Source organism: Sciurus vulgaris (genome assembly GCF_902686455.1).
Source record: "Sciurus vulgaris genome assembly, chromosome: 6".
Taxonomy (NCBI): Eukaryota; Metazoa; Chordata; class Mammalia; order Rodentia; family Sciuridae; genus Sciurus; species Sciurus vulgaris.
The window spans coordinates 78,242,973-79,396,405 of record NC_136466.1 but is presented as its reverse complement, the minus strand read 5'-3'; the positions used below and the strand labels follow the sequence as shown (position 1 = coordinate 79,396,405).

At 36.0% G+C, this 1,153,433-nt stretch overlaps 4 protein-coding genes, 1 long non-coding RNA gene and 2 pseudogenes across 14 annotated transcripts; 3 read left to right on the top strand and 4 right to left on the bottom strand.

Annotated features, from left to right (window-relative positions):
- Positions 1 to 28,347: 28,347 nt before the first annotated feature.
- On the bottom strand, positions 28,348 to 305,660 carry EFNA5 (ephrin A5). 6 transcript variants are annotated; one of them, XM_079144818.1, is made up of 6 exons: positions 304,607 to 304,823; positions 302,783 to 302,942; positions 76,531 to 76,823; positions 38,858 to 38,923; positions 38,378 to 38,458; positions 28,348 to 32,788 (listed from the first exon to the last, which is right to left on the bottom strand). In XM_079144818.1, the coding sequence occupies exons 1-6, from the start codon at positions 304,770 to 304,772 to the stop codon at positions 32,667 to 32,669; spliced, it is 888 nt and encodes a 295-aa protein (XP_079000944.1). In that variant the 5' UTR covers positions 304,773 to 304,823; the 3' UTR covers positions 28,348 to 32,666. The 6 variants fall into 6 exon arrangements, with proteins under 6 accessions (XP_079000944.1, XP_079000946.1, XP_079000945.1 ...); XM_079144820.1 differs by having other exon boundaries at positions 303,663 to 304,744; XM_079144819.1 differs by lacking the exon at positions 38,378 to 38,458 and having other exon boundaries at positions 304,607 to 305,660.
- Positions 305,661 to 440,634: 134,974 nt separating this feature from the next.
- LOC306664106 (leucine-rich repeat-containing protein 59-like) lies at positions 440,635 to 442,614 on the bottom strand. Its single transcript, XM_079144817.1, has one exon. The coding sequence runs from the start codon at positions 442,425 to 442,427 to the stop codon at positions 441,504 to 441,506; it is 924 nt and encodes a 307-aa protein (XP_079000943.1). The 5' UTR covers positions 442,428 to 442,614; the 3' UTR covers positions 440,635 to 441,503.
- Positions 442,615 to 558,178: 115,564 nt separating this feature from the next.
- FBXL17 (F-box and leucine rich repeat protein 17) lies at positions 558,179 to 1,102,689 on the bottom strand. 3 transcript variants are annotated; one of them, XM_079143523.1, is made up of 9 exons: positions 1,101,552 to 1,102,689; positions 1,089,967 to 1,090,089; positions 1,087,777 to 1,088,034; positions 1,069,399 to 1,069,530; positions 926,734 to 926,841; positions 886,494 to 886,624; positions 864,416 to 864,459; positions 578,459 to 578,601; positions 558,179 to 561,033 (listed from the first exon to the last, which is right to left on the bottom strand). In XM_079143523.1, the coding sequence occupies exons 1-9, from the start codon at positions 1,102,536 to 1,102,538 to the stop codon at positions 560,893 to 560,895; spliced, it is 2,067 nt and encodes a 688-aa protein (XP_078999649.1). In that variant the 5' UTR covers positions 1,102,539 to 1,102,689; the 3' UTR covers positions 558,179 to 560,892. The 3 variants fall into 3 exon arrangements, with proteins under 3 accessions (XP_078999649.1, XP_078999648.1, XP_078999650.1); XM_079143522.1 differs by lacking the exon at positions 864,416 to 864,459 and adding an exon at positions 718,216 to 718,292; XM_079143524.1 differs by lacking the exon at positions 864,416 to 864,459 and having other exon boundaries at positions 560,894 to 561,033.
- On the top strand, positions 970,562 to 972,303 carry LOC306664642 (large ribosomal subunit protein uL22-like; annotated as a pseudogene). The gene has a single exon. The product of its transcript is annotated as a large ribosomal subunit protein uL22-like (transcript).
- LOC306663772 (large ribosomal subunit protein uL22-like) lies at positions 992,297 to 993,844 on the top strand (annotated as a pseudogene). Its single transcript has one exon. The product of its transcript is annotated as a large ribosomal subunit protein uL22-like (transcript).
- On the bottom strand, positions 1,020,189 to 1,034,344 carry LOC306663165. The gene is made up of 2 exons (XR_013764385.1): positions 1,023,448 to 1,034,344; positions 1,020,189 to 1,021,191 (listed from the first exon to the last, which is right to left on the bottom strand). It is a non-coding gene; the product is annotated as an uncharacterized lncRNA (long non-coding RNA).
- Positions 1,047,692 to 1,048,255, top strand: LOC306664878 (large ribosomal subunit protein eL21-like). The gene has a single exon (XM_079145999.1). It carries the CDS (start codon positions 1,047,726 to 1,047,728, stop codon positions 1,048,206 to 1,048,208), a length of 483 nt encoding a protein of 160 aa, XP_079002125.1. The 5' UTR covers positions 1,047,692 to 1,047,725; the 3' UTR covers positions 1,048,209 to 1,048,255.
- Positions 1,102,690 to 1,153,433: the final 50,744 nt, after the last annotated feature.

The following is a 1,153,433-nucleotide window of genomic DNA, read 5'->3' as shown; positions in this document are numbered from 1 at the left end:
ATATAAGCAGTCTCATGCATAAGCAATTATAACCAGATATATCCATCCAATCCTATTAAAGGTCAAGCAATCACGAGCTCAAGCATACATATAAGATATATCTGTCCACGCACTAGGCAGCTGAACTAATTATCATACAGCCAATGGTAAACTGCTTCCTGTTTTTCTCAAGGCGCATTCAACATGCCCTTTGGCTCTCTGCCAGTCGCCATCTTGGATGCATGTGGCATAACCCTGGGCCCCCGGGTCTCGCCTGCCACAGTCAACTTATAGCCAAGGTTACAATTTGGTAATTTTATGGAAATGTTTTTGTCAACAGTTTAATGATAATTCCTTAAACTTAGAGAAGATTTCACCCAAAATGTTTATTTAATATTTGATGAACTTATGTATATAACACAATAATTCATGAAAATAATGTGAATGCTAATTTTTCAGAGTGAAAAAACATAAAGATAAAAAGTTAAGGGGACCTATTAACCTGCAGAAGGCAATTTTGATGAACAGTAAAGTCCTATGTAGACCTAGAAGAAATGTATTTCCATATCTCTGAATTCAATCTTAGATTAGACAATTTGCATCAATATCCACAACCAGGTTACTAACTTCAGCTTCCAAGTTTATTTGTTTGCATTTTGGAAAGAAACAAACTGGTAATATGTTTGTTGTAGATATCTTCAATATCTACAAGATTTTCTTTCCGAGGTAAAGGCATTTCATAATCATTACATAAATCCCTTTCTCCTCCCATCTATTTTTGTATTGTTGGGAAACTACAGATCTGGTGAGTTGTAATAATCCCTAGAGGTTTTTATTGGTAGGTCTTGTTACTTGGAAAACCAGGTAGGGATTTAAATCATTGAAATGTATTCTTATCTATGTCATACCAAATAAATGCTTGAAAACAAGACTATCTTTCCCTATCACAAATGGTCCCCAATGACAAGGGCCCATCTTCAGACTTTGATCATTTCTCACCTCTATGGAACCTGAGGGGTGGCAGCTGAGCCTGTGGAAATGGCAATGAGTCATAGGAGCAGGAGAAGCCCTGTGTCAGCACACGCTGAAAGCAGTAGCTGAAGTCCTGTCCACACTGGTAACAAGACAAAGTGTGCTGGGAAAGTGCTTTGCCCCATCCTGCTAGCTTTCCTGCTTCTGCCTAGAATGGTCACTTTTTTGCATGCCTGTTCTCTGAGGTATATGCCATGCTGCAGGCAGTCTGCAGCTTCTTTTTGCATTTCCCTTGAACTTTGCAGCACTTCTTATCCAGGACAGGCAGAAAGACTGCGTGTACCATCATAGTTCCACTTCAGTTTTCAGTTAAGCTCAGGATGTCTCTTTCCTCCTCAACACACTTTTCATATTTTTTGAGAACTAGTTTCTTCTCACTGAATGGAGCTTTTAAATTCTAATACCCCATCTCTTCACATCTAAGTTCAGGTGGGGTGGCTTTAAATGAGGAGCATCTTTCCAACAAAATCATCATTTCATTGGAATGGGAACCAATAAAGCAGAGGGTGCATTCAGGCCCAGGACCAATGTCTGACAAGGACAAACTTGCTTCAGTTCAGCCTGGACGATGATAAACTTAGGCTTCAACATTTCAGACCCTTAAATCTGGAAAACAACTCAGATGTAATTTATATACAGTGTGTAATGTGAGGCTTGGCTAAAAGCAAAGCTGTCCTTGGAAAAAGATAGACGATTTTAAACAAGGCTAATTTAAAAACCTGAATCAAAGATAAATCAACTCTCTGAACTTAAAGGAGCAGCCTCCAAACCAGAGGTCCATGCAGCCCACCCAGCGGAAAAGTCTTCCTTCATCCCACCAAGAACTGAGGCCTGGGGCTGCAGGGAAGATCCCTCCCTGAGCCTTCTCTGGATGGGGAAAGACAGACTTGGGCCCTTGAAAAAGGCATTAATCACATTTGGTTCCTTGTACCTGAGAAAAAATAGCTATCTATGGGATCTGACTTTTTGTGTTTCAAACTGGAGAAAGCTTTTATGATGTCTCTTGATGAAATATAACCACCCTCTCATTCTAAGCAGCCTCTAAATTCTCAAATGTGTGTAAATGGAAAACATGCTGTGGGTCTTTATTCCACTGAGCAGCAAGGAATAAATCAGAACCCCCCCTTCTCACCACCCCCACTCAGTCTCTCCCCTGATACCTCACAGATGTGCAGCATTAGAGGGAAGAGCAGAAATGCTTTATAAAATTAATATGTGGAAACTGCTTATTTGCCATAAATGCCTAGCCTGGGGCTTTCTCTACAGTGCCCTGTCAAGATATTAAGCTGAGTTCTTGCCTTCTGCCTACCAAAAAGTTCTTCACTTCTGTGGGACAGGAGGGTCTCTGTTTTCCTTTTAGGAGAGGCACTTGGCGGTGGTGTGGTATTCACATCAAAAATAAGGGAGCTACGACTTAGTGATAAACAAAACATTTCATCCATAATGTATAAAATGTGTAAATCATTTTAGGATCCTGCTGGGTTCAAAGTCCTAAATAAATACCCTTCATTAGTGTAATTGATATTAAACTGGATGCTGGAGACCCAATAGATGAATACAAATGCTAGAACTTGCCTTGTAGTTCATTCATATCTAAAAATATGTAGAAGATATACCACAGAGCTCATGAAAGGCTTTTAACTGATTTTAATAGCAGTCATTACATTAGAAAATGAGACTTCCCCTTGTAACAGAGATGAACTGGGAAGAAACAAAGGAGGAGAGGTAAGGAGTGCAGTGCCCCAGTGCCCTGCCAGAATTACTGCTCATCATTCTTGCTTTCAGCAGTTAGCCGGCTCCTTTTGTCAAAGACTACCACCATCTAATGAAACAATTAGGGCTTGACAGTTTAAATATGCTATTTTGTTCTTTTCAAGCGTAAGTGCCAGCCACTAAGACAAACTATACCCACCACCTTCCTATCAGCACAGCCATTGTTATCCCAGATAGAATGCCCTAAAAATAAAATCCATTTTGTATGTGAAGCTTCATCAAGTCAGGTCATGTCTGCTCCTCAGGGCAGACTGCAGTGTACTAATTTCATTATGCTATTTTTAAATGTGGCCTCCTTGGATCTTTTAGTATGTCCTACATAGCTCAACAAGGCCCTGAGTTCATGTTCAGGGCTTTTTTGCTAATCACCTTTGCCCATTCTGCCCTCACGCATAGCCTCAACGACTTCTCCAGGCCTGCCTGGTTAACAAGAAATAGGGACCCTAATGATGGATGTGTTCATACGCAGATGAACATCTCCAACAAATGATCTATCAGAAGATGGAATTGATATCAGTTTCTTAAATTCATTATTAAGTTTACTCTGGCTTTTTGAAAAATTCCCCCCACACACACACAAAAAAAAAAACAACTAAGACATCATCATAAGCCATTTTCCAGTTACTGTGTACTTATTTCTGTTTTGTCTCTTGCACAATGTATATGTTTTTAGTTTTATAAAATGAATATATACCCAATGTACACAGAAAAGTATAGAAGAGAATATTATCATAAATGACTTTTCTAGTTGTGACTAATAGAAACCCATCTCAAACTTGATGTGCACAGTTAATATACAATAGTTCTCCCTTTATCTGAAATTTCAATTACTATAAAATATTAAATGGCAAATCCCATAAATAAACAATTCATAAGATTTAAGTTCAACTCTAGTCTGAGTAGTATGATAAAGTCTCTCTCTAAATTGCCCTGTCCAGTGAACCCATGCTGTGTATGCTACCTACTTATTAGTCACTTAGTATCTGCTGCAGTTATTAGGTCAACTGATGCTATACTGCAAAACCTGTATTCAAGTAACCCTTATTTTACTGAAAGGACACTGGCCCCAAAGCACAAGCATAATGACACAAAAGAAGCACCAAGGCATAAAATATAGAAGAACAGATTAACTCTGGTACTATATGTCAACACTACAGGGCATGTAGGAAAATATACATAGGGTTCAGCACTATCCATGGTTTGGGGCATCCCTTGGAGGTCTTGCAATATATTCTGTACAGATAAGGAAGGACTACTGTATTATTCATGTGATCAAAAGGAGGCAGGGCTCCAGATACAATAGGATTCACGTGCTCAAATAATAACACAAGGCTTAGATTTCTCTCTTCTAATTTCTCCCTCCTATTTCGCCTTGTGTCATCCAACAACTCAGGAAGGCTCTCTCCTCCTGATAGGCCATGGACAGCCCCAAGCTTACATGATACCAGCTGGGTAACCCTGATAAAATAACACCTCCTTATTCTACAAAGTGCTCAAATTGAGTCTCCTTAGCATGCCTTGAATTATGTGTTCATCCCTGAAATTATTAATATGACCAGAGGAATGGAAATCTTGGGTTGAGTTCATTTCTGATATATGCTCACCCATGGAGCCAGTATTTTTAAGCAACCCTAGAAAAACCACATGGGCTGAGAAGATGGGAGGCATGGTTCTCCCAAGTATCTCCAGGATGTACCTCTATCAGAAGGAGTAGATACCATACAGAGCAAGCACAAACAATAGATGTTCTTGACAGACACCTACCTATGTCCTGACAAACCAGAGAAAGGTAATGTTTATTTAGATAAGAATCAATGATTCACATTTGATCCTAGAAGAGGTGGAAGGGCCAGAACAATTTTGGAAAAATTTTATTGAATTTGTTGAACAGTTACATATTTCCCCACCAGGATTTAGAAACTGTCAGGAGATACCAATGTGAAGAATACTGAGGAAATCATGCCAAATAAAGAGAGAAATGACAAACATATGGAATGAAGTCACTGGGGGAAAGTTTCCACAAATTCAAGTCCCCTGTTTTGCACACTCACGTTTTTAATATGTCATCCTTATGCTTTATGGCCTTCATTGTTTCTGATGAAAAGTTATTTGTCTTACCAGAGTTCTCTTGTACACGAGCAGTCTGTTTCTCTGCTACCACTTCTAAGATTTTCCATTTACTTTTGGATTTCAGCATTTTGATGTGTCTAAGTATTGATTTTTTAATTTATTCTACTTGGATTTGGTTGAGTTTCTTGAGTGTATAGATTAATGTTTATAATCAAATCTGAAATGTTTAGCCATTATTTCTTCTTTTTCTACCTCTTCTCTGTTCTCTTTCAGGTACTCTTATCATGCATGTTACCATGTGAATGGTAGACCACATTTCTCTGGTAGCACTGTTTTATTTATATTCTTCATTCTTTTTCCTCTCTGCTCTTTAGGTGGCATACACTCTATTCATCTTACTTCAAATTTGCTGATTTTTTTCATCTCCCCGCTCATTTTGAGCCTCTCTCATGAATTTTTCATTTTGGTTATAGCACTGTTTGACTTCAGAATTTCCACTTGGTTATTTTTTTAGAATTTCTGTCTCTTCATTGATATTCTCTATTTGACAAAACATTGTCATCATATTTTCCTTTAATTTGTTAGACATGGTTTTCTTTAGTTCTCTGAATGTATTTTTAACAGATAGTATGGAGTCTTTGTCTGCCAAATTCCAGCATCTTTGTTCCTCAAAGGCAGTTAATATCGCCTGCTATTTTTCCTACATATGTGTCACATTTTTCTAGTGCTGTGCATGCCCCATGATTTTTTATTGAAAACAGAACGTTTTACATAATATATTGAAAAAATTCTAGTTTATCCCTTGGGGAGTCGATGATGTTATTTACTTCATCATTTGTTTAGTGACTTTGGTTGAACCAATTTTTTGAGGTTAATATTCTCAATATTGTACATTATCTAATGTTATGGCTCAGATTATTTTTACCTTTTTATTTATGAGCCCAGCTTCCAAGATGTTGCCTCTGCATCACCATAAGCTTATTATTAGCCAGAGTTGGCATTCAGCCCCTGTGGTCTGTTAGGTTTCTTACCCTTTAGTCTCATGGGATGGGGAGAGGGGATAGCTTGCTATCACAACTACCAAGGGAATTGATGTTTTTGCCCCATAATCTTGCAGAGACTAATAGTTTTAAAGTACCCTCTTTGACTGCTCCTGAGTGGGCACCACCTTAGGTAAGCACACTGTTTTCCAAACTGCCAGATATGTATGTGACTTTATTTTTAAGAAAGATTCACCAGGTATTGTCCCTGGGCTGGAATAGCTTACTGTTCAGCCAGTGTGCAATCATGTTCAGGCAGAGGTTGTACTTGTCGCCATGTATTGAAGGGTTGCCATGTGATGGTAGATCTGTCTCCAGTGTGGAGAATGATTTCAAGTCTATCCCAAGTCTGGTTCTGATTTCTCTTGCGTAGGTACCCAACAAATGGATGCAGAACTCCTGACCCACAGAGCTGACTGTGATCCCAGGAAAGTTATTATTGGCAGTCTCTTTCTATGGTTCTTTCTGTTAAATATCTGGCTCTTCTGCTGTTCTACTTGTTGCTAGTTGTATCATGGAGCTACAAACACCATCTTAATTGCTCTCAACCAAGATCTCCATTGCTTTCAACACCCTTAAACCTGGAATTCCCCAGCTTTGTTCCAAATAAAGCCTGTCCTCCAGTAGAGCTGCTTTTCCCCTGAGCACAGTTTCTATACCACTGCACAAGGAGCTGGGAGCAAGAACTGTGGACTGCTCTCCAACAATGACATCCCTCTCAATGAGTAGGCACTGGAGCAGAAGGTAGTAACCTCTGGTCTTCTCAGCTTACCCCTCCCAATATGTAGCCTCCACACTATTGAGACATGAGTTATTGGGACCCCAGTATCCTTAATCTGACATACCAGGTGTGTAGAGTTTCTGCCCTACGAGTATGGGCTTGTGAGGGATAGAAGCCTCAATCATTTTAGCCACACCTGTCCTGAATAGAGATTTTGTAATGTTGGGAGACAGTGGATGAGAAACAACTGTAGCCTCTCCTGCCCCAGGAGGAAAACATAACCCTATACTGGGAGATGAGGGAAGAAGGGGCCCTCTTATAATAATCAGCTTTGCATTGCTGTAACAAGATTTCCAAGAAAAACAACTTTAAAGGAGGAAATATTTATTTTGATTCATGATTTCAGTTCATGGTCACTTGGCCTCATAGCTGTGGGCCTGTTGTGAGACACAACATTATGACAGGGAGTGTGTAGCAGAGTAAAGATGCTGATCTCATGGCAGGTGGGAAGCACTATTACTACTACTACTACTACTTCCTCCAACAAGGCCCCACCTTCTACAGTTTCCATCACCTCCCAATAGTCTATTCAATTATGAACCCATCAATGGATTTATTGATGATATCAGAACGCTCACAATTCAACCATTTCCCCAAAGCCCCATCTCTGGACATTGTTGCATTGGGGACCAAACCTTCAATACATGAGCAATTGTGAGACATACCAAATCCAAACTATAATGACCCTCTACTCCTCTTACCCCTCTTCTTCTTGGCCACATCTGCCCAGTGTAGAATAAACTCAGGAAAGAGTTTCCAAATACACAACTGGAAAGTGGTAAGGGTCATGACTCAAATGCCAAAAACTCTTGCTCATCTCATTGCTCAGTAGATTTGAATATTTCTCCATTTGCTGAATGACCTTATGACAGTTTCTGGAGATTTTAAATAGCTTTTTACAAATTTTATCAGTTAAATGGTTGCCTTTACTGTTTTCCTCACTGCGTGTGAGGAAACCCTTTCACACTCACACTTAACCTCCATTGCTTTTAGTCACAAATCCATGAGTAACAACCATGCAAGTGCTGAAAGAGTTATCTAGTCTATTCCTTTTGACTTTGGGTAGAATAATACCTTAGCTAGCCCAGATAGATGAAAATCTATACTGGTTTTGAAAACCTCCAGAGGAAAAACATTTCACAGCCTGCCTTAATGACCTAAATCAGTGCTTAACAGCTCTCAGTGCCAGGGATTTTTTTTTCCTTGTGCATAACCTAAAGTCCATGTGCTACAGTTTAAAGATCCTGTCTCATCATCCTTTCTGGAGAAGATAGAGAACAGCTGGTCACCATACAACACACTTCCTCTCTGGGAGTGAACCATCACTATCTTCCTTTGGTCCTCACTGGAATAAATAATCATAATACTTCCTCATACTATATTTCAGTTCTTGACCAACCTTTGTGCTGTCTTCTAAAACCACATGTGTGGTGTGTGTGTGTGTGTGTGTGTGTGTGTGTGTGTGTGTAGTTTTAAATCATACTTTTTTTTTAGGAAGACAGAAGAAATGTATGACAAAAAAAATCAGGACATTAAGATTTTATTTCTTTTTTTAAAATTGCAATCCTAAAAGTTTAGGTAATAAATAGTTCTCTACTGGATCAAGTCCTTAAATGACTAGGACTGACTCTATGAAAACACAGCAGTTAATTCAGTGTTTGGCTTCATTTGTACTTAGTATATATCTGCCAAGCAAGTGAATAAACAGGTTGAGTAGCTGCAGTGTGATATTTGTTAGCTCTTACCAACATCATTCTCAATCAGGGGATTCAGTTAAGTACCCATGGCAAAGAGATGGAAACTGTCCAATTGGAAGTGGACAGAAGGCAGCCGAGTGATGGCAGAAATGCTTGCTCCTCTTTTCAAAAGTTTGTAACCTATACACCTACTATCTTTAGAAATGATTCCAAGTGGTAGGTAGACTTGATGTTAAGTAACTTTGAATTCCATATGAGGAAATGTATTTTCCTTTTAAACTCAAATGTTGTTAACATGTCTTTCCAGGTCAAGGCTCAGAGCAATCAACAAGCAAAACTGACCAGCTAGAAGTTAATGAAATTGGCTTATTTTCACTATATTTATTTTATAGTTATCTCAAGGAATAAATTTTCTTTAAGAAATGGGTTTAGATTATTTTTGAAAAAAATGAGAAGCTTAGGGAAGAAAAACATAAGGAAATATTTCAGATGGTATACAGATTGTAAAAATGGCAGGGGGTGGGGACTCCAGGACTGAAGTTTGAGAATCATTATGTAGGCCTCAGCAGAGCACATGAAATATCTCATTCTGTGGCCTAAAATGAAATTACTAATAGGTGCAGTCTTTCTTGTGTCGTATGGTTACTTAAATTTTTAATGTGTAGAAGAAAACCCTAGATGTTTCGCATTCACTAAAAAGGTAATATTTTCTCTTCCAATCCATCATAGAGGGTTTTTAACTAAATCTGCCTCTTTATATGTTGTGGCTATTAAGAAGAAGAGCTCCTGAGCAATCTTCTTCAGAGAATATTAAGAATAGGAATTCAGTTATCATTCTAGGTTTAATTGAAGGAAGAACTCAGTCATATTTTTTACTCAGAATACTAAATTTATAATACATACACGCATATATGTATTCCAATTACCTCTATTCTTTCTGCACAATGTGTCTTAGTTGCTCTCAGACAGTTTATGTATGGAAACCTAAAGAGGCTAATTCTAAGTGATCTTCAAGAGAAAGTTTTGCATGCTACAAACCTGATTATAGAAAACATGTCAGGGATACAGAATTAATTCAAATACATTTTTTTCAGACCACTCATGAGAGCTATGTGCATATAAAACAAAACAAAACAATACATATATTCCAAGTTATACATGCCTTTTTGTTTTATTGCCTCATTTCCTTTTTTCCTCTCATGGTGTGGAATCTATATTAATTATTTTTTATGTGTCATGGTTTTCTGTCTGTTAGTGTGCCAGATGACTTTAAATAAGCCAAAATACATGGAAAATAAAGCTTTTTATTTAGTAAATAATTGCACAGATCCTTATGAAGTGCAAAATCTCTCTGCACCAAAAAAATTTTTTATCATTAACTCTTCTAGACAATTCTACATATGAAGCAGTTTGGTCAATGTAACTAACTTACCTCAAAGTTGGCAAAATTGGAGAATAGGCTGATCATGTGGAAAATCAAAATACATAGTTGAAGTACTTATTTAAGTTTAGATAAAATAAAACAACAGAAACATCACTGTCATTTAGAAAATGGAGGTAGGTAAAAATGGGATTTTTGCCTGATTATTGTGATCAGTTGCTCAAATTGATCAAATTCATTGGGCAAGTGTTGGCACAACTTGTCAGGTATGGATTCATTCACAAGTTCTCAATGAAATGGTAAGAAGATATAAATGTATGCCGAAGGATTGATTTGGACCCTACTATTAAGGGCTTCCACAATCCTGTTTACAATTATTGTAGGATTCACATTTTGAGTTAAATGATTCCAATTTATATCCCACAAGGTCTGTATTTGAAATTATGGAATTATGCTAAGGAGAGAACCTAGAAGTGAATATTTCCTTAGGCCATACCACAAGTACACCAAGCTGGAGCACCAGACTAAGAACTGTCATGAGTTCATGTGGTGCCCTTGTATAAACTAGAAAATGTGCTTCTTCCCTTGGGCTTATGCAGCTCCAGCGTGGCAAATAAAATACAGGATGGACTTCCATCTCCATTTAGTGTCTTTAGTCAGTAACCTACATAACTACATGGAACAGAATCAAGGATTTCTAAGCCACCAAAAATAGATCTTTTATTTCTTTTGAATGTTCAACAACCAATATTGTCAGGAGAGTCTCTTTAACAGTTAACCCACTACTTTGACAAACTAGGTCACTTACCTCTATGTCCTAATAACCCTTCTAAATTTTTGCAGAAAAAACATTGCTGGTCTCATTTGTGAAAAAAACGAGATGAACTGTTATAACAATGATCATTGAAATTTTCCTCAAGGAAAGCATTGATTCAGGACTTGCAATGATTTCATCATTGACCCAGTGGCCCTAGGAGCACAAAGCCTCAGATAAGAGCAGAGCTTATGTGGCAATTCAATTTCTATCAAGTGGAATTATACTATAAATCCAAAAGACGATAATGGTTACATCCATTGAATTAACATCTGTGACGATAAATAAAATAAAAACACCTTTTAATGGAATTTGTTCCATGAGCCCAGGATTCAAATATGATTGCTTTTAAACTTAAGATATGATTTAAAGATGTTTTTTAGGATTAAATTCTATACTTCCCTAAAAACAAAATGGGAAAAAAATAAATTCAAATACATTTTAAGCTGGTTTAGATGTCATCTGGTGAATAATGGATATGTTTCTCTTTGTTTCAGATCATTAGGAGTTTCAAAAATTTTCTCTTACTTAAGCATGGGGACACAAAAAGAATGAGAAAGGGAGGTGACCTTTAGTCTAGGAAAGCTGAAATTATCATATCATGTGGTATTTTAAACTTGCAAAAATGCAATGTCCTCATCTGGCTTGCTTTGAGGAACCTAGTAATCTATAAATTTGACATTATTTGTATAAAATATATTAAAACAAAAAATGTAAGCTGAATTGTTATTAAATTTGTGCAAATGCAGTCAGTAAATTATAATAGTGAAGCATTATTATGCAAATTGGAGCTAATTTTGCAATATCCCTATCTAATTGTTTACAGTGCAGAAGAATTATGGTGCTGTTAAGCAGGACAGGATGTTGTGTGAAACAGTGTGTTTTTAATTTGGGCCATTTTTACTTCCTGTGGTTTTTTTTTGTCTTTTTAGGTACACTGAGCATGGAAAAGGGATTTCGCATGGAGAAAACAAGGGCAGATGTCTCCTTCATTGTATACTCAAGGACTTAGCTAATTAATATTTTCCATGAGCTTCAGACACAGAGATGGAGATGTGCTCTCTTCAGAGGTGCACAAAGCTTCCTTTTTTCAGTCTTTATGAGATGTCAGGCAGAATAGTCTACAAAGATTCACTCCAAGGAATATTTTTAAGAGATTTGTTTTGAGATGAAGGGCTACTTCAGTGTGAGGCATCCTGAGTGGTCCTAAGCCTCCAGCTGTGTTCCTTAGCAGAAGGGGTTAGAGAAAGCTACTCACGATGTGACAGCACAGAATTACGTTTGAAACAGCACTTAAGAAAAGGTTTGGAGAAGAAGACAAGACCACTTTCCATCCAGTGGAGAAATCACATTGAATAAACAGTTTTAGCAAGAGGTCACTGAATGCTGCTTCAAAGGAAAGGCCCTTCATCTTCTCAGATAAGTAAAATTCAGTGTCTGGGATCCATTTATGGAGGGCATTCTGCTTCCTGTGGCCCTTCAAGTTCTTATTTTATCCTTCCTATTACTCAGCATTTCATATAAGCTAAACTGTCAGCATATGAGAAACCCCTTTGCCCAAAGAGATGACTTTTTTTTCCAGAAAGCCTTGCCAAGTTTATGAGCCAAGAAATAGCTGAATTATAATGACTGGAACTTCAAAGAGAAAGAAGAGGGAAAGGTATTAAAATATTTTTTGTAAAAATCTCTGCTTTAAAATCAGCAGGGGCTGATCTATATGAGAATAGCATAGTAAAAGTTCAAGGAGGGTGTTTGTATCTGGTGATAAGAAAGTGCCCCCAGGCGGAGCCTTCTTGCCTTAGTTATTCTCCATCCCCAGGGCTTATATTGTGACTATAAAATTCAAGGGAGAAAACTGTCTGATGAACAGGACTTCATTGTTTCTCTCTTGGTTTAACACAGGTTGCTCCTGCCGAGGTGATCCCCATATTTTTCTTTCTTTTGGTATCTTCTGCAAAGCCTCTTGATGGCTTCACCAATTATATTAAAATAAGCTGATTTTTAATTTTGTCTTAATTTTTTACTAAGTGTGCACTTCAGAACCCCTATAAAACCCTTTCTTCACTCTGAAGCTTTTTGTCTCTACTTTTGCTCTCTTCTGCAAAACCTGCTGCACAGAAATGATCTTAAACTCAATAATATGTTGCCTCTCCCAAGAGATTTTGCATTTCAACAGGGATCAGAGCTCAAGACTAACAAGACCCATTTCTTTCTAAATTTAGACAGTAGTATTTTACTCCAGATATCCACTAGGAATTCTGTTTGCTGGTAACAGAGATTAGAAATAACAATGACTTAAATAAGTAGGTTTCTCTCACATTAAGGAAGTTTAATGATAGGCAGTCCTGGACTTTGGGAGCTCCACGGTCATCAGGATATACGATCCTTTCACTCTTGTGCCTTTTTATCCTTAAAGCATAGCTTTCATCCTCAATTTTGCCTCCTGGTCTAGGAATGGCTGCAGTCATCATATCCACACACAGACAGGGAAGGTTGGTGACACTCATGGATCAAATCTGACCATCCCCTTTCTATAGAGTTTTTTCAGAAGTTCTGCAAACAATTTTTGCTTACACCCTTATTGACCATAAATTCTTGCTTAGGAATATCCCTGCACTAAGTCAATTTAGGGTTTTCAATATTAAGAAAAAAATGGAGGGCTAGGGATATAGTTCAGCAGTAGAGTTCTTGTCTGTCATACACAAAGTTCGATCTCAAGAACAAAAAAGGGGGTGTGGATACTTATTAGATAAGTAACTAAAAATTTCTGTTGCACCTCTTAAAATGCAAATTTCCCTGAAGTTATTTATCTATGTACATCACTTGGATCCAAGCCCAGTCCTCTTTGTTAGTCCATTCTTTATCACTTTTTAAAAGATAAATATATGATCATTTCAAGGACCCAAGTTGTAAATAATATATGGAATAAAACATGTGGTCCCATAATCAAAAATGCTGTTCAGTCTTTATTCTCAGCTACCTTGAGAATGGACAACTAATTATATGTGTGATTGCTTATTAGACTTTCATAATTAGGCAACCCTTACTTTTTCATGGTAGTGGGACACTAGATTGCCATGGCTAACAACATACAGAGAAATCAGGTGACATGCCCAAATTAAACACCAATTTTCATAGTTTAAAAAAATCCCCATTTAAATTACCAGTTGAATTTCACACATGTGAAAATAAGTGAAGAGATCAAGTACTTTTCTAAATAATCTAAAATTCAGTGCTTGTAGACAAACCCACACAAAGAAGAAAATTATAGTTCATATAAGTGAAAAAGACAGAAGGAATTTTTTTTGTTGTTTAAAGGAAGTTGTCAAGAAAAGTGTCGTAATATTTTAGTGTCAGTGTGAATTATATAGCATTTAGAGATAAATAACTGCAGTAATATCTCTTTTGCCTTTCCCTACTTACTCTAGCAGAGTGGGGTTAATGAGGAGCCAAATGGTAAAGTTCAAAAGAGTCAGAGTTAAGCTGCCAGAAAGCACATGTATAACGTAACCTGAAGGACCAAGGGGAAACATGCACAATCCACTTGTGCACCAGTAGCGATCATGAAACGCTCGTGAATTGGTTATGCAACACCACAGCCTCTTCCTCTCATTCAACTAAGACTTTTCCAGAGGTCAGCTCATGGCTTTTGCTCAACCCAGCTTGAGTGACCAGGGCCTCCTTAGTGGGTATGAACTTCTATTTACACACACTGGTTCTATGTCCTTGCCCTACTTCTTAGGAGGCAAAAGGCTTTGGGCACAGGACTAAGACTTTCTGGTGCTCAGTTTCTTCACTCCTAAAATGTGGATACAAAGATGGAAGAGATAACATAGGGACAGACTTGGCACATAGTATTACAGGTATGAGAAACGTCACCATCTCTGGGTCTACTGGGACTGATATAAAATGATGAACAATGACTGTGTGTGTGTGTTTTAACCAAACACAAAGGAACTTACATATCCCAAATAGCTATCAAAGAATCTACTGTTAAAGAAGTAACTTTAGAAACCTATATTGACTCCAGAAATACTGAATCTATTTAAAATGTCATTGAACTTTCTCTTGGAAATATTTTTAATACATGCAAGAAAATTATAATGATATTTTATAAATTACATCTCATTTTTGCTATAAAACAGTAAAATCCAGATAGCTTACTAGCTATCCTGATAAGTTTTACTTCCAAGGCCTTTTTTCTATCTCTCAAAATCAAATGCACCTTCAAAACATGAAAAATTATCTTCACTAAGGATTTTGAAAAGATTCTGAAAGTAATTACAGAAGGGGAGTATTTTTAAAGCAAAGGTAGCAACATCAAGAGTATGTCTGTGGCCTTCTGAATGACTTCTGAAAGCCAGAAACTCTCTTTGGGGGAGAAATCCTAATGGGTTTCTTTTTGTAAAGCAGTTATCTCAGTAACACCATCTGTTGAGCCTTCTTGGTTCTGTCAAATGGGAACATTTTCATCAACTCCTCCATTCTTAGGGAGGATGGCAAACCATAGAGACTGGCATAGAAGCTTGGAAAGTTCAGAAAGCTACCCATTTACATCTCAGAATAAGGAAAGAGAAAGGGAAGAGAAAACTATAAGAGAATTATCATTAAGATGTACCCTGGGCTAACCACCATGCCTGTTATTGGATATATGATATTGTCAGATGATATTGTTATTGACATATGATATTTGACATATGGTATTATCTAATGAGTGCATGTAAGAGAGGCGTCTTACCAGTCCCTTACAGAAGAGTATGTGGAGAAGTTTATTTCTCTAAGTAAATGACTTAGACAGAATTAAAATTCATGTCTCTCTAATTCCAAAGCCAGCGATCTCTCACATCATATCAAGAAGATACCAGAAACCAGCACCTCACTTGAGATTCAGGCAAGTTCAGATTCAGCTAAGATACTTTCTCAGGAGATTTGGACAATCTGTCACTCTGAGCCTGATTCATATGACTTCTACTGATTCCGTCAGGTACCTTTATTATGGCCTTGGTCCAGTTCTTGAGATCTCAGAGTGCATGCCTGGGATTGGGCATGGGAACCACTAGCTCAATGAGGTCAACAGCGGTTAGTCTCTGTGTCCTACCTGGTACTGTTTTATTTGATTGAGTTCTCTTAATATTGTGTAAATTTTTCTACATAGATTTTTGGTTCATGACTGTTTTCTATATACCTCCTATGCCATGAAAGTTTGTCTTTAGGAATTAATTGCATACCTGGTGAATGGAAATAGCTGACATAAACTAGAACTGATATTTACAGATCATGATTGCCTTAGGTTTTCCATGCCTTTTCCCCCTCTTATCCCACACATTCTTCTCACTCTTCCTTTGTGAATTGAAATTTAAAGAGCAAGAAAGCCGGTCTTGTTTCTACCTGACTTCTGACAACACTTACCTACATAAACAGCCTATCTTAATTAGTTGCCTCCAAATTCTGTCATGGATGTTTTATCAGTGGTTTCAATACCAAATTTTCAACAGTAGGATTCATGTCTAGCAAAGCATTACATACAGCTCTTAATACAACCCAAGAACTTCCCACTGACCAAGTAACTGTGATGTACTATTAAGAAGTGAAAAGTCAGATCCTGGTTCCTATTCTATCTGAATATTGTGGTGTCTTCATTGTGTCAGTTAATATTGGATGTAGTATATAAGTATATCATTGAGGCTCCCAAGAAGAATAGGATTAGAATATACCTATATGGATCTTAGCTTGGGGCCGGGCAGTGGGGGCAGTAATTAAATTTTGTTTTGTTTTGTTTTTTAATACAACTGAACAATAGAAGACTGATTATTTTCTCTAAAAGAACTTTTAAAAGTGTTTTTCTCCTAGTTCAGTGGAACTATCTTTGCAAAGTCACTTCTTAGTCTCCTTTCTGAAAGATTTCCTTTTTCATTCCTTTCTCTTGTCCCTTCTCCTCCTCACTCCCCCTCTTCCAGCTCTGTTTCTAATTCTTTGGGGAAGCAATCCAAGGTCTATCCTGTGGGAATACAGTTTTCAATTACTCTTTTTGCTCTATGAAAAAAAAAAAAAAAACTATCACTAGTTTCCCAGATTTTAATACCTAGACAGATGTATGTGCTCCATTAAGGAAGAAGTGCTGTGGAATACGGTATGTTGTGTGCCAAGACTAATTTTCTATTCCATAGATGCTGGTACTCAGTTAGTCTTGGTTGACTGGGCAATTCCCGTGTAGCTTTTGCTTAATGTCTGAGTAATTGGAGGGAGAAGGACTTTGGTTTGTCTTTCTCCTTTTGTGACTTCCTCTTTTTGCACTTTACTTGAGATTACGAGTGAGTGTGATTTCAGATGAGAAACACTTAACAGTGAGTCAGGGAGATGAAATTTCACTGAGATGCAGAACACAGGAAGAGAAAATGTGTGAAAAATCACGTTGACGGGGTTGTCTTGGTAGCTAGTAAAGCAGAGAGAGGAAATTCCTGCACAGCAGGCTTTAATAAAATTGGCAGGCAGGGATGTTGGGCTGTGTGAGAATACTGGTGAGGAATATAGAGATGGAGATCAAGAAACAGAATCAGAAGACCCTTCTTATGTGGGATTTTCTTTCTACATTTATTCTTTTTTAAAACTATTTTCTAGTTGTAGGTGGACACAATATCTTTATTTACTTATTTATTTTTATGTGGTGCTGAGGATGGAAACCAGTGCCTCACACATGCAAGGCAAATGCTCTACCATCTCCTCCATAGGAGAATTGTTGACAATAGACTTAAGAGCACTGTAGTGTATTTTCACACAAAGAAATTAACTAAATATTAGGTAATATTATGGTTTGGTATTTGAGATTTTCTATCCAAAGGCAGTTTTTTTAATAAAGAGTAGACATTTATATCTGTGTATACCAAACCATATATGAAAATTCAGATTTCCAAAGGAGGTAAAGCAAGACATGGTCATTACTTAATGAATGGATTCATCATGTGATTCTATAAAATATGTACACACTCACACAGTCTTTAAGAGCTTTAAAAATACCATTTGACTTTCATGCAACTTTTCTGGAATTTTACATCTACCACATAAAGCAAGCCCATTATCGCAATAAATATGGAAGTCCTATTCCCTTATTGTGTGGGTAACTTTACCAGTGATCTACCTTTTACTTATTTTGTTTGCTATTTATATTCCGTCTCCTACCAGTTTGTAAGATTCTTGGGGATGGGAGTGTAGCTCAGTGATAAAGAACTTGCTAACATTCAAAAGGCCCTGGGTTGAACCCAAGCTCTCCACAAACAAATAGAAGACAGTTATAAGATTCTTGAGAGCAGATCATTGTCTGTTCTCTTTATTGATGTGAGTTCTTAGAAGACTCTGTGGCACCCTATAGGTGCTCTGTAAAGTAATAATTTACTGAATGAATGAATGAGTGATCTTGGAAGGTTGAGGAGAGTTTGCCTCATGTGAGTAAATGACCCAAGCCAAAGGTGGCAGTCAGTCCCTCGCCTAATCCCCTTTATGTCAGTGGCTCTTCTTGAGTCACTGTGTGTAAGAAGACAGAACGCTGTTAGGACAAGTACTGAACACCAAGAACTGTGGCATAGAGCATCCCCTAAATGCCAGTAAGTGGCAGGATTACATTAAGGATTACTTGCCTTTAATAGATGAAATATTGATGGGGATAGCCCTTTAACCTTTACCTTTTAGAAACCTGTGCTGAAGTTCCTCCCCAAAATGAGGTTGGTGGCCTGAGAGAGAGGTAGCAACTTCCAGAGAGAGGACCCAACAATGTTAACCTCCCTCAAGTGTGTTTTATTTAGTAGCTGGCTCAGAAAAGGAAAAGCAGCAGATTCTGCTGGAGACTCAAGGCTGAAATAAATTCCTCAGTTAGAAGTGGAAGGTCACTTTACTACAGTGTTGTCTATCACTCTGAGCTTCCTTCACCTCCAGGGGAAACCATGAACTTAGGCACACAGTATGGATAAAATGCCTATTTTTGCTGAGGACAACTATTAAAAGAGGGGGAGAAAATAGCCTAAACCCTGTGCCCCGTCTTGCACTCGGTTGTGATGGAGAGGGAGGGGAGGCGGTCAACTCCTGCTGTTCTCAGTGGGGTCCCTCCAAGAGCAGTCCTTGTATTAACCACTTCACTGTTTTGTCCCCATCTCGTTATCTGTTCTTGTTAAAATCTTTATTATTCATGGATGCAAAAGAATCCCATCATTAACCCATCATAAATATTCATAACACTTTGCAATTGTGTGCATTTCATTTAGCCACTTGGCAAAACTTCTCTGAAGTACCAGAGTTTTAAGGAAATCTGGCTAATGAGACCAGAGTCCAGGAAATGCAGGGTGGCTTTTCTACTTTATTTTACTTTAACCTGAAAACAAATGCAGAATATAAATAATAATTAAAAGAGATAAGCAGGGGAGGTGTTCACTTGCAATGAAGAGCCACACATTCCTCGGCTTTGTCTTGATTGTGCTTTTGTGTCTAGCAGAAGATAAGGGTAAACACTGCACTCCAAGAGGGGGATAGTGAGGCTGCACTGCTAATGGATTTATCCAGGAGCCTACAAAGGCCAGATAAAGCCCCTGCTTTGGTTAACAGGGACCTCTCTTCTCATGTTCTGTATAATTACTGACGTCAGGTTGAAGTTGAGATAAGCGTGGCCCTTTTCTTGGGCTTATTATAGCAGGCAGCCATCCCATTTTTCCTGTTAAGAAAGTATTATATCCATCTCTCTCTCTTCTTCTAATCCAGTTTATCTAAACTGTGCACTCTCCCATCAGTACTGAGAGCTTTTCACAGGAGTAAAAGAAAACCCAGCACAACTTCCGCAGCAGCCAAGTGGAATCGGAATGATGTGCTTCTCACTGCCACCCCTCTCATTCAGGGCACACAGATTTAAACCAGTGGGGAGAGCTTTTGAACCACAAATTCTTTCCTTGAAATGTTCCTTTCCTGCCTTGCAGCTTAAATATCCTCACCACTGAAAAGGAATTTTTAAATGGTATGAGCTTGTGGAAGGAAATATGTTTACCAATAGGAGGCTCTGCCCCTGGTCTGTGCTTGTTAGGGATTCCTCCCGGCCATTGCTGACAGCATGGATGCTCCATGAGGAGTTGCCTTTCCAGCATGAGGTAACAGTGCTGGGAAACATTGGTAACGTTCAAAACTGCTCAGCAAGTTCTGCTTTCCCTGGGGTTTATGCCAAGTAGAAACAAGTTGACACCAATTCAAGTTTTAGACTGGCTGATACTGTACATCACTTTGTTAGGGGAATGTCACATGTGGATGGGGAGCAACCCAGGTTCCCAAGCGGAGGATCAATTAAGGAAAGTTCTCCTCAGTCAGGTCCTGTGGAATTAGTGTCCATTTCTTCCACTACTATTGATCCTTGAGCTCATTTGCAGTAGTGTTTGGCATTTGTCTCATTGTTTGTTGGTCCATCTCAAAGACTCTCTCATTAGTCTTACTTTTAAAACTCCTCCCTCCTCTGACTGATAAGGGATATCAGCAGGGAGAAGTGGCTCTTTCCACTATTGATTTTACATTCAACCCCATGAAAAAGTCTGTATCTTCAAGAAAATTAAGTGTGCCATTTTATATAATTCATAGTGTCAATTTAGATGTGACCTTTGAAATATGGCAAATTTCTACAGTATGTAATATATTAAAATTCAAAATCGGGTTCTTAAATTCTGGTAGTATTAATGACTCCCTCTGTGCTTCCATTGCTTTTTCTTCACACCTTCTAATCCTATCGTATTTGTTTAATAGACTATTTTGCTTGTAAGGCACTGTGATTCACTCAGGGTAGCTCAAATAATAAGGGCTTATTTAAAGGATGCCTATGCTAATAATGGAGTCATAATCTCATGAAATCCTCAAAATAGAAGCCAGATAATGACCAGGCATTACAGTGATTGGAACTAGGAAGCGATTCTGGGTTTAAGGAAGCAGCTCTGTGGAGGTGAACAGTTCAAGTTGAGCTTTGTAGAAGAAATGTGCCTAAGATATTTTCTGCGTGTCTGTTTCTTTTTGGCCTCCCCTCCCCCACCACCTTCAGACTCATTCTATTTATATTACCTCCCAAGAGGAACACACTAATTGACCTGGGTAATTTAAATAAGAGGAGAGCTACTTCCTCTTACAGGATGCTGACTGGTCTGTGTATTGGCTGCCTTTGGGTTAGGTGCCTACTTCCCATCCAATCAACTATGACCATGAATGAGATGACTTGATACGTCACATCAGATGACAGTTTCCAACTGTCTTCCTTCTTTTTTCTTAGAAGGGACTGTGAAGATGGCAAACTCCACCATTGATTTGTACAACCTTTTAAATGACTAGGAGTTTTACCTGGTTGGGGCTATTAAAAATTCACAACACTTAGTACAGGTTCTGGCATATAATATGTGCACCATAAATTATGGCTAAAATAAATGAGTGAGTCTTTATATTCTTCTTTCCTGGGGCCAGTTTTGGGTAAAGTGAAGTAACTTGTAATATCCATGTGATTTGTCATTTATTTGGCAACAGTAGGAAGTTACTGAATGTTCTAGATTCTAAGGCATGGTGTATTTCATTTTTCCTCTGTCCTTTACAGAAGCTTTTTTTTTTTTCTCCTTTGTAAGAATCAAGCCATTGTGGTAGAGTCAGCAACTCAATATGATAGGGCATAAGGGCTAAACCTCATTTTAAGATGAGAAGCTTGCTGTGACCCCCACCAATGCTAATACCCTGGAGTCACTCTCTGTAGGATTCTGGAAAAACCTCCCCCAGCTTCCACAGGAATACACTATTTGGAAGAATGTGAATTTGTATTCCTTTCAAGGGAGGTTGGGACTTGTTTTTTATAGGGATGGCTACAGACCTTTCCTCGGAAAGAGAACTCCTCCTTCTAAACTATGTGCTTCTCAAGGTCATGAGTAGACATCATGAATGTTGAGGGCCAAGAAGAATAAGTCAGCTTGTCCTTCCCCCAAGGACAGGAATTGCAGGGACCCCACATGACTCTGCTTCAGTCCCTCAGGTAGGTTTCTCAATGGGATGTGTCTCCAAATGACAACTGCACCAAGATTCTGTGCCCACAGTGGGGAGCACAGACAAGGGGTACCACGTACAAGTTTGTGCTGGACGAGGGCATATTCCTCCCCTCACCACCTCCCATTATGTAGTATCATTTTCTGTTGTTTCTGCCTGACTCTCCACGAACTTTATCAGGAAAGAGAACAGGTTTAGAAACAAAGGAAATATTGTAGTGATTGAAAACCAAGCTGGACATGGTGGTGCATGCCTATAATCCCAGCAGCTCGGGAGGCTGAGGCAGGAGGATCTTGAGTTTAAAGCCAGCCTCAGAAATTTAGACCCTAAGCAACTTCATGAGACCCTGTCTCTAAACAAAAAATAAAAAAGGGCTGGAGATATGGCTCAGTGGTTAAGTGCCAGTGGATTTAATTCCTGGTACCAAGAAAAGAAAAATAAAAATCAATCTTCCTTTTTGCAAATCTCCCACCCCCCCCCCCAAAAAAAAATGTCAATTCCTTCAGGTGTAAGTTTTATCCTTAGTTCTTGAAGGAAGACTTGATTGTGTTGTGGGGCTAGTTCTAGAAAATTGTATGTGCCTGCTGTGTATAATAACCAATCATCTTGATGTTCATACCTTTGCTTTATTCTATGCTCTCTTTTGCTTCTTTATAGCATTCTGGGGAATTTTGGTCACTATCTGTAGAACCCACTTTTTTCTTCTTCCTTTCTATGAAGCTGTCAAAATTTGGGTTATAGCAGTATAGTTTGGGTGTCTGCTTTGAGTGGTTCAGCAAAGGAGGCTAGTGTCCTCAGTACACAAAGTAGGTAATGAGTTTTGTGGACAGGATTGATGGTAAAAGGAAGAAAAAATAAAATTAAAGAAAAAAAAAAAAAAAAAAAAAGCTGAACTAAATAATGTGGCCAGCCAAACAGATTCTAGCTAAAACTGATTCAGCCTTTGAATGAATCCACTAGCTAATACTGGATTGTTGATACTCTCCTCACCTCTCAAATCAAGTTAAAAAATTGATTCCATGCCAGTTACAAGGGGCAGAGCTGTCACTTACCAGGGAGATTAACTTGCTTTGTTGAATACTGACAGGAACCAGAGAAGGGCAGGACCCACAGAGAATGCAGGGCACTCTAATTTGTGGTAACCTCAAAACCTGAACTAAGAGCAAATCAAGGGTTTGTAATTTGTGCCAGCATCCAGTTCAGACTTGGGTAAATGTAGAGAGTGAATTTGAGGAATTTCCAAACTGACATGAATTTCGGTCACCTCTGGGGATTCTGGTGCATAAACCTGTCAGAACTTTGAAGGTGCAGGTCCTTGTTCTGTACCCAAGAGCCTGCATATTCTCAGACTCAGTCGGCTAGCCAATCCAAAGAGTTTGGCGCCCACACATTGGTGGAATGATGGCTCTGCCTGTCCTGGGAACATTGGGCATTTCTGTGGGTGGGGAAATCAGCAGAACTGAGGAAAAGACAAAAAGCATCCAAATGCCCAAATGATGCTCCCTGTCACAACAGATGGTTTTCCACTTACAGCTGGGGCTCTGGAAAATTCTCCAGTGTGTGGTCAGATATGCAAATGCTACTAGTGTCATCCCCCAGCATGATTCCTTTTAACTATTACAGTTTTGCCCTCTGGCTTTTGATGTTATCAGACTGCTGTTCCAACATGTCTAAAGTGACCCTCAGTGTTCTTTCAAATACCACATTGCTTAGCACAGACAAAGTCAAGGGGAAAAGATGCTACATGCTACATGCTACATACATTAGAGAAGATGTAAAAGAGTGTGACCATGTTGTTTTGATATGGGGAAACTGCTGACAGAAGTGACAATGCAAATTACAATTGTCCCTCCACATCTTCGGGGAAAAAATACATCTGTACCGAACATGTATTTTTTCTTGTCATTACACCTTAAAAAAAAATAACTATTTACATACTATTTACATTGTGTTAGGAATTGTGAGTCATCTGGAGATAAAGTATAGGATGATTGATGCATGTAGGTTACATGTAAATACTATACCATTTCACAGAAAGGACTTGAGTGTTCAGGTCTGGGCATCTGCAGAGGTCCTGGAAACATACCTAGGGATAACTATATTCTCTTAAATTTTTTGCTAATTTTTGCAGATAAGTTTGAATATGAAGATGAGAGATACCTTGAGAAACTACAGACATTACATGTGTAAAGTCTGCTTTTATGATATTTATGATTAAAAACATTGACTCACAAATAAAAAAAAAAGTTGGGAAGTTATCCAGTGTCTCTCTTCCAATTCTATTGCATTGGAAAGTTCCTTAAAAAGGGATAAACATGTCATTTGTTTTTGCTTCAGATGGAGCTCTTAAGATCTGAGGAATGAAAAGTAACAGACTGGGGGGCCTCTGTCCAAATCCTGGATCAACTCGACTCTCGTTCTTTCTTTGGGCTACCTAAGTAAAGCAGCTTTCTTCTTTCTGTGTCTCTAGGGAAGAATGATGACAATTCTCCTTTCCAGTTAATTCTTTCCCTGCTTATTGGAAAGAGCCATTAGTTTATGTTTTATTCTTTATGCCTGTGAGATCTTGGGATGAAATACTCTATAAGCCACAAAGCCTATTACTATTTTAAGTACCTGCATCTTCCAGGAGAAGGAACACGCTGGCTCCCTGCAGGAGAAATAAATGGAGTCAGCTTTCAGGCTGGCACACTGTCTTTAGTAAAAAATGAAGAAAGACATGGATCGTCCTGTTCTGTCCACAGTAGAAAACATGTTCAGATCAGTAAAGCAGAGCACAAATTTAAGAGGAGTTACTTGTTCCACACTCTGGGCTGCACAATTTTTTTTCTTTTCTTTCTTTATGCTTCTTGGTCCAAAAGAACAAGCTCTGAACACAAAAAGGAGGGGATACCAGGGTAAGGGTAAAGATAAAATGTATTTTCTAAGGTGTGTGTGAGAAGAAACTTGTTTTTTCTTTTCTTTTAGGGTTTTGTTTCATGACTGTGAAGGAAAGAAACTGACTGGCTACCCACATTTCAAATCATACATGCAGTTTGCGGGAGCACCTGGTGCTTGTGAACAAAACAGCAGGCAAAAATATGTTGTTCTATTTTCCCATTGTAATCTCTCTTGAAGATTTTTTTATCCTTCCCTTTGTGTTCTTGTCAAGATTGACAAGCATCTGTGAGTTACCAAGTGACATGAAATTCTTGCTTGAATAATCATGACTAAAATTCAGGATATTTCAAAGCGAGTTATTGACTTGGAGAACCACCCACTAGATTGAATTCTTCTGAATTAACATTGACTGACAGCATCAGGGGGATGGTGCGTCTATCCCAAATGGTCAGATCCACCCGTGTCCCTGCCACAGTTCTGGTACTGGCATCTTCAGGGTTGTTATAACATAAGTTGTGTAGCTAGAAAGGTCTTTCTCATTAATAGTACAGAAAACTCCATGTTTAGAAATTAAACTGAATCAAAAATGCAGATGGCAAGAAGAGAAACCGAAAGGACTTTTTTGACTTGAAGCTTGTTCATCTTCATTCATCATGGACAACCACCAACACCACTGGCAGGGAGATGACAGGACTCATGGGACACTCAGGGGGTCATTTTTAATAAAAAGCAGTGAAATCATGTTTCACCCTCTGCATATACTGAGGTTTTTTGGAAAGAGTGTGGCAATCTCTGGTGGAAATTGTTGAAAAGGTCATTATGTTGGGATAGGTGAAGCATGAGGTCTTTTATCCCCTCAATTTTTCCCAGTTCTAAGAAATGGCTCCAGAAATTCTACATAAAAGGGCTTAGAAACTACATTCCATTTGGAAAGGAGGAGGTAGGAGACTTACCTGAAGTTGCATTGGTACATTATGGTTTAGATTTGAGGTGTGCTCCAAAAGTTCCTGTGTTAAGGCAGGAATACTCAGAGGTGACGTGATTGGGTTGTGAGAGCTGTGACTTAATCAGTTCATCCTAGTTTGAATGACTGGGTGGTAACTGCAGGCAGATGGGGTATAGCTGGAGGAGGTGGGTCACTGGGGACATCCCTGACAAAGGTGCATGCCTTATGGCTCCTTCCCCCTTCCCTTTTCTCTCTGCTTCCTGACCCTGCCATAAGCTGAGCATATTTCCTCTCCTGGCCCTTCCACTATGATTTACTGCCTCACCTTGGGCCCAGAGCAATGGAATCAGTCATCTATGAACTGAAATCTCCGAAACTGTGAGCCCCAAATAAACTTTCCCTCCTCAGAGTTGTTCTTATCAGGGACTTTGGTCACAATGATGCAAAAGCTGACTAATTAGATGCTGTTTTTCTTTTTTTTTTTTTTTTTTAAAGATTGGCTTGGTTACTCATCTCCTCCAAACCAACTGAACCCTTAGTGATATTCTTAACTGATTCCTTGGGCAATGTAATTCCCTGTCTGTAAAACATTGTATTAATTTACTTATCACTTGTGTTTTTAGGACACAAAATTGATTCAAATTTATGGCTCTGAGGGTCTACCGTTACAACTCCATCTTAAATATGGGCACACATTTGTATTTAACCACTTTACAATGTAATACAGCAGAATGTATCAAACTTAAAACTGAGAAAATATTGGCTTGATTAGCTATTTGTAATGATTTTCAGAAGTACTTATTTTCCAAAGACAAAATTATAATGCCTTTCACAGCATTTTTGCCAATGTTTTCCTGAAGGATTGGTTAGGTTATTAGCAGAATATGAATATAAGCTTTGCAAACCATCTCTATGAAACTGTTTTGCAAATGGTTCCTAAGAAATTGTTAGTGGTTAATGAATGATTTACCAGAACTATCTTGAACTTTCAAAATGACACCTAGATTATGTTATACATTCCTATAAGAAATACAAGATTCAAATACATATATGCATGTTTTATTCACCAAATGCATGAAAAGCTAGACTCCACAGCATCAGCTATAATTCTTCCTATATAACCCTCAGATGACTCAAGCATTCCAAATGCTTTGTTACCAAAATAAGTGTGGTTCATGCAATCCTGCCATTGTTCCATCTCTGGTTCAGCTTGGTTTCCTTGAGTACGCAGCAGTATTTATTGAGAACAGCCTCTTAATCAGAAGCACACAGCCATTTTCAAATTATCTTACCCTCCACTTTTGCAAGTTCTATACTTTATCTCACTTGCCTCATCTCTGAGGTAGCCTTCACCTTTACTGAAATTCCAGACAGGTCACAATTTGGTGTAAATACAGTATCAGCTTCAGGAGCAACTATGATTATCCTATAATGTGGAATCTGAAATTGTCATCTTTTTATCACTTCCCCTATTTCCGTAGGGGGAAAATGGTGATTTCTCGGGACTAATATCTTCAAAATTTGTTTCAATGACACTCAGATTTAGTCTTGGGTTTTCTCACTTTCACAGTCACCTTTGCAGCTACTAAGAAAATTTCCATGCATTTCATCAGACTCAACACCTACAATTTTTAACTCACCAAGATTTTCCAAGAAGCTATTAACCTAATTTAAACTATTTTTAAAAGGTGATTCTTTTAACTCAAGCTTCCTAATCTTAAAATCCCCAGCTTTTAAAAACTCACTTGTTTAAATAAAAACGTGTATCTCCCCTATTATTTATGCACAGTATAAAGGCTTGAATTTTGTATTTACTCTATAAATCATCACTATGTTATGCTTACACATAATGTCTGCCTTATGTTGTAAACTTTGAAAGTACAGATTGTAAACATTGCTCTGTACAGCACTGACTGAGCACAATGCCATGATCGCTTAGATGCTTTTGATGATGATGGTGAAGATGGTAATGATCACATAATGCTGTTCTGGTCAGAAAATGTCACATAGGCAGTCCAGTATGCTTTTGTTAAAAAAAAAAAAAAAAAAATTTAATGTGAGTTGTTTCTCATTCTATAAAGCTGTCATTCTTCATTAGGAAAAGAAGGTTACAGTAAGCTATAATTAGTGTTTAGTGCCCTATCAAATAATTAAGTATAATAAAAAGCTCTCAATGAGTTTAATGTTAACATGGTGTAATTAAAGCCAAGTCTTGAAATGCATTAGGTGTCTATTATGTCAGATATTTGATTTTTTTTCCTCTACAGATGAAATTCTCAAATTGTGCTTATAGCAATGTCATCATCAAAGGCAAAAACACACATCACTTGAATGTAAAATGGGCTTTGCAGTGTCCAGGAAGGGCAGAATCCAGAAAATCAAACAAATGTCACTCCTACAGCCCCGTTATTTATAGTAAGAAAACTGAGTCCTGAAGATAGTATGTGACTTGCCCAAGGTCACACAGTGGAAAATTAATTCTTTGGCAATAAGTATTGAGGTGTGGGGTTATGTTGAAGTATCATTATTACTGTTAACTATTTCTTTCTGAAAAAAAGTTTGTTAGGAAAACGTTCGTTTGATCTTTTTCTTGACAGGATGAAAAAATTTGTGCAAAGTGAAAATATAATTTGTGTGCAACTCCTGTCTTATTTAAGTTGATTTAGGATGCAGGGCTTGTCAATGTGACTATTTTAAGGCTCAATACAGAGACAAGGCTGCAATCTCACCATTCTCTCTTCAGAATATCTGGAATGTGCCTAGATACTTGGCCATTTCTAACCCTGCATTCTTTGAGCTTCCCAGGCCTTCTCTTGTGCATGTTGTATTATCTTTTTTGTCCACAAAGATTTTGAAAAATCAGCAGAGTACAAGTAGCCCCTGAAATAAAGGCGTCATTCAAGGAACAAAGAAGTAGAAGGAGGGATCCAATTAAAATGATGAAAATCTTTAATTTTTATTTAGGTATACTTGTACGGACACGTGTATATACAAATACAGATTGTATGGGTTTGTTTGTGTGTGGGTTTTTTTTTTTTTTTTTTTTTTTTACATTTTCTTTTACGTTTATATAATGTCAGCATTTCAAAACAGCACTCGATGAGTAAGTGCAAAGGAACTGCAAAGCAGGGCAGTACAAGCACAGGACCACACGGAGCTGGACTTCACACCCAGACGCACACACAATGAGTGGCTTCAATGGGGTGTCAAGAGTAAGCATGGAAAGCAGATTTTGACTCATGGGTAACCTCCAACATGCCAGCATCTATTAAACTGTACAGACAATGGGAGCAAGCCCATTGTAGGGAGATTTGTCTCACATCCGAGCAGCTCTGGGGCAAATGCATGGGAAAAACTCAGTGATGCCAAACCAGAGACAGACCTGCCCATTCACGGCTCTGAGGGAAAATAAAACGTGGGAGGAAGGCGAGAGACAAAAAATAATAACAAATTTTTAATAACATAAAAAGTTGAGAGGGTTATAGGCAAACCAGGGTGTTGGTGGAGGTGGTTTTCAAAACAAAAGCCAGTGACCACAACTTTGAGAGCAATGAATGGAAGGGAGGAGCTAAAAACTGTTTTTCTAATTTTTTGAAACTAATAAAAATGGCTGCAGCCGTTGCTAAGGCACCGGAGAAAAACAGAGTCCCTGAAAATCCATAGGTACAGTGTGACTCTTCCCTTCACAATGACACAGAGGGAAACAGCCCCCATTTAATCTTCCTAAAGGGATTGGTTTGCAACCTTTCCCGTGCCTGAGCTGCACTTGCTTGAAACTGACAAGACTCTTCCTGGGGAAAAATGAAACAGTCCATGAAACAACCGCAAACAAAAAAACCAAGCCAAAGTACAGAACCGTTACTAAATTCTTAAACCTTTTCAAACCACATGCTTAGGGTAGGAGAGGACCATAGGGCTCCAACACCAGACCTTGAAAACATTGAGGACAAAATATTGGTCAAAAAAGTTATGTTGTTCCAGGTCCCAAGATGATGGAGTCTTAAGCTTAGGTGGGCGATGACTACATGAGTCCTGTATATGGAGCAGTGTCTCAGCCATTTGTGACTTTTCTCAACCATGTACACACATTGGTGTTTCAAAGCCTCAATGCATGTTTTGTATCCTGAAAGTCTATTGTTCTCACTTACAAAAGACATAAGAATCAAATTAATACTTTATTATCAAACACTATATACAACAGAGGTTGCTAATAATACAGAATTTAAAGAACGCATTTTTTTTTTTTAATGTTTTACTTTTCTTTCCTCTGCCACCCAAGAAAGTACAGTACAAAACAATAGTCTAAACTAACACGAACTGTTACCTGGTCTATTACAGGATACACAGTATCCACTAAACAGACAGATCCTTATTTCCCTGCTTCATGTTGCAAAGCCCTTGGCAACCAGGGGCAAAGGTCGCTGGGGTTTGACCAACTGGGGCTGAGGGGCAGCCATGCTGCCCTTCAGGCTTTTGAATTGTTTTTTAAATTAAAAGCTGCTACAAAGTTACATGGCATCCTCCTAAGCCCCCAGAGGACTGTAACACCACCACAAAAGGCCACCAGCGCTTTTTGGACAAGACGAAAACTGTCTGACACCAATCATCTTATTGAAAACTCCATGGCAAGCGCATAAGCTATGATTATGTCATTTATAGGTTGAGAAGCATACTGTCTACTGGTGTGGATAGTCTTGCTAATTTTTTAAACTTAATTTGTGGTGGCACAATAGTGAAGTAAAAGGGTCTAATTTCCCTGTGAAAAATGAAAGACAATGGCAGAGAGGGCCATGAGTAATTATTTCATTATTTGTTAGAGACAAATGCTAGAAAAACCACAGAAGTCACCATTTCTAAAATGAAATTAGCACTGCTAATGTAGTTATGACTAACTGGAATCATTACAGGATTGTTTGATTTCCTTGGTTATAGAACATGCAGTATTATTTTCGTTCTGCCTATTGATCCATTTTAAAAGGTATCTTTTTTTCCCCCTACCCAAATCCCACTGGACCAACAAGCCTGTAACTATTAATAAAAAGAATAGGATTTCTGGATACTACTGAGAGTACTGAGCATATAAATAGTTAAAGGAAAAAGGAATAGAATGCTGTGGACTTCTGTTTCAATGAAATGGTGGGTGCCTTCTGTGATAAAACTCTGCCACTCCAGAGAAGTTCCTGATGTTGGGGAGAAGGGTTGATTGCATCTGCGAAGCTGGCAACCCTACCCGCAAGGTTCCAAGTGAGAACAGACTCAGCAGTAACATCCACTCCAACCATCAGGTGAGCCCAGATTACATTTCAACATGTGTATAACTCTCTAGGGTGCAGTATGTTTACAGCTGCCTTTCATTCACATATTTTTTTAAATTCAAAACTACTCACAATTCTAAGCAAATTCCCATTCATGAAGTCCGTCCATAACATGACCCCCCATTTTTTACATATACATCTTAAAAAACGAGTATATAAAAATCCTTATTTTGCTGGAATGCTTTCAATTTTTCACATTTTACATGATCATTGCATTTATTGACTTAATTATTTTGAAAGGCATGGTTTCTATTGACATGTCGTGCAATAGCATAAAAGGCTGGATCACTTTTCCATTGGTCTGACACTTCTCCCTGTCTAGGCTTTGGAGTTTAAAGTTCATGACCAGTCCCACCAGTAGAAACCCCAAGGCTCACATTTCCTGGTAATCAACTGGAAACATCCCCTGTTGACCATGCTAAGATTCCTTAAACAGGGTCATCCTGTGTTTGTTCTCCTTCTGCCCCACCCCCACAATGAAACAAGATAGCCCCCATATTTCTAAATGTATCAAGGGATACCACTTTTTCTCACAAGTTTAAATAGGACAAGCATATATACTCACTCTCAGCATAAAGTATATCTAAATAATGTATTTTCTATTCTAGTGGATTTTTAAAAAAATATTTTGTTAAAGTCTTTGGGACTCCATCTTGTTTATCTCCCACAGATAAACATGTGTTCCCCCTACGCTTTAGGCTGTGTCAGAAAGGGAAAGAATATAAAATCAATGCTTGAATTCTTTTATTCCAAACTTTGGAATTCTTATTCCAAATTTCCCTTAAGCCCTCCCAAGTAGTGCTGACTGACTCTCCTGGTGACAGGGGTTTTTGTCCGAGCCCCCTGCAGTTGTGGAGTGTGGAGCAAAACGAGGGCACTGGGGTGGGAGTCGGGAAAAGGCCACAGCACACTGGTGCTCCAGCAAAGCCAAATCATGTCTCCTCTGACCACTGACATCTTTTCCTTGGTACACATCGTCCCCCAGAGGAGCAGCCAAAGCTATTCCACTCTGCAATCATCAACCCTGGCTTGTCAGCCTTGGGGAAGGTCACTTTATTCATAAAAATGCCTCTTTGAGTTTCTAAAAAAAAGAAGTTGTAGCACCATGGTGATCTGTATTCAAAGGAAAAAAAAATCTGGTGTGCACTGCCCAGTCACCAAAAAAATTAGAGGCACTCACACATACACACCCCCACCAAACATAGTTTGCTCTGTTTTCACACTTGCTCTGTGTTAGCATTCCTGTACCCAACCCGCCTCCTGGAAAAAAAAAAGGCTTCTTTTACAGAATACAGGTTTTACTGTCAAGAATGCTTTAAGACAGTCATATTTTTAAAAAACCCAGTGTCTCAACCTTTTAGAAGCCTGTTCATTTATACACTCCTAGAGGAAATGGTGTAATATTATATCTATTCTTAATACCTCCCCTCTGGACCTGACATGGTGACATGATGCCCTGCACGATCATCTTACAGTCCTGAATGAGAAGGCATAAATATTGTATAGGAGAGTGAAACTCTCCCGGGTCTGACCATCATTGGCTGCATCTGCCACTATTCTTCCTTGTCCACATACCATCGACACAGTGTGCTAACGGAGGTGAGCTCTTAGAGGAGAATGCACAGGAGCTGACGAACCACTGGTGTCACTACGACAATTTGGCATTTTCACCTGGAGTCCATTTAATTTGGAAGGGGTGAGAGAAGTCAAGGGCAAGGGCTGGGAGTGGGGTGAGGGAGGCAGCAACTAGTTTTTTTAGTCCCCCCAACCCCAAGTTGTTGCTTAGAATTCAGACTGAAGGAAAGAAAACAAAAATCTGACATCTGCCAAAAACCAATAACAAGTCCCTTCTTAGGATGAGCAGTTAGGTGGATCTCTGGTGTTCCAAGACCCTGATGTTTTCTGTGACAGGTAACGAGAGGAGACTGTGCTATAATGTCAAAAGCATCGCCAGGAGGAACAGTAGGATTGCCAAAAGGCGGCTGGGTATCCTTGGTGTTTGTGCCGCGTTCTCGCCGCGGGATGGCTCGGCTGACTCATGTACGGTGTCATCTGTTCAAATAGAAAGCACACATTCCAATGAGATTTCACATCCTTAATAACTCTCTTGCAGCAGCCTGCTGTTAACAGACCTCGCCACCCTCTGCAAAGTAGGGTAATGAACCTTGTGCCACCATTGACTTTCATGTCTGTATAATCACTCATTATTTACAGCAAACAAAGAAGAGGCAGAGAAAATTGGACTTTCTTAGCAATATTAATTCTTTCCTTTAAAATTGAGGGGAAAAATTGTGCATACACTGTAACCTTTGCCATGTGAGTTACTTTGGTTTGCTAGCAGTCAGACATGCCTTGCACAAACTTGAAATACCAAATACACCTTTTAAATCTAAGATGCCACAGGGAGGAAAGTAATGTGTTGGAGCGCATAGGGGAGAGGCAGTTATGTTGGCATATTAGTGGTTAACCAGAATGGGCTGCTTGTTTTCCTCTTTTTAGTCATTTCATAGGATTAGTGTTGAATGCTTGGTTGGTGGGTGACTAGGTGAATTTTCAGACATAAAAAATTAAATGCCAAGACAACAGCATTTTAAATAAACTATATGTAATTCCCAGTAAACTTCAATAAACTGGTACCCACTGGTTTGCCTACAATTAGGAATCAATTATGCTGCTATTTCCATTACAGGCCCTGTATCTCCAGGATTAAATTACTTGAACTTGACTATTTTTATTTCTATCTGGCTGAAGCTTGGCACATAAATTATCAGCATGGATGCAAATTTTCTTCTAAATAAAATAGATTAAGTGAGTTAAGCTTCTTTTATTTAGCTATAAAGTGTTCTACGAGGCTGCCTCTGACTTTGGATAGCCTCCCTGATCTGCATGATTAACAGGCTTAACTTTGAAATGGGAACTTTGCAGTAATTAGTGTCCAAAGATAGATGGAGGTTTGCCCATGAGCCACCCTATTTTGTAGTGTGGCCCATCTTCCTCCTTCCACCTGGTCTCACTTGAGCTTTTAGATTAAATGACCTCTGAATGCCATGCTCCCTAGGCCAACAGTGGTCCTCTGTGCATCCTGTAGGAGCTCAGTAATTGCCAACTGGGACTCACTCAGTGGTCAATCAGACAGAACAGTAGGTAACAAGTGAGACTTTAGTGACTATTCCCAATTATGCAAACCTCAAAAATAATCCCCAAGTATCCCTGAAAGGCCCACCTTGAGGGGTTTAAAGGGTTAACTATCCATTATTTTAAACTCATTTATATTTTCCTACTACATAAGGACATTTTTTTCTTGCTGAGTAGAGTCACAATCTCTATTGTTTGCCCTAAAGTGACTTCTTTTCAGGTGCACAGGCTAGCCACCCTCCCAGATATGCTGGTTTGGGAAGTCTCTGCTCATCATATCCATTCCTCATGTGAACTAAAAAAAGCTGTCTTCTCAGCTGGGTGTCTTCTGCCCCCAGTGTGTCTTCTGATTATGTTAGCCAGTTCTCATGTAGATGCTGCTGCATCTAACTTGCTCCCCTTTCCTGGACCTTAGAAAACCTAGACGGAGTGGTTTTAGCTTAGGAGACTGGAAAAGGTTAGGAAGCAAGAATGGGAAGATAAATGATGCAGAGAAAAATGTGTAAAGATAGCCAAGTATTTGCAGACCCTCCTTTTTCATGGGTCTTTTTCAGCCTTGCAAACGTATTAGGTCTGTAGTTAACAGGAGGTAGAAGACCCTTAATAGCCCTGGAACTCCTCAAGAGTACCAATATGGTATCAATCAAAACAAAGGAGTACTTCAGGTTTAATTGTGCAAGAACTATAAATCCTGAGGATTCCAGAATACTTTTTTGTTGTTTTTTTTAAATAGTAGTAAAGATTGAACTCAGAAGCATTTTATCACTAAGCTACATCCCTAGTCTTTTTAATTTTTAAATTTTGAGACAGGGTCTTGCTAAGTTGGCTAGACTGTGCTCCAAATTGTGATCCTCCTGCCTCAGTCTCCTGAGTTGCTGGGATTATAGATGTGTGCCACTGCACCCACCCAGAGTTCATTTTAAAATATTCTTTATATTTATACACCCGAAATTACATCATCTATTGTATTCTTTTCTGCCTTATTCTTACTGACGTATTACCTAATTTCTGCATAGTTTGGAACTAAAGCAGCTCTTATGTACTCAGGGTGAACATGAAGGTGACCCCTTCATTGCTTCCTGTCCGTTCCAGGTGCTCAGCAAGGCTTAGTCATTACTTGAGACCCACGCAGCACAAGATATGGTGAAAAAGCCTCACAGGAAAATTGAGAGGAAGGCTTTTGTGTTTCATCTAAGTGAAGCATGAAGCTTAATGTGCCTTTCAGTCCTCTCATCATGGACAATCTGTGGACTTAGCCCTTTCATAAGCAACCAATGAATATATACCATCTTGCACCCAAAGGGAAAAACCCTTTTTCTTGGGGCATCACAATTCTTTTCTTATTCCTACGACATGATGTTCTGCAGTCAAGATTCTACAAAGCATCCTTTGATTAAAATAAAGGCTCAATGATGGGAGCCACTATGGCCCCAGAGGGTAAAATGAGAAACTGGCTATCCTTTGAGTGAATCTGAGCAATTTCAGAATTCTAAGGAAAAATTCATAAGCAAAATCTATCCTAATGGAAATTACACCTAATTTCTAAATGTGAGAGAATTTCTAACGCATAACAGTGAACATTTCTTTGGAAGAAGAAAATGTTCCTCTTCAGAAGCCAAATCAAGTCTTGTCTCCTGGCTACAGGATTCCACCACACAGGGGTTTCAATGGTTAACTGAGAGAACACTAGAGATATTTTGGAGCATGTAATGTGGCATATGTCTGCCCTGAGATCATCCTGCATCCCTGATGATAGAAAACTGGCAGGCAGAGTGTTGCAAGCAAACAACAAAGACAAATACATTCCAAAGACAGGTGAATTAGTACATATTGCTGAGAACATGCAGTGGAATCCTTTTAGACTTGCTGGATTCAAAAGTCTGCATCAACACCCAGAGCTGTGAAAAGGTGAATATACATTTGCTCAACTAGTTAACACATTGGTGAAGTGCTCCAAGGCTGAATTTTGTACGATATAAGCTAACATCCTCAAATTTGTTATGGTATTCATACTACCAGGAACTATGGCTTAACCTTTCTCCCCTTTTTAATGAAGATGCTCACTAGCAAGCCCTTAAATACAGTCATAACTATCTCAGGGAGCTGCAAGCACACCTACACTGTACTCCCCAGCACCCAAGCATGTGTATGCACATGCACACACACTGTCTCAACTGCACTCTTAAAATTTTGCCAACTTCCATAAGTTATGTGCTCATAGACTTGAAGCTGTTAGGAATTTTGAATGATCACCGAAAGCTTGTTTCCCAAAATTTTGACAGCGAAATAGGCTCATGTATGAAAGTGTCTTAATGTCTCATATCTTATCATTAGTTGGATTTAAAGGTAATTTTCCTAATAGCAGCATAGTCCTCAGTATTCCTCTTTTTTACCAGAGAAAAACATGCAGTATGTGGGTTTTTAAACAGTCTCTAGCTCTCTAAATAGGCAATGGCAATTTACCTAGAAATGACATGACGGGAAAGATATGCCTTCATTCTGCAGGTGTACCAAGAAACATAATCCCAGGCAACTTTTATTTATAACATGCCTAACTCTTTAGTTATTTTATTCTTGACTTATTGCCAAACTCGGGAAAGCAAAGTGTTCCTTATGAACATTTATACCTCCAGTAAGGATAAAGAATACTAATTTTATTTATAAATATATATATACTGGGGCCAAGAGATATGAATATAAAACTGTTTATCTGTATGGCCTGGGCAGGTCTCCTCAGTCACAGGAGGAAGAATGAAGACTCTATAGTCTTTATTTTTTAAATTAATTAATTTATTTATGGTACTAGGGGTTGAACCCAGGGGTACTTTACCACTGAGCTACATCCCCAGCCCATTTTTATTTTCAGACAGGGTCTTGTTAAGTTGCCCAGGTTAGCCTTAAATTTGCAATCTTCCTACCTAAGCCCCTCAAGAAGTGGCTGGATCACAGGTGTGTGCCACGACACCCAGTGACCCTATAATCTTCAAAAGAGATCCCATTTGACTTGCAGCTCCTACAATGGCCCATATCCTTGAGCTTGTGAGGAATCTGGTACCTTGAAAGTCACAGCAATGCTTCCAGGTTTCTAGGACACAATTAAAATGTCTCTGCATCAGCACTCATTCCTTGCAAATTTCTAAAGCAGCTAACTGATCCCTGGGGAGCCACTAAGACCTCTGAAAGCTCATTGTACACACCTCTTGTTTATGCTTTGGGTGAGATGCCTGCCTTAGAAAAACAAAAATGCTTGGGGAAAAAACCCTAACTCTTCCTGTCAGTTACAATGTGAAAACTATCGTATGTCCTGAGGCACCACATTTACTCAGGGTAAGTTTCCCTAAGGCTCATTGACTGTGTTATCCCAGTAACAATACTCAGAGGCTAAAGTGGACCTGGAGCTCCTTTAATTTCTATGACAATAAGAAAAAGAAGCCCTACTATTAAAAAGACAAAAAGTAAAAATAGTTCTATTTGCATAAGGGAACTCAAATCTCTTTGGGAAGAGGGAATAGTTTTGTTTCCCTTCAGCTTTGAGAGGGTGGAAGATGGGTAAAGAAAGGCATAAAGATCTTCAGCAGGAGGCTGGAGGAAAAGGTACTATACAGAAGGACAGCAGCCAACAGGGAACAGAGGGCCACACCCTTCACAAAGAATCTAGCTGCATTTGATGGCCAAATTGAATTTATAACCAAATGGATAGTTTATAGGTTTACATTATCCACAGTATACTACAGCGTAAATACTTAAATGAGTGCTCTTGTGAGCTTTATTTTCTTTCACAGGGATGGGATAGTTTGGAACTGTGAAACTGAGTACTAGAAAAAATTTATCCTTAAGTCTTATTTTGCCTCAGCAATCAAGGATCATATTTGGCTCAACGGGCTACAGTGTACATTTGTGAGAGCAGCAGGTGTGTGAATCCGTGGTGGAAACATGATTATACTCCTCCAGACAAATGCTACTGACAACAACAGCACAAACAATACTGAAATAAAATGAAGTATTTTAGATCAGTTTCATGAGGCATGTGATTTTCTAGGGAAAACTAAATATGTTGAATTAGTTGCTCTTCTGTGCAATAGTCCTACTACTTTTAGCCACAGGTTTGGATACGAAATGAAAATTTTATAAACACATACAATGGAAATGTTTTCTGTCCTATATGAAAACAGATTCTTTAATATTCACAGTGATTCACCAGCATGCTCTGAGGATATGGCAAAAGGCAGTGAGATTTCAGCATTCTGATGGGGCTTCTATATTAGGATACTGCATTAAATAAAACCCATGTCCAAAAAAAGAAAAGCCATACTTAATCTAACATGCATTACACAAAGATACTGGAGGGATGGAGTAGAATATAAGTAATATTAGCATTGCTAGCAATGGGCAAAAGCAGAACAACCGTAACATGCAAACATGCAGAGAGGAAGAAAGGAAAAAAAAGGACTGAAGCACCAGAGAGATAGATGCATTTGTTAAAAGAGATTCTCTAAGCATACTAACCTGCTGGTTCTAATGAATTTTCTACTTTGTCGTTAACATCGAAAACACGATCATGAACACCTATAGTTTTCATACAGCTATCTATAACAAAAATAGAGATAACAGCCAAATATGTTAGTGAAGATACCCTTAAACTCCCATTTCTTTCTTTTTTTTTCTTTCTCTCTATTTTTCCTTTTATTTATGTCAAGATTGTTTTACAATCAATGGCATGTATCCAAATGCCAATATTGTTCCCATTAGCTGTGCACGTACAACAATCTAAGAAACAACAAGTTAGCAACTGCTGTGTACTTAAATAAAAGCATCGTGAAGAATGATGAGAAAAAATATGATGAAAACTAAAACATGGATGTTGATATACAAAACAGATACCACACGAGATTTAACAGTAAAAAAACTTTTACCGCTGTGAACCAGACCACACGATAAAGCATGCGCAGTGAAGGCACCCTCTGAAGCTCATTCTAGGGAACTTACTTGTGGGTCTCACAAAGACTTTGAGTTTTAGGCAGGACCTTCTTCCGTTATCTGGGATTGCAGAGGCTGTGGTAAGAGAGGGCAAAAGAGAAAGGAGACAACAACAACTGATTACTTAAAACAAATCATATTTTTCAGATTGATCTAAGTGCTACAAAGAAGACTATTTTCATATCCCCATCTTCTCTCTTTTAAAAAATTTGTTGTTGTAGATGGACATGATACCTTTATTTTATTTATATGTGGTGCTGAGAATCAAACCCAGTGCTAGGCACAACCCCAAACCATCCTCATCTTCTCTTTTCAATACAATAAAGAAAGAATCATGCAACAATGTGGGTCATCTGTGAAAAAAATATTTTGGACTTTCATTTCAAAGGCGATTCCATTTCACTTGATCTGTTATGAATTTTCTCTAAATCAAGAGGATAATGCTGAAGCCCTCTTGCTTTAGGGGCTGCTCATCCTCAGCTGCAGGAAAAGGGGCCCACCAGAGGCCCGTGGTGAAAGTGCTGGCAACAACCAGTAACAGATAGTTCGAAAGGCAGACTTAAACATGACTGATTTCTGCTGGGGAAAGCAGAGCTTTGTCCATCCTGAAAGCTTGTCTGTCAGTGCTCTGCAGGTAATTCAATTAGAGTTTTTACTCAGAACTTGGCTCCACTTTCCGTATGACTAACCCAAGCCCAGCAATTTCCATCATGCTATTATAAGTACAATATGCAATTGAGAAAGTACGATGTTGCAATGGCACATTTATTTTTTTTAAAGTTTGCCACAGAGAAGGATGGAATTAATAAAGTGAACTTACCAAAACATGACAACATGTTTCAAGTTATAAATCATTTGAGGAAGAAACTTTCTTCTCCTCTTCAAGATAATAAGATTGTAAACTTTCTCTAGGTTTGAAAGATAATCTTCCTGCAGCACTCACAGTTGAATGTCAAAGGGATTCCCAAGAGTGTCAAGACCCTTAACAACCACATGTGTTTACTAATGCATTCTAGAAATGACAAAAATTACTGAAATGACTGCTACATACTTTCCTCCCTATGTGCTTGCTTCAAGTGGTTTCTTTGTTCTGAAAAAGCAGATGACATCAATCAAAACACACATGGCTTAAAATTAGTGTGGTAATAGCTAAAGTGACAGAGGGCCAGCATTTGGTGTGTCTTTTCTATTTTTATGTTATTCTTCATGGGGAATCCCAGAAAACAAAAACAAAAAAGTTTACTTTGCAGATAAGAGGATTCAATATGCAAACTCCAAACTAATTTTACATGAATTTCCTCATCTAACTACAGATCCATGAAACTATGCTATAGGAGAACTTATAAATTCAGCACCTAAAACCTCAAGCAGTAAAGGACCCCCAGTGTCACTATTCAACACCTGTTGAAACTCTTAATTTTAGGACAAGAGTATGGAGAAAAGATGTTTTCCGCCCTCCCCACCTCCTCTGGATCCTCTGACAAGCAGTTAAGAAGTGCTAACAGCTGGCTTTGCTGTAGGCTTTCATTAAATCAAAGTTGGAAAAACTCCCTCTACTGACATTTACAGTAACTAGTGTGTTATTTAGGGCACAATATTTGCACTCTGTGGTTTGATCCAGGAAATGGTGTCCTTCCTGTGGACCCTAAGTGCAAATATGCATGTCACAAATACATTACACATAGGTGACTCTGATTCATTAGGAAAACCATGGGTTCTTGAATGACTATATGTCTCACTCATGAGAGGTGGTGTGGAAAAGCAAAATGTGGATATTTGCACTCCTGTGCTATAGGATTCTGAGTGGAGAGGAACTCACTTTAAGCCTCTGAACTTGATTCACCACAAACAGCTGATTTTACACGTGATACTACAAGATAAATAGGCTCAAAGCAGGGTTAAATGTTTAATTGTTTTTGTGAGGAGCTTTCTGGATTTACTACTGGTTTTTCAGATTTCTATTAAACAGAAATAAATTCAGGACGTAAAAATTACTGTAGGTTGGAATAACAAAACAGTAGCAAATGATGAGATATCCAGGAAAAGAAGTAGAGAATTCTCTCACTAGCTCACAAAGAGGGACATGAGCCTTTGCTACTGAATGAATTACATTCCAAAATTATCAAATGTATTTCATATAAAATGTAAAACAGAAACCTCTCTTCCCCATCTGTCTTCCTACTTCTTATTTCCTATCACCAGGAAAGCAGAGACAATGATAATGTGATCAATGCTTTGTGATACTGTTTGACTATTACATTCTGACCCTTAGAAAAAATTATGAGCAAAGACTATGAACATGCAATGTGGTATGTGAGTACATGTACAGACTACATTAAAATGGACTGACTCCACCATCTCTGGCCTGAGCTCATGCCCTGAACACTAGGAGCCAAACTGAGAAGTGTGCTTTGCTAGGTCAATATAACTTGTGTTCCTTACATACCACACCTAAAAACAAAACCAAAAATATTTTAAAATATAAAAAATAATTTCCATATCATGGAAAATACTTTTATCCATTTCTTATACAAGGTTTTAGAAAGTGTGCATGCAGCTTCACCATGTGTTCAAGATTTGATTACCCCACCCACCTTGGCTGACAGTGCAGGATGCCTTTATGTCTCTTGAAATACAGACATCTAAGTAACAGTAATAATTGAAGATATGAATGAATGCTTATTGAAATGCATTATGTATTATTACTGCAGCTTCATCCACCATTTCAAATACTTTTAAAAGTCCTATTATGTGCCAGGTTTTTAATTAAATACTTAGGATGCTAAGTATTATTCGAATTGGGGCATAAATATGAGCCTCAGTTTAGGACATCTGGAATGATCCACATGAGAACTGAGGTTTACATGAAGAGCTAGTAGAATTTTGAGCAGGGAGTGATAGCTTTATCTGGGAGTGTGAAGGTGTGGCAGACTCACTCAGAGGAGTTGCTGTCAAAGGTTCTTCAGAAATCGACCAAGAGCAACTAGAACAAAAGAATTACATTTTACCCCTAAATTCCCAGGTCAGAGCTCCAATGACTAAATAGAAGTATTAAAATGCAATCAGTGAAGAAAACCTAGACCTGAATTCTTTCTATAAAGATACAGGGTTTTCTAATAAGAAATTTTCAAATTAAAATGAGGAATATTTTGAACAGTTGCCATGAAATCCAAATTCACATCCCTTTACTCACTGCTGAAAATGTACATTTGGCATCAGGAAGTTGGGGGTAGGAATATGGGGGCCATTAAAACCAGCAAAGCCTCCCATTCCATCATCTTAATAGCAACTTTATAAATCAATCCATAGGGCCCCTTCCCCCTAATGAGCTGCAAAGTACCAAACAAAACTGTGCAGCACATAATGAAATACAAGCTGGGGCCCTCTGGCTCTGTGTTTAGAGTGCCATGCTAATAAGGCCATAAGGGCCCCTTATCTTCACTCTGTTCCATGACCTCAGACAGGGGCCCTAACTTGAGTCATTCCTGAAAAACCATTCCCTTGGTCTCCTGGGCTCAGGTGCAGCACTTAGCCAATGTGGTATGTAGGAAGAACCTTATTCGATGTCCCCCAAATTAGTTCTTAAAAAAGCTATATTCAGCATTTTAAATATATGCTGTATTCACACCAGTTTGGGCATGGCAAAAGAAACTGTCCTCCTTGTAATTAGCTTCTGACATGGCTCTCAGTGATCCCCGTCTCCTTCTATGTATGCCTTTCTATAAACCTTCCCCTCAGGAGGGGGCTGAATTTAGTAACTTGCTTCTAATGAGAACATAGCTCAAGTTAAGGGGTGTCACCTCTGTGATAAGGTTCAAAAGTCTATGACTTCCTTCTTGCTAAAACTCTTTTGCTCATGAAGCAAGGTACCACATTGTGAGAGTCTCAGTGCAGAGGTCCAAGTAGCCAGGAACTGAGGGAGACTTCCAGCCCAAAGCATGCAAGGAATGGACGGCTTAGAAAGAAACACTCACAAGGAATTGTATCTGGCTAACCATCATGTGAGGAAGTTAGAAAGTGAATCCTCAGCTGGACCTTGAGATGACTGTTGCCTTCTGAGAGACCCAATTTTCTCAGCAAAGCTGAGCCTGGACTCCTGATCCATAGAAACTCTGAAATAATATTGTTTTAGCCACAAACTTTGGGGGTAATTTTTTCAAGAGGTGTCCAGTGCAATGCAGTATATAAACAAATGTATGTTATCACTGATTTCCCATGGCCACCTTTAGACTGAAAGATGAAGACACTTTAGACTGAAAGATGAAGATGCAGCATTCTCTCCTGATGGGCAGCCATGTCCTTGTTCCCACAGAGTAGCACACTCCTCACACTGGGGCCATGCCTAAACAACCAGATCCCTTACTAGTTTATATTTCAAGCTACTGTTACAAGTTCACTTAAAATATGCCTGGAAGAGAGGTAATTATAAACTGCTGTTAAAGAAATACTTTAAGACACATCTATTTGTTCTCACTCCAGCATTTAAAAACTGTTTTTCATTTTCCTTCTCATGCAACTTGGTTTGTTTTTGCTAATGTAACCAACCTGCACTGTTCCTTGCAATCAACATGTCTCACTTTAACTCTGAATTGTTGGGTGAACCTAAGTGGGTTGTGATACAAAATATAGACTTACATCATAACAGAGAATGCTTTTCCTCAGATCTGTGAATTGAGATACAAAGGTGAGTTTGAACTGAAATAATTCCAAAGTTAAAATTTTAAAGTTAAAATAAGTTAAACTTTTTCTTACTTTCAAAACCTCCTATCAACTTATTTTTTACGTAGGCCATCAAACTAAATATGCAACTTCAAGTGACTCAGAAGTTCCACAATAAATTAAAGTACCAAACATTCTTCTTCATAAAGAACCAGAAGTTTGGCAGGAGTGGGGTAAGATTCTCATTTCCCACTTCTTTCACATTTTCAGGCCCAAGACAGTGCTCATTAGTCAACTTTAACATTTCTGTCTAACCTTATTCAGCCTGCAATCTTAATTCCAAAGGCCAAAATCCTTCTCCTTTTCTGTGTCCTATGTCAATCTGGATACTTTGGGAGGTTTTATTTTCAAGAATAGTCAGCCACTTTCTTCTTTGTATAGAAATGAGTGTGTGTGTGAACATTAAAAATGCAGTTTTCCATTATGTTTGCCACAGGCACTATTTCTCAATTTGAGCAAGTCAAAAGAAAAGATAGGTTATTAGTTGTTAGCAGGACCCAGTTTTTTCCTCCCTCTAGGTTTTTCATGCAGTTTAACATATAACACAAATATATGCAAATTAGGCAGGTGAAGGCAGAATTAAGCAATAATATTTCTTTCACAGTAAATGCTGGAAAAGTAAAGCACATTTAAATACAAAGTACTACTGCAAATGTCTCCTAGAATTTAATGAATCAATAAAATCTATTTTGTGTACATGGGTGAAGGGTGGAGAACCAAAGTGGTGGGAATAGGATAGAGAATAACCAAAGCCATATGGACCTCTTAGAAAATGGTTACCAGACCTGCAGGAAAATTCTTAAAACAAAAGTTAGGCCTCTTCTTAGTGAAGAATATCCCAGCAATAATTGCAACTGACTACCTGTTTTTTTTTTTTAAGCACCACAACACTTAATTTTCATATTAAGAACAAAATCACCAGTTATACTGGAATACATTACACCATTCTACCTATTGAAATGTAAAAGTCAAATGGTGTTTTTTTTTGGTTTTGTTTTTGGTTTTTTTTTTGTGGTGCTTGGGATAGAGCATAGGACCTTACATGTATTACAGCAAGTTCTCTATTACAGCACGTTCTCTACCACTGAGCTATACCCCAGCCCAGAAGTAATGTGTTTTAATCACTGGCTCATGCCTTAGGTGTATGGACCTTGCATCCACAGGAGCTGGTTAAATTTGCCCACACATTTCACCTCCCACAGCCGGCAGTATCTCAAGACTTAAATCACTGACAGGTTAAGGTCAAGGCCCCAGTTGTAAAAATTAAAAAGGAGGTTATTAAGTATGCAGACCTTGGAGAAATTAAAAATACCATGTAAATATTAGATACTTTGATATGGCTCTGGGGATGTTTCTTTTAAAAAACTAGAAAAGGGAAAGGGATATGTTTCCCACAGTATAACCAGAAGAGTGGAAAATGTACTCCCCAAGCTAAAACTTGTTTTCAACACCAGGGGACTATAATGGGGAACAAATAATTAGAGTAAAGTTCAGGGCAAGGGAGGTAAAATAAGTTCCAGCTGGGCAGCCTCAGACAAAAGAGAAATTGGGAGGTACCACCCATCCCAACTGTTGCTCCCCCCACAACTCTACCCCCTTAGGCAAAGTTCTCACTGCAAATGCTAACTTCAGTATTATTTAAATTCCAGCAGCTAAGTCTCAGAAGATCAATTACTTTTTCTTAGCAACCTCAAACAAATGGCTGAGGACAAGTTTCTTTCTACCAATTTCTAGAAATAAACAAATTGGACATCATCATGCTTATGTACACATTTATTTGAAATATGAGCAAACTTTTACTGACTTTTAAAAGCTTAGTGATGATAAACCTGTCTCTACTGAAGAAGGGTATCAGGTCTATTGAATCATGAGCAGAAAACAACCTTGATTTTGGAGAATTATTTCTAAATGTCCCTTACAAGAAGCCTTTCTAAGGAAAATTTAAGAGTTTAAATAAATCTCAGTGTGTGATTCAAGATTGACCTCCTTCTTCAGTGAATGGGGACAGTAAGATAACATTTAGAACTCATTTAAATTGCTAAAAAAAAAAAAAAACCTAAACATGTAGAAGTGTTGTTAATTTTATTATTAGACATTTTACTATTTAAAAAATATTCCCAAATATCTTTGAACAGTTAGGAAAAAAAAAATAAGTTTCATCTTATCAAATATTCTCTGAGGCCTGGCCTTGCCTGAGAACACACTGTTTAAGTCTGTGCAAGGTCTTCAGATGGTTCTTCTGGTCTGTGGTGATTTTGGCGAACCTGCTATACTAGATAAGTATTATCTGACAAAAACAAAAACAAACCAAAAAAATGATAAGCAAAACCATTCACTTAGAAAAATCCTTCTTCACTGGAAGCCACATAATGAAAGTAATGACAACAAAAATAAAAGCTCAGATAAAAGGTAAAAGTCCTAGAATCTCACAAGAGGAACAATTTGTATTATCCCTCCTCCTCAGGCTCCTTGTGCAGCTGTGTGTGATATGCCATCAGGTGACTGCCAACTGGTACTTGAGGAGAGCTACAGAGCCCCCCACCCCCATTATTCATTTGTACTGTAATAACAGGAACAGTGTTGTTATCATACAGCACTAACGTAGCAGGATAGCAAAGTACTAATAAATCATTGACAAAGTACTAATAAATCATTGAGCTAATGCAATTCAAAGAAGCTCCTAGAAAAACGTTAATTTTTTTTAATCCTTTCACTACCTCCTTTATCTTTAACCTCCTTAGGGAGGGTGCTTGGAAAGGACATGGTTAGTAGTTTGAGTGCAAACATAATGATGCTCTGGACTCTCTCCTTGGTTCACTTATCATGACTTATTTTGTGGCTTTGAATCAGCAGCTTAACCTGCCTATGCCTCTGTTTCTCTGTGAGCCTCCTGTTCTCAAAACAAATTTTTAAGTATCACCTACTTTAGAGGGGCTGTAAAATTGTATAGTGCACTTGGAATCTCAGGTGAAGGATGCCTACAGATCTCAAATATATTTCACTGCTCTACAGATTGACATCATCATTTTGTACTTATGCCCCCTCTGCATGGGGATTTCCTGAAGCAAGGGTCCAGCTAGGGTTTCTTAGGTCTCCAGTTCTGAGTACAAATATGTAGGACACGGGGGAACAAGACTGGATAGTGGTGTTAAAAAGTTATTTATAACTCATGAAGAAAACCAGGGGACAAGTGTGACCCTTTATAGGTTACATTTTATTTTGAAACAGGGTCTCACTATGTTGCCCAGACTGACTTTGAACTTTTGTCTCATGAGATCCTCCTGCCTCAGCCTCCTGAGAAGCTGCAATTACTGATGCATGGCACCATGCCTGGCTCTATAGCCTAAAATTTAAAAACTGGATTTTACCATTGTTAGTGTTTGGGGAGTGTTTTAGTCAGATTTGTTGTTGTTGTTGTTGCTGTCACCAAAAGATCTGATGAAAACAACTTAGAGGAGGATACATTTATTTTGGCTCGCAATTTCAGAGGTCTCTGTCCATAGACTGGTGACTCCATTGCTCTGGGCCTGATGTGAGGCAGAACATCACAGTGGAAAGGCCTTGCAGAGGAAAGTAACTCAGAACACAGTAACCAGGAAGCAGCAGGGAGGTGGGGAGCAAATTATACCCCAGGGCCAAAACACATATACCCCAAAGGCATATCACAGTGAAGTACCTCTTCTAGTCACAACTTACCCGCTTACCATTACCACCCAGTTAATCTGTATCAGTGGATCAATTCACTGATTAGGTTATACCTCTCATAAACTAATCATTTCACATCTGAAAGTTATTGCATTGTCTCACACATAAGCTTTTGGGGGGATACCTCATTTCTAAGCCATAATAATGGAGGAGAAGGGGGATGATGAAAATATTCATGTGAGTCTGTGCACTGAGGCTGGGGCAGGTGCTTGGAGAATTAGAAGGGGCATTGGAGGACCCTTATCCTTTTGAAGATCATGCTGAAATTCTGCAGGTTATGTTCTGAATACATTTTAAGAGCATGAGCATGCTATTAAATTGGAGCAAAAGAGAGACCAAAATAAACAAATAAATTCTACAGAGAAGCAACTAGACTGGACATTAAGACTGCCCTTGCAGCTGCATGGCTTGACCCACTACAGCCATGGCACTGTAGAAAATCAGCCCAGAGGTGAATGCACACATGACTGTATGCCCTAACATGTCCACAAACATTGTGCTGCTGTGTATAAATGGTTCTTATTTCACTTTTCAGTGTTCCTTTGCATAATATTTGGATAGTTATGCAAATCAATGATTTATTTGGCTTTTTTTTTTTTTTAAATGAGTAGGCTATGTTCTCCTCCATGTCTATCATTTCTGGTGAGAATTTAAGTATCTAGGAAAGAGTACAGACTCCCAGTGGAATTCTAGAGGCATAAACAAATTAATGTCCTCTCTTTAGCAGGTTCAGTTTTATCAAGGAGAGAACTGTTTAGGTACCAGGATTGTAAACTTCATTTCATACCGAAAGCTTTCCTTGATGGGGGTTTTATGTTGACAGAGTGTGTAAAATCAAAGTCAATCTTATGGACTAAATTCTAGTTTACTGTGATTGTTTCTGAGTAGGACAACTTTTCAGTAAAGTTGATGTCTGTGCATTCCTGTCCATCACCTTACAGCATGATAGACAGGGTCTTTCATAATCTGATCCCAACCGTGATTTCTTTCTTTCTTTCTCTCTCCCGCTTCTTCCCATCTTCAATACACATTAATAGCTAGTCCCAACAATTTCCAGAACCTCCTGGAAAGTCTGCTTTTTAGTCTCCTGTGACCTTTGCTTTGCCTCTCAAATTCCAGCTCCCTCTAGTCACTTGAGATATGTCCTTTTTCTCCAATGTACTACCGTCTTCTAAGTTCTTACAGCATCTGTTTCTACCTCTCTCACAGCAAGTGCCCCATTCTGTTTTGTTTTAGAACTGGCTATTACTTCTTATCTCTTTTACTACAGCTGCAAGAACAGGAGCCATACTAGGTTCTTGACTTCTTGGTGCTGGGAGTCTATTGCTTTGTTCATAACAGGTGTTTGATAAAAATCTGAAGAATGAGGATAGAGATTAAAAAAATATGTCTAATGCAAAGTGATTTGTCGACTAGCTATGAACCAAAACTCAGGAATAGAACAAAAAAGAACAATGAAGAGAGGGGTAATGGTAAATGCCAAATAAATTAAGAACAAAAGAAGTTCCTTTATTTCTGGAAAACTCCTCTCCCTTTGCTGCAGTTTCCTTCTTATAGAATGACCTTGGAGACTGTGGTCTGTTGGTCATACAAAGTTCACCAGACATACAAAATTCAAGTAGGTAGCATTTTAATATCTGTGTGGTTCCAAGAAATAAGAAGTGAAGAGAATGAGGGTGTCTTTACAGACAAAGATATGTATGCTCTGAACAAATGATAGCCTAGGTAAGGGTTGCACACCCCTCCAGTGATCAGGAAAAAAAAAAAAAAAAAAAAAAAAAAGTCAAGGTAAAGCTAGAATCCAGGTGATCAAGGACTTCTGAAGTAATAATAAAATAAAGCAGCACTGGGCAATGAGGACTACAGGTGAGGTTGATGTCATCCTGGCTGAAATACTAGTCCTTAAGAAGCAAGGACAAGTCAGGGCACCTCAAGACATTACATGAGACTGTAATTGTGTTGAGGAACATAACTACCCTTTAACCACAGCAGACTTTTAAAAGCTAAATATAGGCATCTTTAAGAGAATCAAAACCACAGATCTAGTATTTCTTATGTAAGAAAAAACATCTGTGAATGTGGAACTTCAATACTTTGAAAGTGTAGGACAACTTTGGCCAATTCAAGTAACAGATCAGACATGTAATTCCAATTTAAAATATGTAATGGAAAAATTGATTTAAACTTGTGACAAAGTGAAATCTGGTTTACATGTAGTTTAGAAACATTTAAGAGAACTAAAGCTTCATATTTTTAAGTTTAATTTATTATGATGACAAGAATTAAATACTTGGGAATACTGTACAGACAAGTGAAATATTTAAAAAGGATAGAGAATATATTTTCAAAGGACAGAGAACATATTATATCTTTAAGTTCCATGTAAAATGGTGAAAAGAATTAACTGTGATTGTAAGTGAAGCCAAATATTTACATTGACTGGTTTTGTATATAGAACAAGCTAATTTGAATAGGCTACATTTGCGATTTTTAGGAAGAATTATTTTAAAAATTTGTTAATTTTAAAGAGCCAAATATCAAATTTTAAAAGAAAAGCAACCCTCTAAACAAACTTTTCTAAGGACAAAAGCCACCCTCCTGTGCCTCAAAAGTTTATAGGATACTCCTGATTTCAGGAAGGGGCTCAAATGTGATCTTTTCAGAGAAGTATCCAGGATCAGCCACCTAAGCTGTCTCTGTATTTCTCTGTCACCACATCCAGTACTCTATGTGTCCTAGTGTAATTGACAGTTACCGATTTGCTTGTTTCCTGGCTTACTATTTCCCAGTTAAGTTGTAAGCACTAAAAACAACTTTTTTTTTTAATTACACCACAGTATTTCTAAAACCTAACATAGAGCTTCATGAGAAAGTAGGCGACCAAACAATATTTTTGAAGGAATGAATAAAGAAAAATCTGAACACCAAGTAAACCAGAGATAGTTAGGGCCATATCTTACAGAAAATAACCAAAGTTCCCAATATACTAGGAACTGTGATCTTCACTGATTGATCTGCTACGTTTTTCACTCTCCATGAATATTTTTTAAAAATTTCCTCTCACAAACACATAGAGCAATCTTATTGTAGCTAGATGAAAACTTTGCCCACTTTATTGCTGCTGCAAACTTTTGGAGAGATTTACTTACTATTTGATTTGCCAGAAACCCTAGTTTAGCAAGTAGGTAATGCACAGATGGTAGCAAGATGGATAATAATAGGGTGATAAATTATAACTTTAACATAAAGCATATTAAATAAATCAATGGTGTATTTTTAGGAGCTTCTAGTTTTTGAAGTCTGATGAATGGAAAAAAGGAAAACCATTCTTTAATATATGTTTCTTATTTTTAAGTTTTTTTTTCATGAAAATCTTTAAAAAGTAATAAAAACAAGTATTCTATCCATTAGCCATGATGTGCTATTAAGTTTAAGCCAATTGTTTAATACCAATGTGCTATTTAAGTTTTAAGGAATCATTTATATTTCTATGCTGACTCTACTTGTCATATAAATAAGATTTATTACATTCTTTGGCATTTTGGGGGAAATTCATTCTATTTTTCCTCTGCTTAGTGGAAGAAAACTCTTGGGTCAACTTATCTTTTTAATGGAAGAGGTCTCAGCTGAAATTGGCTTTGAAGTTTGCTAATTACAAAACTCAACAGGGGTTTTTCCTTATTTGGTGTAACTCATATTTCTAGTCATTAACCTTGCTTTAAAAAAGATTAAAAAGTCTGAATAGAAACAAAAGTCTAAAGAATGGCCTCTCTCCTGTGACACCTTTAGATACTTCCAGTGCAAACTTTGCTCCTAGGATCTGATTACACATCTTCCTTGGTTGAAGGAAGGGGAGGTAAGGTGTATATTTTGAAGTTATCAGCTACACAGTGCTGCAGGGACATGAGAAATCAGTAAATGCTTTCCAGTCTTGTACACTGGGAAAATTTATGTCAACCTGAGTTACAAGGAAATCGGCATTCTGAAGGGCCATCCTGCTCGCTGCTCTTTGCAGGGCCAAGCCACTGGGTTCAGATGCTTTCATTCTGGTGAAAAGATCATTACCAGGCGGCTCCGGGGAAGTTGGCCCTCCTGTAAGTGCGCTCCTTTGTTATGAATATGGAACAGATGGAGCCAAATCTATCTGCTCTGTAGGAACAAAAACACTTACAACCCAGCTCTCTCTATTAAAGACTCTACTTAGCTCCTTTATACCATCGGCTTTCTGTGCACTGCTGTGAGGTTTTGACTTTATAGAAAAAGGCACTTCATAAAAGCAACAGTTCTTACTCTTAAACCAAAGTGGCCTAAGAACTAAAGAAGATGAATACATGGTTTCACCCACAGGACTCCTTGGAGATATGCAGATATTCAATTAGCAGTGTGCATGTGTGTGTGTGTGTGTGTGTGTGTGTGTGTGTGTGTGTGTGTGTGTAAGAGGAAGACTGTACTCAATTCTGGTAAATGTCTGCATTAAAACAACATGAAAATATAGAGAATAGAGAGGAGAGTGATGAAGATGTCATGTTTCTCATTACAAGGATGGCATCTAATTGCTCTAGCATAATAAAATGCCAGAATTTAATTTTGTATGTATGTCTGTAAGGCTAGCAAGGGCTGTCTTGAACAAAAAATATGACTATGCACAACAAAATCATGTGGGTAAACATAATTAGTAATTAGGACCATACCACAAAACAAAGGCTGCATGATGTGTCTTCACTATGAAAAATAGTAATAATTACTTTCAGCATCATGCCAATTTGCTTTTATAACCTGAAAGATATAAACACTGGGGTAAAACCAATGCATTCACTTATTTATTAGGCTGATGAGCGAAAAGACATCCAGAGGCCATCCCTATAATATGCTGTTGCCAAGATATGTACGTCGGCAAATAGGTAGGTAAGTGTCACTGGCTTCCGGGTGTAGATGCACAACTGTATGTGCACCTCCCATTGATAGCAACAGGGGGAAAGGAGTGTCTGCTTCATTTCATTACATTTATTATACTGATACATTTAAAGTCTGGCTGCCTCTTCGGAGATAATTGAAAAAAGAAATTCTGTGGCAGGATGCTTTGATTCTGACTAAATCAAGTCTTCGGGCAAATTTCCTCCTGCCAGTGGAAGCACAGCTTGCCTGAAGTCGTAACCTTTGTTGGAGGAAAGGAACTGGCCTTGAAGCAGATCATGAAGCAGATGTTTTATGCCAAATCAGAGTCTGGGGATACGGAGGCTACTGCAAATAAAACTCTTCTTCTGTCTGTTCAATCATTTCAATTCCCTGCAGTGTGAAATATGAACTTGCCAACAAATGGCCAGCGTGCTGTGCCTCGCAGCAGGGGGAGAAAGTGCCACAGCTGTGCCAGAGACTGGAGAACTCGAGACGCGCGTGACATGTTCATTAGTCCCCTGTATGGCCAGGGCCTGCACCAGGCCAGTCTCCAGAGCCATCCACAGGGAAGCTGGAGGAGTGTTTACTATACCCAGAAGAGTTAAAGACACGATTTCCACAGAAATGAGATGCAAACTTGTAGCGATCTCTCTGGTGACCCCAGGAGATTGGTCTTTAAAACAAGAAACTAAAAGAACAGATCTTCTCTGGGCACAAATAGGTAGAAAAAATTATGTCCGCCAGTGCTTACAGCCTTCTCCCCTGACTTTATTAAGCAGTCTGCTCTGTGAGCAGTAAAAAATGAAATAATGAAATAGACTTTGAGCCTCTAGGAGAGACAGAAATGGTCGAGTGTAAGAGCTAAGATGTTCCTTCTGTGTATCAGAAAGGTAGATTTGTGGGAACTCCCGGCTCACTTGTTGCAAGCAAATGTAACCCTGGTTCCTTCCAGTACACTGTCCTTCTAGTTCATTCCACATTACAGCTTTACAAAGATAAAATGGTTAATTTACATTAAGGTAAGATTAGACCAACAAGTTTCAACTAGACATCTTTGGCAGCATAGAGAACATACAGAGTCACATATACTCCTACAGCTGTAATCTTAAGTTGTAAGTATATCATATTCAGTTCTATTGTGGGATTTTTCAAAGGTTATTCACATGCTTTCTAGTGCCACATTCTTTCACGTTTTAATCATGAGCTCCCTAAATAGAAGTCATTTGCATCTGTAAACATTTCCTTGCAGTAGTATTTAGCAGTAGATTCTCTTTGTGCAGAGCTATTTTAAAAGGAAAATAAGCCTTAATATGGAACAACAATCAAGCATGAGCATAAAAAGGTAAATTAGAGGCCAGTGAAATCCTCTAACCCCTTTATGTAATTTCTGAAAAATGTCTGAAGTTTCTCAATTTTAAAATAGGCCAGAATCATATGGTTTATTTTGGATGACAGATTATAGGGATACTAGCCATAGAATCCAACTCATAACCTAAATCATAAGGACATTTTCAAGAAATGAAATGAGTTTGAAATAATTTATTATTCTGAAATGAGGCCAAATAAGTACACATGGTTCAAGCTCAAAATGATAGACCATTATCACAACTAATGGTGAGTTCTCATTAGTTTAGCATTTCTAAATGAATACTGTAGTCAATAAATCTGTCACAGAATGGTTACAAATGATTGTTTTAAAGAATTAATAACAAGACTTATATTTTTGTTTTAGGATTCTTTTGGCACCAATTACTCTAGAATATTATTTTTTCATGAAGTTTCTTTTTCTCTATTTAACTGGACCAAATACAAACTCGAAACATGAGATTATTTCTTAATTGACTTGGAGCTTGGTGGGAGGGAACTGTATCTCAGGATGCACAATACCAATAATATTTTTATAATCACCATCATTTATCTACTATTTCTATGCACCAGGAACTGTGCCAGGTTTATTAAATTTAATCCTCAGCACAGTTCTTTGAGGAAGGTATTACCCTCATTTTAGAGACAGGGAAACTGAGACTTAGAGAGAATAAGTATTTAGCCAATGCCAAACACAGCTAATGTATGGCAGAATGGATGTTCAATTCCAAGTCTTTCCAATGCCAAAATTATACATTCTCAGTTTACAGTATAAATCATACTTTTCTTCATGATTGCCTGACTTCAAATATTTGTTTCATAATTTCCCAGAAGCTCTTAAAGTCCTTCCAAAAAAAGTCTAGGGGAGGTTCAAACTTGGTAGAACTTGACTGTATAATCTCAAGAATTTGCAATAGGTTTCAGTAGGAAAACCAAGCGGGGGTTTGCCTGCAGAGACATGCCCTACACATATTTCCTAATCAAGTGCATGTCAAGAAAAAGCCTTTTAATATTATATTACCGTAACTGATGTACTCCCAAGTACCCATATGCACCATGGTAGGAGGAAACAGGAAACAAAACACAAAACAGTAATCCAATGTTCAAAAAAGAAAATGGGAAAATTGGCAGTGTTCTCATTACACACTCCCCCGTGGGAGGAGAGATTTCCCAGGCCGGCTGTGTTGTCTCTGACCTCATGGCATAGCCCTTGAGATATGCACAGCTCTTGCCTGCTCCCACCCAAGGTGCCTTAACCCTGGCTGGGAAGAGAAACAAACTAGCTAACAACATTTTAGCACAAGAACCAAAATAACATGTAGATGCACAGCAAGAATCCCTCTTATCTAAACCCAAACTTGTGGGCTCTGTCTGGGGAAGGGACCTGCTGAGCCCATATCCACCTGCCTATTTACATATAGACAGAATCAAAAGCCTTTTCTGATACCTCAGGAAAACAACAGATATAGTAAATTCACTAATTTTTACTTCATATTCAATAAGGCTGTGGCTGTTGGCAAGATGCACCAAGAATGACTTTATACCTTTCTATTTTTTTTCCCCCAGCAATATAGGTATTTGGTCGAGGTATGTCCATTCAGTGGCACATAAAAGATTGTCCTGAACCATGTATTCCATTTTCTTTCTCTTAACCAAATGAATACATAGGTTCTCGTCCACCCAGAGAAACAAAGAATTCTGCTTCACTGGATAAAAAAAGTCTAGAATGATTCTGCTAGAACCAGAGTCAGATCATGTTACTTCTCTGCTGAAAATCATCCAGTGGTTCCCACGTCTTTACATGGTCTATAATCACCCCTCATCCCATTGCATACATATGTATGGATTTTATGCACTGCTCTGATTTACAGAGCTATTCCTTTGTTCATCCTGTTCTAGCCACGAGGGTCCTCACTGGTGCTGGAGCACTTTAGGCATGATGGCAGGGCCCTGGTGTTTTTATGTTCCCTCTGTCTGGAAAATTCTGTCAGACAAAAGAATTGCTTCCTCACTTCTTTTAGGTCCCTCCTCCAATGCTAACTTTTAGAAGGGTCTTTCCTGACTACTCCATATAAATATTATATATATAAAATGACAATTTCACCATCTTCATATTCTCTATTCTCTATTCTACTTTTTTTAAAATCATAGTACCAGACAAATTTCATGCTTATTTATTTGCCTGCTTATCCCTTACCCCATCGCCTACCTCTAGTACAATGTAGTTTCTACATTGTAAAAAAAAAGAAAAGAAAAAGTTAATGAAAAAAATAAATAAAAGTTAAAAAAAAAAATCGGGGCCTTTTGTATTCACAAAGTGTAAAATATTATCTGTCCACCCAGTAAACATCTGTTGAATTAAATAAGGAAGGAAGAAAAGAAAAAAATGAGCAAAAGACAAGGTCATCCCAAGAAAAAATACCTACAAAATCACAAATTTGGGGTAGAAAAGTAAAATAAAAAACATAATCACTGAGCAGGCATATAAAATTCATGCAATGTTAGTAGGTTCATTAGTTTGTTATAAATATGAATAAGTGGCTTTGTTTTAAGATAGGTTGAAGATTTTCTTCATATTCAATTAAGATGCACTAAAACCTATTTGTATAAAGCAAAATGACTTTAAAGTAGTTTTGAAAAAAACTTCTACTAATAATCTGGTAGTTGCTTAAAGCATTCCTGCAAAGGGAGAGGTAGATAACAGCAAAAAATAACAACCAGACAAATATCAAGTCAAAATGGGGGTTTCATTTTTTTTCTTTGTGCTATTTTCTTTTTTAAACTAATGCCAATCAACGGCAACTGCCCTCATTACCCTGGCATAATGGAGTGATAGGGACCTAAAGGAGAATATCATCATCAACAACATGTAACGATCATGCACTTTGGAATCCTCAGATTAACTGCAAGTATAAATCACTGAATCACAAAATTTACATTTGAGAACCTGGGAGACTGTCTATGTCAGTCTTTCCATCTTACGAGGTTAAGAAACTGAGATACTGCAGTTTGGAAAGGCTAAGTGGCTCACCAGAGCTCATCCTGCTCAGAAGGACATTGAGCAGCTAATCTGGTCCATGAGCATTTATGAAAAGAAAAGAGAGGCAGGGCACCTTGACACACGCCTATAACCCCAGTGACTCAAGAAGACAAGGCAGCAGGATCGCAAGTTCAAGGCCAGGCTCAATAATTTAGCAAGGCTCTAAGCAACTTAGCGAGATCCTGTCTAAAAATAAAAGGAACTATGGATGTAGCTCAGTAGTAAAGTGCCCCTGGATTTAATCCCTTTTACCAAAAAGAAAAAAAAAGGAAGAAAGAAAGAAAAGTGTTTAGCAAACTACCTGGAACAGAAGTAGAATGAGTGATCATCCCCAAGTTCCTCTTAAATACTAAGAACCAAATTATTAGGAATTAAATATTTAATGAATTTATATTATAACTAGTCCTGCTTAAAGTTATAAAATAATTCAGTCAAACTTTTTGCTGATCATATTCTTCACAGTGCATGTAAAATCAATGTGTATAATACATTTATGTCCCTATTATAGAAAAGGTATAATTTTACTATTTTAAATAACTGCAGAAGATTATGGTTGCTGTATCTTGCCTCTGACATAAGGTCTGTCATGGTTATGATTTATCTTTTCTCAAATATATAGTCAAAGACGGTATCAATTAAGATATTACTCCTGAAGGAAAATGGGAGGCACTTTACAACTTCTGCTTTATGATTCTATTTCCAAAAAGCACAGGGTTAAGAGTGGGAGCTGTCTATGATACTATTTTGAGAAACTAATGAATTTATAGGATTGATATGTCTCATAAATAGCCACCAGCCCCTATTCTCTATGAAGTTTAATACTGTATCTGTACAAGCATGATGTTAGCCAATGCCAGAGCTAACACCACAAAACAGAACACACATACACAATTACCATCAACACAAAACAACACACACGTTGCTGCTACCATGACCATCTTATCAAGGAAGAAGTTTATAAAATCCTCATCTCAATTCTTAGGGCATCAAGAATTATATCTTATTTTCAAATAAATGTTCTTTCCATTTACCTGTAGCTAGCTTTTCAAAATTTTCAACTTTTTAAACCCATTACAACCAATCTAATCCTGAAAAGTATATGTAAACTGGACTTTTAGGAATCAAATTATTTTTTTTAAATTCTCAGGGCTATTGAAGATCATACTATTTTTGTAAATGGCATGATTGCTCTATAATTTATCTTTTGTAAAACCTGATTTTCCTATGCCATGTTTGTTTAAAATGATATAGATCTATTCAGATTTCCTTAAGGGTTTAAAATCAAGAGTAAGTTCTTTCTACCCTAAATCAGTTGAAAACTTCCTACAGAAAACAAAAATTTACAAATACTTAGCAGCATCTGCCTGGTCATTTTTTCATATTTACACAGATCAAAATTTCCATAAAAAACCTTGGTGGCTTGCTGTCAAAGTCATCCTTGCCCAAACTCTGAGTAAGAGAGCCTTGAGTCCCGGGAATTCCACGTGGATAGACCATCCCATCCTTCACTTTTGTATGCCACTGTGTTTATAATAATAAAGAAGAAATATGCAGTTGTTGCCTTCAGGACCTTACATTACACAGAGTAAGATACAGAATTTGAAACTTTTTTTTTGAACTAAAGAATCTAGTCCATGGTGCTAACCTCCACATCAAGCTTGAGCACAGACATTAAAAGCTGCCAAAGAGGCATGTTCAATGCAGGCCTTTTGGCAATCTGGATGCATTTGTGCTTTTGAAGATAGAACCAGACACAAGGTAGTACAAAGAGCATGAACTGAATACCTATGTTATATAGGTGTAGGATACCTAGGATTGAGTTCGTAATGACAAGATCATGTCTCATTGTTCACCTTTACCAGAGTTTGGGATGAGAGAAGACCCTTATATACTTACATCCAGAGTAAGTAGCTTCAAAAATGTCAAGATTTGGGGAATGTTTTAGACCCAGTAGTCAGAACCTAAACACTAATAACGCCATGAGCACCCCACCCTGACATAAGGGCTGTGAGAGAGCAGGACTCATGAGGGCACAGTGAGGACAATGCACTATTGCAGCTTTGTAAGGCAGCAGGATGCCTTTGTAGAATAATGAGGAACCAGGTGAAAAACTATTATGGGTAACTGGAAAGTGCAAAGTTGGCTAGTTATTCATTGCAAACGTAGGATTATCAATGTCCAATGTGGAAGACCTAAGTGAGTGCCTCTCCTTCTCTAGCACCCATCTTGGTTATTTTAAGGTATTAATATTTTCATCAAAGGATGTGAGAACTACTGGAGATTAGACTTGTAAGTAAAATAATTTGGGCAACTAATTCTTGAATTGAACTAGTGGTTTAGTGGACTAATGGTCCATTAAAATGATATAAAGTTCCATTAAGAACATGCTATGAGCTGGGCATGGTGGCACACACCTGTAATCTTAGCAGCTTAGGAAGTTGAGACGTGAGGATCACAAGTTCAAAGCCAGCCTCAGTAATTTAACAAGACCTTGTCCCAAAATAAAAAATTAAAACAAAACAAAAAAGGGCAGGGGATGTGACTCAGTGTTCAAGAACCCCTGGGTTCAATCCCTGGTACCAAAACAAATAAACAGACAAACAAACAAAAACAAACAAAACAAAAAACCATGCTGTGAGTCAAAAGCATAAAGCTTATGAACCTATGTATGTTCAGAAGGGCAGACAAGGTACAGTTTTATCTCAGGAAACAAAACCTATAGCCAAGTACAACCAGGATGCACATTATACTGTTCTACTTGTTATATCTAACTACAGTTTTATCTTCATATTTTGGATCTAAATTTAAAATAAGTTTTCAGAGGAGAAACAAAAGTTATTAAAAGAGCTCTTGTAGGAACAGCCAGAGGAATTTAAGTGGCACAAGACACTTCAGTCTTTGAAAAAAGAAACAATTAGCCTGGATTTGTTGCTTTTCTCAAAAGAGGAGTAGATGCAAGGATGTGGGTTTAACAATACAGAAAGTCTGTTTGCACTGACCAGATAGAAAGGATTGGATGATAAATGGTGTTAAAATGGATTTCACATTTTTAATGACTAGGAAGAGAATATACTTAGTATATAAAATCCAAATGTGATTTAATAAATAATTTAACCTGATCCCACAGAAGTCAAACCCCTGTTACTCCATGACACAAAAGAAAAAAAAGGGACTAAGGTCTACTAAATTGTGTAAACACTGCATATTGTATCACTTTGTGTGGAGAGTTGCAATATACGTATTTAAGGGAGAAAGTCTTTCAGGATAAAATTTAATTTGAACAAAAATTTCCCAAACTTGACTTAAATTTGACTTAAGAAATGGTTAACATCTTAATAGTTTTCTTGTTCCTTGGACCCACCTTGGGATCTCAAATCTCCTTTTTCACAGTTAAAAAAAATAAGCCCAGTTATGTTACTGATCCTAGATCTGACTGGAATTGTGCAGTAGAATAAAATGGGCTTAACTCAGACCACTACAATTCTTATGTTTTATTGATGTCAATGAAATAAAGTTGGAAATTAAGAAACAGGTGTTTTCCATTGTTGGTCTTGGAGTTCCTGCTTATCTCTATCCAAGGAAAGAAAAGCAACTAAATGTGAGAAAAATCTTAACTGAAAAATATGAACCCTATTCCTTCATTTGTTGACCTTGGTGAAGCCACAAAAGTACTAGACAGATGTAAAAGTACTAGATAAAAGACAGAACATTACAACTAATTAGAAATACAAGTGGTGTTTTGGTGCTCTGCCTCTGTTGCACTTAAAGGATTTATTACCTGGGTTTTCTCTTTGTTTTCAACCATCCCACATATTCTACACTACTATTCTTCAGTGAAATGCACTCCTATTTTGGGCAGTGGTTGTTTTTGTCTATTCGGCATCACTGCCTATCTTCCTTGGATGGAAAAACAAACTAACAAGAAAAAATTTGAATAACTTTTTCCTTATTCCATGCGGTCTTGGGGCTGTCAATCAAGGTCCTCTTTATTCTTTCCAAAGGACAGGCATAAATGCCAATCAAATTCTTTTCCTCTGGAACTTGAATTCTGAGTAGGATGACACAGGAAAAGAGAAATGTTAGAGCTGAGAAAATTGAAATAGCTGTGTCTTGAGACAGTCATTGTTCCTAGGCTCTAGATCCCTAGCACTGTCTTGATTCCGGTCCATCCGAATGTCTTCAGTTAAAAGAATCCACATCTTTAGCAAGGAAAAAATTTCTCCTTTTGGTTTAAGTTTCCTGGAATTGATAAATAGTATTTACAAGTAGAGACTCTTAATGAATATGGCACTTATCTATGGTGTGTTCTGCACATGGATGGAGCATCAAATGTTCATAATTAGTTTAAGGGCCATCCTTTCGGCAATCAGTTATTCCAGAGAATGGTCACAAAAATAAAAAGTTATATTAAAGTAACTTAGGTATAATGGGTAAAAATATAACTCCTAAAATAGCAGGATTACATTGGAATTTTGCTTATTTTATCTACAAACAAGACTTGCCAAAATTTCAAAATATGGGATTGCATGATGCCAACCTTGGGGGCTTATTGATTAACCTGCTTCTGATTATAGAAAAAATTATTCTATCATGTGTCTTCACTGTATAATTTTATCAGTGAAGTGACAAACCATGCTTTTCAGCAACGCCTTGAACTGAAGTGGAATGTACAGTAATTCATTTCCTCAAATGAATTGCCAAAACCATTAATCTTTATCTAAGGACCCATAATAACAGTTCGTTCTCAGTAGCAGGTGGGGGAGGGTGGGAAAATGTCTTCCAGAAAGCACTTTGGCAGTCAATCTGGTTGATAATAAAACTTGATGAAACATCTGTGATTAATATTAATTCTAATTCTCTCTTTAATGGATAATTGTGAAAAAGATAATTTATCCCATTTCATTTTGACTACAGCTGAGTTTCTCAATTTAGGAAAAGAACATTTCTCCATGTTTTTCAGGTATAAAAATCTACTGGGGGGTGGAGGGGAGAAGGGACAGGTGCACAAAATAGTAAAGCAATTTCCCAGTTAGCACCTGACAATATTTTGTATGCATTCAACTGACCACTGCAGATTTGGATGTGACCCAAAGAATGGTTCCCTGGCCTGATACTTCTACATTTTTACCACTATAGAAAAATAAATGAGCCCAGTGAACTGAATTAATAACTTTTGAACTGAATTAATATATTTTGGTCATATTTGATTCTGCTAAAATTGTGAGAAAAATGCTCTTGTGAGTAAATGACAGTGAGTTATTTCTGACCATCAGTGTATTTCAAACTAGTTGATGAAAGGAACTATTTTTAACACATGCAAATGTATAATTTAAAATAGCCATAAAAATTTGTCATGGAAGCTACCATTAATTTTGACAGAATGAGGAAAGTAACTAATTGCCTTTCAAATATCAATATTAAGAATACCATTTATTAAACTAATACTTCAACTCATTTACATATGGACAACTTGAAATATCCCATCCAACTTAACACACCTAGTAAGTGGTGAGCTCAAGACCTAGGTCCCTCATTCTCATCTCTTTTTCGAAATGTAAAAATATTTATAAAGGAATCTATGATAAAATGGACTTATTTTGCATATTATATTTCTTTAAAAATGACTGCTGTCTAACCCAATATATAAGTGATAAATGGTGATTAAATACACATCACTGTTGACCTTTAATCATAACCAAATCATCCCTCCATTTAGACATACTCCTTTTTCATCAGGCTCTAACTGACATCAGGGAGAGGAAAACAAACTGACAAGCACAAAAGGTCACAGACAATAGGCACTGACTTCTTCAATGCACTCTCAAAGACCTCAAGTTTTATAAATAGAAAATTACAGAATATTCTACAGAACAGGATCACTATCCTTTCCTTTCTCCCTAGATATACCTTTTCCTTCTAAACTGTTGGTCCAAAAATTAAAATTACTTATCACTTGATATCCTGCCTGTTTTCTACTTTTTTGTGACATTCTGATTCTCAATCTTACTTATGAAGCTTACCACTTTGTAAAAGAAATTTTATATAAATGCATTCTACTGTCATGTACAACTAATTAGAACAAATAAAAATTTTTTAAAAGAAATTTTATAATGTAATTTTTTAAAATGTACAAGAAATACAAAATTCCCACAGGGTCTTGTTTGCATCAGCCAAGTTAAACTGTATGTTATTTATGGATAAAGCAAATGAGACAGTTTGTTTGGTGAGGCAAAAGAAGGATTCGTGATGACTATAAAAAATGAGATGACTCCCAGAATCTCAAACTAAGTCTTTTTTTGAAAATATTTTTTTAGTTGTGGATGGACCTTTATTTTATGCATTTACTTATATGAGGTGAGGATCAAACCCAGGGCATCACACATGCCAGGTAAGTGCTTTACCACTGAGCCACAACCCCAGCCCCTCAATCTAAGTCTTTATCCCAGTCGCATCTTTCTTTGAGTAGAGTTCCTGGGACTCTATCAACATTCATTATCAAATTCTGCCTTTTCACAAGCCTGAGACTGCTGTCCACTGGAACTTTCCATTCATTCAAATCCTGTAAGTACCCATTTCTTCTGTATCTTGAACTCAGAACCATCCATTTTCACCTTAAGCCAGTGTTCCCAAAGTGTGGTACAATCACCTGCAGGAAAAACAGCTGGAGAGCTTATTTAAAATGGATCCCTAAATTGTCACCTCATAAAATGAAATGAATCAGACTTTCTGAAGTGGGTTCCAAGAGTCTGCAATTTTATACCTCTACTCCGCTGGTGGGTCATTACAGTTGACATGGGGTTGGAAGCCCTGAGACCTGAATTCCACCTTGCCCTTCAAATCAACACTATATCTTTACTCTCTTCCTCCTGAAGTAATCTGTCTCTAATGAACAGTGCTAATCTTGTAACACTTTAGTTCCCATTTTGCAATTATCTTCATGAATGTTTCGGACGTTGGATGTTGAGCTCCTGGAGAACAAAGATGACATCAAGTATTTCACCTTGTCATGGTACAGTGTCTGCTGTATTGACCTACTGGGTAAACACAGCACAGTAAACACTGATGAACTACTTGACTAATAAGAAAGTAAAATATAATACTGAAGTGTGTCCCTCTATAGCCAGTGTAGATTTTCTACAAAAATAATGATGCACAAGTACAGACAGCTCCAACTAGAATTTAATAAATGGATTTATATAACATTTTGAATATAAATATTTCAGGAAATAGCTGCAATAAATCTTCTAAAATGGACTTTAATAATAAACACATCACACCAAAAGGTCAGAAATTCTGCTATTTGATTAAACTAATAATCCAGCAAATGTTATTGATTTAGCAATTCCACTTAATATAAACATCATAAAAGCCTGTGCAAAAAATTAAAACTGTACAGCTATGGCAAAGGAGCTGAAGGCAATATAGAAAAAACAGAAATTCAAGTAAAGGGTATTAAATATCTGAAATCAGAATAATTTCTTCATAAGTACCATTCCTATTTATGAAAAAACCTTTTGAACATTGCTTCCACTCATGAATTAGAGTTAAGAGCATAAACTATAGGGTCAAAATTCCTTTGCTCAAATCTGGACTCCACCACAAATGAACAGTGTAATTTTAGGCAAGGTATTTGACCTGTGTTTTAATTTTCTCATCTGTAAAATGGGAAAAATAATATTGTCTAATACATAGCTGCACTAAGATATGGATGAGACAGTATATATAAACATGTAGAAGAGTAAGTACTCTCATTGCTATATAATAATAATAATAGCTATTATTATATAACCAGCAAATTTCCAACCCTAAAGCAAATGATTTCAATGTATTTATATGATAAACTAATCAGTTTCCCTTCTAAGAACATACAGTTTCTACAAATTCTTCAGACTAGAACTAATGGCTCTCCATAGCCTGGTTCAATCTATCTGGTTTTGTTTTCTAAATTCTCTTTCTTCCAGTCAGATCCATAGTTTCATTGATCCCTGTTGTTATGGTTTGGATGTGAGGTGTCCCCCAGAAGTTCATGTGTGAGATGATGCAAGAAGGTTCAGAGGAGAAATGATTGGGCTGTGAGAATTTAAACCCAATCAGTGAATTAATCCACTGATAGGGATTAACTGAGTGGTAACTGAAGTGGTAGGGTGTGGAGGAGGAAGAGGTAGGAATTGGAGGCGTGGCTTTGGGTTATATATTCATATCTGTATATATTTGTATCTGGCAAATGGAGACCTCTTGCTCTGCTTTCTGATCATCTTGGGAGCTGTTTCCCTCTGCCACACTCTTCTTCCATGATGTCCTGCCTCACCTGGAGTCCTGAGGAATGGAACCTGCCTCTTATTGCTTGAGCCCTCTGAAACTGTGAACCGTGAACCCCTAAATAAACCTTTCTTCCTCTAAATTGTTCTGGTCAGGTCTTTTAGTCACGAAGCGAAAAAGCTGACTAAAACACCTGTCTTTTCTGTTCTGGTTTTATCAGGAGAAGGGGAGGCAGGTAAGAGGAAATCCACCTGAGCTGTATGAAGCTTGTTCACTGGGGAGCAGCTGTGTAATTGTCCCAACTCTAGCAAACACCCTTAGGATCCAGCACCCAGACCCCTTCTGTGTAAAATCCAGGTGCTGCCTGTGGCTACCACAAAAATCTAAAAGGTCATAAATTCTCAAAGTGGTCTTTCTCTTTATAGAATCTCTACTCATCTCTCTCTTTCTCTCTCTCTCTCTCTCTTTTTTTTTTTTTTTACAAAGATGTATAATAACTTCAACTCTACAAAGATATATAACAACCCTAAGTCTATGAAAAAGGTGGTGGATCTAGCTGGACACAGTGCATGCCTGAAATTCCACTGAATGAGAAGACTGAGCTGGAAGATAGCAAGTTTGAGGCCAGCAGGGGCAACTTAGTGAGACCCTATCTCAAAATTAAAATAAGAAAAGGACTAGGATGCAGCTCAGTGGTAAAGTACTCCTGGATTCAATTCCTATATCACAAAAAAATAAAGTGGCAGATCTTAAGTAACAAGAGCAATAGTATCAGCATCATCAGTGACAACTAACAACAATTACAACAATTGGCAACTGTTGTGCTGCTTAAGGAGGTAAGGCCATCCCTGGCAGGTCAAATTAACAAGCTGCAATGTCGAGGCAGTTGGTCACAAGGCTTTGCAATATATCCTCCCATGTCTACATGGTGGTATTGATTCCGTTAATGAAATTTAACTCTGAAAAATGACACAGGGCACCAAAGAGACATATACTTTCAATAGTCTCACTAATCATTTAGCATCTTCATCACAATTGAAGGAGGAATAGTGAATGACACATCATCATATTCTGACCTCACAAACCATTTAATAGGGTTCTGCTTCCTTTTAAAAATCCATATATTTTTTGTATGTGAATCTCAGGAATAAGACATGAAATTTACTATACTTCACATTAGCTACTTATAGAATAGAGTCTGCCTTAAGTTCCAGGGTGAGGTAGGACTTACATTATGATTTGCCAGTGATGTTTGAAACCTGTCTCATTTTCACTTCTTTAAAATGGTTATTATGAGGCTGGGATATAGCTCAGTGGTACAATGTGTGTTTAACATGTGTGAAGCCCTGGATTAAATCCCCAGCAACTAAATTTTTTAAAAAAATTATGAAATAAATGAATAAAGAATTTAGACTTGGAGGCAAACTGCATGGGTTTGAATCCTGACAACATTACTATGTGGTCTTTAAACACGTTACCTAACCTTACTGAGCCCCAGTGTCCTCATCTATATAACAGGAATAATAGTAATACCTACCTCACAGAAGCGGATTCAGTGAGTTAAAATGTGCTCAGCATTGGGCCTGGTACATACTATGTGACAATAAAAGCTAAATCACTAAAATCATGATGAAGGGAACAAGAGTTAAGGGAGCAGGTTATTGGTCAAGACCCGAGTAAGCCTTTAGCAAAAGGCTAATCTAAACTTCACTTAAGTCACTGCAGGATCCATCACTGTCTCAAAACAAGCTAAACTGACTGCCCAGCCATATACAGTTAAGACCTTTAAGCAGTCTCTTCAATGTAGAACATTTGCCTATCAACATTTTTGGCCTCTAGTTTACTCTTCTTGTTGAGATTTGTTTCTTAAAATTTCATCTAAAACAATGCAAGAATTTCTGAACTTAAGGATGAAGAACCACTGAAACTGTTAAAGCAAAACTTGATGTATACAATGGATCTTCATCAATTCAGATTTCAGAGGGAATTTGACAATTTACTTTAGGAGAAAATTAATTTTAGAAGTCTTAAAAATTGGGCAAAGCAAATTTATATTAGAAGCTTGGTATTGGAGGTAAAAATTGGGCAAGTTTAAGTTAAAAACACTATGGTCTTTTTTAATGATTAAGAGCATGCTACTCATTTTTAAGGATTTGCATACAAAAGGAAATGCTAAAACGAAATTTAGCTAATATTAATATAGATAAAATTAGTTGAAAATATTGTACATCTCTGAAAATAGTAAAGATATTATCATTCCAATTTCTAACAATAATAGACTGGTTGGCTGTTTGCCAATATATGATATTTTACTTCGGGGACTCAGAATGAATTAATATTTCGTAAAGCTTTAAATTTTACAACCAAACCTGGATACAGCATATATATTAAAGTTTGGTTTCTAATGTGAATTTTATACAATCTGCCTAAAAATATTCACTGGAAAAGCAGCCTGTTGCCAAAGTCCACATATTTCCCCTATTAAACAGAGGTAAGCCATATCCCCAGAAACCATATTTCAAGCCCACAGGATACTCATGAACTAAAATAATGAATGATAATGCTTCGTTCTCTGCATTAATATTAAAGAAAAGAGAAAATAGAAAACTTTATAGCCACTATCAGCTCTCTGGATCATAAATCTCAAGTTTTGAGAATTGCTTCCCAAAAGGGTAGGGAGTAAGGATGAGTTGTGAGAGAGCTTCAGAGCCTAGAGATATTTTTTAGCAAGCCAGCAAAGCACTGACACACATTTCTACATATCTCTGGCTGTGAAAAGTCTCATTTGTAGTGATTTATATTTCCTCATAAAGAACTCTGTAGATAATATAAGCCTGCTGTGAGGCTGTATGACAACTTTCAAACCAAGAGTTACACGACCATTCTGTTAAAATAGAGTAAGAATAGATGAGTGGGAAAATCTGTAGAAATAGTATTTCTTCTGATGAAAGACCACAGTACTGTTCTTCGAGCACACACCATATTCAGAGTCACCTTTCACTCTGCTAATATGTCTCATGGATAAGATTTTGGTCATCTATACTGGAAAGAATTTTCCTTTCTGAAGATTGGCTACGTATTTGCTGTGTGCATGCTTGTGTAATTTACAACAAATGACACTTACACATCATCACACGGAAGTTCAGTTGCCTTAATAAGTTACTAAGGGAAACACAGAGAATAGCATGCTGACAACCCAAAGTCAATGAAGTATAAACACTGTTATTCCAAGTGTCACTGGCGTGTTATTTCCATTTCTCCTGGCATCTGCTCTATGTAACACCACACAGACACACAATGCAGCAGCTCATTAAACTCCTTCCGTTAACTCTGAAACCAAATTAGTACATTACACGTTTATAAGGCCGAGAATTACTGCTTCTCTGTGAAATTACACAATTAATCAGGTGTGTTATTTCTCTAGGAGATGTGGCCACTTTTGACATTTAGGGATGAAAGGAGCAATCCTTTAATTTGTTTCCCATTCAGCATTTATTCTCAGTGTGGTAAAAGGAAGCAAAAGGTGACATAATTTCTTCTCACCCCTTTGGAGGCCAAAACTCTACATGCTTCCTCAGTCTCCTAATAGCATTTTGAATTCTTAAAAGGAGTACAAATACAAATTATTTTGTTTTTGAACTTCTTATCTGAATGTCGCAGCCTTTGAAAATTTCAGACAATGGGAAGGATGCTCATGAGTCTTCAGTTTCTTGTGACTGATACCATGAATTTCCATCAAGTCCCAATTATTCAACAGCTTTTAAGATTCCCTTTGCAATCTATTAAGCAGTTATGTTAGCTCCAGTTTCCTTCTTCAGAGATCTGGCATTAATTTCTCTGATTCTTTTTAACAGCAGTTGAGTTAGAGTCATCCTTGAGCCTAGTCATTTAATAGGGCATACATTTCTTTAAAAAATTCTTATGACTTAACCAAATAATATTGCTAAAAAAATGAAGTTTCTTTAAATATCCTGTGTTCCTGTCCATTGCTTCTTCCTCCTTTGATTTCACCCAGACTATCTGAAATGCACCAGGTGAAACCACTACAAAGCACGGGAGCAGCTTCTGCTCTGACTGTCCTGGCTGATGCTGAGTGTTCGGTTCAGAAGGTTAACAGGCACCTGGCAATAAACAATTGTTTTCATAATAGAAAATTACAATTAGCACAGAAAAATATCCTGAAGTCCCAAATATCCTCTTTCAGGTTCTTTATTTAACTTTAATTTAAGAGTCCTTGAAATCCATTCATGCTTTCCTGAAACATGGCTAGGGACAGCTTGAAACAGACACAATTCTCTAAACTCATTCTTTAAATGAAAAAGGTGCATTCCTGCAGGTTCACTAAGGACCTGTGGAAGTATACAAAGGGAATAAAAAGACTATTTTCAGAGACAGACCTAATACAATCCCTCAAAAGTTTCCAGTGTCCAAGTGGAGAAAAACTATTCCATTCAATTTCAAAATAAAACAAAAATAAAAAAAAAAAGTTTTCAGTTTTCTGCTTTACAAAATATTAAAATTTGTCTATTTCCTAACATTGCTCTTAACTGCTTTCTGGTTAATAAAAATGTGCCTTGAAAGACCATGCTCTGGGTCCACATACCTGGAAAAAAAAAAAAAAAATAGAGGCAGTGAACTACTTATCTGACCATAATCCTACTAGAAATTTCGGTTAAAAAAAAAAAAAAAAAAGCCTTGAATCTCAGCAGAGTTGATGTGACACCAAATGATGCTAAAATAAGACTTCAATAATCAAAAATATTTTTCAAGAACAAAAGTAAAATGCATCCGCACACTGGAACATGTATTGAGTTTTTCATTTTAGGAAAGCACATTGTGCTGGGTGCAGTGGTACACGCCTATAAACCCAGCTACTCAGAAGGTCGAGCAGGTGAATTGCAAGTTCAAGTTTAGCCTTGGCAATTTATTAAGACCCTTCCTAAAGTAAATTTTAAAAAATGAAAAGGGATGGGGATATAGCTCAGTGGTTCAGCACCCCTAGACGAGGAAAAAAAAAAAAAAAACAGGAAGAAGGAACAAATAAATAAACGTTGTATTAACAGACCACCTCTTTTGCAAGCATAAAGTGAAAAAAGATTACCTTGTGCTTCAATAATTGTGCTGTTTTGACACTCTTATTTCAATAAGAAAAATTCAGTTAAAGGTGGATTAGTATGAATTATAAAGAACAAAATAATTTGTAATATAGATTACCAATGCAAGTCAATTAAAAAAAAAGACATCTAAAGGAGAAAAAAGACCTCTAATCCATAACGTTCTTTAAGAATATTGGAATTGCTTTTAATCTTTATGGAGGTAGGATTTTTTTTTTTTAAACATCAATCTGGGCTGTTCAAGCTGTCTTAACTTTGAAGGATTCAAAATTCTTTGTATATGGATTTTTGAAAATTTCCTTTTATCAATCAACTTTTTTTTTTTAAGGAACATTTCATTAACTAAGTCTTGGTGGTAAGATTGTAATAAACAAATGCTATAATTATACCCATTTTACAGATGAAGAGAGTGAAGCTGGGTTAAGTCAAGTAATTTGCCCAAGGTCATGTAGCTATTAGGAGTAAAGGAGGAAATTCAGGGCCATGGCTGTGCTCTTGCAGGAGAGGTGATCTGTGCTCTTTTATCTTTTCTCTGAATTTTTAAAATTTAAACTGTATTCTACTCTGCTTTGATTATTTCCAACATATAATTAAAAACATTACTAAGAAACTAGGGAACTGCTGCAGAATAATAAAACTTGGGAACTCTAACTTATTTGATTTTCTTAAATATTATCATATAAATACTTTTTAAAGTTATCTTTCCTTCTATGTGTTTTACTATTGTAACATCTATTCATTTGAGTAATATTTATTGAGTAACTCTTTTTAATGCTTTTTTATTTTCTTACTTTTTTCATTAAAAATATAGTTATTTTTATCAATAGTGTAGCTAAGTAGGTTCTTCACATCATGGGTTATGGAACACTTGCTTGAGTTTTATAAACAGTTCTATGAGAAACTTCACTCTAAGTTCAAAACAACTCACCCGCAAAAATGCTTTTAGAACACATCCAACTGGCAAGTGCAGGAGTTTCTTCTTTATATTAGTGGGCTCTGTTTAACTGAATATTCTTATACTTTCAAACGCTTAGTCAATAACCATATTGTACAATCAAATGATTTCTGAAGTTGATCTCCATCATTTAAATAAGATAGCTGTTAGGAATTTAGAAAACTTTTTTTAAATTTAAAAAATTGTGTAGCGCATATTAAAGTTGCCTCATGGCCAATGACAAACCTGTACACTTTCAACTAAAATACAGGAAGCAGAGAATCAGCAGTTAACCCATTCATCTAAGTAGCTATATATTATGGATTTAAGAATGATGTCCATAGTAATATATAATGTTTCCAGACAAATTAGATGTAGCAAATGCTAGAATTCTCTGCCTTTTCATTAAATGACATTTGTCTTTTTTAATGGGTCTCTCATTAAAACTCCTGAATCATTTCATGCTAAAATTCCTGAATCAATTGTTCAATCATGATTCAGTGTGGATGCTCTATATTTATCAAACTTAAGAAGAATTTCTTAAAAAAGTAAAACTTTTCAGGTTTCTGAAGTTATCTAAGAAGAGATAGTTGAAATATCTCCTGGAGATGGAAAGTATCCTTTGGAGAGATGCAAATGCATCAATTTGTTTAAAATTTATCCGTTATCTGATTTGGGATTTACAGGGAGAGTTTATAAAGTAGAATTCTCTAAACAGTAGATGTCAAAGTGAGTACTCTTTGTTTCTGATCTTATTTAAAAATACAAAACATAGTTCTCCTTTTGAAGTATGAGACCTAGCACTTCATCTTTTCACTTCTTTTAGTTGCTTACTCACTTAATTTCCTCTCAGATCTGCTATTTATTATCTGTGTGAACCTTCTTCAAGTTACCTATCATTGTGTATCAGTTTCCTCACCCATAAAAAGAACACTACCTCATAGTGCTGGTTTGAGAGTTGCAGGGTGTTTTAGTGTTTAGAAAGATGCCTGGAATATTAGTATTAATAATCTACTACATACCAAGCAATATGACACCTGGTATGGAGCAAAAACAGTTGTGAACAACCCACCATTAATGGACAATGTCGGGGTGAGGAACACTTTGGGGAAAACAGGGGAAGAGTATACAGAATGATAAAGGAGGTGTTAATTTCATACAAGAAAGTCAGAACAAGTTTTTTAAAAAAATATTTTTTAGTTGTAGATGTACAAAATATCTTTATTTACGTATTTTTATGTGTTGCAGAGGATTGAATCTAGTGCCTCACATGTTCCAGGCAAGTGCTCTACTTCTGAGCTATAACCCCAGCCCCCAGAAGGACCTTCGATGTAAATATTTTTAAGACAACTCTAAAGAGAGTGAGAGGAAGGGGTGTAAGTGCCTGGAGAGATGAGAGCCTCAGCCAGAGGGACAATAAAGCACCAAGACACTGATGCTGGACAGGACTGTGGAGCAGGAAGAAGGGCAGGATAGCTGGACCAGAGAGAATAAGACAGTGAGTAGTAGGAAAGGAAATCAGAGAGGCCGAGGGTGGGGGAGAAAGGAGCACAGCCCTGAGGACCCTGCTAGCCAGGTCAGAGACTGGACTTTTATTCTGGTGAGATGGGAAGTCACTGGAAAGTTCTGCCACAGCAGTGACATGAGCAGAGGGCAACGCACAGGAGTTCGTTAGATTAGTGGAGACCACAGGTGATGGTGGCTCGGACAGGGTGGCAGGGAAACAACTAGTTCCATCGTTCTAATACACCTCTCCACTGTGCATCTGTCTCCAAGATTTCCCTTTAACTAGAGTTTATTGACACCACTAAGTAAGGCTTTGGGAGGGGCCACTTCTCACATGTCATCTCTTACTCCAAAGCTGAAAACCTCCAAAGACAATGTTACAAGGTTATGATACTAAAGTTTCCAGAGATTTCTGAAATCATCAGTTACAACCGAATTCTTATAAGATGCAGTTAGAACTCCAGAGACATTAACTGATTAAACCAAGGTCATCTAGCTAGTCAGAGATAGAAAGGGACTCAGTTTTCCTTACTTAACAAGAGAGTTCATTCAAAAATCTGTGTTTCTGTGTACTTACAAAGATAACTTATAGTGCCCTTATTGAAAAGATTTCTCTTTATCCTTTCTGATTTAAAAATAACAGCAGAAAAGCTACTTTCAAACGTATCCCTTTTGGGCTAATATTTATGTGAAACACTTCTAAAATGAGTACTTTTGAAATTCCTAAAATGAGTATTTTTGAAGATTCTAAAATTACTCTTCTTTAGGAAATCTATATAAATGACTATTACCTTAGTCAGTTGGTTGGTCTACAAATCTGTCACTGATAGAAAGCCACCAACTTTTTGTAACAATTTTAGTGTGTCAATCTTTTACCCAACTTACTCCTGGTGATAGAAAACAGTATTTGTCAGATTCAGGAATGGCCCCAGTCTGCTTTGCAATAATTAGTGATTATGACCATTCAATGTGCTGTCTTGTTCTCAAGCAAAGAAAAACAACATAGATAGATTTGATTGGAATTGCATAAAGGATAGAGACTGTGAAGGATGATGTTTCATTTTAAAGGTAAGTTGGCAACTTCCTATGAGTTTTTTTTTTTTTTTTTTTTTTTAATTTTTAGTTGTAGACGGACACAATACATTTGTTTCTTTATTTATTTGGCTCTGAGAATCGAACCCAGCACCTCATTTGTGCCATGTAAGTGCTCTACCACTAAGTCACTGAATTTGGTTAATTTTAGAAAACACAAAGAAATTAGAAAGGAAACAAATCCGGCTGAAGAGATGGAAGAACATAATAAGAATTTTTCTGATTCATACCCTTTTTAGGTCTAGGCAATCCTAATGAAACACTCATCTGGCCCTCCCACAAACTTGTATTTGTATCTGAGTTCTAGCACTTTACCTCAAAACTAAATGTAAGCCTGCCTTTAGCCTCTAATGCAGGTCAGATAATAGGCTATGGGGTCTCTTCCTCTCTTTTGTCTTGGAGAATTTGGAAGAGATGTTTTAGGTCATGAGGAGCTGAAACATACTCCTGTCACAGCAAGAACATTTTATAAAACTGACTGGTGGAGGCCAAGCTTGCTCCTGAGATGGGCAACGGAGCCTCCTCTATGGTAGTGTGAGAAAGGTCATTTCCCAACCATCTTGTTCATTCCACACAGGCTAGGACACAGGAAAATTCAGCTGAGGGCCAATTCTCCCCTAAGAATCCTTTAGTTTAATTATGAACACAGTACATTAAATGTCTGGAAGACGTCCATGTTAGCTCTTCCCCTACTGCTGGTGGTGGTGAAAGGGAGGAAACCCTTTTATTACTGAAAGACAGGGAAGGATGCTTTTGTGGGTCAAAAACATGGTTGGAAATTCAATTTAATTGAACACCAGGCTCCTGTGCTTCTTGTAAATGAACGTCGTTTTGCTGCTAATTTTGTGCTATTTTACCTTTCATTAAAAAAGTAATTCAAGTTAAACTCAGCTGAACAGCAAAAAGCTCTTGATATTTTGAAGCATTTTGGAACAATTACTTTGACGGGAACCCTTGACAGTTAAATGACTCTGTTAAATGAATGTTATAGAAGACACATAATGATTTTTAGTGAAATATTGAATTTAACCACAAATGAGGAAAAACCAGTCATAAGCACTATGGGTATATTTGAATAATAACATCTTGCTTATGAACCTCAATGGATTCTATAATTTTTAATAATCATGCAATCAACCAGTTAGCTGGTGGGTATGTTTCCATCTTGGTGCTCTCTATTCATTTTTGGTTTATGCTTTTGTTGTTGTCTTTTAATTGAAGAAGCCAATAAGAAAATTTCAAAACTGGTAATAATTTCTTCTTTCATTAGGATAGTATTTGCAGTTAGCCAATTAATGAGATGCTGTCCTTTAACTAGAGACTTTCTTTTTACAATTTTTCTTGTTTGCTGAATGGGATTCTTTCACAAAGTAAGAAATCAGCAAGAGTCAAGAGCAGGCTGTCTGAGAACGTGTGAATTCACTGCATGCCAGTATTTCCTGCATCTGTGGAACTCAATATTCCTTTCTTATTTTATGGATCGAATGTGAGATAGTATCAAGGCTTTTACATGTTTTCTCATGACTAACAACTGAAAAATGTACTGAAATAATAAAACTGGTACTGTTCAATTTCCTTTTTAAATTCACTTGCATTATAAGTGAGAGAACCCATATGATGATGAAATCTGACTTATTGTAAAATTCCGTTTTGGGGAGAACAGGAGCGAGAAATTTCAGTATAGATATAAACCATCAGGGTGAGGATGTCTGAACTGAAGAAATGAGTCAGAAAAGCAGGAATGTTCTTTATCTTGCTCGTGTGGGGTGAAAAGCTGATGCTAAGCATACTGAGTAGTATTACATGGCTCTCTGCACACTGGGTGCAGCTGCACTTCCTGATCCTTCCAAGCAGGTGAGGCACAACTTCCCCCAAGTTCCCACTGCTTCCTGCATTTATCTTTATGTAGTGAGTATCTGTGTATACTCTATTTACATGTCTGCTCCCCAGTAAAATGTCATTCCCTAAAAGGAGGCAGTGTCTTTTCATCTTGTACCCCCGACATTTCTGAGCCACCATAAGCTGTTCAATTAATCTACTTATGAACAAGGACTCCTTTATCTACTTCAGTTGACAGTGAAATTACATAGAAATGGTTAGTCTAAATATTTGATAGCAGTCAAAGGAAAGTCCAGGTACACAGCGAGTTACTTAAACTGTGTATCACTTATTATATTTTTGCTGTTTAATGTGTGGACCACAGGCCAGCCAGATCAGCATCACCTGGGAGCTTTATACCTATGGAATCTCAGGCCCTGCCTCAGACCCAGGTCACAATATGCATCGCTAACAAGAGCCCCAGATGACTCTTTTATACATGAAGTTTGAGAAACATTTATCAATAATGTATAATAGTATGTTGCATGAAGAAGTGATGGGTAAATAATGGAGAAGAAACAAGGCCATGGCTTTGAGATTAATGCAGAAGTCTGCTGAGGAAGTGTTAGAGCTCTCTCAGGACAGTCACTCAGTGTTCACAGGTGAGAAACTCACTCATACCAGTTCCCTGGGAACCCTTGCTTGATACTTCTTCACACTCTTTCCTGTTTAAAGACACAGCTGCTCTTAATAATTGTCTTTTCTCCTTGGTGCAAAGAGAGTATTTATCGTCAGCATGCTGACATTTGCAGGAGTTTTGGCTTTCTCCACGAAAACTGTGGATGATTGAAAGGATATTGCTGACACCTGAATAAGAAATCCAAGGACTCTAAGCTATGTAAATTTAATTATTTCCTTTAATTTTTTTCAGGAATCTCTTTTCTTCTCCTGAGCTTTGGAGAAGTCCTAGCCATTTTCATTTAAAAGAAATACAAGTCAGCAGTGGTTCACTGAACAGGCTGACACGCAATTTCATAGTGGGCGAGGCGCTGTGTCTTTAATCTAATTTGTGCTCTCAATTCCCAGCTAATGTATCTAGGGATCATGATGTATGCATTTACAAGGAGACATCTGTAACGCAGAGTCCAGCTTTGTAATCCTCTGAAACATGGGTAAAAAATTAGTCTGAAATCTTGCAGCTGCCCTACAACATGATAAATCTCTATATACTCACAGATGTAGAAATATTCTCGGCCTGGCCTGAATTCAAATCCTAGAGAAAAGGGAGTGAAGAGCTGGAATTTTTCAGAGAACTTCAGTGGTCCATTTGGAGAGTGAGGCCGGTTACATTCCCATCTCTTGAAGCCTTTGGAAGTGTGGTCGCAGGCACTGTAACCATCAAAGTTGACCATGTAGAGGACATAGCGCTCAGTCTTATCTTCTGGGACGGAGTCCTCATAGTGAGGGCAGAAAACATCCAGGTAGTCATTGATACAGACGTCGATATGGTAGTCACCTCTCTGGAATCTGTTAAAAGAAGAAGAAAATGAAGAAATAATTCACAGTAGAAGTGATTTCTAGTGCAAATCAGTGGTTGCACCCTTTAATTCTTCTGGAGTTAAAGGATTTAGTCTAATAAGTTCTTAATGAACATTACTGTGATTTGGAAAATGGTTTCAAACATTGTAGTTCTCAATCCAAGCAACAATAAGCCATTTTAGAAAGGAATTCCATTCAATTTGTTTCAAAATACCCTAAAAAGGAAGTGCTTCATTTTTATTCTAGTTATTACATTAAACATCATTCTTTCAAAATGAATTTTCTGATTTGTTGTTTTCCATTTTTCCTTTCATTCTTAAAATTATATATACTGAAGAAAAGTTTTCATGTTTAGGATAGTTTCACAATAAATATTTTTGAATATATAAATAAGTACATTAAATAACAATAAATTACAGAATTGTTTCAATTATAAATGAGGCCATTTTCAACTTCCTATGCAAATATAGAGAATTAAAGCTATAAAACTGATAGAATTAGAATCATAAAATGTAAAAGTCAGAAAATTCCTGGAGGAACATTTTCATTTTGGAGGAAAACAAAAACCTAAGGCATAAGCATGAAGAAGGGAGTATTTGAGCTAGATCTAGAGAACGAAGACTTTGGATTCCAGTGCAGCATTCTCCTTAGATCTGCTTAGGTCACCAACTCATTTTATCTCATCACTCTTTTGATGCCACATTCTTTCTATTATTAAGAAAACTGAAAACATCTATATCGCATGACTTTTCCCTATTTCTTTTAATTTTATAAGTCATGTTCTAGGGTTGGATTGGCAAGCCCTGAAAGTCACAAGCCAGATAACAATAGCAAAACCATGACAAATTCATCCTAAAATACTCAAAATGCATATACACACACTCACACACACACCAGACTCATCCAAGCACAGAAATACCACATATTTTGCTTTAATTCTAATCTTACAAATATTTGCTTATTTAGTATCTTTCCCTATAAGTTAAAAATATTTCACAGGATCCAAGGATGTGTAAAACAGGAATTGTGATGGATACAGCTTTCTCAGTCTGAAATTGTGGTGAAAAAGCCTATAAAACCCCTTTGTTTTTAGCGAGTAAGGAAATTCTTCCCTGAGCCCTTGGAAAGGTTCATCATAAAATGGTGTTACTGCTGAAATACAACACTCATAAAGCCATATAATCTTCAAGTCGGACAGTCTCAGCATGAACACTTCCCAGTGATGGTGAGCTTCTCTATTCCATTTTTGGACATTTCTAAATGTTAGAAAGTCTCTTCTTATATTGAGCATAAATCTGCTTCTGTGTAATTTCCACCCAGTGATCCTACTTCTGCTGCCTGGAATTACAACGAACAAATCTAATTCTTCTTCCACTAGGTAGTCCATAAAACATTTGGAGATGTCAGCTATGTCTCTCTGTATCCTCATTTCACCAGACATGAAAATCCTTATTTCTTTGGTTATCTCTGGTGTAGTTCCCAAACTCCTCATCTTTCTAGTTTGTAGATGCTCTCAGGTAACCCAGTTTCCCAGTGTGTTCTCTTAAAATTTAGGACCTAAACACAACAAAACCCTCTGAGAGCTTGGGACCAATGTTTACCTCAGTAGAAATAATCCCCTTGCCCTGGATGCTAAATATTTACCATAAAGCTGCAATTCCCTTCTGAGAGACAATGTTGTAAAACCGTGAAGGCATTACCCATTTCAAATGAATAGATCTAGATTTAAGGATTGGATCTGCTGTGGGTTGAATGGAACAGTTATAAATCATCCTGAGCCTCAGTTTACAAGTTGAATAATAAGCACCTGCCTCACCAGACTCACATGGCTGCTTCAAGCCACAGATCGGAAAACTTATGAAAAGCAAATGTGTGCTGATTTATACACAAGAAATAAAGAAAGCTTATCAGGGTCTTCACTTTCCAGTTAGAGGATCCCCAAACACAACCATTTTTTTAAAAACAAAAATGTGCAAGTATTTATTTCTTTATATTTACAGTGATCATGTGTTTACTTTTTCTTCATTACAGATAGGCAATGATTTGTCAAGATGCAAGGGAAGACTGCGTTGCCTTTAAAAGATTTTTGAACATCAAGGTAACATCACTGCCAAAGTACAAAGAAAAGACACTGCAATGTTCAGATGAAAGGGTGCTGGGATGTGAATCATCAGCACTGAGAGTAGCCTGGCAGTTCTGGAGGAGAGCCAGACAAGAGCTGCAGCAGAAGGCAATGCCCAGATGCACTTTACATTATTATATTATTATTATAGATTTTAAAGACATTCAAGGGGGAAGTTTCTTCTTTCCCTCAGTGTCACTCATTTTAGATTCTACTAGCACTTGGCAGAGATCAAAAGTGAAAATAAAAATTAAAACCGCCATTATCCAGACCCTTTCTGTTATGCTTTTATTCAATAATTCCTTATTCTAAAAGTTAAAAACATTGTCACTGTTTTTTTTTTCTTTTGACAAATTCAATTTTAACTCCCTATTCCAATTTTTATCCCAGTCAATGTTGCTGCTAGAATTTTACTTTTTTTTTTTTTTTTTCTTTTCTTTTCTTGGAGGTGCTGGGGATTGAACGCAGGACCTTCTGCTTGTGAAGCCAGCACTCTACCAACTGAGCTATATCCCCAGCCCACCAGAATTTTAATAAGGCAAACTGTGGGACTGAAGAGCCATTCTACATTGGGTTGACCAGTAATCCCTTCAAGTGATCTTTAACTTTGTGTGAAGGGTTAACTAAATTACTGTGATGCCTATTTTAGACCTGCAATTCACCCCAGCAATTATTTCTGGCCTCTATCCACTGACAAAGAAAAGATGATGATTTATCATGGAATCAATTTACATTTGTTTCAGATCTTTAATTTGCATAAATTAGTTTATTAAAGCAAATTTCAAAGAATGGACAATATAAGTCTAAAACCCGTGACAAGCTGGAGCTCATAAAAGGCATCTGTACAACACACTTAAGTGTAATCCAAAGACAAGTTTGGGATTAGATATTCTAATACTATACCAAAGTGCATTGGATCATTCTTTTCTCCAGTTACAAAGTGGTATTGAATCAGTCTTTTCTGGTCTTTTTGAAGAAGCACAGAAGCATGATTAACATTAATGAGTGATTATTATGTTACATTAATTATTTCAATTTAATCTTTACCACTGTCTCAAAGAAAACACACTATTACTACATTTATTTAAAGATGAGGAAAATGAGATCAAAAAGTCAATGTTACTTAAAATCAGCATACTATAGTGATGCAGCTACTACCTCAGTGTTTATAGCAGCTCAATTCACAATTGCTTAACTATGGAACCAACCTAGATGCCCTTCAACAGTTAAATGGATAAATAAAATAAAATATGGTATATATATATATATATATATATATTTATTTATTTAAAGAAGAATGAAATCATGGCATTTTCAAGTAAATGGATGGAGCTGGAGAATATCATGCTAAGTGAAATAAGCCAAACCCTCCAAAACAAAGGTCAAATGTTTTCTCTGATATGCAGATGCTAATCCACTATGGGGGGTGAGGTAAGGAAGAATGAAGAAACTTTGGATTATACAGAGGAGAGGGAAGGGAGGGGAGAGAGTTTGGGAGTGGGAAGGATGGTGGAATGGGATGGACCTAATTACCCTATTACACGTATGACTGAACTACCGATGTGACTGCACCATGTCCGGCCAGAGGAATGGGAAGTTATGCTCCATTTGTGTACAATTTGTCTAAATGCATTCTTTCATGTGTAATTAGAACAAATTAAAAAATTTAAAAAATATTGAAAAAAGAAGTTCATGTTCCACAACTAGTAAAATAGAAGAGGCAGAATACAAACCAAAGCTCTCTGACCTCAGAAATAAAGCTCCTCACTATTCCATTTGGAGAAAGATGAAACTCTAACAGCAAGTCCTTAGGTCGACTCTGTAGTCTTCCAGAGGGACAATTCTTATTCTCAATGAGGTTTTAGTTCTCCTGTTTAGAGATTCAACAAATATTTGCTACATCCAGGATTTAGTACATGTGTTATCATCTAAAGTCTTCAAAACAACCCTAATGAGTCATTATCATTAGTTCATTTTACCAAGGATAAGAGGACATTCAGATAGAATGTTATCTTCTCAGTTCAATATTTTTCACAGTGAATAAATCTGAACAAAGTTAAAACCTGAATCCAATCCTTATAGATTCTGAAGCACATTCCTAATTACAATGTGCTCCTAACCACAATGGATCCAAAGATTCACTAGTTGCAGTAATTCCCCTTGTAAGGTGGAGGCCTTGAGAGTCTGGGTACCATCAGTTTCCTTAGGTTTATGCTGATCTTTTAGGACAACCTACAACAAGGTGAACCAGCCCTACTCTCTTCCCCACTAGGTTGGGGCGCCTCAACATGTAGAATGAGCCTCAGAGGAAAGAATCAGTTCCTGACTCATGCACATCATTTTAGTCTTTCACAGAATAAAGTGTGTAGTTGCACTCAGCAGCCATTCACATAAAGGGATCTTTTTTTCATCAGCAAACAGCTTTCATGAGCTTTACCTCTTGTTAAAAGAGGAAATTCACATCTAGAAGGAATAATTCTGCATGCCAGTATCTACAAATGCAATGGGTAGCAGTCACTGCTGCAACACATTTTTAAGTAAATCTCTTGAAAATTTTCTTGTATGTCTCCTCTCTCCTCCTTTTCCATAATTTCATCTATTGTGCTCATGCTTCTCTACTTCTGTGAGATCACTGTGTATTTTTAACTCTACTATTGGCTGTACAGCAATAAGCCAACAATAATTGCAATACATCTCCAATAAGTTAATACAGTGGTTCACAATGCAAAATGTGTACAGTTGCCACACTTAGAAAAGTAACTGTTTCAAACAATTACTACCCTGTCTGTCCTCACAATGCATAAGTCTCAGGAGCCAGCAAACATTTGCTTGCATAGAAACATGGTCCCTGTTCCTCACTGGATTGCATGACTGCTCAAGTCAATGGTCCATATAACATATAATATTATATATTCTGTTATGGCAAGAATACATTTTACACATTTATCAAAAATTCTCAGTGACTCGTTAAGAATGTCATCTGCATTATGAAAGGATCGGTTCAGTTAGTTAAGAAGAATAAAATTCAGCCTGGTAACAAGTCCTTTGTAATCATCTTAAATACCAAAAATGAAATATACACTTTATAGTAATTTTTGATCATCCAGAAGCCACCGGAAGAATGGATATAAGGTACAGTTAAAAATATATATATTTTATTGGTACAATATAATTATACATTATAATGGGATTCATTGTTACATATTTGTATATGCACATAACATAATTTAGTCAGTTTCATTCCCCAACATATTTTAGGGACTACTGATGGCAAAAGTAACAATTTAAGCTGGGATTGGAGCTGAAAAGGGCGCCTCTAAATGCAGACAAGTGAATTTGTCTCAGCATTTACCTGATGACTTTCCATCACAATGCTAAATATGATTTTGATTATCAATTTAAAACCACTGTTAATATCTCTCCCCTTAATTAACCTGTTGGTGGAAGTGAATCATGACTTGAATGTCAGAATCAAATGAAATAAAGACAACAAGAAATGACAAATTGTCTTTTCATTTAGTTATCAACAGTGTGCCCCAACTTCCTTCTGAGATAAGAACCAAATCATCATTTTATGATATTAGTTAGCCTGAATCATAAAGGCTTTGTCCTCCTAACTAAATATTTTATTTTCAACTTTGGGTCCCTAAAAAAAAAAAAAAAAAAAAAAAAGGAACATCTAGTTCTTGAATAGTCTAGGTCCTTCGTCAGCCCCAAGTGGAAGTTCTAAACTTCCTCATACTGTCCTTTGGTTCTTCTTTGGTAGTGCAAATAGAAATCACCTAGCTTTCTTTCTCAAACTCTTTTTTCATGGCACTAACCTTACTGCCTCCTCCCCGCCCAGGCTCCTGTGTTGTGGGTATTGACAGCTAAACAGGAGGACACAGGAGCCTGCCTAAGCTCAGTCCACAGAGGAGCAGCATCCCAATCCTCTTCTGAGTTCATTGTTAGTCGCTTTCTCCTGAGGTTCCACCCCGCATTCCATTCTCATTTACGAAAGTCGAAGTACTTTTCATTTTGTAGCTGGGAAAGGAAGGGTATGGTGTATATTTAAATGTTTTAAATTGGCGTTTAGTGTATGTTGCTGGCACAGCAGAGAGCCTGCTTCCAGGGAAATATGTACTGAGGTATTTTATCAAGCAGCTCCTGAGTGAGGGTTCTTCACTTCATAAATATAGAAACAATATTACTGAAAGGAGAGAGTTTTAAGAGAAGTTAGGAAGCTGTGAGACACTTTTATCCCCCTTCATGTAATGTTTTAAAGGATTCAATAATGAAAATGTTATTACTCATCAACTTCATAGTTGATTATTACATTTTAAATGTATTTTAATCTGTCAAAGAGGTGATTGTTTTAATATTCCTTTGAAGAGAATTCCAATGTCACTTCTTTAATTACAAGGCAACCTAATGTATTACATTCTGAAATTGAAATGTAAAAGAAGGATATGATTTATGGTCAAAGATTAAGCAAATTTATCAGCTTAGGAGTCCTCCCAAATTTTAAACTAAATCTAGAATGAATAAATCTTGGCAGTGCTGACTTTCAATTCTACTGTTATTGATTTAAAGACTAATTTCAGAATATGAAGTCTCTTTTTAACCACAGGAATTTCTTATTTGTCCAGAAAGGTCTGAACAGGCCCTGTAATTGACAAGGGATTTGTTTTATAAATATGTGTTTGTAAAATGGGCAGGACAGCAGCCTCTGTTACATAGCACACATCTTCTTGTCTCCTTCTGTTCTTCCTTTCAGCACAGAATGCAAACCTTATGGTTCTTCTAACCTAAATCTGAAGATGCTCTTTTTGTTTTCCTGCAGAGGTTAAAGCATGAAATACAAATAGTAAACCTAACTTGGGATAGATGAATAGTATGCACATCACTCAGGACTGAACGAATATTTGTTTTGCTATTTTTAAACTTTTCTTCCCTCTCAAGGGCCAAAACATGCCTATCTTTGATATAGGTTGGTAATTAACTTTCACTTTCAGCTCTGAGAGTCAAGAGGCATGGACAGTTTCACTGTAAGCAGACTAGTTGTTGAGGCTAGAGGAGATAGTACCTGAAGATCAAGACACATAATCTCAAGCAGTCCAATCTGGCTCTTCAGGGCTCTAGAATACATCAATAACAACTAATGTTCTGACAGATGTGAGATTTACAACAACAACAAAAAAAAACAAAAACAAAAATCCCCCCCAAAAAATGCTTAAGGAGGCATTTCAGAGACATATCCTGCTTATTCTTTTACAGCTGAAATGCAATATGCTATGTCATATATTTTTCCATCCAATGAAGCAAAGGATACTGATGAAACATTTGCAACCCAAATCTGGGTGCTCAGTTTATCTATTAATGAAAATTTCAACAGAGTTCTTATCCACACATGTTTTGGGAATTAAAAATTCTACAGTATGAGAGTTTTGCCTTGAATTCAGGAACTGTTGGTAATAAGACATAATTTTCTTGGCCAGAATTCATTAGTGGTTTAATACACTACCTTGTCACTTTTTCTGTGTGTGTGTGTGTGTGTGTGTGTGTGTGTGTGTGTATGTGTGATGTGCGTGAACTTTCAAAGTGGTTTTAAAACCCACAATTAGTACTAATCACCCATATCAAATAAATGAATAATAATCTCAACTGGTTTTTGCCGTTGCTTTTCTACAAGTTACGTCAGACTGAATGACTTTAAAAAAATTATCTCCCAGGATAACACCTGTTTCAAATACAAGTCCCACAGAATGTTTCTCCTCCAGTGTTTTAACTCATTTGGAGTTTGTTTTATTAGTTTGACAGAAGACTTCCAAAGGAAACAAAGCATTAAATTGGCAGAGCCTAAACAAGACTTTTCTTCAGGAAGGGACTGGGAGCTTTGGGTGACAGTCTAATTGCTTCTAAGCCCCCAAAGAGGCCTGGGGCAGCGAGTGAGTGTGTGTCAACATCAACAGCCAAGACAGCCAAAGAATCGAGCAGGCAGAGTTCTCACAGACCGGGTGCATCGCAGGGCACACCAAATAGGTTTCAAATGGGGATTTAAAACAAAATAAAGAATTAACATCTGGCAATCAGTATAGTCCTAACAGAAGTCACTCCCACAATGCAAAACAAGCTCCTTCACCACTTCAGCTAGTCAGGAGCTCCCAGAAAAAGATGCATATGATACTCTAAGTTATCTAGAGTTTTCCATCCCCTCAAGCACATGGCACAGAACACCTGCCACATAAATAGATCCAGTGAAAGCAGATGCAGACAATCGTGGAACAGGTTATCCAGCCACTGTCCTGAGAGAACAGGATTGAACAAACCGATTCTGTTCAGGGGATGTGGGAGTCAAACAAACAAATAAGCCACCTGCCAGAATGATTACTTCCATGTAGCCCTTTTGCCTCCTGGTGGGATGGTGTTACCCAGACGAATTTCAGGCCATTCTTAGTTTCAAAAATAATGACAAAAGAGCAATAATAAATCTTCACTGTATTAACCAACTCAAGAAGATGTTTTTGAAAAATAATGATTTAATAGTTCTTAAGGACTTTATGCCAACAGTGAAATAAATATTTTTAAGCACTAAAGATAACTTACTGGAATCATTACTAAGTCTCAGATTTGGTCCCGATTTTCCGATAATTGGGATAACCAAGAACTATTTCTCATGGAATTCATTCGTATTAATTTTTTTTAAAGAAAACATAACAAAAGAAAGGAAATAGATATACTTTATGGTTTTTAAAAAATGTCTGCCTTTCTGTAGGCAACGGGAAACATGTATTTGGCAATGTTAGAGTGCGATAAGAGTATTAATAATGTTTCATAGAAAGCGTTAGAATGTAAAGCAGGATGTTGCTGCTTTTATGCAGGTTGGCAGTAAGAACTAGTTACTTTCATTTGGACCCTTGTGAGCAGTTGGCAACAAACATGGGGCCAGGAATGGGGGTAAAAAGACAGAGAAAAGAGATATGGAATAACTAGAAATTAGGTGCTGTTTGTATTCATAAAAAGTATTGAATTCATCCAACATACATGTGTAAATTTAGAAGAAAACTGGGACTGGCAGGCAGATCTCTCTCGCCTACAGCTCCCCTTGAAGACAGTGCTGGTGTTTACTTGTCTCATGATCCCATAGCACAATAACTGCACCTAGTGGTGATTTCATAGATGTCCAAATTGTTGGGAAAGGATATTAGGAACAAGGCTTAACAACAGGAAAACTGTGCAAAGTGTCCAATAAACATCTGTAGTCTGGGTCCCAGCATTAAATCTTGAGAGGAGTTAAATAACATGATAAACAAAGGTCAAGATCAGGAAACAAAATAATGGAAGACTGCAAAAAGGAAAATGATAATCAGGACTGTTGTTCAAGCAATGCTAGAAAATTATGCCTAGCCGAGTAGACAACTTAAGCACCTAAGGCAGAATGAAAGTTTCTCTCTTGTCATTAAGTCCTCTATTCAATTACCATTTATCGGGGTAATTAAACACTGGAAAGTGATGCCAGGCTAATTGTTAGATTATGATAATTACATGTCTTTGCTATGCTACAGCTGATCAAAATAAGATGTGGTCCCGTGCACTTAGCTAAAGCTGCTCTGTAATCGTCAGAATTTCGTAGAGCGCTAGGCCATTTATTACTAATTCATTACAAATCAGGCAGAGAGGCTTATTATTTGTAATGCCCCCCCCCCAAAAAAAAACAGTCTCCTGGAACAAGACTCCCAAAAGGTTAAGCACAGACTGCTGCCTCTCATTGGCCCATTTCCATCCCAATTACACAGCTGAGCAGCATTAGGTGCCTCTATTTGAGAGGGTTCATCAGACTGCTTCACAAAATCCTGCAACCGCCTATCACATTGGCAGGAACACCCAAGACTCTCTTTCAGACTCTGCCAACCACTGCTCTGCTCTGAGTTGTGTCCCGGCAACCATGAGTTGGCAATCCGGAGATCTTTGCGGCTCCCTTCTGCTCAGGTCAGGCCCAGACCAGGCTGGGATATGCCCAGGGGTTTGCTCTAGTTAGCGGGCGTTGTGTGGAATACAGAGGGTACTCCTCCCCCCAGACATCCAGTCTCTGTTCCTCCAGTCAAGGTCAGGAGAAGAAACCAACTTTCTCAGGAACCAGCCAGCATCACTGCAAAGCTACCAATAGCAATTCCAATCTTTGTAGAGAAAGACTAGAATGACTCCATTGTCCTGGAGCTTCACCAGGCCACAGTCCCTGGCACATATGAGGGTTAGAAACCTTTCTTTCCATCCCTCTGCTACATATTCCAGGACAGTGTTAGTGGGTGGGAAGGTAATTAACATCCTTCCTTTGGCTTTATCCGGGGACTTCTTAAGCTTTCCTCTGCAACCATCATCATCAGAATTTGTTATAGGAGCAGGAAGCACAGAGCATCAGATCAAAAGTTTAGTAACTTACCACAAAGTTCATGTCACAGTATGTTCTCTATTTTCTCTTCCTCGTGTTTATGCAGTATGACAGACAGAATGTTTGCATCCCCCACAAAAGTCACATGCTGAAGCCCAACTCCCTGTATGACTATATTTAGAGATAAAGTCTTTAAGGTTAAAAGAGGGCATAAGGACAGAACCCTGATCCGATTGGATTAGTGTCCTTTTAAGGAGAGATGCCAGAAAGCTGCTGTCTGCTCGTTGTACAAGGACCAAGTGAGAAGGTAGCCATCTGCAAGCTGGGAGGAGAGCCCTCACCAGGCACCAGCTTCTGCTTGATTTGATCTGGAACATAAAGCTTCCAGAATTTTGAGAAAGTAAATTTCTGTTAGTTAAGCCACACAGTCTATGGTAGTTTGTTATAGCAGCCTGAGCAGACTAATGTTGGCAGTTTAAAATTAAATTAATGGTACGGGGGGGGAGGGGGGCTTGAATTACAATACTGCCAGTGACTATAGATATAAAATATCAATGAAAAATAAATACGTAAAAATGGCCAGAAAGGAAGAAAATAAGAAGGAAAGGGAAAAAGCAGAGCCAAGTCACTCACATAATATCTACACATGGGAGGCGCTATCCATTTGCTGTTCTGAGCAAATGGCTGGTCTGAGGGGAGAAGACACATTATTTTCCTAAGTAGGGATAGTTTCACCTCTGAAATTAACTCATGGCACTGCAAAAACGACTGTATTATCACCTGGCAACTGTGTTATCTCACTGCTTCAGCAAGGCTTTCGCCCAAAGATAGAATGAAGGGTGTTAGAGAAAAGTCACATACTCCATTTTACCCTTCCTTGACCCTGGAAATTAAAACAGAATATGCCACCACCCTTTAAAAAATCATAGAAAGTGTGTTCTAGGAACAAAACAAACCACAGGATACCTTTGTTAACACCAGAACATTTGAAACTGCCATTTTATGCACACATTTACTGGTGGCCTGTGGCTTAAGACTGGGGAGCTGGGGAGCTGAGAACTGCAGTTCATCACATAAAAATGGTTTTGCACTACTTAGTATTATTATTTCCTCCCCACACTCATTAAAAGGATATTCATTCATACAGCTGGATCCTCTATTTACTTTTATAGCCTGGACCACAGAAAGATATATGCAAGAATAATGCAATCATAAAAAATAAGAAACTAATTGCTCTGTCCCAAGGAAACATAAGGGGGAGAAAGAAATAAACAATTCACCATTTATTTCTTAGAAATAAATCCAAGCACTTTAGGGGATTCTCAAGTGCTATAATATCTCTACCTACTTAAATGCTTGTCTGTCTCAATGACAAAGAATATAGTTGCTGTTTTTCTCCTTCCACTTTCGTCTTAATAAACTCTACTTTCAAAATGTCTACCTTGGAAAGAACTGTAGTTCAAAGCAAATGTGCATGACCCTCCTCTTGAACTTTCAGAATTTTTGGTATTGCAACAAGGTCTGAACAAGCCACTTGTGTGGACCATGAGGTTTCAGAGGGATGGTTAATGCCAAGCACAAAGATGATGAAATAAGAGGGTGATAATGGGCACTCCACGCCGGGTGACAAGTCAGCACTGTGAGCTTTGAGAAGACAGGGTCACAACTGGCTTTCTTCAACACTCAGCAGTACAATCCCAGATCCCAAAGTTTCACGATGTGCGCATTAACATTTTATTGCTATTCAAACTGTTCTTTCTGTTCAGAAAGAAAAAGAGAACGTGAGCTATTGCTGGTCACAAACTCGGCATTGATGAGCTGGGTCAAAAAACAACAAAGGAGTTTATGAAACCTGTGGGAGATATTAAATCAGCCTGGGATTTAGCACAGAATCTGTGCTAAATCTGTATCCAATGTGAGGGAAAATGTGGCTGTATCTCATCACTCAATTTATTTACAGAAAAGGGCAATTTCATTTGTTGATGTTTTAATCCAACATCTGGGTACCTACCTTGTGGATGCCAAATATTTAATTAAAGTCATAACCCATTTTGTATGCTAAAAGTAACTTGCATATTTTGTCCATTCCACAAATATAAAGCATGCCTTTCAACCCTATCTCTGGGAAGTAAGATGTGGGCACAGAGGGAATGCACTTGGGTATGCTCTCAGATTTTCTAACTTAGGACAATTGTAACTGAGAAGAGACCCACAACAGACAAGACCAAAGACCCACCCCAAGGTTAAAGAATCCAGTCCTTAACTTAAAGGCCTAAGTCATGGCCACTAAGTGCTGGTTTCTTTGGTTTTATAAACATGATTAGGGAAAGTAACATGTGGCATGCACTGACCAGGTAGACAGCCTATAAACACAGTGTACATGGTTGATAAAGAAGAGCACCCACTCTTGGTACTATGGAGCCTTCTCTGAAGCATGCACTGACACCCATGGCTGGAGGAAGGGAGAAAGGTGCTCTAGCTGCAGAGATACCTTTTCTTCTGTTCACAAAGGAAGTTGGAGATGTTTGCCACCATATAATTGGAACATGATCTGTAACTTAAAATATACCTCAACTTAGGGTTTTGAATTCTAAGTTAACAACTTATTCCAACACACTAAAGGAAGTGAACTGAAACTTAGAAGTTATAGGAAGTGATTTTTTTTTGTTTGTTTTCTTTTAGTGTAAATATGAGTTTCTGGCATAAAAGCAGAAGAAATATACTTACATATGCATAGAACTTCCTGGTAGAGCATTAAATTTAGTTTTGTTTATTTTTAAAATGAAGGTGGTAGCTTTGAGATATAATAAATATCTCTAAATATGTCAGAGATGTTTGGAAGTACATGGAAACATGAAATACTGCTATTCTTTGACAATTAGGACATTTACAAATTCATATCACACATGAGAAAATTGTGTTGGTTCTAATGACTAGAGAAATTTATAGGACAACTCAAAATTCAACACATCACTCCTGTTTTTCTTAATGGTAAATTGCAACCCAGAATCTTCAAGCATTAACTGATTAAAATGGAATTCTCAGCACTATATTTATAGCTCAGTGTTTATGTATGCTATCGAATCTATGGATTCCTCTAACATGCCACTTTCAATATGTAGTATTGACTGAACAGTCACAACCAAGTTACCAGAGTTAAGAGCAACAAAATTCCAACTCAACACTTCTTTAGAACACTTCTTTATTTGTCTTTGTATTCCCAGATGCTACTCATGTTTACTAGTCCTAACTTACAGTAATTAAAAACGCATATAGCATGCATGACATAAGTTGGTAAAGAGAGGGCCTGCTTATTTTCCCTTGATACTCAACAATAATTAAATTGAGAACCCTACTTCTGTATCAAGACTATAGAGAGATATAATAGTAGAAGAAATTGTGAGACATCATTTTATCCAGCTGTTTGCTTTTGGAACTGTTAATTATCTAGTCTCTTTTTTTGAAAATCTCCAGCGAGAATTTCAGTCTTAAATAGTAGCTCTTCCCAGGACCTACAGATATCATTCAAAATTCAATTCATAAAGAAATTCTCTTTTCAAGGGCATCCAGGTTTCCACTGTGCTTCTGAGTATCCCACTCACCCCTACCCAATAAGATTTGAGAGAAAAGTGGAGGGAATTTAGCTCATGTTTTCCTAGGAAAGTCAAGCTGATGGTATTATTGACTGTCTACTGCATTAGCAATTTCCAACCGAATTACAAACAGTTTCCTTACATTATATTGCTATTGTTCAATACCATTTTCATTGTCCTAATGAAACAAAGCTATGTAACATAACCATAAAGTACTGATTACAGTTAACAGTAATGGAATAAAGCTAAGGAAAGATCTATTTTTAAAATATGTGAAGAAAAAGATATGAAATGCTGATACTTAGCAGACACTGGATTTTTCTTTCGTTTTTCTCTTTTTGGCTTTCTGGATTGGGATCAAAGCAACACTGACAAATTAATTCACTCTCTTCCAACAATACAGATGGTATTTCCCCTAAGATAGAATTTCTAGGAGATTTCCCAAAGAGTAAAAGTTCCCCAGGTTCTAAAAAAAAAAATCCCTGAATTTTACAAGTGTCTTTAAAAGTATCTACTTAAAACCAGAGTATTCTCCTAATCCCAGGAAAGAGGATTGCATACCCCAAATTTTCCCTGGGGTACAGGTTTCTCCCTGCCTGTAGGTGAGCTCTTTGGAGAAGTGCCATCATGAAACCATTAGTGCACTACTTATTGCCCTATATTAAATCAACCAGCAACACAAATGATCAGGTTGCTGCGCTGGTCTGGAGTCTGCCCAAGTGAGATGGCAAATCCATGGCTGAGGTTTCTGCCTTTTAGCAAAGGCAATGGAGATTATTTGGCAGCTCCTTATGTACCCATCTCCTTTCCCATAAATAGAAGCAGCAAACAAAGAGTTGGAAGCAATAGGCAAAAAGAGAAGATTCCTGGTTCTCCCTAGATACATTACGGGTAGAAGCCATAGTGCCAGGCACTTGTGATATTCTTGCTAGAGCTATTGTATTCCCAACCCAAAATAACAGAGTATAATTGGAATAATGGAAAACAGAGCACATTGCAATCACTCCCCAAGCATTTCTTGAATTGAGCTGGTGACAGTTAATGAAACTACTGCACAGTGCTGTAGTGGCAGATGATCTGTGACTGCCCTGGTTCTAGATACTTACACATTTAACATCTGAAAAATCCTCCCTGCTATTTCCTCAGAGGATATGGTCTCAATGTAGAGTATGCTGGCAATGTCTGAATGTCAAGATCAGAGAGTAGCTTCTCCAAGACAAACACTGGTCTCAGAACAAACCCTCTGGGGATCTTTGTAAGTGTTCATATTTCTATGAGAAACACTGAGGATACCATCATCCACGTGGACACAACATTCTAGCTACACATTGATCTGATGACTGTGGCTCAACACAGTCTCCTCAATGCTCAATTTACTACCATTTTCTCACTTTTGCACCCCAGAAAAAAAGCTAAAAATAAATCATGGTGCTATCTGTCAGACCTTTTTCAATAATGCCTATTACTTGAAAGAGAACACACATTTATCTCTTCCTATTAGAGTGCTAATTTATGCAAGTTCATTTGCCTTTTGTGTCTATTGATTGGATTCTTGTTGTCTCATCCTCTGTACTCCATTAGAATCCTTGCTGACTTAACAATAATGCAAAACCAGACAAAATTTGTACAGCTTTTCTATGCTTTTGCATCTACAGCTTATTTAAAAGTTTGCATAAGCAAGACAGTATAAGCAGAAATTATGGGCTACATGAGAAAGCATTTCACTTCATCACATCAGAAAGAATCTGAGAGAAGATGAGAACGTTTAATGGTTGAACTTCTCTTTTCAGTTTTAAATAGTCATGTCTGAACATTTCAAAAGAATCCTGTGCTTCAGGCATGCTGAAATTAAAATAGAAGCACAATCTGAGTTTACAGATTACAAAACCAGTAAGCACAGCTGCTAAATGCAGGACAGGAATGGCCCTCCTTTCCCAAATCCATTTGTGTAAGACAAACATAGAAACAAAATTTCTTTTACTGTGAAAACTGGAAGAAAACAAAGTTCAACCCCAGAAGAACATTTTTCAGATATTATTTGTATTTATTTGCTCTTGATTCATTGGGAATCTACCTACCTACCTACCTAACGGTAGATAAACTCTGGTATCTATCTATATATCTAGTATCTATGTAGATAGAGATATGGATATGGATATATCCTAACATATTTTTCAATATTAATTAGTCTCAATGCTTTCTCTTTAGGAGTTCAAATAAATCTAATTTTACTCTTAGTAATGATTATGAAATAATTTATTAAATATAAAGTGATAGAAAAACTGTTGATAATAGGACGAGAGTACAAAGGTTGCACTTTGAAATGTGATTTTTAAACTCCAAAGAATATTTTAATCTAGTTTGTACAGAGCCCACATGTGCTTTTTTGAAGAGCTAAAAACTATTTCTTCTTGCTTTAACTTCACTAATTTATCCATGTCCAAAAAAGAAAGAGGGGCAATGTGAAAATACAGTAGGAATCTGGTATCAACCTCCTCCAGGTGATTTCTCGAAGCCGGGATTCCACAATGAGAAATCACAAGATGCTCATGAGCCCATGAAAAGGGAGGCAGTTTTGGCTTATTGAGCATTCTGGAATTGCTCTGAGCAGTGATGTCTGACAGAGGCAGAGGGACTCCTGGCAGGTGTGGAGGTCAGCCACCCAGACCTCTCTAAGGATGGTTGCAAGTAGCACAAGATGTCCAGGAACTCTAAGAGGCATCCTCTGAACCACTTGGGGGGTGTCAATAATAAAAAGTGGAAATCAGAGTGGAAAGGAAATTTCATCTTTAATCCTTCTCATGACACCTGGCTTTTTCAGCACATATGGTATGCAAAGTTTGCTAATGTCTGGAGGTCATCAAGGAAAGCAGAGTTGATTAAAGATGTTTCAACTTTATAGACTTCTATCTGATAATGGAGAAGAAATAACTATCTTATTGATTGTGGTAGGCAGTACAAAGAAAAGGGGTCCATAGAAAGGGATATGCAGCCATCTGCCTACCTTCTAACCTGGATTCCGCTCCTAATTGTGTAATATTGGCATATATGCTACCTCTCTGAACCTCAGTTTTCTCATCTGTAACATCACAATAATAATAATGCCTCATTCCTAGGACTTCCTTTAGGATTAATAATAAATGAACAGATGATATACAATTAGATTATTTACATAACTGAAAAACTGACCACTAAAAGCAAAGAAATTTTAATCCTTTGAAAAATATCTTGAAATTCTCAAAGAGCTTTAGAAACAAAAAAGTCCACAGTACTTGTGACATAGTTTGAGTAGATATACAGAGGAGGGGTGTACCATTGCCTATGTCGTATGATTTCTGGGACACAAAGGCCATTTTTAACAGAAATACTTTCTCAAAAGTGAGCAGTCTTTAAATATGTGTAAAGTGTTATTCTCTTTGGGAGGGAAATTGTACTTGCCAGCTAATGCATTAACATATTTTCATTTCTCTGACCCATTAATTCCTGTCACCTAGCAGAATTAAAAGCCCTAAGAGACTACTGAACATGGTGGGTAGATTTTGATGAGAAAGAATCCTGGGAAAAAAGACACTGGACAGAATGATGGAGGTGCAGGGTGAGACAGAGGATCACTGAGCCTTCTCAGTTCTACTGATGTTGGTTTAACAGACTGTCTTCACGATTGGATTAGATTAAATGTTTCCCTACAGGAAGAGCTGTTTTAACTTAAGCTTTAAAATTACACTTCACTTGAGCAATATGATATTTGATTGACCTTTCATCCTTTCTTAATTTGATTGACTTTTCACATATTTACATCCTGTCTTTCTTCATTTATTAATTAATTCACTCAAGACAAGTATATTGATCACTTCCTGTGGCTCAGACACTGTATCTGAAGGTGAAGAAACAAAAATGAACCAAGACATAGTCCTGCCCTAGAGGAACTGACAATCTAGGACTGTGCAGGTAGGGGAATCACACAAATGAATTCTGCCATAAAACGTGATAAATATTGTAAGAGAAATTTGTCTTAAATACTGTGGAAAATAGGTAACAGCAACAAACTTTGAAAGAGTTCTGGATGACTTCACAGAAGAACCACATCTTAGAGGATGGACAGAATCATCTGAGGAGATGGGGAGGAGTGGGCTTCTGGGCAAGGTTACATGTTCAGAAGCTTGAAGCAAGGAATTTGTTGACAGAGAAAATGAGGTCTCAAAGGAGTGTTAAAACTTTAACTTGAAAAAGGAGTTTGACAGGTAATGGAAGAACCAGTGAAGATTTTTGAGAAAGTACAGGACATGACCAGATTTGTATGGCAAAATGATCCTTCTTTTAGCCCTAGAGAAGACAGACTGGATGGAGAGAAAGCCTGGAACAAGATCATTAAGGAATCTATTGCAACAGACCAGGCAAACAAACACAGACCTCACAGGCTTCAACTATTCCCTGGCACCTGCCAATAACCAATTCATTTGTGCATCCATTCCGTAGCTATTTGGAGAGGCCCTATGGAATGCATACTTGGCACTAAAGCTACAAATCAGGTTAGACACAAACTCTTCCCTTCTTCATGTGACTGTTTAGACATGAAGAGGGCTTAACATAGGGTATTTGTAAAATTAAAGAAAAGGAGAAAAGGGAAAGGTTACACATGGGCAGAAACATCGGAGAGGGTTAAAAATAATCCCTATCATTTGTTCATTATTTTCCAGTTCTTACAAATCTCTACGTGTTAAAGGGTATTGTGCGGTGGCTGAAGTGAATGTGAAGTTTAAAAACCTGAGTTGAAATACTGTCTGCCCTTTATAAACTTGGACAAACCACTTAATCTTTGTGTCTCAACTTTTAAATAAATACATGAAAAAACTAGGTGTCCCAAAGATTCTATGATGCCATTTTAGTTTAACACAAGGAACACACAGAATTATCAGCACAGATTTTGTGACTGAATTGTCCCTAGTCCCAGGAAAAATACACATATCTCTACCGACAAGAAGCTACAAGAGAATCTGCAGTTACAGTTTATCACTGTTTTATCCCTCCACCTGCTCTCAACCCTACCGAGGGCCAAAGCAGCACAACAGGAAACAGCAAATATAATGATGAGGAAAATCAGTGAAGTCACCATTTAATAATTTCCCTCAAGTATCTTCTCACCTGTTTCCTAGCATCTCATAACATCTAAAGTCCTTGAGGAGCTTCCCAGGTTCCAACAACCCCAAAAAGGAATATAAATATGTTAGGTGCACTTAATCAAAATTATTTTACACCTGTTCCCTTCTACTAAAAATGATAGGAAAGAATCTGCATTATCCTCTCTGGACAAATAAAACTTCTTCTCTTCCAAATCCTTTGGAAGGTAATTAGATGCCTTAAGTACAGGGGTAATTTAAGATTTTGTCCATCTCCAAAACGTTGATGATATGTGAAACAGATGGAGGTCATTTCTTTTATTCCTCTAACTTTTCCTTCTGTCTCTGAGGAAGGACATGCTGACATGAATGTTTTGTTGTTATGTGTAGGTCCCACAGGTGAAGCAAATCATATCCTTTGAAATTCTCTGTTATTTTTGTCAGTAAATATAACCATGACAGAAAGACTTGAAATATTTCATATGCCTCAACTTCTGCATTAGGAGACTGATGGGAGGGGAGGGGATATGCTAAACAGATCGATTCACTGAAACAAAACGGCTTTCTGAGCACCATGGACCTACTCGGTGACTTGTTTAGGATTCTAATACCAAAAGTTGTTGTTGTTGTTGTTGTTTTCACCTATCTAGATAGTAAAATCTTCACTTCCTAGAAAACTAACAGGAACTTGATTTAAATCAAGTCACAGATGACAACTGTGAAATGCTTTCTGCCACTCTCCCTCTCTGGTTTTCTTTTTACACTATTTTAGTTGACTAAATATTTTTTCTCTGCCTGATGGCTTTAAATGTGTTTGATGTTATAATTCATACATAACATTTGTGAGAATCTAATGCCTGAAAGTATTGTTCAATAAGTCAAATATTTTTTCTACTTTTGCTCCTCAAATTTTGCCTCTAATTGTTAAAAGCATGAACACTGAGCAATTAAAGGGCTAAGGGTGAAAACCAGGGCATTGGATATATGTGGTTCATCTACTAAATGCTCCAACAAAGTATTCATTATTTCACGTCAACTGGACTCTGTTTTGTAAGAGACACTGGGGTGTTTGGAATTCTAAAATTATACATATAGTCTTGCTGAGGTCAATCAGAGACCACTCAAACTAGTGAACATACAAGTTATGCTTATATGTAGCAGTTCAAAAGTAATATTTTAAAAGTCACCACACTTTATCATTTGTGCCATTTCTTAAGAGAAAAAGGGTAAATCTGGAGGCTTTTCATTTCCTTTAGATAAGTGCATGAAACTAAGTGCTGCTCGGCCTTTGCATTTGATCCCTGAAGGTTAATCCCTTGGGAGGTCAGAGAGCATTCTTCACACTCTCTTAGAGCATCACACTCTTCTATAGTATAAAAGCTGTGGGTCTTACCAATATGAAAAATGTTAAAAATAGTTTATTAGACTATTAAAAGTCTATGACATCACTTTGCTATTCCTTGGTGTTCATCAATAAACCCCCATTGATCTCTACAGGAATCTTAATGTAGCCTCTTGTACAGTAATACCTATGTGCTCAAGCTTCAAAGATCCATTTATTTCACATGTGTAATTTGCCCACTTATTCCTGCTGAGATAATACTCCCAGTTTAATTGCCCATGGAGCAACTGGATAAATCATCTATGTTGGTTTGTATTAGCTGTCCACACATATGTGTAAAGAAAAACAAAAAGACAAGAATGTTCAAGTTATACACTACAAAGATTAGAATAAAAATTTTTGCTATGAAACTGAAAAATGGAACCAACAGATATCTCTATATTTTGCAAAATGAAAACAAAAATTTTAAATACACTAGGAGATATCAACTATTTCATTGTTTCAGAGGCAAAGAATAAATAATCTTATATATATTTATAAATGTAGATTTATTTATGTATAAATAAAGAATGAATGATGGTAAATAGATTAATGAATGAATGAATAAGTTAATGCCTAAATGAATGAACAAGTTCATAGAAAAAAACATAAATTACCCAAGCCTGGACCCATTTTAGAAATGTTGAACTTATAAAGTTGACATTTACTCAGGAATTCAAGCTTATGGTCACTTGATGATCAGCACTATATTGAAAGAAAAATCACTGTATGTAAAGCAAATTATTATCTCTTATGTGTTAAACCTTTAAAAAGTCATTTCCAATTGTTCTTTCCATTAAGGCCATTAGCCAAATGTAAGAATTGCAGGCCATACACCTGGGAGAATTCATGAATGCATAGGCGTGCCTACACACAAAGGCCTAACTTAAAAACATAAAATACTTCAGTGGAAACCTTAATCCTTCAGATATGTGGAAAGAGATGATTGCTTGGATTCTTCCTTTCTTCTTTTTTTATAAAAAATTGGTATGAATGCTGTATTCTCACAGAAAAATAATAATCCCTACATTGATTTAAATAAACCTCTATTTGATCTTCTAGCTTCCTTCTAAAGATACTTTATTGCTAAATAATAACATACTATTAAATTGCATACTGAAATGTATGACATATACTTAACTACAAAACCCTGGAACATAGTCACATTCTAGACTGAGTTCTAAAACCAGCAGAATGTTGAGAAAGAAGCATGTGAAGGCTAATTGAGCATATTAGATATGGAAAAAGACGATAAAAGTCATTGTTTTATTTTTTTAAAAAATTTTTAATATCTAAAAAACCAGATAATGACCAGACTATAACAAATAAACAACTCTACTCAGAACAAAATTCACACCATTTGAAAATATGAACATGTATTACTGCCAATGGGTCTTTGGTCATCCTTATTTAAATATGGCTTAAAATATGCTGAGTCTATTATATGTAGGACTCTTTCTTATGCACTATATACATGGAAATCAAACTTGAGAAATTAAGTTCCATAAATGCATAATAATAGAAACAAATAGAAACCTCCTTATAGGTAATTGATTTCATGATTTTGGAAGCTATTGACTAGGAGATTTTAAAATGGCCTTAGCAGTGTTGCCTGCCAAGTTTCCACTTTCAAAAATTTCAGTGGCTTGTGGTCTCAATTTAAAATAAACAAGAACTCACAAACTGAAGCAATTCCAGAGATGAAAGGCAAACCCTAACAGCAGCAGGTGGAGCAGAGTAGGTATTATCGATATACTTGTTGATATGATTCAAGAGTGCTCAAGGCCATCTGATGCTAAGGGCCACATGTGAAATCAGCAGAGGCCTAACCTTGCTAATTGTCTCCTCTGATTGTGACAGGTTTGATTAGAAGAATAATCAGCTCTCAGCAGCCTGTAGGCAAAAATGCCAAATGAGTGTCTATGTGTGTGTGTGTGCGCACATGCATGCGTGTGTGTGTGTGTGTGTGTGTGTGTGTGTACTCCTGTACATGCACAGTGGAATGAATGCTGGTTCACCATTAATCCACCCTTAAAACATTAAAGGGGTTCCCCTATGAATAAAAACAAACAGTTTCCCTCATAATTATCATGGGCATTTTTCTTCTGTCAGTTTTTTCAATTGATTTTATACCAACTAAGGCAAATGCAGAGATACTGTCTTTTTAAAAGTAAAAATGTATTTATATTTTGTCATTGAAAATAGGAGTCATGAGATGAAATCTCAGTGTAGTTTTAGTTTGCATTTCTCTAATTACTAGTGATGTTGAGCATGGCAAATATCAAGAATACAAGCAACAATGAATGTTGATGAAGATGTGGGGAAAAAGGTACACTCATACATTGCCGGTGGGACTGCAAATTGGTGCAACCTATCTGGAAAGTAGTATGGAGATGCTCAGAAAACTTGGAATGGAACCACCATTTGACCCAGCTATCCCACTCCTAGGCCTATACCCAAAGAACTTAAAGTCAGCATACTATAGTGATTCGGCCACATCAATGTTCATAGAAGCTCAATTCACAATAGCTAAGCTATGGAACCAACCTTAGTGCCCTTCAGCAGATGAATGGATAAAGAAAACCTGACATATATACACAATGGAGAATTACTTAGCCATAAAGAAGAATGACATTAAGGCATTTACCAATACATGGATGGAATTGGAGATTTATTCTAATTGAAATAAGCCAATCCCCCAAGCCAAAGGTCAAATGTTGTCTCTGATATGTGGATGCTGACTCACAATAGGTACAGAGGGGAGTAGAGATTCACCAGATTGGACAGGTTGGAAATGGGGGGAAGGGATGGGGGATAGGGAATGGGAAAGACAGTAGAATAAGTAGGACATAACTTTCCTATGTTCATATATGAATACACAACCAGTGTACCTCCACATCACATACAATCACAAGAAAGAGAAGTTATACTCCATGTATTAATGACATGTAAAAATCCAGTCTAGTGTCATGTATAACTAAAAAGAACAAATAAAAAACAAAGGAAGTCATAAAATTCTGTAATTCACTTTTGAGGAACTATTTTATATTAATAAGAAATGGTTTGAGATAAAATAAAACTTTTTCCTTAACTATTTCTATTCTTCAAAATATTAATGAAATGCATAAAAAAACCTTACCCTTATTTTTAAAAGATTAAGAATAAACATTTAATCAATGAAAATGTTACATTAAAATCAGTTCAACTCAACATTTGAAGTCCTTACTTTGAGATCTTCTGCTTCTTTCACTTTCATATAAAAATGGCTTAGTGTCTCATTAGTTTTATGCAAAGAATCTTTTAGTTAAACCAAATGGTGATTTATTTCAACTACTATTGTCATGTTAGAAACATTTAAGCCATAAGATTATTTAAAGATATGAAATTCCAGAAGTTACTTTTTTCTCAAAGGTGAAAATTTGGGGAAGTTTTATAATGGCAATATTGCCATTTTCAATTCTATAGTAATGTTATAATCATTTTGTTAGTGTGAAATGGAAAATGTATTCTGTGAACTTTATTTGCTTATAAATTTGTCATATTTAGTATATTTAGATACAGGCAGGGATAGAATAAAGAAGAACACATATTAGGGGCAAAGAATTTTACAAATGTTTATAAATTTCTTTTTTTTTTTTTTGTATATTGAGTTTTTGTTTCCCTCCCCCTTTTCTTTTATTTAGCTTTTAATTTTTTACAGACTGCATTTTGATTCATTGTTCGCAAATGGGGTACCATCATTTTGTTTCTATGGTTGTTCACAATGTAGATTCATACCATTCATTTTTTTTTCTTATATTTTCTTCCCACTGTGTCTATAAAATTCTGAGAGTGACAGAGAATGAGAGGGAGGAGCAAATGAGAATGAGTGGAGTATTTAGGTCTGAAGAGCTAATAAAACTAGGTTGTTTTAAGCTTAATTCCACAAATGGGGATATTTTGATCTACAGCTGAGTAACGCATGTTATAACATTGAATGCAGATTTTCATCTACCTACCGAACTTGAAAAAAATCTCAAACCCTCAACTCATGCCTCCAAATGTAACTGTCAGTCAGCTGATGTCAAAACCTAATGTCTTTGCATTGGCCTTACACATCTGGTCCCTGTCAGTGTCAAAGGGGCTGGCTGCATGTGGTGGCATGGCAGGCAAGATGATTTATATGCACAGATCCAAAGATCTCAAGGCTCTTTGAGGGGATGTGTTTCATCTGGTGTACTTGCCATCAAGAAATGATTGACTGAAACTAAACAAAACTTTACATCCTGAAATCTGAGCATTCCCTGTTCCTCCTCTCACTAAGATCATGAATATATTTTAGTTAGCCAAGGAGTTCACAAAAGACTCACATCAACAGTCTATTAGTGATAGGAAAAAAGGTACACTAAACACCTCCATGCTTTGGCCTCCTTAAGCTGGCACATTTTTAAAATTCTTTGTGGGATAAGGAATTACTAACCGGCCATACTGGGAATTCATGAATATCTGGTATTCAGATTTGCCCAGCACTTCCCCTGAAAATCTTTAACTGAGGGAAGACCCTACATACAATATGAGTTCAGACGTGGGCATTGCCTTTACCAAATAAATTACCTAAATTACTACATCAGATTAGAATGGAAAATTCTTTGCTCTGTCTTTAACCTCTTATTCCATCTCTAAGGACAACATACAGACACATAATATAAGGTACCCCAAATGTCTCTTTCTTTGCTGTTAAAGATCACTGTTGCAATCCGGTAATGGATAATTCTCTCCACTTTACTCAGTGTGAATTATTCTTTTTCACAAGCCTTGGAATGATCTCTAAAACTAACACTTTGGTCCAGTTATCATTAGGATATATTCAGAATGACTTGAATGCTCAGATGCCCTGAATGGGTGCAGCTAAACTTCTGATTTTGAGTGCTTCCTGCAGGAAAATGCCAGCCACTGCCTGGAAATGCTTCACACTGCTGTTGTTTGATTAACATAATTTAAGCTTTGACAGACATAATACAATGTCAAAGATATTAACTGTCACTTTAACTTAGTTCCCTTAATTGAAAAAGATTTAGGAACCCAGTGAATTGGTTCAAGGTCCATATTGCTCATGGAGAGGGCTAATGAAGAGCTCTGGGATGATAGGGTGGTGGTTTAACTTTTAATGAGAGGTATCCATATACATCAAGCTAAAGTTAATTTAACCTACTCTAACTAGGGTATGACACATATTTTTACCCCAGAGTTCTAAGCCATTTCCCACATCTCTCTCTTTAACATGCTGAAACTTGCTTAAAGCACTGAAGGAAGAAAAAAGTAAGTAATGATTGTTTAGGTAATGTCAGGGCAGTGCAAATCAGTTCTTGAAGAAGCCAGCTGTTCATGTACTGTCATCTATCCAAGCAGGCTTGTTGGAACATGCAAAGCAGTGGGTTACAGTGCTTTCCATCGAGGTAAAGGTGTCAAAAGTGGCATGTGGAGCAGCCAGCAAACAGGAGCAAAATCTTTTCAGGTCTCACTAAATCTCCAGAGGGTTGAAAAACATCCCATTTTTAAAGAAAAGACTTTTTGGAAACCAAGCACTCCTGCTATTGTGTGGGTGTCTGTTAGCTGAACAAACCACACTTGTCCCAGCGAATTCATCTGGGTTCGCTGCTTTGGGTGAGGGCTGATCCAGAACCACCTGCTTCCCTCACTGCTCACCTTCTGTCGGGATGAGTTCTGAGTTAGCTTGCCCTTTGTTCAAGAAAATTTTGAGGGAAGAAATCTAACATTTACGGTTGTGACATCAATTTCTTTCAAGGATAAATGCTGCTTATATATCCAGAAGGTGCCCCAAGAATCTGCATTATCCTGAATGTTCATTTTGAATCAGTGTGTCACTCAGCTATGTACACAGCTCTGTTTCATGCTCACTGTGGTTTTCCACATGTCAAATTCTCTCCTGCAGGTCAAACTCTGTGTACTTCTTTCCCCTTGCCCAAGATAGGCTAGGCCCTGAGGTCAAGGCCTTCCAGGCAACCCAGCGAACAGTCTCAGAGGACGACTCAACTTCACTTGAAAACCCTTTTTGTCCTTTTTAATAGACTTAAAATGTGTGAATTTAAAATTTCAAATGATGTTGAAAGAAATTAATGACATTTTCTGCTTTGACTTTCATTGTAGACCTGCTATCTTTTCCAAAGAAAATTCATTTGTTACTTCATACTGAACTCCATAGAGGTGGTAGGAAATGGTTACGTAGTCTTTGGAGATAAAGGTACTATAACCTCTTTAATTGGTCTCTGACCCTATTGGTTATATATTTACAATATAATTTTTAAAAGTCATTTAATTAACTTAAAAAATTGTTAATAATAGGGGATACTTTGAGTCTGAGAGAGAAAGGTAAATGGAACTCTCTTTACTCTTTGCTCAATTTCTGTAACCCACAACTGCTCTAAAAAGTCAAATTCAAAACAACAACAAAAATACATAGTGACACTCTGAATTACCTCATCCATGAGCAGCAACTCAATATATGTGTTCACTTCACATATTAATTTACTCCTTAGAACAACTTCATGAAATAAGCTATTGTTACTCTCATTTTTTAGATGAAGTACTTTAGCTGCAAAGAGATTCTAGAATTTGTTCATGGTCACTTGTAATGGAGCCAAGATTCAAAATCCCCATCCCTCCTCCAAATCCCACACTGCTACCTCTAAGCCATATTGCCTTTGGTCACATTACATTTATTGTGGGAACTGTTTGCCCTTCAGTTTAGAGCTAACTTAATACTCAATGTCAGTAGACATTACTTTTGACATATTTGTTTTGCCTTGCCTTCTTACATTTTTACAATTACTGTTATTATTTGAATGTGATGCACATTTAATTAGTCATTCAAAGGTTTTCACTGAGTTTTAACTACATGCTAGGCATCATGGTGAGCAATGGGATACCAAGATGAAGAAGCTATAATTTCTGTACTCACAGAATTCAGCCTAGTCATGGAGAAAGGCCCATAAATGTGTAATTACATTTCAAGATACAAAGGTGGGATCCCAAATGCAATCTTGGAGATTAGAAAAGGCTTACCAGAGAAAAAGTTTGATTAGGAGTTATCTAAAGTTAGCAGAGGCATTCTAGGTAGGGTAGAGAGTAGGAGAGAACCGAAGGCACAGGGATGAGAAACCAGATGCCCAGTGATGGGCTACTAAAGCCTTTTTAGAAGTAGTGAGACAAAGAACTGCAGTTCTAAATAAATACTTGGTGCAGCAATTTTGTGATGCAGAAAACAGAGTGTTAGAAAACCTTTAAGGTTAAGATCCTCTCTAATAGGATCACTATTGTGAATTATTTGCTGAAATCCTAAGATAAACTAAGACTTGAATTCCTTTCTACTTTACAATCCCATTTAAAACATTTTTTAAAGTGATCAAGTCTTTGTATGGAAGAGTGAGTTCTTTTAGGATGAATTTTTTGTGTTGCCCTTTGTGATATGCAAAAGAAACTTTAATCATTCATCACGTTTTTTGGGGGAAAACAGAATAAATTTAATCTTTTCTTGGAAACTTCAGAATACTGATGATATTTTAATAAACAGATTCTACATCTTTGTGTAAGTTTGCTTCTCTACAAAGGCTCTCTAGGTACAAGTATTCATTTTTTTTTAATTTTTGACAATGAAATATACTTTTTCATAAAAGCAAACTTGATATCTGTTTTCTTTGACCTAAAGATCATTTTTTCCTTCAAATTTACTTTGAAACTAACAGTGTTTTATTTTGAATGTCAAATATCAATTGCAACACATTTTTTAAAAAATGCTTAGGACAAAAAAAAAGAAAAGAAAAGAAAATTCCTCAGGGAGCAATAGAGTGAATTCCTGAATTCCAGGACAATGTTGCAAAAATCATCTCCTAGAGTTCAGTGAGCGTAAAAGTTGAAGACCCTGTGTAGTTGGTATTTTCTTCCTCTGAAAAATCCTGAGTGCTTGAGAACAGGAGAGTGGTCAGAACTGAAGCATCAAACAATGGCACGAGCAGAAAGGTCTTAGCTTCGAGGGTGGTAAGCTTCCACCACTTCCTCAGTGGAGCTGCAACACCTGGAATCCCACCCACGGACATCGGCTGAACATGGACATTTCATTTTGTGACCCTGTCTCCAGTTGCCAACAGTCACTAGAGCCTCCTTGACATGGGTGGCCACAGGTGACCATCTCCATTTCACATTCTTTCTTTTACTCAGCCCCACTCACACACTAGTCCTGAGGAATTGTTTAACCACTGCAAAGGCAACATTTTTGGGGTGTAGTTTTGGCTTTCCTGGTTTTACACTGTCCTTTGCATCAGGTAAAGTCCTTTGCTATTGTAGTTTTACACTGTCCTTTGCATCAGGTAATAGTCCTTTGCTATTGTGGTATAGGAAGACTACTATAAGCCAAAAAGGGGAATGACTGGCTCTGCTAATCAGAAAGTAGGGACCTTTGCGGGCCCCTCATTTAACAATTTGCATTAAAATAAGCTGAATGATATATAAAGGTTTGAAAAGTATCTAAGTATCTTGTTTTTGATTTTGCTAAAACCATCCTCATATTGATAAGATCAGAATTGTTTTAAAAATGCTAAAAATGAATTAAAGAGGGCTGGGGCTGTGGCTCAGTAGTACAGTGCTTGCTTGGTGTGTGTGAGGCCCTGGGTTCAATCCTCAGCACCGCATACAAATACTAAAATAAAATAAAGGTCCACTGACAACTAAAAAAATATTTAAAAAAAAATGAATTGAAGAAATGGATCTAGCACCATGAAGCAAAGAATTATGGGCACCAACCATTTCTGCTCCGTGTCTTCTATTATTGCCTGCTGACTATTTCTGCTCATAAGGGACCGTGAACTATCCATGAGTACAAAATGGATACAGCACAAATTGATTCAGTAACATCACACAGACATGTATGAATAATGAGGTTCGGTTGCAGTCTGTCACACAGCAAGCATATCAGTGTAACTGATTTATTGAAAACTTGAGTGAGTAAAGCCTCATTCTTAAAAGAAGGGATCGGCTGCTTACTTTTTTTTGTAAAAAACAAAATTTGAACAAAATAAGACCCTTTGTAATTTAAAATGTGAAAAACAAAGGCTGAAAATGGCATCGAGCTGACCTACTTCCAATATCTTAACCAAAAACGAAGGAAGGGTGGGGGAGAAATGATGTTAACATTATCATAAAGCTTGAAGGATCATCAGGGATGCTAATCAATTTCAAATTCCCTAAGGAAAGCTGTCTTCATATGGATGTCTGTGATGGTTAGTGGAATATATTTAAATCATTAAAACAAGGGAAAATGAGCTTGTTACTAACCCCCTCAGAACAATATCTTAGAATATGCAGTGAGAAAAAAATCAAAATGGCAGTTCACATTCTTTTTATATCGCTCATGCAAATAGGTAGTTGTAGCTATTAAAGCCAAAGAGACCAGTATTCAATTTCAGGCACAACAGTTCAGTATCTCTGAAACTTCCCTGTATTTCCTTTTTATTTTCAAATTAGGGAAATTTCAAATTCTGACCATCTGCATACTTAAATAAAGAGGTCAAAATCAGACTAGATGATGACCACTAAGATCTTTTCCAATTCCCTGGTTTCAGGAGAGCTTAAAATTTAAAAACAAAAGTCAGATAAGGAAGTTGAAGATTTTCCTACAAAGATATTTAAAGTAGGAGTTAAAATACTCATAATTGGGCTGATGGTGTAACTCAGTAGCAGACTGCTTGCCTAGCATGCATGCGTCCCTGGTTTCAATCTCCAGCACTGCAAAAACAAACAAAAACAAAAAAAACAAAACCCATAATTACAACATCTAGTCGTAAGCAGTTTTCAGATGAAGCAAGGACAAAGTATTCACACACAGAGATCAAACTTGCCTAAGAGGAGAGAGAAAGCTATTTGGTAGAATTCTTTAAGGGTACCAAGGTACCACTTAGTAAGTCACTGAGTTCAAGCCCCAAATAGCATCTTTGGGAATCCAGTCAATACACCCCTAAAGAGAGGCCCCACGTGTGTCAGATATTAAACACAGAGAAAAAGAGCCTTTCCACAGGTTGTAATCTAGGCAAGAGAGAACAGGGGAGAACTGGCATTCAACTAAACGAACCTGGAAAAGCTTACCAATGCAGTTTTGCTTCTGTAGGTCAGAAGTGTTTAATTTTATACAAGAATAACAAAGGATTCCATTATTACCTCTTCAAACAAAGTATTATTTAAAAAGTGAGAAAATTAAGCAGATCTAGCAATAACTTGATTAACCTATTTAGTCATGTTGGTTCATAAAGAATCAATTATTTAATATAGGCATTAAGTAAAATTTTTTAAAAGCATCTGTAATTTATTCACTGGCCCTAGGGATATCTTTGGAATCAAAGACAGTTTAACCAAGTTCTGAAGTTCTCACCAAATACTTATACATGTTTTCAAAGGGCCTTGAAAGCAGCTAGGCACTTTCTGCTTCAGGCTACACATTAACTAAATTCCAATGTGCCCTGCACAGAGCAACCTCTTGATCAATTATTTCCTGCAACTCTTAAAAATGTTCTTTTTGCAGGAACATGTGGTTAGACCCTGAGATCGGGGCAGAAATCCCGAAAATGCCAGGACACATGCACGTGCACACCCCAGCACAGACGCCACACAAAAGTCCCATGGTCCTAAAACTATGTGCAGAATGAAGAACAGAGAATTCAGAAGAGATGAATAGGTGAGTCTGTGTAGGAGAAGGTTTGCAAAAAGAAGGAATCAGAGATGAGAAAAAATAAAAAGGAGGAGATGGGGAAAAAATAAAGAGGCATCTTTGGTAAAGTTTCTGATTGAGATTTTTGTTTTATATTAAAAAATCAAGTGCATAAATGGAATAAATGTTGTACTGATACAACCATTTTAAACTGAAACTCTGCTCATAATGAACACCCACAAGGCAGAAAACCCATGGTAAATTCAAGTCTATGATATGAAGTAGACCTAAAGCATCATACACAGCCTATAGCCCTCATGGAACTAATATGTTTTTGAGTTTCCAGAATTAAAGTCACTAGTTCAATGAAAATACCATCCACATATCTCCCAGAGACTATGTAATCAAATCATGAGAACAGAGATGGAAACACGGGCTATGTAGGACAGTATTACCCAGAATGCTTGTTTCTGTGATTGAGAAGTATCACACCTCTCCAACAAGCAATTCAGTGGCCTCAGTTTAACTAAGTTTGTGCCTCCTCTTCTTCCAATACTTCCAAATGAACATAGATAGTTTATGCCTTTTCTTTGGTGCTAAAATTGAGAAGGTTCACAAACCTGAAGTTCATGCATGAGAATAAAGAGAAATACTGAACAAAGTTTTGCAATGGAGAGTAAAACATAGCTAGCTGAGAGGCAGGAGACCTGGGTTGCAATCACAACCAGGTCGCCAACTTAACACGGTGACCCTGAGTATGCCATGTACTCTCTAGAGCTCAGGTCCCTCATCTATGAAGAAAGGGGGCTGCAACTAAATCAGGAGGCAGGGCACCCCTGGCTTTACCCTCTGTAGTTCTAAAGTAATACACCTTTTATTTTGTTCCAAAATATAACCAAAATCATACTCAAAAGATTTTGAGATAATTCAGTTTGGTCATTTCCAGTAAAATAAATGTCATATCACTAAATTGAAAATCACATGAAATAATAGAGAATAATTTTAATCATATTATAGTCAGTTATCTCAAACTATGTATTTTCAAACTATACATATACTCAAACTATATATATTCTGAATATAAAAAAGTTTATTTTCATCAATGCACTTTATATTATACATGCATATAATATATTCTGATAAGCTTATTTTTATCAATGCATTTTAAAATATATATTTCTAATTTTCTTCTAATGTATTGCTCCTGAAATCGGAAAATTAATATTAGAATTAAGCTAAGCTACTATATATTGTTATTTTTAGAACTATCTTATAATATTTTCCCAATAGAAATTTTTGACACACACACATATTCCTGTATATGTATGTGTAATTATAAAACACTCAGATTTAGTGGGAGGAATTGTGCCACTTAGTAAAAACAATTGAGAATAAATGAAAAAATTAAAATATTAGGGACTTAGGAGAAATCTGATAAAGGAGTAACAAACTTGGCATAATAAAACTATTTTTGAATTAATGTAGGGAAGCTATAAGAATTTTCTTATAATCAATTTAAAATTCATGAAGACAGCTTTCCTATGTTCTTTCATATGCTTCCATATCCTCTCCTTCCATCGAATGCTATAAGGATAATTTGAAGTTACTAATGTTGTCTATGAAGACATCAGTTGCATCTACTGAGCTCTATCTGAGTACCTTTGTGAAAACGTCCCAGGTAATATCAAGTACCTCATATTAAAACAAGGTTTACTCTGAATGAGAATGGCATGGGAAGTGAGTTAAAAGCATTAAGAAAATAATTCAAGGCTGGGAGAGCTCTTAGGAATATTACTCTTTGAACCTGAAGCAATGACCACAGAGAGGGGACAATGGAGACTTCACAAGTATTTAAAGAAGGCAGGAGAATACCTGGGCACACCCTTCCCCTGACCTAGCCTGCACAGCCCAGGTTGGCTTAAATTCAGCCCCAAGGTCAGCACATCAGCGTCTCAAGAGTCCAGGAAACTTTGGTCTTTTCTATTGTCCTCTAGGAGCATGTGTCTCAGAATATTCCTACACTCTTCATGAGCCCTGTAACAACCCAGGTGGGAACACTGAGGGAAATGACCAGTATCCCTGCCCCTACCCAGGATCACCTAGTGAGCAAAAGAAGAGTGTACCTGCACAAAGATGGGCAAAACATGGCAGTGTGCTGCTCCAAAATCTACTGTCTGTACTTCCTCAGGAGATAAAGGCTGCTCTTAATTTTCCAAAGAAACAAAGCATCACAGAGGATTCTGGGCCCAGACATTCTGCTTCCCTGCTGCAACTCTCCTTCTCTGAGGTGGCGAACAGTTTCATTTCCTGCCTGAGCTTTCTACAATGAACTCCAATAACTCAGCCCTCTGCTGTCCTGACAGTTTAGTTAAACCCACAGAGCAAACTGTTACAAATGGAATCCCAGGCAAGAGGGGAGTTGCCCACAGGCTCAAATTAACTACCAGTCCCCAAGTAGCTAACCCTCACTTATCACACAGAAAGAACTCTGAAGCAAAACCAAATCCATGAGCCAAATTCATCATGCCAGAAAAGAGGAGAGGGGAAAATAAACACCGAGAGTCCACAGCTACTGTTTCCACTCTCCCCCCAACTCTGCATCCTGACAGAGACTGTTCACAGCCGACCCTGCCTGGAGAGGTAAATCTGTTTTTAATGCAAAACTTCTTTGCTCTTTCTCATTTTTGTCCTTGAGACCAGCACTGAGCTTACTGAGGAAGCACGGCCTCAGGGTTTACACCTGTGACCCAAACTTTCCATTCTGTGTGAGATTTTTTTCTAAAGAAAAACAATTCAGGGGAAGTTTCTGAACCACTGCTTTTCCTTAGGCCAATGGTTACCAACAGTGACAGCAAAGCTTTTTTGTTTCAAAAGTGACCCAAATTATGACTTATATTACACCAGATTTCACCTTCCCTTCTTGTCAAGTCCCTCCCCCAGGCCATCCTTTGGAGAGTGAACATGAACCTTGAAGTTCCTAAGGACAATGGCTGGAGGTAGCTACCTTAAGATGACAACCCAATGTCATTTTTCTCATTTCCTGGATCTTGGTTCTGTCACAACTTAGGTAGAACAACAGAAAAGCTTATGGACAAGTGAGGCGTGGACAGCTCCTGTCATGGTAGAAGACCAAGGTTCTACTACTCTACTCCAAAGAGCCACATAAATACTTGGCTTTGTCTCATAAAGTGTGAACCAATATGATAGTAAACCCAGGGTGGTGATCATGAAGTTATGACAATTAGCTTGTAAGAAGTTAAGTCCAATGTAATTGAAAATCAAATAATTACCAAAGGTGTTATTCCCAAGCATATCCATCGCAGCCACATGGAAAATGTAAAGAGCAATAATGATGATGCTCTTCACCCCAGCTCTGGCTATTCTGGTGGCTTACAGAGATGTTCTCTCATTTAAAAAGTATTATTATGATGTATATTGGGAAAAGCAGAGGGTGGTGCTCACAAAAATATCCACAATTCAAGCAAGACAGAGTCAAAAGTTCCTCACTGAAAAAAGAAGAAAAAAGTAATGAACTGAGGTTTCACCATGCTTTGTGTCAGATACTGCCCTGTGTGCTCTACAACTACCCAATCTTACCTAGGACACCCAGCAACACTGAGAAATGAGAATCATTATCTTGTCATAGCTGATTTACACACAAAAATCTAAGAGGTTGGGCTGTGGTTGTGGCTCAGTGGTAGAGTGCTTGCCTAGCACATGTGAGGCACTGGGTTTAATCCTCAGCACCACATAAGAACAAATAAATAAAATAAAGATATTGTGTCTATCGACAACTAAAAAAATGTGGTTTTTTTTTGCTGTTGTTGTTTGTTTGTTTTTTAAACTAAGAGGCTGACTGAATACATTTGGATAACACAGCTCCCAAGTGCAAAACTAAGACTCAACCCCAGGTGTCTCCCAAGTGCAAAACTAAGACTCAACCCCAGGTGTTTCTGCCTCGAAAGATGGTGCTCAAGTTAGAGGTGCAGCCCTTTGCTAAAATCATCCATCCTCGTGCTGGCAAAGCTTCTACTATGATACCAAAGCTCTACTGTGGATTTAGAAACAATGGTCAGCTCATAAATTGTGTTCAGCCATAATCTGTGTCAAAGGTGCAGGTATTAAAAGTTGAGTCACTGCTATGCTTTGCAGAGATAATACTTTATCCCCCCATGTCCACTTATTCTAGCCAGTCAGCTAGGCTTGGAGAAAGATAGCTCAAGCAGAGCTGGGGACCAGAGCTAACACGATAAAAACTGTTTCTCTCTTTCAAATTCCTTTTTCCACTCCCAGACCTCAGCCTGTTATATGATTCATGCACATGGGAACAAGGCTGATGCCACAGGGCCATATCTGGGTGGATGCATTGCTATCTTTCCCAGCATGAGGAATATCCTTGCAAAATCAGCGTATAGACACTCACTTTTTGACAGTCACCTTTGCTACTTTCTGTCACCATTAGTGAAGTCAGGTCTCCTGCTCATACACCATTCACTTGCTGTCGATGAGAGAAAATAAGTTAAGCTCTCAAATTGCTATCGCATAAATTCTGTGGTACATTTGGAAAGCACAACGCACAGAGACTTCAACATGTGGGGTGAGCCATCAAGAAAGGTTCCAAAAGTGTTGGCATTTGACTTCAATGTTGTAGAAAGTATGAGAGCTGGAGTTGGAAGAAATGAGAGAGGCTATCCTAGGATAAAAGAAATTCCTAGAAAAGACTACAACTGTAAGTTAATTGGAAAGAGTGATATATTTGTCCTAAGTATTTCTTTTAATTCTTCTATAGATAGCCTGGATCTCTAGTCTGTGTCCTTTGGTGGAACCTTAGTCTCAATAATAAGGAAAACCAATCTTTAGAAGACTACTAAGAGGTTACAGAGTAATTTACATTTAAATAGGTAATTACTGAACAAAATCGAAATATAAATCTAAAGGAATGATTACAATGGTGGAATTTCAGACAACATGAGGAGTGGGGCCCTCTTGGCATCCATCAGATCTCATCCTTTAAAGCAGTATTTGCAAAGTGAATGGCCTGTGTCTCTAGCAGTATTAGGAGAACTACAGGTGACATGTGGGCACAACATTAACAAACAATGAAACACACAATGAAGTTATTCCCTCATGGATCCCTTTATAAATAGTCTTGAAGAAAGTCTCAGCATGATGCTAACAGGTCTCTAACAACTAACACTGTCTAATCCCTACTTTTGAACACAGTGAGAATTGGTGTCAGGATCAGAGCCTTGTTGACTTACTTAAGGAAAGTAGTATTTATTCATGGCCAAGAGGGCATTTAGGGGAAGGCTAAATAGTTTCCCTGGAAAAAAAAAATTAAACAGAACTAAAAAGATTTTTCCTAAAGAAAAGTATTAAGTAAATTCTGGCATAAGTGATATATGTATGTAGCAAAACTTCTGAAGGTGGCATATGGATAACCGAGGTTGAGAAACCCTATCTCAGAGCCTAGTCATAAGGCAACTTTACCTTTGGGCTTCACTGACCCAGAAGTAAAATGTAAGAATCACAGTCAGGAATAGCCAGCTCTGAGCATTAATGGAGCAGACCCAGAGGCAGGGCATGGAGACCCGATCATGCTGTCTTTCCCAGGCAGAAGCAGGAAAGAGACCAGTGACCCACCATCCAAGGTCCTATCCCTTGGCACAGCAGATCAGAAAAAATCAGAAAAAGGTAACAAATGTATGCGGACATGCAGACATCAAAATCAGGCTTTTTTTTTTTTAATTTTTTTTTACAATGAGTTCATAATCATATTATAAGAAAAAGGCATTAAACCCAAACTTTCAAATGCAACACAGCATTTTTCTCTTTTCATCATCTATTTATGCTTCATTTAATACTCAATGCCACTGATGCCTTTGTAGAACTGAGAACACACAGGCCATATAACTTTCTTTTTTAAAAGCAGAATTATGTAAAATGCACTTTAAAATGTGGGTAAAAAATGCAAAATCACAATGTTAAAAAGGAAGAATTCTTGACTATCCTTTGTTTTGTCAGAAAGAAAGTTTATCACCCAATAAAAAGGAAATTATACTTATAGCCTTAAATAGGCAAGGCTCACATTGTCAAAATGCACATATTTTCTTGAAAACAGTCACCCTTAGGCAGGAAGAATAAAACTGCTTTTAATGACAGAACTTTTCAGATTGTACTTGGAAGGGAAGGGTGTTTATGAGAAATAAAGCTAATGAGTCACATAGCAAAATAAAATGAATGGTGTAGTTCCTTACTTTTATCAGAGCACAACTTGATAAGGAATCAAGTCCATCTAGCAGGAACATTGAAGGTCCATTCTCTACTGTAATGGGGCCAGGTGACCTTCCTTAAAAGGAGGCTACTCTTAGCCTGGAGGTGTTTCTGAAATCTTCCAGTTGTAAACAACCACACCCTTACAAACTATGGCATTTGTCCCAGTGTGTGCAAGTTTAAAACTACAACATTTTTGGTAGTCCACCGGCTTTCATAGTGCTTTTGGTTGAAACTATACATTAAAACCTACAAATTGCGGGGCATGGTGGTGCACACCTGTAATCTCAGTGGTGGGGGAGACCGAGGCAAGAGGATCCGGAGTTCAGAGCCAGCCTAGCAACTCAGCAAGACCCTGTCTCTAAATGAAATATAAAGGGGCGAAGGATGTGTCTTGGTGGTTAAGCACCCCTGGGTTCAATCTTCCGTATGCAAAAACAGAAACAACAAAACAAAAACCTATGTAATTAAACTTATTAAGCAATCCTTCTATGCTTTCAACAAGAATCTATGGGCTACATTTGATGTAGAAATAATCAGTTGAAATTAGGTCACAGGATATTTGGCATCCTGTAAGCATTACGGAAACACAGCTGCTTAAGTAAATGACTTTTTTTTTAAGAACAGGAATGAATGTTGTCAAACCAGTCTGTGTGTATTGATAAGAATATAGAATTGAATTACTTACCCATGGTTGAGGAGAATCTGGCTTGTAGTACACTCCCTGAAATCTGAACCACATTCTGCCACAACCACCAGTGAATGCTTAGAACAAAATGAAAATGTGGAGAGTGGGGACGTTGTTGAAAAATTATTAAGAATTTCAAAATGGTAGCAGCATAGCATTAAACCAAGCACTAGGCCCTTCTGAGCTCTGGGCCCTGTGTTCAGCAGAAGCTGAGCATCCGTGAAGCAGTACCCTATGCTCCCCAACTGCAGTTATTATTTCTAGCCCTTAAGAAAGTTCTTTTCAAAACAGTGTCACAGGAGCTGCCCATACTACCTTCAAATGAAGACAGATCTTCTAATGCCCCAAACAATATTCCCCTTAACAGATTCGAAGATTGATATAATTCTGGTAGTCTCCCTCTTTCCCTCCTCCAACTCCCTCTCTAGCCTAAATAAAGACTTCTCAAAATATTTCAGTTTCCTGCTGCAAAGCTAAGCCATGGAACCACTTAGTTGTTAACAACACACAGTTGAGTATATTGTAAAAGAAGAGGTTAACAATCATCTGAAAGTCAAGGCCTGTAGCCCACCCGTCTGGCTGACCTTGCCACAGTGGTGTCTTTCTTTTCTTGTTAATGCGTCTTTCAACACTCAAACAGGATGCCAGCTACAGGAGAAAGTTACTGCCCTTTTCCTACCATGAACCCCAGAGCTGTTTCCACGCCACAGGAATCCCTGTTACTTTCCAGTGAACAACTGTGTGTTGTGGCTTAACCTCAAAATGAAATCGATATACAATACCTTAAAAGAACACATGCACGCGCGCGCACACACACACAGATACCAGAAAAAGAAGTCATTCCACAAGTTCTACCACTGAATTCTAGCATCATTTTTCATTTGTCTATTTGGAAGCTTTGAATTACTGTCTTTGAGTTTAACAACTCTTTCTGGCAATGAAATATGAAGAGGTGATGATTTCCTCCAAATTAGGAGGACATTAACAATTAAGTGTTAATGCGAACACCGTTAACAGTAATGCAATTATAACTGTATTCCACAAAGGGCAATAGGAAATAATTACTCTGATTCTCAAGTGATAGTTTCAGGAGAATGAGATTCTCAGTCTAAAATTCATTAGGAGGGGCTCTGAAACTCTGGTATCCACCTACAACCAGAGGAGCTGCTCCTTACACTATAAGGAGAGCCCTGTCAAGCCACAAAGCAGGTTCTCACAGGCTGGCTGCTTTTACTCCTAGAAAATGGCTGCAGGGGAGGTCCTGGAACCACTAACTCACTGCTCCTTGGTCTGCCATACAATACTCAGAAAAAGCTTTCAAGGCTTATCTAAATAACCAAACATTCCATTTCAAGCCTGCAAACTGGACCATAAGCAATTGACAGCCAATCATCATTGCACTGCTTCTGCAGATGATGAAGTGTATCCAAGGAAATGACTAATCTCCAATTACCATATGCATGTCAGCATTGAGACTTGACCAGAAATAGTGGTATAATAGCAAATGAGCCATTAATGCCTATCTCAGTTTTATTTGATTAAAACTGGAGAACTAAACAGAGAAGCTGATAGAATCTGTCAACTGCTAATGTTTTCTTCTAATGGTGCATAGATGGAAGTTTAAAATGTGCCTCTGAATTCTGTATCAGTCCTCAATTTCAGTAGTCCTTCAACAATCCATAAATCCTTCTCACCTTTTATTTTTCAAAGACTAACATTGCTAATAATGGTTAAAATGAACTTTTTAGAATTGTACTTTATACCCCGAATATGTCCACAAGAAGAATGATAAAATGAAATCAGGAGAAAGATGCTTCTTTCCTTCAACAGAAGCCATTTGTTAGCACATTCTAATATTTTCTTTCTTTGATATGCTTCTCATGTCTATCAGAATCTATGCTAATACTATTATAGAGCTGGGGCCTTCTGGGAAAGTAAGACAGCATGAAGACACCCCTTTGAACCCTAATTCTTGTGATCAGGTTGGAAAGATTTCAGACATGTCACTCAGAGTAATAACAGGAATGAATTCATTGAAGGGATAGGAAAGGGGAAAGGGGAAAAGGGACACTCTGGAGAGAGAGAGAGAGTAACTTCTCTTAGAGAGGAGAGAGACAGTGTGCCTCTGCTGCATTCCAGTTTTATTGGGGATCCCAGAGAATTTTCCAAAGAGTCCTGCTCAGGTCCACCTCTCCACTTTTGACTGACAGCAAGATGACATCAGACTTTCAAGTCTCTTCTGCCATGACAACTCTAGGTCACCTTGGCCCATGCTGACCGGTTCTAATTGGATTCTTAACTACAACTTCTTACAGATTTTATGGTTAGGAGGAATTATCCTTATCTCCCTGAGTTTCAGGATCTTGTCTGTGAAAAGGCACACAAAAGTCCCCCCCTTCAGGGTAACTTGGGTTCTTATCAACATTATTCCTGGCCTGCATTTCTCCTGTGAACAGCAGGTAGTTTGCTGAGAAACGTAGCATAGCCTGTTCACTTAAGCCAGGCAGGGCTGCAGGTAAATTAATTCTTAATTCAGTACAGTGGGTCCATTTTCTAGAATTATTCCCTTACCCTCCTGTCCCCACCACTTGTGAATGTCAATACCACATCCAGGATTTATTGTCACCTGTGTGGATTAGCATCATCACCTACAAGCTGGTCTCCCTGCTCCCAGTTCATCAGACCTTTGTGGGTTAAGAACCTCAGTGACTCCCTAGTCTATAAGATCAGTTCTGATTCATGCTTAGTCCTTCATTTACTCCAGAGTTTGGTGCCACAGACCAGGACTCTCATGTCCTGGTGTTCTAACTTACCGTGTGAACTCCCACCTACGGGTCTCTGTTGACCCTCCTTTTCTTCAAATCGCCCAGATCTCTCCCATAGGTTTTTGCAAAGGTGGAGTTCTCTGTAAAATTTTTTACCACATTTACAACACACCAAGAACTCTTCAGTTCCTGAGATCCTACAGGACTGAGGAAATGTGCAATTATGGAACAGATCTTTTTTTTTTTTCAACATATGAGATTGCATTATATATTCCTTAGCATTGCTGAGGTTTATATCTTCATCTTCTTTTTATACTTGATTTTGGGGCACATGGTCTACAAATTCTTGCTAATCAATTAAGGATAGAAATATTAGTCCTCTGACCAGAAAATAGGGCCTGGAAAACTGGTATTTAACTACTTTTACTAACTGGTTAATCCACTTGCAAATTATGTGCAGGGAAGGCCTTGGCTAAGTGATGTTAGAGCATGGATGGTAATCATTTGTGACTGCCTACCTTCTACTGGAAAAGTACTTTGAGAATCTATTTGGTGGTCAATTCACATGCAAATGATAACCAATAAAAACAGAATTAAGTAATTCATTATTTTCCTTCACTACCTAATATTGTATCTACAGGGGATAATAAAATCATTGAAACTACAGTACAGTAATTCTTATGTTTCTTTTTTGGTTCTTTCAACATTTAATAAGTGACATCTGTGTTGGCATATTTTAGAAATAACCACTATATGATATCCTTTCAGAAAGTCAAAATAAGTAAGCCTGGACTGATATACAAAAATTCTGCAAATTACAGGTAAAGCTGCAGCTAGTCATGGAACATACACACACACAAAACCTCACCCACACAAATTACAAATTAAAAGCAAATAACTTATTAATCCAGAAAAAAATAGAGTAAATGCAGATTTTGAAGGAAACAGAAAATCCAATCTTTGCAAAGCTTGGGGGCTAGTTTCCTTGGACATCTTGCAGGTCTCACAACTAGTCAAACCAGCAGTTTCAAGCATTTGCTTTATTGCGTTTATCACTATCTCACAATGAAGTCATTAAATATTTTCTATTCTAAGGGTTTATAAGTCAAGATCTTGTTTTTCTCAGTCACTACACATCATGTTGATAGTACAGTAATGATAAAATTATAACATTTTAGGTGTTAAAAGCACTGAAGTTCTCTTGACATTTCTCAGAATTTAAAGGAGAACTCAAGATAAATCTTACATTCCTAGCTGCCTATTAGCAACCATCACTCCACAGCTTTCATATTAAAAGCATGGGTATTTGAAGACTTTAGTCGTTAATAAACTTTGCCCAGAAGACCTTAGCAAGAGGCATGCATCAGGTGACCAGATAGTGCCTCCCAGGACAGTGGGACATGTCAGACTATGCAACAGGATCCCACAGACCTGTCTCAATCAAGTTAATTAGAGACATCTGCAGTCCAAGGATCAAGCCAAGCTAGCTCTGGCAGCTTATTTGCACCAAAAAAGGTACAACTCATGTGGGAGGTAAGAGAGCTAGAATGACAAACAGATAGTAATCAGTAACGTGAGCTGCCCAGTCATCTGAGCATACTCACTGCTGAAATAAAGCTGGTAGGGCCCAGGGACGCAAATGTCAAGCTGATGAAAAGCCTGAAGGATATTTGAACAAACCTTTGATATTCTTAGCCCCTGCAGGAATCTCATCACTGTAAATAGAACCCCCATCCCTCCCCCCCAGCACCTGCTTGAACTCTTCATTCACCTACACAATACCTCCCCGGTTGCTCTCACTCATTCTGAGGACCCTGATCACTATTTTTCTGCAAACAACTCTGTCCTCTTCCAAGATGTTGTTACTGATGGAGGTCTAGTGTTGGAAGTCTTAGCCTTTGTACAGCTGACATTGTTGGAAACTTTGCCTCTGGAACTTACACTCCACATGACTCAAATCTTGGCTCTAGAAAGCCACATCATTTTTAGTTGTTGCATTCCAGGTCTGGTTATTAGCAGTCTGGCTGTACTTACATTAGTGAAATGTGGCTCTTTAAAGTAATTTTTTAAATTCATCTTCCTTGTTAATATCATCCTTAAATTCCATAAAAATGAAATAAGCCATCTTCTTATGAATTCTACTGATATTGCTTTTGCTAGGTGTCTTCACTGATGACAACCAGGCTGTTTTGTCTAGGGATCTGTCTTGTTTCACTGGGAAAGCTAACAGAACTATGTCCAGAACCAATTCTCAAAGCAGAATGATCAGAAAATACAGGAAGCCTAACACGTTACAATCTGGGGTGGAAAGGATGTCGTACAATAACACACTCTCCCAAGCTCTACAAGGTGTTCTGATTCGTAGTTTGAATTCATGAACCACTGGAGTTCCATTGGACTTCAACATTCACACCACTCTCATAATTCAGATATAGATATCCTTAAAGGACAAATCATAAACTGGTGGCCTATGAACCAACTTCAGTTCCATATATGTAACTTTTAGCAAGCATGATGTTTCAAAGTAATCCAAACCAATATTTAGAAATCCAGAGATTTCATGTAAAGTATGAATTTCCATCTTCTCTTTAAAAATTAGGAAATCAGGCATCATGGGCTCCACATTCTTCTTAAATGGAAATAATTCTGCTGGGATGAATAAGCAATTGCCCCTTTAAAGCAGAACCTACTCCTCACTTAGTACACCAGGTCTGATTTCCTCACCTAGGTATCTGCCTGGCTGCATTAGCCATGTAAGTTTGCATGCCCTGCCAAAAAGCCTCTTTTTGTCACTTCTCAGAGTTTGCCATGAAATCAATAATATTTTACAGATTGTCTTCCACTTTAAGAAACAGTCATCGGCACAGAACAGCCAGGATAGAGTTTTCAAGGATTTCAGACAGTATGAATTCCAATTTTGCATGTAAAAATTTCCCAGAGGATCAGAAATCCTTGTTGAGTTTTCCTTCGAGCATGACTAATACAATACAGGGAGGTGCTGTCATGCAACCATGCATCTCTGCTTTGGCAATGAGGAACGGTTCAACTGCAATTCACCCATTTATAGTATACTGGATGGCTTTAACCTGTTGGAGAGCATATGTGCAGGACAACAAGTTTGGTGAAAGATGCCAGGCCTGTTGGCATGAAGTATTGACTAATGGAGGAACACCACCTTAGCTTCGTAAGTCTATACTGGAATGAAAACTACTGATAATAGGCCATTCATGTTCCATGATGCTGGCTGCCCTATCCGAGACAGGGAACAAGAAGTCACAAAGATAGAAGCATGGTCATTCAAGCCATTCTAAGTGAAAGAACATATGATGGTGTCTCATGACTGTCTAGACTCCTACCATTTAAGTACTGTTAAATTTACATAAAAATTATTATCCAAGCTGGATGCAATGGTACATGCCTGCAATCCTGGCAAAACGGGAGGCTGAGACAAGAGGATCACAAGTTGGAGGCCAGTCTCAGTAACTCAGCAAGACCCTATCTCAAATAAATAAATCACTGTACTATAGAAAAGTTTCCATCCCATTATCAAGACAGTGTCTATGCAGTTTGAGATTACTTCCTGCTCCTACACATCATGACTATGCTTTTCTAAATAAACTTCTAGTCTAAGATGTCTACTTGAGCAGGAAATGACTAGTAATAACCTGTTAAAGGATGATATAGCTTCAAGTTACCACCTGTGGCATTTGTAACACGCTCCCCATTGAACACAGGTGTCACAGTGGCACTGTGAATAAACAATTCTTTCTTCCCCCTTGTAAGCTATACAGTATTAAGTGTTAATAATTAATTTGTCTTTGTGGATGAACACACATGAGCTTTTCAGACAGGTAGCAGTACAACCTCGCCCTACCCTTGTGAGGTGGCTAATTGTTTCATCTGCTTCACACTCACCCAGCTCATATCACTGACCTCAAGAAGCTAAGTGTGAAACGGCAGATGGTTTATAGTCCTGGGTGATGTCCTCTGAAAACTCAGCACAAGCAACAGTCTTAGGGTTTTGGTGGGGAATGAAGAAGATCTATATGAACTTTCCGAGGAACTCCAGGGAAAGAAAATGCCACTGCCATCCATGTCGAAGGATTCGGTGATGATCCTGGGAGAAAAATGTCAAGGGATTCGAAGGCTTGCAGTAGCACAATATTTTCAAAGTGCTTCAGAAGCTATTTTAATCTGCTGCATTGCTAAAAGGGGAGCAGATCCTGAAAAGCCAATATAATTTTAAGGGCTACTCAAGGACTATGTCAGCAATACTACAGCCTTGTGCAAGCCTTACCCATCTTAAGATAGATTCATCTAGGGTAGCCACGATCTGAGCAAATAGTTCTCAGAACTGCCCGTGTATAGCACACCAAAGTGAGAACCCTTTGGATTGTTCTTCCTGAGGTTATACTCCTTGAGTCACAAAATACTTAGGACGATGGCTTCTGGAGCAATGGGATGCTGTTAATTAATACAAATACTTCTCATATCCTTTCAAACTGTCTAATGTCAAAATATTTTAGAAGAGTGAATTTCAAACTGTGTTCATGTTTTTCACAGCATGGCACCTGTTTTTGAAATGGTACACTTTGAAAATCAATAAAACATGAGATGGAAGATACCGGGGTGGCTTGAGAGTTTTTAAAGAACTACACTCTTGAGAGCAAAACAGAGTACATCATACTTAGAATGGAATACGTAAACCTCGACATGCCGCTGTTTTCAGTACTCTATCAGGAAGCAGGGATCCGGTGCTGTTTTACTGATAAATAAAGCCATCAACTGACTTGTTTAGAGTTTAAATACAAACCATCTATTTCTGCCTCTTCTCCCCTCTGGTTTAATTAACTACAAAGTAAGTGAAAATAACCAGATCAACAAGAATATTTGAATAGAATGGAAACACTCCATTACCTTTCTATCAAGTCCAGTTCCTAAAATTACAGGTATCAGGATTCTTTGATTGTAACCCCCTACTGAAATGCTGTACTTTTAGTTCTTTTAACTGCCTTTACAATGTTTATTTTCACACACACACACACACACACTGTTGTTACACTATACAAAAATATATATATTCCTTTCATTTTTATCATTTTGCCTCCTTCATTATATGATTGGATGTGGCTCACAAATAAGAATCACATGTAAATGAGATTGCTGACACTTGTTATCCCATCTACTTGGGACCTCATATAGGAGGATTTAAAGTGTGAGGCCAATCTCGGCAATTTAGTGAGTCATTGTTCCAAAATAAAAGAATTAAAAGGGACGGGGATGTAAATCAGTGGTAAAGTGCCATGGGGTTCAATCCCAAGGTAGCCCCCCCCATCGCCCCACACACAAAAAAATCAGACATAATAAAATCATTAGAAACTAGCCTGAAAAAAAAAAGTACAATACAAAGAGGATGAATAATCAATTATAATGAAAAACTACTTTAAGTCTTACATTTGCTGATTGTTATTTATTGTACATGTTAACTAACTATGTGCTGGGTGCTGCTGGGCCTGTGGCAATGAAGAGAAGAGGCTGTGTAGCAACTGTGCAAAAACCCAGCTGAGCTTCCTAGTGACCAAAACAAAAAAGGAAACACAACACACCAGTTTCAAAAGGGAGGTTACCACTGGCTTATTAAGAAAGAGAAAGTTTCTCTTGGTAAGAATCTAAGGAGATATTTAAGGAAGAAGTCAGTGTGTATGTAAGAGATATTAAATAGAGTAATAGGAGTATTAAAATATAGCTAACTTTGTACCTATACTAAGGCTTTCTCCTCCTTCCAACAGATAAAGTATCTCTGTGATCTTAAACTAAGCAAACAGTAGAGCAACATCTGGAGAAACTATCTTTTTTTGACTGTTTACAGGTGCAAATCCAGACCTAAAATTGCACATGACTGTAAAAGGGCAGAAAAGGATTTCTTCATATGAGGTACCACTGCTCTAGGACATTTTATTTTTTAAAAAATCCTTTACATATATTTAGTTGTAGGTGGACACAATACCTTTATTTTATTTTTATGTGGTGCTGACAATCAAATCCAAGGCCTCACTCATGCTAGGCAAGCACACTACCACTAAGCCACAAGTCCAGCCCTAGAACATTTTCTATATTGCTCTGTAACTATAAAAGCATTTCTGTTGATTACATTTCTTAAGTTCCTTTGCTTTGCAGGTGTCTTTTTGGTGATACAAGTTATAAATCTTTTTTCTTTCTCTATGCAATCCTACTTTCTTGGGGGTGGACCTGATAGTAATAGCCAAGTCACAGGTGAAAGGTATCTCAAGGTGTAGCTACTGTGTCCTCTTGACTAATGTTTACTTGTACTATTTCCTTTTCACAAGATGGCTCCTATGTGACTAATCCTAGTCATAATATATGAATTTTTTCTGCATTAGGTAAAAGTAAATGTATATAGACCTTTAACACATATAGTACTTTATTTGCTAAATTATGCAAATCAATACACCCTAAATCAATTCCATACCGACTCTAAAGAGAGCTCCCCTTGGTTTTGAAACTCACTTTAACAAGCTATCAATCAGAGGCTGATATTTAGAGGAAGCATAACTGATTAGTAGCAGTGGGATTTCTGGTCATTTTTAGTGATAACCATTGAAACACAGGAGCCCGTTTTCATGCCCTAGGAAGGAAAAAGCCTGACAAAAATCCCTGACAGATACATAATACCGTGACAGAAACACCACTCATTATGTCACACCTAATAATCCACATGTGCATCACCACACAGCTGTTTGTGTTACACCTTGTTGCCAAAGAAGCTCCCTGCTTCCCAGTCTGATTCAGCAATTAATATGCATATTAAGTACAGTGGCCAGACATCTATGAAGAAAGAATAGGAAGGCAAGAGACACACAGGCTTAAAGACCTAGGTGAGTGATACTCTCAGCATTATTCAGCAATGTTTAGTTGCTTGCTCAAATTCATCAGTAACAAAGGGCTTTTTTCCCAAAGGTTTGCACTGTATAATTAGCAGCAACAAACACTGCCCCTGCTCAGGTCAACCTATGGGATTAGTTACAAAGGTTTTGTAAATTTCAGAAGATATCTACACAGATGTCAGGAAAACACAGACACAAGCACACAGTACAGCATAATGGATGCAGCCACAGCCATTAAGTAGTTTAGGATTTGTGAGACTCAGACAACCAATACATTTTATGGGAGAAGTCATAAAAGTCAGATGGGAAAAAATATATAGCATGAAAGTTGCAAACTTCTAGACAGCATGTAAAAAATGCCAAAAAGTGGCAGGGGCAAAGGAAGAAACATACCAACTGGAACTCATCAGTCTTGATAAATAAGACAGGGTCACCTGAGTTTACTTCTGAACCCAATACAAGTCCCTTAACATCTAATTATTTTTGTAAAAGGATTGACTTTTTTCATGTTCCCATTTACCATTGTCATTAGACTGGTTCATACTTCATTAGTCTGCTTTCTAAAATGAAACTTTCATTTTATTTATGGAAGTTTTTACACTTCTCTAAGGCTGTTCTAAAAACATATAATTAAGCAATGCTAACCTTTCGATCAGGAAAGTAAACTATACCCAAAGAGATGCAAATACACGTTGACAATTCACATTGATTTAAAAATTCAAATTCAAGAAAGTAATTTAAATTTAGATTTAAAAACAATTTATGAATGATAGGGACTGGAATGACACTACAAATAAGAGTTAAAGTTAATGACCTCATCTTAACGATGAATTAGTCTAGTTTGCCAAGCTTTGTTCACACTTGGTAAATAGCACTGCTCATTTCTTATGATGGTTATTAGTGTTTAAACAGGTTGGGAACTTCCAATTCCGAAGTCAAAATATTGTCTTGGTTGCCAACAAAAATAATTAATAAAACACCTCTAACTCCAGAGTAAATATGTAAGCAAGTGCATGGTAATGGATAATAAAAATAGCACTTCCTTCTGCATCTGGTGCTAATTAAACTCTGAGCAGAGTAATAATTGAGCAGTGCCCAGGCTACCCTTGGTTTTTCTTGTCAGGTTTCAATTGTTCGACACAAATGCACTGACCTCAATAAATGAAAACACATTAAGAAAAAAAAAAAAAAAAAAAAAAAAAAAAAAAACTAAATTATAGCTTTCTTTATCCAGGCCAACAAGTGATTTACTATTGCTAAGGGTTTTGAGGTTACATGAGACACAAAAATTTTCTAGGGAGTCACTGTCACTGCTGCTCATGAACAAGGAGGCACTAGAAAAGTCCCTGAGACTTTTTGTTTAAAGGTATCCCCCATCACACAACTCTGTCCTGATATCAATCCCAATTAAATGAAAGAATAATGTATTATGTAACCAAGTTTTAAATGGCATATGCCAGGCCCTCTGCTAATAGGTGTTAACTTTAACCTACACAGCAACCTAAAGTAGAATTATTATTGGCTCCATCGCACACATAAAGAAACCAAGTCACAGAGACTGATTCCAGAGCCTACTATCTTAATTTTCTACATTTAATGTGATGGAAAAAAAGCATACTAGCTTATTTTGAAAAACAAGAAAAAGGAAATAGAATTCGTAGTGTGCAATACTTGCACTCTTTGAAAATATCTGTTATTTATAAAAAGGTAGTTGCCAAAGCTCAGTTGAAAACAGTACTCATTTAATTCTATGAGGTGATGACTAAATACTATTAAGAACCTGCTTATTAGCTTTAAAAATCATTGAAATAATATATATCCATGTTCAAAATACTTTGTAGACATGTTTCATACACACATTGGTCCAGTTAAAACTGGAAAAGCCAATACATTACTATCTTGATATGATTAATGAAATATATGCTAAATGTTTGAAGATTTTTCCCCATAAATTAATGTATTGCTAGAACCGTTTATATTTTTACCCGCTCAATATTTGTTATTTCTCACTGGGTGCAGTGGTGTATGCCTGTAATCCCATCAGCTGAGGTAGGAGGATAGCAATTTCAAAGTCAGCTTCAGCAACTTAGCAAGACCCTATCTCAAAATAAAAAATAAAACGGACTGGGGATGTGGCTCAGTGGTAAAGTGCCCTGGGTTCAATACCTGGTACAGGAAGAGGAAAAAATAAACAAAACAAAATAAAACAACTCATTATTTCTGTTTAAAATTAAGTTTAATGGCCTTTTGTGTCAACCTATTACTTCTTGTCCCATGAAGGGGTACAAAGATATATCAAAGATGCTCTCTGCTTCTAAGAAGTTGTTTAATGACAGGGGCAAGAAACATTACCAACTATTACATATGGTAGAGTGTAATAAAGAGGTCAATTTTATAAAAATGTAACAATATAGAAGGCTATTGATTAAACACTATCCTAGGCAGGATATGGAAATCAAACTAATGACATGTGCTCTGTCTTGCAAAAGCATTCTAGTGGGAGAGGAATGTTTCATTTACCAGTTATGTAATTAACTGGTTCACTTTGAAAAGTGAGTTAAAAGCAAACCAAACCTTAAAGGAGAGCTTCTCAGGGGCTTCATGGAAGAAGTCACAATTTAAGCAGCACGAAGAATTGAGACACTGAGAAGACAGGGCAGAGTGGGAGGAGGGGAAAATGGGGAGGAAGAGGCCAGACATATCAAGGTGTCAGAGGGAAAGGAGCTTTGATGCTACTCTTCAGACAAAGCCTTGCATTGTTATGGCAGGGCATGATCACCTGTTTTTTTTTTTTTTTAAATATATTCAGACTTGTGACTGAGGGAAGTAATTCCCATAGAACTGGGGACACAGAGAATGAGGAGAAGCAGTTACATGACTCTTGGGGCAAAGAGTCCAAAAGAGACTACTACCTGAGGGCTTGTACAAGGGAACAGGCATGGGAGTAAAGATGAGTGGAGAATCGAGAGATGGGAGTGGGGGGCACGGACCTCACAGGATACCTGATGGCTCAGAATCAAGCAGGAAGGAGAACATGAAAGCAACCGAAATCTGAACAAAGGGAAGGAGGAGAGATGAACTTAAATGACAGAACAAATGAGAAGTAGGTTTGGCAGACTAGAGAAGTAGGTGTGGTGAGTGACTTGTGGCGTTTGAGGAGCTGGCAGAGGGCACCTGTGAATTTGATTCACTCTGCATATTTATTGAGCTCTCTTACTGCTGGCTCTGTTCTATGAAGTGGGGGCTATGACAGTGAAAAACACAGACATGAAAGGTGCGCAGCAGCCAGCGGGAAGTGGGAGTCTCCCGCAAAGAGGCAAAGGCCAGAAATATGGACCCAGAAATGTCAAACTGTAAATTAGCAGATCTTAAGGTTACCCTGTGTTCAGGAGAGTCACAAGAAGTGGGAAGACAGGCTACGGAACTGAATGCAGGGGGTGAGGGGGTGGACAACTGGCTGGACAAGATGGAGATCAGTGCATTTGGGAATGTCTTCTGTTACAGCTGGGACTGTCCTCTCTGCAGGGCTGGGCCAGAAAGTGGTGAGGAAGAAACATTAGCCAGGGTGCCTCTAGGAAGTTTGATGGGGAAATGGAAAGGCAGGATGGAGTCTTTTACATCGTACTCTGAGAATAAGGAGAAAATAGTGATTGATTCTAACCAGGACATCTAGGAATGCTCATGGTAAGGGGTGAGATGTTCCTGTTTTTGCACAATATATGCAAGAAAAGAAACAAAGAAGAGATAACAGAGTCGGGGTTATAATATGATCTTATTACAACAGAGTGCTGAGCATGAGAAAACCCATTGCCTTTCACTCATAATAATATACATGTAAAGACAAACTTCTGAAAAAGATAAAATGTTGTATATTTAAAAAGTGCTTACTATTCTAGTTTAAATTAAGCAAATATACTTACAGATATATGTTATTTAGGGAATGAAAATTTAGCCTTGGCTGGTCCTCTACCTAGAAAATGTTCAATCTTAGGACAAGAAAACAATATATCTTTTGGTTGAACTAGGAGAGGTCAGTGATGACCCCAGTCTCACTCCAGATCCTCCTGGCCTACTCTCAAGAAAGAGTCAGGTCCCAGGAAACAAATTAAGGACGCTCCTGTGGATTGGGCCTAGCTGTGTTGGTAGCTGCCAGAGCACTGTGAGAAGCAGGAGGAATTCCGCTGGGCCTTGTCATGACATCATTTGTGCAATGTAGCCTGTGATGGCAGAAAATGAACCTAGTATTTATACAGGGTATTAGAGGAGGACCCTCCTGTGCCAGGCTTAAGATGACAAAATGTCAACCTCAATCATCCAACAGGCTTTGGTCTCCCTCTATAACCTCTTTCTGTTTGGGCTGCTTTTCTACACACACACACACACACACACACACGACACTAACAGAAAAATAAATTGAAAGAGCACTGAGGCAGAGTGTATTTCACGCACTGGTGCCAATGTTTCATATCTCATGAACCTCGGGAAAACAATTCGTAGAACTAATTAGTTTACAGTGTTTAAGCAGCTTGTTCCTCGTCTTTAATCTTCTTTATGTAATACTGTGAACAAAGCCATATTATCTTCTGATTTTTTTATACAGTTTAACAAATATAATCTCCCTTTTCTTTCTAGAGATTACTTCATTTAGACATCAAACTATGTTGTTGTTGTTCCCCCCCCTTAGGGAGAAGGGATATAAATAAATTGACATCTATTCGCAGAGGTCTCAATGGTCTACCGGATCCACCCAGGCCCTAATCCTCTTTGTTGTCATGGAATCCACCTGGCTTAATTATATTTACGGTTTTGAACTATACCACACAGCAGACAGGTTTTTTCCTGAACTCTGTCTTCCTGAGTTCTTGCTCCAAGACTCACCCTGACTGCTGGGTCATTCTCAGATTCTGGGTGCTGGGGAGCACTCTTGCCTGGCATGCAGCATCAGGTCCTTCAAGAACAGAGTCCCAGTAAATCTCCCCTCAGGCACAAAGAGCATGATTTAAGAGAACTCATAACCAAAATCAAGTGATTGGAAATAGACACACACGAGTACAAATGAGTTGGAGGGAAAAGCAAAAAAACAGAAATGGAACTTCAGAAAGTTTTATCTTCAAATATGCTTATAAATATGAATTATAAGAGAAAGTGAATGTTTTTTGTGATCTCCTATTCCAGATAGTTATTTAATTGCTAAACTGCTATGATATGTACTTTTGGGACAGTAAAAAAAGAAATAGGCAACTGAAATTCAAGAACTGGTTAAGACTTGTGCTGAAACAACTATTATTTATCTGATAGGTGACACAGCACACACATACCTACTTGCACTACCAAGAATTTGAAGTAGAGTTATTCCCTGAGAGAGACCTTTTTGAGGTGGCAGAAAACCTACCTCAGACTTTTACTTATATGTTTGAATCCACATTATTAAAGAAATTTTATAGTCTTGGTAAAGCACAGTACACGCTGCAAATTTTCATTTTGCTTGCTTGAGAACTGTTTACCGTCCCATGGCACCGATCTGCCTTAAAGTTCACTCCGTCCTTAATTGTCAAACAGATTCATGGTTACTCCTAATTAGTGCAAAACAGGTAACACAGCTGCGACTCTGCAACTGCTGAACACCTTTAGCATCTATATCAAGCTGAGCTCAGGAGCTCTTTCTGCTCTCTTCCAAGGTTAATGGTTTTGAGCCTTCTGAGAATTATGAAGTAGGTGGTCACAGTGAGGGAGGACACATGGTTCTCCAAACCACACTCCTTCTACTAATGGAGTGAGCGTAAGAAGCTCTCAGGTTCCAACAAAGATAACATAAAAGAAATTTCTTTCTCAGTGCACAGCTTCCAAACAATGTTGAGGATCTGATTCGGAACCAACATGGAAGATTGCAGCAAACATTAAGCGTATAGTCACTGGAATTAGAGGAAAGCCCTAGCAGCATTAGGTGATTTCTTGAGAGTCAAACACAATGGTGCACACCTGTAATCCGCACAACTCAGGAGGCTAAGGCAGGAGGATCACAGGTTTGTGACCAGCCTCAGCAACTTAGCAAGACCCTATCTCAAAATGAAAAATAAAAACAGCTGGGGATGTAGCTCAGCGCTAAAACACCCCTGGGTTCAATCCTCAGTAGCTCCCCCCAACCAAAAATAAAATTTCTTAGGAATCCTTCTGAGTTTAAAATGTATAAGCCAATGACATGAACTTTACAACTGCCCCAAGATTCTACTCTAAGAGCACTGGCACTGGGAGTAGAACCACTAGAAAATTCAGGCTGCTGCTTTTCAGCTATAAGACCTCACACAAATTAATTAAATAAGATGCTGGTGAGGAACTGAATGAGCTAGAGCACCTAATGCCCAGGCATTCAGGAAGGTCCCAGGGAAGAGGTTGAGTTGTGACGACCATGATTATTTTGCATTTGTATCACGATTCTGAGAAATGAGAAATGCTTGCAAGAAGGTTTAATAATGGCTCAATGGAAGTGTATATAGAAAAGGAAATATATATGTATATATACATATATATATACACAAAAAAACATACATAATAATGGTCTCAAGGAGAATTGAATAGTAAAAAAAAATGGAAGATGGGAAAGACAGAAGAAAATTAAAGATTTTACAAGAGAAATGGAATTAAAAGTCAGAATTTTAAAAAAAAGACAGTAAAGGTAGAAAATAAAAATCTAAGAGGAGGGTTTGGATTTCTAATCCTGTTCCTTTTCTTTGAACTTCTATTCAAATCCCTTTTCTGCTTCTCGTCTCTGTCTGCACTATATGACCCAATTTTAGCCCAGCTTCAATGTGTAGCAGTCCCGAGGTAAAAATGACTAGAGGAAAAAAAAAAGGAAGTTCCTTCTTAGCTTGAAGAATGAAAAATGTTAAAATGCAAATTTAATGTAAAAAAAGAAAGCAAGACTATACCCACACTTCACTGTAGCAAATTCTCAGGCAGAAGTGGAAGCCAGCAAGCAACCCCCTAAGGTGTGCTAGCATAATATAAGTGTTTTAGGTTTGCTGGGTGACAGATAAATAGCCCTTTTACTACTGAATGAATCTCTTTTTCTTGTCTCCCCCCCCCCCCAGGGCATAAAATGTTTGTGGTGGTAGAATTGGTCCTCAAGAAAGATCGAATTGATCTGTTAGCTTTCTGTGTTGGTCCAGAAATAATTATTGCCATATCTTCTTCCTAGGGGTTATGTTGAAAAGCTACAGATACTCACTTATTCTGTCTTTATACTACGGGGAATTAATCGGAACCAGAGTTTGCTTCACTGAGTCTTACTTACTTTAAAAGTCAGGCTTAGAAGGAAAGAAAAGTCAAAGAGATTGACCAAAAAAGGGTGAAATGATCAGTCATTGTAAGCAAACACGGTTTTCAGATAAAGTGCTCCATGGGTCTCAACCTCACCTTCTACTGCATATGAATTCATTTCACAATATTCCTTTTTAAAGCTGGATCTTTTCAACAAGGGATGGCAATTTATTTGTTTTCTATTGAACCTCGCCAACTGGATACTGAAGCGAGGATGGCATATTTAGATGCCCTTAAACTTTCAGATTCACCTTTAAAATGTGCCAAGGCAATGTCATGTTCAGGGTAAATGTTGTGCGATTTTTACTAGACCAGGATGAGAAATGATGCCTCAGAGGTGAAATGACATTAAAGGCTTTACAGTAAAACAGAATCCAACACCTATTGATTCATTTGAGTTCAAATCAGATTCCAATTATCTGACAGATGTGAAATCACAAACAAAAGGAAAAACAAATCAGATGATTCCTGAGTATTTAAGTGTCTAAAAGAGTACCTAAGCCCTGACAGGGGAAAAGCAAACCTGCCAAATTCAATCCAGTGTGTTTTCATAAGCATCTATTCAGTGTAGTGGATTACAATTAGGATTATAATTAGGATTGATGAGAGACTTAAAGTTCAAAGACATAGAAGACACTATCTATCCTTAAAAGCTTATCAGATTCTGGTAGCTGGAGAAACAAGACACACCCAAAGAAAGAACTAGATGATAATTCTAAGGAAATGCATAACTAAACAGCAGGGGTAGTTCAGGCGATTTACAGACATCCTGAAGATAGAAAGAAAAAAAAAAAAAAAAAGACATTACATTATAAAGTGGTAGGGATTGCTAGAGTTGATCCTTATCTACTTTCATCTCCTTCTGGGTACTTGAGGGTATAATATCTCCCTACTACCTTATAGTTAGGCAGAATTGTGAGCAGAAGGCAAGTGAATATCTTGTGGGCTGAAGCAAGACTCTAGTGTTCTCTTACATTGAGGCTTGTGTCAAGATGACAAAACTGTATGGTGAAATAGCCTCTGTCACTGAGTCATTCATAAAGAACATTTACATGCAGTAATAAACTGCCAAATTCCTGAGTCCTGGGGCTGTCTGTTACTACAGTATGAATCTATTCTGTCCTAACTACCGAATGTATACCAAAGCAGGGAAGATCTGGAAGAAGAAACTCCAAATATGACTTTAGGATCTCCTCAATAAATTTACTTTACTCTCTTTCCCCACCTTGACTGGAAATATTCCAACTCTCTGCCCTAACTGCCTCCAGTAGCACTCACTTGAACCCACCACATTACTGCTTGAATATTCTAAGACTACAACTGTTATGTCTGTTTGAATCTTCAGGCAGGATTTCCTGACACAAGATAAAAAATTCAAACTCCTTGGGGTAGAGTCCAAGCCCACTGTGACCTGACACTTCTTGCAAATGTGATTTTTGCCCACCAGCTCCCATTCCTGTTGCCAGCACCCTCATTGAGTCAAATTCTACTCCACCTCCATTGAGCAGAATGGAGGGGAGAATGGTCTCCCTTCCTCTTCTCCCTGGCAAATGTCTAATCACCTGATGAGAGTCCCTTCCTCTAGGATGCCATCATTTCCTCTCTCCTCCCTGGGCACTTTGTGCATTCTGTTACAACGCCCTGTTTCTTCAGATCTCTATTTTCTTGTCTATCTCCTCCTACTAGATGGTGAGTTGTTGAGACAGGGGTTGATTCACTTATTTCCTCCACATTACCTAAACACAGTATCTGACAAGTGCTTGGCAACTGCAGAAATAATGAATGAACAAGGGAAGGAAGGAATATGTGCATGGATGTGTTCATGAAAGTATTAGGCAGAAGACAGGAGCAGAGTAGAGGTTTGTTGGGTAGTGTAAAACCCTAATTTTAAATAGCTAGGATGGTGTCAAATTATAGAGTAGGAATTCTTCATTTGTTCCAAAAGGTGATAGAAAGTCATTATAACTTCTTGTGCAGAGAAATGATGTAAGTTTTGTTCAGTGTCATAGCATCTTGTGCCTTGAATGACAGTTATGTCTATGCCAATTTTATTCCCCCTCTGACTATAAAGCTCCTTGAAAACAGGGTCTGTGTCTTAATCATTTTTGTATCCCCTATAGCAACAAGCCCAATGTTTGTATAACAGGTGCCAACAAATATTTGCTGAATTTAATTTTATAAAGATTATTCCCTATGCTGAGAGACTGGATAGACCAGCAAGCAAACTATTATATTATATCCTATGTCAGATGGGAAATGGATTTAAAGGAGGTAGCAATAATGAAAATTTGGAAATAGAAATCCAACATAGTCTAATAACCCCATCAGCAGCTTTCAGAGTCTATGATATAAATTAATGTTTTGAGACTGGTGTCCTAGAAAAAAAAGGTGGCATATTTAGAACACAGGCTGGGAGGGAAATATTTTTCCACATTGAATAGATGAGTTTTGTGTTGGAGACCTAGCTTCTAAACTGGCAACCAAACAAACAAAATTAAGTCCACTACAGGTACAAGCAGCTGGAAATAATAATTGCCATAAACAAATTTTATCCTCAACCTCGCAATTTGATTAAATTTTGCTTGATCATTCATTCATTCATTTTATAAGTTACTTATATCGTAATGGGCAATGTTTCCAAAATTTATTTAATTTATTGTTTCACATTGACCTTATTTATTTAATCCTCAAAGTCAAAGAAAGATGATGAATGAAATAAAGGAACGATGTGTTTGTTTCTTCCACTGTTTTTGGTTTCATAGACATATTCAGTATTTCACTAGATTCACTAGCAGGCAAGGTTTGCAAGAGTCGCTTCTTGTTGATGGACTTTTTAAAAGCTAAGGTTGTTATGTATGGAAAACTACAGGCATCTAATTATTTTACTAATCCCCCAAACAGAACTCCATTTAGAAGCTATACCTGGTTTTATTGTGAGCCCCTTCTTGAGAATATACAAGCATGCACACACATATACACACACACAAACACACACACATATTGAGCTAGTGAAATTATATGTATTTTAAAAATTGAATTAAAAAACAGAAAATCTCTTTTTTAAAAAGATTGTCCAAAACCTGAAGCAGGGGATTTTAGTCTTAAGGTTTAAGTAAAATACATATTTGAAATAGAGTTCAAGGTATATATGTTACCAATAGGCTAATCATTATCATTGTTACTAATGTATTCAGTCATTTAATCAATAGCAAATTCACATATTGAACCAGATTAAATTTTAATAAAGCTTCACACATTTAAATTTTCCTTGAGTGAATCTTAAAATGCAAAATTATTATTCTACTGTGAATTTGGAACTCATTTCACGGGTCCCTGAAACTTCTAAGCATTTTGAGTTGATTTGACATGACCTACTTACCCACAAGGTCTAAAGTCAGTAGTTTTATTCCTCTAACTGAACATAATCAGTTTATCATATCATTTCTTTATGACAAAAAAAAAAAAAGAAAAAGAAAAAGAAAAAGCATATGCACATGGCAAGGATCATGCGCAGAACAAGTCTCTGAGTGGCCTTCAATGACAATTCTCTAGCCCCACCCCTGTCTCTAGCATGTAGTCCTCAAGAAAAACTGCAGAATGTGGTAGAAATGCAAAATCTGGAAATAAGGGGAGATCTAGCCAGAGCATGCCAAACTCTATTCCATCCTTCAACATGTTAGGCCTGCATGTCCCAAGGACATAGGTATAATTAACCCAGATTGAGCTGCTTTCCCCTCATCAGAATCCCTTGGTGGTGGTGCATTCAGGAGACTCCAATATTCCTGGGTAGTTTTCCTTAGCTTTGGGGGTCTGGCCAGCAATGAATCCTGTGCTTCTATTATCCCTTGCTACCTATCTGTAAGTAATAAACCTGCTTCATGTAACTCATGAGCTTGAGTGTTCTGTCTCATGGACTCAGTCAAGTTGATAACCAGGGCACAATGAAGTTGCCTCACAATAGGCCTTATCAGTATATTTGTATTTAACCCCTTCATTCACATCTTCAGTTAAACAATCTATAACCATGAATTACAGTATACTCTCCAAAAAAGAATCATCAAATTAATCATTTGAAAGGAAGACAAACATTCCTTGCAACTCACCTTACTGTGCTTAGATTGCAGATCTGCCAGACAGAGGGTACAATGTTCATCTCCCTTCCAGAGCTGTCACTGCCTATATGCCAAAATTCATCAGGCATGGGAGTGCCCTTCGGAGACTGTGGGGGACCACTAGCCACTGGCCTGTATGTATCACAACATCAGTGAAGAATGGTGATAGAGGTAAGGAAGTCTAGGTGTGTACAGCAGGACCAAGGCATTACAGAGGATGCTCAGATTTATCTTTACTTGCTGGGTCACCATTCAGTGGGGAAAAGAAATGTAGTACTATTCCTAGTTGTACAAACTCCAACCATTCTGATAGTTACAGTACCTTGCAGAAATGCTACTCATTACACGTTTAAAAACAGGATGAGATTTCATTAACCTTTTACTTGGCAACCTTAAAAACCAGTTAGTTCCCAGACAATAAACCGGGCTTTATACCTGTTTAAAGTTTAATTTATTATACATTTTACATTTATTCTCATTCCAGCCATATCGTGATGTGAAGTGAGTTATGAGTTAGGGAGCACATGTGTTATCAGAATTCAGTTATAAAGTGTTCAGGGACTTCTGGCTCTGTCACCATTGTGGACAAAACATGTGCTGGCTTTTCCAAGGTCTAGTTCACTGGACTCTATGGTAATGGTTAGAGGACAAAGCTCCTCCTCTGGGCATATTAAAAATTATGACATGGTGTGTGTACTTCAGGCAACAGGACTCAATGGCAATATCTAGAGCTTTCACTGTGTTCCTTCCTTTGTCTTGGTGACTATGAAAGGGAGTCTGCAATTTCTATGGCTATTTATGTATAACCCCAAAATCTATAAACAAAAGTTACCTCTTCAGAGCAGAACTGTATAGTTGGAAAACAGAAGATATAGTTTTCACTGTACAATTTTATAAGTTTTCAATTTTGTACTATGAGCATGTATTACAGAGAGTTGAAAGTTAATTTAAAAATAATAAATAATAGGGGGGGAACCTCACAAACTTTCCTAAACATAGTGTTTAAAGGAACTCAGTGGTCATAAAGCCATGAAGACTTAAAAAAAAAATCCAATCCTTAAAAAGCAAAGCAATATTCATGGCCAATTTTGTACAAATGCTTCCAAGACTTAATCTACAATACTGCACAAGACACTCAGAGTCCTGTGTCATCCTTTTATTATGATTACTATCCGGCCAGGAAGATCATTACCTACTTCAATATTATGTTAGAGATTTTTTAAAATAGTGTTTTTAAAGAAAAGCATATTATTTTCCCTCTAATGTATTCTTGATGAATATTCAGTACTTCACATAAATATTTGTTATTTATCTATTATGATTATCTCATTTCATTCAATGTGACTCAAGAAGCTTCAGGAATGTGCTTTGCTACATCATTCACTCTTGTGAGTGAGGCTCCAATCACAGAGAAAAGCCACCAGTTTATGATCCTCTTACAACAAAATTAGTGGGAGATGCCAGGTCCTTCAATTTTGCTCTGAAAGAAAATTAGCCCGAAGGCCTCTTCTTGTGCAATGTTTCAACTGCAGAGCCAAAAAATTGCTAAAAAATAATTATTCTAGATTTGAAGCCACCAACTGGGGAAAAGTAAATATATTCTATTTGTTACTCAATGCCCCTCTGCAATAATTACTTTTATTTGTTCATTTTCTGGAGCTGACACAATAGTTTTGTCTTTATCTTTTACAACCAAATACTTTTCAGTAAACAGGAGATAAAAGACCAATAAAACCTTTGTTCTACCTCCCCTCAGTCAACCCCTAAGGCCTATTTTATCTCCAGAGTTGTTATCTGAAGTGAATTACTGATAAGAAAAATTAAAGACCCAGACTGAATGTGTGAGGTAATTGCAGAGTGTTCCCCACACCTTGTTTCTGTTCAGCAGGTCCCTCCCAATAGTCATCACTTCCTACCAACCTGCTTGAGCAGGAAATGAAAGAAAGGAGCCTACTGCAATGGCTCCAAGGCCCAGATTCTTTTTCCAAGGAAAAAACCCACAAAAATAACAAGACTCTGGAAAATCTGTCATACATTTACATTGTACTTATTTGAATTTGCCAACGGCTATGTGGCAGGAGCATATTAACTTGTAGAGAGGCTTCACGTGCAAACAGATTAACTTCAATTAATTCCATTAACCTGCACAAATTCTATGGTGAGCAGTTGGCCCTTTGTCCTAACTCGTTTGTCCACAACTGCCCTTTGGAATATTATCAATTGTGTACATTTATGTATGTAGGCACGGACCTAAGCTCTTTATATGCATTAAATAATTTAATAGTCGCCACAATCCTGGCATATGACTATTACCCATGGTGACAGAGGCACAGACACGTCCTCCTTAAGAGTACACTGCTAGTTAGCACTCTGTCAAGTTCAGAACCCAGGCAGTTTGACTCTGGAGTCAATGTTCTAAATACTACTTTGCAATGAGTATGAAGTACAAAATAATTTTTTAATTGCTTACCTCAGTAACATTTTTTGTGATGTCACTGACGTGAATAGCAAGGAACCATGGATTCTTAATGTATTAATATTACTCATTTTTTAAAAATTATCGTTGACTCCCCAGAATATGCAAGATCCTATGTCAGATATTTGAGGCGGAATGAAGAGGTATGACAAACAATGCATGCTTTCAAGCAGTCTAAAATTCCTTGGCCTCTCCTCTTCCTAAAAAAGAGTTAAAAAGAAATGAAACACTATTTTAAAACACCACATTTCCAATCATCCTTAGAAGTTAGGATTTTCTAACACCAGTGACTTTTGGTATGGAATGACTCTAGGTAGGTCTGGTGTTGACTAGATCACAGGGTCCAGTTAACCCTGAAGTAAATTCCAGGAAAGTCCAGGGGGAAACAGGTGGTCTCTGTCCTCAAAGGAGGAAGAAAACTTTGGTCATCTCAAACACTAGCCTGAGATAAGATTTGGAGGTTCACCTCCTGACTCCTGTTCAGGTCTCTTTCTTCCTCAGCCCAATATTCCCAAAATTAATTTTTAAAACAAAACAAAACAAACAAAAACTCTACCCAGCAGCTTTTTGTCAGAGACAACATCAGAAAGTCTGCTACCTACTCAGTTTCTGAGACATAATATCTTAGTCACTCCATGTCAGGTGGCTTGCATTTCAGTAGATGATCATTTGCCTCCAGGGGTGAATGTGAAGCACCTTATCACAACCCTATCTACACATCAGGCAGGCCCTTAAACTCTCCTCCCTTCTGTTCTCACAAAAAACAGATCTACAGCAAAAAAGCAAATGTGCCTTTCCTGGGAAAATGTCACTAACTCCTGCTCAAGACAATAGTCAATGCTCTCTGTTTGGGGCTTGCTAAGAAATAGAGTCTACTTAAAGAATAACTGCAGCTTCCTAAAGTGCATGACCCATTCCCAAGGAAGAACATGCTGAAGAAGAAACCTGGATCAGCAAACCTATTGCAAAATCCAGATGGAGTAGAGCTTTTGGCTTGTCCTCCTCACACTGGGCCATCATCTCTCCTGCTGAGACAAAGTTGTTTTCAGAGAGTACAAAGTAGACACTTCATGTGGTTGGTTGCTAGGAGCAAGTCATTTCCCATTTATAATCTTGGTTTTTTCTAAACTCTGGGAAACAAAGTCTCCTGGGATTTTTTGGCATGGCTCACTATATCTACCCTCCTCCTGACCAGCTCTCCCACTGGCCCAAAGTAGGCACCTATGGTTTCAGAACCAGCTCCCTGGGGTTGTTTCCATTTATTAACATGGTTTGGACCTAGAAACTAATTAGTGAGTTGTCTTGAGTGAGAGTGGTATATAGGATTACATGATATTGTGAACAAAGCATTAGTCTGAGCATTGTTTCTATCTGTAGTACTAGGCACCCTTGTATCAGAGATCTGATGACGTTCATAAGCGCAAATAAATCAATCACTTTCATATCCTAACTCATGTGTGGGAACACATCACATTTTGCTGAAAACACAAATGTCAGGGAAGGGTTAGAGGCAGAGCCTCAGGCAGGAAGGGTATTTTAAATTTCTATGCTGTACAAAATTTCTCCTTTGCTAACCATGTCTAGAAGGTAAAAGGGCCTTCATATATTACTGGAGAAAATAACAGCCATAAAAAGATATTTTACCTAGATATGAAAGGATGTGATGTGTTCTTTGAATGGCAAAAACTTTGAAATGCAGTGGGATCTGATTAAATGGAAACTTGGTCTGCATCAACTGAGCCTTTAAGGAAGGCACGAGATGTGTATTTGTTTGCTATCTGCATCTCATGGGCTGCCTGGGAAACATTAGGAGAGAGTAGAAACCTCTTCTATTCATCCCAGTTGGATGGACCTCAGCAGGTTCAACAAGGACACAGTATAAAAATGTAGTCTTCCTTGTTAAAAAGCAAGGGGGGTGGGTGTCATTAAAGACACTAACATAAAGAGTTTTATTTTCTTTCTTGCATATTCTTTCCCTCAATTCTCATGCTACTTGTTTTAGAAAAAACTGCTATTTAATGCTGTTCTAAGGAAAATCTAAAATATTTAATTATTAGCATGAATTTTATCATTCATCTATAGACGGTATAATGACAATTTAAATGCAAATATGAGGGTGTTTAACTGGTATGTGAAATTACCAATATGATACAGTCTTTCCTAGCTTGTACATGTGTATTTATTTCATTCTTACTGGGCCAGTGGAAACACCGCATGAAATGAACTCAAGTGAAACCAACTCAGCTTACCAATTTTACTTCCTGATCCGTGTACATCCTGCCAACTTTCAACAGAAACAAGTAGCTTCCATAACATGCTAATTTTGCACTTGCTTGGAGTCTCCCTGAATTCCCACAAATCATAGTTCACCTGAATTCTGTATTTATGGGACATCTTGAACATGATATGCAAATGGTACAATAATGGGCGAACATATATTTTGCATTTATCACTTCTGCTCATGTGATGTTCTACTTAACAAAACTCTCATTCAAAGATAAAATTATGAAGTTTGAGAAGAGTGACAGCAGAGTCTTACACCAAGTACAGGGGCCCTTCTAAGTTTCAGGCCCTATGTGACTGCACAGGTCACACACATAAAGCTGGCTTGCACCTCAGACCTCTGGGCATTATTGTAGGAAGGCCTATTCCTGAGTGCCAACAGTAAAGTCTTCCAACGATGGAGGTTTGCTGCCAATGAAAAAGGTTGTGGTAAGGCTGCAGTGGAAAGACTACATATGGTGATTACCCTGTAATTACCTGTTTATACAGTTTCCAGGAATGTATAGTAGGGTGTATAATTATATAATATAAGGTTGCCATCCTTAAGGAAGCTCCCAGGATAATATCCTGGCCTAGCTGCTGCCCAGGGTACAAATCCAAATGTAAGTAGCAGCCAAAGGAATCTTTGATCTACTTTGAGCTCCTCTTCCTCTTGGAAATGGAGACAGGCACCTATCTGCTTTGTGGTCTTCTGTTTTCAATATGCCATAACCAAACACCAAGCACAAAGGTTTTGGTTAGTCATCCTAAAGCAAAAGGTGTACACACACACACACACACACACACACACACACTAATGTATATAGGAAGATATCGAAACCACAGAAAGCAGCAAAAGATGAATAGTATTGTAAGAAAACCAAAGAAAGCAAAGCATACCCTAAATACTTAAATCCTATGCAAAAGAAAACAATGAAGCCATCCCGATATGGGCACTGCCAGGGATACACTTTTCTCCTTTTGGTCTCTGAATAACAACGTGTTGCAACTAGTTTGAATTAAAGAGCCTGCATCAGTAGCCAACAGCTGGAATTCAGCAACTGTTGTTAATCCACCTTAATTGCTTATTATTCTATCAGTTCTTGTTTGTGCTTTTGTTATTCAAAGTAATTTTCCCTACACACACACTACCAAGCATGGTTTTTGCAAATTGTGGCCAAAGAATTCTTGTGTTTCCATCCCAGGGCTGTTATTGTTATATTTTGAAAAGAAAACACACTAACAATGGATTAAAAAAATAAAGTTAGCAATGCTGCCCACAGATGAACTAGAGTTGGCCTCAAGGTACACAGAGGTGCAGATACTAGCCACCTTCTAAATAAGATAGAAGGCTTCTGTTGATGTTTTAATTAGAGCCACAGTTAGCATGGTTGCTATTTTCCCTAAACAATTCTTCCCCTCCTTGCTTTAGGGAGGGATTTTCTCTCCACCACTTTATTGCACTAGTGAATAAATGAGATCTCAGGGTTCCAGGGAGGAAAAAAATTACCAATATAAATGCATCAGGTGCAATTACTAAGGTAAATAGGCCCATGGAGACTGTAAAACTGGCAACACCAACTGGAATATCTGAGAGGGCCAGCAGGAGAAGGCCCAGGGGTCATGGTCCCAGTTCTGCAGTGTACTGTATGCGTTTCAGACCAGATCATTCATCCTGCAGCTTGCAGGAAGGAATCCACAGCACAAGGCAGTTGTGACTTGGCATTGACAAGATTCTAACTAAAGCTTCAGTTATAGCTTTTCTCTTTTCCTTCTCTTTTTAATTATACCAAATGTCACTCTTGGGTATTGTCTCTCAAAGCTGATCCTTCATTCTGGGGGACCACTGCAATATAATCTTCACCTATAAATTGATCACTTGTAATTATTTGTTTTCTGGGGCTTTGTTTATAATCTGCAATAAAGCAAAACTAACACAAATGCATCAATAGTAACTGTGATCTGTTAGGTATGAAGGCTGATCTTTTATATCTTCCTTACAACTTAAACCATTTGTCCCCTAAAGATTTCATCTGTAGAACTGCATTTCTTCTTACCATAGCTCATTACTGCAAAGTGTTTCTTGTCCTCTAATGCCCTAATAATTTTGCTTGTAAGCTTCAAAGTAGAGTCCTGTCATATACTGTTTTTCCCACAGTGCCACACCACTAATATGAATTTGATTGTTTTCTAGACAAGAAGAGACAAGGCTCTCCCTAGTCTGGCCTTGTTTCCGTCCAGCTTTTTCTTCATATGGTGTGGATTCTCACCTCTTAGTCTATTTTGACTGCACATATATTAGTCTTATTTATTTCCTTATTAGTGTTATTGAAGGCTAGGTCCCCTAAAAATTACCCTGATCCACCCTGAGTAGAACATGAAACACTGCAAAAACTGAACATATGCTCAAGTATGATAAAAGGGTTCTATTGTAACAAAGTTCTTTCAGGGATATTTGACTTGTTTTAAATCACCTTGACTCTGTTTCTTCAAATAGCAAGAGCCTGAAAAACATTCCTTTACAAAGAAATGTTTCCTGTAAATGATTCAACCAGGATCATTAATTCTGAAGCCTGTGGAAACTTTCAAACCAGGAGAAAGTGGAGTCACCTCCAATTCCCAACTCTTCCCATTTCTTCATGCCTGGCAACATCTTGGTTTAATACTTCTTGTTTTGGAGGCCAGGCCAGGGTAGGTAAGAAGATATTGTGTGCATACTGTGAACTAACATGAGGACAACTTCTATAAGACTTCTAATGTGTATCTATCAAGTGTCATTTCCTCAAGGCCATAGACCCTTGTTAACACGATGTGTATAGGTTAAACCTAATTATAGAGAACAACTCAATTATAATGAAAATTCAATTACATGACTTTTTAAATATTCCATTTCTTGCCAGGCATGTAGGCACATGCATATAATCCCAGAGATGTGGGAGGCTAAGACAGGAGAATCACAAATTTGAGGCCAACCTCAGCAACAAAGACTCTGTTTCATAATAAAAAATGAAAAGGGTGGGGGATGCAGCTCAGTAGTAGACTGCCCCTGGGCTCAACCCCTGCCCCCCCCCAAAAAAAAGTTCCATTTCTCATCCAGGATACTTATTGCCACCTAAATACTATCAAGTATATAATCAATAAAATATAGCCTTTATTTATAAGTTAAGTTTCTTCTATTTATGTAATAATTGTTAAGTGGTTTGGTAATGATCTGCAGTTTTAAATATATAACATGCAATTATATAAGACATGATGTGTAAGTGCAAATACAGCTTATGTTAGTCTCCCATTCATTGGATTGGTGGCAATGAATCAAATCACCCTGATTAGCAAAAATATGCTGGAAATTATTTTTTTTCATTTAAGATTAGTGATTTTTTTAAAAAAACTTTAAAAATATTTCAGTGCCTTATTTTGCCCAGCTATTCATTATTTGTTTGAAAAACTTAATATTGTAATAATACTTTAACATGGATATTATTAACCAAAATATAAGATACACACTAAGAACACATTCCTGCTGTGGTATTATTACAGTTTGGATTTGGAATGTCCCCATGTGTTGAAGACTTGTTCCCTCAGGCAGTGATGTTCAGAGCTGGGGCTCTTGGGAAGTAACTGGATCATGAGGGCTTTGGTCTCATCAGTGGATTAATGCATTGGTGGATTCATAGCTGATGTGGATACTTAAGGAGGTGGAGCCTAGTTGGAAGAAGCAGGTCACTGGGGGCACGTTCTGGAAGTATGCATCTTGTTCCTGGCCCCTTCCTCTCCTTTCCTCTGCTTCACTGCCACATGAGGTAAGCAGTTTTGCTTTGCTCATCATGCCCTTCTGCCACATCACAAGCCTACAGCAATGGGGTCAAGCTACCATGGACTGAAACCTCTAAAACTATGAGTCAAAAATAAATCTGACTAACAAGTATCTTGCCCCTCACTTCACTAAACCTTCAATGACTTTCATAATCCAAATTTAAAAAGGTTTATTTAGTGTGAGAGAAAGCGAGAGGGGAAAACTCCCCATTGTAATCTATGCCATTAAAAATAAGGTCATTAAGTGAAAATTATAGGTGATCCTAGGTGAATAAGTATGGGTCTAAATTCCTGTAAGATTTTATCAAATTTAAACTCTTTCTTACCTTAAATAAAAGTAATACAGCTGGGTACAATGACACATACCTATAATCCCAGCGGCTCAGGAGGCTGAGACAGGAGGATCACGAGTTCAAAGTCAGCCTCAGAAAAAGTGAGGCACTAACAACTCAGTGAGACCCTGGACCCAAATAAAATACAAACTGGGCTGGGGATGTGGCTCAGTGGTTGAGGGCCCCTGAGTTCAATCCCTGGTATCCCCCCAAAAAACAAAACAAAACAAAAAGTAATGCAGCTATGATGTAATTCTAAAACACCCTAATTCTCCCCAAAAGCTGATCCCATAAGGAACAGTTCATCTGATGGATTTCTAAGATGAACAATGGGCATTTCCTGCCAGTTAATTACACCAACCTGTGACTGTTAGCACTGAGTTTTCCTTTTCATCCAGCACAGGATGGAAACCAATTCTCTCACTTCACTGATCTAATTCCAGTTTTCAAGCACCCAAGTAATCCAGTGCCTCCTTCCCTTCCTTTTCTTCTCCAATTCTTTGAGAAAATGAGATGAAGCTAATTTATGTTCTTTTTTATCCATTTCCCCTTGTGCCTCAGTGGAACAGGAAAACTGCTGTCTCTGTTGCGTTTAGAATAGTCTCATCTTAGCCAGGAGCTAACAATATCATCATCATTTAGAAAGAACCCTCAGCATGCCACAGTCAGCATCAAAACTGTTCCCAACATTCTGAATTTATCTACCACATCTTCCCCATCTGATGCAAATGAACCAGTCATCATTTTAGTAGAGGAAGCCGTGCTTTGAAGAACTGGGATCCTGGCACCGTGGAGGTCTATGCATCACATTACGAAGCACAGCTGTATCCTGTTGTTTCATCTGTGGGGTTTTTGACAGCACAGTACTATAACTGCTGAAAAGCATGTACACAGAATTGATATATACACACATACGTACATATTCGGGACGTGCAAAGGAGAATGTGGCTGTGCTCTAAGTGTATCAAACTATGACTTCTAAATTCCTTTCCATCAAATGCCAGGAGAAGCACTTGATAAATGGGCCCTTGGAGAGCACTTCTCATTGCCTCAGGATGGAATGACTTGCAGGCATACGACACTCCATCAATACAGAGAGCTGGCAGATTGAAAGGCGGGAAGGACTACCCTGATGCCGTGCATCTGCTTACTAATAGCAGCGGCGCTTCAACCCTCTTCCCATTCATTGCCTACAGAAACCACTCCTCAGAGAGGCACGCCAGTCAACAGATGGTCTCTGGCTAAGGTGTAATCAGGAGCAGCTTGCTAAATTTACCCAAAACAAATAGAATTACAGGCTTTTGCCCGAGTCTAAAATTGAATTGAGAACTTGGGTGGTGGATAATGGAAGCTAAAATGGAAGAGCTCAGAATATATCAATGCACGGTGGGAAAGGGCTACTGCGAGAAGTCTCTGCTGTCAACTGCACTATATACTGCCTGGTCATCTATTTCCAATAATCTCATCTTTCCAAGCAGGACTGCTTCCCCCGGCTATCAGAGTTTCCAGAATTGGTAAAATCATCACCAGCTCATCGCCAGCTAATGAAATTATCTGCCTTTATCAGATCCACAGTGAACAAAATACTACTCAATATTTTGAATATGTTTTGCCCAGTTGCAATGCCTTCGCTGTATGTTCACTGTCAAATGTCAACAGTTTAAAACATTCTACTTTTATTAGGAATAGTTTAAATCTGTCATTCAAAAGATAAGAGTCATTAAGGATTTTGAGTGATCTTTATCTTCCAAGCCTTGGTGTTCTTATGTCTATCCCCAGAATTCCTCACTGTTTTGAAATATGCATTACTCAGAATAATGGCAACATAAAGCCTCAGAAATTGCCTGAAAAAAAGTCAGCATAAAATTAAGAGTAAATCATTTAACCTATGTCTTGGTTTCACTACCTGCAGAGTAAGAACTGTGCCACCCATGCAAATCACTGTATAAGGAAGCTGTAAAAGTAAATGAGGCAAAATATGTAAAAGCACTTAAGTTCTAAAGAGATAAGGTCTTAAAGGATAAGGCCATTTGTAACCCAAACTATCAGTAGTCACTTTACAATTATTGTATTCATAATCATTAATATTATTTGTCACTAGAGAAAATTGTTTACCATTAAAGAACCCATGGAGAAAACTAAGAAACTGAATTTCTTATAATATTTTATTGTTTTAAAAACATCTTTGGAAATAAAAAGATGTGTATTTTGTGCATATTTTACTTCATTTGCTATTTGCCAATGGAAATCTGAAAATATATAACAGCATGCATTAACTTAGCTACCTTTAAACTAATAATCTGACAATTCTCCTCATTCATGATTTAAAATCATATAGAAAATGTTATTCTCAAACATCAGTTACAAGAGAAAAGAATGAAGAACTTTCTGATTTCTTCCAGTACTTTTGTTTAAAAAAACTCTGCCATGTGGGAAAAAAAAAAATCCCATTTTTTCTTATAAGATTGAAGGAGGGGATTTTTTTTAATTATCAGAAAAAGAGTTTCATAGATTGACAATAATCAAAATATATGTTAACAATTATTTTTAAAAGGTGACTGCTTTAAAACGAAACTAACATTTTTGTTAAATGGATGTACTTTTAATGATGTTATAAAAATGAACTAAATGCTAGATCCACTTTACTAACATAAGTACCCTATCAATGGGGCACTTTATCTGCTACTCCCTCTTATTTTCTTATATTGAAATAGAAGGTGAAATATAGAAGTACAAATAATATATATGCTTATAGGAACAAACATTTTGAGTAATGAAATGAAAACAGATACAGATATCGAATTAATACATTTCACTGTGCAAATCATTTAAGTGCGCTAAGACTCAATTTACCCATCTGTAAAATCAGTGGGACAGTCTCTCTACTGATCTCCAAGAAATTTGATAAGAGCACAGGAAAGCATGATGAATAAGCCTATTTAGACAACAAGCCTAAAAGGTCTGGCACATATTTGTGGAAGTACAATTATATTGACTTACATTACTATTCTAGAAGACTCTGAACTTTAATCTTCAGAATACCCCTCACTGTTTTATTTTTGAATGCTTGAAAAATAGAGCTATGACAGGAAGATTTATTATATAATTAACAGTAAAATTATATTGCTACAATATTGTCATGATTTTATCCAATTGTTGTTTCACTAAGCCACAAAATGTAGTTTTTAAAAGTAACCTTTGTTTATCTTTTTAGTGCAATTTGTTCTGAAAAACTACTGTGACATTAATAATAAAAAACAAACTCTGGAAAGAGAAAGCACCTAATAAGGACTTGGCAATAATCTCGGTTCAAGACAAAAATGCTATGAATTTTAAGATGAGGGATTGCTATATGCTAAATAAATATTCATAGTTTATAATTTGTGAGGGAGAAGGCATTGCATAATAAATACTGTTCATTCTATGAAAGGCAATTTTAAACAATACCAAATGATTTAAGTTAAAGTACACAGGAGAGCTTCATGGTATTTTCTTATTATTAACTTCATGTACATTTAATTAGAGAAGAAACAGTCCTACACACACAAAAAAAGTAAAACTACAAGGTGTACTGTGTGCTGATCCCCATGCAACAAATCTGCAAACACTGCCCAGGGCCTGCTACGTGCAAAATCTGGACAGCTGGAAATCACAGCATACAAGGAGTTTCAGGTCACTGATCTCAGAATTAGAAAAATTTCTCATGTGACTCAAAATGAATCCAACACATATCATTTGCTCACACTCATGCACACACACAGCCCTACACACCTCCTGTACCTTCAAAAACTAGCATATCGCTGAGAGATATTATTAGAAAACGTATGCTCCTATGATAGCAAAGAGTGCCAATACTTAACTGCATGATTGGTGGAGGTGTTCAATATCTAGTAAATGTTCCCCAAATGCCTTTTATGTACATTGATGACACTGTGAGTATCAATAGCAGGAGACACAACAATAACTAATAATTATTAAGCACTTGCTGTTCTAAACTCTCTACTTAATTTGACCCATTTATAAATTCCTCCTCAAGCCAGGCACGGTGGCACACACCTGTAATCCCAAGCAGTTCGGGAGGCTGAGGCAGGAGATCTCGAGTTCAAAGCCAGCCTCAGCAAAAGTGAGGTGCTAAGCAACTCAGTGAGACTCTGTCTCTAAATAAAATACAAAATAGGGCTGGGGATGTGGCTCAGTGGTTGAGTGCCCATGAGTTCAATCCCCAGTACCAAACAAAACAAAACAAACTCCTCCTCAAAACACACACAACTTTCATCACCATCATCCTCATCATTAATATTATTGTCATCAGCTCATCCCACTTTCCATTTTACAAAATGGAAGCATAAACTAAACTTGCCCACGTCAGCAGAGTTCATAAGTGGCTAAGTGGCAAAATGAAGATTTGAACCACCAGTCCCACTCTAGTCTGCATGCTCAACAGATTAAAGTAGAACAGGAGGCTGGGGGGAAAAGTTTCGTGGCACTCATGTTTTACTAATGAGTTTCCACTGCCCAAAATAACTCCCAGTTTAGGACCATCAGCTCCAGGAACTATTCCCAGATTTACCCCTGGATCAGTTGTTTATTTTTTCCATCAATGTCCCTTGTATATTTTTCAAATTTTATAGTTAATGGATCTATTTTGTAATACTCTGCCTACATATTTGCCCTTTCTATGTTTGGGACTGGCCTAGAATCTAGCATACAATAAACATCAACAGGGTTAGTAGACAGAAGACTAACCTGTCCTCAGAACATTACAATTTAGTTAAAAAAAGGACTAAAATGTATTTGCAAAAATGTTTGCTTCAAAATGACAAATAAATAGATGTTAGCACAGGTTGCTAAATTATGGACTGGGTGAAAGCAGAGCAGAACCCGAGTCTGGTACTGAAGGATGGGAATAACTGAGTTAATCTGAGAAGAGGAGAGGCAATCTGAAGGGCAGACAACTGGAGCAAGGATTGCCAGAGGCATGTCTGGGTGATACTGAAAGATCCAGAGAGCTAAGAACCTCAAATGAATTCTTTGGGCACTGGGAAATTTTGGAAAAAACATAATCATAAGAACAAGATAGGAAAAATGTTTGGGATTGCAAGAAAGACCAAAGTGAACAAGAAATATTATACAATATAGTTTTCAAGGGTGAAATCTACTCGGAATCCCCTTTTAGTAAGAAAAAATAAGCAACTGAAACATTTACTATCTGCTGAAATTCCCCAATTTCTTCAACAAGCAAGTTATAACCAACACTTTTTAATGTAGGTAAAAGGTCATTTAACACTTATTCGCTGCCTTATTTCCAATTAGCTAAGGATACAAAAACAAGTGCCATCATCTTCAAGGCTAAGAATCTCAATTTTTGAAAAGGAAATCAAGAATATGGAATAGAGAAGAAACTCATAAAACTGAGCACAGGTTTGCAAAAGTCAGAAAGAAAACTACTATTCTTATATAATATATGACTTGTCAAAAGAAAAAAATGATATTTGCTCAAACACAGATTATATGATCAGTGAATAAGAAAGGGTAATAGAAGTAATCTAATCCCACAACATTTTACAGATGAGAGGAGTGGGAGGACCAGAGAAGCTAAGCAACCAGTCCCAATCCACATAGAAATATAATATAGATTATATGTCTCCAACCTCTGGTCTATGCTTTGCTTCTGCATTTAGAGGTGTAAGTCTGACAACACTGGAAAAAGAATTTGCTATATTTTGTCACAAAATTTAACTGTTTAATAATATATACCAGAGATCAGAACAATAGGGTCAATGCAAATGAATTGTCCATTCATTTAGCAACCTATTAAGAACCTAGCCAGGCAATGGAGGGGTGAAGGAAAGTTTGGAAGGATTTGGATATAAAATAGTTGCATGGTGAAACACTTGCCTAACATGAGTGAGGTCCTGGGTTCAATCCCCAAAACCACAAATAAACAAACAAAAGCCAAGCCCCACAATAGTGAAAAATGCCAAGCATCTTTAGATGTTCTCAGTCTATAAGATGTATTAAAAGCATCAAATATATGTCAGATTTTAAAGAGGATATTTTGAAGAAAATAAAACAACTCATTAATGTTTTTTATATTGATTACATGATGAAATGATATTTTGGATATGATGAATTAAATATAAAATTAATTTCACCATTTTGTGGGATTTTTTGTTTTGTTTTTGTTTTTTACTTTTAGAAATATAGCTACTAGAAAACTTAGCACTATATAGGTGGTTCACATTGTATTTCTGTTGGACCATGCTCCTCTGGAGAACCAGCAATAAGATCAACAGGTATCAGGCTATGGGCCATGACATGTCCAAGAAGGCCCGGAAAGGAGAGAAGATGGAATTTCACCATTACAGAGATAAGGATCTGAAGAGGAAAAGACTGTTCTTCAGGGCATTATGTTATCTCACAGGAAAAGACCTGGGAAGTTACTTATGAGAAAAGAATCCCGCCCACCATCTTTGGAACTTTACAACACAATGCTTTGGGCGCATCAGGTCTCCTCTAGCCTCCCACTGGACTAAACTTGCAGCTTTTCCTTTTGTTTGTTCTCTGAGAACTGGGAGCCCAGTGAGGTGTGGATGGGTGGCTTCTTGGAATAGAACTGAAGGCAAGCCAGTTCTCATGCTGGAATAGTATCCACCTTCAGTGGCCAGTTACCACGGGAACATCTCAGGTCCTTATGGTGAGGTCTCCATTTCCAGAAGCAGCTCTCCGGATAGTTATGTCCTTACCACATACAATCTCATCACAAAGTCTTTAGTTTAAGTTATGAGTTCCATGTGTTTCTCCTGTTGCATAGTATAATTCCCTAATATGCCTTTAAAATATAAATGTGGACCTCATCTGTATTATACCAACCTCAAATACACAAATGGTAGTCAAATTTTCTGAATGGCTTCATGGTTATCAAACAAGCAAAAGTTGAAATATCAAAATCTGTTCTGCCTTTTTCTATTCATCTTTGGAAGTTGAGATGGAGTAATAACTGTAATTGACTAAATTCTTCTCAAAACAAATAGTCTATAAGTTAAAACGCCTTTTTCAAACTGAAAATGGTATAATAAACAGCTACAGAAATATCCACATGCAATGAATAAATCCTGTTCTTATAACAAGAAAAACCCATTGAAGTTAATTCCACTTAAAAATTTCAATATTTAATCTTAATAATTTTATTTGTTTTCATATTCAGTGTCATTCAGGAATTAGGGTTATTCATTACTTTAAACATTTCATTTAATCAGTCACTCATTTAACTTTTGTAGTATTTATTGCATGCAATGATTATTTATACTCTCAATTAAATAGATATTTTAAGTAATCTGGCATTAATTACTTAAAAGCAAAATTCAGGTTTTTTACTTTATTTGGACAAAGTGCTATTCTTATAAATTTATTTAGAGGATGGGCTTCTCCTAAGCTAATCAGAATTTGTGTTTCTTAAGTAACAAATTTATAATTAAATGCAAATTAAAACAACTCTAAAATTTCATCTTACTCCAATTACAATGGCTATTATCAAGAACACAAACCATAATAGACATTGGCGTGGATGTGGGGGAAAAGGCACACTTTTACGTTGCTGGTGCAGCCACTCTGGAAAGCAGTATGAAGAATCCTCAGAAAACTTGGAACAGACTCCCTTTTGACCCAGTTATCCCACTCCTCGGTTTATACCCAAAGGACTTAAAATTATCATGCTACAGTAACACTGCCACATTAATGTTTATAGCAGCTCAATTCACAATAGCTAGATTGTGGAACCAACCTAGATGCCCTTCAACAGATGAGTGGATAAAGAAACTGTGGTGTATATACACAATGAAATATTATTCAGCCATAAAGAATAATAATAATATGGCATTTGCAAATAAATGGATGGAATTGGAGAATATCATGCTAAGTTAAATAAGTCAATCCCAAAAAAACCAAAGGCTGAATGTTTTCCCTAATAAGTGGATAATGATATATAATGGGATGGGGGGTTGGAGAGTAAGAAAAGAATGAAAGAACTTTAGATTATGTAGAAGGAAATGAGAGGGAGGTGGGGTATGACAAATGGTGGAATGAGACAGACATCATTACCCTACGTACACATATGATTACACGAACAATATGAATTTACATCATGTACAACCATAGAAACGAAATGATGTATCCCATTTGTGTACAATGAATCAAAATGCAGTCTGCAAAAAATAAAATAATTTTTTAAAAAATAACAAATCTGACTACTATAATGTTATCTGTTAGCAAAATTTTGCCTAAAAAATTCTTACATTCCTTTAAAATATAAGAATAGATGCCTTTAGATATCTCTTCAGACTGAAACAACTATTGTTCCTCTCATTGAAAAGAAGTAACACTAAAGAACACATAGGAATGTCAATTCTTTCTGTATTCATTTAAAAATACATTTATGTACATGGTTGTTAATATTTTTAAAATGTAGACAATAAACAATGGAATATGATCTTCCTGAGGGCAGAGGTGTTTGCCTTTTATTTTCACTGCTATATCCCTGGAACCCAGAAGAACCCTTGACACATAGTAGATGTTCAATAAATATTTGTGCATTGAAAGGCACAACAGACACAATATAAATGATTAATGACTGAATAACTCATGGTAATGGTGAAACCATTATTTATTAACAATATGCTACCATGAGAACACTTTAAATGGTAGCTCCCAGAATGCTTTCAATGTTAATGATAGTAGGTACTTAGTAAGTTTTCTTGAATAAATGGATGAAGAAATGAAATGAACTGCAAAGGCTGGGTCAGAATTTAGAAAAGTGCTGAAGACCAGAATTGACCAATCTTTTTTGGAGGCAACTTTTAACAGAATTTTTTAAAAGTTGTGATCCATTTCTCCAAATGAGCCACCCACTCAGTATTTTTTGAGGATCAGAAATCTCTTCTTGATTCACATTACTCTCAGGTACAAAGAATTTTAAACCACACAACTAATTTGATAATAGGAGTTGGATAGTCAACACAATGATTATATAATTATTTTAACACAGATACATGCTTGGTATAATCTTCTCACAAAGTCTGAAAAAATGATGAGATCAAGAATGTTTGAACACTAATTTTAAAAAGTAAATGCTATTCTGCAAAATACAGTGGCTTGTAAACAGTACTGTATTTTGCTGCGGTGATTTCATATGCACTACCACTTATAAAGTGTTGTCTCCCAGCCTGAGATTTAAAAAAAAAAAATACTGTTCCTTTAATTTACATTTTTAATTCGTACATAAGTATCCTAAACTAGTCTATCAGCATAGCTCTAAATTTATTCTTATCACCAACATCAAAACTGCCCATTGAAAACAAATTAAAAACCAATCTAGTTATTGTCTATCAATGCATACACATATTACTTTTCTGTAAAAACAAAATGAAACTAGCAACATGGCACCATGAACATGTCCTATGCAGACATGGCTTATTCAAAAGACAAAGAAACAATTATAGTCAGACCTACTCACAATGCATTCTTCAAAATTTTCATTAGCTTACATCATAGTAAGACTTCACAAAATTTTCACTCGAAAAGATCTACTTTCCTTAAGTTCTTGCTCACAAAACACCCAAAAGGTGCATTTTGAGAGAAGGAAGGAAGAAGGAAATGACATGATGCTTATCTATGGCTGTTGCAATACTTGTTTACTTCTTATTGTAAGAAGTAGAAAGTCAAAGGAGATTTCAAATGGTGGGCAGATGTAAATGGCATTTGGCTGAAAAGACATAGAGCAGCATTCAACAGGGAAGTCCCAACCCACTGAGTCTGTATAAGCCTCACTCCATCTCTGTTGTAGCCGAAGACAGCTGCTGTCAATCAATCCTTGCTCAGTGGTTAAAGAACCCCGAGTAGGCTCCTCAGTAGGGTGTAAATTGCTCCAATAGTCTAGGTAGAAGCAACTGATTTGCAAGATGAGGAGGGGAAATAACTGGTTTCCTCACATACCCTAAAGTCAATCCTCCTGCCTGTTTCCCACCTTCTCTAGAAGCTTGTTCTTTTAAGAATCATCATTCCAGGCACAAAGCTGAAGCATCTCACTCAGGCTGAGGGCACTGTGCAGATTTTCACTGATTATTGCCAAAATCTGGGTCAGAATTTAGAGCAATGCAAAAAAGTTTTGCCAGAGCAATGTAAAACACTGTGGTGTCCTCACAGAAGCATATAGAAGGCCTTAACTCTAGGATGACAGTTCCATCGTGCAGTTATCACCAGTGATACTGTTCTGAATTTAAATGTAACCCCACCAACCAACCACTATTTCAGAATAAATCACTTAACCTCTTTTACACTTTAGGTTGTTCTTTCTGAATGACCTCAATGTGGATTCTGTACCAAGACAAAGTAATCAAAATAATTATGGAGCACTTTAAAGACATAAACTTGCAGTAGAGAAAAATCAAATATAAATTTAATTCTATGCTCCTTGGTAAAGAAGTCTTCAAGAAAGCTAATTTTGATGAGGTCTCTCTTATGCTTTGGGCTATTCTACTGGATAGAACTTCCTAATGGATGTTTATGTGCCCAATTACCAGAACCCAAAGGGAGGAGTGGAGTTAAGGACAGGCCTGGGCTCCTCACCTACCCAAGGTGAGGGGTGATTTGTGAACCCACCACCCAGGTTGGCACTATACATCTATAGCACTAGACATCAGCTGCAAGGATGATACGCCTCAGCTTTGACTGCTGTGCTTAAATCTGGATGTAGTTGGAGATTCTGGACTGGAAAAAGGAAAGAAGGTTTTTTCAGTATGGTGGCCTAGTACCCTCTGGAACCAAGAGAAAAATAGAGTTAAACTCAATCACATAAAATGCCTGTCAAGATTTGTAAGAAAACACTCACTTGGGAGCTCAATTAATAATAAAGTGTGATGGTATGTTCATTCTGCATGTTTTGTTTCCAGAATCCTTTTACATCATTTGCTACCCAACCCTTCTTCAGAGTATGTCAGAAACAGGTACGGTCCCACTGCAAAGATGGAGAAATTAGTCCAAGTGTCTCCCTTGCTTAGCAAGTGGAAGCCAGATGTCAGAAGCAGTATGCTAGGCAGATGTTAGAGATTTAAAATAAGAACTACCTGAATGGCCCCTGATAAAAACACAGTGTTCTAAAAATAGGACTTTGACACCCCAATGAAATCAACTGTTCATTTATGTATTCTACACAACCGGAGCTACCGGGCACCAGCTCCTTGCAAACCTGCAAAATTGCACTCTGATTCATAAGATGCGTCTAAGCAGAAAGAGGCGAGTGGTACCTATTAAGAACATTCACCACTAAGATACTGGGCTCTTTATTGTTTTTACTTTAATTACGAGAACTCAGAGGGAGTAACGGATATGCTCAGCAGATAGCTACGGATGGATGAGCAACGGGGAGAGGGAATAAGTGTCACACGAAAACTGATCTGTGTGATTCAGTAAGAGCAGAGGCTGTTGCAAGGTAGGCCTGGGTCAGCATCACACAGGTGCCGGCTCTGGGATTCGTTTCCTGAACATCTGTGCTAAACATAAAAATAGCCAGGACTAAGGGGGGAGAAATAACAAATCTCACATTGCCTTAACAAGAACAAAATAAAGCACATTCTTGTTTTTTTTCTATGTCTGTCATGCTAAATGACATCCATGTCCCCAGGTTTAGCTAAGTATTTTGCCACCTCATAAAATTCCAATCAATCTTCCCTTCTCTCTTGGCACCAATTTACAAAGCATCCCCGATCTCCCAATCTCCCAGACCTAAAGAAAACAGCAAGGAGACCAGGCCTCCCATCAGGTGCTTTCTTTTTTTGTCAGAATTCGAGACTAAATACAGATTGGAGTATTCAGTTGGGAATTCAACAGAGATTCGTCTTAAGGAACATTCCAAATACACAATCAGAAAGAAAGCATGTGTGTGCTTTTCTGCCCCTAGGAGAATGTGGAGAGAAAGAAAAGGTTACTGTTTCATGTGAAGTGATTTCCCCCCTCTCTGTGGTAGGCAGAGAACACATCATCCCACCTGGAACTGAGTCATTTGTGAAATGCTTGTTTTTAATTCATACTTCTCTACAACTTGACCAGGGTGTGGGAAGCCCTGCGAAGCCGACATACAAGTACAGGTTTATTTTTCCACCATCAATGCAATGGCCAATGGCGACCTTAAAAATGAAAATGGACTAACCCTTTTTATTGTCAAGCAAAAAATTTAAAAGCCTATTACTCTTCACGAGGGGAGAAACAGATGTTCAGAACCCTCCAATAGCTCCCTGTCTCGCTCAAAGTAAAAGCCCGTCTCTGTGACCTGCCTCCCCAGACCCCTTTCCTTACTTCTCTGACTTAATCTACCTGGTTTTCTCTTACAACTATTTCACTTCAGTGAGGCAGGGAACATGCCCCAGCATCAGGCATTTAAAATATTCCCTCTGCGTGAAATGGTTTTCCTCCAGGTGCTGGTTTCTCCTTGCACATCACCCAATCAGAGACTTCTTGACCTTCAAATTAAGATAACTCCCACATACCTGCCCCTCCCTGTCTCCTTCCCCTGCTTTGCAGCCCTTAAAAGGAACTCATTGCTGCATTCCCTGCACTTAGGATGGGGTCTGGCTCTCAAGTTTTTAATAAATAGTTATTTTTAATGGAAATTTAGTATTTATTGAGGAGATGTCTTCCCAATTTATATGCAACATGAAATGTGATTCAACTTCACACATGAGAGCAAGACATGGTTTTCCAAGGGCTCTGTTTTATCTACTCAAGGTCTGAACTCCACGAATCACATTGGTGAATTAGAATATAGAACTCTGGATACTTCCTAACCTGATCATCTTTTCCTATTCACATTCATTCCCCAAAGATATGTATCTATCTCTATGAGACATATTGTATACAGAAAAATTCAAATCGGGCCAACTGTGCCATTGCAAAGCAGCTTAAAAATGAACCAAGTTAATTTCACCATATAGATTGCTATAGCCTCTATCTGTTGAATTACCCTAGATGTGTGTTACTTCTCCTTTGATTCAAAATACCTACAGTTCTAGACACTTAGAAATTTTTGTAAAACAGTTAAAGTACATAGGAATTAAGAGAGCTTAATTTCAAAAGTCAAAAGGGAAACCTGTATGGAAGGGAATTCAGCCTGTATCTACATAATGCCCCAAATGACCTGTGGGTCTGATCATTTGGTAATCTACAACTGTTTTGACTACATTATGAGAAATAGCCACTTCAATTCACTTCTTCACAGAATTGGCAGCTCCTGTTCCTGCCAAACCGCCTATTTGACACAGTACATATAGAGCTATAAAATTAAAGGATGCATGAGATCTACATCTAAGCACTTTATTAAATATGTGGCAGCTCATGATGATGGTGATGATTTTGCTTCTCCTCCATGGTCAACTCTCCAGTAGGGCTACCTAAACCTGGCATGGCAGCTGCAAACCACGGCATTCAGTTAGTAGAGGGCAGACTCCTTCCATTCCCTGGAGGCAGACTTAAAAGACATTTGAAAGATGTCTGGAAATAATGAAACATTGTGTGTAAGTCCAGTATCTAGAACTTCAAAGACATTATGTTCAGTGAAAGAAGTCAGACACAAAAGAACATATATTGTTTGATTCCATTAATATAAAATGTCAAAAAAAAGGCAAGTATATATAAAGAGAAAGTAAATTTCAGGTGGTCTAGGGCTGGGGATGGATGGGAAATGGCTGTCTATGGGCACAAAGCCTCTTTTTAGGATGAAATCTTATAAAATTAGATTATGGGGATGAGGGGATAGTGCTGCAAATATACTAATTTATTGGGTTACCTATTTTAACCTCATGGATTTAATGGGTATGCAAATTATATCAATAGATCTATTTTTTTTTTAAAGTGAAAGAGACAAATATCCAGTATTTATAAGGGTTTACAGTTTTACTGGGCGCAAGGAAGAGGTACTAGAAGAAAATAATGCTACAGTGTTCATCATGCAAATCATGGTTTCTCTTCTTTCCCTCACCCCTGTATAGTGATAATAAGCCAGGAGAGAGTTAAGGTGTGTCAAACTCGGCACAGGGTAAATGAACTGAACTCCAGACCAGAGTACCTGGGCCCAAATGGACTCAATCACTTCTGGCTCTGTGACTTCAGGGAAGTCACTTTAAGGCACGTACTCTGCTTTAGGTTCTTCATCTATAAACAGAAATAACAATAGTACATACACCTTATAGGATTGTTGTGAATATTAAAAACTCAGTACTTGAAAAACATTTAAAGATTTTTGCTATCACTACTATCCTTTTAGCTCTTTCCAGCACACCCAATAAATATTATAGTTCCCTGCTCATGTCAAGATATGAAAAAAGTTGAGAAAGCAGTCACACACAAGTATCAAAGTGCATTGTGACTAAACTGTGTTCAGTGATAAGTCATATTATAAGTAGCACTATTCTATTATTTAATGAATATGATAATGTGTGAGAAAAAATTAAGTGGGTGACAAAGTGATTTTTTAAAAATAAAAAGACTGGAGGTCAACTAAAAATACATTCCTAAGAATCTGCTGAACTCATATTTTCATTATAATCTAGTAAGTATCAACACTATAAAAGTACTTTATCTACTCAATTGTCAGGGTCAAAGTACAATTGGGTTGGGTTGATTCGTGTGCCTTAAAAATACTGTATTTTTCTCATGCAATGAACTGTACCCAGCAGGGATCCAAACTATATGTGCAGCAACAAAACTCGATTAAAAGCTTTTTAATGAAGGTACTGTAAACAGCATTTTCCTTCTGCTTTGGAATATTTCAAATACAAAATTAGCAAGCCCCAGAGACTGGAATTTCTGCTACAGGAGAGATGAAAGGTTAACCGTCTAAAAAGGAAAGAATATGTTTGACATATTCTATTTAGAAAATAAAAGGGTTTCCTAATAAAAGCAGAGCCCCACTTGATGCGCTTAATGCTCCTTCAGTGTTTGCATACACAACCAAGTAATTAGAAAGCCCCACTCCAAAAAAAAAAAAAAAAAAGAAAGAAAGAAAAAGAAAAAAGTGAATAAAAAGCCATTGCAGACATCAGTCCCTTGTTTACCAGGCTTGCTAGAGGCCCCTGGAGGTCACTGTGATTGACAGGATTTTGGTGTTGGTAGGAGGGTTGATAATGCATACCCATCTCTTGAGAGGAGAGCTTCTGAGTCCTGACCATGCTTAATAGACGGGCAGCCACTATGGAGAACAATGTAACAGGCAAAGCCTGGGGAACTGGTGGGCGGAAGGATGTTCAAGGATTGCAAATGACATTCCCAGTCAATTAGTACCCATTGGGAAGCTGAGGTGCACCATGCCAAAAAAAAAAAAAAAAAAAAGGAGTAAAAAGAAAGAAAGAAAACTAAAAATTCCCAGGCCAAGGATCTTCCCTTGCCAAAGACAAGGCACCCCTGTAGCCATTTCCATTAGGCACACTTCAGTAACCTCAGCTCCCAAAAGCATCTTTATGAGCTGCTGGAGCTCAAGTCACTTTGGAAAAATGACACGGGTTTCTGTAATGTATGACAATGTTATTTTCATAAAGTACCACTGACAGGCAAAAACAAAAACAAAAACAAAAAAACAGACAAAAAAAACCATGACTTTGAATCACAAAGCTACCTTAATTTTAATCTCCTCATATTCAATGAAGAGTATTTTACATATTTCCAGTCATTAAAAGGAATTGTTAATTATTCTTAAGGAATTACCCTTGAAGACCCAGGTGACCCAAATTTAAATTGTTTTGTTTGATATAATGATATTTGGGATTTGTGGTTGTGGAGAATCTGTTTTATAATATGTTATTAAATTAGTTTAGTGACTATGACTCCAGCCAAGGAAAATGTCCTCCTTTCAAGTACACAACAGGAACCTGTGCTATCCTGTTACTGTGCCAGATGTCCACTTATGAATGAAATCAACTGATGCCCATGCAAAGTTATAACCATCCAAAACCCTCATTCTAAAGTAGGAACTTGCCAAGTGCACAAGTGTAATCCCAGTGACTCAGGAGGCTGAGGCAAGAGGATCATAAATTGGAGGCCGGTCCTAGCAATTCAGTGAGAACCTGTCTCAAACTAAAAAAAAATTAAGGCTGATGTTTTAGCTCAGTGGTAAAGCACTTATCTAGCATGTGTGAAGCTCTGGGTTCAATCCCCAGTACCAAAAACCAAACAAACAAAAATAAACCAAACACACACACACACACACACACACACACACACACACACACACACACACACACCTTTCGAAGTCCATATGCTAAAATGTAGATTTTCATAAAATGGGCTATGTACCTTTTTATGACACCTTTATTCAAAAATATAAGACCACTTCTTGAAGCAAAAGGATAAAAATAGTCCTGTCTTGACTCTTGACAAGGTTATACCAGGTTTTCCTAATTTAAACCTTTTGGAAAACTGTTTCTCACTTAATCTATTTCATCCTACAGAAAGCTCTTTTCAGAATTTCTGTACGATACTGAAACAATAAACAGACACGCAGGGTGCCAAAGTTCTATGAGAAAAATATACAAAGGTTCTTGAGAGTGTTTTTTTCTCCCAAACTAAAACACTGAGAAAAATGAGTGTTGCTTCTATGGGGACCTGACGAAGTGATCACCCACTTAGAAAGCACACACTGCAGAGAGATGTAAAATTAGACTTCTAAATGAACATCCTAATGACGTCACAAAGCAGGTACTCCAAAAATAATTCAGGTTTGGAAAAAAAGAAGGCAACTTTGCTTAGGTGAACTTACTTCAGTGTTTTCCCTTTAACAATAATTTTTAAGAGAAGGGAGGACCGTTAGTACATTTTCATTCTGAGATTCTCAAAACCGAAACTAAATCTTGGAAAGCTTCCTCTCCCCTCTGAACTGTGAGCACCGCTCTGATGGCCCAGGCGTGATGAAGTAGGTGCCACAGTGACAAAGCACAGTGACTTGCTTTCCCCGTTCTGTCCTGATTTCTCATTCACAGCTTTGTCTCCCTTCTTAAAGAGGGCAGAACGACCCTCCATTCATTGGCCACAAGGCCCACAGAACCATTTCAGGGCTTAGGGGGACAGTGTGTCACCAGGGCAACTGTAATAAACACACGAAAGACAGATGTGAAGGCCGGAATTCTTCAAAGGCAACAGGGTTGACACTTCATAAATCACCATGTCACTCTGGTATAACAGAAACTGGTCTCGTACTGTACCCGAGGCTTTCTCGCTAGACTTGCTGGTGGAGTCTGTTTGCATACCACATCTGGTTTGTCACTAAAAGCTTTATAAAAGCAATGAATCAATAGGAGTGAGAAGAGGGTGGGGCCCTCTTGGTACAATAAAGTCCTCCCCCACCCCCCTGCACTTCTGTAGTGCTGGGAATCAAACCCAGAGCCTTGAGCATGTTAGGTAAGCACTCTACCACAGAGCTACACCCCAAGTCCAATAATCTTCTTACTAAAGAATTCAAAAAGGCAGTTGGTAAAAAAAGGAAAAAAAATCAAAATACTAAAAATGACTCAAGTATAAAATGAAAACAGTTCATATACATGTTAAGTTTTCTCATCTGCTGACCACTTTCACTGTGCTCTATTATTATCAAGGTGAGAGGTACAAAATATTGAGTGTCCATTGGTACTTGTGTTTGGGTTCGTCCAAGTCAGCTATTCTGTCTTTTACCTGGAAGTCAAGTCAAAATTCCTGTTGAGTTAAAAACGTAAATGTCTGTTGTTTGCTGAATAAGTGTTCCACCTTAAGATTTTCTTCTGAACCCACCATACAATACAAGAATTGCTGGTCTTCAGACTGTTACTGTCAAGTTTTCAAGAATGGCATGTTTCTGTCTGCTTAGTACTATTCACGTCACCTAAAGTAGACTGAATTGATAGTAATGACTAGGGATCAAAATGTTTTTGCTGTTTCTTTTAATAAATTATTTTTATACTGATAGCTCAGGGTAGTTTGCAGTCATTCATACCCTGGTCACATAGTCATGCACAATAGTTAAATACATCATACTGTATAAAGCACCATATTTGCCTATTTTCCAAGTTTCTACCTTTTTAAATTTAGCACATAAATATTATCAGACAAATGTAATATGATTTAAAACTTAAGTGGAAAATACTTACAAGCCATTTTATCATTAGATCTATATATTATTTCATGCCTTTTTCTGCTAGAAGAATAGGCAAATCATCCTCACTTAGCAGGGGTGCAGCTAACATCGTACAGCACTGGTTTCTAATCTTTTCAAGAATGAAAACTTGCCAGGTGCAATGACATCTGTCTATAATCCCAGCAACCTGAGAGACTGAGGGAGGAGAATTGCAAGTTCAAGCCCACTCTGGGAAACTTGTTGAATCCCTGCCTCAAAGTAAAAGATGAAAAGGACTGGAGATGTAGCTCAGTGGTAAAGCACCCCTGAGTTCAATCATTAGTAGTCCACCCCCCAAAAAATAAAAGAAAACTCTTACATGAACGTAGTTATATTTCCCTTATGTGAACACTGAAAAATACAACAAGTATTTTGCATACAGTAAGATTTTATAGAATTTATATTTTATAATCTCCAAATATGCATATTAAAAAAAAATGGTTTCATATCTACAGAGCACATCTGCACACACTTTGTAGTACCAGGGAATGTGAAGTCCACATTGAAACACCCATGGTCATTCAGAAATCTATGCCTCTCCCAGGCCGATTAAATCTATCCCTCCTGGTCCTTCTCATTTTCTGGTTTCAGTTCAAAGATTATCACCTTGAAGTCACTGTCACTGGCTACCCAAAACACATTAGTAGCTTTCTTCTACTCCCTATGTAACATCTCTGGTTTTTATGAACTTTACTTTTTATTCGCACTTACTACAGTCTCCTATTCCTCTGTCTATTCATTTACTTGAACTCTGTTTGTACACGTCATTGAAAATAAAACTCAGGAGAGACAGAACCTTGCTTTGTTAATGAATGAAGGGTATTCCCAACATCAAAACAGGGTTCACCAAATTTAAAGACCACTTAATGTACAATGATTGAGGTTGAGCATCCTTACTTCAAAAATCTAAAATCTGAAACTTTTTGAGCATTATTGTCAGGTGCTTCAAAAGTTTTTGATTTTAGAGTACTGACATATGCTCAAAGTTTCAAATTTCAGAGCATTTCAGATTTGGGGACATTCTGAATCTCATTTTCATAATTTCATAATTAGCAATGCTCAACCAGTAAAGTCTAAACATATTTTCTAAAATCCAAAAAATCCAAAATCTGAAACACTTCTGTTCCCAAGCATTTTGGATAAGGACACTCAACCTGTATGGATTCTACAAGACAGATAAAGGAGAGGTACTGGCTTAATTTACCAAGATAGTATTATTAAGTTATATTACTAGTGTTTTAAAAAACAACAACAAAAAGAGCAATGGCTAATCTTTACACAGATACACAGCCCAAACAGTATTTCCCGCTGTTCCCATTTTGCTTGTTCTTATCTTTGTTTTTGAAAGATTTTTAGATGGACCAGACCTACCCCTGGAAGGTCAGCTATCTTAGTATTATCTAGAATTGGGAAATAGCCATGATAACAATCAGTTATGAAAATGAATAGGAATGCAGACTTCCTTTTTAAATAATAGCCTCAGATATTCAAATTGTTTGTCTTCTATTTGTTCAAGCTGAAAACAATCTCAAATCCATTTCAGGCTTTTGCTATCCAACTGCTTTGCAGCAGATATTCTGCTCACAAATGTGCCTGGCCCTTTATGCCAATACCCAAAAGGCTACATAGGATTAAAAAGCTCTTGTCCAAAGAGGGCCAGTAGGTAGAGAATCAAAGAATCAGCCATGACACTTCCATCTGCTAAGAAGCAACACAGTGGTATTAAGAGAGGATTATGACTCAGGCACAACTTAGGTTTGTCCAAGAGGCTCTATCATTAATAGAGAATACAGAGATTATATTTGGTACCCAAATTTTACAAGCTTGCTATAATGCTGCGAAAGGTTTAAGTACACTTATCTGTTATCCCTTCACTTTCTTTATTGAAATAAATTCCTTTGTAATGACAAATGAGAGTTACCTCCTTCTCCTTATGCAGATGAGCAATGCATGGGTAGTTTTACATTTGGTTGGTAGGGAAGAATGACAACAGGTAGCAGAAGCAGACTGTGGATTACCATTTGCAATTAACAAGAGTAGATATATCTCCCGTCTTGCCTTCTAACTCCTTTCACTCTTCTAATAGAAAATAATTCAACTGCACAGCAATTTAAAGTAGCAAGTTGGGTTTTGAATATTTTTAAGGTGGCACAAGATAGCAATTAAAAGCAGTTTAAAAAAAAAATGCCAGTGGTTTGGATCGTGAAAATCAATCTGTTGGATTCTTCTGTTTTGTAATTCAAGCAGTTAATCAACCAAAATAATACCATTTAACCTCTTTCCACCCACAGCAATCTTTACTGTAGATGAAGCCACTGAGCCATGTACACTCTAACTTTAAATTTCCATGAGTGACTCTTTAACTTGAAGTATTCACCTAAGTTCCTGGCAGAACAGATTTGTGAGCAAAAAATTTACTGGAGGTAACATAAAGGCTATTTTTGGTACCAAATGTCACAGCAGGAACAATTATTTAAAGGTGGGAAGGGATATTAATAATGGCAAAACACTGGTGTTAGCCTGGTCACAGAAAAATGGCCAGAGCACAGGCTGAATGAGTCACAGTTGACCAGAAAGTTCTCAAAATAGGCAAGTGTTCAAGTGCATTAAAAATTGAACAGCAGCTTCAGGTAGGTGCACACACAATTAACACAGCATCTACTATTCACTTCATTAATGCAAACACATCTTTGCCACTGGCAAACTAAGAATAAGGAACTTCACTAAATGCAGGTCAAATGATGCTAGAAGATAGAAGAGAACTTTCAAATTATTTGTTTCACTTAAAGTCAAACTGAGTTTTTACATATTAGGTAGGGTGAGACCTCATAATTAATCCATGCAGAAGTAACTTTCTTTGGAAATCTCTCAAGTCTGCAGTAAATTTGCAAATACAAAAGGGACCTCTGTTTTGCCATATCATTCCTCTTTGGCTATAGTGATGCCATTTTGCATCTTTAATAATTTCTAAAATAGTCGCTTCATATTCATAGTGAAGTCACCCTAGAAATGTCTATTGTGGTAAATAATTAAATTGATAAATCTCAGTAGCATGTGAGCTCATCGTTGTTAATTAAATTTATATTGTCAATGAATATTATGCATATATGTTTGTGTGATACACAAATTGTACTTTTCAATAACATTTATTAATCTTAGAGTAACAACACAGTGTAAAGAGAAAAATGTAAGCATTGAGTCTGAGACACCCTAAAGGATTTTTAACTTCATATCTAGCATTGCCTGGGAGGCGCAGACAGAAAATGGAACCTCTCTGAGCTGCCCTTTCTTATATAACAATGACAAGGATTATACTATAACTCGCGAGTATTCTGAGATAAATGAGATTGCAAAATTAATGAGTTAATGTATTGAAGAAAGCATAATTCTGCATACAGTGGCTATGTGGACAGTGGATACATAGTGTATACATAATAGTGTATACGGAATATATTCAATATATATTGCTTTCTTGACTCATTCATGTTAATGTGAATGTGTTAATTTCAATTTTTTTAAAGCAATGAGCATTTTACTTAAATTGAAACAACAGGAGATAATCTGATTTTTCTTAAAACCTATTTTTAAATTTTCTTCCAAAGTTTTTATTGAGTTAGCAATCAAGTTAGCACTGTCATATAAAAGGGATATTGATGATGGACATGTAAAAGAATCAGAAACTGACCCCAAAAACCAATCAAAAGAAGATAAGATGCCACTGTGCTTATAATTATCTACACTGGACCATAGGGAACAATGGAAAATTATGTATTATTTAGTTCATCTAGGAATTTAAGGAGACTCAGGCAGTTTTTGCCTAATTTACCATAGGTCTTGTATTATTTTCGAATGACTTTAGAATCCAGATTCTAGATTTGACAATGAGGATACTGCTTCTTGAAATCACAGTAGATTGTACCTAGAAGATTTAAAGGCTCCAAAGAGACGAGAAATCAGATCCTGCCTTGGCTCTACAGTTCTAGAGCTAGCACTTTATTTTCTCTGCGTCAGTGCATTCCAGTTTAAGGTTTACATAAAAATGTTCTTCCTGAAACTAGGGTGGATCCTTACATGTGATTTCTGTTCACACAGACACAAGAAAGCAAACAGCCCGGCCGTGACTAGATCTGCCACATTCCACAAAGAAAAAGCTGTAGATGTTCTGCCTTCCTGGAATCATTTTTATGTCCTTTTATATACAGATTAGGATCATAAATAGATTCTCAAATAGTTTCCCGAGTGAAAGTATATAGAAATGAACAGAACAGGAATTACCTCTGAATGTGACAATGCATGATTTTATCGTAACAACTAAATGAGAGGAACAGAACATCCCAAGGAGAGCAGAAGGAGGGCAAATGCCCAAGTAATCGGGTGCTGTGGTGCAATGGGAGCGTTGAGGATAAACTGTACACACAATGGGGAACTCTTGTTTCTTCAATTATAGTAATACGATGGCTTACAATGCCAGGAAAATACTGTAAAACCATCAGGAAAGTCTACAAGTTATGACAAGATAAAAGAAAATAGAACAGGCCTCGTCTCATGGTGTTCTTTGAATACAATCACTATAGGTACCACATGCAATTACATTTTTTTTTATTCAGAATAACCAACAATATAAACCATAAAATGCCTAATATTACTGAACTTTTTTCAGAGTAAATCCTATAAAAATACCTTTGAGAAAAATTATTTGTGCTCCCCCACCCCACCCAGTTTATGGCCATCAATATGACCTTATATTTTTATAAGAGCCATAAACCCCAAACATTCCAGGTTCTCATTTTATTTTCACATACAAAATTTGAACCTCAAATGGTAAAATGTAACCATGTAAGTTGATGTAGAAATTGTCACTCAGGTAAACTTCATTTCAGATGAACAACTATTTAAGATTCAGAGAGAGAGAGAGAATTGGTCATTTATAAAATTAATTGCTTAGTATGAGTCGCTTTAAAAAATAGGTGTTTAAAAATCATGATCTAAGGGTACAGTTGCATAGACTTTCTCTTAAGATTGTTCTGGTGAAAGTTACTTCTATTTTCTCAGAGATCATCTATAAAATGGACACAGTGGTATCTACTCTGTTCACCTCACAGGGCTACTATGACAACTTCCTGGGATTATAAGAGGAAACATCCTTCATCTCCAGAGTTTGATACTGAAATGACTCAGCCAGAAGCTGGACTTCTGGTTCCTATCTGATGGGACATTTATTATTATGAGAGAAATAACAATGGCTTTCACTAAGTCACTAAGGTTTCACAAAGCTTATCTGTGATTAAGAAACAGTTTTTTGTTTTACTTTAAATTGTCATCAAAATCAATATCAATTTAAATTAAGCTAAGTATCTCATAAATGCACCTATAATTCCATAATGTTAAAGAGGTAAAATTCAGAATTTAATAGAAATGGAAGGATAAAACTCGCTTGATCACTCAGTTAAACTATGGTAGGCTTATGTGATATTATGAGTCTAAAAGTGATAGTTTCAAAACCAGAAAACGCTCTAGCTAACTTCCACACCCATCTATTCTGGATTTCCTAAGAGTTCATTAAATTTCTTTTTCTATTTTTTTACAGTTAACAATGTTCTTCCTAAGCAAAAAAAAAAAAAAAAAAAAGATTGAAAATTAAATAAATATTTATAATGTATCAGTGATGTCACTGTAGTTAAAAGTATTACAAATGAAATGTCATATCTGATTATATACATAGATTTAGGTATAGAGAGGTTATATTATCCCAAGCAATAAATTATGCCAGAAAACAGGTATCATGTTCTAGATTATATATAAGGGAAATATTCTTTTCATGAAATTTTTGTGTCAATTGAATGTGTGTGTTTGCTTGGCTGTTTATAAAACTAATTTCTTACCATAAGTCACTGTAAAAATAGGTGCTCGAGAAACACTGTCTAAAGGTACAAATTGCATAGTTTTTCTTTTATTATTTTTGTGGTCCAAGTTATTTCAGCTTTCTCAACAATTATATTAGATTGGCTAATTTTTCCAATTTTGGTAGACAAATGATACAATTTAAGAATCTAGTCTAAAACACTGGGATATTAGAATTATTGGGACATTTCAAATCATCTAGTCCAATGTTCTCTGTTCAGTGGAAACAGAAGTCTGGAACAGTCACAGACCTGAGGTTTGTTAGGCACCTGTATGTACTTGGCTGTCCCTGCTACCTACACGAGAGCCCAAGGAACCACCTGGCAAGGAGAGCCCATCAGGCCCGCAGTGTCTGATTAGACCCACAGAGTATGCAGGCAGCAGAGCCTGGGACTGCATGAGATTTTGACCAGTGAGAGACAGGAAAAGGCAAGGAGCCCCAAGGTCAATTGCTAGCCTTCCTTCTCACTGAACCAAGGCAGATTGATTCTGAAACACAGCCTCTCTGGTGTCATTGAGATGGCAAAGTGACCACTTTCTCTTTTTGCTAAAGCCACGGCCAGTTTAGTATAACATCACCTTGTACTGCTCCCCTACCTTTCCTGCCTCAATTCATTTCTCTCCTCACTCTTGCTTCCCTGAAGTTAGTCAACTACCCTCCCTGCTGAACAAAGTATTAGCATGTAAGCAGCTGATACATGTTGTTTTTGAGAGCTCCCACATTAAGACAGCATCTAATATACAAAGGCAGATTCCACAGTGTCCTAAAACAATCAGAAAATAGAGGTTTGGGGTCTTACCTATACATGGCATTGCCTTATGTATTTCAATCTTAAGAACTTGTTTAAGGAAGTGCAAATTTTCTCTTTTGGTCTTAAACAAAGGTTAGGATTCATTGCAGACATTTCAATTAAGTTCTAACTTTGGTAAATTAGTTGTAATAGTCAGAATAGGTTAGATTATGAAATAGTAGCAAACAACTCTCAAGTTTCAGTGGCTAAAACATAGATTTATTTCTTGCTCACCCTGTGTGTCTACTATCAGTAGGGGCTCTGCTCATGATAGTCACTCAGGGACAAGGTTGATACACAGCTACTGACTTGAAACTTGTTCATGGTCGTGCCACAGGGGGAAAATAGTTTGGCCAAGCATATACTCCTTCTTAAAGCTCCTGTCTACAAGTAACATGGGTCATATTTGGTTGACTACAGCTAGTCACATAGTCACACCAAATTTCAAGTGACTGGAAAGACACAATTTATCCATGTGCCTAGAAGGTAAGAGAACCAGAACCTCTATAAAATGTTCAAGCAGCTACTACAAATAGTGCACAGGGTAAGTTTTCTAAACCATAGGAACATTTTACTCTTGGCCTCCAATCCACTGACTTGCTGTGATTTCAAATGGGCTTCGTAAAATATTGAAGAATTTGGAAACATATTGGAAAAGCCAAGTGAACATACAAAATTTAACATGGCCATAAAGGCAATGTGAAAAGAGGGACAGAGTAGGAGCTCTGGGCTCAAATTTTAGTTACGTTACTTACTAGTGCCATGTCTCCCAGTCTGGTTTCCACTCTGGTAAAGTAAGTAACAACAATATCCACCATATAGTGTTTTCGTAAGCATGAGAAATATAGTACTGGGTAATGCTGTTTCCTAATGGGATGACATGCATAAAAGGCAGCCGGGATTGATGGTTGTTATTACCTCTCCTGTAAAGATGTACCCAGGTGTGTTGTTATTTCTTTTTGCCATAGTTATATACTTAACCAGTGTACATGTTCTACTTTATAAAGAGAATTTTAAAAATTAAAAACTGTCAGTGAATCAAAGCTGTAAAAGAGAGAGATTCAGAAAATGTTCTCAACATAAATATCTGTTAAAGTCCTAAACTTTGGTTCAAAAAAGTCATCTATCAAAGGGCCAAAAATAGGATGGGTCTCTAAGTTCACCAATGTTCACGTGAATTAGTCTGAGAGAACTCTGTTCCCCATGAACCAGTGCGAGAAGGCTGCCGCCCAAACCTTATGTAATCCTGGTCACTTGAATAAAAACCTAGAGTCCAGATCAAAGAATGTAACCAATGTTGATAAATTCATATTGTGTAGCCAGACCAAACACTATTGCAATACTGGAAATGCCACCTTCTAAACCTTCACCGACAGGTGAAGGGGAAGAGAGAACAGTGGGTCTGTTGCAGAACACAATGACAAATGAAGAATGGCTGAAAAAGCTGGAGATGTTGAGGCTAGAGAGAGATTGTTTCAGAAACATGGTACGTATCCTCCAGTACCTGAAGGGCTGTGAGGCAGAACAGATCTTTCTCTGTGCTGCTCTAGAGAACAGGAGGAGGATGAAGCAGTAGGAATCACCCCTTGACTGCTGGTGAAATCACGGCCAAGCAGAGGCCAGCTGCTGACCTGCTGAGGATATGGCAGTGATTCCAAATGGGCAGAAGCTGGGGCTTAGGTTCTCTACTGTGCTTTTTCTAATCTCATGAATCTTTCAATCTTTGGACGTGCTGTACTTGTTCGAAATAGGCATCCTGTCCTTTCCTTTTTAATAAAGACATTATAAAAATAATAATGTAATGTGCAGGAATTCATTTACACTGCTTATGCTACAGAAATCTTGATTTAGTAGATATCCCTTCAGGTTACGATTTCTGCTGCTGGCTGCAATATAATAAAGATGCTGACAGTTGTGAATTACTTTACTGAGTTCTACAAGTTATCAACTGCAATGGTAAATAGGAGAGAAATAAAAGGTAAAGTAGGTGGCTAGGTCAACAGGGGTGATGCCTGCCTTTCTGCATAATTTAAGACCTCCTGAAAATGATGGCAAATAGATGCCACTTGCTGAAGAAGAAGAGTATATATGGCTCTAAGTCTCAGGACATAGAGGTTAATGGAAAATGGGAACGGCTTTGTTTTATGGCCCCCAGTGAAGATGGATGACTGGGGAGATGGGCAGGAGGAATTATTTCTTATCTAGGAGAAGCTGAGGTTAAGAGATGAGGCAATGGCGTGTGAACGCCTCATGGGACAATTATTAGTGGAGAGCTCTGACTAAAGGTGAATGGCCTGCTGGGAGATGGGAGACATCTGATAGGTAAAGTCAGTCTGGCCCTGGGGCCATGACCTCATTAATAGTTAAACAACAGCACTGAAAATTAATGACCCACACCTGACTGCCCAGTGAAACTGTGCTCCTCTTCACAACCATCCAGAAATCCTCACACACACATTTTCGCAGAGAGCCTAGCAGCCAGTGGTTACAGCAATCCCTTTGGGAATTAGCTGGGTTAAGTGAGTAACAGCAAGATAGATAAAGAGACTCCATCTGACCTCTACAATACAGCATGGGATAGAAGAAACCTGGAGGTTCTCAAAATAGAGAGTGGCCATATTGAAAGTATTTAGAAAGGAAAGACCATGAACGGTCCTCTGACAGAATTGGATATGTGGATGGAGTGGCACTAATCTGAATAAGGAAGGCTGGGCACCACAGTGACCTCCACCCCACCTGCCATATGGCTGTCTGACAAAAGTGATTCGTCAAGCTTCCTGGTTGCCAAATATGCTGGCTTGAAATCACCAGGTGGAGGGGAGAACATTTTAAAAGAGCAATTTAAACAACCTTTTAATTTTAAACATGAAGACTTTTCAACACACAAGATTACCTAAGGTGTTCACACCACCTTAAGGTCTGAGAAAACAAAAACTATTCCCCCACCCACCACTCTCCAGGTTGTCTTCCTGCTTTGTGCACAGATTTTTGAAAATAGAGTACAATAAATTCCATGCACGACAGCTTACTGCAGCTAAAGACTGAACTCCTGAGATGCACCTTTTTATTTATTGGGGTTGGGGAAGGGAGGTGGTAATGTATCCTGTATTGGATGCTTATACTTTGCAGACCTTTGGGGACTCATCTCTGCTGAATTCTTTAACAGCTGAGATGACAGGGATGTCCATTACCCAAATGGACAGCACTCTCTATTGATCAGGGCTCCACTTAGCAATCTCATTTGTCATCCTATTGTCTCTCATCTTTACTGCTCTCAATATGAAGGGGGAATCTTTTTTCAGGTGTTAGAGAGTTAATCTACATTCCAGGCACAACTGAGCAATTAAAACATGTAATGAGCAGAACACTTTAGTGCTTCACCTACAGAGAAGTCTGAATCAGGCTTCTCTCTATCTCCCCAACACAGGCCATAGGAAGTTAAAGAGGTAATCCACTCCTGGAAAAGCCCAGAAGAATAACTATAATACTCTTCAAACCTTAGCTGTGTCAAGTGCTTGCTTTGCCTCCATTTCTGCTTTCAGAAACTCATTTGAAAAGATAAAAAGGAATATTACAAGAATAAAGCCCAAATCCCAACAAAACAAAGGAAGGTCTACCTAATCTTGCCAGTTAATCATTTGGGGAAAGTCTTGCTCTGCATCTAATTAGATCCATGCAGTTAAACATCCATCAAGAATTCTCCTACAAAGGGTATGTTTTATGTAGTTCTCATATAGGGATTAAATTGGGCATGTGGAAAGTAATGTTGATCCATTTAATGGACTCTCCCCAAAATACACATCAGCAGCCATGTCACGGAGCTGGACAGCTTCTTTATCTTTTCACCAAAATGCAATAACAGAAATAATTAAACATCTCTCAGACCTGAACTGCATAGTCATTAGGCAACAGTCAATGACTGGAACCACCACAAGAGCTGAACCGCATTTTACCTTGGCTTTTCTAGCCACTTCTATTGGGAAAGCTTTCCATATCCGGATTTCCCCTGAGAACTGTTTTATGATGCTATAAAGACTGTCAACCAGAGGCAGGAGCTCCCCGGCACCTGAGCCACACACAGAACTATCAAATAACATTTAATTGCTGGATGACACTGTGTGTCTGGGCTTGAATTCTGATCTCCAAATATTATCCATGCAACTGTCTGCAGAGATAAGGTTGTTATGATAACAGCAGATAAAACCAATTAAACCTGGGAGCAGCAAACACTTCAAGATTTGACTCTCACCATAAACAGAGTTGGAGGATGTATACACTATAGGAGTTCTGATGCTATCTCCTGTATGTAAGGAACATTACTTGAGGCTTCTTTCCTTTTGTGTATGTGGGTGAATGTTTCCATGTAAACACATGAGCTAAGAGAGAACAACATATGCAAACTGCATGAGCTATTAATTACTCTTTTATCTAGTGCTGGAGAGCAAACAAAGATAGGGAATGTAAATCTAGTTTGCTTTTAATACCAGTTGTGGATTCAATGACAGACTCAAACATACCATCATAAATACACTCAGCACAATTTTCTCCCTTTCACATTTCAGAGGCTTTCCTGCTTCTCAGCTGACAAGATTCTACTAGTGTCTCTAGGTGTTTGTACACATATTATGTCTGCTGTGTGATGTGTTTTGCAGCGCCAAAGCCAAAACACCAGGCAGAAGTGCCAAACCTTAACCCCAAGTTACTTCTGGTAGACCACAGATAAGGAAAGCAGCACTGGATTGGGGTGAAATGAATGAGTAGTGCATGTGAGTTCCCCAGGAAGCTTATCAAAATCTGACAGCTAAACAGGATACCAGGAAATGTATCAACCAAATGATGTTCTAAAGGAAAACAAAATTGATAGAAAGGGAAATGGCATAGCTTCAAAGGGAGCCTGATTCTATAAAGCATGAATTTCTTTCGTGAAAAATAAATAAATAAAAGTATAATGGAAGTTCATCACTAAGGAAAATATTCTGCCTTCCTTTTAAAAGTGGTTTTCTATACTTTTTTGCGAAGGAAAAAAAAATGATATACCTTCTTACATGGATGCCTTTCCGAGAAAAAGAGGGGAAAAGTATTAGGACCTATTTCATTTAGCTATCTCTTATACCTGGGGTATAAATAGAGGATAATAACCCCTATTGTCCAAGAGAGGTGGGTAATGGCAGAGTGGCATTTGACAGTGGTGGGTACGTAAGTAGGTAGATAAAGGACTGCAGACTTAGAAAGGAAAAATAAATGTCGCATATACCAGGTGAACAATGACTATTTGTAGATCTAGGAGAAAAGAGACTGGAGGCCTAATGACCCCCAGCTAACAAACAACAGAGTGTGCAGTTTAAAAAGAAAGTAATTTAGCAGTAGTATCAGATGATAAATAATGCTGAAGAATCTTCAAAGGATTCTTCCTACAATACAAGGGCCTGATTGTGCTCTTACTGAGACTAGGATGACTCTAAAGGAAAAATACAAAAACAAAAACAAAAAAAAGAGACAAGAATAAAATAAAAATTTTCAAAGACTGGAAAACAAAACTAATAGATAAAATTATGACAAAGTTTGGAAAGAAAAATATAATATCGATCCCCAATTTAAAAAATCATCCTTTTTTAGAGAACAGAAAGTAGGTATTCTTAGATTTAAGATAGAAAACAGAGTTCTTTCATAGCACCAGAAATAATCTGATAAGCTTTAAGAAGAAATTTCCAGATTTGGCAAAGTCATACATGCACAAAATATAGTGTCTGGTCCATTTTTTTACTCAGTGACAGCTGTCTCTTGTGGTCCTCATGGATGAAAGAGTCAGCAATTAATTTCAGTCATGAAGATCATTGCTATCATTACTCTCAATTAATTCTGATGGAATAGCCACTGCAAGCAAGGTTTAGAAGAAACATGTGGTTTGTTTTATAAATAGCCAGAATTCCTCTCCCAATATGTGGGAAGTTCCTATTCCATCCTCACCTGGCTCTTTCAGGACACAGTGCACCTTCTGCTCCTCTCTAATGCCACAGCATCCTCTGAATCCCTTTCACTAGCCACTCACCGATGGCAGGAACCACTGCTTATACAAATTTGCACATTTCCAACAGTGTACCTGACTGACGTGGAAGAGGTAATTACCAAAGTTTAATAGGACTCAGAAGGCACCACACAAGTCCTTCAATTCTTCCTGGGCTATTACTTTTCAACATTCCCCCTGCTAAGGAAGAATCTAAGCTTAATAAGACATTTAAATGGTAGCATATAGAAATCTTCAAATAATCTGCCCATTTCATACCATTCACTATTGCAATAATGCCTGGCACTCTACACAAAGAAGAAATCCTAATTTAATTGGGCCTGAGCCCAGGCATCTGAATTCTTTTTTTAGGTAACCAATGTGATTCCAATATGTAATTGGGTAGAAAATTACTGACATAAAGAATTATAACTGCTTTCAAATCCTTCCCTTCATTTCCTACCACAAGCCACTCAACTGCATCTTTATGTTGCTTGTGGTCATGTAAACTGTTATTAAAAATTATTCAATACTTTTGTGTTTTGCCTAGCACACCTAGCAGCATACCCTTTATAATCTTGTTTCAAATGGGTTGTCACATACCATCCTTAACATGCAGTTAGACATAATATGTCTCGATTTTTAAGACAGAAAGGATTTGTTAAAAATATGTAAAACTGAAGCTCACAAATTTTTCAATAAGCCTTCCTAAATGTCAGTCAAAAAATATTTTCCAGCACTAACTATGCACCAGGCACAATTCTCAGTTTGGAGATACAAGAACCCAGAGCACCCTCAAGGAACTTGTACTCAGTAAGATGAAGAATGCTTATGGTTTTAATTAATCAACCAGTAACAACAAAATAATATATTCTATTAGTATATTAGTTTACAATTTTAAAAAAAGACTTATTTCCCCATAATCTTATTCAATCTTCATGATAATTCAATGAGATCATGCACATTTTACCAAAGACAAAACTAAGGTTCAGAGAGGTACAGTGATCTGTTCATGTCACACAAGTTATAACATAACAGAGCTATGCAAACCAAATTTCTAAATGCTCTTCCCTAAATCCTGGGACAAACATCACACTAATTACTGTGCAGTATGCAAAAGGATTAAACTATGGTCCTGAGGTCTCAAAGGAGGCTGCAAACTAGTTATGGAAGGAAGCCAGGCACACACAAGTGATTAGCATATAATACATTGTAGTATTTGCAAATACCGAGTGATGAAGGAGTCCGCTGTCTTCCAAGATTGCAGAGAAAGGGCAGACTGAGGTTGGAAAGGTGAAGAAGTTCTTTTGATAGGTGAACATTTGAGTCTTAAGAGATGGGTAAAGAGAGAATCGTAGAAAGAGGGAAGACAGAAACTCTATATGTAATGTATCTCATTATAGTCAATTTGGAAAGTTTAGGCTAAAAATAATACTACAAATGATGTATCTCCAATTTTCATTTAGTACAGAGTTTGGGACTGAGAAAAATTTACCACTATGACCAAGTTTATTCAACACAGGAAAGCACCTAGATTCTGCTCTTAGACTTGTCCATTCAAATTCATCTTCTTACAGAAAAAATAACAACAAATTACTTACCTATTTACTGAGCCTCAACTATGTGCAAAGTACCATGCTTCCCACTCTGACATGTACAAGGACTGCATTTACTCTCTTAGAGACTCCAACTTCCTTAAGCATAGACTCAAACGTTTATATGCTCAATTTAAGTTATTATATGACTAAGAAACATAGGATGGTCTGAGCAGGATGGCCAAGGAATGTATGGAAAAGGAGCAGGATTTAGATGAGCAGAATGTTGAGAGGGTTGTCTTGACCAGTTCATAGCACCCACTATGAATAAAACGAGTAAAACGTATTCAGTAAACCCAGCTGTCAGTTTTTTCAGTGTCTACTCTGGACAAGAAACTGTGTAAGGCACCAGAAATCCAAATTTCACCAGGAGAAATGTAGAGCAGGAATAAAACATTCAAGAAGAGATGAGCTGGTTACTCTATGTTATGTTCATAATTTGATATCCCATCAGTAAAGTCTGGATTCAGTTACAATGACATCACAGGAACATCTGGGTCTTGGAGTTAAGGGTGGGAGAGACTGTGCACCTTTCTATGTACTGGTTTCTTTGAGACACTCAACTTTTTTCTTTTGTTAAGGCTGCCTCACTTTGATATGGTTTCTGTTTCTGGTTTATACAATTTGCAATGCACACATGAGAACAAAAGCCACTATCACAACATTCACAGCTTGTGAGGCATAATACATAGAGTGTACATTACTCCGCTAATGACAGAACAGACTTTAAGATCCCATTCATGTCCCAGAAAGTTCACACACACCAATATGTGCTTCAGATCTTCCTGCAAGACACTGGGTTCTTTGAATATGGTTCTGATCATTTTCTCAGAAAGATAATCATGCCTTCCATGCCTGGTCTGTTGAAGGACACATGGAATAATTTAATTTATGATGCTAAGAAGAGCTACACCATTTGTGAAGGGAGAGGAATTTTATGTGAAAGGTTTCTCCCAACTCTGATTCCACTAGGAATTTACTGCTCCTTTGAACACTAGGGAAGAGAAAGCAATGGAAAAATTGGTTGCTGGTAATGTACTCAATTCGTGACTACTACGGGCATGAAGACCATGCTTAGAAGAGAAGGGAGATTAGAGGCAAGGCGGAAAGAGGGCGGGGGCGGGGGGGGGGGGAGGTAGAGGATCACCTGACTTGGAGAGCTCTTACAAGTATTCAAAGCAGTCATCATATCATTGGAGGAAAAAAATCTATGGTAAATAGGAGAAAGGAAAGAAAGGGAGTCACGGAAAACAGCATTAAGTGCCTGAGCTAGAGGTCAGACAGAGTTTTGAAATCATACCTTAGCTGATGGCTTCTTGCCTCATACTACATGTTGGGATTCTTAAGATTGGTAAATCTGCCTATCAAGAGAAATTCTCATCAACTTTTCTTTACCCATAGACTATTTGTTCTGAATGATCCTGAGAGAGTGAGGGAATGCTTAATCCCCAGACAGATGACCTGACAGATTGACTCAAGGAAAATGAGGATCTATTCTGGGGGTGGAGAGAGGTTAAGTGTAAAAAAGTAAATAAGGAAAATACAAAATGTATACAACTGTCATACATAATTATGCCATAACTAAAATATATAGTTAAGAGAGAACACAAAAATAGTTATTCTAATGTATAATCTGAAACCAGACTGAGAATATATGACAAAACTTGTTTATATAAATTGGCTAAGGCTATAAAAGAAAGCAATATAAAAAGAATCCTATTTATTCTTTTACATATTTTAGAAAAGAAAAAATTTTCATTGAAATAAAGATGTCATTGAAAAAAATTGATTATTGACCAACTTTCTGCAGTAATTTTATGAAAACAGTATTGCAAGGAATATGAGTAGATTCAAGAAAAAATGCAATTGTACAATATACATGCAAATGTCCTCCCTGATGGGTAATCAAAGATGTAGAAAGTCAATCACTGTTGCTATGAGTTATTAAAGTGAGTGAAAAGATCACTCGATAGTCTCAAATGCTTTAGGAATAAAAATTTGTAAGAGCTTATCATAAGCAATTATTCAATATACATTAAAATCTTCAAAATGTTCAGTCTTTAGGAAAGTCTATTTCTGGACTTTATCCCAAGGAAATCATCAGAACAATGATAAAGATATCTGCTTAAAAATTTTAATAAAAATTAACTTCATAAATATTTCAATGACATGTAAAAATAATTGAGAAAAACTGTTATAGCATTATATTCACAGTATGATCACAACTAAATTGAAAGAATAAACAAATCAAAACTTTCATATGTACAAAGAAAAACAAAGTTAATGCATCAAATTACTAATAGCAATTATCTGAATTCTTAACTCATTTTTACAAATGTTACAAATGATATATTTTATGATTAAAAATATAATCAGTAACTAAAAATAGAAATTAAAAAATCTTCACAGTTACACTGTGACTTATCTATGAATAATACAAAACAAATTAAATTAGAGTTGATATGATCAATTTCCTCTAATGTAACATCCTTCGGAAGCATACATCAGTTATAGATTGCACAGAGAAGACTAGGTTGTTTTGTCTGGCAGGCAAGTTTTGTGTATGTACACACATAAATCCCAAGTTGAAGCACACTTCGACCTCAAGCCCAATAAACTGCAATGAAGAACAAGTAATTTTCTAAGTAGCCAGAAGCTACACAATTTGTACTTGCTAAGAGGATAGAAAAACAGTAAGAGTTATACTTTAGGAACTTAACTGAGTTACATGTAAGGACCTTGCATAGCTGACCTATAGAAATGCACCAGCCACTATTCTAATTAATCTCTTTTTTATAAAGATATCTTCAGATACCTAAGTTATTTTCACAAGTATTTGGTAAACAGATTGTAGTTTTACTTTTTAGAATGAGTGAACGTCCTTAAATGCCACAAGTTCTCCAGCAGATGGTTCAGAAAAAAATTTAACATTGAAAATTCTTCAAGAAAAATTAACTTTCCAACAAAAGCACTGACATTTTATTAAGATCTGGTTATATCCAACCCTCCTATTTTCCAAATACTGAGTTGACATGACATGATGGAGGCCACACTTTAAGGAAGAAAAAAAAAAAAAAAACAAAAAAAAACAGATGTGTCTCCACATGTCCTTTTAAACCTTGTGTAATTTAAAAGTTTTTAGTATCAGGAGACTATTTCCAAAAAACAAGTTAAAAGTCTTGGAAAATAAAGAATGAGAGTCTCCTTCCCCCCATACTGTACTGAAAGGAAACTGCCAAAGAGAACACAAAGTCAATTCTGATAACAGCTCCATTTTCTCTGGTCCTGTGGGCACAGTGAGAATTTCCTGTGGAAAGGACAAGTGCAGATGGTGTCAAATCAGGATAAGGTGGTCATGAAAGGATATAGTTATTCAGGGTATGTCCTCTGAAAGTGAAAATGGTGAACTTGGGTTTCCAGGTACCACAAGCGGAATTGCAACTTGCAGACTGTTCAAAAACTCCTACTCACTTAACTTTTTTAATCTGTGCTGTGGTTGAACAGCAGGGTGGGGAGCAGTTGTGGGAGGTACAGAGGGTCATGCCTTCTCCACAGGCAAATATGACTAACACATGCACTGGGGAAAAGTCGTTCACCTGGTTATCAGCTGATCCGACACGTCCCTTGGCATTTTAGAACACTGCATATACCAAAGCTGCTATTTGAAGATGGCTATCCGCTTTCACAAGGTCTGGGCTGTGAAGGCGCTTCTAATCTCAGTTGTAGTAACTATTAGTTCAATTGTTGGAAGCACTTTTAATCACCTAAGAGGAAATAAGCAGGTTGCCTCACCACCTCAACAGGCAGCACACAGGAGACTTGTTCTTTCTAGGCTCAAATATCCAGAGGGAAGATGGAAGGTCACAAGTTAAAATAAAGTGATGGCCTCACGCTAAGCCCACTTATGTACTTTCCACTGTTGCCACGCAGCCTGGCAGCACAACCTGTACTCCCAAGAAACGGAAGCAGCCAGCAGGGAAGCACCCGCAGGTCTGCTCCAAGCCCTTCCTGGGCAGGGCCGCCCAGCAGGGCTGCACAACATCTGATACATTCGATGTGCATTCCCAGAGCTCCACTCCGATGGGAGCTAAATTCACCTATCAGTCAGAGAACAAAGGAGAAAGGAACAAAAGTTGGGGACTCCAGATTTTTTTTTTAAAGGATTTTGAAAGCAACATCTTCAAAGGCCCTTTTATATTTATTTTAAGGAGACATTTGAATTTAAGTGACACTGTCAATCACTTCCTTTTTCAAATATGACAATGCTATTCTACCCCTACTTTCGCTCATGGTTTGATGGAATGAGGAGGAAGTTATTTTCCTCACCCAAAAATTCACACAAAGAATACATCTTGGCAAAGACAAGCAATTCAAAAGTTTTATTTTTTGTGTTTTTTTTTTTTTTAACTTAACTGTTTTCTATTTATTTAACATTGTTACAGACGTGCTGATTAAATACAATTTATATTGAGAGGGTACAAAATGTTCAAAGGTTATTGCCTGGGAATAAAGCTGACCAAAATAAATGAAGAACAAGGACAGCAACAAGAGAAACAAAGTGCTGAATATGCCAAAGTATGATTGAAATATTTTTCTTATGATTTCCTACTTTTCAGAAGTCATTAAGCCAAAATGTAAATTATAACTAAAACTTCCACATTCTAGATATTAGCCTGGGTGAGATTGTATATATTTTAATATTTAGTATGCTTTAAAATGAGATTAAGAATGCCAAACATCTAAGTATACATGGACTCTGAAAATTAAAACAAAACCCAAAAGGTAGAGAGAAGCATTTCTGGACCCCTGACACCTTAAGGGGGCAGAGGATTAGGGTGTCGTCCAAGAGTTCTGGGCAGTACAGGTATTTGAAAGAGAAGCAGCTTGTCAGGTGGGCCCTGGAGGGAAGCCCATTATATCTGTGGGGGTCCTGACATTTGGGGTAATCTAAACCTTGTTACTGTGTGAATCACCCCTGGTGGGAGGGAGATTTAGAATGGATGCCTCCTTACCCATGCAATTAAGATCATTTAGGAAACAGAGAAAATGGGCAATAAGGATCTCCCTCCTAGCGAGCACTTGCTGGTGCTCAATCAGACAGTTCTGACGACAGCTCAGTGATGTGGCATTTGCTGAATAAAACATTCAGAGTAAATGCTGGGGCTCAGGCCCACAGAGGGCTCTGAAAATCTCTTAAGAGGGCAGTGCATGAAGCATCACAAAACTGTCACCTTAGCATCTGTGGTGTCTCTGAACACCATGGGACCAGGCAGAACAAGCATGTTTCTGAGAGTGACCTCTGAGTACCAAGCACAGAGACCCTCATACACCAGGAGAAAGATTGGTCTTGGAGAGATGCTGTGTTTTGTGAATAATAAAACACTGAACTTCCAATTATACAAAAGCAGCACTTTGCAAAAGTAAATAATATATCCTTGTAAGCTCTAAAAATTATCTTGAGAGCCTACTTAAACAATTTTTTAAGGGACAAGAGCAGTTCAGGTTCTGGTCCCAGAGAAGGAACCACTCCTTCCTCGGGGCTCTTGGAATATTCCTCAGTTGCAGCACTCACCACTTCATCCACTATTGCTCTACTTGCCACTCTCTCTGAGGCCTTGAGAGCAGAGAACGCTGTGTGCAAATCTTAACCCCAAATTTGTACACAATGCCCAGCACATTTTAATAGCCATAAAAACATATGCTGAAAATGAACTGAATAAATTCTATTCAGACATGCAATAAACTACTGTCTCTAATAATTCTTCATCTCACAAAATATCTACACTGTCGTTTTAGTTATCACTGTCCACATCGCCATCCTTGATACGGTTTTTGAAGCCATGTGATTTAAAAAAAAAAAACAAAACAAAAAACTGACAAACAGAATTGACAACATCTAAAAAGTGAATGGCAGTAAACACACATTCTTCTCCTGAAGATCTACCTGGACTTCAACTAACTGAGGAAATAAAAGTCACACACTGAACTTCACTTGCCTTAAAAGATGCATGTGGAAGTCTGTCACACCATCAGGACTTGGCTGAAAGTCTTATATTGGTTCAGTACTGCCAGCTGTAAACCAGATGTGTCCAGAGCTATGGGTCACATTTTCAAAAACACATGCACTATTCCTGATGATCTTATATGTTAGGTACATTGAGTATGAAATTGTTTTCTACCAATCTGATCAAACAGAAATCACCCAAAGGAAAGTTCTTGAGGGGGAACTGCAGAAGCAGTTGTGGGGGCTGCAGAGACATGATGAACTCTCCATCTGAATTTAATAAGTCAGCCTCCTGAAGAAAGCTACCTCTGCCTCTACACTCGTGTCCATTCATAATTAAAGATGAGGATGTATTTGTTTCTCCTGACACCCACAGAAAACCATGTGGCTCCTAGACAGTTAACTACTTCAGGCCAGGGTCAAGAACCCGTGGTTGGAAAGCTCCATGGAGCATCTCAGCAGCTCGTGTTTAGCTCTTCAATCTGCTGGCACCAGACAGCAATTTTCAGCAGTACACAAGTGCAAAGGAGTTTTGTTGGCAAGAAGGGCCTTTGATGGCTCTGTAATCAACTCGGCTTCAACAGGCCTTTTGCACAGACTGAAAGCAAATCAAACTTTTAGAAAGCCATTAGTTTTCTCCCAGTAAAACACTGTCTCTTGCCTTCTAATGTTGTCCTGGTGGAAATTATTTCTATGAACTAAAAGAAAATTTTGTCTGTAGCGGTTTGACAACAGAGCAAATGACACTTCTGCAATCCTGACACTGGTGTTTTGTTTTTAATTGAAACCCAACATCAAATAAACTTGAAATCAGGGAAGAGACAGAGAGAGAGAGAGTGGACCTTTGGAAAAATGGGTTTTCAGTAGACTTCTCTACCCAGAGATTTGGCTGCTTTCCATTTCCATTAAACTATACCAAAAGTGGTCATTTTTTTTTTTTTAAATACAAAAGTGAAAAGTAGAAAAAGGTAGTTTTCCTTTTTTCCCTGCAATATAGAATAGAGCTAATAGACAACAGTCTCAAAAGATAATACAATTTGTAGGGGCCGCCCTCTTAGCACTGGTGCTGCTGCTCTGCTGATCTTCACAGATCAATCTGGTCGTCTCCAGCACATCTGCTCAGGCACTGACAAATGATGAATTCCATCTCTGAATCCATAAGCAGAAAGAGGCTGACTGATTAACAACTATGAGCGGAAATGTATGCACCTTTCATAAGCAAGACAAATCACTCATTCTCACCAAACGCTTCCAACAGGAACACTAATTTTGTATTTATTTGCACAGCATATGTACTGCGTCCGAAGTGGTGCATTAAAAAAGATCTCAGGCAGCCAATTGCTTTGATTACATTTATTCATCGTATTACAAGGACTCAATGTCAGAGCAATGAAATAGGAAGTTAGCGAAGACTGAAACACCTCATCAATGGCCTCTCAGGGTTGGAGCTTTTTCTGGTGCGCAACATATTCACAGGCTCTCTTTCTCCCACCCCACCAAGAAGTAGGAAAGAATGCTTTTTAAAACAAAATACTGTGGCCATGCATCTTAAATCTACCATATGCCTTCCCTGTCAACCAGCAGTTATTTTTATTAGTAACTCCAAGAGCACATTGTGGAATTCTTTTTGTTTTGAGATCCGGTCACGTGACTCCTTCAACACCAGGGAACACTGGGTAAATTGTAATGTTCTAACATGCCAATGAATGGTCCCTTGTAGGGGCAAGTTGGTGATGAATTGATATTTGCTAAGGCCTAAGCAAGCACAGGGCACTATATATATATTCCTTCTTCTGTGCTCTCTGCAATGATGGATGGAAGTGAGGAGCAGAAAAGAAGTCACAGAGACAAGCTCATGCTGACAACCAAGCAACTACAAGTGGATTGTTTTCATCAAGCTGCAGAAGAAGTGGCTTTTTGTATTGCTTACTGTAGCTTCATTCTACTGTGCACATAGATCATGGGTATACTGGATCACTGGCCTTACTGGACTTTCGGATGCAGTAGATGAAGCAGAGCGGATACAACTTCCTTCAGGCCCCCAGAGGAAGGTCTTTGAAACAAGGCATTTTCCCATAGATGACATGACTAGAAATTCATACTCCCACCTTTGAGAGATCTGACTTTCTAGAAGAAGATCAAGACATGCTTGCTGTTTTCCTTTACTAACACTCAACCCCCCTGCCCCGCCCACAACAGAAACTTCCGGAACTATGTACTGTAAAGGTGTTACACACTCACAGAGTATCCTCCAAACCTTCTAACAATAAAGCTCTCTTGGTCAGGGGTTCTAGGTTTAGTTTGAAATGTCAGGGCAGGGCTCTGATGTTGTTCAAAGAAATACAAAGCCCCCTCACGAAAGCAATGACATAGTATGCAAATAAATGCAGAATTAATGTTTACCCTTGGCAGACATTTTTGGTTGAGTTGTATGCATTCAAAGAAAGTAAGTTGATCATATATTCATATGAAAGCCCTTTTGATTTTTAACCATAAAAGACGATTTTTTGCATATAATAATTGTGAGTGATTACAAAGGGTGATTGTGTGAGATTGGATAATCATGTTTCTTTTTTTCCAGAAATTTCAAGGTAATATAACTTTGGTAAAATCACCTACAGATCTGATATTAAAATCAGTGCTTTTGGCCTAAATGAATTTATATTTTTTTGAACAAATCAAAACCTTGTTCTCAAACAGCTTTCAATTTCAGAGACAGTGGTTTGTGTTTTAGGTTATAGGCTCCACATTCCTAAGAAGAGCTATATAAAATCCTATAATTGTTAAAAGATAATTGTGAAGAGTAAACCTCATTTAGAATAGAATCTGGATGAAGCCCTCAAAATCAAGTTATCTGAACCTTCACTTCCCAATGAGCAAAATGAGGTTCAGACAGGCAACCTGACCTACCCAAGGAAATACAGCTTGAATCACTGACCTGAAATTCACAGTTAAATCAGAAGAGAATTCATTATTTTGGCTGAGGTGGATAAGGGGAAGGTGGCCACGTAATGTTTTTTCCTTAAAATTTTTTGAAGTTCCTAACCGAATAAATTTTATTAAACAAATGGATATTTAAAACAATCTCTTTTCCTAGCATGCTCAAGGTCCTGGGTTTGATCCCTAGTACTATAAAATAAACATCAATGAAAAAAAACAAAAATCAAACAAACAAAACTCTACTTTTCCATGCCCTAACTGTATAGGAAAATTGGATATCATATACATAATAATACCATTGATGAAACTATTTGCTATGACTATTTTGCTTACTGGTTTTACAAGGACAACAACTAAAAATAAAGGAATATTGTATATATATCTTCAAATTTTTTTTAAGTGTAAGCTTTTCAAAAGCTTTCAAGCTTTACTAAAGCCTGAAATTTGGGAAATGCTTGCTTGGATTCCTGCTATACATTGTGCTATGACACTCACATAAATAACTCAGAACTGAAATGTACAGCTGATGAGACTTGCGAGTAGAAGTATCCAGCAGAAGTAGGGACTAATGCTGAGTGCCTTTGTTTTAGACCCAGATGGGCGAAATGGGAAACCACCTGTCATTTTTCCCCATCTGTAGAAAGCAGACTTTAAAAAGTGTGTTGGCTTTAGTGGATTATGGTGATAGAACTAGTACTCCACCAAGTTCAACAGTGCTAAGTGGAATCTGGCAGAAGTCTAGTCAAGCTAGAGCCTCTGAGAGGATTATTCCAGAGAAGATTAAGATCCCTAGGACCTTCAGTGTCTGAATTAAGTAAAATGACAGTTCACACGCTGGAGGAGAATATATATAGCATCACATACTCGCATTTTTGCAAGCAGGATATTCCTTATCTATACAATCAAGCTCAATAGAAGTATTCATTCAAACTTTGCCAAGAATCTTGTTTCCTAAAATAGTGGTCCCTACACATTTTAGAGTACTACTGCTACAAATAATAATCATAAATCCAAATTGTAAATGACTTTCATGATAGCTTTAAGAATGCTTTTTCTTTTTTTTTAGATTCCTTTTTAGATGTTGATAGACCTTTATTTTATTCATTTATTTATATGTGGTCCTGAGAATTAAACCCAGTGCCTCACACATGCTAGGCAAGCACTCTACCCCTGAGCCACAACCCCAACCCTGTTTTTCTTTTTGATTAACAGTGTCCAAAAATACTGAGGTTTTCAAACATATAGGTACTTCGCTAATTTCAATCTGTCTGGAAATTAATCAAGAAAGAATTATATGCCTTAATCCCTTTACTTATATAAAACGAACATTATTTCATATAATCCTCACAAAATCTTTGAGACAGGCAAGGAAAGAATTTTCATTTTATAGTTAAGGATGCTCATAATTTGCCATATTCATAGAGCTAATAAGTGGTAACTCTCCAGTTCCCTCAAGCAAATGGAAAGTTAAAGTATCTAGTCTCTGAGAGTAAACTGAGGTTTTTGTGGACAGATGGCCCTGGATTATCATATTCTGTGCTCATCCCTATTGAGCATCCACATATTTTAGAATCTCCTGGGTACCAAATTCAATCTTTTTATACTTCATCTAAAGCATGACGGGTCCCAGATTCCCCATGGTGGTGAGAGGAAAAGGGGAAGGCCTAGCCCTCTGACATAGAACATCTGCCCCTAGGGTTCTGCATGAGTCCTAGCAGTAGCTTGGGTTTTGACCCAGTCTAAGACCATGGCTACCCTGAGCCCTGTTTTCTCCAGTCTTAAGGAAAAAGCAGCTCTATCTTTCTTGCTCCCATACTGTTAAGATTCTCACTACCCACAGGGCTGCCTGATCCAGACAGAATCAGTGCCTCACAAACATAAAAAGGAATTGTTCAGTACTTCAGGCTCTCTGGAAATGAAGTCATTCCTTGTAAGGCATATGTCCACCTTTCAGCTTCTGGACTTTTGATTGCCAGACACATTTTTAGAATGGCAATCTGTTCTCAAGTAGGGGCTTGCTCACTATAAGGTCTTTTTAAAGCAAAGAGACATTGCAAAGAACATTCTAAAATACCTCTCATGAGGACCAAGTACAGGGTCCCAAAAAATGCAGAGATGCTTTGAGATACACTCTGGTGTCTGATGGGCACAAAACTGCTAGTCCTTAAACATTAGCAACATCTTATCAGCAATACCAGGAGAGGTCAACCCTCAATTTAATATGTTAATACAACAACTGAATAATATAGAATATTTTAATATGATTCAATTAAACAATACCAACAGTATATTACCATTCATATAATCTAGCAGTTTCCTCATGTTTATGAAAGACAATGTTGGGACTTGAACACGGGAGACTTGAATTTATTCCTTTTTGACAGTACTATAGAGAAGATATTGTGATGTTCATGCCACCTGTATCTTAGACAAATTATCTAATCTTTCTGAGCTTCCAATTCACCATTCCCTAACTGGGAAGAAAAATACACACCTTTCAGTATTGGTATGAAGACAGATGGTAAAATGCATGTGATATATCTTAAGTTACAATGCCCTTATCATTTTTGTTTCATTTTCAATATTCAAAAAAACATGGGTTTTATTAGACGTTTCTGCTCAAATAGAATATCAACCTCTGTAGCTTCATTTCAATTTGGCCACTATCATAGGGAAGCCTAATCTCAACTAAAGCCACCTCAAATGCTATTCTTTGACAATATGCTATGTAACTTTTATAGATCCTTAGAACTTTTCTAGTCTGTACCAGTGTTGTAGTATCCTAGGTATAATACTGTGGCATTCTAAGTAGTATTACTGCTAAGTACAGTGGAAAATACACAGTCAGATTCCATGATTACCAATTTATAATATTTATTATTTAATACTGGCATTGGACTCAGGGCCTTACACATGCTGAGCACATGCTCTACCACTAAGCTACACCCCCATCCATCCCTAATTTAGTAATTTTGAAAACCTTCAGTTTGAAAATACTAACTGCTATAGAGTCAGAACCTTACAGTTTTTCATTTAGTCCAGTAGTACCCTACATTAGTAAGGTATTTAAATTATATCTGTAAATAAAAATCAGGCAATGTCTGTGAGTTTTTTAATAGTACAGTTGTATATCCTAACTCATTTCCTATTTTTGGCCACCCTATGGCATCAGTACCATCACTGCCCTATTTTTACAGATAAGGAGACTGATGGAGAGAGGGGTTAAATTGACCAGGGTCTCACAGCAGTAGGTGCAGAGCCAGGATTCAAATTCAGACCAACAGGCATTAGAGTCCATGCTCTACCCCAGGTCTATCACCTTTTTTATTGAAGGCCAAAGCATAAATATTACAGGCTTTGTTGGCCACAGGGTCTGTGCCATAATCAGCAATGTGCAGTCTGACCAGCTCCTGCTTAAAACCACCATACTTTTCCATCTTTCAAATGCTATATTTTTTTAAGGCGTTTTACACATGACTCATTTGATTCTCACAACAATATTCTGTAGTAATGACATGTTGTTATTCCCCTTTGGTCAGCAAGAAAACTGCAATGCAATGAGAACCTCCCTTAAATACTCAGTCTCAGAGTCTAAAAGAGACCCATGTATCTGGAGGCTGGTCTAGGGATCCATACAAGGGTGCTCTGGTCCCTTGAGTAGAGGTCTAACAACCCTCTACTTATCTTCATATTCTTCTCTACTAGACAGTGTGCTTATGAAATGAGACTATTAAAGTGCAAATTACTCATTTTACTTCTCTCCACAGTACTGATTCATTCTATCTCTCACCTATCCAAGCAGAAGAGCTGATGTTTCTGAACATTTACTTCAAATTTCCCCACATAAAGTCTCCTAGGAATAATACATCTTTCTGAGTCTGGGAAGGAACTACAAGCCAAGTATGTAAGCCTAACAAAAAGAAAAGGCTGTTAGATTTTACAAAGCTGAAAAATCTCCACTACTTTCCCTCAATGACCAACACTTTCAGTTAAAAGTGTATTTTTATAGTAATTTCTTTCTCTCGTCTTTTTTTACTGAGACTCAAATATTTTAATATTGCCAAATATATAAACTATAAAAAAAATGACTTTTTCTTAAAACTCTAGCTTCAGCCGAGTTACACAATGTTAGCCACTTTCTGTGGCTTACAACATGACCGGTGTTCTTAATTGTCACCGGAAACTTCTGCTGGGAAATGTAGAAAAGTGCATAAGAGTTTTCCACATACTAGCTTTATGTTTAATGAGAGTAGCAAAGTGAGGGAAAAGAATTGCTACATCAATAATGATATTAATAAGAATAATAAATGTCAACATTAACTGAAGGCTGATTAGAAGAAGCTTAGCATTGTTTTCAGCTTGTTTTAACTCATTTGATCCGTAAGCAACCATGAGGGAGGTACTATTATCATCATTCCCATTTAACAGGTGACGAAACAGGCACAGAAATTTTAGGTAACATTAGACAGACGAAAACTGGGAAATGATAGACTACAGGCTCCAAGGTCTACATTAATCATTCTCATTGATCCATTAATGAAGAACATCTGGCATCAACTGAGAGCAGGATGTTGTTAAAAATGTAACTTCGGTTATATATAAAAACTGGCAATTTATATAGTATCAGCCAAAACTTGTTAATAGGAATGGGCTTAATTTCATCACATAGTTCTGTATATTCACAGTTTCTATTTTACAAAGCCAAAGGGATAAAGATTTCTTGAAAGTCTAGAAAAGAATATCTTAATGTTATCTCATGTACCAGATATTGTAGACAGTCATCGATGGTGCAGTGAAATGGAAAAGACTAGTCTATGTTCTGGAAAAGAATTTCTGGGTCCAATTCCTGGCTCTGCCACTTTAAGCAGCAACTTCGAAGAGCTGTAAACATGGAGGACAATAATAATTTACATGGGAGGGAGGATTTGTTTGGGGGATAAATGAGACAATGCATATGAGGGTACTTTGAAAACTGTAAAAGGAGAAACAAATGCAAGTTGCTATTTTATTATTACAGAACTTCTCTAAGGAATTAGATTTAGATATAAATTTTCTCCCAGAGGGGAAATCCTAACCACAAGGCAACAGAAATATACTAAGAGGGAAAGAGCAATGGGGATGAAGCTGCCACTGATCCAATTCAACTGAACACCCCAGAACTTAAGGTATTTACTTGGGTTTCCCCAGGGGCCTTATTAAACTTGGCAGGCAGCAGTTACCACTAACAATAGGACAAGTTACTAAATGCCTGCTCTGCACTCACCAGTGACCCTGCTATGGACTGGGCTGTGAATGTGTTAGGTAACAAGAATTTGTGACACAGGGACAGGAACCATGGGAGCCAGAAAAGAAAGATCCTGTCAACTCCTCTATGGCCCTACTGACCCTACTTTCAAAACTTGGTGAAAGGAATCTACTCCATGAGGTCACAGCCACAGGATCCCCAGGGAAAGTTACCCTACCCATTAGATTTGATATCCCTAAAGGGAGAAATCATCTCCAGTTCATGTCTCCCCTAGGTGTAATTCATTCAGAGCAGACCCTGACCTTGAATAGAAGCTCCAGTGGGTCTAACACAGCCTGTTCCCTCTCATAGCGTAGGGCAATTACCTGGCAGGACACTATGCTTTGTGGCCACTGCTTTGACATTAATGTATCTTCTTCCATATCCAATGGGACTTCTAAAGAATTCAATAAATAGATAATAGAGATAACACTTCCATAACTCTGATATTATTGCTTTGGGGTTTTTTTGCTGTTGTTTTGTTTTTGTTTGTACCAAGGACTGACCCTAGGGACATTTAACCACTGAGCCACATTCCCAGTTCTTCTTATTTTTTATTTTGAGACACAGTCTTGCCAAGACTGGTTTTGAATTTGTGAACCTCCTGCCTCAGCCTCCTGAGTTGCTGGGACTTTAGGCATATGCCAATTATTGCTTTGATTTTAATTGAAACGTAACATCAGGTTGCATACTTGTGATCCGAAGATAGAGTAGATATTGGAAAAAAATAGGTTTTCAATAGATTTCACTATCCAGAGAGATTGTGGTTGCCTTCCATGTGTATTGAGAAATATCAAATGCAGAAGTGAAAGGTGAAAAAAAGTCAATTCCCTCCATGATGTTGCTTCTACTAAATGAAGCATACTGAATATTGAAATTTTTTGTCTAAATTGTATATATGTTATACTCATTCTGAGGGACTAATTCTTCAGACAGTCAATGAAAAATAAAAATCCTGCACCCAGCAAGTTCGACATATCATTATATTTTCTATCTTTGCAGTTGTTTTCAATTACTATTTAACCTGGAAGGGAAAAAAATATAATTCTTCCCTGAAAGAATTATAAAGTTCTGAAATACTTCACTTTAAAAGTGGAATAATTTCATGATAAATGCCATATGCAGAATAAAAAGAGTTTCTTTGAAGAAAAAAACAAAACAAAATAAAACAAAACAAAACTGCAGTGGATGTCCAGAACGCTAGCTGATGCCCCCGTCATTTTCTGTACTCTTTTTAAAATGGTAGCGACAATTTACTGGGGCATTTAATTGTTTTCTTATAAAATATATCAAGGCTAACAAATTACAAAAGGGAGAGATCATGTACTCTAATATAAACAGATGTACATTAAAAGCACACAATTCATTTGTATTATAAAGAAAAATAATTAAAGCTTCAAGCACCTTTTTTAGACTCCTTCCATTCTGATGTTCCAGTTGAATCTTGTACCCAAAATAAAAGAAGTATTACTGCCAGTGATTTTTCTACGTTGTTGATATGGAAACAATTAATATTTGCATAATACGTGGAAGATTCTAATAAAACAAAACATTATGAATAATAAGTAATTGTGAGATTTCTTTATCCTCATTGAAACTTTAATTGAAAGAGAAGGGAAACAATTATAATCACTTCAGGAAAAAAAGGAGGTGGGAAGAAACTAGTTGATAGGCAAAAAAAAAAAATATATATATATATGTATATATATATATATATATATATATCAATGATGTGCAAAGACTCCTATATTTATTTAATCCTTTGATTATATCTACAAATTACTGTGCACCAAATACTGTGAGATCAGCTTTAATCCCGTCAAGTACTCTATGAATCAGCCACTATAAATCTACACTTCATGGAAAGAAAAACTGAGTCTCAGAAAGGCCATGTATCTTGGCCAAGGTCAAAGTGCTACTAAATGCCGAAGCCAAGATTCAAGTGCTCACACTCTACACACCTTTGGAGGGACATATGTTCTTAGATTCTGCAACAGCAGCTTCTGCCAGCCGGGAGGTCCAGGGATCAACGGGCTGTCTGCCTGGCAGCTGTGCCCTTCTCTAGCTGAGCTATGAACAACTGGGAAATGTGTGACTCAATCTGGAGCGGTGCCTCAGCAGTTCTCTGCAACCTGGGCCCTCTCACAGGTTCCCCACCTCTAACTCCATGCAGGACACTTTGTTTAACATATCCCGCAGAGGCAGATGTAGAGAGTAGAGCAGCTTAAAAAAATAATGAATCTTGGCAAACTCCTGGCTTATTAGCCCACACACCAGTTCACAGATGACTGGAATTCTCAAATCAGATTACCTGACAGCCAATTTCATTATCTGACTCTGGTACACCTTCAGAACCTTGAGATAGCCAGATATACATCACCCATTAATCTGTTTGGTCAGCCAACATACAGCTTTGTAATCCTATTTGTGCAGCTACCCATGTTCAACATTTTCTTGGCACTTTTGTGTCCATTTTTATATACCACTATGTGTACTGTAGAAGGGAAATGGCGAGTTTACATTTTTCTACATATTTCATTGTTATTTTATTCTATAATTGAGCTTTAAAAGCCATCAATTTACAGATTTTTACCCCCTTAACTACTCATCTAGTCATTTTAGACTGAAAGTTAATCACTGTGCTACATAAAGTAAGTGCTGACCACAACATGAGTTTAATTAATCTGTGACAGAAGAAAGGAATGCAAAGAATGGATAATAGCTTAAAGTTAGATGTAAGATATACACATTCTTCCGTAATAGGAGTGTACACAGCTAATCTGGTTTTACTGCAGCTGTTCATTAGGTTTCAAGCTAAAAATAATGGAAAGGAACTTCTTTGTAAGATACCAACTTAGCGCAAAGCTCCACTTCAAGAACAGAGTTAAAATCACATTCTTTCTACTTCAGGCTCATGTTCTGTCGGAGAGGCTGAGCAAGGAAGGGAATCTTCTCTTTTAGTGCAAAATGAAACCTCCTGGTCCCTTCTGAGAATCACTCTCCAGCTCACCACTTGTACACACCTATAAAGGTCAGGCATCCTGAGCAAACTGGATTATTCTATGCTTCTGGACACACCCATGTTTCCCTTCTCCACACCTGCCTCTCTAAATAATATCTGCCTCCTAAACCCTTACACCACTTACTGCCTATTTGGTCAGTAAATCAAATCCACTGCTCCTCTCTTTGACTGACACGTATTCTACACTGCCTTCATGGATAAATGTCATAACTCCATCAAGACTGCCCATAACTTCATGCAAAGTACTTTATCCACTTTAGTCTCTCTCACACATTAGTAACTAGGAGAACTACATTAATCCAGCACATACTATGTGCTAGGAACCATGCAAGCTATTATATGCATGCATTCTTAATCTTTATAAGAGTTTTTTTTCCAAAACACACACAGACACACAAACAAAACACCCAGAAAACTTGAACAAGTTATTTACATGGATCAAAGTAAAATACACATTTTCTATCCTTCAACATGAAACTCCATTCTCCTACCCATAACACTCTTCTTTCTTATAAATTTCTCAAATCTAGTGGTCTGCAGCAAGAGGGAGTTACCTGAACCAATGCACTTATAAAGCCAATTCATCACTCCATTTCCCATTCCATTAATGAAAAGCTATTAATGAAGACACTTCTGATCAAAATTTTGATCTCATTCAGGTCCCTCCAGTAACTAATCACTACTTGGAAGATGAGTCATAACACCGTAGGGAAAGAAATTAAATGACTGCTTGAACCCAAACCCCAAGATTCCTGTCCCAAATCTCTCTTCTGTAAACACCTACATCTCCTTCATTATTTTCAGCATATCTATAATTTTGTGTCCTTTTATGGAACTATTTCCTTTCTGTCTCCCCGCTGAGATGTAAACTACCTAAGAAAGAGGCCATATCTGTTACTGTCACATTTTGGCCCTGGTCTCTATCACAGCGCCTGATATGTGGTAGGTGCTCAGTAAGTATTTGTCCAAGGAGAAGGATGACAGAGAAGAGGTCTGGTAGCAAATATCCTAGCATTAATCTCCACTGTGTGCCATGTGCCTGAAGCAGGATAGTAAAAGTTATTTTTGCCTTCTCAAGTCTGAACAATCACATTGTCCAAGTGATATAAATAAAAGTGCATTCAGTCCTAGTTCACCTAGCATTCTCCTACATTCTACCAGGACTTCTCTGTGTGTGTTGGTGTTCTCATCTGTACAATGGGGTTGTAAAAAGAAATTCTTTCTACTAGAAATATAAGGAATATTATTTTGCTCAATAACTGAAATGGTAAGTGACCTTAAGTCTAAGCAACATAAAGCAAGAACTAAATTGCTCTCATATGATAGACCTCACATCCCTATGGAGTGGATGGGAGGACTCAGTGATTAAATGAAAAGGTTCAGATCAATGCCTGGCACATGGTAAACAGAAATTATTGCTATTGTTATTGTTTCACAATAAAAAGTTTGAGAACCAGAGAAATTAAGTGACTTGCCCACGCTTATGTGAAAGATTCAGAAATGGGGCTAACTCAGGCCTCAGCCCTCACTCCCAACACCACTACACCATGCCACACAGATCATGCTGTTTAAAAAGTGTAGCTGGCTTTTCCCTCTTTTCTTTTTCATTTTACACTGAACAATAATTTCCTGGCTTTCAAGAAATAGTAATTTTTAAATGCTTACCACCTGATTATATTCATTAAACATTTTCAAAATAGTCCCTAGTCTAGCAAAGTAGAAATCACACTATGATTATATTATTATGGAGCTAGGGAAAGAGAAAACGTTTCTCTTCCAAAACTTCTTGAGAGTCAATAGAATTCCCATTATACTTTCCCTGCTATTTTATTATCCCCTTCTTTATTAGAGGTTTAGATTTGAAGCAGCTTTAAGAAAAAGAATAGAAATGGAAAGAGATTTAAATTGTTCTTTGTCCATATGAAGGTCAAAGCTTTAGCAGATAAGGGCAAAGGGAAGGTTAGTCACAAAGGTCAAACACAGAGTCCTAATTATGTCTTGCCTTACTTATTTCCTTGTCGTTTCATTAATGAGACTCACCCAATCTAGACTCAATATGTAAAAATAGAAGTCATAAATGTCTAAACATGTAGCTTTTCCATGATATAATTACTTTCTAAATGGGAAATATTTATGTAGCAAAGGAATTCAATCTGAATATAAAGAAAGAACAAAAGAAAGTCTGGCACTTTTATGTTTAAATAAAAAATTAGAGACAAAAAAAATTCTATGATGGGCAGTTAGATGACAGAATGGCAAGAAGGGATGTTAGAGGTAATCTTATATCTGAGGGAACTGACACAGAAAAAGGTCCTGTGAATCACTGGGACTGTGAACGGCTGGGGCCAGGGGGCTGCCCTGATTCCCATGCAGCAGTGCTTCCCCTCAGCCTCAGTGGCACTGACTCCCACACTCAATACCTACAGCCCCACTCAGTCCCATTTGCTCCAAAAACCTTCATTGTGACTTGGCTGTCTGGGAATTGATTTCTGGTTATTCACTATAACTCTTGTTAAACCACCATTTGACTCTTTTATATACATCTGTCTCACAGAAAACCAACAAAAATTACACCTTTCTTGAGGATGTCTTATTTATTTGCAACATTCTTGAGATACAGTACATTACTAGGCCCATGTGAACACTATTCACTAACAAGAGGAGGGAATGAATGAATTTCTCTGACAATAACAATGTTTGTATGGAGTACTTCCTAAGAGTCCCCTCACAAATTTTCTTTTACAGTATAATTCATAGCAGAAAACTAACTTTACATTTTATCGAAGACGTGATTACATCTATTTAAGTTCACGTCATGACATACATAAAGTTTAAAGTAAGATGTGCAATCAAAAAAGTATTTTTACACTAACTGAAGGAAACTAATGGACTCAGAGTTGTTTAGAAGTCATTTATCACATCTCTGGAAGGAACTTTCCTGTAGTCCTCCTGGTGCTGGGAGTGAAATTACTCAAAAAGAAAAGAAAAGGGATAGAAAAAAAAAAAAAGAAAAGTCACTAAGAAGATAAATATTAAGATATAGATTAATGCTTCTAGAAGACCAATTATCTTCTAGGGAGTTTATCTGCCTTAAAAAAAAAAAAAAAAAATGCTTCTTGCTGAATGCTTCCCACACCTCAAATCTGAGAATATGAATGTACTTTGAAACATATTGTTTGCTTAATATATGTTTCAAATGACTGAAGGAGCATAATATCTTCATAATAGATCTTGTCTCAAACTTGTTATTGTAAAACACTTTGGTATTCTAAGAGTATCAGCATGGTTATATAAAACTAGATTTACTCTGCTTTCTAAAAGGCTCTAACACTGAAGATTCAAACTTCTTACACTGAAAGTTTATTTTTTAATGACTACTCTTACATTGGAAAGCTACCAAATGAATTACATTAAACTTCAAATTTTACATAATGTGTATCAGACAGATTTTTCAATTTTTACTTAAAATATAAGCTGTTATTTAAAACAATGGGTCAGATAATATAAAAGGAGGACAGTGAGAAGAAAACAGTTACCTGTTTCCTTAAATAAGTAACTAACTAATTGGCTGATGGAATTTCCTCTTCTGTTTGGGTACTAAGCAGCCTTAATCATAAACAGGTGAGCAGGGCAATGGTAACACACACCTGTAATCCCAGGCTGAGACAGGAGGTTCACAAGTTTGAGGCTAGCCTCAGCAATTTAGCCTGGCTCTGAGCAAATTAGCCAGACCTTGTCCCAAAAAATAGGGGGGGAGCTAGGGACATAGCTCAGTGGTAAAGCACCCTCAGTTCAACCCCAGGACAAATAAATGAGTGAGCAGATGAATTTGGCCTTTTTTGTGTATAAAAACATAGCTGAACACACCCTGTTCTTATGTTTTAATTAATCTTATTAATTAAATTATTCTTTAATATTATCTTTAATATTACATCTAGTTAAGTTCACGTGATTACATCTATTTAAGTTCACATCATGACATATATAAAGTTTTAAGTAAGATGTGCAATCAAAAAAGTATTTGTACACTAACTGAAGGAAACTAATGGACTCAGAGTTGTTTAGAAGTCATTTATCACATCTCTGGAAGGAACTTTCCTGTAGTCCTCCTGGTGCTGGGAGTGAAATTACTCAAAAAGAAAAGAAAAGGGATAGAAAAAAAAAAAAAGAAAAGTCACTAAGAAGATAAATATTAAGATATAGATTAATGCTTCTAGAAGACCAATTATCTTCTAGGGAGTTTATCTGCCTTAAAAAAAAAAAAAAAAATGCTTCTTGCTGAATGCTTCCCACACCTCAAATCTGAGAATATGAATGTACTTTGAAACATATTGTTTGCTTAATATATGTTTCAAATGACTGAAGGAGCATAATATCTTCATAATAGATCTTGTCTCAAACTTGTTATTGTAAAACACTTTGGTATTCTAAGAGTATCAGCATGGTTATATAAAACTAGATTACTCTGCTTTCTAAAAGGCTCTAACACTGAAGATTCAAACTTCTTACACTGAAAGTTTATTTTTTAATGACTACTCTTACATTGGAAAGCTACCAAATGAATTACATTAAACTTCAAATTTTACATAATGTGTATCAGACAGATTTTTCAATTTTTACTTAAAATATAAGCTGTTATTTAAAACAATGGGTCAGATAATATAAAAGGAGGACAGTGAGAAGAAAACAGTTACCTGTTTCCTTAAATAAGTAACTAACTAATTGGCTGATGGAATTTCCTCTTCTGTTTGGGTACTAAGCAGCCTTAATCATAAACAGGTGAGCAGGGCAATGGTAACACACACCTGTAATCCCAGGCTGAGACAGGAGGTTCACAAGTTTGAGGCTAGCCTCAGCAATTTAGCCTGGCTCTGAGCAAATTAGCCAGACCTTGTCCCAAAAAATAGGGGGGGAGCTAGGGACATAGCTCAGTGGTAAAGCACCCTCAGTTCAACCCCAGGACAAATAAATGAGTGAGCAGATGAATTTGGCCTTTTTTGTGTATAAAAACATAGCTGAACACACCCTGTTCTTATGTTTTAATTAATCTTATTAATTAAATTATTCTTTAATATTATCTTTAATATTACATCTAGTTAAGTTCACGTGATTACATCTATTTAAGTTCACATCATGACATATATAAAGTTTTAAGTAAGATGTGCAATCAAAAAAGTATTTGTACACTAACTGAAGGAAACTAATGGACTCAGAGTTGTTTAGAAGTCATTTATCACATCTCTGGAAGGAACTTTATTATTCTTTAATATTATCTACTTGCTCTTCTTTCCACTGAACTATGTGAGTCATCTCCCACCTGTTGCTCTGAAGCGAGTTCACCTTTCAGCTGACCACAAATGTAAGTCAGCTATTTATTTTATGCTAGGTGACGTGAACAAATGGTTTGATGCCCCTGAATATCAGATTCCTCATCTGTCAAAAAAGGGGTTGGATTAGAAGTGAGCTCCTCTTTTTACTCCTGTCCCCACACACCTTCCACTAATTCTGCAGGTATACACCTCATCCATTCTAAGGACCATAATCTTAAATGGTGCCTGAAGGGAAGCTCCCTGAGAGCAGAACTCAAAGGTGAGGCAGAGTCAAAAGTCACCGCAGAAACTCCACTCCAGGGATCCTCCTTGGTTCTCCAGTTATGCAAGGTGAGTGCAACCTTTACATTAGATTTTTTAAAACTGTGCTTTTTATCACCAACCAACAGAGAATAACTGCTTTGAACACCTATGGGGCCCGGCATGGTGCCGCACACCTGTAATCCTAGTGGCTCCAGAGGCTAAGGCAGGAGGATCTCAAGTTCAAAGTCAGCCTCAGCAACTTAGCATACCCTATCTCTAAATAAAATATAAAAGGGTTGAGTATGTGGCTCAGTGAATACCCCTGGGTTCAATTCCTGGTACCAAATATAAAAAATAAAAATAAATAAACACCCATAGGTGCTTAACCAAAAATTAATTCTAAGAGCAAGTGAAGCATTAGGTGGGAGAGAGATGTAGTCTGAGATACAACCCCTGTTCACACTTCTAGGTTCCTTACACTCTACTGCTTTTCAGGTCAGATGATCAAATCAAACACATGAACAGTAACAGCATACTACACAAGTGCAACCCACCTTTCCTGCTTCTCTGCCTTCTCTCAGTTGTGATTCAAAGTCATGAATTTGGTGTTCAGAGGGTCATTAGTAAGCCATAAAAGACAATTTATGAAAGTAAATTTGAAGTAAACTCTGCTGTCCTACCTGGGCCCACTTACATTAGGAGCCAAGTAACAAATAGCTCTAGGTCCCTGGATGACAGGAAAAAAAGAAATTCTTTCATAAAAAAAAAAAAAAAATGGTAACTGAATAATCAGGTTTCTCTTTTCCCATAGCCATGAGGAAACTAAAAGCCAACCAAATTTAATGCTTAAACAGATATTCTACATTCTCCCACTAAGTTCTCCCTAAAATATTCTCATGTAACGTTTGTCTGACCTCTTTCATAATCTTTATCCCATCTTCCACTTCAAATGCACATGGAAGCAAGTGAATATACACATATACCAATAACTCAGCCAGTCCTCTCCCCAGTATGATGACACATATCCTGGCAGTGTCACAGAGAAACACAAGGTACCCAAAGCACTGATACCAAACAGCCTGTTCCCACTTAGGCCAGCCCAGCACATCCAGCCATCCGTGGCAGCTGCGTCCAGGCCACTCATGGGGAAGGTTTCCACCCCACATCCAGAAACAGCCTTGTGGATTTGCCCTGAATTACACTAAGTACACCAGCAATTCTAACCCCACTATACTCATCTAGGGGTTCTCTTTCAGCTCAGCAATGTTGTTTCTTGATCCCTTGACAAAATTAATGAGGTAGCAATTCATTACTGACAGGGCAAAAAAATTTGCCACAATGTTTACAAGCTCTAATAAATTATGGATAATTTACCAAATTAATACCAGTGAAATGAAGCCCGCCTTTTTAGATTTTCATTTATCATTCTATCCAGCTCTTTCCCAAACCTGTGCATCCCTCCCTCCCCCCAACATACATACACAATGTTACCATTTTTGAGGTTATATTTTTCTAAATTAACATTCTAGGTATTTTGCTTGTGTATGTGAAATGGTTTAGAAGTTGCTATTCGTTCATTTGCATGCACAGACAATATTTGTTACAAATTTTGACTTGAAATAAAATCAGAACATGGTGTGACTGGTGTGTTCTAGTCAAATACATACTGTTAATACAAAAACTGGAACTAGACTTGAAATAATAAAGAATCCTTAAGGAAGTAGGTGAGCATCAATATAACTTTTAAAAAATGTTTTTCAAATCTGTAACATACTCACCAGGCCACAGTGAGTGACAATCTTCATTGTACACCTGCTGTGCAGAAGACTGACCCCCTCCATTGAGAAATTTTTAATCTAGTACAAACATTAAAATTGAAAGAACCTCCCTTTATATTTTTTATGTTTGGGTTTGAAAGGAATATATTCATGTATGACCTTATAAAGTCAAATTATTCTTAGTATCCAGATAATTTCTTGTGGTAATAATGGGGAATTATTCTCATAATATTTATATTGGAAGAACTGGCATTAAATTACTGGGCTAACTGTTTGTGTTGTAAAATGTGAAGGGAAAGGCCTCATTTTCAGTGGATTCACAAGCCAACATGAAAGCCAGCGGGAAATGAAGACAACCGCCTGCTGGCCCTGCAACACTTCTGATGACCTCCTGAGACAGATGCAAATGCTTTCTTAAAGCCATACCAACTCTGTGAAAAAATGGATTCAAACTCCTGTTGAAGGAGTGGGACTCGATGATAATCCAGTCTCTTTAATGATCAGACCTTTAAGAAGTCAAGTTTGAGTTTTTTCAAGAACCCCACTGTCCCCATCCCTCTCCTTAAAACCTGAGCATTAGTCCCTGCTCCTTTTGTTCTACTCCTGTGGTCAGATGCTTTCTCTTCCGAGGGCTGGGACTCCTGACTCTCTTCTCAGGGTCCACCTGTCTCCACACTCACTTCTGTCTTACTGGCACTTTGGAGCAGTATTCTAACTGGGCTTTTTCTTTCTAGTTTCTTCCCCATTATACAATTACTCTTTCTAAAGCACAATTCCCAATTCGTCACCAAACTGTACCGAAAGTATCAGAGCTCCCTTCTACCTTCATGGTACCAACAACTTCTTGGTTTGTGATTCGAGGACTTCCTCAGAGGGACCACTGTTTACCTCTCACACTCTAGTCAGAGTCCCTCAACTAATATGCTCCACAAGGATTACACCTGCGAGAAATATGTATCCCCTCAATATGGGGAATGAAGCGGGGGCTGCAGCCAGGGAGGCCCATGGGAGGTGGAGGAGGGATACTTTTCAGGACCTGTTGCTTCCCAGCCTTGAACAGCTGGGCCTATTTACCCAAGTGGCCAGCATAAATCATTTTCTGGAAGATGCTCCAGGCAAAGTGGCTTGACAAATTACTGTTACAGGCAGAACTAACTTCTTGTCTTTCTGTCTTGGCCTCCCGACCTTCCTTCCATTCTACATTCTCAAAATCCTAACATTTCACACCCATCTCTGCTAACCACCCTTCCTGACCTTTCCATCACAGTTGGCTCACCCTCTCTTTAAATCCCAATAGCACCTGATATCTGTTTGATGGCATTAGCAGTGCTTGTCCTGTTATAAAAGGATGATAGCCTACTTGTCTGATATTAGAATTATAAATTGCATTATATTCCCTAAAATATCTCACCCTATAGGCATCCAGTGAATATTTGTCTAATGTCAAGATATTGAGGATGGCTAATGCCATGGTTGGGATAGTTTTGTTTATTTTTACTGATAATAATCCAATCTACATCTCCTAGCAGCAGCATTACTAATAGTGTAGGCAGGTCTCTGCAAGAATCTTGCAGTAATACTTGTCCTCTTCTAGTTTTCTCTAGGATCCTGTCTCAGATTTAGAATTATTAATGGTCTAAGAATACATAGTCATAAATATCCAACATCAGCTTACTATCACTATCTAGCTGATCTTGGAAGTCTATAACTAGCTGAAAGTTTCCATGAATTCTGACTCCAAAGACTGAATGAGAAAAGCCCAAACTTTCCACTCTTAGTCATCTTACCAAGAAACCATATGCCCCTCCACATGTGTGCCTGGGCATTAGGTAAGTTGTATGTGACCTTTTCAGGGATTTGGTGCTAGAGAGGAGACAGAAAATTGGAACTATTCTGGCAAACGTAAATATCAATAATACGATATGCCAACAGAAAGCCACAAAGAAAGAGCACATTGGAACCAATTGGCATTGACCAAGAAGTGTGATACAATACTCTCTCTTCCATTGAAAACCTTCTGTGGTTTCAGGGTAAGGATGAAGAGAATGAAGAAAAATAAACACATTATGAAATTTAAACCACACCAGGAACAAAAATATGGGCTGAGAGACCACAAAGTAGTATTTTTATGGGTAACTTTCAATTTTACCAAGATAGAGTCAGGAAAATAGTATGCATAGCTGTGCTCTGTGACTTACATGCCAAGCTCTCATTTTGTTTTACATTAATATTAGGACTTCTTGTGTTTCATCTCTGTTTATGTTTACATAAATTATATTATATCAAATCCAGATTTGGAGTATCTCAGAATAAATGCTTGAAAAGTTCTTGGTAAGATTTTCATAGGAGTTCAATTTTTGATTTTTAATGTTTCTCTGGGAAATAATACCTGAATGTATGAATTATTTCAATTACGTTACTATTTTGCTGCATTATGTTTCCATCATTTACAACAAAACTTGCTGTACCTAATGTATATTTTATGTCATTTAGAAATACGTATTTTTTCCAATTTGTAAGAGACAAATAATGCTAGATACATGAATCACAAAAACCCACAAGATAACTTTTCCCTTCATCACTTTCATAGCTAAGTGTTCAAGAGGGCAAAGAATTGTTTAAACTTAAGTGACTAATGATTAAAGTTCTACAAATCAAAAAATTGGTAGATGAAACAAAAAAGAAAACTGAGCCAAATCAATCAACTTCCAACTGTGAGAAAGAATCAGGAGGAGAAAAGGTTAATTTTACATGATGATGCATAATTTCACTTTAACTGCTGTTTCATTCAGTGGCTAAAAACACGGTTTTGGAATACCCTTTTGTCATATGTACAGATGGGCTTTGCTATTGTCCCTCAGGAAGGCTGGCAGCTGGCCCTGCACTTTGACCTCCAACCCTGCCTCAGCAAGGGGCTCATTGATATTCCCAGAAGCTTCTCTCAATGGAAGAAGATCATTTAAAAGAGAAAAACCCCACCTCCTGGGCTGGTGGTCCTCCCACTCCCACCCTCTGCTCTTGCCCCCCTCTAAGTGGTGGCCTGCAGGTCTGGTCAAGCCCCACAATTCGGGGGCCTTCATAAACCCACTATTTTTCATGTATATTTGATGGGTCCTTTCCTTGCTATTCAAAGCAGCTTTCACAGTCATGTTAGTGGGTGAGAGCCTTCTATTCTGGCCTTACATTTGATTAATTTGTGGCATTCATGTGTCTAATTCTCTACACACAAAGGGAATGAACTAGCTTGGACTCTATCGACAAGCCATTTCTGCCAGGAAAGTTCAAACCTAAAGGAAAAGGCTGTGTCAGTGGAGATGGTTTCCAGCTTGCTAAAAGCAGTTTATAATAAAACACAATAAAAAGTCCGGCTTTAAAAGAAAAAAAAAAAAAAAAAAAAACTATCATTTCCAGTGCTTTTGTTAATGATATTTTGAAACACATAAGCAAATACCTAAATGCTGCATTCCTCGTCACGCATACATAGATCCTCACAAGAGGGAGCGCCCAAAATCACTGCAGCTTTACAGACATCACACACATCCAAAAAAAGACTCCTGGCTTCCTTTCAAATCCCATCAGTCAACTTTTATCAACCACAGGGGAAGCAGAAGACGATAAACACTGTCTGCAATATCGTTTGGGCTTTAGGCTTTGGGTCTCTTCCAGTTATGTTTGCAAAAGTTTGAAAGTACTAAGAAACAGAATATTGGTCCTTATTTTTACTACATAATAAATACTTCCAAACATGTCCCTAAATGCAATTCTTTGTGATCCCCTTAATTAATCTCGGCTAATCCGTAAAGAACAAAGATAGCAAAAACTTAGTATCGGCAATAACCTTCTTACTGCAGTCTCCTCTAAATTCTCATTTGAATTTGAAAAGTTAATATTTACTTTTAAAAATCCATGAAATTTCTATTCAATGGCACTCAACGTTTTACAAAACGTTTCAGAGAACTTAAAACTAGATTCAAATAGTTTAAAGAAAGCAGGATGAGAAAGAGTTGTCCTGTTGTCACACAACATTCCATGTGTCCTTTAATAAAAAGCAGGACTCTGGTCGTTTCATGATGTCACTGGTATTCTGTATTTTAAAAAAAATAAATAAAAATAATAAAAGTCCCCACAGACTAAGTTCCGCTTCCTTTCTGTAGAGCCAGAGATGAAATAAATCTTTAAAATACAGAGGAGAAAAAAAAATGTATATGAGCAATTCCAGAATATATGACGGAGTCTGCAAGGAATAAGGTAAAGAATCAACAACCAAGATTCCAGTTTTGTTGATTTACTTCAGTGACCTTGGGCTTACCCTCCTGCTAATGGCAGAATGTGTGTGTGCACACGAAGGTGTATATTTCCTGGGGCCCTGGGACCTGAACAAATCATCTCTTTACTCTGCAAAATGAGAAAATATCTGGCCGGGTAAATGGAGTTTGAGACACAGCAACCCACCCTCTTCTTGCCCCAGGCCACGATGCCTGAAACCAAGATACCTAATCCTCCCAAGAAAGGTAAGACAAGGGTAAAAGTTCCCATGCAGGGTTCCAGTAGCATTTCTCTCTGATCTCACTAGAAAAGCAGGATCATTAATCTTAAACTACCAATAGACATGTGCCCTGAAGACTACAGACAGGGTAAATCAAGGCAGCACATATTTTTAAGAATATGGTATGTGTTGTTTTTAGAATATGATAAAATATAAGGCATGGGAATTGTGAGGCATGTGGCTAGAGTGTGTTTCTAGTATTTACATTCAAGATTTTTACAGGCACACATATACTCCTCTCTATACATGGAAATAGCCCTACCCCCACCCAGGAGATAGGTATCTATCTCCTGATACAGATATGGATCTCTACAGATATGGATCTCTACAGATATGGATCTCTACTTTTTCATAGGGGAGGAGAAGTGGGAAAAGGAGGAAAAATAAAGATCATAGGAGAGATCAACCATGCGAGAGTCAGGAAAGAATTCAGAGATGACTGGACCAGAGAGAGGCCTGCAAAGCCCTACACAGGGGACATGCTGAGGCAGGTAGGGAAGGGAAAGGAATGGTGGAAGAATGCCCACAGCAGCAATGCATTAATACCAAAGTGCTGAAAGAATGAAAGGTTAAAATCATAAGGAAAGGAGGCCACAGAGCACCAGGTGGCTGCAATGCTTAACCGCCTCAACTCGGATGAACTTACTCTTCTTCCAGTGCACACCCTTAAAACCAGGTCGGGAACATGCAGAAGTGCCTCTCGGTGAGCCCGGAGGTGAACCTCCTGAACTTGGAACATGTAAGCAATTGTGGGAACCAAGAGTAGTGGAAACAAAACTTCAGGACTTATTAGAAGTTTGAGCCCTGTAATGCAATCAGTTACCTGATAAATGTAGTAACATTTTGACAACATGGAATATATCTTATACATAAAATAAGAAAACTTCACTTTTGTAAAATTATTATAAGCCCTCCATAGTTTTACAAATCCATCTCAATTTCTAGATTCAGCAGAATTATGTCCTTGATGAAAAGTGGTTCTGAAAGTGCACACATTAGAATGGCTGAAAGTGTGCCTTATATAAATCTCAAGTTGCACCTACCTTGATTCCTTTTAGCCTACGAAGTCCTTTCCCTGAGCTTAAACAAATGCACACATACAAAAAGTATGCATGCGTGTTTTATGGCAGCATAGATGTCTGTGTTTATGTATAATTAAATATATAATATTAATCCCAAGATGGACAAAAAGACCCAAATAATAGTGCCAATACAAGTCAAAGTTCTTACGGCTAACAGTAGAAGCCAACTCTAATGAACTTAACAGAAATGGTATTTCCTGTAAGAAACCTTAAGTCTCTCACAAAATCTGCTAGAAGATTAGAAGGAAATGATCCTGCGCCTAAGACTGGTTCTGAGATTATAACCACTGGACTTCAGTCCCTGAAGAACGGACACTAGGGAACACTGCCAATGGAGGGAATTCTCTTTGTCCTTCTAAGAGGTTCTAAGTCCTGAGCAGGGACATTTGAATGGTAAACTTACACCACAGGTTTGCATCCTACCTTATAGAGATCCCAGGCAACAAGAATCTGGCAGGTGGGGCTTTCTGTACCAGAGAGGAACCCTCTCCTCCCCTCAAGAGTCTAACAATGGTGGCTTTCCCAACCCTCTGGGAAGGAGCACCCTAAAAAAAATATGAGCATCACCACATAAGTGGCAGCTTACTCTGAAATGCACACTGGGAAGCAGTTATGTAGTATTTGTTTTTCAAGTAAAAAGTAAGATGCTGAATTTACTGATGAAAAAGATTGAAAATTACCTTTGTGAAAACACACACACACACACACACACACACACACACACACACAATACTAGAGAAAATGGCCTTCTAGGAAAGGACAATGCATATTCAATTCCATACCCTAACCAAATACATGGCAATTTTTATTTCCAATTTAAATATTAGAAGATTCCTGACAGGGAAAAAAGTAGGCCATGATTACCTGGCTTATTACCCTAACTCCAGAAACTTGATATAGCACATCCAAGGCCTTCTTAATAGCTGGTTATATCTACTTAACACCAAGTTCAGAGCAGAGGACTACCTCCTAATGGTAAAAGACACTGCTTCCACATTTTGAGAAGCAAGACCCATAAAGGAAGGGCCTCTAGTTTCTAGTAATTACCTGTAATGGGTTAAAGTCCATAATTACAGAGAGAACCATGCCCTGAACTGGCCTTCAGTTTGTTCCAAATCCAGTGCATGTAATTAGCCTTGATTAATATCCCACATTTTACATCCACAGAAACAGTGAATCCAAATGATCCCTATGTTGTGATGCCTCAGGAAACCTCCCTGTTCGAATTCTGTGCCTTTATCAAGGGGACATGCTGAGCAAATGGGATCAAATGAAGCCTTGGCACCCACCTTGGTCTAACTATTCAGAGGGAAGCAGCAATGCCTTTCATGTAATCATCTTAATCCCTTGTATCAACTAATTAATACACAGAGAAAGCTTTTACTTGCATGTGAGCAATTATAGCAAGCTCCTGGTCGGTGTCCAAATGGATTCACAATATAATTCATGAACAATGTGGCTCTGGGAAAGACAGCTTCTAAAGATGACTTTTAAAATGAAAAAGGGTTGGAGGGGCAGGCATTAAATGATTCTGTTAATAGTAGGAAGAAACGACAGAAAATAAATGTCAGTTTCTGAAAAAGAAATTTAATTTTGGAACCCTATTTTGCACATGATTGGCTTAAACAGGCCCATTTATGTGAGCAAAATAAGAACCAAGGAGGTACCAAAGAGTTGTGATTCTGTATCCTCAGGTAACTGAATGCCAGAATTACTTCCAAGGGATTCAAAAACAAAGAAACCTGATGTCCTTAAATAACTCCCTTCTTCTAAAAGCAAACCAAAATAAACTCACTCCACACAGAGGAGCCTTCTGAAAAGTATGTAAGATTTTAACTCAGTGATTTCACATTCTTCCCTGGGGGTTACCTGTTGCATGGGTTCTTTCTTTTTTCTTTCTTTTTTTTTCCTTCAACAGGAGGAAGCACATCAGTATTTGCAGCTGCCTGAAAACTGACTCAAGAATGGCAAGTTAGAGTAACAGGGGTTGGGGACTGTGAGCAGAGGGAAGAGGGAACAGGGGCCTTCAGAAAAGGACAGCAGAAGCATCAGGGCCTGCTGTGGGATTTCTGCTCCTGTGGCTGTGTGCCCCAGTCCGAGTGGGAATTGCTCCAGCCACTGGGGCAGGTTGTAATTCAACATGGGGCAGAGGGCACAGGAACCTAGGGACTCAGGCATTCACGAAAACACTCTTGGTCATAAAGCACCACATTGTGGTAACAAGCCTGGGGAGTGTGCCCTGAAGTTTCCTGTGCAAATGGCTTACCATTGGGGAAAAGCATTACCCAGAAAAAGTCCAGTCATCAAGTTCACTGAATCAAAGTTTCAGAACACAGAACTCCTCCTCAAATCCTCCGCCTCACACCAGACTATGCTGAAATTGCTTAAAAATTGCTAAGAGAAGTCTTCTCCCCACTCCCACCGCACCCCTGCCCCTGTCTCTTTATAAGAACAAAATGCTAATCACATAGGTTTGGCTGTCTGAATTACTGTACTGAGCCACCCTGGGAACCAGACGCTATCCTCCCGGCTAGAAGGCTAAAGAATGAGCAATCACCAGCCCGTGGAATTTTCATGATCCAGTTTCCCACCTTCCCGTCGCATACCCACTGGCAGGAACCAAAGGGCTGTCACCCTGATGAGAGAAACAAAGCTCTGCACTGCATTACGAAACAGGTTCTTCCTTTCCCCTAGGGACATTCCTTTATGGTTAGGTCATGTAAAACAGCAAAATGCTCAATGAACACACTGGGTCCTCTTCCCTGCAGGTGACTGTGCCCTTTAACTTGACCTCCGAGATAGGGAGAAGCAAAGAAAACCACTCTCCAATTTCTAAGTAAAAGCTGACCAGACGCAGCTACGGTAAAGCAGAGTCTACCGCTAACAACAAAAAGAAATTGAAAATAGCAATGTAGACAGAACAGTCACACAGGTGTGGGCCGGGACCTGAGAGGGCAAAATAAAATGTTTCTGGGGTCAAATCTTGAGCCAAATTGACTAAAAAGAACAAGGTGGCAGAGGACGTGATGTGAGTTGCTCGGGCACAGAGAAATCCTTCTTATCTGGCAAGGGCACCCCCTGCTGGCCGCCACGCTGAACTCCGCCTCTTGGTCCTGTTCCAGACTGCCCGCAGATCTCTTTGGATAGAATGGTGAACCCGGCAAAGAGCTCTGGCCGGGAGAGTCCCCTGTAAAGCACACAATGGGAGCAAAAGGTACTGTCATAGCACAGTCACTGCCCAAAACCACAATCTTTGTCCAGTCACGGTTCTCTGCAGCCAGATAAATTACAAGCAGGCTAAAAAGAATGAATACAGTGATGCTTTTGCAGGTGAGAAGTTTAGAAAGTTGGGGAGGAGAGAAGCCATAAAAGCAAACCTGCCATAAAAGAAAATCTTTCATAGTGTTCGAACACTGGATAAAATCTTGACTATCCTTTTAAAAGCTAGAGTTTATTAGGACATTCTTAACCATAATTATTTAAGTCCTAAACTGAAGGACTTGAAGCTTAAGACTAAATTACAGTCAAACATCAGGGCACAATTTATTGCCGACAAAATATGCCTAAAATCAATCTCGCATTGTTTCTTTCTTTGTATGAGCAACTACGCACACATTTTCATGTTCTTTCCCAAGTTTCCATTCCCTTTCCTTTTCACCTAATTCTTTTTCACTTCTTTTGCTGCTGGGAGATTGCAAAATCATGCTGATATTTTGTAATATCAGTCCACTGTCTCCTACGATGATTCCCTTCAGAATCGCTGCATTCAGTATCTTTGGCAGAAAATCCCATGTAACATAGGGCTTGTACATACACTCATTCCCATCATCATCAATTGGAGACGCTTACTTAAGGAACAACGCCAAGGCGTTCAGCTGGGTGCCATCCACTAAGACAACCAAAAAGAAACCTGTTTGTAAAGGCACAGTGGGTCTCTCCCCTACTGGCACAAATGTCACACTTGAGTATCTTTAGCTCACGTTATCTGCCCTTAGTCTCTGTGAGTTCACCAGTTCAGGCTGAACTTGGTTTCTCCCTGGGACCTCAATCTCATGTCTGCTCCCAGTTTTCAACTTCAAACACAGGACAGAGAAGGCAAGGCATCTAGGCGTGAGCAGAGAAATATAATGGGCAAAACAAACATGCCTCATCTCCTTTGGGTCATTGGGTCTGGTTTTCATTTTCTGGTTTACATGTGAAACCAGGGGGTAAAAAGAAGCGCCAGTGGAATATATGCCCCAAGGACAAATGCTCTCATTTCAGAATTCAAAAAGAATTTCCAAAAGTTAGAAATCTTCAAAATTGTTCTTTATTTAAAATTCTATTTCCTGAAATTTTTAGGTTATGTTTCTTCATGTTTTTTATGCAACTAGAAGAGTTCATAGTCGTTTTTTATTTGTTGGTTCAATGAATATTTGTTAAACATTAGAAGAGTTTTTTTGCCAAAATATCCTATGTGAACGATATACAAGAGTGGCTTTTATTCGCCACTTCTTTTAGTGTGTGCAGCAGATATCTATCCCCAGGAATAACATGATTATTTGGATTTTCATGCTGTGGTTTAGAGAGTGCAACCTTTACCTATCAAAAGGTCTGAGAGTGAGTATGTGGGTCTATTTTTATTTATAAGAGGGAGAGAGCAGAACAGTTTTAGAATGAACAAAATCAATCTGTACCAGTTTGGGGAATAAGCTGCTGCTTTGAATAGAGCTGTCAAGGCATTCGCAATCTGTTTGGCCCTGTGTCCACAGGAGGCTAAAGGTTTCATAATAAAAAAGTAAGGGATTTTTATTTTTTAACCACTCAGATAGCAGGCACCTTTGTAAGACTTGGGGTGATTTCAGTGGTTCTATTTGCCCTAAAGCACCAAACTCCACATCTGTATTTATACTCATGTACACATATGTGCAAAATAATTTGTAAGAAAAACAGAATTAGACTCACTACTGCTTTATTTCAAGTATGAAGATAAGTATAATAGCAATCAACTGGCTTTTTATTGAATTTGAGAAATATTCCAACTTTCTTCAGTAAAGTCAGATGAGGAGGGCTGTTTGAAGAACTCTAAGGATCTCACTTCTCATGGCATCAAACATCACTAAGTGGTAAACAATATGTGAGTATCAGGAAAAGTCCTTTATATGAATCAAAACCTCCTTTTAGATACATAGTCTTTCTCTCAAATTGTAACAATACTCACAGTCCTCTCCTGAAAAAAAAAAATCAATAAATAAGCTTTGACTGATACCCCCTCAGATTAAACTCAATATGCCATTAATATGAAAAGAATTTGACAGTTTACATAAGGGATGTGACCTGGTGCCAACAACCTCTGGCTTCTCCATTCTCCAGATGGTAGCAGATTAGTAGGCAGCCTTTATTCTCATAAGAAGATTTTTTTCCCCCCATGGAAAAACTATAAAGGCCAATTCTGTTCCAAACTTCAAGTCTCCTTCACAAATGTCTACTCAATTCTAGGCCTTAACTAATGCCTATTAAAAGAAGCCCTTGGGCTTGAAGCTATGGAAGAGGGGAAAAAAGACTAAGGCAAACTTAACTCTAATGCCTGCCTTTAAAAGATCTATTGACAGAAGCAGTGGGAAGAGTTTGAACTAATGTTAACTTAAAGAAAAAGGCTGGTGAGATTCAATTGTGGATGTGAATGCTTGCTTGAGTTTGATCTTGACGGGGCTTAAGATAAGGGAGATAAAAACGTAAGCCTACTTACATATTAAAAAATGCAGTTGCACTAAATTCACTACATACCACTGTTCTCAATTTGATTTATGCCTATCATCACTGAAGATGTTGAAGGACACCCCTGTCTAATATGGTAAAGAGCCACAGCAGAGGGCATTTACCCTGCTCTGCTAATGCTAACATGAAAAATCATTTCCTGACAACACACAATGTGCTTTCACATTAAATCTTCAAATGTAATACAGAATAAAAACGGAACTTTTCTTTGGTCCTGCTCTGGAGGTATAAATATAACAAGTAGTTAATCAAAGAGATCCAAGAGATTTTTTTAAAACAGCCCTTAGTATGCAAGAAATTCTTCCCCCAACAGATAGGAAGTGATCTTTGAATAACTGGGGAAAATATCATATTTTATAAATAGATTATCCCTGGTAAAACTTTTAAGAACATTCAGCTGAACGGAGAATCTGGAAAGCTAAGAAGACACCTTCTCCAAAACATGTGGCTCATATTTTAGTCAACGGGACACAGGCCATCTATTCCAAAGGAGACAATTATATTCTCTGAGGAGAAAACCTGTTTTTTTTTTTTTGTTTGTTTCTCCTTCCTGGGAATCCTTTAGGCACATCCTTTAGAGACCACTTTGTAATACCAGTAAGTTCATAAAATATGTTAGATATACTTTTCAAGCAGTTTTTAATATTTTTATTAAAAACTTCACAAATAGGTTGTCTACTTGATTTTTTTTTTTTTTTCCTTTTTTAAGCAAGTTAGTCCTAATGGCTGAAATCCTGAAAACTACAAAATCATCTACTGAAGTTTTACCATGCACAATGAAAACAACTACTATAGGACATGATCCTTACCCTCAAGGAATTTATATCCCACCAGTAAAACTGGACCACGGAAATGAAAAGTTTTAGTGAAGTTTCAAGATACTGGTGGAAGTGGTGGCGAAATTAAAAAGAAAAATAACACAGCATCCAGAATTCTACCTATGTAGCATGACCTATTTCTAACAGTTTCCAAAATCATTTAGTTAAGAGAACATCAGCATTTGCCGACAGCAAATATACTTAGAGGTCCCCAGAAATAAAAGTTTTCATGGAAATCTCAAAGGCAATAAAAAGGAAAGGCAGGATTTATTTAATTTCTTTTCTGCAAACTGCCTCATTTCCTAAAGGAGGAAATGCCGGGCAAACAGTAACTTAAACGGTCATATTAAACACTCACCCAAGGATGCCATTAATGGTCACAGCCCAGGACTCATCTAAGCAAAATGTCTAGCTCTCTAAACGCATCTGCAGAGTACAAAATGGTTGTTTTAAATGGTGTTTTCTTGTCTTCTCTCACTACAGTATTCTCACAGAAATGTCCATTTCTGTTATCATTATCATACTCATTTTAAGTGAGAAAAGTTACATCCAGTAAAGGAACTATCCCCCAATCCAATAACTGGGACCATCACAGCAATCAGATTACAAGTTTAGGAAACGGCTTAAGGAAATGAGCTAATAACATGACTGCGCACAAGCAGATTATCTCTGATTGCTACAAAGAATGCTATTAGGGGGCACCATGTTTTCAAGTGATCATTTTTCCAGCCTGTTACAGAAAGGTTAATCTGCAGCCCTATTCATAAAATCAATTTTGAAACATGCTAAATACAAAAGAATTACATTTAAAAAATCCATCATGGGGAACTATGTTGACCTTTCTTTCAATTGTCTTAGACAAGACTAATTCAGATATTTTGTGGACCATAAATTTACTCACGAAAATAAAGGTTATACATATGACTTTATCAATTAACACAGTTTATTCAGCACATCTGGAGCAGATTCACATGAGAGGAAAATACAACAATGGTTGTTTATAAAGATTCTCATAAAGCTGCTAACACCTACATTCTTTAGTTCATGATGAGGAGGGCACATGTCCAGTGAAGCTTGTCTGACAGTTATTTAACTCCCCAAATACTAAGCCTCTTCCTTTAGAATCTCAGGGGCCGAGGTGGTACAATACGAATGTGTGATGAAATTCCCTCTCTAATCCACACTCTGACAGTTAAATTGCGGCACACAAACTCCCCCACCCCATGAAGGCTGACATTCCAGGGTTATCTCGAGCCCAACACACAAAAATCTGTTTCAACCTGCCTACCCACCTCAGCTTTAGTCAGAGAATTTTTCCTGAATAGTAAGCATCTATATTTCACTCTTCGTCTGAAAAGATCTAGTGGCCAGTTTCACCCATTTTTTACCCTCTGCTGGCAGCAGATCAGATTGTGGAATGTAAATCAGAGTACCTTTCACCTGCAAAATGACTAACATAAATGCCAATACAAATTTCCTCAGACCCGGAGGGGTTTTCAGAGGCACTGTGACCACCTGGTCACTCTGAAACAAGCTGCTCGTGAACATAAAACCCAAACCTTGCTTGAGAAAGTGGCCTGGGAAAACGGGAAACTTGCCATTCCCAGATGAAGTCAGTTTCTCGGCTGAGCTGTTGTGTCTATGAACAACATTTGGTAGTTTTTCTAAATATCAGATATTACTGCAGCCCCCCTGCACACACATACACAAAAAGAGGAAGAACTATGTGCCCTTTTTGATCTAGAAGACTCAGTAAAACTTTAGCGAGAAGGGTTAGATTCAAAAGGCACATGGAAATGGGGAAATTTAAAGATGCCCTATTCCAGCTGGATTACATCCAACACCCACTTATCTGAGCTAGAATTAGACCAAATGTCAAGAGGGAAGAATGGTCAGGCTTACCCCTTCGTGTTTTGGGAAGAGCTGGTCTTAGTGTTTTGCTGACATTTTAAGTATAAAAGAGTCTTATTGTAAACTCTGGACCCCCAGAAGGCCTGCTTCTGGAGAACTCTGAAAGGAGAGATTAGTTGAGGGAGCCCCAGCATCGGATTCCACCCTTCAATCATGTTAGACACAGAGCTTTAGCCACTTTTTCGCTTAAAGTCATGCATGTGGTCAAAGTTTAATTATATCACCGGCTGCATCAGCAAGCATATTGTCTGCCATCCACGGGAGGGATAAAACCTTTTTTGGAGCGCTGGGGTTCAGACATCACTGTGGAAGTTTTCCCCAAATCTTGGGTTATGCCTGACAGTTGATATTTTTTTCCTTAACTGATCAAAGAACATAGCCTGGATCCTGATAAGATTCTAAAAGATTTCTCTCAAATTCTAAAACTTTTGGCAAGGCCCCTAACTTTCACTGCAAACAGCTAAATTTTTAATGGATTAAGTCTAACTGCAATCAAATTGGCACTTTTGACATAACTGACTGGTTCTCTGCCAGCCAGTCATTCCGTCATTCAATCAACAGGAATTCATTAAATGCTTAGGTGTTGAGAAGATGCAAAAAAGTGCCTCTCCTAGAGAAGTTTGCAATCTTAGCCAGCCAGAATACCAACTAATTAAACTAGTTATGAGTCAAACGGGTTATACATGTAGACCAGGCTGAAATCCATGAAGGCTGAGGTAACCACAAGTTTCACTCTGAAAGCTGGGAAATGTTGATTATTATCAGTTCTTGGTTGTGTACTTAAGGGAACATAGCAAGGAGAAACTACTCTGGAGATTAGCCTTCATCCCAGGGAGGCCCAAGAGGGGGCCCAAACCGGCTGCCAGTTCTAACCAGTAAAGAAAAGAAGTAAGAAACTAGTCCAGCCCTATCTATATCTAAGTTTTAGTATGATATAAGAGAACTAACGGCTGTAACAGATATCAAAGAATACTACAAAAAAATGATGAAATGGCATAACTCAAATTAATCTGGTAACAATCATCCTCATAAATACCCACTGTTAAGAACCTCTGTTCAGTTTATATCAACAGTGACAGACTTTTGTTCTTCCCAAATACACTCATAACCATGTACATTTGCTGAGCAGAATTCTTATTTCAATGAAAAAGATATAATAGAAACATGATTCACAAAAGCAAAAGACCCTTCTCTTGAAGGGCAGAGAAGACCCAGTACCTATAGCCCAGACAATGTTTTAATTTCTTTTAAAATCAAAAAGAAAGCTGGTGGGGTATCACATATCTGTAATCCCAGCAGCTCAGGACACTGAGGCAGGAGAATTGCAAGTTCAATTAGAGAGGCCCTAAGCTACTTAGTGAGACCCTAAAACAAAAAGAGGTGGGGATATTGCTCAGTGGTTAGGCACCCTGGGTTCAATCCCTGGTTAAAAAAAAAAAAAATCCAGGTGTGATTATAATTGTCTCTGCATCAACACACTCATAAACTAGAATTTTCGATATTTTTCAATGAAGGAAACAGCCTACAAAGACAAAAGCACAAGGGGTCTGTGCAAATCGTACATGGCTTGATCAGAACTGCCACTTTCTGTGTGTCTACTAGATGCCAGGAACTTAACACGTTCTCTACTCTTCCCAACAATTCTGGATGTTAAGTACTGACATTGTCCTCATTTTATATATGTGAACCTTGTAGTGTAAAAAGCTTATGTAATTCTGATACAGAAGAAAGAGTATAGATTTTAAACACAATCACAGCTGGATTGGAATTCTAGCTCCTCCATTAACCAGCTATGTGATACAGAGCAAGATACAACATTCCAGTACTAAGAGAATTAAATAAGAAGTATACAAAGAGCTAGCACAGAAAAAGGGGAAAATAGTGGCCATTACTATAATCATTACTATTGTTCAAGGTTAAAAGAGCTAGTGGTTGAACTAGCATTCCAACTCAGGTTTGCTGCTTGGAGTCTTTTCTCTCACCCAGTGTTTCTCTTTAGGCTTGCACAATAGACAGGAGACTCCAAGAATCCTAAAATTATGTGATCCTATCTTTAAAAAAATTACATAAAATCATTCTGTGCAGAATAGAAAAAAACTAAAAAGCCATAGTGAATAGTGCTATAGTCCTCCCCTACCTTCTGTCTCTGTCTCTCTGTCTCTCTCTCTCAGCAGAATCAGCAAAGTAACTCCTTAATTTCAGTTCAAAAAAACAGGGTGAATTCATCACTTAGTTAAAATACTTTCCTCCATCAAAGACACTGCACCCTTCATTCATTTCCAGCAGAACTTTCATGCACCCCACCTTAACAGCATGAGCTGCACTTCTGACCTTTGTGTCATTCAGAGATCTCACTAATCAAACCCCAGTTGTTTACAACATTTTAACTCTAAGGAAGAAGCAGAATGTTAACCAGCTACAACTCAGAATATCTGTAATAAAATTCTTTATCCAAACTCTTTTGGCAGCTTACAATCTATAGCATTTCCTGGATTTTCAAAGCTGACTTTCTATAGTTTTGTGAGGATTTTAACCCTAATTCAGCCCTTAAGAAAGGTCTATTAGCGGACTACATAATCACACATCTATAAGTACTTGACAAGTCTATGTAGTGGCACACAAATTACAATTTACAGAGCCTTTTCAGTTACCAACGGCTATTACAATTGAAGATATACTAAAAATTAAATCTCACAAGACATCATGAAGAATGTAAAGAATGTTCCATTTAGAGATAAATCTGATAAGATACTAAATTCTATACCCAAATTTAAAAATTAGGGACATTTTCATGAGACTAGCATCTATACTTTAATAAACCATTTTCTCCTGCTATGTAGTTCCCCTTGTAGGAATGTCTGAAATGGTTAAGTTAGGGTGATAAACTACAAAGCAAAAGAGACAAGGCTCAAACCCTTTAACAGGAAAGAAAAAAAATAAAAAACTACAACACAACATATGCACACATGACCTGTTGCAGGGCTCCATTAGGGGTGCCCACACAACAATTTGACTGTTTTGGTCAATGTGTTGTTTTCCAAATTGTATGCATCTCTGATCTTATTCTTTTTTTTTTTTTTTTTTTTTTTTGGTACTGGGGATCGAACTCAGGGCCTTGTGTTTGTGAGGCAAGCACGCTACCAGCTGAGCTATCTCCCCAGCCCAAACATCTCTGATCTTAAAGTCAGTGTGTTCCAAAAAATGAGCTTAGGGGAATTTTCTGATCTCAGCACTGAGCAAGAATACTTTTTACTGTAAATTTGTATTTTGCATGGAACTGGAAAATGACTTAGAAGACGAGATGTTAATATACGTGTGTATGTGCAAAATATATCATACAGTTGTAGCAAGATCTCATTAAAATTGAGCAATTCAGGCTGTAAACAGCAATGCCAGCCAGGCTGTATAATTCAGATCTGGTTTCCTCCTCTCCAGTATGCTCATTTGCCAAAGTTGCATTAATAATTTCCAGAAACATCACATTTTTCACCGTGGAACAAACTCATACATGTTAAACTGTTTCATAGATGTAGTACTGAAAGAGACTTCAGAAATAATTTAGTTTACCTCTTTCCCCACTTGCTAAAAAGTTTCATTCCTCCTGTGATAGGATCTCAAGAGATTATTCATTATCATGGTCCTCTACCCCTGAGACATATGAAGGAATAACAGAGCAAGAGAGACACACTGTGCCCTTGGGGATATTAACACTCAAAAACAGTAAAAAATTCCACTGGTTGTGAGCACATTGAATATCCGATTAAGCTACAGGCCAGAATTATACTTTGTTTCCAATGAGAAGCTTTTAAAATCAGTTCCAAAGCCATCTTCACTGGTGACCAAGTACTGGTGGAGCCTCAGTGCCAAGCCCAAGGCGGGACTGAGCTTCCCCTGAGAGTTCACTTCTGCAGACAATAACAGTTGCCACATTCAAGTTTCATATGTTTTAACACCCTGTGATTTAGACTCTAGCTCCACTTGTACAGCTGCCTGCCTTCCTGGGTAAATGAGAAGAGAGTGAAGTCCAGGTCCCCAGATCCTTGTTCATCTTAAGAGACAAACTTGCTATCCTGGGGCCTCTTGAGAACCAAAACTCCTATATCATTTTAGCAGCAAAACATCTGTGCTCAATATTCAGAGGAGAATTTTAGCAACATGTTTCGGGTTCTCCTCAGATCATGGACAACATCAATTGAGGTAAAAGAGAATCAGGGACAGAAAACACCTCAAATCCTGTCTCTGCAAAGAAAGGGGGAGAAAATGCTGAATTTTATACAAATCTTAGTAAGATGGCTAAAGATTTCATTTTCCTATATGGGTACAATTAATATCATACAGATGGAAGACTGGTATTTAAAAATATAGACTTTCACAAAGATAAACTAGTAGCAGCTCTAATTGAATTACTCACAAGTCCACTTCACCTTTTAATTAGTGTAAACTACTTTTGATATGCTTAAGAATTCACCATGTACTTAACCTGGGTTAGAGTTGGTAGAGTTAACAGATATTTTTAAACTATAGGCTAAATATCCCTTGTTTGGAATGCTTGAGAAAAAAGTGTTTCAGATCTTGGACTTTTTTCTAATTTTGGAATATCTGCAAGTCCCCAGGGGATGGAACCCAAGTCTAAACATGTTCCTTCATGTTTTATACACACACACACACACACACACACACACACACACACACAATCTCATATACACAGTCTGAAGAAAATTTTATATAATATTTGAAATAATTTTGTGCATGCAACAAACTTATATACACTGAACCATAAGAAAGCAAAGGTGTTGCTCTGAACCACCCATGAGGACAATTTGTGGTTATCTGGCACCACCATATTTCCTGACTCTGAATTTAAGAGCTGCAAATAAGCAATTACTTTCTTAAATTTACTCACAGCTAAGTACTTATATATTATATATATATATATATATATATAGTATGTATGTATGTATACATACCCACACACACACACACACATATATAAGACATACCATTTATATAGTGAAAATAAAATGTGCTGAGGGTAACTAGCAATATAGATGTGTCACTTGTATCATGTTTCTGCTCAGAAAGTTTTGATTTTAAAGCATTTCAGATTTTGAATTTTTTGGAGTAGGGATGCCTTACCAGTACTTGTATCATGAATCTTTTAACTTATCTAGGTAGGAAGTTCTGTTCATTTGGGACTATGATTATATCTTGCTCACATTAGCAAGTATAAAGCAGTATACTACAAATCGTACAAAAGTTGACCAATGTCTAAAGCACAGAGTATGGGTCTTCTGAAGGCTTCAATAATCTGTAAATTTGTAATCTCTTATCATTTTGGGAAGTTAAGCAAAAACTGATTGCTACTGCTCACCCTAAGTAATCGGACACAATTTTCCACTGAATTCAAACATAGGACCCAGAATGTAATATCCTGGAACGTAAAAATGATTCCTCTGTTATTATCCAGATGATATTGTTTTGAGTCAATTTTCAAATGCTATTTTTAAGTAAATAGTTTAGAGTGGAACCAAGAATTATTTCTAGGGAATTTATAAAGATCATTAATTTTTTTAAAAAGGTAAAAATAAATGAGAACATTTTCTTTTTACCTCTTCATGCTCCTCTCTCTTCTACTCTCGGGCAAAACTCATGTCAATTATTCCACATTCCATCTCAAACACCAAATGAATAGAAGCTTAGCTCTTCAAGGAAACAGCTGTAAATAACTATAATCTAGTTAGTAGGATTCCTTTATAACTTGAAAGGTTATAGCAACAGGAATCCTAAATTTCCCTGATCAAAAACTTTAATTCCCTCCTATAGGGAAACAACAGGACATCTTCTAAAGAGCAAAAACAGGGTCATGTGTACAACATTTATATATATTAACTAGTAATAAGGAACCAGGATAAGAATTTTAATCCTATAAAATTTAGGTACACAAAGATTCAAGGACCTATAACTAAACATTTTCTGAGGCAAAAGTTACAGGACAAAGTATCTTCACATTAATTAATAGTCTATGCTGTAAGAGTGGCCTTTCCTCCCTAAAAAAAAATATACATAGCACCTAAAGAGATTGTCCAAATTATTTGTCTAAATATACAGAAACTCAAAATGAACTGGGAATAATTTATTTAGCCAAAAATTCTGGTTTAGATTGAAGTGCCTTAAAAAGGGAAAACAGGAAAATATCAGGTTTTAATGGAACTCTAATAGTCTGGATATGAAAATATTCATCATGTACTACTATGTACCAGACATTGGCAAAACAACGGAAATATTATAGGTATATGTCCACTCTTCAATGTAAATTGTTTATTTAGACATCTTTCCATTGAGTGACAACTTTGATAGAAATGCTTCTTGGCTAGAGAGGGCACTCTGAAGAACTGGGCCCACCTCATAGGGGCACCTGTATGGGTTACACCTTGGCTGGAGAGTAGAAGCAGAGTGGACACAGGGAGAAAAGGGGTCTAAATAATGGGGCACTACCAAGAAAAACAGTTTGTACCCCAGAGATAGATATTAGAACCTATTTCTAATAAGTACTTTATTTGTAGGAAGATAGCACTTATCCAGTTAAAATGGAGAATCTGTTATTTTATCATTCAATGAGGCACAGATAAATTGAGTTGTTTATTTTCTTGATCACTAACCCTGGAAGATACATACAGAAAATGATATGAAGGATGCAGTGTGAATACATGGAGTTCACCTGATGCCCACTGACCTGCATGCTTAAGTCTACACTTCACAACAAAGATGAGGCCCTCGTCCTAGTTCCTTGTTCCAGAAGAGTCCACTGTGGATCGAGACTGTTTCAATGTCCACAGGGGTTTGTCCACAGGGGAAAGACCACATGCAAACATCCCCAAAGACTCAATTAGCTCTGGGGGAATACTAAGCAGGTCCAGGATGCTCTGGGATATCAAGATTTTCTCCAAAGAACCAATCAGAATCCCCTTAGGAAATCTACAAACACTGAATTCTGTCCTTGAGAGACAAATGGATTAGGCAGGAAGCCAAGAATACTGCTTGAGTTACCCTTTGGGGCCACCAGAGGATGACTGGAATCCAGTAATGACCATACGAGCCCAAACCAAAAGCTTCTAACCAGGAAGTTGGGTTCCCTGAAGATGGAGCCCATTTTGATATCCCTGAAATCAAAGTGGCAGTCAAAAATCAGTTTCAGTAAAAGAAGCACAGCTAAGGCACCATTCGGGTTACTGGCAGCAGCACTTTTCTTTGAGATTTATATATTCCCTAAATTTATAATTTAAGCATCAATAACCTTTAAATGCAATACCTGGACATTTCTATTTCAAATATTATCTGGGCCTTTTATCACCTTCTGAATACTGCCAGTCTCTCTTCTCATGTGTAAAACTCAACCATTAAAAAATTTAATGGACATCATTAAAGTCTCTGATTTGTTTTCCTTCCCAAGTGACAGCATTTACTAACAGTTATTGCTGATGAGCAACTTGCTATCAATTTTAATAGTTACCAGCTATGGGATCGTGTGTGAATTTCCTACTATATGTATTAGAGACTCAGTAAGTATTTGTGAAACCAATGAATGAGCAAACTGAGTTGCTGCTGGAATACTAGGAGGCTACACATAGGAATGCAAGAAGGCATGAGGCAGGCATTCCAGGATTTGGGAACAAAAGTGGAAATGGCAGTGATGGTAGAGAAGAAAGTCAGTGGTCATAATAGTAGCAAGTCTGCTTCTGGTTATGCCAAGGTAGGGGGAAAAGCACATCATATGAAGAATATTCCATGATCAGGAGGAAAAGTTAATATTGATATTCTGTACCAGTGAGTTTCACGAGTACACATGGGCAGTCCCTATGGGCTACAAATGGTGTGAAAAGTCTACCCTGGGAATAAATCCTCCAATAGATATGGACAAAAGTAGGATGGGATTTGAAGAAAACAGCAATACCCACTGGCAACAGGGAGTAGGCATAATTTTCTGCTTCTCACTTATAATCAGAGATACTGGATGGAAATTCTAAGTCGACTTCTGTAAAATACAAAAGCCAAGGACCCTCTCACAGGCACCCCAGTAGTTGGCTCATTCCTGTTGCACCACATCAAGGGCAAAAGGATTTCTCTCATACCCTGAATTTCTTCCCGCTTCTATTAGCAGCTAACAGCCATTTCAAAGCAAGCCAGAAAGCAGTTTTGGGATCTGGACAGATAAATTCTTCTAAAAGAGAGAATGATAGCTGAGTCAGGTTACTGATAAATTCTCAATAATATTAGGTCATGTATACAAATAGAAAAACCTATGAATAGCACCTGTTTCTTACCTGAAAAGTGCAAATAAGAGAATTAGCTTTCATAACAAACCTGGTACACATAAAACGAGGCCAGATACTATGCCCACTATCCAAGACAGGTGCAAATAAACATTAAGAAAAAGGGGAGATGATTTCATTGAATTACTGAATCCTTCAAAATCAAGTCAAGCCCTAAATATGGAAAAAATAATTCTCTTTCCATGAGAGAAGTTAAGATGGTGTCATAGCAGAAATTAGTCCTAAATGTTTCAGAACTGTGGTTAGAAGTTAAGTTACATAAGAACATCTGGATGGTGATAAATCAGCAGAAGATATTATATGGTATAATGTGAAATTACATTATGGGGACAGTTTAGTTCACTGGTATGTTTAATGCTTTGGATAGCACAGTGAGTAAAACTGCTGAAATGAAGACTACTATGCAAAGCAGATCACTCAGAGAGAAAAATCAGACTGACATCAAAATCCCCATCAAACTAATGCTAGAGTGGGAGCATTTTTTAAAATGTGACTTCTCATGGCACTGGCCTGAAAAATACTGTGTTTACAATGTTTTTCTTTGTTTCTGAATTCTTTGGTTGACTCATGGCATTGCTCAAATTCAGGTATTTTTGTTTTGTTCAATCATGCTCAATTAAGAATAGAGTCTGCCTAAATAAAACTCACTACATAAAGATTTGCAATTATGGGAATAATTGCTCACAGTAATTTTTTCCCCACAATAATGATTTTCAAAGGCTCCTCAAACCTAGAAACCAGGAAGTAAGCTGATCTTTCCTATAAAGAACTAGACAAAAGATGTTAAGCACATCTCCAGCCTTAATTAGGGTTACTGAGTAAATAACCAAAATAGTCCCATAAATCTACTAAAAGCATGAGATTGAGGGAGGATACAGAACCACAAAGAGGGTAAAAATGTAGGACACACTGCTCTTCCCATCATCTGTACCCGAGAGTGTACCTTGTGTATTCCAGGCCTCCTCCAGAGTGCTTTTACTTGATGATTGTTTTTATCACCCCTCTACCCAAAATAATCATTATCCATGAATGTATACATTTAAAATTCAAGGAGTGGTTTTAATGTGGTTTTCAGTTTTAAGATACAAGCCAATAAGAAAATAGCTCCAGTTGACTTGTATTTATAGAAATCCACCAATCTTAAAGGAATACATCTACTCTACAAAGTTAAGTGTATCTGTTCAGAAGGAAACCAAGAATGCTTCTTCAAAATTGGGTTTATTCTAAGGAAAGAATTTAGCTTAAAAACAAGAGATAATTTTGTCTTCAGAAGTTTTTAGCTTTAAGTATATCAGTGCCTTACCAAAGAATACTACAGTCTATTTCTAGAAAAATAAATTTAAGCATATCTGTGCCTTCCAAAGAATACTACAGAGTCTACTTATAGAAAAATAAATTTAAGAGTTAACAGTTGCCTTTGAGATATGACTAGAAGTAATCTTACGTGGACAGAGAAGGATCAACTAGATTATTTCTCATGGGAACTTCCCAGACCTATGAGTCAATGAAGACTAAACAGATATACCAAATCTGTTAGAGATCACACTTATCTTCACCTACATTTCAGACAAATGAAAAAAGCAAGGCAAAATAAAGGAATATGGATTAGTTTTCGAAAGAAAATCATAATAGCATCCAAACCCCACTGACGATTAACACAAAATGAAGCAATATACATGATAACATGCTTAACAAATCACACACTTCCCTTCCCTGTCCCCCTCCTCTCCTTGTCTCCTCCTCCTTTAGATAGGAAATTAGGGAAGTAGTAAGTTGTAAAAGTGGAAGCCTTGTGGCCTCCAAAGAAACCTGAAAGTTATTTCAGGACTCTCAGAAGACTTCTTGACCTACTTGTATGCTTGGAAAAAAGGAAAGGAAACGTAGCAGAAATAATATGAAGGTTTTTTTCAGTTATGAAAATCAAGCATTTATGCTTGAAACTGCATTTATAGCAGTGATCATGCTCTAAGACAATGTCGTCCATTTTCTCCTTGTCTTTTTCATCCACAGTTTTCAGATAAGATGACTGTTCCTCTCTCCTGGGGTTGCCACACTCCATCACTAGGAAAATAATCCAGGGAATGGGAGACACTAAGAGAAGTGGGCACACAGTGTGCTCAAGTAATGACCACAGGCCCTATGATGCCAGGCACCTGACTGCAAACCAATGTGCATCAGAGAAAGTAATCAAATCCAGACAAATGGGGAGGGCTACATAATTTAACATGTGCAAGGATGACGCTGAAAACTCACAATGACCCTTTCTCTTGGCTCATGTGTTGACTCATTTAAAAATGTGGGTTGGCGAGAACTTGGTCAGACATATTGAACTTCTGGGAGGAGGATTCAAATTCTACTTGCTGCCTACAGAGTCTGAATTAGTATTTAAAATAACCAGATTTTATTTTTATTAAAAAAATAAACAATAGAAGGAGCTATCAGGTACCTTTGGCATACTGCTCCACACTTAGAATATGTAACTGGGAGGCCAATTCTGCTCACCCCAATTGTATCCTATGTCCTGAAATAGGATCTTCTCACGATTTTTCTTTTCTTCAAGTGATGTTCATCACCTATTTATCCTGCTCTCTCTGCACTGACACTAATCTGCCTTGAAATTGGCTGACTCCGCTCGAGCCATGTTTACAGGGAAGTGAGTTTCATCAGGTCGTCCTGTTCATAGACCAGTTTATGCTCCAGAGCAGAGAGATTATTAAAAACTATATATTACGTGCATACACTTTAAAATGACTCAACTTGGGAAAGATAACTATATCATATCTGCATTTCATTGCCTGGTTTGTAGAAAGGGGCCAGGTAGCATTACAATCTTGAATGGAAATTATTTCCTAAATATATTATTCTCCATAAGAAGCATTTAGCAACTGTTAGTGCCCAGGAGACAAAGTCTAAAGGGAAAAATGTGTGTAATAGAATGTAAAGAGGGATAGGAGAGAGAGAGAGAAAAGTCTCATTTAAATTATCAAGCTGAGCATTAACCACAAGGAGAGAAAAACAAATGTTCTATGTTTTGCACAAACATCAATTATGTCTAGTAATTTAGCTGATTCCTCTCACTGAACAGGTGCTCTGGCTGCAGTGCAAAGTGAAAAGCGTGCACACCACTCTGATTTCTATAAAAGGTACCAAGGGTCCTCAACTTGCTCTATAAAAGATTTCCAGCATATCCTGGCACTGCCATTATTGACAGTTTAAGTTGAGCTCCTACCAGGTATGTGACGGTGTGAGAGTGAAACCCAGCCCACGGACTTGCCATTTCAAGAGGCTGCAAATTTGGGGCAACGAGTCTAATAAACTTAAAGAGAAATTATGTAGACTGGCATAGATTGAGTTATGTAAAGCCAACTGAATTATGCTTAAGAAGGGAAAGCAGGATGACTGAATTAACACAACTACAAACTCTAAATATAAGCAATAGATTTAACTTTACTCATAGACTAATCCCAAAACTGCATTAAAAAAAAAAGTCTCAGTCATTTGAGTTTAATTCCCAGATCCCTTTCTATTTAGATCCTTTTTTAAAAAAGAGATTGAAAGACCTAAAATAATACAAGGGGGAAAAGATATTATTAAGAGCCCTGCAACTATCTAAATGAATTACATAGTCTCCAAAAAATAAAAAAAACGCAACACTATCCTCATAAACACACACACATCAGTAAAACCAGTAGAGAATAAATGTTCTTTGCCATGATAAGTATTTTAAAACTGAGGAACAACATGGAGTATCTTCTATTAAAATTTACAACACTAGTAAATGAAGCATCTTACCAATTTGCTTCTCTGCTTCTTCTGCATTGAGAACTGGAGTGAAAGAAAGTCTTTTGCCTATTTGTTATTTTATCATGATCATTAAAAAAAAAAAAAAAAAAAACTTTCAGAAGAAACCTTCCCTTAACATTCTTTATTTTCTACCTTGATTATTGATGTTAATTTCAGAAAAGGAGAGTGGTAGACAGTAGAGTGAATCAGACATAACTTTTCCTATGTTCATATATGAATCCATGACCAGTGTAACTCCACATCATGTATAACCAAAAAAATGGGAAGCTATACTCCATGTATATATGATATGTCAAGATACCTTCTACTGTCATGTATAACTAAAAAAACAAATGAAAAATTAAAAAAAAAAGAAAGTGGCTTTAGTGAAAGCAATTATTGTAGGTATTCTGCATCTATTTGAGATTTATCCCCAAATAAACTTAAAATAACTTGGGTTTTGCTTCTTTTGCTTATGGTTCCTAATTCCAAAATTTCTTCTTCTTAAAATCCTGCCAGAAAAAAGAATTCCCTCATTAATTAATTCCCAAACATTAAGAATCGTCTCGTGACAATGCATAGCAATATTCCCTTGTCTTGTGTAAACATATATCCCACAAAATATTTATACAGGACCACAGACTACAGTTGTTCATTCCCTATGGCTCTATTTGGAGAAGGTGATTTGGATAGTCATAATGCTATACTGAGGTTTCCTCACCTGTATGAGAGCAGCAACAGTCATATGCCTCCTCCCAAAGCAGATAAGAGAATGAATGTAAGTAGCTGGAGGAAGCTTTTAAGACCTTCATAAAACTGCTAAAAGAAACAGGTATAACCATCTCCTCTCCTGCAGTGGCAGTTTCTTCCTATAGTCTAAACTCTGCCCACCAGACAGCAGCAACCTTAGGATGACATTCTTGAAATGCTTCCAAAGGCACTCCATCCAGACAGAGAATTTATAGTTACGTGTCAAATGTTAGTGATCTGGGATCTCTAGTCACAGGCGTGGTTTTATCTTAAATGTAAATGTTGTGCATACATAAGGCAGAATCACACATGTTCCACAGTCCTAAGCCTGGACTAGGCTCACTGCAATCACAACTGCTTTCAAAAATTGTTTTGAGAAATAATGTAACCAGAACTTGTTTAGTCATTTGGATAGTTTATGTGCCCATATTTATGGGCATTTTCCACACCAATAATCACAGACGCTTGTAACCAGTTCCGTTCTTAATGCAAAAATTTTAACAGTTGTGTGGGTGGGTCAAGAGGGGAGTGTATGTGTGAAATGAAGCTATCATTGTACATACTTTACTACCATCTGTTGTTTCAATATTTTTTAATTACTTACCATGGAATTGTCAGCACTGAAAATATATTTTAAAGTAAAGCCTTAAAGTAAGCTACCCTGATCAAATGGTTCCCAAGTATTTGGGGTGGAAGAGGGAGGACCGGGAGCACAGAACAGAGTGACAGAGATCAAAGGTCAGGAACTCTTCAGTCTATATGTGTGTTTTACTAGGCTAGTACAGAATTTTTTAAAAAACCTAAGCCAAGATTTTTAAGTCAGTGTGCAAATGACCTAAAAATTTAGATTACTAGCCTCTCTTGAAAATATGGTAACATCTGGCTATTCTGCTCTTATTAAAAAATATGAATATTAATTCAGACCCACAGAGCTGATCAACAGGCGCCATGCAAGGTGGATCTTTTAAGCCCCAGGAGATCATAGTCCCCACTTTCCCCTGTTATTCTATAGTACCCTGTCTTCTTCATTTATATTTGTGACCTGCTTGGACTATAAGACATGTGTGAGACCCCTCATATATAGATCAAGGAGTTTAAACACATGGTAGGTATTAATAAAGATCTATTGAATGAATAAGTCAATGAAGAAACAAACATTTAAAAAACACAGTAAGCAAGCCCAAAATATATTCCAGTCTATTTTTCGAAGCAGTTACTTCTCATCAATTTCATGGAAGTGTTAAAGCATATTTTCAAATGGGTTTCTAACATTAAAGAAGTTTTATACCAATGTTTAATCTTCACTAAAACAGTGCCCGGATGATACACAAATTTGACCAAGTCTATTGATGGATGCACTTTCAGCCTCATTCTTGAGAAAGCTAAGCCGAGTGTCACGTAACTCTTTGTAGCAAGGCTATGCTTTAAATACTCTATGAATAGTCTCATTTTCCAATCTCAGAAATTGACCTCACTCAAGCCAGCTGCTTTAGAAATTATTAAAAACTGGCCTTGATCTAGAGAAAATGACACAGACCAATAATATAATTTCTTTTAGAGAGTTTTAAACTTTACTCCAAATGGGTTAGGGAAGAAGCAGGCCCCAGCCAGAAACACAATTATCAAAGAGCTTCAGAGATATGCTCTTTAGAAGGAGAGGACCCCAGAGCTGGGATAGGACCATTTCAACACGAATGAATCCGCATCTCTGAGCAGCATTTGCAGGGGAACTCTACATAGACAAGGAGGCAAAGCAAAATTTGTGATTGAGCATAAGTCATCATATTTCCTAACACCTTCCCCAAAATGACAAACCAGAAGCCCATTTCTTTCTGTGGAGTTTGGTTCATAAGCCATAGTGGAGACAAAAAAAAAAAACAAAAAACAAAAAACAAAAAACAAAAAGCTTCTTTTGACTAATTATTCTGAGTAGTCATGAGAAAACACTGATGAAGCAAAATCTGTCAAATTTAATGTTTCACAGAAGCAGCAGGATAAAACATGAAAAGAGACAGAGAAGCTAACCTTCAGAAGGGATTATAGCACGTGATCTCCATAAATGCTCCCAGTTAGCAGTTTCTGTATAATTCCTTACCATCGATGGATGTACATTAGCACCTGTTTTAAAAACAGCTCTGAGAGCTGCTGAGTGAGCCCGTGGTTGGGAGAAGATACTCATCAGAGATAGATACTCATCCATCATATACACTCCTCACTGTCAGTCATCTATCCTAGACTGTCAAAACAAGGCCTGTTTCCAGGAGGCTGTGCCCGTAGCACAGGACTGGTCCTCCAAATTGAGGCATTCTGAGGCTGTGCACCAGGAAAACAAATGTACCTTCTGGAGTGACAGAAAGTTTCCAGCCAAACCCTGATTATTCTAATGTGGTCAAGAATCCAAGAATATAATGGGGGAACTGCACTGCTTCTGAATTACAGTCTGACCTACTCCCGGTTCCTAAGATATGCCCAGTTTTGTCAGAGAATTTCAAACCACTGGAGCAGAGACGATCAACCCTGGTTGCACATTACAATCACCTGGGAGCTTTCAAAAACGCCAATCATCTGGTCTCACCTGACTCAAATTAAATCTGGCTCTCTGGGGGAGGAGTCCTAGCATCACCCTCACCTAAGGTCATTCTAAACATGCAGTGAAGGTTGAACCAATGGGCCTAGAAGGATTAAAGTAGAAAGGGAAATAGCAGGAAATGCAAAGCTGACTCAGTAGAAAAAGAGCAAAAGACAGGATGGTTGGTACAAAGGAACCCCACCACCACCCCCAAACCACAGACTTACCCTAGACTTCCCAGGATAGCTCAACCTTACTCCACTCCTGACCCTGCTGTCATCCTTTCCACCTGAAAACCCTTCTGCTATTTATAATTCTTTCTTTAAGCTACTAAACTAGAATCACATTTGGCCTACTGGAGAACACCGGCTTCCCATAAAATGTCTATCTGATTTTTAAAAGAGGAAAGACAAAGCACGGCATGTGCTGGTCCTCTCCTTCCTTTTCGTTACTGGCTCTTTGAATAATTAAACTTGAAAGGAAAAAAGACATCTTGTTTCAAATAATACTGTGAGTTTGGGTGTACGCACCTCATTCCTACAATTGCTTCGTCTGTAACTGAAAACGCCAATGTCCATGACAGCATTGAAAGCAATGAGGCTCTGCTACCAAAGAACACTTTAAAAGGTAAGACAGATTGTTAAAGATCACATACATGGGCCCTCATTCATAATCACTTCTAAATAAGGTTGTAATTGGATGAGTCACCAAAGCTACCCCAGGCTTATAATGAGGGGTAAGAAGAAGTGCTCTGTGGTGGTGGTACTGAGAGGCACGGGAAGACAGGAAGGCAGGCAGTGAGCATTCAAAGACAGGGACAGGAGGGGGCAGGCAGGGAGGAGAGAGGAAAAAATGAGGCAGGTCACTGCAGGGTGTGACAGTAAGGGGTTTGGGTAACTGTGCCAGCTGCTGTAATCACCACCATCCACAAGCCAAACCCTTACACATAAGCTCAGAGAGTCAACTTTTTTTCAGAAGTTAATTTTTTAAAGCAAACCCAAGTTAATAAAATGTTCCAGTAATCCCCTATCATCAAATTTTACTCAATTTGTGGTATGGAACTTCATTTCTTCATATTTTTAGCTACGAAGTCAGGGCCTGCTTTCTTCCAACCATTTTCTCATCCTTCCCCCTCACAGAGCACTGCGCAAACGTGCCCCAGGGCCCTGGGCAGATGGAGCCTCCTTCAGAGCTGTGCACGCTGAGGCGCTGCACTTGAAATCAGAACACAGACTGGAACACACGTCAGACCCCCAAACGCTGAGGACATGAAGGCCTTCCCGTTGCTCCCCAGTTCATTTTCATGACCTGGATACTAAAGAGACTTCTGGCCAAAACGGCGGCCAGAATGGGTGCGCCACTTCTTTTATGACTGTATCTCATATCAGATAGTTTGATTTTGTGTCATTTGTGGTGTATGGTTGGATTACAAGAAAAAGCAAAATGGAATCAAAGAAAATATAGCAGAAGGAGGAAGTGGAGTCATCGGTCCTCCTCTTTAGTAGCCAAAAAAATTCACCCTAAAAACCAAGATGAAACCTTTGGTTTAATTTTTTTTTTTCCAACTTCGATTACACAGTTGGGTTGGTTTGTGAATATGGTAATAAGTATAACCTTTAGAATGGAAGGCAGGATGAGCAGATGGAACCTAATTAATAGTGAAATATTATTAATCTGTCTTCCTAAGAAGAGAAAAAGTCAGTCATACTTTACAAAGGAATTTGTACAATTTAATAAAGTCAGGACTCACTATCCAAATGGGGGTTCATTATGAAACAGATATGTTTGATATAAGCCTTACCAAACAAACCCCAATAATTAAAATTGCTTTATCCCATCATATAAAGCTTAAATATAGCATTAACACAAAGTTGGTTGTTGTATAGTGCCATGTACCCTTTAAATCTATTATTTAATAAGTATTCTTTACAGAAGAAGGAGCAATAACTCATTTTGGAGAAGATAAGAAAGGGAAAGATAAAATTAACTTAAAAAGTCAAGTTTATAACGTCTCTGAAATCATAAAGCCTATTTAGAGAAGGGTCCCCATTGAGGTAGCCTTCCTACAATGACAGGAGTAAAGCCTATGGCCTCAGGAGTCAAATTATAGTCCAGGATTAAAAGCACAAGGTTCCAAATCAGCTGGCCTGAATCAGGATGCCCACCTCCTTTTAGGGGCTGCTGGCTGTGGGCTATGGGCAAGCTAATTAAACCTTCTATCCTCATTTTCTGAAATAATGGTAAAATATATACTTCCAAGTGTCTAGCTCTTAATACTCTATATACAATACCCATTAGGCAAAAATGATATACAAACCTAAATAAAGTAAAAGTGAAAAAACAGTGCTTATATTCATAGATGGTAATAAGCAAAAGACATTCTCTGGGAGGTGATAATCCAAAGATTCCAAATATTATTAATTATTATTCCAAATATTGTCACCTAGGAAAACTGTATTTCCTTCTTTCTATTCTGCCTCCAAAACAAGATTGAAAGAAAGAATTCAAGGACAAGTAGTAAAGCAGAAATTTTACTATTTTGTTAAAACAATTTTTTATTATATCTAAAACAAAATTTACCATTTTAACCATTTTTAAGTGTACAGTACAGTAGTTTTAACTATAAGTTTTTTGCTCTGGAATTTTTCATCTTATAATTCTGAAACTCTTTACTCTGAACAACAGCCCCTCTTTTTCCCCTCCCCAACTCCTGGCAACCACCACTTCAGAACTTGGGGTCTTTAGGTACCTCATGGAGGTAGACTCATGGAAATGATTGGTTTATTCTACTTGGCATAAAGTCCGAAGTTTCCTCCACATTATAGCATCTGACAGGACTTTTTTTGAAGCTGAATACTATTCTATATATTTATGCCACACTTTCTTTATCCATTCATCCATAAATGGACACTTAGGTTGCTTCCACTGCTGGAGCAATGTGATTAATGCTGCCATGAACATGAGAGTTCTAATTTTCTTAATAGACAGTGATAACAAATGTCTGTCTTTTCTTTAGTAATAGATCAGCAATAATTTTAATAATTTGGAAAAGAGCCCAAATTTATCTTTGGTTGCAAAATGTTTCAAAGTAATTAACTTGAAAATTCAAATTTCCTAGTTTCCCAGCAGTGATATGTGAAATTAACAGGTTTTGACCACATTCTTGTATCCCAAGAAAAGGAGAAACTACTGACCATTCCATTGTTCATCACGAAAACTTTATATTCTGAAAAAATTAACAGAAAGTAACAGTCCTAAAGTAAAATCTCACTGGCATTTTGCTAGTTAATATGAAATTCAATAAAAAATTGAATCAGGTAAGTCAGAACCCCAGGACCTTAAGACCCAACACCTTTCTCGGGCACCAAATAACTGTATGGACTTAAGCAAGTTACTTAACTTCTCTGAGCTTATTTCTTCACCTGTATCTTGGGGTTAATAATACTTCTTTCAGGACTGGTGCAATGATTAAATGAGACAGAAAAGTTGAACAGCTAAGCACATAAAAATATTTTAGAAAATAGCTCATTATTTTAAAATTGGATTAGAAGTTAAAAAAAAAAAAAAATCTACCAGAAGAGAATGCGGTGAGAAAAGAGAAACTACAACTTTAATCTTTTTTAAGGATGAACTAAAATTAACCATTGAAGTGAAATTATCTCCTATATATATATATATATATATACATACCATAAGGTATACATGAGTAGGCAAAGACAGATAAGACATCCAGCCTCCTCCTGGTCAAATTTGGTTTCTATCAAACAACCTAACAAATTCCAATGTAAGCTTTGACTCAGCCAACATTACTTGGAAATGGATTCATCTTCCGCAAAATTATTTCCTTCCACTGGCACTGACCCATCACCACAAACATCAGCTAGTTTTTTTCAGAGCACTGAATTAGTAGCTGGATGCAAAAGCTGAACAAAATCTTGACACACAGCCATATTGTATCACACAGAATATAGCTTGGAAAAATATTACTTTTCACAAACAAAAAACTTGGCTAGGGAAAAGGGGAAGAGAAGATTAAAACAAAATATCTCCAAGTAAAAGTGTAGAAAAGGAACTGAAATAAAAACACTGAGAATTCAGTGTACTCAAGGCCTATGCATTGTTGCTGCTTCCAGAAGATGCGTTTTGAATATAACAAGATGAATTTCAACAGACCATGAACCAGAGATTTTCACCATGATAAAGGGGAAACGATATATATTCAATTTTTACAAGCACTGAGTGAGCAGAAAACTGAAAATTCTTCAGCTGCTGATAATGTGCTGATAGAAGTGCATCCCCTGTCAGAATTTCTAATGAACTGCCAGAAAAAAAGGAGAAGTATTAAAGAAAACAGAGAGGTTAAATAATTCCATGTAAGCACACTAACACAGATCTCTAACAACTTCTATAGTCATTTTTTGATTTTTGAATGATATTACCATTAAAGATTATTTGAATAATTCATGTAACCATTTACAATAACCCTTAAAGTCTCCAAAGACAAAAGAAACTCATGAAGTAATATATGCTGGAGATAATGTAGAATGCTCTTTACTGAGCACCTACTGCATGCCAGATACCATGCTAGGCACATCACATCCCTCATCACTGCCCCCTCTCAATAAAGGAGGAGAAGACAGAGTTATTAACCACGTTTTACAGAGCAGAGAATCAAAGAATTTTCCTTACTTAAGTCCTTCCCTGCATTCTGCATTATCTTTAGTATTGTATTCATAATCATTGGCTCTTATTCCAACATGAATGAGAAAGAAAATATTTGAGAGAGAGAGAGAGAGAGAGAGAGAGAGAGAGAGAGAGAGAGAGAGAGAGAGAGAGAGAGACTGAGAGATTGGAGATAAAGAATAAACTGGATTTATCTATGAATGGAGGCAATTAAACTCTAGGAAAAAACTAGTTATGCTTAAATACAGAAAAATCAAGGTGCATAGTGAGCCACAGACTCTGCAAAACAAAAGAAAGGCTGGAGAATAAAATAAAATTATACACTTGAAAAATCTGCCATATTTCTTTTAGGAGACTATGTATTGTAAATGTGGTTACAAAGCAACTTCTGAACCTATAAATACATATAGATCAAAATACAGATGATCCTATAAAGAATTAGAGTCCGAATTATGAACCCTGACCAGTTTACCATGACATGAGTTTGTTGCTTATTGTCTAAATTCTCTACTCATAAATCTTTTCATTCTAAAGAAAACAATAATATAATTGAAACGTTAATAGTTTACTGAATGGAAAACTACAAAGTTTAACTCTTTACATCTGACTGTGGAATCTCTCTTCAGAAATATATTCAACCTACAATTAACTTAACTAAGTATGTCCAAAGAGGCTAGGATGGAGACTCAAATGAAACACAAAAAGTCTGGGTCGGGGGCATTCCCACAGTTCAAGGCATGACTTCCTTAGTCAGGAAGTCATTGTGAATATATTAAGGGAAAGAAAACATGCACACTCAGTTTTCCTGAGGGCTAAGAGGGCTATGGGGAAATGGCAAAGGAACAGAAGATAAAGATCAGAAGTCATATACTTGAAATGATGTGTATACAAGGTTATTCACTACAGCGTTGCTTATATAGCAAAATATTGCAAACAAGCCAGTGTCCATCACTAGGGATTACCTAAATAAACTATAATACATCCATGTAAAAAGATAGTAGAATTTATAAGGAATAATAAGGAAGCTCTCCAAATACTGACATGGAAAGATCTCAAATTTAAAAAGGTACAAAACAGAATCAATAATATGCTTTGAGTAAGGAAGTAGGGATTATAAAAATACATATTTTGTATATGCTTGCATAAAAACAGAATTACTGGAAAAGCTAATGTAAGTAGTTCTTATGGGACAGTGAGGAGTAGGATGCTGAGACAGCAATGGAAGGCAAGATTTCTCAACATGTATCTTTTGATATCATGTTGATTTCTGAACCTTCTGAATGCATTAATATTAAAAAGTAAAATAAAGCAGATATGCAGACAACTATAAATTGATAGAAAACTTTTGATAGTATATAGTAGCAATTACACATCACTGCAATTTAGAAAGACTTACTAAATATAAGAAGTAGTTATCTGTAGAGCATGTGACAAAATATCAGAGATTTCAGAGGAAAATAAATTGCCATAGTATGTTTCCAATAACACCTTACTGTAGTGACATTACTCTGAAGACCGCAGCTGAGAGCTCTCATTTTTAGAAAACCATCTCTGAGGGTGAGCCTTGTAGGCACTCCACGGCAGCTGCCTCTAGGAAGGCATGGGGAAAATCCTGAGAGCATAGCTGTTGTCCACAGTGACAGGACTCTCCTCAATCTCATGAGCCCTTCCAAACTCAGTTTAAAGGAATAGGAAGTAGATAGACTCAAGAAACAATAATTATAACAAAACCCAGAATGACAGAAGAACTTGGATACTGAAGTCATCTGGATGTCAACTATGAGTGATCAGTGCCAATCAGGGTTCATCATGGGCTACCTCCCAGAGGAAGTGAATCTGAGCCAGGGTTTGAAGGTGACAAAAGGGAAATGAATGCCAAGTTGACGAGATGAATTGCAGTAAGATTTCACAGGGCTCTGTGAATAGACAGGACAGTGGCACAGAAGTTGAAGTGTGGGCAACTATACTGGCATGCATTTAAGGGAAATGAATACAAATTACACTTGGAAGATGATCAATGGGCTACAAAGTGACAGTTACAACCCAAGAAGAGGAACTGCTGGCCACTGCTGACTATTCACTGAAGATTACAACCTAATATACCACTGCAACCCAGATGCCAACAATAAACAGAAGGCAATCGGCAAAGTTATTAAAAATGTTTCCCTCTTAATATACAAATATGAAGTATGTTTACACTTGATATTCAATCTTAAATCTGAACCCCACCCCTTGAAGGGATGAAGATTGTCCAGAGAAGAAAAAAAACACAGATTGAGATGGGGGGGGCCAGAAAAATGATGAAGATCAGAATCCCATCAGATACAGTGGTGCACACCTGTAGTCCCAGCTGGTCAGGAGCTTGAAGCAGGAAGATCACAAGTTTGAGGCCAACCCAGGCAACTTAGTGAGACCTGGCCTCAAAATTACAACTCAAAGGGCTGGGGTTTATAGCTTAATAGTAGAGCACCCTGAGTTCAATCCCCAATACTGGAGCTGGGGGAGATCCCTCTGTCTAGCATAATGAAAACTGAGAAAAGTAATGATCAATTTCTTAATACTTTCAAAGGCTCCAAATCTAAGATATTAAAGCCAGAAATCTTTATACTTGGTATGTGGCAAACCAAAGACAACTACAGGTTAAATCTAAAAGTAACTTCTAAACAGAGTGAGACTGTTTCATAGGAATTCAGAACATTCAGAATCTTTTATTACTAGAAATAGGACCAATGGAATCCTTGACTGTTCACACTCTTTTGACCCCATCAGCAAACCAAAAATTCCGAATGCAGTCCCACCGGGTCCTCAGCTCAACCTGCTAACAGGGATGGCAGTGGAGCTTCCTGCTAACCACAAAGCATGCATTAGGAGAGCACATGTAGTTCACCACCAGTCTCCGCTGTCACTGTGTTCTCAAGAATGAGAGATTAACAAGCAATGCTTTGCGATACACCCTCTTCTCAGGACTGGAGAAATGAATGCTGTTCTGGAAAAACAAAACCACATAAATTCAAGTACACAAAAGCTAACAAGGTTAGGAAATCTTTAATCTCAAGAAGCAACAAAATAACATACAAATTTTTTTTTTTTTCAGGTGGTTAGGTAGATAAGGCAATGGCCATATTTTTAAACGAGAAACTCGGAGACTTAAAAACAGAATGAACAGGCCTGGGTTTGTGGCTCAGTGGTAGAGCACTTGCCTGGCATGTGTGAGACACTGGGTTTGATTCTCAGCCTGCATATAAAATAAATAAATAAATAAATATCCAAAAAATTAAAACAAAACAAAACAAAATGAACTGCCTACAACTGACATTAAAAACACTTTCTGAGGGTAAATATATTAGCTGAGCACTTAATAGTAGTTAGACATTGTGTCAGATATTCTAAGTTCTTTAATAACTCACGTTTTCTCCATTTACTTTTTGGTTAAGAACCTTATACAAATAAACAAACAAAATAGAGGTGATTTGTGGAGGTAACCTGGTGTCCTGTGAATTTGCATGAGTAGGACTCACTGAAACAAAAAAAATATTTGCATACTAGAATAGTCATTAAACACAATAGAGGTCTTCTCAAAAACCTATGCTTTTAGATAAAATATTTCACGGCTTTTCACAAACCAAGTATTCTCCCTTTCTAGCCTTAATGCATGTATTTAAATTTTCCTTATGTTACTAAATACTAACAATGAGCAGTACTTAAATTTAACATTCTGGTTCATCTTGGGAGAGAGCTGGAAGATCACCAGAAAAGGTAAAAAAGGAACGGGATGTATGATCACTCAGGAAATGTGCACTTTATTAATGGATTCAAAGCAATAACATGTTCAATGAGTGGCCTTTTCACAGAACCCAATGAATACAAGAGTTGAATTTCGAAAATTGACAGACACTTCCCTCAACTATCAAAAACTCAGCTATTTATAAAATGTTTGTAGCTGTAAATATTGTTGAAGGATACGAGGCAAGGTTTGGAACCTCGTTATCTCTGAACAGGCCTGTTAACATATGTGGACATACAGCTCAAAAGAATAGTCATTTCAATAAAGAAAAAGTCAGAGACCACTGAGCAAAGACAAAAATCAGACCTTCTTATCTGCCTTTGGAAGAGAAAGTGTAATTGCTTCTCATTTTTTGGGTCAACACTTAGGAAATTCAGAACATCAGAAACCAAATAAAGAAATGTTTAAGCAAAGTAAAAACAGCAGCTACAAAGGCCATGACTTCATTTAACAGGATAGTAGTGGAGTCAGCTTGGCCTCCTTCCCAGAAGACACCTCACAGACCCCGGGGAGGATAAGTAGTGCCCTATAATAAAGTCAGAACACTCATCTGGAATCAACCAGAAATCTCAAACTGGTTCTAGGCTACTGAAGAAGAAAGAAAAGAAAAGCCAATTCAGGATTCTAGAAAACAGTGCAGAGTCCCGGTGGTTAAAGGCAGCAACAGCAAATAGAAATTGTCACAAGGGAGCAAAAAGAAAGAAAAAAACACTAATTAGAAAAGCACAGCAACAAGAAGAATAAAAAGCCCTATATATTGGCAGGAGGCAGGAGAAACAGCCATCTGGGAAAAATCGTAAAAAAGTCAACTGAACCTACAGACCTCAAAGGCTCCTGAGCGCATTCCAGTATTACCAAAGAGTTCAACAATTGGTGTTCTTAATGAGGGTCCTGGTTCATTGAGAAAACTCGCCATACTCTCCCAGACCTTGTCTTGTAATGACTGATATTTTAGGACCATTTGCAATGAAAGCAGCTATAACTGTTTCATTGTTTAAAGGATTAAGCAGATTTAAACAGAATTCCTCCTTCCCAGACACTCTGGATGAGTTAGTAACTATAAGAAGGTTGTAGTTTCAGGTTTATCAAGGAATCTCTATTCCTTTCAATATTTCCCCCATTCCAGTCGTAGCTTAGAAAGGAGCGAATATACAGAATTATGATTCTTCAAGAAACTATAACAATGTTTATCTCTTACTTTCATATAAATTCAGAGGATTTTCTAAGTGATGGGATAAAATCAGTCTCTGATACATGAGGACTGTACTTAACATAGATTAACAGGCCACACCTCAGGAGAACAGCACTCTCATTCTGAATGACACATGAGCCAAAGGAAAGGTTTCATTTCAGTCATTCACGTCTGTAAAATGCAACTTCATTTCAATTACTACTATGGCTCAACTACTAACTACTTTGCCCCAGAACATCAAAAATATTAAGTCACCAAATTTGTCATCAGTATTTTTACGCATTTCCCATGCTTGGTAAACTGCATCTATTAAAAGCCGAGAAACATTAGACGTGGAAACAGACTATAAGACACCATTCTTATCCATCCTGCCACTCTCTCTGTGAGTTGTGACTTATGTTAGCAAGTGAAAATTGGTAGGCATGAAATTTCTTTTACAAGAGTAAGCCAAAATGATAGCAGAAATTTACTTTATGTGTATAGTTTTACGGAGCTGCAGCATGGTTCCTGCTCATAGAACAAAGTGAGCTATAATCTACTTTGCAAAAGACAATGACCTTTTAAGGCAAGCTGTGATAGGTTTATTCCTTACTTTAAAAAAAGAATATCAGTTCTTTATCAGACTCATCAGGACAAGGTGATTTTGTAAGAACTAATTCAGATACACCTTTTTCAAGGTGAAGTTCACACATTTCTCAAATCTTAAAGGACAGGAACCAATTGTATTGTGCGTAAATACAAAAAAACCCCAGATGATCAATAAATCTAGGATGATAAATTATTTGAGAGCAACGCATCTGTAATGTCTGTTCTCTGTCACTAATACTAATCCTAGTTTTTTTGTTTAAACCAGACCAATTTTATTTTTTAAAAGTCACAAGAAAAGGACACTACGTGGATTTCATGCCTTACTTCTTAGCCACAACAAGAAACAAACAAATTGAAAGAGGAAAGCAGAACTCCACTGTCTGGGAAGGAAATAACTTAATTCAGTATTCTGTCCTACAAGTATCTCTCTTTTGTCTAAACTGTATTTTTTTTTTTAAATGGGAGAGCAAATGGAGACTAAGGAATACAAGAAAGAAATAATTAGAACTTTAAATATAATAGTGCAAGTTGCAACTCACTTCCCATGGAGACATGTTGTAACAGATTTGTGCTATCTATATTTGTCACTCCCAAGCTTGTTAAATAAAGCAGAATGTAAGTGGAAGGAGTTGGGCATGTGTGTGAAACTTGTGAGCCCCCAGATGACTGGGACGTGCCCAACTAGGTAAAATCACTAACTGATTCAAATTACAATAGTCCACCCAGTGGCTCACAGTCTCATTTACTTGGTCAGTCACTTTCATGGGGTACTTAATTGGGGGATATTTTGATAGGTTCACTACAACCTAAATGGGTTCAGATTTTGTTCTAAGTCTCTCCAATGTGTGAATGGTTATCTCCTTCCTATTCACAGGCACCTGCAAACCAGCAGCCTAATGACAGTGACCTAACTAGTTAAACTAGTTAATTCTTCCTTAGTGTTTGCTTTCGATCAAACAGGGCAGTAGGGGAAGGGACAGTGGTTCCATTGGGAGGAAAGCCATGTGGGACAAATTAGGTGCTGCTGTAAGATTTCAAAGCTAGCGGGGGAAAACAGAGCTAACTAGAGGCAGCTGTTAGGATGTGGTTTCTGTGTTTATATTCTTCTCCATCCCCCCTAAAGCCTCTTACGGGTATTAGGAAGGAAAGCATATGTATGACCCAGTGGAGAGGATCGACTCTCCTGCTGCATATGAGGCCGAAGACCATAACTCAGCATGTTAGAGACAAAGTTACCTGCCAAAAGAATGAGGAAAACTGTTACAAACCTTTATTTGATAATTTTTTAAAATCCTCTTTTATCTAAATACACTAATACAGCAGAAAATTGTGTCATTAGCAGATACCAGTCATGATAACTGAGAAAAACCCATAGGAGCAATAAACCCAAGCTCACTGGAGATTTAAGGCTGACCCTACCAGCCTGCAAATGGTACATCCTGTTGCTGCTGTGACCTCTGGCCCAGCCTGAGCAATTCCATCTTCAAACCCCCAGCCCAAGGTTTCAGTGTGGCTCACTGCCAGCAGCACCTTTCTCCTTTCTAGGGTGCAAAAGTGGTTCTGCTGATCTATACATATTTCAAGAGGCTTGACTTTCAGTTTTAACTGAGACTTAAAGTCACATACTATTTTAAATAACAGAGAACGTATTGTTCTTACAAGAGCCTCCTTTCCCCTGCCGGCCCTGACCTCTCTTCCCTTCAATATTATCCTCAATAACCGGCTTTCTTCCCTCCTTGTAAAGCCAATATGGGGCACTGAGAGGAAGCAGGGGGAAGGGAAGTATTTTTATTTCTTTTGGCACTGAATAAAATGGTTTTCTAGGGGGTGGAGTATCACTCCCATTTTAATAAAACTCCTGTTTCCTATATAATATTACTCAGGTCACTTCAAGGTGAGAAGGTGATCAGAGACAGAGACAAGAGCAGGAGACTACATTTGTGGATAGTACTGAACAGAGGCCACAGGCTCCAAATCAACACAGCATGACAAACAAGTCCTCTTCCAATCCTCCAGCTACTCAAATACAGCAATCTAACAATCCCATGTGCTCAAATAGTTATTGCAAATACCTAATGCAATGAAGTCATTTTTTACTTAAATTTTAAGAAAGGTCTTTTCCCAGATTCTAGTATTTTCTCCTGCAACATAAAATCAAAACTGATTTTCTCTGGTTCATGATTTGCTTGCACCTAAATTTTAATTCAGAGTAAAGAACAGACTAGAGTAGTGGTGGCCTTCACTCTTAAAATAGCTCTTCTCTTTTCACTAGGTGAATGAGTAAATAAACCCACTTAATTCACAAAGGGAAACATTTCCTTCCCCATGCCCTTTCATCCATCCAGCTATGCATCTACCTGTTTTCTTTTGTTTTTAATTGCTGTGATGCATGAGCTCCCATTACTGTATCCTAATCACAGATGAATACATGCATGTATTCACACACACACACACAAACACACATGGTAATAACATGGTGTTGTTCTATCTGAACCACATACTGGTGTGCATGCCCTTGGCAAGTTACATAACTTCAGTTTACTCTTCCATAACATCAGAATGATAATTTTTGCCTCATAGGACTATACAATACCATCACAGAAGTAGTAGACACTCTCTAAATAAATTCCCATCTTTTCTCCCTCCCCAGGCACAAGGCATTCTGATATTCTTTACATATTCACTTTACGAATGGGAACGGGTTTCTTCTAAAGTTTGCTGATGCTGGAAATATTCCTAATGTTTCCACTCCATTATCATTTTTAATTTAAACATTTCTTTCATAAATCTATTCTTCGATTTAAATGCATTGATGCTATTTTCCTTGTTTGTCTACCTAACCTTTCTAAAAGGTAAAAAGTTCTAATAACTATATTAATAGATACCCCACTGAAACAAAACCACACATAGTCCTCTTGTCATTTCTTATTTTTAAGTTGCATTTAAAATCTTAAAAATTCCTCGATGCAGTGAAAGCAATATAACGTTTGCATCTGAAACATAAATGAAAACATTTCTGAACCAGACTAATGTAATAACATATTTCAATACACTAGGATTTAAAAAATGGGAGAAGTCTGTGATCCTTCTCCAACATCAGGTGGGACACTCTCACACAGGTAAATAAAGCAAAGGGAGCCAATTCGCTGTCTTCTGCCGAGGACACAGCACTCATTTTTCCTTCTCCAAACATTTGCAGTAGAGTTTGAGCCCACTTAATCAATACCTTAAGAAAACTGTTTTAACACAAAACTATCTGTTTTACTTTCTGGTCATTTACTGTACAAACTTTTTAAACTAAAGATTTTTTTCAAGGATTTCTGTTTTTACTAACCTATATTAGAGACAGTTTAAAAAATAATCCTTTGCTGCACTTTAAATCATACTCATAATGACAGAGACTATGATATCTGGTAGCTAAAAATTCAGTTAGACTTCTTTTTTCTTCTTCGTTCTCACAGCTTATCCAGAACATGATATGGGGCACAGAGCAGGGGTCTGGGGGTTTGTGTGTGACCACAGGAGAGAAGATAGTAAAAAATAAATCTTCAGTGTCAAAAAGGGCCTCACCTTTCTCACCGTACACAGCCCATGTCTATAACAGCCCTCAGTGCTTCCTCCTGTCCCTAATGCTCTTCCCTCATATCCTTCCAATCCTGCCACCTTCACAGTAAAATGCAGATAAGCTGTCAGAGCCTGGTAGTCCAAGCCATCTACTCTCCATCTGCTCACAGATTTCAGGGAGTTTTTAAAATTCAGCACCAAAGGAGGAGAATGATCTTCAGCAACTTCAAGATGAATGCAGACCGAGCTCTTCTCTGAAGAGGGCTGGCACCGTTCATCAACTGCTGCTGCAGTTAATTCGAAGCACGAGTTATACTTATAATACAGATTCACGTAACTCTTCCCAAAGCAAGGGCTTCAAAAATTAAATGACGGACACAGCCTCTAGGTGTCTTGCTTGCCACTCAGAATGCCTGCTTCTCGGTTCAGGTTCCAAATGGCTCTGCATTTTCTAGACCCATTTGGCAATTCATATCATACCTTCTCTTGAGCAATTGGTTTAGGAGCCTTGATCTAGTCACCAAGCAATAAAATGAAAGCAGATTCTTCTGCTGTGGTCCACAATCTCACACACAACTTAAAACGTTAGGTCTTGTCCATCGTGGGAGCACACTGCTCAAACCTAGGCTTCCCTCCCTCCTGCAGGCACACCACATCTGTTCTCTCCCATGACGGCACATCTTTCTGCCTATCTCGCTGAATGTGCTCTTTCCAAAATGTTCTCTTCGTCCCCTGTGTGCCACCGTGCCCAGAGGCCATGAGTAGAGGGGTCCCAAGTGTCCCAGAGAGAGGCCTCTTAGAGCAGGAAATGGGGGCACAAGGCGACTACGACCCCATGGCTGTGTTTTACCTACCTGTTCTGTGAAACGCAGCCATGGCTCCACAACTGGGCTTCCCTTCCACAAAGTGGCAGCCAAGTCCTTCATGGCCACTGCCTTCCCCCTTTGTCCACAATGGCACTAATGATGTCTCTGAGGAGACTGGTCCCCAGGCTTGGATTATTCAAAACCATCAGTTTCCATGCCTGTCCAAATTCCTAGCTATCAGAACACTTTACTACAATTGGAAGGGTTATAAGCTTTTTAATTTCACTCTAAATAGTGTTTTCTAATTGCAATTTGTTTAATAAATGGAACACTTCAAAACTTCCTGGTCTTTCTCTTCAGGCACTGAACTCTGAGTATAATATTTCTTCCTGCAAAACATGGATTTTATATATTCCATACACATCTATGTGCAGCTACAATAATTTATAAAGAAAAAAATCTCAAATAATCAAGTGGCTGTTAAATTAAATAAGAAGGAAATTGGAAGAAGACCAACTAAAATTACACAGTGTAATTAAAAGGGTGTCCTCTTTAAATGTCTCATAAAATGCACTTGGTTGTTACCGTGTATGACTGGGTATGGATTTTAGCCCAGCATTCAGTCTTAAACAAAGAAACAAAAACAATGAAAATTTACTATCAATAATTTCCATTCACTTAAGCAACAACCAAAATCTGTCATTACTAAAATCACTTATAAAACTGGTAGTTAAAACTAACTGTCTAGCATGCCAGCCTGGGCTGCCCTCCTCCCATCTTCCCAGGACTTGGCCTTCTTTGATCTTTCTCCCCTGGTTATTAACATTAGTGGCAGAAGGAGTACATCCAAGTCAAAATGAGAAAAATAATTCCTGAGCAGAAGATGACTTAAAATGCAGCAAGCGCCCCCAATGCTGATCACACAAAGCAGGGAAGCAAAATCACCCCAGAGCCCATCTGGGGGATGCAGACTGTATATTATTTGGGGTCACTCTATTCCTGCTGTAGAATTGTCACGCTATGTCTCGCTGTGTCCGCCACTCCATCGGTAAGTGTTAGGTAGAGAGAACAGGTCACTGTTGGAATTATTTCTCCCCAGATTTACCTGTGATGGGCTTGCCCTGCTTCCCAAGGCCACGGGCGTCCAAACGCACAGTCCTTCTCCACATCAGTGCTCCTCAAGACACCATGCCCCTGCCCACCGCCGACTAAAATAAGATGACTGAACAGGGCCTCTTGAAAGGTCGCGATAACAAATCCAATTTACGATACTCAAAGGGACAAAACCAGAAAGTGGAGGAATCTGAATAAGTGAAAAATTGTATTATCATTTAATTTTATTCATCAACAAGATCACCTCTCATTTAAGAAGCTAGGATAGATAACGATGTTCAATAGGATGGGAAGGGGGGAAACCGCAGGATGTGTGTGTGTGTGTGTGTGTGCGTGTGTGTGTGTGTGTGCGTGCAAAAGGAATCCCACCTGCCCTTCAAAGTATAACCCCGAGTTAAATTCTCTTCTATTATTTCCATCCTTAAAATAGTCAGATAGCCAGACGTTCAAAGGAACACAAAGCAGTATAGTAGAGCTGCCTTCTTTCAAAGGGCCAGAGCAGCGATTCGAAGAGTTATTCAGGTCACAGAGAAATTACACTTCTTTATGCATCTATAAAGAATTCAGAGTTTTCCATTTTTATTAGTATTATTATAATACTGAAGGTTTTCAGGCATATCATGAGAGGAGCATTTACAGAGAAATGCTGAGCAGACCAGCCTCATGACGCACCCGCCCCTCTTTATGAGTTTCCACAGCCCGGCAGACATTTTGAAAAGCCTAATAAACACATAGCACTTCAAGTGCAAGGTCTTGCTAATTTCTATACACATGTAGCCAAACACTTCATGTGAAAAAGCACAGAATCAGTTATTTTTTTCAACTATCCAGACTCAACATGATGCCTTAGCTATATGAAAGCAGACAATTGGGGATCTCTCTATTCCCTTTATAGAATTATCATACTATCATTGAATTGTCACAAAAAGTGTTTCGTTTTTAAAATCTTATCTTAAATTTTGATATTGAAAAGCTAGAATTAGCCTTTCGTTCTTTTTCAGTGCCATAGGGTATCAGAGTCCCAAGTTTCTGATATAATTTCATGAACACTGAAAAACATTAATACAATTGTGCCACCAACTATTCATTTTATTCACATCTTTCCCGCCTTTGCCTGGCACTTTTTGTGACATCGCAGAGCCTTCCACAGCGGCACCAGAACATAGACACATATTCAAAGGTGGAAGACCAAAAAGGTCATATAGCAGCAAGCGGAGAATTTTCTAGCAATGCAGGTTTCGATCTTTGCTATTTCAGTGTTATTCCCGCTGAGCCTCGCGTGCCAAGAATACCACTGGCGCTGTTCAGAGACACTCATGATGACTCAATGGAGAATCAGGAGACCTGGGCACTTAACTATGAGCCTATTCCCAATGATATTCTGTCTCAAATCATTTCCATCCTCATAGAAACATGAAAGTGGGGCAATGACAGATATGAAGCCCAGCATGAGCTGCCTGGAAGAACTCTGCCTAGCAACACAGCTTTATCACTCTGCCACGCATATGAGGCCAGAGTCCACTGACAAAAATAATGACAGAAAAATCAGGCTGAAAATGCTATAGTTTAAGAGAAGCTAAAAAAGAAAAAAAAAAAAAATCACATCATAGAAGAGAATGTTTGAAATAAAATTATAGTCAATCAGTAAGTACAAATGACAGATTATAGATATTTTAATTCACAATGAACCAAATTCTGTGTCAGTATATGCTTTCTGTTATGTAAAAATCATGTACTGCCTACAAAAACCTATATTTGTAAAAATGCCATGTAAGAGGAGATCAAATAATTTGCTCAAGTCTTGACTAGTTTGGTCCTCAATGTTGTAAAAGGTTACTTCAATGATCATTCAAATTTTGTAGGTAAATATATCATTTTCTTTACACTATTACATTAACACATACATACAGAAGGTTATTTCTTTTAAGATTTTTTTTTCTTTCCTTTAAGGATTCTTGATTCTAATTTGCACATCTGTGGATATAACAAGACACAGAACATGAGCTTATAATTTTTTTTTCAAAGAGGATATGGGTTTGCGCTACTGTAGCTACATTGATCTTGATCTTTCAATTGGTTTCAAAGATGATAATGGTGAAGAAGCAAGCCAGGGCAGAGACAGACATTTTTAGCATTGGAAAAAAAATTAAATGAGCTAATCTATAGCAACCTGAACCGAAGTTCTTGATTTGACCAATAATAAAAATACTTAAGTGGTGGTGAAGGAATGCATGGATGTTCTAGAAGTAGTTATTTCAATCATTTTTTTTTACTGGATTTCATATTAGGAAACTGAATGAGTAATTGCTTTTGCTCCCGGCTATGCAACAATTTTGATAACATATGAACATAACATTAACATATGATAGGAAGTGGGAGTTACTGAATGATTAATAGATATCCTTCAAATGTAGCTACTCTCAGAAGAAAGTATTTTAACATAAATTCTACATTTCTTAAATATCATTCAGTAGGAAACTTCTAGCTGTTTTTACCATGGTTGTATAATGTATAAGCAGTGGCATGAGAATTATTTTGTGCTATTATACTATTACTATCACTATTTCTCATTCATTTCTGATGTTTCTTAGAAGGTAAATTTTACTGATAATCATGTAAACTTGGTTAATTATAATTAATAATGAGTTTTATTATAGTAATATGATAAAATTCTGTGGACTCAGGAAAATAAATGAAACACCAAGGAATGTTAGATAAGGTCATCTGATGATGGACTCTGATCTCCTATAACCAGACAGGTAACAACCAGGAAAGCCTATTTGTTATCTGAACATGATAGCCCAAGCAAGCAAAAAATTGGCTAAGTGAAAATTCCATTTTCAATGAACAATTTGAAATATGATTTAAAAAATAAATCTCATTCAAAATATCTACCATGATTAGACCCTATACTTAATTAGTTTCACTGTCAAGGCCCATATGGAATTGGCACTAAAAAGTTAAAGGAGAGTATGTTGTATGCTTAATCAGGATGCAGATGCAAACAGAGGCATCACTGCAATGCACAGGGAAGAACTAGAACAAAGCTGTAAGCAGCTCTCTAACATAAAGGCCCGGTTGTGATATTCCCGTCAGTCACTGTATTAATACAGGGGAAGCCTACTTAATGAACTGCTGAGAAGAGAACAGAGCCACTATGAGAATACATTTTGTGTTTACCAGACTGTAAAATCTGCAATAAGATCCCAGAATCCTTTTAGATAAATAAAAGTTAAAGGAAATAACCTTCCAGACATACAAACTCAGTAGCAAAATAGGAAATAAAACAAATGTTTCCAAAGAAAATTTCTGAAAGACTCATTGCTCTGGCAAAAGCCACAATATTTGCTTCATCATCTACGAACAGTGATAAAGTAATACAAACGCAATTTCCTAAAAGACTTGAAACTCTGCAACTCTAACAATTTTCTTTTGCAATAAAAAAAAAAAATTTAGAATGATAAGGGAAAATCTTGGGAAAGGCTGTGATTTTATTCATTTTATTAAGCAAGCAACATATACTTGAATTATATCACTAAGTTTATTTGCTAGTTACTCATTTCTAAGTGTCTTATACTAATAAAAATAAAATCTCAAGTGTTTTATAAAAGTAACAGGCCTGGAAAAATTGCTGAGAGTATTCTTTAATATCATATAAGTTCCTTTTTATTTTCATGCCTTTAGGGATGAAGAAATGATATGCAAGTTATTAACTATAATGTGGCCAGTGTAATTACTAGCACCGAATTAAAATAAACATAAGCTTCGAGATGTTTTAAGTATCCTAAAAAGTAAGAAAACAGAAAATTTGTCAAAAATTGGTGATTGCATGGCACAGTGTGACCCTTGCTGTATGAACTTCTGTTCTCTCTCCACTTTTTTTTCTGACAGAGCATGCTTCTAAAGTGAAATAAATTAAAAACAATTTTCAACTGACTGATAGCTTTTTAAACACAGTGCACCTTGAAGGAAATCATTTACATAAAGTATTTCAAGAGTTACACTGCCAAGTTAAAAATCAAAGTAATGGCCCCAATAAGAGACTCCTGAATCACTAAGTAATTTCAAATAAATGAAAAGAGAATGAAAGGCATTTTTCTCACTGGATGATAGACTCCTGATTAAATCTTCTTCTGACACTAAAGCAGGCCTTGTAGTTCTAACAGCTCTTCATTTCAACTAAGGGCATCATGAAAAGAATGATTATCAAATAAACCCAATCAGAAAAGACTCAAAAGTTTTCAAGGTTTGAATTCCATAAGATTTCTAGGCATCCTGATTGACAGTCTTGTAAAACATAAGGATAATTAAACTGACATGAAAATCACTACCCTGCATAAATCCTAAAAGCAGTTTATCTAACCTTTTGATCCTTAGAGAACTCAGAGTTGTCTTAACACCTGTTCCTACTCACCATCCAATGACCTTCATAAAAAGATTAACACCCAACTATCACACCCTGTATAGTTTACACACATAATCCACATCCCCCACAATATCGAGGCTGCGCTAATTACACAGATAATGCTTCTTGCTGGAACTGGTTCACAGCAACTTCAATCTTTTCCTCAGGCATGAGATAGAATTGAATGGGTCTTCCAGAAGGAAGCTTTGTGATATTGAGATAAAATTAAAATTTTACGTTTGAACCACAGTGCACTGAATATTTAACATATTAATGTAACACTGACAGTATTTAAATTTCAAGGGGCTTAATAAAATCAAGTAGTATTTTAAAGAACCTCAAATCATATACAAAGTATTACCTAATGTAAAATATGTAGAGGTGTTCAGACTATCAAGTGTCCATTTAAAATTCTGCCTAGTTTGAAAGCAACCGACACACACACGTACACAATTGAGCACCTACAGCTGCCTTTAGATAAGACTCTTTTCTCTAAGATCAATGGATATTTTAGCTAATACAAATACATTCACATGAATTTTTTGGTAAGATTCCTGGTTGTGTAAACATTTTTCACTCTCAACATTCCAGAAGGAACTTTTGAATATCTGTGTGATATTAAAGCAGGAAAAGCAAATATCTAATAAAAATAAGAAAGTTATGATAACATAATGAACAGTGTATTTCAATGTTCAAATTCCTTAACAACTTTTTAAAAAATGATACCAAAATTTTTACCCTACGTGAAGAGACAGCTCTGCTTTTATTGTTGCTCTCTTTTTCTACATGAGGTTTTACTATATCTTGTTCTATTTTAAATGAAAACAAGTCATTTAGGCATCATACGTTTTGATGTGGAGAAATACCTACATGAACGACCAAAGAAAATCAGGTACCCACTACATTTTTTCATGCAAAAAGCATGCAGAGAAATGGCCAAGTCTTGCTTCTAAAAAATATTACCACTACCATCCTTTTTCTTCCATCCTTTCTTTTTCAAAATCTTAAAAATGACAAGGTAATCTTAAATCGGAGTTTTAAGGGGCACCTGACTGGCTTGTCAGACTAAAGTAGCATATTAACTACACTCACTGTGGCACCATAGGAGCCTCAGTTTTTATCATTTTGATATCCCCTCCAGGGTTTCAATCTTCTGTCTTGGAGCTCAATCATGCTCTGTGATGCTCTGTTCCTACATGAGGATGCGAGAAAATTTCTATTTAAAAATACATTCGGGGGGGGGGGGGTGTCAGGCACTACTGATTGAGAAGGCATTCCGTGATGATCCCTATTTTCAGTTAAAATGCGCACTTATGGTTTTGGATTTAACACCCCTGCCTTTGCAGTCAGACAGTCATTTAGCTGGAGTCAATCAAGCGTATGATTAGAAATAATAACTCACAAGCAATGAATTCAAAAAGATTAGATCTTTGCCGAAATGCACAAGTACAGCATCCCATTATGCATCCTTTCCTCTCGGGTTTCTAGAGAGCAGACCAAAAAACAAACAACAAAAAATTCTCTTGCTCTCTAAAGGCTGGTTTCACCTAAAACCTGACTAATCACTCTTCTATCCAATGATCACAAACTTCAGTCAGGTGGCGATATCAGCTAGAGATATAATCAGCACGGGAGGAGGGGCTGGAGAAGTCTCTTCCATCTTTTTTTCCCTTCACTTACGGCAAAAGCTATGTTTTACTCCAAGAAAATGGATCAGAAGTTGAAGCTGCTCATGTATATAGAATAAAAATGACAGAACACAGTTAAAGTCCAAAGATAGATAGTACCCAAACAACAAAGAATAATTTTCTGTTCATAAATGATTCTTCAAATTATACTTTGCTTCAGGATCTAGTATTCTATTTAAGTAAGGGTTAAAGGTAATTAGAGAAACTATGTTTGGATTTAATAAGTATTATATTGATACAAGTAACCCAAGTTCAATCAAATCTTTCAATGTAGCACCTTTGATCAAGTCAAAAGGATTTAATTTCACTGAGAAAGTTTGGAGAATTAGAGTGAATTGTAAGATTTGCTATTATATGGTACTTTATCTTTAATCAGAGCACATACAATATAATTCATAGTCAATCGTGTTAATATTTGGTAGGATGATTCCAAAGGGAAAAAGATTGACAAAAATGATTGATATTTTGCTTTAGAATATAATACAGAGGGGATGGGTGAGTTTGCCTTCCCAGCTAGGCTTGGTTTAGGCTGCACAACAGCAGCACACATTGATGACACTAACATAATTCATACAAATGAGGGTAGCAGAGAGCAGCCTGGGATTTGAAAAATTTCTGCAAATAAATCCCAAGGCTGAATAAACCACATGTAGGTAACTGGGAGCTGATGCAGTGTAGGAAGTATATATAAATAAAGTCCACACACACAGTCTTGAAACATTAAAAAAAAAAAAAAACTAAAAATGGTCCAGAGCTTATGCATTTTTTTCAAAAAAGGAAAAAAGAAAAGAGCTGAATTTCAGTTGCTAATGGTAAGTATCTGGCCAATTTAGAAGTACCTGAACAGCAGGTACATGTCGAGCAGTCACTTGTATCAGTAAAGGCTTCTTTACGTAAAGATAACCTATATTCATTACAAGTTGTGCTAGAAAACATCACTGAGAACTTTTAAGAACCAATTCTTTTTATTCAACAAACATCACGTTTTTAAAAATTCAAACATTAACTGATAAGTTTTAGGTAATTCTGACTACGTCTGAGGATAACCAGACCTAATATTTTCATTTTCTTCCAGTAGCCAATTAGAGGATCAGTTTCTACACCCTTTTGCCTGGTCTTACCACCTAAGGGCAGAGGGCACATCAGGAGTTTTGCAGAGGAAATCCTGACCCACCTTTAATGGACTTTATTAGAAAGGTCACCGAGAACCAAATCTAAAGGCTTGTGAACACTGCATCTCTCCAACTTTAGTCCAGAGAACATTAACCCTCATTCAGCAGACACCACTACTTTTATCTCACCATTAAATTTCATTCCATAAAAAAGTGAATTTAACACACATACAAACACACAGAACCACAGTCTCCAAGTATAAAGGAGGAAATGTAAAGGGAGCAGAGTTCCTTACTCTCTCAACCATTAATTCTAGGAACATTTATTCAGGACAAACCAAATGCTGATCACTATGCTAAAAACTGGGATATATGCTGAAACTGATGAAACTCATTTCTGCCTTCAGGGGTGGGGGGAGGGCAGGAAGGGCAGATATTTTCTAATCAGAGAAACTGGTAAAGTGCACCTCCAGCACCATCACCCAAGGTTCGCATTTTAGACCCCACAATAATGGGCATGGCGGAGAAGATTGTTAAACAGAGAGAAAAGAAAACATATGCTACATATGAAGAGTTTGCTTTTCTTTATTCAAAAGTAAAGAGGAAGAATTGAAAACCACTATTAAAGTAAGTATTCTTCTCTGTCTTTAACTGGGAGAAATGGGAGATGCATAACCCCACGTGTGAACTGAAGAGCTCTGCTGGGGTCAAGATGAAATACAAACAGAAATGGAAACAAAATACAGTTTAATTTTTCACCTTACAGAAAAGCATCCAGTTAAAAGTAAACCTTTGTGAGTTTTTGTAAATTAAAAATGTACAGGTTTCGAGAAATAAAAAAAAAAAAGATGTCCCCAGCACACTATCTACCTTTTATTCACTCATTAAAAAAAGATGTGCTGAGCTCCTACTATGTGCCAAGCCCATTCCAGGCATAATGTCTTTATTTGTGTAATATACGTGCAATACAAAGATATTTCATATTCAATTTCAATCAGCAATTCTTCTCTGTTTCTTTTGAACAAGTAAGGCCACAGAAGGAAAATTTGAGGCTTTCAGTGCTAATTCAATAATAAATTCTTGATGTATTCCAGTTACTTTATATTGGTAAGAAAACGTGTAAGCATGAAATTCATTTTAAACAAAATTCATTAAATGAACTTGTGACATTCTCATGCACTGGTTTTTTTCCTCCATTTCCAAACACTAATTGACAGCACTTGAAAACAGTGATTCAGCTTCAGCATGTCAATATGATTCCCAGGGACTGTAGCTCTATTCCTCAGGCCAGGAGACTGACAAATCAAAAGATAAGAAGTACCTCTCAGCTTGAATCAACTGAAATGTGTCAGAAAATACATTTGGCATAATCTTCAGAAATGTCAGGTTTGGCGATGACAGGATAGGCACAGTTTTCCTGACAGTTTTAGCACACCAAAGTTTCAGAGTCCAAGATAGAATAAGGAGGGAAAAAGCCACTTTTGTCTGCTATTTTGGAGGAAACAACTGCATTCAACCAGAGGAAATGTATGACACGCCACTTGAGTCTCTGACAAAGACATTACAAAATTCCTGCCTAATTAATGAAAATGTCCACTAAGGTTAAAAGGAGTAAGGTATCTTTTAGCATTTTTGCTTATGAAAACCATTCTACCTGCTCTTCAAGGATGTGCTCAACCTTATTCCTTTCATATTCCAACACGCCTAATGCCAATGGAGTACTTTTATAAAAGTGTGTCGAATGAGTGAATAAACCAACAGCATCATATTAAATCGCAGAGAAACCAAAGTCAGTTGAATATATTACACAACATACTTTGGATCTTGCTTGTCATTCGTTATCCTTGGCAAATAAAATTTACTAAAAAGCAAAGCAAATTAAAGCACAAAAAGGCAAATTCTAATCAGTATCATGCTCTTTTTTGAATTCTATGTAGGTTGACTGTTCCTCTTCCCACATCACCCTTATCCTTCCCTCCCTATGTAGACACTCATGCAATCATATTCTACAAATGGTGAACACAGAAGAAACAGCTTCATTAGTTCACCAAGAAACACCACGGAGAGCCAAGACCCATGTTTCTACCCCTGGCTACAAATTCTGACTCCTCCAATTTTCCATTTGTAAACAGATCTCCAAAAGAAATCAGCCTGAGGGCACTAAATGGCTGCAGAGCTCTGCGTGAGCACTGTGACTGACAATCACAAGCCCCAGTGAGCTTCTCAGATAGGCAAAGCAGGTGCCCTACTCAGACCTATTCCCTCCAAGTCCTCTAACAACGCTAGTGCTGTCAACCTTCATCTGATTTTCATTTGTAAATGAAGTTGCACAAATCTGCAACGATAAAGAATATTGATAAAATCTTTGTTAACACTTGGCATCTCTCATTTTCTAAAACACAAAAACAAGATCCCTATTCAGGCAACACCTAATTGTGCTGGCCACGTTTCATTTACTTTCACTACCAATTCAGCAGCAATCTGTCAATATTTGTACCGAAAATTACCAAATGCTCTAAATTACTTATCTCAAACTAATTATACATTTACATATTTATGAACGTTATATACTGAAAGTTAAAAATCATTCCTTTATTGCCTAAGCCTATACACATACATTCTCCCAAATGAAAAGTAGTACAAAGTCAATTTAAAAAGAGAGTTTAAAAAAATATATTTTTTTGATTTAATATAAGCTCAGTATTTTCAGCATGGCTTCACAATCTTTTCCTTTATAAAGCATAAAGTCAAATGTTTTTTCACTATATTTGGCAAGTGTAACATAATATAAGATGGCCCTACAGCAGACCCTTGTCCTACCATATTCCAGGAGTTAATCATTTCAGGATATGTATTCTCCCATGAATACTTTCTGAGCATGAACTTGTGCCCCTACTACGCTTGTTTAAGGAAGCAGAGTCGGGGAAAACAGACTTGGGATGTAACTACTATTAACTTACAGGCTAAAGAAGAAAAAGAAAAGCAAATAATCACAATATAAAATAGTCTACAGCTTTGTGTGCAGAACTTGAGGTGCATGAAAAAAAGAATAATTAATGTGGCCTGAGATTTGAAAAAAGAACAGGAACCAGTGGGGTGGCGAAGCAGGTAAGAACCTTCCACACTTGAATCACTGTGTGTGGAAGAGGGTAAAAAAGCATAAAACTTTGGAAGAGAAAAAAATAATAATTTGAAACAGTGGTAAACATTAATGTGAGAAGATGGGATTAAAAGGTAAAGTGTCATCCTTCAGAAAATATAGAGCAACCAAAGGGTTCTAAGCAAAAAAAAAAAAAAACGATGTGATTAGATTCATGGATTTGAAAGGCACCTGTGGCAGACAGGCCTGGCAGAAGACAACTTCACCAGAAACGTCTGGCAGAGCACAGACTGGAGACAGGAGGAAGCTACCAGAGGGTTCCAGAACTGGGAGGCCAGCTACCATCTCCAGCAGTGGCAAGGGTTCTTGCCCTAACAAGCAGTACTGGGCAAAGGAAAAAGAAGTACTAAAACTTCCCATTTTAGTCTTCTCAGCCAAAGAATCCAACCTAACAACAGTGGCTCATTTAAGTCAACAAAATTCACTAACTGATTATGTGTGGGAGGCCACTGGGGTACCAAGATTTAGAGACTGTGCTCTGGGACAACTGGCAAAATCCAAATAATCTCCAAGATGCACATTTCTGGGTTGCCTGACCGTGAAGGAGCATTATATTTTCCTATGTGTAAAATGGGAATAATATCTAAAGTATTGGTTTATGATCATTAAAGAACACATAATTATCACCATTATTAAACTATGATGGATAAAGTAACAAGGGACAAAAGAATAAGGAGAGAAAGATGTCACAGGTACTATTTCAGATTTTAGTTGATGTCAATCAATATGGAAGCAGCAAGTTTATATAAATTTGGATCTAGAAGAGCTATTTTTAATGATGAAGAGAGACTGGAATTGGAGACAGAGGCACTCAGATAGGATAAAACCCTCCTCCTAGGCTTGACTATCCTTGATGTCATATTCAGTTTCCAGAATTCCCAATGCATCCTGATATCACTCTCCCAATGATCAACTGAATTCCCGGCTTCCAAAGAAAAGAGAAAAAAGTCTAATCTCTTGCAGCTATGCAACTAATTATTGACTAATGTGACATAAAAGATGTCAACAAGTACACTGGACCTCTTTGAAAGAGGAGCAAGCTCCTTCCTCTTCACTCTTCTTTTATCTTGATGCTGAGGTAAGTCTGATGACTGGAACCTTAGCAGCTATCATGAACCAGGAGGACACAGGCCACATCCCAAGGAACAGAGGAGTAGTTTGGCTACAGTCTTTGACTTCATGGACTCACCTAGGAAGCTTTTAATAAAATATTCATGCCTCACCCTCAAATTTCTACTTATCAGGTCCAACACATGAATGTTTGGGTATAAGTATTAAAACCTTCCCAAATGAATAAAAATGTGAAGCTACACTTGAAAATCTACTAAACTAAACACACAGCTATCAATCCATTGTATTATTTAATGCATAAGTGATATACAACAGTAATAATGCCGGCCACTTAATGAATGTTGCCATTATGCTAGGTAAGCTTCCTGCTAATTACTTACTTCACTTTCTAACTCAATACTTAATAATAGCCCTATGTCAGTATTATTTTCATTTTATTTCTTGGAAAACTGAGGTGGAGTGAGTCTTAGTAACGGATTTGGAGTCTCCAAATTAGTATTCCAGTGCAGAATGGGCTGAATTCACAGCATTCTCCTTGCCTCTGCAGTGTTGCCTCTCAGCTGTTCTGCTTCCTTTTATTTCATCTAGAGATGTGCTAGTGAAAGTGCTGGTGAGCTGTGAGTAGTGGGGCAGGGAGGACAAGGAAGAGGATACTGGCAACACTTAAGATTAACTTTACTTTTGGGGTCCGAAGATGGGCTTGCTCACCAGTGGATCTAACTGAAAGTCACTTTCATTCACCATCATGTAGAGCTCTCAATAAGAGCTTACATTGGTTTTCATGTAAACTCCTCTCTAGTCTAGATCCAGAAAGGGACCAGGTTCAGAGTGAATTCCAATACATGAACAAAGCACCAGATCCTCATCTATTTTCAGCTTCCTGGTTTAGAAGTTTAAGTATGTGAAATGCACGCAAAAACTCCCCTTTCTTTCCTAACGTTTAACAGTGATTTATAACCCTAGAACATTTGTAAATTTAACAGCCCATCAAAGTGTCTGAGAGCACACCAGTTCTAAGGACTCATTAAGTGACATTAAACATAACTTTCCATGAAGTACTGTACAGCATGAATGGGTGGGCAGGCTGGTGAACAGCCATGACTATGTAATTTATCGTTTGTAATTTTGCCTTATTACTTCCAAAAACATTTTTTAAAGAAGGAGGGGGACAATTGGTTACAAAAAATAAAAAGCACTTCACTACTTTGCCAATACTATAAATCAGAAAGGCAGAAAAATCATTTATGATTCTAAGGATGTGCTAATTCTTTCTCCAGTCACCCAAAAAAATGACAAGGACAAAGTTTTGTGGCAAAGTCATACAGGATTTTAAAAATTCATTTATTTGAACAGAGTTATATTGTTTCCAGCTCACTTCCTCCCCAAATTCCAAAAATCATCAATAAAATAAAATCAAAAAGCATGGAAGCTTTTTCCAGTATACAAGAGAAAGACTTCAGTCAACTCACATCCTTTAAATGGCATTTCTTTTGCTCCAGAAATATGTAAAGAATTAAGGTCTGAAGCAGGACTTCATACAACACAGTTGGATTTTGCAACACCACTAACAATCACCCTAATTTTGCCAAAGCATTCATCCTACCTTAATAAGTAAAATTATGACCCTGATAAATGCTGCAATTAAAAAGGAATGTTTGTTTCCTTAAAGTAACCACAGACTGAGTTATAGTGACAATAATCAATTGTCAAATTTTAGCATTCCCACATGCATAAGAAACACTCTCCACATATTTTCTTTAAAACAACCCAGTCAAAAAGCCAGGAACATCATACAACTTCCCTGGTTTTCATTCTTTCACTATAACTGAAGATTTAACAGAAGTTAAAAGTTTTAACTATCAGTTCACTAAATGTAACATAATATTTATATTGAGAGCACAATGTTCACCATAAAGTAGATCACTTATTGGCTTAGGCCTTGCTTAAAGGATTGGTTTTCCCTCTCTCCTGAACCTGTGGTCCAGCACAGGTGTCTGTATTCCTTTGCCAAATTCTGCACTTTTACTAACTTTGCTGACTAAAAATATTCTCTCCATAAACTTCAACAACTTAGTAATGAATATCTGCAGCAGAAATGGTTTTCCTGAATCAAAGTAAATCCATGGGATTTACATCACCCCAAAAGAGCAGCCATGTTGAAAATGAACTCACCAAAGCCACAAATGACCCTAGCTAATTCACTTTAGAGTGTTCTTACACATAAGTAGCAGCATACATATAGACCTAGAAAAACTGGTGTCTTCTAAGTATGAAGTGTTAGTTATTTACCTTTAAAACTTATTTTCTGAGCATCATTTAAAGGGGAAAAAAAACGGTTTTCACAAAGATTATTTTTTACACATAAACATTCAACTTGCCAACTACTTAATAGAGTTCCAGCCAAACAATTCAAAAATAATTTCTGTAATTTTTACTAGATTAATGCTATTGTTCCCATAAAATTTCTGTGATTTTTATCTAGCATGCACAGCACTGGCCCCAGCAAAACTCAAAAAGTGAATATCTAAATATGGTTGAAAATTTATCAGTAGAGGTAAGGAAAACTCTTACCAAAACAACTTTAAACTTTTGCTGCAGCAACTAGTATTTAAAAACTACTCAGACTACTACTCAAGGAAGCTTTACTATTATTATTTCTGAGTGATGAACATATGCCCAGCCTATTGACTTTGGGTAGCTGGCTGATATATGCTTAATTTGGCAAGTTAGGTCAAATTCTCTCACATACATTTCTATATTTAGCAGTCACCAGTAAGTTAGCAAGAATATTAAATTCACAATTATCCAATTCTTCCAACATAAATGAACAAAGCAGAACCAAGATAAATGAACAAAAATCATCGCCAGGCAGCATGCCTACTTGATTCTTTTCCTATCACTTAATAATGATTAATATAAACTACATAACATGTTATAATTTGAAGCAATTTATTCACATTTAAAATTATAATTCTAATTCCTTATTAATTGGTGTTAAGTAAGAATTACCAGATTATTCCAAAGCTAATATTCCATAATAGCAAGCAGACACAGGTTGAGCAGTCATCTAAAATTAGCTTATTCACTGTAAAATAAAGATTGAATGTTAAGGTATAAAATTATTCTAAATCCCCAAACACACCAGAACCAATTGTGAAATTAAATATGACACTTTCCATAATTCAAACTACAGTACTTGATTTTTTGTCTTTCTCCTCAGCTACCCCTAAATTAAATTAGTCTTATTGATTATAACTCAGAAGTCCCTGTCTTATTACCATGATTTTCAAATTTTAATAAAATGTACAATTTAGTTGTACACAGTTAAGTTGGTTTTCTTAAATTTCAATATAGGAGATTAAGTATAGGCTCACTGAATATCTCAATACATAGCTACAGAAAGAGTAAAAACCAATTTCTTTGCTAGCTCACAATTGACAAGTTCATGCATCCCAAATCTGTTTTCAGGCCTCCCATGACAGATGATGATTCATAGGAGCAGGATCTTATGAAATGATTAGCAATGTTATTTAAGCAGTGGTTGCACATAGGTCTTGGAATAAAATGGAAACCCATACTCCAATTAAAATGTGTTGCTGTGTACAAATGGTGGTCAATAGCTTTAGTGAAATCAAAAGTACCCATTAAAACTTATATAAGTCCTTACCCTAGAATACAGATGAGTACACAGTATATTTACTATAAATTTTCTAATGATATGTATACTCTGTGGACAGCAGCCTCATTGGACCTATGGCTCATGTTGGGTGCTTTGTCCTTATAAAACTTCCCTCTGGTGTTATATTCATATAATAAAAAACCTAAAAGATCACACTTACTAATCACAGCCTTTTTTTAGTAGTACTTTCAATATACTAAGATTTGGATTGGTTTTGATTTTTTAATTTGAGAGAAAAACATTTAACAGCATTTTCTTGATAATCACAGTTGGCAGATCCCCGAACTAAAGAAAGGATAGGTCCCCAGACCACTCCCAGACCATTTTCCTGCCTCCCCCGCAATTCAAAGCTATGGCACTGGCTCTTGAGCTGTCCTTAATAAGTGAACAGTGCTGACATGGCCCTCCTTGTGGCCAATATTAGAAAATTTTATATAGCATCATCAAATATTTCCATTACTGAAATAATTCCATTACTACATTAACCCTAACTTTTATTTCTCTTAAAAAATTACTGTGTACCTCCTTTTTAGCTTTTTTCCATGTCTCATTTTTTTTCTGTGGTGAAATTAATATAGAACTATAACTAAAGAGGATTACTAGAGTACCTTGAAGATTTGATTTGAGCTCTCAAGTCCTCCCAATAAATAGGGATGATGTATTCATAGAAATAATAAAAGATATTATTATTCACATAGGAATAATATTAAATGTTATTAGTCACTTTATCACTTGAGGAATTGTCTGCAGGGAGTATTCAACGTGCAGACACCCTTACCAGAGTTACCTTCCTCCTCTACAAAATGCAAATCAAAGCTTCAGTAAACAGTGCCTGGTCATTTACAACACACACCAAAAATAAGGATGCTAAGGATGCTAGTTAAGATGAGAATATATTAGCAGTTAAAGAGCATAAAGCCACTGTTTCTGCGTCATAAGATTCCAATGCTCAACTGTAAATACATTCATATATATTTTAGAGTTAGTGTTTTATTTATTGAATCACGTATTTTATATTATGATGAATTTTTATTCCAATTACTAAAACGGTGTTTACACAAGCTGCAAACACTTGTTTTTTACTAGAGAAGAATAAGCCCTATTCATTAGCATTGCTCACTGACAATTACGAAATACATTTGTTTTCACCATTAGTGCTACACAATACTTAGTTCTAAAATATATGTCATTACTTAATGAGAATGAATTAAAACAAAGCATCGCTATTAACTGGGGTTAGATCTATAGTAATCTGTCATTCAAATAATAAAAATTAGTGCCTATTAATTTCCTACTACAAGTCATGCACAAAACTAAGCACTCTGTATATAGTGACTCAATGTTACCTTAAAGTAACTCTGGGCTGGAGATCCTGTTACCATCCCTGTTTTACAGATAGGGAAGAAGATGCACCAAGAAGTTAGAGAAATTTCCTGAGACTATAAACTAGTAACTGGCAGGTAATTGATTCCAGAGTTTAAGCTCTAAATTCTAAAATAAGCCAGTTATATCATGATGCCTCTTAAACATCTCAGGTGAATCAAATGCTGCTTATTACAGGCACCTAGAGAACTTTAATTTAAAAAATAAATAGGCTTATTAAGTTATGTACATTATAGCACTTTAGAAAGTTCAGGTTAGACATAGTCTCAAAAATGTACTGGCATATAAAATGAAACACAAAACACAAGGTACCTAGAATAAACGTTTTTCATAAATTGAGTACTCTTGCTGAATTTCCCCCAATCCATTCATTATCAAAATTTGCCACTATGTATAAGGAATATTTAAAGTGTCTATTTTTGTTTCCTACTTAGACTACAAGCTATTCAATGTCTGGAAAAGCAGCTAATCTATACATTATTGAAAATGCCACAGCATATTGTACCCAGAGAACCTTTGATAAATGCTTAATATTACATTCACAACAAGTAATGGCAACTGAACACTAAATTACAATGTAATCTGAAGATGAAATATGAAGCCAAAATAAAATGGATGTGAGTCCCATTCAATCTGTCTCTTATTCAGTCTTTCAAAACCTATGAAAAGACAAGGACTTATTTAGGACAAGGAAGGCGGTATTTTTGAGGTTTGGGGAAGATAACGACATCACTTCTGATTATTATTACAATACCAAAAAAAAAAAAAAAAAAACTCATATATGAAGAATGTGAGAAAAAAGAATGAACCAGCTATCTCATGTGATTATTTTATCTTGTGCATATACAGAAACTAAATGGAATAGGGCAAGTACATTATTTGAAATCACAGTTTTTAGGCATCCTCAGTATTTCTTAAATTTTTATTTATTTGACTCTAGAAAAGGGAAAAAGTATAAAAAGGAGGACATTTTCCAAAGTTGATACCCCCAAACTGCTTTTCTACTATTGGAAATTGCCGTGTATAATACTACCCATTATTTTCATAAAACTAAAAATTTAAGTGTCATAACACATTAAACAAAAATTATACTATTTAGTAAATTCTACTTAAAGTTAGTTACTTTAAATATTAACAAGTGATTAGTAAATAACTCTGAACACTCTGCATCTAAAGTAATAAACCAAAGAGAAAAGCAAAAAACTATATTTTAAAAATGCATTAAGCCCTCTCCTTACCACATACACTCATGCGTCACTCAACAACAGGAATATGTTCTCAGAAACACATGGTGCTGTTCATCATTGACTGAAATGTTGTTATGTGGCAAATGACTGCATATATACTTGGAATATGTGTGTACACACACACACACACATGCACACAAACAGCATTTTAGGCAGTAAAACTAATATGTATGATGCTATATAATAGTGGATACGTATCAAGATCCATTTTTCCAAATCAACACCAAGAATGAACCCTAATATAAACCATGGATTAAGATAACATTGTGTCAATGTAGGTTCATCATTTGTAACAAATGTGCCACTCTGGTGATACAGTGATAATGGGAAAACTGTGCACTTGGTGGGTAGGAGGCATATGGGAAGTCTGTCTTCTATTCAACTTTGTTATATGAACCTAAAACTGCCCTTAAAAAAATTAAGCCTAACACATACACACACACACATACTGTCATTTTCACATATATGTACATGGAATATACACACACATATATGTATGTACATATGTATATATACTTATGTATGTGGCCTTTAAACATCCATATACATGCATATGCATGTATATACATATATACATACACATACATATATGAATTGTGCATATAGTAAATATAAAAGGGCATACTTGTAGACAGTCACATAGCAAACATATAGTTCTTCTGGACACCAAAATTTACTGTTTTATGTAGAAATACATGAAAAATAATAATCCTTCCCCTCAAATATAGATAATAAGTAACTGCTATCAAAACATTTATTGAGTGCCTACTTTTTACACAAAGAAATATAATTTGGAGATACAGACATGTATATTTTCTTAACAAATACAAAAGATAAATATTGTACCCTCTTAAATTAACTCTACAGGACTAAAGATTTTCAGCATCTTTAAAATATTTTGACACCACTAATTTTCCTCTGAAAAGAAAATGGAGGGGAAAGATAAAGTTATCAAAAGAGCTTATCAAGGCTTTAGTGAGGATCAGCTTTCATGCAATAATACATATATTTGAAAATCTCAATTTATTTGAAATTTCTTAGTTTTTCACCTGCTTTTCTCCATGAGTGCATAATAGGATGGATGCTAGTTCCCAAAGCAAGCAGGTAGTCCCGCTCCTGAAAAGAAGCCAGGCGTCCTTACAGAGATGTATGCTAGTCACACTGCAGGGCCTTGCAGCCACCTGCAGCCCTGCTCAAGGCCAAGAGAAGGGGCACAAGCAGGAGTGTTTTAAACTACGGCATATCCAGCTCACTCTCCTCTCTCCTTCTTATTCTTCCTATCACTCCCATTTCTCTTTTCAACAACCTTTCTTCCCCTCTTTACTCTCTTCTTCACGTTTTCTTTTCTCACTTATTCTCCCCCAGTCTCTGCTCCAATCTTTTTCTTTCCTCTAACTTATTTCACTTACTTCTATATTGCATCCTTCCACAACACACCTTGACATACTTACAAGAACACACAAAAGATTACAACACTTTAGCAAAATTCCAGCACCGAGAAACTTCGCTACATGAGAAGAGCAGGACTAGTAAATGTGAGGCCTTCCATAGTTCTACCTCTCATCATCCATCGTGTCAACTATGATTTTTTTCTCTCTCTTTTTTTTAACAAATTATTTTTGGCACTCTTTCTCCTTGTTCTCCATGTCAGCATCCTTCCCCCTTCACTTTGCTCTTCTCTTCATCTTTATTCCTCAATTCAAGAATGTGCTTTCAACCAGGGGCCCCAAATTTTTCCCTTCAAATAAATACATGTAAAATCTCACCAAATTTTATCTGGAGCACATTTCCCTTTCTCCCATCCGCTGCCCTCTCCATAGCAAGCCTAAAACAAAATTGAGAGGATGTGTTTCAAATAAACACTCTCCTAGGATGGAAATAATTACAGATGTACATTATGGTTGTGGAAGCTATTCTTTGAAAATATTTTCCTAATCTACTCATGTACCCAGAAATATTTTATTTAAATTAAAAATTATCCTTTCAAAATAACTTGGCCAAAACTACATTTTAGAAATCACCTCAGAATTCAGTAATTTTTCTTTCTATGCATTTAATCTGCACTAAACTCACTCTCATTACCAGTGTACTTTCTGTATACAATGCATAATATTTTCCATTTCTTGCATTCTCATAAATAGCACACGGAGGTAACAAGAAGCGGGAAGTTCTTCAGTGGTCTACATTAAGTTCATTTTTTAAGGGCACTCTCATTTTTAAAGATGTTTTCCTGCTTTCATTATTATCAGGCCATGGCTCATCATCATTTTCTGAAGTGAACTACTCCTCCAAAAAGGCCATGAATGTGTGATTCATGAAAAAGTGCAGGTACACGAGCCCGTCCTACTCAAGAGCCAGGATCAGACATGCAATTCAGCTGCAAAAAACTAATGTGCTGACTCTTTCTATCTCTCCTGCCCCTTTTTGGATAGATAAAGTAAGAAGGGAAAAATCTGACAAATGCCAAATAAGTCACAGTCCTTGTGAGGAGGCATCCCCAGCAGGTGCGTGCAAGGCCAGTCTCACTCAGCACCCGCGCCCCCAGCGGAGCCCCCGCTGTTTCTCCGCACTGCTGTGTCACATTATTTCCGCTTTTCTAACTTTTCCACTTCTGAGCACCATCAATTATGCACTAGAATAACAGAGGCCTGGCCAGGCAGTGTAACATAAAGGCCGATTATGAAGATAAATAATTTAAACACCTGCGTGCCACGTTCCTTTTACTAGTGATAGGAGGCCAAGGAAATGTGATGCACATTGAAGGTCTAAATGTACCAGAATGACCAGTCTGGAGAGAGCAGAGTACATTTACCTGTGAACTTCCTGTTCACTGCCTGCGCTATTGAAAGAGGCAAAATAAATGAACTGCTCACAACCATACTCACAATTGCAAAAACTGGGTAAGAAACAAAAATGTCAAAGACCCAAACATTCATTCAGTCTTCCATTCTTGATGTTTGGCCATAGATTCAGTCCAAGAAGTACAGAGAACATTTTTACAGTGGTTGATAACTTCTATTTAAAAAGTGAACAATTCATATACAAAGATTTTTTAAAAACTGTTTCCATGTAACATTATTTCAGTCTAAAAATACGCAAACTCAGTGAGCTCTTTACCATGAAGTATATAGATTTGTTTGATACTGAAGTATAACTGGGAGCCAGAAGGGAATTACAGATGTAAAGATCACTGGTCTAAACCTTTTTAAAACAACTCCTCATCATTTCTCAACTATAATTCAGAAACTCTTCAGGTCTCTTTATTAGTATCCTAATTTTTTTTAAATTGTAATTTGAAAATTCACAATGGAAAAGAAACTTTATGCGTTCAAAACCTACAAAGAAAACAGGTATCCTTCCCTATAAATGTCCTGAGAAATTTTTAAATGAGACACAATGATGTATCGGAGAATGCTCCTTATCTACGCAGGCAAAATAAATTTTAAACTGGGTCTTCCGCAGCATACACCCAAACTGAAAAAATAAAAAGGGGTCATTTCAAATTTTAAAGATGCAGATAACTGCTTCAAATCTATTGATCTCCTTTAAGGAGATCATTCCTAAGGTATAGTGCAACATGTCTAATGCTTAAAAATGGTAGAGCAATCTCAGTATATACAAGAGTGAAGGGGGAAAGAATAAAAACTGGATACCAGTAGAGATGTTGATAATCAAACACTGACCTTATATGAAATTCAGAAGAACAGCACTTAACTCATGTCAAATGATACTCGACTTTGCTTTTGGAATGAGGCTTCCATTATCTAGAAATATTCCAAAATTAATCCTTAGTCTACATGAGAGCTAATATTACATTTCTAAATGCAAATTGACGAAAACTCTAGGGGGAAAAAACCATTTTGAACTGTGGTTTCCAGAAGGCTTCAGGTTTAGTCATGTCAAATTAAAGGGGAGCAAAGCTTCTTAAAATAACATTCTTCTTAAATCGCATCCATATGATTTAGCAAATTGATATAGCCAAAGTCAATAAATCATGAGGCAAGGTTTTTATTTTAATGTATGACTGCTTTTATTTTATTTTTTTGCTTTGAGCCAGCTCTTTATAATTTTTAGCCCAAAGTTAGATGTGCATTCTTGTCTAGGCAGAACGAGCTATTTCTAATGTAATGGGTTCCTGCTTTTCAATGTCAACCCACCACCAGTAAAGAAATCACCCCCACCCCCAACAGTTCAGCAGGGCAGAGCTGGCTGCCTCTGTGGTTGGACCAACATGCAACCCATTAACTGCCTTTCAGTCGGCAGTATTTGAATTTGTAGATTTTTCACCACTTCTCAGTGTATAAGTGCTTCTTTTTTCTTAACCCCAGGGATTTCGTTTTGTGCTGACACATACCCAAGAAGCAATCTCCATGAAACTATCCTTTTAAGGCAAGCATTTTGTGCACTCCTTAATGATGGGTGTTTAAGAGAAATGGTAATTATGATAGATTTTGAGCCTTAGGTAACAGACAGCCTCACAGTGAGAGGGTTCACTACATTTAAGACCAAACTCCTCATTAAGGAATGGAGATGTATCAATTCAGCTCTTTGCAGACACACTGACAGTGAAGTCCAGGTTAGTAAAAGCATTCATCCTTACGATGGATGGTCTCAGGAGTGAACCAACACTCAGCAAGGTCATTCTAATTCATCCAGATTGTGAGCAAATGAAACTTCTTAGGGACAATTAAAACTAAGGGACATTGCTTGGAAATATTATTAAAAGAATCAATGCTTAAAATACCTTCTCTTCATTCTTACCTTTTTATAACATAAGATTTTGGCTTGCCATGAGTCATTTAAGCAATCACATCAAATATTATGTACGTTGTAACTGATGCTAGATCATGCCTTCTGACAAAAGCAACCTAAAGTTCTTAAATATACAAGTGATAAAACTACCTTGAAAATATGTACTATATGTGTATATGAGCATGTATGTACACGTGTGTTTAGCATATATATTTATGACTTATAAAGCTCCCTCAAAACATTCCAGATAAATGGTACCATTAAATCATTAAAAATAATAAGTAAATCCTTGCACCAAGATGCCATGACCTCAATCCCCAGCATGTGCGTGCAAATTTCTTGCCCAGCTCGCCTGCAAAGATGGCAAACAGAACTTAATATTTTATGGAGCCCAAAGCACAAACCATGTTCAAATTCAATACAAGGAAAGGCTTTATCTCCACCTTCAAATCTCCACCTTTATAGATTAATAATCCAAAACGGTGAGAAATCAGAAAGCCACACCAAATTTTAACCAAATGACATGTAAGTTTCTTCTGGACACCGTTTAAGTTATAAATGAATGGAAATTCTGAAATAAAGGATTGATTTATCTGTTTACTTTAAGATATTTGTTTCCAGAAGAGTTGCCATATCCTGTTACATTATTTATTACAGCTAAAGTAACCTGGAATATGTGATCCCATTTTTTCTCAAGATCAGATCATGTTCTTGAATATGGAGGCATAACAACGCTCCCTCTATAGAGCTAAATCTCAAGAAGACTGTCTAAAAGCAAAAGAGCAAAACATGGGCAAATGTGGTCCTGTAATAACCAGCTGTGAAGGTTATAAGGTTCTGGCAGGGAGTGGCATGATGATACAGAGCAATAATCTGTAAACCATCAGAAAAGACCATGAAAGTATTTAGCGTTTTATAAATATTTGAGAGCAAAGCAAGCATTTCTGGTTCAAATCAGTCAGCTTTTAAACTTTCTGGTTTTATAAGAACATCCTACTATAAATCTTTCTAAAAATTTGCCTGCTTTTTGTTTATTTTATTTTATCCAGACCAGTAATGACCAAGACAAATACCTAAATGCTGAACTAAGCAAGATTCTATCCCTAAAATTTTTTGTGGGAGGCTTAAATTTCTTCTATGAAGCCAACGACAGTAAATGAGTTCATTATTGGTCACTTTCTTTATGATAAACTGTAACCAAAATTTACAATCTTTATAGAGTTTTAAGGAGAATCAAAAGTGCAGAAAAAATAAGATTATGGCCATAGCCTCCCCCATGTTTAATCTACCCTCAAAAAAGATTTTTGGTTAAAATAAATCCTTTCAATCTGTAATATCCAGAATGACAAGAAGTCCTGTGACTCTAGCCTGCTTCCAGCATCTGTCAAGAAAATCACAAACCTAACTCTCAATTCAGGGGAGGATGCTAACGGAAGATGAGTAAAGCTTCAGACAGAAAGCACACTACTAGAAAGGTTTAAAACCAGATATTCATAAAGCTGCAAGGCACTTTTGTTGTTGTTTGCTATTCAAGTTTGTTACTGAATTAATATAGAAATATACATAGATAAGCAGATGAAGAACACAATATTTTAGTTGAAAATCTTTAAAACAGAAGATAAATCACACATATAATTATATATGTGCACACACATGTATAAAATCAGTTTAAAATTGGAAAGCCCCAATTTTAAAAGCATAGATAATAGTTTACTTTTTTAGGATACTTCTGTATTTCAATTATTTGAAAGCCACCATGAATGGTTTCTGTTTTCCATTCCACACAGACATCTTATCAAATATATATGACTTTAGGATCTCACCTGTGTGGAGTCTAAAAGAGTAGGACTCATAGGAACAGAGTAGCCACCACAGCCCCCCAGGAGGTAGGTGGGAAGATGTTGGACAAAGGACATAAAATTTCAGTGAGGAAAAATAACTTCAAGAAATCTATTATAGAGTATGATGACTACACTTAATAGCAATAAATTGCCTACTTGACAACTGTTAAGAAAATAGATGTTAAGTTGTATCGCCACAAAACAAAATGTGCAGAAATGCACGGTTAAACAGCTTAATTAAGACATTCCACAATGTACGTGTATATCAAAACACTGTGTTGTACACTATAAATATATGCAATTTTTATCTGTCAATTAAAAATAATGAAAAACAATTTTTAGTAAAATAGGGAGGAAAGGGCTATTTGGTAATTTGCTTATTGACTGCACTACTGATAGTAAGAATTCAGCATTCAGTTATAAAGGTGTTTCATTTAAAACAATGCATTATTTTCAGCATCTGCCACTGTTCCCTTTTCTTCATCCTATACCCTCAGATACAGAAGAATAACTTGCATAAATTGGGATTTTAAATATCGGGTAATAATTCATTTTCTAGCCTACTCTGCTTTGAAAAATGGCAGGGGAGGGTAGTAAAATAGTGTTCATTCAGGAAATTTATTAATGCAATATTTAATAATATATCTGCTTAAGCAATAGTATACCAGAGCCAATCTGGTGAAATGGCGAAGAGCACAGGCTCTGGAACCAACCCCCAGAGTTTGTAATCAGAATTCTGCCTCTTACTAAAGGTGTAATTTCATCAACACACTTAATCTCTCCATGCCTTTGCTTTCTCATCAGCAAAATGAAGGTGGCAGTAATAGTATCTACCTCCTAGGGTCATTATGCAAATAAGGCAACTTAACATTTGCACAGTGCTTGAAAAGAGACTTCCATATAGTAAGAGCTATGTATCTTTTTTTTCTTATCACAAGTTTTTGTGCAGACCAGGAATACAGTTAAGTGCTCTATGCAGGTTCCATCTCAGCAGAATGGAAACCATCTGTGGTATTTTTATTCTAATAGCACAGATAAATAAAAGCAAGCTTTACCTATTATTAGTGTCTTTTCAAACAGTAAACAGATAACGAAATGAGCATTTCATTTCACTTATTAATTATCAAAGGGCTGTATGTTAATAAAATGACTCATTTTTCTTTATTAAATGAGATCCTTTAAAAACTAATATCCAGTGTTGGTAGAGGATGAGGAAACTATAAAGCAACCTGAACATAGTCCCCAAAATTATATGTTAACTGACAACACAATCCTACTGCTCTATTCTAGTGAAAAATAAAAATATGAGAAAATCTTTAAGCAAAATAAAGTTACTTATATATCCTTATGTTATGAAAAGCTATAAACAATATAGATGTCTAAAAATAAGGAATGGTAAGTATTTTTAAATAATCAGGAGTTTTAGAATGTGCTACCTAACACCAGGTCTCTCCATCTAGGCCTGTCATTTGTTATCCCTATGTTAAAGGCACCAAGAGGCTCAGACATAACAGCATTTCTTTACTCCATCATATCCCATACACATGGGTAACAGAAACTTTGAGGGAGGCAAGTTGCTAGAGAACCACTGTGTTATGGTACAAAATGCAAGACTATAGGCTAAGCAGATGATATTTCACCTTCTTGATGAAAATAATCGCAGTCAACATGGCAAAAATACTTATTATATTAAGAGAAAAAAGGCTAGAGTCAATCAGTTTGTTAATAACCAAGCATATGAGGGAAGCTCAAAGGGAAATATCCCAACATGAAGTGTAAAATTACATGTAAACGTTTCTGCGTTATGATGCTACCTCTACAGTGAAAACAAGTTCCACAGTAAGAATAAAACCAGTGTGACTTAATGACATCGAGTCCCATCTTCCATCTTCCTGATTTGGAAGTATAGTTTGTTTATCTGGTAGTTACTTTAATAAGGCCTGAGGGGAGAATCCTTACTCAAAGTGACCTGTAACAAGAAAGTAGAAAACAAACAGAGCGATCATTCAGCCTCACCAGAGGAATACATGGAAGCAGCCAGCCCTGTCAATTTGAAAGAGGCTAATGAAACATTATCTGCAGGTGAGCGGACTGTCTCGCAGCATTACAACTCCAAGCTATAAATGATTTCCTAACCACAGAGGCAACCACTATACAGATACTTTGAAAGACAAAGCAGAATGCTGCTACATGCAAGGTCAATCACAAACCTCCTACAACCTGGGTGCCACCTTTTCCCCAGGAGATGACTGGGACACCAGTGGACATAGCTGAGCAAGACACACCAGAGTCCCTTCTCTTTCATTTCTGAATTCGAATTTCAGCAACCTGGTACACATAGCTCTATATCAAATGTATGTATAACTTAAAGCTCATACATGCTTCAAAAACTGGTTTTTGTCATTAGAGAAAATGAATAAACATTCATTTCCAATCCTTACAATTGTTTGATTAAAGTTACTATAGTTTTAAAAAAATCACAATCTAAGCGCATGATAGGCTGTGATCAAGGGGAAAAGAAAAACAAAAACCCCAGTCAATAATGGACAGTTCACTCTTATCTATGAACTTATTAATACTTCCATTCCCCAGGTTTGCTGGGACCACGATTTTATTTGATGCAATACATTCCATTTAAGGATTTCCTTTTCTTTTTATGACCTAATGATGCATTTAATTTTTAATTAAATTTTATTTTGAAGCATAAAGAGTATGTATAAAAGCCAAAGCAAGTGTGCAGCATCTGTTCATTGCATCTGCACTCACTACCACAAAAATTAACCTTAATCTAAAGAGGCACAAATGGGTTTTTATGCCATCGGGAGACCCAAGTATTTAAAAATCAATGACTGTCCACCCAGACAAAGAACAGCTGTTTCCTAATATTCCAGTAACATAGTGAGCCCATGCTCGGCCCAATGACTACCCTCAAACAGCCCACACCCTCAGTAAAATCTGTCAGAGAAGGACACTATCTAAAAGCCATGAACTGGATGAAATGGAGACAAGGCAGAGCAGGCCTGCCCCAAACAGATGGCATATTGAGAGGTACCTTCTACAGCCACCACTCAGTAATTTAGTAAAATCATAATCAATGAATTCCTACATCCAGAAATCTATTAAATGAGATCATTTACCCATTTGTGTTAAAAAGGCCAGGAAAGGGGGTGGGGAGGTTGAAAACATGTTGGTCAAAGGACAAAAAATTTCAGTTAGGTAGAAGGAATAATTTCAAGAGATTTACAGCACAACATTGTGACTAATTAAGAACCACATACTGTACACTCAAAAACTGCTGAGAGTAGATCTTAAAAGTCCTTACCACAAAACAATGATAAGCATGTGAAGTAATGTTTATGTTAAATAGCTTGATTTTGCCATTTCGATTTATACATTTATATGGTATGTGACATACATATACACAATACTTAGATGTCAAAAAAAAAAAAAAAAAGAAGAAGAAGAAAAAAAGGTCAGAGAATGTTCAAAGTGGACCAAGTCACATCTCTTTGGAACAGGGGTTCCGCCCATCAATGTGACTTCCAAAGAAAGTCACAGACAGGAGAAGACTGCCAATTAATCAGAGAACTGTAACATTCTCTGAAATACGTGTGCTTCTACTTTCCTGAAGGACATGAAGCCAAGATGCTATGGAGAGAAGGAAAGTCATATGTTTACATGATGAAAAGGAAAAAAAAGACTATGAGAGGTGGCCATGGTTGTTGAGGACCACTCCTTGGCACACTAGAATTTTCTAGTAATCCTTTCAGGGGCCACTATAACCAAAATATTCCGTGAGGGGGTGTGAAATCACAGATGAAATATTAGAAATCACAGATGAAAAGACAGACATGTTCTCTGTGACTCTAAAATGTCATTTTTGTCTACTATTTTCCCACTGGAAAAAAACAAACAAACCTAAAAACCTAATCTAAATGATTTTAAAGATCCCATGTGGTACCATCTTTATATAGTTTTCCTGATTCACTCTCAGAACTAAATTTCTAAAGCCACACCTTGGGACTAATTACTAGGTAATATAAGAAAAATACCAGGAGGTCCTCAAAAACCTTAGGTGGCAAGAACACATTTCTAACTGACACATCCTGCACTGTGACATCAATTGGCTTAGCCCTTTAAATAACACCTCAGTAGGTCTAACAAATGAGGTCAATGTCTTGCCATGTTGGGGTCCCCACTGTGGAGGGATCCTCCTCACAGGGGTTCTGACAGGCACTGGATCATGTGACTTTAGTGGTGGCAAATCTGGCTCCTCACAGATTCAACTGCAGGCATTTAAGGTAGGATGAATCAAGAGGGTTGAAGGATAGCAGGAAGCACTATTGACTGCACAGAAATTCATCCCTCTGTTGAACACTTGCTGATTTATTCTTGAGCCCATGGACTGACTCCCTGCTTCAGTGATCTGCCATCCACAGCATATCCTGGGGTGCTGCCTGGACCCAGCCATCTGGGCCCCCAAAGGGCCCACCATTCCAGCCTGAATGGTGATTGTCTCCCCGTGTTTCAGGCCTCAGGGCTTATTAAAACCCTAGAGGGAAGTAATCCCTGAATGCCACTAAGAGATCTCCAGCTGCTACCGTTTATGAAGTAGGCTCGACAAGACAGGGGAGCTCAAGAGAGGGGAGGAGGAAGGACAGGAAGAGAGAAGAATTTAGACAGGGGCAAGTTATCCAAACAGAGCCCCCATCAAGAAAGAGTCATGTTTTATCAGCTTAAGCTTTCCTGCCTCCTTTCCAAAGGTATTTCCCCCGACGACTCTCATTAATTCTTTTTTATAGCTGTCTACTTTCTTTAAAAACTAATAATAATAAAGGCAGCACATGGCTAGAGAAAGTCTCTAAGTGTGTGAAAATTAGAAAGACTGCCCAGATGAATTACCTGGCTTCCCTAAAAACCAGGGAAGAAAATGGTTTTTTCATGGAAAAGAATTAGAGTAGGGCTCTGTATCTGTCTCTCCCTTCTCCATTCTTTTGAAAAGGTCTTTTCATCTCATTAAGTTAAGCTGATTAATAAAAATTCAGCAGTTTGCCCATGGATCCTTTAGAAGTGGTGATACAAGCTGAAAGATGCAGGCGGAAGGTTTTTGTGCTGGAGACAATGAGGGGAATGACTTCTTAAATCCGTCGTTGTCATCCTCCATTAGAGATAAATAGACACCTCGGCTCAGATTCCTCCAGCACCCACTGGATTGCTACTTGTTATCTTCCAGTAGCCTTCGGAAAAATTTAGTGCTTACTTAAAAATAAGAGTGGAGAAAAAGAAACATTATTTAGAAAAAATTTATAATGAGAACATTTTTTTCAGATCGAAAATATTAAAATCAGTGAACAAAACATGGTCTATAGGAATAGAAATTTTATTAAAGAGAGAAGGTAATTTTACTAAAAGAAATCTCATATGCAAACAAAACTTTATACTTTTTGCTGTCAAACAAAACAAGGAGATAACCCCAGTTTCTTTCATGAATAACTGTTCATTATGTCATCCAAAAATATCTTCATTAATTACCTCAATAGTACCTAACACATAATAGATGCTCAACTGAGAGTTAATAATTTTCTTAAAATTTAATTGGTTATGGTTTACTTTTAAAGATGAAAAAAATGTCATTTATGTAATGTCATGACTTGCAAATGTTTTCAACTATTCAGGCATGAGTTAAATTCATCCAGGAAAAAAAAAAAAAAGTCATAACGCATTTATTACATGAAAAGCTCTAAATAGAACACAAAGATGGGTACATCTGACTGGTAGATGCTGAACTATTTTCCTAACCACCTCTAACCTTGCATAACACTAAACAGGTCATTTGAATTTTATCTGAAGTATTTTCCGAGATGACGGAATTAAATTTGTACTACTTCATGATATTTTGTTGAAAAGTCCTCCTAGGGCTGATGATACAGCTACATAGTACAGGACTTGCCTAGCATGCATAAGTCCCCAAGTTTGATTCCCAGAACTACAAAATAAATAAATATTTAAAAGTCCCCCTAAGTGGCTTCATTCACTATTCATATTGAAAACTACCAAATTTATTTCTATCAAATCTTTATGTGCATGTAACAGTGTTTTAGTGTGATTTAAACTAAATTGACCATACTATATTTAAAAAGTTTTACAGGCTGTCTGATTCTATCATTAAATTTACCCTAAGACACTAAATAAATACCTTTGTCTGAATCTTACTTCAAAAGGATTTTGGAAGGGAAGTTATTTTCACTTACTTGTGTCTATGAATACTGCATGTATTTATAGGCATCAAATCTTTGCAGAATAGCCCCAACTATTTAAAAATGTTAGGTACTTTTAAAGATGCAATTCATGCCTTGAGGATGCTAAAACAAAAACCATAACCACAATCGGATCATTCCAAACCTTGACCAAATCAGATATCTACTGTTTTGTCCATATAAATAGGGAGGATCATTACCATTAAGAAAGTCAAACTCATTGTACCACACACTCCCTGTGGCCTGAAGCCCATTCTGTTTTGCCATCATCAATCCATCTTTCTAAATACCTAAGAGGCTGAGCCGAAACAATGCAGCTGAGAAAAACAATGAATGAGGATCTATTCACATTTCAACTGTGAAGACTAATCATAGGTTAGCTGGGACTTCCAATTAGCAAATAAAAAATGTGTGAAGCAAAGTGCAGTTCCTTTTCTTTGACATGAATGATAAATAAAATCCAAACAGATATATATGTGTAGTATCTAGTATTCGAGGTGTTGGTCAAAGGGTACAAGGTTGTAGTTATATAGGATTAGTAAGTCTAGAGATCTAATACACTAAAGACTCTAGCTAAGGATAAATATTTTGTTGTATATTGAAAATTTGCTAGGAGAATAGACTGGATGTGCTAACAACTATAGCAATGATTGCATTATTTATCAAAACATAATACTGTACACCTTAGATATATACAAAAACATTTTAATTTTTAAAAGACACTAAATGCCTTAAAGTATTATCATTTTTAGATTTTAAAAATTCTACAAAGTGCCTGCTGTGTGCAAAGCACTATGCTACCTACCATAAGCAAGCCAGAACTGTCACCAGGTAGATTACAAGTATCTCATGTTGCTATTTTAGTTATTACCAAGGGACAATTAAAGAGTAATGATTGGGGGAGAGTACTGACTAAACACATTGGTGCTAATTCTTTGATTAATTTACTCGAGTTCATGGGTCTACTTGTAAGAAAGGATCACACATACTCACACATATTGGACACAGCAATATTGAAAGAAAAAGCTATTGAGAGAATGCTAAACTGGTTCTAAAAAATATATACATAGTCGGGAGAGGAAGATACTGCCACTTACTATCAGTGGGTATTGTCACTGAAAGCAGTTTTTAAAGTGAAATTTTCTTGATTCCAAAGAAAAATACAAAAAAAAAAAAAATTACTGAAAATAATGTAATATAGGAATTTTCACCCCTATTAATTTATAATTCTGTAATTATAGGAATAATATATATATATTCTATATTATATTATATATAATTATATATATCTATATTATATTATATATTATAGGAATAATATATATATTCTATATATAGAATTAATTTATAATTCTGTAAATTATAGGAATAATATAGGAATTTTTATATAAAGTAGAGACATTCAGGATCAGTTCTCCAAGTTCTTCCAGATATTGGATCTCTTAGTAGATAAATTCTCCTGGAATCTGGGCTTCTGAATGATTATAAGCACATTGTAGACAACTAATATGCATGCTGAAATAAACTATCTTAGTTATGACATGCATAAGGTCCCTGTAATACAAATTATTGATCTTTTTTCAAAGATATCATCTTTGCAATGTTGTCACCTTGATAATAAAAAACACCAAAAAATTACATACAGGAGGTACGATGATGTAAAACGCAGTGTGTGTGTTTGTGTATTCAAATAAAATTATTTTGCATCTTAACTAATATCAACAAGTTACCATTTTATTCAATTCTGGAAACAAGAACAAATAACTTTTCAGTGTAAGTATTCAGCTATTATATATACGTCCATCAACATCTCACAATTATATAATACATGTAACAGTCTATAGTACATTATTAGTAACTCAATAATTATAAAAGGGAAAAAATCAGTCTCAATTAGCATCGTCATATAAGCTCTTATTTTAAGACTGTCTTTCAATGAAAATAAGTGTTTTGGTAACTCGAAATATTTATGAGTAAAATAAACCTTTAACACTCATCCTAAAAAGACTACAGAATTATAAATTAATAGGGGTGAAAAATCCAGATTCTCTGAAAGTTAAAGTTGGATTCTTAAATTTAGTCAGATTCCTTTTATTAGACAAGAGGGAAATGAAAAATATGTCCATGTCCAACAAACTACTAAATGAAGAATACACTGGCAAACATACATTCTGCTGCTGGTAAAGCTGCTGCTCCCAAATCAATCTACCTGGATGAGAACAAGACCTAACCTCTTCAGAGGACTTATCTTCATGCTCTGTGACTATGATTAGTGCACCAAAAACCCTAGCTGTCACAGGAAATGGGGTGAATCCAGTCCAATCTACCCATGAAACTGATTATGAATAATCTGACCAGAAACTGCCAAGAAAAAAGACCCTGAAGTGATACAGGCATATCCAAATAAATGAGCTCTGTAAGCATGACAGTCCAATGCAAGGAAAACACAGAACAGGTGAATTAGCTAATTATTCATTACTATTTATATACCTATCTCTACATTTACCAGCACCTTGAGACAAATGCATTTAATACCTTAAAATGTACTAAAAATGTAACTGATTTTCTGGTTGAATCATTCTTGCAGAAAGAACTGGCATCTTGGAACTTAAAGATTCAGTATGTCCTGTCACTTAGGTTTTCACTAATTATTAACACAATTTTTGAAATGCCCATTTCACAATAGAGCTTACCATAATATTGTTTTAATTTCAATAATCATATTTGAAAATAAATGTGCATAATTAGAAAAATTATATAAAAAATTAAGATAAAGAATGTGGCTGTGGAATAGTGTTTATACAACTGTGATAAAGATTTATACTGTATACTTTGTCGAATTCTAATACTAACACATTTACCAAATTTCTTAGAAGTCTTCCTTATTCTACTTCTTATCTATTCCCAAAAGCAAGGAAAAAATAAGTGAAAACTAAACAGTTTCAGTAAATCAACTTATGGTAATTATAGATAAAAAGTGAAAATATTTTTTATTCCAAGTTACTTTTTCTTGTTTTGAAGCACTTAAAATTTTTTAAATTATTCTTAATTTTCAGAATCAAATTAAATTGGGAGTTTAACCAAATACAACACAGTCAAGATTTCCTATGTCAAATTTTGGATTCATCAAATTTGATTTAAAAAAAAGGGAGCATTGTTTTCATGTTATATATATATTTTTTATTATTAATTAACTATAACTTCTGTTCTGTTTTCCAGATATAAATCTTTAAAGTCATGTTTGGAAGTAAAACAGAAAAAAAAAAAAAATCTTTAAAAAAAATCATTAGTCATATTTAAAACTAGTTTAAAAAATTGTGTTCTCTCAAAAGTTTATGCATGTTGTAAGAATGTATGTTTTTCTACACTGATAAAACAAAATTGGGGAAAGGGAAGAAAATTATATGTTTTATTCAAGGAAGTTAAAAAACCCAGTAGATTCATGAAGTTGAAAGTGACTCCACAGAGGACAACTGTTCCCTCATTTCACAGATGAGGAAACTCATCTTGACCAGGGTTAAGCAACTTGCCCAAGGTCAAACAGTTAACAGTGTCCAGGCCTTGCCAAACTTCAGATCTTCTGAGTCAGATGCTCTTGCCTAAGAGATTAACTAATTCAATACCTTGTCAAGAGAATCCCGGGGCATCTGATGATTGCTTCAGGTCGAGCATCTAGTTCAGTAAAAAGAAAAAGGTGACATCCATGTGCCCTGATCCCCCTTGGCAGTTTCTGAAAAGACATTACTTCATCTTTCAAATTGATAAAATCAGAAAGGAGAATTTTCACACAATTAGCACAACGATTTGAGCTATCAAAGCACTAGGCAAGAGGCAGCCAAGAAAGCAAAATCAATGGACAGACAATGGATTCTATAGGTTAATTCTCAAATGATTAGTTCTCCAAATTAATCAATCAAAATAATAATAAAGTTATGACACCTAGGTTTTACCGAGGGAATATTACGCACCAGGCGTTTTACATGCATTTACTTTATCATGGAATCATCACAGTTTTGCAAATCAACACATTCTCCCCATTTTACGTAAGTGAAAACTGAGAGTTGGAGAACAGAAGCACCCATTTGAACCCAGGTCACCCTGACTTCAATGTTAGACTATGCTCTCTTTTTGACATCTCTGTATCATAAGACTTTTTTGGAAATAGAATGATGAGAAAACATAAAAATTCCTTCAAAAGTATTTGTTAATAGCTAAAAGTTATTGCTCACAGACTGCGCACAGGGCATTGTTCTAAGATTTATGTGCGCTAGTATTTAATTGTTAAAATGATCCTCTTGGACAAATACATTAGTATTTCCATTTACAGATGAGGAAGCTGAAACATTGAAAGGCTAATTAACCTGTTCAGGACCTCAGCAATCAGAAAGTACAAGAGCAGAGAACCATACCCAGAATTCATCTCAAACTTTTAACCATCATGGGTCAGCCCTTCTGTGGTATTTCTACATACAAACCACAATCTCTACTTCAAGAATCTTATAATCTGGTAATGGGAACAGAACACATACAAAGATAAAGATAGTGTACACAAACTTAAGTATTATTCATATATCAATATTACTCATATAAACAACTAAACTAGACAAGGAGGTAATAGCTTCCACTGCTGAGATAGAGGGCTCTCAATGTATGAGGATGAATTGCCTTACGTTTCTGGGCACATGCTACAGCTCATAGACCTGTGTTTATCTGGGAAAGATGTACTTATCAGATAAAGTATGTGCTAGAACTCTTTCTTCCTTCTCCATGTTGTATCTCTAAAGATGAGAGGGGAACCTGATCCACTCACAGCCTATCAGGAGATTTTTGTCATTGAAACTAAACAGGAATAATTTACTGACTGTTAAGCTGAAGGGTAAAACTCCTGTAAAGGAAGAAAACAAAAGGAGAAAAGATAGGGGTGGAGGGATTTGGGACACAAAAGAACGTAACATGTCACTCACACATACGCTATTCCCTATCACTTAAAAAAAACTATTATTTCTTGCTAAATATGTGCTTATTGTAGAGTAAACAAGATCTACATTTAACATTTTATGCAAATCTATATTTTTATTATTCTAACCAAAATTATTAATATGGATTCAAAAGTATGTGAATATAGATTGACTATAGGAAGAAATTTCCTGACTGTATGAGTATTAAATTCTAAAATTCTTATTCAAGGAATATCTAGATTTCTTCTGAAAGTCTTCAAAAATAGCTCTATACATTGGCCAGCCCTCTGGAATCAGGCTGGCAGGGAAGGAGGGCTGGCTGGCGTATGAATTCCCTAACAATCCGACTGGATATATATTATGTTCTAATAATTAGCTCCAAAGAACAAGTGCACAAAACATTTAACCTCTTTGTACTAATTATTTGCTGTAAGTGCAACAGTTGTGGCTTGCTACCTCAGTCCATTAAACACTCAACAAGGAGGAATCCAAGTGTGCATTTTTAACACTCCTTTCATATTAGCATGTAGTCCCTATCATTTTCCACTGTGCCTCCTCAGAAATTCTGTCCCGAGGTCACCCTCCAACATTTCAGAGTCTTGTTAGACTACGTATGTCACTCTGCACAGCCCAGTCTAGTGGTTAAGGGCCACTTACTGGCTAAGTGGCCTTCGGCTATTTCAAAATATGCAAAACTCAGTTTTCTCATCTGTAAAACAAGAATCATTATAATACAACTCTCATAAGAGCTCTTGCCAGGATATATAAATGATAATGACCGTGAAGCCTCTAAAGCACTGTATGTGGTATGCAGTAAGAGCTCAATAAATGGGAGTCAATTCCTAGAGAGAAACACAAACACTCCTGTGGCCTATGCAAGAGGAAGTGTCTCTTCCACAACATGGCTATTTGATCCTGAGGACACACCAAGCCCTGCCCTCACTAGGGCCCTTGTGAGGATGTCATTCAAAGAACCACAGGGGCTCCTCATAGTCCTTTCAGAAGCCTGGGAACAGAGGTGAGCACAGCCTAGACCCCACCTCTCTGAAATACAACCTGATTTTTTGCGGTGATTTGTGGTTCATTTTGTTTTACACATTGTTTCTGCTGATGATTTTTGTAAACAATACTTTTAGTTTAAAAAGGGAGTTTGGAAACAATTGCTTAATTTGCAAGTCAGAGAAACAATTCAGATATAGTAGAGCATTCCAGGTTTCATCTAGAAATATTAGAATTGCCCTAAGTTTTATCATCCTACCATATAACTACTTTTTGAAGCATTCAACATTTACCAGTACTCAGAAATATTTACAAAGCAATTACACAGTGCCTAAGACATACAACACTGCAGAACAATTGTAAGACGTTTAGAAGCCTATTAACCCATCTATTATAAAGTCATTATAACTTTCTTGATATTACAAATGCAGACTCATGAGTATGAAGGAAGAGGTATGGGGGGGGGATCTATCTCTCAATTTTGCTCTGAACCTATTTTAAAAACATTACCATCTTTAGAAAAAGCAAAAACACAACCTTACACTGACACTGTGCAACATGGCCAACACACCTTTCCAGTCCATGCTTCAGATATTTTTGCCAGACCTCCTTCATTCTGAATGAACTACTTTCTGTCTATTCCCTCAATCTAACCCAGCAGAGCTTTGCTCTTGTTGCTAAGGATCCCTGGAATATTCCTCTACCACTTCCATCTCTGACTCCTAACATCATATCCATTATTCAAGACCTAGACTAAATTATTTCTCTTCCAGGAAGTACTTCCTGATACCCCTGAACAGATGTGCTTTCTCTCTATGTCCACAGCATTCCATGCTTTATGGTGACATTATTTGTCCTAATATGTTTGTGAAGCGGAACAGTTTGGCAACTGCCTTGGCAATTAATGAATATTCTAATTGCCCTGGTATTTGCCTGCATGTGGTCTTTAGCGTTGATATGTTCACATCAAACATCATGGACGGCTACGCATATAAAGTGATGTTCACAGTGTCAGTGGAAATGAACAACCCAAATATGCCATTGGTTTTACTGTGTATTTATTAAAAATCACTTTGCAGTCAAGACATAAGAATTTCTTTTTTAAGGATGTTTACTTTTCCTGTTAGTAAATGTACTGGGATGGTTTTCACTAAAACATAAGTCAGCCAGCTGTTTGTTTGGGTTCTTGAATTAAATGGTAAAAATACAGGCAGCTTTTATTCACAGTGCTCCACTTTAAACAAGGGAATCTGTTCCATATTTAAATGATTTAATTTTCCTTTTTTAACAAAAGTTTAAATTTTTCATATAATGAGAACATCTCTTCAGGACTTCAGAACTTTTATTTCAGAAGGCATATGGTTCTCCCTCACCCATCTGATACCCCTGGGATGCCAAAGCACTTAGGAGACCCAAGGGAGTGTATAATCCAACATGACAGCTGAAGGAGAGAAGGCTGACAGAAGCATCAGAACAGGTATCAGAGAGGGAGACTATTATTCTGGAACCCAGGTTTACCCTTATCTTTCTTTCACGTTCACCAGGATGCTACATTTCTTGTCCTCTTGAGAAGACAGCACCACCAGAGTGAAGGTTTTGCTCAGAGGCAGCCTGGACCCATGCAGACAAGCCACTTCATGTACCTTAAACTTCTCTGAAAGAGACAGGACGGCCAGTGTTCTTGCACTCCAGGCTCCTAAATTCTCTGTAACCCAGCATAAGCTCCTGCTGGCTTTGTAGTCGGCTTCCCTTTCCTCTGTATGGTGCATTTACGAGTTCAGCTGTGGGCCCTGTTAATTTCCCTCCACAGCCTTTCTTCTCTTCCTAACACATGCACACTCGAGCGGGGCTGGAGTGCTGACTAAGGAGGAACAATAGGAGGCTTTGAGCAGGGCTCAGCCCCAGACCCAGTCAATATTTACTTCAGTTTGAAGCCACTGTTTTAAAGCTCCTTCGAAGCAGAACTCAACAGTAGGGAGTCCCCAGAGGTTTCTAGATTTTATTTTAACAAGAGGGAAGAGAGGTGGAGAGATAGAGTAAATAGATTACTGTCCAAACCACTTTCTCAGAGAAAATAAGGGAGGCTCTTCAACAAAACAGGTTACACTTTCAATACTAATTAGCAATTTATACCAAGAAAAACCAATCGTCTCCCAACACTGATTACTGCAGCCTTAAAACTCCATATCAGGCTGCAGTGCAAATCTACTTAATGTGACCCCTGCATATCTTGTAAGCAGGGTCCTGATCCTATCAATTGCCTGGAGCTTGCCAAGGTTTGCCTCCTCTGCCCAGAATGGCACTAGTGCCCTAGGTATAGTTAATCCAAACTCCATGACTGATTTCCAAACCAGATCTTATGCATTCTGCCAATTCAGGTGTGTCTTAAAATAAATTAAGAGTGTTCTATTCTACATGCTACTAAGTGTGCCAGCTGTGATGTCAATAGATTGGGAAGGCTGACCTATGGTGCTGAAGAGTGAAAAACAAAACAAAACAAAACAAAAAATCACAAACACCTCTTCCTGCCAGTTAAAGTGGCTTCCAATGGGACAGCAGGTGGGGGTGGGAGGAACAGTTGTTTTCAATACTATAGAGTCCATGGAGTATTCCTGTGTTTACACTCTTATTGAACCTCTGTAGAGGTACTATTTATTAATAATAAAATTACCTAAGTTTTTTTTTAATGTGATCACCTGACTTAAACTTTTTTTTTCTTTTATTATTATAAAACTAAACCACAAGTAGAGTTGATAAATCTTAGCAGGATGGGTAAGGTCATATGAAATTAATAAAGATTTGTTAGAAACCCAAGGGAAGAAATTCATAGCTGCCTGCAAAACCTAATTGTAACACTTATTACCCAAGTCAATAAATGTGCTGTTATCTTTTAAGATTTTGCCATACATTCCATTGCATTTTATAACATTTCTATATAAGGTCAAATATCTGAAATGTTTAATAAGACAGAGAATGAAGAGGATTTGCAACTGTCCAAAATTAAAAATTCTAGCTTATTAACCTGTAGTATCAAAGGGTAGGTCATCATTTTACATTCTAAACATGTAAAACAGGACAATTTGCCCTCACAATGAGAATTCAAACCATCCCTCCCTCCAAAAAATATAAAGCGAGAGACAGTGCAATAGAATTGTATTATTCTGTTTGTGTGAATGCATCAAATACACTGGAATACGTTTGGCTCTAATCTTTACTCATTATTTGCCATATTAATAAAACCTAAATAATTAAAACGCAAGTCAATCCAATCATTTCAACATTACTGGATCGCCATATACTTAGTTTGATAACTCAACAAGCTCTTGCGGAAAGAAAATTACCAAGTAAGCCTGGCTGTGATGAAGTCTCCAGGAGATAATTTTAAACTGATGTCTAAGATACAAGGAATTAATTTTTTAATAATACAAAGTGTCAATAAAAATAAATCACCAAAATTTAAACTTGACTACCCTTTTGCCAAGAAAGAAATCCAGAACAGGGGAGAGATTGTAACCATTAATCATTCATCAGACACAGAAGAAAAGTAACATAAAATTACAAAAGTTTTAAACTTGAAATAAACCCATAGCAAGCACATTCCCTTGACAAATCTTAACTTCCAATTTATCAGAACAAAAGAAACCTGCTTTTGTATGAAATGATACAAGAGCAACAGAGCAAAGTCCAGGAGTCCCATGAGCATAGCAATTCTAACTACTAAAACATTGTACTTGTAAGGGAAATTTGTAATGCAGAGTTAGCAATACTCTTTCAACAAATTTTGGTCTTGCTAATATAAACCCAGTACCTTTATAGCTACTGGCCACGTTCTGTCCTCAGATATCAGTAAATTTCTGGGTACAGAACATAAAGATCATGATAATTTCCTGTATGAATTATTTTTTTCTTGGTTTTTTTTTCTTTCTTTTTTTCTTAAGAGAGGTTTATAACTTTAGGAGTAAAATGATGTTATAAAATAATTAAGTAAGTATAATAGTAATTTAAAAATCAATAATGAGCACATTTGCTATTCACCTAACTATAAACATATGAGGTAAAACCTGCTTTGAATAATCACCAGACAATTCTACAGTAAGTGGTCCTTTGATAGTAATGTGTTACTCAGGTTTCAATGTATTAAAATATGTGTTCCTTGACAAATTCTGTTTCCTTTCTGTTATATGTTATGATCTACTTATGTTTCTAACATCAATGTGTGTATAATTAATGTGTACTAAATTTTAAAGTAGTCAGTAGCAAGAGTTTTTAAGCAGAGAAGTGTTAAGGAGCTAAACCCTGTTCCTCTAGCAGTGAGATTCAGAAAAATCCAAGGATCCCAGGGACAGCCCTGGCTGCCTGTAAGGAACAGCCCCGACAGGAATTGATTTGTTTCAACAAGCTCCTCATTGGAAATACAAGCATTTTCCAAGAGGGTGTCGGTATTCATTAATTTCTCCTTTGAGATGGAGAGATTTCATTATACCTATGAAGCCCAAAGTAGAAAAAATGATAGAGATGAGACAAAGTGAGAGGGGAAGAAAGGACATTAAAAATAAACTTGACCAGTTTTACAAAGGAAATCCAAAACTCATTTCTGGGAGGAAGGTCTAGCAGACCTGCACCTCAAGTGTCACTCTTCACACTTTATTAGTCTTGCAGAACTCACAGGATAAAACCTAAAATGTGAATTTCTTTAAAAGAAAACCCAACATAAATGCATAAATCTTATCTTTCAGGGACAACATATATTACAAAATAATACGACTATCTTATTAAAAAAACTCTTCCATGATGCTTTGAAAATACATTTTTATTCATAAGAACATATTTTCTATACAACTTACATAAATATATTGAATTATAAAGTGGTATTTCCCTGTAGAAATGAATCGACCTCCACCCTTAATATCTATTTCCCCCCCCCACTCTTATTAAGGTATGATAAGAGTATGATTGACTCTGCCCTTTTCATAACAATTTTATAGCAGTTTTTGAAGTCCTGTCATATATACACTTTTCTTTAAATTTCACACAAAAAAGACATTATTTTTATTATATTCATTTATTAGGGTGAAGAAATTGAAGCTCAGAATCAAGACTATGAATGGTATATTAGTCAACTAATACTGAATTTAACTAGATCTAAAATATAAAAAAGTTAATAAAGACTGTTTTAGCAAATCTAATCTGATATAGAATATTAAAATATCTTATTCTCTGAGGCTTTGCCTATAAAACACTCAAAAATATTTGGTTCTGCCCTAATCAGTTATCTTACAAAAAATAAAAAGAGAAAAGTACATAAATTTAATGTTTTTATTTTATGTAGTCAAAATAATTTGCTTATGTATACATATATATCAGTGCACCTAAAAATTTGGTTACAACCTATTAATCTGATGACAAATCACTGTAAATAATCTTAAACTAAATAAATACATATATATATATATACATACGTATATATATTTATTTGCCTTTTTTTAAAAAATGGAGAGGCCAAATACTAATTAGAACTATTGAGCATCTTCTACTTTACTACAAACATGTCAATGACTGTAAATCTTAGGTAAGTCAACTATATTTTGAACAAAAGTCACTCCCTAAAGATATACAAATGACTTCATTTTAATCAATAATGATATTCTATTCCTAAATTTACCAGTCTTCTGAATACACTGCATCCTTCCCCTTAAAGAGTCACTTAAACTCATAGAGATTCTCACATTTCTGGATCTATGAAAATCATAAAACTAGACACCCTAAGAAGGTGGCCCCCAAAATTACTGAGAACCTTTATTTATACCATGACAAGCATAAACAAATACCTACAGTCACATCTTAAATGAACTGTTCTTAAAAATGTTCTTAGAAAATGCTGCTCAATATTTTAAATAAATTCATATTATCGATAATTTAAGGGCTGAAAAGGTAGTCATGGTAGAAGCACTTGCCTGGCATGTGCAAGGCCTTGGGTTCAATCCCAGCACTGCAAAAAAAAAATTAAACTAAAAATTAATTAAAAAGGAAAAGATTTGCTTCTGCTTTGTAATTAACTAAAAAAAAAAAAAAAAGTGTTGGTGAGCCCTGTTATAAAAATAAAAAGATACTTAAAATAAGTGCTCTCCATTCTCTTTCTGTCTTCATAAAAATAACAACCAATTTACAGTAGTAACATTTTCATCTTTATTTTCATAATCTTTTCATAGTGCAGCATTAAGTTTAATGCTTTCGAGACTTAAAAGTTCACTTAGATTAGTCATATTGTATTCACACACATACAATGAAGGAGAACAAAAACAAACAAAAAGAGAAAAAAGAGTAGTCTAAATTCAACTAGTTCCATTTCTTGTTCATAATAGCATCACATAATAATTGCATCACAAAAGAAAGTGATATATATGCTGTGAAAAAAATAGAAGCACATATGCAAACTCTACAGGAACAAAGATTTCTCACTACGGACACCAGAATCATATAGAGCAGGAAGGCATTTTTTTCTCAAACCTTTTATAACTCCATAGGAAGTACAGGCCCCTGAAAACCACCCACAACTTAGTCAGTGGAAGAAGAAAAACTGTTAGTCATCTTCTATGCCGAATGTAAAATAAACATTTTGGGTTCATTTAACCATATGGATTTAAATTGGAAAGTGTTAAAAATCTGTTTCTGAGGTGTAATTCTGGCATTGCCACATGAAATACATCTGGAGAGGGTTTGCAAATAAATATTCTTAGACATTTATGACAGGATTCTCTTTGGACCAGGGCAACATTTTCACTCCAGTAGAATTTGCCCATAGAGAGCGAGACTCACAGCAAAATCCTTGGCCTTTACGTTTGTTAGTGGTGTATTTCTAATGAAGCATAAACCTCAACATAAAAATCTATTTTATTTGTCTGAGATTTGAAGACTACTATGCCTTTTAGGCTTTTTAAATGACAAATAACTTTCACTCATGTAAATACTGAGTCATTTTAGAAACTGTAGAACTAAATATAAAGCTCAGGGCAAATAAAACCAAGAGTCCCCGGTGAGAAACAAGAAGTGCTCTCTTTCCCCCCTGAATTTTGTCTAGAACCTCCCTGTCCGAACCATGGTTCACAGGCCATAGGCATCAGTACAACCTGGGAGCTTGTTAGAAATGTACAGGATGCCCACCTAAGATCTACTGAATTAAAATCTGTGTTTCAACAAGATTCCAAGAGGCCTGAGCACACCCTTACGGGTGAAAAGAAGTATTTAGTAACCTAAAAAATCACTAAATAAATGCTTCTTAATGGCAGGGATGTTGTTTATACTGTTTACTGCAAAATCTCCATCACTGAGAAAAATACCTGGTTCATATCAATACTTGATAAAGATATGTCAAATGAATTGACAAGTGAAGATTTTATAAAATACTCTCTACTCTGTACTGTGAATAAAACTATAAAGTACTTATATCCTACAGGATATGACAAAACTCTTACAGCAGGTGCAGATGACACCTTATCCATCTCTGAATCCCCTGTATGCCTCCCAGTGTTCTTCACATAATATCACTCAATAAATATTTTATCAATTGTAACATTTAGGTATTCAGTATATGAATATATTATTACTAACATTAGTTATAACATTTCTCTAATGCAAACACTTTGGATAAGTTCAAATCAACAAGTAATTTCTAAATTCACCTATTTGGCTTTGGTTTTAATATAGTAAAGAGATTCATCCAAATGAAAATGGTGATAGTAATATAAAACATTATTTAGGGCCAGGTCCTGATTCTATGTGATACCAGAGAACAGGGATAGTATGGGTGATTAAAATTCAAAATTGCCTCTACAACCTCATGTTAAATTCAATAGCTTCAAAGTCTTTTCTTTCCAAATCTTATACCAAAACTGCTGTAATTCGCGAAGTATCAGCATTTTAAATTTATATTTTTGCTTAAATTCATCTACGAGTGGACAGGCCTAGAGACAGTGAAATGGCCAAAGCAATAAAAAAAAAGAGTGACAGGCAGTTCTATATAACAAATTAAGTGATTAGTTCTCCAATAACTAGATAAACAAAAATCTAGAGCTAAATAAATAACAATTTGCAAAAGAGAGAATTACGAAAGATAATGAGATAATAAACAACATAGATATATCAATAACAAAAACTACCCTAATATTCAAAATAAATGACTGGTTCTCTCAGTCCATATTATAAAAAAAAAAAAGATATTAAAGTGGGGAGTCCTTTCCCAATAACTAACTGCCATTTTTTCATTTTATGAGTTAAACAGTGCTCATACTTTTTTGCTTCAGAAAACCCGGGGCTTAAAGTTAAACCAATAGGTATGTTCAACCCTATATGTATATGTTCATATGAATATCCTACATACACACACACACACACACACACACACACACAGTCATGTTGTTGTCTTCCCAAGAGGATAGTTGACAATGGTGATAGCAGAGTGTGTAATTAGTTTTCATTGTTCCCTTGACAGCTATAGTTCCATGCAAGACCTTTTTCTTTTTATGGTGCAAATGCTATGGAAAAAATACACTAATAACAGGCATTTAATTATGAGTCCAGCAACCATAGAGGAACACTGCCAGAAAAGATTGGTATCTCTGTATGTCTCTTTCTCTCTCTCTCTCTCTCTACACACACAAATACACGCACACAAACATATATTTATTGTGATATTTATTGCGGGGGAGGGGACTTCTGTACTTCAATCATAGTAATCTTCAAAATATTGATGTCAGGCATAGAGTAGAAAATGTTTAAAATTTTCCCCAAGTCTCTGTCAACAGTAAAGTATGTGTAGGATGCTCCACCAATACTAAAACCAAGAATACTATCATGTCTGTACTAAAATATTAATAAGAATAAAGGCATTGCTTATTAATAAGGAAATACTCTGTAAAAACAGCTTTGTTTTGATACTATCAGTGAAGAGTCAAAGATTCAGTTTTAAATTGGTTTTTGCTCGCTTTTCACAGACTTAAAAAAAAAATAGCACTTGTGATATCAAATATCTGGGTGCTACATTTCCTGAGGCTTACTTTAATTTCTTTTATACAGTATTTAAAATAAAGCATCCCCAAGTTGCTGCCATGGCGGACATGAGATCTGTCACTGAGGTCCTTTCTCGCCTGATTAATTAGTAATTGGGAGACACATTTTGGCAGCTTTCATTTCCCTATTATTTTCTCTAGTTTGACACAAAACCCTGTCAGAAGCACCACTATTTGAACTGTACCCCTCTTAGTGCTGGGTCAGTACATTTTAATAAATGGAGCCCCTGCCAGAAAACTACAGAAATAGGCATAAAAGTTTATTGAGGCAGTAACAGTAAACAAATATATGAAGAAAACACTGAATGCCACAGTATCTAAAACATTAATGGTCTATCTGAACCCGGGGGTTATGGGCGAGATTGCAGAGCAAAAGAAAAGGCCTTTAACAAAACCACTGCTTTCATCTATCTTTTTAAAAAAAAAGTATTAGCTAAATAAAGCAGGCAAACACTTTGCTGCCGCAGAGCCGTACATCTGAGCCTCCCTTCGCCTCTTCCATTATTCCAAACTGATGAATAAAATTATTGGGAAGTAAAGATCTGTTGTGACTGCATAGATAGATAACTCATCCAGAGGTCACTGAAGTTCTGTCTGAACCAAAGAAGCATTTTTCATAAAAGGTAAAGTGAGGAACTTAAAATTAAAGCTGGAAAGACTAATACTTTGGAAAACAACAAATAGCTACAGAATCAGTTTCAGAATCTCCATCTCAAAGTGTCAGTCACTTCAAAAAAGCATGCTGCTATGATGGTGGCTCAGGACACTTGTGTGCCAGGGCAGTGGCCATGCTGTGCAAGTCAGAGGTCACCACTTCCACATTCCGACATCTGTCTGTATTTTCTTGCCCTGAAACAATAGAAGGGGAACTAGGCTCATTTGCTCCCACTTTGTTTAACCTAATTGTCAAACATAAAAGATAATTTTCCCATATGTAGAGTTATTTTTACCTTTCCTTCCCATTCTCATTTGTCTCCATTAAAGTAAATACTGTAAAAAAAAAAAAAAAGAAAAAAGAAAAAAACTTAACCAGAAGACTGTCTTCTATACATTATTAATTTCAGCAAATGTAACAAAATTATATATTCCATGACATCTATGACATGAAATATCAAGTATCATGCTCTCCATCATCAAAATCTGGAAAACAATTTGCACTATAATTATCCAACCAAACTAAGCCATAACTTGATTTTACTCAAACCACAACACTGCAGTTTAATATGGAAATGCGTTCATCATATATATTTTCATGGTAAAAGACAAGAGCTAATTGTTAATTATAGTTTTTACATAGATAAATAAGTCACCAATAAAACAGAAAATAGGAACTCTGACAACTTGGAAACAGCGTTTTAAAAAAAGTGTTAGCCTTTAAAACTAAAAGGTCACTTTGACTACTCAGTTATTTCAGTCTTTTCCACCAGCCAGTCAAAGAAAAACTGATGATAGATATCAGAGTAAAGCCTTTGGTGCAAAAACTGTCAACCTGTACCTGGGCTTTAAACATAAGATGTATATCCATCCTTAAAATGTGCATTTTATTTATCACCATTAAGTTGCATTTACAACCACCCCAAATCCTACTTCTAATGAACTGAGGTTATCTCAGACAGTAGTAGTCATCTGTGTCCAGTTTAAATTAGACTGAGTCAGGTTACTTTTGAAATTAATCTTAAAGAAGTTCTGCTCTTACTGCAGTACATGGAATAAAGTTTCCAGACAAACAAATACAGTAACAAGATGTGTAGTATTAAATTTTGGTAAAGGTTAATAGGCAACACATTCTTCCAAATATACAAAGCACAGTGGAAAATATAGCAGACTCAGTTGATACAGTCTCATAACTTTTAGTATCAAATATGAATTTACTTCTAAAATAATTTTTCTATAAGAACCCACAAGAAGGGTTTGTTAATGAAAAAGCGATAGGACTTTCTCTATATAATTCAATGGCAAAATGCTCTGACTTTGTATAATGCTTCTCAAAGCATCCCAATGCTTTATTTGGAGAGGTACCTACATTTCTATCAATATTTCTTACTGGAGAAAGATCCCTAGTACTGCTGAGAAAATTGGGAGGGAAAAAGTTAACCAATAAAAAATAACTACTTTGTACAATCAGAAAAAGGAAATCAGGATGAGGGGGTGACATCAGAGACGATTAATAGATTACTTTGAAATTAACAATGAATTATAAGCTTCAAGAGAAAAATATATATGGAAACATGGTACAGCCCAACATTTAACATTAAAACATCGTATGCTGGGGTTTAAACATATTACTGTTAAAGCATTCATTTTTAAAATAAACCAAAAAAAATGAAGATAGTATTTTTATGACTCTGCAAATATGAAAGAGTTTTAAAAGTAGAGTCCTGCCGAAATGATTATAAAGTGGTTTGGTCCTTTCCTACCGTCCATATTCATTTCCGGACTATTTTCATGAAAGAAATAAAATCGGTCTTAAAACAAGATGGCTGCTTCTGGGGGAGAAAAGAAATACGCTGATTTAACTGGAAGCCCAAAACCAAGATTTTCCAAATCAGGAAATACAAATTTAGCCTTTTTTCCCCTAATGTCCACACATTCATGGACTTCCATGTGGAAACTCGTGGATTACACTATGCAGTTATTGAAAGTTATTAATAACAAAGCCATTTTTTTAAAAAAAAGGTCTAATCTTTGCGTGCTAATGACGCGATTGTCCAATGCATACACATGTGCTGATTTACGTGACTGTCCAATGCATATGGGCAAATTCTCACTTTAACTTCATGCCAAAATCATGATCATCTGTCATGAAAACAGGGTCATTTGATAAGTAACAATAGTAATAACATTGAAAACGTGTCTCTTAAGAATCCAATCCTAAAAACACACAGTAATATCCTATTAGAATCAATCCAGCAATATTTAATTTTTAGAAGCAAAAACCACAGAAAATTAACTGCTAGACAATCTCTTTGAATTGTACTTTGCTGACCTTCCCTGAAGCAAATGGCAGATTAATTCTATGACTTACATATAAAACTTAAAAAAATCTTCCTCCATTTTGAAATAAATTTCAAATAGATTTTTTAAAAATCATTCAATCCTATTTTTATTCCTTACTTGAGTGGAAAATAAGACCTGACAGTAACATTTTCTTCAACCTGTCAACTGTCAATTGTATGAAGGATGTTTCTAAAGATGACAAAGGTTTATTTTTCCTTATTGAAAATGATAGAATTCTACCTGAATGAAAGCTGAGCTAACCACTGCTACAGTGCACTCTCTCTCAGCAACTAGGTAACTTAAGTAGGAGTTTTCACTATTTTAAAACAATGTTTTTATTGAAATATATGGTTCATTATTTGAAAACTATACCCAGAAATCTCAAAATCAAGAGTTTGCATCTACGCGAATTTTCTATTAGAAAATAGTGCACAGATTTTTACAGTAGTTTTACAATCATTCTTCAGAAAGTACAATGAGTACAGACCATCAAGAATAGTAAGATCTAAGGAACTTTTTTTTTACTAAAAATTATGCACAGTAGTTACAATACATAAAATGAGCATTGCTCATTTTTAATGTTCAGTGAGGAGCTTCTGTGTCATTGTGCTATCTTGCTACTGACTGACTAAATTTTCAAAATGTGAATGCAGACAAATTTAAGGAAAAAAGCAGATCTCCTGGTAGTGAGTAATATCCTATTCAGAAACACATGAAGTTCACATTAATCATGAGAAACTTTTCTACAAAACAGCCTAAGACATAGGTTGAAAAGCTGACTAACATATAAATCTAATCAGATAAATCAGGCCCTTAAAAGAGACAGTAATTTATTGATGTTTGGCTATGACCGTCATAAGACAAATTATTAAAAGTGAATATTAATATCCCATTTCTTACATGCCTATTTGAGGATTTTATACCTGAACAGGAAGGTATTATCTGCCACAAATGATCGAAGGACAAAAATTTGTCCCCATTTTCAGAAGCCTGATCTGAGTGAGTTGTCCTGGGTTAAGGACCACCTTCCTCACTGTACTTAGGGAAAAAAAGACTTCCTTCCCAACGTAGATGTTCCAATCAGACTATGATTTTAACAGTCTGTATACTACTTCTGAAAAGAAAATCAATAACGTGGAATCCGTCAACAGAGAATGGCTCATCACTTAAAATACCACAGGTTTTAAAATCCTTATTGCTATGGAGGTTATTTACAACATTCATAAAAAGAAGAGGATGAATGGCATCTTTAAAAAAATTATTAATCCAATGATTTATACTGAAAAAAGGAACCACTAATAGACCAAATTTTACCATACAAGTAAAATTGTTTTTAACGTATTCTTAGGTTTTCTTCATTTTATAAGTTCTCTCCTCCCTCTCCTTGCCCCTCTCTCTCTCTCTCTCTCTCTCTCTCTCTCTCTCTCTCTCTCTCTCTCTCTCTCTCTTAGGTAAATTCTTCTAGCATCCTCATCTCCTAGCTAGCAAAGGTCACACTCCTGAAGGACTAATTGTATTCATTCATTTTCTTGGCCCAGCATGGAGCTGGTAGCTTGCTTGGTTCATAGCAACAGGGGAGAAAAGGAGGTGCCCATCTTTGTCTGTCCCTAACCAACAAAAAACCAGACCAGTGGACAGAATGCAATGAAATGCCTGTTCAGAAGGAATTTCATTTGCAAGATTACATGGCAGGAAATGCACAAGTTTAATTTGCACCCAAAGAACTAGATGTTCCTTCCAAACCTGATCCTCAGTTTTCAAAGGTAAAAACTATAGGTAAGCTATTGTTTACCATCCGCAACACATATGACAATAAGGTATCAGTTCTGTGTGCCAGTGGTCTAGTTGATACCCTAAAATCACATACCAGGAAGTAATGAACTACAAAAGATGGTCTCTGATATGTTTAATCACAAGTAATTTATTAACACTGGTCTCATACTGGAAAAGCCAAATTAGACTATAGTCAATAGTGCCTACAAACAGCACTGATGTTTTAGTGATTTAAAAAACAGATGGTTGATGATTTCTGTTTGTTTTATGAATATATAAAATAATGCATTCAGTGGTTAGGACATAATATTTTAGTAGATAACTTTGCTTTACAAAATTCTATGGAAAACTGAACAAAAGCCAAGAAACATACTTCTCTTTCATAAATTCCTAGATTTAAAAAGGGAAGAGAATTCATTTCGGGTCTCCTGTAAGTAAATAAGCATTAAAATATAGGCTGCTAAGTCTCACTTGTACTGTCTTATTTTTACCCTTGTCTTTACATAAATTCTGATCCAAACAGCAAAATAAAATTATCCTAATATATCTAATAAACTGATATATTACTCTGAGGCTCATTCATTACTAGGATTCTAAGTAGTCTTTTACTTGAAGAAGATTTATGTATCTAACATGTAAAAGCATTATTTAAAACATTTCTATTTTGAAAAAAAAGGGGAAATCCTTTATATGTTTAGTAATAAAGCTCATTCCAAACCAAGACAAACTTTTCACCTTTTCTGAAATCAAATTCTTGGATATAAATTATGATGATTTATTTGTCAGAGAAAAAGGTATAGTGCCAATATGCTGCTATGTGTGTGTGTCTCAAAATGATGACAACTCAGAATTTTTTTAAATGAAGCAAGTGAATTTTGAAAGAAAAATACCCAAGGAAATATGGTTAGGAAAAAATAGTTTACTACTTCTCTCTACTTAGCCACATATATATGACCTCAGAAGGACATGGGAATGTTGACCCAGAATGTACGTTACGTTCACAATTCCAAGACTACGTGTTAACGAAACAATTACCTACTACTGTACTATGAAATTCTTATTTTACAAAAGTTCCTAAAGAACTGAAAAAGTCCAAAGAAAACATGATTAGGCTCAAGTTTAGTAAATCCTTGATGAATTAACAGAGATATTACTCATGCTAAGAAAATAACTCTTAAAATCAATGATACTCAAACCTTGGCAGAAATAAAGCACCAAGTGAATGGAATTAGCATTACTGAAAGTGTGATTATACTGGCTGTGTATTATTTTATTATTGCATCCATAATGCCAACTAGGAGACACATTTAGCTATTCTAGCATCATTTTGGCACATAAACGAATCCCAAAACTTTTCAATATACACAGGGTTTAAAAGAATAGTCTATTGAAGGAACCAAAGTATTACAGCATGCTTCAGGTTAAGAGGCAGGTTCTCAGTATTAAGTCATGTCTATCTTTATCAGCATAGTTTCTAAGGGGGAACACAAATAGTTTTATTACTAAAAGTCTTCTCTTTTTTTGATTTACTTCAAACCTTCCTACAATCTTAAAGAAATTAAGAACAAATAACTATATAAACAATGATTTGTATTTTTATTACTCAACATTACTTAGTAACATTCCAATTTAGAATGCAACATAATATTAAAAGGATCATTCTATTAATCACACTTTTAGGTGAAACAGGCAAGTTTTCAAATTTTAGAAACAGAGTACATGCATGTAGGCAAATGTCTTATAAGTATTTCTACTTGGACTGGTAGTTCTCAGTTACTATTCCACACATCTGTGCCATTTCAGGATATAAAATCAGTTTAGTCTCTGCCCAATAAATGTGGGTAACTAAAAAAGTTAGCAGCATTTGAAAATTAAATATCCACTTACCAGAAATGACTATCAGGAAAATCGATTCTAATAGTAAAACTATTCTGACGCAAATAAGTTTAATATTTTTCCCATGATCCCAGATTTATAAATGCTTATGGCATCAATAGAGAATCAATGACAATACTCAACGTAGCAGATAAATTCCCATCAGCTACCCAAGGTACTTGTAACACAAGTTACACAATAAAATACTTAATCCCTGTTATCAGTACGTACTTGATTCTAATTTTACCTAACTTAATACAATTTCAAGTTCAACCTATTAGTATAAACTCCAATGTATTTACTTCATTGAAACAGTTTTCAATCTCATCAGCTTAATATATCTACTAAACTTCTCTTCCAAGAGAAAAATATTAAAATCTAAGTTGCAATTAACATGATGTACTCAGTCTTTTGACTATATCCTTTCAATTTAGCAAAATCTTGATACTTTCTACATAAAACCAAAGTCATAGCTAACTTACATTACAAAATGACAACATATATGAAAGAAAAAGTACAACACTGAAGTTATAAAGTGTGGTAAACTTATGCAAATTTTATGAAATAGTCTCATAAAATCTGTGATAAACTCTTGGTTCTTATTTTCAAATTACTTATTTTGCATTTGGCCCTTTTCAAATTACATCCAACTTGATTTTCCTTAATGCATAAAAAAGTACCATCTAATTCAACATTGCTCAGTTAAAACTGCCTACCACTACCTACTTTCTAAGTTTTACTGTAATAACAGACAAAATAAATGCCTCCATAAACTCCTGAGAATATTAAATGTTCGGGCTAAATTTCTTGGTGGTGTGAGGTGTACATCACTCTTTCATTGGGACATTAGCAAACTGATAATGATCAAACAGAAAGGCATTTGCACATCTTCAAATTAGCATACTGAGTTAAGAATACTCTTGGTATTTTAAAATTTTATAGATTAACTTCGGGCAGGTTTAAACTACCATGGCATCCTGAGCAGAAGAGTTTTCTTCAGGCAAGGCAAATCTATTTAAAAAATATGACCTGAGACAAAAATCAATGTGCTAATCTCAAACCAAACAACAGTATCAAAAGTATAAAATAGAGATAACCTAAGATAAAATGTCCTTAAACTAACTCAGACTAGTTTGACAGATTAAGAAGTGGGGTTGGAGTAGGGGTGGTGGTGTTGGCTTTTTCTATTTTAAAATGGGGGGGCTGGAACACCCACGTTTCCAAATACAAGAATACCAGGAGAAAAAGATCAGAGTGTGAAGTTTGGAGTCACAACCAAGAGCAAAATGTCCCTAATTCAACTAAGTGACTCACTGTTGCTCTATTTAATAAAACACTAAAGTTTTGAAATAATTCCTTGTTCGTATATGCTGTCTAATAAAGCCCAAAAGGGAATAAAACCAACCAACATAATAAGACTTGCTTTTAACACCATCACAACTGGAAAGCTTGCTCTATTTGTCTTGTCAGCTTTAATAAAAGGCATCTCCTCTGGCAGGAAGACTTCTCTTTCTCTTTTCCTAATAGTGGTAAGTGGCATGTCAAAGAAGAAATAGCTTCCAATTCCACCACCCACCTCCATGAGACTCTAAAAAAACAAACTTTGAGGGATGTCTCCACTTCTGCTAGGCGGTGCATTTAGAACTGGGCTACCTGGGTGTGACTATCCTGGATTTGCAGGGCGGGGGGATCTCCTTCTCAGTTCCGCAACCAGTGGACCTATTGTGGGGAAACATGCCCATCTTTATCTGAGCTGACAGTATTCAAGCAGGGAATCCTTCCCATACATGAATACCGAGGGAAAGGCTGGAGACCGGTGGAGACAGTCAGTGGAATATAGAAGAATTGGAGTCGCCCGCTGACCCCTCTCCCTAGGCGCGCTGGGCGCGCAGCAACCACAGGCTCACTGTCGGCCTCCCGCCTCTTCCCTCCCAATTTCCACTTCAGCCCAGAGAAAAACCTGTGATTTTAAGTACAATCGATATATTTCCCTCCTAGGCAGGCACCAAGACCAACCCACAGATGAAAGCTAGCCTATGTACCACATAAACAAAGAGGTAGATAGTCCCGGAGGGGCCGATTGCCTGCGCACAGGCCGGGGAGAAAGTAAGGTTTGGAACTGCTGGGGACCAGGAGGGGTCCTCCAGGCATTCTGAATTCCCACCCCCCTCCCTCAACTTCCAGAGTCCAAGAACACTGGACATCTGCGGCTGGATAGGTTCATCACGTGCACTAGGGCAGCCCAGGGTGCCCACCTCTAGCCTCCCGCATACCGGGCGGGCTTCGGGGACGACTGCAAAACGGTTCCAGGTAACCGCGCGCGTTCTTCCAGCTGCGTCCCGCCAGGCCGCGGGCGAAGGGCTCCCAACTCCCGGGTCAATCAACTCCTGGAGCTTGCTCCGCACACATGACGTAACCCGGTATTAGATCAAACTTTTCGGCACCTTAAACCCACTAAGGCGGGAAGTGCAGGAGGAATCCTCTCCATTGACAAGCGCGCCGGGCCCAGACTGACTCCGGGGCTGAACGATTTTCTCGCAAAGAGGAAAATAAAAACCTAAAGCTTCCGCTTCCCAGCCCCCCTCACTTCCCCTAGTCCGTGCGCGCTCTGCTTGCACCGGGAAAAGAGAAGGAAAATTTAAAAAAATTAAAAAAACTTTGGGTATGTTTGGCGGGTTCTCTCCGCAGTCCCTGCGCACCCACGCTCCAGGCGTGAACACTCGGAAGCATACATCGCGGGCTCCAGGCGACCAAGCTCTGCACTGGGATTGGGATGTCGATCAGCCTGCCAGGGTGGGAAGTGGAGAAGTCCCAACTCTCTGGCTCCCGCCCTTTTCCGAGTCTCCCCATGCCCTGCAGAGGCAGTAGGTACGAGTAGCTCCAGGGACTCCCAAGAGCACCCAGCCTTTCCACTTCTTAACAAAGAGGGGCGCGATGGGAGCGCTTCCCGCCGGCGCCTCCAAGCCAACAGCGTCCGGGAGACGCAGGCTTTGAGGGTGCGCGCTGCCGGCAGCTGGTGCGCGCTGGTCCCTGCAGCCGCTGCTTCTTCCACAGGGCCCGGAGGCCCGAGTAGCCCGGGCTCTTCGCACCCCCCCCCCGCACCCCCGCCGCCTTACCTAGGGTTGCTGCTGTTCCAGTAGACAGCGTAGCGGTCGGCGACGGCCTTGGAGCCCGGGTCCTGGCTGAATACACACATCCAGAGCACCAGAAACACCAGCGTCAACATCTCCACGTGCAACATCACGCCTGGCCAGCGGCGGAGCCCCCGACGCGCCACTCCGGGGAGAAAGCGGGGATCCAGAGGGAGGGAGGGAGGGAAGGGGACAGAGAGAGAGAGCAGGCGCCAAATAAATATGAATAAATAAAATGAAGGGGGGCGAGAAAGGAAAGAGGCGCACACCAAGCTGGGGAGGGGCAGGAGAGCGAGAAGAAAAGAAGGCGGTGAATTGCGGGCGGGGGGGTGGGGAGTAGGGGATAAAGACAAACTCGCACCCCCACTGGGGTTCGGGAGGAAAAAGGAATCACAAGATGGAGAGAAGCGTGCGTGTGTGTGGTAGCAGCGGCGAAGGCGGGGGAAAGGGTGCCAAGCTGTGTCTCGGGCGGCGGCTGCAGGCCAGTCACCCCGGCAGAGGGAGGTGCGTGCCCGGCCTGGCGGCGGCAGCGCGATTCGGAACTGGCGGCGGCGCGCGCTGCACAGTCACCGGGAGTTGCGCGCCGTGGCCGAGGGGAGACATACACCGGCCCGCCGGGCCCGGCTCAGCGTCGGCGCCGCGGGCGGCGTACGGCTTCGCAACCGCCGGGGACCCTTGCACTGCGACCCGCTTCGCTCCAAGTTACTTTGGCGGCGGGTGGGAAACTGCAAAAGGAGGGCGCCGTGAAGATAGGGGGCTGGATGCTTGCGGCCCCTGGAGTCTGAGAGCTTTCCCCAGCCTCCTCCTCTGTGTCTTAGTCGGGCGACCCCCGGAAATCTCGGAGGAGTAGTTGGTACTGCGGTACCGGGCGGTGCGCCGAGAAGGGTGGGGATCTGGAGCCGCAAACCCAGCCCCGCCGGCGTCCTGGAACTGGTTAACCGGCAGCTGCGCTGGCGAGGAGCGGTCTTGCCTCGAAACCCTCAAAGAAAAGTTTGGCTCTTCGAGTCTTCCCGCAGGTCCCTAGTGGAGTCGGACTGCAGCGGCAAAGGGAGTCGGCACCCCGGGCGCTGGCCGAGTCTCGGGGATTTCTCCTGCGTGCTTTTCTTGGCCGGGTGTGGGTGCACCAAAGTGAATGAAGAGTAGAGGTTATGAACCAGCCAGCCTGGCGGAGCTGGGATTCCCAAACCTGCAAGACGACGCCAACCCAACTGTTCTGCTGAAGAGCAGGAGGGGTAACAATCACTTTCAAATGGATCCCTCCAACTCCTGGATGGGCTGATGTCAGTCTCCGATCGCCTTCCGGGAGCGAGACTGATTCCCCACACGCGGTGCCAAGAGCCCTGGGTGAGCTCTCAGAAGTGTCCCTGTGACTCCGACGGGGCCGACCCCAAGTCCAGCAACTTGTAGAGATACATCAATCAGTTTGAAATGGGAAAAAAAGAAAAAAAGAGAGCGCGCACGAGCGAGTGGCACCTCCCCGATGACTACATCAGAAAACCTTCCCGATCCTCCCGCAGCTGCTTCTATTTCCCTCCTTAGGCACAGCAGCAACAAGAGGTAAAAATCACAAACCGAATTCTAAAACCCCAACCCAGGCGGGAAAATAAACTTGAGTGCAGCAGCACGAACAGCCCTGGAGAGATTGAAACGACTGGCGAGAAGTGGAAAGGGGTAAAAGTCAGTTTTGCAAGAGAGAAAAAAAAAAAAAAATAGAAAAATGCTTTATGGGAAAAATCTTCTCGGGCACGCCCCCTCGTTAATGACCTGCGTGTAAAGCCGACAGCAGAGGCGACCCAACAGCAGCCTCACCATAGCGCGAGGCCGCGCGCGTGAACGTGGACGTGGGCGAGGGGGGCTCCGCCTGGGCGTGTTGCACGGGGCGCTGGGTTGGCAGGAGGCGCGGGCGCGGGTGTGAGCTCCGGACCGAGCAGGGGGAGGCGCAGCCAACCAGCGTTGCTGCCGCGGCCCGGGTCATGTGGGCAGCCTTTTTTCTTTCTTTCTTTCTTTCTTTTTTTTTTTTTTTTTTTCCCCCTTCCAGTTTACTTGGGAAGGTGGGGGGTGACTGGAGCAGCCAGTCAGGGAACAGCCTGCTATTTGCTTACAGATCGGGATTTTTTTCCTCTCGCTTTACTCCAACCGGATTGGTTTGCTCCACGAGAAAGAGGCGTTTTCCTAATCTCCTCCCTCCCCACGCCTCCCACCCCACCCCCCACCCCACCTTCCAGAAACCTGACTAATTGAATTACTAGGAGTGCCGAAGCGCGCTCTCCGCCGCTGGAGCCCGGCAGCCACATGTAACCCTTTGGATGCTGAATTCCGTCGGGGCTGAGGAATGATTTGACATCTTTTTACTTGGTTCTAGGGTCTTTAGATTTTAAAGCAGCTGGTTCCCACTTTATAGACAGCGGACATCTGCCTCTGAGGCCCCTCAGGTGACTTGAAGTCTCAGCAGGCGGGCTGGAACCAATCCTTAAGTGAATGCATGTCTTAGTAAATCTCTGTCCTGTTCACATCGTTCGTTGCCCGGCATTGGGTTATCTGGAAATCCGAGCCTTTCTCCTATGTCTTTCAAGCCTTCTCTCCCTGCTGGAGATTTATCTTAAGCAGGAGCAAGACTTTTCTTTAAAGTGATGATCTGAAAGCTTAAAAAAAAAAAAAAAAATCGGAAAAATCTCAGTTTAAAGTGATTACAATTTAGTGTGAACCTTCAACAGGGAGGAAATGAATGCGGCAAGTGAGCGCTTCAGAAATGCTTTATACCTTTTTTTTTATTTCAATCCTGAGGTTGATTCGCTGTTCACTCCCCGCAAATAAATGCCTTGAAGTAACCCATTGCGGGAAGAAAGAGAGGGTGGGGTTGGAATGGAAAGTAGTTCCTTTTTTTTTTTTTTTTTTTTTTTTTTAACTGGAAAGGTCTCGTGTTCCAGGACTTACTTCTAGGACAGGTTGCAGCGCCTCTGCCCTCTGTCACCACGAGAGCGCAATCTCCTGGCAGCTAGGCGGTCCGGGCGCCTAGAGACGCGCCCCCCAGCCGTCAGGAGCCCTGGAAGCTTGCCCAACGCCCGGCGCTGCGGGACCACAGGCCCGCGGAGACCTGCCCACACCGGGCTTCGCGGGCTCGGGAGCTGTAATATTTTTCTCTCTTGCTCTCTAGTGAGTTTGCTGCCTCGGCGGGAAGAGATGGTCCCAAAAAAGAAAGCAGTTTGGTTTTCTTCATAACCTGCCAGTTGTCCCTTTTACTTATTAGTCTAATAAAATCAAATATATTCTCCCTCCTGCGCCTTCCAGTTCTAGGGCTCGGGATTTCCAGGCGCTTTGGAGCTGTTTAGAAGCGTCCAGACGCCCTCCAGTGGTGGACCTGCAGTCCACACCCAACCGTGGTGTTACCGATCACTCAGACCTCATTGAGTTTGAAGGAGAATCTAGGGTCTTCAATATAGGCTTGCGGGGGGGGGGGGGGGGGGGGGAGTGAGCACTTCCCAAAGGCATGGAGTTCCCTGGATTTTATTGGCCTTTGCCTAAAACTTAAGTTTTTCAACTACAAAAATTTCTGCTGTCTGATTATATCGAAATCATCCTAGGACTATAACTGTTCTGTGACTAGGTATAAATCAACCTGTATATTTATGAACTCCACAACAAACCATCTTAACCAACCAACCACCTTCCTAATGTAAAGGAAATTTAAGTTTAGAATATTCACACGAATGCCCCTCTATATGCATATTTCACAATATTCCTTCTGTGAGAAAGAAGTGGGAAAACTTAAGGAAGAGACCACAGGATAAGCTTTTATTTTTAGGACAATTTTTCATTTATAGTGTTATTTCCTTTACCCCCTGGTCTATAATCTTGCTGATCCTCAAGTTCTTGGCCTTCCTTTTTCACTGTTGTGGATTCATGAATTTCTTCCGTCCATGTTTTCAGTAGTAGCTCTAATAGGTGCTCATAAGACAGAAGCAGTTTTGGCAGAAGAGTCCTGGACCCTTTTAAAGGACGTATGTATCTTTAGGAAGAAGAGAATTCAGAACTCCTGCCTTGGGGAAAATGCTGGTCCTCAATGAAGAGGCTTTTCAGAGAACTATCAGGTATCAGGGAGCTAGCAAGCTGGTTTCCTGTGGCATGAAAGCCAAAAGGAAAGAGGAAAAAATGATCACCTCCTATGTTTCCATTTGAAAAACACAGCTGTAACTAAATGTGAAAAATCAACATATAAGAGTATGTCTTAAAAATATTAAGAATATGTCTTAATATTTTAAATAGCTCTAATTTGTTTAAAGTCTGAATATGCCCATTTTAAATAGAAAAAAAAATCATACTTTGTGGCCTTTCTTTAAATGATTCAAGGGATTGGAATAAGACGGTGAAATTTGCAGCTGTTCAGAACATAACTAAAATGTCTGTGTGAAATAATTCATAAACCTAAATCAAATACCTTCTTCTGGGATTAGATACTTAAGTAATAATTGATATTGGCAGCAATATATGATATACATACTTGGGAATAGATAACAATTTATAGAGAAGCATTAACTGCACTCTTTTGGCTAGATAATGTGACTTTATCTCTTCAGGAAAACACAGAATTTAAATCTATACAAATCAGCATTATATAAAATAATTGTGTTATTATTAACCAGTGTTACCAAAGCAATGACTTTTAAAGTGGCCTTTACAGACTAAGAGGTGTTTTTCCAAGCATAGCGCAAGTTTCATGTCTGACTGAAAAAAATAAAATAAAATTAGCAAGAAATTAAATCATGGAGGAATAAAAGTGCAGGGAATGTTTGAATGTTTTAAGTTCAACAAGACTGAAACAGTGTAGAACTGAGATCTGAAAAATAGGTTGCTAATAGTATAAAGGGCTTCACTGACATTCTGAAAATGATTGGATTTAAAGTTACAGGCAACCAAATACATTGGTGGTTTTAAAATAAGTGACATTGAAGCAATAATCTACATGCCTCAAATTAAAATACCAATTGAAATTTATTTATTCATTCAATTTTTCAACCTTTACCTAGATCAGTGTTCTGACCTTGGCTATGAATTAAAATCATTTAGGGGAGCCTTTTGAAAAAGGACAATGCTGGGGACCACTCCCTATTTTAGTTGACTTGGGGTAGGGACTTGGGTGTGTGATTTTTTTTTTAAAGCTCCCTAGAGAATTCTAATGAGCACAGAGGATTGAGAACCACTGATCCAGGTAATTTATTTTTGCCTTAATTACTTCAATCTTTCAGGCAGAAGTAAATTCTGTTCTTATTTATCTGGAGAGGTGTCCCAGCTAACCAGTAAGGCAAAATGTTGCTACTTCAGAGAACTGATTTTTATGATCCTCTCTATTAAAATGAACCGATACTTTTAAATAGTTTTCTATGTGACACAATTATTTATAAGTGCCATCTCCCATATGTAATTGCAGAACATAGCTTACTTGTAAATATAGCTTAATCTTTCTTTTGAACTAGGTTTTTTTATTTGAATTAGCTATCACCAAATAACAGTAGAGTTCTAATAGGTCAAGTTCTAAGCAAATAAATGAAATAAGCCAGTGAATCAAACCCCACAGTCCATAGACTAACTCCTAATATAGCAAAATGAAATGCAACTAGATATTAGAAACCAAACTAGAATTTATATCCAGAAGAGATAAGAAAGGAAATAAGCTCTAGAGTAAACATTAAAGAAATAATAATTAAACACAAAATTTTCTAACAGATGACTAACATGATGATAGTTAAGTCAACCCTACTATTTTCCTAGAATTTTAGTATTCATTCTGAAACCCAAAGAAACCCAGGTCCCATCATTAAACTCTGACTCAACTGCCCTCCCCGCAGACTGAGGTTATTAGTGAAGCCCTTTCTGCTCTCCACCCACTTCAGAACAAGTTTCTCAGAATCTTTAGAAATAAGTTTGCTAGCCTTTCTCTCCTGGGAGACTTTTTAACACTCTTTTTCTATTTCTGATTTAGCTGTCTCCTCTGTGTGCAACCTAACAGGGGAAAAAAAAAATCTGCAAAATGGAATATATATCTGTACTTTCAATCGTGTGTTCTTCAACTTCCATCATGAACTTCCCACTTTCCCTCATTCCTTTCTCTACTGTCCTGGGGCCTGCTGGGTGTTTCACAGCATCCTTCCTCTTAAAAACTACAGGTAAACAGAAACAGTTTAGCAAGCCACTGCAATATTCTGAAAGAGGCATTTTTAAAGTGTTTTTACTTATGACCAGCAGTCTATGTGTTGTTCTTTTTGCTCATTTCAAGACATATTTTAAATAAGACCAACATAGCAAACTCTTTAAAAAATATAGAAATTTAAGCAGTCATTTTGATAAATACCTAAATCATACAATTAAGTAAATACATAAATATGTTTCTATGTATTACAAATGTGTATGTGTTCATATGTAATTCTGAAAGAAGCAAACAAGGGCTTTTGGGCTCAATGAATTTCCCTGTCACTTTTCATTGTCTAGATTTCATTATATATCCCATAGAGTTATATGTTTAGTTTTCAATCATATAGCTGAAATTGGCAGATGATTTATTCCCATAAACAATTTTCATGTTCTCTTTTACCAGTTGAACATATATATAATTTTTACTATTCATATCTCCCTCTTCAATTTTTTAAATAAAGTTTACAAAAAAAATTATCTGAATTTTAATAAATCTAGTAAATTAATTAGCATAAAGTATACCATCCTAAAATGTTCTTTTGAGTTGTTAAATGATACACTGTATTCTTGACTAAAATGATACAAATTACCATGAATGCTTAGGATTAAGAAGTTTTAATTTATATTTTATAATTATAGATACCTACAGCATACTTTTATAAAATAAAAAGGATATAAGTAACTGTTACAGAGTTAATTTGTGCTTTTATTTCCCCATTTAACCTAATAATTATGATATATTCTCTGCCATCTCCATCTACCATCTCCCAAAGCAGCATATAAGTATACATTTTTGTATTCTTTTATTTGCTTAGTGCCCAAAAAAGTTAATATATACATTATGTATATGTATGTGTGTGTATATATATGTAGAGAGAGAAAAATATATATACATATAATATACATATATATGAATATATGCAGAGACACAGAGGGCGAGGAAGAACTTATTTCTCAATCAATTTTCAACAAAGATTTTCATCAACTTCTGCGAGGATTCTATTTAAAGATGAGCAGAGGATGTAACCCCTAGTCAATAAGCATCCTTTTATAAAATAGGAAATGCTGTTTCCAAGCCCTCTTTTAGCTTTGGCTTTACTTTTTCTTCCTTCAGATCTAAACTGGATAAGCAAAGTAAAGTGTAGAGTTATAATAAATTAAGATATTCTTTTCTCAAATTACATGCTTTTTAAAAAATTTTCTCAGACAAAAACCTTCTTTAGGAGGATTTGTGTTCTGGTATTTCTCAAGTCTGGATTTTTTTTTTTTTCTTCTTCTTTTGCCTTAGTCATCTAAATAATTTATCCTCACCCCTCCTTCTTCCCCCCCCCCCCGCCTGCCTCTCCCCCTCTCTTCATTTTACTTGGCCACACTAGAGATGATCTTTTATAATGCATTATTAATCTTTAGAAAAAATTGTTCTTACTTCCAAATATCTTATGCTAACATTGTAAATTTTATTGTGATGCTATAAAGATACCATGAAGGTATAATTTTTCTTAAAGCATTTCACTTGTATTTTGGGATAATTGTTATAAAGCTGGTTTCTATAGAAACCACTATAACTTTTATGCTCTTAGAACATCAGATAATAATGCAGAGGATTATTGGCCAAAACTTATTTTAAATAAGAAATAATTTACTGAATTGAATCTTCCTAAACTCAAGTATCTGAAGGAAAGTATGCTCTTAAAATGACTAACCTTTCATCAGAGATTATCACTTTCTATTTCCATTAGTCTCCCCTGAGTCTTTTTTTTTTTTTTTTTTTTGGCATGTGATGTAAGCTAAATTAAATAGGATTTATTAGTTCAGCTACATTCTGAATTACCCTCTTTTTCTGTGGATTAGGAGAGTGCATTTCTTAGCCTATTTCCTTGAAATACATCAGAATCTTTTATGTGGACTCTCTAGTATTCTGCACACTTGCAATGCTTAATAAATATTACATTACAATATTAGCATAATAATAAATCATCTTAAAGTACTACATGGGCTATTAAGTGAGATTCTATTCAGTTTGAGCCAAGACATCAAAAAGTTTTATTTTCTCCATACACAAGTAAAATCATTTTAAACCTCCCTTTCCATGAAATGTCCTTGGTTCCATAAGAGGTCTAAATGGTACAAATGAAGTGGTGAGGGGTATATCTTTTTTTTTTTTTTTTTTTTTTTTTTTTTTTTGCGGTGCTGGGGATTGAACCCAGAGCCTTATGCTTGCAACTCTACCAACTGAGCTATCTCCCCAGCCCATGTTCAGTATATTCTGAGGCCTGAATTTGCCATCTTAATAAAAGAACATTTAAAATTAGGGGGACAAAAATGGAAAGAGCATCAAGGTGTCCTTTTTCCTTTGGCAATTCCAAAAATTGACACAAGATTGCCATGACAGCCTCTTGATATTGTTTCTTGCTGTTAAGAAGTTTTGCTTTTGTCTCTGGTTATGTCACATATTTCTGGACTGATAGTCACTGAAAAGATAAGGATTTTCCTCACAGTTATGGGGGGTGGAGGAAGTAGAAAATGATTTTACTTCTATGAAATAATTCAATGATATTGTTAACACAATACCATGCTAATTGGTTGTATTAAGAGAGGTTCCAGTTTTCAACAGTTATAAGGAAAAGAATAAAACTATTTTCCCTTCCAAAAGTAGTGTTTAAATATTGTGCATGTTACCTATTTGTGTATTAAGCAAATAGGATAAAAATAATGCATCATCTGTGGTAGACAGCAAAATGACTAAATGGCTCCTTTATAGTACAACTTTGTAGTCAGTCCCTGTCATCAACAGATGAAATCTGGTTTTTGTTTTGTTTTGTTTTGTTTCTTCTCTTGAATCTGAGCTGACCTTGTAACTTGTTTTGGCTAAAAGAATGGCAAAAACAATGTTGTGCCAATTCTGAATCATGCCTCAGGAGGTATTCAAGCTTCAATTCTTTTTCCAGAAACCCCGCCCAGTTGCCATGTGGACAAGCCCCACTAGCATCCTGGTTGATAAAAGACATATAAGCCATTCACTGGCATCATCCTAGCTAATCCCAGAAGCAGAGCTACCTAGTTGATTGCAGTTACTAGCAGATACTTGCAGGTGCATGGGAAAGCCCCATTGAGACCAGAAGAACTACATGACTAAGCCCAGCCTAGACTACCAACCCACAGGATCCTGAACTGAATATATGGTTCATGTTTTAAGTTCCTGAATTTTGGGGTGCTTTGTTATACAATAACAGATATCAGATACATTATCTTCTTAAATTGTGGGAAATAAAAATATAAATATTATTAGGTCAAATATCATTCTTCTACAATTTTGCTTTTCTTTACTGAGTTACTTGGTATTAATCTGTAATTGGAATCACAACTTTCTGAATGTTCCTAACAGAAATGTTTGTTCCTACTACCTTATAAATTTTATGGGGAGTCTTTTGCCTCAACAAAACCTTACATGGAATCCTAAATGAATAGAGTTAATGTTCAGGCTTATCTAATCCTCTTTGGATAATGTCATTTGGTTAGAATAGCAAACCTGAGCAGATGATTTATCCAGAGGTGATTCTTCTCCTAAAGTGTCCTGCAAGAAAAATGAAATGGTCAAATCAAAGGAAGCTGTGTTTAGCTTCATCTCAAATCTCTGCATCACTCACTACTATTGATTTAACATCATGGCACCTTCATATTTCAGCAGGAGGATCTGCCATGAGACAGAAACTATAGTGACCCCATAAGGGTCATCTTGCTGTCAACTTCAAATTACAACATCTCTACTCTTGGCTGACAGCCATGGCAGGCCCTGGGTAGTGCAGCTCTCTGTAGATGGAAGAGATGTGTTTCAAGGAAATGAGCTATAAAGTGAAATTTTATATATCACGTCTCATCTTTCCATAATTTACAGTTGTTCAACAGGAGGAGGATTTTGTCAGGGTCCTTTATATGTAGTTTTCTTACTAGTTTGTCTGCTTACCTGAGTTTCCAATGTGCACCATTTAACTTGCATTCTAACCCACAAGTTGTCTTTTCAGTACTCATTGCACCTTCTTCTCTGTAGTAACTAGATGATTGGCCATTCCTCCTTCTTGAAACGTTCTTATTCTTTGACATTTATTACTTCACATTTTCAGAGTTCTCTTCTTTTATCTCCAACTAGTTTCTTGGGCCAACCCACAGCCTAGTACCAGCAACATATTGAATACTTGTTAAGTATTTGTGAAACTAATGAACATACAATACCTATTCCTTAAATATAGGTGTATTTTAGACATCTTTTCCTTCTTTACTAGCATGATCTTTAATAATCACATTCACACTCAGCTACAATTTTAGGGGTTTTTTTGTAACTGTCTCTCAAGATTTAGCTCTAGGATGGACAACTTTCCACCACACATACATTCCCAGTCCTCTCACTGACTTTTCCACATGACTAAACTCTGATACCTAAAAGTTAGCAAGTTCAGAAAGTGCATCTTTTTATCCAGCAGAACTAGACACCCCCTGCTGGGCACTTCTCTTCAATATGCCAAAGTCAGGATGAAGTCCTCCATCAGTTACCATATGAGAACATCTAGCTGATAAGCAGAGGACTCAATCAAGGAATATAAATATTATTTTTCCAAATTCTCATTTCTATATCAAATTGCCTCCTAACATATGTTAGCCATTTACTCTTAACTCCATTCAATATCTACTCCATTTTGCAGCTGGAATGATCTATTCCAAACAAATTGTAATGTCATTCTTCTCCATTTAAATGGCTTCTCCTACCTCTCAAAATAAGTTTAGAACCGTTAACATGCCTACTAACCCCTGAACAAGCTGACCTTTTTCTTCCTGTTTGATTTAATCTCATAGACTCATCCCTACAACCAATAACTGCAGCCACTCTGACCTTTGGTCATGTCCTCAAAGAACCTGTGCATCTCCCTGTCTCTAGGTCTTTGCTTATGCTGTCCCCTCTGCCTGAATTTAATCTCCTTCCTGTTTAACTTGTATTCATTCTTCAAATCTCAACTCAGATAATACTTCTTTAGTCAGATAATACTTCTTTAGTCAATCTCTTCTGACTCACTAGAATGGATCAGGACTCCTTTAAATAAGCACATGGCACTGAGATCCTTTTCTTCATACTTCGTGCCCACTGATTGCAATTGTGTATTTTGTAGCTATTTCATATGCTCTCCCTTATCATCCAGGTGCCCTCCACTATCTCTCCCTAGCTCCACATTGTACACAGCATGCTATTAGTATATATAGTGTTGAATGAACAAATGGGTAAGTATTCTAGTACTTTACACTGTGTTTTCCCATGTAGTCTCTATTAGGAACCAGATCTCAGGTTATATAAAAGGCAGCAGGGATAAAAGGGAGTAACAGTAAAGTGCCTCTCAAAGATTTGGAAAAGATTCCTCTTGAAAGATTTAAGCAGAGAAACCCATACAATGAACCGAACCAGAGAGATAGGAAACCAACTTTCAAGAAATACTTGCAAGGCTAGAATTCAGACCTAACCAAAAATCTCCCCATTTTCAAAGAAGTGCAGATATCTCAAAGGGAGCCAGTCAGAAATGGACCAAGGAAAATGAAATTACTTCAGGCAAATTCAAAATTCTAATTTCTAAGTACTCCCAGCAAGGTGGTGCTTGATTAGGTTGACAGGTAAATCCAAATTAGAAACAACTCCGCCCCACTACCTCAAGTCACAACCTGCCTTGTTTTGATGCCACCAAATAACCCATTAATAATTGTCTCACATGGAATTTGTCATTCATTCATATATTCACTCAAAAATTTGTTAAAAATCTAATATGTGTGTTAAGGCTCAGAAAACAATACGCCAAAGTGAAAGCTATGGAAGTAACCTCACAAGCAAAGTTTCTGTCTGACCTTCTCCTGTCCTCCTTTCTCTCAGTCCTCATTCTCCCCTGAGGCAAGCCATAGAAACTAGAATTCCTCTTCAAGGTGGTCATAGGCCATAAAAACTAGAATTATCGCTTGAATTTCCCTACCTTTCTAATAGACATACATAAATAAATTAGACCCTCACTTGAGAGGGGTCCTGACCCACACCTGGAAGGATGAAATGCTACAACTGAGGAACCAAGAAAATCTGAACAGACAGCCTTGCTGAACTTCCCCACCATATATTAGATCTATTACTATTAGAACAAAGCCTAGTTTTTCTAGTTACATTTCTATACAGCTGTCCATGCTTCATCAAAATGGGTGTTCTCCCTGGATTTTTGGGTCTTAAACTTTTCTCTCATTAACCTATCTTTGTTTACAGGGTTGTCAGTCATGACCATTTGTGATAAGCAGGTAAGGGATCACCCCATTGCTATGGTTTGGATATGTGGTATCCCCCCACGCATTTTATGTGTTGGAAGCTTGGTCCCCAATGTGGCAATGTTTAGACATGGTGGTACCTTTAAGAGGTGGCACTTAGTTGGTAATTGATCAGATCATTTGGGAGTACTGCCCTTAGAAGTGTTTAAGGCAGTTATCCCAGAACCCTGAATTAGTTTCCACAAAAGGGGTTTTTATAAAAGAATGAGCCTGTACCCTTCTCAACTCTCTGGAGTTCTACATCTAACTTTGTGTTTCCTCCCTCTTATATTCTATCCTACCACAAGTCATCTGCCATGATGCAATACAGCCAAGGAAGCCTTCACCAAAGCTGTTCAAATATCAACACCAGGCTTGTTGACCTCCAGAGATCTGTGAGCTAAAGAAACCTCTTTTCTTTTTAAAGTACTCAGCCTCAGATAAATCATTACAGTAACAGAAAGCAGATTAATACACACCTTTCTACCTATTCAGTGTCATGTCTTGAGGCCCAAGCTGGTCCCTGTCATCACAGAACTTATATTACAGTCTTGCAAGTGACAGACAAATTAAAAGAGTAATTTATTACATAAGTGTCAGGTCCTAGGCTAGGGATATAGCTCTGTTGGTAGACTGCTTGCCTTGTAAGCACAAGGCCCTGGGTTCAATTCCCAGCACTTCAAAAAAATAAATAAATAAATAAAGTCAGGTCCTATAGTGGACTAATGCTGGCTGTCTGTCTTATGTCAGAGAATTTCTTTATTTTCATTATGTTCTGGTGAAAAAATCCATTGTCATGATCAAGCACCCTGCAACACTACCATGGCCCTAGCACCATCACAGGGGAGAATATGACTAAAGTAGGCCACTCTAGGTTTTTGCTGACATACATAAAGGAAACTTGGATTGAAAGTACCTGTCTTCTTTGGGATATTGCATTATGTAGATATAGGTTTGGGGCAGCCAGTAGCCATCCTGTATACTCTGGGGGATAGGGTTGCCAGACTTAACAAATTAAAATTCATGACACAATCATTCACTCAATCAGCAAACACTTTTTAAGCACCTACTATGTGCCAAGTGCTATTCTAAGACCCAAGGATTCATCAGTGAACCAAACAGATTAAAATGCATACCTTAGAGAGTGCACGTTGTAGTGGGGGGAGAAACTAATATACAGGGTTAATAGGTAAAATATACACATTAAAGAAAGATCCATGCAAGAGTATAGGATCACACAGGGAATGCAGATAGGCAGGCTCTAACGGGGGACAGGGTTGCAGTCTTAGAGAGAGAGGTCAGGGGAGGTCTTGCTGAGAAGAAGACAAAGGAGTGAATAGCTCAGAGAGGTAAGGAAGCAGCCGTGCTAATATGTAGACCGTTTAGTGGTCCAGGCAGAAGGAAGAGCAAGCACAGAGGCTCTAAGCGGAAGAATACCTACAGAATTTGAGAGAATAGTGAGAGGCTCACATGGCTGGAGAGAGCCTGTAAAGGAATGAACTAGGAGACAAGGTCCTGAGGTAGCGGGGACCAGATCTCTTAGGAATCATCAGCCTTTGCAAAAAGTGAGATTTTACCTCAAGTCCAGGAGGAAGGAAAAAGCATACCGGGTTCGCGGAGAAGAATAAGACCTTGGTTTAATACAGTCATTCTGGCTGTTCTGAGATTCCAGGGCAGGGCCAAAGCAGAGACCCGCAGGAGATTTTGTTCTCTAATCATTGCTTCTATCATTAATTACAATATATTCACACTAAGTAAGTTCCACATGTCAGGATTGCTGTATACGTTTATATTTTTAACTCATTAGTTTTTTTTTTTTTTTTTCTTTCCTTGTTACCATTTGACCAAAACAAGATGGAGCTGAGGAAATGGTAATGGAGACACTTGAACATCAATATGATCTTTTCCCCAGGAGTCTATAAAACAAAAGATTTAAAACATCATCCTTCTTCCTTGATGTTCTAAATGAAAAAGCAACCCCTCTGCAGCCAGAGGAACTTAGTTGCTGGTTCCTATGCAGGTGAATTATGGCCTAAGGAATAACAAAAAAAAAAAAAAAAAAAATTAATTACTAAATGACTTACATTGAAAGAAACAAGAAGAGAGGAAATATGCATGAGCTTAGGGAAAGGATTTTATAATGTACCCAAGTCGACTCAATGATAAATGTACATAATTAATCATAGACACCATTTTGGCAAATGATATTTTTAAATGATAGAGGCAATTATCTGTACAATTACATATGCACAGGAATGCATTATTTTCTGACTTTCAACAGGCAGCCTACCTTATGGAGTAGGTAAAGAAGAGACTTGTCTAATTCAGCATTCTAGTTTGTCTAACAAGGTAGTTAGAAGAGGTTCAGCAGAGGAATGCAGTAATGCCACTTCTTGATTCTACCATTGTTATTTCAGAAACAATTCAATCCCTTGTTGTTTCTATTTGAACCATGTAATGTTCTCACCTTCTCTTTAAAAGAATCTGAAATAATTCTGCATTAGTTTTCCAAGATATGTTCTGGAAACAAGTTGAAAATATTATGGAGACAATGAAAGCATATTTGTTACTCTCTGCGAATAATATTAAAGTGAGAGAAAAAATGCCAGTAAGCAAAAGTCCTGTTTTTTACTTGATAAAATAAACTTTGTGGTGTTTCGTTAGCCTGTGTTCTTATCTTACTAACACAGTATGGCATGGTGAAAAGAGTTCAGCCTGGAATCAGACAAATGCAGTTTCAAATCTGGTTCTGCAATGTACGATGATACTCACCTAGAGCAAATTACTAAACATCACTAAGTGTTAATTTCTCTATAGAAGTGAGGCTAATCATATCAATCTTGTACAGTATGCTGGGAACAGTATACAAGGTAATGTTTGTCAAGTGTCATCTGGACTAAGGTCAGGGTATACAACATGTGTTTGACATTGTTCATATTATTATTGCTAAGCCCTTCCCCTAGCTGAAGTTCTTTAATATCTTATCCTTCCAAAACAAATCATAATGTCATCCCCTATCACGTATTCATTCTGCCAATGTGAATTGAATACTGTGGTACATACGAGATATCAGTGCATATAAAAACATCATTTTAGATACAAGTAAGACAAAGATGATTACTCAAAAAAAGGCTTCAAGTGACTGGTCAGCAATTTTAATCACTAACTCAGATAGTCCAAAACTATGTTGTCCAATACCATAGCCATTGGGTATGTATAATTATTGAACCCCTGAAATACGACTATTTTAAATTTAAATGTATTGAAAATGTAAAACATGCCAGATTTTAAAATTTGGAATAAAAAAAAGACTACAAAAGGGTTTTTTCATATTAATTACAAGTTGAAATGATCATATTTTGTATATATTGAGTTAAAACATGTATTAAAATTAATTTCATCTCCCTTCTTATTTCTTTAATGTGGCTACTAGGACACTTGAGATTTTGTTGCACACATTTTGGGCTAGCATTGTTTCTATTGGGCAGCTGTGGTCTAAAGGTTTACAAGAAAGGGACAGAGGGAGGAAAAGAAGAAGGGAATAAAGGAAGTAAAGGAGGGATGAAGAAAGGGAGAGAGAAGAACCTTCAAGAATCAGAGACTTAAGAAAGATGTTACCATACAATACTCGTTTCTATGCACACCATGAAAGGCAGAAAATCAAAGAGATTGAGCTTCTGTGGTTCTAGTATAATGTCAGGTTCAAGGCAAATGCTCAGTTAACGCCAGCTCGTATTATGTCTTCATGGAACAGATGCCCTCTCATATTTTAGGCACTGTAGTAGGTGTTAGGGTTACAGTTTGAACAACCTAGTCTAGGGAAGAGTTCTCAATCTAAAAGGGAATATGAACAAGAAAAAATAGTTGCAACTTCTATGTTTATTATGTTTTATTTCTCTTATGGACCTAAAATATCTTATGTGCTAATTTTCTTTCTAAAAGTTTGTGCAAATCTGCACTCTGGTCCTTAGTAGAATAAATAAATTTCTGTTTTATTATAGTGAAAATTAATAGCAACTGTACATTTAAAGGCAGCTTTCTTTTCTTTGGCCAAATTTCACTGACTCCTATACTACAAAGGTGTTCAGTAATAAAAGTTAACTTAGAAGTTTTCATCTGGCATCTATTTCTGTATCATACATATCATTCACACACAAAATAGTTCCTGAATCTTCCCGCCATACTTCATGACACCTGGTGTGTGGCCCTCTAAGAAGTGATGCTTGTACATATGCATGAGGGGGAGAGCAAATATATTTATTTTTGAGCAATCATAACATCCCTCCCTCCTCTTCCACCTCCAGGTCACTGTGACTGAGAAGACTTGCTGCTTGGGCACTTCAGGACAACAGGTCTCTGGTCCTGATAAGAATGTGAACAGAGCAGCAGGATTTGCATCTTAAAGGAAACAGAATCCTGGAAACGGATCTCTGAAGAGGGTGGAGAGGAAAGCAAAGCTTTACAGGAGCACGAGTTAGGAATCAGGGTTTGTGGGGGTGGAGAGAGAGAGAAAGGAAACAGCAGTGACCATGGCAAGCTGTGTGCGAGATTGAGACTCGAGATGAAATTGAAATACTGAGATTCTAAGAGAAAAGGCGGAATGAGCAGAGACAAGAAGATTCCAGGAAGCCTTGCTGAGGGTTATATAATCCCTTGGTGATTTTCTGAGAGGATTCAAAATGCTTCTCATGAATTTACACTATCTACTGGCCCTGCGGTCATTTGACACTCTGGGGAGAGACATTCCTACGAGTCCAGCTTCCTCCAGATGTGGATGTTACTTCTCAGCTGGACTCAATCTTGAAAGTGAAGATTTCCCCTGGCATCTCTGTAGTATAGCAGGAACCGTGACAGTCCCTTATAACCTAACCCTAGTAGATGCTCCACAAATACAGGTTGAATTAAAATCCTTGTGGTCTGCAGGTAGATTTGATGTCAACATCTCTGAACACCAAATAGGTACAATAACCAATTTAGTGAATGTGTCCATGTGGTTCTAGGCAGTGATAAAGAGCTAGCCAAACATTCTTAAATCTGCATGCTTGTGATGCAAAGAGCTGTTACAGATCTGGTTTACAGGTTTTACTTGGTGGAAAAAAAAAAAAAAAAAATCCTTGACAAGAAATACATATTCTCAGCTTAAATACAAAATTTCACTTTCCCACCTCATCTTGCCCTAAAACTGTGGAAGGAAATTTCTTAGTTGCAGGGCTTGCTTTGTCCGCACAGGATAATAAAGGGGAAGAGAAGGAAAGGTCTCCTAGAAGGCGGAGAGAGAAGATGCATAGTGTTGGGTAGGCTGCATTTTAGTCACCAACCTGAATCAAACCCCTTGTTTAGGCCCAACCCATATAACTCAAATTGAATTCCTTGGTATCTGTTTTTAAAATGCCTGAGGGATCTAGATGCTTAGAGATTCTTAGAGATTTAGATGCTTAGATGCTTAGAAGCATTCCCCTTGGTCCTAACCAATCTCCGCCTTCACTTTTTACATCATAATACAATTGATTACAGCCCAGGACTCAAGGCCTCTAATTCGGTTAGTAGCCTGGGGCTATGAATCTTCAGGAAGCCTCCTTGCTTTGACCCTAACTAGGGAAACCTGAGGCCTGGTCTGCAGTGGCCAATCCCAAGTCACAATGTTATCTTGGAAAAATCACTAATAGCTTTTATTTTAACTCTCAGAAGAACCCAGTTTTGAATGGTAAATTACATGGTCTGTTTATATACAAACAAACAAGGAAAGCCAAGCTTAGCATGGTATTTTCCTGGGAATTCTTCCAGTAACAATTTAAATATTCTATCACTCCTTTTTCTTTTGCAAATGTCTTTCTTCTTTTTTTTTTCTTTTGCATCTAGTAAGGCTTAAATGCCCTCCAAGCAGTTGATTTCCTCACCTTTCTCCATCCCCTGGAATTCTTTTCTCCTCATCTCATCCTCGAGTCCAAGCAGAGACTGTAATTTAAAGATTTCCTCTTGTTTACTCTGCTTTGAGAGCAGCGGGAGGGGGTGGGGGAGAAGTATCCTGAAGCCCTGTGGAGCCAGACCACCTGGGCTTTTCTCCAGTCCTTGTTTGACTAGAAAAATAGTCGTATCAAGTATGATATTCAGAGGAAATGTGCTATACCTGATGCAGGAATCAGGCACTGGAGATTGACCAATGAATGGACCTCATATCACTACAGAGGAACAAGCTGGCCCCAGGGCCTTCTAGATATAAAACCAAATCACAGGCTTCCCACAAAGGAATGAGAAGGCCAGAAACTGTCATTTTTCTATTCTGCCCCATCTCTTCCCTAACCTGATGTTTCTCTTTGGCCTGGGCTCTCACCTTTCAGTCCCAGTGGCTTTATCTACTGTTCCTTGTTTCCTCCACCTTTGCCTGCGTCCTAATTCCCCACATTATACTACCTTGCCTTGTACTGACTCCTACCTCCTGGAGTTCTTCCAGGATTCCTTTTCTAATTGTGGGAACTGCTCAGGAATAAAGACCAGGGCTAGGAACCCACCATCTGCGTCAAGATGACACACAGGTCAATTCAATGCAGAGTGCCTCTGACGTGGTCATAAGTGTAGTTTTCTTCATGTTTACTACCTGGTCTGCCCTCTTCTTACCAAAGTTCAGGTTCCTCAGTGGGGGTGATACTGGTAGGCAGACTGGAGCCTCTGCATCTGTTTTCACTTTTAAGTGTGGCTCTGTCCTTGACCCCTTCTCTTCATTCAGTTGCAGATCAGTCTCTCTGCTCACAGCAGGCTTCCTACTCTCCTCCCAAATCGTCTCCGCTCCTTTCCTTCCCTTGTGAATTGCTAAATTATTTTAATTCTAGCCAAAGATTGGGAATATTAACCACCAAACACTTAGGATCACAGAACACAATCACAACCAAGTGGGGGTTGCAAACTCAAATGACCAGAGGGGACAGATGACAGGTGCCTGATGATCTGTCTGATTGGGAACCTGAGTATGCTGGCATGCAACCTCCCTGTTTAAGTCTCCAGTCATTGTCCTCCTGCATTGGCATGAGGAATGCTAGAACTGAATGCTATATCTTTCCATTTATCAGGGAGCAATCCCAATTCTTATGAGCAATCTACTAATACTGGCAACTAATTTTAAAAGATTTAAATTTTATCATGATTAAACAAAACTGTCAGTGAGTATGTAGTATCTGGTTCTTCGGTTGCCACTACAATGGCTTTTATAGTGTAGTCGTGGACTAGCTTTTATGCAATGGATTTTAAGACTGAAAATCACATCAGATAACAACATGAAACCAAGTGGTGTGAAATTCTAAAGAACACCCTAGAAATCTATAGATGTTGATGTTTATGCATGAAAACAACAGTAGCAACAACAGCAATTCTTAATAAGTGACAAACAGCCACTTAAGAAAATCTTTTAATGAAAGGAGATATATATATATTTTTTTTTTTTTTTTTTTTTTTTCAGTGCTGGAGATCGAACCCAGGGCCTTGTGCTTGCAAGCCAAGCACTCTACCAACTGAGCTATCTCCCCAACCCATGAAAGGATATTTTAAACATCCTACATAAGAGGTCCACTGTGAATTTTTGGGGAGCCTAAATACTTCATATTTTCATAAGCAAAGCCTCTAATGGTCTTCCATTTTAAACTAACTTGGTCAGCATGGATATTAAGGAGGTAGTTAGAGGGGAAAATAATGACACTGTGAAAGTTGGCAGTGAAATCAGTTAATCTCTTATCCCTCATGACAGTTTACATTATGAATGACAACTAAGGTTATCTATTTTACAAATATTATAGCTTTATTTGTGAACAAGGTGAAAGGAAAATAGCACTTTCCACTATTACTGGGCATTATCTTGATAAAAAAAAAATCAGGATGTAATGCTTTAGTCAAAGTATTTCAACATGAGATGGTACAAATGACCAACTGACTAAAACTCAAGAGCATTTTTTTTCAGCCTCAGAACTTTGACATTTTGGGTCAGATGATCTTTGGAAATGGCCCCAAAGATACAAAGAGTGGCCCCTCTATTCAGCAGCATCTTCAGCCTCTATCCATTAGATAGAAATATACCATTGATATATTTGTAACAACCAAAAGCCTCTCTAGGCATTGCCAAGTGTCTCCCGGGGGTCAAATTTGCTCTGGGTTTTGAGAACCATTGCTTCAGAGGAATTGTTATGCATGGAAATTTGAATTTTGAATCTCAAAAGAGTCTTAAAATGACAGCACACATAAGAGGAGAGGTACTGGAGATAATATCACCATTGGTTTTCCAGGTCCTCAGGGGACTATGGAGGTAAAACAAGAATGGTGAATGTATACTGACAAGAAAGTTGCTTGGATGGCAGGAAGGGTGACTCCGATGCAAGCCCACTCCTCTTGAAAATAATGCCTCAACAAGGAGGTACAGTGGGGTGTAGTGGCACACACTTGTAACCCCAGCAACTCAAGAGGCTGAGGCAGGAGGATCTGAAGTTCAAGGCCAGCCTCAGCAACTTAGCAAGGCCCTCAGCAACTAAGTGGACCCCTATCTTAAAATAAAAAGTAAAAAGGAATGGGGATGTGGCTCAATGGTTAAACGCCCCTGGGTTCAATCCGTGGTACAAAAAGAAAAAAAAAAAAAAATGGAGGAACCAGTAGAGAGGAGGCCAACCAGTGATCTCCCTCACCTGGTAGATTCCAAACTACAGATGGGAGCTCTAACCTTCTACCAACCACCAGCCACCAGGAGGTGAACTGTCATTATATTGAAAGATGGTATGATACAGAATAGTTTGACATTTAATAGGGAGTCCTTTTCTTTTTTTCCCCCATTTTGGAAAGAAAATGTTTTTTCCAGAAAAATTTGAAAGGTTATAATAGTGGTTTGAAATCAGTAACTCTCAATTTTTTCTTTGTGGTTATGGAAGAAATCATCAATTTCATTTCTCAATAGAACCTCATAAACACAATAGGCCAAATGCCAGAACAGAAATTAAATGGCTGTGTGATCCTCAAGGGAAGACATACTTTAAATATGAAGTATTCACACCAAACCCTGAGAACAGCACCCGAAAGAGAACCAGCTCGAGTATGTGTGGCTTGCATTTGCAGTTTTGACAGCATTGTTTATCAAAATAACTACAATTTTCAGAGAAAAGACTACTTAATTTTTACTATATTGCTTTTCTGTCTGGAAGGAACTATAAAAAATAAGTTCACTAAGTTTTTGGTTGAGTCTTGGTTTATTTAACTTGTTTCAGTACACTTAAATGCTTCAAAATGGCAACTTCCAGGCCTCTTTTGATGATATATTGTTAACTTAAAATCTGTTTTGATGGTATTGTAATGGTGGATGCACTTCATGTACAGCACAAGAGAGAACCTTCACATACACTACAGCTTTAACAATGTACTGATATTTTTTATCAGTTATAACAAATGTGTCATATGAATGCAAGATGTTAATAATAGGGGAAACTGAGGTGGGGTAAGGGTTCATGAGTGGAATTCTCTGTACTTTCCATTCACTTTTTCTATAAATTGAAAACTGCTCTAAAATAGTCTACTACTTTAAAAATCTGCTTTGTAAATTTCATAGTAAGAAAAAAATCCAACAGTGGTAAATTTTTGTTTTCCTAATACCAAAGACTGAACCCATGGCACTTAACCACTGAGCCACATCACCAACCCTTTGTTATTTTATTTCATTTTATTTTATTAATTTTCAACAGGTCCTCACTAGGTTGCTGAGGCTGATCTTGAATTTGCAATCCTCCTGCCTTATCCTCTTGAGTGGCTGGATTACAGGCATGTGTCACCATGCCAGGTGGTAAAATTCTTTAAGTGTCTTTTACATAGGCCTTAAAAACCTGATCATCTCATTGTTTATTTTCTTTCATTGCTGAAAGATGATTTCTCAAGATGAAATGTAAGGAGGAGGTACTTCCTTCTTTATCCACACCTGGCCACAGGGCACCCCTATCCAAATTTCTGAAAAATACAATTTGAACACTAGAAATAGTGATCCTTGGACTGAACCACACTTTGCATTTTTTTCATTTCAGCAATTTCTTAAGCTTTTATATTTTCTCCTCACGAAAATGACTTTTTAAGAAAAATTCACTCATAATTATTTATAATGCACTGTACATGGTAGGCAGAATTTGTTTTTACTTCTCAGTATATAATAGTAACCCAAGAAAAGTAACATGATGAATCAGAGAGCTTTTTCTTGGACTTTATGCAATAGCAAACAAGTTAAGCTGAAATGTAGTGAATTTGTTTTCTCACTGACATTCCATGCACCCTGTCATGATAACTGTAGATCCCAGTTTTAATCTCTGCCATAATAGATTTTTCAACACAGAAACTTCCTGACTGGTTGTCAGAAAGGAATCTCTAGGCTAATTAGACCCTCATCAGTCAGAAAAGGGTTCAAAGCGGAGCTCCATACTTGAAGCTTTGAGGGGAGCTGAGGTTCAAAGAATCCTGCATTCATAGGAGATTCCATCTAGGTGGAAATCAGAGCCTACCTCTGTTACAAAAGTAAGACTATATCCAAAGCAGCTAATCCTAAATGCAACTGAATTCAAGGCTAATCTAGACCTAATATATGTCAAATACAGAGTTAGGAAGCACAGACAGTGTGGCAAACTCACTGGCTCTGCAATTTGAAGAAACTGGGGTTCTACTTCAGGCTGTGTTCCTCCGTGTAGCTCTCTTCTCTGGGTCTCTGATCCCAAGTCTGTGGAGAAAGGCAAGGCGAGGTTCTGTCCCTCAAGAGGCAGGCTCAGAGAGCGTTAAGTGAGGGTTTTCTTTTTAAGAGCAGCAGTAGTTACAACCTTTAAAAAGTGCAAGTTTCCATGAAGGTGATACGCAGCTCAGTGGAAAGTAAGTAAACTGGACTTCCAGAAAAAAGTTTGGATTTCCAAAGCAGAAAGAAGGAACAAATCCCTTTTTGAGATAGGACTACAAATTATTTTTTGGAGGGGAGAAAGGGAAATATCACCAAAGAGGAGCTTTACTTACATTTGTAAATAATAATCTATTTGTATTTTAAAATTCCCAGTGGTATATAACAAATGCTTGTTATGGTTCTCTTTTATTTTAAAATATTTCAAATTTCTGGAAAAATATAAAGAACTAAAATTAAAAACATAGAATGGGAACATTTTTATTGCTCTAATAATTTAAATATTATCTATGTATATTTGTTGAATTTCAAGCCATTATTAATTATAATTTGGGGAGTATTTGGAATTTTTACTTCAAATTTCCTGAATGATTGTTTCATTTGTTTTTGTTCTCTATTTCTCAAATAGTTGAAAATAACAGAAAACTTGCTATAAAACACTGATATCACAAAAGTATTTTCAGCTTATAAAAAGCTGTAAAAAGCTTATAAAAAGTCCATTGTAGGGCTCCACTTTAATTTTTATCATTAATTATTAGATAGACAAGGAAAATTAAATTTGGAATCCAGGAGACACTACTAATGGAAAATGTAGTTTATTAATAAGTTAATAAAATTTAATTTGCTAAAATTTATCTCTCAGTACTTTCAAACATGGAAGTGCTGTGTAAAATGAGATATACTAGCAAATTCCGAAGTATAACTCAGGCTCTTGGGACTATACACCCCTTTGATCTCATCACAAATTGGCTCCTGGAAACCAGAAGGTCTCCTGGACTCAGTCTCCAGGGATCTTACCCCTGAAGCATCTCAAAACAAATAAAGACTGAGACAGACGCTGGACCCAGACAGATTGGCAACCATTTCACAAAATTAACCCCAAATGATGCGAACAGACAATTCTCCACATGTAATTATGGCTTTTGTTATTTTTTCCCCATGAAAGCATTCTATTGCTTTGGCTTAAATACAACAGATAGAGGTATTCAGCCTGGGCTGGCAATATTTCCGATCCATATTTCAATAGATTATCCTGAATTGGCCTCCTGGAAGCATTTATGCTGACCAGTTTTGAAAACCTCTTTGTCAGCCCTCACCCTTACCTGCTAACACCCAGTGCTAATGGATGAAAGCAGGGGGTGATGATAATCACTGTCTGTCTGCTCAGCCCAAGTGTGCTGCCTGAGTCTGCACAACAGTCGTCTGGAAGGGAAAAAAAGGAAATAAGGAGTGTAATTCAATGAGTACTTGGGAACCAAGCTTGAGGGTTTCTTTTTCCTTTTAAAGGAATAGTGATATCAGAAGCAGGATTATGAAAAAGAAAGAGTCAGTAAAAATAGAATCTTTGTGAATTCGAATAGCAAGGGCATTTCAAATTGAATTACACAGGATCATGGCAATTAGAATTGGAAAAGATCTTTCAGTCTTTCTCTGTCAAACCATGATTACTCCCAATGGTATATTCTTCCAAGCTTAGTCCAGTCCAATTTTAAATGATTCAAGTGATCGAGCCTCCTCAGGTCCTCTTGGGATATTATTTCACAGTCAAAAGAGCTAACTGCTAGGGGATCCCCTTATATTTTTTCTTCACTTTATTTCCATTATTCTGCTTCGTATTTCCCTAATTCACCTTAAACTTATTTGAATTTAATTTTAAATGAATACAATCTACATTGAAATCATTAAACCCAGCTAAATCTGAGTCTTTATAGCTAGCTATCTCTCACTTCCTTTCACACACACACACACACACACACACACACACACACACACACCCCTCCCAACACAAATACACACGTCTATGTACACAACCATACACACATTCACACATGTATTCTTACACATACAACTACAAAATATACAGCCACAATGTGCTTATGAGAAAAATAAAGGTCTCTTACCTTAAGATCATTCATTAATAAAACAATCATGAAAACTTCAATAAAATACTGTTTTAAAAGTGATAAAGAAGCAACAAATATAAACCTAAATGTTATTCTGCTTGGTAAATATTATATGTTTTTCACATGATTAAAATAATGTGATCTCTTATAGTATGTTTAGTGTAACTAATTTAGTATGAATAATATAGATATACAATATGGTGTTAATGCTATAAATACATTTATAAAAATATTCAAACCTTTTTTTTTTTGCCTTCCTTGAAACAACACTGACTTATATTTTTCTTTGTGGATGGCTCATTCTTACACTAAATATGGCTTAAGATTTGAGTAAAGTTGTAGAGCCTGGGAGAACAGCTTGGGGTATTCAAGGTTAATGGATCTTGCTTAAGGGTGTTTAAATTTGATCAAAGAATTTGTATAGCTTTCCATGTCCTTTCCAAAAGGCTGCCCCAAAGTACTTTTTGCATCTGTCAATCAGTCAGCCAATATCCAATCAGGGAGGAAAAGGGGTACCCTGGGAAAAGGAGAAAAAATGTGAATGATTTGAACTTTCTTTAAAAAGTAGAATTTGCCATTTTAATGACAATTTTTTTTATATTGTTAATTTGTAAAATTTTCAAGCTGGAAGGGAATCTTAGAGATTATCGAGCTCTGTGATTATGCAGTCCTGAGCTGAAAAAAATTCTAAAGAGAGCCTATCTAGGAATTTAAACTTTTGAATTTGTCAGTTGGGTAAATTTTAGTTAAATATGTGTATTGAACACATTTTTACATCAAATTTCTTTGTAATTTTTTTTCAGTACTGGGGATCAAACTTGGGGCCTTGGCCATGCTATGCAAGCACTCTACTGCTGAGTCTCCCCCCGCCTTTCTTTATAAATCTTGTAAAAAAATTACAATAAAAAATGTCAAAGAAAAAAGAGAATTGAAAGGAAATAGCAATTAGAAATAGGTTTATGAATTTTTTTTTCGAAGATGAATGCAAATGGAGTGGCAAACGAATAAGCTGAAGAGAAAAAGCTAATAATGGCTAACAATTTTTGAGAGCACTCATTATGTGCTAAGCATTATAAAAGCTCCACATGTTAATTCAGCTAATCACACAGCACTGTGAGGTAAGTAACATATTCTCCAGTGAACAGAGGATGACTCTGAGGCACGGTGGGTTAGTAAGAAAGCTGTACTATGGTAGAACTTGCTCTTAAGCCAAGAGATCCAAATCTCCCATCTATGCAAAGGGGAATGTTAATGATAATCAGGCCAGATTGCTCAACTAAACCTTGGGAAAACTCAGTAATGGGAGGTACTTTTGCAGTGGAAAGAGTAGGGGGTAAAGCTGAAACAATGATTGGTTGAAAGACTATAGCAAAACCACTTGGACTGCTAGTTCCCTTTCCCAAGTGGGTCTTAGGTTTGAAAATTATGGAAAAAAATGAATTTCCTTTAAAATAATACTTAAAATAACTGATATTGTGGGTTTTCATATGAAAGTCAACTAGCTACCTTCTCACCCACACAGTATAGCACCTCATTGTCTACAAGTCCCATCAATGTATGGAAAGTTTCTAATAAGATTTCATTACATCACTCTTCATGTCTGTTTCTGCTGACTGCTTTTTCTCTCGATAATATGTTGCTCTTTCCTTGTTTTTGTTTTGTGTGTATGTGTGTATGTGAGTGTGTGTGTGTGAGATTTTGAATCTATAGCTGAATAGCGTACAAAAGACCAGTGGAGACTGAGGGAAACATCATGTGAATGTCCATTTGAAAATAAAGTGAAATTTGATTCCTATTTCAAACTATACACAAAATTAATTAAAGCAGGATCAGCCAGGGCTTCTGATGTATCACAGTACTTTTTAGCCTTTAACCATTCATATTTATCCATTTTTAAATATCACATGCTTTTTCAAAATCTTTTCAGCTTTTCTGCCTTCTTAAATAAATCATGTATGTTATAGAAAAATAGATAACACAGTAAGACACACTAGAAAAATCACACTGTGTATTTAGTTAGGAGTTCTTAAGATGTTTCATCTTTCTCTCTCACCATAAACATTTTGGAGAAAAAAATTGAGATAATGCATACTCAATCATACATACAAGTAATCTTTTTCATTCAGTTATGTTTTGTGGACATCTTTTTTAGCATATTATATATTATAAAATAATTTAAATGTATAATATTGCATCATATGGATAGTCAATACTTTATTTGCCATTGTTATTATAAGACATTAATTTTATTTCCACTTAAGTTATTGCAAATGATATAAAATAGCATCACAATGTGACATATCTGTACATTTTTAAGGTATTTGATTTATATTATAGAATTGCCCTTAGAAATATTATATTATCAAATTTGCAGCTACATCAATGTTTATAGCAGCACAGTTCACAATAGCTAAGCTATGGAGCCAACGTAGATGCCCTTCAAAAGATGACTGGATAAAGAAAAGGTGGTGTATATACATAATGGAGCATTACTCAGCCATAAAGAAGAATGACATTATGGCATTTGCTGGTAAGTTGTTGGAACTGGAGACTATCATGCTAAGTGAAATAAGCCAGTCCAATAAAGTCAAAGGTCAAAGGTTTTCCCTGATATGTGGAAGCTATCAGAGAAAATAATAAAAGTGGGGGAGATAAAAAATAAAGAAGAAAGATCAGTGGAGTAGACAAAGGGGAATGAAGGGAAGAGAGGAGGGATGGGACAGGGAAAGACAGTGGAATGAATCTGACCTGACTTTCCTATGTACGCGTATGAATATGCCACAGCGAATCTCAACCAGCATGTGTATCCACAAGGCATTAAAAAAAAAACAAAAACTGTAAGTGAATAGCAGAAAAAATCAGCAGAATAGAGGAAAGGAAAAAGAAGGAGGGAGGAGGGGAAAAAAGGGGACGTACTGGGGACTAAATTAGAACAAATTATATTCCATGCTTATATAATTATGACAAAATCAATCCTAATGTTATGCATAACTAAAAAGAGCTAATAAAAAAGCAAAAAAGAGAAATATTAAATTTTATCTTTATACCAGGAGCTATATCAATTATCTGTTTCACTGATAGCCAAACCTGGAAATTATAATTTTTAAAAAAACCTCAAAATCAAAAGAGAAAAAATTATACCTTATTGGTTTTTAACTTTGAATTTCTTCACAAGTTTATTGGTCATATTATTTACTTCCTTATGAATTATACAATTGCTCCCCAGTTTTTTTAGATACATTTTTTTGGGGGTATGGGGATTGAACTCAGGGGCATTCAACCACTGAACCACATCTCCAGTCCTATTTTGTATTTTATTTAGAGACAGGGTCTCACTAAGTTGCTAAGTGCCTCGCTTTTGCTGAGGTTGGCTTTGAACTCACCATCCTCCTGCCTCGGCCTCCTGAGCTGCTAGGATTACAGTGGTTTAGAAACGATTTTTTATTAGAGCATTATAGTTATATATAGTAGTTGGGTTCATCTCAAGAAGATCATGCATATATGGAATTCAATGTCAGTTCATGTTCCCCTCCCATTCTTCCCCCCTTTCTTCTTCCTCTACTCTACTGATCTTTTCTTTTGCTCATCTATTTGTTTATTTTAGTTGGTTCTTCTTTGTGCTTATACATAAAGGTGAAATTCCCTGTGGTACATTTATATATGCAGATAGCATGATTTTTAAATCCTGCCTGCATTTCCTTCCCTTTCTCACCCTTCCTCCCTCTGTTTCAATCTCCTTCTTCTACTCTACTGACTTTCTCTATAACTTTGTGATATCTGATCTTCCCTTCTTTCTTTCCCTTATTTTGCTCTAACTTCTATATATGAGAGAAAACATTCAAGCCTTGATTTTCTGATACCATCTTATTTCACATCCCATGATATTCTCCATTTGCATCCATTTACCAGCAAATGCCATAATGTCATTCTTCTTTATCGCTGGGTAGAACTTCATATACATACACCACACTTTCTTAATCCATTCATCTATTGACTGGCAGCTGGATTGATTCCATAATTTGGCAATTGTGAATTATGCTGCTATAAGCATTGAGGTGGCTGTGTTGCTATAGTATGCTGATTTTGGTTCTTTTGGATAAATACCATGGAGTGAGAAAACTGAGTCATATGGTGGTTCTGTTTCTAGTTTTTTGAGGAATCACCATACTGCTTTCCAGAGTTGTTGTACTAGTCTGCAGTTGCACCAACAATGTACAGGTGTAACTTTTCTCTCACATCCTCACATGCATTTAGTATTTGTGTTCTTGATCGTTGTCATTGTGACCAGAGTGAGATGAAATCTTACTGTAGTTTTGATTTGCATTTCCATGATTGCTAAGGATATTAAACAATTTTTTAAAATTTATTTGTTGAACATTTGTGATTCTTGTTTTGAGAAATGACTGTTTAGTTCTTTTGCCTATTTAGTGGAAGGGGTTTGTTTTGTTTTTGGTACTGGGGATTGAACCCAGGGGTACTTAACCACTGAACCACAGCCGCAACCCTTTTTTTGTATTTTATTTAAAGACAGGGTCTCACTGAGTTGCTGAGATTGACTTTGAACTTACAGTCCTCTTGAATCAGCCTCTGGAGCTACTGGGATTATAGGTGTGTGCTACCACACTCAGCTATTGTTTGGATTTTTGCTTTGTTTTGGTGTTATGTTTTTGTTGTTGTTGTTAATTTTATATATATATTCTGGGTATGAATCCCCTGTTAGATGGCAAAGACTTCCCCCAATCTGTAGGCTCTCTCTTCACACTCTTACTTATTTTCTTTGCTGTGAAGAAGTTTATAATTTGATGGCATCTCACTTATTAATTCTTGGTTTTATTTCTTGAGCTTTAGGGATTTTATTAAGGAAATCAGTACCGGCACCAATATGATGGAATGTTGACACCTATGTTTTCTTCTAGCTGTTGCAGGATTCCTGGTGTAATACCTAAGTCTTTGATCCATTTTGATTTAACTTTTGTGCAGGGTGTGAGATAGGGATATAGTTTCATTCTTCTACTAGTTTCATTCATTCTATGATTATTCAATTTTCCCAGAATCGTTTGTGTAAAAGGCTGTCTTTTCTCCTACACATATTTTTGGCACCTTATCAAGTATCAGATGGCTGTAAGTATGTTGATCTGTCTCTATGTCTTCTAGTTTGTTCTATTGGTCTTCATGTCTGTTTGCCAGTACCATGCTGTTTTTGTTATTATAACTCTGTAGTATAATTTCAGATCAGGTATAATGATACCTCCTGAATCATTTTTCTTGCTCAGGATTGCTTTGACTATTCTAGGTTTCTTATTCTTCCAAATGAATTTAAGGATTGTTTTTTCTATTTCTGTGAAAAAATATTACTGATATTTTGCTGGGATTGCATTGAATCTATATATTGCCTTTGGTAGTATGGCCGTTTTGACAATGTTAATTCTGCCTATCAAAGAAAATCAATCTTCTAAGGTCTTCTTCAATTTCTTTCTTAAGTGTTCTATAATTTTCATTGTAGAAATCTTTACCTCTTTGGTTAGTTTAATTTCCAAGTATTTCTTTTTTTTGAGGCTATTATGAATGGGATGATTTTCCTGATTTCTTCATCAGCAAAATCACTATGGAGTATAGGAAACCTATTGATTTATGGCTATTGATCTTCTATCTTGCTACTTTGCCGAATTCATTTCTTAGCTCTACAAGTTTTTTAGTAGAAGGTTTTTTGTTTTTTGTCTTTGTTTTGGTCCTCTAGATACAGGATCTAGATACAGGATCATGTCATTAACAGAGATAGTTTGACTTCTTATTTTCCTCTTTGTATCTATTTAATTTCCTTCTTTTGCCTGATTGGCCTGACTAATGTTTCATAAACTATATTGAATAGAAGTGGGAGAGAACATCCTTGTCTTGTTCCTGATTTTAGAGGAAATGCTTTCAGTTTTTCTCCATTCAGTATGATGTTGGCTTTTGGTTTATTGTGAATTGCCTTGATAATGTTGAAGTAAGTTCCTTCTATCTCCAGTTTCTCCATCATTTTTAACATGAATGGGTGCTGGATTTCATGAAAGGCCTTTTCTGTGTATATTTAGGTGATCATGTGATTCTTGTCCTTAATTTTATTTAAGTAGTGAATTATGTGTATTGATTTGAATATGTTGAATCTAACTTGCATCCTTTTTTCCCAGTTTTTATTTTTAATTTTGTTATGCTTTAGATATGAGATATTCCCCAAGAGCTCATTTGTGAAATAATTCAAGAATTTTTAGAGGTGAAATTATTAGATTATGAGATCTTAAACCTAATCAATGGATTAATTCACTGATATGGATTAACTTGGTGGTAACTATAGCAGATAGGGTGGCTGGAGGAAGTAGGTCACTGTCATTTGTATTATGTTGCTGGAGAGCAAAGCTCTCTCTACTTCTTGGTGGCCAGTCCTTAAATTGCTTTCCTCTGCTACACCCTTCTGCAGTTCTACCTCATCTTGAGCCCAGAACTATGGAGTCAGCCATCTATGGACTGAGACCTCTGAAACTATGAGCCAAAATAAACTTTTCCTTCTCTAATTGCTCTTGCCATGTCTTTTGGTCACAACAATGGAAAAAGCTAAAACATTTTTTTCTCCTTCCTCCTCTTTCTCCTCCTCCTCCTCCTCCTCCTTCTTTGTCTTCTTCTTTTCTTCTTCCCAGTGTGTAAGAACTTGAATAAGTTAAGGATATGAAGACTACTTACGTTTTCCTCTTTTGCTGTTGTTTTAGTTTGACAAATTATTCATGTCTACCATAAAGGAACATTTGTGAATGGAAAGATAAGTGGAAGAATAAGGATCAAAGGGCCTAACGGGAAGCTTGGCTATGCTTGTAAAGCATAGCTGAAGATGGCATCTTCGAATCAAGGAGGGGAAGAAGCCTGGGATAAATTGTTCTCCTGGTTAAGGTGTATTTTTGTGAATCTACTATATATTTGTATCACATAAGTAAGGCATTAGCAGAATAAAGATTCTCCCAAAAATCTACTCAGAAGTTAATTCTTTGAACAAGAATAGAAATTTTTCTTTTTAAGAGTGGATATGTCTTTTGGCTAAACATGGATAAAAGCTTTTGCTGAATATGGCATGATAACTCCAGCAGGCTCGCAGCAGCAAAACTAAGTATGTCTCAAAGTATCTTATTACAATAAAATCAAATTTAACCTCTTAAACCCAAAGACACAAATCATTTATCTCTTTTTCAAACAATTTATGAGTATATTACCATAAATACTACCTGTCAGAAGACTGATAGCTGTCAGTAGCTCAAAAATATGAATAAAATTGAAAATGCATTTGAATGTGGGAATCAGGATAGCATTTTCTAGAAAAGTAATGGTAATAAAAGGTTATGACAAACGAGAAAAAAAATTCTCAGGAATAGAGAATCAAGTAAGCTTTCTTTAAATTAAATAAATTCCTAAGTCAGTCTCACTAGAGTTGTATTTCCACCAAACATAACAGTCAATAAAATACTTATTGGTCCTTGGTAGTATGTAGCAGTGGCAAATTGAGTTTACTTTTTGAATTTTTATATTTAAAGTATGTATCAAGTTTCAGGGCATAATTTCAAGCTGCACAATCTGAGTTTATATTTCTTTCCAAATGATACCTGAAACCTTCATTAATATTTCTCTAACAATATAAAAATTAATCTCTCCTGAATTTTAAAATATACTTTTAATCATTAACTGGGATGAATAAATCCAAATGTCTTTTAAAAGACCTGAGTTAATATATTTCAGATAAAAGAAGTTTCTTCTATATTTTCAAACTCAATTTGTATCTCTTTTGCATTTTCTGGTTAAAAGTATACAGTACTATAGGCAACTTAGCTAGCTCTCAAGGGTATTAGGCTAAGTGGGAAAAGTGAACCTCAAAGGTTATATAGTTTATGATTCCATTTATATAACATCCTTGAAATGACAAAAGTATAGAGATGGAGACAAGATTAGTGGTTGTCAAGGATGGGGTGGAGGTGGGTGTGACTAATAAAGGGCAGCGTGAGGGAGTTCCAGTGTTGCTGGAACAGTTCTACATGTTGACTGTGGTAGTAGTTACAGAAGTCTCTACATGGAATAACACTGCGTAGAACAATTCATGCACACAAAGGAGTGCATGTAAAATCCGGTGAAAACTGGGTTAAGTCTGATGTATATTGAACAGTTTAGTACCAATGTCACTTTCTTAGTTTTGATCTGGCACTACAGATCAAATGGTGACATAAGATGTTATCACTGGGGGAAACTAGGTAGAGGATTCACAGGCGTCCACCATATTAATTTTGCAACTTCTTGTGAGTCTATAATTCTTTTTTTTTAACATTTTTTTAGTTGTTGATGGACCTTTATTTTTTATTTATTTACACTTACATGTAGTGCTGAGAATGGAACCCAGTGCCTCACACATGCTAGGCAAGCTCTTGAGCTACAATCCCAGCCCCAAGTCTATAATTCTTAAAAAAAAAAAAAAAGAGCTTTGAGGTTGGTAATATAGCTCAGTGGCAGAGTACCTAGCATGCATAAGGTCCTGATTCAATCTACAGCACCACCAAAAATAAATAAAGATTTTTAAAAAGTGATATCTACTCACCCACACGTTTAACCTCATGTAGACAGTTGTCAGAAGAGAAGAAAATTGGAACTCTTAGCTGTCAAATTATGTCACATAATTCATGCACTAACAAATATTTTTCACTTAATAGGAAATTCCTCAGGTTCCCAATTCAGTGCCTACTTGCTTCAAGCACATTTCTAACATATGTGATAATCTGATTTCCACCAAGACAGCAAGTATATTTATCTAATCAGCCAGGTTTTTATTCATTTCTCTCTCTCAGAAATTCTTACTATCCCTTATGAAGACATCCTTCTACTTTCCAGAAGAGAAAAAAGATGATAAATGGGAAGGGAGACAGGGTGAAGATAGGTAGAACTAACTAAGGAAAAGCCTTGTTTGGGAGTTGGGAATTTTATCCTTAAGACAATGGGACACTATTAAGGAGTTTTAACGTAAGGAGACAGGGTAAATGATTGAATTTACAATTTGTTTATTTTCAATGAGATGACACAGGTTCAGTGTACAAGACTGGAAGATTGAGGGCTAGCTAAAAAGTTGTTGGAGTAATTCCAAGGTGACTGAATGGTGCCTGTGCAAATGGAGAGAAATAGACTTGGGTTCTTTGGGACGAAAACTTAGCAGGACTTGCTTAGTAATTATTTGTCATAACACAAAAGATAGATGACCCAAAGGTGTTTTGGTTTCAGGAGAAGCTGGAGTAGAGGATTTACTAAAGGAATGTCATACTAATTATTACAGCTAAGGGTAAAGTTCAGTAGGAACTGGGTATATAGACTGGAATTCAGGAGGGCAGGTCTGGACATGAGATATATCATTGTGAGAATCATTACTATATAGATCAGTGTTCCTCAACCCTGGCTACACCTCAGAATCCTATGAGAAGGTTTGAAATAGATCCACATCCATGCTCCATAAAAGGCTAAATAAATCAGAAGTTCTGGAGGTGGGAAGCAAAGGCATAGATTTAAAAAGCCACACAACAATACCCAGGTGATTCTAATATGCATCCAAGGTTGAGTGAGTCTACTGCTATAATTGAACCTACCAGATTGGACAAGAATACTCAGAGACACTGTGGAAGAGGCTCTAAACCTTGACTGCATAGAGGAATTACCTGGAAATCTCTAAAAAAATACTGAGTCTGGTTACCCTTCCCAGAGAATCTGATTTAACTGAGGTAGTGTACAGTCCTATGATTGCAATATCAGTCAAAGTTGTCAACTACTGATACACACACACACACACAGAGAAGAGAAGGACCAAGGTCAGAAACCCTGGATAATTAATATTAAGTTGTAAAAAGATAAAATCATAAAGATAATCATAGAATTATAGAAATACAATGAAAATGACTAGAAACAGTGTAATGGAAGCCAGAGGAAGTAAATTTTTTTGTTTGTTCATTGTGGTACTGGAGATTGACTCTAAGTCCTTATACACACCAGGCAAGCACTCTATTACTGAACTACACTCCCAGCCCTTTTTATTTTGTTTTGAGACAGGGTCTCATTACATTGCACAAGTTGGCCTCAAACTTGCAATCCTCCTGCCTCAGCCTCCTGAGTAGCTGGGATCGCAAGTGTGTGCAGCAGTGTTTTAAGAAGTGTTGATAATCAACAATATCAAAAATAACTAAGAAGTACACTCAGGTAGCAAATAGTAATCACAGCCATTATAGTACTTGCTGTATTTGAGCTGTATGCAGACACTTAAGAAGAATTATCACATTAATTGTACACAGTCATCTTGTGAAATGGATCAAATTACTTTCTCCATTGGAAATTAGGGGTGAAAGATGAAATGCAACTTTTTGTGATGGCACATCTGGTTAAGGACATAATCAGATCCAGAGCCTACTCTCTGTAAAGAGTTTGTTGAATTTTGCTCCACAGAGCTGTTTTTATTGCTCCTGGGGTACCTTATAAGAGTTGCTTCCACTGAGGTAATCCTCCCTTACTAACTTAACCTTTTCTCTTTATTTTGCACTAATTTTTCTGTCCCAGTTGGTTTAGTTTCTGTTTCTCCTAATTTTACCCTGAAATCTCATGGAGACTTGTGAAATTACAACTTGAATCCTGTGAGGACTTCCCCTAATTTTACTGGTTGTCATCTGATCCTTCCCCAGGTGATGTAGTGTCCCCTGTGTTGGTGACTTCCTTGTGTTCCTGGCTTGTAGGAGATGTTGTGAGCATCTTCCTTATCTCCTTACCCGTCTGGCCACATTTCTGATCTTGGTGCTTTGTCCATACTCATCTCTGCTCCAGAGTTTATGGGAATTCTTTTACCTAGTTTTTTGACTACATCATTGACAGTTTTTTTGTGTCATCCTAATTAGTCTGTTTTGTTTTCAGGGGGAATTTTTAGGAGATTAAAAAACTCCACTGTTATATCTACTAAAGCTGAACACCATGACCTAGTTATATAACCAATGAAAACACATACACATGTCTCCAAAATACTTGTTAAAGAACATACATATCAACACTAAATTGTAATTGACAAAATTCTGGAGGTTAATTGTGGCCACCTGTGAGAGTTTAAAACCCCAGGCGTATCCATTCACCCGAAGGCTCCCATACTTCAGTGAGTTTTGCCTCCTAGAAAGAAAGTAATAAAGGTCAGAAACTTGGATCAACAAAAAGGGAAGAGCATCAGAGAAAGAATAAGTGAAGGTAAAGTAAAACTTACTTTTTTCCTACAGTTAGTTGACCTGACAACAGTTTGTTCAAAACAATTATAGCAAAAACATTTGATTATGTATGCATACATACATATATACATTCATGTGTAGCTGAAATGAAAGACAGCAGTGATTCAAGGGATGAGAGAAAGGAATCAGGATTATCTTGTTATTTCAAGGTATTTGTACAACTTGTGAAGTGGTATAATGTTATTTGTCAGTGGATGTGAATTACTTGTAAATGTATGGTGCAATTTCTATGGCAATCACTTGAGGGGGGGAATTATATTAGTGTTCTCTAGAGGAAGAGAACCAACAGGATATATATATATATATGATTTTAAAAAGGGATTTATTAGATTAGCTATGTGATAAAAAGTTGGATAGTCCCACAATATCCATTGCATGATGGGACAGCCTGAGGAACCAGTAGATGCCAAATCCAAGTAGTTGGAAACTCATAAGAGGGACCAATGATGAAGCCCCAGTCTTAGTCTAAAGGCTTGGAAGTTTCCTGGAGAATTGCTTGTGAGAGTCTATGTTGGAAGATTGAAGAACTGGGGTACAAATTTTTCAGATAATAGGAGTAGCAACACACATGCCACTCAAAAGAATTGAATTTGCACCCACCAGCTTCCTTCTTTTTCTGCCTTTTGTTCCATCCAGGCCCCCAATTTACTGGACAGTGCTGCCCACATTCAGGGTAAGTCTATACCCTTAGTTTGCTGTCTCACATGCCAATCATTTCAGAAAACACCCTCATCAACATTACCCCGAAGTCTCTAATCCAAGGCATCTTTCAGTTCAATCAAGTTGACAATCCAGTAACCATCACAAGTATTTATATTCTAAGAAAGGAGAGAAAATAGAAACATGTAAAATGCCTAGTAAAACATCAAAAGCAGGCTGGTTGTATAGCTCAGTGGCACAGTGCTTGGCTTACATTTGTAAGACTCTGAATTCGATTCTTAGCACTGCAAAAAAACCTTCCCAAACCAAATCCAAACCAACACTACAAAGGCAAGACAATATGGATGATAAAAATAGAAACAAAGGACAAAAGTATTAAATACAAAACAGTAATAGACATGGTAAATACTGATCCAACATATCAATAATCACCTCAAACATCAATGGTCTAAAAACACCAATTAAAAAACATAGATTGTTAAAATGGATATTTTGAATATGAGCTAACTCTGAGGGGTCTATTTAAAAACATATTTTAAATATAAATACGAATATAGATTAAAAGTAAAGGAGAAAGATATGCCATGCTATCTATGATCAAAGAAAGTGAAACATATTTTAATACAAATAAAATGTTGAAGACATTCCTTTAAAAAAAAAAAAAAAGAAAGTGAAAATAATTACATTAATTTCAGACAAAGCAGAATTCCAAGTAAGGGAAGTTATCAAGGATAAACCGGATGTTACTACATAATAATAAAAGAAACATAACAGTACTTAATGCATTGCTCCTAACAGCAGATCATCAAACTGTGAAGCAAAAATTCATAGAACGTTAAAGAAAAATGATAAATCCACTACTGTTGGAGAACTTCATTACTGATCCATCAGAAGTGGACAGATACAGCAGGCAAAAAAGTCACGAAGGACATGCTTGAACTCAACCGAACAACCACCAATCAACTAGTTTATATTTGACATCTATCCACTACTTGAATAAAAGCAGAATACACATTCTCCTTGAGCACACATGAACATTTACCAAGATAAGACCACATCTGTGACATGACACACGCCTTAAATTTTTTTCAAAGTGGAAAACACAGTGTCTATTGTCAAACCATAAGGAAATTAAACTACAATCAGTGATAGTTGATAACTGAAATATCCAAAAATGCATGAAGATTTAAAGCATAAACTCTTAAATAATACCCGAGACCAAAAAGGAAATAACAAGATAAAATTTAAAATATTTTTAGATCAATGAAAATGAAAAAATGTATTAAATCTATGTGATGAGTAAAGCAGTGCTTAGAAGAAAATTACAGTATGGAATGTATGTATTAAAAAAGGGGGACTATCTAAAATAAATAACATACTTTCCCCTTAGGAAACTAGCAAAAAAAGCAAATAAAATTCAAAGTAGAAAAAAAAAAAAAAAGAACTAATAATAATCAGGGCAGAAAATCAATGAAATTGCAAACAGAAAATCAACAGAAAGCAAACAAAACCAAAGATTGTTTTCTTTGAAAAAGATCAATAAAAATGAGTTTATATACTGGCTAAGAAAGAGAGAAGACACAAATTACTATATCAGAAATAAAAAAAGAAGATATCACTTTTCTCATACTAGACAAAGGGGCCAAAAATATGCAATGGAGAAAGATAGCCTCTTCAACAAATGGTGCTGGGAGAATTGGAAATCCATATGCAACAGAATGAACTAAACCCATATCTCTCACCATGCACGAAACTAAACTCAAAATGGATTAAGGACCCTCGGATCAGACCAGAGACCCTGCAGATTATAGAAGAAAAAGTATGTGTCCAAATCTTCACCTTGTGGTCTAGGATCAGACTTCCTTAACAGGACTCCCATAGCACAAGAAATAAAAGCTAGAATCAACCACTGGATAGATTCAACTAAAAGCGTTCTCTCAGCAAAGGAAACTATCAGCAATGCGAAGAAAGAGCCTACCGAATGGGAGAATATCTTTGCCAATCAACTTCAGATAGAGCACTAATCTCCAGAATCTATAAGAACTCAAAAAAACTTTACTCCAAGAATCAAATAATCCAGTCGGACAATGGGCTAGGAAATGAAATAGACACTTCACAGAAGAAGATCTACAAGCAATCAACAAACATATGAAAAAATGTTTCAACATCTCTAGTAATAGAGAAATGCAAATCAAAACTACCCTAAGATTCCATCTCACCCCAATTAGAATGGCGATATCAGAATACGAGCAAACAACAGGTGTTGGCGAGGATGTAGGGGAGAAAGGTACACTCATAACATTGCTGGTGGGGCTGCAAATTAGTGCAGCCACTCTGGAAAGCAGTGTGGAGATTCCTTAGAAAACTTGGAATGGACCCCGCCATTTGACCCAGCTATCCACTCCCTTGGCCTATACCCAAAGGACTTAAAATCAGCATACTACAGAGACACAGCCACATCAATGTTCAATTAGCTGCTCAATTTCAACAATAGCCAGATTGTGGAACCAACCTAGATGCCCTTCAATTGATGAGTGGATAAAGAAACTGTGGATATATATATACAATGGAATATTACTCAGCATAAAGAATGATAAAATTAGTGGCATTTGCAGGCAAATGGATGAAATTGGAGAATATCATTGCTAAGTGAGATAAGCCAATCTCAAAAGCCAAAGGACGAATGATATCGCTAATAAGTGGAGGATGACACATAATGGGGGGGAGGGAAGGGTTAGTGTTAGGGTTAGAGTTAGGGTTAGGAGGGGGGCAAGTATGGAGGAAGGAAGTACTGTATAGAGGGTAAAGAGGGTGGGAGGGGGTGGGGGGGAAGGGAAAAAAATAACAGAATGAATCAAACACATTACTCTATGTAAATTATGATTACACAAATGGTATGCCTTTACGCCATGCACAAACAGAGAAACACATGTATCCCATTTTGTTACAATAAAAAAAAATAATTTTCATTCAGCAGATTTAAAAAAAAAAAAAAGATATCACTACAGTTCTCATAGACAGTAGACAGATATCAAAGAATACTATGAACAATTCTATGTCCCAAATCTGATAATCCTAAATAAAAATGGATCAGTTCTTTCAAAGACATAATCTGCTAAAAACTCACAGAAGAAGAAATAGAGAATCTATATAGCCCTCTATCCATTAAATAAATTGAATCAATGATTATAAAGCTTCCCAAACAGAAAGCATCAGTTCCAGAGGGGTTTTAGAGGCAAATACAACTAAATGTTTAAGGAAGAATTGTATTAATTCCCTGTAATCACTTTTAGATAATACAGAAGAGGGAATACTTCCAAACTCATTCTATAAGGCCAGCATTACCTTAACACCAAAACCAAGACACCACAGAAAATCACACACCAATATTTCTCATGAATCTTGATGCAAACATAATATTAGCAGCTTGAATTCAATAATGTATAGCAAAGAATTATACACAAGTCCAAGTAGGATTTATATGTAGTATGCAAAGCCTAGTTAATATTTAAAAATTAAGGCAATAAGATTCATCACATAAACAAGCTAAAAAAGAAAAATCACGATGATCAATATTAATATACACATACATAAAAACAGTTGACCACACCTTCCTACATCCATTCATCATAAAAACTCTCAGCAAACTAGGATTAGAGAACTTCCTCAATTTAATAAAGATCATCTAGAAAAAGAACAAATGAAACACACAACAAAAAACCCATAGCCAACATTAAACCTAGTGATGAAAAACTAAGCACTTTCTTAGCTAAGATCAGGAACACAGAGTTATTGTTGGATATGAGGTATCCCCCCAAAAGTTCACATTAGGCAACACAGTATGTTTAGAGGTGAAGTGATGAGATTGTAAGAACTGTAATATAATGTGGTACAATTGATCCATTGATGGATTAATACTTTGAATGGACTACTGGGTGGTAATTGTAGGCAGGTGGGGGCAATGGCTTGAGGAAGTAGATTATGGGGTAAGCCCTTGGAGAATTATAATTTATTCCTGGCTCCACATGCTCTCTTCATGGTTGCCATGAAATAAGCAGCTTTCCTCTGCGTACCCTTCTGCCATGATGTTCTGCCTCATTTCAGGCCCAGAATCAATGGATTTGGATATTCATGCACTGAACCTCTGAACTGTGAACTCAACATAAATTTTTCCTCCTCTATGTTGTTTTTTGTCAGGTAATTTTGGTGTCACCAATGAAAAGCCGACACCCACACAAGGCAAGGCTGCCTCTTAGTGCCACTTCCTTTTCCACACTGTACTAAAAGTTCCTAATTAGTGTGATAAAATAAGACAAGGAAGCAAAAGGTACACAGATGTAAGGGAAGAAATAAAACTACCTTTGTTAATAGATGACCAGTTGTCTATATGAAAATCCAAAAGCCCATTGCCCAAAAAATCTGAATAAGTGATTATAGGATATAAAGTTAATATGCAAAAGTCCACTTAGCTGGGGCTGGGGTTGTGGCTCAGGGGTACAGTACTTGCCTGCATGTGTGAGGCACTGGGGTTTGATCCTCAGCACCATAATAAAAATAAATAGTTTAAATAAAGGTATCATGTCTATCTACAACTAAAAAACAGTATTTAAAAAAAAAAGTCTCTCAGCTTTCTAGATACCAGCAATTAGCAAGTAGAATTTGAAATTAGTAATATAATACCATTTACATTAATACCTCTAAAATATGAAATATTTAGATATAAATCTAACAAAATATGTAGGGGATCTATATGAAGAAAACCACCACACTCTGATCAAATCTATCAAAGAAGAACTAAATAAGTGGAGAAATAGTTCATATCTATTGATAGGAGGACTCAATATTGTTAGCAATATTGAGTTCTTCACAATTCTATATATTCAATGCAATACCAATACCAATCAAATATCAGTAAGCTATTTTGTGGATATCAATAAACTGATTTGTTGGGGTCTGTGCCATGTTGACGACGCCAGAATGGCGCCAGATCACATCGGCAGCAAGGAGGTTAATTGACATAAGCACACTCAGGTGATTTATCGTCTGCGCACACAGTGTATCGCATGTGTTCTCAAGCACTCCTAATTGTGCGTGCTCAGACATCTAGCGTCTTGCTAATCTTTGCGTAAGAGGCGTGGCCCTGCTCTCCGCCTCCTGGAGGTGATATAAGCGTAGGCGGAGCAAGACAGAAAAACACACACAGAAGCAGCAAAACACACGCAGCAGCAGCCAGAAGAAAGGAACTGGCTAGCGATAGAAGCAGCGAGTAGAGGCAGCGGTGGATCGCAGAACGGAGAACTGAGACGTATCACTAAAGCACCTTAGGTAGACACACCCTTAGTTCACAGGATGCAGGACCACCAGTAAGAAGAAGCAGACCTTAAGTGAGGCATAGCAAGTCTCTCTTCCTCTAAGCTGTAAGCAAAGCCTGTCCTTCTCTCAAAGTCTCTCTTAAGCAAAGTTTCTTTCTCTCTGATAAGCAAAGTCTCTCTCTTTCTCTCCTCTCCAAGCAAGTAAACCTCATTTCCTCTATCCTCTATAAACAAGCAAGAAAGCAGTGCACTAAAGAGAAAGATAGAAGTAGCTCAGTTTCCAGTCCACCACCCATAAGACCCGTGCAAGTTGTTGCTGCAAGCGGTGACAAATATCCACGGATTTTGTACCGCAAAGAGCCAGCGACACTGATTCTAAAGTTTATATGGTGAAACAAAGATCCAGAATAACCAACTTAATATTGAAGGAGAATAAAGATGGAGTCTAACATTATTCCAGTTCAAGAATTATTATAAATCGGGGGCTGGGGATGTAGCTCAGTTGGTAGAGTGCTTACCTTGCAAGCACAAGGCCCGGGTTCAATCCCCAGCACCAAAAAAAAAAAAAAATTATTATAAATCTATAATAACTAAGACAGTATGGAATTACTGAAAGAAGAGACAAATAGACCAGTGAAAAAAATTTAGAACCCAGAAATAGACCCACATAAATACAATCAACTGATTTTGGGCACAAGAGCAAAGGCCACATAATTTAACAAAGATAGTCTTTCAAAAAATGGTTTCAGAACAACTAGATATCCACATGAAAAACCTGAATCTTGGCACAAATGTTTCACCTTCCCAGAAATTTACTCAAAATGGTCATAGGCCTAAATGTAAAATACAAAACTGTAATACTACTAGAAGATAACATGAGAGAAAACCTACATGACCTTGGATATTGTGATGCCTTTAGATACGACATTGAAGGCATGATCCATGAAATAAATAATTGATAAGCTGGGCTTCATTAAAATTAAAAACTTCTCTTTGAAAGACAATGTCAAAATAATGAAAGACAAGATCCGCAGAAAATATTTGCAAATGACTAATTTAATAAAGGACTGTAATCTGAAATATACAAAGGACACTTAAAACTCAGCAATAAGGACTGGAAATATAGCTCAGGGGTAGATTGCTTCCCTAGTATGCTTAAGGCCCTGTTCAATCCCAGAACCTAAAAATCAAACAAACAAACAAAAAACCTCATAACAACAACACCCTCAACAATAATAAAATAAACCCAATTAAAAAGTAGGTAAAGATCTGAACAGAAATTTCACCAAAGCAGTTGTGTATGTGACAAGCAAGCATATGAAAATGTCCAATATCATACGTCTTTAGGGAATTGCAATTTATAACAATGAGATACCACTGCACACCTATCAGAAGAGCCAAAAGTCAAAACACTGACAACTCCAAATACTGGTGAAGATGTGGAGCAACATCTGGTGGGAATGCAAAATGGTACAACAACTTTGGAAGGTAGTTTGTCAGTTTCTTACAAAACTGAATACTCTTACCATTCCATCTGGTAAATTTGCTCTTCAGTGTTTACTAAAATGAATTGAAAACTTACGCCCACACAAAAACCTGCACATGGATGTTCATAGAAGCTATATTCATAATTGTAAAAATTTGGAATCAACCAACAAGGCCAGCCTCAGCAACTTAGCAAGGCCCTCAGCAACTAAGTGGACCCCTATCTTAAAATAAAAAGTAAAAAGGAATGGGGATGTGGCTCAATGGTTAAACGCCCCTGGGTTCAATCCGTGGTACAAAGAAAAAAAAAAAAAAATGGAGGAACCAGTAGAGAGGAGGCCAACCAGTGATCTCCCTCACCTGGTAGATTCCAAACTACAGATGGGAGCTCTAACCTTCTACCAACCACCAGCCACCAGGAGGTGAACTGTCATTATATTGAAAGATGGTATGATACAGAATAGTTTGACATTTAATAGGGAGTCCTTTTCTTTTTTCCCCCATTTTGGAAAGAAAATGTTTTTTCCAGAAAAATTTGAAAGGTTATAATAGTGGTTTGAAATCAGTAACTCTCAATTTTTTCTTTGTGGTTATGGAAGAAATCATCAATTTCATTTCTCAATAGAACCTCATAAACACAATAGGCCAAATGCCAGAACAGAAATTAAATGGCTGTGTGATCCTCAAGGGAAGACATACTTTAAATATGAAGTATTCACACCAAACCCTGAGAACAGCACCCGAAAGAGAACCAGCTCGAGTATGTGTGGCTTGCATTTGCAGTTTTGACAGCATTGTTTATCAAAATAACTACAATTTTCAGAGAAAAGACTACTTAATTTTTACTATATTGCTTTTCTGTCTGGAAGGAACTATAAAAAATAAGTTCACTAAGTTTTTGGTTGAGTCTTGGTTTATTTAACTTGTTTCAGTACACTTAAATGCTTCAAAATGGCAACTTCCAGGCCTCTTTTGATGATATATTGTTAACTTAAAATCTGTTTTGATGGTATTGTAATGGTGGATGCACTTCATGTACAGCACAAGAGAGAACCTTCACATACACTACAGCTTTAACAATGTACTGATATTTTTTATCAGTTATAACAAATGTGTCATATGAATGCAAGATGTTAATAATAGGGGAAACTGAGGTGGGGTAAGGGTTCATGAGTGGAATTCTCTGTACTTTCCATTCACTTTTTCTATAAATTGAAAACTGCTCTAAAATAGTCTACTACTTTAAAAATCTGCTTTGTAAATTTCATAGTAAGAAAAAAATCCAACAGTGGTAAATTTTTGTTTTCCTAATACCAAAGACTGAACCCATGGCACTTAACCACTGAGCCACATCACCAACCCTTTGTTATTTTATTTCATTTTATTTTATTAATTTTCAACAGGTCCTCACTAGGTTGCTGAGGCTGATCTTGAATTTGCAATCCTCCTGCCTTATCCTCTTGAGTGGCTGGATTACAGGCATGTGTCACCATGCCAGGTGGTAAAATTCTTTAAGTGTCTTTTACATAGCCTTAAAAACCTGATCATCTCATTGTTTATTTTCTTTCATTGCTGAAAGATGATTTCTCAAGATGAAATGTAAGGAGGAGGTACTTCCTTCTTTATCCACACCTGGCCACAGGGCACCCTATCCAAATTTCTGAAAAATACAATTTGAACACTAGAAATAGTGATCCTTGGACTGAACCACACTTTGCATTTTTTTCATTTCAGCAATTTCTTAAGCTTTTATATTTTCTCCTCACGAAAATGACTTTTTAAGAAAAATTCACTCATAATTATTTATAATGCACTGTACATGGTAGGCAGAATTTGTTTTTACTTCTCAGTATATAATAGTAACCCAAGAAAAGTAACATGATGAATCAGAGAGCTTTTTCTTGGACTTTATGCAATAGCAAACAAGTTAAGCTGAAATGTAGTGAATTTGTTTTCTCACACTGACATTCCATGCACCCTGTCATGATAACTGTAGATCCCAGTTTTAATCTCTGCCATAATAGATTTTTCAACACAGAAACTTCCTGACTGGTTGTCAGAAAGGAATCTCTAGGCTAATTAGACCCTCATCAGTCAGAAAAGGGTTCAAAGCGGAGCTCCATACTTGAAGCTTTGAGGGGAGCTGAGGTTCAAAGAATCCTGCATTCATAGGAGATTCCATCTAGGTGGAAATCAGAGCCTACCTCTGTTACAAAAGTAAGACATATCCAAAGCAGCTAATCCTAAATGCAACTGAATTCAAGGCTAATCTAGACCTAATATATGTCAAATACAGAGTTAGGAAGCACAGACAGTGTGGCAAACTCACTGGCTCTGCAATTTGAAGAAACTGGGGTTCTACTTCAGGCTGTGTTCCTCCGTGTAGCTCTCTTCTCTGGGTCTCTGATCCCATGTCTGTGGAGAAAGGCAAGGCGAGGTTCTGTCCCTCAAGAGGCAGGCTCAGAGAGCGTTAAGTGAGGGTTTTCTTTTTAAGAGCAGCAGTAGTTACAACCTTTAAAAAGTGCAAGTTTCCATGAAGGTGATACGCAGCTCAGTGGAAAGTAAGTAAACTGGACTTCCAGAAAAAAGTTTGGATTTCCAAAGCAGAAAGAAGGAACAAATCCCTTTTTGAGATAGGACTACAAATTATTTTTTGGAGGGGAGAAAGGGAAATATCACCAAAGAGGAGCTTTACTTACATTTGTAAATAATAATCTATTTGTATTTTAAAATTCCCAGTGGTATATAACAAATGCTTGTTATGGTTCTCTTTTATTTTAAAATATTTCAAATTTCTGGAAAAATATAAAGAACTAAAATTAAAAACATAGAATGGGAACATTTTTATTGCTCTAATAATTTAAATATTATCTATGTATTTGTTGAATTTCAAGCCATTATTAATTATAATTTGGGGAGTATTTGGAATTTTTACTTCAAATTTCCTGAATGATTGTTTCATTTGTTTTTTCTCTATTTCTCAAATAGTTGAAAATAACAGAAAACTTGCTATAAAACACTGATATCACAAAAGTATTTTCAGCTTATAAAAAGCTGTAAAAAGCTTATAAAAAGTCCATTGTAGGGCTCCACTTTAATTTTTATCATTAATTATTAGATAGACAAGGAAAATTAAATTTGGAATCCAGGAGACACTACTAATGGAAAATGTAGTTTATTAATAAGTTAATAAAATTTAATTTGCTAAAATTTATCTCTCAGTACTTTCAAACATGGAAGTGCTGTGTAAAATGAGATATACTAGCAAATTCCGAAGTATAACTCAGGCTCTTGGACTATACACCCCTTTGATCTCATCACAAATTGGCTCCTGGAAACCAGAAGGTCTCCTGGACTCAGTCTCCAGGGATCTTACCCCTGAAGCATCTCAAAACAAATAAAGACTGAGACAGACGCTGGACCCAGACAGATTGGCAACCATTTCACAAAATTAACCCCAAATGATGCGAACAGACAATTCTCCACATGTAATTATGGCTTTTTTATTTTTTCCCCATGAAAGCATTTATTGCTTTGGCCTTAAATACAACAGATAGAGGTATTCAGCCTGGGCTGGCAATATTTCCGATCCATATTTCAATAGATTATCCTGAATTGGCCTCCTGGAAGCATTTATGCTGACCAGTTTTGAAAACCTCTTTGTCAGCCCTCACCCTTACCTGCTAACACCCAGTGCTAATGGATGAAAGCAGGGGTGATGATAATCACTGTCTGTCTGCTCAGCCCAAGTGTGCTGCCTGAGTCTGCACAACAGTCGTCTGGAAGGGAAAAAAAGGAAATAAGGAGTGTAATTCAATGAGTACTTGGGAACCAAGCTTGAGGGTTTCTTTTCCTTTTAAAGGAATAGTGATATCAGAAGCAGGATTATGAAAAAGAAAGAGTCAGTAAAAATAGAATCTTTGTGAATTCGAATAGCAAGGGCATTTCAAATTGAATTACACAGGATCATGGCAATTAGAATTGGAAAAGATCTTTCAGTCTTTCTCTGTCAAACCATGATTACTCCCAATGGTATATTCTTCCAAGCTTAGTCCAGTCCAATTTTAAATGATTCAAGTGATCGAGCCTCCTCAGGTCCTCTTGGGATATTATTTCACAGTCAAAAGAGCTAACTGCTAGGGGATCCCCTTATTTTTTTCTTCACTTTATTTCCATTATTCTGCTTCGTATTTCCCTAATTCACCTTAAACTTATTTGAATTTAATTTTAAATGAATACAATCTACATTGAAATCATTAAACCCAGCTAAATCTGAGTCTTTATAGCTAGCTATCTCTCACTTCCTTTCACACACACACACACACACACACACACACACACACACACCCCCCCCCAACACAAATACACACGTCTATGTACACAACCATACACACATTCACACATGTATTCTTACACATACAACTACAAAATATACAGCCACAATGTGCTTATGAGAAAAATAAAGGTCTCTTACCTTAAGATCATTCATTAATAAAACAATCATGAAAACTTCAATAAAATACTGTTTTAAAAGTGATAAAGAAGCAACAAATATAAACCTAAATGTTATTCTGCTTGGTAAATATTATATGTTTTTCACATGATTAAAATAATGTGATCTCTTATAGTATGTTTAGTGTAACTAATTTAGTATGAATAATATAGATATACAATATGGTGTTAATGCTATAAATACATTTATAAAATATTCAAACCTTTTTTTTTTTGCCTTCCTTGAAACAACACTGACTTATATTTTCTTTGTGGATGGCTCATTCTTACACTAAATATGGCTTAAGATTTGAGTAAAGTTGTAGAGCCTGGGAGAACAGCTTGGGGTATTCAAGGGTTAATGGATCTTGCTTAAGGGTGTTTAAATTTGATCAAAGAATTTGTATAGCTTCCATGTCCTTTCCAAAAGGCTGCCCCAAAGTACTTTTTGCATCTGTCAATCAGTCAGCCAATATCCAATCAGGGAGGAAAAGGGGTACCCTGGGAAAAGGAGAAAAAAATGTGAATGATTTGAACTTTCTTTAAAAAGTTAGAATTTGCCATTTTAATGACAATTTTTTTTATATTGTTAATTTGTAAAATTTTCAAGCTGGAAGGGAATCTTAGAGATTATCGAGCTCTGTGATTATGCAGTCCTGAGCTGAAAAAAATTCTAAAGAGAGCCTATCTAGGAATTTAAACTTTTGAATTGTCAGTTGGGTAAATTTTAGTTAAATATGTGTATTGAACACATTTTTACATCAAATTTCTTTGTAATTTTTTTTCAGTACTGGGGATCAAACTTGGGGCCTTGGCCATGCTATGCAAGCACTCTACTGCTGAGTCTCCCCCCGCCTTTCTTTATAAATCTTGTAAAAAATTACAATAAAAAATGTCAAAGAAAAAAGAGAATTGAAAGGAAATAGCAATTAGAAATAGGTTTATGAATTTTTTTTTCGAAGATGAATGCAAATGGAGTGGCAAACGAATAAGCTGAAGAGAAAAAGCTAATAATGGGCTAACAATTTTTGAGAGCACTCATTATGTGCTAAGCATTATAAAAGCTCCACATGTTAATTCAGCTAATCACACAGCACTGTGAGGTAAGTAACATATTCTCCAGTGAACAGAGGATGACTCTGAGGCACGGGGGTTAGTAAGAAAGCTGTACTATGGTAGAACTTGCTCTTAAGCCAAGAGATCCAAATCTCCCATCTATGCAAAGGGGAATGTTAATGATAATCAGGCCAGATTGCTCAACTAAACCTTGGGAAACTCAGTAATGGGAGGTACTTTTGCAGTGGAAAGAGTAGGGGGTAAAGCTGAAACAATGATTGGTTGAAAGACTATAGCAAACCACTTGGACTGCTAGTTCCCTTTCCCAAGTGGGTCTTAGGTTTGAAAATTATGGAAAAAAATGAATTTCCTTTAAATAATACTTAAAATAACTGATATTGTGGGTTTTCATATGAAAGTCAACTAGCTACCTTCTCACCCACACAGTATAGCACCTCATTGTCTACAAGTCCCATCAATGTATGGAAAGTTTCTAATAAGATTTCATTACATCACTCTTCATGTCTGTTTCTGCTGACTGCTTTTTCTCTCGATAATATGTTGCTCTTTCCTTGTTTTTGTTTTGTGTGTATGTGTGTATGTGAGTGTGTGTGTGTGAGATTTTGAATCTATAGCTGAATAGCGTACAAAAGACCAGTGGAGACTGAGGGAAACATCATGTGAATGTCCATTTGAAAATAAAGTGAAATTTGATTCCTATTTCAAACTATACACAAAATTAATTAAAGCAGGATCAGCCAGGGCTTCTGATGTATCACAGTACTTTTTAGCCTTTAACCATTCATATTTATCCATTTTTAAATATCACATGCTTTTTCAAAATCTTTTCAGCTTTTCTGCCTTCTTAAATAAATCATGTATGTTATAGAAAAATAGATAACACAGTAAGACACACTAGAAAAATCACACTGTGTATTTAGTTAGGAGTTCTTAAGATGTTTCATCTTTCTCTCTCACCATAAACATTTTGGAGAAAAAAATTGAGATAATGCATACTCAATCATACATACAAGTAATCTTTTTCATTCAGTTATGTTTTGTGGACATCTTTTTTAGCATATTATATATTATAAAATAATTTAAATGTATAATATTGCATCATATGGATAGTCAATACTTTATTTGCCATTGTTATTATAAGACATTAATTTTATTTCCACTTAAGTTATTGCAAATGATATAAAATAGCATCACAATGTGACATATCTGTACATTTTTAAGGTATTTGATTATATTATAGAATTGCCCTTAGAAATATTATATTATCAAATTTGCAGCTACATCAATGTTTATAGCAGCACAGTTCACAATAGCTAAGCTATGGAGCCAACGTAGATGCCCTTCAAAAGATGACTGGATAAAGAAAAGGTGGTGTATATACATAATGGAGCATTACTCAGCCATAAAGAAGAATGACATTATGGCATTTGCTGGTAAGTTGTTGGAACTGGAGACTATCATGCTAAGTGAAATAAGCCAGTCCAATAAAGTCAAAGGTCAAAGGTTTTCCCTGATATGTGGAAGCTATCAGAGAAAATAATAAAAGTGGGGGAGATAAAAAATAAAGAAGAAAGATCAGTGGAGTAGACAAAGGGGAATGAAGGGAAGAGAGGAGGGATGGGACAGGGAAAGACAGTGGAATGAATCTGACCTGACTTTCCTATGTACGCGTATGAATATGCCACAGCGAATCTCAACCAGCATGTGTATCCACAAGGCATTAAAAAAAAACAAAAAACTGTAAGTGAATAGCAGAAAAAATCAGCAGAATAGAGGAAAGGAAAAAGAAGGAGGGAGGAGGGGAAAAAAGGGGACGTACTGGGGACTAAATTAGAACAAATTATATTCCATGCTTATATAATTATGACAAAATCAATCCTAATGTTATGCATAACTAAAAAGAGCTAATAAAAAAGCAAAAAAGAGAAATATTAAATTTTATCTTTATACCAGGAGCTATATCAATTATCTGTTTCACTGATAGCCAAACCTGGAAATTATAATTTTTAAAAAAACCTCAAAAATCAAAAGAGAAAAAATTATACCTTATTGGTTTTTAACTTTGAATTTCTTCACAAGTTTATTGGTCATATTATTTACTTCCTTATGAATTATACAATTGCTCCCCAGTTTTTTTTAGATACATTTTTTTGGGGGGTATGGGGATTGAACTCAGGGGCATTCAACCACTGAACCACATCTCCAGTCCTATTTTGTATTTTATTTAGAGACAGGGTCTCACTAAGTTGCTAAGTGCCTCGCTTTTGCTGAGGTTGGCTTTGAACTCACCATCCTCCTGCCTCGGCCTCCTGAGCTGCTAGGATTACAGTGGTTTAGAAACGATTTTTTATTAGAGCATTATAGTTATATATAGTAGTTGGGTTCATCTCAAGAAGATCATGCATATATGGAATTCAATGTCAGTTCATGTTCCCCTCCCATTCTTCCCCCCTTTCTTCTTCCTCTACTCTACTGATCTTTTCTTTTGCTCATCTATTTGTTTATTTTAGTTGGTTCTTCTTTGTGCTTATACATAAAGGTGAAATTCCCTGTGGTACATTTATATATGCAGATAGCATGATTTTTAAATCCTGCCTGCATTTCCTTCCCTTTCTCACCCTTCCTCCCTCTGTTTCAATCTCCTTCTTCTACTCTACTGACTTTCTCTATAACTTTGTGATATCTGATCTTCCCTTCTTTCTTTCCCTTATTTTGCTCTAACTTCTATATATGAGAGAAAACATTCAAGCCTTGATTTTCTGATACCATCTTATTTCACATCCCATGATATTCTCCATTTGCATCCATTTACCAGCAAATGCCATAATGTCATTCTTCTTTATCGCTGGGTAGAACTTCATATACATACACCACACTTTCTTAATCCATTCATCTATTGACTGGCAGCTGGATTGATTCCATAATTTGGCAATTGTGAATTATGCTGCTATAAGCATTGAGGTGGCTGTGTTGCTATAGTATGCTGATTTTGGTTCTTTTGGATAAATACCATGGAGTGAGAAAACTGAGTCATATGGTGGTTCTGTTTCTAGTTTTTTGAGGAATCACCATACTGCTTTCCAGAGTTGTTGTACTAGTCTGCAGTTGCACCAACAATGTACAGGTGTAACTTTTCTCTCACATCCTCACATGCATTTAGTATTTGTGTTCTTGATCGTTGTCATTGTGACCAGAGTGAGATGAAATCTTACTGTAGTTTTGATTTGCATTTCCATGATTGCTAAGGATATTAAACAATTTTTTAAAAATTTATTTGTTGAACATTTGTGATTCTTGTTTTGAGAAATGACTGTTTAGTTCTTTTGCCTATTTAGTGGAAGGGGTTTGTTTTGTTTTTGGTACTGGGGATTGAACCCAGGGGTACTTAACCACTGAACCACAGCCGCAACCCTTTTTTTGTATTTTATTTAAAGACAGGGTCTCACTGAGTTGCTGAGATTGACTTTGAACTTACAGTCCTCTTGAATCAGCCTCTGGAGCTACTGGGATTATAGGTGTGTGCTACCACACTCAGCTATTGTTTGGATTTTTGCTTTGTTTTGGTGTTATGTTTTTGTTGTTGTTGTTAATTTTATATATATATTCTGGGTATGAATCCCCTGTTAGATGGCAAAGACTTCCCCCAATCTGTAGGCTCTCTCTTCACACTCTTACTTATTTTCTTTGCTGTGAAGAAGTTTATAATTTGATGGCATCTCACTTATTAATTCTTGGTTTTATTTCTTGAGCTTTAGGGATTTTATTAAGGAAATCAGTACCGGCACCAATATGATGGAATGTTGACACCTATGTTTTCTTCTAGCTGTTGCAGGATTCCTGGTGTAATACCTAAGTCTTTGATCCATTTTGATTTAACTTTTGTGCAGGGTGTGAGATAGGGATATAGTTTCATTCTTCTACTAGTTTCATTCATTCTATGATTATTCAATTTTCCCAGAATCGTTTGTGTAAAAGGCTGTCTTTTCTCCTACACATATTTTTGGCACCTTATCAAGTATCAGATGGCTGTAAGTATGTTGATCTGTCTCTATGTCTTCTAGTTTGTTCTATTGGTCTTCATGTCTGTTTGCCAGTACCATGCTGTTTTTGTTATTATAACTCTGTAGTATAATTTCAGATCAGGTATAATGATACCTCCTGAATCATTTTTCTTGCTCAGGATTGCTTGACTATTCTAGGTTTCTTATTCTTCCACATGAATTTAAGGATTGTTTTTTCTATTTCTGTGAAAAAATATTACTGATATTTTGCTGGGATTGCATTGAATCTATATATTGCCTTTGGTAGTATGGCCGTTTTGACAATGTTAATTCTGCCTATCAAAGAAAATCAATCTTCTAAGGTCTTCTTCAATTTCTTTCTTAAGTGTTCTATAATTTTCATTGTAGAAATCTTTACCTCTTTGGTTAGTTTAATTTCCAAGTATTTCTTTTTTTGAGGCTATTATGAATGGGATGATTTTCCTGATTTCTTCATCAGCAAAATCACTATGGAGTATAGGAAACCTATTGATTTATGGCTATTGATCTTCTATCTTGCTACTTTGCCGAATTCATTTCTTAGCTCTACAAGTTTTTTAGTAGAAGGTTTTTTGTTTTTTGTCTTTGTTTTGGTCCTCTAGATACAGGATCTAGATACAGGATCATGTCATTAACAGAGATAGTTTGACTTCTTATTTTCCTCTTTGTATCTATTTAATTTCCTTCTTTTGCCTGATTGGCCTGACTAATGTTTCATAAACTATATTGAATAGAAGTGGGAGAGAACATCCTTGTCTTGTTCCTGATTTTAGAGGAAATGCTTTCAGTTTTTCTCCATTCAGTATGATGTTGGCTTTTGGTTTATTGTGAATTGCCTTGATAATGTTGAAGTAAGTTCCTTCTATCTCCAGTTTCTCCATCATTTTTAACATGAATGGGTGCTGGATTCATGAAAGGCCTTTTCTGTGTATATTTAGGTGATCATGTGATTCTTGTCCTTAATTTTATTTAAGTAGTGAATTATGTGTATTGATTTGAATATGTTGAATCTAACTTGCATCCTTTTTTCCCAGTTTTTATTTTTAATTTTGTTATGCTTTAGATATGAGATATTCCCCAAGAGCTCATTTGTGAAATAATTCAAGAATTTTTAGAGGTGAAATTATTAGATTATGAGATCTTAAACCTAATCAATGGATTAATTCACTGATATGGATTAACTTGGTGGTAACTATAGGCAGATAGGGTGGCTGGAGGAAGTAGGTCACTGTCATTTGTATTATGTTGCTGGAGAGCAAAGCTCTCTCTACTTCTTGGTGGCCAGTCCTTAAATTGCTTTCCTCTGCTACACCCTTCTGCAGTTCTACCTCATCTTGAGCCCAGAACTATGGAGTCAGCCATCTATGGACTGAGACCTCTGAAACTATGAGCCAAAATAAACTTTTCCTTCTCTAATTGCTCTTGCCATGTCTTTTGGTCACAACAATGGAAAAAGCTAAAACATTTTTTTCTCCTTCCTCCTCTTTCTCCTCCTCCTCCTCCTCCTCCTTCTTTGTCTTCTTCTTTTCTTCTTCCCAGTGTGTAAGAACTTGAATAAGTTAAGGATATGAAGACTACTTACGTTTTCCCTCTTTTGCTGTGTTTTAGTTTGACAAATTATTCATGTCTACCATAAAGGAACATTTGTGAATGGAAAGATAAGTGGAAGAATAAGGATCAAAGGGCCTAACGGGAAGCTTGGCTATGCTTGTAAAGCATAGCTGAAGATGGCATCTTCGAATCAAGGAGGGGAAGAAGCCTGGGATAAATTGTTCTCCTGGTTAAGGTGTATTTTTGTGAATCTACTATATATTGTATCACATAAGTAAGGCATTAGCAGAATAAAGATTCTCCCAAAAATCTACTCAGAAGTTAATTCTTTGAACAAGAATAGAAATTTTTCTTTTTAAGAGTGGATATGTCTTTTGGCTAAACATGGATAAAAGCTTTTGCTGAATATGGCATGATAACTCCAGCAGGCTCGCAGCAGCAAAACTAAGTATGTCTCAAAGTATCTTATTACAATAAAATCAAATTTAACCTCTTAAACCCAAAGACACAAATCATTTATCTCTTTTTCAAACAATTTATGAGTATATTACCATAAATACTACCTGTCAGAAGACTGATAGCTGTCAGTAGCTCAAAAATATGAATAAAATTGAAAATGCATTTGAATGTGGGAATCAGGATAGCATTTTCTAGAAAAGTAATGGTAATAAAAGGTTATGACAAACGAGAAAAAAATTCTCAGGAATAGAGGAATCAAGTAAGCTTTCTTTAAATTAAATAAATTCCTAAGTCAGTCTCACTAGAGTTGTATTTCCACCAAACATAACAGTCAATAAAATACTTATTGGTCCTTGGTAGTATGTAGCAGTGGCAAATTGAGTTTACTTTTTGAATTTTTATATTTAAAGTATGTATCAAGTTTCAGGGCATAATTTCAAGCTGCACAATCTGAGTTTATATTTCTTTCCAAATGATACCTGAAACCTTCATTAATATTTCTCTAACAATATAAAAATTAATCTCTCCTGAATTTTAAAATATACTTTTAATCATTAACTGGGATGAATAAATCCAAATGTCTTTTAAAAGACCTGAGTTAATATATTTCAGATAAAAGAAGTTTCTTCTATATTTTCAAACTCAATTTGTATCTCTTTTGCATTTTCTGGTTAAAAGTATACAGTACTATAGGCAACTTAGCTAGCTCTCAAGGGTATTAGGCTAAGTGGGAAAAGTGAACCTCAAAGGTTATATAGTTTATGATTCCATTTATATAACATCCTTGAAATGACAAAGTATAGAGATGGAGACAAGATTAGTGGTTGTCAAGGATGGGGTGGAGGTGGGTGTGACTAATAAAGGGCAGCGTGAGGGAGTTCCAGTGTTGCTGGAACAGTTCTACATGTTGACTGTGGTAGTATTTACAGAAGTCTCTACATGGAATAACACTGCGTAGAACAATTCATGCACACAAAGGAGTGCATGTAAAATCCGGTGAAAACTGGGTTAAGTCTGATGTATATTGAACAGTTTAGTACCAATGTCACTTTCTTAGTTTTGATCTGGCACTACAGATCAAATGGTGACATAAGATGTTATCACTGGGGGAAACTAGGTAGAGGATTCACAGGCGTCCACCATATTAATTTTGCAACTTCTTGTGAGTCTATAATTCTTTTTTTTTTAACATTTTTTTAGTTGTTGATGGACCTTTATTTTTTATTTATTTACACTTACATGTAGTGCTGAGAATGGAACCCAGTGCCTCACACATGCTAGGCAAGCTCTTGAGCTACAATCCCAGCCCCAAGTCTATAATTCTTAAAAAAAAAAAAAAGAGCTTTGAGGTTGGTAATATAGCTCAGTGGCAGAGTACCTAGCATGCATAAGGTCCTGATTCAATCTACAGCACCACCAAAAATAAATAAAGATTTTTAAAAAGTGATATCTACTCACCCACACGTTTAACCTCATGTAGACAGTTGTCAGAAGAGAAGAAAATTGGAACTCTTAGCTGTCAAATTATGTCACATAATTCATGCACTAACAAATATTTTTCACTTAATAGGAAATTCCTCAGGTTCCCAATTCAGTGCCTACTTGCTTCAAGCACATTTCTAACATATGTGATAATCTGATTTCCACCAAGACAGCAAGTATATTTATCTAATCAGCCAGGTTTTTATTCATTTCTCTCTCAGAAATTCTTACTATCCCTTATGAAGACATCCTTCTACTTTCCAGAAGAGAAAAAAGATGATAAATGGGAAGGGAGACAGGGTGAAGATAGGTAGAACTAACTAAGGAAAAGCCTTGTTTGGGAGTTGGGAATTTTATCCTTAAGACAATGGGACACTATTAAGGAGTTTTAACGTAAGGAGACAGGGTAAATGATTGAATTTACAATTTGTTTATTTTCAATGAGATGACACAGGTTCAGTGTACAAGACTGGAAGATTGAGGGCTAGCTAAAAAGTTGTTGGAGTAATTCCAAGGTGACTGAATGGTGCCTGTGCAAATGGAGAGAAATAGACTTGGGTTCTTTGGGACGAAAACTTAGCAGGACTTGCTTAGTAATTATTTGTCATAACACAAAAGATAGATGACCCAAAGGTGTTTGGTTTCAGGAGAAGCTGGAGTAGAGGATTTACTAAAGGAATGTCATACTAATATTACAGCTAAGGGTAAAGTTCAGTAGGAACTGGGTATATAGACTGGAATTCAGGAGGGCAGGTCTGGACATGAGATATATCATTGTGAGAATCATTACTATATAGATCAGTGTTCCTCAACCCTGGCTACACCTCAGAATCCTATGAGAAGGTTTGAAATAGATCCACATCCATGCTCCATAAAAGGCTAAATAAATCAGAAGTTCTGGAGGTGGGAAGCAAAGGCATAGATTTAAAAAGCCACACAACAATACCCAGGTGATTCTAATATGCATCCAAGGTTGAGTACTACTGCTATAATTGAACCTACCAGATTGGACAAGAATACTCAGAGACACTGTGGAAGAGGCTCTAAACCTTGACTGCATAGAGGAATTACCTGGAAATCTCTAAAAAAATACTGATGTCTGGTTACCCTTCCCAGAGAATCTGATTTAACTGATGTAGTGTACAGTCCTATGATTGCAATATCAGTCAAAGTTGTCAACTACTGATACACACACACACACACAGAGAAGAGAAGGACCAAGGTCAGAACCCTGGATAATTAATATTAAGTTGTAAAAAGATAAAATCATAAAGATAATCATAGAATTATAGAAATACAATGAAAATGACTAGAAAACAGTGTAATGGAAGCCAGAGGAAGTAAATTTTTTTGTTTGTTCATTGTGGTACTGGAGATTGACTCTAAGTCCTTATACACACCAGGCAAGCACTCTATTACTGAACTACACTCCCAGCCCTTTTTATTTTGTTTTGAGACAGGGTCTCATTACATTGCACAAGTTGGCCTCAAACTTGCAATCCTCCTGCCTCAGCCTCCTGAGTAGCTGGGATCGCAAGTGTGTGCAGCAAGTGTTTTAAGAAGTGTTGATAATCAACAATATCAAAAATAACTAAGAAGTACACTCAGGTAGCAATAGTAATCACAGCCATTATAGTACTTGCTGTATTTGAGCTGTATGCAGACACTTAAGAAGAATTATCACATTAATTGTACACAGTCATCTTGTGAAATGGATCAAATTACTTTCTCCATTGGAAATTAGGGGTGAAAGATGAAATGCAACTTTTTGTGATGGCACATCTGGTTAAGGACATAATCAGATCCAGAGCCTACTCTCTGTAAAGAGTTTGTTGAATTTTGCTCCACAGAGCTGTTTTTATTGCTCCTGGGGTACCTTATAAGAGTTGCTTCCACTGAGGTAATCCTCCCTTACTAACTTAACCTTTCTCTTTTATTTTGCACTAATTTTTCTGTCCAGTTGGTTTAGTTTCTGTTTTCTTCCTAATTTTACCCTGAAATCTCATGGAGACTTGTGAAATTACAACTTGAATCCTGTGAGGACTTCCCCTAATTTTACTGGTTGTCATCTGATCCTTCCCCAGGTGATGTAGTGTCCCCTGTGTTGGTGACTTCCTTGTGTTCCTGGCTTGTAGGAGATGTTGTGAGCATCTTCCTTATCTCCTTACCCGTCTGGCCACATTTCTGATCTGGTGCTTTGTCCATACTCATCTCTGCTCCAGAGTTTATGGGAATCTTTACCTAGTTTTTGACTACATCATTGACAGTTTTTTTGTGTCATCCTAATTAGTCTGTTTTGTTTTCAGGGGGAATTTTTAGGAGATTAAAAAACTCCACTGTTATATCTACTAAAGCTGACACCATGACCTAGTTATATAACCAATGAAAACACATACACATGTCTCCAAAATACTTGTTAAAGAACATACATATCAACACTAAATTGTAATTGACAAAATTCTGGAGGTAATTGTGGCCACCTGTGAGAGTTTAAAACCCCAGGCGTATCCATTCACCCGAAGGCTCCCATACTTCAGTGAGTTTTGCCTCCTAGAAGAAAGTAATAAGGTCAGAAACTTGGATCAACAAAAGGGAAGAGCATCAGAGAAAGAATAAGTGAAGGTAAGTAAAACTTACTTTTTTCCTACAGTTAGTTGACCTGACAACAGTTGTCAAAACAATTATAGCAAAAACATTTGATTATGTATGCATACATACATATATACATTCATGTGTAGCTGAAATGAAAGACAGCAGTGATTCAAGGGATGAGAGAAGGAATCAGGATTATCTTGTTATTTCAAGGTATTTGTACAACTTGTGAAGTGGTATAATGTTATTGTCAGTGGATGTGAATTACTTGTAAATGTATGGTGCAATTTCTATGGCAATCACTTGAGGGGGGGAATTATATTAGTGTTCTCTAGAGGAAGAGAACCAACAGGATATATATATATATATGATTTTAAAAAGGGATTTATTAGATTAGCTATGTGATAAAAAGTTGGATAGTCCCACAATATCCATTGCATGATGGACAGCCTGAGGAACCAGTAGATGCCAAATCCAAGTAGTTGGAAACTCATAAGAGGGACCAATGATGAAGCCCCAGTCTTAGTCTAAAGGCTTGGAAGTTTCCTGGAGAATTGCTTGTGAGAGTCTATGTTGGAAGATTGAAGAACTGGGGTACAAATTTTTCAGATAATAGGAGTAGCAACACACATGCCACTCAAAAAGAATTGAATTTGCACCCACCAGCTTCCTTCTTTTTCTGCCTTTTGTTCCATCCAGGCCCCCAATTTACTGGACAGTGCTGCCCACATTCAGGGTAAGTCTATACCCTTAGTTTGCTGTCTCACATGCCAATCATTTCAGAAAACACCCTCATCAACATACCCCGAAGTCTCTTAATCCAAGGCATCTTTCAGTTCAATCAAGTTGACAATCCAGTAACCATCACAAGTATTTATATTCTAAGAAAGGAGAGAAAATAGAAACATGTAAAATGCCTAGTAAAACATCAAAAGCAGGCTGGTTGTATAGCTCAGTGGCACAGTGCTTGGCTTACATTTGTAAGACTCTGAATTCGATTCTTAGCACTGCAAAAAAACCTTCCCAAACCAAATCCAAACCAACACTACAAAGGCAAGACAATATGGATGATAAAAATAGAAACAAAGGACAAAAGTATTAAATACAAAACAGTAATAGACATGGTAAATACTGATCCAACATATCAATAATCACCTCAAACATCAATGGTCTAAAAACACCAATTAAAAACATAGATTGTTTAAAATGGATATTTTGAATATGAGCTAACTCTGAGGGGTCTATTTAAAAACATATTTTAAATATAAATACGAATATAGATTAAAAGTAAAGGAGAAAGATATGCCATGCTATCTATGATCAAAAGAAAGTGAAACATATTTTAATACAAATAAAATGTTGAAGACATTCCTTTAAAAAAAAAAAAAAGAAAGTGAAAATAATTACATTAATTTCAGACAAAGCAGAATTCCAAGTAAGGGAAGTTATCAAGGATAAACCGGATGTTACTACATAATAATAAAAGAAACATAACAGTACTTAATGCAATTGCTCCTAACAGCAGATCATCAAACTGTGAAGCAAAAATTCATAGAACGTTAAAGAAAAATGATAAATCCACTACTGTTGGAGACTTCATTACTGATCCATCAGAAGTGGACAGATACAGCAGGCAAAAAAGTCACGAAGGACATGCTTGAACTCAACGACACCACCAATCAACTAGTTATATTTGACATCTATCAACTACTTGAATAAAAGCAGAATACACATTCTCCTTGAGCACACATGAACATTTACCAAGATAGACCACATCTGTGACATGACACACGCCTTAAATTTTTTTTCAAAGTGGAAAACACAGTGTCTATTGTCAAACCATAAGGAAATTAAACTACAAATCAGTGATAGTTTGATAACTGAAATATCCAAAAATGCATGAAGATTAAAGCATAAACTCTTAAATAATACCCGAGACAAAAAGGAAATAACAAGATAAAATTTAAAATATTTTTTAGATCAATGAAAATGAAAAAATGTATTAAATCTATGTGATGAGTAAAGCAGTGCTTAGAAGAAAATTTACAGTATGGAATGTATGTATTAAAAAAGGGGGACTATCTAAAATAAATAACATACTTTCCCCTTAGGAAACTAGCAAAAAAAGCAAATAAAATTCAAAGTAGAAAAAAAAAAAAAAGAACTAATAATAATCAGGGCAGAAATCAATGAAATTGCAAACAGAAAATCAACAGAAAGCAAACAAAACCAAAGATTGTTTCTTTGAAAAGATCAATAAAAATGAGTTTATATACTGGCTAAGAAAGAGAGAAGACACAAATTACTATATCAGAAATAAAAAAGAAGATATCACTTTTCTCATACTAGACAAAGGGGCCAAAAATATGCAATGGAGGAAAAGATAGCTCTTCAACAAATGGTGCTGGGAGAATTGGAAATCCATATGCAACAGAATGAAACTAAACCCATATCTCTCACCATGCACGAAACTAAACTCAAAATGGATTAAGGACCTCGGAATCAGACCAGAGACCCTGCAGATTATAGAAGAAAAAGTAGGTCCAAATCTTCACCTTGTTGGTCTAGGATCAGACTTCCTTAACAGGACTCCCATAGCACAAGAAATAAAAGCTAGAATCAACCACTGGGATAGATTCAAACTAAAAAGCTTTCTCTCAGCAAAGGAAACTATCAGCAATGCGAAGAAAGAGCCTACAGAATGGGAGAATATCTTTGCCAATCATACTTCAGATAGAGCACTAATCTCCAGAATCTATAAAGAACTCAAAAAACTTTACTCCAAGAATTCAAATAATCCATTCGACAAATGGGCTAAGGAAATGAATAGACACTTCACAAAAGAAGATCTCAAGCAATCAACAAACATATGAAAAAATGTTCAACATCTCTAGTAATAAGAGAAATGCAAATCAAAACTACCCTAAGATTCCATCTCACCCCAATAGAATGGCGATTATCAAGAATACGAGCAACAACAGGTGTTGGCGAGGATGTGGGGAGAAAGGTACACTCATACATTGCTGGTGGGGCTGCAAATTAGTGCAGCCACTCTGGAAAGCAGTGTGGAGATTCCTTAGAAAACTTGGAATGGACCCGCCATTTGACCCAGCTATCCCACTCCTTGGCCTATACCCAAAGGACTTAAAATCAGCATACTACAGAGACACAGCCACATCAATGTTCATAGCTGCTCAATTCACAATAGCCAGATTGTGGAACCAACCTAGATGCCCTTCAATTGATGAGTGGATAAAGAAACTGTGGTATATATATATACAATGGAATATTACTCAGCCATAAAGAATGATAAAATTATGGCATTTGCAGGCAAATGGATGAAATTGGAGAATATCATGCTAAGTGAGATAAGCCAATCTCAAAAAGCCAAAGGACGAATGATATCGCTAATAAGTGGAGATGACACATAATGGGGGGTAGGGAAGGGTTTAGTGTTAGGGTTAGAGTTAGGGTTAGGGAGGGGGGCAAGTATGGAGGAAGGAAGTACTGTATAGAGGGTAAAGAGGGGTGGGAGGGGTGGGGGGAAGGGAAAAAATAACAGAATGAATCAAACAACATTACTCTATGTAAATTTATGATTACACAAATGGTATGCCTTTACGCCATGCACAAACAGAGAAACAACATGTATCCCATTTGTTTACAATAAAAAAAATAATTTTCATTCAGCAGATTTAAAAAAAAAAAAGAAGATATCACTACAGTTCTCATAGACAGTAGACAGATAATCAAAGAATACTATGAACAATTCTATGTCCACAAATCTGATAATCCTAAATAAAAATGGATCAGTTCTTTCAAAGACATAATCTGCTAAAACTCACAGAAGAAGAAATAGAGAATCTATATAGCCCTCTATCCATTAAATAAATTGAATCAATGATTTATAAGCTTCCCAAACAGAAAGCATCAGTTCCAGAGGGGTTTAGAGGCAAATACAACTAAATGTTTAAGGAAGAAATTGTATTAATTCCCTGTAATCACTTTTAGATAATACAGGAAGAGGGAATACTTCCAAACTCATTCTATAAGGCCAGCATTACCTTAACACCAAAACCAAAGACACCACAAGAAAATCACACACCAATATTTCTCATGAATCTTGATGCAAACATTAATATTAGCAGCTTGAATTCAATAATGTATACAAAGAATTATACACAAGTCCAAGTAGGATTTATATGTAGTATGCAAAGCTAGTTAATATTTAAAAATTAAGCAATAAGATTCATCACATAAACAAGCTAAAAAAAGAAAAATCACATGATCATATTAATATACACATACATAAAAACAGTTGACAAATTCCTACATCCATTCATCATAAAAAACTCTCAGCAAACTAGGATTAGAGAACTTCCTCAATTTAATAAAGATCATCTAGAAAAGAACAAATGAAACACACACAAAAAAACCCATAGCCAACATTAAACCTAGTGATGAAAAACTAAGCACTTTCTAGCTAAGATCAGGAACACAGAGTTATTGTTTGGATATGAGGTATCCCCCCAAAAGTTCACATTAGGCAACACAGTATGTTTAGAGGTGAAGTGATGAGATTGTAAGAACTGTAATATAATGTGTACATTGATCCATTTGATGGATTAATACTTTGAATGGACTACTGGGTGGTAATTGTAGGCAGGTGGGGCATGGCTTGAGGAAGTAGATTATGGGGTAAGCCCTTGGAGAATTATAATTTATTCCTGGCTCCACATGCTCTCTTCATGGTTGCCATGAAATAAGCAGCTTTCCTCTGCTGTACCCTTCTGCCATGATGTTCTGCCTCATTTCAGGCCCAGATCAATGGATTTGGATATTCATGCACTGAACCTCTGAAACTGTGAACTCAACATAAATTTTTCCTCCTCTATGTTGTTTTTGTCAGGTATTTTGGTGTCACCAATGAAAAGCCGACACCCACACAAGGCAAGGCTGCCTCTTAGTGCCACTCCTTTTCCACACTGTACTAAAAGTTCCTAATTAGTGTGATAAAATAAGACAAGGAAGCAAAAGGTACACAGATTGTAAGGGAAGAAATAAAACTACCTTTGTTAATAGATGACCAGGTTGTCTATATAGAAAATCCAAAAGCCCATTGACCAAAAATCTGGAATAAGTGATTATAGGATATAAAGTTAATATGCAAAAGTCACTTAGCTGGGGCTGGGGTTGTGGCTCAGGGGTACAGTACTTGCCTAGCATGTGTGAGGCACTGGGGTTTGATCCTCAGCACCATATAAAAATAAATAGTTTAAATAAAGGTATCATGTCTATCTACAACTAAAAAACAGTATTTAAAAAAAAAAGTCTCTCAGCTTTCTAGATACCAGCAATTAGCAAGTAGAATTTGAAATTAGTAATATAATACCATTTACATTAATACCTCTAAAATATGAAATATTTAGATATAAATCTAACAAAATATGTAGGGGATCTATATGAAGAAAACCACCACACTCTGATCAAATCTATCAAAGAAGAACTAAATAAGTGGAGAAATAGTTCATATCTATTGATAGGAGGACTCAATATTGTTAGCAATATTGAGTTCTTCACAATTCTATATATTCAATGCAATACCAATACCAATCAAATATCAGTAAGCTATTTTGTGGATATCAATAAACTGATTTGTTGGGGTCTGTGCCATGTTGACGACGCCAGAATGGCGCCAGATCACATCGGCAGCAAGGAGGTTAATTGACATAAGCACACTCAGGTGATTTATCGTCTGCGCACACAGTGTATCGCATGTGTTCTCAAGCACTCCTAATTGTGCGTGCTCAGACATCTAGCGTCTTGCTAATCTTTGCGTAAGAGGCGTGGCCCTGCTCTCCGCCTCCTGGAGGTGATATAAGCGTAGGCGGAGCAAGACAGAAAAACACACACAGAAGCAGCAAAACACACGCAGCAGCAGCCAGAAGAAAGGAACTGGCTAGCGATAGAAGCAGCGAGTAGAGGCAGCGGTGGATCGCAGAACGGAGAACTGAGACGTATCACTAAAGCACCTTAGGTAGACACACCCTTAGTTCACAGGATGCAGGACCACCAGTAAGAAGAAGCAGACCTTAAGTGAGGCATAGCAAGTCTCTCTTCCTCTAAGCTGTAAGCAAAGCCTGTCCTTCTCTCAAAGTCTCTCTTAAGCAAAGTTTCTTTCTCTCTGATAAGCAAAGTCTCTCTCTTTCTCTCCTCTCCAAGCAAGTAAACCTCATTTCCTCTATCCTCTATAAACAAGCAAGAAAGCAGTGCACTAAAGAGAAAGATAGAAGTAGCTCAGTTTCCAGTCCACCACCCATAAGACCCGTGCAAGTTGTTGCTGCAAGCGGTGACAAATATCCACGGATTTTGTACCGCAAAGAGCCAGCGACACTGATTCTAAAGTTTATATGGTGAAACAAAGATCCAGAATAACCAACTTAATATTGAAGGAGAATAATAAAGATGGAGTCTAACATTATTCCAGTTCAAGAATTATTATAAATCGGGGGCTGGGGGATGTAGCTCAGTTGGTAGAGTGCTTACCTTGCAAGCACAAGGCCCGGGTTCAATCCCCAGCACCAAAAAAAAAAAAAGAATTATTATAAATCTATAATAACTAAGACAGTATGGAATTACTGAAAGAAGAGACAAATAGACCAGTGAAAAAAATTTAGAACCCAGAAATAGACCCACATAAATACAATCAACTGATTTTGGGCACAAGAGCAAAGGCCACATAATTTAACAAAGATAGTCTTTCAAAAATGGTTTCAGAACAACTAGATATCCACATGAAAAACCTGAATCTTGGCACAAATGTTTCACCTTCCCAGAAATTTACTCAAAATGGTCATAGGCCTAAATGTAAAATACAAAACTGTAATACTACTAGAAGATAACATGAGAGAAAACCTACATGACCTTGGATATTGTGATGCCTTTAGATACGACATTGAAGGCATGATCCATGAAATAAATAATTGATAAGCTGGGCTTCATTAAAATTAAAAACTTCTCTTTGAAAGACAATGTCAAAATAATGAAAGACAAGATCCGCAGAAAATATTTGCAAATGACTAATTTAATAAAGGACTGTAATCTGAAATATACAAAGGACACTTAAAACTCAGCAATAAGGACTGGAAATATAGCTCAGGGGTAGATTGCTTCCCTAGTATGCTTAAGGCCCTGTTCAATCCCAGAACCTAAAAATCAAACAAACAAACAAAAAACCTCATAACAACAACACCCTCAACAATAATAAAATAAACCCAATTAAAAAGTAGGTAAAGATCTGAACAGAAATTTCACCAAAGCAGTTGTGTATGTGACAAGCAAGCATATGAAAATGTCCAATATCATACGTCTTTAGGGAATTGCAATTTATAACAATGAGATACCACTGCACACCTATCAGAAGAGCCAAAAGTCAAAACACTGACAACTCCAAATACTGGTGAAGATGTGGAGCAACATCTGGTGGGAATGCAAAATGGTACAACAACTTTGGAAGGTAGTTTGTCAGTTTCTTACAAAACTGAATATACTCTTACCATTCCATCTGGTAAATTTGCTCTTCAGTGTTTACTAAAATGAATTGAAAACTTACGCCCACACAAAAACCTGCACATGGATGTTCATAGAAGCTATATTCATAATTGTAAAAATTTGGAAGCAACCAAGATGTTCTTCAGTGGGTAAACTGATAAAGTGGTATATCTGGAGTATAGGATATTACTCAATGCAAAAAAGCACAGAGCTATCAAGTCATGAGAAGACATGGAAGAACCTAAAATGCATATTATTAAGTGAAATAAGCTACTCTATAAAAGCTACATACTGTATGAATACAACTCCATGACATTGTGGAAACAGCAAAATAATGGAGACAGTAAAAATGATCAGTTGTTACCAGGGGTTGTTACTAGGGAGACAGGAGCACAGAAGACTTTTAAGACTGTGTATTAATCACTTTTCTGTTGCTATTACAAAATGCTTGATTCTAGGTACTGTATACAAAAATAGGTTTATTTAGTTCACCAGTTTTGGAGGCTGAAAATAAAAAATTAGATGGCTCCCTTTCCTACCTCTGGTGAAGGCTGAGTCGCCACACAACAGATGGCATTATGACAGGTGAGCCATTGAGAGGGAGAGTTTATACTGTAATACAAGAAGTCAGAGAGTGGGGAGAGACAAGCTTTGAACTTTTATAATAGTTCTCTTGTGAGAATGAAGCAGAGTCCAATGAGAACTATATTAATTCCATCTGAGGGAGTTGTTCCCAATGACCTGAAAACTTTTCAGTAGGCCTCACTCTTAAAGGTTCTATCACCTCCCACATTCCCATACTGGGACCATGCTTCCAACATATGAATCTCTTAGGATACCCTTAAACCATATCCAAACTGTTGCAGCCAGTAAAACTATGTTACAGTAGTATAATAATGGATATGTGCCATTATCCATTTGTCAAAACCTATAGAATGTACAAAATTGAGAGTGAACCCATGTGTTACCTATGGATTTTGAGTGATAATGATGTCAATTGAGTATAGAAAATGCATCATGTGTCACAGGATTTCAAAAGCAGATTTGAACCTGAATTTGAAAAAGATTTGAACCTAAATCTTCTTTTAAAATAGTGGTTTTTTAAAGTTTTTAAAAAATAGATGTAGAAAACAAATCAGTTTTCACATTCACATTTGAAATCTTCTCCCACCTCGCTGAACTGTCTATGAAAAATTAACAGAAATTGTTTTATTCAGTTGCTTTTACAATCATTAACTTAGGCTTCTTCGTTTTTTTCTTTTTGAACCTTCAACCAATGTATAACTTTATAGCAGAAATATAGAAAAACTCTCTTTGCATGATACTTGAGTTATATCATATGCTATTTTCCATTATAATATAGAAGATTTTGATTTCATGGTTTTAAATAATCCTCTCTGATTTTTAGGTTTTAGAGAGGATCATATTTTATTATATGTTTTAAAATATAGCTTCTGGGTATTTCTACTAAGATTCTAAAAAGAATATGGGCTAATAGTTATTTTATCCATATTTTTTTATTTTCATCTAGCATGAAAATAAAAACATATGTAAATGCACTTTAATGCTCACACATAAGATATATTGTGTTTAGATTGGTCCTATAATGAAAATTATTCAAATATGATTCTTTTGTATTACAGAAGAAATAATTCAAGTACCAGAAGAGAAATAGCATAGTATTTGCTATCAGGTGTATTTTTCTGATTGTCTGCAGGTGGTAATGTTTATGAAGAACTAGGCATTTTTTTTTTTTTTTTCTTTTTAATGTTGCTCCCTGAGCAGGACTTTTGCTGTCACATTAGTCTGTGCCCCCTTCCTACCGCACCTGTTCTATTTAGAGATCATGTTGCAAATAATTACATAATTATCTACTTTGGGAGATTATTGGTATGTTATGAGTGAAAGATAATGGATCAGTCACTTCGCATGATTGTAATTTTTCAAAATGTTACCAATAATATTTGGACAACCAACTCCACAAAGAATGAGTAGAAATTGATTTTCAAGACATAGTGAGTCCTGGGAACCAGTAGATGAGGAAATTTTAAAAAACTTTCCAGGGTCTCTAAGGCAGCAAGAGTCTACAACTCACTGAGTTTTTTTTTCAAATGTGATTTTTAAAAAGCACCTGCCCACATATTTATAGAAATGACCATCTGATTTTTCAAGACTTCATTCTCCACTAGAGAATATTTTCCTCATACCAAATTCACTGACCTTACCTCCAATTATTTCCAACCTCATTCTTTTCTGATTTTACTTAATTGTCTATCCTCCAAAGAATTCCCATAAGTGCTCCTAATAACTATCTTTTACCTATCTCCCATGATTTCCAACTACTTTTCTGTGTATCATTCTTTCTTCTGACTCAGTAGGGATAATGAGCTCCCTGCTTTCCCTCTCCTATTCAGACCTCTAGAGGGATGTTTGAATGTCACCATGGTGACAAGGTACCCACAGCAAGGCCCTGCTAGGGATGGGGTAGGGCTCAAGGGATGCTAAGGCATACTTCTGGCAGGATGGGTTTAAGTTCTCTTCATTGGGAGAGAATAGGAGGTAGGTAGACATACATAAAACTATATTCTGATGCTGACAGGCCTTGAAAACTAAATTTAATTCACTATTTCAAGGAAATAAATTTTGGTTTTGCAGCTCATCTCTCTATTCAAATGAAAAGGTAACCAAAATTCAGGGCCTAGAAATATTGCTGTATCTCCTCTGAGTTAATGAGCCTAGAGGTATGTGTGTGTATGCAATATAATGCTCTCAAGTAAACTAGGCTCCACATTAGTTTCTGAGTCTTTTATTTGTAGAGGTAGTTTGGGAGTAATTAGTGTTGGGAGAGGTGAGTAGAATAATTACTATCAACCTTGTTGTATCAGAGTGTCCTAACACAGGACAAATAATCAACCATTTCTCCACTGCCTGATTTTAGTACAATATTGTTAAGGGATGTCCCCACAGAAATCTAGGGAAACAAGTTTCAGTAAGAGTCCATAACTAATGATGTAGTAACCATTTCAAAATGGTAGGCTGGGGTATAGAAAAAAATATCTCAAATTCTTTAATACAGATTTAAATCTAGGTTTTTCAATCAAAACTTTTAGAAAGTAAAATTCTAAACCAAGTATTCTCTAAGATGTCACAGACATTTTAATAACATTTTAAATGGCTACAAAAGGGAAAAAAGAATCATTTATTGATCAAAACCAAGCAAAAAGACAATTATTGGTTCAAAACACTAAGTTAAGGAAGTAGGTTATAAAATACATTTTGGGTTTTAAATGCAGGAAGTAAAGGAATAACAGACCTTATAGGTAATATTTTGTAATTCTAATTTCAAGAACTTGGAGTAGTAGCTGAGATTACATTTTTGTATATAGGAGAAACATTTACAACCCAGTTATTTTACAAAGTTGCTTCTCATTAATTGGTTCCACCTGGGTCACTCTCCAGCTGGTCCTTCAGACTACACTGTCTAGCATGGTGCTAAATATGAAAAAGTTTTCTATGTATGGAACAGGTCCTCCAAAAATGCTTAGGGATCAGGGAAATTTAAGGATAATGACTGGATTGGGATGTAATTTTCTTGCATGGTATAGCAGTGGTTCTCAAACTGCAGTATACATCAAAACTACTTGGAAGGCTTGTTAAGACAGATTGCTGGGTCCACCTCCAGAGTTTCTGATTTGGTAAGTCTGTTTTGGGCTCAGTATCTGCATGTGGGACAAATTCCTGGGTGATACAGATGCTATTCACTGGGGGAACACATATTTAGGGTTACTGCTCTAGACCAGGCATCTCAACCCCGACTGTATATTACACTTTTAGCTGGAAGGGTTCAAAACTGCTAGTGTCCAAATCATAGTCCAGACCAATAGCATTAGAATCTGTGGTGGTCATGATTAGGCTTCATTATTTTTCAAAGTTCCCTCATGGTTTCCAATGTGCAGTCCAGTTAGGAAACATTGCCTAGTCTTGTGGTGCTTCTTAGCCTGGACTGTACATTAGAGTCACCTGGGAATATTTTTTTTATTTAGATATAATTGATGTATTATAAAATTTATTATTCTAAAGTGTAAAATTCAGTGATTATTTATTTATTTATCAAATTGCACAACCATTATTACTATCAATTCCAGAATACTTTCATATCATTTTGGGAACTTGTAAACAAAATTCTGATATGTGGGTTCTACTTTCAGATAAATCCGATTTCAATAGGCTCAGGTGTGCTTTTGTAAAATCTTCAGGTGATTCTAATGCCCAGCTAGAGGGCAGTGGGTGCAGCCTAGTGGCAAAGTGCTTATCTAAAATATACTAGGCCCTGGAGTTGATCCAGAACCAACAAAGGTGGGGACTGGGGAGAAAAGAAGGAAAGAAAGAAAAAATAAAGGAAGGAAGGAAGGAAGGAAGGAGAGAACCACAGTTCCTGAGTTTGGTTACAGGCTTTGCAAGACTGTGTTAGGAATCAGAAACTTCAGTTGACTCTGGCAGTACTGTTGTAAATAGGGGAATTAGCTCACATTCTCCCTAAAAAGTCCTGCCTATCCATTAAATTCTGCCCATCACAAAAGAGGGTAAACATCATCCCTGATTTCCAATTCCAAAGCAGAGAGCTGGGTAGACTTTAGTAAATGGACCTGGAGGAGGTCTGATGGTAAGTCTGGCCACACTGCCTGCAGTGTTGCATTGAAAATCAAAACCCAGTTTTAGAGGCTGCAGGAGCTGCTGGAGGACTCAACAGGACACAGCAGGACTTTACTGCTGGTGAATTTCAAACATTGGCTTACATATTTTTAAGGATTTCACTTCTCAGAGAGTGTTGGTCTGATATTTCAGTATTGCCTTTTGTTGATTAAGAGACAGAAGCAGAGTTTGAATACTGGTTTTTTTGTTTTGTTTTGTTTTTTTGTACAGGGGAATTGAATCCAGGGGTACTTGATCACTGAGCCACATCTCCAGCCCTTTTTAGTTTTTATTTGAAGACAGGGTCTCACTTAGTTGCTTATGGCATTGCTAAGTTGCTAAGGCTGGCCTCAAACTCAGTCTCCCCGCAGTTGCTGGGATTACAGGTGTGCATTACTATTCCCAGTTTGAATACTGGCTCTTCAATTGCTATTTACCTGATTTATTTGGGGCAAAGCTTTCTGAGCTACATTTTCCAATAATATTCCCAGTAATTATTTCCAGTGATATTTCCTTCTTCCCATGAGATGTTCTGACTGTTAAGGAACAGTGTGTTGGGTACATGCATATCTGTAGAGTGGATCTATTGGAAAAACCAAGAGATTTTGTGTCAAGTGATCTGGATTCACTTCCCGTCTCTGGCCATTTATGCTGGTAGGTCTTGGGCAAATCAGTGAGAATTTATGAAATGGGGAAACGAATAATATCTGACTCATCTACTTTACATATTTTTGTGAATATCAAATGTTATAGTTCACATGAAAAGGTTTCATATACTATGACACCATATAAATGATTATGCATTAGAACATACCTAGATAGAAAATGAAAGGACAGGAAGATGCATAATTTATTAATTAAGTTGATTTCTTTTGATGTCAGGCAGTTTGAATCTTAGGACCTCAGGAGCAAAAAGATACTTTCTCTTAGGAGATCATTTAAAAGCAGCTATTGCCTAAAATCTAGATGATGAAGCCTCATTTAAATGTTTTAGGGAGAAGGAGATCCTAGGTTGGTATCTTTTAAGTAGTCATCATTTTTCACCTTCCCCGACCTTGCTCTGTTCTTCGTTTGGTTTTGATCCTTGCCTATACAGAATTAAGCCTGCTCTTTTTTGTTCATGGTACTTAGGCAAAGTGAGACCCCTCTTCCATTGCCTGCTCCTGATCCCTTTCCTCATTCTCTCACAAGTCTTCATTCTTATGTTTGCAATATGAATTCCTCCCAGCTACTTCTGTATGCTTATGTGCAAGTACATATGTGTATCAGCAAAAATATTATTTGGTATGTGTGAAATATTTTGAAAATTTATGCAATCTGCATTATGCTATAAACGTCATGTTTTATTTCACTAAGTATGTTTTGGGGATCCAGTCATGCTACTTTAAGAAGACCTAATTATTTTCTTTTGATCTCTGTGTATTAGGCAAGGACCCTGCTACACTTACCTTTCCTTACCACACCAAGAACAATGCTACAGGGCCTTTCCTTTCATGTCTGCCTGAACATCATTATACCAGGGTATAGTCTCTGAATCATGGAGTATACTCATACTGAGTGTCACTAAATTTTGCCAACTTGTGATTAGATACCACATTATGTTCCTACCTAGTTTGTAGAAGGACTCCTGTTTTCCCATATGCTTGCTAATAGGTAATATGCTTATCACTCAAATTTTGCCAATATAAATAGTATCAAGTGATATCCCCTGTTAGTCTTCATGGGCCTTTCTCTAATTATTGGTGAGATTGAACATCTCTTCAAATAGTTTTTCACCATTAGGGTTTCAGTAAATTGCCTTTTCATACCTTTACTCAATTTTCTGCAGGGTTTCTTTTTCTTGAAGATTTTTGGACGTTCCTTAGATATTCTAGAAATGAGTGTTTTCCCTGTTACAGATCCAAAGATCTCCAGACTGTGAATCACTTATTACTATTGCATATAGTGTCCTTTGTTCAGTAGGAAACTTAAATTGTTTTGATGTTGTCAAATCCCATCCTTATTCCCTGAATGGTCTGTGCCTTGGGTAGGGGTCTATTTTAAGATATACTTTTCAGTGCTGGGGTCCCCACATTCTCCTCTAACCTTGTAGAACTCCATGAAACTGTATTATAACATTACTTTTTTTACTTGTCATTTATTCTTTCACCAGTAACATACTGTTTTAGCCATGATAGGTTTTCTTAATATCTGTAGTATTTCTTAATTTCTCTAGGGTAGGTTCTTTTTCCTGTGCTCTACTTTCTAAAAAATTGTCTTAGCTGTTTATGAGTCTTTGTTGTTCCATATTAATCTTAATGTCAGTTTATCCAATTCCTTCAACATATTCTACTGGAATTTTTATTGAAATTGCAATGAACTTGTAGATCAATTTTAAGTGTATATACCTTTAAATTGTATTCATACATGTACATGGTATAACTTGCTATTTATTCAAATCTACCTTCTTTTAGCAGAGTGTTAAATCCTCACATGTGAACTTCTCCATTAGATTAATTCCTATATAGTTTTTATCTTTCATGCTATTGTAAATGGTGTTTTATTTTTATTTTTGTTGCATTTTCTAATTGACTATTGCTAGTATAAAAAATACTCAACCTTGCTGAACTTTAACCCTGTTATTACTTTTAATAGCTTCTTGATTCTTTTGTGATTTTATATAAATTGTTATACAGTCTATAATCATGGCAATTTTGTCTTTTCCCTTCCAAATTTTATTTCAAATTAATTACCTGATTGCACTGGACAAAACCTCTAGTAATATATTTCCTGCAGTAGCATTCAAAGAAATTAGTCTTAATTCCAGACCCATAATATTGTGGCTATGAAGCCATATATCCTGTTTGTTGAGAATGTGCTGTGGCTTCCCATAGAGCTTTTATCCAACTGTGGTGCAGTGGCAGGGGTGGGAGGCAGACAGAACCTGGCTGGAAAGGAAATACATTAAAATTCTTTGATAATACAAATCCAGGGATTCATCTATTAAAAGCCAGGTAATTGTGGTAAAATTGCATTTTGGGTTAATACTTGAGTGATTGTATAATCAAATTAAATATCTTCCCTTTCTTTTTTCTCTTATCTCTCACACCTTTAAAGTACTCTGGAGCCCTTCCATCTTTAAATATTCCCATACTCTTTCTTGAAATGTGTCCATGGCTTTTCTGTCTCTTCCCCATTTCCATCTTCTTTTCCTATTCTGTCCTTTATTATATGGCATAACTTAACTTGTCTCCCAGAGAAAACTAACCTTTACTTTAAAGGAGAGGGAAAATGTGATATCTAAATAGCAGGTGGGAGGAGAGCATTTGAATTTTTATTCTTTCTGCTTACATGATTTGGCATATTGTGGGTTGATCATTAGATATTCAGGTAGAAATATTTAAAAACCTTAGTTCATTTTGCTCTATGTCCTCTGCCCTATCAGTCTAACCCCACAATTTGTTGAATATGACATCTGCCTCCATCACCACTGTGTCCTATTTATGCAATCTAATGTAGCTTGCTTTATTTATTTATTTAGGCAGCTGTATCACATTGCTGATCCATTTTGAAATTACACTTAACTAAATTCCCAGTGTTACCCAGTTATTTGTATAATTAGTTTTTGGATCTAATTCAAAGATTTCACACTTGTTCTTAAAATTCTATTCTGATGCTCTACCTTTTAAAGAGTTTTAGAAAGTTGTCTCTGTTTATCCAACATACCATCTAGTGCTCCAATCATCTAGCCATCTGTAGAATTTGATAGGAATGTCATCAGTGTGCTCATCCAGACCTTTGATAAATATGTCAAAAAGGACAGGGCCAGGGAAGAACCCTGAGGCACACCACTATAAAATTTCCTTCAGGTTGACATGGAATTAGCATTCTTGGACATGTCTCTTCAATTATTGATGAAGTCACCTGACTGTATTTGCATCCACTCCATTTTTCTATACCTTATCCACAAGGATTTCATGAGAAACACTGTCAGTTGCTTTGCTGAAATACTAACACCCTGTGTATGCAGTGTTTCCTTGACGAGTTCCATTAGTAAACCCATGTATTGTTTATTGTGCATTTCAATTTACACTAGATTAAAGAACAGAGATCATTTATAAATTAACTCAAGTGTATATTCTATGCCATATGAACACTGGTTCTTTACCTCCTGGCTCTCCCATGTGGACTCTTTGAGTCCCTATGGATACTAGCAACTACACAGGTATTTTGCTCAGTGGTCCCTCAAATATTGTAGAAGTGTCTCATTATCTCTGACTAGATCATGAACCCATCTCTAAACCAAACCCAGGAAAATTGGATGACCTGAGTGGCCATCACTGGCTTGCATGTCCACCCTTGACCCTTGGGCTGAACTCGGCTCTACCCAAATTACATGAACTGAGAGAGCTTCAAGGAAAATAATGCTACCAAAAGAAGAACGAACGTATATTTTCTATACTCAAGAAAAATGTTGTAGCTCTTAGTGGAGATCCTATAGTATCTCCTGAATATACTGTTATTCTCAACTCAAGGAACATTTTATATATATATCTATATCTCTATTTCTATGTATATATAGATATAGATATACATATATATGACCAATTACATGCATATACATATATACATGACCAATTATTGTATTTTGATATATATAATCTCCCATTATTATGCAGTTGAAAATATGATATGCTTGAATAAGTTTGAATGGAAACTTCTTTCATAGGAATGACTAATGATTGTTCTCCATTCTGCAACTAGCTAACTGACTTCAAACCCACTCACCACAAAAATCTGGGCAAGAAAGGTTATCTTCAGATGAGAAGTGAGGTTGTCACGTATGTGTTCTGCAGTGAGCTGTCCTACTACACAAAAATAATTTCTTGGTCCTCATTCAATTGGATGGCAATGGCAATACACAATCCAGAATATGGTCATCTTAAAGCATCAGGAAATGCCAAGGTTAAAAGAAGAACAAGAGTTATATTTTGACTTTAAAGTAACTACTAAAACCAGGACTGAAAGTTGCTTTTTCAGAGATGGATTAATTCTCCAAATGCACTTAATGATCTAACTGGTTTGTCACCAAGGCACCTTCCTAAACACTTAATTTCATCTGTTCCAATCACATTCAAGGTAATGGTGAAGTCTCACCACCCATGTGAAAACCTGGCAATGGAAAGTGCAGGAATGAAAGAGCTTTTATAGAATTCTCGGAGTTCTGCTTTGGAGGAGGAAATCTTGGGAATCTCTATATTAGAGTAGATCTAGAATAATTTGTGGCCAAACTCAATGACTAAATGAGAACATTTCTAGTCCGCTAAGAATAGTATTCTCATCTCTGAGCTGTCACACATCCCAGAAGGAAAGCCAGAGCAACAATGACAAGAACCCACTCCTCCACAATAACCACCCCAACTAGTGAAATATGGCCTTGGCCCAAACTTGGCCTCTGTTGGCATATAATACCTCGTATTGAGTAGTGGCTATCCCTTTCGTATTCTTATAGAGTTTCCTGTCTCTGTAGTAGGTGAACTTGAAATTGTATCAGAGCCAACATATATCTGGGAAAGAGCAAAATCACCATATTTTATACTGAAAGGTAGTTAAGTAGGTAGTAGAAAAAGCAGAAGAGAATTGTCCACTGTCAAGAAAATATTAAGCTTTCCAGAATGTACCGAGTATAAAAATGATAATAATGCTATACATATTAGCCCATTAGACTTTAGTCACGGAGAATGTAAGGGGAAAAGTGGATTTTTAAGAACCTAAAGGAAAAGGCCAATGGAACACTTCTTTGTTTTGACAAAGTACAGCCAAGTTGCTTAATCATGGAAATGTTAGGGCATCCTAGTACTTTTCAGTCTGATCAATAGTATTAAATGCTGCAGTTAAATCTAACAAAACAAAACTGGCAAGAGCATATCATTGAACACAAAGAACCTGATCATTATCACTCCTACAATGTAAAGAACAACAACAAAATTGTAATTTATCTGAGGGTCCCACCATTAGAAAATAGGACAGTCTTAATTTCCTTTCCCATTTTTACAATAAGAAAGTCAATCCAGTGCTCCAGGCACTAGTACATTAAATATTGATATGAAGTCACTGTATAGTAGGTTTTCCTTCTAAGAAATTAATAAATTCTTTATGAAGAATAGGGAGATAGAGCCCAACATAAATGGGTAATTCATTCAAATACAGTTGACTTTTGTTTTTAGAGTTTTCTTCCATATTACATAATGAATGATTTTCCTTTGGATTTAATTTTTCTGACACCTAAAACATATATACCTAATAAATATTTCCATATTCTATATGCATATTCTTGGGAAGCTTCCATTTGGCACAAATAAAAATGAACAACACCTAGCAAGGAGCTTCTTTAAAACCTTTATTTCATTAAAGGCCAAACAATCAATTGTGCCCACTTTGGAATGAAAACAATCTTGTGGGCTATGCAGTTTCTGCTCCTCCTGTTTTCTAAAGCCTTTTGGACTCTTGTCAACATTCTCTGTGCTCTAGATGGGTAGAATAATATAAACTACAGTGTTTTGAAGCTAATAGTGCTTTGAGATGTGGGCTACACAAAACCATCCAGATGTATGGTTGTCAATTTGAGGTTACGACTCCATTCACTTCAGCATATAAATATAGAGGTGTAACAAGAAAATTGGAAATAGGAAAGGCACAGGGCTAGGGTTGTAGCTCAGTGATCGAGTGCTTGCTTAGCACATGTGAGGCTCTGGGTTTGATCCTTAGCACCACATAAAAATAAATAAAAATAAAGGTATTGTGTCTATCTACAGCTAAATACACAAACACACACACATACAAAAAATACATATATATATGAATGAGATAGGAAAGGCACAGAAGGCAAGATTCACGTTCTCAAGATGCATATTATTTGGGAGATATTCAAAGCACACACAGTGAGCTAAATAGTTAAGATCAATGTGTGGTGATAATACTTATAAAACTGTATGCAGAGATGATAAGTGGGCGAGGCCAATTAAGAAAGACTTTTTGGAGCTTTGAATTGAAATTTGAAGAAAATGACAGGATCATCTTTTAACAGCTGGCACACACCACATGTAAGAGCTCTGAAAGTGTCTCAACTGAGGTATGCAGTAGAGCTGCCTTTGGATTAAATGACCACTAGGGAAAACTCTTAGAAGTTAAAAAGATATGTCTTCTGGAAATGGGTATGCATTTTTAAAGCGATCCCAGCAAAGCACTGCTCAGGGGATGGCCAATGAGATGTGCCATACAACTTCCAGATGACTTCTAACCAGTCAATTGCAACTGGAGGGCAGCCTCGCCGTCCAACAGAACATTGATAGAATAAGATAATTCCCTCATGTAGAAAATGTCACTTGGAGAAATAAACCTATTTGAAAATTGGAAAATCCAATAAAAATAAAAATATATGCCATATTTAGAAGGTGGAAAGTGTCTTGAGAAATTCCAAAGAATGCTTTGAATGAATCACAATTACAGTATTGAGGCTTAAATTAAACTAATTGAAATAAAGTAAGGCAAGTTGCTAGGTAAATCACATTTACTAAGATTTACAAGCATTCCTATTGATCGTGTCAGACCTTCTGGATGTATCTCAATGAGAGACATTCAGTCCATGTTGGGAAGCAAATGAATAAATCAGATTTGCTTTATGACTCTGGTTTTGGTATCATGAATGCCTTTACCATTGAGCATTTCATTTCTCTAGGCTCCTCCCTGACTTATGGAAACAATATGAAAACTATATGTTAGTTGCATTCATCCATGGAATTTCCTTTACCATTTATCACTTCACACATATAGATGCAGTACTTAGACATCCCCATTGGTTAACTCCCCAGTCTCTTATCAACATCAGGTTGTAGAGCGTGATGGTTGAGTACATAACTTTGGAGTCAGGCTTCTTCTCCAGTCATCACCCCATCATTTACCATGTGATATCTTAGGCAATTTATATAAAGCCTCTCTGGTTCCTTATCTACAAAACAGAGGTAAGGATAGACCAATCTTTGTGTATGGTTGTGAATATTAACAGTCATAATGTAAGAAAAATTAAGTATAATGCTTGTCCCACAGTTGGCTCTCAAAAGTACTTGCTAATAATTATCACTGAAATAAAAATAATTATATTAACTTTAATTAACATAGGTACATAATATTATTGTGCCATGACTATAATTTCTTAGTATATACTATTATTGAATACTTCCCTGCTTGATTGCCCTAGTTATGGTAAACTAATTCCAAGTAGGCATCTGAACTGTTTTAGATTCTTTCCGAGTGACTTATATGAGAGGAGATTTAGATCCTGACCTGACTTCTGAGGACCTAACCCACAGATTAATTTTCGTTTTTGGCATCACAGGAACATACTAGACTAGGAGACAAGGGGTTCACAGTAAACATAATTCACTATGTGCTTTCCTTTTTTCTCTCTCTCTTTTTTTGTATGGTACTGGAAAGATCAAACCCAGGGCTTCATGTATTCAACCCTATCCCTATTTTTTTTTTTTCTTTTTCTTTTATAGAATTTTCTATCCTCCAGTTTTTATATTTGTGATGTTTATGGTTTACTATGTATTTCTCCTACGAGACTATAAGCACCAGGAAGAGAAAGATCTTTGTTTTATTCTTGGATGTATCCCAATTGCCTAGAAGAGTTCTTGGCACATAGTAGGAACTCAAGAATCATTGTTTTGTAATGAATTGATTTGTTGAACTGAGTACAATGAGCATCATAAGATCTTACCCTACTTTGGATCATGTTAATTCAACAAGTACCAATTATGGCTTCCATGCATACAGAGCCCACAGAGACACCCCTTGAAGAGAATATAATTCCTCCATGCTGAGTTATGCAAAGCAGAGGATCTCTGGTTAAGAACTTAATTTGTGTACAATACTGAGTGGTTTACTCTCCAGTACTGGGGTGGGGTGGGGGGGAACGAGAGGGAGATTCCTGCCATTGGGGCTGGCATTCAGTTCAGGGAGAATAGCAAAAAGAAGCAAATATGCTGGATTACGTTTATTGACTTACGAATGTTAAACCATCTTTGCATTCCAGGGATGAACCCCACTTGATCGTGGTGCACAATTTTCTTAATATGTTTTTGGATACGATTTGCCAATATTTTGTTAAGGATCTTTGCATCTATATTCATCAAGGATATTGGTCTAAAATTTTCTTTCCTTGATGTGTCTTTTCCTGGTTTGGGTATGAGGGTGATATTAGCTTCATAGAATGAGTTTGGTAGGGTACCCTCCTTTTCTATTTCCTGGAATACTTTGAGAAGTATTGGAATGAGTTCTTCTTTGAAGGTCTTGTAGAACTCAGCTGAGAATCTGTCTGGTCCTGGGCTTTTCTTGGATGGTAGGTTTTTAATGGCTTCTTCTATTTCATTGCTTGATATTGATCTGTTTAAATCGTGTATGTCCTCCTGGTTCAGTTTGGGAGGAGCATATGTCTCTAGAAATTTGTCAATGTCTTTGGTAGTTTCTATTTTGTTGGAATACAGATTTTCGAAGTAGCTTCTCATTATGTTCTGTATCTTAGTGGTGTCTGTCATGATATTTCCTTTTTCATCATGAATTCTAGTTATTTGAGTTTTCTCTCTCCTTCTCTTTTTTAGTGTGGCTAAGAGTTTGTCTATTTTGTTTACTTTTTCAAAGAACCAACTTTTTGGTCAATTTTTTGAATTATTTCTTTTGTTTCAATTTCATTGATTACAGCTCTGATTTTAATTATTTCCTGTCTTCTACTACATTTGCTGTTATTCTGTTTTTCTTTTTCTAGGGCTTTGAGCTGTAATGTTAGGTCTTTTAGTTGTTGACTTTTCATTGTTTTCTGGAATGCGCTCCATGTAATGAATTTTCCTCTTAGTACTACTCTCATAGTGTCCCAGAGATTTTGATATGTTGTATCGTCATTCTCATTGACCTCTAAGAATTTTTTAATCTCCTCCCTGATGTTTTCTGTTATCCATGTTTCATTCAATAGCATATTATTTAGTCTCCAGGTGTTGGAGTAATTTCTGTTTTTTATTTTGTCATTCATTTCTACTCTCAGTCCATTATGATCTGATAGAACACAAGGCAGAATCTCTATTTTTTTGCATTTCCTAAGGGCTGCTTTGTGGCATAATGTATGGTCTATTTTCGAGAAGGTTTCATGTGCTGCTGAGAAGAAAGTGAATCTGCTCGTTGATGGATGGAATATTCTATATGTCTATTAAGTCTAGGTTATTGATTGTGTTATTGAGTTCTATGGTTTCTTTGGTTGGATTTTGTTTGGAAGATCTATCTAGTGGTGACAGTGGTGTGTTAAAGTCACCCAGAATTATTGTGTTGTGGTCTATTTGATTCCTGAAATTGAGAAAGATTTGTTTGACATACAGGGATGCACCATTGTTTGGGGCATAAATATTTACTATCATTATGTCTTCCTGATTTATGGTTCCCTTAAGCAGAATGAAATGTCCTTCTTTATCCCTTCTGACTAACTTTGGCTTGAAGTCCACTTTATCTGATATAAGGATGGAAACCCCCACTTTTTTACTGAGTCCATGTGCGTGGTAGGTTTTTTCCCATCCTTTCCCCTTTAGTCTGTGGATGTCTTTTTCTATGAGATGAGTCTCTTACAGGCAGCATATTGTTGGGTTTTTCTTTTTAAACCATTCTGCCAGTCTATGTCTTTTGATTGATGAATTTAGGCCATTAACGTTCAGGGTTATTATTGTGATATGATTTGTATTCCCAGTCATTTGGGCTTATTTTTGGTTTTTAATTTGGCTTGGTTTCTCCTTTGAGTGGTTTTTCAATTGACGCAGAAAAAGCATTTGACAAAATATAACACCCCTTCATGCTCAAAATACTAGAAAAAATAGGGATAGTAGGAACACACCTGAACATTGTAAAGGCTATTTATGCTAAGCCCATGGCCAACATCATTCTTAATGGAGAAAAACTGAAACCATTCCCTTTAAAAATGGGAACAAGATAGGAATGTCCTCTTTCACCACTTCTATTCAACATTGTCCTCGAAACTCTAGCCAGAGCAATTAGACAGACTAAAGAAATTAAAAGGATACAAATAGGAAAAGAGGAACTTAAGCTGTCACTATTTGCTGATGACATGATTCTATATTTAGAGGATCTAAAAAACTCCTCCAGAAAACTTCTAGACCTCATCAATGAATTCAGCAAAATAGCAGGCTATAAAATCAACACACATAAATCTAAAGCATTTTTATATGCAAGCAATGAAACATCTGAAAGGGAAATGAGGAAAACAACTCCATTTGCAATAGCCTCAAAAAAAAAAAAAAAAAAAAAAAAAAACCAAAATACTTGGGAATCAATCTAACCAAAGAGGCATAAGATCTCTACAATGAAAACTACAAAACGCTGAAGAAAGAAATTGAGGAAGACCTTAGAAGATGGAAAGATCTCCCATGTTCTTGGATAGGCTGAATTAATATTGTCAAAATGGCCATACTACCAAAAGTGCTATACAGATTCAATGCAATTCCAATTAAAATCCCAAAGATGTACCTTACAGAAATAGAGCAAGCAATCATGAAATTCATCTGGAAGAATAAGAAATCCAGAATAGCTAAAACAATCCTTAGCAGGAAGAATGAAACTGGGAGTATCGTAATACCAGAACTTCAACTATACTACAAAGCAATAGTAACAAAAACGGCATGGTATTGGCACCAAAATAGACAGGTAGATCAATGGTACAGAATAGAGGACACGGACGCAAACCCAAATAAATACAATTTTCTCATAGAAGACAAAGGTGCCAAAAATATGCAATGGAGAAAAGATAGCTTCTTCAACAAATGGTGCTGGGATAACTGGAAATCCATATGCAACAGAATGAAACTAAACCCCTATCTCTCACCCTGCACAAAAATCAACTCAAAATGGATCAAGGACCTTGAAATCATACCAGAGACCCTGAATCTTATAGAAGAAAAAGTAGGTCCAAATCTTCACCTTGTTGGCTTAGGATCAGACTTCCTTAACAGGACTCCCATAGCACAAGAAATAAAAGCAAGAATCAATAACTGGGATAGATTCAAACTAAAAAGTTTTCTCTCAGCAAAGGAAACTATCAGCAATGCAAAGAGAGAGCCTACAGAGTGGGAGAAAATCTTTGTCACTCATACTTCAGATAAAGCACTAATTTCCAGAATATATAAAGAACTCAAAAAACTCTACATGAAGAATACAAATAACCCAATCAACAAATGGGCTAAGGATATGAACAGACACTTCACAGAAGAAGATCTACAAGCAATCAACAAACATATGAAAAAATGTTCACCATCTTTAGTAATAAGAGAAATGCAAATCAAAACTACCCTAAGATTCCATCTCACCCCAATTAGAATGGCGATTATCAAGAATACAAGCAACAATAGGTGTTGGCGAGGATGTGGGGAGAAAGGTACACTCATACATTGCTGGTGGGGTTGCAAATTAGTGCAGCCACTCTGGAAAGCAGTGTGGAGATTCCTTAGAAAACTTGGAATGGAACCACCATTTGACCCAGCTATCCCACTCCTTGGCCTATACCCAAAGGACTTAAAATCAGCATACTTCAGAGATACAGCCACATCAATGTTCATAGCTGCTCAATTCACAATAGCTAGATTGTGGAACCAACCTAGATGTCCTTCAATTGATGAATGGATAAAGAAACTGTGGTATATATATATACAATGGAATATTACTCAGCTATAAAGAATGATAAAATTATGGCATTTGCAGGCAAATGGATGAAATTGGGGAATATCATGCTAAGTGAGATAAGCCAAATGACGAATGATCTCACTGATAAGCAGATGATGACACATAATGAGGGGTGGGAGGTGGGCAAGACTGGAGGAAGGAGGGACTGTATAGAGGGAAAAGAGGGGTGGAAGGGGTGGGGGGGAGGAAAAAATAACAGAATGAAAAAAAAAAAGCAAAAATGCGCTGACATATTCTCAGGATATCAAGAACATCTATGAGTCTATGGCAGAAACTCTGGAAAAAAATGCTGAAGATATTAATATTGGAAAAGAACATGCTGGTCATAGGTACTGTGTCTTCCAAATATTGATTGCACCTAACCTGACATGGTCCCTGCCTTCTTAGTCTATTGGGCATGACAGAAATTAGTTAAACAACCACTCAAGTATAAAACTATCTCTCCATAGGAGGATTTAACACAGGTAGCACATACTATTAAAAATGTGTATACAAGTCATAAAGCCAGAGTAGTCCTGAGCAAAAAAGAAATGCTGAAGGTGTCATAATACCTGACTTCAAAATACACTACAGAACCTTAGTAACAAAAACAGCATGTATCCCCAGGCACCATGGTGCCCACCTATACTTCCAGTGACAAAAAAAAAAAAAAAAAAAAAGCTAAGACAAGGAGGACTGTAAGTTTGAGTCCAGCCTTAGCAACTTAGTGAGAACCTGTCTCAAAATACAAAATAAAAATTAAAAATAAAAGGGCCCCAGATGTAGTTCAGTGATAGAGTATCCTTGGGTTCAATCTGTAGTACCCCAAACCAAAACAAACCAAAACCAGCACGTACTCACATAAAAATAGACACATAGACCAATGGAAATCAAAGACACAGAAATAAACCCACATAGCTACAGGTATCTGATTCTGGATAAAGACACCAAAAACAAATGCTGAAGGAAAGGTAGCCTCTTTAACAAATGGTGCTGGGAAAAGTGGGTACCTATGTTCAGGAGAAGAAAACTAGATTACTCTCTCTTTTCCTCATTTTTCAATTCAAAATGGATCAAGGACCTAATTATAAAATTTGAAACTTTGAAATGGCTAGATGAAAACATAGGGGAAATACTTCAATATATAGGCATAGGCAATAGCTTCCTGAATAGGACTGCCATAGATCAGGAAATAATATCAGGAATTGATAAATGGGATGGCATCAAATTAAAAAGTATCTGCACTGTAAATGAAACAACAGATTGAAGAGACAACCTACAGAATGGTACAAAAATCTTTGCAAACAGCTCTTCTGACAGAGAATTAATATTCAGAATACATAAAGAACTCAGACATACCACCAAAAGAACAAGTAGCCCATTCAATAAGTGGGCAAATGAACTAAAAGACAGTTCTCAAAATAAGACATACAAATGGCCAATAACTATACGATAAAATGTTCATCTTTAATCATCAGTGAAGTGCAAATCAAAAGGATATTGAGATTCCAACTAATGCTCCTCAATGGCAATCATTGAGAATACAGATAACTGTAATGGCAAGATTGGAAAAAAACAAGAGAAAGTCTTAGACACTGTTGGTGGTAATATAAATGATCACAGCCACTATGGAAATCAGTATGGATGTTCCTCAAACACTAAAAATTGAACTGCCATATGATCCAGCTATACCACTACTTTATCCAAAGATGTTTAAGTCAGTGTATTTTAAAGGTACCTGCATGTCCATGTTTATTGCCGCATAATTCACAATAACCAAGTTATGAAATCAGTCTAGGTGCTGTCAACAGATGAATGAATAAATAAAATGTGTTATGTATACACAATGGAGTATTATTCAGCCATAAAGAAAACTGAAATTATGTTATTTGAAGGAAAATGAATGGAACTGTATATCATGTTAAGTGAAATAAGTCAGACTCAGATAAGTATCATGTTTTCTGTTATATGTGGACATTATAAGAAGGAACAAAAAAGGACATCATGAATGTAGAAGGGAGATTATTAATGTAGAGGAAGAGGACCAGTGGGAGCAAGAGGGAAGGTAATGGGGAGTGAAATTGAGCAAATTATGTTATATGCATGTAGGAATATGTCATAATGAAACCCAATATGCTGTATAATATGCACCAGTTTTTAAAAATGTACATACAAGGTCTTGACCAAAAACAGGGAAGTGTAGTGAAGACTTCCGTATGGAAGAGAAGGAGGAAATTTGCCTCTTTCTTTCCCTACTATAACTTGAAGGTAGAAAGTGTCCTATTTTGCTTTTGTGTTTCCAGGGAGCATAAAAGATAGACAGTTTCTTACTCCATTTGTGTTACTATTACAAAATATCACAAAGTCATTTATAAAGAATAAGAATTTAGCTGGGCACAGTGGTACACACCTGTTATCTCAGTGGCTAGGGAGGCCAAGGCAGGAGAATTGTGAGCTCAAGGCCAGCTTCAGCAACCAAGGGAGGCCCTAGGGAACTCAGAAAGACCCTGTCTCTAAATAAAATATAAGAAAAGGGCTGGGGATGTGGCCCAGTGGTTAAGAATCCCGGGTTCAATTCCTGCTACACACACACACACACACACACACACACACACAAAAAGAATAGAAATTAATTTCTCACACTTTTGGAGGCTAGGAAGTCCAAGGTTCAGGCACCAGCGTTTGTTATCTGAGAAGGAACTTCTTGCATTGCCCTCCAATGGCAGGAGGGCAAACAATAGAAACTCTTTATAAGAACCTTAACCCCCTTCATAAGAGGAGGAGTCCTCATGATCTAAAAAAGTTTCAGTGCTCAATACTATCATATTGACAAAATCTGAATTTTGGAGGGGTGCATTCAAACGATTGTACAAAGTATATTTTTGTTGAGTGAATGAAGGGTCACAAATTTTGGAGGACCTTGGATATTGCATAGAGGGTATGAATCTTATTTCAAATTAGATCGTACTCTGAGAAGGCTCTCCACAGTGTGCGAAAGCCCATTTAAGTCATTCTTGACCATTTCCAATTTCAGGATCACACCAGAATCTGGAAACTTAGTTGGATTCCAGAAAAGATCAGATTTCTCCTGTCTATAGCCCCTTGAAGTCCTGTGACTCTGTTTTAGGCAACAGTGGCACATGGGACTCCTTGCTTCGTATGTGAACATGGTCTCATCTCCAGAGTAGACTCGAGAACACTTGGCTTCTGATTCTTTCCTCTTTTTCAGGGAATTGCCATGAGGGACAGACTGTATTCCCTATCTCTTTTCTGAATCTGATTTAAGAGTTCTTGCACTTCAAAGACATTTATTACTTGTGTTGGGGAACTCCAGCTTGAAGGAAGTGCCTTGCAGGCACCTTCCACTTTTGGCTCAGTTAATACAAATTTTACCCCTAAGGAAGAAGAACTCCAAAAGGGTGGACTGCCTTTATATAATAAATAGGGAGGAGGAAAACAGGGAGAGATGCAAGTGAGAATCCACTACTAAATAATATCTCAAGTGTTTTCCTGCCACACCTGGATGAGAGATTTGGGATATTTCTTATAGATAAAGATACTTTCAAATGGGGAAATATATATTTTTTAAATTTTTTACTTTAGAGGGTATAATGGGTGGGGAGGGGAAAGCATTATTGGGAAACCAGTGAGATGTTTATGGTCACAATCTAGATATGATGAGAAGATTCAGCGCATTCATGATGGTGCTGGACAGGGAAGCAGGGCAGATATCAGAGGCACTGTAAAGAAGACCATAGTAACAAATGGGGTATAAAGACTGTGTGAGAAAGGAGTCAAGGAAAAGTGAGCTTTTGCTTCTCAGTGAATAGAATTTGACTTGGACGGATGGGGAGGGGAAACAACATGATGATACAAGCTCATTAGTAAGATAGTTGTTCTAGAGATATTCAGCTGGATGACAAAGTTGTGAGGTTGAAACTGAAAAATATTAAGTGCTGGGAAGAACACGTGGGGGTTTACTGGAGACAGGTGATAGCTGAAAATGTGAAAATGAATGACAGCTCTTCAGGAGAGAGAGAGAGAGAGGAGAGCGAGACAATGCTGAACCTTGGATTTGATGGTATGTGGGCACAGGCAGCTAACACACAGGAGGCGGGTCACAGAGAACAACTGCACAGAGCACTATCACTGAAGTCTCAAGCTGGGGTCAGCGAAAACGGAAGCTTTAGAAGGGGCAGAAGGAATGAGGATGATCAACTTCCTAAAACTAAGTAGAGAAACAAATATTCAAAAACTATTGGAGCCAGGCGAGGTGGTACACGCCTGATATCCCAGCAGCTCAAGAGGCTGAGGCAGGAAGATCACAAGTTCAAAGCCAGCCTCAGAAAAAGAGAGGCCCTAAGCAACTCAGTGAGACCTTGTCTCTAAATAAAATACAAAATAGGTCTGGGGATGTGGCTCAGTGGTTGAGTGCCCCTGAGTTCAATCCCTGCTATCCCCCTCCCCCAAGCTATTGGAGTAGACTACCAGAATCTTTCTGAGAATGTATTTGGTCTCCCCCTCCCCCAGTATTAGAGATTCTAACTTAGGGGTGCTATACCACTGAGCTACATCATCAGCTCCCCACCTTCCCACATTTCAGACAGACAGGATCCTACCAAGTTGCCCAGACTGCTCTTACACTTGCAATCCTCCCGAATTTCTGGGATGATAGGCATATGCCATTTCTTGTTTCTCTTCCCAGTCCATATTTAGTCATTTGATGAGAAGAGAAACGAGAAGTTCAGGGAAAAAATAGAGTGAAGAAAAGGAGGCAGGGCTTAGGAGCCCATTTTACAAGAAATATGGCAAATTTCTTATGAAATTTGAAAAGATGGTGATAAACCTGAGGATAACTAGAGGGTGTTGAAGAACCAAACAGAGTTGTTCTCTGTGACCATGTGATTTAAGAGAATATCTTTTCTGAGGGGCAGAAATATCACATTGATATTCTTAGAGGAAATAGGCAAGTTTTTATAACATTTTGCCATTTGCAGATAGTCATAGTGGAAGTTGATCATGTAGATCATTTGGCCCAGGCTCAGTATGACTCGGCAAACGATAAAACATCCATTTTTGTGGTTTGTGAAAGAGACATTCACCACCACAACACAGTCAGCAATGACAATGGATTCTTTATTTCTGAGAAATAAAGCTGACCAGTCCTGCCTAGTGGCTGTCAGTTTTGCTGCAGAGGTTACAAGGAGGAGAGAGAGAGGAGTGGGAAAAGAAATGTATACTCCAGTCACACACAAGAGATCTAAAGAGTTAGATCTAGACTTATGCTCTTTTCAGAATTCGGATTAGAAATAAGCGAGATGGAGTCTTGGAGAACAGCGCCTCTGGCATTCTGACTCACTATTTGAGTATTTCATTAGGAGGGGAGTACATGTCCTTCAGCCACGCATCAGGAAATCACGACTGCCTGCCTATTCCACCAAATCCAGCAGAATTTAACTGGAAAGAGTAAGAGTCTGGGGGTGGAAATTTCGATGCTATAACACTTTCCGATCTTTTCTATTTCAAGTCACAAAATCATATATTTTTAGATGGATTGATAGACACACATACAGAGTGTATATAGATTATCTTTTCATAAACATTTACCTGTCAGTGTCTGTAACTTGGGGTGCCTTTAAATAAAATCTCAACTGAATTAACCTAAAATAAAATGTTCTCAATATTAGTTCCCAAAAGAAGATGAACCCTAAGAAGGACAACTTAGATTCATTCCAGAGAAAATGGGGAATAAATGAGAATACCAGGTAGAGTTGGAGGGTTATTTTGATGAACTGATTTCTATATAATGTGAAGGAAGATTAGAGCTCATAGGGTTTTGTGTTTTAAAATAAATCACTGCATGGAAGCAGAGGAAATATAACTAGAAATTTTATTCTCTTGTCTGGTTAACACTTTCCTCCCTTTATAGAATTCAAAATTTCAGAGGGAAAGCACAGTTTAGGCAATCCTTCACTCATTCAACAAACAGGCAAGGAGGATCTCTCGTGAGCCATCACCCCCGCCAACAAAGTTAGGCTCTCGGTTAGGGTGGTAAACAAAAGATCATTCTCACTTTCAAGGAGCTGAACGGGGGTGGTGTTAGGGGAGAGGCGTGAATATATAATGGCACTGGTGCATTACAACCTGAGATCAGCACTTTGAAAGAATGTAGACAGTGAATAGCAATGACAAAGGACTGCAGGTGAGGCGGTGTGCAGATGCAGAAAGGCTTCCCTGAGAATGGGTTATTTGAGTTTAGATCTAAAGAACAAGTTCAAGTGAAAGCTGACCAAGAAAGGGTGGGGGTGGAGCATGCCAGACCAGAAAAGCGCCTGCAAATGTGGACCCCACCCCCACTCCCAATCCTCGCAGGGGCCAAGACATGCAGCTCCTTGTTAAAGATTTGGTCTTTATTCGAAGAACAGTGGGAAGCCGTTCAAAGGTTTTAAGCAGGTTGGTGACATGATCAGATTCGTGATTTGAAAAGAGCACTCTGGCTGCAATGTGGAAAACAAATTGGAAAGATGTTGTCTAAAAGCCAATTGTTTCACTAAATAAATGTGAAGGGTTGCAGCTGTCAAGATCACTATCCTGTGGTCACCTAACCCCACTAATATTTTTCTGCACCCCTGAGGACATTTGGAAGCTATTTTAGGTGAAGGATTAAGAATTTCTTGATACCAGATTATTATATGTCAACATTTGAGCTAGAGACACAATGGCTTTCTGTCTGCTCAGAATTTTGATTGGCTTAACTAGTCCCTGTTCTTGTCTGTGATCATGCAAACAAGGTCTAATGAACTTCTGCATTTTGGAATTCAGGACAATAAGACAATATTCCTCTCCTCCTTCCTCTCTGCACTGTTATGTGCTCAGCCTCTTTCTAGTTTCCCTGTCTATACTTGTTTCTCCCCCTGCTTCTGGTTTTCCATCACACCTGTAGCCTCTGGTCAGTTATTTCAACAGTTCTCTTGCTGTAGTCTACAGTTGGTGAAGACAGGGAGAGGAATTTACAAGACCAAGGAAACCTGGCAGGATCCAGTCATCTCTCACCAGCTTGTAACTTTGACTTAGGAAGGCTGATGGTGGACCAACGAGGGAGATGGGTGGTAGAATACCTTCCTAGCATGCATGAGGTCCTGGGTTCAATTTTCGTACTGCAAAACAGACTAACGAAAGTAATCAAGACCAAAATCACGGGTGTCCTATCCTCTCAATAGAACTCTGAGTCTCTAATATAGTACAAGTACTCCTGGAGTCCAGCAAGGGCTGAGTTGCAGTACAGGATTGATTGTATTAGCTGAAGTACAGGAAGGAATGCTTGGAAAGGAAGCTAGGCAGGTCATAATGACCCCAGCCCAGCCAGGGGGAACCCACCCTCCACCTACCCCTAGACTATAGAATATTTCTGTAGAAATTGAAGTGTTCTCAGAAAGTATCCAAAACCTACCATGTTTTAAAACTTTCTTCAACATTTCATGCACTTGGCCATCACTGGGTGTCATGGCTTTAATTCTTATGTCTTCTTATAATGAGCCCAAGCAGACTCCTGAATTAACTTCCACTAACTTCAGCTAATTGTGGGGGTCTGCAGCCACAGAGAAGGCTAATCCTTTGTTGACAAGAAGGCCCTTTGGTACTCCTAAAATTTCTCCAGTTTGGACAACCTCACTTCTTTGTGCCGGGGCTTCTCTGCTGAGGTTTCCAGTGTCTGTTTTCCTGACTGTGTTTCTCTGGACCTGCCAAGAGTTTGAAAAATACCAGTCTTAAGACGTGCGATTAGCTGATTAAACAGGCTGGGCTCAGTCAATTTTATCCTTTTATTTATTCTTTCCAAAGTAGGTCTTTTTACACCTATGTACAAAATTTGAAAGAGATTCTTAACTTTTCTAATGTGAGAAATAGGAATGATTCCTTAGGGCTTTACAAATCTGATCACTTTGTAACTCTGGTCCAGGCCACCTCATTTACTCAAAATTCTGAATATGTGTTTAGTTTAGGGCTTTTTCCTCCTCCTCCCCAGATCTGACCTGATCTTAGAAACCTGGTGTCAGGTGCAAGGTTTGGTTATCATTTCATAGCTCTTGTTCTTTTTCTCACTAACTACAGTTTATAGCCATTTTAGGATTAGACTGAGGGAGAAGTGATGATGGAGAGAAGGTTGAAATATCTGTTGATGCCTTCTAGGCATAATGGATTGCAAAGGAAAACCAATCCTTCCCTCTTCTTTTTTTTTTTTTTTTTGTATTGGGGATTTAACCCAGGGACGCTTAATCACGGAGTCATATCCCCAGCCCTTTTTAAATATTTTATTTAGAGACAGGGTCTTTCTGAGTTGCTTAGGGTCTCTCGAAGTTGCTGAGGTTACTTTGAACTCTCAATCCTCCTGCCTCAGTTTGTGGAGCTGCTGGGATTACTAGCATGTGTCACCGTACCTGGCTCTGAAGCCAATTCTCTCTTATGTGGCACTGTTGTGTGTTTCTCTAAGATAGCCTCCTAATGACATCTACACCAGTTATTTTCAAAGTATAGCTCACAAATGACAAAATTATTGTAATTCAAGAATTTGTTAGAAATACACATTTTGGACACCACCTCAGTCCTATGGAATCAGAATCTCTGGAGTGTGTGACCTAGGAGTCTACTTTTTAACAAACTCTGAGTAGTTCTAATACTGGCTAAGTTTAAGAAGTACTGATCCAAACAATGGTTCCTCCTCTGGCTGGCCACTTAGGACTCTGGGTAAGACCTGGGTTTCTGAGTATATGGTACCTCCAGGTTGTGTTCTTACTGAGCTGAGTCCACCAGTAAACCCCAGGAGAAGTACAGTCCCCTCCCAATATAGTCCTTTCCTTATTGCTATAAGCTTCAAAGGTCCCTGCACCCCAGCTGTCTATATTAGATTTGTAGGGAGAGTCAGATATAAAGGTCTCTATGCCCTGCCCCAAACTCCAGGAGATTCAGGTCACACCCTTGAGGAGTTCTTACGAAGCCTCTCTCTTGGCTAGAGGGATGGAGTATGCTGTTCTCTTTAACCTCCCCCTGAGGTTGGTGATGGGCTCATTGCTAGCAAAACTGAATTTACCATTCAATAATACATCCCACAAGAGTGATCTAGCAGTCCTGATTGGAATATAGGTGAACGTGTATTATTCCTAGCTTTGGGGCCTGCAGCCAAACTTTTAAGATAGCAGAAAAATCATGCCTTCTTGGACATGGCAACCAAAACTCAACCCAATAAGATGGCTGTGCTTCGTCCTATACACTGCCTCCAGCAATGCAATCCAAGTGTGCTTTGACCACCTCTCGTCCTTGATATGTAAGGAATATACTGTGAATTCCCTTAAATCATTTTCACTTATGCTCCTGTTCAGTTATCTCAATAAATTTATTTTTAGCTGGGTCTTTGTGTCCATTTAACCATAGATTTTGGTACTCCTTTTATATTTACCAGTTATGTGCCACTCTTGACTTCTTGTCTTCATACAATGCTGAGCTCGTGGAAGTTTTTGGACATTGGATTGCCTAATGTACAGGCTCGCTGTCTCACTATGCTGCATTTCAGGTGAAAAAATCATGGTTCTCAATATTTCTAACAAGTTTTCTCTCTTGTTGACCAGAATCAAGAAGAGATTACTGTTTCTCTGGTCCATTTCTCTACATCTGAGATGAAATTATCATCAAGAAAATGAAGACTTTGTCAGATGTTCTGCTGTCCTTGCATCAAACATCCTGCAAACACTCAGTACACATCCTTGATCTTTGCCCTTCTTTGGACTCTCTGCTGCTTTGGTAATCCATTTCCTAATCCTTCATGTTTCTCCATGGAGCTTATGTTAAATTGAGGTAACTTTTTCCACTTCCTCCCCACAGATGACTCCATATCCTTTTTTTTTTTTAATTTATTTTTAAAGTTTTTTTTTTATCATAAACAAATGGGACACATGCTGTTTCTCTGTTTGTACATGGCATAAAGGCATACCATTTGTGTAATCATAAATTTACATAGGGTAATGTTCTTTGATAACACCTCCCACCCCTCTTTTCCCTCTATACAGTCCTTCCTTCCTCCATTCTTGCCCCCTTCCCTAACCTTAACTCTAACCCTAACACTAACCCTTCCCTCCCCCCATTATGTGTCATCATTCACTTATTAGTGATATCATTCATCCTTTGGTTTTTCGAGATTGGCTTATCTCACTTAGCATGATATTCTTCAATTTCATCCACTTGCCTGCAAATGCAATAATTTTATCATTCTTTATGGCTGAGTAATATTCCATTGTGTGTGTGTGTGTGTGTGTGTGTGTGTGTGTATATATATATATATATATATATATATATATATATATATATATCACAGTTTCTTTATCCATTCATCAATTGAAGGACATCTAGGTTGGTTCCACAATCTAGCTATTGTGAATTGAGCAGCTATGAACATTGATGTGGCTGTATCTCTGAAGTATGCTGATTTTAAGTCCTTTGGGTATAGGCCAAGGAGTGGGATAGCTGGGTCAAATGGTGGTTCCATTCCAAGTTTTCTAAGGAATCTCCACACTGCTTTCCAGAGTGGCTGCACTAATTTGCAGCCCCACCAGCAATGTATGAGTGTACCTTTCTCCCCACATCCTCGCCAACACCTGTTGTTGCTTGTATTCTTGATAATCGCCATTCTAATTGGGGTGAGATGGAATCTTAGGGTAGTTTTGATTTGCATTTCTCTTATTACTAGAGATGTTGAACATTTTTCCATATGTTTGTTGATTGATTGTAACTCCATATCCTTTTGACTACAAAAATTAATGTTGGACAATGAGATCCCTCCACTTCTTCCTCTCTACCTCAAAATTTGTTCCTAAAGTGACTCTTTACTCTCCCATACTTCAGGAGCAGACACCCTCTCATACTTGCCAGGACCATGCCTCCACCCTTGTCATCTTTCCTTACACCCTGTGGGACCCCCATTTCTTTTGCCTCTTTACTCCGTTACTCTCTATCAGTACCATGCCATCAACAACAACGACAACAAAACATGTTTAAGTCTCTTACCCCCAAACCAACCAACCACCACAACAGAAATCCCTTTGCCCTCAAATTGCCATGATGTCCCTTTCCTTGTTTTCACTTCTGCTGACCCATCTCTGCTCACCTTCTTCCATGCTCCTGATGACTTTCCAGTCATCAGGATCAATGATCCTCTAATCTTGTTTTTTATTCTTTTGAAACCCTGGCCTTTTCATTTTAAGCTGTGTACTCCTGACTCTCACTGAGGTATAAGATAAGTCCTGAGTATATGTCAATCCCAAGGATTGTAGTTGCTTCAGCTTTGAAACCAATCTCCATTGTCACTGTGCACTCCATTGTGAGAATTACCTAGCTAAAGAAAACTGAGGGCTGGCATTGTGGCTCAGTGGCGGAGCACTTGCCTGGTTCATGTGAGGCACTGGGTTCAATCTTCAGCACCACATAAAAATAAATAAATAAAATAAAGGTATTGTGTCTATAACTAAAAAATATTTTTTTAAAAAAAGAAAATTCAACTTTTACTTAAAAGTCTTAAATAATCTAGCCCTAATATTTACTTCCTGCCTCAATCCTAATTTTTTGACACATTAGCCAAGATGAATGACACAAAATCAATTCATTTCTCTGTTTTCATTTCTTCAAGCTTTTGATTATGCTGTTTTTCCATTTAGAACTTCTCTTCCTTCCAGCTTCTTTATGTCATACTACTTATTCTTTAAGATCCATCACAATATCTCTTCTGTAAAGCCCTCATGATTCTTTTAAGTGATTATGAATTCTCTTTCCTCTGAATTCCCATAGCCCACTAGCATCCCTCATATTATACATTCAAATACACAAATGTGAACAATTGTGAAATTTAGCGAGTATAACAACTCTGTCTTTCCAACACAAGAAGAAGAAATAACAAAAAACAAACAAACAAACAAACAAAAAAACAATATGAACTACTCCACCTTGCATCTTGTATCACTTTAGACAAAACAACATCTGAGAACTAGGAAAGCCATAATTTTCTTTAATGTTTTGCCTATAATTTGTAAAACAACAGAAAATATTCTTGTAGGTGTGTTCAAAATTTTTCCCAGATGCCAAAATTTCAGTACTGCATGGTGATGTCTTCATGACACCTGCTGAACATCCAGATGCTGAGAGTCTGGAGGACGGGAATTACATGATCTGTAATTTTGGAAATAGGACTTTTGTGGAAGTAATTTATATATGAAGGAGGAGGAAGAAAAAGGAGGAAGGCTGAGAAGAAAGAGGTGGGAGATGAAGGACCTAGAGCTAGAATTATGTGACTTAGAAAAGGCAGGGGCAGGAAATGTTAGCAACTGGTTTCTGAGTATCTAAAAAAAAAACAACAACAGCAAACACATTATTTTATGAGTGACAGTGAGCAGCTGTTTAATGTTTCTGCTTAGAGGAGGAAAGATGCTTTTTGGGCTATTGCAAGGGAGATTCCAAAGGAACATTGGCACAAGTCTGCAGACTCCAAAGTTGATGCAGTTGTAGAGTATGATAAAATATTGACAGCAAAAAGGACAGAGGCATATCTTTCTACTCAGGGGCCAGGGTGATATCCTGTCTGTAAGAAAGGGTGCCAAAAGAAAAAGGTGCTGTAGATAAGTCTCCCTCAAAGTTTTATCTGTTCCAATGAGTTCATACATGTGGAAAAAGACGTGATTCTATCATACCACATACAAGGATGCTCCTTCAGAAAACAGAAGTCAAAACTGTAATCTATACCCAGAGAAGGAAGGAATGTTGCAAAATATGTCATTGTGGATAGATGCATAGATTTTGAAATTAGACATTCTTGTTGTTTCTCCAGGTTCACCACTTTCTAGTTTTGCTACCCTGGATAGGTCACTAAACTGCTCTAAGAATCAGTTTTCTCATCTGCATAGTGGGGATAATACTTGTGCCTTCACACAGATTTTGGGAGTAGTCACTTAGATGATGCTCAATAAATGCCAACTTCTACTATTTTATTAGACATGAAACACCTTCTTGGCACTATATTAGGCATTTTCCAAATCATTATTTCCACAAAGCAATCATCCAAGCCCTATATAAAATAGGATGATATGATGACTTTTCACCAGAGTTATGTTCTTTAATTAAAAATGAAAGCCCTAGGTATCAAAGACCAGCCTGCTGAGTTCCCTTACCTTTCCCAACCATGAGACATTTCCCTGATGTCTGCAGCATGTCTTTGACGTCTGGGACAGAAGACCAATTTGCCTCCACCCCCATGTGGCTCCACCTGTCACCATTATTGTGTGATCTTTATAAAATTAAACTGAGAATGTACTAACTTTTTTCATTATGCTTTCAACCAAAGCCATAAAACTCACAAATATGATGTCTGTTAAAATAAATGACTATCAGAAAGAAAATTGTGTTTAATTTCACCTTCAAAATAATATTTTTATCAACTAACGTATTCACAATTTGAGCTGTAGTCTGTTTCTTACCATCATCATCGGATGAACTTGTAATAGAGGGTTTTTTTTTTTTTTAATTTACTTTTTTATAGCCGGGGGTTAGGACAAAGTATATTTTCCTCTGGGTCATTACTTCTTTTTTCCTTGACCATTTACCTTCAGAAAAAGTCATTTTCTCAAGGATCCCAGGGTGTGAATCTTTTAACTCTTCTGTTTATATCACAGAAAGGAAACATCATTCTGATCTTTGCAGCAGTTATTGTGTATCAATACAGACATTTGGTAAGGTTTCAGTTCTCCATTTGAGAGTCAGAAAGCACAGAATTTTTAAGTTACCTATGCAGTTGTATTTGTGTGTGTGTGTGTGTGTGTGTGTGTGTGTGTGTGTATCCTTTTCTAAGGAAAGCTTGGATTCCCAGGAGCAAGGATAATGAGGCATATGCTCCATTCTTAACAAAGCAGAGAGTTCAATGCAAATTATGGCATTTGCAGGCAAATGGATGAAATTGGAGAATAGCATGCTAAATGAGATAAGCCAATATCAAAAAACCAAACGACCAATGATCTCACTGATAAGCGGATGATGACACATAGTGGGAGGTGGGAGGGGGGCAAGAATGGAGGAAGGAGGGACTGTATAGAGGGAAAAGAGGGGTGGGAGAGGTGGGGGGGAGGAAAAAATAACAGAATGAATCAAATACCATTACCCTATGTAAATGTATGATCACACAAATGGTATGCCTCTACTTCATGTACAACCAGAGAAACAAGAGGTATCCCATTTGTTTACAATAAAAATAAATTAGAAAAAAAGAAACAATTGTCTGATGATGAAATGAGAAAATCCTTACTCCTTGGAGAAAAAAAAATAGAGTGGAGCACATTTAGCTGCATTACTTTGCCTATCTTTGTAGAACATTATTCATTGGAAAATTAATAAGGAATTGTATACTTTTGTCAAATAGAAAGGATTTTTTTAACCTAAAATTTGAAACGAACTTTAAATGTGCTATTTTAAAAAAAAATTCTGTGTTTGACTAAAACCTTATATGGTGAAGAGTTTGTTATAGAGAGCAGTGTCTTCACTGTCTCTATTTTATAGGAGCAGTGAGAAGAATGTGACATTTTAGAAATTAAGGCTACATGAGTAAGATTTTTGCTTAAATTAATAAGCCAATTCTAAAATTTATACAAAAAATGCAAAAAATAAAAATCAAGCCTGAGGACTCACACTACCTGATTTCAGTATTCTGTGAAGCTGTAGTAATCAAGACAGTGTAGCAGCAGCATAAAGATTAGCAGACAGATTAATGGAACAGAAGAGAGCATGAGAACAGACCATCTGATTTTTGACAAAGGTGCTGAAGCAGTCCAACAGGAAAAGGAGCTCTCATAAAATTCAAGAAATAAAAGGAAATAAATATTAATGAATTGGATATTCACATAGAAAAAAGAGAACCTTGACCCCTACATCATACATATAAATTAATTCCAGATGGATAATGAACCTATATATAAAAGCTAAAATCATACACTTTTAGAAGAAAACATAGAAGAATATCTTTTATGATTTGAGGATAATATTGCTCAGGGTTTGGTTTTGTTTTTCTTTTTTAGGTAAGACAAAAAAACACTAATCATTAAAGGAAAAAATTGATAAATTAGACTTCATGAAATGAAAAGCTTCTTCCAATGAAAGATAACTGCTGACAAGATAAGGAAACAGCAAACTAGAAGAAACTATTTGCAAAACATCTACTTGATGAAAGAGCAGTATCCAGGATATAAAGAGCTTCTACAACTTAATAGTATGAAGTCAAACAACTCAATAAAAAAGGCTTGAATAGACACTTTACAAAAAAGATATGTGAATGGCCAATAGCTACATGAAATGATGATTAACATCATTAGTCATCAGGGAAATGCAAATGAAAACTACAATGAAATGCCATCACACATCTGTAGATGGTCTAAAATTTAAAAGATGGTCAATGCCAAAAATTGGTAAGGATGTAGAGTAACCAATTAGAGTTCTTCAACATTATTGGTAGTAGCGAAAACTAGTACAACATAGAGTAGGCACAACCTACTATGACCCAGAAATTCTATTCATAGGTACTTTTCTGGAGAAATTAGAACATGTTTACACAAAAACTTGTACAAATAGGGCTGGGGTTATAACTCAGTGGTAGAGCATTTGCCTTGCATGCACAAGTCCCTGGGTTTGAACCTCAGCACCACAAAAACAAAGAGTTTGTATAATAATGTTTATAGCAACTATGTTCATAATAGCTAAAACCCAGAAACAATCCATCAGTAGGATAACATAGAACTAAAGTCTGTTCTATGCATATAATGGAACACTACTCAGTATGAAAAAGAAAAATAAACTGCTAATTACATACAATAGCATGGATAAATCTACAAAACATAATGCTGAGTGAAAGATTCAGACAAAGATTCCACTTATAAAAGCTCTTCTAAAATAGGCAAAACTACTCTGTGGTGGACATATCTAAATAATGGGTAGCTCAGAGGCGCAGCAATTGACTGGGAAGGGGCATGAGGGAACTTTTGGGGTACGGATGATATTTTATATCCCAATAGGGTTTGAGTTACACAAGCATATATGTATATACTTGTCAAAACTAACCCAATGCTTTCTTAAAATTTTATTGTATGTAAATTTTATCTTGAATTTAAAAAAACTGTAAACAAATGTTAAATACTAGTTAATAAAAGGTATGCTGAAAAAGTTGGGGAGAAATGTACTAATATTTGAAAGTGATTTCAAACATAAAAAGATAAGAAGAATTGATAGATGTAAGAAGGATGAGTAGATGGATTGTTTTGTGATCAAGTAGTTATAATAAAATGTTAATTGTATAATCTAAGTAGAGGCTTATGGGTGTTCACTATAAAATTCTGCCAACTTTCTCTGTGTTTGAACATTTTTTGTGATAAAATTCTGGAAAAAGAAATTAAGTCTGAAAGATCAGCCAAGACCCAGGTAAGTAAATTAGATCTTTCTCTTCAAGGGTGTAGAATGGGGAGTCATGAAAGCTTTAGGCAGGACCACGATGCCCTCAGCTTTACATCTCAGGTCTCTGCCTGAAGTATGCAGGGTGAGCTGAAGGCATGGGGTAGGAACTAGCTCCAGGCTAGGAGATCAGTTGCAAAATCACTCCAGTAGTCCACATGAGAGATTATTAAGCAGAGTATCGTGTACAGAATTACAGTGGGAGATGGGGGCATGTCCTGGGAGGGGTGAGGAAGGAGTCCAGCATGACTCCCATGTTCTCAGTAGTGCTCACTGAGTAGCTGTGATAACCTCCAAGAGAAAACAGAGGAGATGAAGCAAATAAGAGACTGGTGGGCCAGGGTGGTGGGTGAGAAAAGATGTTTCCTTCCTTAGTAGATATACTGAATCGGAGGTTCACTATGGTTCCTTGAAGTGAAGATGTTCAGGTGGCATTGGCAATGTGGGTCTAGAATTCACAGGGGAGGGGTGGGTTGGAGGTAGGGATTTTAGAAGTATCAGCTGAAAGATGGGGGTCAAAGTCATGGCAGTGGGTGAGATCAGCCAGGAGAGATGTTGAGACTTCCTGAGGCAACCAAGTCTGTAGGGGTGGATGAAGAAGAGGAACAAGCAAAAGAGGCCAAGAAATAATTAAGACAATGTTTATAGTTCTCAAAAGCACAAAGGAAAACTCTCATATATGAGGATGCAAGTACATTTGTCAGGACTTTTAGGGTGGGAGGGGGAGTTGAGAACATTGTCACAAAAATGACACCTGAACAGGGCTTTAAAGGGTGCATAGAGGGGCTGGGGAGATAGCTCAGTCGGTAGAGTGCTTGCCTTGCAAGCACAAAGCCCTGGGTTCGATCCCCAGCACCGCAAAAAAAAAAAAAAAAAAAAAAGCTAAAGGGTGAATAGAATGTACATCGGGTACAACCATAGAAATGAAAAGCTGTACCCCAATTGTGTACAATGAATCAAAAAACAGTCTGGAAAAGTAAAAATGAAAAAGGGTGAATAGGAGTTTTCTAGTCAAACAACGAAGATTAAAAAAAAAAAAAAAAAGGAAAACCACAACCACGAAAACAACCACGAAAGTCCAGAAGGTCTGAGGAGTGTTCAGGGAACTTCAGACTGTGCCCTTTGGACTCTAGATGGGGGACTACAGTGTGGTATTCTTACCACAGATGAGCCTGCTGGAGCACAGTTTGGAGTCAGGAAAGGCAGCTCCTGTGATTCTCCCTCATAGGCCACTGCTTCCTAACTTCAGTGTGCGTCAGAAGCAGTCGGTCGGGTGGCTTGTTCAACCACAGATTTCTGGTTCCACCTCCAGATACAGTTGGTGGATAGATGAGAGATCCAACTGGGTAAATCTGGATTGAGCCTGATAACTTGAATTTCTAATAAGAGACTAGATGAGGATGATGTTGCTGGTGAGAGAACCACACTTTGAAAACCACTGAGGAAGGAAGAGGAAGCGGTGCCCAGAATTGGCGTCTTGGAGTGGGCCTTCCTTGCCAGAATATGCCAGTTCTGTTGTGGAGAAGGCATAGTTCCTACAGTGTAGTCTTTATATTCTAACATTCTAGGTAGACCGGTCCTTCTTAATTAAACTTCACTTTACCGTAACTGTGCAACATTTCAGGGCTAAGTTCTTTTCAGCAAAACAGGCTCATCCTCATGCTGAGTCCCAAGGCTCCTCTGTTCACACGCCCTGGTAATACACGTAACTGAAAATAACTACTGTGCAGTTTTTACCTATCCTTGGCTGCCACACAGGGACTGGTGAATGTGTGAGACTATTAAATTGAGGAAATCTAATATAAAATTTGCTGGATATGGTGGTATACACCTCTAATCCCAGCAGCTCAGGAGGCTAAGGCAAGAGGATCACAGGTTCAAAGACAACCTCAGCAACTTAGCAAGACCCTAAGCACCTTAGTGAGACCCTATCTCAAAATAAAAAATAAAAAGGGTTACGGATGTGTGGCTCAGTGGTTAAACACTCCTGGGTTCAATCCCTGGTGCCAAAAAAAATGTTTATTTATATTAACTCGTCATTTTAGGTTTGTGATAAACTAGCACTTATGATCAATATTAATGATCATTTATTAATGATTAATAAAATAAACAAGCTGGGCATGGTGGTGCACACCTGTAATCCCAGTGGCTGGGGAGGCTGAGGCAGGAGGATTGTGAATTCAAAGTAGGCCTCAGCAAAAGTGAGGCCCTAAGCAACTCAGTGAGACCTTGTCTCTAAATAAAATACAGAATTGGACTGGGGATGTGGCTCAGGCAGTGGTCGAGTGCCCCTGAATTCAATCCCTAACACCCCAAAATTAAAATAAAATGAAATAAAATAAAAATAAAACAAAACAGCAAAAAGAGATGCTATGTCACTGTTTCCACAATAGTCCTAGTCTAGTCGTGACACCAGTGACATGATGGCTTCTCCTAGAAAACTGGCAAGTTTTTGTTTGTTTCCAATTCATCTCTTCCATAGGTCTGCAACACATCAAGACACAATCTAAACTCATTAGTCTACTACCAAAATCAATCATGAATTGTAGTGGTGTTTTTTTTTTTTTTCTGAATTTCAGAGTTTTACAGTAGTCTAATTTATTTTGATTACTATGTTTGAGAAGGAGCTGCTTTTTATTCTCCTTCTTTCAAGTTTGAGATTGCAGGAGTTTTGGGGGGTGTCTTTAGTGCATGGAAACAGAAAAACCGACATGGCTGCAGGTCGAGTGAGAACCCAGTGCCTCAGTCCCCTGAGATTGGTGTAGGAGAGGAACAGGGCTGTCCCTCTGTCCACAAAAGGAACAATGAAAGGGAGGAGTGAAGACCAGAGGAAGAAATTGGTCTGCAGCCAGTTTTCATGTGGGGCCCCTGGAAAAAGGTCTTGGTTAGGGGTACCGAAGCTGGGTGCAGTGGCACATGCTTGTAATCCCAGCAGCTTGGGAGGCGGAGGCAGGAGGAGCACAAGTTCAAGGCTAGCCTCAGCAACTTAATGAAACCCTAAGTTACTTAGAGAAATCCTGTCTTAAAACAAAAAGGCTGTAGATGTGGCTCAGTGGTAAAGTGTCCCTGGGTTCAAACCCCTGTACAAATAAAAAAGGTTACTGAGTTTGTCGATGGCAGGTGGTAATCTAGAGAGATATTTATGCCAGCTAACAAAGTTAGCAGAGAGAGAATTATACATAATGATATAGACAAGGCCAAACTGAAATTTACTTGCAAGATACTCCAGAGTTTTAGAAGGCATTTAACTCAAACTGAGCCAACAGAAAAATGAAGTGATCTAATTCCAGGATATTTAAAGAGGCATGGGCACTAAAATACAAGGCTCATGTAGTCCATTCCATTCCTCTGCCAATGAGGTTCAGTTTATGATAAAGTGTGTGTGTTGCGGGGGGGGTATGTGGAGATCATGCGGAGAAAAAATAATAATACCGAACCATAAGAAGAGATGACTGAGGGATGTTATATTCTCTTTAATTATTTAAAGGTTTGTCATGTGAAAGGGGGTTACACTTGTGCGGACATCAAGTATAATCTATGAGTAGATGTTACAGGAAAGAGAATTTAGTGTGAACAATATAAGAAGGAATTTTCTAGATAGTAACAACACAAGGGTTAATAGTACAAGGTTTAGAACAAGGCTGATTTAAGCCATCGAGAATAAAACAATAATAAATGCTGGGGAGGATGGAGAGAAAAAGGGACACTTTTACACTGTAAGTGGGATTGTTCATTACTACAACCACTATGGAAATCAGTATAGAGGTTCCTCAAAAGACTAGGCATGGAATCACCATAGGACCCTGCTATACCACTCCTCAGAATTGATCCTAAAGAATTAAAGTTATCATATTATAGTGATACATGCACACCCACATTTATAGCAGCACAATCCATAATAGCCAAACTGTGGAACCATCCTTGATGTCTACCAGTAGATGAATGGACAAAAGAAATGCGACATATATACACAATTGAGTTTTTTTTTTTTTTTCAGCTGCAAAGAAAAATAGAATTATGTCATTTGCAAGAAAATAAATGGAACTTGAGACCATTATGTTATGCAAAATTAGCCAAACTCAAAAGGTCAAGTGTCCTATGTTTTCTTTTATATGTAGAAGCTAGAGAAGAAAAAGGAAAAGAAAGGTGGGGGTGTGGCCAGGGAATCTCATGAAGGTCAGAGGGACATCAGTAGATGAAAGGGACCAGGGGATGGCAGGTGGGGAGGGAGAGGGGAAGTGCTGATATTGATCAAATTACCTTGCTACATTGAATGAAGGTATGAATATGTAACAAATCCCACCATCATGTACAACTATAGTGCACTAATAAAAAATGTGGGAAGGGAAAAAAAAAAAAAAAAGGCTGCTTGAGTTTCAATCCCAGTCCTGTTGTCACCTTAAAAAACATTATTTACCTTCTTGGTGCCTCAGTGTTCTAATTAGCAAAATGTATCTTCTACCACAAATGTCCAATAATTATATTTAAAAAATGTCCAACATCATTAGCCATCAGGGAAAACAAATCAAAACTACATTTATTTCATTTCACCCCAATCAAAGTGGCTATTATCAAGAAAACAAAAAATTAACGCTGGTGAGGTTGTGGAGAAAGAACACTTACACATCATTGGTGGGAGTGTAAGCTAATACAGCCATAGGGCGGAGATTTCTCACACAACTATGAATACAACTAACCACAGGACTCAGCTACTCCACCCCTGGTTATATACCTGAAGGAATCAAAAGCAGCACACAGTAGAGACACTCGCATACCCATGTTTACTGTGGCACTATTCACAATACCCAAGTTATACAGTCAACCTGGATGGATGTTGTACAATCAACCATTGGTGGGTGAATGGATAAAGAAAATCTGTACATGCACAATGGCATATTATTCAGTCTTAAAAGGTGAAGTACTGTCATTCACAGGAAAATGGAGATTATCACATTAAGTAAAATAAGTCAGACTCATAAAGATAAGTATTGCATGTTTTGTCTCAGGTGGAATCTAAGGGGAAAAGATGATATGAAATAGAAAGGGAAAGTGGCCCAGGAGAAGGGTGAGAGGGGTTAACAAAATAATAGGGAGAGAGAATACAATTAAAGAGCATTATATGCATGTATAAAATGTGACGATAAACCCATTATTATGCACAATTAATATGCATTACTAATTATAATTTTAAAAGAAGAAAAAGATGAACATATCTTCTAAGAGATTAGAATGACAGTTTTAAAATGATTAGAACTAAGCCTGAAGTGTCTGGCACACCCTAACCACACAGGTACCTACAATCTTAGTATTTGTTACTATTGTTATTGATATTGCTGATGGTGGAAGGACAGCCTTGAGGGATGACATGCACCCTCCAAGGAATGGTTCTAGCAGGGATTCTCAGACATCAAGCAGGAAGTCATGACCTGACTGACAGAAAGCAGTGGTAGGAGGGTTATGGCCCCAGATTGATGGTTTTCAGCTGGTGGGCTGCCTCTCATTCACGGGCTGGAGAAGCAGTTCAGGTAGACACTGGATCTCAGAACAACCATAAAATATATCCTTCACCATCTTTATTTCCACTTGCAACAGCCTCACAACTACTCTGTCCTAAATGAAATGTTTTTGTTTTAGCACACTCAAATTCATTCCCAAAAATACTTCTGAAATTTTAATATTTTTAAAACTGTCCATAGATGATACATATATTATCATATACTAGTAAAAGCCTTGAGAAAAAGTGACCATTTTGAACCATGGTAAGGACACACATTTATTCTTTATGCAGTACCTATTAGGTGCTTTATGTGTGTCAGGACACACATTTATTCTTTATGCAGTACTTATTAGGTGCTTTATGTATGTGCTAGATACTGAGGATATTTAGGTTGATATCAATAAGTGGCAGTCCCTGCCTTCAAGGATTTTACAATTTAGGCACATTGGTTAAACACATAAAGTACAAAAGATTATGAAGCAGTCAGACAGATACATTTAGAGAAAGACAATTTTCAGTACCAGAGTCTATAATTCTATAATTCTTGATATGATAAGTAGTAGCAGCAACTGTCCAGTGGACAAATTTATTAAAGATAAAAAAAAAAAAAAAAAACAAATAGACAAAACTCAGCAGCCTAGAATCAGCATTAGGGTTGTAAAAGCATGTGAATTAAAAGCATTGAAGTCACTACACTTTTGCAAAGTAAAGTATAAGGGGAAGAAAGAGCAATTCCTATGTGATGAAGCAGAGAAATGAGTACTTTAGAAAGAAAAAAGAATTAAAAAGAAATAAAATACAATGTAGAAAATGAAAATCTACCGGGACATAATTGTAGACATTGTATTATTAAATACATAAATTCAGATGGGATGGGGTGGATCAACAGAGAGTGCACAAAACAGACTGTTGAGAACTTAATGAAAACTACATTTTGTAGCTCAGGAACTGGATGAAAAACTATGTTGCTAAAGATAAATTTTACAAAGACTATAATACAAAGCTGATAATTTAAAAGATGCAGTTTCAATGAAAGAAGTTTGAGGTAAAACAAAAATTTCTCCTGCAATCACTTTTAGAACAATATTGATGGAAAATAGATCTTCCAGGAAGTCATTACGTAGCACTCAAGACATGTGAGTATTTCAAGTCTCCAAAGCCAGATGGTATTCATTGTGAAGTCCCAGGAGGACTCGAACATGCATAGCCATAGTATTGGTCAGGACGTGAAATACGGCCTCAGCACTAGGGTCTTCCCTAAACAGCAGGATCCACTGGGAGTTTCTCCTTGAATAAAGGTTTGAGAATTGGGTCCGATCAACTATTAGCCCAGAGGAATTATTTTGGGAAATTAGAAAGTTGTTCTGTTCTCTGGGGACACAAGAAATTAAAAAACTCAGTCTCTTCAGTTCTAAAATACTTGTCTCAAAGACTAATTGAATCAATGTGCGGTTATAATCTTGATACATTCTGAAAGGAAAAAAATAAAATCAATATTCAATTTAAATTGTTTCTGGGGAAGGACAAGAAAATGGGGGAAAATGATCCAAAATTACTTTCTAAAAGTGATTTTTATTTTTTTGTTTTCCCCCAAATTTCCTACAATGAATATCTATTATGTTTATAATCAGGAAAGATGGCTGAAACAAAGTGCTGTGATATACCAATATTAAAATATTTTATCTTAAAGAGTATAATTAATTGTGGTCACTTGACTCAAAAAGATTTGGACCAGTCAAGCATAATAAGAGTTAAGGCAAACACACAGGGTTAGGACTCCAAACAGATAATGTAAGATGAATGGCCCAATACATGGTATGAAATTGAACAGTCTAGCATTATTTTATTCTGCAATAGAGAAAAATTATTAAAGACTTTATTGAGCTATTGAAACCCTCAATGAAATCAGGGCAACTCCATATTTTAACCTATATTTTCTAAGAAGAAAAAAGGGAAAAGGGAACACTATATGAAATTAATAATGAGAAAGATTAGCAAAAATAGAATGAATATTTCACCCTGTATATAGTTAATGCATAGAACATTGTGTCCTAGACTATAGCAGGAAAATCTTAGGGGTACATATTTTATAATGATTAATTATATTCACCTCCATAAATATAAATTTTTTCTATCGATCTTTCTTATAGATAATCTAAAGTTATCACAAGCACTAGGGTATCAGTTGATTATCCACAAGAGAATACATTTATTTCCCTTTCTCACTAATATTGCCTGGAACACATACCCACTGTTATATTATGGAGTCGATGGCCAACTAGAAATTACTACTGGCTGCTAATGAAACAAGATACCTGGTGACAGGGAACAAAGTTGTGGCCATTCATGGGAGATATTTATATCTCTTGTAAAATGTTCCTTCAGAAGAAGCTTCTGGTCTTGGTCAGGAAGGTCAGCATATTTCCCCGGGAACCAAAAGCTGTGTGTAAAAGAACCTCTGCTAAGTGTGAGATAACATCTGTCTCCAGGTCAAAGAGATGATATGCTGGGTTGCAGGGCACCGGTTCCTTTCTGTTCTCATTGGATTAAGATAAGGTCAGACACTTGGCTTCAGGTAACTGCTGCACCAGTCCCACACCCATGGCCTAATGTTACTCCGCAGTCTGGAGGGCAGAAGCTCTTCCCATGTAACAAAGATGCTTCATTTTTAACTGATGACTGACATCCTCCTTAAGACTTATTAGCACACAGAAAACTCCCAACAATTAACCTTGGGGGGTGGATAAATAAGCACAGTTATGTCTACCAGAATCAAGGACTCCCAATTTATTGTGCTCATATTCTTAGTTTATACATAGACTTTCTATTAGTTCGCTGACCTCAGGATTGGTGTACATATTTAAAATCTGTAGAAGTTGATTCTATAAAAAACATTATCCTGTGAAAGCTTTAATAGAATTAAAATGCCTAAGCAACCCTGCCCATAAAAATCTTCCCTTGCATATCTGACTTCTGAAAAATACACATTCTCTTTGTAGTGTTCAAGCAAGTAGCCTTGAGCTGGAAGCAAGAGTGAAGGTCAAATGAGAGAGGAAATCTTAAATAAATCAGATACGTTTCATTTGCACCAAGAATTTCCTATCACACTTGCCTCTATCGAAAATCAGCCTATCTTTATAGTTTACTTTTTATGTAGAGTAAAAATTAGAGTTTGCAAATTGTAAATATAGGGGGAAAGATAATTTAGCACGCTGTTTTATCACTGTCAACCCAGTGGTTTTCATAACCAAATCCCACATATTTTGAGAATGTCATTAATGCCTTGCAGTATTTATAGAGCAGAGTGGAGCAAGCCCACCTCCATCAAAGGGCAGAAAAGGAAGCTGAATGACCCAGGGAAGGACAGAATATGACCTGTTTGTGATTAAACCCTGAACAAGATAAATTGAGTTAGGATAGTAAGCAGAGTGGGAGGGAGGCAAGGTGCACACTTAGAGCTCAGTTGTATTTCCTGAGCCTCTTTATTCCCCCGCCTACCCAGATGATGCCAAGGCTGGTGACTGCTCTTTCAGATCAGAGCACAAATGCTTTCTTCAATGCAGTCATTACAGCCGGGAGAAGGCGAGGATCTTGTTTAGTGATGCCAAGATGCACTTCTGTTTATTCCTTTGTACTTAGGGACAGAAAAAAGCAAGGGGAGGTTTACTCTGGGTTTCAACATCTGTCAATATCTAGGCAGAAATTTTCAGCAGCTGAAGTCAATCAGTTTCTGGAAAGTGCTAAGCAACCATACCAAGTGCTCCCAACTAACATTACCTCTGAATGTGCATGACCAGGCATATTTCAATATGCTCTGCCAGGCGGTGTTAGTAATGCGAGCAATATGCAGCTCACTTTACTTGCTGACTGGCTTAAAAAGAGAAAATTAAATACATTTCTCATAAGGATATTTTGTGGAATTTTTCCACATCATTAAATAAAATGTAGCCCTGGTTTAAAGGCATTTCCTGAGAGAAAACATTTCTTAACCTAAACTAACTGAACTATGTGAAACAGTCTGCCTGTATACACCACAATATTTTTTTCCTGATTACACGTAATGGGTCTCCTATCATCCTGCAAGCTTACCCATATCATTGAATTGTTTCATAGCCATTCGAAAAAATTGACTGCAAACTTTTTAAAGCGGTTCTCGGGAAATGGGTGGTTATTCAATTTTCTCCTCATAGTTACAAAAGAGTGGATGGTATTGGAGATGACATATCTGAAATAATTAAGAAAAATAAGGACAGGCTTACTTTGGCTGGGTTCATACCTGCTTTACAACTTCAACCTAACAATCTATACCATTGCTTCTTTATTGCTAGAATAAGGGAGATAAGCTCAGATATGACAGACAGAAAGTAGCAAATACTATACAGAGGTACAGAATCAAATTGAAAGGTTTTTTTGTTTGTTTGTTTGTTTTCTTTTTTTTAAATTTTTAGTTGTAGCTGGATACAATACCATATTTAATTTTTTTTTATGTGGTGCTGAGGAATGAACTCACTGCCTCACATGTGCTAGGCAAGCACTGTACCACTGAGCTACACCCCCAGCCCCTCGGTTTTCTTTTTGTTTTGTTTTTTACAATGCTGGGGCTAGAACCCAGGATTTTGCACATACTATGCAAGCACTCTATCACTGAGCTATACCTGTGGCCCTTGAAAGTTTTCTTATTTGCCATTGGAATGCATAGTTTCACCTTTTCCCAAGGAAGGGATTGCACATCCCTAGTGACAGCTTAACCCATTCAGAGTTGGATTTTGTAACACCCGTTTAATTACTTTAGCTCCCCAGTGAACTGAATTACTACTCCTAACTTCATAAGTTCATGGTTCCTGCCAAGGGAGTGAGGTTCTGTACAAGGTTTAAGTTTCTTTTTTGTTTTCCATTTGGAATAGCCACATAAGATGTTCTGGTTTTTCAACAGAATTTCTTGCTTTCCTTTGTCTAAGTCAGAAACTTTCTATTAAAAAGAAAGAAAAAAAAAAATGATCCTTACAAGAAGATACCACACATCTTCTGTTTAATCCCAGGAGCCCTCTAGCCAATTTGAAAGTCAACATCAGATGGAGAGGTAATGCTTTTTTGTTTTGTTTCAATCTGAACTCTCACAGTTGTTCAAATTGAATCAAGAAGCAAAGACTTTCAAACTAAGTGATAAGCTAAAATAAAACCAAGAAACATCATTTTACAAGATTCTGTGGAAGAACTACTGAATACACCCTGAGAGAAAAATAAAGATGGGATAATGTTTCTACCAGAGGTCATGGCTACCCACCAGTCTACGAAGTACTGTGTAGGGAAAGAATGTACACTTCTCCCACGGCATAATCCGTGCTATTGTAATATGGTTTGGTGAAATATTTCAGCGCTGGGGTTTCTGGGTGAGATGCCCTTAGAAATAAAAATAAAGTCTTGTTCCAAGAATCTTAGTGAGGCCTGTCCCCATCTGGCAGCACTGACACACGTGCATGCATTGCATACACACATGACAGAGCAAAGGGACTGTGGGGACAAGGGTGCTGTGTCTAACAAGAAACATAGGACAATTTTCTCTTCAGGGTGCTGGATCAAATTCCCAGTCTCCTAACTAGGTTAGGACTTTGTCCCTGCTCTTGGCATTGCCTTGTGGCAGAGAATAACCTCCTGCTCCATTCCTTTTCCCTGAAAAAATAAAACCTTCAAGAAGAAAGAATGTCCTATTGTTGGAGCAGAATTATTCCTCCAGTTTCTCAAAGAGGAGGTATTTTCAGCATCTGGGAAGAGATTGTGTCCAGAGGGGCTTCTTAGTGTTACAGCTGGGTCCACTCAAACTAGTCCAACAAGCCAGCATTACAGAGAGGAGCCCAGCCAAACACAGCACTTCAATCATGCTCAATTCACTTGGGTTCTGGTAAATGAAATAAAACCCCAAAGCTTGGCTTTTTATTTTTCTTAGGGCAAAGTCCATTTAGAATTGATATAATCGCTTGCTATGGTTACATATGCCACATTTATTTTTAAATAGCTCCACATCCCAAGGGCTCCTGATTTCTATCCACACGGCAGGTAGGAAGACTGCAGGAAAATAATTTTCAAACAGTGTACACTTTATCAGGCTTAAAAAAAGAAAAGCACATCTGGAGATGCATATAAGGTTGTAGGGAATGAGCAAAATGGGAAATGGGTGCTGCATATTGTGTCCTGGGTAAGGGTGCCCAGCCAAGGGCATGGTGGAGGGATAAACTCCATCCCACCATGTAATTGTCAGAAAAAGAGGCATTTTCTCCTGTTCTCTGTAAATATGTCATTTACTCTTAGTCCTTGTACATGTGGAGCTGTGCCTACAAGTTACCTGATGGACTAATAAGGATCTCAATTAAGAAATCCCAGTCTGTTCTTGAATCTCTGGTGGAGATGGGTCTGTTGAAGGATGTCTCTGTTGGGGAAGGACTCAGGTGCCAAACTTTTCAGAAGCCCACCTAAGATTTCAAAGAAGTGTTGGAATAAGAGATGAGTTATCAATTCAGTTTGTTCTGCTTCCAAGCTTTGTGTTTCTACCAAAGCTATTTATCATATTTTGCTCATGTTACCCAACCTGGGTGCTTTCCTCTTCTCCTTTATCTGTCCCTCTCAACCAGGGACCAGATCTCACTCTGCTTTGAATGCTAAATGGACTACAACTGTGTCTTGTACTCAGAGATAGCAAACTGTGGCCTGCAAGCTTATCTGGCTGGTTGTTTATCATTAGTCCTAACCAGAGTTTAACAAATTGTGAATTAGGTTCTTTGTTTTACCTGTACACTCATGTTTACTTGAAAAGATTCCACATAATATTTGCATATCTCATTTCTTTAAAAAAAAAGAAAAAAAAAAAGGTGGGGATGTACTAGCAATGCTGGACTTGTTTTCTCCTCTGGCAGCAACAGCTGCTGCCCCTTTTTGACCTGGTGTGTTCTTAAGTCACAGAGTCATTGTCAGCCCTATTCCTTCTTGTGAATTGTCTGCCTTGTTCCTCTAGGTATAAGGTTTAATTGAATAGGAGTCTATTGGAATAAATGATCCGATAATCTCCCTCATATTCAATTACTGGCCCCAGTGCCATAGCACAGAGTGCATAAACAGTTTTTCTTCCTTATCATCCATGTAGATGGCTTTCACATGTGCAACACACTCCCAAGAGCACTGTCAGGGTTATTCTAGCTGTAACAAGACTGTGAGATGGTTGCTATTCCAGGAAACCTCTCCTCTTAGAAAAAGAAAAGCAAATGCTTTGCAGGCTCCAGAGAAACTATTACTGGTAACAAATTTCTTATGACATCTCACAACTGATCATGACACATATGCGGAGTGAGTATAGTTGAGAATGGTTCTTGTAGCTAAAAAGGAAAAACATAAATAAGTTTACAGAATTGTGTTTATAAAGCATGACAGAAAAAGAAGCATCAATAAGACCTCCAAGTAAATAATTTTACGTCAGGGTAAATACTAGGTTTACTAACTTCAACTCCATTTCCTATACACATACTTATGGAAGAGTCAGCCTACTTCATAGGAGAAATTAGCAGCCACCTTCTTGTGACAGACCTTATTTAGGCAAAGATGGTGCATCAGATCTGGGAGACTCTTGAAATTAGAGAAGAGAGACAGGGGGCTGGGGAGATAGCTCAGTCGGTAGATTGCTTACCTCGTAAGCATAAGGCCCTGGGTTCAATCCCCAGCACCGCAAAAAAAAAAAAAAAAAAAAGGGAGAAGACTGACAGGTTTTCTCAAATGCTCTTCTAAAACTTGAACTAGGATTGGAGTCTCAGATTAATAGTATGTGCCAAGAACCTTACCTGGAGAATAGCAGGATCTCTGACATGTTTCAAGAGAAGTGGTGGAGTCCACAAATTCAGCAGCAAAATGGATGAGAATCAGTGACAAGGAGCCCTGGGGTACTGTGTGCTGGTTTAAGGAAAGAGACCTAGGAGACGAGCTTTCGAGAAAGAAGAATGAAAGAGGGAATTCATTACTTCATAAATTCTCCCCCAAACTGGCTTCATTAGTGACTTTGAAATCATCAGAGTTATATCAGTATATCTAAAGCATGGCGGATGAACTGCATGAGAAGCCTGCCTTCATCCATGGGGTAAGGGGACTGTCAGCTGCTAATCTCTAAGGTAGAGCATGGTTTTTGTCTTGATCACCAATATGTTTTTCAATATTCTTAATATGCTAGTGGAATTTTGCCTGAGACCAATAAATTCTTAGGGAAAAGTACTGAAAGTCCAATGTGTCTAGGAATTGGATTGTTGATAGGCAGAGTAAATGTTTCATTTTTCTTTGTAAACTAGATTATTTAGTTGGCCGGAGCAAATTAGGAGTCAAGAATTATGTATTCATTACTGTGCTCATGTTCTGGTTTCTTTGAATTCAAAGTAGAATTTTGAAAGAAAAAGAAGGGATTTCAAAAACTTCTAAAAATGTGGTGCAGGCTAATGGTTTTAGTCATAGCTCTTTAAAATGTTGTTACCACTCTCAGGGGGACTTAGACTTCAGCTGTCCTAGGCTGACTAATTATTGAGGTAGAGTTAAAAGTTGTTCTGTGATCAGAGAGGACAGGGGGAATAAAAGCAGTGAACCACAAAACGGTGTCAGGAAAGTTTACTTTTCATGGTCATTGAATTAACGAAGGAACGAGTCAGCTCTGGTCCATTTCTGTCTGTCTTCCTGTCACCCCAGGGCCTCCCTACCACAAAGGGAGAGATACTTGTCAGACAGACACCTTTTCCACCAGAGGGGAACTGGCAAAACAGAATGTTCCTTGGTTAGAATAAAAGATTGGAAATGTCTAATTCTCATTTCCACCCACTTGCTTAAAATGCAACAATTGTGTTTCTGGGGTATCCTTCAATAGAGACAAGGCCATGGAGCAGGGAACACAATGCCTGCCTTTTTCCCCTCTGTGGAAATGGAGGGTGAGCAGAATGGCTTGCAGGTGGCCCCATCTGCAGCTGAAAGGAATGCAAAGTTTTGGGAAAAGAGCTCTACTCCCCGCCCCCCCTTAAATTGCAAAAAAGAATAAGAAAAAAAAATGCTATAGTTGCAGTTAGAATATATGCCTGGGAGAATGGTCTTTACCATCTGCTTTTGAAGTAGTGGTTGAGAAAGAGATGAAGCCAGGGAGAGAACCTAGATTGCCCATCAGGCACACAAAGCGAGTGCTGTGGGCACCAGGACACAATTGACACCTGAGGGAGAAAGTTTCTGTAAAGTCACTTCAGACTTGCTCAGTGATTTGGTAAGAATAATTCGCAGGGTTTTCCAAATAGTATATCCCTGTTTCATTTCCAGACAAGAATGCAAGAGATGTTTATAAAGATCCCAACCTCTGTTTAGGGATATCTAAATACATTCTGGTAATTAGCTTAACTTTGATCCAAGGCAGTGCTTTCTCTTGGTAAAATAAATAAATTGGTGAAAGGTTCTGGAATACTTTCCCCTTGAAGGTCTTTTTTCTACTAATATCAAACTGAAATATTTTAATGGATATTGTTCAAGTGTGATGTTTATTTTTAAAAATTCTGATGTCTGGTTTTTATGATAGTAAATATTATTTAATATCTATTTATTAGAGTTCAAAGTAAAAAACTATTCATTAATGTAATGCTTGTGTTTTTTTCTCATAAGACAAAACCAAGGGTTTTTACAAGAATATTCACTGCTTCGGTAGTGTTTTCCTTGTAATCTGTTTCTCATTTTGTGAACTACTTAGCCATAGAGCACAAGCAATGAAGATGGTGGACAGTGTTCACCTTTCATACCAGCAAATAGCTACATTCAGATGTTTTTGCTGTTTTTATGAATTCATCTTCCCTAAGAACCAGAAGGAAAGAGTGAGGGAGAATTACCACTTAGCTGGAAAGTATCACAGTCTTTTAAATATCAGACGCATGCTTTCCTTGGTTGTGTTGCCTGAGAAATGGGCTGGCTTCATGTCAAAACCAGGATATATGGAAAAAGTATAATTTCTTTTATTAAAAAGAGACAAATAGATATTTAATTATTTGAGATGAGCATTGAATTCCATCAATATAGAGTGTAGTCTCATTATAATAACAAATGATATCTTTTTAAAGAAAGATTTTGGACCTGGCACAGTGGCACACACCTGTAATACCGGTGGTTCTGAAGTCTGAAGCAGGAGGACCACAAGTTCAAAGCCAGCCTTGAAAACTTAGAGGCCCTAAACAACTTAGTGAGAACTTGTCTCAAAATAAAATATAAGAAGGGCTGGGGATGTGGCTCAGTGATTAAGTGACCCTGGGGGTTCAATTCCTGGTATCAAAAAAAAAAAAAAAAAAAAGATTTTGGAATCCTATTTCAATTTGTATACTTGTAAAAAGTTCTAGAACAACATTATCCTATACAGTAGCCATGAGTTAAAGATAATAAACAAAATAGACTCTAAGGAGGCTGGATATTGTAGTCACTGAAAGAAAGATTCTAATAAACTAATCTAGTCTCACTCTAAAATTAGGTATTGTAACATAATTTAAAATACTATAATGGCAACAACTGTTTCTTAATTTAGAAATACACAAAAATATAAAAAGAGAATTTTACTTTTAACTCACCACTTAGAGATTATCACAACTACTATTGTGAATGATTCCTTTTGAGACTTTTAAAATGCACATACAGTAGTTTCTTGTGAAACTGAAAGCCTACTGTATGCATAATATTGTACCCTGACTTTTTATTTGAAGTAAAATCTATCCTCTTTTTCATCATGTTATTTAAAAATTAATATTAGATTTTTGCAAATAAAAAATACAACTTTATGTGGTGAAAAAAAAAAAATCAATAAGCTGTGGAATGTGATGTGTTAAAAAAGAAACCACTCCCATCATAGACCTGAGTCTTATTCCCCAGAGCTAAGTAACCATGGCCAAAAGTCTCTTACAGACATCAGCTTTCAGTGCCCAGGCTGTACTTTCTCACTCAATTAGCTTCACACTAATGCAATGAACAAAACCATCCCACAGAATTTTGGTTCATAAAAAAAGAAAAATCCCCATGCTGTACTTCTAAGAAAACATGAAGTCAAGTTCATTGTTAATATGAACAGGATCACTCATGTGATGGTGCAGGTGAACAACCAAGAATTTGTATAGTTTAATGCAAACAGCTTTGGAGAGTGTTGCTATGGTCCAAGGAGTTAGAATAGCCAATGACATTGGTCCCTAACAAAAAGACTGTAGCATCCCTGAGAAAGGCAAGGTGTAGTCACATATGAAATCAGATACATGACCCAAAATTGTTCTCAAGTATGCTCTTGCATCTTGAAGGTCACAAATCGAGGTACCTACTTGGCCAGGAGATGAAGTGACTGGAATGGGAAAATTGAATAGAAAATGGTAGGAACCATGGTAACTATAAAAGAATGTTTAATGGGGCAAAAGGGGAGTTTGCTACTCAGACCAGTACTTTATGGAAATGCAGCCTAGTGTTACCCTTTTGGTTTTTAAAAATAAAAAGAGATCTAAATTTGTCCAATTTTTAAAGATTAGCAATTTATTTTTAAAAATTAACAACCCTAGACTGAAAAAAATTCCCTACAGATTGACTTTAGAATATAATGTTATTTTCCTCCCATTAAAGTTCCCTTACCAAGAACCTTAACTATCCTTAACCTAATTTGTAAGCCCCAGCTTCCACGAGCTCTGGAAAGCATCTGCATCTACAGAGCTCCTTCCCAGCCGGAAGCCTGTGGGATGAGACTGGATGGTGCAGATGCTGACATTATGTACCACATCACAGGTTTAAGCAGACCCAGGGAAAATGAACAGGGTCTCCTGATAATAGCAGAATGAGTATAGACCTGTTGTTGCCACAGAGTGGTGTTTTACCTCCTTGTTATGCTGTTGTGATAGCCCTGGACATCCCCAGGGTTACAGGGATAGGACTGTGCCCGTCAGTGTAACCCCTGCCCAGGAGTCTCCCTAGTAGATTTAATTCCTATTAACAGGGGAGCACTCAGAGCAGAAGTTGCAGGTGGAAGATCTGAATATGGTATAATTATCCTTTTTTACAAATCTGCTTAATGTGATCTAAACCCTTTTTCCTGTTCTAAAATATTCTTTCTGAAATCCAGCCCAACTCCCTTTATTTATGTTAGCAGATTTGCCCTTGAGTGTCCCTGAGTAAGTTTACTCTGTCTCCTCAGAGGCAAAAAGAGAGTAAATTCAATTTTCCATAAGTAGCGAAAGGAAAATATCATCAAGAAGCTTCAGGGCAGCAATTGTAGATGTTTTCCACAAGGAGAATTTGAGAATCTGCTATGTAAAAATGACAAAAGGTTGCTAGCAAGAGTCAACAAACCAGTTTGGAAGCTGATGTCCCATAAAAATGATCATCACTTGTCATAGTATGGGTGCCATTAAAGGGCATTGGAACCCAGAGGAGACCGAGGTCCTATCTTTATGACAGAGCAGACATCAATCTACTAAAAAATGGCTTACAACAATATCTCTACTATTCCCTTACCTAAAGGAGTGCCTTGTTATTTGAATATTGAAATATGGAATCAAACAAACCCATCAATCTATTTCTCTGAGTTATTTGCCTTTCAAAACAGGGAGATCATTTTAAACATTCATGCTCTTCAACTTGGTAATGCCACTTGTAGGAATTTGTTCCAAGGAAACAATTCTAAAGAATAACAAAAATGGAAAACAAGTTAAATATTCAATAATAACGCACTGGTTAAATAAACCCCAGTTTATGATCTCAGTGAAATGTTACACAACCATTGCAATGATTATAAAAAGTATGCAATATCATAGAAAATACATGTGCTAAAATAATGTCAGAAAAGCAAAACACAAAAATCTAAATAAGCACGATTATATATTCTACATGTCATCCAACAAGCAAGCAGAAAATCTTTTTACAGGAAATTTACAATTAGGAAAGAATTCATAGAAAAGTTACCCATAGTTCTGTGTCTGAATGGTATCAGTCCCTCCTTTTCCCTAATTTTCTACATTTTCTTAAATTAGCATGTATTGCTTTAATAATGAAACAGTGGTAAATCCTTAAAATGAGACTGAACCACAATGCTTTAGAAAATGACAGTTAACACCTAAGTGAAGCAGTCTCTTCAACAAAGTAGATTTTAGGTTGTCATGAATAAGATTTTGTAAAGCAAAAAGTTCTTCTAGCTTGATAATGATCTGAAAGCACTGCTTCTGAGGAAGGAAAATAAATCCAACTCTTCCCTTGAATAACTTTGCCAACAGTCTGCACAGAATCAAAATTAATCATTCCAGGGATGGTTTACAACCCAGAGATGAGATTTTATTATTTTTAATCATAATCTCAGCTAAACCTTGTACGAGTGGTACGATCAGTCAAAAAATTAACCTTATTAAGATCCAACTACAGTATTAAATCAGGGATTTCCACAGAAGCAGATTCAGAAGGCTGAATAACTGTAATGTGAAGTGGAATTTCCTTTCATTTTGTACCCTCTCCCTTCATAAATCTTTGCCCTTCAATTTCATCAAATGAACCTTTGTATTAACATTCTGGGAAGGAAGTATGGAGGGAACTGATCAGCTTTCCTAACACCTCTTATGATTTTTGAATATGCACGTGTTTGAATACATCAAACACATCTGTTTCAAGACAGTCCATGATAAATATTCTGAACATGTGTAATTCATACACGACACAACCTCCCTTCCTCCCATCACACACACACACACACACACACACACACAGTATACACACAGTTTTCCAATATTTAAAATGCAGGAAAACAAATTTGTGCAAGAATGTACAAACCAGTATGCTGCTATGTCCAAATAACCATCAAGAGTGAATTAAATTAAACTTAGCAAGTGAGAGCAGAGACAGGCAAGGGATAGGGCCTAGAGAGAAGACAGAAATTTAGGCCTGAGCTGTGTTATTTTCAAAGGTTTTTCTGAGCCTTCTCTTCTCCGTTATTACTTTACAAACAGCCTAACTTATGCTTATGTAGAAGAATACAAACATTTGTTTTCAGTGTTTTTTGCTACTTTGTTCTAAACTTTAGTGAAGTAAGTTTTTTAAAAAGATATTATTCCCATACAGTTTTTGCTTATGTTTCTTTGTATTGGCAAAAACACACAAAGTGAACACAAATAACTGATTACTGATGACAAAATGCCTAATTTTTCACCTTGATACTTGGTGCCTATGGCTCATTGCCAGAAAAAAAAAAAGGTATTGACTGACAGTTATTCCCAAGACCCTTCCACAGGGATGCATATGAATTAAGTTTGTATGTGCATGAATTAAGTTTGAAGTAGGCAAAGTTTATATTTTCTTTTACCAATCATTATCATTGTTCATTTGTTTAAATTGCTTTTCCCTGACTCTTTCCCAATTTGCTAAGTTGCATCTGAAAAGTTTTCAAAGTTGCCATGGCTTATCCTCAAAGGAACCGAATCACTGTCATAGAACATCCATAACCAGGCTTCACATTTGGTTCTAGGGAGAATTATTTTTTGTCATTGGGCTTCAGTTAACTTATTTGAGAACCTTCAGAAAATAAGGATAATCATCCAGAGTTTAACTGAATAGAATTCCTAAATGATTAAACATCATTTATGGAAAACCATTTTCAGTTCATAGGCCTGTCAGACAAGAGCAGGGGGGATTGTCCTATTAAATGCTATCTCACAAGCCTGTCACATCCTTCCTTTTCCTAACCAGTTTTTGATTTGCAGAGATCTGATATTTATCTTATAATTATTTGTTTCCTTTAAAAGTCAGAAAACAATCTGAAAGATCTCACTAAAATGCCCAAGACTGTTCATTCTTCAGAAGCTCAGGAGCCTCTTGCCTCCCAGGGTCTCTCTTCATTCATTTTCATTGGGATTTTAAACACTCGTCACCCAAGTCATGGTGGAGCTTTCTCTTCATTTTCCACCGAGTCCTCTGACTAGACCAGAAATTTAAAAATAGCAATACCTGGCAAAAATCAGATAAACGATTCCACAGATGTGGAACGCAAGTGCCCACTCAGATGGGGTTATCAAGAGACAGATGGTTGTGGCCTACAAAAGGTTGGTAGATTGGGGAACTGGGGTACAGCTCAGTGATAATGTGCTTAGCACGCACAAGGCTAAAAAAGATTAGCACATTGGTATACTAGTCTTAAAATTTTCCCAATGTAAGTGTTCCTCAGGGAGTTATTTCTCAGTTAAAAAAAAAAAAAAAGACAAAATAGGTCTATAGCTATTTGTGCTGTGTTAAGAAAATTACACATTATTTATCCAAATCTGAAAGACTTCCTGGCCTCTTTGAACCTAGGCTTCTAGTGAATTCACTGTGGGTCGCAATCAGTCACTCCAAATCTTAATCGGTCTCAGCTCTGAAATGATTTCACTGACATCCCTTCAAAAACTATGATAATTCTTTTTATCGTGACACTAGATAGACCAACTCTTTGGGATCGTCTCCACTGAAATGGAATTCAGCTATAACATACACATGCACACACCAGCACACAGTCTCCTTCTCCCCCAAACACATGCAGATCCTTTTCTTGCTTCCAAACCAAAATACTTTTACTTTGATTTTCAGCCTGCCTTTTTGGGTGCTACATTCTTTTAAGCAAGTTTCAGTGAATGGGTAATTTCCCTGCCTTACTTCTGCATTTTGAACGCACTGGTGATAACAATTAATGAGAGGAAGGGTTTTTATGATAGTGGCTAGCATCCGGTTTTCAGCTCTTAAATTTTCCCTATATGTGCACAGATCCTATTACCTCTGGGAAAGCTCTTATTAATCTCAGTGTCGGAGCTGTTTCAACAAATCTACTGTAATAATGAAAAGTCATCTTATCACACTGCACTCTCAGTAAATTTACCATTCTTTGATAAGGTTGCAAACAACTGGGAAGTAATTGATCTGTAATTAGTGTGGCAACTGCTGAAGAGAGCCGGTGCCTAGCTTCATCATTTATCTGCCCAGCACAGCGCATCCTGCTCGAGAACACTAAATTATTTAGTATTCTTTTCAAATACAAATGGTCTCAATGGGTCCTCCATTATTTTAAGAACTTTCTGAAGAGGAGGCTAACATTTGAATTTCTGATTATCTGTCACCAGTGCAGTACTTAAAGGAGCTGGGAGTGGAAGGGGATCATTTTTCACACATGACTTGCCTGCTGAAGCCAGCCTGTGCTATGAATGGAGAAGGACAGGGGCTCTTTGATCTGAACCAAACTTGCACAATTTATCTTTTAAATGCACTAAAGCTTTTGATAAATGTCAATTTGACAATTAAATTCTTCAAGGGCCACAATATATCACCATCACAGTGTCTATTTTTGAGGGTCGGTCAGCCATAACATCTTTCAGCAGACTGCAGCAAGCAGAAGTCAGAGGGGAATGATAGCTCTCGGGCCTAGCTGTTGTGCACATGGCATTTTTGTCTCTTGCTAAGTAAAATAGCTGTGATCTTTTCTTTCAAGATAGAGCACATTTCCAATGCCAGAGTTTGTGGTCAGCCTCACAACCCAAAGGGGTTGGGTTCAAGATCTGTTCTCTGTCATTTTCCTGATAGTTTAAGAGAGAAAGGAGCCTGTAGGGGCCATGTTGATATATATTTTCTTCCCTCTCAAAGGTATTTTCCTTTGTAATTTGCAAGAGACAAGCTAAGGCAAGTCTGTCATTCTCAGAGGTCTCAGAATCAGTGAGGGGGCAGAAGTAGAATGCTGAGTTCCAACTTTGGTTTTATGGAAGACCCAGTTTATCCTTTGATTACAAAGGTCATCGATTAAGTCAGAGAGGGTGGACTTTGTTTGCAGGTTGAAGGAACTGGAGAATATAAAAAGCAAGCATGAGGATTTGGGGTGAATTTCACCTTTGAGGCCATTCCAATTTTCGAGGCTAGGTGAACTTCAAAGTTGTTTTATGCCTATGCTAGGATCTTTCTGTGTGTCTTTGAGAATTAAAATAGCTATCAGATCATGAAGAAGGATTGGTTCCTGCCTTCTCGGGGTTTACATTCAAAAGCCCTTCTCTTTGCTCTTTTTACTCCATGAAAACTCAACACTAGCTGGAAGAATAACAATTGCAATGTGACATTTTGAAATGTTTCACATGAAAGATTATTTCGAACTCCATGGTTACGAAGGAGTTTCTGAAGGGCTAACAAAGGAGGACGCTTTGGACATAGCAACGATGCCTGTGATCCCTCTTCCATCATGGCAGATAATGTCTCCAAGGTCCAATGACGCCCCACCACCCAGGTATTCAGCACGGATATGATGCTATCTCTTGACAAAACTGACATTTCGGTATGATTATGGAGAAGACTAAAGCTCACAGATCAGATGTCTGACCTGCTGAAAATAAAGACATAAGATGCTGCTCTGATGTCTGCATGGTACATTTTCTCAAGGACAGAAGAATCGGTATAATCCTTAAAATCTCTAAGAAAAAGTGAAAAAGAGCCACCTGACTGAGTGTCTCGAGGGCGTCTCACTGTTTCCAACACAGATTAATTTTTTGGATGGTCTCTCATGCAGGATTGTCAATCAAACCCTCCTGGAATTATAATGTGACATCGGCCCTCAGTATAGCTGGAGTCAAGAATGCTGAAAGTTTTTTATTTTTACAAGAGAAATGGAGGTCACTTCCCTGACCTTTATAATGTCTGCAGTCTCTAACTTTTTATGAAGAACTGAGAATAACAACTATTTTGTAAATGGGGCTACCAGAGGATGTTTGTTATATACCTAAGATTATTTCCTGAAGGTAAAACGGGATGTAATGACTCAAGAAGAAAAAAATGTCATTTGGGCCAATGCCATTTCAAGGTAGAGTTCTCAACAACCCCAACAACTCTAGGTGAAATTTATTCTGTGCTTGTTTAGCTGTTTAATGGCAGCCATGTAATATTTAGGTCTTTGTTGTGCTTTGCTTATTCATTCAAGGTATGTTCCTGCTCTGTAAGTAAATTCCTCTGTTGCGTTTTTCTCATATTTTATCTAACTGCATTTTATTGGTAGAGTCAAGAAATCAGTGGGCAGATAAACCTCTATTTACTGATGGATGAACAGTTGTCTATTTTAAATACTGATATTCAGATCGGGATTTATCATAATGCATATACATATATTTATTTTTTTTAGTTGTAGATGGTCACAATATCTTTATTTGTTCATTTATTTATTTTTATGTGGTGCTGAGAATGAACCCAGTGCTTCACATGTGTGAGGTAAGTGCTCTACCGCTGAGTTATAGCCCCAGCCCTCAGAATGTATATTTTAATATATATTTTTAAGAGATTGGCAAAGTTCTTTGGAATGATATTGCTAATGTAATGAACTTCTAAAGTCTCCTTCTGTATGAAAATTGTCTTTTGAAGTATCAGTAAGTGAATCATGTGGATTAAACATATGGAAATCAGATTGAAAAATTAATTCAAAATAGATAATCTCATCATTTACCCCAAAATAGCACTTGGTAAGTATTTCTAACACTCTTCATGCATCACTGGGTGAACTGCCCAGAGCTTTGTCCTTTCCATTTCTTTTGATGTATCATATGCTGCAGGACAGACCCATCCCTCACACTGGTGGGATTGCAGGCAGGAGCACAAATGGAGGCCAATATATCATGTGTCTAAATATTTAAAAGTTACACATTATGTCTAAAATTATACAAGTTGCACATTAAAACTAGCACTTAATAAATTATGCTTTGTTCTCCTACCTTAATAAATGTATACTTACAAGAACAAAATGAAGTAGTATAATAAAGCATGGTTTTTATATGACAATGTCAGCAAAGTATAAAGATGACAGAATTTAATTACTGTCTAGATTGCACATGTCTGAATGTCTTCTTGATGTGTTGCTGCTGATGGGATGAATAATAAAATAAGACATGATTCAGAAAGTGTTATATATTCATTCTTTCAATTTGTTCTTGCTTTCCTTTTAGCACAATTATAATGTTGTATGTATTTTAAAAATTCTTATGTAGGTGAAATCCACAGAACATAACAATAACCATTTTAAAGTGCTTAGTTCAGCAGCACTTAGTATATTTACAATGTTGTGCGACCACTATCCCATCTAGTTACAAAACATTTTTAAGACCCCAAGAGAAAGCTCTACCTATTAAGCACTTACCCCCATTTCCCTTTCTCCCCTGTCCCTGGCAATCATGAGCAAAATTATATTGTAAACAATAAAGATTTTCACATAATTTTTGTTCTATTGCCAAATACCATCTAAAGTGTTCAATGTAAAAGTTAATAGTAACCAACATATATGAAACTTGATTTTAATCAAAATTTAAATCAAACATATAAAAGTAATATTTAAAAAATATTTTTCAAAAGTTATTTTTCTTTTAAAATGTTAAAAGTTATGTATTAAAATTAACAGGCAGGCTGAGGCTGTAGCTCAGTGGTAAAGCACTTGCCTAGTACATGTGAGGTAGTGGGTTTGATCCCAGTACTGAAAAAAAAAAAAAAGCTAAAAGACAAAATATAATAAATTACAATAACTGCATATTAAAATTCTAAGTAAACTTTTAAAAAAGTTAACTTTTAAGTTTGTTTTAAAGAAAATTTTACTATTTTTATAAAAATAAAAATAAATTTTAATATTCAATTTCTAAATAGAAAAACAGGATGACTCTCCCACAAGTAAGAAGGAACCCCTCTTGCCTGAGTACCCTCAAGCTGGAACACTGTTTTTATCTCACTTTCAGATTCACACTGAAACACCAATTTTTCCTTCGTCTTAAACCTTTTGGCTTTCAGAATAGAACTACACTATCAGCTTTGCTGTATCTCCAGGAGTTGATTGTGGAACTTGGGACTTGTCAGCTCTGGAGAACCCTGACCAATCCTCCCTTCCTCAGGGATTACTGTAATATTTGTTTAATGACTTTCTTGGAGAAATCTTAAGTCTGCATTCTTTGTTATGTGCTGCCTGTATAGCCTCTGCTTGGTTAGCTAATAGTTGAACAGAAATTTTCTTAAGTGTCTAATGAATGAGTCTCCTATTCTTTGCTGAGGGCCTCTGTGTGTGTGTTGGGGCACACCTTCAAAACTTGGGAAGTTTATAACTCTTCCTTAGTCTTCATTTCCTGCTTGTGCCAAATACATTCTTAACCAAAGTTGAGAGATGGGGACCTTTTTAGGTCCTTTGAGGTCGTACACAAAGCTCTGTACATGCACATAGAGTTCTAGATTTCTAGGAATATGTCAAAACAAGTCCCTCCTATGGGACCTCTCCTTTACTCACACATAACTTTAATTATGTTGACTAGCATCATGTTTACCCATTTCGTATCACTGTCTCAGGAAGCTGCAATATTAAGCCATTGCCACTGATTCTTTCCAATAAATGGTCTGGGGATTCAACTTTTCTTACTAAGTGAACTGAGTCAGGTCAAATAAGTAAAAGCTCTCTGAAATGGGCCTTTTCAGAGACTGACAAATCCAATATGGATAATTCTTTCAGTGTAGGGTGTTGAGGGGAGTTTCAAACCCAGCCTCCTCAGGGACTATAGATTATGAGGATGCTGGTTTTAAAGGGGAAAGAAAGATAGAAATAGAGCAAGTTAAAAAGTTCATTGTTCATATCAAAGTCCAGTTATTTTTCTTATTCTTTTTTTTTTTTTTTTTTTTTGGTGGGGGTGCTGGGGATCGAACCCAGGGCCTTGTGCTTGCAAGGCAAGCACTCTACCGACTGAGCTATCTCCCCAGCCCCCAGTAATTTTTCTTGAATCAATGTTCCTCTGAGTGTTGTAAGTCTCTGTCCAGAGTCAATGTCCAGAGTTCTGAAAAAGTTGATTTTGATAATTTTTGCCATTTTTTAAAATTGCCTTTATATAAAGCAGATTTTTGGATGTCCTTACCCTGCCAATTTAGAAGTGCTTCTCTTATTTCCTGAGTTTTTCATGTTTAAAACTTTTGTTTGTCATGTTTACTCTTGCTGGGAATGAAGTTTGGCTGAATATAAAACAATTTGCTTACACTTTTCTTTCCTTAAGTAATATACATTGTTGAGGAACTGAAAAGTTCTTCAGAGAATCTGAAGCTAGTCTAATTTTTTTCATTAATGGTTGATCTGATCCCTTTATCTTACTGTGTTTCTCAGTTGGCAATACTTTAGGTATATTGCCAAACATTAATGCTAGGAAGGTAATATATCCTTAGGACAAGGAAGCTTTATGTTGGGAACCCACCCAGACTCTGCCATATATTTTTCTTCCTTAGGCTGATATTCTGTATTCTTTCCTGTAATTAACTATACCATGGCTCAAATAGTTTTCAGTGAGCTCTTTAAGTACTTCCACTGAAGCCAGATGGTGGTTTTAGGGGTCCCCAAACTTGCAGCTGGTGTCAGAGTGAAAGTGGTTACATGGGAGTCTATATATTCCTGGCAATCTGGCTAACTCTGGTTATACCTGTTTTTAATGAGATTTTTGTCTTTTAAAAAATTATAGATATACTTCATATGTTCTGAATATAAGAACTTTGCCAGATATGTAAGACAACTATTTTCTCCCTTATGTGGTTTTCTTCTTATTATTATTTTTTTTTACAGCGTCTTTTTATTTTGAAGGGCAGTTACTGGGGATTGAAATCAGGGACACTCTACCACTGAGCCAATGTCTCCAGTCCTATTTTGTATTTTATTTAGAGACAGGGTCTCACTGAGTTGCTTAGCAATTCGATTATGCTGAGGCTGGCTTTGAACTCATGATCTACTGACTCAGCCTCCCGAACCCCATGGAATTACAGGCATGCACAGCAGAAGTTTTAACTCAAGAAGTCTGGTTCTTTTTTTTTTTTTTTTTTTTTTCCTTTTGTGGTTAGTGCTATGTCCTGCCTAAAACATCTTTCCTGACCCTGGTGTCATAAAGATATTCTGACATGTTTTTGTTAGAAGCTCTATGGCCCTTCTATGTACTTTAGAATTGGTTGATTATATCTGTCTCCTATCTTCTTGCTGAAAATGATGTTGACAGAAGTTTTCTTCATTTACTTTGTTGCTTTCATGTCAAGAAAAGGGAAGAAAATGCTGACTTATGATACCCTGTCCATGCCAGGAGTATATAGCAATGTAATTTTAATTTAGAAAACCAATCCCAATATCCCATCAACTCTGTATATTTGAAATCTGTTCTATCAGTAAGAGGCATTAATTTTTTTTTTCCTTTTGATAGTTCATTTGAAACTAAACTTTACTCAAGGAGATTGTAGTCCCAGCCTCAGAGAAGATGAGTATATGATAGTGAAAGAAACATCTCACTTTTGATTAGAAGTATAATAACATGTGCTTTTGTCAGGGGAAATGGAGAGATAAGAGACAAATACTCCATACCCAAATATTGACAGATGGCATTTGGGTAAAAAAAGAGCAATGGAAGAGGCAGAACAAAAGGGGCCATGATAAGTTTTTCAATCTAGGCACTTTTTTTCTTAAAAAAATCTTTTTTAGAAAATTCATAGTTCCCATATCTGTAATAAATTCAGGACTCCCTGCCATAGACTTGGTGACCTTTGAGAATTGCTAGCCTGTTCCAACTGAACATAGTTTGTGTAGAAAAGAAATATTTGATAAACATGATTTAGAAAAAGATCACCAAATTGGAGTCATAAATATAAATATGCTGTGGTCTGGTCCAACTTAACTTATAAAAATGTGAATGAGCTTAGAATTTTGGTCTCGAAAGAGGTTAGGTAATATGGATGACAGAAGGAATATATATTTCAGTGGATCTAACTTTTACTGAGTATTCCAGACCAAGTTGAGATAATGACAAAGAGTTTACTGCTGTGACATAGAAATAGGAAAGTGTGTCAGGAAAAATCTTTTGCTGAAGTATCAACCAAGCTGATACATTTATGCATGTATGTGAATACAAATGCACATTATTTGTAAAACATGCACATAGTTTTCCTGTTCATCATTTCTTGTCTAATAATCCAAGACAAATACAATATCCACATAAGTTTAAAGTTTGGTTATTTCTAAATTTCACTTGTTTTCCTTTTTGAATCTTTTTGTGAGAAAGGTGACCAGCTTTAAAAACAAAGATGTGTATGAGCTTTTTGGTCCCATTTACAAGGCTGATATTTAATTTAGATTCTTTATAAAACCTCCTTCATCTTCCTAACATGAAAGGCTGGAAGTTATTTAAATATGAGTTTTCCCCTTATATTGGCATTGAAGGGTACCGATATAAAATCAGCTGCAAAGAGTTTAATTTATTTCATTGGCTATAAAATAGTAATTTTATTTCCCAGAGCTGCTGAAATCTCTATGCCCAACAAAAGAGTATTCAGCTAATTTTTGCTGATATAAGTTCATGGGGGATTAAGTAGCAGAACTCCTTAGAAAATAGAAAATGTTCATTCTCTCTTTTTCTGTTTAAATAAAATGACAAGAGTATCACTGAATTGACAAATGCACGGAGTGCCAATTTCATTTGAGGATTTCACTATTTCATGAATACAGGTACAGATTAATATGTCTTTAGATTTATATTTCAAGATGAAATTTTAACACTGTAATACTCTTGATATATAATAAAACATAAATAACATTCATCTGTTATGTTACATTCTGAAATTATCCTACCTATTCTCATCATTTATCATTTCTTTCTAACTAGACATCTATAACTCTTAAGCCCACAAGTTCTAACTCTTTCATTTTCTTTGAGGCTGCCATTGTAGCAAGATAAGTAAATTAGTTTTTTGCTCAGTTCAGTGTCCATCTATAATCTTTATTTGACATCTTTTTGGTTCCTTCCCTAATTTCAGTAAAAAGATTCTTTAGAAATAATAAAAACAAGTAAAGTGTATTGTATCCATGCCCATTGAAGACACTGAGTCACTTGTATTTCTATTGGAACTTCTTTCAGCTGACACTGCTTTACCTCCAGGTTTCCTTTTGAAAAAGAAAAACCCTGTAGCAGCCATTCCAAAGAGGTTCCTGGATAGGGCAGGGCCTCAGTCAAAATAGAGGGAGAAGGCAGAGCTTAATGAGCAAGTGCATTTGGGACATAGTTAAAAAAAGGTTTTTACTCTGTACTACAGGATTCTCAGGGCTTTTGATATACTAATGGGCTTTATAATTTTCTGAAAAGACCATGAACTAACTTTTCCCAAATATTGGAGAACATGAAATCTTTCAGAAATATGTTTTTAAAAAAATGAAAACAGGTCTTAGCAGGTTGATCTTGAAGTTATGTCAGAATATTGGAATAGATCTTAAATATATCAATTAGGAAATAACTAAATAAATTACATAATAGCTACATAGAACATTGTATAGCCATCAAACAATTATTTAAAGATGTTTAACGGCTTGGGGACATGCTAATAATATTGACTAAAAATAGCATCGCTATGGAGAATTTGGCAATATGTACATAAAAAATTACAAAAAGGAATCTACACAAAGGAAAAGATAGCCACGATTTTCTGTAAATTGAAGACTTATGGCTAATTTGTTTTCTTCCTTGTAGTTTCCTACAAATTTCAATTTTTAACAGTTAAGTGTATCAACTTTATAGTATGAAGAAATTAAAAACCTTCCTCTCCATTTGTTTTCTCTACCATAATCAGCTTTTCATTATGTCTTAAGTGAACTATTTATTTGGCTCTATTCTCTTTACCTTCATTCAGTCTTTTCTAAAAGGGAGCAGAGCTGGTTGTGGTGGTATGCATCTTTAATCCCAGCAGTTTGGGAGACTGAAGCAAGAGGATCACAAGTTCAAAGTCAGCCTCAGCAACTCAGTGAGACCCTGTCTCAAAAAATATATATAAAAAGGGCTAGGGATATGGCTCAGTGTTTCAGCATTTCTGGGTTCAATCCCTGGTGTAAATAAATAAATAGGTCAGAGAACTATAACTCAAAACCCTTTTGGGATGTTGCCTGTTTTTATAAAGTTTTATTGGAACCCAGTTGTGACACAGCCCACAAAGGCTAAAATATTTACTGTCCTAGGACTGGGAGTAGAGAGGCAAGTAATTCCCCCAGGGTACAAAATTGAAGAAGGCACTCACTCTTGGGGCAATTACTAGTTCAACCCTGTGCACCATCAAACCACGCAGTAGATGCTGAAGTCTGTTTGGAACTCTAAGAAGCAGATGCTATGAAATTTATTAGGGGAAATGCCTATGAAGAATAAAGGGGAGAGGGAACAGGAGTGAGTGTGCATAAGGGTACCAGGCAGGACCATGAGACCAATATGCAGGTTCAACCTGTGAAAGGAGAGGGGAATAAAAGATTGGTTAGGAAAGCCTCAGAGATTAGTTCAGAGTTTGTTTTTCTGAAAGAGTCTCAGGTAGGCCAATGGAGAACAAGCATCCAATAGAAGTGTCTTACAGTAAGCAGAAATGGTCTTGCTCTAACGCCTCTGCCTTGGCATCAATGCCATGGTACTCCCAGCGATGTTACAACTGGAGGCTGCCAGCTGTATACTGCATGACACAGAACTTTTTTGAAGAGACCTCTGAACAGTACACCTCTTTGTGTACCACAAACTTATTAATATTTGCCTGTGTAACTTGAGGAGTGTGGCAGACATTGTGGTTATTTTTCCCCAAGCTATTTGTAACAAACTGAATATTTGTGTCTCCTCAAAATTCACATATTGAATTCTAACCTCCAAAGTGGTGCTATAAGGGAAGTGGGAACTTCTTATGGAAGGTAATTAGGTCATGAGGGTGGAGCTGTCAGGAATGGGATCAATGCCTTTAAAGGCACCCAGAGAGTACTCTTGACCTCTTTATTCTGTGTAAAGATACAACAAGAAGAAAGTAGTTGGCAACCTGGAAGCAGGCCTCTCCAGAACCCAACTATGCTGGCAAGCTGATCTTTGACCTCTAGAGCTTGAGAAATAAACGTTGGTTGTTTATGCCATCTAGTCTATTGTACTTTGTTATAACAGAGCAAGCTGATAAGACACTGTCATAGCTTTCCCTTTTGCTTTGGGAGAGACTGATCCAGGTTTAAATTAAGGCAGTTAGGATTAGATCATCCCTAGTGCCACAGTCATTACTAAATGGATAGGTCCATCTGTGTGGCTTGGGACCTTTATTCAGTGGTTGTAGTTAGTCAGAGCTTCTCTCCCTTTGGGTGTAAAAGAGAAAGCATGTAACACTGGCTGCTGCTGATAGTATTAACTAAGAATGCTTTTGGCTAAAAGTAATCGGAACATTGACATTGGTGGTCCGTTATTATAAAACAGCAAGAAGTTCAGAGATGAGAGTTTTCTGGCATTGGTTCCATGGTTTTGAGGCAATGTCTCCATCATCTGCTTCACATTTTTGTTGTACCAGCTCCATCCTCACACATTCATATTCAGTACCAATAGGTAGAAGGGACACAAGTTACAAGGTACTGCTTCTTCTCACAGCCTTACCCCATCTGCAGTACAACGGTGTCATTCAGATACTTCCAAAGCCATGTGCTTATCCACATGCCTATCTGTAAACCAGGCGCAGAGTCCACCTTCCCTGAGACCAGGGTACTTCTGTTGCATGCTGCTATGGATTGAATATTTGTTTGCCCTCCAAATTTATATATTGAAATCCTAACACACAGGTGATGGTCTTTGGAGATGGGACTTTTGGGAGGTAATTAGGTCATGAGAAACACAGTATTAGAAATTGGAGAAAGAGTGATCCTTGTTGTACACTAGAAAAGTTTATGACTAAACTTTGTCTTGTTCTAATGTTTCATGGAATATTGAATCTATGATCTATGAAACTGGATATTTGGCTGAGAAAATTTCTAAGCAAAGTGTTGGAGGTATAACTTGGCTTGTTTTGACCACTTATAGTAAAATGAGAGAAGAAATGACTTCAATGGAATTGCTAATCAAAAGGGAAGCAGAATTAGAGGATTTGAAATGCTCTCAGTCTCACCATATTGAAAAGAATGAGAAGGCCTATTCAGGAAAGTATACCAATGGTTGAGTAAATGACCACTGGTAAGGAGATTAGTCAACTGTCTCAAGAGAAGTCAGGAGCCATCGTCCATGACAAGGGAACAGCACAATGTGAGCCTGCCTGGACCTGCAGAACTTTGGTGAGTGCTACTCATGCTACTGGACATGATAGACTCTGCTTCCCATACACCAGTACCTCATTCCTTGGCTTCCCCAGGTACAGTTCCAGGGGCAGCCTGGTTGGTGCTCAGAACAGCCTTTGGGGTACAGCTTTTTGAAGCCATGGGTTCTCAACCACTGCCCAGAAAAGCTATAGGGTAGGACCAAATACCTCAATGGGCTCGGAAGGCAAGAGAGATACCACAGTGGAACTGGAAGGCAGGGCACTGGGCCAAAAAGGATTATTTTCAAGTCTTAAGGTTTAGTGGAAATTGTCCTATTGAGTTTCAAACTTGCTTAAGACCTGTCATTCCTATTTTGCCCTTTGGAATAGTAGTGTTGATCCTATGCACGTCATACATTTTGGAAATACATGTTTGTTTTCACACATTCACTGCTGGAGAGTAGTTCACCTTAGAATGGGTTGTACTTTGAGTTTCACCCAAATAGGATTTAGATGATATTTAGAGGAGACTTTGGACTTCAGACTTCTGAGTTGTTTTAGTCAGCTTTTTTGCTGCTGTGACTAAAAGGACCCAACTAGCACAATTGTACGGCGAGGAGAAGTTTACTAGAGGGCTCACGGATTCAGAGATTTCAATCCATAGATAGCCAGCTCCATTCTTCAGGGCTCAAGTTGAGATGGAACATCATGGCAGGAGAGTGTGGCAGAGGGAAGCAGCTCACAGCACGATCAGAAATCAGAGAAAGAGACTCCACTTGTCAGATACAAATATATACCCAAAGCCACGCCCTAATTCCCACCTCCTCTGCCACACCCTACCACTTCAGTTACCCTCAGTTAATTCTTACCCGGGGATTAAATCACTGACTGGGTTAAGAGTCTTACAACCCAATCACTTCTCCTCTGAACCTTCTTGCATCTTCTCACACATGAAATTTTGGGGGACGCCTCACATCCAAACCACAACAGGAAATGATTAGAACATAATGTTGGAGTCCTCAGAAACATGGTTAATAACTTTATAAATGAGGCTCTAGAGAGCTCCCTTGTCTTTTTTCACCATTGAGGATACAGTAAGAAGATGCCATCTATGAACCAGGAAGCTGTCCCTCACTAAACACTGAACCTTCCAGCATCTGATCTTGAACTTCCAAGTCTCCAGAACCATGAGAAATAATTGTATTTGACCCAGTTAATGATATTTTCTTATAGCAACAAACTAAGACACACTCTTAACAAAAGCAGGCCTCCACCTATGATGGAGGTGGCAGAAACTGGGAAATAGCTTCTGGAAGGGCAAAAGAGTCTGCCACTTAGTGTTTGTGTGTGTGTGTTTTCTTTTTCTGGAATTTTTAAAAACTTTATTATTTTTTTATGTGGTGCTAAGGATCAAACCCAGCGCCTCACATGTATTAGGCAAGCCCTCTACCACTGAGCAACAACCCCAGCGCCTGCCACTTAGTTCTGTTATAAGGTCAGATTGACGATGAAGTTGACAAGAAAGAGCTGAAAAACAGAAAAATGGAGCCAGAGCCTCCATCAAGCTATACCTGGAGATCATCTGAAGTGAGGAATTTTATGTATGTGAATCAGAGTAACACTTTTTGTGGTCATATGGGTTTGCATTCGTTCTCTTTCCTCTGACTGAAGAACCCTCAGTGACTAAAGGAAAGATAAGTTTCATTATCTTCAGACTTTCCAAGACAGAATAAATAGTAGAGATGAAAATCAACCTAGAGGGTTCAGTTTTATCCATTAAGATGCATTTGGTTGCAAGTTACAAAATAAAAACCCTTGTGACTTAAACAATGACCAAATGTTTCATCTTTTATTACTAGAAATCCAAAAGAAAGATTCTAAGACGTCAGAAGCTGAAGAACATCATCATCAAAAACTGAGGTTCTTTGTCTCTCCCTGCTCTGCCATCAGCATCAGCTTTAGTGCATGACAAAGATGGCTGCCATCGACCATGGAAACGAATCCACCAGAAGAGGAGAACGCAGGGTCCAGGTCTTTCTCTTCAGTTTGACCAGGTCAAACTAGACCAATGATACATGAAGTACATGGTTGTGTGAAGGAACAGTAAGGATGTGATTTGGGCATGGCTGATAAGTATGTGTACACACATACACACACACACACACACAGCCATGTAGCTGGCATCCTGCTTCTTCGAGTTTCAAATAAATCTAGTCTTCAGTACTGCTTTTATTATAGCAACTACATGAACTAATAATTGCTAAGTGTTTGCTTATGCCAAGCACTCTTCTAAGTATCTTTACATGTACTATCTCGTTACATCCTCATAACTGCAACAGCCCTTAGATGCTATTTTTTTTTAATTTGTTCTAATTGGTTATACATGACAGCAGAATGCATTTTGAAACATCGTAAACAAATGGAGCATAAATTCTCATTCCTCTGGCTGTACACAGTGCTGAGTCACACCGGTAGTGTAATCATACATGTATATTGGGTAATAATGTCTGTCTCACTCTACCGTCCTTCCCATCCCCACTATCCTACCCTTCTCTCCCCTCTGCATAATCCAAATTTCCTTCATTCTTTCCTACCCACCCTCCACTATGAATCAGCATCTGCCTAGCAGAGAAAACATTCAGCCTTTGTTTTTTTGGGATTGACTTATTTCACTTAGCATGATAGTCTCTAGTTCCATCCATTTACCTGAAATGCCATAATTTCATTCTTTTTTAAGACTGAGTAATATTCCATTGTGTATATATACCACATTTTCTTTATTCATTCATCTGTTGAAGGGCACCAAAGTTAGTTCCATAACTTAGCTATTGTGAATTGAGCTGCTATAAACATTGATGTGGCTGCATCACTGTAGTATGCTGATTTAAAGTCCTTTGGGTATAAACCTAGGAGTGGGATAGCTGGGTCAAATGGTGGTTCTAGCCCAAGTTTTCTGAGGATTCTCCACACGGCTTTTCAGAGTGGTTGCACCAATTTGTAGACCCCCAGCAATGTGTGAATGTACCTTTTTCCCACCATCCTCACCAACACTTATTGCTTGTATTCCTGATAACTGGTATTCTGAACTGGAGTGAAATGAAATCTTAGAGTGGTTTTGATTTGCATTTCTCTAATTGCAAGAGATGATGAACATTTTTTTCATATTTTTTTTTTTTTGACCACTCAGACATGGATTTAATAATTGTAGAAATCCAAAAGAATCAGCATCAAATCTCGAAGTCGGAGTGAACTCTTGCCTGCAGGTTGGCTCAGCCACTGAGCTGCCTCAACCAGCCAAAGAAACTATGGACTAGGCTGATTTCTGTATTTTCATAATCTCATTGTTATGTATTACGTGTTTAGTTTCAATAAAGCATTTATACCAATGGCTCTGGAGCTTGGAGGAAGACTAAGGAATGTGGAGTGATTCTGAGTAAGGTGTGGACCTGCGTGGTACAGCTATCCTTGGGGAGGAGAGAGCAAAGTCCTTTCTTCTGGTATCAGGACAGTCATGAGTGGGAGAACTACCCAGATGGGCCACTAGGGCGAAAGAGCTGGACCCTGCCCTCTGTCTCTAAACTGTGACAGATTTTTGCTCCCTATGGAGAGAGGCAAAGAGCAATTGGGAGTTTTCAGTGAATGAGCACTGAGACACGGTCTTTTCTGATCCCTTCATCCAACTGTTTGTAAAAAGATGAGGAAGAGGCAAGAAAATGCTTAATCTAGCAGCCAAGAAAATGGACAGTGCTGCCCTTGTTTGTGCTAGTCTTTAGTTTTATGCACCACTTTTCAGCTCCATGTTGCTACTTGTTTCCCTTCATTTCCTAGTTTCCATTCATTCCTTCCCTTCTGTCATAGGTCTAGAATCAAACAATTCTGAACCTAAGTGTCTATGAAGCTGAGTGTTCAGGTTGCCTCTGAGGTATTTAGTCACACCTAGTGCTAATGGAGCTGTCACAGACAATGCAGCTTTGCAGAGATCCACCTTCTCACATCCTGGCAAACAGGGAGTTAATGCTCTGAACCTGAGGCGAGGAGCTGGGCCTGCCGCCATTTTTGGAAGTCATTTAAGTTGGGGCAGGACTCCACAGGAGCTGCCCAAGACCCTGATGGCATGAGATCTCTGTGAGTCATGAATCTGTCTACTGTGAAAGTTTCTATACTTTGGCTGAGACATAATTCTGGTGAGTTGTTCTCTGAACATTACAAAGGAGGCCAAATGATGTCAAGGAGAGAATACCAGAGTGGGAGTCTGGTTCTGCCTTAGACTATCTAGGAGACTGTGGGTGAGTTATGGAAGGCCTCATTTTCTCTGCCTACAAGTGTTACGTTAGGCTGATGGTTGTGAAGTTCCTTTCGCAGCCAGAAATTTTACATGGTCACTAAAATGCTTGAATGTCTCATAGGTCCTTTAGGAAACAGGTAATCTCCTTCCCAATTTCGAATGGATTTGCTGAATGTGGTGGTCCCTAATCCCCAGTAACACACTGCCTCCTGATCTGCCTGGGCTACCCAGGGAGGAATGAAAGAAAGGGTTTGTGACATACAAAAGTATAAATGTAGTGACAGCTGACCATTTAGTAGAAACAAGCCTTGCCTTTACACAGCTTAGTATAACTAGAAAAGGCTGTTTTCTCTCTCCCCACCCCCAAGCCTACTCCTTTAGGCATGCAGGTAACTATCCCTCCCCAGCTCCCATTTCTTCTCATTCCACCAGGGAACCCTGACTAAGGAACAACAAGAAGTCCTACAAAGGGGAGGTCTCAAGTACCAACTGGCAGCCATTTGATGATGGCAGGTAGGTCTGACGCTAAAAAGGTTGTGTCCAGCAGAAGCCAATTCCACAGGAATCCGAGCTCCAAGGCCGGGAGGCAGCAGGTGCGGAGGACAAGCTCACTGCTGGGAGTCGGTCTGCAGGATCCACTGGAGGATCTCGTGGCGGCGCAGACCCTGCACAGCATTGTCGTAGATGGTGTTCACACTGGTACAGAGGGGTTGCTGCTGCAGTGCTGTCACCCGACACGCAACCAGCCCACCAGCCACACACAGCAGCAGCAGTGGAAGCAGCAGCTTCAGCACAGCCCAGGACCGAGTGTGTTTCCGGGGTGGTGGCTTGCGGGGACGGGAGCCAGACTTAGATTTGGGGGCCTGATGTGCTTCCTTCTTGGGCTTGTTCTCCTGCTCCCGCTTGGAAGCTTTGAGAGCATCATACTCCTTCCGCCGACGCTCCTTCTCTTCTGCCTTTTCTCGCTTCCGCAATTCCCGCTCCTGAGCTTCCTTAGCTCGCTGTTTGGCCTCCCGCTTCTTCTCTGCCTGTCGTTCCACTTCCAGCTGCCCTTGCCTCTCTCGCTCCTGATCCGCCTGCACTGCCTTCATGTGCTGTAGCACCTTGTTTGCACACTGCTTCCACTGCTTCTCATCCAAGCAATCACCAGCCACTTTGGCCAGGACAGGGTCCAAGGGGTTGTCCTTCAGGTCCAGCCACTTTAGGTTCTTGAGCTGAGCAAAGCTGACAGGCAGCGTGACCAGCCTGTTGTTGAGGAGATCCAGGTGCTGGAGGTTGACCAGACGGCCAAAGTCAGCTGGCAGATGCTGCAGCTTGTTCTTACTGAGGTCCAGCTTCACCAGGTGTGTGAGGCCACAGAAATCCGACGGTAGACTACTCAGTTTATTGCAGGATAGATCCAGTATGGTGGCCTTTGGCAGTGCAGCCAGCTCCTTCACCGGGACCTCATTCAGGTCGCTGAGGCTCAGGTCCAGCTCGTTGCCGTCCAGCTTGTCGCGAAGGTTCCCGCCCTTGCTCCCGGCCTTGGTCATGGTGACGCCGGCTGAGCGGGCCCCCTTCGACCGGCAGGATAGAGAGGTTGAAAGGTCGCTCGTCGTTCAGCAGATGAGCACCCAACGGACCACGCCTGTGCCCTCCGCCGCCGCCGCCACTGCAAGACCGCCGCCGCCCGTCCGCCCGCCGGACGCACTCCGAGCCCCGCGCCCCGCTCCCACCGGTGCAGCCCTCATATGTTTGTTGATCGATTGTATTTCTTCTTCTGTGAAGTGCCTGTTCAGTTCCTTTGCCCATTTGTTGACTGGGTTATTTGGTTTTTTTGTTGTTGAGTTTTTTGAGTTCTTTATATATCCTGGAGATTAGTATTCTATCTGATGTGTGTGTGGTAAAGATTTTCTCACAGTCCGTAGGCTCTCTCTTCACGTTACTGATTGTTTTCTTTGCTGTGAAGAAGTGTTTTAGTTTGAATCCATCCCATTTATTGATTCCTAATTTTATTTCTTGCACTTTAGGAGTCTTGTTAAGGAAGTCAGATCCTAAGCGGCCATGATAAAGATTTGGGCCTACCTTTTCTTGTATTAGGCCTGGGGTCTCTGTTCTAATGCCTAAGTCTTTGATCCACTTTAAGTTATTTTTGTGCAGGGTGAGAAATAGAGGTTTCATTTCATTTTGTTATATATGGATTTCCAGTTTTCCCAGCACCATTTGTTGAAGTCTTTTTTTCCAATGTATATTTTTGACACCTTTGTCTAGTATGAAAGAATTGTATTTATGTGGGTTTGTCTCTGTGACTTCTATTTTGTACCATTGGTGTACATGTTTATTTTTGTGCCAATACCATGCCATTTTTGTTACTATGGCTCTGTAGTATAGTTGGAGGTCTGGTATTGTGATGCCTCCTGCTTTACACTTCTTACTAAAGATTGCCTTGGCTACTCTGGATCTCTTATTTTTCCAAATGAATTTCATGATTGCTTTTTTCTTGTTCTATGAAGAATATCATTGGAATTTTAATAGGAATTGCATTGAATCCGTATAACCGTTTTGGTAGTATGGCCATTTTGACAATATTAATTCTGCCTATTCAAGAACAAGGGAGATTTTTCCATCTTCTAAGATCTTTAATTTCTTTTTTAGTGTGGTATAGTTTTCATTGTAGAGGTTTTTCACCTCTGTTGTTAGATTGATTCCCAAATATTGTTTTAAAAATTTTTTTGAGGCTATTATGAATGGGGTAGTTTTCCTAATTACTCTTGCAGTGGTTTCATTGTTTATGTATAGAAATGCATTTGATTTATGGGTATTGATTTTATATCCTGCTACTTTGCTGAATTCATGTATGAGTTCTAGAAGTTTTCCGGTGGAATTTTTTGGAAGTCTAAATATAGAATCATGTCATGGGCAACTAGTGATAGTTTGAGTTCTGATGCTATTTTTGTCATAGCAGGTTTACAGAGAAGAAAACTGTTTTCTTATCCCTGCTTTATGGAGAAAGCAACTGAGGCTGCAGAAATGTTAAGTTAATTGGAGAAGGTCACACAGCTAGCAAGCAACAAGATCAGTTTTTGATTTCAGGAATCTGAATACAAGTCTTAGTATTGAACAGTCCTGGTTTGGATCCTTGGCTCTGTTGTTTACATCTGTGTCATCTTGGGCAAGTTGCTTTACCTCTCTGAACTTCATATTCCATGCAATAAGATCATATAATAGATTTTGATTTACATCATATATATGCTAATCACTGTTCTGGAGTTCACCAAGACCACCCTCAGATTCAGTGATTCACTAAAAGGACTCATAGTTTTACTCATAGTTATGGTTTATTACAGTGAATGGATACACATTAAAATAGCACTATGAGAAGGAGCCCAGGCAGAGCCCAGGGAAGACCAGGCTTGTACTTCCTCTGGTATTTTTCCCAGTGGAGTTCACAGAATGACTTTCCCAGCAACAATATGTGACAATATGTACAGAGGATTGCCAACCAGGGAAGTTCACATGAGCGTTGGTGTCTAGCGCTTTAATTTGGGGTTGAACTGGCACTGGCTGACTGTAGTTACTTGGTCCCCAGGCCCTCCCAAGGTCAAACTAATGCAACCTGGCCCAAGGCCACATGTATTCAAAGACTCTTCTTACGTAGATTATTACAAGGACAGATAAGGGCCAGTCTTTTCTTTGAAATATGAAGGGTTTAAATGATTCAGAACTGCTGGTAAATGTGTTTTGTTTTTATTTATGTGCTGGAAATTGAACCCAGAGTCTAACACATGTTATCAAGTGCTCTCTCACTGAACTTCATCCCCAGCCTCATACTGGCTAACTCTACTGTACAATCAGATTAGATGAACTGGTACTATCTCTTGGATCAATCTCCTGGGCCTCTCTCAGAGTAGGCACTTAGTTGTCTCCTTAACTCCCATCCCCAGCCAGGAAGCTGCCTTTAGCAATTTGGACTTGAGAGGATTCATTGAGCTTCAACACATCTATCACCTTTAACCAGAACTGAATACTCACTGTCTCTAGTCTCAAAATCTATAAATAACAACAAACACCTCATCTGTATTTTGGAATTTCAGAACCAACACTTTTAAGGGATAATATTCTTCAAATTTCATAGAATTTATCCTAGCAAGAAACAACAATGGTTTGGGTTATAATTTATGATAAATATATCAGACTGTTTCCTCTAAAAATCAGATTATTACTTTTTTTATTCAGTAATATGAGACAGAGTAAGATGTTTGTGTTTCTGTTTGGACTTCTTTTTAAGAATCTCAAAGTCTTTTAAATTGCATACTCTCTAAAATAATTTTGATTTTGCATCTCCAATATTATTTATTTTATAAACTATGTGTATGTATACTGCTATACTAGTATAATGCATATATAATAAATCATACACACTCAATATAAATCTTAAGAGGATGAAAATTTAAAGTTAATTTAAATAAAAATTCAAATACTGTCTTCTCTTTCTCTCTCTCTCTCAGTACTGGAAATTGAACCCAGAGGCACTTTGCCACCTAGCCACATCACCAGTCCTTATTTTTTATTTTGAGACAGGGTTTCACTAAGTTGCTTAGATTAACTAAGTCGCTAAGGCTGGCCTTGAACTTGCAATCCTCCTGCCTAAGCCTTCCAATTACAGGCATGTGCCACTGTGCCTGACCCAAATACTCTTAACTTAGTAGATCGTCTTGTGAACCCCTTGGGTTACCTGCTTCCACTGTGGATAGAAATATTATCCACACTGGAACCACACCTCAATTCCTTAATGTCACACTATCTTGGTTAGTCTGGAATTCATTTCACTGCCCCTGAGGTCCTTGCTATTATTACATTATTGTATTGTCATTGTATTCTAGAGAGCATGACTTGATAAGGTAGTAAGGAAAAGAGTCAATATGCATGAAATAACAAAGCAGTGGAATGCTAAGCTGTGTGGCAAGGAGACTATGGGTTTAAGGCAATCTACAGGTGTTGGATTTACTGAACTAGGGTACTCAGGAAGGCTGCATAAAAGAGGACTATGGCTGACCCATAAGACAGACAGAATTGGGTTAGAAGGTAGAAGTAGGTGAGCAAAGGCCCAAAGGGAGGATTAAATGAGACCAAAACTGGGGGGAGTATGAGACCAACCCAACTGAAAGGCCTAGCCCCGACCTCAGAAGCTCTGACCGCCTTCCCAGCAGGCCACTACAGTAATTGAATCTGGCTCCTTTGCCAGCTCTCAGAGCCCCACAGGCTGAGCACTGTCCTCTCAGGCCTCATCTGTCAAGGTAACTAAGGAATGTCCATAGTTCTTGGAGGACAAGAACTCCTTTCCCTAGATTTTTAGTCTCTGGCTGGCGTTCAGGCCCTTCCCTGTGTAGTCATCAATCCTAGGCTTCCTCTAGGCCAGACTAGTTGGGTAAATGATGGCAGGGGAGTTTAGGTCAGGATTAGAACCCCTTTGCTATATAAGCAATTCATGTTTTCAAGCTCAGAGTTCTGCCCATAAACTACGCATTATCTTGTGCTGTATGCAGTTTTCATTTAAAAAGTGTGTGATGGGCTGAGATTGAAATCAGCCCGCGCTGATTCACTGCCTCCCGGAGCAAGGTTCACTTGGGATCCTGCCTTAAAAATGTTCCCTCTGATGAGAGTAGGTCTGAAGGAAGATCACCAAGAAGGGAGCAAGGAGGGTGGGTGGTGTGGCAGGAAGTGTGTGCTAATGGAGTTAAAAATTAATTGGCATGTGTGTGGTAACAGGAAAAATGGAGGGAACAGATGTTGAGGCAAGGCCAGTTGCCAGCACACAGGGATGGATTGCCTGTCTTTCTGCCAGGGCTCACTCCAAGCTCCTGGGAGAAATGGTTTCACTACCTCAAGGTCTTAACGGAACATTAGTCAGGACTGTGGGGACTGAGTTTTTGCCAAGGAGACGTCATTCTAGACCAGATTTCACAAAGGCAGTGGAAGTGCAGGCCTCTGCTCCTTGTGCACTGTCAGACCCTTTCAGGTTTGTGTGCCGCCGAGGCCCCTTCACAGAGGCACAACTCAAGGAGCTCATTGTTTTCTATCACACGCCACGTACCCTGTGTGGTCCCTAGGACATTAAACAGTCACCAACGTCAGGTGGAATCCAGCCTCACAATAGGTCTCAGGTATAGGCATTATTCTTCACAGCATTGTGATCTGTCAGGGCATGGGATTCTGTAGAAGTGGGTTTCCACAGAAAATGCATTCATTCTTTCACCACAAAAATATATTGAGCCCTCCTATCATATTTAGTGCAAGCATTAGCCAGTGCACTGGAGATCATCATGAGCAGATATCCCCAACCTGGTGGAATGTACATTCTAGATGGAGTTGAGAGGAGAAACACAAAAAGAGTGGACACAACAAACTATTTTGCTGAGAGAATATGTGCAATAAAATGTAAAGCAGGGTAAAGGAAATAGCATAGTGCCAGGGAAGAAAGTAAACATTATATAGAAGGGGAGGCTGGGCTTCTTCATCAAAGAGAATTAGGCACATTTAGTTCTGGGGGAAGATTATGGTGATGACTGCCAGTGCAAAAGCATCAAGCAAGGGAGAAAGAAATGGGAAAGGAGGTGCATGTGGATTGAAGCCCAGGGTGTGGGGGGCCTTACAGACCTTGGCTTTGACTCCGAGTAAAACGGGAGATATTGCAGGATTTTGAGCAGAGGAGAGACATAGTATGTCATACCTTGGGAATCGTTCTGGCTGCAGTGTTGAGAATAAACTGTGAGGGGCAATCCTGGAGACAGGAAGATGACTCTGGAGGTTACTGTAGTGATCCAAGTGAAAGCTAATGGTGGCATTGCCAGTGAAGGAAGGAGGAAACAGTGAATTCTAGATGGATTCTTTTGAGACTGTCTTCCTCTTTAGTTATAGCCGTTTCCCCAAGCCTAAGCAATTGCAGAACCTTCACTGTTACTCACTCCATCTTGAATTTCCCAAACATACATTTTCATGTCATGCTTATTAAGATTCATCTAGCAAAGTTTTGTTTTAATGTCTGAGCCTTAAGGCAAAAACTATTTAAGTGACCATGCACAAAGTGTGTGTGTGTGTGTGTGTGTGTGTGTGTGTGAATGGAGCCAACATTCTAAAAATAAGAGACTCATATCTGAATTCCTAGCTTCATTTAAAAAAAATTTTTTTTTAATATCTGGCAGTGTGTTTTCTCATGACAACCTTCAACTGGATCTGAGCAGCTATTTCTGTTGCGCCATCAGATTCCCCAAGGTCCCTCCTTGGCCTTCTTTACATGTCGACATTACTTCCTTACTCATGTAGGCATTAGGGTTTGTGAAATTGTCCTTGAGTTCAGAGGATGAGGGTCAGGGGGAGGAAGAGTGATGTTGATCAAGACCACAGTACTGCCAAGCCATTAGATTTCAAGTATCCTTGAGACACTCAAAGTTTAAGCTCATCTGTGTACACAAATATCCATTTTAGATTTTCTCAGCAGGTACCTTTGTCTCCCTACCCCCACTCCTGTCCCTTTGTCTCCTCTCACATAGTTGTTATAAGGAGAGAAGCCTGGTCTTTTCCAACATCTAAGCAAACTGCTTCTCTCCCATTTTCCCTTGTCAGGAGCCCAGTGGATCAAAAGTGAGGGTCATTTACTAGGACACATGGAGTGGAGCAAAGGCTAGATGCTCCCAACTTTAGGGAAAAGACTACTTTCTCTTGCTCTTGTTAGGACCTGCAGAGCCAACACTATATGAGGTCCTAAGTGTCAGAATTAAGTCAGAGACCTTGAGCCTGTTAGACACAGGAAGGACTTGATTCAGCCCAGCTCTTCAGGACCAGGGGCTCCATAAGGAGGCTTCTGGAGGCAAATTCCTCTAGTCAAGAAACATGTGCAGGAGCTGGGGTTGTAACTCAGTGGAGAAGTGCTTGTCTAGCATGTGTGGAGCACTGGGTTTGATCCTCAGCTCCACATAAAAAATAGATAAATAAAAGGTATTGTGTCCATCTACAATAACAACAACAACCAATAACCACAAAAAAACTTAGGAAAAAAAAAAAGGAAACATGCAGTTGCTTAGAACTTCCCCTATAAATGGAGAGGTGGTACCTGGGGCTGTAGCCCTTTTTTGTACATAGGAGACTTGTGGTCCCCAAGTTAAGAGTCCTTAATTAGGACAAATACACTCTGCCTTCTCTCCTTTTACTATGGAACCTAAGACTAGGGCAACAAGTTCTACCTCATTCACTATATAGTACAAACCCAAGCGTATTCTCTCTTCATTGATCCTTTCCAAAATGATCCACACAGTTGATAGGACTTGAAATTTCAAATCTTTCATTCCACAATTAGAATAACACTTAAAACACAAACCATTCAAGTATAAGACTTCTGGCAGCTTTGGTCCTTTTAAAGTTTCAGGATAGCACAGAGAAAGGAGAGGATAAGATGAAAAATCCAGATAGGTATACTGACCATCCTTCATCACATAAGAGAATCAAGTAACATCCTGGTCCAGGCTGGACTTGGGGGAGGAAACACTCACAGAAGTTTTATAAATACATGTCTCATCTTTTCCTAATTTCCCTCCTCTCATCAACATGGAAACCCACATTTTATAAAGGCAGAAGATGAGATTTGTGAATCTTATCTTAGCTCCTCGACCTTCAGTGTTGTTTTATTCTGTTTTTGAAGAGCAAAAGTTACCTAACTTGCATACTCCAGGGAAGAGGATTCCTATGGAGGGATATGGGAAGTAGCAGAGAACTTCTAATGGTTATCTAGATATAGTAGGAGAGTCATCATGATTATGACTAGTCATTCAAGATTATTCCACCCAGGAAGATGTTAGGTCCCCAACTGAGAATGAATGGGGAAAGGACTAAAATGTTTCGGACACACCTAAGTTCACTTTGGCTTTATTTGGATGTTAGAATTTCTCATCATTAAAGTTTCCTTGGCATACTTGACTTGTTACTACAGAGAAATAGATACATCTGAGAGAAGTGATAGACATGCTCTAATTATCACTAGGTAGAAATTACTTCTAAGGTAGAATAACATTCTTGAGAACCGTTTTAAAGAGAGGAAGAAATACTACTAAGTCTAAGAAAATATTTGAATGCCATGAACAGAAAATAAAAATCAACTACCTAGAAAAGTTGATAGGTAATAAAGCATAGAAAATGCAGGAGTACAACATTTTGCATGCCCTGATTCTGGATGAAATAAGGAGATAAACTGCTCTCAGCAGTAAGTCATTTCTGGTAGAGGTTGGGTTCCTTCAATATGCTTCTCACTGCCCTTTAACAAACCTTAATTTGATCCAGGTGATCAACTCACTGTCCCTGACTTAGTCTGAGCCATGGCTGTAACAGCATATCCATTTTTTTCCCCCTAAGCCCAGAAAATCAGCAGTTAATGCATTATTGTCAATGATAATGAGCAGCTCTGCAGAGGTCTGGTCCTGAATGAGTCTAGGGCTATTTCATCCCTCCTGCAAGAAGCCACACTCACTGCTGCCCACAGCCAAATAAATTGTTTTTGTTGTTGTTTCTTTGATTCTTTGGAAAAGTGAGGAGGGTTTTAGACCTGAGGATGAAAATGATAAAATGCACTCTATACCCATGTAAATAATTTGAGGCCCTGGGAGGGGAATATTGTGCCTGTCAGAGAGTGAGTCCTGTGTGAATCCTCCTGTTCTCAAAAGCAAGAGCAGCCCAAAGAAAGAATCAGGAAAACAAGCCCTGTCATCTTGAAAATCAAAAAAGAATTTGAGAGAGGGATGAGAAGGGTAAAGACAGCAAACATATGGAAGAGTTTTCAACTATGGAGGAAGGAAACCAAATGCAGAGGCCATTATTTCAATTTTCTTCAGTTTTCAGTCTTAAAAGATGCCCAGGAAATACTTTTTGTTAATTCTCTTCTTAAAATGCTGAAAAATCTTTCAAAACTAGAAAGAAGTAAATGTGACATAGAACTGTGCTTTTTCACCCTTTCCTTCAAAATAAATTACATTTTCTAAAATGCAGGATTTAACTAGTTCAAAGCCATTGCATGGGGACAATTTCACTAGAATAATCAGAACATGTTAGCTGAATAGAAATCCTCAAGAAGTTAAATACTTCATGAGAGCATTTTTAGAACACTGGGTTCATTCACTTGTGAATATTCTGGAAACATAGAGGATACCTTCTATTAGGAAGAGCACTCTGGGCTTTTATTAATTTTTGCAGTGCTTCTTGGCCTACTTTCACTTTTTTTTTTTTTTTTTCCTAGTGGCATTCTCTGTAGAGATGCAATTTAGCTGAGAAAAATAAACAGACCAGAATTTAAAGTAACTCTTTCATTTTCATAAGCTTTACATGGTTTCTGACTGATATTTCAATAAGCATAATCCAAAATTTTCACAGGGATAAACATGTTTATATAACATTTTTCAAACAAAAAATTTTCATACTTCATTCAAAGATTGAATTAATTAATTAATATTCATAGTCATCGGGAAGGGAGGGGGCAAGTGCTAGGTAGTGATGTTGCCAAATTATATTGTTATATTGTGTATCGTATTGATTAGTATGTACTAATCAATATGTGCAACTGTGACACACCAATTAAAAAAAGGTGGGGAAAATATTCATAGCCATACTATTTCTATTATGTAGTAATTTAATCATTTATAGATGTTTTAGTCAGATTTGTGACTAAAGGACCTGACCAAAGCAACTGCAAAGGAGGAAAGGTTTATTTACGGGCTCACAGTTTCAGAAGTCTTAGTCCATAGAAGGCTGGCTCCATTCCTCAGGGCTCAAGATAAGGCCAAACGTCATGGCGGAAGAGTGTGGTAGAGGGAGGCAGCTCACATGATGATCAGAAAAGAGGAAGGGAGAGAGGGAGAATGAGAGAAGGGGAGGGAGGGAGGGAGGGAGGGAGACTCCACTTTGCCAAGTATAAATATATACCTCAAAGCTATGCCCCCAATTCACACTTCCTCCAGCCACACCCCACCTGCCTCCAGTTACCATTCAGTTAAGCCCATCAGGGATTAATTCACTGATTAGTTTAAGATTCTCATAACCTAGTCATTTTTTCTCTGACCTTTCTTGCATTGTCTTACACATGAGCTTTTGGGGGACACTTCACATCCAAACCATAATAGCAGGTATTGAGTGTTTCCTTTGATCTCAAGGAAAGTCAAAGTCAGAGTGTAGAATGCAAACTCAGGCAAACAGACTCTGCCATCTCTTCATGTACAAGTTTGTGAGTGTGCAGATGTGTGTGTATGCACTCACATAGCTGGTGAGGGTACAGTACATTTTAGAATGAATTTTAATTCTCTTCGAATCTTGGTTTAAAAAAATGCCCAATGAAAAGTTAAAATTTGAGTAATTTTATCTTAGCAATAGCTCTACCCTTAAGTTTAATAAAAATAGTACCACCTTTTAATACAATGTTGCTTGCTAAAAAATTCTCCTAAAATACTTTCTTAAAATTCATGCTATCAAAATTAAATATACCTATTATTTATACATCTGTCAGGATCACAAAATCATTATATGATTTGCCACAAACAATATATCATTATCACAAGTGGTAAGAAGAATTGGACTATTCACAGTCTCTTGGCTCTGAAATTTGTTGTATTTCCCCATATCCTTGTAGTGTTGAGTAAACTCCTCCTGAGGCTCAGTAACAAAGCACATCAATCCCTGTAACAAGCCTCATTGGAGGGGGCACTGAAGCAAAGGGGGCACAAGAGCTGTGATGAGGGCCCCCCTAGATATCATTGAGCACTGTTTTGAAAAGACCTTTTGGAGTGTTTAGAGAGTGCTCACTATTGGGCATCCAGTAACTGAGCCCATCTGTAATTTTTAAAATGGCTGGCATTTAAATTCTGTAGATTTTACCTAAAAAACAAAAGTCCTGGTTTCTCTTACACAATTGGACAACACGATAACATGGGCATGCATTCCTACCAGAAATGCTTGACTGCAACCAAGGAGCCCTAGCCCCTGTAGCAGTGAGTGGTATATGATCTTTGTCTACAGGATTTCTCACACTTTGCCCATCTCACCTGTGTTGCATTTCTGACACCTGTAGGTATTTGAACTGGCTCTGCCCTTAAAGAATGCATGGCTGTAACCATTAATCTGGACTTGAACAGCCGAAATAGCTAAATCAACTACTGAAGGCAAGATAGACACCAATACTTTTTGGTTGGCAAAACTTCCCAGTCTGGTGTCTTTGTCAACTAGAAGCCTTTCCTGCTCCTCTAAAGATGGGGCCCTGTTGCTCTATCATTGTACTTTCCGTGTTGCAAAGAAAAAAAAAAAAAAAACCTACTAAAGTGTTTGCTGCTTAAAGGTTTACACATAGCCCTTACTCTCTGTCAGGTTCCATAAGGATACTAAGGATAAGATAACCAAGGACAGGAAAAGATTAGAGATGAATGAGGAAAAGAGTCACATTCAAGTTTGATTAAGGAGATCAAGAAGGACTTTTCAGAGCAACTGACATCTGAAATACTTTGTGAAGGATTTCACAGGAAAGTGAGGGATAGGATGCAATCCAGGAAGAGGAGACAGAAATTGGAGAAGCATTTGGAGAACAATGAGTTTATAGGGTGTGTCTGAAACACACAAAAAGACCATCAATTCAGGACTGGGAGTGGGCCCTTGGTTGAATAAAAAGTGAGAGCTCTTTGGAAGTCTCTGAACGGCAGAGTGATGTTATCAGTGCTGGGTTTTCAGAAGTAACCAAGGAGGAGAGAAAAAATGTGAAAAGGTACAAGCATTTGCTGCGTGTGCCAAGTCTATGGTATGACTTTATTTTATCCTTACAGCTCTATGAAGAGATTGGTAGGATTTCCATTTTAATTATAGAGGGGAAAGCTCAGACACAGCTGTTTAAGTCTATTGCCAATCTCTCTCAGTATCCTTTATGTCTTGCCCAATATGTGTTTGTTATATGGTACAAAAAAAGATTACCAAATAGATGAACTAACCAGTGGATGGAGAATGGAAGAAGCTGGAACTGAATCAGCTCTGACTGATGCTAAGCCCATGTTCTGTGACTTCCAATGACTGGAAGATATTTCAGTGGGACACAATAGGCCTGAATTGAGGTTGTAACACCAACAGTGAATGTAGGGGCCAGCAGGAGAGAGGCTACAGAGGTAAAGCCACATAACACTAATGCAGTCCTTCTAAGGTGAACAATCACCTGATTTTCCTGGGACTAAGGGGTTTCTAGGGGCATAGGGGTCTCAGTGGTAAACCTGGTTTGTTAGTTCAGAGGAAGTCATACATTTCAAGGTGGGCAAGGAGAAGTGTCAGGACACACTTCATGAAGTAATATTATAACCGGATAGAAGAGACCCTGAAATTGTAGCAGGCATCAACATTCTCTGAAAGACTTGTTTAACACAGAGTGCTGGATTTCACCTCCAGACTGTCTGACTTAGTTGGTATGGAGAAGAATCAGAAAATTTGCATTTTTAACAGGTACTGTTGAAGCTGTTGGCCCAGAATCATTTTGATAGCCACTGATTTCCAATTCACAAGGCATTTCTGCAGGCCTCAAAACTTTGATACTCACGATGGCCCTGTGGAGTTGACTGGGTCCACTGGGAAGGTCTCAGAGTGACTGGCTCCTGGAGCTCCAGACTAAGACCAGGAAAGAAAAGAAACTGTTATGTTGGACACTGCCTTGGGGTCTGGGCTCTTGAGATTTATCTGTACTTCATTGTCAAGACCAACTCAGCAGCTATGATGCCCCAATACAGACTTATACTCCCAGAGAGCTTTTATGCACCATGAATAACCCTGACACTCCAACATTTGTGAAATCAGTCCCTTCTATTTAGAAAGAATCATCAGAGTCCTGCCTTTCCCCACCATGTGCTATGCACTGCTTACTCTGTGATCTTCAGCAAATGGTCTCTACTTCTTAAAAGTGTTTTTGTAGGAGCCACTCTGTTCTGGTACTTGTAGAGATACCTGCCTATACAAGGGGAGTTATTCTGCTTGTAATAAAAAGTTTCCAAAAGCAACCCTGGTCTTTATCTGGCAGTCTCTGGAATAAGTCACAGGTTGTCTTCATTGACTTTTAGGCTTAACAATTAAGGATGCCTATGGATATAGGCTACTGTGTTAGTCAGCTTTTCATTGCTATGATCAAAATATTTGATGAGAACAACTTAGAAGAGGAAAAGCTTATTTTGACTCATAGTTTCAGAGATTTACTTCATGGTCAGCTGTCTCTATTGCTCTGGGCCCAACACAAGGCAGAACATCATGATGGAAGAGTGTGGTGTAGGATCACCAGGAAGCAGAGAGAGAAGGGAAGGAGCTACAGGGAAATGGAAGCTCCCAGGGCATACCCCCTGTGGCCTACCAGCTCCAGCCACATCCTACCTGCCTCCAGTTAACACCTAGGTAGTCTATTCAAATCAAGATGGACATTTTAGGTTACAGCTCTCATAATCTAATGATTTACATTTGAATATTCCTGCATTAATAGGAGCTTTTGGAAGACAGTTCATATCCAAACCATAACAGCTACCAAATTTTACAAGATATTAAAGAGAAAAATCTTGTTTTTATGTACTTTAGATAATTTACAAAGTACTTTCATAGGTTATATCTCACTTAATCTTTCTAAAAAACCTCCGGCTATTTTCCATGTTTTATAGATGAAGACAATACAGTGATATATCCTAGGGTTCTCATCTAAAACACAATAGAGTTAGGTCTCATCTTCATCCTGCCCTGCCCCATTGTCTACTCATCATAAAGGCAGAAAGTCACTCTGGCTGCATTCTTTCGTATGTACATCATGAAACACAATTCTTCCATATGAATGCCAAGTCTGTGAATATCCAGATGCTAGCCAGCTTTCAAACTCATACCCCAATGAATGCCACACCTTCTTTTCCATAACCTTTACTTTATCACCTTGTGTCTTAAGTTGCATATTTAACATCATTAGATGTTAAGTCCTTGTAGACAGTCTTGCATTCCTTCCATCCCCTGGCCCTAGAACAATGCATGTACACAGCAGGTGCTCAGTGAGCTTGTACTAAGCATCTCTTCCAGAGTATCATGACCATCGCACAGATTCATAAACATCCAACAGGGAGAGTTATGTTTAGTTTCCCATTGCTGCTGGAATAATGAGAACACACTTAGTGGCTTACAACACAAATTTATTATCTTGGGGTTCTGGAGGTGGGAATTCTGAACTGGGTTTTATAGGTCTACAACAAAGGTGTGGCCGGTATTTCATTCCTTCCAGAGGCTCCAGGGAATAATCCATTTCCTTGTCTCTGCCAGCTTCCAGAGGCTGATCTTCAATGTCAGCTACATGTTGGAGACCCCACGTTGCAGCACTCTTGTCCTCTCTGTTGTCCCTCTTCTGCCTTTAATGATCCTGTCACTGCATTGGGCCTTTCTGATAAGCTACAATAAATCCTCTGATTAGCAGTCTTAATTCCCCTTTGACATGTAACATAACATATTCACAGATTTCAGGAACTAGAATGTGGATCTCTTGGGGAATGCATTATTCTACTAACACACTGAGGCAGAGAGCAAGAGGTGGGAAAAAAATACCAAAATTAGTACAAGTCACATAAACATAACTCAACCAAAGCACAAGTTGCCACTATCTTAGCACTTACAAGGTATCTGACTCTGTGCTAAAAGCCTTACATACATTCTGTGTAAACATGTGACCCTCACATCAATCTAGTGGTACTTGTATTAGCCCTGTTTTCAGATTAGTAAAGAGACAAAGAGAAATTATGTAATGTGCTTATGGTCCATAGATGTGCTAAGTAATAGAGCCAAGATGATGCCGCTCTCCTCACCCCACATGCCAGCTTCATGAAGTCCATACCCCTCCTCTCTGTCAGTCACACACAGCTGTGCATTTCCATAGGCACTTTTCCGTTAACTCCAGCCCAGACCCACTTTACTATACCATGAGAGGTAGGGTAAAATGAGAACTGGCAAAACCCTCCAGCAGGTAACTCTTAGGGGATTTGTTTTTCCTCTTATTCTTGTTGTTCAAGGAGACAGATGATAATTAAAATGTCAGAGCCCTTCATGCTTCCCTGATCAAGATAACTACTTTACCACAGGTGATAGAAAGAAGGAGGAAATGTCTGTTGTGGGGGGAGGTAGGTAATGATTCTGTGAAGGGGCAAAGCTGAGGGAACCGAGCCCCCTCAGCTCAAGGGACAGATGATCGCAGCTCCAGCTGAACCAGGCGAGGGCTCCCCCAGGGGATCTTCAGGGAGCTTCCCAATCACTCCTCCTCCTCCAGCCCCCATTCCCACCAGCTCCATAGGAGTCAGTTCCCAGAGGATCCACCCAACAGCTTGCTAATTCTATCCAATCTCTCCAATTCAGTTAATTCCCAGTTTCAGTAACAGAAGCAGCAGCTGTCAAGATCAGCAGCTGTGTTCTTTGTCTCTATTGCTCTACCTCTCCCCCTTCCCTCTCCAAGTTAACGAAGTGGATCACATATAACTTTCTAGAGAAAAAAGAGAATAAAGGTCCTGGATAAAATCAGAAAAAAGGAGAAATGAACTTGTAGGAGCATGAAAGTGGAAGGTCAACTGAACACATTGGCGGGAAGTCCCAATTAACCTCCAAGTCCTAATTTCTTCATGAACAACTTCCTCAACTCTCATGCGCTCTCTAGAAGTTAATTCCTTTTCAAATTCACTTTGGCAAGAAATTAGGTTTTTTTTGTTTTGTTTTGTTTTGTTTTTTATTCTAATCTGTTGTGGACTATTTCAGAGTTCTATTGTACAAAACTAGTGTGCAAGCTCACATCATGTGTGACTCACCTTGGAATGTGGTTGTATTGGCTAGTCCCACCTACACCCTGCGTGGATGTCAGTGCAATGGAAATTTGCTATAAGCATTCCTACACATTTTCCATTTCTGTCTTTATCTCAATTGCTAAGGAAAACTGTCCTAGAGGCCTCATTGAGAAAGTGAGATCTACACAAGAGTTAAACTCACGTTAGTCTTGTGAATTTCTGGAGGCTGAATATTTTAGGCTGTGGAAACAGCTAAAACAAAGGTGGGAGCCAGGTTGGCTCTGACAGGTAAGGGGCCTGATGGGTAAGGGAGGGAGGTAGGTCATGTTGGGTCCTGTGGACTGTTTAAGATTTTGACTTTTTTTTTTTGTCTCACTATAAGTGAAATGAGGCATGCTGTGGATTTTGAGCAGAGGAGGGGTGTGGTCCAGCTGCAGTGTTAGGAGGGCAAGGAGGCTGGTTGGCCACTGCAATCATTCAGGCACAAGTTAATTGAATTTCAGACCACTGTATCAATACTGAAAGGCTGGCAAGAGATCCAAATTGGAAATATTCTGAAGATAGGCAATAGGTAGGATTTGAGAAAGAGCAGGCATAGTACCATGTATGATATTTGGCCTGAGCAACAGGAAGGGTAGGGTTGTCATCGCTAGTCGAGGAGAGCTGCATGTAAAGTAGGTTTGGTCAAGAAAACCATGTTGAGATGGAAACCTCCAACGAACCTCCAAACAGGGATGAGAGCTGCTGAGCTCTCATACATATAGGTCTGGAGTGTGGGAGAGACGTCTGGGCTGGAAATAAAAATGAGTGAGTTGTCAGTATTTAAAGCCACAGGATTCAGTGAGATCACCAAGGGAATAAATTTAGAGAGGAGGGCACTCTAAAATGAACTGATCTGGAGTAGGGAAAGGAGGTGTAGGTGTTGTTGTGGGGAGCAAGAGAGTGTAGTACCCTGAAAGCCAAAGGAAGAATGTCAGAAGTGAGAACTCAGGCAAATTATCAAGCTTCACTTTTTGCATCTGCTAAACAGGAATATTAATCCTCATATGAGGTCATCGTAAGGATTATGAAGGAGTTAATCCATTTAATAAATATGTACCAAGTGTAGCCACTGTAAGGGGTACTTGAATTTGAGTAACATATAGCTCCCTATCTCAAGCAGGAGACTATATATTTGTAAAACAAAATGTGCCTGACCCCAGAAGGTGCTCAATAGATAATTCTTTACTTGGAATAATAATTGCCTCTGTGTGGCCTACATGGACTCACACTCTCCTCTGCTTCTTGAGACCAATTAAAATTACTTAGTGCTCATTAGTCAGTATGGGTAAGCAAGGGAACCTTTCCCCACCTCTCCAACCATTTCAGTCGAATTCTCTGATATTTCTAAGAATATGTGGACTTCTTTCTTGGTTAGGAAATAAGAAGGGTCCACTTTGAGACATTAGTGGCAAGTCTTACCTGGGCAGATTTGAAAGCCTTCAGGGTGTGAGGCCACCACAGGGAGACCAGTAGCCCAATCATGCCACATACACAACTCTGACCCAACTCCCCAGTCTATAAAGAAGTGAAATAAGCTAAAAGGCAGTTTCCAAAAGGCAAAAACAATTCAGAGGGCAGCCCAAAGCTTATATTCCAAAGACCAGACCTGCTGCTTCACTATGGCCCATGAAGAGAATGCGGAGTGTCCATTGCATCTGTGTTTCCAATGCACACACAGAGTCACATAAATTTTCCACAAGCCATGCAGCCACCTCCTTTGCCTGGTTCACTGTGAGCCTTCCAGTAGCCCAGGACCTGGAAGGGTGTTTTCTCCACTCTTGCCCAATCTTTCTTCAATCTTCCTGTCTGCAGACAGGATCTAACCCCAGGGCTCCACAGTCAAGTAACCAAGGTAAACCAAAAGCCCCAGAGCTTTTGGGCCTCCCTGAGGACAGCTCAAAGGGCCACAGGCTCTAGGTAGTCAAGGGGGAACAACTCCCCCAGCTGTGCTCGCTCCCTTGACATTGCCCTACCCAGTTGGGCTGCAGCAGAGGGAGGCTCCTGGGAGCCTGCTGTTTTCTTCATGACTGTGGGTGACATTGCATAGGCATTCCACTTTCTCTTGCAATGCCTTTGTTTTGATCTACAAAAGTCTGCTGAGCTTCTTTTGGGCCTTGTCATGTTAACAAAAACAAATGTAATAATATGCGCTTGCAAAGGCTCACATGTCTTGATATTTTAATAAGCTTTTGATTCTACAGGGACCTCTGAGGCTTTTAAAAGTTTAAAGTTAATAAAGAGAGTAAAAGAAAAAAATATGAATTGTTTTTAATTATTATTATACAGGATTAACCAAGCCAGTTGTGTATAATTAGACAGTAGCTACCTTGCATAGTAGAGGCAGTAAATAGGCCCACGGGGGGCTGCCAGAAGGCTGAGGTGTTTACAAGGCACTGGAGATGTTTTCACCAAGCACATAATCCCCGATGCAGTTACTATTGCTTTCATAATGGATGTGCTCATTACAACCAGAGACTAATATGCGTATCCATCATCTTTCTAGCACAGATGACTCTGAGGTGGGGGATAGCAGGGGAGAGTGCGCGATATCCTTTGGTGGTAAAACTATTGAGGGAACCCACTAGTATGCAGCTTTTGGGTGGTTTTATTTTTGTTACCATTGCTGAGAGGAATTTTAAGGAGGAGTTAAATAAACAATTGCCAAAAGAGTGATTAAGATATTGCTAATAAAGTTGTGGTTTTTTTGTTTTTTGTTTTAAATACTTCCAGCAGTGAGATGGGCCAGAAGTTGTAGGGTTTTGTTATGAACCATCCTATGACCTTAGGACATTCATTCATAAATTCAACATTTATGGATGCTGATATAGGCCAGGCATTGTCATAGGTGCTGATGACAAAATAATGACCAAGAAGGATTGGACCCTTCTTTCCAGGTGTTCTCAAATCAGGACATTCCTCTGAATCACCTAGGAAGCTTTTGTTATTAATTCACAAACAAATTTACTCTCCACAGTGGCTTTTGAATTTTATTCATTTTTGATGTCAGAATGATCTGGTTATAATATCTGTCATCTCATGATTATCAGTGTTAAATGGGCTGAGCTTGCTGATGAGGCTAGAACCTGCCCATCCCCCACCCTCAAACTCTTGTACATCCCTTCCCAAACTTCCATACTTTTCTGAGAAAACACATTCCCAGGAGAAAGACAAGTGATTTTTTTTTTTTTTTTTTTAAGAGACAAAAATGAAGCCAACTCTCTTGCTGCACACTTAAAACAAGCTGAAAGGTTTTGCTTGTGGTCACACAACTACTAAGAAGAAAGTGGTAGTTCTTTTATTTATGTTTGTGAAATCTTTTTCTTGATTCCTACTTAGAGATGAGTTGATGGAGTTGTTTTTGCATTCAAACAAAAACAAAGAATCTAAACCCCCATTTATCTCTGTGCCAGCATGCAGAAGCAAAGGGGGAAATTTAAATGACCTATAAGATTCCTCTGGCTCTAACTCTCTATGGTTCTATAATTCCTCAAGCTTATTATCGTGGGCTGGGTGTACCAGATTTCCTCCCTGACAAGAGTAGGCAATTCAGGGAGACCTCTAAGTCTAGCCTATTTTGCTAGAATGGGAACAGTTATAAAACTGTTCTACTATAACAACAATACTTGAAGATTTTTTCCACCAATATCTTCTCCATCTCCTTGTCTACACTCTGTGGAGCAGCGAGGTCAACTGGTGGCTACACACAATTGCAAGAGAGATGCAAATGGAAGGACACCACCAATGAGAAAGAAAAAAATGATTGAAAATCTCATAAAACACTGGGATTCTCCTCCATTGTCCTGCCTGGACATAGGTTTATCTATGATCTGGTTTTAGTTAAGCACCCAGGATAAGAAATGTTGATCATGTTTTTCATTTTACTTTGATTTAAAGAGCCAGCTCTCATCAAGCTGCTCCATCTTTAGACATGTTCAAGAGTATTTTAAACAACAAGAAATGCTCCATGCAACCTAGCACTCCCTGTTTTGGAAACTGAAAACCAGTTTGCTGGGAGATAGTAAATGGAAACACAAATAGGTAGAGTTAGGCAGTGGAACTCTGGAATGCTGGGAGTGAGTCTACATGGTAAGCTGGGAATGAGTTTTCAGTATCCTCACTTGAAAAACGTGGTTGTCAGAACTTTGAGTTCCAACTGCAGGCTATCGTATTGGACAGACACACAAATAGATACTTGTATAACAATTCCATAATAGTCTTCCCTCTGGAACTGAAGATGGGGCCACCAGGACAATCTGCCAGGCCTGGGAACTAGACTACTTTTGGAAAGTAAAAGGAAGCTTAGGATGTAGGACAGCTACCACAATTTGGGGACTAGGAAAAAGGAAAAATGACAAAATAGTTTGAGAGTTATTTTGGAATTATTTTGGAGCAGAATTAAATAAGAGGAATGTGCATGGTCTGTCTTTATTGTGTTGTATAGAAAGTGCCACAAAGAGCGCTCATCCCCATGGTATAACTGTGAAATGTAATAGGAGGAATTTAAAGAGAAAAACTTGAGACAGGCATTAGGGAAGAGACAGAACTTTCATATTCCCAGAGGAGGTAAGCACATTCAAGGCATTTAAAAATGGAGGTTGGATTAAACTCTAGGAGATATTTTCTGTTGTCAGTAACAATTCTATGCTGGCCCACTGGGATGGAGTACATCATCTAACAAGACATTTTCATTCCTAATTTCTTTAACTCCATGGAAAACCCTTCCTGAATTCTTCACAACTCTCTGTGGTGTTTACTAAGTGAAATAACTTAGTGCCCTCCACAGCCTTCACTAACTTACTATCAACTCGCTTCTCCAAATCAATAACAAACACATTAAATACTATTGGTCCCCAAACGGACCCCAGATGCACCATGCTATTAACCTCTCTCCACTCCAGGAGACCAACAGACACTGCTTCCTGCTGCCTAGCTTGTTTCATAAAAAAATTCTTGCCCTTGACTGCTCCTGCCCAGTTTCAAGAAGGGTTCACCTCCACTTCTGTTCTTTCCTAGTTAATGCTGCACGGCTATCAGGTTGGGACCTGGACCCGTGGGTCCAGGATTCAGGTAACACCCATCCATTTGATAGAAGGTCCAAGAGATTGAGCAAGGAAGAAAAAGAAGGGAAAAAATAAAAAATATGAAAAAACTTTCATTGTTCTTGCTGAAACCCCAACTGCATCACCATTTTTCAATCCATTGAGAAATGTCAGTGTTCTTTGCCACTGTCTGGCAGAGGCAAATTTGACCAGGTGTCTCCACACAGAGTGGGTTCTCACAGTTTGGCTGTGTGTGTGTCATCAAGCTAAATAAGGAGCCAGTTCAGTCCGCCACCCCCCTTTGCTTCTGCCGGCCAGACACACTTCCCCATATGACAGTCTTATAAATAGCTGCTAAGCAGCTGGTCCTCCTCTCACCTCCTGACTCTGTCAGATTCCCTACCAGAAGCCCCTGACAGTCATGCAGCTGGGAGCTCCCCCTGTCTCTTATTCTCCCCTCTCCACTCTCTACCTCTGACATGTAGCCACCACCTCAGCCATGTCCACTACAGCCATTCAGGGATTAGCTTCCACGGGAGAAGGGGTCAAAGAGGTTGGTGGCTGGATTTGACCACTGAAGCAAGCTGTCACCCAACTAAATAAGGGGATGGAAGGTTGGGAGACTCTGCAGAGAGACACCAGGCAGTCCATAGTACATGGGCCAGATGGCTGACCCAGCAAAAATCCCAGAATCATTTTAGAGTGAGTCAAATATTATAAATACTCACAGGGTTCTGCTACACTTCTCTCTATATGTGTACATATTCAAGAATAGTTTTTGGGCAAATAAATATAGGATAAAATACATTATTATTAACTTTTGCAAAAGTAGCAACAATGTATTCAGAGTTCAAATGAGGGTATGATTTAGGATAAGGAAAGTATATGAAATAATTAAAGATTCAGGAGCCAATATGTAATAAGGAGATAAAATAGAAGTAATGTATTTTTCCTAAATATTGTTGGCTTTTATGAAAAGAAGAGGCTCTAGGCTATAGGGAGTCAGAAGTGCAAGAATGGTCAAAAGAGTCCAGTCAATTTCATAGGAATTTGTCAAGTGCCTACTGTGTGCTAGACACTGGAAATATGGTTATGCCCTGGCCTTGATGGCCTGTTGGACAGAGAGAGAGAGAACCAACAGATGTTGTTGAAGAGAAGAGGACCAGCAGATGTTGTTGAAGGTGGAATAGCCAATTTTTCTTTGGGGGTAAGAGACTCATGGAGGTACACAGAGAGGAGACAGGATAATTTAGGTTAGCAGGTCAGACGGGAAGCTATACAAGTTCCAGAAGATCCAGGAAAATAGTGAGTCCACTGAATCAGAATCTGAGGGTAGCACTTGCCCAAGTGGGCTGGATCAGGGGATACTACCATGGGAAGATGATTATAAATATGAGAAATGAAGTCACTGGACAAAGTATGTGGTCTCCACAGGTCAATACTGCAATTGAAGATGTTGGTTGTCTCTTGAAGAATCCATCTACTTTTTGGTACAACCTAATATAGGCTATCTGAATGCTTAAATCTATCATAGTTTAAATCTCCTAACAAAGAGTCATCTTTGAACCATGGCCCCCTGGAGAATATTTCCCACATATTTTGTGGAGAAATGTTGTGGCTGCAACTAAAGGGTCCTTTACAAAGTGAACAGAAGTTCTAGCCTGACTATTCTGGACCAGGAGTTGCTTCTGAGCTAACATACACCTAATTACCACTACTTGGTTATTTCACGGGCAGGACAAAGGCAGAGGGCCGGAGAACACAGTTCACTGGTGATGGATTGTGGCTTCCTTTGGGCAGAGAGAAGAGCTTGATTTCTGAGGCTGGAGAAGGAAAGCCTTAGTCCTCGAGGACATAAGGGGCCAGGCAGAAGTGGATGATGCTTTCTTCAGATGTGGGGTCAAGTTATCACATTCTCTGAAGCCTTCCCTGGCCTTTATTATGTATTTGCTTAACACCACATGCCTTTGCTTCATATCACTATTGTCATTGTACAATTATTGGAATCTGTACCCTTGTCCTGGAGGACAATCAGATGGGAATTGTTCCCTACTTACTCCCCTACTTCTAGCACCTTGCCTGACATGCCCTGGACACTCAGGAAATAACTGTTTATTCAAGGAGAATAGGAGCTATGTTTATTGGGAACTTTATATTATGCAATTTAATGTTCAACAACCACTTATGTAATGTGTGTTAATTGATCCCATCTTATGATGAGTAAGTGGAAAATTAAAGGTCAAATGCTACAAAACAGCAGAGGGAGGGTTTGAACTCAAGTAGTCTGACTCCAGAGCCTATCATTTTCCACCTTGTACAGGCTAGGAGAGGACACAGGATGGGCCTGGGTGGCGGAAGATAGAAGCAAAGATCACAGGAGGCAGAGAGAGTGGTGGATATGGGGGTGGAGTGTGGGGAGATCCTTTCTCCAATTTAGGCTGAGGGATCCAGATTTCTGGCTTCTCCACCAGATCGCCTCCACCTCAGCTGTTAGGGAGTATTTTAGCTAGTGAATGAGGCTGGTCATCCTTAGCAGATGCTGCCCGCCCACTCGGACTGGTCTCACAGCCATCCCCTGCTGAGTGCAAGCTGTTGAAAGTTTCTTCTGTCATCCCCTCAGCATCAGGTCCCTCTAGCACCCCTTGCAGCTTCCTTGCTGTCACCCTGACCAAGGCTCTGTTCTTGGGAGTTTCTCCACAGTAGGAGAGAGGCCAGGTGGTTGAGAGTTCAAAGGTTACATAGTTCCTAGAATATGTAGGAGATGATGTTAATTAAGACTGTCACCACGTACTTACATTAAAAATGTCCTGTAACCTCTCAGAGCCTGTGGATTTAGACGAGTCCCCTGATAGTCTGATTCTTTCTACATCTCAAAGCCATTTCACTGTAAGTCTTTATTTGATGTCAGGTAGACAGTATCTTGTAATTGTCCTGAAAGTCAAGCTGGCTTCCTCAGGGTAGTTTTCTGAAATGAAATGAACCATGACCTCTACATGCATTCTCTCATTTCATCTTCCCTGTACCTGATGGGCACTTTTATTAGTACCTCACTTTTGTAGATGAAGAGACCAAGGCTCAGAGGGGTGAAGGCATTTACTCCAGGTCACCCAGGGAGTAGATGGTGGAGCTGGGATCAGAACCTAGATCTGATCAAAGATCTTGGCAACCAGAGTATCTTGAGTTAATAGCCCATTTTAGCTGCTGGAACACTACATGTATAATTTTTTCCATTTTTGGCTCTTGAGAATAAGATTTTCGAACACTCAAATCATTACCTGAATATTGTGAGGCGTTAATGTAAGTCTTTCTTAATCACCAACTTGATTTCATTATTGTGATTCTTGAAAATAAGGAACCAGTGTACAAACCCTATCTTGGTCTGCAGTCCTAACTCCAGGTGGCCTGATCTTTATCTTAGAGCAAGATGCAAGGGCAAAATTGGGAAGCAACATTGTTCAAATGGTTTCATTTGGGGATTTTTTTCTTTCTTGGTGCTCATAACTGAACAACAGCTTTTGTCTAAAAAATTAAATGTGACAAGAAATTAATCCATATTGTGATCTAATATTTTTAGAATTATGAGAAAAATGTAAGGTGTCTCAACTATTTAATTTTGAAAAGTGTCTATGGAAATTAACTTTCATTATCTTTCATAAGGATTTTAGTTTTCTTGCCATCCTTAGTTGGCATTTTCAAAAGTCACAAATGTTGCTATTGCTGTCATGTAAGGTCTTTAGCATGTAAGTTAGGGTTTCTTGCAAAATCTGATTTTAAAGAACATGTTACACATGATGGTCTAGACTAGTCCAAAGTGTAATTTATCAAATTCATAAATTCAAATATAGGGGCTTATTTAAGATCCAGCTGATTTCCTAACTTTATTTATGTCTCTAAAGGATTAATAGTTAAACAAGAAAGAATACCAAGTGAGGCAGATTCCTTGGGTATGTTAAAAGTGAGTATCATTCTAAACTTTGAAAACTAACTAGAATAAAAGGAAAAATGCTGGAAGGTTGATTAATGGGAATGGAATTAGTTTGCTGAATTAAAAATACTTGAGGAAAACGAGTTCAGAATTAGGACATTCTTGTAATGAATATTGTAGAGATACTAAGGTCTACCCATCTATCCCAAAATATGTCCCTCACTGAGTACCTATGCTGAAGTTTGCCTTTTTGGGGAAAAGTGTTGGATCCAGAAGGGCCAAAGAAACTCAAGAATGTAATCTAGAAAGAAGCCTGCTCGATTGTCTACTCTTAGGGAAGGGGTATTCATGACACCATTTAGAAGAGAATAAATCATAGTTGAGTTACAAACTTTGTACCAGAAGTAGCAGAAATTCTGCTGTGGAAAAAGAGCGAGGGAAATGTAAAGAGACAGAAAAAAGCACATGGCCTTCACAAGTGAGGTGCCACAATGAATTGTCAGTGGAAAGCTTGGAACCTCCAGCAAGGCCAGAAGGATAGGGAGGAGCTCCAGCAATGGAGAGGAAGAAAGCCAAGAGATGCTAATTTTTACCTGCCTGGTGATTCCTTAGGCCCGTTATCATTCCAGAGCCTAAATTTAGTGCTGGTAGTTGGATTCCTGTAATCCTAAGCTTCCATCTCCTGAATAACATCTGTAAAACCCAGGGAAACTTACTTGTCACAACTCTTGTCCTAGATTCTAAGAAAGAAAAAACGAAGAAAGAAAGAAAAGAAAAGAGAAAAAAGTGACCACATTCAAATGTCATGAAAGTCTATGGGGTGGGAGTGTGCGGGGGTCATCTGCTAAGGTGACAGATAGAAAGGGTGGACAGTGCCTTAAAATTCAGAAGGAATTTCAAATACTTAGGCCAGAGAAAGTCTAATTAACTTGTCAAATTCTTCCTCTCACAAAACATGACTGCAGTGGATTCATGCATATCAAAGCACCATTTCTCAGTGGTGCCAAGTGTCCATTTCCTGCTTTTATTTCAAAAGTACGCACATATTACCATGACATTCACAACAATTACACGCGGCTATTACTCTGAAATTTATATGTATGCATAGGTCTGTAAGTAACGTGAGGTAAAGCATGATACTGCTCTTTACAGACAGCTAGATGGAAATTTAGTAGTAGAACAGCAAATAGGGTTTTTTAAATAAAAATAGTTAAATATTTTAAGTAAAATAAAATTTGTTTAAAAATTAAATAACATGGTTTTTATTTAAATCATTTTATTTAAAATTTGGTCTTCATTAATTATTATTTATATTTTGCTTTTTCATTTTAATACATCATCTTTAATATTTTAAAAGAAAAAGGTCTTTGAGGGGGTGCCCTCACTGCGCCCAGACCCTCTGAGCACCCCATGTGCATCGCCATATTTAATTCTCACAAAGCACTGAAAGCAGCCCAGAGCAGACCCGAGATGGCCAGGTCACAGGCTGGAGGACGGCTCAGGCCGCCTGGTTCCAAGGTCCACACCCTGTGTCCTCTCCAGACCCTTGCTTCCAACCAGCAGGCATCCACCAACTCCCACGGAAAGGTGGAGTCCCGCCAACCCACCTGTCCAGTCCTTCAGCAGTACCAATGGCCTGGATTACTGAAATGCTGTATTTAAAAACGTTTTAATAACAGGACGCCCACCTTCCTGCTCGTTACTCTTTGTTTTTAGGATTTTTTTCTGTTTTGTTGTTGTTGTTGTTGTTGTTTGTTTTTTCTTTTGTGTTTACTTTTCCAAAGTAAGTAAAGTCTCCAAAATCCTGCAGGTATTTTATTTTATTTTATTTTTTTATTTGTTCTCTTTAGTTGTACATGACAATAGAGTGTATTTTGACATATCATACATACATAGAGTATAACTTCCCATTCTGTGGTTGCTCATGATGTGAGTTACACTGGTGGTGTGTTCATATATGAACACAGGAAAGTAATGTCCAGTTCATTCCACTGTCTTTCCCATTCCCATCCCCCTCCCTTCCCTTCATTCCCTTTGTCTAATCCATCCAACTTCTATTATCTCCACTCGCACACCGTGTTTTGTGTTAGCCTCCGCATATCAGGGGGAACATTCAGCCTTTCCTTTCTTTGGGACGGCTTATTTCACTTAGCAGGATATTCTCCGGTTCCATCCATCTACCGGCAAATGCCATGATTTCATTCTTCTTTAAAGCTGAGTATAATCCATTATGTATATATACCACATTTTCTCCCTGTTGAAGGGAGTCTAGGTTGGTTCCATAGTTTAAGCTGTTGTGAATTGAGCTGCTATAAACATTGATGTGGCTGCATCACTAGTATGCTGATTTTAAGTCCTTTGAGTATAAACTGAGGAGTGAGATAGCTGGGTCAAATGGTAGTTCCATTTCAAGTTTTCTGAGGAATCTCCATACTTGCTTTTGCACCAATTTGCAGTCCCACCAGCAATGCATGAATGCGCCTTTCCCCCCACATCCTTGCCAACACTTATTGTTACTTGTATTATTTTTGTTGTTTTTCTACTTAGTTATACATGACAGCAGAATGCATTTTGATTCATTGCACATAAATGGAGTAACAACTTTTCATTTCTCTGGTTGTACATGATGTAGAGTCACACCATTTGTGCAATCATACATGTACATAGGGTAATGATGTCCATCTCATTCCACCATCTTTCCCATCCCTCTGCCCCTCCCCCTCATTCCCCTCTGCCCAATCCAAAGTTCCTCCATTCTTCCCTTACCCCACCTCCATTATGTATCAGCACATCCACTTAGCAGAGAAAAACATTTGGCCTTGGTTTTTTGGGGGATTGGCTTATTTCACTTAGCATGATAGTCTCTAGTTCCATCCATTTACCAGCAATTGCCATAAAAACTTCATTCTTTTGACTAATATTCTATTGTGTACAATATATGTACCACATTTTCTTTATGCATTCATCTGTTGAAGGGCATCTAGGTTGGTTCCATAGCTCAGCTATTGTGAATGAGTTGCTAAGAACATTGGTGTGGCTGCAATCACTGTAGTATGCTGATTTTAAAGTCCTTTGGGTATAAACTGAGGAATGAGATAACTGGGTCAAATGGTGGTTCCATTCCAAGTTTTTCTGAGGGAATCTCGCTACTGCTTTCCAGAGTGGCTGCACCATGTTGCACATCTGTTGCTTGTATTCTTGATAATTGCCATTCTCACTGGAGTGAGATGAAATCTCAGTGTAGTTTTAATTCCACAGGTATTTTAATTGAGATCATGCTGCATTTGTAGATTATTTGAGGGGCTCAGTGACATATTGAATCATTGACTGTGCCAATCCAAGCATTAAAAAGTCTATTAAAAAACAAGAAAAAGAAAAAGATCTTTTATTGTGGTAAATAATAGTACAAAATTTACCATCTTCATCATTTTATGTGAACAATATGGTAGTGTTAACTAAATATACCTAGTTGTGCCATAGATTTCTAGAACTTTTTTCTTCATGCAAACCGAGATTCTATACCCCTTTAATGACAACTCTTTATTTTCTCCCAAACCCCCAGCAACCACATTTTACTTCATTAAAAGAAAAATTTATTTGAGGCTGGGTCTGGTGCTATATGCCTGTAATCCCAGCAACTAGTGAGGCTGAGGGAAAAGGGGGCGCAAGTTCAAAACCAGCCTCCCCAACATACCGAGACCCTGTCTCAAAATTAAAAAAAAATAAATAAAAAGGTTGGGGAGTGTGACTCTTGTGGGTTAAGCATTCCTGGGTTCAATTCCAAGTACACACCACACACACACGCACACACTCAAAAAGGGAACTTTTTTTGAAAAATATGACAATTTTAATTTTTTTGTTTTTAACCTTTAATTTATATTTTTATGAAAATAATTTAAATTTTGTAGATATTTGAATATAACTTGTATCAATATTTTAACTGAATATATCTCAGTAGATTAACACATTTTATGAAAAGTCTTGAATATAACATCTTAACTAGTGATTTTATTGAAATGAAGAAAAAATAAATTTTATGGAATCTATGACAGTTTATGATTATGTATGTCTTTATTTTATTACTCATTCAACATCTCCAGCTCTTCACCAGCATACCCAGACATATGCAATAACAATTAATTCAGTCATTTTTGACATTTTGCCAATTTAAGTCATAGAAAGGCCATAATTTTACTCATATTTTTCAATTTTGTCTCCAAGAAATATAATTGTCAAGGAAGGAAAACAGAACATATTTTGTTTGACAGGTTTATTAGCTTTAAACATTTAGGCATATGCATGTGGGCCTCTATTTGTACTCTTGTTCTGGTCCCCAAAATATAAGCACGCTTGGACTCTAAATTGCATGCGTAATTATATGTCTTTATCATGTTACCATAGATTGTGAGGGAGCTTTTATTTGTTTTATCATTGTACATCTAGTGTTTGTATAACCCTGGTGCAAAGGTGATCTTCAAAGAAATGTGTTGAATATCATTGAAGTGACCTTCATTAATGAGGATTTACTGAGCTCTGACGTGTAGGCCATAGCTCTAGCTTAGGAGGTGCCAAGAAGGGAAAGACAGTCCCTGCCCATAAGGAGTTTGTCATTTAGGTGGGGGAAACAGATTGGGTTAGTAAAAGGCATTTTCAAATTTATATAGGTATATAATGTTATATAGATAGTTAAGTCTTGCTAAATCCAGACTCCATTGTAATATAGGGATAATAATAGGACCTACTTCTCACGGTTGTTGTGAAGATTAGAAAAGAGATTCATGTGAAGAACTTAGTAATAGGGCTGGCACAGAACATCCACCTGATGAATGACAGATGGTGATGTTGATACAGGTAGTAGTAGTTGGACTAGTGCTACTAGAAGTAGCGATAGTGGTAGTCCAAAGAGTAGTAATGGTAACTGATATGGAAAGTTCAATGCAAAACAGTGTCTATGGGCTCCATGGTCAGGAAAGGCATAATAAGGCAAACAGAAGTATTAAAGAGTGGCAGGAACTTGAAAGAATGTATTTTTAAAAAAGATGTATCAGGAGTCCACACTGGGTAAGAAAACAGCTGAATAAAGGTAACTCCCAGGTCAGTAAGGGAGAGCGGTTGGAAATGAGACAGGGTGGTGTAGCTGAAAGGTTTCATCAGGATGGGACTGGTAAAGAAGGAAGGTGGGCTGCTACAATCAGGAAGCACAGAGAACTCTGACCACCTCCTGTCAGTCATGAGGACTATTGGATGACAGAGAATAAACAGGCAGACCTGAACGGGCTGCAGGAATGTAAAATCCCTGGGAAGACACAGGTGTCCTTTAGAGGAAAGAGCTAAAAAGAGCATTCTGAGAAAAGAGCACAGACCTGGGTTGCGGGAATATGGCAGTTCCAGGTAGCAAGGATGAGGCATTGATGGTGCTGGGTCCAGTGAGGATCAGGAGACTGGCCTAAGAGCAGGAAATAAAACAGCCTCACGGAGGGGGCAGAGGGTACAGTTAAGCAGTGGAAGTCCTGGTTTCTTAAAAATCCATGTGCCATGGGGCTTATTCTGCTGCCACTAATTGGTGAAAACAGAGAGGAGAGGGTGTTGAGGATCCATTTTCACCCGTTTCTTTGGAAAGGATAATATATCATCCCAGTCCTGCCACCAAATGTGTGTGTGAACTTAGACGAGTGACTCAATTTTCTATGTTCCTTTCTTCATTTAAAAAATAAACTTAGTATACTTGCCTTGTGTGTCACTGAAAATACATTTTTAAAAGATTTAGTGGTTTAGAAAGTGGAAAATGCGGGCTGGAGAGAAAGCTCAGTTGGTAAAGTGCTTGCCTTGCAAGCACAGGGCCCTGGGTTCAATCACAGCACCACCAAAAAAAAAAAAAAACAAAGTGGAAAATGCTTTGCCAATATAAGGTGTGATTATGATACTTGTGTATCAAGCAATGATGAGTTCTCAGTTTGAATATTCCAAATACACTAGGGCTATAAATATGTCGTGATGTGTGGGGCACCAGCTTCAACCTCTTGCTGGATTTTTGTGAGGACATAAGTAGTTCAGGATTGGTCCAACCATTGGCATGTTACAGCTCAAGCTGAATGAGGAGGGATGTGAAGAAAGAATGGGGAAAGAAGCTGGGCAGACATCTAGACGGTCCTGTGTGTATGAACAGTAACTCTGTGGAGAGGCTTCCATTTCCCTAATGAAGCCACGTTTCATGACATGACACACAACTCAACAGTCTTGTGTGGTGACACAAAGAATAGCTTAACAGAATACAAATTCCATTAGCAGCATGGAAGAATTTGGGACATGTTAGTGTAGGAGAATATTATTTCTCTGGTTCTTGTGGTATGTTTTTTCCCCAAAGCTTGGCTGTGGACCGCTTTAGTCATACAGCTCTCCAGAAAGTTGTAATTCACTGTAGTTTCTCACGTGTTAATGTATCACATTGAGTGTTGACAGGCTGGGGTTCATTATCTGAGGACTGCTGTACTTTCTTTGCTTCTTGAAATAATGAACTGGATTTTGTACCAACATGTGAAGTACCTACATCTTCTGAGACACATGGGACTCTTCTGGGGTTGCACCGGGATTCAGTTATTCCCCATATGTCCCAAGAGGGTAAATGAAGCAATTATCTAGAGACTTCAGGAAAACTACTGACTCATCTTATTATCTGAATATAAGTAAAATCCCATTTCAACAAGCTAAGACATTGTCCTAATTACTTATGAGTCTTGAATACTACTTGTAAGAAGTAAATCATCATTTGGGTATTAGATCTCAGTAGTACGGACTATTATTGTAATGGTTTCTGGGAATAAGCAGTTTAGGCCTGCTTAAGTTACCTAAGAATGGCCTTAAATGATTGCTATTTTCTTTTAAGCGTGTAATCCCCTCTGAGTAGAGACAAGCAGAAAATGCCCCATCAATAATGTGTTTAGGTTTGCAAACCATGAACTCTGCCACTGTCAAATTATAGTTTTTGTAAAACAATGATTCTGAGTTTATTTGAATGAAGGCAAGCATCGGGTCTGGGATCCTTGTCTTCATGCCTTTTACAGTCCAGGTAGTTTGTTTATATCAGCCTGCACATAGTGTGGTTATTGCAAATTTGTGTCTGAACACTGCCTTTTCCCCCACCTGGCCCCTCCTGGGGAGTGGCCCAAATGAGCTGCCTCATTGGCTAAGGTCACAACTCCTAGTGCCTGGCCTTTCCCCTGGCCATCTGAGGCACACTACAGGAGAAGGCAGAGCTTGCAACTTCACATTTTTATACCATTGCAAAGACTTTATTATCACAAGGCCACAAGAGACTGAGCACCAGTAAGAAACAGATGATCAACATTCTAAAATATTACCTGTGCATAGTGTCTTATGCACAGAGGGTGCTGAATATTTATGAGAACATATCAAGGGCATGCCCATTCTCAAACACAGCTGCCGTAGTGCTTTCTTGAAAACATTGCTTCACACAGAATTATAGTTTGACCCAAACTTCCTTTTCTACTTTCTACCTATACTGATAAATACCAACTGCCATTCGCATCTGGGTTCCCGTAGGCAGCTCAAAAAACATTCTAAAAGGCCAGGGTGGTAGGCAGCTGCTAAAATCCTGCCTCCTGGAATTCATGTTCCGAGTAATCCTTCTCCTTGAGTAATCTGAACCTAGAGTGCTTCTAACAGAGAATATGACCAAGTTATGGGATATTAATTCTGAGGTTAGATCCCTAAAGACTATGACATCCGACGTCTTGTTTGCCTTCTCAGCCTCTGTCTTCCTCTCTTCCTCACCTCTTGCGTCCCTATTTCTCAGAGCCTCACTCTGAGGGGAAGCCGGCTGCCATGTTGTGAGTGGCTCTATGGAAAAGACCCCACATGGCATAAATTGGTGCATTGGCTAACAGCCAGCGAGGACCTGGGAACTGACAGTAGCTACACATCTGAGGTTGGGAGTGGGTCTTGTGAGGCCCCCATGCTGTGAGTCTGCTTGTGAGTGGAAACTCCCTAGTCAAGCCTTGAGATGACTCCAGTCCTAGTCCTGGCTGACACGATGATTGCAACCAGTGAGAAACCCTGAGTCAGAGACATGCAACTCTCCTCACAGAAGCTGTGAGATAATAAACGTTTTGTTGTTTTAAGCTGTGAAGCTCAGGAATAATTGGTTACATAGATAAACAGCTACGTTCAGTCCTGTGTTTTCCTATGGTATTATAACAGTCTGATAAATGGTATCCTTGCTTCTATTCACCAAAAATCTAATCATATTCACCTTACTAAAATAAATGCTTATGGTCCCTTATTTAAGAAAAATTCTAAAATCCAGCATAGCACACCTGAGGTTCCTGGTAATCTGGCACTTAACCTGCAGCTTTTCGACTTTTTTCCTTCTGTGAGCGCTCATCCTTCTAAATGTCTGTGCTTCAACCCTACCAAATGACCTGCAATTATCTTCCTTAGTTTGGACCTGCTGTTCCCTCTTCCTGGAAGGCCTGCTGTACCTCACCCTCGCCATTTCCACAGACCTGCTAGCAATCTAGGCCCCAACTTTCTTTCTGTTAAAACCTTTTCTGCTACAGGCAAAGTGGGACACTGCTTCCTCTGTGTTCCCATTTTATGCCATTCTTTCCTGACTAGACCCGGGTTTCTCATAAGTAGGAAAAGTGGTTCCTAGAGCATGGTTATTCAAAGCAAGGGTTGGAGGCCAACCTCACTGGGCTCAAAATCCCAGCCCTACCTCTACTTGGCTGCAAGTCTCCGACAAGTTATTATGTAACCATTGAAGTCTCAATCTCCTAGTATATAAAGTGAAAATAATAATGGAACCTGTTTATTGGCATTTTTAAAAAGTTAAATGGGAAAATATGTGAAAAATGCTCAGCTTAGAACCTGATGGTATAGAGTTCAGTACATTTTAGATTTTATTATTTGTATCTATAACTAAAGAGATAAGCACATACTCAGTTTCAATTCATGTTTCATGGTTCTGTGAAAATTATTTGCATTTCTACTGGGGACAAAGGTATCTGTAAAGAAGTAAAAGTCACAATAGTAGGATTTCAGACATCATGGACACTTGTTTTGCCTTATCCCAAGATTGGCCCTGGTTATTAATATTAAAATAGCTAATAAATTAGCAGGTAGGAAAGAGAACAGAGTTCATTTATTCACTGGACTATTTGTCAAGAGTCTGGAAATGAGAAGATTTCTCCAAATGAAAGATAAATATTAATGTGATGAAGTGATTGTAGTCTTGAGGATGAAGAAACTATTTTCATTTTTTTTGAAAGGAAAAATCACCAGGGAATCCATTTGAGGGGTTCGTAGTCTTTGACAAGCTGCTTTAATAGCAGGATGTAGTGGACAGGGCATGAGCTGAGGAGTGCAGAGATGTGGCTTCTGTACCCAGCTCTGCACAGACTAGTGTGTCTTAGGGCAGGACACCCTCATGCCAGTACACGGAGGACGGTAAAACCCATTCTCCTAGTCCACAGTGGTGCAGGGAGGAGCAACTGGGATCAAGTATGTGAAGACAATATTGAAAAGTTTAAGAAAACATAAATGCATGAGGTGTATTTTTGTGACTTCCTATTTAAATAAGAAATAGCCAAGCACGTGTAAGAACAGCAATGGAAGATATAATTGATTCTGCTTATGTAAATGGGGTTTTTTTATAAGCTTCCAAAAAACTCAAAAGGAAGTCATAAGACTAAAAGTCATTTGAGGAACTTTTTTTTTTTCTATTGGAGTGAAAATGATTTTCTTTTTTGGAACTCACAGAACACAATTTTTAAAAAACCTTGAGGGATCCATATTTAACATGAAGGAACTAAGTATTACAAGCCAGGAGTGAGTTTCTTTACTCAGGGCCTGGGTCCTCGCAGATGTCACTGGGCTTGGTAGATCAACTCCTAAAAATTAGTATCTATATTTCCTAGGAGTCTATTTGGAATCTGCCCTTGGTTATATTTAACAAGTTGTCTTGGAGGGAGCAACCCATCTGATTTAACCTTCTAGTAACCTCTGTTCTAAGTAGATGCCTGAAAAAAAATCAAATGCAGAAGACAACTCTGGATAAACTGGGTCCATGTTTAAAAGGTAATTCATTCCAATAGAGAAAAATAATGAAAGAAAAAGGTAGCCAACCAACATGGTCTACATATAAAACAAGGCCTTCCAATTCCAGAGGTTTCTTCTTTGATTATCTCTCACATCAAAATCACTCTTCACAATGTGAAGCAAAAGCAAATGGATGTTTGCAATGCTAAAAACCCTGTGGAAATAAGGTGAAATAAGACAAGGCCTTCAGACCTGTGAGAAAAATCAATCTGATGGAAAACTGACAACCTTGTTTAACGTGAGGCACTAGAGCCACAGGCTGACCCCAGAGACCTCCACTGAGACACCCGGTGACGCTCCCGTCAGTTCCCTTAACCGTTCAATTACACAACATCATGGGGAAGGAACCTTTTTAATTTTTTTTTAGACTAAACATCACTTTAAATTAACTTTTTTTGCCATTGCGCTTTAAATTCCAATTTCTCTTCATTCTCTCCTCTACACTAAATTATTAAAATCACCAACTGCTCTAAAATCAAAAATATTTCAGAAAGCAGTGATGCCAAATTTGGATTGACTAAAGTGAAATCAGACAGAAGGAAAGATATTTTGAACATTTCCACGCTTGGTGCATTGTTTAAGGATATGGCAACAAGTAATTAAAATGACTACTTGGCTTTTCCCCACGAAACCAATGTTCAGCTCAGTGTTTGGCCCCATTAGAGCCTAATTCAAACCAGGGAGGCACCCGAGTAAAACGAAGCACACCAATCTATTCACAAATAGAATGATTTTTTTTTCTTCATCTATAACTTCCCATTTTTAAAAATTCTTAAGCTATAATAAGATGGTAAAAAATAAGTAAAATAAAGTTTGATTTGGAAACTCAGAATGAAAAGACAAGCTAGAGGAAGAGAGGGGGTTTTGATTTGTTTCAAGAATTTTTAGAATTTTTAAGGTTTTACTCCAAATGTCACATAAATGGACCTGCAAATGTAGCTAGCCATGTAAATCTGACCTGCTTGATTTTCCTTTTCAATCATCTCATCTCTTACTGCTTGCCATTTTCATCTATCTGTTCACCCAAATACAGTTGTATACACAGTCGAACAGGGAATCACAGGCCCCTGAAACACACAAACATTCCTCAACCACTGACCTTGTCCCCTGGCCTCAGTGCCCGTCAGCTCCTGGCCTGTCTCTTCCCTTTAATATACTGCATTCATTTCAACTGCAGCTCAGCGGCTGGTTCAAACAACACATACCGAGTTTTCTCAGTGCTTGGTACCAGAATTGCAAAGGCCCCTGTTCTTACAAATTCCTGAAATAGTGAGTCCCAGAAAGTTCCTTCATAACAGTGTACAGTATTCCAGGAAGCACCAAGTAGAATATTTGCTAAATAAGTGCATCTCAAACTAACACGTGGACTTTATTTTAAAACAAAAAATAAAGGGATAACTGTTTGATTAGAAATTGATTCATTTTTTTCCCCCTTTGGAAAAAGATGTTCACAGTGGTGGTGGTGGATCCTTGCCTGGGCCATATCAAAGTCTATTTAAGTTCTCATGTGGTTGAAATTCCTTACAATGGCAAAGAAAATTGCAAAGAAAACTACACTTGTAAATATATATCTTCTGATGTGCTTTATTTTTAGCAAATCCATACTAACTTTCAGAGTATAAGAAATACTTTCAAATATTACCTTGTTTGGCCCCATGAGATCAGAGGTTTATTGATCTCCGTTTTTATAAGATAGGAAACCAGGCTTGGTGAGGCTGGGCTACTCCAGGGACCCACATGTTAAGAATCTGTGGTTCAGGACTGGGAAACTTGGGCTCCTGACAGAAAAGCACATGTTTCTCTTTCTACCTGAGACAGTCCCAGCATCTCTGGGGTAATACAAGCTACTGCACCAAAGCATTGGATTTTATTTAAAATTAGAAATAAAATGTTCACCTAGAACTTTCCAATGTTCCTGAGATTTGATTTCTTTCTTGTTACTTTAAAGAGTAAATATGTTTTGGAAGAGGAAGAATTTATTCCAAAGCAGTTTTGCTGGCAATGGGTAAGTGACTGGCTAAGCATATATTACTGGATTTACTAGTTCTTGTCTCCATTTCTACACACTGACTTACCATCTTTTTAAACTTTTCCCTTTCAGTTGGCAAGTTTAGAAATCAATATACTGATTAATTAGAAAAAAAGAGAGGACAAAAAAAGTAGCTGCTGCGAAAATACAGGAAAAGTTTGCAAAGACTGATTCTGTTTGGGTTGGCCATGGATCATCTAAGGTTTTGTTGTTCAATTTGGATTGTTGGTTTGTTCACATGAAGGAGCAAAAAGATCTCAGGCTATTTACTGAGACGTTAGTTATACAAGGTTTACACATTCTACCAAGCATTTTATGCAAAAGATTAGATCTCAAGAAAATTAGTCTAAAGTAGATTTTATTTATTTCCCTAAGGGACCAAATGAGTCTCTACGAACCAAAAGTGTTATCCAGTGAGTGGCACTTGCAAAAACTGATTTTAAAATTAAAAACGTCTGAATTCCAATTTCACACTGGAGATAAAGACATGAAAGCATTTATATCCCAAATCGCTAGACTGAGTGTCAGAAGCAAATCCATTGTGTCTGGCTGCATAAATGCAGTTTCTCCAGCTATTGCTAGGTTCAGATACATCCTCTACATGAAGACTTACCCTTGCTCTCTCTGCTTAACTCCATGTCACTTACAATGCACACATAGTTTGTTTCTGTACCATGCAATAGTGACATATTACTTTTACTTTGTGAGTAAAATATTGCACTTCCCCACATGTTACCAAGCTGCAAGCTTTCATTAGCTCTCCTGGGAAATTTGCGATGGTGTGAAGTGAACTCCGTCACCACTCAATGGATTGCAAAAATAGTATAGCTCTTGCTAAAGACCCAGATCATATCTTGAAAGATTGCACTGATCAAATCAATATCTTCAACAAGATTGGTTGTAGTCAACCTTGTTTCAATGTGTGAAATGGATATAATATGTTTAAGAGTGTATAGTTGGCTATCTTCTTCCATTGTATTTCTTCTAGCTGAAACCTTGGCATGGATTTTTCTAAGTATAAAAGAGCACAGGGTAATTATACCCAAACACCTATATTCACACCCTGGGCACTGAGCTGACCACAATTAAATGGTGTTGTAAAAGAGGATGTTTTGGAGACTCACTGACCTAGATTCAAGGCCAACCTCTGCTGCTAAGTAGACTTGTAGAGAGGGGCTTCGAATCCTTGAGGCTTTGTTTCCTTCTCTGCAAATTTGGGCAGTAGTGTTTGCATCACAGGCTTGAGAAGTAACAGGCACTTAGCAGGTACCTTCTACATGTTAATTTATTTTCCTTCCTTCCCCCGATGCACCATGCCCTTTTCTGTGCCTCAGTCTGCCCACTCCTCATCTCTAGACTACTCTGCTTTGAGCTTGTATGCATATGTCGAGGGGTTTGTACTAATGTGCGCGGTTTTGACTTCAGGTACACATCACTGAATATTGGGCTCAGTATTGATCTTTGCTGTCACTACCTTTAAGAATTTCAAAAATAACTTCCTTTCTTATGCTATTTAACATAGGTCATTTTGAATCTTCTAAGAGCTATTTGTATTTCTAACTTGTATCATCAATGAAAATATTCCTTTTAGAGTGGGGTTTTTGACCCCAAAGTATGTAAAAGGGATTTGTGATTTAAAAGGAAGCTCTAAATGAGTGACAGACAATATGCTGAAAAGTTAAGCACATAAAACTGCTTTTTTATATAAGTTCATTCACATGTTAAAGAAACTATAGGATCCTAAGTGGGAAATATAAAAAGAAAGCACCTTTAAATGAATGAGTCGCAAGGAACAAAATGGCTGTGCAGTGAGTCTAGGCAGACAGGGTAGTACCCATGGTGGTCCTGCAGAGATTTTCATACCTCAGTGTGACATGCAACCCGAAAAGAGGGTAGTGGAGACTGTCACCAAGCCAGTCCCCTGAGAAGTGAGATGTCTGCCTTCCAGGGTCCTAAGAAAGAGGAGTAAGGGATCACAGCAGGGGCAAAAGAGCTCACAGACCACTAAGCCGAAAGCTACCTGGTGGATGCTCTCAGGACCCAGCATTTCTTCCCACCCTTTCCCCACATTGTCCTCTGTGCCCTGTGCTGCAGATGTCTCCCCAAAGAGAAAGGTGACTAAGTGGAAACTTAGATTAGTGGGGAGCATATTTCTTCTGCCACCACAGAGTCAGGGTTTCATATAAAATTAACCAGAGTTAAAGAAAAATAAATTATTACAGGCCTGGGGGCGTAGCTCAGTGGTAGAGTGCTTCCCTAGCATGTATGGGGCTCTGGGTTCGATCCTCAGACCTACAAAAAAATTATTGCAATTATTATATACCTGATTTGTGAGGTGCACTTTAAGCCTAACCAGAAGTCCAGAGGTGAAACTAGATAGCCTGACTTAGAGGGAGGAGCTGAAACAGGGATGGGCCAAGAACGTCTCCTGTGGGTGGAATCGCATCCTCCTTCTCTCATCCCAAGTCTCATTTACCGTTCTGTTTAAGTTTTGAAGCTGAGAGAAAAGAAGCACTGTCAGAGGGAATTGGGGCCTTTAATACCGTGCACTGCAGTTAGTTCTTGAAGCAGAGTAACTCTGCCACAGTGTTTAAAAATGAAGTACAGTTCTCAACTCTCGGCGTCTCACATTCAGGAACTTCAGTAACAAATTCCTTTCACATTTGTTCCAAAGACCCCTTACACCTGAGGGTGAAGCTCTGGGTTTTTCAAGTGTTCAATGCAGTGTTTGGAGACAGGCACAAAGTTTCCCTTCCAAAGCAGTAGCAGTGGAGAATGGAGCCCGGGGCACATCAAGGTTTTCTTGCTGTGTCCCGAGCAATGTCAGGCTCCCCAGAAGGTGGCCTCAGAAGAGCTGGGGACTCTCCAAGTGGAACCAGCAAGAATCTGACTCCAAAGAGAAGACTCTCTGCTCTTTACAACATTGAACAGCTGTACCAAAAAGACTCCATGTCCCTAAATCAGAATAATGCAAGCTTTATTTTACTGCACGGCATGGGTATTGGTCACTAATACCAAGAGAAACTAACAGATGAGCCATCTATATCCTAGGAAGGAAATAGAACTGGCTGAATTTTAAGCAAAAAGCCTTGCGATGACAAAAACAAATATGTTAAAGGCTGGCCAAGGGCAAGTCATAATAAAAAGGGAAAGACAGACCCCTGGTGTGGCTGCCAGAGATGAAGACTGATTACTTTGCATGTGGTATGAGAGAAGTTGCATGTAATGCGCTTCATGTTTTTGCTTCTAATCACACCATTTCTGGCGTACGGAGGGAGAACTCTGATCCGAATGCTCACTGCCAAGCCTTGGCAGATAAGGGAAACATATTCCTCTGGGCAGCCTCCTGTTAATTTGTGGTCACAATGAAATCATTGTCTTGTGTTGGGGTTCTTCTCGCATGGGGGAAGGAAGAGACAAGCATCTCCTCGGATCTGCAGAGTCCTCTTAAGCCTGAAAGTAGGTGTAGACAGTGCAACTCTACCTGGTAATATTTCAGGGACACCTGGAAGTTTCCTTTGCCTGCCTCCTCCAATTGCTCCCAGGTGCTCAAAGCTCTTTTAAATCTATACACTCTTCCCGTCCCCCCCACCCCTACTGTCAGACAGAAAGAATCTCATATGGGGTATAAATGACTAATATCAGATTCTTTCCCAGGAATAAGTTTTGTTAAAAGGAAAACAGGAATATTGTGTGATTGATAGCTGAAGTTATGCTTTAGGGAAGGGAAGGGGAAGCCATGAGGGAAATAATAATGGGAAATGAATAATGGGAAGAATGAGGTTGCCAAAATTGGTCACTTCATAATTTTTGCATAGGGCCAACCTTATCCAAAAATAATGAGATGACTTTGCTGAGCTATGTGGACATGCCATTCAGAAAACTCACTGATTGAGTGCTTTTACATGTTCCACATTATTAACCATGAAGTCAGTAAGACTCCCACCAAAGCAACGAAAATCATTTGCCAGTTTCTAGCTCTCTTTTTTCTGGGTTATCAAGCTTTCAAGTAAAATACGGCCCTAGCATCTGTCCAGTGGAATCCGCTGGTTAGCCTGGAGGTGAGTGGTCAGAAATTACCTTGGACTTCTGACAAATGAATGGTTCCAAAATGTTCTTAAGTCAAGAAGTCTTTTCTCTGGGCATGGTGACACATACCTACTTATCCCTCAATCCTCCTGAGGTGGGAGGATTGCAAGTTCAATCTTGCCTCATCAATTCAGTAGGACTCCTTCTCAAAATTAAAAAAAATAAATAAAAAGGGCCAGGGATGTAGTTCAGCGGTGGGCACCCCTGGGTTCTTTCTCTAGTACCTCCCCACCAAGCCGCAAAAGTATTTTTCATAAATATAAAATCTCTCTAAACGAAGTTATGAATTTAACATGATCCCAATAAAAGTACTAACAACTCTAGTCTGAATCTAAACAAGCTGATTTTAAAGTTCATATGAAAAAATAAGCAAGCAAAATAACCTGGAAATTTCCAAAGAACAATTGGCAAGGGCAGGGGTGTCAGAGCCAATCCCTAGCAGATATCAAAACATAGTAAAACGTCTCCATATTTAAACCTTGTGGTACTGCCACATAAATAAATCATTAGAACAGAAGAGAAATTTCAGGAGAAGAATCAAATACAAGTGGAATTTAGTATATGATAAAAATGGACTTTTATACAGGTTGTTGAGACGACTAAATATCATATGCTAAAGGATTAAATTGGATCCATACTTAGCACTGTATAACATGATCAATGTCTTAAAGGTGAAAATGTGAAAAGTACAAAGAAAACACTTGGAGAATTCTTCCCTATCTTGGTTTAAGAAAGGTATTTCTATGACTAAAAATTCAAAATCCGTAAAAGAGAGATAAATTTCACTACATTTAAAAATGTACACCCTTCCTCATGCAAAAGTAGCAAAAAGAAAGTCAAAAGAGAAAAAAATAATTGCAACTCATATATAGGCAAAGTGCTAATTTCTCTATTTAAAGAACTCCTAGAAAGAGAGAGAGAGAGAGAGAAAAAAGACTAACAACCCAAATATAAAAATGAACAAAAGACTTGAACAAAGTCTTTGTAGAGGAGAAACACACATGCCCAACATACATCAAGCTTATCAGTGTTACTCCTTACAAGAGAAAAGCAAATTAAAACCATAAAGAGAGGCCATTCCTCCTAAGAATGGACACAGTCCAAAGCTGGACAACATAATATGTTGGTGAGGCCAAGAGAGAGGTCTCTCGCTCAACTGCTGGTCAGAGTGCAAAATGGTGATGGATAATTTCAGAATAACAACATATACACTTTCAGCCACGACGGCATAAGAGAAACAGAATTTATTCTCTCACTCTGTACAACAGCAACAACTAAAGGAAAAAAAATGTTGGAACAAATTCTTCAGATATTGGACAATAAGGCAGCACAGGAGAGATGGTTTATTTTTTGTGTCAACCTGGCCTGGCCACTGAGTGTCCATTATTCTGGCTATTTCTGTCAGAGTGTTTCTCAGCGAGATTCACATTTAAATTGCTAGACTAAATTAAGCAGATTCCACCCCCTCTGTTGTGTGGGTGGGCCACATCCAATCAGTTGAAGATCTAAATAGAACAAAAAAACTGGGCGAGGGAGAATCTGCTCTCTTTCTCTGTCTGACTTCAAGCTGGGACATCATGGGTTTTCCTTGCCTTCAGACTGAAATGACTCTGACTAGGTGTCAGACCTGCCAGCCTTTAGACTAGAACTATAGCACTAGTTCTCCTGGGTCTCCAACTTGTCCACTGCAAATCTTGACACTATAATATAATCTGTAATCACATGAGCCAATCCCTTAATATAAATTTCTTTCCATACATGTATATATTATATTGGTTCTTTTTTCTCTGGAGAACTCTTGACTAACACAACCATGAATGTTGAAAGAAGAGAAATGAACAAGGTGAACCCGGGTTGCTACAGCCCACTGCATAAAAGAATATCTAGGCTACAGCCCAAGGAGGAGGTTCCAAAAGGCCCAGGAACTTGCAAAGTTGAGAAAACTAGCACAAAATTCAGAGATGGGAAGCAGGACGGAATTGAAGGGCAAAGTACTGGAGAGGTGAGGAGAACTCACTGCAGGAGCTCTGGCGATCATGGAGCGCCCCTTGAGTCTTTGCCTGAAGACTCTCCTGACCCACGCGTGGCCTCAAGGTGGTAGCACCCTCATGGATTGTGATTCTTGAGTTTAAATACCATTTTTCCACCTAATGGGGTCCCTGAGCCCCAGCTCACTACTTCATTTGGTGCATAACTTAAGGAACAATGACCAGAGTTGGCTCTGAGAGCAAGTTTGAGTGTGTGGACTCAGTGACAGACATGTGCTCGTTTCCAGCACGGTGACTTTTCAGGAGATGTTCAGAGGCTACTTTGACCATCTGCTATTCTCACCCAGTGTAGACTTCAGCTCTCTGCACAATACAAATCAAATAAAATGGCCAGGGTACTAGATTCTGAGTCAGGAGATTTTAGGCTTTAGTCTGTCACACAATCTCTGAGTTGGTTCTCATAATTGTAAAATTGTTAAAAGTTATTTCACTTTGTGATCTCTAAAACCCCCTTGGTTCTAGAATTCTATGAAAATTTCTGATAATAATACCTCACAGTTGCAAATAATTTACAACGCTCCAAGATAAGCCGTAATTGCATTGGTTCTAAAATATATAGTTATGCAACCTAATTTTACAGTGAGATTTAATTAACTCTCCTTTCCCACTGTCGGAATCCCCCAATGGAATAATTGTCTCTGCAAGTTACGTAGAGGATGGGTACCTTGCTTGGGCACTCTGTGTCCACATTTTCTCTGTAACAGCAGGAGAGACTCTTGGAAAGCAGTGGTTTTATTCACTGGAGAAAGGGCTAGGGTACTTGCCACAGGAAACTCACTCCCTATCCCCACTCCACAGTTGCAGAAACCCTCCCAGCAGAGCGGGGCACCGTGCACTAAGCACCATGGGAGGGATTTAGCCCAATGGATAAATTTTGCTCCTTCAGCTGTCCACACAGGTGGATCCATCGGAAGCAAATGTGACTTACTGGACTTTTTTTTTTTCATATAACCTGTTGAAATAGCCAGTGCCCTGAGGCCCCCGTGGCCATCAGGGAGCAGTCTGACTTAACCAGGTTTTTACTCATCCTTCAACTGAAGCAGACCTTCAAACACAAACCCAAGTCATGAGGGCACTCGAAATCCTCCCTCAAGGCAGTTGGCTCAAAACCCCAGGAATGTGTTATACGAAAAAAATAAATGCTTTCTTCCCCCACCATCTGTGAATGAAAAACATTCTTCATATGTTTAACTGTTTCAATTGCCATATGTCACACACACACACACACACACACACACACACACACACACACACGGCTGTTTGGGGGCTGGGGGGGGTTGGTAAGACTTCAGGCTCCTCCTTGAACTTCTTGCTTTTTTCTTTCAAGGGGGCTATCTGTTGAAAGCTTCCAGGTTTGTACCCTCCTAGAAATAGAGCAATTTTCAACTTACTGGGGTGTTAAGGCTGACGTAACCAGGGCACTTTTCTGGAATTTCAACCATCTGCTGTGATTCTCCCTACCCCCCAACCATTCACCTAAAGTGCCCCCAGGCTGCAACGGAATCACCAACATCTGACAATGAGAACAATGGCAAAATAGGACACCAGCATTTTATTTACGTGCCTGTATTTTATGAGAAGGAGAGATGGGTGGACAGAAAGAGGAGAGGAGAGAAACCAGAAGGACTTTCTAAATTGAACTGTCCCTCACAGACCCTGCATGAGAGGACTCACTGAATTCTTTCAAGACTTGTTTGCTCATTTGGTTAAATTAATTTTTTTCTGAAAAACAACAATCACTAACAAATCAGAGCTTTTCTTGCTTTCCACATTTCAGCATTCATCCTTCAAGACTGTTAGGGGATAAAGGTAAAATCCTTACTAGTACCCACTAGTACCCTCTGCAGGATCTGCTTGGATCTGATCCTACCATGGTGGCCAAGAAACTGTTGGTGAGTAAGGTGCTAATCCATGGAAGCCACTGTTTTCTAAATCTAAAGGGCTCTCCTATCAATAAATGGGATTTTATCAAACTAAGAAGCTTCTTCACAGCACAGGAAACAATCAAGAACATGAAGAGAGAGCCTACAGAAGGGGAGAGATAGAGCATTAATCTCCAGGATATAAAAAGAACTCAAAAAACTTAAAACACACACAAAAACAAACAAACAAAACAAAACAAAAACAACAACAACAAAAAAACGAAGTAATTCAATCAATAAATGGGCTAAGGAACTGAACAGACACTTCACAGAAGAAGAAATACGAATGGTCAACAATTATATGAAAACTGTTCAACATCACTAAGAATTAGAGAAACACAAATTAAAACTACACGCACTTCAGTCAGAATGGCAATTATCAAGAACACAAGCAATAATAAGTGTTGGCTTGGATGCGGGGGAGAGGTACATTCATACATTGCTGGCGGGACTGCAAATTGGTGCAACCACTCTGGAAAGCGGTATGTAGATTCCTCAGAAAACTTGGAATGCAACTACCATTTGACCCAGTTATCCCACTCCTCAGTTTATACCCAAAGGACTTAAAATTAGTATACTACGGGGACAACAGCCACACCAGTGTTCTCAGCAGCTCAATTCACAACACAATAGAATAGTACTCAGTCAAAAAGAATGAAGTTATGGCAATTGCTGGTAAATGGATGGAACTAGAGACTATCACGCTAAGTGAAATAAGCCAATCCCAAATAAACAAAGGCCGAATGTTCTCTCTGATATGTGGATGCCTACTCACAATAGGCAGTGGGGTGGAGGAAGGAGTGGAGGTCCACTGGATTGGACAGGGGGGAATGGGAGGAAGAAGGGGTGATGTGAATGTAAAAGAGAGTAGAACAAATCAGACATAACCTTCCTATGTTCATATATGAACACATGACCAGTATAACTACACATCATGTACAACCACAAGAATGGTAAGTTGTACTCTATGTATGTATGATCTGTAAAACTACATTCTACTGTCATGATTTTTAAAAAAGAAAAAGTGATCTCCTTGAAGGACCTGTTTAATTGGCATGCTGTATTGCTAAATAAGTCCTCACAGCAGGCAGTGGATACTGATGGACGCCTACCCAGATGGAGACCCTCCTGTCTTGCTGGCATGTATGCTTCCTTGGCCCAGAGAGTTGATACTGATTCCATTCTTCCTGGATAGGGTTTTCACTAAGTTATGATCAGGTGGCTTAGTTTTGACCAAAGAGATATGAGAGTCCTGGGACCTCTAGAAAAGGCTGTTTTGGAAGACTTTTCTAATGTTCACTACCCTCTGGTTCTCCCTCTTCTTCTAGGTGCATGGAAAATAGTGCCCTTTCATCCCCTGAAGTGGGCAGGGCCACAGTTGAGTTCTGCCAAAGAAATCTAATATAAAGTTATACCTGTCACTTCCAGCCAAAGGATTTAACAGTAGGAGCTGGACTTTCCAGCATTTTTTCCCCTAGCCACTCACTATAAAATCTGAAATTTTTTGTAAGATGTGTGCCTCTGTCAGCTTGGGTCCATTATAGCAAGTCTGCAAATTACGTGACTGACATGGACCATAAGCCAGCAATACAATTTCACTGTTTTAAGCCACTAAGATTTTGAGGTTACCCATATTCTTGGATAGGCAGAATTAATATTGTCAAGATGGCCACACTATCAAAACTATTATACAGATTCAATGCAATTCCCATTAAAATCCCAATGGCATTATTCACAGAACTAGAAAAAAAAAAGTTCTAAAATTCATTTAGAAGATTAGGAGACCCAGAATGGCCAGCACAACACTGAGCAAAAGGAGCAATGCTAGAAGCATCACAACCTCAAATTATACTATAGAGCTTTAGTAACAAAAACAGCATGGTACTAGCACTAACCAGGCATGAGGACCAATGGAATAGAACAGAAGACACAGAGACTAACCCACATAAATACAGTTATCTGATATTAGGAAGAAGAAATGTTAAATGACCAACAAATATATGAAAAAATGTTCAACATTCCTAGCAATCAGGAAATGTAAATCAAAACCACACTAAGATTTCATTTCACTCCAGTCAGAATGGCAATTATCAAGAATACAAATAACAATAAATGCTGGTGAGGATGTGGGGAAAAAAAGTATATTCATATATTTGGTAGAACTGCAAATTAGTACAACCACACTGGAAAACCATATGAAGATTCCTCAAAAAAATTGGATTGGAGCTACCATATGACCCGCCTATCCCACTCATCAGTATTTATCTGAAAGATCTAAAATCAGCATGCTACAGTGATACAGCCACATCAATGCTTATAGCAGCATACTCTACAATAGCTAAGTTATGGAAAGGGCCCAGAACAGATGAATGGATAAAGAAAATGTGGTATATATACACAATGGAATTTTACTCAGCCATAAAGACAGTGAAATCATGACATTTGCTGGTAAGTGAATGGAATTGAAGAACATCATGCTAAGTGAAATAAGCTAGATCGAGAAAGTCAAGGGTCAAGAAAAACAAGGGTCAAATGTTTTCTCTTATATGCAGAAGTTAAACCAAAATAAAGAATAAAAAGCAGGGTGGGTGTGAGTGGATGGGAATCCCATGAAAATAGAAGAAAGATTAGTGGAGTAGAGGAAAGGCATTGAGGGCAAAGGAGGAGGAATAGGAAAAGGGAGGAATGGTGGAATGAGACTGAGCAAACTATTCTATGTACATACATGAATAACACAGTGAATTTCACCTTTATATATACATATAAAGTACTAATTAAAAAAAAACAAATAAATCGAAGAAAGACCAGTAGAGTAGATGAAAAGGAAGAGGAGGAGGAAGGGAGGAAGGAAGAGAAAAGGGAAGTACTAGGGAATGAATTGGAGCAAATTATATTCCACACTTGTATTATTATGTCAAAATGAATCTTAATGTTATATATGACTATAATGTACCAAAAGCAACAACAATAACAACAACAAAGATTTGGAGGCTGTTACAAAAGAATAAATCATTCTATTATAACTGATAGACTATAAACTGACACTCTATTGTGCAACTTTTCTTGTTTTCAAAAAACACATATGAGGCCGCTCGGCACAGCGCTGGGACTCGGTGCCACCACTGGGGCTCCGGCGGCTGCCCAGGGGAGGAGAGGCGAGGAGAGCTGTGTGGACTCAGGACACTGGGGCCTGCCCTGAGGAGGAGGAGGAGGAGCGTGGCCGCGTGGATTCGGAGTGACTGCACCAGAGCTACAGGCGGTTGCCAGAGGAGAAGCTCCGCGGCGAGCTGTTTGGACTCAGAACGACACTTCTGAACCCCGGGGCCTGCCCTGAGGACGAGGAGGAGGAGGAGCGGGGCCGCTTGGATTCGGGTGACTACACCAGAGCTACAGGCGGTTGCCAGAGGAGAAGCCGCGCGGCGAGCTGTTTGGACTCGGACCACTTCTGAGCACCGGGGCCTGCCCGGAGGAGGGAGGAGGAGGAGAGGGGAGGAGGAGGAGGAGCGCGGTGGGTCGTTTGGACTCGCAGTGACTGCATTAGCGCTCCAGGCGGCTGCTCAGAGGAGAAGGCGAGTGGTGAGTTGTTTGGACTTAAAGTGACAGCGCCTGAACACAGGGGGGCTGCCTGGAGGGGAAGCGTGGTGGGTCGCTTGGTCTTGAGTGGTTGCACCAGAGCTCCAGGTGGTTGCCCAGAGGACCCGTGCAGCGGGTCACGTGGATTCAGAGCCATTCACAGCGACCGCTCCTGAACACCCGGGGGGTTATCTGGAGAAGGAGGAGGAACAGGGAGGGTCACTTTGACTCGGAGTGATTGATTGCCCAGGGCTACGGGTGGTTGGTGGGAGGTGGAGGCATGCAGTGAGTTTCTTAGACTCCCAGTGACCGCACCGGAATACTGGGCGGCTGTCTGGAGGAAGAGGCGTGTGGCGGGTCTCTGGGTCTCAGAGCAATTGTACAGGGCCCCAGGTGGCTGCTCAGAGGAGGGGCTGCATAGCCAGGCGATTAGGTGCAGAGCAGGGTCCCAGGATCTAGGAGGCTTCTGGGTGGAAGAGCCACACAGAGACAGGCTTAGGGGGGAGCGAAGGTTCCAGGCCTGCGGGCAGATTCTCTGAGGAGGGGCAGCCTAAGGAGATTCATCTGCGAAGGATGAGGCTCCCAGGCCCAGGAGGTAGGGCCGGGCCCTGGGAACTTTGCAGAGGAAGGCAGCCCAGCCCAGGCGGTAGCTGTAAATTGAGGGGAACCTCTAGGAGGGAACTGACCAGCGAGACCTCCCCACCGGGTGAGTCTTCCCTGCCGGGTGAGGTTTCCCCACAAGGACGGTAAAACTAGAGACTCAGGCCCAAACAGGCCTTGCCTCAGCCCGCAGCCTAGGTCCCCTTTGGATGACCATTGGTCAACAAGTGGAGGCACCTCTGCCCACTAGCAGGGAATATACCCCACCTGAAGGCCACCACTCCTAGAGAGGCAGCTTCCTTGTGGAGCACCGCATTATCAACTTCCTCCAAGACTTCAGGCTACTGAAGGCTAAGGGGGGATATATATAGAAATCTTCAGGGACATTGTAAGTCAATAGAGGAAATCTGCAATATCTCAGCGGTCCACTGATACCTGAACAATATGAGAAAACAAGGAAAGAAAATGCTGCAAACAAATCTAGATGTTACATCAATAAAACCCAATGACAGCATGGCAGAAGAAATGACAGAAAAGGAGTTCAGAATGTACATAATTAAAATGATCAGAGAAGCAAACGATGAGATGAAAGAGCAAATGCAAGCATTGAATGATCGCACCAATCGACAGTTAAAAGAGCAAATACAGGAAGCAAAAGATCATTTCAATAAAGAGTTAGAGATATTGAAAAAAAACCAAACAGAAATCCTTGACATGAAGGAAACAATAAACCAAATTAAGAACTCCATAGAAAGCATATCCAATAGGATAGAACACCTGGAAGACAGAACCTCAGACATTGAAGACAAAATATTTAACCTTGAAAACAAAGTTGAACAAACAGAGAAGATGGTAAGAAATCATGAACAGAATCTACAAGAACTATGGGATATCATGAAAAGGCCAAATTTAAGAATTATTGGGATTGAGGAAGGCCTAGAGAAACAAGCCAAAGGAATGAACAATTTATTCAATGAGATAATATCAGAAAATTTCCCAAATCTGAAGAATGAAATGGAAAATCAAGTTCAAGAGACTTATAGGACTCCAAATACACAAAATTACGACAGACCCACACCAAGGCACATTATAATGAAAATACCTAACATACAAAATAAAGACAGAATTTTAAAGGCTGTGAGAGAAAAGAACCAAATTACATTCAGGGGGAAACCAATACGGATATCAGCAGACTTTTCAATCCAGACCCTAAAAGCTAGAAGGGCCTGGAACAACATTTTTCAAGCCCTGAAAGAAAATGGATGCCAACCAAGAATCTTATACCCAGCAAAACTTACCTTCAAATTTGACGATGAAATAAAATCCTTCCATGATAAACAAAAGCTAAAAGAATTTACAAAAAGAAAGCCAGCATTACAGAACATTCTCAACAAAATATTCCATGAGGAAGAGATGAAAAACAAAGAAGCAAATCAGCAAAGGGAGGAATTATCGTAAAGAAATCATCAAATAAAGGAGGAAACAAGTTGTGTCAAACAAATAAATAAATAAAATTTAAAAAATGAACCAAATGACCGGGAAACCAAATCATATCTCTATAATAACCCTGAATGTTAATGGCCTGAATTCATCAATCAAAAGACATAGACTGGCAGATTGGATTAAAAAGAAAGATCCAACAATATGTTGCCTGCAAGAGACTCACCTCATAGAAAAAGATACCCATAGACTAAAGGTGAAAGGATGGGGAAAAACATACCATGCGCATGGACTCAGCAAAAAAGCTGGAGTATCCATCCTCATTTCCGATAATGTGGACTTCAAGCCAAAGTTAGTCAGAAGGGATAAAGAAGGTCATTTCATACTGCTTAAGGGAAGCATAAATCAGCAAGATATAACAATCATAAACATCTATGCCCCAAACAGTGGCTCATCCATGTATGTCAAACAAATCCTTCTCAATTTCAGAAACCAAATAGACCATAACACAATAATACTAGGTGATTTTAACACGCCTCTCTCACCACTGGACAGATCTTCCAGACAAAAATTGAACAAAGAAACCATAGATCTCAATAACACAATCAATAATTTAGACTTAACGGACATTTATAGAATATACCATCCAACCAAGAGCGAATACACTTTCTTCTCAGCAGCACATGGATCCTTCTCTAAAATAGACCATATATTATGCCACAAAGCTAATGTTAGCAAATACAAGAAGATAGAGACACTACCATGTATTCTATCAGATCATAATGGATTGAAGTTAGAAATAAATGAAAGAGTAAAACACAGAAACTATTCCAACATCTGGAGATTAAACAATATGCTATTATATGATGAATGGATAACAGAAGATATTAGGAAGGAAATTAAAAAATTCTTAGAGGTAAATGAGAACAAAGACATCATATCAAAATCTCTGGGACACTATGAAAGCAGTACTTAGAGGGAAATTTATTTCATGGAGTGCATTTAATAAAAGAAGTAAAACTCAAAAAATAAACCCTAACACTACAGCTCAAAGCCCTAGAAAAAGAAGAACAAACAGCACCAAAAGTAGTAGAAGACAGGAAATAGTTAAACTCACAGCTGAAATCAATGAAATTGAAACAAAAGAAACAATACAAAAAATTGACAAAATAAATAGTTGGTTCTTCGAAAAAATAAACAAAATTGATAAACCTTTAGCCACACTAACAAAGAGAAGACGAGAGAAAACCCAAATCACTAAAATTCGGAATGAACAAGGAAATATCACAACAGACACGAGTGAAATACGAAAATAATTAGAAGCTATTTTGAAAATCTATACTCCAACAAAATAGAAAATTTCGAAGACATCAACAGGTTTCTAGAGACATATGAATTGCCTAAACTGAACGAGGAGGACATACACAATTTAAATAGACCAATTTCAAGTACTGAAATAGAAGAAGTCATCAAAAGCCTACCAACAAAGAAAAGTCCGGGACCAGATGGGTTCTCAGCCGAGTTCTACAAAACCTTTAAAGAAGAGCTCATTCCAATACTTCTCAAGGTATTCCATAAAATAGAAGAGGAGGGAACCCTCCCAAACTCATTCTATGAAGCCAATATCACACTGATACCTAAACCAGACAGAGACTCATCAAGGAAAGAAAATTTCAGACCAATATCCTTAATGAACATCGACGCAAAAATTCTCAACAAAATTTTAGCAAATCGCATACAAAAACATATTAAAAAGATAGTGCACCATGATCAAGTGGGTTTCATCCCAGGTGCAAGGTTGGTTCAACATCAGGAAATCAATAAACGTAATTCACCACATTAATAGACTTAAAGTCAAGAATCACATGATTATTTCAATAGATGCAGAAAAAGCATTTGATAAAATACAGCACCCCTTCATGCTCAAAACACTAGAAAAAATAGGGATAGTGGGAACATTCCTTAACATTGTAAAGGCCATTTATGCTAAGCCCACGGCTAATATCATTCTAAATGGTGAAAAACTGAAAGCATTCCCCCTAAAAACTGGAACAAGGCAGGGATGCCCTCTTTCACCACTTCTATTCAACATCGTTCTTGAGACTCTGGCCAGAGCAATTAGACAAACCAAAGAAATTAAAGGGATACGAATTGGAAAAGAAGAACTCAAACTATCCCTGTTCGCTGATGACATGATATATTTAGAGGAACCTGGAAATTCCACCAGAAAACTCTTAGAACTCATAAGTGAATTCAGTAAAGTAGCAGGTTACAAGATCAATGCCCATAAATCCAACGCATTTTTATACATAAGTGATGAATCTTCAGAAAGAGAAATTAGGAAAACTACCCCATTCAAAATAGCCTCGAAAAAAATAAAATACTTGGGAATCAATCTCACAAAAGAGGTGAAAGACCTCTACAATGAGAACTATACAACACTAAAGAAAGAAATTAAAGAACACCTTAGAAGATGGAAAGATCTTCCATGTTCTTGGATAGGAAGAATTAATATTGTCAAAATGGCCATACTACCTAAAGTGCTATACAAATTCAATGCAATTCCAAAATCCCAATGACGTACCTTACAGAAATAGAGCAAGCAATCATGAAATTCATGTGGAAGAATAAGAAACCCAGAATAACTAAAGCAATCCTTAGCAGGAAGAGTGAAACAGGGGGTATTGCAATACCAGATCTTCAACTCTACTACAAAGCAATAGTAACAAAAACGCCATGGTATTGGTACCAAAATAGAAAGGTAGATCAATGGTACAGAATAGAGGACACGGACACAAACCCAAATAAATACAATTTTCTCATACTAGACAAAGGGGCCAAAAATATGCAATGGAGAAAAGATAGCCTCTTCAACAAATGGTGCTGGGAGAATTCGAAATCCATATGCAACAGAATGAAACTAAACCCATATCTCTCACCATGCACGAAACTCAACTCAAAATGGATTAAGGACCTCGGAATCAGACCAGAGACCCTGCAGATTATAGAAGAAAAAGTAGGTCCAAATCTTCACCTTGTTGGTCTAGGATCAGACTTCCTTAACAGGACTCCCATAGCACAAGAAATAAAAGCTAGAATCAACCACTGGGATAGATTCAAACTGAAAAGCTTTCTCTCAGCAAAGGAAACTATCAGCAATGCGAAGAAAGAGCCTACAGAGTGGGAGAATATCTTTGCCAATCATACTTCAGATAGAGCACTAATCTCCAGAATCTATAAAGAACTCAAAAAACTCTACTCCAAGAATTCAAATAATCCAGTCGACAAATGGGCTAAGGAAATGAATAGACACTTCACAGAAGAAGATCTACAAGCAATCAACAAACATATGGAAAAATGTTCAACATCTCTAGTAATAAGAGAAATGCAAATCAAAACCACCCTAAGATTCCATCTCACCCCAATTAGAATGGCGATTATCAAGAATACGAGCAACAACAGGTGTTGGCGAGGATGTGGGGAGAAAGGTACACTCATACATTGCTGGTGGGGCAAATTAGTGCAGCCACTCTGGAAAGCAGTGTGGAGATTCCTTAGAAAACTCGGAATGGACCCTCCATTTGAGCCAGCTATCCTACTCCTTGGCCTATACCCAAAGGACTTAAAATCAGCATACTACAGAGATACAGCCACATCAATGTTCATAGCTGCTCAATTCACAATAGCCAGACTGTGGAACCAACCTAGATGCCCTTCAATTGATGAGTGGATAAAGAAACTGTGGTATATATATACAATGGAATATTACTCAGCCACAAAGAATGATAAAATTATGGCATTTGCAGGCAAATGGATGAAATTGGAGAATATCATGCTAAGTGAGATAAGCCAATCTCAAAAAGCCAAAGGACGAATGATATCGCTAATAAGTGGAGGATGACACATAATGGGGGCGAGGGAAGGGTTAGTGTTAGGGTTAGAGTTAGGGTTAGGGAGGGGGGCAAGTATGGAGGAAGGAAGCACTGTATAGAGGGTAAAGGGGGGGGGGGGGGGGGAATGGAAAAAATAACAGAATGAATCAAACAACATTACTCTATGTAAATTTATGATTACACAAAAGGTATGCCTTTGCGCCATGTACAAGCAGAGAAACAGCATGTGTCCCATTTGTTTAGAATAAAAAAAAAAAAAAACACATATGATGCAAAAAGGAACAACCTCCTTTCTTACCCTAGATACCACTTTGGGACAGTTGCTGCCATCTTGTTACCATGAGGGGACCAACTGTGGATCAGTTCATGTCAGAGGAGAATACCAACTCATAAAAACAGGGAATGGGCTCTTAATGACATCATTGAATCACAGAATTAAACCTGGAAGGCTCTGTCACCAGACTTCTCATGTGAGATAAAAACATCTCATTTTTATGCCACTCCGAATCACATTTTCTCTTATTATCAGTCTAAAATTACCCTAACATGCATTCTAGGAGAGGTGTCTGCCTCTTTACTTTGCTCTGTCTCTTTCTTTATCTCCATCCATCTATCCATTTATCTATGTGACAAAATATAACACTTACTTTTCAGGTCAAGTCAGTTATGGGGAAAAACACATACACAAAACAACAACACATGCGCACACACACAAAACTCCTGACTTTTTAACTAAAGTCACCCACAGATTTTCTGGAACTTCATCTCCACCAAATCTCCCCACTTGCCGTTGGAGTCCCTCTTGCTACTGACCACCCCAGGAGTCCACACTAACTCTTTCAAGGTAGCTGGAAACTTGGGGTTTGTCTGGCTATAGATCCTCCTTTCCTTTCTTGAGAACTTTGATTTTTTAAGGTCCAGTCCTTTTACAAATCTGTTTTCTGAGGTCGATGCCGGACCCTGCAGTGACCACTGGGAACAATGCACAATCACTGCCGTCGAGGCTGGCAGGGAAACGACACAGGCAAATCAACAGGCCACCTGAATACCAGGGCTGCCACCATGATCTGGAGATGCGCTGCAGATTCCCACCACATTCCCTTCTGGACACACTGTGCCCACCTAGCGCATGCCTGATGCTGGTTCATGTCAGCAGCCTGGGCCGGTTCTACATGCTCCAATTCCTCTTCAGCCCTGGAAGTGGCTTTGCCCTTTGAGGTCCAGACTGATGCCCTGACATGAGTTAGAAACTTCTTTCTAGAGCTCTACTTTGCCACATGGTAGCACTACTTCAACCACTGCTGACCAGCCATTGCTTCAGAAAGGTCCCTTTCCTGGGAGGGGACTTCAGAAGCATCCATCATGAGGATTGGAAGGACATTTATTGCTATGGCTTAACACCTGGCTCTGGGGCCAAACACCCTTTCAGAGCTTGAAGTGGAATGGCAGCAGCTTATGTGGAGTTTGGGAACAAGATGGTTTTTAAAGAATAATAGCCTATGGAAGACAGAGGAAGCAGGATGGGACAAGGGATAAGCAGAACTGTGATGCAGAGGAGTGTGAAGCCAGGGCCATTCCCTGAAGTGAATATGCCCATCAGAGTCGACCGCACTGGGCCGCAATGGCCAGGCCGTGACACTACTCCGCCTCGCTCAGTCACCAAGTGAGATCAGCCCTCTGCAGTTGGGCGAATCATGACGAAGCTGATGGGGAAGCTCTCTATACCCAGAAGCCCCAAAGCTGGGTGACAAATCCTTTCCTGGAGGGGGGTCTAAGGGGCACATATCAGTGTCCTCCACAGCCTATCCTTTGGGCTGTTTGGGTCTGTCCTTCATACATGTTTCTGAGGGAAATTTAAGGAAAATTAGTGAATAATTTCAGGCCCCAATGTGACTTTCTGAGGAGGGCAGGTGCTTTCAGGGACCATGGCAAATGCCCATCGTCCCACTTCCACTGTTCAATCTAGATTCCACTCACCTTCAGGTGCCACCCCTGTTCACCTTGATGACTGGGGCCAGACCATCCTCTCCAGGAGGCCAGCACTGCTGACCCTGTCCATTCATACTTATAATTGGGCAAGAAAGCAAAAATAGGCACCCCACTGGTTTCTTCACACATTCCTCCCTGCTCCCACAGCTCATGGGTATATGATCTTAAAACGCCGGCTAGCAAGCCAGGACATTCAGCACAGCCCACAGTTCCATGAATGGTCTACCCTCACGTCATTTCTTTTTCTTTGCAATTTGATTGAGAGGATGTCTTCTAAACACTGCCTTTCAAGCTCACAGTGGTTGAAGCTATATTAAAGTTGCTGTCCAATTTTGACTTGCACCCACATGCTGAGACAACACATCTGTAAACCAAACCTAGGTTTCCCTCTCCATTTTCAGTTGATCATTCAAAATACCCCAGATACCCATAAGCAAGAACTGAGCTATTACATGGTGCCGTCGTGATGGGGGCTACCGTCTGAGGTACTAGTTCGTGTAGCCTGCTTGGTCTGACTTGTGCTTGATCTCAGATGTATCACTTCGATCTTACGAAGGGTTGTTACTGTTCCTACTTGACCTTATGATGTTCTGGGTCTACAAGGGCCCAAACCATGATAGGCAGTTCAGGCTGCATAATAGCTTAGGTCTGATTTAGTGTGAATAACTGCCCTGCTTTGCACAGAACTGATGGGTTCCAGTGACATGGGACAATACTAAAACTGAAAAGCTGGTAAGATCTTAGGTAAACTGGAATGTTGGTTGTGTAGTCAGGGTCCTATAGAGGAACAGAACCAACAGAATAAATTATATAGGTATAACTAAAAAAGGGAATTTATTAGATTGGCTTATACGACCAGTAGCTGGATAGTCCCAATGTCTGTCTGCAGGCCAGAGAGCTGAAGGAACAAGTACTTGCTCAGTTCTAGAAGCTGGAGTCTCAGAACAAGAAAAATCACTGATGCAGCCCCAGACCAAGACTAAAGCCTGGAAAATCTCTATAGAGTCACTGGTAAGAGTGGCCGGTATTTCATTCCTTCCAGAGGCTCCAGGGAATAATCCATTTCCTTGTCTCTGCCAGCTTCCAGAGGCTGATCTTCAATGTCAGCTACATGTTGGAGACCCCACCTTGCAGCACTCTTGTCCTCTCTGTTGTCCCTCTTCTGCCTTTAATGATCCTGTCACTGCATTGGGCCTTTCTGATAAGCTACAATAAATCCTCTGATTAGCAGTCTTAATTCCCCTTTGACATGTAACATAACATATTCACAGATTTCAGGAACTAGAATGTGGATCTCTTGGGGAATGCATTATTCTACTAACACACTGAGGCAGAGAGCAAGAGGTGGGAAAAAAATACCAAAATTAGTACAAGTCACATAAACATAACTCAACCAAAGCACAAGTTGCCACTATCTTAGCACTTACAAGGTATCTGACTCTGTGCTAAAAGCCTTACATACATTCTGTGTAAACATGTGACCCTCACATCAATCTAGTGGTACTTGTATTAGCCCTGTTTTCAGATTAGTAAAGAGACAAAGAGAAATTATGTAATGTGCTTATGGTCCATAGATGTGCTAAGTAATAGAGCCAAGATGATGCCGCTCTCCTCACCCCACATGCCAGCTTCATGAAGTCCATACCCCTCCTCTCTGTCAGTCACACACAGCTGTGCATTTCCATAGGCACTTTTCCGTTAACTCCAGCCCAGACCCACTTTATACCATGAGAGGTAGGGTAAAATGAGAACTGGCAAAACCCTCCAGCAGGTAACTCTTAGGGGATTTGTTTTTCCTCTTATTCTTGTTGTTCAAGGAGACAGATGATAATTAAAATGTCAGAGCCCTTCATGCTTCCCTGATCAAGATAACTACTTTACCACAGGTGATAGAAAGAAGGAAATGTCTGTTGTGGGGGGAGGTAGGTAATGATTCTGTGAAGGGGCAAAGCTGAGGGAACCGAGCCCCCTCAGCTCAAGGGACAGATGATCGCAGCTCCAGCTGAACCAGGCGAGGGCTCCCCCAGGGGATCTTCAGGGAGCTTCCCAATCACTCCTCCTCCTCCAGCCCCCATTCCCACCAGCTCCATAGGAGTCAGTTCCCAGAGGATCCACCCAACAGCTTGCTAATTCTATCCAATCTCTCCAATTCAGTTAATTCCCAGTTTCAGTAACAGAAGCAGCAGCTGTCAAGATCAGCAGCTGTGTTCTTGTCTCTATTGCTCTACCTCTCCCCCTTCCCTCTCCAAGTTAACGAAGTGGATCACATATAACTTTCTAGAGAAAAAAGAGAATAAAGGTCCTGGATAAAATCAGAAAAAAGGAGAATGAACTTGTAGGAGCATGAAAGTGGAAGGTCAACTGAACACATTGGCGGGAAGTCCCAATTAACCTCCAAGTCCTAATTTCTTCATGAACAACTTCCTCAACTCTCATGCGCTCTCTAGAAGTTAATTCCTTTCAAATTCACTTTGGCAAGAAATTAGGTTTTTTTGTTTTGTTTTGTTTTGTTTTTTATTCTAATCTGTTGTGGACTATTTCAGAGTTCTATTGTACAAAACTAGTGTGCAAGCTCACATCATGTGTGACTCACCTGGAATGTGGTTGTATTGGCTAGTCCCACCTACACCCTGCGTGGGATGTCAGTGCAATGGAAATTGCTATAAGCATTCCTACACATTTTCCATTTCTGTCTTTATTCTCAATTGCTAAGGAAAACTGTCTAGGGCCTCAATTGAGAAAGTGAGATCTACACAAGAGTTAAACTCACGTTAGTCTTGTGAATTTCTGGAGGCTGAATATTGTAGCTGTGGAAACAGCTAAAACAAAGGTGGGAGCCAGGTTGGCTCTGACAGGTAAGGGGCCTGATGGGTAAGGGAGGGAGGTAGGTCATGTGGGTTCCTGTGGACTGTTTAAGATTTGACTTTTTTTTTTGTCTCACTATAAGTGAAATGAGGCATGCTGTGGATTTTGAGCAGAGGAGGGGTGTGGTCCAGCTGCAGTGTTAGGAGGGCAGGAGGCTGGTTGGCCACTGCAATCATTCAGGCACAAGTTAATTGAATTTCAGACCACTGTATCAATACTGAAAGGCTGGCAAGAGATCCAAATTGGAAATATTCTGAAGATAGGCAATAGGTAGGATTTGAGAAAGAGCAGGCATAGTACCATGTATGATATTTGGCCTGAGCAACAGGAAGGGTAGGGTTGTCATCGCTAGTCGAGGAGAGCTGCATGTAAAGTAGGTTTGGTCAAGAAAACCATGTTGAGATGGAAACCTCCAACGAACCTCCAAACAGGGATGAGAGCTGCTGAGCTCTCATACATATAGGTCTGGAGTGTGGAGAGACGTCTGGGCTGGAAATAAAAATGAGTGAGTTGTCAGTATTTAAAGCCACAGGATTCAGTGAGATCACCAAGGGAATAAATTTAGAGAGGAGGGCACTCTAAAATGAACTGATCTGGAGTAGGGAAAGGAGGTGTAGGTGTTGTTGTGGGGAGCAAGAGAGTGTAGTTACCCTGAAAGCCAAAGGAAGAATGTCAGAAGTGAGAACTCAGGCAAATTATCAAGCTTCACTTTTTGCATCTGCTAAACAGGAATATTAATCCTCATATGAGGTCATCGTAAGGATTATGAAGGAGTTAATCCATTTAATAAATATGTACCAAGTGTAGCCACTGTAAGGGGTACTTGAATTTGAGTAACATATAGCTCCCTATCTCAAGCAGGAGACTATATATTTGTAAAACAAAATGTGCCTGACCCCAGAAGGTGCTCAATAGATAATTCTTTACTTGGGAATAATAATTGCCCTCTGTGTGGCCTACATGGACTCACACTCTCCTCTGCTTCTTGAGACCAATTAAAATTACTTAGTGCTCATTAGTCAGTATGGGTAAGCAAGGGAACCTTCCCCACCTCTCCAACCATTTCAGTCGAATTCTCTGATATTTCTAAGAATATGTGGACTTCTTTCTTGGTTAGGAAATAAGAAGGGTCCACTTTGAGACATTAGTGGCAAGTCTTACCTGGGCAGATTTGAAAGCCTTCAGGGTGTGAGGCCACCACAGGGAGACCAGTAGCCCAATCATGCCACATACACAACTCTGACCCAACTCCCCAGTCTATAAAGAAGTGAAATAAGCTAAAAGGCAGTTTCCAAAAGGCAAAAACAATTCAGAGGGCAGCCCAAAGCTTATATCCAAAGACCAGACCTGCTGCTTCACTATGGCCCATGAAGAGAATGCGGAGTGTCCATTGCATCTGTGTTTCCAATGCACACACAGAGTCACATAATTTTCCACAAGCCATGCAGCCACCTCCTTTGCCTGGTTCACTGTGAGCCTTCCAGTAGCCCAGGACCTGGAAGGGTGTTTTCTCCACTCTTGCCCAATCTTTCTTCAATCTTCCTGTCTGCAGACAGGATCTAACCCCAGGGCTCCACAGTCAAGTAACCAAGGTAACCAAAGGCCCCAGAGCTTTTGGGCCTCCCTGAGGACAGCTCAAAGGGCCACAGGCTCTAGGTAGTCAAGGGGACAACTCCCCAGCTGTGCTCGCTCCCTTGACATTGCCCTACCCAGTGGGGCTGCAGCAGAGGGAGGCTCCTGGGAGCCTGCTGTTTTCTTCATGACTGTGGGTGACATTGCATAGGCAATTCCACTTTCTCTTGCAATGCTTTGTTTTGATCTACAAAAGTCTGCTGAGCTTCTTTTGGGCCTTGTCATGTTAACAAAAACAAATGTAATAATATGCGCTTGCAAAGGCTCACATGTCTTGATATTTTAATAAGCTTTTGATTCTACAGGGACCTCTGAGGCTTTTAAAAGTTTAAAGTTAATAAGAGAGTAAAAGAAAAAAATATGAATTGTTTTTAATTATTATTATACAGGATTAACCAAGCCAGTTGTGTATAATTAGACAGTAGCTACCTTGCATAGTAGAGGCAGTAAATAGCCCACGGGGGGCTGCCAGAAGGCTGAGGTGTTTACAAGGCACTGGAGATGTTTTCACCAAGCACATAATCCCCGATGCAGTTACTATTGCTTTCATAATGGATGTGCTCATTACAACCAGAGACTAATATGCGTATCCATCATCTTTCTAGCACAGATGACTCTGAGGTGGGGGATAGCAGGGGAGAGTGCGCGATATCCTTGGTGGTAAACTATTGAGGGAACCCACTAGTATGCAGCTTTTGGGTGGTTTTATTTTTGTTACCATTGCTGAGAGGAATTTTAAGGAGGAGTTAAATAAACAATTGCCAAAGAGTGATTAAGATATTGCTAATAAAGTTGTGGTTTTTTTGTTTTTTGTTTTAAATACTTCCAGCAGTGAGATGGGCCAGAAGTTGTAGGGTTTTGTTATGAACCATCCTATGACCTTAGGACATTCCATTCATAAATTCAACATTTTATGGATGCTGATATAGGCCAGGCATTGTCATAGGTGCTGATGACAAAATAATGACCAAGAAGGATTGGACCCTTCTTTCCAGGTGTTCTCAAATCAGGACATTCCTCTGAATCACCTAGGAAGCTTTTGTTATTAATTCACAAACAAATTTACTCTCCACAGTGGCTTTTGAATTTTATCATTTTTGATGTCAGAATGATCTGGTTATAATATCTGTCATCTCATGATTATCAGTGTTAAATGGGCTGAGCTTGCTGATGAGGCTAGAACCTGCCCATCCCCCACCCTCAAACTCTTGTACATCCCTTCCCAAACTTCCATACTTTCTGAGAAAACACATTCCCAGGAGAAAGACAAGTGATTTTTTTTTTTTTTTTTTAAGAGACAAAAATGAAGCCAACTCTCTTGCTGCACACTTAAAACAAGCTGAAAGGTTTTGCTTGTGGTCACACAACTACTAAGAAGAAAGTGGGTAGTTCTTTTATTTATGTTTGTGAAATCTTTTTCTTGATTCCTACTTAGAGATGAGTTGATGGAGTTGTTTTTGCATTCAAACAAAAACAAAGAATCTAACCCCCATTTATCTCTGTGCCAGCATGCAGAAGCAAAGGGGGAATTTAAATGACCTATAAGATTCCTCTGGCTCTAACTCTCTATGGTTCTATAATTCCTCAAGCTTATTATCGTGGGCTGGGTGTACCAGATTTCCTCCCTGACAAGAGTAGGCAATTCAGGGAGACCTCTAAGTCTAGCCTATTTTGCTAGAATGGGAACAGTTATAAAACTGTTCTACTATAACAACAATACTTGAAGATTTTTTCCACCAATATCTCTCCATCTCCTTGTCTACACTCTGTGGAGCAGCGAGGTCAACTGGTGGCTACACACAATTGCAAGAGAGATGCAAATGGAAGGACACCACCAATGAGAAAGAAAAAAATGATTGAAAATCTCATAAAACACTGGGATTCTCCTCCATTGTCCTGCCTGGACATAGGTTTATCTATGATCTGGTTTTAGTTAAGCACCCAGGATAAGAAATGTTGATCATGTTTTTTCATTTTACTTTGATTTAAAGAGCCAGCTCTCATCAAGCTGCTCCATCTTTAGACATGTTCAAGAGTATTTAAACAACAAGAAATGCTCCATGCAACCTAGCACTCCCTGTTTTGGAAACTGAAAACCAGTTTGCTGGGAGATAGTAAATGGAAACACAAATAGGTAGAGTTAGGCAGTGGAAACTCTGGAATGCTGGGAGTGAGTCTACATGGTAAGCTGGGAATGAGTTTTCAGTATCCTCACTTGAAAAACGTGGTTGTCAGAACTTTGAGTTCCAACTGCAGGCTATCGTATTGGACAGACACACAAATAGATACTTGTATAACAATTCCATAATAGTCTTCCCTCTGGAACTGAAGATGGGGCCACCAGGACAATCTGCCAGGCCTGGGAACTAGACTACTTTTGGAAAGTAAAAGGAAGCTTAGGATGTAGGACAGCTACCACAATTTGGGGACTAGGAAAAAGGAAAAATGACAAAATAGTTTGAGAGTTATTTTGGAATTATTTTGGAGCAGAATTAAATAAGAGGAATGTGCATGGTCTGTCTTTATTGTGTTGTATAGAAAGTGCCACAAAGAGCGCTCATCCCCATGGTATAACTGTGAAATGTAATAGGAGGAATTTAAAGAGAAAAACTTGAGACAGGCATTAGGGAAGAGACAGAACTTTCATATTCCCAGAGGAGGTAAGCACATTCAAGGCATTTAAAAATGGAGGTTGGATTAAACTCTAGGAGATATTTTCTGTTGTCAGTAACAATTCTATGCTGGCCCACTGGGATGGAGTACATCATCTAACAAGACATTTTCATTCCTAATTTCTTTAACTCCATGGAAAACCCTTCCTGAATTCTTCACAAACTCTCTGTGGTGTTTACTAAGTGAAATAACTTAGTGCCCTCCACAGCCTTCACTAACTTACTATCAACTCGCTTCTCCAAATCAATAACAAACACATTAAATACTATTGGTCCCCAAACGGACCCCAGATGCACCATGCTATTAACCTCTCTCCACTCCAGGAGACCAACAGACACTGCTTCCTGCTGCCTAGCTTGTTTCATAAAAAAATTCTTGCCCTTGACTGCTCCTGCCCAGTTTCAAGAAGGGTTCACCTCCACTTCTGTTCTTTCCTAGTTAATGCTGCACGGCTATCAGGTTGGGACCTGGACCCGTGGGTCCAGGATTCAGGTAACACCCATCCATTTGATAGAAGGTCCAAGAGATTGAGCAAGGAAGAAAAAGAAGGGAAAAAATAAAAAATATGAAAAAACTTTCATTGTTCTTGCTGAAACCCCAACTGCATCACCATTTTTCAATCCATTGAGAAATGTCAGTGTTCTTTGCCACTGTCTGGCAGAGGCAAATTTGACCAGGTGTCTCCACACAGAGTGGGTTCTCACAGTTTGGCTGTGTGTGTGTCATCAAGCTAAATAAGGAGCCAGTTCAGTCCGCCACCCCCCTTTGCTTCTGCCGGCCAGACACACTTCCCCATATGACAGTCTTATAAATAGCTGCTAAGCAGCTGGTCCTCCTCTCACCTCCTGACTCTGTCAGATTCCCTACCAGAAGCCCCTGACAGTCATGCAGCTGGGAGCTCCCCCTGTCTCTTATTCTCCCCTCTCCACTCTCTACCTCTGACATGTAGCCACCACCTCAGCCATGTCCACTACAGCCATTCAGGGATTAGCTTCCACGGGAGAAGGGGTCAAAGAGGTTGGTGGCTGGATTTGACCACTGAAGCAAGCTGTCACCCAACTAAATAAGGGGATGGAAGGTTGGGAGACTCTGCAGAGAGACACCAGGCAGTCCATAGTACATGGGCCAGATGGCTGACCCAGCAAAAATCCCAGAATCATTTAGAGTGAGTCAATATTATAAATACTCACAGGGTTCTGCTACACTTCTCTCTATATGTGTACATATTCAAGAATAGTTTTTGGGCAAATAAATATAGGATAAAATACATTATTATTAACTTTTGCAAAAGTAGCAACAATGTATTCAGAGTTCAAATGAGGGTATGATTTAGGATAAGGAAAGTATATGAAATAATTAAAGATTCAGGAGCCAATATGTAATAAGGAGATAAAATAGAAGTAATGTATTTTTCCTAAATATTGTTGGCTTTTATGAAAAGAAGAGGCTCTAGGCTATAGGGAGTCAGAAGTGCAAGAATGGTCAAAAAGAGTCCAGTCAATTTCATAGGAATTTGTCAAGTGCCTACTGTGTGCTAGACACTGGAAATATGGTTATGCCCTGGCCTTGATGGGCCTGTTGGACAGAGAGAGAGAGAACCAACAGATGTTGTTGAAGAGAAGAGGACCAGCAGATGTTGTTGAAGGTGGAATAGCCAATTTTTCTTTGGGGGTAAGAGACTCATGGAGGTACACAGAGAGGAGACAGGATAATTTAGGTTAGCAGGTCAGACGGGAAGCTATACAAGTTCCAGAAGATCCAGGAAATAGTGAGTCCACTGAATCAGAATCTGAGGGTAGCACTTGCCCAAGTGGGCTGGATCAGGGGATACTACCATGGGAAGATGATTATAAATATGAGAAATGAAGTCACTGGACAAAGTATGTGGTCTCCACAGGTCAATACTGCAATTGAAGATGTTGGTTGTCTCTTGAAGAATCCATCTACTTTTTGGTACACCTAATATAGGCTATCTGAATGCTTAAATCTATCATAGTTTAAATCTCCTAACAAAGAGTCATCTTTGAACCATGGCCCCCTGGAGAATATTTCCCACATATTTTGTGAGAAATGTTGTGGCTGCAACTAAAGGGTCCTTTACAAAGTGAACAGAAGTTCTAGCCTGACTATTCTGGACCAGGAGTTGCTTCTGAGCTAACATACACCTAATTACCACTACTTGGTTATTTCACGGGCAGGACAAAGGCAGAGGGCCGGAGAACACAGTTCACTGGTGATGGATTGTGGCTTCCTTTGGGCAGAGAGAAGAGCTTGATTTCTGAGGCTGGAGAAGGAAAGCCTTAGTCCTCGAGGACATAAGGGGCCAGGCAGAAGTGGATGATGCTTTCTTCAGATGTGGGTCAAGTTATCACATTCTCTGAAGCCTTCCCTGGCCTTTATTATGTATTTGCTTAACACCACATGCCTTTGCTTCATATCACTATTGTCATTGTACAATTATTGGAATCTGTACCCTTGTCCTGGAGGACAATCAGATGGGAATTGTTCCCTACTTACTCCCCTACTTCTAGCACCTTGCCTGACATGCCCTGGACACTCAGGAAATAACTGTTTATTCAAGGAGAATAGGAGCTATGTTTATTGGGAACTTTATATTATGCAATTTAATGTTCAACAACCACTTATGTAATGTGTGTTAATTGATCCCATCTTATGATGAGTAAGTGGAAAATTAAAGGTCAAATGCTACAAAACAGCAGAGGGAGGGTTTGAACTCAAGTAGTCTGACTCCAGAGCCTATCATTTTCCACCTTGTACAGGCTAGGAGAGGACACAGGATGGGCCTGGGTGGCGGAAGATAGAAGCAAAGATCACAGGAGGCAGAGAGAGTGGTGGATATGGGGGTGGAGTGTGGGGAGATCCTTTCTCCAATTTAGGCTGAGGGATCCAGATTTCTGGCTTCTCCACCAGATCGCCTCCACCTCAGCTGTTTAGGGAGTATTTTAGCTAGTGAATGAGGCTGGTCATCCTTAGCAGATGCTGCCCGCCCACTCGGACTGGTCTCACAGCCATCCCCTGCTGAGTGCAAGCTGTTGAAAGTTTCTTCTGTCATCCCCTCAGCCTCAGGTCCCTCTAGCACCCCTTGCAGCTTCCTTGCTGTCACCCTGACCAAGGCTCTGTTCTTGGGAGTTTCTCCACAGTAGGAGAGAGGCCAGGTGGTTGAGAGTTCAAAGGTTACATAGTTCCTAGAATATGTAGGAGATGATGTTAATTAAGACTGTCACCACGTACTTACATTAAAAATGTCCTGTAACCTCTCAGAGCCTGTGGATTTAGACGAGTCCCCTGATAGTCTGATTCTTTCTACATCTCAAAGCCATTTCACTGTAAGTCTTTATTTGATGTCAGGTAGACAGTATCTTGTAATTGTCCTGAAAGTCAAGCTGGCTTCCTCAGGGTAGTTTTCTGAAATGAAATGAACCATGACCTCTACATGCATTCTCTCATTTCATCTTCCCTGTACCTGATGGGCAACTTTTATTAGTACCTCACTTTTGTAGATGAAGAGACCAAGGCTCAGAGGGGTGAAGGCATTTACTCCAGGTCACCCAGGGAGTAGATGGTGGAGCTGGGATCAGAACCTAGATCTGATCAAAGATCTTGGCAACCAGAGTATCTTGAGTTAATAGCCCATTTTAGCTGCTGGAACACTACATGTATAATTTTTTCCATTTTTGGCTCTTGAGAATAAGATTTTCGAACACTCAAATCATTACCTGAAATATTGTGAGGCGTTAATGTAAGTCTTTCTTAATCACCAACTTGATTTCATTATTGTGATTCTTGAAAATAAGGAACCAGTGTACAAACCCTATCTTGGTCTGCAGTCCTAACTCCAGGTGGCCTGATCTTTATCTTAGAGCAAGATGCAAGGGCAAAATTGGGAAGCAACATTGTTCAAATGGTTTCATTTGGGGATTTTTTTTCTTTCTTGGTGCTCATAACTGAACAACAGCTTTTGTCTAAAAAATTAAATGTGACAAGAAATTAATCCATATTGTGATCTAATTATTTTTAGAATTATGAGAAAAATGTAAGGTGTCTCAACTATTTAATTTTGAAAAGTGTCTATGGAAATTAACTTTCATTATCTTTCATAAGGATTTTAGTTTTCTTGCCATCCTTAGTTGGCATTTTCAAAAGTCACAAATGTTGCTATTGCTGTCATGTAAGGTCTTTAGCATGTAAGTTAGGGTTTCTTGCAAAATCTGATTTTAAAGAACATGTTACACATGATGGTCTAGACTAGTCCAAAGTGTAATTTATCAAATTCATAAATTCAAATATAGGGGCTTATTTAAGATCCAGCTGATTTCCTAACTTTATTTATGTCTCTAAAGGATTAATAGTTAAACAAGAAAGAATACCAAAGTGAGGCAGATTCCTTGGGTATGTTAAAAGTGAGTATCATTCTAAACTTTGAAAACTAACTAGAATAAAAGGAAAAATGCTGGAAGGTTGATTAATGGGAATGGAATTAGTTTGCTGAATTAAAAATACTTGAGGAAAACGAGTTCAGAATTAGGACATTCTTGTAATGAATATTGTAGAGATACTAAGGTCTACCCATCTATCCCAAAATATGTCCCTCACTGAGTACCTATGCTGAAGTTTGCCTTTTTGGGGAAAAGTGTTGGATCCAGAAGGGCCAAAGAAACTCAAGAATGTAATCTAGAAAGAAGCCTGCTCGATTTGTCTACTCTTAGGGAAGGGGTATTCATGACACCATTTAGAAGAGAATAAATCATAGTTGAGTTACAAACTTTGTACCAGAAGTAGCAGAAATTCTGCTGTGGAAAAAGAGCGAGGGAAATGTAAAGAGACAGAAAAAAGCACATGGCCTTCACAAGTGAGGTGCCACAATGAATTGTCAGTGGAAAGCTTGGAACCTCCAGCAAGGCCAGAAGGATAGGGAGGAGCTCCAGCAATGGAGAGGAAGAAAGCCAAGAGATGCTAATTTTTACCTGCCTGGTGATTCCTTAGGCCCCGTTATCATTCCAGAGCCTAAATTTAGTGCTGGTAGTTGGATTCCTGTAATCCTAAGCTTCCATCTCCTGAATAACATCTGTAAAACCCAGGGAAACTTACTTGTCACAACTCTTGTCCTAGATTCTAAGAAAGAAAAAACGAAAGAAAGAAAAGAAAAGAAAAAGAGAAAAAAGTGACCACATTCAAATGTCATGAAAGTCTATGGGGTGGGAGTGTGCGGGGGTCATCTGCTAAGGTGACAGATAGAAAGGGTGGACAGTGCCTTAAAATTCAGAAGGAATTTCAAATACTTAGGCCAGAGAAAGTCTAATTAACTTGTCAAATTCTTCCTCTCACAAAACATGAATGCAGTGGATTCATGCATATCAAAGCACCATTTCTCAGTGGTGCCAAGTGTCCATTTCCCTGCTTTTATTTCAAAAGTACGCACATATTACCATGACATTCACAACAATTACACGCGGCTATTACTCTGAAATTTATATGTATGCATAGGTCTGTAAGTAACGTGAGTAAAGCATGATACTGCTCTTTACAGACAGCTAGATGGAAATTTAGTAGTAGAACAGCAAATAGGGTTTTTAAATAAAAATAGTTAAATATTTTAAGTAAAATAAAATTTGTTTAAAAATTAAATAAACATGGTTTTTATTTAAATCATTTTATTTAAAATTTGGTCTTCATTAATTATTATTTATATTTTGCTTTTTCATTTTAATACATCATCTTTAATATTTTAAAAGAAAAAGGTCTTTGAGGGGGTGCCCTCACTGCGCCCCAGACCCTCTGAGCACCCCATGTGCATCGCCATATTTAATTCTCACAAAGCACTGAAAGCAGCCCAGAGCAGACCCCGAGATGGCCAGGTCACAGGCTGGAGGACGGCTCAGGCCGCCTGGTTCCAAGGTCCACACCCTGTGTCCTCTCCAGACCCTTGCTTCCCAACCAGCAGGCATCCACCAACTCCCACGGAAAGGTGGAGTCCCGCCAACCCACCTGTCCAGTCCTTCAGCAGTACCAAATGGCCTGGATTACTGAAATGCTGTATTTAAAAACGTTTTAATAACAGGACGCCCACTTCCTGCTCGTTACTCTTTGTTTTTAGGATTTTTTTTCTGTTTTGTTGTTGTTGTTGTTGTTGTTTTGTTTTTTCTTTTGTGTTTACTTTTCCAAAAGTAAGTAAAGTCTCCAAAATCCTGCAGGTATTTTATTTTATTTTATTTTTTTATTTGTTCTCTTTAGTTGTACATGACAATAGAGTGTATTTTGACATATCATACATACATAGAGTATAACTTCCCATTCTGTGGTTGCTCATGATGTGGAGTTACACTGGTGGTGTGTTCATATATGAACACAGGAAAGTAATGTCCAGTTCATTCCACTGTCTTTCCCATTCCCATCCCCCTCCCTTCCCTTCATTCCCCTTTGTCTAATCCATCCAACTTCTATTATCTCCACTCGCACACCGTGTTTTGTGTTAGCCTCCGCATATCAGGGGGAACATTCAGCCTTTCCTTTCTTTGGGACTGGCTTATTTCACTTAGCAGGATATTCTCCGGTTCCATCCATCTACCGGCAAATGCCATGATTTCATTCTTCTTTAAAGCTGAGTAATAATCCATTATGTATATATACCACATTTTCTCCCTGTTGAAGGGAGTCTAGGTTGGTTCCATAGTTTAGCTGTTGTGAATTGAGCTGCTATAAACATTGATGTGGCTGCATCACTAGTATGCTGATTTTAAGTCCTTTGAGTATAAACTGAGGAGTGAGATAGCTGGGTCAAATGGTAGTTCCATTTCAAGTTTTCTGAGGAATCTCCATACTGCTTTTGCACCAATTTGCAGTCCCACCAGCAATGCATGAATGCGCCTTTCCCCCCACATCCTTGCCAACACTTATTGTTACTTGTATTATTTTTGTTGTTTTTCTACTTAGTTATACATGACAGCAGAATGCATTTTGATTCATTGCACATAAATGGAGTACAACTTTTCATTTCTCTGGTTGTACATGATGTAGAGTCACACCATTTGTGCAATCATACATGTACATAGGGTAATGATGTCCATCTCATTCCACCATCTTTCCCATCCCTCTGCCCCCTCCCCTCATTCCCCTCTGCCCAATCCAAAGTTCCTCCATTCTTCCCTTACCCCACCTCCATTATGTATCAGCACATCCACTTAGCAGAGAAAACATTTGGCCTTTGGTTTTTTGGGGGATTGGCTTATTTCACTTAGCATGATAGTCTCTAGTTCCATCCATTTACCAGCAATTGCCATAAAACTTCATTCTTTTTGACTAATATTCTATTGTGTACATATATGTACCACATTTTCTTTATGCATTCATCTGTTGAAGGGCATCTAGGTTGGTTCCATAGCTCAGCTATTGTGAATTGAGTTGCTAAGAACATTGGTGTGGCTGCAATCACTGTAGTATGCTGATTTTAAGTCCTTTGGGTATAAACTGAGGAATGAGATAACTGGGTCAAATGGTGGTTCCATTCCAAGTTTTCTGAGGAATCTCGCTACTGCTTTCCAGAGTGGCTGCACCAGTTTGCACCATCTGTTGCTTGTATTCTTGATAATTGCCATTCTCACTGGAGTGAGATGAAATCTCAGTGTAGTTTTAATTCCACAGGTATTTTAATTGAGATCATGCTGCATTTGTAGATTATTTGAGGGGCTCAGTGACATATTGAATCATTGACTGTGCCAATCCAAGCATTAAAAAGTCTATTTAAAAAACAAGAAAAAGAAAAAGATCTTTTATTGTGGTAAATAATAGTACAAAATTTACCATCTTCATCATTTTATGTGAACAATATGGTAGTGTTAACTAAATATACCTAGTTGTGCCATAGATTTCTAGAACTTTTTCTTCATGCAAAACCGAGATTCTATACCCCTTTAATGACAACTCTTTATTTTCTCCCAAACCCCCAGCAACCACATTTTACTTCATTAAAAGAAAAATTTATTTGAGGCTGGGTCTGGTGCTATATGCCTGTAATCCCAGCAACTAGTGAGGCTGAGGGAAAAGGGGCGCAAGTTCAAAACCAGCCTCCCCAACATACCGAGACCCTGTCTCAAAATTAAAAAAAAATAAATAAAAAGGTTGGGGAGTGTGACTCTGTGGTTAAGCATTCCTGGGTTCAATTCCAAGTACACACACACACACACGCACACACTCAAAAAGGGAACTTTTTTTGAAAAATATGACAATTTTAATTTTTTTGTTTTTAACCTTTAATTTATATTTTTATGAAAATAATTTTAAATTTTGTAGATATTTGAATATAATTGTATCAATATTTTAACTGAATATATCTCAGTAGATTACACATTTTATGAAAAGTCTTGAATATAACATCTTAACTAGTGATTTTATTGAAATGAAGAAAAAATAAATTTTATGGAATCTATGACAGTTTATGAATTATGTATGTCTTTATTTTATTACTCATTCAAACATCTCCAGCTCTTCACCAGCATACCCAGACATATGCAATAACAATTAATTCAGTCATTTTTGACATTTTGCCAATTTTAAGTCATAGAAAGGCCATAATTTTACTCATATTTTTCAATTTTGTCTCCAAGAAATATAATTGTCAAGGAAGGAAAACAGAACATATTTTGTTTGACAGTTTATTAGCTTTAAACATTTAGGCATATGGCATGTGGGCCTCTATTTGTACTCTTGTTCTGGTCCCCAAAATATAAGCACGCTTGACTCTAAATTGCATGCGTAATTATATGTCTTTATCATGTTACCATAGATTGTGAGGGAGCTTTTATTTGTTTTTATCATTGTACATCTAGTGTTTGTATAACCCTGGTGCAAAGGTGATCTTCAAAGAAATGTGTTGAATATCATTGAAGTGACCTTCATTAATGAGGATTTACTGAGCTCTGACGTGTAGGCCATAGCTCTAGGCTTAGGAGGTGCCAAGAAGGGAAAGACAGTCCCTGCCCATAAGGAGTTTGTCATTTAGTTGGGGAAACAGATTGGGTTAGTAAAAGGCATTTTTCAAATTTATATAGGTATATAATGTTATATAGATAGTTAAGTCTTGCTAAATCCCAGACTCCATTTGTAATATAGGGATAATAATAGGACCTACTTCTCAAGGTTGTTGTGAAGATTAGAAAAGAGATTCATGTGAAGAACTTAGTAATAGGGCTGGCACAGAACATCCACCTGATGAATGACAGATGGTGATGTTGATACAGGTAGTAGTAGTTGGACTAGTGCTACTAGAAGTAGCGATAGTGGTAGTCAAAAGAGTAGTAATGGTAACTGATATGGAAGTTCAATGCAAAACAGTGTCTATGGGCTCCATGGTCAGGAAAGGCATAATAAAGGCAAACAGAAGTATTAAAGAGTGGCAGGAACTTGAAAGAATGTATTTTTAAAAAAGATGTATCAGGAGTCCACACTGGGTAAGAAAACAGCTGAATAAAGGTAACTCCCAGGTCAGTAAGGGAGAGCGGTTGGAAATGAGACAGGGTGGTGTAGCTGAAAGGTTTCATCAGGATGGGACTGGTAAAGAAGGAAGGTGGGCTGCTACAATCAGGAAGCACAGAGAACTCTGACCACCTCCTGTCAGTCATGAGGACTATTGGATGACAGAGAATAAACAGGCAGACCTGAAAGGGCTGCAGGGAATGTAAAATCCCTGGGAAGACACAGGTGTCCTTTAGAGGAAAGAGCTAAAAAGAGCATTCTGAGAAAAGAGCACAGACCTGGTTTGCGGGAATATGGCAGTTCCAGGTAGCAAGGATGAGGCATTGATGGTGCTGGGTCCAGTGAGGATCAGGAGACTGGCCTAAGAGCAGGAAATAAAACAGCCTCACGGAGGGGGCAGAGGGTACAGTTAAGCAGTGAAGTCCTGGTTTCTTAAAAATCCATGTGCCATGGGGCTTATTCTGCTGCACTAATTGGTGAAAACAGAGAGGAGAGGTGTTGAGGATCCATTTTCACCAGTTTCTTTGGAAAGGATAATATATCATCCCAGTCCTGCCACCAAATGTGTGTGTGAACTTAGACGAGTGACTCAATTTTCTATGTTCCTTTCTTCATTTAAAAAATAAACTTAGTAATACTTGCCTTGTGTGTCACTGAAAATACATTTTTAAAAGATTTAGTGGTTTAGAAAGTGGAAAATGCGGGCTGGAGAGAAAGCTCAGTTGGTAAAGTGCTTGCCTTGCAAGCACAGGGCCCTGGGTTCAATCCACAGCACCACCAAAAAAAAAAAAAAACAAAGTGGAAAATGCTTTGCCAATATAAGGTGTGATTATGATACTTGTGTATCAAGCAATGATGAGTTCTCAGTTTGAATATTCCAAATACACTAGGGCTATAAATATGTCGTGATGTGTGGGGCACCAGCTTCAACCTCTTGCTGGATTTTTGTGAGACATAAGTAGTTCAGGATTGGTCCAACCATTGGCATGTTACAGCTCAAGCTGAATGAGGAGGGATGTGAAGAAAGAATGGGAAAGAAGCTGGGCAGACATCTAGACGGTCCTGTGTGTATGAACAGTACTCTGTGGAGAGGGCTTCCATTTCCCTAATGAAGCCACGTTTCATGACATGACACACAACTCAACAGTCTTGTGTGGTGACACAAAGAATAGCTTAACAGAATACAAATTCCATTAGCAGCATGGAAGAATTTGGGACATGTTAGTGTAGGAGAATATTATTTCTCTGGTTCTTGTGGTATGTTTTTCCCCAAAGCTTGGCTGTGGACCGCTTTAGTCATACAGCTCTCCAGAAAGTTGTAATTCACTGTAGTTTCTCACGTGTTAATGTATCACATTGAGTGTTGACAGGCTGGGTGTTCAATTATCTGAGGACTGCTGTACTTTCTTTGCTTCTTGAATAATGAACTGGATTTTGTACCAACATGTGAAGTACCTACATCTTCTGAGACACATGGGACTCTTCTGTGGGTTGCACCGGGATTCAGTTATTCCCCATATGTCCCAAGAGGGTAAATGAAGCAATTATCTAGAGACTTCAGGAAAACTACTGACTCATCTTAATTATCTGAATATAAGTAAAATCCCATTTCAACAAGCTAAGACATTGTCCTAATTACTTATGAGTCTTGAATACTACTTGTAAGAAGTAAATCATCATTTGGGTATTAGATCTCAGTAGTACGGACTATTATTGTAATGGTTTCTGGGATAAGCAGTTTAGCCTGCTTAAGTTACCTAAGAAATGGCCTTAAATGATTGCTATTTTTCTTTTAAGCGTGTAATCCCCTCTGAGTAGAGACAAGCAGAAAATGCCCCCATCAATAATGTGTTTAGGTTTGCAAACCATGAACTCTGCCACTGTCAAATTATAGTTTTTGTAAAACAATTGATTCTGAGTTTATTTGAATGAAGGCAGCATCGGGTCTGGGATCCTTGTCTTCATGCCTTTTACAGTCCAGGTAGTTTGTTTATATCAGCCTGCACATAGTGTGGTATTGCAAATTGTGTCTGAACACTGCCTTTTCCCCCACCTGGCCCCTCCTGGGGAGTGGCCAAATGAGCTGCCTCATTGGCTAAGGTCACAACTCCTAGTGCCTGGCCTTTCCCCTGGCCATCTGAGGCACACTACAGGAGAAGGCAAGAGCTTGCAACTTCACATTTTTATACCATTGCAAAGACTTTAATTATCACAAGGCCACAAGAGACTGAGCCCCAGTAAGAAACAGATGATCAACATTCTAAAATATTACCTGTGCATAGTGTCTTATGCACAGAGGGTGCTGAATATTTATGAGAACATATCAAGGGCATGCCCATTCTCAAACACAGCTGCCGTAGTGCTTTCTTGAAAAACATTGCTTCACACAGAATTATAGTTTGACCCAACTTTCCTTTTCTACTTTCTACCTATACTGATAAATACCAACTGCCATTCGCATCTTGGGTTCCCGTAGGCAGCTCAAAAAACATTCTAAAAGGCCAGGGTGGTAGGCAGCTGCTAAAATCCTGCCTCCTGGAATTCATGTTCCTGAGTAATCCTTCTCCTTGAGTAATCTGAACCTAGATGTGCTTCTAACAGAGAATATGACCAAAGTTATGGGATATTAATTCTGAGGTTAGATCCCTAAAGACTATGACATCCGACGTCTTGTTTGCCTTCTCAGCCTCTGTCTTCCTCTCTTCCTCACCTCTTGCGTCCCTATTTCTCAGAGCCTCACTCTGAGGGAAGCCGGCTGCCATGTTGTGAGTGGCTCTATGGAAAGACCCACATGGCAATAAATTGGTGCATTGGCTAACAGCCAGCGAGGACCTGGGAACTGACAGTAGCTACACATCTGAGGTTGGGAGTGGGTCTTGTGAGGCCCTCCATGCTGTGAGTCTGCTTGTGAGTGGAAACTCCCTAGTCAAGCCTTGAGATGACTCCAGTCCTAGTCCTGGCTGACACGATGATTGCAACCAGTGAGAAACCCTGAGTCAGAGACATGCAACTCTCCTCACAGAAGCTGTGAGATAATAAACGTTTGTTGTTTTAAGCTGTGAAGCTCAGGAATAATTTGTTACATAGAATAAACAGCTACGTTCAGTCCTGTGTTTTCTATGGTATTATAACAGTCTGATAAATGGTATCCTTGCTTCTATTCACCAAAAATCTAATCATATTCACCTTACTAAAATAAATGCTTTATGGTCCCTTATTTAAGAAAAATTCTAAAATCCAGCATAGCACACCTGAGGTTCCTGGTAATCTGGCACTTACCTGCAGCTTTTCGACTTTTTTCCTTCTGTGAGCGCTCATCCTTCTAAATGTCTGTGCTTCAACCCTACCAAATGACCTGCAATTATCTTCCTTAGTTTGGACCTGCTGTTCCCTCTTCCTGGAAGGCCTGCTGTACCTCACCCTCGCCATTCCACAGACCTGCTAGCAATCTAGGCCCCAACTTTCTTTCTGTTAAAACCTTTTCTGCTACAGGCAAAGTGGGACACTGCTTCCTCTGTGTTCCCATTTTATGCCATTCTTTCCCTGACTAGACCCCGGGTTTCTCATAAGTAGGAAAAGTGGTTCCTAGAGCATGGTTATTCAAAGCAAGGGTTGGAGGCCAACCTCACTGGGCTCAAAATCCCAGCCCTACCTCTACTTGGCTGCAAGTCTCCGACAAGTTATTATGTAACCATTGAAGTCTCAATCTCCTAGTATATAAAGTGAAAATAATAATGGAACCTGTTTATTGGCATTTTTAAAAAGTTAAATGGGAAAATATGTGAAAAATGCTCAGCTTAGAACCTGATGGTATAGAGTTCAGTACATTTTAGATTTTATTATTTGTATCTATAACTAAAGAGATAAGCACATACTCAGTTTCAATTCATGTTTCATGGTTCTGTGAAAATTATTTGCATTTCTACTGGGGACAAAGGTATCTGTAAAGAAGTAAAAGTCACAATAGTAGGATTTCAGACATCATGGACACTTGTTTTGCCTTATCCCAAGATTGGCCCTGGTTATTAATATTAAAATAGCTAATAAATTAGCAGGTAGGAAAGAGAACAGAGTTCATTTATTCACTGGACTATTTGTCAAGAGTCTGGAAATGAGAAGATTTTCTCCAAATGAAAGATAAATATTAATGTGATGAAGTGATTGTAGTCTTGAGGATGAAGAAACTATTTTCATTTTTTTTGAAAGGAAAAATCACCAGGGAATCCATTTGAGGGGTTCGTAGTCTTTGACAAGCTGCTTTAATAGCAGGATGTAGTGGACAGGGCATGAGCTGAGGAGTGCAGAGATGTGGCTTCTGTACCCAGCTCTGCACAGACTAGTGTGTCTTAGGGCAGGACACCCTCATGCCAGTACACGGAGGACGGTAAAACCCATTCTCCTAGTCCACAGTGGTGCAGGGAGGAGCAACTGGGATCAAGTATGTGAAGACAATATTGAAAAGTTTAAGAAAACATAAATGCATGAGGTGTATATTTTTGTGACTTCCTATTTAAATAAGAAATAGCCAAGCACGTGTAAGAACAGCAATGGAAGATATAATTGATTCTGCTTATGTAAATGTGGTGTTTTTCTTATAAGCTTTCCAAAAAACTCAAAAGGAAGTCATAAGACTAAAAGTCATTTTAAGGAACTTTTTTTTTTTTCTATTGGAGTGAAAATGATTTTTCTTTTTTGGAACTCACAGAACACAATTTTTAAAAAACCTTGAGGGATCCAATATTTAACATGAAGGAACTAAGTATTACAAGCCAGGAGTGAGTTTCTTTACTCAGGGCCTGGGTCCTCGCAGATGTCACTGGGCTTGGTAGATCAACTCCTAAAAAATTAGTATCTATATTTCCTAGGAGTCTATTTGGAATCTGCCCTTGGTTATATTTAACAAGTTGTCTTGGAGGGAGCAACCCATCTGATTTAACCTTCTAGTAACCTCTGTTCTAAGTAGATGCCTGAAAAAAAATCAAATGCAGAAGACAACTCTGGATAAACTGGGTCCATGTTTAAAAGGTAATTCATTCCAATAGAGAAAAATAATGAAAGAAAAAGGTAGCCAACCAACATGGTCTACATATAAAACAAGGCCTTCCAATTCCAGAGGTTTCTTCTTTGATTATCTCTCACATCAAAATCACTCTTCACAATGTGAAGCAAAAGCAAATGGATGTTTGCAATGCTAAAAACCCCTGTGGAAATAAGGTGAAATAAGACAAGGCCTTCAGACCTGTGAGAAAAATCAATCTGATGGAAAACTGACAACCTTGTTTAACGTGAGGCACTAGAGCCACAGGCTGACCCCAGAGACCTCCACTGAGACACCCGGTGACGCTCCCGTCAGTTCCCTTAACCTGTTCAATTACACAACATCATGGGGAAGGAACCTTTTTAATTTTTTTTTAGACTAAACATCACTTTAAATTAACTTTTTTTGCCATTGCGCTTTAAATTCCAATTTCTTTCTCTTCATTCTCTCCTCTACACTAAATTATTAAAATCACCAACTGCTCTAAAATCAAAAATATTTCAGAAAGCAGTGATGCCAAATTTGGATTGACTAAAGTGAAATCAGACAGAAGGAAAGATATTTTGAACATTTCCACGCTTGGTGCATTGTTTAAGGATATGGCAACAAGTAATTAAAATTGACTACTTGGCTTTTCCCCACGAAACCAATGTTCAGCTCAGTGTTTGGCCCCATTAGAGCCTAATTCAAACCAGGGAGGCACCCGAGTAAAACGAAGCACACCAATCTATTCACAAATAGAATGATTTTTTTTTCTTCATCTATAACTTCCCATTTTTAAAAATTCTTAAGCTATAATAAGATGGTAAAAAATAAGTAAAATAAAGTTTTGATTTGGAAACTCAGAATGAAAAGACAAGCTAGAGGAAGAGAGGGGGTTTTGATTTGTTTCAAGAATTTTTAGAATTTTTAAGGTTTTACTCCAAATGTCACATAAATGGACCTGCAAATGTAGCTAGCCATGTAAATCTGACCTGCTTGATTTTCCTTTTCAATCATCTCATCTCTTACTGCTTGCCATTTTCATCTATCTGTTCACCCAAATACAGTTGTATGCACAGTCGAACAGGGAATCACCGGCCCCTGAAACACACAAACATTCCTCAACCACTGACCTTGTCCCCTGGCCTCAGTGCCCGTCAGCTCCTGGCCTGTCTCTTCCCTTTAATATACTGCATTCATTTCAACTGCAGCTCAGCGGCTGGTTCAAACAACACATACCGAGTTTTCTCAGTGCTTGGTACCAGAATTGCAAAGGTCGCCCCTGTTCTTACAAATTCCATGAAATAGTGAGTCCCAGAAAGTTCCTTCATAACAGTGTACAGTATTCCAGGAAGCACCAAGTAGAATATTTGCTAAATAAGTGCATCTCAAACTAACACGTGGACTTTATTTTAAAAACAAAATAAATAAAGGGATAACTGTTTGATTAGAAATTGATTCATTTTTTTTTCCCCCTTTGGAAAAAGATGTTCACAGTGGTGGTGGTGGATCCTTGCCTGGGCCATATCAAAGTCTATTTAAGTTCTCATGTGGTTGAAATTCCTTACAATGGCAAAGAAAATTGCAAAGAAAACTACACTTGTAAATATATATCATTTCTGATGTGCTTTATATTTTTAGCAAATCCATACTAACTTTCAGAGTATAAGAAATACTTTCAAATATTACCTTGTTTGGCCCCATGAGATCAGAGGTTTATTGATCTCCGTTTTTATAAGATAGGAAACCAGGCTTGGTGAGGCTGGGCTACTCCAGGGACCCACATGTTAAGAATCTGTGGTTCAGGACTGGGAAACTTGGGCTCCTGACAGAAAAGCACATGTTTCTCTTTCTACCTGAGACAGTCCCAGCATCTCTGGGGTAATACAAGCTACTGCACCAAAGCATTGGATTTTATTTAAAATTAGAAATAAAATGTTCACCTAGAACTTTCCAATGTTCCTGAGATATTTGATTTCTTTCTTGTTACTTTAAAGAGTAAATATGTTTTGGAAGAGGAAGAATTTATTCCAAAGCAGTTTTGCTGGCAATGGGTAAGTGACTGGCTAAGCATATATTACTGGATTTACTAGTTCTTGTCTCCATTTCTACACACTGACTTACCATCTTTTTAAACTTTTCCCTTTCAGTTGGCAAGTTTAGAAATCAATATACTGATTAATTAGAAAAAAAGAGAGGACAAAAAAAGTAGCTGCTGCGAAAATACAGGAAAAGTTTGCAAAGACTGATTCTGTTTGGGTTGGCCATGGATCATCTAATGGGGTTTTGTTGTTCAATTTGGATTGTTGGTTTGTTCACATGAAGGAGCAAAAAGATCTCAGGCTATTTACTGAGACGTTAGTTATACAAGGTTTACACATTCTACCAAGCATTTTATGCAAAAGATTAGATCTCAAGAAAATTAGTCTAAAGTAGATTTTATTTATTTCCCTAAGGGACCAAATGAGTCTCTACGAACCAAAAGTGTTATCCAGTGAGTGGCACTTGCAAAAACTGATTTTAAAATTAAAACGTCTGAATTCCAATTTCACACTGGAGATAAAGACATGAAAGCATTTATATCCCAAATCGCTAGACTGAGTGTCAGAAGCAAATCCATTGTGTCTGGCTGCATAAATGCAGTTTCTCCAGCTATTGCTAGGTTCAGATACATCCTCTACATGAAGACTTACCCTTGCTCTCTCTGCTTAACTCCATGTCACTTACAATGCACACACAGTTTGTTTCTGTACCATGCAATAGTGACATATTACTTTTACTTTGTGAGTAAAATATTGCACTTCCCCACATGTTACCAAGCTGCAAGCTTTCATTAGCTCTCCTGGGAAATTTGCGATGGTGTGAAGTGAACTCCTATCACCACTCAATGGATTGCAAAAATAGTATAGCTCTTGCTAAAGACCCAGATCATATCTTGAAAGATTGCACTGATCAAATCAATATCTTCAACAAGATTGGTTGTAGTCAACCTTGTTTCAATGTGTGAAATGGATATAATATGTTTAAGAGTGTATAGTTGGCTATCTTCTTCCATTGTATTTCTTCTAGCTGAAACCTTGGCATGGATTTTTCTAAGTATAAAAGAGCACAGGGTAATTATACCCAAACACCTATATTCACACCCTGGGCACTGAGCTGACCACAATTAAATGGTGTTGTAAAAGAGGATGTTTTGGAGACTCACTGACCTAGATTCAAGGCCAACCTCTGCTGCTAAGTAGACTTGTAGAGTGGGGCTTCGAATCCTTTTGAGGCTTTGTTTCCTTCTCTGCAAATTTGGGCAGTAGTGTTTGCATCACAGGCTTGAGAAGTAACAGGCACTTAGCAGGTACCTTCTACATGTTAATTTATTTTCCTTCCTTCCCCCGATGCACCATGCCCTTTTCTGTGCCTCAGTCTGCCCACTCCTCATCTCTAGACTACTCTGCTTTTGAGCTTGTATGCATATGTCGAGGGGTTTGTACTAATGTGCGCGGTTTTGACTTCAGGTATACATCACTGAATATTGGGCTCAGTATTGATCTTTGCTGTCACTACCTTTAAGAATTTCAAAAATAACTTCCTTTCTTATGCTATTTAACATAGGTCATTTTGAATCTTCTAAGAGCTATTTGTATTTCTAACTTGTATCATCAATGAAAAATATTCCTTTTAGAGTGGGGTTTTTTGACCCCAAAGTATGTAAAAGGGATTTGTGATTTAAAAGGAAGCTCTAAATGAGTGACAGACAATATGCTGAAAAGTTAAGCACATAAAACTGCTTTTTTTATATAAGTTCATTCACATGTTAAAGAAACTATAGGATCCTAAGTGGGAAATATAAAAAGAAAGCACCTTTAAATGAATGAGTCGCAAGGAACAAAATGGCTGTGCAGTGAGTCTAGGCAGACAGGGTAGTACCCATGGTGGTCCTGCAGAGATTTTCATACCTCAGTGTGACATGCAACCCGAAAAGAGGGTAGTGGAGACTGTCACCAAGCCAGTCCCCTGAGAAGTGAGATGTCTGCCTTCCAGGGTCCTAAGAAAGAGGAGTAAGGGATCACAGCAGGGGCAAAAGAGCTCACAGACCACTAAGCCGAAAGCTACCTGGTGGATGCTCTCAGGACCCAGCATTTCTTCCCACCCTTTCCCCACATTGTCCTCTGTGCCCTGTGCTGCAGATGTCTCCCCAAAGAGAAAGGTGACTAAGTGGAAACTTAGATTAGTGGGGAGCATATTTCTTCTGCCACCACAGAGTCAGGGTTTCATATAAAATTAACCAGAGTTAAAGAAAAATAAATTATTACAGGCCTGGGGGCGTAGCTCAGTGGTAGAGTGCTTCCCTAGCATGTATGGGGCTCTGGGTTCGATCCTCAGACCTACAAAATAAAATTATTGCAATTATTATATACCTGATTTGTGAGGTGCACTTTAAGCCTAACCAGAAGTCCAGAGGTGAAACTAGATAGCCTGACTTAGAGGGAGGAGCTGAAACAGGGATGGGCCAAGAACGTCTCCTGTGGGTGGAATCGCATCCTCCTTCTCTCATCCCAAGTCTCATTTACCGTTCTGTTTAAGTTTTGAAGCTGAGAGAAAAGAAGCACTGTCAGAGGGAATTGGGGCCTTTAATACCGTGCACTGCAGTTAGTTCTTGAAGCAGAGTAACTCTGCCACAGTGTTTAAAAATGAAGTACAGTTCTCAACTCTCGGCGTCTCACATTCAGGAACTTCAGTAACAAATTCCTTTCACATTTGTTCCAAAGACTCCCCTTACACCTGAGGGTGAAGCTCTGGGTTTTTCAAGTGTTCAATGCAGTGTTTGGAGACAGGCACAAAGTTTCCCTTCCAAAGCAGTAGCAGTGGAGAATGGAGCCCGGGGCACATCAAGGTTTTCTTGCTGTGTCCCGAGCAATGTCAGGCTCCCCAGAAGGTGGCCTCAGAAGAGCTGGGGACTCTCCAAGTGGAACCAGCAAGAATCTGACTCCAAAGAGAAGACTCTCTGCTCTTTACAACATTGAACAGCTGTACCAAAAAGACTCCATGTCCCTAAATCAGAATAATGCAAGCTTTATTTTACTGCACGGCATGGGTATTGGTCACTAATACCAAGAGAAACTAACAGATGAGCCATCTATATCCTAGGAAGGAAATAGAACTGGCTGAATTTTAAGCAAAAAGCCTTGCGATGACAAAAACAAATATGTTAAAGGCTGGCCAAGGGCAAGTCAATAAATAAAAAGGGAAAGACAGACTCCCTGGTGTGGCTGCCAGAGATGAAGACTGATTACTTTGCATGTGGTATGAGAGAAGTTGCATGTAATGCGCTTCATGTTTTTGCTTCTAATCACACCATTTCTGGCGTACGGAGGGAGAACTCTGATCCGAATGCTCACTGCCAAGCCTTGGCAGATAAGGGAAACATATTCCTCTGGGCAGCCTCCTGTTAATTTGTGGTCACAATGAAATCATTGTCTTGTGTTGGGGTTCTTCTCGCATGGGGGAAGGAAGAGACAAGCATCTCCTCGGATCTGCAGAGTCCTCTTAAGCCTGAAAGTAGGTGTAGACAGTGCAACTCTACCTGGTAATATTTCAGGGACACCTGGAAGTTTCCTTTGCCTGCCTCCTCCAATTGCTCCCAGGTGCTCAAAGCTCTTTTAAATCTATACACTCTTCCCGTCCCCCCCACCCCTACTGTCAGACAGAAAGAATCTCATATCGGGGTATAAATGACTAATATCAGATTCTTTCCCAGGAATAAGTTTTGTTAAAAGGAAAACAGGAATATTGTGTGATTGATAGCTGAAGTTATGCTTTAGGGAAGGGAAGGGGAAGCCATGATGGGGAAATAATAATGGGAAATGAATAATGGGAAGAATGAGGTTGCCAAAATTGGTCACTTCATAATTTTTGCATAGGGCCAACCTTATCCAAAAATAATGAGATGACTTTGCTGAGCTATGTGGACATGCCATTCAGAAAAACTCACTGATTGAGTGCTTTTACATGTTCCACATTATTAACCATGAAGTCAGTAAGACTCCCACCAAAGCAACGAAAATCATTTGCCAGTTTCTAGCTCTCTTTTTTCTGGGTTATCAAGCTTTCAAGTAAAATACGGCCCTAGCATCTGTCCAGTGGAATCCGCTGGTTAGCCTGGAGGTGAGTGGTCAGAAATTACCTTGGACTTCTGACAAATGAATGGTTCCAAAATGTTCTTAAGTCAAGAAGTCTTTTCTCTGGGCATGGTGACACATACCTACTTATCCCTCAATCCTCCTGAGGTGGGAGGATTGCAAGTTCAAGTCTTGCCTCATCAATTCAGTAGGACTCCTTCTCAAAATTAAAAAAAAATAAATAAAAAGGGCCAGGGATGTAGTTCAGCGGTGGGCACCCCTGGGTTCTTTCTCTAGTACCTCCCCACCAAGCCGCAAAAGTATTTTTCATAAATATATAAAATCTCTCTAAACGAAGTTATGAATTTAACATGATCCCAATAAAAGTACTAACAACTCTAGTCTGAATCTAAACAAGCTGATTTTAAAGTTCATATGAAAAAATAAGCAAGCAAAATAACCTGGAAATTTCCAAAGAACAATTGGCAAGGGCAGGGGTGTCAGAGCCAATCCCTAGCAGATATCAAAACATAGTAAAACGTCTCCATATTTAAACCTTGTGGTACTGCCACATAAATAAATCATTAGAACAGAAGAGAAATTTCAGGAGAAGAATCAAATACAAGTGGAATTTAGTATATGATAAAAATGGACTTTTTATACAGGTTGTTGAGACGACTAAATATCATATGCTAAAGGATTAAATTGGATCCATACTTAGCACTGTATAACATGATCAATGTCTTAAAGGTGAAAATGTGAAAAGTACAAAGAAAACACTTGGAGAATTCTTCCCTATCTTGGTTTAAGAAAGGTATTTCTATGACTAAAAATTCAAAATCCGTAAAAGAGAGATAAATTTCACTACATTTAAAAAATGTACACCCTTCCTCATGCAAAAGTAGCAAAAAGAAAGTCAAAAGAGAAAAAAATAATTGCAACTCATATATAGGCAAAGTGCTAATTTCTCTATTTAAAGAACTCCTAGAAAAGAGAGAGAGAGAGAGAGAAAAAAGACTAACAACCCAAATATAAAAATGAACAAAAGACTTGAACAAAGTCTTTGTAGAGGAGAAACACACATGCCCAACATACATCAAGCTTATCAGTGTTACTCCTTACAAGAGAAAAGCAAATTAAAACCATAAAGAGAGGCCATTCCTCCTAAGAATGGACACAGTCCAAAGCTGGACAACATAATATGTTGGTGAGGCCAAGAGAGAGGTCTCTCGCTCAACTGCTGGTCAGAGTGCAAAATGGTGATGGATAATTTCAGAATAACAACATATACACTTTCAGCCACGACGGCATAAGAGAAACAGAATTTATTCTCTCACTCTGTACAACAGCAACAACTAAAGGAAAAAAAATGTTGGAACAAATTCTTCAGATATTGGACAATAAGGCAGCACAGGAGAGATGGTTTATTTTTTGTGTCAACCTGGCCTGGCCACTGAGTGTCCATTATTCTGGCTATTTCTGTCAGAGTGTTTCTCAGCGAGATTCACATTTAAATTGCTAGACTAAATTAAGCAGATTCCACCCCCTCTGTTGTGTGGGTGGGCCACATCCAATCAGTTGAAGATCTAAATAGAACAAAAAAACTGGGCGAGGGAGAATCTGCTCTCTTTCTCTGTCTGACTTCAAGCTGGGACATCATGGGTTTTCCTTGCCTTCAGACTGAAATGACTCTGACTAGGTGTCAGACCTGCCAGCCTTTAGACTAGAACTATAGCACTAGTTCTCCTGGGTCTCCAACTTGTCCACTGCAAATCTTGACACTATAATATAATCTGTAATCACATGAGCCAATCCCTTAATATAAATTTCTTTCCATACATGTATATATTATATTGGTTCTTTTTTCTCTGGAGAACTCTTGACTAACACAACCATGAATGTTGAAAGAAGAGAAATGAACAAGGTGAACCCGGGTTGCTACAGCCCACTGCATAAAAGAATATCTAGGCTACAGCCCAAGGAGGAGGTTCCAAAAGGCCCAGGAACTTGCAAAGTTGAGAAAACTAGCACAAAATTCAGAGATGGGAAGCAGGACGGAATTGAAGGGCAAAGTACTGGAGAGGTGAGGAGAACTCACTGCAGGAGCTCTGGCGATCATGGAGCGCCCCTTGAGTCTTTGCCTGAAGACTCTCCTGACCCACGTGTGGCCTCAAGGTGGTAGCACCCTCATGGATTGTGATTCTTGAGTTTAAATACCATTTTTCCACCTAATGGGGTCCCTGAGCCCCAGCTCACTACTTCATTTGGTGCATAACTTAAGGAACAATGACCAGAGTTGGCTCTGAGAGCAAGTTTGAGTGTGTGGACTCAGTGACAGACATGTGCTCGTTTCCAGCACGGTGACTTTTCAGGAGATGTTCAGAGGCTACTTTGACCATCTGCTATTCTCACCCAGTGTAGACTTCAGCTCTCTGCACAATACAAATCAAATAAAATGGCCAGGGTACTAGATTCTGAGTCAGGAGATTTTAGGCTTTAGTCTGTCACACAATCTCTGAGTTGGTTCTCATAATTGTAAAATTGTTAAAAGTTATTTCACTTTGTGATCTCTAAAACCCCCTTGGTTCTAGAATTCTATGAAAATTTCTGATAATAATACCTCACAGTTGCAAATAATTTACAACGCTCCAAGATAAGCCGTAATTGCATTGGTTCTAAAATATATAGTTATGCAACCTAATTTTACAGTGAGATTTAATTAACTCTCCTTTCCCACTGTCGGAATCCCCCAATGGAATAATTGTCTCTGCAAGTTACGTAGAGGATGGGTACCTTGCTTGGGCACTCTGTGTCCACATTTTCTCTGTAACAGCAGGCGAGACTCTTGGAAAGCAGTGGTTTTATTCACTGGAGAAAGGGCTAGGGTACTTGCCACAGGAAACTCACTCCCTATCCCCACTCCACAGTTGCAGAAACCCTCCCAGCAGAGCTGGGGCACCGTGCACTAAGCACCATGGGAGGGATTTAGCCCAATGGATAAATTTTGCTCCTTCAGCTGTCCACACAGGTGGATCCATCGGAAGCAAATGTGACTTACTGGACTTTTTTTTTTTCATATAACCTGTTGAAATAGCCAGTGCCCTGAGGCCCCCGTGGCCATCAGGGAGCAGTCTGACTTAACCAGGTTTTTACTCATCCTTCAACTGAAGCAGACCTTCAAACACAAACCCAAGTCATGAGGGCACTCGAAATCCTCCCTCAAGGCAGTTGGCTCAAAACCCCAGGAATGTGTTATACGAAAAAAATAAATGCTTTCTTCCCCCACCATCTGTGAATGAAAAACATTCTTCATATGTTTAACTGTTTCAATTGCCATATGTCACACACACACACACACACACACACACACACACACACACACACACGGCTGTTTGGGGGCTGGGGAGGGGTTGGTAAGACTTCAGGCTCCTCCTTGAACTTCTTGCTTTTTTCTTTCAAGGGGGCTATCTGTTGAAAGCTTCCAGGTTTGTACCCTCCTAGAAATAGAGCAATTTTCAACTTACTGGGGTGTTAAGGCTGACGTAACCAGGGCACTTTTCTGGAATTTCAACCATCTGCTGTGATTCTCCCTACCCCCCAACCATTCACCTAAAGTGCCCCCAGGCTGCAACGGAATCACCAACATCTGACAATGAGAACAATGGCAAAATAGGACACCAGCATTTTATTTACGTGCCTGTATTTTATGAGAAGGAGAGATGGGTGGACAGAAAGAGGAGAGGAGAGAAACCAGAAGGACTTTCTAAATTGAACTGTCCCTCACAGACCCTGCATGAGAGGACTCACTGAATTCTTTCAAGACTTGTTTGCTCATTTGGTTAAATTAATTTTTTTCTGAAAAACAACAATCACTAACAAATCAGAGCTTTTCTTGCTTTCCACATTTCAGCATTCATCCTTCAAGACTGTTAGGGGATAAAGGTAAAATCCTTACTAGTACCCACTAGTACCCTCTGCAGGATCTGCTTGGATCTGATCCTACCATGGTGGCCAAGAAACTGTTGGTGAGTAAGGTGCTAATCCATGGAAGCCACTGTTTTCTAAATCTAAAGGGCTCTCCTATCAATAAATGGGATTTTATCAAACTAAGAAGCTTCTTCACAGCACAGGAAACAATCAAGAACATGAAGAGAGAGCCTACAGAAGGGGAGAGATAGAGCATTAATCTCCAGGATATAAAAAGAACTCAAAAAACTTAAAACACACACAAAAACAAACAAACAAAACAAAACAAAAACAACAACAACAACAAAAAACGAAGTAATTCAATCAATAAATGGGCTAAGGAACTGAACAGACACTTCACAGAAGAAGAAATACGAATGGTCAACAATTATATGAAAAACTGTTCAACATCACTAAGAATTAGAGAAACACAAATTAAAACTACACGCACTTCAGTCAGAATGGCAATTATCAAGAACACAAGCAATAATAAGTGTTGGCTTGGATGCGGGGGAGAGGTACATTCATACATTGCTGGCGGGACTGCAAATTGGTGCAACCACTCTGGAAAGTGGTATGTAGATTCCTCAGAAAACTTGGAATGCAACTACCATTTGACCCAGTTATCCCACTCCTCAGTTTATACCCAAAGGACTTAAAATTAGTATACTACGGGGACAACAGCCACACCAGTGTTCTCAGCAGCTCAATTCACAACACAATAGAATAGTACTCAGTCAAAAAGAATGAAGTTATGGCAATTGCTGGTAAATGGATGGAACTAGAGACTATCACGCTAAGTGAAATAAGCCAATCCCAAATAAACAAAGGCCGAATGTTCTCTCTGATATGTGGATGCCTACTCACAATAGGCAGTGGGGTGGAGGAAGGAGTGGAGGTCCACTGGATTGGACAGGGGGGAATGGGAGGAAGGAAGGGGTGATGTGAATGTAAAAGAGAGTAGAACAAATCAGACATAACCTTCCTATGTTCATATATGAACACATGACCAGTATAACTACACATCATGTACAACCACAAGAATGGTAAGTTGTACTCTATGTATGTATGATCTGTAAAACTACATTCTACTGTCATGATTTTTAAAAAAGAAATAAAGTGATCTCCTTGAAGGACCTGTTTAATTGGCATGCTGTATTGCTAAATAAGTCCTCACAGCAGGCAGTGGATACTGATGGACGCCTACCCAGATGGAGACCCTCCTGTCTTGCTGGCATGTATGCTTCCTTGGCCCAGAGAGTTGATACTGATTCCATTCTTCCTGGATAGGGTTTTCACTAAGTTATGATCAGGTGGCTTAGTTTTGACCAAAGAGATATGAGAGTCCTGGGACCTCTAGAAAAGGCTGTTTTGGAAGACTTTTCTAATGTTCACTACCCTCTGGTTCTCCCTCTTCTTCTAGGTGCATGGAAAATAGTGCCCTTTCATCCCCTGAAGTGGGCAGGGCCACAGTTGAGTTCTGCCAAAGAAATCTAATATAAAGTTATACCTGTCACTTCCAGCCAAAGGATTTAACAGTAGGAGCTGGACTTTCCAGCATTTTTTCCCCTAGCCACTCACTATAAAATCTGAAATTTTTTGTAAGATGTGTGCCTCTGTCAGCTTGGGTCCATTATAGCAAGTCTGCAAATTACGTGACTGACATGGACCATAAGCCAGCAATACAATTTCACTGTTTTAAGCCACTAAGATTTTGAGGTTACCCATATTCTTGGATAGGCAGAATTAATATTGTCAAGATGGCCACACTATCAAAACTATTATACAGATTCAATGCAATTCCCATTAAAATCCCAATGGCATTATTCACAGAACTAGAAAAAAAAAAGTTCTAAAATTCATTTAGAAGATTAGGAGACCCAGAATGGCCAGCACAACACTGAGCAAAAGGAGCAATGCTAGAAGCATCACAACCTCAAATTATACTATAGAGCTTTAGTAACAAAAACAGCATGGTACTAGCACTAACCAGGCATGAGGACCAATGGAATAGAACAGAAGACACAGAGACTAACCCACATAAATACAGTTATCTGATATTAGGAAGAAGAAATGTTAAATGACCAACAAATATATGAAAAAATGTTCAACATTCCTAGCAATCAGGGAAATGTAAATCAAAACCACACTAAGATTTCATTTCACTCCAGTCAGAATGGCAATTATCAAGAATACAAATAACAATAAATGCTGGTGAGGATGTGGGGAAAAAAAGTATATTCATATATTTGGTAGAACTGCAAATTAGTACAACCACACTGGAAAACCATATGAAGATTCCTCAAAAAAAATTGGATTGGAGCTACCATATGACCCGCCTATCCCACTCATCAGTATTTATCTGAAAGATCTAAAATCAGCATGCTACAGTGATACAGCCACATCAATGCTTATAGCAGCATACTCTACAATAGCTAAGTTATGGAAAGGGCCCAGAACAGATGAATGGATAAAGAAAATGTGGTATATATACACAATGGAATTTTACTCAGCCATAAAGACAGTGAAATCATGACATTTGCTGGTAAGTGAATGGAATTGAAGAACATCATGCTAAGTGAAATAAGCTAGATCGAGAAAGTCAAGGGTCAAGAAAAACAAGGGTCAAATGTTTTCTCTTATATGCAGAAGTTAAACCAAAATAAAGAATAAAAAGCAGGGTGGGTGTGAGTGGATGGGAATCCCATGAAAATAGAAGAAAGATTAGTGGAGTAGAGGAAAGGCATTGAGGGCAAAGGAGGAGGAATAGGAAAAGGGAGGAATGGTGGAATGAGACTGAGCAAACTATTCTATGTACATACATGAATATAACACAGTGAATTTCACCTTTATATATACATATAAAGTACTAATTAAAAAAAAACAAATAAATCGAAGAAAGACCAGTAGAGTAGATGAAAAGGAAGAGGAGGAGGAAGGGAGGAAGGAAGAGAAAAGGGAAGTACTAGGGAATGAATTGGAGCAAATTATATTCCACACTTGTATTATTATGTCAAAATGAATCTTAATGTTATATATGACTATAATGTACCAAAAGCAACAACAATAACAACAACAAAGATTTGGAGGCTGTTACAAAAGAATAAATCATTCTATTATAACTGATAGACTATAAACTGACACTCTATTGTGCAACTTTTCTTGTTTTCAAAAAACACATATGAGGCCGCTCGGCACAGCGCTGGGACTCGGTGCCACCACTGGGGCTCCGGCGGCTGCCCAGGGGAGGAGAGGCGAGGAGAGCTGTGTGGACTCAGGACACTGGGGCCTGCCCTGAGGAGGAGGAGGAGGAGCGTGGCCGCGTGGATTCGGAGTGACTGCACCAGAGCTACAGGCGGTTGCCAGAGGAGAAGCTCCGCGGCGAGCTGTTTGGACTCAGAACGACACTTCTGAACCCCGGGGCCTGCCCTGAGGACGAGGAGGAGAAGGAGCGGGGCCGCTTGGATTCGGGTGACTACACCAGAGCTACAGGCGGTTGCCAGAGGAGAAGCCGCGCGGCGAGCTGTTTGGACTCGGACCACTTCTGAGCACCGGGGCCTGCCCGGAGGAGGAGGAGGAGGAGGAGGAGGAGGAGGAGGAGGAGCGCGGTGGGTCGTTTGGACTCGCAGTGACTGCATTAGCGCTCCAGGCGGCTGCTCAGAGGAGAAGGCGAGTGGTGAGTTGTTTGGACTTAAAGTGACAGCGCCTGAACACAGGGGGGCTGCCTGGAGGAGAAGCGTGGTGGGTCGCTTGATCTTGAGTGGCCGCACCAGAGCTCCAGGTGGTTGCCCAGAGGACCCGTGCAGCGGGTCACGTGGATTCAGAGCCACTCAGAGCGACCGCTCCTGAACACCCCGGGGGGTTATCTGGAGAAGGAGGAGGAACGGGGAGGGTCACTTCGACTCGGAGTGATTGATTGCCCAGGGCTACGGGTGGTTGGTGGGAGGTGGAGGCATGCAGTGAGTTTCTTAGACTCCCAGTGACCGCACCGGAATACTGGGCGGCTGTCTGGAGGAAGAGGCGTGTGGCGGGTCTCTGGGTCTCAGAGCAATTGTACAGGGCCCCAGGTGGCTGCTCAGAGGAGGGGCTGCATAGCCAGGCGATTAGGTGCAGAGCAGGGTCCCAGGATCTAGGAGGCTTCTGGGTGGAAGAGCCACACAGAGACAGGCTTAGGGTGGAGCGAAGGTTCCAGGCCTGCGGGCAGATTCTCTGAGGAGGGGCAGCCTAAGGAGATTCATCTGCGAAGGATGAGGCTCCCAGGCCCAGGAGGTAGGGCCGGGCCCCTGGGAACTTTGCAGAGGAAGGCAGCCCAGCCCAGGCGGTAGCTGTAAATTGAGGGGAACCTCTAGGAGGGAACTGACCAGCGAGACCTCCCCACCGGGTGAGTCTTCCCTGCCGGGTGAGGTTTCCCCACAAGGACGGTAAAACCAGAGACTCAGGCCCAAACAGGCCTTGCCTCAGCCCGCAGCCTAGGTCCCCTTTGGATGACCATTGGTCAACAAGTGGAGGCACCTCTGCCCACTAGCAGGGAATATACCCCACCTGAAGGCCACCACTCCTAGAGAGGCAGCTTCCTTGTGGAGTACCGCATTATCAACTTCCTCCAAGACTTCAGGCTACTGAAGGCTAAGGGGGGATATATATAGAAATCTTCAGGGACATTGTAAGTCAATAGAGGAAATCTGCAATATCTCAGCGGTCCACTGATACCTGAACAATATGAGAAAACAAGGAAAGAAAATGCTGCAAACAAATCTAGATGTTACATCAATAAAACCCAATGACAGCATGGCAGAAGAAATGACAGAAAAGGAGTTCAGAATGTACATAATTAAAATGATCAGAGAAGCAAACGATGAGATGAAAGAGCAAATGCAAGCATTGAATGATCGCACCAATCGACAGTTAAAAGAGCAAATACAGGAAGCAAAAGATCATTTCAATAAAGAGTTAGAGATATTGAAAAAAAACCAAACAGAAATCCTTGACATGAAGGAAACAATAAACCAAATTAAGAACTCCATAGAAAGCATATCCAATAGGATAGAACACCTGGAAGACAGAACCTCAGACATTGAAGACAAAATATTTAACCTTGAAAACAAAGTTGAACAAACAGAGAAGATGGTAAGAAATCATGAACAGAATCTACAAGAACTATGGGATATCATGAAAAGGCCAAATTTAAGAATTATTGGGATTGAGGAAGGCCTAGAGAAACAAGCCAAAGGAATGAACAATTTATTCAATGAAATAATATCAGAAAATTTCCCAAATCTGAAGAATGAAATGGAAAATCAAGTTCAAGAGACTTATAGGACTCCAAATACACAAAATTACGACAGACCCACACCAAGGCACATTATAATGAAAATACCTAACATACAAAATAAAGACAGAATTTTAAAGGCTGTGAGAGAAAAGAACCAAATTACATTCAGGGGGAAACCAATACGGATATCAGCAGACTTTTCAATCCAGACCCTAAAAGCTAGAAGGGCCTGGAACAACATTTTTCAAGCCCTGAAAGAAAATGGATGCCAACCAAGAATCTTATACCCAGCAAAACTTACCTTCAAATTTGATGATGAAATAAAATCCTTCCATGATAAACAAAAGCTAAAAGAATTTACAAAAAGAAAGCCAGCATTACAGAACATTCTCAGCAAAATATTCCATGAGGAAGAGATGAAAAACAAAGAAGCAAATCAGCAAAGGGAGGAATTATCGTAAAGAAATCATCAAATAAAGGAGGAAACAAGTTGTGTCAAACAAATAAATAAATAAAATTTAAAAAATGAACCAAATGACCGGGAAACCAAATCATATCTCTATAATAACCCTGAATGTTAATGGCCTGAATTCATCAATCAAAAGACATAGACTGGCAGATTGGATTAAAAAGAAAGATCCAACAATATGTTGCCTGCAAGAGACTCACCTCATAGAAAAAGATACCCATAGACTAAAGGTGAAAGGATGGGGAAAAACATACCATGCGCATGGACTCAGCAAAAAAGCTGGAGTATCCATCCTCATTTCCGATAATGTGGACTTCAAGCCAAAGTTAGTCAGAAGGGATAAAGAAGGTCATTTCATACTGCTTAAGGGAAGCATAAATCAGCAAGATATAACAATCATAAACATCTATGCCCCAAACAGTGGCTCATCCATGTATGTCAAACAAATCCTTCTCAATTTCAGAAACCAAATAGACCATAACACAATAATACTAGGTGATTTTAACACGCCTCTCTCACCACTGGACAGATCTTCCAGACAAAAATTGAACAAAGAAACCATAGATCTCAATAACACAATCAATAATTTAGACTTAACGGACATTTATAGAATATACCATCCAACCAAGAGCGAATACACTTTCTTCTCAGCAGCACATGGATCCTTCTCTAAAATAGACCATATATTATGCCACAAAGCTAATGTTAGCAAATACAAGAAGATAGAGACACTACCATGTATTCTATCAGATCATAATGGATTGAAGTTAGAAATAAATGAAAGAGTAAAACACAGAAACTATTCCAACATCTGGAGATTAAACAATATGCTATTATATGATGAATGGATAACAGAAGATATTAGGAAGGAAATTAAAAAATTCTTAGAGGTAAATGAGAACAAAGAAACATCATATCAAAATCTCTGGGACACTATGAAAGCAGTACTTAGAGGGAAATTTATTTCATGGAGTGCATTTAATAAAAGAAGTAAAACTCAAAAAATAAACGACCTAACACTACAGCTCAAAGCCCTAGAAAAAGAAGAACAGAACAGCACCAAAAGTAGTAGAAGACAGGAAATAGTTAAACTCAGAGCTGAAATCAATGAAATTGAAACAAAAGAAACAATACAAAAAATTGACAAAATAAATAGTTGGTTCTTCGAAAAAATAAACAAAATTGATAAACCTTTAGCCACACTAACAAAGAGAAGACGAGAGAAAACCCAAATCACTAAAATTCGGAATGAACAAGGAAATATCATAACAGACACGACTGAAATACAAAACATAATTAGAAGCTATTTTGAAAATCTATACTCCAACAAAATAGAAAATTTCGAAGACATCAACAGGTTTCTAGAGACATATGAATTGCCTAAACTGAACGAGGAGGACATAAACAATTTAAATAGACCAATTTCAAGTACTGAAATAGAAGAAGTCATCAAAAGCCTACCAACAAAGAAAAGTCCGGGACCAGATGGGTTCTCAGCCGAGTTCTACAAAACCTTTAAAGAAGAGCTCATTCCAATACTTCTCAAGGTATTCCATAAAATAGAAGAGGAGGGAACCCTCCCAAACTCATTCTATGAAGCCAATATCACACTGATACCTAAACCAGACAGAGACTCATCAAGGAAAGAAAATTTCAGACCAATATCCTTAATGAACATCGACGCAAAAATTCTCAACAAAATTTTAGCAAATCGCATACAAAAACATATTAAAAAGATAGTGCACCATGATCAAGTGGGTTTCATCCCAGGTCTGCAAGGTTGGTTCAACATCAGGAAATCAATAAACGTAATTCACCACATTAATAGACTTAAAGTCAAGAATCACATGATTATTTCAATAGATGCAGAAAAAGCATTTGATAAAATACAGCACCCCTTCATGCTCAAAACACTAGAAAAAATAGGGATAGTGGGAACATTCCTTAACATTGTAAAGGCCATTTATGCTAAGCCCACGGCTAATATCATTCTAAATGGTGAAAAACTGAAAGCATTCCCCCTAAAAACTGGAACAAGGCAGGGATGCCCTCTTTCACCACTTCTATTCAACATCGTTCTTGAGACTCTGGCCAGAGCAATTAGACAAACCAAAGAAATTAAAGGGATACGAATTGGAAAAGAAGAACTCAAACTATCCCTGTTCGCTGATGACATGATTATATATTTAGAGGAACCTGGAAATTCCACCAGAAAACTCTTAGAACTCATAAGTGAATTCAGTAAAGTAGCAGGTTACAAGATCAATGCCCATAAATCCAACGCATTTTTATACATAAGTGATGAATCTTCAGAAAGAGAAATTAGGAAAACTACCCCATTCAAAATAGCCTCGAAAAAAATAAAATACTTGGGAATCAATCTCACAAAAGAGGTGAAAGACCTCTACAATGAGAACTATACAACACTAAAGAAAGAAATTAAAGAACACCTTAGAAGATGGAAAGATCTTCCATGTTCTTGGATAGGAAGAATTAATATTGTCAAAATGGCCATACTACCTAAAGTGCTATACAAATTCAATGCAATTCCAATTAAAATCCCAATGACGTACCTTACAGAAATAGAGCAAGCAATCATGAAATTCATGTGGAAGAATAAGAAACCCAGAATAACTAAAGCAATCCTTAGCAGGAAGAGTGAAACAGGGGGTATTGCAATACCAGATCTTCAACTCTACTACAAAGCAATAGTAACAAAAACGGCATGGTATTGGTACCAAAATAGAAAGGTAGATCAATGGTACAGAATAGAGGACACGGACACAAACCCAAATAAATACAATTTTCTCATACTAGACAAAGGTGCCAAAAATATGCAATGGAGAAAAGATAGCCTCTTCAACAAATGGTGCTGGGAGAATTCGAAATCCATATGCAACAGAATGAAACTAAACCCATATCTCTCACCATGCACGAAACTCAACTCAAAATGGATTAAGGACCTCAGAATCAGACCAGAGACCCTGCAGATTATAGAAGAAAAAGTAGGTCCAAATCTTCACCTTGTTGGTCTAGGATCAGACTTCCTTAACAGGACTCCCATAGCACAAGAAATAAAAGCTAGAATCAACCACTGGGATAGATTCAAACTGAAAAGCTTTCTCTCAGCAAAGGAAACTATCAGCAATGCGAAGAAAGAGCCTACAGAGTGGGAGAATATCTTTGCCAATCATACTTCAGATAGAGCACTAATCTCCAGAATCTATAAAGAACTCAAAAAACTCTACTCCAAGAATTCAAATAATCCAGTCGACAAATGGGCTAAGGAAATGAATAGACACTTCACAGAAGAAGATCTACAAGCAATCAACAAACATATGGAAAAATGTTCAACATCTCTAGTAATAAGAGAAATGCAAATCAAAACCACCCTAAGATTCCATCTCACCCCAATTAGAATGGCGATTATCAAGAATACGAGCAACAACAGGTGTTGGCGAGGATGTGGGGAGAAAGGTACACTCATACATTGCTGGTGGGGCAAATTAGTGCAGCCACTCTGGAAAGCAGTGTGGAGATTCCTTAGAAAACTCGGAATGGACCCTCCATTTGAGCCAGCTATCCTACTCCTTGGCCTATACCCAAAGGACTTAAAATCAGCATACTACAGAGATACAGCCACATCAATGTTCATAGCTGCTCAATTCACAATAGCCAGACTGTGGAACCAACCTAGATGCCCTTCAATTGATGAGTGGATAAAGAAACTGTGGTATATATATACAATGGAATATTACTCAGCCACAAAGAATGATAAAATTATGGCATTTGCAGGCAAATGGATGAAATTGGAGAATATCATGCTAAGTGAGATAAGCCAATCTCAAAAAGCCAAAGGACGAATGATATCGCTAATAAGTGGAGGATGACACATAATGGGGGCGAGGGAAGGGTTAGTGTTAGGGTTAGAGTTAGGGTTAGGGAGGGGGGCAAGTATGGAGGAAGGAAGCACTGTATAGAGGGTAAAGAGGGGTGGGAGGGGTGGGGGGAATGGAAAAAATAACAGAATGAATCAAACAACATTACTCTATGTAAATTTATGATTACACAAAAGGTATGCCTTTGCGCCATGTACAAGCAGAGAAACAGCATGTGTCCCATTTGTTTAGAATAAAAAAAAAAAAAAACACATATGATGCAAAAAGGAACAACCTCCTTTCTTACCCTAGATACCACTTTGGGACAGTTGCTGCCATCTTGTTACCATGAGGGGACCAACTGTGGATCAGTTCATGTCAGAGGAGAATACCAACTCATAAAAACAGGGAATGGGCTCTTAATGACATCATTGAATCACAGAATTAAACCTGGAAGGCTCTGTCACCAGACTTCTCATGTGAGATAAAAACATCTCATTTTTATGCCACTCCGAATCACATTTTCTCTTATTGTCAGTCTAAAATTACCCTAACATGCATTCTAGGAGAGGTGTCTGCCTCTTTACTTTGCTCTGTCTCTTTCTTTATCTCCATCCATCTATCCATTTATCTATGTGACAAAATATAACACTTACTTTTCAGGTCAAGTCAGTTATGGGGAAAAACACATACACAAAACAACAACACATGCGCACACACACAAAACTCCTGGCTTTTTAACTAAAGTCACCCACAGATTTTCTGGAACTTCATCTCCACCAAATCTCCCCACTTGCCGTTGGAGTCCCTCTTGCTACTGACCACCCCAGGAGTCCACACTAACTCTTTCAAGGTAGCTGGAAACTTGGGGTTTGTCTGGCTATAGATCCTCCTTTCCTTTCTTGAGAACTTTGATTTTTTAAGGTCCAGTCCTTTTACAAATCTGTTTTCTGAGGTCGATGCCGGACCCTGCAGTGACCACTGGGAACAATGCACAATTACTGCCGTCGAGGCTGGCAGGGAAACGACACAGGCAAATCAACAGGCCACCTGAATACCAGGGCTGCCACCATGATCTGGAGATGCGCTGCAGATTCCCACCACATTCCCTTCTGGACACACTGTGCCCACCTAGCGCATGCCTGATGCTGGTTCATGTCAGCAGCCTGGGCCGGTTCTACATGCTCCAATTCCTCTTCAGCCCTGGAAGTGGCTTTGCCCTTTGAGGTCCAGACTGATGCCCTGAGATGAGTTAGAAACTTCTTTCTAGAGCTCTACTTTGCCACATGGTAGCACTACTTCAACCACTGCTGACCAGCCATTGCTTCAGAAAGGTCCCTTTCCTGGGAGGGGACTTCAGAAGCATCCATCATGAGGATTGGAAGGACATTTATTGCTATGGCTTAACACCTGGCTCTGGGGCCAAACACCCTTTCAGAGCTTGAAGTGGAATGGCAGCAGCTTATGTGGAGTTTGGGAACAAGATGGTTTTTAAAGAATAATAGCCTATGGAAGACAGAGGAAGCAGGATGGGACAAGGGATAAGCAGAACTGTGATGCAGAGGAGTGTGAAGCCAGGGCCATTCCCTGAAGTGAATATTGCCCATCAGAGTCGACCGCACTGGGCCGCAATGGCCAGGCCGTGACACTACTCCGCCTCGCTCAGTCACCAAGTGAGATCAGCCCTCTGCAGTTGGGCGAATCATGACGAAGCTGATGGGGAAGCTCTCTATACCCCAGAAGCCCCAAAGCTGGGTGACAAATCCTTTCCTGGAGGGGGGTCTAAGGGGCACATATCAGTGTCCTCCACAGCCTATCCTTTGGGCTGTTTGGGTCTGTCCTTCATACATGTTTCTGAGGGAAATTTAAGGAAAATTAGTGAATAATTTCAGGCCCCAATGTGACTTTCTGAGGAGGGCAGGTGCTTTCAGGGACCATGGCAAATGCCCATCGTCCCCACTTCCACTGTTCAATCTAGATTCCACTCACCTTCAGGTGCCACCCCTGTTCACCTTGATGACTGGGGCCAGACCATCCTCTCCAGGAGGCCAGCACTGCTGACCCTGTCTATTCATACTTATAATTGGGCAAGAAAGCAAAAATAGGCACCCCACTGGTTTCTTCACACATTCCTCCCTGCTCCCACAGCTCATGGGTATATGATCTTAAAACGCCGGCTAGCAAGCCAGGACATTCAGCACAGCCCACAGTTCCATGAATGGTCTACCCTCACGTCATTTCTTTTTCTTTGCAATTTGATTGAGAGGATGTCTTCTAAACACTGCCTTTCAAGCTCACAGTGGTTGAAGCTATATTAAAGTTGCTGTCCAATTTTGACTTGCACCCACATGCTGAGACAACACATCTGTAAACCAAACCTAGGTTTCCCTCTCCATTTTCAGTTGATCATTCAAAATACCCCAGATACCCATAAGCAAGAACTGAGCTATTACATGGTGCCGTCGTGATGGGGGCTACCGTCTGAGGTACTAGTTCGTGTAGCCTGCTTGGTCTGACTTGTGCTTGATCTCAGATGTATCACTTCGATCTTACGAAGGGTTGTTACTGTTCCTACTTGACCTTATGATGTTCTGGGTCTACAAGGGCCCAAACCATGATAGGCAGTTCAGGCTGCATAATAGCTTAGTGTCTGATTTAGTGTGAATAACTGCCCTGCTTTGCACAGAACTGATGGGTTCCAGTGACATGGGACAATACTAAAACTGAAAAAGCTGGTAAGATCTTAGGTAAACTGGAATGTTTGGTTGTGTTAGTCAGGGTCCTATAGAGGAACAGAACCAACAGAATAAATTATATAGGTATAACTATAAAAAGGGAATTTATTAGATTGGCTTATACGACCAGTAGCTGGATAGTCCCCAATGTCTGTCTGCAGGCCAGAGAGCTGAAGGAACAAGTACTTGCTCAGTTCTAGAAGCTGGAGTCTCAGAACAAGAAAAATCACTGATGCAGCCCCAGACCAAGACTAAAAGCCTGGAAAATCTCTATAGAGTCACTGGTCAGAGTCTGCTTTGGAAAAGTAAAGGAGCTCGAGTCTGATGTCCTCAGATGACAGCAGCAGCAATTGCAGTACCTGGTCAAGAAGAATTGAGCTTGCATCTGCTGCTGCTTCCTTGTTCTTCCAACTTTTGTTTCATCCAGGCCTCTAACCTACTGGACTGTGTAGCCCACACTTGGGGGGGGGTGTCCCACTCAGTTTGCTGTTCCACTGCCAATCGTTCCTAAAGCCACCCTCACTGAGACACAAGAAGCCTCTTAATCTTAGGCATCTCTTAACCCAATCAAGTTGAAAATTCAGATTAACCACCACATTGGTCATTCTAAGCATGATCAGACCTTCTGTCCCTATAGGACCTATTTAGCATGCTAGAAGTTGTATTTCAAATAGTGCAAGATTCTCCTTCAAAGGTAACATGGCTGTGCTTCAGGACCTTAGGTGCCTGTCATTCTCCACTGACGCTTTCCATAAGTTCTTTGGGATCGTCCACTCAAATATTCTGATTTCACATGTCACAGTCTCAGGTTTTCCCACCCATGGCCCTGACCTTGGGTTAACAGATTGGTCTTGGTTGCTCCAGTCACTCTGGTCTGAAGCCTGGAAGTTTTTGGCTTTTTTGCACTCTCCAAAAAAAGAAGATGAGCGCTTCAGAGTGACCTTCAGGTTTTTTAAAAAATTACCTGTTACTCCACTTCAGTTGTTCATTATTTTTCTTGTACAGCATCAATGACAGCAAGCAATAAACCATCCACTCTCCTACTTTTAAGCCTACATCTTCATAAGTCAGGTGCCCTACCAGTTTCTTTCAAATACCAATACACCATTCCAACTTGCCAATAATGAAAGTCTTAGCAACAGAACAACACCTGGTGTGTTTTTCCACCTATCCTGGAAAAACAAGGCAATCAGTAAGTGATTCGGCCATACGACTCCAGCTCATCACCACCTACTCTGTCCCCTCTCAGTGCCAGCTGTTGCTAAGCTGGTTCTCCAGAAGCAATGGCTGAACCAGAGTTTGGGAGCAAAATATCTATTAGGGATTCATACCTGTAAAGGAAAGGAGAAAGAGACAGTGTTGGACAGAAGAAGGTGTTTTGTGTAATGCAGGCCCAACAAAGCATTGTCCTACCTTGCAGGGTGTTCTAGAGTGACAGTTGTCCATCAGTGGCTTGTGCAGACTGCTCTTGAAGATTGTCACAGGTGAAACTGGATTGCAACTGACGCTGAAACTGGAGCTACAGCTGGACACTGGCTGGTACTTACCCCTTGTAGCAACACAGAACTTCCTCCCCAAAAGGGAGATCGGCACTGTATGTGCCACATGCTCCACCCAGTTCTCCTCATACAACTCAGAGGACTTCGTGGGACGGGGCAGTGGCCTGCCATGAGGCCTGAAGTGAGCACCCAACCTAAACCAATGAGATTTCTGACACACAAACTGAGCCCTCTACTTCCTTGTTGTGGGGTGAAGAGAAAGATGACAGCGAGGACCCAAAGAATAACTATGTGTAAGTTAGGAGGTTAAAAAAATGTACCACAACAGTCTAAGAAGAAGAAAAATGAAAAATGACCCTTCTCACACACCCTCTTTCACTGTTTTTTTCTTCCCTATATTTTCCAGTCCATGTCTCAGAATTAGAACATCTGGGTTCAGAATGTCCCTAAAATTTCCTGGAAAAGAACCAGGTATATCTGTATGGATCTTTCTTCCAAATTTCTGCCAGAAGTATTCAATCAAATGATGATTAGTCTTTCCTATATTTGGAAATTCAAATGGGATAGAAATCTAGTATCATGTTCCTTAAATGCCAGTGCTGGGAATCCCTCTGCATTTCCCCACTCTTCCTTTAACCCTCTGGGGCCCACCAAACGGTGACCATCCTGTAGAGAACTGACCAAATGTGTCGTCCCTTTGGTGTGGCCAGCCATGCAAATACAGCCGACCACCTTCTATAGGTCTACAACATTGCATGTTTAAAAAGTTAAGAGCATTTAAAGTGCAAGTATTACTCTGAAAATGTTCCCTAATTAATAAATGTTCTACATTTTTATGTGAGAATGTTTAATATTTAATTTTTCAATAATTTTATCATTTATAATTTATTAAATTTATTTTGTGGCTTGTATTTATTAAAAATTGATATACTTCCTATTTCCTTTACTCCAATGTTAGGTTATTTTTATGCAAAATGAAAAATACTGGTGCTTTTAAGTCACAGGAGTTTTTTCTTAAAGTCTCAACTGTAGCATATTAAGACTCCACTATCCAAGGCCTCCCTTCAAATATCTCTCCCAACATCTTCCGGATGGCTGCTACCCTTGTGTAGTTCAGCAGATCAGCAACCCTTCAGAATTGAGTGAAGCTGTTCAGCTTCTTTGCCCATGAGCTGGAAGTAGAGGTTATTGTAGCACTAAATTTCATGTTATAGGATTGCTATGAACTGACAGCAGTGTTGGTCTCCAGGCCACTGGAAATTCAGACCCTACACACATCAAGATGAGTTGAGTCTGGGAATTACTGGCCTCTAGGGGCGACAGCTTGAATGTCTTGAGTTTCCAGTCAGGTCACACAAAAGCAGGGAGGCTTCGGTAGAAATGGAGTTGGTGGCAAATGTCCCAAACTTTCAAACTAAATGTTTGCAAAGAAACAAGACACATCTGAAGTCTGTGATCTGAATTCTGCGAGTTTGTGGCCACTGAAAGGAAAAGCCTTGAGACTTTGAATGAAGTTGAATACAGAGCAATTTTTCTTCCTAGGTGGAGGGAATGCTTCTGTTACCTTCTGCCCGTAGTGCGGGTTAGAGGCAGCTCAAGTTGTGATTAAGGCCAGGAGGTCACATGTGAGTTAAGTAGAGGGGAGCACTAGCATAAAGTTCAGCCAGCACCCAGCAGGTCCATCCATTCCCCGTGCAAATGTTTATTGAGCATTTACTATGGGAGGTGCCGTGAGGTCAGCTGAAGAGAGAAGTGCAAAGGCTGAGAAGGGGCCGTCGGTGGAGTTGGCAGCATGAACAGCAGAGGGGAAGCATGACCTTGCAACTCCAAAACTCTATGAATAAAAGCCTATCAAACAGCGCTGTGAAGTACTGTGAGATGCTGGGCTTAAAAATAGGATATAAAATCATTAATGTCAAAATGTACCACTCATCATATTTGATATCATTTTATGACAACTTGTGAACATGGCTTCTTCACCCCTACTGGAACTGAGGGCAGGGTCCACAGCTGTTTTATCTTTATGTCCCGACATCTGCACAGTGACTTGCCCATAGTAACTCCCATAAAGATGGACCTAATACATAAAATGTTCTTACCCAGCCCATCCTAGCTGCAGGCCTCAGGAGCCTTGTCTCCCAAGGAATGTAGAACAATGATTTTCACTGTAAAGTACTGAAAAAATGCTGGTTTTATTGAAGAAAAACCTCTGATACCCATCCTTTCTCTGATCCAGTCTCCCCGCCGTGCCCTTCTCCCAGCCTGGCAAAGCTGAGCTGGGGCTCCTTCAGTGCTAAACCGAGCTTTCTCCTATGTTCTAACTGCTGAGAGTCTGTAGCATTTTGATATAATACATTAAAACATTTTTTCAGCCAAGTGTTTTACACAACATAAAATATTTTTCTATGCTAATGTTTCTTTTATTGAGTTTTTTTTACAAAAAAATTATCACACATTCCACAGATATTCAGCAACACTTACTCAACTGAAATACAAAATAAAATTACAGAAACATCAAATACAGACATTTTCTCAAATTAACCAAAAATAACTTATTGTTAGTGAGGAATAAACTCCACAACCTTAATGGCAGCACAGCTCCTACCAGGGGTCTTCTCTAACACGTCACCCTGGAGGGCACCTCACAGGTCTATCAGTGCTGCCGCCCCTCTACCTGCTGCCCCATCATGACAGAGAGACTTAGCATTTCAAGTCTCAGCTAGTAGACAAGGCCTTATACTGTAGCTTCAGACATCAAACAGAAGGCACTCCATGCATCAGATGACCCCAGATTAATGGGAGCAAGGAGGATATGAACCTTGAATATAAACTAGGCAAGAGCTACTGAGTTGAGAGGGACATTGTCTACCAGGGGAACCTGGAGGTGATCATCACCCTGGGGAAGGACCACAGCTTGAGGGAAAAGATGGTATGGAAATGTCAGAGGACTATGACTCTTAAAGGACCGGGTGGCAGAGGTGAGAATGGAGGAAGAGGAGGTGTGAGGGAGGACATGCAGGTAGGACATCGGTGAGGGAAGGCCCGTGTGAGGGGAGGGGCTTCAGGTTGCTTATGATGCTCAGGGAAGATTTAGATTGAGTTGCGAAAGTCAGCTCTTTATATCTCCCTTTGCAACTCCAGGCGCACAAATTTGATTCCCTGTGACAAAGACAAAGGGCTGAGGAACCTAGAACCTGGCAGATGGCAATAGCACTCACAGGTTAAGTGCATCACATCTGACCCTCCCGAGCCACCCAGGAATTAGTGGAATGTTCGTTACTACCTGACAGATGAGGTGATCAAAGTTCAGTTGTAAAATGTTGCAATACATAGAAAGAAGGAGACCAAGGGTAGAATTCAGGACTTTTCCCACTCATCCACTGGTTAGCTACCTTATTTCCTTTTATCTCTATTTATTAGTGATAGTCACTCAATACCCATGCCTCCTTTGATTCCTATCACTTATCACCAACAGAAATATGAATACTTGTCTGTTCCTTTCCTTATTGACCTTTCTTCCTTCCCCATTATAATGAAATAGTGTTGTGAGAAAGATTGGTCTGTTACATTTACTGCTATGCCCCCTGAGCCTAGAACCCTGCCTGACACATCACCACTGCATTTCTTTGAAATGTGTTGGCCAGTACTCCTGAATCATCTGGGGATCTGTTAAATGCAGGTTCTGATGCCCACAGTAGCATCTGCAGGGCTGATGGATCATTCACCAGAGCATTTGGTCTTTTATTCACTCTGGAGGTGAGTGAGGAGGGACAGAGAGTTGGATAAGGCAGGTCCAGAATGGTAGGAGTGGCTGAAACAAATCTCTTACAGGTCACTTTCCTCTGCCCTAATTCCTCTTTGATCACATGTGCATCTTGTATATGTGATATTTCTGAATTCTTCTTAGGAAGTGGGCATTTACCTAGCTTCTATCTCATAGCTCTGACAAACCATCAAACCTCAGCTCCAGCAGGCCTCCCCTCCCTCATGAACACATTAGGAGCTGCTCTGCAGTTGGAAACTTGTTTTAACTCCTAAGCAGAACTTAAAAACACAAAAGGCTCAAAGGCTGCAGCTAAAGAAACCAACTCTCTCAAGTAGGGATTTTCTTTAGGGTCTGTCTGGCAAAAATGTATGCTTCTTACTTTGAGGCAGGCCATGTCAGCAGTTTAATTTAAGACATCAAATGAGAAACAATCTGTCTGGCATAACCTTTTGCCGGTGAAATGAACAGCCTCTGAGCCAGCTCCCAGAGAACACTCTCATTATCCTGGTCTCTGTGACATGGGACATATTGTCTCTTTTCTTGACTTGACCTTAACACATCACTGATGCAAAACATATTTCTAGTTTGAAAAATAGTCATCTAGAAAATAAAACCATTTCACTGTCTCAAGCACAGTTCTGAACCTCAGCACTGGCAAAAATAAGTTTTATTTGTGCCACTGACTGATTCTAGCCTCTTTAAGAAATTAGTGAGATATTTGTGAGCAAAGAGGTAACCTAAAAACTTAACCAACATAAGGTCAACCAACTAAGATCTATGGTAACATAGGCACTTGGACTTTGATTACAAAATGTTCCTGGAAATGAAGGATAAAGGGAGTTTTTATTTATAAATAGATTCATGATCAAACTTTGTGTATAATAGCTCCATAATTCTTTAAGATAGCAAAACAGTTATTGACATCATAGAGGTTGAGTGTAATGGGGGCTCGAGGGTCACTTCATTTCATTTCACAAATGAGGAAACTGTGGTTCCAGAGGGAAGTACTTGCTCAGAAATATGTAGGGTAAGTTGGAAGAGACAAGACTGTGATTCGTGTCTCCTCATTTTCAGGCTAATGACCTCTCTGTTTCACTACTTTCTTCTCTGATAAAGGTCCTATACAATGGGTATACCTATATTTATCAGTGCATTACGTATATGAGGACTTCCTTGCATTCAAATCAGTTAGAATTAGCATCAGTTACTACTAATAGTGGCTAGAACAAGATAAAAACTCAACTCATTTATTTAATGAAGACTGATGGCAGGCATATAGGACATAGTAGTAATTAGGGACCTACTCTTCTTTTAACTTTCTGCTTCATCATTCTATGGTCAATTTATGACCCAAGATGAATGCTGAAATTCTAACCATTGTGTCCTCACAACTCATTGAAAGTTGGGAAGAAAGAAAACGAAGGATTTTTTTTTTTTTTTTTCTGTCTAGTTCTCTTTTAGAGAGACTTCCACAAACTTCCTCCTAACAATTTCTGCTTATAACTAACTAGCCAAAACTTATATTGCCATAAGGTAGACAGGGAAGTGTGCACAGTGAGTCTATATCAACAGGGCTCTATTACTGAGGAAGAAAGAGTATGGGTATTCAGAAGTAGGAGGGGCTGCCTCTGCCACAGTACATGGTGTGTATGTTGTACTGCAACACCAGTGTATCTAAACTTGGCCTCTTTAAAGCCAATACATTAGGAGTGTAGTCCCAGTAGTGGCAGAGCAGCCTGTATTAAGCATCAGAATAGTTTGTATAGTTTGTGTAAAACTAAGCCTCTAAGAGATGACCATTAATCTCTTGGGGTGAAGGATTCTTTTCAGTAATAGATAGGTAGTTATTAAAGAGGATTCAACCATTTAAAAAAAGGGACTAGGTTCCTGCAGTATTGGGGATCAAACCCAGGGCCTCCTTCATACCAGGCTAGCATTTTCCCACTAAGACACATCCCCAGCTGGTGTGAGATTTGCTTTTACATGGCTTTTCTTTGGAGAGCACTCCCCAGTCTATAGGGAAGATTAGAACCTGAGCAGAAAGTTGTTTCTTATAGACTTGAAGGGTAAGAGAACAGAGTTCAAGGATGTCTGAAAGAATGGAAATTGGGTGGAGGAATCCTGGAAAGAATGAAACTCATCAGAGTCTTCATATAAACTCTGCGAATCCTTTGCTGACTCTTGCTCTGTGCATGCATGGCTGGGGCAGAAGGGGGGTGGATGATGAACAGCACAGTGATAGAAAGAATTGGAAGGCTGAAAATACTAAAAAGATATTTCAGCTTTGCTGTCACTGGCAAGAAGAGTTAGGCATTTATTTCCCTCCAAGTTACAGGGGGTTGGCTGTCGTATTTCAAATGTTTTTCTGCCCTATTCTCTTCTTCATCATGGTCTGGAATTCCAGTTGCACAAGTACCGGACTACTCGATATGCTACTACAGGCTACTGAAACTTTGCTCTTTATTCTGCAACTTCTTTTCACCTCCATTGTTCAGATTGGATAATTTCTATTGCTATGTATTTATATCTGCCATCACTTTCTTCTGCCAACTTGCATTTGTTCTTCAGCCCATATTCAATGAATTTTCTATTTCAGATATTGTACTTTTCAGTTCTAGAATTTCCATTTTTAATATAGTTTTCATTTCTCTGTGAGAATCCCCATCTGTTCACTCATTATGATCATTTTTCCCTCAAAGTACTTAGATTTATAATTGTTTCTTTAAAGTCTTTGTCTGTTAATGTGAACATATATGTCATACTAAATATATTTCAATTGATTTTTTTCTTGAATATGGGTCAGGTTTTCCTTTTCCTTCACATATCTAGCAGTTTTTTATTTATTTATTTTTTTATTGTACACAAGACATTGTTAAGTCATTTCTTATAGAGATTCTGATTTCTGTTATCTCTCTCTGTAGATTGTTGATTTTTTTCCATCGGATATTGACTAATAATCTTCAACTTGTGGAGGCTTTGTTTTCTGCTTTGTTAAAGAGAAAACACAAATTATCTATAGCAAGATAGAAGAATTTTTCTCAATTTAAAAATTTTAAGTTTATTCTTTTTAGATATATATGACAGAATTTACTTTGACATGTTATACATACATGGAGTATGACTTATTCTAGTTAGGATCCCATTCTTGTGGTTGTATGTGATTTGGAGTTTTACTGGTGGTGTATTCATTTATGAGCATTGGAAAGTTATGTCCTACTCATCCTATTGTCTTTCCTATTCCTATCCCCGCTTCCTTCCTTTCATTCCACTTTGTCTAATTCACCAAACTTCTATTCTCCCCACCTCCTTGTTAGGTGTTAGCATCTGCATATCATAGAGAACATTTGACCCGGGTCTTTTGGGATTGACATATTTTACATAGTGTGATAGTCTTCAGATCCAACAAGAGGGATATTTTAGCCAATCTTTTTTTGTAGCTATGATCAAACTACCTGACAAGAACAATTTTCAGAGGAAAGCTTCATCTGGGGCTCATGATTCCAGAGGTCTCAATCCATAGATGGCCATCTCCATTGCTCTAGCACTAAGGTGAGGCAGGACATTAGGGGAGAAGGGCATGGCAAAGGAAAGCAACTCAGGGCAGGACAATCAGAAAGTAGAGAGAGACTAAGCTCAGCTAACAAAATATATACCCAAAGGCATGACCCCATTGACTTACCTCCTCCAGCCACATCAAACCCTAAGTATCAGTTACCACCCAGTTAATTCATTCAAGTGGACTAATGCACTAATTAGGTTAAGGCTTTCATAACCTGCCCATTTCACTTCTGAACTTTCTTGCATTGTCTCACACATGGGCTTTTGGGGGATACCTCCTATCTAAACCACAACAGGGGACATCACTGTGAATCCTACAGACATTAGAAAAGATAACTAGGATAATAAACAACACACACAACACGCAATAAGGAAAAATGTGATGTTAAGACAAGCATTACTTGAAGATCAAAAACAAACACCCACATCACAGGAAACAGGCATGGGTAATAGGTGCAAGGAACACACTGAATAGTATCACACACCAGCGGAAGGCAAAGGATTGCACAAGATACTGCCACATATGCTTTAAGACGGCTAAATTTAAAATACCTAGTTTGGTATTTTTTTTTAAAATAGAAGCCCAAATGATTAACACAATTACATAGCACTGAAACTGTGTAAACCAGAGTGACACCAAGGAAATATATGGTTCTTATAAATACTATCAAGTGAAGAAGGAAGGTCACAAAACAATACACACAGTATGGTTCCTTCTTATAAAGTTCAAGACCAGGCAAAACAAAAGCACATTTTTAAGAATACACACTAGATGATAAAGCAAAAATTAAAATGAAGACATCATTTTCATAGAGGCTAGGAGAGAGAGAGGTAATATCTGGAGGAAGGGAGCACAATGTGAGGTGTGAACTCTTGGGGGTGCTGGGGTGTTCTATTTTGTTCTTGACCTGGGCAGTGCTTGGGCAGTTTGCTTCACAACCGTATTACAACTGGACACACACGTTATCTACCTTTCTCTGTGTTATATTTCATAGCAAAGTATTTCAAAAGCACCATTGAGGGTTTTACATAATACATTCAATTCTCCCTGCTACCACCATCTCTTCTCTCCCAGTCTATGTCTGGGATCAAGTTCAAATGCATTACTAACTCTAAGAGGCATGAAGATTCTAATCACTTAATTTTCTTCAACTCTTTGGTTAACTATAGACTGCAGTAGATGGAGGACCAAATGGGAATGGTAGCATTCAACAGTAACCGCAGGGTAAGGGTATGGGAGTGGACTAGACAATCATCAGTGCACATTTATTCTAAGACAAGTATTCTTCCTGTTTTATGGTCTACTTTAGAGCAAATTCAGTCATCTGAATTATCTAATAATGAGGGGTGCCAGTAGCTTAATTTTCACATTAAGCTCAATGCTTTAGGTTATCTACAAATGTGCTTCCCAGTATTTGCCTCTCTATATCCATGAATCCTGTATTGTAATCCAATTTTTGATTTGGAATTGAAGGAACACTTTAATAAAAGCTTCATTTAAATCCAATTATCAAGATCTTTTTTTTCTTTTTAGTAAGTGATTCAGTTACAAGATATTGCTTAAAAATACAGTAAATCATTTCTGTAAACAAAATCAAGCTTGCTGAGCTTTATCCGTTCCATTCATTTTCGCATTCTTTGTTAAAAAAAAAAAAAGTCACTATTGTCAGTAGCCACCCAGGCCCATCAAGGCAGCATCTATTTGTTAAGACTGTTTTTTTTTAAAGTCTTTACTCAGTGACTAATTTTTCATTTTCCACTATGTTAATCACTGAAGGCTGAATAGACTGCATTCTGTAGGCATCATTCATGGCTGGATGCTGCATATGGGCACACGAGTGTGTGCATTCACACACACGTCAAGTTACATCCTCAGAAGATTTCAGGCTAGAGAAATGAACTCAGTGGGTGCCCATCCGTCTGGTCTAGCCAAGTATCCTCAGGCCACTTTACACTGATGCCTCTCATCTCCAGATCTTTTAAGTGATGCCAAACTATGGAAAAAGTTCAAGAAATGCATGAATGTCCCTTCCATCTTGTGGTGAATAAAAGAGCTCAATCAAATAATGCTGGCTCTTTGGATATTTTTCTTTTCTTGGGTTGCTGGCATTCATACATACTTTTATTAGCCAAGGAAGATCACAGGGAAGAAGATGCTTTAAAGGGTTATTTCTTAGAGATGGTTTTTGTTTTCTGAACTTTATTTCCTGGAGATGGTTGCATCAGTGACTGAGGAGGACTGTCGAGCTGCACTTGTGTCTGTGCACTATCTCTAAAAACTAGGATTTTAGCAAGCATACTGCCTCAACAAGAAACAACTTACTTTCCACTGATGGTGGTATGGGTAAATTGTGGTTTTCTCAAAATGAAAAGGATAGACTTGACTTATACTGAGTCTCCATGTCAAACATAGATTATCACATTATGAATTTCTGTATTATTAAAATGTTTTGAAAACAGATTTATAGGTGTAATAAAAAATGAAATGATAGTGAAAGAGCCCCCTGCTGCTATCCAAAACCAGTGTAGAGGCCCTTTGATTCCTGTCATGATACATGTGATACATATGCCACATATACATACACATGCCACACAAATTCTTATGGCTATCTCAGCACCACATGAACGGTTGTTCACTTGGATTCTAATGAGGGCTAGATAGAAACCAGGAGGCTAGGCAAAGTTGTGCTCCCAGCACAGAAGGATGAGGATACTGGATTCTTCTATAGCTACCTGCTTAGATGTGGAATCCTGTAAGCGCCACTTCACAGAACTGCCCTGCACTACCATGTGGGTGGGCAGCCTTGAGCTTAGGTTTAGCAATCTGGATATCCAGTCAATCCATTGTAAAGACATAAAACTTTTTTATTTAAGAATTTAATATTTGATGTGGGATGATTTGTTTCATGTACGTTTTATCTCTATATAATGTTATATACAGAATCAATGCTACCTATGTTACAAAAACAAGTTTTACATTATTAAGACACTGCTGAAGCCACCCTTCAAATTATGAACTAGAACCTAAGTAAGCATTATATTTTGACATTACATCCAACTAACTTTTAAACCCTCTTATGCTAATTTGTAGATTCTTTTAGGCTTTTGGTTGCCTGGATAGATATGCCTATCATTGTACATAATTCAGAGTTTATTTCAGGAAAAATCTTTCCATGCTGATTTAGTTTCTCAATTATTATGCTAAATAGAAGTAATAATAACAGGGGTCCAGAGAAAAATGTTTCTTTTTAAAAAAAATATTTTTAGCTATAGATGGACATAATACCTTTACTTTATTTTTATGTGGTGCTACGGATCAAAACCAGTTCCTCACACATGCTAGGCAAGTGCTCTACCACTGAGCTACAACCCCAGGCCTCTTATGTTTCAATGTGGGGAGTGATGTTTGTTCTGGTTTTTCAGTAAAGACATTCATGCCAGGTTAAGGATGTTCCTTTCTTGTCTCAGCGTGTTGAGATTCTTTGTTAGGAATGAATGATTATGAATTTTCTTGCATGCTTTTATTTTCCCTATTAAAATCATAATACATTTTTTCATTTTAATCAGTTAGTGTGTGCTGTAGCTTGAATGCTGTGTCTCTTACAGAATTCACTTTGAAAGTTAATCCCCAGTGCAAGTGTTAAGAGCAGAGTCTTTAGGAGTGATTAGGCCATTAGGGATATTCCTTTTGATGGAATTAGTGCCTTACAAAAGGATTGGTGGAAACTTTTTTCCCTTCTACCTTCTGCTATGTGAGATCAGCATTCAAGGTTCCATCTTGGAAGCAAAGACTGGGCCTTTACCAGACAACAAATCTGCCAGTTAGTGGCTGGAGTTTGAGCTTTCTAAACTCTAGAAACAAATTTTGATCATTCATTAATTATCCAGTATTTTATATTTTGTTATATCAACAGGAAGGGACTAAGACAATGTGTTAAACCTAATTTGGACATTTTGTTTGTTAAAAGCTTGGGAGTTTTTCATTGTGTTTGTAAGATTGGCTTATAGATTTCATTCATACTATCATTGTGTGATTTTGATTGAGTTCAATTTGCCTCATAGAATTTGGACCCACTCCTGTGAGTTTTTTGCCTTTCTTTACCACACTATTAAAACTCCTCTAATTAAATATGCCAGTAGTTTCCATGTTGCTAAATTCAGTGGTCAATTTGTAACCCTCGTTTCACTTAACAGCAGCATATGGCATATTCAAGCACTCTCTTCCTTACTTGATTTCCGACAGCACATCCTCCTGACTTTACTACTATCTCTTAGGTTCATTCTCTTTTGGTTGGTAAGTTTTCATGTCCCTAAGTTTGGAGTGGCACTTAGATCTTTTCTCTTTCTATCTAAACTAATAGATGATGGTCAAAGACAATGATTTCAGACAAGTCCAGGGCTTTGAAGCCATGTAGGTACCATCTCTATCCCTTTCCTCTGAACTCCTGTATCCAAATGCAAATTCAAAATACTCACTTGGATGTCCAATGGCCACCACAAAACTAACTTATCCAAAACTGAACTTCTAATATTCTCCTCCAAATCTTATGTTTGCATTCTTCTTCACAAATGGACACATTATTATCTCTGTAAACATTGCCTTTTCCCTATTATATTTTTTCTTCTGCAAGATTAGTTAGATGTTGGAAAGTCTTGTACTATACCCTGTGTGTCTCAACCTTTGTCTTCCACACGGAAATTATCCATTTAGAAGGAAAACGACTTCTTGTTTTTGTGGGCTTTTTTTTTTCCAATTTTTTTTTAAACACTTTACTTGGGTCTAACTTTCAGTTAGATCTCTTGCTTGTGCATTTCCTTTGTTACTCAAGCCTTTCATTTTAGTTTTCAATTATTGTATTTTTCATTTCTAAAAATTCTATTTAGTTCTTTTTAAATTGTATCTCTTCATTTTTAGTAGTTTTTTTCTTATATTAAATCTTTTTTATATCAAATATTGATTTAGTACTATATAGCTGAAAATATTAAAGCCTTTGGGGGTATGAGACTATTATTTGTTTCTGATGATTCACACAACTAATGCTGCATTATTTGTTTTTTCTGATTTTAGACTGTGAATTTATATTTGCAGACACCTGATCTGTGGGCTTTCTTCTGAGGCCTATATTAAGGGTATCTTTCTGCAGGGATGATTTTTGTTTGCTTCTATAGGGCACTAAGCAGTACTGACATGAATCCTCTTAAAAATACAATGATTAGAAATACCAACTATGTAAATAATGTAGATTCCACTACTAAATCCCTGTGAATGTTAGTCCATGGCTACTAATTTGCAAGGGAGCCTTAAATAAACTCCATAGATAGCCATGACTGAGAATGGTAATTTTCACTACTGTCTCTTCAGGTTTTTCATTTTATTAAAAAATATATTTTTTTGTAGATGGACACATACCTTTATTTTATTTATTTATATGTGGTGCTGAGGATGGAACCCAGTGCCTCACACATGCTAGGCAAGCGTTCTACTGCTGAGACACAACCCCAATCCCTTCATTTTGTTTTAGTTCATTGTTTCTTAAAGGATGTAGCCTTTCAGGGATCCAGTCTCTAAGTGAAGTGGACTCTGATCTGATCACTCTAGGCCAGGTTTTGGCAACCTTTACCTCTAAAGGGTCAGGCAGTACATTTTCTGTGGCAACCACTCCACTTGAATTTTGCAATTTGAAATCTGCCTTAGAGAATATCTTGACAAACAGATGTGACTGTGTTTCAATAAAACTTTAAACTTTATTTACAAAACTAGGTATCTGGTCATGTTTGGCTCAGAACCATACTTTAATGACCCCTGTCCTAGATTGCTGCTCTCACTTTGCTACTGGCCATAAGAGGTTTCTTTCGCTTTTTCACTGACACATCCAGTCATTTAAAAAGGGTTTTAAATATTTTAATAAACATTTTTAGATGTTACATAGCAGAAAATCTTTCACAGTTTCTATTCCATGACAGTACCAGAAATAGAAGCTCTGCATTTAAACATCTACTTGCTGAAGGAATTTAGGACAAGACGTCTCCAGCACATCTGGTCTTTCCTACAAGTCCAATTTCTTCAGTAGGCCATCGCCAGAGGCCTATTTTTGCAAATAAAGTTTTATTGGAACACAACCATATCCATTCTGTTTTTTCCCCTAGACGTGTTTTCTATCTGCTTTTCCTACATGACATGCCTGCCTATTAGATTGAGGTTCTTCAATAAAGTGTCCTGAACTGCCATTCTGTCCCATTCCTGAATGCTTCTGTACATATTTCTCCCTTTTCTGGATTGTCTCCCTTCCTTTCCAGCAGAAGTTTGGTGGATTTCTGTTACTCCTTTACCTCTGGTTGAAAGCTCTTCTGCATAGCTCTCCCTTCCCAAAGCTGCTACTTGGTCCTTGGTGTGCTTCCCAGAATTATGCCCATTATTACAACTGCCACACTCCATTAGCATTGCTAGTTTCCCAGAATGCCTCTTTGTTGGGAGGGTGGGAATAAGTGTCCTTTACCTTTAAATCCCCAGTGCCTGGCACATGTTTGTAATTCAATAAACGTTTTATTTATTTATTTGCTTTTGAAAAATTGAATTAATGACTAAGTAAATGAGTGACTATTTAGGGAATGGAATTTTAAACAATTCTCTGTTTAAACCCTCATGGTTTTAATCTTATCTCAGTAATCACTGACTAAATTAGAATCTCCTCAATCCAATCTTGTTTATTATTCTGGGTTAGTCAAACCTATGCCTGTAGTGAAGCACACAAGGACACAGATTACTGATGCATCACACCCAACCAGTAACAGGGAGGCCATTTATTGTTTCTAAAGTAAAACAAAAGACACAGTGCTTTGTTTCTCTTTTATTGCAACCCATTGCAAGGTCAAAAGATTCACGGAAATATAGAAACTACAAATCGGGTGAATTTTTTTTTATCCACTCAAAAAGACATTAAAGACAAAGGACCAGAATTTTCCACTACAGCAATATATTTCGTAGGCTTTATTCTGAAAATACTGTTGACATTTTGGAGAGGATAAAAAGCCCTGCATTAAACGTGTTCACATGTATGGATGACATTCTAAGCAAAAAAAGAAACTCTATTGCCTAGAAAAATTATTTTAAGCCTCATTTCAAAGCATCTAATGAGAACACATTCAACAACCATCACAGGATCACTTGAGGTGATGCTTTTCCTGGCTGTTTTTTTGAGATTAATGCTTTGAGGCTGGATATGTTATTTCTACCGATTTCTACAAATGTACCAAAGCAGTTTTCCAGGTTATGTTGTATCAGGCTTTTGAATTAGTCAACATTTTAAAGAGTAAGTGCAGTCCCCCCGCAACCCACCCCCCGAAGCTAAAGCATGTTATAGTGCTGTACTTTAGATTCAAACAATTTAACATTAAAAAAAAAAAAATCAATTATACACTCTGAAACCATTTCACAACCAAACTGTAATACTCCAAATGTTATTACAACTTTGAACTGAAATTGTACCATCTATATCATAGATGGTTCTCCCTTCTTTTGTCCTTTTTAAAAACTATTTAAAATATAGTGTGACATATATAAAAATTAAACTTTTGTTTATTCACTCAAGCTACTATTACTATACATACTGTCTTATAAATTAGTTTTGGGTTAAAATCAGTTAAAATATTGTGAAGTAAGATTTTTTCATTGGTGGAGAAATGGATATGGAAATGATACCATTCAATGTGTAAGAAGAAATACAGTTTATTAACGGTAAACATCTTTTTCTTACACAAATTTTACTCCCTTCAAATTAAATTAGTAACCCATTTAGCTATGGGAAAAATATTCTTGGTGCTTACTGACTAGATTTTCTTAACTGATTGGGATTAAAACAAAAAATGCCACATCAGAAACATGTTGACATAATCAAAGGAAACAGTTGTTTACAAAAAAGGAGTCATTATAAATACATGAATGACATTCATATATAAGGCTATCTTTTGTTTCTTACATCTAGTATCACTTTAGCAATGTGGAATTTATAGCAAATGAACTTGAACCTCCGTATATCTGTTAAAGATCAAATAACAGTTATGTCCACATCAGGGAAGAATAAATAGCAAATTCACAAGTCAGGGTTTTGCTTCTAGTTCTACTGAGAAAGATAATCACTCTTTAGCTTAAAAAGGCTCCCTGCTGTCTTGATTATAAATCTAGACATAGGAAAGGTTACTAGAGCCTGAGTCCCTACAATGAATTAATTATAAAGATGTGTGAAATCAAAACATATATTCATTTACTGATAGGTACTGTCTTAACTGAAAGCTGGCAATCTTTAATTAACCAAAAATACTTATTTCTGGCAAGTGTAAACAGAATCTTAATGAACAGATTTTTAAATTTTTTCTTTTTAACTCTTACATTAGCTTGCAATAGATCTTTGCAGTAGCATAAGAACTATTCAAAAAATGACATGCTCATATCCAAAAAATCTGTTCTAAAACCCAAGGTAAAAGAAAAAAAATTCAGTAGGAAGATTGTCTACTTATATCTCGCTCATTAATCTTCTATTAATGTGACTACCCCCAAATCTCTGAAAAATGCTTTCATAATTACCAAAATTAACAAAATAATGAAATGATCTGTAGATTTTTAATAACTGCTCACCATTAATTACATTGGTGGCTTCAATGTGGACAATGCTAAGATTAGCTCCAAATATCACTAAAATATATCCTGACCAGTTACTATCCATAACATAAAAGCTGACACAATGTTAATGCAAAACCAACTAAAATATTTAGTACTCGACAGAATGCATTTGTAGAATAATGAATAATTAACTTCTGTGAGCTGGCCAGGGGAGTTCAGATTGTTGCCTCCATATAAAAAATTTACAAAAGGCTTTATTCTCTCTAGTCCCTAAGTTGCCCACCAGATAGCAAGTTGACCACCTGTGGACACACTGAGTTAGGGAGAGTCACACAGAATGATATATATGCCCCTCAGTGGCCTGGAGGAAGGCCATTCTTTCAGGAAACGATTTACAAAGAAACCACCCTGATGTGTATGTGTGTTTACCCACACATGGGGGTACGTGAAAGAGTTAAGGTAACTATGTGTATATGTGCTGGGAATCTTGAAGAGTACTGGTTTCCAGCTTCCAATTAGTGCAACATCACTTCTGTTCTGGTTTCACCAGTAGAAGCACACATTCAACCCCATCAAAAAAGAAAGTTGTCTTGGGGCAACTTCTCCAAAAGAGGCAGAAATTAGAAGCTAAAAGTAATACATTTAATTCTTTGACTCTATTTTGAAACAAGAAGTTATTTTATTTTTAAGAGAAAGAAGGCTTTGAACATAAAAACTAAAAGGTTTGTGGTTTTCACAATCTTCAATTTTTAAGGAAAAAAGTCAGCCCACCTGGGAACGGATGACAAGTGAGCTTACGCTATGCAGTAGGCAAACAAGACACGAATATACACTCCTGCACACACGACGAAAGGTGACAGTCAAAACCTTTCCAAGAGATCACCTGCCCTGCTGAATGATCCAAGGGGACCTACGTGTGGGCGGGAGTGTTAGGAGGAGGCGGCAGACATGTTGGGGGTCCAGCCCATCTGGTAGGCTCTCTCCAAGGTCCTCTTGCAGTCCTGCAGGACGGTGCTGAAGGTGATGTGGGGGTACTGCTGCACCAGTTGTTCCACTGTCACTTCATTGACCTGCAACCCAAGAAGCACACCATTATGCACAGGGACACCTATACTGTGCAGCTGCCCATGCTCACGGGCATGCTGTGGCCTTCTGATGGCATGGCAGCCCTAGACTCATTTCTTCTTAGCAGTGTAAGGAATCGTTTTGTGGAAGATAAGTTTTTCTTTTGTCTCACCACTCTGATTTCTCATTACTATCCCTACCCTTACAGAATTTTTCATTTCTTGTGGTGCTGAACTGGGGTTGTGGGCATGCTAGACAAGTGCTCTACTGCTGAACTATACCCCCAACCCTTGAATCTTTTTTTAAAGACATGAACTCAAAAAATCAAATGTGCTTTCTAAAAGCACAAATGATTGCGATTTTGTCAAGATCTTAACAACATCCATTGAAAATCTAGTGCTTGAGAGGTAAGGAAATAATAAGATAGCATTCTAATGCATATTGACATCGTTTTTAGGACAAATACTGTAAATGTGGGAGAGGATGCACAGGATTCTAGATCGAAGTGCTAGGGAAAATGTTTATTTTTCTTCCCTTTAAATGTTAAGGCACTGCAAACTTCACATCCCTTTGTGAAAAGGGCTGAAATGTGAGGAATCAATAATTAAAACATACATGGCTGGCAGGTCAGGGATGGCCCCAATAGACCTTAACCATCAAAGATACCACCTTGATTCTTGATTAGACAAGGCAATCAGACAGGCCTAATTAAAACTAACACCTTTACAATTGCTGTGCTGTGAAGGGATTAATTTGTCAATTATTTTTAAGCTGATTGCAGTTCATATCACAGAAGTAGACAGCTTCCTTCATCCTTTAGATAAATAAATGATTAACCTAAGAACCACAACTTTTAGTAGCTTTATTTAAAATCTTTATTGAACACTTGGGCCTTTTCAGATATATCAATATTTCATTTATACTAAGTAAGCTATACTAAGTGAGTCTGAAAGAAGGCTCTTGTGATACACATTTTTGAGAATCCCTCTTGATGTCCATTATTTAAAAAGATCAGGACCACCAGGAAAAACCTAAAACAACATCAAACCCTTACTGTTTGCTTTGAAAACCTGCTCAGAAATATGATGATCATGAAGTTTAGTTGTCTGTACTTTTCTGAAATAACATGGTGCCTTCTGGATGATCTGAAAAATATATTCCATGTTATTGTTTTTAATATTGAGAACTGATATTATAGCATTGTGTTTATAATACTTAATCTCTGTTGGGGCATTTCTCTATTCAAGACTTGCTTGTTGGAATCCTGCTTTCACATTACATTTTAAGATTTGATTTCCTTGACTTGTAAAAACAAGATAAAAATACTTTTCCCAAAGTCGAGTGTTCGCTCTTATATGTGGATGCTGACACACAACAAGGTGGTGGCAAAGGGAAGAGTAGAAGTTCGGTGCATTAGACAAAGGGGAATGAAGGAAAGGGAGAGGGATAGGAATAGGAAAGACAGTGGAATAAAGCAGATGTAGCTTTCCTATGTACATATATGAATATACCACAGTGAATCTCCACATCATATACAACCACAAGAATGGGATCCTAAGTAGAACAGTTACACTCCACATACGTATAATACGTCAAAATACCCTCTACTGTCATGTATATCTGACGAGAACAAAAAAATTTTAAAAAATGTAATAATATGTTTAGCATTGTGACTAACATTAAAAAAAAAAAATCTCCTAAATGGTAGCTCTTATTATTGCAGCAGGCGCTCAGTAAATGGTTATTGAAAGTGAGAGTTAGTTAATAATATATTAAGACAACCTATGTTCTGTAGTGCTAATAAATATTGTTCCACCTATGAGATATCTAAGAACTAAACCATAACTGTGATTGGAATGTTCACACTGGAAAAGTAGTCTTTAGAACATATTTCATTTACAAGAAGAAGCATTCCATCATAACACTTTCTAGAGGAGATGCCAGAACTTATCTTTATAACATAGCCCAGGTTTAAAATACTCATTGTCAGGAAACTCTCCCTTTCTTTTAACTGTGGTTCCCCACACTACAGTTAGGTTACCCTTCTTCCCCCTGCCACAAACATACCCAGAATGATGCAAGTTTTACCAAAGGAGAGCTGAAGGCATTTGGTCAGAGACCCCTCAGAAAATCTGCACTGCATTGCAAAAGAAGTGTTTGTGGTCCAGACCACTTAGCATTCAAGGAAACTACTAACTGAAAAATAGATGAGAAAAAAATAGAGAAGAAAAAACATTTAAACCCACTATAAAGATACAGGAACTATTTTCTGTGGTACATTTTTTTCCGAGCTACACATGGGTCTGTACAAAGTTTTGTACCTAGGGTTGACAGGCAATTTATTTTCAAGAGCCAGTTTTTAAAAACAGAAAATATCTCTGTGATAACTGTTTTCCAGGAAAAGGCATATAATTCACCTTAAACAAACTTGATATGTGAAGATAAGGATTTATGGAATATATAAATTGGGGATAATTTTTCACCTTAGTAAAGACTTTCATGGTGGGGTTAATTTATTTTGTGAGCTCCCCTAATATATTTTATACATCCTTGGATTTATCCAAGTTCAATTTATTTATTTCTATTGCATAAAGTAAGGTACATCTGTAGCTGAGAATAGAGGTGATACTATGTTAATTCTCTGACTTGCACAGGTATGGATAAGAATAAACAAGCTGGTTTCTTATAACTGTATGAAAAAAATGGTACCACTAATCCTCTGTGAATATGTGTCTTCTAAGCAGTCCTTTCACTAACTGTGCTCTGTAAATTCTAGAAAACAACACAGAGAGGAAGATGCAAATATTCCATTTTAGAGCTTTGTTGGATAGGAGTTATTCAGGGGAAATACATATGCTCACACTAGGGAAAGTTCTATCTTTTACTTACAATGTCCCCTGGTGATATAGCATGATAAATTTTATATTAAAGTTATGGTCATTTACTTCTCAGAAGTACAAATCATGTTCACTTCCTCTTTGTATGGACTGCATAAGTGCTTCGGTGCTGTAGAGGAGTTAAGACAACAGGACTATCCATATCATTTTAAACCCTACGCTCGCATAGAGATTTCTACAGATTTTGTCATGTGCAATTCCACTTGCTGGAATAAAAAGAATCTTTCTTTGTTCCAACTCATAAAATGTATGTAATATAAAAAAGGGAGCATAGAGATAAAGGTGTTTTTTCAAAATTTCTCCATGATTCTTGGTTTTCTATATTCAGTTTTTCCCCTTTTGCTGAAAATTATCAATGGCAATTCGTATATTACACATGAAATTTGAAAAATGCAGTGTATCTTCCTGAAGAAATATGTAGCAGTGTCATTTGAAGAAATTACTGTGATTAAAGAGGGGGAAAAAAAGCATGTACCATAGGTGTTTTAAAAAATATATGAAAGATTGGATTTTATAGTTCTCTCTAAAGACTGTACAACCATAATTTAAATCTTCAAAATTATTATAACTCTTTTTAAGGTAGTGGTAATTTGTCTGGTATTTTAATCTATTTTGAGTTAACATCTATTAGCACTTTTTGAAAATGTGAGGCAAATTGCTATGCTAATTAAGGTAAATCACACCATAATTTCATTATATTGCTGCTGCTGCTGCTGCTGCTATGGAAGGTGAGGAGAGAACCCTCAGAATTCGGGAGATTCAATTTAACCAATTTATCTAGACCATCATAGCTCCCCCTGCTCCTTATCAGTACTTTCTCCAGAAAGTTCCAGGTAAGTGTAAGCCTACGCTGGAATTATTTTCTTAATGATAACTGTTGTTCAAAAAATATAATTTCTGATAAAATTTGCTGAATAAATCATTTACATTATGATTCTTATTTCCTCTATAATTCATGTTATAAAACAGAACATGTTTCTTGTTAGGAAAAGCAACATGACATTTGAGAATATCAGGTCACATTTAAGAATAAGCCATTTAGAGTCACTTGTTCTTTATTGGAGAAAGTTTTCCTACAGAAAGTGAACACTGTTTTAAATACCAACAAAATGCATTATTCCCAGATAGTTAAGTTCCTTGGCAACAAAGAGTATTTTAGTTATCTCTTTGTTTTCAGTCCTACACACACTGTCTGATATGTTCTTACCCCATTAGAATATAAGTTCCATGAGACAGAAATTTTTGTTGTTTTTTTTCACTGCCAAATCCCTAGTACTCAGAGCATGCCTAGCATAGAGTACATACTCAGTAAATATCTCCTGGATAAATTAATATATAAGTAGCCTTATTGAGTATATATTAAGTGGAAAAGCAATGATACTGCATCAGAAATTTTAGAGATAAATTCATCTTGTTCCAATATTGTGCCAGCCACAGCAGTAGCAGCCTAAAGTCTTGACATTATGGCCACTCCAAATTCCTTAATTCTTTGAAATTCATACCCACAGTGATTCTCTGGGCTATTATCTTTTCTGTTTGAAATCATGGGCACCCTATTTCTAGATGCACATTTTCTGAACCCTCTAGTAATTTTTCACCAGAGAATAAAGGAGCTGATGATGGTGGTTTGGCAATTTTTGCTGGGTCATGTGTCCATCAGGTAGTACTCTAGAGATGACTAAGCTATACTTTGGATTAATTGATGGCAATCCTCCTTATTGGAGATTAATGACACACTACACTGGGTGTGTAAACTTACAGACATTCTAATGGTACTAGATGTGAGCAGAATTCCAAAACTTTGCAAATACCATACAGTTCCGAGGACTTGATACTTTGGTTTGCACCAACAGTCAACTTAGGATGGCAGATCTAGGAGAGGCTGACAAAAGACTTGGAAAATTTTGTTGACATTTAAGGTTCCTTTGGATGTCCAAGTTCTCTGGTGGCAGAGAGGGAACTGACTTAGTCAGAAGTCTTCTGACTCAAAGCAATGCTATTTCTACTGATTGCTTGGGCTTCAGGAGTTGATATGTCTTCACCCCTACCTGGAGGCAAATGGAAATCAGAGGGGCTTTGTTTTTGGGTTGGTTTTATTGTCACAGTGGTGTTTGGCATGTGGTACTCTGGGGAACATGCAATAGATTATTATCTCCAGCCCATAATGACCCACATTTCCAATGATAAACACAAAAGATTAGGATTTATGTGATAGAAAATTGTTCAACTCTCTTCTTTTCTTTGGTATGGTTTATTTTGGTAAAACACTTATAAAGTTTTGTTAACTTTTTACCCTAATAAGCAACAAGGCAAAATAAATGTATATCCCCATTTCAGTACGGATGGGGGAGAATGGGAGGAAATTTATTCAGTGAACATCTACTATTTCCCAGGCATCTGAACATTAATCATAACATAGATGGACTGTGACTCAGGCAGAATTGGTATTTCACACAGAGCCACACTACTAGTAATAAATGGGATTGAATTCAGGACTCCAACACACAGTGCTTTCTTCATTGAACAACACTTCCCTGACATCTCAGTAACATAGTGAGGTACAGAAAGTGTCAGACGGGGGCCTACCCACCTGCCCAGCAAAATGTTCCTGACATTCATTTGTAACATTAAAAATAAAATGACTGTAGTTGGCGCATGTGCATGTGCAACACCCTCCCCCCACCCCACTCCCAAGGCTTTGACAGTCTTTTTGAAATGGCTTCTCCATGGGGATGTAAATGATAATGGATCCCACTTGGCCTGCAGAATATGCTGTTGTAAAGCTGTGGGTGCATGAATCTTTGAAGTCTGATAGAAATATGATAAAGTCACAAGACTAAAAAGAGACCTTTTGACAGGGCCAACTCAACAATGGTAGAAACTGGCATTGCTTTCTCTTCCATCTCTCTCCTGAACACATTTTCTCTTGTTCCAGAGGTAGAATGTCCACCCAGTTCCTTGGAGCTTATATCCCAGCAGGGACAATGAACAACATCAATGTCTGAGAAGTGATCTTAGGGGAAGATAAGTTGCTGTGGAAGGAAGCCCACAGTGGGCACCTGATGATCCCCCAGAATGCTGGAAAGGGGTTTCCAAAAGAAATATTTAAGTGGACTTCTGAAGGACAAAAGCAGGAATCAGTCTGTGTATCAAGTGCATTAAATACATACATACAATGCAGAAAAGAAACCAGTTCATGAGTTAGTACCCAACAACTAATCATCCTTTACTTTGTAAACTATGCAATGTGTCTCTTGCCTCATCCAGTAAACTAAAGCTCTGCTCCGAGGAGGGGATGAGCAAAGAAAATGGATCCCTGTCTACGCAGGTGGGAAAAGCAAGGTGCCCACAGTGCATCTGTGAAGGTTTCACAAATAGCACACTCAGCTCTTGTCCTCTAATTCAGGGCTCTGGCCCTCACACTGGTCTGTCACTCTTCACAGACTCCCTGGGCAATGTCACTCACTGCTAACAGCCCCAGGGGCTGACTCCTAGCAGCCCAGAGGCACACTGTTGTCTCTGGGGCAACATGCCTCTGCAGTCTGCTTTTCTGAGTTATGTGGCTCTCTGCGAAACTGTACTGTATATCCATGGAACCTGGTATTTACCAGGTGCCAGCAAGTCTTTGTGGATAATGCATATTCAAATAAACCCCACCGCTCTTTCAACTACTACCCACAGGCTCCAAGATAGGCACATATTGAGAAGGACAAAATAATGCAAGGCTTAGTACCACCCCAAATTTGCATGTAAAGGAGACAGGTCATCGAAGTGTGGTTTAAAATATTTTAACTGGAACACTAAGAAAAGAATAAAAGAGCAGATGATATGTTGATTTTCCTAGGACCCTCCACAGCCAACATGCACCAACCCTCTGTGGCCTGCAGAGTTTTATGGTTTTATTTCCCTCCCTCTGCAGCAGGACTTCTCATGGCCCTGAGTGGGTGACATAACACATTTTGCTCAGGTTTCCCTTTGGTTAGAGCAGGAAACTGGAATCTGCCACCACTTGAACTGTACAGTCTCTCATTTCTTTCCCTTCAGTAGCAAGGGGAAACTTCCTTGCTAAGTACCCTGTTCTCTTTCTCTTGCTTATAAGCAACTTCACATTCCCTTCCTTTCCTCTTCCTTTCTTAAACCAAGATCTTCTGCCAGGAACCCCACAGTGATTAATATATAGCCAATATGGATGCATGTTTAGTGGTATGGGATGAATTAAATTGTGTCCAATCCAGAGTGAAAACAAGGATGCAGTGGTTGTCATCCCATCTGCTCATTAGAATCACCTGGGAATATTTTGGCCCCAATGCCCAGGTCATATCCCAGACAATTATATCAGAATCTTGGTAGAGAGGGAACCAGGCATCAGTATTTTTAAGGCTCCCAGAGATTCAATGGTGCAGTTCAGGTTGTTACCTATGGGTCTAATGCTGACTGAAATGATCACAGAGGGCACAGGTGATTCCTGCCCTTGGGAATCTGAAAGCAAGACCTAAATTAAGATTATTTAAATAAAACAAGTGCCCACCTACTTCTCCTGATGCTCTCTATACTAAACCTAGTCTGCAGTTCTGGAGAAAATAAACTGGTGCTCTTCTTTCCAACTACTTATCACTGCCTGAAACAAAAGGTATTTTTCTTTGAATGTGGTAAGATCAGACTGGTTTCCTTTCTTTCAGCATCTGGCCTTAGGTCTCTAGTTTAGCACAAAGAAGGCTGCTACCCAATCTCCGCAAAAGCTGATGGGAAGGAACGAAAGATTCCTCTAAGCACAGTTCTCATATGAACCTAGTGCTTCCTCAAGGGACCACTCATGTTGTGGGAGGACAGGATGCTCATGAATAAGCATTTAATACAGTTTTAAGAAGAAAAACTGAGTGTCTCATTGAAGCCTAAAAGTTACCCACAGAATATGTGAGTCAGCTGATTACAAAATACCCATAATGCAGTATGCCTCACTCATGAACCTCATATTAGTAGCCTCAGGTATGTAAGGATGTACTTTTTAAAATATAGAGGTAAGAAATATTACTCTTGGGTGGCAAAAAAGAACTCATCTAAAAATCCAAAGCATAGAAAGAGACAGATACAGATAGTGCAATGAACCTGACAGAGGCAGTCTCATAAATTCAGTCAACTTTGTCAAATGCAGTCATTTCATTTCAGAATCTGCAATGATTGAAAGTGCTATGCTCTGTCAATATCACAACAGGCCTGGCTTCATGCTGTCTCTTTTTCATGAAATGTAGGTTGCCTGTTAACACTAGCACTGCTTCTATTCACTTGAATTAGCACAGTGAGAAAGCAGCAAAGAACCTGGGAGGATGGGGATCACAGAAACGCCTGCAGTGTTAAGTGAGAATTGGGGCTCGCTAACCTGAAGCCTCTAATTAGAGATTAGTGTGACAGGAAGTCCAACAACCTGGCTGTCAGAGAAAAAAAATTAGTGACATTTTCATTCCCTGTATCACCAAGCAATCCTCCACCAAGAAGGATGTTTCAAGCCAGGCACATGGTCTTGCATTGGTTACTCTGAGCCACAAACGGCTGGTCACAGACTTGATCCATTGCTCAAATCTGTACATTTGCACATGCAGCACAGATGAGAACCAAAACAGATGACTGTGGGACACCAGGATGGAAAAAGTCACTTAAAAGCATCATCTCTGGTGCTTTAAATGCTTCAGTAAAAGAGCAACTATTTGAAAAAACTGGGCCCTAATAAGATAATTAATGTAGTCACTGAGTGGTAAGTGCAATGTATTTATGGAACACATCTGGGTGTTTCTAAATTAAACTCTTGAAGTTAAGCTGAAAAACATAATTGAGAAGGAAAACTCTGAACTAAAATATGTTTTCTTTTGTGTCTAATGGCTGTCTTGATTTCAGTTTTTATTTTCTTACATAAAGGCTAGGATAGTGGTAATCACCAAGTGGGCACCTGATGAAAAAATGTCTTTCTAAAATTGCAGTTTCCATCCAGTAAGATTTATGGATTTGACCTGCTTCCTAAAACAAATTTATTATGAGCAAAAATTTATCTTGCTTGAATGTGACCAGGAAACCTGTAGATTAAAGAACCTGAAAAGAGGGAGATATTTTTTGGTTTTCAGAAGAGGAACTGTATACAAATCAGAATGTTTCAGTGTTGCCCTCTGAAAGATGTCAACCATACAGTGGAGGCCTGAACTGTCTGTCCTGAGCCCCAGGTGCTTTCAGCTACCCTCAAAATTCCCAGCTGCAGCAAATTCACATTAACTCCAAGGTGGAAATTTTCTTATTTATATCCTTTCATTCAGATGCTTTTTACAATATATCATATTATTAAAAGGTAGTGGGACATAATGATATTCAAAGTTGCTCTCAGCTACATAAATCAAAATGTAGATTTAAAATAAAGTAATAAAAGGAGGACTGTTCTGGATGTAGACATTGCAAATGAGAAACATAATCTAATCCATTCATCCACCCAGAATTCAATACATATTTATCTAGCAACTACTATGTACCAGCCACTGTTGTACGACTTGGTAAAATAACACAGAAGAACTTCCAGTCTAATGAGGAGAAGGAGAGTGATAGGGATGAGAAAGGTAAAAATTAATTACCATAATAAGTAAGAGCTACCATTCATGGCTTGCCTCATGTGAGGACATTTATACAAATTAACTCATCCCTCTCAGTAACCAATGAGATAGGTCCATTTTACAGATGAAGGGAGGAGCCACAAAGAAGCAGGAAGGAGAGAGTGGCTACCACACAGGTGTAACTGCCAAGAGATGGAGCAAGCCAGGGACAGAGAGATAGCCACTTATTTGGTGACACAGAGGGCACTGGTCACTTTGAAAAGAGCAGCATAGTGGATGGAAAGAGATTATAATGAACAGTGAGAAAGTGAGGAGAACTGTTCCTAGACAATCTTTTTTCAGAATTTTAATAGGTGACAGAAAAAAAAAGAACTGTAGAGAGTTAGAGCTGAAAACTGACTCAAGATCAAAGTGAGGATCTTTGTTCAGACTAAAACTAATTTTAAATGCCCCTTTAAAAAATAATTTGCAATTTCACAGTGTTCTAATTGTCTTTTTGCTTGTCTGTCTTTCCCAGGATGCCCAGGATCCATGGGGTAGGAACTACATCTTGTTCACTGTTTTTCCTGACCTGTCACCTGTCACAGTGACTGAAGCAAAGTAAGTCACTCAATAGATATTTACTGAATAAATGAATAAAATATATGATAACAGTAAGAGAAGAAAGTCTTGGGTTTTCTCTGAAATACCACTAACAAATAAGAACAGCATTTTCTCTGGGTGCATCATGGCAGGACCTGACACCTGCTGCTGAATGCCCGGGTCTCACTGTAGGCGGAGCTATTTCCCCCTCCTCCTGCAGGAACCCCTCAGTCTCTTGGGCCACTGCAGGACACACATGCTTCTACTTGGTCAGATGATCCTATAACCTAATTCCTTCATATTTCAAATCAAAGCTCCAAGGAGACTATTTACTGCAAAGCAATGATGCTTCAGGATACCCTCAGGCAAACTTCAACATAGCATTCTACCTACCCTACAGTATTCAGGGAACAGTAGTTTCTCTTCTTCCCTCCTTTTTTAAAACAAACATAACAATTTCATTATTCTTCAATCCCACCCCATAGCTGAGGGGAGTAAAACACAAGCAGTTGCTTGCAGTACGTTCCCTTAAAGTTTCTACACAGATGTCAATTTTCCTGAAAAACAAACCAAGCAAGTCTTAGCCTGGACATGGTCATTCAACATGGCAAGTCTTTACTCTGTTCAAAAACAGAGCTGAGACCTACTGGTCTCTATGTTTCTTCTTCCTCTATATGTTTCCCTATAACTTAATGGGCCCTAATGATTTTAAAAAATCTATTATTTTTAAGAATTGCTGCCTGAGTTTCAGGAGGTTAGTTTTTCTAAGATCTTAACATGTGAATTTATATTCATGGCTATAATATTATGACTCTGCTAAGGATAGGTGGCTGTTAAAATATCAGATAAATGATTCCAGAGTAGGTATGTATACAAAAATAATAATAACAATATTAATGATAACAGAAGTTAACATTTATTGAGTGCTTACAGTATGCCTGACTTTGGGTTAGGTTCTTCATTGCAATATTTGTTTGATTTCGTAGTAACCCTCTGATGTGTTATTTATCCCCATTTTTCAGATGAATCTCAGATTAAACTAACTGAGGCTTTTAGAGATTAAGATCCTATAAATAGTGAAGTGATAGAAGAATTCGAAAACCTAGCAGCCTGACACTGATGCTCACCAATTTAACCTCTTCCATAAAGCTCTGTGCCAGCATTTCTTGGTTTAATATTTAAATAGTGGGAAGTAGCTTCAATTCCACTTAGCAGTTCAAGTGAACAGGGTTGGAAGAAGAGGAGATGGGAGCTTTTGACTAAAATGAGGTTGAGAGGTAAGCTCTGAATTTCAGCTGATGTGTTTTTCCCTGTTTCAATTACCAGCAATAATCAGGAGAGGGTTGTAAAACTGTGTTTTAAAGTGCTCCTATGTGAAAATCACCTGGAGAAACTGTTTTATCAGCAAAAGGAACAAGATGCTGATGCTTCAAGTGAAGGACTTAAGTTCAGATTTTAGAGCCCCAGCTACACTCTCACCATTTTTCATTGCCCCTTTCTTTGGGAGCACGAGGCGTGGTGGGCCGTGTGGGTGATGGTTATGCTGCTTGTGATAGAGGCCTGCACAATCTAATACAGTCAGACCACTCCTCCCTTATTAGGACAGAATGTTTTCTTTCTTTCTTTTTTTTCCACTTTATTTTCTTTGATATGGCATTAATTTTGCATCTTAAATTTTGGCCAAGGGCAATGTGAAAACAGCTGTGCACATGTAGCAGGGAAGAGGAGAATCCCTGCAGGTATACACTCTGTTTCATGGCTGAATTGCTACCAAAACAGTCCTGGTCACAGTGACCCACAAATTATTCTTCCCTTAAACTGATTTTTCCAGTTAGTTCTGTATATTAGTTACAGAGTCCTATATTATTTTCCCCATAGGGCTTTCCTGCTCACGATTCCTAAACAAGCTGATAAAAATTCAATCTCCATAGAAATATTTAGGTTGTTGAGGCTTTCTCTTACCATAATTACTTCCTGAAAAATGCAGTGGTCAAATTTTCCTGAATATTTTTATGTTCAATTGGGCACACAAAACTTGGCCCTTGATCTCATAAGGTTGTAAACCAGACTCCTGGTTTGAGAGAGTGGGCTGGTTTCTATTACTTGCTTTCTGTATTAGCTTCTCATTGATTTCATTAAATAAAATCTCTCTACCATTTAAATGAGGAACTCCCTGTGAAAAATGGTATTTCTTATGTCCTGAAGAACATAACAAACAACATTTATTAAAAGAAATCACTTATCTCTCTCGACTAAAAACTTCAGGAACTGGGGCCGGTGAGGAGGAAGGTCTTGGCAGTGGCAACTTGATGAGAAATGAATTAATTCGATTATTTTCACAGTGTGGATCAATAATAGCAGCCTCCACAAGAGGCCCCTGGCCTGAAGGCAGCTGGATAATCAATAGGATCACACAGAGGCAACTCTCCTCCCCCAGCAGCCTCTCTGATCTTTTCTGGGCCGACTCTTCACGCCTGTGTAATTCTAATTTATGTCAACTAGAAATCAAAGAAATTCCAAGAGGCTTTGGTCATAGGACATTGGGGTGGACCTTTCACAATCTATTTATGTCTATTCCTTAAGTCAAGAGGCCCCACAGCCCTCCAGGCGCCGCTACTGGCCAAGAAGAAGAGCTCTCAGCAGAAGGGCAGCTACTTGTTCAGGGCAAGGTAGAGAAACTGCCTTGGGTAAATCAAGGCACACTTTCTCCTTCTCATCTATAACTGCAGAGACATAAAAACTAAGCATGTTAAGCAAAAGCTTTGCCAAGAGTGGCTCCCTCAATAACGCTTTTTAATGATACCCCAGACGCTGGCATTTTCAAATCAAATGAACAGTGTATAAAATTAGTTCTGCATGAAGTTAAAAAAAAAAAAAAAAAAAGAAAAAGGAAGAAAGAAAGAAAGAAAGAAAGAAAGTGAAAGGGAGCTTTTAAAAGCTCCAGCATTTCTCCATCCAACTGCTTTTCACAAGGGTTTGGCATTTGAGAATTGCTACGTTTATGATGTTATTCACTGCTCATAATTCAGGCCCTGTGTCTCCAAACTCCAGTATTAACGCACACTGTAGAGGTTCCCAAACCAGCCAGGCTGCCTCTGGCGAGGTCTGGTTTCTCAGCCAATGCCATGCCACTGTGCTCTCTCCCTTCCCACCAACCTTGTTACCCCAAACATTTTTCATTAACCTTGAACACTGCATTTCCATTTGCCCTACAGCTTTCCCATGAATATTTTTTTTTGTCCTTTTCAGTTTTGTTCTTCATCCAAGCTGCCTTGCAAGAAATGAGGAAAATACCATATTATTATAAGTCGAGAATTCACTGAAGTCATGCAAACGGTTTCTGTGACCAAGTCACTGTCTATAATTGTGGAAACCGGAGTACACACGCATGCTCTTATTAGAGAGTCCCATTGATTATACAAGATTTTTTAACTAAATCACTAAATAAATGTGAGTTAAGTTGATAGGTGATTTCAGGTCAACTCTAATTCCCAAGGTCAAATAAGCCTTTGAACAGTCTTTAAGAATATAAGCTCACTCCAATTCATCAAAGCCGTCTCACACAAGGTTTTCTTCTCTCAGTTCCTACAATGCTCTAAAGTTCAGGAGATTATATGCCATCAGCTTCAAAACCCTCTAACATGCTTATCCATCCAGCAATCGGAAAAGCTACTCAAACAGGATCTTCTTAATGCACTTCCTAACTTTACAACTTCATGGGGAATGCTGCATTTGTTGAATCAATGGCTGGAGGATTCCTCCCTGGGAATCAGCGATGTTGCCTTCAAATTTATTGCAGTTCAGTTTAGAATTTGTTTGATAATCCAAGTACATGTTGTTTTTAGCAAAGAATATGTTTAATGTTTCTGTTCTCTGCTTACCTAAGGGCAGGGATGGAGAGAGGAGAAACACTTTTTCTACAGCAAATAAAAGAGACTTTATTATTTTTGCAATTCCTCAAAAGCTGGAGTGAGGAAGAAAGCACTGGATTAATAAGATATAGCCTTCGAATTATATGTAAATGGTCCCAAAGGAAACTTACTCCTTGTGAAAAAAAAAATGCAACTAGACTTCATTATTTCTCAGGATCACAGAACATGAGCACATGGACACAAAGACATTACAAACCCATTTCTCTTCAGTGCAGAGATCTCGCTGACAACATTCTTCATTCTGGGGTTAATTGTGTAGATGTTGAGCTCTCTTGCCCCTTGGCTAGCTCTAGTTGGTATGCAGGAAGGAGAGGAGAAGGCAAACTAATGATTTTTATTAGGGATTAGTAGATCTGGTGAAGGTATAGGATAGACCCATATTAATTTTGTTCTTCAGTGGCACAAATCATCACAGATTGAGACAGTGGATCTTCTCCATGACCTAACCCTTGCTTTTCTCTATTTTTTTGTTACTATTCTTATTTTTGCCTTTATTTTTCTTGTTACTTTCTCTTTCCCTACCTATGAACAATTTTATCTTCAACTCACTGATTTCTAGCACTGCAAATCTTTTTTCATTTTTCTTAGTAGATAGAAAGTTGCACCCAAATACATAGCATCCCATGGAGACATTAGTTGTTATTATTTTTAAAGTGTGCAGAAAGTGCTATTATTGATATCTTTTATAGAAAATAATAATCTTTCTTAATTTTAAATTAAGATGAGGAAAAATTACAAAGACATGTTCTCTAATCTAAATCTACTTTCTTCCTTTATTTTCAATATCCAGTCAAAATGGGATAGCAGGTAATATAATCTTTTCTCACTTGGAAATTCAAATATAGCACAGGTTAATAGAATGACATTAATGATAAGAATATCAGTAATGTAAGGCATTTTATATATAACAAACAGTGTTCTAAGTGATTTTTAAAACATGTTAACTCATTTAAATGCTCTCAAGCACAAGACATGTACTAGAATCATCCTCACTTTACAAGTAGGAAACAAGTTTTGCCCGAGATTACACTAATAATGCAGAATCCAGATTTGAACCTGAAATCTGGCTCCAGAGAAAATGCCCTCACTATTAATGTCTTTTTCTCTGCTCAAATCTTTCTTTGAATCTCTATGATAATTTAAACTCTGGAGATAGATGGCATAATGCAAAACTTGAAAGTGGAATAGCTACTTTAGGTTTCCTTCCAACTAAACCAAGAAGTAGGCCTTTCTGTGCAAGTCTTTACTTGCATTTTGTGTGTGGTTTGGAAATGTCTTCTGTCCTCATGGAACCCTGTGTGTTTGGCTCTGAGATGATCTGAGTTTCAAAAAGTCAGACAGCAAGCTGGGACCAGTATCTCCTTGGGTTGGGCTGTGCTGCAGCAGGCTATGGCCAGACAGCATTGTTAGAACCATTGGACTGGCAGAGTAACTCTCTGGTTGGAAAAAGGATTCAGTGGCTGTCCAAGGAGTGTGCTATAATGCTTAGGTTATACTGCTAATGGGAGCAACCTCTCTACCCATTTTGAACTAATTTTCATTTGGGTTAAAAAAAAAAAGGACTTGAAATCTTTAACTTGAAATCAGCAAAATGTTGGTCAGAAAATATGTTTGGTATGATCTTTCCCTGTTCTAACAGGAACATATAATTTCTGCAATTCATCTCTGAAGGTGGAGCTGATCTTAACAAATCTAAAGAGGGTGGGCTAAGCCTCAGCAACTTAGTGAGGCCTTGTCTCAAATAAAAAATAAAAAGGACTGGGGATGTGGCTTAGTGGTTAAATGCCCCTGGATTCAATCCCTAGTTAAAAAAAAAAAAAAAAAAAAAAAAAAGGATGGACTAGAAATATGGTGATTGGTGATATCTGAGAATGGTTGTGAATGCCTAAATGCATTTGAATGCATACATTTTGGTGTCCTTGGTTTGACAGCACTCATGTAGCTTTCCTTCTGGTTACAAGGTAGAGGAGTTCTGCTGTCACTGTTATCTGTTTTGAGAGCACTCTGCCTATTGTAGACTCCTTAGCTTAGTTTGAAAGAAGTCATTTTAAAATGACAGGGTTAGTAGCAGTGTTAGGTTACTTAGTAGTGAGATCTGGAGCAGACTTGCAACCGCTGGGTCTCAGCTGGTTGCTAAGATACAAAATGGGTAGTTTTCTAGGCTGGCTGGACAGAGAATATACATACATATTTTTTTAAAAGAATCTGTTAACTAACTGGCAAATGTCTAGAATGAGTTGGGATTTAAAAATATTTGGAGAAAAATTTAAGTCAATTAGCAAAAATGACAAAGTATATAAGGGATAAGTTCCATTTTTCTATTTGCCCCAAACCTGCTACATTTAGAAAACGTATGATTTGAGAAGCATGTGTATTTACTTTTACATTCTTTTGTTGGATTTGTCCCTAATCATCATTGCACAAACACCACGCACATATATAATGGTATAAAATGCCAGATACTTTTTTAGTACGTAAACCTTTTCCAAGCAAGTAGCCCCCAGTCGGCTGAAAGCATTGGACACAGACCTCAAAGAAGACCTTGGATGAATAGTTTTGGCCAGTGCCTGATGTTTCTGAGCCTCCATTTTCTCATCTTGACAATGCAAACAACTATTTCTTAGATTTGTAACAGGGAAAACATGGAAGTCATAGAGGGGAAAACATCTTTTTAGTGCCTGGCATTCAGTATGAGTTTTTATTATCTTTTTTCTCAGTCTTCAAAGTGTCATGTGTTAAATGTGACACCATTTCTCAAAATCACACTCACATCCCTGGCCAGCACCATAGGCAGAGCCTCTGGGCCCATTTGTAATCATCTGATAGGAGTGGCATCTGATGTGTGGGGAGACACAGACTCCTACACACCCCCTCACTGACCCTTTCTTGTCTCCAAACAGCAAGAATATAGAGATGTTGAGCACTGAAATTATATACTTATAAAAAACAATTTGGCACTGTTCTTTCCACCTTACTATTACAGAAAAATGTGAACTCAGAATAGAATTTTGCTATTAGACCCTGCAAAGTGCAGTTTGCTCTGCAACATTTTTAATTTTGGTTCAAGGGCTTATCAACAGAATGCCAAAATCTAAGGTAACTGTATATGATTGCTTTTTTCATTCTGCTTAAGCACAAAATTCATTATTTAACAGAGAAATGCAAAATAATCTCAGATTAGTTTAAAAACCAAGCCCAAAATGTATAGTTTGAATAATGTGTGTGAATGTGCATATATATACACACACACACACACACACACACACACACACACACACACACACATATATACATGAGGGTATATGTATATACACATACATTCATACTATTAAATACAGATGTATAGGCACAGGAAAAAGAAAGAGAATATGATATTGAGCTATTCAGTACACTGAGATGTAGAAAACAAACAACTTGATAGACAACTCTTACTTTATCACATCTCATCAGCCCCAAATATCTCAGAGATTTGCTGCTCTGTGCAATCAGAGTGGCTCCTTGGTCTGTAATTTCTTTGCACCATCCAACATCCACAGTCTCTATTGTCATGCTGTATCGCCCAATGGCTATCAGTGCTGCAAAGACAGTCAAAGAGAAAGAAAGCATTAATATTAGCAGTGTAAAGGAGCTCTATCTTATTATGACTATTTCTCTAATTTCCTCACTAAATTTGTTCCTGAAATGTTGTGTGCAAATGAATGTTTTATAAACTAAATTAAATTTGAAATGCTTTAGGAAAGCTTGCCCTATGACAAACTCTTTTGCAAAGTGAATAATCATTCCATAATTTCCCTTTCATTGGACACAACCTTTTATCAGTTTTACTCATTACAAGGTTACCTATACTTTCAAATATCCACATTTGCAGAAGGAATAAATTAAAATGAATTACAGATATAGCATTACAAAACCCCCAAGAACTAACTACATTTTGTCCGAGACAACCTTAACAATTTTTTAAAAGAAAAACTCATGCAAACACCATTTTGAGGTGTGTCATACCACATGTGAATTTCTTTTCAAATCAGCATAATTTTTTCCATCTGTTCATGACTGCAAAATGTACAGGTATATAATATTTTTCACATTAGTCCTTTTTGGGACTGTTAGGAATTAAGAGTATATCATATATATAGCTGAATTTAATTGGTGCCATGCTAGAGTACAGTAAATGCATTTGTTATAGCAAATTTCCTCACCATATCAGAAATCTTCCTTCTATTAACATATAAAATGAAGCCTGCCATCCGAAAACTATGACAGTATCTCCAATGTTCTTGACTGTTCAGCATTGTGCCACTGCTGTAGTGCACACACTTATCCCATAATCTCCAATATGAACTACTTATCCCTGTAAAGCTCCATAACCCATCACCCTGTCAGAGCCACCAGTCAGGTAATGTAGCTCTTTTCTAGAAACTTCTGATTTGATAGTTGTGCTCATCTCAATATTTATGAAGCATAAAAACAGATTCTAATACCTCCAGGCAGATTTAGTTCATGACACATTGGTCTGTGAATAGAAACCATAAAAACAATGCCACTACTATTAAAAAGGAAAGAGAAATTGTTTCTAATCATTTCCTTAGATAGCATGATTTCTGCAAAATTAAAGGTGGATAGTATTTTTTGAAGTGTGTTGACAGATTGATAAGAGTGAATGCATTATTTATGTAAATAAATACAACTCAGAAGAAATTACTTGGCAAAACCTGTTTGTTACTACTTAAGTAACTTTTATTTTTACTAGAAAATTCATGCCCATTGCATTCCAATATGTAAGTACCCCAAGTAACCAAATATATAATGTTTATAAAAACAATCATGATCCCAGTGCCTCACAGTAAAAATACAAAATAGAAATTATTTAAAATTCCTCATGCCACCAGTTGGACACTGTTTTCATCTTTGTACATGCTGTTTTGGTATTTAAAGCTTTCCAGATAGGGAGTAGGGTGGTGAAATTTGCTAATCACTAAATATTTGGGGAAATGGTTTGAATACTATTTTTGTGTAGTTGGAGCAATTTCCCAGGTTAATTCCATTGGTGTCTCTGGCCTAAGAAAATTGCCATTCTCTCTGGTATTGTTGTAACTTTCATTGGTTATGATACCCTGAGGATCTCCTATGATAAATGAAGTAGGAGATACATAAGAGAAATCCCTTTCAGTGCAAAGTGCTAAAACTGTGATTTTTAAAAGATGACAAAGCACAAATTGCAGGACAGCCCAATGTTGGAAAATTGTATACAGTTGTTTTATTGAGGTTTAAGACTAATACATAAAAGTCCTGAACTAACCAGGAAAAGGCAAATCAAATGCTATGAGAAGCTTTCAGAGGCTGCTTTATAAGCAAATGAATAGTCAATAGGTATAGACTCAAGACAAAAATTCACCAGTGTTTGGTGTTTTCCTTTGCATTTTCTTTCTTGTCCAAATTAAAGTATGTAACAAATGAGATGAATCAGGATATTCAGGTTTTGTTTTGACCTAGTTCTATTTACTGAAGTTAGAATTAAACTTTATTTTTCCTTAACTCATTTATTCAAAAAACAACTCATGGGTTCTTAAGCAAACAATTTATTGACCACTTTCCCTATGCCAAACCCTGGGCTAAGAATTTCAGGTGCATTATCTTATTTAATCCTCACAGTAACTCTATGAAGTCTTAATGCTATTTCTACCTTAAAGATAAGGAAACTGAGTCACAGAGAGGTCTAGTAACTCTCCTAAAGTCACCAGACAATAAGTGAGGAAGTGAATTTTAAGTTGGGAGCCAACACTCACACCTGGTTGCACATCAGATATACTAAATCAGAATTATGGGGCCAGACACCTGGCAATTCTAACAAGTTGCACTTCCAGTGGTGGAAATGTGGCATGATGACATGCTGAGCCTGTGCTGGTTACTGTGGACACTGAGATCTACTGAGCTCAGAGTGAGATGGTTGAGTAGGGCGCTTGGTTGGTGTGAGTGGTTGGGGTGGGAATGGAAAATGGGAATAGCCAAGTAAATAGGATACAATGCCATACTATTCTTTCAGTTCTAATTCCTTCTCACCTTTCACTTATCAAATCAAAGGTCAGCTTCTCAAAACTGTTCACCCTATCATTTACTACAACTGGCAATGTTACTATTTTTACTTTTCTATGGCCCCTTTCTCATATTATCTGACAACTCCTATTCCCTGCTGAATGCCTAGCATTTAACACATGCCTGGAATAGAGTAGGTTCTTAAAAATATTAATTGAATACACCGCTAACTGTAGCCCCTCATTCTTCAGGGCAGGAGGGATACAGTAAGGAAACTCTCACAGAAGAGTTAAGCTAGGTCTTGAAGGACAAACAAGAATTCTCCAGAAAAACAAGGAAGTGAGGGTAAGTATTTTGGGCGAAGGAAATAGCATGTGCAAGGGTAGAGAGATGAGAAAGGACAAGGGAGCTGTAGGTCATGCTATGTGGCCTGAGTAAAAAAAAGTTCAAGGAAGTGGCAAGATTCACTCCAGAAATATTTATTTAGTGATTAATGGTATGAGAGTAGGCACAAGGGATATAAAGTAGCAAAAACATGCAGTCTTTAATGTCATGAAGCTTATATTCTAGCAGAAAAGACTGTGAAACAAATAAACATCTAAGTAAATATAATTCTAAATTGTGACAAGTGCTCTAAAGGAAATAGACTGAACACTAGAGAAGAATAACATTCAGACGGAGAGACAGGTGGTCATCAGAGAGGATATCCCTGAGAAAACTATTCTTAATCTAACAGTCCTTCAGAACAGTATCCATTTTAAAGAAAAGTAATGCCCAGCTCTAATAAAGTGGCAGAAATACAATACGAACAGATTATTTGGTTCCAAAGCCAGTGCTCACTCTGTCACCCAGCTTTGCCCAGGATGACACTGGAGCCTGCATATGCTCAGAATATATTTCTCTTTACTTCTGTTTAGGACCAAATAGAGCTCTTAGGCAACCAACTTCATGAGAGGCCCAATGGAATCTTTCATTCAAAATATATACTAAGAAATTTATCACTCCCTGAATGTGGGGTGCCTCTGGAAATGTTTTCATTGTTCAAGAGTTAGCTGTGAAACCCGTAGTGTGTGTTACAGTCTCAAGTTCAGTTCTAGCCACATTACTTCTGAGATGTCTGATCTGAGGATGAGGTCGTGTTAACTTTTAACTTTTCTGAGTCTCAGCTTCCTTACCTGGTAATGGTAATGTTGACTATAGCTCATGCCTACTTCACAGGGTTAGTCTGAGGCTCACATAAGATAATACATATAAGGGGCTTTTTACTACATAAATGTCATGGTTTAAAAAATAAATAAATAAATAAATGTCATGGTTTATTTGCTATTTTCCTAAACCATACTAGTGGTGCAGTTGATATAAAATGAAAAGCTGTGAAAGAGTTTTGAAAATAAAGAAGTTCTGAGCAAATAACAGCATTAAAAAGTACTCAGTCATTATGTCACTATTAGAGTTATTGAACTATCTACTCTCTATCAGTGATCATGAACTTGTAGACTGCACCTGGGCTGATAGTGTGCTAAATGTAATGTAGGATTACTACCTTCATTAGAGGCTTGTTGACACATTACAATGGTATTTATTGAGTCTCGAAAAGGGAGAAACTATGCAAGACTAATTTCTAATTCCAATGCAATTTTAGCATATTTATTCATTTAGCATATGTAACATATTGCTAAGTGTAACTAATGAAGAAAGTTTTTAAAATTACACAAATTTGTAGTTCAGTAACTTGTAGGTTGATCAAAATGTACATTAACCCACTGAAAGTCATTTCCATAGGCATACAGGTGACAGAGTTACTGAAAGATTCAAGCACATATGCACTTAATTTTGGCCAAGAAATTCTGCTCCTGGGAACATACCTTTAAAACATAGCTCTAATAGTACATAAATATGAGTATATCTATTATAGTGTAGATTGTAACTGCAAAATAATGGAAACAGCCTAAATGCCTACAAAGTGGTTGAATGAACTATGCTATACCCATACAATTTAATACGAGTCTGTAAAAAGTAAGTAAAGAATATCACCAAGAATTTGAAATGATTTCCAAATCATTAAGTGAGAAAAGCAAAATGCAAAAAAATTTCATGTGATGTGCTATACCCTTCAAATAAGATTGAAGGGAATATAATAAAATACATATGAATCTGTTCATTTGTGCAAAAGTAATATGGAAAGGATAAAACAGAAACTATACAGATTTATTTATTAAGGTTGGTAGAAAAGGAAAGAAGGAAGCAAAGACTTCTGAAAATCTTTCTTGTATATAGCTTTAACTCTCTGAACCTAGTAATGCTTTATAGACTTCCAAAAAATTTAAAAAAAAAAATGTGGGGAAACCAAAGAGGAATAGAAATAATAACAAATTAACCCAATTGTATTGAAAATAAGCAGCATAACCCAGATGAATAACACAACCATGTTGAAGGGAACAGGGTTAAGAATTAATTTGAGCTGGGCTGGGGTTGTGGCTCAGTGGTAGAGCGCTTGCCTAGCACATGCAAGGCACTGGGTTTGATTTTCAGCACTGCATATAAATGAATAAAATAAAGATCCATTGACAACTTAAAAAATTAAAAAAGAATTAATTTGAGTTGCTTTCAAAAACATCATTTTGACTGAATATTATAAGATGAAAACCAAAAAGAACTATAAGCAAACACTCACTGTAGTTGGTAAATCTATTTCTTATAGGAGTATCAGTTAGCAATTCAGTAAGTACTTTATATGTAATCTAGGATCATAAAGGATAACCAGTCTTCATTTTTAGAAATAAGAAAAAGCAAGAGACTTAAAATGAACTTTGTATTTATTAGAACCATAGTATTAGAATGAATTCATGGTTTTCAGTATGTGTACACATACACACACATATAATATGGTGGGTGGGATGGGTCTGTGTGCTTAGCACACATACTAATATACTTTCTAGCTCTTTTTGCTGAAAGGGATTAGGAGCACTCAGATTTTAGTGTCTAAATACCATTCTCTGATAAAAGAAATCAGTGCTTCTTAGAGAAATGGCTGATTTTAGGACTGGGTCAGGGAAAACCCAAGATGATTCTGGAACATCTTATGATGTCTGAAAAAGAAGTTTTTTTTTTTTTTTTTTTTTTTTTTTTTTAAAGAATGGGGGCATGTCCAGATAGAATACAGAATTCAATTACAAGGAGTTGCCAATGACCAAATCTGGATCAATTTGAATATTAAAATAAATGATGACAATATTGGATGTTAGTTAATAAAATAAGTACCTACAAGTCCATAATGATATAAACAGGCAAGGAGGCACAGTTTTTCCTTACAGAACTCCAATTAATAAGTGAAGAAGGAATGTGGAAAGTACAAAAGTACAATCAGGCAAAGACTGCAGTAATAAATCCTGCATGTGGGATCCACCAAGGGTTATTCTAAAAGCAGTTGGTGAAAGCTGGAGGAAGAACAGGACACTGAAATAATACCAAAGGTATTTATCACTGAAAAGGAAAAAAAAAAAGAAAAAGAAAAAAAACTTTAACTTTACAGTGGACAGACCCAGCAGACAGCAGATAGCACCTTAATCAAATGATCAAGGTTAACTGCACTGGTAAATAACACATAGAAAATCACCTTTTTCCTGATCATTTTTGTAGTATTCCTGCCAAAATGAACAACCTTTATCAAAATAAGAAAATGTCACACAAACCCAAAGTAAGAAACATTATACAAATTATCTACCCAGTACTCATCATGAGGGTCAAGATAATGGGAAAATAAAAAAAGAATAAGCAGCTGGTCACAAATTTGAGGAGACTAAATTGACAAGAAAACTAAACACAATGTGGGGTTTTGGATTAGATACTGGAACAAATAAATAAATTAAGGAAAAACTAGTAAAATTTTAAATAAGATTTGCAGCTTAATTAATCTTATTGTTTCATTGTTAATTCCATGGTTTTGCTCATTATAATACACTTATGTCAAGGAACCTGGGTGAAGAGTGTCCATGAATTCTATGATTCAGCACCTTTTCTGTAATTCTAAAACTATTTCAAAACAAGGAATTAAAGAAAGTATGAATAAACTAATAACAGATGATAAATGAATGAACTAAGTAAGCAACCACAATTTTCTAAGTGAAAATGGGTATTATTTTCAGAATGAAAGGTCTGATAAATAAATATATAAATATATAAAGGACTAAAAATACATTTTTCCCTCATAGGAGAAAGAGTAGTCATATAAGCACATTAACAAGTGACCTGCATGTACTGTTTTGTCCTTTCTAGTTCTATCTTCTGCTATGGATCTAGGTATCTGTAATAAAATCAGAAGAAATGCCCTACTGCTTAAAAGAAATAGGGTTAAAATTTAACAGTAGGATCAACATCTTTCATGTTAATACTTGGATAAAAGCCATTTGCAAAGAAATTTCTTGGCACAGTTACAAAGAGATAAATATGAAAAGTCCTCTTCTTTGTAGGAGTCACAGAAGCTCCAAACACAAAGAAATGACACTTTCAGAGACATTTGTTTTTGTGTTGATGGCTCCTGTGAAGGCTCTCTCTTCCCCGCAGGGACAATAGCTCACCCTGGATGTTCAGGAGAATCACAGGCTCCTAGTCACAGTACAGATGCCCAAGTCCCACCCCTGGAGATTCTAACTCAGGAGTATCTATGAAAGCTTCTGGGATCCTGATGTGCAGCTAAGGGCTGAGAACCACTGGGAACAGAATAACCTACAACTCAGGCAAAGTCAGTCAACAAAAAACAAGAGTTCACTTTTAAGCATATAAATAGCTCATGTGTTCTGATACTTGAAAACAATTTGACCTCTCATTTCTCATTCATAATCTCATACTTTTTAATCTATTTCTTCTAAATTTATGTCCCTTCCACTTTTTTTTTTGGGTACCAAGGATTGAAATCAGGGGCATTCAAACACTGAACCACATCCCCAGCCCTGTTTTGTATTTTATTTAAAGACAGAGTCTCACTGAGTTGCTTAGGGCCTCACTTTTGCTGAGTCTGGTTTTGAACTCTTGATCCTCCTGCCTCAGCCTCTTGAGCTGCTGGGATTCAGGCGTGTGCCACCATACCCTATACACACACTTCTATACATTATTATATTCTTCCTATTACATGTAGTAAGCCAGACACTGACCATACTATAAAATATTTTCCCTGGTTGTTCTTTTTCAATGTAGTAAGACAGACACTGACCATAATATAAAATATTTTTCCTGATTATTCTTTTTCAACAAATGTTTTCCTTTACTTCATTGCATTTATTTTCTGAATCAGCACTAATCAGAGTTTATTACATCAACACGTCTGTCTTCCTCACTAGATTGCTAAGTACTTAGGCAAACGTGGAGTGTTATCTAGGAGGATCTCTGAGCCTCTGAAAATCAAATGTTACCCATTTTTCAGTTTTAATTAACTTTTTGGAAGTATACCATACAGTAGAAAGTTGTACAGATTCCAGTTGTGCAACTTAATGAATTTTAACAAACTTCATATAGCTGTGTAACACTATCTAGATTGAGAAACATGACAGCACCCCTGACATCCCCACTTATGTCATTACTAGTCCCCCCAATAAAGACAATCGTTAAGCTAACTTTCAATCACACAAATTAGTATTCTTGCTTTTTAAAAAACTTATATAAAAGGCCCAAACACAAACAGTCCTCCGGATTTTTAGCTGTTCATTATGTTTGTGAGATATATCTACACTGTTGTGTGTTCTGGTAGTGTTATGTAATCATTCTCAATGCTGTATAATATTCCATTCAACTGATGGACATCCGGGCAGTTTCCACATTTGGGGTTATAATGAATAATGCAGCTGTGGACAATAGACTACATATCTTTAGGTGGACATGTTTTCATTTCACTTTGGTAAGTGCACAGAAATGGAATTTCTAGGCCACATGGTAAGAGTGTTTAACTGCCAAAATATTTTCCAAAGTTGCCATACCATTTTTCATTCCTACCAGTATATGTATGAGCCTCCCAGTGTCTCCACATTCTTGCCAATGCTTGCTAATGTGTGTGCCTGAGTAGCCCTAGTGGGTGTGTAGAGGGCTTAGTTTTCATTTCTCTGGGAACTAATGTACACTGTCTCCTGGTGTCATACTTTCATACTTTTCTTGATAAACTCTAGCATAGGTCTCTAATCCTTGCAAGTACTTAGTAGATATCAGTTAAGTTAAATTAATGAAGCAGGGAAGGAACATCATTTTTGATTATTTGACTATAGCAAAGAATTGCTTCGTAAATAATAATTTCCCCTGTAATTTGAAGGAAAATGTCAGTAAAATAAAGTTAAATCTATCCTCAGAGACATAACACTTAAAATAGAAAAGTAAATTTGGGGAATAGAACAAAGGTATAGAAAACTTTTCAAATGTTCAGTTATTTGTGAAAATTTCAAAGAGTGAAGTAGGCTTTATTTAAGAACTCTGAATCTCTGAAAATTAAGTGAAAATGCATATCCTGAAAATGGCTGCCCAACATTAGGGTTGAAAACTCTGAACTGTGATAGCATTTCCAAGATGCTGCATGTTGGGCCATTCATTTTACATAACTTTGCTTACTGAGTTCAGAGTGGCAACACATGAGTATTGTATGACTCACAAAGGGAGCAAGCTGGCTGTGGCCCTTGACCTTTCTGGGAAGAGTCTCTCCTGCCCTGTACACCCTGAAACGGAAATGCAAGAATTATTTATAGGTTGCATCTGCTTTCCTTCGAGATAAACAAGTTGGTGAAAAAAATAAGTTTGAGCAAAGAATTTTTTTTAAAGGTCTTTTAAGGTATCAGTGAAGGATAAGTATTTTCCCCTTTTATCCTTTCCTATTTATTTTTTATTCTACAAGCAGAAAGATACAAATCCTGGTACATAAAAACAATTTTCATATATGTGACTTCCAAAAATGTTAACAAACAAGGGGTGTGTATTTACAACTAATCTACATTTACATGGATCTGATGTGCTGCTCTGGTTTTCAGTGGTGCTGTGTTTGGTGGTAACCAATCCTTTGAATGGAATGTTGGGTTTCCCTAACAATCCTCTTATTAAATTTTAGAATTCAAGATGAGGAAGGAAAAAAGCTTTACCACTCTAACATTAGCAGAGAACCTAGAGTCGCTGGTTCAATGATTCCTTTTTTTATTCCAGTCTGCATAAATACATATATTACTTATCAAAGAATCATGCATTCCTTTCAAGATCCTGATGTTATATTAGATTTCCTTGCTTTATAAGAAGTGAATTCTAGGTTTAGATATGTTGGTTCATAGATACAGAAAAGTACATTAGTGCCTCTGTCATATACTTGCCTTTTCTACCTTTCTGAACTGAATTTTCTGGATCTAGATAGAGTATTAGATACAAAAATATCTCTGACAGCATGTGCCCCATAGTAGGATGTGATTTCAGTGATCACCACTTAGAAGACACAAAAGTTGGTATAAATGTATGTGTTGTCAGATTGACCAATAAACAGTATAAAAGTATCTTGATAGAAACAGAAGAAATCAGAGGACGAGGAAGCACATTTGAGGATAATGGCACCGTGAATACATTATCTCTTCTTTCATTCAACACAAACGGAGTGCCTTGCACCAGGTGGTGCTTTAGGAACTGAGAGTGAAGAGGTCAAATTCCTGCCTTTATGGAGCTTATATTCTAGATACGAAATTAATAAGTAGAATATATAATTTGTTAGATGGTGAAAATGGTTTGGAGAAAAATAAAGCGGAGAACAGGAGTAGGAGTGTTGCAATTTCAATTAAGGTGTCCAGGAAAGGCCCACAAAGAAGTGGCATTTGACCTAAAACCTGAACAGGCAGGTGAGCAAGCCAAACAACTATCTAAGGGAAAGGTACTCTACATAAACAAAATCTAGCATCAAGACCATGAGGTGGGAAGATTACTGTTTTGCTCTAGAACCACGGACAGTAGTTGTGGTGAAATAAGGGAGTTAGTGGAAAAGAGGATGAAAAAAAAATCTTGGAAGCCATTTTTCTTTGTGGGCGGGGGTGGTACTGGGGATTGAACTCAGGGGCACTTGACTACTGAGTCACATCCCCAGCCTTGTTTTATACTTTATTTAGAGATAGGGTCTCACTGAATTGCTTAGTGCCTCGCTTTTGCTGAGGTTGTCTTTGAACTCCAGATCCTTCTGCCTCAGCCTCCCAAGCTGCTAGGATTACAGGCGTGCCACTGCGTCCAGTTTGGAGGTCATATTAACAGTATTTACTCTGATTCAAAATGGTGTCAAAAATGTTAAAGGAATACTAGGGCCAGGGTTGTAGCTCAGTGTTAGAGGACTTGCCTAGCATGTGTGAGGCAGTGGGTTTGATCCTCAGCACCACATTAAAAAAAAAAAAAAAAAAAAAGGTATTGTGTCCATTTACAATTAAAAAAAGAAAGAAAGAAAGAAAAGAATTCTTTTTGTGGTTTTCTGATTTAAAATAAACTTATTACATAGGATTTTACATAGATGCTCTTTGTATCCTTTTGTGTCTAAGTATCCTTGTATTGGTAGGACTATACTGGGTTCTTCTACTGGATGTAAACTCCATTGAGAGGGTCAAAGCACCTTTATTCATCTTTGAGTCATTTGTGTAGACAGAGACTTTATTGGTTAGTATTCAATATACTATGTTCATTTAAATATGTATATTTTAGAGATCACAATTACTAACACTTGGAAAATCTCTGAAAGGGGGTCTTGTTAATTCTCTAGAGTTCACACTCATTATTTTATTCTAAAAATACTTATTGAGTAAGTAGATTTAGTATGTCAGCACTGTTAAGACTATAGGTATCTTTTGGGGAGATAATAGATAATACATAATTTTTCTAATACTAGGCATTTTTTTTTTTTTTTTTTTTTTTTTTTTACAAAGTAAAGGAGCTTTTAAATGTTACAACTGGACAAGTCACTTAATTTAACTTGACATTTCCTTCAGTGGATATTCTCTCTAATCCAGTTCCTCAAGGCACACACATTTAATAGCACCAATACCCAATATCTCAAATCATGTGACAAAGTATAAAGTTATTTACAAACAAAAACTTAACACAAAATTATATCTCAATTATTTCTCCCTAGTAGTAACCAGAGCAGTTGTGATTCAGCAGCTCTTGTCTGGAGTGTGGATTATCTTAGACAGATGAAATCATTTTTGCTTATGGCATTTCTGTCAGAAGAAAGGTGAAAGAAATAAAAACATGAAATTCAAGGCATTTCAATTTGAGGATTTTTGTTTGTTTTTTTTCCCCAGTACTGGGGATTGAACCCAGGGCTTCAAGTATGCTAGTTCAAATATGCTAGGCAAGTGCTCTATCACTGAGCTACATCCCTAGTCCTTTAAAAATGTTTATTTTCAGACAGTGTCTCAATAAACTTCCCAGGCTGGCCTCAAATTTGCCATCCTCCTGCCTTAGCCTCCCAGATAGAGGGATTACAAGTGTGTCCCACTATGCCCAATTCAATTTGAGTTTTTATGGTTTACTGGAGAGCTGGAATAAAAGGTAGTGAACATTAAATTTTCTATATTGATTTTATTTTTGTTTTTGTCTGTTATCTTCTTATCAAAACCCCTTCCACTAATAGTTTACTAAAAGCCTGTCTATCTCTCAGAAAGTTCAGCAATTATTTTTACCTCTAAATCTAGCAATGAGATTTGTGAGAAGCACTATTAGGGCTAGGAATTCATTGTTTTTTTTTTTTGTTTATTTGTTTTTAATAGCAGGGGAGTGGGGAATGAAAGGAATGGGAAGTGGTGGAAAAGGAGCCAAAGAAGCAGTAGAAATGTTACATGAGAGAGAGTCCCAGTTTATGATCTGCTCATCTGGGAGCTTAAAACATGCATCCAAATGTGTGTGCTAATGTGCATATATATATTCATACACATATAAACAAATACTTATTCCTCGGCTCTAACCTGTAGTTGTACCTTGACACTAATGAAGACTGAGCTTCAGTGTTTATCACTACATGTACTTTATGTTACAAGGGCCTGGGTCCCAGAAATAGGTCACATGATAACATATTTTTGTAAAATGTATAAAAGCAAGATGGTTATTCCTTTTTTATAAAGAGAGACCTCAACTTGTATAAACCTCAGGGTTTACAAAATCCTGAATCTGCCCCCCTCAACCCAGAATATTTTGATTTGGGAATGGATGCTTTTTTTAAAAAAATTTTTTTTTTTTTAATGTCACCAAGTGATTTTGATACACAGCTAGGTTTAGAAATCACTGATGGAAGACTACAGACTCATTGGTTTAATGAGTCCCTGACATCTAGGTAGCATTTTCTTTATGGAGCTTTGCCACCATTGATTGGGACATAAACCATACAAAGCTATATAGTTTGGAAAAAGCTGACAATTGGCAACATTCACTTCCACATTGCAGTGATGAATCACATAGCCCTCTGTGCCCAGTAATTAACTATCCATTTTGTATGTACTGGCTGTAGCGATATAGTTCTTTTTAACCAGGAAGGAAGGGAATTTGGACATAACATTAACAGTTGCTAATACCAAGCAAATAGAGTAAATTGGATTTATTAAAAAGAGTATGTGTGTGGATTTTTTTCCCTAGGAGTTGGTATAATTTGTCTAGCTTTCTAATTATAGCTGGGACAGAAAATGGCTGAACCCAAAGACCTCTCACGGTATCTAATAAACTTTTACTTACAGGGAGAACATTTCTTGGGTTGGAGAATGACAAATAATTTACTAAGCTTTTCCTGAAAGATAGCTAAAGGTGTTTCACCTATATCCAGCTGATGAATTAGCTTTAGCTAATAATCAGTGTCATGAGACAGGGAAGAAGCAGCCTGTAATTACTTTGAAACGAATGAAGGAACAGATCTGATAAAGAAACTAAATCAGCTAATTCCTCTAGTGGCATACTGAGTGAAAGAGAAGCTTACTTTACTTCAAGTTTAAAGTTAGGCAAAGATGAGGGACAGTGGTAGCTTTTACCTTACTGGCATTCATTCCCACTTTCTGGAAACCCTCAATTTTCCTCTCCTTAAGATGCAGTTTGGGAGTTGTAATGAGGGCCCCTACCTACTCCAGGCTGGAGGCACACATATGTCCCAAATCCAAGAACTCATTCTCAGGTATAGATATCTGAATCCTGCTTTGAATGACTTAAGAATAGCTAGAGCCTATACCTCCTGGGAGAAGTTCCTTAAAGTGACTGTCATTAGTCTTACCTACCTGGTAATCCAGTGTTTTTGTTTTTGTCTTTTCCAAGACCTACCTTATTTGGCTTTTATTTTGATTTTGGGAATTATCCCATTTTCTTCATTTTATATATATATTTTTCTCTGTTGTCTTTTATTTTAAGTACAGTCTTTGGGCTTCTATTACTTGCAACCAAAGAATCTTAACTGATGTAGAAAATTTTGTATATGACAACTTATTTATTCCTATAATAATATAAAACCCCCCAAAAGATTCTCAACAATGCCCATCTGAAAGTCATAGCAGTAGAAAATACAAATATGGCTCAGATAATAAGCATTTGTTTTGTTGGTAGATATTACTGAAATATATGTATTCATGTTTTTAGAAACCAAATTAACATAACAATTCAATCCCCCATGTCATTTAAAATTTTCCTAACAATGACTCTATTGATTTTATAAAAATGGTGCAACTTATTATAAAAATTAAATTATTAAAGAGAAATAAAAGTACAAAAATCTTTAAAATTACTCCCAATTCCACTATCCAGAAATAACTTCACTAACATATAAGTACTTTTCCATTATTTTGTACATATATAAAAGATGAAAAAATTAAAAAACAATTTTGGAAATCTCATATGTAATCATACTTGCATTTAAAGTACTTACTTTATTTTTACTTGAATGTAACCAAAGCAAAGAAGCTAAATTACAAGTAAAAGAATCATAGAATTTCAGTTAATGTTTCTTTGCCACAAGAGAATTCTTTATACATAAAAATGAATTTAAAAAACGGTATTGTATCCATCTACAACAACAACAACAAAAAAAAAATAAAAGAAAAGAAAGAAAGAAAGAAAGAAAAAAAATATATATGAATTAAGAAAAAAGTTCAGGAAACCTTTAATAATTTGGAGTCATAAGATGAGAAAACTGGCAGGCATTGCCCCTTCCTCCTTTCACATTTGTTAGCTATTTTATTATTGTTTTAAAACTGTCAGATATATAATCACAATTCTCCTGGTTGTTTTGCTCTGGTTCTTTAGCTAACCATGAGTTTCTCCATGAATTTTTTTCCTTAGGCAAAATTACAAATTAGCTTGGATAGCTAGATAACACCTTTTAAAGAGTTTGGTTTTTTTAAAGAAAGATTCATCTTATATTCCATAAGTTCTTAAGAGTTTGATAAAGACCGTCGTCACCCATATGCTTAAGGAACTGCATGGCTAAATATTAAATTGAGGGTTCATACTTATTTTTACTTTCACAGTTTTATGAACAGGTACCCAGTTTTGCTATACGGAAGCATAAGTCTGACCTGATATTTTCCCCTTCACATGTGTCTTGCTTTTAATGTCTGGAAGCCATACCGCTCTTCCTTTGTTAATTAGGTTCAATACCTTTATCAAGATATGTCTTCATTATTCTGTAGCGATTTATTTTCCTGGAACTTTGTAGGTTCTTTCGATTTTTATGGATTCAAAACCCTTTAGATACTATAAGTGTACTATAACCAATCTTAATTTCTCTATTTTTATTTGGAGTTTATATTTACCTCATAACTTGTTTACTTTTTGGTATCTATCATTATGTTTAAATGTTCCTAAAGAATTCAAATCTCTATCAACCTCTTCCTCCAAATCCCAATACATAAATTAACCTCTAGGTTCCATTACCAAACCTTTCTCTATCCCCTTCTTTCTGAAGTTCTCTATCTTCTTGCTCTTAGACAAACTGAGGCTATCAGGGTCAAGTGAACAGAAATTTTAAAATGTCCCCTTTTAGTTCTTCATGGATACCATGTCTTCCCCTTATCATGGCTTAATCACTTTAGTGATGAAACATCTTATAAAGGGGCAGTAGGAGATAAAATTTAAGTCCTTAAAGGTCTAAAAGCATGCTTATTTTATTCTCAGACTTAATAGTTGGACAGTGTATAGAATTTCAGGTTGAAAGCCATTTCTTCTCAGTTGGAAGTCACTGCTCAATTGTCTTCTAGCTTCCCATGATGTTTTTAAGAGAGTTGGGCCATTCTTATTTCTGATCCACAGCATGGATCCTTTTTCTTAGGCAACTTTTAGAATTTGCATTTCATTCCTGACAACTTGGAATATCATGATGATTTACCTTCAAACAGACCTACTTTCATACTTGGAGCCTGGCATTTTGTGGGTCCATTCAATCTGAACACTCATGTCCCTCTTTCTTTTATAGCAGCCTATTCTTTTCTCTGAGGATGCAATTTCTTTTTTATCTTTGAGAGTAATATTAATAGCTCTTAATGTTTTCTTCTGTCATCTGCTTTGCCACTGTTTCCTCTTGGCCTCATTTTTCTGTTTGCTTATTTTCATATCTCATCTTTTTCTTATATTGAACACTTTTTCTCAAATGTCCAGTCACCTAAAGATTTTTGACCATATCATCTGGGGTTCTAGCATTTCCAATGCCTTTTGGAAGTTGACCCTTGCAGAAGTGTGGGCCAACAAGCTCACTTGTTTGGGGGTTCTTTTCTTTCCTTTTTTTGGTACCATGGACTGACTCCAGGTGTGCTTAACCATTGAGCCACATCCCCAACCCTTTTTAGTTTTTATTTTGAGATAGGGCCTCGCTAAATTTCTGAGGCTGGCTTTGAACTTGCAATCCTCCTACCTCAGCCTCCCAAGCCACTGCGATTACAGGTATGAACCACCACGACTGGCCTGGGGTTCCTTTCTGAAAGCATTTAGGTTGTGAATTTCTCTGTTGACTCAGTTACCTCTTCCTGATTTCTGTTTTCTGAAAATGTATTAATATCTCTTAATCTCTCTTATCTTCTTTAGTATTTAGTATTCTTTTTTTGTCCAAAAATTGTCATTTTGGTGAGATTTTAGGAGACGGAGAATAGAAAGTCTTATGGTCTACCAACCATTTCAATTGGTGACAAGGAAAGAGCCGGGGATATCTATTGTCTTTACTTATTGTTCTGAGTTTTAGGCATTCATTAAAAATTTCTTCCTTTGGGGTTAAATGAAATATATAAAGACAAGATCAGCCCTCTTAACATGTATATGTGTTATATACTCTGTCTGTTAAAAGCAAAAATGAAAGGAAGAGCAAAGCAGGAAAACAGCGGCAAGGATGATCAGTGTATTCTGGAAAATGTAAGTAAACCTAAAAACTAATCATGCCTTTTTAGTTATTCCTGGTTCCTGCACTATTATTCTCTTTATAGTACTCAAGTTTAAGTTAGTTCGTATTAGTGAATAGATGATTTTTAAAAATTAAATTTTATATAGCTGTATGTGCTTTACTATTTTATCAACTGCAGCATTTTATCATTAAATAAAGTAATATTTGAAATTAAATCCTAGATGCTTGAAAATTCTCCATGTATTCTTAAATATTCTCACCTGTATTCAATAGTTCCTACAATTTGAATTGTTCCTTCATAACATATTTGAAACACTTTTTATGATTTAACAAATACCTTACATAAACTAAATATTTTTATTTTAAGATATTTGAAAACAAGTAAATAGTGTATTAGGAAAAAGCAATTTTGGTTAGATTTGGTTTAATTACAGATAATCTTGATGAAATTGTATTATGCTTCCATTATTTTTTCTATCATCGACTCAAAATATATGTAATAGTCATTAACTTCAGCCAACTATTTTTAGGTCCAGAGGGAGATTTCTTCAAGAAAATAGACTGTGATTGACAGTTTCCCCAAATCAGTAATATCATAAATATTTGTATTTATGGTTATAAACAAACTATTATTAGCTTAAAAAGTCAAATTTACCCTTGGTGGTAATAGTTTTGAAGGTTAAAAAGCACAATATAAACATTTTAGTTCTCTGAAATTTTATGCTTTTGATAAAAACAAACCGTGCCAATTAGACAATAACAGAAAATTTATTTCTTTATATACTAGATAGTACATTCCATGTTTTAAGATATACATTCAGCATATAGTATCCACTATGTGCTTAAAAATTATTTGTGTACTTTATATATATTATTTGGAAGAAATGTTCAAACATTAAGAAATGAAAAATTTAAAATTAAAATTGTATCCCCCAAAGCTTTTAGTTGAGTCCTTTCAATTTATTGATGCTTCTTACAGAATCTATTAAATCTGAGGTGATGATCTCTTTTTAATATAAACCCTGTAAGAGCAGCAAGTTACACCAGAGAACTAGCAAAGTGCAATGTAGCTAATTTCAAGATCACATTTTATTAGATGTCAAAAAGATAACCCTCTCTAGAGACAGCATTACATCTCATGGGATTAGAGGATTTATAAGGCTATTATCCACTCATAATGAAGGGTTTATCAACTGCAAAATATTTTCAATTATTTCACTCCATATATTATCACATCCATGAACATAAGCTACATTTCAGGTGTGATGAAGCACGACGTTGTGTGTTTTAATTGCTTTTAAGATTTACATAATATTTGCAACTATTCTGAATATTATGAATTTTATTAACATGGATAAAGCATAGTCTCATTTAATTTGCTTTTGTAGGAAAGACAGAACTCCACAGAAGTAAAGTAACAGTTTGCAGATGCTTACTACTTTACAGTGGGTTAATTCATGTCAAGTTGATACTTTTGAGGGTCAAAAAATTGTAAACTATCAGGAATTTCCAGCTTATAAACTATAAGGTATAAGTTTCCAGCTTATACCTTGAAAACTTTTCTGATTTTAACATCTGACTAGAATTAGTTCTTCAAAGTTTTATATATTTTTTTATCTTTTTAAGTTGCATTTATTGAATGTAGTCAAACCTTCCTTGATAATGATTTCATTCTGCTATAATAATCTGAGCTAAAAACTATAGAAGGGCTTTTTACTAAATTCAAATGCAGCAAAGCTGCTTTATTATATTACATATATTATTTTGACAGAGTCACACTTTGTTTACATATTGAACATAAGAACAGAAATGTTCTTTTCCATAAAAAACCAAAACCAAACAAAAACCCACACTTACTCTCTTTATTTTAGGTCTGCCTTCCCATGGAGACTCAGGTAACAAAAACTTTGTTCAGTTTCTTTTTATCCAGATTATTTTTTAAAGTACAATGATAATGAGCAACCAACACTGGGCCTGTGTGTTGGGGAGACAAAGGGGAGGGCCCACTGTGGATACTGAAATGTCCTCTCTAAAAGTGGAGGCGGGTGTACTGTGGCAAACTGGATAGTGCATACACTGCAGTAAATCTAAACTCCCAAGAACTAATGCCTTTTAGGAACGTAGATTTGGTGTTGCCAGATCTTCAATTCTTCAAGAGAAACTTGAAATCAGTTTTTAAAGATGTGAATCACTTGGTACTTAAGTGTCAGCAACCCAACAAAACAAATGTAAAACAAACAAACAAAAAAAGCAGAATGTAAGCTGATTATGGCCCATTAAGTTTGGAATCTGCTTTAATGGTTCCTACAATATGTTGTTTCGGGATCTCTCTCTGTTTCCTCTCTCCCTTATAGGAATCTCAGTGGCACCTAAGTTTGCTGAACAGCTTGTGAAATCAGATCATGTTACTTGTCACAAAAGCATATAAAGTTGCAATAAATAGATTCTGCAGGGGTAAAGGATAAGGTTTCTTTGAAAATAGTTTAACTTACTGATTCTAATACGATGTTACAGGGCAGATTTTTAAGAAGTAATTATATTGGTACACTACTGATATAACTAGCAGTGTCAGAGAGGCAAGAAGTACAGTTGGCATGATTATAATGTCTCAACATTCCTTTTAGGGTAGAAGTTTCAGACTGTTAATACTATAAGACTTCATATAGCTAAGTTAGGATTACCCCTTGGTGCCCAGGCAAAGCCTGAGTATCTCCAAGGCTGTTCTCTTCCCTTCAGAAAGCAAAATTGACCTGAAGGTGATGCACTTCAGGAGAGCACCTAACCTAAACATATCTTTTAGTACTTTCTTCCCATCTGCCTTTATTTATTTATTTATTTATTTATTTTTATGTGTTGCTGAGGATTGAACCCTGTGCCTCACACAGGCTAGGTGAGTGCTCTACCACCGAGCCACAACCCCAGTTCCCCATTATTTGTTTCAAAAAAGGTTTTATTATGGAAATACAAGAACAAAAGTACAAAAGATTTTATGCATGAACTTTGTGGTATCTATTTTAGTTGTACAACATTTTTTTTAATAATTGGGAGGCTTTTGGTTTGTCTTCTAGTAGAAGTTGGTTGATAACTGCTCTTCAAAATATTGAAATTTTACTGTAGTTTGTAAAATAAAAATCATCATTCATTATACCAATTGAATAAAAACAGAACAGAAAGTTTGTGCTTTGTTTCAGGTAGTAATTTATAAGATTGAAGCATTTTCCTTGTGTATTCCATTAACCTCTACATGATCAAAATGAAAACTATTAAATCATTTTGATTTTGGCTTTATAACTGTGACTTGATTTATAATCTAAGTTTAAACAAAAAGACTCTGGAAACAAACTTCTGGAAAGTATTTCATATTTTACAGGTCTGATGGTCAGATATTGCCCCTTATATTTGTTTTGTTTTTTGTTTTTTTTTTGCTTCAGATTTTTCATGTTATCTTCCCTTGATATTTATGCATTTTCTTGATATTTCTACCTTTAAGAGAAATTATCACTGGAAAGAGTTAATTGAATTGTATGTGTTGTCAGAGTAGTAATCATATAATAGTTATTGAAAAATATATTGAGCATTTTCAGGGAAAAATATATTGAGCATTTGAAACACAGTAGCTCATCCGCACTGTAACAAAGTATTATGTAGACTCATATGAAATTGCTGTTTCTGTAGACTGAACTGCAGCGTTTTTATAGTTCAACAATAACACATGTTGCAGAAGAGGAAACTGAGAAGATAGAATTGGAACAACTCATCCAAAGCCATGCAGCTAGCTAGCAGCAGAGCTGCGGCTCACACACACAGGTCTACCTTGTCCCAGAGCCTGTGTTCTGAGGAAAACTGTGGTAGGACATTTGATGATGAGTGAAAACAGATCAAAGGGGGGAAAGTAGAAGCGAGTTCCTCAGCTACAAGAGGTTTACTGATTGCTTAGGGAAAACAACAATAATATTAAAATTAATCGGGAAAAACAGGAACTATGGTAACATAAGTGATGGAACATTTGCTTTGATGCCATGATTTGAGCTTTAGTGCTGTAATTTCAGAAGCAATTTCTCTCTGTTCCTTTTTGTTCCCTCTGAAGTGATAGAGCACCATGTTACTAGATAATAGGAGTAAAGCCTCGGCCACACAATCCAAATACGACGATGGCAATTTTCTCTAATACAATCACCATTCATAAGAATAACACTTTGGCTTTCAGATCAGTATGATTCAGTATAAAACAAATCTCCACGCCTAGACCCTTTTCCCAAAGCCCCACCTGCATTTATGCCCCAGGGTTTCACCTCATTGAAGAGGCACTCAAATGCAACATGTCCAAAATAAACTCATCACTTTGACTCCAGACTAATTCTTTCTCCTATTCCTTATCTGGTAATAGCATCACAGAGATGCCCAGATCTGAGTTGGGAGAGTCATCTTTATTCCTCCTTCCCTCCAGCCTTCATATCTAATTAGTAACTCAGTATTGATTTTGTCTCCTAAATAGCTCTTCAATCTTTTTAAGTTCCTCCGTCCTCACTGCCTCTGTTGTAATTTGGGTCCTCATCGTCTCCTGCTGATCAATGACTGTTTCCCTTCCTCTACTCCAATTTAGCATCCCCAGAAAAGAAGCATTCAGTTATATTTACTTTCCAATTTCTAGTCCTATCAAGCATATATAAAAGATGCAAAATACCCTATGTACATGTATGATTACACAAATGGTATGAATCTACATTGTGTATAACTATAGAAACGAAATGATGTACCCCATTTGTGTACAATGAATCAAAATGCAGTCTGTAAAAAACTAAAAAAAAAAAAAATTTTTAAAAAAGATACAAAATAACCTTCTCTCGTCACATAGCATATTTTGGGACTTAAACCCAAAGCACAACATCATAAACACAACACAACTCAACTTTTCGGAAGACAGGTAACATTCATAGACGAAAAGGTTAGGCTTATACACTTGAGTCCTTAATGGAATATTTATTTAGCAATAATAAGATATAATAACAAAAACCAAATAAGTGTATAAAGTGCTAAAGAATACAAGTCATAAAACACAATTTCAATGCTTATGTATTGTCACTTTGAAAACTACATGATTAATTACTATTAAACCTCTTGTTCTAGGAATGACATTCTAACAGAATAATTAAAAACCCCCAATTCTGCTGAGATATCTCTGGATCTACCAATTCCAGGAGTGGAGAAGAGGAAGAAGAGGGTGACCAAGGAAAGAAGAGAGAAAAAATGGAAATTTCAAGTAAGCAGAACTCCTGGTTTTCTGCTTCCAACTCAAACAGGGCAAGTCACCTTTTTTTAAAAAAAAATATTTTATTTCATTTTTTTGTCATATATATTGTGACCCTTTAAAAGACAATTATAAAAGGGTAATAATGTTTAAAACAGTAATTTAAAAATTATTAATCTGTAGTCTAAAAAATTTAGAGCAGATGAAAAACATTTCAGTATGTAGCAACTGAGTGTGTATTTTTTTTTAAAAACAGCTATTAACTAAATAACCATTAACAGAAACCAAGTCCTCTTTTCTAAATATAAAACTGACCATTCTGTGCCTTCCTAAAGATTTTGTTTACAAATATCTGATATATTTCTTTAAGAGTACATATCTAAAACTCAAGATTTCATCCAACATCATTCTTATTCTTTCTTCTTGATTTCTTATGTAACTTACTTTTATTTATTAAGCAAGAGTAACCTAAAAACAAGGTGTGACAATACCTCTTTAGACTTCCAGGTTAATATTTACCATTTGTGAAATAATATATGCTTAGTAGGTTCTTGGAAAATAAGATTTTAAAACACATCAAATACACACAATTATAGATATTTCTTGTTAAATATAGCAAGTAACAGGTAAACCCAGTCATTTGATCACAATGTGTATATATATATGTGTGTGTATATATTATGTATGTATGCATCTCATCTCTGGATATACAGAGGAGGCTATAACTCACATTAAAAAGAGCATTTTCAAGCCTTTGTCCATCTGGAAATATTTTCATAATGGAATTTCATATCATACTTTTAGGGTGGAGACTTGCCTTTTAATAAATTCTATATGTTTCATATTTTCTCTGGACCTCACCTGCCTCAGGCAGCTGCTGTCTCCCATGGTAATTTGTGTGTCTACCTTTGTGCATATGTGCCTCTGGGCAACATTTCTTGAGAATGAAGTATGGGACTGCAGTCAAACTCAGCAGGAATATAAGGGCATGACCATGTTGGGAACCAATCTAATATTATGCCCAAAGGAGCTGAAAAGGAAGAGAGGCAGACTGCATGCCTAGAGCGAACCTTTTCTTTTGCTTCTTTTCTTTTTTTCTCAAGGAGTTTAGCAAATCTGGTTAAATTCCCTGGATCCAAATGTATATTTTGACCTTTTCTTGGAAACTAGATGACAGGCCAGTCTAGTAGTCAGAATAATTTCTACTAAAACATATTTTTGAAAGTTGTTCCTTAAAAATCTCAGGTATTCAATGGTATATTTACATGTACCTGCTAAATGTAAATATATCCAGCATATATTACTTTAAGCAATATATTAAAGTATAATGGACATAAATATTTTAAATAAAGGTAAACTAAGAAGTAAAACAATACAGTACCTACTTGCTATATTGCCTTGCGTTTCATTGTTATGAAAAGTGCCATCAATGAACATGAATAACAAGAGGAACAGCAGTTTAAGAGTATTTACTATATAGTAACATTGTGTTAAGTGCTTTTACATACATTTACACAATCTATCCCTATCCCATTCTTGTGATATAGATGCTACTTTATATAATATAGTGACCAGTGAATAAGAAGCAGGGACAGGACAGAAGTTCAGATCCATCAGCCCATGCCAGGCTCCAACGTCTCACGTCAAACCACTGGATAATTAGATCAAACTCAGAGGCAAGACAGTAAAAAGATTAGGGTGAAGAGAACACCTCTAGGAACATGACTAACAAATGTGAACTGTTATGAATAATAACTAAAGTAACCAAAGAGATGTAAAAGCAGGTAAGGAGTGGGATAACATTTCATTTAAACAGTCTGAACAAGACAAAGAAACTACACATTCATAAACAGTACACAATATTTAGGTGGCTTTTAATACTACTATTACATCAAACTTAATTTTCTTTCAATTAAGCCTATCTCTAAAGTAGTTTCCATTCTCCATGAAAAGTAATGTGATACTGAAATGCAAGGGCAGACATTTCCTAGTCAGACTTAAAAATATAGTCAAACCTTTGAATCACCATTAATATCTTAGTAAAATAGATTAAAATCCCATGACATGTACAGTAATTCATTGATGAATGGAGCAAAATATTAATGGTCAATTTGCACCTTCCTACTCTGTAGTCCTCTACCTCTCCTTGACTGTATCATACATTTAGACTTTACACATTTACCTTGTAAAGATCTCTGAAGTGTGACTGCAGTTTAATGAATAAGAAATAGTCTCAAAAGATGACTAATTTTAAGGCATTAGCAATGATTTAAGTAGGGAAATGCTAGTTTGTTGGTTAAAGATCAGTCACATTACTTTATAGATGTGTTTTGTGTGTTGTAAATGGAATTATGTTATAGCCACAAATGTGTACATACAAACTCAGCACTAATCACCTACAGAATCTCAGCACAGTGCCTGGCTCAGGACAACTGCCAACTAGTACCTCTTCAAAGCAAAACCAAGCAAACAAACAAAAATGAAATCAACCAAGGAAACAACCAACATGATTCTACTTGGTAATATGCTAAGAACTACTTATCATATTTTTATCTATTTAGTCATAATTAGATTATTTACTATTTCACCAAAATTCAAAACTGTCTTACATATTCAGAGAAGTACATTTATTTAATTGACAAATAATTATAAATATCATCTATACATTCCAAGTGCAATTCATAGGCACTGGAATATGTATGAATGTGGGTTGGAGATATAAAAGACCAATCATTTTCAAAGCCAAAAGTGTCCATATATTCAGATTAAAAGGAACTTTGAGTACGTATGTTAAAACTGAGATATGTGACCAATAATCTGTATACAATTAAGTCTCTATACAATTCTCTTTGGAGCCAATGGTAGGGAGAAACTCCTGTGTGCCAGTAGTCAGAAAAGAATTCGGGGAAGTGGGTTGTGAGCTGGGCTATGAAGCACAAAGGGCTGACAAGCAAGGGGTAGGCATACTCAAAAGGGGCAGGGGAGCAAAGGCAGAACAGAGCTCTACAAACATCCCAGGGAGCATTATAAATCTCTGGAGAGAAGAAGTTGACATTAGAGTAAGCCTCACACTTAGGGATCTGGGACAATGATCTCTTTCTAAAATGGTTCTTTCTGCGGTGCCAATACACTCTGCTGGCTGCAGCACAGCAAATGGCCACCAGGATAGATTCTGTCCACATCTTAACTATGATTAACTGAACCTGTGATGGTTTCATTTGTAGACTAAATTAACATAAATAGATGTTTAGTGCAGTCTATATTGAAATTCCAGAGGAAAAATGAACAAAATTAAACAGAATTCTATACTTTGAATCAATGTTGATTGAGTAAAAACATAGTGAAGGGAGTATTTCCAGTCAGAACATTTTGAAGACTCATTATTAACTCCTTTTAAGTGGATTCTGAGTACTTCAGAAAGAACAATTGAGCCAAGTTTCCATGGAAAGAACCACAATTTGTGCTCAGTGCTTCAAGACTGTCAAATTAGCTTCAAATAATGATACCTACTGTATGTGAACAATGTTTATTGCTCAGTGGCTACACATAACTTGCATATTCTTTAGACTAATGGAGTTTCAAACCATAATTAGCTGCCTTGCCTAACAAGCACAAGGAACTTTAGGAAGGTAGTTGAATGAAACTGTCTTCAAAATCCTTAAGTAAAACTGAGAATGATGGAAATAAAAAGAATAGCTATTAGTTCTGGAGACCTTTGAAATGGTTTCCCCTGAACTAAAACATTTCTCTAGCACACTCTGCATCATAAGCTTAAGTAGCAAAATCTTACTTTGCTCACTAATTAAGGACTTTCTGCCTGAGGGATTTTTCAAGAACATATAATACAAATAGCAGCATCTCCTTCACATCCTCACCCAATAAATTCTGAGGCTCTAAATAAAATATAAAGCTCAGATGAAGAGACAAGGGAGGTGAGTGGAAGGGCTGAGTACAGAGACTGGGGAAGGCTGTTAAAGTTAACCAATACTAACAGAACCTTCTCCAAAGAATCTTGTTCAGGAGTCAGCAAGCCTCATGTGCAGCAGTGGGACCAAAAAAGAGGTATCCTCTATTTTCAAGGAGCTATAAACATTTCAGGGATAAAAGTCAATCCTGAGGAAGGCAAACACAAATAGGTTCATATTTACCTTACTATTGTTTCTGCTAAATGGCTTACCATAATATGATATATATTGGTTTTGGCCTAAGAATTTGGCTTTCTCAGATAAGTAAAATCACTGAATTATTCTTGGAGAGCTCTATAGTACACTGAACTAAAGTGACCTCAGTATAGGCTACTCATATAAATGAGGCTCAGAACCTGCAATGCCATTTGCCTGCATTTTATTGGTAGGGAGGGAGGTTATCCAGAGCCTGGCTATGGGGTATTAGGAATAAGCTGTTTGAGTAATTCAAGAAAAGACCCTGATAAAGGAAGAAAAAAAATAATAGAATTGGGTCTGATTATTTTTAAAACTAAGAAGCAAATGAAATAAATTAAATATTCTATATTCTTAAAAATTAGTGACAAATTATATATGCACACACACACACACATACATACATACCTATCAGAACTTCTGCTTTATAGACATAGAAGGCTGACACAGACTTTTAAGGCCAATTGATTTGGATTTTCATAAGTCAAAAATGAGAAACAGCATAGAGTAGAAGAGAGAGTCCCACTAAAAAGAGTCCAAGTGAAATCTATAACAAGCATCAGGTTTGATGGTGCAACAGTTTGTGCCCTTTAAAAGCCAGGAACAAACCTGAGATGTGTCTGACATTTACCATATCCAGTGTACTCATGGGCTTAGATAATTTCAATAAAGCAAGAGGAAGAAAAATAAGACATAAAAATCAGAAAGCAACAAAATGATCAGGATTTTCAAAGGATATGACTGCTTACCTAAAAATGCAAGAGACTCAAAATGACCAACAACTAGCAATACTAAGAAATTTTAATAAGATGGCCAATTACAAGTTACACAAACCAACTACATTCCAATATAGTAGCAAGAACCTGTTAGAATTAATAAGAGAAAAAAGTTCCCCTGACAATAGTAACAAATATATAATGTTATATAGGAACAGGTTTAAAATATGAAATAGCTTTGTGAAGAAAATTACAAAAATTTAATAAAAGGACATAAAACAAGATGTGAAATAGAGAGCTATATCCAGTTTATGAGAGGAAAAATTTAATGTTATAAGTATGTCCTTCCTCTTCAGAAAAATCTATACATTAAGTGTAATCCTCTCAAAACACTGTTTTTGAATGAAATTTTAAAAACTGATTGTTCTATTAATATGGAAGAATATTATATAAGAATTAAGGGGGGGAATCTCCTAGATAACTAGTCAAAATAACTGAAACACTATATTGTTGTTGATAAGATGGCTAGACAAGAAGAGATCCCAGAAATAGGTGAAAGAATATGTGAAAATATCTATGAGAGAAGTGCTATATCAAATTTGAGGGGAAAATATATTGATAAATGACATAGAAACAATTATGTTAAAATTTCAGAGCCCAACCCAACATAAAAAATAATTTGATATGGATATAGTCTCAAACTTTAAAACAAAACTAAAATAATTATGGTACTATAGACTATAGGGTGTAGAGGGCTAATTTAATCATAGAAACCACCCATGTGGTGTTCACTGTATGTCAGGTGCCTTACATGTATTAACTCCTACACATTACAGCAATCTATGAAATACATACTGTTACTATTCTCATTTTACAGCTGGGGAAATGAAGGCATTGAGAGATTATATAAATTGTCCAAGATCTCAGACTCAGTAAGTGGTAGCAGTGGGATTCAAATCTCAACTGTCAAGGTTTACAGCATATAAAGGAACAGATAATTACATTCTTCTTAAAGGGAAAGATATCTTAAACCAAAGTAAAATTAAGTAGTAGGTTCAGAAAAAAATATTTGTAGCATGCAACAAAATATTATGTCAAGAATATGTTTGACAGAAGTCTACAAAAATAGAAAAAATGGGCAATGGTTATAAGTTACTTCAAGAAGAAATAAAACTAGCCAGTAAATACATATACATACTCAACTTCACCCATAATCAGGGAAATGCAAATTAAAATGTCACAGAAAGGAAATTTCTCATTGGACACAATGATAAACAGAAAGGCATGCTAATAACACAAGGTGTTGGAAAGAATTAGGTAAAAAATGGACAATCTCAAATTGCTGAGAGAAGCATATATCCATGTGGCCACTCTAGAGGGCAATTTATAGAAGTACCAAAGTATTAAAAACAAGCACAAAGACCCAGACATTTATAACATTAACAGCTCATTTTATATAGCATGCTTACTATGTGCCGAGCCTTTAACTCAACACCTTACATGTGTTAACTCATCTAATTCTCATCACAACTCTATGATGAGAAGAATGAGGTTCAGATTATTTAGGTAACTCACTAAGGTCACTTAGCTAGTATTTTGAGAACTGGGATTTAACCCCAAAACATATTGCTTCACTATGCACAAGGGGATTCACTGAAATATTTTTAATAATTTTAATAGTTAAAAATATTTTTAAAAATTATCTTTACCAATAAAGATAAGCTTCCCCCAACCCGCTTCAGTTAGGCATCTACAACTTTTAGGTATACAGGTGCAAGGAATATTTGCTGGCTGCCCCCTAATTTTTCAGTCACTACCCTCTTTCCTTATCCTAAAAGCACTCAGATTTCCTTTAAGAATTAAGCCATTGCCAAATTCTTGCCTATATTTGGTGGGATTGAAGACATCCTCAACTCTGAGGTTAAGAATTGACTGGTTTAAGCACACTTGTATTCCAACCACTTGGCCATCATGACTATTGGCATTTGACTTAATCCAATCCCACCAGAGTAAACCCATCAGACTTTTGCTGGGAGTGGTGGTAAACAGATTCTTTGATTTATCAGGATCTCTTTAATTATGAGGTATTAGATCCAGAACTATTATTTCTTTTCTTGCTTTACAAAGAGAATCCACCTAAGGACAAAATCTGTGTACTGAGAAAGACAAAGTAGAAAGAATTACAGAAAAACAGAGCTGGAGCCTGAGAACTGCTAACTACTGGTCTAAACCTTACACGTTAATAAAAGTACCTTGATTGAAGTTCATGAACCAATAAATCCCCCCTCCCTTTTTTGTTTAAATCAGTTAAGTCTGTATTTTTACCAAATGTAACCAAAGAATCCTAACTACTCCATTTATCTGATTAATGGTTTTAAATAAATATATATAGAATACAGAACTACATTTTAGTCTTTGGTGGAGAGGATAATAAGTCATCTTTTGTATAGAGAAAAATCAATTTCTTACCATAATTGAAAATTTTAAAATACATTATTTGCTTAGACCCAAGCATCTCTTCATTATTTTTGGCACTCCCTAAAATTTATTCCATATGGAATCTGGAGGGGAATGTTTGAATTCTAAATGAAGAGTCTCAACCATTACAAGCTGCATAAAACATAAGTAAAACATTTTTGCCAATTTTTTTTATTTTTATACCCTATTTTAGATCTGGGAATCTGACACTAAAAAAGGTCTCAGATTTAATGTTGATTTGTATTCGATGCCAACAATAAAAAAAAAAAAAGGGAGAGAGAGAGAACCCTAGTTAATATGTTTTTGGTGTTTTTATTTTAGAGGACTGCTATTTCATAAGAGCATTTTCCCAGACTGGGTAGCTGGGGTAGAGGAATGGATTATTTCTTATATGTGAAGAAAAATTTCCACCACTAGTCTGGAAGAAATACAACGGTCTTCTTTTCTTCAAGAACTTACAACGTAATGAGATTTTTTCCCCCCCCTTAGCTTCTAAGAAATTTACAGTGAGCCACATTGTTCTTGTGTAATCTAGTCCTGGGACATATAATTTTAGATTCTGAATGTACCTTTTTACATGCAGAAATAAAAGTAATTCTGGTGCTTATAAATCAATAAACAGGAGAGTTGTGTTTACTCTGGCTTTGTCTACAGCTTTGTTCAGCTGCTAGAACAAAATACTTTAAAGCAAATTTGACTTCCCAAACACTGAATCATCATTGCTAGTTCCCACTGTCTCCCCCATCTGTGTTCAGTCTGACACCCATTGGTTCAAAGAGCTTTACACATTGCCAACAAAGAAAGGACTCTAGGTAGGGCATCTATACTCTCACCAATAGGAACCTCTGGACTTCTCACCTTGACTTTTTGCAGACATTTTTTCTCACTGTATAAAGGGTCATTTCATACTTTCTATGCTCCGGAAAATAGATTTTTCTTCTGAGGGGGAAGTCTATGAGAAACAATCTGGTTGCTTAAAGATCTGTGTAGTGCAGACCTCCCTTAAGCCACAATTGGGTAGTGTAGGTGGTGCAGTAAACACAAAGTCTAGATCCCAGGTGTTATGTCCATATTTATTCAATAAAGACTAGGTGGTTTGGGACTATAATAATCAATCCCTTGTTTCCACAAGGTTTTATGAACCGTAAGTCCACCTAAAACTGTTTTAAGGTCATGTTTTTAAAGTTTAAACCAAGATTTACAACACAGGTTGGGAAGGCTCTTAGTTGAGAGTAAAATCACTTTAAGAACCCAACCTTCTGCACATTCTTGGTGAGCATGGTGGCAGAGGGCGGGGGGGGGGGGGGGGGGGGTAGGCAAGGTCATCCCATTTACTCAGTCTGAGATTTTCTGAGATTTTCTGAGATTTCTTGTAATTTCTTCCAAGCTGCATCACCTCCTATCTATTTGATGTAGTTACATGAGATAAAAATGATACTAAATAGTTAGGAATATACAATTTTCAACAATGCTGTTCTTTCCTCCAGGAAATTCTATAATAAACAGGCATTATGTTTAATCATTTTAAAGTCTAAAATTTGCTATTTTTATTCCACAGCACGGGCTATACAAACATCTTTCTCTTTTCCTCTATAAGAAAATACTTCTTAAATAAGCTATTCTATTTCTTGTGGCTCCTGGGCATAAAATGTACCATTTAACTAAAGAATATTTTGTTTCTCCCCCTTATCCTGTTGATCTTGCACAAAATAATGTACATATTCACCTTCAGAACAGATTGAACGAGAAAGTATCTCAAACATAAATGGTTAAAGAACTTCGTTTTATGAATTAAAAATACTCAATGTGAAACCATTTTCTGAGTAACATGCTAGAAGTTTAATCTCTGAGTATGAGCAAAGGTGTGTCCCTAAGATACAGAGCAACTTTGGGCTAAAAATCCTATTTAGGATTTCCTATTCTACATCTTGTCAGGGCATATCTATCCTTTCCTAAAGACACTTCAAAGAAACCAGTAAATGTTCACTTTATAAACCTTGAATATATTTTACCCTGTTAACGTGCAAATATTACTAGATTACTACCCCACCATTACTCTTCCCATTACAGCCATTATTACTGGTTACTAACAGCAATTGTCAGCTTTCTGGAAGGGAACAAATACAGAATGGGAGATAACTTCCCTATTTTCCTATTCTAATTTCTAAAATTTCTAAGAGTATAAAATGATCTTATAAGGATGCTGGTAAAACCACAGTTGAAATCCAGAGAATGAGCATTCTGTAAAACCTAAAAATGAAATAGTATCAAAGCTTTACAAAGCTGTGGGTTTTTTCTTAAGGAAGGTGAAAGATGAAAGGAAAACCTGCACAAGTAGCATACTAAGAAACAGATGGTCTTTTTAAAAAATGAACTTATGCCTTCCACAAGTATGCTTCTTAATTGTAGCATACTGAGCACTTATTGCAGATGATTTCAATTGCTAAGTGGAGAGACGAATAAACAGGGTTAGCTCATTGACATTAAATGACATAGTGTACTTGGAGCTCATCTACTATTTAGTCTGTAAACACCTGATAGGCAAAATCATATGAAGAAACTAGTGCCAAGACGGTTTAAGATTAACCAATGTTCACTGGAGATTTAAAAGCTTGGCTTTCGTTTTGCTAAAGACGCTCCCTTTCATATTTAATCAATGAACTCTAGTTCCGTTTTTAGTGCTTGATTTAGAATTTGTGATTTTGTTTCTTTTTGGCTTATTCCAAAATGAGTGAAAGGAAGCTTAGAACTAGGATGGGGATGGGAGAATAATTCAGGAACTTACAAGCAGCAATAGAGTCTCACAAGAATACTTCAGAAACAAGTAGATTATTCAATTTACCTTCCACTGGGCGAAGCGGAGTAAGTTTAAATGTCTATTTCTATTTCGTACAGGATCATATGAACATAAACAATTTCAGTTAAGGTCTTCTACCTTCCTCCCTTTTGGTACATTAGTTCAATGTCTCCTCATTCCTTGATGAGGAAGCCTTTCAGTGAGGGCATAGGCAGATCCATTGAAATGCAGACTCTGCCCCCTCGAAGAAGAGTCAGAGCAATAGGGGCTGCTCTGAAGAGGGGCTGATCTCCATAAGAGGTTGGTGGCGGCAACTAGCAAAGCCAGAAATGATTCAGGGTCTGCAAATAATTATTCCCAAATTTCCCTGGACAGCTGTCACCCAGCCAAGGGCACCTTGTAGAACTGGCATATCTAGGAAACTGGCTGGGATTCCATTAGTCAATGCAGAGATTTTTGAAGAAATCTTGAACCATATCTTATCACTAATTTGGGCACTGACTTCCCAAACTGATTTTTTTGTGGACAAAGAACTTGGGTAATTTGTAAAAACTCATAGTTTACTATTGCTGTTACTAATTGTAGAAGGCAAATAATTTCAATTGGGAACAAGGATATGAATGTTTCCATTCACACATTTACACATAAAAATATACATCTACCTACATATATTTAATATATTAGTATCTATGTCTGTATTTGTAATAATTAAACTACTGACAAATCTCTGTAAGTGACATAAATAAAATCCCAGTGGCCCACTGAGTTATAGTAAGCAAAGTGTTTTCATGGAGATCCTTCTTAGAGACAAGAAACATGTCATATTCCTGTGGATTCCCACGCTCTACCTTGCTGAGTGAGTGACTATACCAATCAACCTTTGTTCAGCCTTTCTCTAGATTTTATCTCCTGATTTAGGGAAGTCAAGCATGAGGTCTTGTCTTTTTCCACTTACCTTTCAAATGTGACCCTCCCTCTACTGGCATTACCTGTGGACTGCACTTAAAGGGAGGAGTCATGTTACATATGGAACCTGGGCATCTGATAACTTAATTTTCATTAACATTTAGTAACATAAAATAGCATCTCTAAAATGCTATTTTATTACACTTCAGTACAACTTTGTTGACTGCAACAAATACTACTTTTATAGACAGAGAAACAGATTTTCACTGAGTCAGAAAGAGAAAAAATATGTAGGGTCCTGACTAAATGGAGACTAGATCCTTGTTCAGGTGTCCTAATAAATGGGACTACAATACTGGCATCCTCTTCACTCCTCCTTTGCTCTCACACTCACAACTGATCCATTAGCATGTCCTGGTGGTTCCTCCTTCCATCAATCCAGAATCCATACACTCTTCTTCATCTCCTCTGCTCCCACCTTGGTCCAAGCTTGAATTATTGGTGATAGCAGCAGCTTCCTAACTGATGCTTTGTCTCCATGGAATCTACCCTCAGAAGCAATCCTTTTAATATTTCCTCCATTCACAAAGCATTTATGAGTTCTCACCTCACTGAGAACGATGCCATAAAGGCATAACATGCTTTGGTTTTCTTTACCTCCAAATCTTACTCCATTCTGGTCATCACTGTTCTGTTGACAAATGATTCATTTGTCATCCTATCCCTTCACTAAGATATGCTCCATTCTTCCTTCCTATGATGGCCATGGCTCATACTCTCTTTCAGATTTTTATCTTTTAGAGTTCCCTTCTCAATGAAGCCTTCCCTGAGTATGGTTGTGAAAGTGGCATTTGCCCCCCACTCTACTTTATCCCCTCTGCCTTATCTTATTTTTTTCTACATCACTTATCAGATTTTTAAAAAATTTACTTACTAAAATGTAAATTCCCCAAGAGCAAGGATTTATCTCCAACACCAAGAACAATGCCTGGCATATAATGCTCAATCAATGTGAAACAAATAAATAAAATGATGGTTATAAAGAGTGCAACCATGCAACCTTTTAAGATCTCGTTTAAAGCCACAGTTGCAAAATGAATATTTAAAGCTTAAAGCAAAAACAGCAAAGCTATTTACTATTATGACTTTTTTTAAGCAATTAGATATTTCAAATAGCATTTTTTTTCTCCTGAAAAGTTAGCAAACAAAGAACTTAAGTGACTGAACCTGCCACATTCATATCTAAACTGTGGATGTGAATCATAATACATTGTTCGCAAGTCCGAACGGCACTGACCTTGTCACTTAAGAGACAAGACTGGTGAGTGGGAAGAGTTAATAAGTTTTCTAAGTGAACCTGAATTATTACAAATGATTGCAATAGCCAAGCTCAATAGGAATCTGAGATTTTTTTGGTGGTGAAACTGAAGGGACAATAAAGTGATATGAAAAAGATCCACATTCCCAATTCTGAAGTGAACTTTTAAGAAAATTGAATGACTTTTGTGTAGCACCTTTTGTAAATCCAGCAGAAGCCAAATTTACATCAATGCCAAAGATAGAGTGAATCTTTCTCCAGGAAGTACCTAATCCTGCAATAAACCTGTTAAAGAGACAGGTTTAATGTTCACCAAGGCTAAGTGTTTAAGAGGTCTCCACAGTATAATTTGTCACTACAACAAGTTTCTGCTTTGCCTTAAAAACTGTAAAAATTGCTTCACAATCCCACTAGGAACTACGTTGCTCATGTCAGAAATATAGTTTACATGCATTTCTATTTTCATAGAACTTCCTTGTTTATGACTTGTTGAAAAAATATATTGTTATATACATAAAAAACGAACACTGCACAGCTATGCTAAACTGAGTAAAAACAGCATTATAGTGTTCATTTTATTGAATAGAAGTTTTCGAATTTACATGGGAAAGGGGGAGGTATTCACTGAAGTTTTATTTTCAACCCAGTTGAAAAATTAATTATTCACACACTGGTAGCACAGTGACTATATTATAGTTCATGAGACTTATTTAGAAATTTTTTAAATCTCTATTTTAAAGGCCAAATATGATATAAAGGCCAGTAGCTGAGTGCATATATTTCCTTATATTCCACAAATTTTCACTTCATCCAGGATTAAGATATAAGCAATATAAAACTTGATATTGATTAGCTCTTTTAATAGAATTTTCATGGCTAAAAGTAATGAAATTGAGAAGCAGGAAATAGTATGGCAAAGGGCAAAGCATAGCTGGTAGCCTGGCTTAGAGTAAAGGACTAGTCATAGAAAGGAATGTAGAAAACGAAGGCAAGTCAATGTTTTCTTCCTTATTATACAAAACAGAACTCCACATATAACTTAAAGAGTTAAGTCTGAGCCAGCTGTCATTATGTTTAATGGAAACCAAAAAGGGAAGCAAGAGATGCCAGGATGAACAGTCCAACACTTGTGCTTTATGCTCGGCAGCTCTTGCTGATTGCACTGGCTGTTTCTCCCTTCAATGGGAAAGCCAGGGAAGTCACCTAACTCAAACCTGATTTGACCCAGCTGTACTGAATACTGATTCAATTTTGATGTCTATGGAACATTTGCTGAATATACAGCTCACATTTCCTATTTGCACACATGTAGGGCAGTATTGCTGGAGCCAGAAGATTGAAACATGGACCCTAAAACTAGGGGCAGAAACCTCTGTATCACCAAGAAAATTATGTGACGATGCCTCCTGCATGGTTTCTCTACACAAGTGCCAAGAGATGGTAGGAAAGTCAGAGACAGATCAACGTAACCTGCTTTTCCACCTAAGTTCATGGAACATTTTATTTCCAAAATGGATTGAATCAGACAGAAATACCATAAGACAAACTGAATCTCTGAATGTGAATGGTTTGCAATGTGTGCTGTGGGCACTAAAGTCACTAATATGCATGAAAGTCCCCCGGACTCTTTCACATTACAACATCTGAAAAATCAATGTCCTAGGGCACAGAAAGATGAATAGAAATTTTCAATTTTTTTTTTCTTTCCTAAAAATGATGCTCCTTTCAAACAGATACAAAAGGCAATGAGTTGTTTTCATTTTGGTTAAGATGATGCTGAGTCTATGCAAGGATCTCAACCAGCTTAATCCCACTGGGTAATAGCCTAGTGGGCAGAAAATTATATAGACCTTGAAAACATGATAGGTTAATAAAATATTCCCTGAAAGTTCAATGAATGAGGGTATCTTCAACAATTGACTTGTCTGTTTAACAGTCTAGCTGCACCCAATTTATTTAAGATTGACATTGTCATTTTTTTTTTAAACCAACATCTTGTCAGTAAGTACACAGATCACAGTATTGTTCTATAATAAAATTTCCTGTCACACTCACATCTTGGGAAATATAACAAAAGGAATTCTAAAACCCCAGCTTCTTCATTTTCAGTCAAATAAAAAACCAGAGTCAGTTTAATAGAACAGGAAGAAACTCAACTTTCTATCTCAATTACCCAAAAGGCTCAGGGTCATCTGCCACCTTTGAAGAAATAGGCTGGCACAGAAAGAATGATAAAAAGAATAAGCTCAGAGATTTTCCAACTTCTTAGGGGGCAGAAAGGAATATTGTAGTGGGACATAAAGCAGTACATTTTTTTTTTTCTTTTATTCTGTGTTTTAGAATACGTGTTTCTGTGTAGTGCTTAAAGCACTTCCTACCAGTGTTAATAAGATATGCAGAAAAGGCTTGTTGAGCTTGTTAGAGTGACAGAGCTCTTCTTCCAAACCAAGTTTTCCATGAAAGGCTAATAAATAATAAAATCAAAAGCACTAAATAACATAATAAGAGCATAATGACAAGATCTGTAGTAATAAGTATACCAGTGTGTTGAGGGTCAGAGGGGAAGGAAGGGATGAGGCTGGAGTCTAAACCCTGCTAGTCCAAAAAAGGTACTCAATAAATATTTGCTAAAACAACAAATGACTTATCATTTCAGGAAAGTACCAAGTAGATTGCTCTAGTGCCATAGCATGCTTGCCTCCAATATACTCACCTTGTCTTTTCCTCTGATGGCCTGTTACAGTATTTCACCTTGTTCCTGGTGTTGGTAAGTAGACTCTTTAACCAGATAATGGTAGGGGCATCGGAACCACGAGAAAGCAGGAATTCATTGAGCCTTTCTTACCTACTGTGTGTTGGCTGATTCATGGAGGCTTAACTCACAGATACTTCCCAGAGTTTCACAGCTTCCTGGCGCACTGGTCAAAAGCGTCTACTGCTGGCCATCTTCTCAACTTTTGCTCCTTTGTCAGAAAAATCCATGGCTAACAGTTTAGCATTCTACTATTTATTGAAAGGCTCCCTCTTTTTCAGTTTTTTTATGTTATTGCTGCAGTGAAATAAGATGCATTTTTTAAGCTAGAAAGTTAAGATTCTTCACCCAAAAACTAAGGTGCATGATATGCTATATTTATTTTTAAGGACAAAGATATCTATCCTTTCCTTGATTCATTCAACAAAAATTTATTGAGCACTGATTCTGTGGGAAGCACTGTCCTTGACATTGGGATATAGTAATGAATGAGATAGATAATTCTCTGCCTCCAGGTGGTGATATTCTAATGGGAGGTATCAGACATACAGATAAAGGAGCAAGAAACTCCAGAGAGTGATGAAAATGCTGAAGAAAACTGAACAAAGTGAGGGGATGAGGTGGGAAGAGGAGGTGGGAGGTAAGCTATTTAGATATGGTAACTAGAGAAGTTCTACCTGAAGAGGTAGCATCTGAGCTCAGGGAGAACTGACTTTTGAAAGAGTGTTCCTGAGATCACAGTTTGTAGCCTTATCTAGAAGACAACAAAAAATGTTAAGTACATGAAAGATCTTTTTATTTATCTGTATTTATGTGGTTTAGGTTTCACCAAAACCTAAGCTTCAAAGCCCAAATCCACATATATTTCTAATCTGTTAGGAGTCATATTAGAGAAATATTTATTGCATGTAATTTTGTAGAATGCTCCAGATGGTATCTAGATATTTGCATAGAGCTTCATATCAAATTAATCATTAATTAAGATTTAGATTACTCAGAATAAGCTGGGTTAAAAAAAAGAAAAATGAGACAAGTCAGTACTAATCATCCACAAAACTCTCAAACAGAAAAGGCTCAGTTTTGAGGTTGCTCTGTGAAACTTCTAAAATTCTCTTTTTATCATATTCACCACCAATCTACTCAGAGTCTTCATACTGTACAGTTTAGTAATTATGGACTTAACCAAATAATTTAAAAGATCTGCCCTAGAAAGATTCTGAGGAATCCTCCTTTTAACCTAAAATCAATTTTACCAGGTGATCTGTTTTAAATTGAGTAAACCATCTATCACAAAATTCTTGAGACCAATTTAAAAATTCAGCAAAATTTCTCTTGCCTAATAACACCCTTGCTCAGCTGCAGAGGCAAGCTAAGAATATGTGAAATAGAGCCATTCTAAAATCTTTGCATTTTCTGATTTGTGTTATGGTATAATACGATGAAAGAATTGCATTTGACCCTGTCAAGTGGAACCACAAGGACAAAGATTTTATAGTTTTCTTTTTCTGGAAGATTGATGTAAAGGTTCAATTTACTTTGGAGTTTTCAAGTGCTTCAGCAACTAAGGGAAAAACAGATTGATTTTTACATACAGATGTTATGTAATTAAATTCTGATTTGACAAAAGAGCTGATCAAAAGTGGTGGCCATTCTGAAATGTTCCTCAGTGTCAATTACCTGTGATGTGGGCAGAAAGAAAAACCTAAATCACATAAATGCAGATAGAAAGATCTTTTATGTACTTCCTTCATATTTTTCGTATCACCTACAGAAGGGCCACGAACTGAGGTCACAGGAAGACTCTCTTAAGTCAGTTCTCACTCACTTTAGAAAGAGAAGGAAAAATGTATTTCCTTTCTGTATTTCAGGAGTTATGTTTCCATACTAAAGTTCTCCCCCTTAGTCTTAGAAAGGAATTAAAAATCCAATGTTTGTACAGTTAGAGTCGTATGTATCTGTGTATTTTGGTCTTCCCATATACTGCCTTATGTTGTAGTTTTGGGGGTGATGCTCTATGTCTGCAGATGGTGTCGTTTTTTCTTCCCATACTCCTTTAACAATCACTGTTTCTGAAAAGGTCAACAGCTTCCTGTTGCAAGTACCTGTGACTTTGTTGAGAGTGTCCTCTGGTCCCAGAACATGTCTGGATTGCATTTGGTGTTGGCTAGAAAGACCATGAAATTAACTCTCCTAAATTAGCCCTTGGTCAATGACATAAAGTGATGGTTGGTAAATATCGCAGTTTCCTTTCCTCTTGATGGGGGTGACTCTGAGGCATTCTCTGTCATTCTCAAGACCATCCAGTGAGTCTGAGCCCTAGTTGCCCACAGTAGTGATGTGTTCATTAGTGTACCCTCTAACAGTTCTTCTTTTTCTTGTCTCCTTTTCATCTCCACTCTCTTACCTGGGCTAGCTCCTAAATGTACTGTATGCATTTAAATCTTTGCCTCAGAGCCTACTCTGGGGAATTATAATTTAAAGTAATCTACATCTTAAATATGCAATGCTTTTGTAGATAGAAAGTGGCCTTGATAATGATAAAGAAAATATCTGACATTTATTGAGAACATTTTCTAATCTATGCATTGTGCCAAATTTTAAGTTCTATTGACTGCTCTGACAGACTTATGAAGTAGATATTAAAAACACAGATTTGACTCCACTCTAAATCCCAGCTCCCAGAAATGTACCTAGATGTATCAGGCACTCGCCAGATATGATGCATAAATTCAATTTTGCAGATGATAATCTAGATAAGGAAGAGGAGTGGGGAGTTCATTTAAAAATATTTATTTGCTCTAGGCTTACAGAGAGATTAAGTAACATGTAGGTTTGTTAACATATTTGTTACAAAAAGATCTGCATTCCTTTAATCTTATTCATTGATTATACTAACTATAACCCTTCTGGCTACCTGCTTTCTTTCCTACTCTTTTTCCTCCCATGCCCTGAAAAGTATATTCATCTTCCTGCCCTTGTGCATGCTGAGAATTCCAATATTTATCTCTATAATTAACATGTGTCATGATCTCTGGCAGATCTTCTATGCATATAAGGACTGAATTTCAGGTCAAAAATTAGGAAAGCAGAAAAACTGGCTTGCCTATGATAAGTAAAGAAATAAATGTCTCTCACTTTCCATTAAAAAAGAGAACAGAGACTAAAGAAGTAGAGGGGTAGAAAATATCCATTTTCTACATCAAAACAAATTAAGAATATTTAGTAATTAAAATTTTTTTCCAGTATAATGTATACTTTTGAGCTATCTTACCTGACTTCTCCAATAAGTTAGTGATTTTGCTAGTGTACCAAATGAAAACCTATTTATTTTTGCTGGACTATTCTCTTGAATTTTGTTTAAAAACAAAATAAGATAAAACTAATGATTAAACATTTAAATAAAACAAAGCAATAAAGGATGTAGCTAAAAACAGTAACTGAAAATTGCATAAGTGAATAAGCAATTTTAAAAACACACTAAATTTAAAGACATCTGTAAGGCAGGTCTCAGTGGTTATTAAAATGATGGCCCCAAAGTCCTATGACTCTAATAAAAACACTAAATAGAAAGTAAATGCTAAATCAATTTCACCTAAATGTTTAAAATGCTAAAGGTTAATCTATTTTGGTGAACTAGTCATGACAAAGTGACATGTTATAAATAACAAATGGCCTCTAATAATGAGAATTGTAACCACATTATATAATAGCAATATTTAAATAATGGCTCAGAACTACACTGCATACAATGGTGTAGGCAATTAACTATGCCAGGACAAAATGCAATGGTTACTAGACTCTAGAGTTACTTTTATCCCAAGAAGTGGACTTTGTGGAGGAGCAGGAAAGTATTTAAGACTGTTTGAAAGGCTTTAAAGTCTTTGTTGAGCAGTTCACTTGAACAATAGCTAGCAACAATCACCTTCTCTTATATAAAGGATTATGAACCAAATGCAAAAACCAAAACATAAAAAATGTTTGAGTTAATAAGTTTTCATAAAACCTGAACCATAATACATACTGATTCTATAGTAAATAAATGGTGTAAAAGAGGGTATTATTTGTCACAAGATTGTATTTTTTACTAACACAGCACTTTTTTCCTTTAGAAAAGTTTCTTCAATTTTAAAGTAGTATTCTTTATAAGGAGAAAAACACCCTCCTTTTTTTTTGTTATTTATGATGATAAATTGACACTTAAATAACCAACCTTTTTTCTTGTCATGATGGTTGGTATTCTACATGTGTTCCAAGAAGTGAAGTGTAAGAATGAAGGAGGTTACGCTGGGCTTTTTATCATGTCAGCAATTACTCTTAAATCTGCCTGCTCCTATAACTGACCACATTTGGCATTTAGATGTTAAATATCTGAATACTTTAAGGATGGCAAAAGATATTGAAATTATTAAATTTCTCACCATCCAAAGAGCAAAAAAATTTTAAGGCTACTCTGGCAAAAGAGGTTCTTGGATAGTCTCTCTCCATAACAAAGAAAATTTTAAATAACAAAATGGGAAATACAATGGCTTTTTGAATACTGGTGTAGCAAATGTGAGAGTATCTTAAAATCTGGTGAAGAGAAGCAGCATGGAGAAACACACAAAGAGAAAATAGGAGTCCTCCAAGTTCTGTTCAATCTCTAAGGAAAGTTTTTTCACTAAGATTAAAGAGACAGTGAGAAAAAGTCTTTGACTATGTTTGCAGTACACATACAGTAGCAATCCATCACATCACTGGTTTGAAACTTTTATTCTTTTAAACCTTTATTTACTTAAGAAAGTTAGGCTCTTGGATTCATTCCAAGAGACAAAAATCTACTTTGATTAAAAAACAGAAACAAAAACAAAAAACACAACTGACTGGATATTCTATATTGCATTTTGAAATGATATTACAATTATATTTTACAGAGAGAATCTCAACAATTGATATTATCTCTAAATGATCTAGTATGCTTAGATTTTTGGAAAGCAAGCTGTTAGTACATTTAGTTCACTTATGAATTGTTTCAAAATGTTATTTTCTGAGGACAATTTTAAGAAAAAGAGATAAGAGTTTTTAACAGAATTAACACCTACCATATTATTACTATAGCAGAGTAAAAGGCATGTATCCCTACTTGTCTGGATGAAGTTCTTCCATCAGTTATTTACTGTGGGCCTGCTACAATTATATAGTCATCACTGCAAGTGCATACAGCTATTTGTAGAAAATGCACTCTTAAAACTGAATTTATATATTTTCTAATTACCTCTCTGGAAGAAGAATTTCTTGCGAAAGCAGATCTTTTTCTTTCTTTCTTTTCTTTCCCCCCCAAATATAAAATGACACCAGTAAAAAGAAAACAAGCTCCTTGTGCAGGAGTGAATAGTCTAAAGATCTCCATCTCCATCACTGCCGTTTTACCATTTACCTTTCTTTACATAGTTCAGTAGAGGGGAAATAACACAAGGCACAGAAAGGTGAAATCTTTCTCTACCTCAAAGGAACTTGCCATATTGGTGGTGAAAAGAAACTCACTGTCAATATTGAAAACTGCGAAGACTAAACAGACACAAGCAATAGGGAAGTCTTCAGAGAAGAATTCATTTTTAAATGCCTTGTCCTTTTATTTCCTTGGGGGTGGAGTGCAGGATATAGAGCCAAGTGCTTTTGAAAGCCTAAATCTAATTATTCTGTGGTTTCTGATTTTTCCTGATGCTTCTTTTCCTACTCTAGTCTCATTACTTAAAATGAGCCACATTTGTTTGGCATTATTAAATCTGATAAATTAACCTAAATGCTCTAAAATTACTTTTACTACTACTTAGTGGGAAAACATATTAAATTATTATAAAAACAATGTTTAAATATGATAGGGTATATATAATGTGCATAGTACAAATGAAAACATTTTACATATATATAACATTCTTAGAGATTTTCTTGGATTTTACTCTCAATCTAAAAATGTCGATTTATTGAAAATATAAACTTGGTATAACAGGCAAAAACAAGAGCTGGAATCAGATACTTATGGAACTTAGAGTTCCATAAAATTCTTGCAGATATAATTACAGAGCTCCATAATGCTCACAGCTCTTTGTGGGAGGATCTTTGTATACTTTGCAGTATACAAAGGCAGATGGTTTTGTGATGACCACCCCAAAGAGGACAGAGTACAGGGTAGGAAAGCAATGGGAGCTAGCAGCTACAAAATCTTCATTCCCTACTCTCTAGATTTCTACTCCCCAAAAGATTGTGCTAATATATTCTTCCTGAAAATGATGCTCTTAACAACTCCATGTAAATCCCAGAGGAAGTCCAATCCACTGGCACAGTCTGTGCTCAAAACAGAACTTTTTCCTCATTTATTTTTGTCCATCTCCAAAGCCAACATCATATCTCCTTGGTCCACAGCAGCTTCCAAATGGTTGTCTTTCCAACCCCATCCTATAGTACATAGCAGTCAATGTAAAGTTTTTAAATAGTAATTCTGATCTCATTTCTCTCTGTAAGATCCTTAAAGGCTTCTTCACTCCATTTGGAATAAAGACCAAAGCTCTTAGGTTCCTAAGGTCTACATGAGTCACATCCCAGTCCAAATATCCAATCCTAGTCACTTAGTTTGTCAGTTTTCCCATCAGTTCCTTCAATTCCCCAAACTCTCTCCCTCTGCCATTGTTTCCTCAGTTTCTTTACCCAGCTCGTTTTTGGGCTATCTCCTTCTCATCATTGAGGTCTAGACTTAGATATTTCCTTCTAAGAGAAACCTTTTTTGATAATTTCATGTTGTTATTTCCCTAACCTGTTCCTTTCTGTCACAGTCTTATAAATTCCCTCATAATTATATTATTACTTGACTTGTTCATGTTTTTATGGACTGTTTCTCCAACTAGTATCTAAACCTCGAGTGGCAGGAAGGATTGTGTGTTTTTTCTACATAGCAGCCCCAGTGCCCATGACATTGCCTGTTATTGTCACTTAAGCATTTATTAAATGAAAGACATGAAAGAAATAAATGAGATGCATAGAGGATCTAGCATCATCCTGAAGTTCTTTTATATTTCATTTCACTATTACCTATTTATATTTAATTATGACCTGTAGTACAGACTGTCACTGCATACATATTTAGGAAGGTAACTGATATGGATTAGTATTGTATTAATAAATACTGGAAAGCTACATTCGATTTCTTAAGAAAGTTTTGTTTATACTAGTTTGTCAATATTTCCTGACTTGACTTTTCCTATTGATTTCTCAAGCATCTTTTAGAATTTAGCTCTATTTACTATTTTGTACTGCTGGGTAAAAAGCAAATAAGAACATCTTTCCTTGGGGCTATGTATAAGCCTTTTTGGCCCAAGCAAATTCCCACTTTTTGTTGAGCTGACTGGAACTCGCCCAACTAAGCAGAACAGTAAAACTCAAGAGATGGATATTTCTGAGATATTGCCAGGTGTACATCTGAACTGACCATCTGAACTAGTGACTGTAGTGTGGACCTCCAGTGGAAACATTTATGTTTTGAGCCATTGATTTTTGCTAGAAAATGTGTCAGAGGTCAAGATCTTTTTAGCATTTTTATTGTTCATGTTAAAGAACTTTTTAAATTGAGTGATTTATACAGACATCTTTCTACTTTATTGCATTATGGGTTTATTGCTACTCCTTGTAAACATGACTTCATTCTGACATTTCTAGTTCAAAACAGAATCTTTAGAATAATATATTTAATTGAAATATATTTAAAACCTAAGGATATCCAAGGCATACAAATCTAGATAAATATTTATCCATATGCTCACATTTTACATTCATTGAAAACAAATTTAAATTATTTATCAATGTTAATTCTATTAGAGTAACTATCACTTAGTACTGTACTTGTATTTTTAGGTGTCTGTCATCTTGATGTACAAATGTCTTTCCAATTAACAAACCTCAGAATCACTGGATGACTGATTGAAAGTGTACATTCCTGGAGCCCACCTGCAGATTATGATTCAATAGGTCTGGGAGTTTAGGGAGTAGGGTCCAGGAATCTCCATTCTTAACACAGTCCTGTAGATCATTTGGATGTTGGAAAGAGACAAACACTCTGAAAGTAGTCTATTTCTTCCTCAACAGAGGAAGCTAGCTCTTCTAAATGTCTCCTTTAGCACTCTGCAAAACACTTGATATTTTATAGGTATTAATACATTTTCATTGAATAAATTGATGTGGTATGAAAGTTTATTTTCTAATTTTATAAGACATCTAATGGAATATTCTCATTGGTGTATTTTTTGAATAGTACTATCAGTTAATACCACTTCTTTTTTAAGGCCATGCATTTAAGGCATATGTTTGTGTTTAAAACTTCCTATGAATACAACGAAGCTGGTTATTTTAATGACCTCATGTGGTTGGCAGCAGGTGGAATTACTGTGAAGAACAGAAATGTGCTCTTTACTATTCAAACTATTTTATGTAATTCTATTAAGTGGTTTGAAAGAAAGCAGTGACCATTTTCTACTGAACTCTCCACCCCAAAATACACTTAATAAAACAAACAATCTGTTTTAAAAGCATAATTGTATCTCAAATTGCTGAGTGAGACAGTCTTTTTCCTTCTTGAGCATATAGTGAAAAGAATTTTAAGACCCAAAGACAATCTTAAAAAATTAGAATTGAACACAGTTTATTTCAAAATAAATTTATCTGTTAAAATAAGTTTAAAGGGGCTGGGAATATAGCTCAGTTGGTAGAGTGCTTGCCTAGCATGCACAGAGCCCTGGGTTCAATCCCCAGTACCCGCCCCCCCCCCCAAAAAAAAAGAAAAGTTTAAAGAGAAACTGAAGAGAATAGCAGAGGGGGGAACCTCAAAAACTACCATTAAAATAGTGGTTAGCATTCAAATTACTTCTGAGTCTGAAAAATTTATCACTGCCAAAATCAATGAACCTGCTAAAAAATATACAAGATGTCTAGTTCAGTGTTGATTGTGGATATAAACTGAGAAATCTTGGAATCAGATAAAAGGTGATGGTTATTACGAAAGAAGAAAGGGGAGATGTAGTGATTTAAAGAGAGAAAAGAGAATGGTACCAGAATTCAGGAGGAGGAAACAAGAAAGATTTAGAATCAAAAGAAAATATAAGATTTGGAATCAAAAGATCATAAGATGTCTAGCTCAGCACGTTTAGGTCCAATAATGTGACCTTGACCGAGCTACTTTTTCTAAGTCTGAGGTTTCTAAGTGTAGGTATGAAATGATACTGAATTTGCAGGTTTATTTTGTGGACAGGTTTATACTGCAATACTCTTGTGTTAAAGTGCCTATTAAATGATTGACTCTTACTGCCATTACTGAAGCACAGAAAGAAAACCAAAAAATGAGATGGTTTTGGGGAGATACTTACATTTGGCATTTTATCCAATTTCACCAGTCTGTCCAAAATTCCTTCCCAATCACTTCATACATATTGTCTGGAAATGTGCATCATAACTATTATCCATCTTTATGCTATATTTATTTTGATTCAGTAGACTAATTTTGTTTTATGACATAAACGAGAAATGTTCACTTACATTGAACTTAAGATAACGTGAGTTATAAGCTTCTCAAGTATTCTTTTCATTAAATTAACTGGAATGGTAAGAAATGGAATCCAAATTCTTTCTTGTTTTTCTAATTATTTCAAATATGCAAGGAATTTATGGTAATCATACAGACTTTAAAAAATACATTGCCCAATGAACAGGCTTAAAACGTAGTACAGAAATGCATCCAGTTCTATTTCCTTACTTTTTACCAATTTGCCTTTGATTTCTGCTTGTGAATTTTCATCTGAACTTTGTATTCTTTCTTTTGCAGAGTGTGGGTTTTTGTTAAAAGTTAAAAATCTGTAATTTAATTAATAAGTAATTCCTGTTTGACTTTGACCATTACATTTATTTTCATTTAACAATCTCAAAAGGAAAAAAAATAACAAGATTGAGATTGGGAGAAGAGAAGCAACAGATGAGAACTTATACTCTGAATGATCAGCTTTATGCTTGAATTATACAAAGGAAGCAGTTTAAATTCCTAAAGTAACAAGAGGATTGTGAGTCCTCTTGAATGCAAGGGACTCTTACTGTATTACCATGTAATAGGGACTCAAGGAGTCTTTAAGTCTTACCTGTATTTTGACATCTCAGGTGCTACACCAGGAGATCTGAAAAACTCTCTGTCCTTTTGTGGTATCTGAAGTATTTCTCTTTATAGACTCAGATTTGCTTTATGTTTTTATTTTCTATGACAAATCTAGGGTTTAGGAAGGGAATTGTTTTCACTGTGAAACAATATCAATCTAAAAGTAAAGTTTGAACAAAAAATGCTATATAAAAAATGACATGTTTAACTACATACATTGCATTGCAGATCTCTAAGAGAACAATTCTAATTAAAAATCAGTTTTGAATGTCATCCAATATGTTAGGTGAACATTTTATGTAAATTAAGTGAATCTTTTTCTTGACTGCAAAATAGTAACATAGAATAAGCAGACATAGTATTGTAATATATATAAAAAATTTAAATTACTGCCCCTACAATGAAATTATGGAAAAGTTCAATTACGCCTCGAACCTTTTTTGAAGGAGTAAAAACAGCAAAGGTGTTTTTTTTTCCCTTTTCAAACATACTCCCAACTTTTTTCTTTTTAACGTTCTTTCCTGTTTTCTAAATTTCTCTTTCTTCCCATTCTCTCACTAGGAACTCAATCAGGCAGACTAGTTCTAGTTACATACAGGATCTGAAAAATAGTCTTTTAAAGTCTTTGTGGGGATGGGAGAAAGGGAATCCCATCAATTGCCATGTCTGCATTTCAAACAGACCCCTGACTTCAGGAGGGCTTTAGGCGTGGAATCTTTTACTATATATTCTGTATTGTATTTTCTGTAAAATTATTATAATGAATTTAGAACTATTGCTCTACTTACACAAACTTTATGAAGTAAATTAATGTGCTCTGTAACATACATAAACTCATTTTTAAAAATGTAGATGCTAACTGTTGGTTTAAAGCACAGTATTTTCATGATCAGAAATAAAATCAGTGTTCTGAAATGTGAAGTTCAAGTCAGGTGGTCTGTAAAATGAGTTATTATAAGGAAGTTATCGCTGCCATTTGTTTACAGAAAACAATGGCAGGAGTTCAACATAATGTGTTTTGGTTTCTTTTACACACAAAAGGTGCTATTTAAATAAAAAGTGGTATTTTTATATATTGAAAGTTTCTTTGCTGAAGATAACAAAGTTTGGCTAGTTTAAACTCATTGGTTGTTATATGTAATAGTAGACTTTGGGAATCAAAGATTCTTAGGAAGTGTTTTGAAAGTGACTACTGTTCTTTTTACATTGGCAGGAGACTATAACAAAGGTATATAAACATTACTGACTTGTCTTAAGATGCTTTTCTGGAAAAACAGGGACATATACATATATGTGTGCATTTGTTATCTCAAAATACTGTGTTTAACATCTTTTAAAAAAGTGTTGTCAGTGGCAAAAGAACACTTTTCATAGCAATTGTCAGAAATCTTTTAGAAAGGTGAATATGCTTTCAAGGTTTGCCTTAAAAATATTTAATGCTCTGACACTTTAGAAGTAAAAAGTAAAGCAGTGTTTAAAATAGAATTGCATCTTTTGGACAATTTTGTAAGATGTGAACATGTGAGCTGGTATAAAGCATCATTTTCCATTTACTAAGTCAACAGGAATGATAGGTAACACATCTGAATATAAACACCAGCATCAGTTTATTCAATAGGTTCATATGATTTCTTTCTACAGATCAGATAGAATGGGGAAGCAGTAGAGGAGCTAAGATGGTATTACCATAGTAACCTGAGAGGGTGGGGGGAAGGCAGGGGACTATATACCACCTGCTAACGAATTTAGAGAATTTATGCAAGCTCAAGAAATTCTGGAGAATCTAAGTAAGGCTCTAGGGTCAAGTACACAGAAAAACTTAATTGAGAGTTCTCTTTTCAACTTATAACACTCATATTGTCATCACCTATATATTAATACTACTGTCATTCATATTGCCACTTGGCTATATGCCATCTACTTCAGAGAAATTATCTTTTTGTCATTACTTTATGGTAGCTATTTTATTAAAAAGTTGCCTTGATAATTTCCTTTTAGCTTGCAATCAACTGCAATATTGGATGAGTTGGAAAGAACTCAATTTTTCAAATGCTGTGTTATTATAATCTCTTACTAAAGATGCATCATATAACCTCAATGTTATGTAACTCTTTGATACAATTCTTAATAGTTGAAAAAGTCAAGGTATCAATTCTTTTTATTTGTTTCAGTGTATTTGTTCAATGTGACAAGATTATCCAACTTGTTTTTAAATGAAGTCTAAGAAGCTTGTAAGTCATGAAATTTATTTCTTCTAAAATTATTCCCAGAGGCTGAGGATTCCCTTGAGTTTGCTGTTATTTTTTCTTTTCTCTTTTTTTCTTCTAGGTACCCATTCCTGCTCCCCTTGCATCATTTTATACCTTAGCAGATCTAACAAACATTCTTTTGTCCCACTTTTCTTGAATTTGGAACTATTGATGACACTATCTTAGAAGAATGACTGATGTGTTATATACAAAGGCCCCTATGTAGGTAAAGACTGGAGATACACTAAGCAGCCCATTATTTTCACAAGCAGTGATCTACTTGTGGAATTTTCTGAAAACATTTCCAAAGGACAAGACATCAGAACCTCTATTCCTGTTTTATATTGACTTTTGACCCAACACTGGACCAGTAAATCCAGTGTAAATATGAGGCTGGGTGGCAAGACCATCTTGCTAAATATTTACAACAGTGAGTTCTCCAGATTATAAATTGCAATAGAAACAAGATGATCAACTTTATCTATCATGAATTTGTCTTAACACTTGTTTTTTCATCAACTTAAGCAAACCAACCAGGAATTTAGCCAGCAAAATAAGGAAACTCAAAAAGGAATAAAAGTTAAACAATTCATCACTGAAAATAAGAATAGATAAGAAAACAGATAAGAAAAAAAATATAAGGTTCAATGTTAGCATAGGAAAATATTTCCTAAATTTAAAAAACTCAAGATTAAACCTCAGCTGCAAGTCTTATTATTGAGCAAAAAAATCTATATTCTCATGTATAAACACAAAAAGGGTTGAGAATTAACTTAGTGACAAAAACATTTTATACAATGTATGTGAGACAGCCAATAGTCATCTGAGCAAAAATAGGCTGAGATGCTCAGTCACCAATTGGTGATGCAGGAATGCAAATCATTCCAATCTTATTCAATCTATTGTGTGCAGCAATTCTCTGAGGGTTGAATAAAGGACTCTGAAGCCAGTGTTAGACTGTGATTTTTGTCCTCTGGGAAACTCCACTTAACAGCTTTGAATATCATTAAAAACCTGTAAGACAGTCATTCAAGGGCTCTGCTGCAGGCTGACGTGGGAGCTTTTAAAATGTACACACAGAAAGACATAGGCCTTGATTATAGATCTTTTTGCAGAAATCCAGTGGCCAAATGTTGGTAAGCTTACCCGGGATCTCCAATAGCACTTACTGTCTATTTTAATTATGAGATGAAATTTAATCATCACCCAATAATACTATAAGCTTCCTGAAGGTAGAAACTGCCTTTTTTTCTACCTTGTGGCATCTTGTGTATTTCTAGGCAAATGGCAGGTGTACAATTAAATACATGTTTAACAGAAGTGCAGCATAAGATCACGTACTTGCCCCCATCAGCAGGACCCTACACACTTCTCACTGGCAATATCGAGATTACAGGGGTCACTGGCAGCACTCTGCCTAATGGTGTGCTGACTGACAGAGTAGAAAATCAAATCAAGAAGGCCAGCATGACCTTTGAGTAGACAGACAGGGTGTGCGCTTACTGCAGCAACAAGGTCAAGATCAAAGTGACGAATGTCCAACCTTCTAGTACATGGCTAGAGACCTGAGCTGACCACATCTGATTATCTGCACAATTTCATCAACATCACATGTGAGTAATATTTTAGATAATAGTAAATAATAAGAGAGGAGCACAAACAACACAATCCCAGAATGCAGCAAATTTACGAGCTCAAAGAAGTGCACTTGACAACAGGCTTCTGTGGATTATGCAAGCCTGCCGATTAGACATGAAAACAACTGCTTTATGGTGACCTGAAATGGGATTAACGTAAGCCGGATGAGTGTTAGAAATGCTTTAAAGAACCCAATGAAGTACCATTCAAAATGATACAGCCAAACTGCTAAAAAAAAAAAAAAAAAAAATCCTGGGAAATAGAGAAGCTGAGATCAATCTGCTTATCAGTAATCAAGAAATGGAGCAGCTCATACTGAGAAAAACTATATGGGAAAACATGATTTGAGGCATCAAAATCACTAGTTTTTTTGAACCAAGGGTGAAAAGAGTTATTAGTCACTTATCTGTCTGTAGTCACATCTGTTTTCACAAATGGGAGTCAGAACAAGTAGCATGATCTTTAAATTCTAAAGATAAAAATAATTGCATTGTATGTAAATATATATCTAAACGATTTTTACCTTTGAAAACTGCACTTGCAGTTATTGAAAAGCTCTGCTAATTGCTAAGAGAGAGAGTTGGTAGGTGACTAAGGCATTGCAATTTACATCTGCTTAGTGGTGATGTATTAGTCTAATCTCCAGAGGGCTTCCAACCTGATTTCCCCCATATGTTATGCATATGCTATATTACCATAAACATATCTTTTGGAAAACAGCCATATGCTTCACTTTTATACCTGAATAATAGTGGCCCTTCTTTATCCTTTGCTCATTTTATCTCTGATATAGATTTTGAGATATTTATTGGAATTAAATGTGAATAGAATTATTTTAAAATCAGTTGAATACAATTCCAGTTATTCATAATATTGTATTTCTAGGACCCAAAAATTTCTTTCTATGATACTAAAATTCTCAAGCTCAAATATTAAGACAGACTTATTGTTTACTTTTGGATCAAACAGAATTTAACATGAATTTCAGTTCATCATTCAACCAAGGCTCTTAAATATGCTCTGGAAGTAATTTTCTCCTGTTGATAAATAAGTCATAGATAACCATTGATAACCAGTATCAATATCATACTATGACATCAACAACAGTTTATAGTTATTGAGTACATATGACAGGCCAGGTATTCTACTATAGGACTCAATATATCACTTCTCACCCTACCCTCCCACTAAGCCTCATCGTGCAGGGATTGAACCTAGACAAGCACTCTACCACTGAGCTACACCTACCTGCCCATCATTTCTCATTTTACCTATAAGCAATATGTGGCAAAAAATAGTCATAATGTTTACAACTACATTATTTTCAGGTTACGTCCATTATAATTCTTTGTCATCATAATGATAACTTTGCATACCTAAGATGTAACAATACCAATGCTCTAGGGCATGCAACATAAGAAAGTAAGTAAACTATTTGACTTTTTTGCTTGATCTTTGTCTTCTTAGCTTTCTTTCTCTTCTAACTACCAAATCCGACACAAACTTAGACCATGGATCAGGGACCACGCTGATCTGGTTTCAATCAATGTCTTTGGATAGATGACTCTAGTCTTAAAGACTTTTTAAATCTCAGGTTGCTTTATAAAAGGAAATGCAGGGTCAATCTCTATCCTCTGTAGATTCTCAATACTTCATGTTAAATTTCACTGTTTCCAGGTTTCCTATTTATAAATGCAAAATTATAAAGAATAATTCTGCTCATATAATATACATTATTCCACTGTCTTGTGATAGTATATCTTTCAAAAGCCAGAATCCTCTGACTTCCAAAGTTTACTCTGATTTCCATGTGAACTACCTCTTTAAGGTCAACCAATAAGGCCCCTTGAAGAGAAGGGCAGGAAGCCTCCTATGACCTAGACCAGATGACTGCAAATTTTATTGACCACATTTCATCTATTTCATGCCTTATCCCTGTCACAAATAATACTTACAGTTCCATCCAGATGGAAATAAATTATAAAGTACTAAGAATAATAGAGTAAATATTCATTTACTGCTTATTGTGTGTTAGATCCTTTGTATAAATGTAAAGTATGCCATTTAATTCTCACAAGTCTATGAGGTAGTCAGTAGTATTATTCCCATTCAACAGAAGTGAACTGAGGCTTAGAAACACTGAATAATTTGCTTAAGATCATAATTCGAGTGACAGAACTGTCATTTGAACCGAGTTGTCTAATGCTAAGAACCTACATTAATGCTCCTTACACAATGAATTCTTACAATAAATTTAATTCATTCACATGTGAATACATGCTATGTTTTACACTGTAAAATAATACAAAGAATATTAAAGCATAGATACAACTCTTCAAGTAAGTCAGGTTTTTGGAGAAGGAAGACACATAGACAAATAGTGGTGGGATAACAGAGTATATGCAGGTGATAAGGATTTAAGGTATAGGGAGAAGACAATACTACTTGAAAGAACAAGGAAGGATTAAGTAAGGAAAGGTTAAGTAAGGTTAAGTGATGCTGAAGGGGTATCTTTAGAAGTGGAAAGACTTTAGTTGGCAAAAGTAGGATCTCTTCTACAACATATGTGCAAATACATGGAGATGGAATTTAGGACTGCCTTTTTTGAGAACATGTAGTTGGAGGGTGGGTTTATACACAAAAGTAGCATGATCTTGTCTGGAAGAGTAGTAGAGGCATTCTGTGAAGAAACTTAAATGCCTTGCCAAGGAGTTGAGCTGTTTTCTGTGGATGAAGTGTTTCAAACTTCAAAGGCATAGACTTGAATATGCATTCTAAAAGCAGGAGTTCTCAGATCTGGCAGCATGTTAGAATCACCTGGGGAATTTTTGAAGAAATGTGGCAAACCCAATCCTATCCCCAGAGAATCTAATCGAATTATTCTGAGGTGGTGCCTGGGCATCAGTATATTTAACAGTTCCCCAGGTGATTCAAGTAGGGAGCCTAGGCTGACTACATAGTTGTTAGTGTCTCATTTATGGAAGAAACAATTTTACTTTAATAAACATGTGGCACACAAATAGCAAAATATAAGTAATGATAGATTTTAACTAAGATATGATTCTAAACTGTCTAACAAAATTATTGCTGAATGGTGTGATAATTTTTTTAAATTGTTTTTTTTAATTGTTTGTTTTTTAAATTGTTTTTAAATTGTTTTTTTTTATTGTTTTTTTTTTTAATTGTTTGTTTTTTAAATTGTTTTAAATTGTTTTGGCATTTTGTTTAAAATGCCAAAGGTTAGGAGTTTTTGGGCAAGATGTATGCCAGAATCCTGAGGGTTCCATCATAGACAAGAGGTTGAAGTAATACAGAAAAACCAGGGCATTTAAAGGGGTAACAAAATTTATCTCTCATCTTAAAGATTCTCTTTTCCTAAAATTCCATAAATTGCTATCAAAGCATCTTGGATAACAATAGTTAAAAATCAATGGTATCTTTACATTACTCTACAGAAACATGGCTACATTCTGCCAATGACAATTGCAGAATCCTTCAACCCAGTTACATGGTAGAAGTATCTATAGGAAAGAAAGTTATTTCAGCCCTTGGGTAGAATGAAATAATGCTCCACAGTTCCTCTGGATGTGAATCCCCTGGGACCTGGCTATAAGCAGATATTTTTATAGACATCTTAGCTAATGTAAAAGTTCTAATGCCAACTTCAATGCTTGGGAACATTAAATAGATTTGGGATGCTTCCCCAGAGTGTTTTAGTTCCATTAACAGAAGACTTGGTGGCTGAGGATGGATATAATCCTGATCCCTTGTTAGAGATATAGAAAGAGAAACTCTTCACTCTTGTCAAGTTAGCACTCACATTTCAAAAGATAAGAAAAACCTTTCAGCATGGAGAGGACTAAAGATTTCAAGTGGAACTTAATTCTGCATCTTTTGCACCTCTTCCCCCCCATGGAGTTTATATGGCAGAATATAGTGAATTGATTTCAGCTTCATTCAATGACCATCATGACTAAAGTTCTGTTGTTGAACTACAGGCCCTTGACCCTTGTAGATTGTGATTGTTGGCTTTCAAATGGCTAAGGGTTGAGCTGCATTTGATAGTACCTACTACTAATTTCAATGTGCCATGATGGTACCTGCCCATGGGAGGCCAGGGGTCCAGATGTCCCTGTGTGAGGCTTCTACCTCTTGGCACAGTGTGAAGGCACACAAGACTCTGGACACAAGCAACACCACCAAATCTACTAAGCCCCTGTGATTGTCACCACAGTGCCTACTGTTTTCTCACATTGCTCTTTCTCACCACCATGGTCCCTCAAATCATAGAAGGCTGTAAAAGAAAAATAAAACTTTGGGCTCTTAGAGAGTTCACAGCAGAGGTGGAAGGAAGAGAGCATGACATTCCAGACTTCCCTGGAGGCAGGCTCCACAGCCATTTTCCCAACTCTTGTGCCCCTCTCTGTGTGCAACCTCTGCAACAAGAGTCTTCTCCACAGTCACCAAACCTGATCTGCAAATTCCTACCTACACACTGTGGCTGATACCAACCAAGCCTATTGCTCAGGGCATAATCAGAAAAAAATAAGTCTCTCAAGCCACAAAGACTTGCTCCTTACATTAACTTTTAATAACCCCCAAAGAGGAGAATTAGGCTTATAGTTAGATCTTTATTTCACTTGCATTCTTTTAACCATTTTCCCTTTATCTGCAATCAAACCCTCCACCCATGCTCTCAAGTTCACCATGACTATGCTTCTGGGATTTTACTTAACTGACAATACCTTCCCTAATATTATCTCATGCCAGCCAGCTTCCATTCTCTATGTATAAACATGTGCAATTTTCTGCCTTCCTTAAATTAAAAAACAAAGCAAAACAAGAAAACAAAACCAATGTTCATATTGATGCCAATTTTGTCCTTTTAAGCTTTTGCCTATGTGAGGTGTGTTGTGTACTTCATGCCCTTCATATGATGAATTTTGATTTATCCTCCCAGATTTGGTTCAAATGGCATCATCATGTAGCCTTCCTTGACTTCTCTCAAAAGTCAGTTCCTTCCTACATACCCTATTTCCATATGCTTTATAAATTTGTCTATTTTACATTTATCATTCACTATTTCTTACATTGATTCATCTATTTACACATCTGGTTGCTTTGCTAAGTCATGAAGGTCTGCTTTAAATCACCAGGATTTGACTTCCAAATGCATGCAACGGAGGTTGTATGCCCTTGTATATATTAAGGTCATGTTATTGGAAGGTAGTTTGGGAATTTTTCCTGTGTCTCTTTTCAGAATCACTTTATGTTCATGTAAGAAAATCCTTGTTAACAGTTTAGAGTTACATCTCATTTTAAATTAAACAAAAAAAGTTATTTCCTAATTTTATCAGTAGGCATATTCTAAAGGGCTTTAATCCTTCCCAGAAATCAAATCTGCCCTCAATAGAAAAAGTTTGTCAATGATGGTACTTGTTAAATAATGTAGAACAAGCTTTCAAAATAATTTTTAAAAAGAGAATTTTAAAAATATTTTGAGCAATGGCAGTCATCTTGAAACAGATAACATATTTTTGTTAAGCTATTACTTTTGATGGGGATTCCAAATGATCCATAGGAACTTTTTTTGTTAGTCTAATTAAATGATACTGGAAAAAATGAACTACTCAATAAGCAGATAATCACATTTTTTAAAAGAATAATGAATGCTGGGGATAAAATATCTAAATATTTATAAAAACAAACTCTAACTTTTAAGATAAAATGATCACTATATACTTTGGATAGAAAAGGTTTTAAAATGGCAAAATAGAAGGAACAAAACAAAACCAAAGATAACTTGAACTCTATTAAAGTGAGAATTTTATTCAGAAAACTAACATTAAAAATAAGTCAAGCCTTGGATTCAGAGAAGGTATTTGCAAAACATGTAACTAACTAAGATTAGCATCTTTATCATCTAAGAGGAAACAAGAAAACTTCTAAATAGAAAAAAGATACATAAATGAGCAATCTACAAATCAGTGAAATAAGAAGGTCCATTAAACATATCTAAAATATATATCTAAATATTAAATAAAACCAGGTGAGAGTGGCAAACATTAAGAAATCTGGCAGTACCAAGCATCGACAATGTTGTTGAGCAATGAGAAATATCATACCTGATGGGAGTATAAATTAGCACAATTTACTGGGGAGGACATATTAGCAATATCTAGCAAAGTTGAAGATGCTCTCCTATACTTATTCTTAGACAAAAGAAGATACATACAAGGATATTCTTTGTAGCATTATTACTAACAGAAAATAAATTAAATGACTCAAGGGAGAAAATTCAGTTAGAGTCGTTACGCATAATGGCATAAAACACAAGAGCAAAAAATGAATGAATTAGGGCCACATGTACCAATAAGGATATATCTTCAGAGCATAATGGTTGGACAACAAAAAAAGCAAAATGCAGAAGAAGGTAGACAGTAACATAGCATACATTTCAAAACTTGCAAAGAAATGATAAATATTATTCAGAGATACATACAAATCAAGCAAAAGTATAAAGATCTACACAGAAATAATAACTACCAAAATCAGGATAGTGGTTACTTATGGAGAAAAGAAGAGGAAATTCCCTAATTACTTTTGACTGTCTTTGTAAATATTTATTTTTTAAATATAAGGTACAGTGATGTTCATATACTATTCTTTGTGCTTTTTGGAACATTTGAACATTTCACAAGTTAAAAAGTCAATTACTTTGAAAACAATTATTTTTGAAGTACTTTGTCATAACATTTATCTCTGTATTGATAATCTCATAGCTATACTTACTCTAGTCACTGAAAAACAGATTTTAAAAGTATTGAACAGTGTTATCAGTTTTAGAATTATAATTTTACCTTAAAGTTTAGCCATTCTACCTCTGTTCCATCTGCAAATAAGGAAAGGGAAGAGTTATCTCAATTCCTTAACATTGTCAGCTAGGTTAGTGATAAGGTTAGAACCCCATCTGCTACCACTCCAGGCAACAGAGTATAATTAGATAAAGGCATTCTAAGCAGAGTGTCCAAAATTCTAGTATTCTTGTATTAGTTTCATTTAATCTTGAATCACAAGCATGTATCTTAAGACTTTTTTTAGAGACAGAAGCCCCTGCACAAGTTTTGAAATTGAGATGACTCTGTATTGACCAAGTACTCATAGGTATTTAATGAAAACAGTAAGGTGCAGAACAGTGTGCATAATATAGCACTTTATTTGTAAAAAAATAAAGGAAACAAAAATGCTGTATTTGTTTGACTTGCAGATGGAGAAAAATATCTAGGAAAGGGTAAATAAGAACAGTGATTGGTGTTAGAAGGAATGGGTACTGGGTGGATCCCATGACAGGACTTGGGAGGGTAGCTTTTCATTGGATACCCTTTTATATTTTTGCATTTTGAAACATGTAAATGTCTAATCTATTCAAAAATTATTTAAAAAATTTAAAAACATTCCTTTGAGATGTATCAATGCTAGGTCAATGAGATCCCCTAGTATTAAAAATGCATTATTTTTTTTTAATAACCTTCTTCACTCAATGAACTAGTTCCAGTTTCTTTTCACACCTACATGACCTTTTTCATGGGCTAATCAGAAAATGATGACTAACACACAGGAACTGTGTGGTGGAGTACAATGGCTACTACCTTGACATTGCTATGGCTGGTAAGTTTAAGGGCTCAGCTTCTTGCAGATGAAGAATTTGGTTTTGGTTCCCAAATTGAAATGCCTAACGTCTATTCATTCCTACCTGTGGGCCTTAAATTCTGGCAGGTGACATGGTGAAGGACTTGCCTGGGCTATGAGGTGCTCAGGTTTCTTTTGGGTGTCTAGAATATGCCTGCTACTCCACTTGGCAATCTTGTCTTACCTTGACCTCTAGACTCATGGGTGATGACTGGCTCTTATTATCCTTGCTTCACCTTGGCTGACTGACTGCATGCTGCTAACTTGCCAGGGTATCCACTCTAAGCTCCTTTTCCTCTCTTCTCACCTGCCTAATCTACTGATTCCTAAAATGCAACATTCTCATTGTTTTAGTTTTCTGCTATAATTTCTACCAATGAAGTAGAAGCTACTTCTTCCTTAAATTATAATTTGATTTCTTCTACTATGATCCTTCCTAAAGAGCTAAGTTCTAGAAGACAGCTTCAAGAAAAATCATGGCAGTCAAGAGAACCCCAGGGCTCCAGCTTAGGAAAAGAATAGCTTCTTTGCTCATTAATTTCCTTAGCTTTCAAATGAGCAGTTTAATAGATATTATCTATAAGGTTACTATAGAGATAAAATTCTATTACTCTCTTTATTCCCTAAATTCTCTTCTACCTCCTTCCAGCTCTATTCTTTCTTGCACTTAGACATTTTAAACATGCTCTGAGCAGAACAGATGCATTTAAACACATGTATCCATGATTTAATCTCATAGAAATATATCAGAAAAAACTATAAAGCCTTGGAAATATAAAGGAACAAATGGGAATTGCTGCCTGCCAACTTCCTCATGGGAATAAGGCATTTTCTTCTAGAGAAATAAAATTCTCTCAAGATACTTTGGCTTAAAAAAACCTTGTTTTTTTCCCCATAAGGACAATGTCCTTCATAATTTTCCTTAAAAATATGAGGTAACAGAGATAACAGAGAAATAAGCTTTTAAAAAGCAATGTTTTTTTTTTTTCTTTAAAAAATTTCTTTTAGTTGTAGGTGGACATCATACCTTTGTTTTATTGATTTATTCTTATGGAGTGCTGAGGATCGAACCCAGTGCTTCATACGTGCTAGGCAAGGGCTCTACCACTGAGCCACAACCCCAACCCGTAGTCTTTTCTTTTAACTTTAACATATATCATTCATTCATTTAGTTTTTGCTTAATAACTATTTTCTGAACACTTACCTATCACAATCATGCAAATAATTCGTTAAGATCTAACTAATCTGTATTTTTCAACACAATTGTCACACTGCAACTGAGGCTAGAAACCTTAGAATCATCCTTCCCACAGCCATCCACATCCAGTCACCAAATCTTGAGGATTCAAATTCCAGAACAGGGCCTGAGCCATGCACTTCTCTGCTGCTCTTTTGCATGGCACAACCATCTCATGCCCAAACTTTGGTAGTGACATGGAGGCCTCCTTGTGCTTTAGTCATTCTCCAATCTCTTCTCCACAGAGCAGTCACCCATAAACCTGGCTGTGCCACTCCCCAGAATACACCCTTCAAAGTCATTCTCATCAGTGCATGCAAATCAAACCCACACTCCTTCCCTGGCCATCCAGGCATACAGGGGATTTATTCCTACCTACCTTTCCATCATTAACTAGCTACACAAGTTTAGGCAAGTTATAGCACTCAGGGTTAACTCAAATATTTAATAGTTATCATTAACTATTACAGAACATCTGCTCTGTGTTGAACACTAAGCTATGTGCTTCAAAAAACTAGCAAGCCCTTTTCAAAACTTCTCCCAACCTACACCCTTTTCTCATCATGATGTCAACAAGGGAATTTCTATGTTTAACTTAACTGTATGCAGTCTTGCACTTGGGATAAAATACAACTTGTAAAAAAATTAGCTTAAGGCATTTTCATAATGGGAATTTTGGTGAACTGTAAGCATCAAAAGTCACAGTGATCTCCACACTCTCTCAGCCAATGCAAACACACAGAGAAAAAAAAAAAAAAGAAACAACAAACAAAAACAAAACAGAACAAAATTTAGACCATATACTATTGATATCTAAAATAAGAGAAGTAACATGTTACACTGATAATAGTTGACTTTATTCTGGGAGCCATTTGTAATGCGGACATTGACAACCAATTTAGAGCAATTCAGGAAAGTGAGGGGACTTCAAATAGTGTTATATATGAAACAATTAAGAAAACTGGAATGACTAATAAGAAGAATAGACCCAGAACAGTTATGGATAAGATATATTAAATATATGAAAGGTCTTTTTATACAAAACATACTCCATATATTTCAGTGAGCAGGGCTAGATCCAAATTATAGAAGTCACAGGGTGGAGGAAGACTTGGATTCTTACTGTTAGTTCTATTCAAAAACAGGAAAAAAAAATTCTGGGAGAGTAACAATTTCTCTTCAAGGAAAAAGTTTTAAGTGCAGGCTGAAGAACCACATGGAAAGAGATTTCCTTCTTGGACATGAACACAAATTAGATGGCCAGTGTAGTAATAGTTGAGATGTATTAAACACTTAATGATATGCTAAGAGCTTTACAAAATTACTCATTTAATACTTGCAACAACTCCATGAGTTACATATTGTTATTTTAATGATGAGGAAACGGCTATGAGTTAAATGATTTGCTCAATGTCCAAAAGGAAGTAGTTGAACAGATTTTTAAGACACATTGATTAACTCCCAAGTTTGGATTCTTCCCCTTCATGCTGTACAACTTCTAAATGAGTTGATTTCCAAATGTTCTTCACCTCTAATTTCCATTTTGCCATCTCTTCGACTTTTTGCAATCAGTGTATTGCAAATCATCCCATATCCCATATCCCATTGCAAATATCCCATATAATTTCCTGTTACTAAGATTTGTTAGAAAAGGTACTTTTTCTTTGATAGATGAATGTGTTTTATTTCCTGAAGAGGTACAGGAATTCATATGTAAGGGGAGATGGTCATGGCAGGAGAACATTAGTTTATATAACTCTTTCAAGAAAAATAAGTTGATATAATCAAAGAGGATCCAACTAGAGACTCCTCTTTCAGAAAGAGAATGAATGTCTGAGATCATTTTAGATATTCAGTCACTTCAAATATACAATATTTAATAAGGACAACCAGGAAAAAAATAAAATATAGCAACCTTTACAAATGTCTTCTTCTTGCTATTAGATTCAAAAAGCATAGCTGCACAGTTATTAAATAACTGGTAACATTCTAAAAATGGAATAACTGCTATTCTATGTTCCACATGACAAAACAGTATATAAAGTAAAATGTTTTGGAATAATTTGAGATCCAGATAAAAAGGGGGTAAATAAATGAGTTAATGGCAAAGAATAGAACACCCCCCAGAAGGCACAAATATTCTCTTCTGGTAGAAAACATTTGGGTGTATTATTGTGCTCGGATGTTTTATATGGTCTCATCTGGCACAATTTTGCAGTGATAGTAAAAAATACAATTTGCTCATTTAGAACATGTTTTAGAGCTGGGTGAAAATAACTTCTCTAAATTGAATATTTGGGAACCAATTACAACTGAAATCTGCTATTAACCTCAAAATAGGTAATTGCAAGTTTGTGTCTAAATCCATTTGTCATAATAGAGCAAATTAAGAATCACATGATGGACGTGATTAATGTGTGACAGTTATCATGAGCGCCATAAGCACAGACTAATAACAACATCAAAGAGAGATTCCAAATGTGATGCAGCCATGAAGGCAAAACTAATTTTCGAATTATAATAGCAACATCCAAGAAAGCTAATGTTTTCTTTGTGTGACAGTCATGGCTGGGCATCTGGAGGATGGCCAGCCATTAATGTTCTAATAAATGGCATGTACACACTGGAAAGGCTGTCATCATGTGATGCACTAAACACAGTTGCTGTTGCTGTTGTCATAATGGATTGGCTAGGCAATGGGTCACAAGGTGCTGGAAAAAATAAGTCTCATTACTGGCTAAGACTCAGGGCTCAATGTGCCTGAGAGTTCTGACTCACACTGCATAAATATATTTTCAATGCATATGGGTAATATTCCTTCTTCTTTCTTCTGGTTTTTGTTTTTTTTTTTTTTGTACTGGGGATTAAACTTAGGGGCACTCAACCAGTGAGCAACATCCCCAGCCCTATTTTAATTTTATTTAGAGACAAGTCTCCCCGAGTCGCTTAGTGCCCTGCTGTTGCTGAAGTTGGCTTTGAAATATTTCTTAATTCCAGTCTTATGCAATATTTTTACCTATTCTTCTGCTGAAAGAACACCAGAAAACTTGGAAAACAGTGGTATCACAACAATTAAAACATTTTATATCTGTGAAGAGTTTGCTTTCAGCAATAGTCACATTGGCATTAAAATAGAAAATAGTTCACAGGTACTGGCAGAACAGGTGCTCAACTAATGTCACTGGATACCTGGGGAAGCACTTACTTTGGCAGGAACTGGCAGGCATGGTATCTCTAGGTGGGCCACAAAAGGAAAGGCAATGCCCCTCCCCTGCTAGACTGAGTATTGTGAGATCTGAGAGAAAGACTTTGTCATTTCTTATATCTCAGGCACAGAGCACAGTGCCCTGGCCAGATGGCCAAAGAATAAAGGATTGGATATGAGAGAGTTAAACAGGTTTGGAATACTGGTTCTACCATTTGCTAGCCTGTGCGACCCCAGACAACTTACTTTGTCTCTTTAAGTCTCAACTTCTCTCTGGAAAAAATGAAAAACAGGATGTGGGGAAAAAGGTACATGCATACATTGCTAGTAGGACTGCAAATTGATGCAACCACTCTGGAAAGCAGTATGGAGATTCCCTCAGAAAACTTGGAATGGAACCACCATTTGACCCAGCTATCCCACTCCTAGGTTTATACCCAAAGGACTTAAAATCAGCATACTACAGTGATGCAGCCACATCAATGTTTATAGCAGCTCAACTCACAATACCTAAACTATGGAACCAACCTAGGTGTCCTTCAACAGATGAATGGGTAAAGAAAATGTGGTATATATACACAAAGGAATATTACTCAGCCTTAAAGAAGGATGAAAGTATGGCATTTGCCAGTAAATGGATGGAGCTGGAGAATATCACGCTAAGTGAAATAAGCCAGTTCCAAAAAGCTAAAGGCCGAATGTTTTCTTTGATATGTGGATTCTAATTCAATAAGGGCAGGGGGTGGGCTAGGGAAAAATAGAGTTACTTTGGATTAGATAGAGGGGAGTGAAGGGAGGACAGGGAAAATAGGGGTACAAAGGATAGTAGAATTAATCAGACATTATTACCCTATGTACATATATGACTACCTGACCATGTGACTCTACATCATGTACAACCAGAAGAATGAGAAATTATACTCCATATATGTATGATGTGTCCAAGTATATACTGCTATCATGTATAACTAATTAGAACAAATAAAAAAAGAAAAAGTTATTGTGAGACTTACATAATGTATTAAAATATATACTACATAAGTGTGCTTTAAAGGGAGTTCATTGCATCAAATATATTTTATTAATGAAAGCTGCCTAAGAAATACAAAAAAAAAGGAATAAAGAAAAGTTCAACATAGCAATTTTTCATAGCTCACTATGGCAGTGAAAATTCTCTGCATGGTACATTATGAGTGCAAACAACCTTTACTTGCACAGAACTAGTTTTTTTTTAAAGAATAGTCCAATTGGCTTTTTAGCACTTACATTGATAAAAAAAAATTAAGAATAAATATCTCTGCCAATTTTAAGTGTAGGAACATAAAATAATTGGTGGTTTCTCTTTCAAAAATTTTTACTTTAACTTTTTGTATCCTTCTATAATGACCTTTCTATGGTCTAATCTCTTTTGATAGGAAAATAATTTTCATTTGCATTGCTGAGTCTTGAAATTAAAGTGTACATTTTGAGTGTTGGCACTTTTCCACATCTCTGTACAGCATTAGTGAAACTATCCCAGCATCACTTCTGGGGATGTACCTTATTAGTTATTTGCAGACTTCAGACACACAGTTGGTAGAAACTATGAGTATTTTAAGATTTTTTTTTCTAATTAAAAGGTTAAATTTGAAAAAAAGTACTGTTAGTTCTTGAGTTCTTGGGGACCTCTTTGAATGACAGGTTTCCAGATATATGTTAAATTTTCGGTTCACAAATATGATTATTTAATTTTGATACACCATCAAACAGGTTAGATAACCAAATATTTTTGGTGGTTCTGTTTCAAATATTGACATGTTTCTAAAATGCAGACCTAGAACAGATAATCAAAGATGGAAGCAAAGGTATTTAAACTATTTAAATGGCAGAAGTGTTATATCAAAATATTCACACTTTATATTGTGTATGTGAATGTGATTGGCTTAAGAAGTCCAGTTTTTTTTAGAACTGTCAAAAAGTTAATCTAACTTTTGTGATTCATAGTATATAAATATTCAATATGAACAGCTAGATAAAATCTATGTTTATACTGTGATTTGTAATTGTGTAATCCTGCTCCAGGGCCACAGTATGCTAATCTAATCAGATCCAAAGACTGGACAGGATGTAACTGCTTCAGTCATTCTCCTTGCTTCCTCCGCTTATGATCTCTCCATCAAATGTCATGCTGGTTACCTCTTCTTGAAACTATCATCTACCCCATTTCAATATATTCCCTTCTACTTTGTCTCCCAGTCAAAAACTGCAGTGGTCTTCCTCTTTTATTTCCATTAAATATTCCTCCCCTCTCAGAGGTTGGATGTACTTCCATGGATTCTGCTATTGCTTATGTATGGAGAACCCTGAAATGTTTCTTTATATTAATGTTGCAAGGAATTTTAAAACTCTCTTGTTTTATACTTAATAAAAGGGAAGTTAAAAGTCATGAACTTGCTTGGCTAAATTTACCCACCTACTTGATGTCAGGAAGGGAACATAGGTCTCAAAAGCCCTAGGTGTCTCCTCTCTTTTATACAATAATGTCTACATTTTCACTCCTGGTATATCATTTGGTCTCTTATAAATCTACCTTCCTATTGGACATCACACTTCAAATAACCAAAACCAGATTCTTCACTTTCTCAAGCCAGTTTTCAGGACATCTTTCTCTAGTAATTACATCCCATTCTCCATGTTATCCTTATATGGAATCTTAAAATCATCTTTGACTCCTTTTTTTACCATCTAAAATACAATCAACAGGAGGTCTTTGGTATGTAGAGTATATTGAAATTATATCCATTGTTCAAGGACAAGTGCAAACACCAACACTTCAATGAAGTCCTCCAAAATAATTAATTCATATTGATTTCTCTTGCTTCTGAAATCAAAGAGCACTGAGTTCATTAGTTATTTTGAAACTTAATCATATATCTTACTGTGTCACTAATGACCAAATTAGTATTTCTCATAAGACCTATAAAGTTTATATATATAGGTACATATATATATATATGTTTTATATATATATATTATATAGATACATATAGAGGGTACTCAATAAATTCTATTTTTGTTCAATCATATTTCTTTGTAACTTGTTATTAGCTGACATTTCTAAACATGAATAAGATGCTTGTAAAGTTTTAATAGTTTTAAATAGTAAAACCAAAAAAATAAATTGACTTCTGAATAAATATTCCTCTTAGAAGGGCATTTATTTAATAACATATTCCAAAAAGCAAAGAAAGGTAAATAATAGTTATGCACAAAATAAGATGGACAGAAAGTATGAAATACTATGTACATTATCAAAATGGGCCCACTGAAATACTTTTCAGACACTTACATATTTTGAACCACACAAAAATAATTTAAAATAGCAGTGATTTAAAGGGGCCAGTGCTATCTCATTAGGAAATATCAGTTCATAAAGAAAGCTAAATCATGTAATGCACCACAGTCAAGTGGGGCTGTAGGCTGAGGGAGGGAGTACTAGTAGAGAGGGCAGGGGTTCTCAAAAAGAAAACACTACATTTCCATTTCCCACATTCAACTTGAGGAATCATTAGTAGGCAGACAGTTGATTTTAATTGTTACGACTGATACACAGAGAGGATGACAATCTCCAAAGTAGAGAATCCTTTCTTTCCTCCTAATTAGTCAAAGAAAGTTGACATACCATGGCATATTCATGAGTATACAGGAGGGGAAACAGATTTTAAAAGGAGAGATGAATGAAAAGATAGCAGATGGAGAGAAAATAGTTTTGATCACAGATGACAAGAAAATAAAGGAAAATTGAGAAAAACTAATATTAGAAAGCAGAAATAGTTAAGACAAAATTAATAAACATGAAGAAAAGAAATGGAGGAAAGCTAATTACAGAGAAACAAAATTCCTCATTGATATTATTTATAAAATCTGAGTCAGGAAGTATAAATAGCATAGTTTTTGCTGATACAAAATATGAATTTAAAGCCAGAAATTAACTCCCAACACCACAGAGCAAATTCAAATTCACTCATCTACTGACACACCCTAAATAGGTTAAATATGGAACAGGTAATGCATTTTGAAAATTAACTTTTTTACCTAACTTCAAATTTAAAAAAAATTTTTTTTGTAACTTTATTTTGTTTATTTTATTTTATGCGGTGCTGAAGATTGAACCCAGTGCCTCACATGTGCTAGGCAAGTGCTCTACACAACCCCAGCCCCTAAAATTATTCTTTTTAATTATAAAACAATATTTTTAAGAAAAATAATTGTTAAAAACTAGTAAATTTTAAGTGATTTCATCTTTTGTCATATTTCCTGATATTTGAAATTGTTTACCATTTTCAAACAATAGTAGGAACAAGTATGCAGCAAAAGATTTGCAAATTCAATACATATTACAAAATCACTTTTCCTTTTACATAAAAAGCTCTTTGTCTTAAGGAAAACATAATTCGAGCAAATAATATCAGTAGCACGAGTGTGTGATTTTAAAAAAATAACTAAGAATGATTACAAAGATGTTTCATTTTCTAAAAACTAATAACTAAGAAAGATCACAAAGATGCTTCATTTTACCACAAACTAATTCTGAAACCCTCTTTCATGTTGATTTTGCAATCACAGAACAGGCAGCTCAGAGCTACTGCAGCTTACTGTGACAAGAGGCTCCAAAAGAGATGAATGAGATCATCCTATTGATAAGGTCGCAATCGATCTGAGGCAGACCTTTTTTAAATTAGCAAAATGTTGCAGCACTTTAGTAAGTGTCACCAACAGCCCTTCTCCATGAAAAATGTACCAGCTTATGGAAAATCTAATTTTGTAAATTAAAAATTTGTCTCATAACGAGAAAGTGTTGCTACACCTATTTTCCCTCAATTCATTATTATTTCAGAGACACAGATTTTCAAGGTAGCCTACATTTATATCCAGTTTTAGAACAGCCTACCTCTTAAAAAAAATTGTCTCTACCAATTAAAATCGATGTCTGTCTAAAAGTGTCAAAAGAAAGTTTCCTCAAAATACTAATAGATATCAATCTTAAACAAATTCTGATCCCATAGAAATGAAAACAACTTTAGCGATACTTGAAATGGCTTCACTAAAACATCAATGACCTCCTGAATTAATCTGAAGAAGGCTAAACTAACCCTTCAGTATTCTTGGGAGGAAGAAAGTGAACAGAAAAAAGCAGCTTAGGTGATAAAGTGATGGGCATAAAACTATTAAAACATTACCATCATCTGGTACATCTTTTTTCTTTATGAAAAAATTATTATGGAAACTCTTCTAGATATACAAATACAATAGATGGAAGGATGGATAGATGGATATTGCATAGATGTGTAGATAGATGAAAGATAAATACACACACACACACACACACACACACACACACACACACACATGCACATACATACATATATAATTTTACCAGTACCTTTAGAAAGCTATTTTCTGCTTCAAATTTACCTGGGTACTTGTTTAAAAGTTAGATTCCTGAAATTCTCACAGGTATGGTAAAAAAAATCTGAATTTGACTATGTTCCCCAGGGGATTACTTTGCACAATAAGATCTAACAACTACTGTTGCAGAAGGATGTGGTTAGTCACTTCGCTTTCATACTGCATGGTATTGGGTATGGTGATCAAAAGTCAGATTGACCAAGGGCGACAATTCTAATTCTACTGTTTATAATCTAACTTTGGCAAGTTACTTTAACTTTGAGATTTGGGTTCTTCATCTGAAAATAAGAATTTTAATACCTTTTAGAGGTGCTTTAGGGATTAAAGAAAATTTATGCTAAGAGTGTGATACATAGGAGGCTTTGAAAGACAGTATAATTAGTTCGATCCCCACAATGACAATTAAATTGTTCTGCAACTGGTCTACAGAAGATACACTGAAACAGCAGCCAACGCAAGGAACCAACTGCTCCAGAGATGTGTGCCCTTAACCCCTCAAGACAAGGTGATATGTTGTAACCCTGAACACTTTTACTAATACTTCTCAAAATTAATGTGGAGGTGGGTAGGCAGAAGACAGATTGCTTACTGGGTAGTTTAGTAAAAAATAAAGAAAAGCACTGAAAAGAATTTGTTCCAAAGGTAAATTTTTGGGTTTTATTAGTGCTCAACTCTCAGCACTTGAGAAAATGACAAGTGAATTTGCACAGATTTCACAATTAAAATTAGGACATAATTTACCACCTTTAGGAATATTAATTTCACTGCTCTGCTTAATCTAGTCACTTCTTGATTATTCATTTCTTTCCTTTTTGTTTTCTCAATTTTCCAGTGCCACTGATCAAGATTCCTTACACCAGAAGTATATACTAAGAGGACAAAGAGCATTGGCTTTATAAGTAATCCAAATGAGGATAATGGGGACGGAGGCCCAGGAAGAGTGGGTGTAAACAACATCTGGTTCCACAGACTGTTCACTATCCTCGGTCAATTAGTGTGATCAGGAAGTAATATGCTGATAAACAGTTCTAACACTGAAATGAAGAGAAAGGAAACACAATTTTTTTCATTGGTTAGAAAAAACTGCATTTAGGTCAAATTACAAAAAAAAAAAACCAAAAACAAAAACAAAAGCAAAAAAAAAAAAAAAAACAAACAAACCCTAACCCCAGAAGAAAAGAAGCCTTAAGTCTATTAGAATATACCTTTAGAAATACATCACTAAAAAAGTACTGTATTCAAAACTTATATTAGTGAGAAGAGAGAGTTGCATGTCATCTTTCAGAGCTTCATATAAATTTAAACTCATTTGTGAAATATGAACTAGGGTGTATGCCATTTTTTACCGAATTCTACCTATTTTTTACCATATCATTTCAGATACAACTTATGCTGCTTTCTATGGCCAAAAACCACATTAGCATAAGCACACATGGATACACTAATAAATACATGTATACATATCAAAAACAAGCACTTTGGAACTTTCCATTGTACTTTGGCTGTATAGAACATAGATTGTGTATATTTTAAATATATTGGTGACAAACTTTCTAGTGATTCTGTTGAAATTAGAAGAAAACAAAAATGTTTAAAAATGAACCTCCATTTTCCATTTTCATTAAGTAGTGTTAAGATGACCAGTCAATCCTGGAGGGGGTTGCAGCAACACATGGAATGTACACTTAAATAGCAGTTTGTGACCTAAATATCTTGTGTAGGGGTGAGGCTGTGTCCACATAATAAATTCTAACTTTGACATGGTAGAGAAAATGTACAAGCTGAAATATTTCAATGGTCATGTCATATAGGAGAACATAATTCTCTCCTTTATGATTATGAGTTAACTATGGTACACAGAAACAGGGTGGATTGAAAAATAAGTGAATCCCGAGTAAAAATAGGAGAAAAGACAGACCAGTTCTGAATTTTTTTGGTTAGTTTTTCTCAGCACATAGAGATAGAGAACTGCTCCTTTGTGTTTTCATAATTTTAAATCTCTCTTTTCCCTTCATACCTATCAATGTCTCCTCTTATTTAGCTCCAAGCCACTTATGAACTAATATAAAATCTTTACTCTCAGAACGAAGATGAACTACACAGACTTCAGAGTGATCTGTACTGCAGCTGGTTACAAAATTTGAGAATCAACACCTCATATACATTTTCTTACCTCCTTTGTGAAAAAAGAGAAGCCTAAATTATCTCTCCTTCTATAGATATGCTAGCTAGAAGTTAACTTGTGTTTTAAAAGCAGCATAACACAAATGACTTAGCTGATCTATACATAGTTTTTATGCACTCCCCTGTCCTGTGGACTCAGTTCTTTAAGGAATGGTGTAAGGACACTAAAATGTACATTTATGTAGGTGCTCCTCACATAAACAGTTTCTTCTTCTAGCTCCTGTCATTTCACAGATAATGTGGCTGCCACATTAATACTCTGTGACCCATTTTTCTTACATCACACAGGTCTGTGCTTTCTGAGACATCTATGTTAAAAGAATAATATTCACAATTAAATGGAAAATAATCTTTTCACAATAACAAAAGAATTTTTAAAAAAGAAAAAATTGTATCATGTTCTAAATTTTGCATGTATTATTGCGCATCTTGAAAAATTTTGCATCTTTAGTTTATGAATGATGGAAAGATCACTTGTTTTCTTAAAATAAATTCTGGCATAGGAGAGTTTAAAATGTCAAGTATGGTCAGGGTTCTGTGGAAATTAGTGGCAATGTGAACATCAGGTGCTTTAGCATCAGGAAGTGACTTGAATCATGTGGTCTCCATGGTAACAGCCTTGGTGCTTACATCAAAGAGCCATCTCTTACACTCACAATACGCCATGATATTTCTGATGAGTGCTTGGGCTGTGGAGTTGTTTTCCTCATAGGTGGGGGCCTTCTAAATTCAGGGGTAGCCATTAACCTTTACTTAGGGATGTTGATAGGGAAATTATCAATCAGTGTCCTGTGTCTAGCAGAGTACAAAAACACTTCATGTAAAGAGGGATATTCAAGAATAATTTAGAAAGTACCTCATCTTTATATATATATATATGTTGGTATTAGGGATTGAACCCCTGGGTATGCTTTACCACTGAGTTACATCCTCAGCCCATTTTTATATTTTATTTAGAGACAGGATCTCACTGAGTTGCTTAGGGCCCTATGAAGTTGCTGAGGCTGGCTTTGAACTCCCAATCCTCCTGCCTTAGTCTCCTGAGTTGCTGGAATTACAGGCATGAGCCACCGCACCACACCCACCATCTCATGTATTTTTAACTTTTATTTATCTATTTATTTGGTACTGGGGTTTGAACTCAGGGGCACTTTGTCACTGAATTACATCCTAGTCCCTTTTATTTTGAAACAGGGCCTCACTAAGTTGCTAAGGCTGGGCTTGAACTTGTAACCCTCTGCCTTAGCCTTCTGAGTCACTGGGATTAGAGGAATGCACTACCATGCCTAGTTTCAACTAACTTTTAGTCAGTTACACAGAAAATGAAGGTGTTATGAGACATGATCTTAGATAACAGAGCTGTTATATAATCTCTCTCTCTGACATACACTTTATTATTGAGATAGATTTTATGTCTGTACATATTCTATCATGTGCTTCATCTGCCTTTCAACTGGTTCTAATCAACCTCATGCCTCCTTTCATTCACTGAACAGATACACCAGTTTGTTTGCTTAGTACATTTCAATATCCACACTGTTTACTAACCTGTTTCACATTTTATCTAATAGAAGTGGCTTTTATTGTGCAAAATGTTCACATACCCAATACAAAGTTCCACAATAATTCTTATAACATGGGGACTAAGTCTGCCATTTCTGACTAAAAACATAGTTTTCAGGGTCCTTCCAATCTGGTCTTGACTAAAGCAAAATAAAGCCTGAAGTAGCTGCCTGAAGCTGTGGCTAGAAATGGCTTCTGTGTTCCCTGCTTCTTTTACACTTTTCTCTCACAAAGGCAAGAAAAGCTCTGGGAGGTTTATTCAGCACTCTAACAAAATCCATACTTACTGTGGGGAATGTTTCAGTAGCTCTATTCTCAGTGACTAAAATTAATTTGTGTACCTTCCTTTGCATTTCACACACAAGTCCCTGGGCCTTATTCTGTTGTGGAAACTGCTATTCTGATTAATCAAGAACAGGAGTGAGAGGAATAAAAGGCAAATTTGGAGAACTTTGTGGTTCCTGTGGTTCTGTTACTTGAGTCTGACAGGCTGACCATTTACTGAAGGCCTCTTCCTCTATGCCAGGCACAGCGGTAGGAGATAAAGGCATATTTGTAAGTCAGAATTCAAACTTTAAGGAGTTCCAAATCTAAAGGGAAAGAAGAACAAGTAAATATGTATTTCCAGTAGTGTGATGCAGATTATGAGAGGGAATACACAGAAGGTGATGGGGACACAGAGGAGTGGCATGCAGGCTAGGTGCCAGAGGAGTTTTCCTTGAGAAGGTGAAGTCTCCTGAGTACAGAGTGATAGTATGAGCCAGCCTGGCTGCAAAGAAGTGGGAGTCCAACTTTGTTCTGCTAAGACAGAAGAAGATACATCAAGAGCACAGAAATGAGACATCAAGATAGTCAACTTCTGATTAACCAAAGTAATGAGGGGGAAGAGAAGGCACTAAGAATGGGGCAAGGATATGGTTAAAACAATATGAGTCAAAATCTGGCATGATGTGGATAAAGTTAAACTAATGTAAAATATATTTCTTGATCAATATTTTATCTTTTAAAAGACACCTGGTATGAGAATGTGTGTATTTGAGGTAAGAACACCTATTTCAGAGTTGCACAGCTTTCTCAGCTGAACTCACGTATTTCAAATGATCTTAAGTTGGGGTATAGGTATATGAGAATTGGTGAGAGAGAGAGAGAGCAAAGGATAGGAGATAGCCTCTTGGGACTTGGAGAGGAAAAGATCAACATACTTCCCAAAATAATTTTATTTATTAATTCCTTATAGCAAATATGACTCAAAAGATAGTGAAAAGCCTTTGAAATACTAAAGGTGAACACAATATTATGGTCACTATGGCTCTGTTAAATATACTTTTGTTGTTTAATTCTTTGAAAGGAGATAATCATTTTCAAATTAAAAACAAAATACAGATACGGCTTAGGGTGATGGAAAATTCTAGATACAGTGATAATCATTGCACAACATTGTGAATGTACTAATGCCACTAAATTGTACACTTTAAAATGATTATAAGGGTAACTTTTATGTTATGTATATTTTACCAAAGTAAAAAATATAAAACAATAAAAATTTATGATTTACAGTATACAGATTTTTACATACTATAAAGTAGCATTAATGACTTTTAGCAACCCATGCTTCCAAAGTGACTACTAATACTCTAAAATTTCTACCAATTAACAACCATCTACTCTGTGTCAGGCCAGTTACACAGTTTGAAGGACCTGCATCTTTCCATAAGTTAATCATTTTTTTCATAATTAGAAGAAAGAAGTGGAACCTGGATGTGGTGCCACATGCCTGTAATTCTGGCGGCTCAGGAGGCCAAGGCAGGAGGATTGCTAGTTTAAACCCAGCCTCAGCAACTTAGTGAGGCCCTGAGCAAGCAACTCAGGGAGCCCCTGTCTCTAAATAAAATATATTTTTAAAAAGGGCTGGGAATGTGGCTCAGTGGTTAAGTGTCCCTGGGGGTTCAATCCTTGGTACAAAAAAAAAAAAAAAAAAAAAAAAAAAGGAAGAAAGGGAAAAAAAAGTGGATATCAGTGAATTTACATAGCTAGATGAATTTCTTGTAATGACTTCAGTTATTTCAACATATGTTTGTGAATGGGCCCAAATTTGGCAATAATATATACAATTTATAAAAAAGACAGTTATTTTAAAATGTATGTGCTACTCCAACTAATTTTAAAAAACTGAGTAATTTCATGGTACAAAATCCACCCTCCTTTAGGGAAGGTTTTTATGTGATAGTGAAAGTTTTGTGTTCATAGTAACAAAACAAAGCAAAAGAAAATTAACAAACAAATAAAACAAGTTAATCTCACACTATTAAAGAATAAAATATTCTATATCCATGATTCTAGAGCCTTAATCTTTCACTAAAGTCTACATATTTTATTAATTTCAGAACTTTACCAGAATACTTAAGAGTTGAAGGCTTTTTGATTTTGGTATTGGCAAACCCATTCACCCTACTGTTTAGCACTGATAAACAATACCAGACCCTTGCTCCCCTAAAGGGAAACAACTGTTAAACAAAAACTCTGTGTGTCTGTACATGACATATACATACATACATACATACATATAATTGATACTTAATATATGCACATGAGAAGTACTATAAAAGAAATGTACAAGAAGGTGCTAAGACTAAACATATGGAGAGGAATCTAATTTGCCACTAATTTTAATGTGCTGAGAGCGAAAGCTTTAAAGTCAGAAAAAAATGGGTTTTAATCCTGGCTATTGGTAGTAGTTGTATACTTAACAACTGTGTTATTGAACCTTCTTAAACTTCAGTTTCATTATCTGTGAAATGAGGATAGTGCTGCTTATTCTTCAAGGTTTACTGTAATAAAGTATGCAAAATGCCTAGTAGTACAAATTGCATACTAGTAAGTGCAATTATTATCATATCTCCATTTACTATAAATACAAAAACTGAGCATGAAGCACGTTTAACTCTAGGAGCATGGAAAATCATGTCACTTCTCTGTTACACTCTGGGTCATATTCAAAGTTTGGAGACACAAATCAGCAATTTTATTATTTGGAAACTCACTCTAGGCTGTACTTAACAGAAAGTAAATTGAGGAAAGTAGATTCTTTTCTAATTAGTGAGGTTAATCATCAAAAAATTCAGAACATCATCTTCTTTTACTAGTACAAAGGAGACCTAGCAAGCACATTTATCACCTAGGCAAATGTCCAAACAAAGTTTAGGGAATGTGAATAAAGTTCAATAATAAATTTTATGTTAGTAAGAGTTTTTAAGATTTATTATGGTTCCAATCTTATACAGACAGGTGAATTCACTGCACAGCTGTCTACATTTAATTTCACTTTGTGTAAGGATGACCTGGCACCATGTAAAGGTACCCATTTACTTTATCCAAAGGAACAATTTTGTCCAATGGAATCACTTTGCCATAAGAGCTTTCAAGGGGTGTTTCTGCCTTATGTGATCAAACAACAATAAAAAATTTACCTTTGTATGGCCAAGTACAATTAGAGCCATGAATTATTCTCAGGGATAAAAATTATTACTTGGAGAATAAACACCATAAAAGTGCTGATTATTAATTTCTTTAAAAAAATTACCAAAGCCAAGAGTAATAAAAATGTAATACAAAAATTAAAAGTAATATAAATATACTAACTGAATCCTAACAATATGAGATGACAATCCTGAGTCAAGAAGCGGCACCCACCCAACTCTTACATTTTAAATTAACAATCTTAATAAAAATGATAGTTCCCACTAAATGTAGGCCCATTATCATTAGTACACAGTTAAGACTTTATATAGAATGGATAGTTTTACCTTCAGGGCCATTTATAGGAAGCTAATAACTGAGACCCCAAGGACCTCAATTTACATAAAAAGAAGGCAAGGCTACATTCACTCAGGTATACAAATCACAATCATGTAGACAAAAGCTCTAAGAACTCATAATCTCTTCTTTTTGGATTTTGTTAGGAATGGCTGACTAATTGGAGGAACTCATGAAAGTACCTTACAATCCAATTAGCACTTCAGTGCAATTAAGTGGTAGAGGCTTCCCTATTCTACAGAGACTGGCTTTGATCTTGCAGTGAAAAGTGTCCTTCCTTAAAGCTGCGGTTTTGATTTTTTTTCTCAGTAATTAGTGCTAATTGTAAACCCAAGCCTGACCTGCTATAAACAGAGTGTTTTACTGCATTTGACACAAGGACCTTAAATCAGTGTTCTCTTTTGTCTATATTGTACTTGCTTATTAGAAGTCTGGCTATTTTGCTCATCATTTGATGCACGATGCATAAGTACATACTAAAATCAGCTGAAACAAATGCCTTGATCTTAAGAGCTTGTGTGGGTATTTTCACTGATGTCTTTTAAGTCCAGTTACCATAAAAGTAGATGATTGAATTTCACTTAAGGAATATACTGTAGTTTTTCTACACAAAGAATGACTATTCAAAAGCAGTTTCTAAAGAGGTTTAGTGACCCTTGTATGTTTGGAAAATAAAAACAAAAGATGAAAATGGTCTTTTCATGGAAGCAAACATAAAGAGCTGCACAAATCAACAGAAGTTTCCTGAAAAACACCTATTATAACAATGTCTATTAAATCAACTCATTGTTTAGATTCATAAAAATGAATTAAAATACAGGCCAATGAATGTATAGACCAATGAGATAGCTCTGTGTAGAGATAAGATGCTAAAAAATATAAAATCCCAGACCTTCTCTGAGATATAGACTAGATTCTTTGAAATTAGCAGTTTCTATGCAAATGCAAAGCAAATGGATGTTAGATTGGAAATTTCTCCCTCACATGTGTTTTTTAAACATACCTCATTCCATTATTTAGTACATGCCTTCCTCATAGGAAAAAAATTATAAATGGAGCTATTTACTGTTAGTCATTCTGAATTAGGACCAATTTAGTGGTCTTGGAGTAGAAATAGTACAGTGTAATGACATATTTATTAGAGGAGAAATATGTATTTAAATATGAGTATACATTAAACATAAAATGTAATGACACCAGTTAGTACTTCATAGAAGTAGCTATTTTGGTGAATTTTTCCCCTTTGGGGGGAGTCAATTCTAGAAACAATATTTTCTGTAAATGACAATATAATTAAATACAACCTAAATAAAAATCAGTTTGGGCTCTTAATATAGTTTCCTCATTTTGTCTTTTAGATTTATTTTAATCATTTGAAAACCAAAGTATAACATGCCTATAGTTAAAAATCAAATAACAAAAAGTGTATAACATGTAAATAATACTTTAAATATTTAATAATATAATAGCAAAAAAGAAAACAAAAAACTTTGTCATATTTCTCATTCCCTCCTTCTCTTCAGAAAGACATTTTTTTTCCAACTCTTTTAGTCATATTTTGGTTCTTCACCTCCATATTTTTATATCAGCTAAGACTCCTCTTGTGAACTGGCTAAAAATGATAAGCCCTGATTCTCTCTATTTTGGAACTCTCAAGGTTAAGGGGCTTCCTTGGAAGCAAAGGAGATTGGGCCATCTAGTTGCAACTTGTGTATACTTCCAAGCAATCCTTGTCTTCATTACCTTCATCTCCTATTACTGCTATGTCCCCACATCTTTCTGGGAGGCAAACTGGCTAGCTGTTCTTTGGTACTCTCAACCTGAACTCATTTTTATTTGGCCTCACTACTTTCTACTAATCACTTACCATTACTTTTTTCAAAAATGTGTGGTTAAATATATGTTAAAAAATTTTCCATTTTAACCATTTACTGGCATCAGTTACATACACTCGGATGGTTGTATAAACATTATCACAATCTATTTTAAAAACTCGCCTATCATGTCCATCATTTATCACTTTTCTGCGTACTTTCCAGCTTCACATGCTATGTTTTAGGCTACAAGGATCTCCTACTTTACTCATAATGGAACTTAATGTTTATTTTCTTTTTTTCCTCATTTAGGGGTAATTTTCAAGAGAGGGGTACAGAAATATCTTTATTTTGTCATTGTAAAAAACAAAATCCTGTCCTCTCTTTTTGGATGAACAACTCTTGCCTGGAATGGCAAACTTGCTCTGTGTACCAATGTGATCTGATAAAATTAGGATCCAATTTGCCTAATAATCCACCAAAGACATTTTCTATAAACAGTACTATTCATATCATTATTAGGGTCCTTGTGAGATTAGATCTTTTTTTAATTATTAACTGTTTTAAGTTGTGTATACCAAAGAGATTGAGGAGGATGTTTCTGTAGGAATTATTAGAATATCAACTTCTGGACAGTTGCTGGTTAGGAAGCAACATCTTCCTATATTCTTGTCACAGCAACTAGGCAACTGAAGGATAGAACTAAGTCTCTATCACTTCTTCAGTGTGCAAGCATGGAAGAACTTGCTGACCAATGTTGACAGCTAAGCATATGCTCTTTCTTCCTGGAGCTGCCAGCCTATATTTTAGGACCTGTCGAATACAACATTTTCAATATCTCACCTAACATGCATGCTTAATTACATGAAAATAATACTTTAAATATTTAATAATATAATAGCAAAAAAGATAAGTGGCATTTTCTGTAATTGGATACAGTGTTCTATTTTACAAGTCCTAACTCTCTATATTCCACTTATCACTGTGGTCACCCATTTTAAGGTGAGACAAATTATTTATCTAATCTCAGGCATTATCTGCTTCAATTATAAACTGGAAAGGAAAAGGTCTTGAATAGGATGGTGTAACTTAAATAGCAAGCTAAGGTTTATTTAAAAAAAATTTTTTTTGAGATTTAAAAAAAGAAGTTTCCAAGTTTTAATGAGGTACAGATGACAAAAATTGAATATACTTATGATATACAATGTGATGTTTTGATTTTGGGTCAAGTTTTAAATTTGATTATTAGTGGAGGGAAGGAAAAGGAATGGAAGATTGAGGATAACAACATTCAAAGAAAGAAAACAATGCTAATAGGCAGGTGCCATTGTGGTCACTATTTAATAGACTGAAGAGTTAAGACTCAGAAAACTTAGGAAACTTGTTGAACATCACACAGCTATAAGTGATAGAATTAGGATTTAAACCCAAATCCAGTGCTTTGAAAAGCTAAGTTATATGTGCAGAGTAAAGAGTTCCTAAAAACACCAAAACAAAGTTTACTCATGTGAACAAAGTAAAGTCAGGAGTAAGCACAAAATATTATAGTACTGTGATCATGGTGAGGGCAGGGCGATTTCTCCTCATCTGAAAAGGCAATTTAGTTTCTTCTTTTAGAGTAGACACATCTGTTACTCTTGATAAACTATTCATAAATATGGAAAGCACTGGTCGAAACACACTAAACTATGCCCATGAAAAGTAGTTGAAAAATTTGTTCTTGCTTTCCAGTGAATGTGATGAATTGTTACAAAAACTCATTGAACCATGACAAAATTCTTTTAACACAAAATTTATTTTATATGCCAACAATTTGGTCAAGAACCCAGAAATAAATAAAAATGGGCTGTGAGCAAACACATAGGAATGCCATAGAAAATATACTATGTACTTTCTTTACTGGAAAGTCTTTTGATCCTCACTTGGAGTCCGTAACTATTTTAGATGCGTTTCTGATAAACTAGTTTTTTGTTTTTTTTTTTTTCTTCCTTAAGTACAAAGCACGTTAAAAGCAGTAAACAGAAAGGGGTGAGATATTGCTGGGAGGAAGTATACAAGAACACTGAAACGCCATGACCTTAATGAAACCGCTCAAAAATAACTCAAGAAAGATGGCTATATATGTCAAAGGTTGTCAAACCACAGCCTACAGGCCAAATTCAATCCATTGCTTAGCTGATGATAAGATTTTACTGGAAATCAGCCATGTTCATTCATTTACACGTTGTCTATGGCTGCTTTCCCAGTGCAGTGGCAAATCTGAGTAGCAGAAACAGAGACCTAATGCCTTGAGAAACTTTTACTATATGGTCCTTTACAGAAAAAGTCTGCCAACCCCATGGTCTAGGTCACTGAGAGGTGAATAAACAGCTTTCCATATCTCACTGGGTCCTGTGTGCATGACACATCTGAGTAATCTAGAAATTGTTGACTTATGTTTAATACACTTCAGTATACATCATTTAATAAAACATTGAAAATGTAATGCATTTTATAAAGGTTTCCAGGGAAAATGATTACTTTTTAAACTTACACAGAATAAACATTTCAGTTAAGCAGAAAACCACTTATATAGAATAACTAAATAAGACATTTCTAGTATTTCCAAAAATATTCAGATGTTGAGATCTTAAAATTATTCATTGGCACAAACAGGTGAACAAAATTAAATCATTTCAGATGCCCTTGCTAAAATACTTTTTCCCCTTAAGATCAAAGTTTTTGTTCTAATTTCTTTTAGGTGATCCATAGTCTCAGGGCTGTAGAAGGTTCATGTTCCCTAAACTGAGCATGTTGGAAACACTGATACCAGACAAGTGAATTGGCATTTTTGAAGAACTACTGCTATAATTTAATCTACCCCTTGATCTTCCCCCAAAGCTTGCTAGAGAACCTAATTTCCATAAAACTTTCTAACCCAATTTGAACAGCATAATGTGGACAGTGGGGAATAAATGGGTTTGATCAATTATGAATTTATAGGATATGTTAGTAAGCTATTCAGGCATAGTCTTATAACTCAGTATTTTGAACACTAATGCCATGCTACATAATTTTAAAATGGTGCATTTCAGAAAAATTTCACTAGGGCATATTTGCATATTTGGAAATCTAATTAACCTAAGCATATCTTAAGACTTTCAAGAGAGAACATATAATAACATCTTTGTCAGTTGAATGTTTGCTTGAGGCTACGTAAGAATTTTATCATCTGGTGTAATTTAACCCTTCAGCTCTCAATTTTTATGTAAAGGCTATCTAATCTGAGAGTTGGGCAGATGAAACCCTCCCCTTTTTCTGGATTATAGACTCCAAGGCTTACCATAAACAAAAGTACTCCAGTCATTTCAGGAACATCCTTAAAAATGGAAGTGATGAATCTCTGAATCAAACCCATATTCAAAATATTCTTCTCCCCTACTTTAGGTAACATAACTCAGAGCTGCCTTTCTTTCAGAAACGCTTGAATTGTGTTTTAAAAAGTGACCACTACAACACTGCATGTGGTGGTATATAAAAAGCAAAGTATCCTTTTTATATTTTCTGCAAGGAAAATATCTCAAAAAGATAGGTGCTCAGACAGGAACATTGCCTTTTCTGATTCCCCAGAGGTTACCTCCTTTGACCTTAACGTTAAATTCCTCTGGTAAGTTTTTCTTCTTCCCCTTGGACCAGAAACTCTGACCATAGCCGAAAAGAAGAGAACTGAAAGAAAAGACTAGTTCTTGGGCTTTACTGGCTCCCTACTAAAAGACAACACTTTGATTCCTGCATGCATTGTTCTTTCTGTATGCCATGGCCAAAAGTCCTTCATTCCTGTGATCTTTCCTCTGCAACTTTGGCCATCTACCTTCTCAGAGGAAAAAAGATCTGTTGCTCTTGTTTCCCCACAGATTACTGCAGATGCCTATGCTCTAACTACAAAAATCTATCTGTACTTCTGTGGCATTCACCTGTTTTTCCAAACCCCTGCAGATGTTCTGTTAATGGAAAGTATTGCTCTGGAAGAAATGGCAGTTAGACCTATATGAGCATTAGATAAGCAGAAAACTGGACTTATGAAGAATTCTTATATGAATGATAGAATCTATATTTAGTATGCTAGAAATTCCAGAAGAAATTCAATAAAAAAGAAATTATGAACTAATTTGTAAAACTGTAAGATCAGTTCTGTTATAATGCTTGCTTTGACGCCACAATTTTTTTTTTCAAAAAGATTGATACATTAGGGAACAATATGAGCATATTGCAAATGTTGCATTTTCTTACCTGGATTTCTTTGTGGAAAACACTAGGTGAACACAGAAATCTGTACCCAGCTGAATCAAGCTAGTCAGAAATTCAGGCAAGCACACATCTCAAACTTGTACCAGCTACCTCATTTCACCTCCTGTGTTATGACTCAGTTATGAGCCATACTCAACCACATTTGTTGGTACATCTTCCTGTTAGATTTCATATAATTTTCCTTCTACCACTTTACCATAACGTTTCAATACCACCCTTCACAAGCAGGGTTTTTTCAAGGTCAAATGCTACATTTATTGTAGTATGCATATAGTCCTGTAGTATTATTTTGTATTTCTCAACCATTTGACATGTGTAAAACTGTGCCCTATTTTTATTAGGTCTCCATCTTTTTTAAAAAATTTATGTCTCTGATGAAGTTTTGGGATGTTTGCCTGAACCTCATTTTTCCATAAGCTAAAAATCTGCATTTAGTGTGTTCATTTTAGAAACGTGTATGTTACCTTATGACAGAACTGACTATAAATCAGATTTCATTGCTATATTAAAAAAAATCAAAGAAAGGGCAGAAGACAGAATCAATAGCAGCTCAGTTGATAAAATTAAACAAGTATTTTTGAATTTACTGCTAGAATGCATCTTATTGGGTAGAAACAATCAGTTCCTATATGCTTAGCATTTTAGAACACACTGGGTTCCCTTCTCACCCTACTCAATTCAGCTCAGATACCATCTCCTCCAGAAAACATTTCCCAACTTCCATATCTACCCCTCTACATAAGATGCCACCACTATGCCCCACATGCTTCAAAGCTGCCTGCTCATACCTTTGGTACAGGCTTCATCATACCACAGTGCAATCCTGTATATTTATTATTCTCATTCACTAGACTGTGAGCTCTTTAGAGTTTTCTTTATACATGTATTTGGATTCTGAATGTGTAGCATAATGTCTAGCACAGAGGAGGTGCCCAGTAAATGTTTGTGAAAGAAGAACAAAGGAATGTCCGGTTCTTTGTATCACTCACAGCCCTGAGCGTAGTGCTTTGCACAGAGCACTCAATGGATACTTGCTGAATAAATGACAGAAAAGAAAAAGTGCATTTATTTAGAGGTAGGAAAATAGTAAGCAAAGTTATCTCTTGAAATGATCAAATAAAACCCTTATATAAATAATGTATATTTATCTTTATAGGTGGATAAGAAAGGATATTTTATAACAAGGACAGAAATGCTAAAATCCTCCAGAGATTGGCTGGTTCAGTACTACCATCAAACGAGTCAACTTTCTTAAGCCTTCCAACCAGTTATCTGTTCATTCCTTTTCAAATAACTTGGAAAATGATGTCTCTTGGTAGCCTTAGACAATGCTTAACACTTTATAGTCAAGAAATTACTTCCAATGGAAAAGCAAGTTCTCCCTGTTACATTAAACTAATTTTCTTTTGTTTTTTTCATCTATAAGGATGGAGAACTAGTTAGCATTCCTTATGATAAGCCTCTATATACTATAAGACAGTTATTAAATTATTTCTTACCTATTTTCCTGCCTAAGCAAAGTCCTTTAATCTTTCCTCACATGATCTATTTTACATCCCATAAGCATTTTTGTTGTTCTTTTACATACCTTTCCCATTTTTCACACTTCCTTTTAAAATGTGGAAACTGAAAGTCAAACAAATAGTTTAATAAAAACTCATACAATGCCAAACATAACAAAGGATTATTTCCTAATTCTCTAAATCCCAGTATCATGTGGGTTTTATAGCATGCTTTACTGAAAGCCAACACCTTGGACCACTCTCTGCACCTGTTAGCCCTAATACACTCTCTGAATACAACACGGTGTTCGAATAGGGACTGGCACCGCTCTCTGTGACAATGGTTCAAAGATGTGCTAAGCACAAAGCAACACCTTGTGGATCTGCTCTCATCAGCCTGCTGTACTAGAGCTCTGGGCTATAGAGCTAATTCAGGGTGCACCTTGTCTTAATTTTCTGTGATCCTGGCCACAAGGAGTTAAATGTGCTTTTTGTGAGGCAAAGGTAGCCTTTGTAGTCTTGTTTTAGAGTGGGCACACTCTTTTGACTCACCTTAAGCTCACAGTTTTCTTGTTATATCTGTGCTCACAGTATAGTTTGCTGACAGTATAGTTTACATTCTCTCTCAGGATATAACCTTGAATTTGTTCCCTATTTTGGAAATACGATTTTTATAATTTATTAAGATCATTTTGAATTCCAGTTCTAGCTTTTCAAGCATTTGTAACCCCTGTTAGCTTAGTGTAATCTACAAACTTAATCAGTATGCCTTTAATTCTGTCACCTATGAAATAATGAAAATGTAGAACAGAATCTAACATAAGCACTGGGACTGAATCCTGAAGATCTCCAATCAACAGGCCTCTGTGGCATATGATGAGGAATTTAGAGGGTAAATCACACCTAAGTTACCATGGGATCTAGTTAGACAAAATCTTACTCATTGATTAAAGGGTAGAAATTTTATAGGGCTGTATTAAGGGTAATGCTAGATTGAAAATGATTCCATCAAGTATTTTCCTTTAGCATATAAGGGTTATTATCACAGAAGGAAATCATTCAACTACAGGTATATTTGCTATTCCTAAAAAAAAAAAAAAAAAAAAAAAAAAAAAAAAAAAAGAAAAAACATAACCTAGGTTTTTGAAAGATTTTCTTTACCATACTAGTTATTGTCACTGTGAAACTTTTAAAACACTAATAATTAACAACTGCTTTTAAAAATATAAGATTACAGTATGTTAAAAAAATAAAATGCAGGAAGATTTTTAAAATCTTATTTAGAAGTGAAAAATAGAGACCTGGTCAATCTAGGGGATTGTGATAGTGTTCTTGTCATGAGATTAATTTGCTGCATGATTCAACAAAGTACTTACTGAATAAATGCACAGAGAAGCAAAAACTAGTGAAAGTAACTTTAGGGGCTGGGAGTGTAGCTCAGTGGTAGGCATGCTTAGCATGTGCAAGGCCCTGGGATCAGTCATCAGAACCAGGAAAAAACAAAAAACAAAAAGCAAATAAACAAAAAAAGACCTAAATAAATAAATAAATAAATAAATAAATAAATAAATAAAACAACACCACATAAAACCCCAAACTAAACAAAACACCAAAAGCCTTTAAAGTTAAATGCATTCAGCTGAAAAGATTTCTTTGCCTTCTAGACTTTAAATTATAACCCCCCCATTATACAGTCAAACAAGAGTACAGCAATTAATTATACCTTAATAGCTGTAAAGTTTTCCTTCATTTGTAATTTTTAACTAGATAAGTAAACTTAATTTCCACTCAAAAATATTTGATCCCAGAGCAATTTCTATCAGACAACATTTCTTCACTGTTACTGCAATCTCCAAAAGATTCAAACAATACACTAAGAGACAATTAACTGTAGTGTCCTTAAAGGTGTTTGGTTAATCGAAAATATTTATTGACAGAAAAGTCAACTGCTACAGTCTCCTTAGTTGATTATTTTCTAATTTCTTTTAGTTCCAGGTTCAGTTGTTTCAGACTGCTAGGTAGATAGGTGAAACTGCTTGTTAGATATTTATAAAACTATACAGGAATGTCTCAAGGGAAAATTCTAAAAATTATCTATTGAGACTCAGATTTATGGAATGTTTGATAAAGGAATATCTGCTAACAGAAAAATGAACCTATATCAAAAGAAGAAAAAGAAAACTGAGCTGTGATGTTCAGCAAAGAGTTAGTGAACTGACCTTGGAATTGTATAAACATACAATTCTTTTCCGTTTAGTTTTCTGCTGGCATATACACTTCTGTCTGCATATAATGTTAATGCATCATTTATTTATATCAAAAGCCTGCCCTAGACAAGAGTCCTAAAAATATAGTAAGATGACAGTCTTTGTTCTGAGAGTAAAAGAACTTGAAAAAGTTCTTATTCTTAAAATACACTATTTTATAAAATAAATTCTCAGATATTCAGTTTCATAGTCATTGAGCTATGAATTGCCTATAAATATACTCAAATATGTTTCTCTTCCTTCCTTTTCTTCATGTATTTGCTTTAACTGCTCATTAGCACCTCCAGGACAAGATAGGCTTGGTGACGCAAATCTACCAATGTAGAAGACTTGCCAAAAACTTTTGGAAATTCACTTCCTTAGAGTAATCTTATTTTTAATCATACTTCTTGAAATAAGTTTAATTAATAGGACCAAGTCCATGTCAACTAATCAGAATACAAAGAGAAATAATATTTATTTTCAATTCTAATACAGCATCATCTTGTAATGTTTTCCTACTATATACCGATTTTTGGTTTTTATTATATGCAATATTTAAGATTAAAGACACGGATGAAATTTTTAAAAATAAATACATATGTCTTTGATCTGTTTGAAATAGGCATGTCTTTGCCCTAGAATTTGGATATTTTTTATTGCAGAATGACTTTAATTATAATGACATTGAGATTAGTGAAATCTGATTTAAGAACTGAAATGGGCTGATGAATTTACTATGTTCTTCAGTAAGACACAAAGAATTCTAGAAATCAAAAGAAACAGGATAAATAAAATCTGAACTAATCTAGTGTAAGTTTGGCAGTTTACTTTTATTATAATGATAACTGCAATTTAGAAATAATGTTTATGAATACTATCAAAGATTACATTTTTAAGGTTCAATGAGAGTCTTATTAGAGTTCTCTGATTTTCCTAGCTTAGTTAAACTTGATTTTTCATAAAAGAAACTTAAATATGGTGGGCCTACCATAGGTAATATGAAGTTGTGTGGGAAAAATGCTTAATGCCACTATATGAGGATAATTATACTAATAGAGGACATGTTGTAAAATGGTTGCTTAACAGTGCAATGAATATAAATATTAGTTTACTCAAACCCTTGGTTTTATAATAAATTTACTAAAGGAGGACATGATAGCAGGAAATTCAATAAAAGGTTGGAATGGTTGTATGTTTGAATGCTGGTGCTTGTTTTTTTTAAGTCTATTAATTTCTAAATAGATAACATTTTTTGCAGACAGATAAAAATGGTTAATATTAAAAAACCTTAAAAGCCAAATGCAACTCTGAGAACACTAGAAGATTTCTGTGAGCATTCTCCAAGGGATCATAAATCTCCAGATGTTATAGATGACTTCTCTCCTGGCTGATATATGACCACTTGGAAGAATCATGACTTTATTTTAAAAGTCTATCTTATCTCCACTGACTACAAGAAGTATAAAGAACATTTTAAGTATTAAAAAAGAAAAATCTATCTGTAATTTTAAGTATTAAAAAAGCAGAAAAATTCTCTATCTGTAATTTTTCTTCTCATTGCTGGATTTCCCTAAATCAACAATTACTGGAGTTAGTATAAGAGTGTCTGAAATAGAGAGGGGAAAGATATTATTTGAAATTATTATCTCTATTTGAAATTAATATAATATTCAGTCAACCAAGAGTTATTGGATAAATTTGTTAATTTTACACAGTACTAGATACTGTACAAAATGAAAACAAAATCCTGCTCTTTTTCAGAGCTTGTGATGCATAAACTCAAAAACTAGGTAATGAAGAAACCGATGGCTGAGACTCGAGGGCAGGAAGTTTCTGCTCATGATTTCTCACAACTGTCTAACTTAGCCTTTCACTTTGACTATTTGAGGATGATGCCTGTTCCAGACAATAATAAAGAAACAATGATGTGAGATAAGGGGCACAGGAGAAAAAGAGCACTTTTTTAAAAGTGCTTTCATAGTACTTTTTCTCTTGCTTTCTGGGACATTTCATGTTAAAACAAGTGAGTGGAGAAAAAAGGATAAGACAATAAAAGATACTGCGGGACAGACTTCAATATAAATAAATAGTCTTTAAACTGAGGTCTCAAGCTATACCAGCTAGAGATGAAAGATAGTTCATCTAGTCTCATGGGGGGTGGGTTATAAGTATTAGGACATATTAGGACATATTAGGACAATGAAAGACAAGTTAAATCCCATTCATTTTCACTCCCTTCCCTTTTCCAAGCTCATAGATCACAGTGAAAGTTTGGGAATTGATTGGAGAAGGGCGTTGGAAATTTTAAGGGTATTTTTTACTTATGTACTAAATTAAAACTAAAAAATGCTTATTCTTCAGCACTATTGTAGGACAAAGAAGCAAGTGTGGTCATCTCTGAGTTATTATTCATTTCATTTATGCATCATTATTCATTTTCTCTGTCATTTTTTGTGTTTTCCAAATGATTAGTGTACACACACACACACACACACACACACACACACAGGCAAACAATTTCAAGAATACCCAGCCATAGTGCTAAGAACTTTACATTTTTTATTGTTTAATTTTCAACAATCTCGCAAAGTGGGTATTATCATATGTCATTTATAGAGAGAGAGGAAAAAAACAAAAAAACCCTGAGGCTCAGAGGTTAGTCTTGCTTAAGTTCAAATATAGATAATTGTCAGAGGGCAGATTTTTTTTTTTAAAGAAACAATGCTAATAACAGAGACAAATGGCTTATTATTGCTGTAATGGGCATTTATGGATCTTGGACATAATCTATGACATTCTTTATAGCCATTACTTTATAGTGCTCACCTGGAATCTATGCATGTCCAATGGAATGGCTCCAGGCAAACATGATGAAGACATTCTACGTGAACATACACATGTGCATTTCTCTGGGCAGGAGGCTCATGACTTTCATCAGATAATGATTATTAGACAAAGTGCTTGTTGAAGAAAGGATCTTAGCACATAATTTGTTTATTAAATAAACCTAAATGATATTTCTTATATGGTTTGAGTCATTAAATATAGGAAGGCAATTAAAGGAGAGTTTGGGAGGTGAAAACCAGAAAGTAGATGTAGCTGTTTAAGCAGATGTGGGCTGGAAAGGTGACTGGGGATCTATGCTCAAGAGGGGACAGTAGAAAGTCCTAAACCTCAAGCTTTAGCATTGTCAGAATCACCTAGACGGTCGTTTAAAACAGATTGCTGGCTCTCATCTCCGAAGTTTCTGATTTGGTTGGGCTGGGGGTGGTGGCTAGAATTTGCATTTGTATACAGGTCATGTTGATGATGCCAGATAGGGAAACACACATAAGATCTGAGACATAGGCTTTGGGACCCAGTGGCGTTTAAATCCTACCCCTTTCTACCTCAGTGTTTTAATCTATACAATGGGGATAAACAGGAAAATGCATGTGAAGTGCTTATTCTAGTGCTTGACACACATTAAGAGCTCTATAAACTTTGTGCATAATCAATAAATTCAGTAGCTCAATAAATTTAATATAAAATATACACAGGTCTGTTGTGTGTGGGGGTACACATATGTAATTCTCAGCTACCTGGGAGCTGAGGCAGAAGGATCACAAGTTCAAGACCAGTTGGGCAACTTAGTAAGAACCTATCTCAAAATAAAATAAAATGATCTGGGAATGTAGCTTAGTGGTAGAATGCTGTACTGTACTGTAAATACACACACACACACATACACCCCTCCTTGGATTAAATGGAGTTTAGTAATACTGAAACAATTTCCATAAGACAGAATGATATATTAAATCAAAGCAAAATGGGTGTAATATAGTTTTAATTCGTTCAGATAAATAAACCCTTTTCAAATTATTGAGTCAAACTAATCATATCATTACTATTTCCTTTAATTTCCAGCAATTCAATCACAGTGGGCCCATCAATGTTAAAGGAATCCATGGTAACCACACAAAGTAAACATCCACCTACCCATTAGCGCCAGCAATTATTTGGCATTTGTTATGTTAGTTAAACTGTGTAATGGTGTGTGAGAAATCAGTTTCTGCTTCCTTGACCCTTTGCAAAGCTGGTTTTCCAACCCAGCATCCTGTGCTGAGACTCCAAAGTCTGACAGCTGTGACTTCAAGCGCTGAGTCTCTCACAAGCCCCTTCTTGGAAATGAGGAAGCAAACGTCATGGTCTCCATTAAAAGAGCAAGAATCTATTATGGGTGCTTGATTATTGATAATGACTTTCTATTTTGGGGCTAACAGCTAACTAGGACTTCTATTGTTTACTTTAACAAGTATTCATCATGAACCCTGAGAGATTGTTCAAAGAACACCCATTTTAGATGCCTATGCAACAAGACAACAAATGAAAGGAACTTTTTTCATGTCTTTGGATTGCAAGAAACATATACAGTTTGCTTATATTTAAGATTTACAAAGAAAAGAAAAGGAGATTTAGAAAATAATCTTTAGCAAGAATGGTTTTAAATATAAATTCATCTTGCATGCTCTGACAAATCCTTGAATTTAACCCCCTCTTCTTTTTTGATAGTGATGGAAGGGAATAGTCATTTATTTGATGTAGACTGAGAGGCATCAATGACTGTCAAATGAACTAAATAATCTTAAAGTGTAATATCTGAGATTTTTTAAAGGGAGAGGGATTCAGTTAACCTTAATTCTAAAAGGATATAGTTCCAAACTACACAAGAATTTTACTTACCAAAATAATATTTTAAAACAATAGATATTTACTGAGTCCTCAGTACAATATCCTGTACTGTATTCTGGGAAGGTTATTAATGTGAGTAAATGCTTGATTATCATTAGCGAATATGGAATTTGTAGAACATAAGATACAATCTTGAGGGGAAGAGGAAAGACACCTGAGGCATGGGCACAGAGACTGGACTGAGCAGGGGAAATGTTTTGTTTTGTTTTTTTGTAGATAGACACAATACCTTTATTTTATTTAGTTATCTTTATGTGGTGCTGAGGATTGAACCCAGTGCCTCCACACATGCTAGGCAAGTGCTCTACCACTGAGCTACTACCCCAGCCCCAGCAGGGGAAATGTTTAAGGAAGAGTGAGAAGCCCAACTTGGCTTAAGTAAGAGCTCACTCTGGAGAGGAGCTAAGGCTATGGTGAATGGAGAGTGGGGAATGAAAATAAATCCTGTGGACACAATACTGTTCATAACCAAAGGGCACACTTGCCAGAATCCTGATATAAATTAGTTTTGCTTTTCTGTTTCTACACATATGTGTTGAACATGGATATCTTGACAGAAGAGAGATGTGACTAGAGAAGAGGACTCTGGTTGGAGCAGAACAGAAAGAGTAGAGGTTGGAAGTTGCTCAGTCATGGGAGCAAATGGTGTAGGGAGGATAATGAGGTCATTATCCACCTACTCCAATTGACTCTGTGTTCCAAGAATCTATGCAAACACTTCTCTGCCCAGAAGAGAATACTTTCTCTTTAGAGAATTTCAGTGGGCATTGGCAGCTTCTGTCTTAAACCCTAACAAATTATGGCACAAGGGCAAGAAAGAAGAAACGAGGAAAACTTTATCCTCAATATTACTGCCAGCATGTGAAAGGTAGAAAACCAATGAATAAATATAGAAAGTAAAAATAAACATTTATTCTAGAGCCACACCAGTTGAATATTTTACCTCTCCTACTCCTTCCCTTTACTATAGTTGGATATAGAATGTGTCTCTATGTAAAAACTATGTAAAACTATATCTGAATTTAACTTTATTGGAGAAAAATGTACAAAGAGCTCTGAACTAAGGCTAACTGAAAAATGTTGTACATGATTGCAAGTTCACCATGCCATATTTATAGTATAAAAGACAATAACAGAGAGTGGAGACCTAACTATAATGATAACTTAACGAGGGGAGTTTCACATAATATTCTTTAGATGAAAGACAAATAAATACAAAACTAAGATCAACTTTAAGCACAAAGACATAAAACACATTTGAATATATAGTACTTTCCACTCAAAGTCAGTGAGAGTCTTATCTTTCACTAGTATATAGACAATACACAAATGAATTTTCTTTCATTTTTAAACAGAGCTTAAAAGCATATTTGTACTTTAAGGTACATCAGGGCATACTTTATAGGATTATAGAACTGGGCCATCAATACTGCCCTTATCTGAACAAAAGACTTTTATATTAGGATGTCAAGGAAATCTTCCAGGTTGATATAAAAACAAATCCTTCAACATTCAATAACACAACCGTGAAGTGAGTACTCTACTTTATAATCCTTTCACTCAATGCTTTGATAAGTATAATACATGACAATGAACTTGCTGTAAAAACAGCACTGATATTTCAAAATGAAACTTTCTCTCCTGAGAACTAGTAAAACACAACCATTTGCTAAAAGTGCTGCCTGGCTACACTTAATTTATGCAGATTTTAGGTTAATTGATAAGACACACAGACAGGGTTCCATAAACCATTTCACTGAGCATACATCCTGATTATAATGTCATGTTAAGAAATGGAGTGCAATCTGTCTTCATGTCATATTTAATAGATTTCTAGTAAATAGCCCACAAGTGCTCTTTCTAACAGGTGATGAATTATATTACCGCCCTGTTGTACTTTCACAATTAAGGGTCTGGCTGCATTTTCATTATAATCAAGACTCCAGACAGGGAACAAAAGAAGTGGATTCCATTCTTGGCCCTCATAATAGTACTTCTCTCATGCCCCACTGCCACTCTGAGGCATGTATCAGAAAAAAATCTGGGAAGTTAGTTAAGTTTTTCTTAGTTATCTATTTTTATCAAGTCATTCTCTTTCTTTTCCTATCTTTCTTGTCTCTTTTATCAGCCACTCTCTCTCTCTACTCTTTTTTCCTCTTCCATAGATGCCCTATTCTTTCATCTGGGGAGGATGAACCTGATGACTTTTCTTTGATGCCATTTCCTTACCCAGACATGGTGTTGCCCTGATTGTCCTCTGGAGGAAACCAAGCTGTCTTGCCTGACTTAGAAATTGTTGGTGTTCTTTGCTTTTCAAATAACAATGAACAAACTTCAAAAACAAAACCAATACTAAAATGGCAAGAGGGAAGGGAAACACATTGATGGTGAAACTGTCTCCATGAGTTTACCAGAAAATTTAGAGGATAAAACCATAACCTCTGGAGTCCATCCCCAGAAGCACTTCTAACAAGAATGTCACAACATCAGGCTGGGGATATAGCTCAGTTGGTAGAGTGCTTGCCTCGCAAGCACAAGACCCTGGGTTCAATCCCCAGCACTGAAAAAAAAAAAAAAATGTCACAACATCTAAGCCAGGTAGAAGACGGTAGAGTTTGGGTAGGACTGGAAATTGGTGTAATTATTTTGTGTGGAAATATAATACTGTACCAACACACACCAGAAGTGGAATTAGAAGAGTCTGGGCATGGCATAGAATAAGAGAAGTAGAGGAAGAGACAAGGAAGATACAATTAAAAAAAAAAAATGGTGGTGTTGGGGTAATCTGGATTGGTTTAACTTGTTTTTTTCTTTTCTTTTTTATTATTTTCTTTATTTTTACAGACTGCATTTTGATTCATTGTACAAAAATGGAGTACATATTTTCGTTTCTATGGTTGTGCACGATGTAGATTCATACCATTCCTGTAAACATATATGTATATAGGGTAATGATGTCTGTTTAACTTGTTTTGAAGTGAACAAAATGAACTGAGGTCCCAAAGAGAAGAAATGAGGCAGCCAGCCTTGACTCTGAAATCTAAGTGATTTTAGTAAGTCCTTTTATTTCTATTACAGTCAGACTGTCTAATGAGCCAGCAAGCAGAGGCTTGGAGGTTTGTATAGGTAATGTTTTTAATGCTCAGCTTTCCCCTTCTAAACTAGTTCCACTCAACTGGAGAAGTTACATTGGGACAATAATATTAATTTCCAACAGCTGTTAACAGGGTAAACTTAAGACATTTAAATACTTAACTTTCAAAAAGTAATAGTTCTGTTTTCATCTTGCTAAATTAGTAAGTTTTATAGATTTGTAACATAAATTATATTTAATTCTTATTTTTCACAGAATTCCTAGACAGCATCTTACTATTAACAAGTGAGCACAGATTTTTGTACTGAAAAAACTTGTTTGGGTGGACTGACAATATCAACAAAGGTCTAGTCCCTCATGTTCATGAGGTCTCTAAAGTGATTCTGGATCTAGTTCCATGGTATAGGAAGCCAGCCAGATAACTTTAGTTCTCAGATGCCTGTAAGTTTCTGTCCCACATATTATATAATGCATTATATCCTTCAACGTCCTTTCCCTCTACTTGCTCAAATTCATGGAAAGCTTTGTTTCCTTCAACCAAACAATGTGAAACAGCTGAATCAAGTCATATGAAAATTATAATTATTATCATGCTACCTAAATTCCTGCTTTGCACTTGAATTATATGACCATGTGGGAAAAATAATTTGTCATGCCTTTAAGATAGATCAGAAATATTTAAATACTGAAACATAATATAGCAGAAAAGTTATTCATTTCATCACATAATAAGAATATTGTGCATAGAATCTGCATAGATGCATTTTTAAAGGAAGAGTATTTTTGTTGCCGAAGTTGCATGGACTTTTCCAGAGTAAAAACTTTATTATAAACTTTTGTAGAAAATCAGAATGAATTAGTATGGTATATACAATAACCTACTATGTCATCGTGCCAGAAGTTTGACCAATTCCTTTTCATGGAAGTTTGAAAATGTCAAGTTCATTTTTAAACCCATGGCTAGTTTCATCTACTTTAAACCAAAAATGACAAAATAGGAATTGACTGGGGGGAAAATTCTGCAATCCACTGTTCTTAATATTTGATAATCCATGTGAAGCAGGTTTACCACAAACTGCTGTGACAGAACAAAGATGACAGATAAACTCCTGTGACCAAATTAATTGGAAATAGATGCCTCAGTCTTGTGATCCTATTTCAGTTTTTGAAAGAATTATATGCACCTTCAGAGCATGCCACGTCTAAGGATGATTAGTTCTTGTACTGTTGGCATCAGGCTGATATGGCATGTTGCCAAGGGTCTCAAGAGAAAGCTAAAAGTTCAGTGGAGGTGGTGTAGACTGTGTAGCTATTCCAGGATTACCTCAGAGAACATTCTGGCTTTTCTGTTGAAAGCTTGTCAGAGTTTGATATCTATTCTCTTTGTGCCTGTGATGTGTATTTTCTGACTGCCCTAAGTGGACTTTCTTAAATTGGTCTCTTGTTTTTATCATTTTTGTTATATTGCTAAGAAACACAATATAAAATAACTTAAGGTGATTTATCAGGCCATCTATATCTACATATCTTTTCCTTCCTTTAATTATGATTTATGCACATCAGAATGATCTCACATTAAACTATGTCCCCAAAGGGAAATCAATGTTTCTTCATTTGACTGAAAACAATAACAAAATGCAAGAGATAATCAACAATCTATATATCTGTAAACAGCACTTCCACAAAAAGCCAAATATTAAACAGATTCAAATGCTACTAACAAAAATTGTTAATTCCATTTCTTTTGGATATGCCTCAAAATAATGCAGGATATAGGAAGACAGTAGAAAAAATGAGATATAGATGAAACAAGTTTGGCTGCTTACTGGTCCCTGTGGAAGCCATGTAATGTGCACAGGGTAACATATATATACACATATATACTTTTTTTTAATTTAAGAGACTTTTGATAATATTTGAAAAGTTCCATAATAAAAACACTAGACCTAGCAACTTTAGAAAAAGTTAAAATAATATATAATGTGGTTTAATAAATTTACTTTTTTGATCAGGAATATAATCTATTGAGTCATCATTATTGAATCTATTTACACAGTAACCATAATAAATTTGTGAGATAAAATATATCTATAGCGGTAGCTTACAGCTCTAGTTTTCAGTATCTAATACCAATGTGTTTTTTATACTGATATATAATTCTTGCCTTGACTAACAAAGATAATAAAAGAAAACCTGAAATAAATAGTCCTTCTAATAGAGACTTCTGTTGGCATGTTTGACTTCTAATTTCAAGTGATATCAACATTCACAAATTAACACCTCCCCCTTTTTTTTGTACTAGGGGTTGAACCCAGAGGCACTTTATTTAGAGACAGGGTCCTGCTGAGTTGCCTAGGGCCTTGCTAAATTGCTGAGGTAGGCTTGGAATTCATGATCCTCCTGCCTCAGCCTCCTGAGCTGCTGGGATTACAGGCATATGCCACCATGCCTGGCAACAAATTAACTCATTTTTTAAGGCAAAGAAAAAAATTATAAGATTAATCCCAGGTGGAAAAAATCAATTAAATCAAACATTAGAACAATATAACAGAAAGTTAACAGTAATTCAAAGATATTTAATATTTTATTGACTACATGACTAAAACTGCAAGTATTTCCATTTACACTAAAGAAATTCAAATCCCATTGTGTCATATCATTAAAAAAAGAATATAAACTAAATAAATAAATAAAACAAGAATATAAACTAAAATCAAATAAATTATTTAAAATAGACCAAAATTGCATCACTAACATGTTAGGTTAAAATAGACTATTCTATTAAATTATATATATATATATATTCTATTAAATTATATATATATGTGTGTGTATATATATATCTCTCTCTATATATATATCTTTACACACATTTATATTTTATTTGAGTTATTTCTACCGGGTAGTCTAATTTTTTAAAAAGTAAAACATACAGTACAATAATGCACACAACTTTCTAGTTAGTAGAGTGATACATTTGCAAGTATGCAGTCCTATTTATAATGACAACTTTGGAAACTGTCAATCACTAAAAATTTAAAAATATAAAAATCCAATTTGTGGATGGAAATATCTAACCTAAGAAATGCAATTTTAACCTGTAAGATGAACTTTGGGAAAACTATGTTTACATAGTTGAACAACCTTTTTTAAATTTACTTCTAATTTTGTTTTTGGGGGGGGGTACCAGGGACTGAACTCAGGGACACTCAATCACTGAGCCACATCCCAGCCCTATTTTGGATTTTTAATTTAGAGACAGGGTCTCACTGAGTTGCTTAAAGACTCGCTTTTGCTGAAGCTGGCTTTGAACTCAGGATCTTCCTGATTCAGCCTCCCCAGTCACTGGGATTATAGGCATGCATCAGTTTCCTTCTAATTTTAATGCTACTAAAAATTTCAAAAGTCTATACAAATTTACAGACATCTTAAGTTAAAAATTATGAATAAATGCAGGCCAACAATGTCACATAATTGAAATTTCTATACATGTTAGAGCAAAAACATCTATAGAGGAATGACTGAAAATTACCTAGTTCCTTTAAGAGACAGAGATAAAGAAACATAGAGAATGAATTTAAAATATAAAATAACCCATACACATCAATTATCTTGTCTGTATAATCCTTTGATTATTAAAAAGATAGCACTAAGAGATATTTGATAATTGATATTTAAAAACCAAAGCCACATAAATAGTAGGTTCAACTTATCTGTAATTTCTTAATTTTTTTAACCAACATTTGTGTTTTCTTTAGAAAAGATTTGTTATAGGCATGTGTGTGAATTCCCCACCCTCAGGTGCTAAAATATATCCTAAAAAATAAGATCTTATTGAAAATAATAAATGTCATTTGCAGAATGAAACAAATTATGAACCAAGAGATCTGATAAATTCTGTCATGGACTCCTTCCTAAATATTTCAATTTTTTGGGTGAGGAAGGCTCAAGTAGATCAGAATACATTTAATAAGAGTTGCAGTGGTTGCCCTGATACCTGTTCATGTTTTTTGCATACTGTGTATGCATTTTGTCTCTTAGCCATTGTTCACAATAAAGATATTTAAAGCCATGAAATTTAATACAACTTAGCACATGTTAAATTGATGCTCTGCAACCATGGCTGGGTATAAGAAAATTGGAAAACATAAATAACTTTTAAGTATCCTTACAATTGAGTGAGAAGCTTTGATCATTTCAAACAATTAATAAATCTATACCTATTTTAATGATAAAAGGTAATACTTTGATAGTGTTTTATTCATCATAAGGAGTATTAGATAAAATTGAATTGATGCTGATAGCTGAGGATTACTTTGTAAATTAATTAGATACTCTTATTTATATGCTGGCTAAGAGAAAGCTATTTGGTTTATTTTTTCCTATATATGCTTGAAAACAAGTAAAAGTCTACCAAAAATCATTTTAAATCACCAAGAAAACAAAAAGAAAAGTACCATCAAGTACACTTTAGTATACAGAGCCAAGTTTAAAGTTTCCTCTTTTTATAAAATTATTTTTAAAAAGTAAGGATCAAATGACAAAATATCCAAAAGCTCTCTTTGTAATATGTCCTGTATGTAATATAATTGCAACATCCTGAATCCTGTGGTTAGTCTGAAACCAAGTAATTCTATATCTAGGAGTCTAGCAAGGTATCACCTTTCAGTTCATTATCACCTTTTTCTACTTTAGAAATAGTAATCTGGGAACTTACTGGTCAACACATTCCTTTCACTTTTGCTATTTAAAAATTTTTTTTCAATTATTTTTTTTCTGAAGATATTATACAGATGCTAATGCTTTCATAAACACAATCAACACCTTTTAGAGCACTGAAGAGTTGATATGAGTTGAATATGTAGGTGGCCACATATCTCTTTTCTAAGTAGGTTAGTTTTCATAGTATTTTTGTGAAGGACAAAATAAATGATTCTATAAAAATAAGGGCAACACATTTAAATTACACATTACGAAATATAAGTGAAACATCAAGCATCCAACTAATGGGTTCTACTGATAATAGATTAAATGTGATAATAATTAAATTTAATTTTTAAATGTGCAATTTACTTAAATGGATTAAAAGAAAGTATTCATCTAGATACAGCCCTATACTTGAATTTTTTGATACGCTGATTAAAAATAAAGGTGAAACAGCAGGATAACCAGGTGGATAATGCCCACCCTGAAATTTCACCCCAAGACTAAATTTTTCTGAGAGAGAGCAATGAAACTGGGCAAAGAAAGAATCTCATGCAAAGAAGTCAATTCTTGATTATAATCTACTTATGAAGAGGATGATCCCAAATAGCTATTTAGCCTCCATCATATCTATATGCCCATGGAAGTGTTTTGGTCAGAATATGTAAAAAAAGGGTGTTATCTGGAGTTTGTATTTCTTAAGAAGTAATAAAGAATCACTGTGGCTTCCTGAATTGAGGAAATTAAAATTGGTTAATTTCTCTACAAGGTTTCTTTTGTTGGGACTGTTCCTGGATTTCCATTCAAAAAGGACCATCATTGCTGGGTTCCAGGAGAAAGCTTTGAAGTTCTTTTCTGGTTCTCCCCTAACCTCTTTTCATTTCTTTGCAAGGAGGAAGAGTGTGGATCTGAAATTGGATTCCAGAATGGTAATTAAATAACATGTTCTAGGAATAAAACTTTCAAAAGAGGTAAGAGCTTTTCTTTATTTATTGAAACCATAGTTTCTTTTGGCATTCTCCTGTGGGAAGAGAAGGAAGATAACTTGAAGCTCTGCTCATTACCTTCCCTATTACCCCTTTCCCTTCAGCTTGGGCAAACAGAACAGGAGCTATTTCTCTGACAGTGCAGATGGGAATAACTTTTTCCTTTTTTTTTTTTAATGTGGTACTGGGGAATGAACTCAGGGGTGCTCTACCACTGAATGGTATCTTCAGCCCTTTTAATATTTTATTTTGAGACAGGTTCTCAGTAAGTTGTCCACGCTGGCCTCAAACTTGCAATGATCCTCCTGCCTCAACCTCCTGAATAGCTGGGATGACAAAAGGGTAGAGGGCATCCAATAGAGTATAACTTTTGTTTTGACAGCATTATTAATTCTAAAAATTGGTGTTTGGGAGCTGAAACCTATTTGGTCCTTTTTTTCTTTTTCTTTTTTCTTTTCTTTTTTTTGGTACTAGGGATTGAACTCAGGGACACTCGATCACTGAACCACATCCCCAACCCTATTTTTTATTTTATTTAGAGATAGTGTCTCACTGAGTTGTTTAGAACCTTGCCATTGCTGATGCTGGCTTTGAACTTGTGATCCTCCTGCTTTAGCCTTGTGAGTTGCTGGGATTACAGGCATGTGCCACTGTGCCTGGCCTGTTTGGTCCTTAAACCAAGACAAAAGGTGCCCTTCATGTATTTTTTAAAAAATTAGAGTTCTGCATTAGATTTTGGGTCAGCTATGTTCATCATCATTTTTAATTTAACAATTAATTATCAGCTGAGTAATGATTAAGGGAGTAAGCTCTGGAGTTAGGTCTCTGTATATCTGAATTCTGGCTCCATCACTTAAAAGCTGCATAGCTCTCTGTGCTTTAATTTCCTCCTTGGTCAAATGGAAGTAATAATAGCAATTCCCCAGCAAGGATGTCATAAGAATTGATTAATAATTGTAAAACCCTTAAACAGGACTGCAAATGCTCAAAATATTAGTTCTTATTATTAATAATGATAGGATAAACATAATGCTAGTCTTGCTTGGCAAGTAGCTGGATAACACAGAATGCAAACGTAAACATGAAAGACAAGATTGCTGCCCAAGAAAACCTGTACACATCTTATTAGAGTTTGCTCAGATTTTTCTCAGACAAGATTCCTGAGGTGAAGTATCATCTTACTGACAATCTAATTTTATCCTTATAATAAACATAAACTCCCAGAAAGATGCCAGGATCAGTCTGAGGGCCACTGGCTAAAATCTTCTGTTTTATTTGAAGAGGCCTAATTCTATATTTTCAAGCTTGATGTATTAGCAAGGAATTTTAAAAAGTAATAACGTTATTATGCCTATGATGTTAAGAATTTCTGAAGATGAATTAAAACATAGATGGCTGTAGGTAATTTTAAGTCCACAGCAAAAGATGCCAGCATTTTTCTGGGCTTATCATACTCTTCTTTAAGCCCAGGCTCTTGTTTTCTAAAAGCCTTTGGCTTGTCCAATACGACTCATAGCTAACAGGCTGACAACGCAAACAGGTTGAGCAGGTCAATAGACTTTCTACAGGTAGAAACAAGACTATGAAAAGCTGCATTCGAGAAGCAAGAATGAGGCTCGAATACTCTTGGAGGCCTGAGAAATATCATGGAAAGCAAATGTCACACACATATAAAATGTATATATTTTATCAATATTGTTTTGACATGAGGATAGTGTTATCTGAATCAATGATATCTAAATCTAATCGCAGCTCACCAGAGGAACAATAAATAACATCAACAAAGCACTATAGGGGTCTGGGCCTTCACTTTCCCCTCTTCCTTCCACAGGAATCAGATTTAGTCAGATGCAGTGGAGCATGCCTTTAATTCCAGCAACTCAGAAGGTTGAGGCAAGAGGACTCAAGGTCAAGGCCAGCCTAAGCAACTTAGTGCGATCCTCAGAAACAAAGCAATAATAATTAAAAAAATAAAAATAAAAATATCTGGGGATGTAGCTCAGTAACAGAGCACCCCTGGATTCAATCTGGAGGACAGGAATGTGGGAAAAAGAGTCTGATTCAGTAGGCCTGACATACAGACTACTGTACATTTCCACCCAAGACCCCAAAACTTAGCTAGAGTATTTGAGGGATGTGTGGGGGTTGAATGCACTGGCTTTAACCTAATCTTTAGAAATCACCCAGTCTCGTATCCAAGATGGCGGACTAGAGGGTGATTATATCTCCTGTCGCTCCAGAACCCAGGATTCAAGAAGGGGAGGCATTAAGAGACTTGGACTAACATAGAGCCACGGGGTGAGTCTCCCCCACCGGGTGAAGCTCGGTCTGGGCAGCAGGCCGGGACTGGGGCGGCTTCTCAGAGCAGGGCAGGGCAGCTAGTCTTCCCCAGGCAGCCCTGCACCATCCGGCAGCGAGCTCCTTCCATGGCCAGCATCTCGGAGGAGGCTGCCAAGTGAGAGCCTTTCTTCACAGAGACAGCTACAAGTCCCAGAGCCAGAGGTGAGCTCTGGCCTGCAGGCAGCCTCTGGGACCAGGGCAGGGAAGCCAGAGACTTCTCCAAGCAGCCCTGCTCCCTCTGGCGGCAGGCTTCTTCTAAGGCCAGCTTCTTGGAGCAGACAGCCCAGTGAGAGCCTTTCTGCACAGAGCCAGCTCCAAGCCCTGGAACCAGTAGCGGGCTAGGGGCAGCTTTCTTCGGAAACACTGCATTATCAAGTTCCTCCAAGACTTCAGGCTACTGAAGTCTGAGAGGTGATATACTGGAAATCTACAGGGACACTGTAAGCCAATAGAGGAAATCTGCAATATCTCAGAGCCCCACTGATATCTGACCAATATGAGAAAACACGGGAAGAAAATGTCCCAAACAAACTTAGATACTATATCAATAAAACCCAATGACAGCACAGCAGAAGAAATGGGAGTTCAGAATGTACATAATTAAAACAATCAGGGAAGCAAACGAGGAGATGAAAGAGCAAACGCAGGCATTAAATGATCGCACCAATCAACAGTTAAAGGAGCAAATACGGGAAGCAAGAGGTCATTTCAATAAAGAGTTAGAGATACTGAAAAAAAAAACCAAACAAATCCTTGAAATGAAGGAAACAACAAACCAAGTTAAAAACTCCATAGAAAGCATACCCAATAGGATAGAACACCTGGAAGACAGAACCTCACACAATGAAGACAAAATATTTAACCTTCAAAACAAAGTTGAACAAACAGAGAAGATGGTAAGAAATCATGAACAGAATCTAAAAGCATTATGGGATATCATGAAAAGGCCAAATTTAAGAATTATTGGGATTAAGGAAGGCTTAGAGAAACAAACCAAAGGAATGAACAATCTATTCAATGAAATAATATCAGAAAATTTCTCAAATCTGAAGAATGAAATGGAAAACCAAGTACAAGAGGCCTATAGGACTCCAAATATACAAAATTACAACAGACCCACACCAAGGCACATTATTATGAAAATACCTAACATAGAAAATAAAGACAGAATTTTAAAGGCCGTGAGAGAAAAAAATCAAATTACATTCAGGGGGAAACCAATAAGAATATCAATCCAAACCCTAAAAGCTAGAAGGGCCTGGAACAACATTTACCAAGCTCTGAAAGAAAATGGATGCCAACCAAGAATCTTATACCCAGCAAAACTTACTTTCAGATATGACGAAGAAATAAGATCCTTCCATGATAAACAAAAGCTAAAGGAGTTTACTAAAAGAAAGCCGGCATCACAGAACATTCTCAGCAAAATATTCCATGAGGAAGAGATGAGAAACAACCATGCAAATCAGCAATGGGAGGAACTAGCCTAAAGGGATAGCCAAATAAAGGAGAAACCAAATCATGTCAAAAAACAAAAATGAGTCAAATGACTGGGAATACAAATATCACAATAATAACCCTGAATGTTAATGGCCTGAACTCATCAATCAAAAGACATAGACTGGCAGATTGGATTAAAAAGAAAAATCCAACAATATGCTGCCTGCAAGAGACTCATCTCATAGAAAGAGATACCCATAGACTAAAGGTGAAAGGATGGGGAAAAACATACCATGCACATGGACACAGAAAAAAGCTGGAGTATCCATTCTCATTTCAGATAATGTGGACTTCAAGCCAAAACTAGTCAGAAGGGATAAAGAAGGAAATTACATACTGCTTAAGGGAAGCATAAATCAGCAAGACATAACAATCATAAATATCTATGCCCCAAACATTGGCTCATCCATGTACGTCAAACAAATCCTTCCTAATTCCAGAAATCAAATAGACACAACACAATAATACTAGGTGATTTTAACACATCTCTCTCACCACTGGATAGATCTTCCAAACAAAAATTGAACAAAGAAACCATAGATCTCAATAACACAATCAACAATTTAGACTTAACGGACATATATAGACTATACCATCCAACAAAGAACAAATACACTTTCTTCTTAGCAGCACATGGATCCTTCTCTAAAATAGACCATATTTTATGCCACAAAGCCACTATTAGCAAATACAAGAAGATAGAGATACTACCTTGTATTCTATCAGATCATAATGGATTGAAATTAGAAATAAATGACAGAATAAAACACAGAAACTTCTCCAATACCTGGAGATTAAATAATACACTATTATATGATGAATGGATAACAGAAGACATCAAGAGGGAAATAAAAAAATTTTTAGAAGTAAACAAGAACAAAGACACATCATATCAAAATCTCTGGGACACTATGAAAGCAGTACTTACAGGAAGATTTATTTCATGGGGCGCATTCAACAAAAGAACTAGAAATCAACAAATAAACGACTTAACACTACAGCTCAAAGCCCTAGAAAAAGAAGAGCAGACCAACACCAAAAGGAGTACAAGGAGGAAATAGTTAAAATCAGAGCTGAAATCAACAAAGTTGAAACAAAAGAAATAATCTGAAAAATTAACAAAATAAAGAGTTGGTTCTTTGAAAAAATAAACAAAATTGATAAACCCTTAGCCACACTAACAAAGAGAAAGAGGGAGAAAACTCAAATTACTAAAATTCGGAATGAACAAGGAAATATGACAACAGACACGAGTGAAATACAAAACATAATTAGAAGCTATTTTGAAAATCTATACTTCAACAAAACAGAAAACCTCGAAGACATCAACAAGTTTCTAGAGACATATGAATTACCTAAACTGAACCAGGAGGACATACACAACTTAAATAAATCAATTTCAAGCAATGAAATAGAAGAGGTCATCAAAAGCCTACCAACAAAGAAAAGATCGGGACCAGATGGGTTCTCAGCCGAGTTCTACAAAACCTTTAAAGAAGAGCTCATTCCAATACTCCTCAAAGTATTCCATGAAATAGAAGAGGAGGGAACCCTCCCAAACTCATTCTACGAAGCCAATATCACCCTGATACCTAAACCAGACAGAGACACATTGAGGAAAGAAAATTTCAGACCAATATCCTTAATGAACATCGACGCAAAAATTCTCAACAAAATTTTAGCAAATCGCATACAAAAATATATTAAAAAGATAGTGCACCACGATCAAGTGGGTTTTATCCCAGGGATGCAAGGTTGGTTCAACATCCAGAAATCAATAAATGTCATTCACTGTATCAACAGACTTAAAGTTAAGAATCACATGATTATTTCGATAGATGCAGAAAAAGCATTCGATAAAATACAGCACCCCTTCATGCTCAAAACACTAGAAAAAATTGGGGTAGTGGGAACATTCCTTAACATTGTAAAGGCCATCTAAGCTAAGCCCATGGCTAATATCATTCTAAATGGTGAATAACTGAAAGCATTCCCCCTAAAAACTGGAACAAGGCAGGGATGCCGTCTTTCACCAATTCTCTTCAACATCGTCCTTGAAACTCTAGCCAGAGCAATTAGACAAACCAAAGAAATTAAAGGGATATGAATTGGAAAAGAAGAACTCAAATTATCCCTGTTCCTGATGACATGATTATATATTTAGAGGAACCTGGAAATTCCACCAGAAAACTCTTAGAACTCATAAGTGAATTCAGTAAAGTAGCAGGTTACCAGATCAATGCTCTTAAATCCAATGCATTTTTATACATAAGTGATGAATCTTCAGAAAGAGAAGTTAGGAAAACTACCCCATTCACAATAGCATTGAAAAAAATAAAATACTTGGGAATCAATCTCACAAAAGAGGTGAAAGACCTCTACAATGAGAACTACAGAACACTAAAGAAAGAAATTAAAGAAAACCTTAGAAGATGGAAAGATCTCCCATGTCCTTGGATAGGCAGAATTAATTCTGTCAAAATGGCCATACTACCAAAAGTGCTATACAGATTCAATGCAATTCCAATTAAAATCCCAATGACATACCTTACAGAAATAGAGCAAGCAATTATGAAATTCATCTGGAAGAATAAGAAACCCAGAATAGCTAAAGCAATCCTCAGTAGAAAGAGTGAAGCAGGGGGTATCGCAATACCAGATCTTCAACTCTACTACAAAGCAATAGTAACAAAAACACCATGGTATTTCTACCAAAATAGACAGGTAGATCAATGGTACAGAGTAGAGGACATGGACACAAACCCAAATAAATACAATTTTCTCATACTAGACAAAGGTGCCAAAAATATGCAATGGAGAAAAGATAGCCTCTTCAACAAATGGTGCTGGGAAAACTGGAAAACCATCTGCAACAGAATGAAACTAAACCCCTATCTCTCACCCTGCACACAACTCAACTCAAAATGGATCAAGGACCTTGGAATCAGACCAGAGACCCTGAATCTTATAGAAGAAAAAGTAGGTCCAAATCTTGAACTTGTTGGCTTAGGATCAGATTTCCTTAACAGGACTCCCATAGCACAAGAAATAAAAGCAAGAATCAATAACTGGGATAGATTCAAACTAAAAAGCTTTCTGTCAGCAAAGGAAACTATCAGTAATGTGAAGAGAGAGCCTACAGAGTGGGAGAATATCTTTGCCACTCATACTTCTGATAGAGCACTAATTTCCAGAATGTATAAGGAACTCAAAAAACTCTACACCAAGAATACAAATAATCCAATCAACAAATGGGCTAAGGAAATGAAGACATTTCACAGAAGAAGATGTACAAGCAATCAACAGATAAATGAAAAAATGTTCAACATCTCTAGTAATAAGAGAAATGTAAATCAAAACTACCCTAAGTTATTCCATCTCACCCCAATTAGAATGGTGATTATCAAGAACACAAGCAACAACAGGTGTTGGCCAGGATGTGGGGAAAAAGGTACACTCATACATTGCTGGTGGGGTTGCAAATTAGTGCAGCCACTCTGGAAAGCAGTATGGAGATTCCTCAGAAAGTTTGGAATGGAACCACCATTTGACCCAACTATCCCACTCCTTGGCCTATACCCAAAGGACTTAAAATCAGCATACTACAGAGATACAGCCACATCAATGTTCACTGCTGCTCAATTCACCATAGTCAGATTGTGGAACCAACCTAGATGTCCTTCAATTGATGAATGGATGAAGAAACTGTGGCATATATACACAATGGAATATTACTCCATCATAAAGAATGATAAAATTATGGCATTTGCAGGTAAATGGATGAAATTGGAGAATATCATGCTAAGTGCGATAAGCCAATCTCAAAAAACTAATGGACGAGTGATCTCGCTGATAAGTGGATGATGACATATAATGGGGGGAGGGAGGAGTTAGCGTTAGGGTTAGGTTTAGGGTTGGGGTTAAGGAGCCTGGCAAGAATGGAGGAAGGAAGGACTGTATAGAGGGAAAAGAGTGGTGGGAGGGGTGGGGGAGGGAAGGAAAAAAAATAACAGAATGAATCAAACAACATTACCCTATGTAAATTTATGATTATATAAATGGTATGCCTTGACTCCATGTACAGAGAAACAACATGTATCCCATTTGTTTACAATAAAAAAAAAAAAGAATCACCCAGTCTCAACCTCCATAGATATTTTAGTTTTACCACTCTGGTGATGAGGCCTAGCACTGGAATTTTTTAATGTTATTTTTAATTAACAAGTAATAATTGGTCTGTATTTATGATGTCAATGTTATGTTTCAATGTATGTTAACAATATGTAATCATTAAATTAGGCTAATAAAATTCATCACTTCACATACTGGCACTGGTTTTTATTATAAAGCATGCATAGATAATTCTAATACGCTTTCAGAAATGAGGACCACCAGCCCTAGTTCAGTCCTTTCTTGCTGAGATATTTATTACAGAACTGGATATGTGGGCTGTGCTTCAGAGCAAAAAAACAAACACCACTGCCATTACCAGTAGGTGTTACGCTGCATAAGCCATAGTTTGTGAAGATACAAACATAACTTGGGCTCCATATACCAACAATTAAGGACACTAAGTCATAAACAATATTAAAAAAGGGTTCATGCCAAGTTTCACGATGACAAATGTGCTCTTCAACCTTCCTCTTCATAGTAAATCAAAGTGTTACGGACAATTAACAAATTAGGAAAAGGAGGTCTCATGACATAATTGGAAATCACTCAGTTTTGATCTTCCCAAGTTCATGTGAGGTGCAGGAACTGAGGACAGCAAAATTGTACTGGACTGTTCTGGGAAGAGGGAAGAAGCAGGGCACAAACAGAGGCTTCCCTAAATTGAGGTAGGTTGGAAGATGCTTTGTTGGTCCTTCTATAGGCACATGTAGTCCTCCTATAGGGACGCATTCTTAACTTTTTTCCACTTCCCAGTTTTAAATATTTTTTTTTAGTTGTAGGTGGACACAATACCTTTATTTTATCTATTTATTTTTATGTGGTGCTGAGGATTGAACCCAGAGTCTCATATGTTCTAAGCGACTGCTCTACCACTGAGCTAGAACCCCAGCTCCCATTTCCCAGATCCTTGTAATATCAGATTATGTCTCAGGTGGGTCACTTGTATTGGGAGGAATTGAAAAGGACACACCAAAGAAGGGTAAGTGAGTAACAGCTGGTGTGTGCAAAAGAAATGAGCTAGGGACTTAAGTGCAGAGAGGCTCTGAGCAAATGCAATGTATTACATCAGCAAAAGGGATACAGAAAAGCATAGGTGTAATGACAAATGATATATTTAGATCACTGTGACTACGCTTCCAGAAAGATGTAAGGAAATGAGAAATCCTAAAGATGAACTAAAGGGACTGAAAGAATGGAAATTTTAGGAAGATTAGTTCCCTTAAATTGAGTATTCAGGGATGTTTGGGGGAAAGGAAGAAGATAATGAGGGTAGCAGCTACCTTAGGAAGGGAAGCCCACAAACTTGGGGTCATCATACACAGAGAGTTACCCAGTTACCCATGGCTTTTCAGTTTCACACTCAGCTTGTCTCTTCTGATAAATAAATCTGTTGTGTGTATGTGTGTGTGTTTGTGTTTGGGGAGGAGGTCTAAGTGTGTGTCTCTTCATCCTTTATGATTAAAAGAACTCATGCCATGCCCCTAGATAAGATTTCTCCACTGCTTTTCACTAATTCCCCTTCTTGTTTGATACTGTTTTCCTTTTACTATATTTAGAGCCGACTCCTTGGGTTTTAGAGTATCAGGAAGGAAGATTGTGTTGACCTTTGGAATTTACTATGTTCTCATTCAGGCAGGGCTATACCATTGAAAGAATGTGGCCCTTACAGTTTGTAGGCTGGCTATATTCACTTCTCCCATTTCCCAGAGAAGACTTGCTCTTTCAGATCTAAGTTTCCCTTGCTATTTTATCTCTGTCTTTGGCATTTAGATACTGCTTATGCCGGGAGAAAAATAATCCTGCATGGCTTATCTGTTGTTTTACTCTATCTTTTCACCATCTTGGAAAATGAGTCAACATAATTTATTTTCACAGGTACCTCATATAAAACACTCTATCATATCTGAGCACATCATTCCATGGGTCAAGGTAGGAAGATTTAATCATGGTATTTAATGAAATAAAAATTAATTGATTAAATCAGAATATCAGAATGTTTTTTAAATGAAATGAAAGAACAGATAAAATATGAGTTTTGCCTGTTTGCATCTAAAATACTAAAATGGAAAATATATGCACACATAAATACAAACATATACAATCATATATGCACTAAAGACATAAAATTGGGACAAGCATATAGCCATCTAATGCTGGGATTTTCTTTATGACAAACAAGAACCAGGACTGAATCAACTCTTTTCAACTTTAAATGATCATTATATTTAGTGAGACAAGGATGGAGCTAATTCTGTTTTATAGAAGTAAAATATATCACTTTCCAAATACTTTGCATTAACATGAAAAATATAGTGTTAAATACTGAGCAATGCAAAATGTTCTAATATGGCCTATCGGAAAAGAGCATTTTGTCTCCTTAAGATGAGAATTATAATCAGGAAACTGCGATCCCTTGAGAAAGGCATATAAACAAGGCTATGACTCTTCTAATTTAAATCATTATTTATTTAATATTTTAAAATCTTGCCATTACTAAGCACATTTTCCCCTTTGTCCTTCTATAAGTTGAAAAAAGTAACCAATGCCACTGTGGCGTTGACACTGAGGAATGAAGTGTGATTTGGTGGACAAATTTTTCAAACTTATTATGAGCAATTTAAAATATATACAAAAGTAGGAAAAAACAATATGTTAACTTCTATGTATTCATCATCTAGCATCAACAATTAACCCATAGCTCAACTTATTTCAGGTACACCCAACCTACCTTAATGGGCACACTGACTAAATTATTTTAAAGTAAGTACCAAGCAGCATTTACATAATTTTAGTAGGGCATTTTGTCAAGCCATTACTCAACATATAAATAATTACATTTTTCTATTTCTTTTTCAAGCATGACTCTTTTATAAAGGGTTCTGAGGAAAAATGATTCTGTTAGACTGGCATAGGTACAATAATCAGTGATGATTCGTTATCCATGTGTATTTCTGATGTAAAATTTGTAATTCTACTGAATAGATGATCAGGAAATTAGAGATTCAGTAATTTATTAAGCCCTACTTGAATACATGTTCTGAGCAAAGTTAATAATACATATAGTTTTTCTGAAATTTCTGATGTATTAGTAAACTTCAGTGTACTCAAGTGTAAGCCTCCACTTCTAGACTGAGCAGACTAAGTAATAGTTTATGCAGATGTTTTATCATGTGTATGAAAGATAAGGCCTAAATAAATAAGAATATTTCTTATATTTTCCTCAAAATATTTAATCTGATATAAATTTTTCCAAGCTCTGCCCATTTTTACATGTAATGTCTTCTTTATAATGAAAAAAAAGGTATGTGTATCATTCTTCAGGAACTTTCCCGTCGAATTATGCATCTTGGTATCATTTGTGTGATTTTAAATAATGAAGTAGTGGCAACTCTAAAATGAGATGTGGTGGAAAATAAAAATTTATATCTCATAGTGCTGGAGTCAATCTATTTTTGAACAGAGTCTATCCTACAAGACTAATCCCATCTCAGATTAACATATATTTCTTAAGAATACATGTTGCACTCAGTGTCCAGTCAGGGTTATAGTGCAGAGGTTATAGACTAAGAATTAGCTGGTACAGCTTTTAAAATTATGTTGAAATCATATTGAAAATAAAATGATGACTAATTATATATATTTTAAAGTAAGATTTAAAGATAAGAATACATCTCATGAATCAAGAAGGCTTGGAAAATACAGAAAACACATACGGGTCAGGTTTCTTTCTCTGGCTATATGAGAAAGTAATTATTTCCATTAAAGGCTAGTGACATTGTATCAGAAAAATTGTTTTTAAAAAGAAGAGCATCCATTTCAATGACAAACTACACTAAATGTTAAAAAAAAAAAAAATCAAGGCAACAACCTGTTCTCCAAATATCGTACTGCTTTAAATCAGAAGAGTTTGTGGTAGGGCAAAACTTTTTATAGAGTGTGTGTGTGTGTGTGTGTATGTGTGTAATCTCCCTCTCACCATTGGAGTTCACAAGAAATTAGAGAAAAGTTTATCTTCAGGATGAATATAATGCTAAAATTCTTTATTTAAACAACAACAATTAACAACAACAACTATGCTTGCTTAGAATGCATGAGGCTCTGAGTTTGATCTCTAGCATCCCTGGTCTCCCCAAATCTGTAGCTTGTCAGGCATAGTGGTGCACAACTATAATCCCAGTGCCTCAAAGAGGCTGAGGCAGAAGTATCACATGTTTGAGACTCAGGAAATCAGTGAAATCCTAAGCAACTTGGTAGGACCCTATATTGAAATAAAAAGTAAAAAAGACTAGGGATGTAGCTCAGTGATAAAGAGCCCCTGGGTTCAATCCCCAATACCAAAAGTACAAAACAAAACAACCCAAACAAACAAAAAACAAACAAACAAGTAAACAAAAGGCAATAAGCACATTTTAAAACTTCTAAGATATTTCTATAATGTTACATATGCTTAAAATGTTTCTTAAATAGAAAAGAAGGCAAAATTAATTTATGGTGTTAGAAGAAATGATTTGGGTTACCATCAAGGTAGGGTAAGAAAAGAAAAGGGGGTCACAGCGGGGATTGTGGCATACTGGAAATGTTTCTTCATCCAAAATGCTGGTTACAGGACATATGCAGTTTGCAAAGAGTTGTACAGCTGTATGCTCTTACGATAAATGTGCATGTTTACATATATTATGTGTTAATAAAAGATTTTGAAAATCAGAAAAAGAAATTAAAATGATATTAGGTGGGCTGGGGATATAGCTCAGTTGGTAGAGTGCCTGCCTCGCAAGCACAAGGCCCTGGGTTCAATCCCCAGCACTACAAAAAGAAAAAAATAAAAATAAAATAAAATGATATTAGAGCATTTTAACTGTATCACCTAGAGCATTTTTGTAGTTCTTAATTTCTATATATTAGCATAATATTTTTACATTCCTAAATACATATAAAAAACAGAAGTGGCTCTTCAAATTTGATGCAGTACAAGGTCAGTCATTTCCTATTTAAACTGATTTATTTTAAAATACATGCTCCTGTGAAAGAATTAGGAATTACACTGCATGTGACATTGCATTAAGTCAAGTATGGTTAAGTGAACTTTATCCTATTGGATATTTAAACTGTTTCTTTCAGGTGAACTAATAGACTCAAAAAGCAAGGACATATTCTTTATCAATTCCAGTATCCCTTATTTGAGAGAAGACAAAATTTCCTTTCCTTTTTTTTTTAATTTTTTTTTTTTAGTTTTGATGGACCTATATTTAATCATTTATTTATATGTGGTGCTGAGATTGAACCTAGTGCCTCACACATGTGAAAATGATACATCATTTAAAAAATGATATGAGATATATACTATTGAATTTAAGTGGTCTGGTCTAATTTAGCATAATTTAATAATATTATCCAATAAAATAAATACTATTAAATAAATTAAATAAATAGTATTAAATCAGTGAGCATTTAAATTAGTTCTGTGAAACCTAATAAAAGGCATAAAACTGCTATTCCATAAGAAGGTAAAAGTATACAATATGTAACATAAAAAGAGGAAAAATGCAGACATGGAAAAGTGAGACATGAAGGGGTCAAAAATCGAAATCTGTGGCTGATGAAGCAAAGTGTGGTAGTAGTTGAGTCTGTCAGAGAGAGCTTTACCACAACAGATTTATTCCTTTAGTTGCTCTTAGATGCTCAAACAGAAGAAGGTACTTTATTTTACTCTTAGCTCTGAACAAAAATTTAATAGCTTGGACCATATGTGACAGTTCATAAATCATGACAAATGCCAAATTTTCTTATGTGTGCTACACCTGATTATGACTTATGTTCATACAGTACCATTCTCTGCACTGGCAAGTTTTCTCTCCAAATTCTTTCTTTCTCCACCAGTCTGAAATTTTCACTACCTCTGAAATCCTCCACTACTCATAGCACAATATATGAAAGAGATGTACATCTAAAGTATTAGAAGGAAGATAAGGAATTTCCATGTTCATATATCCAGTTAGTGTCAAGGCTGGGGTCAGAAACTGGCTCCTAGCTCCTCTGGATCATGCCTTCCTGAAAAGTCACAGCATAGAGTGTTCAGTGATAAACAGTTATAACTAAACAGGTAGCATATTGTAGTGGAAAAGGTACTAAATTTAGGGTCAGAGAAAGATGGGTTTAAATATGGTTTTTACCACTTACTTTTTATCCTTAGACAATAGGTAAATACTCTGGGCATATTTCTTTATCAATGCAACAATAATATAGAAGTTGAAGGTCTATAATTATAAAGACTACAGTATCCAATACATGTTAAATTACTAACAAAATACTCAAAGCTATTTTCCTCTTCATTTCAACTTACATGTAATATTGAAATGCTGTACTTTTATATTCTAGTCACACCTCATCATTTACAGCAAAGACCACAAATCAGATGTATGTCCTCTACAGTGGATCTATTCCACATATGTGACTGTGACCTCTCCAGGCATTGCAATGAGGGAACATTGCTCCTGGCTATTTGTTACCTACAAGTATTAAGGAAATGACATCTCAAAAACAATTTGGAGAATTCATTATCATATCAAATACATGTTTCCCTACAAGAGGGCAAGGAATTATGAAGGAGATGATTTCCTTTTTGTTTCTAAATTTGTTTCTGTATTCTAAGATGTCAGATGAATAGTCTGGTTTATTTACAAATGATGGTACACCTGAGAACAAAAGGATGAGATTATAAAAAGAAGGAAAAAAGTCTTAGAAGAGTGAGATAGGAGGTAAACTTGAAATCTCTAACTAGACAGATGAGGTAATACCCTAAGTCACCAAGTCAATAAGATAGATAAAACCCATGTTCAGAGTTCAAAGCCATGCTCAGTTGCTTAGAGAGGCACTAAGCAACTTATTGAGGCACTGTCTCTAAATAAAATACAAAATAGGGCTGGGGATGTGGCTCAGAGGGCCAGTGTCCCTGAGTTCAATCCCTGGTGTCCCCCAAACCAAACCAAACCAAACCAAACCAAACAAAACAAAACAAAACAAAAACAAAACAAAACAACATGTTCAGTAATTGGGTACATATTTGCCACAAAAAAAGAAACAAGAAAGTTTACACTGACATCCACCTTCTTGTTTCACTAAATTTAGAATGAATCCTGAAATAGAGTTTTACAGGAAATATGTTAATCTGGAGCTGCACTGCCCAGTACAGTAGTCTCCAGCCACACATAGTCATTGAGCACCTGAAACATGGATAGTCTAAATTGAGACATGCTATGAATGTAAAATATCACATTCTACAGACTTAGTGTAACAAGAAAGAATGTAAAACATTTATTAGTGCTATTTAATAGGTTCCATGCTGATATGTTAGTATTTTGATTATAGTGAATTAAATATAATTAAAAATTAATCTCCCAGTCTCTCTTCACTTTTTTTTACTATGACACTTTAAGTTTTAAAATTAATATGAATTTTGCATTATATTTCCTATTAGAGCTGGCCTACAATAAGAATCAAAGACATTTCAGGAAAGTGACAATTATTCTCTTCAACTCCAAAAAGAATGGTTGAACTTCATTAAGAATTCCATTTACAAATTGTCTATTAAGTCAAGATTTTCATGTGATATTAAACTCTAGCATACTACAGTGCTATCTTGAAATGTTTTGCCCTTTGAAATTATGAACTACAGGGAAAAGATTTAAAGAACTTTATTCTAAATATATATGTGGGTAAATATGAAACATTTTATATATAAATTCTAATATATCAATATAAATTCTAGTATACATATGACACTAACAAGATGTCACTAGACTATCAGATTGCAATACATATGTAAAATTTTTGAGATCAGAAAGGCAAAAGCAAATAGTTGAGAGACCTGAAATCTGCTATTTCTTTCCTAATCTACTCAAATATCTTCCTTATTATTAGTTTCTTCGCTAATCTCTTCTCAGTGTATTCTGTCCTGTTAAGAATTTTACCTTTGGAAGATAAATTGGACTTGATATTTTCCTCCTCAAATGCCTCAATAACCCTTAAAATTTACAGCATAACTCTTTAGCATTAAAGCTTGTCATCATCTTATTCCAAATTATCTTTTCATTCTTATTTCCAATAACTCTTCACCATCTACTCCCTATACTGCAGGCAAATGCCTTGCCCTTTCCAAACAGGGCAAGCAAGCCCTGCAGTCCCTCTCTTTTTCCATGGTGATCTCTTATTGCTTTCAGTGACACTCCCAGGTGACTTGGGATACCATTTCCTATACTTTCCAGTTATCTGTTAGATATTATTATATATCCCACTCATCACATATTAAATAGGTCTACCACTGACCAAGATCAGTTTGAGAGGGAGTGAGTATAGGATGAAGATAAGAACAGTAATATTTTTTTGAGTCCTTTATATTTAGCACAGAGATAGACATGTACGAAGTCTTCAACAAATATTGGTTGACTGAAAGAATTATTCTTTCATCCCCCTCCATATTGCAGGCATTAATCAGGTAAGACTCATGTCTTCTTTTATGAAAAATAGTTTTCCGCTACTTCTCATTTTCCCTCTACTGTGTCCTACATCCCTAGCATTCCACCATAGCTTGAATAGATTTTCTTTTCTCCTTCTTCTTCTGAAAGTTGTTTTCTATTGTTTTTGCCTTTATCAGAAAAGAATGTATACTATTTTCAATCAAATAATGCAACTAACAGTGTCATATTGTATATATCCTCACTCCCAAACCCTATTCTCAAACTACTACTTGAGTGGGATATATGACAATGTCTAAGGCAAACACTTTTAACTCTCTTAGATTTTTCTTTCAATTCTTTCCTTTATTCTTATATGTCAAAATAACACACACACACACACACACACACACACACACACCCCTTAGAAGGAGGTCAGCAAAAGGAGGTAGGTCTATCTCTATTTTCATGATCCCTAAAATATCTTGTAGAGAACTGCACAAATAAAAATTACTAAATAAGCAGGTGTTGGTTGACTGAAGGAATGGATAAGTGAATATGCATGTTCTCTGGTGCTTGAGCACAGACTATTAGTCTGAAGTGGAGAAGCATTCATGCACCATAGTGAAGGCAAAGAAGCAAGTTGGTATATCACTTAAGAGTAAGCAGGAAGAAGACAATGAAAGGCAGGACAAGGTAGGCAGGAACCAGGAAATCGTCACAAACCTATAAGTCAGGATAGCCTGGGAATACTGCTTTGTATTCTATATTCTATATTCTGCAAATATAATAGAATTTATATTCTAACTGATTTATATTCTAACTGAACAATCTTGGGGAAGTAATGTTACCTTTCTGTGTCTCATTATCTTATTTGTAAAATGGAGATAATGTTATCCCCCATCCAGATTTGCTGTGTCTGGTATAGCCTATAAATGAAAGATGCTTTATTATTACTATGTAAACATACTTGAATAATAATAACAATATCATCCTGGAAACCCTGAGAATGGGCTGACTTCTGATCTAACACCTTACACTGAGGTTTCACCAGGTTAGTGGGGAAACTGAGAAAAGTAGTTATAACTGGTAGTGGGAAACACTCAGGTAGGAGGTAGGACAGGTTCATTGTAGCAGCACTATTAGGACAGAATCCCATCTGTATCTATACGTTAAGAAACTTTTTTTGTTTATTTCAGAGTTTCTCCCAAGGAAAATCAAGTCTCTTTAGATGGTTACTCAAAAGCAATAACAATATTTTAGAAATGACAATGGATATCTGATTACTGCTAAAATTTAATGTATATACTTGATGGAAAAGTAAATTTCATAACATCCTATACAAGTGTAATCCATACACTGAATAAAAAATTATCTTCAACTTTCTATTAAGATAGATATACCAGAATCTTAAGACAATAAAATCTCACTAGAGAGTATCATTTACCAGAACCTTAAATTGCTTTCAGCATCTCCATGATGATTAAGGGCATTAACGTCAAGTGATTTGTTAAAAGCATTTAATGCTCTTTTGAAAATTTCCCTTGAATGAAAACAATACCCATTTTGAAAGATGTTGAAAAAATGGTTTTGCTGAAAAGAAAAAATAGCACAATAAATTACTCTAATGCATCTGACTAGCATGTAGAATATGACATAGACTGTTAATCACAAGTGCTCATGGGTGATGAATAATCACTTCAACATACCTGTTCTCACTTTCACTTACTGTGGATACATGATATTATGAAATAGCTGTGCATATATTCATTAAACTGATCTGTTAATATAAAACCTCAAAGCAACTAACAATGCTGATCTCAAATCCCTAAATAACTTAAGAGTAGAAGGAAAAAAATCTCTTCACATGTAGTAGAAGAATTTGCTAGTTTAGCAATATTTTAAAATACATAACAACTAAAACAACTTTCTAGGTGTGATCCAATTTAGGGAAAAGAAAACCCCTAATGGAGAATCAAGGATGGTATGTGTTTTTAATTAGCATGACAAGTCAAAACCAAATCTTCGAAATATGATTTCCAATTAGATGACTTCATCATTACAAAATTGTAAAGTCGATTCTCATTACAATAGCAAAAGTAGAATTTAAGTAGTTAGAACTTGAATATTTGAGTAAATTAAAAATGTGTTTCTTTTAACTTAATTCTTTGGCTGGAAGTACAAAAATTAGTTTCTTAGTAATCGCTTAGTCTTCCTTTGTCCCCACAACCCCCCAAAATATTCCTTAGCTAATACTTTAAACATCCTATTGTTTCTTTCCTTCTGCGCTATTTAGGCCTCTTAGTGATTCTAATAACTGAACAAGCAGATGTGCAAATATCGCTACTGTACATGTAAATATTTTCAAGTAACACAAATTTCCACTTAAACATTTCTCTTACAGGTAAAAAGCAAAACAACAACAATATAACACTTTTAAAAATTGTTATATATACTAAGCTAACCAAAAATTTCTTCCACTATAACATAGTTAGAAATGATGGATTAAATATGGTAAGAATTCTTTAAAACACATAGCTAAGCTTATAATAAAGTAAATGAAAACTGAACATACAACCTAGCAATGCTTCTTCCAGGTATCTATACCCAATATAAATGAAAACACGTGTTCTTATTAAAGACTTGCATAAGAATGTTCACGGTGGTATTGTTCATTGTTCATAATAATGAAAAAAGTAGAAATTCTTCAAATATCCATCAACCACAGAATAGGTAAACAAAATATGCTATATCCATAAAATTAAGTAGTATCCATAAAATTAAGTAAAATGCAATGAAATACTGATAAATGCCACGTACAGATGATCTCAAAAACACTGTGCTAAGAGAAAGAAGGCCAGTGCAGGAGACCACATCTTGTATGATTCCATATATATGAAATTTTCAGGAAATACAAATGCATATTTAGATAAAAAGTGGATTATTAGTTGCCTGGGTTTGGATGTGGGAACAGGGAGTAACTGAACAGACAATAAGATCTTAAGAGGTGATAAAAATGTTATAATACTCGTTTATGGAAATGGTTATATAACTGCAAATTTACTAAAAATTACTGAACTATACACTTAAAATGCATGAATCTTATGATTTTTTTTGGGGGGGGGGAACCAGGGATTGAACTCAGGGGCACTCCCCAGCCCTAATTCATATTTTATTTAGAGAGTTGCTTAGTACCTCACTTTTGCTAAGGCTGGTTTTGAACTCATGATCCTCTTGCCTCAGCCTCCCAAGCTGCTGGGATTACAAGTGTGTGCCACCATGCCTGGCAATTTTATGATATATTAAAAGGCTATTTACAAAAAGAAAGTGAAAAAAATTAAAGACCCCAAATTAAAAATGAATGGCACAGCTACCTTGTGGAGACTTGCTCTCTTTGTGGTCTGGATTTAATGGCCATGTCAGATAAGAGGGGAAATCATCTCAGAATTAAAGCCATAGGTTAACCCTCACATCAGTATGGACTATAAATATCCTTCTTCTCTGATCCTAGAATTTGCCACCACCCAAGAAATATAATGAAAGTATGTCCAAATTGATAGTGCCTAGGTGTTCCTAGTGAAATCAAACACAGAGTTTCAGAGGGACACATCCATTAATTCAGGTCTAATTGGGTTGCCATAGATAAATCCCAAATAAAAGTTCACAAAAATAACGACGAACGATCTCACTGATAAGCGGATGATGACACATAATGGGGAGTCGGAGGGGGGCAAGAATGAAGGATGGAGGGACTGTATAGAGGGAAAAGGGTGGGAGGGGTGGGGGAGGAAGGAAAAAATAATAGAATGAATCAAACATCATTACCCTATGTAAATGTATAATTACACAAATGTTATGCTGTCATTCCATGTACAGAGAATCAACATGTATCCCATTTGTTTACAATAAAAATAAATTTAAAAAGATAATATAATAAATGTATATTCAACTGTGAAATAAGAGAAGAATTTGAAATACAAGCAAATTACAACACTATAAAAAAGACAAAGCAGATTTATAGGAAAAAACCCCATAATTTCTAGAAATTACAAGGGTAATTGCTGAAATAAAAAAAAAACAATGAAACATGGATTATAAAACAAACTGGACAAAGCTGAAGAAAAAATTAAGTTAGAAGATAGAGCTGAAGATAGCATCCATTACAGCATAGGATGGATACACAAAAGAAACTGATGGACAATAAAGATAGCATGAAAAGGTCTAATAATGGCAAAATGCCCAGAGATACCAGGTAGAAGGTAATTTTTTTTTTCTTTTTAGTTTTCATTTATTTTTAATTTTTACAGACTGCATTTTGATTCATTGCAAACAAATGGGGTACAACTTTTCATTTCTGTGGTTGTGCATGATGTAGATTCATACCATTCATGTACATAGGGTAAAGATGTCTGTCTCATTCCACCATTTTTCATACCCCCCCCATTTCCCTTTATGTAATCTAAAGTTCCTCCCTTCTTCTCTCACCTCCCCCCATTATATATCATCATCCACTTATCAGGGAGCACTTTTGGTTTTTGGTTTTCTTGGATTGGTTTATTTCACTTAGCATGATATGCTCCAATTCCATCCATTTATCTGCAAATGCCATAATATTATTCTTCTTTGTGGCTGAATAATATTCCATTATGTATATATACCACAGTTTCTTTATCCATTCATCTGTTGAAGGGCATCTAGGTTGGTTCCACAATTTAGCTATTGTAAATTAAGTTGCTATAAACATTGATGTGGCTGCATTCCTGTAGTATGCTGATTTTAAGTCCTTTGGGTATAAACCAAGTGGGATAACTGGGTCAAAAGGTGGTTCCATTCCAAGTTTTCTGAGGAATCTCCACACTGGTTTCCACAGTGGCTGCACCAATTTGCAACTACACCAGCAATTTAAAAGTGTGCCTTTTTCCCCACATCCATACCAACATCAATTATTGTTTGTGTTCTTGATAATGGTCATTCTAATTGGAGTAAGATAAAATCTTAGAGTTGTTTTAATTTGTATTTCTCTAATTACTAGAGATGTTGAACACTTTTTCATATATTTATTAATCACCTGTATATCTTCTTCTGTAAAGTGTCTACCCAGTTCCTTGGCCCATTTATTGATTGGGTTCTTTGTATTTTTGGTGTAAAGTTTTTAAGTTTTTTATACATTTTGGAGGTAAGTGCTCTATCTGAAGTGCATGTGGAAAAGATTTTGTCCCACTCTGTAGGCTCTCTTTTCACATTCTTAATTGTACCCTTTGCTGAGAAAAAGCTTTTTAGTTTGAATACATTCCATTTATTGATTCTTGCTTTGATTTCTTGTGCTTTGGGAGTCTTATTAAGAAAGTCTGATCCTAAGCCAACATGATGAAGATTCTGGCCTACTTTGTCTTCTGTTTGATGCAGGGTCTCTGGTCTAATTCCTAAGTCCTTCATCCATTTTGAGTTGAGTTTTGTGCAGGGTGAGAGATAGAGGTTTAATTTCATGTTCATGCATATGGATTTCCAGTTTTCCCAGCACCATTTGTTGAACAGGCTATCTTTTCTCCATTGTATGTTTGTGGTTCCTTTGTCTAGTATGAGGTAACTGTATTTAGGTGGGTTTATCTCTGTGTCTTCTATTCTGTACCATTGGTCTGCCTGTCTATTTTGGTGCCAATACCATGCTGGTTTGTTACTATTGCTCTGTAGTATAGTTTAAGGTCTGGTATTGTGATACCTCCTGCTTCACTTTTTCTGCTCAGGATTGTTTTGGCTATTCTAGGTGAGGTCTCTTATTCTTTCAGATGAAGTTCATGATTGCTTTCTCTATTTCAATGAGGAATGTCATTGGGATTTTAACTGGAATTGCATTGATTCTGTACTGTCTTTGGTGGAATGGCCATTTTGGCAATATTAATCCTGCCTATCTAAGAACATGGAAGATCTTTCCATCTTCTCAGGTTTTCTTCAACTTCTTTCTTTAGTGTTCTGTAGTTTTCATTGTAGAGGTCTTTTACCTCTTTTGTTAGATTGATTCCCGAGTATTTTTTATTTTTTTTTTTGAGGCTATGTGAATGGAGTGGTTTTCTAATTTCTCTTTCAGAGGATTTATCACTTATAAATAGAAATACATTAGATTTATGTGTATTGATTTTATATCCTGCTATTTTGCTAAATTCATTTATTAGTTCTAGAAGTTTTCTAGTGTAGTTTTTTGGATCCTCTAAATACAGAATCATGTCACTGGCAAATAGGGACAGCGTGAGTTCTTCTTTTCCTATTTGTATCCCTTTAATTTCTTTGTTCTCTAATTGTTCTGGCTAGTGTTTCAAAGATGATGTTGAATAGAAATGGTAAAAGAGGGCATCCCTGTCTTGTTCCCGTTTTTAGAGGGAATGCTTTCAGTTTTTCTCTGTTTAAAATGATGTTAGCCCTGGGTTTAGCATAGACAGCCTTTACAATGTTGAGGTATGTTCCTACTATCCCTATTTTTTCTAGTGTTTTAAGCATGAAGGGGTGCTGTATTTTATCAAATGCTTTATCAGCATCTATTGAAATAATCATATGATTCTTAACTTTAAATCTATTGATGTGATGAATTACATTTATTGATTTCCAGATATTGAACCAACCTTGTATCCTTGGGGTAAACCCCACTCGATCATGGTGCACTATCTTTTTAATATGTTTTTGTATGTTATTTGCCAGAATTTTGTTAAGGACTTTTGCATCTATGTTCATCAGGGATATTGGTCTAAAGTTTTCTTTCCTTGATGCATCTTTGTCTGCTTTTGGTATCAGAGTGATACGAGCTTCACAGAATGAGTTTGAAAGTGTTCCCTCCTTTTCTATTTCCTAGAATACTTTGAGGAGTATTGATATTAGTTCTTCTTTAAAGGTCTTGTAGAATTTGGCTGAGAATCCATCTGGTCCTGGGCTTTTCTTGGTTGGTAGGCTTTTGATGGTTTCTTCTATTTCAGTGCTTGAAATTGATCTGTTTAAATTGTGTATGTCTTCCTGTTTCAGTTTTGGAGGATCATATGTCTAAAAATTTGTCAATGTCAACAATATTTTCTATTTTGTTGGAGTACAGATTTTCAAAGTAGCTTGTAATTGTGTTATGTATTTCAGTGGTGTCTGTCGTGATCTCTCCTTTTTCATCACAAATTCTAATTTGAATTTTCTCCTTCTTTGTTAGTGTAGTTAAGGGTTTATCAATTTTGTTTACTTTTTGTTTTGTGAATTTTGTGAATTGTTTCTCTCATTTCAATTTCATTGATTTCAACTCTGATTTTAATTATTTCTTGTCTTCTACTATTTTTGGTGTTGATCTGTTCTTTTTCTAAGACTGTGAGATGTAATGTAGAAGGTAATGTTTGAGAAAATTATGATTGAAATTCTCCCCAAATAGATTGAAGAACTGAATCCTCTGGTTCAGGAGGCACTATAAATTCTAAGCATCATAAAAAGAAACACATAAGAAGAGATATCACAAAAAAACTTATTTTTACTAAAAGTAAAAAGAAATTATAGTCAAAGAAAAGAAAATGATGACTAGCAAAGGAATGATGAATGGCCACTCTGAACACACCACAGGTCAGAAAAGAGCTGAATAATATCTTCAAAATAATGAAAAATTACTTTTAATTCCTAATATTGTGTACCCTGAAAAATATTATTCAAGAATATGTATAAGCCTAGGCATGGTGGCACATGCTTGTAATCCTAGTGGCTCAGAGGCTGAGGCAGGAAGTTTGCAAGTTTGAGGCCACTTCAGCAACTTAGGGAGCCTGTAGGACTCAAAGTAAATAATAAAAAGCAAGACCATATCTCAAAGTAAATAATAAAAAGGGTCTGGGGATATGGCTCAGGAGTTAGGCACCCATTGGTTCAATGCCCAGTACCCTCCCAAAAAAGAATATGGGTAAGCTAAATTATTCTCAGATTTTGGGGGGTGCTAGGGATTTAACCCAAGGCCTCATGCCCCCAGCTCTTAATCAGATATATTTTTAAAAAATCTGTGTATTAAAATCTCACACATTTTCCCTAATGAACATAATTTTCCTTTATTTTTAAATAAATTGAATAATATTTTTTCCCTACTTAATCTAACCTAGGATTAATCTAAATCCAAATTAGGTAAGGCATTGAATATTATTTCTAAAAATAATTCCTTAAAAAGTTAAAACAATTATCTAAAATCTTTACATCAAAGAAACAAAATTATGCTCTATTATGATATATCATGATTTCCCAGAACAAAAAACATATATTCTTCCTTCTTCACAATTCTACTGGGTAAAAATGAGTCTGGCTGGTGTCAAAAAAGCCAGGAGCAGGCAGGGGAACAGAGAGAGAAGACACCAGTTGGATTGTGAGAGGCAAAGTCCCCTGGCCTGGAAAAGAGTCTGCAACTCAGTTCCTTTTGTATAAAGTTGGAGGTTCAGAGGAATCAACATTTTCTAATAGCTTCCATAGCACTAAAGATGGAAAATCTTTTAGTTCAATCCTATAGGATGCCACCCAAAGTTATGAACTCCATAATCTTATAACCAATAACCAACCTAGTGGGAAATGCTTCTTGATAGAACTTCTAGCTCATTCTGTAGGACATCCTTATAGTATTTTCCCACTAATATCTGTATTAGCTAGGAAGTTTCCAATCCTGATTTCTCATTTCCAATCCTGAAAGATTACATAATAAAATACTTGCTTTGAAAAAAGTTTACAAAACCTACAGTCTTTCCCTTGCAAGGACCCTATGGTGGTTAGGAGTTACAAGGTGCCAGTCTTTCTAACGGTAGCAAAACCAATTGCTACAGGGGCAAATTTTCAATGACAACACCCCACCCACCAACACAACACACATACCCTTTTTCTTTTTCTTGTGTCATTTGGCAACCAGACTGATTAATAGGCATAAGCAACATTTTTAGTGATTATGTTATCTGGTATTAATTGAGTCTTTTTCCTTTACCCAAAAATCAAATGGCAATCTAAAGATGTTTGCTCCTGTGGCCATACTTGGATGTGTGTAAGGTATTAGTACTGTGTGACCAGGATCAGCTGGACCACCTTGGACCAGAGGCTGGAGTGGAGGATTCAGAGCCAGCAATACCAATCTCATCATATGGATAATATGATACCTCCTCTGCCCCAATCTTAGAAATATAATATGTTTCTTTAGAAAGAAAAAAGAACACAAGAAAGAGAAAAGAAAAGAACAAGGGAACAGACCGGGTAGGGGAGACAAGATATGGCATGAATGGTGGTTAAATATATGCCTTTGAATAAATATAGAATCATTTCGACATTTAAGGTCAAATCTGAAGCTGACTTAAAAATTCGCAGGGTGGGTAAAGAGTTAACAAAACCTTTTCCTTTTCTGAATTAGAATTTGACCTTTCATTAATTTCCCAGATCAGTTCCTCTGGTAACTCTAAAATTATGTGTTGACCATGTTATTAGGCAACATTGCTTATTCAAATAATGACCCCTGATTGGTAGATAACATCCCTCTGATTTGAGAGAACTATAAACACCTGATGGGAACATCACTGATTCCTGGAACACTGTCATTTGTCACTGGACTTAACAATTTATGTGATACAAGAACCTATCTATGTCTATTGATTGTTTTGAGAGATATTGGTTGCTGTGGTTTGAATCTTTTAAGCTGGGATAATGCCTGTACCCCTGCTACGTGGATCACACTTCCTTTTACTTGAGCCTTCTTTCATTTGGTGGGTGAAGAAAGACAAGACACCTCAGACTGCTGGGTGAACCACAGCATGGATCCTGCTGTCTCCTACAGAAGTGGCCACCTGACTGCCCTCTCATCTTTTACCATTTTACATGTACTGTGTCAAGGGTGGTCTATTATGGCTCAATGTCTCAGTGTTTGGTTGAACCTAAGAAGAACTCATGGTTAGGTAAGGTACATGATTGTCTGACTTTAAATATTTCTTTAGGTTTTAAGTCTGCATGTAACCCAGGATAAACAGTGTATTTATAAAGGCATAAAAATAATTTTTATTTTATTTTAATTTATTCATTCAAGAATAATTTAGAAAGTTCAATGTAGTTATTTTGAGATAAATATTGTCCCACTAATATTTGCTTCAGTCAAAAAGTTTACAATCTTGATTCTTCATCCCCAGCCTTAAGAGACCAATTAATAGAAATAACTTGCCTTACAAAATGTTTGCAAAACTCAAAGCTTTTTTCCCAAGAAAACTCTGTGTTGAAATGGTTAGGGGATACTAGGTATCAGTCTGCCATTTTAAGGTAGGAAGAAGATAAACAGGGAATACAGTTAAATGGCTGCCTGGTTACCAGTGGATCTGGCAATATTTGAAATATATTTAGAGGGAAGAGTCAACCTGGCTTGTTAATGGATGTGATGAAAGGTATGAGGAAAAGTGAGGCATCATAGACACCCAAACTTTGGCCCAATGACAAAATGAACAGTAATGTCCTTACTGAGTCAGCAAATACTAGTAACAGTAATGGTTGTAAAGAAGTGAAAAAAAAAAAAATGGTGGTGAGAATAAACAGTCTTCTACTCTGCATTTAGGTTAATCCACTGAAAAGGAAGTACTGTCATAAGCCAGAACAGGGAAATGATGCTTTGAAAACAGTGGTAATAGGGATACAATTTTATAATCAGCATTACATACTTAATTCCTTTTACAGGAAGCAAGGATGAATAAGGAAGAAAAAGCAGGAAAGGCAAACCACAGCTTTAAGTGTGCAGCACATCATGTGTTAAATTGAAACAACCCCAAAGTTCAACTTTCTTCACTGTTCAAGGAGAAAATCCTTTACTATGTACTTTAGGATAAAGGATTTGCAACTATATGGTGCTTGAGAAATATGCTATTGCTGTAATTTAACTCACTGTATGTGGGCTTCAAGATGCACAGTGGCATTCCAAACCAACTTTTAAAGAAAATTGCATGGAATTTTCAAGACATCAGGAGCGTTCTTAAAAGTTATGCAGAGAAAATGGATTTTTGATAGTTATGAATTACATTTAGTGCTGCCAGATTGCAGGGAACGCTCTTTTTGCCTCAGTATGGTTAGAATTACTGTTGACAAAGTTTTAATTTAAATTTTCAAGGATTTAAATGTAAGAATATAGGTCACTGAATTTTCATTCACTGTGTAAGCCTTACTACTGGCAGACAGCAAGCTTTGTTAGTGAGGGTCCAATTTTGGCCCCAGAGTTCATCTTTTCTATAGTAGTTGGGAATTGAGTATGTGTTAGTGAGAATAATTTGCCTCTCAGTCAGTCAATCAGTGGATGGAGCACACATAGTTAGAAACCCGCCTGGCACAGAACAGAAGCTTGGTTCAGAAAATACTAAATGCATTTGTAAGACAGACCCGAGTCCACACAAATCATATATTATAATCTCAAGCAGGAAGAGAGTCTATCTTTCCTAGCAGGTTGTAGATTTAGATAGACTTGTAACAGTCTAAATATATATCACATAGCTCCAAAGTCTAACTCTACAATTTTCAACTGGTTTCCTAAAGTTGAAAAAAATAGCAGTAAATATTTGTAGAGCCCACTACATGTAAAACATGTTGTAAAGAGCCTTTCCATTTACCAGGAAATCTTAAGAAATTATGGTGGGTTTCTAATTTAAATTATGTATCATAAAAAGAAATAATTAAAAAATATATGTACTCATGCTAGTAAAAATAAAGCTCAATTTATTGAATAAAATTTTAAAATTATATTTTCCATAAATCGGAGAAAGCTGAAGAGATTTCAAATCAATGGTCTATTTAGCTAAAAAGATGAAGCATGAGCTTCTTGATAAAATCAGCATAACTATGGAGAGGCTATACCTTTCTGTGTTTGAAGAGAATCTTATTTTACTTATGTATCATTTGTGCCTTATTTATCCCAAAGCACCCCTAGCTCTAGAATCAGTGTGTTACTCCGCAGAATGATGAATGTGATGGGTGATACTAGTGTGCAGCACATATTTGTGGTAGATTCCCTGAATTTTCTTGAGTTGCCAAATACTGTGAAAGTAAAAGAATATGAAAGAACTTTGGGGGAAATATGCATATGGAAAATAGGAGGCTAGCTTCATAATAATAATTTCAGAAACAAGTGAAAAACTAATAATTATTTGCACTGGGAAGTGCCATGTACCAAAACCTGGGACAAAAAAGAAACCACAAATTATGTGTTAATTTTAGCATGCTTGATAAATTTACTCCTTTTCCTGTCACTTAAGAAAATTATATCAGAAAACAAGAGTGAAAAGGAGATGTCACTCAATCTGATCTAGTTTATAATTTTTTTAGAAAGTAAATCACTTGCAAACCTTGATTGCAAGGTGTGTAGTAAAGGCAAAGTTGAAAACACATGCTTTAGAGGACTTCACCCAATTTCTTATGTAAACCACAGCAGACGGTATGATTCTCAAAAGAAGTCAAGTACATTTGCCTCAATATGAAATAGGACTGATTGAATTTCAAACATTCATCTATTTTACAGAGCTGAAACTTTAAGTTCCTAATTGCTGTTCAAAACTAGCAGCTTAAATTTTATTATTAATACATCTTTGTTTATTTATATATGTATTATGTTATATACATAGAACATGAATTTATACATACATATATATGCTATATATATATGTTATGTATATATGTTACTATGTGGTCTTACACTCTGGGGCTTTCAAACTATATTATGTATATATGTTACTATATGGTCTTACACTCATTCAGGGGTTTTCAAATTGTATTAGCTATATATAAATATATTATAGTAACTCATGTTATAATAACACACATATATGACAAATACATATGTATGTGTGTATAACACACACACACACACACACACACACAATTTTTCTTTGTGGTGCTGGGAATCAAATCCTGCACAAAGTAGACAAGTGCTCTACCACTAAACTATACTTCCAGCCCTAATTATTCCTATTCACTTTAAAGGTAACTGATTACTATTGAATAGAAGTAACTTAGAATTTCAAATAGACCCTTCAAGCATGTTCAGAGAGTATCATTTGAGCTGAGGATGGCTTGGCTATGAACTGTTCTCCTTCATGAATTTTGGTCCTCAGAATACCAGAGCAGCATGTCTGGGCTTCAAACTTCCAAATTCAACTTTCCAAGGCTGCCTTCAGAGAAATGTCCTACTTGAGTATTATTATATTAAATCAAATAGAACAAAAGAATCCTTGATGAGAGGAAATAAACTATTTGCAAAGCAAAAGTGCTTTCTTGGAGACGGTCCTGGAGCCATATATGAGCAAACAGTAAAAAGCAGGGGAGGGGGATGGGATTTAACCTAAGAAAGAAATAGGGACAATTAAAAATATACAAGAATCAATCACCAAACAGTACTCAGCTAATTTTCTACACAATTTTTTTTCTGCTTCTAAGAATTATTTGTAATATAAAAGTGTCTTGGCCAGCAACCCTTACATCAGTATGAATGTAGGTCATTTTTAAAAAGAACATATAGATGTTAGAAGGGTATCATAACTTCCTAAAGACACAATGAATTTTCTTTTGCTTATTCTTTCTTTTTACTTAAAGAAAGAAAAAATCTCCTTTTCTCTACTCATACACAGTCATATCCAATGACAGCCAAGTCACTTTCAGGCATCTGGCACAGACAGCACAGAGAGGAAAAGAGGCTAGATCAACCATATCAATGCAACACAATTGTTTGAAAAGTTGAAAAGTTCAAACTATTTATTTAATGTTATGCAGATAGACCCAAGGGGGAAAAGCCATATTTGACAGAGAAATTCTAGGTGACTGAGTCTTAACCCCAAGGGAATGTTTTAGGGATAAGGGTTAAAATTAACAGTTTAATATTTAAGTTAAAAGTAAGTTAGATTTAGTTAGTTCAGAAATTGAATTAACAAAACTAACTTGTCTCAAGAGAAAGTCCCATTTAATATTTATCCTATTCTGATATCTGTTTGGCTTTCTTACTCCCAAAAATGTGAGATGGAAAGAATATTAACTCCTGATATTAAAGATAATAAGATCAACATATTTGTTGAGCTTGCGAAGGCTGGTGCCTTCTACCCCAAGAACAATATCTATTTTGTTCCAAGGAAATCCATCAGTTTTCTACTCAGGCAAGTCATTCAGTGATACATCTAGTACTTATGTATCCACTGAGGGAAAGTAGAACTACAACAGTGTTTATAAACTGCTGGTTGTCTTAGTAAGTGATGTTGTCAACTTAGTGACATTCTATCAAGCACCTTAAATGCAAAATGTATTTTTCACTACAGAATAAGGTTGAAAGCTCCTGCATGAGTGTTTATAAGACTATACTACTGTATGAACACTACTTTATTTCCAAATGGCCGCCTCCAAGAGGTCCAATTTCAATACTTCCTTACATGAAGAAAATGTGAGACATGCAAAATCAGAAGGTAATCCCCCCCCTGCAAGTAGATGAAGTAGCTAAAATATAAAACTACTCCTTTTATAATACCACCCTTAACTTCCAAAAACAGTGTGGCTGTGGATTAAGAGAGTACTGGGCATAAGATATTAGATAATTCTAGTATACTGAGAATTACTGAATAAAGATGGCTTAAGATTCTTGGGGGGTGTGACTTTTGAGTTACAGTGGGAAGGATAGACCACTGTGATTAGGTATATAATAGATTTTAAGCTGGAGTTTTCAGCAGAAAATACCCAGACTTAGAAAAATTCACTCAAAGTCACCAGAATTTTTGGAAAAATGGATGGTCCCATGTTTCTTCCATGAAATTTAAAACAGGTATTTATCTTGACACAATGGATCCACGTCCAAAGGACACAGGAACCAATACAAAGCTTCTACTATCAAAGACAGGACCAATTTGAATATCAGGAAGAACAAATAATTCATAAGTTTAAAATAATAGTTAAACAGCAGCAACTTATTATTGGTCATCTGTGGAAGATACTGTGAATCAATTCCGTACCTTGAAAAGTTTTTAAAAAGGGGAAAAATACAAATTATTCTTGCCTTTCCTACATAAATTAAACTCAGGTAAACCAAAAAGTTGACAAAGGAAAGTTGCTCTTTATATATGGAAGTTCAGCTAACAGATGAAAAGGAAAAGATCTTCTGGAGAGGCTTACCCTATTTTATATTAGCAGATATAAGGATGTGAGTCTAATCAGTGATGGACATAGAGTAAAATGAATTATTTTAATGTTTAATATATACTATGCAGTGTTACTTTCCATATGATAATGTAATTCATAAGCTATGTGAAGTTGAGCTTTTTAAGCCCTCATTTCCACATCTGTAAGCCTGAATACTGATAGTACCTATCTAAAGTAGAATTAAATAATGCCCACAGAAAGTACTCAATAAATTTTAGTTATTCCATCATTATTACTATTATGAAAGTTCACATTTGACTTATTTACTGCTGAACTGGACATCTGATTAATAGTTATAATCTAAAGTAACTGTTTCTTTTTATACATGTTAAGTGAAGTTGTTGCCATGGGAATGATGAATAAGACAAAAAAAGTTGCAACAAAAATTGGAACTTACCCTGAATTTTCAACGAGCATATTTTCATAAGGTTCTTCAAAATTTTCCCGTGTGTGTGTGCACGTAATTACTTTGGATGATTTCTGTTCCTTCTTTAGATTAACCAATGCATACAAACTCATCCATTCAGACACCTGTTCTTGCTTTGATCCTTTCCTTGGGCTGCATTACCTCAAATGCCTTTCCTTCTCAACTCTGTCCTCCCATGTCTCCTCTTCCATGGATGCTTCCCTACATACTGCAGTTGATGATTATTCTGTCTTCCCCTGAGCTCCTACATCTTATGGGGCTTCTTCTTTTTCTTAATTGACACTATCATATTGCTTAATATGTTAGAAAGATTTTATGGGTGTGTCTTCTTTCTCAGTGCATGAGTATGTACTTCTCATGTATCTCCTTCCCTCCCTCTCTCTATTTTCCACAGTGCTCAGTCAGTAGTGTTCACACACAGAATAAACATTTGCCGAATGAAACAAAATATTAAAACCATTCCAGTATAAATCCCAGATTTAAAGACCAAATAGGTCAATTCCCTACCCAATGCTTCTATATCCTCCCACAGAAAGTATCTCTACTTGAATAGCTTTTCTAATGAAGGATTCACTACCACTCAAGACATTCATTTTGAAGAAATTTTAAACATTAGGAAGTGATTTCTTCTCTAGCATACGGGAAATCTAGCTTTTTTCAATTATCTTGGTTTTTATGACAGTTATATTTAGATCTACTCAACACTGATAATGATCAATCATGATTCTTGTACTATTGCATGGTACAAGGAAAAAATAATTTGTCTGCGTACCCAAGGTACTGAACAATGAAAGTTAAAAATGGGCACTGAGAAAAATGATTGTTTATGTGATCTGAGATAAATTTTCTGTATCTATAAAAGGAGACCTCTTCAGAAGACAAATATTAAAATTAAACACTATTCTTCAGAAATGCTAAAAAGCAAATGAGGAAAGGAAAGTTGGAAAGTTAATATTTCAGTTAGTGGCTAAGATAAATATGGAAATTTAGTATTCAGTTATAAAAAGTGAATTTAAACCCAGGCTTATATGCACTTGGAGGTGAAGAAAGTTAAGAGGTTAACAGTTAACAGGACAATTAAAACATTTTTTTTTTAGTTGTAAATGGACACAATATCTTTTTTTATTTTTTTTTAATGTGGTACTGAGAATTGAACCCAGTGCCTCACATGTGCTAGGCAAGAACTGAGCCAGAACTCCAGCCCTACAATTTGTTTTGTAAAAATAGGTTTCTTTATTAAATTCTATACATAGAATTAATTTTTGAGTGGGTTGTGGTAATATTTTTTAAGGAATATTTTAAGAAGTCCTTCTTAATAGATGGGAAATATGTACTCTATTATGGCAAGACATAGTGGTAAGCATTATCATTATTCAGTCTTTCAGTCTTTTATTTCAAGATTACATAGCTTCAGCATAGGGATGTAACAGGAAATAGGGAAGAAAGTCAGCAATTTCTTTGCTGTTGAGCAAAAAAAGTATTTAGATGTTTAAATATCATTTTTTTTTTTTTTTTTTTGGTGAAAACTTGTGTCCATTACAGAGAAGGAAAAAAGATCATAACACCTGCTAAATATGACAGCAGGAATATAAATCCAGCAGCGAGGAACTTTAAGAATAAAATAAGAATGAGAAGTCAGGAGAAATAATGTACAAGATGGACATATAAATGGGAAATTTGCAACAACAGAAGATTTGGCGTTTTAGTACTATTTTGTAAGAAATAATAAAAGCTATCTATATTTAAATAATATAATGGAGAGACAGGGTGAATAATAAGCTGTAAACAGACATTCTTTTTGACTTGCAAATGTGTGTTTTAAAGTTCTTCTCTATCACTTTACAACTATTTGAGCTATTTTTTTTTTGAAGTTTAAGCTGTTATTATTCATTTGTGGAAACTGTTTTGCTATCCAACATACATGATACACCCCCATCAGAAACAGACTGAAGTTACAGCACCTGTACATATGAGGATATAGCCATATTTCTCCAGAGTTGAAACCCAGGAGCATGGTTAAAGAGCATGTACCTTTTTTTTTTTTCCTAATCAGATTTTCTTTTTTTTTTTTTTATTTATTTTTTTATTGTAAACAAATGGGATACATGTTGTTTCTCTGTTTGTACATGGCATAAAGGCATACCATTTGTGTAATCATAAATTTACATAGAGTAATGTTGTTTGATTCATTCTGTTATTTTTTCCCTTCCCCCCCACCCTTCCCACCCCTGAGTTATTTTTTTAAAAAAATTTTTAGTTGTAGATGGACATAATACCTTTATTTTATTTATTTATTTTATGTGGTGTTCAGGATTGGACCCAGTGCCTCACATGTGCTAGGCAAGTGCTCTACCATTGAGACACAACACAACCCCAGCCCCTAAGGCTATTCTTACTGACAGAGTTGAATCTTACCCAGCAATCTTGCAATATATTTTGAAAGCAAAAAAAAAAAAAAAAAAAAAAAAAAGAAAAAAAACAACATAAAAGGGAAAAACTAGATATTATATTTTAAATTATATTATATTTTAAATGGAACCTCATTCAATGAAATACACATTTATATAAAAAATAAGATGATGCAATAAAGAGCAAAATTATTTTTGTTATAAGATTTTTCTTGAATTATTTATCAGTATTGCTTTGGCAAGAAAAAAGAAGCATCCTGGTTAATGGTGTAACCTGAAATGCTTGTTTGGACTTTAGTTTCTTGAGTGTGCTTATTTTGATAATATATTCTAGCTCCTAATTTGGGTTAACTAACAGCTTAAAGAGGTCCGGTATCCCAAGGAGGGGTAGGGAAGGTACAACCTATTAATCTTTCAATAGTGTTATAAGGTCAACAAGACTGGGGTGAGGCATGAGTTATATCAAAGCAAAGATTAATCTCACCCAGCCACTCCCTGCCATTCTTCTTTGTCTGGAAGGAGATGGATTACTTTTTTTTTTTTTTTTTTTTTAAATAATAAGCAGACTAGCTAGCTTTGTCTCTGATCCCACAAGAATGAAAGCTCTAAAGAAACACAGAAACCACACATCTCCTGCATCTAACACAGTGGGTACTGAATCAATTTTTTTTTTTTTTTTTTTTTTTTAAAGACAGAATGAATACATACCATGTCTGTGATTGGCAGATCAACTTGAATGACATCTTCAATGATAACTGTGGACTAGCAACCTCCTTGACTTAGGAGGTCTTTCATCCTGAGTGAACCAAAAATTTTGTGGGAGGTTGTCTTGGTATTATGTTACAAATCCCAGGCTGCAGAGACATACTGTGGCCAAGAACAGTATTGGGAAGCTAAAAACAGGACCAGGAAGAGCAGTCCAAGGACGCTTGGAAGTAACAGGAGCACGTGGAGTGGTGCAGAGTAAGCCTCTGGGTTGTCAGTAATCTTGTAGGCCTCCAGACAACATCAGTAGTTCACTGTTTATAATCTTCTTTAGTTAAAGGTCAACAATTTGAGAAAGGAAATAAAAAATATCTCGAGTGTATTTCTAAGGGCCCTCAGGAGTGCTAAAGTCAAAAGAAATGAGCTTATAAGACAGAAGTAACCTGGGTCCTTTTTACAACTGCCCTCTGACACCAGGGTCACAGTGGTAAAATTTACTATGCAGACACTAATGGAGATAAGTGCTTTATACATCTATCTCATTTATCACACCATATAAGGTGCAATGCAACCCAAGAGAGAGACCCATTCTGACCTCCATAAACTTGAGTAATACACGTTGATTTCTATTTCTGTTTTCTTCTTAAAAGCAAAGATACATTTTTCTAAGGGAGGAGTACCAAAAGGTAGACTGGAAATTATTAGCTGACATAATATTCTAGGAATATAGAAAATCATTAGAGGAACCAATATAAAATTGTCCAAAAGGTAATGCAAAGAACAGATAAAAAATTAAAAATAAAACATGATAGGGAGATAATTTTTGTTCCATCTTTCTTCCCCCCTACTGATAGCTTAGGTCTGGAAGTCAATTAGGCAGCTATAGACTGAATAGGTCAGACTTCTAAAGAATTATTTCCACAAACAGAAAAGCAGCATTGGAAGGAGGTGACGGGCTGATCCTGAGTGGGGAGGAGAACAGTCTGCTATTATAAGAACTGCCAATTAGTAAGTGTCCACTCTGCCATCAGGCACTAGAGGAGTGTTTCATAGTCATTTTCTACCTTATGTGGTATATAGTATCATGTGGTTAAACAGATGACAAAATTAGGAGTTTAAGTAACTTACTCTAAGTTACAAAGTAAAGAAGAGGCAAAGCTAGAATTGTAAGATGAGTCTCTGACTCCTAACTTTTAGTTCCTTTCCACAATTCTGCCTATGACATACATTTGTTCAGTGATGAAAGAGCAACAATATTAGATTTCTCATCAGGGAGCCATTTCCCAAGACTGTATTTTCCATTTCATAATGCCTAAATTATCGATTTGTTTATAATTGCTATTCTTTACCATTAAGATCTATGTTTAATTTGGGGAGTTAGAAGCCTATTAGCCTGATAGCTTTCTTCATGACAACTATATCATATATCAAATAAAATGAACATAACTTCCTAACAGCCTGGCCAGGTGCCGTGGAGTACTATTATACCACATTCAACACCTGTGAGAATCTTGACAAAAATTATAAGTGATATGCCAGGTGAGTTGCTGTTTCTGAATCAATGCATCCTGCACAACATCCTCAAAATTCTCAGTATATGATACTGAAAGCATAAACAAACCCATTCCCACAGAAAGAGGAGGCAAGGAGCCAATAAAATGGCCAACATGAACATGAGTACAGTAATAGGAAGTAGAAACACAGAGCAGCTACTTGAAGAATGAAATTCTTTCAGTATCAGGTATATGTCAAATTTGACAATTTCAAAGTAGTTTCAGTCATCAAGAAGTTCTAGAGACTATGTTTCTACTGTGTCTATTTATCCAGTTAAAGAAGGCAAAGGCATATTTTTTTCTGTCTTAGAATATATAATTAAAATAGGGCAAGAGAGTATAGAAAGCCTCCCTAACAAAGCAGTTACCTCCAACAACATGATGTTTCTCTGATTGCAAAGAATAATCTTTTTTTGTCTTTTTGACAAAAATTACTCAAAAGTTACTGGCATTCATTGTACTAGGGAAAATGATTAGCTGAGGTTTCAGTAATTTGTTTGCATTTTATAATAAAATAGCAATTATAGTACAATCTTATGAACTATTAACCTTTCTCCTCTTTCTCAATTTTGACCCAACATTTTGGAAAACAGAATAAACACATTCTCAAAGACTTTCACCATGAATGCTTTAAATACCTCAAACTGAAGGAAAGAAGGAAAGAAGAAGTGGGGCAGAAAACCTGAAGCTGGAGGGACTGAAGTTCTAGCTAAATCATTATTGATTTCTCATCACAATGGGAGGAGGTCTCCAAAACGTTCACTTCTGATTCCTCCCCAAGGGACTCTTGTCAGTTGCTCATCATAGGCAGGTTTTACAAAATCACTTCCTGAGCTCCAACACATAGAAATTCTGGTTATATTAGGTAAGGTTCACATGCTCATATGCTTTAGAAACTTCCCAGGTGTTCTAATGTTCAGATAAGGTTGAGAACCACTGACCTAAGTAATTCAGAAATACAAATAAGGGTTGACTATATTGGCAAGGTTTTAACATATTTTAAATACAGTAGCAGAAAAAAAAAATCCTAACTATCTCAAAAACCAGAACATGAGAATATCACAAAAGAGTAGCAACAGTAATAACAACTAAAACAAAAACTTCTTCCAGGATCTAGGAAAGGGAAGAAGCAGAAAAATACTGAGTGAATCTTGCCTCTATCCTTCCTTCTATAAGAAGTCAACATTTACTAGCAGTATTCTCTATGTTGCTCACTAAACTAGGCTAGGTGCACATAGGAGCATTAATTCTCTATTTTACAAGTGAGGAAACTAAACCTGAGATATGTGAAGGAACTTCCCTAAGGTCAAATGATAAAGACCAAACACAAAACTTACCCTAGATCTGTCTTAAATCCAAAACTCCTCCCTCCCTCCCTCCCTCCCTCCCTCCCTCCCTCCCTCCCTTCCTTCCTTCCTTCCTTCCTTCCTTCCTTCCTTCACTTTTCTTTCTTTCCTTTTACTTTCTTTCTTCTTTTGTACTTGACAATTAACAGGCAAGTTCTGGGCACTAGCTTTGTTAGGAGACAAAATATCTCTATGCCTCCAAAACAAAGTATAATTTTAGTGACATTTTTCACTGTAGAAACTCAGAGGAGTTCATTTTAAGGGATTTAATCCATAGCTCTTAGATAATAGCAATCTGACAACTGGCAATGAACAGGTAAAGGGGAGAAATACACCATAGGACCAAAGAAGCAGTTAGGAGACTGGTGAGACTGATCATAAAGTCCTTGAATGCCAAGAGTTTGGAATGAATGAATGTATCAGTCACCAACAAATCTACATGTGCATATTTATTTTCAATATGCTCCATACTAGGTAGGGAGTACTCTTCAAGAACTAGACAATAGGAGATATTGTAGGTATTAGAGATTACCACATCTAAGTGACAATTTAATATGTCAAACCATTAAACTACGAGGAAAAAAATATGTCAAAACACCTTTTTGGGGCTGGGGATATAGCTCAGTTGGTAGAGTGCTTGCCTTGCAAGCACAAGGCCCTGGGTTCAAATCCCCAGCACCAAAAACAAAACAAAACAAAACAAAACAAAAAAAACACACCTCTTTGCAAGGAAAACTCAACAACACAGAAACATTATAGATAAATCTACAAAAGATACATTTATCATTCTCAAAGAACAAACTATGAACATAAATTAGAGATATTTTAAATTTAAATCATTTTTATATTCCTTTCTGTGTGCATGCATAGATCCAACCCAGGGTCTCACATGTTCTAGATAAATACTCTATCACTGAGTTACATTTCCAGGCCCTGAATATTCTAAATAAGTACTCTACAACTTATTATAACTTTAGTAGTTTTTCTAAATGATGAATTTGGTAACTGGTAAAATACAAATCTCCTATGATTAAAGTCATTAGCATATGCATAAGTTAACAATAAAAAAGTAATGGATTATTAATTTCCCTCAAGGTAGGAACATATTCATCATATTGTCAAATTTAAATGAACAAATCAAAAAAACCACAAAACCTAAAAGGAAACCACTCAGTCTCTTATAATGCCAACTATCCAGTTAAAACTCTATATTCAGGATGAATACACACATTGAATAACAAACTATACATAAAGCTAAATAAAAAAGGAAGGCATAGGTTATTTTTATTTATTACTGTGACAACGTGACTTGATATTTTTCATATTTCCTCCACTTTGAAAGGATATTGAGTAAGACAATTCAAAATGTTGCATACAAATGTATACCTTTTACTTCCCATATATCTAAACACAGGCCAGCATTCAGAATGTCAGTAGCAGTGCATTTGACATGGTATTAAAGTAAGCAAACAAAAACTCAATATAATAATTTTCTCACTTATGTTCATAATATCAAGCATTTAAGTTTTCTAAAATTTATCTTCACTTCCTAGTTCTTTCAACCATACTTTTTAATCCTATGTCTGCACATGTATGTTTATGTGAGTGAGTGTGTATTATTGCATGTGGCAATGAACTGATGTGTACATTCATTTACCTGGATATAAGGTCATAATTTTTTGTTGTTTTGTTTTGGGTCTCATTAGAATTAGCATAAGCAAATATAAATAGTTTCTATAAGACAATTCTTGATTTCTTAAGAAAAAACTTTCAATGATTTTGTAACTTTTTATTCTTGAAAAGAATTAGGGCAATGGCTCATTACATACCATAATCTGTGATTTTACAGGACACCAAATATAGCTCTTTCAGGTTTTGTCCTTCCTTTGCAATGACCTCCACACACCTGAAACATGCAAAAAAGTGATGAGTTACACTAATGCGTTTCAAGTTAAATTAGCAGAGGTTTGGACACAAATATAACAGGAAGAGGTCAGCATTTGATGAATGCCACAGCTCTCTTCTTTCAACAAACCTCTTTCAAGGTGTTTCAGGAAAAGTATTATATTCCCTGCTTTAAACTTAAATGCTCTAATTCCTAAATGGCTTTAATTAAATATATTTATGACCAGTGCATTTTTTTAAAACCAAAGATGTGAAAAATAGATGTTCCTATAAGGTTATAATTGATTAAAAAAGACTAGAAAGCATATGCTATGTAATGAAGATACATCATTTTATACTAAAATAATTAAAATGAAACTGTAGAATGTAAGTGGATGATCATTATATATGGATAACAATATTATTCATTGTTCAATTATTAATGTTGAAGTTTGATAACACTAAAAATACACATTTTGTAAAATTTTATTCAACATAAGGCAAACATTATCAAAATCTGTAACTTCTACAAATGAAAGACAGGGCTGGGGATGAAGTTCAATGGTAAAGTATTTGCATAGTATACATGAGGTCCAGGTATGATCCCCAGCACCACACACACACACACACACAAGCTAAATTAAAGATGAAATATCTTCATACAGAAGAACTTAAAAACTTTTACCTTAAAATGTTTTATTTTTACTATTTTAAATAAACCATTATGTAGGTTTCAGCCATTTTAATAATATATAGATGTGTAAGACTTAAAATCTTTTCTGGTTTTCATTAAAAGGTTTTTGAATGGTGCACTTTGCTCTAATAGCCCTAGCAGATAATAAGATAATAAAAATTAAAAGAATTAAAAATAGTGATTAACACTATTCATTTTGAGGTTCAGTTCTTTATAATATTAGAAAAACCTGTAGAATTATACTGACACATAGGTATATACATTCTCCAATGCAGTTCCTGTTTTAATCTTTATAAATAACTGTTAAGTAAAAGGGTAAAAGCAAAAAGAATCATTAACCTTTTCTAGGAAGAAAGGATCAAGTGATTTCATACCTATGTGTATAATCCATCAAAAATTACTCATGTATCCATCTCTGTCTTTCAGATATTTTATTTGCTGTCTGGCTTATTTTTAGGTATCTTCATAAAATGTCAGGAAATTTTACACAATTTTTCTCTACACAATTCATTACTGAAGGTTAAATTAGTTACAGAGAAGACATATTTTTCTTTTAAAATATTTTTATAGAATTTGTCTTAATGGAATGATAAACATTCTATTTTGGGTTACTTTAAAAAAAGATTTATGATAAAAATGGACAAGCTTTTCCATGACTTCAACAGAAAACTTAAAAGAGCAATATAATGCAATTATGATTAATACAGATTATTGTGAAGGGAAATGTTTAAACCTAATCCCATGTCATTTAGCTTTAATGTAACATTTTAATAAGTTCATTTAAAATAAAGGCTAAAAACAAAAACAAAACATTATAGACAATAAGCACGTTTTACATACAATCTAAAAAAACCAATTTCATATGCTAGGAATAAAAAGAAAGGCCCTAGATGATTGCAAAATCCTAAGTAGTTAAAAACACCTAACCATTTTCTGTAATATCATAGATACATATCTTACTGTTTTCCTTGAAACTTATCAAAAACAAATTAGTAGATTTAAAAGTTTGTGATGACCACAATTATATTTTGTGAATTATATTTTGTTCTCATGCTCTATTCAAATAGTTCAAAATGTCTGATTTTATGTCTGATTATGGAAAAACTCTAAACAAAGGCAATATCCTATTTGTGTTCCATCTACTTGATTCAATATTAGATATGCTAAAGTATATATGAACATTGGAGATATATAGGTAGAGAATAACGAATCAATTTTACTGTACAAGAAAGATCAAATGCTGTTTCATATGAGAACCAATACTTATATAAAAGAAGATAATCAATCACTAGATGAAGATTTCCCCAAAACTGATTAAAGGCTGCAACAATCAGGTTTCCTCCCTGTGTGACAGAAAGATTCAGGAAGTATGGATGATTATGAATAGATAACATACAATTATGTAGCTTACTCAAGAGGTAATACCAAGAGATAACACATGATTAAGAAGTAGTATTTCTAAGACAAAAAAAAATAATAATAAAGAGAGAGAGAAATACAAGAAGGAGAGTGCTTTGCTATTACAAAGGATCACCCAGAATTTTTGCTTCGTTCTTGAATGTTCAGTTATACAGGATTTCCAAATGTGTTTAATTGCCCTGTAATCAGAGCCTGTGTATTATAAGTTATGTCCAAAGTTGGGCTATTCCTGGAATAAAAATTTATGGAGGCAAAAATTATTCCTTGGAGGATTTGTAGCAAAATTTAATTTTAGATCATTCATGGATGTGATATTTGAGGAGAGAAACTCTAAGTTCTGTGACTGTGAACTGAAACTCAATATAATGTTAAAACACAAAACTGAATGGCTAACATAAATAGCAAATAAATAAAAATAGCTATTGTTTTGAGAGTAGAAAATGGAAGTGGTTTGTGTTTTCCTGTTATTGTAAATTGATGGAAATGGAATACCACTGCACATCCCTAGCTAGTGTCTAAAAGCAGCAATGTGGGGATAAGTGGTCATGATGAGAGACCATGGGTGATGACTGTCCTTTTCTCTTGCAACTTTTACAGTTCATTCCAGAATATATAACTATCATAACACAAGCCTACAAACCACATTTACTCTGTTTTACATAGTCTTTGCTCTAGTCATTACCATCAAAGCAATTGTCAGTTTGCTACAGAGTATGTATGCAGAAAACAGTGGTAAACCAGAGTAATATTTTTGAACATTTTTAAAAATTTTCTTTTAGTTGTTGATGGATCTTTATTTTATTATTGTTTTAATTTATATGTGGTGCTGAGAATTGAACCCAGTGCTTCACACATGCTAGGCAAGTGCTCTACCACTGAGCTACAACCCCAGCCCTGGAGTAATTAATTTTTTGATGACAGGTATTTATGTAAATTTTAAAGGCCATTTTGTTGTTGTTGTTGCTTTTATTTTGTTACTTGCTTTTTTCCCCCCACATCTTTTATTGCACTTATGAAATGGTGTTACACATTCATACTAAAGATGCATTTTTAAATGGCAATAAAAAAAGGTAAAAATGTTTGCAAAAACAGTCTAAGTGAGGAGTGACAGAACTGAAGACTACATTTAAAATCTTTGCTTTTTCAGTCCCTTTCCTACTCACAGATGTAAGAGAATATTTAATAATCTCAGTGAAGAATTACAGATTTGTCTGTAGAAACAAGCCATGAAACCCTAACTCAGTAACTAGTGTTCAAATTTTTCCCTTTTCCCCCTCCCCATCCTCATTATCCTTGAAGACAAACCTCAGAATAATACATGACCAACATTCTATATAGATCAGTACATTCAAAGATTTCACACTTCACACATGATAACATAAAGAATTATAAAACTCAGAGAAAGAACAATATCCTTAGGGAACATGACAATCTTTAAGTTTATTAAGGAGAAATTCATAATATGGGAAAAGGGCATAGTGGAAAAAGGCCAAAGAAAAGCAAATACCATTTAAGTAGCTCATGTATGTCAAGTATAACTAAGCTTATTAAACCATCTTCCCAAGTTCTGAGAAATAAAGGACATATCTTTCACAAAAGGAAATAGGAAAAGACATACATTCTAGTCTCACCTATAAGGAACCACAGAACAACCACCTATCTTTTTGTAGATCCTATATCATCATTCTTTCTAAAATGAGGGTTCATATAAAAACATTTTTCCAAAGCAAACATCCTAGGTTTATTTAAATACTCTTTAGTTTATTCTGAATTGTCTCTCCTTGGATTATTTTCTTGCTTTTATGTTTTGGCAGTGGTCTAAAGATAATTTTTAAAAAATTGCTACCATTGTAAATTCTTGAGTAACAGCTGTTGAGTACATATAGGAAAACTAGTTTAGAATACAGAAAAGTGGCAGAAAACCTGCACCAAAGTATCCAAAGCATCCATAATTATTTTTGATAATAATGCAATTTTATGCTCACTTGCTTTTGATAATGTTCTAAAAAATGCACTTGAAACATTTGATAAAATTTGAAAAGTAACAGAAAGGTTACTTTTGTAAATTACATATTTTTTTTTTTTTAAAGCAGAGAAGGCATTACTTAGTTTCAGTGGAGAGAAAAATCTGTCTCCTTAGCAGTAGATTCCTAATCACCTGATTTATATGAAGGGTAAAGGTTAATGAATTAAGCTGTGTAAGCTTCAAAACTATCAAAGGAATTCAAAAGAGCCTTGAATTATGGAAAACAATGGCCCATTCTACTTACATACCAAATTTTTATGTTTTTTGTCTCCTACTCAAAAACTGGAACATGGCATTAGTGACAATTGAAAAGAATTAATGAGGAAATATGACTACATTCCTTGCAAGAGGAGTGTCCTAGGAGACCTTGTTACTGTTTGTGATGTACTTCAAACCAAAAAGAAGCTAATTGGAGCTGCCAGACACTAGTTTGCAAATCTCACTTTAAAGGACAGGCTCAATCACCTTAGAGGTGTGAAAAGAAATGTCCCCATTACAGAGGCATTAGCGTGTAGCTTGGTGAATTTCTAAATAAACTTTTGGATGTTCTTTCCTAAGTCACTTTCATATTTGAGTAACAGATATATCTTTAAGCAGAAGAAAAAACACAACAGGACTAAAACAACCCCACAGATTTAAACCAAAAATAATTATAAAGAGTACTGTAAAGTAATTGATAAGTAAGTGCAACAAGACGGTAGGTATGTTTAAAGTTGAATAAACATGTAGTTCAAAACTCAAAACTCCTGAAAAGCAAATACACTGTAAAAGTGATCTATGTAGGAGTTTAGAAATAGAATTTCATTTTCATCATTTCTTGAAATTAAACAAGCCAACAAGAGAGGCTATATAATATAGATAGGAACCACCCTATCTATACACACACACACACACACACACACACACACACACACACAGTCATGCACCTGAAAAAAGTTTACAAGATCTAAAGAGAGTGACAAGGGAGAAAATAGTCCAATTGTGTGCTGCAGAAGTTCATCCTAATTCATACATAGGTCATTTAAATGATAGCAGGGGTCACCAAAACATAATTTGGCATCTTACAAAAAGAATAATGAGATCTGATTGATTTTTCTAAGGCCCAGAATTGAGTTTTACTGAAGAATAATCCAATCCCAGTACAATAAATGAATGTTCATGATTTACAGGTATACCCTGCTCTCAGAAAATGCACAACATAAAAGATTTCTATGGGCAAAGATAGATTTACACATAAACATTTATAAGATGGGTCAATTCAAGAATCTATTAGTAGCATGTTTTCCATTATTATACTTGGATACAATTTCATTTATAAGCATTATATTTATAGGTACTTTTTACAGTAACAGGATAGCTTAATTTCACATAAACAGCATGAAATAGTTATTTTTATCTTTAAACAACTGCATATAAATGACAAATGTAAGATTACTTCAGGAACATGACAGATGGCACTAAGGTGATTTAATGAGTAAACTTTGTATTTTATAGCACAGTCTTGTAAATGCTCTTCTATACAATTCCATTCACAACAGAGCACCAAATACATACTCAAGTCAATTTTTCACATAAACTTCTAAAGATATTTTCATAGAAAGGATATTTGCCAAAATATTTTTTAAAGGTTAATTTTCAATTAAAACACTATACCATTTGCTCAAAGGCTGTTCTTAATATAAACAGTGGCAAAGACTAGGAGTGACATGCAAAATGTCACCAGCCCCACCAGTTCATGACAATTATCTCAGGACACTCATAAAGTTCTTGCTTATCCAGTGTTACTCTTTGGAAAGCCAATATCTGATTAGTAAATCTGAGGCTTACTAAGGCATTTTGCTACTTAAACAGTGGCAAACTGATGCCCATTTTGTCAAACAGAGAAGAATTGAAAGTTTAAAAATTGAGAATAGTAGTAACTTATTTCAGTCTTATTTATAAATGAGACATACCAAAAAAGTGGCTATAAAGTGAACTGCTAATAAAACTTAAATTCTATGGGTTTGCACCTTTGCTAGCAGAGATATTACACCACTGAGGGCAAGGAGGCACAGTAGATGTTATCATTTGCTAATTTCTTTCTGGACCACCCTCAGAGACTCTTAATATTAGGTAGATTTCCTACTGGACAGTAAGTAGAATTCAGTACTGAAGGAGTAATACAATAGTGAAATAATATTTTCTAAGATATTTAGAAATGATCACCATGATACGTTTATACAGTAAATGTAGGTTTTAATTCAATTTCAATGTTCTTGGGATGCTTTAAAATGTTTTTCAGATAAACTTAAGCCTATAATACTGAAAAATACACATTTTATTTTTTTAATTTGCTTTTAATTTTAGTCATTGTTTCATCCACAACTACACTAAACATTATGTAATAATCTTAGTTAACTTTTTAGAAGCATTCCTCAGAATATGCAAGAGACAAAAAAAAAGGTGCTAAGCTTTTATTTATTTAATTCAACAATGTTTATGGAATGTAAACTACGTATTAGAAATACTAAAAGGTATTATCAGTCATGTTATTATAAAGTGGTAGATATAATACTTAAATCCTTCAAGGAGGATACTAAATTTTTATTGTTATTGTTAAAATTAATGTTCATACCTAAAAGGAGAAAAATCACGTATCACCATCTCTATAATTACTAAAAATCAACAGAAGATAGTAGTAGTTCAGGATTAATGGAAGAGTAGAAAGGAAGCAAAGAAAAAAAATTAAAGGTAACTTAATAATTCACCAATTTATTCATCCTTTAATAGGAAACGAATATAAATACTTTGAAATAGCAAATGTAAAAAACAACAACCTTCTTCTGTTAAGGTTTTTTGTTTGTTTGTTTGTAGGGGGGATTCCATCAATTCACAGCCAATAATTCTAGGGGAATCCAGACACTTCAAAAATTTTTGGTACAGTTAAGGCCAGTGCTATCTTTATGGCATCTGACATATGTTAATATGGAGGGCAGTAGAGAATATTTTATCATCCTACATGTAATAAAAATGTACTGTATTGAAGCTAAAGTCCAGGACCTTAAGAAAAACAGACATACAAACATTAAAAACTATGTCCCACTTTAGTGAGTCATAATTCATCAGAAGCCATTCCTTTCCTGCAAAAAAGTCAGTTAGCTAAAATATGGTAATCTCAAAACCACTTCTATCACCATAATAAGAGAGCATTTATAGTAAAGCTTGCAATATTTTAAAGAGACTTGGTAGGTTTCCAAATAGTTAAAATGAATACTGTTCCATTTAGATGGACTATAAAACAGATGATAATCCCTGTCCATTTCTGTTCATTTATTGATATGAAAGTCTCAATTCATATTTTTAGTAAATACATATTTTATGTTAAATACATATTATATTTTAAACTCACCTTTAATTTAAATTGGCTGCCTATTTTAGTGGACTATAAAAGCATGAGAAAGTGAGAGAGATTTCAGGCATTATTCATGAAAGAGTTAAGCAGTTCCTCACCAGAAGACAGCCACAACTCTGCTTTGTAGTGACTAATTGCCTCTTTAACCCTTGTACTCTGGGAGTTGGCCTGTTCTTCAATACCAGTTTTGTGATACAGCCAAAGACTAATGTTCAACATAGACCTCCCATGACCTGTGTAGTCAAGGAGGCAACTCAGACAAGATGCTGACAAAAGGTTTCCTTCTCATTTGGGAAGGCACAAAATCTCTTTTTGGATAAGCCAAATTCTCAGAAGACTATAGAACACAGGAGGTAAAGACAATTTATAAAAGCTAAAGGGATGGTTTCTCACTTTAGCTAACAATGACACTGCAATGTACTACTCAAAATTTTGAAGAAAATGATTTTAGTGATATGAAAAAGAAAATAATTTTGTTGTTTTAAAAAGGAATGAAGAGGACACTAATTTGATGGCTTTGAGTGCTTATAATTAGATAGATATAATCAAATACAAAGGAAAGCAGGTCAGCATCTTCATTCCAAATATTTCCCATATGCTTTAAGCACTTGTACTCAGGAAGTCTGCACTTTGATTTTTAGGGCTAGTAACCTCCTAGCCTGATAAAAAACTAACAAAAATAATTTTATGGGAGATTTTAAGTATAGGTTTTGTAAAACTAATTCTGCAATAAGATCTGAATAGTCAAGGCTTCTTAGTTTCTAAAAAGAAAGGGATAAATAGTAGTTTTAGATTAGGAAGCAGGAAAAGTGTTAATACCAGGAAGAAAATAATCCATCTATTCATTCAGAAAGGTAAGGAGATCCCACAAGCTTGAGGAAAACAGGGACACTACATAAATTTGACCTTTTTGATACTTAGCTAGACTGAACTCTGAGCCCTTTGAGTTTTAATGATCATTACTGATGAATACATAAAACCTGCTTCCAAAGCTCTGGGATTGCCACTGCTTTACTCCCATTTCCCCTTACACTATTACATATTAATGTTCATGTCAAAGGTGAATCATTTTTGTTCTAACATTTATAGGAAAGAGAGCAGCAGGTCAAGTTTAGTTGTTTACACAAGAGAAAACTTTTTATTAAGAACAAAGATATAATATTTACACTTAAAAATCTGTATGTGTTTCTACAAATGATAACAGGGGCATTAATCAACAGTTCTTTCATGACAAGTGTGCAGGTTACATTATTAAATCCTAAAGGAAGAATGGTAGGTGATTTCAGTTAATTTTTATTTGCCTGAAGAATAGAGAAACAAAGTCCTGCATACTGTTTTATTAACACTCAAGTAATTGCAAAAGGATGAGATTTAGAAATTCCAGGGAAAGTTTTTTGAATCTTCCTTAGCTTTTCTGGCTATCAGGCTAGTCCAATGATTACTGATGTTAAAAAGCCCACTTGCCTGTAAAGTATAGTTCTAAAGGTTTCTTTCTAAACTTTTAAATTTATCTAGCAAAGATAAAAATTTTGATTATAAATAATCTAATTTGTAATTAAAGAAGTAGCAATATAGAGTGCACCTATGCATAAGTGTTTATAAAGATAATTCCTAATACACCTTTCCCTTACCAATATTGTCACTGAATTGATAAATACATAATTGGAGTAAGTGCACAAATAAAGGAATTTAGCAGTTTAGCATCTGAAATACAAAAAAATCACTAATATCCAAGTTGATTTGCCTGAACCAGTGTATATACTATGAAGGGAAAACAAATCTTTTTGTTCATAGGGAAAGTGGAGGAAAGCTAATGAAACCAGTGCCTAAGACTGGGAAAAACCATAGGGGGGAAGAATTTCCCGTTTTTTCCTTGCAGAAAGTTGCAAAAGCAAGACAGTCAGTAAACATGAAGAATGAAGTAGGTACATTTCACTATCAGTTTCAGACAGTGGATACATATGCAGGAAACATCGTGTCTGACAACCAGCAGGAACAAGCAATACTCCCAGTCCTAGTATTCAGCTTTATTTTATTTTTAAGGATAAATTAAGATAAAGAATGTATATCTCTGACATATTTCTAAATGTTCCACTGTTTATTATTATGGTCACCAAAGATTTGTCTGCATAATCAACAAACCACATAGTAGAATGGAGTAACAGTATTAAAATTTCTGCTCTATAGAAAACACTTCTCTCAAAAAAAAAAAAAAAAAAAAAAAGCAAGCAAGCAAGCAAGCAAGAAAACACTTCTCTCAAGTACCTAACTAAATAAAGAAATACATTCTGGCATTCTGAGCAAGCTTGAGGGTTCTGGGGAAAGAGTTTATTAATTTCTAAAGACATTAATGGAATAAAGAAGTGAGAGCAATGCCAGGCATTTAAAAGGCATATCAGGCAAATGTGAGTCAACTGCTTCTCTAGGTCCTGAGGATATCATGAATTCTTCCCTGGTTGATACAACGCCACAGAAAAACACAGAACATACTTTTTTGGGTGACTTTTAGTTGAAAGGTAAGTGCAGGTCCTCAGATACACAACACACTTGGCCCATTTGGCAACATTTTAGACTTTGGGAAAAAGTAATGGCAACTCAATGGTATGTCATACTCTGGAAAGAAATCACAGAAGGTTAAAATGTAAGCAAACTGGTAAATATGATATATACTGAAGTAAGCATTACTTGAATTACTGGTTTGATTTAAATATGTGAATAGAATATGGAGGAAAAAGAGGGAATTAATAATTTACTTACTGCATAATTACTAAAGGCCTAAATTTTCTGTTTACTTATATTCTGCCCTATTCTACTAGAAATGCATATAAAATTATGAAAAAAATGTTTGAGAGAGGTGGTAAGGTAAAAATATATAGAGAAAAATAATACAAAGTTTGGATTACATTCACCCTGAAGAATTTCTGTAATTCAGTGCTGAAAAGCTTCAAGTGGGATAAGATTTTAGGATAAACTTTTAAGAAACTAAAATAAAGTGCACAATTATATATAAGATTTATAATATCAATGAATTTTTTAAAAATATAATATTCAAAAAAAGCTACAAGAAGAGATATGCTTAAGACATTTCTGGGGAAAAGCTGAAGTTTCAAGAAAGTATCAAAATATTTTCTATCATTCCGAAAATTTCCCCCCACTTTTTAATACCATTTTGATCTTTATCCATGCGAAACTGACCCTAAAGAACTTTTAAACATAGTTAAAACTTTTAAAAATATCATTCATGGTTAGTAACAGTACAATAATAAAATGAAGATGATATTTAGGTGCATCAGAATTCACTAAATTTTAATGTTTCATGTAGAAAACCAATTGGTTATAGACAATGAAAATATGTCTCTGATGTTTAGACTGTCAAAACTCCGTGTGTGTGTGTGTGTGTGTGTGTGTGTGTGTGTGTGTGTGTGTGTTTAGAGCATGACTCTGAAATTGGGAATGTAATTCATCTTCTCTAAGTCTCTTCTGTAAAATGGAAATTACAACAACTACCTCCAAAGACTTTATGGAGGTTACATTTCATAATGTTTGTGAAGATGCTTTTACTCATTCAAGAAGCATTTACTAACAACTACTGTTCCATTAAGTTTGTGGATAAAAAGATGGATAAGGACAAATTTCTTTCCAAAGGGAATGATCTTGTCAACTTTAACATTCATACAAATAAGGTAGTGTTATTTAGAATAGGATACTTTTTCCTAAAGTGCATTTCTCAGAAAACTAGCTCTCTAGGGCTTTCATAGTTGACATATGCGAGAAAGAAATGTATGGTTCAATAAGTTTATGTTAAATTAGTCAATTTTTTCTCCTAATTAGAAAAAAAAAGGCAAGTACATAGGATAGCACCTGGCACACACTACACAACTCAATGTTAAGTATTATTATTTAGTTCTAAGCATAGAATCTGGCATATATAAAAAAACAACAACAACAAAAAACACACCTGTAGTAGACTGAATAATGGCCCCCAAAGATATCAGACCAATATCCATGGAATCTCCAAGTGTTTTATTTTTAAAAGTATCAATGCAAATATGATTGTGAGATAGGGAGATTTTATCTTGCATTATCTAGATTGGCCCTAAGTGTAACCACAAAGATACTTAGGAAGATAAAGAGTTGACACTGATAGAGAGGAGAAAGCAATATTACCATGTTGGCAGACTGGAATGATGTGGCCACAGAGACATGCAGGTGACTACCACAAGCTGGAAAGAAAAGGAATTGTCCCCCATATTCCCTTGCTGACACTGGTTTTAGCCCAGTAAAACTGATTTTTGGACTTTTGTACTCCACAACTGTGAGAGAATAATTTTTTTTGTTTTGTTTCTAAAGAATAAAGTGGCGGTAATTTGTTACAATAGTCAAGGAAACTAACTCAGAGCCTTAAAACATGTAATTAATCACTGGATTACATATATGCCTCCAAGGAATTTGATATACAAAGGTAACAAACTAATTGCAATTAAGATATATAATTGGCTAAGACAAAATCTAAGTGTTATGACAGACAAAAAAGTAAAACCCCATATCTTTAGCCTAAATTAGAATAAATTCCAAAAAGGGGTATATTCTGAACTTTTAAAATATAGACTCATTTCCCCCAATACATTATACATATATATGTTGTAATTTATTCATTTTACAGGCAATAATTGGTGCAGATCCCTTTGCAATAGCTTTTTGGGCCCACATAAAACCAATCCATATGCCAGTTCTTTGGGATATCTTCATAGCTACTCTCTTTATCACCTTTATTTCAAACAATCCAGGTATCTAAAACTAACCAAATAACTTCAGGAAATGTCATTTCATAAGGTCCTGAACACTACATTATATGTAGGCCCCTGCATTCTTTCATGAATTGAACTAAAAGTTGATAATCAATTGAAAATCCACCCAAACCATGACTTCCTCTGTTAGCATTAGGCTTTTCCTTTAAGGTTTCTACCCTATCTAAATATTTAGTGGAAAACATTACATAATACTGTGACTTAACAAGATATGCTGCTTATGCTATCATCAAGAGCATTCTTAAAAAATTTGGTGCCTTAGTCAGCAAACAGTAAAAGCTGAAAACCATGAAACTCTCAGCAGAATTTTCTTCAATTGCTGGTTAAAAAAAGAAGAAGAAGAAGAAAAAAAGGTGGGATTTCTTTTCTTTTGCTATTTCTAAATATTTATTTATTTATTTATTTATTTTATTGTAAACAAATGGGATACATGTTTTCTCTCTGTACATGGCGTAAAGGCATACCATTTGTGTAATCATAAATTTACATAGAGTAATGTTGTTTGATTCATTCTGTTATTTTTTCCCTTCCCCCCACCCCTCCCACCCCTCTTTACCCTCTATACAGTACTTCCTTCCTCCATACTTGCCCCCTCCCTAACCCTAACTCTAACCCTAACACTAACCCTTCCCTCCCCCCCATTATGTGTCATCCTCCACTTATTAGCGATATCATTCGTCCTTTGGCTTTTTGAGATTGGCTTATCTCACTTAGCATGATATTCTCCAATTTCATCCATTTGCCTGCAAATGCCATAATTTTATCATTCTTTATGGCTGAGTAATATTCCATTGTATATATATACCACAGTTTCTTTATCCACTCATCAATTGAAGGGCATCTAGGTTGGTTCCATAGTCTGGCTATTGTGAATTGAGCAGCTATGAACATTGATGTGGCTGTATCTCTGTAGTATGCTGATTTTAAGTCCTTTGGGTATAGGCCAAGGAGTGGGATAGCTGGGTCAAATGGAGGGTCCATTCCAAGTTTTCTAAGGAATCTCCACACTGCTTTCCAGAGTGGCTGCACTAATTTGCAGCCCCACCAGCAATGTATGAGTGTACCTTTCTCCCCACATCCTCGCCAACACCTGTTGTTGCTCATATTCTTGATAATTGCCATTCTAATTGGGGTGATATGGAATCTTAGGGTGGTTTTGATTTGCATTTCTCTTATTACTAGAGATGTTGAACATTTTCCCATGTGTTTGTTGATTGCTTGTAGATCTTCTTCTGTGAAGTGTCTATTCATTTCCTTAGCCCATTTGTCAACTGGATTATTTGAATTCTTGGAGTAGAGTTTTTTGAGTTCTTTATAGATTCTGGAGATTAGTGCTCTATCTGAAGTATGATTGGCAAAGATATTCTCCCACTCTGTAGGCTCTTTCTTCGCATTGCTGATAGTTTCCTTTGCTGAGAGAAAGCTTTTTAGTGTGAATCTATCCCAGTGGTTGATTCTAGCTTTTATTTCTTGTGCTATGGGAGTCCTGTTAAGGAAGTCTGATCCTAAGCCAACAAGGTGAAGATTTGGACCTACTTTTTCTTCTATAATCTGCAGGGTCTCTGGTCTGATTCCAAGGTCCTTAATCCATTTTGAGTTTAGTTTCGTGCATGGTGAGAGATATGGGTTTAGTTTCATTCTGTTGCATATGGATTTCCAATTCTCCCAGCACCATTTGTTGAAGAGGCTATCTTTTCTCCATTGCATATTTTTGGCCCCTTTGTCTAGTATGAGAAAATTGTATTTATTTGGGTTTGTGTCCGTGTCCTCTATTCTGTACCATTGATCTACCTTTCTATTTTGGTACCAATACCATGCCATTTTTGTTACTATTGCTTTGTAGTAGAGTTGAAGATCTGGTTTTGCAATACCCCCTGTTTCACTCTTCCTGCTAAGGATTGCTTTAGCTATTCTGGGTTTCTTATTCTTCCAGATGAATTTCATAATTGCTTGCTCTATTTCTGTAAGGTATGTCATTGGGATTTTAATTGGAATTGCATTGAATTTGTATAGCACTTTAGGTAGTATGGCCATTTTGACAATATTAATTCTTCCTATCCAAGAACATGGAAGATCTTTCCATCTTCTAAGGTGTTCTTCAATTTCTTTCTTTAGTGTTGTATAGTTCTCATTGTAGAGGTCTTTTACCTCTTTTGTGAGATTGATTCCCAAGTATTTTATTTTTTTCGAGGCTATTGTGAATGGGGTAGTTTTCCTAATTTCTCTTTCTGAAGATTCATCACTTATGTATAAAAATGCGTTGGATTTATGGGCATTGATCTTGTAACCTGCTACTTTACTGAATTCACTTATGAGTTCTAAGAGTTTTCTGGTGGAATTTCCAGATTCTTCTAAATATATAATCATGTCATCAGCAAACAGGAATAGTTTGAGTTCTTCTTTTCCAATTCATATCCCTTTAGTCTATTTCTAAATATTTAAATGAATTGCCCAATTTTAAAAAACATGCAGTCTATTGATTTTCACAAATACATGTACTGTGTACATAAAAGTTTTCACTGAAACATACGAAACTCCTGAAATTTTTAAATTAATATGAAGATTCTTAGTACTACTGGAGAGATAAAGTCTTAATAATTTTCTCTAATCATAAGTAAGAACAGAACAAAAGAAGTTTAAGAAAATTTAACCTGAGACTGTGCCATTTGTCACTCCATTGTAAATTATATTTCTGTTTCACATAAAATGATTCACCTATGATCTAGGTAATTTATGTTAAGCAATCATATATTAGGTATTAAGGAACTCTCTGTAAACACGGATTTCAAGAAAAAGAAGTGGTCACCAATCTTTTAAAGCATCAATTAAAATTCAACACATATAAAATTCAAAATTCAAACTAGATAACCAAACAAACACTACAGGGTTTTTATATTTGAGGATTTTTACTACATCTGAAAAACCTTTTAGATATATAATATGAAAATAACTTGAGGATAGTAATAACTTTTGGCATGTTACTATAAAACTCATAAAATCAAATTCTAGAATTCAATGAAAGAAAAAGATATCATAACTTTATTTCACCAATATGTAAAAATACACTCAGTTCTATGAGCCACTATGTTATTTTCCCACATGATTAATGTTTAAAAATGGAAACCACTAGGAAATAACTGCAAAATTATTAACTGTATGAAAGCTTTGAAAAGTCACTTTATACTTTTATATTATTTCAAAACATTCAAACTAATTCTTTAAAAATGTACTTATCAATATCAATGTATTCATTTGTTAACATGAAAGTAATTTCATCTCCTCTCATTGTTCTTTACAATGTTTGGCATTTCTAAGCAGAGGAACTGCTATTTATAGAACCCTATAAATGTAACTCTTTTTCTTAATGGTCTAATATAGAAAGAGGCATGCAAAGCAACCAAATTACTCTTTCTAGTTCAAATTAAAAAAAAAAAAAAAACCCTGAAGTCTCAATGGACACTCAAGTTCACACCTTCTTCTATGAAAAATGATTAAAATCAATATCTATAACTAACTGCAAGAGAATAAATGTATGATTACTGCAAAAATTAAATTGACTATCAGTTTGAAAATCTCTTATAATAGCTGATCTAACCAGTGCCAAATATTAACTTTAAAGAGATATTCAGAACTGTTTGAGGGAAGAATTTTTACATGGCCTTAATACTATTTATACAAATAGCATGTGAACACAATTCTTACTGAACCCATTTCCAACCACCCTGAAACTGATTTCCAGTCAAATAATCCCTTAAACTTGAAATCTGAGATTTCATTGTTTGATCTAGGCCAGATTAAAGTGCGTAGAGGTCATGAAGTCCTGGAGAAAATATGTTTCCCCTTTTGTTGGTAATTTCATTAACAACAACAAAACACTAAACTATACAATTAATGAAAAGAAGACCAGAGTTTAGTTGTTTCCAGATTGTTTATGCTGAGACACTAAGCATCAACTACAATTATAATGTACTAGTTACTATTATAGTAATGCAGCACATAACTGATCTTGTAGCAACAGATTAATTCTCCACCGGGACAACACTACCTCCTGCTCTATGGACTAAAACAAATTTGCCACTTTTTCTGGTTCAAATTTTGCACCATATCTATTTATTTCTATGTACTCTGAACTGGAGTATTGACATTTGGTCCATAGATTCTACATAACTGTCTGGTTTGACTTACTGAACACATTTACTACCTAGATAGTTATCTCAAAACAGTAAAACTTTCATACCTTACCAGAGTCACAAATAGCCAGCCATTGTTTGTTTGAATGAATCAGTATTTTAAACAAACATTTGAATATGAATGCTTTTATATTAAATGTACACTGACTAGTCACAGTTCCAACTATTCCCTAATACATTCCTTTACATTTAATGCCTGGTCCGTAGAGATATTTAAGTTTGAAACCCCTGAAAAAACTATATTCATCACCTCTATGTAGGTTTAAAACATTAAGAAAGATCCAAGCACTTGTCGTTTCTCAAAATGACTGTTGTACCTAATCCCCTTTTGCTGCTGTGACCACTGTATGCAAAATGTCATGATGCTAACCTGACTACTACTTTGGGCCTGATTCCTCCTGTTACCATTCTTCACATAGCTACCAACAGCAACGCATATAACTCAAGACAGTTTGCTCAATAAGTGAGTTAATGTTGGTATGTGCCAATAAGAAAAGTCATGCCATTGCATTTAGTTGGCATTCTGAAAAAAAATCCAAATGTACCACTTTTATTAAGAATCTTTCAATGAAGTAGAATATTATTTTTAGGCATGAGGACTAAATTACTTGTAGATATAAAGAGAAATAGTCTGCAAAACCTGTCTAATAAAAGGGATGAAAAGAATGTAGCAACAAAATATAAATGGATTTAAAAAGAGAAAATAATCTATATGTAGATCCTCAGAGCTGAAAACATAAATAGTAGGATAAGAATATATAACGGAAACCACATGGTTCTGCTGAATTTTTCTCAGTAAACATTTCTTCTTTACTAGATCAGTCAATCTGATAGAGAAAACACTACGATTTTCATTCTATTTTAAGTGAAGCAACAAAAGCTATAATTAATTTTTGAAAACATTATGGCTACTGAAAACTATAAATTGCCATTAATTTCATGAAACTTACTCTTTTTCACACTGGAAAAGAAGCATTTATCTAAGGGAATTAAATTGGCTTTACATGAAAAGTTCCACAGGACAAGGAAAATATCACAATTTGTCAATGTGAGAGTAAATATCACAGTAAGAAAACATGGGTTTTATAAGGTACTATTTTCTAAGATGGTAGGAGTAAACAATATTATAGTTCAAAAGCACTTTTTATTTAACTTGTATGCCCATTAACATTTATTTATTTATAGAATTATGACAATATATTCACTTGAGGGGCCTGATTACACCTAACTCTTTTCTGTTTAGTTCAGGGATGTCAGTGCCTTCCAGAGGCGGAATGTCAGAATGCTCTGGTGCACAGACTCAGCAGTCTGAGTACCTCCAGTGGAATCCAGGTTTGGGGACCTTAGCAAGTAAGTTAATCTACTGTCTCACTTTCCTTAATTGTACACCTACTTCAAAGGGACTTTATAAGGAGTAAAAGAAACAATATGTATTCGAATGTTTAGAATTGTATCTTCTATATATTGAAATGTTTCAGTTATCATTAGATGAATTAAAATTTCTATGATCTCTAAACCATATGTTCTTTCTGATTTAAAATAAAACATAACCAATACCACCTATATAGTGTTTCTCCCCAAACTAGAAACGTATATTTAATTATCTTTAATTTACCAATTTATGGAAAGTAAAAGAGAAGGAGACAAATAGCAAAACACTGAGTGGTGCCAAAAAAGGCAAGGAGCTAAATCCAAAATATAAGAAATTTTGCAATAGCAATGATTCATGTTTTTTAAAGAAAAATGTGAAAGAAGTGTGTGTGTATAGGTATTAGTCATTAAAGAGATCTTGGAGTAATCAAATGAAATAGTTAACCTTGTTTGGATCTATATTCAAATAAGGATGAAAAGGACTTTTTTTTTGAGACAGGAAAAGTATACAGTCTTTATATTGTTATATTAGGAAATTATTGTTACACTTATAACACTATTATAAATTTAAATAAAGTGTATAAATACACTTATTATAACACTATTATAAAGTTGTTTATAAAAAAACTTTTGTTAGAGTATTTAAAAATGATAATTTGAGATTTAAAATACTTGAAAAAAAGCTTTAGTGGTTATTGGATGATATAATGGCAAAGTGTTATTAATTGTGTTTGAGTGATGGATATATGCTATATTTATGTATGTTTGCAACTTCCCATAATAAGTTAAATTTTACAAATTTATTATCTTATGGATTTAATGTTGTTTGCTCTCAAGTCTGTTAATGCCAATCAGGTATTTTTATTCTACCTGTGCAATTTAGTTAAATGTTATAATAAATAATGAGATGTGCAAGATGAAGAAGAGGTTATTATTTCTGTAAAACTATGTTAAGTACTTTGAATATACATGATAAAAGGAACTGTAAAAAGATGATTTTTAAATTAGATATAAAAGATTATAAAAGTTAAGGTGATATTAAGTTTGTAAAGTTTGAAGAGATTATACACTTAAATTGCTCTACCATCTTAGTGTTCACTCCATTTTAATTACTGAAAGCTGGAATACCTTGATGCATTTGGGATGTGGTTTATATCAGAAGGTAACACAAAACTCCACCAGCATGCTATATACAAATAAGAGGTCTTTGGCCTTCAATAGAAGACTTGTGAATCAATGAATACTTTTATCTTTAAATATTTTTCTTCACAATTTTCCCTCACTTTATGTCCCAATTAGGTCAGAAAAGAGGGATTTCTCTGCCTTATAAGCTTCTTGTCTTTAATGAATATGTCTGAACTCCCTTGTTAAATTAATAGAGTCTAAAGGCCATTTCTGTTTTAAAAACCTATTTATAACATTTTTCAACTATTTTAATTATTAACTAATTCATGATATAAAATTAAAGCAGTATAAATCGAAAAAATGTTTTACAGTTTTAATAATGAACATCACATGACCACAACTATAGCTTCAAAGAAAATAATTTAGAAGGTAGAAGAGTTCCAAATTACAAAAAGCTGTTTTTTACTAATTGCTCAAAGACAATATATACAATAAAATGTACTGATATCAACTAGACTTAGCAAATGCTAGAGCTATGACAAGTTATTTACTTATATTCTTCTCATTTAACAAAAGAATTGGCAAGAGCTAAAATTGAGAGTAAATGCTCATTTTAGTTATAAAGAAAAGGATATGCTTTTGAACTTTGCTCTAAAAGGGAAAACAAAGACAAAAATAAGTTTTACAAAGTACAGTTATGTAAAATATTCAATGTCACTAGTATAAAGCAGCACAATTTAAATCCTTTCCTGTTGAAAATTATACATCAATATACATTGCACACAAAAAAAACCCAAAATCTTGGTCTGTATTTTCTAGTAAACTGGGATATAGCTCAGTTGGTACAGTGCTTGCCTCACATGCACAAGGCCCTGGGTTCAAACCCCAGCATCACACACACACACACACAAAACAAAACAACAAAAAACAACAACAAAAAAAACTTCTATTAAATTTTTACCTCAACAAAATATATTTTGTTATATATTCATTTTAATTTTTGCCCCCTTCTCCAGGGTTAGAAAACTTAACAGAGCATTAAATCAGGATAAGAATGAAAAGTTAGTGCCTAAAACTTCCATGCTAGAATTTTTCATCATAATAAATATAAAAATGACATTGGTTGCTAATTTAAAAGTAGTAAAAATTTTGAGGCATATTACTTCATATCTTGAGAAAAGTAGAAAACTTTATATTACAATTTCTATAAACCAAACTTTTATCATTATAAAAATGATTTATGTATAATAATAAAATTCTTGATTATTAATAAGCATTTCAAAATCAGCACCTCATCAAAAATGCAGTGGACTCTCATAAGTGCTATTTGGGCACACACCCAAACAGAGTCATCAATATTATGAATCTGACCATTGTGAAACTTCCCTGGAAGGAGCTCATTTATTAAAAAAGACACTGTGGACTTACTTGTCAACTTTAATACCTTGCCTTAGGAAGGATCTGGAGAAGCACATACACATGTGACAGTGGCATAAATTAACAAAGTCATTCTGAAGTGTAGTCTAGTGTTATTCCTTTTTCAATTTATATACTTATGGACCATCATACATGAGCTAACAGAATTTTGGATATCACCCCAAAAGACACAATCCCAAGCATAATCCTGATTGCTGAAATCCTGAAAGATGGCCGGGCATGGTGTGGCAAAGCTATAATCCCAATAACTTGGAAGGCTGAGTTTATTTGATAAACATATAAAATAAAGTGCACCTAACTTTAAAACTGTGGTCATCTGATGGACCATGATTGACTACCTATATGTTTTGATGAGATTGATCCCAACCACAATGGGTTACTACTGCACATGTAGTTGCCCCAAAGTCAAGATGTCCAGAAGTTTTATCATTAGCAAATGAGTGTTCAAAAAAGTACATCTGTTCATTTAATGAAGAAGTTTCGATGTTTTTACACAAGTCTTACATACAAAATCAGTGTTATAATTATGCATTTCCAAGGTTCAATTTTGCAAAAAAAAGCATAAAAATAATTAGAACTCTCAAAAAGTCTTTATGCAACTTATACCCCCAGTATTGGAAACGATGTGAAGATAAAATACATAGCATCATGAATTGTAAATAAAAAATGCTGATAATTTGTGAAAGCAAGAGAAAAAATAAAAAATAAAAACAAAACAACCTAAAAAGATAGTTTGACACATGAAATAGTATATTATTAAAGGGATAGATCTGGGAAAATGCATGGAGCTATAAGAGATGGCTAACTTAGAAGATCATTATATTTTTAAGTCTTGCATCCCTGTAAATAGTTCCTTTTTCTTTTAGGGGTTGGCTCTCCCTGGAGAATACATTCACATTCACTTTGTACATGGCATATCTTCCCCCTTAGTCCACTCAGACTCATCTCTCCCACTAATCTCTTCTGGAAACACCCTCACAGACACATTCACGATAATAGTTTACCAGGTTTCTAGTTATCCACTTAATATGATGCACCTATTCTGTGTACAACTGAAGATGCATTAATTCTTTCCCCAGAATTTAGCATTCAACTCATTATATTCCCAACTTTTCCCAAAGGGAATTGAAGCTTTGCAGATTTGTGCCAGTAATATTTCAACACTCACAATTTTATTCTTTTGGGATTGTGATTTTGGGGATCTTACTAGAGATTTTGATTTGGGGGGATTTCAACAGTGGGAATATGGCATTTGGGGTTGTGTCATTGGGGATTAATATTGACATCAGACATAGAGACATACTGGATCCTTATGATATAGTGAGAACAAATCTAAGAAAACTTTCAGTGAATATGTCCTGTGATCCAGAAATTCTATTTCCTCAAATGTAAATAAATTGTGGTATCTAGATGCAGGTATGTGATAAAATGATACATATTTTCTTTGGCATGTAAGGATTCTAAGAAAAAAAAAATAGGCAGTACTGCGGATTGAGCAAAGGGGTGTTCTACAACTTACTGAGCTATAACCCAAACACTTTAATTTTTTTTATTTTGAGAAATATTGTTGAATTAAAAAAGAAAGTCACAAAGTAGAATGAATAATATGATACCTTCTATATAATAACTTTATATCTTGTGCATATATTCTGAAATGGGTTTGGATTCAATATCTTTGTCTCAAAACATAAATTAATTGCTAAATAATTTGTAAGAATAAAGGAATAACTTCTGAGGTTCTGTGGTCATGTTTTTAGTCTTAAAACTGATTGAGAACATTAAATATCTAAGAATATGAAGGCAGAGAGCACGCTTGGTATTGTAGGAGTGATTTGATTTAAATATGTTGTGTAATGAAGCAACTATAAAATATCTGTCAGTAAAAGGAAAGCATTATAGCACAAGATTTAGAATCAGAGAGGTGGTTAGAATCTGACTTCTGTTTCCTGATATGTGTTCATGGTTATTTAATCTCTGTGTCCTATTACCTTAACAATGAAATGGAGATAATGATCATAGGGTTATTATGCAGTTAGTGGTATAATATATGTAGAATGCTTCATATTTATAAAAGTTCAATTATTACAATTGGTAATTATTATTTTAAATACTTCTAAATTACAAAATATATATTTGTAAAATATTGAAGGGATTTTTACCTTTAGTATTTTACATGAAAATTCTCAACATTGGAATGGTTCCTTTCTCAAAAAAGAGGCTCATATTCAATCAACTTTCAAGATGAGATGTTAAATAGAAAGGATTTCTTGTCTAACAATACATTTGTCAACCATAAACCATGCTAAAAACCTTAAGTATCTTAAATTGTTCACCTCTGACACTAAGCAAACAACATTTCTTTATATAACCCAAAATTCAGAAATTTATTTTATTAATATTTTATAACAAAAATTTAGAAGATACAGAAAAGTTGAAAGAATTTTATGGCATATGCTTTTGTATCGACCACCTAAGAGTCCACCACTAACATTTTGCTATCATTGTTCTATATATCCTGCCATTCAGTGTTTTGTATTGTTTTTAAATACTGGTGATTGAACCTCATAGTGTTTTACCACTGAGTTAAATACTCAGCACTTCTTAGTTTTTATTTGACACAGGGTCTCACTAAGTTGCTGAGGCTTGCCGGGCATGGGGGTGCACACCTGTAATCCCAGCAGCTTGGGAGCCTGAGGCAGGAGTATCATGAGCTAAAGCCAGACTCAGCAAAAGCAAGGTGCTAATCAACTCAGGAAGACCATGTCTCTAAATAAAATACAAAATAGGGCTAGGGATGTGGCTCAGTGGTTGAGTGCCACTGAGTTCAATCTCAGATACTTCTCCCCACAAAAAAAAGTTGCTGAGGCTAGCCTTGAAATTTTTTCCTCCAGCCTCATCTTCCAGAGAAGCTGGGGTATAGGTAAGCACCACTTGACCCAACATATCATATCATGTTTTTAAATTAAACTTAGTATTTTAAGATAATTATGAACTTACATGCAGTTGGAAGAATTAACATAGCAAGATCTCACATAAGCAGGTTTCCACTATCTTGCAAAATCACGGAATATCACAATGATATTGACATTGACACAGATAAATACAGAACACTTTCATTATCACAAGGATCCCTTATTTCCCACTCATGTCCCTCCCTCCCCTATATCTTCCTTAACCACTGTTAGACACTAATCTGTCTTCCATTTCTATAATTTTTGTCATTTCAAGAATGTCATAGAAATGGAATTGCACAGTACACCTTTCTGGAGATTTATTTTTTTCACTCAGCATAGTTCTGTAGAGACTCATCAAGGTTGTCACATGTATCAAAAGTTTGTTCCTTTTTATTGTTGAACAGTATTCCATAGTATACATGTGCCACATTTTATTTAAGCATTCCCCTATTATAGAACGTCTGACTTTCTTCCAAGTTTTGGCTATTTTGAACAAATATGCTGAAAAAATGCATGTATAGAATTGTCTTCACTTCTCTGGGATAAATGACCAGGAGTTCAATTAATGCATCATATGGTAGTTGCACATTTAATTTTTAAAGAAACTGCCCAACAGTTTTGCATAGGGTCTATATCATTTAACATTTTTAACTAGCAACAAACAAGAGTGATCTAATTTGTGTAGATCCTCAACAGCATTTCATTTAGTGACAAATTTTTATTTTGTTCATTCTAATGGGTTTATGGTAGAAATCTCAACTGTGATTTAATTTTTATTTTCCCAATGCTAATAATACTGAATATCTTGTCAAGTGCTTATTTTTTCCCTTTGTATAGTTTCAGTGAAATGCCTCTTTACATCATTTACTTATTTCCTATTGGATTGCTTGTTTTTATTGTTGTACTTTTAGAATACTTTATGTATAGTCCTTTGTCAGATATATGACTTGCAAATACTATATCTTAATCTGTAGCTTTTTTTTTTTTTTTTTGCTTTCTTCAAAAATTTCTTTCATATAGTTTTTAATTTTGGTGAAGTCCAATTTATCAATTTTCCTTTTATGGATCATGCTTCTGGTGTGAAAGCTAGGAATTATATAACTCCAAATCCTAAAGGTTCTCTCTTACGTCTTTTTTTTTTTTTTAAACCAAAGTTTTATAGTTTTATGTTTACATTTAAGTCTATGATTCATTTTGAGCTAATTTTTATATAAGCTGTGTGATTGAGGCTGAGGTTTTTTGTTTGTTTGTTTGTTTTGCCCAGGAAGTTAAATTTTTCCAGCACTATGCACTGAAAAGGTCATCTTTTCCCTATTGAATTGCTTTTGCACTTTTGTCAAAAATCAGTTGTGCAAGCCCATTTTGTAGTTCGTTTTTCTTTTCCATTGATCTATATGTCTATTGCTCTACTAATACCACATAGTCTTGACTGCTCTAGCTATAACTCTTGAAACTGATACACCAATCCCAGTCATTTTAGTATTTTTCAAAATTGTTTGAACTATTTTAGGATTTTTTTTACATAGAAATTATAATAAACTCATATACTAATTTGGGAGAAATTGCTTTTACTATGTTGACTTCTAGTTCATCAAAATTACTAGTATATCCTTCCATTTATTTAAATCTTTTACTTTTAAGGGTTTTTTCTAGAATATGATCCCACATATTTTGCTAGTTTTACGTTTAAGTATTACTTTTTTCATTCTTTTGAGTAAATTTAAACAATACTGTGTTTTCTTAATTTGGCATCTGCATGTTCACTGATAGCCTGTAGAAATACAATTGATTTTTGCATGTTAATCTTGTGTAATAAAACTAAGATTATTAGTTCTAGGAATATGTTTATATTCTACATAGACAATCAGGTTGCTTGCCAATAGTGGCAGTTTATTTCTTCCTTTCTAATCCAATGCCTTGGGGCATTTCTGTCTGAGCCCTTTGTTATTTCAATGTCCATTTCTATAGCTCCAAGTCTGAGAAAAATGAGGCAAAAAAAATATATGCAGGAAACTACCACCATATTTGTCCTCAGGTTCCAAGGTCTCAAAGCAGTCTGTCCTTCCTGCTTGCCACCATTCAGTCTTCATTTCCTTCTCACTCACCCTGCCTCCTTTTATTTTTCTTTCTAATTCTTCATTTTGTTTTTATATGTCGTACTGAAGATTGAACCTGCAGTCTTGCAAGTGATAGACAAGTTCCCTACTATGGAGGTACAATCCCAGCCCTTTTAAAAATTTATTTTATTTTGAGACAGAATCTCTCTAAATTGCCCAGTCTGGCCTTGAACCTGTGATCCTGATTCTCTGAATGCATGTTTTATATGTAATGTTCAGGGATTTTAGTTGTACTTACAGAAAGGAATAGGGAAAAGTATGCCTATCTGATCTTCCTGGAAGTGGAAGTCTGTGATATAATTATAGAGACATTTAAAACTCTCAAATGACAAGCATGTAATAGCATCATTTAAATTCTGAAATCATTTTAAGGACTGTCATCTTCAAGTATAATGACATAATAGAATTATATAGATTCTTTAATTTAATATTATTCCTCTTATTTTCTAAATGATGAGATAATCTTACTATTGATAGCCAGTATATTATTTTATTATTACAAGAAGAGTCTGATCCAAGATTAAATATTCAGACTGTTGATGACAGATTTTTAAATGACACAGAATTTTTAGAAAACAAAACCAGAAAGAATAAAACCCCTTAAAACCCAAGTTGTTCTTCATGTTTGTACAAATAAGCTACATGGACTATAATAGCAAATGATTTCACAATATTGAGACCTGGGGTTGGGGATATAACTCAGTGTAACATACTTACCAGAATGCCCAAGGCCCTAGATCCTAGGTTCAACACCAAGCAAAACCAAACCAAAACAAAACAAAACAAAAAACCAGAAAACTGGACTCTTAGTCTTGTACTTTTCTTAGAGAAGCAAAATAAATGTGTTAGAACTTTTCTCCTTCATTATGTAAGTATTCCCTAACTTCTTTTGTGGGAGTAGCTTACTATAAACCTTTTTAGGGGCTGGGATTGTGGGCTCAGTGGTAAAGCACTCGCCTAGCATGTGTGAGGCACTGGGTTCAATCCTCAGCACCACATAAAAATAAATAAATAAAATAAAGATATTGTGTCCATCTACAATAACAAAACAATTAATTAAAAAATAAACATTTTGAAATTTAGTCTAGTCCTAATTCCATTTTCAGCCTGTGTTGAAAGTAACAGCATATTATAATAAAATACAGTTCATGATGGTAAAGGTACAGGGATTCTAAACCCTACATGGAATCATATACCTTCATTCCATTGGTTTTAATGTAATACACAGGAACAGATCACAGTTAGCTTCTAATATTATTTATATTAATTACAGGAGTTTTCAACATGACTTATTTTCCAACGTAAAATCATCTATATAGTTTAAAAATCCCTATGGAGTTGAAGGGTGCATCTTAGCAGTGAAGCTTGTGCCTCACATGTGAGGCCCTGGGTTCAATACCCAGCACTGCAAACAATCAAAATTTCATTAATTCTCACATTCCACTCACAGATATTTCTTGAGATTAGGGTCATAGTAGCTTAATCCCTAGGTCAGTGTCTGTGATAGTTCCTTAGTTATCTTGAAGATATAGATGTCGGCTCTTTCTCTGGCAACAGTCCATTAGGGGGGCCAGAACCTTTATTCAGAGATTTGCCTTTCAAGTGTTGCAGAGAGTGTCAGAATAGCATGCATTCACATTGGGAACAAGCCCATTGAAATACAAAGCCTCATGTTTCTTATGCCAAATAGTGGGAAATAATTTTTCTGTAACTGTTTTTCCTAGTTGTGTTCACTCTCTTTCTGTGACTGGCCGTATGCAAACTGGCAAATCATAACATCATCCTAGTTATGATTAGTGCATATGCTGGCTCTATAACCCCAGTAAATCAGTGATGAGTTTTACAAATACACAAAATAGACAACTTTAATATATTGATGAAGATAAGAAATGACAACCATCACTAAAATGTAGGCATTCATGGTGCTGAGACAGTGCTGTGCCTGGAAATGGAACTTAGTGTTGAAACTCATTTATTCTAAAATGACCTTCTAGAATAGAAGGAATACTCTTTGCCAACATTTATGGCATGAAAATAGATACCTGATCCATGATCTTTTGAAATGTCACCAATTTAAGTACATCTGGGATGGGACAATGATTTACATGTTCAGAGAGCTTTTTTCCCCCAATTTTAAGACTTTTCTGCCTATACACTTAACTCCTAAAGGAAATCATAAAATGTTCATCTAACTTCTCATGTGGAAAATGAACTATGAATAGATAGCTGCAACAGACAGAATTAGGAGTCAGGACTTTAGAAATATATTGCAACAACCTAGATCTCTCTCCTAAATATCCAATAGGAAAATGGAGGTTGAACAAAAAAGACAGGTAAGCTGTCTACCACCTGAAAGCATTATTTTGCAAATGCTTTCAAAACCATTAGTCTATTTGAGAAACAATACATACTAATGAAAAACTTAGGCAAGAAAAGTGTTTAAGATAAATAATGTGTCAGAATAATGAACTCAGTTTACAAAAAAAAAAAAAGCCTAAAGTTTTTGTACTAAACTATTGAAAATTTCACATCAGACTTTTAAAAATGTTTTAAAATAAACAATTTCAATATGATGGTATCTTTGCATCATAAAATTAATAGATTAAATAATGAAATATCTTAAATATAAGAGATAAACACTATTACTCTTTTGTAAGAATTTAAAAAGAGTTTCCCAGAGTTCTAAAATATCATTTTAAGCCTCTCAAAAACACATTTTCTCCATCTTTCCCACTTATTGGTCCCAAAGACCTATAAATTTTTAACTTTATCTCCCTACACTTCATAAATACTCTTTTTGGAGCCTTTCTGATGCATGGATTTGATCTATATACAATTCAGCTAAAAATTAAATGCACAATCTTTAAAACCTCTAAATCTTTTACAGTTGTGCAGTTGAAGATGAAAGAACTTGTATACAAGTATTTAAAACATATAAACCTTCTCATGTAAGTTGGAAAATGAGAAGCTCAGTACTTTTTCTTAAACTTGTCCTAAGGGATTTTGTTAAAATAGTATGCTTTTTTGTCAATCTCAATCTCATTATGATAGATATTTCACTGGTAAGAGAAGTTCTATGGTAAGACTAATAGTCAACAATAACTTTGCTAGAAATAGTAAGAATAAGTGTGATTAACCAGTATACTTTTTCAATCTTTCAGAATTAATTATACATCTGGTACCTAAGCTTCTCCTTGAAATTTTCCTGCTAGATGATTTGATCCTCTTTTGATAAACATAGAGTGCTGCTCACAGCCAACAATGTTGTAAGGTGTGCTAGTGAAAAATGAGTTAACAATGAAATAAGACTACTGGACACCTATCTTTGGGACCCCCCTGCTAGACAATAAACAAATAAAGCTAGCTAACATTAGTAAGTACTCAAAATCTGGTGATTAGCTAAGCTTTTACTGATAAAATTCTGCAAACAACAGTCTATTTTACCATATCCAGTTTATAATCACAGAAACAGAAGCTCAGTCTGATAGTGATCTCATTTGTTATATCAGTAAGTAGAAGATTTGGATACGATAAAAAGTTCATGCTCTTTCCCTAAGAGAAACAATTTAAAGCTAGAAATAATTCAAAAGCTCAGATATGCATGCACTCCTTCCTTACAACTTATCTACATATAAGCATTCTTATATAAGAGAGGGAAAGGGGGTTATGAATTACTATAATACATGAAATTAAAAAATAATAAAGAGAAGGAAAACCAGTGAGTAAGGAAAAGGGGTTGGGGAAGGGAAAAGGGGAGGAAAAGGGGATGTACTGAAAATTAAGAATGGGCATTTATCATAATTTCAAAAAATATCCTACTATCGTGTACATCTATAATGCTGAAATACCAGATAGATATGGGTCAGGTCTGTGATGTCTTATTTTGATATTCCTATGACTCTTCCTAACACTGAATAGTTCAAGGCCTGGAGGCACCTGCTCTGAGACTAACGCAAACTAGTAGAAGAGTGAATTTTAGCAAGAATGTTCAGTATATCTGACAATTGCTAAGGTAACTATGTTGTGGATTGCTTGAGAACAGCCAAAAACATTGTTTCCCAAAGTGGAAGAATTTTTGCACAAAAAAGGTAACTTCACCCAAATTATTTCGAAAACACTGCATTCTGAAACTCTCAGATCCTTGGGTCATAATGGATATTCAAACAGAAAAAGCTCTGAACAATGCTGCAGAATAAAGGCTTCGTTCACTTGATTTGACTGTTTCCCAAGTGTAAGACCCATTAATAGTCCATGGAACAACTTTTGATAATCTGAGTATTGACCACACTGTGCTTTTTCCATAAAATTACCAAATAGTGAAAACTTCAGTGCATTTTTCTCAAGGTATTGACCTGTGGTACATTATCTAAAAGTATAGACAAAGAATAGTCCCAGTGCAGATGAGACAAAAATGGCATAATCTCTTTAATACCAGAGCTGGCAGGGGCCTTAGAAAAGTCATCACCCCTTTCCTTTTACCTCTAAAGAGGCTACCATCAAGAGGGACTGAGAACTTGCTCCAAGATCACAGGATATTAGAATGTGGGTATGCTGATGAGGGAAATCCTCCCATCACCAGACTTGGCCATAGTGCCTCCAGCAGGATGATATGTCAGAGCTGCATCATTCTGCACACCTTGGAATTCTCCCCTGGTTAGATGGGGGCCCAGAGAAACACCTTTATTAGCCATCAGGGGGAAGGCTAAGGAAGGACATCTACAAGCACTGGATACTGTTATTCTGTCCTCTTGGTTTGCTGATTTTGTTCTCCAAAGAGAACGATACAAAACATCATGGTCAGGCTGCAATTTTGAGCATACAATGTTTGTAATGGGAATACAAGGAAGATGTCTGATGTCCTAAAATGTTTATATTTCTAGGCTAATATACCCACAATTTACCCCCAACTACTGCATTTGACAGGCATTTATAACACCCAGGAATATTTCTAAATTTAACAAGGATAATTTTTTTGGAAAAAAATTAAATGTTTTTCATCATATCTACATAGAGAGTGATTTTTAAAGTGATACTCTATAGGGAGTATGTCTACATTGTGTGTGTGTGTGCATCTAGAAATTTGTTAGGAAATTTGAAGTTTCTATATATGTATTAATATTAAACTAAGTATATATCTACATATTACTCCAAATATCTTTACATCTACATGTGTACACACAGATATATATCAGCTAAAAATATATATTGGTTGATATTAGTGCATTCTTCATGCCATTTTTTCAATTAAATGGGAATGAAAATTTTTCTGACTAGATTTAATAATTATATTATTTAAGAAATTCATCTAGGTTTGGATTATACATGGTAAAGAGGTAGAGCAGGCTAGTGTGAACATGGTCATTCTATTATTTGATATCCTTGTTCTCAGCTAGCCATCTTTAATGAGTATAAGGGACATAGTGCTTTTTGATATACTTTTTTACCAGGCAAAAAGTGTCACATGCCAGTGAGTTCAGTAATTTCTTACCTAGTGGTACTTCCTCCAGCTACTAGTTATGAATGTCTAGTTAAACTTCTGAAACCCCTTTTTAGAAATGTATCTTCCTAAAATCCAACTCATTACAGAAAGCAGCAACATTTACCTTCTACATTCAAATCTTTCAATTCCCACATCACTCTCTCTCAAACAGCCTTCCTGGTTTTCTCATTCCAATACCCACCCACATACAACCTCCTTTCTCAATATAAGTCAAACTTCCCAGAATCCTTTCATATCCAAACTCTAAAACGTACATTAAATTAATCTGCACACCAATACCAAAATTAGAGTGAAAAATAGCTTTGGTGTCCCCATTCCTTTAAATTTTCACAGGCTTAGAGACCTACCTCACTGATACTGTGCAAGGCAGGTTGAAAACCACAGGCCTACAGCCAGCCAACTTTAGAAGTTATTATTGGTTTTTAATTTTTTTCTTTTGAATCAAATTTTTTCTATCTCCTGTTAATCTTTTATACTTTCACAACTTATTATCCACATTTGATTTAATACCACTGAGATGATTTATGGTTTTGGAAGAAAAAGAAGGTGGGGCAGGAGTAAAACTCATTCCTATACCCAGACTTTCTTGGGGCTGTGACCAGATCCCATCCTTTTCTCAGGCCTTCTCACACACAACCACAACTCTGTCAAAAGTTTGGCCCTGAAAATATTTTTTAATTATAAAGTTTTTTATAAAACTTTATAATTTTGATATTTAAAGGCATTTCAGGTTCATAAAATTACTCTACATTAGACATGATTTTTGTTACTTCACCATTGCCGTAACTGGGCTATGATATGAATGTGCTGGTATCAATTTTTACTCTTCCCAATTTTACTACTCCTCAAGTGAGCAAATAAATTGATATCCAGGTCAAGGAATCCTGAGTATTTTAACAGATATATATTTAATTAAAATCATGACTTCTGTTGGTACAGGTGTGGGCTTCCTTTAGTCATCTAAGCTCTCTAGGCTTCATTTTTCCCACTTAAAAAAAAAAAAAAAAAAAAGCCAGGGGAAATGCTACTTATGCATAAAACACTTTGAGCTCCCCAGATGAAAGCCCGAATATGTAAGTGTGATGCGTATTTATTGCCTCTTCTCTGATGAAAAGTGGCAGCCTTCTGCTTGAAATGGGATTAGAAATTCTGGCTATAACAGAGAAGAGAGAAGCACAAATGAGTAACAAGCAGTCAGAATAAATAAAATTGGAAAGATGGAGAGCATTCCTTTAACAAAAGGAACATCAGTTGTGAAACTTGTGGTTTAATTTGGTATGCTTTCCACTTTTAAAAAATTGGGCTCAACTGCATGTATAATGAGCTACAAGCAGAAGGTACATTCAGTAGTACATGAATAAAAAATGACCTTTTCATTTGCTCTTCCGTAGCCTGGCATTCCTATATTATTAAAATATAATGTATTAAAGATTAAGTAAGCATATTAGCATACAGACAAGCTTCTGAGGCCATGGATATAAGGGCTATCCAACATGAAACTAGAAATCTATCTGTATAAAATTCATATTTTTAATACTATAAATATCAATTTAAAAGGAATACAAACTCTTCTAACAATAATTAAAGTCAATTATCCTATCAGGGATGGAAAAGAACACAGTGAGAACAGATTCCCTAAAGGTTATGACAAATAATAATCACAAAGTATTCAGTTGCTGCAAATGAGCTAAATTCCATGTTACAGGAGATATACTAAATAGATAAACTCCTTGGCCTAATGAAATGTAACATTCTCAATCTGGGAATTAAAATATTAAAGCGATTCTCATATCAATATTTTTTGATTGATCAATTATTAAGTATTTTTCTCATACTTAATTTCTTATGGCTTATTGCCCTGTCTTTTTATTTTTGACATACAACACATAAATGTATAAGGTATTAAATTAATGTACAAATAAGTAATTGTAAAAACATAAACAATATAAAATCATTAAGCTGCAAAGGACAGCCTGGCTTGATTACACTAGTAATCCAAAAGACTCAGGAGGTTGAGGCAGTAGAATCGGGAGTTCAAGGCCAGACTTGGTAACTTTGGGGAACCTGTTTCAAAAAAAAAAAGCTTGGTGTACAGTGCCCAGGGGTTTAATTCCCATTACCAGAAACCAAAATTAAATTAAATTTATAAATTCCACAGGACAGGGCTTCCCTTTCACCTTATTATGTAAACAATATACGTTCATAAAAGAAAATTTAAAGTTCAGAAAAATGAAATAAGAAAAAAGGAAAATAATCCTGAGTCTAATGTGATCACTTCTCAAATACGTCCTTTTATTATTTTCTAATACATAGCTATTTTATTTTCTTTTGTGTTTTTCTTTTTTGTATCTCACATACTTTTACACTTGAGACACAATGTTATATCATCCTCTTTTCAGTCACTATGTCAAGATATATTTTATATCTGAAGTTTATATTTTTCTTTTTTATTTAAAGTTTACTTTTTCTCCTCTTCAAAAAATTGCTTCAATCTTTCACAATGGAAAGCTGACATTCTTATAACGTACAAAGAGGAGGCACTGTTGAACCCAGAAGTTTGTCATTTGTCCTACTCATTAACTCCAAGGGTTTGAGAAACAATGGTGATAGCACTCCAAGAAAAAGGAGATACCCTAGTGTCTTAGTATCTAAACTTAGAGAAGGACGAGAATTTCTCACAGTCAAGTATCTAACAATTTAGCTTCATATTTCTGTTACAAGAAAGTCTGACTTGGAGTTAAGTATAAGGTAAAGACATTTCAGTAATCTTACCTTAATGTAACTTTCAAAGACTTGAACTGTTAGTCTCTCTCTCTGCTCTAGTTCTCCCACCCTCGGGGCCCCTCAGTCTAAAACAATTAACATATATGAAAATAAGCCTGATATCAAAATGTTCCTAATCTGCCAGATTCACAAGGGAAGGATCTGTGTGTGTAACCTATAACACAAGTCTATAATGGAAAGAAATTCCTTTGCATATTCATTCATAAAAAAGAACATAAATTTTCTGTATGTTTAATGAAATTAGGTAAGACGGAAATCATCCCCCAGAAAGTACACTAAACTGAAAATTTAGGAAAACAAAAAAAGCAAACCCTTCCTTTCAAATGATGTAAATAGCACACATTTATAATAGATATGCCTCTCTTGTTTTTGCTGTTCTTCTCCCAGATGAGAAACAACAGTACAATAGTACAATTTTTTAAAAAACAGTTTGCTATGAATAAAATTTATCATCTACTGATACATTATTTCTCAATTTCTTTTTCACATTATCTCTTGGAGATAAATGGCAATAACAAAGACACATTAAAATGACACTAAAAACAGCTTTTTATAGTTTTAATTATTTTTTCCTTTTTGGTAATAAAAATGATGGGGTATGTTTACATGTATTATATATTGAGAAGCAATAATACTGTTTAAATATTCATAATTGTGGAGATAACTTTCACTTGATATTTTGAAAATGAAATAGATTGCTTCTGGCATCTGAGTATTATGACCCCCTTTATTAATACAGACTGCAGACACACCTATATTTATGTCAATCAGTTATTGTGCTTTTAATTCTATATTGAACTACTCTGTATAAAGATTATTTTCTTTTATGTATCCATAAAGTGTCACTTTTTGAGAAATATCACAATTTGTAATGTAGATAATGAGCACTCATTTTTCCACTTCTCTTGAGACTTGATTATTAAAAACAAAGAAATGAAAGTAAATACTAAGGTAGAGGAGACCCCAGATGGGTGCTGAATACATGTGCACCCAGGTTTGTTACAGTTGTGGAGCAGAGATGTCATCTGAAGGTGCCAAATAGCACCTTGGTAGAGTCTTGTGAAGGCAGTACTTCATCTGCATCACAAGTCAGTACCTACTCCTCATCTTTGCACTCCAGAAATTATTATATTTTCACAAAAAATTTGAGGAAAAAAATCAAAAAATCAAACTCCTATATAATGCTAATTTATTATTTTAGAAATGAAACATTACTATAATGCAAGCTGGATTGCTGGCCTTGTCAGATTAGTACATTCACTCACACAGAAATTTATAGTATAGTGTTTATATGATGGATGGAGATAAACCTAAAGGCCTTGGTGATTTTATCTCAGATCCAAGGCTGAATGTTTCAGAGAGCTTTCCTATACATGCTTTCCTTTAGAGGTTCTCATGTAGGCCACTTCTTTTTAATCTTAGCTTTTATTTTAATTTTAGACATTTTTAGATCAATATTTTATAAAAGGTACAATAGTAAGATAGTGAAAATGAAATCTACCTCTCTCCCTCTGCTATCCCCACTCAGTCCCCTGCTGCCCCCGCCAGAGGCAACCATATTGGTAATTTTTTGAATAGCTTTCCTGGAGTAAACTATGAATTTACAAATGTGGTGTGTGTGTGTGTGTGTGTGTGTGTACATATCTGTGTATGACATATATGCATGAGGATATGAATACAATTTGCTTCTTTATAAATAATAGTGTAGCCTACATGCTGTTTTTACATTTTACTTTTTAAACTTCCATATGTAGCACTATCTAGTCTGGGGGAACAGGGGGTGTAATTCAGTGGTATGAGTATTCTTAGCTGTGTGAGGCTCTGGGTTCAACACCCAACACCCCAAAAAAGAACAATTTAGGACATACATACACTAAATTAAATATTATTTCATGAATGTGAGAGTTTGTTATATAAACACCTGGAGATAGAACTCTGTATAAAAGGACAACCACCATTTTATTTGGAAGGAGACTGTGTTAGTCAGCTTTGCGCTGCTATGATCAAAATATCTGACAAGAACAACTTAGAGGAAGAAATTGGGCCCACAGATTCAGAGATTCAGTACACAGTCGGCCAACACCATAGTTTTGGGACTGAGGTAAAGCAAACATCATGGCAGAAGGGGGTGGTGGAGGAAAGCTGTTAGCTCATGGAAGCCAGGAAGCAGAGAGAGAGCAAGGAGCCAGGGACAAAATATAATTCTCAAGAATGTGCCCCCAGTCACCTACTTCCTCCAGTCATACTCTGCCTGCCTACAGCAACTACCAAATAATTCATTCAAATTATTAATCCATCAAGTGAATTAATCTGCTGATTAGATTTCAACTCTCAATCTAATCATTTCAAATCTGAGCATTCCTGAATTGTTATATGAGGTTTTTAGGGGACTTCTCATATTCAAAACATAACAGATACTGGCAAACTATTTCTTTTACTTTTAGCAATGGTAAAAACTTGAAATTCAAAAACACAACATAACAACTGACATCTTACATGTTGTGACTACAGAATGATTTACTATGATGGGGGAAGATAATTGAAAATTAGTAAGTTCTGCTTCTAATTATGCTCCTATCCTCAATGCTAATTATTCAAGGTGTATAACTGATTATAGACCCCTAGAAAATAACAGCATCTAATCACACTGCTTAATACACAGGAAAACAAGGGACAAAAATAAAAAAACAAAGATTTCAAATTTGGTTTTTAAGGATTCCCTGCCAGAAGTGGTAAAGCACAGCTCTTGTCCCAGCCACTTGATAATCTGAGGCAAGAGGATATGTTGAGCTGAGGAGTTTGAGATGAGCCTGGGTAAGAGAGTGCGGCCCCCAACCCAATCAATCAAAATGGGTCACCTAATACCTTGGACTGAAACTCCAAGGCAAAACCTTTGGTTGCCTAACTCTCAAGCAAGAGATGGTTGGGAGATAGGGAGAGAAAGAGAGAGAGAGAAGAGGTGAGAAGATTAGGTTTCTGGCTAGGAATTTCACAAACTCTCTTCTTGGTAAGGACTTCTCCAAATGTTAACAAGAGGAAGATAGGAAGAGAAAGCAGGCAAATCTAGGTTTTCAAATTTCAGAATACTAACCCAAAGTATGTCTTTCCTGGGAGTAAGAAACATCATGAAGTTCATTATAAGGAAGGTGGTGAAATCTAAAATATCATTCACAGTCTGCTAACTAGTACTGTTATTACCCAAGTCACTACATTGGGTTAAAGAAAAAACTTAAAATATCCAAGATACAATATCACTAACTCATAAAACATATAAATGAAATACACAGGAGGGTGACTGCATCTCCAGTCACTCCAGAACCCAGGATTCAAGAAGGGGAGGCATTGAGAGACTTGGACTAAAATAGAGCCACGGGGTGAGTCTCCCCCACCCAGTGAAGCGCTGCCCGGGCGGCAAGCCCGGATTCGGGTGGCTTATTAGAGTAGGGCAGGGCAGCTAGAGTCTTCCCCAGGCAACTTTGCGCACTCCGGCGGTGGGCTTCTGAAACAGGGCCAGATTCTCCAGCATCTTGGAGCAGGCCCCCCAGTGAGAGCCTTTCTGAACAGAACCAAGCTTCAAATCCCTGAACCAGGGTGGCGAGTTCCTGCCCACAGGTTGCTTCAGGGACCAGGACATGGCAGCCAGGGACTTCCCCAAGCAGCCCGCAACTCCGCCCCCTCCGGCAGGAAGCCCGTTTCCAGGCTAGCTTCTCGGACCAGGCCCCTCAGTGAGAGCCTTTCCACACAGAGCCAGCTCCAAGTCTTGAAACCAGTAGCGGGCTAGGGGCAGCTTTCCTTGGAAGCACTGCATTATCAAGTTACTCCAAGACTTCAGGCTACTGAAGGCAGGAAGGTGATACACTGGATATCTACAGGGACACTATAAGCCAATAGAAGAATTCTGCAATATCACAAAGTCCCACTGACATCTGACCAATATGAGAAAACAAGGGAAGAAAAATGTCCCAAACAAACCTAGATACTATATCAATAAAACCCAATGACAGCACAGCAGAAGAAATGTCAGAAAGGGAGTTCAGAATGTACATAATTAAAAAAATCAGGGAAGCAAACAAGGAGATGAAAGAGCAAATGCAGGCATTGAAGGAGGAGATGAAAGAGCAAATGCAGGCATTAAATGATCCCACCAATCAACAGTTAAAGGAGCAAATACAGGAAGCAAGAGATCATGTCAATAAAGAGTTAAGAGATTGAAAAAAAACCAAACAGAAATCCTTGAAATGAAGGAATCAATAAACCAAGTTAAAAACTCCATAGAAAGCATAACCAATAGGATAGAACACCTGGAAGACAGAACCTCAGATATTGAGACAAAATATTTAATCTTGAAAACAAAGTAGAACAAACAGAAAAGATGGTAAGAAATCATGAACAGAATCTACAAGAATTATGGGATATCATGAAAAGGCCAAATTTAAGAATTATTGGGATTGAGGAAGGCTTAGAGAAACAAACCAAAGGAATGAACAATCTACTCAATGAAATAATATCAGAAAATTTCGCAAATCTGAAGAATGAAATGGAAAACCAAGTACTTATAGGACTCCAAATATATAAAATTACAACAGACCCACACCAAGGAACATTATTATGAAAATACCTAACATACAAAATAAAGACAGAATTTTAAAGGCCGCGAGAGAAAAGAAACAAATTACATTCAGGGGGGAAACCAATAAGAATATCAGCAGATTTTTCAATCCAGACCCTAAAAGCTAGAAGGGCCTGGAACAACATTTACCAAGCCCTGAAAGAAAATGGATGCCAACCAAGAATCTCATACTCAGCAAAACTTACTTTCAGATTTGACGATGAAATAAGATCCTTCCATGATAAACAAAAGCTAAAGGAATTTACAAAAAGAAAGCCAGCATTGCAGAACATTCTCAGCAAAATATTCCATGAGGAAGAGATGAGAAACAACCATGCAAATCAGCAACGGGAGGAACTAGCCTAAAGGAATAGCCAAATAAAGGGGAAACCAAAACATGTCAAAAAAACAAAAATGAGTCAAATGACTGGGAATACAAATCATATCACAATAATAACCCTGAATGTTAATGGCCTGAACTCATCAATCAAAAGACATAGACTGGCAGATTGGATTAAAAAGAAAAATCCAACAATTTGCTGCCTGCAAGAGACTCATCTCATAGAAAGAGATACTCATAGACTAAAGGTGAAAGGATGGGAAAAAACATAGCATGCACATGCACACAGCAAAAAAGCTGGAGTATCCATCCTCATTTCAGATAATGTGGACTTCAAGCCAAAACTAGTTAGAAGGGATAAAGAAGGACATTACATACTGCTTAAGGGAAGCATAAATCAGCAGGACATAACAATCATAAACATCTATGCCCCGAATATTGGCTCATCCATGTACGTCAAACAAATCCTTCTCAATTCCAGAAATCAAATAGACCACAATACAATAATACTAGACGATTTTAACACACCTCTTTCACCGCTGGATAGATCGCCCAAACAAAAATTGAATAAAGAAACCATAGATCTCAATAACACAATCAACAATTTAGACTTAACCAACTTATATGGAATATACCATCCAACAAAGAACAAATACACTTACTTCTCAGCAGCACATGGATCCTTCTCTAAAATAGACCATGTCTTATGCCACAAAGATACTGTTAGCAAATACAAGAGGATAGAGATACTACCTGTACTCTATTGGATCATAATGGATTGAAATTAGAAATAAATGACAGAATAAAACACAGAAACTTCTCCAATACCTGGAGATTAAATAATACACTATTATATGATGAATGGATAAGAGAAGACATCAAGAGGGAAATAAAAAAATTTTTAGAAGTAAACAAGAACAAAGACACATCATATCAAAATCTCTGGGACACTATGAAAGCAGTACTTAAAGGAAGATTTATTTCATGGGGCGCATTCAACAAAAGAAGTAGAAATCAACAAATAAACGACTTAACACTACAGCTCAAAGCCCTAGAAAAAGAAGAGCAGACCAACACCAAAAGGAGTACAAGACAGGAAATAGTTAAAATCAGAGCCAAAATCAATAAAATTGAAACAAAAGAAACAATCAGAAAAATTAACAAAATAAAGAGTTGGTTCTTTGAAAAAATAAACAACAGTGTGCACATGGTGTGAACAGACACAGTACCACAGAGCTGTGCACCATAGTCAACGTAGCAACTTTTATGTTTATAGCCAAATTAAAAATTTTAAAGGAATACTGAAAGTGGATAAGATGATTATTTTTCTGATGTATTTTTTGAGAAACACTTTGTAGTGTCCTTTATTTTTGGCATAAAAAAATAAATATTAGTATTTCTGAATCAAAAAAACAAAAAAAAGAAAGAAAAAATAAACAAAATTGATAAACCCTTAGCCACACTAACAAAGAGAAAGAGGGAGAAAACTCAAATTACTAAAATTCGGAATGAACAAGGAAATATCACAACAGACATGAGTGAAATACAAAACATAATTAGAAGCTATTTTGAAAATCTATACTCCAACAAAACAGAAAACCTCGAAGACATCAACAAGTTTCTAGAGACATATGAATTACCTAAACTGAACCAGGAGGACATACACAACTTAAATAAATCAATTTCAAGCAATGAAATAGAAGAGGTCATCAAAAGCCTACCAACAAAGAAAAGTCCGGGACCAGATGGGTTCTCAGCCGAGTTCTACAAAACCTTTAAAGAAGAGCTCATTCCAATACTTCTCAAAGTATTCCATAAAATAGAAGAGGAGGGAACCCTCCCAAACTCATTCTACGAAGCCAATATCACCCTGATACCTAAACCAGACAGAGACACAACAAGGAAAGAAAATTTCAGACCAATATCCTTAATGAACATTGACGCAAAACTTCTCAACAAAATTTTAGCAAATCGCATACAAAAATATATTAAAAAGATAGTGCACCACAATCAAGAGGGTTTTATCCCAGGGATGCAAGGTTGGTTCAACATCTGGAAATCAATAAATGTCATTCACCATATCAACAGACTTAAAGTTAAGAATCACATGATTATTTCAATAGGTGCAGAAAAAGCATTCGATAAAATACAGCATCCCTTCATGCTCAAAACACTAGAAAAAATTGGGGTAGCGGGAACATTGCTTAACATTGTAAAGGCCATCTATGCTAAGCCCATGGCCAATATCATTCTAAATGGTGAAAATCTGAAAGCATTCCCCCTAAAAACTGGAACAAGGCAGGGATGCCCTCTTTTACCACTTCTATTCAACATCGTTCTTGAGACTCTAGCCAGAGCAATTAGACAAACCAAAGAAATTAAAGGGATACGAACTGGAAAAGAGGAACTCAAACTATCCCTGTTCGCTGATGACATGATTATATATTTAGAGGAACATGGAAATTCCACCAGAAAACTCTTAGAACTCATAAGTGAATCAGTAAAGTAGCAGGTTACAAGATCAATGCCCATAAATCCAATGCATTTTTATACATAAGTGATGAATCTTCAGAAAGAGAAATTAGGAAAACTACCCCATTCACAATAGCCTCGAAAATAATAAAATACTTGGGAATCAATCTCACAAAAGAGGTGAAAGACCTCTACAATGAGAACTACAGAACACTAAAGAAAGAAATTAAAGAAAACCTTAGAAGATGGAAAGATCTCCCATGTTCTTGGATAGGCAGAATTAATATTGTCAAAATGGCCATACTTCCAAAAGTGCTATACAGATTCAATGCAATTCCAATTAAAATCCCAATGATGTACCTTACAGAAATAGAGCAAGCAATTATGAAATTCATCTGGAAGAGTAAGAAACCCAGAATAGCTAAAGCAATCCTCAGTAGAAAGAGTGAAGCAGGGGGTATTGCAATACCAGATCTTCAACTCTATTATAAAGCAATAGTAATAAAAACGGCATGGTATTGGTACCAAAATAGACAGGTAGATCAATGGTACAGAATAGAGGACATGGACACAAACACAAATAAATACAATTTTCTCATACTAGACAAAGGGGCCAAAAATATGCAATGGAGAAAAGACAGCCTCTTCAACAAATGGTGCTGGGAAAACTGGAAATCCACATGCAACAGAATGAAACTAAATCTCTATCTCTCACCCTGCACAAAACTCAACTCAAAATGGATCAAGGACCTTGGAATCAGACCAGAGACCCTGCATCTTATAGAAGAAAAAGTAGGTCCAAACCTTCAACTTGTTGGCTTAGGATCAGACTTCCTTAACAGGACTGTCATAGTACAAGGAATAAAAGCAAGAATTAATAACTGGGATAGATTTAAACTAAAAAGCTTTCTGTCAGCAAAGGAAACTATCAGGAATGTGAAGAGAGAGCCTACAGAGTGGGAGAATATCTTTGCCACTCATACTTCAGATAGAGTGCTAATTTCCAGAATCTATAAACAACTCAAAAAACTCTACAGCAAGAATGCAAATAATCCAATCAACAAATGGGCTAAGGAAATGAACAGACACTTCACAGAAGAAGATGTACAAGCAATCAAACAAACATATGAAAAAATGTTCAACATCTCTAGTAATAAGAGAAATGCAAATCAAAACTACCCTAAGATTTCATCTCACCCCAATTAGAATGGCGATTATCAAGAACACAAGCAACAACAGGTGTTGGCCAGGATGTGGGGAAAAAGGTACACTCATACATTGCTGAGGGAGCTGCAAATTAGTGCAGCCACTCTGGAAAGCAGTATGGAGATTCCTCAGAAAGCTTGGAATGGATCCACCATTTGACCCAGCTATCCCACTCCTTGGCCTATACCCAAAGGACTTAAAATCAGCATACTACAGAGATACAGCCACATCAATGTTCATAGGTGCTCAATTCACTATAGCCAGATTGTGGAACCAACATAGATGCCCTTCAGTTGATGAATGGATAAAGAAACTGTGGCAAATATATACAATGGAATATTACTCCACCATGAAGAATGATAAAATTATGGCATTTGCAGGCAAATGGATGAAATTGGAGGATATCATGCTAAGTGAGATAAGCCAGTCTCAAAAAACTAAAGGACGAATGATCTTGCTGATATGCAGATGAGGACATATAAGGGGGGGTATGAGGGGTTAGCGTTAGGGTTAGGGTTAGGTTTAGGGTTAGGGATAAGGAGGGTGGTAAGAATGGAGGAAGGAAGGACTGTATAGAGGGAAAAGAGGTTGTGAGGGGTGGGGCAGAAGGGAAAAAAATAACAGAATGAATCAAACAATATTGCCCTATGTAAATTTATGATTTTTAATTAAATAAATTTTAAAAATAAATGAAATACACAGATTATCTCTGAAATATTTTTGTTAATTTAAAAAGTCTGGGGGATATGTACTTGCTATAAATATGGCATCACTGCCTTGTCACAAGACTTAAAGGATTGATTATAATTATAATTTTAATATTAAAGTAACTTCAAACAATTTATAGAATTCTTAAGAACTATAATACCATCTCTTTTATATAAATTTTCCAAAATCAAGAAGGATCTAGAAAATAGATTTGAGGTATATAATTGTATCTAAAATTTGGGGATAGTGCTAAAATATTAAAATGTTCTTTTCTCATGTATCATTTTGGAAAGCAAGTATAACTTACCTCTTTTTATTATTATTAGCATTCTTTATTAGTTGTAGGTAGTATGTCTTTATTTAATTTGCTTATTTTTATATGTGGTGCTAAGAGTGAACCCAGTGCCTCTTATGTGCTAGGCAAGTGCTCTGCCACTAAGCCACAGTCACAGCCCTTCCATTTTATTATTTGTTTTATAAAAACTTGCATATTTCCACAAAGCTATTACTTTTTTTTATAATTAAAATGTCTATCTAAAGTAGCATATGGAAATTTCTCATTTCAACTTTCGATTTTTCAAAATACAACAGATATGCCTTTAGAGTATAAATTTGACTGGTATATAGATAAATGTGAAAATTACATCTGAAATTAGCTTGAAAATGAGAGCTGAACATTTAGATATAAAAGCAAAATAATATTTTAACCTGTGAAGTCCCAAATTTTTGGTTTTGTGAATATTTCAACAAAATTGACTCTGGTGCATTAAAAAGGTAGGAAATCACAATATACACCTTACATATGTTATTGTTAGCTAATATTAAAATTATTATATTATAATGTCATTATATTCTTGTTATAATATACCTATTATGTATACTTATATATTATATTTAAGTTTTTATAGGTGTTCTTCACTTGGGACAAGGGGACAAAATGAGTTAAATGAAAAATATGTTCTCCAAATGAAATTATTTTCTGAAAAATAAATTATTAATTTTCTTCTTATAATAATATTCGTTCTTATATTCATATAACCTTGAATCTACATTATGTTTTGAAAAAATGCCCTAAAAGACACACTCTAGGATGTATTTTATATTTGTTGAATGAATATTCTAAAAGAAATGTGATAGATGTCATTAATAATTTATGTAATAATTTATACAACATAGAAGAAAATGCATAACAATGTAGAATTTTTACTCACTAATAATATATAGTATTATTTGAGTCACATAAAAAATCTTCTTATCTACCTCATGTAATTCTATTGTTATATGTGTATTTCTTTTATCTTCCTTCTAGGAACGTATATCATTTTGTTCCCATTAGTAAGCACAGAACCTCATATATAGTAGGAGTCAAAAAACATTGAATGAACAAACATGGAAAAACACTCCTAAAGTAAGTGATAAAATGAAAAAAATTAGTCCAATTAGTGACTAGAAAACAAAAATCTAGGGGAGTAATTATATTACTAGAATGTCAGTTTCTATAATCTACAAATTTGAAGATCTTTAGATTTCATGGGTCCCTTCTAAGACCTTGAGGAAGTTCCAATATTTATTCACATGGTCAAATATGTTCATAAATTTTCATAAGACATTTTAACTACCATAAAGAGTACTGCACCTTTAGAACTTACTTTTGCATCTATAATTTTGTTTTGATTTCCTGAGAGGTAGGAGATAAGTTATGAAAGTCACAAGTCCCACAAACTTGGATCTGTTCCTCCATACTTCCCTATTACACTAAGTATATCTTTACAAGACAAATGAAATTAATCTACTATTTGGGCATATAACAAAGATTTTTCTTACATTTGTAAATACCTAAAATTTGTTGAAAAATAAAAAATATGGTCAATTCTAAGTCATGGCTAATAAGCACATTATTCTGAAGTATAGTTCATAATCTAATAAATCATGTGGTAAGATCTCAATTATGTTAAGCACGTTTTCTCAAATTGCATTTCTCCTTTTTCATAATCACACTTGAGCATTTACTGACAGTTACCAAGTACACTACAATATATAAAATTATATATATGTATATTTTCATGTGTTAACATATCACATTTACTTATATATTCAGATAGCCTAAGAAACTTGAAAAGAACAAATCTTTGACTTTTGATATCACTTAAAAAATTCTTTTTATGGTATTCACCATGTGAAAATATCATGATTGTTAATTTTTGCCTGATCTAATACATTTTATAAAAAATGTGCATTAATTAAAGTATACATATAACATTTGATTTTCAGTTAAATATTTTGACATACTTGTTTTACTAAAATATCAAAAGTCAATTATCATGAAAGCTCCATGAAATACTTTGAGTCAAAGATGTTTTTGTAAAAGCTAGCCAAAAAAAAAAAAGTTCTCTTTACACCAGTAAAACATAAATACTCCTAATTGCTAACAGACCCTTCTGACAAGCACTAGCCCAAAATGAATGTTTAATGCCTATGCTGAGCAATGAATGCCTGGAAAATAGCATTGACATTGGAAACACTGACACAGTTCAAAACAAGAACCAAGAAAAAATATCAAACATGTATAGCAGTGCTAGCTAATGGGGGAATTAGAATTCTCTAGGCTTTGGAATGATGTAAGAAAATACTTATAGAACATCTAATCTACTGAAAATAAATCATAAGATAATTCTGTTAAAACAAGTAAGTACCTGAAGTTGTATGATATTTTATACACACACACACACCCACCCACCCCATAGTCTATAGGAAGAAATATTTTGATCTTTTTCATAAGACATTTGTTATTTATTTTAGGGGCAAAATTAAGAGAAAAAAATTACACAGAGAACATGTCCTAAAATCTGCACGATTACTGCAACTACAACATTGTTTTTCCCTTTTTGTGTTATGCTATATCTAATTAAATAAGCAATTTTATATTTTAGTAGAAAGTGGATATTAGGGACCATGAGTGTAGCTCAGTAGTAGAGTCCTTGCCTAGCATGCATGAGGCCCAGCACTGCAAAATAACAACAAAACAAAAGAGATTAAAGATTTAGGAGACCAGAACTTAATTAAACAATTTGGCATATGGTTAGGCTACTCTAGAATATGTTTTCTTTTGAGTAGAGAAACAACAAGGACACATTTTTTTTTTAAGTCAAAGAAGACAATAAAAAAGGAATACTAATTATATGCAAAGAAGCAATAAAGGAAAATCTTTTTTTTTTTTTTTTTTTTTCGGTGCTGAGGATGGAACCCAGGGCCTTGTGCTTGCAAGGCAAACACTCTACCAACTGAGCTATCTCCTCAGTCCAGGAAAATCTTTTTAAAAAAGCTTTTTGATGGAAATAATTTTAAAGGGTAATTTTCTGTTATCTTTGCTAGTTATGTTTTATGTATATGCATCATGCAAATAGTAGAATGAACAGAAAATAAGAACTCATAGGTAAAAGTCAAAAAGGAAATTATTCTCATTAAAAAGCAAGATTCTATAACTTGTAATTCAGGAGATCACAGAAGAAAGCATTTTGCTGATTCAAGATGAAATGGAGGATTTTTCCTTCCACCCAGTTTGATAATAGCTGAAGAAAGGTATCTTATTTTCCTTGATTTCAAAGAATATCACATCTCACAAAGCTGAGGAAGAAAGGGGTACTGATAACTCCTTACACATATCTTTCTAATTTCAAAACTATCCTCATGCAGACATACCTGATATCAAGTTATATAGTGCTAATAACAATTTTTTTTCAGTTTATATTCCAGACAATTAGCTGTAATTACTTTAAAGCTAGACAGCACCCCTGTGGTCAAATCACAGTCTGTAAAAATAATCTTAAAAAGAAAATTACCAATCAACAACATTACTGTATGTGGATTTATGATTACACAAATGGTATGCCTTTGCGCCATGTACAGAGAGGCAACATGTATCCCATTTGTTTACAATAAAAAAAAGAAAAAAGAAAAAAAGAAAATTACCCATCTAAGTTGGTTGGTTGATTCTTTCTCTGTTGCTGTCCTAGGATAGTTCTTTGGACACATGACATATATTTCAATTAAAATGTTTATATTGAGATAGAAGATTAAGTAGAAGTATCTCTTTGTGTTAACAGTTTTATAAATGAATCTATCATGGTTAAAAATCTCATCATAAATTAATATGTTCACTCTCCTATTCCATTATATCCAATAAGGTTTTGTAAAGTCAAACTCTGCAAAAGATTCAATAACACATGTACTCTTAAGGCTCTGATCTTGTTAATGATGGTTTCCGTCAGGATCGCCTTTATCTTCAAGAAGTATAATAGTGTCCTTAAAAACCACTGTCATGTTCAGAGACACTAACTCTTAAAGACACTTTTAATAGCTCTCTCTACTATTAAAAATCTTATTTTTCATGTTGGCAAATGCAAAGACTTTTTCACGATTGCATGAAGAAAGAAACTACCATAAAATGAAAACTGAAAAACTATGCTATTTTCAAGTCACCAACAGAGTTTACTTAATAAGGGTATACCTTATCACTACAAATCTTTGAACCGATCTCACAAGATGCATCTGCTTATCGTACAGTTGTTTTAGTTGCATAAATCAAACAGTACTCATTAGTGTAAACTCATTAGGGTAAACCAAACCTCAGCTGCATGGATCTCAGCACTTCTGAAAACATACATATAAAGCTATTCAAGTTAATGTCACTTAATTAAAAAATACAGTTTGCTTTGGAAAGTTTTTTTTCTAACTCTGGTCCTTATTATCTGGACTAGTGAGATTACGATAATTTAGAGCTGAATAGTTCCAGAATGCAGCAGAGCATAAAACCTAAAATAGAAAGGCCCAAACCCAGAATCCCACTACTATGTAACTACCACTGTGAACTGCAATTTAATTTGCAGCAGGATTTTAAGGAAATTCGTGTAAATAAAAATGAACCCTTTAAAAAAAAGTTTACTTCTCTAAATCTTTTAAATTCAAGTAATGTTGCAGATGAAGTAGATAAGGCATAGCCATAACACTTTTATTTTTAAAACCAAATAAATGTGGTTTCTTGCTGGAGTAAAAGCTGTCTCGGTTAATTAGAATCCAAATAAAATGTCTCAAAGTTCATTTGTAACAATATCATATGTTACTATGATACAAATGGTACAACCAACTTCAGTTGCACTGCTGGATGAATTCTGTTGTTTCACTGCAATTCCCAAGTGTAATTCCTGGCTTAACTGGCAAAACATGCACTTTAATATCCTGATTGCAAGGTAGGAATGGAGGAACTAAGATACATAATCCCACTACACCCAACCTACTCCTATGAAGTTCTCAGGTATAAGGCAAATGAAGCAAATTCAACAAGAGTCACCTGCTTCAGGACTCAAGAACAGCTGAAAATTAAGAACTCTGTGTCATATATCCCATACATGGCATCAAATCAGAAAACATCTCCTAGAGTCCCTTCTCTTCCCTCTTTGCATTTTCTTCTCTTTCTTCTTCTCCTTCTGTCTCTTTCTCCTCCCACTTCACTTCTGTCTCTCTGTTTCTGCATGCTAAGGTTTCCCAAATTTTAAAGAAACTTACCTTATTCTATTTCCCCCCTCCTTTCATTAGTACAGATCAAATCATTTAGTACAGAGCTTGCTGTCTTTTCTTTCCCACCTTTTGTTCATTCACTGGCACCTTAAAATCTACTTTCTATTCCCTACATTTTAGAGTGCTACTCCACTAAAATTACCTAAATCATAAAATTCCTTAAAGGCCTAGCTAAAGCTCTCATCCAACACACATCCACAGAATCTGGATTTATTAAATTTTTCCTTCATGAATCCATCTTCTCTGGTAGCATCAGACTGGTTCTTTCCCTAACATTTCATATGGTTTCCAGTTTCCTAACATGATGTTAGTATATCACTCTGCCTGAGTGACAGCAAATTTATCCTAAACAGTAATATTATTCTTGATCTATATGCCCACAACACATGTCCACTTGGATTTTAGATGAAATTCCACATCTAAAGATAATCATCTTTACCACTTCAACTTTACCAAGCTAAAGTTTCAGAGAATACACTTGACAAAATATAAAGAGGTAAGAACACCCCAAAAAAACTTCTTACAAAACCCCAAACCCTTAAAATACAGCATTTAAATAAGATAGTTATTGATAGAAATTCAAGTTGAGCAATAGCAAGACAGTAACAGTCACACGTCACAATCTACAGAAATGTTCCTAGAGAATATCTTGACTTTGACCACCAACAACACTTTTAACTACTTCCTCATTAACTCTTTTGCATTTAAAATATCTTATATGTCTAAAGGGTAATTAAGCTATTCTTATCCTCTTGAAATATGAAATATTTTACTTTTTGCATGAAGATGTTATAGAGCTGCACACACACACACACACACACACACACACACACACACACACACACAGACCATACCTGAGGTGAAAAGGATAAAGATGTATGAAATCAACACCCTTAAAACCATTGAAATATATACGTTTATTTTTTATTATTGTTTTTTTACTTATGTGTATTTTCGTCTCACGAAGAAAATTCAAGAGGAGTTAAGATGGCAGAGTGGAAGTAAGCAACAAATCTCAACTCATCTCCAGTCTGGAATTAAGCAGTGAGATCAAGGAGGTGGGTAACAGAGGAGATGCACAAGATACAATATTAGACAGAGACTTGGAAGAATTCAGAAGTCTGCTCACTGGAACAGAAAACAGTAAAGACTTCATTAACCCCAAAACCTGACCAGGGTAGATTGGGAAGGGGTTAACAAAAAGAGGAAGAAGGAAGCAAAGTTGACAATCTTACTTCAGAAAGAACAGTAGAAAAGAAAATCACAGTGAGTTAAGCCAGGGCAGGAGATGCATAGCTACTGAGTGAGAGAGAATTGCAGAGCTTATGTCAACTTGCTGGCAGAAAACTGTGGCAGCCATTTTGTAGAGACCACGCATACACTTGCTTCATTAGAAGGAATTAAATCTATACAGCTTCATTCTACCTATTGACAGCAACATACTATCATAGGGAAAGACTTTGAAACAGGCTTTCCTAGGAATCTGTGTTGAGGGACCACTACTAGCTAAAGGTTGCTGTATATCCCTCCCCCCACTGCCAACAAGGGGAATGAAGTGGGGTGGAACAGAGAGAAAGTCATTCTCAGGGAGTGTGTCACCTGAGCGGCAGCAACTAGCCCAGCTGCAAGAGCTCCAGTAGATGGCAGTCTACCTTAGTCACAGTAGCACCACAAATACCATAGAGATGGCTCACAGAAGCACACCCCATGGACATCAGCCACCATCAGGTGTGCCCAGAGGTGAGACTGCTGACGACAGTGTCCCAGCAGCACTGCCTATGCCATAGAGGCAGACTACAGACAAATGCCCCACACATGTAGGCTACCAATGAGGACACTCAGACTTTAGACCCATCTACACAACCCATCCACAGTTGCCCTGTGCCTAACACAGATCACTCAGTGCCAACTACTGGTCCACCACACCTCTGCTGTGGACTACCTCAACCCCATGTACCCCTAAATCTATATAAGCAAGCTCACATCTGTTTTGACAACTGTGCACACTAAGCAATTCTACAGATAGGCACACAAGACTGCCTTCCTGACCAGGGAGAGACGCAGCTGCTAAGTAACAATTATAGGTTGTTTCTTCTGACCTTCCAGGAAGCCTAGACACACAAAATAATTTAGGGAGCCTCCTTGATTTGTGTCAGAGGTGGACTTGTGAGGATGCTACCTCCCTGCCCAGAGAAATTCAGAGGTAAAGCTGAGGAGGTGTAGAAAATTACTACAAAAACCTGATGAATCCAAATCTGGATGGCTCAATAACAAATCTCTCCATCTCAAATAATTTAAAACTATTGTGAACTACTTATTTCACAGGTATTATCTTCTGTATTGATTTGAAAGTTTCCCTCTATGTTTCTATAATGCATTCTGTAATCAAACTTTATTTATTCTTTTTAATATTTTAAAGCATTAATTAGAATTATTCTTTCTTTATTCTGTCTCCTCTTTCCTCTCTTTTTCTTCTTGCATTATCTATCTGCTCTTGTCTCTATTCCCCCATATTTTTTCTTTTTATATACTATATAGTTTAACAATAATTTTACTTTCCATAATACCTAACTTCTCAGCCTATTCTAGTGTATTACTCCACTTTTCCACTTGGATAACTGGAGTTGTGGAGAACATTTACAATATATATTTTTTAAGTTTTATAAGTATATGGCTTTGTTCTAAAGGGGTCAAAGTTACCAGTGATCATTATTTCCTCTCAAAGCACTGCTAGAGAACACAGTAGCATGATCATGTTGAATCAGAGTTTTGACAGTTAAATATATATCCAGCCCAGGTCGCATAGTTAAAAATAAAAATGAGCTTATTAAAAAATCCCTTTAGACTTACACAAGACAAAATCAAACAATAGAAAACTGTCTCAATAGATACACAAAAGTCAATATAGAAATACATGAAATATGAGAAAATGAGGTAATAAGATGCCTCCCAAACTATGTAATACTCCAATAAATAATACCATAGACACTGAAGTAGAGGAAATAAGAGATAAGAATTCAAAAAGTTGATTGTTAAAATGATCTATGAACTAAAAAGAAGACATAAGGAATAAACTAAAGGAGACAACTCACATTATGAAAGAACATTTCCTTAAAAAGATAGAAATTCTGAAAAAAAATATAGAAATCTTGGAAATGGAAAACTCAATCAAATAAAAAAATCAGTTGAAAGTCTTGTTATTAAATTATTTTAAGTAGAAAATATAATTTCAGGCTTTGAAGGCAAGGTATAAAAACTTGAACACTCCAAGAGCAATAAAGAACAACAGAAAGAATGAAGGAAAGAAAGGAGGAAGTGTGTGTGTGGGGCGTGAGGACATGATTGGAACATATAAGAATTCTGGGACAATATTAAGAGACAAAACTTAAGAATAATTTGCATTAAGGAAGGAGTAGAGATATAGGCTAAGGCACTACACACTAGTAAAGACAACAATTCAACAAGAAGATCTAGTAATAGTAATATTTATGCCACAAAACATTAGTGGAACTCTTACATAAAAAAATACTATCTGACATAAGGCTCAGATAGATCTGAATACAATAATACTGTGTGAATTCAGCTCACTTCTTTCACCAACATATATGCCATTCAGACATAAAATCTGCAAAGATAGTTCCAACCCAAAATGTATTATAAATCAAATGCACTTAACACACATTTACAAAATATTTAATTCAATAACAGCTGAATACACTCTCTTCTCAGTTATTCATAGAACTTTCTCCAAAATACTTCATATTTTAGGCCACAAGGCAAGTCTTAGCAAATATTTAAAGGCTGATATAATTCTTTGCTTCTTATCAGATCATAATAGGATGAAATCAGAAATCATCAGCAGGAAAACCTACGTAAACTACATAAACATATGGAGATTGAACAATATGCTTCTGAATGCTGAATGGGTCATAGAAATCAGGAAAGAAACTTCAAAATTCTTAGAATCAAATAAGAATTGAGATAAAATATATCAGAAATGCTGGGACACTGTACAGACAACTTTCTCATTTTAAAAATGAGAAAGACCCTAAATAAACAACATAATAATACTTCGCAAGGACCAAGAAAAATAAGAACAAGCCAATTTATAAATCAGTAGAAGGAAGAAAATAATTAAGATCAGAACCAAAATTAATGAAATAGAGAATGAAAACATAAGATAAATGATCAAAAACAAAAGTTGGTTCGTTGAAAAGATAAACAAAATCTATAAACCCTTAATCAACTAACCAAAAGAAGGGGAAAACTCAAATTAATAAAATTAGAGATGAAAGAGAAGCTACCACCACAGACATCACTGAATTACAGAGGATCATTATAGGCTATTTTGAAAACTTTTATTACCAAAGATTGAAAAATCTAGAAGAAATGGACAAATTTCTAGATATATACAACCTACCAAAATTAAACCAAGAATATATAGAAAGCCTAATCAGACTAATAATAGGAGTAATAAAAAGCCTTCCAACAAAGAAAAACCTGGGACCAGATGGATTCTCAAATTACTCCTACCAGATCTTTAAAGAACTAATGTTAGTATACCTCAAATTAGTTCATGAAATAGAAAGGTCAGGGGTCACTCCTGAGATCATTCTATGAAGCCAGTATCACTACTGATGCCAAAATCAAATAAGGGCACATCAAGAAAACTACAGACCAATTTCCTTAGTGAACACAGATGCAAAACTCTTAATAAAATACTTGCAAACTGTTTTCAAGAACACATTAAGAATATCGTACATGATGATCAAGTTGGTTTCATTCCAGGGATGCAAGGACAGTTCAACATATGCAAATCAATAAATGTAATTTACCACAACTATAGACTCAAGGACAAAAATCACATGATCACCTCAACCTTTGACAAAATTCAACACTCATTCATGATAAAAATATTGAAGAAACTAAGGATTGAAAGAACTTACCCTCAACATTATAAAGGTTATAAATGACAAAGTGTAAGAAAACATGATAGTGAATAGGGGAAAAATTGAAAGACTTCCCTCTAAAATCCAGAACAAGATGAAGTCAGGCACTTTCACCACTCCTATTCAATATAGTACTAAAAATGTTAGCCAAAACAATTAGGCAAGGGAAGGAAATAACACGGATAAAATCAGAAAAGAAAGAAGTCAAATTATCTCTGTTTGCAGATTATATTATCCTACACTTGGAAGATTTAAAAAGCTTCACCTGAAGACTCCAACAGCTGATAAAGTCAGAAAAGGAGCAGGATACAAAAATCAACATAGAAAAACCAACAGCTTTTTTATATATCAATAATGAATTCACTGAAAAAGAAATCAGGGAAATCAATTTCATCACAATAGCTACTCCCACTCCAATACCTAGGAATAAACTAACCAAGAAGGTGAAAGATCTCCACCATAAAAATTACAGAAGACTGAAAAATGAAATAGAAGATGCTAGAGACAGAAAAACCTCCCATGTTCACAAATAGGCAGAATTAGTATTGTTAAAATGGCCATACTACCAAAAGTGAACTACATATTCAATGCAATCCCCATCAAAACACCAAAGACATTCTTCACAGAATTGGAAATATAAAAAGCAGTCCTAAAATTCATGTGGAAAAATAAAAAGACCTAGAATGGTCAAAGTAATTACTGAGCTAAAAGACCAACACTGGAAGCATCAGAATACGGACTTCAAATTATACTACAGAGATAAAATAACAAAAACAGCATGGTAATGGCATAAAAATAGACATAAATCAATGGAATAGAAGACACTGAGATAAACCCACACAGTTATATCAATCTGACCTTGACAAAGGCACCAAAAACATATGCTGGAGAAATGACAGACTTTTAAACAAATGGTGCTAGGAAAACAGGGTATCCATATGTAGAAAATTGAGATTAGATCTGAATCTCTCATACTTCACAAAAATCAACCCAAAATTGACCTAGGAATGAGACCAGAAAGTTTGCAATTGCTAGAAGAAAACACCATCACATAGGTGCAAGTATTGACTTCCTCAATAGTAATCCTATAAATCCAAAAGTAATACCACAAATTAATAAATAGGATGACAGCAAACGAAAAAGTTACTGCACAACAAAGAAAATAAGAGCATGAGAGGAGTGCCCAGAGAACGGGAGAAAATCTTTGCTAGCTATTTTCTGACAGAAGATTATCATCCAGAATAAAGAATTTGAAAAACTTAATACTAAAAAAAGTATAATCCAATCATTAAGTGGACAAATGAACTAAACAGATATTTATCAAAAGGAGAAATACAACTGGCCAACTAATATATGAAAAAAATGGTCCTCATTAGAATCAGGAAAATGCAACTCAAAACTACACTGAAATTTCACCTCACTCTAATTAGAATGGCAGTCATCAAGAATGCAAATAATAATAAATGCTGGTGAGATGTGGGGGGAAAGATCACTTATAACTGATGGTGGGATTATAAATTAGTATAACCACTATGGAGATCAGTACAGAGTTTCCTCAAAAGACTGCCAAGTTAGGGAACCAGCCTAGGTGTCATCAAGAGATAAATGGCTAAATAATATGTAGTATATACATACATGAAGCCATACAAAAGAATGAAATTATGATATTTGCAGAAAAGTGGATGGAACTTAAAAGCATTATGTTAAGCAAAGGAACTCAGATTCAGAAAGCCAAGGGTTGTATATTTTCTCTCCCAAATGTGGAAGCTAGGGAGAAAAAAAAGTGGGGGGGGGGGGGGAATGGGTCTCATGGAAATAGGAGGGAGACCAGGGAGTTGAGAAAAGGGATGAAGGAGAAGGCAAAGGGAGGAACTGGGGAATAAAATTGATGAACATATGCTATATGCATGTGCAAATATTTCACAATGAATCCCACTGTTAGGTATAATATAATTCGCCAATAAAACACTTAAATAAAAAGAGGTAACACTTAGTCTGATGTCAAAATACAAACGTTAGAAATGTGAGGCTTCATTTTAATGATATTTCATAGCAATAGCTGATTAAATGGCAGAGTAAAGAAGTCAAAATGAAAAATAAAAATCTCTTTTGTAGCCCTACTCCTAAATTGAGTAACACCAAATAAAGGGGGAAACAAGTCTTAATGGATAAAGATTTGAAATGCATTGGTTTTGAAATTCAGAGTTAAAGTGAGTATAAGGGGTAAAGAGAACAAGTCATTTTAAATATTTATCAACACCCTGCTTAGTTTCTGAAAATCAACATCTATGAAGACTTGAGATATAAGTAAAATGAAAAAAAATGTCATTCATGAATTTAATTACTAAAACTCATTTATCTACAGGGATACAAACTGAAGTAAAAAGTTTACAGTGAAAGATACTACACATGAGAAAAAGTAGCCAAAACTGAATAATAAACTAGCCTGTTCTACTTTGAAAGTTCCTCAGATGAAGATGATTAAATTGTTATAACAAAACTTTACAGTGTGAGAAAGTTTCCCTGAAAATCTAACAAGTTCTTTGTTATGGAAAGCATAGAGTGCTATAAATAAACATAAAATATGTTTTCTACACTTGAAATAATATACATATGAATTTTTCTTTTGTGTGTGTGTGTGCTGGGCATTGAAACCAGGGCCTTCTGCATTCGAGGCAAGCACTCTACCAACTGAGCTATATCCCCAGCCCTATACATATGAATTATTTCAAAGGATTAGGTCAATCTCATGAACCCAGGCTCTAGGAGTTAACTACATTTAGCTAAAAAGAAGTTTCTAAAAACATGGAAGGGAGTATACTCTTCTTAAAGTTTTATGGTTTGGAAGTACTGTTCAGAAAATTGGTTAATAGGTAAACATTTTTACAATTTCTATAGATGTCTTATAATGGGTCATTATATGACCAGATCACGTAAAATCAAGTAGATTTAAATCCTCTTCTTTTTGGAAAAAGGGCAGGGCACTGAAATCACTATATTTGCTTATTCATTCATTCTTCATTTGACACCCAGTACCCACTAACTACGAGACTCTATATGAAGTAATATAAAGACAGAGCCTCTCTTTACAAACAAACACCAAGCAATATGGTAAGTGGGGTCACACAGGTTTGTGGGAGTACTATGGAAACTTAGGGGAGAAGTACCTAACCCATGAGGTACTTTTCGTTAAATGTGAAAGAAATCCCCAACTTGAACTAACTTTGCCTAAAATGCCAATGGACTGGGTCCCAGAGAAAATAAAGTGCATTCAGAAAAACTGGAGGCAAAGATACTGAAGCCTTCCTTCCTTCCTATCTCTTTCTATTTGTCTGTGCAAACTGTTTGCCTCAGAATCACTTTTCCACAACTTAGAACCACGGCTGAGGGGTTGTGGATTCATACCTTTCCATCCTTTAATTAGCTTGAACAACCTTTTATAGCTGATTCCAGAAAAAAATCACTAAGCAAGCCCTTTCAGGAATACCACCTTAGAGATCTGAAGTAAAACACATTGGATGTCTGAGAAGATGAGGAAATGTGAGCAGCAAAATTTACTTGGTTTGTCTTGGTTCAGCAGGAATTATACTTCCTTAGCATGTTTACTAGAAATCTGGATGCTTCCTAATGAGACCAGTGGGAAATTTTTCTTGATCACCTTGACTATGTTGCTGAAAAATAATTTGTGTAATGATAGGGCAAAATGATCCTGGAACTTTCTTTGCTCAAGAGCCCTTTTAGAGTTTTGGACATATTCCTGAAATAAGAAGGCTTAAAATATAATTGTTGAATCTCCATTAAAAATCAAAATAAAAATAATGTATGAGATGTCATTTAATGCGATAAAGTCACTGGGTAGACTCAACATTCTTTATCTATGTTTTAATCTTCATTATTACACAAAGACTAGAGAAAGTTATTAGAGAAAAATAAAATAACATCAAATGTAAAACTTCCATCATTATTAACCGCCATTTGAAAAAGTTAAATGTGTAATTATAGGCTTACTGGGAAAACATGACCAATGTGATTATATAAAATTATATGATCATTTATGGGTACCAACAATGAGGTTTTAAGGATTAACTCAGGGGGTTTATAAGTAGTAAACTTGTGATATGTTTTAGGTTGCATAAAACAGGTTTGTCTCATGTTTACTACCTAACAATTGCAATGGGTCTAGTTTATACAATTACTTAGAAGTAGCTCTCTTCTGAAATGCATTATGTGATTAATTGACTTGGCTTCAGGTATACAATGTTGTTTCTATGCTGTTGTTCACTTGAACCTAATGCCCCCTGGAGTACAGATCCAATTAAGAAACAACGAAGGGAGGCAGATATTAAGCATAGTATTTCTATATTACATACACTTTCATACAGGATAGAACACTACCACCTACTGTCAGCAGGAACTTGATTTATTCACTGCAACCCCGCGACATTGTGGAAATAGTTGATGGAAATGAATGAACAGGAGTTAAAGTGAACATCTTATAGAAAAACTAAATGTAATTTATGGTTAAATTTATGGGGCTTTTAAAAATAAAAGCCTGAGGATGGGGTTGTGTTTCAGTGGTAGAGTGCTTGCCTAGCATGGGTGAGGCACTGGATTGATCCTCAGCACCACATAAAAATAAATAAATAAAAGTACTGTGTCTGTTTACAACTAAAACAGTATTTATAAAAAACAAAAGCCTAAATACAGTTAAAGCTTAATTTTCTCATAGACATACAAAGCACAATGATCTGACCCATGGGTTAGGGTCCATTGGCTAGGTTATTTTTGAGTCTGTAGCAAGGCAACACATCATGGTAGGAATGTGTGGGGAAGGATGCGGCTCACTTCATGGTGGCTGAAAGCAGAGGAGGAAAAGATCAGGAGGGGTTGGGGGTTCCCATATCCCCTTGTAGGGCATGCCTCCAATGACTTAAATCCCTTCCACTAGGCCCCACTTTCTAAAGGTTCCACCACCTCCCAATAGTACCCATGGACTGAGGAGCAAGTCTTCAACACACTCTTTGGGTGACATTTTTCTAAGCCATGGTACTAACCCTGTTGTAATTTGGCTTTTACACTTCTGGGATCAATAAGTAACCCAAAAGTGTTGCTAACAACTCCCAAGATCCCTTGACAAACACAGGAGGATGCCTCTGACCCTTCTGAGGTCCCCTGTCTTCCTCACAGAGCCCAGGTGTTATAAATTAAGTTCCTTTCTTGTCCCTCCCCCATCTTTTTTGGCTTTCAAATTCAGTTAGTTTATGCTTTAAGAGAGCATATGATCTTTTGGTATTTGTGGTGGCTTATGAGTTACTGGCAAGAGTTGCACTTTTAAAGGTGGTTGTAGTAAGAGGTTTTCACTCTTGGGGATTTGAACTCTGGTTTCCGGAATTGCACAGGAATTTGGGTTTTATCCTCTTCATTTCCTTCACTTGAGCACTCAAGTTGGTTAAGTTGGTTATAGGGACCTTAGTGTGTCAAGGTCACAATATGATTTGTGGGCAGAGTTCAGGGAGCTGTTCAAGAAACCCACCACCAAAAAGTAAGACAACTGCAAGAGGATAAACTGGACAGAGAACACAGTAGCATCTGTCAATGTCAAGAAAATATGCAACCAGGTAAACTAAAAACATTACAAGATCCAATCCTATGGTTTCTCTCTTAGGTTTTTATCTCAGATTTCAGAGACCTAAAAGTCAATATAAAAATGAGATTCTTAATTTCTGAAGATCTGAATACTCTGCCTTCTAGCTACACCTGTCTCCTTGTAGAAATACTACTTTCTTCGCATCAGTTTTTTTTTTAATTCTTGCCTTATTTGTCAACAATAAAATACTATAAAGTATACTGTGGCTAGCCTTGTTTAATGTCTTATGGAAATTTTCATGAGCAATTCAAGTGTAATTAGTAAAAATGAATGAATTAGGCAAATGCTAAGTGTGATAAAAGTTTCTAGATAAACTTTCAATAACAGTAATGTTTTTGCAGAATTGTCTACTAAAAAAAAACTTTAAAAAATATTCATTAAATGTCTGCATCATTTCTAAGTAAGTTAAAATATTAAAATGTTAATACTAAACTTAAAGTTTATATACTTTGGCATCTCATTTTTGTATGGGACAAATAAGCCAGATATATTTATATTTGTTAATAAACATGAAAAATTGAAGAAAAACATTTTTAGAAAGTATGAAATGATGAGAATAGTAATATAAGAGAGTTTATAATGTTTGCTAGTTTTCACTGAAAATTCAGTTACTAAGAATTAACAATTCAAATTAAAATATGGTAATTAAAACTAGAAATAATATAGGAAACAACTCCATATGTGAGGAAAATAAGACATGTTTTTTGTGAATGATGCTAAGAGGTATGGAAGATATGTTTTGTTAGGGGAAAAAGAGTAATTTTTGTTCTATGGTAGAATGACAAGAGGTTCCAAAAGAGAAAAAGAAAAAGGACTGTATTAGTCAGTTTTCTATTACAGTAACAAAATACCTGAGGGCAATAAAGATAAAAAGGTTTATTTAGTTCACAGTGCTGGAGGTTCAAGGGCATGGTGCTGGCAGCAGCTCAGTTCTGGTGAGATACTCATGGCCAGTGGCAACACAATAGCAGAAGTGAGTGCAGGAGCAAGGTGTTATATCAAAGCCAGGAAGTCAAAAAGTGACTAGGGACTAACTGGGGGTCCCATGATCCCTTCCAAGGGCACACACACAATGACCTAAGGATCTCTCCCTAGGCCTGTCTATTAAAGGTCTTATCACTTTAATACCAAAGCCTCTGACACATGAACCATCAAGAAACCAAGTAATTATATACATATAAAAATATGTCATATATACATATTATACACACACACACACACACACACACACACACACACACACACACACATGCATAATAACACCAAAAAAGAGTAAACATCTGTACACAGGAACCTGGATGTTGAGGACTCCACAGCTTGGGAATCAGTGCTTTGAGCATCATCAATATGAAGGATCTGACTGACACCTAACCCAGGAGAAGGAGAAAAAAAGCAACTTTGAAAATGTAAAATAGTTTCAGACTGATTTTCATAAGAAAGGTGGAAAATTCACTGTTTAATTGTTTCTACTTAGTACAGAACTTATCTTTCATATTCTTATAAAGCAGCTTTCTTCTGCGTTATCAATAAAAACTAACATTGACCTTCCTCCTGGAAGGTTAAACTTCTAGCTTCTGTTTGAAACGCTAGAGTGCCTTTTCTCAGAAGAAATGCTACATATACGTGCCGCAAGCAATGAAAAAGAATACACCATCGCTCCGACCCTTCATTAGTCAGAGGATCTTGGCAACAGCAATGCTACTTGTATACGGTCTCTGCATGAAAAACTGTTTTCAAAGGTAACCTTGCCAAGGGCTATGTTCTGTCTTGGCAAAAGGAAGCAAACTTTACTTTTCTACCAATCGGTTTGCTCTGCATGAGAAACAGGTGCTAAGGTATGAAACCCGGCTTGGAGCAGTAGTAAAATAAAACTTACCCAAAATAAGTTTCATCTGGAAAAAAAAAGAAAAAAAGAAAAACTTAGAGATAATAAGCCTGCAGGGCCAACATGTTTTTGCAAAATGCAAATCATGAAAACTGGTTAAGGGATTAAATGCTCTTTTGCAAAAATGACCATGGAGATTATAATCATTAATTAAAATCATGTAAATAATTTTCTGAAAGAACTTTCCCTTTTTATCTCATAGGTTTCAAACAGCCTAGTGGTAAAAAGGTTTAGTCTCAGAAGAGATTCTCTAATTAAAACTAGAAATCTGGTATAATTAATAAGTGTCAGTCTGCAATCTTAACCACTTAGTAAAGGCAGAGAAATCAAATGATGTTTTATAAAAATAAAATAAAATAAAATTTCAAAGAAAATTCAACTTCATAGGGTCTACTTCCTATCAATACAATAGTGTCCCAGATAAGAGCAGGAACTTGTTACAGAAGACAAAAATTTTAACACTTACAACTCCTATATGCACATTTTATTCATTTTTCTTTTTTCTCTGAAGTTGCAACCTGACCCAAAAATCAGCTTTCAAGTGATTTGATTTGGGCTTACATTTTTGAATTATCTAAGCTCCTTGATACTTCCCTTCTTTTCCTCAATATCTTCACCAAGAGGTAAACCAGCACAAGAAAGATGAAAGTCAAACATATCAATTTCAAATTTTGATTACTTAGTCAGGGATATAGTTCCCTCCTTCCTTCTGTTGGATATCCAACTCTGTGACAGCTTTAGAGTTTATAGTTTAATTTTATCCCCAAGTAACAGCTCAAAGAGCACAGTGAACCAGTTACTATCAGGAAACGACGTAGCCAGAGGCATTTATCACAAATCCTTGTCTCATTATTTGCAGGTAGCTTCCCTTCCATATTCCATAGACCTTGACTTCTATTGGTAATCTATAGAGATCCAGTAGAAGTTGACCCCATCCCTGGATCCAGGAACAGAGCTCTGAGTTCATGCTACACTAATCAGCACCTTTTATACCCCTGCCACCGTCTTAACCTTCTGGATTCGGGAGAAGTTTGTCTCAGGATGTTGCCTGAGCATTGTGTGTAACATCAACAGATGCTCTCTGTCTTTGGCCAGACTAGGTGGTAAGCAGATGCAGGGTCACAGACACCTTGCTACCACTAGAGAGGTCAGCCTGTGGGAAAAGCCTTACAAACATTTCAGAGGACCAAAGTTTTAAAAAACCCCAGCAAACAGAGCTACAGCTGCTGGATTAAGGAAACTCTGAAGCCCACCCAATTTCTAAAACTTTATTTATAGGGCCAATTAAGTCCCTGACAGAATGAATGTGAGTTGTTTTTGTTACTACCACAAAGAATCCAACTCATTGTAAATGTTTACAAGGTTTTCAAATCGATTATGCATAAGATTACATTATTGTGATAGAGACAAGTACACTGCTGAGATCCCTCTTCAAGCAAGCTCTTGCTGCCCACAATTGGGTAGTGGCAGTAGCTAGCCTTAGCTCATGGTCATCCTTGGCTGCTGAGAGCCACCTCATCTAAGTAGTAGCCTGCACAGTGAATGAGCCAGGGGAAACTAAAAGGCTATCCATTGCCAAGTCAAGGCAGGAAACACCAATAAAAAAAATTGTTCCAGAGTTTTCCACTGGAGTTGAGGTGGCCAAGGCATGTGTGTCTCCATCACAGTCTGAATTTTACCTCTGCTCAAAGTTCCTTCACACTTACTTCCACAGAAGTTGATCCCTAATAAAGATCTTACATCTTAGTCTCCATTTCCATGATCACTTTCAAACAATACAATGTAAAAAAGACACATTCTCTGTCCACTTTCACATTATAACAACTAAGAAAAGAAAATCAACTAAATACATAAATATGAAGAACTATAAAAGAAAAACCTCACCAAATCCCTGTAAGTAAAATGCATACGCAGATTTTCTTTTCTGCCTTCCCTTTTCAAACTTCCTTTGATAATATTTGATTGAGGCAGGAAGGCATTATTTATCACACTGCAGTAATACAAGTAAGTTGCTGGGATCCTACCTAAAATTGGCAGTGCCTATGAACAATGCATGAGTCACCAGTTTTGACTTTAAATGTTGTAACAATCATTTTCTTATTATTGTTCTTTTTATTAACAGAGATTTGATATATAATCTAATAAGATTTAATATTTAGCTGATGAGAAAGATAGTCTCAATCAAAATTTGTTGTGAAGCAAATTTCTTTTCACTGAATACCATTTTGCAATTAACTGCCATTGTAAAGTTGGAGATCAACTGAATAATAAACCAAAACCAAATAGTCTTAGGTGACACTTCCCTCTCCTTACCTGTCTCACCCAAATCCATCAAGTTCTGTTGGTTCTGCCTCTAAAATACATTTTGAATTTATTCACTTTTCTCTATTTCTCCTGGTATTTCTCATCCAAAATGATTTCATCTTTCACTGCAGTGGCCTAAGTGATCTAGCTGGCCTGTGTCTATAATTCATGCCCTCTTATTTATCTATTTTAAATATTTTTCTTTAGTTTTAGATGGACACAATACCTTTATTATTTATTCGTTTATTTATTTTTATGTGGTGCTAAGAATTGAACCCAGTGCCTCACATACGCTAGGCGAGTGCCCTATCACCGAGCTGCAACCCCAGTCCAGAACCCCAAATTTAAAACATGTCAGTGAGAATGCTGCTTTGTATAAGACCAAAAACTTAATATGGCTACAAGGCCCTGAATCTTCTGTTTTTTTCCTGTTTCAGTCTGAACTGTTGTCATCCTCAAACCTGTAGCTGGTCATGGGAACATACTTTCATTCTCACTCCCACCATGGTCCCTTAGTACCTGCATTTTCGTCTGACTCCTGGGCACACCACTCCTGACACCCATCCCCAGGGTAACTTTCTTCTTTTAATCTCCGCTTAATAATGTACCTCTTTAGGGAATCAGGGAAGATTTCCATAGGCCTCTGCTTCTGCAATTCACCCGCCAAGACTTATCATGTGCTCAGATTCCTATGTCAATTAGTCTTCCTAGTATTTTTTAAATGTTTTTATTCCTGTATTATACATAATGGTGGGATTCATTTTGACATAATCATGGAATGTACTTTGCTCCAGTCTCCAGTGCTTCCTCTCTCCCTCTGATACTCTGTTCCCCATTTCCCTTCCTCTAATCTATGGGTGTTCCTTCTATTTTTTTTTTTAATTGATGTTTTATAGATATACACAAAGGTAGAAATTCATTGTGGAATACTCATATTTACATAGTATAATTTTGTCAGTTACATTCTGCATTTCCTCCTTTTCCTCATCCCTCCTACCTCCCCTTAAAGTTCCTTATTTTATTCCATGGACCTTCCCTTATTTTCATGAGATCTGCACACACACCCCACCCCCCACAACCACCTTTCCCCCCTTACTTTGTTTTACCTTCCACACTTGACTCTTGGCTTTCTGAATCTGGCTTACTTTACTTTGCATGATCTCCAAGTCCATCCATTTACTAAAAAATGCCACAATTTCATTTTTATCTATGACTGAGTGAAATTCCATTGTGTATATATATTGCATTTTCTTAATTCATTCATCTGTTAACAGCACTGGTTCCATAACTTGATTATTGTGAATGGTGCTGTTATAAACTAGCATAACTGATTTGTGATTGAGAAATATTTCCCCTACAAACCATGAGCCCTTGTTCAGTTTTGGTTTTGTTCACTATTACACTTAAAATTCCTAAGTAAGTGCCTCATACAGAACAGGCACTTATTTGGTGAATGGCTATAAATAATAATGGTAGAGCACTTGCATAGCACGTGTGAGGCACTGGGTTTGATTCTCAGCACTGCATATAAATAAATAAAGTAGACATCTATCAACAACTAAAAAAAATTTTAAAAAAACAACCTGAGTATATAAAATCTCCTGTTTTGATAAATTATTACTATCTTAAACATATTTCATGTTTATGCACATGGCATATCAAATGGGAGCCATTTACCCTCAAACTTCTGCATCTTCTTTGTGTTTCCCTTTGTCTGATGTACCTTTCCTGAACCCACCAAAAAACAAGGATCAACGCCAATTCTTCCAAGGCATTCCCTTGCTTAAGTACTTAGTGGCCTCCCTCTTTTTCAACCACAGTATTTTTTAATTTTCTATATTTTTATTGGTACATTATAGTTGTACATAATGGTGAGATTTGTTGTTACAAATTCATATATGCACATAATATAACAATTAATTTGGTGAATGCCATTCCCCAGTATTTCCCCGTTTCTCTCCCTTCCTCCCTCCCCCTGGTTCCTTTCCTCTACTCTACTGATCTCCCTTCAATTTTCATGAGGTCTGTCATCCCCTTTCTTTTCTTTTTTCCTCTCTAGCTTCCAGATATGTGAGAAAACATACAACCCTCGACCTTCTGAGTTTGGCTTATTGCAGGTAAAATGATGGTCTCGAGTTTCCATCCATTTTCCTAAAAATGACATAATTTCATTTTTTGTGTATATGTACCATATTTTCTTTATCCATTCATTTGCTGACCAACACCTCGGTTGGTCCCATAGTTTTCAACCACATTTTTTTTATTATTATTATTTTGATTCATTGTACACAAATGGGTTACAACTTTCATTTCTATGGTTGTACATGAAGTAGAATCACACCATTTGTGTAATCATACATGTACATAGGATAATGTTTGTCTCATTCTGTTCTTTCCTTTTCTCCACCCCTTCCCCACCCCTCATTTCCCTCTCCACAATTAATCCTTCCTCCATGATTATATATCATCTTCCACTTATCAGAGAAAACATTTGGCCTTTGGTTTTTAGGGATTGGCTTATTTTACTTAGCCTGATATTCTCCAACTCTACCCATTTACCAGCAAATGCCATAATTTTATTCAACCACAATTATTCTTATAGCAGAGGTTGGAAGGTTTTTTTCTCTAAAGAGTCTGAGAGTAAATAATTCAGGCTATGCAGGTTATATGGTCTCTATCACAATGACTGTTCTGCCACTGTAGCTTGAAAGCATCAAAAGACAATAGGTGAATAATAAGCACAGCTATGTTCCAATAAAACATTACTTATATAGACAACAAATTTCATATAATTTTCATGTTATGACAGATTCTCCTTTTTAAAAAATTATTTTAACTTTTGAACATGCAAAAGCCAGTTTTAGCTTGTGGGCCATAAAAAACAGGTGGTCAGCCAAATTTGGCATATGAACTGTAGTTTGTTGACCCCTGACCTGCAAGACACACCAGGAGTTCTCAAACTGTGTACATTGCTAAGTTTATATTATATGGGGCTATTTTAGGGGGTTTTCAAATGCCTGACTCTATTTTGTAGGTTATTAAACATTAACACATTACACTTACAGATACTTGACACTTTTTGAATACTAAAATAACCAAAGAATTAATTTGTGTAATCAACTTTTTGTTTTCTATGATGGAAGTGGGAGTGGGAGAGGGCATTTAAAGGAAATTCTTCTCTTGCCATCTTGATTTAACTGAAAATTGTCACAATGTGACATGAGCAAAGCAAGCTGGCTGTTAAAATCAAGTAAATAAAGCTTTACCATCTATAGTACTTATCTGTGTGAAGCAAGATTTTTCTCTAAAATGTGTAAGAAAACAGAACAAAATAAGAAACAAATTGAAAGCTGAAGCTAACAGTGCATTGCAACTGCCATCCGTAGCACATAATATAAAATTAGTAACAATAATAACAATAGTAATTAACATTTATTGAGTCTCTACCATAGACCAGTCCCTTTGCTACTTATTTAAAATGGCCTCATTTCTTGAATAATTTCTTGAGTAAATGTTATATACATTTGAACTTGTATGACAAAATTACAGTAATAAAAAAACCACATTTTCTGTTTTCTATGTTGATGTTTTGCATACAATTAGATTTGGAAAGGGAGGTCTGCTTTTACTTTATTTTTCATTTAATATACCACCCACTTGGGCATTTTATTGCTTGCTTCTTCTTATTTGCTTCTCTGCTATTTGTTTTATATAAACCTTGCTTCTTTTCTAACTAGGTTGTTAAATATGCTTCTCAAAGACAGAGATCAGATCTTGTGCTTTCCCTTCTTCTCCTTATATACAAAACATACACCTCTATACTCCCCTAAAACAGAGCTTCCCACAGCAGGCCCCCAGAAAATGGACTGCTACTTATTGAAGAGAATTTTTTTAACCTAATTTGTGAATTCCTTAAATCTGCAATTTGCTAAAATCCACTTCAGTTAAATTGAGGTATATGTAAGAATTCTTGTAAATTTTTAGTATGTTCTAATCTTTATATAATATTGTAGATCTGAATACTACATAGGTAGCCAAACAAAATATTTCATTTTAGTAATGGTAAAAATAATCTATAACAACATGTTTTCTTTTGTTAATTTAGGTGTCACACACTTCTACCTAGAAAACACAATATCCCGCCTCTGTTTATATTCTGACATTAGCTTGAACACTGTTCCACCATCTGCAAGGCTGAGAAAAACTGTGACTTCAGACATCAAGCCTTTTTTAGTTCCACACATTACTGAACACACTAAGACCTATTTGAATATACCCCATGTTAACCAGTATCCTTGTTGGTGATTAAAGATCAGATAAGTTCTATCAAAGCTCTTCTTGGTACACTTGGACCAGTCCATATCTGGATTTTTTCGTATGCCCCCTTCCATGTAGGGAAATATGAGCACAATGACAGCAGACTACACTTGGCCTTCAGAAACTAGAGTGTGAGGCTGGTGCTTAGTGAGTCTATATTTATACAAATATGAAATTAAAAACATTTCCAGTTGTTTTCTTTCTACCACCAAAAATCATTTACAGGTCTCATTAAATATTTTCCCCAAAATGAATATACAGAAAGATCTTTTCAATTACATACCTGAGGGAGGAATGTTTCCCAAAGGGAAGAGAATGAAAATAAGGAGTAACTACTAGATTTGTTCATACTGTTAGAATGTAACACATATTTTAAAATTTGGTTATTTTTGTTTAGTTTTCAAGTAAGAAAAGACTGTGAAATGAGAGACTGACTGTGGTATCCTCTCTTCAATTCCTAAATTATATGAAGATATAATCAACCTATAAGATAATTACCCAGAGAATCAACAACAGGGGAAAGCATACCTAAACATTTAAACAAATAATAAAATATTATTTAAACTTTTAACCTTACACACTGACTGCTCTACTCACCTCCAGACTGCCACACAGAAGCATCACACATGATTCTAAGTACTCTTCTAGGCAGAGTACACTAAAATTCAATTTTCATAATTATAAACAAAATTAGTATTTCACTTTTGAAATACATAACCTTTTTTCTGTATTTTACATACCACAATCAACTTATGACATTACTGTTAAAAATCTTACTTAAAAAAAATCAAAATTCAGTTAATTAGTGGTTTTTTTCCACTGAAACTACTGCCCCCTTGAGTTCTATAATAAAACTTACCCCTACACACACACACACACACACACACACTGCAGTCTGTCAGTAATTTACTAAAGAAAAGCAAAACTTTATGAGGAAGCAAAGTCAAATCCACTGATGTGGTGCATTAAAATGATTACTAAAGAAGATTTCCTCTGAATTTCTAATAAGGAACTCATCTTGAAAAGCTGAAAAGGCAATTTACACTAGTAGATATTCCCTAAGGTCACCAACGAAAAACATTATATCACACACTGTTCAGTGTCATAGAGAAATAAATTTCTTTTTCTACCCATTCAAGTTCACAATCCTACAATGACAGCTTTAAACATATTCTGATTTAGTCATTTTACTGCATTTCTATTTTCAAATGTTATAAGAAAACTTCAGAGTTAAGTGGGTGGATGCGACTAAGGTAAGTATAATACAATAAGATTTAAAATCTTTAACTCAGTGGGGTGTCTATGTTTTATTCTAATGCTTAACTTTATTTCAAGATGTAATGTACATGTATGATATTGTGGAAAGAAACAGAGTGTGATTTTTAAAAATCAAAGCCATTAAATACTTTGAAAGTCACAGTTTCAGGATGCTGGATCATGTATTATAATCCTTCATTTTAGATGTCCATATTCCACTTTGTTGTTCCTCCATCACTTGTTTCAAAATACAAGCATAAAGTCTGTGGTTCAAAAATCAAAATCTGTACTTGCTCATGATATGCTCTCTGAAGTTCAAAAGCAGTGGACTCTTAAACTTTAAATGGTTATTTTAATAGAAAGCAGGCACAAAACACAATCTGTACCTCTTAGAACTGGGTGCTTTTAAAATTCACTGTTGCAAATTAAGCTCTTTGTGACCAGTTAATCAAGATGCAAGGATAATACAAGAAGGAAAAGATATTCTGTACAAACAACTTATAAAATAAAAGAATAAAATTAATTATATACCTCTATATATCATATCCAGTAACTTGTCCAAACCTTGGTAAAACTCATATGATTATATGAGGAAGGGACAATTATTATGAATCAACTTTCTTTTATACAAATAACAGCAGGACAAGTATATAACAGTGTTTAACCAGTACGTACTCTTTGGAGAAAAAAAAAATCCAAGAAATCTCTCACTATCACTCATTCTATTGTTCTGATATCTTTAAAGAAAACTGAAATTACTTGAAAATTCCATTCTGCTCATTCACATTAACAACATTTAAAAGTACTCCTACATATTAAAAGTATAAAAAAGGATCTATAATTCAATAACACAAACAAAGCAGCATTAAATGTTCTACACTGTGTAATGGGAGAAAAGTCTTTTTGTAATTGAAAATATATTACTTTGAAATCTGCAAAAGGCACTCATATTCTGCTATAAAAATGCTACTCTCCAAGTCATTCCTGGGGACTAATTATTACATGATTTATTATGATTAGGAACTTTATAAAGGCTGAAAGCAAAACTGCAAATAATTTTAAAAGCCTAAATTTTTAAAGGTTTATATCAAAATTGACAGAAACAAGAATGAAAAAAGGAACTAAGTGAACTTCTTTAAAAAAAAATCAATGTAGTGCTTATCTTGGCATGCCTATTTCTTATGCACTTTATCAGAACATTTTTAAATTTGTAGGGAAGCAGTGCTACCAATCACACTGAGGAACAAGAAAAATAAAAACAACTTGCTTCTCTGGTTAAGTATGATAAGTGATATATTTAGCCTTCTATTTTATATATAAGTAAGTCCTTCTAATAAGCAAATAATGTCATTTACAACATTCACTTTTAAATCATAACATGTTACATATTTATATTTGAGGGGACAAATGTATTTTCCTTCCTACTAATGGTGTTTTCCATATGTCCACCAGAATCCTATTCTTTGGAAATTTCAAAGCAACTTTTGTAAATACTATCAAATGGCAAAAATTATTTATCTACAATATAAAAATAAAGAACTAAAAACAAAATCAATAGGAATCTCAGATGCTTTCTCCTCCAGTCTGTGACATCTGTTTAACCTTTACCACACTGTTAGGAAGAAATAGAGGAAATAATATTTATGACCATTATGTGGGGAAACTCAAGCTACATGAAATTTAAATAAATTATTTCAGCAAGCTATTATCAAAGAAATTGGAGAAGTTTTCATCAGTTATAACTGTATATCTTATATAGAGTACATAAATTTTTTAACAAAATATTTTCTGGCATTCTGTCTTAATAACTTCCTGATAATTGAACTAATTTTTGTTACTTCAACAAATCTTGATATATATTGTGTAAGAAACATATGATGGTTTAGAATCCAGTATGTATGATTTACACTGTTATTATTCGACCAAAGGTAATAAATGGCAAATGTAATTACATTTTATTTACAAAAGAGCCGATGTGATGATAAATGGCATCATTCAGAGGGTTTTCACAGGTGAAAGAATAAAATCACATCAATTCAATTGTTTGAAAAGAACTAGGGAATTTTATGAAGAGGATTGTCCTCTTAAAAATAAGAAAGCTGATAAATAATTTTCTTAGGTAAAATCAATGCCAGAAATGGACATAATCTCTATTCTAAAACATAAATTCTAAAAATATAGATAAAATTGTTTTTTAAATTTAAAATTCTAAGGAGTTGAAACTGATCTAAATTTGTTTAAACAGCATGATTACCATATCAATCTAGTTATCTTCCTCCATACAGACTCAGTGCTTTAAAACTGTTATGCTTGTTTGCAATTCCATAAAGCTAAGGAGTCCAAAAAAACATGAACGATTACTGCAACATAAAATATTCCATCTGATTTCGTTCATAAATGGTAGTTATCCTTTGCATATACACTAAAACAACAATTTATTTAGGCATGAAGAATCCACATATGACGTACAAGCAAAATGATTTTTCAGCTCAGTAAGAAGTCATTAATTCATTATTAATAACACTGATCCTGTGCAAATAGAAAGTATAGTGTTTTTTTTTTTTTTTTTCAGTCATGAGCAGGAACAGCTCTTAATTTAGGCAGTTACTCACATAGGAGGGTCTATGTTACAAGGCCCACGTTCTTCAGAATGCCTTTGATGGCTGTTCAAAATTAACACAAAACATATGGGAACTGTCCCAAAAGACCACTGAAAAATGTGCTTATGTTATACTAGAGTAAAAGAAGATAATAGAGAGCAAGGGGCAGTGGAACATAAGACAAAAAGGGAAAACATGGTCAAGTTTTCTTGCCTAGATTTGGATATCAGAATATCCAGGGTTAACTTCCAGAAGAAAAAGAATTTGGCAGTAAGCAGAAACAAGATAGGCTTCTCTTATTTTGGAGTTGGGAGTGCAGGTGGCAAATGTGCCTGGATGGCTGGTCAGTATGGAAGGAAAAGGATCAGGAAGTCGGGAGTCATCTGAACAAATACTAGAAAGTAGGAAGTTCTGAATTAGAGAGGGCTGAGTGTGGTGGTGCAAACCAGTAATCAAGCTACTCGGGAGGCTGAGACAGGGTTACTGCATGAATCCAGGAGTTCCATCTTACCATGGGCAACACAGCAAGATGCTATCTCAAAAAAAAAAAAAAAAAAAAAAAAAAAAAGAAAAAAAATCCTGAATGTTAACAGTTGATCAGTAGTCAAATTAAGCCAAACCAAAGTATAAATTAGTATACTATGTAATATAAGCAGTTATTAATATAATTCTCAGATGCTTTTAGCACATAGGATGTTGTAGGAAAGGCAAAATTTTACCACAGCCCTCTGATGTTAGTTTTTGGCTGGGCTTGAGAATTAAATTGAGATAAGATGGATCAAAATGACAAAAGCATACAAATTTATTTAATGGAAGTTATATGTGACATAGGAGAAATAAGGAAATGAAGAACCAAAGATGCTGTTAGAGTTGAACGTTTATATAATGAATTACAGACAGAAGACTAAACAAAATTTTTAGACAAGGGGTAGTATATTGTGAAAATATGACGAGGCAAAGTGACAGGCTAAGGTAGTTAATGACTTGATAGTCAGGAAGATAAGGGTTAGTCTGATGTTTGTACAGATTTTGTTTGACCTCAACCTCCCATCTTTGATGATAAGAATGATGCTTTTCTTCTGGCTTTGGAAGGACTTCTTTCACATGGGAATTTCATCTATTGCTTTTAAGAAGCAGAAGAGATCAGATTAATTTTCTTGCACCTGCTATTTCTCAAGACTCTTTAACTCAGAATAGTCAATATGCCAGGGTGGCATATTTTGGAGTGACAAGTTCTTGTCTCCATCAACTCCAACACCAAATTTCAGTCTCCTAACTGATAATCAAAATATGTCTTTGTTCACAATGGCTTGATGTCATAACCATAAGAATCCAACCATTTTCTTGATCACCTTACTAACATTAGATTGTGTCTGTTATGGGTTTGCATATTTCAATATACTAACATTTTTAGGATTATTTATATGTGATAACATATACTAGAGATTAAACTATACTACTTATCTCAACCACCTAAACCTGTATTATACATACACTCATTTAAATAAAATCAATTGTTTACAATTGTATTATTACTTGGACATAATAAAATTCCTAAAATTTCAAATATGTTAGATTTGAGGGCTTATATGGAACTGTGATTCTAAAACATCCACAAAAAAAGTGTGCTTTTTATAATGAAAAATTTCAAACATCTACAAAGAAGAGAAAATAGTATAAGGAACATTCATTTATGCATTACCCAGGTCAATAATGATTTTATGGCAATCTTATTTCATTTATATGCTGACCTACTTATCTCTATATCAAATTGATTTTAAGAAAATTCCAGGAATTGTGTCATTATATTTGTATTTCAGCATGTATTTCTAAAAGAAACTCAAACTTTAAATATTTGCATAATGGAGATTCTTCATGGTTTTATTTAATTGTTTACACCCCACCAGAAATTTGGTTTCATAACACAGATTAAAAAAACATTTAAGAAAAACTCCTAGGGGGCTTTTTTCTTGATAATTTACAATATTAACTACAATATGTGTCTATTATCTAAATATTCCTGTCTTCTTCAGGTACTTTCTCTCAAGCTCTATAAAATTTTTGCCCTGTTTTTAGGAAAGAAAACTAGAAAGGAAAGTTACAATGTCATAGTTTTAAACTTAAGAATTTAATTCTAGGTCCTTTCTTTGCTTTCAAGGGGGAATTGCTCATAAGATCAATTCATTCTTGGAATTGGTATGTGCTGAGACAAATTTAGACATTTCACTACAAATACAGATGGAACTGTAAACATAAAAAAATCAGAACATTAGAAGTTCCACAGTAAAAATCTGTGATTACCACAGCTTTTGGAGGGAAGACATTTTGAGGAGAGAAACACAGTGAATGTCTAAACTGCTTTCCAGCTTAAAGAATTTGTTCTTCAAGTCTTTGATGTTAATTTTGGAGAGCTACTAAATAAAAGCATAGAGCTATGCCATTTTTACATCAGCCACTTGTTTCTGAGCATTCTTTGGAGGAGAGACATTCAAGAACCTCTTCAGAACTCTGCTTTCAAAGTTTAATTATGAATGGAATAGCATAGCAGAAAGACAGAGAAATTCAATGTGTGTACATAGACCTCTGTCCATGAGCCAAGATTTTATTTCTAAAGGGACACAGGGTCTTCTTTTTGAACAATGCCATGGTTAGCTCATCATACGGACACAGGGCTTCTGCCAGGACATTTAAGTCTTTGGATATTCCACTATTCATTATTCCCTGTTGCTTGCCAAAGACCAGACAGAGCCCATTCAGTAAAAAGTTAGTGTTGGACCCAATCAAAGGAGGTCAAGGAAAACATGAACAAGTGTTTTATATGTAGAATCTAGCCACTGGCAGTGACTATTAATGTAACAGTTCTCAGCTAATTCTTCTGATTTAGAAAATGCCTTTTGAACTAAATTGTTACCATTCTGCTGTATTTCAACATTAACTGATACAGAAAGGAGAAAATATTTATATTATTCATTTAAAAATATACTTTATTATGGTAATTTTCCAAGCAATCTTCTCTCATACTTCTCAAGAAGCTAGGCAAAAAGGCAAAAAGTATTAGACAAAAAGTACCAACTTTTAATTACTACCTGTCCTACTCCATGGCCTTTATTTAACAAAATTTTTTGTTTTGTATTATAATAAAATACTTAACAAAGAAATTCAGTTTCTAAAAATATGAAATTGATTTGTGTAAGGCATGTGATTGCAATTCAGAAAGATGATAATGATATGCTTTGCAAAAATTTCAATATAGACATCATAGAATCAAGCAACCCTTGAGAAAATAGCACATTTAAGGGAGATCTGTGTGAATGGGTTCGCAGATTTCAGGGGCAGTTATGCTCCAGGGCTGGGACTCTTAGTACAGTACAGAATATGAGTAGTTGGGACTCCGTGAGATGAGTTGAATCAGTTTCAGCAGCTTGTACTCTGCCATAAGGAAGAAGGATTAAATATAGCTTCCCTACCCACTTTGAAGGATGGCCATTACAAGGGGAAGCATTTCTGTTTCCAAAGAGTGAGGCTCATGGAATTGGAATATGAAGAGACACAAGGGGCATCAGAGATCTTAATCCCAAAGTAAAACAAACTTGTAAGTGACACATACTATTTTTAAATACTAAAATTTTTAGTTCCCAATCAGTTCTCATTCTCAAAATATGAAAGTAAATTATTATGAATTTTAATTTCCTTTGACAAAAATAGCTTTACTTCTCATGTTTCTACAATTGAGGAAACAAAAACATGAGTGTAGTAAATAAAGACTTCAAATTTTCAATCAGACAGACCTGAATCTTAAACTTGATTTCAATGAGACTGTGGGCAAGTTAACTTTCTGAGTCATAGATTCTGTATCTACAAAATGTTAATAATGCCTACTTTGCTATTTTGAATTTAAAGTGTGTATGGTGGAGGGCTGGCCTTTTCCATTTCAGCTTAGTTCACTCTGTTGATCAGAAGTACTCTAGATGACAGCAACTATGTAACTTTTGAACCGTCTGTTTTTGCTTTTATTTAAGTTCACCATTGCACAGTGTATGCAAAAACAAACAAACAAAAAATAACTCCAGACCAAAACCTTCATGAGAAGATATTTCTGCAAAAAACACTTAGGTATAATTTTCCCTGGTATGTCTCTCATATTTAACCGTCCAAAGAATTCCTAGCTGAAGAAATATGTAAATAACACCTTTTATAAGGTAGAAAAACCTTATGATAAAACAATTTTCTCAAGACATTTTTTTCTGCCAATAACATTTGCTATTCTAAACCAGTGTAAAGCAGAGTTGAGAGGCTAAATAAAAGATATAATACTGATGAATAGGAAAAGGTAAAGTATGTTTGTTATAAACACCACAATGAAGGCAAGGGGGTAGGGGAGGATATTTGCCTTCAGAAATACTACGCATTTTGCAAATATGTATAAAGTCTTGTGAAGCTTTAGGACTATTTCTTTTTTTCTTTCTCTTTTTTGTCTCTGACAGTTTTATTTTATGTGAGTCAATCTGTCCATGCTCTCCTTAAAACCATTGGCTGTAAATTCACTTGGGTAGAATTTGGAAAGCAATTAGAGCAAGAAACCCATTTCATCAGCTTCACACAATTTTGCAAAAGGTAACCTATATTCAGTAATTTAATTTCTAAGACTTCAGAAACTTCCTAGAGTTTATGGTTTAGCTGCAACCATTCCAATTTCCAATGGCAATGAACTTCAAAATTCAAACACCATTCATTTGAAAATGCACAAAGTTGGGTCACTGCCTGTTTCAAAAATAGTACATTTGCTGCTTTGTTAAAATGATCTTTTGGTGAATGGATTCTTTTACAGATACCTCCAAGAAGAAACTTCGTATAAAACACTTCTAATTTAATTTAAGGAAAAACTTAAAATGCAGCATTGGTCAGCAGGTTATTGAAAACCAAAAGTTAACAAATTTGGTGAAAAGATTAATTTTGAGCTTTTATGTCATGTTACATGTTTTATCAGGCAATCTCGTACTCTAGCAGCACAACTTTTTACATTTCAACTGTTCATGACAAAGAACATATTTTCTTTCATTTATGGCAAAGCTTCTCTCTTGTTTTCTTTGATGGAAGAGATATTTTGGATGCCACTACAGCTTTTGTTATAGTTAAAAGGATAAGAGGATTCTTCTAGAGTTTTTGTATTGACTATATGTACACTTCTCAAAAAGTATCCCTTCATTCATCCTTTCTTTCAGTTTCCAACCAACTCACTTTTATGCTTTTTGTTGATTTTCCCCTTTTGTTCCTCTCTAGCTCCTATTTTTTCCCTTCATTTCACAAAGCAAACTGTGTTAGACATTATGACTTGTGATGGTCTCCTCAAATTTCTTCCATCAATTTGATTCTCTCCTCCAACCCATATATTAATCTACCCGTAATTGTGTTTCTCAATATTACTTTCATTAGAAAGGTGAACACAGTTCTATATAGAAAACAATCAATTCTCTAAGCCTTCTCTTGAATTTGTAGAACATCCAATTAAGCTATAAGCTCAAAATGTCCAATTCAATGGACAATGCTTATTGACTATCTCATACAGGACAGGTCTCTAAGCATTCCTGATGGGGAAGAAAAAAGCTTAAGAGCTTAAGATACAGTCTCTGTCCTACAAGAAGCTTCTTATTATAGTTGGAAGAGTAAGACTAACACACATGAAAAATTAAAAAATAAAATAAGAGTAAAGGATTCATTCAATGAATACAATAGATGATTTATAGTCCTGTGACAAAGCAAATACACAACAACATACATAGGTTAATTTATTGGAATGTATACTAAAAATGGAAGGACACATACAGGAAAATCTGAGGAGAGGAGAGGACTACCTTTTTTTCAAATTATTCTTATGTTTGCTTTCTTAAAGTATGAATTGTTTTTTGTATTAAAAAATAACCAACAATAAATAAAAAGGATTCTAATGAATGAAGAGAAGAGAAGGCTTCTCTGAAGGCCAGACAGGGAGTGATGAGTCAGATTAGTAGTACAGAAATAGCAAAACAGGTGGAGGAAAAGTTGGTGCGTGTGAAAGACTGTAATTGTACCAATCTGGCTACAGAAGACAAGTCAGTAAAAATTGTGGAAAAGTCTGGCTGTTGTAAACTGGCAAAAGCTTTGACATGATGTTGTTATTAGACCATTAGACTCTGTATATGTTCTCTATGTTGTATTTAATTACAAAGAAGGTGAAGGAGAAAACAGCTCTGTTTGGATACATACCCAAATTATAAATAGGAAAGTGTGGGAAAACATTTTAAATGCAAGTAAAGAAAGAAATCTATGTTCAACTCTGAATTATCTGTGCATGTATATTATCTGCTTCATTATCCTAGACAAATTTAAAAATTCTAAAAGGAATAGGATAGGATACGAGCTTAGCTTTCAACTTTTCTGTCATTACAACTACTTCCAATATTAACTAACAGTTAAAAAAACAGAAAAAAAACTTACAAGTTTTTAAGGTTTTATTTCTGTTAGAAAAAAGACCACAAAAAATTACTTAATATCCCCTCCTATTTATTTACTTAAGAAATATTCATCAAAGAAAGTGACAGAAAAGGAATAAAAGGAGTCTGATGCTCTAATTTATTTTGCTAAATCATCACTAGACAGTGAGGGTTTATAATAAAAAAAAAGTGGAGAGAAAAGAAAGTAATTAGTAATCCTATATTTAATAGTGGAAAACTTAGGCTCACAAAACTGAAGTGATTCATTTATTCAAGGACATTCAAATAGTAAGTCAATTTTAAGTTTAACACCCCTTCCCCTATACTGTAACTAACAATCCTACCACAGTATATAGTATGGAAAAATGTGGTGTACTGAACAAGTAAGACAGGTTTCTAGTTCTTCTAAATATGAAAATAAAAGAAAATAAAATTGAAAAGACAAACAAGTACTGGTAAGAATGTAAAGAAATTGGAACCCTTATATATTGCTAGTGGGGTTATAGAGTGGTACAACTTTGGAAAGGACTCCGAGAGTTCCTCAAAATGTTAAACATAAAGTTATCAAATAGCCCAGTAATTTCACTCCTAGAAGTATGTCTAAGGGAAATGAAAACATATGTCCACACAAAAAATTGAAAAAAATGTTCATTACAGCATTATTCATAAAAGCTCAAAACTGGAAATAATTCAAATTACATCAACTAATGAATGGACAGAGGGAATGTGGTATACCTATACAATGGCATATTATTTGGCAGTAAAAAGGAATGTAGTATAGATGTACATACCTGCTATGACATGGAACAACACTAAAAAACACTGTGTTAAAGAAAAAAAGTCAAACACAAAAGAGCACATATTATATTTTTTAATTTATATTAAATGTTCAGAATTGGCAAATTCATTCAGACAAAAGGAGATTACATGTTGCCAAGGGTTGGGGAAAGGGGATAATGAGAAATGACTGCTCTTGGTTAAATGACTTCTTTTTAGGTTAATTCTAAATGTAGGTAGTGATGTTTTCACAATTCTGTGACTTTACTAAAATCACTAAATTGCATAACTTAGAAGGGCAAATTTTATAGTACGTGAATTATATCACAATGAAGCTGTTATTTAGGAAAAATTTAAATGGTCAGATAAATAATTAAGGAAAACATAAAAATCATAGAAATTATGTAGAATTTCTTCCTTAAAACCATCTGAATTTTAAACACAACCATTAAATGTGTATTATTTGAGTGTTTTCTCTTAATTAGATGAAATTAATTTATGAATTTTTTTTCTTTCTCTTTCTGTAGTACTGGGCTGTGAACACAGGGGCTCAAGCATGCTAGGCAAGGGCTCTACCACTGTCCTATATCCCCAGTTCTTTCTATCTTTTTAAAAACTTTTACTTATTTCTTTATTTATTCATCCATCTGCTCATTTGTTTGTTTACTGACAGGATCTCCAGTGGCCTTGAACTTGTGATCCTTCCTGCCTCAGCCTCCTCAGTAGCTGGGATTATAAGTATGCAACACCACACCCATCAAGACATGAAAGATTTTAAACTGTTAAGCAAAGTACATATGTAATTGGTCATTATTTTATAATTCAGTTTCCTGTGCACCTTGAAAATATCATTCACTAGGCTCCTAAAGAAAGCAATCTCATTCTTTTCATTCCACAAGAATTTTTTTAATAAAAACATGAATAAAAAGATGGATTACAAAATTCAAACTCTCTTTACAAAATATTTAGTTTGAATAGGTCATATGAAAAGAGATAAGCCAAAGGTATTTTTTAAAAAAATATGTAACACATACATAAAGCACACATACATCTTTCAAGCTATAAGAATGGGTATCCATTTTCTGAGTTCACTCATATAAGCCCTTCCCACCCAGTCACACTTTCATGTCTCTGGTGTCCATGAATTTTTCCAATAAATTTCTATTTTCAAAATTCTACTCATTTAAATTCTTTCTTTATTGGAACTGAAGAAGTTGTATCCTAGATTATAAAATTTAAATTGCATTTTCAGTTGATTCAACAATGTGTTTATTCTCCTTGAGAAACATGGTTTAGAAACAACAGAAGAGAAGTTTAAATACCTGTTCTAATCCTAGCCCTGCTACTCACCTAAAACTATGAACTCAAGGCAAGTCCCTTTACCCCTCTAAGGTCAGTTTCCTCATCTTCAAGTAGGGAAATAATAGTAATTTCCTTTAGGTCTCGTGTGAGGATTCAATGAGTTAATATATAAAAAGAATTTTGGTTGGTATTGTGTATGTAGCACAACATAAGCACAGTCTAAGAGTGAGTGAGTTCCTTAATAATAAAAAAAGAAATCATCTGCAGTCTTCTACATTATTTGCAGCATGAACTTGAGTCAGCCTTAACCCAACTGGGCATACAGGTTGACAGAGCACTGGAAAAGGAGCTGGGTTGCTATCTCTATTCCCTATCCTGCCCACTCCACTAAAACAACAGAAAACATCCTTTGCCCCATGGAACAATACTGGAAAGAAGGAGTGCGGGGTCTTTCCAGACAGAATAATAGGCAACAGAGATAATGCACAACTAAATGACAATTATTTTAATTCCCAATTAATTCCCAAGTTATTGTCCTTTATCTATTCTGGTTCTGCTTTATAAGAGTCCTTTTCCAGTATTCTCCCTCCAAAGTCACCTATAGCAGTCAATCATTCATTGCTGTCCTACTTAGGAAAGGCCACATGGAGTGAAAGGGAGGAAATGATTTTAAAGAAAATGATATAGAATCTTGAGTGTGTACTTTAAAAAAAATGAAATTTTTTCTATATTCTATTTCTATACCAGAAGAGTGAGTTGGCATTTTGAAGAACTACTGCTATAATTTAAAAAGAAAGGCAGGGACTCTCCGTTTTGCTTAACTCCAGTTCCAAGAATAGGGAGATCAACAAGTATTTGTTAAGTATATCAATGAAAAATCAGATGAACTTCATTGAAAGTGCTTAGAAAACTCTGAAGTACTGTGCACTTTTCAGACAGGAATCATCTTTATACCCTTAGGGATGAGAATTTAGAATGTTGAAGGATAGATAGATGGATTCATGAATGAATGGAGCTATTATGTTTAAGGATAATCAGGTTAGGATACATGCATATATTTTTTAAAAAGGCATGAGTAGCATTACAAAGTTTTTAAAATTTCCTTTAGTTTTCTACTGTAAAAAAAACTTTATAAATCTGCATTTATTTAGCACTAAATAAAACACTCCTAGAAATACTGAATTTGTATCTTTCTTTTCCTCTTTCTTGTTTTTGTTTTTTTGAAAATTCTTTTACTTGTTTTTTTTTTAATTGGTGCATTATATTTTACATTACATATTTGTACATGCATACATCATTACATATTTGGTGGAATTCACTGTTACATATTTATACATGTATATAATATAATAATACAATTTGTCAATTTTGTTGCCCAGGACCTCCCCTTCCCCTCCCCTCCCCTCTCCCTCTAGCACCCTTCCTCCAGTCTACTGAACTCCCTTCTATTTCCATGCGATTCCTCCCATCCACTCACCTTTCTCCCCCTATTTTTCTCTCTAGCTTTCATTTCACAAAAAATAAGGCAAATTATGGGAAAACAACCCTCTTATATCTGGCTACCCAGTGGACCAAAAGACTGAAACCTCCAAAGACATATTAGGAAAGTAGAATGGTGAACATAAGGGAAATATCCAATATTTGCAAAATGAAGGACAAAGGTATTGGGGAAATTGATTGGGTTCAGAACACATTTCCCCAAAATATGGTACCTTAGTTTTCAAGAACAGCAGAAGCAAGATCACTCTCATTTTCCTCCCTCCTTCTTCTCTGAAGCTGGTCATAAATACTAGAAAGAGTTTTTCTGACCTTTCCCTGAAGCAGGTAAGGAGACCCTCATGTGAAAGGTGCCCTCCCAATCCCCAGAGGGAAAAGTACATCTATATCGCTGAAGATTTGGGGATAGACAGAAAAACCTGAACTAACAGGCCTTGTCAAGTTCCCTCCAGTTGATTAGCACTACATCATACCCTTTTGTCCAATCAAAGTTCTCCAGGACTATCCACTTCTTCATCAAACCTAGCACAAAACAAAAAAACAAAAACAACCCCCCCCAAAAAAAATACAGTCCTGATTTATTAGGTCATATTTTCATGAAGGTTCCTGTATCACATTAAACTTATATTTAAACAAATTTGTACACTTTTCTCTTATTAATCCATTTTTGGGGGCTTCAGCCATAAACCTAGGAATGAGCAAGGAAAGATATTTCTTTCCCCTACAGAATGGAAAGCTGTCTGGTGATCCTCCCCTTCTAAGATTCCCCAAAATGTAGTACTACTATATTTAACTATTTTATTGTATGTGCTTAATGTAAACAAGGCACAAGAGAAATACATTATTGAGTCATTTTACAATCTCTTTGATAAGAATACTGCATTTTATCTGAATCAATTTTTTAACATTAATTCATTGAGTTTATAGAAGGTGGAAATGGTACGAGTGGGAGAAAGCACCCACCAATTACATTAAAACTAAAGCAAAAATAATTGCTTTATAATAAAAATTTTCTTTTAAAAGTATGCCATATGAGGGAATAAGGTGCCCTTATTTTCTTCTATCTTACAGGTCAATCAGGCAATTAATGACATAGTTAATAGGTATGGTGTGGGTGTGGCTCCCTACACAGCTTCTGGATGGAATGCCTCTGCCCACACTGGTTTACTGGCTGGCCAAGCTGAGTTTTCATTGCTCTGTCAGCTCTCATTCTCACTCACTTGCTTTAAAATGAATGAGAAAACCACTGGATTCAAGAATGACCAAGCAGAACCTGCTACATAATTTTGAATTAATCTTTTAAATGATCATTTTTTTAGTTCAATTTTAAACAAACTCTTCAGTAATAAAGGGTATTTATTTATATTTATATTAATAATTGAGATGGTCTAAAACAGTATTTCCAAGTATAGAATTTATGAGATTTCTTAACTGGATATTAATAAAAATAATTACATTTCTTAGAGCTATGTGATTCACAAAAAAATGTATGAATTAATAAATGTATTCACAAACAAAACTGCCACTTGATGGTGAGAACTGGATTTTAATTAATGGGCCCTTTATCAAAATTCTAAATAGTTTACTGCTTAAAAATGGCTTCCTATTTTGAACGCTAATTTCCACACAGAAGAAACAAATAATTTCAATTTTCAAATACTGAATATTTTCAAAGTATTCTTCACTTTCCTATTAGAGAATTTATTATAAGAATCACTACTTGTCAATCCTACTGCATTTTCTTTATTTTTTTAGTGCAGTAGTATGCTTAAAAAGAAAAAAAAAAGATTCATGCCTAAAATATTTCACAGTACAATTATTTGCTGGATTTTTATTTTTTTAAGTAGAAAAATCCCCTTACATTTTAATTAGGATGGCATTTTATGTATTTCCTTTTACCTAATGAGTGGTTAAAGTAAAACATACCGATAGTTATTAAACTTGGGACCTAAGCCTCTCTCCTTCCCCAATACACTTAAGAGTCCATATTCACCCGCATCAAGTCTTTTTTACTAGGACAATGGCAACAAGAAATTTTCAACAAGTGCTGACCTGACCCCCTTTCTTTTTCTACAGATCCAGCTGAGCAGTAAAAACTGCTTGAAATTCAGCAATCACATTTCTCACTGTTCCAGAATGACCTATTTCGCACTAGAATGAACCAGTGAATTCATACATATAAATAACTATCTGCAGACACTGCTTTCTAAAATATGAACAGGAATAAGGAAAAAAAAAAGTGAAGGGGAGCAGTAGTTACAAATGAAGGTTTTCAACTGTTTGATATGACAATTAGAAACAAAACAAGGCTATGCAACAGATTTCGATGTTACATTTCAGGTCTTTGGAATTTTTAGTAAATAATATTTATGATAAGGCAAGTTAAAATAAGTTAGACATTTCCTTAAAACATATATGATATTCTTATGTATTTTTAAAGCTATTTTTCCTTGAGATCTAAGAGGAGGGAAAACAAGTTAACATATTTGAGCAGAATATACCTAAAAATTAGGAACTGTATCCTTTGGTCACACATATTTATTAAGTGCTATTGTATCAAAATCTAATTTTGTGCTAAGTTCTATAAACATCAAGTTTTCTAAGACAATCTGATCTCTCAGGAAGTCTTCCTCAATTTTATAATATCATTCAGTATATAAAACTGTACATGTTGGCTTTCTTCACTAAGCTATGGGACCATGCTTCATTCATTTCTGTATTCCCAATTACTAACAAAATCCTATCACATAATAAATTCTCAATGAATGTCTGCCAAATGGATTGATTACTTAGATACTGCCCTTGTGCTTACAGAAGTTCAGATGGTATTTGCAGAAAAACGACTATGTGGCTCATGTCACCATGTCATAAACCTGTTGTCACACAATAAACAAGAGGCAATGCAAGACTGACCTCAGAGAGAGAAAGAAAAATAAGAACCCATAGGTAAATAAAACGGTCACTGCCTGGAGAGTTTCCAGGTGCTGCTGGGGCAAGGTGGTATCAAACAGAGCCCAGCAGTTTGCTAGGGACAGAGTTCAGAGTACAAGAAAGGAGGGAGCTCCTTGGAAAGAACAAGTGAGCAAGCACTAGAATTATGCACAGGAGTCTAGTAGAGTCTTTTGCTCAAGATCTGGTCATGCATAAAAAGAAACAATTAGCTGGGCATGGTGCTGATAGCTGTAATCCCAGTGACTTGGGAGGCTAAGGCAGGAGGATTACAAGTTCAAGGTCAGCCTTAGCACCATGGAAAGTCCATGACTAAAAATAAAAAATAAATAAATAAAAAGGACTGGGGATATAGCAAAGAGGTAGGGCATCTCTGCATTCAATCCCCCACTACCCCCCAAAAAAGAGAAACTATCAAGATCAGAGGAAAAAAACTATAATTAAGGAATGATATTTCCACAAGGTAGGACAGAATGACCTAATTCAGACATGTAGTTGGGGCCTCAGAAAGGCAATGCCTGATCAGTGTGGTTGAATTAGTCTTTGACAAAAAGTTGTTCAAGACCCACCAAAGCTTGAGAGCAAGCCACAGTTAATGAAATTATGTGTAAGGAACTTAAATTATTCCCAGAAAAAGGACCAGAAATATTTAAAGGAATATAAAAATAATTAGTACCCAAGAATATAATATTCACAATATTTGGCATCTAGTCCAAATTGCCAGGCATGAAAATATAAATCACAACCAGCAGAAAAGTAATAGACACATAAATGGCACAGATAATAGAACTAGTGAACAAGGACATTTAATCAGTTATTATAAATGTACTGCTGCTCAAGAGGGAGAAGGAAAACAAAAGCAACAAGAGAAATGGAAGACACAAAAGACCCAAATCAAATCTCTAGGATGAAATGGAATGCTGATATGCTTTATGGTCAAAATATTCTAAGTTCAACTGATATTATATTTTCATAAAATCTTACCTTCTTCCTTTGATATCCTCTGATATTTTAACTCTAAAATAAGGGTAGATATTATACTATACCTCATTGTTTCCAAACATTTTCTTAATCCAACATGCATACTCTTAATCTTTCTAATATTCCTCTTCAAGCCCACACTCATTTACAGATACAAAATTATAGTCTCAGTATATAGTGAGTACATAGCATACAGTGATGATGTTCATACTGAAAGAATGGACATTTTTTTAAGCTGTCTGTTTTATCTCAACTCCCTAAGGTTTCCCTCCCAGTAATGGGAACAAAGCCCTTAAAGCTGTTCTCTGTTCCCAAACAGAGAGTAAAAGAGTAAATTGAGCCTGATAGCCAGATAGTGCTCAAACAGTAGGATTACCAGAAACTATTGACCAGAATCTACAGCCTGTTGTAAAACATTGTGAAACATGTTGTCAGCAAACCCAGACCCCCTTTGAAATTTTCTGGCAGCTTTGTTCCCCCTTTTCCCCCTTTCATGTGCGATCCCTCCCAATGTGTGGTTTCTGCCTTTATAAACCTACAAGATTTTCTGCTAGGGACTCGACTCCTCGAGTTGGGTCCCAGTGCGCTGGAATAAACACCTCTTGCGGTTTGCATCAAGTGACGCCTCCTGCGGTTGATTGGGGTTGCCGTCCATCCATGGGACAGAGTTGGGGTTTCCTTTTTGGGGGGCCTTACAATACAACTTAGAGCTATAATCACTCTCCCTTTCTTGTACTGCTTACTCTTACCCACTTCTCTTTCTTCTAGGTGTGCCAGTGTTGCAGACATAGATAGGACATCAGGAGGTCCATGTTCTCCTCAAGGCTTTGCCTCTGTCTGAAGACCACAGAGGTGTAGGGATAACTTGGCTGGATTTCAGTCTTTTTAACTTCTAAATTAAAGGATGGAATTTGACCAGCAACTTTTCAAAAACTTTTTAGTCACTGAGCCTTTAAGACTAATAAGCAAAATAGATATATACTATATATGCCAGATGTGGGTATGTATGGACATACTGGAGGGAGAGAACCAGAAAAGGGATAAAACAGACCTCCTATTCCATCTTCCACTCCTGTTGACCTTGGTAAGCCGGTATAAAATCACTGGAGTGTCTCTATCACTCACCTCCAAAGTTAAAGACTTACTCATTAATTTAATAAATATTTATTGAATATCTGAATATCTGCTATATGTCAGTTAATGGGTAAGGCACTGGGACATGCTGGTGGCAACATATCCAGAAGGTCACAGATGAGTGAGTGAAGGTCTCTATAAGAAAGGAAGAGACATACATTTTCTTTTACTAAAATAAGTTTTATCTAGTAATTTTTTGTGTTAAATGATATATACTCTAGCATTTTAATATTCATGAAAGTATTACTGCATTGTACTAATCCAGGTACTATATATAAGCCAATTTACTGCTAATAAAACCAGAAGATTAGCAAAGAATAATTGCTGTTAGAGCAGTTTAAAGATGACTAAGGATTACATGTGTGAATATATAACAAAATCAATTACTATTGCAAGGAACAGAAAATCAGGCACTAGGAAAATTCTTAAATTTCTCTTTTTTCAAAATTTGAAGGAAATAGGAATGGAGGTAATAAATGAAAGTCAATCAAGAAAAGTAAATGAGAAATATGGACAAATGGCAAGAAAGTAGGTATTTCTGAGTGTTGTCATCACAGGTCAGACAACACTCAGGACAGGTGTTGTCTGTTATGAAATTATGTGTAAGGAACTTAAATTATTCCCAGAAAAAGGACAGGTTTTCAATAAAGTGGCATCCCAGAGTGGGGCTATGAGAACATGATTGGATAATAAAGGCTCTTTCATCAGTGAATTAATTCAAGGATAGCTAAATGGACAACTGGGAGGTGGTGAAGAGTACGAGGTGGATCTTTCTCTCTCTGTTTCTTAGCTGTCATGAGTTGAGCATGACAGGTTTTCCTCCACCAGGTCCTTCCACCATGATGTTCTGCCTCACCTCAAACCCAAAGTAATAAAGTCAGCTGATCAAAGACTGAAACCTCTAAAACTGTGAGACAAAATAAATATTGCCTCCTTTAATTGTTTACATCAAGTATTTTGGTCATACTTATGAATAGTTGACTAACAAACTGGCCAATTACTGAGAGACTCTGATTAAAGACACTAAGAAACATCATAAATATAAATCTGAGAAATGGCCCCACAGACTAAATACTCCTTACATCAAAAATAACCAGTTCTAAGTATACCTATTTTAAAATCTTCCTTTCTTGTAAACTTGACTCTAGACAATCAGTCCTTCTATTTTCAAATAATTCCTGAACACTATACCTAAAATAATCATCCTGGGAAAGAAGCTATATACAACTATTCTTGGAAAATTGGGTTTTCAAAAGAAAAAATGTAAAAGAATTAAGGAATAAATAATTAAGAATTGTCTATTTTAGTTTTTTACATTTTTTAGAACTTTTACATACAGAAGATATTTACAAGTACCAACATTCCAAGTCATTTAAACAAACTAATCATTTCCATGTTTTTTTCAGTTATAGAAATAGCTTTGTGGCAGTATTTGCATTACTCAATAGTGATATATGCTAAGATAAGAAGCTAATCTTGGTGATCATTTGGTATTCTTATCTGTGAACATTTGTAATAAAGAAGAAAGTACTCCCCCAAAGAGTTCATATTCCTTTTTGTGACTATAACATACACTATCTTACATACTCCAACTCCCAGAACTTCACAATGGTTATGTATTTATTATGAACAGTAACAATTTGCCTACTCTTAAAGTACTTTTGATGTTAAGTATCTAAGTGAGTCATTTCATTTCTTCCCTGTAAGTTGTTTTCTCTGATTTCCAAATTATTATAAATTCAGTATGACATCAAGCATAAATCATCATTTATATTAATTGAGTGTTATTGTTTTGAAAGACAATTAGGTACACATCACTAAATGTCTGATTGAAACAAATTAAGCAAGAAAATAATTTTATAGCCAATAATGAGAAATAAAGTTGTTATATGTTCAGTCAGTAGCCCCACACTATTTGTGAGTGTGTGGGATACCAAGTGACTTTGGTATTCTTATCTGTGAATATTTGTTTTTCAAAAACTATGTATATCAGAAAGACATTCAAATGAGGAAAATTTACCCTGATACTGAATGGAGCACACAAATGCTTGGCACACAGCAAAATGTTTCAAGCTTGGTTGGCTTTTCAGTGTCTGAAATGGGAATTAGAGATAGACCACTGAATGCTAATCATACCCCTGCATCTACTCACCACATTTAAATTCTTAGGGTGAATATATTTATCATTGACTTTGATGCTACATCATTTTTTAATATTGCTTTCAAGCTGCTGGATGGAATTTCATGTTCTAAGTCCAGAGAAGCAAGGTAAATAACAAACACGTTTCAGATTTCTTATCTAGAATATTAAAAGAGTGCCTCTAATCCTACTCAGAAAAATAGTCCCCCAAAACATAGTCATTTCAATATGATGTGTACTTTTTAAGTGTATGAGTCCATAATCCCGAGGCAATTTTTTAATTGACTGCATAAATCACCCAATAACTGGACAAAATCAAGCTACCTTAGAAAATATGGGGACTAATTATTAGGAAATATTTGAGGTTGTCTATATGTCCAGGTAAAATATCCTGATAGTACAATAAATATTCAAACTCACACAAACAAAAACATTTGCCTGTTACTAGAATCAATGATAAAATCAGAAAATTTGAATTGTAGGGGAAAAATAAAACAGAAAAAGTATGAACATGATTCATTTCTTGAATTTTAAATTGAAACTCATTTCTAACACGTACAACAGTTTAGTGTGTTGTATATGTTGAATCTGATATTAAAAATATATTTATAGTAATTTATTTTAGTTTTATTTTTCCTTTAAAATGCTCATATATCAAATACATAACATTATTCCTTAAATTTTTAGAACTGGCCTTGTTTGTTTTGTTTTGGTTTGGTTTTTAGTCATTGCTTCTTTGTTAACCTCATAGGGTCTATTCATTACAACAAGAGAGTGGTGGGGACTGGGACTCCCTCGAAAGCACAGGTCCAGGCAGTGGTGTAGCCACTCAGCTAAAGTTGCTAGGGGAAAGGTGGGAATGAAGACACAGTATTTTCACATCCTCCATTTTTAAGGAAAAGAGAAAAGAAGGAAATCTCCTTGTTTTAAAATTTTTGCAACTAATTAAAAGTTGAAATGGTATTTCTCTGGGTAGTTCTATAAAATGACCCAATTATATGGGTAATACAAGTAAAGACAACAAAGCAAGATGAAAAGCAGAGATGGAAGACAAGCCTCCAAGACTTCCTCTCATCTGGCACCTTGCTTTTAGATAGGTAAAATACTTATCTAGTTTAAAACTGAGGCAGTCAAGGGTTAAAAGAAATTAAAATGAGCTTACCCCAAACCACACTGAAATTAAACAGCATAACAGGTGCTGTTTAATGGAAGGACCACCTTCCATGAATATTTTTTTGTTTCTAAGTTAAATAACCATCCTTAAAAATAAAAGGAGATGTAAAAATATAAATAGAAATTTTAAAATAAAGATGATAATGAAAAAAATCTGTTTAGAAGGAATGTAATAAATGAAAATAGAAAAAAATCCTAAAATCAAAGAAGTATATAATAAGGATTTCTAACTCGTCTCAGCAAAATTACTGTAGAATATAGGTCTAGGAGACAGAAAAACAAAACATAAAGTCAGTGAAGACCCCAGCACTGCCCCCCACCCAAAAAAAATCAGTGAAGAATCAAGTTATAGAATTAAGAGATTAACTGTAATCCAAGGACGGGTGGACAATATCATCAATTCGAAGTGGACAATTAAAAATAGTATAAAAGTTTAGGACAAAGAATAATGAAATGAGGTATGCATAATATGATTTTCAAGAAAAAGTTAAGAGTGCACACATAAGAACATCATTCCTTTAATAAACATCTCAGATCAATCCATCAAGGAATGAACACATAGGTATTTAATTCTATCGAACCAGCACCCTTGAATCCTTTGCATCAGCAGGGCTGAGATGATAACTCTGCCTTGTGTTAGGTAAGTGACTGTGCAATTCTAAGAGGAAAGCACACATACAAAAATAATCAATTGGAACAAAATAATTTAGATGTTTTTGTTAGAGTAAAGATACTCTAATATTTAAGGTGCTTGAAACATGTAAAAAAATCTGATGGATTAGGAAATTTGACATTATAGACTTGTAATTTTTAAAATATTTAAAAGAAGTTGACTTAATAGTATCCTAAGATTTAAATTGGAAATATCCAAGGACAGTCAAAGTTTATATACAGTGTTTGAAAACCGATTGACTAGTGCATATGTTAGGTTCTCGGTTTACAAGTGATGCAGAAGTACTCAGAAAGATTTCTGTAAGGCTTGGGGAAATTAAGTATCATTGGGAATTTTGGTTTGAAATGTCTAAAGGAATTCAATTAATCAAGTTTGAAAAGCATATGAAATGTTTAGGGGCATTTAGTCTGTTAAATGTGTAAGCTAACTGATCATTAAGAAACAAATGAAAATACATGGTTTAAATATATCCCGAAATTACCAGATTTATAAATGCAATTACAGGATTTGTAAATTGAGTTTAAAGGTTTATAAATGCTTGGTTTTATGATTTGAAACTTTTTAAAAATGTTTTAGTTAAAACACTTAAACTATGAATATTTCTTTCACATATCAAAGATTCACTGAAGATTAAAAGTCCAAATGATTCTGTGAAGATAACATTAATTTCTTCAGTCAACAGATGAGCATCTTTCAAAGGAGATAAGCATCTTTTCAAATTATGCATCTTTCTAAATTTGATTACTGATATATATTCCATGAGGAAAAGTGGTAATTTGGGGAAGAAAAACTGTCCTATTGTATTAACCACACCCTCTTTTAGAAATTTCCAGTGTAGCAAAGTGCAGTGGTGACTCCAGAGGCTGAGGCAGGAGGATCACAAGTCTGGGTAACTGAGCGAGATCCTGTCTCAAAAAGTGCTGGGGGTGTAGCTCAGTTGTAGAGCACCCCTTGGGTTCAATTCCCAATCTCTCTCTCTCTCTCTCTCTCTCTCTCTCTCTCTCTCTCTCTCTCTCTCTCTCTCTCACACACACACACACACACACACACACACAATTTCCAGTGCACATTATTAAAGGTTTTAAGAAGTCCTATAATAAAGAAAATAATTTTACACTTTTCTTTTTTTGAACATGAAATTTCATTTAATATTTGTTAACATCTTGCAGAATTGTGTTCCAATTTGGAAAATTCTACATTAAAAAACTGGGAAAAACTCTTTGTAAGGATTCTTCTTTGTTATAATGCTGGATACCATAAAGAATAACTAGACTGGGCTTGGGGGTATGGCTCAGTTGGTAGAGTGCTTGCCCCACAAGCACAAGGCCCTGAGTTTGATCCCCTGCACTGAAAAACAAAACAAACAAACAAACAAACAAACAAAAAAAAACCTAGACTATAAGGTATAGAAGTTTCTGATGTTTCTTGCCTACCACAACAGTTGGCAGTCAGGCTGCCTAAATGAAGTAGAGCAGTTCTGCTTCAGGACATTTGAAGGGTTCAAAGTCACTGTTCATGCTTTCCTAAGTATAACACTGGGGTCTCTTCTCTTTTAAAACCCCATGTATGTATGTGAATTTCACTATTATCTTGTATCTCTGGGGGTTCCAAAATTCTCCAGATCTAGACCCAAGGGACATATCAGCCTGGCTGACCTATATCAACTTAAATTCAGAATGTCCAAAACTAAGTTCATTCTTTTCCATTCAAAAACCTGTATTCCAACTTTGTACAATTCTGTAATAGAATTCTATTTACCCAGATGCTCAAGTCAAAAATTAGAGTAAATTCTAGAGTCCCTTAGTCCTCGGCCTTCATCTCATATTCTCAATGACCCTCAAATTCACTATTTCCTTTCCATTTCTGATTTTCACAGGTGATTTTCAGGATGTCATTATTTTTTCCCCTGGACCACCGCAAGAGTCTCTAGCAGATTGTCATTGTTCTGATCTTTGTAGGTGGTGATTATTATTTGTTTTTTTAGTATAACCTACATAGTTATGCTGGGTTCTAGACACATTCAACTTCAACTTCTTGTTCTTCTGGTATATGCAATGATCCTTTAAATCTATCTTTACATGTGTAGTTTTTCCTGTTTGGAATACCCTTATATTTTTCTTCTTCCAAATAAGTGCTGTGGGGAACCTCTATCCTCCCATGCCCTTTGCTAATTCACTGCATTTTATTCATATATGCAAAAGGCACTCATTTCAAATTGCTGCAACTTTTTTGTGTTTTTGTTTGTTTGTTTATTTGTTTGTTTGTTTAATCAGGTGCCTTGCCACTCAGAGATGGCATGGATTATTTTCCAGGCAATTAAAAAATTGTTTCAATGTCTAACACAATATCTAAATTGAGTCAATACCTCCTAATTTTTTAAGTTTGTAATTTGACCACTTCCTTCCTTGCCTTATTCTCTTACAAACACCATTGAAAACATCTATCACACATTCTGTGATAGAGTTCCTTAACTGATTTTTTCTTTTCCTTTTTTTCTTTTATTTTTAACTGTCCAACAGTAACTGATAATGTCCCCCTTCCATCTTTTCCTACCCACTTCTATGACTAACACAAAATAGAGCCAAGTTTCCAGTATCTTAATTTTATTATGTCTCTTTTCTGTTGGTCCCAAAGTCACATGCCTGAAGAACACAAGGATCTGAAGGACTTGAACTGGTTCTGCTGACAGTGTCAGAGACCTCAGTCTTTCTTCTCCTGCAGAGAAAATTGATTCAATTCAACAAATATTTATCCAGCAACCACTAAGTAGAAGTCAGCCCCAGCTAAAAACGATACCAGATTTGCCACCTGGCAAAAACCACTCCTGTTGGTAAGGCTTCCATTCTTTTGGACCCTATTTAAACACTCTTAAGACTTAGTACAATTTGCTACTTATAAGAAATGTTTGCTATCACCTTTTCTCTGTGATTTGTCCTTTGTATTTAAATAAATCTTAGGTATTTGGTCAGACTGCAGTACATATGATTTTATTCATTAATGTTTCCTTCTATTTTTTTGATAGTGTCTTCACATTTCCAGGTTTTTCTTGCCTTAGGAGAAGGACCACTATTTTCTGTTTTATTTCTGCATCACATATGTGCTCTGCATACATTAGGAACTAAACAAAACAAAACATGTGTTCTAAAAGGAAGTATCTTAGGACTACGATTTTCCTGATTCATGTATTAATATCTTTAATCTAGCAACTCATTAAGACTCTTTGTAATCAAATTTCTGGAAAGTAAGGCTTAGATAATAGCAAAAAAGGATGCCAGTATAAATAAATTCAAGAGGATGTGACATTCAAATAGCCTGTTATCACTCTTGTTAAGTGCCCAGGGTGAGGACTGCACAGGGTCAGATGGGAAGCTCCTGCCTGACCCTGGTGTGAATAATCATGTCCTGGGGTTGTGCAAGGGGAATGCCACTAGTCCCAAATCAACAAGCTCATTCTATTCATAGCCTGGAATAAATTAGGCACTTGAGGGAATGAAACTGCTATTCTCCCCAGGAGGAACTAGGGCTATATGAGCAGGTCAGAATACCTGCCTTGGGCATGTCAGGTGCCCAGCCAGCTGTGAAGTTCTTCCTAGCTTTGCTCAGTTGGAAGCAGCATAATGGGGCCTATTAGCTCTAAAAATCAGGACCCTCAACTTTAGGAGGAGTATATTTCCCTCTCTCCAAAGATCAAATGAAGAAAGTTCTGGAATATAGACCTTAAGGATCAATAAAACTGCAGCATTCGCATTTTTGTCAGAAAATTAAATAAGAACATCTAATACTCTAATAAAGAGGAGTTAGCTATATAGTACTTTGTCACTTGAATTAGACATTTGGAAAGTTTTATGTAACTGCACCACAGTACAGCACAATATACTCATTTGAGATTAATTTCATCCCCCTACATTATAAGAGTAACAATAATTCCTGACCATTTCACTGTTTTCAAATAACTATGGAGAATAAAATTTAATATGAATTAACTGGTGGCTAGATTCCCATGGTATAAATATTCACAAAATAAAGAAGATGGCCTACATATAGGGATATCTGATGAGCCGCCCATTAGGTCCCGAGCACTGCTTGATCAGATCTTGGCATCAGCCTTGCTTCATATTGTGCATCCATCATTAAGCCTCTGTATTGTTAACATACGCTGCACTGTGCTATTAGTGTTGGCTTTAACATTAACATTCACCTACCCTTCATCCCATTCCAAAAACTATGTGCTAGATGAAGGGAAAGTGACTTGAGAAGAGCACCTAGATGTTACAAACTTCCCAGGGGAAGGGAAAGGGCATAAAATTCCCCTTAAGATCCTTAGTCTTTTGGAACCAAGAAGTTGATTAAAAGCCTAAACAAAATTAATTTAAATCAGATAGCAAAACACTACTTATTTTACAGATTTGATGAAAGTATATCTTATATCAAGATGAAAGTTATACAAACAATTCCACTGTGCTGAATCTCATCTTTGTAAGAGATGATGTTTCAGATTTAACCTTTGTGTCTAGTAATTAAGATGTCTATGAAAACAGATTAAAACCATAACACAAAGAAAAGTTCTATGTATTAAATGTGGACTTACATGTTATTAACAAGACCAGGAAATTCCTATATTATGGAGAAAGAAAATCTTATGAGTTTATTGTCTGATCTAATTTTTGCTGATATACCCTTAGTGCCTAGAATAGTGTTTGGCAGCATAATAGGCACTCAAATATTGAATGAATGAGGGAGAATCTTCTTATCACAATATTTATGATCCTTTAAAAAACAGAATATAAATAGTAACAACAAAAAATAAGCATAAAATTTCAAAAGAACAGGACTTTCAGATTTAGTCCTTCCTTATTAAATAATTTTTAATAAATAGGAAGCAATATGAAGAAAATCTTTTAATGATTTTATCAAGGGAATATATAAAATGACGACAAATAGACACAGGTATGCACATAGTCCCCCACAGGCCCCCCACACAATGACTTGATAAAAATAAAAAGAAAATGTTTCTAAGTTATTCAGAATGAGCTCATGTATATTTTAATATAAATAACTAAATGTTCTCTTTTTTATTTCTAAAGATGTTGAAAAATGACATTTTATTACTCAGTATTTTCATATTTATTCCTACCTAAAATTTTTATATTTATTTGAATGACTAACACTCTAATTCCTGCAGAAGAATGAAATCAAAAAAAGAGTGGGATCAAATTAATAAATACTAAAAACATCTTTTAAAGGCAATGAAATATTATTCCCTAAATTATAAAACATATTTTAAAATTATATGATTCCTTTAGAATAAAAATATTAAAATAGTAACAGCAAACACTTAAAAGGGCTTATTATATACCAAGTACCATACTAAATACTATTTATATCAAAATATATAGCTTTACATAATTTAAAAATAAAATACAGCATATGTAGCTTTATATAATTTACATAATTTATAAAATAAAATACTATGGAGTATACACGCACACACAAACACATCTGTATACAGAGGGATGCATACATAAAAATTCTATGAAGTAGCTACTATCAATTTTCCCATTTAAACATGAAGAAACTAAGGCACATTAAGGTTAAATAACTTGCTAATAGGTCACAAACCTGTTTTTTGTCTTTTACTTTTTGTTTTGTTTTGTTTTGTATTTGGGGTATGGGTATTGAACCCAGGAGCACTTTATCACTTAGCTTATGTCCTCAGTCATTTTTATTTTTTATTTTGAGACAGGGTCATGTACCTAATTTGCAACAGTACCATCATGCATATTCAGACAGCCTGGCTCCTAACTTCATGTTTTTAATCACTACATCATATTTCATAAAGAAATGGATTTTAATTTTTTTGTGAAAATATCACGAATTAGGTTCACTGTTAGAAAATGCAAACACAATTACCTGTAATATCTATTAATAAATTCATTTATAAATTTCCCTTAAAATTTGGAGCTAACATAGTACCAGTAAAGGAGGCACAATGATATACCAGGAAATGAAAAGAAATAACCTCTATCAAGAAATGCCTCACAATAGAAAATCAATATTTAAAACTAATGCCAATTGTGTATCACACCAAAACAAGACCTTATAGTAACATAGTTACAAATTCAGAGAGGTAAATGCAAATAACTCTTAATAATGCCTAGTTCATTATTTATTTGTAAAAAGCTTTACAGAAAATGCTCATGAATTGCTGCTCAGAAAACAAACACTTCCTCTACTTCTTCCTATAGGAAGAAGTATCACAGAAGTATCACAGAAGGCGTGTGCAAGAAAACATGCTCCCTAAGTTACCTCTGATTATTGGTGGGGCTACCACAGCCTTTAGCCTAACCTTTAGTTCACTAGACATCTGCTTCCAATACTACCAACATATGACCTTAATCTGTGGCCAAAGGCTGCAGCTGAGGGATATAAGCATCATTGTTTCTCACCTTCTCATCAGATTTTTACTCCTTATTCTTTAACTGCATATAAAACTTTCTACCTCACTATACTGGACCTTTTAGGAAAAGATTTTTTTTGTCATTGTTGTTGTTGTTGTGGTGGTGGTGGTGGTGGTGGTGGTTGTGGTGGTGGTGGTGGTTGTGTATATCTGCTTCAGTGAGATTTTTGGCTTTCTCTTTTTTTAATTCATGATTTGAGGAAAACCTTTTGCAGAAAAGTCAAGATTCTCAGAGAATTACTCAACTATCTCTATTTTCAAACAGCTTTCTCTTGGGAGATGTGCATTAGCCTGATAATTTTTCCTTCCCCCACCTTTACTTTCCCCTTCTGCACACACAAAACTCCAAAGAGTAATATCAAGCAACTCTTAAAATAATTGAGGGAGACTACTTCTGATCAGCAATCATGCATGTGACTCCATCTTAAAAACAAATCTTGTTTAAAATAAACATCACTGTGGGCACTGAAACATATTCAAGTAATGTTTACATTTCCACTTGATAACTTTAATGTAAACAAATTACTCACTGGTATTTTCATATTATTGAATTTTTACTTAAGATATCACCAAGTCTCCTCCTCAGAGCTGACTTTCTAGAATAAAACACATACACATACGCGCGCGCGCGCGCGCACACACAGTCTGAGTGAAAGTAAACCTAAATTTCTTCCTATTTCAGCATACCCCAAACTCTCTCATTGTCACCTTTCAATAACTGATGCTTCCTATTTCTATTTCTCTTCTATTTATCAATGGAGAAAAATAACAACAACAAAAAAATCACTGCAAAATATGGAATCTCCTAGATATATTGAGTAAAGGGAAGCCAAAAATAGCTTCAATAGTCAGTGAAATCAGTATCTTCTAATGTAATACATACCACATTATTATTATGAGAAACCACTCACAAAATGAAAAATGGAAATGGCTGTGTAACCTCAGCCTATACCTTCTTCTTCTGGTCCCAACCACAAAGCACCTACCAATCAGTATTCTTTTTGAAACTACATTAAATAATGCACGAAGTCTGAGTCAGTGACTATCGATTTATTTGGAGTAAAGAATCACTTCAAATTCCTGATATTTACATTACTAAATTGCCTCAACAAAGTAAGATAAACCACATATTTACTTTTGCTCATTTTTCATCTTTGTTTTTAAAGTTTTGGGCATCGTCACCAAAATAAATCCTACAAATTCATCTTAAACACTGTATATTTCAAGTCAAATGGAGGTTAAGTATAAGCTGATAAGAAGAAAAGCCATTTATATTTCTGAAATGAATGCATTTTTAAATAGAGCAGTTTTATAAGATGTGAAATATGTCGAGGGAGAAAAAAAAAAAAAAACTAAAGAAGCAGCAAAACAGTTACAGTCTCATTTCTGCAAATTTTTAGGTCTTTGACCTGACATGCATTCTTTAAATCCTCTAAGCCTCAGTTTCTTTGTATGTAAAACAAGAAAGCTGGAATTGATAATATGCTATAGTTCCTCAAAATTCCAGAATTCTGAACTTAAACAAATTTATCTGAGTTCCAAAGAACGGACATAATTACAGATATGTAAGGTCTAGAATGACTAAAATGTCCTAACAACAACAATACGCAATGGTTCTGAAAAACATTCCACTTTAGCTCAAAATGTTATTTTACTCTAATAAGAGTGCTACCCAGCTAGTAAGCAAATACCTGTACATTGAAAATATTTTTACAGCAAGCATAAACAGTTTGACAGTAATTTGTATCATTCTCACGGGAAAATAACTTCTCCAATCTCATCTTTCTAGTCTATGTAGCAGTGCCAATTTATAGGCATATAAAATTCGAAATCTCTTCTGTGCATCAATTATAACTTACGCAGCTCCCTGAGCAGCATTTAAAAAGCAAAGAAGTGCAAACAATATTCTGCTTGCTGACATAGTAAAAAATTTAGCTAACATAGCTTTAGAACTTCACAATTTAACTGCAATCAAACATCCCCTTTTCAAGAAAAGAAAGAGACTAGGGCAATAGTCTAAGTACTATACAAATCCAGGTCCATCTAAACCATCCCTGAAATTATCTAACTAGTTACCCAAGAAAAGGGTTTCTTTGGAAACCTGGTTAATAATATTTTTCCTTGTTTTCTAAGTACTAGAAGTTATAAAATCCTACATTTTATTTTTTAACAACAGAGTGCATTTTAAACCATGGATATAAACATCTAAGTAATACATAAGAAAAATAAAATGCAACATAACATAAATAAGTAATTATAAACATCAAGGCCTTTTCTGCTTGTACTATACAGAAAGATGAGACAAATTTACATAAAAATAAACTTGAAAAACTTGAAAGTCTGTTAAAGTTCCAAAAGAATCAGTAAAAGTAGTTCATAGACAAAAGTGAACAAAATCAATAACTTATCAATTAAAATTTAAGTTAGAAATAAGAACTTTCTAAGTGAAATATTTAGAATTTACATCTACATCTAAGAGTAACTATAGGAGTCTTTGTTGGGAGTAAGAGTGTAATGAAATTTTATTAGACTATTTAAAATGGCAGACAATTAAAATTGAAGGTGACAGCTTTAGTAGGCTTTATTAATAGACATTCTGGTTTGATATTTGCCTATAACATACATTATCAATGTTTCCAGAACTGTTTTATGCGTTTATATGTGGAAGGAAAGGATCCTTTTTAAGCTGAATGATTTTATAGTTTATCATTCAAATAATTTCTAAATCCCAAAGGAACTAAAAAATATTTCCTTAGTCCATATATGCTAGTCTATTTTCCTGAGAAATGTAACCAAGTGAAACACAACACCTGTATATTCTCACAGTTCAAAGAGCTCAAAGAGTCAACAAAAATTCTGAAAGTCCACAAGTGTAACAATCCTATTTCTCAACTCCTTAATTTTAGATTGCTCTGATGGAATGGGGTTTCTGAGAAATTCCTCTAGAGCAATCATGTGCAGTTATGAGAGGTGCAGAGGCAAGTAGTTTCTGGTCAGCTGTAGACCAGAGATAGTCCTAGGATGCCCTGCTAATAGCACATGGCTTAACTACAATACAGAGCATAATTTAGCCTCTAATTTGATCAGTTTAAAAATCAAGTGGAAAAAAAAAAAAAAATGGGCCGTAGGCAGAACCTGGTCTATGAGATATCAGCCCAAGGGCACATTTTCTTAGAAATTATTTTGGAGGTTTTATAAGTGAAACCAGATAAGGTTCACTCATTTTTCTCTCTTTTCATTTAAGATTCAGTTACTTTTGTTAAGCCACTAAGCATTTTTTAAAACAATTATCTTCTAGAGTAATAAAATTGAAAATTTCATCCAATTCAAATCAGACTTTTTATTTCAGATTAAACATGACTTTATTAACATTCTAGGCAGCTAAGACCCTAAACAAACTGCCAGTTTATATTTTTACCATTGGTTATAGCTTATTTCATATATGTGTATGTATATCATTAATTCTCAGAGTAAATATATAACAATAAGCTACAGGCCCATTTTCTAAAAGAAGAGTCAGATGAAAAAGCATACCGATTTTAAAAGTAATCAAGGAACAGAATTTTAAATAACCAGGTTTAGTCTGTTCTTTAGTTCACTGAAAGACTCATTTAGCAACAAAAAATAATATGCAGTTGAGAGTCAAAAGAAAATATCTCAGTGTTTATGGAAGAGAATACTACAAACATACCACAGGTTCATTTAAAGTCACCATAAGCCTAAGGGTACCTAAAATCTTCAAAAACAATACAATTCAATATTGTCTTTGTTTTTCTGTATCATACTTGATACAATGTTGTTGTATGTTTGTGGGGTTTTTTTCCTTGACTTATACAATAAGGATAAGCAGAGATACATATACAAAATTTTAAAAACCTATTTTGTCTAAGAAAATAATTGTACATTTGGAAAATACAGATGATTTTATCTTTATAAAAGTAGTTTTAAAATTATCTGCCATCATCTCTGCAGTACAAATTGAAGCTATGCTGATGAAACAGGTATAAATTATGATACTCGAGAACTCCAAAGATGACTAATATGAAACGGCTGTCATTGTCCTATCCCAAACATAATATGAAAGACAACAGTAGAGAAAAGCTGTATTGGCACAAGGAAATATGAATTTGATTCCCTTTTTGAACATTACATCAACACTCACTCTTACTCATATAAATAAAATGCAGAGTGGAACTGGCATAACTAATAGGACTCTGGGTTTCAGAGGTTATTGACATATAAGGCTGTTCCCTTAGGGAAAGAGAGGTGTTTTGAGTTAGAAAGATGATGAAGACAGGAGCACTGAGGAAATGTTGGGAAATATGAGGCAGGAAATTCTGTGGCTGATCGTAAAAAGAACTGTAGCAGACAATAAAAGTATCTTTGTTGAAAAGATTTTTAAAATTCTACTTTAAAAAGCTATAGGTATTATGATATAAACTGGAAAGTACAGTTTTTTACATTTAAAAAATCTTCCCTAATACATATTTCTTTTAATTAAATCAATCTAGTAAAAAGCAAGCATGAATTAAAAATTGATTTTTTAAACATTCTATGTATAAATCTATCCAAACATTGAAAAATGTTTGAATAATAAGCCCTCCTGGGGTTTTCAAACCACAATTGCAAGTTTGCATGAGATAGTTTCTTTTTTATTTTCTCTACTTATCAATTATTAAAAATTTCTTCTTAACCCTTCATTAACCAGAAAATCTAATCATCATTCTTTGTTTTCCCACGATTTTCAGCTGTGATGGCACCAGTGTTTTATGCTCTTCATTTCAGCATTGTTTTCTTTAATCTTAACAGTTAACTGGTATTATCTGGGTTTTCTTAGTCAACCAGCCTCAACTTCACTGCTAAAAGATGCTATTACAATAAGGAAGAGGGCTATGAAATAGATGAAAAGTGAAGGGTTAATATATTGACAATAATTTGTCACCTTATTATAACTTGCCCTATGGCACAAAGAAACTGATAAAAACAAAAAGAAGCTTCCCTTAACACAGCACTTCTGATGGTTTGTCATGATAGCAGATTAAAATACCAAACTCAATAAGAATCTATAAGGCACAATTAAAAGTTATGTGAAGATCTGTAGCACAGTTTTAATTCAGGCAGCTTAAAATTTTAATGAGATAGATTGCTGAGCACTAGCTAAAGAAAACAACAGGGATACATGAGAAAGTACAGCTATCAATGTATATTTCTGCAGATAATGCCAACTGTAAGGAAAACCAACTTCTAAAATTATATAGAATTTCAAAAGGAACATCTGGGTACTAAAATATCTGCAATGTAATAACAAAATCATCCAAGATCAATTATTACATTTATATTTATAGTATGTAGGAATTCATTTCCCCACCTATTTAAACGGAATTTTCTGGTTGATGTGATTTTTAAGTAGATGTGATGCCAACTGTGACTGACAGAATGGCATTCTCACAGAGCTGCATCAAAAAGATTAACTTAAAAACTCGCTCAACAATCTTGGTTATTGTTAGTAGAAAATCTTAATGTAACTATTTTCTTTCAACTGTAAGCAATCAATCTACTTGCATCCAGAAAAAGCATAAGAGTTAAGAAAAAGAAAACCAGAAGAAAGGGTCTTTCAACACTATTTTTTCATGAACTAGGATTTCACCAATTTGTTCTGGGGTTGTATAGGCTGTCAAGTATTAAGAAATCAATGCAATGTATTCACTCGTTGTCACTCAAAGGATGACAGTATTGTAAATTAAGGGAATGCATCTTCAAGCAAGGTTACATATGCATCTTTCTAAAAATTCCATTTGCAGTCTGATTCATGCTCTTAAAATAGGAAAGCTATCCCTCTCTGTTGAAAAGTCTCACAGGTATGAAATTGTCTAATTGAACATCATTTTCCTTTATAATCAAAGTAGGCTCCCATTTAGCTTCAATCACATTGCAGTTCTAACCTTAATATTTTCTATACAGTGAAAATGAGTCAAAGAACTTCAGGAATAGTTTTGAATAACATTACTTATTTAAATATGTCTCTACTGAGATGAAAATTACTGAGTAAAAATATGTCATGGTAGTTACATAACTCCTGAGAATATATTAAATAGCATTCCTTAAAACAGTAATTCATTACCATGAGACATTGCTAAAATATATTCTAAAATCAGAATAAAACAAATATTTTCAAAATACATGAAAATAAAGATTGGTATGCTATGATCTTTTAAATACAAAATAATGCTGAATTTCATAGGTACTTTTTCAAGAGAATGCTTCATAGTCTTATGTAAATAAACTTTTAACCACATTTACCTAATATGCTAACAAAAATAGCCAATCTGAGAAGCAAAACAAGTTCTAATACATCTATATAAACAGTTCCATTTTTTGTGTGTGATTACTTGTTAAAATATTATTGTTACAGGAGAAAAAAAATGTTTTAAAGGAAAAATAATTATGCCAAAACTTTTTATCTTTCATGATACCAAGACTGTTATTAATTTTTATGTAACCATGGACATAATAATAAATATAATTTATCTTAATTATATATTTTTATGGATGAGAAAAGAAACACCAAGAAGGCTATATTAAATGAAAACTGTGCTTTGGATTAAGAAAAAAATAAGAGGGAAAAAAATCTCACTGTCTCATATACACACGCAAACTCTATATTCTAACCTATAAATCACAAACATCAAAATTAGCAGAATCATACATATTCATAATTAAGAAACCTTGAGTAAGTGGAAGATATGAAAATATCCATAAACATCTGCACATATAGACACGAAATTTTAAGAGATGCCTCAAAACTACAATGAAATTATTATTAAGCCGGTAGATGAGATGTCGGAACTGTTTATTATATATGTATTCAATTTAAATGGATGAAGAAAAAAACAACTTTCTGTTACAGATTTAACCCAAGTAGTAAAATGTAAAAACCCAGAACAAGTTCATTTGTAAAATCTGCTTTTCTGCATGCTGAGTATTTCTCAAACCAATTATTTTCTATTGCTAGCTTATAGGCACATTTATTAATGTCTAGTTTGAAAAATGTTAAAGAAAGTCTGCTTTTTTTTATATCCCACTTTATTTTTTCACTTTATAAAGGCTGTCCATTGTGTTCAAACTACACAATAAGATTTATAGACTCAAAGACAGCATAAACACATTAGCTAGGTATGCTGAGATTAGAATAGTTCTTAAAAATTCAATTAATAGCAGCATATTTTGGTGACCTAACTTAAAAGACTGGCTTTGAAGTTCTAGTCCTTATTTTAATACACTTCTCAGTTAGATTTTGTTTCTGAAAAATGAGGATAGAATAAGTAATCTTTTTCATTATTCTAGATTTTTCAAGACTTTCTAAACCTTCAAATTTTAGAAAAACAGCAAAACTCAACAGGCATACTATCCACATAAATCTCTATGCAATTCTCAACTCTGCTAAGGAAATAAATAACACATTTCAAAGAGGAATAAGTACAATTTTGCAGGTTTAGATCAACTCCTGTTTTATGTCTACTCTGACACAAACTTCTTGGTTGGAGTTATTCTGACACTAGTAAATTACTAGTTCCTGGTTACATTAAAAGGATCCTTGAGTATCTCACGAATCTTAAATAATAAATGTATGTTTCCTTGACTATTCACCAAAGGAAGCTCTGAATTCTATTATCAATAAATCCATGACTGTTTGGTAACAATATACTGCTACAAGAATGATTTGTAAAAGATTTGCAAGCAGCCCAAGAATTCAGCTACCAAAATCACAAATGAAGAGACCCCCAGAGTCCTCATTAATTGTATGACTATAAATGATTAAAAAATGTAGTGAGGATGATGCTTCTAAGGAAAGACAACTTATATGAGCATTGTTAGTTTTAATAATGAGTACTCACACCTTTGATGGAAAATCCTAATAAAACATTCTACTAGGAAAAAAGTAAGGGGGAATTTACTCCTTACTAACAAATCACCACTTTGAATTCTCTTATATCCTCTGAACAGCAATAAACCACATTTGTATCAAACTATAAACGTTAAGTACAAAGGGAATTTAGAACACTGATTGATTATACTAAAGAATACTATTAATATAGTATTTCTTATCATTCTGAATGCTAATAATTATGGTTCCATTATAATTTCTAGTTTTCTAACTTTGCAACAACAACAAAAATACACTAATCAATGAATTGAACAAATGATCTGAATAGACACTGTAAAACAGGAACTCAAATGGTTTTTAAATATACAAAAAATAAAAACCCACTTCATATCTATAGCCATTGGGAAAATGCAAATCAAAACTTCATTGAGATTTCATCTGACCCATTAGAATGACTATTAAAAACAAACAGGAGATCCAAGATGGCGGAATAGAGGGTAGCTGCATTCCTTGTTGCTCTCAGAACTCTGGTTTCAAGCAGAGGATATCTGTTTCTTGGTGAGGCAGTTTTTGCTGCTTATCGATCCCCTGCTGTTTACCCCATTTGTCTGCTGTGATGACCTGCAGTCTGCCAGCATATCCAAGCCTTTTTTGAGTGCAGATTGCTCACTGCCAGGTGCCTATCATCCGCCATTTACCTGCCTCTCGCCTGTCCATCGCCTGCCTTACACCTATCCATCACCCAACGCAGGAGGTTCATCTCCCTATCGTCAGACAACAGTCAGCAAACTGATTGCCAACCACCAGTGGAGCACCAGCTGCCTGGTGCTGCGTGGAAGTTCATTGTTACAGTACCTGCAGGTTTGATTACACGTGGCTACTGCCATTTTGTGACAACAGCCAGGTCCCATAGGACCCCTGGCCAGGCTGACTGAGCCCCACCTCCAGGATCCCTCAGCCCAACCTATCACTCCCTGTCTCTGGGCCCTCACATCCACTGACTACTCCCTGCCGCCAGAAACCCCAGACCAACTGACTGCGCCCTATCACCAGGACCCCAGACTGGCTGACTGCACCAGGCCTCCAGGATCCCGCAACCACACCAAACACACCTGACCTCCAGGACCCCTGCCTGATCAACCGCATCCTGCCTCCAACCTCCTGCTAACCAGGGCCACACCCTGAGCTGTAGCTCCCCATTTGACAACACATTTAGAAGCCAGAGCGGCCAACTTGGATAATCCTGGAAGCCAGAGCTCCAATCTTTAAGTGGGGCAAATCCCATCTTGAGGCGCCTGCTGGAGACTTGAAGCTCACTGTCAGGTACCTCTCATGCATCAGGCTACTGAAGACTGGGAGGTTTCATTACTATATGACTGCTATACTGTAGATTTTCTTTTTTCTCCTTATTGAAAAAATTTAAGTTTTTATTCCTTTACTTTTCTTGCTCTCTTTTCCTTTTGTTTACCTGTTCCCTCAGAGTCTCTTTCTCCCTTTTTTGCATGCTAACATCCAATTTCTTTTGATTACACTCTCACCCTTTCTATTATCTACAGTTCTAGATAATAGAAAAAAAAATCTAGATATATTTTTATCTAGATATATCTGTATATCCTTTTGATCTGTATATTTTTATCTGTATATCCTTATTATCTAGAATTGCTGTATATCAGACAATTTTGTTATTGTCCTCATGGGGGCTATTTGGTCTAGGATTGCATAGTGTCTGAATTGGGCACGGCTAATATTGATCTCCCCTTAAAGAAAGTGTTTTGGTAACCTATAGGGCCATTATAAACCTATAGGAGGAAATTTGCAATACCCCAGATCTGCACAGCTAGAGGGAAAGATATGTGAACGACATGAGAAAACAAGGGAAGAAAATGATCCAAACAAATCTAGATTCTATATTAGTAGAATCCAATGACAGTGTATTAGAAGAAATATCAGAAAAGGACCTCAGATTATACATGACCAAGATGATTCACGAAGCAAAGGATGAGATAAAAGAGCAAATTCAGGCAATGAATGATAATACCAATAAGCTGAAAGAACACCTGCAGGAAGCAAAAGATCATTAACAAAGATATAGAGATTCTCAAAAAAAAAAAAAAAAAAAAAAAAAAAAAAAAGAAATCCTTGAAATGAAGGAAACAATAAACCAAATAAAAAACTCAATGGAAAGTATCACCAAAAGACTAGACCACTTGAAAGACAGAACCTCAGACAATGAAGACAAAATATTTAATCTTGAAAATAAAGTTGCCCAAACAGAGAAGATGGTAAGAAATCATGAACAGAATCTCCAAGAACTTTGGGACATCATGAAAAGACCAAATTTAAGAATTATTGGGATTGGGGAAGGCACAAAGATACAAACCAAAGGAATGAACAACCTATTCAATGAAATAATATCAGAAAATTTCCCAAACCTGAAGAATGAAATGGAAAATCAAATACAAGAGGCTTACAGAACACCAAATGCACAAAATCACAACAGGTCCACACCAAGGCACATTATAATGAAAATGCCTAACATTCAAAAGAAAGATAGGATTTTGAAAGCCACGAGAAAAAAGCATCAGATTACATATATGGGGAGACTATTATGGATAGCAGCCGACTTCTCAACCAAGACTCTAAAAGCTAGAAGGGCCTGGAACAACATATTTCAAGCTCTGAAAGAACATGGTTGCCAACCAAGAATCCTATACCCAGCAAAACTAACCTTCAGATTTGAAGATGAAATAAAATTCTTCCATGATAAACAAAAGTTAAAAGAATTTACAAATAGAAAGCCTGTGCTACAGAATGTTCTCAACAAAATATTCCATGAGGAGGAAATGAAAAACAGCAATGTAGATCAGAAAAGGGAGGAACTACCTTAGAGATAAATCACTCAAAGGAGAAACCAAGCCAACTTAAAAACCAAAAATAAGTCAAATGACTGGGAATACAAATCATATCTCAATAATAACCCTGAACGTTAATGGCCAAACCTCATCAATCAAAAGACATAGACTGGCAGAATGGATTAAAAAGAAAGACCCAACAATATGCTGCTTGCAAGAGACTCATCTCATAGAAAAAGACATCCACAGACTAAAGGTGAAAGGATGGGAAAAAACCTACCACGCACATGGACTCAGTAAAAAAGTGGGGGTTTCCATCCTTATATCAGATAAAGTGGACTTCAAGCCAAAGTTAGTCAGAAGGGATAAAGAAGGACATTTCATACTGCTTCAAGGAATCATAAATCAGGAAGATATATGGTAGTAAATATTTATGCCCCAAACAATGGTGCACCCCTGTACATCAAACAAATCCTTCTCAATTTCAGGAATCACACAGACCACAACACAATAATTCTGGGTGACTTTAACACACTGCTGTCACCACTAGATAGATCTTCCAAACAAAAACCAATCAAAGAAACCATAGAACTCAATAACACAATCAATAACCTAGACTTAATAGACATATAGAATATTCCATCCATCAACGAGCAGATTCACTTTCTTCTCAGCAGCACATGAAACCTTCTCAAAAATAGACCATATGTTATGCCACAAAGCAGCCCTTAGGAAATGCAAAACAAGAGAGATACTGCCTTGTGTTCTATCACATCATAATGGACTGAGAGTAGATATCAATGACAAAACAAAAAACAGAAATTACTCCAACACCTGGAGACTAAATAATATGCTATTGAATGAAACATGGATAACAGAAAACATCAGGGAGGAGATAAAAAAATTCTTAGAGGTCAATGAGAATGACAATACAACATATCAAAATCTCTGGGACACCATGAAAGCGGTACTAAGAGGAAAATTCATTGCATGGGGCGCATTCCAGAAAACAATGAAAAGTCAACAACTAAATGACCTAACATTACAGCTCAAAGCCCTAGAAAAAGAAAAACAGAATAAAAAGCAAATGTAGTAGAAGACAGGAAATAATTAAAATCAGAGCTGAAATCAATGAAAGTGAAACAAAGAAACAATTCAAAAAATTGACAAAACAAAAAGTTGGTTCTTTGAAAAAGTAAACAAAAAGACAAACCCTTAGCCACACTAACAAAGAGAAGGAGAGAGAAAACTCAAATAACTAAAATTCGTGATGAAAAAGGAAATATCATGACAGACACCACTGAGATACATAACATAATGAGAAGCTACTTCGAAAATCTGTATTCCAACAAAATAGAAAGTACCGAAGACATTGACAAATATCTGGAGACATATGCTCCTCCCAAACTGAACCAGGAGGACATACACAATTTAAAACAGATCAATATCAAGCAATGAAATAGAAGAAGCCATTAAAAACCTACCATACAAGAAAAGCCCAGGAACAGACAGATTCTCAGCTGAGTTCTACAAGACCCTCAAAGAAGAACTCATTCCAATACTTCTCAAAGTATTCCAGGAAATAGAAAAGGAGGGTACCCTACCGAACTCATCCCATGAAGCTAATATCACCCTCATATCCAAACCAGGGAAAGACACATCAAGGAAAGAAACTTTTAGACCAAAATCCTTGATGAATATAGATGCAAAGATCCTTAACAAAATATCGGCAAACCATATCTAAAAACATATTAAGAAAATCGTGCACCACGATCAAGTGGGGTTCATCCATGCAATGCAAGGATGGTTTAACATCTGTAAATCAATAAACGTAATCTATCATGTCAATAGACTTAAGGATAAGAATCATATGGTTATTTCAATTGACACAGAAAAAGCGTTTGACAAAATACAACACCTGTTCATGCTCAAAACACTAGAAAAAATAGGGATAGGAGGAACATACCTGAACATTGTAAAGGCTATTTATGCTAAGCTCATGGCCAACATCATTCTTAATGGAGAAAAACTGAAACTATTCCCTTTAAAAACGGGAACGAGACAGGGATGTCCTCTTTCACCACTTCTATTCAACACTGTCCTCGAAAACTCTAGCCAGAGCAATTAGGCAGACTAAAGAAATTAAAGGGATACGAATAGGAAAAGAGGAACTTAAGCTGTCACTATTTGTGGATGACATGATTCTATATTTAGAGGATCCAAAAACCTCCTCCAGAAAACTTCTAGACCTCATCAATGAATTCAGGAAAATAGCAGGCTATAAAATCGACACACATAAATCTAAAGCATTTTGATACGCAAGTGACGAAACAGCTGAAAGGGAAATGAGGAAAACAACTCCATTTGCAATAGCCTTGAAAAAAATAAAATACTTCGGAATCAATCTAACCAAAGAGGTAAAAGATCTCTACAATGAAAACTTCAAAACATTGAAGAAAAAAATTGAGGAAGACCTTAGAAGATGGAAAGATCTCCCATATTCTTGGATAGGCAGAATTAATATTGTCAAAATGGCCATACTACCAAAAGTGCTATACAGATTCAATGCAATTCCAATTAAAATCCCAATTATGTACCTTACATAAATAGAGTAAGCAATCATGAAATTCATGTGGAAGAATAAGAAACCCAGAATAGCTAAAGCAATCCTTAGCAGGAAGAATGAAACAGGGGGTATCGCAATACCAGAACTTCAACTACACTACAAAGCCTTAGTAAAAAAAACAGCATGGTATTGGTACCAAAATAGACAGGTAGATCAATGGTACAGAATAGAAGACACGGACACAAACCCAAATAAATTCTATTTTCTCATACTAGACAAAGGTGTCAAAAATATGTAATGGAGAAAAGATAGCCTCTTCAACAAATGGTGCTGGGAAAACTGGAAATCCATATGCAACAGAATGAAACTAAACCCCTATCTCTCACCCTACACAAAACTCAACTCACAATGGATCAAGGACCTTGAAATCAGACCACAGACCCTGCACCTTATAGAAGAAAAAGTAGGTCCAAATCTTCAACTTGTTGGCTTAGGATCAGACTTCCTTAACAGGACTCCCATAGCACAAGAAATAAAAGCAAGAATCAATAACTGGGATAGATTCAAACTAAATAGGTTTCTCTCAGCAAAGGAAACTATCAGCAATGTGAAGAGAGAGCCTACAGAGTGGGAGAATATCTTTGCCACTCATACTTCAGATAGAGCACTAATTTCCAGAATATATAAAGAACTCAAAAAACTCTACACCAAGAATACGAATAACCCAATCAACAACTGGGCTAAGGATATGAACAGATGCTTCACAGAAGAAGATCTACAAGCAATCAACAAACATATGAAAAAGTGTTCACCATCTGTAGTAATAAGAGAAATACAAATCAAAACTACCCCAAGATTCCATCTCATTCCAATTAGAATGGTGATTATCAAGAATACAAGCAACAATAGGTGTTGGAGAGGATGTGGGGAAAAAGGTACACTCATATATTGTTGGTGGGGATGCAAACTAGTGCAGCCACTCTGGAAAGCAGTGGAGATTTCTTAGAAAACTTGGAATGGATCCACCCTTTGACCCAGCTATCCCACTCCTCAGCCTATACCCAAAGGACTTAAAATCAGCATACTACAGAGATACAGCCACATCAATGTTCATAGCTGCTCAATTCACAATAGCAAGACTGTGGAACCAACCTAGATGTCCTTCAATTGATGAATGGATAAAGAAACTGTGGAATATATACACAATGGAATATTACTCAGATATAAAGAATAATAAAATTATGACATTTGCAGGCAAATGGATGAAATTGTAGAATATCATGCTAAGTGAGATAAGCCAATCTCAAAAAACCAAAGGACGAATGATCTTTCTGATAAGCAGATGATGACACATAATGGGGAGTGGGAGGGGGGCGAGAATGGAGGAAGGAGAGACTGTATAGAAGAAAAAGAGGGGTGTGGGGGGGAAATAACAGAATGATTCAAACATCATTACCCTATGTAAATATATGATTACGCAAATGGTATGCTATTACACCATGTACAAACAGAAACAACATGTATCCCATTTGTTTACAATAAAAATAAACAACATATTTAAAAAATGGATAAAAGGAAAAAACAAGCAAACAAACACCAGTAAGGTTGTGGATAGAAATAAATGCCCATACAGTGTTGGTAGAAATGTACACACTACAACCATCACAGAAAACAGTATGGAGATTTCTCAAAAGACCAAAAACAGAACTACCATATGATCCAGCTATACCACTCCTGGGTATATATCTGAAAGAAATAAATTCCGTATGTAAAAGAGATGCTGCATACCCGTGTTTATGGCAGCACAATTCATAATAACCAAGGTTGGAATCTGCTTAGGTGCCAATCAACAGATGAATGGATAAAGAATAATGAAATCCTGTCATTTTCAGGAATATGATGGACCTGGAAGACATCATGTTACATGAAATGAGACAGACCCACAAAGACAGGTATCTCATGTTTTCTCTCATATGTGGAAACAAAAACAGAAGATAAACACAAACAAAAAACTAAATATGACTTGGAAGTAGAAAAGGGACTATTAAGGTCTTTGAAAGAAGGTTGTGGGAAAGGGAAGAAAGAGTGATTGGACAGGTTAGGAGAAGGAGTTGGGATATGATCAAAGTTCCATATGTGCATGAATGGAAATGCCACAGTAAAACCCATTAATTTATATAATTAATATGTTAATAATAATAAATAACTTCATATTTCCTCTTATAGTTTCTAAAAATTATCACAATAAATGTAACGGTTTAGGAATTTTAATGAAATCTTTTTAATCAAGAGTAACTGGAATGCAAATTTACTTGCACAATAGTATTCAATCCAGTATTCTACTAGAAGGATAATCATGTGTCTTATTGAAAAGTATATTTTCTAGAAACCCTGACCGAAGGCAACTCCTTTTAAGAAGTGAGAAAGTATTAACAATTTACACACAGCTTTGTAAAATGAAAAATATTATTTATATAGATAATAATGACCACAACAGACTACAATTTGTGTCTGTGATTGTTAAATACAAATGATTGAAAACCACAGTTATTCTACCTCTGCAGAAACAAAAACAGAGAAAGAAAGAGAGAGAAAAAAAAGAAATCCCTTAATTGGCTAATACATTAATGCCTATTCCTTATTAAGATATTGGCCAAAATGAACATTATATAGGAAAATTATTTGTGTTCTTTTCAATAAAGCATATTTTGGTTAGTTGCCTGAAACAAACACACGTGATGTATATAATTAAATATTTGAAGATTATACAAATAACATTTTTTCCAACAATTGTTTCAGATGAACTTTATTTTCTAATTGATTTGCTTAGCAAATCAAATATGCCTCTCAATAGACTTTCAGTCAAATAAACAATGACCTACAGAATACCTTTTACCCTCATTATGGCTTCCTTTAGATACTTATATTTAACTAATAATGATGCTCTTACAGTCCAAATATAATTTGATGCTGGAGGCAGGCTACAGAAACATCACTGCGACCACTGAAAGTTACTTTGCCTTCCCTCAACTACACACTGTATTTCCAAATATAAATAGAGTATCTCCTTTTGGATGTTCTGCAATTTGTTTACTTCTAACTTAGAACATAAAACATGGAACTAAAAGAAAGAAATTTTATATACATAAAGAAGTTGCCTGCAGTGTCACTAGCAGTGAGAAAAATTAGAAAAAAGTTTTAAGTGCCTTCAAAACAATAAATGGAAATGGGTTATTAAGTAAACTGTGGCAAATATCTACTCAGAGGCATGGTGGGCTACAGTGTAGTCACTAATAAGATCATTCAGAAGATTCTGGAAGAATATGGAGGCAAACTTTAGTAAAACCACAAATGTACTATGATTATAATTTAAAGAGCACTATTAAAGAGGGTAAAGAAAAACAAAAAAATAACATTTTTAAAGTAAATCTTAAACTTCTCTTATTAACTATCTCCACTTTAAAGTATCCTCTTTCTGTTTCTCTCAAATGTTTTACATCAAGTTTGTCCTTCTTCAACTAGTACTATGCCTGGGGGAAGTAGCCACCAATGAGATTTTAGTACATTGTACTTAAACGTTTCCTAATAGTTTATGCATCAGAATTCTATCAGCCACTTTAGACTTAATTACTAATAGCAATAGTAAACTGTATGGAATTGACAGAAATTTAAAGCTTTTATTTTCTCTAAAATAAAAACAGAGAACAAATGAACAGCCCATCCTAGAGAATGAATTTTAAATTCCCCAAGAGTAATACTAAATTTACAGTGTTGACTACAGTCAGGAATCTAGACAGCATGCAGAAATCTGATAGTGAAAAGGAAGGAAGAAAGAAATGGAAGGGTATGGAGAAGGAAAAAGAGAGGTCTATATGGAGCCAAAAAAGGAAGGGAAAGAAAAGGAAGAAAAAAGGAAAAGCACCTAAACTTCAATGTCAAACATCTTGGCTTAAATTCTATGTCCACTATTACTGTGAAATCTTAAATACATTAAAATTTTTATGTTCCCTTTTCCTGTCCATAAGAATGGGTTAAATGAATTGGCATATATAAAATGCTTAGCTGAATTCCAACACATAATTAGGTATTCAGTAAATACCAGCTGCTCTTAATGCCTCAATACAATTTGAACATTGTATGCTTTCTATTTGCAGTACTAGGGTTAAATATGGGAGCCTTCTATCTCTGAGCTATATCTCTAGGCCATTTTTTTTTTTTTTTTTTTTTTTAAGACAAGGTCTCACTAAATTGCCCAGGTGGACCTTGAAATTGTGACCCTATCTTCTCAGCCTCTGGAGTAGCTGAGATTAAAGATGTACCACTGTGCCTGGTAATACTTTGAGCAATACACATTTTAAATCACTTTTAATGTACCTATACTACTTTTTTTTTTCAGTGCTGAAGATTGAACCCATGGCCTCATGAATGCTAGGCAAGAGTTCTCTACAACTGGGCTATACCCTCAGCTCTCTCTAATACTACAAACTAAAGTACAGCAAGTAGGGTGTGGCTGAACACTGACTGTCCTTATTAACTATTTTGAAGAAAAGTGAAAATTATTTAGAAAAGCCCAAAGATTTAGCTTCATTTGTTCCTAAAATGTCACAAAATAATAAATAATTCTCAAGATAATGCCAAGGAAAGCAACTCTAGTGTTTGTTATATGATCACAATGGGCTGTTATAGGGAAATTATATGAAAGAAAAAAAAAATCTCAAAATTAGACAAATATGAATATATGTGTAGTGAGAAATACAGAAAATATAATAGGAGGTAAAGTATGAATCTTTGCTTGAAGAAATCATTTCATAATGAAAACACTTCTCTCTTAACTTTGTTATAATTTAATGTATTCAATTTTCTTAAACTGGGGGCATACTTATATATCTACCCATAACTTAAAAAAAAAGAAATACAACTGAATAGAGGTAATTTCGAAAAATACCATATAAAAAAATGCAACTGCTTTTCTCCCTAAGCCACAAAACTAAACTACAGTCACTCTTTCTTACATAACTGTAGAACCTCCATCCCAGAAAAGGGATGCACAGTATAGTGAAGAACAGCACAATATTATCACAGAGGTACCACAGGGACCAACAGTGTGACAAAAATAAATACTAGAAGTTCTCCATGAAGCGGCACATTTGAAAATCATACATATGTATAAGGTGTGTACTGTACTGATGTACTAATTGATTTCTAATCCTAATTCCAACAGCTTCCTGGCTCCTGAAGTCACCCTCAGTTTGGCAGTTTCTTTTGTAGAAATTCTCAGGTCATGATGTTTTGTTCTCCACTTATGTTATACATTAAGCCTTTCTGCTTTCCTTTTCTCTCTCTTCTTTGATTTAAAAAAAAAAAAAAAAAAAGACTTCTATGAATTTAGTAGTGTCTAATGAACTTGTATTTTAAGGATCACAGCACCATCTAAATATATTTTTGACATCATATATTGTTTAAATACAAAAGTATTAGTGTTACCTCTTATAATTTAACATAATTCTTTATGATCAGAAACCAAAAACTCAAAAGGCTAATACATTTATATTTAGTGACAGCTTCAAAATTTAATTATAGAAGGAACATGGGTATGGCAATCAGGTGGGAGGAGGAGCCTCTATGTAAATCATTTTACTGTTATGTTGATGTAACTGGCTCACAGCTTTAACATACTATGTGTTCCTTTAGTATAGATATAGAGGGAGAAAGCTGGTGGTGTTTTCCGAGAGGGGGCTAAACCCCCATAAAATACCTCTTGGAACAGTACTTTCATATTTAAATGAGATGATTTCAATGAGTATGAGTGACTGTGGGAACCATTTATTCACACCAGATTTTAACAGTGTGCTGTTTTTGTTTCTGGTAATTTAAAGCTACATTTAGAGGTTAAGAGTTCTTCAAGCATTTAGATCCTGGAAAGAAAATACCTTGACTAACACCCTTAGGATACAAACCATGTTTGTAAGAAATTTATTATGCCCCTAAGCCTTAAGTACTTATCAGTAGTGAAGTAAACAAATGTAGATTTTTCTAATGTCTAAAATTCCTCATACTCCTAGAAGTGTCTCTGAATAGATGGCAAGGAACTTAGGCTATACATGCAATTTTGAGAAAACCAGAGAAAGGAAGGGGTATGGGAAGGGAGACTTTGCTCTAAGGACACTGCCATTTGGTTTTCCATTTTTCTTAGTTTTAGGTTTGGGTTATGAGGTTCAGGAGCAGAAAGCAAGATGGTTATTTCCTCTTTCAGTCAGTTCCTCTAATCTCTATAATAAATCAGACTTCTCTGATCTTTCATAAAATGGAATTTTTGTAGACAAATATTTTAGGAAGTATCAGAATGAAAGCAAAGAAGTAAAGTCTAAAACAATTACCACTTCCTCTTTCACACACCTAGGTATCATCACTTCCAACAAAGTCCTCTGTAGGTCATGGCAAGTAAAAGGGGTTTGTCAATCATCAATGAGTAACAATGGTTGTAATTTCATACAAACACACAAAGTGATAGAAAGTGGTAGTTTCGTCTCACCCAAAAATGTAGCTACTAATACATAAAACTAATTCCTCAAAAGTCAAGTCTGTAAAGATATTAATGTTGTACTTTGAGTAAAGCCCAACTGCAAAAATCAGGAGGGTTTGGTAATTTCATAAATTTCTGTGAGTGGCTATTATTAGGAATGTGGTCTAAACTCAAAGGGAGGGGGCTAGGGAAATAGCTCAGTTGGTAGAGTGCTTGCCTTGCAAGCACAAGGTCCTGGGTTTGATTCCCAGCACCACACACACACACAAAAAAAGGTATTGTGTTAATCTACAACTAAACTCAAAGGGAAATTCATGCTTCTTAGTCTGAAAAATTGTTTCGATCGTTCCACATTCTCTTAGTAAGGCAAAAAACATTAATGAATCCAGGTTATTGTTGATGTTAATTCACACCAGACTTTAACTTATTAATTACCTTAAAACTCTAACTTGAAGTTATGTATATAAGGAAAAGGTAATACTTCAAATTTCAAGGAACTAATTTTGATACTCAGATAATACCACATCATTTTTTAAACAATTGATAATTAAAATACCAGAGTGATTATAAATGTCTGTTAACCTATAGTATTGTAAAAAGGTCTTAACTTGAATTTTCTAGGAACTGAATACATTTTCTCTTAAGATGATAATCATAATGTTGATCACGAATTCTGGAAAAATCTTGAAATGTCTTTGCCATTTTTAAAGAGGGATAATTACATTCAGTATAACCTCTCATAAGCATACTTTATTTCATTCTAACTATATGGAAATTGGTTATCTGTGCATGATACCTAGCAGGTGTTGCTAATCTAAGATTGTTTTGGGGGTGGGTATATGAGGATAAACCACTGCTCTTTCTTTTGCTTTTTTTAGAAGAGCCTCCTCCGTGCTCTTCACCTCTACCTAGTAACATGATCTCTCAACCACCCACATTCACAAAATCAGGAATATCACCCATAACCTCTGTGTTTTTAAAAACTGACATGATCAACTGCTAGTAATCATGCATAGAATAAAGTGGCATGCTACTTTTGAAAAGGCTGTCAAGATGACAACTACACACTGATGAGATTATTTAATTATTCCAGAACTTATCATTGCCCAACAATTATCTGCTTCAGAAAATGAAGTGTACTTGCAAAGTTTAAGTAGAAGTCATAAAATCATCTGATAACCAAAATTTATGGACAGTTTTATTAGTCATACCTGTCTTCCTCACAATAAATGGTTTGGCATAATCATTTACACATTTATTTCATACGATGTCTCTCAAAATGAAAGTTCAAATGTTGAGAAAAAGAAACATCACACTGAATTTTAGGCCCAGTGCAAACTGGATGAGCCCTAAGAAATACACTATCTATTGATAATTTGGGCACATGACTTTCAACATAAAAACCCAAGAGCTATGAAAACTATTTATTACTCAAATTTTAAGTTACTTTGTCTTATTTTCCTAAAATTTTTGTTCCTATTTTATATAACTTTCTATAAAAGTTCTCAGGACCAGGAAATTATACATGCAAAGTAAATTTAAAGTTATAATTCAAAAGGGCAATAAGATAATTGGCAGGATAAGGTATCATTCAGTAATTTGTCTAAAGTATCTTAAAAACAGACCCTAGCAAAGTGGGAGAAGGCATCATACAAGCAGAAGTAAAACAAGGTTGAAAAAAAGAGAATTGTGTTCAAATTGCAAACATCAAGATAACTGATAACTGCCATTAATAAAAAACTTTACTTCTCCTTTTCTACTTCTACCTGAAAGTCTGGCTAATTTTCAGTGACTTTATTCTAAATTTGCACTATCCTTAGAACTTAAACATAGAGAGAGAATAAAAAGGATAATTTACAACTCTCAATTTTTTGGGAGGGCTAGATTTTTGGTGGGCTTTTGGATTACACAGATTTCATGCTTCTCTCCTGTTCCACTGTATAGAATAAGTACATCTGATATCAAAAAGATAAGTAATTATCTCCTTTGAATTGATCAAAGGTTAAAAAGGTAAGCTAGAGGATATACAGTAGGTGGGGAAAAGAGAAGTTAGAGATAATCACAAAATTGAATTCTCTCTCACTCATGGTCTTTACACTGAAGAAGTTAATAAGTCATTCATGCAGTTAATACTGAATATTACTAATTCAGTTGCAATTTGCACCAGGCAAAAGGCAGATACTGGAAATACAAAGGTGAATAGGATTCTATCCCTTTCTTATGGAACCAAAAAGCACAAAGAAAGAATGATAAAATTCCATGATAACTGCTCTATTGACAAGGTATGGAAAAGAGTCTATACAGTTCAAAAGAACAGATCAAGCTTTATATCTAAAAGGGTGGTGGTGGTGGTGGAGGTGGTGGTGGTGGTGGTGGTGGTGGTGGTGGGGAAGCCTAGAGACATTTTATGGAGAGGGCCATAAAAGAATTAAGAATCTGAGATTAAAATATTGTCTCTGATTTACTAACTCACAGGGAATAAACATTCATCTCCCTTCAAAAGACATCATTAATCAGGAAGCAATCTTGTATTCTTAAATGACCAATTGAGAAATCTTTCATACTCAGATGAAATGATCTAACTGACATAATATGTTTCTAGGCATAAAATAGGCACAGGAAGATTTAAGTTCATGTCATACCTAGTACATGGATGTGTGCATGCTAATGTGGTAGGGAAAGGGGGAGGTACACATGTGGTGACTGTGTACAGTGTTTAAGTAACCAAGGATTCTCCTGAATAGGAGGCAAATTATATCCATTTAGTACCTGAGATATAGCATTTTGCTGTTTAGAGATCATAGAATTATTCAATCTACTCTGTCATCTACAAATTTGAATTTATGGAATGTGATAGCTGTCTTATACCATCCTGGGTTCACAGTACCTCTAGTTTCAGTTTCAATCAACATTTTTGAGTTTAATAACTAGGCTGCTGAGTTCTGCTGGAGGAAATACAACAATCATGTGGACTGATGCCACTATAAATTTATGGTTTCCTAGCTCTCAAAATCACTCAGCAATTCTACATTCTGCTCCTCAGCTCCCTCTGCCACTTCCCATAGCAACTCTTCCGAATTTTAGCTCCTGTCCCTAGAGCCCTAACCAAGTCCTTCTCTGCCTCAGGCTTTTTATCTCAGAACTTGATTAGTTCCAAAGAACAATTAGGGGCCATCAAGCCTGCACTCCCATAACTCCCTGTACTCCACACTCTTCAAATGCTAAATCAGCATCCACCCTCTTTCTCAGAGCTACAGGATATCTCTTTTCTCCTCCTCTTCAAGGTTAATTCTTCTTGACATTTCTTTATTCCTAAACATGCTCCTGAAATTCCTCTTAGACTAGCTCCATACATATCCCTTTCGTCTCACTTATATTTCTCCCACTCCCTTTTGTCTCAACTCTCTCATTTTAAAAAACTAAACTCTATACACTATAATATGGAACTCCCCACACACAGTTTTGCAACAGTCAGCAGGATCCTCCTAAAGGAAGATGCTAACTCCAAAGTGCTTTCCCCAGTACCCTTTATTACCTCCTCTGAGACACCTGACACCACCTTCTTGACAACTTTTCTTCCTTTAATTCCAAGTAATAACAAATTTGCCTATTTTACCCATACCTTTTTTTCCCCTTCATTTTTTTCCTCTGAGGTTTTTGCTTTCTATCTACGCTTTATCAACAATGTCCATTGAGGTTACATCTGGACCCTCAAGACAAGTAATCCTTAGAGTGCATTTATATCCAAGCCTGAAATAGTCACCTATGTTGATATCTCTCTAAGGTTTTACCTGTTACATTCAGTAGTCAAGTAGATATAAACTCACGGATGAAACCCAGACAAATCAAGATGACTTCCCTTATTCAGTGTCTGACACCATCCAATTACATACACAGGAAACTTGAGCCATCCCTTTTCTCACTTCCCACAAGAAATCATTAGTTTCATTAGCTAGCTAACTTTTTTCTTTGAAAACATTTCATTTTTATTAAGCTAAATCAAGAACAGTAGGGGCTGGGGAGATAGCTCAGTTGGTAGAGTGCTTGCGTTGCAAGCACAAGTCCCTGTGTTCAATCCCCAGCACCGCAAAAAAAAAAAAAAAAAAAAAAAAAAGAGAACAGTTGGCTAGCTGATTTTCCCATATTTTTATTAGTGGGATTTGTTGTTACATATTCAGACGTGCACATAATTTGACCAATATCATTCCCCAGTATTTCCCCTTTCACTTCCCTCCTCCCTTCCCCTGGTCCCTTTACTCTCCTGATATCCCTTCACTTCATGAAGTCCCCTGCAACACCTTTCCTTCATTTTTCCTCTCTAGCTTTCACATATGAGAGAAAACATATGACCCTTGACTTTCTGGGGTTGGCTTATTTCACTTAATACAGTGATGTCTAGTTCCATCCATTTTTGTGCAAATGACAATTTCATTTTTCTTTATGGCTGAATGAAACTCCATTATGTATTGATGGACACCTAGAGTGGTTCCTTAGTTTGGCTATTGTGAATTGTGCTGCTATAAACATGGGTGTGCATGTGTTACTGTAGTATGATGACTTTAAGTCTTTTGGATAAATACTAATGGTGACTCCATGCCTAGTCTCTTGAGTAACCTCCATACTGATTGCCATAGTGGTTGTATTAATTTACAATAGCACCAACAGTGCAAAAGTGTTTCTTTTTATCCACATCCTCTCCATCATTTATCATTGTAGTGTAGTTTTGATTTGCATTTCTCTAATGCCAATGAACATTTTTTCATGAATTAGTTGGCCATTTGTATTTCTTTTTTTGAGAAGTATCTACTTAATTCATTTGCCTATTTATTTATATATTTATTTTTGTGGTGCTGGGGCTTGAACCCGGGCTTTGTGCATGCAAGACAAACACTCTACCATCTGAGCTATATCCCCAACCCTTGCCCATTTATGAATTGGGTTTATTTACTTATTTATTTGATGTTAAGTTTTTTGAGTTCTTCATATTTTCTGGATATTAATCCTCTGTCAGAAGTGTAGTTATCAAATATTTTCTCCCATTCTATAGGTTCTCACTTCACATTCTTGTTTCCTTTGCTGTTCAGCTTTTTAATTTAATGCCATTTCATATATGAACACTTGGCATTATTTCCTGAGCATTACGTGCCTAGGTCATCTTTTTAAACTCATTTATCCAATGCTCTTCCTAATCCTGCTTTATATTTAGGCATTGTCATCTCATTTGTTTACATAAATTCTTTGTCTACATAAATTTTCCTAAACCTTGACATTGAATGCCTCACACCTGTCTTAACATGGATATGTAATGATATCACTTCCCTACTCAAAGTTTTCTTCAGGGTAGCTACTGCATACTGCTAATTAATTAATCTCTTATCCTTTATGCTCTGATAAAAATTAACTACCTCTATTCTGCCACCCATAGTGTTTCCTCCTATGGTCTAGTTTTTGTCTGCCCAGAATGCCCTATCTACCCAGCAGAACAGATAATCTACCTGGAATAAATCTGTTTAGCTTTCAAGTTCAGAACCAGTGTCTTCCCTCATTAGTGAAACCATCCTGCATCCCCTCCCCTGATCTCTATCTTGCAACACACGCAGAGATCTGGGAATTTTGCACATTCCATTTCCTTTTTTAAAAGTGAGTTATCACCTATAGAATCTTCTACACCATATTCTGATTTGCTGAAATGTCTATTTGCCTGCTATTCTGGAAGTGTGGCAGAGGCCAGATTTTCTTTGTTTTATAATGCAGAGTTTCAAACCATGTCCAAGCTGGTATAGGAAACAATATTTTTTCAAGAAAAAAAAGGGTATCAGTCATTTCTCTTTGTAATCACTCCTCCGCTATCTACATAAGCTCTATTTTCCAATCAGGTTACCCCTAATTCATCTCTTCAAAGGCAATGAGAATTCCTCAAAGGAATTTCCAAACACTTCAGTATGATATCCAAATCACTGTAATACCTCTCTGATCCTGTTTCTCTACACTCACTTTTTACCACTCAGTCTCAAACCTGTACACAGTAATATCATACCTATGTTGCTTTATGCCTGTGTGGCTGCACATCTGGGCACTGCACTCTCTCAGGATTTGCATGGAACATACCCATCATCCTTCAAGCTGTGGTTTAGACATCACACCTGTATGAAGCATTTCTGACTGCACTGTTGTGTTAATTTACCTGCCCTCTGGTGTACTTCCAAAATGGCCTTTTCTGTTCCAATACCTCATGGGTCTTAATTATTTGTTTAAAAGTCTGATTTTCCTACTAGAATGTCAGTTCCTTCAAAGTAGAATCTGCTAAATTTCAAAGTATGTGTTTCAAGTGCTAGCAGGATAAATAAGAAGATAAGCATGTACAAACACAAAAATACAAATACATTCTTATTCCAATTGGCATTAGTTTGTCTACACTTAAAATAGATCATTTTTGCATTGGCACTTTAGAAACTGTAAGAGGCTACACTCTAATTATAATTATTTTGAATTCAATGTTGTGCTTCCCCTGTAATCTATTTTTTTGCAAACAGTAATTTTTCAAAGACTGTTTTAGGAATGTTTTCCCACTCGCAGTAAAAAGAGATTCTTAAAAGGTGTTTAATGAGCTATATCTGTACAGACCCAAAATGATATGGTAAATGGTAAATTAATTGGGTTTAAATTTGCAGAAGCTCCTTATTATTTATTTCCTTAAATCAACTCAAAACCAGTGCTCTGGCATTCAAAAGCATACCTCTGTCCCCCAAAATGCTATCTGTTTATAAATAAATATCAATTTGATAACTAATTTTTGCCCTGAAGTACACATAAGTAACACTAATAAGTAATATTAATCATTGATTAAAATACTAATTGGAAACAAGGAAAATTATAGGGAAAAAATGTTGATTTAGAAGGCAGACAATTTCTTTTAAAGTGCAAAAAGTTCCTACAAAATAAATTCCAGCACTTAAATAAGAAAATATATTATAGATGCCACTATGCAGAATTATTCAGATACTAACTATATTTTTCAATAAATGAACATAGACCATAAAAATCTATTTTACCAGAAGAATAGCACTCACATATAGATCTAAAGAACATACAACTAATATATTTATTAAGTAGCGCAGTATTATATATCTGAAGTCAGCTCCAGGCATCTCTTCATGCCCAGACTTTCTACAACAGTCACAATGGAACACTTAAAAAAAGTCTTCCAATTGTTCCCTCCTCTCTTTTTCCTCTGTTTTACCAATACATGCTCCTAAAATTCTCTCATCTGCTTTTATATATATGAATGTTTACATATATTTTGAAGCCCAGATAACTCCAACAAAGTCACTTCCAATAGCCCCTCTGAGCCCCCTAATTGAAGCAAGGCTGTTTCTATTACTCTTTGTTTCTGTTAACTTGCATTTTTTCATGGGAGTGGGAAAAAATAAAAATTAAAAAAGATCCAAGACTGCTTTCTTAGACTGATACTCAGATCCTGTCTATGGGTGCTTTTGTAACGTGACTTTGTATGAATGTGGACAGGAAAAATACAACATACATTCTTTAATTCCTTAAGTTATATCCCAGTAAGCTAGTAAAGCGCTTGATAAAAACAACAACAAAACCTGAAGCTAATAGAAATAACTTATGACTAGAAAATTATAGAGATGTTATAGCATTTCCTTATCTGCAGCTTTTAATAAACAGACCAACAACTCACGTTTCTAAAATGACAGCAGAACCAAGGCAGCATGATACCCCATGGAAACCTCTCTTTGGTTCTACACTTCTTTACTATTTCTAACACACCAAATTAAAAAGAACTATAAATTAAATGAGAGGTTTTCTATTTGAACGATTTCTCAGACAAAGGAGGAAGCAGTTTCCTTCCAGATTGTACTCAAATGCTCTCAAAGAGTTAATCCATGTGCTATTAGAGAAGGTGATTCTTAAAAGGTGTTTAAGGAGCTAATTCTATATGGACTCAAAATTATATGATAAACAGTAAATCACTTGGGCTTGAATTTATATACTCTCATGGGCCAATATAAATAGACTGGAATTATTTCTAACATAAACACCCTTATTTAATCATTTTGTCAACTGGAAGAAGCAATTTCCCCTAGCTAAAAATATTTAAAAATCTGATATAAGAATAAAATTATATTAAAATGCCATAATGCATGGATTTGGTAACTTGCCAAGGGTAGATACAGACTTCAGCAGATTTCTCTTTCAAAGAGACACCAAGCATTCCAACATTTCAAATCATTTGATAGTCAACCGCTGTAGGCAAAAAACTGTACCTAGTAATTCTGTACTGTCGATATATTTTAAACTATTTCATAAACATTGCTCATACAGTATGTCTAATAGATTTTGCATACTTTTTCTTATCAGAAACTTCTTTAACATATATAATCTACTGAAATTCTCCAATGAAATTAAATCATAATAGGAATGAAACTGACAAAATCTTTTAGTTGACCTATTTTACCTGGTGAAACCAGTAAAATGTAGCTCATGATTCTGAATCTCCATATACATTGAAAATAAACATGATTAATATTAAAGTAACTTAATTAGACTTTCAGGCTGATAATTTTCTGTTTAAAAATGCAAATGTGATACAGAAGCATAATAACATTTTAAACACATTGTTTTAAAATTATGTACTTTCAATCCAAACCCACTAGCATGAGGAATAAAGGCATTTTATTGAGAGAACAATCACTTCATTACTAGAATTTCACAGAAGTTTTTAAGAAAGTAGTAAAAGAGGATCCAATTTTCTATTTTGATATTTTCTATCAATGACACTTGCCAATGAGGGACTGAAGAATATAATTTGTGATTTGAAAAAATATGTATAAAGTTTGGGCCTGTGAATATAGATCCCTGGTAGAGCACTTGTCTAGCATGCACAAAGTCCTTGGCTCAATACCCAGTACTACCAAAAAAACAAGTTTGGAGGTTTACTTGTAGGATCAATTTCAACCTCTGTTATTTCAAGTTAAGAAAACAGCAATCAACTTATAAACAAATGAATTTGTCATTGTCTCAGAGAAGAAATGTCAGAAAAATGAGAATTAAGCCCTTCTTTGAGTCTCACAAGCCCAGGCTTTTGGGTTGTAATAGCCAGGCTTTAAAGCATCAAAAGTATTAAAGACTAAAGTTGCATGGATTATGCCATGACCCAAAGATCCAGAAGATTTCTGGAGAGTCAGTCATTCCTCTCACGCCCAAGACTTTCCTAAGCTGCCCTGCAAGAGGAGGGGAGAGAAATTCAGCAAAGACTACACTACATTGGTACACTGGAAGTGTACGTAGATATCCCCAGTCAGACTGAAGCACAAAGGGATCTGTGAAACCTTACCTAGCACAGGCCAGAAAAAAAGTGCTTTAGTCTGTTTCCATTGCTATAACACACCACCTTCAACTGGTTACTTTATAAATTTCTTCTGGTTCTGGGACTGGAAAATCTAAGATCAAGATTTGGTATGGGGTAGAGGCTCACCATCTGCTCTGCAGATAGTGTCTTGTTTCTATATCCTCACATGGCAAAAGGTGCTCCCTTCTACCTCTTTTATAAGGGCACTAATCCCATGACTTAGTAACTTTCTCAAAGGTTCCACCTCTTAATACCATCACATTGAGGAATAAGATTCAACCTACAAATTTTGGGGGGGAATCAACATTCAGACCAGGGCAGGCAGTGAAGAACTCAAAGATTTCCAACACCCAGTATGAAGTGGAAGCAGATATAGTAACTGCTGAGACAAACACATACTTCTGTCTCTCCTACCACACTGTACCTCCCCGCACCACAGTCAACTGAAAGGACTGTATTTAGAAAAAATTGGCATGAACATAATTTTGGTAACTTTTCTTCACAAGAAAGTGGAAAAAACTCACTCTAACCTTTTAAAAACAGAGTGAAAACATTTACAATTTACTGAATTATATTTTCATACAGAGAGCTTTTTGGAACTATAAACTATATCTTTTGGAGACTTATTCCTGACTTTTCACAGTGTATACATACGTCTATATAAATTTTATCAGTGTAGAAATATAGTTCTATTATCTTTAAAGCTTTTTCTTTCATTAAAAAGAATTTTCCTTAAAATAAAATCCATACCATTTTTATTTTCCTCTAAAGAACTTTCCTGTTTTGTTCATTATATGCCTTCCTGAAATTAAATTATTTTTTAAATATTAAATTAGTTAGCAAGTCAAATTCAATAAAATACAAGTGTTTTTTTATTTTAAATAAAGTGGTAAAGCTTTTTAGTGTAATGCAGTGAATCAAACAGATTCATTATCAATTAATATTACAGATTAATTGCAATATATTTATTTTTACTTAAATTATTAACATTGAGTTTATTTGACATAAAGTTACTTTCCTATCAGATACTCATTGAAATTTCTGATTAAAATTGTGAAGAAAGAAGATCAGGAAAATGCATTGAGTTCAACTCCAGCTGGAGGAGCACTTTGAATAAAAGATTTAAACTTAGAAGAGTTTGAAAACAGATGACAGTTACATAAAAGGTAAAAGAGGCAATTCCTTTAAGTTATCTTAATTCTATCTCAAATTATTAATACACAGAAAATCAGAGACTTGCTTTGCTTTTCAAAGTAAAGAATGATATAGGGCATTTTTGTGAAACTTGTATGTGGATTCAGCTTGAAATGACTGCAGCCATCTGGAATCATAAACATAGTGATGGCCTCAGCATAACTCTCATCCATTTTTCCTGCACAGTTTCCCAGCATAGTAATGAACAGAGAAAACCATGAAAGTGGTAAGTGCAGCTTTACCACTGGACCCTGGCAACAGGCATGTACCTGACTCTTTTTGGTATTAGCTTAAGGTATACCAGGGTCCATTCCAGCTAGGATGAAGTCACTTTTTTCTTAATCAATACATACACCCTCTCTTTCTGACCCAAATTGTGTGGGTCCATCCAGTCTTGCTGCCGCCCATTCCCAACTTTTGTTAGTAAATCCTCCAAAAAATTAAAATAGGGAGCATAACCATTTAAAGAACACATAAAATATATAGCTTCTAAACAGAGAAAACAAATAAATGTGAGGGAATGCAAAAAAAAGCTAGAAGAGTTAAATAAATTAAATATGATTAACCAAATGATATCAATCCAATATATTAGAAGCTAGTATAAGTTAGAAGTCACATAAATGCAAATTAATTAAACTATTCAGCTAAAATTAAAATATCAAAAAGAAATCTGATGTGGTTTATTAATTAGACACACACAAAACAAACAAAAAAACCCTGAACACTGACATACACTCTCTTCATAACTAATCTTTACTTAGGATCCTCTGAGTTAGGCCTTAACCTTAGCCACCTTCAGTTGTCCATCCTGTCCTTCCCGGGGCCTGTATAGCGTAGTCTAGCAAGAGTCCTGTTAAATCAGTGTAGCAAGATTCCTCTTACCGATGATATCTGATCACCCTTGTTATCTGATTGACTCCTTCACATCCCCCACCTTTGATACATAAGTCCTCTACATGTCTTTAGCAAGAATACCCATAACCATGATGTATTCTCTTAGTAATTTTCCTTCCACTGACCTCTTCACCCGTCTGCTTGGCTATTGATTCCCATTTGTCCTTGATATATTCAAAGTTGGGCACAATCCCTCTTCCCCATTGCAATAGTCTTGAATGAAGTCTTCTTTAAAATTTTACCAAGCATTGGAATAATATTCGTTAGCAAGGCAAACAGCATTAGCAAATAAAAAGAGGATCACTATATAGTGATAAAATATTCTCCTTAACAGAAAAAAGAGATTCTAAACTTGTAAAAAACCAATACCATAGCCTCAAAGTAAACAATTATACAGCAATATAAGGAAAAAAGTCATCATTTACAAATGTTGTGATTGTCTATGTAGAAAATCCCTCCAAAAAGCTGCAGAAAAATAAATGTGAGTAGAGAAAGTTGTCAAACATAAAAGTCAACATTAAAATGTCCATTGTATTTGACATACCAGGCACAGAAAGATCGTTTTTCAAAAAAATGCCACTTACAATAGCAAAGGGAATGATAAACACAATATTTACTAGCTATTTATGAGGATAATTATCAAAATCATACTGTTAAGACTTTTTTTTAAAAGACCCACATAAATGGAAAAGTATGCTATCTGATCCAGGAAATGCAAATAAAACTATAATGAGATTTCTTCTTCAACCTCACTAGTGTGCAATAATTAAAAAGCTAATCTCGCAAGTGTTTAGGGGAATATAAGACAAAGGGATTTTCGTCCATTGCTGTTTGAGTGTAAATTTGTACAATCACTTTGGAAAACAATTTAGGAATCTTATAGAAAATGGAACTTGCACAACCCTAAAATTCAGCTATTCCACTCCTACATATATGCCCTTTAAGAAATTTGCAAATGGGCCTGGGAGACCTAGATAATAATACAGTCATGCACTGCATAACATTTTAGTCAATGACAGATTGAATATATAATGGTTGTACCCTAAGATTATAATGGAAAAGAAGAACACCTATTGCCTATCATACTATTTCAGTGCACTGCATTATTCATATGTCTGTGGTGATGCTGGTGTAAACAAACCAACTGTGCTGCCAAACATATAGAAGTATAGCATATATAATTATGTACAGTACACAATACCTGATAATAAATGACTATGGTTGGTTTATGTATACACTACACTATGCTTATTATAATTACTTTAGAGTGCACTTCTACTTCTGTAAAAGAAAGTTTACCATAAAACAATATGCCCTGTTATACTCATAGCAGTCTCATACATCTTGCATTTACCAAGGCTATTAATTGTATCAGGTAGCTATATTGAATAACTGACTTATAAGTGCCCTCTATGGCCAGGTGCAATAGGGCACACACCTGTAATCCCAGCTATTCAGGAGGCTGAGACAGAAGCCTGAGCAACTTAGCAAAACCCTGCCTCAAAATAAATGGATTGGGGATATAGCTCACAGGTACAGCAACTTAGGGTTTGATCCCCCATTACTGCAAAAATAAAATGGTTATTCACAGGTACCACCTAATATTTGAAAAACAATGAAATCAACTAACAATGCATTTCTCAGAACACAGCACCATTATGAAGCAATGCATGACTATATTCATATGAGTAGCACTGCTTATAAGGTTAAGAAGTTGAAATTAATCTAAAATATACTACAAAATTATGCTATGTTCATTCAATTGATATCTAGACAACAATAAACTCCCAACTACATACAGCAAGATGTATGGATATCAAAATATAATTTTGAGTATGTTAAAATAGTATTAGAAGGTTATTAGAATGAAACAGTTCTAGTGCCCTGAGTTCTTACAAAAGTAAACTGAAACTCAATTCAGTATAAATGGTTAGTCAAAATTTAAGCTTAACCCATCAGAAACTACCAACTAACCTTTAACTAGGGACCTTCCACTACCATAATGAATTCTTTAAAATCTTACTGTACCTCAGTTTATCTTTTATTAAGCAAAAGAAGCAAGTCATGGAGAAATGAAGTAGGATTTCATCTTCATAAAGAAAGAAAAAGGCAAAAACAAATTATTTACATAGGATTACATATACAGTTGATAAAAATGTGTGATAAAATGTGCCAGATTAAGAGTGTGGTGAGGTTGAGGCCAACTTTGAAAAGTGAAGTATTAACATTCCAAGATTACAGACTAACATGTCAGGGAAGTCTCAAAGGAAATATGAGGTCAAGTCATTGACTCCTCTACCTTAGCCTATGAAATGCTGAGTTCTGCCACTAGATGGCATAGATGTACAGATTCTGGACAAAATGCAAAACCCTGTGCTACATAAAAATAGGCCACAATATCATCTAAAAATTATCATATTTTTAGAATCACTTACGTGAAACCATGTGTCAGTCACTATGCTGTGCAAAACTTATCTTCTTATGACTGTAGCAAAGCAAGGATTTCTCATTTTGCTAATAAGACCAGGACAGGTTACTTTGCCAAGGTTACATAGCAACATGGCAAATGATAGGGGTCAAATTATGTGACTTCACAATTTGTTTTTTACCATCAGTGTTTTGTCATACATAGTGTTTAATTTATATTGACAATTATTTATAGACACATATCTCATTCAACAATCTATGATCTATGTCTGATTCATCATCCTTATATCCCTTAAACATTCATTTCAAATAATGCCTTAGGTAAAGAGTAAACACTAACTTCTCTAGCTTTTTCATTCATATATACACATATGAATATATATATTAAAACTTTATATAAATAACTTTAAATATATATAACTTAAAACTTTCTAACAAATTCTGTCTGAGAAGTATGTAGAAGACATAATGAAATGATTGTTGAATTAGATGGCCCAGGTTCAAATTCAAACACATTGCTACAATGCCCAACCAATCCATGCCTTGTATTGTCAATTAATGATCTACATACCTTAAGATTTTTAATAGGATGAGAATAATTTTATTAAAAAGCTGAAATGGAATAACTACAATGTTGTTTTATCACTAATTTAAAATTTTTAAATATTTTATTTGTTCTTTTTAGATATATACGACAATATACTGTGACATATTTATATAAACATGGAATGTATTTTATTCTAATTAGGATCCCAGTCTAGTGGTTGCACATGCTGTGGAGATTCATTGTGGTGTATTCACATATGTACATATAGGGGAAGTTGTGTCAGATTCATTCCACTGTCTTTCCTATTCCTATCCCCCTTTTCTCATTCCCCTTTGTTTAATCCACTGAACTTCCACTCTTCCCCTTCTCTCCCTTTTTGTGTGGTAGCATTAACATATCAGAAAGAACATTTGACCTTTGGATTTTTGGGATTGGCTTATTTCACTTAGCACGATGGTCTCCAGATCCATACATTCACCATTAAATGTCATAAAGTATTTCTTTTTTTAATGGACGAGTAATATTCCGTTGTGTATATACACCATATTTTCTTTATCTATTCATCTATCAAAGAACATCTAAATTGGTTCCATAGTTTAGCTATTGTGAATTGAGCTGCTCTAAATAATGATGTGGCTGTGTCATTGTAGTATGCTGATTTTTAACTCCTTTGGATATATACCAAGGAGTGGTATAATCAGATCAAATAGTGGTTACATTTCAAGTTTTCTGAGGAATTTCCATACTACTTTCCAGAGTGGTTGCACCAATCTGCAGTCCCACCAGCAAACTACATTTAAGCTTTAAGAGAAACTGTCATTTGAATAATGTCTTAGCTATAAATTTTTGCTTCAAAGACAATTTATGACTGGTAGTTTCTCATTACTCTGATGTCTCACCCCCTACGTAGATCTCACATTTAATTTTCTTAGTCTCCACTTTGAAGTCTGTCATACATCTGTGAAGCATAAAAGAGCTAAGGTCTAGTCCTGGTTTCTTTTACTACCCTTGACACAAGTATCTTTGGATAGTCCATGATAGTGGCTTTACTTTGTCATATGAATCCTCTCCTGCTGTCTTAACATCTTACATTGTATGCCAATCTCAGCAGTGTAAGCCACATTCTTTATTTTCTTTATTTTTTAAAAAATATTTTTAGTTGTAAATGGACACAATACCTTTTATTTGTTTACTTTTATGTGGTGCTGAGGATTGGACATAGTGCCTCCCATGTACTAGGTAAGTGCTCTACCACTTACACGGTACACTTACAACTTACAACTGCAGCCCGTTTTTAACTTTTAATTTTGAAAATTTTCAAACATGCAGTCAAGAAAGAGTAGAATGTACACCCCAGAATCCTTCCCCACTTTATCAGTTGTTAATATCTCACCATATTTGCTTTGTTGCTCTCAATATACATTTTACTTTGCAAAACCAATTCAGAGTAAATTTCAAATATCATAATATTTTATAGCTATTCAGTATGTATCTCCTAAGAACTAGGACATTCTCCTATTAAATCACATTATATAGCATTATCATACCCAATAAATTTAACTTTAATATAATCATTTTTATACAGTCTTATTTCCACTGGTCCCAGTCATGTTCCCTAATAGACTGTGTTTGATTATTTTTTTGTGTTTGTAGATCCAGGAACCAATGAAGGATCATGCATTGCATTTAACTGCCAAGTTCCTTTAATTTTTGCTCCTGCCTTCCACCACATAAACAATTTTGAAGAATCTATATCAGTTGCCTTATAGGATGTCTATAATCCTGACTTGTCTGATTGCTTCCTTGAGATTAAATTCAGATTCACATTTTTGGCAAGAATGCTTTTGAAGATGCTATTCTTCCCACAGAATTGTATCTGAAAGTACACAGTATCCATTTTCCCCACTATTGGTGGTGATGTTTGGTCACCTGATTAAGGGGATATCTGCTGGATTTCTCTATTGTAAAAGTTACTTGTGCCCCTTGTAATTAATAATCTATGGGATAATATTTGTCACTATGAACCTATCTTTCCCACCAACAACTTGGCACACATTATTTTAGCATCAATGGTGAATTTGACAATCTTAGTTTTTATCTGGGTCCCTTATCCCTTCTGGTTACTATATTAACTAATCTGTCTTTCTCAGAATGCTTGCTTAACTAACATACCATAAGACTCTTTGAATTAGAGCTTCAAATATACTATTTTACATAATAGTTGCTTCATGGTTCCTATAGGACAATTTCTAGTATATCTGCTTGCCTTACTTTCTATATAAAGAGAAAAAAGTCATCTGAACACAAGCAGAACTAAACTAAGCCCATAAAACTTAAGCCTGTCTCAATGGTTAATAAAGAAAATTCTCTTTGCTTCACAAAATTACAGGACAATCTGTCAATCAAACTCTTAGCTTGTCTCCTAAAAGATTTATATTAGGTTATCTGTCACATCTTCAGTATTCTATATTTGCTATGGATCTTACTTTATCAGCTCTAATGAAGGAAACTATACAGGAAGGTGAGATAAGGTTTCTATCAAAATCTTAATTTCCAAATCAGAAGTCAAGAGGGCAATTCAATGAAGAACATAGCCATCTGTAGACACTTAAAACTCTGCTAAGACAGATAATTATAATAGTGGAACTTTTCCAGAAAGCAACTACGACCTAGGCTCAAATGTTACTTATAAAAATCAAAACTAAACTTTCTGCTATGCAAAAGAGAAATGCCATTTTAATAAGAATACCCATGTTTCCACTTGCAATTTTTTCCTTTGTAAAAAACCTGACAGGCTTTTTAAGTAAGTCATCTAGGATAAGTAATATACATTAATGCTTCCAAATGAACACCACATGTTCCAAAGACATTCTTAATCCTCAAAAACTTTGATATCAAAGGTAAAAAAGAGTATTTGAGTTAAATGATGCATTCTTCCATAGGAAAGCTTAAATGGCCAGTGGAAATCAGTAAGCAAGGAATTCTCTCCCAACTTTGCCACTTTGATCATTCCTTTCATTTACGAAGAAAAGGACTTGAGTTCTGAAGATTTTGTATTCAGAGTCATCTGCATATCTAAATACGGAGGTGACTAAAATATAAAAACACAAGTAGATCTTAATGTAAAATAACTTCACTCATTCCCCCCAAAAGATGTACCCAGAAGCACAAAATTAAAGGAAGCACCAAACACCCAGTAACCAAGAGAACTGATATTTTAGTAACATTTTTAAAAAAATAATGCAAAAATCCATGATGTACAAAATATAAAATTTTAAATAAAGATAGGTCATTTTATTTGTTTTGTGACAGTACATTATTATGCAATTAAAACAGTCATTTCCAAAAAGCTGTGGCTCCCAATATGTGAGGCTGTCAAGTCCCCTCCAGGAAAGTTTAGAAGGGTTGACCAAGGGTTATCATTGGTCAATTTGGATCCTAATATATCATACTTTCTAATAGTATAGGTATTTTGTTTTTTTGTTTTGGGGGGTACTGAAAATTTGAATCCTGGGGTTCTTAGCCATTGAGCAACAACCCCAGCCCTTCTGATTTTTTATTTTGAGATAGGGCCTCACTAGGTTTCTGGGGCTGGCCTTGACCTTGCAATTCTCCTGCCTCAGCCTCCAAGGTGCTGGAATTACAGGCATGCACCATCATACCCAGCTGACTGTAATTTTTTACTTTAATTTCTCCCCCAAAACTCCTCTCTTTTCTCTTTCTTTACCCAGGGCTTTACACACGTGAGGTAAGCACTTTACCACTGAGTCCAGCTCTCTTTTTTGCCCCAGGCTCCAATATGGTTCAGGAAAGAATTGAATGTAAGGATTCATCCTTTTAACTGATGGAGATCCAAGATGTTTAAAACTAAATGCCTATACATCAAGAAGTTTCAGTCTCATAGAAATGAAGAATCAGCATTATAAACAAGTAGTGTGAAATACAAAATATCATTAAAAAGAAGTCCTCAAATACAGGGAGTATCAGAGCTCTCTCTTTTGGGAGGAATGAGAATTAGGAAAGGTTGGCGAGGATGTGGGGAAAAAGGTACACTCATACATTGCTGGTGGGGTTGCAAATTAGTGCAGCCACTCTGGAAAGCAGTATGGAGATTCCTCAGAAAGCTTGGAATGGAACCACCATTTGACCCAGCTATCCCACTCCTTGGCCTATACCCAAAGGACTTAAAATCAGCATACTACAGAGATACAGCCACATCAATGTTCATAGCTGCTCAATTCACTATAGCCAGACTGTGGAACCAACATAGATGCCCTTCAGTTGATGAATGGATAAAGAAACTGTGGCATATATATACAATGGAATATTACTCAGCCATGAAGAATGATAAAATTATGGCATTTGCAGGCAAATGGATGAAATTGTAGAATATCATGCTAAGTGAGATAAGCCAATCTCAAAAAACTAAAGGACAAATGATCTCGCTGATAAGTGGATGAGGACATATAATGGGGGGTGGGAGGGGTTAGCATTAGGGTTAGGGTTAGGTTTGGGGTTAGGGATAAGGGATAAGGAGGGTGGTAAGAATGGAGGAAGGAAAGACTGTATAGAGGGAAAAGAGGGATGGGGGAAGGGAAAAAAAATAACAGTATGAATCAAACAACATTACCCCATGTAAATTTATGATTACACAAATGGTATGGCTTGACTCCATGTACAAATAGAGAAACAATATGTATCCCATTTGTTTACAATAATAAAAAAATAAATAAATAAAAAAGGAAAGTATCTCTGAAAATGATACAGAGCTGCCATAGTTAATAAATAAAAGTATAAATAAATGGGATAAACTAAAAAGTATTTGATGTTGGTTTGAAATTCAAATTGAACCAGGCATCCTATATTTTGTCTGATAACCCTCAAGTGTTAACATATAAACAGAAGCTTTAAATAAAGATCTAAATAAGAAGATCCTATTTTACTATTTTGAAACTACTATTCAACATATAGGAAGCATTATGACACAGGCACAGAACTGAATTTAAATTATAATTGTGGCCCAAACTACATGGATAATACTAGGCAAGTTACTTCTGTGAACTTCAATTTTTTCAATTAATATAATGATATTATTTGCCTATATATCTTGCTGAGTTGGTAAGCTCAAGAATCCTAATAGTTGTGGAAAACACCTATGAGGTGTTAAGTAATAATAAGAATTTAAAGTAAAACAATGTTTTATTTTGGAGGCTAAAGTTTACCCTGCTGATTTACTAGGTGATAACGCCACAGTTACACGAATAGCACTTGGTTTAGGAACCGCTGCATCTATGACTTGAGAGTTGGAAAATTTCACTGAAAAAATATCAACATTGGACCAGCTTGCTTCTTAAACATGCAGCTTCATTTAAAGTCAGAAACATTCTCTTATGAAGAGTTTAATTCAAAAGAAAACTTACCACACTTTGGTCAAGATTAGCTATAGATGATTAATTATTGTATAAAATTTGTTTTTAAAATATACAAAATGCCCAAATATTTTTGATATAGATATTTTTGTGCCTAGCACATGTGTCCAGCACCCAGTTGACTTGTGCAATTTCCGTCTTGCAGAAAGTGTTTTCTTCTTGGTACTGTGTAGGAACTGCCACATATCCCCAAAGTCTACCTATCAAATCTGCTAACTGGGATATCAGGTAAACAGAAAGGTAATGACAGTGACAAGTAATTTACTTAACTGTACTGTTTTCCACCAAACATCAGAGAAATGAGCATCTGATTTTAATTTTGGAAGACAAGATTATCTTCACAATGGGAAGCAAAGAGGAGACAAAGGGATAATACAGAAATAGGGAATAGAGATGGACAAATTCAAAATAGGTAAGAAGAAAATGGTATGGAATGGATCACAGAACATCTCAAAGATAAAATGCAGGAGTTAGAAAAAAAGTGGTTATGAAAAGAAGATGAAGATGAAGTATAAAAGAGATCTAGCCAATCATAATCCCTGAACAAACTTATGAATGCCAGAGAAACCCGGTCCTTAGGGACTGCTCTAAAAGCAAAAAGCCAAGAAAGGAGTAAATAAACAGAATTTTTATGCTTTTTTTATGCTGAATTTCCATAAATTTCAGCTGTAAATCAGACTAGCAAGAAGTCAGGTCCCCCTTCAGACTTATCAAAGAACAACTTAAAATTGCCACTTCCCTCTCACTAGCTGCCAGTAAAATTAATCTAATAAAACTAATATTTACAGAAACCAGTTACATTCTTCAATAACTAAGTAGGGAAGTATACACATATACACTCAAATATATATGCATTCAGTTCTTTGTATCATGTGTTCTGCATGTGCAGACTCAACTCATGAATTAAAAATATTTGGAAAAAAAGTGCCTATGTTGAACACATACAGACTCTTTTTCTTGTTATTATGTTATACAATTTTTCTTGTTTTTATATTAAGCAATATAGTATAACAACTGATTACATTGCATTTACACTGGATTAGGTAGTATTAGTGAACTAAAGATAGTTTAAAGTACACAGGAGAATGTTTATGTTTCATGTAAATACTGTACAATTTTACCTGAGGTATTTTCAGTATCTGTGAATTTTGGTATCCAAGAGAGGTTCTGGAACCAATCCTCCATAGATACCAGGAGACAACTATTTACATTTTAAAGATGCATTAAGGTAAAGTTTCTCAGACAGAAAAAACTGAAGGGCAGGGGTTGTGGCTCAGTGGCAGAGCACTTGCCTAGCATGTGTGAGCCACTGGGTTTGATCCTTAGCAACACATAACAAATAAAGGCATTCTATCCATCTACAACTACAAAAAATAATTTTTCAAGAAAAGAAAAAACTGAGCTAAATAAAATAAAACAGGTTCTTACAGCTGTTTGTGGTTTCCAGACACTCAGGTTATTTCAGTTATAATTATCATTCTTTTCCCACATTTTTAAAAATTTATAGATATTAAAATTACATAATTCTTAGTTACTTCCTGAAAAGTTAGAGGATTGAAAATAAAAAGACTACTTTTTGTAAAAATTAATTAAAAACATGCAATTCCCAGAAAAAAAATGTAGGGTCAACACTTAAGGCATACAGACACAAGCAGACGGAAGTTCTCAACAGGACCCTAAAACTCAGGAAAGAATGCCAAGAGTTCCTATATGAAATGGCATCAAGTTAAAAAGCTTTACACAGCAAAGGAAAAATTAAGAATGTGAAGTGAGAACCTACAATTTGGAAGAATATCTTTGATAGCTCTACTTCTGACAGAGGATTAATATCCAGAAAATATGAAGAACTCAAAAAACTTAACACCAAATAAATAAGTAAATAAACCCAATTAATAAATGGGCAAATGAATTAAACAGATACTTCTCCAAAAAGGAAATACAATGGCCTACAAATATATAAAAAAAGGTTCAACATCATCAGCAATTAGGGAAATGCAAATCAAAACTAAACTGAGATTTAATCTCACTCCAGTTGGAATGGAAGTCAAGAGGGGGCTGGGGCTATGGTTGTGGCTCAGTGGTACAGTGCTTGCCCAGCACGTGCGAGCCACTGTGTTAGATTCTCAGCCAGAACCACATAAAACTAAACAAACAAAATAAAGGCATTATATCCATCTACAAATGAAAATATTAAAAAAAAAAAAAGAATGGAAGTCAAGTATACAAACAATAGCTAGGCAAGGTGATGCATGCCTGTAATTCCAGCTGCAGGAGGATCGCAAGTTCAAAAGCTATCAAATGAGGAATGTCCTAAGCAAATTAGCAAGACCCTGACTCAAAATAAAATACAAAAAGGGGCTGGGGATGTGGCTTTGTGGTTAAGCACCCTGGGTTTACGCCTCAGTACCAAAATAATAATGATAATAATAATATAAACAATAATAAATGTTGGAGAGGATGTTGAGAAAAAGAAACACTCTTACCACTGCTGGTGGGATTGTAAATTCACACAACTGCTATGGAAATCAGTATGGAGGTTCCTCAAAAGACTAGGAATGGAATCAGCATATTACCCAATTATATCACTCCTTGGGATTTATCCTAAAAAATTAAAGTTGTTATACTATAGTGATACATGTACACCCATGTTTATAGCAGCACAATTCACAATAGCCAAACTATGGAACCAGCCTAGGTGTCCAACAATGAATGAATGAATAAAGAAAATGTGGTATAGATACACAACAGAGTTTTATTCAGTCACAAAGTAAAATGAAATGATGTCATTTGCAAGAAAACAGATGGGACTTGAGACTATTGTGTTAAGTGAAATAAGCCAAACTCAGGTTAGGGTCATGTTTTCTCTCATATGTGGAAGCTAGAGAGGAAAAAGGAAATGAAAGGTGTTGAAGAGACCTCATGAATATAGAAGGGAGATCAGTAGAGAAAAGGGATTTGGGGAGGGAGGAGGGAAGGGAAAAGGGAAACACTGGGGAATGATATTAGCCAAATTACATTGCTATATTGTGTGTATGTATGAATATGTAGCAACAAATTCCATCATTATATAAACTATAATGTACCAATTTAAAAATGTGGGGGAAAAAAAGAAAATATAAAATAACAATGACTCAAAAAATAACTCTGAAGTCACTAAAAAGTAACCAAAGGGAGGCAGACACACTTAGGGACTTGGCCTCTCAGTTGAGGTAATCACACAGGTCCCACATTGATGCAGCTTTTCCAGAGGGCACTGCCCAGTCCTCCTGTGGATGAATAGCACTTGTGCAGAAGTTCAGTGACCTGGAAAGTGAGAGGATGTGGTTTGGGGTGACCAAAGGAGAAAAATGATGGAGATGACAAAGCAGGGAGCAGAAGGAGGGGAAGGAGATTGAAGATTTTGCATTTGAACTCTATTTAAATCCTTGGCTGGACCTGGACAAGCACAGGTCAACCTCTAAAATATGCAGAGGAAAACTTCAGTGGAGACCAAAAGAGCTGAACCCAGATGTCAGAAGTTGCCCATAGCAATGAGAATTTCAAGTTCCAGTCCAAAAATTGAGAAGGTTGCAGGAAACATGGAGATTTTCACTGAATACCTAAAGGATCCTACTTCAGGAGTAAGAACTGCATATCAACACAGAGTTGCACTAGAAGGAAGAACACAGTTAAAGCAGACCCTTGCTGAAGATACGGAAAACTAAGTCTTCCCATGGTCAAAGTGATCATCCAGTAATTTAAGTAACTGCTAGAACAAACTCAGTATTCATTCTTCACAAGAAAATAATATCCAGAGACCACAATATGTTATCAACAACATCCTGTACATGATTAAAAATCCTTATTTTATGACATAAAGATATAAAACTATAAAATTTCCCGTCCATATATGTTCATGTATATCTTATAAATTTTTGTATATTCTGTTTTCATTATCATCCCATTTAAAGTATTTTCTAGTAAAAAAAAAAAAACTGAGGACAAAATTAATGAAATTAACTGAAGATGAAATCTTCTATAAATTGTAAAATGTAAATGTATGCAACCCAGGAACAAAATCTGTCTTTAATATACACACATAATTTCTAGGGAAATGTACAGTAATGTGATATAATTATAAAAGCCTACATGTAAATGCTAGACATATTAAAGTAAAAAAAAAGATAGTTATATTTTACATAATGGGAATTTAAAAATTTCTGGAATAGACAAAGTAGCAAAGTTGCTGAGATTTTAGTGGAAACCTAGAGTCAAACCCTAATTATTTGTTCCTCACTGAAAGAAATGATAAATCTGTTGTTATAAAAATACTTGGTATCAACACATTTTAAGAATCATTCTATTACTGTGTCTAAAATTGATTTTTCTTAAAATATACTTCTATCACTACATATCAAATAAAAAAGAAAAGAATAGAAGCAATTAAACTCCAGCTTTAATCTGAAGTTTCAAGAATAATAATTTGTTTCTAATGCAAATATGTTAGCTCTTTTGCATGGTAAACAGGCACTGAAAAATTAAAATAATTAAAGTAGCAGAGGTCAAAAGAATTATACAAAGAACTAAACAATCTTTAAAAATTGAATTATATAATTTTATTTCTAATCATACTTTCAATGATCTATATTATTCTAAGAAAAAAGAATTTCAATAAGTGTATTTTATTTAACAAATCCAAACACAAGAGTTAGATCTACCTATTAGATATGCAAATACCCACCATCTGATAATATGCATCATCTAGTATCTGATTTTTCAGTTCATGCACTCCTAAGTATGGCACTGAACAAATCAGAAAAAGAATAAGCAAAGGACAACATACCAGTTTGATATGGTCAGGGGAAATCTTTTAAAATAAATAAATGAAAGGGGGTAGATTTATTTCCAAAAGACTTTTCCATTTCAAATAATTCATTTTGTTTGCCTACAGAGGAATATTTTAAAAATACATTGTCAAGGGTTCTAAAATTCTAAATCAGTACTAGAGTATATTTTACATATATCTAGTCATGAAAACATGCCAAGTTATCTCTCTTAAAGAAAGGTTCTTTCTTTTTACTTTTATGAAGAGAAAATACAAACAAACAAACAAAAACCCCCACAAATAAAACTTTTTTATTTGGTAAAAAAATCACATATGCTATGTTTTATTAAGTTTTAGGATCAGTATATGAAGACTCAATAAGCAATGAATTCAACTTCAGCTTTTCTTTAAAAATAAAAAAATTTAAAAGAGTAAATAAATTATAGGTTTCAATGTATTATATGTAAAATCAATTCATATAATGGTACTTTATGAAAATAACTATATTTTTATGTGGCTACTTAAGAGAAAGAAAAGATTTTTTTAAAAACCCTGAAAGTCAATGATTTATACTTGATAGGAATAAAAAAAATCTAGCTCAGTTTAGCATTTTAAAGGTTCAACATTATATAGAATGAATGCACCAATTATTTCTGTGTGCCACCTTTCAACCCTAATTACCCAAAGGTAACTTTCCATTAATAACTGTTGCCATTTTATTTCATTAATATATCTGCTTTTTAAAAATAGTAAAAAGAAGAAGATCAAAGTTTATGTAAAAAGCAAGGAGTAGGTTTAAAGAATTAGGCTTTAAGTACAAAACTGTCTCTTGTAGTTTTAGAAAACATAGTTAGACATACAAAGAAATAAAAGGCAAAACCTTTACAGAAGACAAATATATTATTTTTGGATGATATCTGTCTACTTCTAAATGCAAGATAATCATTTATAAAACTATTAGAAACTACGTAAGTTCAGAAGCCCAATTACAAAATATTCAAAATTATGTTTAAAAGTACAAAGTTTACATATTTAACTAGAAAATAATACTGAACCAACACTATTCCCAATAGCAATAAAATTGCTGAATACATAAAGCTAAATTTTAGCATGAAATATATATAGTATCTTTAACAAGGAAACAATAAACCTCAAAAAGAAGGGATTAAGCAAACTGTGTTATTTTATACATTTTAAAGATATCAAATTTCCACAAATAAAACTATAACTATAAGGCAATAACAACCATTTCTAATATTGTGTATGTACATGAAGAGGAAAGGAGGTAGGACTAATGTATTCAAATGTTACTAAGTAGACTCAGGAAAAAAAAGCAGAGCCAAGCACTATTTCAGTAACATAGACCTAATATTAAAGATCCTAAAATCAATTCAGTACAAAATTTGATTTCTAGGGAGTAGGATAGAAGTTACTGACTGTAGATAAGTGGAACTGTTTTCAGCTTGAGTTTGAGTGAATCAGACTTAGGAGGAGTTTAAGATAATACACCATGAAATATTCAGATTAGGGAATTGAAGACAATAGCATCTGGAAGCTAAAACAAGAAAAGAAAGTCATAATAGGCTTTTTCAGTTTTACATTTTCTCTTAGGTATAGAAGGTACCGGAGGAGGTAAAGGTAGTTAAGAGGAGATTCACAAGTCTGAAAATAAACCTTGAATCTTATTAAAACAAGGAAAAAGGAACCAAGAAAATAGGAAAGTCCACAGCAAGTGAGGGGTGGTATTTCAATGAGTAAAGCGATTTTTAAAATTTATTTATTTTTAAGGATAGCAGAGAATAAAGATCAGAATGTACTTGGCCTACTGTCACAGATGATTACTATGGATAGGAAAACCTACAACTGGACTATCAAGTTGAAGATATGTTCTCAGAACCCTTGCAAGTTTAGGCCCTTTCCTTGATTCAAAACACTGTGAAATTTGATCCAAAAAATTTCTAATGCAAAAGGATGACATGGGAAGTTAACCTTTCAAGTTTTTAAAAAATCTGTTGATATGTGACACATCTTCCCTGGTTCTCAATGTTTACGTAACCCCTTCAAATTCATATGTTGAAATTCTAATTCACAATGTGAAGATATTAGGAACTGGGGCCTTTGCGAAGTAATTAGATCATAAGGACAGAGTTCTTTCATTACTGTCCTTATAAAAAAATCCAGAGTGCTAGTTCATCTCTCTACCATGTGAGGATGCAGCATGAAAGTACTATGAACAAGGAAGCAGACCCTCACCAGCTCCAACCAGAATGGCACCCTGATCTTGAACGTTCTAGCCTCCAGAAAACTGTGAGAAGTATTTCTGTTCTTTATAAGAAACCCAGTTTATGGTATTCTGTTACAGCAGCCCAAACAGAATAAAACAAGGGGAAGAGTTCAGACAAACATTTCGTAAGGAGTAAAATTAACAAAAATATTTCATTTTCCATCATATTTTCTTAACTTCTTTTAAGTCCATGATGTCTTTTTATGAGCTAAAAATCCTAAATACTTCATGAAGATAAAAAAGCGAAAAACAGCAATGTCAACTTCAATTGCAGCATTATTCTCTCATTAGGGTAGTAAAAGTTTATATATTTCCCAAAAGAAACATGATTGCAATGAGAATTTTAAATGGAGTATCCCTATAAGGAAAAAAAAATTATAAACTAAATTTCAATAGGTTATTTTCCTTTGTCAAATGCCTAAAAACAGAAGGGTTAATCAGTTATTTGAAATGTCTATTTCTACTCATGGTGAGGTTTTTATAAAACTCAGATCCTAAAATCCATGAGGAGTCACAATGAAAGAATGCACAATTAATAAATTTTGCCTGCAATAATCTCTTCCAGGCAACACCAAACCCTTTAAGAAGGTAAGTGAAGTATAATACCAAAATTAGATTTATATATCCTAGAAAATGGTTTTATACTGATGAACAGCATTAAATTGACATAATGGCTCTTACATTTATAGTTATAAACGTAACTTTTTCCTACTTTAATTGGCAATGACTACACTGACCTTTTTCTCTATAACTGTAACTACAGTTCAGTAATTAGACAAACCACTACTTACTTGTGAAATAAAAAGTAAAGGAAGAAGGTCTCAAACATTGGCTTTGAGAATGTAAAACTGTGCTAGTATTGTATTGGGGCAAAACAAAAATAAGTTACCCAAAGGAAAAACATGTTATATTGTTATATATATATAAATCATTTTATATTGTTTGGTTGAATATCCAAATTACAGACTAAAATCCCATAGGAAAGCCCTTTCCATTATACTTAGAGGCAGTTCTCCTGAAGACAAAAATCAGATCTGAAAACAGGTTTGAAAGTCAAAACTGAATTGATGTTATCTGGGACAGTTGGTAAGAGGCCAAGAGAGGAGAGAATGTTTTCTCTAGAAGATCTAAAAATAGTAATAACCAAATCCCCATTTTTGATCCATGCAGGCACATCTGCCTTGCGCCCATATATTTCCATGGGGAGGTAAAAGTATTGACAAGAGCCTTGGGGAAAAGTCAGCTTCCAAATCATCCCAGAGGACTCACAGTTGAGGCTCTGCAAGGAGTCATTTCTTTTGCCTGAGTACAAGAACCCTTCCCTCTACCTTGCTATTGAGCCTCAAGGAAGTCAGCAGTCACTTGTCCTTTAAGCCATCACATCAAGAAGCACTATATCCTTGGAGGAAAGGTAGAATGGGACATCTTTTTTTAATAAACAGGATTTTGCAAAGTGATTGCCTGCTGGAGACACCCTAGGAAAACAATCACAGCATGCTGAAAGAAAAACCGACACAAACTCAGCCAGTAGGTTAGTTTTTGTCACAAATTGCTACCCACTGGCATCCCAAGAATTCTATACAGTCCAACTCTTTCCCATCAGCTGCAGTCCTTGGCAGATCACATTACTGACCAAAGACAATTCAAGTCAGGATTCAATACTATTTTCTCATTAGGATAAAAAGAGTTTAACCATTTCCTCTATCTATAAAAAGAAATATGACAACAATGGAGATTTTAATTATATAGAATATCTGTGTTAGGCACTGAAAACCAGTAAGAAGATCTAAATTAGAGTGAGGGATCATTTCCATCAACTAGAGTAATGAAATTAGGCATATAATAGGCAGATTAGGGAAGTTATTGTGCAATGTGTGAAAATACAGGTTATATAAAAGACAATATACATAATTAAAATATTTTCAGACGTAAAAATGGGCAACCATTATAGAGGCAGCAAATAAGATTTCAGAGTGTGCTCAGCAGAGCTTAAAAGGGTGAGTAGAAATAATGAAAACAAAATGTGGCAAAAGTGTTAACAAAATTATATAGCAATCCCTTAACTATATGAGAGGTAAGTATTGCTAAACTGTAAACTCTGCAAGTCAGGAACCCAAATGTTCTACTCACTGCCTATCCCAAATGTCTGGTCAGGGTAGGTGCTCAATAAATATCTGAGAAAATGAACAAAAAATGAAATTATATTCTGTTGTTTTATCTCACGTCTTCTTGGATCAGATAAGCAACTACATCTCATAACGTTTAACAGACACAAAACAAAAAGGTCAATAATTCTTCTGAAAAGCATTCATTTAAAATAGAAAACTATTTTTGTTTTTGCTTTTGTTTTTGTTGTTTTTGGTACCAGGGATGAACTCAGGGGCACTTAACCACTGACCCACATCTCCAAACCCTTTTTTTGTATTTTATTTAGAGACAGGGTCTCACTTAGCACCTTGCTAAGCTGTTGAGGCTGCTTTTGAACTTGTGATTCTCCTGCCTCAGCCTCCCAAGCTGCTGGGATGACAGGCATGAGCCACCAACTGTATCAGATCTGTTTAACACCGGACAAATTACTTCCATCTCTTGCACCTTGGTCCCTTTATTTGTAAAACAGGAATAAAAATAACCTCATAGGATTACTTTAAATTTAATATATGTAAAGTACTTGGAAAAATAACTTGCAGAGTTAGTGCTAAAAAGTGTTAGTGGTTGCTGCTGTTATTCTGAAATGCTATGCAGGGAGGTTCCTGAAATTCTAGGCAGCTGTTCACTGGTTAAATTAACTCAGGGTAGAGTCCATTTATAATTCAGTAATATGTCACCAGTAGTAAACATACTACCTGGTACATAACAAATGATTTTGTTAAAGAAGTAATACAAATTGTATTGAATCAAACACCTACATTACAATGTTCTCAATTAGTTCAGGAAAAAAGTCATCGAGGTCCCTTATCATTCACAGCATGAATATCCTATGTAGTTAATCCAAGTGTGACAAGTATTTTCATCTAGCCTTTGGTAATATCTAATTAAAAGATAGTTATAATAAAAGAGTTTATATGTTTCATTTTAGCCAGGGCTCATCAGAGAATCAGCCTCTCCACTTTTACATTTATAATTTAAAAACTAAGGTCTCAATTCTTTAAATGCATTATTTGACACCAAAGGTAAAGAAATAGATAGGAAGGTTCAAATGACAATCAAATAATGGAAAATGGGATAAGAAGTCAAAAATTCAGGACTTTAAAACATTTTTAAGAACAGGTACAAAAGATATAGAGAACTACATATTGGTCAAAACATGTTCAGCATTATGAACATACTTGTTTGGAAAATCACGTTAGAACTCTAAGAAAAACTAGATTTGTTTTATTTATGAATTTAAAATTTTCTATCTAGGTGTCTTAAATATCTCTCCCTTTGGTTACAGAAAAATAAAGTTTCAATTTGTTAGTTTGATGTAACATGTTGAATCATCTCAAACCTGACAATAAACTATTTTTCCTGATTTTCTCTCCTAACATTTATAAGGAACAAATAACAGACAAGAATGAGTTTTTCCCTAGCACCTGCAAAGGTCCTCCACCATGATATGCACATGGATTGAGTATATCCCCTAAAAATTCACTGCTGGAAACGGTCCCAGTATAGCGGTGCTAAGGTAGCAGGACCTCTAAGAGGTGGGCCCTAGTCTAAGGTTGACATTGGGGTCATTATCCTCAGGAGGGATTAATGTAGTTTGCAGGACCCCAGAAGGTCTAGAGACAGCAAGTTGGTATAAAAAGAGCACATCTAGCTCCTGAATTCATCTGGCTTCCAATGTCTATGTAACCCCTTCTACACCTCTTTCCTTTCCTCCACTGTTTGTTTTAATAGAACCAAGGAAGACCTACCAGAGGCCAAGAGATGGCGTTGCTCAATCTTCAAACTTTAGCCTACAAAACTAGGAGCTAAGCAAACCTCTTTTTTAAATAAAGTACTCAGCCTCAATGACTTTGTCATAGCAACAGAAAACAGAATAAAATATCTACTAAATTAAACTACAAATTAATCTAAAATAGAATAAAGGGGCAAAGATACTTTTAAGAATCAAAATAATTCCCAGACCAAAGCAAAAATGTGGTATCACATTACGATCACAATGATAGCCATAGAAAGATGATGTCAAGCAGAAATAAGTTAACTATATAATGTATCATCCAAACATAACATTTGATCAGATGGCTAATAACCAGGACTATGTGGTACCAACTGGAACATAAAACTACACAAAAGCATAAGTGGGTTTGTCCTTGTAAGAAAGAAAGAATACAAAGCAGTAGAGCAAACTTCTGTATTGCTCTACCAAGTATTATAAAAGGATTATGTTTCAATAAATGTACTACTCATTTGATAATTAATCATGATTTAGTCCAACACTGTTCCTATGCTATAGTGCTTTTAAGTTGATTATTTCTTCTAATACATGGTAGAGCTTTTGAGCACTGTCATAATATTCCTTTTCAAACACTACATTCTTACATTGTACACTATAAACTGTAGACAGAAATCAATACACACTTATTGCTAATAATTATTATTAGTTTTATAGCTGATATGTACTAAATACTTAATGTGCCAAGAGCTATTCTAAGTACTTTACATATACAATCATATTTAAATTACATAACTTCATGAAGTAACACTACTGCTGTCCCCATTTTACAGATATGAAAATGAGACACAGGGATGTTAAGTAACTTGCCAAATGCTAAATAGGTAGGAAGTGATAGAGTCAGGATTCAAATCCAGACTGATTCTAGAACCTGTACTCATAACCACCATACTATACTGTTTCTTAATGGGAAATACATTGGGTTTGAATGACTCATTCTGAGATTTTTAGTTCTTAAATCTTAACATCTTTTTTCTTTGTGTGTGATAGGATTTAAACCCTGAGCTTCATGCATGCCAAAGTACAGGCTCTAACACTGAACTAGATAGGACCCCAATCCAACATCATTTTTAATGCTCCAAAATTGTTGTGATAGCATTCAAAGTTGACACAAGTATGGAGTAATACAAACTCTTCTATGAAGATGCAGAAGACTATATTGGTATAATCCTTCTAGAAGAAATTAAGCAAGATATACAAACATTTTCAACATGTATGTCCTGATATGCAGAAATTCCATTTTAAGAATTTAACTCTAAGGAGACATACATAAAAGTATACAAAGAAAAAGACTACAAAATATTGTTACACATGCATAAGTGCATATCTAAAAAGATGTTCACAAAAACAAATGGTAGAAATCTCTAAATAGTGAGATTTTAGGTAGCCTCAATTTTCTTTTTTAAATTGTTTGCTAAAATCCTATTGAGTGTCTGTGTGTGTGTGTGTGTGTGTGTGTGTGTGTGTGTCATTTTGCCATTCAGATGAACATAAAAGAGATATAAAAGCCTACAACCCAGAGAGAGTACAGTCAATTCTAGGCCATAATAGAAAATAAGTGCTAGTAAGAAATCCATGTCTGATAAGGAAACATGAGAGAGGAACTGAAAAAGGGCATATAGCATCCTCACAGTCGAGGGAAAGCAACAGTCAAGCTCCACTTCTGTTACTAACTAGCAGCATAAACCTGGACAAGTCACAGATTATCTTTGAGTCTAAAGTTTCAAAACTACAAAACAAAGGTGTTAGATGAATATACTCAGAAGTTCTTTACAATTCTCAGTCAATGGTAAAAATTTTCAGAAAGAGCAGGTATAAATGTCACAACTCCATCGCCTGACAGTCACAAATGGATTATTCTGCAGTTTGTTAGTTCATGTTTTAATTGGCTTGTACAGGATGTGAAATTCTGAAGTCCAGAAAATAGGAACAACAGTAGAAACCCCAAAATACACTTGGGCAGTAGTTATTAGAACTATGATTCAGGGAGTGGGATAACACACTACCCCCTAAGGAAAGAGCGCACATCAGACACCTCCCTTTACCACCTCCCTTTCCCATTTCCAAGCAGTTGACAGTTCCCTTATAACATTTCACTTTACACAGATTAAAAAAAATACATATTCTCTCTCTGACACTGTGATATTAATCTTTCTACTGACAAAAATCTAAGGAAAGAGTCAAATGAGACTTTGAAGCTGTATTCCACTGTGTTTCAGATATATCAATAAATCAAATCTGGAGAGCTGTCAATAAAAACAGAATAAACGTCATTATTAGCATGTTTATAAGCCTGCAAAATACATGCATAAAGGAAAGTATACATCTTTCCCTGTCTTACGTCTAGGACTTTGCCCTTAAGCAGTCCACTGAGTACTGCCTGCTCAACTCCAGCAAAAACACACCAGTGAATACCTGTATTTTAAAATCTCTGCAATTTGAAATTAAGGGGATGTTTCTGTTGTCTTTCTTAAAAACTGAGAACAAATAATCTGATTTTGTAAATGGTTGATCTCTTAAGTTTAAGAAACATTTTGAGTGTGATAGTAAAAATGTGATTTAATATATTAACTGAATGGACCCAGATGAGAGTTAATGAAAAGGTTGAAAAAGAAGAAAAAATAAAAAAATAAATAAAAACAAAACCTCAAAACCATATGCAACAGATGAAGAGCCTAGAGTTTGTAGGTAGAAGGCTGAATAAGCTGCCTTTGCCATCACTTCCAATCAGATTCTTGGAATACAAAAAAATCCTCAAAATTACATATGAGCACTAAGTAAATGGTTCATCTTCTCAACTGAACTAGAAATTAGAAATTAAAACTATGGTTCCTGGAATATTTTGAATTTCATTTACTCTCCAATTACTATAATTTTGTAGTCAAAGTCAGATAGTCAAAGTATATTTTAAAAATTGTGACTCATTAAAATATATTTTGATGAAAAGTCAAAGTGAAAAACATTTCATAAATGCATATATTGATGGATCTTATTTTATGGAAACATAAAATATAAGTGAAGATTGCTGGGTTTTTCTTTTTAATCTTTATTACAAACCTAAATATACTTTGTCCACTTAATCTGGGAACAAAGAGATGTTTATGAAAACACACAATGAGTACACTGTAATTACCTTATTTTCCCAAGATAATTACAAACACTTCAGTGTTATCATATGCTAAGTAGTAAGTAACCTTCAAGAATCTGCTACTGTCTTTACAAAGTTTGATTTAAGACCTTCACTGTCAATTTGCAGGAAACCACAAGGCTAGGATGATGATAAAGCATTGATGATGGATGGTAACACCCAAGCCACCATTCTAATAATGAACTAATGATTCATGTTCAAGGTGCTTTTGAAACATGATTAAGTCTCCAAACATTTCACTAAGTTGGGTTACCATTACCCCAATCATAAAAGAGAACTCAAATAAGTTTGCCAAGGTTATATAGTGAATGACCCAACAATGAAAGTTTGGAACAAAATGAAAACAAAAACATAACAGACCCCAGCTTCCCAACTCCCATTGTAAGCTCTATTCATTAGTATACAGAGAAGCCTTTCAGGGTAATTTATTTCCTCGGTCTGAGTCTAACTGACCTTCTCTGGTAGCCACTGGCAAGTGTTTGCCAAAATGTCAATGACCAAAAACTCTTCACAATGCCATGTTTTTTTCAAATGAATATGTCACGAATCAGATGAAAATGTCATCAATGACAACAATAAAAGAAAATATTGTACAGAGTTAAGAAAGAGAAGATCCAAATTAAAGAGGTAAAAATTACCAGAGAAAATGTCATCAGTGACTATCAATAAACAAGTAAGCAGAGTATAGCTTTAAGAAAGCAAAGGAGACACAATCTAAAGGAGAAAAAAAAAAAAAGCCAAGAAGCACATGCTCTTTAATGGATCAGAGGGAAAGAAAGACTATTTTTACAAAAGCTTGTGAGAAAACTACTCTCTTTCAGAGATCGGACTGTTGTTCCTGGGGGAAAGAGGAATGAGAAAATGGGAGGAAATGTGTCTAAGCACCTGTGAGGAATTCTTCAGAAAGTTATTCATTTTCTTATTTACATGTCAAAATGAATGACATAATTTGTGAATGTCAAAAGTAGTCATAGAAAATAAAAAAAAATTGAAAAAAAGTTTATTCCTTGCTGCCCTTAATATAGAAAGTCCAAAGTTGTTGATGTTTCCACTTTGCAGTAAGTTTCACCTGTACAAATACTTAAAACCAAACAACACAGTTGGATATATTTACTCTTTTAAAATTTAAAAAAGGGAGAAGGGGTGGTCTCACTGAGAAAATTACTTTTGTACTAAGTCTTGGGATCTTTATCAAAATTGAACCTAGTTTGCAAATGCTATTATTGAAATAAATGACTGACATTCATTACTGATGAATAGAACATATCTTTCATATTCTGGAATTTTCATCTGTATATGACTAGTAAATTTTAAATAATAACTTTAATAGAACTTTCAAAGTAATATATGTATAGGTTTTTCATTACCTACCTGAGGATTAGCTATTTTGAAGATTAACTGTGGTCCGGGTTTAGTCCTAGGCAGTTTACTTTACCTAAACGCTTAAAGGACATCATTCTTCCAACAGACTGCTGAAGTAAAATCAATGCTAATATAAGCAGTAATAAAACACAGAGTTGCATTTTAGGATTTCCTGCTACTTTGGATTATTATCCCTATTTTCCCCCATAAATTCCCCCAAATCAAGGTCAATATGGATCATCACAGATTCTAAATGTTTTATTAAGTGTGATGTTCACCTGTAGAGTCTACTTAGAGGACTGAAACATATGGTACAACTAACAGTGACAAGTTAGTAAAGATAAATACAATCATTCAAATTAAACATTAGAAAAATACTATCAGAGGAAAAAATCACAAGGCAAGTAAGTGTGTATACAATAAATAACAGAAAGACAGCACTATAAAATTACTGTGACTTTGTTTCTATTTAAAGTTATGTTTTTCACAAAGGAGGTGACCATCAAGTAGCAGTATTGTATGTGTGGATGTCTAAATGTCTGTCAGGGCCTACTGGGTAATACTTTATACTTCTCCCCCTCTAACAAGCTTCCCTGTTATGTCCTACTTAAGAGATAGATGGCTGCCAAGGGCCATCACACACACACTCCTACACCCACACACACAAAGCTCCTCTATATGATGTCTGAGTACTGTGAATAAACTTGTGAAAGAAAAATCTTGGAAACAAAAAGAAGACTGGCATCTATTTATAGATTAATTACTAAAAGTTTCTAATTCTAATAAGATCATAATATACAAAATATTAACTATAGTAAAGTACATTTTTTTCAAAGATAGTCATCCCATACATGTATATAAATCTGCAGAAATATTACAAAAAACAACTCCTTTTTTTTTTTCCCAAGTTCATAGCTAAATTAAATAAAGAAGGTCAAGGCATTGTCTTATTTTGTCATTCCTCTTCTAAACAAATTGCTGCCACAAAAATAACATGTTTCTTTGGGATTTTTCTCCCTCTGTTTGCATTCAGTTTTTTTTAATTCCAGTAAGATTAACATGTTGTCATTTAAATTAAAATTACTTCCATACCCACATCATGTAAACCACATGAATGGGAAGTTACACTCCATATATGTATGATATGTCAAAATACATTCTACCATCATGCATAACTAAAAAGAACAAATTTTAAAAATAGCATCCATGTACCTCATGCAAAAACCACCTTTCTATGTTGGCGAATTCAGTGAGTGCCTGTTTAACTCTTGAATTACAATTATGGAGCATTTTAAAATTAGATTGCTTGCCATTCAACCAGTCAATCAATAAGCATTTCCTTAGCTCTGGATAGGAGCTTAGGACTGTGAAAAAGTCACAATTTCTGGACATAATTTTAATTCCAATGTCATTAATACATTATAAAAAATTTATAACCCATCTGAGTAGAAATGAACACTAACAAAAATATGCAACAAACTCTCTTCCTCTTCTCCTCAAACAAAAAATAAGATTCTTAAAATATATATTCCAAGCATAGAAAAATATGTGTGTGCATATATATTATGGGCATGCAATAAAATAATTAAATACATTGGCAATTTATTAATAAAGAAAAAATTAAGTCAAAACCAAAAGAGAAATTCAGTTTAAATTCACGTTAAAAGAAAAAAATGAAAACTACTTCCCAAATGAAACCAGTTCTAAAAATACTATAATAAATCATGGAGGAAATGTTCCAAGGTTTTATTCAACAGGCAATAAAACCTAGAGGCAGGTCTGATTAGTGTGCTGCTATGGTAAATGCTAAGATGAGCAATGATAAATATATCAGAGTCACTTACTTACAGTGACTGGTTTATTGATGTATGGTCAAGGAGATAGTTAAAATTAAGAATAAATGCATTTCAAAAATGAAAAATCCCAACTTCTATTTGTGGGAATTTTTGGCAAATATTAATATCATTATTACCTATATACCACAGAAACTATGTCCTGTAAGACTTATTATTGAAGGCATAGATGTTGAAAGGTAAAAATAAAATGATGATTAAGATAGCCATAACTACTCTAAGGCAAAGTCTCCTTCTCTTTATTTCCTCTTAATGTGACATCAAAGAAGAAAAGGATAAATATTTAATACTAAAGATTAAATAGTAATACTAGAAACAGCAGATGGACATTATTTTATTACAATACTTATTTGATGATACTTATTTTACTATAATGATATTTTAATGATGTTTAGCTAGCACTTATATTCAGTAGACTCCATTGGTAGGTTTGACTGTTTATGGCAACCAAGTGTATTTTCAAACTCAGAATAAGCTACTGGTAGTAGTTTCATAGCTAGGAAAATGTAGGAGCTTTGAGGTCAGACAGATATGCATTCAATTCTGACTCTACCTACTAGCTGTGATTGTCAGAAAGAGGTAAAATGACCTCTTTGTGCCTTATCTTATCTCATCTACAAAATAGGGCATAATGATACCTATGTCACAGAATTAATGTGATGATTAAGATAATGAAAGAAAGATGCTTAGCACCTTGCCCAACTTAATATAAAGTCTTCAGCACAGAGCAACCACAAAGTCAGAATCTTAGTCATCAATTGCTATGTAATGAACCACACCAAAATTTAGTAGCTTTAAAAATAGGACTTTTATTTGCTTATAACTCTGGGGCCAGTGACATGACTTTGGCCTAGCTAAATTTCTGCTGGTTTCACTACACGAGACTCCAGGAAATTGAAGGCTTGATTGAGACTGGATGGTCTATGAGGATCTCACATGTCTCACAGTTGATCCTGACTGCTGGCTACATGTATTTATCTTCACATGGTCTCTCATCCTTAGAGAGACTGTCTAGGCTTATTCACATGTTGATGGAATGATTCCAAAAAGGCAAGAACAGAAGTTGAAGCCAACGCTTGGAAATCTCATGACATAATTTCCACTATATATACAATTAGTCAGACCAAGTAACAAAGCCAGCCCAGATGCAAAAGGATAGAGAAACAGACTCCACTTCTTAATGGAAAAGTAGGCAATGTCACATATACAGATGTGAAAAACTTGTAGCTATATTTTGCAATCTTCTATAGTCTGAAAAATGAGATGATTTTTATAGCACCTATGTTATCTTTCAACTATAAGGAATTGTGGAGTTCAAGTTTTGAAGGGCAGAAAAAGAAGTACTAGTTTGTATTTTTCCCAAAATGGAGTAACACTGCTCTGCTTGCCTCAGTGACAGATTTTAAAAAAAGATCAAGATCCAAAACCAATGACTGGGAAGTGGTTTGCTCAGTTCGTTGGGTGGTTTTCTATGTTCTAAAAGTCCTCAACACGTTTATATATGATCTTATCAATATATTTATTTCTATCTGATTTGCTATTTTTACCTTTTACAAGCAGCTTTCAAATTGAACATTCCATAACAAATAGTGTCACTAAGAAATCTAGATTGACTATGTAGCACTTCTAGAAACTATGAAGTTCATAAAGAAGTAAATATGTCATTGTAAAAGATCAGATACTTTTATTCTGCTCCATGAAAATGGTCACTAGAGGAAAATTTGGTTCTTGAAATGTAGTTAATTAGCTAGGCTGAGAGAGCTAGTCATACTGATTTAAGAAAAGATAAAAACTTACAGTAAATAATACTTCTACTAACAAATAAAAAAAAAGTCTAAAATAAAACTTGATATTTATCCTTAATTATATCAAATATTTTCCTCAATAATTTCTAAATTTCTTGTCATAGTCCCAGAAAGTCATTTTAAAATTTTAATTATGTTATGAGAAGCCAAATAATGCTCTTCTAGAGGAAATGTCACTAGTCAATGCCTCTTTTGGTGGCTATATCTCTTCACATTGATGAAGGCATCTTGGCATGAATTACTTGAAGTAGACCATTCAAAGTGATAATTAGGGGTTGTTAAGGTTTAGATATGAGTAGTTCCCCAAAAGCTCAAGTGTGAGAAAATGCAAGAAAGTTTAGAAGTGAAACTGTTTAGTTATGAGTGTATTAATCACTTGAATGGATTAACTGGGTGGTATCCATAGGCACGGAGTGTGTACCAGGAGGAGGTAGATCACTGAGGGCATGCCTTTGTGGTATATAGTTTGTCCCTGGTGAGTGAGAGCTGTCTCTGCTTTTTGATTTTCATGTCCTAAGCTGCTTCCTGCTGCTGTGATGTTCTGCCTCCCTCAGGCCCAGAGCAATGATGCTGGCTATCTGTAGACTAAGACCTCTTAAACTGTGAGCTCCAAATAAACTTTTCATCCTCTAAAATTGTTCTGGTCAGATCTTTTGGTCACAGCAGCAAAATAAATTAAAACAGGGGTTAAGGTAATCATATCATACAGTTCAGGAATAGGTACTCCTCAACTTATTTTTTTAAATATCTTATAAATGTCTAAAATAACCTTTTTGTTTAATTATTTCAAAGTTTTACATGGGTGATAGATACACTATATGTTATATGGAATAGTTATCGTTTTTGAAAAATAGTGATTATTCTAACATTTTTTTAATTATATTGCTTACTAATCTTAATTGCCAGGATTCTAAGACAGTTCCAAAGAGCATCTTGAACAAACAGAAAAGCAATTAGCCTAAATTAATTGCTTTGCTGATGTGATTTGCAGTAGGTATGCTTGGTGGTTTTGAAACTCCTGCCAGTGCTTTCACAACTTGATGTTTTGATGGATTTTTTTTTTTAGCCTATTTTTGCACCAGAGCAATTAACCAGATAATTGTTGTAATGTGAACCTGGCCTTAATTAGTATGTTTAGGTTCATAGTATTAATCAACCAAATACTAAACATATATTTAAAGAGCATCACTTAAAAGTACTACTAGAATAGCTAAGGAAAAACTTGCAACATTTTTTTTTTCATATATCCAGACTTTTCTCACCAAGGAAAAGAGCAAATGCTGTAACTATTTCCTTTTCCTTTTTTCAATTAATAAGAAAGTCAAGTTAAGTTTCTAGTTCTTCATTTAAAAGTATTCTGAAGTCCCTAATACAAGGACAAAACACAATCACTGAATATTAAAATTCTATTTATTAAAATAATGAGATTATGGCTTTCAAATAAAGAGCATACAATACATAAAGCAAGCTCTATTTGAATACAGACCATGACATTAAATCCTTAGTTTATTAAATATCAGCTTCATTCAGAAAAAAAATAAATCTAGAAGAAAGGGAGTGTTTGACTGGATTTCAGCTAATGTATGAAAGAAAATTTAAAAGCAGATTTACTCATCCTACAAAAGCAGAATTTATAATTCTTTCAGTATACATGTATAAAAATTAACTTCTCAGAGCAGGGCCTTAGGCACGGTTTTGGGGAAAGGAAGTGAAACAAAAGTAAGAGGGCCAAAGATGAGGACACAGGACCTCCTTAAAAGGACAGAGACTTAAAATAGCACATGGCCACACAATGATATATGCCATCAACAGAGGGATGAGCCATGAATTCAGTTATAGAAAAATGTGATGTACCACTTCATTATAACCACCATTATTATTTCACCTTTTCTTTAAATATAAAAAATTTCATATTCATTTTAAGAGAAATTATTAGTTGCAATGTACTTGTGTTAATGTATATTTTGCTTTTATCCATACTTCAATAAGTAAGGAGCTGTTTTACATTGTTTTAAAGTAAATATTTTATCAGTTGAGGAATTTATACACATAAAACTTTTCCATTTTCATGAGTCAAAAGGGTTCAAGCTAAAAGTATTCTGTCATTCTTCATGTCTTCAGGAAACTACCCCCTTTCTTAATTTGTAAAAGGACTATCATACAGAAAATAACCCAGGTACATGCAAGTCAGGTCTGCCATTTTTAATTATTACCAATCAAGTCCCAGCAATTTTTCTCTGGTTAAACATGTGTACTTATTTTCTGAAATATTTCTTTACGCCACTGTTCATAAAATACTTTAGGATGAAGTAAAATCCCTTGCACTAAATTAATTACTAATCACAGGAGATATTTATCATCTCAAGCCTTTTAAAAGAATTGTCAGATTTAATCACCTTTTTCATATTTTCACTATTTACTGGGCTTCATTTATCATACATTTAAAAATTTTGACAACAGTGAGTTAATTTAATTATCATTTCCAGTTTGAGGGAGTAAGCATAAAATAACTCTTAGAAAAAAGTGAGGTGGGAACGATGGTAAAATTCATCCAAGTAGTCAATAAACTATTGTTTTCATTTAAAAAATGAAGATTTCCTTCATTGTTGGCAACTTAAAAAAAATTTGAGCCAAAACCATAGGCTCATAAAACTACATTCTTCATCAAATAAAATGTATCCCAGTCTTTCCCAAAATTTGATTATGAATTTTTATTTCATAACATAGAAAACATGCTTTGTTTTCTTTTGTTTTAAATCCTACAAACTTTGCTGGTGTGTAGTTTGTAGAAGAACACGTACTTAGTATTCATGGGCCCTGGGTTCAATCCCTGGTGCCATAATCAAACAAACAAAAAACAAAAACCCTGCTACTAATACTTACTATATATCTGTTTATTCATCTTTATATTGCCTGGAAAACATAAAGTTAGTAGCAATATTTAGAGTAACACATTCAGGAATACCCATAGTATAACTCAATAGAAGCTCTATTATTTGTAGAAATGTTCACTTAACACATTATTGCTCACTCAGTACCAAAGAAATATAAAAGTTAAAATTATCATTACATGTTAGTACTGTAATAAAGATTCACATTATTCTATTAGACAACTTAATATGAACTTGGAGAACCACTAGACCAAACTCATTCACAACAAATCCAGTTTCCTTCTCATTTCCAGAACTGGAATTAAAAATCAAGTAGGCTGAGATAATATGCCTCTCATACAGATTTTCCTTTTAAGTGATTTTACTAGATGAAATACTTTGGGGTTACAGGATAATTATCAGTTCCTTAAAAATGATATTAGTAACTAGAAATACTGAAAGAATCAATAACAACTGATATTCAATACTACTACTAAACAACTGACAGACTTCTTTTAAATTTGAATATAGTAAGAATCTTATGTGAGGCTAAATACATACATCATTTTGTCAAAGAAGTTTCACCTTTTGTAGAAAAATACCACCAAATATTTGAAAAATCATATGTATATAAAAAAGTATACAGATTAGTCATGTCAATCATTTTTTACCAAAGGTACTGAAACCATCAATGAAATTAACTTCCTTCTCTTTAGAAGGAAGAGAAGTATTCTCCAACTAAAGGAGTTAGTTGGTAATGGTTATTTGCTAAAAATGACAAGAATGGTTATCCTTTAGTTGGTAATGGTTATTTGCTAAAAATGACAAGAAATATTCACAGAAAGTGAAATAAATGTGTGCCATTACATACTTAAATAACTATACAAAATTCATATGTGAAATTTTTTTGAGACTAACTATGAGTCAGGTGTGGTACAAAAATAGACAAGACTTTCTACTTTTCCTCAAGAAATCTCATAAGAAATGAAGAGTATTTACAAATGGAATTGTTTGGAAAAAATACTTCTTATTACAAAATAAGTTGTTTAAAAAATCTTCAACTGCACATGTATAATGAAATATCCAAAACTTGTCACCTTTTAGATATGCTATAGGGAAAAGAGAAGATAACTTCTAATGATGTTCAGAGCTATCAAGCATAGTCTGCTGAGGTCTAATAACCATATTACCTTATTATTAAAGGTAAAACATTTAGGACCTCAGGAGGGAGCAGGAGCAGGATAAATATTAAAAATCAAAGAATACCAAGAGGACAGGCATGGTGTGAGACTTTCCTGAGCCTACCAGGACATATGATCCCCTTAGGTCTGAGGCAGAATAAGGTACTGGAGATAAGGAGCCCTTAGTGGTTACAGCTTGGGTTTTAAAGGCATACAAAAATGGGTTCTGGTCCTGTCTTCCCTAGTTGTGAGCTGTCCAACATCTCTAGGCTTTAATTCCATTGTCTGGAGTTTATCATTTCTTTCTCAGGGTTGTTGCAGAGATTAAATGGAACAATGTCTGATACAGATTGTAATAAATCAGTATCTATTTTTAGCTATTGTTATTATCCTTGCTCTAGAAAAGAAGAAAAGGGGTTGGGGGAGGGTATTATACACTCTGACCTCACTAGACCTTCGAAACCAAGTACAGTTTTAAAGAGAGGGTTAATGGATAGAAAGACACAGAAGACAGCACTTTTGCAGATGGGTTGGAAGCCTGGATACTGGTTGCTTCAATACCATACTATCATTCTAGGGATGGTCTAACAAATAATTATGAATATGTAAATATAAGACAATGTTAAAATATGCCTACTTCAAACTAACATCACTTGCTCAGAAAGATGTTTTTCTGATCCTGAAGTCCTCCCAGGACTCAGTAAAATATATTTCATTATTCTTTTGGCAAAAATATGAAAGTCATACAATAAAAACAAAAATATTCAGTGGATTACAGAATTAAGTTAAAACTCAGTTTTACTAAAGCTCCAACTAGCCAGCCCAGCCATGTTATTAGGTACCAAAAGTATTCAGTCAGACTGCTCTGCATTCTACTGAAGAAGAACAGTGCTGCTGAAAATACCATCAGGAAGCCGCTTCAATAGTAAGCATTATTATTGTTTTGTTTTTCTTAATGATGAGGTCTCACTATGTTTCCCAGGTTGGCCCTGGTCATCTGAGTTCAAGTGAACCTCTTGCCTTAGCCCCTAGAGTAGATGGGTACAGGCAAGAACCACCATGCCATTAAAATAATCAGCATTATTTTTTGCTTCCTCTTTATTTCCACGTTTTTAGACTTTTATAAGAGAAAACTGGTTATACTCTACACTCAAATACTCATCTCCAGACCACTTAACTTTAATAGAAATCAAAATATTCTCAAGCTCAAATTCAACTATGCCTGCTGGGTTTAATGGATAGGTTTGGTCCCCTTGGGCAATCTTTAAATCTGAGTCTCTAGGAGAATTAAGTAATATTAGGGGATTGAAATGAAATAAAATTCTAAGTCCACTGTGACATGACATTCACTAGAAGATGGTAGATTATCCACCCAGTGCTGGAACACTTATAAATACAATATATAGCATATGTTCACAAAAACAATTCTGGAAATAAAACACAATGGGCACTCAGCAAATATTTTATAACACCAACACCTGCTCAAATCCTTTCTGAACTTTATTTCTAAATATCACCGTTTTTTATTGAATCAACAGAAATTTGAAGAAAGAAACAGAATAAACATTCAGAGAAGATCAAGGGAGTTAGAAAAATCTTTATATAAAGCCTCATTGAGTTTTACATGAGCCAGGTACCGTCAGTCTCACTACACAGGGTGGAAAAGTAACCTATCATGTCACAACTCTAACCTGAATAAACTCAAAAGACTAAATAGGGCTTTTTCTATAAGAAAAGATAAAAAATAGTATTAAGATCCTTTAATACAAAAAACAAAGGAATCCCGAATGAAATACTAAGCACTACCAATGAATTCATTTAAAAACAAACAACCTTATGGGCTGAAGTTATAGCTGAGTGGTAAGAGTACATGCTTAGATATCCAAGTCTCTGTGGTTAATCTCCAGAACCAAAATCAATAACGTTAAATAATACATCTGAAGTTGAAAGGAGTTTAGCAAACTAGTTCAACCCTCTTTATCTTATCCTGAGAGTAAGTTTTCCATCTTAGAAGGCCATCAATAAAAACTGAGGCTTTTAACTTATTGTAAGCTGAATTGTTTCCTTTTGTTAACTTATACCAAGTGGTCAAAGTTCTGGTGTCTGAAATAACAAAAAACTAATTTAGGTAGACCAATTAAGTCTCAATTATCTGTCATACATCTTGTCATACTCTAAAATAACTATCTGACTTAAAATATGAAATATCTAAAAATCTCTACATTCTGGGTTTTAAAGGAGAATTCAGGTTGTAGACTAAAGTGGGAGCTAATATAAAAGCGTGGTCATGCCTGGTGCAAAAAGTGAAGAACTGGGAAGAAGTTCAAGAAAACAGCCCATTCCCCATTCTGTAAAATTGTGTTGCAGGATCCAAAACTTTTTCAAAAGATCCAAATTCAGAATTCTTACGTGAACTATTCCAATTTTTAATGTGCTAACAACTAATTCAATTTTTTAAAATATTGTATATGCCAAACAAACATCAAACGGTTTTATTTGAAATTTTTATTTAAATAGAAAATATCTATAGTTATTATTTTAAACTTCAGGACATATAAGGGAATTAGCAATATGTTGTCAACTTTATTATATAGTAAACTAGTCACAACAGTCTAAGATTTGCAATTCTCCAAATTTTGGAGTATGCATTCATGCAATAGCTCTCTTCACATAAATAAAATAGACACACAGCAAATTATGGCAACATAATTCACTTCAACAACCACCGCTATGGTTTGGACTTGGTTTAAGTTGTCTTCCAAAGATTCATGTGTAGGAGCTTGGTGTTCAGAGTGGCAGTGTTGAGCTAGTTGAATCTTTAAAGGAATGGAGCCCACTGGGAGGTGATTACCTCTTTGGGGGTGCTAGCCTCAGACAGATTATGGTGGTTCTCATGAGACCTCAGTTGGGGTTCCTACAAGAATAAGTTGTTATAAAAAGGCAACCCTGACCCCTGAACTTTTCCTCTGGTTTCCTTTGTCACCATGAGATCTCTTCTGCAAGTATTTCGCCACCATGATACAATGGGGACCTCACCAGAGGTGGAACACATGGGCCATTTTATTTTAGATTTCCAGCCCTACCTAGATAAATCTTTTTTCATTATATATTAACAGCCTCTGATATTTTGTTATAGCAATGAAAAACCCTGGCTTTTGTTATGCTTTATGATGTTAGCTAATATGTGCTAAAGAATCCTTCATCTCTCTTATATTATTATCCTTTAATAATTGCTCCTAATTCATAGGCATGTATTGTCAACTTTAAATGAAAAGATCATTTGATAATATTTGATAATGAGGATACAAATAGTAGGACTAGATGAAGGTTTTTTTTTTCAGGATCAAAGTTAAAAATTGAAAATGGGGAGATTGCCTCTTTGACAATGGATTTAAAAATTAAAAATAGTTTTTGTAAAGATCTCTTGAAGTAAATGATATTGAATTTAATACTTATTGCCACAAAATGAACTATTATAAACATATTTCTGTAACGATGCTCAGAATCATTCAGTTTTTTACATATAAAACATGCTGCTTTGGAGCACTGTGTCAAATATACGAATACACTGAAGACCAAATTAGATGTAAAATACCAAAAGATTTATATCAAGTACAAATAAACATTACAATAAACTTACAGTCAGAGACAGGAAAAGAGACATAATAACCAGATGTTTAATTTAAATCATTGATAGAAATAGTCAGTGTTCTCTTTTCATAAAACACTGGATTTTATTTGTATTCAAAAGCAATGGTAAATGTCAAATGACTATGAGACCATCCTTCTGAATACAAGAAAATATCATGCTGTTTAACTCTCACAACACAAAAAGGGCCTTCTGAAAAACAAAGATAAAGAACAGCATGCCTCAGTCAAACAGATCAACTGCAATACCACAACACACTAGCAGATACCATGAGCATACAGAAATGTGCCTCAATTAATGTTTTTAAACTTTTGAACTTCAAAAAATATTCACAGATAAGAACTCTAAAAATCTATAAAAATAATGGAGACTAGAATCAAAGTTAATGTGAGAAAACCTGAATTAAATCTAGCAACATTTAAGATTAATCCTTAAAATTGCTATTTATAGAATATTATGTACTAGGCAGAATATAGGTTCTATTGTTGGAAGAAAATAATGAGCTCAATAAAAATAGAAAGCTAGGCATTTTACATAAACATCAATTGAGTGTGAATTTCAGCTGTCAAATGACTCATGAGCCACTTACTTTTTCTTGTTTGTCCTCATTCAGCTTTTACTTTATCAGTGATCAAAAAAAAAAAAAAAGGGGGGGGGGCATCAAAAATGCCAAAGTAAAATAAATGGTCTAAATTTAGTAGGACCAATATGACCTTACTCTGAACAAAAGATGTTAAAAGGCTTAAATGAAAACACATGTAAGCCTATCAATTACCTGGGTAATAAAGGTTACTTTTGTCCCTGCTATCCTCATTATTGTCATTAAGTCTTATATAACCTAAAGAGAGCAACCTTTGAGAGCAGCTGGGTCTCAGTGCCCCCAGTCTGAGGCACAGTACCAAGTATTTAGTGAGAGGTTAATAAATGCTTCCTTGATTTACTGAGGCATAATAATAATGAATGAATGTAAAAAAGAAGCTAATTGATAGGCTAAATGCATTAGTGCATTCCAGTGCCCTCTATATGAAAGGTCACTAACCCATCTCAGCTAAGTGCTGAAATTGTAATTAGGTCTGATAGGAAGTCCCAGATTTATACCAATATAATTACAAATATTACTTAGCTTAGTAATACAGTGTGGCAAGAACAATGAGATGAGTAATTTAGATGATACTGTAAAGTGGGTTTTAATGTTTGAAAGTTCTATTATAGTACACAGGATAAGTGCAAGTAGTGTAATTAAAACCTAAAAGAGTCTGATCTTTAAAACTCTACTTCTCAATCTCATTAACATGCATGTTTTCTCAATTAATCCAAACTTTTCCATTAAACACATAAAAATATACTTTCATTCTCTGCAAATAAATCTCCACAGCATGTATATTTAGGATCAAACACCAAATAACCAGTACAGTTAAGGAGGAAAAGAAATGACTGAAACTGCATAAGGTTTCAGAACATGAAGCCTAACAAAGAGAAGGAAAGGCATTGTGAGGGCCGCCCACTTTTTGATTCTGTAAGACACCCAGTTACGGCTAAATGAGCACTTAAAGATCTGAAAGACTGTAAGTTTCTAGACTTCTTTGTTTAATTGATACGAACTTATGCAAATATTTATTGAGGAGATAATCCATAAAAGCATAAATGGACTGCATCTTATTTAACAATTATAGTATTCTTCAATTACTGACTTTCCTACACAGGAGATACACAGAAAATTGTTGTGGAATATATCTTCTTTGAAGAAACAGGGTTTTTTTTCCCTTTAATATAATGAATCACTAAAAAAGTTATTAGTATTAAGCTAATGTTAAACAACTAAAACTACAAAATAATTTTATTATTATGAAAAGCTTTTTAAAGATTATTTGTTACATAATTGCCTAGATAGAAAAATGTCAATTATAGAGATAAATTTTAACATTTAAATTACTATCAATTTTCCCTAGATTTTGATATGCTTCATATAGTGAATATTACTAGAGCACAATAAATGCTTTTTATAAATGTTGCCCATGTGTCCATGCTACATTAGTAAAATTTTCAAGACAATCTGATTATTTGAAATATTAGTAAGTTTTATAAGAAAAATGTTATGGATTAAAAACTTAAACATAAGACCTGCAAATATGAAACCACTGGAAAACATTAGGGGAAATGCTTTATACCACTGGAATGGGCAAGAATTTTTTGAACAAGATCCTAAAGGTGCAAGAAACAAGCAAAAGTAGACAAATGGGATTATATCAAACCTAAAAGCTTCTGCACAGCAAAGAAAACAAAGTGGAAAGATGGGAAAAAATGTTTTCAATCTACACAATTAACAAGGGATAAATTTTCAATATTATCTAAGATACATAAGGAAGTCACAGGAAAAAAAAAAAAAAAACTGAACAACTCAATCAAAAGATAGGCAAAAGACCCTTATTGACATTTCTCAAAAGAAAACATACAAATGGTCAACAGGTATATTATAAAATTCTCAATATTTCTAATCATCAGGGAAATGAGCTATTACCTCACCCCAATAAGAATGACTATTACTTTAAGAAAAAAAATAAAATAAAATAACAAGCACTAGCAAATCTGTGGAGAAAACAATCTTTTCACACTGTTGGTCAGAATGTCAGTAGGTACAGCTGTTATAGAAAACTGGAGGTTACTCAAAAAATTCAAAGTAGGACAACCATATGATCCAGCAATCCTATCACTGTGTATATATCCAAAGTAAATGAAATTCATATGTCAAATGGACATTTGCGTTCCCACATTTATTGAAGCATATCATAATAGTCAAGAAATGGAAATAACTAAATGTTCATCAACTGATGAATAAAGAAAATGTAGTATATATGTAATACTCAGATATGAAAAGTATGAAATTCTGTCATTTATGACAATATGGATGGACCTAGAGATCATCATGTTAAATGAAATAAGCCAGGCACAGAAGGACAAGAACTGCATAATCTCAATTAGATATGGAATACAAAAAAATTGATTTCATATAAGTTAAGAGTACTATGCTAATTACCAGAAGCTGGGTGAGAAGTTGATCAATGAGTAATAAGTTATAGTTAGATAGGAGTAAGAAGTCCTAATGTGCTCTTGCACAGTTGGGTGACAATAAATAATGATAATGTACTATTTCACCATTGAATGTTTTCACCATGAAGAAATAGGTCAATATTGAAGAGATAGATATCTTTAACCTGATTTAAACGTTAGACAATGTGAACAGGTATCAAAATATCACATGGTACCCCATAAATATGTACAATTATTATTTTATGTATGTTAAAATTATAAACATTTAAAATAAATAAATACTAGCAAAATTTTTATTAAGGAGTCAAGTAAAGGCTATCATATAAAGAGTTATTCAGGATAATCTAAGAAAGTGTCACTAGAAATTCCCATAATTGGGGAACATGGGATCTATACGATTTCATTTTTGAAGTATAAAAGGAGATTAAAAGTGGAGGGCAGGGAGTCTTGAATTTAAAGCATTATCTGATAAATATAACAAATTATTTCTATTTATAAAAATTAATTCCATATAAATAAGTTTTAATTTTAGCTAAAATAGTGCTTTGTATTTTGAAAGTAAAATATTTTTGGTAACTTATCTTTTTAAAGAAATTGAGTGCAGGGTTTGTAGCTCAGTGGTAGAGTACTTGCCTAGCATATGTGAGGCACTGGGTTTGATCCCCATCACCACATAAAAATAAATAAAGAAAATAAAGGTATTTTAAAAAATTCTTGAAAAGTTAGTGGGCAAGAATTCTGTCTACAAACCTACCTCAACTAATCAGTAGTGCCAGTACTACTATGCAATTGCCCCTGAGAGTTTGTCTACATCTTTTTCTTCCATTAGGCCATATTTCAAAGAAAAATGGATTTATCATTATTTATAAGACTTTCCATCTCATGCAGTTTTACACTATATATTAACTGTTCATCAAATAACTTTCATTTTCAAAACAAATTATTCAAAGAGTAAAATGTCATCAACAAGAATGTCATAATAAACACATTATGTTTGAGATAATTTCTCATTTTTCTTGATAAACATACAGCAAAATCAACCACAAAAAACACAAAAATGTTAAAAAGACAATCAATATATCCTGGATGGGTAACAAAGGAAAGAATGAATAGACTACTACTATAGTTGTTTAGGCCACCATTTGTCTTAGAGCATATAAAAACCTTGCAGCATTTATAAGCAACGGATGAATTAAAAGTAAACACCTAGAGAATATTCAAAACTTAAGCTTATCAATTTGAAAAGGCACAGCTGCATTCAATTTTACTTAAAGTTGACATGCCTTGTTATGACAATTAGTATTTGCTACATGCTTTCCTCTGGAAAAGTGTTTTTAAGATGTTACAACAGTTACCTGTCATTTATGATCCAGTTCAGACAGAGATTGAGAGAACTAAGATTTTTGCACCTCTTGACAATTTCCATCACGGTTTCATTATCCAGTTCAGTGATATGACGTAAGTCCAAGCTGGAAAGGTTTCTTAGCTAATAAGATAAATAAAATGAAAGATAAAAAAGGTAAATGCTAGAAGCTTTCTCAAAAACTATTATAATACTGTTCATTACAAAATAGAGCATCACTGTACAATATTTAAAACAGATAATAGTCCAGAATCATTGTTAACATAATATTTTACATACTAAATTAAAAATGGGTGTGGACTTCTGATGAATATATGAATGGCAACAATGCTAAAATAAAACAGATTCTATTGATAAAATAAAGACCAAATATTAGTAAATTCTTATCTAATGGGGGGGGAAGCTGTTGAATATACTACAAAAAGGATCTACAATTGGGTAAGATTATTCTGGCAGTGTTCAATTTCAGATATTTATTTTCATAATTATAATACCATTTCTGAATAGGTTTTCTCATTTTTGAAAAGATGAAATATGAGTAAATCCTCAGGGAAAATAGGATTAACTTTCTTCCCTGTCTTAGGCAGATTTATCTGTCCTTGGGTATACACCCACCATAGGAATGCTGGGTGTAAGCCAGATGGGGATGGTACCAGAAGATCTCAGAAACGACTGTCTCCCAAATTAACAAGTAACTAATAACTCCAGAGAATATGTGGAATGTAACCTTTCAATCACCTCTTTAAAAGCCCCTGTTCCTGCTGATGGGCAGAATCACAGCCTCTGGGACAGGAGTCCCCTGTGTTTCTCCTTTGCTAGCAAAGCAATAAAACTTTTTTTTCTTTTTCTAAAAAAAAAAAAAAAAAAAAGAAAAAGAAAAAAAGAAAGAAAAAGAAATATGATTAAATGGTTAATTCAAAGATATCTTGGTGATATTTTATCAATGTACTCCAAATGTACTATCATATGAATATACTTCATCCGGAAACAATAGAAAACACTTATTCCATCTCCCACATTTCTTCATATTCTCTATTTCTTTCTTCAGGTTTCTTGTCTCCTCCAGATATTTAGTCTCCAGAAGCAAATTAAGGAAATCATTTACACAAAGGTGGCAAGATCTTAAATATGCTCTTCAAATAAGGTACATTTTCAAATAAGGTATTTTTGCTTAATAAAATATAAAGAATTAATCTAGAGGAATGTGTCACATCAAATGACTCTCTACCACCCCGTGAAAAATGTCTATGCCATAATATTTTACCTTCTTAGGCAAGAGAAACTTTTTATACATGATCGAAGTATGGATCCTAAAGTGGGAAGATTCTCCCAAATTATTCACATAGGCCCAATCTAAGTTCATGATCCCTGTAAAAGATTCTCCTAGTTAAGCAGAGAATCTCAATGTGAGAGATGTGACCAAAAAGGCAGGAACTTTTTGAGTCATAAAAGGAATTTAATGAGTCTTTTTTTTCTTTTTTTTTTTTAATTTATACTTTTTAGATATACATACATGACAGTCAAGTATATTTTGACATATTATACAAACATGGAGTATAACTTATTCTAAATTAGGATCCCATTCTTGAGGTTGTACATGATCAATGTGCCTTTTAAAAGCACTGAATGTGAAGGAAGGGGACCAGGAGTCAAGGAATGTGAGTAGCTCAAGAGCTGGAAATAGCCCAAGGATGACAGACGGAAAGAAATAGGGACTTCAGACCTACAACTTTATAGAACTTAATTCTGTCAAAAGCTTGAAGGAGCAAGAAAATTGACTCTCTTCTTGAGTTTTCAGGAAGAAACCCAAATAAGTCAACACCTGGAATTCAGCCTAGTGAGATGCATGACAGACAGATTTCTAATTTACAATATGAACAGTGAGATGATAAATTTTTGCTGTTTTAAGCTGTTAATCTTAATGTGAGGAAACCTGAATTAAATCTAGCAACATTTAAGATTAATCCTTAAAATTGCTATTTATAGAATATTATGTACTAGGCAGAATATAGGTTCTATTGTTGGAAGAAAATAATGAGCTCAATAAAAATAGAAAGCTAGGCATTTTACATAAACATCAATTGAGTGTGAATTTCAGCTGTCAAATGGAAAATTGACTCATGAGCCACTTACTTTTTCTTGTTTGTCCTCATTCAGCTTTTACTTTATCAGTGATCAAAAAAAAAAAAAAAAAAAAAAAGGGGGGGGGGGGCATCAAAAATGCCAAAGTAAAATAAATGGTCTAAATTTAGTAGGACCAATATGACCTTACTCTGAACAAAAGATGTTAAAAGGCTTAAATGAAAACACATGTAAGCCTATCAATTACCTGGGTAATAAAGGTTACTTTTGTCCCTGCTATCCTCATTATTGTCATTAAGTCTTATATAACCTAAAGAGAGCAACCTTTGAGAGCAGCTGGGTCTCAGTGCCCCCAGTCTGAGGCACAGTACCAAGTATTTAGTGGGAGGTTAATAAATGCTTCCTTGATTTACTGAGGCATAATAATAATGAATGAATGTAAAAAAGAAGCTAATTGATAGGCTAAATGCATTAGTGCATTCCAGTGCCCTCTATATGAAAGGAGCAATAGGAAACTAGTATGCAACATTTTCAGCACCTTCAGGGAGTTCCCCCTGGACTAGTTTTCTCTAGGCCACTATCAAATCCTACTTAAAAGGGGGTAGATTATACTCTGTAGGAAGCCAACTTGCAGATGTAACCCAAATGCCAAAGGCCACAGAGTGGTGAAAAAGCCAAGACTCAAGAGTCAGTTCAGTTTAAACCCCAAAAGAAAAACAATGAACCTTCACTGTAAATGATCTATATATCTGCTGTCCAATATGGTAACCATAGTCATGTGTAGTTACAGGGTACTTCAAATGTGACCAGCATGACAGGGACATAGATCTTAAATTTAATTTAATTTTAATTCATTTACACAATTTTTGTATCTGTGTGAAACCAGTGGCTACAATTTTGAACATAACTCTCCTAAAGAAGAATGAATGGTCCTTGGAGGAATGGGAAGTGAGTCAGCCCAGCAGACTCTTCATCTCCACTCAAAAAGGGAGAAACTACATACAGAGAATTCAGACAGGACCACTATTCACTACTCTCCGAAGCATGCTACAGAACTATGGAGAGAAAGAGAGATGACTAAGAGACATAAAACAGTCAAAACAATAGGCAAGTTTTAATTGTGACAGCAAACTTCTGTAATGGCTTCTTCTAAGAGTTAATTTTTGAGTATTTATAAAGACAGAGCTGTGCCAGGCACAGTGGTACACATCTGCAATCCCAGCAACTCAGAAGACTGAGGCAGGATTGCAAGTTCAAAGTCAGTCTCAGCAACTTAGTGAGGTCCTAAGCAATTTAGAGAGACCCTGTCTCAAAATAAAAAGGGCTGGGGATGTGGCTCAGTGGTTAAGCACCCTGGGTTCAATGCCCAGTACAAAAAAAAAAAAAAAAAAAAAAAAAAGACTTGTAGGAAAACCTGTCTATTATTGGTCCATCAGGTCACATGTTTAAGGAAGATCAACCAATCTATCATGGGAACTCAGGAAAATAACACTCCAGAATGGAGGCAGAGCTGGAAAAGAAGAAATGGGTTTTGACAAAGTTGTATTCAAGTCACCATGGGTACCTTCACTAATACAACCAGTATCTGGTAACCAAAGCACATTGTTAGGGAAGGGACTCAACACTTATTAAAATATTTACCGTTGTCTCACTCTTAATCATAGGAAGTGAGTTTAACAGAAATCTTTCAGAAAAATGTTTGCACAGCCCCTTTTCGTGAACTCATATTTTGTCACAAGCTTCCATATATATTTTAGTATCATAGGTAAGTATCTTTTCATTTTCTTTAAAATTTTATTTTTCACATGATTTTATACAAAAGCTGAAGTAGTGACTACAATAGTTTCACTGGGCATATATTCTTATTCTTGATGAAGCAAAGATGAATATATATATATATATATAAAGAATCAAAGCTAAATTTCCTCTTATTAATGTTTTCCTCAGTAATACTCTTGATGCTTCTATTTTCTAAATAAAAATTATTTATTTTTAATACATTATAATTAAAATACACTATTTTTTGAGTACCACCTTAAAACTGTTTATTGATAAAAATTTTCAAAAAATATAATTTAGAAAACACAACTTCAGACTGTGAGAAGGAAGACAAAGTCAATGCCAGTGTAAAATCTTTTCTCCCAGAGTATAAGGGTAACAAATTCAGACATCTTGGCAGATTTCTATACTATGAAATTTGCAGGGATGCAGCTCATGATATCATCTATATACTGAAATGAATTAATGTATATTCATCAAAGACTAATAGGTCATTGATCAATAAATCACACTATTTTTATAGTTAGCCTTCTATACAGAGCATTTTTTTTTCCACATCCAAATATTTTTACTGCTATTGGAGAAATTCTGCTCTGAATATATATGAAGAGCTAAGTCGTTTCTTTGAGCTGCATGTGCCAGTGGCTTGTTGAGCTCATGTCCTGACAGCAATGTGAATTCCTACATATCTCTTAGCTTCTTTCCTGTAAAGTATGTCTTCATCACAACAGTGTGAATGTACTTAACATTCACTAAACAATGGTTAAAACAGAAAAAGATGTTATATGTATTTTACCACCATATAAATATCACTTCATCAACCAGAAGAATGTGAGAGCATGTGATAAAATTCTGTAGAAAAGAAAATTTAAAGTTGTGCCTGTTCAGTCCCTGAAAGTAGGAAAGAAAACTGAGGACTAACAAGGTCTGAGTATCTTAGTAAAGTGCAGATAATGGGGAGGGAGATATTAGAAAATCTAAACTACTTCACAAACTTTCCAAAGAAAGTATCTAAAGATAGCTTCTAGTACTTATCTATATCTAAAGGTAGCAATTCAAGCAACTATCTATATATGATAAACTTGTAATTCTCATTGACTCTTGAACCTTGAGAAATCCTGCATTCAGGTCTGCTCAGCACAAAGTGAACTAGATGATGACCTCAAGACACTTGTGACTGTCATTAACCTGTATTTAGTATCCACAATTGGAACATTTCTTACATTTCCAAAGGAGCACCAATACATATATGAGGAAACAGGATTACCTTGGCTCTCACACTGCAGGATTTTACTGGAATTTAAGAGTGCTTTACTCATTAGGCTTATTTTTTTCATGAGCTGATGGTCCTTGACTATGTTTACATGGCCTTCCCTGTGACCACTGTGGCCAGCAGAACCCAAAGGTGGTTTCAGGAGACTAACTTCCAGTAACCAGAATAATTACAAGTCTCAGATTCAGTTCCTCTATGGAATGTGGCATTTTCATTCAAAACTCCACAAACAGCTCTATCAAATTCATCACATTCCTTCCCTTGCTATGGGAATATCATAATAGTGCCCTACAGTGTTCCAGAAAAAAGTTACCTGAACAATCTTTCATTGTCTGAAACAGATAATCACACTTAGAAAACTGACATTTTAATTAAACTTACTTTCCTTATAATTCAGTTAGTCTCACTGTTAGTCTTGGGTTATACAAATCTCAAAGGCTTTGAATAAGCAATGCCTGACAACTAATAATCTTTTAAGTGTTTCACTCTGATTTTCAAACATTTAATAAGGTATTTTAAGAGAAACCCAAGTCAGAATGTAGAATGTAGGGAATTCCCTTTCAGTTTAATACTGCTCCTGTTAGGAAAAAATATGTAACTTCTAGTCATTCATATTAGAACTAAAATTAGTCAGTGATTGGTATGTCCATATATGTTCTTACATATAAAATGAGACATTAAAGTATTGAAGTGTTACCTAGGAAATGCAGACTTGAGGATTATAAAAAGACCTTAAATGGTTTCCACGTTACCTTAAGATCCCAGAAAAGAAAAAAATAAAAAATAAAAAAGTCATGCAGACAACCAAACAAAAAACAAACCTCTCAATAGTACAATTGTACAAGGTAACTACAGTGAATGAGTCAACAAATGAGGAATCACAGTGCCTTGGCAAAGGCAAGATAGATGTTCCACCATTTCAAGCTAATACGGATAATTTATGTGAGACCAATTGGAGGTGATAATTTTTTAAAAGAATGAAACTTATGTGTGTTTAAGTATGTTCAAATGCCAGTTAGGACCTAAATTATTTCTAGTCAGCCCTGCCGATACTGACTTTATTGGAGCAGGTATTTAAGTGAGGAGTTGTACTCTGGGAAGCAAAGTCAAGGGGTAAGACAGGTTGCCTTGCTAATGAAAGGATTGCTAAAGCTAACAGAACAGTATCACACTCTACCAAACACCCATCAGACTGACTAGATGGAGACCAGAGGAGAGTCCTGTAATCTGAATTGTCAATTTGATTGGATCAAGAGATGCTGATGATTAAGAGGCTTCTGGGTGTGCAATGAGGGTAGGTCCAGGAATGAATTGGCGTATAGTATTGGAATTGAAGTGGAGACCCTCCCTAAGCATGGGCAGCACCATCCAATAGGATGGTGGCTTAGATGGAATAAAAGTTGGAAGAACAAGGGAGCAATGTCAGATGCAAGCTCTTCTTGAACAGGTTCTTGATTGCTGCAGCAATCACCTAAGGATGTCAGACTCCTGCTTCTTCACTCTTCCAAAGTAGACTCTGCCAGAAAGGCTTCTCTAACCAGAAGGCTTTGGTCTTGGACTACGGTAACACCACTGATGCCTCTTATTCTAGGCTTCAGTCTCTTGAACTGTGCAGCTACTGGTTCTTCCAGTTCTCCAGCCTGCAGACAGTCACTGTGGACTATCTGGCTTCTGGCTATGTTAGCCAATCTAATAAATCCCCTTTTTATAATCATACTTCCTGTTGATTCTGTTCCTGTAGAGAACCCTGAATAATACAGAAATTGGTACCATGAAGTGGGGTCATTACTGTGACTAACCAGACCATGCATTTTATAAGCATTTGGAGCCTTTTGGAATTGGTGGGAGGAATTCTGAGATGTGTAGCAGTGCAAGCTGGAAATGCTTTGGATTGTTGTAAGTGGAGATTAATGACCAATTTCGGTGGGAGCTCAGAAGACCAGAATGGCAGTAGACTGTGGTCAATAAAGACAGGGCTCAAGAGGGTTCAGGAAAGGAGGATTCTATTGGAATTTGGAATAGAGGCCATATGTGTTATTTTCTGGCTGAGAAGTTATCTGCATTTTGTCTGTGTCCTGAGACTTTCTGTGAAGCTGATTTTAAAAACGATGGACTTCTTAATCTAGTGGAAGAAATTTCTAGACAGACTAGTGTTCAGGCTGTGGCATGGATATTGATGGCAGCTTTTAGCCCAATTTATTGTGATAATCAGGAGCAGAAAGCAGAGCAGAAGATTTGGAAAAAGTGAATTTGAAAGGCTGAGTAAAATTAGGACTAAGGAAGTTGCAGTTGTTAAGGACATTACTCCCACTACAGAAATGCTAAAGATTTTGCCTAGAGACAATAAGAAAGATGACTTGAGGGCATCTCAGGAGCTGGCAAGACCACACCCATCTCAAGTTCAAGGGAGTAAAGGTGAAAATTCTCTAGACAAGAGACCAGTGGGGCATCCTTCTTGCACATGGGGGCCTAGGAAGTTTTTTCAACATGCTCAGTCACCCAGACACTCAGAGGCTACTGTAGCAAGGGTTTCCAGAGGCTTGGCTATTGTTCTAGCTGGCAACAGACCTTGGCATCAACCATGTGGCACTGGTTCTGCAGGAATGCAGGACACTTGGAGTTAGGGGGTCATGGAGGCTTCTACCAAGATTTCAAAGGAAGTCCTGGGAGGTCAGGCAAAGTGCAGCAGAATTGGAGTCCCTGGGGGCATCGCTGAGAAGTCAAAGTGTGGAGATGTGAGGAGCAAACAGAAGTTGCACTGGAGACCCCAAAGATTAAGAAATACCAGTAATGAGGGACATTGTCCTAGAAATGCTGCAGGAATCGAGCAAAGACAAGCCAACAGAAAGGTCACCTGGGTTGCAACAAATAAGGCCACAGAGGCCGAGTTACACATGCCATGTGCCCCAGATGCCAGACAGGGAGCTACAGGACTTATTTACCCAGTGAATTTCAGTTTTGCTTTGGTCCTATCCCTTCCTTCTATGCCCCTAATTTTGTGAGTGGAAATGTTTACTCTGTACCATTATATATTGGATACTTGTAAATTGCTTTTAATTTTTACAGGAGTTCACAATGCAATATTGCCTTGAGCCTCAGAGAAGACTTTGGACTTGAACTTTGAGTAATCTCAGAACTGTTGACTCTTGGAAACTCTTGGAAATGGAAAAAATATATATTTTGCATTGTGAGATGGTTGTGAGTTTTGGGGGACTAGGAGTGGAATGTTATGGTTTGAATGTGAGGTGTCCGCCAAAAGCTCACGTGTAAAACAATAAAAGGTTTGAAGAAGAAATGATTAGGTTTAGTCTTAACGCAATCAGTGATTTAATCCCCTGGCAGGGATTAACTGAGTGGTAACTGAAGTGGTAGGGTGTGACTGGAGAAGGTGGGAACTGGAGTGTAGCTTCGAGTATAGATAGATGATAGATAGATAGATAGATAGATAGATAGATAGATAGATAGATAGATAGATAGATAGATAATACATAGATGATAGATAGATAGATAGATAGATAGATAGATAGATAATACATAGATAGATGATAGATAGATAGATAGATAGATAGATAGATAGATAGATAGATAGATAGATAGATAGATATGTATGTATATATCTGGCTAGTGGAGTCTCTCTCTGCTTTCTGATCAAGATATGAGCTGCTTTTCTCCACCACACTTTCCTGCCATGATGTTCAGTCTCACCTCAAGCCCCAAGGAATGAAGCTGACCTTCTATGGACTAAGATCTCCGAAACCATGAGTCCTCAAATACTTTTCCTCCTTTAAAATTTTTCTGGTCAGATCTTTAGTCACAGTAGCAAAATAGTTGACTAAAACAAGCCCAAAGATACAGGTGGTCAAGGGTCAGAGAAAGGCAGCTATTAGAAAACTGGGGAAAACCTCCTTTTAAGGAAGGGAGAGAAACTCAAAAAGAAAGGGAAGGGGGTTTTAGCATAGATCTTGTAGATTAAAAACAGAAAGCAAGTAAAGAAATCAAGGCATCTGGTAATTGAAAAGAATAAGGACAGAGAATTTCTGTGCAAGCAAAGGAAGACTTCCACACCTTGACTGGGTCTGATATCTATACTTCGAGAAGAACTTGGCTGGATAAGAAAAGAAACACAGTGTATCCTTTCAACTCTTCCACTAGGCTGGAACCTCAGCTTGGTTAGGCATTCCTTATTGGAAATTTTAATAAAAACTAAATAAGTCAAATTTAGGACATCAGACAAATACTTCCCAGCACCTCAATGAACTGAGAGCATCACAGTGGAATTGGAAGGCTTTTACATTGCCTAAAAGCAGGGTACTAACAATAAAAATTATTGAAAACCATGAAAATAGGACTCCTGTCTTGGAATCCAGAGTTAAGTATTATGTTAACTCTCAGGCACCTTCTCTATGTATTTCCTTTTAACAACTTCCTTTTGATCACATTGGGTTTCCTCCTTCACTACCCTGCTTCTCCTCACAGAGCTATCCCTTTTAACGCATTTTTCCTAACTCATTAGCCTGATTAATCTTCCTTAAGTCATTCTGGTCCTATTTCCCACAGTCCCCAAAGTGCCTAGGAAACAAAAACATTCCTTCTGCCAAGAGGAATCTAAGCACCTCCCTATCAAGGTCCTTCATTTCCATCCCTACCATCCCCTGAAATCACTTAAGTTAGCTTAAATCTCTTTCCCCAAATTTTGAGAAGTTTTCTCACTGTGTCCAGTGAACTGTACTCATTATTTAAAAACTGTCTCACTTCACTCATTTTACTCTGATACATTGAAAGTTTCTCTTCTCTCTCTTCCATTTATTAAACTATCTGATTCAAATCTTATCCTCTCTCCAAAGCCTTCTTGATTACTTTAGAGAAGAAAAAAATCATGTCTTAGAAATACAACATACTTGCCTTAATACAAATTATCAACTAGGCAGTTCCAATGTCTATGCCTTTTAACTGGGAATCATTAATTGGCAACAAGGGTTGTGCCAAGGGACTAAGGCACAACCTTTCCTTTCTGCTACAACTACTTAGGAGTTCCCTCTTCGACTTTATCTCCTTCACCTTCCTTTCCCCATTCCCTCCTTCCTCTCCTACCAGCCTACCCCTACCAGCCCTTCCTAGGCTGGTGCTGCTCAGGACCAATTTATAATTACAAATATCTGAAATCTAATCTTAATGCCTGAGTTAGTCTAAATCTAGGTCTCTGATCCAATAGTTATGGTGCCTCTTCGCTGATTCATTCATTCATTTACACTTGTTTAAAGCTTTCCTGAGCATCTGGCTCCAATTTTGTTCGCACATTTGGATCCTCTGAAGAACTTCAAAAAAATACTGATGAACAGGTCTCATCCTTAGAAATTATGATTTAACTGATTTAGGATAGTCAGTCATTAGTATTTCTGGGAAAAAAAAAAAAAATTCAGTAAATCCCAGCCCCACCTGGGAACCATTTCTGTAGTGGAGAGTGACTGATATTTAAAGCCAGTTATTGAAAATATAAAAATACTCAGTAACAGCCTCTTTAATCACTCAAAAAAGAATTCAGATATCATTCACATAGTCAATAACTATTGATTGGGCAACTATTACAACTATTATGTACCAGGAAACTTCTAGCTGCTAAAAATACAGCAGTGAAGAAGACAAAAAAAAATCTCTGCCCAGGTGCTTACATTCTTAGTTGGGAGGGAAAAAAATAAAAGAAATACCCAAATTATATACTATATTGAAAGGTTAACAAAGCTTTCTCTGCATTAAGTACTATAAAGAAAAATAAAGCAAGGCAAGGTGAATGGAGAAGAAAGAAAAGGTTGTAATTTTAAATATGCAGTGAAGAATGATCTCATTGAAAAGATGATGTCTGAACCGAGATCTGAAGAAGATGAAGGCAACAACAAAACCATGCTGATATCTGAAGTAAGACTATAGTGCAAAGGTCATAAGATGGACTCTGGCCTAGTTTTTTGCAAGATTACTAAGGAACCAGTGGTACTATAACAGAGTGAAGGGAAGGGAGACGAGCAGGAAACATGGCCTAAGACATAAGTAAGAAAGGGCAGATGACATGGGGCCATGTGGACCACACTAAGGACTTCAGTTGTTTCTTTGAGGAAATGGAGAGTCACTGGAGGGTTCTGAACAGGTGGGTGCCATGATTCAACTTGTGTTTTCAAATGATGATTCATTCCTATCTCTCTGTTGAGTCTAGAATTAGGAAGAGCAAAAGCAGGCAGAACATAAATTAATCTTGTCAAGTGACTAGAAGTGATCTGTACCACAGTGAGCAGCCATAGATGGTATAAAGTGATCAGATTCTGGATATATTTGAAAGAAAAATCAACAGTATTGACAAATAGGTTACATGGCATAAGAGAAAAAGAGGAATCCAAGATAATTCCAAGATTTTGGTTTAAGAAACCAGAAAGTACTGTTGCAACTAAGATAGCTTGAGAGAAGGTAGAAAAGACATACCATGCCTGCAATGCCCAGAAGACATATAAGATAAATTTATGAGTCATCAGCACATAACAGGTATTTTTATTTCTAAATTTAATATAATTGTATTAATTATATATACATAATTATATATACATATGTTAAATTCATAAGGTTAGCTTAGTACAAACATTAGTTTCACATTATACAGTGAATAAAAATAATAATTGATTGACTTAATATGTAGAAATTCATACTTATAGTAATTAAATGTAATACATAGAGCCTAGCACAATCCTAAAAATAATACATTAAGAGAAAAAATGTCCCAAAGTTGCCTGGGGCAGTTACAGACTAGGTTTTATGTCCTTATGCCAACAATGCATAATACAGCCTCCATATTCTCAGCACACGTACTCTATACAGTCATCAGGAACAGACACAGAGAGCAAGAGACTTTGCTCTCTATAATATCAGTTGATACTGCTCATTCTTCTACCACAGTGTTAACCACGTGTTGTGGTTTAGATGTGAGGTGTTCCCCCAAAACTCATGTATGAGACAATGCAAGAAGGTTTAGAGGTGAAATGACTGAGTTGACAGACTTAATTAACCCAATCAGGGTGTGACTGGAGGAAATGGGTCCCTGGGGATGTACATTTGGGGTATATATTTGGTGGGCCGATCTTAGTGTGTGTGTGTGTCTGTCTCTCTCTGTCTCTCTCTTTCTCTCTCTCTCTTTCCTTCCTGATCACCATGTGAGCTGCTTTTCTCTTCCACACTCTTCTTACATTCAGCCTCACCTCATGCCCTGAGGAATAGAGTCAGCTCTCTATGGACTGAGATCTCTGAAACAATGAACCCCCAAAATTAACTTTTCCTCCTCTAAAATTGTTCTTGTGAGGTCTTTTAGTCACAACAGTGCAAAAATCTGACTAAAACACCATGCTACTTTATAATTTGGTTTAATTAAGTGTATGTACCTCCGATCAGACTTGACTTAAAAGAATGTTCTGGCATATACTTTTATCTTCTAGCACTCCAGAAAATGTATACAAATATTTTATCTACTCTCTAAAATGAACTTTTCAGCTGGGAATGAAACTCATTGGTAAAGTATATACTTAGCATGTGCAAGGCCCTGAATTCTTCTCCAGCACCACAGAAAAAAATCATCTGCTTTTTTCTTTCTTGGTTTAAAATATGCAACTAGGACTCAACTTCACATCAAAAAATCTCTTAGCCTTATATTCTCATTTATTGGTCTCAGCCTAAAGCCAAGAGAAGTATAAGCAGACCATGTCTTATTCATCTTTGTGTCACCAATACTTGACAGTATTAGGTGACTCAAATGCATCTATTAAATGAGTAAATGTGAAATCAGGATCAAACTTAAGAGATAATTTCATTTATTTAAGTTCCAAGATATCAGTTCTTCATTCTTCTAACTATCAAATGCAGGATCTGCAACTCTGAGCTATATGCTTCTAAAAGTGGTCTATTTAAACATAAGCTTCATTTATATGTAATTATTATATAATATAAAACAACATTCGATTGAAGTTCATTTGAGAACAAAAAGCATAAGGAATTCTCTATTTACATATTTGCTCTTAAAATGCAGAATATTAAAAAAAAAGTCTCTGTAAGTTGTCAGGATTTTGATGTGTGTGGCAGGAATTTTGAGTAGTTCACCAAAATTTTAATCACTGTCTTCTGCTGCAGAAATGTGAATTTGTTAATTGGATTTCTGCTTCTGAGTATACCAGTTCAGAATGTATATTCTGTTCCTCCTCTTTCACTCTGACAGGCAGTACAGTTCTAATTGACTTTTTTTTTTTTTTCTAGTACTTTTCTCTTCACCAAATCCCCTTTCTTTTCTCCACACAGGATTTCTAAAGCTTATAACAAACTACAAATAGCACTTAGAGTTAGCAGCACTAAGTAGCCCTGTCACGCATTTCACTCAGTATGAACTAAGAATAAGAATTCCTCTTCAACTAAAAAATTAAGTGTCCACACTGTTTTATTTAAATAAGGAAAAAAAAGTTTAAATAAATTAAGGGTAAATTAGGTAAGCAAGGAAAGATAGCTATGCTTAATTAGACTAGTTGTATATTTCTTTCATTTCCTCATGTTAGGTTCAAAGAGGAAGGAAGGAAGAGAGAGAGAGGGGAAGGGAGGGGAGGGGAGGAAAAAGGAAGTGAAGAATGAAAGAAAGTTTATAGAATCTTGAACCAATTTCAGTCATTTGCATCCATGTATCACACTTTAATGAGATAAAAAGGTTTGAAAAATATATTCTAAATTAATATTTTACAACCTTACTTTTAAAAGTAATAAAGTAGCTAAAGTGCCATGAGCCCAAGACAAAAGTTTATTATATCCAATTCAAATAACCTGTACATTGGCTTCTGGACCTTATACTGTCTATTAACAAAAACGGTCAAATAGTTTTATTCTTTATTTCTAAATGTGCTAAGTGGAAAAGCAAAGGAATGACTAATGATTTTTAACTTAAAAGAATACTCTGATTTATATTTTTTTATTTTCTAGCATTCCAAATAATAGACACAAAGGTTTTATCTACTCTCTAAAATAAAATATCTTGGGCTCAGTGTGTGCTTAGTGTGTTCAAGGCCCTGAAATCTATCCCCAGCACCACAGAAAAAATTATCTTTTTTTTTCTTTCTTGGTTTAGAATATGCAACTGGGATACACCTTCACATCAAAACATCTCTTAGCCCTATATTCTCATTTATGGGCTTCAGCCTAAAGCCAAAGCTCAGAGGAAAAAAATGCCTACACCTTACTATCAAAATTATTCTTATTTGATGACCAGGTACTGTTTCAAAGAAATCTAATTCTATTGTTTGAGCCAAAATGCTGTGGGCATACAGGATGATAACCACCAATTGAGCTGCTTCCCACCTTTAGGCCTCTGCACTGCCAGGAAAAGATTCTTTAATATATGGAGAAATACCACCAGGTCCCTGTCAACTGATCCCTACAACTTCTCTCTACTTAACCACAGAGATCTGGAGTGCCCTATGTTACCCAGGTATAAACCAGATGACTTGGCATTTAGCAACAGCTTTCTCTTCTTACAAAAGTCATTTTATGAGAAGAAACACTCCTAAATGTGTGTGTGTGTGTGTGTGTGTGTGTATGTATATATAATTCTTACCCCTATCCTTGCCCCCAAAGTCTCAAAGTCATAAATCTGACATAACAGTCTAAAATGAATCAATCACATTGTCCTCACTAATGAGAAAAGAGTCACAGAATCTAGACTAAAAAATAGTATTTCTTCTAAAATCTCTGGCATTGTATTTAACTTAATTTTTCAGGGTTATCACCCAAGTGCCCCAATCACCTATAGTAGATAGTAAAAAAATGAACACTTTCTAGGTGAAAAAAATCAAAGAAAAGTCAAACTTTTAAAGGGCACATAAGGGGCTGAGGTTGTAGCTCAGTGGTAGAGCACTTGCCTAGCATGCGTGAGGCACTGGGTTTGATTCTCAGCACCACATATAAATAAACAACATAAAGGCATATGAGGATTCATACCAAAATCCAAGTCAGGAACTTTCTGAATACTGAATTTCCTTGTTTTACCAAACAGTTTCAAGAAAAGTATTTAAATTTGGAATTGATAAATTTTAGCTCCTGGTTCCTCTACTCACACTAGTGTCAAGAGCTGGAAGTAAATGAGTTAAAATTCTAGCTTAATTACTATGCCATAGGCAGTAAATAAGATATCAATAACAAATAGTAATTGGAAGGGTGTCTATAAAGTTTCCCTTGATACCAAGTAATGTGGAAAATGAACTTATACTATCCATATATAATAGAAAATTTTCAAAAATGAGCTGCAAGAATTTATAATTAATTTTACATATTGAAGCACTACTTTCTGATACAAAGAACTATCCATCTGCAGTTCTGTTTTCTCAACCAATTTTGCCCATCCATTAATTCAAAAGCTTCAACTAACTAAAATGAAATTTAAAATAACAATATCTACTGTATATCTAAAGTAAAACTTTAAATTTCAATTTATGGTCTACCTTAATACTATGCATTTTGGGTCACATATATTCTCATATCAATAAAAAGCATGCCAAATATTTTTAAAAACTAAAAAATTAACAGAAGTACAGATATGATATCATATGCATTGTTTAATTATTCATCAAAACCATCCAAGATATAATTTCAAATAATTAATAACTAATAACCAATAACTCAAATAGATTTTAACAGTTGACTTCTTTAGTGAGATTTTTAAATTTGCCTCTCTGTATTGACATTACAGATCAAAGCAAATGAAAACACAATTCACTTTTATACTTATGAAGAAAATATGTTAAAACTATCTTTCTATAATTAAGTAAATAGCCATTCCATCCTATTCTTGGAATTCAAAATAGCCTATGACCTCATTATTTTTAATTGTCATAACTGTCCTCCCTTATATCTCTAGTTAAAGCCTGTAGAGATTCACGACAGCAGTATAGGTAGCAGTACTCTAAAAAAGAATCAAGTCTTATTTAAATCCTATGTCCAATTCTCTGTTTTGTGCTTTGATCTGAACTGTTACAAGACTTCTTAAAACAAATAAATATTTCTATTCTCTTAAATATATTCTCCTGTAAGAAATCCAGAATGATACAGAAAGAAAGATATATCTAGTCAGGATCCAACCAAGAAAAACTTATAGAGATTAAATTACATGAAGGAAATTTCATTAATGGAATTGGTTATTCCAGTGAGTGAGAAGCTAAGACGACAAACTAGATTTGGCAGTGTAAGCCAGAGATTCAGCAAGAACAAGAAACCACAAGCACCAGAAAGCTGGACAGACAAGAAGAATAGTTAGTGTTATTGGAACCCTCAGGTCACATTCAGCCAATATAAGCTGGAGCTGCAGGAGTTCTGCCCAGGACTGGAACCATGAAGGAGGTGAACTGTTACCAGCTGCTAAGATAGAAAGGTGGAGAGATGTCATAGCTTCTCCCTCTCTTTGGCCTTCTTATCTTGACTAAACACAAACTGCCAAGTAAAAACCCTATAGAATATAGCTATAGAAGCACATGCTGAGAGAGTAGAAAGATCTGAGGGCAATAGGCCTAGGACCAACTTGAAGTGAAAGGAAGGAAGAGGGAAGTGGATGTGGATTTCCAATAATGAAAAGGATAGCTTAAAGGGAGTTCTTTATAAAAACCCAGAAGCAGGAATAATTGCCAGACTATTCCTGTACTTTGCGTAGAAACCCATGGTGCTGACCAAGTTTATTTTCTTCGTTGAACCAGATGAAAGTTATCAAAGTTATAAGTTGAGCAGTTTTCTCAGGCACAGGGTATTTGTTTCATTGTTAAAGATCCAAGATTGATGGCCAATTGCATGATGAAAAAAAAGCTCTGATCAAACACAATAGCCATGCATTTCCTCTAGTGAATACAACAGAGAGCGCTCCAGTGGAAAGCTTGGGGAGAAAAAAAGTTCATGGTCAATTATCTCACTGGGATACAATCAATTGCAGGGAAGTCTTTTTGGTGAAGAAAGCAGCTATGCTCCTGAAGGGTTTGTAAATACACTGTGATTAACAGCTTTTGTGCAAATGCCTGTGATACCTCTGGACTGGACAACAAACGTGAGGAGCTCAACTGCCTTTAGTCAATGTAGTCTACTGGACTCCATTACTGGGTGAGTGCTCTAAGAATGAGGAGCTCAGAAACAAGCCCTAATCCAAAAATTGTTGTAGAAAATAATGAGTGATAAGTGGAAGCACAAATTCTGGCTAAATGCTGAGGTTTCCCAGCTAATTTTCAGAGCATCCTATTGTCTCTAAGTTAAGTAACTTAACTTCTGACTAACAGAGTTACAGTTTCCCATTTTCAAAGAACACAACAAAAACAACACAATATAATTTATCTTCCTTTCTGCATCTAGGAGCACGTTTAGAATCTTTTGGTGTATTCTAAAGATCATCATTATAAATATCACTCAATGTTAAAACTATAAAGAAAACTTAGATTCTTTGGGGTATCTATGCTTGAGAATTGGCCCAGTGTGGGTACTATGCTGAAATATATAGGCAAACCATATATAATATGTACACATGCAGGCACTTCGCTGTGGCTGACAAGTTCTGTCCAGGTATAATAAAAACACTGCTTAACTAAGAAAATTAGGGGCTGGGGTTGTGGCTAAATGTTTGCCTAGCATGTGTGAGGTACTGGGTTCAATTCTCAGCACCACATATAAATAAATACAAAAATAATAATAAAGGTCAACTGACAACTAAAAATAATTTTAAAAAAGGAAGTTAAATTAATTACAACTAAAACACCATTAAGTTAAAACTTTAAAACTATTAAACATAACTGTCAATATTTTTAATCAATTATTTTTAAATTAGTCTATTTAACTCTATAATTCTCAATGTTTACTTTAAATTAATCAATGGAATGTGTTTATTTTCTTACTAAACGATTTATTCTCAGTATGCCTCAGATCTGTTCTGCTGACTCAGAAATGGGATCCCACCCATTTTCCATGTTACTATTTATGTATAAGCCATAAGATTGAGTGAAGCAGAATCACAGTGATCCTCAAATAAAATTTTCTTCACAAAGCAGTGTGAATTATTTTCAAAGTATAAAAAGAAGTGAAAGCAACATCTCATAAGCTTTCTTGGATAAAGACTGACCTCATGTGTTTGAGACCAGATAAAAAGAGAGTTGAAATCCTTTTCTGTAAGAACATTTGCAACAAACCCCACAATTCACAAATAAGTGTGTGATAAAAATTCAAGGTGTGAACTGAAGATAATATAAGCAAATAAAACATATTTAAAATATAAAGTCAAGATCTAAGAAAGGTCTTTTCAACAAACACTGTCAACTTTCCTCATTTGATATTTATATTAAAGCCTGAAGCAACCATTTTATCAAAGGATAGGTGCCACAAAAAACCTCATTTATTCATTTTATTTGTTAGGATTTTCACAAACTGTCGTCTGAAAGATGAATTCATTTATTTTACTAGTGCCATATTGATACATTTTGTTATTGCTCTTGCTGAAATGAAAATGTAGCACAAATCTATACTGCAACTAATGTGTGGGTAATAAAGTTATAAAACATGAAGAGTAGCCTCAATGAACAGGAATTATCAACTTAACAAAGTGAAAAAAATAAGTGTGATAGATCACTATAGCTTTTGTAGACATTGTCTGTACTAGTAGAAAAATAAAACTCAAAATCACTAATTTGGACAAAGAAAATAATCAGACAGAATGGTATACTCATTCCCCTGATTCAGTGTACTGCCACAGTAATTTTCAGTGTGCTAATTTAAACAAATCATTAAATGACACTTAAGGGATCAGCAAGGAAAGGAAAAAGAACAACAAAGAGAAAGCAAACATAGTTATTAACTTTAACATTCACTATTGGCATTTAGTTAGAAACATGGTCATTAAATCTTTAAATAAGATTATTTTCACAAAAATTGTTTTACTTTATCATTTTAAAGATAGGAGTGAACAGTAACTAAAACTCTTTTCAATTCATTTATTTCTTTAAAATTTCCACTTCCTCTTTAGGTGTATGTATGTCAAGCATTCTTCCTTATAAAACTCCAGGGGAAGGTAAATTCTACTACTATCCTCATTTTATAAGTGAGGAAACCAAGGCAGATAAATTAGGTCATTTGCCCAAGGTAATATAATCAGCTGTCATACCAGCAGCTTTGATAACAGCAAGAAATAGTTTTTAGACCTTTGCAAAATTCTAAGAAAAAAAATAAGTCATATTCATTAGGAAATATTTCAGAGCTGAATGAACTTTAAAATGTATTTTCCATGTCTGAGAATATCACTCAAGCAGCTACAATTTACTGACCACGAATGAAGTGATAATCGAAGACTAAACAGTAACCCCATCCTTAAGTAGTAAAATAGTATGTTCTTCTGTTAGAATAAGATATTCTGACTGACCAGTTGTTTGGAAATTTAGAAGGCAAGAAAGTTCATCTTTCATTTCTAGTCTCTGAATAAACAAGAAAAGGAAGACGAAAATTGAGTTAGCTGCATGAATGATCATTCTTTCAGTTACTTATGTTAAATTGACTGAAAAAAATCAATTTTGTTTTCCTTTAAAAACATTTCATATTTCCAACCATAAGCACTTTTAAAATAAATGTTTTTATAAGTTCTTTAAATGCGATTATGGTTCAAGTAAATATCAGAAGTTTGAGTGTTTTATTTCGCTGCTGATTATTTTCCTAAGAAACTCTGTTTCTTAACATAAGCAAAACTCAACTAAACCTATTCTCAACATATGCCAAGAATTCAATTAACATTTATAAACTGAGTAACTGAAGCAATAAGATAAAATGTAGCACCAAAATAACAGTATTAATAAACACTTGCAATTTAAAATACATCAACAGCCTAAAAAGGAAATACATATCTACTTCTAACTTATGACAAACATGAATTTTTTTAAATAGCATATAATAATAATAAATTTTGTCAAAAATTCTTCACTACCTTTTAATAAGTATTAATAAACTTTTTGATCCTTTAAATTTTATTTAATTATATTGGAAATTTTCAAATGAAAATAGAAGACTGAGAATAGTATAATGATCTCCCAGGTTCTATAACCAGCTCAATTATCAATATTTTAACATTTTTGTTTTCTTTCTTGACCTATTCACTTTTTAAATTTTCCTCTTTTTATCCGCTTTCCTCTTTTTATCCGCTTAGAGTCAAATACCTAATATTGTATCATTTCTCTAATAAATACTCAAGGAGTATCTCTTATTGTTGAAGTTTTTAGAATATAACAAACATTCCACTATCATCTGTAACAAAGTTAACAATGATCCCTTAAGATCATTCAATCTTAGTAGTTCATATTCAATCTTTCTTAAAAGTCCCAAAGATACACTTTTAATGTTGCTTTGCTTCAATCAGGATCCAAGCAAAATCTTCGTATTACATTTAGTTGTTTTGTCTTAAGTCCTTTCTATCATAATTCCTCCATTTTTTTTCTAAGTTTTTTTCATTTCCTTAGACAAATCTGGATTCAGTGGCTTTTTTTTTTTCCCTGTGGTATCACTTAAAATGCTGCTCTACTCTAAATCCACTCTTTCATGAAAACGGGCAATTAAACATAGAGGCATGCCTAATTTATTAATTAGTTATTTATTTGCATTATAATTGGGCATACTATCTAAGAAATCTTTGCCTAATTCAAGATTATGAAAGTTTTCTCTGTGTTCTTATACAACATTTTTCTATTGAGGTAAAACTTCACATAAAAATCACCCTTTTAAAATGTACAGTTCAGTGGTTTTTAATACATGAAGTGACAAATAGAACTATCATCAATACCAAATTTCAGAACTTTTTAAAATTATTTATTTACTTTTTAATTTTTTACAGACTGCATTTTGATTCATTGTACATAAATGGGGTACATCATTTTGTTTCTATGGTTGTACATGATGTAGATTCATACCATTTGTGTAATCTTATATGTACATAGGATTGAAACACTTTATACCTGTGCCTATTCTAGACATTTCATATAAACCAAATCATAGAAAAAATGGACTTTTGTAACTAGTTTTTTTTTTTTTTGTCTTAACAGAATATGCTCAAGGTTCATCCATGTTGTAGTATGTATCAGATTTCTTTCTGTTTTAAATTTTTAAAATTTTTTATTTGTTCTTTTTAGATATACATGACAGTATGTTGGTACTAATACACATTAACTGTCTCAGGCTGACTCCTTACTCCCTGGCAGGTGAGCAAGATCAAGGCCTCAAAGGCGGTTTCAATAGTTAAAGACGATAAATCGGACCACCGTCAGGGATTGGTTAACAACAGTTTCACGAAGTGATCAGCTCATGCTCCCCATATAGTCCTATGGGACTCACACCTAGTGAACCCCTCATGCCTTTAAGCTAACTGGTTCCCGCCTAGCCCCCACTCTACATAAAAGCTGTGTGATTTCCTCAATAAACGAGATTCCTGCTGTGCCTCCTGCGCTGACAGACCTCCCGGCTCTGGTGTGTTTCCTTTGCCTACGACATTCATCATCCTGCTCGGCCCTGTATTCTATTCTCCTCAGGCTGGCCCTGTGGAGGTACATCGGACCTTGTTGCCTGACAGGGAGCAACAACAGTAGAGTGTATTTTGACATATGATACATACCTGGAGAGAAGTACTTTCTTTTTTGTGGCTGAACAGTATTATGTATGGGCATACCACATTGCTTATTCATTCATCAGATGACAGGCGTTCAGCTTGTTTCCACATTTTAGCCATTGTGAATAAGGCTGTTAGGAACATTTGTGTCCAAGTTTTTGTTTGAAACCTATTCATTATTTTGGTACTAAGGATTGAAATTGCAGGTTTGTCTGGCAATTCTATGAGTTTTTGAGGAAGTAACAAACTGTTTTCCACAGCAGCTGTACCATTTTACATTTCTACCGGCGATGTACAGATTTCCAATTTCTCCACATCTTTGGTAACACTCACTATTGTCCATCCTTTGATTATAACCATCCTAATAGGTATGAAGTGGATTCATATTTTCCAGTTATGTGTAGGACTAATGATGCTGAACAGTTTTTCATGTGTTTACCAGCCAGATATGTCTTCTTTAGATAAATATCTGTTCAAGTCTTTTGCCCATTTTTTAATTGGGTTATTACTCTTTTTTTGTTGTAATATAAGAGTTCTTCATATATTCTGGACATTTAACAGGTATAATATGATTTGCAAAATTTTTTCTTATTCTTTAGGTTGTTTCTTCACTTTCTTTTCAGTATCCTTTACTGCATAGAAATTTTAATGATGAAGTCCAATCTACTTTTTCTTGTCTTGTTCGTGCTTTGGGGGTCATAACTAAGAATCTATTGCAAAGATCCAGGTCATGAAGCCTTGCCAACATGTTTTCTGAGTTTTATAATTTTACCTCTTACATTTAAGGCTCTGATTTTTTAAAGTTAATTTTACATATATGATATGAGTAGGAGTTTAACTTCACTCTTCATATGTGGATATCCAGTTGTTCCAAGACTATTTTATACCTAAATTTATGTCAGTACCACACTGTTTTGATTCAGGTAGTTCTGTGATAAGTTTTGAAATTGTGAATCTTCCAACATTATCTTTTTTGAAATTGCTTTGGCTTTTAGTGTCCCTTCCAATGTAATAATAATATTAGGAGCAGCTTTTTCACTTAAAAAAAAAAAAAAAAAAGGCCACTGAGATTGTTATAGTGATTATATTCACTCTGTCTTTGTTCAAAGTCTTAAACATACCTGATTAAACTTACTTTTAAGCATTTTTTTATTCTTGATGATAATGTAAATGGAATTGTTCTCTTAATTTTATGTGATTTTTCATTGCTAGCATATAGAAATAACTGATATTTTACATTTCTTTAAAAATTTTCCTTTAATATTTTTAATTAATAAATGAAAATAATATATTGACAGTGTACATGATGTTTTGATATAGCATACATTATGAAAAGGCTAAATCAAACTAATTAACATATACATTATCTTACATACATACTTAGTATCTACACTTAATATCTACACACATGGTGTGTTTGAAAATACATACAACAGATCTCTTGAATTTATTCCTCCTAACTGAAATATTGTAACCTTTGACCAGCATCTCTCCAATCTTCCCAACCCCCAGCATCTGATACCCACCATTCTTCTATTTCTATTAGTTCAACTCTTTTAGATTCCACATATAAGTGGAATCATATCGTATCTGTCTTCCTGTGCATGGCTTATTTCATTTAACATAACGTTCTTTAGGTTCATCCATGATATCACAAATGAAAGAAGTTCCTTCTTTTTAAGACTGAATAGTATTCCACTCTGGACATATATTATCTTTATACCTTCATCTGTTGATGGACATATAGGTTGTTTCCATTTCTTTGCTATTATGAATAATGTTGTAATGAACATGGCAGTGCAGACATCTCCACAGCATATTGATTTCACTTCCTTTGGGTAGAGACCCAGTAGCAAGACTACAGGGTTATATGGAAATGCTATGTTTAGCTTATGGAGAACACTCCATACTGTTTTCTGTAATGGCTGTATTAATTTACATTCCTATCAATAGTGAAAAAGAGTTCCCTTTTCTCCACATCCTCACCAACACTTCTTATTTTTCATCATTTTAATGACAGCCATTCTGACAGATGTGAATGATTCCTCATTATAATTTTAATTTGCATTTCCCTGATGATTAGGGACACTGAGCATTATACCTATTGGCCATTTCTGTATCTTTTTTAAAAAAATGTCTATTCGGGTCCTTGCTCACTTTTAAAATCAGGTTACTAGTTTTCTTACTTTTGAAGTCTTTATATATTTTGGATATTAACCTTTATCAAATGTATGTTTTAAAAATATTTTCTCCCATTCCATAGGTGATCTATTTACTCCTGATTATTTTCTTTGCTGTACAGATACAACTGATTTTTGTGTGCTGATCTTGTAACCTTGGTATATTTTTGATTGCCTAACCGACTTAGCATTTTTAGGATAAAGTTCACTAAGTCACCTAAGTCATATAGCATATTCTCTTTCTAAATACTGCTATATATCACTTGCCAAATTCTGTTTGGAATTTTTGCTCTATATTCATGAAATATGGTGATACGCAATTTTTTCTCTTGTAGAATCATTACCAAGTTTTATTTATTTATTTATTTATTTTCTTTTTTTTTGGTGCTGGGGATTGAACCCAGGGCCTTGTGCTTGTGAGGCAAGCACTCTACCAAGTGAGCTACATCCCCAGCCCTACCAAGTTTTCTTAATAGGAAAATGATATTCTCACTTCTAGAGACTTGTGTTGATTTGGTATTTTTCCTTCCTTAAATATGTGGTCAAATTCACTACTGAAGCCAACTGGGCTTGGAGAATTTAATTAGTGAGAAGTTTTTAGATATAGATGCCATTTCTTTAACAGATATAGGGTTATTTAGGTTAGCTATGCTTTCTTTTTTGTTTTGGTTTAGTTTTTTTTTTTAATTTATTTTTATTGTAAACAAATGGGATACATGTTGTTTCTGTTTGTACATGGAGTAACAGCATACCATTTGCATATTCATAAATTTACATAGAGTAATGATGTTTGATTCATTCCATTATTTTTTTTCTTCCCCCCACCCCCCCAACTCTCTTTTCTCTCTATACAGTCCCTCCTTCCTCCATTCTTGTCCCACTCGCACCCCCCATTAAGAGTCATCATCCGCTTATTACTGAGATCATTCCTCTTTTGGATTTTTGAGATTGGCTTATCTCACTTAACATGATATTCTCCAATTTCATCCATTTGCCTGCAAATGCCATAATTTTATTATTCTTCATAGCTGAGTAATATTCCATTGTATATATATACCACAGTTTCTTTATCCACTCATCAATTGAAGGGCATCTACGTTGGTTCCATAGTCTGGCTATTGTGAATTGAGCCGCTATGAACATTGATGTGGCTGTATCTCTGTAGTGTGCTGATTTTAAGTCCTTTGGGTATAGGCCGAAGAGTGGGATAGCTGGGTCAAATGATAGGTCCATTCCAAGTTTTCTAAGGAATCTCCACACTGCTTTCCAGAGTGGCTGCACTAATTTGCAGTCCCACCATCAATGTATGAGTGTACCTTTTTCCCCACATCCTCGCCAACACCTATTGTTGCTTGTGTTCTTGATAATCGCCATTCTAATTGGGGTGAGATGGAATCTTAGTGTAGTTTTGATTTGCATTTCTCTTATTACTAAAGATGTTGAACATTTTTTCATATATCTGTTGATTGCTTGTACATCTTCTTCTGTGAAGTGTCTATTCCTTTCCTTAGCCCATTTGTTGATTGGGTTATTTGTATTCTTGGTGTAGAGTTTTTTGAGTTCTTTATAGATTCTGGAAATTAGTGCTCTATCTGAAGTATGAGTGGCAAAGATATTCTCCCACTCTGTAGGCTCTCTCTTCGCACTGCTGATAGTTTCCTTTGCTAAGAGAAAGCTATTTATTTTCAATCTATCCCAGTTATTGATTCTTGCTTTTATTTCTTGTGCTATGGGAGTCCTGTTAAGGAAGTCTGATCCTAAGCCAACAAGGTGAAGATTTGGACCTACTTTTTCTTCTATAAGATGCAGGGTCTCTGGTCTGATTTCAAGGTACTTGATCCATTGTGAGTTGAGTTGTGTGCAGGGTGAGAGATAGGGGTTTAGTTTCATTCTGTTGCATATGGATTTCCAGTTTTCCCAGCACCATTTGTTGAAGAGGCTATCTTTTCTCCATTACATATTTTTGGCACCTTATTCTAGTATGAGAAAATTGTATTTATTTGGGTTTGTGTCCGTGTCTTCTATTCTGTACCATTGATCTACCTGTCTATTTTGGTACCAATACCATGCTGTTTTTTTTACTAAGGCTTTGTAGTGTAGTTGAAGTTCTGGTATTGCGATACCCCCTGTTTCATTCTTCCTGCTAAGGATTGCTTTAGCTATTCTGGGTTTCTTATTCTTCCAGATGAATTTCTTGATTGCTTGCTCTATTTCTGTGAGGTACGTCATTGGGACTTTAATTGGAATTGCATTGAATCTGTATAGCACTTTTGGAAGTATGGCCATTTTGATAATATTAATTCTGCCTATCCAAGAACATAGGAGATCTTTCCATCTTCTAAGGTCTTCCTTAATTTCTTTCTTCAGTGTTTTGTAGTTTTCATTGTAGAGATCTTTTACCTCTTTGGTCAGATTGATACCCAAGTATTTTTTTTTTTTTTTTTTTTTGAGGCTATTGCAAATGGAGTTGTTTTCCTCATTTCCCTTTCAGCTGTTTCATCGCTTGCGTATAAAAATGCTGGAGATTTATGCATGTTGATTTTATAGCCTGCTATTTTGCTGAATTCATTGATGAGGTCTAGAAGTTTTCTGGAGGAGGTTTTTGGATCCTCTAAATATAGAATCATGTCATCCACAAAGAGTGACAGCTTAAGTTCCTCTTTTCCTATTCGTATCCCTTTAATTTCTTTAGTCTGCCTAATTGCTCTGGCTAGAGTTTCGAGGACAATGTTGAATAGAAGTGGTGAAAGAGGACATCCCTGTCTTGTTCCTGTTTTTAAAGGGAATGGTTTCAGTTTTTCTCCATTAAGAATGGTGTTGGCCATGGGCTTAGCATAAATAGCCTTTACAATGTTCAGGTATGTTCCTACTATCCCTATTTTTTCTAGTGTTTTCAGCATGAATGGGTGTTGTATATTGTCAAATGCTTTTTCTGCGTCAATTGAAATAACCATATGATTCTTATCCTTAAGTCTATTGACATGATGGAGTACATTTATTGATTTACAGATGTTAAACCATCCTTGCATTCCAGGAATGAACCCCACTTGATTGTGGTGCACAATTTTCTTAATATGTTTTTGGATACGGTTTGCCAATATTTTGTTAAGGATCTTTGCATCTATATTCATCAAGGATATTGGTCTAAAATTTTCTTTCCTTGATGTGTCTTTTCCTTGTTTGGGTATGAGGGTGATATTAGATTCATAGAATGAGTTCGGTAGGGTACCCTCCTTTTCTATTTCCTGGAATACTTTGAGAAGTATTGGAATGAGTTCTTCTTTGAAGGTCTTGTAGAACTTGGCTGACAATCCGTCTGGTCCTGGGCTTTTCTTGGATGGTAGATTTTTAATGGCTTCTTCTATTTCATTGCTTGATATTGATCTGTTTAAATCGTGTATGTCCTCCTGGTTCAGTTTGGGAGGAGCATGTGTCTCTAGAAATTTGTCAATGTCTTCGGTAGTTTCTATTTTGTTGGAATACAGATTTTCAAAGTAGCTTCTCATTATGTTCTGTATCTCAGTGGTGTCTGTTGTGATATTTCCTTTTGCATCATGTATTTTAGTAATTTGAGTCTTCTCTCTCCTCTTTGTTAGTGTGGCTAAGGGTTTATCTATTTTGTTTACTTTCTCAAAGAACCAACTTTTTGTTATATCAATTTTTTGAATAGTTTCTTTTGTTTCAATTTCATTGATTTCAGCTCTGATTTTAATTATTTCCTGTCTTCTACTACTTTTGCTGTTATTCTGTTCTTCTTTTTCTAGGGCTTTGAGCTGTAATGTTAGGTCATTTAACTGTTGACTTTTCATTCTTTTCTGGAATGCGCTCCATGCAATGAATTTTCCTCTTAGTACCGCTTTCATAGTGTTCCAGAGAGTTTGATATGTTGTATCATCATTCTCATTGACCTCTAAGAATTTTTTAATCTCCTCCCTGATGTTTTTTGTTACCCATGTTTCATTCAATAGCATATTATTTAGTCTCCAAGTGTTGGAGTAATTTCCTTTTTTTACTATGTCATTGATTTCTACTCTCAGTCCATTATGATCCGATAGAACACAAGGCAGTATCTCTATTTTTTGCATTTCCTAAGGGCTGCTTTGTGGCATAACATATGGTCTATTTTCGAGAAGGTTCCATGTGCTGCTGAGAAGAAGGTGTATCCGCTCGTTGATGGATGGAATATTCTATATATGTCTATTAAGTCTAGGTTATTGATTGTGTTATTTTCTATGGTTTCTTTGGTTGGATTTTGTTTGGAAGATCTATCAAGTGGTGACAGCAGTGCGTTAAAGTCGCCCAGAATTATTGTGTTGTGGTCTATGTGATTCTTGAAATTGAGAAGGATTTGTTTGATGTACAGGGATGCACCATTGTTTGGGGCATAAATATTTACTATTGTTATGCCTTCCGGATTTATGGTTCCCTTAAGCAGTATGAAATGTCCTTCTTTATCCCTTCTGACTAACTTTGGCTTGAAGTCCACTTTATCTGATATAAGGATGGAAACCCCCGCTTTTTTACTGGGTCCATGTGCGTGGTAGGTTTTTTCCCATCCTTTCACCTTTAGTCTGTAGATGTCTATTTCTATGAGATGAGTCTCTTGCAGGCAGCATATTGTTGGGTCTTTCTTTTTAATCCATTCTGCCAGTCTATGTCTTTTGATTGATGAGTTTAGGCCATTAACGTTCAGGGTTATTATTGAGAAATGATTTGTATTCCCAGTCATTTGGTTTATTTTTGGTTTTTAAGTTGGCTTGGTTTCTCCTTTGAGTGGTTTTTCTCTAAGGTAGTTCCTCCCTTTGCTGACCTACATTGTTGTTTTTCATTTCCTCCTCATGGAATATTTTGTTGAGAACATTCTGTAGTGCAGGCTTTCTATTTGTAAATTCTTTTAACTTTTGTTTATCATGGAAGGATTTTATTTCATCTTCAAATCTGAAGGTTAGTTTTGCTGGGTATAGGATTCTTGGTTGGCAACCATGTTCTTTCAGAGCTTGAAATATGTTGGTCCAGGCCCTTCTAGCTTTTAGAGCTTTTAGAGTATGGGTTGAGAAGTCTGCTGCTATCCGTATTGGTCTCCCCCTATATGTAATCTGATGCTTTTCTCTCGCGGCCTTCAAAATCCTTTCTTTATTTTGAATGTTACGCATTTTCATTATAATGTGCCTTGGTGTGGATCTGTTGTGATTCTGTGCATTTGGTGTTCTGTAAGCCTCTTGTATTTGATTTTCCATTTCATTCTTCAGGTTTGGGAAATTTTCTGATATTATTTCATTGAATAGGTTGTTCATTCCTTTGGTTTGTATCTCTGAGCCTTCCTCAATCCCAATAATTCTTAAATTTGGTCTTTTCATTATATCCCATAGTTCTTGGAGATTCTGTTCATGATTTCTTACCATCTTCTCTGTTTGGGCGACTTTATTTTCAAGATTAAATTTTTTGTCTTCATTGTCTTTCAAGTGGTCTAGTCTGTTGGTGATGCTTTCCATTGAGTTTTTTATTTGGTTTATTGTCTCCTTCATTTCAAGGATTTCCGTTTGGTTTTTTTTGAGAATCTCTATCTCTTTGTTGAAATGATCTTTTGCTTCCTACAGGTGGTCTTTCAGCTTATTGGTATTATCATTCATTGCCTGCATTTGCTCTCTTATCTCATCCTTTGCTTTGCGAATCATCTTAATCATGTATAATCTGAAGTCCTTTTCTGACATTTCTTCTAACATACTGTCATTGGATTCTATTACTATAGAATCTAGATTTGTTTGGATCATTTTCTTCCCTTGTTTTTTCATGTTGTTCATGTATCTTCCCCTCTAGCACTGCAGATCTGGGGGTACTGCAGATTTCCCCCTATAGGCTTATAGTGGCCCTATAGGTTTCCAAAACTCTTTCTTTAAGGGGAGATCAATATTAGCAGTGCCCAAACCAGACACTATGCAATTCTAGACCAAATAGCCCCTATGAGGACAATAACATCATGCAAATAAGGGAGAAAGCGACTCTGAGGGAATAGGTAAACGGAAGGAAAAGAAAGCAAGAAACGTAAAGAAATAAAAACTTGAATATTTTTTTTAAAAAAGGAGAAAAAAGAAAATCTACTGTATAATAGTCATATTGTAATGAAACCTCCCAGTGTTCAGTAGCCCAATGTATGAGAGGTACCTGAGAATGAGCTTCAAGCCTCCAGCAGGCGTTGCAGGATGGGATTTGCCCCACCCGAAGATCGGAGCTATGGCTTCCAGGATTATCCAAGATGGCTGCTCTGGCTTCCAAATGTGTTGGCAAATGGGGAGCTGCAGCTCAGGGGTGGACGTCGTCAGCTGGAAGTCCTGGAGACAGGATGCAGTTAGTCCGGCAGGGGTCCTGGAGGTCCGGTGTGTTTGGTGTGGTGGGGGATCCTGGAGGCCGGGTGCAATCAGTTGGTCTGGGTTCCCGGTGATAGGGCACAATCAGTTGGTCTGGGGGTCCTGGCGGCAGGGAGCAGTCAGTTGATGTGAGGGCCCCAGAGGCAGGGAGTTAATGGTCGGGCTGAGGGATCCTAGAGACGGGACTCAGTCAGTCCGACCAGGGGTCCTACAGGGCCTGGCTGTTGTCTCAAAACGGCGGCAGCCACGTTTAATCAAACCTGCAGGTACTGTAACAGTGAACTTTCAGGCAGCAGCAGGCAGCTGATTCTCCACTGGCGGTCTGGGGTCAGTCTGCTGGCAGCTGTCAGACGATCGGGAGGTGAACCTCCAGCGTTGGGTGATGGATAGGGGTAAGGCAGGCGATGGACAGGCGAGAGGCAGGCAAATGGCGGATGATAGACGCCTGACAGTGAGCAATCTGCTCTCAAAAAAGGCATCGATATGCTGGCTGACTGCAGGTCATCACAGCAGACAAATGGGGTAAAGAGCAGGGGATCGATAAGCAGCAAAACCTGCCTCACCGAGAAACAGATATCCTCTCGGGAGAAGGTATTTTTGATGTAAATTCCAAGCAGCTTTGACCCTGTCTTTTCTTGAGGAAATTACACCATTTCCTAAAGAGCCTCACACTGGGATCCAGCAGCACCACAATTTTTTTCTTGTTTACTAAAAAGCCAAGATTTGGGTTTTTGTGTCACACCTCAGCATATTGTCTGACCATATGCGCCGCTTCCCATTCCCGGTTCTCTTGGTTTAGTTTTAAGAGACAATGGTCTTGTTATGTTGCCCAGGCTGCACTGAACTTCTGGGTTCAAGGCAATGCTCCTGTCTCTACCTTCTAAGTAGCTAGGACTACAGGGATACACCCCCATGCCCAGCTCCCTATGTCTTCTTTTCTCTCTCTCTCTCTCTCTCTCTCTCTCTCTCTCTCTCTCTCTCTCTCTCTGGATGTGTGTGTGTGTGTGTGTGTGTGTGTGTGTGTGTGTGTGTGTATACCTTTTTAGAAAATTAATTAATTTACTTATTGCAATACACATTCTTGTTTACATAATACACAAAGACTGGAAAACTCAACAATTAGCAAAAAATGCAATTAAAAATTAACAGGACATATAAACAGTTATTTCACTGAAGAGGATAATCAAATGGTAAATAAGCATATGAAAAAATACCCAGCATTATTTGTTAGAAAATTTCACATTAAAACCACAATGAGATACCTAAGAGATTGTCCATGGTACAAGATATATACACACACACACATATAGATCTGTATATCTGTATGTATTATTTTTTATTTGCAAAATAAAAAGTTTTAAATAATAAATCTGTTGCTATGTACCATATGATAAATAAGAGAATGAACAACTGCAACAAAAGTATTCCAATAATCTTCTCTCTGAACCTGACTGCAGGACTATTCAACCCGTTTTCCAAAATATTAAATCATCAAACCTATCATTTCCCCAATTTTCCACTGACCTTCATGTCAGGTATTCTTTTTGTTCAACAATATCAATAATTACTTTAAATATAAATGATCTAGATATTGTAATTAAAAGGTACAAATGTTGAACATATATAAAAAGCAAACCAAAACTATGTGTTCTATACATATGCCACGCTTTAAATATGAATACATCAATATATTAAAAGCAAAAGAAGGGAAAAATAAGCACGAGAAATCTGAAGTATAGCTACTAACTAATATAAAATAAATTTCAAGAAAAAGTATTTTCAGAGATAAAAAGGCAAACATTTCATAACCATAATAAAGTGTAACAATCCTAAATGTGTATGGACCTAATAATGAAATTTCAAAATCTATGAAATAAAAGTTAATAAAACTAGAAAGACAAATCCACAATCATATTTGGAGTTTTTAAGCCCCCTCACTTTGCTGGAAGGAGTAATGACATAGAAGGTTTAATAACATTATCGGCTCCCTTGACCTATTTGTTATTTATAAAGAATTATACACATAAATGATTAAGTAGAAAATTAATAAGGGTAGGCTATATTCTGTCATAAAATAAGCTTTGAGAAATTTTAAAAGTTCAAAATCATGAAAACTGTGTTTCCTGAATGATTTATTACATTAGAAATCAATCACCTTAAGATATATAGAACTCCACCCCTATGTCTCTGCTACTTCAAAATTAAATGGCACACTTGTAAATATCTCACAGATCAAAGAAGAAAGCATAAGAAAAGTAAATAAAAAATGCTTTGAACTAAGTGATAATAAAAGCTTAAAATATCAGAATCTGAGATGAAATAGCACTCAGTTGTACTTATAAAAAGTATTTGTATCAGAAATAAGCTAGATTAACAAATTATTTTCAAAATAGGTAGTAGCAAGGAAAAAATAAAAGTAGGAGCAGAAGTATGTGAAACAGAAAAGAAATAATACAGCTAAAATTTGATAAAAATCTAACAAGTCTAATTAAGAAAAAAGTAAGAAATATCAATGAAAAGGGAGCTATCAAAACAGCCCTACAGATGCTAAAAATGTATTAAAGTAATATTACAATTGTGTAATTACAATTTTAAAGCTTGCATAACTTGGTCTATTTTAGAGGATACAAACCCTTGCTTGTTTACACATTTCATGTGACAGTCATGTTTTTTCCCATCCTTTCACATTCAGTCTGCGAATGTCTCTGCCTATGAGGGAAGTCTCTTGGAGACAGAATAGTGTTGGGTCTTATTTATTCATCCAATCTGCCAGTCTGTGGTTTTTTGATTGATGAGTTTAGGCCATTAACATTCAAAGTTATTATTGAGATATGATTTGTGTTCCCAGTCCTTTTGGTTTATTTCTAGTTTTAAATTTGAATTAGTTTCTCCTTTGATTGACTATTTCTTTAGTGTATTTCCTCCCTTTACTGGATTTCACCTTTTTTTTTTTCATTCCACCTTCATGGAATATTTTGGTGACAATACTCTGAAGTTCAGACTTTCTCTTTGTGAATTCTTTTAATTTTTGTTTATCATGGAAGGTTTTTATTTCATCTTCAAATCTGAAGCTTAATTTTGCTGGATATAGAATTCTTAGTTGGCACCCATTTTGTTTCAGAGCTTGGTATATGTTATTCAAGTACCTCTTACCTTTGAAGGCATGGGTTAAAAAATCAGTTGAGATCCAAACTGGTTTCCCCCTATAAATAATGTGATATTTTTCCCTCGCAGACTTTAATATTTTATTTTTATTCTGTATGCTAGCCATTTTCATATAATGTGCCTTGATGTGGATCTGTTGTAACTTTGCACGTTTGGGATCCTGTAAGCTTCTTGTATTTGATTTTCCATTTCATTCTTTAGCTTTAGGAAATTCTCTGATATTATTTCATTGAAAATATTGTACATTCTTCTGGTTTGTGTCTCTGTACCTTCACCTATCCCAATAAATCTTAAATTTGGCCTTTTTGTGTTATCTTATAATTTTTGGAAATTCTGTCCATGGTTTCTTAACATCTTCTTTCTGTGGTCAACCCTATTTTCAAGATTACATATTTTGTCTTTATTGTCTGAGATTCTGTTTTCCAAGTGGTCTAGTCTGTTGGTGATGCTTTCTATTGAATTTTTAATTTGGTTTATTATTTCCTTCATTTCAAGGATTTGAGTCCCCCCCCCACCCCAGATTCCCTATCTCTGTATGGAAGTGATCTTTTGCTACCTGTATTTGCTCTCTTCTATCATCATTTACTTCGCAGAGCACTTTAACTATGTATATTCTAAACTCCTTCTCTGACATTTCTTCCATTGTGGTGTGGATGGATTCTGTTATTAGAGTATCTTGGTTTGCTTGGGGCAATTTGTACCCTTGCTTTTTCATGTCATTTGTGTGTCTACCCATCTAACAGTATGGATCTGAGGCAGCAGAGTTTCTACCCTGTGTACTTATAGTGTCCCTGAAGCTCTCCAGTACCTCACTGTTTAGGGGAGACAAATAACAAAAACCAATGCAAACAATTTACAGTATTAAACCAAATAATTCCTACTATAACATCTACAATGATAATTATCACAATAAACAAATGATATGATCAATTATGCTTATAATAAAAACAGCAAGTCTGCAAAAGAGTTTACATTTTCAAATGGTAGGGAGAGAACAGAAGTGATATAGTATGTGATGATTATGAGGGAAAAGGAGAAAAGATTGAAGTAAGAGATTAAAGGAAGAGTGAAAGGAGAACAACAGAGATTTGCTATTAGCAGAAGAAAAGAGAATCAAGGGAAACAGGTAGGAGAAAAATATATATAAAGCAAAAATTTAAATAAAATATTAAAAATAAAATAATACAAAGCAAAACTAAAATATAGTAATCAAACATCCTCCTTCACAAAAAACTAATCCAGGTAAAATAATTGGTTCAAAAATGCTAGAGATAAGAAGAAAAAAAATAGAAAACTATATAAATGTCAATGTACCATTAAGGTCACAATTAAACAGTGAAAAAGAATTTTTTTAAAATCTTGATGAAAAGTTAAAGAATTCTTTCTGATGAAATTCATAATATCCTCAGCTTCTCTTCTCAGCAGTTTTAGATGGGGTCTTCTGGAGTGTGATGCTCCATCTTCTATATTGCTAGAGTGAGAGGGGTAATCCTGTGGGCAGAATTCCTGGAGGCAGCATTTAGGCTTAGGCGGGTTCCAGGCTGTTCACTGAATGCCAATTGGTCTGGAGATTTTAATGCACCTACAGTGCCCACTACTTGCTGGTCCACACTGGAGAACTTTACCCCAGGGCTTCCCTGTGGTGGGGGAGTCAGTTTTTAGTCCTCTATGTTATTTACAGATCCCAAGTTTCCTGGTCTCAGGTTCAGTCTCCAAACAATTTCTCCAGCCCCTACCCTTCCAAGTTCCTGACCAGATGTGTCTCTCCCTACAAACAGTCAGATTGGAGGGGGAGGGGTAGAGCTGGGTGGCTTTTCTCGACCAGTTGTATATAACCTCTGTATAAACCTCTCTCCACGATTGATTTTCTTCTGGTCACTTAAGCACACGCTATGTCACACAGTGTGTTACTGGGCCTGTATTTGGGGCCAAACTTGGGTTTGCCAGGAATCAGTTTCCTCAGTTGCCAGATCCTGTGCCCCAGCTGCAAAATGGTTCCTTCCTTAGGCCTCCACATGCCATCTAGAGATGGCGGTTTCTTTTCCCACATTCAGATATCCTTCAGTGAGTCCTTCAGGTTTGCGGGGCAATTGGTCTCTAAATGGGTCAGTACCCAGACATGCCTTAGGCCTCCCAAAATTGTGGGTTACTTTAATTCCCTTAACCCTCTGATATGCTCATGGAGGCGACTTCTCTGGCTGGAGCTTCTGGCCTGGCTGGAGCTTCTGGCCTGGCTGTGGCAGTGGCTGTGCCATTGGGGATTTTTTTTCCTTATTTTATTATATCCAATCTCCTATGTCCCCAGTCTGCTTCGAATGTCCAGTTTTAGGTTCCACCAAAGTAACCCTGCCCTTTTTTTTTTCCCACCTACCTTGTGGAGAAACTGCCTGTCTGCTTTCTTTTTTTCACTCCACCGAGCAGCCAGGAACACAACTTCCTCTATTCTACCACCTTGGATCTCTTCTCTATGTCTTCTTAAGGAATCTTTGCTAGTCTGTGTCTTTCAAATGAATTTTTCGATTCATCCAAATTGTTCAATGTACATACATAAAGATGTTCATAATATCCTTCTTATTCTTTTAACATCTGTAGAATTTAAAGTTATGTCATCTCTGAGTCATGTAATTGGCAATTTCATCTTTTTTTTCCATCAATCTATTGAGAAAATTATCAATTCTACTCAATTTATGAAAGAACCAGCTTTTGCTTCATTTTGTTTAGGTTTAATTAATTTCCTCTTTTATTTTTTGTTTTCCATTTCATTGATTTCCACTTGGGCTTTATTTTTCCTTTCTTAGATTTTCAATTTCCTCTTTTTCAATTTTCTTACAATGGAATCTGAGGGCACCAATTTGAGATCTTTCTTCTTCTCGTATATAGGTATTTAGTTCTATTAATGTTACCTACCTAGTAATTTCATAGTATCACATTAAATTTAAAACATTTGTAGTTCTAATTTTCTTTCCATTTCTTTTTAACTCATGAGTTACTTTGAATTGGATATACAAAGTGGTATCCCCAGAGATACCTGGACATTTCTATGCAATTCCTTCCATTCCAGTAGTCTGTCATCTGAAATCTGACAGCTAGGGTCTCCCTGAGTTTCTGTTCCGTCATGTCACATCAAATTGTTTGGTAAGTATTGCTGGGTTACCCCTCCCTGTGCTACCATCTAGCAACACTTTCAATGCAGTAAACTGATACGATCATAAGACTCCTTTTGTTTCCCATTATCTCAAGGATCCCTGTCCTTTGTTGTCTGATATCCAATATCTTGAAAACCATTGTTTCATATATTTGTCTTTTCATATATTTGTTGTTGGTTGTTTCAGGGAAGAGAGTAAATTTGGTTGCTATTGCTTCATATTAGCTGGAAGAAGCAGTACAGTTTTATTTTGCTTACATCATTACAAACTCATAAGTTTTACATATTCAATTTGTTTTAATCCATTGCAACCATTCCCTTCTTGATGCTCAAGTATCCAAATTTAAGCTCTTGAGAATCATTTCATTTGGTTGTAGGTACTGTGACATGTTTCTTCCAGTTCCTTTAGTGGCTAATGAAATTTAGACACCACAGTCTAGACACAGGGGTAGCTTCAAGTTTACATTTGCTAAACTTAAATAAAAAAGTAAGAGAGGGCTGGAATGTAGCTCAGTGGCAAAACACTTGCTTCACATACATGAACATATGCCCTGGGTTGGATTCCCAGCTCCAAAAGAGAAAGAAAGAAAAAAGTAGTAGAGAAAAAGAGACAAATTCTATGTTTACTCATAAGTACAGTGCAGTAAAAAAAATACACCTGTGTTGGAAAAAACAAAAATTCTGCTACAAATAAGTCACTAATACTCTTAACTGTTAAGTGGAGACCTCCAAAGTTCTTATCTTAAATATGGAGCTCTAAGTTTCTGAACAGTCCAGTAAATCTGCCTTTATCTTCTCTATCTACATTCATTCAATCTTGGTTATTTCTAGACTCTCATTTAAATAGTTACAGCAGTTTAGAAAGAGGCCTCCAATTCCAATATTGTTTGACATTAACAAAATATACCTAATACTAATGGTGTGTCATTAACAAATATTACAAAGTAAATAAGAGCCCAGTGAAGGTTGAAAATATCAAAGTGAAATTAAATCCAAGAAACCACAGAAGTAGAATATTAATATTGTTCCATCTATTCCTTATCTGCTGTCTTTTGCCCTTGGTTTAACAATCTAAGAGGTCACAAATCCCCAGTTTCTTTCCTAGCTTAGTAGACTTGACATTTCTTAACCTCAATGAGAGCCCCTCACAGTCCCTTCCAGCACAATGACTCTTATATTCATAGATTCTTTTGGAAACAAGAAACTTTACATCTAAAGATCAATCATATAATCCATGCCCATTGTTTCACAGATAGGAAATTAAGGCACAGACGTTTTATGCCATTGCCTTTATTTTCAAACTTAGAAAACCAGAGATTAAGTCATGAGTTAGGTAGACTTTCTAAATCATGTAAAAAGTAAACATATTTAGGGTAGTAGCTCTCAACCCTCAGTATTTTACATATATCTAATCATTTTCTTAAAAATTACGTACTATGACAATAATAAGGGAAATGCAATTTTCAGGGGAATTTATATATTTACATACATTGTGTGAATACATTAGTAATTGGTACAACACTACCAGAATTCAAATATTTAAAAACAAAAGCTTTAGTTTTTTTAAAACCATAGTTTTCCCCTTGGTTTGCAAGAGGGAAAACAATAAAAATAGCTTTGTAAAACCTATGAATGTTTAAAATGCCATCTTTTTTTTATGTAAATCCAGGAAACTAAGCAATAACCACAAACAAGTCTTCTCATCAAAGCAAAGACTGTTCAGGAAAAATTTTTTTTCAGAACTTTGTGGACTAGTTTTAATGTGCCAAACTAGCAACCCTTTCCTGTAATCTTCAGAAGAACTTTCTCAGCAAATTGAGCTTTCCAACCCAGACATTTGCTGTCACTGCTGTTTTGTCACAGAGAATAATTCTATCTTTTAAGTACTAGTGTACTATAATTTCTCACCATCTCAAAATGCTCAGGGAAGCACTTACTGATCTAATAAGTCTTGTTTTGTATTTAATGAGTACAATTTTGAGTGATCATAAAAATCCCACATATGGTCATTACAACACTTGTGCACAATCTGTTCATCCAACACATTTCTATTCTACACTATAAACAGCATTAGATGGGACTAGAAAAATGCTCATATACCAAGGTGTTCAGGCCAAGGTTATAGGAAATGAGTAAAAATTATGGTTACATATGGTCTTGGTTACACTGAGATGTTCTGATAGAGCAATAATTGAAAATAACAGTCCAATCCTCTCCTCTAGCTGTAGGCTCTGATCCTTAAAATATAATTAAGTCTGATCATTCAAATGACACAGTACAACCACAGGCTCTCTTTTACGATATATTACACTGGAAAAGTGATTAGATTTTTTAAAATCAACGTTTACACAGATTTTCTGTGGTCTTGATACTTAGTCAGGCACCTTCTATATACTGTCTTATTTAATACCCTAAAAAATAATTTGCCCCCTTAGTTAATAAGTGGCAGCGCTAAAAATTAAACTCAAGCTGACAATGGTGTTTCAGGCTCCTATTCACTGTGCTCCTGCTCCCAACCAACAGTCCTAAGTAACTTGTAAACATTTGTTCTTTTACCTGGAAGGAAAGAAAGACATTATTACCTGCTAAACTGTAAGCTTGAAAAGAGCAGAAGAGATCAAGCCCAGAGAGATCTGGGATATCACTTGGTTTGTTTCAGCATTGTACTGCCAACACAGCAGTTTTCTAATTTGAATGAAAAGTTTTACTTAGCTTAAGTGGAAAAGGTAAGACTTATTCTCCAAAGTACTATATATGATAGAGTTACAAGCAATGGAATAAATATTAAAATTTGTAGAACATACAGGTAAATTTTATAAAGCCAGTTTTTCCATGACATGAATGTTAAGAATTTGCTCCTAATTATCTTAGGCCTCTGAAAAGCAGTAGAGGTAAGACATCAGTAAGAGATTACAAAAGAACATGCATTTTTGTCACCGATAAAATATTAGATCTCATATATTTGGTACATAAGTGAACTCTGAGTCATCAGATAAATTTTTGACATATATTCACCTCTCTTCACCTTGTATACTCAGCTCAATCATGAACACTAGCTATATTCACTTTTTAAAACCAAATACTAATAGGACCTAGTGATATGTGAGCCACAAGAACTCAATATATCTTCCAAGTACAATGCATTAACACTTAAATGATTCTGGTTAAAAATATCAGCTTATTTGATGCATATATTTCAAAATTATTAACAATCAAAAGTAAAAACAGAAGTTTTTTGTTTGAATATTCCATTTCAGAAAAGACAAGTTTTGGCACTGTTTTTTAAAACTGGTTTTAACTTTATCAAATACTAATACGCTTCTATAAGGTTCTCACAATTCCTCATTCAAGTACATTTAACACTGCTAGAGAGTCAAGTGCAGTGGTAGACACCTATAGTCTCAGCTACTTGGGAGGCTGAATGAAAATCACTTGAATCCATGCACTGTCTGGGTAGCACAGTGAGAATCCACCTCAAAAGAATAAAACAAAACAAAAACAAAACCCTAAACCAGCAAGGCTGGGGCCCATATTACCTTAAGGATACACAGAAACACCAAGGAGATAAAGCCATGGCACCTACCTTGGTTAAGTGGATTACTCCTTTAGAGGTGACTGAACAACCCATGAAGCCAACATACTGAAGTTCAGGACAGTGCTCAGCAAATGCTTTCACTGACTGGTCTGTCACCTAGGAAAGAGACAAGAAGAAAATTATTGAAAGGGATATTACAATGAAACTCAAGGGTCACATGCCCCTCTCCTCTGCTTCATCTTGCATCATTACTATTTCTCTTACCAATGGATCAATTCAGTCAAAAAACAAACATGCTGTGGTATTTGCTTTGCCTTTTCTTTTAAATCCTCTTATCGTACAGAATAGAGGACACGGACACAAACCCAAATAAATACAATTTTCTCATACTAGACAAAGGGGCCAAAAATATGCAATGGAGAAAAGATAGCCTCTTCAACAAATGGTGCTGGGAGAATTGGAAATCCATATGCAACAGAATGAAACTAAACCCATATCTCTCACCATGCACGAAACTAAACTCAAAATGGATTAAGGACCTTGGAATCAGACCAGAGACCCTGCAGATTATAGAAGAAAAAGTAGGTCCAAATCTTCACCTTGTTGGTCTAGGACCAGACTTCCTTAACAGGACTCCCATAGCACAAGAAATAAAAGCTAGAATCAACCACTGGGATAGATTCAAACTAAAAAGCTTTCTCTCAGCAAAGGAAACTATCAGCAATGCGAAGAAAGAGCCTACAGAGTGGGAGAATATCTTTGCCAATCATACTTCAGATAGAGCACTAATCTCCAGAATCTATAAAGAACTCAAAAAACTCTACTCCAAGAATTCAAATAATCCAGTCAACAAATGGGCTAAGGAAATGAATAGACACTTCACAGAAGAAGATCTACAAGCAATCAACAAACATATGGAAAAAAAAATGCTCAACATCTCTAGTAATAAGAGAAATGCAAATCAAAACCACCCTAAGATTCCATCTCACCCCAATTAGAATGGCGATTATCAAGAATACGAGCAACAACAGGTGTTGGCGAGGATGTGGGGAGAAAGGTACCCTCATACACTGCTGGTGGGGCTGCAAATTAGTGCAGCCACTCTGGAAAGCAGTGTGGAGATTCCTTAGAAAACTTGGAATGGACCCTCCATTTGACCCAGCTATCCCACTCCTTGGCCTATACCCAAAGGACTTAAAATCAGCATACTACAGAGATACAGCCACATCAATGTTCATAGCTGCTCAATTCACAATAGCCAGACTGTGGAACCAACCTAGATGCCCTTCAATTGATGAGTGGATAAAGAAACTGTGGTATATATATATACAATGGAATATTACTCAGCCATAAAGAATGATAAAATTATGGCATTTGCAGGCAAATGGATGAAATTGGAGAATATCATGCTAAGTGAGATAAGCCAGTCTCAAAAAGCCAAAGGACGAATGATATCACTAATAAGTGGAGGATGACACATAATGGGGGGGAGGGAAGGGTTAGTGTTAGGGTTAGAGTTAGGGTTAGGGAGGGGGGCAAGTATGGAGGAAGGAACTACTGTATAGAGGGTAAAGAGGGGTGGGAGGGGTGGGGAGAAGGGAAAAAATAACAGAATGAATCAAACAACATTACTCTGTGTGGATTTGTGATTGCACAAATGGTGTGCCTTTGCGCCATGTGCAAACGGAGAAACAGCATGTATCCCATTTGTTTACAATAAAAAAATAAATAAAAATAAAAAAATAAATCCTCTTATCCCACATCCCCTTAAAGCTCTCACCCATATTTTCTATATCTTCATAGAAAACATCTCAAAGAGATATTGACATCAGTCACTTCTGCTTCTTCCTCTCTCTCTCTCTCTCTCTCTCTCTCTCTCTCTGTCTCTCCTCTTCTCTCTGTTTTTGTCTACCTCAGTCACCTTCTCTATCTTTACCTCCCTCTCTCTCCCTTTTGCTCATCTCAGTCCTTGGCTCACTTCCATTGTCTTCTGGTTTACTTCATTCCCTAGCTGATCTAATCTTATCTGATGGCACCAAATACTAACTATATATTAATGGGTCTCAAATTCCATTCTCCAGTACAGACCTCTGCATTCCACTTCCAACTTCCATATTCAATTGCCGTGCACTCCCCTTGGATGTCTATAGGCATCTCAAATTTAACATATGCAAAGGAGACATGTTTATATTCCAAACAAGCCTGCTTTTCCCCAGGGTTACCCAGTTCAATGGATAGCATCACTTTTCAAGTAGAAATTCAAAACCTTTTATCATTCAAAATACCATCCAGTAAACTAGAAAAAGTTATCAGTTCTTTGAAATAAATCCTAAATCTAGTGACTTCTCGCCTCTCCCACCACTACCATCTAAGTCCACTGTTAGTATCATATACCTGAAATTTGGAAAGATCCAAACAAGATCCATTCTTGTTCCTCTGTTGTTTATTCTTTACACAGCAGCTACAGGATCTAACTAATAGCTCTTTGGTGTTCAAAACTTTTTGATTGTTTCTTAGTACATTTATAACTCAGATTCCTTGCCATGCCCCACCCACACTCTTGCTAATTTGACCCTAATCAGACCTCAACTTCTATTACTCCCCTCCAGAGCTCCATTTTTCTCATTTACTCCAGCCAAAATAGTCTCAAAACTTCCTCCAGCCTGCCATGTTTCTTTGCCTCAGGTTCTTACTTTTTCATTTGTCTCCACTTCATTGTCGCTTTCTGCAATTCTTACTGACCACTTAGCTAAAATAAAACCAAATAACTCCCCCTAGTTACTCTCTTACCCTGCTTTTTCTTCATAACACTTATTACTACTTCATTACATTACATACTTGCTCACTTTTTAGATTGTTGCCTGTCTTCCCCTATCAGAATAACTCATCCTATCCCCTTCCATTAGAGGAACAAACCATTCTGGTTGGCTCTGGACAGTTTCACTCTTAGCGCCAAAAGTCCCACTAACCCCAAAACTCCTCAATTCAGGCAATGGGACAGATGACAGTCTAACCAGGGTGATCACCTACCCAGTCCCACTCAAACTCCATTAGCATGTAGAACAACAGTCCCTGGCATTTAGTGGGGAGAAAATGAATACTCAAATGAACAAATTTGTTTTTATTTCTTTCTCCATAAATTCTATCATACTTTCTATTTCTGCCTCCTTTTATTTGCTTTTAGACAGAGGTATATTTGTATTGTCTTTAATATATTGATTTTAATAACATTATCCTAGAAGTTTTATTTTCTCTGATATAGTTGGTATGTGTTATAAATTTTTTTTTTTTTCCAAACAGGATCTTGCTCTGTTGCCCAAGTTGACCTTAAATTCCTGGGCTCGAGCAATCTCTCTGTCTCAGCCTCCCAAGTAGCTGGGACTACAAGTGCACATCACCTCACCCAACTCTGAAATCTTTTCTTAAGCAGGGAGAGTGGTGCACATTTTCACATTAGTGGCTCTGAGTTTTGATACATCTTATAGTTAATTTTATATGCCAACTTGACCATGCTACAGGTTATCTAGATATTTAGTTAAACGTTTTTTGAAGTGTGTAAGAATGCTTCTGGATAAGATCAACAAATGAATCATTAGACTAAGTAAGACTGATTATTCTTCCCAATGGAGATGGGTCTCATCCATCCATTGAAGGCCTGAATAGAACAAAAAGTTCAAGTAAGGAAGAATGTGCACTGTCACTGCCTTATAATCTTCCATCTGGGATACTGGTCTTCTACTTTTAGACTCAGACTTGGGTTGGCATTATTTTATTGGTTCTCTTGGGTTTCCAGATGGCCAACTCCAGACCATGGAATTTCTCAATTCTTTGTAACCACATAAGTTAATTCCCTATAATAATCTCTGGGTAGAAAAATAATCCCCTAATGGCTTTGTTTCTCTGGAGAACCCTAACTAATACAATGCATATTAAAATCCCTTGAGGAGTTTATTAAAAACTCAAGAGGTAAAAGGGATGGAGCTCAAGGATCTGCATTTTTAACAAGCCCCAAAGTGGCTCTAGGCATTTAAAAGTTTGAGGCCCCAGTGCTGCAAAGAATTTATAGTGATAGCATTTGCCATTTCTAACCACACATGCTCTAAATGAAAGGCAGAATGAAATTTGTTTTTTGTCTCGCCTACCTCTTGAAAAATTTCCACATATAAAATTATCTTTGTAATTGTGCTAAAAAATTTTTATTGTTTTTTATTTATTATTTTACTTTTTACAGACTGCATTTTGATTCATTGTACACAAATGGGGTACAACTTTTCATTTCTAATGGTTGTACACAATGTAGATTCACACTACTCATGCAATCATACATGTACATAGGGTAATGATGTCTGTCTCATTCCACCATTTTTCATACTTGTCCCCTCCTCCCTCTCATTTCCCTCTACATAATCTAAAGTTCCTCCATTCTTCTCTCACTCAGCACGCTCCCCTACCCGCATTATATTATTCAGACTTAAAGAATAATAATATTATGGCATTTGCAGATAAATGGATGGAATTGGAGAATATCATGATAAGTGAAATAAGCCAATTCCAAAAAACCAAAGGTCAAATGTCTTCCCTGATAAGTGGATGATGATATATAATGGGGGTGGAGGAGTGGGGAGTGAGAGAAGAATGGAGGAACTTTAAGATTATGTAGAGGGAAATCAGAGGGAGAAGGGCACAGGGGTATGAAAGATGGTGGAATGAGACAGACATCACTACCCTATGTACATGTATGATTACATGAATGATATGAATCTACACCATGCACAACCATTGAAACAAAAAGTTGTACCCCATTTGTGTACAATGAATCAAAATGCAGTCTTTAAATATTAAATAAAAATCTCCTTATATGATAAATTGTATCAATATATTTCTTTACATTAAGTCATCAATTCCTTTTGATCTTTGTGTTTTATAACTTTAAAAAAAATAATGAAACCAACAGCATCCATGACAAGTCTGATAAAAGATTAATTCTGCCCTCAAAAGCAAAGTATGCTTAAGCATAGACTAAAGGTGCCACTGATAAATTAAAAATGGACTTTCCTGACACACACCTTTCTAAAGACATTTTGTTAACAAAGAATATTTAAAGCATGAAAATTGCTGTAAGCCTCAATGAAATTCAATATCTTATTAAAAAACAAAAACGGGTAACAGAGGTTAAGTCCATGGTCAGTTGGATAAATATCCTGCTCAATCTCAGTCTAATATCCAGTCTCTTCTATATCCATCTTCAAGTGGAGGAGAGGAACTCAGATAAGGATTCAGAACACAAGAAAATTCAGCTCTAGGGGCCAGGGCTTTCAGAGAGAAAAATTAAATTAAATTAAATTAAAGGATATTAAAATTTTGGGTGGTGGATCTTTCTCTTTTAGCTCAAGTACTCAGAATAAGACAACTCAGAGGGTTCCACAACATCAACAAAGTCCTGAAAAAGCAAGACCAGAGTAAGTCCTTAGGGTGTAGAAACACTCTTAGTAGGCTCAGGTCTATATTAGAAAACTGATAAAAAAGGGTCCTAAAATTTTGGAAAGTATTCAGTTCTACTACCAAGAATACAGCAGTTAGGGATCTGGAGCAAAAGGTCTGGTAGAAACACAAATGTGGATTGCAGGAGGCAAGTACTGATGGGTTTCAGCTTCCCTGGGCTCCTGTTGTCCAAATGCCTAGTTTTTAATCCATGATGGACCACTTAACATCTGTGTGATTTTTAACACATAATTTCATTCCTCTATATTTTGTTCCTTCTATAATATAAACAAAATTACAGTATCTACTTTGCAGAGTAAAGTATACATACAAAATGTTTTGAACGGTATATGGTACATTGTTATGGCTCAATAGATTTTAGCAATTATCATAACTCCTGTTCCCTTTCTTCTATATTCTGATTCCAAGCCAGGATTAAGGAGTTGACATATATAAGATAATAATCCAAAACCAGTGGAATTAAACCATGATAGCTTATTCTCCTGGTTACAAGAGGTTCAAATCATAATTTGGGAGTTCTACATCATGAGTTAAACTATGGAATGGGAGTGAGGAAGCTAAGTGAAAGTTTATTACTGATTCATTATGGTAGAAGGAATACCATTTTGTTAAGATTTTCAACTAGTTGTGCATTAGAATTGCCTAACTTTTTGACAATTTCTGGGGAGAAATCTGCACCCATTTTACAAAAATCTTTTATTTATTAATGTATTATTTATTTGTTTGTTCACTTATTTTTTTATGGTATTGGGGACTGAACCCAGGGTTCTGAGTTTTCCCTTTTTTTTTTAAATTTTGAGACAGGGTCTCACTAAGATGCCCAGGCTGGCCTCGAACCTACAATTCTCCTGCCTCAGCTTCCTGAGACAGTGGGATTACAGGGGTACACCGCTGTGCCATGCTGCATCCAATTTTTTTTTTTTTTTTTTTTTTTGCAGTGGGGATTGAACCCAGGGCCTTGTGCTTGCGAGGCAAGCACTCTACCAACTGAGTTATATCCCCAGCCCCACCCAATTTATTTTAAATGTTCCATAAGAGATTCTAATGTTCAGACTAGGTTATGAATAAGTTCTAATGCTTCTTTCTGCTGGTCTGTGAACCGGCAGAAATGACATCATCGTAGAACCTGTTAAAAAGTGAAAAATCTAAACCCTGCCACAAACCTACTGAATCCTAATCTACATTTGAATAAGATCCTCAGGTGATTCTTAATACACCTGAAAGTTTGAGAAATACTGTCACAGAACAAAGGAATATATCATCTTTTGGGGGTGAAATGAAGCAAAACCTGAGCATCACCCAAGCATTATGGAGAATTTTTAAAACAGCTTTATTGAAGTATAGCTTGCATACCATAAAATACATCCATTTTAACACTACATAGTTCACTGCGTTTTAATGCATTTACACAGTTGTATAATCAACACCACAATCCAGTTTTTGAATATTTTTATTGTACCACCCCAATTTCCTGTTATTCTTTATGCCCATATGCAGCCAATCACAGTTTCCATCCCCAGGCTCAAGCAACTACTGGTCTGCTTTCTATCTCTGTACTTTTGCCTTTTTCTAGAAATTTCATATAAATACAATTCTATCATAAGTAGTCTTTGATGTTTTTCTTTTCCCTAACCTAATGTTCTAGGGATTCATCTGTACTATTCTATGTATTAGCAGGTAGCTCATTTTATTGCTGAGTGCAATTTCATTATACATATTTTTAATTCACCATTTGATATTTGAATTGTTTCCAATTTGGGACTTAAAGAATGCTGCTGTGATCATTCACATGTAAGTCTTTGCATGGGCATATATTTACATTTCTGTTGAGAAATATCTAAGAATGGAATTAATGAATCAGGTAAGTATATAGCTAGTTTTTGATACTATTTTAAAATTAGATTATCTAAATTGTAGAAGTTTTTGTTATATATTCTAGATGCAAATCCTTTATCAGATATATATTTCATGAATATTTTCTTCTACTCTATGGAGGGGACTTTTGGTAGCCTTTTTAAAAATTTTCTTAACAATGTTCTTAGCTCTAATATTTAGGTTCATGATATTCTTGGAGTTTATTTTTGGTGATGCTGGGGCTCAAACCTAGGGCCTCATACATCTAGTCAAGTTCTCTATCTCTGAGCTACATGCTAGCCTGAAATTAATTTTCATGTATGATGTGAAATAAGTGTAAAGGTTTATTTTTGCATATGTATATCCAACTGTCCCAGCATTATTTGCTGAAAATACTATACACTAAGAAAAAATGTTAAGGCTCCAGCCTATGACTTAAAGAATCATACAGACTATGGGAAAAATGAGGCAGTAGATGAGAATTAGTTAACACACAGAAATGTGACTAAGGATTTAGAAAGAAGCATCAGAGAATTAGGGAAAAATGAGATCAGATTGCAAAGAATATTTTGATCTTTCAGTCAAGGCCATAATGAGGAAAAAGACAAAGATACCCTCAGATTCAACATCAATCATGTGGCAGAGATAGAGAAGAATCACTTTCTTAAGCTGACACTCTAACAGTCAAGCTATACTTTTTATGTCTGTATGAAAAGGAAGTAGGTGTATTTAGTGTTCCATCAGGAAAAGTGCTGGTGATAAGGAATGCTTATTCTGCCTTCGGACTAAAGAGGATCATGAAAAGTCCGAATAAATATAAACCATAAAGATCCTAGCAGAGCTTCAGTTATGGAATCTTAAGGGGATATTCTCTAGCTACTAAACTTAAAGCAATGAAAATCAGAAACACCGTGTGCAAGGAAAAATCAGGATAATGTTGCATTTTATAAGTTCTTCAGGTTTATACTCAATCAGAAATCTTTTGAGGGAGGTTTCCTACTATAAGATCAAAAGTGAGGATAACAGAAACCCCTTCAGAGGTCAAAATAAGTGGTTTACAAAATCTAAAGTAGGAAGATAACTGTAATAGCCAAGGGGGTGGAAATGGCCTTATGTAATTAAAAAACTCATAGCCAAAATAAAGATAAAGTGAAGAATGGCAATACAGGGTCACCAGCTGGGGGGAGGTGAACTAGGGATTGAGTCTAGGAGTGCTTTACCACTGAACTACAACCCCAGGCCTTTTTACTTGTTTGTTTGTTAAGACAGGGTCTTGCTAAGTTGCAAAATTAACCTCAAACTTGAGATCCTCCCTGCATCAACCTTCCAAGTTGCTGGCATTATAGGACTGCCCCACCAGACCTGGCTCACTAATTCTTCTCAGAGAGTTACTGTTTACAAATACTGTGCTTCTAAGCCTAGAGATTCTGTCTCTAGACATAGTTCCCACTCGGTTGAGGCTTGGAGTACTCATAACCAAGGTGTTGAAGAGGGAATAGACAATAAAAACAGCTAAATCTACTAAGAGCAAACTAAGAGTTCTCTATGCATTATCTGGGATCCTCAACACAGCCTTGAGAGGCATTATTATCTCCATTTAATAGGTGACTAAAATAAGACTGATTTTTCTTTGAAAAAAAAAAAATCAAACCACTAGCATGTGGCAAAATGACAGGGAAGAATGGGGCATGTTTTTTTGTGGTGCCAGAAATCAAACCCAGGGCCCTATGCATAAAAAGTGCTCTACCACTGAGCAACCCCAGTCCTGCCCACATGGGCTTTAAAACTCTAGTCTTTTAGGTTTTGAAACCCAGCTTGTTTTCATTATACAAATTGGGATATGATTCCTTTCATGATACTAATCTTCCTCAAATGGAAGAGCAAATTCAAGGTCTTCCCTTCATCCTCAGAGAAGTAATAGAGGCAGTGATCAAGGCATAGTGGGTCTACTTTACAGGGAATTTTCTTTCTTTTAAATATTTTTATTAGTTGTTGGTGGGCTTTAATATTTATTTATCTATCTATCTATCTATCTATCTATCTATCTATCTATCTATCTACATGCAGTGCTGAGAATTAAACCCAGTGCCTCACACATACTAGACAAGCACTCTGCCACTGAGCCACAACTCCAGCCCTTTATAGGAAATTTTTAAGGAGAAGGGCTATCCTTTAATAACTTTTTCATCTCCTGCAGATAGAATGGATGTTGATAGATGGTCATGTATCCCCACCCCAATCCCTGAAAAAGGGATGCACAGCAGAGGGTTGGGGGTAATTCGGAAGTGATAAAGAGATTAGATTAATGGTAATAAATTATAAAACCAAAGATGTAGTAACTGGAATCCAAGAAAGCACTTCTATCTAGAAAGGATTAAAATTAAAGAAGAAAAAAATCTAAGAATGAAATTAGTTTTTAGATAAATTTCAAGATTATAAAGAGATGCAATTTAACCTTATTTCAAGACTTGAAGTTTTTCTTAGATGATGAGAGATCTATCTCAAGCAGAATAAGATTGATTCAATGAGCGTTATGGTTTAAAAATAAGATGTCCCCTAAAAGCTCCCATGTGAAACAATGAAAAAAAGTTTATAGATGAAATGACTGGGTCATGAACCTAATTTTAAGAATAACTACTAGTATATCTGGGGAAGAAAATAATTTGTACTATTAAATCTAAAAAGGTAGAACAATCTTTGGACATTTTTTTATATTGCTGGTACTGTTCTATATTCTGTATTATTCTATTACAGAAATTGCATTGAGTATATGTATAAGTGTAACAAACAATATAATAGCATTTCCTGAAAAAAGTTTGCCCTACCTATCCTAGACCTACGAGTTTTAGGGCTCAGAAATATATTCTTTTAAAAGTTCTCTTAATTACTTTTGTGGGATCAATCCAAAAACAGTACCATGAATAAATCTAATAAATGGTTCCCTGGACCTTAAATAAATCTAATAAATGAAGAAGGCCTCGAGTATGCATTGGGGTTATCTCTTTGCTATCTCTACTGTCCCTATTCATGGTCTATGATACATCATCCCTCCTGTGGAAATTGTCAATGGCTATTATGGTTTTATCTTTAATGTCCTCCTAAAAATCTCATGTGTTAGAAGCATTGTTCCCAATGTAGCAAGGTTCAGAAGCAGGGCTTTTAGGCCATGATGGTATTAATAATTTGATGGAACTACTGGGTGGTAACTGTAGGTAAATGGAATATGGCTAGAGCAGGTAGGTCACCTGGGGTGTGCCTTTGTAGAATACATCTTGTCCCTGGTTCCCTTGCTCTCTCTGCCTCCTGGCTATCATAAGCTGAGCAAGTTTCCTCCACCATACCCTTCAGCAACAATGTTCTGCCTTACCTTGGGCCCAGGATAATGAAGTCAGCTAACCAGGAATTGAGACCTCTGAAACTGTATACCCAAAATAAATATTTCCTCCTCTTAGTTGCCCTTCTGTCAGGTATTTTGGTCAGAGCAATGAAAAACTAACACAAGGCCTACACACCAGACCCCTTCTGCCATTCTTGCCCCCATCAATCTATTTTCCACCATCAAGCCAGAATGAATGAGCTTCAAAAATTATAAATCAGAGTATGTTAGACTGCTACTTAAAGTCTTTCAATGGTAGCAATTACTCTTAGAATAAAATCCAAATTCCTCCTATAATCTACAAGGCCCTTCATAAACTCACTTCTCCCCTGTCTCTTCTATCTCATTTCATCCCACTCTCCCTTCTTGCTTCTATGTGAAGATCTCTACATCCATACTAGTCATTACCATACACCCAGTGTGTGGTTCAGGACCTCAAACAGAAACAAGAGCTCCAAAAATAAACTTGAATGAGTGAATGAAGTACTATTTTGATGCATACCAGTGACTTGTTGAGTAAATATTGAAAAAAAAAATGCTAAAAAAAACTGAACTACTACTGATCTTATTGCTTCCAAGTGGCACAAATAAGTGACTAAGACTAGATAAACATCTTCACAAATCTAAAGTCAGGATTCTAAAAGAAAGTAACTGTAGTACTTTGATTCTTCACTGATATATTTGGAGTCAAATGGAAAACTAGTGTGAAAGTATCAACAAGGTGGCTATCTAATGTAATTCAGGACCTCAGGACCAATACAAGTTCTTCATTCCATTCCCAAGGAAAAATAGGGAGCAAGAGTATAGTGAGGCTACTTTCTGGGGCATTTTTCAGTAGGAACACCAACTTTTAATTAATTCCTTCATTCCTTACAGCCTAAGTGATCAGTGGGTCTGCAGGTGCCCTCATCCTCTAATTGCAGATGAAGTCAGTATGAGGCAATCTGCTTAATTCTAGATGCTACACTTAGCTTATACCTGAAGAGAAGAGTAATTTCGTGAGTTCCAGTTCAATAATATTCAACAGACTAGAAGAGCAAGACAGATTCTGGGCATGAGCTAACTGAAATAGTTCTGGTGTCTGAATATCTCTTTCCCCAAGTAACTGGTATTTAAAGAGACCAAAGTGAAGCATTTCAATGGATTATAATTTAGGAAGCAGGAGAGAAGTTATTCCAATCCTGAACAGCTACTACACAGTCCACTAAGTCTTTAATTATAGTGTCTAATAAAGGACTTATTTCACTGAGAACATTCAACCTCATAAATCACTTGAATTCAACAAATATTTGAGTATCTACTACATGCATATATCTCATTTTAGTGCTGATGCCATATAAAGATAAGACATAGTTCCCACCTCCAAAAGCAGAGGCTACAAATTGGGATGTGAATAAGCCTACATCCCAAAACTACCAGTGCATCCCTGAGAATATTAAAAAAAAAAAAAAAAAAAAAAAAAAAAAATATATATATATATATATATATATATTTAGTTCTAGGTGGACACAATACCTTTATTTTATTTTTTATGTGGTGCTGAGGATGCAACCCAGTGCCTCAAGCATTCCAGTTGAATGCTCTACCATTGAGTCACAACCCCAGTCCCCGCTGTGAATATTAATCTGTACATCATATCCCAGTTCCATTCAGTTCAGTTTCCCAAGGTCTTCTGACTAGACCTGAAACCAAGTTTGAAGACATAACTAGATTATGGAGGACTGAAAGCCAGGCAGAATGGTTGTGACTAGATATTGAGGTGATTTATCTTATTAGTAATAGGAGAAATGTATGGCTTTAATAGATTATAAAGCCCCCTTGACTTTCAACATACTGACTTGTTGGAACCTTTCATTAATGATTCTGAGGGAAGGGTGATAAAGGGAACGTTATACTTGAAAGTCTGGCAGGTATACACAGGACTCACTAAAGGGAAATGCTGGCCTCTGGGAATTTGACCAGGAAGTTATGGCCACAGCAAGGTCCACATTCACAGAGGACAATATTAAAACTACACCAGAAGGCACATTTCTCAGGCCTGGCTGTGTGCCAGTACGGGTAAGCACCGTAACTGACAACCTACAAAAATTACATGAAATACTGTGCTGACCAAAATCCCAAGGGAATAAATGCATTTCAAAACCCAATAAATATAAACTACTCTTACAGGCACTTTAAAAATGTAACACTATAAAATTTTTCAATTTTTTTTTCGATTTTTCAAAATCTATGTAAAAAAATCTCTTCTTAACCTTCCTCTGCTTTTATATATTATATCTTTCACAAGATGAAGTGTGTACACTTACTATTAATGCCGCAGGAAGGCTTCTCATTTGAAATAGCAATACAAAAACACACAACAAATTGGTACTTATATAAAAGGAAACAGCTAAATACGAAGAGAAAAAGAATTGACATTGATTCACTTTATAAATTAATTCAGTAAGACCTTCATCATTGTGGTCTTCACTTAAAAAACACTTCATAACTAGTAAATTTTTAAAAGAAATCTGAAAAAATTACTTAAAACAAACACTTCTTTTAAATCATGGTAAAACAATAATATTTACTGAGAAAATGTCAAGTGACAAATTCTACGTTACATACAGTGATTAAGATAGACAATTGCCCTTAAGGTGCTCATGATCTAGGAAGAGGAGCACGTGTTGAACAAACATTTATTTCAAGTGTAATCATTATATTACATAATCATTTGCAGGAGTCAATGAATTATTATTTTCTACATATGCCATAATTATGTAGTTGATGTGGAAAGAAGACAAAAACATGACTAAAATTATACTCAATTATTATAAACATTTTCCTGAAACATTTGAATTCTTAATTACAAGACTGATAACATTTTCATAGAGATGTATAATAAATATTGCTTATGTTATGAGAAAACAAGAATTGGATAATACATATTTACTAATACAACTTTAAATTAGCACTATAAAATTATTTTATCAGGCAAATCAAAATCGTAAGGCAGTGCAACTTAACTGTTTATTGTGAAAATTTCAAAAATATATAAAACTAGGCAAAGTTGTAAAAGAAACCTTCATTTACCAATCTTCTTAGTGCTATGCCTAGCCCTCATCCATTTCTACAACATCATATGTAACTCTGAATGCTTCTGTATATCTTTAAACTTCTTTTTAAATCAAAGTAATTCAGCAAAAGTGTTCCTGTGAGACAATATAAACTATATATAGCTTTTAATGGAGAGAATCCAACATAGTGATTTAAAGATTTCATTAAAAATTTACCACAATTTTATAAAAACTGACCCTTTGTCAACAAGGGCACTGAAATTCGTAGCTAATCATCTTCCAAATGTCTAAAACTCCATTAGTGTCCAATGAAAATTTGATAATTTGATTGCTTATTTGACCTTTCCTTATTTTTGCACATTCTATCTTGCTTAATGTTAGTTTCCATATGGAAAAGTCAGATTGGCTGATAAAAAAGAGGTTTACAAGTTCTGCGTCAAATGTATTGTGAAAGGCAAAGACACTGGTCCACAACTAATGGTGCACAGAACTGTCCCTATTAAAAGATCTGTAGGTTAGGTATGACTTCCCTTCAACTCTGTAAGTTTCTTTGTCTAATATTATTAGTTTATTGATAGTATTTGTATACTCTAAATGAAACAGAAGAATTAGTCTATTCTGGGCTCATTCTTTAATTCACTAAAGTGACAATCTAAAAAGTAATCTATTAACTTAATAACCAAAGGTATACATAAGAATAATTATTTACAAAGTACTTTCCAGCAAACACATTTGTTACACTAGCCCAGTAACAGATAGGTATAATTTCCATTTTATATGAAGAAATAGAGAAGTTAAAGTAAACTATCCAGGGTCACATGTGGGTCTAAGAGTTGTTTCATGAACACAGATTTCTTTGGTTATATCACAGGAAAAATGTTTGGTTCTCTGAAAGTAAAGGATCCCTTTTCCATTCTTTCAAACATTATTTTATTTTTAAATAAATCCTTTATGTTAACAGATACGGCTACTTTAAGAATTTGTTTCAAAAAATAAAGAAATTCACAAGAGTATGATTGAAGACTAAATTAAACTACCATGCAGATCACTTGCCAAAATTTGATCATGTTAATATATCATGTGTTATGTAAAAAAAATAGAGAGAAAAAAGAAGCAATATATACAATTCGAATTCTGAATCATCAACGTTTTAATGACATTTCCTCAAAAAAGATGAAATGAACTTAAGTCCTAGAAGGCTAACACAAAAAGCACAGTGAAAGAGCTCTGAACAGCAGCACAGCTAATTAGTATTTCAAAAAGGAGGCTAAAATTCATAAAGCAAAGGGAAAATCAGACATGATAAAAGCAATTTATTTGGTCTTCCAAACTGTCTATGGTTCTTTCCTTACCTATGTAAGAGCATTCTCTGCTTTCCTTCCCTGACTTCTGCCTAAATACCTTTCCCTCTCAGTGCCATTTGCTGCCCTGTCCCCCATCCTGCATTTCCATCTGTCACCTTACCTCCTTTCTCCTGTTCTTTCCTTCTCCTTATGTTTCTTCTGGAACCCTCTGCTCACTGTCATATCCTTTCTTGATAGACTAGTCAAAATATTGGACGAAAGTATTTTAAATATATATTAGACTAACTTAAAAATCAGTGATATTAAACTTTTATCAGACTGCCTGGATTAAAATTCTGCTCCACTTCTTATTAACTGTATGACGTTAAGGAAGTTATTATCTGAAAAGTATGAAATGAGGTACCAACCTAAGAGGGCTCTTGTGAGCATTCTAAGAGAGTACTCATGTACCAGACACATACAACACAAAGTGCTCAATAAAGGTTAGCCACTATTCAATGTATACACATTTCCTTTCCCTACTTCCCTGAAGCTGACATTTTGAACTTTATTGTACAAATTAAACTTATTCCTATCATTATACATGAAAGAATACAAATCAGCATTTAATGAAAATCTGTTTTGATGTGTTGCATCTATTCTCCCGCAAGCAAAGAGGGATGACAATAATACATAAACTGTTTTATGCTACACTTTATTCACCAGGATGAAGTTATATATAAAAGGGGGGAAAAGTGCAAGTTAAACAAAACATTCAGTTAGTAAAATATCAGTAAGAAGTTTGATTGTACATAACAGGTTGATCAGTACTTTGCAATGTATGTAAAATTATAGTCAATTAAAAAGATGAAATCCAAATAATTGTTTTGTTAAAATATAATAATTCCATTTTGATGTTGTAATCTGATATATTATTTTACCCTAATAGGACTTGAACATTGTGTATCCTAGTGTTATACAATCAGCATACTACGGTGATGCAGCCACATCAATGTCTACAGCAGGTCAACTCACAATAGCTAAACTATTGAACCAACCTCAGTGTCCTTCAACAGATGAATGGATAAATAAAATGTGATGGAATATTACTCAGCTTTAAAGAATAATGAAATTCTGGCATTTGCTGGTAAATGGATGAAGCTGGAGAATATCATGCTAAGGGAAGTAAGCCAAACCCAAAAAACCAAAGGCCAAATGTTTTCTCTAATATATGGATGCTAATTCACAATAAGGAGTGGGGGGGGGGGGGTGCTAGGGAAAAACAGTTACTATAGATTAGGTAGAGGGGAGTGATAGGAGGGGAAGGGGTATGGGGGTAGAAAGGATAGTAGAGTGAAACAGACATTATTATCTCATGTACATATATGACTGCATGACTGATGTGATCCTACAATATGTACAATCAGAAAAATGAGAAATTATACTCCATTTATGTATAATTTATAAAAATGCAAGTTCATTCTACTGTCATGTATAACTAATCTGAATGACTTAAAAAAAAAAAGCATAACAAAGTACATATGCCTTAAATTAAATATGTAAGATCTCTGGTAACACGTGGATTACAAATTTTGTTTGTACAGGAAATATATAAGGGAAGCTAATTTATTTATTTTTATTGCAAACAAATGGGATACATGTTGTTTCTCTATTTGTACATGGAGTCAAGGCATACCATTTGTGTAATCATAAATTTACATAGGGCAATGTTGTTTGATTCATTCTGGTTTTTTTTCCCTTCCCCCCACCCCTCCCACCCCTCTTTTCCCTCTATACAGTCCTTTCTTCCTCCATTCTCACCACCCTCCTTATCCCTAACCCTAAACCTAACCCTAACCATAACGCTAACTCCTCCTACCCCCCATTATATGTCCTCATCTGCTTATCAGCAAGATCATTCGTCCTTTAGTTTTTTGAGATTGGCTTATCTCACTTAGCATGATATTCTACAATTTCATCCATTTGCCTGCAAATGCCATAATTTTATCATTCTTCATGGCAGAGTAATATTCCATTGTATATACATGCCACAGTTTCTTTATCCATTCATCAACTGAAGGGCATCTAGGTTGGTTCCACAATCTGGCTATGGTGAATTGAGCAGCTATGAACATTGATGTGGCTGTATCTCTGTAGTATGCTGATTTTAAGTCCTTTGGATACAGGCCAAGGAGTGGGATAGCTGGGTCAAATGGTGGTTCCATTCCAAACTTTCTGAGGAATCTCCATACTTCTTTCCAGAGTGGCTGCACTAATTTGCAACCCCACCAGCAATGTATGAATGTACCTTTTTCCCCACATCCTGGCCAACACCTATTGTTGCTTTTTGTGTGTTCTTGATAATCGCCATTCTAATTGGGGTGAGATGAAATCTTAGGGTAGTTTTGATTTGCATTGCTCTTATTACTAGAGATGTTGAATATTTTTTCATATATCTGTTGATTGCTTGTACATCTTCTTCTGTGAAGTGTCTGTTCATTTCCTTAGCCCATTTGTTGATTGGATTATTTGTATTCTTGATATAGAGTTTTTTGAGTTCTTTATGGATTCTGGAAATTAGCACTCTATCTGAAGTATGAGTGGCAAAGATATTCTCTAAGGGAAGCTATTTAAATCATACTGAGTATGAATAAACTTGATTTAAATGTATAATATTCCAAAGCCACAAAGTATATACCCTGGAAGGCTGATAATGTAAGTGAAAAGTAAGGGCAGAGAAGATAATAACCTTCAAAAAGTCACCCATGTTTGTAAAAATATTTCAGATTAGACTTTAATATTTTAGTAGCAAAAAATGCTTCCCAGGATGAATAAAATCTAACCAAGGTATAAAGCCCTAATAATCTATTTTAATTACAAATGACAAGTAATAATCACTTTTTTTAAAAAAGGAAATACAAACACTGATGTATGAATACAGAACATGTCTTACGTATTCATGTTAACATGTTTAAGAAAACCTATCATCAAAATGAAACCCAAAATTAAGTTATACATTTTTCATCATGTAAGACAAATACATTCACAGCTCACTAAATGTTCATTCTTACATTTCAAAGTTTATAAAATCCCACTTCCTTTAAATAAGGTTCCCACAATAATTGGACTAACACGGTGCACTTGGTATATATACTTATCCTCCACAAAGGAAGTCACACAAATAACAGAAAAGCAAAGAATGCATTTTCTTTTTTTTTTTTAAATTAGAGCTTTATAGCTGTGACTTGTACTACTGTACATAGTAGTTGGGTTCATTCTAACAAATTCATACATGCATGGAATTCAATTTCAGTTCATGATTCCCCCAGCCCCATCTTCCCTCTTGTCCTCTTTCCTCTCCCTCATTCTCCTTCCTCTACTAGACTCCTTTTGCTTTCTATTAATTTATATTTGATTGGTTCTTTCTACCTATGCATAAAAGTTAAGTTCCCAGTAATATATTTAAACATACACATAACATGATTTCTTAAGAATTCATTCTATATTGCTTCCCCTTATCCATCCTACATAGCTTCCCCTTATCCATCCCTCCACTTGATCACCTAAAGAAGGCATTTTGTATGTCAATTTTGGCAGAGGGGGGGAAAAAAAGCATATTGTACAAATCTCATCGTTTTTAAAATTAGAACTTCAGAATGGGGTCAGGTGTGGTGGCATACACCTGTAATCCCAGCAACTCAGGAGGCTGAGATAAGATTCCAAGTTCCAGGCCAGCCTCAGCAACTTAGTGAGACCCTGTCTCAAAATAAAAAATAAAAAGATTTGGGGATGTATCTCCGTGGTAAATCATCCCAGGTTCAATCCCTAGAACAAACTAGGGATTGAACAAACAAAACAAAAACTCAAGAATTGGCAAAGTTTCTGTTAGACAATGTCAAAACATACTCATCTCTCCAGGTAGATCTTTGTTTTTAAGAATTTTCATAAGAAAACTACTCAAGTCCAAGTTAACACAACAGATGGTAAGTGCTCAATAAACATTTTCTATATACACAAAGGAATGAAAACAATTAATCCATTAATCCAGGAAAGGAAGATAATGGAAAAACCACATCAATGAAGACAAACCAACAAATGCAATTCAGAATTTCCAGCACTAAGAAAAAGTTAGTATTTGAGCCCAAATTTACCAGGCACTGTGTTAGATAATTTTTGTTTATGTTTATTTACACTACAATGTAAAATCTTAGATGTGTTTATATGCTTTAACTCAGGGAGGGCACTTACGGGTTTTCCACAGAGTAAACTAGGTGAAGAAGCAGGTTTGTAGACCAGGTTGCTCACAGCAACACTATTTATACTAATGAAAAATTTGAAATTTCCCCAATATATTAAAATAGGATAATGGCTAAATGATGGTGTATATTTTGAAAGAGTGCTATAGGACCACAAAAGATCATAAATATTTGCTAAAAATATTTAATAAAGTAGAAAAATATAATTTAAAAAAATCCAGATATAAAATTATTAGCGGTATAAACATGATTCCATTAAGAAGCATATATTACAAGCCAGGTGTGGTAATGCATGCCTGCAATCCCTGCAGAGGGTGAAGTAGAATGGCAAGTTCAAGGTCTGCCCTTTTTTTGGATGGATGGAAGGAAGGAAGGAAGGAAGGAAAGAAGGAAGAAAGGAAGGAAATCTAATGACATAAGATATTAATTACTTCTTCATAGTGGGAATATAAAATATTTTTTAAATTTTTATGCTATTCAAAGTTTCCAAAGTTCTCCATCAATGTTTTTTAACATGCTTATAGTCACAGAAAACATATTCAAAAAAAGGGGAAAGAAAACATTAGAAAATTTTTTCAGGTGTATTCTCTTTTAAAATTCTCTTACTTTAGTTTAAGTAACTTTCATAATAGCTTAGAAAATTTAAGAAATTAAGGGCAAAATCTTCTTGGAGAAGAAAATGATTATAAAATATTTTAACATAAGAAATATTAAATATAAATCAGTACCATATTGCTATCTGGCTTTTATTCTTCCAAAGCAATTTCTATAAACCATGCAATAAGATAAAAATTACAATAAAAACAGTACATACTACATCTAAGTATACTCTTAATTTGAAAACGACAGTTCTTAAAAAGCTGTTTATATTTATATATATATTGAAAAAAGTAACATTTTTTAAAAATTATTAAGTAGGAAGAACGCTATTCAATGTGCTAGTTTAGAATCGAAATACAAATCAGAAATATAAAAAATCAAATCACTAATCCAACATACAATTGGAACCTGGGTATTAAAAGGTACTTCAAATGTACACAAATATGTGATATTTAGTTGAGTGACACATTCCAGGAATTTGTAACACCCATTGCTTCAGCATCATGGTGATGATAAGCTTAAACTGCACAGTTTCTCACCTGCATTGAGTCTGACAACAATATAAATCAAATATATCCCAGACTTCACTTGCATGGAACTATAAAATAGAGTCACATTTGCTTTTTAATGACCTAAGTAGGGAGCTCGAATTCTTGATTAGCCTGACAACTAGAAATCAACATCTCCAAATTTTTTCCATGGTCTTCTGAGATGCCCAAAGTGGCACCTTACTTCTGCTCAAATACCTATCTATTAGTTGATGTCTCTACAAGCTGTTGACTTGCTCTGATTTCTACTGTGTCCTTATCTGTGACAGCAGAGCCATTCAGTGGAGTGTTCGGCTGGCTTTTTCTGACTCTCAAGAGCACTCCAGAGTCACAGTGAATCTCCTGCAGCTTCCACAGCTCTTGAGTACCAGAGCACAGCAGAAGGGAAATCAATGGCCTCTTCCCTCATTCTATGCCAAACTTCATCATACGAACTCCCAAATGCTTTCTGCTAGGGCCCACCACTTCACAATGTCTTTCTGTCTCTCTCAGTTTCTTCTGTTTCTGGTTCTTCCTCTCCAATCACAGAAATTAACACCCAATACAAGGGGTTGAACAAAAGGATAAGTGAGGAAGAGATGCCATACAACTTGTACCCCACTCACACACACAAACACACACAAATCTCTTTCCTAGTCATGTTTTCAAAATATATACATTAGAAACTGGCAAACATATATATTATATAGGTATATATATGCTATGGTTTGGAAAGTATTCCTCAAAGGGTGTCATGTGTTAAAAGGTTTGGTCACCAGCCTATGCACTATTGAGAGGTCTGTGGAACCCTTAAAATGTGGCTCCTAGTGGAAGGAAGTTAAACCATTATGGGTGTACCCTGAAGCGGAGACTGGGACCCAGCACATTCCTGTGCCTTTTTTAGGTTCCCAGTCACCACAGGGTGAGTAACTTCCTCTACCATATCTCTATCCATGATATGCTGCCCCATCTAAGGCCAAAAAAGCAACAGGCCAACCAAACATAAATTGAAACCTCCAACGCTATAAATCAAAATAAATCTTTCCTTTTTTTAAGTTGATTATTTCAGGTATTTTGCTACAATAATGAAAAGTTGACCTTTTATATAATGTACACAAAAAGAAATATGCAAATGGGGTTAGCTATGACTCTAGAAGGTTAAAATCTGAATCTGGAGTCATTTGAATTACTCATTTCAACACCTACAAATCACATACTTAATCTCTCTGAATCCCAATAATCTCATCATAAACAGAGCTAGTATAATACATCCCCCATTAAGTTGTTATGAGGATTAAAGAAGATAATGCCTATAAAAAATTCATATAATATAAACTCAGAAAAACTGCCTTAAAATAAATCAGTTATTTGGGTAAACAGTAGAAAAAATTACATGTTAACATGGGGGAAACCCCAAATTTTCAGACGTTCATAAAAAAGAAAAAGCATGAAAGCATCAGAGAAGTATACCTTCATTCAGGGAGATTTCTGGAGAGATTCCATATCTTGAAATCTTGGGCAAATGGCAGAACTTACTATATTCAGAGTAGACAATGGAACATGATCAAGTAAGTATCTGACTTGGATTCAGATATCAGACTTAATTCAATTCAATCCACAAATGTTTACCATCAACTATATAGCATGCACATTCTCAAAAAAAATAAAGGTCTTGTCTAGTATATATCTTTATGCAATGGTGGTAGCTAGGGTGGGTAATATTCACAGACACCCATACTAACATGAGACAAATGTTAAAACAGTTACACAAAAATTATTCTGACATAAAAGAAGAGAAAGCAATTAGTTTTATGCATTTGTTGGGGAATCAAAGTGTGTCCTGAAAGTTTCAAAAGGAGAGACTTTGAAAGATCGTTTCAGGAATGGAGGTAAGTTAAGACTGCCGTTAAAAAAAAAAATAGAGAGAATAGGTGCAAGGATTCAGAGATGAGGTGTTACACCACCTGCAATTCCCCTCAGTGCTTGACAAGGATTCCGCTGAGTAATAAAGTTGTTTGCAAAGTCTCACTGTATTGGGAATTCGGTTGCGGACTTTCCTTCCTTGCTTGCTTAATATGTGTAGGTTTACTATTAATATTTTATGTGTTTTCCCTGAAAACAGGGGTCTTAACAGAACCAGGGTTAAAACATAAAAACTAGACTTCTAATGGAACAGTGATTTCAGATTTAGTCATTTGTAATGAAACTTTGAGTAACCAAGAATATTATGAGAAAATACAAAAATAGATTCTAGCTGCCGATCCTCTGTTAACTACTCTCAGATGACCTGAAGTATGTAGGCAAATAACTCCAACCCCATCAGAAATGATTAACAGGAACAGAAGAAATAAAGAAAATAGAGTTCCTATGGTTAAAACCCCTTATGACAATGCTTATTTAATTAATGGAAAGCCTTGACATCCTTACAGAGGGATGCCTCTTAAGCCCCTGAATTTAGACCCTCCTTTATCTCCTACAGGATATTTAGATGTTAAATCAGGACATGTTATAATCTGGTTTGAAAGTATACATACAAGAGTGCAAGATATTCCATTTCTTAAAGATTAAGATTTACTAAATGCTGTAAATATTATTGGCCACCTATCCCCTGGAGAAAAAGTTCCTCAATGTTAAATTCACACAGTAGAAGATGATGTCATATTATTGTTAGCTTAAACTGTCTAGCACTTATTAACCACAGCAGTGGCCACACAACTGACATTTACTCAACCCTGCTGAACTTGCTTTAACCTTTATGATTAGTTAAGCAATATTAATATGTCTTATTGTTTAGTTATAGGTTATCACGAGCAAGCAATTACTAAAAATAATTAGAATACTTCATTGCCTGGTCTAGTAATGATTATACAAGATATTTTTTGTTATTTTTCCCTGTGATCTTTTTCTGTTCTGGAAAAACGTGTACCTGTCAACCTTTTAATGTAGAAAAAGCCGGCTGGGAAAAATAAAATTTAGAACTTAGCATCCATTCCTTGAGTTCGTGTTGCTTTGTTCTCCAGTTTGCCGATGCCTACTCCATCACCTGTGACCACTACAACCCCTGCTAGGGCTGGACCCCGCCAATGAGAATGTATGTAGTGTATAAAAAAATAAAAAGATCAAGTATCAAATTCTGGCTTTACTCTTGACAGCTTTGTGACCACTTTGGACACAGTATTTAACTTTCTATACCTCAGTTTTATTACATGTAAAATGAAGACAACACTACCAACTAAGGCATTCTCATCGTAAAGTCATTCTCATAAAATATTTGGTCTTATTGTTAAAATATAATATTTACTGTAATGTCAGATTCCTTCTAACCTCGTTTTACCTTTTCTAAACATAATATGCCCTATAACTAAGAATTTGACTTAAAATGTTTGGAATATTTTCATTTTTACTCATACCATTTAATTTTACTGCCTTTGAACTTCTTTCAGGGTATCCATGGCTTTGGAGGTTTTTCATCATTCATCTATCTGATTGCTAGTGAATGACATAATCTATATCAGTCAGACATTAAGGATTAACATTCAAATCAGCACTTCTAGTTCCACTAAGTAAAAACCCTGGATACTATTTATAAAAATAATCAATGAAGACTCTTTTCTTGGGACTTTGCCTGTGCTTATGAGTATCTTCTCAGTCGCTGGCTTCTTTAGCACTGTGAACTTTAAGATAGAACAATAGAAATTTACCCAATCTGAAAAATATAAGGAGAACAGACTGAAAAAAAAAAAAAAAACAATGAACACAGACTTAGAGAGCTATGTAACTATAACAAAAGAATTAAAATTCATTTCATGAGAATTTTAGAAAAGAGAAAGAATGTAGAACTAAAACTACATCAAGAAATAACAGCAGAAATTTCCCCAAATTTGGTAAAAAAGATATAGACTTACAAATTCAAGTTAAGTGAGCCTTATATGGGATAGACTCAAAGAAATTCATGTTAAAACATACCATACCATAATAAATTTCTAAAACCTAAAAACTAAAAATCATCTTGAAAGGCACAAGATCTTTCTAGAAAAAAAATTGAATATCATCAAATTTCTCATCAGAAACCATGGAACTAGATGGAAGTGGGGCAATATTTTTGAAGTGCTGAAAGAATAATTCTATATCCAGCAAAAACATCTTTCAGGAATGAATAGAAAACCAAGACATTCATATACGAAAAGAAAATTACAGAACTTTTTTTTTTTCTTTTTTGCTAGCTGACCTAATCCAAAAGAATAATAAAAGGAAGTTTTTGAAATGGAAAATAATAAAAAAGGAATATTGAAATATCATAAAGTAAAAAGGAACAACAGGAAAAGTAAAGCTATGCATTAATACTATAGACTTTTCTTACCCTCTAAAACTTTCTAAATTATGTTTAACATTAAAACTTTCAAGCCAGGAACAGGATGAGAAAAATTCAAATCCAGAGTTGGCCATAGTTAATTCTCCTCTTCCTTTCTCAACCAGTAAATGGGCACATTGGTCATTCTGTGGTCTAGACACCTAACTTCTCTGATCCTCCACTATAATCGTTAGTCATGTCTTACCCTGTTATAACTTTAAAAAGGGGATTTCAGTCTAATCTCCTGCTAGGGTGGGTATAAAAAGAGCCAGGAATGCATCTAATAACCTCTGTAGATGATTTTTAACCACAGCAGGAAAAAATGATTAAAAGTGAAGGTTAATTTCTACTTATGATCTGGCCAAACACAATAATACTACTTTATTTTGTACCAACATGTTAATTTACAGAAACACATCAAATCAGTATTAGAAACAGCATCACACATATTTTATGATAAATTAGGGAAATTTAATATTTAATTTATTCAAATAGTGAAGCTTGTTGCTTTTCCACCTTTAAAAGGACATGAACTTGCGTAAAAGTTCAACTTAGAGTGTAACAGAAAAAAAGGAAGGTTTGCAACTACATTCACAAACATTATCTACTCTATTTCTACCGTATTCCAGTGCCCCCAGCAAGATGTCATGAGTAGCAATGCAAAGCTGAGAACAAGAATTTGTGACCTCTATTTTCTATAACATGCTATTAGAAGTCACCTGTCCACAATTAGATATATTCTTGTATTAACATATATGTATACAAAAAAAGTTTCTCTGGGGGCAACCCCATTAGGGCACAAAAACAAGTTCTTCCATTTACCCAAAAGTAAACAAAAGTGAATGAAACCATTGTAAAAAATAGGAAGAAAACATTTTTGGCATGCAAGCAAAAAGTGACCTTATTATTTTTTAAGAACTGTTTCATATCCAAGAGCCCATATAAATCTCTTCAAAGGGTTTTAAAAGGTTTAAAAGCCAGGAAATTTAGATGTTTCAGCACCATTAATGCTAACCTTGGCACTGCAACTGCTACCAATCAATTTTTTTCCTTTTAGAAAGAATGCATAATTTTGATGAATGTTATTGCAAATTACATAGTAAAAACATAATTTTTCATATGAATGGGGCCAATGTCTTTTGGCATGCTTGTCACCATCACAATATAATGGCTAATCTTCAAATACAGTTATTAACAACTTCAGAAAATCATTCAGAAGACCAATTCTCCTTTTTAAGGTCAATGATTACCACAGTTAATGACCAATTGGCTTTCGCCATCACTGTCCTAACCTTTACATCATGTTTTAAAGTAACAAGATGATAAACAACTATTAATAATGACCTATTCTGAAGGGTGTTTTTCAGTAACCATCTATGCTCACTGAAAACATAATTGTTTTTGTGTTTATATAATCACTCCATCAATTGCAGATGTTTGCTTGTTTTCATGTGTAGCTGGTGATGTTTTATCATTAAATAAAAATAAGAGTGAAGTTTGAAGAGACAGAAAATCTGAGATAAACTCTAGCATTTTTAAAAACACCAGTAAAAATGTACTGGGTTAGAAAATAGAGTACTAAAAGGTACAATATGAAAAATGAAAGCTATCTTCCCTCCACTTTCATTATCCACAAGCACTCACTGTTTTTTCTTGTAATTGCTTATAAGAAAAAGTGTTCAATGCATATGATCATGTATAGTTTATGTATTTATTTTTCCTTTTGATTTCATACAAAAATTCATACTTGACATACTGTTTGAAGCTTTATTTTTTTCACTTATAATATCTGGAAGATCCACATTAGCATGTATAGGTTTATCTCATTTGCTTAATAGGTACACAGTATTCTATCATATGACAATACATATTTATTTAATTAATCCCATACTGATGGATATCTAAGTCATTTCCTCTTTTGTTTTGTTATTGCAAACAGTGCTTTAATTAACATCATTGACTATATAATGTGGAAAATTTGTAGGAGTTAAGTGCAATGATAATCAGCAGTAGGACTCGGGTTACAGGAGATAAGCCTTGTTAATTATGAGGGATTTTATTACACTGTTTTCCAGAAAACTTGTACTGATTGATACCAGTCATTAAAAAGAATGTTCCTTTTACATCATCAGAAACTCTATTTTTGCCAACCAACAATTTATAAGATATCTGGACTAGTGTTGTCATTTACAATTCTTTCATCATAAATAAGGTGTAAATGTTCTCATGTGAAATTTATTATTCTGGTTATACTTACTTGGAGCAGAGAAATCAAGTCTAGACCCTTTAGTTTAGGACCTGACACCAAACAGTCACTCAGTAAATACCTATCTCCTTATTTAAATGAATCTAACACGTAGAAATCTTCCTACAGACAGTCTTCATTATTCTGACACAATCTAAGGTCTGTTTTTCAAAGTTCACAAGATTCCTAAAACTGAGCCAAAAGAAGCTGGCAATACTTTATGACAAGCAGACTGCAAACAGGACATATAAACACAACAGGCAGTCACTTTTCTGTGGCTGTCCTCATAGGCCATGTTCTACCCCTCTTATACATAACACGCATTTCTCCACATTATATAAAGCCTATTAAAGCTAAATAATATTCTATGACTCCCATATAATGTTTTATAGGTTTTTAATCTTTATATAAATTGTATATTTATATAAAGGATATAGTATACATCCTTCTACAATTTGCTTTTTTTGTTATGTGGCTGAGATAAAAACAAATTTGTTGATACATGTCAATCTACTCCATTCATTTAACACTTCCAATTTAATATACAGCAAACTTTCTTATCAGTTCTCTTATTGACAATTTCTTACAAAGATGCAATGAATATTCTGGCATATGTCCCTTTGAACATGTATACAAAAGCTTCTATAACATACATATATATGTGTGTACCTAGAAGTGGAATTGTCCACTCAGGAAGCTTTTGTATAAGTATTGGAGAGGATACAAAGTGAACTCTTCAATTATTGTGAGAGCACAAAACGTCATAAGCACCTTGGAAAGCAATTTGGCCATATCTTATAAAGTTTCTTCTTCTGCAACTATGAACTAGTTTTTGTTTGTTTGTTTGTTTGTTTGTTTTTGTGGTACTGGGGATCCAACTCAGGGCCTTGTGCTTTCGAGGCAAGCACTCTACCAGCTGAGCTATCTCCCCAGCCCTAGTTGGGCTAGTTTATCTCTAAGATTCCTAACATTCTTGTAATTTATAACTAAGGCATTTTTGTGTTATCAGGTATAAAACTGACTTAGGTGTAGAGTATTCAGAGAAAGCAAGCAACATGAGAAACATACCAATATATGATTGAAGAATAATGCTTGACAGAGTTAAAAAACATCATAAGTACAAAATCAAATCAAAATATGTTCAAGACATACTATGTTGATAAAAATAAATTCCAAACAACCAGAAATCTGAAAGACCATTATTTTCAAATTGGTTCTAAAATATCTATAACAAATGAATAAGAAACAAATAAAACCATAGTAATGTATCTTGGCGTGGATCCTAGCAGTCACATAGTATCTAAAAGTTGGCAAAGCACATACACCTAGGAATTTAATAATCCTTTAGTATATTCTACTACATATAGAAAAATACATGAAGCATATATAAGACTGCTTAGCTTTGACAGGAGGACAAATTTTTACAGAAATAACCCTAGATCCAAGAGAGTTTTAGCAATATAAAGTTTCACTAACAGCAGAGAGGCAAATGCTATTTCATCAACAAAGCTGGGTAACAGGTACTACTAATAGAGAATATCATGTTAACAGTCCTACTACCATTTCTTATGCCCTAATTGTAAAATCCTCAAATTCTCATCACGTATAGTACATCTGGATCACTATCCAGATGAATCCATTATGTACCTTTACTCTTTGAAAAGGCATAGGCTGATATGAAGATCTTTTGAGGCCCTGAGTGAAGTTTCTGGATTTACCCAGATTCTACATCAATGATCTAAAAGGTTCCAATGAATTATATTCATAAATGTGCTAAGTGAATAAAACTGGATCACAAAATAAAGCTTTCTCAGAAAAACGCATTCAAATTTTTTACTGTGTGACAAAGCAAAGAGCTAACTAGAAAACCATTCCCAAGCTGCTATATGAAATTTTCATTTAAAGACAGGTCATATAAATTAAAGAAAGGGCATTTTATTCTAGGAACGAAGGTGAGGTTGTTTTGTTTTAAATCTCATTTCTATGCCTCTATAATAGTTTTTCTGGTATTTATAGATGTGGGATGGCTCTTTGAAGATTGTCTCCAAATGATTCATAACTACTAAATGTATTACTTTACATATTTACTTATTTTTATATTTTTTATTAAAGTTTTTATTTTTTAATTTGTTCTAATTAGTTATACGTGACAGTAGAATGCATTTTGACACTGTACACAAATGGAGCACAACTTCTCCCTCTGGCTGAACACAGTGCAGAGTCACTGCAGTAGGGTAATCATACATGTATTTAAGGTAATATATACATTTCATCTCATTCCATTTCATCCCACCATCCTTCCCATCCCCTCCCCTCACAACCCTCTACACAATCCAAACCACCTTCATTCTCCCTCCACCCCATTATGGATCAGCATCTGCTCATCAGAGAAAACATCTGGTCTTTGGTTTTTGGGGGATTGGCTTATTTCACTTAGCATGATATTCTCTAGTTCCCTCGTTTTACTTGCAAATGCCATAATTTCACTCTTCTTTAAGACTGAGTAATACTCCATTGTGTATATGTATGACATTTTCTGTATATATTCATCTATTGAAGGGCATCTAGGTTTGTTTCATAGTTTACTTAAACTATTGTGAATTGAGCTGCTGTAAACATTGATGTGGCTGCATCACTGTAATTTGCTGATTTAAAGTCCTTTGGGTATAAACCTAGGAGTGGGATAGCTGAGTCAAATGGTGGTTCCATTCCAAGTTTACTGAGCAATCTCCATACTGCTTCCCAAAGTGGTTGCACCAATTTGCAGTCCCACCAGCAATGTATGAGTACACCTTTCTTCCCACATCCTTGCCAACACTTATTGTTTCTTTTATTCTTGAAAACTGCCATTCTGATTGGAATGAGATGATATCTTGGAGTAGTTTTGATTTGCATTTCTCTAATCACTAGAGATGATAAAGATTTTTTCATATATTTATTGATCAACTGTATTTCTTCTGTGAACTGTCTGTTCAGTTCCTTAACCCATTTATTGATTGAGTTATTATCATTTTTTTGGTGTTAAGTTTTTTCAGTTCTTTGTATATCCCAGAGATTAGTGCTCTATCTGAAGTGCATGTGGTAAAGATTTTCTCCCATTCTGTAGGCTCTCTCTTCACATTGTTTCCTTTGCTGAGAAGCTTTTTAGTTTGAGTCCATTCCATTTATTGATTATTGATTTTACTTCTTGAGCTTTAGGAGTCTAGTTATGGAAGACAGTTCCTAAGTCAACATGGTGGAGATATGGTCCCCCTTTTTTTCCTATTAAGCACAAGGTCTCTGTTCTAGTGCCTAAGTCTTTAACTAACTTTGAGTTGATTTTTGTGCAAGATGAGAGACAGAGGTTTAATTTCATTTTGCTACATATGGATTTCCAGTTTTCCCAGCACCATCTGTTGAATAGGTTATCTTTTCTCCAATGTATGTTTTTGGAGTCTTTGTCTAGTATGAGGTAACCGTATTTATGTGCGTTTGTCTCTGTGTCTTCTATTCTGTACCATTGGTCAACATGTCTATTTTGCTACCAATACCATGCCATTTTTGTTATTACTGCCCTGTAGTATAGTTTATGGTCTGGTATTGTGATGTCTCCTGCTTTATTTTTCTTGCTAAGGATTGCTTTGATTGTTCTGGGTCTCTTGTTTTTCCAAATGAATTTCATGATGGCTTTTTTTAGTCCTTTGAAGAATATTATTGGGATTTTAATAGGAATTAAAATTAAATCTGTATAACAGTTTTGGTAAGCCTTGGGCTTAGCACAGATAGCTTTTACAATGTTGATGTATGTTCCTACTATCCTTAGTTTTTCTAGTGTTTTGAACATGAAGAGGTGCTGTATTTTGTGAAATTCTTTTTCTGCATCTATTGAGATGATCATATGATTCTCGTCTTTAAGCCTACTGATGTGTTGAATTATGTTTACTGATTTTCATATGTTGAACCAACCTTGCATCCCTGGGATGAACCTCACTGGATCATGGTACGCTATCTTTTTAATATGTTTTTGTATGTGATTTGCCAGAATATTTTTTTTTTTGAGAATTTTTGCCTCTATGTTCATCAGGGATATTGGTCTGAAGTTTTCTTTCCTTGATTTATCTTTCTCTGGTTTTGGTATAAGGATGATATTAGATTCTTAGAATGAGTTTGGCAAGTTTCTCTCCTTTTCTATTTCATGGAATAATATGAGGAGTATTGGTGTAATTCTTCTTTGAATGTCTTGTAGAACTTGGTTGAGAATCTGTCTAGTCCTCAGCTTTTCTTGGTTAGTAGGCTTTTGATAGCATCTTTAATTCCATTGCTTAAAATTGGTCTGTTTAAAATGTGTATGTCAAACAGTTCTCTGAGCAGTACACATTGTATTTGTGCTTGTTCAGGGAGGAAGAAGGAAAAGAAAATGCAAAGGGCTTTATACCAACATATTTTCTGTGAAGCAACACTGACCATTGTCTCTTATATCTGAGTTTTGTTTTACTATGTAAATAGTGTATATAAAGGACACAGGTCCTAATTTGCATCTAGTCTATCTAGATGTTAAAGAGGTTGCAAGTGTATGACAAGTAGAGTTAGTAAACTAACACACTGAGTAAGCTTCACATTAAATTCATAGGAAAGACTGTTCTTAATACCACTTAGGAAGTGAAATTGTTAGTCATCTCTCTGCATTACAGATGCATATATCTGACCCCTGGGTTGATAAGAGACTAGAAGGGGAAGGGTTCTAGGCCAGAATGTTCTTGTTTGGAAGACACTTTCAAATTCTAGCCTTTAAAAAAAGGGGGTTTTGCTTCAGAGTGTAGCCTTTGTTCAGTATGTGTTGCAGTTTATTCAATGCTACTGTGTGTATAGTTTAAAACTTAAGTCCTTGTTGTAAACATCTAGTGTTTCTAGATGTTTAAAGGTGCACAACACATGGTAAAAGTAGAGGACTAAAGTAATGCCTTTTAAGTATTTTTTGTTACTATATAGGAATGGTTGCCATTTAGGAGAATGGAATTGTTGAACTTGATGTCTTGGAGAATACGTGGAAGATTAACTGGGTGGTAGGTGGGGGAATGAGAAAGTATTCACAGAGAAACACTCTGTACCCTTACATTAGTTCTGACTGTCTAGCCATTGTTATATGTGCATTTTAGGTAATACTGCTGGGTATTAGAGGATAAGTCCTTGTTACAAGTAGCAAAATAATCCCTATATAAATATCCTTTTGTTAGTTTTTAGGAAGAACTGTCTTCTGGGAATGACCCTTGTTAATCCACCTCTTGGAGCTAGGGGTATTCCTGAATTTAGTCACTGGAATGGTGCTGAGGGAGAAGAGAATGGATGAGGAGGGTATGTGCTCTTTGCTAGTAGCTGGAAGGCAGTTTAGATTATAACCATAGATCTATATGCATTTATGGTAAAGTACTTGTGTTTATTGTGCAGAAGGTTCATACTTTATTTCACAACATCTAAGCTTTCTAGATGTCCTGAGGTGACAGTGAATCATAAAAAGTAGAGCTAGTGAATTAGCCAATTTGTAAATAACTTTTTGTTATAATTGATAGAAAAGATGCATCTGGGACATGGAATTGCTTTGTCTCTGGGCAGTGTGTATCAGGACTTGCTCGTTAGGGTGGCAGCAGAGAGGCACAGGGGCACACACAGGGAAAGATGGGAGCAAGTGCTCAAGGATTGACATTTCCATGTGAGCCACTGGTGTGTGCATCTGCTGGCTGTACCATAGGAATACTTTAATTCACTGGGAACATGCATTCTTACTAATACTTTAGTAGTAGAAATCTGGTAATGAAACAAGCTTGGTGTATCCTGTTGCTTTGTCTCATTTTAAATTAAGCATAAAGGGAATGCATTATTTTAGTTTTAACTCTGCCAATATGTCTATCTAAAGGACTGCTGCCATTTGTCTTCAGTGAAATTTTTGTCCCCAAGAAAGGACAACAGGTTGAGTTGGTATAGTGTATTCTTGGTTATCAAAAATCTCATGGAGCTTTGGGATTTTGAATTGGTGAATATTCATGATGTGTGGAAAAGCATGATACACACTACAATCTCAATCACACAAAATGGCATATTGTGTACGTTTATGCACGACCTGGAGGGACACATCCAACTAAGCTGCTTGTGATGGGATGGCTTTGTTCTTTGCTTGTGTTTTTATTTTTCCTGTAATGCACACATTAACATTTAAAAAATAAATGCTATTTTTAAAACACACCAAAAAATGTGTATGTCCTCTTGATTCAGTTTGGGTAGTTCACATGTCTCTAGAAATTTGTTGATGTCTTTGAGATTTTCTATTTTATTAAGTATAAATTTTCAAAAGAGTTGATTATCTTCTGTATTTCAGTAGTGTCCATCATGATTTTTCCTTTTTCATCATGAATCTTAGTAATTTGGGTTTTCTCTTTCTCTCTACATAAGTATAGCTAAAGGTTTATCAATTTTATTTTTTTCAAAGAATCGTTTCATCTATTTTTTCAATTGTTTCTTTTGTTTCAATTTCATTTATTTCAGCTCTGATTTTAGTTATTTCCTGTCTTCTACTGCTCTTGGTATTGAGTTGTTCTTTTTCTAGGGCTTCGAGATGTAACGTTAGGTCATTTATTTGTGGACTTTTTTTCTTTTAGTGTATGAGCTCAATTCAATGAACTTTCCTCTTAACACTGCCATCACAGTGTCCCAGATTTTGATATGTTGTATCATTTACCTCAAAGCATTTTTTCATTTCCTCCCTGCTTTCTAGAGCTATCTATTCATCATTCAGTAGCATGTTATTTAGTCTTCAGGTGTTGGAGTAATTTCTATTTTTTTTTTTTAATTTATCATTGATTTCTAGTTCCATTCCATTATACTCTGATAGAATGCAAGGTAATATTTCTACTTTTTTGTATTTGCTAAGAGTTGTTTTGTGGCATAACATATGATCTGTTTTAAAGAAGGATCCAAGTGCTTCTGAGAAGAAAGTGTACTCACTCAATGATGGATGAAATACTCTATGTCTAAATTATTGATTGCATTATTTAATTCTATAATTTGATTAGTTTTTTTTGGAAGATCTATCCAGTGGTAAGAGAGGTGTGTTAAGGTCCCCCAGTATTATTGTGTTGTGGTCTATTCGATTCTAGAAATTGAGAAGGGTTTGTTTAATGTATGTAGATGCTCCATTTTTGGAGGCATATATATTTACAATCGTTATTTCTTGTTGATGTATGATTCCCTTAAGCAGTATGAAATGTCCTTCTTTATCTCTTCTAACTTTGGCTTGAAGTCCACTTTATCTGATATGATAGATCCCCCACGTATGTACGAAAATCAATCTTTCACCTTCATTCTGTGGATCTCTTTTCCTAGGAGGCGAGTCTCTTGAAGACAGCATATTGTTGGGTCTCTTTTTTTTTTAAATCCAATCTGCCAGTCTAAGTCTTCTGACTGATGAGCTTAAGTCATTAATATTCAGGGTTATTATTGATATATGATTTGTATTCCCAGTCATTTTGGTTTATTTTTGATTTTTAACTTGACTCCCTTGATTAACCTTTTCTTTAGTTTAATTCCTCCCTTTGCTGGTTTTGGGTTTTTTGTTTGTTTGTTTGTTTTGCTTTGTTTGTTTTCATTTCCTCCTCATGGAATAGTTTTCTAACAATGTTCTGCAGAGCAGTTTTCTAGTTGTGAATTCTTTTAACTTTTATCATGGAAGGTTTTTAATTCATCTTCAAATCTGAAGCTTAGTTTTCCTGGATATGAAATTATCCATTGGCATTTTTTTCAGAGCTTCATATATGTTGTTCCAGGATTTCCTGGCAGCTGAGATCCGAATTGGTTTCTCCCTATATGTAATTTGAATTTTTTCTCTCACAGCCTTTAAAATTCTACCCTTATGCTATATATTAGTCATTCTCATTATAATGTGCGTTGGGGTGGTTCTGTTGTAATTTTGTACATTTGGGGTTCTGTAAGCCTCTTGTACTTGATTTTCCATTTCATTCTTTAGATTTGGGAAATTTTCTGACACTATGTCATTGAAAAGAATTGTGCATTCCTTTGATTTGTATCTCCACACCTTCACCTATCCCAATAAATCTTAAATTTGGTCTTTTCATGTTATCCCATATTTTTTGGAAGTTTTGTTCATGATTTCTTAACATCTTCTCTGTGTGGTTGGCTTTATTTTCAAGAATATATATTTTGTCTCCATTGTCTGAGGTACTATCTTGCAAGTGGTCTAGTCTATAGGTGATGCTTTCTATTAAATTCATAATTTGGTTTATTAATTCCTTCAAGTATTTCTGCTTGTTTTTTTTTCCACAATCTCTAACTCTTTAATGAAGTGATCTTTCACTTCCTGTAGTTTCTCTTTGATTTCACTCCTTATACTATCCTTTACTTTGCAGATCAGTTCAACTATGTACTTTCTAATTTCCTTCTCTGACATTTCTTCTACTGTGTTGTCTATGGATTCTATTGTTGAAACATCTTGGTTTGTTTGAGGCACTTTGCTCCCTCATTTTTAATGTTGTTTGTGTGTCTTCCCATCTACGGGATGGTATGGATCTGAGGCAGAACAGTTTCTACCTTATAATCTTAGTAGTGTCCCGGAAGACTTCTACTACCTCACCTTTAAGGGGAAGACTACTATTAACAGCGCCCAATGCAAACAATATACAACCTTAAACTTAATAGCTCCTATTAAGGAGTCTACAGTTTTGTTGCAATAAACAGAAATGATGTGTTCAATTATTGTCTACAAGATAAACAGTAAGTTTGCTAAAAGGGTTTACCATTTCAAATGATGGATAGAAAGGGAACAGAAGTAGTATAAGATGTAATGTTTATAAGAAAGAAGAAGAAAAGAAATATGAAAATTTATAGTAAGAGTGAAGGAAGAATTAATAGAGGTTGGCTGTAAGCATGAGAGAAGTGAGAAAGAGAGTCCAGGGAGACAGATAAATGAGAGAAGAAAATATATAGTTTTTTTTTTAAAGGTAAAAATATAAGAATACATAACCAAATTGTAATATACTATTCAGATATCCCATTATTCAATAAATTGGTGCATGAAAAATATTTGCATTCAAAGATAGTAGAGATGTGAGAAAAAGGGGAGGAAAGAGAAAAAAAAAAAAAAAAAAGGAAAGTCTCTATGGAAAATTGCCCATTGCTTCTGTTGACTTTCAAAAATTTTTTCTGTTTCCCTTCTCTGCCAGTAGGTGAAGTTGTCTGAAGCAGCTCCAGTCCCGAGGGTGCCAGACCAGTTGGCAGGACAAGTAGATAGTAAGATGCCCTCACTCCCTCTTCTAGTCTTCCCACTCATTGTAGCTAGCCCCTTCTGTCCCTGCGTCCTTCAGGACTCATTGAGCTGGAGAGAGTCCAGTTTTCTCCAGTTTCTCCAACCTGAACTCCCCTCTCCCCTCCCCAGGAACTGTCCCAAGTCTCCAGCTTTCCACAGGCTTGCCAGACCCAGACTGGCCACACAAACCCAGTTGTAATTGAATGGCCTGGGCTTCAGCTTCCCCAGGCTCTACCTTGCTGCAGTCCCAGGATCTCTATGCAGTTCCAACTTGCAGAGACCACCAGTGATGTACTCACACAAAGAAGCAAGCTATCCTACAAAGAGGTCACCAGATAGCAGCCACTAGCACCCAAAGCAGGAAGACCCTGGGTGCAACCAGACCTGCAGGTACCCTGACAATATATTTCTAGGCCCTAGCCAGTGTCCCCAGACTGAGGCAGCCATGCCCCAAGATGGTCAGAGTAGCTGCAGCAAACCTGCAGGCCCCTTGGCCCTGGACTCCCAGACTCCAGCTGGTGCCCCAAAATGGTGGTGGTCACATGCAACCAAACCTGCGAGTACCCTGACAATGAACTTCCAGGCAGCAAGGGGTAGCAGGCACTGTACGGGCAGTCTGTGGCTGGTCTACAGGCAAATGGCAGGCACTCAGTGGGTGATGCTGGGTAGACATTGGGTGGCAAGCAATGTGTAGACTAAAGGTGGGCAACGGGCAGCAAAAGACAGGCAAATGGGTACCCAGTAGGTGCCACAGAGGTCAACAAGAGATCTGCAAGTGAAAGGCAAGCCATATACTGGCAAAGGGCTGATAATTGAGTGGACAAACAGGGGGCAAAGAATAAGGGATCAGTGGGCAGTGAGGGCTGTCTCACAGAGAAACACTTTCCTCTGCTTGAATCCCAGGTCACAGAGCAACAAGGAACGCAGCCTCCTTCTAGTTTACCATCTTATGTCCTCATTTTTATATTTCTTAAAGCATAAAATATCACCTCTTCACCTTAAGTTCTTAGTATTACAGAAGTACTATTTTACCATTTAACAGTTGTTCCAGAGTCCATGTAACTTACCAATGTAACTCAATTCCTTTCTGTACTCTTTACAAGAAAAAACGAATAAGGTAGCTCAGATCATGCTACCAGCTGATCTCCCTATTCATCCCACCCTCCCTAGTTTTAACATACATCATTAACCATTAGAGAAAATTAGAACTAGCAATAATTTAAGAAGTAATTAGGCAAATATGAACACAGTTAATTTGTAAAGAAAAGTTCACATGGAAATAATAATCACCTTTTTACACAGCACAGGTATCCTTACAGGTACTCATGGAAATAATTAAGGCATGAATTTATAGATTCTAGAATTTCAAATTTTTGGAATGTTCAAGTTGTGTCACATTAAAGAAACCTACTGGTAAATGAGATAGATATAATACTTTTTTTGAGGTGCTGGAGATTTGAACCCAGGGCCGTGTGCTTGTAAGGCAAACACTCTACCAACTGAGCTATATCCCCAGCCCAATATGATACTTTTTAACAAACACAAACTGTGTTTCTATTAAAGGTAGAATAAACAGATATTTTTAAGTTCCAAGATATTCAAAAATGATTGCTCTGATTGAGCCTGAATTAGATTATATATTCTCTGGTGTTTTAGAGGAGACAAGACATCAATTACTAATCTCTAGACCTTTCTGCCTATACATAGTTTCCTCCCAAACTCAATACCCACCTGGAGAGTAAACTCTGTCCCCCTTGCTTTTCTTCTTCCCACCTCTGTGAGCATGTTTGCCGATTTGGCAAGAATCTGAAATCACCACCATCGGGAACACAACAGACATCACTGAACTGAACACTGACAGAAAATAGAAATCATAAATGCCTCTAATTTCTCAAACAGTTCTTTTAACTGTGATATTTAAGAGTAACTAAAGAAGTTATAGTATGTTGATATGCAGAATAATAATTTATAAGATATAACTTTATAAAATATTTCCTCCATAAAGATTAGCTAAATAATAATGATAAAGAAAAAATATATAGCCCTACCCTCTGCCTTTTCCAATAGAGCTATCAGAGGCACTGCATTAGGCTATTCAGAAAATCACTAAGTCCCAATGCTTATGCTAATTCTCATGTCCTCCTTCTTGAAGTTGAAATGTGTGTGTGGGAAGGCTATTTGGTCACAATTTATTACAATATGACTGTGTAATCTGTATACTAAATGTGTTGCTTCATACACATATCTATGATATTTGAAATAACTTAGTTTGGCTTTAATGAGTGTAACAATGGACTCATGTAATTTGATGGAAAAGAATGTTAGGTGTTCTCTCCATCAGAGAGATTATTTAAGCCATCCTGAAAAAAAAACTGAATATACATATATCTGAATACATATTTATTTATAAGTTACTCTTTGGCATACTGAAATACGTCATCTTGAAATCTTGAAGAATATTAAGATACAACATAATCGTGGCAGAACACAATTATTCTAAAAATAGATGTGACTGAAGGCTTAGCATGTAGTATATTTTAATATACATACACACATCATAAAATAAATTTTAACTTTTTCATTTGGTTGTTCTATAATCTATTCTTTGTTATATTTTATAAAACCATAAATATAGAAACTGATATGATTATTGATGCTTGTTCACTGATTCTTACATGTTGGCAGATTCAAAGGTACATTTATAAAAGAGAAAGAATAAGTTTGAGGTGTTTTTGTTTGTTTTTAAAGCAGTATAGTTAAGTTATTTTTCATTCATTAGCAATAGGTTTTACTAGTTTGTGAGAATTTAACTTAATTCTGAGCTTGTGTCACTGAAATGACTGATCTGCCCATAATAAAATCTAGATCTATCTACCAGAAAACAACAAAGACAGGATATCATTTTTAACATGAGACATATTTATTTCCCACACATTAAGTCTATTTCCACAACTTTTGTGGCTTTAAACTGGTTGAAAATAGGATAACAGGGATCTATAATATAAATTCTTCTGAAGGATACTATCTAGAAAAGTAGTCAACATAAGACTACCCAGGATGTATTCCTAAAAATAGTAACACAAAGAGAATTTTTTTGATACACATAAAATGTATTGGTTTTCCATACAGAATTTAAAAGAAGTCCTAGTGACACAAATTAGATCTCAGCAACCAATTAAAAAAAAAAAAAACAATAAAAATTTGAAATGTTACAGCCAGCCTCTCAGTCTTATAGTTTCCTCCATACTGTATCAGTTAGAAATGAATAAAATTAACATGTGAAGGGGCTCTGTAAAAATGTTGCTTAAAAAAAGTGAAAAACTTCTAAAATTTAAGACATGTTCAATTTCTTGGGGTCAAAAATGTATATGAGACATAAAAACATAAGAAAACAAAAGGCAAAAGGAATTCTCAAATAAAAAGAATCATATAAGTATACAGAGTACCTAAAAGGATTTTTTTAAAGCTAGTATAATAAAAATTTAAATACCAGAAGGCAATGTAACAAAATACTATTTTTAAGGTTATTTGTTACTAATAGTTTTTTAACCTCAGTGAAGATAAAACTTGATTCTCAGTTACCTGTCAAGATGATAAATTCTGTCAACTACTGGTTTTCTCCACAAAAATCAATCCCCCCCAAAATTGTAGCATTGTGTGGAAAGTAGTTATAGTACACTCAAAAAAAAAAAAAAAAGAAAGAAAGAAAGAAAATAGGCTGTGGGTGTAGCTGTATGGTAGAGCATGTGCTTAGCAAATATATGCAAGACCCTGGGTTCAAGGACCAAAGGCTTGGGGGAGGAAAAACAAAATTATATATGTTGGCATCAAGGTGCTACGACCCACTTAGGGAGAGAATAGGTTTTGCGAAAAATTTTCCATGCTACTCTTAACTCTCTTTTAAGGAAAGGCAAATCATACACCAACATCACATCCTGGAAAATAGACAGCAGAGTTCGTGTCAGCAAGGTAACACAGAACTGCTTAAGGGACCTTATAAAGTGAAGGTAAAATCTATACGTAGAGAAGACACAGAGCACGAACAACAGGGATTCAGTAATGCCAGGAGTTCTCTGCCAGATTAACAATAATCACAGGCTGGACTTTGGCCCTTGCCAATTCACGTTACCATACAAAGTAAGTATATGGTAGGAATAAGATTTAGTCTAGAAGTCAGTTAGGAAGAACATAAATCTATTTAGGAAATTTTAAACTCTAAACATAGATAGGAGTGAAGACAGGAGACAGGAAGTGGAAGCAGAGAGGGAGACAGGGAGTTCTTATACTCCCAGGTTTCTCACAGACCAGTTATGCCAGTCAGACACACAAAACGAAAGACAACTAAGCAAGAGATTCTTGTAAATGCAGCTGCTATCCTGGATTTCAGGAAACAAAATTGTGCCAATGGACATTGAAGCCAGAAGAGGCAATGGCCACTAGATGGCACCAGATCACAGCAAGGATCAGGACAAATCTGATGCTGAGCCCAGCCCACAGAACTCCTGGCTGTGGAGCTACACAAGTTTGCTCTAGTCGTTTCATCAATCATACAGTGTTCTCCTTTACATCACTGCAAAATAAAACTACATTGTCTTGTATATCTTTTTAAGTAGAATTATTGGAATAGATGTACCAATAATTTTAAATAAACATTAAAAAGTTAAGGAAATAAGGAAAGATATTAGCAAAGTAATAATAATAAATCACTAAAAATAATGCCAAATATTGGCAAGAAAATATAACAAATGTGATTTAAAAATAAAATAGATGAAATGAATAGCAGGATAGATACAGCGAAAAGATAAATTATTGATTTAGAAACCATGATGTGTTTTGAAATGCAAAGCTAATTCAATACATCATTAATACAAGAAAAACAAGTCATAAATTTTATTATTTTTTCATGATTGAAAAATAAAGCCTAAAATATAATGCACAATAACTTACTTAAACTGGTAAAAGCTATATACAAGAATATTTTTCTACCTGAATTTAGCTGAATATCTGCTAATGGAAATCAGTAACAAAATAAATTCAAAAATTTTTCAGTTTTTAATTTTCCTCACTTTCTTACCTCTCACTACTCACTACGCAAAACTCCTAAACCATATATAACCAATTAAGAATCTTGTTACACCAACTTACTGTCTAATTTGAGGCTCCATAAACTTAGCAAAAAATAGGTGTTAACAAAAACCTATATGAACATTATTATTAATAGAGAACCTGTATTCCTTTTTAAGATCAGGAACAAAAAGGAGACTACTAGGATCAATTCTCTTGAATACAGTTCTAGAGGTCTTGGCCAAAATAAAATGGAAAAGAATATTGATGAAGATTGGAAAAAAAAAAATTATTATTTTTAGGTGATACAACTATTCACCTAATATAATTTTTTTTTATATTTCAGAAAAAAATTCAGTGAAAGCAAGACAAAGGGTTCTTATTCTACAGTTGTAAACTCTAATGTTTCAATAAATTTGGGTGGGAAAATAGTTTTTAAATTCAATTTCTATTTGAAATACTTCTATTTACTTTCTCCAACCTCCATTATACTTCTACCTTCACTAATCTCTATCTATATAATTTCCTTTAATTATCAATATTTGGCAATAAACCACAGTAGTTCTCACCAATAGAAGTCAAAGGTGTTTCCATATCATAGAATAGTTGTTGCAGATATCTTGAAATAGCATTAATGTTCACTGCCATCTCAAACTTACCATAGTTATTAGTCAAAGGTATTATTTAATTTGATAAAAAGAGAAGCACACCACCATTTGACCCAGCTATCCCACTCCTTGGCCTATACCCAAAGGACTTAAAATCAGCATACTACAGAGATACAGCCACATCAATGTTCATAGCTGCTCAATTCACAATAGCCAGACTGTGGAACCAACCTAGATGTCCTTCAATTGATGAATGGATAAAGAAACTGTGGTATATATATACAATGGAATATTACTCAGCCATAAAGAATGATAAAATTATGGCATTTGCAGGCAAATGGATGAAATTGGAGAATATCATGCTAAGTGAGATAAGCCAATCTCAAAAAGCCAAAGGACGAATGATATCACTAATAAGTGGATGATGACTCATAATGGGGGGAAGGAAGGGTTAGTGTTAGGGTTAGAGTTAGGGTTAGGGAGGGGGGCAAGTATGGAGGAAGGAAACACTGTATAGAGGGAAAAGAGAGGTGGGAGGGGTGGGGGGAAGGGAAAAAATAACAGAATGAATCAAACAACATTACTCTATGTAAATTTATGATTACACAAATGGTATGCCTTTACGCCATGTACAGAGAAACAACATGTATCCCATTTGTTTACAATAAAAAAATTTTTTAAAAATAAAAAAATTTTTAAAAAACTCTACACTAAGAATACAAATAATCCAATCAACAAATGGGCTAAGGAAATGAACAGACACTTCACAGAAGAAGATGTACAAGCAATCAACAGATATATGAAAAAATGTTCAACATCTCTAGTAATAAGAGAAATGCAAATCAAAACTACCCTAAGATTCCATCTCACCCCAATTAGAATGGCAATTATCAAGAACATAAGCAACAATAGGTGTTGGCGAGGATGTGGGGAGAAAGGTACACTCATACATTGCTGGTGGGGTTGCAAACTAGTGCAGCCACTCTGGAAAGCAGTATGGAGATTCCTCAGAAAGCTTGGAATGGAACCACCATTTGACCCAGCTATCCCACTCCTTGGCCTATACCCAAAGGACTTAAAATCAGCATACTACAGAGATACAGCCACATCAATGTTCATAGCTGCTCAATTCACCACAGCCAGATTGTGGAACCAACCTAGATGCCCTTCAGTTGATGAATGGATAAAGAAACTGTGGCATATATATACAATGGAATATTACTCTGCCATGAAGAATGATAAAATTATGGCATTTGCAGGCAAATGGATGAAATTGGAGAATATCATGCTAAGTGAGTTAAGCCAATCTCAAAAAACTAAAGGACGAATGATCTCGCTGATAAGCAGATGAGGACATATAATGGGGGGAAGGAGGGGTTAGCATTAGGGTTAGGGTTAGGTTTAGGGTTAGGGATAAGGAGGGTGGTAGGTAAGAATGGAGGAAGGAAGGACTGTATAGAGGGAAAAGAGGGGTGGGAGGGGTGGGGGGAAGGGAAAAAATAACAGAATGAATCAAGCAACATTGCCCTATGTAAATTTATGATTTTTAATAAAAAAAAGATACCAGAAAAAAAAAAAGAGAAGCACACATCTATGAATTTTAACACTATCCTGAGGAAGTTCCCATAGACTTCTCCAGGTTGCCAAGTGTTCAAGAAAATTAACTTTAAAAATCATGATGAAGGGGAAGTAATCATCTCTATTCAAAAAAAAAAAATGCCCAATGCAACTTGCAGTGTTTAATATGAAGTATTCTAAAGAATCTCAGGCTGGGGATAAAGCTCAGTTGGTAGAGTACTTGCCTCAAAAGCACAAGGCCCTGGGTTCAATCCGAGCACCGCAAAAAAAAAAAAAAAAAAAAGAAGAATCTCTACTCTTCCTATATGCAGCATGAGGTGATCTGTGAAAAATGGTCTGCTCTCTTGACCCGGAAAACCCCCCAAAATCATGCAGATCAAGAGGTTCAAATCTTCATGTTCACTTTGCAGGCCATCGAGAGTATGCATATCTGAAAAGCCACCAAGCACCCGAAAGATATCACTTTAAAGAAGCAATGTGTGCCATTTTGGTGTTACAATGGTGGAGTCGGGAGATGTGCCCAGGCCAAACATTGGGGCTGGACACAGGGTGGTAGCCCAAAAAGAGTGCTCAATTTTTTGCTGCACATTCTTAAAAATGCAGAGTAATGCTGAATTTAAGGGGTTAAATGAAGATTCTCTGATTATTGAACATATATATCCAGGTAAACAAAGCACCCAAGATGTGCCACCATAGTTACAGAACTCATGGTCGGATTAACCCATACAGGGTTCCTTCCCCCTGCCTCATTGAGATAATCTTAATTGAAAAGGAACAAATTTTTCCTAAACCAGAAGAGGCTGCACATAAGAAAAAGATATCCCTGAAGAAACTAAAGAAACAAAAATTTATGGCATGGGAATAAATTCAGTATAAAATAAATGCAAATGCAAATACAAGTAAAAAAACCTCAACTTTGTGCACCTCATTATCAATTAACTCTTTTAGTTCCAACCAACTCAGAAGAAAGACAAGTACTCTTGTCCCAGTATGACTTCTACAATTTAAAAGCACCAAAAACATTGAAAGGGTCAGGTGCTCTATACCAATAGATCAAAAGATAGAAAAACAATGGGGGACCCTTAATTATTTAAACTGGCCAAGAGAACATAGATGAAAAAATAGTCAACTTTATAAATCATTATACAACGTAGCAAGATGATCCCTGTTTGTATGCTAGCTCTATTTTCCAATGTTTATAAAATATAGGAATAACTGGGCTAACATGAAAATAAAGGGATTTCAATTCTTGATAAGCTGAAATTTTCTGACACACAAGTGAATTAAAGAGGTATTCAGGGTTTTCATCTAGAACACATTTTCATTTGTTAAAAAAGGTTCAAGGATGAGTGCAAAGATTAGCTCTCCAAGTCTTGCCAGCTCCTTTATTGACCCATGGTAATTACTTTAGTAGGAGAAATCTTAGTATAAAAATATCAATTATACTCTTGTAATTTCAATTAAAGATGAATAAACCAATTTTTTTCTACTTTCCTAGTTTACATTTCCTCATCCTATATAAGTAAATACAAAAAACTGAATTATAGCAATATTTGAGAAATATATTTTCAACTTTTATTTACACTGTCATAGTCAAAGTCTTATTTCTTTTATCCATGACCCATGAGTTTATTCTACACTAAAAGACTATTATATATTAATGGTGTCAAGAACATAACACTCTACTAAGAAGCAATAAAATAATTTAGGTGTTTTTAATCAATGATTTGCCTCCATTAAAAAGATCTTTCCTGTTTTCATAGTTGGACACCAATTATTCCATTGAACTTTTAGTTACTTTGATATGACTAAGCTAAGCTAGCACTTATTTTATTGTTTGAAATAATAATTTATCAGTCATTCTATTTAATCAGGGTAAGAAAACAAAAATTATTTGCGCTTCTCGTAATTAAAGGAATTACAATTTGATGTTTAAAAATATCAATCTAAATCTAGATGTTCGACTCAATTTACATATTTTCAAATGACAGAAACCAAAAAAACCATTATTACCAATACTAGTTACTCTTCTCAATAATTCTTATACCCAGAATATATTAAACCCAATACTTAATAATGACCTCAACAATTCTTATACCCAGAATATATTAAACCCAATACTTAATAATGATTTAATGAATAAAATCAACACCTACAAAGAAGATCCTACTTAGGATTTCTCAACATTTCATTCATTTTGTTCTCTATGCCATTAAGAAATAATCAACCATTGTTCTCAGGGCTCACATATACAGTAACATGCTTATTTTCATCAAAACTAACAGCATTTGCACCACTATTAAAAGTCTTAATAATCTTTGAAAAACAATAATCACCCTATCATCAGACTTATTTTCATTTTTATTTGAGCAACTTATTATAAACCAGAACATCTCAAAAATTAAGATGAATGCAAATCACACCTTGTTAAGACACAGATCTCAGCAGGTGGGACCTGACTGCTTAAACTTCTACATTTTCTTTTTTTCCTAAAGTTATCTATAATGTTTTAAATTTTATTTTTAATTGACACATAATAATTATACAGTTATAATATACAATGTGACATTTCAATACTCATAAACAAAGTATAATGATTAGATTGAATAACTGGCATATCAATCACCCCAAACATTTTTCATTTCTGTAATGGGAACTTTCAAAATCCTCTGTACTACCTATTTTTAAATATTCAATTGTTGTCAACCATAGTTAACCTACAGTGCTACAGAACATTAAAAATTATTTCTCCTCTCCAACTGCATCCTTGTATCTCTTACCCATCTTCTCTCCATCCTCTCTGCCTCCCCGCCACCAACTTTACCTTTCCCAGCCTGGAAATACCTCTTCTGTACTCTACTTCTATGAGATCAATTTATTCAACTTTCAAATATAAATGAGAACATACAGTATTTGTCCTTCTGTGCCTGACTTGCTCCACTTAATATAATGTCCTCCAGGCTCATCAACATTGCCATAAATGATATGATTTCTTTCTTTTTATGATTAATATTCCATTGTGCATAATACTCTTAATTTTCCATTTATCCAACATGGATACCTAGATTTATTCCGTATCTTAGCTATCATAAAAAAAATTGCTGTACAAACATGGAAGTACAGATATCTCTTTGACATACTGATTTCATTTTTTTGGGATAGTCTCCCAGTAGGGGGATAGCTAGATCATATGGTAGTTCTATTTCTAGTTTTTTGATGAGCCTCCATGCTACTTTCCATAATGGATATACTAATTTAGTAATGGCTGTATACTGCTAGTTCTCAGATCATATTTTCAGTTGCAAGGTTTAAGACTATAATCAAGTTTAACTCTTACAGAGATGTAATATAGCTCTTCATATAAATAAATATAATTATCCCGTTTTCTCCAGTATATATATTCCAATATCCCCACGAGATGCCTTAAGCCATGGACAGACTCAAACCTTACATATACTGCTTTTTTTTTCCCTATGTAAACATATCTATGATAAAATTTAGTTTATAAATTAGGCAGAGGAAGAGATTACTAACAAATAATAAAACAGTATGCTATAATAAAAGGTGAATGAGGCCTCTTTCAAAATATTTTATTATACTGTGCTCAACTTTCTCTTTGTAATAATGTGAAATTATAAGTGATGAGTCAAAATGAAGTGAATAACATAGGCATTGTGATGGAGCATTAAGCTACAACATAGGGGTACCTTGAAACAACCTGTTAACCAAGATGACTTCTATGTGACTAACAAGTGGGTGATGGAATAGCTAGGGGATAGATATGCTCAGGGAAGGGATGATTCAGGTCCCAGGTAAAAGGGAGTGGGACACTGAAAGATTTTATCATACTCAGAACATCAAGCAATTGAAAACTTATTTATTTCTGAAACTTTCTGTTCAATGCTTGTAGACCACAACAGACTAACTGAAACCATAGAAAGTGCAACCACAGATAAGAGGAGAGTACTTAAGGAGTTGTCCTTAAGCTTTTTCTTACTCAGGTAAACTATTTTCAAATCTTTCTTATTCCTGGACTTTGCAAAGTGACAGACGAGAATGGTAATGTTGAAGCACAGATAAAAAATATTGGGAAGGGAACCGTATATAAAAATATATAAGGAAGATCAGTGGAGTAGAAGTAGGAGAACAAGAGAGAGGGAGGAAGGAAGGGAAGGGGAAAGAAATGTGGAATGAATCTTACAGAATCATGCTAGATACATACATAATTGTACCAAAGAGAAGATCTCCATTATTTATACATAGAAAGTACCAATCAAATACAAATAAAAGAGTGAAAGGAGAGGGAGGAGGGAGAAAAGGTGGAGAGAGGAAGAAAGAAAGTAGGAGGGGGGAATGGGGGCTGAAATCAAATTCCTGGCAGGTTTGATTTGTTAAAAGGAACCCAAATACTATGAACAATTGTAATTTACCTAATAATATATATAGTATTTAAAATATAAATATAGCCCAAAATTGCTTGAAATCTTATCCTGTAGCTTTAGGTAAGGAATAATTATTAGCAATAACTACATCACTAATTTTAAAGTTTGAATAATGAAAAATAATTTTTAATACTCTAATGATTGGAAAAATTTAGATTCATTCTACAGCAAAAAAGTTGCTTAAAACTAAGTTTTCTACAACAAAAAAGGTATTCAAAGAGCAGTTTTCTAATGATCAAAGGTATTTAACATTAAAAATACATTCACAATTTCCTAGCAACATATTATCAGTAGATACTAGAGTACTATTAAAATCTAGTTGGCAGCCAGGCATGGTGTCACATGCCTGTAATCCCAGCAGCTCGAGAGGCTGAGGCAGGAGAATTACAAATTCAAAGTCAGCCTCAGTAAAAGCAAGGCCCTAAGCAACTCAGTAACACCCTGTCTCTCAATAATATACAAAATAGGGCTGGGGATGTGGCTCAGTGGTTGAGTGCCCCTGAATTCAATTCCCAGTACCCACTCCAAAATCTCATTGGCAATTAAAAAAAAAAAGTTTCCCTGAAGAAAAATAATGAAAAGCTGAATTAAAAATAAGAAAAACTAAAGACTTTTATCAATCATCATATATCTAACATTATACTATATAGTTTAAATAGCAAACACCTATAAGTGTTAACATCTAAATTGTCAAAGCATTTCCAAAAATTCCTGCATAATATACACAGTTAGTCTTATTCTGGATTGGTAAGGGCTATCAATTCTTTAAACAGCAAATGCCACCTTCAAAATAACTTAAAGTCTGGGAATGTATTTTCTAAAATGTTCACCTTACTGTAATTCCAAATTTTCTACATTTATACAAGGAAATCTAATTTTTTCCCAAAAGACTCCTAGTATTTATGTACAACAGAAAATCTAACATTTTTGAAACAGATATCCATAGAATTCTCCAAATATAGCAAAGGCAATATCTCAGACATGTTTTGGAACTCATCTATAAAACAGACCAGATTTTTACTACTGAACTAGAATAAAAAACTTCATGTTCTGTGTGTATGTGCATGTAATTATATATAGCCAAAAAATATCCAACTTCTAGTTTATATAAAGATTAACAAATTTATGTGGCTGGAAATTTTTAGTTATGTAAATTGTCAATGTTTTGAGATTTGCAGGGTGTTATTTAATCCTATACTTCCTAGTCATTACTAATGTAACCTTGGTAAAGTTATCTTTATATTCATTTCCCATTTCTACTACATGGAGTAAATTGTTTCCCTTGCCTTTTATTCAACATATACTCTGTGTTATGGTTTGGATGTGAGGTGTTCCCCAAAAGCTCATGTGTGAGACAGTGCAAGAATGTTCAGAGGAGAAATGATTAGACTGTAGGAGTCTTAACCAAATCAGTGATGGAATTAACTGAGTGGCAGCTGGAGGCAGGTAGAGTGTGGCTGGAGGGAGTGGTTCATCGGAGGCATGGCTATGGGGTATATATTCCATATCTGGAGAGCGAAGTCTCTGTTTCTTGATGAAGTGAGATGCTTCCCTCTGCCATGCTCTTCCACCAAGATATTCAGCCTCACCTCAAGCCCTGAGGAATGGAGCCGACCTTCTATGGACTAAGACCTCTGAAATGTGAGCCCTCAAACAAACCTTTCCTCTTCTATAATTGTACAAGTTAGATCATTTAGTCACAGCAGTGAAATAGCTGACTAAAACACTTTGTGCCTACTCGGAAGCAGGCCCTATGCTGAAGTGAACAAGACCAAATACTCAGCACAGCAAAACCAAAACACTGACAATGTAAAGGTGATGCACATGTGAGTAAATAATTAAATAAATGCTATGAAGTCAGATATAATAGGTTATGAGCATAAAAATGGGGCTGCCAAAATAAAAGGGGGCTGCCCAAATGAGTCAGGGGTAGATTATGGAAGGTTTCCCTGAGGAAGTAACATTTGAATTTAAACCTATCAGTACGATGTTATGAAAAACTAATGACTATGCCTGTTTCATTCAAATACATTTTCTTAAATTTTATTATTTAAAAATCAGCTTTCACTTATCCATGATAATAAATAATTGCATATACAACAAAATACCAAACATAATTTCCAACTTCTTTTGGTAACTAACAAAGACCAAATTTAAATTATTGCATGGGTAGGCATGGTCACACCCTCAAGTAGAGTTGGTGGTAATAAAAAAGAAAAGAAAAAAACACAAGGTTTTTTCTTTATCAATAGGCATCTTATTAGAACAAACTGAAAAGCGAGGAAAGATAAAGAGAAATAGAAGGTCTGGAAAATCCATACACCAGATAATCAACTCATGAATAAATTAAAAGTAAGTGACAATTTCTATTTTCATTTCATTCTCAAGAGGCAACAGTTTTCAAGGTTGGGTGGGGTGTGTGCATACACATGTGCACAAACACATATACATGTCATTGGCTTTTACACTTAACTTCAAACACTTTTCCTTTCTTACCTTTGAAACAATTTATCTCAAAGTATAAGATTTAAAAGCAAATCTCTAACTATGAAATGGCTCTGATTCAAGGTTATCAGAAAAGGACCAGAACTTTAGGTTATATAAATTCTCATGTTTTCACTCTGAGAAGCATAAGCTACTGGCACTATTAAATGCCTGATTCTTCACTCCTTCCCTGATAAACTGTTCAGTCACAACTATGTTGAAAATATTTTCAAGTATTAACCTAAAAAACTAGAATTCACACCCTGAAAAAAAAATGGCAGTGAGGTGACAAATTTCTTTCAAGTAATATATGCTCTTTTATAGGTTTTAAATTATAGGACTTTAAAACTAACCATATGAATTATCTTGAGATATACTCTTCGGGGAAGGCAAGAGTTTAGGACTACCCTCAGAATTTCCCAGTGAGGCCTGAGAATTAAATTAGCATAAGGTAGAATGCACAGAAAAAAAAAAAAAAAAAGCATATAAATTTTTTAATACTAGTTTATGCTGTATGGGAGTCTTCTTAAGAAAAAAAAAACCCAAAGACACAGTTGAACATTGACATAGTGAATTAGACAAAGAATAGAGCTATGGCTGGGCATGGTGGTGCATGCCTGTAATCTCAATGACTCAGAAGGCTGGGGCAAGTTTAAAGCAAACCCCAGCAACTAAGCAAGACACTGTCTAAAAATAAAAAGGTCTGATGATATAGCTCAGTAGGCAAAGAACCCCTGGATTCAATCCTCAGTATCTAAAATAACAAATAAAAAAAGTAGAGCTATGGTTTAAAGATACCTTCCAAAGCTTAGGTTGAAATTTAATTGTAACAGTATTAAGAAGCAGGATCTTTATGAGATGATTAGGTTAGAAGGGCTGTACCCTTATAAATGGATTAATGCTATAATCACAGGAATGGGTTATTTACAGTAAGAGTGAGTTTGTTAAAAGTTTGGCCCCTCTTGCCTCCTGTCTCAAGCTTGCTCTTCTACCATATTATGATGTAGGACAAAGGCCCTTGCCAGGTACTGCTACCATGCTCTTGAACTTCCTAGCTTCCAGGACCATGAGCCAAGTACACTTCTATTTTTTAAAAGTGACCAAGTCTTTGGTATTCTGTTATAAAGCAGAAAATGAACTAAGACAAATAGTAATTATAAAATGTGACAAGGCGAAGGACTTCAACGAGGGTTATTTGGTACACAAGTGAGTAGAAAGTTAAGGGTTCCTTTTAAGAAGAAGTAAGTTCAGAAAGGAAAGGGAAAAACCTGCTGCTTTTCAAGTGCCTTTAACGCAAACAAGTCAGCATGCCAAAGTGGCATATTTGGGGGGTAGTATTTCATTTCTTTCCATATTCTGATATGATTTCAGTCTTTAACCTCAGATCAGAACTTAATCACAGCAAAAGTGTTGAGTCCATTATCTCTTGAGGTAATCTAAGGAAAATATAACCTGAAGAATGGGAAAAACTGCAATGATTAACTCCATCAAAATTTACCAATATTGGACACATATAAGAATATGTGGAAAATCCTCACTTCACTTATTTTTCATGTCAGCACTGGTCCAAAATGATCATAAAACTGGTGCATAAAAGTAGAATCCTCATTCTCCACACTTGGACAAATCTGAGATTAGGCATGAATATGAATATCCAGGTATGGATTTCCTCTTCACTCTTCAAGTTCCTTTCCACCATACAGAAAGACTAAGAGGACTAATAGTATTAATCTTGAAATCCCTAACATCTAACAGTGCTGCCACGCAGAGATTCAAATAATAAGGAATATTAGCTGAAATCTTTTATATGAGGGTTTGTTTTGGTATTAGTTTTTTGTTTTGTTTTTTGTTACCAAGTTACTTTATTACAAGAAATGGCAAATAAAACTTAAGACACTGTCCTGAAATGTACTTCCTCCCCCTACTGTTGTTGGAAATATCCATGTAAAGTGGTGTTCCTATGTCTACCTCAATAGAGAATAGCCAGAGTTGACAGAACCAAAGTAAAAGTGGTGTTCCAAAACTAAAGACCTGCTCAACAATTTGGGAACTATTTTTCAAACATGTAGATTAAAAGGTATTAGAGAAGTAAACAATTTCCAGGCATTTAAAAAACACCAATGAGAGATTAAAAAAGGAAGGATGCCAGGCATGCTACCACATAAAGACTTATATTCTATGAAAGCAAACCTTAAATACTGAGAAATGTTCAGTGTCTATTGACACACTACCAAAAAAGACAGTCTCCTCTATAATCTATTCCATGTTAGTTCAGGAAGAGACTGCTTCCCTCAGACATTTCAAAATGTAGCCAAACCATACATTTAATGGACACAGTAATGAAAATGTAGAGTCCTTGGATTGAATGTTCTCAAGGAAATCTATCTAGTAAGAGCAAAGAAACAAGGCAATCCATTAATCATAATCTTTAAGAATGAATACCATTTAAGATTTTCTTTCTCAGAATAAAGTCTTTATTTTTATATTTTTTTCTCCATATCCCTCCTCAATAATATAAGGAAGAAAAATCACATAAAATGCAGATTACTGAAATTCACCTCCAAAAGTCTATTTATTCTTGGCAAAAATTTCACATTTCTCCCTCCATGTATGCACACAGGGTATATCTGTTCCCAATAATTAACATCAAAGAACAGTGGAAATGATGAAAACAAATATTACATTTAAAAAAAAAAAAGGGGGCTCTCTCTCCACTTCCTGATGATGTGAGCTGCTTCCCTCTGCACACTCTTCCGCCATTATGTTCTGCCTCACCCAGATCCCCGAGGAATGGAGCCAATCTTCTATGGACTAAGACCTCTGAAACTTCAAGCCCTCAAATAAACTCTTCTCTATTGAAAGACAGAGAGAGAGAGAAAGGAAAAGGAGAGAAATAGCAATAAGGAGAATTTAACTACTAAAAACTAGTACCTTTACCTAAGCAAATCATGAATTTGATGACACCTCATGGTGTAATTTTTTCCAATGAACCAGAAAAAAAACCACTAAAATTAGAGCTCCTTTCACTTTTCTCTCTCTTAAAGAAGGCCCCCTGTTCTCAACTGTGGGTGTTTCTTCTTCACTCCTCACCCAACATCTGATGGACTGTGATAAGTGAAGAAAGCTACAAGCTAAGGAGAACATTTATTTTATCCATTTGCTTATATTTATTCACCACATATTTATTAAGCCCATTCTAAGCTGCAGGCCCAAGACTTCAGGCTAGAAAAGGATCACTACTGAAGTAAGGAGAACTAAAACAAAGAACAGATGTTGCCCCAAACTCAAGATATACTTTGTGAATAAGTCACTATGCTCTCTTATGCTTTTCCTGTTATTCCTCTACCCACTCTGTAATCTGGTAGAAGGTAGGGAACACAGAGAGAGAGAGATAAAGCAGGTTAACCAAGATAGCTGGAAACCTCTGACAGTTGGCAAGGACATAAGGTATCTTTATTCATTACAACACAGACTTGCACCGTGAAGAATAAGAGAAGGTTCTACAACCACACACTGTGAAGGATGAGCCTCCACCATGAAGAAAACTACCATTATAGTCAAGTACTCACGAACTTATTTATAAACCAGGACATAATTCGTGAATGAGAGATACCTGCCACTAAATTATAAACTATAAAACGAGGGAGAGAATGAGGAGAGGGTATGTGCTCTTTGCTAGTAGCTGGAAGGCAGTTTAGATTATAACCATAGATCTATATGCATTTTGGTAAAGTACTTGTGTTTATTGTGCAGAAGTTCATACTTTATTTCACAACATCTAAGCTTTCTAGATGTCCTGAGGTGAAGTGAATCATAAAAAGTAGAGCTAGTGAATTAGCCAATTTGTAAATAACTTTTTGTTATAATTGATAGAAAAGATGCATCTGGGACATGGAATTGCTTTGTCTCTGGGCATGTGTATCAGGACTTGCTCGTTAGGGCAGCAGAGAGGCACAGGGGCACACACAGGGAAAGATGGGAGCAAGTGCTCAAGGATTGACATTTCCATGTGAGCCACTGTGTGTGCATCTGCTGGCTGTACCATAGGAATACTTTAATTCACTGGGAACATGCATTCTTACTAATACTTTAGTAGTAGAAATCTGGTAATGAAACAAGCTTGGTGTATCCTGTTGCTTTGTCTCATTTTAAATTAAGCATAAGGGAATGCATTATTTTAGTTTTAACTCTGCCAATATGTCTATCTAAAGGCTGTGCCATTTGTCTTCAGTGAAATTTTTGTCCCCAAGAAAGGACACAGATTGAGTTGGTATAGTGTATTCTTGGTTATCAAAAATCTCATGGAGCTTTGGGATTTTGAATTGGTGAATATTCATGATGTGTGGAAAAGCATGATACACACTACAATCTCAATCACACAAAATGGCATATTGTGTACGTTTATGCACGACCTGGAGGGACACATCCAACTAAGCTGCTTGTGATGGGATGGCTTTGTTCTTTGCTTGTGTTTTTTTTTCCTGTAATGCACACATTAACATTTAAAAAATAAATGCTATTTTTAAAACACACCAAAAAATGTGTATGTCCTCTTGATTCAGTTTGGGTAGTTCACATGTCTCTAGAAATTTGTTGATGTCTTTGAGATTTTCTATTTTATTAAGTATAAATTTTCAAAAGAGTTGATTATCTTCTGTATTTCAGTAGTGTCCATCATGATTTTTCCTTTTTCATCATGAATCTTAGTAATTTGGGTTTTCTCTTTCTCTACATAAGTATAGCTAAAGGTTTATCAATTTTATTTTTTTCAAAGAATCGTTTCATCTATTTTTTCAATTGTTTCTTTTGTTTCAATTTCATTTATTTCAGCTCTGATTTTAGTTATTTCCTGTCTTCTACTGCTCTTGGTATTGAGTTGTTCTTTTTCTAGGGCTTCGAGATGTAACGTTAGGTCATTTATTTGTGGACTTTTTTTCTTTTAGTGTATGAGCTCAATTCAATGAACTTTCCTCTTAACACTGCCATCACAGTGTCCCAGATTTTGATATGTTGTATCATTTACCTCAAAGCATTTTTTCATTTCCTCCCTGCTTTCTAGAGCTATCTATTCATCATTCAGTAGCATGTTATTTAGTCTTCAGGTGTTGGAGTAATTTCTATTTTTTTTTTTTATTATCATTGATTTCTAGTTCCATTCCATTATACTCTGATAGAATGCAAGGTAATATTTCTACTTTTTTGTATTTGCTAAGAGTTGTTTTGTGGCATAACTATGATCTGTTTTAAAGAAGGATCCAAGTGCTTCTGAGAAGAAAGTGTACTCACTCAATGATGGATGAAATACTCTATGTCTAAATTATTGATTGCATTATTTAATTCTATAATTTGATTAGTTTTTTTTGGAAGATCTATCCAGTGGTAAGAGAGGTGTGTGTAAGGTCCCCCAGTATTATTGTGTTGTGGTCTATTCGATTCTAGAAATTGAGAAGGGTTTGTTTAATGTATGTAGATGCTCCATTTTTGGAGGCATATATTTACAATCGTTATTTCTTGTTGATGTATGATTCCCTTAAGCAGTATGAAATGTCCTTCTTTATCTCTTCTAACTTTGGCTTGAAGTCCACTTTATCTGATATGATAGATCCCCCACGTATGTACGAAAATCAATCTTTCACCTTCATTCTGTGGATCTCTTTTCCTAGGAGGCGAGTCTCTTGAAGACAGCATATTGTTGGGTCTCTTTTTTTTTTAAATCCAATCTGCCAGTCTAAGTCTTCTGACTGATGAGCTTAAGTCATTAATATTCAGGGTTATTATTGATATATGATTTGTATTCCCAGTCATTTTGGTTTATTTTTGATTTTAACTTGACTCCCTTGATTAACCTTTTCTTTAGTTTAATTCCTCCCTTTGCTGGTTTTGGGTTTTGTTTGTTTGTTTGTTTGCTTTGTTTGTTTTCATTTCCTCCTCATGGAATAGTTTTCTAACAATGTTCTGCAGAGCAGTTTTCTAGTTGTGAATTCTTTTAACTTTTATCATGGAAGGTTTTTAATTCATCTTCAAATCTGAAGCTTAGTTTTCCTGGATATGAAATTATCCATTGGCATTTTTTTCAGAGCTTCAATATGTGTTCCAGGATTTCCTGGCAGCTGAGATCCGAATTGGTTTCTCCCTATAGTAATTTGAATTTTTTCTCTCACAGCCTTTAAAATTCTACCCTTATGCTATATATTAGTCATTCTCATTATAATGTGCGTTGGGGTGGTTCTGTTGTAATTTTGTACATTTGGGGTTCTGTAAGCCTCTTGTACTTGATTTTCCATTTCATTCTTTAGATTTGGGAAATTTTCTGACACTATGTCATTGAAAAGAATTGTGCATTCCTTTGATTTGTATCTCCACACCTTCACCTATCCCAATAAATCTTAAATTTGGTCTTTTCATGTTATCCCATATTTTTTGGAAGTTTTGTTCATGATTTCTTAACATCTTCTCTGTGTGGTTGGCTTTATTTTCAAGAATATATATTTTGTCTCCATTGTCTGAGGTACTATCTTGCAAGTGGTCTAGTCTATAGGTGATGCTTTCTATTAAATTCATAATTTGGTTTATTAATTCCTTCAAGTATTTCTGCTTGTTTTTTTTTCCACAATCTCTAACTCTTTAATGAAGTGATCTTTCACTTCCTGTAGTTTCTCTTTGATTTCACTCCTTATACTATCCTTTACTTTGCAGATCAGTTCAACTATGTACTTTCTAATTTCCTTCTCTGACATTTCTTCTACTGTGTTGTCTATGGATTCTATTGTTGAAACATCTTGGTTTGTTTGAGGCACTTTGCTCCCTCATTTTTAATGTTGTTTGTGTGTTCCCATCTACGGGATGGTATGGATCTGAGGCAGAACAGTTTCTACCTTATAATCTTAGTAGTGTCCGGAAGACTTCTACTACCTCACCTTTAAGGGGAAGACTACTATTAACAGCGCCCAATGCAAACAATATACAACCTTAAACTTAATAGCTCCTATTAAGGAGTCTACAGTTTTGTTGCAATAAACAGAAATGATGTGTTCAATTATTGTCTACAAGATAAACAGTAAGTTTGCTAAAAGGGTTTACCATTTCAAATGATGGATAGAAAGGGAACAGAAGTAGTATAAGATGTAATGTTTATAAGAAAGAAGAAGAAAAGAAATATGAAAATTTATAGTAAGAGTGAAGGAAGAATTAATAGAGGTTGGCTGTAAGCATGAGAGAAGTGAGAAAGAGAGTCCAGGGAGACAGATAAATGAGAGAAGAAAATATATAGTTTTTTTTTAAAGGTAAAAATATAAGAATACATAACCAAATTGTAATATACTATTCAGATATCCCATTATTCAATAAATTGGTGCATGAAAAATATTTGCATTCAAAGATAGTAGAGATGTGAGAAAAAGGGGAGGAAAGAGAAAAAAAAAAAAAAAAAAAGGAAAGTCTCTATGGAAAATTGCCCATTGCTTCTGTTGACTTTCAAAAATTTTTCTGTTTCCCTTCTCTGCCAGTAGGTGAAGTTGTCTGAAGCAGCTCCAGTCCCGAGGGTGCCAGACCAGTTGGCAGGACAAGTAGATAGTAAGATGCCCTCACTCCCCTTCTAGTCTTCCCACTCATTGTAGCTAGCCCCTTCTGTCCCTGCGTCCTTCAGGACTCATTGAGCTGGAGAGAGTCCAGTTTTCTCCAGTTTCTCCAACCTGAACTCCCCTCTCCCCTCCCCAGGAACTGTCCCAAGTCTCCAGCTTTCCACAGGCTTGCCAGACCCAGACTGGCCACACAAACCCAGTTGTAATTGAATGGCCTGGGCTTCAGCTTCCCCAGGCTCTACCTTGCTGCAGTCCCAGGATCTCTATGCAGTTCCAACTTGCAGAGACCACCAGTGATGTACTCACACAAAGAAGCAAGCTATCCTACAAAGAGGTCACCAGATAGCAGCCACTAGCACCCAAAGCAGGAAGACCCTGGGTGCAACCAGACCTGCAGGTACCCTGACAATATATTTCTAGGCCCTAGCCAGTGTCCCCAGACTGAGGCAGCCATGCCCCAAGATGGTCAGAGTAGCTGCAGCAAACCTGCAGGCCCCTTGGCCCTGGACTCCCAGACTCCAGCTGGTGCCCCAAAATGGTGGTGGTCACATGCAACCAAACCTGCGAGTACCCTGACAATGAACTTCCAGGCAGCAAGGGGTAGCAGGCACTGTACGGGCAGTCTGTGGCTGGTCTACAGGCAAATGGCAGGCACTCAGTGGGTGATGCTGGGTAGACATTGGGTGGCAAGCAATGTGTAGACTAAAGGTGGGCAACGGGCAGCAAAAGACAGGCAAATGGGTACCCAGTAGGTGCCACAGAGGTCAACAAGAGATCTGCAAGTGAAAGGCAAGCCATATACTGGCAAAGGGCTGATAATTGAGTGGACAAACAGGGGGCAAAGAATAAGGGATCAGTGGGCAGTGAGGGCTGTCTCACAGAGAAACACTTTCCTCTGCTTGAATCCCAGGTCACAGAGCAACAAGGAACGCAGCCTCCTTCTAGTTTACCATCTTATGTCCTCATTTTTATATTTCTTAAAGCATAAAATATCACCTCTTCACCTTAAGTTCTTAGTATTACAGAAGTACTATTTTACCATTTAACAGTTGTTCCAGAGTCCATGTAACTTACCAATGTAACTCAATTCCTTTCTGTACTCTTTACAAGAAAAAACGAATAAGGTAGCTCAGATCATGCTACCAGCTGATCTCCCTATTCATCCCACCCTCCCTAGTTTTAACATACATCATTAACCATTAGAGAAAATTAGAACTAGCAATAATTTAAGAAGTAATTAGGCAAATATGAACACAGTTAATTTGTAAAGAAAAGTTCACATGGAAATAATAATCACCTTTTTACACAGCACAGGTATCCTTACAGGTACTCATGGAAATAATTAAGGCATGAATTTATAGATTCTAGAATTTCAAATTTTTGGAATGTTCAAGTTGTGTCACATTAAAGAAACCTACTGGTAAATGAGATAGATATAATACTTTTTTTGAGGTGCTGGAGATTTGAACCCAGGGCCGTGTGCTTGTAAGGCAAACACTCTACCAACTGAGCTATATCCCCAGCCCAATATGATACTTTTTAACAAACACAAACTGTGTTTCTATTAAAGGTAGAATAACAGATATTTTTAAGTTCCAAGATATTCAAAAATGATTGCTCTGATTGAGCCTGAATTAGATTATATATTCTCTGGTGTTTTAGAGGAGACAAGACATCAATTACTAATCTCTAGACCTTTCTGCCTATACATAGTTTCCTCCCAAACTCAATACCCACCTGGAGAGTAAACTCTGTCCCCCTTGCTTTTCTCTTCCCACCTCTGTGAGCATGTTTGCCGATTTGGCAAGAATCTGAAATCACCACCATCGGGAACACAACAGACATCACTGAACTGAACACTGACAGAAATAGAAATCATAAATGCCTCTAATTTCTCAAACAGTTCTTTTAACTGTGATATTTAAGAGTAACTAAAGAAGTTATAGTATGTTGATATGCAGAATAATAATTTATAAGATATAACTTTATAAAATATTTCCTCCATAAAGATTAGCTAAATAATAATGATAAAGAAAAAATATATAGCCCTACCCTCTGCCTTTTCCAATAGAGCTATCAGAGGCACTGCATTAGGCTATTCAGAAAATCACTAAGTCCCAATGCTTATGCTAATTCTCATGTCCTCCTTCTTGAAGTTGAAATGTGTGTGTGGGAAGGCTATTTGGTCACAATTTATTACAATATGACTGTGTAATCTGTATACTAAATGTGTTGCTTCATACACATATCTATGATATTTGAAATAACTTAGTTTGGCTTTAATGAGTGTAACAATGGACTCATGTAATTTGATGGAAAAGAATGTTAGGTGTTCTCTCCATCAGAGAGATTATTTAAGCCATCCTGAAAAAAAACTGAATATACATATATCTGAATACATATTATTTATAAGTTACTCTTTGGCATACTGAAATACGTCATCTTGAAATCTTGAAGAATATTAAGATACAACATAATCGTGGCAGAACACAATTATTCTAAAAATAGATGTGACTGAAGGCTTAGCATGTAGTATATTTTAATATACATACACACATCATAAAATAAATTTTAACTTTTTCATTTGGTTGTTCCTATAATCTATTCTTTGTTATATTTTATAAAACCATAAATATAGAAACTGATATGATTATTGATGCTTGTTCACTGATTCTTACATGTTGGCAGATTCAAAGGTACATTTATAAAAGAGAAAGAATAAGTTTGAGGTGTTTTTGTTTTTTTAAAGCAGTATAGTTAAGTTATTTTTCATTCATTAGCAATAGGTTTTACTAGTTTGTGAGAATTTAACTTAATTCTGAGCTTGTGTCACTGAAATGACTGATCTGCCCATAATAAAATCTAGATCTATCTACCAGAAAACAACAAAGACAGGATATCATTTTTAACATGAGACATATTTATTTCCACACATTAAGTCTATTTCCACAACTTTTGTGGCTTTAAACTGGTTGAAAATAGGATAACAGGGATCTATAATATAAATTCTTCTGAAGGATACTATCTAGAAAAGTAGTCAACATAAGACTACCCAGGATGTATTCCTAAAAATAGTAACACAAAGAGAATTTTTTTGATACACATAAAATGTATTGGTTTTCCATACAGAATTTAAAAGAAGTCCTAGTGACACAAATTAGATCTCAGCAACCAATTAAAAAAAAAAAAACAATAAAAATTTGAAATGTTACAGCCAGCCTCTCAGTCTTATAGTTTCCTCCATACTGTATCAGTTAGAAATGAATAAATTAACATGTGAAGGGGCTCTGTAAAAATGTTGCTTAAAAAAAGTGAAAAACTTCTAAAATTTAAGACATGTTCAATTTCTTGGGGTCAAAAATGTATATGAGACATAAAAACATAAGAAAACAAAAGGCAAAAGGAATTCTCAAATAAAAAGAATCATATAAGTATACAGAGTACCTAAAAGGATTTTTTTAAAGCTAGTATAATAAAAATTTAAATACCAGAAGGCAATGTAACAAAATACTATTTTTAAGGTTATTTGTTACTAATAGTTTTTTAACCTCAGTGAAGATAAAACTTGATTCTCAGTTACCTGTCAAGATGATAAATTCTGTCAACTACTGGTTTTCTCCACAAAAATCAATCCCCCCAAAATTGTAGCATTGTGTGGAAAGTAGTTATAGTACACTCAAAAAAAAAAAAAAGAAGAAAGAAAGAAAATAGGCTGTGGGTGTAGCTGTATGGTAGAGCATGTGCTTAGCAAATATGCAAGACCCTGGGTTCAAGGACCAAAGGCTTGGGGGAGGAAAAACAAAATTATATATGTTGGCATCAAGGTGCTACGACCCACTTAGGGAGAGAATAGGTTTTGCGAAAAATTTTCCATGCTACTCTTAACTCTCTTTAAGGAAAGGCAAATCATACACCAACATCACATCCTGGAAAATAGACAGCAGAGTTCGTGTCAGCAAGGTAACACAGAACTGCTTAAGGGACCTTATAAAGTGAAGGTAAAATCTATACGTAGAGAAGACACAGAGCACGAACAACAGGGATTCAGTAATGCCAGGAGTTCTCTGCCAGATTAACAATAATCACAGGCTGGACTTTGGCCCTTGCCAATTCACGTTACCATACAAAGTAAGTATATGGTAGGAATAAGATTTAGTCTAGAAGTCAGTTAGGAAGAACATAAATCTATTTAGGAAATTTTAAACTCTAAACATAGATAGGAGTGAAGACAGGAGACAGGAAGTGGAAGCAGAGAGGGAGACAGGGAGTTCTTATACTCCCAGGTTTCTCACAGACCAGTTATGCCAGTCAGACACACAAAACGAAAGACAACTAAGCAAGAGATTCTTGTAAATGCAGCTGCTATCCTGGATTTCAGGAAACAAATTGTGCCAATGGACATTGAAGCCAGAAGAGGCAATGGCCACTAGATGGCACCAGATCACAGCAAGGATCAGGACAAATCTGATGCTGAGCCCAGCCCACAGAACTCCTGGCTGTGGAGCTACACAAGTTTGCTCTAGTCGTTTCATCAATCATACAGTGTTCTCCTTTACATCACTGCAAAATAAAACTACATTGTCTTGTATATCTTTTTAAGTAGAATTATTGGAATAGATGTACCAATAATTTTAAATAAACATTAAAAAGTTAAGGAAATAAGGAAAGATATTAGCAAAGTAATAATAATAAATCACTAAAAATAATGCCAAATATTGGCAAGAAAAATATAACAAATGTGATTTAAAATAAAATAGATGAAATGAATAGCAGGATAGATACAGCAAAAGATAAATTATTGATTTAGAAACCATGATGTGTTTTGAAATGCAAAGCTAATTCAATACATCATTAATACAAGAAAAACAAGTCATAAATTTTATTATTTTTTCATGATTGAAAAATAAAGCCTAAAATATAATGCACAATAACTTACTTAAACTGGTAAAAGCTATATACAAGAATATTTTTCTACCTGAATTTAGCTGAATATCTGCTAATGGAAATCAGTAACAAAATAAATTCAAAAATTTTTCAGTTTTTAATTTTCCTCACTTTCTTACCTCTCACTACTCACTACGCAAAACTCCTAAACCATATATAACCAATTAAGAATCTTGTTACACCAACTTACTGTCTAATTTGAGGCTCCATAAACTTAGCAAAAAATAGGTGTTAAAAAACCTATATGAACATTATTATTAATAGAGAACCTGTATTCCTTTTTAAGATCAGGAACAAAAAGGAGACTACTAGGATCAATTCTCTTGAATACAGTTCTAGAGGTCTTGGCCAAAATAAAATGGAAAAGAATATTGATGAAGATTGGAAAAAAAAAAAATTATTATTTTTAGGTGATACAACTATTCACCTAATATAATTTTTTTTTATATTTCAGAAAAAAATTCAGTGAAAGCAAGACAAAGGGTTCTTATTCTACAGTTGTAAACTCTAATGTTTCAATAAATTTGGGTGGGAAAATAGTTTTTAAATTCAATTTCTATTTGAAATACTTCTATTTACTTTCTCCAACCTCCATTATACTTCTACCTTCACTAATCTCTATCTATATAATTTCCTTTAATTATCAATATTTGGCAATAAACCACAGTAGTTCTCACCAATAGAAGTCAAAGGTGTTTCCATATCATAGAATAGTTGTTGCAGATATCTTGAAATAGCATTAATGTTCACTGCCATCTCAAACTTACCATAGTTATTAGTCAAAGGTATTATTTAATTTGATAAAAGAGAAGCACACCACCATTTGACCCAGCTATCCCACTCCTTGGCCTATACCCAAAGGACTTAAAATCAGCATACTACAGAGATACAGCCACATCAATGTTCATAGCTGCTCAATTCACAATAGCCAGACTGTGGAACCAACCTAGATGTCCTTCAATTGATGAATGGATAAAGAAACTGTGGTATATATATACAATGGAATATTACTCAGCCATAAAGAATGATAAAATTATGGCATTTGCAGGCAAATGGATGAAATTGGAGAATATCATGCTAAGTGAGATAAGCCAATCTCAAAAAGCCAAAGGACGAATGATATCACTAATAAGTGGATGATGACTCATAATGGGGGGAAGGAAGGGTTAGTGTTAGGGTTAGAGTTAGGGTTAGGGAGGGGGGCAAGTATGGAGGAAGGAAACACTGTATAGAGGGAAAAGAGAGGTGGGAGGGGTGGGGGAAGGGAAAAAATAACAGAATGAATCAAACAACATTACTGTATGTAAATTTATGATTACACAAATGGTATGCCTTTACGCCATGTACAGAGAAACAACATGTATCCCATTTGTTTACAATAAAAAATTTTTAAAAATAAAAAAATTTTTAAAAAACTCTACACTAAGAATACAAATAATCCAATCAACAAATGGGCTAAGGAAATGAACAGACACTTCACAGAAGAAGATGTACAAGCAATCAACAGATATATGAAAAATGTTCAACATCTCTAGTAATAAGAGAAATGCAAATCAAAACTACCCTAAGATTCCATCTCACCCCAATTAGAATGGCGATTATCAAGAACATAAGCAACAATAGGTGTTGGCGAGGATGTGGGGAGAAAGGTACACTCATACATTGCTGGTGGGGTTGCAAACTAGTGCAGCCACTCTGGAAAGCAGTATGGAGATTCCTCAGAAAGCTTGGAATGAACCACCATTTGACCCAGCTATCCACTCCTTGGCCTATACCCAAAGGACTTAAAATCAGCATACTACAGAGATACAGCCACATCAATGTTCATAGCTGCTCAATTCACCACAGCCAGATTGTGGAACCAACCTAGATGCACCTTCAGTTGATGAATGGATAAAGAAACTGTGGCATATATAATACAATGGAATATTACTCTGCCATGAAGAATGATAAATTATGGCATTTGCAGGCAAATGGATGAAATTGGAGAATATCATGCTAAGTGAGTTAAGCCAATCTCAAAAAACTAAAGGACGAATGATCTCGCTGATAAGCAGATGAGGACATATAATGGGGGAAGGAGGGGTTAGCATTAGGGTTAGGGTTAGGTTTAGGGTTAGGATAAGGAGGGTGGTAGGTAAGAATGGAGGAAGGAAGGACTGTATAGAGGGAAAAGAGGGGTGGGAGGGGTGGGGGGAAGGGAAAAAAATAACAGAATGAATCAAGCAACATTGCCCTATGTAAATTTATGATTTTTAATAAAAAAAGATACCAGAAAAAAAAAAAGAGAAGCACACATCTATGAATTTTAACACTATCCTGAGGAAGTTCCCATAGACTTCTCCAGGTTGCCAAGTGTTCAAGAAATTAACTTTAAAAATCATGATGAAGGGGAAGTAATCATCTCTATTCAAAAAAAAAAAAATGCCCAATGCAACTTGCAGTGTTTAATATGAAGTATTCTAAAGAATCTCAGGCTGGGGATAAAGCTCAGTTGGTAGAGTACTTGCCTCAAAAGCACAAGGCCCTGGGTTCAATCCGAGCACCGCAAAAAAAAAAAAAAAAAAAGAAGAATCTCTACTCTTCCTATATGCAGCATGAGGTGATCTGTGAAAAATGGTCTGCTCTCTTGACCCGGAAAACCCCCCAAAATCATGCAGATCAAGAGGTTCAAATCTTCATGTTCACTTTGCAGGCCATCGAGAGTATGCATATCTGAAAAGCCACCAAGCACCCGAAAGATATCACTTTAAAGAAGCAATGTGTGCCATTTTGGTGTTACAATGGTGGAGTCGGGAGATGTGCCCAGGCCAAACATTGGGGCTGGACACAGGGTGGTAGCCCAAAAAGAGTGCTCAATTTTTTGCTGCACATTCTTAAAAATGCAGAGTAATGCTGAATTTAAGGGGTTAAATGAAGATTCTCTGATTATTGAACATATATATCCAGGTAACAAAGCACCCAAGATGTGCCACCATAGTTACAGAACTCATGGTCGGATTAACCCATACAGGGTTCCTTCCCCCTGCCTCATTGAGATAATCTTAATTGAAAAGGAACAAATTTTTCCTAAACCAGAAGAGGCTGCACATAAGAAAAAGATATCCCTGAAGAACTAAAGAAACAAAAATTTATGGCATGGGAATAAATTCAGTATAAAATAAATGCAAATGCAAATACAAGTAAAAAAACCTCAACTTTGTGCACCTCATTATCAATTAACTCTTTTAGTTTCCAACCAACTCAGAAGAAAGACAAGTACTCTTGTCCCAGTATGACTTCTACAATTTAAAAGCACCAAAAACATTGAAAGGGTCAGGTGCTCTATACCAATAGATCAAAAGATAGAAAACAATGGGGGACCCTTAATTATTTAAAACTGGCCAAGAGAACATAGATGAAAAAATAGTCAACTTTATAAATCATTATACAACGTAGCAAGATGATCCCTGTTTGTATGCTAGCTCTATTTTCCAATGTTTATAAAATATAGGAATAACTGGGCTAACAATGAAAATAAAGGGATTTCAATTCTTGATAAGCTGAAATTTTCTGACACACAAGTGAATTAAAGAGGTATTCAGGGTTTTCATCTAGAACACATTTTCATTTGTTAAAAAAGGTTCAAGGATGAGTGCAAAGATTAGCTCTCCAAGTCTGCCAGCTCCTTTATTGACCCATGGTAATTACTTTAGTAGGAGAAATCTTAGTATAAAATATCAATTATACTCTTGTAATTTCAATTAAAGATGAATAAACCAATTTTTTTCTACTTTCCTAGTTTACATTTCCTCATCCTATATAAGTAAATACAAAAAACTGAATTATAAGCAATATTTGAGAAATATATTTTCAACTTTTATTTACACTGTCATAGTCAAAGTCTTATTTCTTTTATCCATGACCCATGAGTTTATTCTACACTAAAAGACTATATATTAATGGTGTCAAGAACATAACACTCTACTAAGAAGCAATAAAATAATTTAGGTGTTTTTTAATCAATGATTTGCCTCCATTAAAAAGATCTTTCCTGTTTTCATAGTTGGACACCCAATTATTCCATTGAACTTTTAGTTACTTTGATATGACTAAGCTAAGCTAGCACTTATTTTATTGTTTGAAATAATAATTTATCAGTCATTCTATTTAATCAGGGTAAGAAAACAAAAATTATTTGCGCTTCTCGTAATTAAAGGAATTACAATTTGATGTTTAAAAATATCAATCTAAATCTAGATGTTCGACTCAATTTACATATTTTCAAATGACAGAACCAAAAAACCATTATTACCAATACTAGTTACTCTTCTCAATAATTCTTATACCCAGAATATATTAAACCCAATACTTAATAATGACCTCAACAATTCTTATACCCAGAATATATTAAACCCAATACTTAATAATGATTTAATGAATAAAATCAACACCTACAAAGAAGATCCTACTTAGGATTTCTCAACATTTCATTCATTTTTGTTCTCTATGCCATTAAGAAATAATCAACCATTGTTCTCAGGGCTCACATATACAGTAACATGCTTATTTTCATCAAAACTAACAGCATTTGCACCACTATTAAAAGTCTTAATAATCTTTTGAAAAACAATAATCACCCTATCATCAGACTTATTTTCATTTTTATTTGAGCAACTTATTATAAACCAGAACATCTCAAAAATTAAGATGAATGCAAATCACACCTTGTTAAGACACAGATCTCAGCAGGTGGGACCCTTGACTGCTTAAACTTCTACATTTTCTTTTTTTCCTAAAGTTATCTAATGTTTTAAATTTATTTTTAATTGACACATAATAATATACAGTTATAATATTACAATGTGACATTTCAATACTCATAACAAAGTATAATGATTAGATTTGAATAACTGGCATATCAATCACCCCAAACATTTTTCATTTCTGTAATGGGAACTTTCAAAATCCTCTTACTAACCTATTTTTAAATATTCAATTGTTGTCAACCATAGTTTAACCTACAGTGCTACAGAACATTAAAAATTATTTCTCCTCTCCAACTGCATCCTGTATCTCTTTACCCATCTTCTCTCCATCCTCTCTGCCTCCCCGCCACCAACTTTACCTTTCCCAGCCTGGAAATACCTCTTCTGTACTCTACTTCTATGAGATCAATTTATTCCACTTTCAAATATAAATGAGAAACATACAGTATTTGTCCTTCTGTGCCTGACTTGCTCCACTTAATATAATGTCCTCCAGGCCTCATCAACATTGCCATAAATGATATGATTTCTTTCTTTTATGATTAATATTCCATTGTGCATAATACTCTTAATTTTTCCATTTATCCAACATGGATACCTAGATTTATTCCGTATCTTAGCTATCATAAAAAAAATTGCTGTACAAACATGGAAGTACAGATATCTCTTTGACATACTGATTTCATTTTTTTGGGATAGTCTCCCAGTAGGGGGATAGCTAGATCATATGGTAGTTCTATTTCTAGGTTTTTGATGAGCCTCCATGCTACTTTCCTAATGGATATACTAATTTAGTAATGGCTGTATACTGCTAGTTCTCAGATCATATTTTCAGTTGCAAGGTTAAGACTATAATCAAGTTTAACTCTTACAGAGATGTAATATAGCTCTTCATATAAATAAATATAATTATCCCGTTTTCTCCAGTATATATATTCCAATATCCCCACGAGATGCCTTAAGCCATGGACAGACTCAAACCTTACATATACTGCTTTTTTTTTCCCTATGTAAACATATCTATGATAAAATTTAGTTTATAAATTAGGCAAGAGGAAGAGATTACTAACAAATAATAAAACAGTATGCTATAATAAAGGTGAATGAGGCCTCTTCAAAATATTTTATTATACTGTGCTCAACTTTCTCTTGTAATAATGTGAAATTATAAGTGATGAGTCAAAATGAAGTGAATAACATAGGCATTGTGATGGGAGCATTAAGCTACAACATAGGGGTACCTTGAAACAACCTGTTAACCAAGATGACTTCTATGTGGACTAACAAGTGGGTGATGAATAGCTAGGGGATAGATATGCTCAGGGAAGGGATGATTCAGGTCCCAGGTAAAAGGGAGTGGGACACTGAAGATTTTATCATACTCAGAACATCAAGCAATTGAAAACTTATTTATTTCTGAAACTTTCTGTTCAATGCTTGTAGACCACAACAGACTAACTGAAACCATAGAAAGTGCAAACCACAGATAAGAGGAGAGTACTTAAGGAGTTGTCCTTAAGCTTTTTCTTACTCAGGTAAACTATTTTCAAATCTTTCTTATTCCTGGACTTTGCAAAGTGGACAGACGAAGAATGGTAATGTTGAAGCACAGATAAAAAATATTGGGAAGGGAACCGTATATAAAAATATATAAGGAAGATCAGTGGAGTAGAAGTAGGAGAACAAGAGAGAGGGAGGAAGGAAGGGAAGGGGAAAGAAATGTGGAATGAATCTTACAGAATCATGCTAGATACATACATAATTGTACCAAAGAGAAGATCTCCATTATTTATACATAGAAAGTACCAATCAAATACAAATAAAAGAGTGAAAGGAGAGGGAGGAGGGAGAAAAGGTGGAGAGAGGAAGAAAGAAAGTAGGAGGGGGAATGGGGGCTGAAATCAAATTCCTGGCAGGTTTGATTTTGTTAAAAGGAACCCAAATACTATGAACAATTGTAATTTACCTAATAATATATATAGTATTTTAAAATATAAATATAGCCCAAAATTGCTTGAAATCTTATCCTGTAGCTTTAGGTAAGGAATAATTATTAGCAATAACTACATCACTAATTTTAAAGTTTGAATAATGAAAAATAATTTTTAATACTCTAATGATTGGAAAAATTTAGATTCATTCTACAGCAAAAAAGTTGCTTAAAACTAAGTTTTCTACAACAAAAAAGGTATTCAAAGAGCAGTTTTCTAATGATCAAAGGTATTTAACATTAAAAATACATTCACAATTTCCTAGCAACATATTATCAGTAGATACTAGAGTACTATTAAAATCTAGTTGGCAGCCAGGCATGGTGTCACATGCCTGTAATCCCAGCAGCTCGAGAGGCTGAGGCAGGAGAATTACAAATTCAAAGTCAGCCTCAGTAAAAGCAAGGCCCTAAGCAACTCAGTAACACCCTGTCTCTCAATAATATACAAAATAGGGCTGGGGATGTGGCTCAGTGGTTGAGTGCCCCTGAATTCAATTCCCAGTACCCACTCCAAAATCTCATTGGCAATTAAAAAAAAAAGTTTCCCTGAAGAAAAATAATGAAAAGCTGAATTAAAAATAAGAAAAACTAAAGACTTTTATCAATCATCATATATCTAACATTATACTATATAGTTTAAATAGCAAACACCTATAAGTGTTAACATCTAAATTGTCAAAGCATTTCCAAAAATTCCTGCATAATATACACAGTTAGTCTTATTCTGGATTGGTAAGGGCTATCAATTCTTTTAAACAGCAAATGCCACCTTCAAAATAACTTAAAGTCTGGGAATGTATTTTCTAAAATGTTCACCTTACTGTAATTCCAAATTTTCTACATTTATACAAGGAAATCTAATTTTTTCCCAAAAGACTCCTAGTATTTATGTACAACAGAAAATCTACATTTTTGAAACAGATATCCATAGAATTCTCCAAATATAGCAAAGGCAATATCTCAGACATGTTTTGGAACTCATCTATAAAACAGACCAGATTTTTACTACTGAACTAGAATAAAAAACTTCATGTTCTGTGTGTATGTGCATGTAATTATATATAGCCAAAAAATATCCAACTTCTAGTTTATATAAAGATTAACAAATTTATGTGGCTGGAAATTTTTTAGTTATGTAAATTGTCAATGTTTTGAGATTTGCAGGGTGTTATTTAATCCTATACTTCCTAGTCATTACTAATGTACCTTGGTAAAGTTATCTTTATATTCATTTCCCATTTTCTACTACATGGAGTAAATTGTTTCCCTGCCTTTTATTCAACATATACTCTGTGTTATGGTTTGGATGTGAGGTGTTCCCCAAAAGCTCATGTGTGAGACAGTGCAAGAATGTTCAGAGGAGAAATGATTAGGACTGTAGGAGTCTTAACCAAATCAGTGATGGAATTAACTGAGTGGCAGCTGGAGGCAGGTAGAGTGTGGCTGGAGGGAGTGGTTCATCGGAGGCATGGCTATGGGGTATATATTCCATATCTGGAGAGCGAAGTCTCTGTTTCTTGATGAAGTGAGATGCTTCCCTCTGCCATGCTCTTCCACCAAGATATTCAGCCTCACCTCAAGCCCCTGAGGAATGGAGCCGACCTTCTATGGACTAAGACCTCTGAAATGTGAGCCCTCAAACAAACCTTTCCTCTTCTATAATTGTACAAGTTAGATCATTTAGTCACAGCAGTGAAATAGCTGACTAAAACACTTTGTGCCTACTCGGAAGCAGGCCCTATGCTGAAGTGAACAAGACCAAATACTCAGCACAGCAAAACCAAAACACTGACAATGTAAAGGTGATGCACATGTGAGTAAATAATTAAATAAATGCTATGAAGTCAGATATAATAGGTTATGAGCATAAAAATGGGGCTGCCAAAATAAAAGGGGGCTGCCCAAATGAGTCAGGGGTAGATTATGGAAGGTTTCCCTGAGGAAGTAACATTTGAATTTAAACCTATCAGTACGATGTTATGAAAAACTAATGACTATGCCTGTTTCATTCAAATACATTTTCTTAAATTTTATTATTTAAAAATCAGCTTTCACTTATCCATGATAATAAATAATTGCATATACAACAAAATACCAAACATAATTTCCAACTTCTTTTGGTAACTAACAAAGACCAAATTTAAATTATTGCATGGGTAGGCATGTCACACCCTCAAGTAGAGTTGGTGGTAATAAAAAAGAAAAGAAAAAAACACAAGGTTTTTTCTTTATCAATAGGCATCTTATTAGAACAAACTGAAAAGCGAGGAAAGATAAAGAGAAATAGAAGGTCTGGAAAATCCATACACCAGATAATCAACTCATGAATAAATTAAAAGTAAGTGACAATTTCTATTTTCATTTCATTCTCAAGAGGCAACAGTTTTCAAGGTTGGTGGGGTGTGTGCATACACATGTGCACAAACACATATACATGTCATGGCTTTTACACTTAACTTCAAACACTTTTCCTTTCTTACCTTTGAAACAATTTTATCTCAAAGTATAAGATTTAAAAGCAAATCTCTAACTATGAAATGGCTCTGATTCAAGGTTATCAGAAAAGGACCAGAACTTTAGGTTATATAAATTCTCATGTTTTCACTCTGAGAAGCATAAGCTACTGGCACTATTAAATGCCTGATTCTTCACTCCTTCCCTGATAAACTGTTCAGTCACAACTATGTTGAAAATATTTTCAAGTATTAACCTAAAAAACTAGAATTCACACCCTGAAAAAAAATGGCAGTGAGGTGACAAATTTTCTTTCAAGTAATATATGCTCTTTTATAGGTTTTAAATTATAGGACTTTAAAACTAACCATATGAATTATCTTGAGATATACTCTTCGGGGAAGGCAAGAGTTTAGGACTACCCTCAGAATTTCCCAGTGAGGCCTGAGAATTAAATTAGCATAAGGTAGAATGCACAGAAAAAAAAAAAAAAAGCATATAAATTTTTTAATACTAGTTTATGCTGTATGGGAGTCTTCTTAAGAAAAAAAACCCAAAGACACAGTTGAACATTGACATAGTGAATTAGACAAAGAATAGAGCTATGGCTGGGCATGGTGGTGCATGCCTGTAATCTCAATGACTCAGAAGGCTGGGGCAAGTTTAAAGCAAACCCCAGCAACTAAGCAAGACACTGTCTAAAAATAAAAAGGTCTGATGATATAGCTCAGTAGCAAAGAACCCCTGGATTCAATCCTCAGTATCTAAAATAACAAATAAAAAAAGTAGAGCTATGGTTTAAAGATACCTTCCAAAGCTTAGGTTGAAATTTAATTGTAACAGTATTAAGAAGCAGGATCTTTATGAGATGATTAGGTTAGAAGGGCTGTACCCTTATAAATGGATTAATGCTATAATCACAGGAATGGGTTATTTACAGTAAGAGTGAGTTTGTTAAAAGTTTGGCCCCTCTTGCCTCCTGTCTCAAGCTTGCTCTTCTACCATATTATGATGTAGGACAAAGGCCCTTGCCAGGTACTGCTACCATGCTCTTGAACTTCCTAGCTTCCAGGACCATGAGCCAAGTACACTTCTATTTTTTTAAAAGTGACCAAGTCTTTGGTATTCTGTTATAAAGCAGAAAATGAACTAAGACAAATAGTAATTATAAAATGTGACAAGGCGAAGGGACTTCAACGAGGGTTATTTGGTACACAAGTGAGTAGAAAGTTAAGGGTTCCTTTTAAGAAGAAGTAAGTTCAGAAGGAAAGGAAAACCTGCTGCTTTTCAAGTGCCTTTAACGCAAACAAGTCAGCATGCCAAAGTGGCATATTTGGGGGGTAGTATTTCATTTCTTTCCATATTCTGATATGATTTCAGTCTTTAACCTCAGATCAGAACTTTAATCACAGCAAAAGTGTTGAGTCCATTATCTCTTGAGGTAATCTAAGGAAAATATAACCTGAAGAATGGGAAAAACATGCAATGATTAACTCCATCAAAATTTACCAATATTGGACACATATAAGAATATGTGGAAAAATCCTCACTTCACTTATTTTTCATGTCAGCACTGGTCCAAAATGATCATAAAACTGGTGCATAAAAGTAGAATCCTCATTCTCCACACTTGGACAAATCTGAGATTAGGCATGAATATGAATATCCAGGTATGGATTTCCTCTTCACTCTTCAAGTTCCTTTTCCACCATACAGAAAGACTAAGAGGACTAATAGTATTAATCTTGAAATCCCTAACATCTAACAGTGCTGCCACGCAGAGATTCAAATAATAAGGAATATTAGCTGAAATCTTTTATATGAGGGTTGTTTTGGTATTAGTTTTTTGTTTTGTTTTTTTGTTACCAAGTTACTTTATTACAAGAAATGGCAAATAAAACTTAAGACACTGTCCTGAAATGTACTTCCCCCTACTGTTGTTGGAAATATCCATGTAAAGTGGTGTTCCTATGTCTACCTCAATAGAGAATAGCCAGAGTTGACAGAACCAAAGTAAAAGTGGTGTTTCCAAAACTAAAAGACCTGCTCAACAATTTGGGAACTATTTTTCAAACATGTAGATTAAAAGGTATTAGAGAAGTAAACAATTTCCAGGCATTTAAAAAACACCAATGAGAGATTAAAAAGGAAGGATGCCAGGCATGCTACCACATAAAGACTTATATTCTATGAAAGCAAACCTTAAATACTGAGAAATGTTCAGTGTCTATTGACACACTACCAAAAAAGACAGTCTCCTCTATAATCTATTCCAATGTTAGGTCAGGAAGAGACTGCTTCCCTCAGACATTTCAAAATGTAGCCAAACCATACATTTAATGGACACAGTAATGAAAATGTAGAGTCTTGGATTGAAATGTTCTCAAGGAAATCTATCTAGTAAGAGCAAAGAAACAAGGCATCCATTAATCATAATCTTTAAGAATGAATACCATTTAAGATTTTCTTTCTCAGAATAAAGTCTTTATTTTTATATTTTTTTCTCCCATATCCCCTCAATAATATAAGGAAGAAAATCACATAAAATGCAGATTACTGAAATTCACCTCCAAAAGTCTATTTATTCTTGGCAAAAATTCACATTTCTCCCTCCATGTATGCACACAGGGTATATCTGTTCCCAATAATTACATCAAAGAACAGTGGAAATGATGAAAACAAATAATTACATTTAAAAAAAAAAAAGGGGGCTCTCTCTCCACTTCCTGATGATGTGAGCTGCTTCCCTCTGCACACTCTTCCGCCATTATGTTCTGCCTCACCCAGATCCCCGAGGAATGGAGCCAATCTTCTATGGACTAAGACCTCTGAAACTTCAAGCCCTCAAATAAACTCTTCCTCTCTATTGAAAGACAGAGAGAGAGAGAAAGGAAAAGGAGAGAAATAGCAATAAGAGAGAATTTAACTACTAAAAACTAGTACCTTTACCTAAGCAAATCATGAATTTGATGACACCTCATGGTGTAATTTTTTCCAATGAACCACAAAAATAAACCACTAAAATTAGAGCTCCTTTCACTTTTCTCTCTCTTAAAGAAGGCCCCCTGTTCTCAACTGTGGGTGTTTCTTCTTCACTCCTCACCCAACATCTGATGGACTGTGATAAGTGAAGAAAGCTACAAGCTAAGGAGAACATTTATTTTATCCATTTGCTTATATTTATTCACCACATATTTATTAAGCCCATTCTAAGCTGCAGGCCCAAGACTTCAGGCTAGAAAAGGATCACTACTGAAGTAAGGAGAACTAAAACAAAGAACAGATGTTGCCCCAAACTCAAGATATACTTTGTGAATAAGTCACTATGCTCTCTTATGCTTTTCCTGTTATTCCTCTACCCACTCTGTAATCTGGTAGAAGGTAGGGAACACAGAGAGAGAGAATAAAGCAGGTTAACCAAGATAGCTGGAAACCTCTGACAGTTGGCAAGGACATAAGGTATCTTTATTCATTACAACACAGACTTGCACCGTGAAGAATAAATGAGAAGGTTCTACAACCACACACTGTGAAGGATGAGCCTCCACCATGAAGAAAACTACCATTATAGTCAAGTACTCACGAACTTATTTATAAACCAGGACATAATTCGTGAATTGAGAGATACCTGCCACTAAATTATAAACTATAAAACAATACCTGAAGTAACATGCTCAGAGAGACTCAGTTATAAATGCAAGGTTTCTCCACATATCTATCTATAACATCCTAAAATTTCATGAATTTCCTTTCAGTAGGAAATAACCTTCTAAGTACTTAGTAAAAGAACTAGTTGGAGGAAGCATAAATAATAACTCTTCAAAGATCTCCAAAACAGACTGACTCCTACATTTACTACCTATGTAACCTTGAGCAAATTAACCTCTCTGTGCTTCCGTTCCCCTATTTATAAAATAAGGCCAATACCAATATGGACTTCATAGGCTCATACTGTCAATACCAGCACTGTGTGGCACATAAAAGACAACCAACAAATGTTAGTCGTGGTTTATATTACAAGTTATATACTTTCCCAATAACAGGGTCTCTGAGTTCATTTAGGATAAAATCAATATTGTTTCATTTTTCTCTCTCAATACCTATTACATATGGTGACAAAAGTAAAAAGTCACATTATGAACATGGTTATATCAATAAGAGCTACTCACATATATATACATGTGTGTGTGTGTGTGTGTGTATGTGAGCATGGCATTAAAAAGTAATCAGTTAATAGTTAACAGTAAGCTTTATGTCAGGACTTTTACATATATTCTACTTTATATGTACATAATTCATATGTATATACTATATAACATACTTTAATTAAAATAGAACTCCAAGTGTGGATACTATTGTTAGCCTAATTACACATAAGGAAATAGAAGAGCAGAGATTAACTGCTCAAATCCACATGAAAGAAGTGACTAAGCCAGAATTAAAGTCCAGATCTAAGCAACCCCCAAACTAGAGCTTCTCACCATAATGAACATGTCCAACAAAAATAACTATCAATCCACTCAAAATTCAATTTTATACACACACACACACACCAATTAATAACCTATAAGGTAATTTATAATGAAAGCTAAATGAAATGCAAATGTGGAATTCATAAAGTAGATGACAATGACACTCCTTCACTTAAGACTGCAATGAGTTTTGGTGACTAACAGTGTCTACAAACAGGACTTCAACAAAACACTTGTTAAACAGACAGGTTAGGGTTTTTGCTTTGACTTTGTTTTAAAGGGTTTTCTTTAATACTTTAAGTCACAACAGTTATGTGAACTTACTAAGACAATTTTTTAAAAACATACCAAAGTTTTCATCTTTTAGGTAGCCTTGGCCTAATGGTAAGCCTATTATTGAGTTACCCTAAATATTTCCTTTGAAATGTAAAATAGAAATCATGACTCCCTTCCACCTACCTTTATTGCTACTAAAGAGATCAAAATGTTTTACAATCTTTGCTACCAGAAGAGAAGGAGAAAAAGAATGGATGCAAGAACTATTAGGTCCCTACAAATGCTGAGGTTAATCCCCACAACCTTCACAGGGACAAGACTGTATCATTCCCATTTTGCAGATAAGAAAATAGAGACAAAGAAAGACTATGTGTCTCTTGACAAGATCACCCATCCAGTAAAGGACAGGGCCTGAATTTGAATTCTAATTCTACAGTCTTCTGAACCAGGGATTCCAGAAACAACATCAGCAATGTTCTGCAGACAGCACATATTCTCACCTTCTTTGCTGGATATAATCTCCTAACTCAACAGTACTCTCTTAACCAACATGGATGTAGAATCAGAGTAGGAAGGAATTTATGAACTGCATAGAGATTTCCTCCTCAAAAGAACAAGAGAAAACAATTGGAAGAGATGTTAAACAAAATTTTTAACACTATGTTAAAATTTGAACACAAAAACCAATAAAGTATTATCCAATACAAAGTCATTCTTTAGGTATATTCTTTTGCCAGACACTGAGGAAACTATTAGTGGGGGAAAAATAATATTTTAACTCCAAATGTGATATAAAATGTTTAATTAGCTGGATTTTTTTTTTCTATTTTCAAACTTTTTAACCCTTTATATTTTGCTGCTTCACTATAATATAGAACTTTAGGAAATGAACAAAATAGATTTTAAATAATTGAATTGCTTTGTTAGAATATGAAAACATTACTTTCAGAGAAGCTAGCAAATGACCTTGATGATCTACACAACATTCATTATAGACTGGTAAACATTTGTGAAAATCCTTGCTGTGATGATTGATTGCATTTTTCCTTGCTTCAGTTATCTCAAACTAAATTGCCTGTCATTAAAATGATGACTTCTGTCAATGTAGTTTCTTAATCCTTCCTCAGTCCTTTTTAGCAATGACAACCTTAGAATAATGTATTTTAAGTCTTTATGGATCAATAATACTCAGTATAAGACACTGCAATCTACCACCAGGATTTTTATCTCCCTATTTATAATGATCTCTGACAAGCTAACTAGCAGTAAAAGTTCTTACGAAAAAGAAAAAGACATCTAACAAACAAGTCAAATACAATACTATAAACAGCATATGCCAGTCTAAACAAGTTAAGGATTTAGAGTGGCGTTCAATATTAGCAAAATGCTTTTATCCTAAAGTAGTTAATGACCGAGATGTCACTTGCAGACTACTCAAGAAAAAAATTATTATTCAGGCCCTTAGACATTTTGAAGCGATTTGTGGGACGTTATTTATGTGAAAAGACTTCTCTACAATGTCAAAAACAGAAAGCTTCCACTTAAAGAGCATAAAATAAAAGCCAACATGCATATCTTCATTAATTTTTTTCCATAGGCAATTATAAAAACTTTCTCATTTGATCTGTATGTAAATTATACCTTAGGCATCTTTATATGAGGACTAGATTAAACTGCTTTTAAACACTAGAATTTCAATATTTCCATTTATACCAACATTACTTTAGAATAAATGCCATTGGATCAGTGAAAACAAAGCCATGACACTGCTTTACAATTGACATTGCCTCTTTTATACAGAGAGTTGCATTCACTAGGCCTTCTCTGAATCTGCATATATTTCATCATTTTTTAAACTCAACTAACCTGAAATCTTTGACAGCACTGAACTGAAGGGGAAATTTTCAACAAACTAACAGTCCCCCATAGTTTTACTCTCAAACTAGCTAAAAAATAAGAAACAATTCATTCTTACTATTGGGTAACATGGGGGCGGGGATCAAAACTTTGTTGGATTTAGAGAAGAATTGACTCCACATTCCCTTGTCCATTTAGACTAAACTTTGGGGGTCAGGGATGCAAATAGCCTCTGTACATTCTTTCTCAAGAAACTACTGGAGGAATTAAAATTGAAAAAGAAACACACACCAAGAAAAGGAAGGATCTAACACAGAAAAGAAATGAAATTTAAACTGAAGCAGGAGGGCTAATGGTCCCAGAAGGAATATCTCTAAAATCCAACAAAAGCTATGTTACTAATTTGATCATATTGAAAAGAGTTTAGAGTACTGTCAGAGCTAGGAATAAAAATTAGTAATTGGTACAAATAAAACTAAGCAAACAAAGGAAAAAAGGAGTTATTAACTTACCACAAAACTGAAAGTAAGTTATATAAGGGAGAAAAAAAACAAATATAGTACATAGATAGCTCAACTGCAAATGTTTACAGAAGTCATATAGTGTGATATAAATAAACTGGAAAGATGGGAAGAAAAAAAAGTAAAACAAAATGATAGGGCAAAGTGCTAAATCACTGTCTTTTCAGTAAAAAAGGCTTTACTTAATAAAAGTGGAAAGTCAGGAAGTGGAAATGTGAAATCTGCAGGGGCAGTGGTAGACAGAAGTAAATAAAACAAAAAGTTGAAAGCAGGTGTATCTGTGGAGAGGATCAAGAAACGAAGAAATAGGGAGATCTACCCTTCACTTTAAGCCTAACATTTTGACTTTTTAAACTATGTACACTTATTGCTTTGAAAAAATTAAAATTAACTGAATGAAGTAGAGGTACATGAATCAATTCAACAAAATCTTAAAAATCAATATTAGGCAAAAAAGAAAACTGCAGAATGTTAATTTCACTGTTGATACCATTTATATCAAGTTTAAAAGCAGAAAATTAAGAGAAGAAAGTATATAGACTTTGAAGTTAGGCAAACTGGAACTCCTCTACTTAATGAGATAATGGGCAAATGACTTGATCAGTTCTTAACCTTGATTTTCTCATATGCAAAATAGGACAGTAGAATTTATGTGATGATGTTATTTTGTGTATTAAATAATATAATGCATGTATTGTTATTTTGTGTATTAAATAATGCCTGATCATGTACTATTATTATTCCCTTTATTTTAATTCACTTTTCAATGTTTTCTATAATACGGACATTTAATAAAAAAAAAAAATTTCTTTGCCAAAATGTTAAAAAGTTCCTTGAATTAGGATGTTACAACTACTTCTTGATCTATTAGTTGGTGTGAGAATAGCTAGTTCAGCCTCAATTACATATATATCCTCTATTGATCCCACAGGTTAATAAACACTATTGAAAGAATTATCAGTTTGAAGGGGACACATGACCCAACCTCACTCATTCAACAGTTATTGACCATTATGTTTCAAGGAACAGCACAAAAAGGATGAGGACTAGAAACATTAAAATACATGGTTTCCATGCTCAAAAAGCTTACTGCAATCAGAACAGGGAAGCAAAGAGACAGGCAAACAGTGATATCAGACAGTTTGGAATTCCAATCCTGCAATTATGTTCTGAAGAAAATTTATTAAACCTCAGGCTCCAATTTCCTACATTAAAAGATTAAATAACAAATTGCCTTGCATAATTGTCTATGATGAGTCAAGATAATGTCTTTCAAGCAACTATCATGGGACACAGAATGGGTGCTCAACACTTGATAACTTGATCCTATTAGAATTATTACAGAAGTCTTCAGTAAGGAAAAATTCAGGAGACTGTACACATGCTAGACATGCCATCACGTAGAACTATGGGAACTCACCATTATCAAACTGGCCATGAGAAATGTTTAAAGAAGTCCTTCATTAGAAGTAAACAGATGAAGGATTCAAGATGCCAGATTAGAGGAAGGCTGCATTCCTAGTTTCTCCATAACACAAGAGTTCTACTTCTCAGCAAGGTGGGTGAAAGAGGGATTTCACTAAAATTCAATATTGAACAGTCAGAGTGTCTGAGAGACTCAGAAGTTTAAGTACACTAAACAGAATAAAAAGTACAGTGGACCAAACCCATTGTGGTAGGAGCAGTGGTAACAGTGCTGTCCGAACAGAAAACACAGAAACAGAATGAACATATTTGATATGAAAAAAACCTGAGACCAGAAAAGTAGCCTGAACTTAGTTGATCCAGAGGCTGCACTGTGCACTGATGCTTGAAAAGTGCTCTGCTTCTCTGAACTGGCTGTGGAGAGATAATGTGGAAGCCATCTTGAGACGGCCACATTGCAACCTGTGCAGGAGCTGGGAGATCACAGCAAACACTGCCATACTGTCCTGGCATGTGCCTATCATGGTGTACATAGCAGAATGTGACAGAAACAGGCACAGAAAGATTTTACCCAGGGGAATTCATGTCAGAAAAGTGAAGGGGATTGTCCAACTCACAACTCCTTTGAGTCTGATAGTGCACAGGACCAGTTGAAGAGGGTCTGAAATCACAGGTGGATGTGAATACACTCAGGTACTAAACCTGGGAAGGCTGTGTTTATGGGCAGTAGATTGTGTGAAGGATTGGGTCCCCTGTTCCACAAGCAGAATTTGTAGGCGGCTTCTGAGATTCAGGACCTAAGGGTGTGTAGATCTAATCTCCCCAGAGCACATACTACCCAACAAAGCCCCTGAGGCGTGATTAGACCTAAGCCCCACCCACCAGAACTCCACAGAACCTTGCAGCAACCCCCACTCTTTTCTTTGTGTGTGATCATTCTTGCCAATTGATGGAATATATACATACACACATCTGGGTTTTTTTTATTCAATTTTGGTATTTCTTCTTGCCTTGACTATTGAGAGTTAGGGGTTTTGGTTGGTATATTTTCATTAGTTTTATATTGTTTATATTTATTTCCCATTTCTTTTCTTTTCCTGTTAACAAATTCTATTGTTCTTTCTCCATTTACCTTTTCCTATTTTTTCCCTCCTCCTTCCCTACATCACCTGCTACATCTCTTCTACATCGTTTACTTTTTGAAATTGTAAACTCTCTTCTACCTTACCATCACATTTTCTATTCTCTTAACTGTATTTTTACCATCTTTTAGAATTAATTCATTCATATAACTCCTGCCCTCACCATTAATGCTGTTACAATTATTACCGCTATGGATAACACCAGTTGACACGTGTTTAAGACTACTTATTGTTTTTGCTGTTGGCACAGTTGTCACTAGTTTAAGGTTACTTATTGTTTTTGCTATTGGCAACTGCTGACTCCATCGTTTCTGCTTTTTCTGTCAATTAACATTGTACAAGTTATAGCAGGAGTCAGGTATTTATTTTAATGCTGTATATTGTTTGCATCAATTGTTGCTATTATTTGTTTCTCCCTATTCTGTGATGTTCTGGGAACTTACAGAGATACTACAAGTTCACGGGGTGGAGACTCTGCTGCTAAACTTACTCAACCAAAAGACAGTGCACCTTGCTTCACAGACAAATTAGTGACAATCTTTCAGCTATAATACAAAGAATAGAAAAGATAAAACCCCAACTAATGACCAGTCCCCAAGAAGAAATGGCTAGGGGTGGGCCACCAGATCCCACCTGATAGGAAATTCACTGATGTATACCTTATGTACACCATGATTGGACATTCACTGAGGCAGCAAAAACAGAATTAACATAAAGACTGTAGATACTACACCTACAAGGGAGGTCTCAATCTAGATCACTCTTAGGACACTTTGGCAAGTGAATACGGTGCCTAAAAAGGCACACACATGAGACCGGAAGAGAAATCGATCTGAAACAAAGCATGAAACAACACATGAATATGGAAAATATTTTAAAAAACAAGGTAACACTTCCTAAAGTTCATAAAACACCAGCAACTAACCCCAAAGTTATTGAAGTGGATGAAATGTCAGATAAAGAATTCAAAAGAATCATTATAAAAATGATCAATGAATTCCAAGAGAACACAGAAAACAACTGAATGAATTAAGGAAAGTCAGTACAAGATATAAAAGAGAAATCCAATAGATAGAAATACTGAAAAAGAATGAAATTGTCTTGGAAATGAAAGACAAGAAATTAAACAAAATGTTCAGTTGAAAGTCTCTAATAGGGTAGACCATGTTGACAGAATCCTGCAAGTGAAAGACAAAATGGTCAGCCTTGAACATTCAAAGAACATTAAAGAAAAGAAGAAACCATGATCAGGATATACAAGAACTCTGAATGTTGATTCAGACCAAATTTATGAATCACTGTATTTGAAGAGGGTTGTGAGATGCAGTTAATGGAATGGATAACTTCCTGAGGGTAGTATTAACAGAAAAATTTCCAAACCATCAGAATGAGATGGACATCAGTATCACACTCATACCAAAACCAACAAGGACATTTCAAGGAAAGAAAACTACAAACCAATGCAAAGTACATAATAAAGTATTAGTAAATCATGTTCAAAACCATATTAAGAGGTTTGTACATCATGACCAAGTTGATTTATTTCAGCGATGGAAGGATGGTTTAATATACATAATCAATAAATGTAATTCTTCGTATAAATAGAATTAAGGACAAAAATCACTTAGTCATATCAGCAAATGCAGAGAAGGCCTTTGACAAAATTCAAAATCCATTCATAAGGAGATGGGGTTGTGGCTCAGTAGTAATGTGCCCTCAGCACATGTGAGGCACTGGGTTCAATCCTCAGCACCACATAAAAATAAATAAAAAAGAGGCATTATGTACATCTACAACTAAAAATATTTTTAAAAATCCATTCATGATAAAAACACTGAAGAAAGTATGGTTTGAGGAAATCTACTTCAATATCATAAAGGCATATATGAAAAATCCTGCATAAAAATCAACTCAAAATGAATCAAAGATCTCAGAACCAGAGCAGAAACTATGCAACTCCTAGAATAAAATGGAGGATCAACACTCCAGCATACAGGGACAGGCAATGGTTTTGGCAATAGGACTCCAAAAGCTCAGGAAATATAATGCCAAGTTAATAAATAGGATAGCAACAAATTAAAAAGATTCTTCATAGCAAAGGAAACAATTAAGAATGTGAAGAGAGGACCTACAGAATAAGAGAAAATCTTTGCTAGTTACTCTTTTGGCAGAGATTAAAATCTAGAATATACAAAGAATTTAAAATACTTTACACTAAAAAATCAAATAACCCAATTAATAAATGGGCAAATGAATTAAACAGACACTTCTCAAAATAAGAAATACAAATGTACAATATATGAAAAATGTTCAACAACATCAACAATTAGAGAAATACAAATAAAAATGGCACAAATTTCATTTCACACCAGTCAGAATGGCAGTCAACAAGAATACAAATAATAAACACTGAAAAGAATGTGGAGAAAGAGGAACACTCTTACAATGTTGATGGGACTGCAAATTAGTACAACCACTATTGAAAACAGTATGGAGTTTCCTCATAAGACTAGGAATGGAACCATTATATGATCCAGCTATATATACCACTCTCAGTATTCATCCTGAAGAATTAAAATCAACGTACTACAGTGACACATGCATAACCATGTTTTTAGCTTCACATTCACAATAATCAAACTATGAAACCAAAGTGTCAATGGATGAATAGATAAAGAAAATGTGGTAAATACACAATTGAGTTTTATTCGGCCATAAAGAAAAATGAAATTATGTTATTTTCAGGAAAATGAATGGAACTAGAGACCATTATGTTAAATGAAATAAGTCAAACTCAGAAGGTCCAAGGGTCATATGTTTTCTCTCATATGCAGAAGCTAAAGAGGAAAAAGGAAAAGGAAAGTATAAGGGGGTCTCATGAAAATCAAATGGAGATCAGCAGAAGAAAAGGGATGAAGGAGTGGGAGACAGGGAGGAAGAAGGGAAGTGATAGGGAGTGATATTGGCCAAATTAAATTTTTATGCAGTGTGAATTTATGAATATATAAAAACAAATCCCATCATTATGTGCAACATAACGCATCAATAAAAAATGTGGAAGAAAACAAAGTGAAAGGACAATAACTATCATGAAAAAACACAAAAGTATAAAACTCAACAGTAGAGCAAATACACAAAAGAGAAAGAGAATCAAACTTTATTAATGAAAAAACTCACCAAACCACAAAACTGAACATGGAAAAAACAAAAAAAAATACAAAAAATCAGGGAAAAAAATAAAAGAATCATAGGAATATGTCTTTACTAATCAATAGCAACCTTGAATGTAAATAGATTAAATTCCCAATTAGAAGATAGACTGCCTGAATGAATAAAAAAGAAAAAAGAAACTAGGCACCAATTATATACTGCCTATAAGAAACTGTCTTCACCAGTAAAGACCCACATAGATTGAAAGTAAAAGGATGAAAAAAGATAAACTCTACAAATGAAAACCAAAAGCAAGCATAAGCAGCTATACACAGATAAAACACACTTCAAATAAAAAAAACTATAAAAAGAGGTAAAGAAGATTATTATATAATGATAACAGGATCAACACAATAAGAATAAATAATTGTCAAAATATATGCATCTAATTCTTGAACACCCAATTCTATAAAGTAAAAATTATGAGATCCAAAGGGAAACACAGACTGTCTAATATTTGGGAAATTCAACACCCCACCTTCACTAGACAGATCATTTAGACCAAAAAAAAAAAAAAAAAAAATTCGACACAGAAACATCACAGTTTATACTATAAACCAAAGGACCTAACACATGCACAGAAAATATCTTCCAACAGCTACAGCAAAGAAAACATTCTTCATGATAGAACATAAGTTAGGCCACAAGACAAGTCTCAACAAATTTTTAAAAAGTAAAATCATAGCATGTATTGTCTCTAACCAATATGGAATAAAACTAGAAAGCAACATAAGTGGAACAATAATAACTATAAAAACACATGGAGGGCTGGGGTTATGGCTCAGTGGTAGAGTGCTTGCCTGGCATGTGTGAGGCACTGGGTTCGGTTCTCAGCACCACATATAAACAAAAATAAAGGTCCACTGACAACTAAAAAAATACTGAAAAAAAAAAACACATGGAAAATAAATAACATTCTCTTGATGGCAAGAGATCAATGAATAAATCAAAAGGGAAATTTAAAATGTCTTCAAACAAATGACCATGAAAAAACCACATTCCACCTGTGGGATACGGCAAAAGCGGTATTTAAAGGGAGGTTGATAGCCAGGAGGTGCCTATATATTTTTTTTTTAAATGCAAACATTAAAAATAAACAATTCAGTGATACAACTCAAGGAATTAAAAAAGCAATGACAAACAGAACTCAAAATTGGTAGAAGTAAAAAAGTTAAAGAGATCAGAGTGAAATAAAACAGATAGGTAGAAACATAGACACACACCCTAAGATCAATATAGTTTTTTAAAAAGGTAAACAAGTTTGACAAACCTTTAGTTATACTGCCCAAGCAAGGTTAAAGAAAGAGAAAGAGAGAGAGGACCCAAATAAATTATATTAGACATGAAAAAGGAGACATTATAACTGATATCACAGAAATACAAAGGATCATATGGGGCTATCATGGACAACTGTATGCCAACAAATTAGAAAAACTAGAATGGATGAATTTCTAGACATATATAACCTACCAAAACTGAATAATGAGGACACAAAAAAACCCAACATAATAATAATAAGTAATAATTCCTCCCAAGAAATGAAAATCTAGGATTAGATGACTTCACTGAATTTTATAATTTTTTTAAAAGAACGTACACCAATACTTCTTGAACTATTTCAAAGTATTTAAAGGGAGAAAAACCTTCCAAAATTGTTGTACAAGAGTAGTATTACCCTTATACCTAACCTATAGAAGAACACAAAAGAAAACTATACACCAATACCCCCGATGAACACAGATACGAAAATTCTCAACAATAGTCTAGCAAATTGAATCAAATAACGCATTTTTTAAAAGATGATAAAACATGATCAAGTGAGACTTATTCCAGGGATACAAAATGGTTCAACATGTGCAAATCAATGAACATATCAACAGAGGAAACATAAAAACTATATGATCATCTTAATAAACACACAAAGTAAAATTTAACATACCTTCATAATAAAAAGCATCAAAAAATTAGGTATAGAAAAATGTAATTCAACACAGTGAGATATATATATCTCCAAGCCACGGCTTACATCATACTAAATGGGAAAAGGCTGAATAATTTCTTCTAAGATGAAGAAGCCAAGGATGTTCATGTTCATGACTCTTACTCAATACAGCATTGCCAAGTCTTACCAAAGCAATTAAGACAAGAGAAAGAAAAAGGGCATCCAAATAGGAAAGGAGTCAAACAATTCTCTTTGCAGATGACATGATTTTATATATACACAAATTTAAAGTCTCAACCAAAACCTATTATAACTGATAAAAAAAAAAATCATCAGTTACATGATATATAAACAACATTCAAAAATCAATAACATATTTATACATCAATGTAAAATTACTGGGAAAGAAAAGAAAGCAATTTAATTCACAATAACTACAAAAATAGGAAACACCTAGAATCAAAATTAACCAAGGCAGTGAATGACCTCAACAATAGAAGAATCAATACTATTAAAATCTCCAAAAGCAATCTACATATTCAATGCAATACCTATCTAAATACCAATGACACTTCTTCATGGAAGCAGAAAAAAAACACTTCTAAAATTTGCATGGAACCACAAAAGACCCTGAATAGACAAAATAATCCTGAGCAAAAAGAACAAAGCTGGAGACAATATAATACCTGATTTTAAACTACACTACAAAGCTATACTAACCAAAACTGTATTGGCATAAAAAAAAAAGACATAAACTTGTAGAACAGAATAGAGAACTCAAAAATAAATCCATTATTTACAGCTAACTGATTTCCAACAAACAATATAAAAACATACATACATTGGAGAAAGAAAAGTCTTCAATAAATAGTGCTGAGAAAACTGGAAATCTGTATGCAGGAAAACGAAACTAGACCCTTATCTCTTCCCATATGCAGAAATCAACTCAATGAGAACCAAAGACTTAAATGTAAGATCCAAAACGATGAAACTGCTGAAGAAAAGGGGAGAATGCTTTAGGACATTAGTCTGGCAAAGATTGTTTTTAGTAGAATGCCAAAAAGACAGGCAAAAAAAGTAAAAATAGACACACAGGATTACATCCAGTAAAAAACATCTGTATGACAAAGGAAGCAATCAACAAAGTGAGGAATGTGAGAAAATACCTGAAAATTTTTGACAAGGAACTAAGTTTCAGAATATACATGAAACTCAAACAATAGGAGTTGAATTTTGTTTGACAAAAAAAAAAAATAAGCAATTGAACTGAAGAGGTGGCACCTGACTGTAATCCCAGAAACTTGGGAGGCTGAGGCAGGAGGATCATAAGTTTGAAGAACCAGCAATTTAGAGAGGCCCTAAGTAACTTAGCAAGACCCTTTCTCAAAACAAAAAATAAAAATGACTGGGGATACAGCTCATGGTCAAGTACCCCTGGGTCCAATACCCAATACTGAAAAATGTTGCAAATGATTGGAACACACTTTTCTTAAAAGAGAATATACAGATAGCCAACAAATATATGAAAAAATGTTCATCACTAATTATCAGGGAAACACTAATCAAAACTACTATGATATCATCTTATCTCAGACAGAATGGCTATTATCATAAAGAAATATAATAATTGCTAGCTATAGTACAGAGAAAAGGGAATGCTCAATACACTGTTGGTGAAAATGCAAACTAGTACAACCATTATGGAAAACCATTTCCTCAAAAAAATAATGTTATAATAAATCACGCTACTGGGTACACATCCAAAGGAACTGCAATCACTGTATCACTGAGACATCTGCACTTGCATGGTTACTGCAGCACTATTTGTAAGTCAAGATATGAAAGCAACCTAGGTGTCCATCAACAGATATATGGATAATGTGGTATGAATACACAATGGAATATTACTCAGCCAAAAGAATGAAATTCTATCATTTGCAATGACATGAATGAACCAGAGGATATGATGATAAGTGAAGCAAGTCAGCACAGAAAGATAAATACTGTATATTCATTTATATGCTGAAGATGAAAAGGTGACTTCAAAGGTGAGAACAGAATAGTAGTTACCAAAGCATGTGAAGAGATTGGGAGAGATAGGAATGGCAAGAAGATGGTTAATGGGGTATAGCAGATAGAAAGAATAACTTCCAATGTTCTACAGCACAGTAGCATAACTATGATTGACAGCAATTAACTAAATATTTCAAAAATAGCTAGCAGAGAAGGTCCCCAACACAAAGAAATAATGTCATATATATGACAGATATTCCAATTACTCTGACCTAATCATTGCACATTGTACACATGTACTGAAATTTCACATTGTACCCCATAAGCATGGGCACTTAATATGTGTCAATTAAAATAAAAACACAATATACAACTATTATAATAACTTGTATATTCTCAATGATACTAATACACAAAACATAAGATCCAACTCAACAAAGGATCAAATTTGTTTAATCTATCATATGAAATACATTTGACTAATTCCTAGTTCTGTTACTAAAAATACTTGCTTTATAATCTAAGCTAATGTTAACATTACTCAGAGATTCTCAATATTTTTATGAATTTTTGAGAACTGTATAGTTTCAGAAGCACAGACCCCAAAGGAGACTTTTAAAGTTTTTACCAACATCAAATGATGAATAAAAAAATCTCCAAATTTTAAAAAAAATCAGTTTTAACTAAAATTATTAATTCTCCATCAGTCCTATCTATTCTCCTGAGACGTACTTATGTATCCATCCACATCCTCTCTCCAAAAAAAACTGAAAGCAAATAGGGTAAATCTTTACTTAGAACATTGCTAGAAGTGATGAGAAAAGTCATCCAATCCAGCCAATAAAGATGAAAAAAGCATGGGGGGGAAAAAAGGCAGGCATAGAAACACTGAAAACTGTAGATTACAAGCAATAATCCTATCATCCTTGTTATAAGATGATTTAGTTTAGCTATCTCACAGTTAGTTGTCCTTTAAAAGTCATCTACTGACATCACTATGGTTAGCCTATCTTCGGGGAAAAGGAAAGCCTACCTACACTTACTAGTTCTTCATTTTTAAAATTAAAGGTCAACCCAGGGAAGGGCCTCTCCAAGAAGAGGACCATCCTTGGTACACGGAATTCAAAGATCAAACAAATAAGCTAACAACAACAACAACAACAAAAATATAGTTAATGTCTTCAGAGTTCACAACTATCTATATATAATTAACAACTCTTCTGTTGATGAGACCTTCTAGTAACTGATCTACTTGTTGGTAGAGCTCAAACCAGTATGATTAATTCTTAGAGTGACTGTTCACATTTGGTCTGTGACTCAGGTCTCAAAGGGTGGGAAAGGGAAGAGAGAAAGAAAGGCTAGAAAGGTCGACTGAAACCAGACTTATAAGGACTCCGTGATTGCCATTCTAAGAATTCAATTGTGTACTAAGCAACTGAAAGCAAAGAAAAATCTTTAATATCAACAGTCAAGTGTTCTAGCAGAAAAAAAAATTTTTTATACTTTTAATGTTATTAAAGATATGCATGGAATAGAAAAGAGGCTAAAGGTAATAACATTAGTTAGTAAGTTCTCTGGAATAGTAAGAGAGATAAGGAAGGTTGGAGTAGGGTTAATACTGAGGAGAAAGAATAAGGAGTCATTTCCAAAGCTTAGAAACTGATTTTTTTAGGGGGAAAATGAAAGAGGCGGAAGAATCGAGGCTGAGTCTCAAGTTTCTAGCATAAAAAAACTAGGAAGAAGTGATGACACTGAATGGATAAAGGAAAAAGTAATAGAATTCAAGGGGAACAGAAATATGATTTATGATTTAAAGTAATCTAATAAAGCTCACTGTCATGACTTTTAAATTCAAAAATCAGGTTGGGGATATATATCAGTGGTAGAGTGCTTGTCTAGCATGCATGAAGCCCTGGGTTCAATCCCTAAAACCACAAACAAATCAGATACTTTTTGTTATGAAATATAAAATATCAATTTAAATTTCTTAAGCTTGTTTCTTTTGGTATTACTTTTACTATTTTCTTGCAAAGAATATATCTAATACTAAGCATTGAATGATTTCTACTTGGAAAGTAAGACGTAAAACATAAAGATCAATCTCCCTAAAACCCAAAAGCACTGACTTATTTCTTAATTATTAACATATGAGGGTTAAGACTTTGATACAGCTATAGCACTGACTTTGATGTCACAAACTGAAAGAAATACAAGAGCAGCTCTATATACCTAGTCTTTAAAAGTATATATTTTTAATATCTTAAAGATCCCTAAATGCCACTTCATATTTATTTTTTGGCTTGTCCTAAAAAAAAAGTAGCTATTCAGTTTATTAATATTTTTATTAATATGTACTATAAAACAAACATCTTTAAATAGTTTATTAATACCTACTTGAGTTTTAAAGTATTCATTTGAAACAAAATAATACATTCAATATGATAAAAGTTCAAAACTATAAAAACATAATAAAAATAACGATTGTTTTATACAAGAATTTTTGTTGCTCAACAATTTTGTAATTTACTTTTTAACTTGGAACTGATATTAAAGAAAACAAGATAATTACTCCAAAATTAAATCCAGCTTCACTCAGGTAATGTAGTAACACAGAAATTGCCTAGTTATGCTTCCTCAATTTGATAATCTACACATGGCAAATAACATCTCCTTTAGTAACTACATAATTAAACAGGGTTCATTCTTAACACAGATGGTTAAGTCCATTCACTTCTGTCAAAGAATAACCTATATTTCAGTAGGATAGGCAATATTAGGAAAATCTAGAGTAAAGGCAATAAAGATGAATCATTTTATAATCTACAACAATAAAGGCATTTTGTAAGAGATAGTTGTTAGACACATCTGTATTATGAGAAAATTATGTAATACATAAGACCTCAGTAATCAAAGAATACAATCTTTTTACAGCAAATTTTGGCTGACTTCACAAAACTAAAATACTTCAGATTGACCAACAGATGGTGCTCAACCTCCATTTATAGAGAAAATAAGTATTTCCAATAGCATTTCCAGTACAATGAAAGTTTTCAGAATGTAACAATTTAAAAAATTAAATATCAGATAATCCAATATATAAATATTAAAATAACTGTTTCTTCTGTAAAGGGGAAAATAATTTTAGCTATCTTCCAAAAGAATTTTAAGACTGATATTCACTAACCAGCTAAAAAAGACTGCTAACTCAGTTTTTTTTTTTCAATGTAGAAATACTGCTTTAAAAATTAATATTCAGTACTGCAAAAACTGCAAAGCAACCCAGAAATAAACTTCAAAGCATTGTTCATGTTCGTAATAAATTTAGCAATAATAAATTTGAAATCATTTTATCCCAACTTAACTCATGCTTTAGAATTCTCTTGAGTAGGATTTAACATTCTAATTCTTCAATAGTAAGATAGTGTTAAAAAAACTAAGAAATTTGATGAAATTAAAATCCATCTATTTCAAAAAATTCATGCTTTTATATTATACTACATTCTTCATTTATAAAAAAGTTTATGATCCAACTGTCTGACTGAATTCTAAATGTCAGTGACTCTCATCAAAAAGTAATGCTATTCTTCTTTTAAGAATGATAAAACAATTTCACCCTTGAATTGCCACAGATATCTAAGTAGTACTTGTATTATAAAACTTTTATTATATAACTAATTTTTTTTCTTCCTACTGGAGAAGAAACTTAAAAGAACATAAATATTCTTGAAAACATAGCTTCATGTGTTTAAAAGAAAAATGTCCTGACAACAATTTTTAGTCTATTCAAACTATAGTCTTGTTCCTACTTAAAGACAAGAATACACAGTATTTGGCTTCTAAAAGTCTAAATGAAGAAACCCATGCACAGAATAAGTTGTTTCTTTCTACTCTATTGGTCAAAAGAAATTTGAGATCAATAAAGCAGGACAGACAAGTATTTATTCAAACAAAAACTGCAAAAGAACAATTTCAGTGAGCTTTTAGTTTTATTAGAAACATCTAAACCTTTAAGTTTTCCTTTACAAAAATTAAATATTGATAAACTGACCTAATAGTGCTAAGAAAAAAATCAAGTCAAATTCATTCTGAGAAGTGAGAAACAAACAATGTTTTAGTCCTAGAAAATACAAATTTTTTTTTTTTTTTTTTTTTTTTTTTTAGGTAGCAAAGTTCTCCATGAACACAAAACAGTTCATCCCTTGATAATATACCATCTTTCTTTCTCATATAGAATATTAAATAAAACTATCAGGGTCTTACAATTCCTAATTCATTAATTTTACTTGTTTCACTGTTAGACCCATGTTTATTGAATCAATTAACCATTAACCAAAAACCTAATTTAGATCTTAAATGTCTTCAAACGAAACAACAAAAAAAAAAAAAAAAAAAAAACAGGAAAACCTAATACTTCAGCATTTAAAATATGTATTTATTCTTACAAGTTTATAAAATAGGTCTTTTTCTCCATATTACACTGAAATTTTGCCACATTAATTTAAATAATATTAAAAGTCAACTTTCAGTTCCATATAGTATAAATATTTAATTAAAATAGAACATTTTTTCCTTTATTACTTCCCTCTAGTATCTAACTGCCAACACTGAACTTAATTTTAACATAAGTACGCACATCTGTAAAAGTAGTCCCAATTTGTGGTGTTATTCTAAAACACAGTTTTAAAGTTCTTTAAAATTATTAAAATCATTTAGTCAAGATTCTGCTAGAATCACGTTTTTCTTTTTAAATTAATAGTAGTTGGACCTTTACGCCATTATGATATACAGGATAAATTCCCAATTTTACACCTAATTTAAAACTCCTTAGGCAAATCCCTCCCACACTTCCGTACTTAAACCTAAGGTTCTCATCCAGCCTTCTTCCCCAAGATACCATTAAGGCACATTTTATACAAATATAAAACAGTTTTCAAACTGCTTTTTCACATCTACACAAACAGGTTAATATTACAAAAATGTATACTAGAAAACAAAGATATCCCAGTTTTTAGAAAGGAAAGAAAATCCAGCAAGAAGGCTCTTCTACATAACCCCTCCCGGGTTTTTTGTTTTTTTTTTAAACCCTCCATTTTAGATAATGATATATATTTTAAGAAAAACTCACTGCCTTTTTATTTCCCAATAACTTGCTACAATGAATACCTACACTTTGAAATGCAAAAAAAAAAAAAAAAAAAATCAATTAAAATTATTAAAAGGCAGGGGTGGTGGGGAGAACCCAAGGCCAGTCTGCCCCCTGTTCATGATTGGCTGCTCTCCAGTAAGGCCTGGATCCCTAGGTAAGTTATCCACTCTGCAGGAGCTGATTGAAGCAGTACATGTGAAATTCGGAAGGCTCCAGGAGGAACTAAATAGCGTGGACACAATAACACGATAAAATGTCAGTCGAGAATCTGAAAAAAAGGGTAGATGTCATGGAAAAATCATTAATACTTCTTCCCAGAACATCTCAAACAATGGGTAAATGAACCTAAATGTTCAAAATTTAGATCTTACATATGTGTTTCAGAAAATTAATTTCTTAATGGTCAAAAGAAATGTGTCCATTCTTACAAAGAATTGTAATTACCATTTTTGATTTATGTAATCTATGATTTCTGAAATGAGAAAATAGATAATCATATTTCAGCATCTCCTTCAAGACCCCCCAAAAATATTTTAAGCTAATCCTTAGTAATGCTAATAATTAGATTAAGTGTTTAATGTTTGCTTCCCTTAACCAAAAATTTTTAGAAACAGAAACACTAAATAATTTCAAAAGTTTCACTCAACTAATACTAAAAACTTCCATTTGATTAAAAATATTTCAGCATGGAAAATGTATATACTCTTTAATATTCAACTATGTCAAAGATTGTAAATTGAACCCATTCACTCTTGGCTTTTTACTACTTGCACAAAGTAGCCCAGTGTACAAGAAATGACTGATGAGTGTTCTCTCGTGTACATATTTTAGAATTATAAAAGAATTCTAAAAGGAAAGATAAATGTTTTAATTAAAGGTGTGGGTCAAATTATCTACAGTACTATCTGGACAATTATTAAAATTATTAACTATAAAAAAAGTTTCTTTTATATTATTTATATCTATGTAGAGATGTTTTGGCTGTGAAGTTTAACAATGCTCTAATATACACAAGAAATACTAGTTTGTTTTATTTTGTAGTGGAAGTGATACTAGTTTTATTTTGCAATGGATGTGATTGGAGAAAATGTGAAGCGCAACTTGTAGACCTAAAACTTATTATCACAATATAACTCACTTAGAATCTTTCACACACATACCAAAAAAAAAGCAACAAAGAGAAAGAAAAAAAAATAAAGATCAAAATTTCAGGCTATATTTTTTATTGTCTTGCTTTTATATAATGAAGGCCTACATAGAATTTTTTATATGAGTAAATTTCTGCTAGTTCCAAAAAATTAATTCAAAATTATTGTTAAATATCATAGTGAAAGAAAGTAAATATTAAAGAATACATGTGTATATTTATCATCTAAAATAATTTAAAATACAGTCTGTAACTAGATCACAGAGCACAAAATACAGTGTGTGTGTGTATATTATATATATGTAAATATGGAGAAAGAGAGATAGATGCAATTATATATACACACACACACATACACCATAAAAATCGACAGACCTAGAAAATTTCATTTACCTTTATTGTAAAATTAAATTGATTCACAGAGTGATAACTACTGTATTTTTTGGTGTCTACTGAATTTAAGAAGTACAAAAAAAGAAAAACAAACCCAGAGATCCCTGCATATTTATTCCCATATTTTAATTTTTTGAAATTTGGCTTTACTTTCTTCATCAGTTTTCTATTAACCAGTCTTAAAATAAAGGAGACAAACACAGGCATACACTCACATACACAGATGAATTCAACAAAGAAAACCTAAGATGAGTTTCTGAGCTTTAAAAATAAAAGGGAAGTTTAAAAACAAAGCAAGTCATTTTCCATAGAGAACTACTGGTAATGGTGTGTAAAACCATTTTATTATTAATTTTGCTAAGTTTTTTTTCAGCATAAATTTATAATAGCCTATCTCTGCTGTAAGACACTTGTGTTTTTTTGGGGGAGGAGGTATAGAGTTGGGGACTGCCCCAGGGTCTTATTCATGCTAGGCAAGAACTCAACAACTGAGCTACATCTCCAGACTTCTTACATCTTTTTATATAGCAAGTGTAGCTACATTCTAATGAATACAAATTTTAAGGTTATATAATTACTATATGAATGGTATGGAAATTAATTGTGGTTAAGTTTTAGGTTTTTGTTTTAAGATGCAGTACCACAGGTCTAATCTCTAAAAAAGACAAACACCGGATAAGTAGCACTTATTCTTACATAGGATACAAATGATAAAACTTCATTATTTCAGGAAAATATACATGTTATTATTATAACTAAAACATGACAATTATCAACTACAAGGTGATTTTCTAACTTAGAAGAACTGTCAAAGAGTGGTAATTCAAAAAAGTTTGGCACATTAATTTCTAGAATGACATTTCTATGAAATGTATAAATTCCTACCATGATTTTTAATTCTGATAATAACAAAATCCAAGTATGTGTCATATTTAATGGGAAATATATGTATTGATATAACAGGATAACTAATTTTAAGAATACCTCCTAGTAGGACAGGCAATCCAACCATTTCTCATGTCGTGATTGGAATATGACATTTCTGTGCGCCAACCCATCATATGTTTTTCTGAAAAACATGCCATAAATTTGGCCCAATCAATAAGACAGTTGGTCAAGACTAATTTATTTGAAAATACAAATGTAATCCAATGTAACTAAATTGATACAACGAAGGAAAAACAAAGTTTATACTAAAATAACAGAAAAAGGTAGGATAATTTATAAACAGAAAGTCATCACTAGTTAAAAATACTTTCCCAAACACCTCAAAACAAAAGGAAGGGGGATTCAACTCTGGCTTAGGGAGTAACTGTTTCAAACAAACTCTTCCACAAAAAGTTAGGAATATATATTACTTCCTAATTCTATTCAGTGAAGTCTTTACTTAGATGCCTCTCCAAATAAGTTTTTAGCCTAAGGAAATAATCACTTTGAAGAGTAGAGGAAGGGGAACAAGGGAAGAGAGGAGTCAAAGGGCAAATACTAGGAAATGAATTGGAGAAAATTGTTTTTTATACGTCTGAATATGTCATAAGGAATTCCACTACTAAGCATAATTACAATGCACAAATAAAAATACATTTTAAAAAGTGAAGACTGGGCAGAGTGGTGCAAAACTATAATCCCAGAGACTTGGGAGGTTGAGGCAGGAGAATTAAAATTAAAAGTCTTGGCAATTCAGTGAGACTCTGTCTCAAACTTAAAAATTAAAAGGGCTACAGCTCAGTGATAAAGCACTCCTGGGTTTAATCCTGAGTATCACCAAAATAAATAAATAAATTTATTAATTTAATTAAATTTAAAAATTTTTAAAGGCAGGAAAATAATCCCTTTAAAAAAGAAAATAAGGCTCTAATTGCCTAGGCCTGAGAAAAACCTTGGAAAATTTAAAAGCATTTACAAAATACAATTTTACATATAAAACCTGAAACATTTCTGACTAAACAAATTTTAAGACAATTTTCCTTACCAAACCCTTAACCTAATTGCTAATTAAGATACATTCAGTATTTTAATTTAAATAATTTAACTTTTAAGAATTGGAATGTTCTGGTTTTTAGGGATACTTTAATAAAAAATGTTCAGCATTGACATCTATCTTTCATATATACACTAACAGTTTTTTCTACAATGTAATCTATGGTATTCACATATAGATATGCCTCATTTTTAAAAAATCTTATGTGGAAAGACAAATTAGTGCTAATCCACTGTTCAAATAATTTCTCATTTTATTACAAAGTCACAAAACTTTTTTATGCCCAAAATGTCACAATTAACATGTAATTCAATGTACAAAAGGCAATTTATAGTCACTTTCTAATAAAACTACCTAACAGAGCTTCAAATACTACCATTTTAAGAAAACAAGCTGTATATGACATTGAATAGCTTCACCATTTCATTCAAGTTATTGTTTCAAATCTAGCTAATGTTAGTGAACTGATAAAAGGTTTCAGTCTCAATATAAACATGCCTAAAGCTCAGAAATATCATGAGTTTTTCTCATACATAAAAGTGCTTATGATCTCTCAATTACCATGTACAGGGCTCAAATAATAGCCATTTAATAAGCCCTAATGTATGGCTAAAAATGGACAGCAAAGTAAGTACATTATCCCCATGAGATACTAACTTAATGAATATACACAAAACACATTTCTAGTCTCGGTTCAATTTCAAATAACCATATCACTTCCCCTAAAACACACAGATACAAAATCAACATTATTCATTCCTTTTTTTTTTTTTTTTTTTCCCCATATTACGGTCATCCTTAAGACCAAATGTAAAGAAAAGTCAATCTGCTTTCTGTACTGTGGAAAATAATTATAAATTTAAAAGGGATGAGTTTACTGAACTACCAACAAAATATACGTATTTTAAAAACTTTATAGTTTTTAACTAAAATCTCTGTCATTTAAAGAGTAGAAGGATTTAATTATAGGAGAAGTTTTCAAAGTCTGGTCTAGGGAGTTTCACCTGGGACCTGTTCGGTATATCTGCAAAGCCAAAACTATTTTAATAATAATACTAACATGCTATTTTATTTTTCTACTCTGAGTACATACTGGAATCTTACAGAAATTATGTGACGTGATAACATCTTCACTCTGATAACTAATAAAAAGAATGATTATATATTCAAATTTTCTTTTAATTTCAAATACCCCCCCAAAATCAAAAGATAATCAAAAGCTCCTTGTATTTCAAATAATTATTAAGAGTATAAGTGAATCTTCTATAGACCAGAGTTTGAGAACCACTGAACTAAGGGAAATTTAGTCTCCTCAATGCTTGTAATTGGGGGTGGAGAGTATCATATACCCTGCTCCTTCCTTCCTACTAATTTAACTTTCAAAGCCCAAAGACATGCATCTCCATTCATTTTAATTTTATTACACTTTTAAATCTACAACAATCTATTATGGACACTAAGCAGTTTTCATAGTTGTGTGAAATAAACTTGAAGCAGTCAAATTTCCTTGAAAATCTGTATTTAGTACAGTATGCTCCTTTAAATTTACTTTTCTTCAAGTACCAACATTCCAGAAAAACTATTTTAATCTTATTTGAATATCGACTTTGCTGTAGTAACTATTTCAATAGTGTTATTTATTACTATTTCATTTTAATATTCAGTAGTTCAGCTTGACAGGTTCATTCAGCATTTGAGATAACCAAACATAATTATCATTTATAATTACTTTCAAGAGGAATTTTCTGAATTCCAAGTAAATTCATAAATAAAACTTGTGAATAAAATCACTCTTCCGTAAAATTTTTCTCTACTTAATTGAAACTAATCTTAGCCAGAGAAAGAAATATACATATCTGTTTTGATTTTGCCCTTTAGATTGCCAAGAACAAAAACCAACTCAAATGAACTCCAGAGAAAGAGAATCTCTCACAATTACCAACACAAGAATAAAAAAGGCCTAGACACCAAAAGAACTCCTTTCTCCCTGTCAATATTCCTTTTCTGTTACCTTATATATTTTTAATTTAAAACTATTTCCCTCCTTGTGGGGAGACCTCTTCCTGATTCTTCTTTACAATAAGAAAGTATAAAACTTTTCTATTAAGAATCAACTCTCTACCATATGTCAATAATAAAAGTTTTCTATCAGAAACTGAATCGGTTTGCCAATCTTTTAATTCTGAAGAGCGGAATTTGATTAGTTACTGGAAAAGGTAAACTTCTTAAGCTTCAATATCATCTGGACATAAGACCTTCTCATAAAGTTGTCATAAACCAACAAGTTATTTAAAAGCTTGACCTGGTGGGAAGAGGGAAAAGAGAATTTTGAACAGGAAGAAGTGAGTGTTGAATGGCATGTTCCAAAAATACACGTGAATTCCAACAAAGCAGAGTAGTTTGTGGAGGAGTGACGCTTGCTAAGCAGAGTTCAAGCCAAGAGAGGACTGTCAACTGTGCTAAGGAATGTGGGGCTTCACCCACATTAAAACCACTAAAAGGTTTTATCAAAGAATGGGAAGACAGAAGAAAGATACATTAAGAAAAGGGGGTAGATAAAATCATGATGAGTTCAGTCCATTTGAGTTTGGGACATGCTCAATTTGAACTGAAAATAAAGGTTGATACCAAAAAAGACTAAGAAATTTATTCAGCAATCTCAGCACACAGGGAGAAGCTAGATCAGAACTCCAACAGTTATTAGGTGATCCTTTCAAACTGTTCTGAATAATCTTGAAAGAAAGAAAACTTCATCCATCTGTTTTATCTCTCTGGTTCTGAAACTAAAGTTTCATAAAACAATATTTACTCTAAATGTGTAACATCTGGACAGCTTACACTTAAAAACTACCATTTTGGTTCCAATGAAATTATATCAAAATTTATTACTGAAGCCATTACCTGTAGCTTTTCTATTATTCTGAGTAGACCCTAAAAATAATAGGTTGTTCCATTTGAATATTAAAACCTTATCTATAATTGTCTACAAAGATAGAATACATGAATTTGTGTATTTTTAAAATTTTTTATTTGTTTAGTTGTATATAGCAGTAGACTGCATTTATACATTTTGATAAATCATACATAAATGGAATGTAATTTGTCATTTTTATAATTGTACATATTGTAGGATCACATAATTTGTGTATTTTTATTTTGAGAATAAACTTTTATATATTTGGGAGAGTATATTTATTGATAGTATTCTTTGAATATTTTGATAGGAGAAAAGTTACTTCACAATGTCTCAAGTAGGCCTAAAGATTTGTGATGCTGTGAAATAAACAGGAAAGAAACTGGTAGTTCTGCATGTGATAAAAGTTGTGGTAAATGGGTAGCTGAAGATTAGTTCCAGTTACCTCTACAGATACCAAAATCTGCAGATGCTCAAGTCCCCTCAAAAAATGGCACAATATTTTCATATAACCTACACATATTCTCCTATACATTTTAAATCATCTCTATATTACTTATAATACCTAAGGCAATATAAAATTATATGTAAGTAGTTGCTATACTACATTGTTTTTGGAATAATGCAAGGGTAAAAGTCTGGACAGAGCAATTTTTAAAAAAATATTTTTGATCCACAGTTGACTGAACCTGCAGACATGGAAACTGGATATGAAGAGACAACCACACTAAGATATATAGGTCTCTAAGAGCAACTTTTACTATTTTTTAATCTAAAACAACAAGGTTCAACAATCTGCTACAATAGAGGTAGTATAGTGAGAAGACAACCACCTTCTTCCATAGCTACAAAAGGACTGTATGGTTTAGAAAAAAGTTCTATCATACTATCCAATTATCTCAACTTTAAAATACGACCTAACCGCTAATAGTTCTTCTTCTAGCCAAAGATTTCCCCATTATAAAATGAAAAAGCTTTTTCATTCTAAGAAATTATTTTTTTAATCCTCTGTCCCAAATGTAGCCACACTATTTCTGCATAGTGATCCTGTTTAGCTATCTGTATACCAAAATGTTTAATTATGTCAGAATTGCAAAAATTGTGTCACTGAATAAATAACCTATGGATATAATATGTATAATTTAAAATATTCTGACGTATTACTTACTTAAAAATTATTTTCCATTATAACTTTGAGACCTTTTAAAATGTTTCAAAACCTAATTTAGAGGTAACTACTTAAAAATTAATAAACTGTGTATTACAATTTTTTCAACTTTATTGTAGGGCCCTTTTCCCATCTGCTATTATCACAAAACTCCCACACCATTATTTAAGCATGGAAGTCTGTAATTTAAGTTTCTTTTATTTTAAACAAAACATAACATGTGACTTGAAAGATTCCTTTACTTACATGTCCTATGTATATGAATGGCCTCTTTCTTAACACTGAAAGTACACAGATAATTTTCCTTCACTATCTACTACTGCCAGTTGAGACTAAAACCTTAACTTTCAATATTACCTCTAGGCCAAACTATCATACTTCTTCAGATAACTCAGACACTGCCATTTCTGGCTTCTAATAGAAAACAATTCAGAACCAAGTCAACACAAGTATATTTGCAACTTAAGGGGATAAGTCAATGAAGGAACAATAAGCACTATTAAAATCACTGCATTCTACCTTCAGTTCCCCACTGCAGAAAGTCAACATACCAAGTTTTTCTTGTCATAATTTTTTATCACTTAATTCTCTTCATACTCTTTCCTCTAAATGTGCTCCAAGAACATCTGAAAATTCTCCCAAATCTATATATAGTAAATGAATTTTGGACCCTGGGTTTTTCCCTGAGTTTTAATGCTTCTCCAGATTCCATTTGTTGTTTGCATAAACCCTTAGAAAACCTCAAAATATAAAAGACTTGCTCTGATGACAGGAAAAGAGAAAGAAAGGCTAGATTTGTTTTATGTCTAGTAAGCTGAAGAAAGAAGTTCTAATCACAAAAAAAGAGTCACAAAAAAAAAAAAAAAAGAGTATGTGATAATAGGAAGCTAATAGTAAACCTATGGAAGAGAAGAAGAGAGATGATGGCCTGGTGCCAGGAAATGCTGAGTTTGCTCTAGTTATTTACAAAGAAAGTTCTAGTAAGTTTCCTTATCTTTCAAACTAGAAATCTGTTCCCCAGAGCTTGACTCACATTCCCATGGAACCAACTAGCATATTACTGAAGTCCCTGTTCGAGTCATTGTAACTGCCATCAGAAGATAGATTATGTGTCCTTTGGATACTCTAAGCTAGTGCTCTGAAGACATTTTTCAATAGAAACATACTTTTAAAGGGTGGACAGGCACAATACCAGCAGCATTACAACTCATATAAAAGGCTATTACAGATTACATTATGGACCCAGTATGTAAAGCACTCCTAAAGCAGGGAAAATTTTGAAAAATCAATTCTTGCATATTGCTTGTTTGTATTTTATAAACTACTATATTTCTGATACAGCCAGAATTACTACAGCAACATTTCCATGAAGAAAACTAATTCCCTTTCTTCATGTTAAAAAAAAAAAAAATCCTTATATCCTTTTTCTAAACTTACATATCCTGAGTAGCAGATTGCCTGACTGTAGTAGTTCAAGCCATTGCTGGAAGGCAGCCCCAATGGTAGGATGAGAATAATTTCACACATATCTTCAATTTAAGCAGCCACACGTTATGACACTGCCAAAGTGCCAAAGTATGAGAAAAAAATATACAATTTTTATAAACTTAAGTTTCACTTGAAGAGTACCTTGAAACTTAAGGAAATAACCTGATATTCTAATTCTGAATCTGCTATCTCAAAGGTAAGGTAATCTTATAGTAAAAAAAAGTGTCTATAAGAACAATTATGCCAATTTTTCACTATTTTAAGGAAATACAACAGGATGATTCTTACTCTTTTACTATCTGCAAGCCAACTTAATTTTTCTACATAACATATATAAAAATGTTTATTCTTTTCTTTAGGCTCTCTAATTAAAGTGTTTCAATAATGACAATTTCTAAGTGGGTGCATAGTCATTTCAGCAGTTAAAATAAATTCTTCCATTTCACCCCAAAAAGCTGATGGAAGAAATTTTGACTTCCTAATTTTAGGTCAGACCCAAGTTACTCATGTGAAATAAAATAATTTAATCAATTACAGATTCCAACTGATAATTTCCATTATATTTTTAAAAGAAGGGAAACATTTCACATGCAATCAAATATTAAGTTACTAAGGATCTAACTGTCCAAAGTTCATGCAGCTTTTATTTTTCCTTCCAACTTTTACTTTTGGTCTTCTTTGTCTTTTATCCATTGAAGAAATGAGACTGTAAGAAAACATGATGAATAGACAACTTCAAGTTGTTAGAAAAGATTCATCTACTCCAACTTTCTACCTGATGATGACTCTTCCAACAATATTAATATACATATACACTCTTGAATTCAAAGAAGTACCTGGGTCATAACTTCTCTGGAAAATGTCCTACCTACCACTTATATTTACATCCAGCCTTGGGCCTCTGGACTGGATATACAGCCTTTGGGAATAGATATTTCAATTTGAAAATGACAAGCCAAGTATCTTTAAAGAAAGGCTTAAGGCCATTTAATTTCAACTCTACTTTCTACCACATAGAAATTCACCACTGTGTTGGTAAGGGAGGAATAAAACAGAAAAGACCTATTTCTGTCATTCATTTATAGCAAGCCAACAAATGCAAATTATATCCTTAATAGCCAAAATATTCTACTAATTAACATTTCGATAAGAAAACAGTAACAAAGGATTAAATTATAGTTAATATCAGGTTTGAAGACTGTCTTTCAATTATTTATATTTATATATTATTATATTTATTTTCTATTATTTCTTACACAGTGCTAAAATAAGGATTATCATTTCACTCCTCAGCCTTAGTGACAAGGAATACCATATACATGTTAATAAGTAAACATCACCATTTGAAACTGTACACTATAACCATGTAATACTTATCAGGTCTACTCCCAAAACATATCTAGAAACCATTTTTGTATATACACCAGCATATTCATTTTATTTTACTATACAATAAAAGGTTAACATAGCATAGGAAATGAAAACCCTGATTTTAAAAAACATCTATAAATAAAATTCTTTGTAATATAAATAGTTACTATAAAGAAAAGCATGCTTTCACAATCAAAATAGATGATATGAAAAGCATTATTTGGTGGTAAAATGTTAAAAATTACATCTTAGTAAAAGATAAATATGACTTATTTGCACTACTTTTGCAACATCTCTATTTTGAAATTATTGCAAAACAAAACAACTGCTAAACAACTAAAATCAAAGTAAAAAGGATTATTCAATACATTTTCTTTAATATCATCAATATTTAATAAGAAGTTAAGCAGTTTTAAATGCTAACATTTTCCCAATCTTCTCAATCTATTTTTCTGTGAACTGTGACCCAAAAGAAAAAAAAAATCTATCAACTCAAATATATTCTTAAAACTAACCAGTGTTTATCTTCCAATATTAAAACAGATAAGAAGTTTTAAAAGTATGTTTACAAGGACTAGATTTATAAGGAAAAATAAATTCTCTATATTACACAAATTTCCTAAATCTTTCCCATAAGAGAGTTTAGAAAATAAGCATAGGGGAGTAATTTATAATTTAACATTCCATTCATACGGTTGGCACATGTGTTCCAAATGGCATGCTGACATTATTCACATTAATCCTAAAGTTTTTCCTAGCTTGAATATTTCTTCTTTAATTTACAAAATGAATTCAGATTAATACAGTGTTCAAAAGTTAAACAATCTGTCTATACTACTTACAAATTATAACACAAAAAAGATCAAAACAAAAATAAACAGTGTCTGAAATTATAATAATGACATTTATTTCATTTCATTATTTTAAAATCAGGCAAGAAAGTCACTGCTACCCTAAAAAATTAATACTGCTATACTGTATTTATATAACATTTTCTACTTTATAAACTACTTCAAGATCTGTAGTCTTATTTTAGTTTCATACAACTCTGCACATTAGGTAAAACAGGTATAATACCAGTTTAAGAAGTAAGTTTTATGCCTATTGTAATATTAAATTTAAGGTCATTTATCATCTTATTTTCAAATTTTAAAGAAGTTTTTCCATTATTATTAACATTTTTTAACAAATGCCAAATAATACATCAATTATGCTCACTGTAAAAAATTATGCTCAAGAAATCAATCAAGAAGGATAATCGTTTTTAGAATTCACAAAATAAACACAATTACAAAAACACAGCTCATTCACAAGGGAAAAATAATCAAAATGTTGGGAAACAACATATTAGGTCACTTTATTACTAAAAAGATAAAAACACAATCTAATAAAGAATTCTCATGTATCTTTTTAGACTCTTTCTAGATCTACAAGATCAAGATAGGATGAACAAATTAACTTCCATAGCCCTTTTGCAGTTTTTTTTTTTTTGAAGTTTGTTATTAAAAACAAATATTTTGACATTAAAAAGATTTTTTTTCATTTATAATTTAATGTTCTGCACTTCTGAATGGTAAAGAGAAAATATGTAATTTATGTGTAATTCTAGTTAACACTGTGGTAAATTGTTACAGTACACATAAATACATTATATTTCTAAATATTTTATGTCAATCAACTAAACACACTACTGTTTACACCAAAGTTGCATAATAACCAAATCTGGTAATATTTTTCTTTCTCCTTTTCTCTTTCAATTATGATACAACTAAGAGAATCTTATTTTCTTCTAAAACTATGAGCCTTATATAACAAAGAAAACATTCTTTAAGCAACAAAGCATCAACCATATGTTTATTCAATTTCAGCACCAGTCAGCTTCATAAAAACCCAAAGAACTCCCAAACAAAACAACCTATATCGTTTAGTGGTTCAATCAGGAAATAAATCTAATGTTTCCCAAACTTAAAATATATAGAATATTTAAAGACCAATCAACATGACCATATATTTATAAATGCTTCAGAACTGATAATGTTAGAAAACATTATCCTTGATAATGGAAAAGTAACCCTAAAAGTAAATATTCTTCATTTTTTAATAGCTCAAAATGGACAGAAAATATAATTGGAGTCTAACTGCTATTCTGCCCTGCAAACACACACACTTTGCTGACGAGGTTGTCTCATGACATCTACTTGAGATGAGTCTTCAGTAATGAGCCCACTTTGAATGAGCTCACACAGATCTATTCTAATCATGATATATTATGATTTGTGAAAAATTATATATCATATATCCAATAAACTCTACCCTTAATAATGATTAAGACCTTCAGTAAAATCTATCCTTGCTTACCTCTAAAAATTTTAAAGCAGGAAAACATGGTGACATATTGTTATTAAAATACTTTGCTAGACAAAGTATTTTTAAAAGATCACCAACAATGGAAGAATTATATTTTAAATATAAAGTTTTATATTTAGTTTAGAATTTTTAAATTCTAATTTCTCTTGCAAAAACTCCTACAATAAATGTTCCTGTTCCAGATTAGCAATTAAACATAAAACACACACATATGATTAATAAAATTCTATGATTCAAAACATAAGTGCTAGCCATCATCATACAGAACCTTTATACAGCAGGTACTTCTAAAGTATATACATATATACAATAACTCTTTTAATATAAACTAATAAATTTTTATATTAAAAATTATTCCATCAAAAAAGGGATATTTTTAAATTCAAAAGACAAAAATTTTCTGTGTTTAATGAGGCCTATTCATTATTAGGCAGACCAGATGCAATTTCACAGTTTCGGCCTTGTCAATCAAATAGTCAAATACTACAAAAATTTTCTAAAACAATAAACAATAATTTTCTAAATACAATAAGCTAATAGTACAAAATAGACACCATAAAATAGCAGTATGTATTAGAAATTATACTTTTGATTTTATAGAGATGAGTAATCATTAAATAACACCAAATTAATTAAACCTTGCAAGTTTTTGAAATCAAATTAATTACATAATCAGCTTTAAAACTAAGTCAATATAATTTTCTCCACTTTAGCTTTTCAATTATTTGTATATTTATTTATCACATTTTAAATTATTTATAATAATAATTACAAAGTATAGTCAGAGGGAAATTGTACATAATGGCCTCCATTTCTTGTTTAGTAAGTAGAAGAGGTAGAATTCTAAATATTAAATTTTTCTGCATTTTTTTCCATTATAGGATTTTTAAAAAATATATGAAAAGCAAACATACTAGTTCTCAAAAAATTAAATACCGCTCTCTCTCTATATATATATAGTCATTTATTATTTTAAAAAACATGGTCACAACTTTTAGAACTGATACAGAAAGCATAATGATGACACTCATTTTTCTACAAATTAATAATAATCTGCTAAAACAAAGTAAGTATTATGGTATAAAAATGAAGATATGTTGAAGACTAGCCACTATCATCACCAAAATAAGAAAACACCTCCAAATATCTTAGTATGCTAAATTTATTAAAAAATTCAAAACGTACATAATACATTCGTCTTAAATATTATCTTAAAAATATGATTAAACATCTAAGTCCTATATAGAATTTCAAATGCCAATCAATTGGAAGAGTATGATTTAGTGTAAAAGTATGTGCACCTTAAAAATATAGCAACTGAAAATGCAAAGGCATTTATAGTTCAACATGTATGTATATATACCTGCAAATAAATAATCACATGAGATTAAATTGTTTTTACTAGAATTCTTATTTGCCAACATAAAAGATTTACTAAATCACTAAGTAATAATAAAATTATATATACTTCTGGCCTAAAATGACTTTGATGAAACAGTTTACAAAATATTTTAATGCCTGTATATAATATAACATAATACCCTTCCTAAGAAATAAACATTCATAATACATCAGGGGAAAAACATAACCCATGCATCTTGTATTTTTAATAATTATCAACTAGTCTATTAAAAAACTAAGTCACAAGCTACACTCAGTATATCATAATAATAAAATAACAACATAGTAACATGGCCTTATATATTAGGTTTTCACTCTTGCTATGGAAACAGTTAAAAGATACAGAAAACAGCCAAAAAGTATTTACAGAGCTCCTATTATAGGCCTTAGACTCTGCTATGTCTTGACATATTTTTAATTATTTTGATTTTGATTTTAAATAAATCCCATGTAATTTGCCACAGTTTAAAAAAAAATGTATACAGGAAAAAGAATGTTCCTCAATAAGCAACATACATAAGGGCCCTGAATTCTGGGACAAAACGTGAAATCTAGCTTTAAAGACTAACAGATTGTAATATGCTTAGCTATTTGTATATGATAATTTCAAATATGAAATATATTTTGATTCACCCTTACCAAAACTATGTTTAAGCTTTTATAACCTTGTGTGCAGTCGTAAATAGGAAAACGAAATCCAGCCCAATTTTGTAGGCTTTAGACACTTTGAATCTGAGTATACAGAATTAATAACACACAAGATAAAGATACAATATGAAGTTCTCAAGTAGTTAAGTGTTTAATATTCCCATCCTCAGCATTCAAAATTCTAAGCAACAGAAGTGTTATGAAAACAACTGCCAAACCTTCATTATATTTATAATACAACAACTACAATTAATATCTTAAAACCTTGTTTAGCTTTACAATTTAAAAAAAAAAGTGGAAATTAAATATTCATTTAAAAAATAAATTATAGCACATCACAAAATCAAGGCCAACCCCAACTACAACACATTATAACTGATTTCACACAATGGAACATTCTGCTTTGTCTACTTCTCTAAGAATACAAGGTGGAAACATACCTCTCTGTCTTCCAGTGGTTTTATTCTATGCTTGCAGACAACAAAAGAAAAATTTTTAAAAAGCCATTACACTTAAATTTATCTATAGATGTAGTAGGGCTAAAATTATAAAAACAACCTACTTCTTAAATATGATCATCCTAAGTGCAAAATGGACAAAATTTGTAATAGAAAAAATTAAGTTAAAGGAAAAAAAATCATTTCCATCAAGAGAGGTTTTAAAACAACATCAACTCGTTTGCGGTTTTTCTGAATATGAAAATTGTCAGTGTGGAATTACATCTGTAGTAAAACAGAAGTAAAATATCTTATTTCTTGGATTAGCATTAGCAATTTGGTTAGAACAAGAAACTACCATTAGGGGAAGGTTATATCTATGAATATTAACTATATACTACAATGCAAAATGTATTAACAAATGAAACAACTTGAATTAATAATTTACCTTGTAAGAATTTGAAGTATGGTCATTTTAATGTTTTCCTTTCAGAGTTAAATAAATATTTCTGAAATGAGTAAAACTACTAAAATGACTAGAAATATTAAAATGAGGAAAAATATTTTAAAATAATTTTTGATAAATGTGGGCTAACTTTGAAAATAATTACATATATACCACCAAGAATAATGTTTAAGTAGATAAAAATCAGTAATAAACATAATTATCTTAGTTGGAGATTATCTCAGAAAAATAATGTAATTTGAATTTTTGATAACTTACTTTTATTTAGTACTTTATTTTAAACACATAACTTCTATTAATATGACTATAAAAATTAGGATAATTATCTCTAGACACCCCCGAAAGATCAAGAGTAATATTTTCTCTCAAATATGTATCTTTGAGATGTGTGCAGTAAAAATAGTTATCAAACATGAGCTGAAATTGTTTCCTAAAGTCCAAAAGTGACCTACTAGCCTTGAATATTATTTGTATGTCATGAAAAATTATTCAATTTTGATTTTTTTTTAAAAAAACTATTCTTACCTGTTTGCATTTTCTAAGATGATCATCAGATCATCCTTCAGAACATTTAGCATTGCAAACTTACCTCTTCTTACTACCTTCTGTTTATTTCACTATTTTAAAATCCTTGATGTCCTCCTTTTCTTTTACCTTTGGCTTTGTTCCTTTCCTTACCTTTTCTTTATGCCCTTCTTTGTTTTTGTCTTTTCCAATTTCGTTATTTAAGCCAGCAGCACATAGAGCTAAAGTGGTCTATGTCAGTCAGTCTGAGATAGCTATAAAAAATAAATTCTTACTATTTTTAAGCAGAGAAAAACAAGCAAGTTATTATCTGGGAGAGGATGAGGGTATTTTAACCCACAAGACAAGCCTGTCCAATAAAACTCAGACTTGAATCAAGTGATTATAACTTCTCATGCACACACATAGAGCTCTTGGAAAGCATCCAAAAAAAAAAAAAATTTTTTTTTGGGGGGGGGGTCTCTGCTGTCTAGGAAGGAGACTGAAAAAAATAATTGGACTATAATAATTCAATCTATTTCACAATTCTATTGAACATGAAAATATTTCAAGTGAAATCTTCATAAGCTAGGTCTTCTGACAATTTTTAATTTCACTTAATCATTTAAATTGAAGAAAAGATATACTGTTTTCTACTTCATGCACTGTTTGTTCCAACTAATAAGAATATTAATTACTAAATATTTAATCTCCACATTAGTCAAGAATGAAAAACCCTAATGTTTATAACTTAAAAATTAACCAAAGTAATTATATAAGCCTTTAAAACTTTTGATTTTTATTTGAGCAGGTAGGCTATTTTCAAATAGGTTATTCTTTTCTGTTTAACATTTTTTGCAATCTTTCTTTTCTCCTTCCACATTTTCTATTGATACATTGTATTTATACATAATGATGGAATTTGTTGTTACATATTTGTACATGCACACAATATAGCAGTTCGATTTGGCCAATATCACTCCACAGAACTTCCCACCTCCCATCCCCTGGTTTCTTTCCTATTCTGATTTTTTTTTTTTTAAATCAGGGGAAGGGGTGGGGGGGGAGGGGAGTGTATCTGCATTCTATTGTCCTGCACAAGTCCCTGCCAAACACCAAGTCATACAAGTTATATTACTATTATTCCTACTAAGGATATTCAACATCCACTCAGAAAGTGCTGCTTCTACCTTTCTAATTATAACACAAAATGCAGAAGTCAAAAAAGCAAAAAGTGATAAATGTAAACAAATGTTTAAAGCAAAAAATAAAAATGTCTGCATAGTAAAAGTGCTGTAAGCAAAAGCTAATGACAAACTAGAAAAAATATTTACAACTCAATATATGAAAGGAATATGTTTCATATAAAAACTGTACCTAGAAATGTGGAAACAGGGGACTAACAAATCAGTAGAAAAATGGGCCAAGGATGAACAGTCACAGAAAAGGAAACTCAAATAGTCTTAAATATATGATGCCCAATCAGACTTCCTATGGGAGAATGATAAATTAAAACTAACTCAGATTCCATTTCTTATCAATGACAAAAAACAAATAGTTTAAAAAACAATAATGGCAAAGGGGTAAGAAACAAGCACTCTTAATCCACTGCTTACAGGAATGCAAAATGGTGTAACTTCTAAGGAGGGGAATCTGACACTATCAAACAAAATGAAAGGTACCTGTGTACCCTTCAATCTAGCTATCCCAAATCTCTCCTACAAACACACTAAATTTGTACAAAATAACTTACATGTAATTAAAAGGACAATTCATAGCAAAAGAATGGCACACCTTAAGTATCCAACAACCAGTTGGGTAATGATTGAAAGAATTATGATACTTTCAAAGAATGGACTACTACACCACAGTTATAGAAAAGAGGAAGAAAGAACAATCTTATAGATCTGTTATGAGGAATATGTTAAATGAAAAAAGGCTATAATGTTTTATACTAATTTAACTTTTATGTAAATAAGATGCTATCATTTATATAAATACCATCTACTTTTGTATATGTAAAGAATGTATCAATTTTTCTAATATTTCCATAAAGAAGCATTGATTACACATAGAAAGCAATGGAAAAAATGGAAATGGGTGATAACAAGACTTCTTGTTTTTGGTTTCAGTTGTGTTTTTTTTGGGGGGGGGGGGGGGCCCGGTGGTTTTTTGTTTTGTTTTGCAGTGCTGGGAATCAAACACAGGGCCTCATGCATACAAGCAAGTGTTCTACTGAAACTACAATTCTTGAAATACAAACCCTTCCCCCAAAATGAAAGATGCTGACTTAGCCAGATATTAGCAATAAACTTACTTTCTCTCACCAAACCATTTGTCATACTGCAAACAATTACGTAATAGATATACACAAATAGGATGATGAGTTAGCAAGTGCCATATTGATGCCTATATGGTCACTGAAGATATTAAGAGTGTACTGTAAGAAGTGCTCCTGGAAAAAAAGACTACACTTCAAAACTTTAGTTAATGCCAATACAGCCTGTCAGTTTATGAATAGAAAAGCATACTGTGTACATTGCATATAACCAATAGTGCTTCATAAAAACTGACAGAAAAGGCTCACAATTGATACTATATTCCATGATGAAAGACTAAAAGCTTTTCCTCTAAGACCAGGAAAAAGGAAAGGATGACCACTTATGCTACTTGTATTTAAAGTACTAACCAGAGTCAATTAGGCAAGAAAAAGAAATAAAAGGCATCCAAATTGAAAAGGAAGAAATAAAATATTTGTTATGATCTTTAAAACAAAACAAAAACCTCTAAAGATGTTACATATTCACATTAGAACTAACAAATAACTTCAACGAATTTACACAACACAAAATCAACATGCAAAAGTAAGTTACATTTCTAAACAGTAAGAACACTAACAATGAAAAATCTGAAAGAAAAAATAAGAGGGAATTCTATTTACATTAGCATCAAAAAGGACTAGAATACTTAAGAAAAAAACAATGAAACAAAACACTTGCATAGTGAAAACTACAGAATATTGCTGGAAAAAAAATTAAAGAATAAAAATAAAAGAAAAAACATTCTATGTGCACAGAATGGAAGACTTAATATTGCTAAAATGTCAATTCTATCAAAAGTAATATACAGATTTAATGCAATACCTATCAAAATCCCAAATGAATTGTTTGTAGAAAAAGAAAACTGCATCCTCAAGTCATATGAAATCTAAAGGAACTCCAAATAGATAAACAACCTTGAAAAAGAACAAAGTTGAAGGTATAATACTTTCTGATTCCAAAATTTATTACAAAGCAGCAATAAAAACAGTATGATACTGACATAAAACAGACATACAGACCAGTAAAATGAATAGAGAATCCAAAAATAAACTCTCATATATCTGATCAAATAATTTTTGACAAGACTTCCTTTTTGATAAATCCTGTGGGAAAATTATATGTCCACATGCAAAAAAATAAAGTTGAACCCTTACCTTATTTCATATATAAAGATTACCTCATAATGGATAAAACACCTAAACATAAGAATGAAAACTATAAAACTCTTAGAAGAAAATACAGGGCAAAAACTTCAGAATATTGAATCTGACAATGATTTCTTGGATATGACACCAAAAACACAGATAACAAAAGTAAAAATAGAGAGCATCAAAACTTAAAACTTCTTTATATCAACTCACATGAAGTTAAAAGGCAAGCTATGGAATGGAATATTTGCAAATCAGATATCTGATAAGAGTTGATATGCAGAATATATGAAGAATTTCTACATCTCAACAACCCAAATTTAAAAACAGGCAAATTTTTTAAAAAATTTTAAATAGGAAAACCAATTTAAAACTTAGCCAAAGAACTCAGATTAAATATAGGCAAAAAATTGAACAGACATTTCTCCAAAGAAGGTATGACCAAGTAGCATATGAAAAGATGCTCAGGGCTGGGGAGATAGCTCAGCTGATAGAGTGCTTGCCTCACAAGCACAAGGCCCTGAGTTCAATCCCCAGTACCGCAAAAAAAAAAAAAAAGAAAAGAAAAGATGCTCAGCATCACTAATCATCAGGGAAATGCAAATCAAACAAGATATTATTTCATATCCATTAAAATGGCTACTATTTAAAAAAAACTAATAGCAGAAACATCACTAGAGTAGAGGGAAGAGAAAAGAGAGAAGCAGGGAAGGGGAAGGAGAAGGGGAAGAAATGGGGGCTGAATTAGAGCAAATTACACACTATGATTTTATAGTTATATCAAAATGAACACTAATGTTATGTATAAAAAAATTTTTTTTTTTTTTTAAAAGCTACTGCCAAAACACAGAAAATGACAAGTGTTGGCAAGGACATGGAGCAATTTGAACCTTTATACACTGTTGGTGAAAATGAAAATTGGTTGGTAAGATTGAAAATTGGTTCGACCACATTGGAAAGCATTATGGAGATTCCTTAAAAGACAAGGAATGAAACCACTATATGTCCCAGGTATTCCACTCATTGGTATTTATCCAAAAGAACCAATATCAGCATACTATAATAATACTTGCATACCAATGTTTATAGAAGCTCAATTCACAGTAGACAAATTATGTAATGAGCCTAGATGCCCATCAGCAGGTGAATGGATTTAGAAAATGTAATATATATATATATATATATATATATATATATATATACAACGAAGTTTTATTCAGTTATAAAAAAAGAATGAAATTATGCCATTTGCTAGGAAATGAACAGAACTGGAGAACACCATGGTAAGTAAAATACACCAGGCACAGAAAGTTAAAGGTTGAATTTTTTTCTCTCATATGTGGAAGCTAAAGAGAGAGGAATAAAAAGGTGGGGTGAGAACTCATGACCAAGGAAAACCAACATAGTAAAGGATTCAAGAGAGAGAGAAGAGGGCAAGGCATGGGGGAAGTACTGGGGTATAAAATTCACCAAATTATACTATGTCCATGTATGGAAATACAATGAGTTCTGCTGATATGTATAATTATAATGTACTAATTAAAATAATAAAAATAATAAAATGGCAATCAATAGTGTAGAGCAAGTGAATAGGGGAGAAGAATGGGAGGAAAAAAGGAGTAGTGGAGAATGAGATTTATCGAATTATATTATGTGCATATATGAATATGCATAACAAATTTTACTACTATTATAATTACAACACCAATAAATAAATATTTATTTATTCTACTATGGAAAACATGACAGTTCCTCAAAAATTAAAAATAAAATCACCTTATCATACAACAGTTTCACTTCTAGGTATATAAGTAGAACTAAAAGTAGGGTCTTAAAGAAATACGTGAACAGCAATGTTCACTGCAGCATTATTCCCAACAGCCAAAAAGTGGAAGCAATCCAATGTCCATTGATAGATGAATGGATAAACAAAACGTGGTATACACATACACTGGAATATTTTTCAGCCTTAAAAAGAAAGAGAATTCTGACACATTTTACACATGGATGAAGCTTGAGAACACAGTGCTAAATGAAATAGGTCAGTCACAGACAGACAAACACTGTGTGATTCCACTTATATGAGGTACCTATAGGTCAAAGTCACAAAGACCATAGAGACAAAGTAGAATCGTGATTACCAGTGGGTGGGGGAAGGAAAATAGTGCACTGATATTTAATAGGTCTAGAGTTTCAGTTTTCTGAACTCTTGTTTTAGAGACTGGTTACACAAAAATGTGAATGAATTTACCACTACTGAACTATACACTTAAAAGCAACTAAGATGCTAAAAATTTTGTTACACAGTTTATATATTTTATAACTTATAAAAAATCAGAGGTGAAAAACTGACAGGAAGAAAATTCAGAGGTGAAAAACTAACTGACCTTCCCTTGCACCAGCATCAAATTCAGTCTCTGTATTCAAAATTGTACCAAAGAAGTACAATACGAGGGTGCTTACCTCAAAGAAGAAACAATTCAGAGGGGCCAAAAGTAGAATACCTGTGAAATATTCGACAAAATGAGACAGGCAAAAACTTAAGAATAAGACCTGGGGGCTGGGGAGATAGCTCAGTTGGTAGAGTGCCTGCCTTGCAAGCACAAGGCCCTGGGTTCAATCCCCAGCACCACACATACACAAAAAAAGAGAGAGAATAAGACCTGGGAGACCTGAAAAATAAGTGGAATTTATTTCAGTAGGATGAAAAGGTATTCCAGGAAGGAGAAGAATGAACAAAGGTTGAAATTCTGGAAAAACCACACGAAAGGAAAAAGAACTATTAACATGGCAGATCCTACTTTACCACCTATAATAGAACTTTAATCTGTTCCTAAAGTAATTTCACTGAGAAGCAATAAATACCTGATTTGTCCGAAATTGGGTTATAGGTACACCTAAAGGGAAAGTAATGGCATCTGACAAACATAAGGAGTTATTAAAATTCAGATATAAAAATAAATTAGGACTAAAGAATTAATAATAAAAATAGAAAAACAAGGTATCACCCAAGAGAAACTCTTTTTTTGTACTGAGGGACGGAAAACAGGACAGAAGTAAAGAGGACACATACAATGGTAACGTTCTTGAATCTATGAAAAATATCCATTTGTTCAAAAATTACTTTTGGGCTGGGCACCACAATACATATCTGTAATCCCAACACTTGGGAGGTTGAAGAAGGAAGATCACAAGTTCAAGGCCTGCCCTGTCAACCTAGCAAGACCCTGTCTCAATACTTAAAAAATAAAAATAAAACTGTCTAGGGATGTGGCTCTGTAGTAGGGCACCCCTGAGTTCAATTCCTAGTACTGAAAAAAAAAAATTATTTTGGAAACAGATGTTGTAGCATGTACCTAAAGTCCCAGCTACTCATGAAGCTAAAGCAGGGAAGCTGCTTGAGCCTAGCAGTTGGAGACCTATCTCAAAAAGAAAAGAGATGAGAAAAGAAAGTTTACTTTTGAGCAATTACCATGCACCCTGGTACTCTTACAGGCAGAGAACAAAGCAGTGAACAAGACAGACAACCTCCCTATTTCCACTGAGTTTACATTCTAGTGAAGAAACATGATAAGCAAATACTTCTTAAGAAAAACTTCTGCAGGAGTGGCTCAGTGGTAGAGCATTTGCCTAAATGGGCAAGGCCCTGGTTTCAACCCCAGTACCACAAAATAAGAAAGAAAAGAAAAACAAATAACAGTATTTAAAAAGATTATAGATAAGACACAAGAGCACTTACCATTGATAAGTGCTGTCTTTCATCAAAATTAATACTTTCTGCTCTTCAAAAGAAACTATTAAGAAAATGAAAAGGAAAGATACATGGAAAAAGCAATCATAAGACATACATCTGGTATAAGAACTTGAAACCAAACCTCATAAACAAGCTGTATAATTTAATATGAAGAAAATCAAAGTTTTAAAAACTAGACCCAAGATATGTATAGATATTTCACAAAAGAGACAGGGCTAATATGCATATAAAAAGATACTCATCATCATTATACATCAGGTATAACCAAATAAGGAACTACTGCACACCCACTCAGAATGGCTAAAATTAGAAAGTATAACCACACCACTAATTGGTGAGGAAGCAGTGCAAATGGAGCTCTCAAACATTAATGGTAGAAGTATAAAATGGAACAACCATTTAAAAAAAAAAAAAAAACTCTTTAGCAGTTTTTCATAAAATAAAGCTAAAAGTACACTTACTATATATAACCAAGTCAATCTATTGCTCAGTATTTATTTATTCAAGAGAAAATGAAAGCCACTGTCCTTTTAAAGACTTATTCATGAATGTTCATAGCAGGTTTACAGTCTAATAGTTAAAAGCTGGAAACAACCCAAATGTTCACTGGTAGGTAAATAAACAAATATTCTGAAGTCTTAAAATGGAATACTACTCAGCAATTAAAAAGTAATGAACTACCTATCATACATATACAAAATTCACTTAGGAATTTGCAAGAATTCACAAGTAGATCCAGCTTGAAGGAGACATATTAGAAACCTAAGCCAAGAATCAGGAAGAGCAAATTCCTTAAATGCAAAGTGAAAACACTGAATTAAATCAAACCTAAAGCCTGAACAATACAGTCCAGTTCTACAGAATTCTGAATTAAATCAAACCTAAAGCCTGTACAGTCTAGTTCTACAGAATTCAGTTATAAGCCAATATCCTTCTTATTGTTTAAGCAAACTGAGTTGACATTTGTTACCTGCAATCATATAAATTATAAATAAAATGTAGGATATATTTTGAGTTCAATATTCACCATTTAATAGTAACAATTTAACTGCTAAGAATGACAACCCATGGCAAAGAAAATGATAGATACCCAAGAAAACAACATTAATGAACTGAAATAACCAGGGAGGACAAGTTACCATGAGTAAAACTATGAAAGATGTTAACAAGTATAGGCAGTGTTTTGAAAAATACAAGCAAATACTAAAGGTTGATGTGACTCTTTCAGAAATTAACCATAAGCTGAAAGGCTCACACAAAGGAGAATATAGGGAAGGGGAGGGGAACGGGAATAGGAAAGACTATAGAATGAATCAGACATAACTTTCCTATATTCATATATGAATACACAACCAGTGAAACTCCACATCATGTACAACCACAAAAATGGGAAGTTATTCTCCATGTATGCATAATATGTCAAAACACACTTGACTGTTACATGTATCTAAAAGGAAGAAATAAAAAAAAAAAATTTAAATAGAGCATTAAAAAAAAAAAAGATGAGGGCTGGGGAGATAGCTCAGTCGGTAGAGTGCTTGCCTTGCATGCACAAGACCCTGGGTTCGATCCCCAGCACTGCAAAAAAAAAAAAAAAAAAAAAAGATGAAAGGCTCACTGGACCCTATCAAATAAATAAAGCAACTCTCCACACTGCTACATTCTCAGTAACTTGGAGCAAAACTGTATGCTTTAGTTAGTTATTAAGAAAGAGAAGAGAAATAGCAATTTGGAAGTTAACGATAGCAAATGGGAAGTAAAGACAGAAGCTAACATTTTGTGAACACGGTTGTTTCCCCAGATGCTTTGGGAAATAGCTGCTATTCACAAAATGTAGAACACATCACCTCCAATCTATACATAAGAAAATAAATGCCCCAAGAAGTTTAATTAAGTGCTTAAGAAAGAATTCACAAGTTGTAAAATGAAAACAATGAAATTAGTGACTATATACCAGTCTGACATAAAAACTACCCTTTCACAACTTTCATATTAAAAGTAAGCACCAAGAGGTCAATCACTGAGTGTACCTTTTCAGGCCTGGCCCAAAGGAAAGCACGAGTTATTTTCCCACAAGAAAATTATGTTCCTTAATGATGTGATAGAGCATCAAGCATTTTTTTTTTTTTTAAATCTGAAGTCTAATTGGTATTCTTATCCCTTCCTACAGGCAACTAATTTGATGGTGTCACCAACTAATGCAAGAAACATGGTCACTAATGAAATTAAAAAAAAAAAAAAAAACATTAGACACAGAGGTAAAAGGTACTGTGTAGAGAAAACTTCTTTTATCAAAATTACTAACAAGATAACATTATAAAAAGAGAACATATAAAATACATTCTTCTGATAGAAAACCATTGAAGTTTACGGCCAATACATGTTGTAAGAAAATACTCAAAGACAAAGTATTTATCAATAATGAAATATTATAGAAGAAAATGATACTATATGTTGTATAATTAACTTTTTAAGAAAGGATGGATATAGCACTTTGGCATATACATTAAAATTTTTCTGAAAATAATCAGAGGGATTTATAGGAAGTTTTATTTTCTACTACCCAATAGTGCAAGATTCTTATAACCCCACCCACATATATTTTTATGAAACAAGTTATATATACTTCTTATTTTTCAGTGTTACAGAATTCTCCCCAACCCCTAAAAAAAAAGTATATACGTGATTTTTTTTTTTTTTTAATTATGGATAGCATTCCATGTTTATCAACAAGCTTCACAGGAAACTGACTAAAGGAAAAAAATCATACATACCACTTAATATGTGACTACCACTTTCACGTAAACTACCTGACTTAACCAACGTAATAATTTTATTCTCATGCTACAAATAAGAAAACTACCTCAGAAGCACTTGCCAAAAGTTATTCAACTAAGGGACAGAGGTCATCTACATTTAGGTCTTTCCAGTTGGGCTCCAAGGCACTTTCCATTATATTACAATTGCCTATGCAAAGAAGAATGTATTTTAAAATTAAATGTATGTATGTAAGTAATTTACAAATTATGGAACTAGCCTAGGTGTCTATCAACGAATAAAGAAAGTGTAGCACATATATATAATAAGTCTTACCAGCAGTAAAGAATGAAATTATGTCATTTGCTGAAAAATGAATGAAACTTGAAAACATTACATTAAACAAAATAAGCCAAACTCAGAAGGTCAAGGGTCATATGTTTTCTATTACATGTGGAAACAAGAGAGGAAAAAAGATTTTAAAAAATGGGGCGTAGCCTTTCGGCCGGAACCGCCATCTTCCAGTAATTCGCCCAAATGATGAACACAAAGGGAAAGAGGAGAGGAACCCGATATATGTTCTCTAGGCCTTTTAGAAAACATGGAGTTGTACCTTTGGCCACATATATGCGAATTTATAAGAAAGGTGATATTGTAGACATTAAGGGAATGGGTACTGTTCAAAAAGGAATGCCTCATAAATGTTATCATGGCAAAACTGGGAGAGTCTACAATGTTACCCAGCATGCTGTTGGCATTGTTGTGAATAAGCAAGTTAAGGGCAAGATTCTTGCCAAGAGGATTAATGTGCGTATTGAGCATATTAAGCACTCTAAGAGCCGAGACAGCTTCCTGAAACGTGTGAAGGAAAATGATCAGAAAAAGAAGGAAGCCAAAGAGAAGGGTACCTGGGTTCAGCTGAAATGCCAGCCTGCTCCACCCAGAGAAGCACATTTTGTGAGAACAAATGGAAAGGAGCCTGAGCTGCTGGAACCTATTCCCTATGAATTCATGGCATAATAAATGTAAAGAAATAAAAGCCTGTGAACTTTAAAAAAAAAAAAAAATGGGGCGTGGAAGAATATCATGAAAATCTAAGGGAGATCAGTAGAGTAGAGGAAAGGGACTAGGGGAAGGAGGAGAAGAAAAGGGGCAATACTGGGGAATGATATTGGCCAAATTATATTGTTATATTGTGTGTACATACAAGTATGTAACAACAAATCCCATCATTATGTACAACTACAATGTGCCAATAAAAATATGGGAAAAAATAAAAAATAAAAATTAAATTAAAAATACATAATCAATACTCTTTGAAACTGTTCATGTTATCAAAAATCAGGAAAAGTCTGAGAGACTGCCATAGCCAACAGGAGCCTAAAAGGACATGACTACTATCCTGTAAAATGTGGTATTCTGGACAGTATCCTGGAATGAAAAGTAGGATTTTGGAGAGAAACTGAGGATATCTGAAAAAAACTATGAAAATTAATAATGTATTTATTCAGTGATTGTAGCAAATATGCCATATTAATGTAACATGTTATTGAGAGGAAAATGAGTCTTATGTGTAAAAGTACTCTGAACTGTCTTCACAATACTTCTGTCTACAATGTTCTAAAATAAAAGAATATTCTATAAAAAAATTTTTTTTTAATTTTTAAAAATCTACCTTTCCCTAGTACTAAGACCAGAAGCAATAGCTAACTAAAGGTTCTCATAAAGAACAACTCTATACATGGTAGACCATGTCCTCAAAAATATCCTGATAATAAATAAAAGACCAACCCAATGGAATAATGCCCAAAATCAATTTCACTATGTTTATTTCTTCAGGTACTGCTACCTATGTACTACCCAAGAACTCCCACAGCTAAAGAGAACAACTTTTTAACAGCAAGTACTTCATATAAAAGTACCAGAGAAAGTCACTGTAATGAGTATATGTTCTACACTATAAAACAACTCCTTTAATTTTACTCTCCAAAATATTCAGCTAAACTAGATAGCTATGATGAATTTAGAGATTATAATAGGAAATGAAATATTATGTAAATACCATTATCTTCAAATTCTTTCTCTTAAAATACATTATTTGGTACATGAGAGGTTAAAAGTTCAAGCTCTAGAACAATAGTTTGACAAAAGTCTTACTGTCCTCTCCAGCAAACTCTTAGAAGTAAATACAAGAAAGAAATTAATCTCATTAATTAAGAGGTACTATAAAGTAAGCAGGGTTAGCATGATACCTACAGAAAAAGGGTTGGAAATCACAGTGCTTCTTATGTAGATATATGCAACAAATATTTAATGAACAAAAGAATGAACGGTAGGAAATCAGACTTAAAAAAATTGATCCATGTAGATAATTATTCATAAAGCAGTCAAAAAAATGTTTCCTAGGGTCATGCCATCTATAACTACAAAATCATTTACTTTCAAAACTTTCAATATAGTTTTTAGGGTATAAAATAACGTTATACCACTCTTTTAATCTTTACCTCTAGATTTGTTTTCTGTTCTCCCAAATATTATAATTGATGAATGTTGTAAACCAAGTGATAACTTCTTACTAAATGATCCAAATGATTGACCTAAATTGAGAAAAACCAAGGTACTATACCACTGTAATTATGAAACTATTTAGCTCTGCTTTATAAGACCTGTAAGGAATGTGATACAGGTATGCCTCACATCTGAAAATACTGAATAAACCTCAATGCAATAAACTACATGAAACTCCTGAAATTACAATCCTAAACACTATACTAACTGCATTAATCATACATAAGCAATATCACCAAGATTATTTACAAAACACAAACAAATCAGCATTCAATGTGGATCTCTTAGAATCCCTCATGAAGCAAAATAGTCCATCTCATAAGGAATCAAGGAAACCAAAAAAATAAACAAAAACAAAAACTTTTCCCCTTTTAAACTCAGATTAATCTGACACCACTTTATCCATCTTATATTATTTTGTAATCATACAAATGCATATGAACACGAGTTCTCCATTTATATTGAAAGTCTCCTAAAAATGGAGACTGGTGAATATATTATAAATGATTATTAAAATTTAATTCTAAATACCACATTCTTGTAAATATGATTGATCATAACTTATTTTTAAAAATCTGCTGTAGTCAAAGTTAAAATGTACCAATTTTATCACCAACATTTATGAATTAGCTCCCTCAATTTTGAAAAACCATTCATTATTTCAAGAACTATTCATAATTATTACCTATCACATTTCCAAAGAATTAGAAAAGTATGAACATTCATTTTTATTTTATAAAGACTATATGTTAAAAAATAGAAACTGGAAAAACTCCATCTTCAAAGCAAATTCAGATATGGGCTAACAATAATCTGGTGAATGTTCCATAAGATAATTGAGCTGAAATATCCCTACCACCTAGTGACATCACAGACATCATAATGTTGTGGTATAACATATTACCTACATGATTGTGTAGTGCTCATGTAAGTAAACCTACAGCACTGCCAGCTGTATAGAAGTATATAGCACATACATTAAGATTCCTCAAAAAAACTAGGAATGGAACCACCATATGACCCAGCTACCCACTCCTTAGTATAAATACAAAAGAACTAAAATCAGCACACTATAGAGATACAGCGATCTCAATGTTTATAGCAGCACAATTTAAATTATGGAATCAACCCAGATGCCAATCAACAGATGAATGGATTAAGAAATCGTGGTATATATGGAGTTTGATGCAGACACAAAGAATGAAATTATGGCATTTGCTGGTAAATGGATGGAAATGGGGAGTATCATGCTAAGTGAAATAAGCCAGTCTCAGAAAATCAAGGGTCGAATGCTTTCTCCCATATGTGGAAGCTAGAACAAAATAAAGGAAAGAAGGGAAGGATCAGGTATCATAAAGATATACAGAAGATCAGAATAGTAGAGGGAGAGAGAGAAGGAATGGGAAAGGAGAGGAAATGCTGAATTAATTTTTTAAAAAATCATGCTGTATGCATACATATATATCACAGGAAATTTCACCTTTATGTATAAGTAGAAAGATACAATAAAAAATAGATGAGAGAAAGATAAGTAAAGAAAGGAAAATGGGGGAGGGAAGAAGAGGGGAGGAAAAATAGGGGTAACATGAAGAAACCAAATTCCATGCAAATATTAATTTGTTGAGATAAACTCAACTACTATGAATAACTATAATGCTCAGTACATAATACTTGACAATAAATGACAGTGCTACTGCTTATATATTCATTATATTATACTTTCTACAGTTAATTTAGAATGTACCCCTTCTACTTACAAACAAAAAAGTTTCCTATAAAACAGTATGCCATATTATGAAGGCCCCAACTTCATACATCTCACCATATTTCTTTCTTTGAGGGGTGTGTATTGGGGATTGATATCCCTAGCCTTTTCTATTTTGTTATTTTGAGATACGGTCTAAAGGTCTAAGTTGCTGAGGCTGGTCTCAAACTTGTGATCATCCTGCCTCAGCCTCCTGACTTGCTGGGATTACAGGCATATGCCATGGCACCTGGCTCACCACACTTACTGACTCCATGAAAAGGCCACATCAAGTGCTAAAGCACCCCTGGATTCAATGTTCAGTACCATGTCCATGTGTGTGCACACAACACATGGCTATGTGGAATGACTGACTTATATCATCCAGATTTGTATTAAAACACTCTATAATGCTCACTGTACAAATATCAATGTACTTACAACAAACCAAGATAGCTATCCCCCTATGATGTGACTAGGCAAAATAATCTTTCTTTTTTTATTCTTTTTTTTCTGGTACTGGGGACTGAACCCACGTGCACTCAAACACTGAGCCACATCACCAACCCCTTTTATTTTTTATTTTGACACAGGGTCTCACTGAATTGCTTAGAGTATGCAATACTATCTTATGGGACTACTGGAGTATATGCAGTCAGTTGTTGACTGAAATGTCATTAGGTAGCATGTGGTTATGTTTTGTTTAGTCTGATTCACCAAAACCGTATATTAAATCAATGCTGAGCTACTGATCAATTAAGTTAATCAAGTTGGTTAAAAAAAAAAAGATACTAATTGTTCTGAAATTTGGGTTCTAAAATTGGGGGAGGGTTTTGTATGTTTTGGTTTCTTTTTATTTATTTTTATAAGGTACAGGATATTGAGCCCAGAGACACTAAACCACTGAACTACATTCCCAGTCTTTTTTACTTTTTATTTTGAAATAGGGTCTCAATAAATTGCTTAGGGTCTCAGTAAGTTGCTGAGGCTGACTCTGAACTTTCGATCCTCTTGCCTCAGCCACCCGAGAGATGCTGGGATTGACCTATATCATGCAAATTTGTATTAAAACACTCTACGATGTTCACTGTACAAACATCAATGTACTTACAACATTACAGGCATGCGCTACCACACCTGGCTGGAAGTTTTTAAATCAACATAAATAGTAATTTAATGTAGTTTTTCTTTTTCCCCCTGAAAAGCCATTATTAAATGAATGGTACTTCTACCAATCATAGAAATTTAGTATATTTTATCTTTATGAAAAATGATACTGGTTGGATTGATTAAATTACTGATGACACTACAAACGGATATGTAAAACATAACAGTAATTTGGTAAGCTTAAAATTCACTTACCTCTATACTAAACTGTGAATTGGTTACATATTGCTGACCAACTATACCTATTACCTAAAAGAGTCTAAACTTTTCTAACCTGTAATCAAATCAGGAATTGCTACAATTGTAGCAAACCAAAAGTAAGGGGGGAGAACCTCATTTTCTACATGTATGAATATGATTTAATAACAGAAGATGCAAGATGCAAAGGAACAACAAACATACAGATACTACATACAAAATCTAAAGATCTTAAATAACTAATGTGAAAAAACAGTAAATAATTTTAAAAATTGGATTTAAATCATACCAAGTTCAAATTCAGAAATATACTTCCTTTAAATTTATGAAATTATATTCATCTTAGGTAATACATTAAAATATCTGTTTAAAGCACTACTCTTACCAGTTCATCAACTACTCCTTAAATGTTTTTTAAATAGTTTTAGTTGTAGAGGGACACAATATCTTTTTATTTTATTTGTTTTTATGAGGTACTGAGGATAGAACCCAGCACCTCGCATATGCTAGGCAAGGGCTCTACCACTCAGCTACAACCCCAGCCCCCTCCTTAAATTTTATTTCCTTAAAAACAAGTAAGAACAATTTATTATTTGGGCATACATAATATGTAACAAAATAGGAAAAACTGATCAACATGAAATTCAGGATAGAGGTAACTCTTTTTACCTCTTATTTCCTCTAAAGAGGTGACACAAGGTACCTGTGCATACATCTACCTACATGCACAGGTAGAGGAATGTTTTTAATATTCTAATTAATAGTTTTGATAAAATGTTGTTGATTAAATATAACTGTTAAATAAACTTTTATAATAAAATAAGATCATATCTGGACCAATTACGATAGTATATCATGGGTCAAAATTTATGACTAGTAAAATCCTAAGCTTGTATTAAGGTCCATTTTGAAAAAACAACCAACATTTACTTTTAAAAGTTCATCTTTCACAAATGTTTCTTCTTAACATTAATACTAAAATATCAGCAAACCCCAATACGTTTTTTTATAAATATTCAGATAAAAGGGAAGAATAAAGCCCTTAAATCATCAAAATCCAAACCCAAACCATTCTCCTCCTCCCTCAATGAGATATGTGATACCAGTTCCAACTTACAATCCTTCAGACATAGTTCAGAGCAAACGTGCTAAAAAAAAATCAAAATCAAAAAAGTCTAATTATAGTTAGATTACATTTGGTAAATCTATATTGATCATTTTTAATTCCCAAAAGCTTCAAAAATATAGAATATTTATATGACATTTATTCCAAATAAATTTTAAAATTACAACTCATCTAACAATTCCCTTAAAAGCTTCTAGTCAAACTACCCTAAAATGATGCAAAACATTCGATAACAATTTACAAGCACTTTCGTTTAAAGTCAAACCAGAAATATCAGTAATGTAAGTATGTTCAATATGTAATTCTAATATTTCCAGGTACAAAACATAACTAACAGTAGTCTATAAGTCAAACATCAATGGAAAGACTATGTAACAGTTTTTATATTTCTAAATGTAAAAAGGAATATTTAAGTTACCTAAAAGTATTTTTTAAAAATAGGGTGAGGCTGAGGTTGTGTGGCTCAGTGGTAGAGTGCTTGCCTAGCATGTGTGAGGCACTGGATTTGAGTTTCAGCACCACATGTAAATAAATGAATAAAATAAAGGTCCACCAACATCTTAAAAAAAAAAATAGGGCTTCATGCAAAGTTGAATAGATAGACAAACTAGGTTAATAATCACTTTTAAAAGGCTGAAGCACTAAGATTCCTTAAGCTTCTGACTGGAAAATGAGTAATTTCAAATCCTACAATTTGAGGACAAAATGATTGCTAATTATTTGTGAACCTCAATGAAATTCAGAAGTATTTAAAATATCAAAAGTAAGACAGTAAAGTCAAAATTTACTTTGTAAATATAAAGGAAAAAAATGCATACATGTATTTAGAAATATACCCCAACAGTCAATTTATCCACAAAACAAGCTAATGAAATAACATATTTTTAATAAAATATCATCCTTCTTCTTAATTTTGATCAAATACCTCTGAAGATGAAAGGGCAGGGAAGAACCATACTGTGCCATGTAAAAACCTCAATTTAAAAAACCTTAAAATCAGAAAACACCTCTATGAAATTGTCTCTTAAGTTTTCTTGCAACTAACTTGATTGGAAACGACTGGCTTAAAAGAAAATATAATTAATTATATTACATATACATTAGGTATAAAAAAGTTTATTCAAATTTATTTGAAATTAGTTAACAAGGTAAGTGTCAAAAATTTACTCTGAGAGAACCTAGTATGTTCCAAGCTTAGTATGCACTTTCTACCACTGTAACTATACAAATGATCACCCTAAGATGCATGAGACACTAAGAGTTTGGTGACTTCTAAAGGTTGTCTATACCATGTCAAAATAACTTATTAGCAGTATCTCTAAATATGTAGTGATAACAAAGTCAGCATAGGTAAGCTTTAATATTTCATTCAACAGAGAATGACTTCTATAACTTTTAGGTAATTAAAGTAAAAAATTTAAACACTCAATTGCCCAAGAACTAGGAAGTAAAAATCTTCTGTACTCCAGTTAAGCTTCCATTCTGACTTCTAATTCACTGTACATCAAAGAAAATCAACTTGCCCTGACACATAAGGACTATTCCCTTCAGTGATCAGGCAGGTGTTGAGGGCCCGAATGAGAGCCTATTTTCCACAGTCCTTTACCTTGTTTGATCACTGGTTACTTTTGATCTGACACTGCCCTCTCTCTAGTAATGACTTCCCCCTCATAGACCCTACCTCACATCTGTCAGAAAGAATAAAGAGCATCAAACTGAGACCTGACAACGCCTATGGGCCATGTGATGTGCTGCCAACAAAATGTTCCCCAGCTCCCACAATTTTCAATTCAGTTTCTTTTGTTCTGGTAGGTACAGAGTTAGGGTACCAATGACAGCAGAAAGGATTATGCAGCAACTGCGAAACCAAGCCTTCTTGAATGTGTATCTTTTATCTTTCTTCTTCATCTTCTTAAATGCTTCAAACTTCATGGTGGTTACTATGAAATACATATTCAACAAGTGCAATAGAAAGTTTGTTTAAATCCTTTTCCAGGAGAAAACAAAGGATACAATGTATTGTAATTCTACTATAAAGCTTTGGGGAAAAAGTTTCAAGCCCATGGTGTGAGATTAGTAAAGGCCAGCTGTCAAACAGCATGTTAATAGTAAATGAAACCACAGAAGTTTTGGAAGAACCACTACTTACTGAATATTGTGATTTGCTGTCTAAAGATAGAAAGATACCCTAAGACAATGCTTGCATTCACAAAAGGCAATCATATCAATTGTTAAAGGACAGATTCTCACACAAATTAGTATTTAAAATAAATTCCATTAGTCTTGTTTAAATATCATAGTAAGTGCATATAAGTTCTTTTTAAGGCATTAATAACAATCATTTTTCAATGTTAGAAATTAGAAACATCAGTACAAATCAAATACCATTTGGTATCATTTCGCTCATAATTTTTCAACTATCATTAAAAGGTTTTATGAGTTCTTTAATATAAATACCACCCTGCACACACACATATATACAATAATGGGTAGCGTATTAACAGGCATGCAGTATAGGGATTTGCAGGAAGCAGGTTTAGTCTTCTAAAATCACCATTCTTTTTTAAGAAACAGGACTTTTCTCAAATTTTTAAAAGGTAGTAGCATCAGAAGAAGGAAATGCAAAATCAGTAAAATAAACATGCAAAGTTAATAATGTAGTATTATAGTGCATAAAAATGAAAACTAACCTTAGACATGTATAAATGTAAAAAGTTCAGAGGTGGAGGGTAAGTATTAAGGTGATTAACAAGTTGATTCTAGTAACTGAAAGAAGTTTCTAAGAAGATTCTACAACAGATGGAGAAAGGTGTGCCTTTATGGAAAGAAAGGGGGAAGCTACCCACATCAAAAAGTATTAACATGTGACACTAGGCAAATGCACTCCAGATTGAAAATGGCTGGCCACTACAAAAGACCAAATGTAAAACATTTCCTATTATACTGATCAGCACTGGCAAAACTGCATCTTTAAGAAAACACTGTTCTTGAGTCTAATCCAAAAACATAATAATACAAAGCACAGTAGAAAACAGATTATTTTAAATAGATCTTAACATATGAAATGGATGATTCCTATATACTTGGACTAAATTTATAAAAGAAAGCCATATGTATATACTAGAAAAAGATACAACTTCAAAATGGGAAAAAATGCAACTTAAAACAAGGATTGCACACAACATAACTGGCAGAACCAATACTTATTCAAGTTTTCTTTCCCCAAATTGTCCAAAAGCTGCTTAATTCCTCAAAAAATTGAAGAATCATTATTTGACAAGATATCTTCTCTTGGGAAGCTTTCTTCCCTCAATTCTTGACTCTATAAAACTGTTAGATCATATTAAGGGAGAATATAATAAAATTAAATAATAAAATTTAAAACAAAACTTTATATGAAGTATTTTTTAAAACAGTATAATTTCTGCATGGTATATTTACTCTTGAAACTGCAATGTCAGTGTTCTGAACTAAATTTAATGCTGATCTGCTTTGTGCATTTCACTGTTACCAAGAAATTAAAATATATATCAAACATTATATGTATCCATCCATTTCTAACTGCAATGATAAAGTTCTTCTAAACAAACTCAGTCTCAGAAGTAAATAATTAACTTTCACCTTTACAAGATTCAGGTAACTAAAGTATGACTTAGCAGTCTTAAGAGATTTTTGTTGAAATTGTCTAAAAAGGAGGAAAATACATTGGTAGAACAGTAAACCAAATATCCTCAATGGGATGTAAGTCAAGAAATGAAAATATAAAATAGGTAATTTGCAATAAAAACAATTTAAAGCCAGGAGTCTCAACATTCACCTTTTTTTAATCAATTTATTTTTTATTTGTTCTATATATACATACATATATATATATGATAGCAAAACGTATTTTGACGTATTATACATATATGGAGTATAACATGATAATTAGGATCCCATTCTTGTGACTGAACATGATGTGGAGTTACACTGGTATATTCATATATGAACACAGGAAAGTTATGTCTGATTCATTCTACAACATTCACTTTTAAGAAATCATTTCCTAAAAAATTGAAAAAGACAGATTTACTTGGGATTGTACTTCTTTAAACTATCATTGCCATTCTTCTGCTTTGAACACTAATGAAGAATCATTTGACTCCACTATAGAATGAAACATATTTCACCAATTCAGTAGTTAATAAAATGGAATCTTATGTCCTAAAGCTATACTTTTATGTAAATATTAAAGCACTCATATTTAAGTTTAATGATATGTGTCTCACTTAAAATGTGATTTTGAAACAAACTAGCTTTCTTCCGTGTCTCGAAAAGATTTTTTCCAGAACTAAAACAGAGAAACTTCGGTACATAATGTTCATCTTCATTAAGTCCTTTTTGGAAAATTTACTACTTTTACATAGAATACTTCTTACATACTTTTTACATGAATCCACTTAATCAAAACACTTAAGAATGTGTACTCAGTTACTACATACAGGTTAAAATAAAAATTTCATCCCCATTTTTAAGGAAATACATTGGGAGACATGATTAACTGAGACCCTTACATCTACAACAAATTATCAATGAATAAGAATTAATTAAATACAGGAAGCTGATAGAATATGGGAAAGTAAAAACATGGTAAAATTTTCAAAGAATATTTAAGAAAAAATATGTAACTGAGCTTGAAAGCAATGAATACATACTAAAAGAAGGCAAAAATAATAAAAGGAAAACAGGATAAATGGACAAGTAAAAAAAATAATGACATGGAGAATAACAACTGGAGAAATCATTCCAATGAGCACCACTGATTTCTGAAATGATGAAAATAGTGTTTTATAGCAGCTGTATTCCTTGGGTTGTGGATATAAAAAAAAAAGTCAACCTTTAGAAATCTCTCAGGCCATGGGTGAATTCAAAGGACTATACAATATCTTTACCTTTCATGCTGTTTTTCATTAAGCTCTTTACTAATAAGCTTAAAACAACTATAATTTATAGAATGCATATTAGACTACACAATGAAATTAATTATTATTAAAAAAATACTTGTTAACCTGTTGATGAAAGGAATATATATGTGGGTACATACATATACATACATATATACATATAAAATTGTATCCTGCAATAACTTAAAATGTATGACTTAACAAAAAACTACAAAATTATCTTCAAATAGTTAAATATTAACCATCTTATAAGAAAATGAAAAGCTAGCAGTACTCGAGGCAAATAATTTTATAATCTCTAGACTGTCACACTAATAAAATAAATTTTTTTCTATATTCTCAAATATACTAAGTAAAGGAAAACTAAAAGATATGAATAATCACCCAAGTGCAGTTCAATTAGGAGAACTCTGATTTATAACTAATTTTCTTTTGATTACAGATTAATATACTTATATATCTTTTAAAATAAATTATAACTTTCTAGATTTTACACTCAAACCCAAATCAGACAATGAAAATGTGATAATAGGCACTACAAATTCTTATCCTCAAACTCTACTGGAATAACTTGACTACTTCTATCATACTTTAGAAAACAAAAATAAATTATGGCATCTACTAAAGAAAAATATAATATTGATCTCTTCTACACCTAAGATGTGGCTATACAAGATAAAATACAATAGGAGGAGGACTAAGAAAAAGATCAAAATACTACAGGCTTTGTCTGGTTTTTAAACTTCTCAATTGCTTAAATCCAGAAGGTACAGGAAAAGGAAAGAATTTATCCCCAAAATCTCATGACTTTTGATCCTTGTACTGACCATCAGGCACATCTCAATCAGATCTTTAAAAAGAATTTCATGAAAGACAGCAAAGGAAAATAACCTGCATAATATCAGTAAGCAAAATCTGTAACACTAATAGAATAATACTTAACACGAAGATTTAGATAAGAACACAACCTGCATAGTTTTGGGCTGAAGAAAGTATCTCCTTTGAAAGCCCAAGTGTCACAGAAATTTCACTATACTTATTGACAATAAGTGTAATAAAATGATGGAAAAGGTGCATCCTTTCCACCTGGATTTGAAAGCCAGATTCAACTCTATTTTGTAAACCATATTCAGAAAGACAAATCATTAAATAAAGAAAAAAAAAAAAAGGAAGAAGAAAAGGGGGGAAAAAAACCTAATTCTCCAATTCTTCCCTTAAGCCTAATCACTAAAATAATAAATGGAATTAAGTCTTGGATAACAAATACCCAGCAGTTCATTACTGTGGATGAAGATAAGCATTACCCAAAACTTCCCCTCAGATCCAACTAATATTACCTGCCTTTTTGACTGACAGGTTATAAAGGAAGTTGAGGAATATGCACTCATAAATGACAGGCTTAATGTACTCCCAAGCATCCCACTGTCATCTAACCTTATAAAATTTCTATTTGCTAAGCCTAATGACTCAATTCTTTATTTCAACCCACTATCCCCTACTGTCAGCACTTGAGCACCAAGTCGATATAGCATTTTCACACTTTTTCTTAAAATAATATGATTTGTTCAAACCTTCTGATTTTTTAAAAATATGCATATATCCTAAAAGAAAATAAACAAAGTTTACACATACAAATAACAGGACTTAAACCACAGAATATACACAAGTGGAGGAATTAAAACCCCAGGATATGATGGTACACGCCTGTAATCCCAGTAGCTCAGGAAGATGAGGCAGGAGGACCACAAGTTCAAAGCTAGCCTCAGCAACTTAGTGAGGCACTGTCTCAAAATAAAAAATAGAAAAGCCAGAGATATAGCTCAGTGACTAAGTGTCCCTGGGTTTAATTCCTAGTACCAAGAAAAACACCCTAGGAATAACCTACTAACTCTAAATTTTAAACTCAAAACAAGTAATATGATATAGGAAATGATAAATAATTAAATAACAATACCTAAATACTATTTGGAGTCTCCTACTTTGACAATAATAAATTCTACATCATCCACATTGGGGTATATTTATCAGAGTTTTTAATACTAGGATAATTTTCTCCTGAGATCCTGTTTGCATTAAGTATGTCCTATCATCAGTTGACAAGTTCCTGGAGTTTGTGAACTAGTTTTAATATTACTAAACTAACATAATTAAGCAAGTAAATCTGCAAAGTAAAAAAACAATGTTTTTCAAAGAAAAAATATCTGAATATTATTCAATCACTGCCTTCCCTCCATACAACACTGGCACACAGAAGGAAAAATACACACACATACACATGCACATATTCATTCTTTATTGTATTCTACGCCATTTAAATGAAAGAATACATTGATTTGTATCCCTATCAAGTTATCTGATAAAGTTAGGCTTAAGTGAAAGATGCCAATAGATTAAAAAGAGAATCACAGGGTAAGATCAAACAAAAACTTTAAATGAATAAAAACGAATCTTAGACCAAATTTATTCTGTCCATAAAATAACTGGTATTTTTAATTAAACTGAATCTTTCAAATCCTATTTTAACAAAATAAAACCAATTTTATTAACAGTAAGAACAAATTAACATAATCTGACAAGAACAGAATTTATACCCTAATCAGAATCACATATTAATAAAGACAACTATCATTCAAAAATACTCCTGTAACTGATGACTTTGGTCGGACAAAACTAATACAAAAAAAAAAAAAATAGTATCATTTAATATGGTAAGAAAATTTACTTCCTTAGAAAATCAAAAACCTCTTGACTCTCCATCTTTAAATATTTTTAAGCTTTTATCTGTATACTCGAACCCATCTTTTTTAAAGTGTATTCCCAAAATATTTGAAGAAATACATTTTAAAATCATGTTCAATTCAATAGTAACCCATGTCACTAAACCAATGCTTATATAATATCTATTTATTTAATGTCATTACCAAGGGTTGGGTGATGAATATAAATAAAAATAAATAGGTACTTTCTGCCCTCAAAAGAGTAGGCAATCCATCAACAAGAAGCACTTCTACACCATAATTTCAATTGTTAAGAGAGAGCAATTTGGCATAATTTAGTAAAAACTTTAAAATGTTCTTATCTTACCACTTATAGGTATATACCTAGAGAATGCTTACACATAAACACGGAGGAATTACACAGGATTTTATTGCATAACTGCCTATGAGAGTAAAATAATGGATGCAATATAAGTATCCTTCAATAAGAAACAGATAAACAGAAGGTACATACCTATGACAGAACACCAACGGAACTGACCAAATTATATTGTTATACTGTGTGCATGTACAAATATTTAACAACATATCCCATCATTATGCACAACTATAATGCACCAACAAAAATGTGGAAAAAAAAGAATAAATTACATATTCATTATAGCTAGGCCTCAAAAACAAAACTAAAAACACAAAGTGTAGACTGATACCTACTTTGCAAGGACCAAACACTTACCCATATGACACCAGCTATAAATTATGTGTGTCCACAAACAAAACAATACCACATTGTTCATAGTTAGTCACACGTATGTTAAAATATTTTTTAAAGAATTTTAGATCATCACCATAGTCACCTTTGGAAGGAGCAATGAGATGACAGCAAACCAGGACAACTAAAAGTTTATTTGCTATTAAGTCAATAAGAAGCAGTAAATTTAACAAAATGTTAACAATGTCTGAGTGATGGGCATATGGATTTACTACTTTTAGCGTTCTATATTTTTCTTAATTTATCAATACTTGTTAAATCTCACATCTGCTGAAATCCCATGCTATAATCATTATTACTTACAGACTTCAAAATTCGTTAGCATAGGGCTGGGGAGATAGCTCAGCTGGTAGAATGCTTGCCTTAATGCCCTGAGTTCAATCCCTAGTACCGCCAAAAACAAAAATTCCTTAGCATAAAACTTAAGTAACTTAACACCTAGCCCCAGTGTTTCTTTCCAGACCACAATATAAACACTTATCCCACCTGTAAACTCAATATTACTGTAATATCTACCTTTTATTTAAAATTTCACACATTTTCCTAATGCCTTGTATTGGTTAATGTCGTTTCCTACTACTGTAATCATCTTTCCCCCAAGAAAAGATTTGTTTGTATAATCATTACATCACTATATAACATTCAAGATTCCATTTGAATTTCACCTACTATTCATAGGATTTTCTGATTCCTTCCCTTCCTTCATACAAAAATAACATTTGTTTGTTTGTTTGTTTTGTTTTTGCAATTATTATTCCCATATTACTTATCACTAGGCCAGGATTTGTTCTGTCAGTACTACTTTTCTGTAAGTCTCTCACCATGCCTGGCACAGAGTAGGTGTTCAAATGTTAACTGAACTGAGTGAACATAACAAGCATTAAGGAACAGAGAGTTCATGAACTCATTAAAAATTTTATTATAACTGCTGAACATCCTGGCACAGTGGCACATACCTGTAAATCCCAGCGGATCAAGAGACTGAAGCAGGAGGACCACAAGTTTCAAAGCCAGTGTCAGCAACTTAGTGAGACCCTGTCTCAAAATTTTTTAAAAAAAGGGGCAAGGGGGAGCCTGGGAATGTGGCTTAGCGGTGAAAAACCCCTAGGTTCAAGGTTCAATCCCCAATACCAAAAAAAAAAAAAAAACCCGGAACAAAAATGAAATAGTAGAATTAAAATCCAAATATCACAGTATAAAATACTATGTATGCAGAACAGAAATTCTGTATAAAGAATGCAATTCTGCCATTAAAGTGAATTATATTTATAACTGTACAGGATTAAGATCAATATTGAACAGTATCTTGAAGACAGCTTCCCCCTTTGATAATTTAAACAAGTTCCTAGAAAAGTTATCAATATGTTTCTACTTGTTCTTGCAGCTTCCCCTGAAATGTATCATCATCCTAGCAAAAAGATCTTCTACTCTTGCTAACATTAACTTCTTCCATCCATGTCTAAGAGCACCTGTCCCTAAGTGTGTTAGAGGCAGATAATGTCTATTGGATGTTATTGCGTGGTTCAAACCTATATGGATTGTACCATCTTGAAGTATACATGCAATCAAAATGGTTGGAAAAAAAAAAAGATTTTGGAATCTTAATAGATTGGGTTTAGAATCTTGACTTTAGTACTTGTTTGCTATTACTTAACCTCTTTTGGCCTCAATTTCTTCATATTATAAAACGGGATTAAAAACAGTAGATCATATAGTGGTTGTGAGGATTAATCATACAAAGTAGCATAGTGCTAGCACTTTATACTCAAAAGGTTAACTACTATGTAGTATTTTAAAATGTCAACAAATGACAGCAAAGTTCTGAAATACAGTTGCTACTGTATTAATGTTTATGTCCCCTCCCCCAAATTAATATTTTGAAATTCTAACCCTCAAGATAATAGAGTTAGAAGAAAGGGACTTTCTGAGGTGATTAGAACACAAAGGTATAGCCTCAATGAATAGGATTCATGAATTTATAAAACAGGCCCTTTCACCATGACATCATAGGGGAAAAAAAGCATCTATGAATCAAAAAGGGGCTCTCATCAAACTTCGAATCTGCCAGCACAGTGATTTTGGGCATCCCAGTCTCCAAAAAGGTAAAAAATAAATTTTTGTTGTTTATAAACTATCCAGTCTACAATATTTTGGCAAAGCAATCCAAAGAGACTAAGATAGTAGTATACAATAATAAGATGAGGGCTGGAGATATCGCTCAGTCAGTAGAGTGCTTGCCTTGTAAGCACAAGGCCCTACGTTCGATCCCTAGCACCAAAAAACAATAATAAGATGAAGTTCCCTACCTTTAGATCAGTTCTTTAGAATGCCACAATCAAATACAACTGTTTACTGGAAACTACTACTCTGGGTTTAAGTAAATGTCCCATTATTAAGAGAAAAAAAAAAAAAAGAACTTTAAAGGAAAGTATTAGAAAACAGAATTTCTCACAAATGTGAAATATTTATGTCTGGAATTACACATAAAATCAATTCACAAGGAGTGCTTGAGAAACAAAATACAGGAGTGTGGCAGAACAGGGCAAACCAATCTCCTGAATATATAAACCCTAATATATATAAACACTGAATATATTAACTCTGTGTTGAAGAGTAAGAGTCTGGAAATGTAAATTTCATACAATGCCATTTATATGTTTACATACCTAGCCTATGACCAACATGGCCATCAGTCTACCTAATGGCAATAGCAAAAATGAATTATACTGTCACTGGTGTCATACATTTGATATTATACATCTTAATCTCAGTCTGATCCTCATAAGAAAACGTGTGCAGAAGTACTACATCCTTTCTGTAAAGAAGGAAATGAAAGTACAAAAATTAAGATAACTCTTTCAAGTCACTAGGTCAAAAACAGGTTTCAACTGGTTCACTGCGACTCAATTTCCTCTTAAAATGCTTCCAATCTAGAGGAAGAAATTCGGAGAAGTAAATTTAAATTCTACTACCTCATCCATGTAAGCCTCCCAAAACATCACTATTACAGCAGCAGCCAAAGGTCTGTAAGTATCATGAAATTATAAAACTAGTCAAACATCAATCAGAAGATTGGAATATATAAAACCAAATTAACTTTCAGGAGTCAAGTTTCAACCAAGATATCTTTATCATTTCCCTAAAACTTTCTAAAATCTATTCAAAACACAATACCCATTTTCTTGATAATTGAGAAAACTATACTAGTTCACAGTCTAACTCTTCAGAGTAGGCATAAAAAAATAAACCAAACACATAACACAGATCTATATCAAATATCCTGCCTCAGAGTTAACACAGAAGTTATTTTTTAAATAAATCATAAAATACGATTGTAAATATTAAGTTGTATAGGAAATGAGAGATAATCTATCTGACCTCATCATTTTACAACCAAATAAAAAGTCAGCCAAAGAACTTCTGTCCAGAAAGTACAGAAGCAGAATCTGGTACAGGGAGAGAACAAAGCATCAAAAACAACATATTTACAGAAGTTTCTAGGTCATCAATAATCATACAACTACAATGATTTGAACGTGTCCCCCAAAGTTCATGTGTTAGAAATTTAATTTTCAATGCAATATTTTCCAGAAGTGGAGATTAAAAAGAGGTGATAAGGTCATTAGTCCTTTCCCCTCATTAATTAATTCATGTCACTATCCTGAGAGTGGGTTTGTTATCAGAATAGATTTATTACAGAAATCAGTTCCACCCCTCACTTGCCTTTGCATGCTTCTCTTTCTTCCCTGAACCCCCTATTTCCCTCCCTTCCTCTCTCTCCCTTACCCTCCAGCCTTCTGTCATGGAATGATAGACTCAACTCTAAAGCCCTCTCCAGATGATACTATGCTCTTGAACTTCCTAGCCTCCAAACTATAAGACAAATAAATTTATTCTTTATAAACTACCCAGTATCAGGTATTCTGTTACAGCTGCAGAAAATGCACTAAGATAATGCCCTTATAAATATAACAAAAATAGCTTTGTCACAAGTACTACACAGAAATGAATAAAATCTATCACTAGAAAGAAGAGACATGCATACAATATGCTAGACTCTATAGTTGAATTCCTTAAATCTATTTCTAGACTGTGAATTTTATAGCAAATTCAAAATGCACCCACATAGGTGTAAGACACTTTCTCACTCAAAAGTGACTGAAACCAAAATTTACTCTTTTGAGAGGATTCTACATGGAATTCTCAATTCTGTGCTTTACCATAATTCATATGCATCTTAAAATTTCAAATCTTCACTTTCCATGTGATAAAACTTCTCCCTCTGTCAAACACAGGATTCCCCTATTCTAAAGTTTATCCTATTTAATCAGGGTCACAAATAAGAATATTCAAATATCTTGCTACTTCATATACGATGGCAAATTTATCCTGCAGGCTTCTGGACATAACATTTCCACTGACTTGAAAAAGAAGTTTTCCCATTAAAAACACCTAAAGGACCAAAAATTTAAATGAAGCATAAACTACATAAGCATTATATTTTCAGAGTTACAGAAAGAAACAACAGCTGTGTCATTGAAATATACAAAGACAATGCTGCCATCTAAAGGCCAAGATATAATATGAAAAGATGTACTGAGTCAAAAACTGCCAAGGTATGTAAAAATCAATGAATTTGTTATTCAATTCGGCAAACTTTATACTTTAAAAAAATTATTCTATGATTACATTTAGTCTTTTTTAGATTCAATTTACTAAAAGAGTTATTTAGCAAAATAATTTGGCTAATTAGGAATATTTGTTAAAGCACAGGTCAGGTTCTAATGGTATCCTTTCAGACAGTGTTTTCTGTAAGCACCTCAATTACTTGCTAGTAAAAAATACTTCTTAAATGATAAATAACACTTGTCAAAATGAAAACTGCCATACTACTTTAAATTGTAGCTTTGCAAGTAAATTAAATACTTTATTTCATAAATTTTAAAAATACAGAGTAAAGCAGCTATGGGAATTTAGTTATCAAAAACTATTATTAGAATTTAATGTATTCTAAATTTCCCTAAGAATCTTAAATAGGAAAATTTTATTGAATTGACCTTTCCTTAGTATTTACCAAAACTACTTCAAATTTCCAATGAAATAAAAATGTATAATGAATAAAACTAAATCTAGAACTGATTTCCTTAGGATGTAACCACATATCATCTTTTAATGTGCCCTAACATCAGGGGAAAACAAATGTGAAAATAAAGGAGAACCTTTAAACATAAACATAATAAACAGCTACCTTCTTTAAGAACCGCTAGCTAAAAGTTTCTTACAGTGCCAATAAAGATACTAATCTGTATTTAAACAACAACAAAACAAATTTTAGTCAAAATCAATAAATATCCCTATTAAGGAATAGAAAAATTAAAGTTGGGATTACTATTCTTTATCTGAAGTATAAAGTAGAAATGAACAGTTTAACAATTTTAGTTTTGGTATCATCAAAACTACTAGGAATAAAAACTAGGTACCAAAAAATTCTGATCTTATGGATCAGAGTTTGTACTAAGCGATTTGAGGATGTCATTTAATCCTCAAAACTACAACTCATCAAAAGACAAATATCACAGCACCATTTACAAATAAGGCTTAAAGACCTTAAATAGTGCTCCCAGATCATAATACAAGTGAATAAATAACCATAAGTCAAAAATTCAGTCTCTCTGACCCAAAAGATTTAATTCTCCTTACGAGTCATTCAGCCTCAAATGATTACATTTATATTAAATGTAAGAAGGAGTATGAAATGTTTTTACTATATATTGTCAGGGGAAAAATATTCTATGTTGAGGAAAAACAGCATTTATTTTCAGTTTATAAGTTTTCCAAGTTTTCTAATATCTTTAATAACAGTATTATCTCACTGGAAGTGCTGATGCTTCAAGAAATCTTTCGAAATTTAAGTTTATATATGAGATCTATTTAACAAATATCAGTTTTATAAACTGACTCAAAGGGACAAGAAAAAGACCTCTATATTTTTGAGATGCATTTTGAAGACTTTATAAATATGCTATTTCACACTAGCCTGCAAGCATTTTCCATTAGACTATTTTTCAATGCTGAGAACTCTTAAGTGCCTCCCTAGTGACAATTTTTTTTGTTAATTTGTACAATATACCCATTAAATTAAAATTAAGTGGATCTGAATATTATTTAGACATATAAAGGAATGAAGTTCTCATACAGGCTACAAAATGAGCAAACACTGAAAATATCTTTGTGAAGCCAGGTACAAAGGCCACATACTGTGTGATTCTATTTATATGAAATTTCTAGAATAGGCAAATTCAGAGAAACAGAAAGTAATTAGCAGTTGCCACGCAGTAGAAGAAAGTACTGATGGGCATAGTGTTTCTTTTGGAGATAATAAAAATGTTTTAGAATTAGATGTTAGTGATGACTACACTATTTTTTGAGCATACTAAAAGCCAATGAACCATAGACTTTAAAAGGATGAATCTTGGGATATGTGAATTACATCTCAATAACATAAAATCTAAATGACTTAAGTTAAATACATTAAATGTGTCTGGACTATATGTGTATGTTCTTAAAATATAAAATTTATGTAGTTATTAATTTACTGAATCCCATTTTTCACCATACTAAGTAAAAAGTTCTACTTCACAAATGTATACTTTTCTGGGCATAAAACAAAATCTCAACTCTCTGGAGTTATTATAATTCCTAAGGGAATCAAAAGGAACTACAACCACAGACATGTTTGGCCAATAAATTTTATGTTTTCCAATTTACTGAGTTAATTCACTCTCAGAATTTAGAAAAGACATATCATGCTAAGAATCTATTCAGTTATAACCAATTTATAAAATTATCAGTCTGAGAAGATATTGCTTCTAATTATCTGCCTCTCAACTATCAAAAGAAAATACAGAAAAAAAAATTATAAATGAAGTTTAAGGAATTCAAAGGTTATAAACAAAACTGAAAACAGGTACTTACTAATTTGTTTTCCTGCATGTATATTCTTTGTAGTTTCAGACAGCCCTTAGCTATGACGATCATGCCTTCATCTGAGATCTTGTAACACTGGCCAAAATGAATATCTTTGAGTTCTCTGCATTTGGAGCCCAGCTGTAAACAAAGAAATTTGGATAAATGCTCATAAAATAACAAGGGTAACATATTTCTAGTGGGACTTTCATATAATATGTGGACATAACTATACTACAATTAAAGAATTATTTATAAATTACTTTTAAAATAAGAATGCAACCAATTAATAACTTTCAACAGGTGTAAAAAAGCTGTAATGTTTTTAACCTTCTAACCTCCTTCCCTACTTCACACTACATGTCCATCAAGGTACTTAGATTCCTTAACAGTTCAAATTCACATCATCATTTCTCGTGAGTCTTATTAGTGGGGAGCAACACAGGCCTAAATCATGGAATGGCTGTAAAGGTAAATATTATACAGCTATTAAAATTGGAATAAACATTTGATTGTGTGTGTGTACATATATATGCATATATACACATATATATGCATATATATACACACACACACATATATATGTTTTTAGAATATAATTCAATTTTATAAACAAATGTTTTGTTTTTGTTTTTGTTTTTGTTTTTGTTTTGCAGTGCCAGGGATCAAACCCAGGGAGGGCCTTATACATGCTAGATAAGCATCAGAAATATATATTCACATGTACATACACATACGCATACGAGAAAAGAAACTGAAACATACAATGTGTTGACCCTGGTTATTTTTTCATTAGTGACTGGAAATTTTTTTCTTTCTGCCTATGAATCTTCTCTAATTTTTTAAACTAACATTTTTCTAAGAAAAAAAAACTTTGAAGTTCTATTTCAAGTAATATTAGAAGGATATGCAAGTTATTTTCCTAGGGGTGGTGAGGCATAAAAATGATGTTATCTACTTTAGGCTATACTCTAACCAGTTATATATTCCTTTAAATAGGTAAACTCCATGAAGACAGGTTGGTTTGGGTCAAATAATATCTCTCTAGTGTCCAATGTTTTACACTAACTCAATACTTAATATTTGCTGAATGAATGAAAATGTTGATCAGGTTGTGCATATAAAGAAGCTTCTTTAAATTTTTTCTTCCCCAGTGATAGAGATGAAACTTGTATGCTAAGCAAGTGCTCTACCACTGAGCTACACCCCCAGCCCAAAAGGCCTCTTTAAAAGGAACAAATACAGGAAACCATGATGGTGGTCTCATATACCACCATGTCCTAGTTAATTAAGGAGTTCTAAACTGGGCCCATGGTTTTCTAAGAAAGTAGACATACATACTCTATTTCATACTATACTCTGACTTCATACTTTCCTTCACCTAATATAAGCAAAACACCAAATAGATGGGCACAGTGATACATGCCTGTGATCGAAGTGACTCAGGAGGCTGAGGCAGGAATATCACAAATTCAAAGCCAGCCTCAGAAACTTCAAAAAGCCCTGCCCCAAAAATTTTAAAAAAAGGAAGAATCTGAGTGGGAAACTTAGTAGTATAAGTATCTCTGGGTTCAATCCCCAATACCACAAAAATTAAAATTAAAAAGAAAACGTTTAGCTGCACTTGTGATTTTGTAAATAAAAATCAAAGATAATTTCATATAACACTGCTGTTGCAGATACCATGAAAAGTCATTTTTTTTATTAGTATTTATCAAGTTCATTATTACATCAGCTATTGGATCTTATTTAATTCATTAAAAGAAGCATATATATTTCTAGAACAAACATACAATAGCATATGATATAAACCAAATAAAGCTGAATCCAAAGCCAGTGCTGGGAAAAGCAGAAAATCAAAATATACTATGAAACTTTTTTTTCTTTTTTATTTTTAGTTGTAGATGGGCACAATACCTTTATTTTATTTATTTATATGTGGTACTAAGGATCAAACCCAGTGCTTCACATGTGCCAGACATGTGCTCTACTACAACCCTAGCCCCACAATGGAACTTTCAACAGGTTCACCTATATCTGGCAATGAGAGTGAGATTAGGGATAAAAAATACCAGGATTCTTAAAAGTCTGATTAAGTAATAAACCATCAGATCACTCTCCTCACCCTCCACCCATCCCACAATGAAAAAATACTAGAGTCCTCTGGGAGGAGTAAACATAGGGTTTTGAACTAGGGTATCCACACATAGCTGAGAACCGAAATACATTGCTGAAAATGCAGGGATTGTGTGTAAATTTATAATAGTGAAAATGGAGGAATTCAAAGAAATAATTCTAAATTAAAATTTCCAGAATGAAAGAATATGAACATCCAGACTGAGTTCATCCACATGTCTAGCACAAATGATGAAATAACAATGCAAATCCTAAGATTATAGAATTCTAGATTCTACAGTCTTTCAAAGAAAACCAGATTTCACACAAAGAATTTGGTTAAAAAAAAAAAAATACATCCAACTTCCTAAACAATAAAAGAAAGTGATAGCAATATCATCAAATTCTGAAGGAAAATTATTTCTAACATAGTATTCTGTACGCATGATTCAGACCATGAACTAAGTATGAAGGCAGAATTACAGATATTTATTGACATGCAAGTTCTCAAAAGATTTATCTCCCATATACTTTTTGTCACAATGCAGAGTCTATGCTTTTAACAAAACATGAGATCACAGCAAAAGACATGACATCTGGATAACAGGAGATCCAATCCAACATCAAGATGAAGAAAACCTAAGGATGCTAAAGGTAAGATACTAAGATGAACACTAAGACATATAAGAAGCCAAAACTAAAAACCTGCTTACTATCTCAGATAAATCTGCTTTAAAGAAGTAAATTTGATAAAGTATCAACATGCAGGTATACTAACGTAAATGGAAAGAACTTTGAGCTCTGTTAGTGTTAAAGAACATAAACACTAAGTAACTAAAGTTGAGGAAAAAAGGTTTATTAATATCAATGAAAACGAAATGCTATGGAGGGGGAAAAAGGTAGGTACACAATTTAAAATGTGAATATGGAATACTTATTTAACAAAAATTACAGTAGAACTATGTTGAAAGGATGAGAGGATAATAGAAAGATATATAAGTAAGCCAAATCTTTGTCTTCCATGGCAAGAAATCACCTACCTAGCCAAAGTATGTTAATTATAAAAATGCAGACAAACCTGGTAGGGGGAAATATTTTCTTCTCCTGGAAGAAATCCAATTAAGTCTAATTCCGAGTCTCTCCACTGATTAGTTTGTGTTTAATAAAGGAGAGACATTATGCTCATCACTATAATTCTTCCTCTTAGGAACTCTCTGTCCATAGGGAATGTCATCTTTACTTTCTAATTGGGGCCTCTGTGGTGGTCTGGCCTAGTCAATTACTAAGTCAGTTGGCCAAACTCCAGGGTCAAGTTTAACAAGCCCATTTAGCTCTAGTGCTAAGCAACATACTTCACCTTAAGAGTTTCTTAGTCATAAAGTTAGTATATTATCATCTATCACTATTTCTCTGTCATATTTCTCAATCCAGTCAGATCCAGCATTAGTAAAGGGCAGACCCCTTGAGATTTCAACATTTAATATACCAGCAAGGAACACTGAAAAAGAAAGCTAGAATCTTTACCTAAGGAATGGCTGAGGTTTTTGGTGAAGTTTTAGGCATCACTTTGTACTCAAATTGGTAGAACGTCAGATTTAGAGTATACATCAATCACACTATATCAGAGAGGGAAAGAGATTTAAGATAATTTCATGATATGCTGACACTTGACAAATGGCTATGGTGACTTTATCTACTAGGAAATGACTTTTCATAGAGGTAAGGGTCATGTGGGTAATCATACAAAGAAAAAAACCATGTAGGTTGACTACTGCAGACATTATCAACACATGAGCTCTTGCTAGTAATTGAAGAACTCAGAAGACAAGCTATTCTGATTCATTAATATTGAGTATAAATATCATTTTATCTGACTGCAGAAACTATAAAGTTCTAGTTTAGACAACATCAATAGACCAAATAGGCAAGTCCCATGTGTACTAATTACCATAACCTCACCCATAAAAATACTCTAAAGTTCCAGACAATTCAAGCACGTAAAGTCAATCATTATACCCAATGTATCTTCCAATTTTGCTGATATTCTTCAAATCTCATCTATCCAAGACCCACTTGATAAATGGTTATGGTGGCTTTATAAAAATACTCAGGGGGCATCAACCAAGCCCTAATAAGAGTATCAAGCTTTGCATGCCCTGAATGCAACATCATTAGTAAAAACAGCATACAATTCTACTAAATACAGAATTCTTCATTCAGGAAGAATGCTAGAGATATAGGAGCTCGGATCCTGCCAAAGGGAAAGATCTTGATAAGAACCCTGGGATCCAAATGAGACACCAAAAAGCTGGTAGCCCCGGAATAAAGAAACATGCCCTAGAGTAAGGTCTATTCTAGACCATCCAAGTTAGAGATATTTGGGAAACACCTTGGGCTTTCCACACACCCACTAATAAAAAGCACAAAATAGAGTGAAAAACACAAAGATGATGATCTAGTAATTGCAATGCCTGTTTTAAAAAAAATTGATTTCTGCTCACTAGTCTGGTTGTGTGAAGCCTTTAAGTCATTACTATGTCCCAAAAAATAAAAAGCCAAATAAACTGAAAACTCATCAAAGAAATGAAGACACAGTAAACCACTGTCCCCAAAATTAGAAAGACAGGTAGACACAGAATCACAACTAACTAGAACAGAAACCTACTAGCAAAAACAGTAGGAACCAAGAACTGGAATAGGAAAATCTGATACTGTAACTGAAAAAGTGTTCGAGGTTCTGCACAGACAAGTCTGAGAGTTAAAAAATCCCAGGGGATCCAGAAATTGGAGGGCCTCCACACATTGATGAGCTCTAACTATAGGAGCTCTAAAAAGACCTCACAGAGAACATCAGAGAAAAATCACTTCATGGCAATGGAAGAGGAAAAGTAACCACTTTGAAATCTACCAGAACATTCTGTTCCTAATAAGATTTGCCCTCAGAAGGGGTATTTTACCAGAGTCTAATGTGCTTGAGTTTTGTCACAGTCCAACCTTCCCTGAGAATAGAAATACCCAAAACTTTGGCTCCTCTAACCATCCTATCCCACAACTAAGTTGAAAAAATTCAAAGCACCAGTAAAGTTAACGGTTAAATCCTGATAACAAGACTAACGTAACACTTCTCCCTACCTCCATACTTTACCACCACTTTATTAAAGGCCCATTTATAGAAGCTCCATTTCCCAGTACATCACATTTCAAGGAAAAATTGTAAGGTATACTAAAAGGCAAAAAAATATAGTTTAAAGAGACTGGAAAACTGTCAAAACCAGGATCAGACATGGCAGGAATGTTGGAATCATTAGACCAAGAATTTTTAAAAATTAAAATTAATATACTAAGAACTTTGATGGAAGGAGTAGATAACAAACAAGAACAGATGTATAAGCCAACCCATTTTGGTTATTTTTTGCTTTCACAATGGTGCCGAAACCCTGGAATGGAGTTTTTGGAGGTTCTTTTTACCCTCCCCTTTCTAACAAACCTCCCTTTCCCCATCTCCTTTGACTTTTCACCCAACAGTTATATAAATGGCTGATGAGACCTGGGAAGTAACCATACCCATCTGGCACTCCTATGGTTCTCTGAGGTCCAGGAAGCTCCCAACCATGGCTTGTGCAGCTGTTGTTGAATTCCCAGACTGACTGTTCCTCCCCTACTCCTTCAATGAGTCCTCCGGATCAGAGGTCACTTTTTGCCATTTTGTTTCCACTTGCAACACCAGCCACCTCATTCTTCAGAGAGGTAAGACCCTCCCACCTTGCCTCGCAGAGGCACCCCACCCTCACCTTTTGATTCATCCAGGCCCCAGGAGTCCTCTATCATTGATTGTAGAAGAGGACCCTCTCATTCTCCAGTGGAACTCTGTCCAGTGATGGAAGACAGACATGAAGGGATACCTTGACCTCGACCACCACCACAGTCGAACTTCTCCAACATGTGGCGGGTAGCAGTTCTTCCCACAGGACTCCCCCTCGAGGTTGTCTCATTAAATTATGACTTCAAAAGCAAATGCCCAGATCTGGCCTCAATATAAATTAAACAACCTAAGTCAATGACCCAAAAAACCAGTCAGTCCCACAAGACTCCCCCTTAGGTTGTTTCATGAAAAATCTCAAATTGGGACCTTTGACCCAAAAATTCTCCCAGATTTGGACAATTTGGGTTCCCTATCTCAAGCTTTCTTTTTCCTTCTCCCAAAGCCCTCATTGTGCCAGTCCTGCTCTGCTCCACAGCTAGGTCTTACTGATTCACAACTCTCTTCTTCATTCACTACCCAAAAAATAGGAAATAAACACCCTCCTTATAGACCCCAGGGTCCCTCTACTCCCTCATCCCACCCTCCCAAACCCCAAGTCCCCGCTTCATCTCCCTCTTTGCCATCACCTCATCTTAAACTATCTAAAACTCTTCCAATAAAACATACATTCCCTCTCTGGGAGGTGGCAGAGGCTCAAGGGATGATCTAAGTTCATGTTCCCCCTTTCTATGACAGATATGTCCCAAATTGAGGACAGATTAGACTCATTTTCTGAAAATGAGCTACTACTGAGGCTATAACCAAATATATGAATGACCCTAGACCTCAGTACTCCTGCCAGTACTCTTCTTGTCACTGTCCAATTCTGCACCTGATATCCATAAAAAACTTACACAGTTAGAAAACGGTCCCAAGACTTCTGAGCAGCAACTTTTAGATACTGCTTTAAAAGTCTTTAACAAGTGGGAAGAAGAGACAAAGAAACAGAAAGAAAAGTATCTCCAAGTTCAATTTCAACTCTCTCAGCCATCCATGAACTAAAAAAGCCCCTGCTGCTCATGGCCCCACCACACCCTCTAATACATCTCCCGGGGCCTGTTTCCAATGTGGACAGATAGGACATTGGGCAAAGGCTTGCCCTAACTGAAGGCCCCCCCACGAATCCCTGTTCTAACTGTGGACAAGGGGGACACTGGAAGAAGGACTGTCCTCAGGGAAGAACACCCCTCTCCTCATTACAATCCACTTCCCAAGTTTCATACACTAAACTACTGGACTAAGGGGGCCCAAACTTCACTGCCTCCATGACCAAAGGAAATATCCCGATTATGGAAGTCTCCAAATTAAAAGCCTCCATCATCATTCCTCCTTTAAGATCTACTATCTTTTTTTTTTTTTTTTTACATTCCAGTCTGAATCTGATCTCTGCCTCCTTTTAATTATTCCTTACTCGCTGGGACTGACCACAGTTTGGGGTTACCCCAACACTGCTAAACACTATCCCCCTATTCAAATCTTTTTAGTCGAAAAGACCCCACTCAAATCTGGCCTTATTACCAACTGGGTAATAAAAATGGTTAAAATGACCTAGGCATGAGGTGTAACTCAAATTGCAGATTCCCTTCACTTCTGTCAGCTATCACCCTTGCATTAAAATGTAAATTGTGGAGGCCTGGCCAACTTACAGGACTTCTGACCAGAGGTGGGGGTAAAGTGCCCTTTTAAATCCAAGCCACTGTCTTCTTTACCTTGAGAATCTTAACCTAAGTATTTCAGAGCTCTTACTTTTTCAATATCTGAACTCACTCTAAGTCAAAAGTAAACTTTGATAAAGATGTTCTGCATGCTCCTATACTAATTATGGCCATGTTTTTCTCTAGAACTCTTGTTTTTTTAAATTCTATATTTTTGAGCTCATGGTTTTATGGTGAATTCACATTTGATTCTGCACTCCTAAAAGAATATATCTTTCTGATAAGTCTTATTGCATCTAATTATAGAGATATTTTCCACTGCTTTTGTTCAGGGATCAAATTTTTCAAGGGTTAGCTCTCAATCTCACAGAGGCTTTAATAAACATCTATAGCACTGCAGTAGAGATCTACCTACAAAAAGCTACCAGGTCTTTGTTTCTTGTTTGTTTTGTGTATGTGTGCACACCTGTTTATTCTGTTGTCATGTCTACATGTGCTTGTGTCCATGTATCATCAATATGGTATCAAAATTGGCACATAATCAAATTAAAATTTAAATAAAAAATGAATCCAAATACCATTAGTTCACATGAGTTAAAATTACTAACTCAAGTATTTCTAGGTGGTCAGACAATTAATAGAATGCTAATTTCAACATTATGTCTAGAATGTAATACCCATTGTTTCTAAGATTTTTCTAGGCTTTTTCTTCAACAAGGAAGAGATGGCTAATGCTGTTCACTCCACTTGTCTGATATCTTATTAGTGTTAAAAATAAGTAGCTTAAAAATGAATGGGACTAATCTTCAAAACTGTGTTTGTTAGAGACATCTGATTAATTTACAAAGTTAAAGTGCTAATAGCTATATTCCAGTTGATTAAAAAAATCTTACTTATAAAGTATAAAAATTGTTATCTCTAACTTCTCCAGAAGCTATGCAAACGAGAGTACAGTGAAATATTTAAAGTTTTGAGCTAAAAGAAAAAACACCAACCTAGAATTCTTTAATATGTGAAGTTATCTTTCAGAAGCAAAGGAGAAAGAAAAACGTTCTCACACACACACAAAAAAAATTTGAGGGAATTTGCTGCCAGTAGATTTGTTTTAGAAGAAATAAAAAGTCAGGCTGGGGCTGTAGCTCAGCAGTGGAGCACTTGATCACTTGTGTGAGGCACTGGGTTCGATCCTCAGCACCACATAAAAAAGTAAAGATATTGTGTCTATCTACAACTAAAAAAATTTTTTTTAAATAAATAAAAGTCTTTTAGATACAAGGAATATTACAGAAACTTGGATCTACATAAAGAAAAGGCATTAGAGAAAGAATAATGAAGGCAAAATAAAAACTTTATTTTTTTATTCTGGCTAAGCTAACAAGTAAAACTTTGCTCAGAATAATAGTAACAATATATTTGATAACATATACTTATGTACCTATCTATATGTTTTGTGTGTAAGCAAAATGAATGACAACAAGGATACAAAGGACAGGAAGGAGCAATTAGAAATATGTTGCTATCGTTAAGGTATTTGTACCACCGTGAAATAGTATACAGTGTTATCTGAAAGTAGCCTTGGATTAGTTACAAACAGATATTGTGAATTCTAGAATAACTACTTAAATTTTTTTTTGAAAAAAGAAATATGGCTGATCTGCTTAGAAAAGAGAGGAAATGGATTCATATAAAATGCTCAATTAAAATCACAAAAGGCAGGGAAAGTATGTAAGACAAAGAAGCAAAGATCAAGGGCTACTAATAGAAAACATTAACAGATATGGTAGATATTGATCTAACTATATCAATAATCACTTTAAATGTCAAGGGGATAAACACACCAATTTAAAGAGACTGTCAGAATAGATCAAAAAAATAAGATCCTACTATAAGTTACAAGAAACCCACTCTAAATGTAAAGAAATATGTAGGTTAAAAGTTAAGTGGATAGCCAGGCACAGTCTGCAATCCCCATGACTGGAGAGGCTAAGGCAGGAAAATCACAAGTTTGAGGCCAGCATCAGCAACTTAGTGAAACCCCATCTCAGAAGAAAAACTAAAAAAAAGGAATGGGGATGTAGCTCAGTAGTAAAGCACCTCTGGGTTCAATCACTGGTACTAAAAAAAAAAAAAAAAAAAAGGAGAGAGAGAGAGAAAAAGCAAATGGATTAAAAAAAATTATACCATGCTAACACTACTGAAAGAATGCAAGGAGAAGCTATATTAATTTCAGATGAAGCAGACTTCAAAGAACGTTAGGAGAGATAAAAGGTAGAATTTCATAATGATAAAAACAGGGTAAATGCTTCAAAAAGACAGCAATCCTTAGTGTATGCGCAGCTAACAACAGAGTATCAGAATATGTGAGGCTAAAAATTAAAGAATCACAAGGAGAAATAGATTAATTTACTATGGCTGGAGACTTACTATAAGATCCAGCGATCATGTTCATTGGTATCTACCCAAAGAATATGGAAAAGTATTTCCATGAGAAGTCCTACTATTCATAATTGGCAAAACTTGGAAGCAACCAAAATGTCCTTCAGTAGTTGAATGGATAAACTGTAGTAGTATACACAATGTATCATCCAGTGCTAAAAATAAATGAGCTATCAAAAGACATAAAAGATGTAATCCCCCAAACATTGGAGGCTGAGGCAGGAGAACTGACAAGTTCAAGGCCAGTCTCAGCAACTCAGGGAGGTCCTAAGCAACACAGCAAGACCCTGTCTCAAAACAAAAAATAAAATGAGTTGGGGGTGTGACTCAGTGATAAAGCACCCTAGGTTAAATCCCCAGTACCAAGAAAAGAAAAGGAAAAAAAATAAAGACAGACAAGACATGGAGGATTCTTAAATATGGTCTACTAAGTCAAAGAATTCAATCCCAAAATACTTTATACTATCTAATTCCAACTGGAATCAGAAACATTCTGGAAAACTTTAAAATTATGAAGAAAAAAAAAAGATCAGTTATTGCCCGGAGTTGGAGGGGTGGAATGAATGACATTTAGGGAAGTAAAAATATTCTGTATATTCTAATGGTAGACCTATCTCTTTTTGTAGTTGTCCAGACCCATACAATATACAATGCCAAAAGTAAACCCTTATATAAACTATGGACTTTGGGGTTAATGACTGTGTCAATGAAGGTTTATTAAATGTAATAAGTGGATCACTCCAGGGAGGTATGTTGATAATGAGGGAGGTCATGCATGTGTGGAAACAGGGAGAATATAGGAAATCTCTGTACCTTTCTCTCAATTTTGCTATGACTCTAAAACTGATCAAAAAAAATTCTTTAAAAGAGAAGTCCATGGCACATTCACAAAAATTAGATAGCAAATGAAATTTGAACATTTACATTAATCCCAAAATGATCTGAACAGGCAAAAAACTGTACATTAAGAGAGAATTATAGATTGAGAGAAAAAAGCAATCCTTCAGAAATGTAAAGAAGATGATTACAATTATTAAATAACAAAATCTGGGAATAACTATAATAACTTCAGACAGAGCAGACCTCCAAGTCAGAAAAGCTGTCAGTGATAAAAAGGGACATAATATAATGATGAAGGAGACAATACTCCAAGAAAACATAATAACCCTTAATAAGTATGTACCTAACAAGAGTGTCAGAATATGTGAAGGAAAAACTGAGAGCTATAAAGTAAAATACATGAATCCATTATGATAGAAATTTTAATATCCTTTTCTCAGAAATGGACAGATACAGAAGTCAAAAAAATATTTTTTTTAAGTGTATAGTTAACCCCCAACAACATCAACAATCAACTGGATGTGGTGGACATCTGTAAACTATCTAAATAACATCAGAATTTATATTCTTCTTAAGCTAACATGGAACATTCATCAAGACAGACTACATTGTGAACCATAAAACACACCTTAATAAATTTAAAATAACAGAATCATGTAATATCTGCTCTCAGAACACAACAGAATTAAATTTAAAGTTAATAACAGAAAATCACTGGAATATCCCAAAATATTCAGAAATTTAACAACACACTTCTAAATAACACATGGATCAAAGAAGCCTTAAGAGGAACTTAAAAATATATTCAACTAATGTGAAAGTATATGTCAAAAGTTATGGAAAGAAGCAAAAGCAGCATTTATAGAAAAATTTTAGTTTTAGATACTACTGTAAATGGAATTGTTTGAATTTCGTTTCTTTTGGGATTTTTGCTGTTAGTAGACAAAAACACAACTGATTTTTGTATGCTGGCACTCTCCTGAAAATGTTTATTAATTCAGAATATTTTTTTGTGGATTGTTTTCTATGTATAAAAGTATGTCATCTGCAAATAAGAGATAGTTTCATTTCTTCCTTTCCAACTTGAAAGCATTTTCTTTTTTAATTGTCAAAATACTCTGGTTTGAACTCGCAGCACAATGAAGAACAAAAACTTTACATTCTTCTCTTTATTCCTATTCTTAAGGGAAGTTTTCCATTTTTCACCACTACTACACCTATCAGCTAGTTTATCACAGATGGTTTTTATCATGTTGAAGGAATATCACTCTATTCCTAGTTCACTGGGTATTTGTTCATTATGAAAGGGTGCTAATTTCTCTAAATGATTCTTTTTATAACAATTTTTTTATTCTTTTTCTTCTGCATTGTTATCATGATATATTACATCAATTGATTTTTGTATTTTGAACCAACCTTGCACTCCTGGGATAAACTGCACTTGGTCATAATATATGATCCTTTTAATACACTACTGAATTCAGTTTGCCACCACTTGGCTGAAAGGTTTTGCATACCCATTAAAGATACTGGTCTTGGTTCTTTTTAGGTTGTGGTATCTTCATCTGGCTTCAGAAGCAGGGTAATTCTGGCCTCATACAATGAGTTCAAAAGAACTACTTTCAACATTTTGGAAGAATTGAGGAGGATAGGTGTTACCTTTTGTGGAAATCTATTTAGATTTTCTAATTCTTGAATCTGTTTCAAAAGTTTGTGTATTTATAGAAAAATGTCCATTTCATCTAGGCTGTTGATATAGCTATAGTTTTCTAACAGAATCCTTTTAATTTCTATAAAGTCAGTACCAATGCCCACTCTCATTTATGATTTAGTAATCTGAGTCTTTTCTCTTTTTATCATAGTCAATCTATTGAAAAGTTTGTCCATTGTTTTCATTTTTTCAAAGAATCTAATTTGGCTTTCTTTCATTTTCTTTATAGTTTTCTGTTCTCTATTCTGTTTATCCTTACTCTGATCATTATTATTTCCTTCCTTCTTCTAGTTTTGGCTTTGCTTGCTCTACATTCTCAAATTCCCTCAGATGTACACTGAGGTTACTGATTTTAGATTTTGCTTTTTTACTGTATGCTTTTATAAGCTATAAGGTATTCTCTGAGTGCTTCTTTTGCTGAATCCAATAAATTCTGGTATGTAGTGTTTTCATTTTCACTCATTTCAAATATTTTCTAATTTCACCCATGATTTTTTCTATGACCCATTAGTTATATAAAAGTTTTAATTTCCATATGTTTATTTCCTAGTTTTCTTTCAGTTATTATTTTCCAGATTAATTCCATTATGGTCAGGGAAAACACTTTATATATGTTTCTTGAGAACATTCCATGTGTACTTGAGAATATGTATTCTTCCATTGTTAAGTGGAGTATACTATACATGTCTGCTAGATGAAATTTGGCTTATAGTATTGTTCATGTTCTGTATTTGTTAATCTATCAATTATTGAATAAGAGTTATTGAAGTCTCCAACTATTAAAGCAGACCTATTTTTCCCTTCCACTCTTTCAATTTTTGTTACGTATATTTAGAGATTCTCTTGAATCTCTAAAAAAGCACATATAACTATTACAACTTTCTAATGGATTATAACTTTTATCAACATAATCACTCTCATTGTCTCCTAAAACCTTCCTGGACTTACAATCTATCTTGTCTGATAAAATTACCACTCCAGCTCTATTTTGGTTACTATCTGTATGGAACAAATTTTTTCCATTCTGTACTTTCAACCCCTATGTGGTTACCTCTCTCAGTGACTTTTTTCCTCACAATACTTTTAGTTACTATCTAGTATCTTTTTATTTCAGCCTAAAGTACTCCTTTGGCATTTCATTTTCTGGAAACTGGGATTGAACTCAAGGATACATTATCACTGAGCTATATCCCCAGTCCTTCTTCATTTTTTTTATTTTGAGACAGTCCCGGTAAGTTGCTTAGGGCCTTGCAAAGTGGCTAAGGATAACCTTGAACTTGCAATTCTTCTGCCTTAGTCACCTGAATTACAGGCATGAGCCACCTGCCCACTCTCCTTTATCATTTACTTTATCATTTCTCGTAAGGAAGTTCTACTTTAAAAAAAAAAAAAAAAAAAACACTTGTTTTTTTTTTTGTTTTTTTTTTTTTTTGCAGGGGTTGGGGAGGAGAGACTGGGGATTGTACCCAGGGTTGCTTTTCACCAGTCCTTTTATTTTTTGAGATGGTCTGACTAAGTTGTGGAGGCTAGCCTTCAACTTCCAAGTCCCCTGGCCCTAGCCTCACAAGTCACTGGGACTACAGGCATGTGCCACCCAAAAATCTTTACTTAATAAATTCAATGTTTAGGTTTCCTTAAGGATGGGTTCTGCCAATTAATGGGACCATATTTTGTTTCTCTGCTTGCTTTGTGACCTTTTGTTGAAAACTAGGTATCAATACTATAATGTAGAGACAGGGTTATTAGATTCTTCCCAATTCCCCAGGGTTTGCTGTCTTTTATTATTCAAGGATTAACTTACGTTTAGCCAGTGTTTGGAAAGAGATTTCCTTAAATCCAACAAAAGAAATTAGAACAAAATAAAATTTTGCCTAGTTTTGGATCCGTGCTGAGGTACTCCTTCTGTACATTAACAGTTCTGCCTTGACCTTTATTTCCTGTTTGTACTAAGCCTAGAAAGCAGCCAGTGATGAAAGTTTATGGTTATCTGATGCTTTCCCAAGCGTGTGTCCTAACCTGAGCATGCATGCATGTGGCTTCTTTTTTGTTTTTATTTGTTTTGCAGAGCTAGGAATACAACCCAGGGCCTCCTGCATACTATACAAGCATTCTACCACAGAACAACAACCTTAGTCCCTGCATGTGGCTTTTTAAATTCCCCTGTATACACTGGTATTCTGACTACTTTAATCCTCCCCAAAAAGCAAACTCTCCAAGGCCTCAGGGAGTTCTACAGTATGTCTCACCATAATTTTTCACACAAAGCAAATCCGTGTTTTTCCATGTGCCACGTTTTCAATGAATATCCACTGCTTTCCTCCCTGACAGAGTTCTAAATAAGATGAAACAGATCAATGAGCACCTGTAACAACTTTTTGAGTAGCTCTCTGGAAGGTTAGAACAGGAAAACAATAATTTACAAAACAAGATCTGTTCTGTTACTTCTGGCACCAGGGACACAGAGCACACACTACAAATGCAGACTATCTTCATGCCTGTTGTCAAGCTAGGAAGAAGATGGGGTACTCAAATGTAAAAGTCACAATGCATTCCTTCCACTTTTTAGTTTCCCTTTTCTTGGTTTAGTTTTCCCCTGGTTGCTATAAACCTTTTACTGTTTTCCATAGTTCTGGCGAAGTTGGATCTGATAATTCCACTTGTTTTCAAATGTGTTTATGGAGGGAAAGGGTTTTGGAGCTGCCTACTCCAATATTTCGCTGACAGCTTTAAAATATTTATTTTGAAAGCTAAAAACTCACAATATAGCCAGATTGAAATTTATTAATGCAACAATTATTATCTTTATATCATTTTCATCTAGAAAATGCCTACAGTGACTCATTTCCAAAAATGTATACTGAGTTCCATGAATTAGATTAAGTTGTGACAATCAGTCACATAAAATAGTAACTTAACAAATACAATCTCTTGGGTTTATTTTAATACTTTGCTATTGCTATCATTTGCTGGCTGTCAGATACTAAGTGATAAGAAAATATTAAGAAAACTACAACAATCTATTAGTCTTAATTAAAGGCTGCTTCTCCCCTGCCCTAGATACATGATTCCAGTCTTTGTTGTGTTATTGTTGTTTGAACCAAGGTGTGCTTTACCACTAAGTTCCATTCCCGGTCCTTTTTTATTTACTTATTTATTTATTTTTTATTGTGCGACTGTTTCACTAAGTTAATCCAGGCTTGCCTATTTCAACCTCTCAAACTGATGGGATTATAAGAATGTGCCACCGTGACCTGCTGATTATAGTTTTATAAGATGTATATATTAGAAATATATTCCACTAGTAAAAACTATTCCACTGGTAAAATTATTTGGGGTGACTTTATGGAAATATAAATACCAATATTACAAAGTGCTATTTCACAAAGAAGATAGTTTAGTCAAAAACAGTCTAACTTTTAGGTGCTTCACCATAAATTTGAGAAACATTGGTAAGCAGAATCCAACACTTAAAATGTTAAATTCTAGATCTCTAAGCAACTGATTTTGTAAACTCAAAGAATTCAAAAAGCACACACATTTGATATTTGCTAAAGTCAATCAACATTATACCATTTATGAAAGAAATAGAGACATTATCAATAAAATACATATCACATTAAAATATCTGTCACTTTCTACTGAAATAACAGGAAAAACACTAGCTACAGAACCAACAATTCAGTGAAAAGTTAGTGAGTTCAAAAAAAAAAATTAACCCAATAAAATTTATCAATTATGAATAATCCCATCCAGGCTTTTATAACTTTGTTTATATATCTTAAAAATTCTGGGGCTGGGAAGATAGCTCAGTTGGCAGAGTGCTTGCCTCGCAAGCACAAGGCCCTGGGTTCAATCCCCAGCACCAAAAAAAAAAAGAAAAAAAAAAATTCTTAGTTGACTCAAAACCATTATTATTAAAATTAACTAACTAAAATTATCTAAATTAACTAATTTAATTAACTAATTAAAATTAACTCAAAACTAATAATACTAACTAATAATATACTCCTAAGCAGAGTTTATCAAATATCACTGGGTCATCAAATTAATTTAGTGAATGGGTCAAGGCCAATATTTATTTTACATAATAAACAGAATAAAATATATAAAATCAATGTGCACTGTTGCTTCCTAAAACTTTATTTCTATGTGATATATATATGAAAGCCATTCTCTATTATACCCATAACACTATTTCATAAGAAGAAGAGTCTATAACTCTGCTACAGTAGAGTCTTAAGGACAGGAAAATATTGCTCTCTATACTACAATGAGATTCCTATGTAAATACTACAGAACAAAATTAGCTTAGGGGGAAATTTGTACTGTTTTACTATTTCTACCAAAATACAACCTTATATATACCTAACTCAGAAATCAGGAAAATGTAAAGCAAACATGTAATCTAAACAGATTAATGAGCTTGAAAATACCTCATATTCTAGGGAGGAGTTATATCATTAGTTTCAAAGTTATAAAATTCATAATACTTAACCAACACACTAAGTTTTGCTTCTTAAAGTAATTATCATTCTACTTCAACCATAACTGTGATATTATTGTTTCTCGCAAATAATAGCAGGAACACTCTCAGCAGTCTGCTAAACTAGTAACTACTTGTGAATACATGACATTTAAATACATAACAGATTGAATTCAGTTCTTAATACATAGACCTCTTCAAAATATTGCAGTGTGAAATACAAATGGTTGAGAAATTTCTATCAAAAATAAAATCATGCTACTTCCATAAAATGTATATTTCATCATAAAAGATTGTTTTATAACTAAGAATTTCATGAAATACTAGTGACTCATCGTGTACATAGTGAAATCAATATGGAAAAATATTAAAACAAGCAAAATTGTTATTGCACAATTTGCTTTCAGAATGATATAGGCTCCCTTATAAACTGATAACACTCGCAATATATAAAGTGACACACTCAATAGTTACCAAGTGTGACAGTCTTCCCAAATTTCTTCTAATATTAAGCTTTCAGTTAATTTGTGTGTAATATTTAAATTTCAGGATCTTCATTTGAAATGAATAGTCTACTCTAAACCATGAAATTCTGAATGTCATTTCCAGAGGAAGCATATAAAAAGAGTATATGTAAACCTATTTTTAACCCAATTACTGGGCAAAATACAGATGATTACCATTTTACTTCATTTTATGCTCTTCAATTTGAACTTCCACTTAGGTCTCAAAATACTTAAATAATTTACATCATGTAAATATGTTGTCCAGTAACATAAAAAAGAAATTAAGATTTTTTTTTAAATCTTCTGCCGATCCAGGCAGGTGCAGTGGTCCACTCCCAAAATCCCAGCAACTTGGGAGGCTGAGGCAGGAAGATCACAAGTTTGGGGCTGTTCTGGGCAACTTAGCAAGAATGTCTCAAAAAAATAAAAATAAAAAAGGTTGGGTGTATACCAACCTCAGTGGTAAAGAGCCCCTGGGTTCAATCCTGGGGCTGCAGGGGTGGGGTACAATTTATGCTGACTCAATTTGCATACTGTTACTTAAAGTTTAAGAAAAGCAAAACTTAATAGAATGGCTGGTCACCACAGGTCAGGCACGCACTAAACACATACCAAAGTTAATTTACTGATTGTAACCATGGCACTCTAATTACTAACATAAACAAATATTCACTGGTACATAAAAAAGATGACTCACTTCAGTCTCTGAGCATTCATTCTTTTAAATACAACCACCTTTTAAAGTTGAGCATTCTTTTAAATACAACAACCTTTTAAAGTGTCATTGCAAAACATTTTTAATTAATGAGCAAAATCATTCTATAAATGCTAAAATTTACCTGTTTGAGTCCTTCATCAGTAAGTTTGTCCTGATTGCCCACATGTACTTTCTGAAGTAACGGACAGTGAGAGGCAACTGCAATAATAGAGGTGTCAGAAAGCTGTTTACACCTGTAGGCTGTATACCTAAGAAGTCCAGGACACTTGAATGCTAGAATACATACACCAGTATCAGACATACTGCGACAGTCAGAAATGTTAATTTCAATTATATTCTGACTTCTTGATGCAATTTTTTCCAATAATTCATCAGTGACCTATAAAAGAAAGAGGCAATAAATTCAAAACTTTTGCTAAAAGTAGAAAGTTCCTTTCTTTTATTAAATTTCCCCCAATAAGTAATAATTACAAAAAACACAATCAGAAGAAAAACCTTAATGTTAAAACATAAGAATAATTGTGGCATAATTTAAAAAAATTATTCTTTGTCTACAGTTTCTGGCACAGAGCAGCCAAACCCTTGGAATTTCCTGAGTGACAGTATCTTTTGTTATTCTTAACATCCCCCTTGGACCACACCTGATCTTACAATAATGAAGTGACTCAGAATGGGGCCCCTACATGACTTCAGGATGGAGAATGGATACCCTAAAAACTAAAAATCATGATTAGATGGTGGTAATTTTCAGTCCTACATCCAACATCCATCCTCCAGGGGCAGGCTGGAGATTATAACTCTTTAACAAGGAGATTCAAATAGCCTCTGAGTTGGTGAACACATTGATGTTCTGGGAGAGTGGCATACTCCATACCTTGTCCTACACATCTTTTCCATTTGGCTGGTCCTGAGTTGATATAAATATATTAAACAGTAGGGCAATGGGGAGGGTTAGAAAAAGTCTATCAAAAGGAAAGTTTTAAAAAGTTATCTTAGCCCATTTTACTTCCATTTCTTCATTCATAATACAGGGGAAATACTAGTATCTCCTCATGGAATTGCTCAGAGAAATAAATGAACTGTATACATAAAATCCCTCAGCCAGGCTTGATGGCACACCCCTATAATCCCAGCTACTTGGGAGACCAAGGTAAATTTGAGGCCAGCAGGGGCAACTTAGCAAGACTTTTGTTTCAAAACACTGGCATATATACACAATGGAATATTACTCAGCCATAAAGAATAAAATTATGGCATTTGCTGTTAAATGGATGAAGCTGGAAAATATCATGCTAAGTGAAATAGGCCAAGTCCAAAAACCCAAAGGCCGAATGTTTTCTCTGATAAGTGCATGACAATATATAACTAGGGAGGGGTGGCGGGGGGCAAGAGAAGAAAGAAGGAACTTGGAAGGTGTAGAGGAAAATGGGGTGGAAGTGAGTGGGTGGAGATAGAATGAAACAGACAGTATTACCCTATGTATATGTATGATTACATGAATGGTGTGAATCTACATTGTGTACAACCATAGAAATGAAAAGATGTACCCCATTTGTGTACAATGAATCAAAATACAGTCTGTAAAAATAAAAAAGATTTTAATTAAAAAAGGGGGGGGGGCTGGGGAGGTAGCACAGTGGCAGAGTACTTGCATAGCATGCATAAGAATCAATTCTGATCCCCAGTACCATGAAAAAAAGAAAAAGAAAAAGCCCTCAGTATAGTGCATGGTACAGACGTAGTGCTATAAAAATGTTTGCTATTATTTCTAGTATGAAAATAATATTTGTGACATAACTTAACCCAAAAAAGAAAAAGTTTGCTAATGTTAAAAAGGTAATGAAAAAAGGAAGACGACTAAGAAGATTAAATAGCTACAGAAGCTGGAGGTGGTGGCACACACCTGTAATCCCAGATACTTGAAAGCCTGAGCAGGAATATTTCAAATTTGAGGGCGGACTAGATGACTGAGAGAGACCCTGTCTCAAAATAAAATTTTTAAAAAGGCCTGGGGACATAGCTCAGTGGCAGAATGCTTGCTGAGCATGTGTGAAGCCCTGGGTTCAATCCCCAGTACTGCAAAAAAACAAAAAAAAGCAACCCAAAATCGCCAATCTATACCAAAAGCTATCTTGTTCACCACGAGAACCTTTAACTTGAATTAAAAGAAAAATTAGGAAAGCACAATGTTTTACATTACAATCATTGAACTATCCTGAAAAACAACACAGAAGAGATGTTCGAATAGGAATAACTATTTCTTTGACTACATCAAACTGTTTCTTCACTGTCTTAAAAGTAGATTACATACCTGCTGACGACTACTAAGATCCAGTTGCTTCCAAAACTGGAAATCTAAACAAAGATCACGCCAGTACTTGCAAACCAGTGATGCAGAAAGGCAACGTTCATCCAGAGACAAATTGGAAAATATCTGTGATAAAAAAGGAAGAATATATGTGCTAAACCTTTTCAAGGCATAGGAAAGGCCTTTTTAAGTTAGAAAAAAAAAAAAAAATAGTTGTTTAAAACAGAAAACCATCTTTAATACAAGTGACCATTATTGGAAAGTCATTGTTAAAGACTGCCTTAATGAGGAAGTATGGTTCAGAAACTAAGAACACAAACTGTTATCTTTTGTGTAAGGAGAGAAGGGAAAGACAACAGGCAGATACTAGCATTTATGTATGAATGTGCATATGATTCTGTGTGTTTGCTTATTGTCTTTTCGAAAGATAAGCCATAAGCCAATTTAAAAAAAATGCTTATTTTTAGGAAAAGAAGGCAGAGATATGAAAATTAGAAGTTTTCTAGTTTGACCTCGGAAACACGTGAACTTTTAATATATGACAAGAGGGCTGGGGAAAAAGCTCAGTTGGTAGAGTGCTTGCCTCACAAGCACAAGGCCCTGGGTTCAATCCCCAGCAATGCAAAAAAAATAAAATTAAAAAAATAAAATAAAATAAAAAATATATATATATATATATATATATATATGAAGAACAAAAAAAATCATTTAAAAAAAACAAAAAACAAAGAAAAAAATTACCTCTATGTTATCTCACTGGGTATACAGAAACTCAACACCAATCTAATCCTAAGAAAAACATATACATTATGTGTGAGACACACCACATGAGACACACTACAAAATACCTGATCAAGACTCCTCAAAAACTTACAGGTCATGAAAAACAAGGGAAGACTGAGAAACTATCATAGTCCAAATATTAAAGAAAAATGACAACTAATGCAGTTCTGAACTGGATCCTGGTACAGAAAAGGATATCAATGGAAAAACTGATAAAATCCAAATAAAGATGAGTTTAATAGTTATGCAGCAATGCTGGTTTCATAGTTTTGGCAACTGTATCAAAAGAATATAAGATGATAAAAAATTAGGGGAAACAGTAAGGAGTACAGGGGAACTCTCTATACTATCTTTACATTTTTTTCTGTAAATCTAAAATTATTCCATATCAGACCTGATGTTATACACTTTAAATATATATAATAAACAGAATTATCCTAAAATTAAACTACTTAAAAAGTTTTTTAACATTACAACAAAAAAAGACTGTTGCGGTCGGCCAGGATTAGGACCAATACAGATTTTTGAAAATCAAGAGATTTATGGCTGGGCATGATGGTGTATGCCTATAATCCCTGCTACTTGGGAAACTGAAGTAGGAAGAGTTCAAGTTTGAGGCCAGCCGAAGCAACTTAACAAGACCCTGCCTTAAAATTAAAAAGAGAGGACTGGCCCTGTAGCTCAGTGGTAGAGTGCCCTGGGTTCAATCTCCAGGACTGAAAACAAAATTAAAAAAGGTATATCAACTGTGTGGACAGAGAAACAATGAATTGAATCAATTATAAGAAGACATATCTGAACAATCAGATAAAACTGAACACAAAATAGATATTAGATGATTTAAAGGAAATTATTTTTCACTTTTTAGATTGTGCTTGTATTGATACTACATCTATATTCTCTTTAAAAAGCTTTTGTAATTTTAGATACTTTAGTGTTTATGGCTGAAGTGATATACCCAGAATATGCTTTTTGATTCTTTATTGAAAACAAAAAATTTTGGCAAAACATAAAACAAGAAAGAAGTTAAAACTGGGTAAAGAACACCTGGGCGATCCAATATGCCATTTTTTGCTTTGGTTTATACATGAAAATTTCCACAATATTAAGTAAAAATTTTAAAGAGAATGTGGATTCTAATAACATTGCTTTACCTTAGGTTTGAAACATGGTGTTACCATCTACTACCTATGTAACCTTGGGTAAATTATCTAACCTCTTTGTGCCTCAATTTTCCTATCTTTAAGATAGAAAAATAAAGCATTTACCAAGTAGGGTTATTGTGAGAATTAAAGAGTATAGATAAAATTCTGGAACAGTGTCTGGAACAGTATAAGTAGTAAATAAATGATTTCTATCATAACCATGACCTAAATGACTTACACCTCTGTACAATCAAAAGTTGTACACAGTGAAGCCAGAATATTTATTATGTTTAAACCTTGAGCCTTGGGAAAACAAATGCCTTCCCTTCCCTAGTATTTTCTAGACCAGGAAAATAATGCCTCTACGATACAAAAAGTAAGAGGAATCCTCCTTTTTATTTGTTTTTGCTGTGTTTTGGTTTTTCTTTCCCTTCTCTCTATTGGTCATGTCCCAAACATTTCCTCAGTAACAGAGCTACAAATGTGGCTGCTATGAAGTAACCTTAAACCCCAAAGGTAAAGCTATATTTCTGGATAAGTGAACCAAGAAAAAGAACCCTGTGATCCAAAGAGCATACAAGGACTCATTACTTTTTCCTTAACCACTGTGAAAGCAGCCTCAGTCATGCAAAACTACACAGCAGCTCAGGTGCCTGTATCTGAGAGAAACTTCATCTCCCTACTCAGAAAACAAAAATTTTTGGCACATAGTCCTGCACAATCATTTCTGCCTGGTTGTGTGCCAAAATAAGAATACTTTTCTTACAAAAATTGACAGCTTTGGCCCCTTCAGGGATATAGTTTGTGACCCCTTCTTTATAACATATGCACTTAAAGTTCTACATTCCCTTTTATGATTAAAAAAAAGTTGGCTATATCTCATAGATGTTGATGTTTTTCACTTTCATTCAGTTCAAAGTACTTCCTTACTTTCCTTGTGAAATCTTCCTTGATGACTGTTTTTTGTTTGTTTGGTTGTTTGTTTGTTTTTAGGATACTTTCCACTGAGCTACATCCTCAGCCCTTTTTATTTTTATTTTGAGTCAGGATCTTGCTAAAATACTGAGGCTGATCTCAAACGTGGAACCCTCCTACCTCAGTCCAAGTCACTGGGATTACAGGAATGCACCATAAAGCCTTGTATGAAGGGGTTATTTAAAAGTGTGAGAGGATATCAGTGAAAATGACAGAAGAGGGAATTCCAAAAATCTATTCCGTCCCAAAACCAGAGAATCAATTTACAAAAACTGTCAAGACTGACTAATTAAAAACTTCAGAAATTAATAAAAGATTTACACCTGAACTACCACATTAAAATATTTGTACTATCCAGTTTAAAATGCATATAAAATATAAAATGTAAAACGAAATATATTATTGTTGTATAATATATTACAGTTGTACACACATGCACACACACGAGAGACATACAAAGAACAAGAAAGCATGACCCACAAGAAAAAAAGAAACTAACATAAAATGCCCATGAGGAAGCCCAGATATTGGACTTTTGAGACAAAAGACAGTTAAATAAACAATTAAGATATGCTCAAAGAGCTAAAGCAAACCATGTACAAAGAACTAAAGGAGTGCTGGGAAGGCAGTTCAGTGGTACAGCTCTTGCCTTGCAAGCAACCCCCAACAATGCAAAAATAAATAAATAAATAAAGGAAACCATGAAAATCAAATAGAGATGTCTCATCATCAAACAGAAAACATTTTAAAAAGAAATTATGAAAACAAACCAAATAAAAATTCTGGAATTGAATCACATAATAACTAAAAATGTGTTACAGGGATCCAACAGAAAATTAAAATAGGCATTAGTGTTATATAAATGAGCAAAAGAAAGCCTTGTGTATTACCCTTAAGTTATTTTTTCACTGCAAGCTGAGACTCAAAAGCCCACTTGTGTAAACTCAAATTTTTACAGATATAATTATCTCCAAAAAAGCCCAAAAGGCAAAATTGTGCTCATTCAGAGCCTGCCTGCTTTGCACAGCCTAAGAATCCTCACCTGATTGCTATTACCTATTAAGATAGGTATAAGGTTATAAGGACTTGAGGACCTTGCTGGAAATAGGTTTAAAGAATAAGACCAAGCCTTCTTAAATTCTTCTAAAAATTAGGATAACAGAATGCTTCCTGACATTCTATAAGGCCAGTATTATCCTGATACCAAAACCAACCAAACAAACAAACAAACAAACAAAAAAAAAAAAAACACAAGAACACTACAGACCAATGTCCTTTATGAATGTAGATGCAAAAAATCTCCAATAAAATATTAGCAAACTAAGTCCCTGCAACATAGTAAAAGAAGGACTATATATACCATGGTTGAATGTGATCCGCATGTAGGGGGAAAAAACCCACGTAACACACCACATTAATAAAATGAAGGTTTTATAAAACAAGAACAATAAAAACAATGATCATTTCAATTGGTACAGGACAAAGCATTCAACAAAATATAATACATTTTCTTGATTAAAGCACACCAAAATCCAGACATAAAAGATCACTTCCTCAACCTGAAAAATTGGATCTACACGTCCCACCAGCTAACTTCATACTTAATGGTGAAAGAATAAAATTATTTCCCTGAGATCAGGAACAAGACAAGGATGTATGCTATCACTACCTCTATGCAACATGGGGAGTCTGGACAATGCAATTAGGCAAGGAAAAGAAATTAAAGGTACCCAGATTGAAAAGTAAGAATTAGAATGTTCTCTATTCACATGTCATCATCTTATATACAGGAAATCCTAAAGAAGAATAAATACAAAAATCTATTTTAGAGCTATTATTCTTATACACTAGCAATGGAAAAATCTGATACAGAAAGCACTTCCATTTATGACAGCATCCAAAAGAATAAACATATTTTACAGTTTCCATTTCTTTAGAGATTTCCCATTTGTTGGATCAATGTCACCATATTCTCATAAATTTTTGAATAATGTTTCCTCTTATTCTTTTAACATGTTTATCATAGTCATTTGAACTCTTTAAATCTAGCATCTGGGCCCACTCAGTGTCAGTTGCCATTACCTGCTTTTTTACCCCTCAATATGATCACAAAAAATTTGTTTCTCTCCATGTCTAAAATTTTTTTTGTTAAAAATTAGACATTTTGGCCCAGGTGCAGTGGCACATGCCTATAATCCCAGTGGCTCGGGAGACTGAAGCAGGAGGATTGATAGTTCAAAGCCAGCCTCAGCAACTTAGCAAGGCCCTATCTCAAAATAAAAAATAAAAAGGAAAAAAAAAAAAAAAAAAAAACCTTATTTAATGAACAAAACAAAACAAAAAGGCTAAGGATGTGGTTCAGTGGTTAAATACTCCTGGGTTCAATCTCCAGTAAACCCCCCCCCCCCCCCAAAAAATAGACATTTCATATACGGTAGGAGTTGTAAAATATTGTTTTTCTGAGCCCTTCTATTTTAAACCTGCCTGGCCTTACACTACGGAATCTGTATTATTTACAGTGAGAATATATCTGTTTGTGTTTTCTTATTTTTTAGCCTAAGGAAGTTCTATGTCCTATGTCTGAACTGCTGAAAATCTCATTATAAGGAAAAGGTATGCTTAAATATCTCCAACCTGCTCTTCTGTGTGTGGGTTACAGAAAGAGCATATTCAAGGTTTGACTTTTTTTTTTTTTTTTTTTTTTTTTGATACTGGGGAGGATTGAATCCAGGACCACTTTACCACTGAGTTACATCCCCAGCCCTCTTTATTATTTTTTATTTTGAACAAGGACTCACGAGTTGCCAAGGCTAGGCTCTAACTTGCAATCCACTTGGCCAATTCTTACATCTGCCTTGACCCTTGCTTTGTGTTAGACACTCTCAATCCCCACCCACATGTGTAACCACACACACACATGGGCATTTCCAAGGTCTCCCTGTTTAATTTATGGATAGACTCCCACTTATCCCAACATGCACCACAACCTCAGACTAGCATATGTGTGGTTTTTCCTTATTTTCCTAACAAGTATAATACTTTCAGTTGACAAATAACAGGTTATTATTTATTGTCCCAAATTCAGTCAGACCTTTGGTAGCAAAGCTGCTAGTACTCCAAACTATAGTTTTTGCCAAAGGTGTTAGGGCAGGAGGTCACAGTAAGGATACCATGCAAAAATGCTGTAGACTTCCACCAAGTCTTGCCAGAAGCTCTAAGAGTTTCTGTCTTCCTAAGAATACATGCCTCCCCATTTTTTGTATACTTTTAGTGGACTTCTAAAAAAGCTTTGAGCAATTTTGTCATTTTTTACATTTGTTACAGTTTTACATTTGTTTTTAATGGCAAGGATTCACTAAGCTCTTCATCAGCCGTAGCTCCAAGTCTCACTCTTGAGGATATTTTTATGCTCATCATCATTTTATAGATAAGAAAATAAAGATTTCTGGTAATATCCTTTATCTAAGGTTAAAGAATTATATGATCTTAAAGGGCTAATTTGTCCCTTAACAAATAACATGTGGAGGATGGTCACTGAAACTTAGCAGCACCTTGCTTGAAAAATGTCTGACTTTGACTATTACATTCTTTTAATATTCTCTCTTTTGTAAAAGGATAACTGTTATAATCCACACATCAATGACTAAATTCAGATGAATCTAGATGAAAAAAGAAATTTAACACATGGGTCATAAGTACAAAATAGGATACTTGGCCAACGATAAACAACATTTTTAGACTCATTACACTTATGTGAAATGCATATATATTTGCCTTTGTTTAGCCTCTTTTTTTTTCCCCTATCATTTACATAACCTGGAATCCCAAAGCTGACACTGCACTCAAGGTTACCTCTTGTCAGCAACTCATTGTAAGGCACCCAAATTGATAGAAATCTTAAATGAGAAGTAAACAAACCTCACTTTTTGGTAGTCTAATTAACTTGATCAAGAACACTTGGCATCCTTCAGCAAAACAATCTTGCAAACCTGACTTCCTAAAGTCACTGAATTTCAGCACTAAAACCATCTCTAGAACTCCAGACACTTGTTTGAAATGTAACTGGAGCCTTAAATAAAGCATTCATGAAATGGTATAACTTAATTCTTCCGATTTACTAGTAATCTACACTCATAAAGCTTTAAAGAAATATCACTCTTCTTTGACTCTCATTTCCATGTGCTTTCATCCCTGTTTTCACATCTAGAAAAAACCTATCAGGTACTTATGCTTTCCTCCAATGCATATTTCTCTCTTGACCAGTATAGTAACCTGTCAATAATAAATCTATCAAAATATTTATTATCTATTGACATTATCAGGGGTGAATTCATTGAGATTGCTTTCTAATTGTGGTTCATAGATTTTGGATCTCCCAGTTAGTTTACTTTGGAAAGAAAAAGGTTGGTTGACACAGCAAAATAATCTAAACATAAACCACACAATCTCTAATATTTAAATACCAATTTCAAGATACCCAAATGCTCATGTAGTAACTATGTAAAGAAAATTGTTGCATAAACCACTATACACATAAGCCATATAAAAATCTAATCGTGATTTTAGTAGACAGTTGCTTAAGTTACAAAGGCAAGAAGTAGCAAACACCAAATAGCTTATTTGATCCAAAACAATCCAGTAACACAAGATCAACTGTAACAGGTTTAGGTACTTAAGAAAAATGCTACTCTCAGAGCTGACCTTTGAGGACCCATTCTCTGCTTCTCACATTTCTTATATTTAAAGACCACAACTCAACCCTACATACCTAATTATAAAATCAACCTATGAATCAGTGGTTTAAAGTTGTCTGGTGTAATCCCCCCTCAATTCAGGAATCCCTTTCATAAAATCCCTTAGGAAGTATTTAGGCCATTGTAAAGATGATGTTGAAAACATCTCCACAACCTGGAAACACGGCCCTTGGATCCAGCCCAGAGTCTACCACTCACTAAAATGTCTTCGGGTATGCTATTTCACTTCTCCATGCCTGTTTCTACATCCTTTGAGGGGGGAGGAGTGACCAAATGATCTCAAAAATCTCTTCCTGTTCTGAAGTTACATTATGATTTCCAATAAAGCTTATAATTTCAAGAAAAAATTCATTCCATTTTTAGACAATGCTCATTGTTATACTTTCTAAAATTCCAACTACAAACTCTTCAATCCTCAAAGTCCACTTCTTGAAATGCACCCGAGAAAAATATGAGCACATATGCATACAAAACATCTAAAAGTGCAAAAAAATTGGAAACATCAATAGAGAAATACAATATGGTATACTACTATGTGATACTACACAGCAGTTAAAAAGAATGGAAGAAGGCTGGGGAGATAGCTCAGTCGGTAGAGTGCTTGCACTGCAAGCACAAGTCCCTGGGTTCGATCCCCAGCACCACAAAAGATAAAAAAAAATAATAATGAAGGAAACTATATGCCCACTAACAGGGAAAGACCTCCAAACTATATTGTTAACAAAAAAATGATAGTTACAGAATATGTACATTTTGAAGCCATTTGCCAAAAGAGAGCTACAAAGGTTTACATAGCACTTTATGCAATGACAGAAGAGTTCTTTATCTGTACAGTCCAGTATGGTAGCTACCAACCACATGACTTACAGGTTTCTGAAATGTGGCTATTATAACTGAGGAACTAAATTTTAAATCTTATTTAATTTTAACTACTTTAAATACATGTAGCTAGTGACTAATGCACTGAACAGTGTAAGTCTACAAAAACAAATTAAATTGTTTATTGTGATTAGTTACTTCTGCTGAGGAAACTAGATGGGAACACCAGGGTGAAACAAAGCAACCTTAGGCTTTATCTGAATTATCTGAGTATCTTAAAGCAAGGAATATTTATTACTTATATAAAAGAGAAACAACATGATCTTGTGCCAAAATCAGTCTATGAAACAACAACGAGTTTAATTTTTCTCTTTCCATTCATATAAAATACTGGGCAAGTATATGGTAGCTCTCCCCAAAAATAGCCCTAAGTTACAATTCCCACTCAAATTCTTCCCCTGCCCCCTCATTTTTTCACAACTATCATAATTTGCAAATACAAAAGATGAAGAAATACAATTACAAAACTCACTGACCTATTATCAGGGGAGTAGGACATACTTTCTAATAACATTTTCCAATGCATTATGCCTCTCAATGCAATGACCCTTCAAATACTGGGAGGGAATCGTCATACCTCCACAAGTCTCCAAGTCAAACACCTCCAGCCCTTACCAAAAGTAGAGTCAGAACCCTTTTGCCATCACAAGGCTATCCTGTGGCTCAAACAACAGTAACTCAAGTCAAACATGAAGGTTCCCTAGAACCTTCTTTAGTGGTGTGGCATATTGATCAGGAGTTTCAGGCCAGACTCTTTTAACACCTGATTATTCATTAACTTCTTAATATTTTCTGAGTGCTACTACAGTATATACCAGGCACTGTATTCAGGCGAAGCGCTAGAACAATGAAAAAGATATGAATGCACAAAGTCTATGCACTCAAAAGTTCTACTTGAGTTAGCTAAAAAATATCTCTATTTCAACTCATTCCAAAAAGTCTAACTCACTTCCAGCTTAATACCACTAGGACCATGAGAATCTTTATTCAAGTTTCTCACACAAATAATGGAAATCTACATAACATGTCCAAATACTCGAACACAATAAAGCAAATCCATGGGTACTTCTTAAATGTGCCTTAAATCAGATTTTCAACAATCCACAACAAAAATATGAAAAAAACACAATGTAGAGGGCAGGTAGAATAAATTTTTCTATAGGGTTTCTCTTTATTACAAGATCATATCCTTCCAAAATTTTTTTATTAAAATGTTCTTTACTTGCCAGGCACGGTGGTACACACCTGTAATCCCACCCAGCCTGGGGAGTCTGAGGATTGCAAATTCAAAGTCAGCCTCAGCAAAAGCAAGGTGCTAAGCAACCTAGTGAGACCCTGTCTCTAAATAAAATACAAAATAGGGCTGGCGATATGGCTCAGTGATTGAGTGACCCAGTACCAAAAAAAAAAAAAAAAAAAAAAAAAGTTCCTTAATTTTTTTTTTTTTTTTTTTTTGGGGGGGGGGTGCTGGGGATTGAACCCAGGGCCTTGTGCTTGGGAGGCAGGCACTCTACCAACTGATCTATACCCCCAGCCCCAAAAGTTCCTTAATTAATGAAATAATGGTTTAGGTAGAAAGAGGAAAATACCTCATTTTTGTTTTGGTTTATTTTTAAAGTCATACTTGCCAAGTAAGAAGACAGTAATGAAATTTTAATACCAAACACTCGTTGATATTTTATTTGCCCATGTCATCCAATAATTTAAAGGACTTGAGAAAGTTCCCTCTATCCAAAACACACCCCATGCATACACAGGATAAGCAACTACTCCAACAAATATACCTCCATAATAGTTAAATCATCGTATTTTGACATAAGGACACGTAAACTTTCCTACTTTTTTGCTGTATTGTTCACAAGAACATTAATGTCCCAGTAAAACAGACCCAAATACACAGAATTACAAATATGCAAATACTGTAATCAAAGAAAGTATACTGATGACAGTAACAATTGTAATTCATGAGTTACTTCGGTAACAAAAGAAGTGGAACTTTTATCAAGGTTATTTCTGGCTAGTCTTAAATATTATCCACGCTTAAAAAGGAGAGTTCATTGAGTTCCAGAAAGGGAAGTTTGGGGACCAACAGAGAAAACAAGGAAAAAATAAATAATAACAGCTGAAAACAAACTCTGTCACTAACAGTGACAAAACTGCAAAATTTACTTAGTAATTTGAAGTCACACAAAGTTCTCATACGGCACTCAACTCCACTCACCCACCCCCATCGGCTTCTACCCCACAACAATCTGTCCTTACCTTCAGGTAATCTGTATGCTTTTATGTAAGGGTTGAAAGGTAGGAAGATAATACAACATAGCATAAACAAAACAAAAAGGGTTATTGAATCAAATTGGCATAAATTTCCTAGTTCAAGACTCACAACTCCCTTTATGTATGTGACCTTGTACAAGTCATTCAACCACTTCAAGCCCCAACTATTATTAGTTAGCTCCACCGAAGCAAAGACCACTTCTGCCTGACTCACTATTGTAAGCTTTCTGGCCCAAAGCATTGAAAAAAATCAGTTTTATCTTGTACAAAATAAGGATTAACCGCATCTGTTTCACAGCATGAATTAGAGGAATAAATGATATATAAAGTTCTGACAATACTGATCAGGGTAAATGCTCAATAAACATTAACTAGCAGCTATTAAACCTAAAAGTACTGTTTGAAGATTTTCAAATACGAACATGTGAAGGGTTTACCCATCAAGCATAAATTGCTCGTGATTAAATCTTTTTCCCAGAAAATCTATTACTAGTTTCTAAACCAGTGGATGAAGACTCTAATAATAGATAAACCTTGAATTGTGGGTAACAGACCTAAGCTATTAAAAGGCATTCAGCAGACTTCCAAGTTTTTCCACTTCAAAAAACTAGGCCATAAGCATAGGTCCTACTGGTTTCCCAGTCTCCCCTTCGGACGTCCCCGGCTGTCAGGGAACCCCCTCCTCTGAGCATAGGGGGAGGAGAGAGAAAACCTCGGAGGCGGGGGCCTGGGTTGGGGGAAAGTGAGCATCCCTGCGCCTCTCGCCCAGACCCACCTTAAGCAGGATGGACGGCGGCAGCTGGTTGATGTCTGGGGTTTCGGGGGGCGGCTCCCTGTGACAGTCGCAGGGGTGTTCGAGGGGTTCCTGACAATCCGCATCGCCGCATTCATGCTGCTGCTGGGCGGACGAGGGGGCGGTGCCCCCAGCTCGAACAGCGTCCCCGCCGGCCTCGATGGGGGCACTTTCGGAAGTGGGAGAGGAGGGCGCGGGGCAGAGCGGTTGTGGGGGATGCTCCGGGCCCTGGCAGTAGCCGGCGTCGGGGGGCCGCGGCGGCGAGGCGCCTCCTCCCGCAGGCCCTCCGCCGCCGCCGCCGCCTCCGCCGCCACCGCAGCCCCCGCCACCGCAGCGGGGCTGCTTGCAGGGGGTACAGGCGGGGACCCCGGCCCCCTTCCGTTTGCACACCATTTCGGGGGGCGTGGGGGGCTCAGTCGGCGTCGGCCCCCGGAAGAGCTGCACGGCGGCGGGCGGCCCCAGGAAGCGCACGGGCCCCACGCTGGCCAGGAAGAGGCTCCGGCCCTGCTGCTCCCAGGCGGCGGCCGCGGCCAGCCCCAGCTCTTTGCAGCAGGACGCGGGCGATGAAGCCGAGGCGGCAGCTGCGGCGGCTGCGGCAGCCGAGGACAGTAGGAAGCGGCGGGCGGCGGCGGCGCAGTCCTCGGCAGCCAGGGCCGCGTAGCGCCGCGCCAGGTGCTGAGAGGAGGCGGCGGCGGCGGCGTAGGCCCCGTCCCGCGGCGGCGAGAGCGGCGGCTCCTCCTCTGGGCCGGCGGGGGCGGGCGCGCCGGGGCTGTGCACGATGAAGCAGAGCATGCAGGGCCCGCGGAAGAAGCAGTCCCGGCTCCGGGGCGCCGCCGGCTGTGGGGGCGCCTTGGCCGAGGTCCGGCGGGGCAGCCTGAGGAGAGGACGCCGGCGGCGACACCAGCTGCAACAGCGAGGCCTCTTCTGGCTCGGGCGGTTACGCGGCTCCTTCGAGAGAAGGTGGCCCATATAGAAGGCCCCAAAGAGGGGGACGGGGACGGGAAGGGAGGGCGGCCCAGAGAGGCGGGCTCCCGGCAGAAGGGCAGGCCTCTCGCTGGCTGGGCCTCCGGCCCGCAGCGGGGTCGCCCGCCCTGCGCACACACGGGCACACACGCGACGATGGGGGTGGGCGTCAGCTGCGGGCGGCCCGGGTGCCCGACGAGGGCTACATGCTTTGCCCCGGGAAGCCGGGAGAACGATGGGGCGCGACCTTTTTGGACGCGAGTGAGCGACCGAGCGAGTCTGCCTGCTACGCAACCAGTCCGCACCGGCCAGCCGGCTCAGTCAGTCAGCGCCGCGGCAGGGACAACGCCGAGTCCCGCTCGAACCATTTTAACTGCGGCTCCGCCACCGGCGCGCGCTCCCGCGACACAGCTCGGAACCGCAGGAGCGCGCGGCCCGTTCCAGGAGGGGGCGGAGCTGGCCGCGAGGGCGCGCTCGGGGCGGGGACTCCAGCTCCGGGCTAATTTCCCAGGACCGCCGCCAGGAAGGCGCTGCCGGGGGGGGGGGGGGGGGGGGGGGGGGGAAGCTGCCCGCGAGGGTGCAGAACTGGGTGCGACGCGCCCCTCCCTCCTGTCGCCCAAGGTTTCTCCGGGGCCGCGGGGCTCTCGCCTCTTCATAGGAGGGAGGAGACACTTCCGAGCCAGCTGTGTGACATCCGTTTCCACAGCCGCGCTGACGTCTTGAGGTGTAAGTTCAAGAGCTGCCATTGGCCAGAAGCCGCTGGGCTCTTCCCCTCACCTTCCACCCAGCTTCACCCCCGACTCGGAAACTAAGGCCTTTTCGGAACCATAGCAGGGGTTCCGCCGGAAGGGCCCATGTGGGCCGCCGGCGGGAGTGACGGATTCGCTGCCCTTGGGTGGTGCGCGCAGATCCTGCGAACTCCCGTTGCTTGCGCGGCACCAGTTTTTTCACACTTGTTTTAGTACTTGTTGCATACTACTGACTTTTCACAGCTCCGTATCACAATGGAAGCATTTATCAAATTACCTATACACCGCAGAAAGTTAACGTTTCCCAACCTAGTGAGCCATTCCAGGCTACAAGCTTTAGGTGACCGTTGCCTGCACCCTGGGAATTCTGTCTACCCATCCACTTTCAACGTGTTGGTGCAGCGTCTGTATGACGAACCCGGTGAGAAAGAGGAAATAGCCTTCCCAGGAGGCTTGGAAGGACACGAGCATCTTCCTAATACGTTGAAACAGGAAGATAGGGTGAAGGAGCACTCAACAGACAAAAATCAGTCCTTATCCTTTATATCTGGAGCCGAGTTAAGAGCATTAATCAATTCATGAAAATGGAGCCTTCACTTCCAGGTCACCTCTTAAAGGTCTGACCTCTTAATGTTTGAATGGCTATTAATTTCAATGATTTTCAAACCATAGCAACTAGTATGAAGGAGAATGTAAGGTGAAGAGAAGATGGTGTGGAAAGCACTTCAAAGGGTTGCTTTCTTTATTTTGACTGGAGAGAATGAGGAAAGGATGGATACAAAGAGGTGGGTGTTTCTGGCAGGACCATGATGGCTTGTTTTCCGTTAAGCAGATCCTCACTTGCTGAAGGGTGGTAGAGCAGTAGCAGGTGTTTTTAAAAGCTACTAAACATAACCTAAGAGACTGACTAAGGAGGCAGTATTGCAAGACTCAAGGCCCATGGACTTGGAGATCACTGTTTGAGTCTAAACGTGATTTTCCCTGCACAGTGGCTAACCTCACCCAGCCTTCACCTATCAAACCTTTGCTAATGACCTCTTTGTCAGAAATGTCTTTTAAGTCTGTTATTCAGGAATCCCCCTTTCTAAGTTTGGTCATAACAGAACCATTTCCAGAATCCTAGAGGCAAAAATTTGTCAGAGGCAAATGTGAGGCACAACTACGTTCACCACACAGCTTTCATCTCTCTTGCCTGTATGCAGTGATCTTTCAAGGTCCTGGGACTCCACTGATGAGTGGTTACTTATGGTATTATAACATTCTATGCTATCTTTACTAGGCTGTACTTTGAGCAAAAGAAGAGACTGTTCTAAAGCTATTACTTTCTCAGTGCCAAAATTATATGCTTATCAGTTTCATGTAAGTCAAACGTATCTATCCTATGACCAACAATCCCACATCAAGAGAAATGAAAGCATACACACACACATACAAATTTAAAAATAAAATTAAAAAACCTTGTACAGAATTCTTCATAGCAACTTTGTGATCAACAAAAATTGCAAATAGCCCAGATATCCATCACTAGACATGTAGTAGATAATGTGGTATATTCATGCAATGAAGTACTACTCAGCAATAAAAATGTGAATGAATCTCAAAGATGTGTGCTGAAGTAGAGCATGTGAGGGAGGCGTTTGCTCACACGTGTAGTCCCAGCAACTCAGGAGATTGAAGCAGGGGCATGGTGAGTCTGAGACCAACCTCGTCAACTGGTAAGACTCTCATCTCAAATTAAAAAAAAAAAAAAATTTTTTTTTTTCAAGGGCTGGGGTTGTAGCTCAATGGTAGAGCATCCTTGGGGTCAATCCCCAGTAGTGCCAAAAAAAAAAAAAAAAAAAAAAAAAAAAAACAATTGTGCATAGAATCAAGATTTAATCAAGAGTCTCTGGAATTTGAGCCCTGGAATCTCTACCTGATTGAAACAAGCTCTGTATGTAATTCCTGGTTTTTTAAAAAAAAAGAAAGAAAGAAAGTAAGTAAGCAGCCAGGTAGAGTGGCACACACTTGTAATCCCAGCAACTTGGGAAGCTACAGCAGGAAGATTGAGAGTTCAAAGCCAGCCTCAGCAACTTAGCAAGACCCAGTCTCAACAAATAAAAAGGACTGAGGATGTATGTGGCTTAGTGGCTAAGCACCCCAGGTTCAATCCCCTGTACCAAAAAAAAAAAAAAAAAAAGTAAATTCTTTGAGTTTGTTTTGTTTTTTTCTTTTTCTTTCTTTACCATGTATGCAGCAGAGAGCAGAAAATCTTGTATATTTTAGGCTGCTACTAATGTCCCCAAAACTACATTGAGTTTTAGAGCTTATCACCCTAAATACTAATATTGATGAATATTTAGGAAACAATTACTATTATACAGACAATTGTAGCAGTTGATGGCTTTGTTAGTAAGAAGGGGAAATACAGCCCTGGGAGCTGGAATGGTGCTATTAGCTAGGCATTAGTGTTTCTGGCAACTGGCCTGGCATTGTCAACCTAGTCAATGTTCTATTGAACACAGCCTCACAAAACTGTTTGGATGCTCTCTGACAATAATAGACAAGAATAAGACCTCTCCATAATCATATCTGAACATAGCAAACATAAAAACATCCTCCAAACCACAAATATGACCAAACATTTTGACTGTTATAAGTAACTACTGTGCCTTGACCATAAATACAGCCTTAGTTTTCCTACATTCTTCCTGGCTTCTAAATAACAAATATTAAAATATCCAGTTATACAATTACCTCTGTTTTTTGACAGCATCCAATCCAGAGTAAAGCTTTGACCCTTCCCCAAAATCACTAACAAAACCCCATTCTACATAATACACTCTTTACAATACCCTGTTACTGCGAGTTCCTTCAATTCCTTGTGGTAGGCTGTCTGCCTCCTTGCAACAAAGCATTAAACCCAACTTGGTGTGACTAGATATGTTCCTGCTGATCTTAGCTGGAGCACATTAACTATTGTCATCAAATGTCACCACCACATCCAAAATTACTCTCTCCATTATTATTCCTTCTGATCCTGATTTTATTTCCTTTGTAACTTGTTATCACATGTTTACTGGCAGTGTTGATGTGGTTTTTGAATTTTTTTTTTTTTTTTTTCAGTCTTCCACTAGATAGTATAAACTCCATGAGGACAAGGACTTTGTTCAATTTTTAGGAAAATAATCTGGCAACTATGTAGAAGATGAACTAGAGTAAGAACAGACTCTTAGCAGGAAGGCTAGTTTATTTAAAGAGTCAATGGAATTAAAAATTAAAATTTAAAAAGTCAATGAAAAGTCTTTAAAATTATGAATTAAAGCATGCTATGGATAATGAAGTAGGGTTAAGACACATTTCTGATATGTATTTCTCAAGATTTAATAAAATATTAATTGGTTAGAGTGGGGAGAATGTTGGCTAGGAAGAAAATGAAGAGCCCCAAAATTGCTACTTGTATGTTCATATGGTTTATTTCAGTATATAATTTAGTGTGGGAAAACAGTGGATTCTGTGATATAAAATATGACATTTGATTAGTATTCCAACCTGGGGTACACTTGTGTAATGACATAGTGATATTTGCACTACAAGCCAGTATGTAAATTAAAATGTAAAACACTTTAAAAGAAAATCCTTTTCTTTCTTCTTTGCTGACATGGAATTCACTTTTTGAAATTCACGTTTGCCTATAAAATGATACCCACGTTTAAAAGACTTTAGTGCATGCAGTTAGCTAATGGTGATTGTGATAAATAGCTAAAACATCATATAGCACAAATGATACAATGAGTGAATAGTCCATGTGCCATTAATCCCCCTGATGGTGATAGATATGATGCATGGCCTGTAAGGGCACTCTCAAAAGGCAGAAGACATTGTCTTGTGCATCTGAAAATCATGGTTTTCAATAAGTTTAACTCCTTATCAAGTTGTATTTTTGCTGAAATACTTAAAAACAAAGATGATAGAAAAAAACAGCAAATTTTCAGAGTTCCCTTCTGTAAGACAATTTGTATTCTTGAAAAATTCATTTAAAGCCAGGTGTGGTGGTGCACACCTGTAATCCCAGCAGCTTGGGAGGCTGAAGCAGGAAGATCTTAAGTTAAAAGCCAGCCTTAGCAACTTAGTGAGGCCCTAAGCAACTTAGCAAGACCCTGTCTCTAAATAAAATATAAAAAGGACTCGGGATGCTTCCTTAACAAGACACCCCAGAGCACAAGAAATAAAAGCAAGAATCAATAAATGGGATGGATTCAAACTAAAAACTTTTCGCAGCAAAGGAAACAATAATGTGAAAAGAGAGCCTACAGAGTAGGAGAAAATCTTTTCCACACACACTTCAGACAGAGCACTAATCTCCAAAATTTATAAAGAACATAAAAAACTTTACACCAAAAATACAAAGAACCCAATCAATAACTGGGCTAAGGAACTGGGCAGACACTTCACAGAAGAAGATATACAAGTGATCAACAAATATATGAAAAAGTGCTCATCATCTCTAGTAATTAGAGAAATGCAAATTAAAACTACCGTAAGATTTCATCTAACTCTTAATTAAAATGGCTATTATCAAGAACACAAGCAGTAATAAGTGTTGGCGTGGATGTGGGGGAAAAGGCACACTCAAACATTGCTGGTAGAATTGCAAATTGGTGCAGCCACTCAGTGGAAAGCAGTGTGGATATTCCTCAGAAAACTTGGAATGTACCCACCATTTAACTCAGCTATCCCACTCCTCAATTTATACCCAAAGGACTTAAAATCAGCATACTACAGTGATACAGCCACATCAGTGTTCATAGGAGTTCATAGGTGCTCAGTGTTCATAGGTGCTCAATTCACAATGGCTAGATTGTGGAACCAACCTAGATACCCTTCAATTGATGAATGGATAAAGAAAAAAATATATATATATATGAAAATATTAGCCATAAAAAATAAAATTATATATATATGAAGGAATATTACTCAGCCATAAAAAAGAATAAAATTATGGCCTTTGTTGGTAAATGGATGAAGTTGAGAATATCATGCTAAGTGAAATAAGCCAAACCCAAAACACCAAAGACTGAATGTTTTCCCTGATAAGTGGATGAGGATACATAAGGGGTGGGTGCAGAGAATGGAGGAACTTTGAATGATGTAGAGGAAAATCGGGTGGGTGGGGGTGGGGGGAGGAAAGATAGTAGACTGAAACAGAATTACCCTATATATATGTATGACTACTTGAATGGTGTGAAGCTACATTGTGTACAACCATAGAAATGAAAAGTACCCCATTTGTGTACAATGAATCAAAATGCAGTCTGTAAAAATAAAAAAATTTTAAAAGGGGGGGCTCAGGATGTGGCTTAGTGGTTAAACACTCCAGCATTCAATCCCTGGTACCAAAAAAAGAAAAAAAAGAATTCATTTCAAACACAAGCTGCAATCTAGCCAGTGCTTCCTTCACTTCCTCTCTTGACCAATTCATTCTCATCTTTGAAGACTCAGCCCAGATAACCACCTCCTACACCCTATCACAAGAGTTCTTCCCTAGTTACTCTGTCACGCCAGCCTGCAGATTTTCTTCACAGCAGTTTCACAGTCTGCTGTTATGATGTATTTACATTAGATGACTCTCTCCTCCATCAGAATTAAATCCAACTTTGTTTACTCCCAATTATTACTCAGTTAAGAATTAAAGGCATCATGTATAACCAATTAGAACAAAAAAAAAAAAAAAAAGACGGGGCTGGGGAATAGCTCCGTTGGTGGAGTGCTCACTTTGTATGTACAATGTCCTGGGTTCAATTTCTGGCACCACCAAAAAAAAAAAAAAAAGTTATCCTTGTTGTGAAGCCAGAATTGGGGACAGGCAGTTAGTGTAGAAATAGGAGATCATCGGGTCAAATCAAGGAAATGGAGACCATAAAAGACGTCTGCATCTGGAAGTTGGAGACTGCCCCTAAGAGAATGGAATGTCAAGGATCTCCGGAGCCCATTGATTACCAAATTTACCTGTGCTTGTCAAGGACTACCAGCAGGGAGCTGCTAATTAATGCCCCCTAGGCCCTTACCTGGCTGAATCACTTTGACCATTCCCCTACTCATCTGCTTCTCACTTTTTGCATCTCACCTGCAAAACCGGGCCTAGTCACGTAGGCCAGAAGGAGAGAGAAGCGGGAGAGAACTGGAGAACAAAACAGACCTTAACCTATAAAAGATATAGGATGCCTTCACTTCTTGGAACCCTAGAACATCAACCATGGCCCCCTTCTCCCTCCTGGGAGAAGTCTGTATTATTACCTTTAAATAAAACCTGCTTAATATGCTTGCCTTGGCATGCTTCTCTGATGTTATATTTCAACACCTGAGGAAGCAGAATTCATCACTGGTAAATGGTGGTATCAGTTGGACCTGATATAATCAAATGAACTCTTTAAAAGAAAATCTACAAGTTAAGAGTCAAGAAGAAGTTGGGGAAATTGAAAGTAGCATGCAAGATTTTCCTGTTTTCCTTGAAGAAGCCAAACTCTCACATTGTGGAGAGGACGATTTGGCAAGAAACCACAGTTGGCCTCCAGGAACCAAGAGTTGCCCCTAACTGGCCAGCAAGATATCAGGCTCTTAGTCCTGCAGAATTCTTAATTCTGCCAATAACCATATGAGACTGTGTAACAGTGGTCCACTGTGAATATAGGTAGCCCTTGATGCTTATTTTAAAAGGGACATGTTTTTCTTTTCCTCTTCCCCCCTCCCCTTCCCTAATGTGACAGTTGGAAACCAGGTTATCTTGAGTTATCTGTTCTCCACAGGAAGGAAATGTCAAAATAACCCTTCTTTTTCCATTTTCTCATTATTAAATTGGTATGAATTGGCATCAGGGACAAGGACTGAGCTTCAAAAACAAAATCAGTACCCCAGGTGGGACCTGAAAGCAGCCTCCACTCCAGCTTTCTTAGGCAGGCCTGGCATTCCAAGCAACCACACTACCATACCGAGGACGCAAGTCAAATGTTTTTTGAGAACTGACTGCTGGAAAGTTAGGAGATAGGTGAGTGTGCCTCAGGTCAAACCAGAGGAGCTATTGTTGTGAGTAAAGGGAGGGAATGCAGGACCAGCCCAGCATCTGCTGCAGCTGCCCAAATGCCAAAGCTCCTTTTTGCTTTGAGGAACTCTCACCTTCCTTCCCTAAACTGTATGGATTGCTCCATCTTGGTCTAATTTGAGAAAAAAGGAAACTGAACACTGTCTTGATCCTATAGATTGTTTCTTGGGAAAGATCTTGGCTGAATGGGCCACCTATAGATTTAAACCTGTCTAAGAAATAGATGATGTTTTATTGTAACAATCTGGTCTTCAAATGGTTTTCCAAATTATTGTATAATCTTACAGTTGGGAGTTGGTCTGTCAGAGATAAAATAAGTGAAAGATTCTGTATGTATGGGCAAGTATGCAATTATATAAGGAGTCTAAACCATCAAAAACTAAGTCGATGCAAAAAGGTGCTGTCTCTAATGTGCAAGTACAGCAGGACACCAAAACAGGATCTAAAAAAAAAAATTAATCCTTTCAACTGAAAGAATGGACATTTTTTTTAAGCTGTCTGTTTTATCTCAACTCCCTAAGGTTTCCCTCCCAGTAATGGGAACAAAGCCCTTAAAGCTGTTCCAGGAAACAGCCCCAAACAGAGAGTAAAAGAGTAATTGGAGCAAGATAGTATTCAGGCAGTTAAGACACCAGAATCTACACCCTGTTGTAAGACATTGTGAAACATGTTGTATGTTATCAGCAAACCCAGACCCCCTTTGAAATTTCCCGGCAGCTTTGTCCCCCTTTTCCCTTTCATGTGCGACCCCTCCCGATGTGTGGTCTCTGCCTTTATAAACCTGCAAGATTTTCTGCTAGGGACTCCACTCCTGGACTCCTGCGTGAGTCACGAGTTGGGTCCCAGCGCGCTGGAATAAACACCTCTTGCGGTTTGCATCAAGTGACGACTCCTGGGGTTGATTGGGGTTGCCGTCCATCCATGGGACAGAGTTGGGGTTTCCTTTTTGGGGGCCTTACATTTGGGGGCTCGTCCGGGATAAGACGGCCCCCCTCACCCGCGGAGTCGACCTTGGAGGTAAGAAGGGGTACCCCGAAGTTGTCTGTCTTTGTCTTGTGTTTTGTTACTTGGTCTGGTTCTGTGAGCGCGCTTTCGGTTTCGGTGGCAACCGTTCGGTGACTCGTGAGAGTGGCCGGACAGTGGTCGGTAGACGTGCCTGGGGGGCCACAGGTTGCAGCCCTGGGGGACGCCCTAAGGGTGGAAGGAGAGCCAGGGATGCCTGGTAGTCTCCGTCAGTAAGGGCGCTGATGGGGTTCAATTGGTGGATCAGAGATTGGCGCCCGTCTGTATCTGGTTCTGTTGTGTGTTTGTGGCGGAGGTGGAGGAAGGGTTGGAACAACTGGGGGGTTCTCGGCCCGGGCTACTCTCGGGTGGACCCCAAAGGTTCCTTCTCTGGACTCCCCCTCCTGACAGCCCTGAAGGGTAACTTAGCAAAGTAGCTTCAGTCTCAAAAGTAATGAAAAAATAAGGTCTCATAATTTTCTTTAACATCCAACCTGTCCTGATGAGATGGCTAAAATGCCTTAGACACAAAGTTTCTGTTAAAACCTGTTAGATCCTTCCAGATCTCAGTCAAGGCTTACATTGAAATATAAATAAAAGAAGCCTAAAGGCTCAGTAGGAGACCGGTCTCAAACCCAGGGAAAGAAAAGGTAAAAAGAGTCTTTAAAACTCCAGCAAAGTAAATGCTATATTTTTAATTATATGTTTTTTTGAGCTCATGATTTTTTTGATCAGTTCTATTTTTTATTCAACTAGAGTTTTTGAACATCTGTTACATTACAATGGAGATTCACCTATAAAGTTACAAGGCCTTGATTTTGTGTTATTTGTATGTTGTGCTGTCTGATGTCATGTTTTGTCTGTATCAAAACTGAGCACTCCTAAAATTAAAATTTAAAAATGGATCCAGATACTTTTAATTCACATGATTTAAAAAGGTTCAAATTGGGTAAACTAATAAAAGCAAAATGTCTTTGAAAATAACTCACAAGTCTCTAGGTGGTCAAGCTAATAAAATATTGATGTTAATAAAGTGTCTAATATCAATTGTTTCTAGGACTTTTCTTCAACAGGAAAGAGACAGCAAATACTGTTCAGGACACTTTTCTGATATCTTGGGTTTTACAGAATAAGTGAATTAGAGTTAACATGTATGGGATTACTCAAATGTGTTTGTAGAGACATCAGATTAATTTAGAAAGTTAAAATGCTAATTGTTAAATAACATCAAGTACTTTTAACTCCTTAAATTCCAAGGGGTATCATACTAAAACATTATTGGTGTTTTCACAGGTTAGTAAGTAAAAGGGTTTAAACTTGCTTTGTGTCATCACTAAACTAAAAACAAGGTTACTAAGAGTTATGTCCTAACAAGTGCAATTCTATATACAAAGGGTCCCAAAAGTTTCAACTGTGTTTCAATTAGAGTACTATAAACAATAGAATATTTAATCTTATTAAAATAGAGTAATTTATCTAAATTCAGAAATTTCATAAGAGTTGTTTCAGAATGTGAACAAAAAGGGGTCAACAGATAGGAAAGAGAAAATAAAAGGTTCTGGGTATGGAAATATATTTAGTAAAAGGGAAAAGGAAATGTTTCTGGGTAAGAAAGTGCTTGTGTGATGAAATACATGAGGGTCTAAGTAAGTGCTAAGAATGTCTGTGTAAAGTAAAGGGCAAGTTTCAACAAGTTTGCGTGTAACTAAGTTGGTTATATGTATGTGAGACAGCTAAAACTATTTAAGGTTTTTCCTAAGGTGAGATACTGATGTTCTGATATACACCAAAGTTTAATCTATATGGTAGAATGACATGGTAAAATGACAAGGATTTGAAACACTAATTTACTCTTAACTTTGTGTATATTAAGTTTTTTCTTTAGAACAATTAGTCTTAAAAATTGAGGTGTATACAATTATGGTTAAACAACTGTTATAGAGTATTGTACTATGTTACAGGGTCTACATTTTTCTTTAAAAACTAAATTTGGTAAGATAAAAGTGTCAAGGTAATTGTGAAATGGTCACTAGTTGTATATTAAATGTGTTCATATTTTTCAGGACCACAAGTTTTTAAAGCAAGGAATTTATTAAGCTCTGCTATTCTCCAGATTAAACTTATCTGTAATGGTAATCTTAAACTTATAAAGAGTAAATTTTATTGGGGATTTATTTCTATCATTTAATGTTCTATTATAGGACCTGCTATCAATAGGGTATGTGTAAAATTTGTTACTTTTTACACTGAGATAAAGAATTTCAAATGTAAATGTATTTCTAAACATTAGAGTCTGATTTGTTTAAAGGTTAATATTGTGAAACATGAAAGAAACATGAAAACATTTTGCCACTTAATCACACAAAAGGAAAGTTAAAAGCTCTCTCAGCCTTTCTTTGATTCATGTTTTAGATACTATGTTAAATTGTGTTAATTATAAAGTTTATATAGACTCAGGAAACAGTATATGTAAACTACTTAATGATATTTAAGGAGAAGTAAAGATCAACATCAGAATTAGAACACTTAAGATCTGTAAAGAGCCCTGCCTTACCTGAGATAAGGCTCTGCCTCCCACCTTACTGCATGTTAGAGTAACTCCAAAATAAGTCAGACTTTAGCTTATTTAAAGTTATAGTCAAAAGATTGGTTCTTGATGTAAAAGTACTGTGATCTCAAATAGGGGATAGAATGTAGTTCTCAATCAAAATTCAAGATAGCTATTATACAAGCTGAATATATTTTTACTCTTGCTAATTTCATTTTGTAAAACTGTTACCTGTTAATGTTTTGCAGAAGTAGCTGCTCCAAGAACACACAACCTAGGTAACTTGTGATAATAAGCCATCACCTATAGAATAGATAGTGGTAATTTCCAGTACTAATGCAGACTCCAGTTAGATAAAAGGGTAAATAACTGTAAAGTTATAGACATTGAAGTTAAAGCCAGTACTCTTACTTTATGACTGGTGAGACTGGCTTGCTGGATAATTAAGATCAAACTTAGAGATTGGAATTAAATACAGAGGTCAAGAAAAGTCCATATTTGGGTCTTGCCCTCAACGTCAGCCTGAACCCAGGGAATAAGAGAACTTCTCTAAGGAGCGTTGCAACTCTGGGTCACACAACCTCCTGATCAAGGAGATTGTTGAGACTAGAGGATGAAAAATCACCCAGTGCATCTGCTGCAGAGGAGGGTCACGGAAAAAGGGAAACATCCCTTGATGCTTCTAAAGGAAGTCACCTCATCAAGAGACCCTGCCTAATCAAAGTCACTGGTGGAGCTAAGGAGCTGCTCTTAAGTTCTGTACGAGTGACCCCTGTGGGAACTCAGCTGACTCTTTAACAAGACAGGAACCAGGTCAATTTGACCAGCTTGATCTTAGATACCCAGCAAAACAGTTAAAACCAAAATATAGCCATTCTTGGGCATTTAAAGGAAATAATAGTTAAATGTAACTTAAGATGTACACTTGTACTAGCCCACTAGAATAGACTGGAAGCTACAAATGAGAGAAAGATTCTTCAGCAAATGTGCCTGATAACTATCAAGAGAAACTGCCAGAGTCAGAAGTTTTTAGTCAGTTTAAGGCCTGCAGACCTTCCTAAGCTACACAGGTAGACTTAATCTATGTTTGCTAGTATGATTATCTATTCCTAAGTAACAGAAGTATAGAGATCTCTACTACACACAGGTTATACCAATAAAGGGATATTTTACAAAATCAGATGACATTAAGTAGCTTAACTATATTTTCTGGGGACATCTATGACATTAAGAGTTAAATGTTGTGTTTACATTCCTGATAACCTGGACAATGTTAAAATCCCCAAATAAAGGCCTTGTCCTCTCCAGCCTTTGCTAGGCCTAGTTATGGGAACAATTTCTCAGTTCTTTCACCTCCTGGTGAGAGATTAACTTCTGTCATTTTCATGATACTCAGTGGCATGTTTCAGATGCTGCAACATTTACTTTGTACTAATCTCATTTCAGTACTCATATCTTTTTGTTCTTCTATCATAGAAGCACCCATCCCCAGATGACTTTACAACCTGCTCTTATCCAACCAGGCTTCTTCCTGGGACCCCTCGATTTACCCGATTTTTTAAAAAGAAGGAACTCCAAACTGCTTGCCCCTTGCTGCCCCCATTCAGCTTCGAAGCAGCCAGAACGACCGACGCCCCTTTTCATTTCCTTAACAAGCAGTTATGGGTTCCTAAAGCTAAAGGGGGGAAATGAAGCCAGAATTGGGAATAGGTAGTTAGTGTAGAAATAGGGGATCGGGTCAAATCGAGGAAATGAAGCCATAAAGTCATCTGCCTCTGCAAGTTGGAGACTGCCCCTGGAAGAATGGAATGTCAAGGATCTCCAGGGCCATTGATTACCAAATTTACCTGCCTTTATCAAGGACTGTTTATCAAGGACTGCAAACAAGTGGCTGCTAATTGGTGCTCCCTGGGCTCTTGCCTGCCTGAAATCGCCTAGTCACCTTCATCAGGGAAAGAGTAAGTGCTGTACAGGTACAAATGCTCAGGCAACAATACCAGTCCCTCCACCAAGGAATAGCTTTGGAGAAGAGTATACAGAGACAGAAGTTCCATGATTAGAACTTACCAGAAAAGAAAATGGGGAAATGAAAGAATGGACATTTTTTTAAGCTGTCTGTTTTATCTCAACTCCCTAAGGTTTCCCTCCCAGTAATGGGAACAAAGCCCTTAAAGCTGTTCCAGGAAACAGCCCCAAACAGAGAGTAAAAGAGTAATTGGAGCAAGATAGTATTCAGGCAGTTAAGACACCAGAATCTACACCCTGTTGTAAGACATTGTGAAACATGTTGTATGTTATCAGCAAACCCAGACCCCCTTTGAAATTTCCCGGCAGCTTTGTCCCCCTTTTCCCTTTCATGTGCGACCCCTCCCGATGTGTGGTCTCTGCCTTTATAAACCTGCAAGATTTTCTGCTAGGGACTCCACTCCTGGACTCCTGCGTGAGTCACGAGTTGGGTCCCAGCGCGCTGGAATAAACACCTCTTGCGGTTTGCATCAAGTGACGACTCCTGGGGTTGATTGGGGTTGCCGTCCATCCATGGGACAGAGTTGGGGTTTCCTTTTTGGGGGCCTTACACAACCCAGTGCTGACAATCCACGTAGTACTTCTCAGCCTGGCCCCTAGCACCTACAAATTATCCTGCTGTGGATCAGGGATGCCAGTCCTGGAATAAGGGAAAAAAAAAAAAAAAAAAAATCCCAGGAAAGCTGCTGGGTCTATCAAGAAATGGGTAAAGAAGTCCTGGTCTCTACCCTGATTTCCAGCCTCTTTCCTATGGGAATAAAATCAGAGTTTGAGAACAGGGCTCGGTTCTTCTGCAGACAAATGAAATCTATGTGGGCTGTAGGCCTCACCGATTTTCTTTTTGCATTCTTGTCTCATGGATTCAAAGAATGAAATCCAAGGATGGTGACAGAGGACAAAAATAAAAGAAACAAAAGTAGTTTTAAATGAGAGGGGAAAAGATGAAACTCCCTTGATATGAGGGGGAAACTGGCAGAAAGCTTTTCCACTTGAGTATAATAGGCTGGGGACATAAGGCTTCTGAATGAAGGCATTAATCAGAGTCCTTGCAGAACAGACATTAAAAAGTGTTCAGGCTGATTGTTAGAATCTATGCTGATCTGGTCTATGTGCTTATATACCTTAACTGTGATTTTTTTTTTTTTTTTTTTGTAACCTCCATTGGGGTCCACCCTGTTTCCATTTTCCAACCCCTCCGAGACAAAGAAGTGGACTAGAATGCTTAACCTCACAGGGTTGCCTTTACATTTGAAAAAAAAAAAAAAAAAAAAAAAAAAAAATATATATATATATATATATATATATATATGGCCCATGACCTTCATTGTCAATGATTAACTAGCCTATCTCATAGGGTGGAATGGGGGTAAAAATGTCCCAGTACTATTAAATTATAACCTGGGGACAAAATAGTCTCCCCTTTTAAGAACTGACAAGATGTCTCATTTGGTCAGAGGACACTTCTGCAAGTGCCTGTGGCCTTGATGATTTCTGCAGAGAGAGATCTCTAACATTGTCTGTATGGTCATTGTGACCTTCATTGGACAGATACATAGGTATATAAACGGAGAGTCTCTGGGTATAGTTGACAGTGGGAACTCACTTAAAGTTGATGGAATTATGATGATGATAAGGGAGATTGGTCCAACAACAATACCCTGTGCTCTAACCCCTGGAGTGCAAACTGGAAGGAAAAGATTGAGGCACAATTTTTGTATATGACAGGCTGTGATCCCTCTCCTGGGATAAAATTTGTTGTGTAAATTAAATGCGCAGATAACATTCTCACCCAAAAAGCAACAACTTCATTTGCAAGTGCCTCCCAGGAAAAGAAAACAGAGCCTGCTCTGCTGGAGGTCTACTAGAAGTGAATAAGGATGTTTAGGCCAAAGTGACCCTGAGAAAGGTGATCAGTGTTATCTTAACCAAGATTAAACCAGTTTGTGGGGAGGGGGCCTTAAAAGAGAGGCATTAATGGGAATTCATTCTCTTCTGGACAGCTTTTTAAAATGTGAATTGAGTCACCTTTGCCAGATATCCTACACTGCCTAGTCTGCCTGTTAAAAAAAAAAAAAAAAAAAAAAAAAAAAAACTCACACTGATAAGTACCAACTTGTGCAAGACTTGAGAGCTATAAAATTTATTAAAATGCGATGTCCATTGTTTTTAGGAATTTTCTTTGTCAGAGAAACAGATCACTTAAAATTCTGACCAGGCTTGATTTTCATGAATAACTTAAATATATGTGACTACAGATACGTATATATCTGAAACTAAAATGTTTGTACTACTGCTAAACTCTGCAAGCCTGTAATTATCTGTGATTTCTGAATTTTACTGTGAAAATTAAACCTAGATAATATAAGGATATCTGTGTAATTGTGAGGCTATTAGTTCTTCTTTGCATATTAGATATATTCATGTTCTTCTAATATACAAGTTAAAAAAAAAAAAGCATAGGAGAACACTTTATCAAGCTGGTGTTCTCCAACCTAATGTTGTCTGTAATGGTGATTTTAGACTTATAGCAAATTTAATTAGGGATTTATTTATGTCACTTAATGTTCTGTAACTGGACCTATGATCAGTAAGATGTATGTAGAATTTTGTGTTACTTTTTATATTGGAGTGGAAATTTAAATGTATTTTTGAAGATGAGAGCCTGATCTATTTAAAGGTTGATATTGTAAAACATGAAAACATTTTGCCACTTTCTCACAAAAAGGGGTTAAAAGTGCTCTTATATTTTGTTTGATTCATGTTTCAGATGTAATGTATTGTTTACTAACATTCATATAGACTCGGGAAACAGTATATAAAAACTTTGTAAAATGATATGTAAGAAAGAGGCAAATATCAGTTGCAGAGATGAAACACTACCTAAGATTTGTTGAACCCCACCTCATCTAAGTTTTAAGACTGCCTCTCACCTTACTCCATGTTAGGATGATTTCAAAGTAGGCTAGACTTAAGCTCATTGAAAGGTATGTTCAAAGGATAAATTTTTGTTGTAAAGATTACTGTGATCTCAAAATAAGAGATATATAAGTAAGATATGGGATTATGAAAAATTATGTTTCTTGGACCATAGCTATTATACAAACTGATTATGTTTTTGCTACTGTTAATTTCATTTTGTATTTTCCTTGTAAGCTTTATAACTCTTGCCTGTTAATGTTTTGCAGAGGTATGCATTCTAATAGAACAACCTAAGTTAATTTGAGATAATAAACCATCAGGACAGATAGAATATATGGCTCACTTCCAGTGCTAATATTGACCCCAAATTAAATGGAAGGGAAAACAGTAAAATTAGAACCCATTACTCCCATTTAAAAACTGGCAAAACTGGTCTGCTGGATGTTTAAAACCAAAAACTTGGAGACTAAAGTCAAGGAAGTGAAAGGGCCAAGGAAAAAGTAGTCAACATTTGGTCCTTGCCATCTAAGGTCAGTTAGTACCCAGATAATGACAGGATCCCTCTAATGGCCCTGCAGCTCTGGTGAGTGTCCCCCGATCTGCTAATCAGGAAGATTGAGAAGACCCTAGACAACAGGAAGCCAACCAGTGCACATTCTGCAAATAGGAGAGTCATCAGAGAGGAAAATGTCCCTGATGCTTCCAAGAGAAGCCACATATGGTCAGCAAGACCTTGACCCATCCTGGCAAGTGGCACCACTGGTAGAGGAAAGCTAAAGAAACCAAGAGGCTTTACACATGTTCCCAAGAGTGATTTCTGAGGAATCTCAGCTAACTCTTAACAAAGGAACAAGTCAGTTTTGACCAACTTGTTCTCAAACACCTGGCAGGAGAGTATAGCCAAAGCACAGTCCTACATGGATATTTAAAAGGAAAAACTTTTTTTAATGTACCTTAAAAACTTTGCCAGCCCTACCAAAGATAAGTAAAGGTGGCAGCTATACAGAAAGTGTACTTGTATGAAAGTGCCTCATACTTAACACACACAAAGGACTCTAGAGACACAAGTTTGTCCTGTATTTCAAAGACTGACTGAAATAATTTCTTTTATATTAATTATTTACAAAAAAGTATCGCTTTGCTGTCTTGTTAATTGTTGTCATAAGCTGATGCTTGTCCAGTCACCTGCCTGCTCTCACCATGGACCTCTGGACTGTCCTGATGCTGAATACCCTTAACTGTCCATGTCCCCTGACAGAAAACAAGGACTTTGGGTCACTACCCCCCAACTTTGCCCTTTCTCAGCAGGAAGCAGCTTGGAGATGTCATCACCCATTTTTTCCATAGAAATGTAATGTTGAAATTGACAGTGAGGAAGTGTAACAGTGGTCCACTTTACCTTTTGGATATAGTCCTTGCTGCTTATTTTTAAAGGGACATGTTTTTCTTTTCCTCTTCTCCCTCTCTTCTTCCTTAACCTGGGGTCAGGGAACCAGATTACCTTGAGTTATCTGTTCTCCACAGGAAGGAGATATCACCAGAAGGACTAGGAAGTGACTATCTCCCAAATTAACAAGTGAATTTCAACACTCCAGGCTGCACCTGCAACCCCCTGTCAGGACATACCTGGAATGTAGCCTTCGAAGAGCTTCTTTAAAAGTCCTCTCTTTTCCCTGATGGCAGAACCACAGCCTCTGAAACTGGGATCCTCTGTGTTTCTCCTTTGCTAGCAAAGCAATAAATCTTTTTCCTTTTTCTCAAAACCATATACTTATTATAAAATTGGCATGCATTGGCCTCAGGGACAAGAATTGAGCTTTTGGTAGCAATTGGAGGAAGACCATAACTAAGGTATGCCTTGTTTTCAGCCTTGTGAGAAACTGAGGAGATAACCCAGTTGAACCTATGTCAGAACTTCCAACTTAAAGAACTGTAAGATAGTTAATGGTTCCTGTTTTAAGTCACTGTGTTTCTGGTAATTTGTTTTTGCAGGAATAGAAAATGTATTCAAGAACTTTACAGTCTGGAAAAAAAAAAACTTATTTTATTGCTCCAGAGTCACATTTTTATCTTTTTCTTTACATAAATAAAATTAATATGACAATTATGCAAACCTCTCCAAAGATTAATCCAAACATATAAAAGGAAAAAAACTAACCAGGCCTTAATACAGATGATTTGCTATTCTTCCACTTTTACATAAATAATTGGGAATAGTAAGGCAAAGTTTGTAGTTTTATTTCTCAAGACTCACATATTTATCTTTTCCTTTACTTAAATATATACAATGATTTTCTACAATTTCTAGCCCCTTTTCTTTGCCAAGTTATATTTTATAATTCTGTTTTCTCATTTTCAACTTTTAGAAACTATCTAGAGAAAAATACATTTTAAGTTACATAGTTATTCCTAACCACCAGTTTTATGGTTTTTGCACTATTAAATATAAAAATGGTTGAGTTTTATATTTCATTTTGGTTTTTTGTAGTACTAGGAATTGAACCCAGGAACTAGTGAGTGCTAGGTGAGCTCTCTACCACTGAACTATACCCCTAGCCCTTTTAAAAATATTTTTTTCAGGCTGATAATTGATTTTTAAAAAATCATTCTTTTTAGATATACAAGAGAATAGAGTGTATTTGGGGCATATTATACATGGAGTATAACTTAGGATCCCCCTTCTTGTGGTGTTTCATGATGTAGAGTTTCACTGGTAGTGTATTCGTAAATGAATATAGAAAAGTTATGTCTGATTCATTCTATTCTTTCCTATTCCAATCCTCCCTCCCTTCCCTTTGTTCCCCTTTGTCTAATCCAGTGAACTTCTGTTCTTCCCTTCTTCCCTCCTCGTTCTGTGTTAGCATTCACACATCAGAGAGAAATTTGACATTTTTATTTTGGGGATTGGCTTATTTCACTTAGTATGATAGTCACCAGTTTCACCCATTTACCAGCAAATGCCATAATTTTATTTTTCTTTATGGCTGAGTAACATATGTATACACATTTTCTTAATCCATTCATCTGTTGAAGGGCACCTAGAGTGATTCCATAGCTTAACTATTGTGAATTGACCTGCTATAAACATAGATGTGACTATACACTGTAGTATGCTGCTTTTAAGTCCTTTGGGTATATACCAAGGACTGGGTCAAATGGTGGTTCCATTTGAAGTTTCCTGAGTAATCTCCATACTGCTTTCTAGAGTGGTTGTTCCAATATGCAGTCCCACTAGCAATGCATGAGTTTACCTTTTCCACCACATCCTTGCCAAAATTTATTGTTTCTTCTACTCTTGATAATTGCCATTCTGACTGGAGTGAGATGGAATCTCGGTGTACTTTTAGTTTGCATTTCTCTAATTGCTAGCGATGTTGAATATTTCTTTTTTCTTTTTCCTTTTTTTTTTTTTTTTTTTTTTTTTGGTGCTGGGGATTGACCCAGGGCCTTGTGCAGGTGAGGCAGGCACTCTACCAAGTGAGCTATATCCCCAGGCCCCATATTTCTTCTGTGAAGTGCCTATGCAGTTCTTTGCTCATTCATCGATTGGGTTTTGTTTTTTGTGTGTTTGTTTTGTTTGGTGATAAGTGTTTTGAGTTCTTTGTATATCCTGAGGATGAATGTTCTATCTGAGGTGCAGGTGGCAAAGACTTTCTCCCATTCTGTAGACACTCTTTTTGTGTTCTTTATTGTTTCCTTTGCTGTGAAGAAGCTGTTTCATTTGATAACATCCCATTTATTGATTCTTGATTTTACTTCTTGCACTTTAGGAGTCTTGTTGAGGAAGTTGTTCCTAAGCCAACATAATGGAGTGTTGAACCTACATTTTCTTCTAGTAGGCACAGGGTCTCTTGTCTAATGTCCATTCATGTTCAAAACACTAGAAAACTAGGGGTCGTAGGAATATCCCTGGCCTACTATTATTATATAATCTTTAAGTAATTGCATACTTGGTAACAAAACCCATGCTGGATAATTAAAACTATTTTTAGTGATTCAGAAATGGTAAGCCATTTTCACAATTCCACATGTTTACAATTTGTGATATTAAAATAATTAGTGAAATGTTTCCTCCAAATTTGCTTGCTCTACCCCAAGTCTGATTAGTAGTAGTTTGCCTCTTCCTCACCCATTACCTGTATTTGGAGATAAAACAATCATAACCAGTATCCATAACTTGGAAGAACAGATGGACTGAAAGAACCATTTAAGTTATATGTTTAATCCCTGCTGGGGTAGGTGGGGACAAAGGAAGGATGGTAGGAATAATACAGAGATCTACTGCATTAGATCAGAACCACTGCCTGTGGCCCTCACCTTTCCTCTGTCCTTTACCTGATATTACTGGGTTTACTAATCCATGGATTACTGAACTTTTTTACTTTACATATATGTGATATGCCATTATTAGTCCTCCTTGGATATAGGAAAGGGGTGATAAAAAGATTTTATTTTCAAGTTATTTTTCCTCCATAAAAATAGAAATCCATAGTCATAACTAAGTGTGAAAGCAATGAAAGAAATAACTTGGAATGCATTTTTCTGCAACCTCACAAATGACATAAACTACCTTAACTTTCTGGAAAGAAGCTTTATCAGCATATCACCAGTGCTATCTTGAGTGGCTCTGGGTTTTGGTTCTGTTCTACTTGCTTTTAAATTATTGGTTGAACATTTTTTATTTAGTTTCTTATATATTCTTTAGTATACCTGAAGTATGTAATGATGCAACTGTATCAACCCTAGTGAGATCCCCTGTTACCCACTAACTACATGTTAAGATAAGGATACAGGAATTTAAAAAATATATTGTCTATAACCCAGTTGTTAAAGTAGATAAATGTTCAATAATACTTGTTAGAGTCACCTTTCCTATCTCCAGCTGATAAAGGGGAATGAATAATATATGAGTGATAAGTCTTTTGCTCCTTTCAAGGTAATTAACTCAAAACGCTTGAAAACAATTTTCATGGGCAGTATGTTGCCCTTTGTGATTTTTTTTTTCCTTCTAAGGTGCTTTATACATTCATTTCAATTGAAACAGACTCCCTCTGAAATTAAGGGCAACTTTCTTATACTGAGAAATAAAATTCCAAATTGTTTTAACTTACGGACTTCCCTGTAACTTGTTTTTCTTCATTTCTTCACACTGAGAGTAGGGCTGAAGGGCTGCTCTCACTGGCCTGATTGATAGAAGCCAAAGGAGCTGACTTATCTGGCTAACAAAATCTGCAGATGTATGTTTCCTACCTTTTGTCCCACTTTGACTTTTATAAAAGCTTTCCTCACCCTTGAGATTTCTGAAGATGTTGATTTGAGAATAGTCTTCAAATGTGACTTTTAATAAACCTATTTTCCTGCCAATTTGACTCAAGAATTTTTGCAAAACAAAATTACCCCTCAAGCCTAGTCTCTAGCCCAGTGCAATAACATAATCTTATTTTGGAAGACAGAGAGAAAGAAAGAGGTCTTTCGAAGATAAATATGGGGAGTCAGGTTTCCCTACAATTCGCATTGCTTTTCTTTGCTAATGATTTTCCCCAAAATCAATGTATTTCCTTCCTGTTGTCTTCAATGTTTGTGAAGTTTTATATCATAACAGTAATAAATCAAGCACAATTTGAATAATTTGAATTTTTATGGCATTACAAATCAAAGGTGTTCACTGTTGACTTGCTCATAAGTAAAACAAGTACAGATAATAGTAGGTTCTATTTTTATGTGTGCTGGATCTAGAGGAGCACTATTTCTGTTCTTTTGTTTTTGCCCTACTAGTGTTGCCAAAAGTTCAGTCCTTGTCCCTGATGCTAATCCAATAACAAGGACATAGTTTTGAGAAAAAGGAAAAAGAAGTTTTATTGCCTTGGTAGCAAAGGACAAACACAGGGGACTTCTGTCCAGAGCCTGTGATTCTGCCCATCAGCAGGAACAGGGGGCATTTAAAGAAGGAAGTCAAAGGCTACATTCCATGTGTTCTCTATCTGGAGTTGTAAGTCACATGTTAGTTTAGGAGATAGTCATTTCTGAGATCTTCTGCTACTGAGACTGGGGAACAAAAAGACAGTATAGGTAATAAATTATTGGGTCAGAAAGATGGGGGCTAATTCAGGAGGAAATAAAATACTAATATCTCCAGAGTTTTTCCCCTCCTCCAACCTGTTGCCAAGGCTACCTGCCTCCAGGGGGTTTTTCTTGCTTGCAGAAAGTTATAGGAGTTGTAGGAGTTGTTAATGAAGTACTCCCTGGTGACTACTTACTGCCCCAAATGGCAGTAGTAGACAAGCAGAGGCACCCCTGAAAGGCTTCTTGCCCATCTTTTGGTCACTAGTCATATAGGCAAGATAAGGGGAGAAGGAGGGCATGAGAACAAAGGAAATCTAAAACCTATAAAAGGGGCAGGATACCCCCACTTCTTCAACACCCAGCTCTGGGGCCACTTCTCTGTGGACAAGTCTATCTCTGTTCTATCCTTTAAGTAAAACTTGCTTTCTACACTATATTCAAAGCATAAAGTGGACCACTGTTACACTTCCCCACTGTCAACTTCTACATTCCATTTCTATTGAAAAATGAATGACAACATCTCCAAGCCGCTTCCTACTGAAAGAGGGTGAAGTTGGGGGAGGTAACCCAAAGTCCTTGTTCCATATAAAGGTAACATTGTAAAATATGGAAGAATTCTGCCACTTTTTCTACAAAAAGAAAGTTAAAATCTCTCTCAACCTTTGATTCATGTTTTCAGATGTAATGTGTTGTTTGTGAAGAGCCCCGCCTTAACTGAGATAAGGCTCTGCCTTACTCCATTGTTAGAATGACTCCAAAATAGGCTAGACTTCAGCTCATTTCAAGTTGTGTTCAAAAGATCAATTTTTGCTATAAAGATTACTGTGATCTCAGAATAAACAGGGAATATAATATATAACTAAGTAAAGGTTTAAGATTTTAAAAATCAGTTTTCTTGGTTCACAGCTATTACACAAATTGAATATTTTTTGCAATGTTAATTACATTTTGTATTTTTCTTGTGAACCTAATAACTGTTGCCTGTTAGTGTTTTGCAGAAGTACCACTTCCAATAAAACAACTTGAATTAATTTGAGATAGTAAGTTATCACCGTATTAGTATACAGAACAGATAGTATATAATACTGACTTCCAGTACTAATACTAACCCCAATTAAATGAAAGAGGGAACTCTAAAATTATAGATATTGAAGTTATAACCTCTTCCTCCAACTTTAAGACTGGTGAAACTGGCCTGCTGGGTATTTAAAACCAAAAGCTTGGAGACCAAAGTCAAGGAATTGAAAGGGCCAAGGAAAAAGCAGCCAACATTTTGGTCCTTGCCCTCTGAGATCAGCCAGAACCCAGAGAATGACAGAACCCCTCTGTGGGTCCTGCAAATTTGGTGATTCCCCCTGTCTGCTAATCAGGGAGATTGAGAGGACCCTAGACAACAAGAAGCCAACCAGTGCACATTCTTCAAGGAGGAGGGTCATTGGAGAGAAAAATGTCCCTGATGCTTCCAAGAAAAGCCACAAATACTGCAGGACTCTGACCCATCCTGGCAGATGGTATCACTGGTAGAGGAAAGCTAAAGGAACCAAGAGGCTTTGCGTACATCCCCAAGAATGACCTCTGAGGAATCTCAGCTGACTCTTAACACTAAATGGACCAAGGTCAGTTTTGACCAACTTGGTCTTAAACATCTGACAGGAGAGTATAGCCTAAGCATAGTCCTACATGAAAATTTAAAAGGGAAAACAATTTTGTTTTGTTTTGTTTTTTGTTTTTGTAACTTAAGATGTACACTTGTGTCAACCCTACCAAGTAAAGCTGGCAGCTATAGAGGAAGCATTCTTGTGTGAGAGTGCCTAATATTTAACACTCACAAAGGACCCTCACAAGTTTGTCCTGAGTTAATTTGAGCCTGATATCATAGACCTACAAATCTTTCTAACCTCCTACATTGATAAACTTGATCTGTTTTCCACTGATATAATTATGAATTGTCTTCATGGTTTTCAGAGACTGGCTGAAATATTAATTGCTTTTGTGCTAATTATTTGCAAAAATGCAATGCTTTGCTGTCTTGTTTTTGTTGTTCTAGTATGATCCTGCCCTATGTGTACCTTGTCCAGTCACCTGCCATCTGTCACTGTGGACCTCTGCACTACCTGATGCTGAATACCCTTAACTGTCCACACTCCACCTGATAGAGAACAAGAACTTTAGGTCACTTCCCCCAACTTTGCCCTATTTCAGCAGGAAGCAGCTTGGAGATGTTGTCATTCATTTTTCAATAGAAATGGAATGTAAAAGTTGACAGTGGGGAAATGTAACAGTGGTCCACTTTATGCTTTGAATATAGTCCTTGGTGTTCTGCCACTGCAACTTATTTTTAAAATGGACATGTTTTTTCTCTCCCTCTCTCCCTGCTCCTCCCTAATGTCTTCCCCTCCCTTATCTCAGGGGAAATAGGATTAACTTTCTTCCCCATCCTAGGTAGATTTATCTGTCCTTGTGTTTTAGTCAGCTTTTTTTGCTGCTGTGACTAAATGACCTAATCTGCACAATTATAGAGAAGGGAAGGTTTATTTGAGGGCTCACAGTTTTAGAGGTCCTAGTCCATAGAAGGCCAGCTCCATTCCTCAGGGCTCAAGGTAAGGCTGAACATCAGAGAGGAAGAGTATGGCAGAGGAAAGCAGCTGACATTATGATCATGAAGCAGAGAGAGACTCCACTCTCCAGATACAAAATATGTATCCCATAGACTCACCCCAATTCCCACCTCCTCCAGCCACATTCTACCACCTCAATTAATTCCATCGGGGATTAATTCACTGATTGGGTTAAGACTCTTACAACCCAGTCATTTCTCCTCTGACCCTTCCTGCATTGTCTCAAAATGTGAGCTTTTGGGGGACACCTCACATCCAAACCATAACATCTTGAGTGTCCACCCACCATAGGAACTTTGGGGATGGTACCAGAAGATCTCAGAAATGACTGTCTCCCAAATTAACAAGTGAATTACAACTCCAACAAAGAACACATGGAATGTAGCTTTTGAATCAACTCTATAAAAGCCCCCTGTTCCTGCTGATGGGCAGAATCGCAGCCTTTAGGACAGGAATCCCTTGTGTTTCTCCTTTGCTATCATAGCAATAAACTTTCCTTTGCCTCTTTATCAAAACGGTGTCCTCATTATTAGATTGGCATCAGGGATAAGGACTGAGCTTTTGACAACAATTAGTGCATACAGAAGCATCTTTACTCCTAAAAGCATTGGTGTTGAAATACTTCATATTGTTAATAACAGTACACACTGGTAAATGAAGCAGAGGAATAGGAATGGAAGGACTTCAGTGAGAATTTCATTTAGGACTCTATGTTTAATACTTTATATTATTTTGAAATGCTGAAAGGTTTTTGGATGCTTTTTACTTTTCTTTGGTAAAGAGCTCAACAAAGTGAAAGGGAGGTCTTCTAAAGTTTATCACTATTGATTCTTAGGGTTTTGGTTTTTTTTTTTTTAAATATTTTTAGTTGTAAATGGACACAATACCTTTATTTTATTTGTTTATATGTGGTGCTAAGGATTGAACCCAGTACCTCACACATGCCAGGCAAGTGCTCTCCACTGAGCTACAACCCCAGCCCATGGTTTTGGAGATTTTGTTCTTGGTTTTTGTTTGTCAGTTTGTTGTTTCTTATGGTACTATAGAATTTAACCCAGGGGTGCTCTACCACTTAGCTATATCCCCTCTTTTTATTTTTATTTTGCAATGGGGATCTCAGGCTGGTCTATGCTATGTTGCCCAGGCTGGTCTTGAACTTGCCATCCTACTGCCTCAGCATCTTGGTTTGCTGTGATTATAGACATGTACCACCAACTCCCAAATAATCCTTAGTTTCTTATCTATACGGTGAGGCTAAAATTCTTTGCAAAATACTTTTGATTCTTTCTAAAATTAAATCCTCCTTAAATGGATGAAAATCTACAGTAAGTTATTCATTATAATACTTTTACATTTTAAGGTAATCCCAAAGAATTTTATTTTTATTTTTTGGTACCAAGGATTGAACCCAGCGGCACTTAACCACTGAGCCACATCTACAGTCTTTTTTATATTTTTATTTTGGGACAGGGTCTCCCTAAATTGCATAGGTCCTTGCTAAATTGCTGAGGCTGGCTTTGAACTTGCAATTCTCCTGTCTCATCCTCCCAAACCGCTGAGATTACAGGTTTACCTCTGTGCCCAGCCCAAATAAGAATTTTAAGAAACATTTTCAGCCAATAGTGCCATAACTGGAAAAGTACATGAATTCCATGACTATTACTGGCGGTTTCCAAAACAATAACAGACTAATTAAAAATTCATTTGTCAGTTGCTAATAATCTTATAGTGTTTAGGAATTATGAGAGTAGAAACTTTTCTATTTGAGAAAATCGAGGAAATGTTACTAATTTAATTTAATCAATAAAAGTCGTTTGGATTACATAATGTGTTTTCCCACAGTGACACTGTTAAACATGTCTATAAGTCCTGAAAGCCAGACTGTAAAAGTTTATTCAACCAAATGAAACTGAGCTGTAGTACTAACAGTAGGTCTGTTAAATATAAGTAGTAAAACTGCTAGAGAGTGAGCAAAATGATGCATCAATGGGAAGGACCACAAGTTCCTTGGATTGTAAACTCTGAAAGAACTGGTCTTTCTTATTTGTGGTTGTTACATAGGTGATGCTCAATAAATGTTGAATGGATGATCTAAGAGCTATCCTAACTTTCCCCTGGGTATGGGACTAGACTTTTGTAATAAATCATGCACATCTTAACCCACAATTAAAATACAGCCTTTTTTAAAAGATAAAATCGTGAACCTTGAGCAAAAATGAAATAAAGATGTGTAAAACACTTTTTAACTCAATTATTAAGGAAACTAGAAAAGGGTAAAAAGCTAGTTCAAGAAGAGTCCAAAGACACAAATACAGGAAATCAGGGGTGCTGAAATGAATTTAACTAATGCAAAATTAGTCAAACTTCACAGGGAAATAATTGCACCTTTTTACCAGCAAAAGTAATTTCCATTAGTAGCCCTTTACTACAACTAATAAAGTGGTAAAATAGTTCAAAAACAATGAAAGGCATAAATAATGAAAGTGGGTTAGATAATGCATAGCATTTCACAGGACACCCAGCTGTATTTTCTTTTATTTTTTTGTCATTTTGATCTTTCAGTTTTTCCTTCACTCTCCTCTCCTTGTGATAATAATTTCAAAGAGTATTCATTTAAAAAAATTTTTTAGTTGTAAATGAATTTTGATTTTATTTATTTATATGTGGTGCTTAGAGTCAAACCTTCCACATGCTAGGCAAGCACTCTACCACTGGGCTACAACCCCAGCCCTCAGACTGTTCTTGATCACACAAAAATGGCTAGCTTTATTAGATTCATCCAGCCTCAGTAATTTAGCAAGGTCCTAAGAAACTTAGTGAAACTCTGCCTCTAAACAAAATATATAAAAGGGCCAGGGATGTGACTCAGTGTTTAAGTGCTGCTGGCTTAAATCCTGGCAAGGGCGGGGCAAGAAGTGAACCCCCAAACCTCTCTCTATGAGCTTTCCTCTGCCATACCTAAAATTTGGGTTATTTCTTCTTTTCAGATCCTCAAAATTGGCAGCATCCTTGTTTGCCTTTCATTATCTATAAGCCTGGTATTTTGTAAACCAGTTTTCCTAAGTGGTCTTCATAGGTATTGGTACCCCCATAAGTAAAGTCGATCTTTGTTTTCCATAAAAATGACCTGTTATATCTGATTAAATAACAACAACATTCTCAAATCATACACTCCAGGTAAGTCCACATTTACTGTTTGTTCAGTTATATGCTGGTATAGAGGTAGATAAATTCTTATTAAACATATCCACATCCATATATATACACATATATACATAAAATATCCAAATATATGTATATATACACACTATATATATAGTCATTAAAAAGCAATGAGAGTAAAAAAATTCTAATTTCTGAGGAATTAGTGAAAATCAGATACTATAAGAATATTTGCCAGGCAGCCTCTCTGGGAGGCTGAGGAAGGAGGATTGCAAGTTAGAAGCCAGCTGAGCAATTTAGTGAGATCCTACCTCAGAAAGGAAAGGAGGGAGGGATGGGAAAGGGAAGGAAGGAAGGAAGAAAGGGAGGGAGGGAAGGAAGGAAGGAAGGAAGGAAGGAAGGAAGGAAGGAAGGAAGGAAGGAAGGAAGGAAGGAAGGAAGGAAGGAAGGGAGAGACTGGGAATATAGCTCAGTGGTAAAGTACCCCTGGGGTCAATCCCCAATACTGGAAAAAAAAAGTTTATAAAAAGTTTATTTCAGTGTACAAAATCAGTCTACTAAATTGTGGGTTACAGGTTATTTAAGAAGAATGAGATTTTTTATACATCCGGGAAATAATAACACAACATCTAAAATATATCAAACAAATCACCACAATGAATTTTTCTTTTAATTCCACAAGTCCACTGTAATTAACTTTTGCTTTACTGAATCTTGATTAGCAGTCAACTTTCAAGAAGTCCCAGATTCTGGACTAAAAAAAGTCCTAGAAATTCTGACTCATAGAAGGCTAAGAAAAAGCCTAATTTTGGAAGTGTCAACAGTTTGAAATTCCTGATATGTTCCTTTTCACTTTTCCTAATACTGTCATTTTTTTAAACACACAAACTCTAATCTGTATCTTAGCGTACTTCAGAGTAGAACAAAAATTGTCTGTAGATTATGAATATTCAATGTGGTTTATTTATTACTGTAACCAATAATACCAAAATGGAAGAATGTAAATTTTGTGGGTCAGTATGTAACTATTTTATGAGTTTTGTCAAATTTTCCCTGAGAGAAAAAGTCAAGTATAGATAGTAAACCTTCAGGGACTTCCCATAAGGCATACAAATTCCATCAGTAACACTTGCCTGCAAAAGTTTATCCAAAGGAAGATTGAGCATCTCTTCTAATCTAACATTTTTTTCCATCCAAGTCTTACAATGAAAAATTTCCAAAAAGAAACCTAATTATTTCTAGTTTCTCTCTTTTTATAATATGAGAAAGCAATTATTTGTTATTTTTTTCAGGGGTGCTTTAGAAATCTCAGAGAAAGTTTTTGTAAAATACATCCTGAGATTTTTATTTACTTTTAAAAAATTTAGGGTTCTAATTTTCAGTAGGCAATTCCAAAATAGTTGTCAGAGAATACATGAATACACAGGTTAGCATCATGTGTTACTTACATAAATACTAAATAAGCCATTTACTCACAGTAACAATAAATAATGTTTAAGGTAAACAGAAGATGACATAAAGAACCTTAGCTTTTTCAAAAGTGAAAAGACTTTGCTCATTTTTTTCTTACTTTTTTATGTGTATGTGTGTGTGTGTGTGTGTGTGTGTGCGCGCGTGCGTGTGCGTGTGCATGGTGCTAGGGATCAAACCCAGGGCCTCAAAAATGCTAGGCAAACACTCTACCATTAAGCTCTAATCCCAGCCATTTTTTAAAAATTATCAAGAACATAATAAATTGAATGTAAAGCATAAGAAATTACTCTGAGAAGCCAGAGAATCTCTGCTATGTAGGCATATTACACAAAAGGTAAATAATTAGCTTTTTAAAATATGTAGTACTTTATCTATAATCACCATCCCTTAGGGGATTATAAATAGATTATAGACTTACTCCCCAGCCTCTGGTAACCACCATTCTACTCCCAATTTTTATGTGATAACTCTTTTAGATTATACACTAGAGTGAGCTCACATACCTTTCTGTGCTTGACTTATCTTACTTAACAATAATTTCCAGGTCACCCATGTTGTTGCAGATGACAAGATTTCATTTTTTTTTTTTTTTTGTGGCTAGAGTCCCATTGTGTGGATATGCCACATTTTCTCTATCCATTCATCAGTTGATGGACAGATTATTTTCATTTCTTGTCTATTATGAATAGTACTGTAGTGAACATGGAAGTAGAGATGTCTCTTCAACATGTTGGTTTCATTTCTTTTGAATGTATACCCAAGCAGTAGTATCGCTGAACACATGGTAGTTCTATTTTCAACTTTTTGAGGAACCACCACACTACTTCCATATATTCACACCAATAATGTACAAGATTTCCCTGTCTTCACATCCTCAATGCATTTGTTATCTTTTTTTTAAATTATTTTTAGTTGTAGATGGACCCAATAACTTTATTTTATTTATTTATTTTTATATGGTGCTGAAGATTGAACCCAGTGTCTCATATGTGTGAGGCAAGCACTCTACCATCGAGCTGCAATCCCAGTCCTTGCATTTGTTATCTTGAGTTTTGTTAATAATAGCCATACTTAGTGAAGTGAGATGATATCTCATTGTGGTTTCTTATTTACATTCTCTGATGGTTAGTGATTTTTTTTTCATGTACCCATTGGCCATTTTATGTCTTCTTTTGAAAAATGTCTATTTTGGCCTACTCCCCCGATCCCTGCTGCCCACTTTTTGTTGTTGTTATTGTTAATACTGGAGATCAAACCCAGAGTTCCATGCATGCTAGGCAAATACTCTACCACTGACCTACATCCCCAGACCCTACAGTCCATAAGTGAATCAGGATTTGGGTTTTTTTTTTTCCCTTGAGTCTTTTTCATTCCCTATATATTCTGACTACTCATCCCTTGTCAGGTATGTAGTTTGAAAATATCTTCTCCCATTTCATAGGTATGTCTTCACTCCTGATTGCTTCCTTTGCTGTGTGACTTTTAGTTTGATGTAACTTCATTTTTGTCTATTTTTATTTTTGTTTCCTGCACTTCTAGGGAAAAAAAATCCTTTTCCATGGCAATGTCCTGAAGCATTTTATCTATGTTTTCTTATGGTAGTGTCATACTTTCAGGTCTTATGTTTAAGTCTTCAATCCATTTTGAGTTTATTTTTTGTACCTGTTGAGAGATAGGGATCTAATATCATTTTTCTACGTATGGATATCCAAATTTTCCAGCACCATTTATGGAAAATTCCGTCTTTTCTTCATTGCATGTTCTCAACAACTCTTAAAAATTGGTTTACTGTAGATGTATGAATTATTTCTAGGGTCTCTATTCTGTTGCATTGGTCTATGTGTCTGTTTTTATGGCAACACCATGTTATTTTGATTACTACAGCTTGTCAGTTTATTTTGAAGTCGGGTAGCATAATGCCTGCTGCTTTGCTTTTGTTTGTTTTGCTCAAGATGGCTTTTGCTATTCAGGATTTGTGTGTGTGTGTGTGTGTGTGTGTGTGTGTGTAATCCAAAATTTTATGACAGTTTTTTCTGTTTTTATGAATAATGTCATTGATACTTTCATAGGAATTATGTTGAATCTGTAAAGCATTTTGGGTAATGTGTATATTTTAACAATATTGATTCTTCCAATCCATAAACACAAAGTTTTCTTTTGTTTTCTTTTAAAGGATTTTGAGTTATTTATATAATCTGAATATTATTCCTTTGTCAAGATGAATAGCTGGCAGAAATTATCTCCAATTCTGTAAATTGCCTCTTCACTCTGTTGAATGTTTTCTTTGTTGTGTAGAAGCTTTTAAATTTGATGTAATCCCTTTGTCAATTCTGTTTTTTTTCCCTGAACTATTGTAGTCCTATTCAGGTAATTGTTGCCTATGCCAATATTTATACTGTTTCCCCTATGTTATTTGCTTGTAGTTTCAAGTCTTTCATTAAAATCGTTGCACCATTTTTAGTTGATTTTTGTACAAATTGAATATCCAGTTTTCCCAGCATCATTTGTTGAGAGGTTCCTTTCTTCAGTGGATGTTTTCAACACCTTTGTCAAGTATCTGATGACTGTAGATACATGGATTTATTTTAGACTCTTCTATTCTATTCCATTGGTCTACATGTCTGTCTTAATGCAAATATCATTCTGTTTTTGTTACTATGGCTCTGTAGTATATTTTGAAATCAGGTATTATGAATCATCCAGCATTACTATCTTTGCTCAGAATTGCTTTGGCTATTTGGGGGTCTTTTGTGCTTCCATATAAATTTTAGTATTATTTTTCGAATCCTGTGAAGAATTACATTGGAATTTTGATAGAGATTGCATTGAATTCTCAGACCACTTTCATTTTAACAATATTAATTCTCCCAATCCATGAACATGGAATGTCTTTCCATGATCTAATGTCTTCTTCAATTTCTTTCTTTGATGTTTTATAATTTTCATTACAGAGGTCTTTAACCTCCTTGCTTAAGTTTGTTCCTAGGTATTTTACTTTTTAATACTATTAACAGTTGGATTGTTTTCCTGATTTATTTCTCAATCTGTGCATCTGTTGACATGGGCAACATCAAGGAATCAGCAAGCCCTTTTTACCAACTGAATTTCACTGGTCTGTGACCCATATTGGGAAGGGATATATTCAGTCCATATCACAGAACATCTCTGAAGGTATGGGTAACTGTCAGACCACTGAGTTCTGTACCAGATGGGAGTAGATCATGGGAACCAAGCAATTTGCTAGTCTTGGTTCTGTCACCTTTGAACCTGGCTCCCACATGAAACCACCTACAACTGGTGTTGTTTCTCATCATCGTGGATAAGATCACTGATCACTGTGCCCTCCATTTCCCTTCCCATCAGCTCCCTGCTGCATAAACCTCTTAGCAAGTTTGTGTTAGACATTCCCCAAACCACAACTGTCTCATATGAGCATCTCCCACACAGTTTAATGTGACAGTGTCTTCACGAAGACCCTGAATTATGATTGTCCCTAGTTTTCTCATCCCCAAAGCAGTTTAGTCCCTAAGAATAGGACCCTCCTCAGGACAGCTCCTGGTTATAGCACTCTGAAAACTTGATGGGTGATGTAGTGAATTTCTTTCTAAAGGTAGTTTATGGTGCAGCAGGAGTCACAAACTGGATTTAATCCACAAACTGGATTTAAACTTATAAGAATCATGCTTGCAGTATCATTTTCTGCTCCCAATTTGGAGCCAGAGTTGAAGTTGTAGATTGATTTGTACATTTTTTGCCAACTTTGTGCTGTTAGGTTTCCTTATTGGTTCCCAGAATTCTAACTCCCTTCCTTTCCCAAGAATTTAATTTGTCCTTTGTTGCCTTTACTCTTCACAGTCATGTAAAAGGTACTTCTATTCTGTCATCTTATTTCTTTATCCTTTTCCATTTTCTTTCATCAGTATTTTATAGTTTTTATTGCTGAGGTATTTTACCTCTGGTTAAATTTTCTCTTCTTTTTTTCCCCTCTTTGTAGTCATTATAAATAAGATGCTTTCTTAATTTCTTTTAAAAATTTTTAATTTGTTTTAATTAGTTATACATGACAGTGGAATGCACTTTGATACATCATATGTAATGGAGTATAGTTTCTCATTCTTCTGGTTGCACATGATGTAGAATCCCACCAGTCATATGGTTATATATATGCATAGGGTAACAACGTCTGATTCATTCTACTATCCTTCCTATCCCTGCTTTCTTAATTTCTATTTCAGATCATTAGTTATTGACTTATAGCAACACTTCTGATTTTTATATGTTGATTTTGTATCCTGCAACTTTTCTGAATCAATTTATTCTAATAGAATTTTGATGGAGTCTCTGCAAATGCGCACACACACACACACACACACACACACACACACACACGTGATATTTGATTTCCTGTTTTCCAAATTGGATGTCCTTTATTTTGTCTGATTGCTCTAGATAAATTGTGCAGTACTATGTTGAATAAAATGATAAAAATGGACATCCTTGTCTTATTCAGATCTTAGAAAACTTTCAGCCTTTCCTCATTCAGTGATGTTAGCTATTGGCTTATTATATATAGCTTTATTATGTTGATGTGTATTCCTTCTATACCTAATTTGTTCATAGTTTTTTATCGTGAAGGGATGTTGAATTTTATCAAATGCCTTTTACTCTACTGAGATGATCATATGGTTTTTGCCCTTCACTCTGTTGAGGTGCTGAATCATATTTATTTATTGGTTTTTGTTATCCTTATAACCCTGGGATAATTTCCACTTGATTATGGTGATTACTCATTTTAATGTGTCATTAGCTTCAGTTGCTAGTATTTCATTGAGGGTTTTTGCATCTATGCTTATCAAGGATATTGGCCTGTAACTTACTTTTTTTGTAGTTGTTATTGTTTCAATGTCTGGTTTTGGTTTAAGGGTAATTCTGGCCTTGGAGAGTGAGTTTGGAAGAATTCCTCTGTCTTCACCTTAGAATACTATATTCAGATTTAACATTTTATTTGATAAAATCCCAAATCCACTAACCTTATAGTAAACAAAATGAACATTTTCAAAGTACATAATTTCTAATTCATCCATGTGTAATATTTATCCAATACTAGTTCACCAACAAGAAAATAAAATTAATTTGGCTACAAAAATATTAAGAAATTTCATTGGAAAGGAAAGGCCATTTTGTAGAAGTAACCACAAAAATAGTTTGTAAAGCTTTAATGCAAAAGCATCAGTACACTTTCTTTTCATAAACCTTAAAGCGTAATCAAAATGCCAAGATTTTAAATTTTGGTCTTAAGTACTTGAAAAAGAGTTGAGCCAAAGTGTCTCTCCAAAAAAATGCAAGAAGAACGATCCTGCAGGTGTTAATCTACTGACATTTAAGGACTGTGTTGGACTGTCATCTACCATTGCTCCACTAGCAGCAATGGTAGGTAAGCTATTAATCTGAAAGGTAGATGTAGCGTAAGTCATGCCAACATATTTATCTTCACCAACATCTGAAATTGTCTTTGTAACCTCCCTATAATTAAGCCCCAGAATCTCACAAATTCTTGTGACAATTCATTACATTTTCCTGTCTGAAAAGAGATTGCTTTTTCCTTGCAGAGTATATCTTTCCCATCAATTTTCATGGGTAATTCATTAATATACATAAGTATTTCATTGAAGTCATAATGCTTTTCCATAATTTGCTGCTTTTCTTTTTTGTTTTTAATTTAAAATTTTTTTTTTCATAATGTCTGTCTCATTCTACCATCCTTCTCATTCTCACTGCCCCACCCCTCTTCTCACTCCCCTCTGCATAATCCTAAATTCCTTCAATCTTCCCTACCCACCCCCACCTATGAATCAGCATCTGCTTATCAGAGAAAATATTCAGCCTTTGTTTTCTGGGATTGGCTTATTTCACGTAGCATGATATTCTCCAGTTTCATCCATTTACCTGCAAATGCCATAATTTCATTTTTCTTTAAGGCTCAGTTATATTCCATTGTATATATGTACTACATTTTCTCTATCCATCGATCTGTTAAAGAGCATCTAGGTTGGTTTCCACAGTTTAACTATTGTGAATTGAGCTACTATAAATATTGATGTGGCTGTGTCACTGTAGTATGCTGATTTTAAGTCCTTTGGGTATAAATTGAGGAGTGGGATAGCTGGGTCAATGATGTTTCCATTCCAAGTTTTCTGAGGAATCTCCATAAAGTTTTCCAAAAAGGTTGCACAAACCTATAGTCCCACCAAAAATGTATGAGAGTACCTTTTTCGCCACATCCTCACCAACACTTATTATTGCTTGTATTCTTGATAATTGCCATTCTGATCGGAGTGAGATGAAATCTTAGAGTAGTTTTGATTTGCATTTCTCTAACTGCAAGAGATGATGAGCATTTTTTTAAATTTATTTTTTAGTTGTCAGTGGACCTTTGTTTTATTTATTTATATGCAGTACTGAGAATCAAACCCGCTGCCTCACATATTCTAGGCAAGTGCTCTACCCCTGAGCCACAACCCCAGCCCCCAATGTTGAACCTTTTTTCAAATGCTTGTTGATTGTTTATATTTCTTCTGTGAAGTGTCTGTTCAGTTCCTTAGCCCATTTATTGATTGGGTTATTTGTTTTTTTTCCCAATCTGTAGGCTCTCTCTTCCCTTTATTGATTGTTTTCTTTACTCAGAAGAAGCTTTTTAGTTTGAATCCATCCCATTTATTGATTCTTAATCTTACTTCTTGCTCTTTGTCTTGTTAAGGAAGTCAGGTCCTAAGCCTACATGATGAATATTTGGGCCTACTTTGTCTCCTATTAGGTGCAGGGTCTCTGTTCTAGTGCCTAAGTCTTTGGTCCACTTTGAGTTGTTTTTGTGCGGGTGAGAGAGATAGGGGTTTAATTTCACTTTGCTGCATATGGATTTCCAGTTTTCCCAGGATCAGTTGTTGACTAGGTTTTCTTTTCTCAATGTATATTTTTGTCACCTTGTCTAGAATGAGATAACCATATTTATGTAGGTTTGTCTCTGTGTTTTCTATTTGTAACATTGGTCTACATGTCTATTTTCATGTCAATACCATGCTGTTTTGTTACTATTGCTCTGTAGTATAGTTAATGTCTAATAGTGTGATGGCTTCTGCTTCACTCTTCTTACTAAGGATTGCCTTGGCTATTCTGGGTCTCTTATTTTTTCCTATGAATTCATGATTGCTTTTTCTAGTTCTATGAAGAATGTCATTGGGATTTTAATAGAAATTGCATTGGCTCTGTATAACACTTTTGGTAGCATGGCATTTAGCCAATATTAATTCTGCCTATCCAAGAGCATGGGAGATCTTTCCATTTTCTAAGGTCTTCTTTAATTTCTTTCTTTAATGTTCTATAGTTTTGTTATAAAGGTATTCACCTCTTTTATTATATTGATTCCCAAGTATTTATTTTTGTTGAAGTTATTGTGAATGGGATAGTTTCCCTAATTTCTCTTTTGTCACTTATGTATAGAAATGCATTTGATTTATGAGTTCATACATGAACCCATATAGTTTCATTTATGAGTTCTAGAAGTTTTCTGGTGAAAATTTTTGGAATCTTCTAAATACAGATGTTGTTGGCAAATAGTGATATTTGGGTTCTTCTTTTCCTATTCATATCCCTTTAATTTCTTTCATCTGTCTCATTGCTCTGGCTAGAGTTTCAAGGACAATGTTGAATAGAAGTGGTGAAAGGGCATCCTTGTCTTGTTCCATTTCTTAGAGGGAATGCTTTCAATTTTTCTCCATCTAGAATGATGTTGGCCTTAGGCTTAGCATAGATAGCTTTTACAAGGTTGAGTTATGATCCTACTATTCCTAGTTTTTCTAGTGTTTTGAACATGAAGAAGTGCTGTATTTTGTCAAATGCTTTCTCTGCATCTATTGTGATAAACATATGATTCTTGTCTTCAAGTCATATTGATATGATGAATCACGTTTATTGATTTCCATATATTTTACCAACCTTGCACTCCAGGGATGAACCTCACTCGATTGTGGTTGCACTATCTTTTTAATATGTTTTTGTATGCGATTTGCTAGAATTTTATGAGGATTTTTGCATCTATATTCATGAAGTTTTCTTTCCTTGATGTATCTTTGTCTGTTTTGTTATTAGGAAGATACTAGCCTCATAGAATGAATTTGGAAGGGTTCCGGCCTTTTCTATTTCATGGAATAATTTGAGCAGTATTGATGTAATTCTTCTTTGAAGGTCTTGTAGAACTTGACGGAGAATCCATCTGGTCCTGAGCTTTCTTTGGTTGGTAAGTTTTTAATGGTTTCTTCTATTTTATTGCATGAAATTGATCTGTTTAATTGTGTATGGTCCAACTGTATCAGTTTGGGTAGATCATATGTCTCTAGAAATTTGTCAATGTCTTCATGTTTTTTCTATTTTATGAGTATAAATTTTCAAAATAGTTTCTAATTATCTTCTATATTTCAGTAGTATCTGTCATGATATTCCTTTTCATCATGAATTTTAGTAATTTCCTTTCTCCTCTTCATTATTGTGGCTAAGAGTTTATCAATTTTGCTTTTTCAAAGAACCAATTTTTGTTTTGTCAATTTTTTCAATAGTTTTCTTTGTTTCAATTCATTGATTTCAGCTCTGATTTTAATTATTTCCTGTCTTCTGCTGCGGTAGGTGTTGATTTGTTCTTCTTTTTCTAGGGTTGTTGAGATGTAATGTTAGGTCATTTATTTGTTGACTTTTTATTCTTTTAATATATGAGCTCAATGCAATGAACTTTCTTCTGAGCACTGCCTTCATAGTTCTCAGAGATTTTGATATGTTGTGTTGGTGTTCTCATTTACTCTAGCTATTTTTTTTTTTAAATTTTCTCCCTGATTTCTTCTTTTAGCCATTCATCATTCAATAGCATACTATTTAGTGTCTGGGTGTTGGAGTAACTTCTATTTTTTTTTTTTTTTTTTTATCCTTGATTTCTAGTTTCATTCCATTAGGATCTGATAGAATGCAGGGTAGTATTTCTATTTTTTTTTTTTTTTATTTGCTGAGAGTGCTTTATGGTGTAATATATGGTCTATTTTTGAGACGGAGCTGAGAAGAAAGTGTATTTGCTCGATGATGGATGGAATACTCTATATATGCCCGTTAAGTCTAAATCACTGATTGTTATTATTTAATTCTATAATTTCTTTGTTTAGTTTTTGTTTATAAGATCTATCCAGTGGTGAGAGAGGGTGTTAAGTAACCCAGTATTATTGTGTTGTGTTCTATTTGTTTCTTGAAATTGAGCAGGGTTTGTTTGATATATGTAGATGCTTCATTGTTTACAATTATTATTTTATAGCATTGAATCCCTTAAGCAGTATTAAATGTCCTCCTTTATCCCTTCAGACTAACTTTGGCTTGAAGTCCACTTTGATATGAGGATGAAAACCCTTCTTGTTTATTGCATTCCATGTGAGTGATATATTTTTTCCTAGCCTTTCACTTTCAGTCTTGGATGTCTTTTCCTAGGAGGTGAGTCTCTTGAAGACAGTATATTTTTGGGTCTTTTTTTTTTTTAGAATCCCATCTGCCAGTCTGTCTTTTGATTGATGAGTTTAAGCCATTAACATTCAGGATAATTATTGAGATACGATTTGTATTTGGTCATTTGGTTTATTTTTGGTTTATTACTTGACTTAGTTTGTCCTTTGATTAAAACCATTTCTTTAGTGTGTTTCCTCCCTTTGCTTCTTTTCATTGTTTTTTCTCATTTGTTCCTCATGGAATATTTTGCTGAGAACATTCTGTAGTGCAGGTCTTTCTAGTTGTGAATTCTTTTAACTTTTGTTTATCATGGAAGGTTGTTATTTCATCTTCAAATCTGAAGCTTGATTTTGCTAGATATAAAATTCTGGTTGGCATCTATTTTCTTCAGAGGCTTGATATGTGTTATTCCAGAATCTCCTGGTATTGAGGGTCTCAGTTGAAAAATCAGCTGAGATCCAAATTGGTTTCCCCCTACATGTAATTTGATTATATCTTATAGTCTTTAAAATTGGATCTTTATTCTGTATGCTAGTCATTCTCATTATAGTGTGACTTGGTGTGGGTCTGTTGTAATTTTGTACATTTGGGGTCCTGTAATCCTCTTGTAGTTGATTTTTCATTTCATTCTTTAGATTTGGAAGTTTTCTGATATTATGTCACTGAAAAGATTGTGCATTCCTTTGTTTTTGTATCTCCATACCTTCATCTATTGCGATAAATCTTAAATTTGGTCTTTTCATGTTGTCCCATATTTCTTGGAATTTCTGTGCATGCTTTCTTACCATCTTCTCTGTGCAGTCAACTTTATTTTCAAGAGTATATATTCTGTCTTCATTGTCTGAAGTTCTGTCTTCTGAGTGGTCTAGACTGTTGGTAATACTTTCCATTGAATTTTAATTTAGTTTATTGTTTGCTTCATTTTGAGGATTTTCCGCTTGAAAATCCTTTTTATAATCTCTGCCTTTTTATTGAAGTGATCCTTTACTTACTGCTTTTTCTTTTCCAATACCATCCTTTATTTTGAAGATCAATCTATGGTTTTCTAAACTCCTTCTCTGATATTTCTTCTACTGTGTTGTTTATGAATGCTATGTTGCAACATCTTTGTTTGAGGCACTTTGTTCCCTTGTTTTTTTCATGTTTTTTGTGAGTCTTCTTATCTAGCAGTGTGGAGCTGAGGCAGTATAGATTCTACCCTGTAGTCTTATGGTTGTCCCTGAAGGTGCCCAGTACCTCAACTTTAAGGGGGAGACCAATGCAATGATATGCCACCTTCAATCAAATGGCTCCTGTTAGTGGTATTACAGTTTTGTCACAATAGACAGAAATGATGTGTTCAATTATTGTATACAATATAAATGGTAAGTTTGCTAAAAGGGTTTGCCATTTCAAATGATGGACAGTGAGGGAACAGAAGTAGTGTAAGATGTGATGTTTATGAGGGAGAGGGAGAGAAGATAGAGGTAAAAATTTAACAATCAGGGAGAAATTATTAGGGGTTGGCTGTTAGTATGAGAAAAGTGAGAAAGAGAATCCAGGAAGAGGGGTAGTGAGAGAAAAAATTATGTACAGATTTTTTAAAAGTAAAAATATAAGAATACACAACACAAACTGTCATATACTTTTCAGACATCCCAGCTCTTAATAAATTGATGCATGAAAAATATTTGGATTCAAAGATGGTAGAGGTGCGAAAAAGAGGGGAAAAAAAGAAAAAAGGAAGGAAAATTTCAATGGAAAATTGAATGATTGCTCCATTGACTTTCAAAAATTTTCTCAGCTTTTCTTCTCCACCGATAGGTGCGGTTGTCTGAAGTTTGATGTTAGCTCCAGTCCAGTGGGTGCCAGAACAGTTGGGTGGGTGAGCCAATCACAAGATGCCCTCACACCCTCTTACACTCTTCTCACCCATTGTAGCTGGCCCCTTCTGTCCTTCACACTTCAGAACTCACTGAGCTGGAGAGAGTCCAGTTTTCTTCAGCTTTCTTCAACCTATTCTCCCCACAGGGAATTGCCCCTAGTCTCTGGCTTTCCACAGGCTTGCCAGACCCAGACTGACCCACACAAACCCAGCTGCAATCCGATGGACCTCCTGGTGTTCAGCTTCCCCAGGCTTCTGGTCTTGCTGCAGTCTCAAGATCTTAATGCCCTTTCAACATGCAGAGAGGGACAAATAGGGATGAACTCAATTAAAGGAGCTACCCTGCAAAGAGGAGACAGATGTCAGCCACTACTACACTGAGCAGAACAACCTCAGATGCAGCCAGGACTGCAGGTACCCCAGTATGTCTCCAGGCCCTGACCTGAGTCCTCAGACCAAGGTGGCCATGCCCTGAGATGGTGGCAGCCTTGTGGCAAACCTGAGACCCTGGCTGTTGTCCTAAGATGGTGGCAAACCTGTGGGTAATGTGTGAATGGACTTCCAGGAAACAGCAGACAGCAGGTGATTCCCTGGACATCTGTGGGTAGTCTGCAGGCTAATGGTGGATAATATCAGGTGGTGGGTGATGGGTAGCTGAAAGGCAGGTGATGGGCAACCAAGAGGCGGGCAAACAGGGAAATGGCAAATGATAGGCAGTGGTTCAGTGAGCAATCTGCACTCAAAAGGCAGGCGATATGCTGGCAAGATGGCAGGTGGTCAGGATGGATGAATGGGGTAAACAGCAGGGGATCAGTGGGCAGTGATGATTGCCTTACAAAGAAACAGTATTTCCTTTGCTTGAACCCTAAGTTATTAGTGACATGGAATGCAGCCTCCCTCTAGTATGCCATCTTGGATCTCAATTTACTGCTTTTCTAATTCCAGAATAGCACAAGGAGAAGATGAAATTTTTTGCTTGGTAGTTTATTTCACATTACCCTCCATAATCTAATATATAGAAAAATATTCCATTAAAAAATCCGATTAAAAGTCATTGGAAGCAAAAAATGTGGACATCCATAATTCTGATATTCTAAATAATAGCAAAATCTCCCATCCAACTATTGAGGTAAGACACTCAGCTGAATTAACTGAGTCTTTAAGGTTTGCATTTGTCCTTAAATTTTTAATGCATTTTGTCCCTGTTTGAGAAAAAGCAACAAATGGCATTCACTTCATTCTCCATCATATATAAAAAGAGGAGAAATTAAGTCACTCATTTCTTGCACATATCCTATATCAAAATCCTACTACCAATAGGTCATCAAAATGTCTTGAAGCAAAATCAACTCATCTTGACCTTCATAAAACTTGTTTGGCATGTTCTATTAACATCTTTTTTTTAAAAAAAATAAGATTTCCATAATCTCTGTACTTCGAATTTGTCTTTTCTTGTTCCTCACTGACATATTTCTACTGTAGTTCCATCCTGAAGTATTCATCAGTTTTTTTTTTTGTAACTTGAGGTCTTTCCTTCTTGATACTGTCTTCAGTTACCACCTAGTTTTATTGGGATTCCAGAGAAGTTTCCAGAGAGTCCAACCAAGGTGCACCTCTTAATTTTTCACTGACAGCAGGATAATATTAAACTTTCAGTGTCCACTGCCATGACAACTCTAGATCACTTTGGTCTTTGCTGACTTGTTCTAATTGTATTCTTAACAATAAATTCTTACAGATTTTAAGATTAAGAGAAAATATCCTTATCTCTCTGCATTTCAGGATCTAGTCTATGAAAAGGGTCAAAAAAGGCTCTCCCTTCAGGGTAACTTGGGTTCCTCTTATCAACATTATTTCAGGCCTGCATTTCTCCTGAAGATAACAGGTAGTTTGCTGAGGAATGTGACATATCCTGTCCACTTAAGCCAGGCAAGGCTGAAGGTAAATTACTTCTTGAAAAGCAAAGACCCCAGGTCATCACAGTGGTCTCATTTTATAGAATTATTCCCTTAAACTCAAGTTCCTACCACTTGCATCCCTACCAGTAAGATACTAAAACAATGAAAGATGTTATAGGAAGCTTGTGCTAGACAACACTAAGCATTCCACAGAGTACCCTGTAATCTTTCTTTCTGATCTTTTCAAATCCTTTCCCATTTTTTCTGGACACTATTTTCTTCTACTTCTCAGTGCCTCTCTCCTCACTATCCTCAAGCTGTTCTAAAAACCTCACATGTACAACCTGGTGAAATCTGACCTATCCTTTCCCTATCCTCATCACGAGTCCCATCCTCCTGTACAATGCAGTTCATTCCCATTAATATTCAGAAAAATCACCATAAAAATAATTGATGAGAAACTATCAGTTCAATGTACTTTATCTGCCCAAATGTATGGGTATGTTAACAATAACCTCAGTAGTAAAGGCACTTGTTGTCCAAAATGAAACCCGTAATTGAAACCAAGTGAGGTAAAAATTCTTCAGTTTATAGAGAACACATTTTTTACATGGGGTAAATATCTAGGCAGTCCAACTGTGGTCGTTCTTGACCTTAAGAAAGACAGACTTCACAGAAAAACTTTTAACAAAGGTCATATTAACTACAGTGGTTGGAGAAGTACCAGTAGGGGTCAGCTTCAGCCTGGGTGTAAGAGGGTTCGTGTAAGTGCTAGAGGGTTCTTGTCTCACTCACCCAAAGAAATAAGTATGCTAATGATGAATGTGAGAATTCAACAGTGAATTTATTAGACACAAGCAAGGAAAGCTCCCACAGCATGGGAGGGGTCCCAAAGAGGGTACCATTGGTGTCTTGCTGTCTAGAGGTTTTTATATGGTTTTGATGAGGAACTTACCTTTCATTGGAAAATCTCTCTTAATTGTTTGCTTTTTCCAACTCAATTGAAAATGTACGATTTTAATTTCTTGTTCTCATAATGGGATGGTTTGATGTGTATTTTAACCTGAATTTGTCCTGTACTTGTTCCTTAAAACAAAAGAATTGCTTGAATTCAAAACAACTTTTGGGAGTTGACTAATATTAGGATAGTCAAGGAAGTCTGGGCAACAACAGAATGTAATAGTCTCAAAAGAAATACTTGGGAATCAATATATCAAAAGAGATAAAAAAAAATCTCTACAGCAAAAAATATAGTACACTAAAGAAAGAAATTGAAGAATACCTTAGAAGATGGAAAAATCTTCCAGGTACTTGTTTAGGCAGAATTAATATAATCAAAATGGCCATACTACCAAAAGGGCTGTACGATTTAATGCAATTCCTATTAAATTTCTAAGATGTTCTTCATAGAAATTGAAAAAGCAGTTGTGAAATTCATTTGTAAAAACAACAGGCCTAAAATAGCCAAAGCAATCCTTAGTGAGAAGCCTGAAGCAGGAGGCATCACAATACCCAACTTAGATTATACTACAGGGTTACAGTAACAAAAACAGTATGGTATTAGCACAAAAATAGCATGAAGACCAATGAAACAGAGTTCACAGACACAAACCCATATAAATACAGTTATCTCATCTAAGACAAAGGTGCCATAAACATACATTGGAGAAAAGATATCTCTACAATAAATGGTGCTGGGAAAACTAGAAATCCATATGTAATAGAATGAAGTTGAACCCCTATCTCTTGCCCTGCACAAAACTCAACTTAAAGTGGACCAAGGACCTAGGCATTAGATCAGAGACCTGTGCCTACTAGAAGAAAATGTAGGTCCAACTCTTCAACATGCCAACTTAGGAAACCAACTTCCTCAATAAGACTTCTAAAGCACAAGAAGTAAAATCAAGAATCAATCAATGGGATGGTGACCTTCATTGGACAGATACATAGGTATATAAACGGAGAGTCTCTGGGTATAGTTGACAGTGGGAACTCACTTAAAGTTGATGGAATTATGATGATGATAAGGGAGATTGGTCCAACAACAATACCCTGTGCTCTAACCCCTGGAGTGCAAACTGGAAGGAAAAGATTGAGGCACAATTTTTGTATATGACAGGCTGTGATCCCTCTCCTGGGATAAAATTTGTTGTGTAAATTAAATGCGCAGATAACATTCTCACCCAAAAAGCAACAACTTCATTTGCAAGTGCCTCCCAGGAAAAGAAAACAGAGCCTGCTCTGCTGGAGGTCTACTAGAAGTGAATAAGGATGTTTAGGCCAAAGTGACCCTGAGAAAGGTGATCAGTGTTATCTTAACCAAGATTAAACCAGTTTGTGGGGAGGGGGCCTTAAAAGAGAGGCATTAATGGGAATTCATTCTTCTGGACAGCTTTTTAAAATGTGAATTGAGTCACCTTTGCCAGATATCCTACACTGCCTAGTCTGCCTGTTAAAAAAAAAAAAAAAAAAAAAAAAAAAAAACTCACACTGATAAGTACCAACTTGTGCAAGACTTGAGAGCTATAAAATTTATTAAAATGCGATGTCCATTGTTTTTAGGAATTTTCTTTGTCAGAGAAACAGATCACTTAAAATTCTGACCAGGCTTGATTTTCATGAATAACTTAAATATATGTGACTACAGATACGTATATATCTGAAACTAAAATGTTTGTACTACTGCTAAACTCTGCAAGCCTGTAATTATCTGTGATTTCTGAATTTTACTGTGAAAATTAAACCTAGATAATATAAGGATATCTGTGTAATTGTGAGGCTATTAGTTCTTCTTTGCATATTAGATATATTCATGTTCTTCTAATATACAAGTTAAAAAAAAAAAAAGCATAGGAGAACACTTTATCAAGCTGGTGTTCTCCAACCTAATGTTGTCTGTAATGGTGATTTTAGACTTATAGCAAATTTAATTAGGGATTTATTTATGTCACTTAATGTTCTGTAACTGGACCTATGATCAGTAAGATGTATGTAGAATTTTGTGTTACTTTTTATATTGGAGTGGAAATTTAAATGTATTTTTGAAGATGAGAGCCTGATCTATTTAAAGGTTGATATTGTAAAACATGAAAACATTTTGCCACTTTCTCACAAAAAGGGGTTAAAAGTGCTCTTATATTTTGTTTGATTCATGTTTCAGATGTAATGTATTGTTTACTAACATTCATATAGACTCGGGAAACAGTATATAAAAACTTTGTAAAATGATATGTAAGAAAGAGGCAAATATCAGTTGCAGAGATGAAACACTACCTAAGATTTGTTGAACCCCACCTCATCTAAGTTTTAAGACTGCCTCTCACCTTACTCCATGTTAGGATGATTTCAAAGTAGGCTAGACTTAAGCTCATTGAAAGGTATGTTCAAAGGATAAATTTTTGTTGTAAAGATTACTGTGATCTCAAAATAAGAGATATATAAGTAAGATATGGGATTATGAAAAATTATGTTTCTTGGACCATAGCTATTATACAAACTGATTATGTTTTTGCTACTGTTAATTTCATTTTGTATTTTCCTTGTAAGCTTTATAACTCTTGCCTGTTAATGTTTTGCAGAGGTATGCATTCTAATAGAACAACCTAAGTTAATTTGAGATAATAAACCATCAGGACAGATAGAATATATGGCTCACTTCCAGTGCTAATATTGACCCCAAATTAAATGGAAGGGAAAACAGTAAAATTAGAACCCATTACTCCCATTTAAAAACTGGCAAAACTGGTCTGCTGGATGTTTAAAACCAAAAACTTGGAGACTAAAGTCAAGGAAGTGAAAGGGCCAAGGAAAAAGTAGTCAACATTTGGTCCTTGCCATCTAAGGTCAGTTAGTACCCAGATAATGACAGGATCCCTCTAATGGCCCTGCAGCTCTGGTGAGTGTCCCCCGATCTGCTAATCAGGAAGATTGAGAAGACCCTAGACAACAGGAAGCCAACCAGTGCACATTCTGCAAATAGGAGAGTCATCAGAGAGGAAAATGTCCCTGATGCTTCCAAGAGAAGCCACATATGGTCAGCAAGACCTTGACCCATCCTGGCAAGTGGCACCACTGGTAGAGGAAAGCTAAAGAAACCAAGAGGCTTTACACATGTTCCCAAGAGTGATTTCTGAGGAATCTCAGCTAACTCTTAACAAAGGAACAAGTCAGTTTTGACCAACTTGTTCTCAAACACCTGGCAGGAGAGTATAGCCAAAGCACAGTCCTACATGGATATTTAAAAGGAAAAACTTTTTTTAATGTACCTTAAAAACTTTGCCAGCCCTACCAAAGATAAGTAAAGGTGGCAGCTATACAGAAAGTGTACTTGTATGAAAGTGCCTCATACTTAACACACACAAAGGACTCTAGAGACACAAGTTTGTCCTGTATTTCAAAGACTGACTGAAATAATTTCTTTTATATTAATTATTTACAAAAAAGTATCGCTTTGCTGTCTTGTTAATTGTTGTCATAAGCTGATGCTTGTCCAGTCACCTGCCTGCTCTCACCATGGACCTCTGGACTGTCCTGATGCTGAATACCCTTAACTGTCCATGTCCCCTGACAGAAAACAAGGACTTTGGGTCACTACCCCCCAACTTTGCCCTTTCTCAGCAGGAAGCAGCTTGGAGATGTCATCACCCATTTTTTCCATAGAAATGGAATGTTGAAATTGACAGTGAGGAAGTGTAACAGTGGTCCACTTTACCTTTTGGATATAGTCCTTGCTGCTTATTTTTAAAGGGACATGTTTTTCTTTTCCTCTTCTCCCTCTCTTCTTCCTTAACCTGGGGTCAGGGAACCAGATTACCTTGAGTTATCTGTTCTCCACAGGAAGGAGATATCACCAGAAGGACTAGGAAGTGACTATCTCCCAAATTAACAAGTGAATTTCAACACTCCAGGCTGCACCTGCAACCCCCTGTCAGGACATACCTGGAATGTAGCCTTCGAAGAGCTTCTTTAAAAGTCCTCTCTTTTCCCTGATGGCAGAACCACAGCCTCTGAAACTGGGATCCTCTGTGTTTCTCCTTTGCTAGCAAAGCAATAAATCTTTTTCCTTTTTCTCAAAACCATATACTTATTATAAAATTGGCATGCATTGGCCTCAGGGACAAGAATTGAGCTTTTGGTAGCAATTGGAGGAAGACCATAACTAAGGTATGCCTTGTTTTCAGCCTTGTGAGAAACTGAGGAGATAACCCAGTTGAACCTATGTCAGAACTTCCAACTTAAAGAACTGTAAGATAGTTAATGGTTCCTGTTTTAAGTCACTGTGTTTCTGGTAATTTGTTTTTGCAGGAATAGAAAATGTATTCAAGAACTTTACAGTCTGGAAAAAAAAAAACTTATTTTATTGCTCCAGAGTCACATTTTTCTTTTTCTTTACATAAATAAAATTAATATGACAATTATGCAAACCTCTCCAAAGATTAATCCAAACATATAAAAGGAAAAAAACTAACCAGGCCTTAATACAGATGATTTGCTATTCTTCCACTTTTACATAAATAATTGGGAATAGTAAGGCAAAGTTTGTAGTTTTATTTCTCAAGACTCACATATTTATCTTTTCCTTTACTTAAATATACAATGATTTTCTACAATTTCTAGCCCCTTTTCTTTGCCAAGTTATATTTTATAATTCTGTTTTCTCATTTTCAACTTTTAGAAACTATCTAGAGAAAAATACATTTTAAGTTACATAGTTATTCCTAACCACCAGTTTTATGGTTTTTGCACTATTAAATATAAAAATGGTTGAGTTTTATATTTCATTTTGGTTTTTTGTAGTACTAGGAATTGAACCCAGGAACTAGTGAGTGCTAGGTGAGCTCTCTACCACTGAACTATACCCCTAGCCCTTTTAAAAATATTTTTTTCAGGCTGATAATTGAATTTTAAAAAATCATTCTTTTTAGATATACAAGAGAATAGAGTGTATTTGGGGCATATTATACATGGAGTATAACTTAGGATCCCCCTTCTTGTGGTGTTTCATGATGTAGAGTTTCACTGGTAGTGTATTCGTAAATGAATATAGAAAAGTTATGTCTGATTCATTCTATTCTTTCCTATTCCAATCCTCCCTCCCTTCCCTTTGTTCCCCTTTGTCTAATCCAGTGAACTTCTGTTCTTCCCTTCTTCCCTCCTCGTTCTGTGTTAGCATTCACACATCAGAGAGAAATTTGACATTTTTATTTTGGGGATTGGCTTATTTCACTTAGTATGATAGTCACCAGTTTCACCCATTTACCAGCAAATGCCATAATTTTATTTTTCTTTATGGCTGAGTAACATATGTATACACATTTTCTTAATCCATTCATCTGTTGAAGGGCACCTAGAGTGATTCCATAGCTTAACTATTGTGAATTGACCTGCTATAAACATAGATGTGACTATACACTGTAGTATGCTGCTTTTAAGTCCTTTGGGTATATACCAAGGACTGGGTCAAATGGTGGTTCCATTTGAAGTTTCCTGAGTAATCTCCATACTGCTTTCTAGAGTGGTTGTTCCAATATGCAGTCCCACTAGCAATGCATGAGTTTACCTTTTCCACCACATCCTTGCCAAAATTTATTGTTTCTTCTACTCTTGATAATTGCCATTCTGACTGGAGTGAGATGGAATCTCGGTGTACTTTTAGTTTGCATTTCTCTAATTGCTAGCGATGTTGAATATTTCTTTTTTCTTTTTCCTTTTTTTTTTTTTTTTTTTTTTTGGTGCTGGGGATTGACCCAGGGCCTTGTGCAGGTGAGGCAGGCACTCTACCAAGTGAGCTATATCCCCAGGCCCCATATTTCTTCTGTGAAGTGCCTATGCAGTTCTTTGCTCATTCATCGATTGGGTTTTGTTTTTTGTGTGTTTGTTTTGTTTGGTGATAAGTGTTTTGAGTTCTTTGTATATCCTGAGGATGAATGTTCTATCTGAGGTGCAGGTGGCAAAGACTTTCTCCATTCTGTTAGACAACTCTTTTTGTGTTCTTTTTGTTCCTTTGCTGTGAAGAAGCTGTTTCATTTGATAACATCCATTTATTGATTCTTGATTTTACTTCTTGCACTTTAGGATCTTGTTGAGAAGTTGTTCCTAAGCCACATAATGGAGTGTTGAACCTACATTTTCTTCTAGTAGGCCAGGTCTCTTGTCTAATGTCCATTCATGTTCAAAACACTAGAAAACTAGGGGTCGTAGGAATATCCCTGGCCTACTATTTTATAATCTTTAAGTAATTGCATACTTGGTAACAAAACCCTGCTGGATAATTAAACTATTTTTAGTGATTCAGAAATGGTAAGCCATTTTCCACAATTCCACTGTTTACAATTTGTGATATTAAAATAATTAGTGAAATGTTTCCTCCAAATTTGCTTGCTCTACCCCAAGTCTGATTAGTAGTAGTTTGCCTCTTCCCTCACCCATTACCTGTATTTGGAGATAAAACAATCATAACCAGTATCCATAACTTGGGAACAGATGGACTGAAAGAACCATTTAAGTTATATGTTTAATCCCTGCTGGGGTAGGTGGGGACAAAGGAAGGATGGTAGGAATAATACAGAGATCTACTGCATTAGATCAGAACCACTGCCTGTGGCCCTCACCTTTCCTCTGTCCTTTACCTGATATTACTGGGTTTACTAATCCATGGATTACTGAACTTTTTTACTTTACATTATGTGATATGCCATTATTAGTCCTCCTTGGATATAGGAAAGGGGTGATAAAAAGATTTTATTTTCAAGTTATTTTTCCTCCATAAAAATAGAAATCCATAGTCATAACTAAGTGTGAAAGCAATGAAATAACTTGGAATGCATTTTTCTGCAACCTCACAAATGACATAAACTACCTTAACTTTCTGGAAAGAAGCTTTATCAGCATATCACCAGTGCTATCTTGAGTGGCTCTGGGTTTTGGTTCTGTTCTACTTGCTTTTAAATTATTGGTTGAACATTTTTTATT

Coding starts and splice junctions, on each gene's coding strand:
- EFNA5 (XM_079144818.1), bottom strand. CDS start 304,772: ATGACCCGGGCCGCGGCAGCAACGCTGGTTGGCTGCGCCTCCCCCTGC. Junction 38,924..76,530: donor CCGAGAATATTTCTACATCT/GTGAGTATATAG, acceptor CTCTTACCACAG/CCTCTGCAATCCCAGATAAC. Junction 32,789..38,377: donor AAATTCATTAGAACCAGCAG/GTTAGTATGCTT, acceptor CTATTTGAACAG/ATGACACCGTACATGAGTCA.
- LOC306664106 (XM_079144817.1), bottom strand. CDS start 442,427: ATGACCAAGGCCGGGAGCAAGGGCGGGAACCTTCGCGACAAGCTGGAC.
- LOC306664878 (XM_079145999.1), top strand. CDS start 1,047,726: ATGATGAACACAAAGGGAAAGAGGAGAGGAACCCGATATATGTTCTCT.
- FBXL17 (XM_079143522.1), bottom strand. CDS start 1,102,538: ATGGGCCACCTTCTCTCGAAGGAGCCGCGTAACCGCCCGAGCCAGAAG. Junction 1,088,035..1,089,966: donor ATCTTAGTAGTCGTCAGCAG/GTATGTAATCTA, acceptor TTTCTTTTATAG/GTCACTGATGAATTATTGGA. Junction 926,842..1,069,398: donor ACATGCAGGAAAACAAATTA/GTAAGTACCTGT, acceptor TCTCTTTCCTAG/GTGACAGACCAGTCAGTGAA.